Genomic DNA, 839,260 nt, shown 5'->3' on the forward strand with positions numbered 1-839,260 from the left:
TAGTTTTAAGTAGGAAAATATGAATATCATACTGAAAAGAAAAATACATACAAACGGTACGAAAATAATTGAAGTCAGCAGTTCTCAGGAGTAATCTGTAGACTGAGATGTACAAATATTATTGAAGAAAAAATTAATTAGTTGAAAACTAGCAAGAAATAAACCTTTGAGTCAGTGGCATACTAATACAAGTAAGTCCGCAAGTGCCTTGACGAAATGCAAAAAAAAAAAAAAATTAAGAAAGACAAGTAAGTAGCAGCTGCACAAAAGCTATGAGAAGACTTGGTAAGAATATAAATATCAAGAATATAGCAAAATATTCCGAGGAAGGAATACTCTAAAAGTATCCGGGATTGGAAAGGTAGCATAAAGTATATTGTCGATGTCTGAAGTAATTACTTTGAATGATCGTCAAACTACAGAACAGGAAGAATGCTGCAGTGAGGAGAGCATATCAATACTTAAGGTAGAACATCATTTGACGAAGCGCTGCTTACGTAGCTGATAATCGACCGGAAATATTCCAATGTTGAAGGTATAAAACTTTTAATTTTACGATGGCTGCACTGTATAATTAGGAAGGACAACTTCCTAATGAGATGAGCAAGGATCATATATAATAGAAATAAAGCAGATTTTGAGAATTATACAGGAATTTACCCATTGAATGTCCCAGTTAAGACTAATGCCAAAATAAATGAGAACTGACCAACCAAATTGTGGAAGAAAACTTTGGAGAGGGACAAGCTACAAAAGAAAATGCCAAAAGTTCAAAATGCTAATTGTATGGGATAAATGGAACATTATACAGAGCAAGTTTATATTAAATTGTACTTGAACGAAAGTGAAGGACATACACGAACTTGATGTAAAAATCAGCCGTAAGGCGAACTCAGTCTCCACTTGTATCCATCTATATGGATCACATTGTGAAGAAAAGTGGCATCTGGTCTGATATCCAATAGATGATATTCAACTAAGCTCAGTATTTTGGGCAGATTATGTTTATACTCTTAAATAAATCCGGTACAAGTCTACAAGATTCCCATTAAATTGAATAACAGCTCACAAGATTTTTAAAAAAATCATCTAATTCAAACTACGATAAAAAAATTCCATTCAAGATAATTCTTTGTCGAAATATTTCGATGTTTTCGAGATATTTTGGCCTTAATGAAATGGCATTTTCCACAACAAATGAATTTTGATTTTCTAGCAAATGCGCCCTTTGGGCTTGCCAAAAAACGTGCGTTGTAGAAGAGACAAGACTGCTGGATACTGTGATAATGCACATTACGTTTATTTAAGTAAGCTCATAAATGTCCGATGTATCCAACATTATTAATATTTTAATAAAGTGTACCCAACAGTTTATTTTTAATTACCACACTATAATGTACCTTTCACAAAATCGAGTTTTTCTTTGGTTTTATCAGTGGAAGTGCCGAAGAGTTTTCTGAAGTTATAATAAATGTTTTATGGCTTCATTTTCTGTTCGTAATTAGTATTAACAGCAGTTTGCGGTGAGCAATAATTTTAAGAAAGCTAGTTTAATATTTATGGGATGGAGAGTTTTCTTCGAAACGTACGCTTAAATTAAATAAATACGAGCCCTTAACATCAATATTGGTTTCATAAACTAGCGAGGCAAAACCAATCAGCGATTAATGGTATGAATATTCCTGTTTTATAATGTTAATTTTTCTACTTAATCCAAAATGCCCGGAGTTATCATGCATGACTAATAACTGTATTTTGGGAAAAAGGAGAAGCGGGGGGGGGCGAAGAGACGTTTAGTAACGTTCCATTAGCAGTGAATGTTTGCAGATTTTACGCGTGTGTGGCACACAGAATTTCGTACAAGTAGAATGATGGATCAGTTGGCGTTGTTGTGTGGACGTTTCTAAAGGATAATAAGGGGAGGGGGCAGTAGGGGGAACAACAGAGTTTCTAGAGTAAAGTTTTGGGAGCGTTTGCAAATGAAAACGACTTACTAACGGTTTGGCATTTTACATAGAATACATTCAGTGGAACTGGGTCGAACCCTACCGTCTGATGAATACTGATTATAATACAACTGTGGTGAAACTGGTCACGAAATTGAACAGGAGGGGGGGGAGAAAATAGATTGATCGTTATCAGCAATTATAGAAACATCCGAACTTTTAATCGCATTGACGTCATAAATTCCCTGAAATCGCGGGAAAGTGTGATTGTGTTCTTTGTTTATATTCAATATGGATTTTGTAAATGTAAAATATCTTACGCTATCGATTATGACTCATTTATCCAGTTCATTTTTTTTTCTTTAAAGACGATGCATAATTTGTTGTATTCTGCTATTCTTGACATTCAGTTTTTGTTCTGTTGAGGAAAGGAGTAGATTTGATCTTGCAATATAGGACATGTTTTAGTTTAGTCAATCGTTTCAATCTTCAGTGTAGAGTCCTTTTCCGTGGACTAGCCGAAAGGCATTGTTTGTCTGGAGCGTGTACACGCAAAACAACGAAGAAGTGAAGTAAATTAAATTGTACAAATAAAAGTATTGTATGTTCTCGGTGTGTCCGTTGATTTGTTTGAGATGTTTTTAAAATGACATGCTACAGGAAAAGAACTAGATACTTCTTGAGTATCGATTTATTCGCTGATATTTGCCGTTTGCATAGAGGAGGTTCAACATCCATGCGCTGATAGACTAGGATTTATAGTTCAAAGCTTTTCATTTTGAAATAAACCTGCAGTTATAAGTCATCCATGACTAACTAAACAATTTTATCACATAAAATATCGAAGGATTGGCATTTAAATTAAAAATTAAATTTTTAGTGCTTTTGTATTCCATTCTTGTGTAACGATGAAAAGTTCTGATGCCGAGAGCGAATACAGTTTCCCTCTTACTCTGTACAGGATTAATCATTCCAGAGTGTCTACAACATAACCAATTTAAATAATTAAAATACGCTAATTGTAAATTTTCATTTTAAAACTCAATTTACCTAATCAGGACCGATTCAAGTGTCGACGTAGCTTAGTCGTCTCCCTCCGTTCAGAAGATTCCCATTTCTGCATAAAATTAGCGGTAAAGAATTGCATATACTATTCAGTATTCATTCCTGCTTCTATCCATAATAAAAACTTCATTTGCGAACGCACACAAACTTCATTGTCCTGAGCACTAAAGCACCTTTTCGCGATCTCCATATACAAAGATACCATCCACCAATATAGAGTTGCTAAGCAACGCAGTAAGAATACAACGATTATGTAGCGATCCTTGAAGTAAACAGCATTCGTTAATTGAATGATATTTGGGAACATGCGAATTGCTTTCATAATATCTACAAGATTTACAAATGTATGGAAGTTTTGGACCGATTAGCATACTACAACAGCTTTTCAGACAAGTTATGCAAACCAATCTATTCGGTGCTCTTTTGAATTAGAAATTTATTGATTTATTAAAGTCAGGAATATCTTAATAAAATATGAATAGAAAATTCTGTATGCACATCTCGTGCTGTCTTTTCTAAAGAATAATATTTTCTTAATAAAAATGAATTCCAAATGTTCAGTCTGCGTGCAACTCATTCTTTCTGTAGAATTTGCGTTTAATGTGCTAACATGTCAAGCATATTACAGCAATCCCCCCCATGGGAATTATAAACCACTGAAGTCTTAAATGAATTAATCAGGGATCGGTTTAGTGCTGAATCAGTAGCTGTTACAAATTTCTTTAATTACTCGTTTTCCTGATAACTTTTATGCAACATCTAAGACGTATGTAATGTATAATTCTCTATATTAGGAACTGTTCTTGGCTTGTACACAATGAATTACTTAAATCACGTATACTATACGATCGATATCAGCTTCATCAGTTCAAGTGAAATTGAAATGGATCATTTAAAAAATAAATCAACTAAACTGGAATAAAATGTGAATGATTTTCTCATCCAGCTTTTCGATCGTATTGAAACGTCGAAATATTAAAATCAGACATGCTATTGATTTTTGAACGAAGCTGTTACTTTGCAAGTGGATGCTTATTACTATTTATTTCTATTGGATATTAACTTAATGTACAATAAGATAACTGCATTTAATAACACCAGATAGCAGGTTTTACCACACTACGATTTTCTCAGAGAATAATGGAACATTTTTTGTAGCTGTGATTATGAAAATGAAAAAAAAATCCATCACCTGCAATTTTTCTCCCACTTTCTATGTTACCGTATATTAAATGATACTTTATACGTTAATGTTCTTTAAAAATAACATGTAAACTGGTAAATTGATGCAGCGCCGTTAGTGGTTGAAATAATCAACTATTATTGGCCAATTTTCTTCAGATTTCAATCGCTCTATAGAAGTCGTTCCTCTCCGTATTAACTTATCTTTATTGAAAAAAAATGGAATTCTAACCACTTTAATTGGATTCAAGCAACGCTTCGGTATTATCGTTAATTTCTGTTTATTTCGTAAGTATTGTTTGAAGTTTTCAGTTTCTGGCATTTTCTATTCTTGTTTTGTCAATCATCAATAGTATTCCTCACTTAAATTTAGAACTATTTTTACTATGCCAAATATGCTTCAAATAATTTGATCCCCCCCCCCCCCAACCACCACCACCACTTGTAAAATATTAAACACAAAAATGTCAAAAGTTCAGCGATTATAAATAGCAGGGATGTTCAACCCGTCGATCGCAGAGCGATTTTTGGTCGATCTCTTGTGTATTCCTCCTTACAAATTTAATTAAAACTGAAAACATATTTTATTTATCATTATTTTGTATTATTTTTAATTCGCTTTAAGTGTATTGCTATTGTTTATTTATTTTTCCTTAAAATTGTCAAATCAGTAATTTTCTTATAAGTCCGAGTAAATTCATTCATTTGAATCAGTGGAAGTCAAACAGCGAGCCGAGTGAATACGATTATAAGCAAAGTGTAAAAAATTCGATTGTAGCTTAACTATTAAATATTCCAAAGCACATTACATCGATTTTTTACTTAGGTGAAGTCCCATGTGAATATTGTAAAAAAATAAACTTTGTTTGTCTTGGTATAGTTTGTGTTAGATGTTTTTGTAAATAACTCTTTTGAAGCTAACTGTATATACCGCTTTAATAAGAATATGTTAGAGTGTTAAAAACAAAGGCAATGTTTTTCTTGCCTGTACATGGGGGCATTAGAAAGATTGTTATTGAAACTTGTATGAGAAAGGCTTGCAGGCTCTAAGTGTAAACATCTCCGAAGTCAGTCAGAAAAAGTTCAAACAACTTTCCGATGGCCGGCAACTTACAATCAAAAGAAAGCGGAGGAGAACAAAAGGAGTGCCGAACTTAAGATGAAAGACTCATACCGATTCTTTGGGGGGTTGCCAAACTTCATGCGAGGTCTCAGAGGAGGCCTAATAAAAAGGGACTGAAGCGAGCAGAAGGGGTCCCGGTTCCAGAATTGCTGTCTGAGAGGAGGCTGCCCGGATCCACGTTGCTTGAGAAAGGAGCTTCTCGCTTTCAGAGAGGAGCTTCTCGGTTCGAGACGTCGCTAGAGAGAGAGAGAGAGACAACTTCTAGGCCCCAGACAAGTTTTCAAATTGCCGAAAGGAAGAGTTCCAATTGCCGGAGAAAAGTTTCCAGGCCAGGTTAATATCAGACATTCACCAGTGTGTTGCGTTTTCATTACAATTTGATGAATCAAACGACTTCACTGATATTGTTAAGTTAATGGTATTTATTCGCATGGTATTTCAAGATTATTCAAGTAAAGAAGAACTTTTGAAAATTATACCATTATTGGGAAGGACTAGGGGAGAAGACATTTTTTCGGCATTTGATGAATTTGTGAAACAACACAAACTTCCGCTTTTTAAACTTGTGTCTATTACTACTGATGGTGCTCTTGCAATGATAGGTAATAAATCAGGCTTCATTTCATTATGTAAAAACGATGACAAATATCCAGATTCTTTAACGTACCACTGTATTATTCACCAACAAATACTGTGTAATAAAAGATTAAACACAAAAGAGGTTTTGGATATTACATTTTAAATTGTAAATTCTGTTCGAGGAAAAGCCCTGCAACAGCGATTATTTAAAATTACAGGCAGATGATGATAGGGAACTTCTGTTGTACAATAATGTTCGCTGGCTCAGCTGAAGTAAATTTTTAGAAAGGGTTCTTGTATTAATTAACGATATAAAAAATTTTCTTGATGAAAATGGAGTTATTTATCCACAATTGAGTGATAAAAGATGGTTGTTACTTATAATTTTTAGTAGATTTCTGTACGAAATTAAGCAATTTAAAATTAGAGTTACAAGGTAGAGGTAAAAATTTAATTGACATGTTAAGTTCAATAAAAACTTTCCAACAATACTTACTTTTATTAAAGAAAAATATAAATGCTCGCGAATTTAGACATCTCTCTTATTTATTACATTTTTTTAAACAAAATCAAGAAATGCTTCGCTGTGATTTGAAAGAATTTATTCGTGAAATAGAATTAGTTGAGGAAGAAATAAATTCAAGATTTAAAGATTTTAATAAAACTGAAATGATTGTATCTTTTATCAATAATCCATTTCAAGAAAACTTGAACATCACAGAAATTTCAGATAAAATTAGTAAGCTGTTTGATATAAACCAAGCTGAAGTAGAACTTGAGATAATAAACATTCAGAATAGTTTACATTTAAAATCAATAAACAATGAAGTCATTTGGAAGAATGCACATGAAAAATTCCCAATATTAACTGATATTGCGCGAAAAATTCTGTCGTGTTTCGGATCGACATACTTGTCAAAATCTGCCTTTTCAAATATGACCGTCGTAAAAAATCAATTAAGAAACCAAATTACAAATGATCATTTGGATGATTGTCTGCGATTGGCCACTTCTTCATATCAACTTGACTATGAAAATATTGCGAGGTCCAAACAATGCCAAATTTCACATTAACTTTTTTTTTAATCAACCAGCATTTCCTGTAACCTGTGAGTTTGTAATCAATCTGTTTGTTTTTTCTAACTTTGGTTTTCTAAAATAGAGAAATAAATATTTTATTCCAATATTTTTTTTGCATTAAAATAATTAAAAGTGATAAATAAATTTTTAGATACACAAAGTTTTTAGTTTTGTATTTTTTTAAGTCGTTTATTTGTGCGTAATCAGAATATCAGGTTGGGGGAATGTGATCTATATAAGAGAGTAGATCGCCGAATAACTTCTAATAGAAAAGTAGCTTGCGTAGTAAAAAAAAAGGTTGAACACCACTGATATATAGTTTATGGACTTTTATTGTCTACCTGCATGATTGTGAGGGATTATTTTAAATCCAAATTTCTTTAGTGATATTCAAGTGGTTTTTTTCTCACATTATAATACGTAAACAAAAACTCTTAGATTGTCATGAACTGCAAATCTCGTTTATTGTTTTGCTGTTGATAGTACTTCAAACCATTGCACAAATAAAACAAAGCCACTGCTCACTACGGAATTGCCAGATCTCGATATAGTTAACTCACTGTAACATCGATGAGAATTAAATTCAGTGTAATCTTAAATGTGAAGACCCACACCCAACGTCTTCAAATCCTTTACGAATCTTTGCGTTAGACTACCAGAAAGAATCCTTCCAAGTATGGTGATTGCATCTTCTACAGTTTCGATTTCTCAACCCAAAGAAACAAATTTTGATTAAATACGTGACTACGGAAAATCATTTTCTTCAACGCATTCAATTTTATAGCAAATTCCTGTAAAATAGCGATTTTTTAATGTAATTAACCCAACAAGTTAAGCATTTACTTCACGCAGGAAAAAAGTAAGATGTTATCAACTTACGTTACTGAGAAAGATGATCTTTATAGATTGTCCATCTTTGTTCTTTCAAACAGAAATGGTTTTGAGTGTTCGAATTTCGTTGATAATTGCAAGGATTTAATTAAATGTTTTTGTGTAGGAAATGTTTCTTTTTCCACTAGTAAACAAAGCAAGAACTCTTGAGAAGTATCCTAAAGGTAATACTAAGCTGTGTATGCCGGAACTTTTCTTAATTAAAAACAATTAGACTTCACTCTCCTGAGTAAGGGAGGGGGGGGGAATTAATCCTTCCTAGACCTCAACCGCACAGATATCTACGTTTATAGCAGTTGTTTTTAAATCTTCATTTGCACCTATAGAACGTATTCTTATCATAAATTATTATTGGTCTTTACAGTCTATCGTGCTTTAAAATTGAGCCTGCAAAAAATAAATATTTTTGCAGATTATTAAGTCCAGCAAATACAAATTCGCTTTCGTTGTACATAAAGGCTTACTTTGGTATTCCCTTCGTTTTACTATTTACTTTCTTCAAATATTACTTAAAACGCTTCTTATATAACACGTTTGTATTGTTTTTCCGACTATTCATTCTTTAACGTGACCAGTCACAATTTAAAGGTCACAAGTTCAACTTCGTGATATTGCATGGGGAGGGCGACAAACAATCAAGTTAAGACAGCCCAAAGTCAAATAAGAATCTCTTCAAGTGATGACACCGACTTTAAAATGGTCTCGCGATTTTTATATACGTTTGCAATCTTACAGAAACCTTAAACGTATTGCAGTTTCCATTCGACACATCAATCACCATTAACTGACAGTAATAATGTTTCTCCATCAGACTGCAATTCTGTGCAATCCTTACAAGATTTCAGTCAAATGCAATTACCATCCGAAGATCTCGTCTCTTCCAACTTTGAGGAACTTGTCTGATGCTATGGCTTGCTCCCTTCAATGAGATGTCTAGACTGTGAATTTATTCATTACATTCTGAAGCAGTCTCTTTAACTTTTCTATCTGAACGGACTACACTTATACACTTACTCCAAATTATTTGCTCTCTCGGTTTGTGTCGTATGAGATTATTTTATCTTCTTGTACTGCTTGAGGCGCACTTTTCCCATTTTTAATGCAAAAATTTTCCAAATTAAAGTTTTGCAATCATTTGTTTGTGTCTAGCTTTTTTTTTAATTCAAACAGAAAAAGAGAAAATGAATTTGTGTGTTATGAAACTACTTCACTCAGATTAATAAAAACCAATAGAAATTCAATTAATGTTATGGAAATGCATATTATAGAAAAACAGTATTAAACGAGAGATTTTGATGCAACCGGTAAAGGATTGCATTACAATTATCTACTTCGTGGATGAGATTATAGAAAAAAATTTAAAGAACACGTACAGCGATACGCTGTAACCGCTCTTTACTCTATATATTTTATTCTATTTATTTCAGGTTTCATTTAATGACACCAGAGGGCATACCGAGAATGTTTTTCTCTACCTTTCATTATTAGAATAGCTACCTGAAATATAAACAATTATATAGTGGTCATTTCTATATCTAAGCAAGCATTTCTTTTCATCGTGCTGCTTGTGAAATAAATTGAGTGAAGTAACATTTTTTGCGTGACTTTGGCTCAAAAAAAAAAATGAAATCACCAGCAATCAGCCCAACGTTTTTTTTTTTCCTACTACTGTATTCTGACTGCACTTTATTGATGTTATTTCACTTTAAGCGAATTTTTCAAAAGAAAATACTGTAACATTACAACCAAGGTCCATCATGTTGTTTGTTGTTGGAATAATCTCAGAAAATCAATTCTCCTTCAGAAAATTCCATTTCACCATCATTTTTGTTTTCTTTTTTGAGAATGATTTCACATTTTCATTACCATTCTTTTTTTTTTTTTTTTTTACTTTTTTTGAATCTTCGACGTCACCAAGAGTTGAAACTTGACGTTGTACCTCGAGAGAAGTTTGATTGTGTTGCTTCTTATCTATGGCAGTGCACGAAATATTTTGTCTGTGTCTTAAACAGATAAAACTCCCATCAACCTAGTAAGAGCTAGAAGCCACCAATTGGACCATGCGTTGTCCACGCACGCAAGTATCCTGGGCACACTTAAGCCTGCAATGCATGCTTGCATGTTTCGTATTTAGAAAGAAGGTATATCGAGCGCTGCGTTTGGCGACGATCGTATGACTGATACGGACCAGCCACTGTTGCCGTTTATCTACGACTTGTACATTAATACACAAAACTTCCATTTTCTCCTTCATTCACTCGCTTCTGTTTGTGTAATAACTACATTTACCTCCACTAATGACTCCGTGATTCTAATCGCTGGCGAAACATACCTGTATTTCTCTTTTGCCGCCAAGGAAACTCGGTGAGGTTATTCTGGGAGGATACGAGTGTGTGTATGCCTTTGGACAGAAAGAGCTGTGGTGTTTACACTCGGGATTTATGAATTGTGCTATTGTTCGGTAGGTTCTGATAAACTTTGGAAGTTATAATCATGCTGTAGTTTATCACGTGCTGGCTTCGGTGGCCGATTGAATAAAAGGCATCGCTTAGACATCTTATGGGTTAAAATTCCGTCGTAGTATATTTCTAAAACCTTTTCCGGCTTAGGAAATGGACATCAGTAGTTGTATGTAATGGCTCACAACCTTAGGAAGATTGCGATCCACTCTTCCATTAAATAACCTTTCGTTTCTGTAATAAGTATTTAATCGTAATGTATTACTAGATTGATAAGTTGTTCCTTGGATATCACGTCTTATCTGACGCAATATCTACCATCAAAGGATGAAATCCACATTTTCTTCACTATGGAACTGTATATAAAATATCATACATTATTTATTTGAAATTTTAAAATGCATAAGTTCTGTGTTTTTTCTTCAAAAAACAACCGAATTAATCTACATTAATACCTACGGTCTAAGAATTACACAACAATATTAGACTTTGTTAATCTCCCAACTCTTCCTGGTTGATGAGTGTTGTATTGTTAATTGTCAACTTTTATGAAGATAACATAAATGCATTGAAGAGCCAAAACGTTATGACCACCTATCTAGTAGAGTGTTGAACATTCGAGATAACTGCGTACTTGGTATTGGCTCACTAGATCGCGAAAGGTGTCCCGAGGTATTCTGGACCAACTAGATATAATAACGACCGAGTGGATGCTGCGTTTTATATGAACCCACAAATGTTCGACGAAATTCAATAGAGAATTAGGTGGCAGGGGAGCACAGGGAACGTTTGAATATGCTCTTCAAGCCATGCTTGCACAGTGCGAGCCTCGTCATATGTCCTGTTTCCAGTCTAAAGCCATCAGGTCACCAAGTAGGCAATACCTGGCCCGAAACAGTTCCCGCGGAATAGTTGGGAATCAAAAGCGTATTCAATTGGGATGGGGGGTTCCCGTAATATTCATGAGAACAATCACCCTAACAGGATATCTCCACCACCAACTAATTCATAATTGCTCAATGGTTTGGATGATCATAACACCCGTTATGATCAAAACGTGTGTTCTCATCATAAACACATCAGTTCAAAATCATTGAGCAATTATGAATTTAGAATGCACAATACAATTGAGAAACAGGAATAAAGAGCAGAAATTGGAGGAAATGCTTCACAAATAGCAATACAGAGCAGCCGAGCACGGTATCGCTCGCTATTGCGGTGTAGTATAGAAATATATTGCAATTCGCAGAAGATGGAAGAATTTACAACCTGACTGTGATGTTAATTTCTTATCTTTTGTTGATCCAGAAGAAATGGGTAAACTTGGAAAGCATGCCAAGGAAGTTCTGAAACCCACTTTCTTTGTCTGTACTTGGTGAATTCGTTCTGAAAATATGACTTTTGTTAAATCTGCTTTTAGATCCATCAGAAATCCGGTATTTATATTAGGGATCCCAGTGAAGCGACGATATGAAAAAAAAGGAAGTGGAAAGGCAGGTCATACATGATATTTCTGTAGAGATGCACGCATATAAGACTCGTAAAGTGGATTTATGGTATGCATACACTCTGTATATTGGCATGGCTCAAGGTGTAATAATGAATGTAAAGATCAATAGAAAATATGAACGAATGCACATGATTAATATTGAGGGCGCTTTGATTGCATCTCGGATTAATTAATAGAAGTGGTGAATATTCGACAAACTTCATACTATGAATTATGAAACAGCACACGTGCCCGAATCTGCAGTGCATTATTGCTAATTGTGAACGTGTGCATAGCTACGGTTAATACTTGGCGAGATGTTGCCGTTTGGCCGTATTCGTGATCTGTCCTCATCCACAAGCATAACAGTGCTTGTTAGTCCCTCATTAGCAACATAAGACAATCACTCACAAATGCGCATGTGCGTTGTATATTCTTTTAATATAGAAAATGGCCTGGTGAATTATTAATCTTATTCTGTTCATTATTATGTGCACTTTAAAGCATAATTAACTCAGTAGTTTGAACCTTTTGTATTTGGCAGTAAATTTACTGCGTTGCGTTGCTTTTAGATCGGTTGCCAAAGTTCGCTATCAGAATAATTAGTCCCTCTGAGACCAGATCCGGTTCTGTTGCAAACATTGAATGAATTGATTTTGAAATCTCAACTAATTCTGAAAACTTAAAATTATTTTTTTTTCGATTCGTATGCACCAACGCTTTTATTAAATAATTCTATTTTTCAATATTGCGATAACCTTCACATTATTTGTCTTGTACAAGTTTTTTTTAAATATTATAGAATAATAAATTATTTTTTGTCTTAATTTTTTTTTTTAATAAATTAGATGATCTAGCCCGCTTCTAATTTTCCTGACTTTTTCTTAAACATTTTTTTTTTAAAAATTTCTCTCTATTATTGTTCACCTGAGAAACAATAACATTTACATTTTTTGCACTCTTTGTTATTCAAGTTTTTAACTTTTTCTCCTAATTCCGGTTTTTATTTATTTATTGTTTAAATTACGAATGTATTTTAATATGACATCACTTGTTTTAAAAAAAAAGAAAACTTGAAGATTCTCTCCGGATTTTCCAGTATAACCTCCTGTATGAAGTGCATACTACTATTCCGGGCTTCGAATAATTTTTTTGCCTCAGTGCATACAAAATAAGCCGATCATAGCCATGATGAATATCACGTCACTTAAGTAATTGTGTGGAGACTCTTCTTATCTAAGAGTGGTAAAGAAATATATAATAAAAAAAAAAAAACCGTGCCATCACCTTCCTTGAATTTATCTTGCTATCGAGTCATTTATTTTCCCCATGTTATCCGCACGTGCAGAATGGCTAGTTAAAACCGAGTCGCCGCACGCTATCCTGACGAACAATACGCCGTACTGGTAAGCGCTATGAATTACAATATTGCGCTTCAGTTCCAGTTCACCCCTTCCCCCATCCTTTCTGCCCTCCACTTCTTTCTCGTGTTCCCTGAAGCTTCTTGGCATATATTCCTGGAAGGTATGATTGATAATGTCTTGTTTACATGGTTCTCACGTAAGTCTATGGGAAAAAATCCGGGACCAACGAACAGGGAAAAATAGTTTTAACACCTGTTTTAGAAGCAGGTAGTATATTACCTGCCCAGCTGTGTGATAAGTTAAAAGGTAGCTGTCTATTTTACGAGACAGAAATAGCTCGACAAGTCGTTTACTATGTTTAGAATTTGTGGAAGAATAAATATAACCAAGATATATTTCTACATGTTAGACTTTTGATAATGTATTCAGGATGATTCATTGTTTATGAAGGTCAGATAAAGAAATGGTAACAAATACCTGTTTTCATTTTTATCCCAGCCATTGTTTTAAATTTTAAAATGCAGACCAGATCTTTGTGGACTGACGTTGGCGAATATGGAATAATATATGCACTCTATCACAAAGTAAATGATTTAACACTGACTTTTTGATGATTTTGATTCACTTTTATCATAACAACGGATCCATATACCTCGTAAAACCCTTGAATCTTTCGCTGCAAATAAGCATCTTTTCAAGTGTATTATAGATGTGTTAGTTTTTTCCGTATATTAGAATCGTGAATTGAGATTGATTCCGTACTTTAAGATTTATTTTTTCTCACATTACTTCTACTTCGTGTTGTGATATTGTAAGCATCCCAAGCGGGAGTGTTATTTTTCTTGGTTGAAATCTCTTCTTGTAATCTTAATACTCCCATGAACAAATAGTTAAATAAATCGAAATGCCCCCCTCCCCATACAAAATGACTATTTCTTTGTTCTCTCACTACTCAGAATATAACCAGCACGTTTACATATTTATAAACAAATTCTAAGTGTTTATATTAAAACCACGCTACTGGCCAAGACGTCTATTCAATAGATGTCAAGGTTATCATGGATGCGAAGTGCATATTAAAATTGTAATCCCATTTATATTACATTGAAATATATGATGGATACGAAGCGTATGAGGATACGTATTTGATCCATAATGGCCCGCAAGGTGATTGCATATAGGACTTTAAAACGGAAATTTTAAATAGATTATCTTATTCATATTGTAATTCCCTTTTTAGCAAAGTTGCTTACTCTAGTAGAAGTTGGATTAACGTACTACGGAGTATTTTGATGTTATGTTTGGATTACTGCAGTGGAAAAAAGGCCTAGAGTTGCTCATCCATAATCAGTGATAAAACTATAAATGCCGGTTGGTAAATTTAGTAGACGAAAATCGAGAATACCTGAGGAAAGGTATCGCCAGGGTTACAGATTCTATTCCTGTTCTGTCTTTTCAAGAAAATTATTCCAGTGGTTTTGTTCTTGAAGCAAGCAAACTTGTTCCCCATCATAAATCTCCAAAATATGACAAACAATTGACATCCAGATCTGTTTGTTTTCTATGTAAACATCGAATGTAATGAGAGAAATCCATTAGCAGACAGCTTTTAAATTGTCATAATGCTTCCTACTTAATTAATTGTAATAAAGATTCTCTCGATTTAGAATAGAAAGATAATGGAGAAAAATTTAAAAAAATCTCAAGAAGTTAACAAAATTCAATGTCTTTTGAAATTTCATTATTCTCTTTAGAATATTATAACTTGATATTTTTTCCACTCATAATCATCCCCTACCGTATAGGATATCTAAGATTTATACATTTTCTGCCAGGTCTGAAACTAACGATCGAGAAATCAAAGAATTACTTCTTGCACCATTCATCTCATTTGATTGTGACGTCAGCAGATTTTACGCCATCTTGCATAAACGTATTGAAATAATATCAAATATCATGCTTATCCATTATTGCACATGGAATTATTTATATTGTCTACTTAGGTAAGAATAGATCATAACATTGGTATTTATAATAATAACGCATGGCACAATTTAAATTGGGATGTGACTTTTTTGGACTTGTGACTTTTCTTGAGGTTTCCAAAGTGCATCTAACTAGCGCAGTAGCAATAATTATCCTGACAAAATTCATGTCTTTTAGGAGACTAGAAATCTTTTAAGGACTTTTCAATCGAAGGTGAGTTAGCTTGTCTCATACGGAACTAGCTGTGTTTCGCTGTCACAAACTAACAAGAGAATACACATCGTTAAGACAATACACGGATCTCATAGCCCTTTTCCTCTCTTTATTCATAGAAAACCAGTTAGTATTCAAATTATCATATAACCATAATCACCGATTATCATTATCTAGGCATGGAAGAAGGTTTACCCATTGTTATGTTTACAACAATGCTACTAGCTGTTTATAATTTTTCCATCAGTAGTTTCTAACAATGAGTAGTTCCCATGCGTCATCCATTCTCAATATTTAGTATTCTAATTCGTTTTAAGAGTGTGAGAAGTGGACATCTGGATAGGTAGATTTATATGTAATTTTAATTTGTCGCATAACATACTGCATAGTAACCAAGTTTGTTCCCTAGTGATTCAATGGACACACGCACTATTGTATGATATTTTTCTACTGGAATTTCCCATTTCGTTCGTTTTCTTCTAACAATAATCGAAACATCACAAAATGCACGTAGTAACGGAGAACTAAATTGAAGTAACATTTATAATATGCATTGCTTTACATAAGTGTTTATTTAAAAGAATGAGAAATTACTTAAGAATATCAGTGGATTTCACATGGATGCAATACTAATGGAAATCTAATGGAGTAGCCATGATGACTAATGGCTGGATGTGGATAATTGGGTGAGTGGATGACTAATGTGTTTTTGACTAATGGAAAACTAATGGAGTGTCCTTGGTAAAAGTTCCCAGTATTTTTAATACACCGAAATACTGAAATAACCACAGAAACAGTTTTAACATTGAATACGAAGTTTTGTATTAATGAATTCTTGTCTGAGTCCAGTATTTACGATTTCCAGTCTTTTTTTCCATTTCTCAAACAAACATAATAATGTCATAAGCTGTAGGAAGATAAAAGGAATGCATTTTGCGAGAAAAAAGAAAATACTAAATTGTCCAGTTCCTTTTCCCTTATAAGAATAATTTACTGAAGTTCCATTTCTTGTGATGGTAACGAAATTTTGTCACGAAATGTGTTTTCAGGAATTGGGAACAGGCCAATGAAAGTAACTGTGGGGAAAAAAGTAACACTTGGTAATAAATGTTATCTGGACTGCATTGTTTAAAGTCATGACTTTTTGATGTATTATTAGCTAACAATGAAGGCTGTTTTGCTGTCATTGTTAGTTTGAAATCATCATTGAATTTTTCATAGTTGTTGTTTTTTTATACAGTTACGGCTGGTAATAATATCAAATATGTAAATATAATTACCCTTCTATAAAGTTAATCTTATATGAATATAATACATCTAAATTTTACACTTATCCAGACCATCCATCAGGCGTTCTTAATTTTGTCATAATCCATTTAGCAAATTATCGTTTATCAGTAGAAAAAGCCACGTCGTGTATATGTTGTAAAAATTATTCCTTGTGTTAAATGCAACTAGGTTGAGTGCTCCACTATTTGAACCCTTAGGTAATTTCATTTCTGATATTGTTCAACAGAATTGTCAATTTGTTTATTCGACTTTGGTATAAAGATAGAAGTAAGATAGAACAAAGTTGTGACCGACGGATAGCCGTCAGCCAAACCAAGACAAAATTTCTAAAATCGTGAGTGTGTTTGTGTCAGGATTAACTATTCCAATCCATGCTTTCAAGCTCTGCAGTGTTTCAGCATAGTGCTGAAGTTAATGGTCTCCGCATTAACTTTTCACTCTTTATGCAGTGCCGGGAAACTTGCATTGAAGAAACCTGCTCCTCACTCTCTTCCTCTCATCCTCCTTATACAGCTTCCACGAATGACATCTTGTTCTCTTGCTATCTTCACCCATTCTGTGCAAAACCTCCCCGACATTAATCTGGTAATAACCTCTTAACAGCTTATATATGTCAATCATATCCCCCCTCCTCTTTCTATCCACCAATTTCTGCAAATTGTATTTTGTCAATCTTTCTTCATACTCTAAATTTCAGAGACCAGAAACCACCTTAGTCAATCGCCTCTGAACTTTTTCCAACGCAATTTCATCTTTTTGAAAACCAGGTGACCAAATCTGTGCACAGTCATCCATATGCGGCATGATCAAAGCCTTGTACAAAGAACCATAACATCCTGACTTCTACAAGTCAGTGTCCTCCGCATCGTTCCCATTATCCGCAGTGTTGTCTTCATAATTTTAGTAACATGTCCCCGAAATTTAGGTCCTTGTCTACAATCACTCCCAAATCTCTGATTTCCTCTACCTCTTCCAAGATATTTGATCCGATTGTGTACTTTACATCCCATCTCTGCTTCCCAAATTTCAAAACCTTACACTTTGAAACATTGAATTGATATCCCACTCATTTACCCATTCAGCCAGTGTATTCAAGTCCTCTTGCAAAGCTACAGCATCCACACTACTCCTGATAGCTCTCCCCAACTTTGCATCATCTGCGAACAACTGCATATCATCATTCAGACCTCTCCAAATATCATTTACATACAAATTAAACAGCAATAGACCCAAAACAGACTATTGAGGTACACCACTAGTAACTTTTATCTTCTGGGATATCGCTCCTCCATAGACAACTCGCCGATACTTATCAGACAGCCAATCTCCAATCCAGCGAACTAATCTACTGTTCAGCCCCATCCGTTCCAATTTAATTACCAGCTTGTCATGCGTCAATTTATGAAACGCCTTTGAAAAGTCTAAATATACCACTGTATATGCAGTACCCTTATCCAACGCATTTGTCACTTTATTATAAAAAGTAAGCAGATTGCTAAAGCACGATCTTCCTTTAGTAAATCCATGCTGGCCGCCAAAGAGTATTTTTCTGTTGTCAACCCAATTCTGAATCTTAGTCCTAACTAACTTCTCTAATACCTTAATCCCAACTCCAGACACACACAGAACTGATCTATAATTCAAAGCCTTACTCTTATCACCTCCCTTATGAATTGGAACAATTTTGCCCTCTTTCCACTCTTTTGGAACTTGACCCATTAAGAGACTGATGTTGAAAAGATATGCAAAAGCTGTTAACTCTCTGGCACATTCCCTCAAAACACTTGGTGAAATAGCATCAAGTCCCACAGCCTTATTTACATCAAGTCTATTCAATTCCTTGTATACCTTTTGTTCACTTACTAACAATTCCTTCTCCTTCTTTCCCACAACTTTAAAGTTCTGCATGACGCCACATTCATAAGAATGAAATAACTTTATAAATTGCTCACTAAATATCTCAAATATATCCTCCGCAGCAGTTATCATTCCTCCGTTTTCACCAATCAATCTCATCCTACCATAATCATTCTTTCTTCTACTGGCCACATATCGAAAAAACTCCTTAGGATTTTTTTTGGCTGCTTTAGCTAACTGCTGCTCATACTACATTTTTGCTACCCTTATCAAGCGAGTCACCTTCCTCGCCTGCTCTTTGTACTTCTCATGCAACTGGTTTTTTGTTTTTATACTTCAAGTGTTAATCAACGGTGCCAATCAAGGGGCATCATTTTATAGTCCTATTTATTTATATGCGATTACCAAAAGTGAATTCTTATTTGTAAAATGGTAGTAACAGTAACTATAATATTTTATTTAATAAAAACACTTTTTTAGGTTATCGTATGAGTTTTTCGCTTAATATATTTCAAATTTTTTTTTTTTTTTTTTTTTGAAAAAATAAAAAAGTAAATAAGTAGAACACGAGGCTCGCAAATTTGAGAAAAGTTTAACAAAGGGCTCGGGCGATCCCCTTATAGCCCACCACTGTGTATATCCCTATATACAACATATATCCATATATATCCTTACTCTATATATCCAGTTAACCTTTGGAATACTCTGATATTGCTTCCACCAAATAGTCCTTGAGTATGGCCCAAGCAGCATTGATATCCTTTCCATCCAGTTCCTCTTTCCAATTTATTATCGCAAGCTGTTTCCGGAGCTTTTCGTAATTACCAGTCTTATAATTCCACATACTGTATATCCCTTTCTAACAGACGTCCTCGAATGATTGGTCACCCTGTACGTGATCACCTCGTGGTCACTCTCACCAACTGGTGAAAGATTTGACACCTCATTTGTAATAACATCATCTGCTTAGATGATCAAATACAATACTCTTGCTCCTTGTGTACCCTGCGTTACGTGCTGCCTAAGGTAATTGTCTTTCAAAAACTCCAAAAATTCATTTTCTTTACCCCCAGATACAGCCTCTTACTTCCAGTCTATTTACCATAATTAAAGTCTCCCATAATGATCACTCGTTTCTTGCTAGCTAGGTCAATTTGCCTATACATTTCCTTCTCATAACCCTCCATATTAACAAGCCTACATCCTAACTAAATATTTCATCCTGTTTACTCCTACCTCACACCATACTGCCTCAAAACAGTGGCCACCATTTGCAACTTGGAAATCCACCTTAGATGGGCACAACTCATCTTCTATCATTAACAATACTCCTCCTCCCTTTCTTCCCTGTCTATCTTCACGAAAAATATCATATCCACTCGCCTCTGCCTGTCAGGATGTCATCGTCATCTAACCACGTCTCACTTATACCAAACATTTTGGGCGAATAAACTCAAGCAAAGCAACAATTTCGTTCCCGATATTTGGAATACTTCCAGCATTAGTGAATAAACATAAGAAATCATTTCTGGTGTTACAAGTGCTACGAACGTCACTTCTCCGATGTGACTCTTCAGTACCTTCCCCAGTCACTTCCTTTATATTACCACCAATTCTACAACTTACCTCACACCTAAACTCTCCCCACCCATCCCGGGCCATCTCAATCTGTGTTTGCCTTCTCTCACAAATATATTCAGTAGTAGAATTGAAAACCCTATATATATATATATATATATATATATATATACACACACACACACACACACACACCAAAATGCAGCAGAGTCTTATGAAATAACTTAAAATCATCATTTTTTTTAAAACCATTTTCGATTACTTACAAAAATAATAATTTTAATATTATAATATTAATGCCTTACAAACACCCCAGTAGTAGTAGTTTCATATGCTTTTCTGATAGCAGACATTCGCAATTTGACATTATCTTTACGCTATGTTTCTTAACCTCGCAAATTACTGTAACCAGATACTCTTCGCTGTTCCTCTTTATAACAGTACTGAAGACATTTTTGTGAGTTCGCAAATTGCGTTATTGATGAATTGGTTCAGAGTAGTGCTAACCATCTGTCTGGGTCGTTTAATGTCTGAAAAGAATTTCATTTAGTGTCGGGCCTCACCAATTTAAGAAGATATTACTGACTGCACAGAAACGTTACATCTCCAACATATCTTAGATTAGGTAAGGAGAATTAAATCAGACAGCCTTTCGGAGTTCATTAACCTTACGTCTGACAGAACGAATTGGCCAAATTATAGAGTTTATCTAATAAGATTTCCTTAGTTTTTAAGAGGGCGCACACTTCCTGTTTCTTCCATGAGGATACTCTCTCGAACATCCCCATGTGTTACTGGGAAAGTCTTTATATATTTACATTAGTCGTGGGAAATAGAAAATATTTCTGATATTACCGTAAAATTACGGGAATATAATTTTCTGCTAATGGAATCAATTGATTTCTGATTGCGTTAAGAAATGTTGGTGTTTTTTCCCTCTTCCATTATATCATTATGGAATTTCTTATTCGAATTGGTCTCTGGGTTTCCCAGAATGCATTGCAATAAATATCAGAAAATTAGTTTTCCTTTTAAAAATTGATTAAAATTTGTCAAATCTAAATCATTTCCACGACATTTGTATTAATTAATGTAAATCATGTATTGAAGAATGCTTTAAAGTGGAAGAAAGAATACTTTAAGTTGCAAAATATTTAAAAAAAATATTTTAACCTTAAGTCGTTTTATCTTAAATCTAATTTCAATCCTAAATATTAATTTTGATCATGTTCCAATTTTAAAGCTAAATCTACTATTGCACTAAATGTATTCTTCTACTAAGAAACGAATCCTAAGTTTCGACTCTACTAAATCCTAAAAGCGTTTGTTATAAAAATGAATGCTTTAATGTCATTCGTTATACGACTTTGATGATCCTTGTTGTAAAAAGCGCATGAACGAGTAATTGTTTGGAAAGAAATTCTAACACATCTCCTTTTTGCGCTTCAAACATACGGTAAAGCTTTATATTGGCATGTGAACAAAGTGTCAAAGGAGCACTAACTAAGGTTTTACGGCGCAATATTCCTGTTCATCAAACAGCAATTACCTAGCGATATAAACCGACGACTTTGATTTATCCCACGCGATCAGTAGCGACTCGCTAATCTGCGAACTCTTGTTGAATTATCACGGCTACAGCAACTAAATATAATGGAGAATTTTTTTTTTATCTTTCTTTGTTTTCTTTACTTGTCGAGCCGATTATCGTTGTTGTAATTGTGACTTATTCAAACGAGTTAATTTAATAACAAGGTCATGAAAAGTGCAAAGTTTAAGAAGATAATCGGACATTATCAGTTGGTGTTGTGGTTTTGGGTGGAACATAAAATACACACACGAAATGCTTTAATAATGAATTCAAGTATTGATCCATTTTGGAAGATGACCGTTTATACCCGTAGTACTTCTTGATACATAAATTCTCGCTTCATTTTAATAAGAAATTAAAATGTGTTTTTGAACATTCAGTTGAGCAAAATAATTGTAACCAATTCTTTTGCTCTCATTGGTTACATTGTTGCGTACAAATATGAACGTAACAATGAACCAAGCAGCATGCGTATTCCCCCACGTGTCTCGCTCGCATCTGAGTGAGCAGAGGAAATTGTTATAATTCCGGGTATAGTTGTATAAATCAAAATAATTAATAAAAAATGAACAATCAATGGCCACTACTTCCTAATACTTGGAGATGGAATGCAGTTTAAGATTAGAGCGATGATGGAGTGTTTCACACATTTCTAAGAACATACGAACAAATGAACATTATTTTATAAAATAATTCGACAGCTTTAAGCATCACTAATTTAAACTTAGTTACATCGCAAAAGTTGAAGTTTGAATGCTTTTAAGACAACGTCATATAGAAAACAAAGTTTTACCATCATTATATTATCCTTTTAATAAGACTCGTCATATGTTTTTTTAAAATAAGCTCTGTTGAGAATCACTGACTTGAAGATAACATTAAACATTCTCTTGGAGTCAAGGATATGAGTGAGCTTTCAAAAACATTCGAAGCCTCAAAAGGAATGCTAATTTTATCCCACTTCCTGTAAAGAGTACTTTAATAAATTAAAAAAACAACAAAAAACTTCTTACAGGTTTTTTTTTTCTCAACGCCATTAAAATTAATTTTAAGAACGTGATTAAGGGAGAGATGCTTTTCTTTTGGTTTAAATTTTTCCTGGGATGTCAGGTCACTAAATTTCCTCCTGCTTCCAAATGTGGAGATTTTTATAAATATATTTTCATAATATAATGTTTTGAATTTGTATTATATGTATTGATAAAAAAAACGTATAAAATCCGCCATACTTGCGCACATAAGAGTTCTTGGATATTCACGTTCCATTGTTCTGGCTCTTTGATCATCCTCGTGTAAGGCAGTTAAATGATAGTGTCGCATCTATGACGTATTCTTCTCCTATGTTACGTAGCTCTTTTCTCTAATGAGGTTTTCACAATGGCAGAAAGTACTTTATCTACTTAAGTGGATAACGGGTTGCGTTGCAGAAAATCTTGTTTAATAGTAACTGAATTATGGGGTAGACTTCACAACGTAAACTTCTAAGGACGTATGTTTTACTAACGTCTGAAAAAGATGATTTTCAAAGGTGGTTGCATATGACTGAAATGGACTAGCGTGCTAACTGATAGGGATTTGTTGTATGGAATTTCTTAAGGTAGAATATACGTAAACTTGAAAGGAATATTTGACTTATAATATGACAATCCAATGACTCTTAAAAGCAAGTTTTTAAATCCGCGTTTTTAGTTCAGTGATCAACGGCTTTGTATGTTACGGAATGTAAGATAAATGTATGAGGATGGTTACTTTCGGTAAATTTCAAGATCAAACACTTAAAACGGGGCAGTCGAATATGTAAGATAAGACATATATTGAATAACACTCGTAAAATATGAATGAGGTATTACCGGAAGGAGATCAAGAAGACTAATATGTAGAAGATACTTTAGTCGTGTCGGAAATATTGAATACCTTAAGCCATAAGGGATTGTTTTTATGGCTTTGCTTCAAATTATTACCTATTAAAAGGATACTTTTAGCCGTATTTAGATATTTGTATTTCTTTTCTTTTTTTTTAACTAACGTTTTTAATTTTTCGTCAACATAGAAAAACAACACACAACCCCCCCCCCCCCACACACACACGTATATTTACGTGATAGTACTACATATAGTTATTTTAAAAATATTAGGATATAAGATCAATCCTGAATATTAATTTGACTGTCATTTTTAAAAATACTGTATTTTGGCCTTTCCAATTAATTATAGAAAAATGTTTAAAAAATCAGGTGTTGTTCACTGTTTGAATACGAATATCCATAATCCTAGAGCATTCTTCCTCTCGGCAACTTATTTTTTTAGTTTCTTTTATTTAGTTTTACTTTTCTTTTCTTTCTATTTTAAGAAATATTTTAAACCCTTCCTCCTTCATTATGTGCATCATACGCATGTGGTACTTTTGACGAACTAGTCTTTCCTGCACCGGAAGCTCCAGTTCATTCTAAAGTTGCTCGTATTGGATTCAGATTGGTCCTCTGTGTAGATCGGTCAAAATTTTCCCATTTTTTCAAATCAATAAACCCAGTATGACGTAGTCATTTGTCGTATTGAAACCTACATGACATGGATCTGTTCTATCTCATCCAGAAATGTTGCTTATCCAGTGGCTTTCATTAATCCAGGACGAAAATAATGTTCAAGTGTATACCACAAGCATAACCTCAGTCTTAAACATCACCAAATTTCAGATGATGCACTCCAACATAAAGCATTTTCAAATGGAAAACTCGTTTCATATCACACACACTTCCATTTAACACTTCGCTTTGGTTCAGCTGTATTTACATGGAAACCAAGACTACGCATTTAACCAAAACTATGCATCTCAACGTAGTTGCGTTGTATGAATATAACGCAACTACGTTGTATTCATCCACTACTCCTGAATTTCTGATGATCAATCGAGGGGGGAGAACTGACACCATCTGTCAGTCCCTCCTCCCTTGGTGTTAGACCCAGCGTGTGAAGCGACATCCTCACATTTCTATCAGCTGCTAATATTAGCTACAGTGATCTTACAACTATCAGGAATGGGCAAGCCACTAACACGACATTCTACGATACCCCCCCCCCCCATTTGTAAGCTCATCTGTACAGCATACAAAGAACTGTTCAATTCTAGCAGTGCATCTGTTTTTTGCATTATATATAATAATAGTATGGGACTAAGTGTAACGATAGAAATACACACTTCAGTTTTTGTTCTAAAACTGGAGCCACCTTAACCAATTAATTCACCATAGTGTTTTTTTTTGTTCCCGTTTAGAATCTTCTTGTTGTTGCTAAAATGTACGTTTATATTATAAAATCTGTCGAGTTGTGCTACAGAACACCAGTGATGATGTCAAAAAAATAAAAAATAAATGAGAAGAATATGAACAGTGCGCATAATAGTAGCGCACAGACCACTGCAGCAAACGATCGCGAGAAGGGACGGGTGAGTTAATCCCTTAGTACATCAAAAGTAGACAAAATGTATTCAGTTATATTCTCTTTCAATTTCTTGCGTTCAACGATAAAGGTTAAATCTGAAACTGATGCCTTCGATTTACTCTTTTCGCCTGTGAGGAAATTACTGTCGGCTTGTTAATCTTACCCTATTCCAGTAGATTATTGGAACAAGAGTCTCATGCTACCACATAATCTTCTTGAACATACAGATATTCAATAACTTCTCTCGTTGAATTTTCATTTCCGTTAAATCCTGCTAGCCGTCCCAATGGTCCTGATATCCACAACTTAACGTTGAATTCAATCGAAGTTTCATCCCTTTTTTATGCAGCCTTGTCACAGTTTAAGAACACCGCGTCTCATTAACACACGAACTGCTCATTTCCTTTGAAAAAAAATCACATTTTTTAATATCTGAAAAGCTTTAAAATTCGCAACGTATTTATTTGGTTATATTTGCGGATTTTGTTATGAAGTCTCTCCACTGATTTTCATCTTCATATTTACTGGTTCGTGGATCATAACTAATGTTAGGATCTACGTTATATCTGTTAACTGCGTATACTATTTGCTGGTTTTAGAGCTATGGGATTAGGGAAAAAACTTCTACCTTCGCAGGAGACTGGGATATTTGCCTACTGTTAAAGGTCCTCGTGTTCTTAAAGGAATTCACAGTCATTTAAACCAAAGGTTTAATGACCCTCCGAACTGCTATTCAGGCGCTTTTATCGATGATCTCATGGCAATAATTGAATACACTACGCTATAGTATGTTGAAATTAGAACAATATTCTTTGGGATACCAATAATAGCGCCATCTACAAATAATGCAATTTTTAAGCAAAATGTGTAACCGATTGAACACTTCTGTCATAACTCATTTTTTCATATTTGTATAGACATTCGTTCAAGCGCACGTGAGTTGGCTATTTTTTAGAAGGAAGCAGTAATTTAATTTGTAAGAAAGACGAAGTTTTCCCTTCCTCTAATAGGCCAATCAGCCTGAGACCAGCGGTGTTTGCAAACGCAACACATAATCATGCTTTTCAAGGATTTGGACCTAGAGTGGCCTGTTCCTGCCTTAGAAAGTTATCGTTGAATCTCTTAAGAGGAAGAACGTCCTGGTTTTCGATTTTTCTAGTGGTTTGTAATTTAGGGTTTGTTTATATTACTGTTTTCAAAGAATTAAAACAGTAATATTTCTGTTTTCATTCTTTGAACGTTTTCCATCCATTTATGATTATGTTTTTAAATTTTTTCTGTTACTGGTTCTTGGTTTAATTCTTTCATAATATCTTCATTTCTTTTGTGATCAAATAGGGTATACTTTGCAGTTTTTTCCATAAACTTCATTTCTGCTGTTGTTAATCTTTGTTTGTCTTTTTGTTTTATTGTCCAGATTTCGCTTCCATACATTAAGACCGGTAGGGCTAATGTATTGTATACTTTTAGTCTGGTTTGTTTTTGAACTAGGTTTGGTTTAAATATAGAGTTAATTACAACTGTTATTTTTAAATATTTTGCAATTTTTACGTTTATATCTTTTTTATTTTCATATGTGATCATACATCCTAGGTAGTTAAATGAATTCACCTGTTCTAAGATCTTGTTATCTATTACTATTTTAGTTCTTGCTGGATTTTCTCCTTTAAAGGCCATAGTTTTTGATTTTTCTGTTGATATTATCATACCATAATCTTTGGCTATCTCATTTAGATCTAAAATAGCTTTCTGTAAGTTATCTTCAGAATTTGTTATTATTATTTAGCAAAAAGAAGTGTGTTTAAGTTCACAGTAGCAGAAAGTGTAATACCTTGATGAGAAGTTTTATTCCATTTTATTATTATTTCATTTAGGTAAATATTAAAAAGGAGTTGCTGAAAAGGGACATATTGTCTGACCCCTCGGTTTATCGCTCTCAGATATGATAATTTAATCTTATTTGTATTTGATTATTTTCTCTGTTATTAATTTTAGGCAAAATACAACACAATCTAAAACATTTCAAAACGTTATTTTTTACCTTTTACGGCAAATTCTTGTTGTTAAACGAAATGTTGATAATATCAGTTACAAATAAGTTATTTTTACCATGTTTTGTGAATCTCAAGTACTTATCTACGATAAACAACTTTCGAAATAATTCTTTTGATCCGTACATACTCAGACAACAATTGTTATAATTAAAGGCAAAAACTATCTGTAGTTACCACGGCAATTGGTTGTAATTAATCTTTGCATGTGTAACGTAATACGGAACGTTTCTTTTCGATTTTAACTCCTTTATGTTTGCAACATGCAATGAATTTCTATCAAACTCATAGGATTATAACAAACAGAAGTGTACGATTTCAAAAATTTAATTAGGATCCAACTGTTTTCCATATAAAAAGTAACTTGAAATTAAGTAATTTCCATCAAGATAAATCTTATATTTCATATCTTGGTATAAAAAATCGTATCATCTCTTAGTTCACTGAAAGCTTTACATACAACGAGGGTGGAGTAGGAAATTAAACATCGTAATTATGACCACAGATTACAGAGCATTTGTATACTAATAAAAAAAGCCTTTTACTATTTAATGTATTATGGTTATTTTTTAATAATCATTTCATAGAATATGTTAGGCAATCTCCATGGCCATACGAATCCTTTATTGACATACATATTATATTTTTCAATTGATAATTTAGCAATGCAATTCAATTTTTTGACTAGCTTGCAATCTGATCATAGTTTTTCCAGTTTAAGAAAGAATGCAGTTTTATAATATCTTGCAATTTGATACCATATTTGTGTTGTTGTTATGATCCATCGAGTCGTTTCCGACTCCATGGACATACACTCTCCATTCCGATCTGTCTCTGACCATGTCTTTCAGAACCTCCAAGCGCACTCCACTTGCATCTTCTAACTCCATCCACTCATCTCATTCTTGGTCTTCCTCTTCTCCTGCTTCCATCAACTTTAGCGAGCATCATCTTCTCCAGACTGTCTTTTGCTCCATAATATGGCCGAAGTATGACAATTTTTGCTTGATGATCATAGCTTCAAGGGAGCAATCTGGCTTTATTCTGTCTATCACTGAGATATTGGTTTGCTTTGCAGTCCATGGTGTTCTTAGCGTCTCTAAACCCATAATTCAGATGCACCTATCTTCCTTCTTTCACTCTTTCTCAGGGTCCAACATTCACATCCATACAGCACCACAGGGAATGCCATTGCTTTCACGATTCTGATTTTTGTTGTGAGGCTATCTTTATCTTTAAAGAGCTTGCTTAAATTTGTCATTGCTTTTTTCCCTAGTAATAATAATATAACTAATTCGGTACAATAACCATCTTTATCAATTCGAGATGCTAGGAACACAAAATTGTTAACTGCTTCCATTTTCTTCCCATCTACTTCAAAATCATTGAGTTCACATGTGGCCATAACTTTTGTCTTTTTGAGGTAAAGTTTAAGACCATGTTTACCACTTTCTTCTTTAACTTTCATAATACGTTTCTTCAAATCTGCTTTGCATTCTGCTATCAAGGTGGTATCATCTGCATACCTCAAATTATTAATATTTTTTCCATCAATTTTAATTCCAGCTGGAGACTCCTCCAGCCCCTGCTATTATTAAAACGTATTCGCTGTACAAGTTAAACAGGTATGAAGATAAAATACATCCTTGTCGCACCCCTTTACCTATTGTGAAATACTCAGTTTCTCCAAGATCTGTTCGGACAGTAGCTTCTTGTTCATAATAAAGTTCCTCAAAAGGATAATGAAATGCTCTGGGACTCCCAGTGTTCTTAACACGTTCCAAGTTTCACATGATCTACAGAGTCAAAAGCCTTGCTATAGTCAAGGAAACAAAGGTAGACATTCTTGTGATATTCCTGTGCTCTTTCTATTATCCATCTCACATTGGCAATTTGATCTCTTGTTCCTCTGCCTTTTCGAAATCCTGCCTTCATCTGGCATTTCTCTCTTCATGAGTGGTTCCAGTCTTTTCTGAATGATCTTAAGTAAGACTTGACTCGCATGAGAAATCAATGCTATAGTTCTGTAATTTTCGCACTCTCTTGCATCGCCTTTCTTCAATAAAGGTATACAAAAACTGATTTTTTCCATTCCCTAGGCCATGTAGTTGTGATCCAAATTTGCTGACATAGAGTTGTTAAAATTTTAACTGCCTCTTCTCCCAGAGCTTTGAGTAGCTCAATGGGCATTCCAATCTCCTCCTGGTGCCTTATTACTGGATAGCTGTTGCAGTGTCCACCTCATTTCACCCTCCAGTGGTATACTGGCTCCTGTGTATAACCCTGCTCTTCAAATTTCTCAGTAAGTTTGGAGTCCTTTCTGTAAAGGGCTTCTGTATACTCTTTCCATCTTTCTTTGATGTCAGCAGCTTCCGTAAAGATATCCTTTGTGTTCATTTTTCAATACTGTCACCTTGGCACTAAACTTCCCCGTAGTTCTCTGATCGTTTTGAAAAGATATCTTGTTTTTCCTTTCCTGTTTTGGTCTTCTATTTGTTGGCATTCCTGGTTAAAGTATTTTTCCTTGTCTTTTCTGGCTTCTGCATCCTTAAACTGGCAAAGCTGGTCAAAATCATAGCTAATGTTTCTGCCTGTTCATTTTAAAAGTGAGTTGTGGTAACGGATAATTTTCTAGAGTACCATTTTTTCTTTTTTCCAAACATGTAGAAAAAGGAAGTTATTTTATGTTCTAAAAGAAGTTATTTTAGTGGTGTTAAGTTCATGTGAAGAATGTATCTGATTAAATGTAACTCATTTACTTAAAAAAATCTCTTACGTAAATGAGAGAATTTTCGCTGGATGCAACCGAATAACAAGAAAACATTTTTTGGGTTAAATTTTTAAATCCAGAGAGCTGATTAAACACAAATGGGATAGCAAACGAATGTTGCGTGTCCATTATGTTGTAACCGGAAATCTATTAACCGCTTTCCTCGAGCTATTGTTAAACATGCAGTTGCTGTTTGACAAAATATAACCAAAATATCACCAGTGAACTAGTGATGTAATTTTCTTCGGTGTTCATGGGCAAATAAATCTACGAATTTCTTGAGGAACTGTATATACTATAGTAATATATTCCATTGAAAGCTTGGTGTATTACGTTTATATGATATACTTGTCTTTTTGTTGATTTCTGATATAATTTCTCGCATTTGGCATCTTGCAAACATTCCGAGGGATTAAAGCCATTATAAACTGTATTTAAATATGGCGTTATTGCGATAATGTTTTGAATACATGTTTCTTTTAGAGACTAATACTTGCTAAAAGTAATAAAAAGGTCGCTAATAACACCAAAACTTTCTAAATAACAGATAACTTGCAGAAGATAAAGCTTCATTTATATACTAGCTTAAGTATGTATAGAAAGATTACCTTCCTGTATTTAATATAAAATTAAAAATCATAATTACCACGTACGTTCAGTCACTTATTTGCTGAACGATCCATTGTTAGCTGTTGGCATGATGCCAGATTTTATATCGCTAAGATATTATTGGCTGTTAACGGTTTTATTGTAAACACATGAAGATGAACAACCCAGAGAACTACATAATGACGAATTATGTTACAATTATGTGTGCACAAAAATGAATCATAAAATTTGGATCATCGCTACAAGATGATCAGCGTACATAGCGCCTTTAGTTAGGCTTTAGGATTCTTTTTCGACCGACTCTTTCGTTGAAGTGTAAATAGTACTATGTACAACTAGTGCAGTTTGATAGAAAATTGCTGTCAGGTTCCTTACATAATATAACACTCTTAGTACGATAGCACTCTTTGTCTAGAATTAATGACCTTGTACTTCATCTATCATCTTTACATCCAGTAATGCTTGTCAACTCCAAATAAATGGAGATAGAAGAAGAATGGAGATAGATACATTATATCGTAAATACGATCGTGGTAGTTCTACAAATGGTTATGATTGGATGAAATAAAAAAAAGTCTTTGGAAAAATGAATGAAAAAAATGCGCTTTTGTGATTAATTCCGATACTTCCTCCAGATAAACACGAAACTGGCTAATCAGGATGCTGTTCTTCTCAAATTATACCAGCGTGTTTTTAACAAAAGGAAATTGAAATGGGCTGACGAAGAAAAAGTATTTGGGCTGTTTTTATCAAATACTTAAAGAATTCTAAATAGGTATTTGGCAACAAGCAACTACTCTCTGAAGAGTTTAAACTAGCAAATCATTCTTCATTGGGTGATATTTATCTTCGCAGCGGAGTTCAAAGAACGACAATGCCCTTTCAGAGTTCGAAATACCTCTTATTTCTGGCTTTAGTTGCATCGTTTTAATTTCTAACTAAATCCAAACTCTGTGCCTCTTTGCGACATGCAGTTACAAGAATATTTGCCCCTCAGAGAATTGTGTTTAAAACAGAATACATTCTATAATCTAGCTTCGGAAAGGAGGTAGATGAATACTTTATGAATTTGCTCCTAATATTTTTTTTTATTGATTCGCGTTTTAATTTTTCCATCTACTGTAAATACTCTTTGAACTTATCCTCAGATTTCCCGAAACTAATTCAAATGTAAATCGATCCTGAAATGCATCTTTGTGCATTTGTTTTAAGAGCACGTACATATAAAATTAGAATATTCATACAAATTTTATGCGATGAAAATATAATGGAGCCACAAGAATAATATATTATTAATATTACAATGGAAAAGTTGGGTTTAAATGATACCAAGAATTTAATAATTCAAGATGTGGCTTGTCATCAGGTTTTTTTTTTATTTTTTTAATTAAGTTTCTGTTTTCTTATTCTCTTAATGGGTTCTTCTTTTAGGCGCGCGCGCGAAAGAGAGACAGAACAGTTTTCATAATGATGGCCAATGTTTTGCAGATTTTGGCGTTGATAAAATTAGAAATTCCCCCCTCCCCCCACCCTTCAATGAATGAACTGCTTCACATTGTTGCGCAAGACCACACAACAATAGTCTGTATACTGATTATTGAACTCTTATATTATGTTAGCTTCGTTTAATCCAAACGATGTTATACAAGGGGGGGGGGATGTGCTGTAAATTCTGATAAACTCCTAGAACAAATATGACATTAAAGTAATTGATATAACCACAAGAAAGAACATATCGTAAAACCTTTAATCCCAATGTTTCATAAAATTGTAAAAATTTGTTCTTTTTCTTTCTTTTTTTGTTCAGGATGTTTATCAGAACGTTTCAACCCCTCCCCCCCTCGCATGGCTACTAGTTTGTGAATTGTGTGAATGATTCTAAGTAGTGGCTGCTCGTCCATAAGGTGCAATGAAAATACAGTTAAATATTGATTTCAAATAACCAAGAACTGTGTGGAAAGGCTTATTTAGCACATGTTAATTTATTTTCAAGGTATTGATGACAACACAGAATAAGAAAATAAACTTAATTGCTGATATTTCACTATTATGATACCAGCATCTTCAGAGCACAAGAACAGCGTAACGAAACTTTGTCCGTTAGAATTTTTTTTAAAACTAGACTCACTGTTATACCAAATTGTTTCGTGTACTGTGACGCTGTTCTTGTGCTCTGAAGATGCTGGTATCCTAACACCGAAATATCAGCAAATAAGTTTATTTTCTTATCTTGTTATCTAACAAGTAACGGTGTTATTATTTAATCTTCTGTTATTGCATTGCATGCAATATAAACAATGAGCTAAAGATATCAATAAAGAAGGAAATATTCTGGAATTCAACGCCATCTATGAGGAAAATGGGAAAGTCATTCATTTTGCTATTTATATAAAGAGTGCGTCAATATCTTATCTAAGGCCTTGCTACATTTGGTTGGAAAGACCAGGGTGAGAATCCAGTGTATGATGCATGAAATATTTTTTTCGGAGGAAGAAGGTTCACAAATATTAGAGGATGCGATTAGATTTATAAGATTTTCTAACATTTCTTGCTTTGTACCCATATATAACTGTAAATTTTTTTCAATGGCAAGAGACGGAGATGATGTCATGAATGCTACTGTTCACCCAGTTTACGAATGCAGCCAGTTATTTTTCGTTGGATTGAAATAGTGGTTCGCCTTCCACTTTAATCGTAACCTGTAATTCAACAACCAAGCACTATCCTCTAAACGTTCTGTTTTATAGTTGTATAAATTACAGGGAACATTCCATGGTCCTGCAACAATCTTTGTCATTCACCTATGGATCGGAATACATGTGACCAGATTTGCGTGCAGTAGTCCGGACGTGGGCTTATGAAAGCCTTCCTTATAAAGGAGAACAATAACTTACTTTTCTATTCCCCGTTGTCACTGCGTTCTTCCACATTTAGCCACCTTTGCAATATGACCTCTGAACTTCAATTCTCCGCCCACAATAGTCCAAAGCGTCATCAGTTTCCTGCAGTTCAGTTCCATTAACACGTATACAGCTTATGATCACTTTGTATTCATATGATCTCTTCATATATTCATAATATTTTCTTCTAGTGATCTACAACCATGGTAAGCCACCAGAAGAAAATTTAATTTAAACATTAGTCGTAGTGATAGTTACTTCCACTAAGATAAGTAACAGTTATTAGATGATTATCCAGTACGAGATAAGTCCAACTCAAAGTGGGTAATTATCAATTTTATCTGGCCGAAATGCTTTGTGCGTATCCTATTGTTTGATGACGTAAATATCGACATTGTTTATGAATCAGCATCCTATTGTTTGATGATGTAACAATCGACATTGTTTATGAATCAGCATAATGCATACAATGTTTTGTAATTTATATTAGTTTCCGGATAAAGAGAGCCTTCGTAGTAATTACTAATGTTATGCTTTGAAACAGTGCAAGATCATTGAGATGCCGCTAACCAAACCGGATTTTGTCAATATTGTCAACAGTCATGTTTTAATTGTTTACAAATATCGGAAATGGCTGGTGTAAATTAAGATGCATCGAATTATATTTTCGGTTTCAGGAATTCATTAAAAATCCCACAGCAGTCAATGCAATCGTCGGAGGCCCAGATCAGAAAGAGAATAATTTAAAGACCTTCAATTAATCTACAGTAATGAAATGCATTTACTTTTGCGTATAATGGCAAACGTTGTTCTGCGCTTTCATAAATTTTAATCAAGCCATTCCTCAGTTTCATTTTGGTCGGCAACATCTTCACTTAATGGATTTAAAGAATGTCTTATTACAGTTCATTAATTTGAGGGTTCAACAAACTGTTTGAGAGGGGGCCAAACTTTCTATTAAATACGTTTGTGCAGTTCAGGTATCTTAATTAATGACGGCAAACAAACACACCAATCCTGTTCATAGAAAATTAACTTTTACTTTTAAGTTAAATTTGCCGAATGGTAATTAATAGTAACAATATCGTAGCCTTGGTTAGGAAGTATATTTATTTGATCTTCCTTATAATTAGCCTAAGACGTAGCTGTTCTTATTTTGCGTTGCTAATTTTTCTTCTTTACAAAGAGACTGTCTCTTGATATTTGGTTATGTCGAAACACTTAAGTTTTTCTCGATTTTTTGTTAATTTTTCTTGTTTTTTCTTCCAGATAAACAGCAATAAAATCAGAGTTCATTACATCGAAGTGTACAACATGAAAACGTCAACGCAATTTATACGGATATATTTAAATTATATATTCGTAATTTTAATTGGTATGCTTCTACGATAGTCAGCAATTAATACCTGCATAGTCTTCAAATTAATATTTTTAAAAAAATCATCATTATACAGACAGCAGTGAGACTGCTTTAATTCAGTATAAAAACGAATAAGGTAATTGTAACATAGTTGGCAATGTTGTTGACGTACTACCATTGTTGTTAGTGGCAAATGTAATTAACCGTTCAGTTGTTCCCAACAATGGCAGCAGTGAAATCAACAGTGCTACTTTTCAGTCTGTTCTAAATAAAACATAGGAAATGATTATCGTTGAAAGAACAGAAGCTGTATTTAAACTGAATCTTCTAGTTAGCTATAAAAAATGATTCCTTAGATAATCAAGACATTTGCCACCAACAACAATGGTAGTACGTCAACAATATTGCCAACTATGTTACAATTATCTTATTCGTTTTTATACTGAATTAAAGCAGTCTCACTGCTGTCTGTATAATGATGATTTTTTTAAAACGATTAATTTGAAGACTATGCAGGTAGTTAATTGCTGACTATCGTAGAAGCATACCAATTAAAATTACGAATATATAAATTGCGTTGACGTTTTCATGTTGTACACTTCGATGTAATGAACTCTGATTTTATTGCTGTTTATCTGGAAGAAAAAACAAGAAAAATTAACAAAAAAGCGAGAAAAACTTAAGTGTTTCGACATAACCAAATATCAAGAGACAGTCTCTTTGTAAAGAAGAAAAATTAGCAACGCAAAATAAGAACAGCTACGTCTTAGGCTAATTATAAGGAAGATCAAATAAATATACTTCCTAACCAAGGCTACGATATTGTTACTATTAATTACCATTCGGCAAATTTAACTTAAAAGTAAAAACATTGATTTTCTATGTTTTTACTTTTTTCTAAGAAAGCAAGAATCCGAAAATAAGGCCCACTTAGACGGCATTTTGTTTTCATCTAATGTAATTTTTTAAAGATTTTTTTCCCCAAAGAAATCACAATATTTCTGTGTGTTATAAATGGTACAGAGATGTACAAACGATGCACATATGTGATAATTTTCCCGAAACCCTTGAATGAATCTTCGAAAATAAACATCAAATACAAGGAAAAGGAAAAAAAACATTTGGTATTTATCCTGGAGATTAATCAAATTCACAGAAATTTATAAAAGACAACTTCACTTTTTTACACCGACAGTCGTGCTTTCTGGTCATTCACTAAAACCCACTGACCCTCCATCAACCCCATCACTGATTTTGTTTTTCAGTATCCAAAGGTCAGCACATTTTTGTCCTTTAAAGGAACATCTTCATAAATACTTTGACGATTAACCATACTATCCTTCATTACTAAATAATTCGTAGTTGGTACCTTTCTTGGTTTCAAGTAACATTTTCTATAATACATTAGTATTAATCATAAGACCTACATCGTTCCCCTTCTAAAACAAAATAAATCGAACAAAATATCGCTATCGACTACCTAATGTGTGCTCTAAATACTTTCAAGTTAATAGAGAAATCCATCAGTAGAGGATCACCAATATGGGATTAGAATCGATATCTCTTCATTTTCCGACAAATGATTGAGCCCAGCATAGATATTTTGAGCAAGTCCCCATTCCATAGCTATCCTTCTGTACTTCATATTGAACACGCATAGTGAATCATCGGTTTATCACGGCTTCTACTTTCTTTTGCATGTCTGCATCCGTCCGTACTGTTTTTCACTAATTGCAAATGGTATTCGGAATTTCTTTCCACAAAAACAAGTAGAAATTCTTTGGAATTAACGATTTAACTTACGACTGGTTCTAAAGAGTGGTAGTAGTACGGAGCATTGAATATACATCATTCTGTAGACGAGCAAGAATATTATCACTGTTAGAGGGACCACTGTCGTTTTTGTTGCATTGAAACAACACTCATGAAAAAACCGGGATCATTGCTATGGTTACTACTCTGCAGAATTCATAAACGCTGTATGTACATTGTGCTGCATTTAATGCTTAACTTAACCTATACCTACAAGCGTTATTTTAGTTCAGTCAACATGTTGTACACCATTGAATGTCCTGCACGTAAACCCTATACATTCGCTTTACGGTATGGCCCGCTGCTGGAGTTTGTAAGCCACATCCACGTAACTAATCATTTGAATGATTTACAGCGATAATAATATCGCATTTACTTCACCACTAAGTTGATAAACACCTTGAGAAGAGACCCCCCCCTCTCTCTCTCTCTCTCTCTCTCTCTCTCTCTCTCTCTCTCTCTGGACGTTCCCCCTTGCATAAGAAGGGAGATGTCTCGCTTCATACTTCTTCCACTCGACTGTAGCACGAAGTTCAGATTACTGATAAAGGATCATTCATTCGTATCTCTTTGAAACCCCCGTAAGCTTCTTTTATCGTGGCCTATAATGGCTACCGCTGAGATAAACTTGTAATGGTTCCTATCAGTAGCAAAGATTATGGTTCTGGTATCACCGCATCGTTCTTGCAGGTGTCCAATATGCTACACCTCCAAGAACGATCTCCAAGTAACTAACATGTTACATGATGTTAGCTACTTAAAGATGTTTAAAAAATTCTAGAAATATTCTAACTCACTCAGATATTTCGTACTCATCCATATATTACGCATATTATTCAGTAATAGTTATCAACAAACCGGTTTAATCTGTGCATCTTTAAAACACCTGTTGGTTATAAAACTTGCCTTACAGAATAAAAGACAACAAAATGCGAAAACTATAAAACACGTAAGCAGAATTATTTTAAAGATTTGCCCTTAACTCATAGTAGGTTGAGAAATATGTTTAACGTATTGCATGAGTGTCGCCATACACATTCGTCATTCTCCGTATTCAAGTTAGCTTGAAAATTGAGAATTATTGAAAAATTGAGAATTCTGCTCAAAGTAAAAATACATTGAGCAGAAGGTCAAAAATGACAAGCCTGAACACTACGGTCTTCGATAATGATTCCAGCTAGCTATCTCATTTTCTTAGATGGTTTGAAAAGAATGAATGATGATGATGTAGATATTTTCTGATTTGGAGATGTGCATCAATGATCAGGTATAAATTCAGTAATACTACATATGGTTTCATTTGATTTTAAATAACGCTGGACAGAGACAATCCCCCCGAGGGTTCTGTTTCTAAAGGTTGTAATCCAATAGCACCTTGGGTTGCTCAAGAGTTAAATAATCCGGAAATAAACATTTACTAGTACCAAACGTGGAACTTGTTCAAGCCTCCAATAAGCAGGGTTGTGATCTCATTCCCTATGAAATTCATTATACCCACTATACTGCTCTGTGTATAGTGGGTATACAAAAAATGACCAATTTCAAATATCAAATCGAGTCTAATAGTCCTCAAAGTAAGTCCGTCAGGATTCCAATACCTTAAGATCTTACGTATCGGTCTTCTAGAGTACTGATTACTGCATTAATTGCAGTAATCAGTACTCTATTCACCTAAAGTTTGGTGTTCCTCTGGATCTTTTCCCTGCACTGCTGACAACAAACACCATCTTTGTTAATTTTGATCCACTGTTCCACTCCTGCTCATAGATCCTTAAGTTAAAATTGGTTTGAATACGGTCGTGCGCACAGCTATTGTAGTATTCGACTAATTTCTGTTATTCCATATAAATTTATTCCGTTGATTCCCCCCATTATTCATATCGTTTGTGATTTCATACCTGATTTTCATACCATGTTTATTACTGCTATTATTCCTTTAAGTAGATAATCCTGCAGACTTGTTCTCGATTTATTTAGGAGTACAACATCATTTGCATAGAGTTGAGATTATTTTTTCTAATTCCGATATCAGGTTGAACAATACTTTTTTTCGTATTGTGATCCATATAGATGATCAATAACAGTGATGTTGCATCCTTGTCTTATACCTGATTTTACATCAAACCATGTTATGTATTCTCTTCAATTATAACTGCTGACTTTACAAATCAAATATAAACTGAGTATTTCTCGATATAATCTCTTATTAATATAAGTTGGAGAGCTTTCTATAGCTTTCTTGTTCACCTTGTCATATGCCATTTTCATATGTACAAAACTGAAATGACTCAGATCCTTGTTACATTCCTACGATGTGGTCTGAAACAGACTTATTATTTCAAAAGTTTCTGAACTGTTTCCATCTCTTTATCCACTACTCAAGAGTCCTTGTTATAACACCGAGTAGGGAAATTCCTTACTGGTGTGTGTAGAATTAATTGGTTTTAATTCTACACGTACCATCCGCTGAATTACAAACCTTAATGCACATGTAGTAAACGTCACTTACGCACCGTATGTGCAAAATATTTCTACGCGTGCATCACCACGTGACAACAATTTAAGAATGCTGTTGGTCAGTAATCATCGATAGTGTTGATCACAATGGGAAAAACCAAAGGATCCTTCTGAGTTCGAAATAGGGCTTATTGTGTGTGTCATCTGGCTACAGCTACGATTTTGAAAACAGCAAAGCTAACTGGTTTTTCGAAAGATGAGATATCCCGGGTGTTTAATCAGTGGAAAAATAACTGACATTGCGACCAGTTACGCCTATTTGTCAGGAACGAAATTGCCATCGTCTGAGAAGTCTTCTATGGACAAACAGAACTCCCTGTGTGCATCAATTGATAGAAGTATTTAATTGAAGACTCGACCCACATCACGCCATCTATGTGCAGGGAATTGAAGATCGGTATTGGCAGTCGCTAAAGGAGATCTAACACTATTAAATAAAGCTTTCTTATTTAGTATGCGTGTTTTAATCTTGAGAACCTTATTTCACTCATCTGACCCTCCATCTGAATAGGTTCTCTCGAAGTAAACAGGGCAGCCACCACTGCCATACTTTTATACGTGCTTTTTATGGCTTTTGAATATTTTCAATGATCGTTCTATCACTTATTGTTTCATTTAAGGTAATTATTCAGATATCTAGAATATCTTTTCTATGTTACCATTACGACGTGTTCTTTTTATATCTAATTTATCTCAATAGCTTTCAGAATATTTTTCTGTAATCCCGATGTTTGTATTCTTACCGAAGTCTTCCCTGACTTTTGGTTTAGCTACTTTCACACACTGGTTCGCTTTTTTAGATTTTTCTCTGTATTCTATCATATTACATATTGACGTATTTGCTAGGAACTTTTGATACGTTTTTTTGTTTACTTGGTTTGCATTTTCCTTCATCACTTTTCTCTCGAATTGATTCAATGTTTTGGTCACAGTTTACCACTGAGTGTCTAAGATTTGGCTTCTGAGATTGCAGTTTCATTTTTTTCTCCAGCAATTTATATATTTAGATCTACAGTTCATCTTTGAAAGCTTCACAACTTCCATACTTGTTTTCTTTTTAATGAAATATTCATTTTCATTCTGCTTACAATCAATGGAAATCACCTCTTTCAATAGCCAACAACAACAAGTGATTGAAACTTACTGTTTCTTGTGTTTATGCGCACCTTTATTGGAACATGGCGTTAGAGTTGACTTAATTCCGTGCCCTGAACCAACATCTGACCAATATCAATATCGGAAATTCATCCGATTCTTAATAATTTTAGCTGTTTTCTTTTTCTCTTAATTGTCCCGAAATATTTTTGTATGATATTTTTAATTTTCTACTTTTATATTAATTTATATTTAATAACTACTGTTATTTAACTCTTATAAAGGATCAGTGCTTTTTTTTTAATATAAGCTGCCAACTCCAATGACGAGAAATTTGTCTTCTTCCTTAGTAAATTCATCTGTTGGACCACAGCGAAAACGTTTCATAGTCAAATGTCCTTTTTAAAAAAAAAACAATTACCTTATTTTCAAGATAATCTTATAATTATTTGTTGAATAAATACTTTCATTTTCTTTATAATACTTGCCTGAATATAATAATTTTTATTGAGAATAATCTCATCTGTTTTTATTTTGTTTCTGTAACATCGTGGATCCCGTGCTTCTCCATTTCTTTCGACAATTAAGAAATGGGCTGCCGAGTTTAAACGTCGCCGTACCAGCCTTGAAGATGATCCACGTGAAGGACGTCCAAAAACTGTAATAACATCAGAAATCATTGATCAAATGCACTGTATGGTATTGGATGACCGGCGAGTCAAAGTGCTTGAAAGTGCTGAAGCTATAGGCATTTCAGAAGAGCGTGTAGGATATATTTTTCATGCACATGAATTGCAAATGAAAAAGCTTTGAGCAAGATGGATGCCGCGCTTGCTCACAGCAGATCAAAAACCCATTCGCATGAAAATACAGTGCTTGGAGCATTTTAACAAGAATAAAACTGATTTGGTGCGTCGAATTATTACTATGGATGAGACTTGGATTCACCATTACGCACATGAATTCAAACAGCAGTCAAAACAGTGGACAGAAGTTTGTTCAGAGCGAAAGAAGACAAAGACAGTTCCATCAGCAGGGAAAGGTCATGGCATCGGTGTTTTGGGATGCTAAAGGCATTTTTTTATTAATTACCTTGAAAAGGGAAACAATAACCGGGGATAATTATTCCGATCTTTTAGCCAGACTAAACGAAAAAATTCGTGAGAAAAGACCCGGTTTGCAGAAGAAAAAAATCATCTTTCATCAGAACAATGCACCTGCCCACAAAGGTGTTTTGGGCAATGGGAAAATTAAAGGATCCTCAGTATGAATTGTTGTAACATCCACCCTATTCTCCAGATTTGACTCCCTCTGACTTGTGTCTCTTCCCAAAACTAAAATTCTTCCTCGTTGGTCAGCGTTTTTCATCGAATCAAGTGGTGATTGCTGTAGAGAGATATTTTGAAGATCTTACTGAGAACCACTACAGGAACGGGATAATGGCGCTGGAGCATCGCTGGAATAAATGTATTAGTCTTAAGGGAGATTATGTTGAAAAATAATTCTAAATTATAAATTCGTTTTTGCATTGTTAGGCCGAGAACCTTTCAGACCACCCTCTTAATATTTCACAAATTATTTGGATATAGTAAAAAAATTAATACAACCACTGAACCATTTTAGTTATGACTTTCATTGTTCGTATGCGAATAAATAACTAATTGCCCGAAAATGCAGAAAAAAAACGGAATACTCTCCTGCTTTTCTTTAAAGAAAACAGCGTGGACCTTTCCTTTACAATGCACCACCTTTCTCGTTTTGAACATTTCATCGTTTCAAAACAAGTAGAAAAATAATTAACTATAATTGATTATTGCAGTTCTTTCAGCAATCTTTGTAAATATAATCAGCAAATAATGGCACTTCAAAATTAGCAATAATATTTCCTGTGCATTCGTCGCCCTTAATGATTAAACCCTGATGGACAAATCTGTAAAGGAGAAACCTGAATAAATAACGTCTTCAGTTAAAAGTAAAATGGCACGGCCGTTGCTTGACACTATTATCTTAGGGATTATTATTGTTAAAGATGATTGAAAAGGCAGCTAAAACCTTAGTCATTTAAATTAAGTACACTTTTTTAATTATGTATTCTGAAGTTAATAATTATTTTGCCTGGCGATTACTAATTGCATAGCAAAAACGTTTGCTAATTTAAGAGCGATCATTCATTCCTTACGTGAACTGTATATATCGATGGTATTATGTTCACAGCCGATAGTCATATTATTTGGCTTAGGTACTATAATGTTGCTTGTATTTGTTTGTCGCGTGTATCATATAATTACACCGCTAAAACGAGTTAGTTAAACCAAACCAACAAAGCGCATAGATGTTCTAAATTTCATCAAAATCCGATTATAGTTGACCGTATGCGTTAAATATAATTTGAGAGAGAAATGAGATTTTACTCTAATAATCAGACCTACACGATTATTAACAAACAAAAATGTATGAAGAATAGAGAAAATTACTGAAAGAAGAAAAGACTAGCAATTCTGAATGCTTAATTTTATTATTACGTCTTCATATTATCGTCTATTTCAAATACGTGCATTATTGCGTCTTCATTGTCACGTCAATTTCAAATACGTTTATTTTTTACGTGTTCATTGTTACGTCTATTTCATATTAAAGAACTATGTGAAAGTATTCGTTTGCATCTTTTTAGAAGCCTGTCCAATGTATTTTTGACTAGCAAAACGGTAACAATAATAAAATATATCTAAAGGGACTTGTGCACAGTATAACGAGATAGCAAAATGAATATATTCTGCCACGAACTTTTCCAATTCCAACAATTTAGCGCGCGCACACACAAAATCAAACATCTCCACATTTCGCTGATAGTTTCTACAAACGAGTGGAGGGTGTACAAAGTTTCTAAGCGTAGTGAGAAAGCGAGAAACAAATTAATTTGCCGCTTGCTGGTGAGCAAGTTGAAATTAAGCGTCCTCCAAGACTTGATCCCGCTTTGCAGCAAAGTCGAAATCCCACAGCTGCCAACAGGCATTGCCTCTGGCCGATAATTGGTAAATTTACAAGTTATCGAATACGGCAAATTGTCTCCGAGTGTAAACAGCTGTTGAAGGCTTCGGATACCCAATTACCGAAGCAATAAACAGGGAACACCGGATTTAGAGACGCATTGAGACTAGAAAACTTATGATCGGCTTTCAACTAGTGCAGTTGCTTAGAAAGTTCGGCGCACACCACTGTCTCGGAGAGAGTGCGAATAAGCAAGAAGTGGTGGTCCGAATCAACAGTTCTCCATTAAGTCTTTTACGAGCGAAGTGCTTAGCGAGGTAAGAAATATAAAACGAAAGAGAGAGAGAGACTTGGGCTGTCTTTAAAAATACTTCTTAGGAAAATCACTTGAGATGCTTTCTAGCGTCTCGTTATTGGTAGGTAAAAGTCTTCTGACCTAACTCTACTTTTCACATAAGTTTGAACATATTTAGAGTTGCATTTGAACAGCGAAATATACATAAAACTACTTAGATGCAAAAGGAACATATGCGAAAAAAATGGTAGAATTTAGATGGAGACGTAGATGGGTTATGGACGAATTTTGTTGTGGGGGGATTTGTGCACAAAGGTTGTTGAATTTGTCGATGAAGGAATATTTTCATGGCAACATCATCCTAGTTCAGCAATTCTGATTTCAGATAAGACAATAATTTTCGTTCAATGCTAAAAGTTCAATCAAATCATAATTACTAACATATTCATTTTGAATATACTAGTTATATGTAGCGACGACTTGAGACATTTATGTGAATACGTTTTTCTGATGAACCTATAATAAACATAAATACGTAGAAAATATACTATTTTCTATATGAATATGAAGAACATAAAATAGGTTCCAATTATACATAATAATTATAGCAATAACAAGTACCGATAGTGAAATATTGATTCTCTTAAAGGTTTGATTAAAATTTGCATACAAATTTTAAAGCTTTAAAATTTTGGTAGTTATTCTGCATTCTTAAGGCTTTTATTAAACGGATATTTTATTTTTATATTCGTTCTCGCCCCCCTCCTGGGACTTATAGTACGGAACGATCAACTCACAATATTTTCAAACTATCTAAATAGTCCTAGAAAAATGATGATAGATTTTCCTGAAAATTCATTCCACTTTTGGAATAAAACATAGTTTTTAATATATTTGAAAAGTTTTATAATTAGCCATTACAACTTCTGCCTACAGACGTATATTCCTGATAATACTATAATGGTAAATGAGCTTGTTTGTTTAATACAATAATTGGCAATTAAATGACGTAACAATTGTAATGACAGAATAAGTGGTACGAATATAATAGCAGATATTTGCAACAATGAAAACTGCAATATGCCAAACAATAAACGCATTTGAAACAGTTCTTTTTCGCTTCTTAATTAGAACCGTTTCTCTTTTAGGATTTTTTTGATTTCTCTTAAAAAATTATTAGTGAAATTATGCCTTGACTTACTGTAAATTTAGAAAGCAAATATTTTTGACTGCGTAATTATTTTTGCGCACCAACACACAATTTCCTTTTATGCTTTTGCTAGCTGCCATATTAGTAATATGATTTTATATATTTTAAAAATGATTCTCATTATTTTAGTTTATTTAATAAAGGATACATTCCGTATAAGCAACATATTTTTTGTATGTATGTACAGGAGAATTCCTTGTCATAAATATTCTTTTAACTGCGAATTATCTGAAGTGCATTGCTGAATGTTTGCTAGATTTAACGAAATCTGTGGTAATGGAAAAACAAATACTGTTTTGTTCTTCTCTTGATTTTTGTCAGTAATTAACTAGAGGATTAACAGTAATCCAAAATGAGATTCTGGATTAAAAGAAAACTGTAATTACAATTATAGCGAACAGAAAACCACTGAACAACGGAAACTCAGTTGCAATTAGTTTTTTTTTTTTTTTAGCGAAGTGTGTTTCCAGTGTTTTACTTATTTACATGAACAACCTTTTTTTATCTCTCACATCAAAGACGGAGCTATTCACATGTATAAACCTTGTAAAAAAAAAAAAAAATTATAATCGACTGTAGACAAGAGTCGTTCTTTTTTTTTTTTTTTTTTTTCCGTAGCTGCTTTAAATTTTTCTCCCCGCCACAACTTGTAAAGAGATCAACTCCTTCCGCTAAGCTTCGTCTGTTGTGCCGCTAAACGTTTATAAAAGAAAAAAATATATATTTGGAAATTTACATTATAAAAATGTTCGATGCTTGTATAGAGCGTACAGTGTGATCTGCCGTTATATAGACTGAACATTGTGTCATCACCCATACACAAGGTGATGAAAATTAAAATATCCCCGTTTAATGCCTTGTGGAGTGCCACCCAGTGACCTAAATGCTGCGAAACTGCCGGAATACGTTGCGCGTCATACGGAAGCGATATCTGAGAAACAAAACGAAAGTCGTTCCAAAATTCACCACCAGGAGAACTGTTATGTAAATACCGCTGTAGTAATTTTTCTGTTACGTAAGGAGAATAGCGACGCAAGCATAAATAACACATTTTTATTCACTTGCATTATGCATTCACGGGCTGTACTGTTCAATGTGCTTCCCTTCCCAGTATGGCACAAACTGCATCCTTTGCACAGTGAGTAAAACAGCAGAACACAGCTGGTAGGGACTGATGTTGGGCACATGCAACATTATGCTGCTTTTCAGTGCTGGCAAGTTATCAAGATGATCCCATTAAATCCTGTCTTTGAGAAATTCTCAGGGCCAGAAGTCACAGGTGATCAGATCAGGTGAACGAGCAGGCTTGCAGTTGGAAACGCACGGCTGATCACTCTGGATTCGGTGAAATATTCTCCAAGAATCTCCTATATGGATCGATCCATGTGTGCAGTGACCGCATCCTGCATGAAATTGACTGAATCTATGCATAGGCCCTACTATAGCTGTGGTACAACAAAAGTGTTTATCATATCGCGATATTTAACGGCAGTAACTGAGCAGGTCACAGGACCCGACTGGCGAATACCATCAAAGAAGAAGAATTGGTTAATGATAAACGAAGCCGTAAACCTGCAACAGACAGTAACTTTGGGTGAATGCAAAGAGGTGTGTATTCACTGTTCCATTTAGGTTGAAGTGCGCCTCGTCTCCCCACGAAATCATCCACGCAGCATTCAACTCCACTCAAGCAATGAATTTTGAAGTGAATGTCAGTCGATTTTCAAAGTCCTGAGGGTGCAATTACTGTGTAAGGGTTATCTTGAATGGACAGAATCTGCCGTAGAATTTACCTGACAGGTGTGTCTTGATATAGCACGTGCACTGCAGGAACAAACGCTGTTATTCATGGCCTACTCCACAGCGGCAGTAGCAACTTCATTCGCTTGTTGGGAACTAATTGGTTTGCGACTTCTGCCAGGTCTAACGCGCAACGAACCTGTTTATTCAAAACAACTAATCATTTTTCGCAGAACACACGGACATAGTGGACCTCGTCGACCTTTGTTCAGGCGACGAATTTCGCGGAGTGCAGCAAAACAGCACTGTAATTGTTTAGATGGTATAGCTTCACGAGCAAAGCACGTTGCGTCAAGGTTAGTGCCATCACTGTGGACGGTGTTAAAAACCAGAATGAAGTGAGAAAAATTCCGTATCCTCTTTGAACCCTCCAGGCACCTGCCGAGTTAATAAGCAAATCCCATGCATTTTGTGCTTACAACATCCCTGGGTGAATTTGGGAACTGCTTTTGTTTTTCTCAGATATTGCTTCCACAAGCCCACAATGCATCCCTGCAGAGGTTCGCAGCATTTGAATCACTGGATGGCACGCCACAAGGCCTTAAACAGGGATACGTTAATGTTGATCACCCTCGATATGAAGCATTTATCAATCATTCAATGACTGTCCGTTTCTATTAGCAAAGCCGAACGGTCCACAGATATCATGTGATTGAACTACTGTTCTAATTAGAGGCATCGGGCTTCTATCGTGTGCGTTGAAGGCTTTGAGATTGACGTCGTGATTGTGCTCGATAATATTGTCAGTTGGATGTAATTATTAACGAAAACCATTTCAATCCTAAAGGGTATTTTTGCACTTTTTTATTCTCCCATTGAAGACACATAAAAGTTTACTTTGGTTTAAATTGCAAATTCTTCAGAAATAGTTAAATTTTAGTAAAACATTTTTCTACCCATGGATGGTTGTAAATCTGTAGTACATTATTATCATGGATTGGATGAAGATTGAATTACCTCGAAACCCTATTTTAAAGATCAAACATCGAACACTCTTTTTAATGCTACAGCAGGATTTTCAGTTACACATCAGTGATGGTATTCTCACACCTGGAGATGAAAGTAATTTATCACCTATATATATTCACAAATATCCATGCATACGATGAAATACGAACCATCAGCCTGTTGATTGTGAAAGGCTTGGTAGGCTCTCCACTCAATCACCCAGATGGGCAAAACAAACATTTCGCCATTCAACTAATCAACACTACTTAACAATGAATGGCAAAGAGCTGCATGTGCATGAGCTTATGAATAATTTAAACTCAAACTGCAACTAGATTGATACTACCGAATACAGGAAGCTTAAGTCAAAACTTGTTTGTTTCTGCGTAAGTAAATGATTGAATACACTATGAAGAACTAAGTGAATTTGATAAATAGTTGATTATACCTACGTTGTTAGTAAAGCTAACAATGAAAGATATTCCTTCCGATGTTAACAGGCTTTTACACTAGTCTGGTATATATTGTTATCGGGCCAACAATAAGAATTGGTAATAGATGTCGTTAGTAGGCCTAAGAATGCAAGGAAAGATATATTTCGGGATTCAATCCTGATGATAGGTTGTAACTGCTGTAAGCTATTTTTCTGGGAATTAAGGAGTTCATAATCATTTCTCATATACATCTTGGATATACAAACCAACTGGACGCAATGACGTCATCTTATTAAAGTAAACAAGACAATATTACAGAATGCAGTAAGAATACTGAAAACAACGCGCGCGCACTTTGTTGATCATACTCGAAAGGCCAGCAGCTTGCTTGTATTCCACACAGCACGTTCTAGTAAACAAATACCTGCTGTCGACTAAAAGTGGATTGAGGTGAGGGAAGGCTTGCAAGGCTAGGGGGTTGATAATTTACAGTGCTCCTCATTTCCTTTTCCCACATCCGTTACGGCGCTTGGTTAAATAGGTAGGGTGGCCGCAGGCGAGAGATAAGCAAGGCGTGTGTCATATTTAACATTAATGTCTGGTTCTCTAGCCAAAGCTGAATTAGTTTTATCGGCCCAGTTATTTCATCATCTCCGTGGTTTTCCTGTATGCTGAGAAGTATCCGTTAGAACGATTGCTTAGAGAGGAGATTGTACACCGAACATGACTTGTATGTCGTAATGATTTGTAGCTTTCCTCTGTTTAATTTTCACTGTTTATATAGTAGTCTAAGTGCGCCTGGTCGCAGTGCAATGCATAATCGTTTAAACTAACCACTTTGCTGGGAGGAGGGGGGGGGGGGTTACCTTAATCTATCTCGACCGTTGTTCCGCTTTCATCGTAGATATTGTGATTTACAACACCATTTTTTTTTTTTTTGTTACTATCTCTCTCGACTGCTTTTTTGCAGGATATTAAAACTGAAAGAAATTAAATCAGCTATGGTAAAAAATGAGGAAGGAAAGAGATCAGCCCGTTTATATAAAGAAGATAAATGACCCCATAAAGATATGGAAAGAATGTACGGCAATTTATTGGTGTAATTAATATAGGCCAAAACAATGAAACATAAATTAGATACGTAGAAAAGGAGGAAAATGAATTTAAAAAAAAATAATAGAGAACTAAGAAATGAGGGAAATCTGAATATATTGAAAAGAAAATGGGTTGATAAATCTGAGCATTTTAATTATCCATACGATAAAAAAAAGAAAATGACTCTCATAAATGGGTAGTAAGACTAGCACAGAAGAACGAATCAAATCACAGCACCTGCTCTGCGAAAATAAATATGAATGTTGCAACTGACTGGTAAACAATTTGAACAATTTGCATTCACTTGTTACCTCTGACTTTTGTGACTTGGCCATCAGTGAACAGTCCGGACTCCAATAATGCTTCAAAGTACTCTATGCCATTGTAGAACGTGGTTGAATCTATATATAGATTGATGGATGCTGGCATTGCTTCAAATGTAATTGCATCAAAACTTGTACGCACTGTTGTATGCAAAACAGGGGCAATAGGCGACCACTTCACGCTTAGTTGTAGGGTGTTCCACCAATTACTCTGTACCAGAAGGACATTTAGTGGTGTCGGCACATTTAAATTATGTGAATTGCAAGTTCTCAAAGGGATTATTAGAATAGTGCTCATTTGATAGGTGAAATGCGCATATGCTATTCGATTGTTGCGTCATTTCCTGTTTGTGTTTGGTTCAATGAATTTGGTAGTATTAATAAGCTGGAGATTTTTAATTGTTTAAAATACGTAGTTGTTTTATTTCTGTTTTCCATTGTTGTAAATTTGGATCTGTAAGAACTCGTATTCGAATAATTAATGATGTTTCTTTTCTTAAGATGGTTTGAAAAGAAATACTAGCAGGTGAAAGAAGAATCCAGCAAGGAAAAAAGATATTATGACAGTGGTGAAAAGCAAAGAAAATGTGAAAAATGAAGCATAGAAAGACGAGACCACAGAAATATAAGAAATGAAAGAAAACTCCAAAATGATTTAGGTGGAACTGAGGCGAAAAAAGTTAGTCAAGAAAAAGAAATGGGAAAAAAAAGAGCCCACAGAAGGTAATCAGAGCTTCATAATGAGAAGAAAAAAAATTGAAAACTGCCAACTTGTTCTTTCTTTCCCTCCCTTGAAGTGTCTGTCTGAAATGAACAGCCCAATGATACTTTGTGCCCGCTGCTCCTAGGTGGCGTATTGATTATTTTAAATTAAAGGAGGTCTCTTTGTTCATTGTCTAGGATTACTGGTGTGCGTTTCTAGTTCGTGTACCCTCAGATCCTTTCATTTCAGAGCTATTAACAATCTTAGTAAGATAATTAATATCCCGTCAGACCTGCAAACGAACACAAGGCTCCGTTGTGACTGGAAGATATTGCAACACCGACCTCGTTTCAGATAAAAACAGATGTTCAACCATCTCGCGTGATATCGTGAGACGTCTTTGCTAAACGTTTCATTCATTAGTGGGAGGATGACGCCGGGGAGAAGTGGGGGGCGGTTATTGGTAAAAGAAGCAGTATATTGATTAATGTAATGGATACAGTCTGTTCTGTCTAATCTACACGTTGTTGTTCCAAATGAGAAATCTTCGAAGTTTTAATTGATAAAATATGATGAAAATTAAAGATTAGAAGTGTTCCTTACATATATGAAATCTGTCATCGATGATGATTTACGATAAATGCAGTGATTGTTCGCCATGAATGATTTTTACATAGATGTCCTCTGAAGGTTTCCGTAGAAAGATGATGTAACAATGCTTGTGAACTGTCTTTTTCATCTAGTTAATTGTGATTTCTTTCTTTTTTATGGAATGGATTTTGAAATAGTCTAATGAAGAATTTTATACCAGTTTATCTTCAAATGAGCAACAGAATTTTAAGTGTTACATTATGGAACTTACTTAATCAAATAAGACATCAAGACGATAACCATAACCGAAAGGGAAAAAAAAGTTATCTTTTGGTTTCTTTTGTTCTATATACCTGTTCTATACACTTAAGAATTCGTGGATAATCTTATTTATCAATTCGTATCCTGTCTAAAATGCTACAAAGTCGAAATAATACATCACAATGAACATGTTTATCTCCACCGAAATCCGAAAAGTTTTAAGCCCATACCGCTTTTGTATGCGTTTTCAGTAGCCGGTTATAAAAGCATTGATTATCAATAAGTTGTAGGAGCGCACATACCCTTAATGAGAGAAATTTGTATACATCAAAAGCAAGTAACGAAAGCCAGATATGCGTTTTCACCTGGACGTTCGTATCTACTGTATGCCAAAGCTTTGCCTGATAATTATGATTCCGTGAGGCCAAAGAACAGTGTATTTATTCCAGTAAAATATTAATGAGACTTTTCCTCTGTTATTAAACGGAAATCCGACCTCATGAGATGTACCGCTAATGAGTGCTTGCGGACCAAATTAAAGGCTTACCTTTTCTGTTATAATACTAACTTGGGTGATGCAGTATCTTTCTTAGGTGATGGGAATAACCAACTATGGTCCTGTTATGATGACCAGTCTCCCAAAGATTTCATCCTTCATCAGTGGAAGCACAGATATTGCATGCTTTGAACTTAGATCATATTGTTCAAATGGATATTCAAGATATTAATAGAAAGAGAGTAATACAGCATTTGTCATGTATTACAAATACAAGATGAAAAAAACATTGAATCGCTTCAAAGTGAAATTTTCAGAGGAGATTTTATATTCAACAATTTTATATTTCAGAGGAAATATAAAATTGTTGATTGAACTGAATAAAAGACTGCATCACGTTTTAATGTGAATTTGAACAGATCTCTCTCTCTAGTGTTTGAGATTTATCACGATGTTTTTTATCTCTTTCTGCTCTGTAACTAAGACTCAGTAGGCGAGTGTATCAATATTGTTTGGAGGTTGGATTCCCATTGTATTAGGATTAAACTCGTGTTCCGTTGAAGCCTTAAATATTACTCGAATCCTGTAAAAGATTCGAGCCCAGGTGTTGTACTACTACTTATTCCTTCCTTCCTCTTTTACCTGCGGTGTTGACGATTTTTCTACATTTAACCACTGCCGTATCGAGGATAAGGTGGTTAGTCTTATACCTCCCCGTGTACCCTCCCTCCGGTGGACGAAAAACTCAAGTTGCCGGTGGGGGAGAACCCTGTCTCCATTTGAGAGCGGCTAACTCACCTTTAGTTGAAGAGACCAGATAGAAGTTCCTCACATCATTGATGGGTATCGAACCCAGGTCTTAATGACCAAAGGGCTTCGGCTATACTGACTGAGCTACGGAGGTTCAAGTTTTTGCTTTGAACTTTTTTTATATATAATTGCCTAGCACATGAAAGGTTACAAGACACTTTAAAAGTGTCTTGTGTGAGTGAGTGATTAAAGATATAGAAGTGATATTTGTTAATATAGGAGGTTGTATTTATTGGGGAAAATAGTATGGGGGAGTTTGTACCAGAAAACAATGATGGACGGAATGAAGGAAAATTAGAAGTTCGTTCGGTACGTGTAGGATGTGTCTAGTGACTGCGTGAGTTCTTATAATATGGTTAGAAGAAAGGAATTCCAAGAAATTACATAGAAAAGGTGTAACACTGAAACAAAAGGCCTGTAGGAAAAGTGACTGAAGGGGGAGAGAGAATCACTTATTATGTGGACCACTCTCTTCTGTATAGCATCAAGAATTCTTACGGAGGTGATGAGTACATCAACGCAAATGTAAGAACAGTATTCTAAAGTTGGTCAGATTAATTATATATCCCCAATCTATTATTAGCTTGACAATCCTTAGCAATTTCGTTTGAAAATATGAACAAAGATGGCATTTACAATAGAACGAAGGCACTGATTTTATAAAGCAGAAGACGTTTTTGGTTGCTGTCTATAGTGAATGGGATATGAATAGCCAATGAATCTAAATACATACTTGTTTCCTGGAGATGGTTATGATCTCTGAAGATACCTATCAATGCGTATGTAACAAATTGTATTTTAAAGTTGGTAAAATGGTTAGTGAAATGTTTCTCCGCAAATAGCTTACGGGAATGCCGCTTTGGGTACACAGATAATTGCCCAGTGATGAACCACATACTTGGATGGTCACGAATGCAGAGAACTGATGAAATCGTAGAATAAAAGTAAACTGTTCGTATAGAAATAACTGACAATTTTTTATACTCAAAATAGAGAATAATTTGGCCATTTTCTTAAGCAACTCAATTTTAACCACACATTTATTTAAAAGTACAGAATTCTATTAGCCAAAATCAAACATAACTGCTCACCTCTGGGGTGTCAAATTTTGCTCAGCGCAATTTTTTGTTATCAAGGCTGAAAATTTGTAACTTTTAAATAACTTTTTGATAACGTCGAGGCAATTAAAAAAATCAGTGAAGATATTTTAAGACATTTTAAAATGAATCTCAATAGAGAAAATGGATGTAGTTGATTACTATACCCTTATGTTTATCGTGAACGAAACTAAATTCCTAATCTATAGTCTTATTCCTTTTTTGCAATCACATCTCTGATTCGTTTGGAGAAGTCCTAAGTTAAGGAAGATTTGTTAATTTTAGGAAATATTTTAAGCAATAATTAGGTATATGGCAAAGTAATCTTCCAAGATGATCGATTTTGCATAAAATAACGGAATAATTTTATGAGAAATATTTAAATACTTCGATAACATCTCTTTGACATAAGTAAGAAACCATAAGATGAAGAAAAAAAAATCCGGAAGGTTGTGTATATAATTACATTACGACTACAAGAACCCTCCTCCGATGACCATGACTCCCTGTAAGAAAACTTCTCAAGCTATACACGTAATTCTGAGTTTAAGCATACCACTTACTAGTATGATGCCATCGAGGAAAAATTAAGTCCTTAAAATATAACATCATTAAAACAACCTGATAATTGTGTACCTCATTTTCTAAATTAGATCCAGCAATAATGAATCGAGTATACAGATACCATCTCTTAGAAAAGAAACTCTAAATGTGTGTTATATTCCCTGTTAAATCTCCGGAGAAAGAACAAAATATGAAAACGTGACTAGAACATGCATTTTCGCAACCTTTCTTATCCCCATCAATGCTTTTGATAAGACCTCACTTGATAAATTGCTCCCCCGCTGTTGAATAGATTCACAACAAAGGTATATTTGGAGAGGGCATTGTAAGGGCACCTCAGATTCTCAACAACCTCCTGTAGAGATGATAATCCTGTGATTCTCCAAACAATAACTAAAAGAAAGAATGTTGGTTCCGTGTATTTATTAGCTACTGCGCATGACACGGAAATTGCAAGTATTGTTAGATGTGAGAATGCGTATAATTACCGAGATGCATATTGGTGTAATCCACGCAATGCGTATTTAAATATTTAAAAAAAAATGCGACATTCAGATACAAACGCTACTTTTAACCATGATTATGTTAAGTGCACTCTGTTATTTACTTTTATAGCAATAACATAGGCATTGCTATAACTGATGGTGACATTTATCATTGCACTAGGCTTTACGTAATAACAAACTCTTGTATGGTGTGTTTTACGTAATCTTTATTATATTAGTCTTTATTGCCTGTTAGGACGCAAAAATGCTTACTTGTTAAGATGTTTTGAAGTAAACTGGTTAGTACGTAAGGAGTGAATATTTCTCCCATCTTTAAGATAACGCACAACAGCTGTGTCTAGAGACTTTAGCAAAAATTTAGCCCCTAATAACACCTCTCGTTCCTTATTTTCTATCCACTCGCTCACTTTCTCTTAAAGTTTCGCCGACAAGGCATTCTAGACTCATTACGAAAATGGATCGTTGCCAGCAGGCTCGAACCTTTAAGTATAACGGAGGACAAAGAGGAGAGGGTAAAGCAATAGTTCATTACCCACGAACAGTAGCTCATACGCTAGGCACCATGGAGAGCCCTAAAGTCAAGCCAATTAGTAATCTACAGACTTCTTATTCCTAACAATTTCTCTGTATAATGATGGGGATAAGGCGTTAGTGTATGAACACGAACCTGTGACTCTCCTTTAATTGGAATTCACGTGAATTTAACACTTCCTCTTACTCTCTTCCTTTTACTTAGTTTGGTTAGCCAATTCTCGATTAAAAAGATTGGAAACTAAGCATTTTTTTATTTATTTTTCACTAACATTATTTTACTCATCTTTTGCTTTGAAAAATAAAAACATTGTGCTTTTAAAGTGACGCATTTTAGAGATATCTTCACTTTGAAAAACAAGAATATTTTATAAATAATTTCCTAATGAATACTTTTATGAAATTCGTAATTTATTTTAGGGTTAAATGCAATATATTATCCCATTGTTTCTGAATTTAAGATCTATTGCCTGATGATTGATTGATCTATTCTGATTAATTGGTGATTGATTGAATGTTTAACATTTCTAAAGGAGGGAAAATGTGTTACATTATTAAATGCAAACCTTTATTAATCCGAATTAGTTGCTTTAAATGAACGCAAGAAATAAAATTATTAATATATCAATGTCACTTATGCAAATAGAACTTACTATATTAATGTGATTTATGAATTTTTTTTTTGCAGAAATGATATTAATATTTTATATGTAATACATTATTGTATTAAATTTTATATGCAGACATGACATTTTGTTTGTAAAAGTGACAAGCACTTTTGGTAATAATATAAAATATGAATATCGCATCTGCAAATAAATCTATATTAACTACCATTATAATTCTCTTTTACATTTTAAAGAGAATTATATTTTATATATAAAATATAATTCTCTTGGATGGCTTTGTTATCAACACTTCACAATCCAAAACTTTTTGCCTCAGAGTTCGAGTTAACGGTTAAAGATAACGTTTGATACAAAATAAATAAAATAAACAGGGAAATAGCTATTTTTCCGTTTCACTCATTTAAAAATTCGAAATAATTTTTAAATAATATAATTACAGAAGAACTTGAGTTTATCAGAAGCGGTGCATAGATTCAAAAAAGTTCAGAAATCGCTGCTCAAAAAATCAGGTAGGTTGATAAAGCATCGTAACATTCCAAAAATATTATAATACGTCCTTAAACATTGGAATCAATTATCGCTAATTAAATTAATTTTTCAGTATAAGGCTTAAAAATATTGGTTTTGTTCCAACATATCGGGAGTAAGCTATTATCTATCGAAATAATCAGTTTATATAGTTATCATAGTCTCATTATATTATTATAAATATTTCACAAATTTGGCTTACAGAATGTTTCTAATTAAAAATATTGACTGTTAAAAATGCGGTAGTGTTATGTATTGTTATATTTACTAGCGGCCTTAGACATTGTTTCATATTAAATATTATTTTCCCTATTTCACGTGATTATAAGTGTAGCAATCCTAGCACCTTCAGTATACTATGAAAATAAAATAATGTGAATACGTCTGGTATTTGGTTCGAGAATCATAAGCAGTGGCCTGTAAATTTAGGCCCAGAAAAAGTTTAAAAATCAAATGCGTTAAGAAGACTGTCCGAAGTTTCAAGACTGCAATAAATAGTACCGAAATATTCATAAATATTATACTTAAAAATCAAAACAATATTCCTAATGATGAGCTTAATATCGTCCTCTTTCAACGACGTATGTCAGAACATTTGTAAAATAATAACATTTGAATTAAATATTATTCTAGCGAAAGTATTAATGATGATGGAAGCAGCACTCGTATGTTATTGGCTCCTCTTGTCTTAAAATATCAGAATATAGTATAGCATTAGTATAAAAGTTTAATTTTATATATTATGACAAGTGAAATGTAGTGAAGTGTTTTTTTTTTTTCCCCATATCCATTGTGGACATGAAAAAAAAAGTGATAAAATTTCAACCCATGATTGTACTCTCCGAGTTAACATTGTATTGTCTTAAAGCAGCGTGTTCCTTTAATACTTGAATTCCCTAAATATTAATATTAAAGTAGAATTTGTTACATCGAGTAAACAACTATAGCGTTTAAAAGGTTTTCTATCTAACAGCTTGTTTTATCTCGTCATTTTTCTTGTTGTCCAATACCTTAAAGTACAGCAAGACAGTTTCGCTATTTTCACATGCAGCAGAACAAAACTGAAAACGGAAAGAAAAGGAGAGAGAGAGAAGGTTAGAGGCAATGGGAGAAAATAGTAATTTTAGTTGGTGTGTCAACTACAGCTGGGATTCGATAAAGGTTGTTACTTTATATTGTTGTATACTGCACTGGCGTATTTCAGTTTTTATTCCAACAAAGGGTTTAGTTAAAGAAAGCAAATAGAGTTTTTGTTCGAATAACAAACTGAAAACACCTGCCTAAAACGAGACATACCGATACACCCGTTATCCTTTCTCTCTATTTTTTTTACCCCAGTTTATCAACTTTTGTGTCGAAGAACTTCATTGATTTGAAATGAACGCTTAAAACTTCAGTTGCTATGTAAGGAATAGCTGCACTACTGCCAAACTGGAATTATTACATACACAGATGGCAGCACAGAATCATCCGAATTTCAATACTCGTTGCTAGTTTTAAAATTAAGATACGATAAGTTATAAGTAATCTGGAAATGGTTGCAAAATTCTGTTATCATCAACAAACTTACGGAGAATCAGATCAATTGGGAAACAATAATTGTAAAACACAACAGCAATCAATAAACACATTCGATTTTAGAAATAAAAGGGTTCAATAAAAATAAATTAAAGATACCAAGAAATTATATACCTGGTTGCATAAAGGTAGCATGACTTCGTTAGTATCCCCTAATGTAGGTACATCTCAAGGAGATGTGGTTTGCATTATGGGATACTAACGAAGTCATGCTACCTTTACCACGAGTTGTCCCAGCCTGAAACTACTTCAGGCGCAACCTTTGTTTGCTTACACTTGGATAAAGGATTAAACCACCAAGTATATAATTACTTATCTTTAATTTATAGTATAACCAAGTGAAAAACTTTAAACAGGGATCGATAAAATTTTGTAAATGAATATAAAGTTGCAATGATCCCCAGTCAGTATCACAGAGGTTTAGTTCGAAAGACAAATTATAATTTGTCTTTATTATACATCAATATCTATATAGAAATTATAAACAGGGAGTGGGATGCTTAGATAATTATCTAAGCATCCCGCTCCCTGTTGCAACCCTTTCCTTCAGGAATTTTCGCGAAAGTTTAAAGAAAATTAATCAGAAGTTTGTCAAACCCAATTTTATTTAAAACTCCGTTTCATGTATTTCGATCTAATACCAAATAAAGCTATTACTAAAGCATGAATAGCAACTATTCGGAAATTAGAAATGTTCGATACAAGACAAAACTCAGTCAGATTCTTCAACTCTAGATTGTCCTAATGGCACCAATCGATTCCTAGATACTCGAGCGACTAAGAAAAGACAAGTGGAGCAATAAGATATTGTCTTTCGGCAAATTTGTTGTTGGCATTTTTTTTCGCATTGATTGCATTGGTTGACAGCTTGCTTCATTGCAATTTCTTGATGGAGAAAGAAGAACACACATCAGTTGTTATTTATATATCTTGATGCGAACCGAATACCGAGTGTCAACTATTTTTGTTTAAGATTACTCTACATTATATACTGTAGAGGAAAAAAATGAAACTAATATTTGCCCGAACTTCGAGGTTTCATGTTTCTCTTTCTTTTGATTTGTCTCCTGCAATTCTCAATCACAATAGATACTTATCGTAATCACCGTAGTATAGATACGGAATGGAACTGTCTAAAGACAGTCATCTTTTTGAATTTATAGCTTTGTTTTTTCTTAACCTAAGAAGTTGAAGACAAAAGAAACAATCAGCTATCAATTATTCTTCTATTCGTTGAACTTGGAACAAAGAAATATTCTTTTATGTAACTTTCGTCGGTATGTAATTGGAAGAAAGGATTACAATCAAAGTTACGAACTCTATAAAACTGTTTGAAGAACGTTAATCAATGTTTATGGTATTTTATTAAGAGTTTTTTGTGTTCTTTGTTTGAAGAAAAACATATGGAATAAAATCAGCTACTGTATCATCGCTCTTCTTAACACTAGTGGAACTTCCGCATCGACCAGGAAGAATGTAGAAAATCGATGCGATGATTGATGTTCTTTCACTTACAAACAGCCCACATCTTTAGTTCTAAGGAGAACGGAAATGATGTTGATGCCTTCTTTTACAGACAATTACAATTCTATGGTCCATTTACAATTGCATTCAAGTGAAACCTTTGGATGAAAACTCAATGAAAAAGATATGGAAGACAGAATTTGGAATTTCTTCAGATTGCTGTGTATTTTACCTGTAACTCACAATTAAAATAAACGTTATTTTTACCACAGCCTAACAATGCGAACAAATATTATTGTTACTGCAATCTAACAATGCGAAGAAATATTGTTGTTATTACCGCGATACAACAATGAGAACAAATATCACAAGGTTAACAATGCTAACTAGGAAAGATAATTCTTTGCCTTTGTTAGGAAATGTTCAACAGCTTTCTGAGTTTTAATGTCTCGTATATGTTTTTAAAACTTAATGTGATTATTATTAGTGCTAAAGTCTCAGTTTCATTAAATATAATATTTATTTTGTAAAGTCGTACAGTCATGAATAAAGTACATATTTTTAAACTTAATCTCCAGTCTCAATCACTAAGTAAATAGCTATTGAATGATAAACTGTCTAGAACTAATGACGTGTGCAATTTTGTTGGTGATTTTTAAATTGAGATAAAGGTTCTATTTTATTCCCTAATTTGAAAGGAAGATCAATATTAAATTTGAACGAAATATACTCTTAGTTCAAGTTAAGTTTCTGTTATCGATTTACTTATTAACAAAGGGGTAGTATGTAAAATAAGAAAGTTTTATTTTTAAATTTTATTGCGTTTAGTTATTATCCTTGTCAAAAATATATTAAATTATTAAATTATTTCAATGAACTGATTTGTGAGCAATGTGTACAAGGTGAACAGCAAATATTTACTAATTGTAAAAGCTCGCATTTTATTTCGTAGTGACATATTTTTAATCCCTCTCGTATGATGTTTGAATAACTCAACTGTCCTTAGATAAATGTATATATTTGTATTACTCGATTTGAAGTCTTTTTAAAATTCACTGTTTGAGCTGCAGTTTCAAAGTATTCGTCAGTTGACTGGAACATTCTTGTGCGAAAAATCCAATCAAGTATTACCTAATTAGTAACAACTGTTATCTCTTACTTATTAATACAATGAAGATGTTAGTTGCGTACCTTTTTTTGTCTGCTGCGCATTAAAAAAAAAAAAAGCACTTGCATTTGGTAAGAATGCAACGACTCGCTTTCATTGTTAGGACTGTTAACAATTAAATGGATAATATTTTTTATATAAAATAACAGTAAGGCGCTAGTCAAGAGCTAACAATTACATTCATTCTCATTGTTAGATACAAGTAACGCAAACAATGCCATTCATCTCTTTACAATGATCGTGAATCGAATTTTTTTTCATATTATGCTGCTACGAACATGCGACAATGTCTATAGTTAAATGTTTCCATGCAGTCGGTATGTTCAATATTATTTATGACCATTTATCCACTACCTCCGACCTATAAATACATTTAACCATGGAAAGTCAGAATAGGAAAGAAAAAAAATCTAAAGCACGATTTATATTGAGTTTTATCATGAATGGTTAATATCACGCAAAATTATTTTTCGGTTTTTATGATGGAAAGAGTTCTATTCATCGCTTGTGGTTTAACGAAACATTCTTTTGCGAAAGGAGGCAGAAGGGGCATGAACTTTCCCAGTCACGTGAAATTGTCATCAGAAACGCGAATGCCGTGTACCAATTTTGGACAAGAAGATATATAGTTGCATTCTTATCACTGTCCAGGAAATTGTAAAATGATTGATGAATACCCTTGACACTATGTGGCGCTTGTGTAGGTTAAACAAGTTCTTTGCTAGCTTTATCCATATGTGTGTCGGGTAAGCTTGAATCAAATATATCCTACTGCTGCTGTCATTTTTAAAGTTGCTATTGACAACTGAATATGAAAGAACAATAATAATACCTACTATATTCTCTTGCATAGCTAGATTTTTAGAATATATATACTGCCCTCAGGTATTGCTTTAATGTAATAGAGATGGATAAAAAATTAAACTATTACATTCATAATTTTCTAAGATTAGTAATCTTGACATTGAGAAATTAGTAATCAAATGTATTTATTTGTTACACTTCAAGTGATTGTGTTCGAGTTTCCAAAGACATATCAAAATGACGTACACCTTCATTATTTCGGCACCTGAAGGCGGTGTAATAACGATGGGATCGAAGTTACTTGCTGTTGATAACTGAGTCATTAGATACGATCTAATTGCGTCAACAATTATTGCTCTCTTGTCTTGTATGAAAGATTAAACAGACAAATAATGCAAGATTTCATAGACGTGATTAAATATTTGAAATGTGCTTCCTTAATAATTAAAAAAAGGGGAAATTCAGCCGATCCTTCTTAACAATGCTATATACTGCGGTAATAACAATTACATTCATTCACATTGTTAGATTGCAGTAACACTATTTGTTCGCATTGTTAGGCGTTTGGTAAAAAATAACGTTTATTTTAATTGTGAGTTGCAGGTAAAATGTAGTCAATGAAAATATAGACAGGAATATTTATTATTACGGGAAATAAGACTAAAGTGTTCATGTTTTCTACATAATGTGAAGAAAAGGCTTTTTATTTTTAATAAGTACAATATAAAGTATTTATTGCAATACTTTATACAATAAACATACAATAAATTAATAAAAATACAATAAATTATACAACATAATAAAATAATATCAAGAAAAGGCTTTTTTTTTATATATGATTCTTGTGAAAAATACTGTTCATATGAAATGTTTTACGTGTGTAAAAATAAATACTGATAAAAAAATAATTAAAAATACAAAAGAAAAGTTCTCAATTTATTTGTTTTGTTATTAAATTTATTTTGGCTATTTGACTTTGATTTAAATCAATGTAGAATAACAAAAAAAAACAAGTTTTCTCTGTTAATGTACGTCAGTCACTATCTCCGTGAAGAAGATGTCATCTTTTTATCCCTCTCAGTCAACACCCCTGATTACGTAAGGTCATGCAGAGATGTATGTCGTCATAATTAAACACATTGTGAGCAGCTCGGATAAGGAGTCTGTTTATCTTAGGCACGGCTTTCTGGCATGACTACTCTGCGGTAAAGCATCTGTCTGCTAATGACACTTTCTCGTCATCGGAAACAAACCTCCCTTTTCAGTAGCTGTTCTAATGCGACAGATGTTATTTTAATTATCTGTTTGTCTAAGGGGCTGGTTTACTTCCTGTTTGTACATTGGTCAGTTTGCATAGCGTTTTCCTCGTTGTTGTCCAAGTTAAATGACCTTATGGTTGTTCTCTCGCACAAACACACGGCTCTTTATGATTCTAGTTGCCATACATAGAACCATTCATTTTAGTTGTAGTCATCGGTAATTTTAACTATTAATACGAGTGTATTCCACTACTGTTGTGTTTAAAAATTACACACACTCATATCACAGATTTACGCATATCGACTTGGTTTATTATACATTTTGTTCTGAGATATGGTAAAATGTTTTGTGTATGCGCGCGCGCACACAGAGTTCTATTACAATTTTTTTTTTTTTTTTTTTTCATTATGGAATAGATTCACGTCATCAGTGCCGTAACGAAAGAGGCGCCCGCCACGGGCGCAACTAGATTTGGGGCGCAAAACGTTAAAAATAAATAAACATATAAAAGTCCGCCATTTTATATTGTATTTTTAATTTTCGGCAATACGCCGCTTTAGAGACGCAAATTCTGCAACTCATTTTGATGAGGTTAATAGTAAGTATTTAACATATTGCATTTATTAAAATTTAACTTGTTACATTTACATTTTTCAAATTTTTTGTCATTTTTGGATTAGGGGAGTCGCAAGTTGAACACTTGCCATAGGCGCATCATACCCTCGTTATTGTACTGCACGTCATTATTCTATGTTAATAAAAACTAAACTGCAATTGTGGTAATATAATTTCGAACATCATGCTTCGTGGAATCCAGAAATGTTTTTAAAAATATTCCGTGTTGTCTTTGAAAAATATGAAATATAGCTGCCTAATATTTTGTGACATCCTGGAAGATTTTAATGCATATAATTCCAGTTTTTTTTTTTTTTTTTTTTTTTTTTTTTTTTTTTTTCCCTAGATTCCCTAAGTTACCGACTTGCCGATTTTAATTCATACACGATGCTCAGTATATAACACCATTTAGGGAACAGCGAATTTACTCATTAAACAATGTATTTAGTAGTTATTTGATATTATCATTAAAATTTAATGCAATAAATCCAGTAGATGAAATACATTTAAGGATTAAACAAAGTCAGGGTTATAATGATGGAGACGTAATAGCATGGCTTCTTCTTTAACATGACACTGAACTTCGCCAATACTTCGTATTGAATACCTGAATAACATTGTAAGACACGCAGTGAATGTTTCTTGCTAACTTTGTGTATATTCATATACTATAAAATTTTCCGTTATGATTTAACAGGAGCTCACTTATGTCTGGTTTCTAACTTTCGTATACTCGTGGTTTAGCAAGTATTAGAATTTGTTTGCTTCTCCTTTAAAATTGCATCTCTGCTTAATCAAGTAACAAATGCGCGTAAGTTTTGGTTTGCTAATGACTACATTTGAATCAGTAAATCAATACGTACAAATATTTAGCATCTAACTCAGAGTCCTAATAATTGGATAGAATAAAACTCCAGTCTTTCTACACGTCAAACACGTGCATTGAATACTTACATCCGTTAAACTGTTTTCACCCGATAGATACGTCATTATATTAATGCTTTCTGAAAATCATCCGAAAAAAAAAATTAAATGTCAGGCAAAAATAAATTTTTAAGGCTTTATAAAAGCAGATGACTGTATGAGTAAAAAAAAATCTCCGATTAATAAATTGTTCTTTATATTACGAAACTAAGAGCCCTGACATAAGATGTCACCTTTACGGAGTTAGTCCTTTTGAGTTCTTTACAAAGCACCGAGGCGTTCTATGTATCTTTGAAAAGACAAGTTCTCGCCATTCCCATAATGCATTTTACTCCATCCTCCTAATGGCCACCCCACCGTCCGCAACGGCTCCGAGCAACATAATCACATTACGCACATAAACGATCACAAAAGACTTTCTTCATCACCTCTCGGCCTCACTGCTCACAAATGGCTATAAATGACAACATGAAATAAGAAATGTGTGTGTGAGGATCCTGTTATATCTGCAGCAAGGATTTTATCTCAGAATTAACTCAAGGAAAAAAAAAACGAACTTTAAGAATTTACACCTGATGAACTTGTCAAGTTATATGAAATGACGAAGTACCACTGATGAATTTGAGATATCGGAGTGTATTATTATTCTTTATTATTATTAACTAATTCGGAAATATGTAAGAGATGATCACAAATTGTTTCCTCATTCTGCAGTTCCACAGTCAAGTTTCTCGTTTCGATAGAGATATATGCAGATCGTTCGCGTTTATCAACAATGGACTCTATGAATGACGTCACCTGTTCTCTTAGAGAGATATATATAATGTTTTTTCCTATCTGGTAACTGGAGTTTTGTATTTTGCAAAATAGACAGAAAACCATGCACAATTAACCATAATTGCTTTGTCCGGAATTCTAATAATTGCCAACAAGCCGAAAGTAGGGGAGAAGAACAGAAATTAATGAATTTTATCAGTTTTTGACCTAAATCATTCTCGGTTTATTGTTGCCGAACAATCATGTGACTCAGATTAAAATTCAAAGTGATCCAGTAGCGTTCGTTCTCATTCGCTAAGTGTACTCGACTTCAAAAATGCAACGCTGTTTCTTTTATTAATCGTTATCAGCCTGGAGCGAGCTCAACTTGCATTCTTCACTCACAAAACTATTTAACAACTGTAGACGCTTTTGCTTTGCTTTTATTTATTTACTCGTTAGTTTCCTTTGCATATATTTTCTACCTAATGAATTATTTTACCTCGCATGCATTTATAATTTCTTCATTTTCCATTTGCTGTTTCTCATATTATCCTTGATTCAGTGATCATCTCCATTAAAGCTGATCTTGCGATTCACTTTCATTTAAATCATAATTAAATGGGAAGTATACATTACCTTAAGATGATTGTATTTGAAGCTTATTTTCGGAATTTAAATGTCACGGAATGAATTCTTATAGTACGATGTAATCTTCCAATCGGAAACTGATTAGTTTTCCATCCAGAGAGGGAGATGTAGGCTGTCGTAACCAGTTTAAATGCCCCAAGTTTATTATTCTCAAAATGTTAACTTTATCTAACGTTGCAATTTGATTATAGTCTAATTTAAATTTCACATTTTTATAATCTATCTGATCAAAAATATCCAGACATCCCTTCTTGGGAGTTGACTATATATAAATCACAGCCATAGCTCATACGGGTAAAGGAAGCACACGTTGTTGCAATCTTCTCAACCAACATTAACGGTAACATAGGCAATACTAAAGAACTCCCTCTTTCCTACTATTATAGGGCAGAAAATTCGCCAATTTTCTGTCCTGTTGCAGATTACCAGATCAATCGTAAGTGATATTTTGAAGTGAAAACACCTACGAGCAAAAGTAGCGCAATCTCCAGCTGGTATGTTACATAAAATCACAGATTAGGATCGCCGAGTGCTGAAGGGCGTGGCGCAGAAAAAACGCCTATCCTCGGTCGAAACACTGGCTATAATGTTTAGAAATGCCTGTGCAAGCAGCGCCTGCACTACATCCATTGGTTGGGAGGGGGAGCTGAAGAACATGATGTCCTCGCAACCACACAAGCTTAACTGCTGGAAGGACAACGCCAAGCATTGGATAGAATGGTGCAGAGCTCGCTACTCTTGGATACTGGAGTAGTGGAAACACGTTCTGTGGAATGATGAATCACACTTTCCCATGTGGCATTTCGATGGAAGAGTCTGGGTTTGGCGTATGCCATTAGAACGCTACCTGCCTGAATGTCTTCTGCCATCTGTGAAGTTTGTGGAGGAGACATTGTGGTTTGGGATTGTTCTTCATAGTTCACGCTAGGACCTCTGGTTTCAGTGACGGGGATTCTTAACGCTATTATCGATAATGACATTCTAGACAATTCTGTGCTTCCAAAATTATGGCGAAATTTATGTGAAGAACCCCTTCTATATATCAACAACCCCTCCGTTCGCGAACTGTGCAGGAATGATTGATGTTGAAGAACTTGAGTGACCTGCACAGAGCCCTGATCTCAACTCCATCGAATAACTGTGGGATGAATTGAAACGCTGATTGTAAACTAGAACGTATCGTCGTCATCAATGACCCGACTTCCCTAATGATGTTTTGGAAGAATGGAAGGCAAAGTATCAAAATCTTCCCATGAATTCTTTCCCAGATTTTGGTAAATTATGTTGTTATAGCAGTAAATGTTGGACCAACTACACGTTAATGTCTTTCATGTTATGGTGAGAGTTTGGATGAACATGCGTCCTGATATTTTGCAATCAGATTAAACGAATATCTTGAAACCATTGAGTTATCCACCCACCAAATTGCATTGTGATAAATTTAGAGTTCTACCACAGTTTATTGTAAAATGCTATTTTTAAACTAATTATCAGGTAGAGAGTGTAATTATTTTTTTTTAGATGAGAATCTCACTTACAGAACTGTTATAAACGTATATGGTACGTAAGTAGCATATGCGGCTAAGCAATTTTACGCGTACTTTAGAACGAAAGTAATCTTACATAAAATTTTCATTTCAGAGTTAACCATCCTGTGTGTTTTAAGTATAGAAGATTTTTTGAATATATCCCAATATTCACATGTTCATCCTTTTAGTTCGATAGCAGTTTTGATCTCTTGTTCAAATAAACATTCAATAACAAATGGTAACATACGCGGTAATATATTGTGTATCATTAATATAAGCATGAATATGTTGGACATTTAACATTAATGAAAACTCAAATTCAATTAGAATTTAGTTATATTTAAAAATTATCAAACCTCTAACTTTTGAAATGTGTATCGTTATCATCAGAAACATTTAAACATTATTTTCATAAAGGATATTCTACTTATTTTTATTCACAGAATAAAAATGTATACATAATGATTGAAATCATACAGAAAATCTTTTTAAATAATGATATGGTCATTTTATATTTGAGTTCTTTTGTAATCATCACTTAATAGGCAATAATGCATTTTTTAAATATTCAATAATGAGCAGCGATCACTTAAACAATCAACAACTGAGCACTTAAACAATACTGAGCACTTAAACAATCAACAACTGATCACTTAAACAATGAAACTGAGCATTTTATTAATATAATTTTATTACGAGAATATTTAAAACATGATTATGAAAACTTAATTTTCAAAGTGTTGCTATTTATTTTTAATTGTCCTTATAATGTGCAAGTCATCAGTTAAATAAATACCTTTAAATACTGAAAGCTTGCATAAATAAATTGAATTTTAAAACACTTAACAAACACTAATTCATTTAATTAATTGCAGTAAAATTACGAAAAACGCCACTACCGTTCATCAAGTGATGTCATTTTATAAAACAAAATAAAAATCAGGGACAGGTAACGAAGAATAAAATTTAATGACCTATTCTGGAAACAAAACTGGTAGAAAATGCCTGGAGCAAAACGGCGATAAATCATTAACACCCTTCCTAAATATCTAAAGATAACGGCCGTAGTAATTAGCCGATGATATGTTGGTAGTTTTTGTTCTCGAGCCCAGTATTATATGGCCTCGAGACTAAGTTAGCTTGCTGATTAAGATGATAAACAGCTGTATACAATACACGTAATACAAAAAATCTCCTGTTCATCCCTATTGGGAATTTATCAGAACAATTACGGTTCGATCAGATAAATGCATATCGTTGTCGTTTACCGAAATATATTTCTCAATTAGAATTTATATGTTATTTAATAACCCACTTTTCTGTTTTAAGTAATTGAAAATCCTAACATCGTGAGAAAGTAATGTTATTTCTTTTGTGTCAAGATAATTTTCATCCTGCATTATTCATTTAGAATCTTCTGTAATTTGTCGATCTTTGATGTGAAGGAGAGAAAAAGTATTTACCATCATCCGTACTTGAAATACCACAATTTTTAAATTAATATTTTCCAAATGATAAACACTTTCATTTAATAGCTTTTTATTTATTTTTAATTGGTTTCTCTGAGTTTACGTGGGAAAAAAACCAGAAAAACAATGAGCAACAAAGATCATTAAATTTTAATTTGTTTATGTAAATGTTTTTTGATACCACATGATGGTTTCGCTTCGCTAATGTGTGAATTATTTATCATCACGAGAATGTAAATGATGGAATCAAGTCGCGTGCACTCTATGATAACAGGTTTAGATTCCAGCTTTTAAAATTACTTGTTTCTTTAAATTTCAGGGTAAGAGAACAATGAGATTCTTAATAACTTTTCAGGACAGCAGAGTTTTCTTTTTAGATAAAACTCTGCATCTCTTGATATGAGTACTAAAGCGATACAACTTTGAGATCAATTTCAATCTCGCACATTAGATAATTTCAGGTATATGTGTGTCTCTCTATGTTCACTGGGCATCTACAGATACCGTATGGTCACTCCGATGCTCGGTGATGTTCCACACCAGGCCTCTCCATGTAGTCCTGTTGTTTGCTTTTCTGGCAGCCTCAACTCTCTGAAGATCAGTCACTCCACAAACGCCATCCATCCACCTCATTGATGGTCTACCCCTGCCTCTTTTTCCAGGAACTTTACCTTCTATTACTGTTCTGAGAAGTCCTTTCATCCTTTGTATGTGTCCAAAATATTTTAACTTTCTTCTGTCGGAGCCTTAAAGTTCTACTAATCTTTTCTAACACCCATTCATTTGTACGCCTTTCAGTATATGATATCCTCAACAGTTTTCTGTAACACCCCATCTCAAAAGCAGATATCCGTTTCTTACCTGACTTCTTTCTTTAGGTTCGAGGTCTCGCATCCATAAGTCGCTGTTGGAAAAACAACCATCTAAAATCCTCAACTTTGTTCCCATGGAGATAAATCCATCCATCCAGATTTTAGACAGGTCTTTGACTGTTGTTTTAGCCATTCATAACCTTTCTCTGACATCTTCTGAATAGCAATTCTTCACATTAATAATAGATCCCAGGTACTCAAACTTGCTGACTTCCTCAATTGTTTCTCAAGAGCTTCTCTGTTTGTTTTTCCTTTGAGAACCATGATCTCTGTCTTGCTAGAATTGAATTGAAGTCCTCTGTTATTGCTGATCTTGTTAACTTTGTCAAGAATTAGTCCTAGTTCTTCCATGTCATTACAAAGGAGTACTGTATCATCAGCGTACCTCAGATTACTGATCGATCTATCTCCTATCGTAATTCCTGTCCTGAGCTCATCCAATGCTTCACGCATGACGTCCTCTGTATATACTAAACAAGTGAGGAGAAAGTAAACATCCTTGTCTCACTCCTTTTCCAACTTGAAGCCAGTCAGTCAATCCAACCTGTTCTTACTGTGGCTTCTTGTTCCTTATACAAGTTGGCTATCAACCTGATAGTGTGTTGAGGAAAACCCATTCTTTTCATTACTTCCCACTGTTTCACATGCTCAACACAGTCAAAAGCTTTAGAGTAGTCTAAGAAACACATTACCAGAGGGAGTCTGAATTCTTTATATTTTTCTATGATCTGTCTAAGGCAAAGGATCTGATCTCTGGTGCCCCTACCTTTCCTAAAACCTGCTTGTTCCTCGGGCATCTCTGCCTCAATCCTATTTAGCATGATCTTTAACAAAATTTTGCTTTCATGAGATATCAAACTAATAGTTCTATAATTCTTGTATGCCTTCATAATCTTTCTTGTGTAGTGGTATGAAAACTGACTTCTTCCAGTCTCTAGGCCATGATCCTGTCTCCCATATCCTTGTAATCAATCCATGTGTGTAAGGAATTAATTATAAAAAAGCACATTCACTTTTTTTAAAACTAGGAATAAAATATATTATTATATTTCAAGTATATTTGAATTATTATTTTTGATGAATCATATCATATTCTTAAAATATGCATCAATTTCAGCCAACACATTAAAAATATCTATCTTCAGCTATCAGGTTTTTCAAATAAAATTTATAGTTCAATAGGAATTTAGTGAAATTTTAACGTTACGTATGTAGCTGTTCCAATAAGCAACCAATTTCAATCCTGACTCCTCAAAAATAGATAAATAAATATTTTCTCAACTGCAATTCTGATTCCATACATTAGAAATGATAAAGTATGATGTCAGATGCAATTCCTATTTCAGTAGTTGTTGGGTTAACAGCAATTCTGATTTCATAAGAATATACAAAAAAGTATTGTTGTATCATTTGAAATTCTGATTTCATAAGAATAGACAAAAAAGTATTCTATCAACTGCAATTCTGATTGCATAAGAACAGACCAAAAAAGTATTATTGTTTCAATTGCAATTCTGATTGCATAAGAACAGACAAAAACGTATTGTTGTGTCAATAGCAATTCGCATTGCATAGGAATAGACAAAAAAGTATTGTTGTGTGAACTGCAATTCTGATTGCATAAGAACAGACAAAAAACGTATTGTTGTGTCAATTGAAATTCTGATTTCATAAGAAGAGACAAAAATTATTGTTGTGTCAATTGAAATTCTGATTTCATAAGAAGAGACAAAAATTATTGTTGTGTCAAATGAAATTCTGATTTCACAAGAATAGACAAAATGTATTGGGTCAATTGCAATTCTGATTGCATAGGAATAGACAAAAAAGTATTGTTGTGTGAACTGCAATTCTGATTGCATAAGAACAGACAAAAAACGTATTGTTGTGTCAATTGAAATTCTGATTTCATAAGAAGAGACAAAAATTATTGTTGTGTCAATTGAAATTCTGATTTCATAAGAAGAGACAAAAATTATTGTTGTGTCAAATGAAATTCTTATTTCACAAGAATAGACAAAATGTATTGGGTCAATTGCAATTCTGATTGCATAGGAATAGACAAAAAAAGTATTGTTGTTTCAACAGCAATTCTGATTGCATAAAAACAGACAAAAACGTATTGTTGTGTCAATTGAAATTCTGATTTCATAAGAATAGACAAAATGTATTGTTGTTTCATCTGCAATTCTGATTTCATAAGAATAGATAAAAAGTAATGTTGTGTCAACTACAATTCTATGAATAGACAAAAAAGTATTGTTGTTTCAACTGCAATTCTGATTTCATAAGAATAAACAAAAAAGTATTGTTGTGTCATTTGAAATTCTGATTTCATAAGAATAGATAAAAAGTATTGTTGTTTCAACTGCAATTCTGATTTCATAAGTATAGACAAAAAAGTATTGTTGTGTCAACTGCAATTGATTTCATAAGTATAGACAAAAAAGTATTGTTGTATCAACTGCAATTCTGATTGCATATGAACAGACAAAAAGTATTGTTGTGTCAACTGCAATTCTGATTTCATAAGAATAGACAAAACAGCATTGTTGGGTCAATTGCAATTCTGATTGCATAAGAACAGACAAAGTATTGTTGTGTCAATTGCAATTCTGATTTCATAATAACAGATAAAAGTATTGTTGTGTAAATTCAGTTCTCGGAAAAGGCATTGCATATGAATGAATGGAATGGTATGCGAAGTGATACAGCATTCGCAAAAAAAAAAAACACATGATCTTCACATCGAATGTTTGAGACAAACAAATTTGAAGGGAAAAAAAGTTAAGGACAGTGCATTTTTATAATCATACAATCGTATAATCTATACAATACAAATATATAATCAAATTACTAATACAACACGGTTAAGGACAGTGCATTTTTAAGCAATTGTAACAAACATACCCCCCACTCAAATAGGTTGTATATCTGCAATAAAAACCATGAGTAGTTTGAACCTTAGGCATTTGTATCTCTTTATAGCTTCTAATGTATAATAAAGAAACTCTTGTGTCTTCATCATATAGAAATTGCCTGCAACAATACGCTTAAAGAAGTTCGCGTTTTTTCCTAAATCCAATCCACTTGTAGTTCTTCTACTGTAAAATCCTTTCTTGAAATACCTTGCTTAAATATTTTCCTTGATTTTGGCATATTGCTAAGTCACTCGAGCGGCATCTCGTTCCCATCGTTTTCGCTAAGGGAGTATCACGCATCGAAGTGCTTTCTTCATCCGTACAAAGAAATGAAAATCCAATAGGGCAAAGATGTTCAATGGGATGACGGATGAGACAAGGATTTTCACTTCCTTCACTAGACATAAGGCTTTCTTATTTTGTGTGCAGGTTGGTATTGTCGCTACATAACAATGTTCCTTTCTTCAACACTACATACAGAGCTTTGTGAGTTCTCTCAAAGAAATGAAACCTGCATTTTTTTTTCCAGTAGGTGGCACTATAGATGCTTAACGGTGAAGCGAATTACATGGCATCTGTCGTAGTTGATTGTTCTGTAACTTCTGTTTTGGTGACGGAGTTCCAGGAGCTGAATATCAGAGGCTTTCTCTGTCTCTTGAGAAAGAAGATTCTTTTAAAAATTGTAATAAGGAACTGAGCCAAGTGTAAGTAGAAGCAACTTTTATAGCCGATTCCCCTGAAGAAAATATTAACGCCGTTGACTACCCTTTCCACACGAACTAAACAAAAATGTCTGAAGTTTGTGTGAAATTGAACATATCCCTACATAGTCGTCCTTTACTTTATGTTTAATAATTTCGATAAAAAAATCTCAGTGACCTATCAGTAAATAATACTAATGACAGTTTTCGACCATAAAGCCCATGTTAGTTCAACGAATTGTAGTTTTCTGTTTCGCTGATAAATCGTACACTAGAGGGCTCTGAAAAATTATTGATATTATTAACAAAATATTTGAAGGTGGTTACCATTGTTGAAAATCAACCAATAAATCAAGCAATAAGTTGATTTCTACTTAGAATTGTGTACTGTGCTCATGAAAAACTTTGCACTTATATAAATGGTGAAGTATTTATTGGAAATTATAATAAAACTAACATGTGAAAAACTCATATAAAGATCTTTTGCGTTTTTCACAGTACGAAATTATAATTATATTGATTATAATTTTCATGATTGTATGTTTTGTCACACGATTATCATAATATCGTGAACAGATACACAAGAATAAAAAATCAGTATATTTGTAAGAAAATCATAAATCGATAATCAGCACACTAAACTCGATTGTATCAGGGCTTCTTATTCCCTTGTGAAAACACTCATGAAAAGTGATTTGAAAAAGATTACCTTAAAGAACATGAATATAAGTGAAACAAATTTATAATCAAAATACTAGTACAACACAGTTTTGATGGTGTTTAAATAACGCATCGAACGACAAGGTACATACTGTTTTACATATATCGATAAAATTATTTTAAAAAAAGTTTTTTTCATTGTTATTTGAATAATGTCTCATATAAAATCAAAACATTTGAATGATACTCCGAATAATCGTTCCAGTAAATCAAATGCGATAGAAACGTTCCATTTTATTATGCGGAATTGCTCGGTCGTTTATAAAGTTGGTTGCTTTTCTTTCCCAAATAAATTTGAAAGATGTATGACGCTTGTCTGCAGAGAGCTGACGAACAGAATTCATTGTGGAAATAAAGTAATAGTGGATAGCAAAATGTAGTCTTAATGCATCTAACAATTTACATTCGAAATGCGCTATTTTATGATTAAATAGCAGATTTATTAGATTGTAGTGGCGCGTCTCTTATGAGAATTAACTGAAGGTTTGTGTGTATTACGTATAGGGGGGAGCTGAACGTTTATTTCACTCGCTAAGCGTTTGAAAGTATATAAAAATTGCTACCTGCATATTGGTTGCTATATGAAAAAAAACTCTTTCTGATTTACATCCTAAATTTCAAAATAAAGGAATAAATATTTGCCACTGATATATTGATTTCATTGCACTACTGTAGCGCTCCTGTCGGCTAGCACGAACAACAAACTATAGAAGGTTAGTTTTTGTTCCTCTAGAAACTAATATTCTTATTATGCGTTCTTTCGATGTACAAATATTTTTGAGTGAAAAACAAAACTACATGCAAGTATTTGCAAACAAAAGTCGCCCTGCAATTCCGGAATTATGATTTCATTTAGGAAGGGGCACTAAGAATCATTACTTTTTTTTTTTTTTTTAAGTGTTAAGTTAGCTATACGAACTTGTTGATTCACCAAGCAGCTGATGGTGGTGCGCTGCTTGACTCTGTACCTTCTTTATTGATTATTCAACAGATGAAGATGCCCTAGGATCTCGTTATGTTAGTGAAACGACACTTTCGTGTTGAAAGATTAACTTTACCTTCTGCTGAAAGCTTGGAGAACATTATTTCTGGTTTTATAAAATTACGGATGCAAAATGTGTGACTTTATAAGCAATGTCTGGTTTTTAGAGTTGGAGGAAAAGAATAAACTTTATTTTTATCTTGAAATTGATGGGGTCAAGCAATATCTAACAACAGTATGGCGCATTTTTGTGCACTTAAGCGAATTTTTTATTTAGTAAACCATCAACAAAATAATAAGCAAACTTTGAGGTTAAAATCTGTTCTCATATATTCTGCAAGCTAAGATCACGTAGTCATTGAACATCGTTTATTTATAATTTTACAATTATAAATAGGGGAACCGATGTAAACAAATAAGTAGCCCGTGGACACTAAGATAAGACTTGGAGGTTCTTATGACGTGAAGGAAAACCAGGGCTCTCTGTCGTATGCTAATTGACGTATCTCTGATTAGGAGACTTGGGAGGAAACTGGGAGAATATTGCTGATGTATTTCCAATATGGAGTTCAGGTCTGCCTCCTTTTCTATCTGTAGGGGCGTAGAAGGAGCAGAGGGCGAATGTCTGAGTTGGTGGCTGAACCATTTTATGTGGTTTCTTTGATCGGTGCTCACTAGAGAATCTTGCTGGGTTTCATCTAATATAGAGTTGGGAATTGAGTTGGGAATGTGGTCTTGCCAGGAGTAATCCAGGATATTTCTTAGACAAATAGTCCCAAACTATTTATAACATTGGTTGCTGCTTTTGTTGCGATGTTCCAGGTCTGGGAACTGTACAGAAAGATAGACTGACTGGTGCACTTGTAAAGACGAATCTTCGTCTCCTTTGAGATGAGGCTCGACTTCCATACTTTATTAAGACCTCTGTGGAACTGGAGTGCTTTCTGTTTTCTTATCTTAATTAATGTCTGTTAAGGAATCAGAGATGTGATTCTAGGTATAAAAAGTCCTCTACTTCGTCAAGGTGATCATTTTAGTTTATGTAGATTGAACATAATGTTTGAAAAAAGAAGGGACCATAAATTGACCTGGAGGGATAGCAGGGATAACAATGATTGTGCATCAATTCCATGATGCATCAGGAATAGAGCACCGATAGCTGTGGAACTTGTAGGCGATGATATTCCGTGGAGGACCCAATAACATAGATCTCCATGGGAGACTGCTAATTACTACAAGTCGGACATCACCCCGACACTACTCCGAATATTAAAAAATCAGTTTATTTTTGGTACAGCTAGCTGTAATTGCATAGCCAATTATTCGACCGAAACCCGTGGTACTAGATTACAATTGAGAACTCACAGTTTTCGAATGAGAACGTATTTGGGTATGGCAAATGCCACGACAACATTAATTAACCAATCGTTTAAGGCTTCCAGCATAAAGTGAACGTAAGGTGGTTATATTATGAAGTTAGGAGTGATTTTTCTTGGTTTACAGTACATCCCCATTCTGGACTGGTAGAAAAGTAAAACGATGTTGTATTGGAACTAACCGAAATCATTCTGAGTTGCTGAGCTTCGGCAGATCTATGGAAACAACTACATTGGATATCAAGATATACCATGCTATACATATAAAGCTCGCGCAACGGAGTTTGAGGAGTGAAAGCAGCAGTGAGTCTAAATACGGTCATTTTTGTACGAATTAGGTAGAAATACTTGTGTCGATTTATCAATACTTAGTGGAAGACCTATCCAGGAGTTTTTCAATGTCTGTATATGGATAAGTAAATAAAGCCTCAAATCATTAGGATTCAATGGATAATTTTTTTGGAACCAGTTATAAAACAAAGCCTGTTCCTTATATTGCTCCGAATGTAAGGAACCTTGTCAAATTAAGGTAGTCAACCCATCTGACGTGGAAATAGGATGTCCGATAAATTCTCTTACGTTCCAAAATAAAATAAAAATAAACCAATCCAAATAACATCAAATGCAGTAGTGTACAGAAGAAAAGTGGTCCACGGACACATTCTGAAATAATCACTGTTCCCAGTAATGAATTAATCTGTTAGTTTGTAAGGGGTTCTGCTGGTTCCGATATTAATAAACATGGAAGCTTGTAGAAGAATTTGAGGTTGTGTGCGTGAGGAAATCGGGATAAGATGGGTCCCTCTTTGGAGCAAAAGGTAGATCCCCGTTTTGGAATATGGAGATAGTAAAGGTCTAATAATAAGCTTCACAAACGAAAATGTTCAGCAATATTATGATTGTTTACAGTTTTACATAATTAAAAAAAAAGCGTAATGCCCCAATATAAGACAGGTAACCTCGGTTTGGCTAGATATTGACATTTTAACCGTTTGAACGAAGAAACTAGCTACTTCTCTTAGGTTTTTACAAAAATCTATAAATCGTATTACATTTGAAGAAATTCATTGCATGTCGAATAAAATCTTTCAAATCTAATATCTGTTCTATAAAACTATCTACTTGATTGATAATAATATTTTTAAAAAAAGAACTGAGTTTAAACTGTTTTCGTATTTTTCCTTCGAACTTGATTAGAAATCGTAAAACAATGTGTGCCCAGCGACCGTACTGAATGGAGTATATTAATCAATTGAAGATTCCAATAATAGGCAAAATGCCAAGAAAGAAACATTTAAAAAAAAAAGTAAATGCTAAATGATTTCGGATTTTTTAGTTTTAGATTTAGCGTGATTGAAAAGAACTCATATTCTCTTTTATACGTATTATTTAAATCTATGAAAATGCCGCGAGCGAAAGTATTTTTGGATTGATGAACATTTTCGATAAGTAATATGTATAAACAAAATACGTCAAACAACTTCGACTATTAAAATGCGAACAGTGCTAACAATGAAATTACGCAATATGATGACGTCATATTAGACAGAAAGCCTTTTAACGAGTTAACCTGTGGATGACTGATTTTCAGATCAATATATTTTTCGTAGTAAACATAGGAAGTTAATCCGTTTACAATACGATATTTGATTTTCGGTAATCGCAGTTAATACTTTAATCTGAGCCAGATTAATTTCTGTCCGGACATACGAAATTCAATTATCCGATGATGCTTTAATGCATCGAAAGGTTTCCAATTTCTGCATATTTCCAGTTAACTTCTTTTAACGAAGGCAAATATTAATTGGATTTATATGAAGCGACTCGGCAGTTAGCCCCTATGGCACAGACAGGACCAAGTCTAACAACATTAGACATCAATCTGAACTTCTCGATACCTCTGTGTGTATTTTGTGTATGGTAATAACAACTGGAGCTTGAATTATTTCCTTCGCTCTATTGGACTTCTTTGCAGAGAAAGTTTCTTCTATTTTAGATAAGTGCTGAGGTTCATTTCTTAACAGCGAAAGCAAATGGCTCTCTCTGTGTGGCATTAACTGCTTAGGGTTTTTCTTTTCACCCTTCAATCAGGGTAGCGTAACGAAAGTGCACTGCGTTTCAGCCTGCGACATATCCTTTTACGAAACGACTCCTCATGGGACGAAAATTTCAATCACAGGACTCAGCAGTATGTAGATTGGGTGAATACGCTCGAGATCTATCTTACAATACAAACACACACACTTTTAAGTGGCTACCGCTGACAGAATAAGTTTATTACGTATCTCGTATATGGAAAAAGGCAATGTCAAGATGAGTTCAATGGTCGTAAATGTCCTTTTGGGAAGACAGTTCAATCCAGCTTTGTGTCTCTAGATATTATTTTTAGGGTTATGTGTCTTAAATTTAATCTTAGTGTATAAATATCTTTGTCTACATTTAGAGCTCATAAACTAATGTAAGGCCTCAAGGTGAAAGTGTTTTTCTTTTTTCGAAAGAATGCCCTCGTTTAAATAGATTCGTAAAACAAAGAATCTTGATCATGGCATCGTGACGTCATTTCATTGTTGTTATAATTATTGTTGATTTCTAATGATTCTGAAGTAATTGTTATAAATATATTACAGCATAATAATACTTCTTGAGAAAGAAAAAAAAATAGTTTTATTCTTTAAAATATCTTAGTTATTTTAAATATATTTCAAATATATTTTTCAATAATGATTACTAGATTAACGTTCTCTTTGTTGACTCGTGCAGTTTCATCAATAATTGGGTTTGAATATCGTTCTTTTGCTTGAAAGGAGCCATTTAAAAGAAAAAATCATTTTTGATGGAACTCCATTCCTGTTTATGGACTTCCAAATCCATCTAATACACCCTAAAGATTTTCTTTCAAAAATTGGAATAACGGTGTAATTTCATAAGTTATTCTGTATTAGCCTAATATTGAATATTAACTCAATATTAGTATTGTACGCATCATATACTATTGATAGCCCACGTAATTCACTGTAGGCTAACTCACGTAGACTAACTTTTATCCTTTTTTTGTATGTGAATGTATATCACGCTCGGAACTATAAAGCACGGATATCTCATGTTTACCGAGCCACTTCAGGATACATTGGTTTGGTGTAATCATGTATTGCTATTGAAGCATGAATCCGAAATATGCTGAACTGTCAGTTTCTGAGATCTCGACAAATTGCATTCTTGAGGTAATGTAGACACGTTCGTGAATTTTCTATGAAGTAGGTTTTGCATCCTGGAGAAATTAAATTTATGAAAGGAAAACCAATGATATTTGATTTTTCTTTAACAACCAATCCTCGGTACTTATTCGAGAGGTCATCTGGCTTTGAATGTTAGAAGGAGACGGATACCTATAAAAGTGACTTCGCTTTTGCACATGAAAAAAGGTGTAATTTTCCCCCAAACAATCAATTCTTTGATGTTCGGTAGCGAGACCTAATTTTAGACGTGAAGGAGATGAAATTGCAAAGGGCGAACTAAAATGACAAAACATTGCCTCATCGTTGAGCATCACGAATACAAGAGGGATGGCTATGCCCGAAGTAAAAGAATAAGTGGCTCCATTATTCTAATTCTGTAAAGATTTATATAGCTGAACCTTAGTACTTGTAGTAAATTCTACCTTTTGTTGGCGTCTTAGATGTAAATCCCCGAGCACGTGAATGTATTTTCTTGCTTACAGTGACTTTCATCACAACTTAGCGATTCCCGAGTTTAGACCGAAATTGAAGTAGTTCTCTTTATATACCTTAAAGCCAGGTTTTATCGATGTTTCTGTCTAATAACTAAATTCAACCCGCTTTGTTTGCTTGACTGCAAATAGTTAAAATAAATAAATAAAAAAAAACCCTTCACACTCGGAAAATAGTACTGATCTTTGGGTTAGCGACAACTCTGGGACTTTAGGGCTAAGAATATTAATCACTGTGTTAATTTAAACATTACTTACAATCTGTTTTAAGGATCATTATTGAACTTAGTGTATGAAACCGATTTCAAGCTAGCTGGAGAGATACTTCGGATGATTTGTTTAAAAAAAGCATTTTCTTATTAGACAGTTTCTCTTGAACACAATTTCTCATTACGCAGTTGCTCTTCCACAAAAAAATTTACATTATAGATACTCAACTAATAACTATTTTATTTCGAAAAGTTTGTTCACCTTGGAAAAATATTGGATTTCTTTTCTTAAAAAAAACAATTAGTTTTTGGATAGTGCTTATGAAAATAGTCACTCTTCAAGAAAATTTGTTAATTTATTATGTTTTCAGTTTACAACAAATCAACTGTTGGCGATGACTGGTATAGTTCGAGTCTATCACAATCTCAGCAACTAAACTAATTTCATAAATCCGGTGTGCTCCAGCACTTATTTATATTTTAGGGGAGAAACATTCCTCAGATATTATACTTGTATTTACTACGGATTCTGATAAAGTGTGTTTGTTGCATTTTCAATTATTAAAGCACCGAATAGATGACGTAAAATAATTTGCATACAAAAATTGCAATTTAATGAAGTTTTATTTTGTGTCCCGTAATAAATATGGAATGCAAAACGAATTATTTTTTTTCGTGATAATCAATAGAGGAACAACAAGCAGACTTGTTAATTCAATAACAAGTTACTCCACCACTTTATTGAAGAATTGTTGATTGCTATGAATATAAGTTTGTTTTACATTATATAATTTTAATCTCTTTTATATATTTTTTTAAGAAACCCTTCAAAATAGATTCAGTTGTTTGAAATCTGATAACATTTGAGAATTCAGTTAACTACACCAATATTTTTTTGGCATAAAATAAATACCTATTGATCCATTCTTTACAGTTTTCAATTTTGATAACAGAAGATGGCAGTTCGCGTGTTAGTATTTCGTGTATTATTGATGGTGAATTGCGAATTTGATTAATATGTTTTTTAGCGATTTATGCTTTCGTCTCGAGTATTATGTTCACAAATGTTGATCAAGCTTTTTGATTACAAAACGTTTTTGTAAGTCACATGTGAGTAAATACTTTAATTTCAATTTTTAGTTCCGTCCGAAACCATCTTCTAAGCCTAATCACAGGGCATACTAAGCTATATATCGTACTGCTGGAAAACACCAGATTGTGTCTGAATTTGCTATGGCAAAACCTCTGAACGAGACCATTTTCGAGGAGGTTTATAATGAATTCCTCAGATTAGGAAGCCTTCTGAGCGATAGTTGGCGGGGAAAAGTTAAGTTTTTTGACTCATTCCCACTCTCTGCAGTCACAGAAGATAACTCGGACGATACAAGTGAGGAGCTCATTACTCAGTTGCAATCCCCCCCCCCCGCCAGCTTTGAAGAAGTTCATGTGAGCAAAACCACTGGCACATACAGAACCTCCGATAGATTTTGGTATGGAAGAGGATATTCCCAGTTCCAATCCCTCGACCGCCACGAAAGAGAGGGTTCCACCGATAGTCCTCCGGGAAAAGAAAAGATGGACACAATTAAGGTCCACCATGATAAGCTTACAGATACAGTATCCCTCAGCCAAGAACACTGATGATGGTATAAAAATTCATCCTGCTACTGTGACTGATTACAGGAAACTGACCAAAGTGTTAGACCCCAGCAATATTCAATACCACACCTTTTCTCTTAATTCGGAGAAAAATCTGTAGGTAGTACTGCGAAGTGTCACGAAGTATATAACTACAGATGAAATTGAGGCTGACCTCCACCACCAGGACCTGCCACCTATAAAGATCAGAAGAATGACTAGAGCTGACAAATCCCCTATGTCTCTGTCTTGGTGGAGACCCACAAAGCCTATAAGAACATCTATGATTTAACATCTGTTTGTGGACTATGGATCACCCCAGAGCCACTCCGTAAAAGGGCATCTACTGGTCAATGCTATAGATGCCAGAAGTTTGGCCATGCTCAAAGACTCTGCAAGGCGGAGTATAAATGCCTGAAATATGCTACGAACCACCCCACTAACACCTGCACCAAGCCACACAAACCACCTCGGCTAAATGTGTCAGCTGTGGTGGCCCTCATCCAGCAAACTACAAGGGATGTACTCAGCACCCAAAAACAGAGGGATGGAGACAGCTAAACCGCCCTCTTCCTCTAGTAAAAGATCACCTGAGGGCACCTGTTCCTCAACCTGAGACTCGGCAGCAACAGTCAGTGACCTTCAAAGACAGTGGCAGCCAAAGGCAAACGAAGTTATGCTGATGTGGCTCGTACTAACAAACCAATATCAGAACAAAATCAGCCAATAGCACCTACTAATCTGACAGCAGTTATTACAGCCTCTTTATCTAGCATGCTATAAGATTTCAGCCTGTCTAACCCTACAGCAACCACCACTAAGAGATTCCTACAGGAAACACAGGCCATCCTCACAGTAATCATAAATGAATAAAAACAAACTCATTCCTGCCTCTATTCAGATCATTGCATGGAATGCGTACGGCTTAAGGAACAAAATTCTGGAGCTACAAGATTTCACTTACAGATACCAACCTGATATTATACTAATCAGTGAAACACACCTTAGACCCTCTGACAGTCCCAAAATACGAGGTATCTCATGTACAGAAATGACAGATCCAACTACAGAGGTGGTGGCGCTGCCATCTTCATTAAAAATTACATTAAGCACCATTCTGTGAACAACCCACCAACCACTAACCTTGAAATTACAGGCGTGGAAGTTTTCACCAGCCCTGCCGGCAGATTGAAAATCTATTCAGCTTAAAATCTCTTCTGCACACTGACCTAAATGCCATTTTAGGAGTTAGAGTACCCGTCATTATTGCTGGGGATTTAAACACCAAGCACCCTGCCTGGAATAGTAGAACCACCAACAAGAATGACTGCATCCTTTCCAACTACATAGGATCAAACTATGCTGTTGTGGCTGGACCTACCGAACCAACTCATCTCAGTACGTTTGGCACTGCTGACATCCTGGATGTAGCTATCCTGCAAGACATTAAACTTCAGTACAGCCTTAAATCACTAAACGAGCTGTCATCGGATCACAACCCAATTCTACTACAACTGGGAGAACAAGAATACCTGTCTCCTCCCTCTCACATTTCGTGGGGCAGATTGTCTAAAGCACTTAGGGATCAAATTGGACCTGTCCCTCACATATGCACAGAAGATGATGTGGAATCTGCAGTGACTAGCCTCACCCAACAGATTAAGTCCGCAATAACGGTTGAAACTTTCCACAAGCCTGTTCCCAAGCCTGTTCATTTGCCCGAGGACATGATCAGAGAGAAGAACAGGGCTAGGAAGAGATTTCATAAAATTCGCGCTCCTCAGGACAAATCAGTTCTTAATAGATTGAACGGGGCAGTGAGAGATGCACTTAAAACTCATAGAAACCAAGTTTTGGATGAAAAGTTAGCCTCTATCTCACCTATCTATCACTCTATCTGGGGTTTACTGAGAAACATCAAAAATAAAAACAGATCTCTCCCACCATAATCTCTAACCAGGGCCTTGTTCACACAGATGTAGATAAGGCAGAAGCTGTAGTAAAGAATCTAGATGTGGAGTGCAAACCTTCATATAACAACTTAGATTTCAATCACTTATACAAAATCCACAGACAGGTCAGACACGTACTAAAACACCCAGATACCAGTGCTGACCATATTGCACCCACATCACCTGTTGAATTATATGATATTATTAAAAAACTACAGAACAATAAAGCTCCTGGACCAGGCGGCATTTCGAATCGGGTGATCAAGCTGTTGCCTCGAAAAGCTATAGTGCACCTGACCATTATAATTAATGTAATCTTAAGACTTCACTATTTTCCTTCCACCTAGAAACTGGCTGATAATCCCTATACATAAGCCAGGAAAGGACCCACACCTACCGCAAAACTATTGTCCAATCAATCTCATCTCCAATCTGGGTAAGGTTGCGGAGAAGGTCATCCTCTCACTACTCCAGACCTCAGTAAATGACCTAAACATCCTCTCTAAAGAACAATTTGATTTTCGGCAACACCATAGTACTACCCAGCAAATCCACAGAATTGTGGAATACATCACCACCAGCTATAACTAGCGCCAGTGCACAGGAGCTATTTTCCTAGACCTATCCAAAGCATTTGACAAAATCTGGCATTTTGGACTCCTGCACAAACTTATCTCAGCCGGTACTTCACTAGAAATGGTTCATCTAATCCATTCATATCTTCAGAACAGATCAATACAAGTCAAAATCAACAGTTCTACCTCATCCCAGCGCTGGATGAGGTAGAAATATCTTTGCTGGAGTGCCGCAGGGATCCCTACTGGCTTTATTGTTGCTTTCTGTATACATGTCGGACATCCCGCACAATCCGATGTCTTCCATTTTGGCCCTGTATGCGGACGTTACAGCAATACTAACCAGATCTCTCCGACCCCCATTTCATTACCAGATAGCTTCAAGAAAACCTTCTAAAGCTGGAGGGTTGGTTCCCCAAATGGAGATTGGAAGTCAACTCCCAAAAAAGCTCAGCCATTATTTTCTCAAAAAGGCCAACGTCTCCTGCAGAAGATGTATTACTATTCAATACTAAAATTCCCTGGCAGACAAACAAAATACCTGGGTGTAATTCTCGACAGAAAGCTGTCTTTCAACCAACACATCAAGTTTACGTGCGCAAAGGCATCTTTAGCCATCGTGCAGATCAATCCGCTAATTAATAGAAATAGCAAGCTCAGCAACAGAATCAAATTGCAGCTATACCAGATGACGATTCGTCCCATAATCACCTATTCCTCTCCAGCTGGAGCCACACCTCTAATACTAACATTATCAAAATAAAACGAGTACAGAACAAGTGCTTTGAGAATGATTCTGAACGCCCCATGGTATGTTAGAAACAATCAACTTCATAGACATACAAATATTCCCTATATTTTCTCTTTCCTGCAATCCTTAGCATCTAAGTTCTTCCTAAAGGCGTCCACACACCCCAACGATTTGGTTCAGCAAGCTGCAGCATACGAGGCAACGGACATATTCAAACATAGAAGACCAAAATCTAGTTTAACCTCGTGTAGCGATGCATAATCTCCAAGCAAACTACTCATAAATTTTACCCTCACTGTAACTGCAACAGATATAGGGGAATACGAAAAGCATCTTGCTTCATCCCTGAAGTCATAAATGTCAATTGTCTTCAATTTTAGTCATTCTTTATATATAAATAGTTATTTATTGTATATTGACTTATAGTTGTTTGAGATTGATTGGCTGATAAGTACACATTTTATTTAGTTACGTTATACAGTATATTGGCTAACTTTGTACTAATTGTGTATAACTAAAAGTATAATTTATTCATTATATTGTTTTATCTTGGTTGTCATTTATTATATTACGTATTATTTATGTAGTGAAAAAATTGCATCCAGAATTTTATCTGATTAATTCCATTACCTGACAGATTATTCATTCATTAAATATTTTAAGAGCAAACATTCTTCATAATTTTATTAAATGGTAAATTTGGAGCAGATTGTTTAAATAAAATAAACTGATTTCCTGCAGTATAAAATTTCTCCTCTGACGCTAAACAAAATTTAGAGATTTTATTCAAAATTGATACGCAGTGGGTTTTTTTTATCATTAAGCGTATTATTAGTTATGCAGCTGTTTGAAAACTCGTCGACATCACTTTAATATTAATAAGGAATATTCAATGTTCGGGTATGTATGTTTCCAATATTTCTTTGATGAATAACATAAGCATTAAAATATAAAAGCATCTACGAAACAGTATAGGATATTAGAGTGGCAAATATATAACAAAAGAATTTCTTATTCTTAGTTTATAATTATGGAATGATCATCATTGCATCAAGTGAAAATTATAACTATGGAACGATTAGAATTTATTTTCAAAGAAAAAAAAATCCTCAATAAACCTAAAATCGCACTTATATAAACACACCTGGAAAATATTATGAAACGGATCAGAGCTATACTAGAAAAAAGATTCACGACTACTGGGTTTAGATTCATTTTATCAATTTTTTTTTTGGGGGGGGGGTTAAATTTTATCAAGATGGTCATGCCTCTCATTAATTATACTCACCGTGTAGGATTTAGGCCACTAAACAATATTAAGATATGAGAGATGAATATTTATTATTTGAATTAAATTTAAATATTATACTCCTGAGACTGGAGAGCTATGCTGAGTGTTGAATGGTGAGGGATACTTTAAATAGTTTTCTTAAATCCTTGCCCTTCAGCGTTTTGTATCTTCAGTTAACTTTTGCATTGAGCTAAATAAAATTGTATATTTTGTGAAACGAAGCAAAACAAATATATTCAAAGCCAGCTTCGGTCGCGTTATGCGTATTTATAGTGCGTACATCGTCAGATGAGTAGAGACAAGGCTCAGTTTTTTTATAGCAACATTGTCGTTATCAGAAATTTCCGTTTAAATATCCACTTGAGTGTGATATTACACTTAATGTTATTGGTAGCCTTGAAGTATGTGCGGAAAGAAAAAAAAAACTTCATATTTGGTCTAGAAAGTACAATTTCAGATAATCACACCCATCCCTACCCAAAATACCATACGTGCCTAGAAGTTGCTTCTCCTTTTTAAAGAAAAGAACTATAAATATATAAAATCTTAAACACAACGTTATATATTATGTGAAATTTGAAAGACTTTTTGGCATATCTTGTAATTTATTTTTCTAAAGATATTTTAATGCACTTTTTTCTTTTCATATAGCCTTCTTTGTATACTGAAGCAATCCGAAACAAGATTATGAATTGTGCGTTGTTCAACTATATTTGGTCACTCAATTAGATAATGTAAACAGAAATATATTGATTTTTAATTGAAACATGAAGAATCAGAAGCAAAAGAACTCTATGATGAACTTACTCAAATATCAGAGACATTGATAAACAATGGCTATCCAAAGAATTTAATCAATAGGATTCTTCATAGCAATTTCCCACAACAACAACCTACCATTACTCAATACAGATCTTCAATAGTTATTCCTTATGCAGGTATAGTGTCGGAAAAGATCGCAAACCTTCTTAGGCCTTTCAACATCAGAGTTGCGTTCAAACCTGTAAAGACTGTCCACCACGATCACCCAAAAGACATCAATGCTTTCTTCAAACACACTGGAGTGTACAACATCCCATGCTCGTGTGGTCTGAATATGTAGGACAAACGTCGAGAAGCCTCGAAATCCGAAACAAAAGAACACATAGGAGATGTTAATAACAACAAAACAGACAATTCAGGTCTAGCCCATCATTTCCCGATTATAAACCACACCATTGGTTGGGATAGCAGCTCCATGCTTTATAAGAATACTACCCTTGTAGAAACTTCAAAGAAGCCGTAGTAGTCCTCCGTAGCAAAATCTTAACAGAAACCAGGGAATAACAATATCTGACATATGGAAAACCTTCATAAGATTGCTCAGTTTGCCAGAATTTCATTTCGTTCATAACTACAGAACGTGCTCACACAACAGTGACTAATACGAGACGCTCCATGCGTGTAATGTTACGGTCTGTTTCAATTTTTTAATTTTTGATAGTACTACTTCATTTTCTCTGTACTAGCCACTTTGAGTTTTCTCTTACCTTCACAAGCCCTGAAGAAGCCGAACAGCTCCGTTGGAACTTGTTGGCATTATATGTTTATAAATCATGGTCAATTAAAAATGAATATATTACAATTTAAATTATTATGAATTGCTTTAATTGAGCTTCTTCGATTCCAACAGCAGCATTTGTTAGAATAAAAACACATAATATGGTAGATAAACATATTTCTTATCAAACTAGCAGCAAAGTTTTAATATTCGCAAAGAATTTACGTATAAGAGTTTAATATAATTTATATTTATTATTTTATTATGATATTTATGAAATTTATTATAATATATAATAAATTTCAATAATTATCGATAAAGAAATTCACGCTCAACGATTTTCTTACAAAAGATAGACCTATTGTTGCCATGGGAATACACGTCAAACCTTAGGTACTCATCAAACGTCAGATTTTATATAAAATCATAGCAACGTAGGCTTCTCACCCAACTATCTCCCTCTCTGATGACTGTCATCGCATATTACTATAAGGGTGACGATGACGCTACATTTCTAGCACGACATGTGTGCAGTGAATTTCAAAGTAATTCATTGAACATCACGTTTGTGATAATATCAACAGAATCTTTAAATAGAGCCTTCGTGCGCATCTAAAGAATAGTTGCATTCGAATACTCGTTGACCTTCAGGTGGAAAGTCTTCTGTTTAAAGAGATTGGTAAAAGAACTTTCCCCAGATAAGAGAATAATTCAAGAAAACTGGTTATTATTCTCAAGTGCAGCTGAACAGAAGCTTTCTACAATATAGAAGATTTTCCTTTTAAGTCCTGACTACTCTAAGAAGCCATTGAACAGCGTTTGCATATGTATATTCTTCATGGTTATTAGGTGTCACCTATTTATTTCGATTTGGAAATATATTACCGCGAAACCATATTACTAAATTTGTTTGACATGCATTGGATGAGGCAAAAATATGTCGCTGAATTAGTAACGTTAATATTCTGTCAAGGGCGCAAAAGGCTAAATATGGGTTTCTCAAATAGTGAATTAATCTCTCTCAAAATAGGCAAACGGGCAGAATACACTATAAAAGTGGCATTAGTTGCTGCTTTTGGAATAAATATTTCTAGAATATTGCATCTTTTTTCCCACTAAATTATTAAACTTTCTGGATTTTGCTTTATAATGTTACTTAATGTTCATAACGTGTGTACCTTAAATGGACCTCCCTTTCTCTCTCTATCTCTTTTCTTTCTTGAAAAAGGGTTAATTTCTCTCCCTCCACATTTAGTTAATTTGCTTTTTCCTATTTATGCCTACACATAATGTTTTAGTTCTATGAAGAGAAACAATATTATTACCATAATGAATTTATGACTTACGAATAGGAACTTGAGCTAAAGATCATTTTAAAATATTCAAAGAATGCTTGTTTTCCAAATTACCAACTCTACAACTGGGCATTAATCGAAACAAAATTTAAACACTTGTTCATTCTTAGGAGTTCAGCCCAATAACATCCGAAAAATGCTTTGAGAGTAATTTAAAGATTGGTCCCATTCATGAGCAGTCACAGAATTCAATATCTTATTTTTGTGTATTTTATAGGGGACGAGAATGGAGGAGGAGGAACTTACTGATCTTTTTGAACAGCTGCATTTTAGGAATCTGTGGAAATAAAAGATGGTGGAAGAATTAGGGATGCCAGATCTGTTACGAACAGCGGCTGTAGATACCTGACAAAGGTGTTAGAGGTTATTCTCTGTAACACTAAATATGGAAGGATAGTTATCGAGACGAATTTTCTTCGGAATGAAACCAAGGATTTATATAATCTTTCCGTACTAAATCCGAAATTTAAGAACTATACTCTAATATAAGATTGATGTAGCATTTATACAAAATCGCTGAGAACATAGAACTAGCGTCTGAGTTTGGAAGAGAAGGCACAGTCTTTCTGAAGTTTGGTTGCTGTACACACAAAGTGCTTGTATCGAAATAAAGGAGAGATAAAAGTGACTTTTTATATATTTATCCCGCACACGAGAGGTATACGAACCTAATACGCATCACCGAGACTGAAATCTTGAACAAAATTGTGATCCGAGTTGAAGAAAGGTGATCTTTCGGTGTATCAGGAGGGACGACTAGTTAAAAAAATTCAAGAGTTTGGAAAGTGGAGAAGTATCATACAGCGGGAGGAGATTGACTCCTGAACATGAGTGCCACATATGCGTGGTCTCTTTGTTATGCTGTGGCGTTTCTAGTGCTTACCATATTCCGCTCCCCAGACTCCCGCTCCAGGTATGACCTGGCCAAGTGTGTGACTGCGGGATTCCCCAATTGACACTGAAACTTCCTGTATCCAGCTTGCGATTCCACCGTTTAACTGATGTACCCTGGAAATGAAGAAGAGGATTTGGGCTTCTAAGTATGTTTAGCATGCCCTCGAAGGGTATCGCTCACATTGCATCGAGAAGAGAAGGAGAAACAGAGACTGGAACCCCTGCTGCGGACTCCAAACATGGCCTTCGCTACTTCAAGACCCCAAGTCTTGAAGTAGCGAAGGCCACGTAGGGTGGTTCTATTTCACCGCCGCGAGTAAGTCCAAGAGTAAGAATGCCACTGAGAAATACTGATCTGCAAACTGCCGTTTCAACAGTTCCAGCAATGTCAACACATGGATAACAACTCCACCCTCCCCAGAAATCATACGGTATAATAACAGTAGATAGCCAAAGAAGTCCTGATGCTTTAAAATCGAGTTATTTGATTTAGAATCATGTATCTTCCAGAAGCCTACTTTCATAACTTTTGTTCCTAGATTGCCAGCATTTCTGTTCAAAGGGATTTTATTATTACATAAAATACCTTTGAACAGAATTGCTCGCATTGTCCGAAAACAGAATTACGGTGAAGAGCAGTGAGATCACCCTTAGCCTAGATGTAAAGCGCTGAAATTCGTGACACTCAGCAATAGGCGAAATATTTGTTCTTGGTCATCATTAAGGCCATTTTATATCGATAAGCATTTTTTTTTCTAAATTCCCTATGTAATTTTTAAAATGCTGCGTAACTTGAAAGTATTCTTTTATCGTTACTTCCCTTGTAGTTTCCTTGGCGAGTATTCACAAAAGAAAAACATAACAGATAAAGGAATGCGCTTTTCTGAAACTTGGATGTAACTAAGAGAAGTATTAGAAATAAAGTAGGTAGCTTAAGTCGATAATTCGTTCCTTTTGTTTTCACAACCGTAAGGAAATAAAAACCTACAGAACGGCTGTCGAGAACACGACACAAATATAGATTATTAGATTTAAATAGAACATAACGCAAATACCTTGTAAAGTCTTTAGAGCAGCTTGAAATATGGGTAGAGAAATTTGCCCTGTGTGAGTAAGTGAGAGATAATCTCAGTGCTGTTCACATTTCCTCTAAATTGGCTGCTGGGCGAGCATATGGTCGCGATGTAAAAAAATTGAAAAATTTGTATAAACATTTTGTATAATTATATGATCAATAAAATTTTGAATTTTAAAATTTTATTGATTTTCTTAAATTTAAATATTAAGGCTGATTTTAAAATATCCGTTTATATTTATTAAAATATTCTATAATTGAAAAGAAAATCTTATGATACTTTGGTTATATACTTCTAATAAATTAACAATTGAATATTTCATTTAAATTAAAAATACTCCACTTAAATGTTTTGAAATATTCGACTATTTCATATAAGTTTATTTGCAGAGTCTTTAAGATTTCTCTCCTAAGAGTGGGTTCTCGTAATTTCATTCTATATAGTAAAATATATTAATTGCATTTATATTTTTAATATTTTAAAAAATATAATATTTATAAATTGCGTGAATTTAAGTGTGTATGAGATTGTGCCAATTTAATTACTTTTTAATTCGTGTACAAATAGTTAAAAAAATTGAAGTATAATACTATGCAAGAATAAATTATTTTAATGAAAAAAATCGTACCTTTAGTGGTAATTTTTTTTTTTTTTCAATCAGGTTTTTCTGCAGCCAAGTAACTATTCCATTGAAGAGGTTAACAGTAAAAATAAGCTAAAATCGATGAGAGAAAAAAACAGTTTAAAACGTCTAATTTCAGGTAAGATTAGGAAGATAAATGGATGGTAATGAGGAGTTTTCGTAGTGGAATAAAGGATAATTATTATTAGTGGTACTGTTTCATTCTGAGAAATCAGATGGTCCTTTTTTTGGGGTGGAATCAGATAAGGTCTAATTTTATGACTCGAAATTACTGTCCAGACAACTATGCTCAGAGGCCGTGTATCATAATGTCTAAAATTACTTCGACTGGACTTTCTCTTCGGAAGTTAGGAAGAAATATAGGTAAGTCTCCGCATGTGTTAATTCACTTTAACTTGGAAAAATCCATAATGTTTCTCAGATGAGATCGGAACCCAGGTTCTAGCGGGCGGTACATTTTCTCTTTCTCCCATTGTTACCCCCCCCTGCGATATTTTTAACTTCATTATCCAAAGACTTTGCATTAACATACATCGCTCGAGTTAGTACTGCATTGCATGCAGCTAATATTATTCTTTTAATCGAAACACGTTATTAAAACGATTAGTAGGCTATCAATATTAATTAAGTCTTTCTTTGCGTGTTATATTGCGAGGAGACTTCAACCAAACAGAACTACTAGTTGACCGGAGTTAAAAGTTCCTACTATTGATTTGTGGCACACAAATCAATACAAAATTACAATAATTAGTTACACGAATAACGAGATATTTGTGATGACTTTTTTATTATCCAAATGTTGTGGCTAATTTCTACGATAAGTTAGTTAGTACGATAAGTTAGATAGTTTGTTCCTGGTTCTATCAGATTCGCAAAAGAGGAATTCAGGAAAATTTTAAGTAGAGGGAAAACATACTCTTAGAATTACTAAGAATATCGTAAAAGACAAAAACGTAAAATCCCTTTTTGAGTGGTTTAACAAGCACATCGACATAAGCAACCGTGAAAAGCAATCGAACTTGATTTCACAAAGTGGAGTACATCTATTTATTTTTGAATATATTCTATAGTTAAATTTAGCAGACGTATTATGGAAACCGCTATTTATTAGCCTTCTTAAAGAAAGAGATACGATAACATATTCATATAAAAGACATCAATTTAAGATCGCAAAATGATGATGAGACTCCGATACATTCTGACTTCAGTTGTCTGTGTGCTGATCGAACCAAACAGCATTAACTAAATTCGTTTTGATTTTGGCTCAAATCGAATAACTTTCTCAGAAAAGTTGTTCGATATGTCCAACAGACATATCGAACAACTTCTGGGATTGGTATACTATAAGCAATATCTGAGCATAATTCTTACACTTATTTGAAAAATACATTTGTTATATTCATACCAAGAAAATGGTGGGTATCGGTAAATATATTTAACTGCTTTTAGGTCAGAATTTGAGAGTAAGAAAAATATTTTATGGCATATTCTTTGCAATATCTTTCTAAATATCAAACTTTTCTGGTTGACTTCAAGAAATTGTTTCTATTCGTCCCAGAAGTAAATTCTTACGCAACTATCACTTGATTTGAAACTTTAGACTCTCTTTTTGCTTCCAACAATCCCAAGTTTACAGTTGTCACTTGGCGGGCCAATATTATTTATTCCCACTGGTTTCCTTTTCGGCTATTTATGCTAAACCATAGTTTGCTTCTCCACTCCATAGCAACAGTGATAAATAAAAGATTAAATCAGAAAAATGACAGCATCAGTGACTTTCGTAGGTTGGTACTCGAGGGAATAAAAACCATAACTGTGCATTCGACTAACACAAAAATCTTTTATTTCGTCTACAGACACGTTTTTTGTCTGGAGAATACTTCGGAGATGAGTAAGGAAGAAAAAACGCAAGAAATATTCGGTTTCAGAGAGGTGTTATATTACTCTCGACTTTGAGCAAAAGCACTTCCATTACTTTAGATTGTAGTGGAAGAGAACATTTACGCTCCAGCAGCGGGAAGGCTTATGATGCGACTCGAATCTCGCGAACCTTTAGCCGTAAAAACATAAGTAATAGTAACATATGGCAAAGAGCAGTTTATGGGAGGTCGACTGGAGCACCATCTAACGGAAGATGTAATAAAAATATTTCTGGCTTTTTTCCGAAGCTATGCCTCGCATTCTTAAACAAAAGAAACTGCTCTATGAGCTCCATAAATATAAAAGATGATTTCGCCTATCTAACTACGCCTATGAATTGTGACGGACTGTGTGTTTTTCTCTATGAGAATACCGGGGTTTAGTCACGAATGGGCCCTAAATTTAAACGTCTGGTTTTAAAGGAGTAAGGGATCTATTCTGTTTCTTCGGGTAAGTGGGGAACTATATTTAAACGGCGATAGCTGTTTGTAATAACGTACGTAACGAATGGCTGCACTTCACTGTATAGAATTATTTTCAAAGAGATGTAAAGACGGTTGTGACTTACAGCTTTCTCACACAGTATGCTAGGATAACTGAGAGGAAGTTTCCTATGACTTTCAGGTGAGCTATAAATAATAAATACTTTGCCATAAATATTATTAGATTGCCGAATTGTTTTGGGTAGATAGCTCTTTTGTCGTGGGTTTATGCTAAAAAAGAATGCATGGCTTTACAAAACAACACAAAATTCGATGTAATATTAAACAAAAAAAAAAATGTGTTTCTTTCCGTGTATATATATTTAGGTCATGGGTTACCAATGCAGCGAAACAACTTTAATTGTATCAGCTATAATAATGGAAAATATAGTTTTATCATATATTCCACATCGGCACTCAAGTATCAGTAATGAATAAATTCGAAACAAAACGTATTTGTTGATGCTTTGGCTAAAATAATTGTATGGCACACGTAAACCTATTGTTGAAAAACATTGGCCAATAAGAGTCATGTTCACAACAATGGAAACTATTTATTGGAGTTACATTGTGACGTAATTGTTCTGGACATTAAAAGTTAAAGTAGAATGTCATACATCGTCACACTTCATTCTTGTAATGCATGCTAACTGTTACCATAGGTCTCCAGGTCTTTAATGAACTTTATGAAGAGGATCTCCCCAACTAGCAATAAAGAAATATTTGATAAATGAAAAACTGCGATGCGTCAAAGAACCAAGATCATGGGAATTTCATATTAAATGCGATGCCAATCCAGTTCAAGCATAATACTTCTCTAGTTTATTGAAGGTATGTATATCTATAAATTCGTTCATAGAAAACGTATAGATTAGTCATATAGAAAGTATACCTTAAATAAATATAGGTGAAATGTTTCTTAATCTCCCAAGAAATAGCGCCCCCTCATGAGAGCGAGAGCTTCATTGGTTAATATCAAGTTTATTTGCAATGCGTGAAAGCTTTGAGATATTCAACACCTGAATATTGCCTCCTGTCAGAATTAATTTTCGGATCAATTTCAGAAATATTCAAGTTATATTGTTTCCATGTGTTGAGACTGTGCTTATTTTCTCGGAAAGGATTATAACTGCAACCATTTGTACTGTAATAATTTCGCAGAAACCTTCATTTGGAATCAACAATTGCTACAAGAGGCATAAACAACACTTACGTTAGCTAAAATTATCGACTTGAGTATTTACATTTTCGAAGAGTTATTGTGTTTCGATTGGTCAGTAGATGTACATTTGATTTCGAATATTCTGTAGAATAATGTATCTTGGACGACATTGAAGATCATCGTCTGTAATAAAAGCACAACAATCAGACATTTTCCATTATTTGCGTGTCATATCTCCATTGTCTTCATTTTTATGCTTTAGTGCGATTCTAATAAAAAGCTTACAAGCACTATCAGTTCTGCCTTTTCCTCCAATTTTTCTTACATATTTTCTGTACTAAGTTATATTTTCTCTTACAGTACTTAAGTCTCCAACAGGATCATTTTTTCCCTTTTCTCTTCATTTCAATTAGCCATTCTAATGACAGAAAGAGCTCCTTGTATTTTCTAGCGCCTTCAAGTTGCAGAGAGAGAGAGAGAGAGGGAGGGAGGGAGAGACGTGTTATTCCGTTTTATAGCTTGAAATTCACTTACATCGCTTCACTTGAAATTGCTTCCTGTTTAATTGATTTTCGAGTTTAGTAATAAAATTCAATTTCATATTTCTACCACGTATTTTTACTGCTATTTCTTACTAAGAATTTAGAAACTATTGTTAACATTTTTCCATCAAGTCCAGATTTTCTGAAAGTTTTTTTTGCCTTAAAAAATAAGTTATAACAGAACAAACAGTAATCCTGGTGCGTTCTCTCCATTTTCTCGCGTTTTTTTCTTCTTCTTCGCTAACAGTTCTAATATTTAATTGAAATAGTTCAATGAGAATGATAAATGAATTGAACTAAGGGTAAGTAGGGGTTATTTTCTTAGTTTACCTTAATTGTCCTAATTTTCTTAATGTTTTAGAAATATCGCTCCAAGAAACACTTTCACAGAGACACAAAAAAGCTGAAAAAGTTCAATCTTGGTCGGTTTCCGGACAAGATAAAAATATAAAAAGTAATAAAAATAGAAAAGAAATCTTAAGCCACTGCATTATAGGAGAATTCCTTTTAGGCTAATTATCAAATAAAAAATTACTATCCAAAGAATTAAATGATAATTTAAAAATCAATAACGCATCATAAGAAAACAGTGCCCACAGTTGTGTGAATTATCTTGCAGACATGAGGTATAAACAAAATATTTATGACAATAAATGGAGTAATTTAATATTTAGAAGAATTGTTCGTGATTTAGTATTTTATTAATATTGATGATCTATCTTCAGCATCGTGTAGGCTGTTTTGGTAGATGGCTCGTCTGTCTGGTTTTTCGATGAAAAGTGTGGAGTTATTTAACTAGAAGATTTCCCAGTCGACAGGAGTGCTGATTATATTGGATGCACAACCTAATATAAAATAGATTGCGTTGTGACTATAATCTATTTTAGATTATGTTCATTTTTATCTAATATGGAATTAACTTTGGTTGGCTTCGTTCCAAATTAACTCATCGTCCTTCATTCTGCGGTCTGGTGAATACTAATGAGACAAATAGATGAGCACTAGACATTGGACTGAAACCCATTGGGTTTCAACATTCCCTACGTGATATAGAAAAGGTTCTTCCAACTCACTTTGAATTTTAAATAACATCAAGATATTTTAGATGCTGCTTGGTAGATTTCTGGCCTGGTTGGCCGAATGGATAGCGTATCCTCTCTCCAGCCAAAAGGCTGCGGGTTCGAATCCCGCCGTGGGAATGGATGTTTGCGATTGTCTGTGTGAAATACTAGTGGCGATCGGCGGTAGATGGCGATGGTGTAGTTGCAGTCAATTGGTGATTGAATGGTGGAGACGGAGCTGTAGAGAAGCTGCCCTCCCTTGATGAGTCCTTGGACTCCCTGGAGATGTCAAATAATAATAATTACAATCTGTTGGATCTCTTAAATATCAGCATAGGCTCAGACGTCATTTAAGTGTTTATAAGTGATAACAATAGACTAGCTTAGAAAAGGTTGTTAGAGACGTTTGTTTGTGTACAGTTGGCACTGAATCTACTAAGGCTTTGAACCATTACAAGATGGCATTTAACACGTATGTTATTTGGGTGATTTGTCTGATTTTTGGAAGAAGGTTGGAAAAGCGAGCCTCCTGTCTGGAACGCAGGAGGCTCGCTAATTCACATCGATGTTTAGCTTATTATTAAAATTTAACATTAACTTGATATTAATCGAATATTAAATTAGGTTAGCAATTTAATTATTTATACATGAGGAAATAAATATAAAACAAAAAAATTAATGTTCCATTTGAAGTATTAATTTTTGCAGCTGACGTTAATTTTCTTAATATTTTTTTTTTTTTTTTTTCATTTTGAATTTGTTAACCAAGATATGACTGCCGATAACAGCATTACGATTCCTGTAATCATGTTAATGCAATGTGGTTCCCTTTATTAGAATTTTAATTCTGACTTGGGTGTAGCAAATCATTTTAATTACTTATGCCTCTTCACCAGATGCAATTAATGGAAAGAAAAGCATACACCGATAAGCAGACGAACTCGCTTAAATTTAAAAAGATATGCTTGTCTGAAATATGTTTTTGTCGCCTAGAATATAGAGTTAATTTTTTTTTTTATCATCTCTTTTCAATTTTATCAGAACTGCATCTTTTTGAGTATCGATAGAAATGTCTTAATTTAAATTACGTGCTCGTTTGAAGTATAACAGGATAGAACTTCTCAACCTCTTTGATGACTGAGTTTTCTTTAAAATTTCCGCTACTATGATTAACAAATTATTTGCCAATCGTGTAATGAAAATGATTAAATACGTGTACTAATTAAGATCGCTTTTAATTGAACACGAGGCTTCCAAACTAATATTATGGTTACACTCGTGTTGGGATCTTAATGAAGTGTGCAGGAAATTAGCGATCAGGCCAAACACTTACCATTTCCTTATGAGTAAATAAGTGTTTGAGTGCATCAAAAGAAAATGTTGAACTAATTGAAAGCCTTCATCTTTTTCTTTTATTAAACAGCCAAAATAATAATCGGCTTATGCTGATTACACCTCAATTTATTTGCTTTTTTTTAAGCTTTTAAAACAAAAACGGGGATCGAATCTCAGAGGTGGTCAGAAACATGGTGGCTTAACACTCACTAGTTTTATTGCTGCCGAATCAATTGATTTGATAAGGTTAGCGCATTTGTATTAATTGCAAGTATCTTCTGATAGTTTGCCTGTTTAACGGGATGATAAAGGAGTTTTCAATGAAAATCCTGTCACCTTCATTTGAAAAGTCATAAAGGCTTCTTGAATCTTAAACGGGATTAGAACCATGTCCTGTAAATAACAAAAAAAGTTTACTTCTCTGGCAACGTCCGTATTACTCACCTGGTAATACTTACTGTAATCCATGTATAGTAATTTGATCGTAGATTTCTTCCCGTTTTCAGTTAACTTAAAGTCTGCTCGCTTCTTGTCAGAACGGTAGCTAATCTAAAAAAAAATTAATTCCTCCATAAATAACGACAGCCTTGCTTAGGAAGAAGAAGATTGTTTGCGTAATCTTAGTCTTAGCTAAGAAAGGCGCGATAATAATAAAAAAAAAAGAATTATTTTCATATATCTCATTATTTACTAAGATTATTCCAAGTGATTTGGACACAACTTCTTCAGAACCATCCTAATAATAAAATAAAACTAAACGATTTTTATTTATTTATTTTATTATTATTATTTTATTTTATTATTATTATTTTATTTTTGAGATGAGTAACATTAGATCACTTTTGCCAAATAAGATGGAGATTTCATCCAAATAAGCCAGTTGGAAAGAGAAGGCATGGAAGATCTCAAAAAAGGATATTGGATAATGAGACCGGAACCGACCAATCTGGTCTATACTCGTAATCAGCATTATTATTTATGAACGCGTGCCATTACTTAGTCCTGAACTAATTTTACTGAAATTCGGTGTTCAAAATCAAACCTAAAATGCTTAGGAAGAGAACAAAGTAATAACTCTCATCTGGCTGGACATCATTTAACGGCATCTGGTGTTTAAGATGGCGAATTTGTTGAATTAACTAGTGATCCGATTTAAACTATACTTGAGTTTAAATCTGATAATTCTGTAATGTAATATTATGATGAACAGTTTGGTGCAAGTTTATGTTTATTCGGCTGTTTGGAGACGGCAAGATTATATACTGAATAAATGCTATCACTTGCCACTCACGAAGTTGTGTAAGGTAGGGTGCTCGGATTCAAACCTGGATTGTTCCTATAGTGCTGTTTGTTTAATTCAGTAAAAAGAATACGAAGCGATAAGTGAACACATGGAAGGGTGCGGCATGAAATATCTTTTAAACCAACTATCAGTATAGCGAACAAAATATAACAAAACACACAATGGCCTTTCCTGAAAAATCTGCTGTTTAATATGGAAAAAAATTCTTTGATTTTTTTTTTATATGGTAGGCCCTTAGTGGCAAATCTCTTGTACAGAATTGAAGTAAAACGGTCATTAAAATTAATGTTTCCATGCTACATTAAATGCCCTAGTTACATTTTTAATAACCTCCTCTGCACTTGCACACCAAAGCGAAAGGTCAATTAATCTTAAAAGGAAAAGAAAAAAAAACTTAAGTTTTTAAGACTTTGTGCTTATTCTTTAAATGCAAAACGAGCTTCCCTTTCATCTAAAGATGGTTGCCCTGCAGCAATCATTAATAATGATACAGAAAGTCAAGCCTGGTTAGTTTTTCATCCTCATTCCACTCTGTCCGATTCTAAAACGAAAAAGAAAGAAAGAAAAACAAGTTTCACTCTTACAGTGCAGAAAATCCATTTCATACAGGAAACAAACGCAAGCGAAACGCATCCTGAACGGGAAATGCACGTGACAGTTATCCCCTGGCTGCCTCAGGTAACGGTGAGGTTCAATGAAGCATGGCCGTCTCACTGCGATCAGACAACGAAAGAAATAACAACATTGATAGCAGGGCTGGAATTTTTCTTTGCTTCATTTATCTAAGAGAAAAAGAGATCGCGATTTTGAACGAAACAAAATGGGAATCTGGGAGCATCCTCTCATTTCCACCCTTCTTCACAGCTCCGGCAAATGCTGACGATTAATAGTAAAAATCGGAGTATCGCAACCGATGAATATTTTCGTTCAATCCGCGTTACTTCCGAGTCACGGAATTTATTTATAAAAATGACATTCAGGGACAATAAAGAAGTTAATATTATTTGAAAGTTTTGACTATTCCAATGTTCTTCTCACAAATAGTGCTACGTTTAGATTTGTAACTCCCTAAAGATTGATAATTATTTAACAATAATTTTCTCTAAACATTATTCATTAAATGATATGTGGCGTTTGTTAACAAACAGAAAAAATGTATCTCTTTGATTTGATTACTCTTTCGTTCATTTATTGCAATAGTTTTTAAACTTGGTTAAATAAGTAAAAAAACAACAACTAAATGCTGTATAATCGAACTGTTTGATTGCTATCATATTATAAACATTGTTTTGTAAAAAGCATTGTTGCCATATATTCTACTAGAGTTTTGCAAAAAGCATTGTTTTGTAAAAAGCATTGTTGCCGTATGTTCTACTAGAATATATTGTTGAACATCGTTTTTGTAAAAAGCATTGTTGCCGTATATTCTACTAGAATATATTGTTGAACATCGTTTTTGTAAAAAGCATTGTTGCCGTACATTCTAGTAGATGTTTTGTAAAACAAAAAAGCATTTCGGATGTATATTCTAGTGGCTGCTTTTTTAGAAAATGTATCGTGAACTATATTCTAGTAGCTATTTTGTAAAACGGAGTTACTAACGTATATTCTATTGACTGTTTTGCAAAAATACTGAGCGCATTTTATCAACTGTTGTAATAATTTGTTGCTAGCTAATCTGAATTCAAATTTAGTCTGATTTTTAGAACAGTTTAAAAACTGATAAATAAATACAGTGTATTCAGACTATCATCTGTTGATGTGCTGTTATGTTAACTATTTTTAATAGACCAATTTCTATAAAGTAAGTTAACCTTTAAGAATACATACTCATCGATCTTTTACCTTCACACTACCTTCGTATAAACCCATAACACCTTCATTCTTCAAAGCGTCAAAAATCCATTTTTGTTCATAATTACTTAAAAATTCAGCTTCATAACTTTAGCATGTAGGAGTTTGAGGAAGTTCACCAAATACTCCCCAAAAGGCGTTCGTTCAATGAAAGCGAAACTTCTTTAGAGATTTTTAAGTTTGTTCCCTCCTTCTCTTTCATGCACCGGATGTTATAGAATATCTTAAATTAGCATTTTTCGCAATAATAAAACCAAGACCCATCATTGCATTCTTTTTCTGTCTCTCCACCGCGAACATTTCCTAATTAATTTTCGGTAGCTAACATTCACGGCAAACTCATATAAGTCTTATCGTGATCTTGTGCCCGTTTTTCTTAGCCCACGACAGAATTCATTGTTAGAAGTGGCTTACGTCGGTTAGGCATGCACGCAGCGAGACACGCGCCCTTCTTTCTGCTTAGTAGAATGACAATGAAGTGATCCACGCCTAACAATGGACTTGAAACAATACAGCTTATCACGTAACCTCGTTTGCTTTCGTGATAATTGAAGTCGCTTTTCCTTCTCCAGAACCCACCCTTTTCTGCGCCTCCCCCCACCCCTTTACAGAGCTCTATTATCTACTCAGATGAAGTGAAATTGTTTTATATTGATCAGGCCCGTCCGCCAAACGAATATTTAACCCAAGTAGCTTTATTAAGTGTAATCGTGATAGCTGTTGACCATCTCTCTATTTCCTTTTTACTTTTATTTTCATCCATATCTTGTGTGTTAACATAGTTAGCGATAGCAGTGGTATATTATCTACGTGATTAAATAAGCAGGTATTTTACAAACACACGATAAACGTATTCATGGGCACCAAATTTTCTCTCAGCGAGGAAGTGAAAATGGGAAAGATTAAGTTTAAAAGTTGCAATTTGAACAATGAACACGTTCAAATATCTTTGCAACCGATGTGTTTAAGGAAACCACTTTATCAGTTTCATTATACGAATATGTTTCATTATGAATGTTATCTCGTAACTATTCAAAAGTTCTTAAGTGTTCTGAGGGGTCACGTAAGCTTTGTTTTCGGTTAGAAGAGCCTAATTAAATAGCTAATGCGTTCTACTCGTTGCAGTACTTGAACATAAGATGCCTTAAATAGCATGTGGTGATCTTTGAGAGTCATAATGCTAATCTGAGAATTAATCTCTTTGTCACTGTAACGTAACATGAAGACGGTATATCGAATTCACTACAATTCACTCAAATGAGGTCGTAAATTAAAATAAATGTGTTAAGAGAGAGCTACAGTTAACCTAAGTACTTCACTCTTCGTTTAAACAGATATCATCGCGTTCAGTTCAATTGTGTGGTGATTTTTTCAATCGCTGTATTCACTAGCAATGTATCAGCAAATTGCTACCTTTCACAATATCCACAATATTTTAGTAAGCTCATTTTGAGGTGGTTTAAAAATCATCTCAAAGGAACTTCATCATTTAATTAAAGTTGGCAGCAAAATATTGCTCCCGAAATTTTTATTTATTAAGTAATAAATAAAAAATTACAGCGTGTATTGCATGTGTCCGCTATTTAGAGTGCTTCATTCTAATGATTTTAATATATAAAGCATTTAAATTCCGAGATGGTTTGTTTTCTTGTTACATGTGCTTACTAGCACAGTTTAGAGCGATCCTTTGAGTTAATTTGAATTAAAAATTCCATTGAATTTACAACAGTTTGAGAGTTAAAAATGGATCTTTGACAATCTTTCATTGAAAATAAATAAAATCGATGTTTCAGTTCCAATATTTAAAAAAGTCTAGGATCTCTTCTTGGGGCCATGTAATGATCCACATAGTGGATCATTACATGCTGTAGTTGGGATCGCTGATCTTAGGTAAAGAAAAATTGGGAATGAAAAGTCCTACACCTGACTGTTACGCGATGATTAGGGAGGTAAAATAGGAAATATAAACAAATATAATAATTTTACAACCTTGTTTCACTTGAGTTATGGGAACACTTAATTATAAATCTTTATATTACCTTTGAGTTGAAGAATTCATTATTAGGATACTTACTATTAAAAGTAAGTATTAGGATACTTACTTTTAATAGGTCGAATACGACATGAATTAATTTGAATATTCAGTAATGAAGCAGAGTAGGATACGCGGCAAATACTTAAAAGTGCCTAAGAATAACTGTTCTTAGGGAAGTCTAGATTTAGATGCATTTCGTTTATCTACAGTATGTACAGTGGCTACCGTGAAACATACACTTATAGTTAAGAAATAAGATGAATTAAATGCTATCCTGTATTTTTCTTAATATACATCCTTACCATATTATGTTATCCTTACAAAAAAGAAAGAAATTTTACCCTTCAGAGAATATGTTATTATAGATAATATTAGTGACAATCATAAAAGATTTGAAAATGGGTGGAGTTAGGAATGGTGTCCGTATAGGGTATCAACGTTATCAAAACTATTGAACCTAGATCTGTTTAATTGTTTAAATACTTCGAACTTGTGTAACTGTTTGTGACGTATGATTTGTATCATTTGCCTAATTTTTTTGCGACTACAAAACTACTGTTGGAAACCAAAACTGAGGTAATTCATTCAACTTTATAGAAGATCCCAACTACTGAATTTCAAAAAAAAGTTTACTATAATTGCATAAAAATTTCGTACTATAGGAGAGTATCTGTTAGGTTCTTTTTGTTAGACGAACAAGACGAATCAAATAGATGCTTATTACATCTTACGTAATACACTTAATTGAAATCTGTTCTCAGAAGAGTTGTATTGTGCGCACCTGCAAATATTGTCGATCTCAGTCTTCTAAATATAACAGTAAGAGATGACAGGAGCGTATGAAAATTAGCATTTTGTCTCGTCCTTTAGTGACGTGTTATACATCGTGAATAACAACACGGGATTCATATTGAGGAGTTTCTCACGATCGATTTTGGGAAAGCAGACAAACGGTCAAGCAATGTAAATGGAAAGGAATGAATAAAAAATGAAGAAGAAACCGTCTTGATCGATGAACAGACCTGCGTTCCCTCTGCGACAACAGTTGGCTATGAAAGTCGCACACAAGTTCAACAAGAATGAAATATAAGAAGGAATAACGAAGAACTGAAGCAGAAGAAAACAAGCAAGTATGTCTTGACAAGTGGGCGTTTTGCCTCTTCGTCACAAAGGACATTAAGAAGACCTTTTGAACACGTCGTCATTCTTAGTAGTCACTCAGTTGTCAATAACATCCATACAAAAGAATGAGAGGGCATAAAGGAGAGCGGCGAACCATTCTTCGGACATTCTCAACAATGCAAGGTAAAAGAGATGTGAAAGGTGCGATCTATCAGACGATGTAAATTCTGACCTGTATACTCTATTCTGTTGTAAGCCTTTTGAATCTTCGTATTCAGCCGGTTGGGTAAACGAAAAATGCTTCTGTTTCACGTGGATAGCCTCGATAGACTGTTCTTACAACGGACTAGTTTATAACAATGAAAATATATTCATCGTTCGTCTGCAATGATAGGCATTGTTATCTTTCTGCTCAATATTGCAACAGACCAGTTTGAAACAATTAAAATTGTTTGAGTCTTTGTAGTATTGTTGAATATTAATAATGTTAATTAGCTTTCTCTCATGAAAGCGTCACAAATGTTATGGTAATTTGGATGCACCTTCGAATATTCCATCACATTGCGAACTGATATTTTTTCCCAGTAACCAACTAAGGCTGTGATTTTACTCATGAACATATAGAAAAGGACGATCTTACCATCATTTACTTGCACACAGGAGAAATAAATAAAACATAGAGATATTTCCATGCCTGCCTTTGACCGTTAAATTTCAACCGAGCAACCGCTGCAATTTAAACTTTCGCTAAATTGAACTTCCTCTCTCTCTCTCTTTCCTTGAAGATTCAGTACGAAAGTCCAATCGTCCCAAGAGACATTTACAACACATCCCCCCCTTTCCTTCTTTTCCCCCTTTACGTTTCTAGTAAAGTTAGTTCCACCTTGTATCTGAAATAAATAGTAGCGTCAGTCGATCCGCGATTGTTGCCTGATGTTTGGTAGTGGGAGTAGGAAAGGGATGTTATACGAGCTTTACTGTCTAATCTCTGCTGCCACTTTTCTTCTGTTTTTCTTCTCTTTCTTGCTTTCTCTAAGTGAAAAATTATACAAAACTTTAGAGTTTTCTCCTTCTACTGAGACAGGAAAAAAAACTTAGTTGAAATGAAATAAAAACGGATATAGTTTTCCGTTTAGCTCAATATAGTTACCCACAGATACATTTTGACTGCACCAAGTTTTGGTAGCAAAGCTCAGGAAATTATAGCCACGCGGATATGTTCTCAGTAATGACTTTCTCGTTGAACTACTAGGACTGTACATTACGTCTTTGGGCCTCTTGCAGTTTTTATTTACAGTATTTGTCTTGCTGGAATGATGCAGTTGCTAGTTTGGAGAAAATTCTCCAGTGGATAAGTATGGTTCGATAGACTATCGGTAGTTCATTCCTGGTATTCGAATAAGACTCGGTGGGGGATTAATTGGTTTGGGTGTTATTTATTCAGTTGGGTTAATGACCTCGAAAACGTTCTAGTAAATCAATTATGCTAAATAACAGATCTTTTAGTGGCTTGCGTAATACGATAGGAATACTGAGTTGGCATAAACTGTTTCCATTATCATAATGGTCTGATAGTTATGCCTAAAGAAATTTTCTTTTAATTTATTTCAAACAAAATGATTCGAAATAAAATAACCGTGTCCTTTATCACTGACGGAGATGAGCATTTATACCTACAGGTGCCTGAAAACTTCGTATCCTGTTATGGAGAGCATCTTCCAAGGCATTTTACAGTTTAATATCCGGAAAGTGGACAAGTCGGAGAGAAAAATGCAGATACAGTCATCGAAGTGAAATACTGGTACTTTTTTATTTATTTATTTAATTTTTTTTTTTAATATTATGTGAAACATGTCACTTGGATCAGACGAACCGCGACAAAAACACATTGTAGAATGTAAGAAATGATTAGCTGTGATCGATATATTTCATGTAGCATTTATGAAAAGATGACCTCTTTTTGATTGTTTTAATTGGTCAGCTGATACTCAAGAAGTCACTAAATTTATTCCCCCCCCCCCTCTGGCTTTTGAGTTCAATTTAAAATGCCGAATTATTTCATACGATAATCCTAGTTTTAATTTATATGTAACAAGTGCTTTGTTAGAATAGCAGTTCGTTTTGAGCTGTGTCTCTGATTGTTGTTAATATCAACTGACGTTTTTGACTAATTTTGTTAATGGAATATATTCATGAGTAAATTAGTTCGTTTGGTTTACTAATTTATCTGTTAACGTTATAAAGAGCATTCTCCATAGAATAAGTAGAAGAAAAGGCTACAGCTGCAAATATTGAGAAATTAGTCATACTTGTATTCAACAACTACCACACTAACGCCTCCTATCTGAGAGAAAAAAAAGTATCAACTTAATACGCTGATGAAATAGCAGGTTGCATTGTACCCGTCTTCATGTTACGCTGACCGCAGTGCGATATTTTGCTGCTTGTTGATGAACTGCAGTGTAGAATTAGGAAAATTAATTCCTAATTAGTTAAAAAAAGTAATTCTGAAATTTCACTTTTATATTTATATTCAGTGATTTTATTTTTATTCTGTTTGAAAGACTGAAAGCTGTGCATTAAAAATTGTAATAATGAAAGCAGAAACATTCAATGGAACTACGTTACTGGGTAGATAATTGATATTTTTATACTATGAGTCAGGGTGCTCGACTACACCGTCGACCAAGTTCCTAACACCAAATCCGATCGATAAATTTGTGTGCTTCAGGTTCATGTTCAGCTAACTGTTGAATTCGAAAGCCATCACGTCTTTCTGTGCGAAGTATTTTTCTTTAAGGGTAAACTAATAAATAGGCTTAATTCATGAGTGATCATTTTCACGGAAACTATTGTTAGCCATAACAATTAAAAAAAGAACTGTTGAACGTAACAATGATTTTAATTGTATATATGAAAATATACTGTTGTATGTTTTTTATGCTTACAATTAATTTTAAAATACTGTATTAACTTTAATGTTTTTAAATGCTTAATATTAGTTCTTTAATAAAACTAATAGCTGTTACTTTAAAATATGCCTAGCCATCTAATTTTATACACACACACACACACACACACACACACACGAAGAGAAAGAAATTTTTTATTCTTTAATTTATTTAAATATTGAATTTTCTTCTCTCTTGGGCATTAGGAAAATCGCATGATATCTGAATAGCCCTTAGGTACCTTCAAAAAAAAAAAGAAACCTTATTGGTAGTTGCAGTGGTTAGGAAAATACAGCTCACATAAATCGAATGAAGATAGCCATATACGAAAGCAACGTTGGTTGATGTTTGAGAAATTATGTTTGCTCGAAAGAAAGAGCCACACGAAGAAGTAACTGAACCTAGACGATATGTCAACACAGTCTCCGAGCCGTAGGTTAGTCATAATGTGGGCAAAAGAAAAACGTAGCCGGAGTCACACATATTGGAATGTTGCTCTATAAGATAGATGATCAATACCAGGCCAGGAAATGTCGGGGGGGGGGGACTTATAGACGAAGGACACGAGCCATAATAGTAGCACGCTTGTCACGTGGTCGCAAGGGTCAGACTGGCCTTCTGCTGATTCAATGCAACATCTTTCCTACAACTTCTGCGCCAGCTGGTGCAAGAGAGGGAAATATGTGGGCCGATTAAGAGCACCGAGTGGTTTGGTTGGTGCGTCTGCTACGTCTATTAAATGTGTGTTGGGTTTCTGTATAACGGAGCCGAGCCGATCGAAAATCTATGTCAGACATCCGTTATATATGGCTTCATCAGGCCCGCTGATGGGGAATGGATGGCAAGCTAAAGTTGCCTTATTACGCAATACTTCCAAATAGCGCTGTCTTGGAACTCCCCTTTACATCCCATTTGTTGTTCTTCGCGAATTCCTGTTGTTTCTGAAAGCTTTCGTAGTTTCGTTTTGAATATTGGGGGTATTATCGGTATTTAAGCTATCGGATACAAAACAAAAATTATTAGTCTGATATCTATGATTATATTTGTATTAAGTAAAATGCCTTATTTCAATTAAAGTATTAAAATAATCGAAAGGTTACAAATATTATTGTGTTGGAACAGTCATCATTATCCTATATGATAATTATACAAAACCTGTTTTAGAGCGAAAAATGTTAAGCATTTTTGAATTTTTACTGAAGCGTGTCTTGTTATCTCAGTTTTAGTTTTAATTATTCGTTTCAGAGAGACTTTCTTTTCCTTTCTTTTCAAATATTACTCAGTTTACCTGTTGCGTTTTAAGCCCTAAGTAGCATACATTGAAAGATGAATGCTAATTCGCCTTTTGCTGTATGCTACTTACTCGACGAAAATCCGACGTACTTAAATTTTTTTTTTAGGTATGTAAAGACTAAAGTGATATCTGGAAGATAAATGTATCGCTGCCTAAATATATTTACTGCCCTCGTTTAAACTAATTGAAGTATACTCATTCCTACAAATAGGCATGGGAATGCAGGATACATTTGACAGCAAAATAAATTCAATTTTAAATAAATAATATACATTGGAATGCGAAAAAAGGAACTCAAAATATCGTCCTAAAGCAGTGTGGAGTTGGTTTTAGGGTACTGCTGATTGGATTATTTTCAATACTTTAAATTTATTTTGCAAATTTGGAAGCTGTGCTTTTTTATGAGCCCAGGCAGAAAGTGGACTAATAATAATTAGAGAAAAAAATTAGGAATGGTTCTTTTACGATGATGGAGATGTTTGCTAAATATGATAATTATATATGGAAACCACTTTAAGGAGGTGTTAACAAACTCAGTAAGACGTAGACTAGCACACCATTTGCTCATAGATCTTTTGTGTCAGATTATCACAGGGATCGTAGCATTCTCGTGATAAATCACCACACTTGATTTATCGCACCCCGATATGACATTTTCAAAGCTACTGCAATTCTGCAGGTTCCGCAATGTGGTGATCTAAGCCCCCAATCCACCCGCCCTCTAATTAAGTATACTTTTCACTGCCAGATTACTTCAGATTCTTGCAGCTGATTCTATTATATGAAGCTGTAACCCCCTGACGCGTACTTATTGGTTTTATAATTAATGCAAAATTAAACTGGATGATAAAATTGCAAGCGTTCTAATTGATCCTCACCCAGGGCTTTGCACCAGCACGTGTTACGGTGTGAACAAGAAAACAAGCCCCCATTTAATTTTAGCAGTAATTAATTATCCCCTAATACTGTTGAGAGAGAGAAGACTATGAGAAAATATGGCTCATATTGGATGCGATCAAAGCGAATCATTCTTTTGAAGCTGCAATTCGCCAGCGACTAATTTGTTTCTCTGTTTTAGCCAAACGCATTTATCGTCATAAATTCCTGTCGACAGCTTGTGTTAATGAAACTTCAGACATCCCTCCCGTTATTGATGCTGTAAATATGTATAATTAGTGGTGTATGAATCCTGTGCAAGGCTTTTGGATATAACTGATAACGACAGTTCTGAAAACTTATCAAGGTTACTGGAAACTTTTAATAGAAGTTTAAAATGTTTTCTTCCCCCCCCCCGTGATTTTAATGAACTCTACTGCATTCACAGAGAGTTTTTATGTCTGTAACATACAACCGTCGTTCTATTCCAAAGATAATACTTTCATAGCCACTTATGTGTGTTTCTTTTTGCCCATATTTCCGTGACTATTTTAATTCCATCATATGCCTTGCATGAGTTTAACAAAAACATGACCGTCTTACCAACTCAGGGAGATGCACGGGCGTCCACAGAGGGGGAAACGGGCCACTCCCCCCCCCGGATCTGCTTGTGAAAAAAAAAAAAAATAAAAATTTATTGATGTAATTATTTGTCTCCAAGCTTTGTTCCCCAACCCACCTGGAAAAATTTCTGCGGACGCCAATGGGAGATGGCTTGCTGCAACTGCCTAATCCAAAGTTAGATTAGCATTATGACAACGTGGTTACCACTTTTACAGATAATTATTGGATAATTCGAAAGAACATTTTATAATTTGAACTATATGGACTACTGACTAAGCGTAAAAATATACAATTCTGAAAACAATCTACACTTTTGTTATCAATTTTGGATCTTTTGTATGTTTTTGTAAAATCAAAAAGTCCCCTCCAAACAAATAAACCTTCATAACATTAAAATTAATGTATTAAATATAAATAACGCAGCTATTGAGCATCATAAATGTAATAACTAAAATCTCGCAAAAGATTACGTAGGAAGAAAGACGCAACAATGAACAGCAGTTAAACCAATAAAAGACTTGGAACTGCTAGAGCGTTGTGCAAATAAAATTTGAATGCGTAGATTTGAGATTGTCGGATGCAGTAAACGAAGAATGAATACTAGAAAAATAAAAAGACTTCAAGAAATTCAGTTTGCTACAGAGACAGAAATTAGAGGCGAATTATGCCAAAGTGGATTCCAGAACTTCGATAAATTAAAGGAGACATTAACGTGAGTTCAAACTGTTTCGGGAGTGAAGTGCAAATATTAGATTTGCTAGGGTAAAAAAGGTCATTCTACTCATGAAGTACCAATAGATTCTGTTTCGCTCCGTAACATTGGGTCTTTGATTAATATTCTCTTTCTGTAAATCAGTGCAGCGATTCTTTTCGCACAAACCCGAATTTCCAAAGGATAACGATCAAAAATTAATGATGTGATGGAATATAATTAGAAGATATCTTAAGGTTGCTAATTCCAATTTGTGAAATATGTAATGAATAAAAACACCTTTAGAGAAACAATTAAGGCAACATTTTGAAGAATTCCCCAAGTGTGTTGAAATTGGGTTTAAAAATAAAACAAAAAAAAGACTTTCCAAAGATAGCGTGAATATCGTTAAAGTATCAATTTCAAAATTAGATAAAAGTTTGCGAATGTCATAAAATAAAGAAACCGATAATGTAAATATATGTTCGTTTAATAAATGTATATTGATTTAGTTTACCATCCACTTAGGATCAATAATGAAATAATTTTCAAGTCGTCTTAAACGCTAGTAATTATTCTCTACGAATGGGTTTGAAACATCTTGAAGATCTTCCGATATTAAAATTGTTTTTCTAATGCATGTCTTTGACATTAATGAACTCAAAGAGAAGGAAGGTAATCCATCATCGCGTATTATTCAGATTAATATAAAAAAAAAAATTTCCAACATCTTTCTGGATAACGTAATATCGACATCATTGAAATGCTTATCAGTTCTGGACTCTATAGAGCACCGACTCTGCATAAATTGAATCACGTGCTCTGTGTTTTGTCCACCAATCGACTAGTTTGTGCTCTAATCATTGACATGCTTCTATGTGATTATTTCAGTCTTCACCTAACTCAATTATTTAAGAGAATTGTCAGGGATTTCGTCTCGATCGATGAGCATTTGTTCTTAACTTTGACTCGTGCATATAGTAGGTTTAACAGTGAAACAAGGGAATGAAGTAGGCAGTTTTCTTTTGCGTGATATCCTTGCCCTGCCCTTACAGTTGATGGTTGCGTGGAATGCATAATAAGAGACGATGTATTAAATTTTAATTGAATGCTAATGGTTGCATCTGTTGGCAAGATGGATTCAGAATCGTAGAAGAGCAAGTCATGAAATGGGTATCCGTTTGTGCGAATAAATACAACAGTGACATCTATTGGCAGGGGTTGGGACCGCGAATGAAGTCATTACACACAAACGTAGAACAGGGACGAAACTGCTGAAGTGGAAACGCAAGAATTGAAAGAAGATTGATTTCTAGTTTGAAAAGAAACAGTTTAGTGTTATATGATAGATCACGTTTATTTATTAAAATCAAGGTTGCTGCAGCAGCAGCAGTTTATATCTGTGTGCACTATTGGTTTGTTTCTTCCTAATCAAATACTGATATTTGTGATATAAGGTCAATTCAGAATAGACGGACGTATGTTTTATAAATCATAAGAGTAAGGAGTGTTCTCTTTTGTGATATTAACGAATGCTTACACACAATGGTTACTCCCATCTTTTAATTTCCACTGCTGCATCCTAATAGTGGATGGTAGGTATTTCTCATTCGCTTGTTCTCTTTTTATAGGCTTCTCCCTCAAGGGATACAAAATGGATTGTCCCAAATGCATTTAGAAATGTGTGTTGAATGAAACAGCAAATCAGCTGTCAATTTCTGATACAGAAAATAAACATTATTAGAGAATTTACAAATTAAAATATGAAAGGAAGACGGGTATACCTTGATTACAATATCATTAACGTTGAATGTAATCAATGGAACTGAAATTTCATCCTTTTTTAAAAGTAAACATCTTTACAGAGAGTGTTGTAAAACGTCTTAATTGAGAAAGAATTGTTGAATGATTATTACTACACTCGATAATATCTTAATGATTACATATTTCGGGAAAGAAGTAAGCAAACGATTGTCATCTCTGAACCATGTTAAGTACAAAAGAACATGGTTCAGAGATGACAGTTGTTTGGAGCTTGAAAAGTTTATTCATGCAATAACCAATGTGGAAACTTATGCAATGAAATACACAGCAACATAACGAAATATCTCTTGGCAGTGAGGATTCCATGTGTGAAAAAATCGTTAGCGAAACACAATACTGTTAGCAATGCGTTTGAATACGAATTGAAATGACAATAGTAATAGCTTCGTAATTGCTATTCATACAAGTAGTGTGTTACTTTTTTATTCTAATTAAATTTACTTAAAAGTTAAAATGAATTGTAAAAATAGTTTATTAAAAACTGATCACTTATAAAACATCTGAGGATTCTGTAGATACAATTTATAGGAATGGTTGCAGTAAATTATTTTGACAGTTGATTTATGCGTGAACGGTTCCGTAAACTTAATTGAATTTAAGTTAATGCAAATGGGAAAGACGATCTTGACCTTCTTTGCTGATTCAATAAATCAAATGTGACAAATAAACTTCGTTAAAAATATGAAAATATTCTTAGTTCCATTGAGGAAGAAACTGGATTTCAATAATAGAAATCATCACCTTGTGTGCTCCCGATCATCCCAGCTGGATGTGTCACTCAGCAGTTTGAGGTATTAAAATGGAAGCATGGAAAATCCTATTCATTTTCTGATAACGTTGATACTAATTTCCATTATTTAAAAAAAAAATCGTAACTTATACCCAGAAACTCATATTACCTTAATATCAATTGACTGAAACGTTCTCCTGTCAAAATTTCTATCCTTCGTGATATTGTCTTAATATCTGCAATTTAACAAAGAAATCTATCCTTTTTTCTGTGTAAACATTTGCACTGCATGCAACTCCTATTTTTGGCAGCAAAGAAATCCCTGATGGTGGCCATCAGTTGTTGGGTCGTTCATGTAAACAGAAAATTCCGATATTAGTGGATGTCTGTCAGCTGTAATCAATAGAACCCCATGTATTGCGGACGTTAAAAACAGGCAGTACAGGAAAGATAACAAAATTATGGATCACCTCCCTGAGACCGAAGCAAGAGAATGATTAATACCTTGATCGTGTGGTGTCCTCATTGCGTGACACTTATAGCTGACTTTCCAATGTTACTTCGCAGGGACAATGGTTGAAAAAGCGACATCTGCCTTGACTATAAAGAATTAAGCAGGAGTTGAACTATAAATAATACTCGCCGTCAGTCTAATAGATGTTATTCATTTTACGAGGCTGCCACTTGAAATAACTGATGCGGTATGTGTGAAGAATGATTATCTGCTTTCTACGTAGCTCTTCTAGTTACGTTGTGGCTACCACAAGCAGGAAAAGCGTGCAAAAAAAGCAGAAATTAGTAATTTATTCGAAATATCTGATACTCAAGTTCTGACTACTGATTATTAACAAAGAATATTTAGCATATGTTAATTTAAGGAAATAATTTCTCTTCTAACACAATCTGTTCTGCACATCGATAAATCATGTCTTTTAGGGACCACAGAGAACACATTGCTAATTGCAGGAAGTCTGGTACAAGACTTTGTTTTTGGTACAGAAACAATCTCAATTCATTAAATCGTTTTAAGCAAGACGAGTAGTTTGTTCAAAAGTTTATTTTCTTTTTCTATGATCTTAAGCCCGTATTATAATGTATTTTAAAAATCAAGAGATTGCTTACAACTTAATTTTTCTTTACGTCAATTTTCCAAACGTCATTTAGATGAATCTACGTTAGCGAGCAGTATAACGTAGATGGGTTCGTATTTTATTATCGTAGTTAATTAGGTCTATGATATCGAGAATTATTGCTGGAATAATGCTGACCTTGAGAAACAATGCAATTAAATGTAGTTACTTTATTTTTGTCTTATGTATAATAAAATGCATTTTGGCACAGACATTGCTACGGTACGGACTCATAATTTAATTGTTCCAGTCCCACATATTCTCCGAACATTTGTTTAGGTGTGCATTTCAAGACATGCAAGCACCAATTAGATTGATTTTGTTCGTCGTGTCTTTATTTTCGTCATTGTAACGTATGACTAGACTTAGTCATACGTTACACTGACTCATACATTATACGTTTCAAACTCAGTCTACCCTAAAGTCCGTTAGACTGATTTTAGTTAAATTTGGAATGCTAATTAATTAAAATTCATTCGAATTTTTGTTTATAAAACCGACCGTCTTAGCAGAAAAAATTAACACTATATATTACAAATTATAAATTAATTTAGATGTGTACACACATAGCGAACTGTCTCTGGATTCACTTGTTCCAATAATAAATCGTGTTGCTATAGAAAAACACTGTTGCATAGTAACCATTAGAGTCTGTTTGTTTATACGCTATAAAAGAACAGGTTCTGGGTCAATACATCGCAATCTTTTTTTTATCTCGGAGTAATTTATCACGCTTTCTTTCTTTGACAGGTGTTTTTATCACAAAACACCTAATCTTGGAACCATATAATGGACATTTTATTTAACATTTCTGGTCACAGAATTACTGTAATTGTTTATAATTAGAAATTATAGATTTTTCTAATATCGTTATTTTTTTTTCTCAGAAAAATAATGTTTTCAGATTCAAACGGCAAAATTTAAATCCAATGTGCATGCATTTGCTTAGTTGTACTATATACGAGCCATATCCATAGAATTATGAAGCTATTTTTAAATTAAAATGTTCATTGAAAAAATGAATATTGAGCACTATACATATTGAGCGTGGTAGAATGTCGTTTATTGGTGGATGATTAAGTTCATTGTGAGTGCCATATACTGTTTATCATCTGCATATTTTATGAGCTTGATCATTTTGTACGTCGACTTACAATTATATAAACGTAGTACTCTTCAAGCCACTTCAGACTCTAATAAGTACCATGGCGGGTTAATGACCCTACTTAACTCAAATTTAGTCTGATAGACCGTTTAATCCTAACTTCATACGCTTCCATGACTGGAGACATTGTTCATTTCATGTCTATTTTGAAGACAACAGTAAAATGTCTGAAGAGAAAACTTCTATTTGAGTAATGTTAATCGCTTAAGTTAAAAATCCTTGAAATTTTCATTGCCTCTTTGATAGGAATCGATCCTAGATCTATAACCAAAGATGCAACCGACTGCCTCGAGGAACTCCTGGACACACTAATTCCTTGGATCGTTTGTTATGTTTACAAAGGAGAAATGATAGATTATAATATGTAAATGCTAAACATAATATTAGTGTCGGAAAGCTTATAGCACGTTTCTTGTCATAAGTGGGCTAAGGATTATTGATCTGTGAACACCAGAACCCAAACATGGTATTATTTCAACCAATTTTAGACCGCTGACGGGATAGGCAGAATGGTGTTCTTTCAGTGGGAGATTGAAATCATCTACCTAACGAAGTACACAAACATCCGTGCTCAAAGGCTGTTCGTTAATGAGGAGCGGGCTGGCCACATGGTCATCCAGAACAGTGACATATCTTTTGTTAGATGTTTGGGTAAAATCGAGTTTACGTGTAAAATGTAACACACTATTGTAAACCATTCTTAAATAACTTACATTTATACACCAGTTTCAAAAAAAACAAAAAAAAAAAAAACATATTTCATACCAAATTTATTTTCCATTATATCGAATTAATTTGTTACATGACACTAAGAAAAATAGCATATACTATTAGTACATGGATATAATATATCGAACAGCTGTCCCCTAGATACATAGCTAACTCTAATATTCAGACATTTTAAAATCATTATTCTGATACATTATTCTAATTCATAAAGTTAAAAAGCTATTGTAATGTACGCATTTTTATTTGAGCAACATTGCAAGTGGGGCTCGAATACTCGCTAAATTATCGGGATTAAAATCCGGGAATGCGCACGGTAGTAAAACTAATCATAAGAAAAATAAATGTAAGATGAAATTACGAAGAAATGCAACAAGGAGTGTCCTAAGAATTTATTCAGCCATAAAGGATTCAAAAGGAGCTAAAGAAACTCCATCCCGCAAAAACTGTGTATGCGTGTAGGGGGGGAGATATTGAAATGCAGTGAAATACTTTGAGGATTCGAAAAAGTTCATGCAACCAACAGTTGTATTATAAAAGCCTTAAAAGGGTCTTGCCGTATATGAGTTACTTTTGTTCAAATAATGTGGTCAAGTCTTTTGCGGAATTCATGTTGAGGTGGTCGATGCCAAAATGAAATGCACCAATTCAATGAAAATCGACGTCATAAAACGGGAACTGACTATGTTTTGTGGCCTTTGATCTGCCAATGTCACAAACACTTACGAAAAATGGAAAAGCCGACGAAATATTGATGTTGAAGTGGGTGAATTTTGGGGATTTTTTTACGTATTCTGATACGGGTTGCTGCTTGCGAATTGACGTTTCAACATTTTTATCCGGAAGGTCAGTTATATTTTCCTGCGTGCTCCCTGTTGTCACCGGTACCACATCCAGGAGATATTCGATCTGCATCAACGGTAGCGATGGCAACACTAATCTTGTTTTTCAGGTGCGCAATATCAGTGGCCTTGCTTCTGAACACCTTGTACTTCACACATAATCCCATAAAGAGAAATTCAAGGGGATTATGTCCATAGCATCAATATACTGTCCTCGCTATTTTTTTTTATTTTTTTTTTATTGGGATTCCATTTGCAGTAAATGCAACGGTTATACGACACTGAAGAACGTTTGGAGAAACAAAAAGAAACTGCAGGTCAATAAACAGAGAGAGAGAGAGAGATTGTTTTTCATTGCAAAGTAAATCCCATCACCCGATGTCTTCATTTTATACAACACTAATCTTTAAATGGCACTTATAATTAAGTTTTTTTAAGAAATGAAAGCAAAACTATTCAAAAAGTAACTATCGAAGCATTAAATAAAGTGACGTTCGTAATTATGTTTTAGTGACATCATTTATGTTCAGTCAAAATTAAAGCTATTTTGGGAATTTGAATCTGTAAACATAATTTTGTGTTTTCTACCTTTAGCATTAAAATGACACAAATTAAGGGCGATTTGATATTTTTAATGAAAATCTTAAATAAGAAAATTGATTAAATTCCATTCAGGCAGAATACGTATTGCTTTTTATCCCGTCAAACAGGTTGAATAATTTTATTTACCGGTGCTGCTAATGGTCAGATTGAAATACAAATGAAGACGGAAAATGTTTTTCTAATAATTCTAATATCTTCATTTTTAATGATTCTGCCTGTTGATGCAATTTGTTCAATCCCCTAATTTTTTCTTTTATCTTTAGGGTTCATCCTTTGAGTGTTTTTTTCAAACCCAGTTCTAAAATCCATAAATTAAATATCGGATGGTCGCGTGTACCTACATTGGTGTTTTGACTAATTTCTCGCTTATTCTACTCCTACATCTATCAGTGGCTTATAACAGGCACTTAAGCGCCCACAGCCTTCCAAGTATCCTTGGAAAAACCCGAATTTCCGGGTTAAAAAAATCCCTCTACCTCCGCATGAGACCGGCTAACTCACCGTGTCGAAAGAGACCAGATAAAGGATTCTCACGTCATGGATGGGAATCGAACCTAGGTCTTTTCGACTAAAGAGCTTCATCTATACCGTCTATGCTAGGGAGGCTCTTGCTTATTCCATATAAAGCATGAAATCAAGTATGGAAACTTGTCTGTTTCCATACTTGATTTCCATCTTTACTAAACTTTGTTCCTAAAAACAGATAAAATGTTTTACACGTTACATAGGTTCTCCTTGGGTGAGTTAGTTTGCTAATTCAAAACTTTAGCTAAGTGAATTGAATAATCTTGTTTCAGTTATTCCATTGTTAACAGGCAGAGATAACGTGCACTCTTGTCCCAAGCCTGATTTGATATCTAGCGATCTTCCTCTACCTTCATCCATTCTAACTGCGTTAAATGGGGACTATGCACTGCTTGATATAAAGTCCAATTTATCCCAAAAACTAGCATTTGGAACTGCTCTAACCATGGTATCTTATCACATGTGCACTGTAGATTCACACAACTTAGAACACTGTCATATATACATGATTTCTCCACGCTCTCTCTTAAAATAAAAATGTGATCCTCACCTAGAACTCAGCTTTTTCTTCTCAAATTTTATCCATAATTTTAGCATCTTCTCAAGTATTCTTCCATAAGTATATTTAGTGAACACTCAGAAAAGTCCGGTGTAATCCTCGCATTTAGTTTTATTCCACTTTACAGATGGATATTATAAGAACTTCATTACAATGATTTCAAAATTCAATTTTCTGCAAGGCCTTCTGAATTATGCATTTAATCAATATAAAAATTTCATACCTCCATATTTGATCATTTATGATCGCATACGTCGCCATCATTCCAGCCTGCCTTTCAGCATTTCACACCTCAGATGATTTTTCTTCCTCTCCCTCTAATATGTCTTCCTCACCCCCCCCCCCCTTTCCGTCTCTCATAATTACTGCCACTGTTGTACAATTTTACTCTTCAAATTATTTCACCAACTTGTGTACTAGGGTAACATCAGTTCTTCAACGAACAGACTGCGGTGTCAGACTACCATCCCACTTAATGTAGGTCAGAAGCGAGTTGGAAAAAAGTATTCGTGTTCAGTCTTTACAGCAGAGTTCCCGGACTATCTAAATAATAAATAAAATAAATGAAAAAAATATACCGTAACTTACCACAGATTTACAAGCTTTCTAGGGGGGGGGGGGTACGGGACGAAAAGTTGAGTGTAACGAAATCATTCGATGAGGTTTGGCTTAATAATTTCTAAAGTATTAAAGGTAGCCAAACCAAACTTATATCATTCGATAGCTGAGGGAATAAAGATTCATCAGTGACCTTCAGATAGCGCCCCGCGGGTGGCAGTAGGGGGCTCCGCCAATTTGTGTGCGATCCCCCGCTCCTCGGAAACTTCCACTCAGTATAACTTCGCACTCTGTCGTGGTACAACGCTCGTTTTAGTGTCAATCAACAGCTCTCGTCGAGATCTATCGATTTAACGTATACTTCTTAAATTTCAGTACGGTGTTGGCGAAGAAAATGTGGATCGAAGTTGAAATTTTTTGAAATTTCACAATGTCCGCCTATACTCGCCGGAAAGCCAGCCAAAAATATGCCGAACGCATACGACGGGAAAGAGCAACTCGTCAGCTTTCCAATAGTATCCCAATGTCTGGGTCGGAACGAATAAGGAAGTATCGGGAGCGAAAGAAATTGGAAGCGGCGCGGCTGACGGCTCACGAATCAAATGGATGTAAATGACGTAAGCGCCTAGGCCACCGCTTCGGAAGATGGATTGAATGAAATGGATGTGAATTTCGGAAGATCGGTGACAATGGAAGAGCATTGGAGGTAGGCGAGTGAGAGTTTCGAGAGCACTTTTGTGAACGTTTGGCATTCGTGATGTGTGTTACAGAGGATGGTTTCTGCGAGACCTGAAGCCAGTGAAGTCAAAATACATGCAACTGCTCCATAACACGTTCCCGAGCGAAGCGGTTGCAGATTTCAAATTGTGCAGTGCTTGTAGAAAATCACTGGACAGCAATAAGATTCCACTCTTGTCGCGATCGAACGGTTTCAAGGATCCACCAAGGTCCAGCGGACTACCGCCGTTGGACCCGATCAGTGCATGGCTGATTTCACCACGTTTGGCATTCATGCAGATCCGCAGGCTTCGTTACGAGGGCAACTATGGCATAGTGGGACAAGTCATAAACGCTCCAGTCGACGTGAACACTATGGTGTAGCAGTTGCCCATACGTGACAACGGCGAAAACTCAGGGCGGGGAATCTTACTTGTCTTGGCGATCAACGCACAGATATCGAAACTGAGTCCATTATGAACAGATCATACTACTTGGTCATCAGTGAAACCTGGATGGATGATGCCACACCTGTGAATGTATCTGGTTTCGAACTTCAAACGTGTAAGAATACAGCCATAGAAAGGCGATGCAATCAATCGTCAACTTCCTCGTCATCGTCCAAACGCACCGCCGGTGGAGTCGCCATGTATATATGAAGCTGTTGAGGTTCCTGTATACGCTATATGAGCTTACAACTAACATCGTTACCATTGATGTCAGTCGTAAGCTTAGAGTCGAAGAACCATCAATGGGATATATATGCCTGGACGACGTAACGATCAACGGTGTTCTGAATTTGTCCTCGGAGCTGTGTACATTCATCCGAACGCCATCGTCAACGATAGAATGTTGTATCTATCGATCCCTGCTGCAATACTCGAAAAGCAAAAAGAAAATAATCTTCAGTATCGAGCCAGACCAGCATACGCCCATCATCATCACAGGTGACTTCAATGTCGATGTGTCCCAAAAACCGATCACTGCAGGACTTTATGGAACGCGAGTTTAATCTCACTTACGTTCAGACCACGGCGACCACGCTTGGTAACACTTGTATTGATTTGACTTTCGCCAGAAACTTGGATGTATTTTGTGTACCGTTTGTATCTTACTTCGCTTACCATAGACTTATGATAAATAAAATTATAATCGACTAACAAACCGGTTTTCATTTATTTACACTTCCCAACACATATATAACTCGATGGCGTGACGTATTCACGTAAAACCCCTTCGGCCGTGCTCCGTCTCAGCCACACGATATTTTCTCTTATTCTCTCGGGGTAATTTTTGACTAATCTTCCAGAACTTTGAATATTATTTCTTATTTCCTTGCGCTGAATGTTTAACTTCTTGAGTCTACCATGAAATACTAATTTTTTGATCTTTGAAGACTTCATCACATTCCTCAATGACTAAATTATTTTTTTCCTTTTCTCTCTCTCAGAACTTGTAACTGAGTCTCCAAGATTTGTTTCTTGTTTTCAAACTCATTTTTCCTGAATAATATTTTATGTACTTAAGTCTACAATTCATCTCTGAAAACGGTTTGACATCGATTCTTAAAAAAAAAATATATATATAATATTTCTTTTTGTTTTCAATGTAATATTCATTTTTATCTTTCTTAACGCCAAATTTTATAATTTCTTATTTTAAATCCCCTGTATACTCTTATTCTAACTACGTATTCAGGAAGAGCATCTTCTTGTTGACTGTGAAATAAAATTGCGACTTATTTTTGTCTTTGTTTGATAATTTCAATTATATTGATTTGGTATACGTTGCATTTTTGCAAGTTTTACATTTCCGTTAATAATTTTTACATTGAAGATACTCTTCAAATCTGCTGAAACAAAAATCATATCTACTAAAACAAACAGTAGATTTTTCAGTTGATATCACTTTTAGCTCTTTGCTCAGGCCCTATGAAAAACACAGGAATCTTGTTTAACACGGAGACTCCACGACCGGATGACATTTCATCACGTAATGTTTAATGACACAACGTGATGAATAACTGGGATTAATCATTGGGTGCCGGAAGCCATAGTCGGTCGACAGCATTTCTTAGAAGCAGTGTGGAGGTTGGTCAGTTATTTGACTTTGATCATTAGCTATTTTCAGTCGAAAGCACGAAGACAATTTCCAGACAGTGTCCGATGTGCATTAGTATAAACAAAGCAGCGTATCTATTTATACCTGGCTGTGGCGAGATTGCTATCGTGTACAAATTAACATGGTCGTGGCAGTCTAAGTGGAGATTTTTAGATGCGTGTATGTTAGTTGAAAACAACACTCTAATACCGTTAAACATGTAATGTTTGTAAATGGTTTCTGATGGGTTTTAAAAGGATTAAGTTATATGGTCTTGCCCCAGGACAGAAAGTTGTAAAACCAACTCGAAATCAGATTTACGAAAGATTTTGTATAATTTTTGGCGTATTGGCTTTGGCGTATGTATTGGCTGACTCATCTGCTTTTTATATAACTAATATCTGTGTAGTTTTGCGTGGATTGCTTATACATTTTATCTTTTTAAGTAGAATCGTTGATTAATATTAATACTGGGTGGGCTCCTTACCGTAGATCGCAAATAATATTGGAGCCTTGACTTCACGGTCTTATATATCATACAACAACATTAAATTATCTGTTGTAAAGAGAAAAAATAGCATTATTAGTTATAATACAGTTGGGGGTCCATATCATCAGATTAAAACGTCTAATAATTTGCAGTTTAGTTTTAATAACAGTGAGTGTACATAAGTTAAACGAATATTTAAAACCGATGCTATTTAAATCACTTGTGATCAACTTTTTTTTGCTAGAATGACTGCCAGAAGGAACGAATACAGTAAGCATCGTTGCTTACAGGGAACACTAGACTATTTAAGGATCCAATGCATAGTGAGAATGTATGTTTGACCTCTGCAAATTTTCCATCAAAGGATAGCCTGTGTTCGTTAAGTAGGAAAAAATTGTATTTGAATTCGTCCAAGTATGATAACTTCATTTTATTGACAAAGCAAATTTCAAAGCTTTAAAATGATTAAAGATAAAGAATATTGGGAATGTCTTTCGACCATGAAAACGTCTCAATGTATGGAATCAACGGATCTGCTCACTTGGAAGCCTGAAGTGGCTTTAGAAAAGTACCATGTTTGATTGCAAGCAAAGGGTTCCGGTTTTCTTACCCTTAAAGTATTACTTCAGAAATGAGCAATATTTACAATAATAGTCAAATCGCATAAAGAGTTTGTTAATGATCATTTTTCTGACATAAGAAGATGGAAATGACAAGTAACATAACAAGGATTGTATATTTAATCATTAATTTAAATTATTTTATGTAGAAATAGAATGTCTAAGTTATATAATACTTACAATGTATTTATTTACTTCTAAATTCTAATAGCCAGTAAGCCTCTTCACAAAAATTACAACATTTTTTAGACAATCGTGACCAAAATTATATATTAATGCAAGTGTGTCTCGTTAACAAAATTATATATTATTGCAAGTTGGACCTCTTGACTAAAATTGCATGTAGTATCTGTTCTTGCATCGCAACTGCTATAAGAGGTATAATTAAAGAATCCCGGCAAGCTTTGAGTAGCGAAAATTCATTTTACAAAATAATGTCGTATTTTCTTCTCCCTCCTTGACCTAACTGTGTTATCGAAACTCAAAAACGCATCCAAAAGTCTCTTATAATAATTTATTAGTCATTACGAGTTTTAAGTTAATATTTCAGTACGAATCCGTTACTATGAAGTTTAATGAAAACATTAATAATAAAATGTGTAATTACACATTTAAAATCAGCGCTGTTGTAATTTAAAAGGCAGAAAATGTATTATTAATATTTTATGCATTTCTTATCGAAATCCCTGTTAGAGGACGCTGTTGTCGATTGTTTGAGTTTCGATGTGTGTCTTATTATATTTTTACTCAGTTGGCTGATGTAGCAGAAAATTATAGTTTTCAATGTCACTAAGATGGTGAATATCCATTAGAATCTCCCCAGAGTTTAAATTATTGATCAAATTTTCTCGTAATGGGATTTTTTATTATTACTAAGTAGTCGTGTTCCATCAGCTCAGTTTCTTTCAAGACGTATTCACTTGGTTCATTTTCAATTTATTCCCTAATATGCCGAAAAACTTTACTACTAGGCTACGTGTCGATGAAGGATCTAAGCTGGCAAGCTGCGTGTAATTTACTTTTTTTTTTTTTTTTTTGTCCTTAGCAATATCTTCATTTCGAGTTCGTCAGCTTCGTCTTAAGACATCAGAGGGAGAGCCGTCTTCGATGCATAAAAAGCATGAGTAGATCAGCAAAATGAGATACAGAGAAGGTAGAAAAATGAAAAGATTGAAGAGCTAAAAAAAAAAAAAAGCTCCACTGATATTCCCAAAAACAAAATATACACGTGTATTCATGCGCATGCGCGATGCGGTCGCAGAGTGGTAGAAGATTAAAAGATAACACATGCCATTAGTTTATATTCTCCATTTCCTAATATATTTTAAAATAGAAATATGATACCGACTCGACACTTTTTCTGAAGACTATATGTAGTTTAAAATAATATTCTCTTTGCAAAAAAAAATATAAATAAATAAACAAAATATTTTTTAAAAATTTAAAAATTACTTTTTGATTTACACACCTTTTAATTATTTGAATATTGATAATATACGTAAGACAATTAACAATAAGCTATGAGTTCATTTGTCGTTCGTCTTAGGTGTTTATTATAGAATGGCATTCTGGCTGGTTGGATTAATAATTGCCACTAAAATTAATACGAATATTTTCTTTTTTTTTATTTAAACTACTGTGTGTATTTTAACCATGCAAGCACTAAATGCTAAGCAGGGGCGGCTCGTCCATAGATACTGCGGAACTGCAGCACCGCCAGTTTTTCTCGATATATATAAATATATTAATTTATTAATATTTGCTTGTAATATTTAATTTTATCATCAGTAATCCTATACAATTCTCATATTTTTATAAACAAATAATAAAAATCCATCTTGTAGCACTTAGGAGGGCGAAGGACGCTATCAGTACAGTATTTACCATAGTGTCATATTGCTAGTATTTGCTACGAGCGCAAGCATATGCACGTCATAGTGAGATGCGAACTATTAGCGTAATGCGGCACTGTCCGTCGCGCAGTTCCACTGTTGTTTATATGCAGTTTGCGCCAGTAGTAGAGTGTTCGTAGTGCTAATCGTGTTTACTCCGTCTCTTTAAATATTTGGACATTACAATTAAATCCTTTAATTGTAATGTCCAAAAATTGAAATCCATTCCTTTAATTACAATTAAAGGAATGGATTTTATTTTGAAGTGATTTTGAATTATACTAAACTGCATCATTGTATCGATAATAAACAATATTTTTTCATGTTTAATTTTTTTTACATTTTTACCATAATTTTGATATTTTATCCAAACACGTATACACTGTACTTACAGTGTGTATGTATATTTCGAAAGTTGCAGCACCTCCACGATTCCAAGCCACGAGCCGCCACTGATGCTAATCCAACGAACAAAAACACACTTAAGATATTGCATGTATATGTTTGTATAATAAAACAGCTCTAATCTGTCTATGCTACCATAGATACCACATATCACTCTGTATTATGAAATCTTAATTAATACATTGATGTCTCGCAATAGGAGAATAATGTATCACAAACTCGACTATTCTGTGCTTCGTGAGTCGTAGCATGGAATAGTCGCGTGCTATTCTCCTTAGGGATCGAAGTAAACAAAGTTTTACCGGATCCTCCAACTTAACAATCGTTTTGTTGCAGAAGACCGAAACGCCTATTGTTATAGTTAACGGAGTCTAAGAGTATGCTGTATGTTGCAGGAAGTTTATATATTGTTAAGTATTATTGTTCCAGTTGTAAGTTCATTTTTGAAGATTCTTTGCAACTCAGGTTTAGCGCTTCATCGATTGTTCAGATTTACGAAATTAGCATTGTTCCAACAACCACTGTTGAGCAGTAATAATAATTGAAAAATTATAATAGATAACGTGTTTGTATCCGATAGGATGTACACCCACTAAACAGACAGGCCTGTTCAGTAATTGTCATACCAAAGAAATACAGATTTCTCTTGTCCCCCCACATACAGAAGTTATTCGTTCCCTGATATTAGGGGATTTTAAAGGGAGACTCGGCCTTCGTAAAAATTATTTAAAATATCAAAATAGTCTGGTAAAGATCGAAGTGATTAATGATTTAAATGTCATATTAGATGAATCATATTCGTATCCACGTAACTCTCATTGCTAAGATGATGAAGTTCAGTTTTTGTCGTATTAGTAATTCGTGAAAAATACGAAAAACAATCAAACACTTCCTTTATTTAACTAAAAACGATTAAAATATTTATAGCTTTATTAAACTTAGGAATTAAAACAAAATAGTAAATAATAAGATGTACATCAATATGATAATATATTTTTAAAATTCCCAACTTTAATATGCCTATAATTATTTTAATTTAGAATGAAAAAAAATCATTTTATTATGAATATTGCAATAAAATATGCGCCTTTATAAAAATATGCGATTTTTATAATCATAAAACATTGCACTTGAAGCATTTCTGATGTTTTAATTTACTGATACGGTTAAGATAGTGGATGGCATGTGAACTACTTAAATCAGTTGTTGAGGACAATGATGTTCTTATAGGACTTATACCAACGGTAAAGATTTCAAAGGAACAGAAAGACGTCTCTTTAATAAATGCTCGATTCGCATTTTATTGTTGACTATTAACAATTATTATTTATGGTCATTTAGGAAAGAAATACGTAACAATGAAAAATGCAGTATTGTTGTCATTAATTACAATACAAGTTAGAATTTCTACAAATCCTGAGGGATTTAAATGTTTGCACATTGCGTATTTCAGCGTAACATATTAAAATTGCTTGTACCAAATAGTTCTTTCGAAAGTTGGTTGAAGATATTTACCTTGATCCATTAAGAGAAGGAGTTTTTTTCACAGTATTTTGGCATTATATATCAGGCTTAAAAAGCACAGATGATACGTCATAAGCTGACGTATTTGCTTAATCACCGTGGGAGAAAAAAGATCAATAGTTAAAATGGAATAAAAAAATATGAAGAGTTTAGCAGCTCATCTTTCCGATTTAGATGAGCTTACTAAATTTAACAGTATAAAGTCTTAACAGACATCTAACGTTTCAAATTATAAACATAAAACGGTATTCACCAAATTCTATGCATTATCCTTTTTTGTGCTTAGTTCAAATTTTCCTAAACGTGCATTTTTTTTTTTTTTTTTTGATAAGTTCTCTTGATCGCGTTCGTCTTTTGTGCATGAAGCTGGGTCGAATCTTATCTCTCTAACTAACGCTCTATTTGTTCCCATGTGTTAGAGTTGCTTGTTTTTCTTAGCATGCATCGCAACTGACAAAAGGTTGTTTGTTTTACGTTAATTAGACTTTACCAAGGTTTTTTCTTTTCTCCTTTATTTCGATGTTGTTAATTAGTGTCCTTATTTACATGGACAAGAGTAGACCAGAAAAATATGTTAGCATATAGATTACGTGTTTTTTTGTTTTATTCTTTTTTTACAAATCTTCCTTTAAGTTAATTGACGAAAGAAAATTAAACGATCTAGAGAGAGTTGTGCGAAATACACGGAAATTTCATCCCATCTTGATTAAATGAGCAGTCAGTAGGAAAAATGAATACAAATAATTTTAAGTTTTGTGCATCTCGCGAATACTAAGATATCTCAAAACTGTAATTTTATTTATAAAAATCAAGTAGATATTAGATCCAGCATTATTTTAAAGCCGAATGTAGAAACTATGAAAGTTATTTAATCTTTTCTACATTCGGCTTTGAAATAATGCTGGATCTAATATCTACTTGATTTTTATAAATTTTTGCATCGCCGAACTGAAGCCATTTCGCTATTTATTTTAGTAAATACGTTTACACACCGACCGAGAGTTCGCTTACAAAAAGTACACCTCTATGACGTTTCAAGTTCCTACGAGTGTACCAATCAAGTTTAACTTCATTGGTACACTCGTAGGGTGACCGAAAGCGGGGTCGGGGGGGATCGCCCTAATTTTTAGAGAGGGGCTTTACTTAAAAATTCGCTCCCGGTGAGGAGGGCTTAGATTTGGGGGAGGGATTTGCCTTGAGAGAGCATTTTGAGTCTCCGGGGAAAGTGCTTTCCTGTGTGTGTGTGTGGGGGGGGGGGTCCGTGGTGCTCTTCTGTGGAATATGAGCGGTTCTGCTCAGTGGTAGGGCGACTCTGTCACTGAGGGGAACCAATGCTGAGTTGGACGACCTTTCGGTCACTCGTAGGGAGTGGTCCGGAGGATCGTCATAATTTTTAGAGAGGGCTTTACTTAAGTGAAACCATTTTAAAAAAATGGATCAAATTAGAAAGCGTATATATGGACGCCTGGGTAGCGTGCATGTTTTCTAAAGTGGTCCGCGCTAGAACGACTCGTAAATGTCGGCGGGCATATTCTCGTAAGCTCTCTCGTCAACTTATTTTTACGAAACCTTCATAGTTTCTACATTCGGCTTTGAAATAATACTGGGTCCAATATCCACTTGATTTTTATAATTATTACGTCGCCGAACTGAAGCCTTTTCGCTCTCTATTTTTTAGAAAAACAATAAAAATCATAAAATTTGAAACACTAAAGACATGATGGAAAAGATGGAAAAAATGTTTCAAACTTAGGTTTAAATTCTAAGAAAAACTCATTGTGGATTATCCTGACCAGCTAACGTAGGACTCAACTTGATGACTACTTAGTTTCGATCTTTGATTCTCTAAAAGCGTGTTTTGTTTTAAAATCCCAGAGATTTTGAGCACGTGTGCTCAAAGCGTTTATTTTAAATGGCTAACGTAACTTTAATTGAACGAATAAACATAACTAATTTTTTTTTTTTTTTTTTTTTTTTTGCTTAGATGAGTCAAAAACGATAGTGCATTTAGATTTTGATAGGCGAATGATAAATATACGTACTGCGTTATTAAGATTCTGCTGAGGTGTGTACTAGGGGAATCATACTGAACAGTATGGTAATATTTGGTAAATAACACACCCATTAAGACGTGGGAAAGGCGGAAATATGTTATGGAAAGGAAAGAAATCATGCTAAGAGAAGCAGACATATTATACTAGATGTTGGAAATTAAGGAATCCAATGAATGCAAAGAAAAGTTACCGTAGTGTATGCATTTATGAAATAAAGTTAAAGAAATGCGTACTACGTATATAATAAAATAGTTGGGGTGAGAATAAACAAAAATGCGCACACAGCGCTATAATTGTGTGTGTTTTGTTTCAAATTTTCTTACGCAAGCGATCCATCCTCGAAATATTTGTGCAAGAGGCGAAATACTTCTGCATCGACTCCTTCGAAGCCTTCAATTTCAAAATGGTCTCTAAAGAGAAAAAAAAAATACAAACACACTAGGTTAGTTGTAAAAAATATTTTTCTTTAAATTTGTATCAACTGTGTCACTCTGACTTAGGGCGAGGTGAATGACCCTCTTTAGTTGCTGAATATCGAAAATGTATAACATTCCACTGGATAGAATAACTCTTTAACTGGACAGCATACGTACGTAAGTTTACAATAGTAAACAGTAAGGATTTGCAAGAAAACATGAAATATACAAAAAGTGCAATCGATAATGTAAAAGCTAGAATAATATAGAATTCAATTTAGGGGGAATCAGATGGTGTGAAACAGAACTTACATCAGTTACAACACGATATAAACATAAATAGAACTTATCTATAAATGTATATATAAATGGTAATATAATGCACGAGACAAAATCGAAATACGGAAATAAAAACAGGTCAGAGGGAATTCCTAGTGAAATAAAAGATAAAAAGATAGTCACAATACGCAAAAAAATAAGATTGAAGTTTAAAATTTCGGGTAAAAGAACATTGTATTGGATAAACAAAAGAAAAGTGAACGCAAAGTGCAGAATGAAAGACAGAAGAGAAAAGGAAAAAAAAAAACACAATCGATCTGTTAGAAAGTAAACCATTACGTCCGTTATGCATTGGAAGCTGATACGAGGAAGTCAGGTGACCTCACAGATGGTTGTATTCAGCCCGGGTATAATGTGAAAATAATGGTTTGGAAATACAACGCAAACTATTGATTTTTAGAAAAGTAAAAAAAAAAAAAACTTTGATAAAATTCAATAACATTTCTTTGTGGAACTTTGAAAGAGTGAACGATGAGAAGATTTCAAACAATAACAGTACACTTAAGAAAAGATAGGGACGCTTAAGAAACAATTTTTTTTTTCCCTTTGAGAACGAAATATCAATTAAAGAAACTGGAACGAAAAACCGAAAAAAAAAAAAAACGAAACTTCGATTGAAAATATTTGGGACATTCTGAAAAGGACGTCTTTTTAAACAAGGCGTTCATAGCGAGAACGCTACGGGGAAGTGAATTCCTGAAAATATTTTCAAGTCGAATTGATGAAGCGAAAGTGGATCAGAAGTGAGGAATGCATTGAAAGTTTGGTTTGTTGATAGTGGAAGATGATCGGAAACTAACCTAAAGTTTTCTTACGTTTCTGTCTTCGTATCGGTTGTTAGACCACCCCGGGGCTGTACCCATGGGAGGTCGCAGTCGTTCGCACAACTTTCCTTACTTACTAGCTTCTCACCAGCGTAATGCCCTTGGCGGAACAATTCCAACAATTCCTGCTAGCTTCAATTTTCGCCCTTCGAACATTCCACTATCTTTTTTTTTTCTCTCTCTCTCTTCGTTTCTTTTCTTTATTTGTTAGTGAGCGTTTCTGTGTTCGTGTGGTAACCCCAAGAACAACTAATTCTATCGTACAGCGATTTTTTTTTTTCAACCCGTGCCCACTGTACCATTTCATTGTTTAATTTTAATCAAACTTTTTTCAGTCATTGTTTTAACAATTAGGGCGAGAAGCGATCAAGCGGAACCTGGTGAGAAAAACTGGAACTATAGTTTTTGAAAATATATGTCGTGTTTGTTTAAATTACTAATTTATTCTACGCGATAACTACAAGGATTTATATTAGAAGATTTGAATTAGAAATATTTGGAAAAAAAAATTAGTGGTGCATATGAAATATGTGAACATTATTATGACTAACTATTGAAACTAAATTACTTAAAGATAAACGGCAAATTAATATAACTATTTTATTTTCCTATAACCCTTTCTTGTAGAGAACAAAATATTATTTTAAAATAATATAGTTTATATATTGTATTTTTTTTTTTCACGAATTGTAATTTTCATATCAATATCGCACAGCTGAATTAATATTCAGTGGGGTACATTGACCTGAGGAACGTATGATGACAATGATAGCTATTATTGAAAGAGGAATGCTGCAAAATGTAGGTGTCTGCCTGGACTGAGAATTAGCAGGTGATGTTTTATAGGCTTCAAACAAAGTGGAAGAATGGTAATGTCCAGTTCAGTGGAGCACTGCCCATCATAATATACAGAAAAGGCACGCGGTTGAAACCGAAGGTCTGCGAGGAAGGCGTGCTTGTTAGATAACCTGGTTGCCTACTTCTAATTAACTCCATGGATGTTAAACAAATTTTGATACAATCCACAGATACTACCACAGACAAATTGTATGGTCATCAGTTGTACAAATATCATCTGAGCAAAAAGAACAAGTTTGTCTGAGAGTGCAACGAATGTGATGTGCTTGTACCAGAATAGGCAAAGTCAAATCAAGTAAAGAAAACTGATCTTAACTGCACATCTATTATCAAAATTAGGGGAGGGTGAAGTGGGGTTTCCTAGAAATGAAACTGGAAATGTTTCATTAATATAGTGTTTACTGTTGTAATTCATAGTAGGTTATCCTCACTAAAGAAATCGAGAATCTTTCATCATTAAGACATTACTGATGAAATATCTTTATGATTAGAATATTTGAGCACCAAAGAGTTCCTTGAGAGAAGAATGTGCTCTCATCAGGTTATGGATCGGATGCGAGTTTTAAAAGACAAGAAGTGGCTTATAGAATGAAGAGCTTAGCGCGAATGTAAGGAGTTGCTTCAGTATTCCGGTGGATATTGACTTTGAAATCGGAAGAGAAAGTCATCTTTCATGACATGTAGCGAACGGAACCTGTCCATCCAATTACGCAAGGTTGAAGGCGGATCACAAGACGGGTCGCTTGCTAAGTAGGTCTCTGGCAGAACCGATCGAATACCATGAGCAATTGAGTTCCGTGCAACGTCCCCAGAGCGGATAATATTGACTAGAACATTTGATATGGAGCGAAAGAAAGAAAATATTACTGATCACTAGATAATTAATGAGCATTCAAACTATTATAAATTCATTATATTCATAATTTTTGAAAATTATACGACTAACTGTTTGCGGACCGAATGGTCGTGCATGTAACGTCTCCAACTTCGAATCGGCTATGCGTTCGAATCCCGGTGGCGCACACTAACTCAGCCATACACAGCATTTGGCGTGATAATGTGCTAAAATATTCTGTATATTCTGTACTTTTGTGTGGGATGTTTTGCTCTATCACTTCCTATTTAGAGTCTCCATAGTTTAGTCGGTATAGACGAAGCCCTTTGGTCGGAAAGACCCGGGTTCGATTTCCGTCTATGACGCGAGGAACCTTTATCCGGTCTCATACGGAGGTAGGGGTTTCTTCACCCTTAAATTCGGGGATTTTTCGTCCCCCAGAACAGGCAATCCGGCCCCGTGAACACAGATGGGGATTATAGTCAGGAATACTTAAGATGGTCCCTTTAGCCATAGATCCGATTCCTCAGTTATGCTTGTTCCAAGCCCGGATAAAAATAGGGACTGAGATGGTGCCTACCGTAAAAAAAAAAGGGGGGGGGTGGCTTACAGCCGTTGAATCATCATACGAAGTAAACTTCCTATTTCATCATTAAACAAAGCTAAAGTGTTTCTGAACTGTTCATCTGATTTTTTTTAAATTTTATCTCCTTTAATAACGCTAATCTGTCTTCACTAAACAGGATTCATCATTTGAATTTTATTGGAAAAACTCTAAGAGAAATACAAAAAAAAAAAAAAAGCGTTTTGAATGCTCTGTTTTTTTTTTTTATTTTTTTTTTTTTTTATTTTTTTTTTATAACCTGTCATTGGTGTAGCATCGACGTGTCCCTTTATCTCTATTAAACACATCGTTCTTCGCAGATGGAAAGCTATCAAAACACAAAATAAAAATTGAGACGTTTAGGCATAGCAACGTTTTAAGTTAGAATATTTACCAGAAGTTTGTGAGAGACAGTCATTGCCAGTTTCGATTGTATTTGAAACCAACTGAGTCAAAATTAATGTATTAGACGACCGGTTCGTTGCTTCTTGTTAAGTCATTATTCACGTACGCCACTTACTGAGCAGGGAGATCCTGCGCTGAGAAGAATTTACCTGCAGGAACCACTTCGACTTGAATATCAGGCTGAAAATAATTAGGATGAAGCTGTCTTAAACTATTAGACACTAATTGTGATGTTTACCGTTGCAAAACACGTTAATAATATTTAACTTTATGAGAGTTGGCACATCTTGTTCGTTAAAATGCTAAAGAAATAATGTAATTTATAGAGTGTATCGGTATTCATGCATCTCATCTGTCACTACATCTTTGCTTAACCTGTTCACATCTTCCCGGTTTCCCTAATGATATTTTAGAACAGCACGAATAAGTCATAAGATTGTCTTCTCCGGTATCTTTTCTAAGTTTTCTGGTGGAATATTTAAAACAGAATTAATTAATTTAAAGTATTATTTTATTGCTCGGAACATTTTCCTTCGTTGTGATGTTTAAGTTCGTTCAAATGAAGTGCATCATCTGAAAGTATCTTATCTTTACATTATTGACATTTAATTTGGTTTTCAATCGAAGAAATAGCGTTAGTTGTTTTTAGTTATTTTTTACGTCTTCAGATCGGATAAATATTAATAGTAGATTTCTATTCAATATTTACATTAGCTATGTATTATGTACTACTGGCTCAAAAAGCATTAACATATAGTAGGAAAAAAAAAGTTTCGAATTTACTGTTTCCATAGCAACAAGCTCACCATACTTAATACCTTTATTATATCGAAACATATTTTATAAATCGAATAATATTCTGATAGCTTCGGGAAATTGTCTGTTTCATCATCGATTTCTGTCATTAAGCAAACAAATTTCGTTAACGTTGTTTTCCACGTCTTTTTATTTGTGTTATTAAGAAGTAGAATACTGTTCGCTTGTAATATTCCTCAGGGTATGTTTTGCAAGAACGTGGTTTGCGGTACTTCCAGCGGTTTGTTGCATATCTTGGAAATGTGATTTCTTCTTCTTCTTCTGTTAGCATGTATTTCAGAAATTGCTTTTACAAATCTCTTTGACATTCTCTGAATAATTAATTTTTCTATAATTTAATAATAGTCTCTGTTTTTGCTTTTCTCAATCAATATCAGTGGTTTGCGCATACGAATTCAACTTCTCAGCTGTATAAAGTGCTTCATTTATTCAACAATCAAATTAAAACTAAAATCGTTAAGGACTGAAGTAGCTTGTCATTTGTTACTGTACTTTCATAGAACACGTCATGCACGTGACCAAGCATATATATTTCGTAAATCAATAATTTAATGTAAACCTTATAGTAAGAAATTACTGCCGAATCTGGTACATTAAGGCACCGTTAATTATTTAACAAAATAATCAGATTTTAGTAATGCTTTTGATTATATATTAGCAGATAAAAACTGTAGATTTGTGTTCATTTGACTAAATAGATTTTTTTTTCCGTTTTACCGGAATGCATTGAAAGGTTGTATGATCAGGGTATTGAATTTGTCGAATAAAACTTATATAAGAGAATGTAGAACTGGAAAAAAAATGAAGAAACTGGATACCGAATTCTGAGATACCTGGGTTGAATATTTCAACAAACATATGTAAACAGAAAACATAAATAATTTAAATTAAAAAAAATATTCCAATAGTAGCACTAATATTTGTAATGCGATGAGAACATGTTTATTCATTTCAAAGAAGGAAGCGGGATGAACATAACCTGATGAAAAGACTGCTTCAAAAAGAAGAGGGTGGGGATATGGAATAACGACATTAAGGTGCTAATAGGAATGGATTAAAATCTTTGGTGATATTTCAATAAATCTTCGGTGATAATATTTCAATAAATAGCGATTCTAAAAATTCCTTTTTATAATTTTGGCTATGTATAACGAGGCTGGTCAGAAACGTTCTCGGCCTAACAACGCAAAAACGAATTTATAATTTCAAAATTATTTTTATTTTTCAACATAGCTAAGACTAATATATTTATTCCAGCGATGCTCCAGGCCATTATCCCGTCCCTGTAGTGGTTCTCAGTAAGATCTGCAAAATCCCCCTCTACAGAAGAGATAGAAGTCACGGGGAGCCAAATCTGGGGAATAGGGTGGCTGTTCCAACAATTCATAGTGTAAATCCCTTAAGTTTCCCATTGCCAAAATACCTTTGTGGTATTTTGGCAATCAAGTACATTGTCCTGATGAAAGATGATTCTTTTTTCTGCAAACCGTGTCTTTTTCACGATTTTTTTCGTCTAGTCTGGTTAAAAGGTCGGAATAATATTCCCTAGTCATTGTTTTACCCTTTTCAAGATAATTAATAAACAAAATGCCTTTAGCATCCCAAAACACCGAGGCCATGACCTTTCCTTCCGATTGAATCGACTTGGTCTTCTTTTGCTCTGAACAACCGGCTTCTGTCCACTGTTTTGATTTCTGTTTGGAGTCTGGTGTGTAATGGTGAATCCAAGTCTCATCCACAGTAATAAATTGATGCACAAAATCAGTTTTATTCTTGTTACACGCTCCAAGCACTGTCCAGAGATTTTCTTGCGAGTGAATTTTTTATTTGCTGTGAGCAAGCGCGGCACCCATCTTGCGCAAAGCTTTTTCATTTGCAATTCTTCATGCAAAATATATCCTGCACTTTCTTTTGAAATGCCTATAGGCTCAGCAATTTCACTCATCTTTGACTCGACAGTCATGGTGTCGTTACACTTTTTGGACGTCCTTCACGTGGATCATCTTCAAGGCTGGTAAGGCCACATTTAAACCCATCAGCCCGTTTCTTAATTGTCGAAAACGAAGGAGACGCGTGACCATAAACGTTTATGAGCTTCAAATTAATTTCTTTTGGCGTTAAACCTTCGTTTACTAAGAATTTTATAACCGCACGATACTCGATTTTATCCATTTCAAGGGATACGGACAACACTTTTGTTTCTGACAGCTGTATAAAACAAACTACTTGATAGAATGACTTGCAATTTCACATGGATGCTTATGGCAGATGTACCAAGTTAGAAAAAAATTCGTGCCAATAGTGTTGCCATCTATGGTGGAAGCAGAGAACTTTTCAGATTACCCTCGTATTTTGTCTGCTGCACGAATTATTTTTTATCCCAAAAATGACAGAATACCAATTTTAATGGATTTTTGCCCAACATTAGCAAATTGAAATAAGTTTATTAATATTAATGGCAATTTATACTTAAGTTGTTAGTAAACAATTCCGTACATGTTTTTATTCATTAGGAAAACTATCTGATTTAAATAAATGTGATAAGCGAGCTATTGGCTATATTATTACTCAAATGCTTTTCACAGGACGCAGGACATATATGGCGCAGAGGGTGAAGCTTGACGCTTTTCATATTCCCTGTTGTCTGTTTCGAGAGCAGTGATGGGAGAGATTTGTGAGCTATTTTAGCTCGCCCTGAGTGGGCAGAAGTAGTTATTCGTCGTTGAGTGCTAGGATGGCTTTCGGTCTTTTATGTTTCCAGTGGTCATTACCGTCATAGTTTCCGGCTTGCTGTATTAGTTGGTGTGGATGCGTCGATGTCTTCATAAAGAATTTTTCTGCTAGGGAGCGTAGTAGTGGAGAGATGTAGGGGATATTTATGTCCCGGTGGATCTGGGCGTTCCTGATGAACCACGGGGCGTCCAGTATCATTCGCAGGCACTTGTTCTGTAGTCTTTGTAGCTTGAGAATGTTTGTCTTGGAGGTATGGCTCCAGGCTGGGGAGGCGTATATAATTGTGTGACGGACTACTGTCTTGTACAGTAGAATTTTGTTTCTTCTGTTTAGTTTGCTGTGTCTGTTAATCAAGGGGTACAGCTGGGCGATAACTTTTGAAGCTTTGGTGCATGTGCTCTTGATGTGGCTGTTGAAGCATAATCGCTTATCGAGAAGTATTCCGAGGTATTTTGCTTCAGTTTTCCAGGGAATTTTAGAGTTGAACAGAGTGATGTCTCCTTTGGGGGATGCTTGTCTTCTTATGAAGAGTATCGTTGTGCTTTTCTGGGGGTTTAATTGTAGTCGCCAGTCTGTAAACCATTTTTCTAGATTCAGGATGGTGTCTTGTAGTTTTTTGGTTACGAGATGTGGTTGGCAGAATCTGGATAGTATAGCAGTGTCATCTGCATAAAGGGCGATGGTAGATGTAAGAGGATTTTGAGGGATGTCTGCCATATAGATGTTGAAATGGATCGGGGCTAGCAGTGATCCTTGAGGAACTCCAGCGAGGATTTTCCGTTGAGTTGAGACTGTTTGATTGATTTTGACTGTCGTTCTCCTGTTTGAGAGGTATGATTTGATCAGATGTATCATGTTTAGTGGAAGGTTTGTGATAAGTTTGTAGAGGAGGCCTTGGTGCCAGTTCTTATCGAAGGCCTTTGAGATGTCTAGGAAGACGCCTCCAGTGTGCTATTTCCAATTAAATCCTGTGATGATGTATTCTACCAGTCTATGGATTTGTTGAGTGGTACTGTCATTTTGACGGAAGCCAACTTTTGGAATGATATTTAGTTGGTTGACATGCTCTTGTAGTCTGGTGAGGATGATTTTCTCTGCTTTTTTTTCCTAAGTTGGATAGCAGGCTGATGGGTAATTTTCAGGTAGGTGCGTGTCTTTGCCTGGTTTGTGAATTGGGATGATGTCAGCTATTTTCCATGACTGGGGGAAGTGCTGCCATTTGAGGATGGAGTTTATGATGTTTGCCAGATGTGCTATGGGTTTGTGTGGTAGTGCCTTGATTACTTGGTTAGTGAAGCCGTCGGGTCCTGGGGCTTTTTTTGATCTTGAGATGGTTGATGATGCCGATTATTTCGGTAGGTGAGGTAGGCATTATAGCGCTTGGATTGATATCGGGACGATTTACTGTGAACCTGACTTTACGATGGATCTTGCATACATGGCTGATGTTTAGGTTCTCATATGCAGGACTGCATTGTTTCTCTAGGTTTCTTGCTATGGCTTCGGCTTTGTCAGCATCTGTGTATGCCAGGTGCTGTTCTGCTTGCAGAGAGGGGGATTTGCGCTTGTTCCTGAGGTTGTTTAGAAATTTCCATATGGATTGATCTGCTGTGGAGATGGAGGTGAGCTTGTTGTCCCATTGTTGATTCCTGTGGTTCTGGAGAGCTTCTCAGACAGATTTGTTTAATCTGTTGAGGGCTGTTTTGTCCTGGGGAGCACGTGTGTTGTGGTATATTTTTCTTTGTCTGTTTTTTCTCTTATTAAGTCCATGGTTTCTTCCGGGAGACGGTTTTGTTTGTGGGTAATCGTGGATACTGTGGCTGCTGTTATGGCTTTATTGATTTGATTGGTGAGGTTCTTTATTGCCGTGTCTATTTCTTCCTTGGCTTTTATGTGGGGAACCGGAACAATGTGTTCTGGTAGCACTTTCCTAAACGTTTCTCCCAGACAATGGAGGTTTGGGGGGGGGGGGGAGGTGACTGGTCTTTGTTCAGTAAGTGAAGTAGGATTGGGTTATGGTCTGATGATAATTCGTTCAGTGCTTGAATACTGCGCTGGTATTTGATGTTGTGTAGGATGGTGATGCCCCAGCGAAGATGGATTCATTTATGCCTAGTACAGCATACAAGTCCGAAAATAGCAGGGTCTTAGGCGGCGTAGATTTTAAGTCTTCCAGTTGAGTTTGTGTGGACTTCGACACCGGTGAGGTCTAGGTTAGAGGTTGGGGGGGGTGAGTATTCCATTGTGCCTGATTCAGTTCCTGATAAATATGGCTGTACCCACCGCCTCTCTAGTCCAGTGTCATTTCTTTACAGTGTGTAGCCTCTCAGTTTTGGATTGTATGCAGGTCTTAGAGGAGTTTCATTAATTAGAATGATATCACGATTGTATCTGTAAGAGAACTCTTTAAGCTCCAGTGTCTTGTTTTTTTAGGCCATTGGCGGTCCAAGCGGCGATCTGTAGTGAGTCTTGGAGTAATCTAGTTTTGTTCATTAACAAGCATTGATAAGATGGTTTGAGTTTCTTTTAGAAATATTTTTGAGGAGTTTGGTGAAGGTTTGACTTACTGAAGTCTTGAAACATGTTTACCAACGAGGCTGTGATGACTGTTGTCATGTTTGGAAGAATTTGTTCCTGCTGGATATCTTTGGATGAGTGGGCTACTTCGGCGTATTTCCTTCTTCGACGGTGGCTTTCCAGACTGTTGATATTTTCCATTTGTAAGAGCTGGTATTTTGTTGTCTTTGGTTGGGTGTTAGGCAACTGGGGAGCCGTCGAATCTGGCCTGTGGGAAGGGATGAGAGATCTCTTTCCTCTTGTTGTCTGTTTTATTCTTATTGTAGTGACTGCAGCCTCTGTTGCTTGCCGGATAGGAGCCCCTCAGTTCGCGCATTTGGCTGGTGAGGTCCTGCGTTTTGAATAGGTTGCTGTGGGGTGGTTTTGCCCACATTTGAGGCATTTCTGGTCTACTCTGCAGAGTTTCTGTGCGTGTTCGTATTTCTGACATCTGTGGCATTGGCCCGACGAGGCTCTTTTCCTTAGTGGTTCAGTTGTGATTTTCAGACCACAGATCGTTGTTATGTTGTATATGTTCTTGTGTGTTTTGGGTATCTCTACGAGTACTAGCGGCATTGGACTCGTGTCGGCCCGTAACATTCTGCTGACTTTGACAGGTGGGAGATCGTGGAGGCGGAGGGCTTCAGTTATTTCATCTGTGTAAATGTTTTCTGTTACTCCTCTGAGTACAACTTTTAGGTTTTTCTCCGACTTCAGTGATTAAGTATGATATTTAATATCTAACTCATCCATGGTTTTTGTGAGGTGTCTGTAGTCTCCTACTGTGGCAACGTGGATTTTAACTCGGTCGTCTACGTTTTTTGCCCATGAATAGGCAATTTGGTGGTTTTGCATAATAGGCCTGAGGGCCGTCCATCATTCCTTTTCCCGTAGTACGATTGGAGGAACTTTTTCATTGTTGGGCGTGGGTAGATCAGTGTTGGGGGAGTCTTCTTTCATCCCCTCGTTTATCTGAGTCTCCACTGTTTTTCGCTTTTTTCGAGCGTGATTTTCGGTATCATCTTTTGGTGTGGGAGCGGAGATTATCAGGTTCATCTTCCTTTCTACCCCTTCTGTGGAGTCATCTGTCTCTGAGTATAGGTTTAGAAACTCTGGCCACTCTATCTGAAATTTCTTCAACAGTTTTTTGAGGAGGTCGAGCGCCAGCTTCTTATCCAGAGATTGGACAAAGTCGTCGGGACTTAAACTGTTCATGTTTAAAAGTATTCAAATATGCTTACCTGAGAAATATTTATAATGGCGAAGAGAATGGGCAAGGGCCGTAAACATGAATCAAAAGTCAAAGTCTTACCTTGTATTCCGCTATCAAAGAAGATTCACAAAATTTAAAACTCGCTAATTACCACTAAAATCAAGAACATTCTTCACAACAACCATCATGCCGGTATTCATCTTCCACCTTTTGCTTTTCACAATGTAATTAAGAAAACAAATATAATTTTCTGACGTGGAGTTGCAGTTGGTGTTCAAATGTTTATTGCAGTTTTAGTCGAAATAATGATTAAATAGAATTACTTATTTTATAAAATACGAAGGAAATCTCTATTTTTATTTTATTTGATTTAATTTTTGAAATGACAAATTTATTTTAATATTGAAAAAATACTTTATGCGTGTGCCGAGTTTCTTTTATTAATACTTGCAGAGGGCGGACTGTAAATATTTGATGACTACATATCAGCCCACGTAGAATGCTGTCGTCTGCTCAGAGTTGCTTATGCGAGCTCGTATTTGCTCCCTACATTTATTTATTTTTTCTTTCTTCGAAATAAATAATTTCTACTTCTCGCATGTCACACTTTTCATTTATGTATATGCCTAAGGTAATAAGAATGCATCCTCGATTCTGTTTGACCGAGAGCCTCCTCAGAAGAAACAGTCATAAAAGCGAGGTAACTTACAAAAGAACTCTAATACCTGTCTCACTCGTAAAGGATACAGGTTGGCACAATATTCTCAAAACCAGATATGTTTTGCGCTTTCCTCGAAGAAGTGCATGCCAAGCTGTTTAGTGTCCTAAAATCTCCCTTCTGTAGTCGAGATGAAATCAATACTTCTATTGGTATTTTCCTATATTTTATATAAAGACAAGATGCATTTTTATAGAGTATTTTACTGCAGGAAACATGATAAAAACGACTTACTACAGTTCTTTCTCACCTCACTTTTCTCTATAGGATGAAGCACGCATAGAAATGATGAATAAATAAATAAGAAAAAGTGCCATGCTTTGCACGTACGAAGGTTTTTCAGTAAACGTGTAAACAATCCTGTTTTTAGACGCTATGGATTCTTGAGAATTTAATGAACGAACCATTTTTATCCTTTTATTACGTTAACCTAATAAAATTATTGATATCAAGGCCAGGGCATCATTTTGCTGCTGTTCAGATAACGATTAATGTGAACTAATGATAATAACGATCCAGGGAATGAATTGTCTCGTCACGAACCGAAAATAAATGTCTAACTCTGGAGAATAAAAAATACTACGAAAACCAACTTCACTTAGGCTTGAAGACCTACGTCAACCGTTTTCCACCCTCCTCATAAACCAGTTGTGAGATTAAAAATCGAATAAAACGTATGCGTGGAATTTCAAATGTCTCAGAGGAAGACGTTCAGGCATCTGGAGAAGTGTGTGGAATTTATTTCCAGGATAAGTTCAGCATAGCTGGTTTCAACTTTGGCCACTGTATAGAAGCTGCTGCATTCGGTATCACTATTTGGATTCCGAAGCCTTTTGTTTTCCTGTATCGAAGTTCTGAGTTAGATTTGGCAACCGTTCATAAAAATTAAATGAAATTTTATTTGGCTGTAATGATCATTAAAATAAGTTATCGATATAATTCAGAATTAGAGTAATTAATTATAAAATATTTTGAAATATTTTATAATTGTTTCAGTAAAGTAATTTCACAAAGGGATTATAAATTATTTAGCCACTGAGAAACTAAAGTTATGTTTTGTGTCAGCTTCTTAAAGTGACCGATGAGCTCTTTTACTAGTGGCTCCATCTAGTTTCAGATTCCAGTTATATGTTAAATGCAAGAGAAACTTCTCAACCAGAAATTGAGCATTTTATGTTACTTATCTAAATAACATATTTATTTTCCCTTGATTAATTGAAACTACTCATAAAATTGTTTTATTTTTAACGACTTGTTAACTTAAGATTTTTTGCAACGTGTAGGCATTATTTTGCTAGACCGGTTAGCATTATCTCCTCTGTAACATTCCAAAAATAATCAAATGACTTTGGATTCTAGGGACAATTTATAATAGCTTTTCTTATACGCAGTTGGACAGTTTTCCCCTCCGGAACTTATGCTCTCATTCCCGATAAACCACCCAACGAAACCATGCAGTTATTAGACACAAAATACTCGCCTCATGGCCTGAGTTGATTCGACCTGATCTTTACATCTTTTCATTAACTTTGAACAACTAGTTTGTCTGCAACAGCATACGAAAGCCTCTGCACATCCCCACTAAAGATTAGTAAGTGCATATTGTGTGAGATTCCTTCAAAGATAAGACACGACCGTAGTTTGAATATCCCATGTTATCGGACAAACGGAATATATTAGAGTAAATAGCATTAATTAGCGCAGAATCACTTTAACATAAACGACAACTCATCATTAATCTTTTATGTTTACCTGCTTGGTATGGATTTCTGAGTATCGTATAAGGGTGAGCAGTTTATCCCCAAGAAAGCAGGACCTTCCTTTGAGACAACTTCCATAGTCTGAGAATCTATTCAAATGCGCTATTTGCTGCACCAATTGAAGACACGAATGTGTAAGGAAGCGTTTCTAACACTGCTGACCAGAACTGGTGCTGTAGTCGGAAACGGCACGCATCCTTTTCAGTCGTATTAACAATTAAATCCCTTGCTGTGAAGTTACCTACTGGGCTGAGATCTCGACAATCGTCAACAACACTTCATAAAATTGTAATTCTGTTTGTTCGTAGCGCATTCCGCAGCGTAATCGAAATGCAAACAACTGCTCGGAGATTAAAGCGGATCTCTTAGGATGTAATTTACACCGAAGTTTGAAGGAAATTCTTCTTTTGGTAACTTGGATAGCGACAGAGTTGACTACGTTGGCATAACTGATGAAGATGGGTGTTTGCTATTAAAAGAAATATTGTTTTTGGAGCCGACACGTGTATAAAGAATGAATATAGAAGAATGCCAAATGAAGAAGGTAGAAATTGCGATGGGACTTAAAGCAGAAGAATAATGAAAGTGGATTGAGAGAATAAAACAAGAACAACGGAAGAAGGGGAGGATTTATCTTGTTAGGAATAAAATTTCCTACAACTATCATAACAGCGTTTTCGCTGGATAATGCAGTCACATATTTTAGTTAGTTCCCAAAGGGATGTAGGAGAATCTCGGGTTTTTGAGCCAACAAAACAGTTCTCAAATCTTATTTTTCCATTCAGACTTGTTCAAAGGCAACGATCATTTTATTCCCACTCACCCTCTTCCTTTTCATTAAGTTAATTATTTTTGCGCATGCGTAGTGTCTTTCAAGAGATGCAGTATCTGTAAAACTAATCACTCTTTACGTTTCTGAGTTAACAAATCCACACACACACACACGCAAATGGATTTGAATAATTAATAAAAAATAAATAAAATATTTAATAAAAAGGATAGTGTCTTTTATGAACTGTGGACGTTTTAGCATTGGCCTTATGTCCAACGGTTGCTGACGGTAGATAATTTACTTAATACATCTGGATGAACACCCTGGAATGAAAGGGATTCTAGGGTTTGGATGCCTGCTGGCAAAGGGTATCAATCCCACTGCGTGCAAGAAAAGATGGAGAACAACACAGACTAGAACCACTCCTCCAGAAATGAAACGTGGCATCAGCCATTTCAAGCATCCAATAAGAAAGGTGATCTTGTATCACTCGATGAAGATCCCAGTAGGCATTTCCTCCAACTGTAAGGTTTCCTCTTTTCAGCGGGATTTCTTGGTCTGATTGTATCTTTTTTCTTGACCGCACAGCAAGAAGATGAAGTTATATATTGCATTTCGTACTCCCATCAATGATCCAATACATAATTTCACACTTAGGTTGAAGAACTTATGTTTAATACGTAACTTGGTTTAATTTATAATGAATAATTCTGATGGACAGATTGTATAGACTTATTTTCCTTTTATAATTGTGAACCCGACCCTAATTTTAATAAAACTTTACCGCTGTAATCTTGTAACGCTATTAGAGGGCGTTAACAGCCTAGCTAAGAAAGTAATAGCTGTTTTTACAAGACAAATTAATTCTTTGTGAGTGAAGTTGACCTTTAGTATTTATTTTAACGAGTGAGTGTGAAACTATACTCCGTGTTGTAATAATTTGTTGGGGTTTTATCTCCATTAGCGGCATTACTGAGAGCATTTTATAAAACTAGGGTCGGATTCATAATAAAAAAGAAAAAACTGCATACTACAATTATGTAGTAGGTATAAAATATGAGTGATGCATTTATAAAATATTTTATTTTTAACTATTTTATTTTGTATTTTTTAGTACAAAATACACTATTCTTCGCTTTTACGACTGGTAAAAATTTTCTATTATGACTGAAGTGCAGAATAGTTCGTGCAGTTTTACTTCACAAAATATTGTTATAAACATTTGCATTAAATAAAGTGGCTGTTAGGGAATGACGTCACAGGACCATAGAGAATTTGTCGACAGTGTGTGGTTCACAGCCACCTGTTGTGGTTTGCCTCACTCATCTTTTATTGTCAGTTAAAAAAAAAAAAAAAGCCTTGAAATCTACACAGCTCAATAGCTGCGGTGCATTACAATATTTGAAACAGACATTACAATGTAGGAAAAGGGATATTATCCAAAAGTGTTGTATATCCTTCGATATTTCTTTGCTGTCGCTGCAACCAAACATTGAGATGCAAAGCAGGAGAAACAACTTTACAGTCATTACACCTCCACTAAACTTCACAGTCTGGATATGATAATGATGTCGGAATAAAACCCTTTACCTAAGCGTGATTGTTATTCCATTTTTGTTTTTGAAATATCATGGGATGTCTGCTTATTTTCGCGAGATTACTTAAAATCATGTTTTTATTCTGTGATCAGCAGTTCTGTGAAATTTTTATTTCACATTAAAATGCTGCGTGGAAAAATATATGGAAATGAAGTCAGTAGATAAATAAAGAATAAAACACCTTCATAAATTTTGAACGAAAGCCTTTCTTTCGAAACGTGGCATTTTAGCTGTAAATTCATTCCAAAATCTTTAAAATAATTCTTATTACAAAAGACGTGTTTTCTTAACAAAACAACAAAAATTGAATTTTTTAAGTTCCAGTTAATCATTGCTGATTCTATTTCAGAATAATGGAAGAGATAATATTTGCATATCATTCCCCGTCCACCAACTTAGTAAAATGTAATGTTTATTAATTAGATGAAGAAAATCATGCATAAAACCAACTAACTAGTCTATTCTGATATTGTCGGTAATTTGCTTTGCAGATCAGCGGAATTTCTGCTTGAAATTGGATAATTTTGTTAAATCTGTACATAAAATAGCATCCAAAATGTATTTATGTTTGTTTAAGAGATTGTATACGCTTTTCGTATGAATTAAGAGCAGCTCAAACGGAGCTACATAATACACAGAAAATTACACGACTCCTAGATTCGAACTCAAGAGTGGGTGTGTCAGATGAAACTCATTCTGCCTTCTTTTATCACAGCGTTATCGACTTTATTTGCTGTGATTGAACAAGCATCATGACACCTGTGTAGTTTGATCCCTGTGGCTCATTTCTATCTCTTACAGCAGAGAAAACGAACGCGTATTCAACGCACTGATGAAACTTTAAAGACGTTGAGATATTAATACTTTCTCGACAATCCAAGCTTGGGTAACGGGTCATATATTATTGACAAGAGTGAAATTTTATCTTCTCATACTTTCGTGTTCCTTGCTTTGGCAATCTTTTGTTGAACCACCAGAGAATAGTTGCTATAACAACCTACGAATACTGCACCATGAAATCTGAGAATATTAAACAGACCCGAGCTTACTCATTCTGTAAATATTATTTGTTGACAGGAAACGTGTTTGATCATTTTTCGCACTTAGTCCTTTACCAAAATAAACGAGGTTATTGGTTTTCTCAAGACGTTCGCCACGACTTGAGAAACTCATTAATACACAGTTCAGATCAACGAACTCAGGCTAGTGTAACTTTTAACTAACTTTGTAAAGAACACGGGAAACCTTATAAACCAATATGTAGTTAATCAATGGCAACAAGTAAAGAGAAATTGCATTTTGAAATGGTTAATTCATTATGAATTTGCGTTTCGTTTTCAGTTAGTGATGTCGCAAGGAATAAACTGTGTTCGTATGTTGTAATGCGAATAGGAATTAAAAATTTATTTTCGGTTGGATGCACAGTAACACGATATTCCCCCCCTTTCTATAGTTTGGATTCTTGCTTGTGCGACAACAATTGATCAGCATGTTATTCTATCAAAAGAATTGTAAGAATGTTATCAAAAACCGAAATATATTAAAATAAATACGTAGTTTTTATCAAGTCCGAGAGCTGACGTAACACTAACTACGCAACTAGTTACACATTGTTAGCCCAACAATGATCACCAACTACATCATCCAATGATAACAATACTCGCAGGACAAGAATTGCAACGTTACAAACAGTAAACTGCATAAATTCCAATCCAAATTAGTGTTGGAGTTTTATTTTAAAGTTCAGGAGAATTTTGGAAATAACAAAAATTCTCTTTATAGTGATGTTTTCCTCCTTAAGAAACAAACTTACTAACAACCCATCCTAAGTTGTTTTACATTGCAAATGTATGCCTTCCTACTGGTGAAAGTAACATTAACTGTTGGCTAAAGTCACTGTATATGTGTGTGTGTGCACGCGCTAGTTAGTTCACCATGATAATAGACCTATTCTTTTTTTTTTAACGGCGCTTGCAACTTCAGAGTTTGCATAATTGCTCCACAAAAGATGGCTAGCACACGTACGGTTATATATATATATATATACAGCAAATTCTCAAGGAGCCTAAATGAATGCAGCTCTGGTAGTTGTTGTGCTTTAATAACAGTTAGTCTGAAAAACCATTACCCTAATGATGCTCAAAGAATGTTGTATTTTTCTGCTTTCGTAACAATGCCAAGGTCTGATTGTTGCGTCTTGTAGTATAACAATATGTTAAGCGTCGTTGTTGGCCTGCGAGTTTACAAGAAAGAGGTGTGTGGCAATTTATTACACATAATGGAACAAAGAAAACTTCGTCGCTAACAACAATAATAAAAAATCTCGCTCTGACGTGTCTTAACCACTCTTCGACGAAAATCACTTTTAGCCATGATTTTCACGACGTCTTTTAAATAAATATTTTTTGGATTCTTGTTTTACAACTTGCATGTTAACCGGAAGTTATTTTTAGCTTTTAATATCACCACAGCTTCAATGAGAACTCATTTTCAGTTTTTAAGTACTTAAGTCATTATCTTCCATTAAAAAAAAGAAAAAAGTAAATAAAAAGCTAAGAGGCCGTTCTTGTCGACACTGTTATTGCTAAGCTTACTGCCGATAATTGAACATCGTTAGCTGTGATCAATGTACAACTCATTATTGGACATATTAAAGGCATTTTACGCAAGCGAAAATTTTTCCTGGTTGAGCTTAGACATTTAATGAATATGGGACGATTATAGATATCTTAATGGAAAGACTTCAGCCACGTCTGGGCTGCCGAAAATTGTGATTGAATTTAGAATACCAGACTTGGTGTTTGATGGGGAAAAATTGCTTGATTAATCACGTGGATGCAAAAAAAAAGAAATGTTTCGGTTACTTTTTTTAATCTTTTCAAAAATTATCAGTTACAGAAACAAAGATATTATTTTTGAACATTTAATCCTCAAATCTCTCCATTCCTAAGAGAAATGTCGATCAGAATAATTGTCTTGATTTGTTAAAATACTTCGCAAAATATAACACATTCCAGTAATTTACATTACTCGATTTGACAATTCACTTCCTCCCTTGTTCAGCAGACCCCTTTTCTGAATAAGCACAAGAATCGATGCTACTGTAAATCTTCAAGAGATAATATATAGGAGATTAATATTACACTGAAGTAAATTTATGAAAGAGGAATTACAATAAAATTGTATTTATACCAATACAATTTATATAAGTTATTTATATATAATTTATTTATATAAGTTCTTTGAAAATTTTGTGTAATACAGTATTAATATGCTATTTACTCCCTGTAAGGGTGTAAATAGCATATTAATACTGTATTACACAAAATTTTCAAAGAACTTAACAATGCAACACAATCCACTCAAACTAATATTGTTATCCATTTCGCTAATAAACTTAGGAAATGTGATTAGAACCATATAATAAGCTACCCTACAGTATTAAACGACATGCTTACTACAAATTTGCATGGACTACAGTGTAGCCCATGCATGTTCTATTCTTATCCCGGCCACCACGTGGGGTAAAAACCAAAAAAATAAAAACTAAATCGTTCTACGTTATTGACTGGATGCTCGAAGCAAATATGCTTTTATATTCCCTTTTGTCTGGGTAGGTGAACTGATGAATGGGGTGGTTTTGAGCTTTATGCTCTCCCTTTGTGGGCAGTGTAGTTTAGTTGTTTCAGTTGGGAGCAGGATTACATTTGGTCTTTTGTGCTTGTAGACTGTTTCATCGTATCCTGAGACTTGTTTGATCAGTGGATTCGGATGAGTGCTTGCTCTGGTGTAAAACTTCTCTGCTAAGTCATGTAGTGGGGAGGGGAGATGTATATGGTTTTGGTTTCCCAATGGATCTGGGTGTTTCTGGCATACCACGGTGCGTCCAAACGTAGGCACTTATTTTGAATCCTCTGGAGTTTTAGAATATTAGACTGTGAAGTATGGCTCCACGCAGGAGCCACATCTCACAGTACGCTGGATAGTAGACTGATTACAGGACGTATTACCATCTTGTATATTAGCAGTTTATTTTGTACATGAAGTTTACTTCTGCGGTTGATCAGGGTAAAGCTGTGCTATGACTCTGGATGTCTTCCAGCAGATCAGTTGAATCTGAATCTTTTGTCCAGTTAAACTCCCAGATACTTGGTTTCTGTTTGCCACGGAATCTTTTTCCCATAGAGTTGGATGTCTTCATTAATGAGCACTTTTCTTCTGGTAAAAAGCATAGCTGAGCTTTTCTGTGGATTGACCTGAATCCTCCAATCCGAGAACCACTTTGCAAGAGAGAAGATGCTATCCTGGAGTCTTTTGACTGCCAGCTAGGGGCTGAGAGATCTGGTCAATTTTGCCGTATCATCGGCGTATAGGGCGGTGATTGTTGTTCTTGGGTTTTGCGGGATATCACTATGTAGATCGCGAAGGGGGGGGGGCAGAAGAGAGCCTTGGGGTACACCTTCCAGAATTCTTCTTCTGGATGATATAATTCCATTGATTTTTATGGGTACGTTGGCTTTTATAAGCTTGTAGAGTAGGCCCTGGTGCCAGACTTTATCGAATGCCTTTGCTAGATCCAAAAGTACGGCTGCGGTGTGCTGGTTCCAATTAAAACCGAGTGTGATGTGTTCTACCAGGAGGTGTATTTGTTGAGTACTACTGTGCACCTTTCGGAAACCGAATTGTTCATTAGGGATGATTCTAACTTTCTCTGTTGCATCTTGTAGTCTAGAGAGGATTACTTTCTCTGCGATTTTGCCGACGCTGGATAGTAGATAGACTGATGGGTCTGTAACCTTGGGGCAGTTTCCAGGATTATTTCCAGGCTTTTTTACAGTAGTTATGTCAGCTATTTTCCAAGCTATGTGAAAATGTTGTAGTCTGATTATTTCATTTGCTATGTTGACTATATGAGCTATGGCCTTTCTGGGAAGAATCTTTATGATTTTATTGGTGATTCTATCTGGTCCTGGATCTTTTTTTGAATTTAAGTGCTTGATGATGTTATATATTTCTGTTGGGATGGTAGGGGTGATGTCGTTTGGGAAGTTCTCTATTTGCCTTAAAGTACGCCTGAATTTTATAAGAACAAACACACACTGTACCTTTAGCTAATAAAACGTATTAAATAATTTAAAGTTACAGGAAGGCTAACAGATGCACTTATATGGAAATGATAGAAAAACAGTAAAGATGAAGAGATCATAGAAAGAAACAACACGACCCTCCCCCACTTGAGAACCCCCCCCCAGATAAACAGACCCCCACAGAAGAACACACAAGCAAAAGACGCAGAACCGCCAGAAACAACGGCGGAGTAAACATTCAACCAACAACATTCACAGACTACAGAGAAAGATAACGAAAATCATGGACAACAACAACAAACTACAGTATCACACCTTCGCATTAAGCGGCGAAAGAAATCTTAAAGTTGTACTCCGAGGTGTCACTGAAGGCATCACCTCCGAGGAGATCTCAGCAGGGCCTAACACCAATCAAGGTCAGCAGAATGACCAGATCCGACAAGCGACCAATGCCACTAGTTCTAGTGAAAGTCCCCAAAAGGCAGGAACAGATCTATGAGATAACCGCAGGCTGCGGTCTCAGAATAACCCCAGAATCTGACAGAAATACAGCATTAGCAGAGCAATGCCACCGCTGCCAAAATAAATTTAAGTTCTTAAAAGAACTGGGCGATGGACTGAGTCCTTGACTCTTTATCCCGTCATCTGAATGAAGATAATCTGTGTGGATGTGGTGTTATTGAGCTAAAAAGCTCTAGTCATGGCTGTGTAACAGCAATAGCCGACCCTGAGTTAAAACTTCATTGGCTACAGCATTGTCATTCGTTACCTGGAAATCTTAAAAAGGACCTGATTATTCTCATTTATTGTCTTTGAATAATCATAAACCAAAATAACTTGAATGTAGTGACCAGAAAATATATAGTAAAGTTCTATTCATAATGAAAAGGTGTTGTTACAAAATATATTTTATCTTAAAATAATACAAGAAATTTTAAAATATTTTCTAAATAAAATTTTAAAATATAAAATTATTTTATGTTCAATATGAAATATTTATTTATTTGGAATAATTATTATTTAATTTTGTATCTATCCAAAATACAAGGACGTTACATTGTCAAATAACTGTATACACATTGTTATTATCCTATTTCTCTGCAAATAATTGTCGGCATTCTCGAATGAATTTGAGGTATTTTATCTTTTAATTAAGAAAAAGGTAATTTGAACATCTCAAACATTTTTTTTTATCCTGCAAATTTTCCGTGAAATGTGATACCGTTTTTAATACTTCAAATTATTTTTGCCACTTTATACTTGTTTTTGGAGTCGACGATAGAAATATAAACCATTGTCTTTCGCCATATTCACTGAAATCCCCAAGCACGTACAAAATAAAAGTTTAGTTTTAAAATGCATATTGTAATCCACACGCAACAATGCTTTTCACTGACGTAACTATTGCCATTGTTGTAGCGCGCTCTCCTTGCTTTAATAGCGTGTTTTGTGTATGATTTCTAGAAATCCAGTAGGAATAGTTGTAATTTATATAAACAAATCTACCATTCTTGGTCGTTTGCATAAAAGAAACTCATAAAAGACCGCATGTTTTACACAAAAAAACTAAATCTCTTCGTTTTAATCCTGTGCTGGTATATTTTAACACAATGTAAGTTTTTCTGCAACCTTTTCAAGACTCTATTTAGTGGATGAATGTTTTTTTCTTTACTTTTTTTTTTAAATCTTCGCAGGTTTTTATTGTACGTTTTGCCTTGATTTAAAATTGAAGTGTCATTGAAGTACTCCGCACGAGTATTGTATTACTGAATAGATGTTAGCTAGGGAATAAAAAAACATTGATTATGAAAATTAACTGCCTTTTGTTCTTTCCATCTGCACATTAATTCATTTCCTCGCTTTTTTGTAACCAGCCACAATTTCAGAGTGGTTCATATCGGGGCGACAAAGGACATAAAAACCGCCTTTTGTTTTCAAGAATTCCAACATACTCTACGAAATAAAAGTCGATAACTTGTAAGGGAAAAAAGGCGTTTTGTCGGCTTTTAACAATCCATTTTCTTCTGTTTGATATAACCTTTTCAGAATGCATGCATCAATAATTCTTTTGTGCCGAGGGAGTTTATTCAATTAAATATGTTTATTTTAATTGCCGTCTTTCCATGTTTAAATAATTCTTATTAATAACAACGCCAGGTAATTTTAGACGTGAACAAATAAGCAGCAGCGAATTAGATTCAAATGAAAACAAACAATGAACGGTTGACGGTATCTTACCAAGTTTTTTAATTGTGTGGAACTTTTTAATTAAATAATGAATTTTAATTATATTAAGAAATTAAAAAGTATTAAGACTTCTTATTAGCCCACACACTACATTCGCTCAACGCCCAAAGACAAATATGCCTTAATATAGCGTATATCTTGTAACATTATTCTACGCCCAACCAGTGCGTTCTCACATTCATACAATTTAATTTGTCCCTCTTTATGGATATTATTTACATTAAGTGATATTTGACGCTTCGACAGCAGTTCAAACTGTATATTTGCAAAATCCATTAAGATTGTATCTTTCGGTCCCCCATTACTAGGAGACAGTTCAATATGGACTTAGAAGCTCGTGGGACTAAATGCGCTTTCAAGTTAGGTGTATTATAATTCCGACTATATATCTATATTGTCCTTTCATGCTGCAACAGTTAATGCCTCCAAATTCTGTAATACATTCACAAAGCCGCATTTTCAATGGACCGTTAAAGATGGTTTACTTGAGACAATGTGTTCGTGTATGTTATAGGTGCATTGGTTATAGCGAATTCCAACTCATTCCTAAAACTAAAGGAGTTACCTTGTAATAGGAACTGCATTACGACACATTCAGAATACCGCAACCACAATGCCCTTAACGTGCTAATAGCATTCTGGTTGTCACTATACTCGTAACATAAATAGCAAACTTATTATAGTAAGTGTGATTTATAAATCACCATGGAACACAAGAAAGTATTCTTTCCAAAAACTATAAATATTGAACCATCGGATTCGATAAAACTTGCTTGAATCTGATTGGTCCAAACGGACCGCCCTAATTTAATACCAAATCAACACATAAACATGTTCCTTTATGATTTTAACGTCTTATCTAGATGTGGATTTATGTAGCCCCCGCAGTTAGCCTAGTGGCTATGCGCTTCGCAACCATATGCCTGGGTAAGGAGTGTTCTGGGTTCGATTCGCATCGGTGACGGAGTTTGAGGAACTTCTTCAGCCATAGCCAAGTTAGCCGGTCTTAGGTGTGAACAACAATGTTTTATCCCACCAGTTTACCTGGGGTTTTTCCTCCCGCAAGTAGGCAAACCAGTCCCGTGAACACACGCAGCTACAGCCATAGAATATACCGGGAGGCATAGGGCTAGTCACCTTATCCTCGGGACGGGTACGACGTAGAAAGGCTTAAGATAGCTCTGTAACAGGCCAGTAGGCCTAACACTTAGAAAGGAGAAGAAGATCTAGACGTAGAACTGCCGTGTCATAGGTCTTGGGATCTTATGTATATGGGACTGATATTAAAAAAAAAAAAACTTAAGAAAATTTCGACATCACTTAAGATCTTATAAAAAGACTTATCCATATAAAAGCGGATATTTTTTAATATTAAAATGTGTTAAACTTTTTATACTACTGTATTATAAACCTCATTTTAATTATTTTAAATATATAAATGATTTACTACACTATATCTTATAGTCAATGCAGTCAACCCTAGTAAAGCAACTTCTACTGATCTGGAATAATTCAAATATAAAACTATTGCAGTTGAATTATTATACATTTCAACACATTAACTAAAGAGAATAAGAAATAGTTCCGATCAGAGGGATTAAATATGCATGGCAACCATCTTTATTCCATGAAGACCAATAAGACAACTTTTGCGTTCTCTTAAATATTCTTATTTCAGTTTGAATTACTTAGTATTACCAGAACATCGAAAGAATAACATGATTTGGAGTATCTTTACTTTATCTTTACGTAATTCTCTCCCATGGAACACCAAATGTCTTCAATTCCCGATAGCATTTGAGGGTTGAATCGACTTCAGAAATATCTGCCGAGAATTATCCAATTTGCGAATGATGTTCGTGCGCTTTTAAATATGGTCAAACGTTTAAGGATTATAATAAAATAGAAACAACGCATGAATTTTTCCTCATAAAATGTGCAGTCAAAATTATATTTAAGAACGTTTCGCATTTTTATCTATCCTGGTGAAATATTTCACGCTGTGTTTATCAATAGTTATATTATGGACGGCTCTCCTAAATCCACACGAGATTTAAGATATTGCATTACATCATTTACAGTAAATGATGAGTGAAACTTAGAAAGCTAAAGAACTGGGTCTGGATGAGAGAATTGTGGCATATGCGGTCTCACTCAAATCGAACAACTTTTTGATATGTTAAGGATAAAAGAAACTCCTTTTTTGGGTGGGGGGGGTGTTAAAATTTTTCCATAAAATATCTGAAAAGTGTTAATTTAATATAAGTTTAAAAAGTTTTCTTAACAATTAAAATGTTAATAATTTTTTCTTAAAAAATTAACTTTAAATTTAAAATTTTTAATGTAAAAATTAAATTTAAAAACATTTTCTTAATTGTTAAGAAAAAAAAATCTTAACAATTAAAATCAATCCTAACAATTAAAAAAAATCTGGTTACTAAGGCAACAGGTCGCTCTTTTAGACGATGCCATAGTTGGATGGAATCCAACTATGGCGTCGTCTAAATAATATAGGAAAAATAATTTCCTGTATTATTTGCTGTGTTCCCATTCTCTGTTCTAATCTTGTCGAATCTGATATTCTGAGTTTTAAAAAATAATAAAATATAGGAATTAGTAACAAGCAGGATTTCGTTTACCATAGATTCTGGTTTATCGTACTCCTAAACGGACAAGCTGATCAATGAATACGCATGCGTAAAAGTTAATAATAAAGGATTTATTAATAACTTCTATTCGCATGTCAGTTACCAGTCATGCGCACAGAAGTGCATGTTTCCTATGATGGCTTTCTTAATTTCGTGGTTTGAATTTTTGAATCTCTGGAAACATCTACAGAACTCTCCTGAACTCAGAAATTGATCTAAGGTTACTATAATATAAGTGCTTTCTTAGTTATTCGGAAACCATGCGGAACATACCGTAATGAGCAAAAATGTATCTGCAATAAAACCGGAGGAAGTTTAACGTCAAGTTAGTTCGGTACGCACCACTGCTTCTGTTACCATTGAAGAGAAATATCAGCAAGTATTACAGCAGCAGAAGGATCGCATTTGTCCCCAGAAATGGATAAATATTTACTCACTGAACCAGTTGCTTGCATGATACGTGAATATGTATGAACTAATTGCGTAGTCATGCAGAGGCTAATATTTCCCTTCGTGCCCCTGCAGATAAAGCGATGTCACGTAATATAATCAACACTTACGAGAGGGGAAAGCGACCACTCGGTAGGGTTCAATTAAGAGGACAAATTTTGTCATGCTAGTGTGCACAAGTGGCTCCGTCTAACGGTGTTATCTGTAACACTCACCAAATTCTTAAGAAAGAATAGCGTACAGTCAGTGTACGTTACATTGGATCACACTATCGAAAAGTATAAATAAATTTCGTACTACTGACATACAAAAGTAGATTTTATTAGCTTTTTCTCAGTTCTTTTAGCGTGGGAAAAATAGTACAAAGTTCAGATGATAGAAAGGGAAGAAAACTGCATATGTAAAAATGTCGCCAATATATTGGGAACAACTATAGAATGATTCTGAGTTTAATTGGATGCACATTCGCGAATTAACCTGTGGGAAATCTCATTTAGTGCAATGAATGACCTCGCAGCTTTCGCTTAATAGAGATTGTAAAGACTCCATGCTTTGTTCATATTAGATTGAAATTTCATTGTTCCAAATAGTGGATAGCTTATCCACTTCCGACCTAAAAGGCTGCGGGTTCGAATCCCGCCGTGGGCATGGATGTTTGTGATTGTCTGTAAAAATGGTGGTGGTGGTCGGCGGTAGATGGCGTTGGTGTAGATGATGAAGGTAGTTGGTGCTAGTGGAGTGGTGGAGACAGAGTTGTAGAGTAGGTATCCTCCCTCGATGAGTCTTTGGAGTCCCTGGAGGTGTCACGTAATAATAAATAATAAAGTTTCAAAGGCCTTCCTAAAATAAAGTTAAAATAATCTTTTATACGACATTAATCATTGCATTGTCAGTATGGAAGTACTTGTTAATCTTTAAATCTCATATTGCTAAGTGTACAAGCCTTAGAGGGTTTATTTACAATTAAAAATTTCCTATTTGTAATGCAGGTTGATATTTTAGGAGTATATCCACTCCGCAAAATACCCAACTGGATATTTCGTTCATGTTGGAAATGTGATTTCAAATGTGAGGTATTGTGCTGCCATCTAACGTCAGTAATTGGAAACAAATGACATAAAAGTATCATTTGATTTTCTCATTGATTTATACGAAATATTAGGCTAATACACATTTAAAATAAAATACGTGTAAAATCGCCGTAAATGCAAGACACACCATACAAAAAAAAAAAAGAAATCACGGTAAAAGTTATTCGGACCGAATGGATGAGTGCACTTCTCCACTTTGCATCTAAATTTGCTTTGGTGCGATTCCCACGTGATTTGGATGCGAGATCATTGCCCTCCTTACACAGACACTTGAAGTACCTTGAAAAAGTAATGTTTGCTCTGTTCTCATTTATTTAATCTTTAATCTTGTCGTATTACTAAATGAAAAATCTTTAATTTCTTCAACTAACACAAATCCACGTTTTTAATGTAGGTTGATATTTTAATAAGTAGCCACTTTTCAGATGTTCTAAAAAAACTGATGAAATTAATATAAATTATTCATAGAATTTAAACGAAGGTCTTCTCTAAATGAAATTTAAATCAAGTTTCTTATCGACTAAGTTTGGAACTACATTTAATTCGCAAATTGAAATTTCCAGTTTTTATCATAATTTGATTTAAAACGATCATCCGAAAATTAAGTCAAACTAATATTTTCTACTGCAGTCCGTTTTTGATTTTCAAACGTATTGGAAATGCAACCCCTATGATTAGATGGCTGTCATTTATTTGTTTCTTTCGTTGTTTGAAATATTAGAAAGGAGTTCAATGTATCACACCAGCGACCATCATCGGTAATATCAGCCTACAGAATCTTACTACTGGAGAAACACCTCTCCCAAATTCATCTACTCTTCTCTCGCTCTCACAGACAGGCCATCTCCTCCACATCTTCTTCTTGCTCTGGGAATGCAAACTATGGTGAGAGTTGTCCAACCGCCAACTTTCATCCTGACGATATTCAGTCCAGTCCCACATTAACTGCTGGGTGTTTACAATAACGATTTTTGTGACTGACCGTCCTAATCTCTAAAGGTTTTTATCGTCTGTAATTTTAATACCATATCCAAAATATTTCTCTACATTGTTCGTTGTCACACTCTTTCTCTTCAGCCCCCCCCCCCAAAAAAAAAACGTTTGGGGCACACTATATCAATGTGGGCAATATAGTAGACAATCAATTCATTTTAGGAGCGATATGGATAATCCCTCTTCATCCATTGGCCCAATATCCAGTGATTAATAGAATGAATAATTAGAGTACTCTGTATTATAATAATTGGTCTTGTCTATTTCTGAAGGGTAATTGCTCATATACGTATTTGCCAGTAACTAAACTAGTTTAATCTAGTAAAATAATAATTTTTAAGCTGTTAGTGATACTTTTTATTTTTGTAAACTTTCTTCCGCACCAGTTGCCTGTATAAAGTTCGTTCATCATTCTCCAATTCGGTGGGATCTCTTAAGAAGTTAGCAATATCATCTGCAAATAGAGAATCATATAGTTTGTTTCCTGAGATGATAATACCTTTGTTCGTTCAAGTTTTCTCACAAGTATAAATGTAAAACGTTCAAAGATATATTTAACACGTTTGTTAATTGGGAGTGCTTTGATTTTGCTTCTGTGCAAGCAGATGCTTGACGTTTGCTCTAAATAGATTTTATGAGTTTGATACATACATACATAGTACATAACATCTAATGTTATGTGTTATTATAGTCGTTAAAATTGATGAGATGTGTTATGCATTATATGTTTCAATAATTTTATTTATTATATACAGCTCGTCCCTTGTGGAAACATTTTCCAAACTTCTGCTTGTTCATACGGTTGATATGCTATCAGCTGGCCGGAGATTCTGTTTCAAATAACTCGGAAGAACAATTTCTACAGTTGTTTATAGCTGATACACAATATTTCTGGTAAGAGAAATTCCTATTATTTCATCCAGTGTGATCTACAATCGACTCACCGATCAGGACAACTCTATAGTTTCACCAGACCAGAAGAATTAATAATTCTTCTAGTCCAAATTTTAAGTTCAACTTTAATCTGTATTCTTCAGGAGCGTTTCCGTTTTTCATTTAGTGTGCTTACTGCATTCTCAATTTCTCTGTTATTGATCTGAGAAAGACTTTATTCCAAATAATCTCATATTCAAATTGTATTGAGTTTTAACTCATTCATTAACGGCGTTTTTCGTGAACACTAATATTGTTGTGATTGATTAAAAATGACTAATAATAGGTCATGGCTAAGACACAGTAAAACACCTTAACCACACTCGCTGATTATTCTTATTACAATAGTCAGGAGGGCCATATTTCGACCTGCTTTGACTACCGTTCAAGTTAAACTGTAAGTCACGTTTATTTCACAAGGTAACCAGTAGGATATCTTATGCAAAAGCGAGCAATACATTCAGTAAAAAATAAAGTACGATATAATTTCACTGGGCATCAGTAATTCTTATATAATTTATTTTTTTTTTAATTTTCAAATTGTTCTGGCGATGGTTCATTCGGTTTGTGATGTTCAGGTGTTACACATCACTTTCCTCTTTCGTTTATCATTAGGAAATGTTTGCATTAAACTAACGAATTTGCTTTTAAATCTTTAACACAGTTGTTACATACTCGTATATCAGGGTTTCATTACATGTTTATGATCGTCCAGTTTATCCTTCATATATTCCCCCCCCCACAATCACCGTGGCACATATTCAGGGCGTTTCCATCATGAAGAAGTGCCATCAGGACCTTCCAGTGATGTTCTTGACCCTTTTCATTTTTCATGTTATTGTCTTCCTATATTTATTGCACTAATTCTCCTAAGTCTTTTGATCTTCTATTTTCCACACCGCCACCATCACTGAGATCTGATACACTGTCACCGTGTTTTTCATGTGGTACCAACTACAAACGGGAATCTCCTTAGCATTGATCCGAGGGCAAGGTACAAGTCTTGATGTGGTGTGCTGCCCAAATAGCCTTGAGTACTTTCAATTTCGAATAGTAACCGTTCCTGTTACTCTACGAATGATCCTACATGAAGTGCAACCTCTTCATGTAGCATCATTCCCGGGGGGGATAACTCCTCACAAACCTTCTACCCTTTCTGGATAAGTGATTTCAGTTTGAGACCTCCAGGATATTCCTGATGAAGAGATTTAATTTGAATTACAGCATCAAGTGATAGTCGTAAAATTTTCATACTTGCCAGAAGAGTCAAAGTATGAAGCAGGAATATCATGCTTATATTCAACATCCCTAAACTCCCCAGTATACGTCAAAGCAGCGTATCTTAAGTGATGGTGCACCTTTACATCCCGAATACTTGACACAGTTTCAAATGTCAGAAATACTGGCATGATGACACTGTTTGTCATCATCGGTGCTCGAAGCGGCTGTAAAGGGAAATGAAAATAAAGATGGCGCAAAAGCAACACACTTAAATGCACTTTTTGTGAGATAAACCAGTTTTGTCACTCTCGAGAGGATGATAAAGAGATTCAAAATATTAGAGAAAATATACTGTACCAAGAAGCGAAGTATATCAAAGTATGCGAAAGAAAAGCTACTTGCGTTCAGAAGGAAACAGTAAAAATATGCACAGGAGGTGTTGACGTGCATGACTGTCCCATTCTCTCACAACTACAATGCCCGGTATGACTTACAATTTGATCTCACAAAAATGATCCACAACACCGCAAATTTAAGATAACGGGACTTACATATCAAAGACTGACTTTAGTTTTTGACTTGCTCAAGTTCTACTTGAAAACAGGACGATATTCTAATCCAGATTAGCATAATATAAATCCCATAACATCAGGATCAATCATCGAATTGTTCCCTTAGACCCGCTGTTTACAATGCACATGTGTTTTTAATCAAATTTTTATTCCGCTTCGCATTGATTTTAATTCTGAGTATTTCCTGTGATCCAAATAAATTCAAGAATTATTTTAATCACGTTTTCTTTATACAAATTATTATATAGCTCTTTCTTACCGTAACAGAAACCTCAACAAGAGGACCATATGTTCATCTATTGTGGATCCCATGGACACACAACACCGAAGAATGGTTTAGGATGGTATATCATCTGGAACAGAGGATGAAGCTTTTAAGTTTGGAGATGGTAAGTTAACTTTGGTTAAGACATTTCCAGGAATGTTTCTTGGAGGAGAAGATGAGCCTCATTAAATAGCATGGGTTGATTGTACATAAGGATTTAAAAAAAAATCGTATAGGATGAAACCATGTATATCACCCTGATAACCTACAGCAGTGCTCAAGAATGCAACCCCAGTTGTTTTGCTCTAAGTGTTACTTAGAAACATTTCATTCTCATCTTCCACAAGTCAACTTATTCCCTTAATATTATCACAGGCGAAGATTGAGACTGTTAGCCTTTATGAATCAATGACAGGCATAATTATTATGCGTGGCCTACGCATGATCCTTTATTAGATCACGATATTTATGTATATCTGCACATTTAATCCGTAGAAAAAAACTTATCTGAAACCAAATAAATATACCATATCATTCTAGGAACACTGTAAGCAGCCCATTCCCTTATAAAAGTTTACTCAGCCTTAATTTGGGCAATTGTTTTCATAATTATTATTTTGATGATGTCTTGATAACAGCCGACATGCCGTGTAGGGACCTTCATGTAATTAACTTCAGAATAAGGCTGACAGTGTCTCATCTTAATAATATTATCACAGGCAAGGGAACTAAATTACTTCTAGCGTGAGAAGGGAAAAACAGTAAAATTCTTGGACATATAAGTGACTGTAGAACGCATATCTGTTTCACTCTTGAACAAAAAAAATAAAACTAACTAAATAAAGTAATGCTTTTTTGCGACTGTGTAAAAGTCTTTGTGGGATTTTCTTAGGAAGTAGAATTTCAAAGAGAACCATAAGGTTAAATTATTCCTGTTTTTGCCGTTTATAAATTCTTCTTTTGAAGTCTATATTTGAAGTTTATTGGTATACTATAGAACGATAGTTCGCGAAAAAAAAATGAAGACGAGAGCACTTCTGTCGGTAATCATTTGGTTTACTGTAGATCTATTCTTCTTTCCATCATGGACTTTGACAGTCTGTGCATCGAGTGTTGAACAACCTCTTAGTCAGGCGTACTTAAACTAACTCAAAGCTGTCTGTGACTGCCCGTTTTGAGTGTAAATATCCTCATGCTATGAAAACAAGCTTTCCTTGTAAAGCAATATCGCAAGTTGTTGTTTTTTTCCTCCGAATTCTCTCGTGTTTTGATTTCACGAGTCCATTTATTTCAGTTATTATACTGCAAATTTCTTACACAACTTCCACATATATTTGTGGAACAAATTATAGCTAATGCACCATATATGATACGTATTATTAATATACGTATTATTAATATTTTATCCAGTTTCATTCAGTGTTTATTCATTTTAATTACAGAAGAAGACTGAGACTGCTTTTTAATTAACAATGTTAAATTAGCATTGTCTCAATTACAGTATATTTTAAATTTATCACTTCGTCCCTTATTTATAATTATATTATTTTAATATTTTAATGGTGTTTTAATTTCTAATAATTTATAATATAGAAAAAATACATCTAAATATTAAATTTTCTTTGCTTTTATTTTAATTTTATATTTAATTATATTCTATATATATGTAATTAAATTTTATATATTGAATATAATTTAATATTCAAATTTAATTCATCAGTGCATCCCAAGAAAATATTTTCCCCAGGCAGTTGTCTAGTATGCTAAAGCTAATCATTGGTGATTTGATAAGCAACAAGTTCTCATTATTATTCATTGGTTGGATAATTCTTTTTTCTCCATTTACTGGGTGTATTTTAATAATGAGTGGCAATTACTAAATTCGTTTGTGCGCATATTATATCTTTATTACGCTTGGCTCAATGAATTTAGTAAGTGATTCAGTTTTGGATGCAGTTACAATCATTTTATTTCGAAATTATCCATAAAATCACGTGTGCAGTAGAATACTGTATTATACCAAAAATGGTTGTAGGTTGAATTATGATTTGCCCAAGTTCAAATAAATTCACATTTCAAATAACAGATGGCGCTACCAATCACATTTGCTCCGACAGTTTGTTTTTATGATTTACGTTCATTATAACGGGAAAATATCTAGGATATTTCTTAGCAATGGTTATGCATGAGTAGGCTGGGATGGTTATAGCTGCATAAATCAAAATACATCTTCAACAAGAATTTTGATTTTAAATGAAGTATATCTTACTTCTTGTGACGTATATAAAATAAATATGTAATATTTCAACTTATTGACATTTTTAAGTAAAGGGATACTTAACAAGAATATATTATAATGCCGTTTCGGTTGACTTTTTTGAAATGCATCGGCGCAAGTTACACAAGATATTTATTGATGTTGTTGTTCCGTTACACAAAAAATGTTGTGCCATTGCTAGGGCATTAAGTCGACAAAATATGTAATAGTGCAATTTTGGCTAATGCGATTTTATAACATTTGAGATTTACAATATGCACACAAGATGGCGTTCATGCAACTATATTTTGATTCGAATCCGCGAATTTTATTGGTAAAAAATTCCAACTAATGTTAATCTATACCAATAGTATAGATTTCAATGAATAATGACATTTATAATATGTTAAACTTGTTTATTTCAATTTTGGTATTATGCCCAACAACAACAAGAGAGGAAAAATCAGACAAATCCAAATAACATCTGGATTATATAAATTAAAAACGTCAGTTCAAAAAACCACTTAAACATGTATTTCAGTTAAAACAAATGGAGGCGTATTATTAGAAGTATTTTAAAATATCACTAGTTAGATACGTTAAAAATAGTTTATTACGTTATAGGCATATTCTGATAATTAAACTTAAAAAAAATCTCAAAGGATATTTCTACATTAGTTAAATTTCAGAACATTCCCCACGGTTAACCTGATTATTCCTACGTTTAGACAAATAATTTTATATACGTTTGTATATATGCATATTTACAACCTCTTTTAATTATCCAAATTATAAGAATCAACTGTATTTTTAAACTATTTATAGAATCGCAGACCGGAAAATTGGTAGAATATTATTCCACGTAGTTCAAACATTGTCCGATAGATGGCGCAATATAAAGAACAACACCGGTGTGTTTTCCTTCAAATTTTCTGTTTGAATCACTCAGCGGAAAACAAAAGAATCAATACGAACTGTGATGAGGCGATTTCTCCGAACATTTTTACATTCAACGGATTCAATCCTATTGATTGAAATCGATGTCCTTTTCCTAATGAATAAACTTAAAAGCAGCCGTCTACCGAGTCATTTTCCCTTCTCGTCTATCGCAATTATATTGAAACATCTAGCGCCATCTGGTCGAAAGAACTGTAATAACGTCATTCTAAAAAAAAAAAAAAAATTAATTAGCATATTAAAACAAATAATTTTAATGTAAATCCCACAAATGAAAAGCTGTAAAATTATTCATATTCCGTGTCATTTAGACCTCCAATGAGTGAAGAGGTGAACTCGCTTCTAATGATGAAAGATATTGACCACTTAAAGGCAGTCATAACGCTTTCGTGTGTCTCTGGGATTTGAATCGGATGCACGATCTATTGGTTGGAGTGCAAATACGTGTCAACCAGGTCTACATTAAATCATGCCATAATTTTCGCTTTTGTAAATGAATAAATATGAAGAATATTATAAAGCCTTACGCACGATAATTATGTTTGATTATTTTTATCACGCTCCAAAAGATCATTGCTTTCGCCATTTTATTTGTACTCGATAATCAACTTGTTCTATAGCTTACGTATGTAATAACGGTTTGATGCTTATTAAAATATAAACGAAAAATTCACACTGCTTGATTATTGCTGAATATAGATTACATTTATTGGCAGTTTATCGTGCAACGAAAAATATACTTGTCGATTGTTGAACGCAAAAATGTAAATTTAGAATTGGTAATTAAAAAAAGGGGCCTTACTTCATATAATATACATCTGTTATATTATCTGTAGACTGGTCCCTCCCCTTTTTTTTCTTTCCTTCTTTCTTTTCTTCTTGCTACCTTCCCCCAATGCTATTAGAGAATGCGAGGGCTAGGGGTGAATCTTTCCTATTTTACTATGTCATCTTATGTGGAAAGGGCCTCTGCAACTCTACCACTTTCTTCTTGCAGTGACTTCGCTCCAAAATGCGACTATGATTGTGCCTAATAACGCATCTCATGCTGCATAGACTGTCGCGCAGAATAATCAGAGCAGCGTTCAGGGTTTAGGCAGAGGGTCCTGTTAGAGAAGTATATTACAGTCTCCATCAAAAGTCAGTGATACTGTGAATGAGCAACACCGAATGTATAAGATTAATCTTAGAAAGGAATTTTACACAGGCACATGGAATGTCAGGTGTTTACAGATGGTACTCTTGAGATTGTCTGTAAAGAGATGGATAGGTATAAAATTGACATCTTGGGAATTACAGAGACCAGATGGAATGAAGAAGGTCACTTCAAAAGACAGGATGGTAAGCTAGTTAGTTACTCAGGTTGTGATTCAAAACATCATGGGGTAGCTGTGATACTGAAGACAGCTCAGGCAAGAAGCCTTCTTGGTTATAACCCCATTAATGGTGGGATACTCTCCATTAGACTTAAGGCTCAGCCTACCAATGTATCAGTTGTGGTAGTTTATGCACCCCACACGGATAGGCCTGAAGAAGAGAGTGAAGAATTTTATGAAAACTTACAAACTGTTTTGGGCTGCCTACCAAGGAGAGACATACTGTACATCTTAGGAGACTTAAATGCAAAAGTGGGAAAGAGTATGAGAGTCACGTTGGAGTGTGGCATGTTTGGTCTGGGTGAACGTAACACCCATGGTGAAAGACTGTTGGAATTTGCCCGTGCTAACAGATTAGTTATTACCAATACTTGCTTCCAAAAACATCCACGACGGACCTATACTTGGACATTTAACATTGATAGGTCAAGGCACCAGATTGATTACATTCTGGCTCTCCAGCGATGGAAGGCAAGCATCTCTGATGTGTATACTTGTCCTGGAGCAGATTGTGGTACAGACCATCAGCTAGTAAGAGTCAAAGTAAGACTAATACTCCGAAAACTTCCAGGTCAGGCATTTTCCACTAGATTGGATGTTAGAGTAATTCCTAGTGGATTCACAGAAGAAACATCAACGCGGTTGGATGATTTTTGGGAGACCAATGAGGAAATCTCACCAGAAATGCTTTGGGAAGGAGTCAAGATGATAATCCAAGATACAGCGAAGACGTATCTCGGCCCAATAAGAAAACCAAGAGACCCATGGATATCAGATTCAACATGGGAACTAATCAAAAGAACGCTGTTGGAAAAACAAAGAGACACAGGGACCGGCGAATACAAGATATTACATAGAGAAGTCAGAAGAGCCATCAAGCAGGAAAAGGAAAAGTTATGTACTAATAATTGTGAAGAAATAGAGTTCCAGATAAGAAGGCATAATTATAAAAGGATGTTTTATTTAGTTCGTGACTTAAAGCACAAGTTTAAGCCTAAATTGAATGTAATCAAAGACAGGAATGGATCATTACCAACAGAAGATTTGGAAATCAAAACAGATGGAAAGAATACTGTGAGGAACTGTACAGCAGAGTGGATAAAGAAAATGTGGAGTCCTCCTACCAAGAAAATTTTGATTTGGAACCTCCTCCACTTAGGCATGAAGTTGAAAGAGCAGTTAAGCAGCTCAACAGCAATAAGACCCCAAGTGCAGATGAAATCCCAGCAGAGTTAATTAAGGCCACAGGGGATGGAGGGATAAGAGTGTTTTATAGATTGATTACAAGGATAGGGGAGACAGGATCATGGCCTAGAGACTGGAGGAAGTGAGTTTTCATACCACTACACAAGAAAGGTGATATGAAGGCATACAAGAATTATAGAACTATTAGTTTGATATCTCAAGCAAGCAAAATTTTATTAAAGATCATGCTAAACAGGATTGAGGCCAAAGTTGAGGCAGAGATGCCCGAGGAACAAGCAAGTTTTAGGAAAGATAGGGGCATCAGAGATCAGATCCTTTGCCTTAGACAGATCATAGAAAAATATAAAGAATTCAGACTCCCTCTGGTAATGTGTTTCTTAGACTACTCTTAAGCTTTTGACTGTGTTGAGCATGTGAAACTGTGGGAAGTAATGAAAAGAATGGGTTTTCCTCAACACACTATCAAGTTGATAGCCAACTTGTATAAGTAGCAAGAAGCCACAGTAAGAACAGGTTGGATTGACTAACTGGCTTCAAGTTGGAAAAGGAGTGAGACAAGGATGTTTACTTTCTCCTCACTCGTTTAGTATATATGCAGAGGACATCATGTGTGAAGCATTGGATGAGCTGAAGACAGGAATTAGGATAGGAAGTGGATTGATCAGTAATCTGAGGTACGCTGATGATACAGTACTCCTTTGTATTGGCATGGAAGAACTAGGACTAATTCTTGACAAAGTTAACAAGATCAGTAATAACAGAGGACTTCAACTCAATTCTAGCAAGACAAAGATAATGGCTCTCAAAGGAAAAACAAACAGAGAAGCTCTTGAGAAACAAGTGTATCTTAATGGAAAAAGAATTGAGGAAGTCAGCAAGTTTGAGTACCTGGGATCCATTATTAATGTGAAGAATTGCTGTTCAGAAGATGTCAGAAAAAGGTTAGGAATGGCTAAAACAACAGTCAGAGACCTGTCTAAAATCTGGAAGGATGGATCTATCTCCATGGGATTTTAGATGCAGTTGTTTTTCCAACAGCGATTTATGGATGCGAGACTTGGAACCTAAAGAAGTCAGATAAGAAACGGATATCTGCTTTTGAGATGTGGTGTTACAGAAGGCTGTTGAGGATATCGTACACTGAAAGGCGTACAAATGAATGGGTGTTAGAAAAGATTCGTAGAACTTTAAAGCTCCTTAAAGATATTGACAGAAAAAAGTTAAAATATTTACACATAGAAAGGATGGAAGGAGGACTTCTCAGAACAGTAATAGAAGGTAAAGTTCTTGGAAAAAGAGGCAGGGGTAGACCATCAATGAGATGGATGGATGGCGCGTGTGGAGTGACTGATCTTCGGAGAGTTGAGGCTGCCAGAAAAGCAAACAACTGGACTACATGGCGAAGCCTGGTGTGGAACATCACCGAGCATCGGAGTGACCATACGGCATCTGTAGATGCCCAATGAACACAGAGAGAATTAAAAAAGAAAGAAAATGAATAGAGATAATTATGTCACGCGCTTCACATTGTGACGTAGTACTCTAGCTAGAAACTATACATTAATCATTTTGTTATTTTACTACACTTCGATGCATTAAATAAAGAAAATGAAACATTACCCTTCTTTTTTTTTTATTTCATTTCGAGCACTATTAATTTTTCAGGTTCTAATTTAATAAATTAGTGTTCGTATCGCTAATGTGTTATAAGTTTTTAATCTAGTCTATCTTTGTACTAGGTTAGGTTTAAACACTGTTAATTGTAGGTGTTTTATAATGTTAGAACGCATCCTTGGATAAGAACCATGTAAGTTAGATGAGAACTATACAATTCTCTATTAATTAATTAATAAAACTTATACAATTTTTACTAGTTACGCATATATCTTTCTGAAACCATATTATCGAATTTATGAAATATAATTTAAACGACGAGTTCTTTTAAAACATCGATATTAAGAAGATAGTTTTCGTAAAAAAAGTAAAAATAAATTAATAACTGATTTTACACATAAGATGTAGAGACAACGATGTTATTCCCTATAAAAAATAAACACCTGAAAAGTAATTAACAAATAATTTGTTCTCAAATGTTAGGATTTATTGCAATTTTACTTCTTGTAATCTTTACCTTTAAAAGCTAATGTAGTGAAGGTTTTCGAATGTCTTTTTCGGTTTATAAATAGCCTTCTATCGAAACATAACCATAGTTCTATTCAGTACCGGTACATATCACACGGCCATATGCGAATAACAAGTAGTTTAATTACTGATTGTTAACAGTATTTATATTGTCGACTATCAATAATGGGTATACATTATAATAGATGTATTGTTTCATTGTAATTAAAATATTGCATTTAAAGCATGCATATATGGATCTATTTTTTTAGTTTTCTGTTAAAATTAAATATATCTCATTATTGGAAGTCAGGATTATTTTATTTGGTGAATATCTTCGTTATAAGATTTTATATGCAATGTTACGTGGCATCTTTTTCACTGCTTTATGTACTCACTTCAAATGTAAAATGCGCATGTGCGAGATTAGAATTATATTCTAATTATTGGTTGTTGGTATTACGTTGATATATCATGAATGTTGCTTTCGAAAACAAGTAATTATAAAGGTTATTGAGAAAGGCGTTTTCTAATAACTCATCTAACGTGAATTAAATTATTTTTTTAAATTATTAATTTTTTAAAGGTTCCAATTTAATAAAGTAATGTTCGTATCGCAAATGCGTTATAAGATTTTAATCTAGTCTATCTTTGTACTAAGTTTAGGTTTAAACACTGTTATTTTTAAGTGTTTTATAATTTTAAAACATATCCCTGGATAAACCATAAAAAATGTATGAATTGTCTTTTATTAATCCTTATAGTCCTTATAAGGACTGGCTTAAAGGGGCGAAGCAAGAATGCTTTTCATCTTCCCCGTTATCTGTAGAGGACAGTGTAGGGATAAGGTGTTATTGAGCTATTAAAGCTCTGATCATGGCAGGAGGGTAACAGCAATAGCCGAGCCTCAGTTAGAACTTCATTACCCTCCAAGGGTATTGGATTGAATGAATCAATCCGATCGTCTTTTATCAAATGTCATCTGAAATAATTTATAAATTAATTATAATATATATATTTTGGTGGCTGAGCTTTAATTTTTTTTTTTGAAAAGTTATAATTGAAATGTTAAAATCAATTTCACTTTGGAAAAAAAATTAAACTTAAAACAGTTTTTTTTTTCTTTCAGGCAAAAAAAAAAAAAAAAAAAAAAAATGGAAACCGAAATAATCGGAATTATCTGCTTCTCTTCGTTATTGGTTAAGTTTCATAAGTTAATATTTTCTTTCACCAAAAGATGGCAGCACTTAAATATTGCCTCTACATTTATATCCGAAATTTAAATGCAACTCCTTACAACAGTTTCGGTTGGAATCATTTCAGCGTGAGCGATGCCAATCAGTGTCAGTTTTCCTAGGGATGTGTACACATTGTGCATGTCGAAGCGGAAGATCATTTGAGTGATGGATGTTTGCATACATTTAAACTCACGTGGCTTTTACCAGCTTACCGTTACTCTCCGCTTTATCTAGCCTGGGTTACGCGTTAAACTTTCATGAGATTTCCTCACGTTTCGCTGGGTAATCACGGACGTTTTCCATTCGATGATGCGCGCGCTCTCTCTCACACAAAGCAAGTAGAGCATCGTGCGTCTTCTCTTTCCTGTAATTTGTACGGGTGGTTTCGGAGCTTTTTTTTTTTTTTTTCATGACTGATTTCAGTTAAATCAGTAAGTTAGCTTCGCTGTTTCTTAGTTCATTTGAAACTTCCTTAGGTTGTTCTAGCACGGGGATCATGCCGAGTGGATTTCTGTTACATTGTAACTGATAATGAATCGGTATTCTGTAGTTAATTCGTATACACCCTCTGTCCAAAAAGAAACCGAATTTTTCGAAAATAGAAGAAACTAGTGGCGCCACCTGTTGTATATTTTTGTTGTCGAAAGCGGCAACCTTCGTTAGTATTGTGTCAACTGTTTATGACATTTGTTTCATTAGAAGTTGCGTTATAGTGCCAAGAGTGACAGTGTGTTTTGACGAACGGTCGTTCGTCAAGATATTCATGTCGTACTCCACGAATTATCAATCGCTTCAAAACTTCGAGATAAAACTCACCATTGATCGTTTGGCCATGCGGAACGAATTCTCTGTGGATAATGCCCTTGGAATCGAAACAAATCAGCATTGACTTTACTCTTTTGACTTCTCCAAGCGACTTTTTTTTCGGATGCCCCTCTTCTGGTGGTCTCCACTCAGCGCCCTGGCGCTTTGTTTCGGGCTCATACTCAAAACACCACGTTTCGTCACTAATAACGATCGTTTCAAGGAAATTTGAGTCCTTACGAGCGGTTTTAATGAGGTCCTTGCAGTGTCAATTCGATACTTTTTTTGGTCGTCGGTCAACTTGTGGGGAACAAATCTCGAATTCAATTTATGAAGGCCCAAACTCTCGGTCAAAATGTTGTGCACAGTTGTTTTTGGAATCCCCAATTCATCTTCAATCAATCTCACGGACGATTTCGGGTTTTCTTTGATGAAATCACGCCCTTTTGGGATTTTAACTTCGCTCAGTCCAGTTTTTGGACGGCGCCCGGCTTTTCGTCGTTCTCAAGCGTCTCACGACCACTTTGAAATCGCTTAAGCCACTCATAAACTTGAGTACGGGATAAGCATTCATCACCGTATGCTTTTTGAAGCATTTGATGCGTGTCGGTAAAACGTTTATCAAGTTTAACACAAAAGTCAATCGCAGCTCTGTTTGAAACTCATTTTCCGACCGTTCGTCAAAACACACTGTCACTCTTGGCACTATAACTCGGCTTCTAATGAAACAGTTGACACAACACTAATGAAGGGTGCCGCTTTCGACAACATAAAGATACAACAGGTGGCGCCACCAGTTTCTTCTATTTTCGAAAAAGTCTGTTTCGTTTTGAACAGAGGGTGTATATTTATTCTTTGCGAATGTGAAGTTAAAAGTACGTATTCATAATCATTTTACAAACTCATTCGATACACAAAATCTTTTTTGGAAATATTTGTAACCTTTTGAATACTCGTCATTAGCACTAACAAGCATCTTATTACTACGTATTCATATGTTGTGAGATTGCTCACATAAGAAGCAATATTAATGATTTATTGCTATAAGTCACATCCATCTTTGTTACCGACAAATGAAACTATCCCGTGGTATACAAATGTATAATTATGGTATTATTCTTATTTGTCACAACCGTTTTGAAGTTATTAAATGAGCTTGGAAACTATATTCAGCCCAATTTGAGTTTAAACCTTGTTATTCTGAACGAAGAACAAAGCTAATAATTGCCTCGTTTGTTCCGATTTGGAGTTTTAGCTGTTTTCATTTCGGAGATGCAAATATATTTTGTCCATCGAAAGGAAAATATGTTTTCACATTCTAAACTTGTCTTCCTGACTTATTCCTTCCTAAAGATAAAGTCGTTTTAGTGTTTAATTAGTCGTTCGTACACATAGAGGAATTGCACAAATCGAAATGAATACTTGTGGATTGCGTGCAAACAGTTACAAACTCAGAAAGGACATCATTACCCTCAGCTAATACACTTTACTGAGAGAGTTAATGACGTTTTTCGAAAATTTATTTACAGTTCAAAATGCTTTTAATATATATAAAATAAACATATCTGTGTTCTTCGTAACTGCATTGTTTGCTGTTTACAATTCCTTTACTTTGAAGTGGTCATTAGACCTGGAATGATTGCTTGGAACTACTTAATTTCATCGATTTGATTAAACATATAAAAGATTCTAGTTGAAATGAATTCTTCTCCTAAAAATCGCTGTATGCATAAACCACCTGTATATTTCTCATGTTGAATTTATAACTCGGCGATGTGCTATCTCAATAGGAATGAACTTCCACTGGTTGTTAAAAAGGAGGTGTGAATGTTCTTTAAAGAAAATCTTGCATTCTCTGATTTGAATTTACTAAATCAGATAATGCTCTTAAGATAATGTGGGTTTCTCGGTTATTGAAGATTGGAAGCAGGCAATGTCATGGTTTGGTCTCCAGAATAAGGATGCTTACATCTCTGATCTGATTTCGTGATATTCTTCAAGAACGTGCAGGTTACTACATATCCAGAACGATCCCAATTCAAGGACAAATAAAGCAGTTCCAAGAGCTAGAGAATACATCGAACCGAACCTGATAGTAACGCAACAGGAGGTTTTTGCAACCAACTGGCGTTCTTCCAGACGGTTTCCATAGGCCTTGCCGTAATCAAACTGAGGAGCACAATGAATACGAAACAGAATTTTCGGTGTTTTTTATATGCGTGAAATTCCCAACAGTTGTATTCACTTAATATTCTGCTCTTCGCTAAAAGTAACGCGTATAAATACATAAATCTGAGGATAGAAGAAATCTCAAACAAGAACTTTACATTACCAAAAACCCCAAACCGTATAAAAATGAATTATAATATCCACTTCAGTCACCTATCATACAAAATGACTGAATAAAAGCATTCTAAGTAATGGTGGTTGTACACTAGAATGTACAACCACCATTATCCATCTTGAGGCATACTTTGAATATCATATATGAGTCATCTTGCTTTCAAGAGTCTGTTTACCTTCAAGTGAAATGTCTTGTCACCATTTGGACTTGAACAAGGTCCTTTTTTGCACATTTTTGGGAATAACCGAGCCTTGTTTAGTGAACTGAATATTAACTTCGTTGCAGAGTAAAGCATCTAACTAATTCAATCACACTAATACTAGTCATGTAAAATACTAACAAAAGTTCCAAATGTATCCATCTTGGCGACATTACGGCGTCGAAGGAGTTGAAGCAGGAATTATGGGTAGATCAGGCGATCAGAAAGCTTCACAAGGTTATGATATCGATTACTTAGAGGTAAGCAGACATCTACAATATATAGATGCCGGTACACTTGTAATATACGTAGAATACTGCACGCAATACCTTTTGGTATCCTTCCTGGATACCAGAAGGTATACCAAAATATACTTAGAACGTTTCAAATGATTCTTTACTGGTATAATTGTGCGATTAATCGTGTATGCGATCTCACATTGTATCACTGGGAATGGCAGATCTGAAATTTTATTTCTGAGTCAAAACTAATTTTTCCTTTGCGTTCCAAATTATCACTTAAACTTCATTTTGCATGTCAGCTACTCAGGAAAGTTCAGTTCACTTAGCCAACTTTCGTATCTATATTTAGAACAGGTTTCCATTTTTCATTTTTACTAATCCTTAAAGAGGAGTTGCTAAAATAATTTTCCTGAACAATCAATTGTCGCATGTTGTTCTTTTATCAACAAAGTATTGCTCTTCCAATATGCTCAAAATTTTATAAATCATTATTCTTTATAGGTAGTGTAGATGTCGTCCAAGTAACGGATATCATTACCTTCCCGCATATGACATACCCGTACTTCCAGCTTTGACTCTCTTGCCTTTATAATAGCGCAAACTAAAGATATTCTTTAGAATATTCGCTAGTGTTTTATTGATTGTATTAACTGTTTCCCACCTGCTTTAAATCAGAATTTGTGTTATTATGATTCTTATTGTGATTGAATTATTATAACAATTAATTTTGGAATGAAGTCCATTTCTCTGTCACAAGCCTAGATTTTCCCAAGAAATCCATGGTTGCAAAATAAGTTTTAAGTGGCAAAATTATTACACCGTCACTTAAAAGAATAAAGTCTAATCTCACTCCAAGCCTTTGCACATGCTCTTAAACTGTAAAAAAATCATAAACAAATCTAAATATGTTTCTGCAAAGGTGATGTGAATTAAACTTTCCCTCATAGCAATAAACGTTTTGTCCTCTGATCTCTTCACAATGCCACTGGGAATATTTCCCATCTTTTCATAAACTTTCAGGAGTTCAAGTTTATGAAAAGTTCAAGTTTTACTATAGTACTGTTTACTATAGTAAAATTAGTGAACAACTTGCCTCTGGTGGTTTTCGCTAGAGGGACATGCTATTGGTTAAGCTATTTAAATAATAAAAACTCCTCTGGTCTGAATGTCACACTTCCGTTGATGTACAAAATTTGTATCGTCTTGTTCGTTCAATCTGATCTATTATCTCTCCCATAGTTTTGAATCAAGCCTACATTTAGCCAATTAGAAAAAACAACAAGAAGACACCAACCTGAGCTATTAACTTATTGGCAACGCCTCATTACTCTTTAAAATAGCGAATATCATTAATAACAGGAGGCATCTTCACCGCTTGCAATGCTACCAGCGTAGATTCTACTATTGTCGACCCTGGATTAGGGAGTATTGTTCTGAACATTATTGAATTCATCTTCGCACTTCATCCTCAGATTACTGATTGTTCCATGTATTTGGGGCATTATCGTTAAAACGTCCGCAGTTAAACAGTTGCTATCACACAGATGGTCAGTTTGTAGCTTACACATTTTTCTATTCTACTAAATTAGGAACGGTCATTACTCTACTGTGAATCTATAAAGATGTACTGGTAAACATCCGTGCATAATCCAATTAAAAATCGGATTGTACCTTCTTTAACCCATCTACTTCCATTATCTGTACGAGCATTTCCTCGTGAAATGTTTTTAAGGATTCAGTTTCTATAGCTTCAAAACAGAATATCGATTGGCCTTTTAGGAGGTCATCTGATGTAATCACCACCTCGCTTACTTGAAAACTTAAAGGAGGCTGGAAAGAAAGTTAAAGATTTAATCTCCAGCGTAGGATTTTCTAACTGGATCTCACACACGCTGTATCTCAATGTGGTAGAGGTTTCAAAGCTGAGACTCAAATATAACCAGGAAAATATTATTTTGACAATATTTTGAGCAGGAGTATGCTGATTACCCAAATACTACAAAATACAATTATCATTGGTTAAATGCATTTTTTTCCCTTCTGGAAAAATCATGAACTGTTTGATAACTGGCATTTACAAATTCCATTTTATTTTTTCATCGTTAATACTTTTCTGACATCATATTGCCACATTTGTAATCACTTCATTCTTTTTTTAATTGATTTTCATTGATGCATTGCCTGAAATACAATATTGATTCTTTAAGGTATAACACTCCAAATATGAAGAGAACATGTAACTAACTTCCGCCTGATATTACACAATATTTGACTATGATAATTGGATTTTACATGAAATGAGCATTTGACTTTAATTGTTTAGTTTCAAAAAATTGCAAATATATAATACTTTCTTTGTAAGTTAATAAATGCATAACTTAGTTGCAGAATGGGCGTATATAATGTGTGTTTATTAAAATATATTAATTTTAAGTTTTATTTAGTATCTATAATAGTTGTGTTAATTTTATTTGTGTTTCTAATTTTAAGAAAAAACTTATTAGCAATAGAATGATAATTAAAAACACCTATAAAATTTTACTATAACTAAAATTTAATTATAGTTTGTAACTAGGAAGATTGATTTGATGAATCAGTCGACCGTGAGATGCGGTGATTGATTCATTCAATCTAAAATACCCTTGGAGGGTAATGGATGACAATGCTGTAGCAAATGAAGTTCTAACTGAGGCTCAGCTATTGCTGTTACCCTCCTGCCATGATCAGAGCTTTAATAGCTCAATAACACCTTATCCCTATACAGTCCTCTACAGATAACGGGGAAGATGAAAAACATTCTTGCTTCGTCCCTTAAAGGATAAGGGAGATTGATTTGGTGAGGGGAAGAGGGAAACCTAGAGGCAGGCGTTGAATACCCTTTGAGGGTAATGGACGGCAATGCTGTAGCCAATGAAGTTCTGAGGCTCAGCTATTGCTGTTACCCTCCTGCCATGATCAGAGCTTTAATAGCTCAATAACACCTTATCCCTATACAGTCCTCTACAGATAACGGGGAAGATGAAAAACATTCTTGCTTCGTCCCTTAAAGGATAAGGGAGATTGATTTGGTGAGGGGAAGAGGGAAACCTAGAGGCAGGCGTTGAATACCCTTTGAGGGTAATGGATGGCAATGCTGTAGCCAATGAAGTTCTAACTGAGGCTCGGCTATTGCTGTTACCCTCCTGCCATGATCAGAGCTTTAATAATAACTCAATGACACCTTATCCTTACACTGTCCCCTACAGATAACGGGGAATATGAAAAGCATTCTTGCTTCGCCCCTTTAAGCCAGTCCTTTTAAGGACTAATAAGGAGATTGATTCGCAAGTTGCAAAAATTAACAATGCGAAAGTTCTGTGCAGAAAAAATACATAAAAGTATTAGAATTAATTTGAATTGATATAATATCATTTCTTAATTGATTGTTTTATTTAGATTATAGATTGTCGAAATAAGAACCTGGGCGATTTCGTTTTGGCATAGATGCTCAATGAAGAATATTAACTTAAATTATTATTTCATCGCGAAATATTTATAGTTTTAAATGGAGCAGTGAGCTCCATTAAATACACTGCTTAGCATCGGAGGTTGCCTTATATTCTCATAAACTAGTGAATTTTGTACCTGAAATTTCCTAATATTTGGCCATCAAGAATAATGAAGTGTTGTTACTCTTTCATTCAATATTTGTACAACCCCAAATTGAAGCTTAAGACTTTTCCTTGAACTTTCACACGAAGACCGAGATTGATATTTAATTATTATTATTATTACTAATTTATCGTTAGGTAACTTTTTTTATTTATTTGTTTCATAAAAATCTATCGCTGCTCTTTGAAATGAGCAAAAATGTGTGGAACAGTTTTAATAATTATTAGATATTCTGCCACTTTTATCACACTGATAATGTCACATCAGTTCCCTTTGGTTTCTTGACCGGCAGCCTTCTCTCTTAGTTTCCAAATAGAGTGTCCCAGGATCGTATTCTTTGGCATATCACTTTCTCCTGTATATTACGTACCTTATCTTACTTTCTTTTAATATAGTTCTGTTGTCGGTGATTGTACATCCTATTCCACTGGAAAAATTTGTTACTTATCAAACATTCCAAACTTCAAGATCTTTGCCAGTCAATGCAGTTAAACGCTGATTTCTGTAATGATGTCGTTCTTTATTGACTTAACCCCCTGCAAATACTAACAATACATATTTCTGGGCATACGTTACTTTCGGAACCCGTTTTTACATCCATTGCCAATGACCAGTGGCTGCTCGTGGCTTGAAATCTTGGGGGTGCTGCAACTTTCGAAATATACATACACACTGTAAGTACAGTGTATACGTGTTTGGATAAAATATCAAAATTATGGTAAAAATTAAAAAAAAATAAACGTGAATAAATATTGTTTATTATCGATAAAATTATACAGTTTGGTATAATTCAAAATGACTTAAAAATAAAATCCATTATCATAACCCCAATAATGTTCTAAAATAAAAATTATAACAAATGTTATGTCTTTAATTGTAATGTCCAAATATTTAGAGAGACGGAATAAACACAACAACCACTACGAATACTCTACTACTGACGCAAACTGCATACAAACAACAGTGGAACTGCGCGAGGACAGTGCCGCATTATGCTAATAGCTCGCATCTCTCTATCACGTGCATATGCTTGCGCGTAGCAATATGACACTGTGGTAAACACAGTGCAGCTAGCGTCTTTCGCCCTCCTAAGTGCTACAAGATGGATTTTTGTAATTTTTTATACAAAATAAGATATTCTATAGGATTGTTGATGATAAAATTAAATATTACAAACAAATATAAATAAATTAATAAATATATTTATGCATTGAGAAAAATTTGCAGTGCCTATGCACGAGCCGCTCCTGCTAATGAAGAATCAAAAAACTCCCATGCCCAGTTGCTAACTCTGTACAAGACCTGCCATTCTTATAAACCTGTTATTCTAATTATCGGGGTGGGGTAGGGGGGGATGTACGAAGGAAGCCTTCCCATTTTTATTGCTTCTTCCCCTGGTCTTTTCCACCGTTACATAAATTTGCATCCCACTGAGCTGGAATCCATTGTCCATCCACCCTGCGAACATTTATTTCAAGTGCAAATCCAGCAGATCCTATCAGCCAGTGCACCATAAATACTGAAGCTGTTCCAAAAGAAGAGGAACAGTTTTTCGTTGTGGGATATTCATAATATCCAATTAAAATTCTTGCTGAACAGTACCTCAATTTATATGGATTTTTTTTTTCATTTTAAATGAGACTGGATTTTAATTTGAGAAAATTAGTTTTACTTGTGTAATAATTTTAATTAAACTCAGCACTTTTTACTTTGTTAGGAAGTAAACTTCGTGAATAAATAATGAGAGAATCACAGAAGAAGCTTCAAAGCAATTATTTGAGTAGGTAAGTTCCTGTTCACATTAATGTATAAATATTATATAATTCAGTACAAAAGTGTATTTACATTCATATAAATTAACAGAAACAGCATTTTTGACCTTGAGATAGAATGACAGCTTCCATTTCACTTTCACTAGTCACAGTGATATTTGCCTCATTGTTAAGCGAAATACTCGATCATGTTGATTTCCCAACAGTGTCATTTGTCAAAGAATTGATTACTACATATACGATTGTTATTAATAATGGTGTGTTATTCTTATTTTTTAATTGACAATCAATAATCAAGGAGAGTACAATTTTGGAGGAATGCTAAATTAGAAGATGCAAAACTATTTTCGAAAAAAAAAAGAATAAAAATTCGGTCTATTCAATATGAATAGACCGAATACTAAATATGAATGAAAACAATTATACTTCTATTTTTTATTACCCGGCGCAGTATACTGAAAAAAAATTAATTTGGTGCAAAGTGTTAGAATTGTTCTTTACAATATATGTTTTAGTCAACTTTCTTAGCACAAACAAAATAAATGTAACTTGAGGTTGTATATCAAGTTGTACAGAAACATCTTTATACATTCGGAGATGCGCAATCATTTAGCCCCTGTGAAGATTCTTCTACTGCATTGCAGGAGAGTCATCCGTGGTATGCTTTACGGGACACGCACTCGTTGCTAATTTCAGTGGACTTTATAATTGTCTTTCCAACAATATTTTGGACCGATGAATAAGTATTATAGGAAGACCAAACGTGTAATACACGTACATACAGTAAATAAAGGCAAGTGTCATTAAATCTATTTTAAGCAGCTATTAAAAGAGGGGGTTGACTGATATATATTATAGTTGGCAGTTTTTAACGGGGTAGCTGCATTGCTCCTAATAAACAATACTTTAATTACTTTTTCGATATTGTGTAATTCATGCAGTTGTACGTTTGCGCTCGTTAACGCTGTTGTCTGCTGTGTACTGGGAATAAATATGGGAATTCTGAAACATGCCCGCCCATCAGTAATACATAATATATGTATATAATGACGATTGTGCACTATTCGAGAACGTTATACACGCCTATGCTATGACAGGTACATTTATAGTATCTCCATATAATGAACAGCATTTCTGTGAATCGGTAAAGCTGTTAGATTCTAGAAATTGAGTTCGTCATGTAATGTAGTGCAGTTGGTTTTCGAGTATGCATAAAAGTCGAATGACGTTATTACAGTTGAATAATCGAAATTATTTGTTTGTTTATATATTATTAATCAAATGTAATTTTTAAAAAGCATATGTACAAGAAACTTTCACCATGAATGCTTGAACAGTTATTTACCATTCCTTTGCTTCTTATTGGATAGTTCAACACGATCAATTAAAAATTCAGCAAAAAATTCACCTCTAAAATTCAATAAAAAAACGTGATCCCTAATATTCAGGGATCACGTCATTCCTAAGAATCAGTAAGCAAAAAGCACGTCATATCTAAAATTTAGTAAAGCGAAACACACGTCATCCCTAAGGTTCAAGAAGCAAAACACACGTCGTCCCTAAGGTTCAAGAAGCAATAAACACGTAATCTCTAAGGTTCAAGAAGCAATAAACACGTAATCTCTAAGGTTCAAGAAGCAAAAAACACGTAATCTCTAAGGTTCAAGAAGCAAAAACACACGTCATGTCTAAAATTTAGTAAAGCAAAACACACGTCATGGCTAAGGTTCAAGAAGCAAAAAACACGTCATGGCTAAGGTTCAAGAAGCAAAAACACGTCGTATCTAAAATTTAGTAAAGCAAAACACACGTCATCCCTAAGGTTCAAGAAGCATAAAACACGTTAAATCTAAAATTTAAAAAGCAAAACGCACGTCACCCTTAAATTTTTTTAAAGCATAAACACGTCACCCTTAAAATCAATAAAGCAAAAAAAAAAACACGTCACCCTTAAAATCAATAAAGCAAAAAAAAAACACGTCATTCCTAAAATTCTATTCTTTATTCAGTAAAATGCAAAACATCACCCTAAAATTCGCCCCGCTATTTTTTTTGTTTTTTCAAATTCGACATTTTCTACACTAAACTAAAATTAACTCTTGCATTGAATCCATCGCAAAGAAAATACAGCAATTTCGTAATAGATGACTAACATTACTTAAAAGTAATAAATTTTCTTGACTGTCAAAAAATTGATTATATCATCTTCGCACAATGATATGCATCATAGACATGAAAAGAGTAACAAAAAATAACAAAAATGCTTAAATCCAATAGGTAAGAACATTAGAACCAGAAGAATACAATCAAATTATAAACAGCCCTGTTAAATTTATTACTTCTATTCGAAATACTCTTTCACAGTGATATCTAAATCTATACGCATAAAAGCAAAGATTTATAGATCTAAGTTTTTTTCCCGTTTTTATTCTATCAAGGAAAGTAGCGCTATTCACCTAACGACAAAGAACTGTCTGAGTCCCCAACAGCATGCTGACAGTAATCAATAGGCAAGCCTTTTCTTTTCTACAATGCGATTCGCGTCATTTTTCTTTACTAGCGTGCACCCTGTCCTTCTAATATGATAAATTAAGACACGTCCACTGACTCTACTTTATCACTTAAGAATAAAAAGCAGTCCTCCTTTTCCTGTATTTCCATTACATTGTACTTGTTTTCCTTCCTACAAGGTCACGACTGTTTCTTCCAAGTGGCTCCAAGCAAAACATGTGGTCACGACTACATGTGGCGACGTTTAGTCATGTCAAGGAGGATTTTGCTGTTCTCTTTAAATTATCTGCTTTCAAATGAATTAAGGATACATGTCGGAAGTGTTTACATATCCGTTTCTTTATTATGCATTTTTGTCATTTAAATTTATTGCAATTATTCTTTTTCTGTCCATTCAGTTTCAAATAAGCTTAGTTTTCAACAGTATAAAAATGAGCGTGGTTAAAGTTCTGAAATGTTAAGCTATTGTTTAATCTGTTTCTGCGTCATAGTTTATCTACATCATTGTTTGCTTTCAACAATGCTCCATTTATTGTTGCCACGAGAATAGTTTAAATTGAGCCAATGACGTATAATATTGGTTACTGTCTTGTAGTGCGTTGTACATTTCAACCATCATAGATAGATTAATCAAATTCAAACACTTCTAGATGCCAATCAACTTCAGTATGGATGTAAAAAATCCTTTTTGCCTATCGAAGACGAGAAAATATCGCTTCACATTCGAGTTTTCAAGAAATTTTCCACTGGTAAAAATAAAAACGGGAAAAAAATGGAAACGACGCAGCTGCACAGAAACTTTGGGAACATTTCAAGGTTTCTTCTCTTTCAGCAACTTTACGAAACTAACTTTAAAAACAAAAAAAAAGAGTTCTGTACATGTTCATGCGTGCGTTTTTACTTTCGCCAGCAGAACATAAACAAAACAAAAAAAAACAAGGTCAAAGCCCTGCCATCACTTCCTTCTCTACCATTACCGAACAGAGCCATTCCGTAGGCTCCAAATCCACCACTTTCAAATGCGGTGGAGACCGATCGATTAGTGATTGATGACTGACGTACCACGTGGAACGTTTCGCGGAGAAGGGATCGACGGCGAGACTAGGATGTCGGTACATTTCTCAAGGTCGTTAAACGTGGTTCACTGTTTCGGCTTGTATATATTCAGCATATTAAATTCGTTTATAATGAGCTGGCGGTGCCGGTTTCTCCTTTTACATCTTAATAAATATGTAGATAGACTTCGTCATGAGGTACCTTGCGAAAGCCGCATTATAAAGTGTAATTGGAAGAAGGAAAAGTTGAAAGCGAACAAGAAAAATGATCCGTTAAGACTTTAAAAAAAAACTTCGTTTTTTCGCTATTGGAAAACGTAAGACATAATCTTGGTGCGAGAGTCAATGACCACACACTCGTACTATTGAACGTAACGTAGAAAGTGAAAATTTGTTTCCTGCAATAATCCTGTTTTTCTATTAATCTTAAGGATTATGTGTGTGTTTTAATCTGTAATTACACAATATAGAAATGCTGAAGATTGGGAACCCGTAAATAGTATTCTAACAGGATACTGTATAAAGTACATACTGAGGTTCTGCTCAAGGATTGCTCTAAATCTGATAACTTGAAAATGAAGATAATTTGCTGAATTTGGAATTAAGTTCTGAACATATACTGAGTTCATCTTTTACGTGTTTGTCTTGATAAGCTTTTAAAGAAAATAATGAATTTAAAGTGGCATTCCTGATGAATAAAGTAGTGGAACAATCTGTAGAGAAGTGATAATAATGAAATTGAGCACGTGTTTGATAGATCTCAGCAAATTGATTGGAAATAATAATTGAGGTCATTATTTTGAGCAATGTCTGTGATTAAAAATATTGAAATAAGTCACATGGGATTTTATAATCCTGTTGTTTATGGAATCACCATTAAGGTATAAAATTTATACAGTTAATAGTCGTATAGAAAATATACTGACTGTCTGTACTGACTGAGCTACGGAGACTCATTAATTTATATTTATAATAATAATTAAAAAAGAAACAGAGAGAGTGAGACATGATTCGGGCTCTGAGGAAAGCACCTTTTTTAATTTATATTTTAATTTCACGCGGTATTCTTTCATGGATGGCTTATTAAGATCTTGGTCTATTAGCGATATTTTAATTGGAAGCAAAACCTCGAGATGAATGGATGTCCAGTCTTCCGTTTGTTAGTTTTTATTATTGTCGTGGATAATGATGAGCAGAAAGGGAAACGAACAGTGTACGTACACTTAAGTTAAAAAAATGATCATGAAATTATTTATTGACCGAATAGATTACTGGCAGAAAGAAAACAACTCGTAGAACTAATGATATAATTTTCTATAATACTATGAAGATAAAAATGCTAATACGAAATATTAGCATCATATTACGTGACATTTCCAGGGAGTCGAAAGACCCATCGAGGGAGGGCACCAACTCTACAATTCTCCGTCCCCACCAATTAAAACGAAGAGCACCAACCCCATCTACCACCCACCAAAACCACCACTTTCGCAGATAATCACAAACATTAACGCCCACGGCGGGATTCGAACCCACAGCCTTTTGGCTGGAGAGCGGATATGCCAACCAGGCCGGCAAATATTGTTTTAGATAACTTCCCCTCATTTCTTCGTCCTAAAAAAAAGCATAGGAATTACCTGGGAATCATTGGCAGAGTATAATACATCCATATTAAGAGAGCAATTTGTATAAACCCTCTCAAAATTAGTAATCACAGGGAAATTATTTCGATAAAGAAAACGGACGAATTATTGTTAGATACTAATATTCTGCATCTGTTATATTCGTCAATTGTATTTATTAATTATTATATTTGTTCATTTTAAATATCATTTCATGCCTAGTATGGGTAAACCATCTTTTAAACTACTGAAGTGGATAAAGTGCATAAATATATCCAATATCTTACATTATCGGTTTATGATTATCTTATTAATTTGGATGTTTTTTATTTAGTGATAATGATGATAAAACTCTCGGGTTTCTTAAATAATATCCGATTTGTTCCTTTATAGAAAAAAAACCGTACATATGGAATCGATTTTTTTAAATATCAACGTTTTAATATAACCTCACTTGATAGCCTTAACGTGCTAATCCTCGGAGAAGAAGATGTGTTCCTTTAGCAAAGCGCTTGCACGTTATTAGCACAGCCCATTAATCTGCGGCTCCGTCTCTCCTTGGGCGCAATTTAAAACTGCGAGAGTAGTTTACTTCCCGTGTAAAAATTAAATATTAAAGTATAATTACGGCAAGCCGCACGGACGCAAAATGAACACAAAGTATTACGGCATGGAAAAGTGCGTGTGTGGTTGATCACGAGCTCACTCACGAAAGTTATGTGTGAGTGTGTGGCTCAAATGTTCCGATAAACGCTTTCCGTCTTATTTGTTCCCTTAAATTAGAAGGTGGATTAGCCGTCGAGAGAAAGGTTTACAGCGCCACATGCGGAGAAGTTTTGCATTCATTAATGTCAGTGGAGCAGCAATGCGATTAGAGGGATTTGTGCATTGTCTGTTACCTGGACTGTTAAAATTTGATATTTCCATTGTTGTAAGCACGAGGAGACATTAAATCATTTAAGTAAATATCGTCTGATTAGAAATTAAATGACAAAAATACATTTTTCTTGACGTACAGAATACGAAAGAAACATACGTAAAAATAGTAAGGAATAAAAATAGTAAATGCAGAGATAAACGATTTAAATATAATTAAATGCACGTGGAATTGTATTTAATTCCAATTGATGTTTTCCCATAACTTGACAATTCATGGACCGAATTGCGCATGCGCGTGTGTTTCTTGAAGAATGTTACTAAGCATTGGGCATCGTAACAAGAACCTGCTGTGGGTTTGGAGCATCCATTTCACTCCAGAATTTATTTTAACAGAACTGATATCGTTTAGTGTCCAAGACAAAGGAATAAATAGACATCTGAAAGAAACATATAGCGTTAAAATCGCCACTGTTATTCTCCGATTGTATTAGTTCTACTATCATCTTTCATTGTCCAAAATGCAGGGCATTCTAATCTCCTTCGATATTTATTTCTTTCTGCTGCCGTATTAAATGAGCCCGATTTGCAATCATACATCATTCCAAAAGAATGCTTAGTCAAATTGACTTTACAGCGGTCACCATGGACAGATGTGAAAACTATCGATTATGGCCAACAGTCGGAAGCCAGAATTTGCCTCCCAGATTTCGTATTTGGTTTGCGAATAGACGTTTGATACCCAGTGAGACTAAACGATGAGTACTAACGACTATGGAATTGCTTTTGGTAATGGAGGTTTTCTCCCCTTTTTTGGTGGATGCATCTTACAGCAGATGAGATCGCATCTTCCTGGTGCTCCTGCATAGGAGATGCTCTCGTGGGCTTAAGTTGTGAAGTCGTGTTTTGTTGATAGTAAGTGGACGCATAGCTACAGCTTATCTAGTGCACAGAAGGAATTTAGAACCCACCATATTTGCTTTTAATTTTCTTAATTTTAATACTCATCTATATACTGAACCACCTATAAACAATATTGTACGTGTTTAGGATTCATAAGAAAATTTACCCTGAGTTCTATTCGATGTTTAATTTTTTGAATTCCTTTTAACATTTAAACACTTTTTAGCGACTTAATATTTTAAGTTCAGATGTGAAATCCGAATTTTGATCCACGTATTTTAGTTTACTAATGAATTTGACTAACTTCTTTTGAAGTGGAAAGCGAACTTTGAATAACGAAAATGGATATATTATTTCGAACTATCAATGAATTTTCATCTGATCATTTCAAACACGTATGGAAGTCAATCTCTTTTATACTACGCAAAAAGGATCCTAAAATTCCATTTCTATTACAAAGATCAATATGAAATCAAATATAACGCTAACGCATTTCCGGTGCTTTGTAATTACCTACACACGTTTCTTAAGACATAAACTCTACTGCAACCTTTATCATATGAATTGACGAATTAATATTCTTAACATGCAGAACACACACACCAACTTTAAAACCACTAACCATCATTTAGAAATAGAGAGCGAGAGCAACCTAAACCCATCAACCCTATGATCACTAGGGTCATACGTGATCCTAAAAGGAGTTGCGTGAACTCACGTTAATCCCTGATGGCTTTATACGTGCATGTTAACTGTTTTAAATGTTTGATGCAAACAGAAACACACTTTTCTGAGCGAATTTAATATAGTAATGGGATTGAAAGCAAAAGTTGCTTAAAAAGACAAAAATCGGAACGTACTCTAACAGAGATTAAAGTCAGAAATAGAAATAAACAAGTCATTAACCTCAGGAGAATTCGCAGGCACAATTATGAGAGATGAAATGAGATTTATGACGAATATACAAAAGGAAATTATTCCAAAAGGATTAGCTATTAGTCATAAATGTGGATCAGTAATTCTTTGTTATTAAATTCGTCGGAATGCAGATCATTGAATATTTAAAACGTTTATATCTATTATTATTCATTTTATGGCTTGTATTGTTTTGTATTAGTACTTATTGTACTATTGTCTGTATTTGTGAACGGGTTAATAGCATAGATTGGAATTTCTAGAAAATATTTTTCCGACAGATTTTTCTGACATCATCTTTTGCATGATAAGATATGCCTTTTTGTGTGTGCTTTGAGATAACCTCGGGTGAATCATGTGACCACGCACGAGGCTCACTAAAAGTAAAAAAATAAAACAAAACTGTTCAGAAAGGAAAAAAATAATAGAACAATACTACGAAAGCTCTGAGCGATAATCGAAGTGGACTCTTTTCTTAGCATGGCAGAACTTTATACACTTCGGTACCGGACAGTTGTGCGATCGATAATGCCGCTCAGAGACTGTCCATCGAATACTGAGAAGATATGGATATAAAACAAATGTGAAAAACCGTTAGACAGAATGTATAAAGTCTAATATTTTAAAAATAGGCACAATAATATTTCAATTACCTCATAAAATTAAGTAGAAATCATTTGACCTATCCCAATTAAAGAACAATCTAAAAGAAAAAGTAATTTAGCGACAATAATGTAATTTTAGATGCGTTTAGTTTTCAATCCAAATATGATTTCTAAATAGATTTCAAAATCTCATAAAACTCAGGATAAATATAAAGAATGATCGAAATAGGTTTCAAAAAATCGGAAAAAAACTCGGGATAAATATAAAAAATGATCGAAATAGGTTTCAAAAAATCGGAAAAAAAACTCGGGATAAATATAAAAAATGATCGAAATAGATTTGAAAAAATCAGAAAACTCAGGATAAATATAAAAAATGATCGAAATAGGTTTCAAAAAATCAGAAAACTCAGAATTATAAAAGAAATATGAATTTCTTGACATTTCACTTCTTAAACTGCATTTTTCTTATAACGTACAAAGTAGTCATTCAGAGAATTACTTATTAAAGCAAAATAAGGATAGGTGCTGTCGCGTCAACCCCATACATAATATTAATCACGTAAAGACTATTGCAGTAACTGTAATTTCATCCATCTTGTCTCGTTAGGTATAATCATAATTGTAATTTACCAAAAATATTACATAGGTATTACATAGATAATTTACAAAAATGAGAAATTAGCTTTTGGTTTGTGTTGAATGATATAAATGGTTTATTCAGTTCAAAGTCTGGCGAACTTTTCAACTATTTTATATTATACCATTGAATTACAAAAATGCACTTGCGTTAACTGTATGGTTTCATCTTAGCAGAACATTAGTTAAATGATTTTTGTAGAGAAATGAAAACTGTCTTTGATGTAAGTGCGCCAATGAGTCTTCGGAGAATCAAATGCGAACTCTGGTGCTGGTAATTGGGGTCCACTGCATTGAACAGTCAAATTATGGGACCGACGATTTATAGCTTTCGTGACACCAGACACGATAATGACGATCACCACCTATGGGAACAAGAGACAGTGAATAATGATGAGGGAGAGTCTATCTTGTGTGCATGAATCGGCCCATGGATCATTAGAAGACATACGAATTGTACTCAAATTACCGAACGCTATTAAGATAAAACGAATGGAGCAATGAGCGAGTTCGAATACTCGCCAATAAAGTGGTGTCCTTCAAAGAGAGAGAGTTTCTCGACATCAATAGTTGTTTGGCAGCGATAAATAGCTGATCCTGATTATTAATCGAGGCAGAGTGATCTGTTTCATCTAATGGCCATTGCACGTGACCCTTACAAAACGTATGGAACCAGTTTCCAAAGATGGATTAGCGCTTACTTCTGGGTTGTAATGAATTAAATTTATAGCCAAAAATTGAGAACTAAATTGATGTTAAATGGAACTGTACGAAATCAGGTTAGGTTATAGAATCATTGTATTAAAATAGTTTTCTAAAGTATGAAGTAGATCTGATATCATTCATTTATACCATTACGTGCTTCACTCTATTTATTGCCAGAATATTTTCTTTACCAGTTGAGTGTTCAAACGTTCTTGATCAATCTCAGACAGAGGAAACATATATTAGGATAATTATTCGTGTACTGTTCGGTGTTAAACAATTCTTTTTTCATTTACGAACAAGAAAGTTATCTCGTCAAGAATGAAATAAGGGTTATTTTCTATTATGACATCATGGTATTCTGCAGTGTGAATAATATATAGTTCTGGACATTGTTTGAGAATTCATCTAGGAGGAAGTTAGAAATCGACATCATATTTGGTATCCCAGTTGGGTTACGTTTAGGTAATCACCATCTAAAGACATTAACAACCATCTGTGTTACGTGGGATTCAAACGTGAAGGCTGCTGCTTGGAGAGGGAATCTTCCATCCACTTGGCCAACCATTATAGCTCATTGTTTGTTAGTATTTTCATTGGAACTGGATAAAGGTTTTTTGAATAGCAATATTCCACACACTCGCATCAGCGTAAGTGTGTTTCGCTACATACCTCTTAGCTATTACCTTAATCAGCTGAATATTTTTTCATCCCTCAGTCATCCACATTATAAGTTCTACAATATTTTTCTCATGGCAGAGGTACACTATCTATCCAAAATATCCGGACACCTTTTGCTATACGCATCACTTTCAAACTCATATAGGTATTGGAAGTACACTGCCTTGCAGTCTTAAAAGACAAACATTAACAGTAAAATGGGTCGTGTTGAAGAGTTAGGTGCCTTTCGACTTGACACGGTTATTTGGGAAATTTCTGACCTGCTTCTTCCGCGATCAACTGTAAGTGATGTTATTACGAAGTGGGAACGCCCTGTAGACAACATGAAAATCACACAACAGGATCGCCGAGTGCTGATGCGTGTGTTGTGATAAAATCGCCCGTCTCAATACGCCGAGCTGGGAAATGCCTCTGCAAGCAACGCCAGTATCACCGCTGTTCGTTGGGAAATGAAGAAATGGGTTTTCTTGGCTGAGCCTTAGCCAACGAGCCCATGATAAACGCCAAGTGTTCGTTGAAGTGGTGTAAAGATTGCCGCCATTGGACTCGAAAGTGATGAATCAAGATTTCTCCTGTGGCAGTCCGACATCTAACCGCTTTCTGTGTATGTTGAATCCTCATTGGGTCAAAGGGAGGGATGAACTAGCAGTAATTTTCATTCCAGAAGAGCTTATCCTTTCACAAAAGAGGCAAACAGGATACAAAGACGCAATTAACAAACATAATGAACTAATCTCACGGCTTTATTTGCTTTGGTCGCAAATCCAAAATACCAACAATCTGTTCTCTGTTAATAAGCATTAAAATCCTGCTAGCGCTTAAAAATTTATTATTTTACTAAAATGTGATTAACCAACAATCATTTGCGAATTATCCATTGACCAATGAAAACAGTTCATCGGGAATCTGAGACATTCAAGATAAATTATTTAAAAGGCAATTTTTTACGCTTTCGTAAATGATTAAAATTTAACAAACTGTGAAGCAATTTGTCGAAAAGTATTTAGATTAAATAACAACAGAAGAACTTCATTTATGTAATGTTGCATTGTTGGAAACAATTTATAATTGTTTCCAACAATGTGTTGTTAAACCAAACCTCGATGCACAATTTAGATATATTACGTTTGAAGGCAGTAACATATTTAACCATTATAGAATAATGCAATCCTTTACATTAAAATAATTTTCCAAATTACTAATATTAATAATGATGACATCACAATTCTATTTGTAGTCTACTTGTATATAGCAGAGGATGTCCCTATAATGAATCATTACGGGGCATTTTCTCTTACTTATTAATAAAGAGAATGTCCCATATTTCATATTGTTGGTTCATTATTAATCATCGAATGTTATTACAATTACAGAATCGCCTTTTATAAATAATTTATATTTAATAATTTAAATATATGACTGTGTAAATAATTTATACACAGTCATACATAAGTGTAATAGATAAAGTTCTGTTTAACTACAATAAAAGTGTTTTCATAATAATGCAAATAGGGAGTAATAGTTTACACTTCACGCAGTGACTGTCGCTGACAGTTTGTAATATAACAGTAACTGTTAAGTGTATCTCAACCAAATTAAAATGTCTGAGAAAACTTCACACTGCCGAAATGAATCGGCATATGAAAGTAATATATCAAAAGCCAAAATAGCCACTGACTTAAGAAGCCATTAACTTTGTGTATGCGCTCGCGTCCGTCCTGTTCCCCTCTTAGTTGTTTCGTCCCGATTCTAAAATTCTATCCGACTCGGTGAACGGATCTTATCCATAAAAATAAATACTTGCGAGATTAACGGCACGCTATCCATTAGCAGTTTAGCGCTCTCTACTAGTTCTCCATGAATTTTTTTAGACGAGCTGTACTGATCTATCTATGATTAACAACTTTATAAGCAACACGATATTTGTGATCCTAAACGATGCACTGTCGTTTCGAATAAAAATCAGAATATACACTGATCAGATAAATCTGTCAGTTGATCCAATCATCCATAGATACCGTTTCCTTCTTAGTGTCACGCATTTTCTAGACTTCATAAAGCAGGTCGCATTGTCTTCCTGAAGCTAAATAACTTTGAGTGGATGGCCTATACTGTAAACATCATTTACCCTCCCTTCCTGTTGAATTATTTGCACATAACTCTCTACAATGAGTGATAAACCTTTTTCTTGCAGACCAATATGTATTGATTTGATTTCTAAAATTATTGATATCTGTTTAAATTACTAGAGGAGTCTTGAAATTTTATAATTTAAATGTGGCTTAATTAATAAAACTAATTTATTTTAATTTTTACATTTATTTTTGGAGGAAAAACTGAGTCTAAGACAATACGTTTAGATCAACTGTATAAAATAACTGTAACAATGACTAAAATCGAACCATTGATCCAGCATCATGGAAATTTCCAAACTAGGTAAAGCACTTGTATGATATTAAAATTTTATGTTATAAATGTTAAAAAGGGCATTCGCTTTTTTATGGAATTTGTAGGTCATAAAAAGTGCATGAAATCCCTACTTGTAAAGCAATTTGGGAAGAATTTATTATATGTGACGGTTTGTGACAGAGTGGAAGGGGGTCGTATTAAAGCTAGAAACGAGTCATAAACTAAAATGGGACAGTGACCAAAACATCTCATTTTGGAGAAAGTTTGGGCACTTTCCCTCTTTCTACCCTCCCTCCAAAATAATAATAAGCCAGACTTTACTCTTGCCTTAATTTCTCAACTCATTAAAATATTTTATTTTGCACGAAATGTTTATCCTTGTACAAAGAATAAACACAAACACTTTCATAGCGTTTACAGTGAATTCGATAAATATTTCTGGTAGAAGCTCGGTTAGGTAATAGAAGTATAGAAAAGATTCAGCGTAAAATTTATCACCATTAACACCTCAGCAACCAAAATATTCATTACGCTGGTGCTGGTTACAAATAAAACAAAATATCTTCAGTGCACAAAAACAGTTGTTGGAATACCGCAAGAAATGATAATCAAGTAGTAGCGAAAATAATTTAAAACTTTAATATAGACTTATAAACTAATATTTCTTGGCTTTCAATGGACTCGATAACCTGTTTTCATTCGCCCACTCTGGTAAACCACTCCACCCATTCACTACCCTTCTCTAAATAATCTCGTCCAAACACCTTGCTAACTACATTCTTATAACAGTTTACCAGTAGTAACACTTCGTTAATTTTAAGGCAATCAACCGACTTCTTCCACTTAAACCGTTTCCCAATGTAACTGATGTTCAAATTAAATGGCTTGAGGAACACCATTAGCGCTTGACTTCCCCTTTATTCAATTCCCTCATATGCTGTTCTGCGATCTCTCTCATCGTTAACTTTGTAATCCAAATCACCAACTTCATATGCATCCGTATATTCTTCAGTTTATTAACAGAGATCCATGTGGTGTCGAATCTTCTCGACGACTGCCTTACTAAAGTCCAGTGTCGTTGTGCAACCCTTTCCTTTATCTAGTCTCCAATGTCGCTTTATTATTAAAAAACAAGGAAATTACTAAGGTAATCACTACCTTTCACATGGTACAGGCCCAATTCTCCGATAGCATCATACTTCTCTTCATTAATTCCTGAATTTGTCTTTGAATAAATTCTGTTATACCTTAACCATTACCACTTCTAATGTATCGATTGTCCTATAATCTGCTATCTCTGTCTTGAAAACTATTTTATGTAAGTGAATTATTTTTCCCTCCTTGGGAATTTTTCCAGAAATGAGGCTGCCATGTTCATAGCAGCAACTTTCCTGGCATATTCTCGTAATACCCAAGATAAGATCTCATGGTCATAAGTGAATTAAGGTTCTTCCATATCGTACTCCACCTCCAGTCCATTCCTTATATATTTTCACATCAGTCAATATTATACCAAGCACTGAAAATTGTTCACTTGAATGGTACACCCTTGCAAATTGATCACTCAGTAACTTAACTGTTTTCTCGGTTTCTGTTCCCTGCCTACTGTCAGCACTCGTTACGTCAATGTTTGAGTAGGTATTCTTCCGAATAACTCTTTGGGATTTTTTCTCTCTCTCTCTGGTCTCAGAGGCTACCATAGAGGTCACCTATCTTTTTGCAATGCTTAGTATTCATGAGGTTGATGATCTCGTTTCACTTTATATACCTTCCAGAACGTTTTTCCATTTTCAAGAACGCCAGATTATGATACTATTCATCCACTACCCCCTACCTGATGTACTCTTCTAAGTATACAGTCTGATGCTGCATTCTTCAAATACCTCTTGGATATCTCCCACGCTCTGCTAACACTTCAAGATTTGGCACAGTGCCAAGCGGGTCCACTGATTATCATAATTACTCGCTTTGTAATTCCACATATATGCTACAACTTAACTGAAAATTCAACACGTTTGGCAATCTCCCAGGTCAAGATTCGCATGATCTACCACTCCCAAGGACGTATTATCGCTACCGTAGTTACTGCCAAATTCTTTTATGCTATCACACCAAATGCAGCACTTTCGATTCGAACTTCGGGATATCTCCATTACATGTTGTCTAAGGTAATTATCTCTTATCAGCTGTATAAATTCCATTTCCTTCTCTTTCTGTGACCATTCCTCCTTCCAATCTATCTCACCATATTCAAAGTCCTTTCTAATAATCACTCGATCTACACCCGTTATGTTAATTTTCCAATGAATGTCGTTTTACATTTTTCTTATCTCGTGACTTATAGCAGTAACTAACTATATATTTCATCCGGTTATCCTCTATCTCCCGCCTCTATATGCTGTCCTCCTGATGCACTCCTACTCTTTATTGTTTCATCTTTTCTGCTATCATAACCAACCTCTTACCCTGTTCCCGTTCTTTCTGTCCTCTCTGAAATTACTCTGCCTTTGCAATCTAATCCTGTGATTATATCATCCACCAATTATATAATACACCATTGTCCTGCATATTCATTATATAAGATATATTTTCAGATGTGTCCAAGATCTTATCCAGAGAATAGGATAAGTTTTACTGTGAGATTTAACATCCATGAAGGAGAAGAGATGTACTTTGTCTATTTTACAGGAGGTTTATCTGTTAGTTAAACGTGTGGCGAAGATAACTGATTTCTATGGCAAAGAGTTGTAATGTATTACTTGAACAGTTAGAACCTGACTCTACGGTGGTATTTCAATATTCTACATTCTTGGATAAGGATGAAGATGCGACTGATTTTGTATATTCCACTATGTGATAGATTCCTATGGAAAAAATGATACAAATGAAAGCTTAATATCTAGAAAGGGAATATCTACAATTAGGTGCTCCGGAATTGAATCTACTGTATCTAGAACATCAAACGTAAGAAAATGGCTAAAAGAGAAAACAAGCGCAAATTAATTGCAGACCCATCTAACTGTTTGTGTGTTTTCGGAAAGAAGTTAACGAACACCATAATATGAGGAATAAACAGCCATGGCGTCCACCTTAATGATATATAGGATCTCCTTTTAGTACTATGATTGCAGCAACCCCACGCGGCTACAAGCGTACGATAGCGATCAATGGGAATTTTAGACCATTAGGCATGTAATGAGGTCCCAGACAGACTGTTGTAGGGACGAAGTCCCTTGACCTTACCTGACGCTCCAGTTCATTTCATTCCATAGATGTTCAATACAGATACAGTTGACATCAGGGCTCTGTTGAAGGCGAGTCAAGTGTAGTGACGTTCATATCCACAAACCACGGTAAGATTCGTTTACCAAGCAGCCACCACACCCGTCCATCTGCTGGATAGAGGATGTATCATGATTTGGTGCTCCATCACGCAGCTTTTCAAGCTTCTGCATCGCTTTAAACAATTGAGGACGGCGTGCATGTTGGTTCGGATAATGTGGAGGTGGCCTATTGCGACCCTACCATGGAAACCCGTGTTGTGACCCTCGGTTCTGAATGTTTCTTGTGCAGATTCGTGTTCCAGTTGAATGCCAGGAACTAAGCAATCAACGTGTCGGCCGACATTGATTGCTTACATATTATCCTTCGAGCACCCTACGGCCACGTTAAATTAGTTGGTAGATAGTACTTTCAGTTGATTCCCTGCGCTGCCATCAGAGTATGGTGTCTCTGATTGTCGATCTGGAATTGGACCCATTTGTCCAAAATTTGCTGAACAGTGGCCTTCAACGTGGCATCCTATCCCAACGCCGCTTTTAAAGTATGTCATCCATTTCACCCGAACACAAACTTGGGAGCGTTTATACTGCTACACACGATTCGTTACATGGCACTATGCTTCTTGCAAATGAGGCTGTCTTGACGCCTTTCCAAGAAGTGTACAATAAATTTCAGTAACTTGAATCGGTGATAATATAAAGTATTGAATATGTGAGGTGGGTGTTTAATGTGCTTAAGAAATGAGTGGAGTATTATATAAGAAATGTTTTAAAAATGTCTTAGTTATACTCAAAGATCATTTTGAAAGGTAGATAATAGGCCTGATGTTCGTTTTCATCATTAATTTTAATTTAAATGTAAACCTGGTATGATATGAACATCAATTAACTTGGTGCAACGACAGAATAATGCTAAATATCGAACTTGACATCTGAGACATACGGTGTATCTTTAATAGTGGTAGCAATGTTCGTTTGGATGTAGTTGATTTCAGAAAATCAGTTTTCTAAAGGAAATTGAAAAACAGAAAAAAAAAACATTATTATTTCGCATATAGAAGATTAGTGATATTCTTACAACGAAATCAATGATTTAATTATTCACACCATTGCATAAACGCATTAGAGCTATTAAAAAAACTAGTATCCTAAAATATTCATCACAGCAGAAAAATAATCTAATAACTGGTTGTCCTTAACTACCAGATTAGTTAACAAGGCATATTTTGTAGAAAATCAACATTCCGCTGAAGTTAGTTACATGAACGGTAACTCCCCTTTTCCAGTCTAACATTACACGCATCATTTAAAGTGCACACATAGAGAGAACCAAAGTTTTCTACTCTAAGGAAATAGCTCTTGACATACAACGCAATACATTTTTTTTCTGGTAGTGCCTATAGCCAGTATAATATAAGGCAGTATATGTTTGGCATTCCTTCCACACAGCAGGCGTAACGGTAGCAGAAAATATTCCCATTCTAAGGAATACATTTGAAAATATAAGGAAAGTGATGAATGTATGCATTAAACCAGCTACCTTTATGTCCATAAGAACCAAATGAATGCTGTAGCACATGCAGAGTGTAAAATGTCGTGTGTCTACAATTTCAGACAAAAAGATATTAACATTTACCATGACGAGCATAAGAGTTATGTTTGTTACAGTCATTACGGAAAATCAGAAGTGGCACACCACGTATTCAATGACGTTAGCTCTAAACCACTAACGGTTATTTGTAAATGTATAGTACATTAAACGTGAGCGAACTAAGGATTTTTTTCCATTTTTAATTGATTTTATATATTTTTGTATTTTTACTTATTTTTTAATAGGTTCTGAAACCCTACTCAAGAGACCAAACATGATAAAATGCATAAAATAAATCATATAAAGCTTGAGAAAGTGTTTGTGTAGACAACATTAACAGTATTGCACTCTTCTCCAATCTTAAAGTATATCTGCAGTAATTTATCAAGCATTTTAGATATATTCATTTTACGACCACCATCTACCACATAAACTTCTTATCTGGTCATGGATGGCACATTATTGAGCCGTTTGTCGTTTTTCCATTGCACTTTATGGTAATTGTTACAGTTCCCAAGCCTTGTGTATTCTGACAAGTGTTTTGTGCCCCGTTGATACTATCTAATCCAGAAAAAAACGTTAACAGCTTAATGAAAATCGACTTTGTTATTGTAAAGTCGTGTTTATATCATTAAACATTAAGAACAACTGACGTATGGTTATGTTGTAATTAGTTACTAATAAGCTGTTAAAAATGTGGGTATTGAGAACGGCTCATAACTAATTAGCATTCTGACAAGCTTGCGTGGTGTGGAATTTCCTGATCTTATACCCAGTATGAAAGGAATAAAAACAAAAAATAAATATATGTTCATGTTTTAGGAATCAGTCTGTTAATACAAGTTATTATTGTTTACAAGATTTCCTCCAAAGTTTACAAGAAAATCATTAAAATGATTTTCTTGTAAACTTTGAAGGAAAGTTAATACAGTAATAGATCTCATTAAGACTTAATATAATAGAATGGAACATGTGAATCAGTTGAAAACGAATCTTCCATTTCATTAGTAGGCCGGGGGTGGGACAATCGCTTTACTGCATCAAGAAAGGCATGCATTTGACCGTATTGAAAAGGTCGAGTCAGAGGAGCAAAACTTGGAGGGTTCTGCATGTAACATATATTAAATATATTTATCAGCGCCCCTGCAGGCATCTACTTGCCTTTTCCTTTCATCTTATATGCAACGGTCTTTTGCCTGTTTTCTCAACAACTTCTACGTTGGCTCTTGATAAAATTAAAGCATTTGATCACGCTGGTGGCGCCATCGGAAGGCGAAAAAAATAATTTAAAATTCAAAACGTCGAACTCTGAATTATCTCGGAAACTTTGACGAAACTCCACAAGAAAAGCAAATATCGAAAACGAATCTTGCTTGCCTGATGAGTATGCTCGTGGGGCGGCGTCAAACACAAACAAAATCCAATTTCTCGACACGTGCCCGTGCGTCCAACTCTCTTCCATCAACGTAGCCTAAACAATACATCAAACGCAGTACGTTGCCTTTTTATTTTTTTTATTTTTTATTTTTAATACGGTGGTAGACTTTTCTTCGAGTTTTCTTCTACAAGGACAACAAGAAGAAATGTATGAGTGGCACAGGATATGTAAGACGGGAATTTATTTCCTTGTCGGACGTTCAAATACTTGCTGGTGAACGACACACAAATGGAGATATGGTGCTGCCACCTAGGGTAAAAAAAAATCATAAAAAATAGGACGGAAAAGATGCAACAAAAAAAAATTACACACCCAAAAAGAAAAAAGGCAATGGGAGACAGAGGTAGAGAAGCGCGGAGTTCTTCCCCTTAGCAACAGAAGACGGACTATCGATTCGATGTTCGGGCGTTCATATCAAAATGGGCATTCTCACTTCATTTGTCAGAGAGGCTATTTACACCATTCCAGATGTAGCGTCCTCGTCCCATGTCAAAGGCACCCGCCTCTTGAGACGAATGATTGGAAGACGTTCACACACAAACGCATACACACACGGGGGCAACGAAGAGACACACACACACGCACGCACAGAGATGTTGCTACGTAGTATTAAAAGTACGATCGGGACTTCGGCGCCCAAGCAAGCGTCGCAACACCGCCTAGCGGGACAATGTGACGCCTGTTGTCTGTCTCCTCCGGTGACCCTTTGACTCCGACGCGACGCCGTGATTCGCTGACGGAAACGGTAACCGTGGTCATCGCCCGAAGCGAAATAAAACGAAAAATGTTCAGGGTAACAAAAAAACGAAGAAAAATAGTGCGGGGGAGGACGTAATGGTGAATGAGTGAGAGAAAAAGTAAAAATAGTTTGATGTAAACTAGAATATAATACGATTAGCTGCTTCAGTTTGCGGAGTGTTGGACGCACGAGCGGTTTAACGAGAAAACTTCTTTCAGTGGTGAACTGATGACAAAACTAAGGCTGTTTTGTGTGGTTCAGTTGAGCCTTAAAGAAAATTGATTAGAATAGCTGTTTGGAACTGAAGTCATTGTGGACGAGTTAAAAATAGACATTATTGCGCTACGTCATGACAGCATCTCAGAAGAGATCTTACATTGTCATTAAACAACAAAGCTCCACTTATAACACGTATATATCTTACTTACACGTACATCTTACTACATGAACAGAATGATTGCAGATATACTGTATGATATTTAGATAAGCATATTCTTCATTTATCTTTGTATATTTTTTTTCTTTTAAATCAGTTCAGGAGTGCGAAACTTCAACCCTTTCGCCTACTCTCTCATCACAACAGATGTTTGCAAATCTAGCTGTTATTTTAACTTAAAATTGACTATTTATTAAACTTAAAAGGTTAACAATTTCGCGCAGAAATGATTTAAGTTTACTCGCAGGTTGCGTAGCGTAGTCGAAAAAAACTACGAGACTTGCCTTTGATTGGGAAAGGTTATCCCATCAAGGAGACGAATGACATTTCCAATGGTTTACGCGACAGAAGTCGAAGTTTGAAGCTTTTCCTGCTTCAAAATAGAAAAACCATGTACAGGACGATTAAGTGACATAATATTCTGATCAAAAGCTCTCAGTTCGAATGATTTTATGCAGGGGGCGCTAAAGTAGAGGCAAAGCCTGTAAATATCTGTTAGCGACGCTCATATGGCTGCATTCAGGATGTGGACCGACTACTATATAAAGATTCAGTATGGATGTAAACAGTGTAACCTCATTGAGTTTGGTGAATATGTAGTGGCTGGGATACAGTGTGGCAGAAAATGTGCAAAGACTCTTTCCAAGCATAAGAAAAAACAGAAAATGCATCTTTCTAAAAGAGAAGCACTAAGTAAATGCTGATCGATAATGTTGTGAACGTAAGACCATTAGTTTCTACTGAATGGGACATCTCCCGGCGAAAGATACGTATGGTACTGGAAGTTGTAAGACGTGAATCATCAGAAACAATCCGAAGAAAACTTCTCAGGACATAATCTTTACCGGATTCCACCTGCCAACATTCCATGTAGTGTGCTTACTCCTGGTAGCAAAAGCATGTCGTATAATGTAAATCGCTCTTTTCCATGTTATCCAAAACGTAACTAAAACTGATTTATATTACGAAATAGTGGAACATTCCTAAGATTTCGTAATATACTGAATAGTATATTACGTAGAAACACACTTATTACATTAGAATCGAGACTGATGTAGCATTTCGTGTTCCAAGGGTACCTACTTCTTTCAAGATGACACTAGTCCTCCACCCATACGACTCTCGATTGGTTTCTAGATCGAATGAGGAATTCTTTCATTTTCCATGGTTCTGTTCATTACAATCATAACCCAATGACGCACTGAGCGAGAAGTACTCACTTCGCAGGGCCTCTAAAGGACCAGTCTAAATTAGAGAATCCACGTTAACTCCATGCAACATGTCATAGCCATTCCAACAATAAACGATATGAGATTTGAAGTATGAAATCATGACTTGGGGGGATTGGAACTGGGTTATGCTGTTTGGAATTATGGCCGAGTAACTAATGGACTAGGGCACCAATATTTTATACCTGTTAATTACGTGGTTGCGTCTGTTTTGTGAGATAAAAATCTGAGTTTTCCTGTTAAGAAAATGCCGACTAGCTCCTCATGAGACCAGCTAATTTAGCTTACAGGGAAAAGCTTTACGTGAAAGTTCTTCGAGTCCCAGACTAGATTCGAGTTCGAGTCTTTAAAACAGAACGACATAGTTATTACCGACTCCAATTTTTGAGCTATACACATTTATTAATAAGATTATTAACATTCATACTGATATTTGAATGTATTAATTGCAGGTAATATAAGTCGATGTTAATGAGTAGCAAGCGTATGAAATTGTAAATGCGTCATAATTCTTTATGTAAAATTATAAATTGATATATATTTTAGCATTAATATAATCTTAGAGTGATAATCTTTAGTATCCTTTGTATAATCTGTCCTTGTTCTAGTGCTACCATGTTACGTTACGCCGGTATTTCTGTGATGATATTTATGCATAAAAATATCTTGGAGAATAAACTAATGTATAAACGCACACTGCAGTACGTACAGTAGATTGAATTGCTTGTTTCTAAGCTGGTCAATCTAATTTATTTCTCAAATTTATTTCCCGTGAAAACTTATATTATTCGAAGTATTTTTGTCTCTCTCAGAAACATTAATGTAACTTAAATTTTATTTAGAATTGCTAAACAATATTTTAATAATTCAAGATAATTTTTAATTATTTAAAATTATAATAAACACTTGTTTTATATATAATATATCATATTATAATCAGATAACTTCCGACTTTACCCCGTGTGGTGGCCGGGCTAAGAATAGCCCTCTGTAACCCATGCATGTCGTAAGAGGCGACAATAATGGACGCAGAGTTTCACGCCCTCTTAGGTTTCTTGCATAATTTTGCTCTCGGTGAGGGGAGGCTTATATTTCATAGGGTTTGCCTTGAGAGAGCATTTTGAGTCTATGGGGAGGGTGCTCTCCGGAGGGGGCCTTGTCGGCGGATGCTTTTCTCTGGAATATGAGCAGTTCTGCTCATTGGTGCGGGGAACGTCACTGAGTGAAAGCAACGCTGAGTTGGGCGGTCTTTCAGCCACTCGTAGGGAGTGTGGTCCGGGGGATTGTCTTAATTTTTAAAGACGGCTTTACTTATATACGTCGATGCATGTCGTACGAGGCGACTAAAATGGGTACCCTGGAGGGTAATGGATGGAATGCTGTAGCCAGTGAAGTTTTAACTGAGGCTCGGCTATTGCTGTTACCCTCCTGCCAAGATCAGAGCTTGTAGCGCTATATTACCCTATCCATACATTTTCTTTACAGAAAACGGGGAATACGAAAAGCATATTTACTTCACCCATCTAGCCAAAAAAAAAACTGCCGACGTTAAGTCTAATTACATCTTTTGTTCTTGATGAGATTGATTTTATGGGTAGTTATATTTCTTTTTGCCAATGATTTCTCTTTTTATGGCCATGTGATTGCTGTTTGTTTAGAAATTAAATCATACAGATTTATATAATAACGAAAATGGCACGGATTTCGCTTTAAATAATGATGGTTAATTTTCGTTTGTGCAAAATTAATAGCCAGCCTATTCTTTATGATTATAAAACATCTCAGAATAGCCTGACAGTTCTAATAAATAAATAAAAATGTGTTCCTCGACAGAACAGTGCATTACATTTTCTCACATCAGCAATTCTCGTAAAACTCTTTCATGCCCTTGTTAGTTTGCTGCCACCATTGATAGAATGGCCACTTTTCTCTCACACATCAATTTTACACAAGCTGAACTTTATAAAATGTTCTTCGATAATCGCATCATCTGATGTTTTTTTTTTTCTTGAGCACATTTTGAGTTTATTTATATCGTTTTGCATTATTAAACAGAAAGTAAGGCACAATAAATGAAAATATGCATAGGACCATAGTAATTGATGAACTATTGATGGACTGATCAATTTTAATCGCTTTTCCATTAGGTATCGCATAAATTATGAGATATACTTAGTCCTATGAAATAATTAAAACGCATCAATTGCCATTTCTCTGTCATCTACTTACTGGTAAACTCGTATATCTATGATAGTTCAGTACATTATGCATATGACTTGGTGTTTATTCATAGAGATTTAACCTACTTTATTATTGAGGGGGAAAAATGCAATTTAAAATGCACACGGAGAAATAATGAAGCACTATATCTGATCTATCAATGCATGATGCATCCTTATAGCGCAGCAGAGACTACAATGCAAACTTTGCCCTTTGGTGAAAGAGACAGGGTTGAAATTTCATCTAGGAAACGTTTTAAACAAACGTTTCAACTATTTATATTTGTGATTTGATCTCAAACAGACAGCAGCGGATGGTTTTTTTATTATTATTTTCCCGCAAACTTCATCCTAGGATTCTGCAAAGCAGAGGAGTTTGTTTTGCCGAGCACAATTCACTAAATAGGAATAATAAGTTACTTTTATGGCCTTAGTTGTTCTGTAATTCCAATTAATATTGAAAATTAATCTGTGTTCGATCATCCGAAATCCAAGTATCCGAAGTTTGCATATTACCGGTTAGGTTTTAGATCTGATTAGCTTGCTAGATTAAATAAATATCTCGTTTGTACCATACAAAATATTGTCAATTTGCTCTAAGCGCCTTCCGAAATGACTTCATTTAGAAATAATTATCGGTTACTTTTTTTTTTTTTTTGAAATTTAATTATCTCTCGCTTAACGAAATTTCCCAGAAAATGAAACCTGTAACAGCGTTTAATTAAATGAAAATACGTTTAGTTCCCATTTTAAAACACCTTATTGGGAATAGAGTTGTTGCTTTTAGTTCAAAAGAGCCGAAATGAAAAATTATAACAGTACCAAGCTTCTGCAGTAAGCATGAGAACCAACAGATGCTACAAAGACAACAAAATTTGTTCCCATGAAGTCTTTCTGAAGCGAATAAACGCAACAATGATCAATTTCTCGGCTGCACGAGACGTGACGTCAAAAAATACTCGCGATCAGCGAAAGAATGATGGGTTTTGCTTACTGTATAATAGCAATGGGGCTCAAAAGAGATTTTTTGGCCGTTCGATAAAAACACTATCAACAGTCATAAGTGAAAATGGCTTTATTCTTAAAGAAACTTATAAGAAAGAGATTGACGAATGCCATTGTCGAAGAAAGTTAGCTATATTTGCAGTAGCTATTATATTTAGTAGTACATTTTTCTGTAAGAAATATCGCCTGCTGGTTGTATAAGAGGACGGGATTGAAAGATAATAAAGGCAAGTTAAATTCGTGTAGCGATTTCTAGAATCTTATGTAGTCCAACATATTCAATTCACCTAACACAGTTTCCTTAAACTGTCCCTTTTGATTCGTAATATACATTCATCGCCATTGGCTTTCTTATAGGCTGATTTTTTCGTTAAAAAATAGTTTTTTTTTGTTGAATAAAGCATCGTTTTGTCGTATTTCAAAAAGGACTTAACTAGCGATGTCTCAAATACATTGCTTGATAAAATAAAGCGACACGAAAAAAACTAAGAACAGTTCGGAACCATCTAAGTATACGGCGCTTCATAGGTCGACACCAGTGGGAGAAAATAACTGTCATTTCACGCTTATGTGGCTACACACAAAAACGCAAAAAAAAAGAAAAAAAAATAAAGACATCGATAAGTTCAGTGGATTATTTTTTTTCCCGTTATAACTTCCAGAATCTCTAGCTTTGTGACAAGAGTAAGTGGGCTGAAACATTTGTTCGCTGACAAACTACTTGAAGATATTGATAGGTGATAAAAACAAACTGTGATGTGGAAGAGAAAAAAAATTCTACAGGGATATCACAAAGTGCTTTGAAGTGATCAACAAGGTACTGTCTTTAGAGATTAACGTGGATAATGTATTTGGATAGTTTATCAGGAACTGTTGAAAAGAGGTTTTCTCACAGGGAATCAAGCAAATCTTTATTCCGTAAGAAGGAAATGCGTTGTAACTAAGAAGACTCCTTAAATCTGATTAATGAATTTTCCTTTTTAAAATATAAACTGAAAAAATGTTAATATGAAGTGTGACGAACAATACCAAAGAGGAAAACTGAAGTGACGTAATTTCAGTTTTGTATTTAATTCAAAGTAAACACGAAATAATATTTACATGACATGGAGCAAGTCGGGAAGGATCGCTTTTTTTTATATTGTTGACATTTATTTGGTAACATTAATATACAGTAATACTAAATTAAGATAGAAGTTATTCAAATTTTTCATTTTACTGGATCGAAGTCAACTGCAAGAGCATTAATTTTTTATTAAAATTACTCAGAGTGAAGACAACCAACGGTCGGATATAGTTTCAGTGTTTGTCATTACGTTGGTCTCTTTACTGCATTCCGAAGGCTGCCATCCAAAGGGAAGTCAAAAAGGATATCTTCATCTGCCTGGTTCTGTAGAAAAGCCATTGAACAGTACAGCGTATCAATATGATTATAGAGAAAGAATGCGGAAGTATAATAAAACTTGGGAGAAGTGTGCAGGTGCATTGTCATTGTGAAGATTCTATACTCTATAATGGAAACCACTTAAAACGAATGATTACTGTAGCTTTCTCTACGGTGACAATTCTGAACTGTCTACATTTTTAAATTAACAATTCTTTAAACTGTTAATTTTAAAAAAATTAATTTTTTAAATTAACAATTCACTTTCCTTGAGACTTGAAAGACAGCATCCTTTCATAATTCTCATAAAGAAAACCATCATATCCATTTCCCTATGAAGAATGATACGGGGTTTCTTGTTTTTGTGGCTTGTCATATTATTTTCGAACAAAGACAGGTTATTGTACACTCAGAAGTACACATGATCAGGAATCTTATAAATTAGATGTCTCGCATCATCGATCTCTTCTAGACACAGGCCATTTTTTCACAAACAGCATAAAAGCCGATTTGTACTCGTACTTTATGAAATCATTGATATATAAATGCTGCATCAACCAAATCTAAATAAGAATGACTAGTATACAATAATCTTGTTATGGAGAAGTTACACGATTAAATACGTCTGCGCAGTTGTCTATTATATGACTTGTTTCATTCCTTAGGACGAATAGTAATTCTGATGGACGTTAAAGCTACTTTTTAATGTACATATTGCAATTCTAACATTTTCGTTTTTTCTGTTCTTCTTGTAAGCAACCCTTCATTCGGAAGAAGTGACAATATCAATTATTCCCCAAGATTCTTAGTTAAGGGTTCAATTTAACTATTTGAATATCTTTTCCGCGTGGTTTTCATCGAAAAATAAATAACCAAAACAAGTTATAAAAAGACATGACTTCAAGCATGGGACTCAGATGATTAGATGTCTTTCTCATGATTCTTAAATGTTTTCTCGTCAATATTTTATATCTATTGGTGTTGTTGACTGCTACAATGCCATATGCTAATTCAACGTAAATCAACACTAATGAAAATTGTTCCGAAAATAGGATTCGGTGGCAAATCCTTGAGAACAATCAATGTGTAGACATACTTTTTTCCTTTGGTAAAGAGAACCAGATGAAGAGAGTCAGGACTACTAACTGTGAAGAAGGCTTACTAATGTAAACAGAAAGGATAGTGATTGTATCTCTGCGGTATATTGCATTCTGATTTGATAATGAAGGATTTCATTGACTTGGGGAATGCAGCTATACAGGAAGAGGGTGCGTCTATCATTATCAAACATTCGCTTGGCTCATTTAGTGAATTAAAGAGAAAAACAATAAGGACATTTTTTTTAGGTTTTTTGTTTAGTTTGGTTAGTTTCATTTAAAATATCTTTAAATCCCCTGCCTTTTCCCGAAAGGGAAAAAAAACCAAGCTCAGATGTTCTCATCAATTAATAATCTGAAATGCTTGCAAATCCTTTGCGTGTGGTTTCCTGCACGTAAATTAAATAAAGGCTAATGGGCAATAAATATAATTGAGCTAACTTAATGGATGAAGTCAATTTAACAGATCCCAACCAACACTTGGTTTATAATCAGGGTGAATTGATATTTTAAAGTTAAAAGCCACAGGGGATTTTTCCAGTGTTTTCATTCAGTGCGAGACGACGCTAGAAGCAACGCCGCGTTCAGCTGAGCAGAAGGAACTAATTAATGGTAACATCACACTTTTATTCGCTAATAGCCAAAAAGAAATAATCTCTCTCTCACACACACAAACTCGGAGTTTGTTCACCTTGGAGGAGTGCTTTAACATGTAAAAAAGAGGGGAGAAATAAATCAGAGTATCGAAACCCATCATAAAAAAAGAAACTGAAAAGCATGTAGAGCTTAAGGGGAAAAAGAATGAAGAGAATAGTAGAAAGGTTGTTTCGAAAATAGAGATGGAAGCACGCAGCTGGAAGAAATTTAGATAAGGCGATCGATCAGTTATATTAAATAGAAATAGAAAATATCATGTAGGATAAAAGCAAGAAAGAAAAAGAAACGTGACTCTTTCATTGGTTATGTACAGATTACAAAAATGTTAGGATTTATTGAACTCAACAATGCATGCGGTTCATTGTTAAATGACGTTTGCCATTATGATAAAGATCATTAGATTTCAACAATGAAAATTCAAACAATGATGCGCAGATTCTTTTGCTGTGTAGAAATATTTAGGTACATAAGGATTTCGATTTTTGTTCTCATTTTTATGTTGCATTGTTTGAATAATCAACGTGTTTCAATATAGTGGAATTTACTTATTGCTAATACTTCACATCTGGACGAATGTAATTACATTAGTAGTGAAAACAACCAGACGAACAATTTTAGTGTACTTTCTTCTCTGAAACTTAATATGATTAAATTGCTTGAAAAAAGTATAATCTAATTTCTTGAAAATAAAAAATAGATTTCAAATATAAAATCCTTTTTTTATTAAGAAAATGAAGTTAACTTCAGCAAACAAAATTTAACTTTCAAAATAATATCAACACCAAGTATGAAAGAAAAAATTAAATATTTCGGAAACGTAAATATATCGGAAAGTATAACTATTGAGAAGTGTGCAAAATACATAAAATGAGACCGAATTATTAGTTTCTCACAGTCAACTCTAATGATGCTGTAAATAACGCGAACGTAGTTATTATTCTAAGCCATATTACGATAGACATACGCGAAAAAAAAGTGAAAACAAATCTCGTATATTAAGCCTTAAGTTAGATGGAAGAAAAGATGTAAACCAGATTATCTTTTCTAAGAAAAAATGTTTGCAAGTAGTTGCATAAACAGAACTCATTTATCTTAGAATAATCAAATACAGAAAACCGTATTTCTGTCTACCGAGTTACTTATAGTAAACGACCTTAGGCATCTAAGCTTTTAAAAATTCAAGAAAGCATAAAAAACATATTTCTCATAAAAGTTTGCATTCTTGATACCTGAGATGCCCCAGTTTGTAGAGAAAGTTAATCTCAGGAGACCTCATTATTGCATCTGTCTTTTTCACAGGCACCTGCACTTTCTTATTTCCATATTTGCATTTTAAATTATAGGTTCCTTCTTATGTCATGAATATTAAACGTAATTCTTTCCCTATGGATATAATTGAACAGGTAGACGTTCTTATATCTGTGTGTGCACTCAGATATAGTTGCGTGCTTTCTCATTTAATACAGAAAGGATTTGGAAACTATGCAGTGACACAAACAAAGAATAAGGAAATTTTTACATAGAGAATGTTAGAAGAACAAAAAGAAATAGGGACGTAAAGCTACATTTTCAAGCAGGGATTGTAAGGGAAAAATTGAGACAGACATGACGTGTCTATAAAATAAGATTGCTGATTTCGATTAAATAAATGTTAAAATAGGCTTTGTTTTGCAGAGAAACTAAACCTATTTTGGTTGTGAGATTAACAGTGAACGATGATGTTCATTTTCAGTGTTCGTCTGCGTTCAACATTTCTGTATTGTTGCAAAATTTATTCATTTTTTTATTGTTGTGAGCAGACTGAAATATACAAATTATAGACAATACAACAAAATCCATTGTTGTCAGTCATTGTTGTTCTAGCATATGTGTATTAATAAAGATTTGATAGGCTTAGGTTTGATCAGTGATTCATTAAATGTTGACCAGTATAAAATTAGTCACATTAACAGCTAATATATATTACGGAAACAATAATATCTATTATGAGAGTTCTAAGATCTATAAACAAGCACTTAAGAATAAATAGCATAAATAAATGAAAGAATTATGTGTTTTGTGTATGGGTTGATATATTTAAGTAAGAAAGTTTTACTTGGACTAGTTTAATGCATCATGACAGTGTTTTAAGAGTGAAATTTATCAACCGTAGAAACAAAATTTTTTTAATTAACTAATTAAAACACTAATTAAACTAAAACTCACTAGTAGACAAAAAGTCGTTTAGAGGAGAGACTTCAATAAATTACATGATAATTATTTAATAGGCCAGAGTTTTTATTATGGTCGTATTCAGTATATGCAAATATCATTTGTGTTAAAAATGTCAAGAGTAAAATCTCTGGTTATGAGGTGTAACTTGTTAGAAGAGTAAACTGTTGACATTCCTATTAGATTGATGAAAATGATAATATGGAAAACTAATTTAACAATATACACACGAAATCGAGTTTTAAAAAACGCCAAAGTCAAGAGCTTGGATACAGAGTTGTGATTCGCTGCCTGACGACTGAGAGGGCGCTGCAGTACACGTATATGTAGTCCTATAAAACACTCATTAAACTGGCAAGTTTTTGAGCCATCAAAATTCAGTAAGAAGTGGTTATTTGAAGTTTCTGCTAGGAATATTTCTTGTTTTCATTAATCTCTAAAATATGTTCTTACTCACGAGTGTGTTCTTTCTTGCGAAGTAATTTCGAGTGACAAGGCGTGATAAATCAGAGGTTCTCTTGAAGAAAGTTCAACCCGATCTCTACTCACTCCCCTTTTTCCCTACCCACCCTTTTTCTCTCTGCGCCGTTACTTGCTTTTACACTCTTTTTCACACTGAGTGCTCGAGTGAAACACTGCCAAAGCAAACAATTCCTTTTATGGATTTTCTTATCTTTTTTCGAAATCTTCATTCAATCAGGTTTTCTAAGAAAGCTTTTAGTTAAAAGGTATTTTCCGGACGCTGTTCTGTTAGTTTTTAGTAATTCTCTCGATCACATGTATCCAATTCACTTACTACGAAAAATCCGTTTTTATGATGAAACTCCCTCATCCGTACAATAGATGATTTCGCCATTTTTTATTCTTTCTGTTCTTTATAGGGGGAAAACGACATTATCCTTTCCAATCTCTTGATATCTCTATCTAGGACATCGATTGCTATCTTCAATCATTCTTCGAATGGGCGTATCTGTCCCTCGTATATCTCCGTCTTCTCTTGGGAAGAAGACGAAAACTTTGTTGGTTGCTAGGCACGGATGAGCACAAACTGGGTAGCAACAGAGCATACTCAGATAACTAGTTGCTTTTCGGTTTTTCTATAGCCTAAGTGGTATCATTTTCGATATTTTCTCAGATTTTGTTGGTAGACATGGTTTTGCGACACGCGTGGGGGGTTTACGACGTGAAAATGAAATTGACCGGTTCCGAAGGTGAATCACATTTAAGTTGTTCTAAAAGCAATTATTGTTGCATCGTATTGAATCCAGGAAGTGGATGGAGCCTACTTGGAAGGCAGTTCAATAAAATATGCATCCCAAGAAGTATACCTAAGTCTGTTATATTAAAACTATCTCTCTCTCTCTCTCTTGCCCCTGTATATCGCACGTTTCATTTGTATTCAAGAGAATCGTTTTGGCATGTTATTCTTCAGTCACATTCATCGCTTTCATCAAGTAACTTTTGATATATAGACAGACAGGGGCGACTCGTGCATAGGCACTGCGGAACTGCAGCACCCCTAATTTTTCTCGATATATAAATATATTTATTCATTTACTTATATTTGCTTCTAATATTTAATTTTATCACCAACAATCCTATACAATTCTCTTATTTCGTATTAAAAATAATACAAATCCATCTTGTAGCACTTAGGAGGGCGAAGGACGCTAGCAGCGCTGTGTTAAACACAGTGTCATATTGCTACGCGCGGAAGCATATGCACGTCATAGTGAGATGCCAGCTATTAGCGTAATGCGGCACTGTCCGTCGCGCAGTTCCACTGTTGTTTATATGCAGTTTGCGCTAGTAGTAGAGTGTTTGTAGTACTTGTAGTTTGTAGTACCCATGATCAACAAAGAAAAATTTAAAACTGAACTTCGAGTATTGTACAGTAGACCCGACATGCATGATTATTGTAAATTAATTGACTTGTTAAAATTTATAACAGAAAATATTTTAGATTGTGTTCTTAGTGAAATTACTGTATTGATAAAAATCCTCTTGACAATTTCTATGACTACATCAGAGCCGGAACGTTGTTTTTCAACATTAAAGAGAATAAAAACATTTCTGAGGAGCACTGTGAATCAGGATAGGTTAAATGTACTTGCGATGATTTCAACGGGGAAAAAATTCTTCAACAGTCACACAGACATCAAGGAAAAAGTTATTGAACTTTTTGCTTGAAACAAAACAAGAATATATTTTATTTTTAAGTAATTTTGAATTATACCAAACTGTATAATTTTATCAATAATAAAGAATATTTTCTAATGTTTAATTTTTTTTAAATTTTTACCAAAATTTTGATATTTTATCCAAACACTATACGCTGTACTTGCAGTATATAGTGTTTGGATAAAATCTGTATGTGTATATACTAGGGGGCTCCTCCCCCTGACGCCAACTGCCCCGAGTTCCGGACTGGTAGGCCGGTTGTCCTTGAATTCTGATGACTCGAATTTTGAAAACTCGAAAGGGGGGTTCCTCCCACCGTCGCTTACCCCCCCCCCCGAGTTGTGGACTGAAAAGCCAGTGCTCCTTGAATTCTGATAACTCGAATTTTGAAGACTTGAAGACGTTTCAAGTTATTTGAAACGTTTCGAAACGTTTCAAATAACTTGACACAAAAACGTTACAAAGAAAAGCTTATCATTTTATATTATAGAGTAGATATACAATATACAGTGTGTATGTATATTTCGAAAGTTGTAGCAGCGCCACCACGAGTCGCCACTGTAGACAGACAACTTTAAAATGTCATAAATCACTTTCTTTCTCGCTACTTGCACTATTATAATGTGGCGCATGCTAAGGGTCGGCTCACTGCGTTTCTTCTCCAGTATTTTCGTTATGTTTAAATTGCCTTATCATACATAAAGAAACAGGAAATCAGATTGATTCAAAACTGGATAGGCAGTAGTACATTTAGTTATTTTGGATCCGTCAGCCGGAAGTTGGGTTGTAGTAGCAATGCTACTACAACCAAACTTCCGACAAACTTGCTACAACCTAATGTCGTAGGAAACAATGCCTACAGAATAAGTTTTCTTGAGTTTTCTATAAGAAAAACCTCGTATGAGATCAGCTAACTCCATTTTTGATTGAAAAGCTTTAATAAATATCATAAAGACTCTTTGCGGTGTAGGCAAGATTTCAACCGAAGGGCCCCGGTAAAACCAACTAAGCTACGGAGATTGTATAATTTACTTAGTTCCTGCATCTTCGTACAAATACTGTCTGTCCCACCGTTGTTTTAAGCAGAATGATCATACAACTGGACGTTCTAATTTAGAATATTTATTAAATAGAAAATGAAGTACTTCTAACAAGTAATAAAATAGTGAACAGATGCTTAGAGAACACTTGAGGATGTAGAAGAAGGAATAAAATAAATGGAAGAATCATTAATAACTTAAGATATGCGGATGATGTAGTAGTATTGACAGAAAGTGGAAATGGATTACAACAAATTGTTCAAAGAATTGAAAACTCCTGAAGACTAAGGATTAACACAAAGAAGATAATGGACAGAAAAATAGGAGATAATGTAAAGATAAGATGTGGAGGAAAGATTTTAGAAGAAGTGGAAAGATTTCAATATTTAAGTAACTGGATCTCAGAGAAAGGAACTTCAGAGTTGGACATTAGAAATAGAATAGGCAAAGCTAATCGGCATTTATGGAAATGAAGAGAATTTTAATAAACATTAATATTAAAATAGGTGTTAGAATTGGAATAGTTAAAGCAACAGTTCGGAGTATTGCAATTTATGGAAGTGAGTCATGGACACTCAGAAAGAGAGATATGGAAAGAATTTAATGCATTGGAAATGTGGTGTTATAGAAAGATGGAAAATATTAGCTATACAGAAAGAATATCAAATCAAGAAGTTTTAAGACGAGTTGGGATGGAAGGAACGCTGCTCAATAATATTATGTAAAGAAAGACCGAATTTGCAGGACATCTTAGGAGAGGTTCTTCGGGACACCTGATAAGAACTATATTACAAGGGAAAGTTGAGAAGACGTGGAAGACCAACTAGAGAGTGGTTTAATGACATCGTGGAATGGACTGGTTTAAGAATGACGGATGCTAAATACCGAAAGAAATGTAGAAGAGCTGCTCATCTGCTGCAACCCTCTTGCTAGAGGGTTGTAGCAGATGAGCAGCTACGGGACGACTACGAATAAAATAGTTTTTTTTTAAAAAAAGATAACAGAATCAAAGATTTCTAACAGAATTACAGAAACAATTTTAAATAATTTAATAAGAAATTATATAAAATTACCAAACGCATTACGAATTTTAGAACTAAATTCTTTTATAACAAAAATATTAAAAAAAATTATAACAAAAATTTATAAAACTTTTTTTTCTTTAATTTTGTTGTAAATGTTTTCATACTTTGTTTTTCTTTCTTTACTCTAAATTTAATGAAATTATATTAGAATTATTTCAGTCCATTCTGATGCGTTTCATTTCCGAGTGAAATAATATTTGGAAAATTAAGACATGAAAATATTTGTGTTCACTTATAATCTGGAATTCCATTTCAGATAATTTTAATTTATAGTTTCCTAATTTATTCCCTGAGATATTGGATTATTTTTTAATCCAAGAAGATTTCTCATGATTTAGAAGGTGTATTTAGAAAACATCCGCTGCAAAATTTCCAAATCTTAAGGTTGTTTTGATAGGTGAGCTGCTTCTGATGTTTGTAAAACACAGGATTATACTTAACACATTCAAAAAATCAGATTACTAGATTAAAGTAAACGTATAAAAATATTTCTTTGAGAAAAATAATAAAATTTGCGAAATTCAAATTTATATTTAACGTCAAGCCTGTTTTTGGAGCCTTTTTATCCACAGAGATTCAATCAATATTCAGACGTATTTTAAGAGAATATTATAGGATTTTTTTATGCTTCCGCAGGCATGGTTTCCAGAGTGAGCTGAATATGTCGCAGCTGTTTAGGCAATTTCATCTTAAATTTAATATTTTACTAAACTTCTTTGTTTTTTTTTTAAATTAGAAGCACTTAAAATATTAGACAGTTATTTTTCCGTAATTTTTCTCGGCCTTTCACTCGGAACCAGACATCTTAGAGCAATAGTGCGGGTAATCTGGCGACATCTCCTAGAATTTAATTAAAAATCTGTTGATACGAGAAGCAGAACGTTATTTTCAATCCTCCAGCTCTTACTTGCTTAGTTGAATTTTCTCATTTTAAAAATAATGGAAGACAAAAACTACCTGTTGAAGAAACGTTCGCAGAGTTTTTTTTGGTTCAAACTAAATAGTTAATTTAGTGCTTTTCATCAACTAAACAGTTGGAAATGACAGCAAAATTTACATTATAAGTGGAAAATGACTTTGAATGTCAACTCAGCTTGGGGTGTATTTTTTAAATCAAATAGCTGGCATATATGCATAATTAGAAAGGAAATAACATGCATTTCTCCAAGCATTAACTTGGTAATTATTAGTAAATATCTTGCAGTTATTCTAAACTGAATTTGAATGAGCATGTATAAAAGCTATCGAATGATAGTTAATTGAACAACAAATTCATCGAAAGATAATTTAGTAATCGAATGAAAAATCAATTTATTGAGCAACAATCAACAAAAAATAAATAATTCATTCAACAACAATCAATCAGAAAAATCAAGTTATTGAACAACAATCAACCAAAAAATAATAATTTATTGAACAATCAATCAACCAGAAAAATCAACTTATTGAACAACAATCAACCAAAAAATAAATAATTCATTCAACAACAATCAATCAGTAAAATCAACTTATTGAACAACAATCAACCAAAATAATAATAATATATTGAACAACAGTCAACTAAAAATATCAATATATTTAACAACAATCTTTTTTTGCTTTTTCTCTACTGCAGAGACATTAATTTATTTAACAAAAATCAACCAAATCATCAATTTATTGAACAACAATCAACCAAAAAATAAATAATTCATTCAACAACAATCAATCAGAATAATCAACTTATTGAACAACAATCAACCAAAAGATAATAATATATTGAACAACAGTCAACTAAAAATATCAATATATTTAACAACAATCTTTTTTTGCTTTTTCTCTACTGCAGAGACATTAATTTATTTAACAAAAATCAACCAAATCATCAATTTATTGAACAACAATCAACCAAAATCAACTTCAGGAAAAGCAATCAATAATACACCGACTGACTGAAATCTAAAATAACTATAAGGAAAATTGTACTTTTGTATAACAAACAATATAAATTAATATCTTTCGAGTGGAAAGCCTGCAAGTTTAAATGAATGAAAATGTACCTGACTTCTAAACAAAATATTTTTTCTTTCTGTCTCTTCAACACATTCACAGTAGAATTGTTTCTCTTGAGTTGATATTCTTTGGTATGTTTAAAATTCGTATAAATTTAAATATAGTGCTATACATTATATAGAAAAAAACTTATTTATTACATCATACAATAGCTTATTCAAAAAAGAGAGTTGAGAAGCTTTTTTTTCTCCTTTAATATAATGCATTTTTATTACGCGCATCTAGTTTTACTTGATCGTTAAAGCAATAAAAGCATACACCAAATCACCGACTAGTTTCATCACAGTTAACTAATGAATTCCTCAGGATTAAATACACGCAACAATAAATCGAAATATATAATAACATAAAATGCTGAAAGAAACTATTGTATCATATAGAATAATCACACCAAGAGATAATGAAGTGCTTTACGAGTCTTCCATTTGCTAACATTGTTTGAAGATGATTAGCTTAAAAATGTAAGTCGGGTAATTTGCTTTCGGGATAATGCAGTGAATCCAAATATCACTTTGGAAGAGACTTTTGTTGACGGAGAATTGAAACCAAAATCTGTACTGGATTATTTCTTCAAACAAATGTTTAAAAGAACAAAAAATACAAAAATCAAGGGTAACAAAAAAAAATATTTTAACAGTTTTTGATAACGAATTATTGTTATGATAATTTCCATGCTGTTACATATAATATTATTTCTAACTAATAATTTTATAGTTAGTGGAATAAACATTTGCTTGATTCTTAACTGAACAGATCGAAGTCATTATTGGCTACAATATTAAAAATCCGGCATTTAATTTTTAGTACGTTCAGAAATATTTTAAAGAAATAATTTAAAAAGCCTTGTGAGGTGGTTGCGGCCAACTTAGATATTCGCATACGCCAGTCCCACTCTCTGCAGGCCAACTAATGTCCATAGAGAAAGAAGGCCATTAAAATGAGTTTGACAATGACTTGAATTCTTTCTTGAAGAAGAGACGCATGATCAAGTTATATTTACTAGTTGGCCCATATCAGAATAACTTGACTCACCTTCGTTGAATTTACTGTTTCCATGAATTATATTCATATTACTGTATATATTTCCCTATTCTGTGTTTTGTAAACAATAAAAAACAAGTATACTTACTGCCGGCTCCAAAATTAGGATAAAGGGAATAAACGATGATGTTGTCCTAATTTTCAAGGGGGGGGGGTTCATTCTTGTCTATTAGTTTCGATACGTAGATGCAAAGGCTATGATTTCATATAATTTTCACAAGAAGCCTCAGATGTGAACCATTGGAGTTTTCGCACGGCTCGCATTTTTGGGTTATCTAAGCTCTCGAGACCTCCATACTTCGGAGTTTCGCAGCCTGTTGGTTACGACCGCATATTACCCAACATAGCATATGCTGAAATGACCTGAATGCACTCCGACGTGTCGTTCGCAGCAGAGGAACGCTAGCGAGTAGCTTCTTTGCAAAACACATTTGTTTCTTCGGAAGGAGAATTAACTCATTTCGGAAGATTCCAGATGACAAACTACCAGGACATTAGAATTGTGCAAGAAAAATCTACAGGAATCCGCAATAATTGACGGAAGTTTTTATCCAGTTGAATATCAGGTTGACATTTTCTTCATTACTGCCACATTTTAAATAAAATGCGGTTGCACTGAAGGCTAAATCGTCAAACTCTAGAATACGTACACAATATCTACCCTATATATAACAATATAAGCTAAAATGTCACGTTTTTTGTCAAGTTATTTGAAATGTTTTGAAACTCGGGAGCTACCCTGAGTGTCGAGTCATCAGAATTCAAGGAACACCGGCCTACCAGTCCGTAACTTGGGGGATTGGGCGAAATAGGCGCCGGGGAGGGGCCCTTTCGAGTCTTCAAAATTCGAGTTATCAGAATTCAAGGAGAAACGACCTACCGGGACGGAACACAGGGGTGGGGGCGCCGTAGACGCCAGGTTTGTCGTAGGTCCATAGTACAATAATATTAAAAATAGAACACAATCATTAATAGTATCAACACCATCTTAATTCATGTTGTTTTGTCTTGCGAATTGTCTTACGAAGATAACTGGATTTCTAAGAATAGCATTCAGTACACTTTCAATAGAATGTGTTGGAACCAAATGTTTTAAACCTGCATCACACCGAAGACATGCAGAGAAGCTACATTTACAGATAGTGTACTATTGTAATATATAATTTTCGTATTTCGGCTCGTAACTACTCCGAATTAATGAAACCAAACCGAAAAAGTATTAAATACACAAATATTTCGAGATACGTGCATCAGATATTTAATTCCCATTTAAAGCTTCATTTAGTCACTAAAAATTGATGTGATATTATGCTTCTATATTCCATGGTAATTGCGTATAGCGAATAGCAATGTTACAAAATATCTGATACCCAACTCGCATTTATTAGAAAATAGACACCTAAAATATTTTATTGTAATATACTAAGTGAAAATTTTGCACGTTATTTACCATTTAATTTAATATGATAGTGAATTTCAGAAGGCCGTGTCCATAGATTCCCATTTCTTTCCAGGACACCTCACATAGTTGAAACGTTAACGCTATTAGCAGGTGCGCGCTATAGAACTTATATGAGAGGCATCGCCTAAGAAAGATGATATGCAAATAAACATAACGGTCTTTACTTAGGCGATGCCTCTATGTATATAAATTCTATAGCGAGACCTGCTATAGAAGTATTTAAGCACTTCAAGATAAACATCTTGTATCTCATTAAAATATCATTCTTTTATTTAAGGTATACTAAAGACATCCAGTAAAGCCCTAAAATCTATCACGTATGATATTTATTGAGCAATCGGAAAAAGTATCCACATCTGTTTGACATGGCATTCAACAGTTTTAAACAATTTGGCGCGTGAAACTCACATCGAGGTCTCGGGTTTATTGTTGGACAGCTATAATTATGGAAGATTAAATTTGTTTATATTTTAATTTTTGGGCAGGCATTTATTGAAGCAGACGAAACACATTTGACTCGTGGATGTTTATTAATTAATGTTGCGTAATTTAATGAATTCCCAGTAATATACATGCTTGGTGATATTTTCACTCCGCATGAAGTTCCAAAATTTCAAACACTTTCATCGCATTAGATAACATTACTTAATCATCATCGTCGATGCGCAATCCTGTTTGTCACCTGACTAACCATGGAATTATCTCCCTACTATGCATCAAATATTCCCTCCAGTATTCTGTATTGCTGAAACACGTTTATTATTTGGTATGGTCGGGATAGCAGCACTAGTTTCGTGCGAAGGCTTATTAGCCATTTTTCCCAGAGTATCAGTATTCTAAATGCAGACACCGAACGTTTTAAACGTTTAGGCTTTTTAGTTCTTCGTTACGATTTATTAATGTCTGCGTTTAAGTTAAGAACGGACCTTTTACATTCTCTATTCTTAAAATTTTAAATGAAAAGCAGGAGTATATTTATGTGAACAACTAAAGGTTTGTAAATCAAAGGTGTTCGCCTTCCAAATTTTAATGAGATAGTATATTGAAATCCATGACCATTGAATTTCTTTAAGGAGTAAGCGAAAGGAATACAAAGTTTCAACGGAACCTGTGGCCCTAAGGGGGATCATTGGCCTCCCTAGAAGGCCACGGATCTGCTTCTTCATTTTATGTAAACTTTGTAATAAGTATTTAAACTGCTGTAAATCTTAGAAAATATTTGTCCAAAGAGTAGTCTTACTTTGATACTGATGACGCTTGTAAGTCGCTTTGTAATAATTGAGTTTAGGACATTGTCAATATATTTTTTCATTAAAACTAACAGTCCATATACCGTCGTTGAATGCCGAAAATAGTCTCCTCTATTTTATTGTAATCTGCTCTACTGGACCCTAATCATCATATTGCAATAGTGTCCTACGTAGATTATTTGCATGTTGATGGACATTGGACTATTTCATAAAATTCTGCATTTTAGGAAGAAGTACGTTATCCACAAGTGTTGCATATCCATCCGCAGTCAACATTCTAGGCACTGCAACTGAAATTCCAAGTCCATACCAGTAGAACAGCTCCAGACCTTTGCTTCGCAGCTCTTGCAGTGCACTGGAACATGAAGCGTTCTTCAGTCAGCTACCACACCAACTCGAGGCCAATTGGAAGAGGGTGAAGTGCGATTCCATAGCACAGACCTATTGAGCTCGTCCTTCTAGACATATCTACCGTTGTATCATTAATCTATGCTGTATAAATGTTTCACTCACGTGCAGTTGCCCTTCAGTAGAAACCAATACTATAGTTGTTTGCGATTATCCTTATACGGAATTTAAACTATTGTACAATATATGAAGTTCTGATTAACTATTTCAACATCATAGTGTAGAACGTTTTGAATTTTTTGTTATATATTCTTGAATTTACATCGTCCATTTCTTAGCCAGGATGCACCATTGCATTCCATTGCGATGTGATGATGACATCCGTAAGAAGATGCTTAGTGATGGGGTCTTTTAAGAAGTTCAAACACGCATCACATAAGAAGATAGCCTTATATTCCTCCTGTAGCACTATAATTCACATAGGATTATATGAACATACTGACGTGTAGCGTTATAGAATAAAAAAAAAAAAACATGTCCCCCCCCCCTTCAGATTTCTTAACCGATATGAGTAATAGAATGTTAAGTAATTCCACACTTAAATCATCGATGTTCATTAATTTAAAATAATTCTCAACTGCTAACGAGTTGAAATTACCTAAGGATGCGAAACAGTGTATGCTGTGATAAGTGCAAGTATTCTCCAGACATTCTTCCATTTTCCTGGATAAAAACTGCGGCTCATCTGCATTAGATCAGTTAACAACATAACATCAGATTTTCTTAGAGATGCTTTTGTCCGTTAGCTAATTGTTTCAGCAACACCTCAGATTAAAAAAAAAGCTTGTATATTTGTTTGTTTGTTTGTGGGAAAATGTGAATAAACTGGTTTGAGAACGTTATCAGTTCAAGTCTCGTTGCTTAATTTGTTTTCGGATTAATTCTTCCATCCTAATTCAATTCGGTGTAGCTCTATAACTTATCGAGTATGAAAACTCGCCCAAAACCAGTGGAAGGCTGATTTCTTTCATGACCGGTCCACATTGAATAGTAATATGATACGAACAATTGTACTTATCCAATTAACATTAAACCTAGTATTGAGAAATTTAATATTAAACAGCTGATATCGGATTTCATCCTATCCGATTATCCCAAGTTTTTCTTCTGTGCACAAAAGATAGAAAAATTTATTATAATACAAATGGAATTGACCAATTCGATTATTTTAGGGGGGGGTCCTCATTTTAATATTCTTTTTGTGTAAACCTTGAGAGAAATGACAATTAATTTTGTACAGATTCTATCAAATTTTAGCTAGGTTCATCCAATCTTTATATTTATGGCACACTTTCGTCATCGAGCCATCAAAGCTTGTCTCGTATGCATGCATCTTATGTAGTATCAAATGAAATCCAAAGATTCAGGCATCGTAAATCTACCCAAACTGCTTCAATTTCTACATGTTTTATTTTATTAACATTAATTAATATCGAATGCATTTATTTATTACATTTATTTCACTTGCTGTGTATGTGATTATATAGATTTAACGGCTATGTATTAATCATTGGGGATTTTTTTTTAATTCCGAATGAAATGCTTAAAACATGTCTGAGATCTATTCTATACAAATCTAATCTGATTATTTCTTACTTTATTACCGATTGTTTCTACTTTCGTATTGTAGTTCTTCACTAGATCAGAAATACATCGAAAAGAAAATCTTTTTTGTTATAAAGGTTTAATGTTTATTCTACGTAGATCTTTAAGAAACGGCTAAGAAAACGCAAACGGTAGAAGGGATGACAGCCACGACTTCAATGAAATATGCCAGTCAGTCAAAGTAAACACCGACGATGAGATCAGGATGGTGCCTTAGGCATAAGATTTCCATGGCTGGGCTATCATCAATTCTACACCGATGGTGAGAAGTATGTTTACTTGGCTCCTCGCTGACCTTAGAGTCGGCTTCGTTTTGATAGGGGCAGGCGAGCTTCTCTCTTACACACACACTCACTCAGTGAGACACGACAACTGCAAAGATATGCAAGAAACACGGCCATATGGTTGAATTCTCACAATAATTCATCTCTCTCTCTCTCTCCAGTCGCTCTTTAAGCTCCAGGCTATGTTTGGTTTTGCCCGTCTGGGAGGAGTACATTGGTATAATATTTGTCGTGAGCTGTTTACTTAAATTGAGTTTGCATAACATGTTCTTCTACTGAATTCCTCAAGGGGTAACGGGGGAGGAGTCACTGTTGCTGAGCATAACGCTAAACCTACCCTAGAAATACTGATCTATGACTCATTAGTATTATATGTGCGAAAACGTGTATGGTGATACGATGTTTATACCTTGCAGACATTTATTCTATCGCGCATTACAAATTCTAAGGGCTGTACGTAAAACATTAAGAAACGTTTTAAGAAAGATGCAAATACATTATTTGTATGCAGAACAGTAATTGTTTGTCACCAGAAGCGGAATTGATCGATTCACAATGGTGTTGTAGTGATCATTATGAATAATGTATTCATATTGGCAAAAGAGAAAAAAAACTGACTCCCTTTTTGCGTTGATTTTATTATATCGGGGTGCAAAACAAATAATATTTGTATATACGGTTTTAAACTTTTGGATGTCTGTATTACCATTGTATGATCGGAAAGAATTATGATCAGAAACTTTGTTCTTATAATCTTGTTTTTCATTGGCACTTTCTGCATTCACAGTAGGTTACGTCAGAATACACTACATTGAAAAAATATTAATATCCTTGGTTTAAAACGAAACAGGAGGAATGTTTGTTTCTGTTAACGTAAAATATATCCTGCCGTATAACGCAAACACTACACGCCCATTGAAGAGAAGAATGTCTGTTTGTTGTCCGTGGTATCTTGTGGGATTTGAAAAAATATCACAGCATGCTATATTAGTGGCTTATCCACTGGTGATAGATTGTATCACGCAAACTCAGCTGTACCTAAAATGATCTGAAAATGAACAGGAGGATGCTTTTCTGCCAAGATATCAGAGGGTAGTGCGTAATTCTTAAGAGGTCCAACGTGGAAGAGATCCTCAAGGATTTGACTCTACTAGAAATATTAGTGATAAACTCTACTTAACACACTGCGCATCCTCCGTCTCTACAGAAGAACAGCCACTCATAAGGAAAACATTCGTGCTGATTAGCTTGATAGTGAGCGTATGATTGTACAAAGGCCTTGAGGCCCATAGTGGCAGGTAAGTGTCATCTTATTAAACCAATATAATACTGTTGGTGGTAACGTATTTGTTGTTTGCAAAGTGTGCGTGCGTTTGCTTCTGGACCAGGTGCTGGAGGGAAACCCACTTCTACCCGCGTATGAGACTGAACTCGCCTTCGATTGAAAAATCCTGTGGAAGGTCCTTCGCATCGTAAACGAAATTAGAATCCGATACCTTTGGAGCCAAAAGGGCATCGGAAAAAAAAAAACAGATCGAACCATGGAGGGTTCATTTGTGAACAGCACAGGCAGCGTTGATATAAAAAATAAACAAAAATAAAATTGCCAACTGGTCCATAGAGTAGTTTTTGGAATCGAGGATATGGAGCGATAAATCAAGGTTTATGAGAGTAGCGGATGATTAGGGAACAATTTTTGACCAAGTTTATTATCCAAATCGATCGTAATGTGATGGAAGAGAATGGTCTCTGGAGAGGATTTTCTTGGTATGCAATTACATGTTTGGATGCATAGTGGCTGGAAGAATGAATACCGATGGATATGCAACACTACTTAATGTACCGTTCCTACACTGTGGGAGTTTTATGGAGCAGACCTTTGTCTCTTTCACCAGTCAATCTATCATTTCATACTGCAGGCGTTATTACAACATGGTTTCAGAAAAGTGATGTCATAAACCTTGACTGGCCTGCACAGAATCTCGATTTCAATTTACAAAGTGCACCTTGGGGAGAAAGAGCTCTGTGGAATATCAGAAAAAGATATCAGTGTGTGTGTCCAACAAAGATTTTTCTACTAATCGCCATGGTAGACAAGAAGCGGGTAAAAATATTTGACTTTTAGTATCATAAACGAGTGACAATTGTCTAAAAGGATGGGAAGAGTGAAAAGTTTAGCTTTTTCTGCAATGCAGTTCTGTACTAGCGCTTATTTTAAGCATGATGTATATTTCTGCAAATTATTGTTTTAATGGTGACTCAAAAGTTGTTGGAAGTTCAACATTTTAATATGATTAAATAGACTCTCCACGTACAATGCTAAACTTTTCAACACTGCAGTGATTGATCCGTTGCTGTACATTGAAAAAATACATTTTCAGTTTACTTTTGCAGTACGAATTTGATTCCTTGCTGAACAATACCTGCGTTCGACTCAGTATTGTAGGTTAGTGTTGCTCAGAACACCGTCCATTTTACATTGTTGAAGGAAGATCCACTTTTTATCTCGTGCGTCAATTCATTTGACGGAACGTTCATGCAGAGGATTGACCCGCCATTCTTTACAAATCGGTACGATGTTTTATCTTGTTCTGGTACGTCACTTCATGCAGCACATTTCGACAGCTTTTGACAAACTTCTCCAGCTGATAAACACGATATTGCCCAGTTTCTCAGTAAGTGTCGAGTTATCCCGAAAACTTACGAGTGTATACGAACGAATTGTGAGTTTGACGTAATGTGTCGTTTTTGAGAAAATCAAATAGTGTTCTACTTTACAATATTCCGAACCTTTTGATTTGCACGTTTCGAATTTCCGAGCTTCAATTTTCCGAATCTCTAAAACTTGCAAATGGTTGTAAAATTAACTGAAAGGGTAATTTTTGTTTAGTATGTCAAGTAAAACAAAATTATGTCATTATGTAACTGAAGCATTTTATGAAGAGGTTAGAATTAATTAGCATATATATTTTTTGCTAGAGAGAGGTGTTTTCCGTTGAATTTACTACGTGGTTGTTTTCAACCGTCTCTTTGTTTTGCAGGATGCGATGCGCTGTACTCTGTTATGTTCGGTGGCTGTTCTGCTGTATTTGTTTTTAAGGGCGCGTTATATATTAAACAGTAATGCTATCTATAGTAATATAATATTCGGCTAGCCTTACAGAAGGTAATGTTTAATAGTATAACATATATTTCAATCGTATGCTTAAAATTTTGGGTAGTCATCAAATAATTGATAACTTCGCGCATATTTGGTTCTTCAAAGCACCGTGAAACTCCTATTCAATGTTTCCAATTTTGACAGGACATTGTTCGCGGTATTAGAGTTTCACAAATGCCACGATAGATAATTTTCTTGGCGTTTGGAACAGCGTGGTGACAACATTACACGAAATTTGTTATGAAGGTATTGAATGTTTAGTCCACTTTAGGCGTCAACTGATATAAAGCCCCCAATTGTTCAGAGTGTGTTGCGATATAGTTTCGTAGACAATGACAGATATGTCATGGTTAACACAATCACATGTATGAGCCATAACTAGTGCAGAGAGAGCATGAAAAGGGCAACCAAGAATATTGCACCTTAAAGGATTGGGATGTCAGATATTTTGGCTAACTAGTATAAAGCTATGGAGAATTTGCTTTCATTGAGAGCTTTGTATATGTCTTCTAGTAATGTGTTATTATATCCTATTTGGTTGTTGTTGTTTTTTTATTTATATTGATTTACAGAGATGAATGTATTTCATCAAGCACTTCAACTTTTTATCATTTTCTTTTGTTTTCTATTTCAATTAGTTTTCAATAAGTGGGAAATATTCTATAATTAACTATGACCCAAACTGTTTAGTAATGAGATGATACCTTCTTGTGATTTGTATGTGGGAAACATATCTCTTCTGAGTCAAGTTTATTTTGTGTGTCATTCCTATTGTATGGCAGTGAAATCTGGATAATAAAACAAAAAGACAAACAAAGATTAACAACAGCAAAAATGAAGTTTATGAGAAAAACTGCAAAGTATACCCTATTCGATCACAAAAGAAACGAAGAAATTATGAAAGAATTAAACCAGGAATCAGTAATATAAAACATTTAAATAAACATGTTCAAAGAATGAAAACAGAAAAATTACCAAAACAAGCCTTAAAGTACAAGCCATTAGGAAAACGAAAACCAGGACGTCCTCTTAAACGATTCAACGATGACTTCTAAGGCCGGAACAGGCCATACTAGGCCTAAATCCTTGATAGGCAATTAAATAAAAATTGTGTCTCATATGGTTTTCAATCTTTATCATAGCGTTTTTTTAGGATGATGTTCTTTAGCATGTTATCGAAGTTTTTTTGTTCGGATAGCTCACTGACTTTTGTGTTTTCCCATATAATAGAGTAGAATGTTTATGGATAAAGGTATTGATGTATTGAATTTGTTATTTTGATCATAATTGTAGATTATAGCATTGATATTGTGGAAAGTGGAAGTTTTCGAATAATAATTCAAACTTTTGTTTGTTATTACTGATATTGCATGTTTTGGCTGAAGCTAATATCCTCGGTGTAAGTTTCAGAATAATTATTAACTCCACAGTTACGCATTTTAGCTGGGAATGAGGTCTATAATTAGGATGATGCCGTCTGTGTGCTCGTGATGCTTTTCATCCTCATTTGTAACCTGAGAAAATCGTGCCGTTTTGTTTACGAAAGTCGACTGCTTTAGTCATGTATTTGTTATGTATTATACTCATTAGTAACCGTGACTGGTGTGTATTTCGTTTACCGTATCGTTCGTTACTGATATCACGTGTTAGTTTGTTAGTAAGGCAATGCAATGGAGGTGAGTTACAGCTTCATTATGCCTATAATAGTGTGTGCAAAATGATATTTTAGGGTGCATATTAATGCACTTTTTCCACTAGATCGTGGTCGTTGACATTAACTTGATCATATTTTACTTAAATATATTCATTTGGATTTGTGTTGGTCATAAGATTTTGTGTAAATACATAACGGAGTCTTCTTTTGTAGAGGATGGTGGTGGTGCCGGGGGGGGGTTGCAGAGTTATATACTAGCAGGCAGATTAGCTCACAGGCACATCAACTTTGACTCACCTGCGATTTGTTTTCTTAATTTTTTTTCATAGAATGAGTGTTTAGTCATCAAACATTTCACATCTTTCATTTCTTTGTCTTCTTGGAACGTAGATCCTTGTAGTACTTTTCTCTTAATTAAATCTATTATAATGATCGTTATACGATGATTATAATATCTTATAACGATCTAAACCAATGTTATTAACATAAGTAAGAACTTGACACACTATGCGTAACAGACGGTATCCTACCTCTGCATTTACTCTTGCCCTTTGCCAACCACTGTTTCTAAGAATCCAGATAACTGGAATTCTTTAACAATAAAAACAGTAAAGGTCTCCCTTAGGGCAAAGTGACGTACCGTATCTGTTGCCTGAAATATTTAGGAATTTGAAGTGCAACAAGACAGTGGACTTTCTTACTAGTTCGCCTTAAGTGGTCAGCAAAAATCCACTCCCAAATATAGCTGAAAATCTCTATTGTATCATTTTGCATGACATCGCAAGTAATCAGCCAGTTGATACTTCATAAGTACCAGAATGATTAATTAGTTTGCTTCGAATTGATATCTGAAGTGTGTTGAAAACGAAATGTGGTCCACGATTTTACCGCTAAGCTTTTTCTGTTGCATCTAAACAGGATAAATTTCCCCGAAAAAATTCCAGGAGCGTTTATTTTTGGGGATTTACAATTAGACCCTCAGAACCATCTCTGTAGTAATAATAATATTATCAGCAGGAATATTTAATTGGGAATAATGACAAAGAAAGAATGCGATGAATTAAGTTTATTATTTAAAATAGCTCAAATTGTTGATAAGAACAACAATAAATTGATGTTATAGATAGGAAATGTAATAAACTGGAAACGCAACTAACTTTAAGCAAGTAGAGAAATTTGCCGATCCGATTCATCTTCATTCGATCCTATTGTTCATGTTTGACCGGCGGAGTTAATCGAAACGTTTCAAGTGGAATTCGCTGTCCTTACGGTTGTAATTCCTTAAATGAGTAATTTGGCAAATGGCGATAGCGTTGAAAATTTATTAAGTTTCCCATTAATTGCGTTTAACCTCTGGGAAGATAAGCAGCTGTGTGCTGCTATATAAATGAGATTACCTTTAATCCAAGCGAGAAGTTCCTGCACAACAACTCAAACCCGCCTTGCATGTATATATTCTCAAAATATTAATAATAAGAATTTGATTTGGTAACGACGTCCTGTTATCAATCTAGGGAATTATTCAACCTCCGATTCATTTTTAATGATTTATTAATGGAGTAAAAATCCCTTGAGTAGACGATGTCGCGTTTCGTCTTGAACACATAGTTCGCATCGCTGCTATTATTCCTCAGCTTCACTGTTTCTAAGTACTCGTTTGACTGCGATTTTATAACGTAAAGAGATAGTGTACTTTCACTGAATTGATTTTTGTAGTTTTTTAAAGTGGTGCTTTGTATTGGCGTGATTACTTGACGTTGTCAAAACATCTACTATAAGTAGGTTATTTAGAAGTGCGAAAGTTTCTGTAACCATTATCCTGTGCAGGAGGTCATCAGCAAATTTAAGCAGATAAATTACTGCATAACACGCAATGAAACTCTTATTAACCTTCTTAAAGTGGCAGGTATGGAAGTCAAAATTATTGTGTGAGGTCGCTAGTAGAGTACTTCGCATATCTACGATAATAAACCAAGAATTGATACCACCTTTACACACTTTTTATTGTTTTCTACTGATACTTAAAACTGTTATGATTGACTTCGCCTTTTTGACCTATGCCCCCGCTTTTTTTAATGCCTCAACAAGGTAAATTTTAAGGTCCTCTAGTGTCATTTTCTCAAGAGGTACAGAAAAATGTCGGAAATGAGTGATATGAATAGAAAGCATAGAAAATCAAGTGATAATCCCCCCCCCGCTGATAAAGATTCATTCACTCCTGTTGAACCAATAAGGGAATAAGCAAGGCCCCGATATCTGCACTATCACAGACGTGGTCTGTTTTCATGAAGATGTTGATGCCCAAGGTTTAAAATCATGACACGTGTTGGGGTGGTTCGCTAGAGGAAACTGTAATGCAAACAACACTATTTCGTTAAGCATTTCTGTTCACTTCGCCATAATAATCACCATCGCACGTAACTAAGCACGTGAGTAAACTAGAATGACATTTGCATTGCGTGATATCTAACCCTTCTCATCAGAATGAGAGGTAAATGGAAACTGTTGTCGTATAGTTCGGAATCATACGCTATTCGAACACGTGTATCCCATTCAATTTACATATCCTGCCATAGCAACAGCAAATAAAAGCACTTCATTATTCTGTGAAATGATTATTCTGCCTATATAAGCCACTGATGTTGTATAGAATAGATTTTAATTCCTTCATTGGGAATGGAATTTCAAATGAGTTAATTAAAGCTTATAGATTTCGTTTCTATATATCTCTCTCTCTTTTTGCCCTTAACATAAAAAAAAAAACTGGTAACTATTTAACCTATGGGCGTTGCTACAATCCCTTAGACAGAGAACGAAAAAATGCAAGAACTTCAAATATATCACGGGGATGGCACAATCTTTAATAATGCAAGGATCATCTTGCATTAATAAACACTTGCATTATTCTACAAGGAGATGTGTTTTGGCAAAAAACGTATCTAATCGTAGTGGTTAATATATTTTTTATGCATTTCTCTTTATGGAAACGAGCACTTTAATTGAATTTACCTATTTGAATGCAAACAATTACAGTGTTTTAATTAAAGCACAGAGTTCGTCCTGCGTTTATTTTAATTTTTCATTTCTGTTTTCATTATAGCAAAATGTGAACATTAAAAAATTTAATGAGTCTCAAATGAAAAAAAAAAAAGAACTTATGATCGGATTATTGAGTTTCGGTATTAGTTTTAAAGCCAAAACACAATGCATTCTTCCCCTTCAGAAATATCTTTTTTTTTTTTTTAAGAATCGAAGTATTTTGGGAAAATCATTCCGGTCATTTATTCATTAATATTTGGATCAGGGTCACATTATCGTAATACTAAATATTAATTGTTCAGGATATCGAGTGTTCATTATTGATTTTACGTATTCTATTCAATTTTGCTTATTTTAGTTTAGTTTTTCTTCTGTTTGGTTTAATTTTTAGTTCTTTTAAAATCTCTTTATTTTTTTTGTTTCATTTTTGTGTTGTGTATGCAGCTCTTTTGACAAATCGTATTTTTCCCCAATTTTATTCTTTGTCAATCGCTTCAATACAGTATTGTAATCCACGCGCTTCCAAAAAAATTTTTAACAAGATCCTTTTTTAACATTAGAGGTGCTACCGCATCTCTTCCTAAAATATCGAGTCCTATCAACACCCCCGAGTTGTAGTTTTGTTGAAAATTACACAATTATTTTTAGATCAGTATAGGACCTTTTAAAAAATGATTTTCCTCATCCAATAAAAATTTGAACAATCATTATTAAAATGCTAATCGTTTTATTATTATAAACAAATAAGGTTAATTCGTTTATTATGCTCCGAATTCGTTGGATGGAGTTTGATCATGAAAACTACAATTACATCACTAAGAACAAGAAAATATCAGGATTCAGCTGGATGTTTTTAAATATTACAGCTAAAAACAAAGACAGTGATGCCAATATAAGTGTTTATTAATTGAGTGAGATCATCTGTCTAGTTGACATAGCTTGCACGAGGAAGCACTGCTTTCTTATGATATTACCTAACTCATCTTCAGTTGAAAGTCCTTAGAAACATTCTTTGTATCTTAGAAGACAACACTTCGTCTACGTTACAAAGAACTAGAAAATTTTAATAAGTTTGTCTGGCATTAATTTGATAACTCGGAAAACCTGAAAGAAGTAAATAGTGAAAATTGAAGTTTTTTTTTTTATTATTATTGCTCTACTCGAAACATGATTTATCTTGAACTACCTAATAGAAATGTTTCATAAAATATGGCATAAATTTTAATAATATTTTTTAAATATTAATTCTTAATCTTCTTCAATAATTCAACTTCGTTTAACACCATCTTAAAAGAATTTCCATGTACTACTGTGTATCTGTTCAGATCCCAACAATTGCATTTCAGCTGGCTTCCCATTCTTGTATCTCGAGAGATGCACGAATTAGCGCGTAGCAACCAACAAAGCTATCTTCGCGTGCGAACATTTGCATCAATTCCAGTGCTAAATCCGGGAACTTTTTATCAGTTGAGCAGTAATTTGAGGAACAATTAGATGTTAACATCAGAAAATCCTTAAGACTTAATCCTTTGAGGGATACTAACCGGCATTCGGATATAATTGATTCGGTCTTAGGTATCGGAAGGGATTTACTTGACGTCACGATTCTTGTGCGGATTAATCTTTGTCTAACCTGAAAGGAGAATTTGTCCAGAAGGATGTAGAGACGTTCGATAGACATTTCGTGCACGTGTTGAGAAAATAAATTATTGTTCGTTTTAGACATTGAAAATTTGGACTGAGAAAACAAAAATAAATTTTATTGAGGTCAGTGTTCACTTATAATCCATCCACTCCAGTACGTTGGCTTTAAATATGTTTGACGTATTTATACGAATATCGAACTGATCAAGTGGGATTGTTTATGTGCGCGCGACATGAGAATTTTCAAGCAAAAATAAAAACGAAAAAGCTGAGCACTTTTATGATCATGTATGCCCATTTCTCGCATAGCGACAGGCTCGTCAACTAGACGCCGAGATTCTCTACCTTAAAATTTCTTTTTTTTTTATTCTTCTTCTTTGCACCCCAGAATAATTTAATTGCGCTGATCCTTTCTTTAAAATCTCTTTAGATAGCAGCATGTAAGGAGGTTGTTTAATAACAACGTTGATCACGTGCGTCTTTTTACATGACGGTGTACGAATGCGTGGCTAATTCGTGTCTGGCGTCATTCTCAATCGATCTGTAATTGTTCCGCTAAGCGACCGTCTTGTTTCTACTGCGACTTGTAGTAGACTTGCGTCTCTCAAAAGATATCCCCGAGTTCAGAAGATGACAAGCTTCTAACGACACGGTCTACTGCTCGTCTTTGAACTTTTGCAAGACACAAAGCTTCACCGTACGGGCAGTCAAAACTTGGTTGTCGCCTTTCTAAGTACCGAGTAAAGCCAGGGATGCATTAATATCAAGGTAATCAAGGTGAACGTGGCATTGCAGCAGCAGCAAAAGGATGCTATCTTCCACGAGCTTCTTTGTGTTTCGTTTGCTTCGATGATTATTCGATCCAGAAAACAAGATTTTAAATGCACCTCTCTGGCTGCAAGAATTTATGTTTTGGGCTGCTCAGTTCAGTGATTAAGCTGACACTAGATCGATGTCAGTTTAGTCGTATGCGGCAATTTATTCCAAGTTCATCTCTAATTCTAAAAGTCGTACTTGGATCTTTATAATATATTTTCGTATTCTGTGAATAACTGACGATCTTGTTACCTCTTGCCAATATTCAGGTATTTCCGTACCTCACGCAGAAGAACTAATACCTTTTAAGTGGTTCCAATTCTATAATTATAATGGCTTTTCAAGCGAAGTTGCGGTGTTATTCAAACTTCCACGAAATCCGTAATTATTCCTTCCAGAAAACCGAGAGTTTCTTCCTTGGAACCCACACAAAACTAGTTATAGAAGCTTCAGTTGTCTTCGCCTAACTACCATCTCTGAACTCTTTCTCTTTCCAACATATCAGATCCGCTGTATTCACTTCATTCACACCAGTTGGGTATCGTTCTGATATTCTTCTATCCATCATGTGGAATAGTGTTTTTTTTTTTTTTCAAAATACATTCTTAGTTTTTAACCCGCTGTATCTCTACTTGTTTTCTCTTTGTAATGGACTTTCATGTAATGGACTCTCTACATTCATATTTAATTTTTTTCGCAGCTTTTGAACTTCTCACTCTTTGTCATTTTTTTCCTTCTATTATTTTCATCTATAATTATCAAAGGGCTACCAACAGTATACCTTTCCTGAGCTGCTTCTTTCATTCCTTACATCAGATATGGTAATACAAAAAAAAATGGAATCTTCGCCTCTTCCATGTAAATCAACTGCATCATACAAGTCTACTTTCCCTTTTCTCGCCGACTTCATGCATTTCTTATCTTCCTAGTCTGTTTTTTTATGTTCAAAGAAACTTCATCTCTAAGCAACCAGTTGGGACTTTTTTTTTCAGATTTACGATGATACAGCAGTAGGGAAAAGGCGCAGTTGATACATAAAGGTGATACACTGCGCATACTTTAAGTAACAAACATGAGATCTGTAGTCTGTCGTAAGAATACGTAGATAGAACATACCGATGTACCATATTAATTTAGACTCCGTGATCTTAAAAAGGAAACACGAGTATCGTTATAACGTTGTCACTTACAGTGGCTGCTTTAATATCGGCGATGTTATTTTAAGATATACGACGTGCAATATCTTAACATCAGAAAATCCGTTTTGTTTAATTATTTTTTTGTAGATGCAAACAGTTGACTGTGATTTGATTGCAAAAATAAGTGTAAATGTTAGCGGATATTAGTAATGCTTGTTATTTATCTTTACTGTATTTTGTTGTAAGAGAGTTGTAGCTTATTTTTGCTAACTTTTATTGTATAAATTAAAAATATCGAGGTAAGAAGTTGCAGTTTGTACTTATGTACACTTCCCTTAGCCAGACTCACAGATTAGGATTTTATTTTATTTAGTCAATACGGATGTGATGTAGGGATCCTATGGCAACAATAAATCCTGCTCACGTCATCGAGAACAAAACAAGCCTGTAACTGAATGGTGAATCCAAGTTCCACCTGTTTTTCATGCATATCGAAATTAAGGCATAAAGTACTATTTGAAATCAAATTTCTAAACAAATCCTGTATGCCAAAATGGATATTTGAACTTATATATAACATTATATTATGGGATTATCTATTATTATTCCAGTTCGTCTTATAACTGATAACAGTGAAACTGGCTTGAGATGACATATTGTAATATTCTCGCTCCCTACGCTTGGTTGTTTGGTACGTAATTATAACCAATTCAAATGAATCAATAAATAACCTGATATCTATTTCTAGTTCATCAAATCTCAATGGGGTGAAATCTAATAGCGCTATGGTGCGTGGTATACGAATGTAAGTAGAGCTTCACCAATCTAACGTTACTCAGAAATGTATTGCTAAACGTTTTGAGTTGTCGCATTGAACGAATAGGTTCCAGACAAAGTGTCAAGGCTGATTTTCTTCACCATTCTTTGACTTTCTGCTCAATAGAGCTCCTGATCCTCGTTATTCAGATTAAGTTCCCGAATTTGAAACCAATATTTGCTCGTGGATTTTATTTCTATCAGTACTCGCAACATGTGGTACTTCATTGGAACTTGATATTCATCACACTTGACTACTGCATTTGAACTTCTGAGGATTGTCTGACCAACTCTATGCACGGTACTTTCCGTTACAGAAAACTTCGTCGGTGGATTTAGCCTTTGAAAAAGCTTCCAATGCATGTGGCAGGAATCAATGGAACGTCCCGGTGGTGGTTCCTCAATAAGTTATCAACATACCCTTGTCTGAACAACAGCGCGCGATCTAAATTCATGGTACTACCAAATACATCGTGCCATCTGCTGACGAATCGCCTTTGTACCGACATAACATTGATAATCACCTGAAAAAGTACTTAAGGAAGACTTTTATTTGAATCTCACCCATACAAATTTGTACAACTATCGTGCACTTAAGAATAGATCATTTAAACCCGACCCTAGAAACCAAATATACGTTTATTTTGAGGCTAATTCAGACTTTAAGTATGAAGATTTGGTTATTTCCAAACGGGTAATGGAAATGGTTTACCGCTTTTTCAAAAACTGCCCATACCACAGTGTGATTCCTCCTCCCAACCTATCATTGGAAAAGTAGATGGACACTTAGTCATCCGTTTTATTGAATATTTAGTAAACTTTTAGTAAAATCCCTTCAATGCCAAAGAATAGATCGTGAGGTCTACTAATAAAAGCTCTTTTTCCCCATGTTAAATCTTCCGCATTCACATTTAATTCTTCCATTGACCCTTCCTTCACATCAATCGGATAGTAGCTGCATATGACATTTTTGTCATCTAATACAGTACGTAAACCATTAATCTGGTGGTTGAAGTGCACACGTTATACAAAAATCCCGAATAATTTCGTATGCTGCATATAATGGTGTGTGTGCGCGCGCACATAACCAGCAATATTATCTATAATAAATTGATCCACTCTTTTGTTTCTTAAAAAGATTTACAATGTCACGCACGAGACTCTTCGCCATGGCAAATTGAATATCGGTGTTTTCCTGCCCTCATTCCAATTGTCGTATGCAAATACATTACGTCGAATGCGCGGTAGACACCCTTAAAACAGAACAGTAGCTAATATATCGAGAGGTTTCAAGAGAACCATTTATCAAGCTGTGATATTAACAGTGCCAATCTGACTGTCAAGCAAAAGCACGCATCGGAACTACCTAATGAATCATTGCTTCTCTTCCTCAACCCAATGACATTCATACCCCAATAACACACTAATAATAGTTCCGTCTGCCCCAAAAGCTGCTTTTTTCCATTAAGACCATAAAGAAATTACAAGAGAACTCCATTTATGGCGCAGCTAATCAGTCTTTCTTCAAAAAGGCCAAGGCATCTACTTCATGATTGACTCTCTCGTTTCTTCTTGTCCCCCGAAACTACCGTCATTTTTTTTTCAGAGTATTCCACCCTACCCTGTCTGTTCTATGCCCCCTTTTATTAGTGGCTGATAACATTCTTTACCGTTGTGCTTCCAGCCATTTGCCTGTTTATCGTTGACTTCTGCAATCATTGATTTTCAATTACCCTTCATTACAAGAACATTCATCACGATGTTCAAGGTTTAGAAACAAAGCAGGCCGCGTTATGAACTGTACATCGAGTACAAAATGGAGGTTGGTCATCTATCTACGCCGTGAAGATAAGAGTTTTGTTTGCCATGGTTAAGGCGTTTTTTTCATCAATATTCTCGTCGGTTAATAGCTGTAGAAGTATACATTAAGTAGGAAGACTTATAACTGAGTTGGGTATGTAACGAACATGCGAACGAAAAAGGAATAACTATACGTAATAAGTATCGTAACTACTTTGGACAGATTGATTAATTTTTCACTGTCATGCAGCTAATGCAGTGGTTTATACCCCTGCAAGAAATTTCAATTAACATTTCGGAGTATTTAATTTGCGGTACGATTTTTTTTTTGAATTATTTTAGATTAATCATCTGGGGTTTGTCTTCACCATGAGCATTTTCATATCAACGTTTTTTTGTATTTCAAATTTAATCCTACGGTTTTAAATTTATACAGAAAGTACAGCATCTAACGAAGAGAAAAAGCCTCTTTTGAAGTCCATCAGCGTCACTTTTTGAATCAGAATGGCTTTTATATATCAAGGGAAGCGGTAAGCGGCTTACGATAACATGACGCATCTGTAATGCCAGCAACGTTTTAATGCATTTTGATTAATAAGCTCTAATGGACTCAAGATCTGCGATTTTTGTGCGTCTATCCGGAAGCATGCATCTCCCATTTTTAAGGGAGATGCTTGCATAGCGTTATAACAAACATTTAGTTAGACATAACACTAAGTTCATAACATACAATAAATAAAGGTCGTCATAGCTACAAGAAAAAATATAAGGTCTAATATTTATGTAACCAATTTCAGCAGTTCTAGCTAAAAATATCAAAATTGCAAAACATTTCATGTTTTAGTTGGATACGCAAACTTCATTGGATAATACCCAAGAAATTCTGAAGTGCATTTGAAAAAGCACCCAGTAATTGCCCAGATTTTATTTTTTTTTTGAAGAAAGCAAAAGATTAATTGCTAATTCGGGTGAGAATCTGGAAGAACGTGTACAGAGATTTAGCCTTTTTCTTATAAGAAAGGAATAATAAACATTACAGAAGATTAACCTATGCATATCCTTCTATTTAAAGATTCTGATCTTTAAGGAAATTAGTCAGAAGGAATATTTATATTTGAGTGAGTCATTCGACAAATAATCTCATTAACATGAAAATTACACTTCTGTACGTCCAATAATATTCAAATTGCATTCTCTAAGAAAGAGTAACACCAGAAATTTAAATAGATGTTGCTGAATATGAAGATACTTATTTAAATGATATTGGATTATATTAAGACAGTACTATTTATTTCAGAGAAACCCAAACTTACGATCCTCTTTTGGATCATAATCATTTTTGCCACTTCCAAGCGATATTCTATACCAGTCCGGGATAATATGTGTGTTGCTTTGGGACTTTATATTTTCAACATGGTCCACGTATAGTTTTTATCATTTTCCGCAAGCCATATAGTACCAGCAGTCTGATATGTGGATTATTGTATTTGAAAGATATACGTGGATCTGTTCTATGAAGCTGTCACAACATTGCATTATCCAGCATATCCAGCAGTTCTGTATATTTGCCGATGTTCGCCTTCGTAGACACTACAACCAAAATTCCGAATCCATGCCAAAAGAAACAACTCCAGTCAATTACTCTACCAAACTTTATATTTGGAGTGATTCACTCAACATTCCCTAAGCTATACTCCCCATCTACAATTCCCCGTTCGCGATCGGATATTCTTCTCCGATTATCAAGGGACTTCCAGCTCTCCTTTTCTCAACTTCCTGTGGACCATTCACGGTATTTGTTACCTTTATGTTGATTTGACGTAGTTTCTTGGCTTATGTGCAGTTGCCATCCCGTAATAAATCAATTCGAAAATGAAACAATGCAGATCATTTGCACAACGGTCTACTAATAACCCAACAAACACATTCTTTGAAAGTTTTATTTTTCATTCAATCCTTCCCATCATCCTTTAGTCTCTGTCTACATGTGAAAAGAAGCTCATGAAAACATAGCAGGATGTTTTAAGGTAAAGCCAACCCAAGAAAAATAAATACTAGGAGATTATATTTCAGAACACGTATTGTGGATTCATTACATGTAGCCTTTTTTTTTTATAAGACTCGGATGCAAAAGGCATATCTCATCGATGCAGTATGCGGATATTTTGGGGGTTGTTAATGGTTCAGAAAGGGGGTAAGCAACGCGCTATATTCTAAAATTGTGAACCAGTAATAAAATCACAATTTACCATCAACAAAGAAGTGAGCTAATAAAGTTGATTAGTAAGGCCAACGCACATCTGAAAGGGGGGAGTAGTGACGCTAACTGGACTATCCCAGTTAGCGCCAAATTGATGCGAAAATAATATTCCATAAAACCAAACGGTTTATTACTTTTACTAATCTCCCTCCCTCCTGTCGCCACAACTCGATATCTTGTTCTCAATATACTTTAAGATATTGCTTTACGATCTGAGGAAAATGCAGTTTTATTTATTTTAAGACTTTGCAATCAATTATAAGACTGATCTTTTATTTACAGGAGAAATGTTTTTAACTTTTGCTTTATAAAGGACAAAAGAGGATCTGACTTTGACACAAAAACCGTTGGAATTTCCCTATTCGTGTTGGGCCAAACACTTGAAATGAATTTGTCCTTTTTTTAGCGCTGACTGCACACTCTGAAATCGTTTTTTAAAAGACAATAGACAACACTTCCAAATCGTTTAGAATTCTAAAGAAATTATACGTCAGTGTCATTTGCAATTGATTTAAATATAAAACTGCTTCTGAGTAGAGGCCAGCGCACTGTATGTTATCACAGCTGCCAAACGGAAAAGGAATATTTTCAGCGGAAATAAACAATTCATGACCACTAAGCTGAGGATCATCGTATGGATCAGTAAACCTCGTGGAATTCTCAATTATTCTTTCTTTATAAGAAACCGCGTAGGATCTTCGCTGTTGTTACATATTCGTTCTACTAAGCCTAAATTCAACACTCGGATTAAAGCATCAGAGACAGCGAGAAAAACATGTCATAAATAAGCTTCCCCCTGTTATATTCGCTTCTTTTTTTTTTCTCCCCTACTCCACCATGGGCTGTCTCCTCTTCATCCAAGATAACAAAAGCCATGCGCAGTGCGAGTTTCCCCTAGAGAGATTCGTTATTCTTGCTGCTAATTGAAACATTTTTCTTTCATATTCTTCGTCTTGATTTTTCTTCATTTAGGGCGGACAGAAGACACGTGCGCACCCTCAACTTGTACTCCGAGTAAAGGAGGTAATTTACAATAAAAAGGGAGCAACAGAAGAATTAGTGGGAACACTGATATACTTGAGGTGAAGAGTGTTATTAATATTAATCACTTTTCTACGACAATGAGAATTTCCAGCAATGATTTATATTAGTTTCGGCGTTAGGCAGTTTCATTAGGAGAGATTGGTTATAAATTATACCCATATTTAATGGTGTACACTGCTTGAACTGTCAGAGATTGTGATAAAGTACACTGATCTATATTGTAACTGTAATAAGTTTGGATGAGTGATAAAAGTTGCCAGTGAAACGAGCTTGGAAAGAAATCCCTTTACAAGTACATTAAAAATAACGAAACATTTCAAACAATGCAGTTGAGCTGACTGCGTGGAATCGCTATGCGCATTATTGTTGCCTTTTCAATTGTTACTCAGCATCGTTCGGTGAATTGTTTATTATCGAAATAATAGGGTCTCCTTAATTATTGGTAGGAAAACAAATGTTTACCTAGTAGAATGTTAGTTTCTATGTCTGCTCCTAATTAATTCCAGGTTGTTTAATTGAACTTATAATGAATACCTTAAACTACTGTGCTAATTGTTACCACTTCGCTTGAGCACTATTGATTTCAAAGAATGTCATTGTGGTAATGGTGAAGTTCACATTACTCGTGTTTAAAGACGATATTTAAGAATAACCAGATTTTCTCAAGTACCATCATTTAGAACTATGTTAATCCTCGAAGATATTTCGGCTTTGACCATAACAACATTGAAGAATAGAGTAACTGTTTACAGCCCAGGCATTTAAATTATTTAGATTCTTACACTTGGTTAAATGTAACGATAATTGGAGACACGACCTTGCATTTCGGGAATATTATTTGCGAATGGAGCTCTCCTATTCCCAAGGAACTGCTGTGCAGTGCGTATGAGACAATACGCTAATGTTATAAACAGCATTATAATTGCGTTCAAATGATCTGTGGTAGATATAATTGAATATGCGTAGGTTTCTTAGAGTCTTGGTGCAAAGTTTGTAAATAAATTCTGTAAGGATTTGATACAATTGAAATTCAAAAAACGCTAAAAAAATAAACATTTCAAACAATGCAGTTGAGCTAAATGCCACGCATTTAGCTCAACTGCATTGTTTGAAATGCGCGTTATTGTTTTGCCTTTTCAATTGTTATTTAGCATCGTTAATAAACTCATAAGATTAGCTTTTAAATATGGTTGCAATAAATATTCAATCGACTATCAAAGTAATTAATATTCACAGCAATTTTAGTTAATTTATTAAATATGGTTCCTCCCACAAGAAGCTGCAATGATTGGAAAGAAACACGTTATCTCGATACGAAGACTTGGGTTTTTGAAGAAACCAGCTTGCTGTTTAATACATAAACCTTTTACAGCCAAAACCGGAAGATGTAAGATAAGAATATTTCATGATACCAATTTCCATGAATATTTCATCAGTGATGTAACACTGAACGTAACAATGTTACGTTCAGTGTTACATCACTGAGCCAACGCTATGAAGCAAAAATGATTGAGTAAATAGTGGTACTAAGGAAGAACAACAATAGGATATTCAATATTATTATTATTATTCCTGATACCTCGAAGGAGTCCGAAGACTCATCGCGGGAGGACATCTTCAACTGTCCCTACACCTTACCTCTATTACGAATCAACGCCATCTACCGCCCACCTCCAACACCACCACAACTAGTAATTTTTGTCTGTAAATTGCGTGTGTTCTGAAGGGCCGATTTGTATGTATGTATGCGGGATGAAAAACCCGAGTTTCCGGGAGAAAAAACCCTGCTACCTCCGTATGAGATCGGCTAACTCACCATCGATTGAATTACTATAATTTTATATTAATATAATATAAAATTAATTATTAATATAATAATAATAATAACAATATATTAATATAATTTGGGATTTTGAATATATGAAAAATATTCTTTGTTAGTATATCGGTAGGATTCTGAATGCAGTAATGGAATTGGAATTATATATTTCTTTTTTATTAGGGGGGTAAAGCAGAAATTATATCGGAGATAGAGAGACAACTTAGTGAGGAAGATTACTGAAAGATTATTTCTATTGAGAAATCCGGGTGTAAGTCCATAGCCCTCCTGAGGAAGGCTTCTGTATCAATTTAATTGTGTTTAGGATATGAAAAGAACTTGCCGATTCATTATTCCCATGGTTACTTCTTTGTTGACTTTGACGATCAACCATATCAATCGTCAATATCACGATGATTATTAATAGACTTCCCAATGCTCCATATACTGCTAAGAATATCTTCGGGTTATTGTGTGATTCATGAACTCCACGATCGTGCATAATTGAGAAGCTTTCCAAATAACTGATTTTTCTATTCTGCTGGAATTGTGTGCGACAGAATAAATCAGATACAGCCAGAGTTTCATAACCTAAGCTTTTGAAGGTACAGGCTGGTTTTAAATTTAAGAACTATCCCCTGTAGAACGAAAAAGGTCATTAGGGCTAGTTTTTTTTCCCAGTACATTCGGTATGAGGCTCATATTAATGAGCCTTATACATTTTGTACAGACTAACAGACGTTTGTTCATGTTTTATTTTCTTACTGTGCATGCCTATGAAGGGCATGAACATTAATAAAATCCTCTTATACAAGTAAATACATTCTTACATTTTAACGTTATAAAATAATATAGTAAGAAATACTTTGAAAAAATGGCTCCCTTTCAAATCGTTCAGAATAAGAGATGTCTTAAAATGGATGTTCGTATGTAACGGGGTTCACATGTGAGGGTAACTTGAAAAATTTACTTCAGATATCAAACTAATTAAGAAAGCCAAAATGATGTTATTTGGATCCCTTTTGGTTTTGTAATCGTAAACCTTTTCATGATGTTGTCCTTATTTTCCGTATGACAGGCGTCGTCACGTGATGCCGACGGACCATTTATCCATATTCAGTAACCGGACCATTGCTAAGCGATCATTATGTTGTCAACTGCTTGTCAACGTCAGTTAATAATTCTGCTTGCTGCTCCAGATAAGAGGGTCTTATTGCAGATAATAGAAGATGCTGGTGTTTGTTTGTGTGTATGGGGGAAGTAGCGATGACAGGAGAGAGATTTCTTCTTGGCAAAAACATTACACGCTCCTGATGGGGAAAATGCGAATTTCTTGAATACGACACTTCATGTGGCAAAGTTTTATATCCTAAACTCTTTTCATGGTTGATAAATGGAAATAGTAAAAGTCATTGAAGTAATTATTAGTGTATATAGTCTCCGTATCAATCGATTAAATATTTTAAATATTGAGAATCTAATGTTTGAAGCTTCAGTTTGTGCAAAGTTAAGGCTCCCTAATCTCCTGTGATTAAGGAAGTTTATCTTTCAAACTCGCACTCCTGTTATGCGTAGAGATTGCATCAGAGCAATTGTTTTTAGTTCATGTCAACATTTTTGAAAATTAATTTGAGTGTTAATAATTTTTCTCCTGTATAAAACGAAATCTCTGCTGAATTTCCAGCGCTACCTAATAGATAAACTATCCTGCATTATCCGCTGCAGTTATCAGTAATATTCGTATATAAAAATGCAGACTACACTGAATAAATAAATAAAAAGACATTCGAAGAGTTGAGTTGTCATATATTTCCATACTGAGTTACGAGAACGGACGTAAGGCAAATGAGGAGAAAAATTAACATAATTGAAATAAAAGCAGAAGTTAGGCAATTGACAAAAGTACGAGAAACTAAGAGAGACGCCTGTTGGAATACAAAGGGGAGGTTATTGTCAAAATATCATCCATAATTAATCACATAAATTATTTGAAGACTTTGAATATTTTAATTATTCATGTAATAAACTTATAATATTCAAATTAATTATTCGAATAATTCTCACCTTCGAATAGAAATCTTTAATTGTTTAGTCAACAATCGAATTTGCAGATATTGTTAATAACTAACAGTTGAAACAATCAGATACTTAACCCAGTTAAGCATCTGATTGTTGACTGTTAGTCAACAATCGAATTTAACAGTTAGTTTAATTAAATATATAACAGTTAGTTTAATAATTTAATAGTAGTTAAATTAAATGAACTATTTAATTTATATTCATATGTTTTTTCCTGTGAAGATTCATATTTTCATAATTCTCTGGAGGTTTTCAAATCAAACTGAAAAATTCAAAGCTTGGTTTTGAAGCTCACCTACGTGCTTTGAAACCCCCCCACACTCACACACACCTCCTGCCAGTTTATTTTTAATTGAACAATTTTCACAAAGAGAATAAAGAAAGGCACAAAACACCTGAAGAATAGTTAGTTGATTTATCGCCTTCCTATCAGCAATAAAATAAAACACAAAATTAGTTTCCATTCATAGCGTTTTGATTAAATCATCGAAAAACCCCTTCCTGCGAAGTTCTGATAAATAAAATAAATGGGTTTAAAAATTGAATTCTGCTCCGCAGCGTTTTTTTTTTCTTTTTTGCCCCCCCCCCATCCCTATTTACTCCGCCACTCCTCTGATCTTTCGTAACGACATTTCTAAGAACGATTCCCCTTCCACGGTCGCTCTTTTGATTCTACCGTCGGTACATCACGTTATTATTTCGACGAAATGAAGATTAAAGTAGACGTCGCTAGTGGCCCTCCACATCCATTTCACATGCCGACGCATAGCAACAAATAGCTCTGTTTTTCGTTCTTGCCTCTTTCTTCACTGTTATTTTCTCAAGATTCATGTCTCGTGCCAGTGCATTGTGCAATCTACGGCGCTGTAAGCTGTTAGAAGCTCAGGAATTATTTAGGTGCTTCCGTGTTTTGCTCCTGTATACAGCAAAATTCTTTAAGGCTGTGTGTTGTGCCAGTTAGCATTGATTTTTTTTTGTCTCTTTATTCCTTTACGTTCTCCTGGTACTTCTTCTTTCCAGGAGCAACCATTTCCTGCAGTTATAGCAGCGAAGCAATACACGATCCGAAAAGTCATGCTAGAGAACTCCGAGAAAGCGCGAGCGGGCAATGCACACCGCTCTTCAATTATTCACATCTCTATACGTGAGAAGTGCCAGAACCATTGGGAGATTTCTTCCCATTTGCTCTTCGTTTTTGCTGAAGTGTGCGCTGGCTCTACATTTCATTCATGCGAAGCGAATTGGAGAGCGTGAATTCACGGATTTTGTTGCACTAGAGAGAGAGAGAGAGAGAGAGAGAGGAGAAAAATCGATAGTCCTTGCTAGGGATGTGTCCCTCGACGTACGACCTTGTGTCCTTAGATTGACAGAGAAACTTCTATCTTGCTTTAAAATTTCTCCTCTACGGTTTATCTATGGTCGTTATTCTAAACGGGAAAGTGTCACGTGATCAAAGCGACGTTTTTAATAGGCTGTAGTTGATTATTCGCAAACTGTTTTCGAAGATATTGGTAATTGTTTAGTTAACAATCGAATTTGCAGATATTGTTAATAACTAACAATAGAAACAATCAGATCCTTAACCTTTTAATAATATATTTGCCTATTTCAATTCATTGTTATTAGAAATTGCGAAAAATCCCACGAAATTTGTACTACTAAACTTTTCAGCAGCAAAATTGCAAATTGATATAAATAAAATAATATAATGTAGGATATTATGCATCCAGCTATATTTTTTAGCGAAATATAAAAACGAAACTTTAAAATTTCGAATAATTAGCAGAGCTTATAAAAATATAGCCTGCATCAGAGTTGCCTTTCGAAACTTTTTTTTAATGTTCTTTCTATATTTGGTTATATAGCTGGATCCAGAATACCCTCCGTTTTAATATCTAAGAATATGATTTAAGAGAGAGATGCCCATGGATTAGATCCCTTAGGTTTTGATAAGCGCTTTAATCCCTACGTTTGTACAACTTACGGGTACCTTCAGCGAATTTTCGTTGGGATACTTGCATAAAAACTCTTCTTAAACTCCAAAGATATCATTTAAATAACGCACTTGAAAATCGCTAGTAGAATATTTAGACAGCATAAAGACCATAGAATCGAAAGAGGATCAGTATCGGATATTTGACTCCGTAATTGTGAATTGGGTGTCGATGTTCATAAGGGCTGAATAAACTTAGACGAGCTATATTTTTGTCGAAATGAGATGCCTTAAAGCAATACTCAGCGAAGAAGAGCTGGCAAATTGATCAATAAAATAGTCTCTTATAGGTTAGGAGTAGAAAAGTAGCTATTGAAGGGTAATTTTGCCCTCTTTACGACCTGCAGGTAGGCTTTTACACTAGATAATAAAGCTATACGGAGTGGTCTCAAGCATAAACTTAATCTAATAAAGTAAAGCTGCAAGTTTTAGTTTGAAAAGTGCTGAAACTAAGAAAGGAAACTAAAATGTTCTGCTAGTTCATGATTCTGATTGTTATCATTGACGAATAACAGAAGAGTACAAGCAGACGACGTAGAACGTTTGCCTATAAGGCCTGAGCAAATTATTGTTTCAAGTCGATTGTTAGCGCAGAATAATGAAAGTAGACAAGTGCTTTGATGTTCTCCAGAACACTTTCAAACAAAATATGTTGCGTGATAGGTTTTATTTTTGATATTTTTATTTTACCTTCTCCTTTCTTATCACATTTGCCTAGCTTAAAAGTACTGCATGCATTGGATTTTAAAATTTAACGAACTGTCTCCGTGTATTTGTAATTCAGATTTAATAATAAATGAAAGTTGGCGCTCCCTATATTAAAGTCCTGCTATGCATTCGATATACGTTATTGTAGTCTAGCTTATCAACAATGACATTTCGATACCATTGTTATCTAAAGCTGACGTCATGCCCATCACGCACTTTTATTAGACAACAAGGATTCGGAATCTTCTGTGAAAAACAAGATCATTGTCTATTATTTTACATTTATTTCTCCTATGTTAAATAATGTTTTAATATAAATGATTGAGTTCTTCGGTTAGAACTGCAATGTTATGTTCCTTTTTTTAAAAATAGTGTTACGATGATCAAAGGAAATCGAAGATGAAAGATTTTCTCGAGTGATCTTTCTTACAAGCTACTCTCAGTAGAAAACAAAGTGTTCTTTCTGGATTGTTGATGCTACCTTCGAAGATAGGTTTTCGACGAAGGCAGATAACTTTTTAGTTTGGCAAGCCTCCAATACTTTAATCATTGATTCCCCTCTCTAATCTATTAGCAGTAGAAACACCCCCAACTAGGGATATTAGTTTCTAAAATAAAGAGAATAATAAGACAGCTTTCATAAATCAAGGATTTGGGTTGGCAAGTCTTGTTAATTGAGTTGGTGGAATTTAGTTTTTCGGTCCATGGAGCAGTGATATGGGAGTAAAAGAGGCGATGGAAAAGTTCATCAATATAATAGGAGATTGTTTTTGGATGCGATGCAAAAGAGAACGAAATAAATGAAGAAACGTTATCCGTTCTGTAGTATAAAAAGTAGGCTGTCCGTCAAAGTAGAATAGCTATAAAAACAGATAATAGAAACATAAATGTTGCTAAAAAAATCGCCTGTAATAATAACAGTTTAATATGGATCTTGTTTATAATAGTTAAATTTTTGGGGACTAATTATAAACAAACAATTGTTCCTAACAATTCAGCAAACTACATGCATACACTCATGTGATTGGGAGACAAAAATATATTGAAAACACCGGTACACAGTATAAAGTTTGGAAAGCGCTGATTTAACTAGAATGAAGTAGAAGTTATAGAGCAATAAATCATACACGCACTCTTATATTTTTCATCAGAGGATTTACATTTTGATTTTTTAAAAATATATCTCACTTGATGTGCATGAAGACAAATGGCATGTTACGCTGAAGCATACTTCGGTCATAACAGGTCCTATCTGCATGGGCTAGTTTGTCTGTCAATTTAATGTGTTCAAGGGCGGACTTAGTTGCTCTGCAGGATGAAATATTCGATTCGAGATCGAATACCAGACCACCTGCTCACGTGACACCAACTAATTCACGTCGGTTGAAACTCTTAATAAAGTTTGTCACGTTCATCTATACGGTGCAGATAAAAATAGTTAAATACTTGACCAGTAGAATAGATGGCGCTTTAAACTTTTTCACGGCACTAACTGCCACTGACCTTAACCGCACGCAAGAGGATTAGTAATTTTATTATCTGTTATGGGACATTACGGCTTTGGCTGACGCTATGCTAATATATTCAAACCAGAGTTTTTATTTAGTTTTATAACTTCGTATAATGTTTGCAACTTTTCGACACGCAAACTGAAATCAGAGGTCAAAAGTAACAACGTTGTTAGCACTGTAATATTTCAAATCTACATCAGACACGAATGCGAATCAAAATATATCATTACTCATTCTAGATGTAAATAGCGGCAACTTTTCTCATTCTCCGGGTCATTATTTATGCTGTCGTTGATTAATTCTAACCGTAAGAGTGGAGAGAACATTGCTAATTATTAACACAACCATTTGCACGTGGGAATGTTGCATTGAAAGAAAATCGCAACCGGAAATTAACAATAAGACTTCCGATGTTAATTAATCCATATAGTTGAATGGCGAAAGGTCTAAATAATTCTTTTTATTTGTGAAATATCATTGTGGTCATTTAAACTGAATATTGAAAAGGATAAAAATCCAAAGGAAAAAAAAAATAGTTTTTTACGTTTATTATTCAGTCTCTTCTAAGCTTTTCAACAATTATTTCGATGTTGAACCCGAAAAAGATATTACAAAAGATCTCTGAATTCTCGAAGAAATTTAAACAATCGTTACCTAACTAAGATTTTTTTGTATAAATATTTAGCGACGTTGATTATCCTGACGAACTACGCTGAGCATGATTAAATAGTCGTTGACAACAGATTTGTATTAATTCCGCTCGAGCTGCGACTCTCCATGGTGATCTTATTATTTACTTAACAAAAACTTGAAGATAATGCTAACAACATAACCGACCCTCTTTAATAATATAATTTCCGCATTATGTTATATATGGCTTGGTTGTAGATAAGATAATAAGAGCACAAATCGTTAAGGAAGTTGAATATACTAGGAAGTGAAAATAAAGACAGCCCAGGAAGTCAAAATTCTTACAAGGCAGGGATCTGTTTCATACAAGTCATTCGGTGAAGGCACTTAAATGTTCATTTATCACAGCTGTGTTTAAAAACAGGCAGAATACAAACTTAATTACTCGATTTTATAAGATTGTTCAAAATTACGAATACAATTTAAGATAAACGGGTATTGACATGTACAGCAATGAACACGTGTTTTAGGTTCAGTTTATGGATATACTTTCGTCACTGTTTTATATTTATCCCACACACACACACGACAGTTACAAGAACGTATACTACAGCAGCTCCGTCTGGGAGAGGGAGGTAAGAATCGAGAAAGAAGAAATCTGTTAACATTTTTCTTGTCGGAGGTTGTAATCGAGGAAGACTGTACCTGGGGAAACAGAGGTTGATGGACTAAATGAGGAAGAGGAAAAAACAGGTTCGATATCTTGCTGTTGTACTGAAAAGAGGTATTTCGGGGCAATTGCTGCTCTTGTTTTAATAGGCTCAACAGAAATGAATGAATGATGGGTTTGTCAGTACACTGAAAAAATGACCTTGGAAGCTGCATAACAGATAGAGAGCTGAATCAGTGTAAGTAGAAACAAAGTCTGTGAGAAGGATAAATCTATTAGTCAGATTTCCCTCTTCTGGACACAAGTGTAAGGTGCACCAACTTTAAATGTGTGAACAAACGATAGGAAGGAACAATGGCTGATCTTGAAACGCTTCAGAAACAGGGAGTCAAGAATACACACACATTATACTTCATTAACCATGAAACAACAGCATGTTGTTTTGATTACTCTATTTTAATACCTTTAGTAATATTTCAATGGTTCATTATTTATAAAGGAGGGATCTTGTCTACAGGGGACTATTGTGGTGTTGTCCCTTTAAGTATACGATACTGATCTCGCCACAGTGGACAAATGAAAAGTATGACTAGTTATCTTTTTTTCTTATAACTTCGAAATAGTTACCTAAAATTTAAATCGAAAACTCTATGTGATAAACAAGCGCCAACATCAACTACGAATTAAATGGTCGACGGTTGATGATATCGATGATTTTCACCAACCGATGTGACAGAATAATTTTGTTAATATAAATTTGGGATGACATACAGGAATGAAATGGTCACTAGAGTAAGATTTCCAGGCTTATTAAATCCTCAATACAGTGCAAAATATAAGTTAATAACCTACTGTCGGTAGTAGTGTCATAAAAAGTAATTTAGCATAATTTAAAAAATCTAGGGAAAGATAATGGAATCTTTAATTAAAACGAATTCATTATTTAGGATTAGCAGAAAATACCATAACCTGAAAGAGCTCACATCAGAAAACGAAAGATTACAAACAAATGAGTTAAATGGAAAATTCTTGTTAAAGAGGTCTTCAACCTTAACTTGTTAAGACGTTATTACACGCAACCACAATGTACAATTTTTCTTTTATACCTGAAACAAATAGCGTTTTTGTGTTGTTTAAAAATACTGATGAATCGCAAAGCCTTGTTTTTGAATCCAATTAATGCGTGTATCGATCACATATTTTTATTCTTTTGGTTTTCTACTTTTTATTATTTAAACACGCGCAGTTATCAACAGTGCGAGATGCATTGTTGATAGTGAAACTATTATTAATAAAGATGCAATACAACAATGCATCCCGAATATAGAAAATATTTACCTTCATCATGTGAAATACGATACATGAGTATTATGTATCGTATTTCATCTTTTATCATGCCTTTTTATTTTATTTACAAAATATTGTTCACAGGCATTTCAAATATCAGTGAATGAGTAATAATATCTACGGCAGTTTAAGAATATGCTTGCAAAAGAAAACTCCGAAAAATTTTAGGAATAATTAGTTTATTCAAAACCTGCATTTAAGTACATTATCATAAATCACATTCATAAATCAAAAATTGGTACTTCAATGCAATTACTGAGTTAGTAGTACTTAGAACGCAATAATTTCTCTCTAAATAGTTCGTGGATTCATAAAATAGTATTAAATGAGGAACGTGGGGATGCAACGTTCAAACTTTAATTTTGTTTTAAATATTAAAATAGCAAGCACGTGACGAGCGATAATATATGGTAGCCATAAAATATTCCTGCGAACGAGTTAGCCAGTCTGATACGTGACATTTTGCTGACAGAAGCATTGCGCTTAACTTCAGAAATAAATAGGGAATTTATGAGGGAAACAATTGTAGCTTGATTGTTCATAACTTAATATAAAGGGGAGAAAACAGCTTAAATAGGTATCGCTTCTGAAAGTGTAAGTCATTAATGTAGATTGATTTTCAGAATAATTTCCATGAGCCAAAATTGGTTTTGAATTTATTAATTTTGTTAGGTCTGAGCATTGTGATGGCTAAAGATTGTGTTGTATTTTGGTTTAGATAGCTAACGAAAGGGTAACAAAATAACTCGAAAAGGAAAAAAGGGGAATATGAGTGACGGCTTAGATGGATGCGAGACATTTTTCGCCATGTTACTTGGACAGATCGTAGTAAAATAGAGGACGAAATGAACACAAGGTTTTTATAAAAATTTCACCATCCACTCATCGTCCCCCTTCATCACTGAAGTGGAACAAAGAATGTAGTGTCGCTGTCTTTAAGATTCCGCTTGCCTGACCTTTCATATTCCATTCTCTTTTATTAATTCTGAACGTCACTTCAGTGCCCCTTATCCTCTTCCCCCACCTACAATATCGACACTGTTCCCCTTGTTTGTTCATATGTTGTTGTGCAGCATTGATAAGCATTCATAGGAAGGTAAGATAGCCAACGTCTTTGCCATCCTCTTTTAAAATGTTATATTCAAATGCATGAGTGGGCATCACCGTGAACAGAGCATTACTAGTAGTGAAAGGTAAGCCATTAATCAAAATGTGCATTAGATTGCTTGGTGAGCAGTTTCCCAGTAATGAATTGTTTGATTGGAGAAATGTAATGATTAATAAGGCAAATGAACGAATGTGAAATACTCGAAAATTAGAGAAGTATGGATTGTAAGACAAGATTAGTGGATTAATAGGAAACAAAGATTTATATCAATCATACGATGACAGATTAAACACTCAAAGAGTAGAGTTTGTTAAACAGGAGAAAATGTATCTCGATAATAGAAAATTACACGAAGGTTTGGAGGGTAATTTATAATGTCTATCCAGTAAGTATAGATACAAAAGATGCGTTTGAGTACTGCTCATGGTTTTACAAAAAAAAAAAAAAAAAGTAAGACGTAAAAAAACTGAATCTTAGATATGGAGTGAGACCTAAATAATACTTCCTGGATTTTTATTTCAATTTATTTAGAAAAATGGAATAAAATGTATTTTTCGTTTCAACTGTGACTAAAAGATTTCTTAAATGATGTGTTGGATTTCCAAAAAGAATTTCTTTTAACTTAGTCAATAACTTATTCTTAATTCCGAAAACTAAGCATGCGAAAGAGTTTTTTTTTTTTTTAAAAAAACTCTTCCATCCTCTGAGAATTTCTTTTAAATTCTTCTAAAAGGATTTGAAATATGAACCGTGTCCTTTAAAAGGCCACTTTTCTGTTCAGCACCATCTGAAGAAACGATTGGCGACAACAGCACTCGTCACTAAAAAAGCGAGAAATGTAAAAAGGCCAACCAATTCCTTCGCTAACCCTAATCTGTCTGTGTTAGTATAATGTTCGGAGGTAATCTGCTCCCTGCGGTCATTCCCAGGTAAAATATGGATGGGGGCGTTTTTTTATGACTCCCTCTTCCATTCACCACACATCGGCGGTTTTCTGGGTTCGCTCAAGCCACGGATCATTTAGTTCCAAAAGCATTTCGTGGACTTTTCCTTTTTTTTTCTCTCGCTCTTTCGATCTCCCGTACAGGCAAACTTCGAAACTTCTCTCGCAGGCACCTTAACCCTCCCAGGCATTTCTTCCATGACAGCGGCATTCGAGTGATAATTCGTTACCCTCCCCGCCACCTCCTCGTTTTGTGAAAATGTGTTCCATATTTCACAAGAGAGGCTTAAATCAAGTTCGGCATCACACACACACACCGTCGAAAGTCCCCCTCCTTCCCCCCCCCCCTTCTCGAGCGCGCGCGTCGAGTGTTTGCGCTTGACGAGTGGTAGGTTCTTGTTGTTTTGACATGACCGTGATCAGCGAAACTCTCGGCCAATAGCGAAGCCAAGTCGCCCGCCGTTCCAACGATCGGTTCTCCTCCCTTCCCACGCCATCCCTTCCTTCATCGGAACACTCCGTTGGCGCTAGCACCGAAGCACGCGACTCTCGGCTTCAGTTGGTGCACGTGTGTATCTTGTGCGTGGACAGAGGAAGGCGAGCGAGCGAGCGCTTTGCCGCTGCCGAGTTGTGTTTGTGGTGACCAAAGAAGCAAAATAAATCCCGAGGAAAAACAAGTTTTTAAAGGATGCTAAAAAAGTAAGTGGAGAGGACTTGTGGTTCGTCCGTGTTACGATTGCTGAACGTGTTATCTGACAACCCTCCGCTAGCGGATATTCGTCTTTTTCGATCCTCATATAGAGATAATGAAACCACCTCATTTGCATTTGTTTCGAACGCCGCCTGGATGCACATGAGCGTTTGGATTGTTGCCAGAGATTCTCTTTTCCAGTTACTTTGTCATTGATTGTGGCCTTTTTGAACATATACACACAGACACAACAAGTAGTTTTCTTCTCCTTTCTGCCATAGCAACGCACTTCCTCTGCTAAACAGAGGAATGACGTCGTCAACAAACTTTGTGATGTGTTGTCGTCTGCTAACCGCGTGGACTGTAGCGTGCATGCTTTGTAAGTATTCTTATACCATTGTGACGTCAATTATGTAGAATTTCTTCTATAAAATTAACGAATAAACTTTAAAAGGAAATTAATATTAGGACAAGTCTTCGCTATGAACCATTTTTTATTATTCTTTTTTCGTTAATTCTTTTGCCTTTTCATTTTATCTTGTATATGCGGTTAACACATAGGTTCGATAACATCTTTTGGGTTATCAATTTTCTTCCTTTGCGATTACTTATATTCAGGCTGTGCTTTATCTTTCAGGTTATCATTTGTCTTCAGGGTTACCACTTATCTTGGAGGTTATTTTTGTTCTCGGGCGATAATTTTTCTTTACTTTTTTTTATCGAATCATTTCTTTCTGATTGGGTGAGCGAAATCCAGTCCATATTTTATCCTATAATATGCGTAAAACTGACAGTTTTAATTTTATACTGACAAAGTTGCCGCTAAACTTCCTAGTGTTTGGGTAGGAAAAAAATTTCTGTGGCTTGGCCTAATTAGAAAAAATTTGCTTTATGATTTGGGATATTTATATATATTTTTTTAAACTGGCCAGTACGATACTTTCCATACTTGCTCCCGTTTATGATTGTCTGTAGCTTAACAAAGAATTGGTCTTTAACTTGCTATAAGATATAATTCTCATGTATTTTTTCATCCATATTCATTCTCTTTATACTCTGAACTTTCTTTTGAAGCGGATTTAATTTAAAATTTTTCAATTTAAAGATTTCATTTCGTAATATTTCTTTTGACTTGCTATTTATTTTTTCTTGTCGACATTTTCATTTCAAAGGACTCATTTCTATGAATCAATATTTTTAGCGTATAAACGACACAGTAAACGCACTTCAGTACAATATGCATCACCAGATATTACATATTGAACAAGTTCCTTGAAACTCAACTACATATTACATACTCATACTCAACTACATACTCAACTGTATATTATAACATTCAATATCAATGTAACTTTTTTCTTGTATGTAAATAGCATGTGTATCTTTGAAAAAATATTTTATACGATATGTGACTTCAAATCTGGATTTATTCATTCGCAACTAATAGCTATGACAAACAGAAGTGCAACACACACTGGCGAATGTATTGATCTACAAGAAACCAACAGATATTTTCATCAGCGACACAATGGAACATTCGTTTACTTAGTCATAATAATTTTAATTTTTTTTTTCGGAATACGCTACTGACGCAAACATAATTTTCGAAAAAACAAAAAATCATTCAAGTTTGTTATTCTTATCAAATTCGCCTTCATTTATCATTTCATTAATGCTATCTTGTCGATTAATGTCTTCATCTTTGATGTTAATAACTTTCGGATTATTAATAACACTTAAATTCTGATCAGTTTTCAATCGACTTCGAGATGCCAATCTCGGTCATAAAGATTCTAATAAAAAAAAAGTAGTAAAGAAATCAATAAAAATTCACCAGTGATTATGAAGTATTTTTGGATTTAATGAGCACGTTAATGATGTCATTGATGTCGATTTGTCTCCTTGAATATGTGCTTACTGATAATTAGAATGTAGTCGGAAGGTCGGAAGAGAGACAGTGTCAAGATGTTAATTGTGCGATGTGCTTCATTAATGGATTAAATAGAATATAAGTATCTATGCCATCAGAGCAAGTATTTTCACACGCGAATTCCGAAGTTTGTAAAACTTTTTTTTTTTTTTTTTTTGTTAGATGGGCTAAGCAAGAATGCTTTCATATTTTCCGTTATCTGTAGAGGACAATGTATGAATGGAGTTACATAGAGATATAAGCTCTGATCATGGCAGAAGGGTAACAGCAATAGCCGAGCCTCAGTTAAAACTTCATTCATTGGCTATAGCAGTGCCATCCATTACCCTCTCTGGGTATCCATTTTAGTCGCCTCGTACGACATGCATGGGCTGCAGTAGTGCTGGCATGTAAGTAAAGCCCTCTCTAAAAATTAAGACGATCCCCTGGACCACTTCCTACGAGTGGCCGAAAGACCGGCCAACTCAGCGTTGGTTCCCCTCAGAGACGGGCCTCTCCCACCACTGAGAAGAACCGCTCATATTCCAGGGGAAGGTATCCACCGACAAGGCCCCTCACGGGCCACGCCAGAGAACACCCTCCCCAGAAACTCAAAATGCTCTCTCAGGGAAAACCCCCGAAATTCAATCTCCCCTTCACCGGGAGCAAAATTCCGGAAGAAAACTAAGAGGGCGAAACTCTGTGTCCCATTTTAGTCACCTCGTACGACATGCATGAGCTGTAGTGGGGCTATTCTCATCCCGGCCACCACACGGGGTATTTTTTTGTAAAAATTCTGTAAAAATTTTACAAAAAAGTTTGTAAAAATTATGGTGTAAGAAGATAGCATCACCAAATAAAACAAAATAACTACTTTTAATATGAAAAATCCATCATTCTTTTTATAATATATTTTTATTTATACTTTTTATATAGTAATAAAATATTAATACACAGTTGTTATACATTAATAATTTATACCATTTTTATCAATATTTTTCTAATGTATAATAGTAGCCTGTGTTTGGCAGGCAGCGCTGAAACATGTTAATGTTGGTAATGTTGTTTATCTGAAAAAAAAAAAAAAAAAAAAAAAAACAGATTAATGAAAGGGAGAAGATAGAGTGCACATAAGGTATACTGCGCGCGTGTGAAATCCGTGGTAAACGTATCGGTTTCTGTACAATAGTGATTATCCAGAATATATGGTTAACCAGTTGTTCCTGATTTTCTTTTTATTGCAACATCGAATGAGGCGCTCTCTTGACCCGTTACTATGGGATTGGTTTGTCCCTCACCAACATTAAATATAATTAATAATAATTACAGTAAAATAATGACTTAAATATTTTTGGAAGTAAACCAATATAATTTTAGATATTAAGAGAGAAGAAATATTGCCATCAGAGGCGCTAATCGATTTTGAAAAGGGTAACATGTAATCAAAGCAAAGAAATAATTTAGGAAATAAGAGAACACCATACACGTGTGTGTGTATGTATAAGAGAGAAAGAGTAATTATAGATCGCCTATGGTGCTAATTTTTTAAAGACTGTTTAAGAATCATGAATGTCAGGAATCCTGGATTTCGTTCAGAAATGAACGTGTTTCATTCAATGAATGAATTTATTCAGTTCATTGAATTGAATGAGATTTTACAGTTTTTTGGATGGTTATCGCCAAAAGTCAGTGAAGTAGTTCACTTTATTTGCCGACATGCTAAGAACATTATTTCCAATATCTTTTTCTTGGGTTTTATTTATCTCTCGCTGCCTGCACGAGAGATTTGTGAACCTATAGTTTATTTATTTATTCGTATGGCATGAATAACAAAACATGCAGTACAATACACTGTCACTGTAAAAACATACAAAATTAAAAGTCGTTTTAAAAACCAATAAAATTAAAAGGTTACATCCATATTGGTCAAATAGTTCATAGCTTCGGGCGTAGCACTTAAAAAGTCCAATTTGTCTCCTGAATATGCTCTGAGATAACACTGAGTCACAATATGTCCACAGTTTGTCTTTGAGCTCCACAATCACAATGCGGGTATGGTCGTTTACCCCGTTTAAAAAGTATGTCCGCACATACACCATGACCAGTTCGTATTCTATTAAGCTGAGTCCAGGATTTTCGTGGGAGGTGTGAGCAAGCATCAAAACTTTCTTGTAATTCTTTGAGAGAAAATTTTGTGATGTCATCTGTATCGCTCTCCCACTGTTCTTGCCACTTTTGCTTCAAGTCAAAGTTAGATTGTAGTAGTAGTTGGGGTAATTGTAGCGGTGGATGTCTTGATCTCAGTCGTCGTACACTTAAGTCGGGAGATCTAAATGTATTGGTAGGGCTGTGTTCTCCAAGATTTTCGTATACTCCTGTAAGCGAGCCTTAGTCCTGCGCAGATTCGGTGGAACAATGTTGCTAAGAGATGGAAGTCAGTGTGTGGGCGTTGATTTAATTGTGCCAGAAATCAGTCTCATTGTATTATTTAGTTGGTTATCAACAAGTTTAGCATGTGCTATTAGCAACAGAGAAAACTAGACCAAGAGCTGTAATCCGCAGATTATCGGCTGTTGCTCCCAATGTCGTGCCTATTAGTTTTTGAACTTATAGTATATTCGTGCCACGGGTGGATTAGGTTTTTTTTTTGCTATATATATATATATATATATATATATGCCGTGGAACATGGAACTTGTTCAAGCCACTTCAGGCTTCCAATAAGCAGGACGGTTGTCTCGCACACAGAAACGAAATCCATCTCCCATCTAAACACATTCACGCACATCCATACTCACGGATGAACCCTCAGCCTGTTGGTTGGAAAGCGAATTCGTTGCCCACTCCGCCATCACTTTTTTTTACTTATCTTCTTCGTATCACGCAGGGTCGAGATCCGTTTCTCCAGATACCCCAGTCTTGAGCAACCAGTGCAGCTTCTTTCCATCAGTTGCTTAATTTAGGCTTTTTCCTCCTGGGATCCATGTCAAAGCCCACTGTAGGAATTTTTCTTCTGTGCAATCTCGGTATGTTTCCAATTCATTTGTGATTATATGGTAAGTGTTTCGCATACAAAACAAGAATCTAATTGTGCTTAAACATCCTGTTAAATTAATATTCTACTTAAACAAGACCATCTATAAGATTTAAAAAACGTAATTACTTTAAATACCAGTACACAAACAAAATACACACCATCACTTTTAAAAATATATTTTCTTCCGGAGATAGCAAAGAATGGCGCCAGATGTATCTTACAGATTCCCTCCCAGTCATCATATTTCTCTGCAATGTTTAATATTTTATGCGTCGCTATAGAACTGTTGAGCGAAACAGGATTTCCTATCAAAGGCGTGGTTCAAGAGATCGTGGTGTGCTACACCAGGCTACTCCTGACCGCATCAAGTCTATCAACTGTTGGCAATGATTGGGTGTGGTCGACCGGATAGCGATAATGCAATCGTTCTATCGTGGACTTCTTTTTGCAGAAGCAATATCTATAAATGTTTAACCAATAAAAACAAAGTTTAAGAAATAATATCTACTGCCATTTGTTGTAAATAATGAAAGCAGTGAATTAACACGAAAGAACAATTTTATAGGAATAAATCAATACGTGGAAAGCCCGCTGTTGATAACCTGTGTTTGACTTGCTCGCCATCAAATTTTGCTTTTCGAAAGTCATGTTGATGTCTTATTAAGACCATCAACTACCTAGTTATAATTTTCTAATTGTTCGGTACACACAACAGCTACATTATGTACGTAATTACGTTTCAGAATATTTCACTTAAACAACCAGCCAGTGCTTTATTATTTATGTATATTATGCAGCGTGGAGTGCCAACGACATAACTACTAGATATGAATGATTCATTAGTAGCGTAACTGAAGCAGCGACCCTGTGTTTGGCTAAAGATCACCAAACACGTCATGTCCACATGTCACTCATTCTGTTGTGCGTTATTTGAACCGTGGCAAACGTGTCAGAAGTTTAAATTTTCTATTGAAGAATTCCAGGCAACCAATTCGCTTATATTTTCTTCATGTCGAAATAGCTGTCAGTGGGTTCTGTGTTATTGATAATGACGTACCCTGCTTTTACAAAGGTCTAGCGTGCAAGGATTTTTTTTTTTAATTTCTATAAATAGGTTTAGTCGGTGAACAGCTTTATTAACTCTGATAGAGGGTGGATTATAAACGGGCTCATTCACGTCGACTTCTACCGATGTGTATGAGGGACAGATCGGTTTTTTTAAGCGGAAAGTGCCCCTAATAAAAGTGTCTGCAGGCTTGTACGAGGTTTTACTTCTTTTTTATATCCAGTAATGTTATTTGTTTAGCGTTTTCGTACCATTCTCGCGAGAAGAACGAGATATATTTACTCTTCAACTGGAAGGACTGGGGTGCCAATTCCATGTTGAATGCGAAGAACTTTATCTCTAAACAGAGATACGAATACAGTTAACAATGTATTTGCTAAGTGGCCTTACCCCCCTCCGCATAATTTTAACCACAGCTGCCATCTTCATGCATAACTTATAAAATCGCTCCATTGGAATTCGTTTTTCGAAAAGATACATACATTTTAATTTCTTAATTCCTCAAACGATCCATAGAACATTTATACCATGGTAGATTAAGGATTAGGCAATCTACAAGCTCAAATCCAGAGTTCAAACTTGGATTTTTTTTTCAAGGTGCTTCAGATCTCTAACAAGCAGATTTCGGTATCACATAGGGTGATGAAAATCATCTGGCGCGTAAAGACTTGAACTCACCATGAAAACGAATTTGAACCTATAGACGGCTCGTTCGTTCTGCGGTTGGAAAGTTTAGAATTGAATGATTGTGGTGCTAGAAATTAAATGTTTTGTTCGATTAGCGTTTATGAGAATGGAACATTATTTGGATATCAGGAAGCTTAAGGATCTCGTGCTATTTTCCTCTATATGTGCATAGGGTATTCTATCTTATAAGAGATTACGTTGAAACTCCTGAAATACTTCAGTTATAAAGAGAAATGAGTACTGATTGTTGTGGAGGCTTTGAAGTGTTATGTATTTCTCTTGTACGTGACTTATTCCTATCTCACACGCGCGCGCGCACCCGATATTTAATGTCTTTCTGCCTCAGTATCTCCATCTATTTCAACATCCTATCGACTAACAAAGTTCGATTTCATTTCCTGCACGGTGATAATTGTTCTCTGATATTTTGGTGTTTCAAATGCACGCAAGTATGCAGACCTTCCCGTACAATGAGACTGATGGACCGTTCACTGGGAAAACTGCCTAAGGGATATTTCGCTAAATTCACTTCCATCAACTACCAATCGCGCTGCATTGTAATTACCCAAAATTTAATAACCATTTCCATCGAGTGCAGCTGCTATACATTTGTGCAACCTGAGGTGAAACTAGTAAAGTCTTTGAGTATTCAAGTAAACGGACTTTTCTTAATTGTTTTGTGATTAATACTTAGTTTGCTGACATACTAAACATTCTTTCGATACTTTATCATTAAATAGTCTTCTGTGTAAGCTTAGAAGTTGGCGATCTGTAATATGACTGCAGTCAACATAGAAATGATAACGATTTTGGAAAGGGAAAAAGCTGAGGTCTTCCATTTCAGGTTGGTTATTAGATGTCATCACAAGGATATTTCCTTAGGCGATGCTTTGGCAAGTAGGGATGCTGTTTACATTGCACGGACAGTTTTCCTTGTATGTGCAGTTCCTTGTCTTTCGATGTTGGGTTAAGTGATAAGGAAGAGGAAAGTTGTAAAGCGAGACGACGTTTCCACATATCTTCCGCTTTATTGCAAGCAGGGAAAACAGTAGCTAGCAGAGATGAGAATTATTTGCTTTGGAACACGTATTCTGTGTCCTTGCAATGTCACTCCGTTCTCAGTGACATCTTCATATATATATATTTGCTTCTTTCTACACATCGTGCTATTTGACATAAGCATATAAAGACTCATTCATCTATATAGAAAACCTACTGTTTTCTATATAGATGAATTTCTATATGGATGAATTACTGTTTCTACGATTTGTCTTTGAAATAGAAAGGACTGATTATTAAAATGGAAAAACTCAAACAAACATTGTTTGTTTTTATAGCTACTCTATTTTGAAAGAATGCCCGATTTCATACGGAGATGGATGATTGTTTAATCTCACAAAATAGATAAATATGCCATTAAGAAATACTTTCTTCATGAAGTTGCTGAGCCTCCGTAACTCAGTCGGTATAGACTCCCCTTTGGTTGGAAAGACCTGGGTTCGATTCCCGTCAGGGACTCGAACCCAGGTCTTCCTCACGTCAGTGACGTGAGGAACCTTTATCCAGTCTCTTTCGGCTAAAGGTTGAGTTAGCCGGTCATGCGGAGGTAGGGTTTTTTTTTCACCCCGGAAACTCGGGTGTTTTGTCCCTCAGAACGGGCAAACCGGACCTTGAACACACATACGGATTTTTAGTCATAAAATACGTACTTAATCCCTCACTAGGAGGGCTCAACCAGTCCTGAGGAACGGGGGAACCCCCATACAAATAAATAAATAATGATAGTTGCTTGGCTACCGGTAGTTGTTCCAAACAGCTTAATTTATCATTGAGTTGTGAGACCACCTTCTCTCTTACTTGAAGCGGCTTGAGAAAGGTTCATGTTTGATCTCTAGAACAAGATCTCCGGACAATGTAAAAATAAATAATGCAAAAATATGTATATATAAAATTAATAAAAAATATAAAACATAATTATTGGGACACCAATGGGATGAATGCACCATAGGTTTGCAGAAACATTTCGTCAGTGGGAACCTCATAAATCATTGGTTATGGAGAACCGGAGAAACTGGAGGTCAAAAAATATCAATCAATGCTTTCAGGTTTGAGGTAGAACGGAAATGTACTTTAAGTAATTTTTCTTCTTACGTCAGTGGATTTATTCTTATATTTCTCGCATAAGTTTTAAGGCGAAAATATATTACCCAAAAAACATAATGGAGATCACGTGATTCTTATTTCATCTAATTTGCTTAAAAGTTAGATGTCCTTTCCGTTTTGGTGTGTTCCTGTGTATTTCTACGAGATATTTGACAAATATTTTTGTGCAATTCAATCATGACATCAATAAGGTTTGTGTTTATTGTTACCCACGGAATGTAAACATGTATATCTTATATTTACTGGAGTGGATGAATGTTCTGAATACTAACAGACAACTTTAGTGCTGGTAAATGTAAAAGAAACTGCAAGAATAATGTATAATTACAGATCGCATGATCAAAGGTAACAAATATGATGCCAAATTTGTGTACCCAAAAACAATAAGACAGTTGGAATATTATGATTTTTTTTTTACCTTTGCCATTCAATTCATCTCATCGTTTTGCTGAAGTATATGATTTTGAAGTCATCCCGTTATGGATGGTAATATTGCAAACGTTCTTTATATACAGTTTATTTAAATGTGGAATTTTCTATCGTAATGGCAGATTCCGGAAAAATAGAGAATTACCATTTTGTCATCCGCAAAGACAAATAACTTCGGAGTGTTATTGTAACTTCTTGCAATACCAAGTCCTAGGAGAGGAGAACATTTAACAGAATAATTTCCAGTGATTTCAATTTTTTAAATTATCCGATATACGGACTTATTTCATTGGCCAAGTTTATAGAACTGGAGGATGTGAAATGAGGCGTGTGAGCAATTAAATATAGCTGGCTTAACCTGTTTTCAGATCATACATGCGTGGTGAATACCTAGTCTAATTTGCATTATCCCGCTGTGTGGCATATCTTCCGCTGTGGTATGCTCTTAGGAAAGTTCACAACCACGAAATGTTAATTTGACTGTCTCCATCTTGTTAATACCCGATATTATCATTTTAGATGCAGTATTGTAAATCAAGTGTATTTGCCAGAGCAAATCACGCACCTCCATGTTGTACTCAGTCATGCATTTCTTATTCTTCGATGATGAGGAATATTTGCATCCTGGTTTAGAAACGAGAACTCCCACAGTATCTTTAATCATGTTACGTATAAATGTCTGCGTTTATGTAGTATTCAAATTATTTGAAGTACCTACACAGCTCATAATGGTAATTTATGCTTTCATTTTTGTTAGATATTTATTATCCAAATATCGTTCATTTTTCTTATCTTAAAACTTTCTAGTTCGTTAGATATTTCAGAGACAACACTATTCTCAAGAAATAAAAATAGGTATATTAATTTACGAAAGATGCATAGCTCTTTTATTCATCCAAGCGTAATAATTTTTATTAATGTGTTTGTTTTAAACAATGGAACTACCAAAGATATTTGCAAAATTGGCTCCGATTTCTAAGTTCATGCATCCGTGTATACTAAATTTCAGGTTGCAAATTTCACTGTAGTGCGTCGAACGTGTTCACGTTAGCGTTAATAAATTAACGAATGTTTGGTAGAAATGAAAAGAATAGCGGTGAACCATCAATTTACTGTAGTCTGAGAAAAACGATGGCGATTGGCTTGGAAGAAAATTATGACAAATGATAACCATCTGAATGTGAAGTACTTCTCTTAGTGGAGAAATATAGCTTACGGCAAGGTCATCTGGTGTTGGCTGATGATTTCCATACGTCAGAAGTGTCAATCAATGTCAGCTAGCAGATAAATGGCATCTGCGAAAAGGAGAAAGAAATCTTTGCTGGGTTGTTTTTATTTTCTTCGGAATATCTTGCATTCGCCCTCCAAAATATGTTGGTTGAGATTGCAGTCGGCTGGAAATTAAAACTGTGAAAAAGACAATTTACCTTATGTTTTTCGGATGTCTATTTATTCCTTGTCAAAGGTTTATATATTTTTACGTAAACAAGGACAGTCTTCATTCCTCTTTGGAATGAAGTCTGTACTTGAATAGATTTTAAATTTCTATGCAAACGAAACTTACTTGAACTCGATTAAGTGAGCACATCATAACAAGTTTTGCTACGACAGTGTGAGAAAAGTGCTCTTCACATCCTGATGATTTTTTTTTTTTTATTTTCACAAGACAGCGTGCGTGCAGTTATTTCACGGTTCACTTGCTCTAAAAGATTAGTTTTTTTTTCCTTCCTCTAAAGCGTACTGTACGTCTTAGGAATGGGGGATAAAATACCGTTCAAAGTAGATAAAGTTTTTCATAGATGTGTCTGCTATCTGTATATAACAACTTATGTCGTTATATAATGGATTTCATTACAGCCAATACTTAATCACTGATTACATAGCTTACCATCTCATATGATTAGTAGAATACCTTTCCTTGTTGTATATTTCGCGGCAATGAGCGACCTCTGCCGAATAAATACTCATTCCTTGCGCATGCGTTAACTATAGAAGTTGGCTACTGCATATTTGACTCAAAATCAACAGGACGCAGGACATATATGGCGCAGAGGGTGAAGCTTGACGCTTTTTATATTCCCTGTTGTCTGTTTCGGGAGCAGTGATGGGAGAGATCTGTGAGCTATTTTAGCTCGCCCTGAATGGGCAGAAGTAGTTATTCGTCGTTGAGTGCTAGGATGGCTTTGTCTTTTATGTTTCCAGTGGTCATTACCGTCATAGTTTCCGGCTTGTTGTATCAGTTGGTTTGGATGCGTAGATGTCTTCATAAAGAATTTTTCTGCTAGGGAGCGTAGTAGTGGAGAGATGTAGGGGATATTTATGTCCCGGTGGATCAGGGGGTTCCTAATGAACCACGGGGCGTCCAGAATCATTCGCAGGCACTTGTTCTGAAGTCTTTGTAGCTTGAGGATGTGTGTATTGGAGGTATGGCTCCAGGCTGGGGAGGCGTATATAACTGTGGGACGATCACTGTCTTGTACAGTAGAATTTTGTTTCTTCTGTTTAGTTTGCTGTGTCTGTTGATCAAGGGATAACTGGGCGATAACCTTTGAAGCTTTGGTGCATGTGCTCTTGATGTGGCTGTTGAAGCATAATTTCTTACCGAGAATTATTCCGAGGTATTTTGCTTCGTTTTTCAGGGAATTGTGGTGTTCAACAGGGTGATGTCTCCATTGGGGGATGCTCGTCTTCTTGTGAAGAGTATCGTTTTGCTTTTCTGGGGGTTTAATTGTAATCGCCAGTCTTTAAACCATTTTTCTAGATTCAGGATGGTGTCTTGTAGTTTTTTGGTAACGAGATATGGTTGGCGAGATCTGGCTAGAATATCCGTGTCATCTGCATAAAGGGCGATGGTGGATGTGAGAGGATTTTCAGGGATGTCTGCCATATAGATATTGAACAGGATCGGGGCTAGCAGTGATCCTTAAGGAACTCCAGCGAGGATTTTCCGTTGGGATGAGACTGTTTCATTGATTTTGGCTTGCATCCTCCTGTTTGAGAGGTATGATTTAATCAGCTGTATCATGTTTAGTGGCTGGTTAGCGATGATAAGTTTGTAGAGGAGGCCTTGGTTCCAGATCTTATCGAAGGCCTTTGAGATGTCTAGGAAGACGGATCCAGTGTACAAATTCCAATTAAATCCTATGGTGATATATTCTACCAGTCTATGGATCTGTTGTGTGGTGCTGTGATATTGACGGAAGCCAAATTGTTCTTGGGGAATGATATTTAGTTGGTTGACATGATCTTGGAGTCTGATGAGGATGATTTTCTCTACTATTTTGCCTAAGTTGGATAGCAGGCTGATGGGACGGTAAATTTCAGGTAGGTGTGGGTCTTTGCCTGGTTTGTGAATTGGGATGATGTCAGCTATTTTCCATGACTGGGGGAAGTGCTGCCATTTGAGGATGGAGTTTATGATGTTTGCCAGATGTGCTATGGCTTTGCGAGGTAGTGCCTTGATGACTTTGTTACTGATGCCGTCGGAACCTGGGGCTCTTTTGATCTTGAGATGGTTGATGATGCCGATTATTTCGGTAGGTGAGGTAGGCATTATAGGGCTTGAATTGTCATCGGGACGATTTACTGTGAACCTGACTTTACGATAAATCTTGTATACATGGCTGATGTTTAGGTTCTCATATGCAGGACTGCATTGTTTCTCTAGGTTTCTTACTATGGCTTCGGCTTTGTCAGCATCTGTATATGCAAGGTTCTGTTCTGCTTGGAGAGGCGTTGGGGAGGGATTTGCGCTTGCTCCTGAGGTTGTTTAGAAATTTCCATATGGACTGATCTGCTGTGGAGATGGAGGTGAGCTTGTTGTCCCATTGTTGATTCCTGTTGTTCTCGAGAACTTCTCGGACAGATTTGTTTAATCTGTTGAGGGCTATTTTGTCCTGGGAAGCACGTGTGTTGTGGTATATTTTTCTTTGTCTGCTTTTTCCCTTATTAAGTCCATGATTTCTTCCGGGAGACGGTTTTATTTGTGGGTAATCGTGGATACTGTGGCTGCTGTTATGGCTTTTTGATTTGATTGGTGAGGTTCTTCCTTGTCTATTTCCTTCTATTTCTTCCTTGTCTTTTATATGGGGAACCGGACCAATGTGTTCTGGCAGCACTTTCCTAAGTTTCTCCCAGACAACGGAGGTTTGGGGAAGGGAGGTGACTGGTCTTTGTTCTCTAAGTTAAGTAGGATTGGGTTGTGGTCTGATGATAATTCGTTCAGTGCTTGAATGCTGTGCTGGTATTTCGAGTTGTGTAGGATGGCGATGTCTAGGATGTCGGCTGTGCCAGTTGGGCTGTGGTGGGTTGGTTCGGTGGGTCCTGTTACGACAGCGTTGTTTAATCCTGTCTAGCCGAAGAGGATACGGCCATTTTTATTTGTGGTTCTGCTGTTCCAGAAGGGATGTTTGGAGTTTAAGTTCCCCGCGACGAAGATGGATTCATTTATGCCCAGTACAACATCCAAGTCAGAAAATAGCAAGGTCTTAGCGGGGGATCTGTATGCGGCGTAGATTTTAAGTCTTCCAGTTTAATTTGTGTAGACTTCGACACGGTGAGTTCTAGGTTGGAGGTTGGGGGACGGTTGAGTATTCCATTGTGCCTGATACAGTTCCTGATAAATATGACTGTACTACCACCTCTGTAGTCCAGTCGGTCATTTCTATACAGTGTGTAGCCTCTCAGTTTTGGATTGTCTGCAGGTCTTAGATGAGTTTCATTAATTAGAATGATGTCAGGGTTGTATCTGTGAGAGAATTCGTGAAGCTCCAGTGTTTGATTTTTAGGCCATTGGCGTTCCAAGCGGCGATCTGTAGTGAGTCTGGGAGTAATCTAGGTTTGTTCATTAACAAGCATTGGTAAGATGGTTTGAGCATCTTTTAGAAATCTTTTTGTGGAGTTTGAAGGCTTTGACTTACTGAAGTCTTGAAGCATATTTGCCAACGAGGCTGTGATGACTGTTATCATGTTTGGAAGAATTTGGTCGTGCTGGATATCTTTGGATGGGCGGGCTACTTCGGCGTATGTCCTGCTTCGACGGTGGCTTTCCAGACTGTTGGTATTTTGTTGTCTTTTGTCGGGTGTCAGGCAACTGGGGAACCGTCGACTTTGTTGCCTGTGGCCAGGGTTGAGAGATCTGCTTCCTTTTGTTGTCTGTTTTATTCTTAGGATAGTGACTGCAGCCTCTGTAGTTTGCTGGGTGGGGGCCCCCGCAGTTCGCGCATTTGGCTGGTGAGGTCCTGGGTTTTTAGCAGGTTGCTATGGAGTGGTTTTGCCCACATTTGAGGCATTTGTAATCTGCTCTGCTCTGCAGATTTCTGTGCGTGTCCGTACTTCTGACATCTGTGGCACTGGCCCGACGAGGCTCTTTTCCTTAGTGGTTCAGTTGTGATTTTCAGACCACAGATCGTTGTTATGTTGTATATGTTCTTGTGTGTGTTGGGTATCTCTACGAGTACTAGGGGCCTTGGAATCGTGTCGGCCCGTAACACTCTGGTGACCTTGACAGGTGGGAGATCGTCGAGGGGGAGGTCTTCGGTTATTTCATCTGTGCAGATGTTTTCTGTTACTCCCCTGAGTACAACTTTTAGGTTTTACTCCGATTTCAGTGAGTAAGTATGATATTTAATATCTAACGTATCCATGGTTTTTGAGGTGTCTGTATTCGCCTATTGTGGAAGGCTGAATTTTAACTCGGTCGTCTACGTTTTTTGCCCATGAATAGGCAATTTGGTGGTTTTGCATAATAGGCCCGAGGGCCGTACATCGTTCTTTTTCCCGTAGTACAATTGGAGGAACTTTTTCATTGTTGGGTGTGGGGGGAGGTCAGTGTTGGGGGCATCTTCTTCCATCCCCTAGTTTACCTGGGTCTCCGCTGTTTTACGCTTTTTTCGAGCATGGGTTTCTGTATCGTCTTTTGGTGTGAGAGCAGAGATTATCAGGTTTGTCTTCCCTTCTTCCCCTGGTGTTGAGATGTCCCCTTCTGTGGAGTCATCTGTCTCTGAATATAGGTTTAGAAATCCTGGGCACTCTACCTGAAATTTCTTCAACAGTTTTTTGAGGAGGTCGAGCGCCAGCTTCTTATCCAGAGATTGGACAAAGTCATCGGCACTTAAACTGTTCATGATTAAAAGTATTCGAATATACTTACCTGAGAAATATTTATAATGGCGAAGAGAACGGGCGAGGGCCGGAAAATTGCATCAAACGTCAAAGTCTTACCTTGCATTCCGCTATCAAAGAAGATTCACAAAATCTAAAACTCACTAATCGCCACTGAAATCAAAAACATTCTTCGCAACAACAACCATCATGCCGGTATTCCTCATATGCCATTCTTCTCAAAACTCGTTTCGCAAATCATTCTCAAAATCAACAATCAATTTAGCTACGATATTAATGTGTTCGTTATTCAAAATAATAGAAGGTTTATTTCGATTCTGATCGGAAGACAATTACTTAAAACATTTTAAAAATTACTTTCTTAATATTTTAAATATTTCGAAATTTTTGTATTTGTTTTATTCACATATTTTCTCTGAAAACATAAGTTTCTGTTATTTTATATTTGTTTTCACTGTGATAACTCTTTAGGTAAATTAGATCTGTTAGCTTAAAAATTACGTGATTAACAGTGATATTGTCTTCGTTTTAATAGTAACTCCACTCCGTAAGGGACCATAATGAAATCTTAGCTGCGTCTCCATATAACCTCGTAAATTAATGTTTACTCTAAGGCGAAAGAAGAAAACTTTGTCGATTAAGAAAAGGCTAAAAGTCGCTGCCGAAGACAAATTAAGTATTTGCTGTTAAAAGCACTTTTAAAATTAACCCATTCGTCTTTCTTGCTGACACGTTTGTTATTATTGAATTATTGGAAAACTTTTACAAACTCTTAATATTACAGTGCATGATACTCATTACAGGAGGAAGAACCAACTTCGTCAGTCGTTTAGGATGAAAAAAAAATCCTAAACACCTGAAGTAATTTCTACAGTGAAACACGCCGATGCTAAAATAAAAAAAAAAAGATCCATGCACACGAAACGCCAGGGGCACTATCTGACACAGATTTTCTATTCAGCTAGTCGTATTACAGTCACGTTCCGTGAACAGCTAAAGGGATATATTGATTCCCTAAGTCATGAGCAACAAGATGCAAACACACAAGAAGAGCACAGAATAAATATTTTGAAGCATCCTTCATTTATATGAAAAACTTGGTACAGAAATAAAATGCTGTATTTTGCGAGTAATAATACCCATTTTTTATGAAATTCATTTTTAATATTTTTTCTCCCGCTATGCCAGAATGGTTCTAATTGTGTGCATTCAAGTGTTTAATATTTTATTCGCTATTTATGACCCAAAGGGTTCGTTTGCTTTTTTTATATTACATAACTATTCTGCTGATATGTCACCTGGATCATAAGGGTTTATAAGGCCTTATCTCCTCGTTTATTTGTTTCCTTCGGAATTCTACAGATGAAAATTGTCTATGTTCCAAGGTCCAACTGGAATCTAGAAACTAACACCAATTTAAAGAGCTTGTTACATCTTCGCAAGGTCAAGAAGTCCATTATATCCGATTAGCTTTATTTTTTTACTTCTTTTTCCTAGCGATCGTATTTCATTCAAAGCTTCTTTGTTTCAGAAGCAGCTTCCTTGACCATCTTGTTTATTTCAGATGAGCGTTCAACAGAAGATCCTCCATTACATTTTCTACCATTAAAACTATTCAATATAATTATAAATAGTTTCGGACTAAACTATTACTAAGAATTATTTAAATGTATCTATTTTACATTTATGTAGAAACATGTTTCACTACTGGGATCGTTATTTTTCCCACATTTGGATGCTAACTAACACGAAAAAAAAAATTATTAATCACTTGACAAACCTCGAGCAGCTTTTAATAATTATCCTCCGAATGATTTTGCTAATTACAGATATTTGCACTTCTTTTACTCAATATTGGCAAAGGCATTATCCGCATCCACTCTTTTAAAGCGGGTCTCATCTAGCTCGTGTATCGCTATCTCGGGCTTATAATATGGATTGCCAAATGAAGGAGTACAACTTAGTGCTGTTGAACACCTCTTTACACTTAATGATGTTGCACTAATCAATGCAAGTACAAACACGTGCGCGCTGATAGATAAACAGGATAAATGTCCTGAAAGAAAATGTCTGTGAAAGTATAACAAAATGGGTGCATTATCATATTGGAAAACAGAATATCTTAGTAATACTTCATTTATTTGTGGGTTGTTATGAGGATTAGTCACTGCATATTTATGTGAATATGATGAGTCATTGACATGCTAATATTATCGATATTGTTATTGAGAAACCCCGATGGCACTGAATAACTACACAAAAATTAACATTTTAAGCCTGTTTACGTGTAACATGCTATTTATATGTAATATTTTAATAAACCTAGTTACCATGAATGAAATAATGACCCTTTCCCAAAAACCTAATAAAAATTGCTATAAGATACTTAATATTGTGTTAACTGGATTTTTAAAATAATCCAAAGAGATTTCTAACTAACTTGTTTGGAATTCAAATCATTTGGCTAATGCAGTGGATAAGAACGACAGTTTATGGTAAAAGAGTCACCAAACTATTGGGATCAGCACCTCCATAGCACAATCAGGAAAAAGGATAGGATGTTTATTTAGAACGACCGGAAGATAATCCTATTTAGTTGGATTCACAGGGAAATCTGACTTTTCCAAAGAGGGAAAACACATGGTTGGCAGATATTATGCACTGACATCACACCGTTCTTTTTTAGAAATAGATAATCTCGAACCCGTGCAAACATATTACAGTATATATATCCTGATTACAATATGATATAACATTCATACAATATATAGGTAATAGAGCTTGTAACATTAACAGTACGTTATTTTGATCAATAGAATCCACCCAGTCATTATGCTTTCGCATACAGTAGATCTGAGCAGGGAAAACAATCCCTTACAAGATTGAGGATTTTAAAGGATCTCATTTATACTGTGTGTGCCTTTATTTCCGAGTTGCAGAAACTTGATTAACTGTACCGTTGAGTTGATGAGATAATGAGAAACACGTCAATAATCTTCGCACGCTGATTACTTATATCCCATACGTTCCCAAATAATCTTGGATTTTTGTATGTGTTTGTATCTGTTTGGTAAACGTAATCGAATTGATTCTAGTAATTCTACTAGCCCGAACATAAATGCATCATCAATCCTCAATATATCGCCATGAAGATGTTCCAAGTCTAATAAGTCTTTAATTATATTTTTTTATGCAATGTTAACATCCGTAGGGTATAAAGTTATGAGTTTCATAGTGCATGATCGTAACCAGTAATTGAGAACATTGTTTAAAATATTTGTTATTATTTTCTTTCATTCCACTAGATCCATCCAGCAGTTTAGATCTCCAAGCCCCCACATTCCTGGTGGAGCCGCCCTTTCTCGTAGAGTTTTACCACACCAAAGGCGCCGAGATCCAATGTTCAGCGGTCGGCAAACCAAGTCCACACGTGAGTTGGGTGCGGCGAGTTGGAAATGGAGTTAGTGATATCCCTGGTCTTCGGTACGTCCGTCTAAATGGGTCGTTGGTTTTTTCGTCTTTCAGTGCTGAGGAATATCGGCAAGACATCCACGCCTCTGTTTACCGGTGCATCGCTTCGAACGCGGTGGGAACTCTTAGCAGCAGAGATGTACACGTCAGAGCAGGTAAGTACTGCACGTGGTATCTAGGGAGAATGTCAATGGCAAAGCGCCTGAGAGCGTCCAAACGCATGCCGATGACTTGTTACGTAATAGCTACCTGCCATCCCCAAGGCGTGTATTACCGTACTTCAACTTGATCTCACTGCAGGGAAATTCTTTTCAAGTCAGGTGATTTCTTTATCCCCCATTTTTCGCATGTGTTTCCTTCAAACTGTTCCTTTGGAATTGCAACATACATATTTCTTACTTTGTGCTTTTTTGCGCGTAGTATTCTGTTTTTATAAAAACAGTTACAATAAAGTACTAGGGAATAAAATTGAATTTTAGAAACGTACAATAGAAAACTTGAATCTAGTTTTATGTTATCGAAGAATATCTCATTCGTAAACTAAAGATGACGTCATTCATCTATAGAAATTGGACTATGAATAAACACTTCTAAGCGATCTTTAAAAATTCTGGCAATTAATTTAGTGCCATGTTATATCATAGTCGAATAGAAGCAAAAATCATTTATTTAATTGTATAATGTTATTCGTGTAATAAACGTGATTAGAATATAAAAAATGATTGAATGTCAATTATGACGTCACGGAATAATGTATTGTTCAGGTTTTGAAATGATATTAAATAATCTTTATGCTTCTTAGTGTAGATGACAAAATACTGAAATATTTACATGAACCTACGACAACATTAAGCCCGAAAGAAAAGTAGGTTTTCTAAAACTTCTACGAGAGCTGACGTCACCCCAACCTTATCATGATCTGGATATGCGGTTGGTGTCAGTAAAATGGCTATTAAGCATCGACCAGTGATGTGCATTGTCGGTCGTAAGATTTTTCCCGAACGAATACCTATGCAGAATATTATTGTTATTTTTGAAGAGCATAACTGGAGTCAACAATAAAAATTTAAATGAGGAATGAAAATTAATTTAAGCAAAATAACAATAATGAAAATAGGACCAGATGATGAAAAAAAAAACATATATGAACAGGTTAAGAAATTTGTTTATCTTGGTGGTCGCGTTACCTTGACAACATATAACAATGACTTAACATAGGATGGTCTAATATGCATCAATTAAACAGAATATGGAAAAAAAGAACAGCATCTCAAAAGGCCCAAAAGAAAACTACATAAAATCATTATTATGCAAACGACATCCTATGGAGCCGAGAAATATCGACTCATTCAACGCAAATATAATTCTTAAATAACAATTAAGATGATTTGGACGTGTCCAAACAATGTCATCTCAGAGATTATCAGGAATTTCATCTTGAGACCTTCCTGATCATCTCTGAGAGGGTCACAATTATCCATCTTCAGAGAGAGAGATGGCAGATTTGTTTACAGTCTTCAGTACAAATGAAACTGGCTTTTGTTTTGTCGGGTTACATTTTACTTCGTGACAGCCTCCCTTTTTTGGGGTGGGGGATAATGCTCAGAATATTACAATCTGCAATTATTGAAAATAAATAAAAATAATTTCTACCATTCTTCCCATAACTTACACCAATTCAACCTCATCTGTGTGAAATTCATCTAAAAAATCAATTATGTTTTGTCGGGTGATTTAGCCATATTTTCACTGACGTGCGCGCGCATATTGATGCCCCCTAAATAATCATCCTTAACTTGAACACCGATTTACATTTCTCAGCAGGCATCTCTCCATAATTGTTCCCAAAGACTGCTTTTTTTTTCGCGTAGGTAACTAATATAAAGAGCTGTCATGATTACGGCGAATCATTTTTACGATGTTCGCCACGATTTTCTTGTTGGTGTTGTTCAAATTGCATACCGCCGACGGCACATGCTGTGGACCAACTAAATTACCCTCATTATAACTTGAAGGAAGTTTTCGTCTTGAAATTTTTTTTTATTATTCTTTCATCCAGGGGTAGGGTAGGAAAAGAGGCAAGCGTGTAAATTATTTATAAATAAATTGCTCCGCGGTAAACGAATTTTTAATGATGTCAGCAGTAAAGGAAATTTGTTAGCGCCACAGATAATTAATAATTGCACGGGAGACATTACGGGCACGTAAAAACTAAGCTGTGATTGTTTAGTTATTGGTCTCCAAAGACTCCCCAGTGTGCGAGCGTCGAAGATGTACTTTATGAAATGCAGGTTTTGTCCCATTCAACGATATTTTGCGAATAAATGATTTCTATTGAATGCTTTATTTAGCTAATCGCGTTGCTTTCACGCGTCGCGTGAAGTCTTAATCATTTTCACGCTGAAATAATTTTAAATTTATGCGTGTCATAATGCATTTTTGTCACTTTTATGTTATTATTTTTGTGTTCGCAATATTCTTGAAGAAAGTGAAAAATAATCACAAATATTTTTCGCATTTATATTATAAAGTATAAATTATTATATTATATGAGTTAATATTTAAAACAGTTTCAATTATTTATATTTAATAAAATGTATTATTTGATGATAGAAGGATAATCCGTTTTTTGCATTGAAATGAAGGATGTACATTTTATAGCATATTTGTGGAGATCAGATTTCAGTCTTATAATTTATATTAGACACTCCATTACGGAAACATGGAATATCATATTTCCTTATCTAGAAAATTTAAGAATACCGAACTAATGGCAATATTTTCACGTTATTCCCATCATTGGCTAACTAGGATTGAAGAGATTTCGAATACCATTTAGAAGATTTTGTATGTTTAAAACTACACAGCGATAAAATGGCTCGATGGAGCATGAAATTAAGATATATTGACCCTGCAGTCAATAATGATCAGGTGAAAACGAAGTGAAAAAAATGATTTTGCAATAAAATATTGTGATCTATTGACTTAGAACCATAAAAATTCAGGGAAAACGTAATGCGACAGATTTTGGAAATCCAGTAGATTTTTTGCAGTGATATTAAAATATATTTCCATTTATAAATTAAATCTCTAGAGTCACTAACATGCTTCTGTCGTGTTAGTGGTGGAGAGGGCGAAAATTTTACATTTGTTTATTTTTTAGTTTTGTAATGATAATTATCTGAAGAAAATTATTTTTGAGTTCATAAATTATTTCAATTATCCATTGTATCAGCTAGGGCGTGCTTTTCTCACCCTTACTTCGATTTTCCTTTTATTATTTACATTGCAGTATATGGAAAGCTTTTGTATCAGGATTGTATTCCGTTTTGAATCAATTTCATCGTAGAAATAGAACAATTTTCTATCTTCAGGCATGTCGGATGATATTTTTAACAAAAACGTTTCTTAAAAATTTTATTGTAGATGCAAATGACTTTCCTCTAAGGCGTTCTTCGAAAGATCTTAGTCAAATTATTCAATAGACGTAAAAGATAACATCTTGATATAAATGAACTTTTGTGTTTTCTCTTCCGTGCAAGGCGGGATTACCAAGTTAGAATTTCAGAGAAAACTTTGAAAAAATTTTTTTCTTTCAAAGTTACTTGGGAATTAACTGACAACAGAGGTTCTATTCTCTTACTCGCCACCACCAGTGACTTTCTTAAGCCTAAGGGATGTACACCCCGTTAATATGAAAAGATTCATATTCTTGGTAATTGCATTTTAGATAAGCTACGGAAGGTGCATTAACAACTAATACCCTATCCACAATACAGGGGAAAGGATCCGGTGGAAAAGAAGGGGGGAGGGAAGTACAGAGCGCGCGCGCGAAAGAGAGAGAGAGACAGAGAGAGCTCTTACATCCTCATGCAAATAGGTGACGGTCTTACTACCGGAGGGGGAGGAAGGAGGGGGGATAAAAGTTAGTCGGTATTCTACAGCGTTAACACCGCGAAAAGAATGAAAAGCCTACAACCGCTGATGGAAAACTCATGTTCCCTGCGAATGTCATAGGGAAGAGAAAATTGCATTAACCATCCTAGGCCTAGCTATGCAATCCTGCCTTCTCTCGCCAGTTCTTCACCGACCACGTGGGTAAAAGCGAAACGGGGGGGGGGGCGTTGCGGGCGGACGAAGCTGTTCGCTCCATCGCGGCCCATGACTTGTCGGTGCTAAAAGCATTTTATCGATCTCCGCGCGTTTTAGTATAAGACGGGTGTTCTATAGTGCAGGTGGAGTCGAGCGCGCGCTACGTTCGTGCGTGTGTGTGTGTGTGTGCGTGAGCCGCGCTCGCGCAAGCTCTGCAATTTACACCTCTCTTGAGAACCTGCGACTGAAATATTCGTCCTCATCTCCCCGAGTACCTTGCAATGCGGGTACAACAGATAGCGCGGGTGTCCATTACGTTATTACCACGAGCCATACATCTCTCCTCTGGGATGCACCGGATTATAATTAATAGCCTGATTTTGGCGGAGACAATCCAATTTGGACTTTGGAGACCTGAGTTTATGCTGTTCTAGCGACGTAAAACTATCCTGACGTCAAGGGATGTTGCTATGACAGCGAACAATACATCTTCATATGGTGATGTCAGAATCTTCCGTACTGTCGCCAGCGTATTAAATAAGTTCTTTACTTCAATGTCGTTTTCATTTTTCGTTTGTTGTCCTCTTCAGAAGTCGAGTTTGCATTTTCGGTTTTCTTTGTCTGTGATTCCAAAGTATTCTGTTCGGATCTCATTGGAGTAATCGTAGGATGCTTGCTTACGACTATCAGCAAACATATGCGCTTTGTTGTAATGAGATAGCCATCAACATGTTGACACTACGTTATGTTTATAATTAAAGTCAAATGCAGGTGGGGACTGCTTGTCATTACTCTTCTGAAATCACTTTGAGTGGCGCCAGTACATTAGATAAGGAGCCGTTTAAGATTTTGTTTGGCTTTTATTGATTAGAAAATTAAGTACAGTAATGTAAAACATTTAGCGAGGCAACTATTTAACCCAAACTTATCTGATATAACGCCATTAAAACATTTTTCCATCCTGAACTTTCTAATAATTTTGAAATTATTCAAAAGTTCCACTTGGTTTCCTTGGCAACAGTACGCTCCCCTATATACTGCTAAATATTCTTCAGGTTTTCAATCGTATTGGTTGTATTATTATTAAATAATAGAAGTGTGACCTGCTAGTACAAGCTTTCCCAAACCTTTATCCCGTGGCCCGGTTATTTTAGTACTTCATCTTCGTGACGCACTAAACTTTTTAGGGCCAATAGCACTATTGGCCCTAAAAATAAAACAGATTTGAATAGAGTTTTCATTTATTATTATTATAATAAAGACGCATGTACTATTACAAAAATATAAAGAAATTAAACTAAAGCCAAGTAATTTATTAATCAGAAGTGCGATGCTGTTGTTTGTTAATTAGAAACTTCAGGTTTGGAGGAAAAGATAACTTTATTCTTAAATCCAGTTCGACTTCCAATCGGTTCCTATATTTATTTTTTAGAAAAACCAGTGTTGAAAAGCCTGTTTCACACTTATAGCTTGTGACAAAAGGCATTAGAAATTTTATCGCTTTTTCTGCTAAAATTGGGTACTCCTGACGGCAAGAAAGCCAAAAATCCATCAGTGGTATTGTGTTGTTGAAGATGTCTTTGAGTGCCCGTATCACACGACAGTTCAATTATAGATTCAATATCTGAATCCGGCAATTCTGTCTTGGATTATGCGTTCACTGTAAAAGGATTCATTATCCATGCTTTGTTGATTGGGGAGAAATATTCCTTCAGCTGTCCTAGCATATGTCCCTTGATAACAGCTGAAATCTCATCCGCCATGAAACTCATATTATACTTTTTTTGTAATTCTGTTAGCTTTGTAAAAGATTTGTAATTCCCTGTTTCGACACGACGGGACCATAAATTGAGTTTTTTTGTTGCAGCTTCAATCTTCTCTTGCACTTTAAATACAGTTCCATTGCTACTTTGTAATGTCAGATTTAAATTATTCAAAAAATCAAAAATGTCACAAAGGTAGGCAACTTTGATTAACCGATTGACATCATGAAAACTGTCTTTGAATTCAAATATTACATCCCTAGCCGTTGGAGGATGTTGGTCTAAGAACATTAAAACTTCATCCTTCATTTCAAAAAGTCTTCTTAAAACATTCCCTCGTGACCCAGTGCCGGGTCATGACCCACCATTTGGGAAACTTTGCGCTAGTGTATTCAATGATCATATAGGATTTCATGATATATACCCTTAGTTTATATTAATTATAAAATTAATCGGTAGAGTAAATAGAGATTGTTTGATTCTCATTTTTAAACACTGTTTATTCTCTATAGGATCATTTATTCAAATTCGCAAATTATTCCAGCAGGTTATCATACTACAAATTGCAACATAATTATTCAGATATAATTTTCATTTTGCCAAGCACATTCATTTATATATGTTACCATGGAAATGTTATTTTTCCATTACTATGAATGTTTGATGCCAAGTTTACATGCTTCGCCTTCGGTTCTGGTAGTTCATGAATAGGAAATAACTCTGTATGATCGCCTCACAATAGAAATTGCTTGACTCTTGCGGCGTGATGGACAACAGACAAATGTATTCATACCTACATAATGTAGTCGTCTTCACGTAGATGTATTTCTTTAGCAGCCTTGTACTTTAAGGATAGATTTCTTGGTGAAGTTTCTTTCCTGCCATGAATTATATCGTAGATTGGAATCTCAAAAGAATTTACCCAACATGGAAAGTCGGTTTACATTTGCTTTGTTTACAACCACACCGCATGCGTACCGAGATTATTTTTATCAAATTTTGGAGTTGAATAGAATTTTTATGTGAATCCCACCCACCTACACTGAGTGGGCTAATCGTTACATCATTCACGAACCCAGCTAAAGAGACCAACGTCTTTGATGCGAACAACATATTATGATACCATGCGATTGAACACTAAAACACTGAGCGGTTCCCTCTTATAAAAACAATAAAACGTTTTCCTAGATGAATTTCTGTTTAATATTCTCTGAACTTGGATATTTGTAAGCTTCGTAGAAAGTTCTTCAAAATAAAAATTCTCTTAGAGAACTGTTCTTTAGTACAGTTTTCCCAGCAAATTGTTTCTCGGAACTTAAAATACAATTCATGTACAGAACAAGTCTTTGAAATAACAGCTGCTGGTCGAAGCAATCCTGTAGAATAACATTTGTTCAAACACATCTCATAGCAATGTTTTTCTTGTTTTTAGCCAAGTTATTTTAGTAATCAGACTTAGGGCACACAAGAGAGTTATTATAGAGGATTTCACAGGTTCAGAAGATAAAAATATTGCAGGGTTAACTTTGTTTGAGAAAAAAAATATTTATGTAGTCATTTGGGTTTTAAAAGTTTCCATTGAAAATTTGGAAATTTTACGAGCTATTAGGCTTCACTCGTATTTATACGTATAATCTTAAATTCAAATTATGAAGGAAAAATTGCTGTTTTTTATGTATAGACAGAATTTGCGCTTTTGTTTTCGATTGGAGCATTAATTTTTATTTTTGCAGCTTTAGTTGAAATCATAAATTTTAAAACTTGAATGAAATTCATCTGTGAAATGCAAGAAAAGCGTGTTTGAATGTATGAAATTTCGAATAATTTGGTTAAAAAGTTGAAATAATAATTGTGTAAATAGAAAAATACTTAACAGAATTCCCTAATGCAACAGTTCTTTTGTAACATTCGTAAATGTTACAAAATGTAACGTTAGTTCATTTATTTCTATTAAATGGTGAGTTACTGGTCTCCTGCGCAGGCGGGAGAGTTTTACTTCCGAAAGCTTGGATTTTTGTTCCCCAAAAATTGGAAAACTGGCTCAGTGAACACACAGATCTACAGGGATAAATACTTGCTCTTAGGAGATGCAGCAGATGAGTGGCGTGCCGGTTGCAGCAATTCGCCGTAACCCATGAATGGTGCAAACAATATAACCTGATTAAATACATTAAAACCATAGTATGTTGCCTTACAACATTATAAAATTCACTTATAAGACTTTGTTATTGTCAAGCGGTGCACAAACTGGAAACAAAATAAGGTTTTCAGTGTTTTATTGTCCACAAAGTGGAACTACAACCCTTAGCGGTTTTCGCAGGTAGGATCTTTGTAAAAGTTTCACAGATGGTTCAGATCATGTGTGTAGAACATTTATAACACCATGACGATAATTTTGAAATTAAGTACTTTATTATTATTATTACTACTTTAAGAATTTTTAAGTAGTTGTAGGAGAGTTATGCGACCAGCTAAAGATGTAACAAGATTTATCGGCCAGCAAACTGGCCAAAGAACACACGTAATTAACAGTAGCTTCAACTACAACAACAAGAATATCAAATTATTTTATTCAAACAAACGATTATCATTTATACAACATTTGGACAGTTCACAAACTTTGCAATAAAACAATTCTCAGTAAATGACAGGGAAACAAGAGAAAATACCAAACTTTTAAAACAATTTCCTCCCTTTTAACAAATTCTGGTATTGGAAACGAATTCATGAATATATTTGAATCGGGTCACATTCACAAAGTGTTGACCAACTTCTTCATTAGTTCAGTTATAATATGTCTTTTAATTCCAATAATGCTAACAAAGTGATTAATGTTGCTTGTTAATTGTTTTTATCAAGTAGAATAAATTAAACTCGCTAATTCACATTAGACGTAAATGCCACCACTCGATTTCTGTGTGTAACTCTTATGCGAATAGACGTGAAGTGTTCCCTAAATAAATAGATCAGGGTAATTTTGAATTATGGCTTGCATCGTCTAGCGCTCAAGATCGTTGCATATTTCCTTCATTTAAGTTATAGTTCAAAGCGGTAACTCAATTTATCATCTCCAGTAATATGGGATATTTGTATAGCTTCTGAAATCAAATGTGCTTGCTTCTGTTTATGAGCAAGAATTCCATTTTCTTGACAGATTCTTATTCGATTCTCGTTTTTCTCTTGGGAGCAAAGCAACGTAAAACTTGGTAAGATACATCCAATACTGTATATCGAACCGATTTTAAGAATACCGCAATACTTCGTTGGAATTGAAGTTCTAGTCTTGCCAAAATTTTCCTGCACATTTCTTTGCTCGGAAGAAGCTATATACTCGTGTCGAGGTTTGTAATATGTGGGATGTTTATTCTGCGGGTGCAATGTTGACTTATTAAAATTCAGTATGAATTCAAGCAGCTCACTAGGCGAAAAGAATATTTTCGAAATATATGTTACATTCTGAATGACTTGTATACATGCATTACGTTTATATAATGTAATAATACTCATATGCAGTATTAGGTTCCAAAAGTATCTAAAAACAAATGTTTATATATAGGTTAGCATCTCACGTTTCATTGATAGACAGAATAAAGTCAGATTGCTCCCTCTAAGTTATGATCATCAAGCAAAAATTGTCATACTTCGGACATATTATGCGAGCAAATGGAGAAGATAATGATGCTTGCTAAAGTTGATGGAAGCAGGGGAAGAGGAAGACCAAGCCAAGAATTAGATGGGTGGATGGAGTTAAAGAAGCAACTGGAGTGCGCTTTGAAATTCTGAAAGAAATGGTCAGGGACAGATCTGAATGGAGAATGTATGTTCATGGGATCACCAGGAGTCGACAATGACTCGATGGAACATAACACACACACACACACACATCTCTCGTTTCGGTACAATCATAACTATGTATCGCACTAATAACATAGTCAATACTGTCCGGTTATGCACTGATTATCAGTAACACATAAATAGCATTCAAAAAATGAACGCATCTATATATATATATATATATATATATATATATATATATATATATATATATATATATAGTGTGCAAACATATATATATATATATGTTTGCACACTTGGGATTAGGAGCTAAAATAACCAAGCATATAAAATTGCTTGGTTATCCTAATATATATATATATATATATATATCAACACACAGATGATTCTAAATTTTTAATGGGCACAATGTGTTAACCAACCTCTTCACTAGTTCAATTGCAATATGCAATGCTAAATGCTATTGTTGAGAGTAAATAATGCACGAATCGAGCTCTCTTATGTCATTACTGCAGTATCACACCCCGCTGCACTAACAAGAGGAATCATCACACCTAAACAACACTCGTAATACATACTTGTACATGGACTACTGGCGCACCCAGGGGAAACCATGGGACCTTGGAACCCCTCCCCCCAAAGGAAAAAAAAAACACTAGAAAAAATTTCCGAAATTCTTTTCCTAATTAAAATTCATTTTTCTATTTATGTTGTGTCGTGTCTTCCATTTCTATACTAGTTATGAATTATCGGTCACATAAGGTGGGAATACCCTAGAGCGCTCGGGAATCACGGCCGCTGTGAACTCAAGGGGAACGAAGTAGTGCTCGGTCCGTGCCGATCACTGCAGATGCACTACGTAGTGTCTATTCTCAAATCGTCTACTCAACACCCCCACCAAGATTAAATATTGAGTGCGCATCTGACATGGACCTTAACTGGACTAAACATATATAATTAGAAATCAAACTTTGTATCATTGACGGATTTTTTTAAGCAAAAGTCCATTTATGTTTTATATTGGAGTAACAGGGGCGTGTACTCCAGTAATTTTTCTCTCAGCAAAACAGTCAAACCTTTCAGACGAATATACGTAATTAACAGACATGCCCACAGAGTTTCGGCTGCTTGTCGAAATTCCAAATAGCAAACAATTAGAAATAGTGCATATAAATAACAATTAATTGTACTCTCATCGTTACTTTAACTTGAAAAGTTACATTTATCTGCTCATTCTTGTTATTACTATCAGAGACCTTTAAGGAATCAGGGACTCATCACGGGATGCCCAACAGCTGTTTTATCTTCTCCTAAATTCGTTCACACTAGGCGCAATCACCAGTTAAACAAGCAAACTCTTTCATTCACTCACTAATTTCTCAATGTGAGAAGAATATGGCACTCAACGTTTCTTGACTGCGAACAAACTTAACTTCCATGGATGCCCCCCGTGTTCCCTCCCCACTTCCATATAACGAAAGATTTCATAACTCGATATCCAGTAACGCCCTTCAGAGACTTCTAGCATATCACCCCCTTCTTTTCCTGCTTACCATCATCTACAATCGACAAAACTCTTCATCTGTCCTTGGAATCTGCATTTCATAATACCGATATCATCTTTGTAAATCTTCATTCCACAGTTCCTTTATCCCCTCCCAACCCAGGAGACCAAAGCTTCGCACAACAGACTAAATCATGTCAAAGATTAGTAAAGAGGCAAAATAACTTAATTATTCTTAAATGTCAACGTTCGCTTCGATAACTCAGTTATCCCGTGAGTTGTATTTGCAAGTTTTGTTATGCAGCCTTTGAACGTCAGATTCTTGTACTCCAAGATCCCAACCACATCCGTTTTTCCGAGCCTAATCCCACCAATATAATATGCTGTTGGTTATTTCATCAAGCCAAACTGCATAACTTACCAACATCACTGAAATAAAAGCCATTATCACATGTCCACAGTTGCAGCTCATTCTTCCTGTACGTGCCGCATATCGGTAGCATCCCTGATTGGCCTGCCTATCTTTGCATCACCAGCAAACAAATGAACATCTACTGTCAAGTTCTTCCATATATGATTAATATATACATCGAACAACGGCTCAAGGACGGATGAACGTGGTTCATCACTGGTTACCTTAAGCCTGGAAAATTCACACACTCCCATTTTCTAACACCTGACCGACATCCAACTGCTTTTTACCCAAGTTAGTAGTTTATATTCCAATCCCAATTATCCAGCTTATGCAATAGTTTTCATGTGGTATCCTATCAGATGCCTTAACAAAGTCTAACAATATCATTGGTTTAATAGACTGTCTCCAACATAGTTTTTCCATCAAGATAAGCCACATCGTACTCTTGATGGAAAATTTCTGTATGAGTTCACCGACTACTTCTCTGAACTGATGTGTCAAACTGTTGACACATTAGTTCTTGTGTAATGAGATTATCATACTTTCTTTCCATTCTTGTGGATCGTTGCTGAACAGCGATTCAAATTATATAATACGTTAAGCATTCGTCCTGGCCAGTTCGGCTGAACGTTTCTTTAGTATGCATACTAATATTTCACCTATCCCTATTGCCGAATTCTTATTTAGCTTATACAATAGCTCTCTAACCCCTTTTTCAAGCCCCTGTATCCCCTTCAACTAATGATAACACTGTGCGCTATATTACAAACACTACTGACAAAGCTGTACACTCTGAATTCAGTAGTTATTCTTTCATATTCATTCTTTCTTTTACTTTCGGCACAAAGATAACTTTCTTTCCGTAAAATACTGGTAATTTTTCTGGCCGCGCTTTATATATGCGATAAATCCTCTCCCCATTATTCTCTTGATTCTTCTTATGAATCCCTTGGTTAATGATTCATAAGAAGCGCATTCATTTCCCTCCTGTCATATTTATTATGCAACTCTACGAGCAGATTCTGATACCGCATTATTTAAACGCCCTCGTCAAAGCTTTCCACGTTCCCATTCAGAAACGGAATCCATAGGAAGGAAGAAACTATTCTACCGAGTTTGTCCTAATTGCCAGCTTTGTGCTTAAGCATGTTCTCATTGCGATCTCCATGTTTTGGTTACTTCTCAGATGTTACATTAAATGAGACGATTTTTGAAGCTGGGATCAAATGTGACACTCTTTGAGTTCGAGTAGTTAATTCACATGCTTCTTGGGGAAATGGTCTCGGAAACTTCAAATTCTTCCTAATTCTTATGACGGATTTTCTGCGCTAATCAATTGAATAATTTAAGTCACCCATAATAATTACTCTTTGAGTACCAAAGAGTTGAGGATGAAGAAAATTTCTTCATCCTCAACTACGCGATTGCATCATGATTTAAGATATTTTCTTTCTAGTTTTAGCTTTTGCCATGCCTTAATAGACCTTATCTTATAATATCTATACGTTTTGATGTGAATCATGTGTACGTGCGATCAGCGCGTGACTGTAATCGTAAAATGTGTGTGTTCGGATCGTATACAAATGACATTCAGAACATCCTTTTCCCGTTCACAGAGACAGATTTGATCAGTTTGTAACTGTAGTTGTTTTGACAGACACAGAAATGTACTCGTCAACGCTAGTTCACTCTTCTCTCTCTCTTAGGCGGTTTACAACGAAATCTTTCATCGGTTTTTCTTTTCCTTTTACCTGAATTGATTCCTTATTTCAAGAGAGATTTCGCTCAGACTTCTGGATAAACAACCTTCTCAAGATCGAATAGTTTTGCCGAGCGAAAATCTCCCAGGAGTCCATTAGATCCATACGGACTGGTTCAGCATGGCGAACGACATGAACGCGATGAAATTGCACTGTTTGTTTTGATTCTTCTGTCTCGCTTCATCCCCATTGGGTGGTCTGAACGGTGAAGATTTTCGGCGAAAACAGTTCATGTCAAATGCAGACACAGAACCAATCAAATGATTATTTTTCTTTTTTTTTTTTAACCGGGCAAAATGTGAATACTTCCGTCTAGAAATTGTAACGGCAAAGTGGGGGAGGTGGGGTTGCTGATGGTTTCGTTGATGTACTAAATTGGTAGATACACCTTTTAGAGATTTGAATTATGCATTCAATATATATTTCATCTGCATCGTCATGTCTCGGAAAAGAATCAGTTTTTTTTATCAATAAAGACACAAGAATCAGCTTTACTGATATCTTGTGTCTTTACCAAGAAAATTTGTGGGTTAAAACATCGTTGTAAAATTAGATGTAAACATCTAAATTGAATAGATATATGACACATTAATTTATTTCAGCTATTTAAGAATATTCAATTCTACAATATTCAAATAAGATATATTAATATCAAGAAATATGACAAAAAAACAGGACTGATACTTTTTTAAGCGAATCATATATGTAAAGGCGCAGGTATGGGTGTTAGCTACATAAGTTTGTACTATTGATCTTGCCAACCCCACACTTTGCATGGTAAATTGTAAACAATGTTTAGACCCAAAATTTCGATCTTTCTCTCCGGTGGTTTACTGCCCATTTTATGAGGGTTTTTGAAAATAACAAAATCGTGTATAGTAGAGGTAGGCTATCTTTCAACCTTTATTTTATTCTTCAGTTTGTACTCCTTTTTTCATCCTTTTTTTTTATTATTCAACTCGGGAGTTGCTCTGTCAGCAAAGCTCGTAATGCAGCACTATAGCCGTAAATTTCAGCAGAAAAAAAATAACTGCATTGCTGTGTTCGGTATCTAAAGCAGGAGTAATTTCACCCTGTGTTAACTATAGGTTTACAATCTTCCATTACGTCGGATTCTCATATCAAAATGTTGGATTAAGTGTCATGAATTGTGGAAATCTTATATTAGTAGCAAATTAGTAACATGGTAAACAGTAATGTCTGATTATACATAAAAATATAACGGAAAAACTCACGTAGAAAAATTATGTAAAATTTTGTACTGAAGATGCCTGTGACACACGGGCGAAAATTATATCATTAAATAATTTTTCTACGTGAGTTTTTCCGTTATATTTTTATGTATAGTTATGTCTACTCACGGTTTACCTCTTTTAAAACTTAGTAATGTCTGATGACTGTTTAAAGATATTTCTCCTGGATTTAAAGCAATCTGCGCAGTGCAACTAGAAGAGATATTACCCTGCTCTTCTTTTTCGCAAAACAGCCCAAGAATGCGAATAATGCAATTCACTGATAATCACACACCTGGTGGTGGATTTAACTAATCCCTGGATGAAATCTCAGCCACACTACAAAGTATAATTCTCCACATCAACTATGTTCGCTGTTATTTATTTACTTCGAAAAGAAACGGAAATGAAACGCACTTGAAGCATATATTTTAAAAGGAAATCGAACTTGCCACTGTACGCTCATCATTTATTAATACACGCCTGGTGTTAAAAATCAGCGTGATTTTATAGTAAATCATTAACATTGCTTAATTCAGAGAATGAAGCATATGTGAAATCGGAATTCTTAAGTTAATATTTCAGCTGCACGGATAAATCTGCTTACAATATTAATTTTTATTAATTAATCTGTAATTCAGTGTTAATTATTTCGTTCATACCATGATAGAAATTGTAGTAGTCAAATATTTGCATTAACGCATCCCAGAAAAATACATCCCATCCTGGTATTCGTCTAAACATTATTAATTATGGAATAGTCCTGTGTGAGAAATGTGTAGATAAATGGATTGAATATTGGAAATGAAGAATGAAAAATAATATTTATCGAAATATATTCAATTAAGTAAGCATAATCGTATGAGTTTAGCATCCCTCTCGTGTAATGTTTATTATTATATATTAAGACCGCAACAACATTTCTAACTAAATTCTAATGTCATCTACATGTTAATTCTCACATATACATCATATAAAAGATCAATTCATAAGATTTCCACTATATTTTTTGGATCTATATTTTTAAGTCATCTACTCAATTGTCATGGTATTGCAAATCATGTCTGTTCAAGTTTAGACACGTTAATCCAGAGTCGCCTGGTCACTGTGTTATACCCGTTTGCTCTGGTGAGGAAATGAAACTTAAACATATTGATCTCATTAAGATATTATATAATGTTTAAAAGTACGAAGAAAAAGTTTTCGTACTTTTACTGAAACCCTATATGCGGATGTAACACGTACAAATCTATGAGTGATTCAAACAGAGAAGAACCACATTGTGCGATCCGCATTTTGGATGACCAGTGACGTCGAGAAAGTATTTTGTATATTCTAGACGTTTAGTATATTAACATTAAGCTTTTGGGAATCAATTGCAATCGATGATTACATGAAGTTCCCTTAAGAAATTTCGGTCCCATACTGGCCTTAATTGCAGTTTCGCGAGACCACATTCATAAAGGAGACATTAATCAGAATTTAGTGAAGATGCTAAAAACATCAAGTTTCCAAAATGGAAAAATTAAATAGAATGATGTATCTACAGAAAGAATTACGATGAATATTAAATTCTGAATCCTGTAATTCTCTTTTTCTTGGTGCAATAAAATCTGTATAAGTTTTGAATAGACCGCATGTTTTAAAAATAACGACTTCAAAATAATGCAAATATTCAAGGAATCGATTTATCTATTGGATGTAAAGAATAATTTGTAGTTTGTTGGCTTTTCTATCACCAACAATTTCCTGTATGGATATTATTCATAAATAAACGGGCTTGTAAGAGAATCTACTTCCGGTATTTGTTTATGCTCAATGAAATGCACATTTTTCTTCTTACGTGCTCTGAAAATTGAGATTTTTTTCTCCCATCACAATAGCATTGCTGCAATTTGAGACACAGCAAAAATACTCGTTATTTTTCGACATAAAAAAATTCAAATGGTAAATTGAAAAATATATAAAAGAACAAACGTACTTAATTAACAACGTTTCCTAATTACGCAGTGGGTTCTAGTGACCTGAAAGCACCGGTTCGTGATTTATGAATTCTATGCTGATTAGTCTGTTCCGTGCAAGACTTAAACATAATAGTTCAAAAGGTCTGCAAGGAGACATTCCTTCATACACAGCTTGATCCGTGCACGTTCTTATGTATGACGTCATGTGCCTGTTCTTTATAAAGATTTCAATTTTTATGAATACTGTGCACTATTTGAATGCGATGTAAGAAAAGTTAAAAGCGACATTAAATTGCAAATTATTTTGCAATTCCATGAATTACAGGAATGCTATGGTCGCGATTTTTATATCATTTGTATTCCGGTAGTTTAAATTAACGAAATGTTAATTTTAAAAGCGACGCTTTGAAGCAGGAAAAAAAAACATGTTTGAAAAGACGTGAGTTCAATCTTATGATGACGTCAGGAGTATAACGAGTTAAAACATTGAGAATAATTTAAGTTGGAAGACCAATACACAGAGATTGTTGGTAAGAACCTCGCAAACATAACTACAACGCCATCCATCAGTCTGATGCACTCCCGAATGACACCACAAACCATGCCGTTTTCCTGGTAGCGAGAGAGGAAAGATTTCGAAGCCATTTATATTAGATTCTAAGTTACATGACATAGCGAGTAGCCAGAACTTGTGTAGAAGAAAGTCTTACCGACAATAAGTCATTGCATGAAAAATATTATTAAATAATATTTAGCAATTTATTAACCGTCTTAAATGGTTGATGAGAAACCAGAAAGATGGTTGGTAATTAATTTGAAGTTAAATAAATGAATATATCTAGAAATATTGCTCATATTTTAAAATATTAATTTTATTATGAGTAATCATTTTAATTAAAGTAGGCATAATACCAACATTGCAATCCGCTGAGTTTGAAGTGTTTGGTATATTTCTCAATGTGGCGCAAACTAAAGTTAAGTGACTTCGACTTTTTCTCTTCATAACGTACAAACATTAGTACTCATTTAATAAGCGTTCTTAAAGAAAGATGCTAATCTCGTTATAGATTTGAACAACTAGCAAACCATTAATTACAGTCGCCAACGGCAGTTTACCTGATTGCGAATAGTGCAAAAGTAAATAATTTCCGACCTCTAATTAGTCGATGGGCTGATGTTGCATGAGAAGTTTCGAAACAAAAGACTTTTGGCTAACGAGATCAAGGATAATAAAATGGACAAGAGTGCTCTCTAGGATTAGTGGGGGGGGGCACGAATACTTACCATGATTAACAAAGCCTTGACTCTTTTGCAGGTTAACGATTCATATTATGAGCAACCATGGTATACGTAGCCTGTCAAATCATTTAGGGTCATTAACCATAGGGGTCAGATTCATGTTATTGCAAAACCATTTGCCGAAAAGATAGGATTGATATCATGTATACTGATAACAGTGCGATGCAACCATGATCTCTAACGCCCCCTATAACAAATGATAGGCACTTTGAATTTATCCTCAGGCAGTGGAGAATTTGATCTTACTCGAATATGAAACCCTCCCAACCAGTCGAAGTAATCGGTTTTGTTTTTTTTTTTTGGAAGGTATCAAGTGTAGCATTGTCATTCATACGACAGCTTATTCTTGTGTGTGCACGCACGCGTGTGACACGATATTCCATTCTGCTCTCTGGGACTTTTTTCCCTAAATGTTTGTCTGAATATTGGTTTCAATTATTTTTTATTATTCATATAATCCCATAGAATCTTAGAATGCATTGCATCCTAAGTTTCTATGGGATTCTTAAGATTCTGCCCTAAGATTCTATTCAGAGTCAGTCAATATGAGCCCCCCCCACACACACAGACACACCGTCTTATTTATGCAATTAGTTTATTCTACTCTTTTATTCCAATTTATCAAATGCCTTACAGTGTAGTATTCTGCCCAAGTTCTTTGCAAGTTGATGAGAAGAACCTGTAGTCACCGCTCTTTCAAATCGTTTGTTGCTTTCTTATAAAATGAAGTGATTACTACGATAAAATTTTGACAAAAATTCGTGTTGTCCTAAAAGTTCCATATCATTGTCTACCCATTCCTGGTTGTAACTAACTTTCCCAGACTTCGACAACCACTCCAGAAATTCCCACTAGTCGTCTTAATCTATTTCTTTAACACGCTACCAGAGTTAAGCGTAAACAACACGTCAATGGTCCTATTAGTTTCTTAATATATTGTCTTAACACACGTTGATATCTATCCAACGCACTGCTGGCTTACTTTAACAATATCTTTAAAACCTTCAGCTCATCCACCTGCATATCCTCATGAAATCTATCATTTTAACCTGAATAAAACACACTCATCAAATGGTTGTTCACTAATTCAATGTTCTAGAACGGCCCCTTTCCTTCCATCAGCATTCATTACAATTAATTTGCTATAATATATTTGAGTTGCAAATACCACTCACAAGATAATTGCAATGGTGAAACGAACGTTCACATGTAAAGAGAAGGATGTTATTTTGCCTCTTTAAATGCTTTAATAAGACTCACTTGGACTATAATGCGGAGATCTGGTCTCCTGGTTTCCGCTGTGATTCTGATATATTGGAGAGAGTAAGGAGAGTATTAAAATGATATCAGTATTGTGGAATACTGATGATGAAGACAGATTGAGAATTTGTAGACTGCAGACATTAGCAAACAGGAGAAAGAGGGGTGATATGATTGAAACTTACAAACTGTTTAAAGGGTCATACAGGATTTCAACTGATGGAAATTTTCAATTTATGGAGGGTGGGGAAAGGACGAGAGGGCATCCTTGGAAGATGAGAATGAGGGCCGCCAAAAAGGGTGTGAGGGCCGGATTTTTCTCTCAGAGGGTGGTGCGTGATTGGAATGGATTGCCATTGGATGTTGTGAGTGCAAGCAGTGTGATGAATTCAAGAATAAGTATGATAGCTGGTGTGTGTGTGTGTAGTATGTGGCCTCCCTCGATGAGTCTCTGACTCCCTGGAGGTCTCTCTTAATAATAATAATTATTTCTCCTTTCACTTTCCAAGTTAATTCAGCGAATTCCTAGGCTTTGTGTCTGGGTAGCAGTGTATTTCCTCTCATAATCCGCTTTTTGCATTCGTTACTTACCCCTTATTAACCTGTTCTTTGTACCGTTTACGTAACAGGCAAATAAATTCATTTAATTTTAAATTAAATATAGATGAAAAACGGTATGCTATTCGAACAAAATGGTTCATTTACGCCGTGTTACGCAATACAGTGATTTTTAGAAAAATCGTTTATCCCCACAAATGTTTTTCCTTATTATTGATGATTTAATAACTGGCCACATTGTTAGAAAATCGACACGCTAGGTTACATAACAAATCTATTTAGCTACAACTGTAGCCAACGAGAATCATTACCTTGCAGATTCATGAAAATAAAGCATAATATACTTTGTATTACCTTTTGAGTTACACTCAAACAGATATTGGCTCAGCAACAATTCTACATTTTACAGTAACGATTAACACACCTGTTCAAGATGTCTGTTTATTATTTATTACTGATATGCATAACGTTAGAGATAAAGTAGTTCTCCTATTTTCCCTTTGGAGAATAAAAGGCGTTGGCGAACTGCCTGAAAGGTAATAAGGAAAACGCTGATAAAAGGAAATATTAATCTATACTGTGACCAATTTAAATGATTGATAATCCAAATTGATACGTTATTTTTCCGACTTGAAGTTTATATTATGGAGTAGAGTTACCGACTTCTTGTTATTGTCGTTATATTTGGAAAGGAGGAAACATTAATGCAAACACAAATAATCGTACGAAGAGAAATAAAGATCTTTTATAATGAGATGAAGTTAACGATTCGCAACTCCGCTATCGAAGTAAATGTTAACCTTTATAATAAAATGGTTTGTGTTTACCATAAAAGAATAACCTGTGGAAAACTTTGATGGTTACTAACATCTTACACTTGATTGGATTTATTCTGTCAATCAAATGGGAATTTTCTCATTTCCTACAGAGAATAACAAATCCCTCTTTAGCGCTTGGCAATTTTCCTTGTGAACCAGACGGCAAAACTAGTTGAGGATCTGATAATGTTTACAGACCAAACCAAATCCTTTGATGTTTTCTTCGGGGAATTAAAATGGATCCGAATGAGGAAAATGAGGTTTTCTCCGAATAGAAATTTAATGGAATATTGTTAAGTGAACCCATTTCAGTTGCACGTATGGAGAAAATGAACTTTGCAATCGATCGCAAAGTTTACTGTTTAAGAATGTGAAGAGGATGCATATGTTCAAGGTAGTGTATAATTTATAAAGTAGTCTTTAGTTTTAAATGTATTTCTTTGTTTAATTATCTTTATTTAGTGGATTTTACTTCTATATTCCAATTAATAATTACAGGCTTTTTTGTTTCAATATAAGTAAAGTTACGTCTGCTTCTATTATTACGTAATAATGAAGAAATTCTCAATCACTTTTGAAATAAACGCCACACGCGTACTGCGTTATTTTAATTCCATACATTGAGCTTGCAAATAGAAAATCTTTCATGGGTAAATTAAAATGATGCTTCTTTGCGCAATGTTTCCGGGCGGTCTGTGTTCGTGACATTTTGATGTAACTCAGGTTTTCGTGTGCACTCCTTACGCCTTTTATTAAGCATTTGAATGAATGATTTAACAACTTTCTACTTATATTCTGCCTTTTTTTCACTTTCTCTCTCTCAAAGAGACTAGCATTCTAGATGAACAATATTAAAAAGACCGCACGCACGCAAAACTCAAGCGATTTCACAAAGCCAAACCGTTTTAGAGAAGTGAATGTGCTTCACTTTAGCTCATTTATCATGTTTCTCACCTTTTACTTCTTGGAAACCAAAGCACAAATAGATTAACGGACACTTTCTTATTACTGCAGAAGCACTTCTGTCTTATAAATCATGTGCGAGATTTTCTACTGTCACACACTATCTAAACCATCACAGACATTTCCATATCCGTTTATATTTTTGCTTTTCTAATAATCTCTGTATCTTTGTATGTTATTCATATCTGGCCGACTTCTGGGAGCAAGGGTTCACTGATTCCTGTAATGGTTAATATTCTTGAGATATATCGTTAAAATTCAAAAGATGAGGAAGGAAGTTGCAACTTTAGAATACGGTTCATGTATAAGACAGCTTGGTTTTATGTTCCATTCTTTTTCGTTATGAAGATGAGAATCCGCTTTTTCGGTTTTGAAATCATTATGAGAATCTTCTTTTTCTGATTGAAGTCGTTATAAGAATTTTCTTTTTAGGTTTGAAGATGAGAATCTGCTTTTTCGGCTTCAAATTATTATGAGAATCCACTTTTTCGGCTTGAAGTCATTAAGAGAATCTTCTTTTTCCGATTTAAGTCGTTATGAAAATTTTCTTTTTCGGTTTGAAGATGAGAATCTGCTTTATCGGCTTAAAATTATTATGAGAGTCCACTTTTTCGGCTTGAAGTCATTAAGAGAATCTTCTTTTTCGGTTTGAAGTCATCATCTTGAATCGTCTTGGATTTGGTGACGTCACAGAGAATCGTTTTCGAGCTTTGTAGTTCTCCAACCTCTCCTGAGGAATCTTTTTCCTCATCTAAAGACTAGATTTTTATGATTCTTATTCTTCTTCGGATACAATGTCTTCTTCTGTTTCCAGTGTTGATCTACATATCTCTGTGTATATTGTCATTAGAAGTGTAACCATAAGCATTGTTACTTGCATTGTTTAAGTATGAATATGTTCGACAACTGAAACATTGTTTCTTAAAAAAAAATCGTTAATAACGAATGCTAAAAAAATACAAAATTATTTAAAACGCGGCCAAAGAAGCATACTTTATTATGTGAATATAATTGAAACCGTACTCGCCTCCGCTTGAATTTTAAAACTTCCTATTAAAACAGTTCTGGAAATTAGAAACGCAAAAGAATAAAATGTAATAGAATCATATTCTAATATATTTTATTCTTTAAGACTAAATTCTTCTAGAAATATCAGTTCTGCTGATGTAAAAAAAAGATCGAAATAGTATCGTTTTACTAGACATTTTTCTTTTCTTTTTTTATTTGTTAATGATATCTGCGTATATGACATCTGGGAGGATTTGTTAAACAGTCGTGACTTCGTTTGGGTGGAAATAAATATGCAACTTGATAAATCCCACGACTTATACGCATAATATATTTGTTATTCTGTTACTCATTGTTTGTTTGTTTTTTCTCATTATGAATCTTTTATGTTTGCTTATTCGTAAATAAAAACTCCGTCTTTACAGAAATGTAATACCATAAACATTGTGTAGCACTGAACATTAAAAGTCTCGTGTAATTATATTTATTATAACGATCCATTATAAAGTTCCTACCATCTCCCTTCCTACTCTCGTAAGAACTTTCCTGAAATTCCCAATACAAACAAAAGAAGCGCTGTTTTGAAAGAAAAAAAAAACACGCCGTAATTTGACACAGCCTCAGCATAATTATAAAGGAAGATCTTCTGTCGACAAACGGTAATAATGAAAAGAGAAATATTAATAAAATAATAATCTAGACCAGGAGGGAGTATAAAACTTAATTAGATCCTTTGGGTATTAAGGATTGGATAGTCGCCTTAGGCAGATCAGGGGAAGAAGGGGGGGATAGGTTGCTTTTTCTTTGTCGATCGATAGTTTCCGTGTTGCTGAGAAATAAAAACACGGATAATAAGGCCCTCAATCCGTCTCCGTTTATTTTCAGGTACAAGTGGAGATTCGTGATGATACCCTAAGAAAACTGTAAAGAGAGAGAATAACGAAATAAGTATAACAATATTACTGAGCATTCTTGAGATTTGAAAACAGTTGAAAAATGCATTTTCTCCGGGAGTTTAATTGAAGACTTGTAGTTGGTAATGATGGATGCTTATCGAAGCATTATGTTTCAAGTTGTTCAATGGAAATGGATGAACTTGTAACAATAAAAGGATTTTGGGGGAGAAAGAGATTAAAAAAAAACCTTTTGTATGGTAGTAAGTTTTTCCAAACAATTTACTTCAGTATTTTTAATTAATAGTTTTTAATTAATAGTTGGGATTCTGATTATACGAGAAACAAGAGATTTTGAACTTCAAAAATAATATATCATGGTTACTTCACTCTATATATTAAAATTAATTAATATTTCAATAGTAATTTGAGTTACAGCTAAATATATCAATGCAAAAAAGTACGTTAACAGTATGCGAAGTTGCGTTTTTATTAAGACTTACTACATTATGATAATTAGGGTTCAGTAATCCAAGAAGAAGGTGGTTGTCTGCGTACTCTCGTCCCAAAACTTCAAAATCATCAACAGAGATGAACTTGACTGCAGATGACGACCCCGGATTAAGATTGACTGCGTATGAATCTCCCAAAAAATTGTATTTTATTATTTTATAATTTCAGCTGATATTAGCTAACGACTTTTATTCCCGTATAGGGAGTAGGTGAGGCCGTTTTGGCCCTATCTAAATTTTTGAGATTGAGGGGACAGTTCAATCTCCACAGGTAGCCAATCAGAGATAGCTGGTCCAAGACTATCACTAATTATATATGGCATCCGGAGTTTTTATTATTCTGAAGAGAGATATGAGTAAAAATTAATATACGTATTATTATTATGTGACACCTCCAGGGAGTCCAAAGACTCGTTGAGGGAGGGATACCTACTCTACAACCCTGTCTTCACCACTCCACCAGCCGCAACTACCATTTTCATCTACACCAATGCCATCTACCGCCCACCACTAGTATTATAACTCAAAACATCCATGTCCAGGGCGGGATTCAAACCAGCAGCCTTTTGGCTGGAGAGATGATACGCTAACCACTCGGCCAACCAGGCCGGCTATGACCTACGGAAAGAGCTTCTCGTAGTTAACCGCTGGAGAATTCATGTCAATATCATCACACATCATCTTCATTTCTGTTAGGTAAAGTGCATTTTTGTTTGTTGGCATCGAAGTACCGTTAGCTGATTCTTTTTCGCATAGACAATCTAAAACAACTCGGTGATCTTTGAGAGAGAGAATAAGAGAGCGAGATTGCATTATTGCCATTCGTTTCATTGCATGAATTATGTTTTCTCTGGAAACTTAATTTATATTTTTATACGGTAATTTGCTCGATCTTTACACAAACTAGAGAAATAGCTTGTTGGTATGGATTCTTCTGTGAACATGTCTCATTAACAAAGTATGATATTACCTGGTTTATATTTCAAACAGCCATTGTATGTCTATCAAAAGGATCTGATCAGCAGGAGGATGGTCATCCATATTGATTTAATTGCTAATAAATTCGACAAAATTACGTCACTACATGATATCAAATACTTTAAACTTTTTGTATATTTGAAGAACTGTTAACTTAGATCTGTTTGTTTACGTTTGGAATGATAAAATGACTAGTGAAACACGTTGCTATGGTAACTCGGATGTGATTCAAATGCAAAATATAATCGATTTGCATATGAAGAGATTTGTTACCATGTTATACTGAAAACCTTAATTACTAAGTGATAATACTCGCAAGTATTTTAAAGTAAAGTTAGCAGGACCAGATGTCAAATTCTCCACACACTATTAGCTTGAAAATTACACAGAGACATCTTACCTGATCTTACGTACATTTGCATGTTCATAAAAAATTGACGATAATTATAAAACCCGATGAACAATGCTGACGTATTATCACTGTTGATGTGGGTTGTAAATATTGCCAATAATGATCTCTGTCGGGAATTATAGACAAAAATATAACGTTCTTTCTGCCTATGGTGTATAAGTTTTATGATTTTCTTAGAAAGTCTTGTGAGTATCAAGGTAAGAATTCCTCCTTTACATCCGTTTTCGCTTGCTAGCAGAGCCGATAAATCAAATACGCATCACACAATTTATAAATATTTAAGCAAATTTTAATATAACCAAAGTTATCGATTCCAAAAATGTCCACACACCTAAATTATTAGTGCACGCTTAGTATAGAAGTAAACGTTCGGCTTCCTTTTATGTAAAATGCTCAAATCTATTTTTAAACTCATGTATATTTTACAAGTGGTACTAAAAAAACGAAACGTGTTACTCCAGAACACTTTTCATATTGATAAATCTTGAAAGAGAATTCGTATAACTTTAGAAGTTATCCAACGTTAAATCTTTGGAAAAGGAGCCCAAAAGATTGAAGAAAGTTAGCAATAAAGCAGTCGAATCTTATTATAGGACAGTTCTTAAGGGAGATAGCTCGTGAAATATGAAACATTAGAATCACAAGTGTCGTAGATGTGTGCGAAATAATAATATTTTTCGATGTATGTAAATTATGGATAAGAAATTGTCAATACAAGTTGCTTGATTCAACCCAGAAAGCTTTCTCCCGGATGTCTTTATTATTGCCAAGGTTAACAAAGACTGTTTTAGTTATAGCATGCAAATGTTTGGCCACTATCGGTTATCTAATGCAATTGTGTCACGTGTTAAATGCCATAAAGCGTTCTTCTCTTTTTTTACTGGGAGTTGAAGTGCTGATTTTAAATGCCAGCATGGTGAACCAAACAATACTAACATTCTGATTTATTTCAGAGTGCGCGCAAAGCACTTGGACGCCGTTTGCAAGAAAAATTATGGTAGGCATTGTGAAGATGATGGAGAGCGATGTAATACTTGAGACTGGAGAGCTGTAGAAGAATAGAAGAGGCTGCACAACAGAGGTAGAAAGCGTAATATATCATAAGCAGGTGGCCATCATTCTTAACGGTAGCTAAGAATAATATCGCGAAGTAAGAAATATTTTGCACGCATTCCGTAAAGTATTTCTTGCATGGTTTTACATCTTCAAGATGTAATGGATGCTCATCACATTTGAAAAACTGTTTAATGTTTCCTTTTCGCTTTGATAAGAAACTTCGCATTGCTATTCAAAGATTGGTTCCTCTATGTATCAATCAATTTTAATAACTTATAGTCGAACTTCGATTTCTAGAATAGACGCAATGGATTTTGCGATAAAATATATTTGTTGAGAATATAATTGTGGTTGATATCAAGGTGATAACTGATACTGTAGTGAATTTTAAAAAATGTCTTTTTTTTTTCCTGGCGTGGTTCACACCCCACGGAAGACTTTATGCGGAAATCCTGCTCTAGATACCAAACATGGAATTTTTTTTCCAAGACATCAAACCTCCAATCAGGAGATGAAATTCATCTCTCATCCAATCACAAACAACCCTGCTAACGGCGAGATTCGAACCCTTAACTTGTCAGTTGGAGAAAGCGGATATACGCTAACCACTCTACCAGGTTGGCAAAAGTTTGAAGGAACAAGTATTGCCTAAAGTCAATATTCTTCATCCGGGATTATCATACGTTCGTGAACTATTATTACACTAGGTTAAGCGATATATTTGGTCCGCTCGTAGTGATGATATTTCTTTGACAAAGTCAGACTAAAGTAACCACAAAGGCATTGTTTACTGGATATAAAATAACACGTAATATCTTATATTTAAATGGAATGCTTCAGTTGTTTATTGAGTTGAAACACACAACGACGTGCAACTCTTTAGGCGTATTTCATTGTCAACAGTGAACATTTAATTGCAGTACTGTTAACTGTAAACATCTACCCGTCTAGGTACAAACCCATTACTTCTCATTTACAAGAAGAGAAAATACAATCGTGGGAGATTAGTAAGAGTGATCTTTTGACTGTGTGTCGTACGAAACATCAGACTGAATAACACAGAACCGGAGATAAAGAGTATCTCACCGGAGGCCAACTCTCAACTAAACCTATTGTCACATATCGGCGGTCGTCAGCAATCTTCCCCTATTCGCCCCCCCCCCTTCTACCTCCCACCCGTTCCTTTAACATGTTTCTCCTCCTGTAACCAATCCCAAGTGAGAGTCGTAAAGAAACTTGGTTAATGGTTGTTACGTTTGCCGCCTCTATTCTACCCCTACTAATTGTGCTTAGCGCTGTACCACCTGCTAAATCGATTTGCCGAAGCATTTACAGTCATCAAAAAGAACCATCACTGGGAGTTTCAGGAATGCCCCGCACGCGGTGGCGATGTTTAAACGCAACTAGCAACAATTACCTGCGGTCATATACAGTGAGTGAGTGTTTGGCTCAGTTTCTACACGTTTTACTAATCTGCATCAGAGCCTTCCTTTCTTCGTAGTAATGCCGCAAACGATCTTGATGCGATGAGAAAGACAGTTGGATTGGTTCTGTTTAATTACCTGTCAGAGATAGATGGATGAATTCTTTCACTTGGTTTGTTTGCACCGATTGTGTTCTAGAACACTCCCACTATCGGACTCAATTCATAAGAATTGCTTTGTGCGAATGTTTATGATCGCTAGTGTGATGTGGAGTGGTAATTCTATAGTTTATACTCGACGTAGTTTTTTTTTTATTACAAATATCATTTCTAATCTTTAAAATGATATTAATTTGCCTTCTGATGATAAATATTCGCCTCGATGTTCTGGAAAATTAACGTGTTTCTCACTTCCGCTAAATTAGCAGTGTCTGATTTTTACTGTAACTGTGACTATACTGTGATTTTTACTGTCCTGATGAGGAATGGATGAACTAAAAAATGAATAAAATTGCCTACAGTGCTTTATATTTATAGTACACCATTGTAAAAGGAAAAACAATAACCAATTATTATTTTATAAGGGCTATTTATTTCGTGTTTTCATATCAGTCGTAGTCGTTGACTTCCTTTTTTATGTTTAGTAGACCCACACGATACCGTGCAAATTGTCGATACCAGATCCATTGCAGTTGGGCTTAATCCTTATTTCCATAGTGTACAATGTCTGTATATTGCGTATGTTTATCTGTCTGGTTTGCGAGATGAGAAAACTCTGTCATCTCCATATGAGACTGGTTAACTCACCTAACAAAGGTTCTTCACGACCTAGATGGTATTCGAACCTAGGTTTTTCCAGGCCAAATGGGATCGTTAAAACTGGTTGAGCTATGCAGGTTTCAGTTGTTGACCAGAATAGACAAACCCAGAAGTGGGGTTAGCTACATGAAATGGAATTTCCGGAGCTCAGTTGGTTTCAACAGAGTCCATTGGTTCGAATCCAGGCTTTTAAATCAAAGGTGAGTTAGCTGGTAAATCGCCTTGAGCTATAATAATTCCCAAGGAATATAGCATTGCTAACCATGAGATACGGGAAAATACACACATATCGACAGCCATGAGTTGTAAAGTTAACGCTGACAGAGACACCTACGTTTTTTTGAAGAATAATATATTTTATTTATGATATTATTATTCTTTTTATAGACAGTCTACACCATGAAACGTACATTGGTTTCCTCTGTTATATTAATTACAGATAAATCGGAAATCTTTCGATTTATTTAATGGTTTCCGTATATCTGCTCTGCCTAATGTTTCTAGTGCATGTTGTATGTTCCCATAATACATTTTCTTCTTTTCCAAAAATAATCAACGAAACCCAGATTTGATTCAACTGCACGAGATGTATCTTCAAAAATAATGGAAATAATGTTTATTCAGGAGGAGAAGAAAAAATCTTTTGTCCTCCTCTTTTTAGTTATTCTCGAGATTCAAATCATTTATCAAAGTAGTCTTTAAATAATTTCTTTTAAAAATATTCTTTGCAATTCTCCGAAACACTGTTTTTTTTTATTTCTATATATTTGCATATCCTTAATATAAATGTAAAATTTCTGTAGAGTTTTGCAAAGGTAGATTATCTGACTGATTTGTTGTAGGAACACGTGAATATCTTGCGACATCTGGTTGGAAAAACGATGGCTGATAGCAGTACATTACTATCATGCAATTCGCGAACAGTATTGCTATAGAAGACGAAGACTTTTTTTTTCTTTGTTTCGATGCTCTTATCTTACCTCTCTTTATAGCAACCTCCGGCTTTTAAGGAGCTGATGTATTCCTATGCCCGACATTAGTTCACTGATGATTACCGACTCTGTTTTCCACTCAGAATATTTTCTTTGTTTTTATATAATCTTCTTAAGAGATGGTAGATTTTTTTTTTCTTTTTAGAACTCTCGATCTGAAGACTCTTTGGATTGCTGCCAAAGTGCACTTTTGAGGAAGTGGTCTCAGGAACTAGGGAAGTGCTAGCGTGATGAAAAATACGAAACGACGCCTGCCCGAAAAGCAAAAATACAGAAGCGTCAAGCAAATGTGGACCAGTCACGGAACGACACTCTGTGGAATCATTTGATGTTGATGATGTTCACAAAGTTTTTTTTTTTTTTTTTTTTCAATCCAAGAGAGGGAGAAAAAGTTCACCTTTTACTTAGGACTGCCTTGATGATGACAGAATCTTAGAATACCTTGCGATGTTCCATTTAAATTACTTGTTCTCGTGTTGTCTGTTATGGACTCATTCCTATTTATCACGTAAATGGGGTTGGTTCGTTCGATAATATAGACTATGTTTTAACGCGGGGGGGGGGGTATTTAAACAATGCACTTCCTGTGTTTACTGTTTAAATTTATTGTAGAAAGCTGTCTAATTTATTAAAAAAATATAATGACAAAGGGGATATCGATGCGGGAAGATAGAATAGCTGTTACTTTTTTCCTCGGCAAGAAAACGTAAGAAAAATAAGTGACCTTTGCTTTTTTTTCTGCCTACAGGATTTTTTTTATAAAACTGCTAAAAAGGTACTGCCATGTGAAAAAAAAATGGCAATCTTCCCTGATGGTTATATTTTTCGAACAGCAAGTTTTTAAATCATTTCAAGCAATTGTTTCCTTTAATTCTTTTTTTTAGCATCGAATAAATTAACATAATGAAGTACTGTAAAATGTATGCGTTAGTTTCAATGTACTATTAATAATCCCATAATAAGCACGGATTAATAAATAGCAGATAAAGATCTGTCATATATTCTGTTAAGCAAATTCGGTGTTGTTAATTAATATTCAAATTAAATTCCAACCCACTGATCATTAGCATGTAATTTCTTCTATTGCCAGTATGTTTGTTTCAGTTGGTCCGTATGCACCAAATGCTCTATAGTGTTCATCTTATTCTGCGAATAGCCCATGCATCTCCGGATAATTAGCAACCTGCAGCTAATGTGAGGCGATTCAACTAGATGATATCGTAGAACACGGCAATATAATATTGCGACATTCTTCAGTGCTTGGTATTAATGGGAGATAAGTTTAAATATTAATGATTAGTATTACTTGGAGAAATTATGCACGTGCCTAAAAATTTGGAGAAATTTGTCAAATTAATGTTAATTGTTCTTTATTAATGATAATAATTATGTTCTTTAGCTTTCTCAGATTCGTACTCGACTAACTACAGTAGATCTAATTAAAATTGCAAAGCCGAGTTAATTTTGTTGTTTAAAAGATATTTTTGAGTTAATTTTATCTTCTTCCATTCATCTATTTACAATAGAAATGCAACAATGTAATTGTTTTCATTAATTAAAGTAATTTTATTTTAATTTTGTTTTTGATCCTAATGTATAAATTTGAATCTAATTTTTTAAACAAATTCAAGATTTTATTTCAGTTTAAGAATAATTCATTTAAATTTAAATAACTGTAAATGCAAATGCATACAAAATATATCGCATGCTGTAATTATAAATATATAGATTTTTTTCGATTCAATATCTTTATTAATCTTCTTCTTCTACAGCTTCTCCCACTTAAGTGGGGTCACTGTTTGTTATGAGTCTCCTCCACACCTTCCTGTCTTGGGCTGTCACCACATCCAAGTTCTTCATCTTCAAGTCCTCTTCTACCAGCTCCCTCCATCTCTTCTTTGGCCGCCCATGCTTCCTCCTTCCTTGCACATCCATCTTCATGACCCTTCTTCCCACATATTCGTCCTCCCTCCTCATCACATGCCCAAACCATCTCAACTTGCCTCCTGTATTTTCGCTCCTAAGTTCGTAACTTTCACTGTTCCCCTGACATAGTCATTTCTCAGATGATCCTTTCTGGTCACACCGCACATCCACCTAAGCATTCTCATCTCTGCTACTTCCATCCTGCTCATGTTATTTTTCCTCAGGGCCACAGTTTCTATAGCATATGTTATAGCTGGCCTCACTACTGTCCTATAAATTTTGCCTTTCAGATTGATCGGCACCCTCTTATCGCATAACACTCCAGCCATCTCCCTCCAGTTCCTCCAACCCGCTTGTATCCTGCATCCCACTTCCATCTCAGCTCCTCCATCTTCTTCCACTGTTGAACCTAAGTATCTAAAGTCTCTCACCTTCCTGATGACATTTCCTTCCAGCTCCAGATCTGTCTCCTGGCCACCGCCCACTGTGCAACACATATACTCTGTCTTTCTTCTGCTCAGTCTCATACCTCTCTCTTCCAGTAGTTTTCTCCATCTTTCCAGTTTAGTTTCCGCTTCTTCTTTTGAATCTACACACAGCAAGATGTCATCTGCATACAACATTGTCCAAGGTGCATCTTCTCTCACCTCCTCTGTTACCACCTCCATCACAAAATTAAACAGAAACGGACTTAATGCTGACCCTTGATGCAAGCCAACTGTTACTTGAAAACTTTCTATCTGTCCCAAACAGGTCCGAACACTTGTCTTCACATTTCTGTACATTTCCCGCACCAACCTGACATATTTTTCCGGCACCTTCTTCTCCCTCAGACACCTCCAGACTTCTTGCCTTGGCACTCTATCGTATGCTTTCTCCAGATCAATAAATACCAGATGTAGCTCCCTTTGTTTCGATATTTTTTCATCATCTGTCGTAACCCAAAGATAGTATCTGTTGTTGATCTAGCAGGCATGAAGCCAAATTGTTCCTTTGCAATATCTTTATTAATACCACTGATTATTTAAACAAGTATAGCTATTTATTGGACTTTCGTTAGGAAATATAATCATCTACAGGCAATGGCATAAACTCCACCAATTATTCAAATTGTATAGGATGTCGATCTACTACGGAATGTGTTCAAAGTAATTTCATGTTCGAGGGAACACCGTAAGAGTAGGAGGAAATCCAATCCAAGCCAGGGTCAGGCAGTGATTAATAAAATAATTTTTTTTTTTGGTTGGAAATACCTGAGTTTGAATTCCGAAGTTCATTCCGCATACTTTTTCTTTCCAAGATGTGAATCCGGTTTTTTTCCTTTCATTCTTTTCATTGTGATTTTATTATGCAGTCCAATAGATGTAATTTGATGAACTTATATAAAAGAAGAGATTTATTTATTTATTCGATATATACACCCTCTGTTCAAAAAGAAACCGAAACGTTTTGAAAATAGAATAAAGTAGTAGCGCCACCTGTTGTATCTTTTTGATGTCGAAAGCGGCAACCTTCATTAGTGTTGTGGCAACTGTTTATGACATTTGTTTCATTACAAGCCCAGTTATAGTACCACCAAGAGTGACAGTGTGTTTTGACGAACGGTAGGAAAATGAGTTTCAAACGGAGAGCTGCGATTGACTTTGTGTTAAACTTGGTAAAAGTTTTACCGAAACGCATCAAATGCTTCAAAAAGCATATGGTGATGAATGCCTATCCCGTACTCAGGTTTACGAGTGGTTTAATCGATTTTAAGCTTGACGATGACGAAAAGCAGGGCCGTCCAAAAACTGGACTGAGCGAAGTTAACATCCAAAAAGTGCGTGATTTCATCAACGAAAACCCGAAATCTTCCTTGAGATTTGTTATGCACAGTTGATTTTGGGAATTCCAAAATCAACTGTGCACAACATTTTGACCGAGAGTTTGGGGCTTCGTAAATTGAATTCGTTCCCCCACAAGTTGACCGACGACCAAAAAACGTATCGAATTGAACGCTGCAAGGACCTCATTAAACCCCTCGTAAAGACTCAAACGTCCTTGAAACTATTATTACTGGTGACGAAACACGGTATTTTGAGTATGAGCCCGACATAAAGCGCCAGAATGCTGAATGGAGACCACCAGAAGAGGGGGCATCCGAAACAAAGTCGCTTGGAGAAGTCAAAAAAGTAAAGTCAATGCTGATTTGTTTCTACGATTCTAAGGGCATTAACCACAAAGAATTCGTTCTGCCTGGCCAAACGGTCAAGGGTGAGTTTTATCTTGAAGGTTTGAAGCGATTGATAGGGAGAATTCGTCGCGTACGCCATGAATATCGTGACGATAAACCATTACCCAAACACACTGTCGCTCTTGGCACTATAACTCGGCTTCTAATGAAGCAAATGTCATAAACAGTTGACAGAATACTAATGAAGGTTACCGCTTTTGACAACGAAAAGATAAAACAGGTGGTGCACTAGTTTCTTCTATTTTCGAACGTTCGGTTTCTTTTTGGACAGAGCGCGCGCACACACAAAATTCATCCAACGAATGACTAATCTGCCCAGCTATACTTTATTCGCAAAGAGAAACATTTCACTCTTAGTATTTGATCCTAAATCATTTATGAATATATTAAACAAGTGAATAAAATATGGAAATGTACGGTGTCCTTGGTCCTAAAATCGTACTACTTCCAAGGCTTCCCTCTAAACACTAATTTTGTCATCTATTTAACAGTCAGATTCTGTGAAGACATTCAGTCTAATCTATCGGAGACTCTTTGGATAGTACTCATTTTGCATTAGAATAACTTCCCTTAAGTAGCTCCCAGATAATACAACTTAATTCTGTTGTCATATCCAGACAGTTTAAATTCCACTTGAGCCATTCTCCCCTTCTAAGATCAAGCGATCCATATCAACTTGATTTCCGAAGAATATCTTTGATGAAGCCTGGCATTTTTATTGCGATCAGTGTGCTTAAATAAACAGCTTTCTTTTTTCTGGGAAAACTTTATATCCTCCAAACATTCATCACACGCAGTTAATTAGGTGTAATATGTGACCTCGTAGCCTACGTTGCTATGGCCGTAGCCGTATTTCTACAACACCAGTATATACACTGCAGGTATACCATCAAGTGTTACTCTACCTCTGAACTAAGTCAAATGTCGAAAATATCGTAACCCTTCCATTCTATTGTAATAATGTTTCGACTGATGTCCTTGAAGCTTAAACACAAGCTTCAAGGACACTTGCGAAACTTTTGACAGTTTCGCCACATGGTTTTCTCGGACAGTGGAAACAAATGAATTGTAGATCCTTGTTATGGAGGTTATATTCCGAGTAATCTGTTCTCTGGGATAAAAAAAAACATCCTTTTTTAAATTGTTATCCGGCTATACGTTAAAAAATACTATCTGTAAATCAACATACACATAATTCCGAAATCGGTAATTAAAGTATAGCATTTTCCTAACGCATGCTCATAATTTCATCACTATAACAAGCACTTTCTTATCCTTACGACTGTATATATTAAGATGATAGGAAACGTGACTCCAATTAACGTATTATTACATCTTGTTTTTCCTTCTAAACTGGTCAATTAATTCTGAGGTTTGTAATGTGATTCGTCATTAGTCTTCTATTTTGAGTACTTAAGACTTTCTTTGAATTTTTACTTCTCATCTTTCGTACCTAATAGGGCTATTTTTCTGTTCAGTCATCTTGGAGCTTAAATTAACTCCATGAATAAACTCCACAGCTGGTCATTTGACAGAAAAATAATTGTCATTTATTTTCAAAACCACTATTTCAATCTGATTGATTTGAAGAACTTTTTCATCTTAAGATGATATTGGATCAATTCCGAAACTTCGAAAGTAGTTACAATTATAATTTTAAAAATGAGCTTATTTTTAAGACAGATATTCTCAATATCTGTCTTCTCTCGATTGGGAACCGGTCGTTTAAAATAGCAAGTGTATAAAAAACTAAAATCAAACATAGATAAACTCCTGGAAAGAGTACATTGTTGATCTGTGAAAAAAAAGGTGTTTTAATTTCGTATTTATAAAAGTTAACTCGAGTGACATTATGTCTTTATATTATGCATTCATTCACACCTAACGTTTCTAGTAATTTAAATATCTTAAACCATAAATAGCAATCCATATTTTGAGTTTCTTAATCGTTTTAAAAGAAAGTGAAGCATAGACATGGTAACTTTCCATTTAACCTGAATCAGGCTTTTTTTGTATTTACTTTTTGTATAAACAAGTCGTCAAATTTTCTTTCTTTGTGTAAACATTTATTAGAATTCTGAGTAATGAAATTCCCATATAAATTCCTTTATCAGATTTGTTATAACGTCATCTATACTTAGGTTAAAACGGGATTGCTTGTTTGCAAATCCGACCGAAATAACTAAGATTATAAAGAAAGTGTCTAAGGTATGCTAATTACCTATGTTCTTGCTGGCATATCTGTTTTACTAAATGAAAAATCTTTGTATGATGAAAGAACACATAAACAAAAAAATAACTTATAATGGTTCTTTTCATCGTAGATGGAATACGAACTTGGATCATTCCAATCAAAAGATATCATCAATACCAATGGAGCTATGGAGGTTTCTTACACTCATCAGGGACTACCCTTTCTAACAAGCCTTCTTGATTACGGAATGAAAGGTTTCGGCCTCATTATTTAAGCATCAAATATCCGGTCGAATGGCGTTCATTCCCATTTCTACCTCGTAAAATTCCCTAATGCTTTCTTTCTACTTTCAAAAGTAAAATATATTCCCAGTTTGCATTCCTTATGCATATTTTTATGTAAATATTCCTCCGAAGAGTTTTCCAACTCCATATTACTTTTTGGTTCGATATTCTCTTTCAAATCCTTTACATGCACTTTCATAATCTGCTTTTATACTAATGATATTTGCATGTTCATTTAAAGATAATTATAAGTTAATATAGGGAACTGAAACAGAATTTTGTGTTTTCGGTTTGAATACTTCATTGATTTTCGTTCTGGTAAGACTACAGGTTTTTTTTTTTTGTGTGTGATAATATATACGAATAAATCGATAGGACAAATGACCTTTTCAGTAGTACTAGTTTCTGGAGAGGCTGATATATCCAAACTTCAGCACTGGAAATACTTCAAGACGGGTTATCTTCAAATTCTAACAGTTTTGCATTCATGTAGCAGAACGTGATTTCCATTCCAGTCTAAACATGTAGAGTTAATTTCATAAATTTTGTATATATGCATTTCTTTGATTCTTGAAGGAAGCTTAAATATTCTAACACACACACACGCACGCACGCACGCTGATTTAGACCGTACTGTTTCCATTGTTTAGGATCTTTCCATGGTAATTTTTCATCATAAACTAACATCGGTTATTTATCTGAACTCCAACCAATTTTTCTTCATTCATTTGTTCTCTTAATATCCTCTTACTTATAAAGGCTAATAGGAGGATATAAACGGTTTTCCTTAGTGCTTATAAGAACTGGCTTAAAGGGGTGAAGCAAGAATACGTTTCATATTCCCGTTATCTGAAGAGGACAGTGAAATGATAGGGTGTTATTGAGCTATATAAAGCTCTGATCATGGCAGGAGGGTAACAGCAATAGCCAAGCGTCAGTTAGAACTTCATTGGTTACAGCATTGCCATCCATTACCCTCCAAGGGTATGGTATCTTCCCCGTTTTTCATCTTATCCTTATAAGAACTGCCTTAAAGAGGTGAAACAAGAATGCTTTGCATCTTCCCCGTTAACCATAGAGGACAGTGTAGGGATAAGGTGTTATTGAGCAATTAAAGCTCTGATCATGGCAGAAAGACAACAGCAATAGACGAGCCTCAGTTAGAACTCCATTACCCTCCAAGGGTATTCGGTTTCTCCTATTGTCCTTATAAGGACTGGCTTAAAGGGGCGAAGCAAGAATGCTTTTCATCTTCCCCGTTATCTGTAGAGAACAGTGTAGGGATAAGTTGTTATTGAGCTATTAAAGCTCTGATTATGGAAGGAGGGTAACAGCAATTGCCAAGCCTCAGAACTTCATTGGCTACAGCATTGCCATCCATCACCCTCCAAGGGTATTAATCAACGCATCTCATGGTCGATTGCCCCCTCCTCCTATTGTTCCTTTACCCTTATAGTCCTTAAAAGGACTGGCTTAAAGGGGCGAAGCAAGAATGCTTTTCATCTTCCCCGTTATCTGTAGAGGACAGTATATAGGGATAAGGTGTTATTGAGATATTAAAGCTCTGATCGTGGCAGAAACGAAACAGCAATAGCTGAGCCTCAGTTAGAACTTCATTGGCTACAGCATTGCTATCCATTACCCTCCCAGGATATTGGATTGAATGAATCAATCACCGCATCTCACGGTCGATTGATTCCCATTTTTCCAGCCCATTCCTCCTATTGTCCCAATTTTGCGTCCCAATTTTCCATGATATATATATGTATACCAAAGATTGAAACAACTTTTAGGTGTGGGTTTGGGATTAACTATAAAATCAATCATTTTTGTTCTCAAGAAATGGATATTTTATATTTGTTATCTTAACCTTCAATGATTATCAGCTATTATTAAATCTGAACACCGAGTAGTATTTGTTGACTGCAGGAAAATTTCATCTGTGATTGTTATTCCTCTTTTGCAAACATTTTTTTTTCGATATCATATTTGGTTGAGTTAAATCTAACTTGATCATTCGACTTAATATATATATATATATATACACTGATAAAATTTACATTTTAATTAAAATGAAACCTTCGTGGAAATCTAATAGGAAAAATTGTTACCAATGCTTAGAAATCCTTTGACAGCCAAAGTAAAACTAAATTAGTTTTCACATCCGCAAACTAATGCAAGTTCCAATCCCTTTGCCGTGCCGCGTTTCGTTTCAACCACTGACCGATTCCGTTTCTATTCATTTGGGGAATCTGCATGCGCTTTGAAGAACCAGTGAATTCCTAAGGAAACCTCCTACACAAGGATAAACCTCTGCTGGCAGATAAAGTGGTACACTGATATGTTCTCTCTACAAACATTAGCAGCTTTAAAACGGAAATATATAGCTATTTACGATGAGTTTATTGACCAAGTAAATTTGCAACAACTTAGAATATAAAGACTTGGTAGCTTCGCCGACCATCTAAAAGGGAGGTTGGATAAGGAATTATTGGAGATGTCAAGAAAGTGACGCAATTACCGTGACATTACTGAGAAATAAAGTCAATGGTTGCTCGTAGACCCTAGAGCATCGTTTTCCACAGTTTGCATAATTCCGACATACCCGTCAGCAATATACGAAGTCTGGGTATTACAGCGTAACCTCTTTTGATGTATCTCGTTTTAAGCAATCTGTGAAAGGCTAAAGGGAAGTACTAAGTTAGATATTTAGAACTCGATTGCTGTAATGATATCAGTAAGTCAGTCGGAGTAGTCCAAAGAAGTGGAACTTCAATAAAATTAAATTATTATTAAAACTAGAAATAATTATCTTAAAACCGTCTGTTTTCCATTCAAAATCATAATCTTTAATTGTCAATTTTCTCCCGTTTTATATAATCTCCAGTTTTCAGATTCATCAATCGAGGTTCGGCATAAATGAATACGTCGGCTTAGGTATTATGTGATTCGATGTGATTCTAAACAACTCTGGTATATACCTGCGCGCCATTTGAACCTATATTAAACCGAAAACCGTGAAGTGACATGTATAATCCATTACTTAAATCTAAACTTCTGAAAACACAAGTGAGAGTTCGACCATAAGCGTTAATTAACTTAAAACCTTTGAAAGAGATGATTTTCCCTCTACTTTCATTTTTTAATGGCCTGTTAACTGGATACACCATTTCGTATTGGAATGATATAACAACAAACAAAAAAGCAGGTAGGTTTGCCACAGTCTGAGAGTTCTTTATTATAATTCCAGTCTGATGAACTGTGGCTTGAGATCACCTTTTAGCGATTCGTTAATAAGATGTTGTAATTAAAGGAACATTTAAGACACTGGACAATGAGCCAGTTTTGATAAGCACCTTTGTGTGGTAGTTAATTATAAGTGGAATCATTTACAATTTTTCAGATTGTATTTAATATAGAGTATACCGAAATTTAATACTGTTAGCTCCGGAATGATACCATTAGGACTTGATATGCGTGATCCCAGAGTTCGCATCATCTTCCGAGATGAACCTTAAATATGGCTTACAATATTAATCGAGATGATACCAACTCTTCTATTTAGCGCCAACTTATATTTTGGGTGAAAAGAATTAGACTTCAACTGCGCAACTTTAGTATAAAGTGTAAGGAAGAAAAATAGTGAGACAGAAATGTTTGCAGAAATTCCTGCACAGACAATGTACAGGTCTTGTTTCTTGCTCGGATCGTGTGCGAAAATTCTTTACCACAATCCACATGAGATTCTCAACCCGCGGCAGTAGATTTTTAGAGCATGGGATTCGTTGCATGTTAATAACATACTGTTTATAGCACTATGACTGAGCATTTCAAACTATTCCATAAAAAATTTTAGCATACTCACACAAAATCGGTAAATACAACTAATAAGAATGTTAACGTAATATTTTGAATTTTGTTGATATAATACTCGTATTATACATCATCGAATATACGATTTTAAAATAAACTGCTTCGAAGACAAGATTTATCGGAATATGTAGCCTACTTCAGATCAAAGAATTACTTTCGTATAGCTGTGGATAAATAAGGAAACGCGGCCACTGGCCTAAAGTGCAATCGATAATGACAGATTGCTATAATTGATCGAATTCGGCTTACGTTTATAAATACTACAGGAAACACTTAAAGGAATGCAGTTAGGAAACAGCCGTTAACTAAACTAGGCTTATTTGTTACAAACTGAAAAAAATGGTCTTAAGAGGTTAAATATTATATGTTTTCTTCAAAACGTTACTTATAAAATATCCATTATTCCTTATTATTATTGTAGATCACGTGTCGCATAAGATTTAATGTTTTACTGAATCTCTACTAGCGATAAAATAATTTCAATATATACTAGAAAATGAATGTTTTACTACTGGCTAGCATTTAAAATTTTGCTCTGATTGTTAGGCATTCATACTGATTGTTAACATTAAAAAAAGCAAACTTAAGGATTATGTCGTTTGGTTATATCATACATACATCTGATAGAATTTATAAGTAGACGGTACTTAAAGTTGTTTTTAATGCATAACCTTATTTAATATAAACAGAAATGAAAGCTTCATCTGTTATCTAATTATGATCAACGTAGCGTGTTTATACCATTTAACACAAAACCAGAAAAAAAAATTAATTTCATTCCAAACAATATTTTTCCTAGTAAATAAATTCACTGCATTCACAGATTTTCCCCCAGTGTAAGTGTGTAACATCTTTAAGACAATAGCAAACAGACTTAAGTTTAATTAAATTCCTGGCGCAAACACAACATTAAAGCTACCAAGATGATTTTATTTAAATAATGGAAGTAATTCGAATGGAACGTGGCATCAATTATATTCTTTTAGGCTTTTTTTATTCCGAGGTAAAACAATTTTTTGCGTGACTCTGAGTGTATTAGGAAAGAAATGTTTCGTGTTGGACGTGGAAAAAATATTTAAAGAAAAAAAAATAAGCATTGAAAGAGATTACGTCAAAGAAAAATGTGAAAATTAAGAACTTCTGTTAATGGCAGCGGAGTGCACATGAAAGAGATGGCAAATACCTCAGGCGATATGCCAAGAAAATAAAAACTGACGATGTTACAAAGAAAACGTTTCTTAAATTTGATTATCTACGTTTCTTACAAAATCTTTCTGTAATCGGTGGTTTCTCTAGTGTTGATTATATTGCCAGGAAGTTGTCAGCAAAACGCAAAAAAGAGTATTGTAAGATAATAGCAAATGGAAAGGCAAAGATTAGAATGCGAACACTTCGGTAATTTTCATTTACATTTTTCTGAATAATTTGATTATGTGCTTATGCAAATTTAATAAGTTCTGGAAATACTCAAAACCAAAATTTCTTTGGAATGCATTATTTGATACGAGTTTAGTACAGTGATGTGAGATAGCAAAACATCATATGAACGTATACAACAATGAAGAGAGAAATAACAAAACATCATTCGACGAATATATACAACAATGAAAAGAAACAGCAAAACATCATTTGCTGTCTCTTCATTGTTGTAGAGAGACAGCAAAACATCTTTTGACGAACGTATACAACAATGGAGAAAAACATCTAAACATCATTCGACGAATAATACACAACAATGAAGAAAAACATCATTTGACGAACGTATACAAGAATGAAGAGAAACAGCAAAATCATTTCTTGTCTCTCTTCATTGTTGCAGAGAAACAGCAAAACATTTGACGAACGTTTCAACAATGAAGACAGAGAGTCAGCAAAACATCATTCGACAAATATACACAACAGTGAAGAAAAACAGCAAAACATTTCTTGTGTCTTCATTGTTGCAGAGAGACAGCAGAACATTTGACGAATGTTACAACAATGAAGGAAGACTGCAAAACATCATTCAATGAGTGTTTAAAACAAAAGAAACAGAAAGAATTTGGCGAACATACACACCAATAAGATAGACAACTAAACATCTGACGAATGTATACAGCAGGAAAACATTATTTGACTAAGGTACACAACGAGTTGGGACTATAAAACACCACTTGACGAACGTGTACAACGGAGGTGACAACCAAAAAGGGAAAAAGAAAACACTTGGTAGGTTTACTTGAAATTATGATTGCCCAGAGCAAAACTACACAATTAAGCCATAACTGTAGGTCAAGTAACTCTGTGTTTGCCTTTTTTCTGTACAAAAAAGTGCAGAAGTGAAATAAATAAGTTCGTAATCTGTCTAGAAAACGTTATCAATTTATGGATGGATTATATTTATTAAAATAAATCGAGTATATACGCCAAAAATAAGAAAAAAACCCACTGATCATTAAACTTTACACTTAAGACTAAGGTAGAAGTTGCACTTCATATTTCAAGATCAGTTTATTTTATAATAGTAAATGAACTCAAGTAAATTCGTCATTGTATAGATGGTAATGACATTTGTTAGAAGAGCACGGTGAACATTTGCTGCAGAAAGTAAAGGAGCAAAATACGAGAAATATTGACTTTACATGCTAAAGTAAAGGCAAACACACAGTCGTACCGAAAATAAGACTTTTATATGCTGTCAGTACGGAATAAAACACTTTTACATGCAATCTATAGAAACCTCATTTGAATTGATAAAGATATTCATTAGAGTTATTTTACTTAGAAACTCCACCGATCTTTCTACCGAACTCATTAATGTGAGAATGAACAAACATTAATAGAGAAACTATAGCCATGCATGAGCATAATAAACATTGATAATCCAATGGGGAATTCTCGGAGATCTCATAAAACACTTCAATTTAATTGAGCACGCTTTCACGATATAAAGATATTTGCGGGAAATGCAACCTGAGGGAATTATTTTTGCATCGTAATTTTCCCGCTTCATTTCGCCTCGCACAGATTAAACCTCCCCATTTGTGGAAGGAACCATGCGTGTAACTGGAGTAGGATGATCTCGCAACGATTTCGTATAAAATTTCGGCCATATGAATTGGATTTACATTTATTCTTTGTAAACAGGAAGGCTTTCTTTCGCCAAATTACTTCGTGAAATGAGAACCGGAACTTAATGCTCCGATAAAGCTGAAAAACGTTGCAACAAGATATTTAAAATTAAATGCATCGGACATGTAATCACGGAGGAATTAATGTGAACAACACCTCTTCCGGGCATTGTATTTCACAACTAATTAAGAGCATTGTAATAATTGCGTCTAAAAATTCGAAAATATTCTACTTGTTTATGGATAGCCAATCACAAAAGACAATTGCTTAAGTTTAGGTTTTAAACGTCAGAATTCTTACTCGACAAAGTCATTTAATGGGCACGATTGCATTATGGGAGAGCAGTTCACATCTGACTTTTTTTTTTTCAAGAATGGGAGAATAGTAACGTCATGTGGATAGCAACATCTTCAAATTCTGCTATCCTCACAGCGAAAAATAAAATCGTACAAATGCCTCATCACATTTCCCACAACGTCCTTTTTTGTTAAGCGTTTCAATCTCTGTTTCGAAATGTAATTTATAATGTTAATTATTATTTAATTAGTTGTTCAACTTAATATAAACATGTTCCTTTTAATTTTATTTCAAGCTCATTTCCGAGTTCTGCATTGAAAAATAAAAACAGCATTCCAACACGTTCCTGTATAAAACTAAACATTATTTTTAAGGAACGTTAAAACGCAGATACTGAAACTAATTAAAATAGCATTTTAGAATTAAATTGACTCTTTTGTGTGCAGAATCAGATACTGTGGCATTAGAATATATGCAATTATGTTATGCGAGGGTTATTTCAAAAGTTCTTCGCTCCACTTATGCAGGCCATTAAATTAATATAATAGTTAGTTCACTTTTGTTGTACGCCAGACATTTGATTAAAACCTAGAATGCTTGTTTCTGTTTTTAATATTCTTGTTCCGCCAAATATGATTTCAAATTGGAGGAAGAATGTGAATCAAGAGAGATACCACGTATTTTGCATGACAGTTCAAGGTGACTCGGTAAATTATGGTACGTATGGAGGACAACTGCTTCTTCGTATCCTTTCGTGTAGATTTAGCATAAACTCTACAAACTCTTCGCATGTTCCCTAAATTGAAAGAACTATTCGGTAAGAAACACTTCATTGCAATTGACGAGTTTCTTCTGAGATCTAAACCATTTATAGGTGGCATGCTTAGTCAGAATTTGGTGTCGAATTATCTCACCGTTTGCCCGACCACAGTATTAATGTACTTTCAGATTTTGTGGATGAGTTATCAAAAATTGTTATCACAAAAATTTGGTTCTTACCTTAATTTTTTTACTTTACTTCTTGATTCTATCCTGTGTCATTCACCACTTTGTTTTTATACTTAAGTCTTTTCTTCAGTTTGCCCGATCGATCGATGTTTTGACTTCATCTATGCTCTTCATTGAAGTCATTATGCTGTATCAATATTTTTTCAACATCCTTGCTGTTTTTCTAAAAAAATGCGTTTAATACATCCTCAAATAAGTTAACTGCAACTTGAACAATTCCCAGAATACCGAAAATGACATAAAAAAAACTTCGAAACAAACAGAAAAACTATTTTTGCGTTAAACATGCAGAGTTGGGTGCTTTATTGAGCATGTAAAATAAAAACCAAGATAAAAATCGATAAAAGAAGATATCCTGGGGTATAATGACTTCATGAATACAACATTTTCAAACCTGTTTTCCTAAAGGAAAAGTAATATAATAACCAGTAAATCAAATATTAAAAAATGTACGTTACGAAAGAAATATTAGGAGACTCTCGTTTTACTTAATCCCAAGGAAAATATCGCAAACTTCGTGTTCGCTGTATTTAATTAGATCATTTATATTAAGGAAAAATCTATTTGTAATTTTGTTAATTGTTTAATTAACAAGCGTTCATTCTTGACGCGCGCGCGTGCAAGCCGAACCAATCCCTGAGGATGTCCATTGTTATAATTCCAGCAGGCTTTGAAATAATCGTTGCTTTTTAAGCTCCATCCATTATCGGAGAGTCCGTTTGTGGTATGTAGCAATGCGGTAATTAAAGGTAATGATAAATGGCTTTTTTATCGTCATCGTTAAATCCTTTTGAAAGAGAAGATCCCCCCCAAAAACAATTTAATGTATTTTTCTAAAAATCTGTCTTCGTTTCGGAATAAAATCGGAAAGCATTCGTAGCTAAGATTTTTTCTTTTTTTTCTTTTTTCGCATTTTAGATTAATGGCATTTTTGCTTCTCTTCACATTCCCGGAATAGCCTAAAAGGACTATTAATCAAGTCATTAATTAGACTTTAATTGTAAGTGATTACACCGAAGAAAACTTATACACTCAACAGCAATTAATTTAAAATTAAAGTACATTCGATTTCACTTAAGGGAAACAATCCAACCCCTATAAAGGTTAGATTATTTCTATTAGTGTGTGCATGGAAGCTACTTCAATTGTTTGTCAGGTTTCGGATGGACAAAATCGATTCAAAGAAGAGAAAGAAAATTAAACGTCAAATCGAAGAAAATATTTCTACAAATAATTCAAAAAAATGACGGGTTCATTTTGCGTTATCAACGTATTTTATATATTTTTGGTACTTTAAAAAAGTCCGACCGTCACAGGCTTGAGCGAAAATGCTCTCATGCAGGACATTTTCAGAAACGTGTTTTTGTGAATATAACATTTTCTTTTTTTTACGTATTTTCGAAAATGTGAAGCTGTATGTTAAGATCATTTTTATTATAGGCCATACAGAAATATATTTTTAATCATACGCTGTTGATATTAGTCAAAGTTAGTACCCTAAAGATGTTATAAGTTGCCAATACTATGTGCATAGAATCCTTAACTCCAGAACACTGACTGCTAATTTTAAAAGAAAATAGTAAGACTAGATGGTATGTTATCTTGAATTTGATGGCTGTGTTGCTAGCGCTGAAGACAGTTGGGTCAGGAGAACTGTAGTAGGGAGATGATGTGCGTTTTCAGGGGGTAAAAGGGTTCTTTATCTCCACAGTCAGACTGAGATGTAGAACAGCAAAAGGATGATGGATTAAAATGATAGGAGGGATTTGAAGGTGTTATTAAAAGCAACTAGTTATCCAAACAATAAAGATAGCTCACAACCCTCCTCTTGTCCTTGGATACGTAACCATAATTTTAGGATAATGTGGTTAGTCCAACGCCTATTAGTATGCTTTATATGTATTCTGGTGTGTTCATTGGCCAGTTTGTCTAAATGTGAGACTAGAAATCTTGATTTTTCCTGAAAAAAAACCTGCCATTTCTATGAGACTGGCTAGATCATCTTCACTCGGGAAAAAAGGTCCCTTATAATCAAATGGCATCGTCAAATATTACTGAGCTCTGGAGACCATTGGGAAACTAATTCTAAATGTTCCGCGCATTCTAGCGGGTTAGAACCCAGGTGTGTTTCCGACAAAAGGGTATTTAGGTTTGACTCGAAAATGCAATTTGACATTAATTAATAAATTTACTATTTATGTTTAAACTAACTTTTAACTATCACTATTAAGGGACTGTAGAATGGTAATTGTTTGTTAGTTGTACAGATAACTACAGCCAGGTCAGTCACTGATCATGAACAAATCGCGATTTAAATTATTCACCTACAAACTTGCTTATTTATTCATCTAATTTTTCATCATTCCTTTGATCTTTGGCGTTTGCACTGTTCAACCATCTTCTTGCTAAATTGTTGATTTTTATTCACCCAAACGCGTATTCAAATGCGCCATCGAAACTCATAAACTAACACCCACTACGTCAAAGGGAGTTCTCGCTAAGAAACCTTAATTGACTGCGCATGTCCCTGTTGATCTCATCCAAGCGAACTCTTTGCTTTATTCGCAAGGGGATATTCACCCATGAATAAATTATTTCCCTCGCGATTCCAAGGCGGAAGTATCAATAAATATATCTCATGTTAGCAGTCAAAATGAGTTTCACTCGAATAGAAATTTCGCAATTTATATTCGAGTGAAAAGAGAGAAGGGAAAAGAAAAAAGGATTCCCTTGCTCATTTCGTGCAAGTAAACCCGACAGTATCTTCAATGAATATTTTACTAATAATTAAAAGTAATTATAGACTTCAAAAAAGAATGGAAATTTAGCAGTTCAACATTCGTTAGCTGAATTAAAAGAAAACAATCTCAGGCTGCTTTTATAAGAAGAAAATGCAATGCAGTATTTACTTTTAATAAGTTATTAGTAATAAAGAAATATTTGCTTGTAAGAAATTAACATGAGCAGTCACAAGCTGGCTTGTGACTGTCCACGGTTCTAAGAAGAAACCACTTCCGTGCCTTCTTTAACAAGGTAACACTCCAACCAGCATTGCATTGGCTTATTGTGCCATTTTACTCCACGTGTGGTTTTAAGTCAACGCAAAATACAATGATGAATTGTCAATTAGGCTTACCGTTTGATGTCCGTTTGATTACTCGTCTAATGCATGACGTAACAATGCAATAGACGAGTAATAACGAATTTTATCACCAATTGCATCAGGTTGTGATAAGTGCGTCATTCTTCATTCTTGTTTATTATTATATACAATTAGGCAGTTCCCTCTTGTGCAAATACACGCGCGCACTTGCGATAATGAACATGCATAGATGAAATATATCAAATTGGATGGAATATTAGCATACAGGAATGCAATAGGGAAACACAGTTATCCATTTATTCTGATGGCATTTTCTCCTAGCTGGTAACTAGATGGAAAGCGATAGAAATCTAGTTCAAACTGCACGAATTTGTGAAGTATGTCAAAAAGGAAGGATATGTTTCTTCCTTGCTTCCTTCATTTACTAATATTTATGACAAATATAAATTTGTGGTTAAACACCACAAAGTCTGAACCTTTCACAGTCTCCGTTTGCCTCCGCCGAGGGTGTGTTCTGACACCCCTCCTTTTCATAATGTTTATGGACTGGATTGATAGGCACAGCCGAGGCAGTGAGTGTGTCAGAATTGGAAGATGTAGCATTGGATGTCTGCTTTTTGCAGATGACCTAGTTCTGCTTAGCTCTTCCACAGATGATCTCCAGCGGACCCTGGATAAGTTTGTAGCTGTTTGTGCAGACGCCGGAATGAAGATCAGTGTGGCCAAAACTGAAACATTTGTGGTCTCAAGACAACCATTCCAGTGCACTCTACATGTAAGTGGAGTCCCAATGAGGCAAGTGGAGAAGTTTAAATACCTTGGGTCCATATTCTCGAATAATGGAAAATTGGACGTAGAGCTAAATACTCGAATTGGCTTAGCAAGCTCAATATTGCGGGAGCTTGGCCGTTCGGTAGTATTGAAGCGGGAGTTAAGCTAGAAGGCAAAGCTGGCTGTCTTCAATACAGTCTATGTCCCCATCCTCACCTATGGTCATGAGAGTTGGGTAATGACCGAAACAATGCGGACACGAATCCAAGCGGCTTAAATGAGGTTCCTTCGAGGGGTTACGGGGCTGACAAGACTCGACAGAATCAGAAGCTCTGCAATTCGGGAAACCCTCAATACTCAACCGCTGCTTCTCCGTGTTGAGAGATCACAGTTACGTTGGTACGGGCACCTGGTCAGAATGCCACAAGAGAGGCTCCTTCAGCAGGCCCTCTTTGCCAAGCCAGAGGGTGGGAGGCCACGTGGATGGCCAAGGACTCGCTGGATAGATTATATCCAAAACCTTGGGTGGACACGTTTGGGAATCCCACCAGAACACCTGAGCTTGGTGACGGAGGATCGTGACCATTCGAAGTTCCTCTTGCAGCTTCTGCCCCCACAATCCAATTAGGAAAGATGAGCCTTGAAGATGATGTATGTATGTATAAATAATTCATACTTTTTATCCCTTTGGTAGTTTTATTTCTCTGCATTGGCTTTGGAGTGACGTTATTTCAGATTAACTTATGAGTCCACCATAGACCTCGCACCTGCCATTTATGTTTCTTAATGTCTTCAAACATCCAAGAAAATGAAGGAATGAAAATTAAAAGAGAAGAAAAAAATTAGGAGAGAAAATCAAATGAACTCCAGTATCGTAAACTTTTCCTATGATTAAATAATTAAAGTAGATCCTGTCTAATAAGCTATCATAACGTCATTTTGGCGATGCGCAAGGCGCCAATCACAAGGTTTTTTTGTTCCCATTTTATAAAGGAACCGGCCGACTTTATAAAAAAAAATAAAAATAAACGAAAAACGAGTTGCGTGTGTAAAAAGGTAAAAGCTTTATTAAGCTGCAAAAAACCCCACCGGGATGCTAAGGAAAGATTTCATAGACAGCTGCGGTGTGCTTTATTTAAATAAAATCCTTTGACATCTTATTAAAAGTTCTAAATATTTATGCCGGGTCGTTAGTAATCTGTAAGTAAAATTAATGACATCCCTTCGAAAATTTTAATTAAATCGCATGCTCACATAATAAAGTTATGCGAGCATTTTTTCCACCCTCTTTTATCGGCACCAGTTATTCACGATTTCACAACGGTTTAAGCACCCCGATTATAAGGGGGAAATATGCACAACACAGATGTTAGGCCTGTTAATTCTGTTACAATGTCCAAGGTTAGTTATTCATTCGGAACTCGGGGCTTGTTTCAATTGACCCTGCCGTGTATAACGAGTACTTTTAGCGTGTTTTTAAAATCATTCGTTGAAAAGAGAACTTTATATTCCAGCAGGTTGGGTTTGTGAGTCGCCAAATCAGAATACCGAGAGTAGTTGAAGATTGAATATCAAACTTTTTATTTGTAGACTTGGCGAAATTTAATATCATGGCTTTGGTTCTCTTAGCAACGACGTTCATAATAATGCTTATAGAAGAGGAAATTAAAGTAATGAAAATAAATGTAAATATCGAAAGGATAGTAAATATAACGCGATCTAGGCACAATGTTTTTTAAATACCTGGGAGTTAATAACTCAGCTATCCTTGATGGATTTATGTCTCTGGAAGGCAGAAGTAAGAATAATAATAGAGATGGGTAGTTGGTAAACGTAAATGACATCATCGATTGAAAATAATTGTAAATGATTTTGTTAATGTAAATTTTTGTAAAATTATGGAATAAGAAGAAATAGCAGTCACGATGGAGAATAATAGTAATCATTGGAAATGCAGTAATTATGAGAAATGATAGTAAATATAGTAATTACGAGAACAGATAGTACGCTAGAAAAATAGTAATTATGGAAATGATGGTAAATGTAGTAATTACGAGAAAAGATAGTACGATAGCAAAATCACTATGGAAATGATAGTAAATATAGTAATTACGAGGAAAGATAGTACGTTAACAAAATAGTAATTATGGAAAATGATAGAAGGGTAGTTATTATGAGAAAAGATAGTGTGATAGGAAATGTAGTAATTATGAGAAAAGACAGTACGATAGCAAAATAATAATAATGGAAATGATAGTAAATGTAGTAATTACGAGAAAAGAGAGTATGATAGCAAAATAGTAATTATGGAAATGATAGCAAATTTAGTAATTATGAGAAAGGTAATAAGATAGGAAAATAGTAATTATGAGAAAATATAGTACGCTATCAAAATAGTAATTCGGGAAAATGGTAGTAAATATAGTAATTACGAGACAAGATAGTGTGATAGTAAAATAGTAATTATGAAAATGATAGTAAATATAGTAATTTCGAAAAAAGGTAGAAATGTAGTAATTATGAGAAAGGTAGTAAGATAGGAAAATAGTAATTATGAGAAAACATAGTACGCTATCAAAATAGTAATTAGGGAAAATTATAGTAAATGTAGGAATTATGAGAAAAGATAGTAAATAGTAACAATAAAAAAGATAATTATGAAAGATTATAGTAAAGATAAAAAAATACTTAGTATTTATCGTAAATGATAGTAACTCAAGAGGAAAATGGTGAATTCTAATAATTATAAGAAATTTGAGGGTAACGATCGAAAATGATGGCATTTATGGCTAATGCTATTAACTATTGAAAATGATAACGATGGGGAAATGATAGTGCATACAATGCTATTAATAATTGGAAATGATAGTAACCAAAGCAATTAGTGTTGATAAAACATAGAGTAATGCTGGTAAACAACTAGAAATTGATCACAAATGAATATGTCATGGAATACGGTAGTTATCGTTTCCAAGGGAACGATGATAACTATTCTGATAGAAGCGAAGACTTAATAAAATATTCAAAATTGAGAAGCTGAAATATAGAGTTAATATTATGTTGGCACTCATTTTTCTAATAAACAGATGGCCTTAACTTCTACACCTACTTGCATATAGAAAGGATTACACCATAAATATTACACCACTAAGCGCTATTATTGTGACTAGACACGGTAATACAGCCATCGAATTTGCATTACAGTTTCGTTTGAGTGACTGTAAATTATACTCGTGAGCAAGTTACATTCTCCCATTAATAGGAGTTTGGGGGATCAGCGAGAGGAACATGGTAAAGGTGGAGTAATGCTGAGCGAGCGTGAAGTTTATTACTGCTCTGTTTATTATTTGCACAGCTTGTAACAATTGAATGTGTGTGTGCGCGGTAGCGTAAACTGCAGTTACAGATCATAAATAGGGAAATACACCGCTTGGTTTACTATGTTGAAGCTTAAAGTTACTTCACAACAATGGGAATCGCGCGCGCGCCAGTTGATGACGTGGAGAGTTTGTCCATTGCGAGCCCCAAACTGATATTGTTGTACAATAAAACGAAGGTTGTTTTGGCACTGACGTTGCACATTTATTCACATAATCTGTCAGCAAATTAAAAGGTGGCGGGGATTATGTTTTCTAGATAAACGAAGTACTTTATGAGATCTTTTTGTGTGTGTGTGTGTGTTCCCCTCGGCGTATTAGAATAACTTCGATAAAATCCTGGTGTGAAAAGCTTCTTTTTTTTTTCCTCTCGCTAAACGTGGACGGAACGAATTACGAGAAAGCCGTTCTCTGCATTATGTATCATAAAGGCAAAGAGGAATTCAATAGGTCTTTAGAGAGAAGTGCTTGATTCATGTTTCTGCTCCGTCCGTAGATTCATTATTGTTGCATAGATCACGTACTCGGCTATCCAAGAACTGCCCACTCAGCCGAGAACATCTTGAGAGAGAGACCAGCCAGCCCCTAAAGAGATAGAGAAAGCTATCGAAAATTTGCCGATAATGCAACTCATGTTAAAGTCGTTTGTTATACTTGTGAACTACAAGGTCGATTCCTGACAGATTTTCTGTCGTTTCTTTTGCGTTGTGTGCTCTGTTTCCAGACATTATACTTGTTCTGATTAGCAAGATTTATCTTCGAATTTCTTATAATTAGACTTCAAATTTATTTGTTTTTGAAAATTTAACTTAATGCTTGGAAAAGCATTTAATCATACTTTATCGATATTTCTGTTTTCGTTGTTCTTCCTCACTGCTTTATAAGGAAAAAAATTTCATATTTTTCGTATCTCCTCCCGTTCGTCAGAAAGACCGAAATAAGACCGACACGTGTAAGAATGACATCGGCTTTATTTTATATTTTATCAAAAACAAAGATCCTCATCAATAAGCACACAGCAATAAGAGTCAAAAATGAAAATTAATATTAACTATGAAAACTAATGGCCATTTTCATTATTTTACTATTTGCCATCATCGTAATGATGCATTTAGGAATATTTGTAGGTTTTTATAAGAATTCTGCTTTATTATTTCCATTAAAATATTGTCTGGCGACATTGCAGAGTAGACTCGTGCTATTTTACGTCCCCCACGTTTCATTGATAAACGAAGTATGGCCTGTGGTCACTGTAGAAACCGCGGGTCATTTGTATGTCATTTCTTTTCTGATATGGTTATACAGCGCTGTGTAGTCCTATCAGAAAGAAAGAAAATCAGAATGTTTACACACGCAAGGAAAGGGCTATTTGCAGTGCGACAGTTTGTCCAAATAGTAACATTCTTCTAGAATATCCGGATGCATATAAGAAAAGGTGTGTGCAATGAAGTCTCCTAGATGAGTTAACTGGTGCCATTTAAAGGTAACCTAAAACTGTGAATTGTATCTCTAGGAAACTATCCTGGAATCGATCGGAGTTACGACCACAAATGGTCATTATGCTACAGTATGTAAGACTGTTCATGTGGTTTTTATTATTTGCATTTGTTCATCCTGTGCTATTTAATTAATGTTCGATAATTTCCATCGAATTTTCCTTTAGAAAATGTACACTTTCTATGAGTATTAGTTATAAGGATACTTACCATTCGTACTACCTTCACGTCCGGTACAGTGACTCTCATAACAGGATTCGATTACATTATATTATCAACTATTCCAGAGTTGACCTTTTAATCTGGGAGCCTCCGTCGCTCAGGCTCATTAGGTATCGAGAATTTTCTTTGATTAAAAGATCTTGGTTCGAATCCAGTTTGAACCGCGAAGAACATTTAAGGGATTTTAATGTGAAAGTGAATTAATCAGTCTTATACAGAAATCGAAGGTCGTTACTCCCGAACTCGGGTTTTTCATTCAGCAAAACAATAATTATTCTTTTAACTTGAGATGATAATAAATAGCAATAATGCAATGTTGATCTTTTAAGAAAAAGTGAGATTTTATCTTAAATAGTTTCATATGGTTTTCACCAAATATAATAAATATTGATTTGTAAAGATCTACAGATTTAAAATGAATGTCATCGACTATATTATAAATAATTTTAATAAATTATACAATAAAATATAAGTATTGGTCATTCTTCAAAACCAATTTGCATTTTGCAAATACAAAACTATTGAATGTCGAAATGAAAAATGGATTCATGGAATGAAATATTTTCGTTTTCAAGGTTCGAAATGAAACGTAAAGTTCAATAAAGAATGAAGAAAAAATGTTGAAAATATCTGGAAGTTATCTATATGAAAATAAGAAGGGTATACCCTTATCGGAGTCTTCATGTGAGGTCGATAAAGGAGGCTATTTTAAATATGAATGTTGCAAGAAAATATAATAGCTTCTCAACCGCTTTGCAACGTATCGGTTATTACTTCGTATTTCTTATAAATTTCTGACTCAGCTCGACTTGCTTTCTTAATGCCACGAACAAATTTATTCCCAAGTTTTTTTTTTTTTTCTGCATCTATGCAATAATACCACTTCCTCATTTAAAACACGTAGGACTCGTACACGATATTTGTGACGTCACAATGACGTTGCACCTGCAGCAATCACGTTATTATCAAATACCGATTGTATACAACTGTACACGCGCCATCGCATTCTAGCAGCAATTCTTTCGAATGTCGTGATAGGCAGTCGTTATCTGAAGCTTATGATAGAGGAAATTGAGCATGGAGTTCTAAACCATCCAAAAAAGATCATTACCAGTAAATAAAACAGATCAATTCCTATTTCGGGAAAAATATTTTTTTTTTCGGTCTGCTTGGTTTAATTGCAGGGAAAAAAACAACGTCCGCATCCTATGTTTATGACAAGTAATGACTGTTTGAAATATTTTTATAAAATTCTCAACCATTAAAAAAAGTTTATATCGGAATAAACGCTTTAAACATTTCGGGGACAATTTTGGATAGCTACAGAGATTTATAATCAAAGAAGAGTGCAACTAGTTTAGTGGCAAAATAAAGCTATTTAATTAATCCCTTAAATTTTGTAAGTGCTGTGAGCACCGATAGGTGTCGCTCCTCCAATACGCTAAAAACCTCAATTACCAACTCTTCATTCAAAATTATATCTATAATCTCAGTATGAAAAATAAACTAAAAACATATTCATGCCTCAAATGCTTTTATTTCCATATTAACTTATTTGCAATTCAGAATATTCGTAAGATGTAAATGGCGTATTCAGCTATAATAAAAGTGAAATAAACAATGCAGCAGTCCCCTAACTTACTGAATGCTGAAAAATTACTTTATTATTTAAACTCAGCAAGAAATTCAAATAATAAAACACCAGAATTGGGAAAACTCCTACATCCAGACTCCTCTCCCCCGCAAAAAAAAACATACCGTTCTTCTCCTAGAAACTGTGCGTATTTACTGAGCAAATGGATGATTCCATCCGTATGTTGCCATTGTGTTGAAAGGCCAACAATCTCCCATATAGTAAACAAACATTTGCTTGCAGTTCCCGGGAGGGTTGCTGAAGCATCGGATCGACAGACAGCAGATGATTGGTTATGGCTATCCCATGTTTGTGATCAGGAAACATGTTTTCTTTATATATTATTTAAAGACCTTTAAGTTAGGTGAGAGGAGAGTTTTATTCACGCCCCCGCTGCTGTGGGACCGTCTGCCAAACATTGTTTTATATTGGTTATAAAAAGAACGATGAAAGGGGTTGGGAGCTTAACCAATTGGGAGTTTTGTAGTAAGATATTGGTTTCAATAGGGTATTTCTCAAGGGAAGAAAATTGGAGAACCTTTTCATAAAATTTAATAATAATGACGGCAAAGTTGGGGGTAAACTGAGCCTCATCCTTATGAAAACCATCTCCGTACTTTAATAAAGTTATATAGTTTTGAAAGGGATCACTTCGGATTTAATAGATAAAACACTCAAGATTGTCGTATAATAGTCTTCAGTTTTCAGAACAATCGTAAATGCTGTAGCATAATGACCATTTGTGGTCGTAACTCCGATTACAGGATAGTTTCCAAGAGATACAGTTCACAGTTGCATGTTACCTTTAATTCATACGAACCATACCATTATTGTTCATATGAATACAATACGATGGCATTCTTACAGTGTATATGTCTAAACCTTGTATATTTTCATATTTTACCGAGATATTCTTTATCTGGGAATCCATTATCCGATATGGATATTATATTTAGCGTTATGGGAATATCGCAAAGCTTCTGCCACTCAGTGAGATTCTCAGGAACAATTCATAAATAGCAGGGAATAGGATAAACGGATACGTCTTTTTTTTTTACGTGCAGATTGCATTACCCCCCTTCATAAGCAATATTTGTCCATGTGATCCAATCAAACCTTTTATCAAAGCCATGATGTAACTGCTACATTAGAGCAGTATGAATCTTCTGATGAAAGGAATAGCATCCACTATAGAGAGAATCAGACCCTCACATTCAAAAGAAAAAAAGTCAAATTTCAGCACTAATTCCAGGAATCGACGTCCATCTATTGTAGATGTGAATAGCAAACGATCAGTCGAATAGGACGATATTTAAATTATGCAATAAAAATCGAATGATTTCAATAAAGTTAGGGATTGGGGTAAAGTAAATTAGTGATTGCGTTTCACGATTAATAAAAATTTAAGGTATGTTCCCTAGTTGATATTTAACTCACTTTAGTTTAAAGTATGTTCGAGTGTTATTTAGATGATTTCTACTTGAATTCTCTATTTTAATTGACTCTAATATCTCTTCGAACTAATTAAATACACTCCACTATTAACGTTTCATGGAGAGGGTGTGTATTTTACAGTAGGAATATGACGTAAGGCACGGCAATCTATCAGGGAAATGTGGCTGCATTTTCTACTACTGCCTCTTTTAAGAATTTTAAAATAATTTTTCTCAAGCAGAAAATTTGAATTCAAAATTCACATTCTTCGGAAAAGTTCCAACTTGAAAACATGCACTCGAAATGTTGTTTAATTATACGAATGAAATAATTACATTTTATTTGCATTATTCATTACATTCCGCTATGTAATAATTCACTTCTCCCCCAAACCGTAGATTCTGCTGAATGTAAATAACCCTAAACGAACTCTAATGATTAAAATAATTTGCGCTTTCACCTTCTCCATTAGCATGGACCAAAACTAGTTATTAATGCTAAAGTCATTTATATTCTTTCCGATCAATATTTAATACTTAGCGGAAAAATTAGTGATCTTAATCATCAGCTACCAAATTTCCTTTTTTTCCTTTTAAATAGCACTTCAAAACTAAAAACGGATTAGTAACAAAGACAAATACAAGTCTAATAAAAACACTTATGAGACTTTCTTACTGAATTTGGATAATGTATGTTAAAATTGTTCTTGCGTTAAAACCCACTATTTTGACGAAAGAAATATTCAATAACAGATTAGGAGTTAAAGAGTCTTAATTATGTATTCCACGTAACCTGGAACATATTGTTAAAAGCAAACAATGCATTCCCGAAAATCTTTTAATTATTTTAAGTATAAACTGAGATAAACTCATCTTCCAATAATGCATTAAAATGCTGCATTTATTCTAAATCAGTGGGGTTAAATTTTGCGTACATAACCGTTATTAGATTGTGTGTGTGTTTTCTTTTGCCAACAGGAGAAAACCTTCAAGTTTACCTGATTTTACGTTTATTATATTTTATTAGAACAGTAAGAAATTAATAAAACGCAGTTTCTTAATTCCACTACTATCCTAAATATCCTTTTAACACTATTAATAAATGTTCTCAATTAAAAAATTTCATGTTTCTCTATGAGAATTAGGTTTATCTTCTTTAAATTTATTGTTGGGTGGATTCCTGTATACATTACTGTTTATGAAATAACCTTGAAAATATTTATTTTCAAATTTATTTTCTCTACTCATATTACAGTTTAGGTCGTCTATAAAACTTTTTGGCAAATCTCCAAAGGAGTTGTTCTTTATTTCGCGCTAGATGATTAGCCACTTGGACCATGACATGTTTGTAAACAGACCGAAATGCCACCCCCCCCCCATCTCGAGGTTGTACAGTGAATGTAAAAATATGAAAATAAATAATAGTAGAATAAGTGTGAGCGGATCTTTCTATAGAGATTCAACAGGCTTAATATGTGTCACGATTATATGTATGGTTGTCACTGTTTAGATAATATAAGAATGAAATAAACATGAATGATCTTTTGGCGGCTAGTTATTTCTGTTGAACTAGATTATAAACTATGATAAAATAGTTTTTTCTGGTGAACTAGATTATAAACTAACTGGAAGAATAGAAACAACAAAAAGAATTAACAATTTCATTGTTAATTCTTTTTCATTGTTAATTCCTTTTGTTGTTTCAGTTGACACTACAGAAGAGTATTGTTAATGCATTTCATTATTAATGGTTTTCATACTCTCGCTAAAGCAAAGTATTACAAGTTTCGCTGCTTATATTTGAAAAACCATATTCAATGATCCATTCGAATTATGTGGGTATCCCTTTTACCTACCAATCTTCTTCTTCCTACGTTCACTCGATCTAACGAGTGGCTATCGGACAGATGTACTCCTGAGAATTTTCTTCATTAAAGCAAGCGGACAGTAATCACACAGTCTATATCATGGGAATAAACTACGTGTTTGGGGGAGAGAAACTAAACTATAGGATATTGACAGCAGCAGCCGTAATTACCTAAATAACATAGCCGACGCTTTAGCTAAACAGGAAAAAACCCCAACTGTTTGGTCTTTAATAGCATTAAGAAACTAATGATTAATTGGTAGGATTAACAGTTTTGGTAGAGAGACCAAATTCGAGTATAATAAAGAGGAAATTTATATTTATATTTAAATATTTTATATCCCTGTTAAATTATATTTTAACAAATTCTATACTTTATCGGTAAATATAGTAAAATATTCTTGAATGGTTTCTATTTACACGCACGGCATTAAAATATCTTTAAACATAGGAGTATTTGTTGTATTAATTCAAATCCAATCTCTTATTGTGGATCAAAACTGATTCTGTTGATAGCCGACTGAAATGGCTAAAGCAAAATACTATTGCAGCTTAGGAGATCATTTGTTACTTTCCCGGAGCTTACTACAGCTGTTTCATCTGTATGAGATATTCCTGGAACCCGTTTGCACCTTGCCTTGTAATTTGCTAGATTATTCCAGCAAGCAAGCTATTTTTATCTCTAACTCGTGTGAAAGAGAACGTAATCACACATCGTCTATTGGAAGACTAAAAGAACAAATTATGATCGAGCAGTGTCTAGATTACTCATTGTGCCGTTGATCTGGTATCGACTTTCTTGTTCAAATGCCAACGGTGAACAAAGTTAAAAATAAAAACCAATTAGGAAATGTGTTTTGTAGTTTACAATAGCATTCATATCCATTATTTGGAAAAGCAATTCCACTCTCAGAATTTTTTCATTGTTTGGGTAAAAAAGCTACTTTTAGGATTTTCATTGTCTGAAAAAAAAAAAGCGACTTGTACTTTCAGAATTTAATACTTTGAGGAAAATTGTAACTTTCATTTTCAGATTTTCATTGATTGTTTGGAAAACGCAACTTACATTTTCAGAAAAAAATCATTGTTTAGAGGGGGAAAAAAGTAACTTCCACTTTTAGAATTTTCATTGTCTGAAAAAAACGCGACGACCTGTATTTAATACTTTGACAAAGAATTTAATACTTTGAGGAAAAAAGCAACTGTCATTGTTTGGAAAAAGCAACTTCCATTTTCATAAAAAGAAATCATTCTTTAAAGGATAAAAGCAACTTTTATATTTAGAATTTTCATTGTTGGAGAAACAAAAAACAACTATCAGAACGTTCATTGTTTGGGGAAATGCGCAAATTACACTTTCAGAATTTTCATTGTTTGTTCCCAAAAAAATCGCACGATTAACTTTCATCGTTTGGAAAGAAAGCAACTTCCGATATTAATATTCATTGTCTGGAAAATTACTTTTGTGGTTCAGAATTTGGCTAAATATCAAAACTGGGAAAATAATTGTAATTTTTTTTGTCATTTTAAATTAATTTTGGAAAAATAGATAAAGTCAGTTCAGCAGTGAGAAATCCATATTCTTACGTAATTTCTTGAGAACACAGTACTTTGATATCTTTGAAATTCAACACACACACACACACATATAGGTTCCACCTGGACAAAATTTTTGAAGTTCCTTTTCTGAGCCTTGATTATGAAGCTACAAAGGCATTTTAATGTAAATAGAAATTAAATTATAATTTTAAGAGTTAGAAAGTGCATTTCCTAAATTCTTAATTCTAAATAGAAGTCAGTAAGTAATAATAATTGCCAGATTTCATTTATTGTAGCTAATTTGGAAGTCACTGTAATGTGGTACACCTAGAAAATTAGTAATTTCGCTTCCTGTTTCTAATGAATATTTAATATTCAAAGAACTTTGCAATAACAATAAATATTGCCCTTTTCTAAAGATACAATTACCGTCAGATCTTGAGATAAAATGAAATATTGATGGGGTAATTTACAACACAATGAACTTGATGAACACCTATTATTAAGGTTGCTCATCCGTGTGACAGGTTATTTGATGGTTTATGAAGCACCAACAGAAAATGTACTTTAATGCGAACATCCAGTGTTCTTTATAAGTAATAAAAATTGCCATTAAGCAACACTATTTATAAATCTTCTCAACTGTGGGTGAAGATATGACTGGAGTGTAACTTGACTCGTGTAATAAGTTCTTCTTGACAACGATGGTATTGAGATATTTAAAGGTGCGTGAAAGCTGAAGAGAATAATTCATAGTAAAGGATTTGTTATTGCGTGAACGGGATTTTTCATATAAATGTTCAGGACTGGGAAGAAATGTGGATGAAACTTGATAAGGACTATTTGAAGTTACATTTCAGAAACACACCATCGTTGTTTAGAGTACTATGGTTTAAATTAATTTTGGAGGTAATCATTTAAATCGGATGCCTTTTACTTGAGCCTAAATTAGAGGGCTGTAGATTAACCTACAGCAGGTACAATACTAACCGCTATTCTTGAATTCTTTCCCTTCAATCATGTATCAAATGTATTGAGGATGTTGTTGGTCCTTTAGACAGTTGCTGACTTCTTTCTTCTTAGAGCAATACTTCCACAGCGACACTCATCCGGGTATTACACTGCATTACAATTTCAAGCGGAATTATTTTTATTAATTTCTTTCATTTGTGTTGTCCATGTACTCGAATTATCGAAGTATACACCTATCTTTGTACAAATGCCATGATAATTTTGACAAACGTTAAGTGATGGTTCTGGATGTCTCAATGGCCTTTAATAAGGTTTGGTACACAACCTGTAAGTAGCCTCCTTTCTTTTGATTCCTCTTTTGGCTTCTGTAACTGAATTACCAACTTTCTCTCTACTCACCACATATTACCTGTGATATATGATTAACATCTATTTGCTAATTCTTCCACTAACAGTGAAACACGTATTTGGGTAATCAATGATTTTTTTCCAGATAAATACAAATTCAATCCTCGGCTTCCTGGAAGACAGAAAGTTAACTTCTCACTTTTTCATGTGATAAACTTTGTGCTGCCGCACAAAACTTCGAAATCTCGTTCCTGTGTAAAAATGAATAAAAATATTATGTGTAATAAAAATAGCAAAAGACTCCCCCCCCACACACACACAATACTAAACCACTATGGGATGGAATCGCATAAAACATTATTTCAACTAAATTCTGATCTCGCAGCCATTCCTTGGTATGATTCGGACAAATGTATTATCAAAAATTAATTTCAAAATAAAATCCGTGTTTTCCCTTCTGACAATAACCGAATCTTTTGATGAGAGGATTGCCTCCTTCTTCTTTGGAGAACTTTAACTTCCACATAAACATTACAAATATCGCCTCCTTTACATCCAAGAAATTACTTTTCTGTTTCACTGAAGGAGTTACTTTACCACTAAACAAATGGTCTGTCCATCCACTGAACTGTTCTCACATTTCGGATGGTGCTTGTAAGAGCTTCCGAAAAATACTGAACTCACTTCAGAAGAAAGCAATTAGGCTGATTAATCGCCTGCCTGTGACTAATTCACTGTACTCTTTCACAGAAATGTTTCCTGCTGATTGAACTCTCTAGAGATATTGCCATGGTTACTGTGGTGCAAAATTGGCATCGGCAAATTCCGATATTTCCTCTAAATCTGTTACGTCTTCTATTCAAAGTTGCATATTATTCAACACAAGGTTAATATATAACAAGATTGTTCAAAACGAAGCCAGGTTATCTACTAGAATCTTATATAATAGGCATAGGATCACCATTGGAAATAATATTAACTGTGTATTACTAAAAATATACCGATTGGTTTATGTCTGTATATCTCATTACTTATATTCACTCCATATGAGTTCTCTAGGGGGGGGGGATTACATATTTACTCCCATATCACACAGTTTCTATTTACACCATGACAGTTATGGTAAGCGTGCTTCCATCTCGGAACCAATAAGTCTATCCAGAGTCACCAGGACTTTCATAAAAGAGCATCGTTAATAAAATGCCCATCTGCAGAACTAATCTCATTTTTATCGACCATCATGCCGCCCCTGTAATAAAGAACCGGTTTATGCATCTGCTAATAGCAAATAAACTTCAGAATGAGGAACAACATTTGACGTCAGGAACTAATTTACCAATTGGCGACTTCTCCATTCCATAAAAAAACAACTAAGATCAGAAACAGCGAGAACACATTACCATAGTACCAATACTACATAATTCACTAAAGGAGAGAAGTGCTCGCTCTCGAACAGTCATAGCAAAGATACTTAAGCAGCCACATTTTCTCTTAACATCGGGTAGATGAGGATCTCAGATATTTTCCTTCCTAAAATTAATTTAACTCAGCATTAAGCAACTCCGAGTGTTTCTTTATGTTCTTGCATTAATTTTATTTGTCCTGCGTGCTTTGACGGTTGGGTCTTGTTGAATTAGAAATTCAATAATTTAATTCTCTCGGGTTGCTAACCACTGGCAGGAATACACTTATCCAATTGATTATAGCCTTCATGCCACATCACGTACTTGAAAACTGTTTTGTTTTTATTTTTTTGTTCTCCTCCCTCCCCGTTGTAATTAGGATAGGAGAATGTTGCGTCTTCTTTTGTGTAAAAGCATGTCTGTTTGTTTTTCTTTCTGAAAGAGACTTAAAAGGTGTCAGTGTAAATACTGCCTTCTGCATGTGAAAGAATGAAAAGAAAATAAAACGCTACGATAAACTAGTTTCAGCTAGAACCTCCCTGTTGATATCGATGAGATAAATGTTGGTTTTTTGCGTTGATGTTTATCTACGACAAACTAACATTCTATTTGACAATACCAAATCCTTCGAAGGATTTGGTATTGTCAAACGATGAAACAATACTTGTTAGCAGATAATTGAAAACATATCGCAGTAAATATCTTCAAAAATAGCGAAATGAGCAATTTACATAATTTAACTCGATAAGCAGTAAAAATGGCCCGAGTGGCTATGCGCTTCGCAACCATAAGCCTGGGAAAGGAGTGGCCTGGGTTCGATTCCCGCCGCCGATGAGGAGCTAAGGATCTTTCTCAGACATAGCTAAGTTAGCCTTGGACGTGGACTGCAGGGAGTTTTCTCCCCAGTTTATTTTGGGTTTTTCCTCCCGCAAACAGGCAAATCGGCCCGTGAACACACGCATCTACAGACATAGGACACACCGGGAGGCATAGGGCCAACCACCTTATCCTCGGGACGGGTACGGTTTAGAAGGGCCTAAGGATAGTCCGTAACAGGCCACTAGGTCTAATACGTGAAGAGAAGAAGATCAGTAAAAATGTAAGAATCGGATATCAGAAAGTACACCGAAATTTTCTATCAATAGAGAGCTAGAAGCTCGTTTTAATTTATAATGGACAGCTAGAACTTCCTCTCCCAGTTGGTAAGAAAAGTATTAGTTTCTTAATTTATATTGGAAACTAATATTTAACTTATCATACGACAACAAGCTAACAACCTGTTAAATTAGTATGAATTTGGTATTGTATTGGCTGAAGAAAGAAAGCATGTGTTAGCCTATAATGAAAAAAATGCCCCGAAATTTGTGCAAAACTATTGAGCTATCGTTTAAGACTATTGATCTGGTTTCAGAGATATTTCACAATTTGAAAAATGTATTAAAATAAAAATAATACATTAAAATTTAATTTTATAATATATATTTTCTTAGTGACAAATTTTATTATTCCCCCCCCCCCAAATATCAACTATGTGATCATTTGGTGTTTGTTCATATATATCGGCATTTCTAGGAACACTGCATCTTTGTCTACTTTACACAGTTCTGTTTACATTTGAAGATGCAAATCCACATTCACGGTTGTCTCAGATGGTTTTGTGCGTGCTTTTAGAAAAGCAAAAAAAAGAAAAGAAAATCCTATAAATGATACCAACACATCAGTACACGGAGCTGACACACGTAACAAACAAAGAGCAGGCAATCGTAAAACAATCCCCAGAAGTGGTAATAGAGTTTCACGGAGCATATGGAAAAAAGTCTTTTTAGCATGTGAGACAGTCGGTAAGATGGTCTGAGTCACTTTGAACCGGGGTACGTATTACAAATAGTGTTAGGACAGTGCGTGAGACTTCTTAAGAAACCGGGTCTTGTCTTTTCCCGTATAAAACTTCTCAGTGCAAATAAAATATTCAGATTGTTTGAGGAATCGAGCAAAAGTATACCAGATGAGAGAGAGAACCTTCGTGGAAGAACAGGAAATAGAGAGAAAAGGGAAAAAACAGACACGGAGAAACAAACTTGTGATTCGTCTGCTCTCGATAAAATCATTCCATAGAGATGGGAACCTCTCTCGCAGGCTCTGAGTACGGCAAGATGCTTTTAAGATCGAGAAAGTTAGATGGCACTTCAAGGCCACTACTTACTGATATCAGCACAATCATCCACTCGACGAAGGTGCATTTATACGCCGCAGTAGTCAGGAGCTAAGTTCTAATATGACCATCTTTTTTTTATTCTTATTTTTCTTATCTGGAAAATAGCTTTGCTATCAGAAGTGAATTTGATTATGATAAGTAACGTCTACTTCATTTCCGAGTACTATAGTTTAATTTTAACCACAAGATATCGATGATATTGATATAATAATTGATAATAGAAAGCTGTCAACAATCAACCATTGTTGTGTATCGTTTGTTTTCATGTCGTTCTTGACAATGAAAAATTCATACAAAAACAATGGCGTACGTAAATAATTCCACTTTTATTGTTGCGTAGCTGAGGAAGAAATGATTGTAGACATCTACCTTCGTTAGCAAGATGCTACAATTCTGAGGCATACTGATGGGACGTGAGCTCTATTGATTGGTATACACATCTCGTTTCCAAGTGAAATATTTTTCTAGAGGAAGTAAAAAACAAAGTTGCAAACACGAAGTTATCTTTCGCCCATAACTTCACGGCGTCAAATTTCTCTTGAAATATGAGCTGCTTCCTCCCTTGCCAAAATTTGTACTTGAAACAAACTTTATAACCAGCTACTCCACCAGGCAGCTTGAAGTATCCTCGTTATCTGCTAATTTGCTCTTGCTTACAACCTCTGCGAGCCTCGTTTCGACATCCACGTCAGAATCGCAAATCTATCGATCTTTCTCACTCTCTCTCTCTCTCTCTCTGTAAGCTCGTACCTTCATTTATCATACGCATGTTTACAGTGGTCCGCATGGTGCGATTGACTGCTTCGGGGAATTCAAAGTCTCTTGCCTGCTCTAGTTCTGTTTCCGTATCCCCCCCCTGTCTAGTTTCCCCCTTTTCTATGCACCACTGAAGTCTGATCGATACAACGTAATTAGCCTTTTAATGGGGTCAATGATTTATTTCTGTCAAATGCTAGTCGACCGGATAAGACGAAAGCACGTGCGAAAATTGACAGACTACTTGTTGGAACAGTTTTATGCGGTTTGCGAACGGAAATTCTTTGTGGTTGTTACCTACCTAAATTGTCGTTTGTAGGAGACTGATTATTTTTCGAGTTCCGCTCTAACTACTTTCCAACAGGAACCATCATCTACATTAGTAGTTGAAAGTTTAATTAAAATCTGCTTGAACAGGTAGACGTCTTCTGATTACGTAGCTACACACAACCCACTCAAAAACCAAATGATTGTTTTAGTAGCAGATAAATTGAGATAGATCGTTATTGGAAATTATCTTTTTTCATAATCTTGAGACATTTTAATTTTCAAAAGGAGCAAACTTCATCTTTGGAGTAATTTATCATTCACGGTTTTAAACTTGAATGTATTCAATGATGGAACTATCACAATGGTGGCCCATTGGATAATGTCTTCGCTGACAACCAACATCTTGTGGATTTGCATTCAACTTTTGGTAGATAATTGTAAACTTCGTTGTGGTCGGAGATCATCATCCTACTTATTAGTGGGCTGAAGCGGCTTTTAAATATATCATGACTGGTCTTCAGAACACAGCTCAAAAGGATTTTTTCCCTTTAATTCACGTGGTCTCATTAAGAGATATGCATTCGTTCTCTGCATTTTCTCCACCGGTGGTTATTGCTCTATGATCTGAGTTTATCGCAAAATCACTATCTTTAATTAAACGCACGTTATTGGCGGTTATATAATGTTTAAAAGTTACCTAGTTTCCGATGAAGAATCAACACACCCTCAACTGGATCGTATAGATGAAACTCATTGAGTGTGTACCTTATTGTTTGTTGGATTTATTGGTTGGTTAGTACGGATTTTTTTATGTTTGCCACCTCGATGGGTAGAATGTTCAAATTAATAACGTAACGACAAAACGTGGATGTCGCCTTTTACCGTGAGTTAAAAATGACGGACTATTTAAAGAACTCAAGACTGGAAAATGGCTTGACATTACTTTCATTCCCTACGGGCATAGTTAGGAGAATATACACTCTTCGGTTGGCAAATCTTGGTTTCATTAAGCCTGTCCCTTAATCTTCTTAAATCTTAAAGGAAACGGAAAGAAACTACCATCCCCCATACAAAAAATTACATGGATATTTACCGATAATGATCCAAATCTGAGACAGACACATGGGTTCAAAAACAGAGCTCGAGAAACAAGGACGCACTTCTGCTACTATCACATTGTTTATCAATGATAATGAATGTGTCAGCAACATAAGTGGCCTGTAATTGGATTGAAAAACCTGGATTCGATTCCAGTCGTCGTACTAAAGGAATCGTTATAAGAGTATCAACTGAAAATAAGTTAGCTGGTCTCAAACAGCCTCCGTAGCTCAGTCTGTTATTAAAGATGCTCTTCGGTCTTAAAGATCTGGGTTCGAACTCCCAGTGTAGGGCGCAGAGAACCATTAACAGGACTTTTCAAACGTATGCAAAGTAGCGGGTCATGTACGGATAAAACAGGATTGGGTTCCTTCCGCGAAAGGACTTATTTAATCGATATAATATAACGGACCCGAAGCTTTACTTATGTTTGGCGGTAATACCAAGCAACCAAGCGAATCTGTTGTCACCCGGAAATGTGATAAGATTTCTTTATCTGCATGACAAGCAAACCAGCTATTATGATTACGATAATTACTTTTATTTTAATATTGCGCAGAAAAAGACAGATCACAAAATGAATGTGACGTCATTTCAACGGTTCCCGCCCAGTTTTTATTTTACCTGAGAAAGATAATTCGATCTTCTCTAAGGGCAGCTTTTCTGATTCCCTCCATACGAGCATGAAAAGATGAAGTTCTTGTAAACGTTCTTATAAAACCTTCGTCATCCTTCTGATTGCATACCATGCGACGAAACCCTTACCAATCAAGAGATAACGCTTATTAAACTCCAATTTTATCAATGCATTTATTTAAATCTTTATTTTAAAAAAAAAATAAACTAGATTAGAAGTGTTTTTATTGTTTGGTCATCTGTCCAAGACTAGCCCAGTTTCCGAATGGAAGTTCGTCTAATCCGAAAGACCAGCTGTGCACTACTTCGAATCAAGAGAAGGTAACATCCCTTGTGTAATGGCTTTCTCCATAACCTGGTTTGACATATTTCTTTAGCGGATAAATAATTCCGACTTCATCCTGGATTAGGTGGCATCCTTATAAGGAAACAAAACAGATGTCCCCTCTAACAAAACCTTGAGTATCTCTTCTAACCATTTAGTGTCTGAAAGTTGTAGTGATGAACGCTAATGTCCAGTGCAACGGCGTCTTCTCGCATTCCACTGACCGTTGGCTATGTTCCAATGGCTCTTTTCTCATTTTCCACCAGTTCTGCCTATAAATCTTTCCCGAGCAGGAAGGAAACCTGTCACTTCCGCTTCCTTGAAAGACCGACACACTACAGAGGAGACGATTTCGTTGAAGTAGCTACAAAAAAGAATGGTGATAGTCCTAGGCTGCTGGGGTGCTACAAATGGATGTCAAAGTTATCTATTTTGTATGGCGTCAGCTAAGCAAAAATAGTATTTCTTTGGCATGAATAGGTTCTTGTATTCAGTAAATAGAATTTAGACTTGTTTTTGATGTTTTATAACAATGCTTAAGCGAAATAGTAAAATATTTATGACTAAGGTTCATTTCTCTGGATTATTGTACCTTGCAAACAAACGTTCACATTGTTTAGCACGTGATCCTTCATCGTGATTCAATACTTTCCATTATTGTAGCATGCTTGCCAGTTATTCTCTACATTAAATTTCAGGAATGGGTGAAATAGAACAAAATAACCGGTTTTAATGCATAAACAAACTGAAACAACTACGTATTCCTTCAAAGAAATAACAGCGTACTAAATCAGTTGTGATGTGCATATTGCATGATACAGTTCAATCAGAATATTTATTATATTCGCAAAATTATATCCGTGATATATAGAGGATTTTATTTCAAGATATATGTTATTTGGACAAACAGTGTCTACATGCGTACTTGAATACTTTTTTATTCAGTGTCATAAGTATTGTAACCCGCTTTCACTATATAAAACACCTTCGTAAGCCTTTTATTCTTTTCGTAAACTATTCCCACTTTTTGCATGAATAAAGGACCGCATTACCAAAATACACCCTCTGTCCAAAAAGAAACCGAACTTTTCGAAAATATAAGAAACTAGCAGTGCCACCTGCTGTATCTTTTTGTTGTCGAAAGCGACAACCTTCATTAGTGTTATGTCAACTCTTTGACATTTGTTTCATTAGAAGCCGAATGAGAAGTGCTGACAGTGTCTTTTGACGAACGGACAGTCGTAACGATATTCATGCCGTACGCGACGAATTCTCGCTATCAGTCGCTTCAAAACTTCGAGATAAAACTCATCGTTGGCCAGGCGGAACGAATTCTTTGTGGATAATGCCCTTGGAATCGTAGAAACAAATCAGCATTGCTTTTACTTTTGACTTCTCCAAGCGACTTTTTTTCGGATGCCCCTCTTCTGATGGTCTCCACTGAGCACTCTGGCGCTTTGTTTCGGGCTCATACTCAAAACACCACGTTTCCTCACCAGTAACGATCGTTTCAAGGAAGTTCGAGTCCTTACGAGCGGTTTTAATGAGGTCCTTGCAGTGTTCAATTCGATACATTTTTTGGTCGTTGGTCAACTTGTGGGGAACAAATCGCAAATTCAATTTATGAAGGTCCAAACGCACGGTCGAAATGTTCCGCACAGCTGATTTTGGGATCCCCAATTCATCTTCAATCAATCTTACGGAAAATTTCGCGTTTTCGTTGATGAAATCACGCACTTTTTGGATGTTAACTTCGCTCAGTCTAGTTTTTGGACGGCTCGGCTTTTCGTCGTTCTCACGACCACTTTGAAATCACTTAAACCACTCGTAAACTTGAGTGCGGGATAAGCATTCATCACCGTATGCTTCTTGAAGCATTTGATGCGTTTCGGTAAAATTTTTACCAAGTTTAACACAAAAGTCAATCGCAGCTCTGTTTGAAACTCATTTTCCGACCGTTCGTCAAAACACACTGTCACTCTTGGCACTATAACTCGGCTTCTAATGAAACAAATGTTAAACAGTTGACACAACACTAATGAAGGTTGCCGCTTTCGACAACAAAAAGATACAAGTGGCTCCACTAGTTTATTCTGTTTTCGAAAAGTTCGGTTTCTTTATAGGTGAGGGTGTATCAGAAGGTGTATCATTCACAATCTACGTATATTAACAGAGCAGTTTTTTATATTGTCAAAGCAGCTTATAGTTTTCCAAAAATCGCACGACATTTATGCATGCGAGTGATATGCAACATATTACGTGTAACATCGGTATTCTATATTAGTTATTCTTCAGTTTATAACTGTATTATAAGTAATAATACAGTTATAGATTGCTACATACTATTACCAGATTTAATTTTCGTTTAGTAATATAGATTTTATAATAAAGGCAGAAGATAATTACATATCGCATTTACCCTTTATTCATTAGAATGTTTATTTATATATATATATATATGCACATTTCATTCATGACATCTGGGTGGGATATTTTAAAATATATTTGATTTAGTAATTTAATATTTTTATTTATTTATTTTTTTTTATTGTTCTCTCAAATATTTACATATACAATTATCATCTTGAGTAACATTCAGCATATTATTTTACAAGGTTCAGCACTAAGCGCTGCATATAATGAAATTTCAATAATAATAATAATGATGATAACATGGTTTTTTTGCTACCTTTTAAAATAACAATCAAGTAATAATTTACAATTATATAGTTCAGAGTTACACTATATAATTGTAAATTATTACTGTGTCTTGTAAATTAATAATAATAATAATTTTTTAACACTTTATTATGTCTTGCATACATATAATAACTACATTATAAAATTATAGAAATTAAGAAAAATATAAAAATTACTTTTTTTTTCAGATAAATTACATACATTATATGAACACAATTATGCATAACAAATACTTTCTTGTACATAATTTTTTTTAAATAATAATAACTGTTTATAACGTATATTATTATAATATTCATAATGATGATTATTACAGATGTTTTTAATTATTAATTACAATTTTTTTTAAAAAAATTTTTAACATTTTATTATTTCTCATTTGTAATAATAACAATTAATAATAGTAATAATTACAATTATTATTTCTCATTAATTTTTATTTATATATATTTTTTATTTTTTATTTTTAAAGTTTGAGAAAGAGTGATTATTCATGCAAATTTCTGCATCTGCTTGTAAGGATTACTTGTAGATGAGTGAGGCAAGTTAATCCCACCTACTTCGAAGCTTAGGTTAGCTTTTATGAAGAGAGTGGGATTTAGCCTTCACTATCTGTGTTGTTGCTACTGTTTATCTATGGGGTGTAGGCATTGGATGCTAGTGATTTATAATGTGTATATTAGTGTTAATGGTTTCTTAACTTTGTTGGTATATTTTCCAGAGTTCGTTTTTTAATGTTCTGTAGTTATCTACGTATTTTAACTTTCTTGGTAGGTTGCTGAGTTGCGTGGGTATCTGATGTGATCTCACAAAAGAACCGTACGAGTTGTTGATGGGTGTGGGGATGTAGAGAGTTGTTGTAGTCGTGTTATACGATATGTGTCTCTGTTGTTTCGGTAGGTGATGTTGAAATAATTCCTTGTTAATGTCATGTAGTGTTTCAGGTTTTTAATGCTCAGAATTTTGTGTATCGCCATGTGCTTGTCGGATATTGGTTGTTCCGTGTAAGGTGTCCAGACACTGTTACACGATTTTCCTGTGTAGTGTTTCTAATTTTGTTAGGTGGCTGTTTGATGTATTTGCATCGACTGTTATTCCGTATCAGAGTAGGGATTCGCAGATACCGTGATATAGGAGTTTTTTTATGTTGGGTGGAATAATATCTTTAACTTGGAAGAGTTTTGCTGCGATGATCCGGAGTTTGGTGTGTAGGTATTCTGTATGTTTTGTCCATTTAAGGTGGGAATCTATATATAGACCGATTTAATTGTATTATTAAATGAAATATACTATTTAATTTAATAATATAATATTTTGAGAAAATAAATCATGTTTATTATAATTTACTGTTTTGTAGTTAATTAAAACACAAATTTATATTTAATATTTAACTTTATGAACCCTGCTATAAATAAATGTGAAGTGGAATGCACATTACATTGCCATGAAGTAATATCCCTGTATATGCAGCTTCCTAGCATTACCATGAAGAGTTGAAGAAAAACGGATACATGTAAAATAATTACTGTATTCAAAATTGAAAGAGCTTATATGGCTTCAATTAGGCGACATGTTATGGAATGAAATTACGTTAAACTCGATTATTCTTAATTTTATCTAAATAATTTGGAACTTACCAAGATCAGTGAGTTTGTGAGAAATACATCCTCTGGCATGCCTTAAGTGTACATAAATTTTGTCCAAAATGCCCTTATGTTATGCTCTACAAGAATAATAAATTTTCGTATCCTTTAATTTGAATAGACTTCCATTGCCAAATTATGTTCTTCTGGCCCATATTTCATCAATTATATTTCATACACCACTTATACAAACTACAACTAGTCCACAACTTCATTTTTGAAAAGTCTACACTGACGACACAGCAATACTAGCCAGATCTCTTAAACCGCATCTTGTCACGAAGAAATTGCATTAAAACCTGGGGAACTTAGAGCACTGATTCTCCAGTTGGAGATTGCAAGTAAACCTTCAAAAGAGCACTGCCATGCTTTTCACTAAAAACTCAATATCTCCTAAAGAAGACATCGTCCTATTTAATATCATGATTCCCTGGAGAGCAGAAACCGAATATCTCGGTATACTGCTGGACAGAAAACTAACCTTCAGCCCTCATACAAAAGCCTCATCTACAAAGGCATCAAAAGGCATAGCACATCTTTATCCTCTTATCAATAGGAATAGCAAGCTGGATACCAAAATGGAATTGCTCCTCTATCAGTTGATGATTCGTCCCATTATTACGTATGCCTCCCTAGCCTGGAGCCACACTTGAAGCACAAATATCCTTAAACTACAGAGAGTGCAAAACAAATGCTTACGCATGATTTTAAATGCGCTATGGTACATCAGAGATGTTCAACTTCATCGGGACACAAATATCCCTTATATCTACTCTTTCCTGCAGTCTTTAGCAGTAAAGGTCTTCTCAACATCGTCTTCACATCCAAATGAACTAGTTTAACAAGCAGCAAACTATGATGAATCGGATTACGTCAAATATAGGAGATCTAAGGCCATCCTAGTTCCTAACAATGATCTATAACTCGCACCCACTCAGGCAAAATACTTAGCTCATAAACCTTCCCTACACAGTAACCTTATTAGATAGCAGGGATTATAAAAGCATTATGCTTCACCCTTATAGACAGAAGTTGGGCATTGGCGAGAGTTATATACTCGTATGTTCCGGTCAATTTCATATCTTATACCCATCAAAATATTTACCTATGAAAGCATAATGGACTGTGAATTCTTAATATTTATTCAATAATACAGTCAGTTTTCTTATGCGGTTTGGCAGAATAAAGTGAACATAATTTATGAAAACATTGATTCTTCTTATCTGGCGTTGCCCTTATTTATTGGTTCTCCTCTTCAGCAGCCTCTAGTGTGATTTATTCTTAACGGATATGAAAAGGAAGAAGTGGCATCACACTGCTTGGCCATGCTGTGTCATGCCAATCTGTGTTTGCTACCCAGTCTTATAACAGCTGTTTGTTGTCGATAGATACTTTTCATTGATCTCCTTGTCTTTCTCATTCTCATTCAACTCAAGTTACAAAGAATGCCAATTAAGCCATGATGTGAATCATATCAGTGCGTCACCACTGCCTGTGAAACTTGCTTAAATCTTGTTACTACACCTTAAAATTTAATCGAAAAATAATACTAAATAGTTTATTTATGAGAAGAAAATTTAGAAAATATCCCATCGTTATTGCACGTTCAAAGAGCGCAGTCTGCTAGGTCATTTCAAAATTAACATTTATTTGATCTACTTAGTGTTGATAAACATGGAAATGCAAATTTCTGGAATATATGATTCGAGATTATCGAATGTAATTAACCTAAGCAATTATTTCGTAAATATTTGTTTATTGTGATTATCATAATTGCCGATCTCATCTGCATAATGGAATCAGCAACACATTTCTGTTTGAATTGGTTTCATAAACGTGTACGCTTCCTTTCACCTTTTTTATTTTATTAAACTGTTGGCAGCAATGCCATTCCATACATATTAATTATTTAGTGGAAATGCGTTACTAAACAACCACTGATGTTGTGATAGCTACGTCATTATCGTATAGTGCATTATTGCACTGCATTTATTTTGGGAACAGGTGGTTATTTGCAATAATAAGCCATACTGTGTTTATTTTTGCAACCAGTTTCGTTTTAACTCAGCCAATATAACTAATGGTTACCTCGGTTTCCCTCTCAAAATTATTCCATTAAAGCTATACGTAAAATGTCAGAAAAGGGAAGTGGGTTGATTACATTAGGACTCTCCCTTTTGTGTGTATATATATTTACACAACAATGGTCACATTTGGATTGTTGTATTCAGAAAATGATATTAATATAAAATTACACAGGATATTGATCAGGTTAATAACTAGCATGGGTGGTTAAAAGAGAATGTTTAGATGTATAACATAACAGTAGGTGATCAAGCAAGAATGGACTTAAGTGAAAATTATAGAACTAATGTGACATTGAAGGAATTGAATAATGATTTTAATATTATTTGAATTTGCCATCAGTTATTAGAAATAATATTTTAAATCGATAAACGATCTCTTAAGTTTGACGTAAGTTAATCTTTTGTGAAAGAAAAATTATCATATTAAAAAAAAATTACAAAAATGTATACCATGAATTTAAGGAAGTTCTGGGCATATTAAAGGACGTTGATTGAATTTAAGACTTAACTTAGATCAATAACCAACCCCTCGAATTGATATGTGAGTAAATATTGGGAGTGGCTGGCCTAACATAACATGGATATTTCTTCAATGCTGAGGTCAATTCTGCGGATTTCTATCGAATTCATCCTACGTAGAACAGTGAGTTTCGAAAATGGTCTTTGCAAAGAGTCACGTGTGAGTCTGTGGTGGGAAATCTAGTTTTAAATTTTGTTAAAATATTTGCGAATGAGTCTTTCACCTTCATGGCTATCAGCCTTCCCTCATCTTAACAAGCAGCCCAAATCAATTCCTATAGCCATTACAACATCAAAAGTCGCCTAAAATTTATTCGGTGATTTATCATTTCCGTGGTAAGTTTTCGGTGTTTCAGACCACATTATGATGTAAATAAGAAAAAAACTTTTTTTTTTGTACCAGTACCTCCGATGAAGTAAGTTTTAGACTTCCGAAACGTGTCGGTTTTTAATTACTATTTTTTTAAACTCTTCATTTACATCATAATGTGGTCTCAACATCGAAAACTTCCCACAAAAACCACAACCAAGTCCAAAACGATTGCAACGTCACCAGAAAAATTATGAAAAAGAAAACATCAGAGACACCCGTCAATAGACCATCGTGCCTCGTTATTCATTCCAGTGGTGAACGTCCGATCAGGAAAACGTTGCCTTTCTTTATCCACGAGGAATTGGGGGGAGGGGGGGGATGACAGGATCACAAAACCTGTGAAAAGAATCCGTTTAGGAGATATTCTCACCGAAAATATGTTACAAGAAACAATCGTAGCAACTCTTTCGTGCAAAGAGTTGCTACGATTTTTTAGAGAACAACTAAAGCAATCCCCTTTACTATATCTTAAATTTTTAAAGAGGAAAGATGTCGTAGTGAGACCTGCTGGGTGTCACAAGTAATGATTTTTATATTTAGGAATCTTATATTCAGGAAGGTGTCGTTAACTGGTACTTGTTTTATTGTTTCTCATATTTTAAAAATCTGGTCAATATAGAGAGTTGGAGATAAGCTACACCCTGTCTGTGACACCCTGGTTTATTTCTCTTCTGTTAATTTATTATCCAACTGTATTTTGTAGCTTGTATCAAAACGTATTAGATATCCTTGTTTTTTCCCATTATGTTTCATCGTTTTTCTGTGTGCATTTTATCTTTCTCGTAATCTATAAAGACCATATGAGTTTCTAAATTAAATTATCGTCTTTTTTTTCAACAATTTATTTTAACACATAAATATTGTCTATACATGATCTTCTATGTCTGAAACCATTTTGTTCTTCTGAGTGGTAGATTGTTTGCAATATTTCAAAGCTTTTATTCAAGATTTTATTGTGAATTGTGTAACCTGTATTTAATAAACTTATTCCTCTGTATACTTTCCACAATCATCTGTCTCCTTTCTTAAATACAGATATAACCTTAGATTTTAACCAATCTGATTGCACTTTATATTTCCTCCAACAGTGATTACTTTTTAAGAGTCTGCGATGTATATATTCTCCGCCATATTTTCAAAGCTCTGTAATCCGGTTGATTTTCTATTTTTTGATACTTTGATTACTTCCTTTTAGTTCTTTCAATGTTATTGGTTTTATATCAGTACTGATTTCTTAATTATTTTCTATTATTAAAGTTGAATCATACCATAAATTCCGATAATGTTCTGTCCATTTTTCTCTTGTATTATGTTGATTTGTGCCGTAAAAAGGTGGGTCGATTGGTAGAGCCTCTGCTACTTAATGGCTCACGAAAAAAAAGTTAAGCAAATTTGAGCGTGGTTAGTAGTTGGAAGGGATTCAATCTTTCGAAGCTGTTGGCACACTCTCCCTCGACGAGTCTTTGGACTCCCTGGAGGTGTCAAATAATAATAATAATAATGTCTTCGTTGTTTAGGATCTCTCTTCCGGAAACATACAAAAATCAGCCTACCGCATGAAAATAACCTGATAACTTAAGAAAATACTGGAATGCTTATTTCAAAGAAGTATGGACATTTCTTCAACTTTGTCCACTAACAGACGGGATGGATAACTCTCTACCACCGAGAAGAAAATAAACTATAAAAATTCCAAAAGAAGTTGAATTTGAAGTCTTGGATATTTTTCTGGGGAATAAGAGATGGACATTGGGCTTCCAAATTCCCTAAAAAAGTGCAAGTCCCAAAACGGATAAAAGCAAACCTTAAGTACTAAAAGTCATATGGGATCACTAAATACATAATTACGTACATTCCGCAACGGAAATGTTGCGGATTCTGCCAAATCATTGATGATACCAAGGATCCAGCATGTCTCTTATTCGAAAAGACTGTAGAGGGGTCCATGAAAAACTTGCCATCCTTCTAAAGAACAATACCCAATCGCTAATAACATGGAGGCAGTTGCTATTCGCCTCGATGTTATTAGAATCTCTCCCTATGCTTCATCTAACACACAGTGCTGGTATTTCCCAGGGTGATTGATGTCCGCATGTAGTCGCCAACGACTACAATACTTTTAAGTAGTGCATAGTCAATATAGAAAATAGAGCAAGCTGATTGTGAAATATCTTCTCTTTTAAGAATGATAAAAACCGGAGCATTTCAATAATAATGCTTTGCTGTTTTTCGAAGGAAGTTAACTTCTACAAATGAAACCCTAAAAATGAACCTTTGTCACTAGGTTAACAATTGTCTTCAATATATACGTGGCAAATTATTTTTCATCAATAGTGAGAAATTTACAACTTGAAAATCTGTCATACATCCATTTGCAAGTTTCGAATAAAAGCATTACTAGAAGACCTCGATATTAGGGAAAATCGATCACTCGCGTGTCAATGCATCACCACCACTGTATAACAGCTGCATTACATTGCACAGTGGGGGTCGGAAACTGTCTTCCAAGATGAAATAATATCTAATGAAATCCGCCATCTGTACTGAGTGCAATAGAGCGTCCATTAAATTACATAAAATGGAAACACTAAGGCATTATTTATCGTATTTTCAAAAGGCTCACTTCGGTCTCTTAAAAGTCGAGTATAACAACAGCATCTAGTGCTCTTGGGAATCCAACATTCATTCTATAAAATAAGGAGATCAATCTACGTTTGCCTGTGTTGGGATCAATTAAAATGAGGATACAGATGCTTCGGCTACTTCTCCCTTAAAATTAATATCACAGTGAGAAATATTATAGAATAGAACAAATTACTATCAACTTTATGGATAGTAGTTGTAATGATGTCTCCAATACAATATTTATATATCTTATTCGTTTTAATAGTTTTCAGCTAATTATAATGATTTCTTTAACTATTATTAAACACAATACAAAACTAAACACATCTTCGAAACATTGAAATAGTTTTTGTGTTGCTGTTTCAATGGATGCAAGTGGTTTTGTGTTATATTAACTTATGGAATAATATAAAACATGCAAATATATTCCTTATATAGTAGTAGTTTGTAGTCTTATACACTAGTTAAACAATAACCTTTCTGTTTATAACTCTTTGACTTTTTATATCCTCAAATGTTTCGTTTTTCCTGGGGAATACAGGAAATGCAATCTTTCGCTGTTGTATTTTATTCCTCGTAGCCAATCCTTAATTAATATACTAGCCCTACGTTATTCTATAGGATAAGTGACCCTTCAATGTATGTGTCGTAATGCTAATCCACACGCTAAAGAATTTTACGTGGGACATTTCTAGTGTAAACAGTAACATGCTTTATGCAAATTAAAGAGAAAAAAATATATAAAGTTCTCATCTCAGCAAATACTGTTTGGCTACACATGAAATAAAATTAAACTTTTTATAGCTATTGAGAATTTACTTTTACGCCATTTCTGTTCATTTTCTATTCCTGAATAAAGTGAATGGTTTCGACTAAAAATAGCCCCTCGTCCCCCTAGTCCTTTTACGGTAAATGCACCTCTCTCTCTCTGCCTTATATACCAATATGTTGCTCTCTTTAATTAAATTTGCCCTTTCAATTAGTCACCGGAGTACCTGCAGACTCATCAGAGCACCTGTTACCACTAATCTTTCCACTCTTTAGGTACGGTTTTCATTAAATATCTAGTGAGGCTATTTACAGCACGAATCACGTGTCTAGTGGTCTGTTATTGTCGTTCGCCATCTTGTGTTAGAGATCTTGATGTCACTTCTTTAAAAGATTTCCACCGAATTAATCTTGTTATCTGTGAAAGACCTTCGGATACGTTCGTTCTGTTGTTAGCGCGGTTAGGGATTTTTGTTTTAATTGGAAATGAAGTCAAAACTCTCTTTTCTCCAGAGAGAACTGTAAATGCATGAATAAATATCACCAATACCCTTGAGATATAATATGCGAATAAAGCTGCTAGAGTATTTAAGAATCAACAGTTGAAATCTCGTTTCCATTGAGAGCAATTTTGCCATGCAAACAACTTCCACCACGAGTTTTCTAGCTGTGGAAATCATTTTCTCCGCCGCTGCTACTTTATAAACAAAGAACGTTAAATATCAAAACCCACAATACCTGTATGTATTGAACTTCTTCCTTATCCTTATAAGGACTGGCTTAAGGGGGCAAAGCAAGAATGCTTTTCATCTTCCCAGTTATCTGTAGAGGACAGTGTAGGTATAAGGTGTTATTGAGCTATTAAAGCTCTGATCATGGCCGGAGGGTAACAGCAATAGCTGAGCCTCAGTTAGAACTTCATTAGCTAAGCATTGCCATCCATTACCCTCCAAGGGTATTGGATTGAATCACCGCATCTCACGGTCGATTCATCACCAATCTATTGAACTTCTAACAAAAGCGAAAGACTTTGTTTAATAAATATGAATTATTTTAGTAGGTGTTATTTGAGTTCCTAAAACAATTAGCTAATATTTATTTATATAGTATAATTTTTATTTAAAAAATAATTATATATTACTTGCAATGCGATTTAATATTAGTAATCTTGTATTACTAATATTAGTAATATTTTGTATTAGTAATCTTTTATAATTAACGCATTTGGATTCGTACCTAAAAGACAGGAATCTAAATGCGTATGACCTTATTATGAATCGGCCACACTCGAACTATTTTGAAACAGTGAAACTCATGTGATTAGGACTTACGTGGCAATTTGTCTCCTATATGTCTGAAAAGTCGTTCCCAACATCAATTTCTTTTGAATTTATGCTGCATATATAAAAATGCCGAGCAAATTCGAAATAATATACTTTTTTTTTTTTTTCAAATTTTACGAAAAATATGACGTATTTATAAAATATGACGCAAAGACAAGTTTTACCTATCTGTCTCTTCTGGCAGCGTATAGAATTCTGTATTCGTGCAATGTAAGTGATGCATAGAGTGGACATTAATCAGAAATAAGGAGAAAAGAGCATATAAGGTATATCCAATTTCACCAGCACTGAAAATCAGGATTCTCAGATCACATCTTAACCTGACGATCACTGCACAAAGTGAAAAGCATAAAAATCCACAGTACTTGCTAAGGAATTTTTGTTTAAATAATTTTGAGGCCTTTCAAGAACCAAAATCTAAAGAAGCTGATAGTTATTACAAAGAAGGGGAAAGCCGCCATTTGAAATAAAATCAGTTTTTTGTTTTAAAAAAATGCAAATTTTAATTGCTTATAGAGATATGGTTGTGCTTTGAGAATTATAATAGTTGAAATTACTGCCAAATTATTGGCATAATACTTAACGTATATTTACTTTCAAGTCATTTTCTCTTTTAACACTTTAATATGTCGAAAATATGCGTAAGCCCAAAAGCTACTTTCTCTCTGAATGTCCATTGGGCATCTACAGATGCCGTATGGTCACTCCGATGCTCGGTGATGTTCCACACCAGGCATCGCCATGTAGTCCTGTTGTTTGCTTTTCTGGCAGCCTCAACTCTCTGAAGATCAGTCACTCCACACACGCCATCCATCCACCTCATTGATGGTCTACCCCTACCTCTTTTCCAAGAACTTTACCTTCTATTACTGTTATGAGAAGTCCTCCTTCCATCCTTTCTATGTGTCCAAAATACTTGAACTTTCTTCTGTCAATATCCTTAAGGAGTCTTAAAGTTCTACTCTTCTTTTTCAAACACCCATTCATTTGTACGCCTCTCAGTATATGATATCCTCAACAGCCTTCTGTAACACCACATCTCAAAATCAGATATCTGTTTCTTATCTGACATTTAGGTTCCAAGTCTCGCATCCATAAGTCGCTGTTGGAAAAACAACTGCATCTAAAATCCTCAACTTTGTTCCCATGGAGATAGATCCATCCTTCCAGATTTTAGACAAGTCTCTGACTGTTGTTTTAGCCATTCCTAACCTTTTTCTGACATCTTCTGAACAGCAATTCTTCACATTAATAATGGATCCCAGGTACTCAAACTTGCTGACTTCCTCAATTCTTTCTCTATTAAGATACACTTGTTTCTCAAGAGCTTCTCTGTTTGTTTTTCCTTTGAGAGCCATTATCTTTGTCTTGCTAGAATTGAGTTGAAGTCCTCTGTTATTACTGATCTTGTTAACTTTGTCAAGAATTAGGCCTAGTTCTTCCATGTCATTACAAAGGAGTACTGTATCATCAGCGTACCTCAGATTACTGATCAACCTACCTCATATCGTAATTCCTGTCCTGAGCTCATCCAATGCTTCACGCATGATGTCCTCTGTATATACTAAACAAGTGAGGAGAAAGTAAACATCCTTTTCTAACTCCTTTTCCAACTTGAAGCCAGTCAGTCAACCCAACACCTGTTATTACTGTGGCTTCTTGTTCCTTATACAAGTTGGCTATCAACCTGATAGTGTGTTGAGGAAAACCCATTCTTTTCATTACTTTCCACAGTTTCACATGCTCAACACAGTCAAAAGCTTCAGAGTAGTCTAAGAAACACATTACCAGAGGGAGTCTGAATTCTTTATATTTTTCTATGATCTGTCTAAGGCAAAGGATCTGATCTCTGGTGCCCCTACCTTTCCTAAAACTTGCTTGTTCCTCGGGCATCTCTGCCTCAACTTTGGCCTCAATCCTATTTAGCAGGATCTCTAATAAAATTTTGCTTGCAGGAGATATCAAACTAATAGTTCTATAATTCTTGTATGCCTTCATAACCTTTCTTGTGTAGTGGTATGAAAACTCACTTCCTCCAGTCTCTAGGCCATGATCCTGTCTCCCATATCCTTGTAATCAATCTATGAAACACTTTTATCCCTCCATCCCCTGTGGCCTTAATTAACTCTGCTGGGATTTCATCTGCACTTGGGGCCTTATTGCGGTTGAGCTGCTTAACTGCTCTTTCAACTTCATGCCTAAGTGGAGGAGGTTCCAAATCAAAATTTTCTTGGTGGGAGGACTCCACATTTTCTTTATCCACTCTGCTGTACAGTTCCTCAGAGTATTCTTTCCATCTGTTTTTGATTTCCAACTCATTCCTGTCTTTGATTACATACAATTTAGGCTTAAACTTGTGCTTTAAGTCACGAACTAAATAAAACATCTTTTTATAATTATGCCTTCGCATCTGCGCTACTTAGGCACAATTAATGATGGATTTGTTAATTTAATTCCCCTCTCCAAGCGGATTTTTTTTCGGTGAATAGCGAATATCCTTCTTGCATATATGAATTTTCCACCTAGTAGTAGTAACAAGTGTACCTATTTTTATTCTACGAGACACCATATAATCAAAACAACAAAGACATTTAAATAATTCTTAAATTCATATTTGTAGGATGACTTTCTTTGTTCATTTTATTTATACAGCTCTGTATAATATGATCTAGTGAACACTAACTTTAATATATGATGACAGTGAATTCAATTAAGTCTGACTTCCTTATCTAAAATGCCATTTCATGTATAAACCTTAAGATATTTATAGCTTGCATAAATAAATTTCACCCGAAAATACACAAATCTGCAGTACTGCATGCTGTTTGTACGACTCCAGCAATGCAGTGACTAAAATAATTGGGAATTCTATCAAGCGATGTTGAGCAAAACTTCGGTTATATTTATGTGATCATACTTTCAGCAAAGATGACCTCTGGTGGGCTTTATGTGAAAAATTACGACACTCTATATTATCTGAAGCACTGTAGTAAATGAGATAAGTTGCGTGGAGGTTACGAATACGTCAACTGTTTCATTCGGTTGTTCCAAAATGTTTTTTTCGTGTGTTATCATTCAGGGACACTTGGGGCCCTTTTGAAATAAGCAATCAAGAATTCTTTTGTAAAAACCTTAGGCCTGTTTTATTTAGGAATACTAATTCATTCTTACCAAACAGTGTTAATGCTCGTGTGTTTAGAAATGTTTAATCAACGTATACACATATACGCGCCCACACACTAAATGTTTTTAAAAGTTTGAAGGAAGAAATCTAATATTTACAAATTAATTGAAATTTAAATTCGCTTCACCTTTACTTCATCAATCACATCAGCGATTTTCAAAAGCGGTAGAAAAAATGATCAGCGATATATTGCCGTCAGTACTCAATTATAAATTTCCAATGAATAATACTTTGTGTCCTTAAAGGTTTTTTTCCTAGTACGTTTTTTCAATATGTAAGCTTTTCAATCGTTCTATAAGAATCTCAGCTGTTTTCTGTTTCTACTATTAAACTGTGTGGGAGACAAAGAATACTTTTTTTATAGAATCTTATTATAAACGTCGTAAGAGAAAATTTAACACTAAGAAGTCAACGAACATTCTCTATTCTTATGGTTTTACTTTTATGTGTATCCTAATCTACATCAACGTCACTCAAAAAATAAATATTCCTTTGTTCAGAAAAAATATCCTTTATGTTCATTGTGAAAGACAGCTAGGTAAGTTATTCTAGTGAAGTATCAAACTTGGAGCTATCATTCTAGAATTGCAACCTGAGTTTCTGGAACTCTAGTTTCGATCAGCCCCTTTGATATCTTGATAAGTGAAACTGCAAATCTATCCGAGTCTCTTCATACTTCTTCACTTTGCTATTTTTCATCTAGTAGTGGAAAACTTTGAGAAAGCAATATTTATCCCTCCCCCTCCTTTTGTTCAACTGTCTTCTCGGTTCAGTTATGAAAAGCTGCAGTCGGAATAACCGTTTTGTTCCAAGTATGTGAATGGTATATGTTGATTATTGCGCGACTTTACCATTCAACCAACCAATCCCTGAGATTTATAGCGTAAGAAGCAAACTGTTTGTTAGCAACCTGAAGTTTATCCTTCCTTCATTTTAAATTTCTCTCCCCCCACGTGTCCATTCTTCACTACGATAATTTTTATTTACTAATCGATAGCGTTACTTCATAATGAGCCCATCTAATGAGGGATTACATATTTATTTTATGACTGTAGATCCATGTATGTTCACGGGCCGGTTTGCCTGTTCTGAGGGATGAAAAAACCCGATTTCAAGGTGGAAAAGACCCCTACTTCGTATGAGACCGGCTAACTCACCTTTAGTCAATAGAGATGAGATAAAGTTTCCTCACATCACGGACGGGTTCCTGACCCGTATTTTCCTAGAAAAGAGCTTCGTCTATACCGATTGATCTATGGAGACTCAAAATCATTCAAAATCCACTTTTCAAAAAAGAATCATGGCAAGCCCACCCGATTAAGAAAAATGGCCTGATATTCGCAGGAAAAACGGATACAGTTGACCATGGCATATCAGAGGATGTTTTAAAAAGTTGTCTAGAGAAATAAATGTACACTGGCCGTTGAAAAGATCGATCTGAAAAGACTGACAAAGGTAATTAATCTCTTAGCTACATAGAATTGGGATCAGTCGTCTACAGAGGAATATGTAAGCCTCGTAATGAAACTGCCATTGATTCCACCAAAACATTAATATTGTCAAAGTCCTGCAAAAACCAAGAAGCTGTTTCTGTTTGAAAAAGCGTTGTTTAAAACCCATTAAGGATCCTCCTTTAATGTATTTCACTTCCGCATCTCATTGAGATCTCATTGCGATAACATGTTCAACATATGTTTGATTTTGAAGACTCTTCTCATCTTAATAACGGACACAATACTTTTAAGCCTCCTCGCCGATAGAACTTAGTCTGCTCCCTTGTTATTCATCAGTTATGTCAAAGAAAACATAGTGATACTTTACTGTGCTTGCCAGTACATGCCCCACAGGAATCATGTTCTCCTTAACACCAAGTAGAAAACTGACGAGGCTGATTGGAATACTTTCCAAAACTTGCAAATTTTAATCTCGTTAACGACGCTATGATGCGTGTAACAGATTGCAATGCCCAAACAGCCATAAGCGCAATTTAAAGAAATGTATTTCAGTTTCCCATTCTGATGAAAACCATGATGGAACCCTCAATCCCTAGCACCCAGAAAATATCAAGAAAGAACATGAAGAGTATTTCGATTTTCTTGACAACATCAAATATCTTTGAATTTGCTTTCTTGTGCATAACACCTTACTTACCTATTTTGTCATGTATTTTTATTACCTTTTGTACTCCTGTCATCATTTGTAATGGCGCAGTTTGACCTAAGCTGCCGACATGCCAGAAAACTCCAAACCAACCAACACCCTAAATCGAAATGCCCAAACTATGATGGATGAGAGGAAAATTCTAGGAAATTTATTAAATCAGCATAAAAATAATAATCTGTCAATAGATTCCATCTATCAGAATAGCTTGCATTCAACCAGTAAAGCTTAATTTTTAAAGAATACATTTTCTGGTTTAATTATTATATTTTTAGATTGTTATTGTTTTTGCAACCTAATTAATCTTTCCGACTAATAATGTTTTTGCACGTAATAGGCTTAGTAACAAAAAGAAATCTTTCTGTTCTAAAATACCTGTCTTCAAACACAAAGTGAGCGCACTATGAAGAATAAATAAGGAAGAAAACTTATTATAAATCTAATTATTTAATTAAGTCTAATATTTTGACTTTGTTCGATTTTTTCCCTTTTCATGTAATTGAAATTGCTTTTTGTGTGTGTGTGTGTGTGTGTGTGTGTGTGTGTGTGTGTGTCATTTCGCGTTTTGTTCCTCCTAATAATGCATCCACCTCAGGATTCCAATTTTTGTTCCTCCTGCAAAAAAATAACATTTTTATAATCCTCATAATTAAAGTGATTAAAAGCGCTGTGAAATTTAGAAAGCGTTGTGGCTACAATCTAAAAGCCTGTAATTTCTCTTTTGTGTGTGTTTTTTTCTTTCGTCTTTGGATTAGTGATGTTCTGCAGGTAATAAAGTCCTAGGCTTTTCCGTATGTGCTTGTTGTACGCTGCGTTCACCTAACTGGGCCATTATAACTTTAAATCCTCGAGGCACATTATTCTGTCTCTCTTAAAGTAATTGTGATGGGGATGTTGGAAGATAAACAGCTTATTTCTAGGATCATAAAGTCCAATGTATTCTGGAAAGAATTTTCATCACATCGGATTCTATTTGAGAAGTGTTGCATGAGAATGGAGTCGTAACACCATTTTCCCCCCTTTCAAGTGAAAATTGGGACATAAATTTTAATTCATTAGTGGAAACGAACATTAACTAGACGTACGCACTTTTGGTAGGCAGCTTCTCATGCCCTGAGCAAGAACCTATTGTTTGCTAAGTCCGTGCGGTCCTCGCAATCATGAAATTCATCAGACAAATGAGGCCAGGGACGCTCAGAAGGGCGTTGTCTTCGGGAAGTAACACAACAGGTGACATTCTATTCCAGCGAGAACAAGATTAAAGGATTTAATGATTTGTGCAGCTCAAACTACTACGTTTTTCTTCTTATTCGGTGATAAAGCAATTATAGAAGTGAGCCGAGATGTTGTGATTCATAAATCATGGAGAAATGAAGATAATTATGTTAGCTCACTAAGCTAACATGGATAAAGGCGAACTGTGGTAGAAGTAAAACGAAGAATTACATCTCATTTGCACCTGTGTTAAAAGCAGCAAAGAATTTGACATTTTATATTTGAATATTGTTAAATCGTGTGTCGTGATGATATCCTGGAGTAAAGGTTGTATGGAAATTGCTATTAAGTTGCCTTTAAAAATACGGTTTCATTTGCATGAACTCAACGAATCTTAATTCGTACAAACATCCATCATTCACGAACATTACATAATAAGTGAGTACTACCGATTTTTTTTTTTTTTTCTTTCATTTGGGTAATATCATCGCTTTTTGTTGAATGCGTAATAGGATTATGACATCACCTCATTATCCACAATATTTATTCTCAAATTTAGACTTCTTTCAAAATACCTTTCTCAGTTGCAAGAGCGGATGATATTCTGGTAGTTCCTTTTTTCAAATTCATTCCAATATTTTATATTCTTCCGAGGACGGAAGAATATAAAATATTGAATAAATACTGCTTAATAAAAGAATATAAAATTATTCTTCCTAATTATATTCTTCCGAGGACGTTATCAATTACTTTCATTACAACAGCAACTTACATCCGTCAGAATTTCTTGAGGAATATAATTAAAAGAAATGTAAAAGGTCTATTTTGTCCTTAAAGTCCTTATAAGGAATGGCTTAAAGGGGCGAGCAAGAATGCTTTTCATCTTCCCCGCTATCTGTAGAGGACAGTGTAGGGATAAGGTTTTATTGAGCTATTAAAGCTCTGATCATGGCAAGAGGGTAACAGCAATAGCCGAGCCTCAGTTAGAACTTCATTGACTACAGCATTGCCATCCATTACCCTCCCAGGATTTTTGCCTCGGACTTCTTTGGTCTATTTAGTGCTGCAAATTATTAAACCTTAAAGTGAGAGATTAATTTCTTCGTTGGATGTGTAATACTACCACTCTGCTTAATAAAAGTTCCAAGCAGTTTCTGAAAAGAAAATAGGATTATTGAATTAGTTAACCCTGAGCCCACCGAAGCACCAATGTGATAGAGATGTATAAATTTTTGCCATCCGAAATAAAATATCGGATGGCAAAAAGTAATATGTAAAGGAAATGTTACTTTCTATTGCTGACGTTTTCATTCACTGGATTAGAACCATTAATATTAAATACTAGATCGATAAAGCTGTCTATAATTAAGAGTAACAAAGTCCAAAATGATAATTTACTCAGTTATGAATGCAACTATAACATTGCAAGTTGTCTGATTATGAAGTGGGTGTGTTTAAATATATTTAAACAGAACATACGTCCCCCCAAAAAATAGGTTTAAATGTTTTATTAAGGGAACTTATTTTAATAGATATTTTCTTAATTCATCCCGATACATAAATAAAAAGAGCTTCAAAAACTTAATACATATTCAAACACCAATTAATTTCCCCGATTTACCAGGTAATTATTTAGTTTCATATATCCACATGCACCTGTGAAAAAAGTTGAACAATCGACCGTGAGATGCGGTGATTGATTCATCCAATCCAATACTCTTGGAGGGTAATGGATGGCAATGCTGTAGCCAATGAAGTTCTAACTGAGGCTCTGCTATTGCTGTTACCCTCCTGCCATGATCAGAGCTTTAATTGCTCAATAACACCTTATCCCTACACTGTCCTCTACAGATAACGGGGAATATGAAAAGCATTCTTGCTTCGCCCCTTTAAAGCCAGTCCTTATAAGGACTATAAGGACATGCACCTGTCGAATATGACTGATGACACCCTTGAACGGTAATGGATGGCAATGTTGTAGCCAGTGAAGTTCTGAGACTCGGCTATTACTGTTACCCTCCTGCCATGATCAGAGTTTTAATAGCTCAATAACATCTTATCTTTACTCTATCCTCTACAGATAACGTGAAGATGAAAAGCATTCTTGCATCTCCCCTTTAAGCCAGTCCTTATAAGGACTATATGCACCTTGAGAATCGCAATAAACAGGAATTAGTCCTAGTGTAACACGAGACACAAGTTATAATTATATACGTTATGCTAACTCATTAGTTCGTTATCGGAATACGTGTGTATGTTATTCATTCAGATGATTATGCAACAACTCATGAGTTGCTGCATAAACAAGTGAATATATTTTATTAATGGTACTGCGAAAACCTTTTTAGCTTTGGAGATCCTCTATGGATCATAATAAATAACTAATTTGTCAGAAAACATAGCTAAAATATTCACCTTAATGGAAGAAACATGATGATATCAAACTGACGAGAGATAATAAAGTGTAGTATAAAGTTGACGAGAAAAGTACTAAACGTGAAATTATATTTTAATTTTTATTCTTATTTTTGGCTAGATGGTTGAAGCTAGAATGCTTTTCATATTCCCCGTTAGAAAATGTATGGATGGAGTATTATTGAGTAATGTATATGTATAAGAAAATGTATGGATGGAGTATTATTGAGCTATTAAAGCTTTGATCATGGCAGGAGGGTAACAGCAATAGCCGAGCCTCAGTTAAAACTTCATTGGCTACAGCATTGCCATCCATTATCCTCCCTGGGTAACCATTTTAGTTGCCTCGTACGACATGCATGGGCTACAGTGGGGCGATTTTGAAGTAAAGCCCTTTCTAAAAATTAAGACGATCCCCTGGACCACTCCTTACGAGTGGCCGAAAGATCATCCAACTCAGCGTTGGTTTCAATCAGTGACGGACCCCCCCCCCCATCACTGAGGCTTTTCCCTGAAATGATGGTCTTTTACCATCATTGCAGGGAAAAGCATCCACCGATAATGCCCCTCACGGGCCACGCCGAAGAACCCTCCCCAAGACCCAAAATGCTCTATCAGGGCATTTCCCCCCCGAAATATAAGCCCCTCCCCCCTCTTCACCGGGAGCAAAATTCGGAAGAAACCTAAGAGAGAGAGAGAGAGAGAGAGAAACTCTCGAAACTCGTCCCATTTTAGTCGTCTCTTACGACATGCACGGGTTACAGTGGGATTTTTAAGCAGAGGGTGAAGCTTGACCCTTTTCATGTTCCCTGTTGTCTGTTTCGGGAGAGAGTGATGGGCAGTCATGGGAGAGAGTGGACAGAAGTGGTTATTCGTCGTTGAGTGTTAGGATGGCTTTCGGTCTTTTATGTTTCCAGTGGTCATTACCGTCAATGTTTCCGGCTTGTTGTATTAGTTGGTTTGGATGCGCAGATGTCCTCATAAAGAATTTTTCTGCTAGGGAGCGTAGTAGTGGAGAGATGTAGGGGATATTTATGTCCCGGTGGATCTGGGCGTTCCTAATGAACCACGGGGCGTCCAGTATCATTCACAGGCACTTGTTCTGTAGTCTTTGTAGTTTGGGGATGTTTCTCTCGGAGGTATGGCTCCAGGTGGGGAGGCGTATATAATTATGGGACGGATCACTGTCTTGTACAGTAGAATTTTGTTTCTTGAGCTTAGTTTGCTGTGTCTGTTGATCAAGGGGTATAGCTGGGCGATAACTTTTGAAGCTTTGGTGCATGTGCTCTTGATGTGGCTGTTGAAGCATAATCGCTTATCGAGAAGTATTCCGAGGTATTTTGCTTCAGTTCTCCAGGGAATTTTGGAGTTGAACAGGGTGATGTCTTCTTAGGGGGGGATGCTGGTCTTCTTGAGAAGAGTATCGTTTTGCATTTCTGGGGGTTTAATTGTAGTCGCCAGTCTTTAAACCATTTTTCTAGATTCAGGATGGTGTCTTGTAGTTTTTTGGTAACGAGATGTGGTTGGCGAGATCTGGCTAGAATAGCCGTGTCATCTGCATAAAGGGCAATGGTGGATGTGAGAGGATTTTGAGGGATGTCTGCCATATAGATGTTGAAAAGGATCGGGGGTCGCAGTGATCCTTGAGGAATTCCAGCGAGGATTTTCCGTTGGGTTGAGACTGTTTCATTGATTTTGACTTGCATCCTCCTGTTGGAGAGGTATGATTTGATCAGGCGTATCATGTTTAGTGGAAGGTTAGCGATGATAAGTTTGTAGAGGAGGCCTTAGTGCCAGATATTATCGAAGGCCTTTGAGATGTCTAGGAAGACGGCTCCAGTGTGTTGATTCCAATTAAATCTTGTGGTAATATATGCTATCAGTCTATGGATTTGATGGGTGGTGCTGTGATTTTGATGGAAGCCAAATTGTTCTTCTGGAATGATATTTAGTTGGTTGACATGATCTTGGAGTCTGATGAGGATGGTTTTCTCAGCTATTTTCCCTAAATTGGATAGCAGGCTGATGGGACGGTAATTTTCAGGTGGGTGTGGGTCTTTGCCTGGTTTGTGAATTGGGATGATGTCAGCTATTTTCCATGACTGGGGGAAGTGCTGCCATTTGAGGATGGAGTTTATGATGTTTGCCAGATGTGCTATGGCTTTGCATGGTAGTGCCTTGATGACTTTGTTAGTGATACCGTCGGGAACTGGGGCTTTTTTGATCTTGATGTGGTTGATGATGCCGATTATTTCGGTAGGTGAGGGGTAGGCATTATAGGACTTGGATTGACATCGTGACGATTTACTGTGAACCTGACTTTACGATGGATCTTGTATACATGGCTGATGTTTAGGTTCTCATATGCAGGACTGCATTGTTTCTCTAGGTTTCTTGCTATGGCTTCGGCTTTGTCAGCATCTGTGTATGCAAGGTGCTGTTCTGCTTGCAGAGGGGGGGATTTGCGCTTGTTCCTGAGGTTGTTTAGGAATTTTCATATGGAATGATCTGCTGTGGAGATGGAGGTGAGCTTGTTGTCCCATTGTTGGTTCCTGTAGTTCTGGAGAGCTTCTCGGACAGATTTGTTTAGTCTGTTGAGGGCTAGTTTGTCCTGGAGAGCACGAGTATTGTGATATCTTTTTCTTTGTCTGTTTTTTCCCCTTATTAAGTCCATGATTTCTTCCGGGAGACGATTTTGTTTGTGGGCAATCGTGGATACTGTTATGGCTTTATTGATTTGATTGGTGAGGTTCTTTATTGCCGTGTCTATTTCTTCCTTGGCTTTTATATGGGGAACCGAACCAATGTTTCAACATAAGAGTTCTTAAAGTTCTTAAAAGAACTGGGCGATGGACTGAGTCCTTGACTCTTTATCCCGTCATCTGAATGAAGATAATCTGTGTGGATGGAGTGTTATTGAGCTAAAAAGCTCTAGTCATGGCTGGGTAACGGCAATAGCCGAGCCTCAGTTAAAACTTCATTGGTTACAGCATTGCCATTTGCTACCCTGGAAGTCCTAAAAAGGACTCTTCTCTAATCCTGGTTTTCCTTCAACATAAGACAATAAATTGCAAGACAATAAATGGATTGACATCGTGACGATTTACTGTGAACCTGACTTTACGATGGATCTTGTATACATGGCTGATGTTTAGGTTCTCATATGCAGGACTGCATTGTTTCTCTAGGTTTCTTGCTATGGCTTCGGCTTTGTCAGCATCTGTGTATGTTGTTTGTGGGCAATCGTGGATACTGTGGCTGCTGTTATGGCTTTATTGATTTGATTGGTGAGGTTCTTTATTGCCGTGTCTATTTCTTCCTTGGCTTTTATATGGGGAACCGAACCAATGTTTCAACATAAGAGTTCTTAAAGTTCTTAAAAGAACTGGGCGATGGACTGAGTCCTTGACTCTTTATCCCGTCTCTTTATTCTCTAATCCTGGTTATAAGACAATAAATTGCAAGAACAAAAATAAGCATGATTATTTTAATATAATGGTGGATAAATAAAAGTTGGAAATAAATAAAATGTGTTAGATGTTTCAAAATACGAAATATATATTTGTAGTAATGTTTTAGTTCCGTATTTCTTAATAGAAAAGCTTTAGAATATAGTAAATTTCCAAATTTAGAATCTTAAAAAATTTAAGATTTTCAATTCCCAAAATGAAACTTAAGTATTAAATTTAAGATAGCCATTCTTCAGTTAGAAGCGTATCCATTTTCCAAATTGGAACCATTTATCTAGTTTGATCATTAAGTAACGATATCACAGCAAGCACAGATTTTTTCAGTTATGATTAAATCAACGCAGCCCAAAAGGAAAAAGTGTGCTAAACTCTGACTACATCAATATTATTGTTTTTCACCTCACCATCTACAGAAGCTGACTGCACACACGCAAATGACAAAATGAAGGCCCGTTTGCTACGTTTCTTGTTCCGGCGACAAAATTTGCGATTATCATCTCCAAATGTTTTCCTTGATTTCTCTCCCATCTCTCCGCCCCCCCTCTCTTCACTCCGAATCGCTGCAATTGCAAGAAAAACGGAAAATAACGTCACGAAACCTAAATGGAACGGGTCAGGGTCGATTGAATGAGGAATGTCTGTAGCTGTGTTGAATATAGATAGTTTTTTTTTTCCTTCTCGAAAACTAGTTTAATGTTAGTGATCGTCTGGATGGTGATGAGATATTCTGTCGTTTACTGAACTTATCTGTAAATGAGTTAACACATCACATTCCATAAATTTTCGTTTATCTAAATGTTCTTGCTCCAATGTAATATAATCATTTACAAACCAGATAATATTTTTAAAAAAAATTTAATTTTTGTATTTCGTATTGAAAGTATGTTCAAACTATCCAATGCATATTATAATATTTCGTTTTTTTTTTGTTTCTTTGGAAATGGCTGCGTACCTAGAGAGCAATCATGTTTTCATTTCATACTCCATTCAACTCCCATTATTACAATACATTATTCTTTTTCGAACAAAGAATTTAGAAAGTGGATAATTTTTTTGCATTAAGAGAATATGCTATCTCTAGTGAAAAAAAAATGCTTTAGGGATTAAAAGTGGTAAGGCCGAGGAGGAGGAGTGAGTGTCCTTGTTAGCCTTCAGCCATCATACCGTGCGTCATTCAGAAAGATGGCAATCCGGTCAAACAAGAGTCACAGGTAGATCAAATGATAGAAACTTAACACATCTTTGTGACAGACTCTGTCGAAGGCCTTAAGTGTGCCCACGTATTTTTCCAGTGATGAGTGACATAGATACATAGATCCTCTGTCGAGCAATAATGGTGGAATACATATTAGGGATCATTATTTGAGAGCTTTTAAGCTAACAAAGGAGTTGAATGGCTCTTTCCATCGCTTTACCAGAGAATTGAGGTGAGGGAAACTGCGTAATTTGGTGGTATATGTCGTCCTTCTTAGAAATAGGTTTTCTTCATCCTATCATGGATTTTAGGCCAAGTGGCCTGTTCCGGTCTCATGCTATAGCTTTGTTGGGCTTTCGATTCTTCGTTTTCCATTTATGGGTTGTATGTGGACTAATTTCTATGCTCTAAGATACCAACAGAATATAAAAGTGTAAAAAGGTAACATAGAATGTGAGTCAACTCTGCGAACACATCTTTAGGACAATTGAATTATGTCACCCAGACCACGAGTTTTTTTTTTTTGATAAAATTCTTTTAAATTGTTCTGACAGAAGGTCAAAAGGAAATTGTGATGAGTGTCCACAATGATTGTCCAATTCCTCCGGCACAGCCCGGTGAGGGGGGGGGGGGTTTGTCGGTGAATGCTTTTCCCTGGAATATGAGCGGTTGAGCCCGTCACTGAGTAGAACCAACGCTGAGTTGGACGGTCTTTCGGGCACTATGGAGTGGTCTAGGGATCGTCCTAATTTTTAGAGGGTGGCTTTACTTAATAATCTCCACCGCAAATCCATGTGTGTCGTAAGAGGTGACTAAATGGACGCTGAGTCTTGAGAGTTTGAGTTTCGCTCTTTTAAGGATTTTGCCTTGAGGGAGCAATTTGAGTCTTCAGCACGGCCCGTTGAAGTACTTTGTCGGTGGATGCCTTTCCCTGGAATATGAGCGGTTCTTCTCGGTAGTGGGGGAGCCAACGCTGAGTTGGACGGTCATTCGGCCATTATGGAGTGGTCTAGGGATCGTCCTAATTTTTAGAGTTGTCTTTACTTAAACATCACCAATGTAGCTTATGCATGTCGTACGAGGCGACTAGAATGAGTATCCTGGGAGGGTAATGGATGGCAATCTGTAGCCAATGAAGTCCCAACTGAGGCTCGGAAGCTGCTGATAACCTCCTACCATGATCAGTGCTTTATATATATATATATATATATTTTTTTTTTTTATTTATTTATTTATTTATTTATATAGCTCAAATACACCCTATCCTTCACTGTCCTCTTCAGAATAACAGGGAATGTGAAAAGCATTTTTGCTTTTTCCCCGTCTAGCCAGTCCTTTTAAGGACTAGGTGTCACAAGTCCAGACTGTTCAGGCGCAAAGTATTGACTTGTGTTCTTCTAGTCGAATTCATTGGATAATGACATCCTACCCATGGTAACAGATGGCAATGCTGTGGCCGATGAATTTTTAATTGAGGCTCGTTTATTAGCCGTTACCTAGCTAAGAACAGAGCTTATAGCTAGTCATCAATTGTGGTCTAGTTCCTGCTGATGCACAAAAGTGGTCACTTCTGTTTGTTTGTTTATACTGGTTTGTTTATACCTGTGTCTGAGTGGGTCCACCGCGAAGTAAAATGATTCTTCGTGTCACTCGCACTTGCTGAGCTTAGAATGAACTGTGTCATCATCTGACCCTTTGGAGACTTCCCTTCACTTATATATTAAAATAAAGTAAATATATATTACTTTACTTTATAGTAAAAAATAAATATTACAATATATATATATATATATATATATATATATATATATATATATATATATAGTAAAACTGGTGTGGGTAGTGTCCCTTCCCATAATGCATAGCATTATACATGTTCATAAGGATATTTGCTTTGCATTATGGGATACTAAGGCAATTCATATGAAGTGATTAGCCTCTGTATACACTTTGCCCAGTCGTAAAGTGAATTAACGTGCAAACTTTGTTTACTTACACTTGGTAAAGGGTGAAACAAGAATATAATTTCTTGGCATCTTTGATTTATATTGACAAGTTCGGTACATATACTGCTTGAAAAGAAGTCAACGGACGCCTCCATAGGCAAAGTGTATCGTGTCATGAATCACGTATTTCTAACCTCTAACCGGTATAGATTGGAGGGCCCACCTGGTTGGCCGAGTGGTTAGCACTTCCGTTCTCCAGCCAAGAGGGTACGGTGTGGTTGTATGTGATTGTCTTCCACCATCATACGCTCATTCATACAATTATATATATACTCTCTCAAGATGGACCGAGTCACCTGTGGAGAAGTAAACCCAATTCTCCCGTTGGGCGAATTGGATTTACAATGGGATATGCCTGCTCCCTGTAGTGAGTGAAAATACAGACTGATCGTCATCATAAATTGGAGGAATATGCTTTTGAGTCTTTGAGAAGAAAAGCGACGGAGTTTGAAGGAAACGTTGTGATAGGATTCCATGTTACCGTTCTATCTGTTCAGCAAATAGTTCACAAATTGGCCATTTAAGCTTAAAAATCTGTGATACCATACAGAGATGGAAGCGCGGGGAATCAACTGCAAATGTTACTCGTAGTGGACGACCCATCATAGTCATCGAAAGTGACCGAAGGGTGTTAATGAGGATGACATGTAAAAACCGTCATTCGTCGGCTAATGAGTTGAATGCGAAGTTTCGGCCATCGACTGGAACCCTAATCTGCACAAAAACATTCGGAAAGGCTCAGAACATGGATTACTCTGATTAGACCTCAATCAATCCCCCACATTACACGGACCAGCATGCAATGCCGTCAGTTGTGAGAAGAGCGTTTTCACTAACACGTGGAAGCTTGGAAAGATGTGTTATGGAGAGACAAATCCCTCTACCTATAACATGGACGGACGTGCGTGGTGGATGTCTGGTGAATGTCTCTTACCAAAGTGCATAACCTCAGCTATGAAATTTGGATGGATGTGGTGGTGGTGTGATGCCATGGTCCTGGTTTGGCTCGGACCTCTGTTTGTGGTGCCACAAACATTGAACTCCGAGAGATATCTGGACATTCTGGAAATATAAGACTTCCTACTTTGTGGTATGGATATACGGCAGCAGCCTGAATCTTGTGGACATGAACGTCGCCACACTTGACTGAAATTCACACAGCACTGATCTCAACCCTACTGAACATTTATAGGATGAACTGGAGCGTCGGGTGAGCTCAAGGGACGTCCGTCCCACAACAGTACAGGACCTCATTTCGTGCCTACAGGAAGAAATCCCAAATTCCCATTGATCCTAGCGTACGCTTGTGGAAAGTATGTCCCATAGGAATTGCTGGAGTCATCGTAGCGAAAGGAAGTCCTACAACTTATTAAGGTGGCGGCTAGGGCTGTGTTGTTCTTCACACTATGGAGTTCGTTGACTTCTTTCCTAGCTATATTCCAGCCAAGGAAATGAGGCGTAGAAGTTGTAAAATTTTTACTCCGCTTAGTGGGATGAGCTGGTTATATATATTGCCATACTATACGTGGGTTGGAAGATGCGAGCGCATGTTGCACTATGAGGGATGGACAAACAGCGGATTATAGTATGAATTATCTAAATGACAACATTTACCGAGTAATTAGAAAGGGTCAGTAGTAACAAAGAGACCCTGGGTGCTTGCACAGCGGATGGAGTTATGTGGTATTTGAGTAGGCATCGAAAGGATTTATGTAAGATCATTAATAGTAAACATCTCACCACAACCACCTGTCTGATCTGTATATTTGGAACACAGAAGCCAGTTCGTGTTGTGAAGATTAAATCCATTAGGAAGAAAGTCTTGCTGTTAGATTGAAAAAAAATGAACATTAAAGAAACCACTCAAAATGAAAAATGCACAATAGGTTTAAATTTTTAATTCTTCGAATAGTACCCGCTTTGTTATTTTACACACAAATATATATGACTTAGATGCACCCATAATGAGTTCCGTATTCAATACGGCCTCTTTCCAATATTTAAGTTGAATTTTGAAAACCATTTAGAAGTTAAGGGGGGGAGGCATCAGATGACTGCTTGCTGCCCTGTGTAAGTGAAATAATTGGCATTATTAGCCTTCTCTACACACGTTAATTTCAATAAATATCTTCAGATCCGGCGATTTCTTAGTTTAGAAGCTAAATCGCTTTGTGCTAATAATCAATATTGAATATTAATCATTTAATTCATCGTATCTTACCTAACGATTTATCTTTATGTGTTGTTTCTGGCTCGCTTATGTAATGGTTTTAAAATATCTGATACCAGAAATCGTTTGTATTCAATTTTCTGATAACGCGTAATTAGCAGACGTTCTGAATCAATTGTTTAACAGCAAACTTTCACACTTACGCAAATTGATTGTTTAAATTCAACTTGGAAAGAATCGCCTGCATTGACTGTTTTGTATACATCGGTTTTCCATCACTGTATCTTCTATAAATAATTATGTGGTGAATTAAAATTTTTTTTTATTGCGTAGCCCTAATGTTCTTATTACATTATCACTCACTATAGCTACGTGAATGCAGTTTGCTTTTCAACAATTACACAAGTAAGAAAAATATCTTCATACATCATCATACCATTTCCTTTCGTGTCGTATTTATGTATTTCTTCTGCGTCGCCTATGTTTATGTTGAAGAAACCGAGAAAATTGCCTACCAAATACCTCAAAGACATGCTTCAGCTGGTGTGAATACAAATAAGAAGTTTCGCCTTAAAGATTAGCTTCCCTTCGTTGCATTCTCGAAGTTTGTTCGCTTTCCTGTTTTGTTGTGACTTACTTTTTTTTTTTACAAATAATCTCATTTTTTGAAGTAATTCTCGCTTCTGAAAGCGAAAACAGAGTACTACAATTCCCGTCAGGGCTCCTGTTTGTAGGTAAAATGATGTAAAGTCTATACAGGAATTATGTTTCCATACCACCGCATATATTTTCTTGTTTGTTCAAACGATGGTAGCAAACTTACGAGGGAATCATAGAGGAGCCTTCGTGTTGAAACAATACAGAATTCTAACTTTGCTTTTTCATAAGGTTTGTGTGTTTGTAATGCTTCGCTGTGTCGTCTAGTCTATCAGTTGTTATGTTTGTTACATTTATAGAAGGGAAAGTGTGTGTGTGTGGTGGCTTCTGCATGTGTTCACACTGTATGAAATTGAACACGCGTCGAATTACGGAAGTAATTTACACTCACGTAATCTTGTTTCAGGTTTAAAACCGTTTTTCTTCTTCTTTGCATGTCTTCCAACGATGTCATTCCCATAGCGAAAATTGTGAAAATGAATAGTGTGAAGGAGAAAGAAAGGTGGTAATTCAATGTAAAATAAGTTATTTGGCATCGAGGTTACTTTTTTTAGCTTCAGCTTTCCTTCTTCAAATGACTGCAAAAATTGCAGATTTGTTTTGAGTTTAAAATAGAAACTTTCCCATATGTAAATACAGTTTCTTTCGAAATAGCGTGTTAACGAGGTTTCATCGATTTCTCGCACATTTTAGAGGCAAAAAATATGCGAAAGATTGAATATTGGGAATCGTTAATGGTATTTGTATATATTTATTTGAAAAAAATCAACATTTTCGCTAATTTTAATATGTATTGCCTTCCACTTAGAAATTAATGAATTTGAACACCTTTAAACAATGAAACTATTTAAACTATTAATTGTTTACAAATAATTAATATTATACAAACACCAATATAAGAGAGACAGTCATTGTTGTGGACTCCATAAGAATGGATATTCTTTGGAACAACACCCACTCATTGATTATAAAGACCTAACCTGTCTAAGACGGAACAAACCTTTTAGAGGGAGTTTCAAGTGAAAGTGAGTTAGCCGATCTCATGGTGAAAACGTTTTCCCCAAGACAAGATTAACCTAATTTCGGTATTACTAAAATACAAACATACTACTTAGATAGAGTTCATGTCTTTTATATATGATAATATAAACTCGTCATCAGAGTAGCTTACTAAGGCAACTGCGATGACGAGGTTAATTCTCATAAGCTCTCTTATATTTCCAATATTTTAAATTTATTTCTCTATTTGCTATAAAACATGGATGCATCCTTAATATTCTCTATTTCTAAAATCGTAAATATTTATTTCTGAATATACTTTCTGTGATGTATAACACAAAAGATTCTATGGTATCTTACGAAGATGGGTCATGCTTACTCATTTTGCTGCTGTTTTATTTCAGCATTAAAATGTAAATTTTAGCTTTCATAATGCACTTCGGAAGTGGCGTGGAGGTTATAAGTCTACCTCATTTTTAAAGAAAAGGTAAAAGAAAAAAGGTGGATTTTCTTTTCTAAGAAACATCGCCTTCGTTCTACTCCGGATATGAATTCGTTTGTGCAAAGCTACCGCTTTTCCGAACATATCACTTTCTCTCTCTCCGGTAAAGAAATGTCGAATATCTTGCAGATCGCACAGTAGTGCATACAATGAATACAGTGAAACAGTCAGCAGGCAGTTTTCATTCCATTATGACAAGCAGATATAGACACTTAGATGCCCAAGAAAGTTTTGAAATAGTTTCTTTGGCATTAAAGGTCATGTACTCGAAGATGTTGGCAGGAACGTAGATGACGGAAACAGGAAGCTAAAAGTTTTCAAAGTCACCGCCGAGTTGAAACATCTTTCCTTGATTTTTTGCGGATGTCATGAGAAAATGCAGATTCCATTTTCGATTCTGCTTCTGGGAGGGGGGGGGGTAGTTTTCAATTTGTTTCCTTGTAAGGAAATAAGAAGCGGAATACTTGAAATTGAAACCGCTTTCTATGGATCTCTTTTTAAATACGCGATGCGTTCAACCATGTCAGCGATATAACTGAGGGATATAAAAGGAAGACACAACAATTCACATTGAGTTCTCTCGGACTTTTTATAGATAATAATATAAAGAAAAGCTCCCAACATCCCATGAGTTCCGTTTTTAAAAAAATAAATAACAGTTTGATATGTGTGTACCAGGAATAGCCCTCATTTCTCAGATGCAAATTCGATTTAAAGCTAATCGGTTTCAGTTGCTAACGCAAAAAAAATAAAATAAATAAAATTGATCACAAGTATTGTACCATCTTGCAAGTGATATTAATACAGTGCTTCATCATTTAGCAACAGAGAAAAGGAATGAAATGACACATAAAATGATACTGTTCATCAGCTCAAGAGTGTCTATTTTTTTTTTAATTGTTTATTGTAAGGCTAGAGACTAGCATTGGCCATATATGAAAGATGGCGCTACGATCGATTGTAAAAAACATATCTAATTATACCATTTTCGATAAATAATTTATAAAAATGAATTTAGTAATATATTTTAAAACACAATTAAATTTTATTATATTAAGTATTAAAAATATTTTTTAAAATATAAAGTTTCAAATAATATTTGAAGTTGTAAGAAAGTACACCTCTTTTTATTATTAATAACTTCCTTTATTAGTAGCGATTTTGAAGACTCTTAGTCTGGAATGGAATCAATCGACCGTGAGATGCGGTGATTGATTCATTCAATCCAATACCCTTGGAGGGTAATGGATGGCAATGATGTAGCCAAAGAAGTTCTAACTGAGGCTCGGTTATATTGCTGTTACCCTCCTGCCATGATCAGAGCTTTAATAGCTCAATAACACCTTATCCCTACACTGTCCTCTACAGATAACGGGGAATATGAAAAGCATTCTTGCTTCGCCCCTTTAAGCCAGTCCTTATAAGGACTCATAGTCCTGTTTTAGTCGATGTGTAGAAAAGACCAAAAAGTCCTTTTTAGGACTTCCAGGGTAACAAATGGCAATACTGTAGCCAATGAAGTTTTAACTGAAGCTCGGCTATTGCTGTTACCCAGCCATGACTAGAGCTTTTTAGCTCAATAACACTCTATCTACACAGATTTTCTTCATTCAGATGACGGGATAAAGAGTCAAGGACTCAGTCCATCGCCCAGTTCTTTTAAGAACAATCTCCTGGGAATTAAGAATCTTCGATGCAAGAGAATTAAATGACAACATTGAATATTTTAAAAAATCACATGCATGTTTAAATTGAATATTTAAATGACAACATTGAATATTTAAAAAAAAGTACGTGCATGAAACAAATAGCAACTCATTGTTAGTTGGTTTAACACATCCGATTCACGTATATTAATAACAAAGTAACCATATGATGTTTGCATTATCCCTTCCTAGCCAACATTGTTTCCCTTCGGACAATGGAATGCTAATCTTCATTTCAGTGATCTCTTTTTTCGCCACGTATTTTTTTTTTATCTCTTTAGTCTTATGTTTCCAGCCATAAACTGAAAAAAAAAGTCCTTCTTCTTCCCTAATAGTGTTATATTGTTTATGCGTGTTTACTTTCATGGAAGTGATTTCTTATATTCGCTCTTGTAACTTGATGCTTCAAAAACGAAGTTTCGGGGGAAGCTTTTCATAGAAAATAAAGACCGTTATAATATAGTGTAAACAACACTGCACTGTACAAACATTATTTTTTATTATTTGCACCGCAGCTGTTAGTTGCCCAAAATGGCATGAGAAAATATAGGGCCATAAACGGATTTGAAAAAAAAAAAAAAAACTACAATCAAAAATGAATTTTTAATTCTCAAGACATGCATATGAAGGAAGTATATTTGGAAAGAAACTATGCTTATCTTCTTGTATAATTTATTCCTTCAAAAGCAAAACAAATAGTAAAATAAAAGTTCTCTTGTGAGGTATCCCAGTAATAAACGCAGAGCACGTTTACTGCTAGTGTATATTGGCTTAAATTATGGTGAATGCCTTCTCCCAGACCTGTTTCGAAGTTTATTTAGACTTCGTTAAGCGAACACGCGCTACGCAACACGTGAAGGATCTTTATTATAAAGAAAGGAAGTAGGATAATTAAAAAAAGAAGAAATTTATTCGGAAATGGATTATAATTGAGTGGGTGATTGGTTGCCACGCTAATTCTTGGTGTGTGTTAGAAAACCAAGTCTCCCGAGAAATTTTAAGTAGTTATAGGCATATTTCTGGGTACTATATTTTCAGAGATAGGACTTGTAGAAGACAAATTATAGCAGAAACTAATCAGCAAAGTTGTTGTATTCTTTTCAGGTATAGATTTATGCTCCATAAAATTTATGCTCCATACGTTTATTTTTATTGTAAATCCCTTATGTTTTCTGTTTTGTAGAATGAAAAATCTCGAATTTCCTAAGGGAAAAATCCCTATAACGTTCTAATTGACGTTCAACTGATGAAAAGCGCTTGCAAAGATTTGGCATCCTGAATGGGATCGAACCTAGGTCTTTCCAATTAGTGGATCTTAAGCTAAAAAAGATTTTAATATATCTATCTACTTCGTATAAAGAACAACTCATCGGTGATAATCGTGCAGAAAATGTAGATTATTTGAGCGAAATAAAACAGAACTGCTTATACGTGAGTTAAATCCGAGTTCTACCAGAGAATTTCTCTTGTGAACAGTATCTACAAAAGAAGGTTTCATGGGGGGATCTCTACTTTCTTTAAGAAAGACGTACAGATAAAAGTTTACCAGGAATAAAGACAGACATGCTAGATCTACTTTCAAGGCTGAGAGCATTCACTGATGAACCCTTATGAGCTTCACAGGCATAAAGATATCACCTAAATAAAGTGAAGTGTAACATTTCAACTGACTTTCACTCAATCTGGATGTATTCGGTGTCACTGCAATACTGCAAGTGCCCTTTTGAAAGCTCTCCTATATGTGTTACAACAGCAGCGTAAAGTGAATTTGTATAATTAATAAAGCAAGACAATTGATTGTAATAGCTCTACTGAAACGACTCTGTGATTAAATACTAATCGGTTTCATCAGTATGGTTAAGTTACTTTCGAAGGTCTGTAATAAATAAAAGATAGTACTAAATTCTATATATAGAAACAAATGCACACTTTCTAACATTTTAGTATCTCTTGATCCACTGTTTGTAGTTACATCCTTCTTTTTTAGGGGGAGACGGGTTCTTTCAACAGTCAGTAGACCAAGTTTTACACTAGTCGATATCCTATCTGTTTGGGAAAAATCATTGCGGGATAAGCAACCTCCTTCAAGAAAGTATGAATAATATATGTCGTTACACTGAACACCAATATACAAAGTATTGTTCTAACGAACATAAAGCATCTCACGAAAAAAAATGTTTTCAGCCTTCTATAGCTGTATTAAAGGTTTCTTTTAATTAGATGTTGACTGAAGATCACTATAACAATGTTTCTGTGGTGATAATAGATTCAGCAAGAATATGTAAGTCACATTTAAGATTGAAATATGTGGCACATCTTAGCATAGCAGTAAGATGTTCACCATTTCAAAATGTTCTACATGTGTCTCTCTTAAGCCATAAATTATGCAAACAGATTCGCTTACAATCCAATCTTGGGCATGCATGAAGGAGGGAGAAATATAAACGAAATCCTCGGACGGCTTTTATTTCTCAAAAAAAAGAGATTACAGAAGTTCCTTTAGTCGTAAGTAACTGTTTGATGATAGACAGCCGGTCGCAAGACTTCGTTGATATCAACGAGCCTAATTATTAATGGACCAAGTCTTTTTTTTAGGGGGGGGGGAGAAGAGAGAGACACGAAGAGATTGACAACTGTCACCATATGCTGGCTTTAAGCGCTAACACTTGTACACTTGTATTATCGTGTGTAATACGCGAGTTTTTTTTTTTTTTTTAAGATGTAAGACTAAAACATCCCGAGTTTCCGGCAGATAAAACCGACTTACCCGTGTCAAAGATCGACTAACTCGAGCAAAAATAGGCCAACAAAAATCCTAGTGATTGAGTAGAATGGAACCTATGTTAGTCAATCTTCAGGCTGTGAAAGCAAATGCCATTTTCAGAAGGCAATCAGGTAGAAGAGTGGAAAATATACAGAAATTAAGGGTAACTGTATACTTTGTGGAAACACTCCCACGTACTAACAGCAGATTATCAGAGAAAAGACAAAGGTTCGATAACTAGTCGTCGAGAGCTCAGTAGGTAACCAAGATATCTTTTGGATGGAAAGACCCAGGTTCGAATGCTATCTAGAATGCGAAGAACCCCATAATGGGTTTTCATCTGAAGGTTAAGTCAGCCGGCCTCATACGAACCCAGGAGAGTTTTTCATTCTTCCCGGAAACTTGTGGTTTTTCCCCTACAAACCACGCAAATCGGTGAGAATAAACAAACTCATTAGCATTGGCTTCTTTGGACGTAAGTTTAAACCAATCGCAATTATCTGATCGCCGGCTAAAATAATTTGCTATTCCATTAATCTACTTCCCATATGTCTTGGGATTTATGAATACGAAATGTCTGCCCTTGTTTACCCATTCTCTCATTCCGATGTCTCTAAAATCTTTGATAGTCATAAACTCAGATGTCGGTGATGGATGCGAGCATCGACTGGTTGCAAAAATTGTTTGGGACAACAGAGTTTGTAATTTAAAGGCAGATTTATTTATTCAGAAGGTATACATATTTCATAAAAATTGAGATGTAAATGATTTTTAGTTAAAAAGAAGTAGGTGATACTAGCCTGAAAACTTCGCAAAGAAAATTAATTCTTAAATGTCAAAATGCATATATTAACTAATTGTTCATTTTCTGCCTTTATTTACGAACTTCCACAACAAAAAAAGAGAAAATTTTGAATAGAACCTCGTGATCTCAATATGAAACGAAAGTATTTTATAATATTCAACTGACGTGCTATTTAAATTGAATTTGTATTTAATTACACAACTAGTGTAAAACTTGGTTGATTTAATTCACAACACATGTCGTATTATGAATGCCCATCACCTTAATTATGTAATTCACAAACTATGATATTTTCACGCCAGACAGGAAAGCGAAGGAATATCCACGATTTCTAATGCCTATTGAACGCAAGCAACGCGCTGGGTAACCTTGGACGATATATCGAAAATCGAAATCAGTTGAGCTGCTTTAAAAACGGTAATAGATTGAAGTTAATGGCACCGAAATACTATACTTGTCATTTCTCGACCGTGAAAAATGTATAGCCGGAATAGGAAAAACTATAAATCTCTGGTGAGTTATTTTTTCCCAAATTCCATTACTCATTGTAAAAGATTTAGAAACACAAAAATATTTCTTCAATTTTTTTTTTTTTTTTCAGAAGTTAGTTGAAAATAACGAGTTCAGCGAATGTTGTTATCGTAAAAATAATTTTAGACATTAAAATTATAGAGATTAAATTTTACTTTTAGAGATTAAAAGCTAAATGTTTTACATATATGTGTATATATGTATAAAACGCACTTAATATCGTTCAATTATTTCAGTGAAAAAACAAATTTTAATCACTAATTAAAATCGATTAATATAAAGGGAAAAGCCATAAAATTATAGTGTTAATAATCGAAATTTCGATCATAATGATTAAAATAATGATCAATTTATATATGCATTCATTATTAAAGTATAAATTAGTACTTAAAAAATTAGTTTCTTTTTTAATCAAATAAAATTAAACTAAATAATTTTAAATTATCCTAAAACACCTGTATTTTTACAATATATATAGTTAATATATATTTTTTCCCTAGTATTATACGCAATACGGATGGTATTGAACAATCGACCGTGAGATGCGGTGATTGGTTCATTCAATCACCGCATCTCACGAGTTTTTGAGTTCGCTCTCTTGAGGTTTTTGCCTTAAGGGAGCACTTTGAGTCTCCGGGGAAGGTGTTCTCCGGCACGGCCCGCTGAGGGGCTTTGTCGGTGAATTATTTTCCTCGGAATTTGAGCGGTTCTGCTCAGTGGTCGGGGAGCCCGTCACTGAGTGGAACCAACGCTGAGATTAGGACGGTCTTTCGCCCACTATGGAGTGGCCTAGAGATCGTCCGTATATTTTTGAGATTTCACCTTTACTTACATAGTCGGTGATTGGTTCATTAATGCCCTTGGGGGTGATGGATAGCAACGCAAAGCTGTACCAATGAAGTTTAACTGAGGTTCGGCTGTTGCTCTTACCCACTTGGGCGATGAGTTTTTTGAGTTCGCTCTCTTAAGGTTTTTGCCTTAAGGGAGCACTTTGAGTCTCCGGGGAAGGTATTCTCCGGCACGGCCCGCTGAGGGGCTTTGTCGGTGAATTATTTTCCTCGGAATTTGAGCGGTTCTGCTCGGTAATCGAGTTTCACTGAGTAGAACCAACGCTGAGATTTGGACGGTCTTTCGCCCACGAATGAGTGGCCTAGAGATCGTCCGATATTTTTGAGATTGAACCTTTACTTACATAGTCGATTGATTCATTCAATCCAATACCCTTGGAGGGTAATGGATGGCAATGCTGTAGCCAATGAAGTTCTAACTGAGGCTCAGCTATTGCTGTTAATCTCCTGCCATGATCAGAGCTTTAATTGCTCAATAACACCTTATCCCTACACTGTCCTCTACAGATAACGGGGAATATGAAAAGCATTCTTACTTCGCCCCTTTAAGCCAGTCCTTATAAGGACTATACGCAATACAGAACCCCAGAATTTCAAAAAATTCCTTTTTAGGACTTCCAGGGTAATGGATGGCAATGCTGTAGCCAATGAAGTTTTAACTGAGGCTCGACTATTGCCGTTACCCAGCCATGACTCAGTCGATTTCCCAGTTCTTTTAAGAACAATACGCAATATCCCCATGCGGTTGCCGGGCTAAGAATAGAGCTGACGCAACCTACCTATGCGTGGCGTAAAAGGCGGCCTAAGTAGGCGCTAAGTTTTGCTCTCTCAGGTTTCTTTCGGAATTTAGCTCCAGGTGAGGGGGGATTTGCCCAGCGAGTGCATTTTGAGTCTCCCGGGAGAGTGTTCTCTGGCGTGGCTCGGTGAAGGGGTTTGTCCCCTTCACTGGAATATGAGAGGTTGTTCTGCTCGGTGTTGGGGAAGCCCGTCACTGAGTGGAGCCAACGCTGTGTTGGACGGTCTTTCGGCCACTAGGGAGTGGTCTAGGGATCCTCCTAATTTTTAGAGAGCGCTTTACTTATAAGCAACCATGCATGTCGTACGAGGCGACTGAAATGGCTGCAGGGTTTCGATCTCTCAGATTTCTTCTGGTATCTTGCTCCCGCTGAAGGGGACTTAGATTTCGTACTCAAAATGTCCCGAGAGAGCATTTTGAGTCTCCGGGGAGGGTGCTTTCCGACGTGGGCCTTGTCGGTGGATATTCTTTTCCCTGGAATATAAGCTGCTCTGCTCGGTGGTAGGGTGAGCCTGTCACTCAGTTGGACGAGCTTTCGGCCACTATGGAGTGGTTTAGAAACCGTTCTAATTTTTAAACAGTGTTTTACTTAAAAATCGCCGCTACTACAGCCCATACATGTCGTAAGAGGCGACTCAAAATGGACGCAGAGTTTAACTCTTAGGTTTCTTCTGAAATTTTGCTCCCAGTGGGGAGCTTAGATTTCCGGGGGATTTGCCATGAGAGAGCATTTTGAGTCTATGGGGAGGGTGTTTTCCGGCATGGCCCGTGTGGTACTTTGCCGGTGGATGCTTTTCCCTTGAATATGAGCGGTTCTGCTCAATAGTGGGTGCCAGTCACTGAGCGGAACGAACGCTGAGTTGGACGGTCTTTCGGTCACTCGTAGGGAGTGGTCCTGGGGATCCTCTAAATTTTTATAGAGGGCTTTACTTACATACTAGCCCATGCATGTCGTACCAGGCGACTAAAATGGGTACCCAGGGAAGGTAATGGATGGAAATGCTGTAGCTAATGAAGTTCTGAGGCTCGGCTATTGCTGTTACCCTCCTGCCATGATCAGAGCTTTAATAGGTCTATAACACCTTATCCCTACACTGTCCTCTACAGATAACGGGGAAGATGAAAAGCATTCTTGCTTCGCCCATCGAGCCAAAAATAAATAAATAAATACACGATATAAAAAAAAAATTAAATACGCAATATTCTGCCAAGAGATTGAAGTATTTACTAGTATTGAATATTTAATTATAAAGAACAAAGTAATAAGTAGAGTATTGCCAAAACATTTGTGATAGAAATTTGGCCTAGAACCGTATGTTCGAGACTGTCTCAATTATGAAGCATCCCTTACTTTCTAAAATGCTTCAGAGTTATACTTGGAATGCATTTTCACGTATAGAAACATATTTTTGCATACGTTTAACGCTTTTGGTAAACAAAAGGTGATAGTCATAAAAGTATATCGAAGTAATTTTATACTCTTAACATATATCATTATGAATATAACAGAGAACATCATTGAGCGTTCTGACTTAAACCGAATTCCTCTTTTTGATGTGCTACAAATTACGCCGACATCTGACAAGGTAATCTGACATCTAATGATCGAAGAGATTGGTTAATCTGGAGTTAGTGCGATGAGAACACCTTTCAGGCGTATAGCCCTGTCGCTCCCGGATGCTAAGTTATGGCATCATTTGCTGACCTCATCATTAACAGGAACTTTGCTCGCCTCAATTCTCTCTGGTCCTTTCAAAACCTGGTATATCTCTTCGTTGCTGTTGATGATATACAGTGCTCAAATGTAACTTTATCCACATTGACACACTGATTAATGTGACACAAAGATGGGTGGAATATTCTAGAATCCGCAATACTTTGTATTCCGATTGCTAAAGTAATATATATATATATATATATATATATATATATATATATATATATATATATATATATATATATATATATATATATATATATATATATATATGAGCTGCGCAAATAAATGGAAACCAGCTTGTACTACAAACCTCTGATTTTTTTCGCAGATTCTTGAAAATAAATTTCGAAATTAATTATTATCAAATTTGAATATTTCCATCTAGCATTCGTTCTATATCAATAAGCGATTCCGTTATCATTTAAAACAATGAACAGAGTTTAATCAGTGTATGATATTGTGTAAGATCTACCCATGGTAAGTGTTGTTAGAGGAAATTCCGACAAACTGTGAGACTAAGCAAAAGTTTAATCTCCTGCTCTCTGTATACTTCCATAATGTTGGCATTATACTAAAGAAACTCGAATATTTGTAAGCAATTTCAGTGAGCATAATTTGAAAAAAAACTTTTGATTTCTGAAGTAAAAAAAAAAAAAAGATTGAAATACGACCTTAGTTTACTCCCGTATTCAAATGAGTCTAGTGAGAAAGTTCAATATGTGTTTTCTTATTTCGCCAGTCGACTTCAATAATCCCTTCTACTTTTTATGCCTTTTTTTTCTCTCTTGATCTTTTCCGAGCGGATCTTTAATGGTGATTGATCCTCGACGGCACAGACAAGATTGGATGCAGATTTACCATATACTAGCAAGAAGATGAAGTCGACACTTTGTCATCGCTTCACATACGAAGAGAAAAAAAGTGACTTCTATGAGAGAGTGAATATTTATTGCCCTTATTCTAGAATGAACAAAAGACGACAAAGGATAAGGGAAGATAATGTACAAAAAGGTGGAAGTTTTTACTCTACAGCTTTTTTTTTTTGTAGGGCCCGAAATGAAACACCTCTAGATAATACTTTGATTTTAAATGAAATTTTTTGTGTCACAATACAAGTCTGCTTCTTTGGCACGCCTGTTTTATCGTAAGAACTTATGAAGTTTTTGATCTCAAAATTGGACAACACATACAGAAATCGCACGATTTCGTGCAGTGTTTTTAAATATCTCCAGTTTACCGAGCACATTTTCGGGGGAATATTGCCTTCTCTATGAATGTCGGATAGATAACGTCACTTCGGATCAAGCATAATGCGTAGTTTCAGGAATATCCCCAGTGGAAGTAAAAACGCCTTTTCGGAAACTTCTAGAATTAATATGTAATACATGATGACGGGAAGCGTAGCCTTTTTAGAAAATATCATCAATCTAAAACTATGAAAGTGCACAACGCTTTACGGAAGTATAGCATTCAGAAATATATATAATATGTATGCATGCTAAGAAAGGGTGTGACATCTAAAAATGATGAAAAATATCCACCGCATACACAACCAATAATGTTTTTTTTTCTTAGGAGCTACAAATTTACAGTTTTTAAAAATAGATAAAGATTATTTAAAATTAAGTATTTATTTTATGTTAATATTTATTTTTCATTTATGCTATATTTTATTAAGTGGTTATTTTTGTTTCAAAAATCAAATGATTATGACATAACTAATTAATAATATCGCTTACCAGTGTAATTTTGTATACACATAGACAGAAATTTGCATTTAAATCCAATAACTTCTAATCACGTTTTTCAATCGCATCTAATTATACATAATCACATGACCATATTATATAACACATTCATAGTTTGTTAATGCATTTCGAATAATTTGAAAAATTAAACGTACGACAAATACTCTGAGTAAGTTTGAAGAGGTGTGAGGGTTAGTTGTTGCTCATTCCCCCCCCCTCCCTCTTTTTTAATATACAGAGAAATAATCGCCTCGCTTACTGTACACTTGTTTTTTTTAGCGTTTTCAGATATTTTAATTTAAAATAACAAAGATACACTACTTGAGATACATTAACAGGTTAGTGTTATCTGAGAAGTAATTGCTTTATTGGTAGGAAGGTGCAATAGCTAACAATAGAGAGAGTGGGGACCTGATTTGTATCACGGAAGAAGGTGGATACATGATGAAGGCATTCAATGATATACCATCAATGAGATTATAGATCAGCTTCTGATAAAAGGGCAATATGAATGTCAAGGTCAAAAAAACCTCATGGTCCAATTTAAAACTAGGTAATGAGATTTATTTTAAAAACGTGCATATACAAAATAAGTGTCATCTTCCACTTTAAAATAAAATTGGACGATGACACTTATTGCGAATATGGTTACACGGAAAATTTTAGTTGAAGTGGTAGAAGATTTTTCAAATCATTATTTGGCGACTTGAAAAGTGGATAAAAAATTAGACATGTACGTGAAAAAATGTACAAATTGCGAGGCTACAAATAATGGTAACTGTTTCCTCCAAATCAGTCTGTTACCTGTCAAGACTCCAACATTATCAGATCTTATATTTCTATCTTGTAAGGCACTTTTTAACGTATCAATCCAATTAGAGCTTATTCTTCATCTGGGTCTTTTTCTGCCAACCTGACAGAGAACACTTGTTTTGATAGGATAGTTGGGATGAATATTAGAAGTGTGAACGTCATTGGCAAAAACAGATTAAAATTAAGCTATGAGAAAAGCACAGGAATTTTTATTATTCTAGAATTCATAAGAGCGACTAATCTAAGATGGTATGATAATTTAAAATAGAAGATCAAAGCAAATTTTTGTAGGAAAAAATTAAGAAAAATCCATAGGAATGCAAAAATGTTTCTCACATAATTTAAAAGAAAATCGTTGATATTCCTATTAATTTTCTTGCTCTGATATCAATACACTTAAATGATATGTACACATACAAAGTTTCTACAAACAAATACCGATAATTTAAATATATATTTTTTAAATAATTTATTTTTACTATCATAGATACGTAGGTACTATTTTGACTAAAATGAATAGCAAGATAAATTTTTAACTATTTAGGTTTTTTTTTAGCATGCGCAATTGTTCCTTTCTTACTAGTGCAAATAAAAAGTAGGAAGGCATATGTTAAGGAACACAAAAATTCAATCACGTATGATGAATTTCAAGCAGTAGGATGATCCATTGAGAGAAACGGCTATATTAGATAACATGTTCTGTAGGATGGCACATAAAAATTCCCTTCTATGCAAAAGTTAAAAGACAAAAGGATGTATAGAAAAAGGTGAACTGGGTTTGTGTGTACGATGAGATGAATATGGAGCTTGCGTTGAATATTTATCTCAAATAATGCGACCCAACCTCAAACAAAAACATACCAATCTTTGCCATTCCAACATTTGTTTTTTTACAGCTCTATCTTAATATTTAACATATTTGCATTTTGAATACCAGTATTATTGAACAGGGTTTTCATAATTAAAATAACTATTTGGTTTTTCTTTTTTTATATATCAAAAGAATGTCGTCGCAAACGAAACTTAATTAGAAACTGATACACACACACAATTTCTGCAAATGAATGGAGATAATTTAAATGCAAATATTTTCGAAGGCATTTATTTTTACACCATTTATCTTAGGTGAGGTAGCTGCTACATTACCTGACATGAATGCCCAACTAGAGGATGTTTTGCCTTATTTCGCAAGACCTTATGAATCATATCTTTGGAAATATATGGAACCCGATAAGCGAGCTCTCCGATTGACTTTACTGTCGTTTGGAACACTAGAAAGTATTCTTCTTATGTTAAATGATAAATGCCATAACAGATCAGCCTTGTCTGATGAGCGTTGGCAGTCCATTTTTTGATAACTCGGGACAATAACTTTGAATCATAATTAAGTGTAATTGTGCCATATAAAAATAAATTCCGTGCTTCTTACTAATTTCCCAAATATCTGTTTAGTACGCACTTGTATTCAGTTAATTTAAAATGTGCACACTTCTCTTTCTTTGTACATATTATTCTCGAGTTTACCTCGTGGCTCGCGAAGCGTAAATTATATTTTTTGGAATAGCTGGACAGTAAATATACTGTCTGGCTGTTATCAGAAAAAGTTTGAACAACTTTGTCTAGTTTCGCTTAAAATGCAATGTTGTTATGAAAAACAAAACAATATGAAGTTTGATCTTTATTTTTGAAATATTTTTCAAAATAATTAAAGGTTAATTTCAAAATAATGACAATATACTATTGTATTCATTATATTTTAAAGAAATAATTTAAAATAATTTAAATGTTTAAAAATAAGAGTTATTATGTGAAGTTTTTAAAGACACCTTTAATTTATTAACAGATTAATTAAATGAATTCCGGAACAAAAGAACATCGAATATGATGAATTGACCGTGAGATGCAGTGATTAATACCCTTGAAGGGTAACGGATGGCAATGCTGTAGCTAATGAAGTTCTAAATGAGGCCCGGCTATTGCTGTTACCCTCCTGCCATGATCAGAGCTTTAAATAGCTCAATAACACCTTATCCCTACACTGTCCCCTACAGATGCAGATAACGGGGAAGATGAAAAGCATTCTTGCTTCTCCCCTTTAAGCCAGTCCTTATAAGGACATTCGAATATGCGGGAATAAATATTGTGTCGTTGACTTTCGGGAGGGCATTATTTAAAGTTTAAAATTGATTAAAATGTCTAATCCATATACAAGGATTAATTAAAATTGATTGAAATGCTTAATCCATATACAAGAATTAATTAAAATATTTAATCCGTATATATATATATATATATATATATATAAGAATTAATGTTGCACCTTATTATTAATATTATAGATACAAAATGCTGGGGGGGGGAACATAATACATCTTAGAAATTTTTAGAAGTTTCCCACCTTTATTGACGTCTACCATAGCTGAGTTACTACAAACAATTCGTTTCTCTTTAAGCGTATCTCTAGATGATTCTGTACATAACAAAGTGGTATTTCTTAACAGCGTACTTTGCCTTCATATTTACACAAAAATTAATGTTAGTGAGTTGTTAATGGCAACATTATATTGCCCGTTTTAAACACGCGCACACATAATTTGATTGGTTTTGGCTTTACATTCATCAATAATATTTCTTACAGACGCCATGAAAACAAGCCCTTTGAACAAATATGATCTGTCCCATCCCTCCCTTTAAGATTGATTACACTTGAATTCGCTGCCCTTTATTTAGTCATAAAATCGAAGACGATTTACTTGAAAAATCTCATGAAATCTGTTAAACAAATTTTCAGTCGCGTCTTCAACATTTTTCTACAGAAGATTACGTTTACTTAATACAATTGTTTCTATGTATCTGAGCAACAAATGCCATCATGAATTTATAATGGGATTTATGCAAACAGAGAAGGTTTTGTGTAAGTCCAGAAAACTCCTGCGTGTATCAATTACGCATGCGTGATTGAATGTCAAATTATCTCCATTTTCGAGACTCATTATCCATTAATCATGTTTTATGTTTACCTCGTCAAATTTAATTAAGGTTGGAATTTATTATTAATAACTTTTAGGCTTGCGAAAAGAACAGAAAAAAAATCACTTTTCTATCCCAACTGCAGGAGAAGTAAACACCATATTTTAACTCAACACTACGGTAAATAAACCTTCAGCTATTCGCAGAGTTACTGGAAATATTAAGCCTAAAGATCGTAGAGAAATTTCCCATGATAAACATAAAACCGACAGAAATACCAGAAATACATTAAGTCATTCAAATAGTTGATAGATCTCAGATGTCGTTTCGGCTTTGAAACTGAGATAGAGTTGTGCAATAGGAAGCCTACACTTGCAGAAACTACGGTTGCCGTTTTAAAAAAGGAAATAGAGGAGGTGATTTATATTACATAGGTTTAAATTACGATGGACCACCAATGTCTAAAGGGACGTTATATATGAGATTCCATTACGTTTAGTCATACGTGAAAGATTTTGCCTATGGCTGTTAGGCTAGACTACTAAGTACATGCAACTTGCTTGCTGTGTTGAAGGTGGGGTTGATTCAAATGGTTATATTGATGTCTAAGGTCCTATATTTCTTACGTTGCAGCTTAGAAATGTTTTCAACGTCACCAACCGAAGTTTAGATTTTTCTCTTTTTTTTTCCTAATTCTGAGAGTCCAGCAGACAAAACTAAGTTATTTTAGATATGAAACAGATAATTTGTCTCGTTTGTAATTAAAAAAAAAACAAAGTTGGTCCAACGGAGAAATTTACTATTCAAATCACTCCTTAGGATCGTTTAGATTTCCTCCTGATACTCCGGATTTTTTTTCTAATCTCACTAAAAGGCATCAGTGAAAACCTCACTGGGAAATGGCACCAAAATACAGTCTTATTTATCTCTTGCTTGAAGAAAGAACAACAGGGGATAAACATCGCGTCCATGTAACGGTGGATCAACCATAATGGATACGTAATCCGGAAAAGGTATTAGCATGCAGGTGACAAGATAAAATCACTTTAGCGTTTTTTAAAGTATGTTCAGTATACATGCTTTCTTGTATATTACCGGAGATATTTTGTCATTATTCACCATAAGTTTAAATTATTCTCTTAGACCTGTCAGTATCAATTCCCCACTCCTCGCTTCTAACTTAATCTCTTTGCTTTACTGAGTGAACGGCGATAGGCACGTTTTCTGCTTCTCTTAGGTCTGTTTGTTATCTATTTGATTAATAACACACTGTTTTACTGTCATCTTTCAGACTTTATTAGCTAAGCTGTATGTAATCTTTTTATGTATTCAACCCGTTTTCCGGTTCTCGCTATTTTCATTTCCTCAGAGAGAGTTACCCGGATGAATATTTGATGGATTTTTAACGTACAGGTGGACTGCTATTAACCAAAAAGAAGCTACAGACAAAATGAAGTTATCTGACGATTTACAGTCGGAACATTTGTGTATGAAAGTATAATGCGTTTAGGAAATTTAGTTTTACGAGCTTTTAAGAATAGGAACTCGCTTCTCCTTCTTTTGGGGTTGAGGGGAGGAGAAAGAATGACATAAATGATATTATAAAGACAAACTTTAGGCGGATTATAATAGTTACACAATACTCAAAATACTTGGTTACAGGATGAAAATAGTCGATCGATCGATCTTGCAAGAAGCATCGGCACTATTCATATGAAAACAGGAGGCCTGAAGTGGCTTCGAATGCTTTGTGTGTCTCTAGAGCAAGGGTTTCGGATTATCTAACCTATAATCTCTCCCTGTACTAAATATGCCATACAATAGTCATCTTTCGTGAGTTGGTAAATGAAAATTTACCAACTCACGAAAGTTGGTAAACATAAATGAAAATATCGCAAGAGCGTTCCTTTTCTTCACTATTATCTAAACGTTTAGGTATTTTTAAGGGAAGAATCGTTGGTTTGAGTCATTAAATTGTTATTTATACGTTTTTTTCATATAGCAGTCGAATAAAAATTGTTATTAGTTGAATGACAAGCGAAGACTGTTTGCTTTAGTAGCAGCCGAAATCTTATACTTAGATCGCCCAATTCAAGATAGTTGGTGTGAGTGATTTATAGCCTTCCTCGATGAGTGCTTGACTCTCTGGAGGTCTCAGATAATAATAATAATAATAATAATAATATACGCATTTATCTAGCTGAACACGAAATGAGATATCTCTTCGTTATACATTCGAGGAAAGGTAGACATCAGTTTGTTTCCTTTTCCACATCTAATCATTGATGATTAAAATGTGAAACAGAAAATTATAATTACTGAAAAAGAAAAAGCGTAAATATTAAAATCATCAGTTGGTGATACGCACATGCACGGTGGACACTGAAACAACGACTGGATTTCATAAACTGAGGTTAGCTCTCTTGGTTCCGTCACGCGAACTTACTGCCGTAGCTGCCCACATTGTTTGTTAGACGGAAATAACCGTGTTTCTTTTGTATCTTTCTTCCAACAGTAATCTTAGTCGGAGGAATTTTATTTTCCACGTGCTTCCTTGTATACAGTGTGTATATGACATGTATTTACATAAATTGTAATTAGCACTTACATTTATACGGTTTGGATTTTATGTGTATATAATCTTGTCTTATTCATTATAACGCGTATATTTATTTAGCGTACGGTACAACTAAAAGAAACAAAGAATTTTGAATATTAATGATGGATGAGTGCTTACATGCACTCAGTTAATCGTAAGTTATAAAATGTAACATGTTAGGAATAACTGTGAGTGTGTTTCACACTCACAGTTATTCAAAAATCTAATGATTTTTATTTTTCTATGAATTGTTATATATCTTTTTACAACTGGAATTGAAGATGATAAACCTTCATCCATTTGTCGGCTTTTCTAATCTTTATCCTACTGTGCTAAACTTGATTCTTCTATAAAGCTTTTTAAGGCTGATTATGATTTTTCATCGATAATTTTTAGCTGTTCCTTATAGCCCTACTTACACTGAGTGGCTGTCTTATTAAAATCACCTCGTTTTCCTAACTAAGCTATTAATAATAAAGTGACCACTCAGTGTATTTGACCTCTTATTTCCTACTATTTCAGTATTATGCAAGAAAACTGTGTTAAATTTCTATTTAAATGTAAATTTCTCATCCATCTAAAATAAGAATTCTCATCAGAGTTCTTGCTTGGTCGGCGGCAAGGTTTTCGTTACCATATGCAGTTATTCTGTTCCACTATACGTTTCTGCAGTCTGTTCAAAAGTATTGAGTTTTTATTCCTGGAGATAAAAAAGTGAACTATGACAAGCTCTTCCTCCTCAGCTATTTGAACAATGAGGGCGTGTAGAATTTCACAGCAATTCATTGATTGAATTCCATAGTCCTACTTACTGGAGACTGAAATGACTTGGAAAAGTCCCATGTTTGAAACAAATCTTTGATAAACACGAAGATAACTGCTTATCTACACTATGTTGGACTGTATGAAGATCTGTTCATTGCCCTTAGTTCTCAGTAGCTCTTTGCAAGTAGATGAAACATGCTTCATCAGTGGTAAAAATGGCTCCAGTGTGACACAGAAGCGTTTGTTGACCTAATTCTTTGTTATTCTTACTCTTTACGCTAGATTTACTACTTGCAAGGTTTGTCAGCGACATGAAAGAGCTGCTTGTTTAAATGTATTTCTCGTACCTAAATAATTACATCCAGGAATTTAATTTGAATAGCTACCTCTAGAATTTACATCCTTAAGAAAACTTTCTTGTTTACTGCATACATGAAATGTGAAGCACTTCGAAGTTCAGTTAAATATTTATTTCTTCTGCATCTGATTAAAATTTTAAAGCGTTATTCATCTAAGACGCCTTATCACTTGATAAGATATATAACTTTAGTTTCAGTTCTGTAAGAAAATCCCAATAAGGAATCGTAGATTTTCCTGAATTAAAGTCAAGTTTCATTACACACCTAATTTGGGTTGTCATGGTTACCGTTTGAATAGTTTTTGTTAGGATAAATAACGTTTCAATGATCCCAAACTTACCTGATTAATTTTAACAGAGTAAGGTTTTTTGAGAGCGAGATGAGTACGTGTTTTAATTTTATTAAAAAATAAAATTTAATAAAAAATTAAAACTGCTTATATTTTTTAATAAAAAAATATAAGCCATGATAAACATCTATCATACTTGACTAAATTATTGGGTCTATTTAGAAGTCTTTCGGGTACCTTTTTCAGCGATGGGCCTAATTTACTGAAATTGTTAAAGAAGTGTCTTTTGTGGTTTGATTTTTAAAATGATTTTAGAGTATTTCTATATAAGAGAAACGTCCTTTCTTCAGATACCCGTCGTAGATAGTCGCAATACATATCGCTAAATCATCTTTACTGATGGTGTTTTCTTTCTTGGATCCATTGAATTTAGAATTTCCGTTTCATACTAAGGGTATATGAATGGTTATGTAGGAACATACTGACAGAAAAAGAATCAGATCCATTGTATGTTATTTTAATACGTAGCAAGTTATCATTCTTTTATAGAAAAAATAAAATAGTATTAAATTCTAGATTGATCAAAATAGTGAAGTTATCTTTATTTCCAATCTCTTTTAGAAATTATTTTATACTTAATGGAAAATCCAGGTATTTATCGTTACTGTTATGAAGGATTTTGTTTGTTATATATACTATTGTAATGATTTTGCTGTTTAGAATTTCTATTAAACTATTTACAGCCTTAACCGATGTTTTATTTGGAGATGTATGAAGGAAATAAGGTTATTTTCATTGACATCCTAATCGTTTACTAGTTAATATTCTATATTTTTAGCTGTCTGTTGTAGCTAAATTGTGCATAAAATTAACTGCCTGTTTTTTGTTGCTTTTTTTTAAATTATGATTGTGACCGTTTGCCAAAGTCATACCGGACTGCTTCTGAACACTTGCTAAGATAATGTTCTTAGAGGAGGAAATAGAAACAGTTTATCTTCGAGTATCACTATCGAACTGAGAAACTTATTAAGCTCATTAGAACCTACTTACGTAGTTAGTAATACCAATTTTTTATATGATTTTAACAAAGTTCATCAAAAGACTTATACTTAAGGTTTCGATCTTTGCATTACAATTAAATTCCTTTTTTTAAATTCGGAGCAAAGCGAATTTTTATTCATTAACTACCCTCATTGAATATGCACCGAGAACATCGTAGACAAAAGTAAATTCTGCTATCCAAACCTTTTGTATTTGTTCATAGCCAAAAGTTATAATCCGGTTATACTTTTCGCTGGTAAAAATGAGGCATCTCAAATATCAATTACTGTTTTCAAAGAACAAATTAGCTCCACTAAAACTATGAAAATTTTTAAACAAATAGGGTTGTATCAACCAGAAAGCATCGAACTAGCAAACACGCAATTGATGTGGACCGTAACAGCGGAAACGCATATAAATAAGGTTTCCTTAAAGGTTAAATAGATGTTCACTCGCTCGCATGAGTTCAACCAAAAACGATTCGGATATATTTCCGTACTTGAAATTATTCGATTCGTTTTCAATCATTCCGAACGTGTTTCTCCAAGTAAACTCATCTATTCATGTACGATGCCAAACTGTCTGAAAAGTTGAAGTAATCCAGTCACAGGCAAATCTTACTTCACATTTTAGATTGAGTGCATTATTCCACTTCTGTGACAAAACAAGGAATATGTCAAGGTTAGAAACGTGCTGGCTCAGTGCCAAATGCGCTTTTCTTACTCGAAAAGAATAGGATTATTGCAGCATAGACAGTAAAGGAAAGATAGATGATCGGGTATAATGGACATGGTGACCTTGCTAATTAACGTAGGAACTCATCCGATAAAGATGCTTAGAACGGACTTTAAACTTCCTCATGAGAAACAATAGTTAAAATCTTTCCCAACAGGAAAAGAAAGATCCAATCGTGTATAAAAGAAACAAAATTAAACTCCTCTGAATTTGGCAATAAACGGATGTAATTATTTCAACTGTGTTTATTGAGCGGAAGAGATAAAGGCTTTATTGAGATTTCGTATTTCTATTGCGGAAAATGCAGATCACAAACGTTCCAGTAAAATCCAACATCGTCAAAACATAAAAAGTGGATCAATGACAACGATGGAACTGAATTACAACAACTAAATGGCTGTGCAATCTTCAGAAACAGAAATCGATTCAGTGGGCCGAAATTATTAGATGTTCCATATGTTTTTTTCCTTGCTTCATTTGTTTGACGTACGCTTTCAAATGCTTAATAGATGCCGATAATAGTTGAAAGATAAAAGTGCTTTATAAGTTTTATTCGATAAACTTGAAGACCAATGTTTTCGTTCTTCAGGGGGAAAAAAAAGTTTAATAACGCAAACTGTCAAAATTGTATTGTTTTTTAAAATATTTCCTTACAATTATTCTACTCATAATTATATCGTTTATCAAATTAGTGTTGTCATATTTCATTGGTGAAACGTCACGTGACTCGCGTGGTTCATTGTTGTTCAGTTGTATAGATCCATTGTTGACTGTTAGAAATACTTTTAATATAACAAACAATTCCTAGCCAAGAACCAGATCGCGTCATGAAAAAAAAAAAAAACGTAAACACGGCAGTAACTTAGTGAGGATTTGAATTCATCGCGAAGTTACTTATTACTCTAAGAAAAAAAAAAATTTTTTTTCTTTCACTCTCACCTGCCTTGACAACTACTTCAATAGCATCATGTTGCTCCGTTAATTAGGAGCACGCATACAGCTTTCTAGTTTGCTAAAATTAGCTAAGCAGAAATGCGATTGTTAATTATGGCTTGCATATTGACTCTCCGCAGTACACCACAAAAGACTGAATTAAGCAATCCATGTAACTTGTCTGATTCTCCAGAGCCCCGGTAGTCTAGTAGATATTCGCGTGCATCAAGAGTAACCGTGAAGTCATTTGGAATTCTTCCGCACCGCAAACCTCACTTTATTTGATTAGCAGCGTGCTACAGTTAATACATCATTATTGCTTACCTGTGAGACTTGCTTGGTCTTTCGGGCGCTGCTAATCAAAAACCCCACCGCACAAATTCGAATTATAGAGTGAGGTGGCTACTCGATCAATATGCTATTTGGAACTTCGTGTTAGCATTCAGCTTGCTTGGCCGATATAATTACGAAATCCTAGATTAGCTCACTGTGAGAAGTTGAGTTGCTTATTTTAACTAGAATTAACGGTCTAATGCAGCGTGGATCTGCTTATTATTTACTTGACTATTGCATATATTATTATCTTACACAACATTAATAGTAAACTTCATTGTTTTTTTTTTCATTATGATCATTTTGACGCTTCGTTGGATGTTATGTTCTCTTTCCCATTTAGATATACATTTTTCCATCAAGTATATTATTCGGCTGAAGAGAGGTTATTTCTCGTATTGGACGGTGTTCGGTTAGTTAATATTAACAAAAAAAGAAAAAACTTGAGTTATTTAAATATACGCTGTTAATAATTTTTTATCTTACCTAACTTTCTTCTCGCGATTTCTTACAATGTCTTTCCAACAAATTATTATTGATGGATGTTGAGTATTTAAATAATTTAATCCTTTCAGTTCCATTAAGAAGGTTAATGGAATTCCATTTCCGACGGCGTTTTGTCCATGCACGCGCGTACACACGCACACAAACTTGATAACTTCTCCATTGTGGGAAAAGTATAAGTTTGATATTAAAAAGTTATTGTAAACGTTTAACAAGGCGTTTATAAAGCCTTGTGGAAAACCTTCTAGTACGATAATGTTAGACTCCCCCTCCCCCCTCTCGCAAGAAAGACTGTTAAAATTTTGATTTTTATCTCCGACTAGAGGAACTTTTTTCTTGGCTTCCTTAAGCTGATTCCCGAGATACTCAATTTTGAGCACAAGATAATGTGTTTCTTCTTCCGGAAATTCTGGTTTTCAACCCCTACATCATGGAAACATCTGTGGCAGACGAGAGTGCCAATGATAGAGGTTTGGATCAAGAAATAGCATCATCGCTGGCGTATTCTCTTAGCTCAGGTATTGCTAACCGATAAGGGTGGAGATTTATTGCCAACCAGTTTCTCAAAGATTAGGCAAAAAGAGTGCTACCTGCCCCATTAGACAATAAAACCCCATTACTTGTATTTAATCCGAATGCAAAAACGTGTTAACTGTATTTGTTTTCGTAAAAGATGCACTATCATTACAGATTCAATAATTAAGCTCCACTAACTGAAAAGCCAAATTATTTTGGAACGATAATACAATAACGAACTCTGTCGTAGGAATAAATGAAGTGAAAAACTGCATTATAAAAAATGAAGGTTCCTTCAAGGAATAGGTGTGAACTTCTTTGAAAGATATAAATAAAACAACTAGAGATGAAATTGCTTCCATGAAAACAGAAAAGATCTAATATCCTCCAAAACTATAAGATTGAAGGAATGGAATCACGGTAACATCTTAATTTTTTTCGTTTAGCGCACACACGCGCTCAAGACATATAGCACATAAGTGCTTAAAGAAGATCAGAAGAAAGAAAGAATCTGTTCACAGTTTTTGAACACCCAAAGGTTAGGGAAAGTTCTCTTTGGGGAAGGCTTTTCCAAAGGACAGAAGAAGACAGAATGAAAGCGGACACATAGAAGATGGTTAGGTGAGTTTCAAGCTGGGGCTTTCAAGTGGGGGTTAGTTAGCAGTAGTTCTTGTAATTCTGGAGAAAATTGACGAATTCAGCAAAACACTATCCGAAGTGTTGTAGAACACTTCGGATAGTGTTCTAGATAGTGTTCAATAAGATGGAATCTGAACGCCTATAGGAGAAAGATTGTTAACTGATTGTTCGATGCTATCTAGAAGAAGGCAATCTTAGAGAGGAGTTCAGTGCACCGCAGATGGACAGATTGGTAGGTATTCTAGTGGAGAGATTGTCGATGTGTGTTGGGTCGCTGGTAATGGCAAACACATCGATATCCCTGCCTGTTTTATCGATGAAACTGGAGATGGAAGGTCGATTTGAGTTGTGGACGTTGAAGTTCTCAACAAGAATGACCTCACTATTTGGACATTTCAACTGCATAAAATTGATATTGGAAGGGATAGCGACAGCAAATAAAAGCAAGTAGAACGAAGGGGAAGATTCGAGGTTTTGAAATCTATGACATGGGATGTCAGTTGTGATGAATGTACGGGTGCTACCCTGATGGCCAACGGAATTGTGTAGCGTGTAGTTTGGCCAGTTGAGTGAGACAGTAATTGTTGAGGTGAGGTTGTAGCTGAAGTTCTGCAAAGTTCCGTCCGGTTTGGATGTCTGTAGCCGTGGTGGTGGTGAACCTCGTTTATTTTGTTGTTTAGGCCAAGAGCATGTTGTTTATTTTTAACGGTATATATTAGAACACAGAAACTAAGTAAATAATTAATTTATTAACTTACTGCTGATATTTCGCTGGTGTTATAACCAGGCCAAACAGGAAGAACTGTGAACATCAGCGAACACAAAAGATACGTCCGGAATTATCAGTATGGCAAGTCGGGCCTAGCAGACCATGCTCTCGATACCCCTGCACACAGGATCAACTGGAAAAACACAAACGTACTACACAGAAGCTCTTACAAGTCGGAGAGATTGTTCTTAGAGGCGACAGAAGCCCTGAAACACACTCCAAATCTCAACAAATATGGCTGTATTAAATTGCCTAAGATCTGGGAGACAGTCATCTTAAGAAAAAACTAGTTTTTCAGGACTCTAGTCTTATGTGATAGCTACAGGCTTTTTTTTTCAGATAGAGGGCGCCAAAAATCAAGACTCTAGTCTTTGTGTTGCTGCTACAGTTTTGTTTAACTAGTCCGTTGATTACACCATGTAATCAACGGAGAGAGAGAGAGAGAGAGCAATAATCCTAGTGCTTTTTTGCTGAAACATATTTGAGATTCGCAGTAAAATCGTTTATCTTCGAGTTTTAATCAGTTATGGAGGAAGAGATAATACAGAACAGTGAGAATTGACAGACTCACAAACATACCACTAACACCGAGGAAACTCAGTTTCCTGTCCGCACGTGGCCTCGACAGCTCGCTCTTCAAACCACCATATATGGTCTTCCTCCAGTCACGAATTGGCAAATTAAGTGGTAGCAGAATTTAATGCTAGCTGATTGGAATACCTCCATATTAGGTACTATCCAGTCTGTTTCCCTGAATCATCTAGTGGCTGGCTTGCAGACCGATCTGCCTTACTATTTTACCCCGGAAATGGGGAATATTAGGTCCACAACAGTGTAATCTGCATGTCATTGAAATGTATCTCACACTGTGTAGGAACAGGTCTCCAGTAAGCAAGATGATTGTATTTTTCTGAGCATTGAAAGATATCTACCATCTAGAGGTCTATTTGGCTTTTCTTCCAACTATTGAAAATAAATAATACAGTAATCGAGATAAATTAATTCTAAGAAAGAAACACTAAAACTCTTCTGTAATAGGATGCACTGAGAGAAAATTGTTAACTAGTATAGTAGCATAATGTCATTTGACCCCCCCCCTTCTGCCGAAATGAATTACAGGTAATTACTGCTATTTTTGTTGCAGAGTGGTTAATACTTCGTTGGGGTCTGTTTTGCTTCAGCCTCTAAATATGCCAGAAAGGCGTTATGCAATATATTTGCACACGTATAATTATTGTATTCTTATCACAATATGCGATAATAAACACCTCATTTGTATTCGCAACAGAAACAGAGAACAGATGTTTTGTTCTATGGAAAACTTGTATTGGCTTTTGCTGATCTGCGATGGTGGTTCTAGGAGCATAGCGGAGCCATGACGTACATAATTCACACGAACGAGATGCACCGTTTAAGCATTTTGAGAGGTGTCAATAAGTCGAATTCAAGGTTGGCTGAATTAAGACACATGAGGTGCAGGAAGCAGAATTTATTCCCTTATAGGGGAAAACATCGTGTTGATAAAATCTTATCGTTTTTCTCTTCCGTATTTGAGAAAAAGTTTTGATGTTTCTTTCACATTCCACTGGTGCTGTGATTTTTAATATTTTTAGTCAAAATGCCGTCCCACTCTTTCTGTAATTGATTACATCTTCAGGCAAATACGTGATAATTGTATTAGATCAGATTTAAAGATAAGATTAAAATTTCTATATGGAGGGAAAGATATAGAAAACCATTTTGATCTGCACACACTCATTTTCCTTCGTTAATCCAATTTTCTAATGAATTAGGAAAACTAAAGAGGTGTTAGATTACAATCAATATCCGAAAGGCACCTAAAATAATAATAATAATAATAATAATAAAGATGTTCTCGACACATGAACTCAGTGAGTCTAATCTCGGTGATACTCCTCTATCGGAAAATTATTTGCCATGAATTGTGCGATCAAATGTTTGGTTAAAAAAAGGGCGAAAGAAATAGTTATTGATTAATAGCTCAGGGTATATCAGAAACTTTATTTCTGAACATTTTGTTCGTTAAAAAAAATAAACATGACTTTGATGTTAATAACTTGTTTTCAACAAACGTCAGCAAAAAAACAAGATATTCGAGGATGTCAACTCGCTAAAAAACTAAACTTCATGCATTCCTAGAATCGTATTTGTATTTTGGAATCCTTAAAATCTTTTTTTAGAGAAGTTTTTTTACTTATCTTGCAAATGAACTCACTCCTGGGATGCATCACTCAGGAGTACAATCTTATAAGTTACGTCATAATAACTTGATTTTTTGAGACATCTATATTTATACTTTCCTGCAAACTATAGCACACAAAGTTCTTTTCAAAAGCATCTGTACACCAACAAACTGGTTCAACTAGCTTCAAATTACGAAGCAACGGATTACTTCAAACATAAAAGACCAAAAGCCATCTTAAACTTTAATTCTGATGTTTAATCTCCAAGCCCGCTCAAGTCGAGCAATTGGCTTATAAATTTTTCCATTCACTGTTTCCCTATCAGATAGCGGGGAGTATGCAAAGCATTTAGCTTCACCCTTTATGCCAGTAATGTTAATCGTTAGTTTTAGTGATTGACATCCCTCAGGTAGGTAATGATATGTTCTGCTCTTGACTGTCCGACCACAGATCCGGGATCCTAGTCTCGCAGCTTGCCAAGAACGATCAATTCGTGCTGAAGGGGAGAAAGAAATAAGGCGATGTACAAATTGGTCACCAACACGCGAAATCACATGCGTAAAATTATCCAACTGTTACACAAGCAAAATAGTTACTACTTTAATAAAGAAAAGTTAATTTTCCGACGTGTAATAATAAATAACTCACTCCACAAGACAGATTGATTACCCTCTTATCGTATTGGATTCTCCTTCTTTTGACAGCGCGGAAGTGTCAAGACTCACATCTGTAGGCGTACAGTATTGCTTAAAACTGGAATTTACTTCAGACGTAGTAATTGAGAAGTCAGAGAATTGACTAACAGAAGAAAAGAATGTACTAACAAAAAAACAAACAAAATCAATGATGATAACATCCAAACAGGATCCTTCAAGAAAATGATTTTCATAAGAAAATAAAAGGAAACGAAGACAGTATAGATGACTGTTAGAGAATCCTTTTGTTCATCACAAAAGGATTACACTAACACATAAATCAAACCGAACTAGAGGAACTGTAAACCAAGAGATGCAATCAAAGGGAAAACAAATATAAAATTTCACTGTTATGACTATGGAAAACAGGAAAACGTTAGTTTCAAAGATGATTCAAGGAACAACCATAAATTTCAGGTGGAGGGTGGTTCATATCCAAAACTCGAAAAGTATCTGCAATCGACATAACTTTCAATACATAACTTTCGCGATATCGAGAAAAGGTTGTGCTATTTCTAAAGAATATAAGTTAAAAAAAGACTTGAGAAGGATTATATCACAAAGAAATGTCACCTCCCTTCTGCCTCGCTTCACTAAATACTTCAATTCCTGGCCAAATTTTAGATGAAGCGATATAGAAAATAATGCTGCATCTCAAAATCAGGATGCTCTTTTGTTCTTAAAAGAGATATTATTCCGGATGCGTATACATAAATATCCATCAGGTAGATATTGCCCTTGCAGTACTGGAGTTCAGGAGGGAAGGAAGAAACCATGCTAGGGTTCACATCCTTAATTTTGTATTCCTGCTGGGAGCATTGTTATGTATTATTGGACGTAGGCATTTAAAGGATACTTAGGTCAGATCTTAATAATAAAATCGAGACTGTATGACAAGGTTTATAAATGTGTGTTTCAGCTAATTTTTTTTATTTATTTATTGTAAACATACCAATCTTATGTACAGGATCAACCGGGTTTTGGTTCTCTGCAGTCAGGCAGAGAGGTAACATGCTCATACTCTTGTTGAAGTATGTTACATCGAAGTCATTTATAAGGTGAATTACTTTTTTCTTTTTTTTTTAAAATTTAAGCCACTAACAGTTATTTTGACATGATACTGTATAAGAACATAAAATCTGACATGTATGTCATAACATAACAGTTACTATTTATTTATATGGAGTTTCCTCCCTTTTCTCCCCCCTCCCTATTGGGGCGAGTTGATCCCCTCATGGGAGATTAAGTATTTTAGCTGTAGATCCATGTGTGTTCACGGGGCAGGTTTGCCTGCTTGCGGGATGAAAAACCTCAGATAAACTGGGGACTAAAACACCCTGCTGTTCACGCCCAAGACCGGCTAACTTGGCTATGGCTGAGGAAGATCCTTAAGTTTCTCACGTCGGCGACGGGAATCGAACCCAGGACATTCCTTCCCCAGGCATATGGTTGCGAAGCGCAAAGCCACTAGACTAACCGCGCGGACATAGTTACTCTAGGACAATATTATCTATTTACACGGGAGTGACAGCTGATTAACATTCGCACTGTTAAGCACAAAATGCTTTCTTCCCCCTTTCTTTTTTGGGGGAGAAGAGGAATGATGTCACTTCTATGCTGGAAAGTGGACTATGATGTAGTCGCCCTGCCAGGAGTTGATTCCGTAGATTCCAGTCTTGGTGGAAAAGATCTAAGGTGTTGTTTTGCCTCTGGTGGTGATGTTCGTGTGGGATCCGACATCTCATCTCACCTTTTGTTTGAAGGTTGCAAGGAGTTGGTCAGCTGCCTCTCTCTGTGAAGTTGCTGTGCTGTCTTGTCTTGTATGTCTGAGGTAGAAGTTGTATATTACCGCTGTAGCAGTGATGAAGAGGTAATTGCAGAATGAATGACTATTTGACTCTGCATGGACGAGATTGAAATACTCCTCTTCTGTAGGAAGACTACCATAGGTGAAAGAGCTACCGTTTTCCGAGACAAACTGATTAATCGGGTGTTGACTGGGCATTCCAAATGATATGCCCGGAGTGTTCCTGGTCGGTAGCAGAACAGGCAGTTATCTGAAACATCTGAGTTAAATTTTCGTAATATAGTTGGAGTGGGTAATACATTGTACTACATTCTCCACCAAATATCTGCGTCGGGTTTGATGGCCTTGTGCGATATGGTAGGTCCTATTGAAATAGTGTTTGGTGGGATGATGCAGAATTTTCCAATAAAGTGCGTTGGTTCTGTTGGTGTTGCTGGGTGTAAGTTTCTCCAATGAATTATTAGTTTTCATCAGAAAGATAGGCACCGGATCTTCTGAGTTAGGAGGGTTACGCCACTCTTCCGTTATGCTAACAGGCACAGCGGCTTGAAAAGCGGCCTTTACGGTGTCTATCTGCTCAGCCTGATTCCAGGTTTTGGAGCGATGTTGGGAAGCGCCAGGTGAGGCTCGGAGAAAGAATGTCACCCAAGAACCTCACGCCTCGCCAGCTCCATGGAGGAAAGAAAATCTCTTTCTGAGTGGTCGGGTTTCTTACCATCGTGTTATGGAAGATGGATCCTTGAGGATTTCAGGAAGCGATGCTGTCTTCACTGTGTGCTGGAGGTTTAGCTTCTTCCATCTTCGAAGGGCATCTTTGTAGATGTTTGTTGGATGTACTGGCACGTGCGCTGTTGTCACTCTTAAGGTTGTGGAGAGAGAGAGAGAGAGGGAGACCTCTAGTGGCAGAAGTGAAAATATATTCAGTGGTGCATTTGTGTGCTATTTCCTGTTGTAGGGCATTAAGGAGAAATCCAGTGCGGAACGTAGTTATCCTTCTGTCAATGGAGGTCAAGTTTTATCGTCCATCTTTGACAGAAATACATAGTAGGAAAGCCAGTTTGTTTTGTTCCATATGAATCGATAGATGGTTGACTTTATTTGTTTGGTGAATTGCACTGGTGGCGTGAGAATCTTTAGTGTATGCCGAAGGACACTGGTGGCTATTTGGTTGACAATTGTTGTTCTCCCTCTTGTGGAGGCAGAGGCTCTTATTGCTTCCCACTTTCCTAGTACCTGCTTGAACCGTTTTAGTGTTTCCCAGTTCTTATCCACATAAGAGGGCGTGTTTTCTAGGTAAATCCCCAGATATTTGTTTCCCTGAATAAGTATAGTGTTCAATGCCGTCGAACGCTTTTTCTTGGTCTAGTGTTACAAGACCCATTGTTTCTGTTGGCAGTGCTTATGAGATCCCTTATAAATAGTAATAGTATCTTATAAATAATAAATAGGCTCTGATGCCTGTTTATTATTTCGTTCAGAGAGGGTTTAAGTTTGTTGGCAATGGCTTTTGATATAATTTTGCAGTCGGTGTTTACGATGGATCTCCGGTTTCCTAATTTTGTCGCATCTCCTTTCTTTGGAATGAGTTTAACAACAGATGTTGTCATATTGAGTGGGAAGCCATTGGTATTCGCGTCGATATTTACTCTGTAGAGAATAGGTCCAAGCTGTTCCCAGAAGGACCAGAAAGACCAAATCAATAATAATTCCTTTTTTCATCTAAAAAGGTAGATGACCTGCATAAAGAGAGGAGCTGGGTCATAACAAACAATGGGATGGCAGAGAATACAATAAAATATTATCACAAACATCAACTTATGGATCGAACTGGATAGATTAGGAGAACCAGTAGAAAGAAAAGCATTCCTAATGAATGAAAATCAACAACCAGCAGTCTGTCTCCTCAGCGGCATTTTAACAGAGTTCAACAAATTCCGTGAAGAAGTGACCATCCATCTGCTCATTCCAGCAACTCCGTTAGTATTCTTTGAAGACAGTTCACCAGTACTACGATTCCTGGAATACTTAATTCTATTTTAGATCACATCTAATGCGCATTCGACAGAATTATTACCGCAGCCGAGTTTACAGCCTATAAAGAACATCGGGGAAGGAAATCCACAGGATAAGACGGTTAGATGTGAAATTCTACGTCCAGGCCTAGGACCGTATTCTTGACATCTTACTGAATTTTATTCCTTCTCCACTCTACCTATACATCATCATACCTATAGTTGCAACTGGCTGCAACCAGGAGAGGTGCAGCCAGTTGCAAAATCTCTTTGAAATCATTGCAAAACCAAATGGAAACCATACTAAATCAACAAATGGAGTCCCATCCAATATGACAAAATTCTCTTCCGTATAATTAACAATGGATTCGACATTAAAACGAAATACCTTATTAAATGCACTTAGGTATATGGAGTTCTAGCTCTAACACCACTCTAGTTTAATGTGGTCCGGCTTCAGGTTTTGATCTAGTTTATGGTGAAATAGATTGTCAGTGAGTTTGAGGGGCTCGCTTTCAGTAGGATTAAGACAGATCGGAGTTGATGACAAAGCCTTTTTTCATCATTAAAGGAGGCTATGCCAATACATGTTAGTACCAATAGTTTTTAACTGACAAGCTTCCCTAGCCCACTGTTAGTTGTGTTAATTTAAGATCCTTTCTACGGGAAGTTTGAAATGTTCGTATGGATAAGGAAAAACTATCCCTTCAACTTACGGAAATTCCAGATGCCTGTGTAGTGGGCATGTGGAAAGCCAGTAAATCTTTGCAATGGTTCTGGACAGCCGATGCGATGAAATTAAAACCGCTACTTAAGCTGTCAGGAAAATTATTGATATCCCATGCTAATTTCAGACTAACCACACATGTATAAGGCTTTTACTCGCTCTCTATTTGGAATATTAGACAGGTGTCTAAAAGCTAAGGACGAACTATATTTTCTACCTGTATATGATGTGCTGTGAATAAAAGGACGCAGACTACAGTCGTCTTGCCACAGTTTGTCGAGATATTCGCGTGCCCGTGCTTGAGTGGAGCCGACTTGCAAGCTGACCCGCCGTGGTGGGTCGATTACGTTTTACTATATTTTTGTAACCAAAAATCTGTCATCGTGCTCTGTGGTAGAGCGAGGGCGACCTCTTAAGAAACGTCTGGAACGCATTCCATTGGTTTGAAACGATGTCCAGAGCCTGGATATAACGTTATGTGAGATTCCAAACTCTCTGGCAATATCAGTAATTCTGCAACCTTCTTCCAGCGTGAAATCATCTTGACGATGTCTCTGAAACATTACAAGACATCCAAGTGTGCCTCTTTATTTCTTCACGAAAAGAACTTCCTTCAAACACAATTCGCTTAGCGCAGCCTTTTATCTTGTGGAGCGCTACCACGTGACCGATTTGCACACAATTCGAAAATTTGAATGTGTACCCGCTTTCTACTCGAAATCGTCAGATATACACATTGCCACAAGCTGATTCGCTTGAATTTGCGGTTGGAATCTTCAGAAAGAGTGTTCGTATTTAGGTATAAAGCAATAATGGCTGAGAGAGTGTATCCCAGAATGCTAGTCTCATATGTTAAATTACGATTACTCCACTCTTCTGGAAATATATTATCTATTAATGATAGTGAAATCTGATATTCAGCAATATTTTTCCTCCATGAATTGTTGCATTTGAACTCTGACATATTATTCAAGAAACTGAAGTTCCAAAGATACCCAAACAGGAAGGATGTTGCATGGAGAATTGCGTATGATTGTTTTTGCTAAACGAGAGGGGACATACTAAGGATGTTTTGGCCGGTTTTACTCCATTATTAAAGAATCGATGGGATAGAAAACTAATTTTATTGATTACTAGACTATTTTTGTGAAAATCGTTTGTCTCCCACCGTCAGGAAAATTACGTGAATAAAGTAAAAAAGAAGGTATAACAGTTAGCATACATAATAAAAATATTTGAATATGAATAGCAATAGAAAGCATGCATTGAGTGTGCAGTTCGTGAGGTTCTGTATACTATTGTTATCTACATGCGTGTCGTGATGAATTAGAGAAGATCAGACTTGATGCAAAATCACAGTTTGTTTTTAGTTGCACTGTACAGGATGTTTCATCATTTCAGCTGATTCTTTGAACGCGCTCTTGTGAAAATAAAACAAATCTGTAATGTAGGTGAAGCGTTTTTGTTTGTACTCACAATACTTGTATTGTTTCCATTGAATTTTCCATTATGAAAAATTCCTTGCATTTTCCTCTGCTCTGTTCCTCCCCCCCCACACATACACATTATTTTAGGCCGATAAACCACACCCTTTATTTTTGCTATTATGATTCCCTATATGTTAAGCGTATCTCCAGTCGAACTATAAAACGCGTAAAGTTCACCCAAATTTAATTATATAATAGTATTAAAATATTTATCATTAAATAATTGCGTTGTCTCTGGTAAAATAAAACAATTGCTACATAAACGTAGGTGGTTTTTATGAAGAGCTGTGCATATTCAGTTCGGTATTGTTATAAAGACGAGAAGGAACCTGTAACATTTGCGTGGCTTCCTTTAAATTGTGGTATTAGAAATATTAGAAAAAAATTATTAAAAAACAGAGAGAAAATTTGAGAACACAACTTATCTGACATCCTTACATATACAAAAAAAATGAATAAATAAAAAACGTAAACAAAATTTCATTAGTCATCAAAAGTATTCCAGTAAACTTGAAATACCTAAAGGGATGTGTTAAAGAAAAACAGAAGTGAGCTCAAATCATACTTTACCTCGAAATTCATTAAATACTCATTACGTATAAGATTTTATAGTAAAAACAGTATCTAGTAGTGAGTCATCAATCCATGTAAAAACTAATAGTACAAATATGTAAGCTGCATTCCATTTTTTTTTAAATTCCAGTTTATGCTCGTGTGTATAAGATCGGTCTTTTTAATTTACTTTATTTCTTCTCAACGTTTTTCTTCAGCCTTGTTAAATGCAGTGAAAAATTCCCACATCTCCTGCATTTGTACTTTGTTTACATATGGAAATACTTTTTTATTTTAAAATGAACGAAATTTAAACTTTTAAAGTCTCTAACTTGCAAATAACGAAATTAGAAATTTTAGTTACAAAAAACAGCTCGTATACAGCACTACAGTTAACTGGGTTTTTTTGTTTTTGCCATAATCGGTGTGATTAAAACGAATCCTTAAATAAAAATGCCTGTAAATATAACTGAATTAATCATTTTGTATATAAAAAAATATCCTTCATCATAAAAGTGATGCAAATAAGTTAATATCAGTATGGTAGGATCGTATATTGGATAAATTGTAACTTTGTCATTTCTGGTATCCCTAAAAACACATAAAATTCTTTAAATGCTAAATGTCATTCTAATACCTAACTAAGACACTCCCTTTCTTTAAAATAAATTCCTTGTCAGGTTTTCTTTCTTGTCTCCAATATTTCCTCTCCTTTATTAGTTAAACGTGAAATATGTTTTAATTATTTCTTCTGATTTATTTCCCCAACCAGAAACAGAGATTTGATTATTTGAATTTCTAACAGTAAGTTACGTTAATAAGTTCCAAGTTTCAGTATTGACTTTAATTTATTTTCACGTTTCTAATATGAATGCTAACCTTCACCAATGATTAGTCACCACAAAGATCCATCTTCATAAAGTTAACTTTCCACTTCAGTTATCTGACGTATTAGGCACATATATACGCAGTAATTTTCTACTGCATTATCAATCATAGATTACTTTCATTTACGATTTGATCTAACATTTGATTTATGTTAAATCATATGCAACTTGATTTATGAATTGCCATAAATCTGATGTTACTGTTGATACCAATGACGATCTTTAGCATTTGAGAAACAGGAAGTAGTGATGATTACAAAATGGAAACAAAACTATTACTGGAAGTGGCAATGATCATTAATGATATTTTACACAAAATTCATTACTCAAAATTGCTTATTTACTAAGTAAATTTGTAATGAGGTGGCAATTCTTTAGCAAAATTCCTTGGTCTCTGTAGTGTGATAGAAATATTGCTATAATTGCGTGTTTATTTAGTTTTAACTAACCGTCAAAACCTTTTAAACAAATATTGTAAGCTGGATAATGCATCTTCATTAGCTATTCGCGCGTTATATCCTGCTGTTTCCATTTAATGGTCGTACAATGAAGGATAAAAAAAACAACTTTCTAATTTGCATGCAATGTTGAAGAAACTAGCGGTGAGGTCATTTGCATAATGACAATAACGGTTAATTTTTTTTTGTTGTTCAAAATTTTCAGGCAAATTAGGTTTCCTCATCATTGTCATTTTCCCAAAGTCTGCCCCGTTTTACTTCCTTGTCATTCATTTTTCATTCATTCTATTTTTTTTTTCTTATTATCTTTCCCCATCAGTGCAACCACCTTGGCTATAAGGTTTTGCATAATTAATTAGCTGTCTTGTACGACACACGCGCACTAAACAGTATTATGTTTATAAAAAAAAAAACGAAAACTTTGGCATCTTCCACAAATGCAACCTCTTCATTATTTACTACAGACGGACACACTCCCCCCCCCTTGGATAACACAGAGAGAGAAGAGGATGAGGTGGAGAGAAAAAAAAAAGCTCACTGCATACATCAAACTAGTGACTTGCGCACCGTCCATAGCTTGATGTATTATACAGGAATTGTGAATTTCATACAGAGGACACGTTCCACTTGGAAGGCGTGCGGTGACGTTAGCTTTTTTTTTTTTTTTTTGTTAATACCCGGATGGTAATGTACTGTCAGATTTAGCCGTTGAAGTAGAGTGGGGGAAAATAAATAAAAATACGGAAGGGTACTTTTCATAATAAGTATTCCGATGAATGTTGAGAGTGAAAATCATGTTTCGACGGGAAAATTACCTTTCCGTACTTGAAAGCCGATTCTGTAGCTTTTTTTTTTTTTCACACGTAATATTGGTATATGGTTCCTGGGGAAAAATGGAAAGTGCTAGAAATATTTCTTGTTACTCTAAGATATTCGCTATAGACACCTTTAGGGTACCGACCGCGTTTGTGAACTCTTCTGCGTGAGTGCTAGAATCCCCCTACAGCGAATGTTTTATTACGGCTGCGAGGTCATCGGCACTTTCCGTCCTTTAAAAGTCTCTACCGCTACCGCACACCTCTTCGTTCCTTTACCATCTTTAAAACTACACGGAACTCCAACGTCTAGTTCTTATCTCTTTTCTCAGCTACAGCATTCTTAGCTGTGAGTTCTCATCAATCAGGTGTGCACGTTGTCGATAGATGACGTACAGTACTGTGTGCTTGTTCTGGCTCATTCACACCTTCCATTTTTTTTTTCTCTCCATTCTTTTCATATCGTTTTTGGTGTAAAAGTAGAATTGTTACGAAGTTTTATTTTCAAAACTTTGATATTGTACTTGAAGATGATTCTGGAGAGTTTTGGATTGAATTTTTATATCAAAATCTGATTGTGATTATATAATAAGTAGCACTCATCAAAATAAGATCTTATTATAAATTATCGATTACTCATCAAAATCTCATTTCGATTTTGATCAGAAATTATTGATTACTCATCAAAATCTGATCTGATTATAAATTATTGATATTATTCATCAAAATATCATTCATATTTTGATATGGAATTATTGATTGCTCATCAATCTCATTTAGATTTTGATTAGAAATTATTTATCACTCGTCAAAACCGCATTTCGATTTTGATAAGGAATTGATTGCTCATCAAAATCTGATATTGATTAGAAATTATTGATTACTCATCAAAATCTCATTTTGATTAGAAATTATTGATTACTCATCAAAATCTCATTTTGATTAGAAATTATTGATCACTCATCAAAATCTCATTTCGATTTTGATAAGGAATTATTGATTGCTCATCAAAATCTGATATTTTTTACAAATTATTGATTACTCATCAAAATCTGATTTCGATTTTGATTATAAATTATTGATTTTACTCATCAAAATCTGATTTCGATTTTGATTATAAATTATTGATCACTCATCAAAATCTCCTTGATTTTGAGTAGGAATTAATTAATGATTACTCAATGAGTCAGTCAACAGTATGATTATTTACAATTAATTCTTTTGAAGCAAAAGTATAACATTAATGTACGTGTCGTCTTTTTAGGACTGTTCTATACTATTCCTTACGTAGTCTTAAGATTGTTATTTCTAATATTGTATTCAGTATGTGTACCTCAGGTTTCAAAATAAACAAATAAGAAAAATAATTTAAGAGATGAAACTTAAATACAGCATGTGAAATAGGAATTTACTTTTCTAATATAAAATTTCAGATTGAAAGTGTGAATAATACTACTTAACATGAAAAGAAATGCTGAGCCACTAACTTACCTTTACAATAACGAATCTCTTATCAGCGCGCAAATTGTAATCAGCACATTGAGTGCAATCATCATTCCTACAGTAAAACGAATCTTTCCTTTTTTTTTTTCGAAATAAAATTAAGAATTCCCATTAACGAAAATGCATCTCACAATAAGTACAAAAGACTGCCTCCGTCTTTCGTTTATGTAGTTTCAACGAACATTACATAGACCTGACTATAAAAAATAAAAACAAACTGATGTCTTATCTTCTAAGATATTTTGCTCTAAAGTCTTAAATTGTGTGGGCTAGAGAATTAAATGTAAATTGATATTTCTACTACCTTCAAGAAGCTCCATTTTAATCTGTCCAAACTATTATTCATTATAATGCCAACTTAAGACTCTTTCAACCTCGAATTCCTGTCGGGTTTATGTAATCTAAGTCATTACAAACTCCTTGCTATTCTTAAGTTGGATATTGTGAGCAGTTTCTCCCTCCCTCCTGCTCTCCCATAGCAGCAGGCAACTCTTCTTTTGAGTAAGCACCAGCGTTCTGTTTGTAATGGGTAATAACACTAGCTACGTAATAAACAAGATACCTCAGCAACTAAGCGAGGATGAAGAACATGTACAATAACGTTGATGAAATTTTGTCTCATTACAAGTTTTAAAGCAAGATATTATTTGGCTCCTTTCTCCGAGCTTAACATAAATAGAAGTCTTACTATGCTTTAACATTAATGAACTTCTAGATTTATCTCTTGCAAGTGCGTGAGCATGTCTCATTAAGACATAGCACGCGACTCGTTGTTATAGAAACAAACGGATGTTGCTTTACTGTATCCTAAAATACTTTGTTCTCCCTCTGTGTTTATTCTCTGGTATTTTTCACGGCGAATTGCTTCCACTGTTAACTAAATTAATTAATGATGAAAGGGGGAATAATTAATATATTTTCACCTTGTTAGCAAGCGGTGTTATGTAAAGTTAGTTTAATATACCTGCCCGCTCGCTATTGCCTAAGTTTCAAACAAGTGTAAGTAACAACTACATAGTGAAAACAGATGTTACCACCAGGTATGATATGTATCATGGCGTTTATCATTCTGCTTCTAGTCATAGCATTATTAAGTTACTCCTCTACAGTCCATTCTTCTCTCTAAGCTTTTTGGCCTTCTTTCTTAACTTCTTTTTGAAGTCTTCTTTACTGCCCCATAACGAATGGTATGTCGTTCACTATGGGGGCTGTTTCTTCCTACAAAAGTTACATCAGAGTAGCACAACCGTTTACCAGTACAAAACCCCTGTCATGTTTGGTAAAGAAACGTTAATAAATAATTTCGAGAACTTAAATTGTAAAAGTCCCATTTGCAATATTTTTCAGAGATAGACAGATATGTGTTGAGTAACGATGAACAAGTTTGATTATTCAAAAAGACGTAGAGCATTTTATAAGTCTTCAATTGAAAGTATTATTCTGTTATGTCATAAACTGTCCATTACATTCATTTCATAAGAATACCTATAATATTTTTATGAATTCTCGTTGTTAAATTATGAATAAAGCTTGTTGTAATGCTCATCGATTTCTTTTAATATTTCTGTTCTTTTGAAGTGTTATTTATAGCTTAAAATATTTGGAGCCGCCTAAAATATACGGTCTCTTAATGTATCGTAGATTAAGGTCAATTGTTGGCAATAAGAAGACTTAAGTTTTAACCATGTTAGCGATCCAGTCAGATCTGGTTACCCTTAATATCCCTTTGAAAACTGGTTAGCGTTGATTGTTTGTGACAGCATCGGGATGTCCAGTGTAGATGCCATACGTCCATATTCCCTTTAGTAGTTGGATGATTTATATCTCTAGATCGTCACATTTAACATAAGTCATCATTATCCTAAGGGAATGGATGTCGTTTTGAAGTCATAAACAACCCAACTCTCCAACCAACAGTAATCAGTTAAAATAATCTACAACAGAATAAAGAAAATCTTTGATTATACGTAATATATCAGAACGGGTATCACGTATACGTTGTAGCGATATTTTTCATGCGAAGATTGACTTATATGTAGAAATAATGTGCAAACAGCAGTTTCTCCTCCAACATCCATTACAAAAAAGAAAAGTTCGTAAATAAATTATGGTTTAAAATGTGTCTTTCCTTCCTTCCATTTTAAGATGATATTTTCTCCGATCATCGTTTGCTATAAAGAACGGCTATCTAGAATGCGACTGTCGGCGTAATTTGTTCGATGAAGAGCATTTATCTATTGATTCACAAGATGGCCTACTTATGACAAAACTTTGATTGCGACTATTTGCTACTTTCTGTATCAGCGGATTTTCCTTTTGGCAGGAACATACGTTAGTTAAGGTCACCCCGAGCTCAGTGACCAGGATGATGGGATTTCAGACGACTAAAAATGGAACATGTAAGTGAACGAGGTAGATTTTTGTGCATGATTTCTTTTTTCTTCTATACTTTGTACCGTTTGCTGTTGCTACCCGAATGGAAGCAAGGAATCAGTCTACGGATAAGAATGATAGCTTCGCAGATTGTTAGAGACAGCACATTTGTCAAAGGGAGAATATTTTTTTTATCAACTAACTTTTACTCAAAAGTTGAATTAAAAGATTACGTTCTTTAATGTTTCTAAAAGGAAACTAAACCTCATTTTAATCAGTTATTTTCGTTCAAAATTATGATGAAAACATGTTTGTTGTATGTGAAGTGTGACGTTGCTAAAATGTACTTCGATACAAAGGCTTCGTGAGAGAAATATAATTACGATGAACTAAGAATGCTTATAATCACTCTAAATTAACAATGTTACAAGACAATAGTGTTCTAACTTAACTACATGCGCGTGTTATCGACATTGTTTTCTGTTTAATAGAAGTAAAAACTATTTTTTAACGACTCATCTCCACACGAGACATTAGCTCGGCTCAATTTGAAAAGCATTTATACCTTTTTTCTGGATGTAATTTTTCTTTTATTTCCAACCATTGTCATGATCATCCTATCAGCAGTATTATGTTGTTAAGGAGTACATGCAGAGGAATATGGAAAACAAATATACCGTCAAATAAAGTCTTCACCAATTTCAATGGTGCTGTCGAAAAAGGCGAAGCTAACCGCTTTTTATATTCCCCACTGTGATTAAAGAGATGTATTGTTAGGGGTAGTCTGTGAGCATTACGCTATTGCACTGTGGGAGTCGTGGGATTAAGTATAATCATTAGATAGTAAAATGGTTTTAAGTCTTTTAGGCTTAGAGGTCATATTCATTGGAGTCTGCAGCTTGTTGAATCAGTTGATTTTGGATGCGGCAGCGTTTGCGAAGAACTTTACTGCTAGAGTGAAGGAATGAGAAGTATACAGAGTATTAGTATCACGATGAATTTGTTCCTTTCTGGTGATCCATGGAGCATCTAGTATCATTTGTAAGCACTTGTTTTGGTCTCGTTGTAATCTTATGATTTTGAATTTGGAAGTATGGCTCCAAGCTTGGGGAGGCATAAGTAATTAAACACCATATGATGCAGTAATAGTTTGCTCTCTGTGTTTAATACAGTGATCGAAATCATTAGATTTCGATTCTCAACTCTTTCCCTTGATTAATCAAGGGAAAGAGTTGAGCCATAGCTTTGGATACTTTCGCACAGATGAGCTTGATGTGATTATTGAAACGCAGTCATTTATCTAGTTGAATCCCGAGATGTTTATTTGAGGGTTTTACAGCCTCTAATCTGGGAACAATTTTTCTAGTGTAGAGACATTTTTTTGAAGATCCTTAATTACAATGTAAGGACGGAAAGATCTTGTTAGTATTGCCGTATCGTCTGTGCATAAAGCCATGATGGACGTCATCGGGTACTGTGTGATGTGGGATATCTGCCATATAGATTAAGAACAAAAGCGGGGCCAATAAGGAGCCTTGTTCTATCGGTAAGTTATGATTTGGTTAGACGTATCATATTCATTGATATGTTTGCACTAATGAGCTTGTAAAGTAGACCATAGTGCCAAATTTTATCAAACGCCTTCGCAGTGTCAAGGAGTGCAACACCATTGTGTTGTTTCCAGTTGAATCATGTACTGATATACTCAACAAGTCGAAGAATTTGTTTTTCAGTGCTATGGTTTGGGCGGAAGCCGAAATGTACGTTCGAATTGGTGTTTAATTTGTCTGTTGATTCTTGCAGTATGGAAAGGATGATTTTTATTTCAGCTAGATTGGATAGCATGCTGATGGAGTAATAGTTTTGAGGCAATTGTGGCTCTTTCCCAGGTTGTGAACTGGTATAATGTCAGCAATTTTCCAGGATGGAGAGAAATATCGTATTCTTAGAATTGCATTCATGATGTGAACAAGATGCATTATAGCTTGACGTTGAAGCAATGCGATGATTTTGTTTGTGACGCCATCCGGACCTCTTGCTTTTTTTGTTGTCGAGATGTTTGATGACGTTAATTATTTATGCTGGAGAATTAAGGATGATCAGTTTTAAATTGTTGTTAGGTTGTATTAAGGTGTGTTTAACATGTTTACGAACTTTGTAAACTAGATATTTATATTATCATATGCTGGACTTAACTGTTTCTCCAGATTGCTAACTATAGCTTCGGCTTTTTCAGTATCTGTGTGTGCTAAACCGTGGTCGGTTTGCATATTGGGGAAAAAGATTTATGTCTGTTTTTTAGATTTTTTAAAAAGGTCCACGTTGAGTGATCTTGAGAACCAAGAAATAAACTTATTTTCCATTGATTTCATTTGATCTCTGAGTGCTTCTCTGACTGGATCGTTCAATTTGTTACCTTGCTTCTTATCCCTGATTAGATTCGTAATATCTTCCAGAAGACGTTTAGGCTTACAAATAGTTAGAGGATTGGTGACTGCTGATAACACTTTATTAATTTGATTAGCGAGGTTGCTATTGCTTTGTCTATCTCTTCATTTGATTCTATGGTGGCTACTGGACCAGTGTGTTCGGAGAATACTTTGGATAATTTTTCCCAAGCTATGAAGGAATGAGGGAGACAGAATTGTAAGGTGGGGTTGCGATCTGAAGACAGCTCATTTATTGTTTGTAGCTAATATTAATTGACCTTCCGTAGGATAGTAATAGCTATAAAACATCCGAATACTTGGGGTTCAATAATTTTGTTGGAGAGGCCGTTGGCATTCCAAGAGGCGATTAGGAGAGAGTTTGGACGAATTTTATTTCTGTTCATTGCTAAGTGCTGTTAGAACGGAATGTGTTTCTTGTAGGAGTATTTTTCGTAGAGGTCAATGATAGGCTTGATTTACTGAAGTCCTGAAGCATGGTAGCTAGAGAGGCGGTAACGATCGCAGTTAGGTTGTTATTTGTTTGTTATTGTTTTCTTGGAACGTGCCGCATCGGTGTACATTTTATTCGAGTTAAGCGTTCATTGTTAGATATTGTTTGAGTCAGAGGGTGATCAGTTTCCTTTAATTGTTTGTTTGCAATCTGAAGGGTTGAGGAGAGAGTCGGATAATTTTCACCGTCATTCTGTTTTTTGGATGGAAACTACATTCTCCATAATTCCCCCCCCCCTGGCGTGGACCCTGCTGTCCACGCCCACGATCGGCTAACTTTGGCTATGGCTGAGGAAAATCCTTGGGCTCCTCACGTCGTCGACGGGAATCGAACCTAGGACACTCCTTCCTGGTTTCGAAGCGCACAGCCACTAGGCTAACCGAAGAAAGAGTTCACTTATGTAAAATACAATTCACTGACATTTCATTATTCTGATATTAAGTTAAACGGAAGAATTTTGCTTTGTATTGTATAGGGCATGATTGAAACAGTTATTATGCCAGGTGATTCCTAAAAGAATTAATAAGGTGAGTATACCGATTCCTAAGCCTAACTCTTGGCTTTTAAGTAGTGTAAAGCGAGGCCACTTCGATACAGAGGGTTTAATTCTCATACGTTCCCTTAATATATTTTCGAAACTTTCTACGTTTCTATATTTTCGGCTATGAAATAAAGGCGATGTATTATTCAAATACACCCTACCGTTATATTGTATTTTGCTATTGATTAACGAGAAGCGAAATATTTGAACAATTATTATTTGAACAATATAATTGTTCAAATAATCTTAATTCTATCTTACTGAACCTGTACGATTCTTTGCTTCTGTCGTCTTTCACCCTTTCGTATCTTGAACTCTTCCGGTGCAGTCCAGGTTTACTATCTCAGCAGTCGTTTTGGATGTTATCTTCCGAAGATTGCCCAAACTGATCTTTCTGTATGCTTGTTTAGTCATCCTTTCCACTCCCCGTTCTTTCTACGAGTCTTAGATGTCCAGGCTATCTCAGCCTGTAAGCTATGATTTCCTCAGTTATTAGTGAAGTCTACAGAACTGGTATAGTTCTTGATTGCCTTTTTCTCCTGCTGTATTATCTCTTACAACATCAGTGATAGTGTTGTGTATTTCCATTTTAACTCTGCTTGAGAGAATTTGGGAAGATGAGCGATGTAGTGGATGAAATCTATCCGAGGCATGTATTTCCGTAATGATTTTATTATCTCGAGAAAGCCATCTTCTATTTGAAGGAAGAGACATTTTTAAATTTCTGGTTATCGGTAATAAACTAATCGTTTCGCTCTTGGCTTTTAGTTCTGCATACTTTTTGCGTTTATTTATTTTAGTACTAGTTTTTCAGTATAAGTATTAAATTTTCTGAATCGTATTCTAATATCTTGAATATTTAGTCCAACTATGCGAATATCCCTTGCGTATCCTAATATTATGGCTTTGTTTGTTATAATTTACAGTGTTCTAAAGTCTACATTAAAAAGAAGAGATTTATAATAAATTTTTAACAATTTATTATTAAACATTTTATAATATATAAATAAATATTAAATAATTTATAATAAATATTCCAGGTTAATTAAAATCATTTAAATAATATACACCTAAAATGAAATATATAATCATTATATATGAATTTGTAAAAATGTAGATGACAATTCGTCCTATCATCATCATCACCTACGCCTGTCCAGCCTGGAGCCACACTTCAAATACTAACAATATCAAAATAAAACGAGTACAGATCAAGTGCTTGAGAATGATTCTGAACGCCCCATGGTATGTTAGAAACAATCAACTTCATAGAGATATAATTCTTCCCTACATTTTCTCTTTTCTACAATCTTTAGCATCTAAGTTCTTCCTAAAGACGTCTATACACCCCAAAAGACCAAAACCTATTTTAACCTCCTATAGCGATGCATAACTTAAGGCAAAATCCTTAAGCAATACATCTCTTAAGGATTTTGCCTTGAGGAAGCAATTTGAGTCTCCGATGAGGGGCTTTGTCGGTGAATGCTTTTCCCTGGAATATGAGCGTTTGTGCTCAGTGGTGGGGTGAGCCCGTCACTGAGTAGAACCAATGCTGAGTTGGACGGTCTTTCGGCCACTATGGAGTGGTCTAGGGATCGTCCTAATTTTTAGAGGGTGGCTCTACTTAATAAGCTTCACCGCAAACCCATGGGTGTCTGAAGAGGTGACTAAATGGACACGCATGGGTTAGGTTTTGAGAGTTTTGCTCTCTCTCAGGTTTTTTCTGGAATTTTGCACCCGGTGAGGGGGGGGGCTTAGATTTCGGGGGTTTCCTAAGAGAGCATTTTGAGTCTCTGGAGAGGGTGTTCTCTGGCGTGACACGTGAGGGGCTTTGTCGGTGGATGCTTCTCCCTGGAATGGAATATGAGCGGTTCTGCTCGGTGGTGGGGGAGGGGGCCGTCACTGAGTGGAACCATCGCTGAGTTGGACGATCTTTCGGCCACTATTGAGTGGTCTAGGGATTGTTGTAACTTTTATACAGGGCTTTACTTACGTATCAGCTCCCATGCGTGTCCTACGAGGCGACTGAAATGGGTACCCAGGGAAGGTAATGGATGGTAATGCTGTAGCCAATGAAGTTCTGAGGCTCGGCTATTGCTGTTACCCTCCTGCCATGATCAGAGCTTATAGCTCAGTAATACCCCATCCATACATTTTCTTCTACAGATAACGGGGAATATGAAAAGCATTTTTGCTTCACCCATCTAGCCAAAAAAAAAAAAAAAAAGACTATTGCAATAGTAGTGAATGCATTCTTTCCTGATGATTTCTATTAACAAAATCGAATGAAATGCTTATTTTTTCTTGTACCTCTTTTTAGCTACGTATTTATTCCTTATGCAGCTTTGTCGTTAGCTGTAAATAAATCTTGAATAATGACTTGACTCTCAACATCCGTGCTAAATCAGGTCTTGCCTTGAAACTAGTGCCTCGAGCGATCGATATCTCCCAATCACTAGATCCAGCGAGAAGTTGAGGTTTTGTGCGAGCTTTCAGTCTTTCCTATCCTCTGGATTAACGTGACCTTTCAATTCATGTTTGAGTCACAACGTGAATATTCTAAGAGAAATTTCTCATAAAAGTAGTTTCCGAAAGGTTCGAAAATAAAATCTCCCTGACGTTAGCTTATTCGCTATTCGTATATATTTAAAATGATGGTGCTGTGAGAAAAAAAAAATTAGTCAGGAAATTCGTATAGTAGTTGAACTAACACTGAACTGTTTACAGACCTTAAATTTAATTTAGCGGAGGGAGAGCGGGAGGGAAAAAATGATCTGAACACAACTACTTGATAAATATCAACTTACATTAAAGCTACACAACATGCGCCTTTAATTAAGACAATAATCAAGAGGTTTGTTGTCGAGTGAAGAATTTACATAGAGACGAAACACCATCGAAAGTTGTGTAGACTTTAAATGTTAGGGCAAAGGAGAAACGATGCAGGAATAGCAGATGAGATTTCACAGCACTCACAATACACGTCGTTTTATTGAACTTACTTAAAGGGAGCGTTGCTTATGTCACATTTCTCCCATGATGTTACAACATTGCTCTTAATCAAAGCCCGTCTGTTTCTACAAAAGTAACTTGGCGACACTTCCTTGACATTTACTTAAGAAAATCTAATGAACGGAAAGCTATACAGGAGACATCGTGTCTTGGTGATTAAACTCTGTTAGACAACTTGGTGTGTTGATTTTCTGTAGTTTCCGGACTGGTGTAATTGAAATCTATACTATCTGCGTTTCACTCGGTGAATTTCAATTGCCAGACGGAATTAAAACGAAGTTGCTAGGAAGGCCAATACTTAGCGAGTTCGTTAAATCATGCAACCAATGGAGATAAATTAGACCCGAAGAATGGAAGGAAAAGTCGTTGACACTTTGAGGAAATTATACTCCTTTCGAAGAAACAAATGATATTAGAAATGCAGAGTAGCGAAGATTGGCTATTCTGTGGGAACCTTGAAGCTCAGTTTATTAGATTATCTACAGAGGGTTTTTCCTTTAGCGGGGAAGAAAATTTCCAATCCATTTGCATCGAAAGCTAAAAATCGGAAATACATAAAGAAAAATGGGCAACGCGAAAGAAAAGTAAATTAAAATTTGCAAGTTGGAAAAGTACAATGGAAATTTTTGATTTATAATATAGAACTAGCTTTTGATTTTTGGTTTGTTTGTTAAGAAATATTGTAAATTGGGAATATATTTCTTATATACAAGACATATAATAAATTAAAGTCAGGTTTTCATTCGAAGTTCTTGTATAAATTTCATTTTATTTCATTTTTAATTTAACCCTTAAAATATGATCTTAAGGTTAATTTTTGCACCTAATTTTCAGATTAATTTTTGCGCCTAATCTTGAAGTTAATTTTCTGTGCCTAATCTTGAGATTAATTTTTAACTGATCTTCACATTAATTTTTGCACCTGATCTTTATCTACAAAAGCGTCAATTATTCGAAATGATTTAGCGTGCAAGAGAACTTTGTCTCGTAGGATGATTTGTAGTAAAAAATAAGAAATTTGCTTATTCAGTATACTTTGGAACAGTGGCGCACTCAAGATTTAATCTTTGGGGGAGTACCCGTGATCCCCTTTGGCCCGGATTCTTCACTGCTTCGTTCGCCTTGCGTTGACAGCGGCCAGGATTCCAGAGCGCTATAGAGTATTCCCACCTATGTGACCGCTAATTCAGAAGTAGTATAGAAGACACGACACAACATAAATTAAAAAAAAAAAAAGAATTTTAATTAGGGAAAGATTTTTAGAAATTTTTCTAGTGTTTTTCCTTTTTCTTTTGGAGAGGCCAGGACCCCCTCCCTGGGTGCGCCAATGCTTTGGAACTATCATTGCATGGGCATATATTCATAGACGGAGTAGAGATCATATTATACTAATGAGTTTTGTGTGTTATAGCATCGTGTGTTGATTCACAAGAGGGAGAGAGTAAGTGTCTCTAGTCACGCATGTTCTCATTCCCATGAAGGGAAGGTCACCTCTTTGCACAGTTTCTCACAAAGATACCGTTGCTGTCATTTCTATCTTATTAACTTTTCGCAACAATAGCTTCAACTGGAGTTACTGTGGCAACCGTTGACATTCCACTTGTTACCGTACTGTAACTTCCTGTTTACGTCAACGTACACTCTCTTATCTATGAGCAATAAGTATTGTCTTGCATGCATATCAACAGTTGAAAAACACACCGCTGGATGGCATAGAACAGATCTCGTTAAATATAAACGCCTATCGATTTTTCTAGTAAATTATTTCTGGGGAGGTTTTGTATTTGGGGGAAAAGGGTAACTTAGACAACTGTTTAAACCTTCAAATAAGATCCAATGTAAAGAGTTTAAAATTTCATAAATGGCATCTTTATTTGAATTAAATTTTTAATTTTTGTACACATAGGATTATTGAATAATTTTCCATAAATAACTATATGATCGGTATATTTTAAACTGAAAAACGTACTATAAAAGTTCCCATCGCGTGTCTTAGCTCGAGCCATGTAACAGTTCTATAATTCGGTAACTGCTACATCTGTTAGTAGAAAAGCCATTGTTGCCCCATTCAATAATCGATCACAAAAGTGCTAAAATGCATTGGGTCCTTATATATGGACGATTCTCACTATTAGCCTGAATAGTTCAGTTCCCATATGTCTCTCTGCCTGTGAGGGTGGGGGGTGTTTGAACAATAAAGTAAAATATTGTCAGATGTGCAAAGAATAGATGAAAATTGAATATCTGTAAAATACCTTGAATGAACAATCGATAAATATATTACTCAGTGATAAAATTGGGAATAAGAAAAGAGAATTTCTGAGAACGCATTTTAACACGTTCTAAGAATTTCTCTTTTCGAAAATAATAAAGCTGTATCAGATGTAAAATTCGATCATATAGGATGATACAGAGAAATCTGACGAGGAACAAGCTTACGAGACTGACACATTAAATAATACATGACGTTAGATGTGATAATTAATATAACACGGGCAAAATATTACAATCATTATTTTCCAATATTAAATTATTCACAAACAAGTCAAAAGAAATTATGTTTTACTTTGACTAGTTTCGTGAAAACACTTTAACTTAATTAGGTAATAGCACGAATAAATTAAATAAAAACTACAAGCAAAATAATAATAGTTAACATTTCTAGCGAAGAATATCTGAAAACGTTCAAACAATGGAAAGCGTGCATTCGCTATTACGTGCTGGTAGACACTTCTCGTGATGGATTAAGGATGACCAGATTTGTTCCTCTTCAGATGTAAAATCATCTGTTGTTTTTTGTAACAATCATTTGCACTGATTCTCTGAATGCTCTTGAGTAAAAGCTGTAATCAATGTAGAGCATTTCAGTTTGTTGCCATTCTACAAGATGTTTTGTATCTGCTGTATGTTAGTCGGTTTCCTGTGGACTAAAACGTGGGGTGTAGTTTGCTTTGTTATCTCAACTAAGGTATCTAAAACAGTAAAGATTTTTTTTCTTTCTAATTCAACTGTGAATTTGATTTGGGGATGAACGTTGTTCAGAAAGATAACGAAATCTTCTAATTGTATAGTAGAACCGGGCCAGATGACAAAACAGGACATTGAGAATGAACGAAAGCACAAACCAGGGCTGCAAGACACAGCCGATACAAAACACCGAGTGAATGGCAACAAACTGAAACACTCCACGATTGATTACTGCTTTTACTCAAGAGCATTCAAATAATCAGCTGAAATGAAGACGTAATCCCCTCTATGGTGTAAAACGAAAAGTGAGAGATGATTTTACATCAAATTTGGTCATCAAAAAAAGCTGTTAAATTGCATTTTGCATAAAATTCCTATCTTTTGTACTCAATGCTTTAAAATCAAATTTGGGAGTTCTTATAGCGTAAAATTGCTAATTAGTAACGTTTATATTAATTGTACATAAAATAATGAAAAATGCAATCTTGCAGCTTAGCACGAGTTACGCTTTCATTTTGAAGTTTCCAATATGTCTACGACTAAAGAACTCTCAAGCTATATAACATACACTATCGATTCGCCGGATCAAATAAATAATAGAGCAAAAATAACATCCTATTATAATGATTGGTGCGCATTGTCATTTTTCCCTGTGATGCACTCGTGGAGGAATCACACAAGCAAGTCATGAGAGCGGTATTTTTGCAAACCCAACACAATTTCCAGGACGTTAACTACCGTTCGTATTGCTAATTTTTTTTGTTATTACCCTTCTTTTATTGGCACTTCTGATACCCGGAGAGTAATAAGATTTGAAGTTGCAAGTGTTTTTCTTGTGTAACTTAACCGTAATGTCAATGAAGGCTTTGATATCAAAGTACAATTAGACAATGAAGGCTTTGATATCAAAGCCTTCATTGTCTAATTGTACCTTACGTGCTTCACATTAAATTGTCTGTTAGTCTGATGTTCTTCTATATTCCATTACTGGTATCTGTTTACGGATTTGACCGAAGATCATCGCTCAATTTAAAATATATATATATTATTTCTCGTTCCTATAGTTTTTCAGATCAGCTACTTTTATGATCTCAATCGGCAGCTCTGATGATCATTTGCCTTCCTTTACATATCCTTACATGACTGTAAAAAAGTCATGTAAGTCATGTTTTGAAATTTTTTGAGTTATACCTTTAGTATCATTCTAATGCTGATTCCTGCATGTGCTCATTGTTATATATAACTGATTATTTGCATTAATGTTTATTTCCTTTATGCTCCTGTATGGCATCGTAGAAATGTAAGGAATTTCCCTTTGAAAAACGCGAGTTCGAATCCCGTTTCTTTTCGGAAGCCTTCAATATTTTTCAGTTGAACGTAAATGAGCAAGCTGGTTTCCACTTCCATAAAAATTGAGATTTGAATCTCAGTAAACAGAAATCTTAACTGTTTTGATGTAATATAAACAGGCTGCTTTGCTTTTCTATTCTTTAGTTGTTTACTGTCGTGTCGCATATTTCGATTTTTTTTAGATTAACACTTAGCGAGTAAATAGTACCAGTAGAGAGTAAACACAAGAAAGAGGATGACGTTAGACGAATAGAAAGAACATCACTTTTCTCGTGTCAGTCTGTTGGGAATGAGTAGTTTCGTGAAAAGAACGGTTGCAACTAAGTTAAAATTGGTTAAAATACATTCTTCTTTCCCTTGATTCCCAGAGGCTCACGGAACTAAAGATGACTTAGAACTGAGATACTCGTGCCACTACATTCCCTTACTGTCAATAAGCTGAGTACAGCGAAGTCAGCAGTAAATTAAAGCCTTCTTTATAAATACATGGTGACTGTAACTGACTGAATATCAAAAGATTCAAACTTGGTTTCTCTCTATGCGAAATCACCAACAACGGTGCTGACGAATTCTATCTCTTGTTATAAAATGATTGTATGTGAAATTACAGACAAGCAACCAACAAATGTCCGTCAACGAATTCCATAAAATTCGTATAAAAGGACTGGAATTTGAACTATCATTTGTGATTTACTTTCGGACTGTCATTAATGATGATTTTATAACACGAGTGCTTAAGATACAAATCGCCGTAATAGCTTTCAATAGCTGGAATTTTAACGGATAAAAAAGCATCGCCCATTAGGTTGTGCGACAAGGATCATCTACTGATTTGAAGGGAGAGATGACTCAGCTCAGGTAATGTTGATTTGTGCGCTTCACAGCAACAGATAGCTTGATCCTTTACTCAGCAAATGATCCTGAAGGATTTAGTGGCGTAAGAATTGGTTCTCATTTGAGTCTATAATTTGATTTTAAAGGTTTCTTAACAAATCTTAAATATGTAACACGTTACGTTAATTTTTAAAACATCTATCGTTTGAATACGAAGTGAGACTACAGCACGTACCCAACTTAATTATGTGATTATATCACTCAGATTTGTATTATATTTGATCTTAGCTTACTCCAATATTCCTATCTCCCGCCGTAGTATTGATGATTTAAATTATATAATTTTGACAGAAGATCAAAACAAAATTTATACGATGTTCAGTCAAGAGAATAAATCCATTTTTATTACAACCGGTCACAAAAAGACATGATGAATCTCTTGAATCCAACACACCCAACTTTGAAGTGATAGAAGACTGAAAGTGTACAAAAGCAGCTTTAACAAAAATGGCTATCAAAGAAGAACAGCAATGAACTGGTACCCTCAGGTAGGCATGAAATTTTACTAATGTTCGCATTACCCTAACAAATGTGTGTAATGATTGACAGAAGAGGATGAGTTCTGCTTAGCCATGCTAAACGCAAAATAGAAAAGGACCTTCGAAACCGTTTGAAATACGAAAAAGAAGGTTCAACTTGCGAAAACTAATGCAATTGACTTAATTCCCTACGTAAGACAATTTTCGCGTTCTGATATGTTAATATCAATGTATTCATACAACCTAAGCTTCAAACATTGCTAAGATTCATTGCTATTTCTTTCTTCCATCATCCACTCGATCAAGAGGCTGTAGGTTCAAATCGCATATTGGCATGAATATTTGTGAATGTCGTTAAGTGGTAGAAGAATTTCAGAGTACGCTATTAGACCACTAACCTGCTTACAAAGTGACCTGAACTGACTTGAAAAGTTCCAAATTTACAGCTGGGTTTCTCTATCTGATGCAGTAAATCTAAATATATACACTTTATGCACTCTGTTTTATATTTCTCTAAGTAAATACCCTGAAAACTTATAACATTCTTTATAGTTATTAATTCTAAAAATTAAATCATTTATAAAGAGTGGTCCATAAGTCAAAGGGGTTTAAAATATGAAACACTCATACCTAATTAAAAAAAACTCTAGGTTCTATATTTTATTAAAAAAGGTTAATAAATAAAAAGTATTAAATTATTTAAATTTTTATAGATTATAAATTTTTATGGATCACTATTATACACCTTTTTTATTATACACCTTTTTCAAACCTGTATATGATTGTATAAATAACCGTCTAATAGAATTTTCTCCAGTGTGGTGGCCGGGATAAAAATAGCCCCACTGTAACCCGCGAATGTTGTACGAGGTGACAAAAATGGGTATATCCTGAGAGGGTAATGGATGGAAATGCTGTAGCCAATGATGTTCTGAGGCTCGGCTATTGCTGTTACCCTCCTGCCATAATCAGAGCTCATCGCTAAATAACACCCTACCCTTACATCGTCCTCTACAGATAACGGGGAATATGAAAAGCATTCTTGCTTCGCTCATCTAGCCAAAAAAAAGCATGTCGTACGAGGCGACAAAAATGGGTATCCTGGGAGGGTAATGGAACAGCAATGCTGTAGTCAACGAAGTTCTAACTGAGGCTCGGCTATTGCTGTTACCCTCCTGCCACGATCAGAGTTTCTTCATCTATGACATCTTGTGCTTTTAAGCGTAGAGATTTCCATGCCGTCCTGTCCAAGGCTTGTTGTTTTTCTTCTTTCCAGTTAACTCCCTTCTTTTCCAATTTTTCTTCAAATTCCTTTTGCCAACGTTTCCTGGGCCTGCGTATGTTTCTTTTTCCTATTTTCTGGCTTTCATATACAGTTTGTGCTATTCTTCCATTCGATTAAAGTGTCAGAACCACCTCATCTGGGCTGGTGTTATGAATTGGTTCAGAGGTGCAACTTGATGGCTGTCTCTTATAGTTTGATTTCTTATTCGGTCTAGTCTTGTTTTTTGTGCCACTGTCCTAAGATATTTCATTTCAATTGTTTGTAGTTTATTTGTGTTTCCTGTTGTTAAACACCGAGACTCGCAACTGTATGTTAATGTTGGTAGAAACACTGAACGGTACACTGCCATTTTGGTATTCTGGGTGACTTCTTTCTTATCTAGGAATGGGCCTTTCATTGCGTGGAATAGCTTTGTTCCCCCTCTTATCCTGATGTTAATTTCTGTGTCTAATCTACCATCTTCTTGTATGTATGATCCCAAGTATTTAAAGGGGTAGACCTGTTCCGGTTGATGGTTCTCTATTTTTATTATGTGTTTTGGTTGGTTTCTAGATATGATCATTGTTTTAGTTTTATTTATATTTATGGTCATATTCCTTTTCTTTGTTTCTTCATACCAAATGTTGATGTTGTATACTGCAGATCTCCAGCTGTATCATCTGCAAAAGCTATGTATGAAATCCTGTTGTTTGGCATGCCTTTAAAATGTCATCCATTACTACGATGAAGAGAAGAGAGCTGAGGATACATCCTTGTCTCACTCCTACATTTGTTTCAAATTCGTTTGATCTATTATTATAGGTTCTTACATAATTTCTGTTACATTTGTAAAGGCTTTGTATGGCTGCTATTAAGTTATCTTCTTTTTCTTTAATGTTTGCCATATTAAGTGTATGGGAACTAGGTCAAAAGCCTTTTCGAAATCTATAAAACATGAATGTAGTTCTTTTCCATATTCCAATGTTTTCTCTGATATTTATCTAATACTGAAGATGAGATCCTGCGTGCTTCTATTTTTTCGAAAGCCATATTGCATTTCGTCCAGTGTATCCTCTATTTGGTTCCTGAGCCTCTCTTCTAAACTTCGGGCAAACAATTTTCCTGGAACGCTTAAAAGCGAAATTCCTCTATGGTTTTCACATTGGCGGTTGTCTCCTTTCTTAAATATGGGGATTATTATTGCTACTTCCCAGTCTTTTGGAATAATTTTCTTTTTCTATACAACATCGAATAGGTGTAAAAGAAATTTTACGGCTTTCGTTCCTAAATTCTTTACCATTTCTGGTGTTATTTGGTCATGGCCTGCTGATTTTCCCAGTTTTATTTTATTTATTGCTGCTATCAGTTCATTTGCATGAATTTCCTCACTTTGATCTTCTCTTTTGCTTGCATGTCTTGCTCTTAGGATTCTATTTTTTCCGTGTCCTGCATCTTCCAATAATTCTTGGAAGTACTGTTTCCATCTTTCCATATTGTCTTCGGAATTTGTGAGTAACTTTCCATCCTTATTTTTGATAAACTTTATGGGGCATTCTTCTTAAAACATTAAAGAAGAGTTTTTGGTTTCCTTTAAAATTTTGTTCTAAAGTATGTCCGAAGTCTTCTCAGCATTTTCTTTTCTCTTCTTTCACTATGGTTTTAACTTTATTTCTTTGGTTGTTGTATGATTCTCTATCAACCTGTAGCTTTGATGTTATATATCCCTTCCACAATCAATTGCTTTTTCTTTTTAATTTCTTCTTTAAGTTCTTCAATCCACCAAGGTGTTTTATGTTTCTTCTGTTTATTATTTCAGGATACACCACAAATTTCTTTGCTTGTTTCTAGAAAAGTGTTTTGAACCTGTTCCATAGGTTTTCTACATCTTGGTCTTCATATATATCTCTTTTTCTATTTCTTTCATTTTTGTTCTACTTTACTTTTATACTCAGTGGCTGTTTCTTCTTTCTTTAGTGTGTAGTTCTTTACCTTAACATTTATTTCCTTGCTACTTTTTCTACATTTTTCAACTTTTATTTTATGGATTGTTTCCAATACTAATAAGTAGTGGTCACTGCCTATTTCAGGACCTCTATAGACTCTTGAATTTTTTGTATACTTCCAGTACGATTTGCTTATGATGGCGTAGTCGATTATAGATTTTTCGTTTCTACTTGGCCCTTCCCTGGAAAACGTATGGATTTCTTTATGCTTGAACATAGTATTCGCTATTACTAAATTATTTGTAAGGCAAAGATTTATTATTCTTTCTCCGTTATTATTCCGAGTTATTTCTCCTTGTGATCCCAACACTTGTTTCGTTTCTTCATCTACTCGATTCCCTACCCGGCCATTAAGGTCTCCTAGTAGTATGATATGCCCTCTTCAATTGTTTTTTGTAAGAGTTCAAAGAATTCATTTTTAATTTTTTTATTAGTATTATCATTTGGGCCATATGCAACAATTACAGTGAACTTGGTTAGTTGCCATTTAGTAATATATTCTTTGAGATCTGGTTTAATTATGCAAGATACCCCTTGTTTTCCCCATTCTCTTGGGTTTACTCCTGAATAGAAAGGTATCTGTCCATCTTTCATTTTCTGGCAACCTTGACCTTTCTTTTTTGTTTCTGTGACTGCTGGCAGATCCAATCTTGATTTTTTAAATTCATCAATTAATTCGTTTTCTTTTCCATGAATACTTTTAACGTTCCATGTTCCGTGTCTCATGTATTTTTTTTCCCTCGCTTTGTCGTTAGCCATTTAGGCAGTTCGGTTATCTCTTTGTTATTTCTTTTAATGGGAGAAATTTTAAGGTGTGTAGGGGATTAACCTTCAGCACCCGAGTCTGGTGGAGGGGCTGCCGCCTTTAAGGCCCCCAGACCGGCCTATGAGAGAAGTGCTATCCTGTTGATCCACGGGAGATATTTTATTTCCTCCTACCCTTCATAGCAAATTATGATGAGCATTCTCCGATCCGCCACCAGAGCACGCGGCCGATGGGGGTTACAAGTGTCCCCACACGGGATGATCAGAGTTTATAGCTCTGTATTACCCCATCCATACATGTTCTTCTACAGATAACGGGAAAATGAAAAGCATTCTTGCTTTCCCCATCTAGCCAAAAAAAAGGCTATCATCAACCGTGCAAATTTTTGATTTTTTTACAAGAGTGACTTAAATGTCAAACCAGACATTTAATTTAGACTCTGTAATTTAAAAAATCCGAGAACTTTGATTTCTTTACAGAATAAATTTTATTGCTATTCTTTTTTCCTATGTCTAATTCATATTCATTCGCTTGAGATTAATAAGCATATGCGGTGGCTATTCTGTGATCAAAATCGAAGAGCAAAATTGGTAAGCTCTTTCCATGTATACGTGGTAAGGCAATGCAAATTACTTAGTTCCGATTTAAAAATAAATCCCTTTATAAATATTTCGATCACCGTGGAGACAAGAGCAAGTACTTAAATTTCGTATTGGATTCTGGAACTAAATAGAATAATTGCGATATTGTTTCCCTGCATCGATGTATTCTGATGTTCTTGGACCCAATCAATAATCTGATTACCAATTTACATCCTCGAACAAAATTACAACCGGAACCATTGACAGATGGTTTGTCATGGCAACGAGCTAACATTGCTTATAATCCTATTAAAGCTTCAAACAGAACTATATAGTAATAACTCATGCATTTCCTCTGTTTCTATGTAACAAAATGATTGAGTGCTACTTTCCAGAGAATAATATTTAATCCCCGCTGATAATTACCGTTGGCTAACAATTGCGCCGCATGGAGTTAAACTTAGAATTCCTTGAGAGGTTTTGTTTTCCAAAACTCTGCAGAATTGTTCCATATGCAGAGCGAGGCAGTCTTTGAATTAGCCGAAATATTGTTAATTTTATTGTCATTATAGCAATTCTCCAGGGAAACTAATCAGCAAATATATGTTGTGGAACAATATGGCTTTTCAAAAATGTTTAAAACTTGTTAAAGCAGTGTTTGACTAGCAGAGCCAGTTACTAATTAACAAACGAAATACAGATCGAAGCATATAGGCAGACTTCTGACTAGCAGAAATTAGTTTATCTAATTTCTGCTAGTCAGAAGTGAGCTTTGTAAGAAGAGACAGATTCTATAAAGAAGAATCGTATAATTGAATAATGATCAAAGGGAATGACTTATCGCAAACATAGTTCTGTGATATTCGGAATTTCCTCTTTAAAAAATAGCTGCCAACTCTCGCAAATCTGTTGATTGTTCATTCTGTTCTTGAGATTTAATTTGCATAAGTAAGAAATATAGAAGCAACTTAGTAGCTTAATGACAAGACGGGAAAAACAAAGAGATAACACAGGACAACAGAGACTTCAAAGACATTAATCGCTAAATATTCCCTTTGTAGCAGTGGATATGGCTATATGTATCACAGCATGGCTCATACAGGTATTAAAAAAAGGACAAAGTTTTGCAGTCTTCATAGACATCTACAGTAAAATGGGCTGCAGTGAAGGGCTCAGTGATTTTCGATGTTGCACAATCATAGAATGGCACTTTTGCAACACCGTAATTCGAGAAATATCTGCCTTACGGTACTTTGTCGATCAAACATAAGTGATGTTATTGTGAAGTGGAAACACCTGTTCCCTTCCACAAAGCGGAATCTGTGTTGTAGGAATTGAGATAAGATGGGAGCTGAACTTGGACTGGACCGCCCAGTAGATAGCCTTCCCAGAAGATTGAAGGCTGTTATATCAACAAATGATGGGCCAACTTGAGCAGATGTCCGGATATTTTTCATCATATAGTATATACTCTAGTCTAGTGTATCATTAAAAATGTATTGTTGTTATGGGGACCTGAAGTAGTATGTTAATCCGTTACGAAAATGCTTTATTTCAATACTATTTAAATTTACTTATTTTAATCTTGAATTGTTTCTTCTTATATTTTTGGGTTTTTGTTTCGTTTGCATTTTCTGTTTTCTTAATTAATCCTAAAGAAACTAACGTCGTTTTGTAGAAGATCAACTATTCTGTGATAAGATTTCTATCATTCGTTTGCATTCTTTTTTGGGTTATTGAATTTCTTATCGATATATATATAGCCTCATCACTGGTAATGAGTGTTCATTATTTATTTCTTTGGGATTTTGGAAATACATATTCATGCCTTAAATCAGTGTTTCCCAACGTTTTTTGGATCATGCCCACCTCAGAGATTTAGGTGCTCCCCTCTAGCATAATATTCAGCCAAGTTCTGAAAAAGTATCATATAAATATGTACTATAAATAAAAAAGGAACATAGGTAAAACTGTTTTTAATTTGACTTTCTTCAATGAATATAAATTTTATATTACACTTTGTATATTATAAAATTAATCAAACTGAACTCGGGAAAATAAAATCCAAGTTAATGTGATCCTTGAGCTTGATGTCTGCTGCAAAACGTTGTTATTTGAGGTACTAATTTAGTCGATTTCAATCTCAAATCCTCACGGTTTGTGATATCCAGATGGTTTCTTTCTTTCTTTCTTTCTTTCAGTAGCAACTCATTTACAGCACTAAAGCCACATTCAACTAAATATGACGACGGGAAGGGCAACAATATTTTTTTATTTTTTTTGCAAAACTAGTTGAATTTCGGTATTTCGTTTCTGTCTCTCTTCAGAAAGCCATGCCATTGTTCCTTTTATGTTGAATGAAGTTCTAAGAGACTCATCATTTTGCTTTTCTGCGAGTTCTTGATACCGTATGTATGTTGACTGCTGTACTAGTGATGTCAGCTTTTTTTCTCGGAAAGTCAGGGTTGCAACATCGACAATTTATCGCCGACAATGGTGAGTTTTTTTTTTTTTTAATCGGTGATGAGGTGACGAATGCTACAACATTTCCTAATCTCCCCAAAATATTCAAATGGCCCCCTGTGGGGTGTATGCCCCACATTGGGACACACTGCCTTAAATGTATCTCATGGCCGCTCAATTCTTGAGCAACCATTGAATGATGCTACAGTTTAATGTTAGCGAGACCGTTAGCACCTTAACAGGAATGGAATCACATGTGTTAATTATATAAGTGGTGTGGATTCGTTATATATAGGTTAAATTGCTTGAAATACCGAAACAGCCAAGTCTGTGATGGCAATATATTATTGCATGTCTTGGCATGTTGTGTACGAAAAATGCATTTTTTTCTGCCAGAAGTAGATTTGCCTCTTCCGTATGAGAAATACTAATTAAAAAAGAAAACACTATATATATATATATATATATATATATATATATATATATATATAGTTTAATGTATCATTAGATTAACATCTTACTTATAGAATATTTTAAAGAAATTACTTTTAATTATGTCGTGATAATTATTAATACACCTTTATATTATTTGTATAATTTTGAAATATATAATGATGATTTGAGAAGATTCACTAATGTAATTTTGCATTGTTTTTTTTTCCTATACTTAATGACTTACGTTTAGGTTTTAAGTGTATTAAAATAGAAAATAATAAAAATACAGACGAAGATTATCAGAACTGCGTATTTGCAATGGGTGGAGGAGCAAATTGCTAATTCTATATCCAAACCATCCCGAACATTAATCGATCCAATTGCCAAGCACCTCTCTATGAAAACTTTTATGTCAATTTATCCAATGGCATTCAAGGAGATCTTTCTCTTAGTGTTCGAGAGGGTAGCAGAAAATCTCTCTAAACCAGAAATTTGTTGCGTGTCTGCCTTCATCCGTTGCGTTTAGTGGAAGATATTATCTAATAACCTGTCTCTTTTCGGATCGCGGTGAGCGGACGAAATGCTACATAAAACCTCCGTTGCTATCTTTATAAAGGCTATTGAGAACCATGAGAGGCCATCTGGTGGACAAAACAGAGAACATTCGCCAGCTTTTCTCGGCTATTATTTTTGCTCAGCTGAAGAAAATTTAGAAACTTTGCTGATTTCGAGATTAATAATTCACAAGAAGAGAAGCTCTTACTGGATTGCACCCGCAGTTTATGGGGACGCAAATCTAGTTGCAAACTAGATTTACCAATGGCTGAAACAATACTTTTTAGTCGAAACATTTTCAAGAAATTAAATACTTTAGAAAATGTTCAGAATTTCTTTTTATTTCTATTCTTTCCTGGAGTTTATTTTGATGTTCAGAAACGTAATAATGGAAAACAATTATTTAATTCTACATCGAAGTCCTCCATCTGATTAAGTTCAAAGTTAATTGAAAATATAAACCAAGCATAAAATATTTCATTTAAGTAACTCAAGTTTTAAGGTTGTTACAAGTTTAGTTGATCGAGATATTTTGAAACATTAGATAGTCGAGCATTCAATTAATAATAAAGAAATATCTCCTTCACCTGCTGAGTTTTATATCTTACTTTATAATTCAGTAGGTCTGAGAAAGTTGGGATTCAGATTTAATCTTGAATTCATTGTGGGAAGCAACTAACATCTACATCGCATATCTTATTTATTGAATTTAAGAGTACTTATATTTCCTGTACAATTCCCAACATGGGGACCCACATGTTGGGATTCGATGGTTTCAACAGTATCCGCCAGTGAATAAAAATTAACTTGAAGTTTACCAATGCGCTTAACCTAAATATTACATTTTTTAAATTAAAAACTGACTTATCCAAGATTGTATGTGATTAATTTAGAGAATTTTCTTGAGTGATATATTGCCTGAAATAAAGCAAATCTTTATTACATGCAACATACTTCGTAAATTCTAATCTGAACTATTTTAACGCAAAAAAGAGACTTAATAATTATCAAACGTTTATTGAATATTCTCTCAGTTAGCGTTATTATTAATAAATTATGTATTTAAGATCTTTTATGAACATATACGCATAATTTTTGGATAATTTACTTATGATTGGAGCCAATATAAAAGGTTTTTTTTTTTCGCAAATTTCATAATCTTATGAAACGCCAAATATTTTGCTAAGATATCTCAAGGAATAACCTTGTAAACACAATTCCGTTATTCTAATTATGTACAAACTATACCTAAGCGGTAGGTAACAGACCTTCCGTAACTCAGTCGGTTTCTGGTTGGAATAGACCTGAGTTCGAATGTCATCTAACACGCGAAGAATCCTGATCATCTTTTCGTTTGAAGGTTTAGCCCACGTGGAAACGTTTTATCTTGGCTATCCGAAACTTGGCTTTTTTCATTCCCAAAAGAGGCACACATATGCAGTATACAGACAAAGAAGACTATGGGAATAAGGATCGGAGATTCGAAATGGTCTACGCATAACAATGCCGATGCTAAAATTATTTTCTTACTTGGGACTCGGCATTTAAGTTTCATTAATGTTAATTTTCTTAACACTTGATGGTTAATTGTTAAAGACGTTACCACTTGACGAATTATCTTGCGATCTAGATGCATTATACGTCCTTACAAATGCATACGTTTCTCCAAAGTCCAGATTGCATTTGAAATAATAGCGGAAGCAACTATGGGATAAGCGTATGTTGATTATGTTTGCTCTATTGGAGGTTTTGTGGGAGGAAAATCGCCACATGAGACAGGCCACTATGATTGGCCATTTAACAGGAAGACTCTGGGTCCATTTGCTTTCCTCATTAAATACTAACAATGCGAGTAGACAAGAAATTATCTAAGTTCCACATTATGCTACATATATTGGATTTCTCTTTTAATTTTATAATTTACTAGTATTTTGTAGAACATAATTTTTTCTTTAATTGCAAAAAAAAAGACAAAAATCTTCATTCTAAGAATAAAATGTCATTTGTTTTCCATTACAACTAAGTCATTAATGTGACCACTAATGAAGTCTTAATTGTTCATCGTAAAAGATTAGTAGACAAATTACGTTTTCTTTAAATTAAGACGAAGTATGTTGTGAAATGCATTCTGGTAATTTAATGTTAATAAATACTTTGTGTATACTTTCGGATTAAGTTGGAGTGAATCATTACTTTTTTTTTCTCTGCTTATGTAATATAACCAGAAGTCATCTCACCAAACATGATGGAATTTAGGGTAGTTCCATTGAAAAAAAAGTGAGCGAGATCATGTAATTCTTTTGAACTTATTTTTCTCTGGTCTATAAGAAACATCTTGCAATAGCTAGAAGATGCATCAAAGTGATATTAAGACATTAGGGCTACAAAAAATATCCTGGCGATAATTGGTTTTCCTATACAGACAACCATTACTTACTGGCACTTATCTCCAGCAATAATCCTTAATGGGTGTAGCTATAGTAAAAAGTGTTATCACGTGATGCAACAGTTGGACACGTCTTTCTTAATAACTGCTGTAACGGAGGAAAAGCGAAATAATTGGTAGACTGGCCATACAGATAAATTCTCTTCTCGAAACCTAAACATAAGTTTTATCGACAAATATAGTGTATTAAGTTATGTTTTACATCTTAGATAAAATCGATAAATTTAAGATGAGAAATCAAGAATTCATTACTTAGAAAAGTAATATTCCATTTCTCTTTCTTTAAACGGTGAATTCTAAAGTAGAATGATCAAATGCATCTTGGAAGATGTAGAGAGAGCAAGACTGAAAATTAATGATCGATGCGCTGTGGGCTGTGGATAGCCTTAACGTTAATGGTGTGTTGGAACTAACGTCTTTACAATGAAACCAAGTCATTACCAGCAAGTGAAGAATGGTGTAAATACTGTAATGTTGGTAAGAGAGTTCTGCTAAGCGTCTATTGATAGAGAAGGGGGTGTGAAAATAAATAGAAAGGGCATATAATCAGAAAAGTTGCGGTGAATAGAAAGGGCGTGAACATAAATGGAAAATTGAACACGGGAAAGATTTATAGAATATGTGGTTGTATTTATTGTGGATTGCTTTTGGATAGGAAAAAGGAAATCAGGGAATAGATTGTAAACTATGTTGACTATGGCTAACAGGAACGTTGAATGGATGTTTTAGTGAGTATTGAAATATACGAGTTTTGTGAAGGTTGATGTTCATTTGATGTTTTTCTATTGTGCGAATTTAAAAAAAAAAAGCGGAGTCTACTTTATACGGAATTTCTCTGTTCTAGGTGAGTGAACGAATATAGGCGACTAACATTAAGTTGTATTTAATGTAAGCACGTAAAACTGAGATTTTATAGTACTAATTTCCATATAAGATGTATACATGGAAATTAGTACTGTAATCAATGTATAGCCAAAATTTAGTCAAAATAATATGAGAATTTCAGGATTTGGAGTTAGTAACTTTCAAAGTAAGGCCCTTCTACAACAACACAGTTAGTCCGTTTTTTTCCTCTGTGGTACACATCAATCCCAACACAATTTCGACATGTCCGAATATATGCTCATTGAATTTTGTTTATTGGTTTGGTCCATGACATCTGCGACTTTTCGTTATTGAATGGAATGCCAAATATAGAAAATTTTAAAGGAGGGTGTTGCGATTTTTTTTTTTTTTTTTTTTTTGCAAGACGTGGTGGTAAAGCTGAAACTAATGATTTCACTTGTCATTTCTCTGTGTTCTTGGGTGCCATCAATTTCATCCCGTGCTCGTATATTGTGTGATGAAATTCATCACCCAGTGAAACTACCACCGTCCTTATAGAAGGTTTGAAGTAGCTTGAAAATGTTCTGCGTTAAGTTTCTATATTAGAGTTAACTCATTAGAGTTATTCAGACTTAACTCTCAGCTCACCCATGGTAATCCTATGCGATGAATTCAGAACCATTTGGTGTTTCTTGTCGATTTACCACCAGGAATCATTCCAATTTCAATTCTTATGTTAACCTTAAGTTCCCTCAAACAATTGAATAGCTGTAATTTGTTGCCTTTTTTTATTTAAATGAAGTCTTCATTAGTGGACAGATATTTTTAATCTACCACAGTTGGGTATTCTTGAATAAAGGAAAAGTTAAATCTTTCTCTCCCATATCGACACACGATGTTACCAGTGTATGCAAATCAATCGAATATTGTCTTAATAGCGGGATAATATTGTGTGTGTGTGCGCGAGAACTCGCGCTGCTATGTCGATACTGTATTATTTGGATTACAACACGATCCAATTTGCTTATATGATAGTATACTAAGTTTCTTATACAGTAGAACCAGTCCTTTGATAATAAGCAGAGTCATAATGGTTTGGATTAGTGAATAGTATATAATTTACGAAAGGTGGACTCAAGATCTACTTTTTAAATTCTTGCTTAACTTTTATACTAATATATTTTTTTTTGTTGTTATTTCAAACTCCACAATTTAGCACATAAAAATCGTAAACATTTAGACTGAACCGACATGCCTGTTATGTAAGCCGGGGGGGGGGGGTCTGATATAAAGTTAAAAGATTCAAAGCCAGCATATTAAAGATGCTTTGACCATCTTTAAGCGGGTCTCTCACAACAAATAAAAATATCTACCATCACTTAAAGATAATCAGCAATGAGATTTGAATGCACTTGAAATTTTACTGATTTTTTTTTACAATTTATATTTCCCCTTAAGATGTGTTTGAATAAAGTCGAAAATTGCCGTAATATCAACTAAATCATTTAAATACTGTGAAATTGAAAATATGAAGATTTTAGTTTAACAATTTTAACGCATACTTAATTAAAATCGCGGCGAAGAGGAAGAAGCGGTACGTTATAAGAGTGTGCTACAAGAACAAAGAAAAAACACGTCGTCAGTTTATTAGAGCAATTAGATGAACATAGGGGTCGATTTTGAGAAAGCGTACAATTTGTTTGATTAAACTAAAAAAAAAAAAAAAAACGCAATTAACAGATATTTCAACATCATCACCTTAGTTGCCTGATCATTATTCTAATCCTTTTCTAATTTTTCAAGAACAATTTCTATTATATAATATTAGCCATTCTTAAATTTTCACCTGTAAACAACGAACTATTCCTTACATGTTAACATCTTAGTGTTTCACAATTACAAATGTCATTGTGATGAACAGTGCTAGTGAAAATATAACCAGCTACTAATATTGTTTGGGATGGCAGAAAAAGAAAAATTATAAGCTAACAATAATGACGTCACAATGTAATGAAACTGTGCATGCTAAGCATTTATAATGTTTGCAAATCTAAAAGCATATAGAAGTGCCTTTATTCATTAGTAATAAAACAGTAAGGCATTAATTAATTAAAATTAACCGCGTCTCTAGAACTGTAATGTTTGGAAAGTATTGGTTATTTTTGAAGCCACAAAAGTTTCTCTTTAAAGGCAAATATTCCATCGCTCTCGCATTTCCCGAAATCGTTGTAGCATGTTAAGCAAAGAGTGTGTTTATTATGACCAAATGTTGCGTATAGTTCTTGGTCGATACGCCTCTATGATTTACGTTGCGTCGAGATTAGATGTGTACATATAATCAGCATAACAAAGACGTCCTTTATGGCCTCGAGAAAGTAATTTCAGTATATGTTTACCTAAAGGCCTTTGATTTCTTCTTCAAAGAGCAGAGACTTATATGCGACTTCAAAGCGTGTCTTTCACATCAACGAGGTGTATATTTGTAGCGCGAGCTGTTATTATATACCGTTGGAAAAATAAAAAAAAAAGAAGAAAAAAAAATTAGTTGGAGATTTGGAACGAAGCAACTACTTTCATATGTAAAGTGAAAAGAGAGATGATCTTTATTCTTTCTTTCTCTCAAGCTTTTCCCATCATTGTAATGGCTTGTTTAGAAGTATACTGCTATAAGCAAACATGTGCATAGCGACCCCAGATTTCAATGCATGCGTGACAAATTATGTAAAGACGATGGCGGTCTGCAGACATGCTAATATCAAAAACACTCTTTGATACAATGGAAGTTTACTAGTGAAGGACATGAAATGAATTCACACGATAGATTGGGTTTAAACGTAATGCTTCCAAACGAGCTTTGAAATATGGTTATACTTCGCACTATACAAAATAAAATAAAAAAATACTAAAAGCCTAAGATGTTGCAAGAATGGACTTTTGGTATATACACTGTAATCTTCTGTTTTCGTATTCCTACAACAGTGAATATATCCTTTTAAAATTGATTTTAGTCGTTATTTTTCTTCAAATTAGTATTTGTTCAATGATAACGGAATTTTAGTTCTGTTTCTTGTATTTGTTCTATCCGGGAATACTTTAATTGACCTTTCACTATGGAATTTCTTCTCATACACGCGCACATGATCTATTCTTAAAATAGATTACGCTAAAACGTGAAAGGAGGTTTTTTTATTATTATTATTCTGATTTCTATTCAGAAACTTTGGAATTGTAGTGATGTAACGATTTTCCCTCTTGAGATCTTTTTAGTGGAGTTAAAAAGGTAGACATTATGTTTCCTGGTACTTTAATAATTATTAAATGTAACTTTTAAATAAGCTGAATCTCGCATGGGGTTTAAAGTGAGAGGGAAAAGTAAATAAGTTCCTTACGATTAATTAAAAAGACCACAACCTTCCGCAGATTAACATACTTTGTCTAGTAAAATAGTATACTAGTAAATAAATCAAAAATATTAATAAAACTTCCTAGCAGCGAAATCAGCCGTCATATTTTTAACGAGATTTACGTTATAAAACAAGAAGCGTTTCGTTTCAATAATATTACGTATACAAATGGGGTAAATCGAACCAAGGTCACCCTCCCTACTACTACTGTGACATGTTTTGAGGATGTGTCTTTCATCAAGTGCCTAGATGAGGTCCTTCGGGTTTGGTGTAAGTTTCTTTCATTTCTGAACTTTAAAAGGCAGCTCAGTTGCTAGGACATAAGGGATAAGCGACATTTTTTCACTCAGTGGAAAGACCTCGGTTTTGAAACCGGTCTAGGAGTACAGAAACGTTTTATACGAGTTTTCAGACTAAAGATAAGTTAGCTGATCTCACCCAGAGGTGGAATGTTTTTTTATTTCATGCTGCAAAACAGATAAATCAACCAGTAAATTTATGTTCATCATAGCCCTACTTTTCTTCTTTCGTAAATGCATTCAGTATCAAAACGACTGAGACTCCTTTTAAATGTGAGATCTTGAATGGATACAGCCAGGTATATCGATTTGATTTCGCTGTTGCTAAGTTGCAACCTCCTGATATACTCTTTCAATTATATTCATTAAATATCTAACCGGATTCTAAGTCTTTTACACAATCCTTCTGGCGATAATAATTGGAATGCTTTACTCTTTATTGTTTGCATCAGTCTCGTTAATCAAACTGAATGATTTATCGTAAATATAATTTTCCGTTATATTTAATGTTGGCGCTTTACTCCAACACCCCATTCTCATTTCGGTAGTCAACTCTTGACCTCCAGCGCTTTGAATTACAGCTGACTCATCAGTTTGTCTTCCCAAAGGGTATTGCAACAACTAACTTAGGTAACAAAGGGATAAACGAATTATTTAGCCCTGCGAAGTCCCTTTGCTCTCAAAAAACCAAATAATATACAGTCAAGAGTTGGAAACTTTCAAAACATTGATTTGAAAATAATTCACCCCCCCCCCATAAATTAACCTAATACAAACTCTTTGAAAAACAAGCAACGTACACTGCATTTTGTACATCCTTCAGTATTTAGCCTCATTCATAACAATTTTCTCTATTCTTTCTTGGACAAATAATTAAGAAATGTAATCTACAGGAGATTATAACAAGATACCACATCCTTCTCTATCAATAGAAGGGTGAAAAGAGACATTCTCTAGTTTGCATGCAGTTTATTGTTCGAACCGATGGCTTTATCATTCGTATTCTCCATATATCGCGTGATTTGATACGTAGATAATTGTTTAGTAAAAATGATACATTAGCTTTCCCCCACTTTTCATTAAACAAGCAAACGAAGCTTAATATTCCAAAGAATGATTAGGAATCCTAAAAATACATACAATTTATACATCGAACTTCCTTGGCAATATCCCGCCACAATCATTGTTTGATTGTGGCGGGCTATATTTTTCTCTCATCTTAGTGTTATTATTGTATTAAATTATAACCAGCATTTTGGTTTACAGATGTGGCTCTACACAACGTCTGGAGTTGATTTTGAAAGCGCGATGAAAATGCTGGCAGTGCTAGCATTTTTACAGGCTCCTCAACTCTGGAATCAGGTCAGGAATGAAAATGAGTTAAGAGAGTCGAGCATAAATACTGAATATAAAACAAGTTCATGCATTAAGACTTTAATCCAGCTGGTAATGATAAAAACGAGTAATATATTCAAAAGTAATCCTCATGCACTGCATCGCGTGTCTCTTAGGGGCTTATTTTATTTTTGTGTTTAGAAACGTATGCTTGCTTATAATGAGCAGCTTAAATTCTTAGTGACTAACATTACTGTGGCGATTTTTGAAAAGAAAACCAATTAAATTGATCTAAGAAGAAAAAAAAAGAAGTGTACTTAATTATGAAACTATGATAATAACGGTATACTTAATAAATACATTTTCACAAAATAAGGTTAAATAAATATGAAGCTATCGTATTTGTATCTCCAAGTGCAGGATTAAAAATAAGACGTTGAAATAACGGAAAGTAAAGTGTTAATTAAGATCAGATTGAAATAAACGAATATAATTGAAAATACATAGAGGAGAAAATAGCTGTGATAAAATAAATCAACTACCCAGAGACGTTACCGCGTTCAAATATTTTTTATTATTTTCTAAATAGAAGCTACTTAAATATAAGTAATTTAAGTAGCTTCTTATTGAATACCGGAAATAAATAATTTTATTCATTTCCGGTATTCAATTCACTTCCAGAAAATGTTACTTCCGAAATGTAATAAAATTATTTACTTCCGAAAAAATGTTGCTTCTAAAAGCAAATAAAAATATCGACTTCCTGCAATCGGTTATTTCCGGAAGTTAAATGAGAGCTCTAGCGAGAAATTTTTCTTTTGAATATTATTTATCTGTATTTAATAAAATGTAGTCTTCCTTTCTAAGATCAGTTTTTGTTCATTAAAGTCATTGCACAGGCTAATTTTCTGAGAAATAAAATCCGTCAATATCCAAGGCTATGTTTAAAGTCAGAAAATACGACCCAGGTATCTGGCGCTCATTATTGGCATCTTGATTACAAATACTCCATTGGCATGCTTATAGGATCTGTACTTCGCACGTCCAACATTGGCTGGGGATTCGCTCTAATAATATAGATTACGGATGGAGAGCACAATGAATGAGTTGGTAGTCGCAATGCTGGTTGAGAAATTATACTAAGTGAGCAAAGAGATTAACCTAATGAGATTTCGCAAACAGTGATAGATAAGATGGCATTGTACAAATGGAATCTCTCTCTAGAATGGCTTGTTAGATGAATCTGTTGCATAATATTATGTGCTTTGAAGGTTACCGACTAGTTCGTTCACAAAAGGTCGGAGAGTGCAAAGACAGGAAATTTAGATTTGAATTTATGATTCCAATATCATGGTTTAAAAGAGATTATGAAATATTCAAGTTCCCCGGTTGTTCGAGTGGTGTAAAGGACGCGTCTATAACGTGACTCTTACTGACTGAATTACTTTGCCGTTCCACTGGATTGGGCCCCAAAGTAAAGTGTATTAACTTAGAAAATGAAGGGCGACGCTTTCACTTAATTTTATCCGCAAGTCGTCACTCCCGTGCTATCTAAGTAAACACTGCCTTTTCCTCTATGCAATGTTTATTTAGGAAATTTATGTGGAACTTCCCGCTTTTCCACTAGCTCGGTTTTATCATAATTGCAGCTTTTCTGAACCAGGAAGACGTGCTGCATACTAAAAATGTTGATAAAAATTAAGGGGGAGTGTAATCGGTGGCACGCGCAATAAAAGGGTATTCGTTAAAGTCTCCCAGAGAGAGATCAAAAGGAAAAAGAGTTTGTGTGCTTTTCCAGGAATTTCTGAAATAGTTTACTTAATCAACAGATCTTTCAGGTGCTAATGGCAGAGTTATTTGAAACAAATCAATTAATTACTTCTCGCTGAATGACTTCGATAAATCAAAACTTGCGGGGAATCTATGGTGTTAATGAATTTCTAGACAGTTAACATTTGTGAGATGCGGATGTCCAGCTGTGTCGAAGAAACTTTAGTATGTAACGTTGTCTTCTGTGTAAGAAGTTAATGCTGCGCTTTGTCGGTCTACCAAACTCGGATGTGCAAGAGAAGCTGAAAGACACGTCACTTATTGCTGGCAAATTCTAGGATAAATCCGAATATGTAACTCAGTTTTGCCCAACAATGATTAATGTTGCATTTCTACACGCGCACTAAGTTCACGAGATGCAATTTATTTTCCTGTGATTGGTAGACACGTGCGTGTTCCAACCATTGTTTAAATTATTTAATATTTTCAACTTGCACGTTTTTTATTCTATGTTCTCGAGATAATAGAAATACATCATATTCTTCGAGCAGTTATGTAAATATAAATTTATTTTGATTTATTTGAAATCAAATCAAAATAAATTGATAAATTCGTCTTTTAAAATTATTCGATATTTTGATCATTTTAAAAATATTTTTTTCGTATATTAAACTATTATTTCGATGATAGGGAAAGGATACTTACCTCATAAATGCATTTATTATTTTTACTTCGTGATTGTGTTTTATTTAAGATTGTTTTAAGAAAAACTCACCCCCACCCCCCACATTTGAACGATTGAAAGTTGCAACTTGTTTGAATTGAAATATTCGTTTTTCATTGGTGAATCTTTATTTTTTTGTTATCTTCCAAAAAATGATAGAAATTTAATGTCTCCACTTAAATCCCATTAAGTCAAAGCCACAAACGGGTTTTTCTTTCCTTTTTTGTTTTTAAATTACTTATCGAATTGGAACAGGCGGTCTCTTTTAATTCATTTTATCGTCTTTAAATTGGCCATATTAATGATTAAGTACTTCCAGTAAAATATGAAAACCCTAACGCAATTACTTTGAGATAAAGTGCGCATAAATAGAAAATGAAAATCGATAACAGTGGAGTTCAAACAATGAGAAGTGCCATTTTGCCGGCTGTTAATTGTTGTAAGTAACGCGCCTGAAATATAATTGCGTTTCTTCAACAGTAAACTGATTTTTTGCATCTCTTCTAGAAAACTCGGATCGAATCACTTTAGTCTGTGATTTATTAAAACAAAAGACTCTAGAGTATATTTAATTATTCTTTAATAGCCTCTGAAGAACTGTTAAATAAATTTAAGAGGCTACACGGTTTGTATTGTGCGATCACGATTTTTTTTTTTTTTTTTTGCTTATCCACAAACAGTCCATCGATCACAGTCAGGAAAGGAGATAAAACACAACAGATATTCGTCTAAAATGGATTCATTAAAATGACTTGATTTCTTTTTTGCGTTTTTGCTGACTGAATGAAATTTTATTTTATAATTAAATATTTCACGTTTGCGGTAACAAATATTGCTGCTTCTTGTAAAAAGACTGCATGAGTTTATAAAAATTTCTACACAAAATGTATTATGCATAAAGTGATGGGGAAGTTAGCTAATGACACTTTTTAAGGTATTTGCATATTTTAAAGGTGGTTGCAGGCATGCATCGTAAAGAATTTAAGTATTGTCAGTCTTGAATATTAGTGAAAAGAAAAGAGTATGTGAGTGAGGGCGTTACCTGGTAGACCGTTGCGCCCTCTAGTGGACTACTTTTTTTTTCGTTTTTTTATGTCAATACTGAAGATATTCCTGTACATTAAAGTGTGTGTGTGGGTGGGTGTTTTTTTTTTATATTTAACTAAACAAGATGATACAACTTGGTATTTCGAATCGATAGTGTTAATGAGATGTTTCTGCTTTAAACTAGATTTAGATCAACAGTATATGACTTTTGAATTAACATATACAGAAATATCGGTAATGCGAGCAGTAACTAGTGTCTGATTTTCCGATTTTATAGGATAACACAATGAACAAATAGAAAAGTCTTAAGGTTTTTTTTATTAAACTATATCAAGACGTGTTAGAATGCAAATAAAACATGTGACTCAGTGTTTCCATAACAACGGTTTCGAGGTGAGTAAATAACTAAGTGTTTAAAATTCATGCTTGTTCTAAATTACTTCCAACCATTCAATGTTCGAGTCCAGCTCAACGTCTTTTTTTTTTCTCTTTTTAATTTGCGGGAGAGGAGAAAGATGGCCGATTTTAGCACTACACACACGCACCAGTGGGTGCATATGAGCTGTGAGAGAATATTGGCCTACCCCATCATTGATAGTAGAGTACAGATCCGGAAACAGCGCTCCATTGGCTCGTCTATAGTAAAGCATGGTAGGGATATGGGATTGGATGGATATTGAACTGGTCCTTATTTTCATATCATGAACGGAAACGTGTTCTGGATAATTGCATTTCCTGCACTCAAAGAATTCTAAGGCTAAGGACCATCTTTGTTACAGCAGAACAATTTCACATAGAAAATTCTAAGTCTTGGTCGAGGTCATTAATGTGTTTAATGGACTGGCCAACTCATAGCCAACGTGGGAAGAAGTGGAAAGGAATATGAGAAACCATCCCTTCGGTCTAATATCAGAGAAAGAGCTTCACTCAAGACAAGTCTACACTTCGTGCTGTAGTATAGGCCCAAAGATAGATCACTGTTTAGTATACTCGCCATGCAAAGTTTATATGCCTTTACAACATTGCCTGAAGATACGATAAGCATCTGGAAGTCCTATTCTAGAGACTAAACATGGAAATATACGTATTACATTTAGCACTAGTTTGTTCTGCTACAGCCAGGTAGATTGGCTCTTCTGATAAACCTAATTAATAAGACGAATAATCCTGTTTTTATCGCCTAACAGGAATAAAAATCCATCCGTCACATCCTCCGTAACTCAATCGGTATCAATGATGCCCTTTAATTGAAAATATACCTGAGTTCGAATCCGGTCTGACGCGCAAAGAGCGTGTATAAAGAGGTTATCAACTGAAGGTGGGTTAGCGAAGTATTCTGTTGCCTATGCGTAAATAGCATACTGTGGGGAGAGGAAACGAATTTTGCATAACAAAAATTGTGAATGAAGATAGAGAGAGAGAGAGAGAGAGAGAGAGAGAGAGATGAAACTATATAAATCAACAGCTATACGGTGATTTAGGGAAATAGCGTGCCATGTTAATTTCTTCGAATCCAGTTATAATTCTTTGTGTGACCAACTGATTAAATATTATGAGAAATTCCAGTGGTGTCTACTTCTCATATACAGTTCTGGTATTTGTATATTCGTAATATTCAGTCTTAACACTCTTGCTGATTGTACCAAAGGAGTTTTATTATGTAATAATAAAATACAGAATGTAATAATATATTCTGCCTTGTATTGATCAAGTACGTTACCTAAAACACAATTATTTCCCTTATGATGATAATAATACAATAAACGTGAGTGACGTTTGGCTCTCAATTTCATTACAAAAACGTACACCTTATCGAGAGCCATAGTATTTCAGTAAACATCCTATGCGTAATTCTTTTCAGCCACTTATACAAACACTCTGTTTAATCTGGAGTTCTTCTTTAGTTTATGATACGAGTGACTTCTCAAATTGCCGCTATGATTACAAAAACGCAATGATGGTCTGATCTTTGACCTTCAAATGTTTCTTAGGTGTCTCTTTAAATGCATTTTCATTTCAATTCAGGTTCACGTTTCAAGCCTTCCCCCCCCCCTTTGTATTCCTTTTTTTCCCGAAAATCTTATAGGAATTCAAAAAAATAACCAATTACAAGCATATGCTATCCTCATAGCTATGAGCCACCAGTTTGTTGAATAACTCGTTTTGCTGTTTTCTTTGCATTTTAATTGACAAATTGTTAGAATATATTTAATGACTGTTCGAAATATTCTAATTGTTGACAATAATTGTTCACGTAGGTATCTGTAGAGTTCATCGAAAACGCAATTTATCGAAAAAACAGTTCACCGAAAATTTTAAATTTTCGAAAATGTTATGAGAAAATTGATCCATTTAGAACAAAAACTGAACCGTCCGGAGTGAGATATCAACGCTACTTTAATAGGGAATAATTATAGAACAATATGGTTTCTTATAGTCTTTTTTGTCTGTTCATGGTACTGATGTACCTGTTTCCGGGAGGAAAAGCTCAGTCATCTCCGTATTATGACTGCTAACTTACCTTTAGCTGAACATAAAACTTATGCGCGTCGTAAATGGGATTCCATAGCTATCCAGGTCCTTCTAACTAAACGGCTTCGTCTATACCGACTGAACTACGCAGTCTCCATTATTATTGTTGTTGCTAGTAGTAATGTGCGACTTCAATACAGCAATTATTATGGAATGAATTTTACTCAGATTCGCTATTTGAAACTTTTACAAGAAAATATCGAACCAGTTTTCAGTTCAGCTATATTCGGGGCGACAAAGAAATAACGTGCCAAATTATGTACTGTATTACAAAAACTCTCTGACTTAACGGAATTAGTAGAAGTTACCAGTACAAGAAGCTGTCTGCATGGTTCAGTTTTTGTTCTAAATGGATCACTTTTATCATAACATTATCGAATATTTAAAATGTTCGGTGAATTGTTTTTCGATGAATTACATTTTTGACGAATTGTCATTCAATTAATTGTTCATTCGATGAATTGTCATGTAACAATATCATTAAGCAGAAGACAAAAGTGCTGTGAATGGTATATAAAGAGAAAGATGACCAGCAAACTCATGAACAGTACAAGGCTCAGGCAAGAAAGGTGATCAGCATGGCAAGGAAGGCAAATTCAGATTATGAGAAGAAGCAGGCCAAAGGAAATCCCAAAGAGTTCTTTCGCTATGTGGCAAGTAACAGGATGATTATGGAAGATTAACCTTAATGTTAATTAATAAATTAATGAATATTACGATTTAATTTACCTTGAATCTCATTTCCTCTCCCCCCCCCATAATAACAGATTATTATAACGAATTTGATATCTTCTACTAATACTATAATATATCTTAAATGGTGTATTAATAATTAAAGGAATATCATTAAATGTCATAAAGATGTCCTGCAGGACATAAAAATCTGTTATTTTTATCTGATGCAAGTAACAAAGGCTATGATACAATATACGAGTATTCTTTCTGTTGATTGTTTAGTGGGGCGAAAAATCAGATTTTATGGAAGGTAAAAAAAAAAAACACATCTAGTGTACAAAACCAGCTAACTTCCTTTCATTTGACAAAGACCATACAAGCGTTATTTTCGTCTTGAACGGGGATTAGGGTAGTATTGAAGTAACTAATTAAGATGAATAGTTTTGTATGCAAGATGATCATACATCTGCATGTAATTCAGATAAAAGTGCGCTTCTATATGAGGTATCATCTGAATATAATTGGAAATGAGTATAATAAATGAAATAGCTCAGCTGTATAAGAATGATAACGAAACTAAAAATCCCTACTGTAATTTTTGAAGAATTAGAAAAAAAATGGTATAACTGGCTAAATTAGCCTGCAGGACATAAACACTATCCGATATGAGAATGGCATGTTAGCATCACTAGCATATATGAAAGGTTATAAAAAGAAACATAGCTTAAGACATGAGTTTATATATTATGATTTATTCTATAATAAAAAAAATCCATCGTAAAAAATCCACTAAAGTGGAAAAATTGTAGCTATAAAAATCGCTTTCACACAAGAGAAATTTCAATACAGCTAGTAGAAGGCTGCGAGGCGAAACTGGTTTTCAATTATACTTGAATTGTTGAGGTTTGTTTTCAATAAAGGGAAGTGTCTAATGCATAAGGATATCCTTGAAGAATAGGTATCTGGAGAGTTCATCGAACGACAATTCGTCGAAAATTCAATTCATCGAAAAAACAAATTCACCGAAAATTTTAAACTTTCGAAAATGTTATGAGAAAATTGATTTAGAACGAAAACTGAACCGTGCAGAGTGAGATAGCAATGCTACTTTGATAGGGAATAATTATAGAACAATATGGTTTCTTATTAGCTTTCCGATAACTGTTTCATGTCTGTACATGGAACTGATTTGCCTGTTTCCAGGAGGAAAAGCCCAGCCATCTCCGTATTATGCCTGCTAACTTACCTTTAGCTGAACAGAACTGATAAAAATTATGCGCGTCGTAAATGGGATTCTAACTACCCAGGTCTTTCTAACTAAACGGCTTCGTTTATACCGACTGAACTACGCAGGCTCCATTATTATTATTGTTGTTGCTAGTAGTAATATGCGACTTCAATACAGCAATTATTATGGAATGAATTTTACTCAGATTCGCTATTTGAAACTTTTACAAGAAAATGTCGAACCGTTCCAGTTTTCAGTTCAGCTATATTCGGGGCAACAAAGAAATAACGTGTCCAAATTATGTATTACAATAGCTCTCTGACTTAAAGGAATTAGTAGAAGTTGCCATTACAAGAAGCTGTCTGCATGGTTCAGTTTTTTTCTAAATGGATCACTTTTATCATAACATTATCGAAAATTTAAAATTTTCGGTGAATTGCCTTTTTGATGAATTTTCATGTAACCTTCACATAATATTCGCATGATTTATTCAGTTTCAAAATACTTTTTAAAGAAAAGTCGGTTTTTCACAATAGATACGCGCCTACACGTTTCATCCATTTCTCCTTCCTCCGAGATGAGTTGAGTCCCCTAGTTAGGGAGTTTTTAAGCAACTTAATGCATCCAGCTTGCCATTCCTCTGCTGCTGCAGATATGTTGGATCACTGAGTCTGTTTGAGGGAACAAAAGCCCTTACACCTCGGATGAAACAGGTTAACTCATCTTCATTTGAAAAAAAAAAACGCTGTATAAATGTTATTCGCGTCCTCGAACGGGATTCGAACCCGAAGACTTTCTAACCAACTTCGTCATGTATATTGACTGAGCTACGGAGAATATTGATGGGTGAATCAATGTTGTCAAGTCTCTAACCTGAACAGTTGGTCACTTTAAATAAAACATTACACTGTTATATATATATATATATATATATATATATATATATTTACATATATAGACAAGAAAGACTGTAAGAAGCCATATTGTTCTATAGGTGTGTTATATATAACAGCGCTTCTGATGGGTGGGGTGAAATTTTCGTTGGTGAAATTGGAATAAAATATTATATTTCATGTCACGAAATCTCTATATACCGATGAAAAGCTTACTACAGTACTTTTCTTTCTGTCAATCCTAAAACTTATTTTTGCAGACAAACGTAAAGCCGTAAACGTACTTGAAAAGAGCATAACAGAGTGACACAAAACATCTGCCACTCAAAGATAATAATGTCTCTTGTGTCAGCTAAAGAAACAGAAGTATGATGGAACTAAAGGGGGGGGGGGAGTGTTATCTACAAGTTGTTCACCACGTCAAACTGAATTGTTCGAATTTCTCTTACGACATAGGTGTGTTTGAAACACAGAAAAAAGAACTAAGGATGGATGGAAATATGACTTCAAACATTAAATAAATTAATTCAGATTTATAATAGCTATGAATAATTTTTGGTAATAGTTTTGCAAAAGAACAAAACTGACTTCACGGAGTTTAATAAATCTTTGAATTACTTGAAGCGAGTCCGATGTAAGACAAAACGCTTACCAAAGTGAAAACAGAGTAAGGATAAACAAACGAAGAAACGAAAGAAGGCACTAAGTGAGAGATTAAGACAAATGCTGCCTACCATTGCAATTATTCATATCATTTTGCAAAAAATCGCCACTAGAGGGGGTTCGGGCGAAAATGAAGGGATTCAGACAGATGGAAGCAAACATCATTCTGCAAATAATTGAGCTGTGAGGGCAATGAAGGGTGAATTTCTTGCAAGAAATCGAAAGAACGCTTACGATGACGGAAAAGAACGCAAAGCTAAACGTGTGCACGAGACAGAGAGAGAGAGAGAGAGAGGCCTAACCGTAAACGGATCGATTGATAGACGAGGCATGGTGAAAGTGCTGCGCTCAGCAGAATACTGACATCTATCAGTAACATAACGATGAAGGCTCAAAAAATGCTCGAGGCAAAGTCAACATCATATATTCCGCCTGTGGTCCCTTTTCTCTGTAAAATGTACATACGCCCTCCCTCTCGTCGACAGGGAGAAATAAAAGGAATGCTTCACGCTACCGGAAGAAGAGGAGGAAAGCGATGTAATGCTACTATTCAGTACTTGGTGTCAGCAAAAAAAAAAAAAAAAAAAAAATACTGAAATCAGCTTTGAAAAACGTAGTCGCGATTTCATAGAATCGATTTTATATAGGAAAAATTGGCTCCAAATTACTTTTAGAATTAACTGCGGAAAACTACAGTGAAAGACAAGCTGTGTTCGAAGTTCCTAAGGATGAAAAAAATTAGAAGATGAATTAAAAACATTTTTAAATTTTTATTAAATTAAATATATTATTAAACGTAGTCGACATTTATCCTTCATTTTATTTCGAAGTCAAGCAACCACACAATTTTTGACTTCGCTGAAAATCGAAATGTGCAAATACTAATTACAATATTAATTTGGACTTTGTACAAGTGCAAAGTCCAAATTAATTTATAATGCATACCCACATATGTGTTATATTAAAAATAAAAACATTAAGACTTCTGGCTAGATGGGTGAAGCAAAATTGCTTTTCATATTCCCCTTTGTCTTGTAATGAAAGAACTTTAAATGGAGTGTTTGTGAGCTATATGTTCACCCATTGAGGGCAGTGAAGTTAGCTGTGTTCAGCTGAACTAAAGATAGACTTTGGTCTTTTATATTTGTGACTTTCTGCTTCATTATATTCCGAGGCTTCCTTATTAACGGGTTTGGATATTTACTTGTCTTGGTAAGGAACTTCTCAGTTAGATTTAGAAGAAGGGAAGAGATATAAGGGATATTAAATTCTCTATGGATCTGGGTGTTTCTCATAAACCAAGAGGCATCCAGAATCACCCTCAGGCACTTATTCCGTAATCTCTGAAGTTTTAGAATGTTTGAATTCGCGGTGTGGCTCGACGCTGGGGAGGCGTAAGTGATGACCGGTCGAATTACCATCTTGTAAATTGTTAATTTTGTTTTTGAGGTAATGTAACTAATATATTTGCTGAATAGCAGTTTACTACCAAGAATCACTCCAAGATATTTAACTTCAGTCTGCCATGGAATCTTTACTCCCAATAAATAAATGTCCTCCATGGTATGGATTTTATTTCTAGTAAACAATATAGCTGAGCTTTTCTGGGGGTTAACTTGGATCCTCCAGTCTGCCATCCACTTTTCTAAAATGTGTATGCTGGTTTGGAGTCTTTTAGTTACCAGTTTTGGGCTCAGTACTCTTGCCATTAGTGCAGTATCATCTGCATATAATGCAGTGAATGTTGTTCTTGGGTTCAGAGGAATGTCCTCTACATAGATTGAGAACAGGAGAGGTGCCAGAAGAGATCCCTGAGGTACGCCTGCCGAGATCCTGCGTCTGGTCGAAACCATTTCGCCGACCCTGACCTGCATATATCTGTCTTTCAGGTAAGAATGTATTATTTTTATTAACTGGACTGGCAAGTTAAATTTTATCAGTTTGTAGAGAGGGCCTTGATGCCATACTTTGTCAAACGCCTTCTCTGCGTCGATGAAGATGGCAGCTGTATTTAGTTTCCAGTTAAAACCTTTAGTAATGATTTCTACCAGCCGGTGCACTTGTTGAGCTGTACTATGGGCCTTACGGAAGCCGAACTGTTTATTAGGCAGAATTCCTAACTTATCTGTTTCTGCTTGGAATCTTGAGAGGATAACTTTCTCTGTCACCTTTCCGAGGCTGGACAATAGACTTATGGGTCTGTAGCTTTCGGGAAGGTGAGGATGTTTTCCTGGCTTCTTCAATGGCATGATGATGGCTGTTTTCCATGTAGTAGGGAAATGCTGGAATCTAAAGATGGCATTTGTAATGTTGACGAGATAAATTATGGCCTCTCTTGGGAGTAGTTTTACTATTTTGTTAGTTATGCCATCCGGTCCTGGAGCTTTTTTACTGTTTATATGGGAGATGATATTTATCATTTCTGCCGGATTTGTAGGAGTGATATGTTCGGAGTTAACAGTGTTTTGTCTTAAGGTTGTCCTAACATGACGACGAATCTTGTACATAAGGTTGATATTTAGATTTGTATAAGATGGATTGCACTGAGATTCTAGGTTATCTACTAGTGCTTCGGCTTTCTCTTCATCTCTGTGAACTGTCCATTTCTTGGTTTGTATAGGGGGGGTATGAGTTGATTTTTGGTGCGGATTGCTCTTAACAATTTCCATTCAGAATGATCTTGAATATTGATGTTAGTCAATTTGGTTTCCCATTAATGGTTTCTGTGTGTTTGAAGAGCTTCCCCGGACCTGCCTGTTTAGATTGTTCAATATTGTTTTGTCTTGTGGGGCTCTGGTATTGTGGTATCTCTTTCTGGCTCTATTTTTTGCTCTGAATAGCTCCATGATTTCTTCAGGGATACGGTTGGTTGGGTGGAAGACAGTGGATTGTGTGACTGATTCTATTGCTTTCTGAATTTGTATGGTTAAGTTATTTACTGCTGTGTCAGTCTCTTCCTTTTTACTGATATTGGGCACCGGACCAATATGATAGGGAAGAACCTTGGGTAACTTGTCCCATGGTATAAATGTGTCCAGAGGAGAGAATTGATCTGATGAACCTAGATTAAGCACTATGGGACTGTGGTCAGAAGATAATTCGTTGACTGATTCCAATTTGAATTGGTATCTTATATTTTTAAAGATGATAATGTCTAGTACATCCGAGCTATCTGAGGGGCTGAAGTGGGTGGGCTCGGTAGGGCCGGCCACAACAACAGAGTTTTGCATTGCAAAGTTGAAAAGTGTGTGGCCTTTGGTGTTAGTTGATGAGCTGTACCAAGCTGTGTGTTTTGAGTTGAGATCTCCTGCTATTATTATGGAGTCATTTGGACCAAGTATGGGGTACAGATCTGTTGTCAGCAGAGGAATGCTCGGAGGATTATAAGCAGCATAGATCTTGAGACTCCCAGCATTGAAGGTATGTACCTCCACACCAGTCACCTCCGGGTTTACTGTTTGGGGCTTGTCTATTGTATTATGATTCAAATAACTCTTAATATATATGGCTGTGCCTCCACCTCTTGTGCCAATTCTGTCGTTTCTGTACATAGTGTATCCACGGATTTTTTGGTAATTAGCTGGTCTTAGGCGTGTTTCACCAATCAAGACGATATCAGCACTGAGAAGAGTTGCAAATTCTTGAAGTTCCAAAACCTTGTTCATCAATCCATTTGCATTCCATGCCATTATCTTAAGAGCTTTTGGTTTGAATTTATTACTCATGACAGAATGGCTGTTATAATGTTTTGAGTGCTTTACAGGAATCTCTTTCTGGAAGATGTTGAGGGGCATGTCTTGCTGAATTCTTGCAGCATAGTGGCAAGTGAGGCTGTTAAAACCGATGTTATGTTGGAGCTTTCTAGCTCGAGAGATGTAGGAGGCTTAGTTCTTGCAGCTTCAGCATATGTTTTGGTCATGGTTGTTCCTTCCTGTGAGGTTGAAAGGAGGTGTTTCGGACTGGGGAATGACCTATTTGGTTGCTTAAAACGTTATGTGGAGGAGCAAGATTGACGTTTTTTGATCCTCGATTTTTTGGATTGGAAAAGCATCCCTTGTAGTTTGCGGGGTGAGGTCCTCTGCAGTTTGCACAGCAGGCTGGAGCTGTGCGTGGATTGGTGCATGTAATGGTCTGGTGTCCCTTGCCGCACTTCAAGCACCTGAAGGCTGCCTTACATAATTTTTGGGCATGCCCAAACCTTTGGCATCTATGACTGACCTGCAGATGCTCTTTTCCTAAGAGGCTCAGTTGAAATCTTGAGTCCGCATACTACTGTCAGTTCATAGATCTGCTTTTGTGTTTTTGCTTATTTCCACCAGCACCAAAGGCATTGGTCTTTTATCAGATCTGTGCATCCTGCTCACTTTTACTGGGGACAGGCCCTGTCTGGATAGATCAGTGCTCACATCATCAGTAGTGATACCTTCAGCTATCCTATCCCATGTATTGGATAGCTGAAGGTATCATGTAGGGGATCAGCTATCCCATAACATAACTACCTTCAGGTTCTTTTCACTGGGGAACGTGAAGATGTGATATGGGACATTAGCATTGTCCATAAATCTGGCCATCTGTATGTAATCCCTGACAGTAGTGGGTTGTATTTTAGCTCCCTCATCTGAGTTTTTGGACCATGAGAATGAGATGTTTTGTTCTCTGAGAGCTGACGAGACAGGGATCCATTTTTCCTTATCCCTTAATATGACTGGTGGTATATTTTCTTTAGGACCATTGAGTGCTTCTATCCTGTTGTTTTGGGTTCTTCCACATTGGTTGAGATTTTCCTCTTATTTTTGACATTTGGAATTCTGTATCTGTTTCCAAGGTCTGATAACTGCTGTATTGGGATGTAGCATCTTCTATACTTGGAGAGTGTGCAAAATCTGATTGCGTCAGAGTTATGGGCTCTTCACGTATGTCATCCATATTGTCCTCTGTGACTGCTGTGGGGGGAATGTGTCAAACAGCTTGACTTTTCCTTCCAATTATCACTCAGCAGCTTTCCTGGTCTGAGGAATTCCTTATATACTTCCTCGAATTTGGCCTCATTCAGAAGTTTTTCCATGACAATAATTTAGAAATGTGTTAAGACACAGATGGAGAAAGAGTAGGATTGCTCAGGTGTCCCGAGCAGGTTACAGATAATCCTGTGAACTTTTGATTGTCCACTAGCAAATCCCGTAGACACGCTTAGGTGTCTACCAGCAATAAAATACAACTAGCTGTCCTATGATATGGAAAAGGAGTGTCGCGAAATCTCTTGGCCACATATTGAAATCCTACCTCCCTAAATAAAACCATAAATCCACCAATGGTCCTCATTGCAGGTGGGGCCTGCCGGCCATTAGACCTCTTATATGTTTTATGCAGAGGGGGAGGGAGACAGTAGGAAACAAACTGTGTCTGCGGCAGTGCAATGCGCATTTCGTGAAAAACCATGTAAACAAACTAATCAGGCTCAGTCTAAAATAATACGTCCGTTCACTTCAAAATCAGTCTCATCAACCTTAAAAGTAAAAAATAATCTCCTCATAATATTATATTATAATGTTATGAAATATTTAGAGATTTGAATTTTCTTTTTCCTTTAATTATACTTTTTCCGAAATATAAAAAAAGTAATGACATTTTCTTAAGTAAAATATACGCTACACCATTATTACTAAATAAAATGTAAAATTGTTTGAAATTTATGGATTATACTAATGGAAATTTTAGAATTAGAAGTGTCTCAGCAGATACATCCATATTTGTTAATTGATTTACTAAGTTGAAGTTGGTGGTTCATAGGCAATCGACTTGTTCCACGTCTATGTCGATTCAATCAGTGCAAAAGATCATATTGAGTGCAAATGATTAAATTCCACAGATGCCATAAACAAACAAAACGCAGTATCTTTGCTGTCCAGGCTGGCTGAGTCCAAATCGTTTGAATGATGCGAATAACTTTATATTTCCCTCAGTTTCGTTCGACTCGACAAATTCTCATGTAATATATTTGAACAATGAAAAAAAAACCAGGTTCCAAATTTAGTCGCAATCGATTGGACGACGAGAGATGCCCTCGGAGGAAGTGACCTATCCCACCTCAACGAGTTTCCTTTGTGGTTCCACTTGGATTGTATTTCTCAGAGGGTATTCGAAAATGCAAGAAATGGGATTATGACCAGTTTGGTTGAGCGATTCAGCCTGTAGAGTGTCTGCGGGGTGGGCAAAGATAACAAATCTTTTTTGGATAACAACTCTAATTATTATTATTAATTTACTGACAAAATTCATTCTGCCATAGCCAGCGTTATAGTAAGCATTTTGGCCCTGATTATTTAAGAATTGTGGTTCAGTACGGCACCTGGCTTAGAGTAACTGGGGATGACACTTGATATGAGTGTTTGGTCTCCCACTTTTGCATTACAAGTGCTATTATTATGACACACAACGGAGAGTTCTTGGTATAGGTTTCATCAGCAGATACTGATAAAAAAAAATCGCTTATTGATTTCAATATTTGTCAAATGCTCCGAATTCAAATACTATAAGAGCAGGTTGCTGTTAGTAAGATAAATAATCGTATTGCGGAAGAATTTCTTCGGAAGAATTTATTCCATACTCGATACATTAGTTCTACTTCATCGTTATTTGTATTTTTATTGAAAAGCAAAAAGATCGATATTAGTTTAACTTTCAAGTAATGTCAATCTTTAAAAAAAAGTAAAATATTGATTTCTGTGTTCTAAAAACTAAATGCAGCTAATAATAATCAGTATGTTTATTGGATCATTTACGAATCCACCATTTTAAGCGATATCGATTTAATTAAACTTGATTTTCCGTCAAACCTACAATTATTTCCTGCGGAAATTATATTTTTAATATGGCTTCATTATCAAACTAACCATATGAGCTAGGCTTTTGAATTGCTTTGCAATATTTACCACATATTTAAACTTACACATAACATGCATAATAAATTCAAACCATTTAAAAAAAAAAAAAAAACAGTTTAATTTACGAGAGAAAATAAATCCAACTTAAGCACAAATCGTTTGGTTCTTGGCATGCAGTGACAGCGCCCTCTCACACAACAATGAAAAGGTGAGAAATGACTTCAGATTGTAAATTCATATATTATTATCAAATTAGCTTTGGTATTTAGTTTGTTAATTTAAATAATTTTTATATAGACTTCTCTGTATGCTGCATTTCTCTCTCTATCTATGTCTGTGTGTGATTGCGCAGATAATAAAATAAAATATTACATTTATCAACAGTAGCATTTCATGTGTGATATTTCGAAAATGATTGTCGTCTATTTAATTCCTTTAGTGCCGCAACTTCGAAACGACTTCCCGCAAGAATACGTTATTTTTAGAATGAAACCAAGTCCCGAAGATACATGCGACTCATTTTTGTCTTCTCTACGAATGCACTGATGATAAACTATATCCTCGAGCTGCATCATTCAACAACGGTGACTGAGTGTCTCTTGCCTTTCCTTTTACCTCGCTAGATAAATTATTCCATGCAGTAGCCACTGGTATCTATCGGAAAAGTATTGCAGGCCTCTCTCTCTAGTTGACTGAAGTATTCGAAAAGTTTCGGAAAAGGGAAAAAAAAAAAAAAAAGTGGTGGCGTCAGTACGGACTGTATTTCTCGAAACCATCAAATATATGAAAGCCCAGCAGCGCTGAACAAGGCCTCGACACGTGCAAGCACACCCAGCATATTTTAGCCGAAGGTAGTACATGTCAGCTTCAGACAGACAGCGGCAACGCTGTGTTAGCGGGCACACGGCTTGTCGCTGAATTATTGCGAAATCAACATGCTTCCGATAATTATCACGCTACTGAATACCAGCCCGACAGCCACTCATAATGCAGTCGCTCGCATAGCTACCTCTTCAGGTCAAGTAATTACTGCGGTGTTTGTGCTCCGACATCCTCTTACTTCAATGTTCTTTCTGTTTCCTCTCACCATTAATATGCGCAAATTGTCAATAACTACTGCAAATCGCTCTTGTCCCTGATTTTCCTAATAAGTACACTACACTAATTTGGTTAATTTTGTTGTCCTCTTGCACTGGTACTGAAGCGATTATAAATTAAGTGGACGATGAAAGATGTTTAGCGTTAATCAAATATTTTTTCTACTGTTGTATTTCTTTTTAGTTTCCTTTTAATAAAATAAATAATTGACAATAGTAAGAACACCTTCACACGCACATCACTCTAAAAATATCAAATGTTTAAATTCCCTAAGACGAGATTATTATAATTAGTCATAAAAGGCAACGCCTTATAAGGACTATAAGGCCTTGGCTTAAAGGGGCGAAGCAAAAATGCTTTGCATCTTCCCCATTATCTGTAGAGGACAGTGTAGGGATAAAGTGTTATTGAGCTATTAAAGCTCTGATCATGACAGGAGGGTAACAGCAATAGCCAAGCCTCAGTGAGAACTTCATTGGCTACAGCATTGCCATCCATTACCCTCCAAGGGTATTAATCGCCGCATCTCACGGTCGATTCACCACATTCCAGTCCAAAATTCAACACCTTATATTGGGCTATTAAAGTTCTGATCATTGCAAAAGGGTAACAGCAATGTCCGAGCCTCAGTTAGAACTTCATTGGCTACAGCATTGCATCCATTACCCTCCAAGGATATTAATCACCGCATCTTCCAAAAGGCAACATAGTTCTTAAAGTTCTTAAAAGAACTGAGCGATGGACTGAGTCCTTGACTCTTTATCCCGTCATCTGAATGAAGAAAATCTGTGTGGATGGAGTGTTATTGAGCTAAAAAGCTCTAGTCATGGCTGGGTAACGGCAATAGCCTAAGCCTCAGTTAAAACTTCATTGGCTACAGCATTGCCATCCGTTACCCTGGAGGTCCTGATCCGCCCAAAAGGCAACATAGTGTTGCATTGGAATACTAATATATTCTGTATAATAATAAAAAAACGGTGTTTTGTACATAAATGAATTTTTTTATAATTTTATATAAAGATATATGTTCGCTAAGCTATATTGTAAAACATTACTTTTAAAAATATTTTTTTTTTATTTTTTAGTTAAATAAAAAGTTAATTTCTCTCTCTCATAAAAAAAGTTTAAGGCGATTGTAGAACATTACCGTAAAATATTTTTTTAATATATTTTGTGGTTAAATAAAAAGTTGTTCTTTATCTACTCATGTTTAACACTTTTAATAAAACGTTTGTAACATTTGTAATAAAACGTTTTCGAAAAATCATGTTTGATGTCGCTTAACAATTAATAATATAAATTATAAATCTTAAAACATTCAATTAAAAAACTAAAAATAAAAAGTTAATTCCCTAGAAACAAATAAGGTCAATTTACACTCAAATCCATTGTTTGTTTGTTTTTTTATCATATAATGAAAGCGCCCTCTCACATAGCTGTGAAAAATAAATAATTTTAAAATTACAAAAGTTGCATTAAAATTAATTTCTTATAAAATACTTTTAATTATTCGTTATAAGTTTACTTGTAAATGATATTTAAAATGATTTTAATAAAATATATTAAATTAATTTTCATTTATAATTTACTTGTTAGATAAAAACCAAAGTGTTTTAAATTATATATGATTTTCAATTAAATAATGATTTTATAGAAATATTGATTATTCTTTAAATATCTTTAAATTTAAATTTACTGTTAAAATGACTGAGCTGAAATTTTTGATGGAAATTAAGCGTTAATCACAGTAGTTGGAAATATTCTCAGTAGATGTTTTAAATAAACGTTTTATATTATCTGTAAAGAGGAAATTATCTAGCGAATAAAGCATCCCTTGTAAAGACTTCAGTATGCGATTTTGATCAAAATCGTGAGACAAAAATTAAATCATTGAGAAAGGACTAATGATATCAACGGCATTATGGGAACACAATAGATTTGTTGCACAGCCCTTAGCATTTCTTTGTGTTTTTTAAACTACTCCTTCCTTTCTCTCTCATTATTTCTTTTATATAGCATTAGTAAACGTTACTTTCCGATGAAGTATGATGAGTTCCGTCTTTGTTGCTGTTGATTTTATACAATAGACGGCAACATAAAGAAAGCCAGCGTATGTTGTCTGAGAGCAGCCAAAATATATCAGAAAAGGATACGCCGGTATTATCCACCAAGTAGAGGTTTCCATTAGAGCCGAGAGATGAGCATTTGCAGAAAACTCATCGCCCATAGCCTGCACAACAAACACAACCTCCTTTCTTAATCCTGTTATCCTATACAAGTCCTGAGAGACGCATTTAATGCACGTGACACGGTGAAAACAGGAAAGAAACCAATCAATAGCTTCGAAAGGCGAAGATTCTCTTGTATGGATTTTAAATACGAGTTTTGTTTGCAGGTTGTCTTTCGACTGAAAGTGTCGCGAAGAAAAGGGCTTATATAAACAAGGTTCTAAACATCCTGGAGGAATTCCGTGTTATCTATCTTCATTGCTGTACACTTTTTGACAGCGATAGCGCTTTCTTACTTACGATTTCAGAGATAGAGTTGTAGAGAACATGGAAATGAAACTGTTTAATCCTAAATAAACTGGTCCCTTAACTTTTTATTTCAGCTGAGGATAATTTGACAAATTGCTGAACAAAGTCAGCTGAAAATAGTAAAAAGATAAGATATTATTTAGTGGATTAAATAATGGTCCCATAGCAAATTACGGTGTTTGAATTATTCTCTGTTAATGTAGTCTTAAGAAATTATTTTTAAAAAATGTTAAAAGGAAAGCGAATCTTTATTAGCATGAAAGTGGATACGAGTTTATGCTAAGGCAGAGATAATGTAAATTAAACTTTCATAATGGTACTATATGTAATTAAAATATATGTGAGTTAGTTGGAAAGGTACATTACTAGTTTTCTTTGTGGATTATATTACAAAAATCTTAGTTATGATTAATACCACCTTAATACCATAATATTATTATATTCAGAAAAAATAATAATAGTTTACCAAATTGAAATTCTTATGGCATTTCTCGTCATCATCATCATCATCATACGTATCAAGGATTTAGGCCTAGTATGGCCTGTTCCGGCCTTAGAAGTCATCGTTGAATCCTTTAAGAGGACGTCCTGGTTTTCTTTTTCCTAATGGCTTGTACTTCAAGGCTTGTTTTGGTAATCTTTCTGTTTTCATTCTTTGAACATGTTCCATCCATCTATGTTTATATTTTTTAATTTTTTCAATTACTGGTTCTTGGTTTCATTCTTTCATAATATCTTCGTTTCTTTTGTGATCAAATAGGGTATACTTTGCAGTTTTTCTCATAAACTTCATTTCTGCTGCTGTTAATCTATGTTTGTCTTTTTGTTTTATTGTCCAGATTTCGCTTCCATACATTAAGACAGGTAGGGCTAATGTATTGCATACTTTTATCCTGGTTTGTTTTTGAACTAGGTTTGGTTTAAATATAGAGTTAATTACTCCTGTTATTTTTAAATATTTTGCAATTTTTATGTTTATATCTTTTTCTTATGTCATTTCTGAAGTAAACAAATGTCCTAATAAAATTAACGATTCGTGCTTTATCTATTACGAGTTGACTTGGAATTGCATAACTCTAGATTAAAAACAATATTTTGTGAAAAGACGTTTTTTTAACTAAGCGAGTTTCATGAAGATAGTGACAATCATTAAAATTGGAATAAGGATGATTTAGGAGAGTTAAAAAATACTCAAGTTAAATACCGAATATTCTGATACAATTTGCACATAAATTTCTTTCTTTAATTCGCTGACATTGGGGTAACACACCAATACGCTGTTAAAATAGCTGATGATGCTGCTGCTTTGCTCACGGAAGTGAGCAAAGCAGCATTCTTTTTCTCTCGCATAATCACCCCACCTCCCAACTTTTCACTTCAGGAAAAGACACCTAAGAAGATTTTTGTGTCGTGACAGTCGTCCCATTTATTCTCTAGACAGACATTAAGATGAGGTGTGCTCATTATCAACTGTACCTGCCCTTAGCTGTGCTTATCATTAAGTGCGGCAGACTCGAATATTTCAAACACGTATTCTACATTCTCTAACTTCTATCTCACCTTTGGATGGTATAAGAATCCATTTGACTTTTTTCTGTCTATGTTTTGAGCTTTACTCTCAAATCCTTATAGCAGCGATAACGTACCTGCATAATTTTGTTTTACTCTTCCAACCAAATGTATTATCAAATTCCAGAGATCATTTACTTAAAATGATAAATGCCAATAATCCTAGGTTCGCATTCAGTTGTGGAACACTAAGAACCTCTAAGGTTTTTCATCGAGGATCATTTAGCTAGTCTCGTACGAACATGGCAGATTTTTCTCCTGGAAACGTGGATTTTTCATTCTGCGATGCGAAATTTTCAACCACATCCGGATTTTATAACAAATATCTAATATTTGTTATATCTGTAATCCGCTTTCAGCCTTCTAATGAAAACTGGATGAGATCTAGTTTCACCAATGAGGAGGAGCATGTAGGGGGGGGGGATGTGTATTATACTTAGATTACTGTTTATTATTACTTCGTCTTTTACTAAATGCTCTGTTTTAATATTTTATTAATGCAATAAAGATGGACACTTCTTATTTAGAGAGTACCGGGCTGAAAAAAAAAATCGCAAGATTAATATACAACTTGCATTAGAAATTGCTATTTTTAATATATATATATATATATATATATATATATATATATATATACACACACATGAGGGTGGTCTTGAAAGTTCTTGGCTTCACCCGTAGGTGGCAACCCTATTGGCAAGATTTTTTTTTTTCTAAGTTGGTACATCTGTCGCATCCATGTGAAATTGCAAGTCATTCTATCAAGTAGTTTGTATTATACAGCTCTCTGAAGCAAAAGTGTTAATCAGACTAGACGAAAAAATTTGTGAGAAAAGACTCGGTCTGCAGAAGAAAAAAATCATCTTTCATTAGGAAAATGCACCTGCTCACAAACGTGTTTTGGCAATGGGTAAATTAAGGGAATCTGCATTATGAATTGTTGGAACATCTACCCTATTCTCCAGATTTGGCTCCCTCTGACTTGTGTCTCTTCCCAAAACTAAAACTCTTTCCTCGCTGGTCAGCGTTTTTCTTCGAATCAAGAGGTGATTGTAGCTGTAGAGGGGTATTTTGCAGATCTTACTAAGAACCACTACAGGGACGACGGGATAATGGAGCTGGATCATCTCTGGAATAAATGTATTAGTCTTAAGGGAGATTATGTTGAAAAAACTAAATAATTTTGAAATTATAAATGCATTCTTTCATTGTTAGGCCGAGAGCTCTTCAGACCACCCTCGTATATATATATACGATTCTGGATTCGATGAGTCTGCATTGTGATTGGTCGGTGTATTTAGCACTCGTGTGAAACTGGTAGTTTTATCTATTTTATTGTATTTTTCCTTACAAAATTAATGTTTTTATGTACATTAGAGTAAATTTGCGTGTTTTGTCTTTAAAGTATTTAGTTTCTTCGTATTTTTATTGTGATATTGCAATTGCAATATTAATTAATGCATCTGTAAAATGGCACAAGAAACGAAATACTGATTAAAACAGTGAAATAGAGAATAAGAACACTTTCCCAGATAAAGGCGATATTGAAAATAATTCACCCTCCGAAATCGCAAGATTAAAGCAGACAAAATTATTATACAGACGATGCGGGAAATATAGAAAGTCCAGCTGCATTTAAAGGAAGACAGAGAATAAGAAAGTTAAGAAGCAAAATGAAAAACAACAAGCACGGAATCGGGTAAGTTAGCACGTAACAAAAATCAGATAAGTAAAAATAGATATAAAAAGATGGATGTTATTTGGTATGTCGACTTTATGATAAAACAAGCCCCAAATGAGCGGGATGTAACTTCAAGATTTCCTGGAGGAAAAATTAAAAATATAGCACATGCAATTGAAAGACAAAAGAAAAGTCAAAGAAATCGTAATTCTAGGAGGTACGAACGACTTAGCAATAAGTTCAGTATGAGGGGGATATGAAAGGGTTGTTGGAATGAAGTTGGAATGGTAAGTTTCAGAGAATTATTAATAATAATCTTAATATATATTATGTTATTATGCTATAGAGATGTCTGGATATTTTTGAAATTTTCTTACATATATTTTTCTGGAGAATTTAGTTTGTATTATGCAGAGTGCATATGGGTTAGATAATATGGAAAAGCTGCTTTAGGACCAAATATGATGTATTTTAAAAATACTAAAGGCGTCCGACTACTATGGCTATAATCCGACATACGCGTGTCCGATGTGCATCATTTAAGATGTTACGATGTATTAATTCATAAATATGTTGCCAATAACCAGCAGAACGGATAATCCTCAGTTGTGTGTGTATCAGAGGCGAATATTCAGGGTGTGTGATAGATGTGCGGTGCTCATCCACCGAATAGCAATATCGCCGACATTATATTTTTGCTTTTATTTCCGTTAACGATCCCCCCAATTGCCTCCAAACTTCGCCTGATTCCTAAAAGTAAACACAATGCTTCATGAAGAGGACACTTTTCGATGCGTAAACATCACATTCGTGTGATGCAATGGCGCAGCGAGTAAAATTCTCAGCGTTCTAGCAGTTTGAAACCGCTCAGAAGGCCAGGTAGGGTGAGCTCTGAGACAATAGCACTTAGAGGCTATGATTGGCTATTGTGTCAACCAATCCAACTGAAAGTTGTCATTTGTCATGAGTTGCTGTTTTTGTTTTCTGAGTTTCATCTGTTTTGCGTGCGTGAAGTGTGACCTTGACGTGGTAGGCAAGTTTTTATATATAATATAGACAAGTTTTTTTTTAATTTTTTAATATATAATTTTCCATAGATTTATAACTTTTTTGCCTATATTTACAATGGGAAACAGTATTAAAGTCGAAGGAAGTGAGCCTCGTCCTCCTTTTCCTAATCTTACACCTTTTGAGTAATTCAAATATCCCACCAAATATAGCATTCTCCTTCATTATTGTTTTCTAATATGCAGTATCTTAAAAGTAACACATTGTCCCACACTCTGCGTGGATTTAGTTACAATTAATTGATAAATTAAAGTGATCAAACTTTTCGTACAATTAATTGTATTGGACCAATCAAGATGAGCAGTGATCTGCTATACACTCTTAAGACTTTCATAAATCGATTAAAAAAAATGCATGCTTTGTGTGTGTGTGTGTGTGTGTGTAAACACACACACACACAACACACGCTGATAATTAGAATCAAACCTTAGCACCTGTGTTTATGAAACCTGTAAAACTGCAGCAAATTGGGGGGGGGGGGATAAGAAACCATTTAGAAATAGTGTCAAATGAATTACATTAACTTAAGATGCAGAACGTATCCTGATTCATGCGAGTTTGTGTAAAAGTACAAGAAAGAACTTCAATTAAAATTTTACATTTCAGCGATCCACTGTATTTTTTTTTTTTTTTTTTTTTTGCTAGATGGGTAAAGCAAAAATGCTTTTCATATTCCCCGTAATCTTTTAAAGAAAATGTATGCATAGGGTAGGAGGGCAACAGTAAACCACTGTAAATTCTGACTTCTCTTCGAAATTTGTACTTTCGGGTTTGTTTCTTCAAAAAGGTGTTTTATTTTGTGCCCGAACTGTTTTCTTGTTAAGGAGAAAATTTAAATATAGATAGAAAAAAAGATCTGAATAATATTTATGCAATAGTTATTTATTGTTTATACATAAAAATTCTCCTTCCTGTGCCGATTATTATCAACAATATTGATTTGGCTTTCCTGCAAAGTTAGTTTGGAATATCTTTCGGATTAAAGTCGATGAAACCGGGTATATATACTTATAATATGTTGACTCGAGCTGTCCATCAGAGATTATGTCGGAAATGCTTTTTTTCGCATGCGCCCTCTCAAATGAATGTACGTCTTAGTACAGCTCTGTCGCAGATATGACATTATCAAGGAACCTGCTTAGTGTCAGCTGACTTTGAAATTTGACCAAACTTTCACAACGAAGGCGCAGCTTATGAAGCTGGAAGAGCATCACTTGGAACATCATCAGTAAAGTGATAAACTCTGCTGGAAGAATTCAATTTCTTCTTTGCTATGGATTGCTGTATTCAATATTAATATTTTTCTAGAAATATATTACTTTCAAAAGAAATATTGACAAACATATAGAAAATGGGGCCTGTCTATCAGAATCGTGAAGAAATACTAAAAATACAAACTTTTGAATCAATTTTGTGATATTGTCATAATGAATACTATTTTTGTTTGTAATCTGTTCAGTCTAAAATCATTTAAAATATAATCGCAGATTTCATCATTTAATTCCTTTTAACCGCTACTTTTTATGTTTTGCTATTTTCTTTTTCTGTCTTTCTCTCTTTAATCGTATATTAACTCATTTTGTTCCTTCATTTTTTTATTATCTTTCCTATTTCTTATTTTTTCACGCATTTTTTTCTTTCTTCTTTTCATATTTTTTTTTCTCTTGGGCTTTCTGTACTTTTTATAGTCTGTTCTGTTAGTCACACTCTCTTTTATTATTCTCCGTTTTTTTTTTTCCAGTGCTAACTCAGCAGTACGACATTCGGGTGTACGATGAATTTGTCATACGTGACAACACAGCTGTGCTCAAGTGTCAAATCCCTAGTTTCGTCCGGGACTTCGTTACGGTAACTGCTTGGTTCCGAGATGATGGATTGGTTATTCACTCCGATGGAACGCAAGGTAAGTAGTGAATCTATAAAATGTGATATTTTTATTAAAATATTATTTTAAATATTTTGATATGTATATTATGCAAGTTAACTTCTTTAAGGAAATAAGCAGATCAAAACAATGTGTATATTAAGTCAAAGTTGAAGATAATAAAATTGCTAAAGAATATACTATTGTTTTATCCAAATAGAATTACTGAAACATCTCCTTGATTTTATCCAAATACAATCAATGAAACATTTCTTTGATAGAAACAAAAAAACGTAGAAAGTGAAAATACTTGTTAGACTATAAAACCAGAGTATGTTTGAGACAAAGAAGTATTTAGATTTTTAAGAAGAGATATTAATTATGGTGTGGGATTGTATAATATTTTATTATTGTCTAATGTTTTTTTTTCAGTTCTTTCCTAAGAACAAAAAATCTATTTTAAACCAGTTTTCTTTTAATCTATTTTTTCGTTTTCTATACAAGTGAGAAGATAAAAAATCTTAGCTTTATCGAGGGCTTCAGTAAAACCATTAGCAGAACTTCTTCAGTTACTGCTTGACGCATTTTCCTTGTTCGATTACTTTACCAAAACAAACAGACTGGTAAACTTCGGACAATTTATTTTGTTTAACGTTTCTTACCTTTTTCTTTTTCTGTCTTTTGATGTATCTCTTCTTTCTCGAGCAGTTCAACAAGAGTGTTTGATATTTGTCCTGTGTAGGGACACGACGTGCTTTCAAGAAAGGATATTTTTTTATTCACTGACAAAAATCGAAGAATATCGATTTTTTTTAGTAACATTTTTTCTAGAAAATTGGCGAGGTTTATAAACAACAACAGGTAAAATATGGACAGCACAAAAAATTCTCCATAACAATATTTCTTTTGTGACACAAATACTTTTTTAGGAAAAATCATGCTTTCAACTCCTAAAGGAAATCATCAAATTGCTACTCTTATGCACTTTATGGAATGCATTAAAATTGCCTTGATTTTAAGATAACTTCAAAAAATCTTTCTCCTGGAATATAGATAGCATATTTACAGATTTCTCTTTTAGGATGAGTTAGCATGGTATTTGATATATCGAAAAATTCCAAATATCCTTTCTAGAAAATAAATACACCAACTTATAGAATAGATAACTTTTTTATATATTATTCAGAGAAAGGTGTTTTCATATTCATGTATATTCATGTACTGTTGTTCACGAATTCTATATGATGAATTTATGATTTTTTAAAAATATTTATTGCTCATTTTGTTGTTTAGGAATGCTATATGATGAAATTACGATTTTTTAAAAACATTTATTGCAGATTGAAGATATTTATGAAACAAAACATTATTTCGTTATATTTATATTAATTCGTATGAATTAATTTTTTTATATCACAAACAAGAGGTTGCAGGCAATTAAGTAAACTTTATGTTCACATATATATATATATATATATATATATACACGCGTACAGTTCACTGGATTGTATACATATATTAATATATCTTATGCTATAAAGTGAAAATTTTCATTCTTTGACAAACAGTATCGCGATTATAACACAACTCGTTTTAACGAGTATGTATCATTATATTTTAATATATATAATCACCTTACCCCATATCTATTAAGATTTTTCTGCTTCAAATTTTACGTTTGATAATTGTTATATATCAATACCAGCAAGTAACGATTTTCTTGTTGTTTAACATAACGTCATTATGAATCCTCTACAATCGCATTTAGGTGATATAATTGCTTTTAGGAGACGAAAATTTTCCTTTTTATAGTTAGCCCACTAGTTTGAAGTAGGTCCCTGCTTCGCGTCTTTCCAAGAATAGTCGATTCATGCTGAAGGGGAGAAAGAAATGAAGGACGTCCGAATTGGTCGCCAACACGCGAAATTACGTGCTTTATAGGTAAAATGTTTCAACTGTTATACAAATAACATAGTTAACTACAATAATCATAAAAGAGAAGTTAATTTTCCGACCGGTAATAATAAACAACTCGTCCCACAATACGGACTGATTACCCTATTATCGGAATGGGTTCTCCTTTTTCTGACATGAACAGAAGTGTCGAGGGACCTCTAATCGGTGGGCAAACTATATTTGAGTTTATTATCACGATTAAACTGAATGCTTAAAGGCCGTTTGCAGTGATTATAACTGAATCAGGTTGTCTACTGGGCAAAACTTATCTTGTTCTACTGGAAGCAGGTTTGAACTTGTTTTGGATGCCTGTTTTAAAAAGTATTCCATGAAATGGTTGTAGTACGACATACCGTCTCCTGTATATCAATAATTATCATTGAAAAATATGTCATTAATTAGCGGTCAATATTTCATATTTGGTTCACACCCGCGATAGATTTTTGTAACTTTCAGTATATTCGCACCGTAGGTGGGGTAAGGATTTTTTCAATTTTTATATCTTTTATTTTATTTTTTTTACATAGTCCAGAAAACCTACGCTAGTGACCAAGCATGGAAAATTTTCAAGCCACTTCATGCCTCCAGTAAGCAGGGCGGTGGTCTCACACCGAGCAATGAAATTCGTCTTCCACTTAAAGACAATCACAGATTTCCTTTACCCACCTCAGGGTTCGAACCCACAGCTTATTGTTTGGAGAGAAGATACGGTCACCATTCTTCCAACCAGGCCAGCATTTTTTTGCTTTAAATCTACCGTTAGGTCATCGACCACATTAAGAAAAATGACGTTAAAATTTGAATTCTGTAATTTATAGCAATGAATTCCTTTCTGCTTTTTGTTGAATCCGTTTTTTTATAATTAACATTAAACCGTAATTATAATTTTAAGCACGACTATGAACAAAGTTAACGGAAATGCAACAAAGCCATTTGAATAGCTTGATGCATTTACGATCCTAAAAAGAAGTGTTATGACAAAAAAAAAAAAAAAAGTGAAGAAATTCAGCCACTGCCAGAAAGAAAATGTTTCCATGGCAACTTAGAATATGTTTTATTTTCGCTGCTCTGGACCTGCTATGCTTGGAAAAGAATCCACATGCTTGAGAGGAGGAATTTCTCCTTAATCACCTAAAATAATTATCTTCATTTTCAGAAGCGTAAATTATGCTCACTAGGATTAAAAAACAGCCTCATTTTCCCTAAATACATCACGAAATGCAAATTCTACATGTCTACCAACAAAAAAACTCGAGTCTTTCCTGATTTTAATTTAATCTGGTCGTGAAGTCCATAAAACATCACCTTACATCATACTAATTGCCGTCTCTGATTTATTAAAGTCATAGTTATGTCGCAAGCAATTTTCCCTTGTTCCTATTGCCAACATCTGGTCATGTATTTACGAATAAAATCCCATTTCACTATGACGACGCATATATTCGACATGACAGCCATTTCTGTGCTGAAAAGTCATGACCATTTGTGCTGACATTTTAATGAACCAAAGCACACTTTCCATTCGACTTTAGACGGCTTCTATGTGCGCACATATTCTCTTTTCAAAAGGAAAAGAGTCTAAACTGGTGTTGTTAGCGTAGATGGCTCTACTATTTACTTCGTGATCACCTAGCGCCGTCTGAGAAGTGTAATGTCATTACAAGTACAGTTCGAAACTCACTAGAAACACCGTTATCAAACTGCCACTCGCAGAAAGAAAAACTAAAGGAGAAGGGAAGAAAAAAAAAAAAAACTTCAGTAACATCGGAAGGCAAGATCAGTGAAAGTTCTCAATTGTCCCCAGGAGCAGCTGTAGCTATTAATCACCAGCAAAGTGAGTGGTTAGGCGTCGTAGGCTCCATTTGTCTGCTAAGGGTAAGAACGTGCAAGCTACTAGAGTAGCTCCCTGCGGCGACAGCACACCGCTCTGACGGTTCGCAACGGTGACAGTACAATTTGCCACCTTACGACAATGAACTCCGCATAGACATCGACAGCAAAGGTGGGCGTGGTCACGATACGATAGAGATCCCACTCGTTACCATTTCCTGTCTCATAATACAGTCATAGATTAATCCCGGGGTTATGCTAAAGCTTCGTAATTGATAGAAGCTAACACCACAGGCGAAGAAAAAAAGAAAAAAGAGAGAGAGTGGGACGTACGACCGCAGTTAAGCTTACGGGGATTTGGCCACGGACAGAAGGGGATAAAACAGGCATCCATTAAGATGGACAACACAACGAATGGCCTGTGAGGTTTGCTTGCTACATGCTGTGACATGAAGTCAGACATCCACTTCCGGATGGCCATAATTAAAGGTAGTTGCTTTCGCGAGGAATATGAACAAAGAGACCTGTCTCATTACAGCAACCAATGGGTTGTTCCGAAGATTAAGGATTCCATTATATTAACAAATAATTAGGTTTCTGAACGTAATAAATCTATTAATGTTCTGCATAATAAATAGGTTTGGTTCCGAAATACAAAAGATGGCTGCTGTGAACCCCTGCGGACTGTATTGAGACTGCTATTCTGGAAGACTGACCAACAAAGACTGGTTAATATGATAAACAAATGGTAGGATGTTTAATGGTTGGTGTGCAGTACTTTTAAATTTTATAATCTGAAGATGTCCATATTTAGCTGAAAAGGATAAAAAGTTAATTTCTTCAAACCAGTGAGAATTAGAATTGATGATAGACTCGAAATTTCCAAAGCCGGAAAAATATTACAACAGTTTTTTTTTTTTTCTTATTGTTGACTTATTTTGAATCAGCGGAGTTAACATTAAACTATACTTGAAGCAATTATGCTACATATGCCACTGAATTAGAAACGTTTAGTTAATACTGTGTTGGACCTCCTTTAGCACGAATTACAATAATCCCCTGGGCACAGTTCGGTGAGATATGGGTCAGCAACATTGAATGCTTCAGTCAATTGCTGCATAAGGAAGTTCTATTGTCCACTGACGTACGATTTCGTTCCTGGCAGACCTTCGTAGGACCACAGTTACGCCTCTTAGACAAGATTGTTGGTTATTTTTCCATTGATTAAACACTTGAGATATCTTACTTTTTTGAGAAACCAGTCAGTTCTGCTGTTTTCAAAATCATGGCTCCAGCCAGACGGCACCCACAATAAGAACTTGATCGACCTCTGAACGATTCTTTGTTTTTCTCATTATGATCAACACTATTGACGATTGCTGACTAGCAACATTCTTAATTGAACACGTGATGATGAAGTGTCCAACTATTTTGCATATACTCTACGTAAGTGGTGTTTACTTTTATCTGCGTAAAGGTTTCTATTTCAGTTCTGAGATATAGTGGGAGCCTCCATAGCTCAGTCAGTATAGACGATCCCTTTGGATGGAAAGATTATGGTTCGAATTCTGACTATGACGTTCACAGACTCTACCCGTCCTAACGAATGGATGGGTTGAAGAAGAAAAATCATTATGGCAACACATTTAAAACTACTAAACTAAATGGCACACTCATTGTATTAAAATACTAAGTTTTGAATAGTATTATTTGCAAACTTAGATATTATTATTATTATTATTACGTGACACCTCCAGGGAGTCCAAAGACTCATCGAAGGAGGGCACCTGTTCTACAACTCTCTTCACCAACCCGAAAACTGCTTTCATCATCTACACCAACGCCATCTACCGTCTACCACCACCACTAGCATTTTCACAGATAATCATAAACATCCATGCCCACCGCGGGATTCGAACCCACAGCCTTTTGAGCTCGAGAGCGGATACGCTAACCACTGGGTCCACCAGGCCGAGTGGATATCGATCACAATTTTTAGGATGTGTACATGTTGTTTCAGCTACCTCACTGAAAAGATTTCCCAGACCTGTAATAATCTCTGAAATCACAAGAGCAAAAAAGATTAAGAAACTGTGCTTTACCAAGTGGTTGACAAAACAATCCTTAAGTTCAATTACAGAGAGTAAAACCAAAAATATCTTCAACCATTCACTGTAGAATCATACTGAGACCTACGTTATGAAGTGGTCTTTGGAATGTAAATTTAAAGAAACTTTGAAGAGTCATTCATTTAATTAAAACCGAAAAACATGTACTGTATTTTATTTTAGAAAAGTATATAATTTTAACCAGTCAAAGACAGATTACGTTATAAACCAGAACTCAAGTTTTCACCAACGAAGCTTTTGTTTCTTCGTCCACACTTTATCTCTCCTTTAATTAAAAAATGTATCTACATTTCTTTCTTAAGTAAATTAGTTAACAATAAAGTATTGTTTTCTTTTCTGTATTAAAAGAAACAGAAAATATTTCTGCCAAAACTCTTCACACACCTTTCAGATTTTATAAATATGACCATTCTTAATTTGGAGGTAAAGAAAAACGGCTCTGATGGCAGTTCCTTATTATTATGATAAATATTGGGATGCCGAGTACTCCACAATGTACTCATTGAAATGATATATTTACTACCTTAAAATAAACGACAGCTTGTAAAGCATACAGCAAAAACTGGGTATGCTTTACAAGCAATTCACTAGCGATATTTTATCATCATATACTTCATTGCTTGGATGTTTTCCAAACACAGTGACTGTGTGGTTTAATCCAGTTGCTGAGTAATATTTCTTTCGATAGCATATTGGATAATATTACTGTAGACTACTTTATGGCTGTTCGGTGATGTTTTCATACCCAGTTTTTGATGTTTATGTTTGCTGTTTGGTTTCGCACCGACGTCTCTATGGACTCTCGCTCTAGTGCTTATTTCGTTACTGACTCCTACAGATAAAGCATTGATTCAACGAATATTTTTAAAAAGGATCCCGATAGAAGATGAACAGTTTGCGCATTGAAATATGTTCACTTAGGGAACCATTATATCCTCGATATTACAACACGCTTGGATGAGCTGCTGAGTCTCAATGACTCCCCAAGTGAACATATATTTGGAGAAACAGAGAGATTTTAAATGCCTTACTGAAAAGTTTCCCTTTGTGATCATGTTTATTCTGACCTCTCTCTTTATGGCAGTATTTTCTATTAGGCTGAAAGAGAAATAATGAAATATTACGACAAACTTGCCATTCGAAATGTATTCCTAGAATAGCAAGATGGCAATGAGGTGCATTAAGAACTTTAGAGTACTCACATTAAATTTACTGGCGCAAACTGAAAATGGCTTTGCTGAGCTGCTCAGTGATAATTTAATTCACTATTTCATCTGATAGGTGAAGTAGGAAATGAGAAGTTCAAACTTCGCTAACGACTAATCACAATTCAATTCTCTTGTAGCTCTTGTGGATTATTTATTTTACATAAAAAGTATGATTATTTAAAATATTAAAATAATTGCACCGTATATAGTTGGTTTGGTTTATTAAATATACACACCTTTAATAAAGCTAATTTTAACTTGCATAAAGCTGAAATAAATTTAATTGGTATTTAAAAAAAAAATTTTTACACATATAGAACTGAAGAGTTTAGTCAACCATCATAACACTGCACAAAAAATCTTCGCTTTTTGTGTGTGTATTGTTCATGAATTAACCAGTTAGCAAATGTTAAAAAAATAATCTGTTTTATTTGAATTTTTTATATCAAGTAAAAATTAATAGAAAATATTCTCATTCCCTTTATTTTGGCTAGATGGATGAAGCAAGAACGCTTTTCATATTCCCCGTTATCTGTAGAAGAAAATGTATGGATAGGGTAATATAGAGCTGTAAGCTTTGGTCTTGGCGGGGTAACAGCAGTAGTAGCAGATATTTAAGTAAAGCGCTATTCTAAAAAAATTAGGCGAACTCCCGCACCACTCCCTACGAGTGACCGAAGGATCGTCCAACTCAGCAACAGGCCCCCCCCCGTCACCGAGAAGAACTCTCAGCGTTTGCTCTTTCTAGTTACCCCACCACCGAGCAAAGTTTCTCATAGCTCATCTGAGGGGTAACAGCAATAGCCGAGCCTCAGCTAAAACTTCAATAGCTACAGCATTGCCATCCATTACCCCCCCTGATCCTTCACTCATTTTTCTAGTTAATAAAGTGACTGCTTCATACTTGATTTATAAATTAAATAGGTGTTAATCGTATTTTAAGTTAACAAAATATTTAATTTTGATTTTATGCAGGCCTGGTTGGCCGAGTGGTTAGCGTATCCGCTCTCCCGACGAAAGTCTGCGGGTTCGAATCCCGCCGTGGGCATGGATGTTTGTGATTGTCTGTGAAAATACTGGTGGGCGGTAGATGGCGTTAGTGCAGTTGCGGTTCGTTGGTTGATTGAGTGGTGGAGACAGAGAGCTGTAGAGTAGGTGCCCTTCTTCGATGAGGCTTTGGATTCCCTGGAGGTGTCTAATAATAATATATAATATTTTTATTTATTTACTTAATTTTTTTATTAGTTTTGCATAAATAAATGTTACGTCGTTATTTTAAAATTAATTGATTTGCACTAGATGAATTACATAGTTACTATACCGACTTCATACAGTGATATTCACAAACATTCATAGTATCATTACTGTAAGATAATGGTTGTATTTCTTTTATTTAGGTGGAAGATATAGCGTGTTTCCCTCAGGCCGGCTGCACATAAGAGATGTCACGCAACAAGACGGCTTCAGAGGTTACCGTTGCCAGACAAAGCATCGACTTAGTGAAGAAACAAAACAAAGCACTGCAGGACAGCTTATTGTAACAGGTAACATACACAAGACAATGAAACTTCGAAATCTTCTCTAGTTTAACTAAGCTACTTTTGTATTTTGAGAGGAAAGAGGAAAAGTTTCTATTAATACGCCAAAGTGGTGCCTCAGTAGAAATAAGGAGAATGTGAAGTGCTGTTTAAGTTCGTATTTAAGATCTTGATGATATTTTACGTACTGTAATTTTTTTTTTTACTTGCTACAAGAATAAAAATATAATAATGCTATTAGTGCGAAAATAACACAGCGATCTGTATATAAAACAGTTTATTTCAAGAGCAACGTCTTTACAATATAAGTTTTAGTTGCAGGTAATGGTTTATTTTTTATCTTATTCAAGATAGTATATATCACCCTGTTGATATGAAAGCAACTGAAAAACATATATGTACTTTGGAAGATACTGTAGTTTCTTTATCTTATAACCCATTAATTAAACGGCATATACATTATTTAAATAGGCTGCGGTATCCTTTTTTTGCAGTGATAAACGCATCTGTTTGCGAGCTGTTGCTGAGACGACTTTAAGTGATGATTTCATCTTAATGAAATAGTCTTTCTTCTTCATTATTAAGCTTGGCTGTTTGGAATGTTGCGCTTTCCACGTCTCTCCATCTTCTCCTTGGCTTCTCTTTCCTTTGGAAATACTTTTTTTTTTACTTTCCCATTCTTTCTATGCAATTTATCCATTTTTGTTTCACACTCCTTATAAGGAATGGCTTAAAGGGGCGAAGCAAGAATGCTTTTCATCTTCCCCGTTATCTGTAGAGGACAGTGTAGGGATAAGATGTTATTGAGCTATTAAAGCTCTGATCATGGCAGGAGGGTAACAGCAATAGCCGAGCCTTAGTTAGAACTTCATTGGCTACAGCATTGCCATCCATTACCCTCCAAGTGTATTGGATTGAATGAATCAATCACCGCATGTTTAAGTAAAGGTGATATCTCAAAAATATCGGACGATCTCTAGGCCACTCATTCGTGGGCGAAAGACCTTCCAAATCTCCGCGTTGGTTCTACTCAGTGAAACTCGACCACCGAGCAGAACCGCTCATTCCGAAGAAAATAATCCACCGGCAAGTACCCCTCAGCGGGCCGTGCCAGAGAACACCATCCCCGGTGACTCAATTGCTCCCTTAGGGCAAAACCTAAGAGAGCGAACTCATTAACCCAGGATAACAGCAACAGCAGAACCTCAGTTAAACTTCATTGGTTCAGCATTGCCATCCGTTACCCTATATGGGCATCTCATATAAAATCAATCACCGTATCTTACGGTCGATTGATTCCAAACTTTTGTTTCACACATTATCGGATCCAGTAAGTTATTATTTGTTTATAATTTTTTTCTTTTTGGTGTATTTTTAATTTTCTTAAAAAAAATTCTGATAAAGCTCTTAAAAGAATTTTTAGACCTTTCACTGGAATATATATAAAATTGTTCATCTTGTGATATGGAAATACTTTGCATTTATGATATAATTTCGTTGGTATATATAAGTATATAATTATATCATTTATGATATAATTATCGTAAAATTACAAAAAACAGCATAAAAAATTGCATGTAAAATATTTAAAAACAAAAGCCACAACCTGATACACTTGCTTAAGAAGACGTTTGAGTACAGTGGGTAAATATTCTTACAATGCAATTATTTCAAGCGTGTCTGGAGAAGATAAATGTATTTATTTTTTAATAACTGATATTCCTCTCCTTCTTATTCCAATAATAAATAGCAAATAATAATATGTATTCTGTAGGAATATTTTGATAGTAAGATATATTATTTAATTTCAATGAATATATTTATTGGGCTATTTTAACTAGTCTTAATATAGATTTTATTTTTATTTATATTTACAATGTGTGGCATCTGTCAGCGAAAATTTTTCCCATATGAAAACCATGCTACATTTCCATCTACTAATTAACATTTAGAAAAATTAGTAAAATCACTGCATTTATAATAATGCTATAATTTATTTACAACTCTTAGTAATTTTGATGCCGTTATTAGTTTGGTTGTAGAAGATCTGTTGAAATGTAATGGAAGATGGGAAAATCAAATTAATGAAAATGCATGCAACCAATGGGTATATAAATGGTTATTTTCCCATGTTCTCCTGAATCACTTGAAGGAGAACATGGGAACTTTCAGCTAGCGAAGCAGATGCCAACATAAGGTAGAAATTTCCCATAGAGGAACATGCGGTATTAATCTGGAAGATTGTGTTGAAGTAGCTAGTGAAGATTCTGGAAAACTTTAGTTTCTGCAGAAAAAAAGTAAATTTTGGGCATATTGAGGGCCATTTCCAACCTCAGTCTAATTTTTTGTTTTCTATTTCTCATTTTTACATTACTTTACTTTTCTTTCTCTTTCTATTTTACAATTTTCCATCTCTCTCTCTCTCGAGATTTATGTATACAGGGTGTATACTGAGTGTTAACAGAGATTCATTATTAATTCAATAGTCCTAATTTAGCCAATGTCGGCAAGCCTGAACTAAGTTCAATTCATTCTTTTCACCACCGTGCTTTTATAGGTGGCAAAGTTTTCATTAGTTCGCATGCCGCTCTTTCACACAGAGAAGAGAACTGCTGACTCATTATTTCACATATCAATTTTCTTGAGCCAGTGAGGAAACAGACGGAACAAACTTAGTCGTGTTGTCGGCTGACGAATAAGGAAAGCTTCCCAAACTAACAACTAAGCGTAGTTGCATGCGGTACTGTTAAATGTTAGGGAGCGAAACAAACTGCTTTTGCGGATGCATTTCCCAGCATTACGGACACTTGAAGTGAATGCAAATTATAAAAGCAACTGCTGAATATTAAAGGAAATTGAATGTGGGACTTTATTAAAGTTTCCAAGTTTGTGATTATGTTGTGGAAGGATAAAATTTAAAATTTACCTTCTACAAAGATGGTGGGAAGGTTTAAGTTTGTTCTTTCCTCTTTGCTGTATAGTAAAAGCAATAAAATGTAAAAAAAGTAAAATAACCGTATTTTATGGTTAATTTATTTAAACTAAATTTAAATTTCTTAAAAATGCTTAAGGTTTCTTGATTGCTTTGGCTAAGAATTGTTCTGTAAATGATTTTGCAGATGTATCTTTTTTTTTTCCAAGAATATTTTAACTATCTAAATACACATACAGCTGCAAAAATATGATAAATGATATTGCTAAGTACTGCATATATTTATCTAAATATCTAAATATTGTTAATTATATTGCTAATTATATCTAAATATTGTTAATTATATTGCTAATTATATGTAAATATTGTTAATTATATTGCTAATTATATCTAAATATTGTTAATTATATATAAATATAAATATTGCTAATTATATTCAAGTACACATAGGATTACAATAATATTGTTAATTATATTGTTAATTATATATAAATATTGCTAATTATATTTAAATATTGTTAATTATAACTAAATATCTAAATATTGTTAATTATATATAAATATAAATATTGCTAATTATATTCAAGTATTTTATTATTTATAATAAAATACTTGAATAATTGTAACTAATTTTATAACAATCCTGTTTATTTCCTAGACTGAATTTGTGCGGAATGAAGGGAAAATATCTGCATTAGCATACATAAAAATTGGTAAATTCGCATAGTTTTCTTATACTATATATGTGTTATTAAAAAAAAATAAAATTAAAATTCTCATTTTGGATAAAATGTGTAAAAAAATAAATAAATAAATAACCGCATCCACAAAGTCTGCACGTAATATTTATTTATGATATGTATAATGCAAACATAATATATATTTAAAGCTATGTATTTGAACATTGCGACATTAGCAAATTACTGTGTTGCTCAGATCCTTTAATTCACCCTTACGATCATTTTCTTGTGTATATACAGTGGTGTAGCTAGAGCTTTTGCCACTTGGGGCGATCCCTGAGTTTGCCGCCCCTCTCAATACACACCAGAAATTCTACAAAAAGTCAAAACGACGTATAGGGAAATAAATTAAAACACTATGTTTATTTTTGAGGTAAAACTTTAATTTCAACAATCTAAAATGTTATTTTTCTAGATTTTCTATACACAGTAGCATACATATACACAGTGACGTACATTGTAAAGGAGGGGCGGATCGTCCCTCCTCCTAGCCACGCTACTGTGTATATGTATGTGTATTTAAAATAAATGCATTTTATTATAAGGTGTGAGAATATTATTCTACTTATTTAGTTGTTTTTTGTGTTTATAATGATTTTTATTTGATTTTTGGAATAGAATTAATAGATACTTTAAAATTAATGAAAATTTTAAAATTTCATTAAAAGTAAAAGTCCTTTGCCCAACCACAGTGCAAATATACTAAACCAGTTTATCAAAAACCATTGGTGAGTGGAAGTCTCATTAAAATATATTAAATGTGTATTTGAATATTGTAAATGTCCGTAAATTTGTACTTTGTATACTTACTGCCCTTCCGTGGAGTATATTAATTTCTCTAAGTATGTTGCTTGATTTGTAAAAGAATAATAATACCGAAATATATCATATCAGAGCCACTTTCGGGAAGAATGTTTAAAAAAGTGAAACATGTAATGTTTCATATAGAATGATAAATATTTTGGGAGAGAATTTGCTGATTTTTTTTAATAAAAACTTCATAAATTTTGTCTGACATTAAACACACTTCAATAGGTTGTTAATGTAAAAAGTTAATATTACTTACTAATTAAAGAATCCAGTTCAAGCCCTAGTTAGAGTACCATCGCGAAGAGAAAGATCATAGCATCCCCTGAAGAAAATTACAAATGCTAATTTAATTTTAGCAGAGTAGTTTGCAAACTCGCATTGTAAGCTGTTTACAAAACTTGTAGTTAAGTGAAATGATAGATTTGCTTCCTACTTTATTTAAATATCTTTATGGAAAGGTAATTTTATTTGAAAAAAAAAAAATTTTTTTTGTGATACGGAAATCTGCATTCTTATTATTTGAGTTTTCGTTATTATTGGAATAGTTCTGTAGAGATTTCATTCGCTGTGTGAATTTCATTTAAAAAACATTGGATTCTTATAAGTATTTTCTTTGTCAAGTGTATTTTTTTTCATGTGAGAAGTAGAATTGTTTACAGTTCTCTTCTCCGGCAAATTTATTATCCGTTCCAGAAATGAATAAAACTCAATATAAAAGGATAGTGACGTAAATGGAATAAATAATAAATTGCTTTCTTAGCTGCTAGAAAGTATGCTAAAGGAAGTTGAATAATTTAAAGGGCAGCATAAATTAGACAAGAATTTGTGCAATGAAAGTTCCGATCATTTGATTATGCCCAGTGAAGAGTAGTATTCAAAAAGAGGAAACTACTGCATAACAACAGGTATATTCATCTTTATAGATGCAATAAATGATCCAAATTTATTGCAATTTTTGTATAATTATATACTTAAAAATTCTAAGTAAATATATAGCAGAATAGCATTTACCAATTACCAGAATATCCTGCAATCTTGCGAACGAAAGACATGAGTCCTCTGTCGGAAAATAAACTTCTAAATCTGCCTATGATATGCAGCATGTGAATTAACAGTTTCAAATTAAAAGAAATTCCTCAAAAATAATGTAGAAAAATAAGTTCGAAATAATACAAATATTGATTACAAAATAACATTCTATAAATTGATTTTTGTGGTGGATGAGCCACAGTTGCTGTGACAGTGGATTAAGGCACTCAACAAGAATGTCATATTTAAATGTTGAAATTATTATTATCACTTGACACCTCCAGGGAGTCCAAAGACTCATCGAGGGAAGGCATCTACTCTACAACTGTCTCTCCATCGCTCAAATCCACCAACGGACAACTATACCAACGCCATCTACCGCCCATCATTATTTTGAATATTATTTATTTTATTTACATGTTATTAATTTAAATAATGTTTAAATATTATTTAAACTGTTTTATTTTATGAAATAACTTTTACTATTCTATTGCTCATTATGGTTACCATTTAAATATTATTGGAGAACTTTATATCTCTTAAGGATCTTACTCAAAGTCATTACCTATTCAGACTAAAAGGTCTCTGTATCACATCAATCTCATTTCGCTATCGTATTCACTAGAATTCAAGGTTGGTTTGATTATATGCATAAAACACAATCGATTAAAACTTGATGTGAACCGTAGTGCATTTGACACTAGCATCAAAAAAAAAAGTAAAATGCAACGCACGTGTTTATAGACGCGGTGCAGATTCGTATTGATAATGGCATCGTGAGGCATCACGTCTAATATTGTTACAGCGCCTTGGAAGACAGCAGCACTTAAGAAGATTGGGTTTCTACGAGTGCACTTTATCGCCTAATTATTTTAAACTTGCCCAATAGCTTTAACTCGTGGAAGTTTTCTCCAATCGTGGCTGCAGTCTTCTCTCCGTTTCTGTCACTAGAAACTTGTGACACTCCATTCTTCTTCTTCTATGTTGCACAACCCTAACCTTCGCACATTTTTCTCTTCTATTTCTTTTCTAATTGCATTTCTCTTCTGCAACTTTAGCCCAGTTTCCTTCTTTGCTCTTTTTTACTTTCATTTGTTTTGCTGTGCTCTTTTAGATACAACGAAAAAAAAAAAAAAAAAGAATGTGGAAAAATAATACACAATAATTCCTTGAAAATAGTATTAGGTCAAGGTTCAAAACCAGATCTTAGCTCGATTTGAAGCAGTTACGGTCACTTACAAACGAAACTGTTCGGTGTTTGGCCTATGATTAAATGAATTACATATTCTAAATCAGTAACGCCCATAAAAATTCAAATTGCATAATAAATAACGTATCAAAGTCCTGCATAAGAATTTGACCATTGTGTTGGTGAGACAAAACCGGGACTTAATCATTGCTTGTGTTTAAAGTCTTGGATGTTGGAAGTATTGTATTGATTTAGTATCTTATTATGCATTGGTTCTTTTTTCAATAATTAGTCGTTACGTAATTCCTTTATAATGACGCACTCAAATCCCGTATCTTATTACTGAAACAAGCGAGATTTAACACTTGCATTTATTCATTTGAAAATTGTAAAAGTATAGTACACCATTTCTTTTTTAAGAATGGCAATATATTATCTAGTAAGTCTAATAATATATATATATATATATATATTGTGTGTGTGTGCGCGCGCGCCCGCCCACGCAGCTATTACTCAATGACAGGTTTTGAAATGCTATATAAAATTGTAATCTGTTTTTTATTTAATATGATAATTTTCAATATACAATGGTCATAAATTTCTTAGCAAGTATATTACTATGCATATAATCAGGCTCAAAAAATACACTCGTCCATTTGCCCGTAGCCAATACAGTCTCTTGAAATAGTTTCTCATGTTGAGACTTGTCATGTTGAAACAAAGTTCATAAGTTATTAGATATTTTTTAAGTAATACGATTATTTAATTTATAATTGTCCTTATTTAGTAAAGTGAATAGTAATATAAAATTCATTTTAATAATGAAAATTTTTAAAAAATTAATTATTTATCTTTAAGTATTTTATACAAATTAAAATTAATAAAAATTCTGAAACAAATCTTTTTTTTCCTTTATTAATCAGCATATGCTTATCCATAAAAAGTAGAACACAGCGCTTCAGAAGCAAGTAAATGCAGTTGTAATTTCTTTATTCCTTCAAAATAAAGGGAAATTTACTCTTTAGAGGAGATCCAGTGCCACTTGCCTCCACTTGTGCATTTGCTCCCCAAGTGCAAGGGAGAGATATCTCTACGAAGTGATCTATAAATCACAACCCGTAGCGCACATCTCCTAGTACAAATTCACTTTAAATCACCCTACTTGATACGTTAAGGTTTCCCTGTGTTGAAAGGAAAAAACAAGTGAAAAATGTTGTCGCAATAAATGATAGTCAATGCTGCGCGTGGTTCCACCCTACAACCACTTGTTGGCATCAAGGGATTAGAAATGTTTTTAGGTGGAGAAATACGGTAATGCACTTTCCGTGTTTTATCGCAGCACATCATCAAAACCTTACACGTTCAAAGCAGACAGAGGCGGATTTTCTGGGCTCGTCACGTCTTCTTGTAGAAAGGAGTTAGTCCCCAAAGGTTTAGAGGCCTCTGTTGATAGCATCTCTTGCGTTCCTAAGCCGCTTTATACGTGATCACCTTTCTTTTTTTTTCGTATTCTTCTTCTTTGAAGACATATAAACGCTACCGACTTTGTTAGAGAATACTACACAGAACGAATAGCTAGAGCGAGTAATCCTGTCCGAAAGAATATCTTAAAAATTGCACTTGATGGCCATATATAACAGACAGTAACGCAGTAAAACTGAAGAAATTTTTGTACTGAATTTTATACTATTTTCTGATCTCCTCAAGCGATGCTTATCTCCGAACATAAGCAACCGTACATGCACACGTAGATGGAAGTTAAGCTTCTTGCCGATATTAAGGCGATAAAACATTCCTTTATGCAACACACTAGCGTACAACGATAGAAAGGACACATGGCTGGAGTCAAATTCTCTATGATCCGAGCCATTTTCCAGGGGATAGTAAACACACTGTAATTTGACATTTACTGCTGGGTTTTAATTGAATATCTCGATATTTATGGAAAGTGTGTCGCCTTTTCTGAGAACACAATGCATGGCCCTGCGAGTATTATAATACTCATTCATTTTTTCCTACTTCATTCCCAATAGTCACATCCATTTTTTTAATTTCTAAAATAACTCTTCCTCCTACTGCATGTTCGAATAAAGCATTTAGTCATCAATTAACCTTTTTAAACGCAGCAAATTGCCAGTGCTCATGCAAACCATTCAGTCTTAGTGTTTACATTTTGGTTGTACAAAAAGTTAAGATTCTCCACTAATCTGTAAAAGTTTTAATTAATACTGGTAGTGAAAAAACAAAATAAATTCCCTCTAATGTAATAATACACATTTCTTCTTCGTCGTCTATGAACTCTTGTGCATTTAAGCATCGAGATTTTGCCAAAGAGATTTCTATGCCGTCCTGTTTTATAGACAAAAAATGCCACTGGTGGCGGTAGTGATGTGTGTTGATAGATTGTGGAGTAGCGTGTGTAGATGGAGGATCAAGTCATGTTGAGAGTGGGCTATGTAGAGTGGAGTGTCCTCCAGTTCCGAGTCCTTAACAAATAATAAATTCATTCTAAAGACGTCTATATAGTTTATAAAAATGTCAAATAGCCATATTTTATTCTGCAAGTATTAAACGGAAGTTAAATATTAAACTAGTCACTGTAAAGAAAAGTCTTTTTCAGCTCTCTGGCAATAGTTATATCTAGTTAGAATTAGGTTGTCGTATCCACAATAAGAAGGATGACGCAATACAGAAAGTGTACAATCAGGTAACACGCTATCACAAACTTGATAGGAAGAACACTTGACGACCTTACTTCCCTTTACATAATCAAGTAGAGTGCTTGATTATGGGATTAACCACCCTTATAATGAGGGGGGGGTATCATGTTTTTATAAAAGTAGAGCAATTAACTGCTAAGTTACTTACGTGCTAAAGGCATGACCTGAGCGAAGAGGATTTTTTTTGTAAATATGATATCCCATCAAATATAAAATGACAATCGCATTTTGTATTTGCTAAAGTGTGACGAACCCCCCAAAATTAAATATTGAGCTTTGAAAATATGTTAAGCAATTAGATTACATTGCATTTTAGTCTACGTGCATTTGATTTATTTCTTTGGTGAATTAGATGTAAATAGTTTAAGGGTAGAACTTGAAACAAGATCTGGTATCGATGGATCTCGTTTCATGTACGAATCGGCTTGAATAGAAAATGGTTTCACTGTTGAAGTGTCAAATGAATGGAAGGAAAGATTTTTTTAATACTTTTCATATCAGAGGTATTGTATAAGAATAACGTTTTGAAGGAATTATTTTATTTGAATCATTTTCAGTTATGATTAATATATCTTTATTTACTTCTTATGAAAAAATTGGGACGAATATTATATAATAAATCAATAGTTGAAATTACGATTTTAATCCAAAACTTGGTGCATAATATTACATTGAGATTTAATAATATTAACATTGATAACATTAATCTCGCCACTAAATAATGGTGTGTAGCATTGATATTATTTTTATGTAGCCAGTATAAGTTGGAGGATTATGATGCTCCAAGTCAACTGTGTCCAGGTGAAATGGGTGTGAGAAGGGAACTGACGGAGTTTAAATGATGCGTTGTGATAAGATGCCATGTTGCAGGACTATCTGTTCAACAAATTGGACCATCCTAGTCAACAATCAGCGATACTACATTGATGCTATATTTATATATATATATATTGAGATGGAATCGCAGGGAGTCAACTGCAAGTACTGCCCAACATTCTTAAAAGAACTGGGAGATGGACTGAGTCCCTTGACTCTTTATCCCGTCATCTGAATGAAGAAAATCTGTGTGGAATGGGATGTTATTGAGCTAAAAGCTCTAATCATGGCTGGGTAATAACAGCAATAGCCGGGCCTCAGTTAAAACTTCACTCGCTACAGCATTGCTATCCGTTACCCTCGAAGTCCTAGATGGAATCGCAGAGAGTCAACTGCAAGTACTGCCCAACATTCTTAAGGTTCTTAAAAGAACTGCGAGATGGACTGAGTCCTAGACTCTTTATCCCGTCATCTGAATGAAGAAAATATGTGTGGATGGGGTTTCATTAAGCTAAAGGCTGTGTAATAACAGCAATATATATATATATATATATATATATATATATATATATTGCTGTTATTACAATGAAATGTAATAACAGCAATATATGTATATTGCTGTTATATATTGCTGTTATTAGCAATATATATATATATATATATATAGCCGATAGCCGAGCCTCAGTTAAAACTTCACTGGCTACATAGCCGATATAGCCGATAGCCGAGCCTCAGTTAAAACTTCACTGGCTACATAGCCGATAGCCGAGCCTCAGTTAAAACTTCACTGGCTACAGCATTGCTATCCGTTACCCTGGAGGTCCTAAAAATGACTCTCCGTACCTAATCGTACCTTCGCTCCTAATCATTTCATTCTGCCATTTTCCCCTAACATTATTAAATATTTATATTCTATGGAATTCTAAAAATGGTGTATTATTAAAAAAAGTTAATTTAAATAAGATTTTAAATGTGTTTATAATATGCTTTAATTTTAGTAATAATTGTATTTACATTTATATTTTAATTTATATAAGTATATTTAGTAACATGTAAAATAGCGAAAAAATGAATAACGAATTGAGTGCGAGTTTAATGGCAAGTTCTAATATAAGATTGTCAACGGCTGTTTTGTTACCATTAAAATCCGCACAAGTACCACTAAGCGGGAAGGAACTATTGGTAGAAATCGGTGATGCTCTGCGGATAAATAGTGACCGGAATCTGATAGGAGAAGACAGATTTCTAACTAATGATCCTGGTATCATAGCGAAGATCATCCATAATAGATAAAAGCCGATAAAACGTGGTAATCTTGGAGTAGGTTCAGTCCCGATATCTCGTCATCTTGTGCAGTAACCATCGCTGGCGCATAGATCACTCATAAGGGAATTATGATGGCGAGTATATATATAAAAAAAAGAGGAAAGAAAGAAAAAAAATCCGAAGTTGAATGATGGCGAAAAACGTGATAGGAGACACTGATGTGATGGGGAATTTGAGCGGATCACGTTTCATCCCAACCATGTCGATTTGTTGAATTAATATTATGGGATCTAAAGAGATAGACAGGATAGAAAGCATTTTAGGGGATGGAGAAGAAAAGTAAGTCAGCATGTGTTCGGATTTTTCTTGAAATAAAAAAGGCAGTGAATAACCTATCTCGGAAAAAACAGGATTTTTTCTTTATGGAGATTTAATAAATTTTACTGTAATAATTCAACTGAAGCATTTCATTAGTGTAAATTGAGAGTGACATTTTCTATGTAGATTTAACAACATTAGCGTATATTATCACGTGATATATAGTTTTAATCCTTGTCCCATATGAACAGGTAATCATATTTGGAAAACTACATGTATTAATAGATTTTCGAATTTTCTAAAGGTGTGTGTTGTGAACCACCATGCGTTTTGTAATGTGTGAACGTATACTTTCGTTTTATCGATCGTAGTGAGTATTAGCTTGCATCTTACTTAGTGAATATAAGCTTGGTGTATACAAGAAGCAATTCTGAATATATGCTGCTACCGAGCCTTGATTTCGCATTATATCAGTTTTAAGGTCATTATTGGGTACAACTGGACAATAATACAATAATGTTAAAATTGCATTTATTAAGAGTAAATCACATTAATCAGTTTTAATAGTTAAATGTTTGAAATGAGAAATTGATGAACCTTGGAAGTAAGATAATTATCATGGTTTTAAAAACCATAACCAAAAATGGGGGGAGAGGTAAATGATGTTAGTACAATACATTAAATGTAGAAAGGAATGGAGGATGGGTTTTGAAAGAAGAATATAACATGCCAAAGTGTACAGAAATAGTTCGTGGAAGATTACGATAGTAATGTTTCAATGCCCCTAATTCTTTAAATGAAACTAACATAACCATTCCAAGGTGGGAAATGCTGCCCTTACAATATCGTGATCTACAAACAGAAAACATTTAACTCAAGCTATGATTAAATCTTTCATGATTTGATTTGTGTGCGTTACAGAGCCTTTAACGTCTAGCAATACACGTAGCGCATGACAAAGAAAAAAACAGGATTTCTTGATATTCTGTTTTCTTTACTTAATATATTTTATAAATTTAATAATATAATTGGTTTGGGACAGTTTATTATTATTTTTATTTATTAAGTTTCTCCTCACGCTTTATTTGAAACTCTGGTATGTTTAGAATATTTTTTTGAAAATATATTCATTAATAAATATTATTGATGATTAATAATCAATAAATTGATAAATTGAAATAAATTACATTTACTTTAACACGTGATCCTAATGACGTAATTCTAACTGTAATATATTTAATTGTTTAATAATTTTATCCCAAGTTTTTTTTTTTTAATTAAAGTTTACACGGATGTTTATGCAAGTTGACATAGAAATAAATTCATTCCGTTAGATATTGCGCACTGTACAAATTGTCGGAGTTTTTCCCGCGATGATACGTAGACGTCTTATGTAGCAAGCAAAGTATTCGCAGTCCTCATAGCAATGGCTGAAAATAGTAAATAGTATTTGCAAAGTTTTGACTTCGTTATAATTAGCGCCATTCTTTTAAATGAGGATAGTAACGTGTCTTAATTATTTATCAACTTAATCTGTATTAATAGTAACTTAAATATTTATGATACACAATATATTTATATGTATTAAAATTAATTATGATTTTACTGTTTTATTTATACAGACTATCTTTCTTCTTCAGTTGCAAGTTTTTATATTTTATGTTTATAAAAACATTTTACTGTTTTAATTTATGTAAATTATCTGTTAACTCTACAAAATATTCCAACTTTCCTCATCCCATACTTTTTGGAAAAAAATTGAAGATAAAAACTATAATAATTAATCAGTTTATTATCTTTAAACGCCTGCATTTATAGTCTAACGCTGGAATAACAAAACAAGTTTCAATAAAGATTAGTCATCTTAAGTAGCCAAATATGAAGAGTTTTCATTATATTTTGACATTTATTTTTATTTTGATCTCTTTATTTGATTATAAAAGAGGTGAATGTTTAATACTATAATGAACTGTTTCATTAAATTTGAGATAAATTTAAATTTCAATAAATTATATACTAAATAAATAATACACCAAATAATTTTGTATAACAATCATTTACAAATAATACAAGAAAAAAATTTCGTTTATCTAAGGTAACGGATGGTAAAGTTGTAATCAATGAAGTTTTAATTGAGGCTCGATTATTACCGTTTCCCAGCCATGACCAGAGCTTATAGCTCAATAACATCCCATCCATGCACTTCCTTCAATCAGATGAAGGGATAAAGAGTCAAGAACTCAGTCCATCTCCCAAAAAAAAGATTTCGTCACTGTATGATTGCTTGAAAAGTTATAGTTATCTGAATTTTCATTTACAATTAAAATCTTTGTTCAATAAGTTGATAAGTAAACTTGAGTCGCCCATTCTTTTACTATTTGATGTCCATGCAACTCTTCTTAAATCCACCATCATTTACATTGTTCTTAGGAGTGCTAAAACAGGTCATTTGAAGGCCATAAAAACATTTAAATATAATTCATATCTAATAAACGTACGGATTAGTTATGTTAAAAGAAAGACTTTAGTAAATCAAGGAATTTTAGAGTTGTATTTTAAGTCGATGTTTATTACGTACAAGCACTCGTTACCTTTTAAATTTATTATCATGCAGTTCAAGTAGTCTGCACTTAGCACTTGAATATTAGCTCATACTATGTATGTAACTTCAACAAATAATTACAATGTGTTGTTACAACGCTCGCGAATACTTCTGTCACAAGTTGAAATAGTTTGTATCATTTATCATATTCCAGTTTTATCTCAACTTGAAAGCAGCTAATTTCTTTATCCTTATCTGTCAGAACGTAAAGAAATGCTTTTCAGCAACGCTAAATTAACTGTTAATGTCATTAATTACAAGTCTTGTCGCTAAAAGCTTTCCTACTATAAATTAAACAGTTACTGGTCTCGTTAGAAATGATTAAATGTTCATGTTATAATAAGCAGGCTTTGTTTATCCACTTGTTGCCAGGTTTGTCGTACTTGTTACAACAATAGACGAGAATATATTGTTGAAAAGAATCCAAATATGTCGCATTGTGCTGACCTACATTTTAGACAGATGTGGGAGTTTTCAATCTCGTCAAGTAATTGTGTGATTTAAGTACATTATAAATCTGTATTTATAACTGATAAGTAGGTCGCCACTAAAAAGTAAACAAGACATACACTGCGTGGGAAAAAGTTTCGATGACATGAATACCGATATGGTAATATTAAAGTGTGTTTTATTGTAGGCATTTTAATGCGGATTCTAAGCTTTATGGGCCCCGTCTGTTGTGAAATATGAATGAAGCCAAATCCGTACTTCTTAGACTGCAAATGGAGTGCACCAATCCCTAATACTTGACGGGAGAGTTTATCTGCATTCAACCTTGTATTCTCTTCCATAAGGCTCTGCTTGTCGCTATGAGGTAAATCCTTATAAATGGACACTTCCTGATCGTATTAGCGTGGTGATTAATTGTATTGCCGAAGTCAGGACAGCCGTGAAGGTAAGTCTGTCGCGTCGATGGAAAATTCAATTTTTACTAATTTCGACCGTCTGATAATCAGGCATAATGACCCTTTAGTTATTACACTAATGATATTTGAAGTAGGAAATTTAATTTCAGGGGTTTCGTTGCATAATCAGAGCAGCCGTGACTAACCAATGGGATTAAGCGATTGCTTTTCTGGGCCAATCAATCTTTCTTTGTATGAATTAATGGAAGGCAGATCGCCGCGTTGCTGACATTTCTCCTTTTTTTAATTTTTGCTTTCTAAGTATTTTGTTTTTATCTTCAAAATCTGAAGACTTTTCCGAATCCGATTGAAATAGTTTCATAATTTACTTTAGTACCGACTAAATTATCGTGTCCAACAGATTTTCAGTGGATTTTACTTTGCACTGAGTTAATGAATGTATTGGTGTATTTGTAATAGGGAAAAACTCCCAGATTTCCTCACCCTGCTGAACAGATATCGACTTTTAAAATATACTCTTCATACACACACACACAAAGAGAGAAATGCTTTACAATATAAAACTCTAAAATCTGATTCTTTATAGCAATCCTGTCAGTGATTATTTTAATTACGAATGCAGTTATTCTTCCATCGTGTAATAAATTATAATGAACATTAGTAGCATACGTAACTTATTATTCCTACTTAATGCAGTGAATTATATATTCTTAGTCTTTAAATACACTGTGTGGTTGTTATAACGAACACAAGTATATTTAATTAGAATTATAACACTTAATTCAGTAAATAAATATTGATTAGTTTGCATTAATATTCTTAATGTTAATGCAAACATCAATATGTAATTACTGAATTGTAAGAATTAACATTAATGAATAATTATTATCGTGATTAATACGGGAATAATCAAAAATATTCTTATATTTTTGATCATTTTTGTACGTCCCTCCTAAAGACGTCGAATTGTTTAGGTGTTCATTCCTTTACCGCCCCCCAATGATGTGAATGTGTTGAAGAAAGTATAGGTGTGCATCAAGGCCGTGAGTCAATCTACAGAATGATACTAATCGGAAATTGTCTCACCAGGTGGTGCATTATACCACACGACACGCGACGTTTTCTTCCTATGATTCATTCTATGTCTTGTAAAAGCACACTGAGGATAGGTGTACATGACGTAGTGGATATTGAATTCCATACAACTCGGCTACTGCAGGCCTCTCCAACTAGACTATGACAGATTAGCAGACCGTTGAAGATAATTTAGTTTGAATGTGTTAATATTTGAGTAAAAATATACGCATATTAATGAGTTTGTAATTGCATTAGTTTTAACTGTTGCATTGTGTTACTATTGTTTTGTGCATATAGAAAAAAAATTACGAAAACACTTCCTTGTATTATGAATAATGTAACACAATGCTACGTTATTTAGTATTAATTCATCACTTGATATGGAATAATTGTTTTGTAATTTTAGTAGTATTTTTTTGTTTAGTAGTATTCCGGATGATTTTAATCAAATAGTTTGCAAGAGTGCTTTTCGCATTGTCGCAAAGCTATGATTGTAAATATGCATACTGTTGAAGGTGAGAGGTGCAAAAAAATTTTATTTTACCGCTACCAGTTTTTAGCATAGGTCTCTGTTGTCGTGGTTGGCTGGCTGCTCAACCAAACAAAAAATATCTTAAACGCATTTCCCCTCTTCGCATTATGCTTAACTAATATAGTTAAGTGGGAGTTAACTGATGGAGTTTATGAGAAGATCACCGTAACATTTTTCTGTGCAGTCCCACAATACTTTGTCTTTCGTGAACACTGTTGGAGAAAGACTATCTATTAATGGAAGGTTAAAAATAATTTTAAAAAAAAATGATTCGATATGTCTACTGGAATATTGAATTTAGTAGACTTTATTTCAAGAACTTTTTTTCTCTTTTTTCAAATTCGGAATTCGCTGCCATTGTGCTGATGTTGTCGTAACACATACGTTGCGTCTAATGCACAAGTCTTCTAGATTTTCTTCCTAATTGAATCCCGACCCTTATTCATTTCCACGTTTTAGTTCGGCCAGCACTCCAATGATGATGGCAAATACTTTTTGATCAGAACGTAATGAAATCGCTTCCAATAGCGATGCTTTAAGTGGATATCACGCAATACAGAAAATTCTATATCAGGCGGATATCCAACGTGCAGCTTGCGTTGTTCTCGTAATACTTCGGGTGGCAGATCTTTGATTTTCTAAATTGTATCTGAAATTTCGGTGCAGAACTGCTATAATCAACAATTCCGTCAGATTCCCGTACTTCCATCCCCAACCTTTCTTTATTGCCATTCCGTATCCTCCCCGCATCTCTTTTCGCCGCCAATCGATTGCCATGTTGATGGAAATTGATCCCTGTCTGGTTCTCCATTATTTGATTTCGGGGGTTCTCTAAGTTTCTGAACAGTTACTGTATAATCTTCACATTCTCTTCAGCTTCCCATAATGCAAAGTCTACCGTTGAGTTTCTTATACTTCCTCGTTTATTGCTTTTCCTCTGCACGAATCCGCAAATTTTATCAATTTTGCACAGTCAACTTTTGCTCTTTAATAAATTTATCAAATCCAAAAAGTGCCGAGATTACTTCAAAGTGGAGTATCCGATATAAAGAAAGATCAGCATTTTTGTTATCTCCAAAGTATTAATAACAATTATGTAATATTTTCAATATATTTTTCCGTACAAAATTTCAATTATATTTCATAATTTTGATTAATTATAAATATTTTATCAACTTTTATATTTTATCAGATATGATCAGTACTATATTTTTATATCAAATATATATATATATTCTCATTGCAATAATAGTAATCATTGATCATAACGAAATTGAAATCATTGTCATTTTTCATTTATCCCGAATAAATTCCCACTGTTAAATAAAAAATGAATATTTCTGTTTTTTTTAACAATACAGTACATGTTGATTTCAACAAAGCTGTTGCCTTTTTTTAATTAAAAAAAATGGCTCCACGTATTTGCTCTAATGTGTTACTATGACCGGTCCAACAATACTAATTCTGTCGTCTGACTACACTTGAATTAATTATTTTAACGAAATAAATTCGTGTACTACGGCATTGGAATAATTTAATTTTCAGAAAATATTCGACCGAATATGTTAAAAAAAAAAAAACGAGTGACTTATTTCCCAAAATATTGACATTTTTGTAATCTCAATTATTTCTTTGTTTTATTTTGGTATTAATGTTTCCTTTTATTAGCCATAAAATGTTAGCACTTCTTTCTGTTCAATGTTTCTATACCAGCAGTGTTTGTCAGTCGCTATACAACAAAAACAGCTGTCAATTGATCACGTGCCAGCACTGCTATCGAAGCCATTTCGGTACACCACGTGTTCTTAATTGTTTTCTGCATGGAATGCAAGTGTCACTAATTCCTGTTGCCGTTTCACTGGTTGTCAATTGCCCTTCCAACCCCCCCCTATCCCTTTACCCCCTTCACTATTCTTTCTTTTGTGTTCAAAATTTCTGTAGGTACTCCAATACTTTGTAAGCTTGTCTCGTTTGCGAGCATCAGAACTCACTGAATACGCCCTGGGCAACAATGAACCGCGAGTGGAACAGTGGTTTATTCGCGTGTCACGCGCAAATGTGGCAATTGACAGGTTTCCACTGTTCTCTTTTATGTAGGGTCCATAAGCCTTCCCGATTTCATCAAATGAAAATGGTAATTCACTTTCAGCAGTCAGCAAAAGACAGTAGAAGAAAGAAAGTTTTTTTTTCCCCCCTATAAACTGGATAAAATGAACTGGAATAATTAGCATTCAACTATAAACAAACAAAATTAATTAATGTTTGAATACGGAATTTTCAACGCTCGACACCGAAGTGTGGATCAATGTCAAAGGATTTTTTTTTTCAATCCCGTATTCAGACAATGCATACCATTCACTTAAAAGAACATTGGAATGAAAAATATTCTGTTGAAGAATATTGAATATAAAAATAGTTCCAACTAAAGAATATCGAGTTGATATAAACTACTCAACTGAATATTTAAAAAAAAACGAATAACATTTGATTAATGAATATTAAAATTTAGTTTGTGAAATGTTAAAAGTAAAACAAAATTAATACATTCGTAAATCAGTTTTATATTTTCATACTCTTAAAATATTTCTTACACCATTTTTTTCTTACTATCAGTCTAGTATTTTTAAAACCGCATTTAGTTAAACTAGTAGAGTAATCTCTTTTCAAAATATATTAGTACGTTTCTTTTTCAGAAGATGTTGACTCCGATTGTTAAAAAGTAGTTTTTTGTAGCTTAGAAATGCGTACATAAATCGACCTTCTTAGCGAAAATAGAGAGCGAATGGGATATTAGTGAAGGAAAAAAAATACTAAAACCTGTTTCTTTCAGTGTACAGACTGATGGCTGAATAAAATGCATTCTCTCTATTTGCTTCATTGATGCCACAGACTATTCAGCATTTGACGTTCAGCAACTCAGACCTAGAGAACTGGTGCTCTTTCGAAAAGAATACACACACTCCACAGAAACTCAATAAAAAGGGATAACGTACTCTGAAGGCAACAAACATGACAAAAGACCTTAACTACACGATGACGTTAATATCGACACTAGTATTTAACAATATCAATGGACATGTGTTCCATAAATGCCATGTTTATAAATAAAATTGCTTCCATTATTCTGCAAAACGTAAATTCAACGCATACCTTTATTGATGTACTGATATATCCATTTATAATAATAAACAAATGGGAAAAAATCTTATCCTATCATGACTTCTAATGAAACACATGATTATATGTATAAACGCGTCAATAATACGAGTGATACATTTATGTAGAATATTTCTGTAGCGACATCACTGATTATGGCGAGAATTGAGCCTTCATGTTTTTAGATAGCATTATCGTATAATCAAATAGACGTATGACAGCTTTTCTAACAAAACTGTAAAAGAAAGCTACATTATATGGAACGCAGCTGCTAATAAAGCTTAGCAGTTTTCTGTTTCCTGAAACGTTTAGTTTTCTGTAGATTACATAGTACAGTTTATTAGTTCAGAGCTTATCTTAAATAATACCCTTTTTAAAAAAATATTCTAATAAAAGTTTTTCCTTAAGTTAAAAGACTTTGTGAAAAATGCACGTAATGTATCCTGAACAGAACTGTCTATTAATAAAGTACAAAAAATTAAGCGAAATTTTATAAGGGTACTCGCAAAGTTCTGCGTAGCAAATCACTTCCCATTTAAATAAGGCTATTTAGGCAAAGTACAGCTTATTAGCGTAATCAAGGTTATTTATGTAGCCTATTAAGTTCAGTAATGGCATTTTTTGGTGTCATAAACTGACCTGAGAGTGTGGTGTTCGATGCATTATTAACATGAATAATTGAACTTGTTAATGTAAGGCTATAATTCTTTGCGCCACCTACTTGTTGTCAATAGAATACAATTAACCCTATTCGCTATCTCTATGATATTGTGGGAAAATGTTACCATTATGCAGGCTAATAATTTTTAACTTAACGACACAATGGGATATTTAACCCAGAAATTATGAAATACAACTATACATTATATATAATGGTGTATTGCCACGTATGCATTTAATAAACTTAGCCTCAGTTTTAATCAATTTTAAAAACAATTTTTTGAGGCAGTATTATTTATTAATCTATTTTATTAGCAAAATAATTCAAAACATTTCAAAATTTGTTACAAAAAACCAGCTCATAAACTAAGTCTAAACTAGTACAAATACCACAAACGATTGTTATTATGTACAAGAATGTTATTGCAACATTTGTCAGTTGAAATTATTTGCTCTGGAGATAAGAATCGTGTAATCGGTTTTAATTTAACCTGTTTTAATTACATACATTCCACAATAATGTATAAAAAATGCCTGATGATATTTTAATAATTGCCACAAGGTAACTGTTCCATTATATATATATATATATATATATATATATATATATATATATATATTAATTTTTATTTTAATATATATTAAAAATATATGTTAATTCGTTATCACTACAATTAGTGTAGCTGTAACAGCGACTTTTTTGTCTGCTTCAATTTATAAGTTTCACATTTGGATACCGAAACCTATAACTATATCGATATGTATATATTTATATGGGAAAACCATTGGGAAAAAAATTATTTCACATTATTGGTGGTTTAAAGAATTTCATAGAATCGTATATTGATATAAACCTTGGAAACTCAATTGCAGAATATAAGAAGCTAAAAAAATAATAAATATAGTTGCTCTGAAGACCTATTTTAAAGGAGTTTTTAATGTTATTTCCCTGTTTTTTTTTATTTTATGTTTTAAACGATTCAAATAAAAACTTTTTTTCGAGAAGACCTATGTTACAGTAACATTTTTAAAAAGAATATTTTTATTTTGGGTATTCCATGAATTTTTATTTTATTTATATTCTGTTTATTTACTTTTGCATATTTCGTATATTTTTATTTATTTTTAGTTTTGTATTTAAATTGTTTATTTTATTTCTTTTGTGTATTTCGTGAATTTTACGTTATTTTATTTGTTGTGTATTTTGAGTTTTGTTATTCCTTAGGTTAAATAGATCGAACGGTGATACTACACAATTAACTCGACAAAAGTAATAATAATAGTAATATTAGTAATATCCATTCAAGAACGTGAAGAAACTTTGTAATGACTCCCACAACTGAAGCTGAGTTAATAGGTCTTTATAAGAAGGTGGAAAGCTCAGTAAAGTAGGGAAACAGGCCATTGGAATACACGTAATTAATACATAATACTCTGGCCTCCACAGTTTCTTACCATCGATTCAGAATAGCCAACGAAAGGTTTTAAAGATATCATACTACTGTGGGTGAGCTGAACTTATATTTATTTTATAATTTATTTTAAATTTATATTATTTTATGTTTGTATTTTGGTTCGATTATTTTAATGTGCTATGCATTAGTTAGGATACACGTACACGTTAAAATATATAATTTAGATTATAGCGAAACTACGTATTGGCGTGGTAAAATGTTTGAAGTATTTGTCAGATTATTTAAAGAAAACAAAAAAAAAGCAATCTGAGGTGAACATTAGGATTAAATGCCTGTTAAATTTTCCACGTGCATATTTCCGAGAAGGCGTCAGCTCAGGTCTATTTATTCGAGGTAATCTGTTTGTATTATCAGGGATTTAAACATGCCAGTTTCATAAATCGTATGATTGGAGATGTCTGGCAAGGAAGGAGAGAACAGGGTAAATCGAAGCCACCGCTATGATAAAGCTACGCTATGAGAAACCGAGATATTCAATGCATGTGAAATCTATGCTATCTCTCATCCAATCTTTAGAGCGATGACATTTTAAGTAGGATCAATAATGGAAATCATCACCTGTAATTCTCAAGGGTTACTGACATGCCATCAATTCCATCGGAAATCCTCTTTATAACCAGTTCGTAATGAAAAGAGTGAACCTCATTAATTCATAGCGAAACAGGGCAACTTGCTATTTGAATACAATTAATATTAGTGATAACTAATTAGAAACTAAACTTTAATTTGAAATTTAATTAACTATTAACAAAAAATAAACCATTATCTATACGAAATATTTTGTGACCTTATATAAGTCACCTTCATAAATTCCCTATAAGTAATACGCTACCCTCCCTTCTCTTCTGAAAACGTATGACGTAAGCTTAATTAGTCACAATATCCATAGTAGGAAATAAATTATTCTACAGAGAAAGCTGATAGAACTCTCTGCACCCATATTTCGCTTTGGTATAGAAATGTCCTTTTATTATTTTTGTCTTTGAAAATATTTTTTGTGAAAATTAAACTACGTATATCGCTTGTAGGAAAATATTAATTTAAAGAATTTTTTTAACAATTTTACTCATAATAGGACCATAATTAAAAAGATAGCTGCAAGGTATATCTTTCACAGTTGCTAAACTGACGAAAAGAGATGTATACAGACGTTGTTTCTTTCGCCAATACGCTGGAAACCGCAACTAAAGAATTAGCTGTCTTGTTCTGCTGTCTCACTGCCGAAGTTATGGTACTGAAGAAGCAGCAGCATTTGGGTTTGCCTCAAGCAAAGACAGAAACTACCTTGATTGAAAACAGTTGTTTCCGAGATAATTCAAATGGAAGCAGTTTAGCTTTAAGAAAGAACAGTTGATTGTGTATCTTTCAAACAGACTCCCGTAGAGACCTTGTCTGCGTTTATTTAGCGATACAGCCTCCAACAAACATCTTAAGAATGTGGTTTAGTAGTTGTTTGCTTTTAAGTTTGCGGTGTCTCGTGGAAATACCGTGAGCTACAGTAAACTATATATTAGTACCGAATTATTGATTCAACAGTTTAATGCACAATCAACCGAACTAAATGAAAATCATTTTTTTATAATTCAATTAACTTTCTCCACTTTTAAGAAAAAAGGATACAGTTATACAGGTCTTACACACGTGGGTTTCAACAGATGTCGAAAAATTGAGGGCAGATGGACTAAGTGTGGAGAGGGATTGTATTATGATAGTTATTAGAATCTGTTAGTCAGTCGTAATTTGATTCATTTATATAACAGGAGAAGAAGAGAAGATTTAATTCATGTTAATCTAAGGTATGTATAAGATAGCAGAAGTGTGGTGAATTTTGCTGAACCAAGTTCTACAAGTTATTTGTTTATTCTGGTACGACGTTCATCAATTATACAATCGGTGAATTTATCTGATTTGATTATGGCTCTGGATTAATTAAAATTGAAATATATTGATGATCTATTTTCTCATTGTTGAACATTAGTATTTTACTTATTTACAAGTATGAAAAATATAAAAATTATAAATAAACAAACATAAAGTGAAAGATTGAATTAGAGGAAGAAGTAAGCTGAGTAAATATAAATAAACTAAATACACAAATGTTTTTTTTTTTTCAAATCCTTGACTTGACACCCCCTATCTTGTTTTTAACCTCCGCTTCATTTCCCTGATAAATTGCAATTTCGTTTCCTCATAGTGTAAACTTTTGGAGGGAGGGAACGTAAGGCCACCACCTTATCGTAGGGACCATCTCCCTTTCTACCATACTGAAGCCGTTCTTCAGGCCTTCAGTGAGTGGAAAGGGAGATAGTCTCATTCCGGACTATGAACAAAAATTCATCAAAGCCCAAAAACATCCATTACCAACTTATTAGTTGGAGAGTGGATATATTAACTAATTGACCAATCAGGCTTTCTTAAAGAGAAAATTGCATTTCTTCATCTGGTATGAAAATACTGCCCCGTTTATTGGAGACCTGAAGCGGTCTGAAAAATTTTCGATATCTTTAGAGGTGGATTTCTGGACTATGCAAAAATTAATAAAAATATGAAGTTTACAAGATAAGAAAAAAAACACTTGCATTGCTCACGGTAGTCATGCCCTACTCATAACCTTTTGTAAGTGGGAGTGATGTAATATATATATTTTACCTGTATCCAATTCGGATTTTTTTTTTTTCATTATTGTGCTAGGATGTAACGGGAAAAGATACTCTGTAGATCACGTGTACTTCAACTAAATGTCTTTTTGACAAGTCTGAATTAATTTCTTGGATCAGAAGAGCTAAAATCCTTTTTATTACCTGTCCATAAGACTGGCAATAAAAACAGAGTGCACTGTTTCTGTACACACACAAAATTCATCACAGCAAATATCTTTTGCGCAGTTTATTATCCCAATTTCGCTAGTCGAGACACAAGAAAGAACAAAGTATTTCGTTGGTCACGTTTACTATAGTTGCTGAAAGAATGAACGAATTATTATGACCTTTTTTCTTGACCTCTAGTATTAATAAATTAAAGACTTAATTCGGCATGTTAGTCAAGTAAATAATTATTTATTATATGACATGTTTCACTGACTAATATCTGTCAGCATTTTCAGTGATACACTGGTAAGCAATAGAAAGTAACAAAAGTAGGAAACTAACCGACTAGGAAACTATTATAAAAATTATATAAAGTTATCACTGTGCGTGAAACAGTGATATGATACGCGTGTCGCAAGTACAACGTTTTATTTGTTGAGATATTTATTGTAATTTTCACGAAAGTTCATTTCTTTTTGGTTAAATGATCTGATTAGAGTTTTCCATATATCTGGTAGGATTAGGCCTTGATTCTTATTTAGGTTATCTGTTGAACGGACGACTGTAGCAGCTTCTTTGAATGTTCTGGAATGGTAGTTCTCTTCTATGTAGGGCATATGACTCATATCCCATTCAATATTATGGTTGGTAGAGGCAAAGTGTGAAGAAAGGCCTGATATATCCTGTCTGTTATTTTCCTTACATAGCCTATGTGTTCTTACTTTCTTGTATCAAAACTTCTAGATGTCTGTCCGATGTAATTAATACCGCAAGAACAAGGTATGCTATATACTCCAGAGTATTTGTAGAAAGGATGGCTATCTTTCTGAGATCTTATAAACTTTTGAATGGTCTCAATAGGTTTGAAGGTTACTCTGATATTATATGGTTTTAGAAGAAGAGCTAATTTTCTGGATATGGTACTAACAAATGGAATTGTTATAGAGCTGATGTATTGGGTGGCATCTCGTTGTCTTTGTGGTATGTCATTAAAAAGAATCTTGTTGATGAGTCTTGTAGGGTAGCCATTTAGGGATCGATCTCTGGTTCTTTTCATTAATTCTTCTTGTAAGTCATCACCAGGGTCTGTGGTACACTGTATAGCTTTTTTTTAAGCATGAATAATGCTGAGTTTCTGGGATATGTGGTGAGACGAGTCGAAATGGAGGTAGCATCCAGTGTTGGTAGGTTTTCTATATACCGACAGGTTAATGCTATTGTCAATTTATTTCTTAATAAGGACATCTAGGAATGGAAGTTTATTATCTTTTTCTAGTTCCAATGTGAACTTGATAGTGTTGTGGAAGCAATTAATTTTTGTTTAGATAATCCAATAGTTCTTTTTTTGTGTGATTCCAAATGATGAAGATATCGTCAACGTACCTATACCATGTGGTTGGTTTAGGGGTAATTTGGGATAAAATTTGAGTTTCCAAATTTTCTAAGAGTAGGTCGGCACAAGAAGGAGAAAGAGAGAGAGAGAGAGGGCTACCCATGGCTAATCCAGTAAGTTGTTTGTAGTAGGGTTCTTGCCATGTAAAATAATTCGAAGTTAAACAATGCTTGAACAACTTGGTGATGTTTGGTGGGAACAAGTTTTCTAAGATGTCGATGACTTCTGAAACTGGGATATTTGTGAATAGAGATCTGACATCCAGGCTAGCCATAATATTATCTTCAGAAATACGGGTGTTTTTTAATTTCTCCAAGAAATGTTTTGAGTTCTTGATATAAGAATCCGTGTTGTGAATGAGTTCTTGTAACATTTTGGCTATATATTTTGATAGTTTTTAAGTAGGGGAAAGGATACCATCTACTATTGGACGTAGTGGTGTACCTTCTTTATGGATTTTGGATACACCATGTAGTCTTGGAATTAACGGATGCATAGATTTTAGTTTTTTGATTAAGTCCACGGGACAGTTGGTCATATCACGTAATAGTTCATTGGTATCAAGATGGTTTTTGTAAGTAGGATCTGTGTTAAGAATATCATAGACAGATGTGTCCGATGATATATTATCGATCTTTTCTTCATATTCCTTAGTATTTAAGATGACAGTGTTGTTTCCCTTTTCTGCTCTCAGTATAATAATTTCTTTGTTGTTCTTTAATTTGAGTAGTACTTTTCTTTCCATTATGCTAGAGTTGGTGTGAGAATATCTAGAAAGAGCGGAGAGGATTAAGCTGCTTTTTAATCGTAGGTCATTGGCTATTGTGTGTGGAATTAATGAGAAGGCTTTCTCTAAGTTGCAGATAAAGTCCATTTTTGGAATAGTAGTTGGTTTTAGTTTGTTTGGAAGAGTCGACATCTTTATTTGAATGAGAAAAAAACGAATAATACAAATAGTGCAGAAAAGCAAATCAGAAGCCCCTACTTTTAAGTGAAAATTATATATTTATATGTGTACAGTTTATTTAATCAGCAGTAGTAGAAACTATCAAGACAATACTTAATTTAAAACGTGCGGTTGTACGTAAATGAATGCTTACTGTAGAAAGATTCTCACTGTTTATCTTTTGTACCTTTACTTGTTCAGCTCAACTGTTTACGACAGTATAAATCTTCATATACTTTAGGAAAACTAGTGTGAAGATGTTCTGCGGGATAATATCTTAATTTTACTCTTGAACAACAAACACATTTTACAATTACAAAGCATAGCACACAATGTACTTTAATTATTAATTTTCCTTGGCTTTACCGGTATACAGCTATGACGTAACAATGTCTATGTTAAGCAGCACTTGTAGCAATAAACACAACCAACTACGTGTCTGTTTCTTCAAATGTTCTCTGCTAATTAACTTACAAAATTCATATGCAGTTCTGTATATCGTCAGTGTTTTAGTTCTTTCTTGTATTATTCAGAGAATGGCTTGACAGTGGCTTTTATGGAAGTGGTTACACATCGGGGTGTAATGTAATAAGACTCCACGCCCTCTAGTTCTTTGCTATCAGTGCAGATTACTTTTGCAACTGTCAGCTATTCTGGCAAATAACACGTAGCTATCAAGCAACGTTTAATCAATATTTAATAAACTTTGGAATCGTTTATTTTTATGGTTCCTATAACTTTACCTCGTAAAGGGAATTCGGTGGCCAAAAATATTCACCTCGTAGGTGAATATTTTTCAGCCGCTTTGTGTATAATTTTCGAACGAAGTAATCTCTAAATCCACATTTTTCGGAGGTTTATACACTGAAAAAAGAAGTAAAAATATGACTTTGAACGTTATTTCTAACTTTCTAGATACTTGGCTAAGATCATGAATTCCAGATGAGAGAAAAACTCGTATTATCTTGCCAGACGTAATAAACTGGACGGAAGTTTGGGTGCTTCATGATTGTGCTTGAGAAAATGGTATTGTTTTTCTGAACAATAAATTCTTCAAGTTTAGCCAGTATGAGAGAAAGAGAGTTTTCGTTCTGAATACGTTTAAGAAAGTGTATCTGAAAAAATAAGTATGCATGAAAATATAAATATTTAGAGTGCCCGACATTCCACAAAAATAATGACTTCAAAAAGTCATTTCTTAGTTTCTTTCCATCTTTGTGTACAGCCATATTTCTGTGAATTCAAACAACCAGCAGATTTCTCTCACTTTCAAGCCTATCTTGACAAATAACAACGAGCTATGTTATCCATTAATCTTTTTGAACTGCAATTATAAATGTGGTAACCAGTGTTGTTCCCCAGATTAGAGAAGAATATCACGCACTCACACACACACTGCGTTGCCTGTGTACGGAATTATCTAGAATTCTTCTGCAGAAAGAAATTATCGCAGTACTGGTAATCCTCTTTATGCATCGGTTGTGTTGATCTGCTGTTAGTGTTAATCCTTGATAATGTAGCCATCCTTGCACATCTATCTCATCTAATGGTTGTTGCTGTTCGAACTGCAGGGCTGTAATGAGTTTCGGTAAACGTATTGGGACTATAATAAACTTATTGAATGGATGGATAGACGCATTTTGCACACAGGAACAATAAGTATAATAATTAAAATTATTGTTATACTCGGCGATAATAATTTGTCAGTCCTGAGAGCATTCTTAATTATTTGTTTGTGCTGGAGCTAAGGGTGACAGAAATTACGTAAACGAATTTAAAAAAAATGCGGCATGTTTCACAACAGCATAACTTAATTTTTTTAAATGCAACAATGTATTATTTTCATTTAGTGACAGTAATAGAAATGCTATTGTTTGATAACAATGAAGTTAGATTTTTCGCTCATGCACAGTATGTAATAGAGTGTACTATGAATCTTTATTGTTGATTTCGTATTTTTAGTATCAAATCCTGTTTATTAGTGAATCCTTAAACAGTATCTATTTGACGTGAGAATTTAAGTCGAGTCTTTGTTATAGTTGGTGCTGCCCTCTATATTTAACTAAAAATCTCTATGAGCAAAACACATTAAAGTTATTTTGACTTGTAGACTTGCTGTTCTGCGAATGATGTGGCTTCCAATATTGCGGTAACTTGTCAGGCTTTCGCATTGAGTTCGTTTATATGCAAAACTGTTATGCTGTTTCCCCCTCGACTCATTTATATGCAAAATTTCTGCTTTACGAAACTACAGAATTATCAAGTGTTTCCTTACTGCAACTTACAATAAATAACGAAGGAAGCAAATCGGTAGAACTCACCTGTTCGTTAGCTCTTTGCAAAGACGTGATGTGGAAATATTAAGAGTTACCCTATGAGAGACGGGTGTTTCTTTATTCAGAGCTCATTCTACTGGAAGGGGCTTGTATTGGGAAAAGAGCACGTGCCGTAGAGATGTAATGAATTCAGCTAGATGGCAGGCGCTTTACTCTCGAACAAGGCCTTCTAGTGGAAAAATAGCGCCCGTGGGGTTGAACCGAAAATAAGTAGATTAGACAGGAATGGTAAATCTGGAATAGCTCACCGCATTATTAGATTTAGAGAGATTACAACGACGCCGTTGGTTGTCTGAACGAAGTTCTTTAAGTTTGGCCCATAAGGAGAATATTTTACTTTCACTGGACACACGGGGGTTAAGAAGCTGACGTAATTTAGTTCACTCATTTTCTGTTGTCTCCTTATCTGTCTTTGAACGTTCATTGCGCTTCGGTTTTTGTTCTCTTACCCCTTCGCTCTTTTCGGTTTTTATTTGATTTTTATCGCGTCCTTATTCTTTAACAGGAAATTTAATTTTTGTCCGTCTTTACTTGTTTCTTTTTTATTAATATTATTGCATGTTTTCTATCCTTAATTATATATATACGGGTTGATTTTCTTTTATTTTCTATTTTTAATCACGTTATTTATCTTTAAACCTACCCTTTCACTTTTCTATCTTTTTAGTTTTATTTCAAAACTTTTATACATTTATCTCCATAATTACATTTATTTCTATCTGCGATATTTCAAGCCTTTTTATTTATTTTTTTATTATTTTTGTTTTATTATTTTCCAAAAATTTATTGTATATTTTATATTTGATTCCTGACATTCCCAATTTTTACAATACCTTTCCTTTATGTACATAATTTTCTATTTATCTTTATTCAATTTTCTATTTTTTAGTTTCCTTTCCATTTTGTTTTTCATAATTCATTAGTTGCTTTTCAAGATATACATAGTACTCGTAATTGCTGTGAAAAAAGTCAACTGCTGTTATAATTGTCATTATATAATAATGCTATAGAAAAATGCAGCTTTTCAACATTCTCTCTCTCTCTCTCTCTCTCTCTATATATATATATATATATATATCACTCACTTATTCTCTTTTTTACTATAAGAGACCGAGATCAACTTGTAATAATTACATAAAAAATTACTCCATTTATAGTACAACTAAACCAAACCAATAACCTCTCATTCGGTTAGAAAGAAAACTTCGTTTGAATCCCCTGCAAGATGGGGAAAATATATATGAGCTTTATAAAAGCTTAGTAAATTTTATAAAAAGAAAGTTTCTGTAATTTTTAAATCATTTTTATTAAATATTCATGTTACTTAACCAAACTAATATACACACCTTTCAATGTTAATTATAAATAGTCTTAATTAGTTCCGCTTAGGAAGAAACTGACAACATGGGTGGGAAAATTTTGAATAACTATGCCCTTTTTAGGACATCCAGGGTAACAAATGGCAATGCTGTGGCCAATGAAGTTTTAACTGAGGCTCGGCTATTGCCATTACCCAGCGATGACCAGAACGTTTAGCTCAATAACATCCTATCCACACAGATTTTCTTCATTTAGATGGCGAGATAAAGAGTCAAGGACTCAGTCCATCGCCCAGTTCTTTTAAGAACTTAAAATAAGAACATGGACCGTGAGATGCGGTGATTAATGTACCCTTGGAGAATAATGGATGGCAATGCTGTAGCCAGTGAAGTTCTGAGGCTCGGCTATTGCTGTTACCCTCTTGCCATGATCAGAGCTTTAATAGCTCAATAACACCTTATCCCTACACTGTCCTCTACAGATAACGGGGTGGATGAAAAGCATTCTTGCTTCACCCCTTTAAGCCAGTCCTTATAAGGACTTTAAAATTAAAAATCTCCTTTTCAAGTTTATTTGTGATTTATTTTTAAACGAAAAACCAGCAAGAAAAATATTCTTACTGCGCATGGGTAACATTGGTATCCGTTTGGGGAACTTAGTATTAATAGGATGTCACCTAATAAATTGCATTCTACCGAACTAAAAGTCCAGCAATCTAAACTGTGCATCATAAGCTAAAATTATAGTTGTTTTTTTTTACTTCCACATATTGTATCATGTTCCGCATAATCGTTTCAGAGCATTAAGGTCCGTTGATGTATAGGGCTAAGCAGAATAACACATTTCTTGAACATTGGGAAAAAAAGACATCATAAAAAAAATCACGAATTCTGCAGGTATTTAAAAATAATTTAGGTGTTACTTTGTTAGAAAACAATGGAAACAGCGTAACGAAAAAGATCTGCCATTACATCTGAACTCAGTCACCTAAATCAGAAGAGAAAAGTGCCCAACGACCACATAAGAGAATCTGTTCATTACCCCTTATCAGATTGTAGGTTTATTGGGTTTATGAAAGTAACCCTCAGGCTTCATTATCGACTTGTATGTGTTCTCAATATCTCGTACGAATGGGATTCTATGACTTATTTCAATGGCAACCTAACGATCGCTAGCTGACCTCGAGTGTAGACGAGCGCACGGGCACACACACACACACACACATGCGCGGTCCAGTGTTCTTAGTGATGTATGGAAGACATCCATCTACTGATTACTCGTAGGTCGTGTTCCACAACATTTCTCTGTCGTAATGGGGGTTGTTCTCTAGGGTGATGGCGTTCCACATCAAAGCTGACCGCCATCGGAGTCAACCGTTCACTATCGAGAAAGAGAGAGGGACGGAATTGACACATGGAATCAAGACTAGCGAAGCGTCATCCTTTAATTATGGAGTGGACGCTACCAGACACACAATTGCAACCTAATATCGCATCTGCAATGCGATTCAAGAGAGGAATGCACCGACTTTATGCTGGTTTTCGCTGCGTGTACTATTTTGCCGCGCAGTTCCAGAAATAACACTAGGTGTCGCCCCATTCTCACTGTCAGTCATTTCATGAAAATGCTACAAAATTATCCAATTAGTCGTTTTAAATGATACTGGAAACAAATTACGAGAGGAGTTTTAGTGAACTTGTGCAGTTCGTATGTCTTTCACGAGCTATGAATGAATTTAGGTCAAGGCTGCGGAATGTCAAAGGTAATTTGAACATGCGCTTATGTAATACAATTTCTCCTGATGCAGTGCATTCAGAGTCAGTTTAACATTCTGCAAGGACGTGGCCCGTCACATGAACGAATGTGCGGTGTGTCTTCGAAGCCACATCAAATACACGCGCCCTACTTCGAACACAAGCGACTGGCTCGGTAAACAGTCTCTGACGAACGGAAGAGTAAAAATAGATCGGAGTGTGTTCTAGAACTTTAAACTAATGTACCGGATTGAGACCTATTCAAGAAAGTCTCTTATACTAGCATAACATGTCTTTTAAGAGTCTTGATGATGTTATAAACAAAGAAGGGTTCATTCGTTTGCATTAGATAACATATCTCCGCCCTCCTCAAGAGAATCTCCTGGGTTTTTACCTGGTTTTCCCTCTCAGTCATTTTCGCCCGTAGGTGACTTTTGTAAGCCTTACCGACGAAGTATTCCTGGTGAGATTTTTACATGGTAGTTCGCCATTGCTCCCCCCCCCCCCATTTTATCCGAACTCAAGACTGGGAGATTTTCATGATTGTACTCTATGTATGTTCACGGGGCCTGTTTGCCTGTTCTGGGAGACGAAAAACCCGCGTTTCCGGGTGACCCCCCCCCCATCTTCTTATGAGACCAGCTAACTCATCTTTAGTCGAAAGCGACCAGATAAAGGTTCCTCACGTCACTGACGGGAATCGAACCCAGGTCTTTCCGACTGAGCTACGGGGGGGCTCTAAGAGAATCTCCCCAGTTGCAAATAAAAAAATAGACATAATAAAAAATAATTCGGTTTTGAGGTGTCGTGTGCGCATTGCAAATCTTAATCCATATAAATACGCATTTTATGCACACATTTTATTATGAAGGGTGTGCTATATTGGCAACGCGGAATGCTGTTAATATATTTCGCTGGTTCTCTGGATTTTTTCCCTTCATTGCCTAATTCTGATATTAAAAACCGTCGAACTACATGAACCAATATTGGATATTCCTATTATTTATGCCAAAACGATCTCGAACCCACAAATTTTATAGTACCATAAACCAAATACCTTTATTATTATTATTATTAAATTCAAACTTGGTTGCAGATCGCATATTTGTGGTACAATTTTTTATTAGAATTCAGTGAAATATATTAAAGAGTAATAATATCATTATTAACTATTTTCGTTATTGTGTCTCTATTTTGATATATCCCCACTATATCCAAGTGCACCTTTCATTGCAACTCCTCAACCTGTTTTTTTGTAAACCTTCCTTGATATGAGAACGTTGTGGCTACTTCTTTACAAAGAGTTGACTGCGTCTGAACTCACCTACTTTTTATCAGTTTTTCAAATGCGAGTGCTCCTGTTGAATAATGGAAGATGTTTTCAGTCGTCTGAGATATATCTCCTTCCCCTCTACCCTCAGATAAGCGTGACAGAAATTTTGGCCAACGTAAAAATCCTGCATAGCTAGTTATATATACAGAAGCAATAGCCGATGCGATTTTTCCTAGTCACTCCATTAAAGATTGTATCCTGTGTAATGCATTCATACATTTCCGGATAACATTTTTCTGAGTTTCTCATCCCCCTACTACTTTAAAATCATAACATATTCAAATTCCCAAACATTACAATATGCGGATGCAAAGAATATAGCAAATGCATTTTCTTCTGCACTATATTATTATTTACACTCATCTGCTCGTTACCAATACTAGGTGGAGCTGCTTTCTTCAATTATTCGTGAACAATTAAAATTACAATTATTGTTATCTAATATAAAAAGTAATATTAAGTAGTGCTGCACCCAATAATGACAATTTGTTTTAAAGCTCGGTTATTTTCTGTAATTTTCAGCGTTCATTTATGAAATATTATTTCATCTTTGATAAATTTAAGATTATAATCCAAGATTAGGAGGGGAAATATTATTACTACTATAATATAATAAAATTTGTATTCGACAACGTAAATTATATTTCTTGTCTTTATTATACATGGTTTGGTTTTCATGTCATAAAGTGTTTTGTAAAATTGGCTCATAGACATTTTAATTAAGTTAGCGATTTGATATTAATCAGAGGTACGTATTTTACGAAATTTAAAGTGTACAAAAGGCATAATCTAAGATAGAATCGCATTCAAATAAAACAATAATGAGAAAAACTCCCATTAGCATAAGATTTTTAAACAAAATGTTCTTTATAATATCGTTAATGTAATTTATTTATGGTGTCTTTAAGATAAATCAATTTTCTAAGTTGTTTTCCATAAAACTTAAGTTTGGTTTTGAAGAAATATATAAGAATTTATTTATATATAATAGCTTTATTTGCATATCATATTCAGAATCTGTTCTGTCTTTTTTAAAGTTTATCCTAAACAATTTATTTGCACTTTTACGGGTTGAATACACTCACACATACACGAATTTATTTATTAATTTATATCACAAATGGTAGTACAATGGCTTTGAATAGGATTGATATTTGGTTATAATAAATGAACGCTAGTGGCTAAAAGAAATTTTGTGTTCTGGATAGTCGAACAGAATATAAATGCATTTATATCAAAAATATATATATTCGTATTTAGAAATCTTGATATTATCAAAAAACTCGGTAAAAATAATTATTTTTCTATAAAAGAAAACAAAATGGATGTCCAATATTAAAACAATTTGTTAATGAAGGAAGTTATTGCTCGGCGTAAAATGTGCCCGACAAGAATTAGGAATATGATTCTATTAGGCCATCAGTAAAATGGTTGCAGTATAGGCAATCACTGGAAGATTGTTGACGCATTAAAAATGATGCTACGAAAGAGAATATTGAGTTATTCTAATACTGTAAACCATTTTAAGAAAAGGGGCCTGCTACGATCACCTGCTTAGAGCTCGTATATTACAAGTGGCTTCGGCATGAATATTAATTCGTAAGTTTGTTATAAAAGCAAACCGAAATCCTAATTAACACCTCAAAAGTAATACCTAAAGAGCCTTCGTAGTTCAATCGCTAAAAACAATGCCCGTTATTTGCAAACTGAATTAATTGTTGCAGGACCCGAAAAACTCTTGATAAAGTGTTTTTCAGCTGATAGTGTGTTGGTCGTCTTATACGAGGTTAAGGGTCCTACCACCCCTCTCCAGGAAACTCGTTTTTTCCATCTCGAAAAACAGAGAAACGCCAGCAGAAAATACATACGATTGGCAGCCATTATACACTTCGCACGTAGAATTAACTTTCGAAGAAGCCAATTTACTTACCGGTGACAGGTATTGAACCTAACGCTTGGAGGAAGTGAGAAGTACTAGCTAAAATTCTCCGTATTTTTTAAATTTCTTTTGTCCATAGCTGAGCGACATTAAGACCATATTCTGAGATGGGATTGGTGCTGATAAGTAATGAACTATACTCACTACACGAAAGAAAAATTTGGGAGGGAGGTGGCACCGCAAGAGCTCTTATGAATGACAATGATTCCGATCTTGTTAGAAGCTGTGACAAGACAATCTGATATTAAAACTAATAGAGTCGTATTCTAGATCAACGCCATATTATGTGTCATCTGATTCATTTGTCATGATATGATGAAGTTTGTTACGATCCAGATGCATTTCACATTTACTTGTAACTTTTTATTGTCAGCTGTTTAGTGTCTTAAAAGAATGCGATTTTAAGGTGGAATTGGAACTATAGGGGGGGCTCGCGTCTGCGACAGTGAATCCGGTGATACAATTAGAACAGACATTAATATCAGAAGATTTAAAAATTAAACGATTTAAAATTCTTTAGAAAAATTAGCTAACAAAAGCAACTTATGTGAAATAATAAAATATAAGCTACACACATTTCAGTATAGATCTCTTAAACAAATCTGTGCTTCATAAAACCAAATTATCGGAAGTGATCACAATATCCCATGGGTGTGCTATTGTGTGTGATTTCTTATTTCATTTATTTTAGATGGGAGATAAATTTCATTAAGGGTTTGAGACCACCTCCCTGCCTATTCGAGTCCTGAAGCAGCTTGAAAAACGTTTCATGTCTCATCGCTAAAGCAGAGTTTCTGAACTGTGGAAAAATAAATAAAACAAAAATACAAAAAAACGCTAAAAAATAATAGAATAAAAAAATCCATAGTCCACTCGCGATGATAATGTAAAACAGGCGTGGCCAACTTCATTCTATACGCGGGCCAATATATGACGAGTGCTAGCGTCACGTTCCGCACACTTTTAGATAGAACTTAAATAAAAATAAACTCTGCATTTTTTCAAGGAAATAGTTATATATATATATTGAATTGCTATATTTGTTAAATCATTTTACCACTGGGAGAATAATATAAAATACTTGGAACTGAGTCCCGAAACTGATCACTGTAACCAGAGCAGAGCAAGCGACTTTCAATGATGCGTTACTCTGGAGTGCATAGAAATCTATCACTCCCACTACTACAACTCGCACAGAAGAACAGTAGATTTTATAAATTGAGTAATCTTTTAAAGCAATTTTGATTGCTTGTTGAGAATATAAATTGCTTCCGTCTTCAGAAATAATGAATGACTCGTATATCAATCAGAAAATCTGCGGTCGAAACTAATAGCTAAATTGATAATACATATAATTTAATATAGTTTTTATCCCGCCGCGGGCCTCTTGTTGGCCACCTATGATGTAAAATAGAAAATAGGCTAACCACCGCTTTCGTGAGTAGAAATAACATACGAAAAATATATATCAGTGATATGTGATCAGTCTGTCGTATTCTAACCGTGATATAGCTACCGTAAATATGGAATAAATGATTCATTGTCTAGTTGAGAAATACTTAAGTCAGAGTAGGAATTTTGAGTAAAACATTTTTAAAAAATCTCTGCAATTGTCCGAAATTTGCAAACATTCTGAAAGCAGTGAAATCGTGCTGAGGTTAATGTGAAAAGGAGATGTATAAAGTTTCATTATTTTAGATTTCCTACATATTTTTACATTTGTGCATAATTATTTTTAACAATATATAACACATCACAGAATATAAGAGCATTATTGTTGGCAGGCAAAAAAAAAAAAAAAAGGTTTCGTTAAGCAGCTTTGCAAAAATATTTCACCTCACGAATAAACCACGAAAAAAGTACTTCAGCTGAATGAAAAAATTAACATATAAAGTTAATAGTTTTTCTTCATTTCTACAAAGAACAACAAAGCTCATTTAGCGATCTAAAAACTCACGCGAATGCAGAGATTTTACGTTATGATGGAATCCATACACATTAGTTCTGTTTTCATTGTTTCCATCTTAACAATCAGATAACAAAAAAAAAATCTTTAGTTGCAAAAGAACTTATAATAATTAAATCAACCGCTGCGGTACCGAGATTATTGTTTAAATTTATAATTACGCTGCAGCCAACTATAAGCAACTATGGTGACAATGACGCGTCGCCATATACTTAACTTGAATGGCAGATTTCATAAACAAAAATAGAATGAAATTAATGAGGGAGTTTTCGAGAGACACATTTAGCCAGAAGGTGTTTTGATATCTTTCCCAAAGAAAAATTATCCTGAATTCTGTCGTGAATTGGAATGTTTACATTGTTTGTAATCTAACATATCCCGATGCCTTTTTTCTCATTTTATTACTAAAATTTAAAAAAATGTAAACTCGTTCCAATGCGAATTTTTGACTTGTACGTAAAGAATGCTTTTTAATCATCGATTTAGAAAATAATCGGCAACTTTCTGGTTTGACAAAACCACAGAAAACGGAAGATGAGTTATCAATTACTTGGGAAATTCAGTTTAGTCTGAACCATCGGCAAATAATATGTCATTTAAGCTTCTTGACACGATAATAATGTCCCTAGAGAAATAGAATTTAGACATGATCTAAAAGAAGTGATAGTACAACAAGCAGAGATTGATCATGAACAATATTCCACACTGTAATCGTGATTGCCCTTATACATTGTGTTGAAATCAGTAATGGAACCCCCCCCTCCCCCGCAGATTAGAAAGCTGCATACTCCCGTGGTCACACCCACTTGGACTGCTACATAAACAGACATACCAATAGAGTGTACAGTACATCTGTATATCTTCAGTGGCACGTGAAAAATATAAGAGGATTCGTTATAAAATTCTATATCGAAAGCCAATATATTCGTTCCTTTTTTGACATTGGCAATCACCTTCAAGACAAGATTAGTGATGTCATAGGTCAAGAAGCGCAAAGTCGTACAGAAAGCTCAACGGTCCGATGTGAAAAATTAATCAGTAATTCAAACAGTGTAGAGATGTTTGGATTAGTAATAGGAAAACTACAGTATGTAATGACACGGACAGTTTCTGCGAAAGGATAGGTGTATATAAGTCATACATAACAACAGACTGTACTGACAAAGGAATCCGCATACAGCCTTTCCCGCTTGGATGAACAAGGGCATGCTTCAGGACCAGTTAACATTTGGTATTAACTCCGACTTTTAGTTGTATTGTCTAGAATGATGAGCGCTGAATAATGTGCAAAACTTCATGACTGGCCCTTATAGAACCTCCCTCCCGCATCTTCAACAGAACACATTTGGAATGAATTGGAACTTTGTGATATAAGCCAACATGATTTTGAGTTGTGTGCGCAATTTAGTTTTGATCTTAAACATTATTATGTACAAATAATTATTTAACGTAGTGTATATATGTTCCGATGTTTGCTTAACATCATTCAGCGGTATGATGTACAGCATATTGAAAATAACAAGCGAACACGGTATGGATCGTATGCTAAAATTATAATTATTTACGTATTTTTATAATCATTTGATAATGTATTTGGGCTCAACAACCTTATGCTAGTGTTGTTTTGATGTTCATGGAATAGAAAGGTGTATAAATAGGATAATATCGTCATTCAATTAAGGGCATCAGCGAGTCTTTCTGATCCATTAGACATTAGCTACTTACATTATCTCCTAAGTGGAAATGTGATATACGATTGTTTATAAAAGCTACAATAACCATTGCATTTGAGACACTTAAAAATCGGAAATGGCGTCGTTTCACTGGCATTAATGTTTTCGTTTGTTTTATTTTTATTTAGTTTCGCTTCTCTGAGATTTGAAATCACTCTCGATCAAAGATAAAATCTGTGAATTTCTCTGCCGAACATTGTAAAGCATTACGACATTTCAATAGTATTTTATTGACTACTGCGAAAGCCTGATTTGAGTGAAATTTGTAGTTTCGCTAGCAGCATAAATTGTAATTTGTTAAACCGAAACACGTCTTCCGATAATGGTCTTTCTATTGACTATCTGAAGGTTAGTATACTAGTGACCTACGATAGGTCGAATTGGCCTATAATTAACTACACAAGATAATTAATGATTTCATTATTCTGACTGGAAGTACTGAGGACCATGGACAAATAGTTGCTGATGATATTCTCTGTGCGAGTTCAAGAACACAGTGGAAACATCTTGTAAGTGGCAAAGTTGGCAACTGGCAGTTTATTGAGCGAGTGTTCGATTTTTCAGAATCCCAGAACTGCAGCTTAAGTTACAACCAACTTTTTTATGGCGATGTTATTGACCAGTTCATAAAGAAGAACCGTAGGGTAGAATTTGTATTCAAGTAGCTAAATTGAAAAGATAGACTATCATTTGTAAAATAAATGTTGTATTTGTATGATTAAATGTACATAAATTTCTAAATATATAGTTTTAAATGGCCAGTAATTAATTATTCCGCTAATCAGACTTCAATCACCCCTCTCAGTCCCTGAATGATAACAAGAGCAAGCGTGAATTTCAAGACAGCATTCGCCCCTGGGGATGAGAGATTTAGTACAGTCATGTAATAGTAAAATGGCTTTGTGGTGGTCATATTCATTGTAATCTGCAGTTGATTTGGATGCGTGAACGCATTTGAAAAGAGCTTTACTATGTCCACAATTTTCTAGGTTGGAGAAAAAGACGGTAATCTTTGTATTGCGTTTATAATGTTGACAAGATGCATTATAGCTTTGCGTGGGAGGAGTTTGATGATTTTGTTTGTGACGCCATCTGGACCTGGTGCTTTTCTGTTGTTCAGATGTTTGATTATGTTAATTATTCCTGATGGAGCGGTATGGCTAACAACCAAATAACAAATCAGTTCTGATTTGTTATTTGGTTGTTTAAAGGTGCTTCTAACATGTTGGTAAACCTTGCAAACTAGGTTGACATTTATGTTTATATGTTGGGTTCTGTTTTTCCAGACTGTTAACTATAACTTGGACTTTCTTAGCATTTGTATATGCTACTGCGTGCTGAGACTGAATGGGGGGGGGGATTAATGTCTGTTTTGGAGAGTTTCAAAAATTTCCAAATTGAGTTGTCTTAAGGATTAAGAGATGTTAACTTGTTTTCCCATTGCTGATTTCCGAGAGCTTCTCTAACTTGATTGTTCATTTGATTGAGAATTTTTCGATCCTGTGGAGCACGAGTATTGTGACCTTGTTATTTTCTTTAATTAAATTTATGATATCATCCGGGAGAAGGTTGGACTTATAAGGAGTAATAGTCTCTGTGACTACTACTAATGCCTTGTGAATTTGAATTGTGAAGTTGGCTATTACAATGTTTATCTCTTCCATGGTTAATATAGTAGGCACTCGGCCAGTGTGTTCGGGGGTTAATTTGGATAATTTTCCCCAAGCTATGAAGGAGTGGGGGGGGAAGAATTGTTCCTGATTGTCTAATTTCAGTAAGATAGGATTTTGATCTGAAACTGATGTTCCATAGGATAGCAATATCTAAAACATCTGAGCTACCATGATTACTGTTCGAAGCAAAGTGCTTAGCATTTAAGTCCCCAGCGATGATGATGGGTTGGATATGGTGTTATGTTTAATGTGGTTTTCGATATAAATGCACCACCTTTGAAATCAATATCATTTCTGTACATCAGGAATCCTCTTCATTTCGGATTGGTTGCAGGGCGCATATGCGTCTCACTGATTAGGATTACATCTGGGTTGTATATGACCTCGAATTCTTGTAGTTCTTCTTGTTGTAGTATTCAACAATTTTGTTGGGGGGCCATTGGCATTCCAAGCTGCGATTGGAAAAGAGTTTGGAAGAATTTTGTTTCTATTCTTTACTAAGTGCAGTTAAAATGGAGTGTCTGTTGAAGGAATCTATTTGTAAGCGTCAGTGAAAGGCTGGATTTACTAAAATCTTGTAGCAGGGTGGCCGGTGAAGCTGTTATGTCCGAGTCAGGATGGAATTTGTTTGCTCATGGCGTGTGGAATTCTTGGAATGTGCCACCTTGACGTAAGTTTTATTAGGTTGTAGCCATCTTGGTTTTTAGAGTTTGTTTGAATTAGAGTGGATTCAGCTTCCTCTACTTGTGTGGAAGCAGTCTAAGTATATCTCGTTGTCATTCCATTTTTTGGATGGAAACTACATCCTCTATAATTTGCAGAATGAAGGCCACTGAAATTGGCAGGTATGGTTCTCGGCTTGACGCAGGAGTAGTTGGATGGTTTCTCAGCACACTTCAAACATTTGTAGTCATCTCTGCACAGCTTCTGAGCATGATCCAATTTCTGACATCATTGGCATTGCCCTGCTGACATTCTTTTTCTCAGTGGTATGGTGTAATTCTTAGACAGCAGATCGAAGTTATCTCATCGGTGTGTTTCTGAGGGCTGTGGATCGTCACTAACACAAGTGGCATCGGTCTTTTGTCAGCTCGGTACATCGGACTCACCTTAACTGGAGGCAATCCAAGATTGATAAGATCTGTTTTAATCTCTTCTGATGTGATATCCTCAGTGACTCCTCAAAGTGCCACTTGCAAATTTCCTTCACTATTTAGGGAGAATGTATGATATTGTAAGGTAAGATTATCAGTTAATTTAGTTCGTTGAAGGTAATAGTCAGTAGCAGAAGAACTGGAGGAACCTTCTTCCAAACGATGCTTGAAGTATCTTTTGTAAGATTGTCATCTTCCATTTGATCATCTTTGGAAACCTCTCAGTCCTACGCGTCTTACTAACATGTTGCTCCCGTGAATCTAATTGATGGAATTCTTTAGGTGGGGAGACCATTAATTTATATTTTCACCTTCTGTTCCCGTGTTCTAGTGACCTTTAAGATCACTACTTACAGATTTAGATAATCAGGCCACTCGACTTCGGATTTCTTTAATAACTTATTAAAGAGATCAAGCCCTTGGTTTTTGTCAAACTTATGGACTAAGACGGTCCATAACGAAATTTTCTATAGTTAAAAAAAATTCTTACCTCTTAAGCAACTACTGACTTTCGCAAACACAAACGTCAACAGCGTGCCACTTATGGAACACAAACTTATTCAATACTCAACAATCAAAATACGATTATTATCGGGAAAAGTTTATTGCAAAGCAAAATTCTCAACCGACTAAAAACAATTTCATTGAATGAATCGAATTTATAAGGACTGGCTTAAAGGGGCGAAGCAAGAATTCTTTTCATCTTCCCCGTTATCTGTAGAGGACAGTGTAGGGATAAGGTGTTATTGAGCTATTAAAGCTCTGATCATGGCAGGAGGATAACAGCAATAGCCTAGCCTCAGTTAGAACTTCATTGGCTACAGCATTGCCATACATTACCCTCCAAGGGTATTGGATTGAATGAATCCCAATTTAATTGAAAACTCTAGATGACTTATTTATAGATTATTATTGATTGAAGCATATGGTGTACATTATATATTTCCTAAATTTTAAAAAAATTCTAAAATTTTTAAATTATATAAAAGTTGTAGCACTAATACTTAAAGAAACAATAATGTTATATAAATTATCTAATTTAAATACGTTTAAATATAATTTTTCCAAAATTAAATTGATCGGACAACTCCGCCCTACCTAATAAAGCCTTCACGTTACAAACCAGTCACAAAGCGAACGAATTTTTCATAAAACTGGTAGATTCGCAGAGAAATCACATACAGTTTGCCAACTTACTGAAAAAGGTAACATGATGAGGTATCGACCACCTTTATATAGCGCGCTATAGTAATAGATTCAATTCTCCTTCTTTATGCTTAGGCTCCCGAAACTTTAGATTGTTACCAAAGTACCAACAGTTCGGAATGCATCAGAAGCGCACAAGGTAAGCAGAAAGAAACTTTCTTCATATTTTCTCTGTGTTCCCCCCACCCCTTGAATATTTCCGCATTATTCACCGATGCCGTGACAATGCATAATGTAAAACCCAGTTTGCTTTCCTCTTCAATCTTTCCATTTCTCTTGGTTCACTTCTTAAGAAAAAAAAAGTCTCCAGAAGAAAAGAATATTATCCCCGAGGTCGCTTAAAACATTTAACATCTGGTGGATGCACTGAAATTTCCGCTGTTTTCATTCGCATTACTTCGGTAATCTGTAAAATCAGAGAAGACCGTGGCCTACTTGATTCGGTAAGAAGGGCTTTTGTAATGTCGTTTTTTTTTGTTGGAACTCAAAACGTAAAATTCCAGAAATATACTTGGAAGATTTTCTTCTTAGAAGTGTACTTATTCAAGGGCATATTGCCAACACCAATATTAAAGATTACGCGACGTTTTTGAAAACTTCACCTTTTTCCCAAAGTTTCTTATATAAAATTTGGCTCTCTCCGTATCTCCCTTACTAACACAATATTTCCGTCATTTTGCTTATTTTAACTCCACATATCGGAACAAATAATAGAAATTATTTCTGGCTCTTGAAGTATACAACAGTTTTTGATACGCATATTTGTTATCTTTTTTTATTTTTTCAAAAGACTAGCCTTATAAACTAAAGGAGCTATAGAAGCTCGTCTACAGCAGAGTTTTACAGCCATCCATGCTAACAATGGGCTTCTAACTAACAATATGTTGGTTGGAGAGCAGTTATGCCATCCAGTCGGCCAACCAGACAGGCTTTATTCAAAGAATGGAATTAAGTGAAGATCGCTATAGTCGTATTCTAACTACACTTCTTCTCCATTTAATGTTTTAAATAGTTCAAAACAAAAAAATGCAAAGAGGAATTAATTATAACTAAGCGAATACGAATTTCCAACATGCAATTTAAGTAGATTTAATTAGTTTCGTTTCTTAAATTCTAAGGCTATAAAATGCCTGCGGATAACTCAGAATGGCTATAAGTACCATTTTATGTTTATTGAGCCATAGAAAATAATCTTGGTCGGTTACACAGAATGAGAGTACGAAGTGAAGAAAACATTTTGCCTTCCTGAGTCAAATATTAGAGATAAAAATAATTCTCTAATTGTTTTTTTTTCTTGATTATATCGGTTATTAGAGGAAGAAAATAACTCTGTACTCCATTTTTACATACACATGAGTTTAAAGGAATAAAAATGATGATATAAGCATGTTAACTTGTCGAAATACTACCACCCTCATTCACTGCCTATTTTACTGACACTGAACTGAATCAATGAACTTTATAATGAGAAGTTATGACGAATTTTGCGTCCCCATAACCAAGAAAAGGTTTGAATCCTAGAGCACTATAAATAGATGAATCGAGTATAAGCCTACTTCAGGAATAAATATTGCCGTATTCTTTCCATTTAGGCTTCTAGCAAGCAAGGTAGTTGTTTATGTTTCACAATACGATAAAAATCGCCTGAAGAATTCGGCGAAAATGAGGCCAAATGAAGCATGAAAAACGGACAGTCAGTGGACAATCAATGAAGTCAAATTAGTTCATTATTATGTAATTGTAGATTGTAGTCACATCAATTATATAATGTGTCTAAATAATTCTAAATGACACCTTCGCTCCTTATTTTGGCACTCGTTCCATTTATCCCCTTTACAGTTTTGATCGTTAATTTCCAATTATTTTAAATCTCCATTTGTAGGCTTTCTATTTCATTTGCGTGTGCTAATCTACAGAATGATGAACACAATATCAAGCAGAATCAATAGATATCCATTGCGTGATTTATTGAACCGTTCAAATGCTGTATTCATTCTTGACTGTGGGATTATGTTTCTCTATTATCATTCACAGGGGGGAAATATATCGTCTTCCCTTTCCATCTTCACCGTACCTCTATCAGGTTATGTGGATATTTGCTTCCATTTCATAGGTTTCGTCTTATTGCCTCTATTCATCATACGAAATCTGGCCAAGTTCTATTCGTATCTTCGACGGAGAAGAAAAACAGACTCTTTTATACTGATAGGTTCAGCATATTGCATTTTGAAGACGTTAGCTTTTTTTCTTACCAAGTGATATGTGCCATAGATAAGGCGCCGCAAAAACGTTTTTTCAACAAAATAAATTCTTTTCACTATTAGCAAAAGAAAATTCAGAACAAAAAAGAAAAATAATTATTAGCATGTTTCGTAATTCATTTTAGTAATTTCTTTTTCATTCTCTCAAGAATAATCCACTAATTATTAATCCTGCTTATTTGGAAGCCTGAAATGGCTTGAACAAGGTGTGTTCTGTGAACCTTGCACTAGAGAGTGCAAGGTTCACAGACTGTGTAATAAAATAAAATAAAAATTCAAATAGATATATGTATATTTGCAATTTTTACAAATATATATATATATATATAAAATAAGCACAGGATTAGAATCTTTCGTTAGTGAGAATCACATAAAAAATTTAAATCCTACATACTTTTTTTATAACATCAATTTTAAAAAACCAAATTTAAAAAATAATAAAAATCTGATATTAATAGTCTTTAACGAATTTTCCTACCTATCCTATGTTTGTTTTTCTTTTATTACCATTATCCATATTTAGAGTGAGTTGTATTCTCCTTATTGTGATTTTTTAGCAAATATATCAGTCTTGGAATACACATAATCATTAAGCACCACACTATCGAATTGACTTGGATGGCTGCTGAAAATAGTTCAGGTCTCTCAAAGTGACCCTTTTAGGTCTCTGGAAATTTAATATAGCACACTATCAACTGTATTAAATAAATGGTTACAGGATCTCTAGAAAACTAAAGATAGAACTACTGATGATAATTGTATTTGTAGTCCTGTATGTGTGCAGAATTGAAGAAATTTAAATTGCTGATCGTAGATACATTTCTAATACTCCCAACACAGAAATATAATGTTCAGTGGCAACTCGTGCATAGGCACTGCAGAACTGCAGCACCCCCAATTTTTCTCGATATATAAATATTTATCAATTTATTTATATTTGCTTGTAATATTTAATTTTATCATCAACAATCCTATACAATTCTCTTATTTTGTAAAAAAAAATAATAAAAATTCATCTTGTAGCACTTAGGAGGGCGGAGGACGCTAGCAGCACTGTGTTTACCACAGTGTCATTGCTACGCGCTCAAGCATATGCACGTCATAGTGAGATGCGAACTATTAGCCTAATGCGGCACTGTCCGTCGCGCAGTTCCACTGTTGTTTATATGCAGTTTGCGCCAGTAGTAGAGTGTTCGTAGTGCTTATCGTGTTTACTCCGTCTCTTTAAATATTTGGACATTACAATTAAAGACATAACATTTGTTATAGTTTTTATTTTAGAACATTATTGGGGTTATGATAATGGATTTTATTTTTAATTAATTTTGAATTATAGCAAACTAAAATGTTATCGATAATAAACAATATTTTTCATGTTTAATTTTTTTTAAATATTTACCGTAATCTTGATATTTTTCCAAACACGTATACACTGTACTTACAGTGTGTGTCTATGTATATTTCGATGGTTTCAGCACCCCACGATTTCCAGCCACGAGCCGCCACTGGTAATGTTATAGGCTATGAGTATGCTAATGCAGGACATGGCCTTCGATGTCTAAGCATAGCTTAAATTCTCACTCATCAAACCCTAAGATAGCACATTAATATGTGGGAAAATTGCAAGTGTTTTCCTCGTATGTTAATCCTTAATCTGATTACTTTTAGGTTTGCCTGAAGTAACCAGTGTAATGTGAGTTCGGTAGATTTGCATGGACTCGAATATCTCATGAATCAACATGCCAACAATAAGCTGCTTATGTAGTCGACTTATGTCTTCGTATTGGAGCGGTTGAAATAGTTAATTATTAATAACATTACGACTTTAAAAAAAATATTCTCCTCTCATAACTATGCATTTCATGACTGAATTGTCAATAACACATATTAGTATCTTGTGGTTATCTAAAATTGCGCAAAACAAGAATTGCAAGTAATGCGAATAACACAATATATGCAACATCTTCAATGACATAATTAATTTGTTGTACTGACAGTAAGAGTTATATCCTAATGATGCAATGTTGTATTACAGAGCCCCACAGTACTGTTCCACCTCGCATTACCCACCGAGAGGAAGAAGTAAGATGCAAACAAGGTGAAACTGCTTTCCTTCCATCAGCAGCTGAAGCTCATCCCATCCCGAGCTATAGGTGGTATCGACAAGAAGGTGGAAGACTCATTCCTGTGATTATAGGTCAGAGAATATTCCAAATGGGCGGAACGCTAGTATTTCGTCGGTCGGTTGTTACGGACAGCGGAAAATACGTATGCTTTGTTAATAACACGGTGGGGCAAGAACGAATAGAGACAGAGCTGATCATCATAGGTAAGTGAAAACGTAGACCTAAATATAATTACTCATAAAGTTATAGTGTAAGAAATAGAATATGAGCTCATTCAATGACGTATGGGAGTGCGTCACAGAACCGATACACGTGACACGTAGTTAATCGAATGATCTGCGCATGCATTTTTTTTTTTTGTATCGGAGTTTGGTTATGTCTTTCTGTGCGAAGAAACAGATCTGTGTAAAACTGCACGTAATTACATCACTGGCAGGATAACCTTCTATCGTGAGAAAAGACAGAAAAACTGGAAAGCACAGATGGGTACTTTGAACCTAGGTCGCTTCGTTCTGATCGTAAGTAACTTATCAACCGGGCTGCTGATCCACGGTATGCTGAGAAAGTTGGCAGATGTTCAACATCGCCAGTGAAAAGTTGTATGGGAAGAATTCTTTAACACGGAAGGTGTTGAGCAATTATTCTTTAATCGAGCTTGTTCATCTCCGATATTACAGAAAGAATGTTCTCGAAATCAATTCCGTTATCAGATTGAAGTCGTTCAGTATCGTGAAGGGATGTGTACCTAAAACTCGTACGAGATATAACATGTGAATTAACTCCTTTTTTAGAAAAACGTAGCAATGGTTCCTTCTGGGGATAAAATGGATCACTCATTGCTGACTTGTACTTTAGAATCGCAGCATATCACCTAGTCAGCTACCCAATTTCACTCTTTTACTATGTGATCCTTTATGCACATTTGTTTGCCCTGCCCTACCAATAAACCCACATTAGTGAAGCCAAAGTCCTGCACATTATTTAAAAAAAAACTGTAAATAAGCACCTGTGTTACGGACAAAGTGTTTATATGATTCGCACCCAAAAAGCGATGTTATTCTATGGCATTATGTATCGTGGATGGGTTATAGGATACATATTACAGAAACCGTGCTCTGAAAATCAAACGCGGAGCTTTATTGAAAGCACTTCAGGCCTCCGATAAATAAGGTGATGATACCGCATCTCTTTTGCTTAGAAGATAAAATGTATCTCCCACCAGAAACGAATTTTCAAAACATCCAGTCAAGAATGGTTTCAAATCCACTACCTGTTGGTTATAAAAACAGATTAGCAAACTCAGCCAATAAAGACAGAAAACACAAGTGCATTTTACAGAATTGGTGTATGTAAACAAAATCAAATTAAACCATGAAATAAGCATTAACATACGTTAAAATTTTAAAAATAATAAATTAAGTTCATATTAACATTAAAAGTTATTTAAAGTTATTTCATTTAAATATTATTTAAACCTGAAAAGTTTAATAGTTACCTTCATATAGACAATAAACGTTTACCATTTATTACATATACGTTTAATGCCTCGTCCAAAATGTTAAGTAAATAATATTTTTATTGTTGAAAATATCTTTGTATAGCCACTTAGTGGGTATCTGTTACAGGCTAACTATGCATATCTCCTTTAATTAAAACAACTGTCCTTCACTTGGGACTAAATTGAGTTTTTGCAATTGAGAATACAGAGGTACGTTCGTTGTAGTATTGTTAAAAATTACAACAAAATAATAAACTATGGGCTAATTACATCAGAAAAGCGCCACGCTGTGGTAATTTTACTACATTGCTTTATGCTAGGGACAGCATTGATCTGCTCATAGCTTATCCATTTTTCGTTTCCAGATTAAGGTCTCCTTAATATGTCAAAATAAATGTACATATTTTTATAGATCAGACACCACATAAAACGTCCCCAAGACCTAGAGTATGTCAATTCCTTGATGTGATGAGAGAGTAATAAGAGAAAAGGAATCTTACATGTTTCTTGAACAAATTAAAGCTGTTGTCTTTGGGAAGAGAGTGAGGAATGATGTTTCAAATAACAATAGTAGATAGAATGAAAGAAGGAGAGAAATTGGTAACTTTGGACAGAACGTAAGTGGATGTTGACTGGTGACTATCCTAGCTTTAGTCTTGGAAGAAACAGGAGGAATGGTGATGGCGAGTTTTGAAGAATATTGTCCATGAAAGAACCTATAGAAAAGAAACCAAACATATATGATTCTTTGTTGGGAATAAAAGCTATGATCCATATTCTTAATTGGAAGGTCTACAGAAATTTTTATTAGAATATTTATCTCTGTAATTTATCTGATTATCATGTGATAATCAGATAAATTACAGAGATAAATAGATACAGAAATAGTAATGGGAATAAATCTCAGAGAGAGAGAGAGAGAGAGAGATGCTTAATCGAATTGCCCTCTTTTCTACAGAATCGAGCAATTATTGAGAAGATTCAGGTGAATTACTCCAAATTGAGCAGTGTTACCATCGTTGGACAAACGTAAGAAGTATATGTGTGCTTCCTACATTCTTACATATAAATTATGGTATGAAGTCGTGTCTCGAGCGGAAAGTGCACCAAGTCAAGATTCATTCAGACTGAAGAAGCTATGCTGAGATTAGAACAGCAAGAAAGCCCAAAGAGTGAAATTGGTCGTTTTGGAGATCTGAATATAATCAACAGTAAGAGGAAGTAGGATTATGTTCTCCATGAAGTTTATGAGAAAAACTGCAAAGTATACCCTATTTGATCACAAAAGAAACGAAGATATTATGAAAGAAGTAAACCAAGAACCAGTAATAGAAAACATTAAAAAATATAAACATAAATGGATGGAACACGTTCAAAGAATGAAAACAGAAAGATTACCAAAACAAGCCTTAAAGTACAAGCCATTAGGGAAAAGAAAACCAGGACGTCCTCTTAAGAGATTCAACGGTGACTTCTAAGGCCGTAACAGACCATGCTAGGCCTAAATCCTTGATACGTATGGTGATGATAAGAGGAAGTGATTGTAATCTCTCCTGTAGGAAAGCAGACAGCACTGTCTTTTCATAGCATTGAAATTCTCAAGGTTATCCTCACCCATCTAAAGAATAATAATGATATAAAAGTTTAGGATATTAGTTACGTGAAATATCTTGAGAATTCTGATTACTGAGCACTACAAGATTTATCAAGTGGGTAGATGAATGGAGTAGCCTTTTTTGTCCGAAAAACTAGGAATACGATTTGAAATTAGCAAGAGAAAAATCGTTTATGTACAGAAGGAAGCCAAGCCATTTGGTGAAGGTACAAAGGTTGGGTGGGTTCATCCCTGAACTGGTTGGGCAAAGAAATTTGACAAAAGTGTAAGCCATTTACCATGACAGCTATCGAGCAATCAGAAAGGAAGCTGGAGATCAAATTGCAAACAGTAGAATGTCACAGGATTTTAGTTTGCTGAAAAGGACTCACTGCCAAGAACGAGCATCGAGAATGGCGGTAAATCAATATTGTAAGCCACTAATTAGTTGTGTTGTTGTTGATGCTCCAGGCACTAAATAAGTTAACTATTGATGATCTATTTCATTTTGGAGAATACGGAAATAATGGGAATCTTTTTTAAAAAAAATGGGTTTATATTCCATGCTGTGGGGTTAATATTAGGATATTACATCTTTAAGTTATTATAGACGATATGAATAGTGATTTTCTTATTTTTATAATTATCACAGGATAATCAGATAAATTACAGAGATAAATGCATCAATATATATTCCAATAAAAATTGTTATAAATCTATGGATCATAGCTTTTAATTGCGAACAAGTTCGTCTCAAGTTTCATACTGTGCAGAAATATTATATGATTGCCAGTTTAACATAACAATTACATCGCATAAATATCCAGTTTAGTAGAATATTTCCCTGTAGATAATAAAACAAATATATTCGGAGTTTTCAGAAATATGATTGCTAATATGCGAAAACAATAGGCTACCATTTGGAAGGGAAAAACAAACGTCAGAACCACACTTAAGTTCATTTGTTATGGAAATGGAAATCTTTAACTGAATTAGAATTTTTTGAAACTGTAAATAAGTTGTCTATTTGATAATGTTAAGTTTTCAGCCTGCAAAACTGTTGCGAGAAGAACAGTTCCCAAGTTCTGTAATAAAATTATTCCAAGTTGTGTAATTGCATGCCTAGATGCTGAGTGGAAAACGTCTCAGTTTCGCACACTGTGGGATATATGGAGGAATCCTACCAGGGGCATAATGTGTTTTTGAATGTTTCTAATGGTGGATGGTGTTCATTCCTCTTTGCAAGATCAGCAGCATTCTTAGTAAAAGTGAAATAACTTATGGAAAGGGTATCAGGGTTGAGTTTCTAACATATGGGTCCTGTGTTACTATTACTTAACATAGTCGAGATATTAATGTGCTTTTTTTGTAACTTTCCAGGTTAGAACTATCATAAAACTCAACACTCATATTTATTTTATCTTCTACATTTTTACTGTTAGTTTTTTATATTGTTCGTCTACTAAAATAATGATAATGAATAATTATAAAAAATAATAATTAATTCAAAAATATTGATCTTATCATCTTCTTTATACCCTCTTTTACCTTGCGGTGTCGAGGGTCCATTGATCATCGGACCTCACTCCGTTTACAGGATAAGGTGATCAGCCTTGTGCCCCGGTGTATCCTATGGCCTGTAGTGCTGAGTTCTCAAGGCCAGTTTGCCTGCTTTGCGGGATGAAAAACCCCAGAATAAACTGGGGAAAAAACCCTGCTTTCCACGCCCAAGACTGGCTAACTTGGCTATGGCTGAGGAAGATCCTTCAGCTCCTCACGTTACCGACGGGAATCGAACCTAGGACACTCCTTCCCCAGGCATATGGTTGCGAAGCGCAAAGCCACTAAGCTAACCGCACGGACTAAAAATATTGATATATAATGAATAATAAACGTACACCATATATAAATTCACATAATGTATGTATAGATAATTACCCGCTAAAGTAAAGAGCAAAGCGGTTCGCGGCTTCCTACTGGGATCTTGCAGTCATTCCGACCATATTCTTGGAGGGTAATGGATGGCAATGCTGTAGCCAATGAAGTTCGTTCTAACTGAGGCTCGGCTATTGCTGTTACCCTCCTGTCATGATCAGAGCTTTAATATCTCAATAACACCTTATCCCTACACTGTCCTCTACAGATAACGGGGAAGATGGAAAGCATTCTTGCTTCGCCCCTTTAAGCCAGTCCTTATAAGGACTAAAGAGCAAAGCGAACGGGAGTTGATCGACCGTGAGTTGCAGTGATTAATACCCTTGGAGGGTAATGCATGGCAGTGCTGTAGCCAATGAAGTTCTAACTGAGGCTCGGCTATCGCTGCTACCCTCCTGCCATGATGAGAGCTTTCATAGCTCAATAACATCTTATCCCTACCCTGTCCTCTACAGATAACGGGGAAGATGAAAAGCATTCTTGCTGTGCTCCTTTAAACCAGTCCTTATAAGGACGCTTATTTTGTAGGAGAGTGTAATGGATGGCATTGCTGTAGCCAATGACGTTCTAACTGAGGCTCGGCTATTGCTGTTACCCTCCTGTCATGATCACAGCTTTCATAGCTCAATAACACCTTATCCATACACTTTCCTCTAGATAACGGGGAAGATGAAAAGCATTCTTGCTTCGCTCCTTTAAGCCAGTCCTTATATAAGGACCATAAAGAGCAAAGCATAGAAGTCGACTTTCTTGGAGGGTAATGGATGGCAATGCTGTAGCCAGTGAAGTCCTAACTGAGGCTCGGCTATTGCTGTTACCCTCTTGCCATGATCAGAGCTCTAATAGCTCAAAGAGCCAAGCATAAGCCAATGTAGATATAGATATGCATTTAATGTAGATATGATTTAATTAGTTTTACAATGAATTAATTTTACTAACCAACGAATAGTTAGTTTACTTCAATAACTCATATCAATTTGCAAAACATGCTGTCGGTAGTATTAAATGTTTATTTTGTTCACCTGATTCAAGCGTAAATATTTAGAAATGTCCTTATTTACTATGGAATACCTAATGTTATCTTTGCAGTTAAAGTGTATTGGGAACACAGACATAAAGCATATAACTTTTTCTTTTCAGTTCGTATTCAAGTTCGGGTCACTCCAGCTCAACAGACCATACCTGTCGGTCAACAAGCACAGTTTAATTGTACAGTTTCAGGATTCCCACTGCACGGTGTTTCTTGGATGAGAAATATGCGTCCTCTTATGACGGGAGAACGGGTTCGGCTGATCGGAACCAACCTACTGTCTCTCACATCTGTATCCAGAGAAGATCGAGGGGTTTACCAATGCTTTGCTCACAATAACTTTGACAGCGCTCAGGCATCCGGAGCTCTATTGCTTGGTGGTAAGTGTGGTTGCTATGGAAGCAGTGAAATTGACCATGTCACGCGCACTTCATAGAAGACGGCGATGTAAATGTCAGTCTATCTGTCTTCTTAGCCGTGATGAGCGTATTTCTAGAACTGCTCTCTCTCTCCCTCCCTCCCTGCTTAATCGAAACCATTTGCTGCAGATTGTGTGTGTGTGTGTGTTGCATTTGAATGTATTGAGATTACCTCTTTAAAGCCAACGGTCATTTTATGCAACAGTCACAATCCCGAACAAAGTTTATGGTCGCCATATATCTATGCGAAGAGGATGGAGAAGACTCTTGTGCATATATTTACATTAAAATGTGCAAAGTTGTGCCAAGAGCGACTTTCTACTAGAGAAGCGGCTATCTATAATCGGCACCGGCATAGTAGCACTTAGAAAGTGTAGATCGCAAAAAATCATTCCATTTAAATTTTTTTTTAATCTACTTTATAAAAGTTTACTTTTTATACATCAATATATAATCTTTATACATACAATTGTATTTTTTAATTACATTCACTAGATGACACAACTAATGAATTGCATCATCAATGTAATAAGATAGTTATATTTTAATATTATAGGTTATCAAATCGAAATTAAATATCACGTACTTCATGAGAGAGAAAAAAGCATAACTTTTGATTTGGCTCTAAGCGCAGCGGATGAACTGCAGATTTGAAATTGCGTGTTTATAGAAGACGATGAACTCGATATTGGCTCCTCCGAAGAATTTCTTCATAAATAGCGAAGGGTATCGTGCGGTAATCTTCATTTTTCGACGATCAAATCATTTGGACATCAGAGTGGTGCCCTTAGATGAAGAACCTAAATTGCACTAGAAAAAGAATTTGAGATACTTATATTTTAATTGTTTTACAGATTCTTTCGCGAAATAGGCATCACTTATGTTTCTGCTTTGTTAGTTAATATGACAATAAATAATTTTAAACAAATAGACATCATGATGCCGAACAACCGCGTTTTAATTCGTATACTGTAAATATAAACGGATTATGAGCTATATCAACTTGTATGCTTTGATTGCATGTGCCTAGTATATGCCCCTGTAAACGTAGCATTCCTGGTAATCATACGTGTACCAATTAAATGGGAAAGCCATCAACCAAGGGAAAAGGCAATTCTTTGTATTTTCTTTATACTCATTTCAAATACACTAGTTAATTAAGCTTGCTGCATGCTTTGATATCCAACTCATACATTTTAGAAGAAGTTAGCGACCTGTATCCAAACATATGACTTAAACATCGTTTGTGTAAATAACAGTACTCATTTATCCAATTTTGGCAACGAATTTACGACTCGATGACTCAAATACACAATTCTAATTAGAGACGTAAAGCTTTAATTTAAACTAGTAGCAACTTTGTTTAAAAGTTAGCCTGGAATATATTATCTTTTTCGATAATATATTCCATTCCAGATTTCTGTAACATCTGATGAATCCTTTGTTCGTAGATTTTCCTCTAAACTAGGCGTTCTTGTTTGCTCTCTGCCGAACGCCGAGAGTTAGGTATTAAACTCGAATATCTAATCTTGTACAAGATGATGGATGAATGTTATGAATATATTAAACAAGACAACATTTTATCCTATAATCCTTACTTCCCTGATGGGACTAAAAGCAATTTCGTGTTAAAGGATTGCTCAGATTTAACATCGTGGATTCATGATGCATTGTGGTAGTATTTAATGAACTCCATAGCTCAATGTCGTTTCTAGATGGATTTATTGTCGCCCACAATACGTTGCCTTTAATCTATACGATATTTTGCTTGGGTGGTAATTGTAAGATTTATTATGGGTCTCACATATGGGTAGAAATCTTCCACTTTTATCGCTATATTGCAAGATATTGGCACATCTAGAAATGAATGGTTAATAAATAAATAAATATTAGAATGTTTTAATTACTTAATGCAGTGATAATATTTTACGGCATTAACAAATCTTGGGAATAAATATTAAAATGAATTAATCACATGTAAATTTTATAATGTTCTCTTTGTTGATAAATTAATTTTACGGCATTAACAGATTTTGGGAATAAATATTAAAATGATTACCACCCATTGTATTATACTTACAAATATATTATTAACAAATAATATCCATTAATTGTGCAATAGTTGCACAAATACCGTATTTTTCGGACCATAAGACGCACCTTTTTACATAGAAAAATCGACTGAAAATTGGGATGCGTCTTATGGTCCGAAGGTAACATTAAAATACGAATCTTTACACTGTACCGAAGCTGATAGCGAAGTTCAGTTACTGGCGCAATATGTTAATAAAATTATTAAGTACGCCACAGAAGGTAGGTACCTAAGTTATCTCGCTGCATGTGGGTGAATCACCGATTTAGAGCGTCAATAATCATTAGTGTGTAAACATATGCCATTTTGTACGGTTCATTTGAATTATTTTTCCAGCTAACAACTTTTTTTTCCCGTATACGGGAGTAGGCGAGGCCATTTAGCCCTATCTAACTTTTGGAGACTGAATGGACAGTTCAATCTCCACTGGTACCAATCAGAGATAGATGGCCCAAGGCTATCACTAATTAAGCGGTACACAGTGAAGAGAGACGGCTCAAATGCGCCGCCATTTCGTGGTCCCTAACATATATTTAATGTCTGAAATAATGTGGGTTCTACGGTCGATTTTCTTGAGTTTCTGGGACGAAAAACCCGAGTTTCCGGGAGGAAAAACCCGCATGTCCGTGCCAGAGATCGACTAACTCGGGAACCGGTCGAAAAAAGGCTTAGAAAAATTTCATCTAGTCGCCGACTAGACTCAAAACCAAGTCTTCCTTCGTGCGGCCAAGCGCCGTGGTGTACAAACACCACATCCACTGAGCTACACAGGCTCGGAATTATTTTTTATAAGTTGTTAAAATTTTTATCTTAAAATTAGAAAAAAAAAAGAGTATAAAACAAAAAAGACTTTCATATAACTTGAGTTTCATATAAATTAAATGTGATAAATTATGCAAAAGAATATGGAAACAGAGCATCAGAAAGACATTTTGGTCCACCATCAACAGAAAAAATGGTTCGCGAGTGGAGAAAACAAGAGGAACAATTAAAACTGCTATGTAAATACAAGAAAACATTCCGTTCGCACCTAGAAAAATGGCCAGAATTAGAAGTTCAAATGAAAAATTGGGTAACAAATCATCGAAACATGGGAATATCTGTTTCTACGAAAATGATAATTTTTGAAGCGAAACGATGGGCAACTGCTAATGGAATTTTAGATTTTACCGGATCACCGTATTGATGCTTTAGATTTATGAAAAGACACGGGTTATGCATGCGTACAAAAACCACTCTAGTCCAAAAAATGCCGGCTGACTATGAAGCTAAAATTATAGAATTCCATAGATTTTTTATATCAGCGCGAAGGAAATTTAACTTTGAGCTTAATCAAATTGCAAACATGGATGAAGTGCCTCTAACTTTTGATGTTCCTTCAAATCGGACAGCAGATTCAAAAGGCACCAAATCAATAATGATCAAAACAACACGGCACGAAAAAACTCGCTACACTGTAGTTTTAGCGAGTTGCGCGGACGGAACAAAACTACCCCCCCCAATGTTAATCTTCAAGAGAAGAACGTTACCGATAGATGAAATTCCTCGTGGCATTATTATCCACGTTCAAGATAAAAGCTGGATGGACGAAACAGGAATGAAATTATGGATACAAAAGATATGGGCAAAACGTCCAGGTACGTTGTTTAAAAAGCCTGCGATGTTAGTGTGGGATCAATTCTGAGCGCATAAAACAGAATCAACCAAGAAGCTTCTAAAAGAAATGAATACAGAATTAGTGTAGGCCTTACAAGTCAATTACAACCCTTGTATGGATCTATTAATAAACCATTCAAAACTTTTATGCGAGAAGAGTGGAGCAAATGGATGGCAAAGCCAAATCACGATGTTACAGCAACAGGACGTATGAAACGGCCAACAATTTCAGAAGTATGTACCTTGGGTGAAAAATTCATGGGAAGCTGTGAAAGAAGAGACGATTACAAAGTCATTTAAGAAATGTGGGATAAGTAATACGATGGGTGGTACCGAAGATGACGCAGTTTTTGAAGAGAGTGACAACAATAGTTCAGACGAAAGTAATACGAACGGTGACATGAACTAGACGAGTGATAGTACTGAGAGTGAAGATGAACTGAATATTGCTAATACAAATGATTGTAACAATAAATAAAAATTAAGTAAGAATTTGTAAATATCTTCATATAATAAAATATTTTTTTCTAAAAATTGTCTCATAAATTTGGGGTGCGTCTTATCGTCCGAAAAATACGGTAAGAATTAAAACTGTATTTCTTGTGATAAAAAGTGCTTACTCATAAATCGGTCTTATTTGAAATTTTATTTCTATTCCTTACCGTAAACTAAAGAATCAACGTGACCTAAGATTAGTTTTAGATTTTTTTAAATGTTTCCTAACGTTACGAAAACATTTTACAAGTTTGGACACTGAGTTATCATTCGGTGTTTAAATTTTATTTGTATTTCTATCAAGAATTTCCTATCAAATATGTTTGGAATTTTATTAATTCTTTATTTGTGTGAGTATATTAAGAATACATTTAGATTATCTTCAAAACGTTGTTTAGCTTCCGTTGATATAGATGAACCCTTTAGATTTAAAGACTGGAATTCGAATCCTGTCAATGACCTGTAGAAACAGATATTTTCAATCAAATAACAAATTAACACCATAGAAAATAACTTAAATAAAAAAAAATAAATTAAAGATATTTATGTCCTTGTTTTATTCCAATGATCTGTATGTATTGTATAATAAATGGAGGAAGAAATCTCTTCATTCAAAATATAAATGTAGCTGTATTTAGGGTGTTAATATCGAGTAAAGAATTCACATAAATAGGTTTTATGTATATTTATTGCTATAATATCTGCATTTGACCAGTGTGTTGCGTTTTATCCTGCAGACGAGCCTCCGACATTCGAAGATGTATTTGCTGACAGAACTGTCCATCCGGGAACTACAGTGTCGTTGAAATGTACTGCAACAGGTAATCCGTTACCTCAAGTCACCTGGAGATTAGATGGCTTACCACTTCCAGAAAAACTAAGATTCCGAGTTGGGGATTATGTGACCCGGGACTCCCGTGTGGTAAGTTACGTCAATATTACTAGCATCCGCCCTGAAGATGGAGGAATGTATCAGTGTCGGGCAACTAATGAGGGAGGTAGCGAAAGTCATGTGGCTAGAGTGAACGTGTTTGGTCCACCGACTGTCCGATTGATGCCCAATATCACAGCTCTGGCTGGGGAAGAACTAGTAGTTCATTGTCCGGCTGGCGGATACCCTTTGACATCGATCGGATGGGAAAGAGGTAAAAGAATTTCGCTTGTATTCTTGTGTATTTGATCTATTTTGATGCGCTAAGCTCACATTCAAATGTTAATGTTGCCATACGACAGACTTAAACCTTGTGCTTTACATTAACTTAATAAACTTAACATTCCGTCATCTGAGTCATAAGAGACATATCGATTTGCGATCTTGAGTATAATCTCGAAATAAAATCCTTCCAAAGAGAGTATAACTGACAGTTGACCATCTGTTAAAAGCGGCGACGTTGTCCAGAGCATTGGACTCGAATACTGTGACAAAATATTTCTATAATATTTATATAAAAGCTTCATGTCGGTGATTATAAATTAGTAGAAATACAGAATATTGTAAATTGGTTCATATTTAAACCTTTAAAATGTTTAAGAAAAAGGTCAGAGAGCTTATGTCAACACGCTCCTCGGACTTCGAGTTTGTTTTTTATTCCAAAACGTTTTTAAGTCTCTGTTACATTCTGCTAGGAAATAAGAACAAATTCATAGCATTCCCCCTTTTTATTTATAATATCTGAAATTTAAGCTCTTTTTTAATAATTACAGTTAAACACCAACCAAAAGTTCACTTATGAAAATTATAAGATTCTGACGTAAGACTGCTATATTATTGTGATAAGGTGCGTGGGAGAGAATAGAATCGACCATCAGATGCGGTGATTAATACCCTTGGAGGGTGATGGATGGCAATACTGTAGCCAATGAAGTTATAACTGAGGCTCGGCTATTGCTGTTGTCCTCCTGCCGTGATCAGAGCTTTAATAGCTCAATAACACCTTATCCCTACACTGTCCTCTACAGATAACGGGGAAGATGAAAAGCATTCTTGCTTCACCATTTAAGCCAGTCATCCTTATAAGGACTATAAGGATAAGGCTATATTATTGTGAAGGGTTTTTGCGCTCTTAAAATATCTACCACATTCTTAAAAATCCTCCATTTCAGAGAAAGTAGCGGACTTTGATGCCAACCCTAACAAAACCAAATTATTAATCATAAGGACAGATCCTATAAATGTATCAGGAGTGTCATTCATGGAAGCCTCAACAGCAGAGGACATGACCAACAAGAGCAAAATAACCTTACACGACTGAGATATCAGTTTTCTCTCCTTTTCAGCAAGCGTCCTTGTCATCAAAACTGTGGTCATTCATCTTACAGATAACACGGAAAACGCAGATCTTTGAAAACTCTTAGTTCAGTTGTTCTGGAATCGCTGCGAGCAAGAGGTGGAGCTTTAACATCTTCTCCTTCGCTCTTAGGAATTTGACTTCCCAAATGCTGGGATATCGCTTATGATTAGAGAAACAAATTAGAGCTCTCATATTATTAGAGAAAGATCAAATAAATATACGCAAAATCTTTCAATTTCATAGCTATCTAGCCGAACTGGCAGAGGAATATCGTAATTTTTTCAAGTAGCCTCTACAAATTTCGCTGCTACCTTTCCAAGCAAGACTCGTCCTGCAGGGTAGCACAGGGAACTTTTCGATTTATTCTGTAAATTTCAGACAAACAACCTAACCTGTTCTATATCTAGACAGCTTGAAATAATTAATCAATTCTTTTATTACTGACCCTCTAATAAGATCTATTTCGTTTCATATTAGTATTGCTCTGCGTGTTCCCATGTTGACAGTAGAGAAAGTTGTATTACTTCAGTTTCCTCCAATCATTAGCAAACCCAAAATCATCTTTCTAATTACAGAATTTAAGTATCACTTATGGAGAATATGGAAATAGAATGTACCTAACACAGCAAGCAAGTTATATTAAATAGAAGCCTTCTACATCTCGAGATTTCTACTTTTAGAGATGTTTGTCCATTTTGGGGAATTTCAGTTTTGAAAATATTGGTGTACGCCGTCAGCATAGTACTGGCGGCGTGCGGAATTCAAATTTGTCTGACGCTTTCATTTGGTAATAATTTCAAAACCAGGAAGCATTCCACGCAATTTCCCTTGGGGTGAGGGACTCCTATGAAATCGTCGGCAGAGAAGGCCACCCACGAGGGGACTTTTAGCCAGGTATGGACTCTCCCACCTGCATTGAAGGCTGTTGCATTTCAGATATCATGAGATTGAGTGACTTTATAACCAATACTTTGTCACTTTTGATCTCGGTCATGGATCGATGACATTATTTTTGAACAAACTGAACTGATTGGTCTCTAATGAGAACCCAACACTGTTAGGCCAGCGAAAAGTTGTTTAGGCATTAGTAAAAAGCGAACACACACACACATGGGTTCTAGGACAGAGTTCTAGTATTTAAATAGTGCAACCCAAGGCAACTGAGATTGTATTCTCTCTCTATCTCTATTTTCGAAAGTAAGTTACTACGAAATAAGAACGGGTATATAATATCCCCAATTTCTATTAATTTTATTGTACAATTTAAATGCTGCTCCTGTAAGCAAAAGCATTTTCAATATTGCATACTGGATTACAGCAGACCTTACACATTCCTTGCTGACTTTTTATCTGTTAGTTTACGTTCCCAGCTTCGAGTTTCCTTCCCGTATGTCATTCAGACTTATTCTCATAATAAGTACATGAGGAGTACGATAAGTAGAAACCTTACGAACGCAGTCGGTTCTATAGCAAATGACAAAAAGGACAATGAGGTTTGAAAACACAGGAGGCCATTGTTGCGTTTAAAAAAAAGAATAGCAAACCAATTAGACGCCTCGGTGCGTCGATATTGATTTTAATTCATGTCTTAATCCTTGTCTCCAAGCCTGTCACATTTTATGCATCCAGAGTGACGAAACAAGTCTCTTCCAGAGAAATATCTTTCGTTAATGAATAAACTTTTTTTTTTTTATTAAATGAGATGTCAGCCTTAATTATAGTATAAAAACAAGCCCTTGTTTGTTTTTAAAAAGGGGACTTATTATTAAAATATATCTCATTTAGTCTGAATTCAATTTCGACAAGAACTAACAAAAGTCTCCTTTTTAAAGATAAACCCATATTTCTTAGGGAATTCGAGATCGGTAAGTTTTCTGAAATTGAAGCTAGTACTGTTCTATTACAATCTTACCCAAGACCGGAAGTCATGCATTAACGTGAAAAGACAAAGTGTATTACAGTGCAACAGTTTCTTAATCAAAACAATAAGAGTGCATATATCTGAAGCTGTTCTTAGAGGTCAGGGATAACTACGATATCAAAGTTGTTCTTCATCTTTCCCAGATTCTTTCTTCTTGAATACTCTTCTGAATGAAGTTTATTTCTTCTAATATTTTCATTTCGTACATTCCTCTTGATATTATTTCTGAATTCCTTGTTACTACTGTCCAAAGAACGTCGTTTCAGAATTTGCAAACACTTCTTTAATAATCTCTGCATCGAAATAATCCTAACGTCAATATTTATTTCTCTTTTTGTTTGTTTTCTGCTAGCATTGCACTCACAAACATTCACACAAAAAGAAATTTATGTTAATTCATAGCGTACAATTCGGGTACCAACACTTAAATAAATAGAAGCCAACAGAATTTTCATTATCTCCAGATCTCTATTGTTATCACTAGAAACGCTGACATTTCACATACATATCCTCTCTTTTCCATTTTTTTTCAGATATTCCTGCATTGAAATCAGGTGCAAGCTTTTTATAAATCCAAACAAATAGTTTGAAAATATCTACAATGTCTCTCCATCTTACTGTAACATCCTTATTGTAAAAATGAAATAAGCGATTTAAATTCTCAATTTATTTTTAAATCAGACAGCGTTTCAGTGGCCCATTTTCCACTCTATCTCTTATTGTATTAGAATAAACACAGATGCTTCGTTTTTCAGAAAATCAATGTATCAAGAACACTGTTCTTCTCCATATTGCACAGTAGAGATAAACGCAATGTATTCTCTTGCTTTATCATGAACCTTTGAAGAATAACACAATAATAGTATTTTTCTTAAATTTATACACACTTCATTGAGTTCCTTTGTAAATTCAGAAAACAATTCCCTTTGCTGCTTAATCATCAAATATTCAAATTTACATGTCTTGTTATATATATCCTAAAAGAAAGAGAACAAATTACTGCAATTTGGTGAAACATGGGATTAATGGGTTTAAGATATATTCTTTCTTTTGATTATATTTTCTTTAATATCATTTATGTCATAGGTGTTCATAGGATCAGTTCCTTTAATATCTAGGTGTTCATAGGAACTTTTCAGCCCCCTCATACATACTTTATATTCAGTCTAGTTTATCTCACTCCATCCATTTTATTTCGTATTTATTCAAATTATCTCTGAAAAGTTGTTATAGCAATCCTGATCTCCAGCTGGTATGGTCACTTAAACAGAATGGGAGAGCAAAGATTAGTGAAAAAACGACCCAGAGGAAGACCAAGATATCGGTGGATTGATGCAGTAAAAAGCTCCTTAGAATATAGAAATATAAGACCTGATAATGTTGGAGTCTTGACGGGTAAGAGATTGATTTGGAGGAAAATTATTGATAGGACGTTAATAATGATGTACGTTCTTCATAATATCCTGTACACCCCTTGAGGGTACATGTCAGGAATTTGATGATGATGATGAACTTTTGTAATGCATTAATGTGCTCCTCCAATGTGCATGTGAACTTAATCCCATTAGTTTTGTTTTCATCTTGAAATATTCTGTTGCATGTTTCCCCCAAGCTCCCCTCATATTAAAAACATTCTGTCGTCGTTGTATTTATTCTTTACACATCTTCGAAATGTGTTCTCTTGCCTAACTGCTTTAATTTCTCATTCGACAAACCCTTTTTCCATCAATGCAACCTCTCCTACTGTTGCTACCATTATCTTCAAAAATTTAATTTCAATATGCATTTTACTCATAAGCCATGTCTCTGATCGGGACTTTACTTTCACCTGTATTAGTATCCACAGATAAAGCTTTCCATCTCCCTTCTTACCAGATTTATGTAAGGAATCTATGAAAAATGAAACTTTGATGTTCAGATTTTCTCTATTCCATTTACCCGGAATTAAATACATTTTTGATACAATTTTGTTTGCAATTTCTACAGTGCGGCGGGATTTTAGGGGATTCTCTCTTCTCAGACTAGCCGTTTCCAATTTTTATCTCGGATGATAGGAATCTTTATAAGAGATTACCAATGGTAAGTGAATTAACCGGTCTTGTAAAGGGAGTGTAGACTTTCCCCCCGGATAGCCGGGATTTTCATCACTCAACACAGCTTAACCGGTTAGAAGAACACACGCAATTAATTGCACACTGGCCTCAATGCTTAAGCTGCTTTACCAAAATTTTAATAATACTACTAATAATAAACCAAACCAATTTCAGAATATTTCTTGAGCAAAATATTATCTTCGTTGACAATGTCGTTTACCGAAAGGCCCCTCACGTCACCTTTCCTGACCCCTGTCGTGTTTTGTGTTGCGTATTCATGAATCACAATTCTTTTCATAATAGACAAATGCATCCTCTCATCACTCCACGATTAAAATCCTGTGATTACTCTTACTACTGATAAAAATACAGGTCTCATTGATCATCAGTGCCTTCCTAATAATAGCAGCGACCCGTCTCTTAAATTGCTCTTTGCTTTTCACACTACATTATTCCTCATCTCCTCAAATTTACCAATAAGTAAAGGGGAGAAGTCGGATAACAGAGCTCATAGCACATGGATGATTTTGAATCAAGAAGTAATTATAATGATGACATACAACTAATATCTTATGAACACAAACCATAGCACTTGTTTCGTTGTCTGTCTCCGGTTTCTGGGAATTGAGGAAAACCCTAATCCATGAATTATATGAATCCTTACGGATATCGCATTTTATAATAATAAACTTCGAACAGCGTGGTAATACATCAGTTTGTTTTTTGATAGTCGTGGCCAAACCAACACTCGCACAGGAATTTCGCCATTGCACATATTCACTCATCTTCCCCTTTTATTCATTCTGTCACCGTTTATTTTATTTTTATTCTTTTTATGATTTTCTTAAATATTTTGTATATGGACACAACAATAAGAACGTCTTCAACAAAATTAGATAACCATCATGCATATACTTTAACTAATCTCTTATCCAGACCCTAATTCTGTCTTAACATTAGATTAATTCATCTCTCTATAGCCAGCTGATGAAGACAGTTTCACATATTTTCTCCCCAAAAAGAAAAACGAGCTTTGTGTACTTCTTCAAATTCTCTTCTTTTCTAACTTCTTCGGTATGTTCTCTAATAGCGTCCTCCAAATGCAGTGAACTGCTGTTTCTATATCTTATATACGTCCAAAATTAACTTCTCAACTTGGAATAAACCTTCTTTTTATCTCCTGTTAGATAAATTCGGACTGCAACCATTCAACCGATTCTCCTAATTATCATGATTCAGTCCCTTCACACATTTGGTCTTCTCTGAATACCCTTAATTTTCTTAATATCCACACATCCATTAAAAACTTCAACCTGAGTTCAAGTTGAGTTTTATTCACCAATATTTGGTCTCACTAAACATTTGTACAATGAGTTCATTCCTTCCTTTCTTTCTCCTACAAATGAAACATCTTTTAGTTAATCCCACTATATTCATAGCTTTATTAGTTGTCTTATAAGATTCCTGAACTTTGTATTCGTCCACTTCCTTTAAAGCCTGCCTTTTCAACTTGCATCGTTCTACTGTCATCTTCTTACCGAATCGGATATACTTGTCTTTTTCTTTACATTTGATTTTAAACTTCACTCCCACACTCGTTCTTTCAGTATTTTAAGATTATCCAAATAATCAACTTACTCTGCCCAACTTTACGTCAGCAAAGGTAGAATATATATTTATATTAGAATATAAGGAACAACAAGGATTTTATCACAGCCGATCCGAACACCCCTTTCCCTGTTTGAAGACACTTTCCCACCATTCTCACTCGATGATAATAATACACCTTAATCAGTAAGTTCTTATTAAAGTGATCTGATTTAATGTTCAAAGTTTAGCTAAAATGGGAATGAATCACATCACAATCATTACCTTGGTCTGTTTCTCTCATGACTTCAGATAAAGTCAGCCGATTTGTGAAAACCACTTTCTCCTTAAAGAAGCGATGTTCTGACTAGCTCAGCAAGTGATTCCTGTTACGAATAATCTCATTAGTCTTTCATTACTTTGTATATAAAACACTAAGATGACTTACTGATCCACCCTTATAAATTTTCAAAACCGTTACAAAGCAGAAGAACATGTTTTTAATCTGAACGATCCAGTGGATCAGAAATGAATTAATTAATCTTAACATCATCTGTTTACTAGCAAAGTAAACAGGTGAGTTATACCCCCTTCGTGTTGGACTTTTCTGGGTATGCTGCAGCTCTAATGTGTCTAATACTTTTGGTATACACCTGACCTGAAATTTGATCTTCTGGCTAGTCTTCGACCTCAACTCTTCATTATTTCGAAGTCGGAGTAATACCTGAAAACAGTTTCTTGTATGGATGATGTGGAAATTTTGAAATTCTCTTTGAGTTAAGCACAACTGAGCATTGTTCCTTAAGTTAGATTCTGTTGCTGTATTTGTCTAATGTACATAATAAATTATAAAGATTTTTCGTCGGAAAAAAAATAAAACAAATATTTTAGATCATTCAAAGACTATTACCTCAAGAATTGATTTAGCCATATGGTGACTCCCTAACAGTTAAAAATGAACAATTTCTTTATCATATTACGAAATAAAAGAAAGAAAAAAATATCACACTGAATGGGAACGGACTACAACTTCTGTTAACCATTCGTGCCACAGACTGTATTAAGATGCAGACGCAAACAATAAGTGTCCAGCGAATTATTATTTCCATTAAAAATCCAGTGACTTTGGTCAAACGGAAATTTACAAAAATATAATCATTTTACAAACTCCTTTCAATATTTATCAAACATAATCGCTACCAATTGTTTAATTGCTATATTTATTTACCTATTGTAAATGAGCGTGTTTCTTATACAAATGTGATAAAATTTACAATAAAATTAAACTATGAAGATCAGCATCATGCCTTTTAAGGGTGAAAATCTATTATAGCGTGTTCCAACCGCAGACACTACCGGTAAATATCTTTAATAGACGACTTTATCATCTCTTCCAAATTTCCAATTTTGATTCATTCAAACTAATTCCTAACTATTCCATTGCTGCAACTTGATTATTTCCATCATTTGTTTGATAGATGTTTCGTAATTTTTGGTCCATAATTCTAAACAAATATTACATTCTGTGATTTTATGTTTTCCGATTATATTTTCTGTTTGACTAATATCGTATTTAGATACTTAAAAATGTTGTGCATTTATCGTATTTTATAGGTGTCACGTGTTCTTAATTAGGAAACATATTTCTTCCACAAATGTTCACCAGTTTTACAACTTAACTAAAATAAAGCATCATAGTTTTATTTATTTGTTTTTATTTTGAACGGAAGTGACTAGTGCCGATTTCATAGTCTTTGACATTAACATTTAAAGAAAAGTTTTTTTATTTAATTTTTTTCTCATCTGAAATAATCATCAGTCGATTTCCATCCTCTTGATTACCGGATAAATTTAACTTTATGCTTATTATGAAATCTAGCTTATTATGAAGAATAGAACTCTGTTTATAAATACAGCAATCCCTCGATTAGTGCGCCTAATGCGTTCTTTAAAACAGGCGCATTAATCGAAAACGCACTAATCGAATACAATAACTTATGGGAAAAAGTACAATTCGTTCCTCAAATTTATTTTTTGACCCTTAATTTTTTTTCTAAAAGAATTAGGGTATGTCTCAGGGCCTAGTTAAAGGAACACCATGAAGCTGAAAGACAATAAAACATATTCAGAATATAAATTTATTATTCTGCTTCTTAAGAAAGAATTGAGCTAACGTAGTTTGGTGGCCATTCTGTTTCTTTTTTTTTTTCATACAATTGATGGTATGGCCCTATTTCCTCTTCTGCAAATTTTACTGGTTCTCTCTTCACCGGGGTCAGCATCTAAGGTCACCAGGGCCAATGTCTAAGTTTTAAAGCATTGCTGCTTAAAAACTTCGATTGTACGAAAACTATTTTCAAATTGTTTCTGTGAAACCTCTTTGGGATTGTCAGTGATTAACGTTTCTTCATATTTTTCAGGATCGGCCCTCTGTGTGTCTAAATCTAGCAGGTCGGAATCACTCAACTTCTCAAATTGAGATTTAATTAACTAAGATTCATTTGAAAAGCCTTTAAAATCATTTTCACAATATGGAGGATGTGCGTCTTGCATATTGCTAGTAGTAATTTCATTCGACTTGGCGACTTTCTAACCAGGCTGAGATTTCTCTGATTTGGCTAGAAAAGTCTTGGAAAAAAAAGGCCGGTTTCATCGACATTAAATATTGTTCATCACAATAGTCTCCTTCTTGCACAATTTTCTTCAAAATCTCTGGATATCTCCTTATCTGCACTTGTAGCTTCTCCTGTGATTAGAACATTACGTAGGCTATTTGTCTTTTTGAAACGCTCAAACCACCCAGCGCTAACGTGGAATTCTTTTTCTTTTCCATCGTTGATAGCCCTTTCTTTCCAGGTTACAAAGAAACAAAGCTTTTGATTTAATAAAGCCAGTGTTTAGCGGATCCGATTTTGGCTACAATCCTCGATCCATTTAGTATTATAATTCAATCATCATAATACTTTGATTTCGAGCGCATGCGTGATGAACTTCAAGCAGCCTTACCTTTCTCTTTGTATTCAGCAGTTGGTTCACCCATTTGTGTTCTTGTTCTATCTTTGCTCTGGACTCGCCTTGTTCATTTTTCTTTATTATTTCAAGTTTTTCTTCCAATCAGATTACTTTTCGAATCATTTTCACACTTCTATTTTTTGCTCAATAATTCTTTTACTCATGATTAAAGGTTAGGAAAATAATTTAAAATAAAAAATTAAGGAAAACAATTGCACGAGATATGATCAGCAAAATTTATGTTGTAAAGCAGACGACATAACTTTTGGCCGTAAATTTGGAACATATTGTACATGGAAATAGTGTAGTATGCCATTAAAAAATAACTTCGTAAAATGCTTCAAATCGGTAACTAAATTACTTCATCCTGGTGAGTGATTTTTTAAAATAGTTAGTCATAAAAATGTATACATCGAAAATTTTAAAATCTGTAATATTTATTTTTAAGATGCATATAGGCGCACTAATCGAATCTGGGTATCGAAAAAAAATGACGCACTAATCGAAGTTTACTGTCCTTATAGTCCTTATAAGGACTGGCTTAAAGGGGAGAAGCAAGAATGCTTTTCATATTCCCCATTATCTGTAGAGGACAGTGTATGGATAAGGTGTTATTGAGCAATTAAAGCTCTGATCATGGCAGGAGGGTAACAGCAATAGCCGAGCCTCAGCTAGAACTTCATTGGCTACAGCATTGCCATCCATTACCCTCCAAGGGTATTGGATATGAATATAAAATAAATTTATTTGATTTTATAATTACTTGATTGTGAAATTATTAAATTCTAGTAAAAGTAATTGACATTGAGGAATGTAAGATTCATTTTTAATAATTAATTATTAATAACATAATTGTATATATCAATAATTAATGAAAATATGAATTTATTTATTAATAATTGATAATTATCCATCTTTCTGTAAGTTACAATTATTCTGCTTCTGTCTGTGTGCTATCCGCATTTATTCATGCACTGCTTTGTTATTTAGAGAGTAAGAAAACGAAGTAACAAAAAAGTTCTTTCATATACAGACAGTCGCCTGCTGCCGCAGACACACCGTCAACAGGTGTTCCCTAACGGCACTCTTATTATAAAAGAAGTGAACAAGAAAGCAGACGAAGGCAAATATTCCTGTATCGCGCAGAACAAAGAAGGAACGAAAGCACAAAGAGATGTTCATATCCGCGTCATGGGTAAGTACGTACTTGAATCAATGTTGACATGAGTGCTATTTTTATGCACTATCACACAGACACTCTGATACAAGAATTCAAAATATATATTCTTTCTAGTACGCTAGATGGCACCACTAACGTCTGATATTAAAATTTTATATAAATGTTTATTTGTGGGTAATTATTATTTTGTGAATTCTCTAACGTTTTAATTTTTTTTTTTTTTTTTTTTAGATTTTAATTAATCGTTGTTTGAGTCTTCTGTATCGATTTCTTCCAGTTGGTCCCAAAATCGAGCCATTTACCTTTCCTTCGGATCTGGAAGAAGGGATGAGGAGCATTGTCATCTGTCCTGTGTTGTTTGGAGATCCTCCAATAACCATCCACTGGTTGAAAGACGGAGGAGAGCTGCCTCCAGAGTTACACGCCAAGATTGATATGATTAATGTTTTCACGTCGACGCTGACCTTTAATTCCGTAGGACCTCATCACAACGGCAATTACACGTGCGTAGCAAGGAATTCTGCAGCGTCTGTCAATCATACAGCACTTATGGTCGTAAACGGTAAGTTAGCCAATGTGTGTGTGTGTGTGTGTATATATATATATATAAATGCTCAATATTTGCAATAGATCAGTAAATTAGTTTCTCGTTATCCTTTTAATCTGCTTATTCTAATTCACACACTCTCCAAAGATGGCGCATTTCCACCTAATCTGTGAGCAATACACATCCGAAATTGCGTATCGATTGTCGTTAACTCTCTGAATAGAAGGAAGAAAAACAGAAAGGTTCCAAGCTAATAGCTTCGTCTCATAGGATGCCATTAGTCTGGAGAAAAGAAACATTAATACAGTGTTTTAGAAACTTTGTGATGTGCTTCCACCAGTAGAACACTCAGGGTTTAATCTTGGGAGGGGGGGGGAGTTGAGCAGATGATTTGAGAATACACACTATGCATCGCATACGACCTATAACTAAGCATCTGCAATGATTGCTAATTCATAAGTAGTATGGAAATAGAAGACACGACACAACATAAATTAAAAAAAGAATTTTATTAATTAGGAAAAGATTTTTGGAACATTTTCTAGTGGGTTTTTTCCCCTTTTTCTTTGGGAAGCCAGGGCCCATTTGAGTGCGCCACTGGCTTCCATCCCTTAGCATATCGATTATTGTTATATAATTTATATACATACTTTATCGTTACCCAGCAAGTATTGTTTATTAAATATTTGAATAACATTATGAAATACTGAACAACTAATTCAGCGAAGTGCACATTAAGCAAATATCTTAATATTATTAAATTAAACTAGTCGTTTACATAATTTTATCCTAATATTGTATTATGTAAAATATTTTAAAGTGTCTTAACATTTTATAAAATGAATTTATTTTATAAAAGAATGCTCGTGATTTAATAGACTGCTTAACAAATGGCCTTATAAGGACCGGCTTAAAGGGGTGAAGCAAGAATAATTTTCATCTTCCCCGTTATCTATAGACGACAGTGTAGGGATAAGGTGTTATTGAGCTATTAAAGCTCTGATCATGGCAGGAGGGTAACAGCAATAGCAGAGCCTCAGTTAGAACTTCATTGACTACAGCATTGCCATCCATTACCCTCCCAGTGTTTCATCCAGCACTTACATACCTTCTCAACCACCGCTCTGCATAACAAATGGGGCTATGAGTTCTGATTGTCCTTATAAGGACTGTCTTAAAGGGGCGAAGCAAGAATGCTTTTCATCTTCCCCGTTATCTGTAGAGGACAGTGTAGGGATAAAATGTTATTGGGCTATTAAAGCTCTGATCATGGCAGAAGGGTAACAGCAATAGTCGAGCCTCAGTTATAACTTCATTGGCTACAGCATTGCCATCCATTACCCTCGAAGGCTAATCACCGACTATGTAAGTAAAGGTGAAATCTCAAAAATACGGACGATCTCTAGGCCACTCCATAGTGGGCGAAAGACCGTCCTAATCTCAGCGTTGGTTCCACTCAGTGACGGGCTCCCCGACCACTGAGCGGAACCGCTCAAATTCCGAGGAAAATAATTCACCGACAAAGCCCCTCAGCGGGCCGTACCGGAGAACACCTTCCCCGGAGACTCAAAGTGCTCCCTTAAGGCAAAAACCCCAAGAGAGCGAACTCAAAAACTCATCGCCCAAGGGGGTAAGAGCAACAGCCGAACCTCAGTTAAACTTCATTGGTACAGCTTTGCGTTGCTATCCATCATCCCCAAGGGCATTAATGAATCAATCACCGACTATGTAAGTAAAGGTGAAATCTCAAAAATACGGACGATCTCTAGGCCACTCCATAGTGGGCGAAAGACCGTCCTAATCTCAGCGTTGGTTCCACTCAGTGACGGGCTCCCCAACCACTGAGCAGAACCGCTCAAATTCCGAGGAAAATAATTCACCGACAAAGCCCCTCAGCGGGCCGTGCCGGAGAACACCTTCCCCGGAGACTCAAAGTGCTCCCTTAAGGCAAAAACCTTAAGAGAGCGAACTCAAAAACTCATCGCCCAAGGGGGTAAGAGCAACAGCCGAACCTCAGTTAAACTTCATTGGTACAGCTTTGCGTTGCTATCCATCACCCCCAAGGGCATTAATGAATCAATCACCGCATCTCACGGTCGATTATTCGATCCCACTACCAGCTCTAATTGGAAAGGAAATTAAGATTATAATGTAAATGTTCCTAAGTTTTTATAGGGTGTGAGTTATTTCCATTAATTTAATGAAATATTTTTTGTTTTATATCTAGAAGAATTATTGTATACAATGGATAATTCTAATACATTATTTTATATTAGAAAAGCCAAATAAAACAATATTTCTTCGTTATATTTATATAACATCAATATAAACTATTTATGAGCTGTTTGTATTACTTGAGAAGAATTATAGTATTGTTTTTCTTTCTTTAAATACTGACGAACAATAATAATATGTAAATATTTGGTAGTCTTTTTTTGCGAAATTAGATCTCAAAAACCAGCAATGATTTTGATTTCTTTTCACAGGCATACCAATTGCTGTAATAAATTACTATTAATTTTTCTTAGACTAGCTATGAATTCATTAATCTAAATACTCATATTTATTTTTAAAAATGAGCCATGTCTTGTTTGAATTTTGCTACTCCAATACTTCCAATCAACATGCTTGAAAACAGTTTGATAATCCTATTCATTTTAGTCCGTGTTGCACAAGAGCTATCTATCCCAATTTATATTCAAAGGGCGAGTAACACTAATCCTAACTTAATTAGAATTTGCTGCGGATTGTAAATTGACAGCTGAATAATGGAAGATTCCTAGCGAGCAGTAATCGCTCTATCTTTAGCATCAGTTTGCAAACCCCTGTGGTTTTGGAAACAATCAAATAGCCAGCTCAATGGTTAGAAAACGTAATGAAGCGTAGACACTAGTATTCAAATTTTATTTTTTCATCTTCTGTCTATTGTTTCTTCTGAACTTTCGTATTGATCAGTTTCGTTTTCATCTTCTACATATTTGGCATTCATTCATCCATTCGTGCGCACACACTCCCTCCCGCACCGCAAGTCTTATTAGGATCATTTCTGAGTCTGCAGTGCTAGCTAGTTGTAAACCCAACTGTAGAGCAGACCACAAATTTAAATTCTGAACATAATTTAGCTATGGTATCAATACTTATTCCCATATGGTCACGTTAATTGCTATAATACAAATATTAAGATAGATGAAATTATGAACTGGCATAAAAACTAGTCATTTTTACTCCACAAATGTGTTATATTTCAAAATATAACAGCTATTATGGATTAAACTATTTATAATGGATTATGTTTCTTCTTTGGATGTGAATTTCGATTTATTTCAATTCTGTTGTTAGATGACTCGAAATTCCAGTTAAATATCACCGATTGTTCTTCCAGGTTTCACAATTATTGACAGGCAAGAAAATGGTACGAGTTATTGAAAGCAACGCTATTGTGAATTTAAATTCTTTTATAATAATTTTGCTAATACATCTATTTAAATAATAAAATTATTTTCATATTTTGGTGCTACTTCCTTTTATTCTAAAGTATTAGAAATTTTATATATATTTTATATGTAATTTTGTATATTTATATAAAGTATACAATTATTTATAGAATGTTTCATAATATTGTTTTATTTGATTTGATTTGATCCGTCTCATAACCACACCATTTCATTATATGGATAAACCATTTATATTAAGTTATGGAAAAGAATGCTATCGTTTTCTGTGGTGGTTGTTTGTTTTATGATTTAAAATTATTATGCCAAGATACACAGCGGGTAAACAAGCAACCCAGCACAAAACTGAAGTAGGGGCATTTTTAAGTATTGTTATAAGGGGAACAGAATTATTATTTCTGCACCTATGTATGCTAACAGTATGACATTATACTGTGATTTCCATATGCTATGAGACAATGCATTTGTTTACTTTGTCTCCAGAAATTTCTGTTCAGCAAAAGAGTAAATCTTAGGAGATTTTATGATAATCGTAGTTGTTAGCATAATATGTAAACAACTTATGTAACCAATAGTTTTATTTGTTATAAGAATTAAAACAAACATACTTAATTGTGTACACAAAGGCATTGATACCTTTTCCCATTAGTTCTTCCTTTTCGCCATACATAACACTGGAACTACTCTTTACATTCTTCAAGAGTTTAATCTATCCTTCTTTACTATTTTATTGAGGAGTTAAACCACTCACTTGTCCCCTCGCAGTTTCCACACCTCTTATTTCCTCTGTTTCCATCCCCTCTTCTCTCTATCTCTCTGCATCTTTCCGGTTTGCATTGCACTTGAATCTCCTGCAGTTATTCCCAGCAAATTGCACCTGTCTCCTGAGGTGCTTTTTGGAGTTTCGACCATTTGTGAGTGCTTCAACCCTTAAAATAGAACATCCTATTTATTTCCCCCCGCCCCAGGAGTTGCGAGGAAACGAAGAACTGTATTCCGCACCATTTAGCTCAAGACGAAAGGAGTCTCTTTCTTTCTTTCGTTCGTTTTTTTTATGGCTCTAACTCTCACTTTCTGTCTTTTTAGTTCCGCCCTTCTGGAAGACGGAGCCGTCCGACCGAGCCGCTGTGATGGGAGAGAGTGCCACTGTCGACTGCCAGGCTAATGGATTCCCAGTGCCGCAAGTGAGGTGGAAAAAAGCCCAAGGTACAAGTGAGTCTTTTTAATCGTAGGGTGCTCTGGGGACTGCTGTTGTGGAAAAATGGGGTCAACAATGTCCCAGAGGTAAAGGGGTTCGTAATTATTAGATTCGGTGGGAAAGAGAAAAAAAAAAAACGGGAATAGAGGTCGTAGGGGTTTGTTTGTCGCAGGCAACCAGCTGATTAGTTTCAAAGTGTAACTCCCTGCTGACTCTATAGATGGCGCCACTGGCGACTCGTTCACCCCATACAAGTTTATTCAGTCGTGGTCAAATAGCGAAGACAACACTATTTGTATAACACATCGTACCCCACTCTCCTTAGATGCTTCGTTTGTTTATTCCAGTTGGTAAATATTCCATCGAAAGATTAGAGTTAGGGCAAGTAAACAGCGACACCACAATAAACATTGGAAATTAAATGTAGGCCCCCATGCTAAAGTTGGCCTCTGTTTGATAAGGTTAAGGAGTGGGTGAATTTTTTTTTTTTTTTTTTGTGGACAGATGGAAAACAAATTAAATTTAAAGATACTTCGAAAACAGAATTTTCTATGAGAGAAACACATGTGGTCGAAATCGGATAATTTAGCAACATTTTTTGTGAACAAAGAAACCTTTTGTTTTCAGATCTTTGTAAGCAACACAACCTATGGACACCCCCAACATCCGAGACAATCAATTTATTGTTAGTTTAGTGCCATTTCATAGCTCACTAGACAGAAAAACAAAAAAAAAGATACTTTAGTTGAAGAAGAGATGAACATCTGTACCCCATGATTTTCTTCTTATAGGTGCATCTTGCTTATCCTCCCCGTTACAAGGTGTCAGCACCGAAATAGAAGAAACAGCTGCACGGTTGATGGTAATTCCCCCTGTAGGAAAAATACAGAATCAACAGACGGGTGTTCACCACTTCCATGCCACTCTAGGCAATCCAATTTTTCTGTTCCACATAGAATATGCGATATACTTTATCAACTGATTTATTTACGTATAACTTAATTAAAAATGTACGAGATTTTAATATTCATTTTCTCTTTAGAGTTATTTCACAGCATGATAATTAATCAGTAAGTATGCTTACCATAGAAATGCAGGTTGATTAAAAAGAAATGGTCCAAATTACTATATAGTAATTTATGCAAATAACTTAATTTTAATACCGAAGTATTTATATGTTCAAAGATTAGATCTTTTGTGTGTCTAGTGCACACTGTCGTAAAAGTAGTTTCAGATATTTGAAATCCGATTAAGCATAATAAAAATTTAACACACCATTAAGTCCTTACTAACCACAGTCGGTAGAATGAGAATAGCATTTAGTTGGAAAGACTTTTGTTGCAGTTCCATCTGGGATTTGAAGTAAGTTTCAAGGCCTTGCAACTGAACATATATCATGCGGGAGTGAAGCCAATCCACTTGTGTGTTATGAATACAAAACCTTCTAGAAGAACACACGCAAACACATATAATAGGTAGAACATGAATTTCCTGTTCATGGAGCCTCCGTAGCTCGGTTGGCATAGACGAAGCCCTTTGTTCGGAAAGGTCTGGGTTCGATTTCCGTGTCAGTGGCGTGAGGAACCTTTATCTGGTCTCTTTAGACGAAAGGTAAGTTAGCTGGTCTTATTACAGTGATAGGATTTTTTTTTTCACCCAGAAACTCGGGTTTTTCGTCCCCCAGAAAGGCAAACCAGCCCCGTCAACACACGCATCTACGACATAAGACACACCGGGAGGCATACGGTTACCACTTTATCCTCGGATATGGTTCTGAAGGGCTAAGGTAAGCTCCGTAACAGGCCACTAGGCCTAAAACGTAAAAAGGAAGAAGAATGAATTTCATCATCTTGTATGACTATGTCCCTTGTTTAGTTTCTATAATAGGATTTCCTAATTATCTCAAAAAAATTTAAAAGTACAATATATTGTATGATAAAGAGATAAACCCTTACCCCACCCACAGTATTAGCACCATGTACTAGGGCTTCACGATGTTTCGTGGGTGGCAGGCACAAATAAAATAAAATTACCCTATTTCATCAATAATTAACAACCAACCTGTCATTACTTAAATGAGTTTTATAATGTGCCTAGGCATAACTGATCATGTATTTCAATACGTTACTCTATGAGAATATTTTTTCTTTTTATAATATAAGTTAGCAGCAGTGGCGGCTCGTCGCTTGAAATCGTGGGGGGGGGGCTGCAACTTTCGAAATATACATACGCACTGTGAGTACGGTGTATACGTGTTTGAATAAAATATCAAAATTATGGTAAAAATTTAAAAAAAATAAAATAAACGCGAAAAAATATTGTTTATTAGCGATCAAATTATACAGTTTAGTATAATTCAAAATTACTTAAAATTAAAATCCATTATCGTAACCTCAATAATGTTCTAAAATAAAAACTATAACAAATGTTATGTCTTTAATTGTAATGTCCAAATATTTAAAGAGACGGAGTAAACACGATAAGCACTACGAACACTCTACTACTGTCGCAAACTGCATATAAACAACAGTGGAACTGCGCGACGGACAGTGCCGCATTACGCCAATAGCCGGCATCTCACTATGACGTGCATATGCTTGCGCGCGCGTAGAAACATGACACTGTGGTAAACACAGTGTTGCTAGCGTCCTCGCCCTCCTAAGTGCCACAAGATGGATTTTTATTATTTTTTATACAAAATTAAAATTAAATATTACAAGCAAATATAAATAATTTAATAAATATATTTATATATCGAGAAAAATAGGAGGTGCTGCAGTTCCGCAGTGCTATGCACGAGCTGCCCCTGGTTAGCAGCTACCTGTTAGCTTCATCTGACAGTACAGTAAGAATTCCAAGTCTAAAATCGAGGCATATATACTTCTTTGAAGATATTTCCTGCAATATTAAAGAGTGGTTTAGAGAGAGGAATGCAATGTACTGGAGCTAACTGAAATATTCAAAAGATGCCGTGCAAACAGCGGCATTTTCGAGACTGGAAAATACCCAGGTTATACCGGAGGCGGGTTTTGTTTTAATTCGTAAGGGTTTAAAGAGAAGCTAATTTTATTAAGAAATTTCTCCTTGTGATTGATTTCTATATTTTATGATAAACTTGACTATTTGAAAATGTCCCATTTAATATTAAACGCTTTCGAGTATTCATGGTGAGCAGAGGGCTTCTTTCGTTGAAGAGAACGAAGCAATAAAAAATGCAGTATTCAGATGTGCAGTGGTTTAAATCCGAGCTTGAGATAAAATATTAACAAAATCTCTTCTCCCGTCATGTGATAAGAAATCTCCGTTGAACGTCTTGGTCTTCCATTAGTATAAGTATTATATTTGTGCACAGTATGTATGTATGTATGTAGTAAAATAGCTGCAGTATACGATACAATAATCAATAGACTCGTTTACTATACAAGAAACATTCACACAGCTGTTAGCATTCGCCGATAAATGCAGTAAGTAAGGTATATAATTTTAATTTTTGAAGAATGGACACTTGCGTAACTAGTTAACTCCAAGCTGACTGACAACGCTAATTTTTAATATAAAAATAATTTTAAAAAAATTGTACTATCTACGTTTACGCGAGTAGGAAGTTCACAGATAACGTCCATATTTTAATGCACGATTTGATTTATTGTATTCATATAAAATAAAGAACAGAAGTAGATATAAACCAATTGCAGTTTCCCCAACAGATCATGCTACTTTTAGGGACATATTTCATTTTTATTATATATTGATCATTGATTATTATTAGAGTTAATTAAAAGGCGGTTTTAACTCTTAGTGGTACCTGATTGATGGTCATGTGTTATATGTATTTATGAATCCAAAACTAAGCAACTTAAATTTACTTATTGAAATTATTAAGTATAATTCAGTTAAAAACTCAGTGAAATTAAAATTAACAAAATATTGTAAAAATAATTGTCTGAATTAGGTATTTTAAAAATGTAAAGAACTCGTCTATAAATTGAATAAAGCTTTATATAGATTATGGACAAGCCCTGAAAAATATACATTGATGGAATATTTATGGATTTTTTTTCTCTGTCCCAGGAGATCCATCTGAAGAATTCAGAACAATTATTAGCAACCCTCACATTCAAATATTGGAAAATGGCTCTTTGGTCATCACTGAAGTTGAACTAGCAGATGATGGCTATTATATGTGTCAAGCTACAAATGGGATTAGCCCCAGTCTCAGTGCTGTAGTCCGATTAACTGTTCATGGTATGTTTGCTTATTTCCTATCGCGTTTCTAAACTTCACGTGATTAATCCTCAAAATGAATTAATTATATTGAGTCAACAAGATAGATCCATATTTGTAAGAATGTGATTAAAAATTTCAAATATCTGGTTATGGAGTAACTTTTTTATAATAGTAATTGCTTCTGTTGTTTTGTGTAGTATTCTTCAATGAAAATGAATGGAAAAATGCGATAATTAAATTTATTTCTTCCATAATTTTTATAGATGTACGTCTTTAAATAATTAATTTAATTGCCGAATGTTTTGTTTTGTTTTCATTCAGTTTAAAATTTGCTCATCTGAAGTAAAAAAATTATTGTGATTAATTTTATAATTTTTATCTTTATTAAAGTACTGTTTGTAAAATACATAAAAATAAATTAATTACAATACTCCCGATATTTTATTTATGATTGTTACAACAATGAATTTTTGCTTACTTGTCAACCAATCTCGAAATTTGCATGAGATGGCGCGCTGAACACAAAACACGTGCGCTACTTCTTTTTGAACATAAATGAAGAAATTGGAATTTTTGTCAGTGAAATCAGCATTTGCTTAAGCGGTTTATAAAAAAAAAAAGATTAGGAACAAAAAAACGGGAGAAAAATACTTGATTCAAATTAGAAATAAAAAGAAAAAAACATGTTACAAACAAGTGACTGCTACTACAGTTCACAAGTGTTTGGGGCATTCTAATTAAATTTTGCTTCTTTTAAAGAAAACTTTCAAAGCCACTGATGAGAGATGAAGAGGCACTTTAAATGTAATCCTGGGGACACTCTCGCTTTAAGAGGACGGATAAGAAATTCTTTAAGAATGCAAATAAAGAAATTGAGCATTCTTAATTTAGCCTTATAGAAAACATAGAGAGGTGTTGGAAGCACTTCTTTAATTATAAGTAAAGTTTAAATTAATTAATATTTTTTATATTCTTTAATTAATAAAAAATAACTGTTAAAATCATGCACTTGAAATAAACGTGCTAATTTTTGCGGGGGAGAATTGCTAATCATTATTCTGATTTTTCTTCAGTCCCTGCTCATTTTCGACAAAGATTTCACTCCATTACGGTAAGGAAAGGAGAAAACATTCATTTGAAATGCGAGGCATTTGGAGAACGACCAATAACGCTATCTTGGAGTAAAGATCGACAGCAGTTCAATCCACCTTCGGATGCCAGGTAGGGTAGCCAACATCCAGTAATAAGATTTTTAGATTCCTTGAAACCAAAGCATTAAATGTCTTACATCATTTTATTCTCCGAATCGAAAATATTAAAGATATTATATTTAATTCCTAGGTATACAGAATCCCAGACAGTTCTCCAAAACGGATTGGTATCGGAAATTACTGTGATATCATCGGATCGCAGAGATTCTGCACTGTTTACGTGTTCGGCATCCAATGAATACGGTCATGACGAGAGTAACATTCAGGTAGTGGTACAAGGTATGATCAATCCATCATATTATTGCAATCAAATTAAACATTAAAATTATTTCTGCCTTTTACAGTTTGGAAATCAATTCTACATGCTCTAGGCCGACAAATAACTTCAGGTAATGTTTGAATTACACTGCTATGTATATTAAATGTGGCCTTGACATTTATCCATGGATGTCATTTAAAATTTGTAGATATTTTATTTCAATTAATGTGGTGGGGGGGATACACGCAGTAATCGAAATCCCTAATTCCCAAGCAATTTAAATTAGAGGTAAGTGCCAAAAGAGTTTAAAACAGGTTTGTACGGACATTTTATACGGTACAACTCTAAGTGTGATTTCATTATTGTTCGACCACAGATCCGAGACCCTAGGCTGGCAATGTGCCCAGAAGAGTCAGTTCATGTTGAAGGGGGAGAAAGGAATAAGGAGACGTAGAAATTCATTACCAACACGCGAAATCAGGTGTTTTATACGTAAACGTTACTAAATGTTGTACAAGCAAAATAGTTACCACTTCAAAAACTAGAATTTTTGTGAAAGAAAAGCCAATTTTCCGACGTAAACTGATCCCACGAAACGCATTGATTACCCTATTATTGGAATGGATTCGTCTTCTTCTGACATGTGCAGAAGTGTCGAGCAGTCTCGCATCTGTGTCGCACGGTAAGAATTACAAACCACAATCAATTGCAAAAAAAAAAAAAATAGTGGTGCAAATGCTAAATATGAATATTATATAGTATCCTAAAGCAAATAATATGCATATTAATAGCATATTTTTAAAATAGTTTATTTTAAATTGGTTCCAAATACAAATGATGAATATTCTCATTATTCATCTTCTACGGCCTTTTGTTCCCCAGAGGGAGTAAGTCAGGCTATTTAAACCCCGATTGCCTTTTTTGAAGACTAGTTGGCAGCCAATCTCCATCCTCAGGCGTGTGGTCCTTTCTTGTCATTGATTCCATGGACATCAAAGGACCAGAATATTACACATAAATGTTACCATTTCTGGTCCATGACATTATACATTACTCTCTGAAATAGTGTGTGCAATGGTCGATTTTCTTCAGTTTTAAAAATCGATTTTTCCGGGAGATAAACTCGACTTTCTTATGCCAAATGTCGAATCGGGAAGTAGCTAGGGGGAAAAATAAAGGAATAAAAAGAACGAGAGAAAAAAAAGTTGGCAAGCGGAATTGAACTTTCTTCTAGCGATCTAGCACTGCTCAAGTAAACATTACCAAATTTAATATAAATCAGCTAATGCCTTCTATTTCATATAAATACCAATGATAAATGCAGTGTATACAAAACAACTAACGCCTTTAATTCATTATAGTGATAAACACTTTATTATTACCAATTTTCTGATAGAAATTAAAGTTAAAATGATTTATTTATTCTTATGGAGTTCCCTCCCTTTTCTCCCCTGTCCCTATTGGGGTGAGTTGAGCCCCCTCATGGGGGGGTTAAGTATTTATGGCTTTAGATCCGTGTGTGTTCACGGGGTCGGTTTGCGGGATGAAAAAGCCCAGATAAACTGGGGGGGAAAAACCCTTCTGTCCACGCCCAAGACTAGCTAACTTGGCTGTGGCTGAGGAAGATCCTTAAGCTCCTCACGACGGCGACGGGAATCGAACCCAGGACACTCCTTTCCCAGGCATAGGGTTGCGAAGCCATAGCCATTAGGCTAACCTTGCGGACAGTAAAAATGATAAAAATCAGTTAACACATTTTATTTCCTACAAACATAACGTCCTTATCCTTATAAGGACTGGCTTAAAGGGGCGAAGCAAGAATGCTTTTCATCTTCCCCGTTATCTGTAGAGGAGTGTAGAGATAAGGTGTTATTGAGCTATTAAAGTTCTGGTCATGGCAGGAGGGTAACAGCAATAGCCGAGCTTCAGTTAGAACTTCATTGGCTACAGCATTGCCATCCATTACCCTCGAAGGGTATTAATCACCGCCAAATATAACTTATAACTTAAGTTCTTAAAAGAACTGGGCGATGGACTGAGTCCTTGACTCTTTATCCCGTCATCTGAATGAAGAAAATCTGTGTGGATGGAGTGTTGTTGAGCTAAAAAGCTCTGGTCATGGCTGGGTAACGGCAATAGCCGAGCCTCAGTTAAAACTTCATTGGCTAAAGCATTGCCATTTGTTACCCTGGAAATCCTGATTAGTAAGTAAAGGGTAAAATCTCAAAAAATCGGACGATCTCTAGGCCACTCCATAGTGGGCGAAAGACCGTCCATGTCTCAGCGTTGGTTCCACTCATTGACGGCCGCCCCGTCCAAGCACCCCGACGGGCTCCCCGTTTAAGCAGAACCGCTCAGCGTTGGTTCCACTCAGTGTCGGCCGCCCCATCCTAGCACCCCGATGGGCTCCCCGACTCCTGAGCAGAACCGCTCAAATTCCGAGGAAAATAATTCACCGACAAGAACCCCTCAGCGGGCCCTGCCGGAGAACACCTTCCCCGGAGACTCAAGGTGCTCCCTTAAGGCAAAAACCCTAAGGGAGCGAACTCAAAAACTCATCACCCAGGATAACAGCAACAGCCGAACCTCAGTTTACTTCCTCGGTTCAGCATTGTTATTTGTTACCCTGGAAATCCTGATTAGTAAGTAAAGGGTAAAATCTCAAAAAATCGGACGATCTCTAGGCCACTCCATAGTGGGCGAAAGACCGTCCATGTCTCAGCGTTGGTTCCACTCATTGACGGCCGCCCCGTCTAAGCACCCCGACGGGCTCCCCGTTTAAGCAGAACCGCTCAGCGTTGGTTCCACTCAGTGTCGGCCGCCCCGTTCAAGCACCCCAACGGGCTCCCCGACTCCTGAGCAGAACCGCTCAAATTCCGAGGAAAATAATTCACCGACAAGAACCCCTCAGCGGGCCCTGCCGGAGAACACCTTCCCCGGAGACTCAGGGTGCTCCCTTAAGGCAAAAACCCTAAGGGAGCGAACTCAAAAACTCACACCCAGGATAACAGCAACAGCCGAACCTCAGTTTACTTCCTCGGTTCAGCATTGCTAATTGTTACCCTGGAAATCCTGATTAGTAAGTAAAGGGTAAAATCTCAAAAAATCGGACGATCTCTAGGCCACTCCATAGTGGGCGAAAGACCGTCCATGTCTCAGCGTTGGTTCCACTCATTGACGGCCGCCCCGTCCAAGCACCCCGACGGGCTCCCCGTTTAAGCAGAACCGCTCAGCGTTGGTTCCACTCAGTGTCGGCCGCCCCATCCTAGCACCCCGATGGGCTCCCCGACTCCTGAGCAGAACCGCTCAAATTCCGAGGAAAATAATTCACCGACAAGAACCCCTCAGCGGGCCCTGCCGGAGAACACCTTCCCCGGAGACTCAAGGTGCTCCCTTAAGGCAAAAACCCTAAGGGAGCGAACTCAAAAAAAACTCACACCCAGGATAACAGCAACAGCCGAACCTCAGTTTACTTCCTCGGTTCAGCATTGTTATTTGTTACCCTGGAAATCCTGATTAGTAAGTAAAGGGTAAAATCTCAAAAAATCGGACGATCTCTAGGCCACTCCATAGTGGGCGAAAGACCGTCCATGTCTCAGCGTTGGTTCCACTCATTGACGGCCGCCCCGTCTAAGCACCCCGACGGGCTCCCCGTTTAAGCAGAACCGCTCAGCGTTGGTTCCACTCAGTGTCGGCCGCCCCGTTCAAGCACCCCAACGGGCTCCCCGACTCCTGAGCAGAACCGCTCAAATTCCGAGGAAAATAATTCACCGACAAGAACCCCTCAGCGGGCCCTGCCGGAGAACACCTTCCCCGGAGACTCAAGGTGCTCCCTTAAGGCAAAAACCCTAAGGGAGCGAACTCAAAAACTCACACCCAGGATAACAGCAACAGCCGAACCTCAGTTTACTTCCTCGGTTCAGCATTGCTAATTGTTACCCTGGAAATCCTAAAAAGGACTATGTATTCATTCTCTCTCGCCCAAACATAACGATAAATGTGATTTCGTCAAGTAGTTAATATATTATTAAAAATAGATGGTGCATTTAACTTTTTTCATTTATTATATATTACATAATTAGTTTTTCTCAAATAAATGAAATAATATGATGATATTTTTAAATAGTTTAATAAAATATAAAGATCGGAATAAAATGTTTTAAAGTTCCAGAGCATTAAACCTTGTTGAGGACTGAACAGAAAATAAAGTTTTAACAAAAAGTTCCATATATTCTCAACAGGCGGCACCAGCAGAATGAGAAATCAACGACTGCTAATTTAACAATGAATCATCACATAAATATTGGTTTTATTAAAAAAATGATACAAGAAATACAAATGCATCTGAAATGCACTTAATATCATTACATTAGAAATATAATAAACGAAATCATAATAACGAAAAAATCTAAAAAAATGAAATATTTGTTTGCATATAATACATTCATTTAGTTGGATAATGAATTATTTATTTTCATTTATTTATTTATTCTTTCAGAGAGACCAGACAGTCCAAAAAACGTCGAAGTTAAAGAAGTGACCAGCAGAACTGTATCACTTGCATGGGGTCAGCCGTATACAGGAAACAATCCGTTATCCAGATATATTGTTCAGTTTAAAAGACAAGAAGGTATTTTGATTACATGAAGATTTTGTTTGGATTTATACATAATTCAACTATTAGTTTAATCCAATGCCGGTAGATGGCTCTCAAACTATTTTTTTACTATGCGACCTGTTTTAAACGTATATTAAATCCAAAAAAAGAATGTTTTTATGTTTACTTCGTTGATTTTATTTGAAGTAACTCGGGGGAAAAATGAATAAATCCCGAATGTGATTTCGATCCGTGAATATCTTATTTAATTTCTGCTATTAAATGAATTCAAGTATTTCTAAACTTTTCCGAACTCCGCTGGCAATATACGCTGAAAAAGCACTCAAACGAAATGAAGGCAGACGGACAAAGAGCTAGAGTGAAAATACCGTTTGGAATTGTTTGTCGATATCAAATTTCTAACCAATTTCTTCCCCCTGTAGCTTAACGGCAGGGACAAATTCGCCTGCAGAAATAGTCGAAATCGAAAAAGGAAAAAGAAAAAAACATTTGCTATCAATTTTTCTTTCTGTTTTAAAAATATAAAATTTTCCTCATTTGAAATTTGATAGGGGAACAGAAGAAATGTATTTGCTATCGCGGGAAATTGATGCGTAACAATACTGATGAAAGGGAAATCGCGGGACTGACTGACAACAATGAGGAATCTATCAAATCACGTGATGCACTTAGATTAAAAAAAAGTGAAATCAGCTTTTTTTATTATTTTTTTATTTTTAAAATTAAAGTAAAATGCAACCGGCAATATTTTAATACTGAAATCGTCACTGAGGTTATTTTCAGATAATTCTAAAATACAAATAATTTTGAAATGCAAATTTCACATCAGTTTGCTTATATTTTATTTGAGCTTATTGTAGAAATATATAGGTGTCAGAAGAATATTTCTTTTTTTATTAATTTTTAATTTATGATCATAATAAAATGTAATTAAAAAAGATAAAACATAATAAATATTATGTTTTATTGCAGAATAGAAGAATAGTTTAATTATTTATAATATAGATTTAGTTTGCGTATTAAACAACAACAAAAGTGAAGTTATTGAATTATATTTAACCATATTATTTACTCTACACAAATTAATTTTTACATATTATTATGACATTGAGAATGAACTCAAAAGATTAACTCTTTTAAATAGTTCAATGTTAAAATAATAATTCAATTTTTAATAATTAATGTCGAATTTATCCTAACCAATGTATTTATTTTAACACACAGTTCACAGAGGACTGGAGTATAAATAGCAGAAAGAAAATGCATTGGCCTTTAGTGTATAAACATGTTGAATTCAGCAGAGTAAAAAACTCGTGTGGGATAGAGTCGTAGTTGTACAATTTTAGCTGTTGATCCCGTCCTGGTACTTTATATTCTCTTGCAAAACAGGAATATTTCATTTTTCATCCTTACAAATCGTGAGCCCATTCCTTAAGAAAATTCAGCCAGTAATTATCCATAAAACCCCAGGTAGATAACCTTATAAGGACTGGCTTAAAGGGGCGAAGCAAGAATGCTTTCATCTTCACCGTTACCTGTAGAGGATAAGGTGTTATTGAGCTATTAAAGCTCTGATCATGGCAGCAGGGTAACAGCAATGGCCGAGCCTCAGAACTTCATTGGCTACAGCATTGCCATCCATTACCCTCCAAGGGTATTAATCACCGCATCTCGCGGTCGATTTATTCCAAGGTAGATAGCCTTATCCTTATATAAGGACTGGCTTAAAGGGGCGAAGCAAGAATGATTTTCATCTCCGCGTTATCTGTAGAGGACACTGTAGGGATAGTTCTTATAAGGACTGGCTTAAAGGGGCGAAGCAAGAATGCTTTTCATCTTCCCCTTTATTTAGCTATTAAAGCTCTGATCATGGCAGGAGGGTAACAGCAATAGCCGAGCCTCAGTTAGAACTTCATTAGCTACAGCATTGCCATCCATTACCCTCCAAGGGTATTGGATTGAATGAATCCTTCGTGTAGGCATATATATCCTTATAAGGACTGGCTTAAAGGGGCGAAGCAAGAATGCTTTTTATCTTCCCCGTTATCTGTAGAGGACAGTGTAAGGATAAGGTGTTATTGAGCTATTAAAGCTCTGATCATGGCAGGAGGGTAACAGCAATAGCCGAGCCTCAGTTAGAACTACATTAGCTACAGCATTACCATCCATTACCCTCCAAGGGTATTGGATTGAATGAATCCTTCGTGTAGGGATAAGGTGTTATCGAGCTGTTAAAACTCTAGCCTATTATTAAAATATTTTGGTGTGCAATGTATTTCATTAATTTTAAATTATATTCAAATCAATTTTTTATTTTAATTTATAATTTAATTTTTCTTTATTTGTTTTTGTAGAGCAATGGATTGATCACACAAGAAGTCTAACTGTGAGTCATAAAGAAACAACTGCTGTAGTCCGAGACCTCTTACCGGTAACGACGTTTAACTTTCGTATACTGGCGGAAAACTCCCTAGGACAGAGCAAACCTAGTGAAATTGTTACCACGACAACGAACGAAGAAGGTAATAGACTCCAAGATTTCGTAGATGGAGAATCGCCTCCATGCTACATTTCATTTGATTTTTGTAACTGGAAACCATTCGTTACCCATGCTCCCTTGCGAGCTCATTAAAGTTACCGTGGACCTATTTTGCTAGACGGAAATAGCAGTCCTATTGCTCAGTCTAGTGTTTCGTGCCATGGTATTTTTATTACACCATTAGAGAGAATAAAGACGTACGTCGGATGACGGCTCAAAATTTCCAAGAAAGTTGCGTGCAGGTTTAGGTTAACTGAATTGGAGATCCTTGTTTGCCTTTAATTGACGTAATTTCCTAATGATTTGTATTTATCGGATAATTGTGCAGTAAAGGTGTACAGTTCTAATACAGCATTGATAAATCATTTCCTTCTTTAAAAAACTTAATTTTATATTTATATTTTGTTGTATTAAATTACATTTAATTATTTATATGAATTCATTGATTTTTTTACTTTTTCATTAAAAAAATGTTTAATTTGTCGACACACAGAAGCGCCAAGTAGTGTGATTTACTGTAAATTTCTTCTTTCGTATCTCTGATTCTGCGATATACTATCTTATTGCTTACGCTTTTAACTTAAGATTAAATTTTCTTGTCTAGTATTTAGAACACAACTGATGCAAAAATATGGCACTAATATAGACCTGTTTAAAGTAATATCTACAGAACTCAACACATTTCTGCTCCATGAAGAGGGAGAGAATATACGTGGGAACAGATTGAGTCTAACAGGAATTGCGCATTTTCTGAAAGACATTAAAATTGTTTCCAATAATTCAGGTATAGAAAATTTACTTTAATGCATCGTAAGATTTGTAAGAGGTATATTGAGAGCTCAAGATACCTGGAGTAAGTTCGAAAATGGCTATTAAATACTTAAAGTACATTTTGGAATATTTTCTTGCTATGTTATACTTACTTTATGGATTTTATGAACACACTGTAGTCATTTGATAGAACATTTTTGGTAAATTATTATTTTTAAATAAATATTTTGATAATTACTTAAATTAAGGGGATATTAAATCCCGCATAGTTTTAAAACCGAATAAGAAACTCAAAGATCGGAATCAGAGAGTTTCTTGCCGATTATAGTAAACTATAAAGTATCGACGACACTAGCGTTAGCCAATGCAAGTGATCCTAGTACGTAGTACAATACAGGGCAACTCGTTGCAAAGGTGGAGGAAGTTCAGATCGCTATTCTTAGGTATTTTCCATAATGTAAAAACACATTTCCTAGTAATAACAGCATATATTTCATAGGAAATGTGTTTTTACATTATGGAAAATACCTAAGAATAGCGATCTGAACTTCCTCCACCTTTGCAACGAGTTGCCCTGTATTGTACTACGTACTAGGATCACTTGCATTGGCTAACGCTAGTGTGTCGATACTTTATAGTTTACTATAATCGGCAAGAAACTCTCTGATTCCGATCTTTGAGTTTCTTATTCGGTTTTAAAACTATGCGGGATTTAATATCCCCTTAATTTAAGTAATGTTTTCATTGCCAAAATGAAGCTTATTAGCTCTTTATACTTAAGTATTTTAATAATAATTTTTTTATTAAAATTTATGATTACTTATTTAAATTACATGTGATACACACTTATATGATATTTGATTACATATGATAGCCATTGATTAGATATTTTTTAATTCAATCCTTTTTATTATTATTAAAATTATGATTGCATATTTACAACACATTTCATTCTGGGTTTTTTTTTTTTTTTTTTTTTTTTTTTTTTTTTTTTTTTTTTAACAATGAAATTCTTACAGATTTTTCTTTTTCTTTTTTTTTTCTGTATAATGTATTAATATTAATGATACAGCATTTATTCATTTATTCATTTAATAATGGGTTATATATACAGTATTTACAATTTATATTTTTAATATATCACATTTAAGCGCTGTAACTACAGCACTTAAATGTGATATATGGATCCCCCCCCCTTTTTTTTGTTGATCTTGGATGAGATGTAATTTCTCAGCTATAATCCTCGAAGCTTATTTGTTAAGCTTATCTGAGGATGACACCAGTTAGTTATTATTTATTGGTTTGTTTGCTGTGTTGGGAAGTGGATTGATGTTTAATAGGTTTGATTTCCACTACAGCCGTTGATTGAGAAATTCTCGCGTTAAAGCGCGCACACACACACACACACACGATAACTTGGAATGTCTTGACGCGTCGCTGAACTGGAAAGCCTGAACTAGTTTGTATGGTATTTGAGTTGCATGTTTCTTGTTCATAGTTAGGGCTCTTTTCAGGCTATTGTAGTTTGTAGGATTTCTGTATTCAAAAGTAATTTGTTTAGCATGTCTGGCTAAACGTGTGGCCTTTCCGTAGTGATTATTGTATTTATATGTGATATAATTAGTTGTCTGAGGTCTTGTTATACAATATGTATTTCTAGACTGTCCTGTAGTTGGCATCGAAGTAATGTTTTAGCAAAACTGCATAGTGACATAAATGTTTTCCTGTCAGTATTTTGTGTTCTGACATTGCAATGTATATAAGGTCGTGATTTTCTCTTTGTTTCCCAAAGATCAGTTTTATCATTTTGTACTATAACGTCTTTAATCTATTTATTTTGTAGGGTGGACAGAAATCATATGTTGTTATAGCGTATCTTAGTATATGGCATAGGGCTTTGTATATTAGTGGTTGTAGGCATATGGGAACTATATCTTTTAACCTGCAGAGTTTGCCAGTTATTGTTCGAAGTTTATTGTGTAGATGGTTTATGTGGCTATTCCAGTTTATATCTGCATCGAAGTAAATTCCAAGGTATCATATTATTTCAATCTGAGTGATTGTAGTGGTTTCGTTGTTCTGTGTGTTTTTATGTTGGAGAATGGATGCTGGATGGTTATATATTTGTTATCAACTGGTCGCATCAGTGGATTTCTGAATATCATTAATTTTGTCTTATCTGAGTTTAGGTGTATGGAGTTTTTGGTGAGCCAGTAATATAAATCTATGAGCAGATTTATATCATGTTGCATATTTGTTTGGGCTATGCTTGCGTTATTGTAGCTGTATCATCTGCATGTTGGAATAGCTTACCTTTGAGAGGATTACAATCGTGCATATAAAGTTGAATAAAGTTTGGGAGAGTACAGCTCCCTGTGGCACTCCACAGGTTATTGGTAGCTCTCTACTTCGGTTTGACTGGATACGTGTGATATAATTGCTATTTTGGAGGTAGTTTGTAAACCATCTGTGCAGAGGCCCATCTATTCCAACGTGTCTCAAATTTTCTAATGAGGTTTGATGTGTGAGTGTATCGAATGCTTTAGTTAGATCAATAAAGACTACAATGGCAATTTTGTTTTTGTCTAAGGCGGTATTAATTACGTCTGTAAAGTCTTCCAAGAGAGAGAGAGAGAGAGATGTTGTTCCCTTATTTTTCTGAAAACCATATTATGTTTTGGGAATAATATAAAAGTTCTCTGTATATGCTGTGAGTTTCTTTACTACGATTCACTCCATAATTTGATTGATAATTGGTAATGTGGGTCTGTAATTGCTGATTAAACTTCTTTTTTCATGTTTGTATATGGGTGTGATTATGGCCGTCTTTAGCCTACTTGGTACCTGTCCTGTTTTAAATATTTTATTTATTAATTTTAGTAGGATAAGGCCTAAGCTAGTTGCATGTTGCTTGATATCCTTAGGTCTTATACCATCAATACCACCAATAATAATATTAACAACAACAACACTCTTTTAACTCTTCCTATATATTGTAGTATAATAAAAATATTTTTCCATTCCTAAATTCAAAACAGTAATTTTATTTTAAAATAAAAAAAAAATTCGAGTACTGTTTTGTAATAAACACCAGATGGTATCACTGATCGAGGAAATATAAATTCCTATCGAACATTGGGAAATTAATGAATGAAATTGATTGTTCAATCGACCGTGAGATGCGGTGATTGATTGATTTATTCAATCCAATACCCTTGGAGGGTAATGGATGGCAATGCTGTAGCCAATGAAGTTCTAACTGAGGCTCGGCTATTGCTGTTACCCTCCTGCCATGATCAGAGCTTTAATAGCTCAATAACACCTTATCCCTACGCTGTCCTCTACAGATAACGGGGAAGATGAAAAGCATTCTTGCTTCGCCCCTTTAAGCCAGTCCTTATAAGGACTATAAGGAAATTACTTGCATAATAGCTGAGTGTACAGTTGATTAAATTTGTTTAAATCTTGTGGCTAAATAAAAATATGGTTAATTAGATTCATTCAGCCTCTTCCTTGAGCTCTGCTGATTTTAAGATGATTGGACCTAATCGAGCCTCGATGATAGCAAAAGATTTAAAAATTGACAAAATTCTAAAAGATTTTTGTAAATAAAATGCAAGAAAAATGTTTATAATTAGTTTCTTTTAAAATTATAATCAATAAATATATTATTATTTTTTTTTATATTATTTATTATCATATATTTTCCGATGCTTAATTATTTTAAATTAGGGGCCCGACCAAAATTGTTCCCAATTAGGCCCAGCATTTGCTACTGCGGGGGCTGCCTCGTTTATTTATTTTATGCCAACCTGGTTCCTGGACTTACTTAACATTATTAGATTGAAAAAAAAAAAAAAAAAAAAAAAAAAAAAAAAAAAAAAAAAAAAGCTTGCAAAAACCCTAAAGTCGAAACTAACAGAAAATTATACTCCTATATACACGTATGTGGCGCCATCTAATAGTTGCATCGATAGATAATAGATGGCGCCACATACAGGTCTAGTTTAGAATGTTTTCCAAAATTGCATGAAATCCCTGAAACTAGATGCTACATTGTCATCTATGTGGCTTATTGATTTTTTTCGTCAACATGTAGTTTTGTTGACGAAGAAGCAAAGAATTTTTTTTTTTTTTTGTTATAACAAGTTCATTGTTTGAAATTCCTTGTACTACAGAAATAAAACGTTAATCCAGCAATGGTTAAAATGAAATCAATACGTGATTTATTTTAATTTTTATTAAAAACCTGAGAGGCTGCTGTGGCTTTTATCCTAATATTATTCATAATTAATGAATTATAATTATTGTGCTGAGAATTTTAAGTTTAATTTTCATTGAATTAATTTTTAGTTAAGTTTCTCAGATAGTGATTCATTTGGACTGCCATTTTGTTTATTTGACATTGACTGTATGATGTAATGTTTCAGCTCCTGCAGCGCCACCAGCGGATATTCACGTTGAAGCGATAAGTTCTACATCTTTGAAAGTTGTGTGGTCGGTAGGTATTATTTTTATTTGTTGTTTAACGCAACATTATTGAAAATACTGACATTTCGCAAATTTTGTACAGCTGAATATTATTTTTTCAATATAATTTTAGATCCATCGCATATATACAGTATGTATGTAGTTTGCTTAATATTTTCTAGACTTCACAGATATTCGGAATTTAATAAATAATAGCAATAATTCTATTACGAGAAGAAAAACAAAATTATCAACTGGAGGGTTGTAATGAAAGCGCAAAAACATTTAATCAGTGCTTACATCATAATTGCTTGAAGTAATCACAAATACTGTCATGCTCAAATGGCCAAGATATTCGTTGCTTTTTATACAAAAAATACGGCTTTCTACTTCTAACTTGTGGAGGGAGGCAGCGAAAAATACAAATCTCTGGAATTTCAAAATACAATTTGGTAGTCCTTTGGACCACAACGCAATTAATATTACAATTTTGAACATCGACGAGTTTGCATTTTAATGCGGTCGTATCCCATGATAACAATATGAAATACGAAAACCTCGAAAAATGACAATTAAAAATTGATCGATTGTGGCTTCAGCAGATCATTCAAATTATTATTGGTGTAATTTCAAAGAAGATATTTACAAAAATTAAACATAGACGATATTAATATGATTTGCCAAAAATGAATAAAAATAACAGTGTTTATCTGGAACAGTCCATATTTTAAGATGGTAAATGAGGGACTATATCTAGTCTATTCTAATAATTAACACCCCATAGCCCTGACTGTGTGCGCCTTCTTCATTTTCTTCGCTCATCCATTTCTATTCTGGAATAAAAGAAGTGAACTACTAAATAAATAAAATAATCCAAATATGGTTGCGCCAGACTTATGAAGAAATATCTCGCGGACTATTTATTTGATCTCCTTTGCATTGTCTTCATCACCTGTGCCCCATGTTCTCTGATCTTCAACTCCCTGTTTACTATCACGCGCAGGCCTTTTAAAATCTCATCAGTTTCTTGCGGTGAAGTCTCATTGATAGCATGCACTGCGAATTTATTTGGAGTGCATAATATTAAGTTTGGGTTCATCGAAATGAGAAGCAATATTGTGGTGTTGTCCCAAATCCATCGTGACACTTTAAAAGACATACCCTTAGATTTCCACTTGTCCATTCATTTTTCTTTACAAGAACATGGATCCCATAAATTACTTCTCTCTCTCTCTCTCGCTTGTGCTTTGATACTATCCTTTTTTTTTTTTCAATGGAATTGTTTTTTTAGTGTTCCCATTTGTTCTGAAATCTGTCAAGGTTAAGATTCAAATTTATCAACCAAGCAACGGTATTAACAATGAACGAAATATTATTAACATTGTATGCTAATTTCATATGATTTTCAGGGAAGTATTATTCTTATGCATCAGGACAATTTTCTGTATTTTCCAGTAACATTGGGTTTACAATAAGTACTCTTGCTTTGCTTTTGATAGGTACCAGCTGAGGAAACTTTAAGAAGAGTAAAATTCTGATATGTTTATTCATATCGGTACCTAGAGTAGCGAACAAATTAATCCATAAGGACACACATTTTAAAGAAAACTTTTTCCCAAGAAAATATGCACAAAAATTAAACTCCAACTTTACCTAATAATTTATATTCATACTTAATAAATTCATTAATTCACTTTACCATAGTATAACACATTTTTCTTATTTCTGCATCTCGAAACCACACTTTTGTAATTAAGTTATCCTTTGTATCACAATTTAATATTCCAAGTCTCTTTTTCACTATGGCCCGCAAATTTTCTATTGGGTTACCTGACCTCCTGGTCAGGGTATCCTGGCCAGTGACGCAATTGGATGTTGTGATTTTTGAGGAACTCTTTCACTATTTTTTGAAGTGTGGTATGAAGCGAGACCCTGTTGATAGATGAATTCTTTGTCTTTCTGGATCGGTGGGCCACTCTTTTCTTTTTTTTTATGTGTTGGTCACTTTTTCTCATACCGTCAACAGGGACAAGTGATCCTGGACCGTAATGTGTAAAATGACCCAAGAATATATTTTTAGGAGCTTGTTTAAGATGGTGGGAGAATCTTCTAAGCTGCTGAGTTGCGAACATAAGGGTACTTGCTTTCCTTGGACAAAGAAATGGCTCTCATCTGAGAATATGACCTTCTCCCACTTCTCCGCAGTCCAATCGTTGTACACTTTTGCCTACTGGAGCCTCTTTTTCTACATAGCCTTCTTCAATAATTATTTCTCTTTTCGTCAGTTTATCAGTCGTCCCTTTCATCCAACAATCTTAGACGGACTGTCATGTCAGAAGCATTAATCCGATTAGCTTCCAAGTCTCTATTAAGTCTACAACAGATAATCATGGAAGGATCTTCATTAGGTGTAGTTTTACATTATCGCCCACATTTTATTTTTTTATCAGGCGAAAAGGTACCTGTCTCCTCAAACCTCTTTAAAATCGCATTAACGCTGACCAAACCAACACCACACTCATTGGCAATTTCTCTTTGGGTAATGGATATGTGCTGAGAAAGAGTACATATTTTTGAACGCCTTCTTGAAGATTAATTCATTTTATAGAGACACAAAATGAATAAACCACTACGAATATTAGCTTATTTACGCTATAAAAAAGCACAACACTATTAATAAACATTGTAGAGACAGTTGAAACACGCAACACTCAACCAAAATAAGGAAATTAAAAAAAAACCGAAAATATTAAACCGAAGCAAAACTAAAATTATTAAACTGCAATAGAAACCAAAAACTTGACGAAAATTCGGTTTATTTGGATTAATTTGTTTGCTAACTGTATCAGCTTTACTTTTAATTCGGGAGTGTACGAAGTTTACCAATTTTTATCTATACATCTGTTATTTTTTTCATTGTTTGAGACATAAAAGTACAGAAAACCTTAAGGATTTATTAAAAACAGTAATGGAATTATTATGGTAATTAAAATTTAATACTTAATATTATAAATAATTTGATAAATTTTTGAAAATTCTAAAAATATATAAAACACCTTTTAAATATTAATATAATATCACCTTATTATGAAAAAAATCCAAAAAAGATTTTGAAAAAAGTCCATTTTAGGACTTCCAGGGTAACAAATGGCAATGCTATAGCCAATGAAGTTTTAACTGAGGCTCGGCTATTGCCGTTACCCAGCCATGACTAGAGCTTTTTAGCTCAACAACACTCCATCCACACAGATTATCTTCATTCGGATGACGGGATAAAGAGTCAAGGACTCAGTCCATAGCCCACTTCTTTTAAGAACTTTAAGATTTTGAGTTCATAAAATTTCCATTCTTTTCCAGTTAAGAATGGAAAAGAATTTCCATTCTTTTCCTTTCTTAACTGCTACAAATATATAAATGATTTAATTTAATTTTAATAAAATATTTTTTAACAGTTGAATTATTTACGAAACGAGCCATATTTTAGACTAAAAAAATTCGAAAACATCTGAATGAAGAAATGTGCCTGTATATTTATGAAAGCTGCCGAAATATATCAATTTTTATTGATAAGAAAACTATCAGTTACTATCCATCGTAAATCCGCTATTGTAACATTCTAAAAAGAAAGCAGATCAGATATCTTTCATCATTAAAATATGTGAACATAGAGAAAGCAAACACAATGATGTTAGAGGATGTCAGCCCTGACATGATTCTGTATCAAATTAAGCTGAGAATGAATGAAAGAATAAGAAAACTATTTTATACGTTGTAGAAGGTCACTGCACTCTTTACTGAACGTGTGCACGCAAGCAACAGATTGCTAACTCAAGGTTTAAGTCTCGGTAATACCAGCAACTGTCTTGCGTTAGCGCCATCTATGAATCGAAGTTAGCACTATTTGCACGCTTTTTGCCCAGCAATTTTAATGTATTTTATAATGATGCGTACTTCTATCCATAATATAAATTAGATCCAACTGATACGATGCATCATTTAAATGTATTTTATTATCGTTTCATTTTATTTGTCAATCTATATTTATTAGCATTTTGATAAATAATATCTGCGTGTTTTGTTTACAAATAATATATATTTTAAGTGTTATAAAACCTTTTTTTATTAGTGTACTGTACGTGTTTAACCTGTCATAAATGGAATTGCTCTTAATAAATACGTTATTGATAGTTGAAACCGTAGTTGATGGTAATACGTATATTTTTGTGACCATCTCGTTTTGTGAGTTTATTTTTTTAATTTTTCCCTCTACTGGAAACAATATCCACATCGATAGAGTTTCTTACATATTCTTTCTGAATTTCTTATGTTTTAAACTGAAAAAAAAAAGGATCTTAAACGTTTATAAATTCATGAATATTTTTTCAGTTGAATTTTTCGGCGTTTCAACATATTTCAATAAGTACTAATTAAAACTTGACTAATCTTATTTACGTTAACATTTTATCGTGAAATCTGGTCTTCATTTTTTTGAATCTTTTCATACTATCAGGAAGCTATTCTTATTTTGAGCTAATCGACATCTTCTGACTCCACACAATACAAGTGCGTTTGATATGGTGGCGCCATCTAACGTCATGTTGTGAAACGTGAAAATCGGTCAGTATCGTATCGTTGCATGACGTAACAGCGCCACATTTGCGATCATAACAGCTAGTTCATGAAGGACTCAGGATGTTATCTTGCCTATTTTCAGAATTATCTTTTAATGCGATTAATAACACAATTTTTTGTCTAACATCCTCGCACACTTAACCAGCCATTCATTGTCGACAGTTTTCAGTACATAGTGAATTGATTCCCTTTTCTTTCGTCAATATTGCACCATATGTGAGTGCATGCGTTGTCACAGTTAAAACCTATCTTTTCTTATTCAGCAAAAGCCTTATAGCAATGTTATTCTGTTCAGATTTACAAAATCACTAGTAAATTTGTAATTTAGCATATTCCGTGTTCAACAAACCATCATTGGGCACTCTATGGCGCCATATAGTGCCCAATAATGGTCATTGTATATATATATATATATATATATATATATATTGGGCACATGGCGCCATACAGGTGTCCAATATATGATATGAGTGCCAGTTAATCCCTACATGAATTATTGATGCAGCTACCATATTCAAGTCACACTCATGAATATGAATAATCTTGTGCTTATCCTTATAAGGACTGGCTTAAAGGGGCGAAGCAAGAATGCTTTTCATCTTCCCCGTTATCTATAGAGGACAGATGTAGGGATAAGGTGTTATTAAAGCTCTGATCATGACAGGAGGGTATCAGCACTAGCCGAGCCTCAGTTAGTACTCCATTGGCATTGCAAAAAAGAATTACATAACCTCACCGCATCTCGCGGTTGATTACCGTGGTAAAAAGTCTAGATTATTTATATGATGGTAATTTTGAATTCTTTATGGTGTACATTTTATTAAGATGAATAAGAAGTTTTATTATAAGAAATCGTTAATTAAATGGCCTAAATTCATTCTATATTAAGGATCTAATAATGTAAAATTATGAATGATTAATTATTAAACTTTAAAATATTTTTAACGCACGAATATATATATAACCACAGAAAGCCCATATATGTGAATATATATGTATTAATTTTCAGTACATAACGCATAATATATACGTATAAAGAAACATATACTTTATGAATATTATATTTATAAACCTGTTGACATATTTAGAATTTGCATATTTATGAAATTAATTGCAATAAATTATGGAGAAATGAGTTTGGTATATATATATATATATATATATATATATGTTAATTAGTGCAGTTTTTCAATTTATTTTAAGCATCCTCTGAATAATTACCATTTTCCCAAACCTTTTAAATGTAAGTTTAGATTTTTTCCCCCTTCTTGAAGTGAAATAATAATGAAGGATATATGGGAATGAAGTCCATATTCATTCCTATATATCGTGACCGGAAGTATGTACCTGTCAAATATTTTTCTTTGAAGGCAGATTGAGATGTTGTCATTGAGTACTTCACCATGTTTTCCAAAGGCTAATCACATCAAGTTGAATTCTATGTATCATTTCTTCGCAGTCTTCCTCTGTGATCTTTTGTCCTAGGTAAACACAGGAGTTTATTATATAAATTTCGTGGTGTTTCAATTGTACTGACTTCTTTTATGATGCATTTATTATACAATATTTTTGTTTTGCCTTTGTTTATATTTAATCCTTTCTTTTAACTTCCTACATTCAATTCATTTATCATTGGTTGAAGTTTTTCTGCAGAGTTTCCTAAGAAGAAACAATATCATCAGCGAATCGTAAATGATTTTGTTCTTTCCCATTTATCATAATTCTTCTATTTTTCCATTTCAGGTTTTCAAAATTTTCTTCTAGGGCTGCTGTAAATAATTTAAGTTTAATGGTATCTCCTTGTCTAACTCCAATTTTATAGAAAATTTTATATTAGTTCTGATTTTAAGGATACAGTTAAATTTTTATAAATAATTAAGTATATAATAAAACAATCTATAATTGAATTGTAATTGAAATATAAGATAAAATATTATGAAGTATTTTAATTTTTAATAAAATGATTCTAAAAGAATATTAATTTTCTTTATACACCTTTTTGTACAAAAACTATGTTTTATACTAAATAGTGGTTAATTTTAAATTACTGTAAGCATTGAGAGTTTGTTTCTCGTTTTCTTTCTTTCTTGAATACCGAAAGTCAGTGGCCTTTAATAATAAGTACAACTCAGCAATGGCAGACAAGAACATATGCGGATGTAGTCCGTTCTAAACAGGTTACTCATGAATAGGATCAGCTAGTACCACGCAGAAACGTGACAGCTATCATCACCTCTTATGAGGAAAATATGCCGCTAGGCTTCAGCAGATCCAACCCTACACCTTCCTCTATTAAAAGATTCCTAAAGGATATACAAACCATCATCACAGCGCTCACTCATGAACAGGAATAAACTAAATCCAGACTCACTGCGTGGAACACGAACGGCCTCAGAAATAAGGTCTTGGAGCTCCAAGAGTTCACCCAAAGACATCCGCCGGATGTAGTTTTGATAAGTGAAACGCATCTGAGATCATCGGGCAACTCTAAAATAAGAGGATATCATCTGTACAGAACTGACAGGTTGACCCACAGAGGCGGCGGCGCTGCTATTTTAATCAAGAATGACATTAGTCATCACTCTGTAAATATCCCACCTACTACTAATCTAGAGGTTACAGGTGTAGATCTCACGACCTAGGCTGGTAGTCTAAACATGACGTTTAAGTCGAACAGTAGTTCGACTTAAACGCCAAGCATCCCGTCTGGAACAGTCGAACTACCAATAACAACGGTCACATACTTGCTAAATATACAGGTTCCAACAACGAGGTGGTGTCAGGTCCCACTGAACCTACCCAATCATAATACGTATGGCACGGCTGATGTCTTGGACATAGTCGTACTGCAGAATGTGACTCCAGTACAGTTTAATGACACTAAATGATCTTTCGTCTGATCACAATCCAATACTACTACAGTTGGGAAACCAAAAAAAACTGTCCCCCCCATGCACACACACTCATTCATATCATTGGAAAGGCTGACCAAAGTACTCCCGAAATATATTGGTTCCGCTTATAAAATCAAAAGAAGAAATTGAAAGAGTTGTTAAAGACCTGACCCAACAGATTAACACAGCCATTACAGCAGTCACTACTTCCACAAATTCCAGAAGATATCATGAACCTGATCAAGGAGAGAAACAAGGCTAGAAAAATGTTTCATAATACCCGCGCACCACAAGCCAAACGAATCCTGAATAGGCTCGATTCTGCAGTGAGAGATGCCCCTTAAAGCACACATAGAAGTCAAGTTTGGGAAGAACGATTGACTTCTATCTCTCCTGATAATCATTCTATTTGAAAGCTAATCAGAAAGATCAAAAGCAAATCTCTTCTCCCTCTCCAAACGGATCTAGGCCTCATCCAAACTGATGCAGATGAAGCCGAAGCAATAGCAGAAAACTTAGACAAGCAATGTAAACCCTCATATGAACATCTAGACTTTAATCACATCTACAAGATCCATCGACGTGTCAGATGTTCATTAAAATCTTCTGTAGCATGCTCCAATCAAATTGCGTCCACATCACCAGCAGAAATATATGATATAATCAAGAAATTAAAAAACAAAAAGGCTCCTGGACCTGATGGCATCACCAACAAGGTGATAAAAAGCTGCTGCCTCGTATAGCTGTTGTACATCTGACCAACATAATTAATTGCATCCTCCGTTTCAAACATTTGTCCTCCTGTTGGAAGGTGATGGATATAATTCCAATCCATAAGACAGGAAAAGACCCGTACCTGCCTCAAAATTATCGGCCAATCAGCCTCATCTCAAATTTCGGTAAAATTGCAGAGAAAGTTATTCTTACCAGACTCCAAGCCTCTGTACACAACTTAAACATTCTTCCTAAAGAGCAGTTTGGGTTCCGTCAATTACATAGTACTACACAACAGATATATAGACTAGTCGAATACATCTCTGTTGGATAGAATTGGCAATCAATGCACTGGGGCTGTTTTCCTTGACATGGCCAGTGCATTTGATAAAATTTGGCATTTCGGATTACTGCATAAACTGGTCTCAACCGGAATACCATTGGAAATGGTTCACCTAATTAAATCATTCCTTTTTGACAGGCGCATGCAAATCAAGATCAACGGTGTGGTTTCGGCACAGAAATGTACCTTGTCTGGAATCCCCCAAGGATCCTTACTTGCACCGATTTCGTTTTCCATATACATGTGTGATATCCCGCACAATCCATTGTCATCTATCATGGCCCTCTACGCGGATGATACAGCAATATTAGCCAGACCGCTACAGCCGCATCTTGCCATCAAGGAAACCTACTGATTGAAAAATGGTTCTCCAAATGGAGAGTGCAGGTGAGTTCCCAGAAAAGCAAAACCATTCTATTCACCAGAAGATCGATGCTTCCTAAAGGGGACTTCATCTTCCTATTTAACACAAATTCCCGTGGCAAACAGAAGTCAAATACTTTGGTGTACTGCTGGAAAGAAGGCTAACTTTCAGCTACCATACTAAGGCTCTCTATGTAAAGGCATCAAAAGTCATTGCTCAACTCTATCCTCTAATCAAAAGTACAGTAAACTGAACACCAGAATCCACAAATCCAGAATCTACAAACTGATGGTTCGTCCTATACTCACTTATGCTTCTTCGGCTTGGAGACTTACCGCTGATAATAATATTCTCATGTTACAGCGAGTGCAAAATAAATGTCTCAGAATGATCTTAAACTCTCCTTGGTTCATAAGAAATGTGCAACTCCATCGAGTCACAGATGCCCTCTATATTTACACTTTCATGCAAACTATAGCAACAAAGTTCTTTTCAAAAGCATCTGTACACCCCAACAAACTGGCTCAACTAGCTGCAAATTACGAAGCAACGGATTACTTCAAACTAGAAGACCAAAAGCCATCTTAAACTCCGATTCTGATGTTTTTTTCTTAAAGCCCACTCAGGGAGAGCAATTGGCTCATAAATTTTTCCACTCAATGTTTCGCTATCAGATAGGGGAGTAGGAAAAGCTTTTATCCTTACCTTTTATGTCAGAAATGTTAATTGTATCTGAAATCATTGATCAGTGTTGTTGATGAATAAGCCAAGCAAAATACAGGATTCAAAATATTAAATCATCGTTTACATTAAGGACGAGCAGAAGGAAAGTGGTTTTGAAAACCTATAAAATATTGTGCTTCATTCACTAAAGTTCCTAAGATTTCATGAGAAAAATAAGGTGTTCCAGTTTACCAAGAATAATGTTTAGTACATCAGATAACGCCTTCGTATTTCATAATATACTAAGTGTTTATGCACTCTTACTAAATTACCGAAGACCGACTTAATTAAGAAATTTACTATTCTACCTATCTTTTTTGAAAGGGAATAATTTGGGCATATAAATGTAAATTGGCAGAAAGTATATTTCAAACATAGCTGGGTTTAAATCCCTCCAAATTAAATGCGTTTTAGAATACATTGTTTTTTTAAAAAAGTAAACACTGTTCTAAATTTTTAGTAATAAGCGTATGAAAGGAAATGAGCAAACCCATGCATGCATAATACACACACGCTCGTACACACATAAATGTAAGCATATACACTTGTATATATACACTTTCTGAGTTTATGGTTCGTGACTATTGAACTAATACTAATGAGAGATGGTTCTTTTAGGATTTATACCTACAACTCTGGAACATTTTCAGTTTAATCTTTGTATAAATGAGGTAAGTCAAAGTGCTAAATGGTAAACAACTTGCCCTAAAAAACGTAAGGAAATTTCCTTGGATATCTCCCTTAAAATCTACCCTTTGGGATACCTCTATCAAATCATTGTATAGATGCTCTTCACATATTTATTTGTAATTAATTATATATTCGTGAGTATAATTTTAATATTGAATTAACCTGAATTAAGGTTCACATTCATTTGATTTTAATGAATCCTGTCTCTGAAATGATACAAATCTAAACCTTATCAAAAAAATAAAAAATTACTTCAATTTAATATTTCTACAACTTATTCTTCTATTTATTAAGCATGTATAACAATATTTAATTACAGAAATTTATAACATGCATATTGCTAATATTTTTCCTCATTTTGTAGCCTCCAGCAAAGGAATTTCGCAGAGGGACTGTTAAGGGTTACTACTTAGGGTACAAAGTTCAGAGGACAAAAGAACAATACATCTACAAGACTTTGGATAGCACAGGTAGCGCCAGGGAAGAATACAACTTAGTTAACCTGCAAAGGTTTACCCAGTACGCAGTCAGGTTACAGGCTTTTAATAAAGCAGGAACAGGACCGATGTCTGAAGATGTTGTAGCTCAAACATTGGAATATGGTAAGTCACTTTATGTTTGTACCATATCAGATTTTCATCCCATAGTATCACATTCACTCGATAGATGGCAGCAGGCGGAAACAATACATGAATAACTGTGTTCCAACAGTGATTATGCCATAATATAACATTTTTTCTTTGTCTATAGGAATATGTTGATTTTAAATAATTGAGATGTTTATATTTTAACCATAAAATCACGGTTTTCCCAATACACAACTGCCACTAAAAACAGCTTCTGATTATTTCAGCATCCTCCGCTAGATGGCGGAAGTGTTCAAATGAATATTACTAGGGAAAAAATAAAAATATTCCCCATTTATATAGTGTAGAGTTTTCCCTATAAGCTAATGTTTAATAGAACTAGCTCTCTTCTCTCTCTTTGTGCAGTACATTATGTAGTATTTCATCCTGTTTCGATATTTTAAACTTTCCCAACTTCTTAAAGCACGTCAATAAATTTCTTTCACAGCATTCAGGAACACGATGCAATGAAATCTCTCCAAACGTTCTCCATCTTGCAATCCATTTTTCTTTCTGCAGTTCCGATGTTTTCTCTCAATTCAGCCGTCGGAGTCATATTTTCCCTCTGCACTTCTCCTTTGATAAATAGCGAGAAGCAGAGGCCACTGCTTCGGTTTCTCTCAGATCAATTTATCTTGTAATTTTCTTGATTTAAACTTTTGGGCAATACATTTGGTGTGCAGAGAATGGATTTAGAACTGTTAATGGGCATCTTTTTGCATGCAATCCCATAAAAATGTGTGAACTGTATCGTTAATAGCTTAATCGGTAACTCTCTGTGGTTTATAGCAGAAGTTTGCGAGGAAAGATATATCGAGGAATGTTAACTATTATTTAAAGGTCAGGTAACAATAGAATCAAAGAAATTTTATTTGGTTGTGGTCCATTGTTAAACAATAATGAAAAGCGTACGTTGTTGACTTTAAGCAACAACAATGATTTGAATTTATCTTCTGCCTTTCACGTGCACATTTTTTTTTCTCTTTTTTTTTAATGATAATTTCATCTACGAAAGTTAGAACCTTTAAACACATTAGTACAATGGGTAGGCTAATATTTAGATAATTCAAAACCTTTCTATAAAGAACTGTGAACTTTTTTTGAAGAAATTAAGGCTTAAGAAACGTGATGGCGTCATATTGAGCGAGGTAATTCATCTACTGAATAATGATATTCAATAACATCTATTCCCATAGTGATATTCATATCGATAGCTTGTGTGGTTCGGAAATACGCTTTATATATTGGTTTGGAAAAAAATGAAAATAATTTTTTTTTTTTTTTTTTTAACTGTACTTGCTTCCGGTCAAATAAATGCAGAAAACTGAACAAACCTATCAATTAAAAAAAAAACATTCAAGATGGTCCATTTTTTAATACGCCAGATTTGTTGTATTTGTTCCACATAGTTGAACGTGACAATTAGACTTAATGAGCCTGATGTTCACAGACCGTAAAACTTCAGCTTGTTGGCAAACTAATCATTACCGAAGATCTCAAATCACCTTCAAGGAGAATAACATCAAGCCTTGAAGTGTTTTTCCTCCCTTGGTTGAGGAGTTAAGATCTCATCGTGCAAAGCGTAATTAAATTCGACACAACAGCCATATTTATTTATTTCACATAAAGTAAACAAGAACGTGGATTGGTTATGCGTGGGAGAGTACAAATCTCCACTGTGTTCTCATTTCAGGTTCACTGCCCCGGTGTAATCTCGACCCAGATTTCTAATACTCCTAAGTCAATTAATTCACATTCATCTTTAAGCAATCCACCGGGCTCTAGTTCCCCGATCTCTTAAAATACATCAAAATACTTCTACGTGAGATGATTGCCACCACCACTCGTGTTCTTGATGGAAAAAGAACCCGGATGATTTCCAACGGAACTGCGCACATCACTTTATGCTACCAACCACGCAATGAAGTGGATACATTCATATAACTAGAAACACGAAAAAGAATTTTATTTCATAAAATGGTTCGTTCGTTAGTTATACGTAGATTGTCTCTGGACAATGGAGCATTAACTATTTCTTATACTAGCATGTGCTTAGCAAATATCTCTCAAAGCCTTCACCTTTTATTAACTGAATTCAAATCTTCTTACCACTTAAATGACAAAACAGAGGTAGCAAATTACATAGCACATTAATATCGTGTGTATTACGAGTCAAATTGGCTAAATAACCATTTCAGCTTTCATATGATAGGATTTTGATACATAATGTTGGTGAGTCATTTTCCCTCAGTATATTCACCCCTATCGTGCATTCTCCACCCGATGTGAGTTCTGCTGATTCTCATCTTACCTCTTTTAAGTCTCGCTGACGTCTTCTCGAGATTTGAAAACCAAGTAGTTCAGAAACCGAAACAGCTCCTAGTAGGGTTACGTTGCGCGTAACCCGAAACAGAGAAATGAAGGTGCTGACCCCCTTCCCCCCTTAATTCTTCCTCTTAATTCCTGCTTTTCGCTCGACTTTCGTCATCCGTCCCGTACGCAAGCAGACGGCAATTTCATTTAAGTGCGTAGTTGATGGCATCTGCAGACCACAAAGAATTTCGTAACAGCTAATCTCGTTACAGCTAATTTAGCTGCCTTAATTAACAACGTTAGCAGAGCTCACAGTAGCAGAATGAGAAACCGGAGAAACAGGATCTGCCCGCAAATAGTGCACATTAGAAACGCTAATGAATTACCGTAATATTTTCGGCCTTCTTCCTATTACTACTCGACGATACTAATTCAGATATCTGAGTAGAGAAGAAAACTCGTTTCTAAGGATTAATATCGCCTTAATTCTGTCAACTGCATACGTCGGTGATTATTCCGAATGTGCTACCCTATTCGGTGAGACATCGCGATCAAAGTATTTGATGGTATAAAGTTCAGTGGCGATATTGGATCTTCTATCTTTGTGTAAACAATGACTCAGTCGTAAAGAAATATGTTACGCTGCGATGCACGTTTGTCCTTTGTAACACACCTCGTTCCGTTAATCCTCTCGGCAAATATCCAAACTGAACTTTTCGTGTTCATCCCTTTGTTCTCTCTCATTGCTGCCAACATTCCCATCATGTACTGAAGCAAAGGTTTAACTGTCAACGTTTGTAGCGGTCAGGGAACGATAGCAGGGTGTATTGGGTGAATTCGTGCACAATTAACAAATGTCACCTCGCTGGGAGAAATTAAGTCCTTCACTGAAGCTTGTCAGCACAATGATTCGATCTGTCTATCGGGTTTTAAAGGCTTTATCGGCAAGTTATGGATTAGGAAATTTAGTTGTTAACTAGCATTGTTCTTTTCAGCTTTGATGTTAATCTACTAATATTTTAACACACTTCAAAAGTAACAATTTCCACACCTTCACCTATTGTTGTTTTTATTCTAACTTCATAGCACGAGAACGTGTGCTAAATATGCACATTATAAAATCTACTTTTTTTCATGTCAATTGTTTCATTGTTGAATAAATTCCATTCTTTGGGTCTTTCAATTGTTGCGTCACGAACGTGAATGATTGTAATTTACAGCTGTTTGATTAATAATCAATCATTATTTGTTGTTTTATTGTCCTTAGCATATGATTGTGTATTACTGTCACGTTTATGCAACAATAAACAGTACAAAGAATAACATTCATTACCGGCCATCAAAAACAATTCTCAACAATACATTAATATTATTACCGTTGTTTATTTTTCAGCTATCTATTCTAGTCTTTAAAGAGTACCCTCTCTGCCTTACAAATATTTTTTTCTTTACACTGCTATAGCCTGAGCAAAAAAAAACCTCGTTGCAAGTATAAAATGCACGTATTTCTAAAATCCAATTCCCATGAGTTAAAGCCAGTTAAATGTATTTATTCTACAAAGCATTACACCCATAAAAATGTACATTGATCAGTTTCTAAACGTATAATTCCTTTGAGGAAATGTCCATAAATTATGTGGGTATTGTAACTCGTTAAGCAATCATACTAATGGAGTCTAGCTCGCACGCTAAATTGCGTAGTTTAAGCAGATAAGATAGCTCAAATGTGAAGAAATTAAATTTATCGATCAACAAGAATGTGTTTTTCTTTCTTTATTTCGGAACAAAGAGCAATTTTCCCCCTTCTGTCGACTTAAAAGAGTCTACAAAAAGAAATTAAACCGTTTTCTATTTTTTATTTCTCCATTACACCGAAGAAAAGGAGGTTATAATCCTACGGAAAGACAGGTAGCAAGAAATAACAAATATGAAATTAAATTTCGCTTCCAATTTGGCAAGTGAATATTTCACTCGACGAAAAGCGTAACTTGGGCATGTAAGGAAAAAGAAAAAAAAAACGAACAAATCTATTTCTGCAGTTTTTGTGTGCCTCCACAATCTTACTACATCTTAATGTTACTTACTCACGGAAGGCCACGTTTCCGTTATATCCACAGAGTTCCATAATCATTTCTTATATCAGACTGATCAGATACAATTCTTAAAACAATATTTTGTAGCGCCAGATCTAACAAAAAATAATTATGTTCAAACTCACGCACATTCCCTGAATAAAATAGAAACTAAACCATTATCGTGTGCGCGTTTGTACGCTCGTTCATATGTTCGTTTTGATCAAAGGAAGGACAACAATCTTTCAAAGATATTGTAGCGTGATTTCAACTTTCTTCTCCCATCCAATTCTTGCTGTCATCTCTGTATTGTTCCCCTGTACATCACGCTTTTCTGCATAACTCTGGAGTTATGCAGTATAATTTGACGTTGAAATGAATCCACAATTGCTAAAGGTTGTGTTAAGAATAAATTGCGATTTTTAGCATTTTTTTTTCCCTCCTAAACCCATTTTAAGGTAACAAAATATTTTATCAATTCATTTTTCACCGTATTCGAAAGATATCACCATAAAGAAAGGAACAAGAAAAGGTTGTTTTTCTCAAGAATATATATTATATTATTATTGAAAAAAAAATTAAAATGTCACGTCCGGGTGGCTTATTCAAGTCGATTTCTGGATCAAAAAATGATTTGGGGATATTATTTAAAGAAATCGTTATTTATATTTATATCTTCTTCCTCTGCTGCGTGTTTTCCCACTTCATACACACACACACAACTTCGTAAAGTAGTAAATAAGAGTTATTGTATTGCTCTTATTTAGTACATGAAAAGGTGTTTTAATATTAGTCATTTAATAATTACTCGTTTAAAAGAAATACCATATTATTAATTGTAATAAGTTTATTCTTTCTCTTTCCAATAAATGCTTTACACAAATTATTTTCCCTTCATTCGTTAGAATTAAACTAATTGCAAAGGTCCCCTCCGTTACTCCTTAAACTTGATCAGAATGTTACGTATTCAAAAGTTTTCACACAAAAATGCAATCCCATGAAAATCTTCACCTTTTCTTTGTAGTAAACAACTTTAAGATACTCCAATTTTTCTTAAGGCTTTGCAATTCACGTCTGAAGATTTAACGTAAACCAACTCTTTCTTTCTTTTCGATTTCCCAAAGGATTAAAAGCGAGATTGTAATCTTAGTAAAAATGAAAAAGACAGCGTTCATGGAACGCACAATATTTAGAGATTGGAGAGAATTTTTTTTTTCTTTTACCTTTTTTTCATCAGTACTGTTTTCTTGCCTAGACATTGGCGCATTGTTGGAACTTTATAGGGAAAGAAAGAAAAAAAGAAACAATCTTCTCATCTTTCCGAATCTATTGTTCCCATGGGGCAGGGGGAAGATTTTTTTATGGTTGTGCACATTCTTTAGTTTTACGTAAGTTCTCTCACGGAAAATCAATCTTCTGCAGTTGTTTGTGTCGTATTTTACTTCGTATTGATCTCACATTCTTTCTTTCATTCTCTCTGGTTTCTTGAGATTCCATTCACTTGTCCAAACCATCGACTGTAGCATTTTGTTAAAATAAATTTAACCTATATTTTCGTTTGGCGTGTTGCTGTGTTTTATCGCCACGATAGAGACTTTCTTGACAGCTGCTATTGAATTAATCGTTCAAAATGTCCAATAGACCCGCCTGCCTCCTACCTAGCAATGGCACCGAGTAATCCTACCTTATACGCAAGTGTTCTGATATAAGGAATGTTATGATTGGGCTGAAACTAAAACAGTGCACGTGAAATGCATAATTTCGACCTTATAGTAAGCCATAAAGATACTTTTGGATTTGCTTCGTTGGTCGGACCCAAACTAAAATGTGCACATTGCAGAATATCCCAGAATGCATTAAAAACATTTCATACTGGAAGCGTAGATGTAATAATCAGAACGATTGCATTCCATACCTTCTAAAATGAATCAGAACTCGTCCAATATGCCAGTGATGGGTATATTGACCTAACCAAGGCGCAAAACCATCATGCCAAGAACAACTGAAAAATGGACCATTCTTTATTCTGTCTAGCATAATAATCTTGCAGCAGCTGCTGCCTCTCTTTCCACCAGAATATTTTTACAATATAATAAATAAGAAAATTTTATGGTATAACAAACAATTAAAAATGCTTATTTGCAATCAGCAAAAAATATATTGCATAATTATTTGTTATAATAATTAATAAGTAAGAAAACATTAATATATATATATATATATTATGAAATATATTATAAAATTATATATTATGAAAATATTATGAAAAATGTCACAATAAGATTGAACAAATAGTTTACATCTATTGGTAATGTTTATTTATCCTTATAGTCCTTATAAGGACTGGCTGAAAGGGGTGAAGCAAGAATGGGAAAGCTTTTCATATTCCCCGTTGTGTGTAGAGTACAGTGTAGGGATAAGGTGTTATTGAGGTATTAATGCTCTGATCATGGCAAGAGGTAACAGCAATAGCCGAGCCTCAGTTAGAACTTCATTGGCTACGGCATTGCCATCCATTACTCTCCTTGTATACCCATTTTAGTCGCCTAGTACGACATCCATGAGCTATACATTGGTGTTATTGTTATCCCGGCAACCACACGGGGAGATGTTTATTTAGTCCTTATAAGGACTGGCTTGAAGGGGCGAAGCAAGAATGCTTATCATGTTCCCCGTTATCTGTAGAGGACAGTGTAGGGATAAGGTGTTATTGAGCTATTAAAGCTCTGATCATGGCAGGAGGGTAACAGCAATAGCCGAGCCTCAGTTAGGATTTCATTGGCTACAGCATTGCCATCCATTACCCTCCAACCAAACTCAGATGTTCATTTGGAATTTAGAATTTATTATAAGAAAGCATTACATTATAAAACTTGAAATGTGTACCCTGCATATTTAAAATTTAAAAAATATATTTCTAGATAATTAAAATTTTATTCTAAAATTAGTGAAATATATTAAATACTTATTTAATTTAAAATGTTTAAATAAATATTTCATTATGTAACAGAAGATAATTTAAATTGTTAAACCTTGATAAATCATTTGCACAACGTTTTAATAGCTTAGTTTTATATATATATATATATATATATATATATATATAGAAATAATAAAATTATATTATACAAAGGTGTATTACAGAACAAACTATTTTGCACTTATTAAAGTATTTCTTAAAAGAGAGAGAAGTATCACTTCCAATCCTTATTGAAGAAATCACAAAGACAAAGAATTCCCGTTGAATCTACAGATGTGGAAAATAATGCTGTCATGACCTGCAAATGATTTATCGGTAATTTAGTAAGTCTATAATTAATTAGTAAATTAGTTACTAATCTAGTTAATAATTTGATAATAGAAACGATTCAATAGTCAGCATGATAGCAGTTATTCAGATAGCAATTCCTCTTCTGTTGGCACTACAGCCCCATGCAGAGCCTTTCCCTCCCATTTGTGAGTTTCATAACTCACTACGAGGTGGGGTCGTAAACCCCCACGCTGAATCGTGTGTAATTGCCTGTGAAGCGTTGTGTTCATAGGACCGGTTTGCCAGCTTTGCGAGAGGAAAAACCCCAAATAAACTGGGGAGAAAAACCCTGCAGTCCACGCCCTAACTTGGCTATGTCTGAGAAAGATCCTTAAACTCCTCGCGTCAATGATGAGAACCGAACGCAGGAAACTCCTTTCCCAGGCATATGGTTGCGGAGCGCGTAACCACTCGGCTAAATGCGCGGACAGATAACAATTATTTACATTTAATTTTTCATTTGCTGTGATATATATAGAATTTGAATGATATATAGAATCTTACGTGGGAATTAGCCCACGGACTGCATGTCACATACACGTATCCCTGTTCAGCTATATCTCTTGCAGTTCTATACATGGAAATCCTCTTTATGCTATTCTTGTTAACAATATTAATTACATAGTGTAAAATATGTCACTAATGTATTTATTAACGGCCATTTTAATGGATAACCATAATACACATTTACTGAGTAATTCTAAGAGTTGTCCTAAAGAAATGAAAACCTACACTGGAAAGTCTAAGATTAAAATTAGGGCTTCAAATCTGATCATGGAAAATGTCACCCAGTGAGAAAATTGGCATTTTTTTGGGGCAAGTTATGTTTGTAGTAGTAACCATGTTAGCATACTGTAATTGCTTAAGAAACGACTATATATGTTTTTTTTTTCCAGATCCACCACCAGCGCCATCTGTACGGATTGTTTCCTCTACAGCAACTGCAGTGCATGTAAGCTGGCGCGTGGATTCACCTCAAGTCACAGGTATGTAGGATAACACTCGATGAGAAACGTACGCTAATAATTAATGTTTTTTGGATCATTATAGCACTAGTTAGTGTCAGAAGTGAAATGTTTTGATTAAAATCATTGTTTTTTTTACCTGTAATGAACTTAATTAAAATATCCTAGCTCTTAATTTCCTTCAAGTTTAGCAGTATTTATTATTGTCAACTTTTGGATTTTAATGTACTATTAATTGACAAAAACTATGCTTTTAATTAACAAAAGTATGCCATTAAAAAACAACCCAACCCAGCTTTCGAAATATAAATCCATTTCGAAAGCCATCGAAATATATTTATAACGAAGAGAACTGCAAGCTTTATTCGAATTCAGACATCGTCCGGCATTACTAAACCCAATCTCCACTATTCTTACTAATTTATTATACCAATAAGAATATCCCACATTTCACAGGGCTTTCATTCAACAAATGGAACTGGAATATAAAATTTCATAATAAACTAAATAGCAGTGTACAATCACTTTATAATCTTTTATATTAAATAGAACTTTCTACGTATTAATACTTTGTATTTAAATTGTTGATATTTACCGACGTTTTAACAGCTAGTTATTAGATAAATATTATTATTATTATTCATGCTTATCACTGTTATGCCAATTAAAGAATCATATTTGATGTTTTCACAAATATGATTCATAAAAACAGCCAAAAAGAAAATTACATAGTTTAGTAATAAATTAAATCATTGACCTTTACAGATGTATCAGGGAAGAAAGATATGTGACTTCCAGGGTAACGAAGGCAATGCCGCAGCCAATGAAGTTTTAACTGAGGTGCGGTTATTGCCGTTACCCAGCCATGACTAGAGCTTTTAGCTCAATAACACCCTATCCAAACAGATTTTCTTCGTTCAGATGACGGGATAAAGAGTCAAGGACTCAGTCCATCTCCCAGTTCTTTTAAGAACTTTAAGAACAGATGTATCAGGTGGTGATCGACGGTGAGATGCGGTGATTAATACCCTTGGAGGGTAATGGATGGCAATGCTGTAGCCAACGAAGTTCTAACTGAAGCTCGGCTATTGCTGTTACCCTCCTGCCATGATCAGAGCTTTAATAGATCAATAACACCTTATCTCTACGCTTTCCTCTACAGATAACTGAGAAGATGAAAAGCTTTCTTGCTTCGCCCTTTTAAGCCAGTCCTTATAAGGATAAGGACAGATGTATCTCATGCGATGACAATTTCTGAATCTGTAGCGCCATCAGGCGTCCGAACAGAGAAGTAACATCTGATTATGTAAACAAAGCGATTAAGCTGAGAAATCAAGCAGTCCAACGAGGAAATGTTCACATTCACGAAATTCTTGTTTCTCTGTATAATACACAAACGTATAATATAGAAATCAGAATTGGTTTATACAATCGATTGCCAGTAGCGTTGAAATAAGGTTCGAAACAGAACACGGCGCAAATTGATGTAGCATGCACTAACTTGGTTCGATTTTTTTTTTCTTCCCCTATCACGCTATACAAGAACGTCAAATCGACTAGCCATGATTAGGGGTTGTTTCGATGAAGGTTGTTCTCTTGAGGGCTAGTGGCAGTTTACTGTTTTATGGTTGTTGTTACTGATTGCTTAGATCTTGTCCTGCGGAAAGTGGAGTCTCCGGGGAGTTGCTGGCCATTCACATACTGTTCGAGTGATGTAATGTTCTTTTACGAGTTTGTTTTGAACTCAGTAAACGAAGGAGAACGGGATAAAACGCATCTGTGTTGATCGTTTTACTTTTCTTAAAAAAAGCAAAAAAAAAAAAAATCCTCGCAGTTCAAATTTTATCGAACATCTTAGAACGGATACTGAATATTCACTCGCCAACATAACATCTTAATCCAATGTATGAATATTCTAATTTGAACTTCTCTTTAAGTGAAACGTGTAAAAGGTATATAAAGTGTACCGTAGAATAAAATCGTTCAAGGTTACAAAATATACGGTGTAGAAAAGTTGGAAAGAGGTTGAAGGTGACAAAGAACTTATTTATTGTTATTGCCTCTGCACATGACAAGAAACAAGCACGATCTTACAGAAACTTCAAACGATATTACATATTTCACCAAAGACTGTTCTTCAAGCATTTGTTCCATAGTACGGGTACATTCACACCTCTGCTGCCCACGTAAGAACAAGTATTTATAACAGTAAACCTATCTTCACGTGGCCGGATTGCCTTTAAAGAAGCCCCTGATAATTTCGATTCATTATTATTATTATTATATTACTACTACTACGTGACACCTCCAAGGAGTCCAAAGACTCATCGATGTTATAATGCTAGAAAGATGAGAAATGTATTTATAGTTTATATTACACCTATATGCAAATCAAAGCTTGTCAAATATAATTTACATTAATAACTTACTCTTACAGAATATATTTAAAAAGGAATTTTTCAAAAAGTCATGTTGGATTTTAACTATGCATTTTTTCTCTCACATTTGTGTTTAATATAATTAATTAAACTCTATTCTATAAAACTATAGATAACAATATTTGAAAACGAAATTCCCCCCATAAAACTATAGGGGATTTTCCCCTACAGTTTTATGGGGGGAAAATCGTTTACCTCCATAAAACTAAAGGGGAAACGAATGGGTCATCACATAAGAGATTCATCGTTAAGAGAGAAAGATATGTCCTTTTCAGGACTTCCAGGGTAACAAATGGCAATGCTGTAGTCAATGAAGTCTAACCGAGGCTAGGCTATTGCCGTTACCCAGCCATGACTAGAGCTTTTTAGCTCAATAACACTCCATCCACACAGATTTTCTTCATTCAGATGACGGGATAAATAGTCAAGGACTCAGTCCATCTCCCAGTTCTTTTAAGAACTATTAAGAACATTCGTTGGAAGCGCGCATCTTGCATATCTTCTGCCACCTTCGATAACATGTGTAAGGTATTTTAAACCATTCGTCTTTTAATATTGACCATTAGTCCAGCTGTATGTTCAAATAGAACCTGTATAATGAGGTGGTGCATGACCCTGTTAAAATAAACATAGTAGCAATTCTATAGAACTGTTAGTATAGAAAGCATTGGCATTATATAGAAATGCTGCATATCGATAACATTCAATGTAATACAATCGAAGACTAGAATCCATTACCAGACAAAACAGCTCTAGCCTAAGTTTCACTTGAAACCTTAAAGTTTCACTTGGGGTGATGTATTCGAGAACATGCATTATCCTGACCTCTTCACATCTCCTTCCTCCCCTACACACACACACACACACACACACACACACACACACACACACACACACACACACACACACACACACACACACACACACAGTCACTTACGCGATTAGAAAAAGCATTGTAAACGATTTATCACTCCATATCACGAATCCTAAATGTTTCACGAAAAAGTCATGGTGTGCCTTACACCAATGTAATCTACATTATTAATGTCCTACTGATGTTTGACTCAGCTTATATGTAGTTCCAGTCTACAGAAACAGACTGTGCTACTCATTATATATCGCCTCCTACGGCAAAAATAACGGTAGATATTGAACTTCTGGTTGATCGTCTCCATATAGAACTACAGAGACTTCCATACTACTACTTAAAATTCAGCTGGTCCCTTTTGGAATTAATCCCCTTTTCTAAGTTGGTATCCCTCATCATCTCATTGGCTGATTATGTTCGCTACAATGCAAATTTTTTAACAGTGCGGCATCATACAATAATAAATCTTGCAATGTCCGTAGTTTTACATGCACAATTGACAATATGCCCATCTAGTCTAGTTGCTACTATACATAAGCATGTAACTTGGTAAGTGCTTATATCTGTATTTTAACATAGGCAATGATGATATTCAGCTTTTCAATAATGATTGGACTATTTCTACGACTACATGTCAAGTCTTCGAGATACTCTCGCTAACTTGTCTTTCTTCGAACTATCTTCACCTTTGTATAAAGTACTTGTCGGGGGGGGGACTTTTTAATATTTTGAATATTTGCATATATACTGGAAATCGAACGTAATAGGAAACAACTGAAAAACACAGGTTGAATATTAATATCACGAAACAATAATGTTACAACGTTACCCATAATACCACAAAAAAGGAAAGAGCTCAAATGGATCACTTTCCTTTTTTACACTAGTCATCAAAATAAGGAGCGCTATTGTCTGTCTTCTAAAAAATCCTATTAACGTATGTTTAAAACTGCATGCATGAACATTACACTGCATACTTTGGGATTTTTGTATTAATTTATGCTTAATAATATTGATGTAAAGATATCTAGACTAAAATAGTTTAGCTGCACTTCAATAATCTTCTGTATGGAACATCATACTAATCCAATCCATTATATGTTCTCTCCTTAATCGCCACGCTCTACATATTTTCTCTTTTATAATTTCATAGAAATGTTATATATAAATATAAAATTAAAAAGCAAAAAGCTGGAATTGCCCCTCATACCTGTTATGGTAATAGGAAATTGTAATGGAAGTATATAATTTTCCTTAGTGTGATCTGACCACGTATATTTTTTTCGTTACGCTGAGCTGCTTGCACGGTCTACCGACCATTAATGAAACAATATTATGCTTGGTTTTTTGACTCCGGAACAAAATCGACGTTCTATGTTACTTCTTTACAGCAGCACTTGACTTCTATGGTCAGAAATGTTTCATCCATTATTCTTAGACTTATTGGATGGTGTTATTAAAAGTAGGTTTCTGAATTATTAGTGTTAATATAGGAACATATGTTCGTCGCTTATATTGGACTAATATGAGAAAATAAAATTTTTAAATGTATGGGATAATATAAATGTTACACTTACTAGATAAAATAGAAAAAGTTTTAGGGTCGCTATTCGCCAGTATAAATACTGGCAACTTTGTGTAGAGTGATTAGTTTTAAAGATATAGCCCATACATTTCCGTATTCACTTGCATGAAACCGCTTGGCATTATAAGGTCTGCAGTTCTCTGTTCCGAAACACCCTCATTAGTTAGGATACCAAGTTAGATGGAAATAGTGCAGCCACTTTCTTTCAGAAATTCGCTCTCCCCCCTACAAAATCCAGTTTTTCTTTAAGGAAAATCCATTTCTCTTGTCTCTCCATCGCATGTCTAAAGATAATTATTCCTGGGGAAGCCAATTATGCACATTGCAACATGGTTTTGTATCTTCTGTAGATCGATTTCCACATTTTGAAGAATCTCTAGCGACCTTTTTCCAATCCCAAGCAATAATAAAGAAATCATTTCTTTAACGGTGTTCCGTAAAATAAATATATAAATTGTTATTAATTCGCCTCGACTTCAATGATTTATTCATTACTCGGCAACCTCTCCATAAATTCAACCCAATTTTATATACGATTTTTGTATATTAATTTTGATGGCGAATTCATTCTCACATCTATCTGGATCGTTTTATTGAAATATAATAACATAAAAATAGAATAATCTTAAGGTATATTTCCTTTTGCTGACATTCATAAGTATTCCTCTTTTTCATGGTTTTAGACTTTCCAAAAAATCTAATGATTCAAAATTACATCATGTACACGAAAAGGTATAAAATTCCATAAATATATGAACAACTTCAGTTATGAATTAAACCCAGGAAATTATCATCTCATCTCATTTCATCCACTTGATAATGGGTTGAGTCCACTAAGAAGAAAAGGTCTCCACTTATCGCGATCTTTAGCCATCTCACTCATGACTCTATAGCTGGGTAGATGGGAATGTTCTTTCAGCAACTTTATCCAAGTACTTCTTGATCTTCCTCTAGGTCTTTTTATTCCTATATATCCATTCAGAGCTAAATATGGGAGTCTATGAGGAGCCATTCTCTGAACATGACCAAATCATCTCAGTTGATGCTTAATGATTGTGTCTATTATATTATCTGGGAAGTTTAAATCTGTTCTGACTTGATCATTAGTCTTGTGTTCCATCCAGTGGGTGTTATTAATTTTTCTGAGGCATTTCATTTCAAATGCTTGAAGTTTCTTGATTGGTTGTTGAGTTAATCTCCAGGCTTCTGAAGCATAAGTAGCCGTTGGGATAATAATTGTTTTATATAATTTTAATTTTAGACTCGTTTGGATTTTTTATTTTTCCATATTTTGTTTAGTTTATTCATGTTGGTCCAACCTAGGTTTAGCCTGTGTTTTACTGTTTCCATATTGTTGAGGTTACTAGATATAAGACTGCCAAGATAAACATATTTATTACATTGTTCTTTTGTTCATTTTAACAAAAGCTTTGGTGTCTCCATAATAATTTGTAATAAATGTTAAAATATCTGAATCCATTTTATGTGTTTTAGGATAGTGATCAATTTGTTTCTATTAACTGAATCAAAGACTTGCTTAAAATCTATAAAACAACAGTATATGGGCAGGTTGTATTCCCAATATTTTTCTGCTATATTATTAATGGTGAAGATATGGTCTATGGTGGATCTATGTGGCCTGAATCCTGCTTGGTTTTCCTCTATGATTTTTACTGTAAGCACCTGTGTTCTCTTTTGTATAATTCGAATGAATAGTTTATAATTATGACTTAAGAGTGTTATGGGTCTATAATTTTCACATATTCTTTTGTCTCCTTTTTTTGTGAATTGGTATAATAATTCCTGTTTTCAGTCAGTTGGGATTACTCCAGTATAAAGAATTTGATTAAATAAATTCATTAGGAAATTAATAGCTTCCTTGCCACCATATTTCCATGGTTCTATAGATATTTCATCTTTACTTGTAGCTTTTGAAAGTTTCATTTGGTTTATTGCATTTATAATTTCTGCTGGAGTTATGGGTGGTGCCTTTTCATATATCATCTTTTCTGTTATACTTTCCTCCTCCTGTTTTTTTTATGTAAAATTACAACAAATGATTGGAAAAACTTTTTTTTTCTGGCTAGATTGGTGAAACAAGAATGTTTTTCATATTCCCCATTATCTGTAAAAGAAAACGCATGGATGGGGTAATATAGGGCTACAAGCTCAGGTCATGGCAGGAGAGTAACAGAAATAGTCGCGCCTCAGTTAAAACTTCATTGGCAACAGCACTGCCATCCATTACCCTCCCTGGGTACTCATTTTATTCGCCTCGTACGACATCCATGGGCTACAGTGGGGGCTATTCTTATCCCGGCCCCCACACGGGGTACATTTATTACTTATCTACTAATGTAGATAAGTAATAGTTTTGATTCTGGTATTCAGTTTACTGTTCTTTTGATTAGAGGATAGAGTTGAGCAATGGCTTTTGATGCTTTACACAGAGAGCCTTGGTATAGCTGCTGAAAGTTAGCCTTCCGTCCAGTAGTACACCAAGGTATTTGACTTCTGTTTGACACGGGATTTTTATGTTAAACAGGAAGATGTCCCCTTTAGGAAGCATCGGTCTTCTGGTGAATAGCATGGCTATGCTCTTCTGAGGATTCACTTGTAGTCTCCATTTGGAGAACCATTTTTTAATCAGTAGTAGGTTTTCTTGCAGTTTTTTGATGACAAGGTGTGGATGTAGAGATCTGGCTAATATTGCTCTATCATCCGCGTAGAGGACCATGGTAGATGACAATGGATTGTGCAGGTCATCACACATGTATATGGAAAACAGAATCTGTGCCAGTAAGGATGCTTGTGGGACTCTAGACAAGATACGTTTCTGTGCCGAAACCGTACCTTTGATCTTGACTTGCATACGCCTGTCAAAAAGGTATGCTTTAATTAGGTGAACCATTTCCAATGGTATTCCAGTTGAGATCAGTTTATGCAGTAATCTGAAATGCGAAATTTTATCAAATGCACTGGCCATGTCAAGGAAAATAGCCCCAGTGCATTGATACCAATTGTATTCAATTGAGATGTGTTCGATGCAATTTTACCCAAATTTGAGATGAGGGTGATTGGCCGATAATTTTGAGGCAGATGTGGCCATCTTCCAACAGGAGGGGAAATGTCGGAAACGGAGGATGGAATTAATTATGTTGGTCAGATGTACAATAGCTATACGAGGCAGCAGCTTTTCAGGTCCAGGAGCCTTTTTGTTTTTTAATTTCTTGGTTATATCATACATTTCTGCTGGTAATGTGCATGTAATTTGATTGGAACAGGTTACAGAAGATTTTAATGAATATCTGACATGGCGATGGATATCTTGTATATGTGATCGAAATCTTGTTCACATGAAGGTTTACATTGCACCTTATCGCACAACCTTAAAGTCCTTAAAAGGATTGGCTTAAAAGGGCGAAGCAAGAATGCTTTTCATCTTCCCCGTTATCTGTAGAGGACAGTGTAGGGATAAGGTGTTATTGAGCAATTAAAGCTCTGATCATGGCAGGAGGGTAACAGCAATAAATATACGCTTCAGTTAGAACTTCATTGGCTGCAAGCATTGCCATCCATTACCCTCCAAGGGTGAATCATCAATCAGCGCATCCCACGGTCGATTGATTCAATCTCTTCTCGCAGAACGTCCTTATATGGATTTCATTCAATCCAATACCCTTGGAGGGTAATGGATAGCAATTATGTAGCCAATGAAGTTCTAACTGAGGCCTGGCTATTGCTGTTACCCTCCTGCCATAAGTTCTTAAAGTTCTTAAAAGAACTGGGCGATGGACTGAGTCCTTGACTCTTTATCCCGTCATCTGAATGAAGTAAATCTGTGTGGATGGAGTGTTATTAAGCTATTAAATTAAAGCTCTGATCATGGCAGGAGGGTAACAGCAATAGCCGAGCCTCAGTTAGAACTTCATTAGCTACAGCATTGCCATTTGTTCCCCTGGAAGTCCTAAAAAGGACTTTTTTTTTCTGTTCCTCCTGCCATAACGTTATAGCATAAGGCCTATTATACGTTATATTTAAGGAAAAATAATAAGTGTAGCTATATTCCTCAGGATATAATTTATAATTTTCCGAAATTAATTATTTTTTTAATGACTAATTTAGTATATATTACTTCCCATTTTATTCTTAATGTATTATAAAAATTTACTCTAAATATTATTATTACTATTATTTTAACTAATTGAAAATAAACATCTTCTCCATTTTGTCATAGTTTCAGTTGTATTTTCCCTTGTCATTTTATGCCTTTTTTTCCGGAAGTTATCAGTGGTTGTTTGTTCTGTTTCTTCAGTGCATTTAACGACATTTTTTTCTTTATCTTCTCATGTCTGATGTTTTATTGTGTTTCCCTATATTAGGTTGCAATACGCATTAGTTTTTCCACGTTTCATTAGCACCCTCCTTATCGCCTTTGCCCACTATATCGAAAGCTGGCAGTTAGGCTTAACTCTGAAACGCTCCCATTAAAGTGTCATTTGTAATCTCTGTCTAGTCCTTACTAATGAAACCTTACAAATGCGTTAATCCCATCCAAGGAGGGTTTAATAACGTCAGTGATCACCCCTGCGCCCCCCCCCCCCCTTTTCACCTGGTAACAGCTTTAGCCTTAGAACGTAGGCCGTATTATTGTAACTGTCGTGAATAGTTTTCGATCAAAACACGTACACGCAGTTCAAAGAGGGCAGCTCGAAGAATAATGATAGCTAAGTACTCTTTAAACAGGCCCCTTTCCCGAATGAAAAACAACGCAGATTAACGACCCTCGCCCTACATTATTATCTCTGGATGGAGTTATGAAAGACAATTTTTCTAAAGTTTACAGTAACAAAGCACCGTGTTGTTCTATCAAAAGATGATTCGTTAGTGCTTTATAATTTAGTAGTGCATCGACATCTGCTAGTGAACAAGTCCTTTTGGGTAATTAAAGTCGGGGCCACCTCCTTCGTAGAGTATTGCTAGCCGGCAAAGGAAAGCACACGGAATGGAGAATCTTTATTAAAATGCACATTTATATTTAATATCGTCCACGTTAAACAAACATCTCCAAAGATTCCGATATTTGTTAACTGCTACGAGGAATGAATTATGGGGAAGTGTTCTATTTTAATGGTTAATATGTCTCTGCTTTAAATGCTTGTAGGACGTTCTATGGGGTGTTTACTCGACTCATACTGCCGATAGCTAATTGTCAAAAACATTCATTACATATTAGAATTTGTAAGGAACCAAAAATTGTCATAAGATAAAATTATCATATCTTGAATAAGATAAATGTGACTTTAGACATACATTTGGTCCTTAACAGTAAGCGATATTTTAACTGTTGAAATATAATTAGATTTTGAACAAATGACCACAAAATAAACATTTTAAAATTAAAATTAGACCGTTATATATCAAAAGGATTACCATATCTCCTGTTACTTAGGCCAACACGCACACATAGGATCCAATGTCTCTAAACCTCTTCCAAAAGCATGTTGTGAAGATTTTTTTTTGAGGGGGGATGGCCTTTATTTCTCGTGTTACATTTTCCTTAATTAATCCACAACGAGTTAAAAGTATCTTGCTTTTTTTTTTAGTAAGGAATCTCAACTTTTGGAATCGAAACACGTGTGGCTCATATTCTGTAAGTAATTTACTTAATGTTCCGTCAAGTAGATTTTTTAATCCTGTGTTCCTTCTCAGGCAAGGATCACAGTATTAAAGGCATCGATTATTTCTGTAATTATGAAATGCGAACTTGTTTTAATTTTTGTGAATTTTAACGATCACAGGCTTCAGTGATGTGAATGGCTACTGGGAACGTATTAATTCTTTCTTACCCTCTAAGACCTTGAAACTCTTGAAAAATTGGTGTAGTTCCTAATCTTTTCTCCCAAACCATGATCATGTTATATTTTAAAATATAGTTGGATCAAACATACGTATTCTATTAAGTTTCGAATAAACGTATAACATTTAACCTTAACCTCACGTATTTGACTTCCGTAATGGGGTAGCAGCACTTCAAACGAAATAGATAGATAGACAAAGGCAATGCCCAAAATACAACTACGAGACAATGCAAACTTGTAGTACCAACTACAATATAAGGATGATGCATATATAAATATCTTCATTTACATGATTCTGTATTCATATTTTGTGCTTATATTGAACGGAAATCAATAATCGATGTTATTTTTATTTCTAAAAGAAAACAAGCTACGTTTGGATGGAGATCCAACATAGCATTGTGAATAATTATTTTGTTTTAATTTAAAACATGTGATCCAATGTATTGACTCAAAACACGAAAGTGGATAACTTCATTTTATATTACATCGGACAGCTCTTGAATCAAAGCTAAAATCTAAAATTCTTGAACATCGAAGTTCTATTTTACTCACTCGAATTAATCATTGGATGTAATGCATCTCACAAGAAACATAAACAATTAAAAAGAAGCAAAAGTTGGACACTTAAATGATGTATTTTAAACATACGTTGATTAGAACAAGAGCTGGGAGAAATCACGTTAAAAACTTTCCGCTAACGATGTTTCTTTTCCCAAATTGCAATCAGACCATATGTCAATATTAGCCACGAAGCAATGCACTGTGATGGCATATACGACTACCAGTTTCTCGGATAACCTTTTCGTAAAAGAGTTTCTCGGATAACCTTCTCTGTAACAGGAACAAAAGTAATTTCTGCTCAAATAATCAGAGGAGGCCACTAACAGCTAGTGGATTATTTATTACAGCGTGTTATATATATTAAATTCACTTTACTTTCCGTAAAATAAAGACCACAATATAGGCCTACATGATCATTTAATTTTATCCGAAAGTTTAATAGAATGAATAATGAAGTAAACTGATTAATAGTTTCGATTACACCGGACGATGTGGTGACATTATTTTAAGTCGTTTAAAAACATGTTTTTTTTTTTTTTGGCAAAATTGCTGACCATTTCGTTCCGAAGTCATCCACTAGCTGAAAGCTAATTTCCCCACGTACCGATCTAAAACGCTTATTCACTTTTTTTCATGTTCATTATAATCGTGTGCAAACAAATATAAGAAGTAAAATCAATCATCATTTACTTACTAATCACGAAACAAACAGCATTCAGAAAACATTAAGTTATAGCGCCATCTACTGGATTAAGTGGCTAAAAGGTTATATGTAATTATGAGGTCACCGTATCACTATCAGCAATAAGTGGCATGATTAATAAGCCAAATAAATCCTTTATATAGCTCTTAATCCCTGATGGAAGCAAAGTTAATCGCTAATTCCTAAAGGTAGCCATAATTTAAGCTTCTATGTTGCTGATCGCGAACCTAAAGATGGGAGATTACCTTCCAACATAGCAGAGTCATTTTACATGATTTACAGACGCAGAACATATGAAAGCCTTCGTATCTTTGATTACAGTCCTCTTTATGTTCCTATCTTGCAACAACAACCTGAGTTAAAGCGATATCGAATGATCCATGTCTTTTATTGCTTTTTATTATTTTTAAAGGGCCTACATATCCTTGTAGTCAACGTATATCATGGGGCGCTCCACTGTCTCTGATGGTTTGTAATCTGATTTTCCACACTGGCGATTGTTAATAGCTTCTGTTATACAGAACCCAGTTCCTTACAAACAACTTGATGACTAGAGCAGCCTTCAACAATACTCCTACCGCTGTGCCATTATTTGCCTGGTCGAAAATTAAATTGATCCCTGATATAAGTTACCTATTGTGCAGGCCTAATGTCTTTGACATCTATTGTTCCCCGGATAGCTCGACCAAGTTATTTATAGAATTTCCTTTTAATCTTTCGTCTTAGGTTACATTCTGTTCTACCGTGAAGAGAAAAGCGAATGGGCAGAGCACCGCATTCCTGCCGATCAAGAATCCCACGTTCTTCAACCTTTGCGGTGTGGCACTCGCTACCAACTGTATCTTTCCGCTCTTAACAAAGCCGGCAGCGGAGAACCCAGTGATGTCCTGCAGGTCAAAACTGAAGGAACGGGTAAGTGTGCGTCAGAACGTTATAAATGACTTGCTAGAGATGTTGTCTCGTGTATCTTAAGGATTTCTGTGGAGAGGGGGGAGGGTGTAGTGGAGAGGAAGACTGACTAGCGGGCGTCACTTGCTGGATACCGTTGACAGTTACAAGAAGCAGCAAAAATTCAAAGAAAATAGATACTTATTTTCTAAGAATTACATTTAATATTATATACGATATCAAAGTTAGTAGGAAGAAATTTATCAACTATAAATATCAAAGATGACTGTTTGTTTCGTTTATATTAATCGTGAGATGCTCTAAGTTATGTAGATAAAATAATTATCTTAATTCATATATTGAAGAAAATCATTTTCATGACAGCTCTGTTTTAAATTTGGTTTTCCAATCCTGCACTGCATGCAACGGAAAGACGACATTCATTTATGGGTTGTCAGTTGACACTGAAAACAAAAAATAACCAACCATTAACAATGCTGATGGTATGTTGTACGATAGTTTATTAGCAATCAGTTCAATTGTTTTAGTTACAATACATTTATTTTGCAGCATAGCAACGAGCACAACAATAGTTGAGATTTCATGGCAAGCGATTGTACATGATGACGTCATAATACTGGTTTTCATACCTTCATTTTAAAGTGGAAGTATGAAAACCAGCACTATATATATGGTACCCATTTTACGCATCTGAGCAATTGTTTGATGTTTTCACATTTGAAGAATTTTATACCAATGACAATAAGCAATGATAGAAGTTCAAAATGTATAAGGATGGGCCGTAAATCTTTACTTCTTCAATAGAAAATTTCGTGTGCAACCTAAGAAGTAATGTTTTAATTCAGAGTGTTAGTGACACATATTCACGTGATTGTAATGCTAATAAACTCTCAAAGCACTATCAGAACAAATCTAGTGGGGGAGGGGGGATCTCATTGGCATTCTTGACGTCACATCACGTTCATGGCATTGGTGGTACCACTTCATTAAAAAAAAGGCACTCGACCATTCTTGAGAAAAAAGAGGTTTCTATTCATTATCACACTTAAAAAACAAAAGTGTTCTCACTACATCAAGAGATGTCAAGGATGATTTTAAAATAAAAGAAAAAAAATGAAAGAATAAAGCAATCTTGAGAGATATTTCCTCCTGCTGAACAAGAATCTAGAGTTGAGTGCCGGTTTCAGAAGTTGATAAAGACAGAAGAGATGCTTGTAACATGTTAAATGTTGTCGTGGAAGTGACAAGTGATGGATCCCATTGCTGTGGAACTGAAAGCCCGTATTTTAAATCCATTACACTCTGTATTACATTTTTTTTTTGCAGTGATAAAACTCTGCTGACTGGAAGAGATAATGGCAGATATCATATCTGTTGCTATTCAGCAATCTTACACGCTTATGTGGAGGACTAAAACAGGAAACAATTGTGTGTCTCAAGGACATTGTTTTAAACAATTCAAAATATATTTTCGGTTGTCATTTGGAGTTGTTTAAAACAATGTTATTTATAGAATTATAAATAACATTATATATATATATATATATATATATTTTTTTTTATTTGTTGGTTAAGACATATGCGTAGTGCTTTCCCATATTACTGTTTTATTGTTTTTCATATTGATTGTAATTGCACACTGTTCTGTTTCCATGACAATAGGAAATGGCAAAAGTGAAAAGATTCTCGCTATCACTTCCATACACTCTGAATTTGAGTAAAACATGCACCGCAAATATGCTGATCGATCTTGGAGTAGATGTGCACGCGTTATTAGAGTGACTGGCGGAAATAACTCTTGAACTTGCGTAACATTTTGGTTCTTTTAAATATTAATGAAGTCGTATTTAAATGAATAAATAGGGTAAAAAGCACATTGTGTTTTACACCTGGTTAATTAACTAGGCCTTGATACAGGAAGGTAGGATATCTCCTCGCTCCCTTGCATTCGGGTATTTAATTCCGAATCTCAGAAAGCTCGCACTATTTCAGACTATTCAAGTGTTACGGTTTAGGATCAAGAGATGGTAGTTGTTATTTGCCATATGGTTGTCGTCCCCATAGCTCTTAAATCATTCATAGTTATGTACTTCGCTTTCAGTGTCAAAAAAGCAGCGTGAATTTAGGCCTAAATGAGTTCTAGGTTTTATTTCCCTTTGGGAAATAAAAGTGTTAGAATGGTGCTACGATCTGATGTAACTGAAGTATATTTGCTGTTATGTATTTGCCATATCAAGATCTTATGAAATATTATTAGAAATTGAAGTTTGAAGTAATCGTTGACATCAACTTTGAGCTTATCTATAAACCATCCACCATATTGAAATGTGTACTTGGAGACAGCATTATATTTTAGAGAAATTTAAATTGGGCACACTCAAAGTTTGGACCCCACCTTTAGCAGTAATCACAATTTACAGCATTCTAAAAATACTCCATCAGTTTGCGATAATGTATTTTGAACCACTGTTCCTTCAAATGACCTCCTTTCCATACACTGTTTTATGAAAGTCATCGATCAGTTGCACCGAATAGTCCGGTTCGTCTTACAACAGTTCTGTTAGGTTCAAATGGGAACCGTGTGCAAGCCAATCTCTTCTTTTTGTAAACAGCGCCTGCAGTTTGACGAAGCTCATTCTTGTAGCGAAAGAAGTATCTGTCGGTTCCTTACAATTGTCGCAATGTATGAAACATTGCATTATCCACTAGTGGTGCAGTCCATTGGTTTTCATCTTTATGAGAAGTACAACAGAAAGATGTAAGTTCCTTCCAGAAGAATCAACTCCAGACCATTCGCTCAACCTCACAGTTGATGATGCATTCCAATATAAGCCAGGTATCTGCCAAGCTAGCTGTTACCTATCTCGAAAAAGGAAAGCTTTATTCGTTCCTCTTGATCTTCCAGAGCTCAAGAAACAAGTTACAAGCATCTTTACACGCAGACAGTGTATTGTTAACCCCCACTGTTGCTTTCTGCCTTATGGTCAACTGTCGTCTTATAGGAATCGGAACCCACGATCCTGTACCTTTATTACTAGTAAATCTTTGAACTTCTGGTTAATTGCTTTTCATATTAAAATTCTGACAGCTTGTTCACCCAACTACAAAAAAACTTTGATCCTATATGATAATTTTGCTTGCTATCCGTTTCTGTAAAAGATGTCACAAAAGTAATTCGTTAATTAGAAAGACAACACTTTTAGAAAAGGCCAGTTTTTTTTTTTTTCTATTTTTAGCGGTTTCATGAACTAAGATATCAATTTTTATTTTTTCTTCTACACATTCTATGCAATCTTCTGGATTGAAAGCGCTTAAGCTGAGATTATTTATTTATTTGTATTTTTTATTTATTGTTTTTGTTAATATTTAATGTTATTTGATTTTTAAGAATGTGTTATGTTCCTTGCACCTAAACTGATTTTTTTAATAGTACTTAAGTGTTTTTAATTTTTTTTTACTTGTTAATGGCTGCAAATAATTTCTTAATGCTCATATTTAAAAGTAATTCGCTAATTAGAAAGGCAACAGTTTTAGAAAAGAACATTTTTTTTTTTCATTTTTAGCGGTTTGAACTAAGATATCAAATTTCTAAACTTCTTTTATCTTATTAAATGAAGAGATTTAAATGGATACTACAAAAGTGAGTATTGAAATGCGAAAATAAAAAAAGAAAGAAAAAAAAATCTAAGAAAAATAGAGAAGAAAATTTGAAAAAAAGGTTGCATGCGTATAATACAAATATTTTAATGAGTTTTTTTTAGGTAAAATATTCGTGAGAAATTCTTAGCAAAAATAGAAAAAGCCCTCATCACTGTTTACTTTGATATATTTTAACTTCCAAAAAAAAAAAAAAAAAAAACGATCGACGTATCTTATCATGTGACAACTGGCGCACGTGGTTTTCAGATGGTACAGTAGCCAGCATTTTTTTAAAATCTGATTATTATTTTTATTTCCATGCACACTAACTGTAAGGTACTTCTGATGCTTTATTTTTTCCACAGAGAATCGTTCTAGTATGGCGCTAAACACGGTATGTGTTTATAATTCTGCTCTACGTAACGCTGTGCATATTTTTTAGAGATTTCGAAGTGAATATAAATAGCACTTCTGCGGTATGTTTATGTTTTTATATAAAAGAATTATCTTAATGCTTTTGGATATCAGGAAAATTTCACTCTTCATGTCATCACTGCGTGTGTTTTCCCAAGCAACAACTATGTTCCGTTATGTAAAGCAATCATGCTAATAAATGGTTGAAACTTATTAATAACGATGTATCAAATGCTACGATGCGGTAACTCTCGTATGAAGATCAAACATGATCTCTTAAAATAATTTCAGACCTCGAGTATGGCAGGTTGAATGATAACTATCTACCAGACTTAGAAATAATATTGCCAGTAAGCTTATGTAACTGGAATAAGAAACATTACTAGCAATTATAAAAACTAACGTTTTTTTAAAGTATGAACGTGAGAGTGAAGTAAGCCATTGAGCGGAAAAATAACTTTAGGAATTTCAGCATTTATTTAAAAGAAAGCATTTCCTGCATTAGTTCTAGCAGCAATTTCTTTTTTTGAATTAGTTATTGAACTAGCTAATCTAATGCGATCATCTTGCATGAATTGTGACTCCAAATGTATAATATGCCCAGCGTAACTGTAGATAAGTCACATACAGTGTGCAATAAAAAATACTGAAAAAGAAAAATGGGAAAAAAAGTAATCCTTGTATGATATATCAAGAGGATTTTCAAATCCGTTTAAAGAAATCTGTTCCAGTTTTATGAGAATAGCAGGTTAAAACACGCATCATTTGCAAGGAAAAAGAACAGTAACCTCATTTTTCCTTAGAAAATCCAAAAAAAAAAAAAGAAAGAAAGAGCGAGAGAAAGGAAGGTACTTCATCCACGAGAGATTTCATGGCTCTCTTACTCAAAGCCATTGGGTTTTTATGTGAATTTTTAAACTTGATCTGTATCAAAAAACGTCTGTCTCTCGATATTCTTATTTTATCGTATGTGCGTGAAACTACAGGAACATAGAAAAATAAGGAAGGAAAGGAGCCTTTTGATCATTGGGTGCTCATGCGCATGTTTTATAGTCAGAAACAGATTTACTGGTTACAGTAATGCATTCCCGTATTAAGTAATAGACTAATGTTAATGGCTTCCTAGTATATCATATGTGTAAGAACGAAGTTTAATTTTCATTTTGGTGGTAACTAGTAGTCACTAAAAAAAAAAAAGTTACTGCGCGTGCTTAGACGATCGTTGCGCAGGTAATTTGGAAGTAGAGATTGTATCGCTTCAACATGTGCAGTTTTACAGTGACTGATTGCTTTCTAATGTCTGAGGGGGTGGGGGGAAAGTAAAGTGAGCATGACAGTCAGAAGACAGATTGGGGAATAGAGAGAAAAAATATTAGGTTTATCCAAAGAAAGAAAAAAAATAAATGAAAAGAGAAGTGAAGAAGAGGAGGTTTGAGGGAGGTAGGGTGCTTGCAAGATTATTTTTCAATGGTATATTTAAATAATTATTTAAGTACTGCCTAAAACATCAACCGAGAGAAATATCGCATAATATTGATTATGATTTTTGAACCACCCCTTTCAAACTAATTACTTTGCACCGATCTGTTTGCACTTGGCTATTAATAATATCTGAAGACAAAATTAACTGTCGGAGGCGATAGGAAAACTTGGAAGTAAGTATCTCTCTCTATAGACAACCGTTATCAGCAGCAAGTACTGAAAAAAAAAAAAAAACGAGTTTCTATCTCATCATCACTCAACTTCGCAGTTTGCGTGACATACAGGTGATACTTGTGATATGGTACGCTCACCGTGAAGGGGATCGGAAATATTGTTGCTTGGTAATAAGGCGTGTTCACGTGCGTGACCTATTTACACATAGCTTTGAAGTACAAGACATGAAAAACAAACTGCTGGTTGACGCTGTTATTTGTCAAGAAATAGTGCGATGGTTGTAAGGTTGCATAATGGAAGAAAATAATAATAAGGCTTATTAACCGCCGTAATTATAACGCATTTCATGTCATTTATTATTAGAAGTATTGAAAAAAATCTCTTTTTAAGCATTAAAAAATTTCAATTGGCCATATAATATTGATATGAGTAAACAAGTTGGGTTTAAAGGGCTCTTTGAAGGCCATGATATTTTCGATTATCGAAAACATAGATGTAAATAATTGCTTCCTAGCAATGGCAGTAAGAGTCGTCACATATACCGCTAATAATTCTTAGTACCACTAAGAATTATTCACTAATTCTAGTGAATAATTCCCTTTAATTCTGTGTACAGTACTTATTTTTGGCTGAGTATAGGTAGCGAGCCATGCGCTGATGCCTGTAAGACATCAGAAATGTCATTTCTGCTGGGCAATGAGCTATATAAGGGTAATCAAATAGACTGCAGATTTGGATAACGGTCAGAATTCATTGATAGAACATTGGAAAAGTGACAGAAGTATAAAGACTACTATAAAGAAGATAATGGCAACTATACCATGTGACGTTACTATTTATCTTAAGTAACTGTAAGAATTTAAATGTTTGCTATTATTGTAGCAAATGGATTCGATGGATTCGACTGTTGCTGCTTAAATGGAAAATGGCTCGATTAAAACGATATTCAGATATCTTAACAACAAATTTAGCAAGGATGTCAAATACTACGTATCATCCAGTTACAGATATATTGTGAAACAAATATATTTTTAGTCTGTTTTTTAAAAAAAATTCATTCTTTACAGTTCTGTTTTGCGCAGTATATCGCTTGCTGTGTATTTTTAATTTGAAAATTGCCATGCTGCTGTACTAGCTATGGGAAGTGCGAGCTTAAATCCCCCCCCCCCCCACACACACACAGCGCTAGTTTTACCAATTAAAAGAAATGAAAGAAAGAACCACATGTTCTTTCATCCGAAAATAATTTCTTTGGTGTCTAGCGAACCCTAGAGAGTTTGGATGATAAATGCGAACTCATTACAAGACTCTCTATACGATGACATCTGTAATCCGTTGTCATAAGAATAAATAATTAATATATCAAGCTTCGTTAAGAAGAAGAGGAAAAATAAATTTGATTATACCGCCAAGTTTAGCCAGGATTACTCAAGATTGATCGCACAAAACTGCAAAATTATTCGTGAAGTATCTCAAGTCATGTGGAAGATAGACGAAATTCAGCAGCCAAAACAAATAGGGTAATTACGTCCCCAAGGACACCACCAACTTCTATTAGCTGTCTCTAATGAATGTACAGAGAATGACACACATCCTCTTAGGCTAATGGGCAAACATTTAGAAGTGCAGGTTAGCAAATCAAAAGATGATGTGTTGAACACAAACAAATGAAAGAATTAAAAATTTCGTCTTTGCCCAAAGGAATAAATTCTTTAAAGATTATTATCTATAAAGAATAAAGTTCAAATATACATTTTAAGTTGTTTAAATTAATTAAAAATAGTATTTTATGCTTGTATAGTAACTTATTAGTGAAACAGTTTAGGCCAGCTTGATGGTTGTTATAATAAACGCGATGTTAGGCGTGAATAGGAAGCTTAAAAGCTGTGGAAAGTTGTGTGTTTTAAATTGTGTGACGTTATGATCTGTTCCAGTCTTGATCCGTTCCAGTGATGAGCCATTAAGGCATGCATGAAGACTGTGATGGTCTTCATTTTCTCAACTGGGTGATTTGAAAGTAGCGTGCGTTGGGTGAGTACATCAAGGAAGGTGTAATTGCGTATTCGCGTTTCTTGGGTATCTTCTATGGAGATATTGCGTGAGTCTATCGGCGTAATGTAGGGATAGGATACGGGGTGGAAAGGAAGGAGGGATTACTTGTTGTCACGTTCAATATTGTAATGGTGGGCACTTATTGTAAATTACACAACCAGAAACCGAAACCTGATGTTTGTTCATAGTCTGATGATACACTAATGACTGTTTTGAAATAGTCTGGAATTACATGACTATAAATGGTGTCTTTTATATTTCTGGAATTATTTTTGATATTTTTAAAAATAACTAAATAATGAATAAGTATTATTTACTTTATATGATATGCAATATATATATATATATATATATATATATATATATATATATATATATATATATATATATATATAATGTATGTAATATTCATTTGTTTTCCGTTTCTTTTTTCTTCTTTACGCAATAGCTTAAACATATGGTAGCCTAACTCAAACACTGCTATAGGCCTATCAGATTATCCATCAAAGTGTCATTGTATTTAAGAGATACACATTTAAATGGCAATTATATAAACGGTACTGCAATCATGGAAACCATCGAAGGTTTGTCTTCCTGTGTACACACGTATGTAGAATACGCGCACATGTATAAAACACACACACGCACACAGATATAGTGTTCGGTGAATTAGCTGATTTTATGCGAAATGAAATTCTATACAAAACAAGCTAATTAATTTCATTCCTTAGTGAATTATTTATCAAATTTAGTAAGTTAATTAATTTGCTATTTACCAAAAGGCAAAATATCATGTCGTCTTCTGGCAAAATACCGCCGTTCTTTTTTTTTTTTTTTTTTTTTTACGTACATTCCTACACGTAGTGCCGAAGGCTGAAGCTTTATCAAGCAGGTATTTCTTTGGAAATTTATTCCATCAAATTTCTCCTCCCACATTGAGTTAAAAAAAATAATAAAAAAATTAAAAAACTCTTGGCTCTTAAATTAGTAACAAAGCATCTCTACATTGGTAGGCGAATTAAATAATTCCATTTGTTCACTAAACAATGTTGGTATTTGAAATGCCTATGTTTGTTGATTAAAAAAAATGACCGTAAAATGTTTTAATGAGGTCATTTGTGATGTACATTCTCTCTCCTTTACGATAACCCATAAGAAGACTATGAGACGGAAAAGGGGGGGGAATAAACATTTTTTTTCAGAACCACTTATTCAAAAAACTGGCATCCAAAGCTATCCTGTAAGACATGTTTCTGAAAATTCTTACAGGTTGGATAACGTTTCACACATTTATCGTAGAGCGATTAGCTTGATAGTTAAAATATCGTCAGGTCCGAATCCCTTGAGTTTTTATTCATCTCGCTGTCTCTAACAAGGCGAAAGCAATTGATTGACTATTGATTAATGTCTTTAGGCATGAAGCAAGATGCTTTTCATATTCCCCGCTATCTGGTGCGGCTACAGTGAGGATAGAATTTTATGACCAGCTTGCTCGCCCTGGATGGGCATGGAGATTATGCATTGCTACAGGAAGTTAAAATGGTTTTTGATCTTTTATATTTCAATATATCCGTTGTCTCGTATGCTACAGCTTGCTGAACTAGATCATTGGGGTGTATAGACGTCTTTAGGAAGAACTTTGTTGCTAAAGATTGTAGGAAAGAGAAGATATAAGGAATATTTGTATCTCGATGAAGTTGATTGTTTTTGACGAACCATGGGAAGTTCAGAATCATTCGCAAGCACTTGTTTTGTACATAATGCAGTTTGATAATATTTGTAGTGGAGGTGTGGCTCCAGGCTGGAGAGGCGTAAGTGACTATAGGACGAATCATCAGCTGGTATAAAAGCAATTTGATTCTGATGTTTAGCTTGCTGTTCCTGTTAATCAGGGGGTAGATCTGGGCGATGGCTTTAGATGCCTTTGCACACGCGGCCTTGATGTGTTGGTTAAAAGTTAATTTTTTGTCGAGGACGACGCCAAGTTATTTTGTTTATGTCTGCCAGGGAATTTTGGTATTGAATAGTATGACGTCTCCTGCAGGAGATATCGACCTTTTCATGAAGAGAATCGCTGAGCTTTTTTGGGGATATACTTGTAGTCTCCATTTGGAAACCCATCTCTCTAACTTTAGAAGGTTTTCTTGAAGCTTTCTGGTAATGAAGTGTGGTCGGAGAGATCTGGCCAATAATGCTGTATCATCCGCATATAGGCCATGATGGATATGTAACATGTATATAGAAAACAGCAGCAATGGAGCCAGTAGGGATCCCTGCGATACTCCGGCCAAGATATTGCGCTGAGATGAGGTAGTACCATTGATCTTGACTTGCATGGTTCTGTAGATATGACCTAACTAAATGTACCATTTTCAGTGAGATACCAGCTGAGATAAGTTTATTTAGCAATCCGAAGTGCCATATTTTGTCAAGTGCTTTGGATAGATCAAGAAAAACAGCCCCCGTGTATTGCTGCCAGTTGTAGCTGGTAGCAATATATTCCACAATTCTGTGGATTTGCTGGGTAGTACTATGGTGTTGCCGAAAACCGAACTGCTCTTTAGGAAGGATGTTTAGTTCATTTACTGAGGCTTGAAGTCGTGAGAGGATGACCTTCTCTGCAATCTTACCCAAGTTGGAGATGAGGCCGATAGGACGATAACTGCGGGGAAGATGCGGATCCTTGTGTGGCTTATGCATTGGGGATTATATCAGCCAGTTTCCAAATGGGAGGAAAATAGTGAAACCTTAAGATTGCATTTATTATACTGGTCAGGTGCACTACAGCTTTTCGGGGCAGCAGCTGGATCCCCCTATTTGTGATGCCGTCTGGCCCAGGAGCTTTTTTGTTTTTTAAATTTTTAATAATATCATATATTTCAGCAGGTTATGTGGGTGCAATTGGTCAGCACCGGTATCAGGAAGTTTTAATGAGTGTCTGACCTGTGTGTGGATTTTATACAAGTGATCGAAGTCTAAGTTTTCATATGAAGGTTTGCACTGTTCTTCTAAATTTTTTGCTATGGCCTCGGCCTTGCCTTGTCTACATCTGTGTTAAGAAGGCCCTGGTCAGAAAATATAGGGGTAAGGGATGTGCCTTTGTTTCTGATATTTCTCAGTAGTCCCCAGATAGAGTGATCAGTAGGTGAGATAGAGGTTAACTTTTCTTCCCAAACTTGGTCTCTGAGAGCTTTGAGTGCATCTCTCACTACCCCATTTAGTCTATTAAGAACTGTTTTGTCTTGTGGCGCGCGAGTGTTGTGAAATCTTTTCCTAGCTCCTATTTTTTTTCTCTGATCAAGTTCATAACGTCTTCGGGCAACGACCAGGCTTGGGGACAGATTTGTAGGAGGTGGCTATCGTTATAGCGGAGTTAATTTGTTGGGTGAGGCATGTAACTGCAGATTCTGCATCTTTTGTACATATGTGAGAAACAGGTCCAATTGAATCCCTGAATAATTTTGACAATCTTTCCCACGATATACATGAGTGAGAGGGAGGAGACAGGTATTCTTGTTTTCCCAGGTGTAATAGAATTGGGTTGTGATCAGATGATCTCGTTCAATGATTTTAGACTGTACTGAAATTTAATATCTTGCAAGATAGCTATATCCAGGATGTCCGCAGTGCCAAACGTACTAAGATGAGTTGGTTCGGTGGGGCCTGCCACAACAGCATAGTTTGATCCTGTGTAGTTGGAAGGATGCAGCGATTCTTGTTGGTGGTTCTGCAATTCTTTCAGACAGGGTGCTTTGAGTTTAAATCCACTGCAATAATGATGGTATCTCTGAAGCCTAAGATGACATTTAGATCAGAGTGCAGTAGAGTTTTTAAGGGTGAGTTGTAAACTGAGTAGATTTTCAGTCTTCCAGCCTAGCTGGTGAATACTTCCACGCCTGTGATCTCAAGGTTAGTGGTTGGAAGGTTGTTTACAGAAAGGTGTTTGATATAATTTTTAATGATGATGCCAGTGCCGCCACCCATGTAGTTTAACCTGTCGTTTCTATATAGGAAATAACCCCTTATTTTAGGGTTGTCTTGAGGATCTTAGATGTGTCTCGCTAATTAGTATAACATCTGGTTGATATCTATAGGTGAAATCTATGAGCTCCAGAATTTTGTTTTTGAAGCCATTTGCATTCCATGCAACGATCTGAAAAGAGGCTAGAATAAGTTTGTTTCTCTTCATCTATAAGTGCTCTGAGGATGGCCTGTGTTTCGCTTATGAATCTTTTAGTGGAGGGTGCTGAAGGGTTTGACAGGCTGAAGTCTTGTAGCATGCTTGCTAGAGAGGCCGTAATGACAGCTGTTTTTTAAGGTTGTAGCTGCTGATTGTTTGTGCGGGCCACATCAGTATAACTTCTTGTTTGCTTTTGGCTCCCTCTATCTTTGAAGATCTTCGGCTGTGGAGCAGGGGCCCTCTGGTGTTCTTGTACTGGAGAAGGAGGACTGTTTGGCTGTTCTCCATCCGTCTGTTCTTTGGATACTGAATACATCCCCTTATAGTTGGCAGAATGAGGGCCACCGCAGTTGGCACATTTAGCCAAGGTGCAGATATTGGTTGGGTGGCTTTCCCCACACTTCAGACATTTGAATTCAGCTTTACATAGTTTATGGGCATAAACAAACTTTTAACACCTGTGGCATTGCCCAGAAGATGCCCTTTTCCGGAGTGGTTCTGGTGTGATGATGAGCCCGCAGATTGTTTTCAAGTTGTAGATATTTTTGCATATGTTTTGAATCTCTACTAGTACCAACGTCATGGGAGTCTTGTCAGATCTGTACATTCTACTGACCTTGACTGGAGGCAGATCCAATAAATTAAGATCAGCAGCTATTTCTTGTGTGTCAATGTCTTCACAGACGCCGCGGAGGACTACTTTTAAAATAAATTTTTTCCGAGCTGAGCGAAAAGGTATCATACTGAATACCTCTATCGTTCATTTCTTCAGTCAACTGTCTGTAATCTGTCACGGTTGCAGGATGTTTTTTATGCCCTCATCCACATTTGTGTAACCAATGTGTAAACTGGACATCGTAGATCTTAAAGCTGACCATCTGTGTTTTTATCTTAGTATGATCGGAGGTACCTTTTCTTTGGGAGAAGCAGTGGAGTCCGAAACTTGACCGCCTTGTTCCATTTCGTTGTCTTTGGGTGGTTCTACTGTTGTTCTGCGCTTCTTGCGTGCGCGGACCTCTTCAAAATCTGAGGGAGTGGAGATCACCGATTCTAACTGATACTTCATTTTCTCGGCGTCAATGTCTGACACTTGCGTGGGGAAACGTGAATAAAGTTTCACCCCTTTCCAGGCCAATTGTTATTAAGTAGCTCGCCTAGCTAATGAATTCACGATATACAGTACTTCCTCAAATATCGTCTCGTTTAACTGTTTTACCATGTATATCAATGTGAAGTCTCTCTGAAGTTGGAAAAAAAAAAAAAAAACGCTTACGGTGTAGTTGTACCCTGGCCTGCACTTCTGCAAAACTTTGAATTTTTTGGGCAAGATCTTCAGAACTCATCTGCATCAAGTATCACTTACAAAATCGTTTCATCTCATCAATTCCGAACTCGAAATAAAAAACTCACATCAATCATTAATTCGAATTCAATATGCGCCAAACTCACAATTCTGTCAATGCCCATAATCTCAGATCCGACTACCCTTAAGGGGCGAAACAAGAATGCTTTTCATCCTCCCCGTTATCTGTAGAGGACAGTGTAGGGATAAGGTGCTATTGAGCTATTAAAGCTCTGATCGTGGCAAGAGGGTAACAGCAATCTGTAGAGGACAGTGTAGGGATAAGGTGCTATTGAGCTATTAAAGCTCTGATCGTGGCAAGAGGGTAACAGCAATAGCCGAGGCTTAGTTAAAACTTCACTGGCATGCCATCCATTATCCTCCAAGAGTATTAATCACCGCATCTCGCCAAGACCAAAGCAGCATGAACTGAGTATGAAATAAATTATTTATATATTTATAAAACTTTGGTGTATTAGAAAAATTCTACAAAGCATACCGTAATTCTAATTAAAATCCCTAAATATGTCAATATTAGTGAACACAAATTTTGTTCTCTAAAAGTATTGAAGCAGAATTTAACTGTATTTTGTATATAGTTGCCAAAGTAAAAACATTGCATATTGTACAGGGGAAAAAAACGCTCTCAAACATAAATTTACTCCATGACACAAACCGGTTCTATGTTGCGTGTTAACAAATGATGTCTCTTGTAATAGATCGAATAGCATAGCTGATCTATAAAATGTATTCATTTATCATGTTGAATCTACGAAATAATCGAATAGTAATGGATGTAGCCTGCTTTCAATGAATTGGCATTATTATTATAGTCCATCACAATATTTCATGACTAGTTTCCTAATTAATTCAATAAATTAATATTTTGTTCGACAATATTTCACAAGACATATTCAGCGATGTACCAAACACGCATTTGTAAAATAATAATAGATACATAATCTAAAACAATAACTTATTCGTGATTCTCTTACGATATTTCATGAGCAGCTGAGCTTATCAAAAATCATTTGAAATTCTTTCGTATAATACGTATAATAGGACAGATACTTACTAGTTTTAGATTATTACACCTGCATCTGGATTTCAAATGTTAAACTATTTCGCATTCAGTAAGATTATTATTGCATCAACATAAATAATAATATACAGTGACCTTGTTTACGCATCCATACTTGAGACCGGTGGCCATTGCTAAGGCAACAGGGCGTAAAAATCCTTACATTTTATGACCTAATCATGCAAAGAACCTATTTATAACAAATTATTGATTGTTACAAAATGTAGTTTTCTATTCTTGTCCATTCGAATTATTAAAATAATTTAATCCTTTTACCAAATCGATGGAGTACTTGCATCGTAAAACTACGATGCAAATACTCCTTGCCAGCAAAGGTTGGTCGACTGGTAAAACCTCTTCTATTAATGGCTCACGCAAAAAGTGAAGCAAGTTTGAGCACGGTTAGTAGTTGGAAGGGATCAATCGTTCGATACTGTTGGCACACGCTCCCTCGATGAGTCTTTGGACTTCCTGGAGGTGTCACATTATAATAAATAATAATAATAATCTATTCATAATCACAACAGTTATAAGGATTCATTTTTGGTCTTAAACAGAGGTATGTTGTTTGAACACAACTCAGTTCCATTTTAAAATTTCTTTTAAACTTGAAAGTTCTTTTCATACCTAAGACATAAAAGACTGAGCTTGGATTCATTCTGAAAAATATTTTCGTTCAAATTGTCACATGTGAGCCACAAGGAATCTATCTCGTTCCCTACTACCACCTGATCTTCCTTCTTCATTAGCCAGTTAATGTGACCCTGCCTTTTGTAGTGAGTTTATCTCTGCGAATCCCACTTCCTTCCACAAACATTATAATTGGATAGCGTAACAAATACCAGTAAATGGGAAAGATGAGAATAACTGTCTTCAGAGATTTGTTTCTAATGAGATAAGAATAGGAGATTGCATGGAGGAATGAAATTTTATCTACTCTCTAAGGATACTTGACCCTATAGTTGATAACATAACGAAAATAACCAATGATACAATTGCGATTAGCCAAACGAAGTAGCTTGCCCTAAAGAAATATCAAATCTAATAACTAACGTTTAGGGCTAACAAAATACAAAATTTAGTTAGGTAAGTTTCCTAATTTTTTTTTCCTCTAAATTACTTCTGATAAATTATATTCTTTTGGCAAGTAGTGAAGCGAAAGGTCATCATTTAATCAGGACAAAATGTAATGTTTTATTTGTAAAAATATAATGATACGCGTAAGCGTTAGCGCCCTCTAGCAGCGTAACTTAAGTACTTTAGTTATGCTGTAGATGCTATGAAATAAGTAGTCGTTCGTAAGGGAAAAATTCTTCACATAATTAAATTTATATAGATTTCTATGCATTAAATTTATATGAAATATTAAAGCAAATTAAATTTTAATTGTAATTCTATAATATTTTTATTATATCCTATCTTATTACTATATTTCTTAAATATATATATATAAACCCCATTTTATTTTAGATAGCTAAAACTAAGTAGCAAATGTGAAAATATGCATGCACCTTAACAGATAATATTGCTTGGCGTACTTCTTTTCAAATACAAAGAATTCTCAGAACTCAAACATATCTAACAGAAGAAAAATAATCCGATGTCTGTACAAGGAGAAAAACACAATTTTCGCAATCAACTGTAGATCTGTCAGGGCTTTACCGTGCAGCTCTGGTCATCTGCTTAACTCTAGGATCTCTTCTTCTAACAGAAGGTTTTTTTTAAAACTTCAAAACTGCCCAGATAGCGTGTAAAGAATCGATCGATGTTCTCTCGTTTCCTCTAACTCACTACCGCTTTGTTAGCGATTGTGCAGCCGTTCTAGTAGAAGCGTGACATGGGCAGGCTTCACAGAGTTCAATATACGATCATGGGTGATTAGGCACATCTTGTCGTTCTCTTTAAGTGACAACTGTGTTGTAGTGTGCGTACGATAATGCCTCTCTGCAATGTTTGCTTAATAGCGCTTTCCAGAATTAGGTTATTCGCCTGCCTCCTCCTCTCTCATATGTCAGACACTTTCCTTGTTAACTAAGGGTGTTGTTAAAGACGGCTGATCACTTATGTAAATAACAGAAGCTAGAAATTGACGGAGGATGTTTCCCAGAACAATGACTGTGCACAGTAAATTCTGTGAACTAAGTGGATAAACAGCTGTCTCAATTTTCCTTCGCGATATTTCTTTGCATTAATTAAATACTTTTTTTTATGCCATTGATTTGGTTTTGATCATGATATATATTTTTTAATCAACACAATTTTTAGATCCTGGATTCGAATATATCTGATTTCGCATGTTCCGATATTTTCAGCTCCAGTGGCTCCTGACAAGAGTTCATTTATATCGCTCAACACCACGTTTATAATTTTGCATCTTGAAGCATGGCACAGTGGAGGATGCCCAATCTCTTTCTTCGTTGTGCAGTATAAGACTCAAGGCGAATCAGAATGGTTTCTGGTTTCGAATCACGTTTTGCCTGAAACAGGAAGGCTAATTCTGCCTGATCTTAATTCTGGCACGTGGTATAATTTGTTGATGACTGCTCAAAATGACGCTGGGTCCACAGATGCCGAGTACGTCTTCGCTACTTTAACATCTGCCGGTGGTAAGTATATTTTAAGTTGCTATTTGATACAAGTAATCATATAATGTTTGCTTTAGATCTGAATATGATGTTTAATACATGGCAGACCCGTCATTAAGTTTAATACGATCTTGCCATTCATGATAAAGCAATGGCGAAATACTCTAGGACATATCCAAATTTATTTTATTAATTTTTTTTACGTATTTATTTTCCCTTGCGTTAGACGCAAGGGGGGATAATAACTGAAGTTTCTGAACTAGTTATGAGTATCTTTATAGGTTTCGTTTATTTATATATAATTATTCTTTTTTTATTCATAGTTGCACGCCTCCATATATCATTAACTCATAAAAGAAAAAAAATCGTTCTTCCATTCTTTTTATTAGTTCAACAGATTGGTTGAAAGGAACAAAATACACAATGAGAAAGTATCTGCTTTTGTTACAAACACTTTTTTTATATTTTGATGTTTTTCTCATTCTTGTATGATCTAATATAATATTCATCCCTGTGCCCTGTGAAAAGGGCACCTTCCATAAATCTTCCTTTGGTGCGTGAATATAATTTAATATCAGTGATAACAAAATAAAATGATTAAAACAACAACAGAAACAGTAATCTTCAGTGCTTTAAAAATATACTATTTTTGTTAATTAGAAATATTTTTAAGAAAAGACTTAATCAAAAAAATCACTAAAGCCAAAGCTCTGAACGAGATAACAAAATCGTTTACTCGTAGTTTTCTTTATTGGGATTACTTAAAATATATGATTCAACGCTTTTTATTAAATAGTTAGTAGAAGGAGGGATTAAAGTTTATTGTTAGTAGAAGGAGGGATTAAAGTTTATTGTTAGTAGAAGGAGGGATAGATAGTTTATTGCATAGCAGAAAATGCTTTCATTGTCGTGTGGATATTTAAATTGTGAAGCCAATTCCACTAAACATCAGAAGGTTCGTTATACAAGCTACCTTAGTGGAAATGGACTTGACTGCCTTAATGCATATAAAGTAGTATAAATAATATTATTGTCAAATTTGATTAATACTAGTTTTAATAAGAAGTTTAGACATTTCTCTCTATATATATAATAAAGTAACTTTGTATTTTGTTTAGCTAAGAGAGAGAGATGTGAAGTCACATTTCTGTGGCAAAAATTCTGCTTGCGTCTGACAGGTATTACTTGGCAACGAAAAGTCTGTGTATACTTCCTCTGTTAGCAACAATTGTTGCATCCTCAAGAAACAGGTGATTGTTGAATCTCTTACTAGCGCACTAGCTCAAGTTGCAATGAATAATATATTATCAAATCTATCTTGTAAAAAAGGATTCGGAGAATTTAACGTATTTATTTATTTATTTAACGTATGGCATAATAAAGACACATGACATCAGAATATATAAATACATATTTGTGCAGACAATAAAAATGAGACAAGTAATGCACATATACAAATATCAGGTAAAAAAAAAAATCTACAATTTTAAGTCTAGTTTAGATAGCCAATCAAGAGCTGAAGGATCTGCCTCAAAATTGTCTCTTAGGTCACCAGAGTAGGCTCTTATTCTGCAGTTCTCCACAATGTGCTGGATGGTTTGATTTATGGCCCCCACAGTCACATTGGGGTGTAGGTGATCTGCCCCACTTGTATAAGCTGTCTGCACAGATATCATGTCCTCTGCATATTCCAATGAGGTATTTCCATAGGTAACGTGAAAGCTCAATACCTTTCGGATTTTGGTTGGGACTTGTTTAAGTCTGGTGGCGATTTTTCTTTCCAAGTTTCTAGCCATTTTGAATTAACATTGAAATTGCTATTGACTAGTTCTTCAGCCAGTATTGGTGGAGACCGTCGGGATTTAAGGCGATTCATATTTATATATGGGAGGTCTTCATGTATCGGCAACAGGGGATTGCTGTTTATTTAACGGATTGTAATACCTTCAGTGTTAACTGAAGTAAACAGTTCTAATCACAATTAAACGCATGTTGAGGGTTTCGAGATTATCTAGTCTTTATCCTATCTACAGTTTTAATGTACTCTAGGATTATCATAAAATCTGTTTGATACAAATCTGCGACTATCATACTTCGAATAATTACATGAAAATATCACACCATTTATGATGTTATACCGTAAGCTAGAAAAGAGTACTTTCATCTTCTTTTCATCATTTTATTGTGCGTAATAAGATCTAATTTGATGAATATAGTAAATAATTTTAAAACATTTAATATAATGTAATATTTAAAAAAAGCTAAAACAAATTAATAATTACCTTATTTAGTACATACGCAGTTTGACGTCTAAATGAAAAATAATTACACTTATAAGAGAAAATGATAGATTATTCAACGACACTGCTTACGGAGGAACAAGCAATGAAATTAACTTTTCTGTAAGACTGGTAAGGTGATTTTGTTTAATATATTGTCATTTATGAAGAATACTACCAAATATCGTCTACGCTGTAGAATGCAAAACCTACAGTACTAGCTTGTGTAGGCAGGTGATTAAAACAATAGGACTTGCCATGACGCACTACAAACCTGTGTTTCTAAGATTTTTTTCCCTTTCCTGGTATCACTTTTCCATCAATATCCTACGAGCATTCATAACTCCTCTCTTAAATCTCACCCGACACTCTAACACCAGTTTTTCGCTATCGATCGCCAGTTGGAATTCTTCGTACTATTCTCAGCACAATCGTAATTTCCATTTTTTTTTTTTTAAGTATCGTCAATGTTCAATGTCCTGATTATGAATAAATCGGATCAATAATATCCTCCGCTGTATTCCAGACTTTTGTTAGAATACAAAAAAAAACTTTTTGAAGAAATAAAATATTGAGAAGTGAAAGACGACTTCCAACTGGCGCACAATCGAATAGTCAACTTGTTGCATTTCACCCATCCTGGAACCCGCGCGGTCTCCATGGCAACAAGATTGGGTGCAATGACGTCTTTAAGTTCGTTTAGCTTTTGAAGCCAGGCGTTATCGGAATTTAATACGAAGTTAATTACACCTGTAAACAAGCCCTAAATTATGTCATTAATCTTATTTATAGCGCTATGGAAGTATCCCCCAGTTTTCTTCGGAATCCCATTAGCAAGCGGAGTTGGGAATTGATTGACCAGGTCAGTTTCGCCCGGAAGGCAGTAGCGTTCATGTGTCACATATTGTTTCAAATTAGATTTGTAATTCAGACGACAGCGCCTTCGTGTACACAAGTCAGGATTAACTCCTTATTTAAGTCGTTCTTCACAGAGTAACTCAAAGGACTGCTTCATCTTATTGCAAATAGGAGGCGCATTTCTGTAATTAATGGAAAATCTTCGTCCGATGCTAATTTTAACCTTAACAGATACATCAAGCGTGCAAATTAATACGGAAAATGGTTTACTTGATTCTGCTGATACTTGCACAGGGAACTTACAGTCGACTGTATTCCCAGCGCATAGAAGACGGTAATTATAATCCTGCCATCTACTTTGCACTTCCCTTTTGCCAGCAGCTCTTTTACCACTTGAGATTGTTAGTGCACGATCACGACTTCGTTAATCTTTGAACTGAGAAACCGACTAATGTCACAACTGAGATGTCAGACATCGTTCAATGAGCAGTTGATGCAGAACTTCGTCAGCTGACGGTTGGTTGAATGCTACCAGCATTTGTTTTTTGCATCAATAAAATACCCTTTTTTTCCTCAAATATTCCGCATTGTTACTTGTTGTGTAATATTTGGGGCTTTTTCGGAGAGCTCTGTCGTAATTTATAGAATTGCGATAATAGTGGAGACCGTGAATGAGGTCATAGTTTTAATATTATAATATGAAATTTTAAAAGTAATAAACCATGTTCTTGAAATTGTCGGAAATATTTAAGTGTTTAAAATAATTTAATATAAAATATTTATATTATATGTAAAACCTAAGTAGCAATAGAGTATAACAATGAATAGTTTATCATAAGATGACAATTAAATAGACATGAGGTCGCATTCACTTCTGATGTTCTATTATTTGCATGATATCAAACATCTCAAAAGACTTATGTGCGAAGACGTGATATTAAAACGCACTAAACACCCATTCCTAAAATAAGAAGTTGACTGAATGCATTTTTCCCTGTCTAAAATAACTATTCAACCGAAAACTTTGTCTCAAGTAGAAATTTTATTTAAAGACTGTCCTAGTTGGCTGACTGGTTAGTATATTCGCTCTCTAGCTAACATGGATTCGAATGCTACCATGAGCATGGATGCTTATTGGTTGTCTTTAAGTGGGAGGTGAATTGAGAAAAAGGAGAAAACGTTTGGTCTCTAGAGAAAGGCTTCCGGAGAGTATAAAAATACACAATTTATATAAAATTTAATAAAACAAAATAGTAAAATATCATTAACCTAAGCACGGTACTAATATACTATCAGTTTGCAACCTTTAATGGGTGAGAGAGTTATATTTAAAAAAATTTTTGATAGCGCCTCGTAAAATCCATTTGATCGGGGGGGGGGGAATAAACGCAGAGGAGAACATTAGTATCATTTCGGAAAATTTGAAATCCTGCAAAATTTCTTTATACAACTGTATTCATTTCTACGGGGAAAATATTGAAATGAATAGAAAATAAATAGGAATGAAAAAATCTGCTTTAAAAGAATTAAACAAGATTAACCGAAAATATAAAATGTGAAATTATAAAAATTCCCATGCATCTTTCGATTTCAGCGAATATCTTTCCACTCCACCTCCCCACATCCTCAACGTTTTGGACTTCCATTCTGCAACAGTGCCATAGTAGCTACAACATTGACATGTAATGAGCACAATAAAATATGAAAATGACAGCTTAATGAGAATTGCTATTATATCGATCGAAAGAAAACAAATGAACAGTTATCAAGTCGTAATGAGACTTAACAAAATTAAACTGCAAATTATCGAAATTCCAAGTTGAAATTCTACCTTTTTTTGTTGCTTCTTAGCAATAACATTAGAACGGATGTAATAGCAACCGAAACAGAATCCATCATTGTTAAACAGAAATCAAGTACTCGCAAAACCAATTAATATATAGCATTATGACGTCAAACTATTGCTTTACTGTTCCCGTAATTTTAACATATTTTGATAAATTTTAGTCAAGCTGTTATTTTGCCATCTTTTAAGCAATGTTTGTTTCCCAAATAGCGATTTCATTCAACTGTGTCTGGACCAAATAATCATTAAGGATGCCATTAGAGAACTGTGACAGAAGCCATCAATATTAAGCTTAATTCATTTCGAAAAAGGATTTGACAGTCACCAACAAAGCTTTGAATAAAGCGAGGAAAGTCTCGCAAAGTTCCGAACAAAACATTTAGACTAATAAAACCATTTATCAACACATTAATACAATATTAAGAATTTTGAAAACTAGCAAAATGATTTCGATTAGAGTTCTGTGTACAAAGTTGGGAATTTTGTGTTATAAGTTTTCCTGGAAAAAAGAATAAATAAATAATAGAATGATCGGAGAGGTGAGTTACTTGCTATAATAAATCACGTATAATTTGAATAATTTGGGAATGGCAAAAAAAAATAAAAATAAAAATAATGGGAACAAAAGTTCAGCTTCCGCATCCAGTGATCAGAGGAGTTTTTCTTTTTTTCTTTTTAATCAGAAAACAAGAAGAAATATGTGAGTTTAGTGTCATCTAGTGCTCAATTTGCAAAGAGGACTTCTGAACTGTGCCCTTATTTTGTTAGAATCTTTCCGTATACATATCATTAAAACTAATTCCTATAGAGTCAATACCAGGGTATCAGGCGACCACATTTACATATGCTAATCTCTTCATACTTGCAAAACAGATTGCTTTAACTAAAAATAGTTCGTCGCATGGTTCTATCCAACTCTACGCAAAGTCTTTTGTCCGCAAAACTAACTTCTGTTAGCAATTATTTACCCAGGATGTCAGCAAAAGGTTTTAATTAAGTCAATGAGGATAAACATTAAGTAGTGCATTCCACGTGGAATTGTACAGAGATTAAGAGAAGTGTAGATATACTGTACCATAGATCTTAGAGTAAAGTCAAAGTTATTACTTAGGCACACGCACACAGCGTAGCAGAAATGCGATCTTATAGATATTTCACTGAAATAACCTCACTGAAACGTAGGGACTTTGACTCAATCAATAACAAACTTAAAACCTAGTATTACTACGACTATCCCATCTCTTCTGACTGCGAATCCGATCACATTACAAGTGATTAGGAGGATTAAGGCTGGCCATTAGAAGTATAGGACAGCGACAAGTAATCCACACGGTTAGTTCGAGCAGAATCGATCTGCCAGGTCACGTGTCGCAGCGGAGGAACAAGTTTGCCCACAGTGATGCATGCTAATAGACTGGGGGTAATGAAAACTTAATCACCTGATATATTACGAAAAGGCGATCAAAGTTTTAGCCACAACTGCTTACACTCCAGGTGATTTGGAAGACATGTAATTACCAGGGCAGATGGAGGACGGCAATGGATGGTCTCCAAGAGTGCTGTCACTCGAAAATAGGCTGTAAGTGGGGCAAGCATTGTGATCTATTAGCGTGGCACTCTATTGAGAGCAGCAAGCCAGTGACCTGTGTGATGGAAATCGCAAATTTACCCAGCAAATCCAAGATATTTGATGAGAACACACTCAAACCGATGACAACAATAATGTCTAGAGATTGGCATAGGTTAATGGGGTGGATTGAATCGAGAAATTTGCTGTACTATGCATAATCGTAGTATTACCAATATTTCCTTGCATTAAATTTTAACCCGTTTGCACTGTGAAAGGTTAACATCGAAAAGTACTATACAATAACTGGGTGCGCGTATATCGATCAGCTAAAGAGACGTTGCAATTAGCTGTGATTTATTCGATCAAATTACCACCTTAGTTGCATTAGCAAGAAGGTTTGTCTTCGAGCCAAAATTTATTCGGAAACAAATTTCCGAAATAACGTCTCTGCAGTAACTAATTTCTAGCACACTTATTATCGAGCAAGAATCAATGTTTTATACATTTAATATCATTGTATAGTATTAAGTAGTGCGAGAAGCAGCAAGTAATAGAGTTATTGCATTAGAAGCGACATTACTTGTTCTGAAGCCTAAATAATACAAACGGAAGTAAATATACAACTGGATTCAAAGTAGTTGTTTTAAAACACATTCATCCTTTCTCCAGATTTTCGAGCCCGCAGAAATTTCTGAGGCATGTAAGGTTATAATATTAAAGTATTTACAACAAGAACGTCAACAACAGATATATGAAGTTTCAATATAATCATAAGTAACATTTACCGAAACTGCTAACTTCTTTGAGTGATGGACTGAGTCCTTGACTCCTTATCCCATTATCTGAGTTCTTCTTGTTTGTGGTTAGGGAGAGAGTGTGGGTGCTTTACCCGCTCTTTGTGAGCGTTTTGGGTTATTTCAGATTTCTTTTGCGATGAAGGCTTTCGTTCTTCTATGTTTGAAGCGGTCTGAGGGTTTGTAATTAACCGCTTGTCGAATTAGCTGATTTGGGTGATTGTGTGTGACTGTGAAGAATTTTTCTGCAATGTCTCTCATGTGGATTTTGATGTTTGGCAGGTTAGCTGCTCAGTGTAGCTGGAGGTTTCTCATGAACCAGGGAGCGTTTAGCGCCATTCTTAGGCATTTGTTCTGGATCGCTGGTGGTCTTCAGATGTTTCGTTTAGTAGTGTATCCCCCAGGCTAGTGAGGCATAGGTTACTTGAAGTCTTATCCCTGATTTGTAGGAAAGAATTTTGTTTATGTTTAGGAGGCTGTTCGTGTTCATGAGCGGGTACAGGTGTGATATGGTCTGGTTGGTTATAGTGGAGACGCTATCGATGTGCGTCTTGAAGGTTAGGCTTTTATCCAGCTGAACTCCTAGACATTTGGCTGACTTGTGCCAAGGGATGATTTTTCCAAACATTTTTATGGTTGAATTCATTTCTGCTTTCCTTCTGATTAATACGGTGAAACCTTTTTTCTAGGTTGACTGAGATGCGCCATTTGCTGTATCAATTCTGTAGTTCGCTGATTGTTATCTGCAGTCTATGGCCAGTTGTGGTCGGAGGGATCAGGCTACGAGTCTGATCATATGATGATTTTATATTATTATATTAATGCGTTTTAATTTAATAATATAATACAACGCTAAAATATTTATTTTTTATTTTTTTACAATCAAATTAATTATATTAAAGTAATATAGAAGATAAAAGTGGATTGTTTTCCTGATAAGCAGAAGTTTAGAATATTAGAATTGCAGGTGATCAATACGAACCTCTCAACATCGTTGAATTGCAAGTCTCGAAACTTTTTATGATTTCTTTAAATGGATAAATTTATTGCTTAGCTAAAGCATAAACAATTAGTTATAATTTATTTACTTGTATTATAGTTAATATTAGTATTTACGATTAATTGATAAGCGATTTCTTTTTCCATTTCAAATTTCCCAATTTTTCTCATTTTACTTGAGCGTGAATATAATTAATTAAAATACAATTTTATTCAATTATAATTTCAGCCAAAAGACTGTACTAGTATATTAATGTTTTTATTAAATTTACGTATAGATGTTAAAGATGTTAAAGTTCTGCAACTATTCCTGACATCGTCAGGAATAGTTGCAAAACGTATTGAGTATTGCTGATTATTATAATTATGTGCAAATTCCAATTTTGGTGCCTTCTGCATGTACAAATTACGTGTATGAATGACTTAGTTTATTTTTTCTTAATTATATTTTTAATTTTTATTTATATAGTTCAATTTATAAATCAATTAAACGTTTCCTTTGAATTTAGTTATTTTTCCGTGTGGCCTGCGTGGCTTGGAGATCGGCTGCAATTTAAAATCAGTTTACTTCATTATGTTTTTTTAAATAATTAGTGCCATTGTTGTGGTACTACTCGAACTTTAAGTAGAATTCAGAATGCTGACAATAACAACAATGATTACCAACAATGATAGCCGCGAGTGTTGCAACCAGCCTGCTGTTGCTCAGTAACTAGGAATTTTTTATGTAACGTAAATGTAACGTTTTTCTGATATATTTTAGAGTGTAAGTAAAATAATCGGGGAATAACTGGTTGAATGATGAGGCCTGTAGTGATGACGGTGTTAATTACAACTACTTTACTGTAGTCCAATTTAACTGAATTTTTAAGAGAACGTTAAACAGTAGTTTGTACAACCGCATTCAAAATTTAGTTCAAATCGCTTGAACAATGCGACCTCAAAATGAAAGAATGTTCAATTACTTCATTGATCAGCGGTACATCATTTGTGATGAGCAAAGTACTCGTTATCCATATTAAAATTACTACGCATAGCATATACGATGTTATCCGTAGTTCTGTTTTCTATTTTGACTAATTTCCATGTTGTTCTCGTCTTTATCAATGCCGAGAACATGACTTCTTTCTGTCTTACGACTTTTTCAATTGAAATTTCACGGAATATGGTATAACGTTCTGTTATTCTCTAGGAAGTTTCTTTTCCGTATATCATATAAATGCCATTCTTAATGCTTATAATACGCCTTAAACATTGCAGACGCTTCCCATTTACTCTATCTTCGTATCTACTACTATTTGTTTTTCGCTCTTCATTAAAACGAATGCTATGACTGCTTCTCTCCGCAAATTCCCTTGCTGCTCATAGAGTGGGTTCTGAAGTATATTTCTTCCAGTCAGCTGCTAACGATGCTTCTCATATTTCACTGAAGCACTTCTACGCCAAGTACGTTGCTTTTTTTATATATATTAGTTTGTATCATCTGAATCATCTTTTCTGATGATCGTGTCTCCATCCCAGTTTACAATGTCGTTATCGCGTCTTATATTTCCTCTCTTTCCGTTATTAATTTCGTCTACACCCACACTTACTGCATGAATTTCATCGTTTTTCATTTTCCACCTTCATTTGTCCTCTAAACTTTGCCATCTCTAACGTCTTTTCATCTGTTACTCTTGCGTTAACGATGTTCTATTTTCGTTCGCCTTTTTTATATTCGAAATGTAATTTCTTTAAGATTTATTCCATGCTTTGACATTTCTGAGAATGCACCCCTTCCTTGTAAGCTATTTAACCAACAACTCGTTTATTACTTTCCTGATTCGTCCTTTAGATCGTTTTTTTTAATTTAAGTTAATTTTTTTTATTTTGTCTTTTTCCTTTGTATAAATTCTTCCATAACTGAGTTATATTAGGTGCTGCATACCTACATTCATTTCTCTCTCATTTTCTAATGAAGTATATTTATTCTCATTCTTCCATAATTTTTATCCCATTCACGGTTGTTTTCTCTTAAATATCCATTTTCATTTTTTAGCTTTTATTTGTTTATGCTGAGTTCCAATTTATAATCATCTCACATTCAGTTTAGTTTTCTTACATTTTCCTTAACGGTTTACAATTCAAGGACATAAGTGAATTCAGTTTGTTTTAGTTTTAATCCTAACCCTTCTTTTATCGATAGTAGCAAATAGCTTGACTTTTAATTTCACTTCCATTGCTTCTTTTTTTGCGTATTAAATGCGATACACAAACGCCAACATATTACTATATATATTGGCATTTCATATGTAGAGACAAATATACATTGATTTGTTCCTTAGTTACTAAATTGAATCGTTGGGCCTATCTTCAACTAGTTTTGCTTAATTTATTTGGCAATGGAAGAAAACATACGTCAACTTAGTATTCACAATTGTGATGAGTTCCATGACTCTGCTCTATGGTTAGACGACCTCACTTGATAGCAACTATCGCAAAATCAATCTTTTTATCCAATTTTCGGCTTTTTCTTCAGTTTTTGGAAGAATAAAACACGTAACCAAATTTTCAAAATTTTATTCAAAAAGAAAAAAAATATATTTTTCGTTTTGTAATAATTTTTTAATTACTGACGATTTTTAAAAATTAACATTCACGAATTTTTAAATTTTAAAATTAAAAAAGTATTAAAAGTATAAAAAATGCAATGAATATAACAAATGAGTATAATTAATGTAATGAACATTAAAATTTAGGTGTTGGTAACGTAACCAATTTTTCAAAATTTTATTCAAAACAAAAAAAAAAAAATTTCGTTTTGGAATACTTTTTTTAAACTACTAACGAGTTTTAAAAATGAATATTCGCGAATTCCTAAACTTTTAAAATTCAAAAAAAAGTATTAAAACGATAACAACTGCAATGAACACTCAAATTTAGGTGTTGATGATTATTTCCTTGCAATGTTGTACTATATAATGAACTCTATAAAAACAAAACAAAACAAATGTGTTCTATATTAAGTTGTTAATATTTCGCTAGATGTAACATAGTATCTTCATGACGACGAATATTCGGTACTTGATACCGAATACTTAATTAGGCAGCTGCTAAAAAATAGATAAGGATACTTATTACTGAGGAGCAAAAAAATGCTAATCATTATAAACAACCAGCAATAATTAACGTGAACAAAATATTAAAAAAAAAAATCTTGAGAATCAGTAGCAATATCACTCTTGAACATGTCTTAGAGCTTACAGTGACACCTTACTCTGGAAACGTGAAGTAAACACTAATATTATCCTCCCAATTATTTTAAAGAACACATAATTGCTCCTAAAATAAAAATATCCACCATTAGAACAATTTATACTTCACAATACCTGTTCCTAAGTCTTGTAAAATAATAAAAACAAAATTAAAAATCATTTGATGTTAGTTAGGGGTGCTATAAAAGATCAAAATTAAAGGATTAAACCAAAATGCATATAAACAATTTATTTATAAAAAAATAAATAAAGTTTAGATTACTATTATGCATGTGTTTGGCTTCATAATTTTCGATGCTACCTGCTACCATCAAGTAGACCATAAAAAAGATTGCAATAAATGAGTATATCAAACTCATTAATGTTTGGATGGAGTTAGGACTGGCGATGGATTAATTCCCTTGGAGAGTAATGCTGTAGCCAATGAAGTCCTAACTGAGGCTCCGCTATTGCTGTTACCCTTCAGCCATGATCAGAGCTTTAATAGCTCAATAACACCTTATCCCTACACTGTCCTCTACAGATAACGGAGAAGATGAAAAGCATTATTGCTTTGCCCCTTTAAGCCAGTCCTTATAAGGATGGAGTTAGGAGATGCGGTGATTGATTCATTCAATCCAATACCCTTGGAGGGTAATGGATGGCAACAGTGCTGTAGCCAATGAAGTTCTAACTGAGGCTCGGCTATTGCTGTTACCCTCCTGCCATGATCAGAGCTTTAATTAATAGCTCAATAACCTTATCCCTACACTGTCCTCTACAGATAACGGAGAAGATGAAAAGCATTCTTGCTTCGCCCCTTTAAGCCAGTCCTTATAAGGATGGAGTTAGGAGATGCGGTGATTGATTCATTCAATCCAATACCGTTGGAGGGTAATGGATGGCAATGCTGTAGCCAATGAAGTTCTAACTTAGGCTCGGCTATTGTTGTTACCCTCCTGCCATGATCAGAGCTTTAATAGCTCAATAACACCTTATCCCTACACTGTCTTGTACAGATAACGAGGATGATGGAAAGCATTCTTGCTTCGCCCCTTTAAGCCATTCCTTATAAGGATAGAGTACTACGTTATTGTTCGCTTAGTTCATAACTAACTTTCGGAAATATTAATTCTTTGAACCTTTTCATGTCTTTCCACTTCTGTTCTCCTCACGTGCACAACGTTCAGTAAGATTAATGTCGACTATGCGTGTCCATTAAAAGTCAACTGTGTATTCCTCTCGCTGTTCAAATTATCCTATCAGCAGTGCAAAGTACAGTTTCACATCCTTTACTTTGCTGTCACAATTGATGAGATTACGTAGCACGACTAAAACGAACTATTAAATGATATGACATCAAATCTGATCGTATTTGAATATTTTATAAGTCAAAATATAAATCTGAGTAATTTTTTCCAGTAAATTAGGCATTCGCACAACTTTCGTTAATAGCTCATGAATACGTTCATACAATATTAATACTAAAATAAATATACGCTGTTTGAGGTTTTACGTATTTATCAAGAATATTTCCGCTAACTTACCGGAAGATAAGTAGAATGAATTTATTTTAATATTTTATGAAATTCGTCTATTACCTGTAGAATGCAAATACCAAACACTACTTGTATTTAATTTAGCATGTATTGAATAAATCATTACGTCTAAAGGTACATTAAACACTGTCGAATAGAGGATTCTTCAATTAAGTTAAACTTTTGTGTGCTTTGCCTTTACTGTAGTTTGAGTTTCGGCGCAAATCTCAGCTAAGATCACGGATGGCTATCCAGTACTTAATTGAGATGATTATAGGCAGTACTTCCTCAGTACGTGTGGGTTTTAATATTTTTCTAATAGATCTCTTTAAATAACAGCAATTGTTAATTTATCACTTGATTGCGACCAAAAGAAAATATCACACCGTATACTTTAAAGATACCAAGCAATTATATATATATATATATATATATATATATATATAAACTTGGTTTTAATCCATTTCCCAAGTAAGCAAACAGACAAGTAAGTCAAGTTTGCGCCTGCAAGTAGTGCAAGTCTGGGAGACTCTGTACGTAGTGCAAGTCTTAGGCAACTCGTGGTAGAGGTGGAATAAGCTCTGATCACTATTCTTAGTATTTACCCTTAATCCAAAGCACATCTCCTTGAGGAGATGTATGATACTATGCATTAAAGGTAAGGGGCCACTACCCAGACCAGTTTCGACCTTTGTTGAGGTCTCATCAGTGGGAGCCAGGCTTAGAAACACCAAGGTTTAAGTAATACAGAGCTTATAAATATTTTACCAAAACAAGTTACCATAAGGTGCTATGACCTTATTAAATAAAAATCTCAGGATGAGAGATTTTTACTACGTACGGAGTCGCCCAGACTTGCGCTGCTTACAGACGCAAACCTGACTTACTTGTCTGTTTGCTTACTTGGGAAATGGATTAAAATCAAGTTTATATATTTATATATATATATACATATAAAATAGCTTGGTATATTGTACCCAAGGTAGAAAAACTTTCTACATCTATCTCTCATCCTGAGACTTTTAATTAATAAGGGCATAGCACCTTATGGTAACTTGTTTTGGTAAAATATTTATAAGCTCTGTATTACTTAAACCTTGGTGTTTCTAAGCCTGGCTCCCACTGATGAGACCTCAACAAAGGTCGAAACTGGTCTGGGTAGTGGCCCCTTACCTTTAATACACCTTACCTTTAATATCATACATCTCCTCAAGGAGATGTGCTTTGGATTAAGGGTAAATACTAAGAATAGTGATCAGAGCTTATTCCACCTTTACCACGAGTTGCACTATATACGGAGTCGCCCAGACTTACACTACTAGGGAAATCGATTAAAACCAAGTTTATTTATATACATATAAAATAGCTTGGCATCTTTAACGTATATTATACCCAAGGTAAAAAAACTTTCTACATTAGACCGTATAGTTATGCAGCATTACTCCATATTTAAATTTATTGACATTATTTTTTTGTTTGTTTTTTGTTGTTGTTAACCAAAACAAGCACATCCGATCTCCAGAACAACCATCTGGAACAAACTAAAAAAAGAAACGATTCGTTTGTTGTCGACTAAGATGTGACGTAACACTTCCATGGCAACGGTGGGGTTCTGCGTGTGCATAGTTAACGAATGTCTGTTTCATGTCATCTCAACAAAATCGTCAATAACGGATGTTCTTTGATGGAGATTTTTTTGTGAATGAAGGTTCTTATTCTTATTTTCCTTTTTTTTTTTAAATCGGAAATTTATCCAGTTTCAACTTAGCTTAGTAATTATGATCTATAAAATTATGAGTATCAGCATAAATTTAAAGTCGTGTGCTTTCAACATGAAGATCTCCTTGTAACATGCAGTTCTGTTTTTATTTTTATTATTATATTTTAATACAGACGTTTCAGTTTTTATAACTCTAAAGACACCTGAACATTTGAGGTTTATTGACTTTATATTAGCAGGGCCGGTTCTGTTCATTCTTAAAATTCATATTGATAATTGGTTTTAGAATACATCTCAATTTATTTTAACGATTTTACATTGTTATTTATTGTAATTGATTTTAATAGATTGTTTCTTTTTATCAGGAGAACCATTAGCCAGGAGACTAATGATTCTCCTGATAAAATATCAGTCATTGAATTGTTATGGATTTTCATTATTGATACCAGTAATACTAAGCCATGTTATAAGACAATGGTGCTTTAATATAACTGATTTTTTCCAAAATTTAAATAAATACATTTTGTAAAAAAAAAGTAAGAAAGGATAGTACGGTTGCTATGCAACGAGGAGAGTATATCTTTATATCAATTTCTTTCTTAGCTAGCTTACGTCTGATTTATGAACCTAACAGGAGTCGGAGTTATAGACCAGTGCTAAAAGTGAATCTCACTTAAAATAGTTATAAATTTTTAATGTTCCTGTATGCAAGTTCTCACAGATAGGACAGGATACAGAAAATCTAAAAAGTACATGATTAAACTAAAGTCATATATGAGACGAAATGGGGAAAACTATTAAACTATACAGGAAATATTCAACTGTATCTAGTAAACTATATTTGGCTGCAAAAAGAACAATCTCCGAGTCTAATAATAAAATAAAAGTATTAGATAAGGAGAATAAAGTCCTTTTGGGAGAACGAGAGAGAGCGAATATAAACCACCAGACATGAATTATTTTACAGACTTCTCATCCTGCCAATACTCTTATCTAATGCAATATTCTTTTTTTATGTTTCCAGGAACCGTTCCTCCATTGACCTCCCACGTGGGCCACGATCGCCGTCTCTTTAAACATCTAAGCATTATCGTTCCTGTGGTATGTGCGGTGGTGATCGTAATAGTAGTGACCATAGTGATCTGCGTACTTCACACCCGAAGACACTGTCCCAATCGGATGAGGCCGCCTTACGACCAAGGAGGTAATTATTTAACATCTTTTTCATTCGTACACTGCTTGCTGAATGCGATTGAGACTTTTTTTTCCTCCGTTTTCTTACACCTATCACTTTTTTTTTTCCCCAAGACTGAACGTTTGATTACGTGCTCGTGTAACGATTCCCACATCGTAACCGAAGATGGAGTTGGTTTTTATTAGTGATTTGAGTAGGGCGTGCTGAAGATGTTTACCGGTAACAGTGGTCATGTTCTAGCACTAAAAGGAGAAATGCACTTCAAACTTCCTTCTTTGCCGTTGGGTTTTCCTGATCATCAAGCCGTCAGTTTGGTTTCGTAGCTCCGCTTTTGATCGCTACTCACTGCGATTTTAGTTACTTATATTGCGTTAAGGGAAAAAAAATTCCTCCAGCAATGCCAGGCGCACTTTTTATCCATTCCGTGCTCATTCTCTGCTCTTTATTACCCCCTCTACTTCTCTCTCTCTCTCCTTATCTTTATTTTGTTATTTCCCCAACCTAATTTTCTCCATCTACCTTCTGGTTTTGTCAACACACTTTTGTTGGAGATCATTTTAGCATTTTCCCAATAAAATTTTATATTTGTTATCCGTACTGTATATTAATCCCTTTATAATCCCTCTACACAGTATTTAAAAACACAAAAATATTGCCTCAAAGCAAATGATCAAATCCAGTTCAATGGAGATGCTATAATTAGTTGTCTTAAGATATATAATTTCGCGTATAGGCCGTAATGTTCATCACTTTTTTTTTATTTTTTATTTTATTTTATTTTTTTTTTTGCGTATTTAACTATCGGTAACACCAAATATAACTGTCATCCTCTTAAGAAGATAGAGCATTTTTTTATCTTGAAAACAGAAAACATTCACTGAATCACATAATAACTTGTATAATGGACCGATAATAGGTGGTCTCAATGCAAGGTGTAGTTCAAAGTAATTTGAAGGAAAGCAGACCTAGATTCGGCAAGGAAAAGATTAAAATAAAACCTAATATAGAAAAAAAATTCAAGATCGTGGATTAGGGAGCATGAAAAGTAACCAGATAGGAAGGAGCCAAAGTAGCCAATGCAAATGATGACACCACCGGATCGTAGCAGCATAACCAACCAGCTCTCAGTAAATTTATTATAGCCTCGAAACCGAATTGTTCTGAACTGTAAATGCTACTACTTAGTCGTGCAAGGATGCCCTGTTTTCAGCATCGAAATCAATTTTTCTCTAAAGCTTTGCCAAGACATTAAAATGTTCAAACAATTATTTATTTTGTTGGAAAAAATCAAATATTATTACCTTACATGAAGAAAAAAAACCGGTATAATCTTTTAAACAATAGATTATTTTATCATTCTAAAAGAAAAGAGGTCATAAAGTGCCATTAATATGTATTGAAATTCTCATCTTATTTTACATGAAGACAATACAGCTTCCTGGAAACATTGAGAATCTTATTTAGTGCCCAAGATATCGAAATCTGGTATATCGTTCTGGCAAAGAAGTTTATTGCGTCCTCACTTTAAAAAGCAAAGAATTGACAATCCAAGAATGACTGAGTGATAGAAATAATTTAAAAACTACTTTATCTCACTTCGTACGAGTTGAACTTAAAATATGCAACAAAAGAATTTATTGCGATAAAAATAAAATCACGTTTGCGTGACAGAATGTAGAGTCAAATATATGCACAAAATAGAGTAAATGTATATTGCATTCAAATGGCCAATCAAACACAACCTTGTCGTTACGTTACAGCACGCAGTAATTTGAACCAAGCAAATGAAGAAAGCTGCAAGTTAACCTCACCTGGACAGCATCGTCAAGAGCATACATAAAACAAATAAAGGGGATCGTAAATGTTCGGACCAAGATGGAAGACGTAAGAATGTATTTTATGACCCTTCTCTGTGCGCATAGATAACTCTATTATCCACTTATAACTCGGACAATGTCTCCATATAAGCGATGGTGTTCCTCCACTATGTGGACGGAAATTCGGGTTTGTTTAAGAAGACCAGACGTACTAATGGTTACAGGACGATGATAACATGCAGTTTTACTACACGTTAAATTATATCAGAGACCAAGTTTATAAGTTTGAATTTTGCGAAATCGCGTTTCCCATGCAGTATTCCACATACTATAGTTGTGACACGAACGATATAAACACCGATCGATCGAGTTCAAGGAACAGTAATTGTCCATTCCCTCGCATTATCGGGGCTTAATATTCACATTAAAACATGGACACGTAATTGACCGGAACATCCAAACTCTTCTCTTGTTCAGAATCCCGTTTGATGCATTGAAGCAAAGCAGGAATGCAAATGACACTTCCATTATAGATATATAATCTTTGGCTCTTCGTTTAATTTCCTAATATTTTAGTTACAGGGCAACCAACACCTATCAAATGCCTGGCTTTAACACAAGAATTTGCTTCGTGGACATTCCATGGATGCGTTTTAACTTCAGATTATCCGACCCAACTTGTACGTGCCTAACAGTCAGGGCCGTTTCTACATTTTGCGGGACCTTGTGCGAAATGGAAAAGCGGGGCCCCTGAATGTTAGTAACTCTTATGGAAATTTTAAATGGATATCTTGTTAGTTAATTAATTAAATCAAATATGAAAAATATTTATGCACATAAATAAACAAGTATGCTCTTTAGCATCAATTTAAATATAGGGAAAAATTAGTTAAAAAATAAATGTGTTTGTATGTACATGAGATATTATTTTATTATTTAAGTACACATTATCATATAAATACGCCAGAACAATGATTTATTTAATGATATAAATAATAATATAAAAATATGAAAAAATTCTCCATTTTTACTATAAAGAATGAAATATATGTATAACAACTTATAAGATTTAAAAGAAATTTTAATATATTAAATTTTATTTAACCTAATGCGCTTATCAATAAAATTATTTATATCGCTATCAAAATTCAAATTTTTTTCAAATTCATGCTCTATAGATATTATTGCCAGGAACGACAAAAGTTCTTGAGACATATAAGATCGCAAATAGGTTTTTATTAATTTTAATTTAACCTTTTAAAATGATTTGAATTTTAAAATGACCTTTCTGCTAATGCGACCGTAACTGGACTGGTCAATAATATTTTAAATCTCGTAGTAATATTTAGATAAATATCCACAAATTATTTGCAATTGCGAATTTTAAAATATTAATGGGTACATCTTTTGAACAATATTTCTAAAAAGAAGTTATTCATTGTAAAATTCAGATTCATCAATATCTGTATTTAATTTTTGATACAGCTATTTGCAGCAAAATTTACTTCATTTTCTGTCATTTTTCTTATTAATTTCATATCATAAAAAATCCAAATGATTTTTGGTGAATTTCATACAATTCAAATCTTTTTTGGCAAATTTTAGAGCAGTATCTAAAATTACAAAAAAAAAAAGAAATTTATCCTAAAATTATCTTTGTTATCACCTATGTGTGATTCATCAGGCGTTTCATAATCAAAAATACTTTTCTTCGACGTACTCGACTTTCTTTAAATTTAATTTCTATTTCTAATAGATTTGGCAGTTCTTTAGCAATCTCAAAACAGCTATAAAATCCTAATGTTTTCTGCTCTTCAAAGTACTGCACTAACTCTTTAATATGCTTAGTTGCTACGCCTATGGGAATTTTTGCATTTTGTAATACTTTACTTACTAAATTAACTTTTGACAAAAGCTCATACCAAATTACAAGGCTTAGTATAAACTCAAATGAATCTATTTGTTCATATATTGAAATCACTTCTACTTTGATAGCATTATCTGCAGTTTTAAATAATTCTTTTAGTGCATTTAAAAATTCTGGAATTTTAAAACGTACAGCTCTAACTGATTCTATTCTACATTCCCACATGGTTTTGGAGTTAATTTTTAACAAATTTTTAATATGTCCCAACGTGAAGTTGAGGCAGCAAATAATGTATATATTTTTTGTATAACATTCAAAAAATGTATTGCTATAATTGATGATTTTGCGACATCCCCTAAAATCAAATTTAAATTATGACAGGCGTAAGGAGTATAAAATGCCTTTTCGTTTTCATTTAAAATGCAAGCACGGACTCCCTTATATTCTCCTTTCATATTCGCTCCGTTATCATATCCTTGTCCTCTACAATCTGACAATTTAAGATTTAATTTATTCAAAAGTGATTTTATATTTTCATATATACCTTTACCAGTAGTGTCATTAGTTGTTAAAAACGTCAAAAAGTGTTTACGAATTTCAATATCTGCTTCAAATGTATGTAAAAATCTAAAAATTACTGAAATTTGCTCCTGATGACTAACATCAGGAGTACAATCGAGAATTATTGAATAGTACTTTGCCTGTCGTATCATATCTACAATATTTTGTTGAATTTTGGTTCCCATATCAACAATTAATTCATTTTGCACAATGGGTGATGATAGATACGAATTTTGTTTCTTACCTATATTTTTTTTTCCGAACATCGCATTAAATGACTTTTAAAAGTGGATCAAATTCTGCAATTAATTCTATGATTCCAAAAAAATTATCATTATGGACTGTGTACAAAGTATCAAAATTAACTCTAAAAGCTAAATTATGTTCGGATAAATAAAGAATTGCTGCTACTATTCGTCTTAAAACATTTCTTAACCGTTCTGCTTCAAATTTTATGACATTTTGATTTGCCTGATCAGTTGTATTGTGATTTTTTAAATTGCATTCCATTTGTGTGCATGAATACATGCACTTCATGTGCACTGGATTTCGTTCGTGCGACTTTAATCTTTTACTTACATGTTACCAGTCAGAAAAGCCATTATTAGATAAAGAATTATCATCAGAAGAAAATAATTTGAAACAAAAAATAGAGTTGGAACAGTTTGAATATACAAGCCATCTTCTGTTTTGATTCTCTCGCAATTATCCTAACATGGTGAGCTGTGGAAAAACACCTCTGTTGTCATCTTTTGGAAAATCATTTTCAGTCGGAGGAGACGGTGGACCACTTTATACAATTTGTGTTAGTGTTGCGTTGTTCAAAATTTTCGGACATGTTGCTGGATCATCAATAGTAAATAGTTCACCTTCCTCTGGTGTCTCAGTTTTAGGATCTTCAATACTCATTGTTTGACCAAACGCGTCATGTTCTCCGCTTCCTTTGAGTATTTCAGAACTCTCATTATTAATTAATGTTGAAGCCGAAGAACTGTTTGTAGTTATTTCAGAACTCCCGTTACCAACTGATCTGAACAAATATTTGAGTTCAACTTCATAAATTTAAACAGTGAATTTCTTTGACGTTCCTCAGCAGCTTCTTTTTCTTGTTTTCGCTTTCGTTTTTCATGCCCACTTGGGTATTTTCTTCCATAATAATCTCTCTCACCACTAGTCATACTCTAGAATTAAAAATGATAGATTTAATTATAAAATAAGTTAATAAATTAAAACAAAATTACTTACCTGATAAATAAAATATATCTAAAATAGATAATATTAGAAAATAAATAAATCTAATATAGATTGAAAACTGCTATTGAAGAAAAAATCTGATGTCGGATAACCTAAAACCAGTTTACAAAATATATTTTTAAAAATGTTTGATTTTGATTTAAGATTTTTTGCAAGTAATGTCACATAAAAAATTGCCATGGCAGTACGTGTATATATTTACTTGTTCATAAAATCAGAAAACTCTTTAAAATTATTAAAAAAACACCTGTTTTAAAGTACACCTTTCCTTATTTAACACTATGTTGTACGATATTGTTATATATCTTAGAGTAGTTTCAAATACTACCGCTCTAGCGCTACGATCTTATTTCGCTTAATATAACAACAATAGTTGGTTGTAAAATTATGTACATATATTTTTCTATATAATAATATTTTTATATAATGATTACAATATTAATTTATATAATAATTTAAAAAATTAATTTATTTTCTTTTTTCAATTTTTTGCGCTTTGCGGGGCCCTGTGCCACCGCACAGTTCGCACAGCCATAAATACGGCCTTGCTAACAGTCTTGTTCCATTCGATAAGGAATAGTCATACACGGTTATTGTAGACAGTTTTTACACGTAACATTTATTACAAAGGGGAAAGGGAGAGAGAATCGTACGCAACTTTCAAATTTTTGACTGACCTATAAGTGTTGAACTCAAAAGAGAATCTCCATAGCACAGTTACGAGACTGACGGTGATATGAATGAAATATTTGGTTCGAGTTCCTTTTGGGAAGCAATTTTTAATAGGAATTTGAACTGAATGTGAGATTATCAATCTCGTAAGGGAGTGGGAGGGTTGTCTTCCCTAAAACTAGAGTGTTTAATCCTTCCAAGTTGATGAACCAGCCTGATAACATACGCAAATGACACACACACACACACGGGTTTTAGGGCTTTGCCCTTAGACATCATCTGCATTTTTATTGTTCAAATACAAGAGTTGACAGTGGTATAATTTCTGAGAGAGAAAGATTTAGTTGTAGAACTACTTCTGGAATATCTCCCCATTCACACCCCATAAGTAAGAAAGGTTTGAACAGAGGTATCTACTTCGTTCAACAAGATTAGAATTTTTAGATGTCGCAGAAAGCTACAATAGAAGTTAAAAACTAAATAAAAGTTAATGTTACAAATGGAAGCTTTTTTGTTTTTTTGGCTTAAAGCAATACAGATAGCGTAAATGAAACCATCTCAATTTGGTTACTATGATTACTGTATACTATATAATAGATTTATGCAATCTCCACATCTTTACTTAGAATGGCAAGTGTTCTCCATGATAAACCACCACAGATGTCATGAGTGGCCTGTTTAGGTGGTGTTACGTTTATGGTAATTATATTAAAAACTTTGCACTTGTTACGCATTGTCATTGACTTTTAATGACTCGAAAGAAATAACCAGGTTAATTATTTATTTATTTTGCAGATATCACACGGTATACAGTATATTGTACGTTGTTAGATATTTTACAAATTTCACTTGTATAAAGATTTTCGTGATTTTAGTAATATTTGATCTTTTCCTTATAATATTTTCCTGTTAAGAAAGCCTAGAATAAAAGAAAAATCTGACTTATGTCTTCTTATCAAATTTAAATTCTGCTCACAAAATAATTAACCAATCTATTCCTGTCCAAATCGATATTTGAGTTTCGAGAATATTTCATCATTCACCGGGCTGTGTAGTCTGGAACGAGATTATTAATGCTACCGTTTTGTGGAAGGATCATGTGGCTATGTTTTTCCATTTACTGTAACCAGATTTCGCTAACATCTTTCATCTACTATGTGCTCTTCTCTCCCCTCCGACAAAAGCCAACAAAACACAGTATAAAGTGTGGAAGTACGGTGACCTTTCACAGCAGTCAGCTCGCGGTATTCGGTACCATTTTACAACCTATGCCGAAGAAGATTAGAGGTGTTTTTTCTTTAGGAAAGTGTTCTTGCACTTGAGACTGGGATGGTTATAAAACCTTTGAAGCGTCGACTCAGTAGCATATTAGCTTTCTGCAAAGACTTTGGCTGCTCGTAATTTCGTTGCGAAGACCGCCCTTCCTTTTTCCCCTCACCCCATCCCCCTCTTCTTTCTCTTGTAACGACTTGCTACAAGGGTTTATTGCAAGTGCCGTAGATAGCCATCCTTCTTTACTGCTAAGAAACTGAAATCCACTATCAAGCTTTTTTTTAATCTTTATTATTTCTTCGTTAACAGGACTTTTTAGGGTAATTAAAATTTTAATAACAGACAACTCCTTCGGGAATATTTACTTTAAAAAAAATCCTTTAAGCGAAATTAAGCCGTTATGAAATAAAAAAAAGAAGAAGAATATTTTATATAAAATTGGAAGTGCTCTTAACTACCGGATCTAGAACAATCAAAACTTATTGCCCTTTGCCACTTCACTTTTACAAGTATCATAGAGCATTTATTGAACCCTTGATGAAACCAATGCTTTGGAGAGATAACACTATGAGGCAGTTTTTATAAGAACAGATAAAATTTATAGCTTTTCGGAGAAAAATACTTCAAATTGTCCTCAACTGTTTATTTTTTTGAGCCGACCTGAGCAAACTCGGGGCACAAATTTTGGAGAAATGCAAAAATTGCATTTCTCCAAAATGCAAAATTTCTATATTTCAGAATGGTAAGAAATGCGAAAAAAAGCAACTGTATTACGTCTTGTGTAATTCAAAATGACACAAGACGTGATATTGTTGATTTTTTTTTTTTTTTTCACATTTCGTACCATTCTGAAAGATAGGGATTTAGCATTGCAATACATCATTATCATACTTATCTAATATATATCATTATGTTTCTAATTATAGAAGACGATGATACCCATTTCCTGGCTGTCGTAATTCACACCGAAACTTCTACTTGGGATCTTTAATTTCTTCTTTCTTTCTATAAGATCCAGCAGAAAACGACACAATATCCGTAATTATCACATTCAGATTTACTAAGACTTGCTGGAGAATTGACATATAAGAATCATCTCACCAATGTGATGTTAGTTTCTTGACGTCTGTAGAGATCAATGACGTAACTAGTTCCCCGATCAATCATTACTTAATCTATCTGGTTGCCAGAAAAGACGGCAAATCCGTTTTCTTGTCTCTAGATGGATTGATTAGCTCAGATAAATCTTATTCACTCAGACAACGGTAAGCACCGAGGAAGAAAAGTAGAAAATAAATTAAGATTTTGGTTTATTTGGTAATGAATAGTTTATATGGAGAAAAACACTTCAAAGAAATTAAAAGTGCTCAAATTTTGTAGACACAAGACTGATTACAATATATTTCCTTCTTATAGAGAATGCATATTGTTCTGCATTCTCTATAAGAAGTCACTCCTAGACTATTTACTTGCATGATTACCGTTAATTTTTCATGTATTACATAAACGTTGTATCTTTTATGTACCTTAATTCTATGCCGCGGTTACCGAGATGATACTGAGATGATATCAACATAGAGAACCTACCATATTTGTGACGATACATCCTAAATGTAATTCTTCTAGTAAACTTATCTCTTTTGAAATTCAACTGGTTGAGCATTTCCATCATTCTATGGTAGTCACTGCCTTGTTGAATCCAAGCCAGTTCAGTTTCTAAGAGACTATTTGAGCTGCACACATAGAGAGGGGATGACATTCTACGCTTAGAAGTCTCTATACCCGGCATCATTATTCGTCCATAGTCCCAGTCGATGTTCTTGAATCGTATTAGCTTCCTAGCTTGGTATCCAGGTTTTTTTCTCAAACTTTTATGACCTTTGAGTGAGCATTAAATCTTTAAAGAAAAAAAAAATAGAAAAGGTGTTAATGTGTGTGAGGACAAATATGAATTGAATAACAATTTTAGTTAGTAGGATTACTTTAGAAATTAACATTTTAATCAAGAAGGAATTATTTTTATTTCACAGTACATATTGGACATTCACACACAGCACGATACATGTTTATTGATGTACGATTCTAGAAATGATGAGACTCACAAAGTATGCAGAAAAAGAACACAAGCAAGTTTTAACATTTTTGTATATCCAAGGTTTTGAATATTGTGCACACATAAAATTCTGAAAAGAGTGTTAAGAGTAATAGCAAATCACACTTGACGAAATTTCAGAAAAGCATGCAGAAACAGTTATTAAAAAAAAAACATACTAACTTACGAAAAACTGTTGGAGTATCACTTGTAAAAGCGCACTCACAAACACAAAATTCTTGAAAGAAAAAAATTGAACAAATATGAACACAAAAGCTACCAGGAAAGAAACAAAGCAACCACAGAAATAATTAAACATAACTACAATCAGTACTGTATTTAGAATGGGAAAAGTAGTGTGTCTTCTGTTCTTACTGCTCCAAAGGAATGCAAGAATTTATCTAAAAATATAGTAAGAATAAATAAAAGAATGTTTAGTCACTCTGCTTATTAATGTTAATTGCTGTTTGCATGTTTTTTGGTGGGGAAAACCTAGTTATAGTACTCCTAGTTATAATACTAGTGATAATGTTTACTTATCACCCTAATCCATGTCGATCAGATGCACTGTCCACATTACTGCAGTAAGGGTAGCCGTCTGTACAACTAAGTATGCTACAGGAAGTTTGATACTACACCATTGCTGCATTCTTTACAATGAAAGATTTTCATGAAGCTGCTATAAACTAAGAGTAATCTTAACTGAACTAGGCTTATTATCTGATGGAAAAAACTGTTAGGTATTGATACATAATTATCCTGACTTATCAATCTCATTTATTTGAGTCTGGTTTGGTTTTAAAGAATGGCGAAAAAGAAACTCAACGGTGATTTTGAATGCAAAGCCTAAAACGACAATTCTAGCACAGTGAGATAGCATGTACGAGGGCACTTGGGGATAGTTATGACTTTAGTTGCTGTTAGGCCTAAAAACGGATATAATAGAAATGTTGACACAAAAAATTAATAATTCAATTCTAAGTGATTGGTAACTTCGTTGTTTTTATGTAATCAATTGAAAACTCTACTGAGCCTTTTTTTTATTATGAATACACAGTGCAGTACGTTTCATTGGTGTAGCAGTGTAGGACAACTTGCTCAATTTTTTTCCCCTCGTGTAATTCTGTTATTGCCAATCTGATTTCAAATGATCTAGAATTATATGTAGAAGTGATGTCACCTTTAATACCTCTTCCCTAGAACTGTAAGTGCGACATCTGAATTGAAAAATAAATTGATTGTGTATATTTGTTAAAGAAGTTTGGAGAAAATATGCCCATTTTTTGCGAATAATTGCAATACAAATTAACCGAGCTCAGTGAATAGTTCAAACTACAGATCATTTTTAAAATTTATTTATACGGATTTATATATGTATAAAGAAATTTGCAAAAAAAATTTCGGGATAAGAGCTCTTTTCACTGCATGTACAAATTCTTTGAAAGATTGAAATCATTGGAAGAAAAATTATCTTTTGGTTTTTTTAAATCTCTTAAAATTAAGCTACAGCAATTGAAATTTTGAAAATATATTTAATTCAGTATTGATTATCCTCTCTGTTATTTGAGAAGATTATTCTGGTTTAAGTGGTTCGTCTGCCTGGTGGACCAAATAGCTTACTTTCTCCCCTAAAAAAGCAGCCCCTGGGAGTTGCGGTGTGAAACCATTGCCCCACATATGGAGGCGTGAAATCGATTGAAAAAGTTCATGTTTGGTATGTAGACTAGTGTTTACAGATTAAGTAAAAAGTAAAACAATACAAAAATTATATGTGAAATGAATAAAAATTTTTAAAATGTAAATCCTATCCCCAAACACGGTACTAATGTCCTATGGGTTGACAACCTATCGTAGGCGAGAGGCACATTTAAAGAAATTAAGAAAACACTTTGAGCACTGACGACTAAGTATTCACTGGGGTGTAGGGTATTCCACCTTCTTTAAAGAGCCTTCCTTCCTCTCCACAAAGTTTCTTCCAAACCGCTGTTTTCTTTCTTACATCTCTGGTCAACTTCCACCCTCTCGTTTCGACCTTTTTCTCAACCTAGCCGCCCTTATATATCTGGACAAGGGCGTATAAAGGACATGCTGTGTTTGTGCTCCTTAAATATGCGTATACTGTAGGTGTTTGCATTAATACCCATGGTCATAATTCAGTCAGTGAACTTTTCTGATATCTGAAGATCGTGCTAGAATCTTATCTTTTTTCCCATTGACTTCCTTTTCTCTATATTATTAAGGGACCTAGTTTTTTTTTAAGTTTCTTAATGCACTTTTAGGATATCTCTTTCCAGATTCTAAAAAAAAATACATTACACGCATGTTTGTTTCTGCATATTGACAAATGTTAATAGGAGAGAAGTTATGAAATAGTAATTAATTAACATTTTGGGTCTTTTTCAGTTGTTTATATATTCCCATAATTAACATGGCGATCTGAAAATGTTTTAGGTGGGATTTTTGAACAGTGTATATATCATGATCTAATTTTGTTAATTTTTCCAATCCCTTTGGTTGTGACTGCCTTCTGATCTTTGATTTTCTTTGGTCGACGGGAATATTTTCTGTTTTTGTTTTTCTCTTCCCATCTAAAATTGTTTGGGGCAGTTTCAGTGAGTACTTTTACTCCCCATATTCTAAAATATTTGTAATTTTTGTATATATCATATCCAAGAAAGACCATAAACTTAAAGACTAGATAAACAAGAACCTGCGCTTTCTAAAAATCAAACGTAATTCTTTTCTTCGAGCCACTTCAGGAGTCCCATAATTTGGATAGTGAATTGAAGCTGAGTGATAAAAAAAAATCTACCACCTAGCGGAGATGCTATTCATTCGGCAATTGATTTCGATTCTTGACATCTTCAAGTGAATCCATATAGAAGTGCTATAGAGAAGGCTTCGTCTATCCTAACAATGGCAGTGGAAGTATCTGTGCTGTTCTTGATCTATGCAAAGATTCGCAAAGGTATCAAATGGATCCTTACTTTGTTCTTCAATAGTGAGAGAATTAACAGTCCTTCGGGAATATTTTAGAATGAACTATATAACGAAAAATAGATGATTGTATCCAATGTGGCAAATGATTCCTTCGTATGTTTTTCAAACAATGTAAAAGAGATTCTACTGAAAAATGCTTTATACAACACATCAGATTAATATTGAATATATAAAATGTATTTTTGTATTCACAGATTGCCATTCTCGACAAACACAGAAAGGCGACACCTTAACTATGAGTATTCTGGGCAAAAAGGCGCGAGGCGAGACAGCCTACGAAGTTCCCAAAGAATCGCTTTATTTTCCTTCTCCTTACGCCACAACTCGCGTTCCTGGCTATGTCATTGAAGAAGGAAGTGAATGTGATAGCCTCCGATCGAGCACCAGAACTCCAACAGACCCTCCAGGAAGTCATACATACGACGTTCCTTTTCCTGTGCGCAGGGTAAGTTTCTCCGTTTATTATCTGTCTTTTTTTTTTTTTTGCCCATTTATTAGAAGCTTGGAGACTGATGATTAGCGCTCCCTGTCTGTCAGTTACGCGGAAGGATTCAACCTTAATGTTCCTCCTGATGGTTTGAGATCGTTAAGAAGTTGTCATCGGTGCTTGCTCGCCTATTTGTTTTCTATCTTTCTGTATCTTGTACATAAAGGAATTCTCTCTCTCTCTCCCCCTACCCCTGTCATGGAACTTTTCGTGTCAGTGTAGCAGAGGTCGCGGCAATGTAAAGCCAAGTAATGGGTTGATGTTTGGGAATAGAATTTCCAATAACTGATATATTGCAACGAAGAACATCAAAATAATGCTTCAGGGCCACAATACATTACATAATGCACCCTGTGCCTACCACATTAGTAGTATAGTACGGTTAGGATTTTCGTCTTCCATCAACTTAAAACTTGGCATACATCTATCTCGTTGTTCAGTTGCCATGGCTACGTACTAGATACCTGAATTCGAATGGGAAAAGTTCTCGAGTGTCGTATGCCGTGTGTGTAAACGGAGGAGCGCATTTATACTGCTGTAGATATACAGATGGTTGGATGTGACCTTTTTGGAGAAAATAGAGAGAGAGGCGTATTATTTCTTTACCATTCACTTCGCTAGCATTCTAAGTAATCCGCTTCTTTTATTATTACTAAGCGGAGAATGAAATGTTATGTGATAATCAATTTGTTATCCTATGCTATACTCGCAATTGGAGTGAAATTACGAAATTCGATTTAAATATTTCATACAATTTAGATATTAATCTATGCAACTTATCTCTATAAGAAATAATGATGTAATTTATTTTATACTTGGATTTTCCAGTGCTTCCGAACTCCTGCTACATATTTATAATTTGATTGTATAATTTATGCACAAACCACACAGTTTACATCTATTATATTCCTACAAATTTCTATTTTTATGTCAAAGTAATCTTCTTTAAACTACTTATTTCTGTGTCCTGTTTGTGCTGTAAATTTTAAAGCAGAAATAACAAATATTTAAAGCGATAGTCTGTTTCTACATCCGAAGAAACAGAAAAATGAGCTGTTGTTAATCCGGCTTACGATACCTTAATCTTATGCCAATTCTCTTCATTACTGGGTTATGATTTGAAGTCAAGTTGCTGTGAATTATCCTGCGTCAAGTCATCGTATATCCATACGTCAGTTTTCTAGAAGGCTTATTGCAGTGAAAAACTGAATGATTTTTAGGGCAAAAATACTTACATAAATAAAACTTTCACTATTTCGGAACTCCCATCCATTATTGTGTTAGAATTAATAAAACTGGCTCTAAGATCACCTAAGGCATAAAAACAAATATTTATTCTGTTAGTGATATTTCTCTAAAGTCAGTTTCTTTCATATATTTTTCAACCCATCTTCCCTTTTTGTGTTAGACTCAATGATCTCTCACGGCCAAGTATGTTGGCTTCTTTAGAAATTTCGTATCGCCTTATGATAGGACGGTTAATCCTATCTGCGTTGTCTGCTCTGTGTGCGTGTGTTAATTTGTCTGTTTTGTGTGAAAAACATCATTTTCTCGGAAAGGAAACCTCTCCACCTTCAGTTTAGATGGAGATGTTTCTAGATTTAGATTTGGCTCTGCATTTTGCATTTTGTTTCAGCTAGTCAGGATCCTATCCTGTCCTAATTTACGCTCACGCGCGGACCTACACATTTTACATGTAGGTATTCGTAACCCAAATCCTACGGAGTAGATTGGTTTGTCTGTAGATGTGTGTGTGTGTTCACGGGGCCGGTTTGCCTGTTCTGATGGACAAAAATCCGAGTTTTCAGGTGAAAAAAACCCTACGACCGGCTAACTCACCATTAGTCGAAAGGGACCAGATAAGGGTTCCTCATGTCAGTGACGCGAATCGAACCCTGCTCTTTTCGACCAAAGGACTTCGTCTGTACTGACTGAGCTACGGAAGCTTTTAATCAGGATAACACGAGTAAATTATATTTATTCAACAAACGACATCATTTAGCCATAATTAAACTAATCAGTTCCCATCTCCTTGATTTATCACAAAAACTAGTAGACACCGGAAATGCAGACGTCAAGATTGAGTTAACATATCCGTTTCTTTTGTCAGATATAGTGGGATAAAAAAAAAATGCGTAGCTCATATTGGAAATCATCTCTGCATAATTCTGCCTCCTGTTGCATGCAGATTATGAGAATTTAAATAAAATCCCATATTATTGAAATAACGTTCTTTTTTCAAAATCAGGTACTTCAGTAAACCGCTCTTGGCGCTAATTCTAAGCAGTTCGAAACCCGATCCTATTCTTTCTATCAAAACCGTTAAATGATTTCGTATTATAAACATCAGAATTATTTTGACTGCCAAACTTCATCTGATTCGTACTGTCATAATCAATAAAGGCAGTACACTTGAAAATTATTTATTCTATCTTCCGACAGATTCTTATTTTGGCAAGACCAAATAAGAAATTGTTATCCAGTCCTTTTCTGTGCCTATTTATATATTACTGAAGGAAATCTTGCCTCGAAGCACTAAGACATCTTCAGTGATCAGAGTAAATGCATGTCATTGTTTATGATGGAAAGAACATCGTATCTTATGATCTGTAGGATAAAAAAAAATCAATAAAATAAACAGGACTCGCCATGAACTTGCAAGAGGTAGGAATGGAATGCAAGCTGACAGAGCAACAGGGTTTTTTATATCTCCCTTTTATATCGACAAGACAGATGAAGAGAAAAAGGCAAAACTGTAAGCAAAAGGAAAAATCCACTTCTTCGTTTCCGAAAAGCAAGCTGGCTTTATTGGATTAAAATGTAGACTCAACCTAATCTTAGGGCTCAGTTTAAGAACGCACCAAGGAAGATTTTCTACATAAAATAAAAACTTCACATGAATCCTAAACTTTTGAGGATGAACTCTAAAAGTCCCTGTCCATCAATGCTCTTTTCGTTGTGCTCGGTCTCTCTCTCTCTTTCGAAGTAAGAAAACTTTTTTTTTTAAAAGGAAAATACACTTTGATAGAAGTTTGGGCTTTTGAGATAGTCCGAATTTCTTAGTTGATTCTAGAAAAATTATTCCCATAGTGGTTTATTTGAAACTGGGCTAAAATTCGAATTTTAATGCATGATTTAATGTGAAATTTTGTGGTTTCTTTTTTTGTTAAATGATGGTTAATTTAAATAACAATAATTACCTTAATGTCAGAAAACTGTTTTGCTTATTTTCTGGTAATGGTATTTTACCATTGCAAGAAGAAATCGTTAACCTTAATAAATTTTACAATCTGCTCTTCGGTGTCATAAGAAATCAACTTGATTAAATAATAAGAGGGAAGAAAAGAAAAGATAAATATATGAAAGAATATTGCAACTAATGTTTTTAAAATAATAATGGAAATATTTTTTAAAACAATCGAATATTATTTTTAAAAAAATCTAAAGCATTTTGTACACCTAAAGAAAATTTATATAAAAGATTCGTTTATTAAGTACTCAAATTCGTTGACTTTACAGGATTTTTGGACACGGTGGAGGATTGATACATTCAATCCAATACCCTTGGAGGGTAATGGATGGCAATGCTGTAGCTAATGAAGTTCTAACTGAGGCTCGGCTGTTGCTGTTACCCTCCTGCAATGATCAGAGCTTTAATTGCTTAATAACACCTTATCCATACACTGTCCTCTACAGATAACGGGGAAGATGAAAAGCATTCTTGCTTCGCCCCTTTAAGCCAGTCCTTATAAGTTGGCTTTACATACAGATAATAATATATATGGCATTTAAAATCTACATGAACTGAAGTATTCATTGTCCTCAAATTATTTTCCGAAAGAAGATCAATTTGATTCCTCTTGTCTTTTAAAATAACAAAAAACAGACCTCCAAGAGAAATTGAATGCAAAAATATTTCGATACTTGATTGCCCCGATTTTATCGATGTTAATTCAGTTATCACCAACTTTACACGACAGGTTATCTTATTTTAGTATATTTCCTTCTTTTCATTATGATCAGGAGGGAATGAAAATATATTACATCCATAACCATTTATCCTCTCTAAGCTTGGGAGGTTTTAATTTCTTCTTTTTCTTCTAAGACTCGAGACGGAATATTAATAGCCTTTGACGGTTTTGATAATTTTTCCTAAAACCTTTTTATCACCAAATGCGGTGTTTTAAGCTCCCATTCATATTGCATTATGGAATAAACATTGCTTAAACAGGAAAAGAAAAAAAAAAAAAGATGGAACAAAGAAAAGTTCGGTCACTTTATAATAGCATGGTGCACACGCGAGATATATAGACAGAACATCCGATAAAAAAGAGCCTCTTTGTTAAGCTTGCAAAGAAAATCTAATCCTAGAGGTCGTTCTATTTCTAGAAAATGCCAAAGAAGCGGTACTACCGACGCTTTCCTTGTCTAGGAAAGCCTTATCTATGAGCAGGACCTTCGGGTCTATCGGCTGAAGCATTAAAATAACTGAGCGCAATGCCTCGCCTTTCCACCTCCCCTCCCACTTCCATTGCCACCCTCCGTATGTTGCAAGAGCCCTGTGGAATGGCTACACTTTTTTCCCCCTCCTGTTATTAGGGATTTGCAATGCTGTGTGTGCGCCTCTCTGTTACAATAGAAATTCAAAACAGTTGTATACAATATGGAATTTTTTTTTCTTTCATTAAAATTTAACTTAAGTTACAAAAGCGGTATATAAACTAAATACCTGTTTTATAAAGGTTTGATATTAATTTTCAAATATAAAAAAATGCAAGTCAACCTTAAGCGCTTTGATTTGCACAAATGTTTTTTTTTTTTTTTGATCAATTTTGTCGTAACATACAACATATTGGTTCTGTAGACATTCACTTAAGTTATAGTAAAAGGCCCTTTGGATTATTATTCCTAAAGCTCTCCGTCGATATTTTTGTAGCCATTTCCTAAGAGGATAAACGTGATCCACTGTGAATGCATAATGCATGTCTGAAGATAAAAATGTTCACTTTTCATTTGCATATTTCTTTTTCATTTTTGAAATGTGCACGGTTACGTTCCTTCATACGCAGCGAATGTCTGTGTGATAATGAATAAAACCAATATTAAACTTCAGCGTAAACAGAATTGAATTAAAAACAATCGTTGATTACACTAAACATAAAAAAGGTGACCAGAAAAAATTATTTAGTAATTTATGTGGAAACCGAAGGCTTTAAGGATTGCATCAGTTCTTTTGTGTATATTCTCGATAAAACTAACCCGAATCCAGTAATCCTGTGGTATTCCTTCACAATAACGGGACATTCATTTACAAGAAAGCGACACACGCTTCTTATAGCTGAGATCACTGATGTAATGGAAGAAAGACATTTTCTCAACTATTTTCACTTAAACCGTTTATGAACCAGAAAATAACATTGCTATAAAGAATGTAATAAGCAAACATGCCCGGCAATAAATTAAGCAAACTTGTGTAAAATATAAGAACAGGGTCTTAACTTTCAAGATGGCAGCAATTAACTTGAAATTTAAAGAGCTGAACTGCCATAACATCAAATATTGGGATAGTCGATAGCAAAGCACATATTCATGTTGATTTATTGGAAACCGGATTTCAGTTGTTTCAAAGCTGTTTACTGCAGACCACATAATAACGATATCATTCTATGAAAAAGTTCCTTGCTGGCATATTTTTCGTTCTGTAACCAGTTCACATTAACTGTTTTTTCCTAACTTGTGCTGCCAACATGTTCCCAGCAACTTGACGATTTAATAATTTAGCTGGCGATATTTAAGTAAAGCCAACTCTAAAAATTCGGACGATCCCTAGACCACTTCATAGTTGCCGAAAGACCGTCCAACTCTGCGTTGGCCCCACTCAGTGACGGGCTCCCCCCCCCCCCCACCACCACCACCGAGCAGAACCGCTCATATTCCAGGGAAAAGCATCCACCGACAAAGACCCTCAGCGGGCCGTGCCGGAGGACATCCTCCCCGTAGACTCAAAATATGTACTCCCGGGCAAACCTTCGGAAATTTAAGCCCCCTCACCGGGAGCAAAATTCTCGAGAGGAAAACTCTCGAAACTCAGCGTCCATTTTAGTCGCCTTTTACGACACGCATGGATTTACGTTGAGGCTATTCTTATTCCGGCAACCACATGGGGAATACATAAATATGTCTATACATAAATACAGTCCCAACACCCTTAAATATAATTTATCTATGAATTCTAGTAAAAGGTGTACTTTCATATATTATATTCTTTAAAAAAAATTGAAAAGAAATTTTAACTTACTTAATAATACTTAGTTAATTATTATTTCCCTGATTATGAAATATTATTAATATGCCAAAAATGGATAAAATACTAATCAAATGAAATATTTTTTAATCTTTAAAACGTTTAGTATTGAGTTTTCTACGAGAGCAAATTTGTATATTAGCATTTTCATTCATTAGGAGCTGTTTTTTTTTTTTTTTTGTCATCCAAGGTCAACACCTCCTACGTTATACACCGGGACATAATATTGTAACACACAAAATTATAATATTGTCTTCATTGTAACTATAAAAAGTTTTATATGAGAATACGAGACTGGTTTTAGGTTATAAGAATATATACGTAGTTATTAACTCAACATTTTACGTTTATTTATTTATTTTGAAATGCTAAAAAAAGACATTAGAATGATAATCTAGTTAGCTTCAACTGCAATAGCGCGTGCGTGCAGGATGTATTTATGTCAACTCCAACGGCTAAAGGGGAGATTAGCCTATCATTCATTTGGTATCTTAAGTGGGATAAAGTTTATATAATCTGGAACCAGGAACTTACTCAGTATCGTTCAAATAAATTATATGGTAAACCTTTTCTACGTTTGCTGGCCTAGTCGAATGATTGGATAACGTCCATCACCAAATTGCCTGGGGTGAGAATAAATCCCACTGTTTGGTATTTAGATGTTGTTGAAGGTCCAAGGGTTACGACTTTTCACCGCCCTGTATAAAACCATCGACACCTGGCTTATTCAAGGACATAAGCTGCTTAAAAGTTAAATGTATAGCCATCTGAATAACGTTTCATATTATGAGTTCAATATAAATATAATTTCATCCCGTGTGGTGGCCGGAATAAGAATAGTCCCATTGTCGCCCATGCATGTCGTAAGCGGCGACTAAAATGGCAAGCGGAGTTTCGCTCTCTTAGGTTTCTTTCGGAATTTTGCTCCCGGTGAGGGAGGGAGGAGTCTTAGATTTCGGGGGGTTTGCCATGAGAGAGCATTTTGAGTCTCTGGGGAGGGTGTTCTCTGGCGTGGACCATCAGGGGCTTTGTCGAGGAATACTTTTCCCTGGAAATGAGCGGTTCTGCTCAGTGATGGGGGCCCCCTCACTGAGTTGGACGATCTTTTGGCCATTCGTAGGGAGTGGTCTGCGGGATCGTCTTAATTTTTAGAGAGGGCTTTACTTACATATCAGTTCAATATTATGTAATCCTTAACGTATATTTGCAATGTTATAGTTTTATTTTATTTTTAAATAAAATAACAGAATCACTGCATTTATTTTAAAATATAGTGATGAGAAGATCTGTAATCATCTTAAAACCGACAAAAGGCTTCAGCATACATCGATCTGCCTTTCGACTAACTAAAACACACACATACATTATTAAGAGAGAAAGTTCAATCACAATTTGCAGCTCAGCTTTCTAATATTATAATTTAAGGATTAGAGGCTTAGTCTCTGCATTTTATTAGGAATTGCTTATTAGGAAACTTAAATACCCATTAAAACATTTTTTCCCCTTTTAACAAACCACTAAGTATTAGCGCTGTTAAAGCATGATACATGTAACTCACAACGAGTTTATGAGATTGAACGAAAGAATGAATTTCATTTGTTAACCAAACCATTTCGTTAATGTATTTTAATCCTCTCTGAGAGATAATGTAGATTATAATAGAACGTACTTTGCTATTCAGCGCATGTTTAATGTTAATTAACTGTTATCCACATTATTTACTGTAAGATAAAGATTATTAAGCGAATGTATTATACTTCAGTTTATCTTCACTGATTTCAACAGGATTGTTCCAACTAAATGTCCACCGTTTTCAGATTTCGTCACCTTAAATAAATACAGCCAACATTTCAGGGCCGAATTTACCAAACGTTTATTTTAATTCTTCATTTGGTTATATTATTAAAAATTATAATTACATCTCCGTTGCAATTTCCAAGTTCGTTACTTCCACTCCATTCACTAACATTAACGTTGATTGCACGCTATCGTATATTAGATAAAAGTGAATTTTACTCGCTAATTAAATTACAAATATTGCGCCAAATATGAATTTTTAACAGTTTTATACTTCGCTTTAGAATTTTGTGTGTCCTAAGTGAATATAAATATTGTTTCTTTTTCTTCAGTTATGTACTTTAAAGCAATTTGTTCTCAAGATCTCGTTATGTGTGCAATGTTTGGTTACTAAAATAGCAAATACATTACTCGGGAAACAAAAAAGAACATTCTCAATGTACTGTATTAATATTTGAACAGAAAATGTTATTTCTTTTCGTATTAAATTATTGTTCATTTCTTTCATCCAAAAGCCGTCTTTTCCACGTGCCTAACTCTGCTCGCGATTCATTTATTATTTTGAAATTGTTCACTCTCTCAACTTTAGTAAAAGCATGATTTGAGCGCGCGCACACAGTGTAGAATGAAGTTTTGTTTATTTTGGCATAAATTGAACAAGCCACTTGAATCACGCGAGCTGTTTTCCATTTGCGGTGCATTTAATTAATGGTAGACGCCTTTTTTCTGGTTGAAGCCCATTCGTTTTGAATGATGTTTATATGTGCGTTCAAAATAAGTATTTGCTTAGTAAATACCTATAGTCATTTACGTCTGATTTTCAATTAAGAGTGCTTTTGTGCTTCTTGTTAAACAGAAGTTCTTCTTAAGCATTTTTTTTTTGTAGAAATTTCCATTCATTTATCTTGTTAACGAAGAAAAGTGGTTCATTGTCTGAATATGCTTTTAACTTTTATCTGTTTCCTTATTCCTAACAATTTTGCAAAAGGTTACTCATTTTGTTTGTATAATGTAAACTTTTTAAGGCATTTAAGATTTTTCCCTGACGTTTTTTTTTTCTCGGAACACGTGTAATTTTAAAAGATTCGCTTGGTATAAGCGAAGCGAAGAATTTATAATTTACGTGAGATAGACGACAAAAACTCTACATTATCTTAATGCGTTTTATTTATGATTATCTTTAAGATTTCTCTTAAAAATCATCTCCTGTAGCTTAGCAATGATCTGTTATTAAATAGAAACAAAACAACAATTCATATCACTCACATGCTCAGAGTTCGAAGCGATATTTACCTAATGCTCAGAATTCGAATCATTGATATTTAGAAAGTTAGGGTCAGTTTTTATTTGTATTATACGTTGTTGAGAATCGGTCATGGAGAATTAAATAAAGAAATCGAGTGTAAAAATTAGATTAGCACAGATTCTTTTAATACAAGCCGTTTGTAGGATATGCAAACCATCGTACTGGATATCCAAAAATTTAAGCTTGTCTTTATAACTTACCACATGCTCCGAGTTCGTAAGATATCAGAGTAAATCTTATAAAAGAAATGTAAGTAAAATAAATAAAAATTAAATAATAATAAATGAAATGCTGGCCTGGTTGGCCGAGTGGTTAGCGTATCCGCTCTCTACTGAAAAGGCTGTGGGCTCGAATCCCGCAGTGGGCAAGAATGTTTGTGAAAGTACAAGTGGTGGTGATGGGCAGTAGATTACGTCGGTGTAGATGATGCGGCTCGCTGTAGTTATTGGATTGATTGGTGGAAACGGAGAGTTGTAGAGTGGGTGCCCTCCCGCGATGAGTCTTTGGACTTCCTGGAGGTGTCACGTAATAATAATACATATAATAATTTAGTTGTTGAGTGTAACTTTATGAATGATTTAGTTATATGTACTATATCTTACTAGTTCTTCTAAGGGAGATTTGTGAAAATCTAAATATGACGACTGGGATGATGTTATACCTAAAAAAAAATCACTGTTTGTGATGGCTTGTTAATATGAGGTTTTTTTTTTTTTTTTTTTTTTTTTTTTTTTACAAACTTAATCAGATAATGGTTATTTGTAATTATCGAACCCCTGATACTGCGTTATCGGAATTTTTGTTCGTTGGAACCACGAGTTTTATGCGCAGTACACACGTCTAAAATTTACGCCAAGAATAATCTTCCAACCAAAAAATAATAATGAATCCGATTTTTAATATCTTGGAGTAGTTTAATCATGCACGTGAGTCCCTGTACTGGAACTACGGGTACTTTATTCCATATAATTAATTTATATGGAATAAAGCACCCACATATCAACCGCATTAAGTTTATTAATCTTCACCAACACGTTAGCCAAGTTCCTATTTGATCCTATCCCTTTGAGAATATTGTAGTACCTAGTCTAGCAGAATTCGACAATGCAAACGAAGTAGGTCGAATGATTCGTATATAGTTGCCAACAAGCGATTTTTTTTTTTTTTTTTTTTGATACGCTAGTTCGAGCTTCTGCGACATGAATGTCATTCGGCATGTTCAGTGTTTTAATGTAAACCTTTTCCAACTTGATCGACATATTCACAGTAAGTTCCTGCAAGTTGATAAAACATTTAGTGCAGACACAAGCACTTCTAAGTTCGATTTTGTTCCCCTTTCAAACTCACGAATTTTCAGTAATTATACGTATTCGGATAAAATTATACACATCCCTAGAATAGTCAATAATAATAAATATTGCTCAAAATTAACATTTAGCATTCTTTATCTATCTTTTTTATTACAAAACGTTCTCTCAGATTTGATATTTATTTATAGTTTCGTTTTTATACATTTATCATTATCATACTAATAATGTCGGTGTACAGAATTGAACAATGCAAATGGATAAATAGTAATATCGCATAAGTAGAAAGCTTATAGTCCTTATGAGGACTGGCTTGAAGGGGCGAAGCAAGAATGCTTTTCATCTTCCCCGTTATCTGTAGAGGACAGTGTAGGGATAAGGTGTTATTGAGATATTAAAGCTCTGATCATGGCAGGAGGGTAACAGCAATAGCTGAGCCTCAGAAGTTCATTGGCTGCAGTATTGCCATCCATTACCCTCCGAGGGTATTAATTACCGCATCTCACGGTCGATTCTCTAAACCACGTCCAACCTCTCACCTAAATAGAAAGCGAATATTAAACTTTTATTTAACTGTAAATTATCTTAAAATAAAAATGGTAAAAAATATATCTTCCTCGTAAATCAGAAAATAAGCAAAATAAATAAAATCTCACAAGTTATTTCATTCCCAATAGGAAATTGCTAATATACTTCTAACCCAAACTTTTTGTAAACCGAAAGGCAGTTTGTTTCTACATAATCGAATTTGAGTGCATGTCATGTTGTTCTAGATGAGAAGCAATGTGTTTAACCGCAAGTAGTATTTATTTGTATGAATTCTATGGTCTCTTTTTCTTAAAAATGAAACATTAACAATTCATTCTCAATGAATTTTGTATCATTGAGAATGATAAAGTCCCAAGATGAAAGCTGTTCAGAACCCTAATTTATATGGTGTAAACAGAACAGTATGCAGAAAATTACGTAGTCAAAGAATGAGAGAGGAAACGTTAGAAGAAGAGGGTGTGTGATGGTAGGTAAGAAAGACTCAGAGGAGACCAACATCTAGGCGGATTGATGCAGTGAGAAGTACCTTAGAAGACCGAAATAATGTATAAGATCTGGCAATATTTGTGTCCTGACAGATAACAGACTAATTTAGTGGAAAATTGTCTGCAGGAATTAATAATGAATAAAATGTATAATATACTATCATATTATCCTGTACAACCCCCCCCCACACCCACCCACCCTTGGGGTCATATCAGGAATTTTATGAAAATGCACAAGTGCAATTTTTTGTCAGAAATCAGTTAATACCCTATAGGATTAAATTAATATGGAAAACTATTGATATATAACAAATACATAATGTAGCAATATATAATAAAATCTAAATTGTTTAGGAACGCCTTGTTATGAACACGTGTGTGTCGAGTTTAAATTTCATTGTTAACAAGGAATATCCGGGGACTTTCTACAAACTCGAATCAAGCCCTTAGATGGTAAGGGACTTCATTGCCTGGTGTGAGACTACGTCCTGCTCGGTGACTAAAATGGCTAGGGGAAAATGGTTACGTCTGGTATATAGAGCAGGAATTTAGGATTATCTGACACTTAGCGAATATGCGATAGATAGATTAATGTGGGAGCGAACTGTCTCTGATTCAGATATTCAGTTTTTGCTGTTGCGTTATGAATGCAGCGATTTAGTATTTCAATTTAAACTTAGGTGATTTTTTGCAATTTTTAAAATAACAATAAAAATAATATCAATAGTATTATTTACAAATGAATTTTTAGGTAATTTTGACATAAAAAATTAAATAATACCAACGATCACATCTTTTAAAAAGACACCAAACTTTAATTGAAATCTAAATCCTTTATTAAATAACAGTTTCAAACTGGATGATCAATTTTTACCAGTTTATTAATTAAAATGTAATTGAATTATTTTCTAAACGTTCATTAAAAGTCTAAAGACTTCGCGTGATTTTTCCACTATTTTGTTTTCAGTAAAACAATTTCTCCTTTGAAAAGCGCAATTTATCGATTACCGCCACTAAAAAATTGTCGTTCTAAAGTCATTAATATTACGAAGCGTTTCCTGTTTCGTAAGAGGAAACGCCTTTTTACTCGAACAACATGCATCATATATAGTGATAAATAATCTCACTGGTAGATCACCATATATGAGTGCGTGCAATGCTTGTAACGCGTGGCAATGCACGCGTCTTTGAGTTCATAGGGTGCGTGCCACGATACTAGACGATTGATGACCTAGAATGTCTGCTACTGCTTAGCACATATAAATTATTGGGGTGTGGTTAGCTTATTCTGAATTATACTTCAGTTCCCGAAAGAGCTAGAATTAAAGTGGGAAGCCAAACTCATTTTCCCGGACTCTTTGCCATCGAATCAAGGGAACTGTGGTTATCCCCTTGATACTGTTTGGTGGGCTGGAGAATTTTTTTTTTTTTTTTTTAGCTGTACTCGGTAGTCAGCGAAGAGTGAAACGAAACGAGCTCTTTTGGATGAATATGGGCCATCCAGTTTCTGCTACATCAATTATTTTAAACTTGTGTAATTAACGCCATTCACTGAGCAATTTCGTAATGCTAGTCTTGCATAGCAGGTATTATGAAATAGTGAGAGGTTAATGACACTTTTACCGTGGTTTATATTGAGTGCTCTCCCTGGAAAGAGGCTGCAGAAAATATATGATCTGAAGTTGCTCGTAAAAATGGGAGGGGACAGTGCGGAGTTTCGACATTAAATAAGCACGTGATCCTGGGAGAGTTTCGCAGCGACTAATTTGTGAATTAAACAGTATAAGGATACCCACCAAGCAATAATTGTTAAATAATGGCATTTAACCCCAATCAAGGGATGATTATGCACACAAAGCTCATAACTACATCGAACCAATCGAACCCAATTTGATACGTGATGCCATATATTCTTATTTGTTTGTGATTTTTCTCTTTTCTTTAGACAATTTTCTACTTGGTGAACAGCAGTGTTAATATTAATCTATTGTCAATAGATTATGGAAAGGCTCTTAAGGATTATCTATAATCTGTTAATCTCTAATCTGTTTAGCGATTTTAAGGGGAAAAGACAGCCTTAAGGAGGGAATGTAGGTTATTTTTGTTTCAGAACTTTTTGATCAGAATCAAAAAGTTGTATTCAAGAATGAATACCAATCATCACCCCCCCTCTTTTTTTTTTAGGGGATCGAATGCCCCATATGTGCAGTACAAAAACAAATGCTAATTATACGCATGCATTTAAAGCCATTTAATTTAATACAAGTTTAAACTGAATCCTATAGTAGGATCCTATAATCTGACCACTTCTTACTCAACGTAATGACTCAGTGATATCTTGAAGCACGTACTAGCCAGTTCTATGATCACACCAAAAATATTAGTGTTATTTTGTTCTGTTTGTACATTTTGGTTATATAGATTGAGGAAATAAATTTCGGTTTACTTTCTTAGAAAATTAATGTCTTGAAATTTCAGAAAATGCAAGTAGATACAAGAGACAGAAAAAATCAGGAGGAGGGGGGGAAAATCCATATGTTAAGGAAAAGCGTTGATTTCTGTGTATTCATTTAATAAAGAATATTTGCATTTATATTTAGAAATTAACGGTACATCGAATAAAGATAATCAAATATATTTGTGAAGAGGAAAAACCTAACTTTTGAAATAGCAAAGAAATTACGAACAAATCCTTAAACACCTAAAACCAGGAGTAGCCGGAATTGATACGATAGAGTTTTAAACAATCAAAATATGGATAGGAAAAACCAGAACAAGGAAGTTAAAAAATAATATCGAAAACCTTCATGGAAATAGACAGGATAAACTCATAGAATTGCAGAGAAATAAATCTGCTTTGCACCACCTTAAAATTAAACGCATAAATAATTTTAAATATAATAAATCTGGATTCAGTTTTCTGATGCCTTTAAGAAGAAAAAGATCAATAATAGATGCATTAGTTATATTAAAACAAATAATATAGTAATCATTAGAATACAATGTGTTTTATTTTCTAAAGAATTTGATACAATACAGTTAAATTACAATACAATTAAAATGCATAACCACATTAATTTTAGTACTAGTTATATATATATATATAATAAATAGGAGAGGAAAACGTCTTAATATTTCCTGAGCAAAAATAATTTTTCCTCAGGAAATATTTCCCTTGAAAAGAACACACACTCAGAAAATATAAGAACTTGACAACCATAACATATTAACGCTGCAACCTCAGCTATCACAGCCCTAATCCTTCCAAGAACATCCTCGATAAGTAATTATTCCATTACTTTAGTCTTGCTATTATGCGGATACGAAGATATTGTTAGCAAGCATCAATATATCTTCCGCGCTACAAACCCTAATTTTAGGATGTTGTGTATGGAAGTACCCACACTGCTTATATTAGGAATTAAGTAAATATTAACTGATGGACTTTTATGTGCCTTAATGTTTCTTGGCCATACAAGCATAATTGCAAATATTAAGTGAATCCAGTGGCATATACTTTGCTTGCCATGCACCTGTAATGACGCTCTTATTACATGCTGCATCATTTTTCGCTCTTTCTTGACTTAGTGGAATTAATTATCCTTAAGAAGTTTTCTCCGAGATGGCTTAGAAGGTAGGGATTTATTGTGTGCAAGTGTAATCCTGGAATATAATGTTTACCAAGTGAATCCTCTTGCTTTATGGCGCTCAATTGGTTCTTTAAGGCTGCTATAAATAGCGCAAACAAGAAAGGCGATAAAATAGCCCATTTCTGTAATCCTTTTTCTTATGGGTATAATTCCTTCTCAATGCATCTTTTTTGTTTTCTTTTATTTTTTATGACTGATATTTCTCCTTTCTTTCTCCTAACAGTCTTCCAATAACAGCGAAAATTTACTGCCGTAATCTATGTTTAATATATTCCACATAAACACCGTATCGAACCTTGCAGCGGAATAAAAGGTATCGCTAACACCCCTCCCTCCACTCCATTTGTCTGAATTCTACTTCGGAATAGAAGCGGAAATCATGTAGAGCATTAAAGTGATCGTTTGACATGGAAAAATAGATCGGAAAACGGAGTTAACTACAAGGCATTTGAAATTGTCAAATTTTTCTTATATGGAAGCATATTTATCATAAAAAAAAAAGATAAATGCGTCAAGTATTAATCTGTACAATGAATATATTACAGTTTAGAAAGATTATAAGATTTATTTTTTTTGTGATATATTTTTCTTATAAAATTGGTAATTTTAATATGGGCATAAATCAGTTACATCTATCGTTTTTTAATTGATATCTAAAGCACAGTTTCACATTCAGGATTCCGCAAGATGTCGCTAGTGTTTCAGCGCGCGCGCACACACACACACACACAATATCAAGAGTATATAATATGTTATTGTTTAACTAATCCTGAACTAATTTCTGTGAAAATAAAAAAGTTTGTGTAGTGTGGTGAATTATCGCTTATTTCGTACCATTTATTAACAGTATGATCATATCGAACCCGTTGGCTGGAAGGACCTAAGTTTATTTATTTATATTTTTTATCTGAAAGTGAGATAGCTGGTCTCACACTGAATTAGAAGGGTTTACCACCCATAAATTCTGATCTTTTATCCTGCAGCGCAGCCAAACTAGCCCTTGAACGCACAAAATTAATATAAACAATACGCTCTTACAGCCTTAGTTGGTTCTACCGATATTCCAAACGATAACAACCAACCTTATGGAGTAACTAGAAAATATTGTTGTTATGGTAACGCTAAATCAAACGCCACGTCTGTTTTACTAATATTAATAGCATTTTATTAGAGTTCAAGGTAATATCTTAGTAGAAGGCTATAATTTAAATATGCATTTCTGTTTACTTAGATTGTGTTTTGCCTTTCCAGAATATATAAATTATTTCTATTTTCTTTCTTTCTTTCTTTTCCAATTGTAAACAACCTTTAAAAATCCCTTTTGTTCTTTGAAATATCTTCGTTACGATTTTCCAGACATTTGCATCATTTCCAACAAACTTTGATCGCTCTTTGTTATCATTTTCTTTCAGACTGGTAAAGAAGGTAATGGTCTGTTAAACTCTGTAAAAGGAAGCTCTTTTACTCTTTTCTCAGTGACGTTGTCGATGACAAATAGCTTCATTACAGAAAATACCTCTTTGTTGCCAGTATCATCTGCTTTCGATACCGATGAATCAACAATTGGATTGTTTCGCTTCTTTTGTTTTTTTGCTTCAGGCGAAATCAAAGAAGGATGTTAGTTTATTTGGTTGGAAGTTCAATGACACATACGTCTTTTAATTAACGGCAAACCAACTTTTAAAATTTCTTTCTTTATATGCCCAAACAACCTTATAAACCGTAAGTAATTTTAGTAGCAATATAGCTTGGTACCGAAGTAATATTTCGGATAACGACATGGAAAGTGAGTAATATACTCAGCTAGAATCCATGAAATGTTCGTCCCACTAGTAATTATAAATTGTTAGCGGGATTAATTATATGACCCATAAGATCGACATTTATTTCACACAATCGATACCATAATGTTTCTCTGATGGGATGTTGCCCAGAGTGTATCGACACGTTAGTTATAAGTCGAGTGCAGTATGTGTGTGTGTGTGTGTGTGTGTGTGTGTAGATTACTGCGAAGTGGTACAACTCCTCGATGCAGTTAATTTGATGGAGGAAAATGCATCCCGCGTAACATTATTCTTAGATGGTTTCTGTTGATTGGAGTAGAAGAGTAAAGGCTGATGCACATCACAAACTAACGAAATTTTCACGCAGATGAGTACAGAGTAGGAGAGAACATTACCCAAGGATTCGACTGCGGTGGACAAGCGTATACAATTTAGGCCGAATCGATACTAATTCAGTTAAATTTAATAGGTTACCGAGGAAATCAGAATTCAGGAAGCGAAATGAATGTTGAAAGCTGCTAAGAGAGATCGCCTTTTGGTGCATCCAAATTTCTGTGAAAGAACGTGGTCATCGAATAGAAATATCTTGTTAATGTTTTATTGGTCGTTTGTGGTAATTTGACATTTCACATATTCGTTCCAGTCCATCAATGCATGAGTTCTCAACACTTTCGATACCCTCTCCTTAATGAGCTTCTTTATTCATTTCTTACATGGCAGTATTTCTTATACACAATGACAGTCTCGTTACCATACAATGTTTTATTTTTATATGTTGAGTTTTTGTTCCGTCAATGACGTTAATGTTAAGTGACACCATAAGAACAAGGAAAACTAATTAGGATTACGTATCCTCCCCATTGTACAAATATATCATGCACAGGGATGAATATCAGATAGCTGATGGAAGTAATTATCCTTTCGTAATGGCATATCTTATACGGATTCAGATCTTCAAAGGATTAGTGCTTATATATATAATGAGGATACAGTGTGGATCATCAGTATTCTCACTATAATTCGATTCCTGATGACACAAACAGAATAACGTTTAGCAATACTGAAGCTACCGTTGACCTCAGGATTGGCAGCCTGCAGATATAAATGATTCTCAGGAACGCTAATGCTGAAGTTGCTAACGATGCTCAGGATTAACAATTTGAATAACTTATGATCTAGATTGACGTGGATTATCCTTAGGCTTGACAATCTCGAACTGCGTACCAAGAAATACAAATTTCTTTCTAACTTCATAAAGACGTTAAAATTTGTCAATTGTGACTTTTTTAAATCATACAAAATATTAAAATTGCATACTGGAAAAAAATGTTTATTAATTTCTGTTCTCAGTTCTCTTTTATCATTTCATCCTGTTTTCTGTCTTTCTTCCCCCCCCCCAGTCTCTGTTGTTAATTTCAGTTTCTTTATTGTTCTTTAGTCTGTCTCTTACTATACGCCAAATACCATTTCATTGTTGTTTGTTATATTTGTTACTTCGGTTGGTTTGATTTCTAATCACTTATTTCTTATTTTCCCTACTTGCATAGCTTTTTGTGTACGCAGTTTTCGCTCTCCTGTGATTGTTAATGTACAACTCAAAACATTGTTGCTGGAACAATATATTTTTATAACATCTTTTGCTTTCAAGTTCTTGATACGTTTTAGATATCTCTTAATATACTAAATTGTTGCTATCGAATTCTTTTCATTACTTCTCTTGTCCCAGCTATATTGAACTGTCCCAAATATTTACTTTCAATACTTTTCCTAGGTTATATTCCCTTTATTTATATCTAAACATTTTTTGAAATTCATCATTGAATTTATTCATTCCTTCTTTTGGTTTTGGTTTACTGTAATTTAAAATCATGTCCATTTTTACATCTTCACCCATTTTAATATTTCCCTCGTTTCGTTACCTCTGCTATATCATTCTACATTTAAACAACTTTCTCCCGAACGAAGTATACTTTATTTTCGATGTTAGTAACCATTTATTCATCTGTATATATATATTTTTTCTCCTGTTCGGTCTCCTTCATGTTCGTATTCATTTTTTTTTTCTTTAAATTTTTACCTTTTTTGGGGGGTGGGGGGGATGGAATAATATTGAGAAAATATTTTTGGAATAAATTATGGGAAATGCTGTTTGGAAAAATGAATTCGTAATTCACATGATACCACCAGTAGCAAACTATTTCTTTCTCTTTCTCTCTATGCTAGCATGCCCGGGATGATTTCTTCGTCCAATTCTAAAATTCCAGTTTATTTTTCTATGTTATTTCCTTTTCCTCGCAATAAAAGCACTCATAATGATAAATGAACAAAGTTCTGTTTTAATATTTTAATCATCAACTTTGCCGCTCTACCTGATTTAGATTCACACTTTAGTGTTTTCTTTTTATTGTTTCATTAGCAGCGAATCCAACACCACCAAACTTTTCTTGGCTCATTCTACGAGTATATACAAGTTACATTCGATAATTCCAATAAATGTTCTCTTCTTCTGGTTTACCCAAAATGTCCTATTTAACGGTTATTATCCCGTCCAATTTTTTCTCCACTCCCTAACGTTTTATATATACCCTTAGTTTTCAGACTGCAGTATATCAATTAATGATAATGTATTGTAATTTTTTTCTGACTCGATATTACCAATATAACGGTCCTTCCATTCAGATTCATTTTACATTGAGTGGTTTCGCTTACTTAAAAGAATGCTAGCAATTTTACTAATAAATAAGAAAATCAATGGAACTGCGACATTACACACAGGGGCGGCTCGTGCATAGGCAATGCGGAACTGCAGCACCTCCAATTTTTCCGGATATATAAATATATTTATTAATTTATTTATAGTTGCTTGTAATATTCAATTTTATCATCAACAATCCTATACAATTCTCTTATTTTGTATAAAAAATAATAAAATCCATCTTGTAGCACTTAGGAGTGCGAAGGATATTAGCAGCACTGTGTTTACCACAGTGTCATATTGCTATGGGCGCAAGCATATGCACGTCATAGCACGTCCACTGTTGTTTATATGCCGTTTGCGCCAGTAGTAGAGTGTTCGTAGTGCTTATCGTGTTTACTCCGTCTCTTTAAATATTTGGACATTACAATTAAAGGATTTAATTGTAATGGCCAAATGTAAAGTGTAATGTCGAAATATACATACACACTGTAAGTGTGTATGTATATTTCGAAAGTTGCAGCACCCCCACGATTTCAAGCCACGAGCTACTGATTACACGCATGACAAAAAAAAAAAATTTAGATTTTGCCACAAAAAAAAAAAAAAAAACGCACCAACCAATCAATTCAATATTAACTAAAACACAAAGAAATGTTCTCTGTTTAATTTAGCAATAAATGCCTTATTATGTTCATAAAAGATTAGATAGTTTGAATTGCATCTCATTTAATAGTTCTACGTTGTATGATGCCATTATTTAAACTTATTTTGTCTAGCCATCCGATAAAGTAATCTTACATAATGAAATCCCAGAGGTGTCCGTGGGATGATGTAAAATTGTCCGTTGCTCTAACAAACCCCAGTTTGGTGTTTGAACATTGCGATTTCCATATATCGATTTCTACATTCGATGTTATGGGAGAACGAAGTGATGCTTCTAGAATTGTGTTATTCTGTCTTATAAGGAAGCCTCAAGAGATAAGGGATTTTTTTTTCAAGGAATATCTTGAAAAATCATCTACAAGGAATGTAACGCTTACTTATTATAATTCTAATACTAGAGAAATACTATTAAATAATTTGCCTCTCAACTAGTTCATTTCTAGTATAATTTCCCAGTGCACTAGATGTAATACGGTGCACTGGGTAGACAGAAAATTAAATTAAACATTCTGCTTCTTTTGGATGCAAATTAGAAGCCCACTTGAGAGAGTTATAGATTACGTTCGTAAGAAGAGCCTCTCAATGCTTGTTCAGTAAGAAAAATAGTTGGTGGACAAGCCAGGACCATTATTTCCGCATACCGATATTATTTCCACACACACATACATAAATTAACACACGAGACAGTTCAAGTCAGATGGGAAAACTTATGTCATCAAATATAACTCTTCTGAATTTAGAGATCATCTTACATTGACTGGTAGAGACAAGTGACTGGGTGTTTACATTACCAAGGCTACAAACATCCTTGTTATGAGTGATTATTATTAGACAAAAGTATTCAACTAGTGTTTAGATAGCATTAGTGCATGTCAACACATACAGAAAAAAATTATTAATTTAGTAACGATGCAAAAATAGGAAAAGTATTTAAATATTACTTGATGATCGTTTAAAACTAAGCGATCAATTTAGAAGTTTATTTTGTACTTTACGAATAATGTTTGACTTTTATTTATACAAAAATTAAACAAAACTATTCTTAGAACATCCCTCCATTGCAATGAAAAAATGTATCATTAAAGAAAATTGACAGATACATCCTGTTGAACATATGATGGATTAAGAATGGTTTTTAACTCGACAGATTTAGTAGCATCTGTTAAGACAAAAGAGCTGCAAAATATCTCTTTGTACAGTATTGTTTTTTTCTGTAGACGTGCATTGGTCAGTTGCTTCATTCAGTCATTCTCAAACGTTAATTACGTTTTTAGATAAAGGTAAAAGATCTTATTTTTCTTAAAATAAATAACCGTTAAGAAAAAGAGCAGAACTATTGGAATGGATTGAAATAAAGTGATTAGTAAGGTAGGATATACTATCATAAATAAGAAATAACTTAATCAACCCCTCCCTCTCTCTCACACACACATACACGCTTTCTTGTTGTTCCCAACTGTTCATCCCTAGTTCGCTCTTTCATCACATTAAATATGGTCTCCAAAGAGAATCTAGTTTCTTTGGCAATGCTCGTGAACCACTTTAAATTCAATCTAATTGAATTTAAAATGGTTCACGAGGTCATGGAAGCTTCGACGTTTTAAGCTGCGCGAATATTTAGATAAAGTATCCATGCGCATCTCAATTTCTTAATGAGCGGCTGGCTCTCTCAACTTGGAGAACTCCTAGGAACTTTGTCTTCTAGACCGCACCCATTGAGGTTACTTGGGTGAGGTTGATGCACTGGTGATTAATATCGGGTGTGGCACACAGCTTCTTAACGACCTCTTCTTTCTCCTAGGGGCACTTTTGTAGTGGCTACTGGCACACGGCCACAGAGCGAAGAGGCCAAAAGCCCTTTTTTTTTCCCTGTTTTTATTATAGGACTTTGTTAAGTATCACTAAAAGGATGGGCACGTGGCTCTATTATATTAATTCTGGGTTATTTACCCCGCGACGTAACATATTAGGTGAATTTAATCACTATATATCTTAAACTACAGAGGAAACAAAACTAGTGATAGAAACACTAAGTGGTACGTAGTTGCAACATTTTAAGGACGCAACAAATTCAACAAATTGTAACTTTCAGTCACTTCTGCAAATTTTTGTTATATTTTGATTCCATATTTTCGCAGAAGTCAAAGCTTTTATATAAATAAATGAATTTAAAGTACAATATCACCAAGTTGTAAGAGTTGAACATTTCTAGGCCAAGTAATTTAACAATGAATATTTATTACTAAGAAAAATTCAAGAGAAGAATCATTTGAATCTATTGTGATCTTAGTCGCGAAGGCAATAACCTTAGATATTCTTCGCGTAATCTTTATTTTCTTCTAGGTTTTGAGCTTGTTTTATTCTTATTTTTAGAAGTATACGTTCTAAGCAGAACAAACACATTTCCCTTCTACGTAGGCCTGTCCTTATTTTAAAATATCTCTATTTTAGAAGCAATTGATTCCTCACTTGCCTTGTGTGTGACGAAAAAGAAGAAGGTACGACATTTCAAAGAAACCATCTCTAAGTAATGTATCAACGTCACTTTTCGAATAAATGGAAAACTCTTGATATTGAGGTATAATTAATCCCCGACAGAGACACATCAATAACTTCTCCATCGCATTATTTAAAATACTAGTTTGCATCAACAGCGCACTCTTTTCTTAATGAAACTATAGAACTCTGTTTTTTCCAGTCTGTGTAATCTTTCATTTCTTTACTTCCATATTTTATTGCTATTTTGCAGAGCGAGGAAGAGCAGTATTCCCGCATCAAACGAGTTGCCGTACCGTCAGTTCCCGCTGCCAACGTATACCAGATTCCCCGTGAGTATGCATTTTTCATATCTTTCCACTATCCGCATCCCTAACCATATTTCATGTTATTTCTCTTTCCCCCCCTCCCCCCTTTGCTAGTCGTGTGTATGCTACGTTACGGAATGTTCGTGTTTGGAAAACTTTCCAGTGATTAACTACCCCTGAGAGGGAAATGGGGGAGAAAAGGAAGAGGCACATCTTCGTAAATTCTCGCTTTAAACCTGAGCAAACAGAATTATTTGTAGCACACAGTGCAGGTATATTGAGGGACATTAATAGCAGCTGGTCTAGCATTGGAAATTGCGTTATGTGGAACAGTTCTAAGCTATACTGTTGTTAATACGATCTTCTGATTCATTAGGAGCTTCGGGGATATAATTTGTTTGAGAGAGAGTCGAGATGTGCACCGTCCGATTTGTTATATCTTGCTATAAAAATTTCATCCATATTGACTCTGTAAATGCATTTCCATTTAGAATGGATCACCGGGGATTTTAGTTTGATTCTAATTTAAACTGATTCTTTAGTGCGTTGTTCTGGGAGGCAGATAACACCACTCACAGGCGTATTATTTGTCAGTGTTGGATTCATTTCTCTTGCAAGTGCTAACAACCAGGAATGGGGAAGAGATTGTGGTTAATAATTATTGTTTCCTTTTATTGCTAGCTTAAAAATAGTTTCAACGCTTTTATTTAGATAGTTTATTAAAGGGAAAATGAAAGAAATGTTCTATTGAATTCAATTTTTATCGCTTTAAAACAAATTAACACATTTATAAATAAGCATTTAAAATCCGACGTTGTCCTATTTAAATAATAAAAACTAAAGTACTTTAAATAAGTACATATTTTTATTATTCACTTAACGTACAAACTTCAGTTTATGAAATGAGATTAAGATTTAAGTTGAGATATCATTTAACTGTCAATGGATTAATATTTAAAATAAATTTAATATATATAGGATTTTCATATATTTTTTTTCTTTAAAAACAAAAATATTTACCAAATGCATCATAGAAGGGATACCGGATGATCAAAGTCATGCTCTGCAGTTTAAGCACTAAGACTAGTTATTTCGGAAGGTTAAAACTAGGTAGCGCATCATAAATAAGTAGTGCTGGTGACAGCATAGATCGGATTGAATCCCACTGGCTTATAAATGGCGCTGGTTATAAGTGGTAGCGCTGATGTGCTATAGTCCACAGTAGATTGGAAGGCGAAGACTGTGCTCAATATAGGTGAGAAATCCAACAGAGAAATGCACACAATACTAAATGAACCTCGTTGCATCCTGAAATACTAGTTACTGAAAGTATTATATAGTATTATACTACATTAACCAAGGAATGCAAAATGCACCATGTGTATACAGGGTGGTTCAAAATTACACGTACAAACATTGAGGGGAGGTAGAGAACATCACAATCAACCATATTCACGCAGGAAAGCATCACCGGAAGGTACTAACAGGGATACAAAGATACAGAAATAACACAAGGCAGTAAGTAGTGTAAAAAACTTTATTAGGCGTAGTTGGATAGATAATATGGTAAACGAGGTGCATGTCTACTATCTCAGCGTTCGTAAAACTACGCATGTTCTTCGTACGACGTCAAAAGCTTGAATGAGGGAGCCCCAATTGCTCACTAAAGCGCTGGCGAACAGCGTCACCTATCACTTTCGGGTGGCGTTTCAGATCATGCTTTCCTATGTGAATATGGTTGATTTTGATGTTCTCTACCTTCCCTCAGAGTTTCTACTTGGAATTTTGAACCACTCTGTATATGTTGAGAGAGAGACAGTCGCAATAGACCAACTTAAATCTTAAGTTCTTAAAAGAACTGGAAGATGGACTGAGTCCTTGACTCTTTATCCCGTCATCTGAATGAAGAAAATCTGTGTAGATGGGGTGTTATTGAGCTAAAAGCTCTAGTCATGGCTGGGTAACGGCAATAGCCGAGCCACAGTTAAAACTTCCTTGGCTACAGCATTGCCATTCATTACCCTGGAAGTCATCAAAAAGGACTTTAGGTTGTGAAGAGGCTTCACATCCCCTTACTCCCAACTTAAATCTTAGTCCTTATCCTTAAAAGGACTGGCTTAAAGGGGCGAAGCAAGAATGCTTTTCATCTTCCCCGTTATCTGTAGAGGACAGTGTAGGGATAAGTGTTATTGGGCTATTAAAGCTCTGATCATGGCAGGAGGATAACAGCCGAACCTCAGTTAAACTTCATTGGCTACAGCATTGCCATATCTTAAGGTAAAGCCGTCTCTAAAAATTCGGACGATCCCTAGGCCATTCAATCGTGGGCGAAAGACCGTCCATCTCAGCGTTTGCTCCACTCAGTGATGGCCTTCCACCCACACGCCACCACCGAGTAGAACCGCTCAAATTCCGAAGAAAACCATTCACCGACAAAGCCCCTTAGCGGGCCGTGCCGGAGAACACTTTCCCTGGGGACTCAGATTGCTCCCTTAAGGCAAAAACCTTAAGAGAGCGTACTCATAACTCTCTCGAATCTCAGCTCCCCAGGAGGTAACAGCAACAGCCGAACCTCAGTTAAACTTCATTGGTACAGCATTACCATCCATTACCCTCCAAGGATTTTAATCAGCAAGAGACCATCTTGAATCTTATCCTTATAAGGACTGGCTTAAAGGGGCGAAGCAAGAATGCTTTTCATCTTCCCTGTTATCTCTAGAGGACAGTGTAGGGATATGGTGTTATTGAGCTATTAAAGCTCTGATCATGGCAGGAGGGTAACAGCAATAGCCGAGCCTCAGTGAGAACTTCACTGGCTACAGCATTGCCATCCATTACCTTCCAAGGGTATTGGATTGAGTGAATCCCCAACTTGAATCTGAATAATTTCATGTGTAGAAATATCAGAATTCTCAAAGAAATCAAAAGGTGTGTTTATTTATTTTTATATTTATCAAAAAATCTTACAAATACAAAAAATATTTATTATTAGATTTATCAACCTTTTTTTATTTATTTAATTTTGAATACAAATTAATATAATTTACTAGATAGAATTGGTAAAGAAAAATTTAATTAAGGTTATAAAATTTTCCGAAATGCTGCGTATGGTTGACATTGAATAAAATTCCACATTTATTGGAAATTTTGTGCGCTGATGTATTGCGGTCAAATACTAGCGGTCCCGGTGGAGGAGCAAGGGCGGGGTGGAGAGAAATTGGAATAGAGAAAACAATGTAATATGCTAACGACCAATCTCGTGAAATACGTGATATAATTCATTATTGTTAGTATTCTGTTTAATCGAATGAATGTTGAAAATTGTCGTAAATTTAGATCCTAATTACAATAACAGCAGAGGAAGACTTCTTCAATCGTAATGAGGAATTTAGTCTATAATTTAGGTAATTAAATTTGTGACTTACTTTAAGTTCAGAAAAGAAGATGGCTTTATTTTCTGAACCTAAGTTAATGAAGCGGTTGTTATTTTCTTTTATTTCCATTGTTTCCAATTTCCATTCTGAATCACCGAGTTGACGACGGTCAACTCGGTGATTCACAATGGGCGATATCCAGGTGGGCGAGGTTAATTGGGCCACAGAAACTTACAATTTTTTGCACGCATATCAGGCATACGATTTGGCGTTTTTTTTTTTTTTTGTAAAAATTGGTAAAATATAAATATAAATATGGTTGAGACTTATGAGTTATAAGTTATGAACTATGAGTTATTTCCCATAATTAAAAAAAAATAAATAAATAAAAATAATCCAGACCTAACGACCTAATCTGACCAAAGCTTACCTGCATTAATTTGCCTCCGATATTCTAATTTTCGATAAATTAAAAAAATTTATTTTTTCGAAGAATTGATCATTCGAAAAACTTACTTCAGAAGAATTCCTTTTGGAAGAATTATATCATATATCAAAATTTGCAGGATCATTTAAGAAAGGTTAAAAAGAAAATGATTTAAAAATGAAAAGGTATAATTGCACAATATTAAAATAAATAAAGAAAAAATACAGATTTTTAATTCATTTATTAATATTATTTTGTAATTAACAAACATATTTACACATGTTACATATAGACATTAAAACCAAAAAGTATATGAAATTCAAAAACAAAATTTTTATTTTAAATTCATTAATTCATATTATAGTTATATGCAGTACACGTAAATATTCTTTTATATATTCCTATCGTAATTTATAACTTTTTTCAAAATTCTTTGGTCAGCTTCATCGTAACATCTACTTTTGTGCTGATGTTGAAAACCATCCACTGCTCTTTCATAATCAACATCGTATGTTTTTTGAATTTTTTGTAGTCCATTTATAAAAATCCATAAATGTGGATGACTTGTGTTGCTGGCAAAGCTCAATTGCAGTTTTCGATGACAGGCTTCCGCAAAATTATTTGTCCTATCCCTTCCATTTATTGTTCTTTGGTACACAGACCAAATGTTTGAGGGAAAAATCGGTGGAGCCCTGGTTCTGTTATTCCTTAGACGATCTATATAGGTGTTAGTAAACCATTCTAAAATTGGTTCAAATTCATTGGATAAATGATTCTCAAGTTCAGAAATAGCATAAATAATATCTTGTTCTGGAACGAAAGCAAGCGAAGTGATCATTTTTGAATTTAAAGCGAGTTGCGCATCAGAATTGTATCTGGTTAAAAGTTTGAAGCTAAATGCTTACGAAGATTTTGTACGAGATGAAAAAATTTAAGAAAAAAGATGGGCAGAATGTAAAAATGTACCATTCACAAATCGTTCATTCATGCTTTGGCTCCATTGCATGATTTTCACGACCAAAAATTAATATTCTCATTATGATATAAACGAAAATATTTCTTAATTAGCTGACTCATTTCTTGCATGGGAAATTTCAATATAACTTCGCTACAATTTCGTAATTCTTTCAAATTTTATGTTTATACCGTTCTTCTAACTCGTTTCTCAAAAAAATATTATTTAAATTTATAAAAATATTAATCGATCTATTATTTTATCTCACTGTGATTTATTTGAAAGAATAAACCAAATGATAATTTCTTTATGAATTTCGAATATTTTTTAAATTAAGAGAAAATATATTTTTTTTTTACTACCAAAATATTTGCATTCCTTATATATTACTTAGGATATTTTTATGACTACGCTGTCAATTGTTTTCTAAACAGATGAAATAACGGCATTCCTTTTAATATTAGTCTTAATTTTATGCAAATCAAAAGTAGTGTGAACAAAATCTTAGACATCTTTGGATGTGAAAGCAAGCAAACGATCACGTACGAAATTCTAGTAGGGCCGATTTGGTATGTTTTTTTTTCTTGTATTTAAGGTAATACATTCTTTGCTATATCAAAACTATAGTGTCTCGGTATATAAAAATATAAAAAAACGGCACAGAAAACTATTCAAGCTGGTCTTCATTTATCATCTGAACGTACGCTATCAGTACAAATGCCATACCTGTCCAGCCATGAAACATTGTTCAGAACATTTGGAAATTCCTAACTTCATTACAATTCTATCCTCTGTTCTACAAAGAGAATAATCAGATTATTTCTGATCCTTTTCCACTCGCTTCACTTCCCGACACGCAAATATTCAGTCTCTCCTTTTGCCTTTTCTGCGAGTACTTTCTCTGGCATTATTTAGCTGGACAGGCATTGGTATTGTCTCTCTTCTCCTCTAAACCTGCCGAAGTTCGAGTTACAAGTAGTTAGTATTCATTGCATTCCAATTTGAGCTCGGCTCATTCTACTAATTACTACTGGCTTATACTCATTTCTGCCATCTCTTCCCTATTGAACAAGCCCCTTCCACCAGTATTTTCCAGAAACTATAATCAGCATTTTATGATCAATCAGTTTAATGAGAAGTGTCAGCACCTTTCTGCCATCTTCTGACCCTTGGCTCAAGTAGTGTAGTAAACTGCACTACTAGTTTACTATAAGGTATATTAGGTTGGAATTAACCTAAGCAACTACCAGACAATATACTCGTAAAGCGAGCATATTGTCTGGTAATTGTGTATGCGTTCACAGGCAGGTTTGTCTGTCCGGCGTTGGCACTTCGCTGTTTGATCGAAGTGGTAATTTTCCTTTTTTTTTTTTTTTTTTTTTTTTTACCCCAAGACTGCCCCATCCTTACTGTTAAGCACATCAAATATTTCTACGAATCATGGGTTTAATAAATATTAAAGATTTAGCAGTTTAGACGTTTTATGGCTTCATTTGTTTTTCTTAATTTCTTTAGTTTCTCGCAAATCTTGAACTTCTTTTTCAATACATATACGCATCCAAATGGATTAATGAATTTAATAAGCACTTTTAAGATTTATCAGATTTATTTTCAAATTTTATAATTTCCTACTTAAATTCTCTTTGATCCAGTGGAACTGTGATTTATGTATTCTAACTGCTTCCTTGAATCTAATGAATTTGACAAATAGAATTACTATTTGTTACATACCAACCAACGAATGTCTTTAAAATTAGGAAATACCTAATTAAGAATAATTGTAACCAATGGACACTTGAAATTAGATTACGTAGCACTTTCTTACGATATACAAATTTCTAAATTGTTGTCGATGATCGAAATCACTTTTAAATAATTATTATTCAAAGATTTCGTTGTTGCGAGATAATTTTATGCAAGTTCATTACTTTGTTATTATATTGGGAAATTAATCTCCCAATATTACCATGTTAGGACTTCGGTTTCTGAATAAAAAATCTCATCAATTCACTTTAATTATAAGACACGTCCTTTGCATATTTCTGCAAAATTTTCCATCAGACATAATTACATAATCATGTTCATTTGAAAATTATGGGCTCAGAATATCAACTCACTTTTTGCAAAAATCATGTTCTCTGATTAAAAAGAATTATATATACAGGGTGTTCGGGATAAATTTGACAGTTTCGTAAGGAAAAAGAAAATCTACTTTGTATCTATTAAATTTAATGAATTGACAAAAAAACATTACAGGCAGAGTTAATTACAATACTATCAACAAGATTTACTCAAAATAACCACCATTAGCATCGATCACAGCTTCAATTCTGCTTCGGAACCTCGAACAAGCTGATGCTACAGTCTCCCTGGGAAGGGCCGCAAAAACTGTTTTAATTTTATCCATTAACTGGGCTTTTGTACTACTGGAAGTGCGATTGGTGTCTTTTTCAACTGCGCCCCATACAAAATAATCCATGGGGTTAAGGTCTGGGGAGTTTGGAGGCCAAACATTTGGACTGGTGAAGTCGTAGAAATTTTCAGACAACCATTTTTGACTTTTCCCAGAGGTGTGGCAAGGGGCCGAATCCTGCTGCCATACATACGGCCTACCATTGGCTACCCTTGTTATCCAGGGCTTGACTACAGTTAGCAACTCCACGAACAAAGCCCGAATTCCAATGCCAGGGTTCTTCAACACCTGTTCCTGCAGATTTGCGAGGAATTCTGCTGTACGAACGCAATCAGATCGTCTGCTAGGGATCTTTCTTCTTGCTACATCCTCGTATCCTCGTAGTCACCATTGCAAGTCTCTAGTTCATGCCTGATTGTTTTTACTGTATTCAGGGAGCATTGGGCAGCAGTTGTAATATCCTTATTTTGATGGCGGGCACGAATCATCATGATACAAGTTATTCTCTTCCATGATTCAGGTGGGTTCCAGCTATCCATCCTTTCTGACATCTTGTATATGAATGAAGAAGGGTCCAAACTTTTAAATGAAGAGAAGTGTGTGTTAATACATGTAACTTACGGAAAAATATAATTAATTATAAATATGTCAAATTTATCCCGAACACCCTGTATATGTATGCGTTTCGAATAAAAAATGCAATCAACTATAATATTTAATTTAATGAAGTTTTTTGTGATCTTCAAATCAAATATGAATATGATCTGATCAGTTATTTAAATTTAATTATACGAAAATTAATTAGGTGTGAGAATTTAATGAGCTTACATTAAGTTTTTAATTATTTTTATAATTCTTAATTTGTTTAAAATATCGTAGATGAGACATGCAAAATATTTTTAATTCATTGTAAATTATTTCTAATTAATTTAATTGACTGTAATTATATCATTAGTCGCATGTGGTGTTGGTGCAGTTACTGTTAAACTAGGACTGCAGTAGAATTCAGATATCTCTCTCTTTCATTTTTTTCGGCAGATTGCGTAATGGCATTAGCCTCCCACGGGATCAATAAAAATGCAATAAACAAATTTTAAAATTTTCCGGTTGTCGATTTCCTGAGGAAGAAGCAGCCAGAATTCCTTATTATCCATAATTCATAAAGTCTACGGATGTCGTGCTGGCAAAAAAAAAATTGAGTTTTTTCTCTCCCTCTCTCTCTCTCTGCTAGAGCTTCATTTCGTACTCTTTTAACACATTGGATATGCGAGAAACTTTCACACTTTCGTTACAAATGAAAAAATAAGACTTCCTCCCGGAGCTTTCTTCCACTAGAATGCTACCCGAGCCAAGGTTGTCCGAAAGTGGGTCACAGAGTTGTCCAAAATGTACTTTATTTGAATCTTCTACTTAGGTGGAAGAATGTTTGTACACGTCCAAGATAAACATTTAGAACATGCCGAGATCTCAGTTGGGTGCGTGTTTTTTTGTCGTCGGAAAATAAGGAAATAGTTGGGAAAGTTTTGAAATAACCTTCGGTTGTTTTATTTTAGTTTATATTCTGAGATCTTTCCTTTTATTGCTTTGTTTCTTCATTCTCATTTTTTAAAATTTTTTTTTGTTTCATTTAGCGTTTACATAACTACCTAAAATTATAGTAGAACAACAACTGACACGCAACCATTTCTGAGCATTTTTAGACATCAATATTGGACAATAAATGCTCACTTTGATCTGTCAATAATGGACATCACACACACAGTAAAAGATAAATAAATATGGACTTTATTACGAACGGAAAATATTGAAAACTTATGCCTTACATCCTGAGCAATAGATTAAATATGTTCCAACAATGGATGAGTAGCATTCTTACATTGATTATAGAGGTTAATTTATTCTTAACATCTTTCATATTATAGCTTGCTCGCTCAATCCGATTAAAGTCTTGTCAACTTTTCCTAACCTCCTTTCAATCCACATCTAATTCCTAAGACGCCTTTATGACGTGAATATTTGAATCGTTTTTCATAAGGACCAGACTCCGACATTTTGTTCTACGCAAATGCATTAACCCGCGTTTAGTTATCTTAATTAATCTCTTTGTATAATTTTAATATTGTGTTTCTGTATTGTATAACCATCTGAACTGTGTGTGTACCCGAAAACGTCTACGTGTTATTCCAACTATTTATTTTATTTTTCAGCGTATCTTCTGTATCCATCACAAATTCAAAAGATAGAAGACTGCACAGGTATTTGAATACTTAATATAGTTTTTGACTCTAAAATCAGTTTTCTGTTTGTCTTGTATTGAACGTATTATCGGTGATACTTTTCGATGGTATTTTCATATTTGTTATCAGAGTTTATTAAGGTTTCAGCATTTTTTGAAAATGCCAAAACCTTTTTTTTAATTTTTTTTATTTATATTTGGGACTCGGCTTTTTTTTTCTCTATAATGTAATGGAAAATAAAATGTGTCACTGGGAATTACAACAGTCAACCACTAATATCATGATAAAAGCCACTCCTTTGATAACAGCAGTAAGCACATCTCATACAAGGCCAAATGAAGCAATCTTATCAATATATTAAAAAGGTGTTGTTTTTAAAGAAAGATAATGTAATCAATACTTAAAAAACTTAAATAATAAAAAAAATACTATTTAGGAATTAAATTTTCATTATTTTTTAAAATAAATTCCTCATTATTAATATAACAAAGTACATCTTTTGAAATATTTTCTTCAGTGTTAATCCTTAGAGTAATTATAACAAAGAAATGCTTGTTCTCGAACTAAGCCGTTTCCAAACTTTTTTGTCCTCTTATCTTTATTTTTCTTAAATTTTATTTTCGTAGTACATATAAGAGAGAACGATCTTCGTCCACCATCTGCCTTATTCTCTTGCCTTGCGCTGTTTTTACGGAAAAACACTATAAAAACTGAGCGAGCTGTAAAATCCCAAGTGCATCGTACTATTTCATAACGCGCATTCCTCGCTATTTTAGCCCCTGCCTCTCTACCATACACTTTTAACGCCTCGCTGATCACACAAGATAGAAAGGAATCTATCTTCATGACCGTATACGCAAGGTAAGAACTTCGCTGTGAAAGCAATTTAACTACCCCCCTGTTTTTCTAATGATGGTAATTTCTGTATTGATTTTTCCTTAAGGCAGTAATAACACATAATAATTGACTCTAATTAACGGTAAACGTTTAAATATGGTTGAACACCGAAATTTTGGATGATAAGAAAATTAATAAAAAAAAGTTGACTCTAATAATAATGATGCAAAGATTCACTTAAAAAAAAAAACCCACAGAGATGGGAAAACGTGTTGGAAAATATTAGCGTCTATAAAAACAACGCATGTTTTTTCTACTATGGAACGCAACTTCGGTTCGAACCCGTGATACTGTTATAAGTCTCGTACCATTCATTTTCTGAATAGGGGAGGGATGGATTGTTAAATTTAACTCCCTAATTATCGATAATATTTGTGATATCCATTTAATTCGCTCCCAACTTTCGGTGGGGAAAAAATTAAATTAATAATAATAAAGTGGAATTCACCTTATTTAATTATATACATATTATTCAGTTAAATAAGCAATAATTAAATCAGTTCAAATTATAACCGCCAATGCCTAGCTTCTCACCGCGTTAATTTAATATTTGTGAATTCAATTATAGATGGCGACTACTGCTCGCAATCTTGTTTTTATTATAGCTGTTCTTGTTTCTGTGAGTTTTCTACGGTGCCAAAACGACGTTTAATATTTTATTCTAAGTTTAAAATTTTCTTCTAAACTCTGTATTTACGACTAAATGCAACACAGATAAATAATATATCCACTGGCTAGGTTAGTGCTTCTAGCATTCAAAAAATAAAAATAAATAGCAAAGTGTGGGATAACTAATCTTTTGTTGTTGTCGTTAAAATGTTACCAATTTATTAGTCTATAGGATGGCTTCCAAAAATCCTCCTCCCAATTTTTTGGTCCTAACCGTAACTTCCTTTTTGTAGTTGTTTATGAGATAGGCTATTTGTGTTTAAAGAACACGTTAGCATTACGCATTATTAGTTGAACGTTAAGTAAGAATAAATATATGTGCAATGCAAAAGTCTTGATCTCTTGACCCCCGTCCCCCTCTTATGCCATTTGTGCTCAATACAAGTCAGAAATGGTCTTCTCTTTGGAGTGGTGGAAGGCAAAGTGCAATTGTGATCATTGTCCACGATAACTATTTCTTTTTTTTTGTTTAAAGTATTATTTTCAAAATTGAACAGTGTTTTTCTTTGTCTTCTAACTGTTCCGTTAAGAATCATACTGTCAGCCTGGTTACTGGTTTATGTTTTCCGAAAAATGTGATAAGAGATTTATAAGAACAGCCCGTATCTGTTGATGACTAAATTTAAGAGAAAATATACTTTTAGGAAATTGGTGTAAAAATATATTAAAAATGGTGTGGTTTACGGATTTTAAGAAACAATTCAATAGAATGAGTTTTCGTTCTTATTATTCTTATTATGATATTATATTCTTATTATTATTAAGAGAGACCTCCGGGGAGTCAGAGACTTATCGAGAGAGGCCACACACACACACACACACACACCAGCTATCATACTTATTCTTGAATTCATTCACACTGCTTGCACTCACAGCATCCAATGGCAAACCATTCCAATCACTCACCACCCTCTGATAGAAAAATCTGGCCCTTATACCCTTCATTCTCAGCTTCCAAGGATGCCCTCTCGTCCTTTCCCCACCCTCCATAAATTGAAAAATCCCATCAGTTGAAATCCTGTATGACCCTTTCAGCAGTTTGTAAGTCTCAATCATATCACTCCTCTTTCTCCTGTTTGCTAGTGTCTGCAATCTACAAATTCTCAACCTGTCTTCATAATCAGTATTCCACAATCCTGATATCATTTTTCACTCGCCTTTGTACTCACTCCAATATATCAGAATGACATCGGAAGCCAGGAGACCAGACCTGCGCACAATCGTCCAAGCGAGTTCTTATCATGGCCTTGTAAAGAGGCAAAATAACATCCTTATCTTTACATGGGAACGTTCGTTTGAGCATTGCAATTATCTTTTGAGTTGTATTTGCAATCTTTGCCACATGGCCCCTGAACTTCAACTTCCTATCAATTATCACTTCAAGATCCTAGCCTCATCAGTTTCTTCTAGCCTAATCCCACCAATATAATACGACATTGAACTGACATCCATTTTCCCATGCTCACAATTCCAGCTTATTCAAATCATTCTGCAAAGACTGCATATCAGCAGCATTCATGATATGCAGGGGGTTTATGTTTATATAGCGCCTAATTTTTTTTAAATAGTTCACATCCTCAGAAGTTTTTTTTTATAAACTTACAGAACATTCGCACAGTGGGTGAGCTAAAGTATATATTTTGTTTTATGTTAATTTCGTATTTTTTGTATTTTTAAAGTTCAAAACCCTGCGCTAGATATCAAACATGGACGCTATTTGGTCTCTTAGTTCTAATAAGCGAGACGAAATTCAGGTCTCACCTGATGATGATCACAAACATCCATGTCCAGTGCCGGATTCGAAACTGCCATCTGTTGGTTGGAGAGCGAGTACACTAACCATTCGGCCAACCAGGTCGGCATTTTATAGTGTTCTCAATTTAAAAAAAAATAATTTTAAGCACTAAAAACTTATTAAACCACAGAGGAACTCATTCTAAGACAACACTTATCTATATATTTTCTTTTAAGTAGTTCGCTGAGGCCACTACCCGTAGTATGTAAAATTTTTATAGAGAGAGAGATTTGCTGATATTTGGTCTTCTTTAAATGTGTCACTAACTTCTGTTTTTCGGATTACTGTTCGATGAGGAACAGTTTACACAACTGTTGCTATTCTTTCTTTCATTAAGATATTTTATGTAGAATTTGGTTGAAATACACAGTCTGTAAATCCAAGTATAAATCCTCGATTGTGCTTGACAACCTGAAAAATTTTCATGATAACAAAGGCTAATTTGGTATTTTTTTATCGTACAAATATCAAATGAAGTGTTTAGATCTTATCGTTGTATTGCCATTCTTGTACCAAAACTGCTTCAATATTTTTCGTTAGTTTTAATTCCTAATCCGATTTTTCATTTATTTTTCTTATTTACTTCTTTTAAATAGGAATTCTATTGCATTAGAATGGTGTTCTCTTTTTCCGAGTTCTTCCAGCCCACCCTATTGATTTTGTGAAAGTGGGAGATTTGTACGATACAGCGTAGAATGGACGTTGGCACAATATTCCTGTTGAGGAAGAGCAGACAAAATTGCAATCGGATGATTATTCTTTATGTAAATTGGCAATTTTTTAATATCCTACATTTTATTCGTCCGTCTCTCTCTGTGTAGAGAATATTAATGACATTTGTAACTTTTGTTAATAACATCAAAACAAATTAAACTGATTTTTTTTTTCTTTTTGTCATTTCAAAGACAACTTCCAAAGTTTTCCCCCCTAAAAATGCACTTAAACATTGATAGTTCGTGTGATTACTTGGGCCGAAACCAATATCAGATTGAAGATTCTTAGCGTCCCTTTATGCGTTTTCTGGAAATCCCCAATTTTTTATTGGCTCCAGATCGTAATCTTCTTCCAAGAAGGTTTCTAAATCCATCGCTGTATTACCATTCTTGTACCGAAACTCGGCATAGTAAGATGAAGAAAATTTTCTCAATCGTAGGTAATTTTTGGAAATGCGCTTCTGGTATGAGGACTAATTTGAATTCTTTCTACATTTTAAACGCGCCGCTTCACCGGAAATTCACTCCCCACAATAATACTTTCGAAGCAAGCAAATATATTATCTTCCTCCACGCTATTTATCACACCTCAGTCCTGATCTCTTCTTTCATTCCTTTCTTTTTTTTTTTTTTTTCATTTCTTTCTCGGCAAATGCGAAACTTTGAAATTTAAATTTTTTTTTTTTTTCTCCATTCGGTCCAACTCTTATTCGTCTTTTCTGAAATTTCAGATTTAATTTTCTTTCGAGCGGCCAGCTGATCAAGGCGTCACGTCTGGTTTGTTACAAGTCTATCGATCCCTGTCATGGAATCAACGGGGAAGAACGCCACGAACGCTGGTTCTAATACCCCTACGTCTGATATTGTGCGTGTCGTTTCTAACACCTTTAATAGAGAGAAGCATAAAAAATCAGGGACGAAATGGAAGAAGGGGGGGTACGGGAGGGGATGCATGTTACTTCTTGAAGCGCAATATCCCAGAGAAAAATGCACTTAAAATACATGGATCTCTGACTAGAGAAAGCATGAACTGTGTGTGTGTGTGTGTGTGATGGGGAAAGGTTACTTTAGCGAAACACTTGTTAACATGAATAAAAGAAAAAAAAGATAAAATTAAAATTTGCTCTTTTGTTATTTTATGGCATAATGATTTCATTTTCACACACTTTTCATTACTCACCTTTCAAACAAGGGGGGGGGGGAATGAAGTCCCCGTTTCTCATTCACACTTTCTTTGGTTTGAAAATACATGATTAAAATATCTGCTGACCCTCTCTAACCTCAGTCGGTATCAACTATGCTCTTTGGTTGGAAATATCTGGGTTCAAATCCCGGCTAGAATGTGAAGAATCAAAAGTGCGTTATCCGGTCTTATACGGAGGTGGATGGGTTTTAAATCCCTCATAACAGACAAACCTACCCTAGGGACAATTAACAGACAATACACTAAACTAATATCCTAAGTTTTTCGGTCGTAAATCCAAAACAACCAACAAACTATTCTCCAAACCTATGAAAATTATAAAGGATCTATTTATAACTCTGAAGGGAGCCCCCTCCTCTTAATTCATTCACCTCACCGCCATAGCCTGGAAATAATGCTAGCATCCCCCCCCCTCACAAGCAATGGATATGATATGGAGGCAGTAGTTTTCCTCCTGACACATGTTACCAGATTTATTTCAACTCATGTTAATGTAAAGGAACAAATCCAGCGAATATTCGTAATTAACATATACCAGCCTAATGGCTTTAGTTGGCCGAACTGTTATCCCGCACGGTCTTGCAAATTAATGATACAAAGCTCGAGATTGAGTTTAGGGAATATTTTCATATAGAAATCATGGAAATGTTATAACTCGTAATAAAATCGTCCGCTTGAATTTCACCAACTCGAATCGACACAGAGCTGAATCGAATTCCAAACTCTCCTATTTTCCCATTAATTGATTTTATTAATACATAAATGCTTAAAATAGTAATTGCTGCTTGTTTAAATTATGTCCACTGCAAAGTAGGCTGTACCAAGGAAATGCGAGGTATTCAAACTTTGCTGTAGTGACTTTTAAGAAATTGGAAAATAAAGGAGAATACATCTCATTGAATGAAGGGTGCCAGCTTACTCAAATGAAGCTCAAGAACAATGCCCTTTGCTAATGATGCGTTCAACCTACAAGATAGATTGCAATACTGACACTGTTCACTTGAATCATTTCTATTTTACGCTTCAATAAATATACAAAGAAGGATGTGACTTTATATGTCTTGGGGAAAACAATTAAACTGACTAGAAAGTTAAAACTTGGAATCTTTTCCATTGTGTTTACATGTTCAAGATCACGTGAGCGTTTCCGTCAACTTCTAAAATAAATACAACGATTGAAACAATCATTGTTGTATCCCGTTCAAATGGAAGTAACAAACAGCTAGCTAATTATCCCCAAATCAAAGAGACATTACACAATGAATTGCTTCGCTCTCCAATAAACAACCGTATAAAATTAAACCATTTACTTCCTATGGATTCCAATACAGAACAACAAACTACAACTTCTGCTAACCATCATCGAAAGTGTCAAAAACTATTACACTAATTGGTTTCCTTATTACACACGCTCACGTCCATAAGCATAGTGTATGGTATATACGCACGTGCAGAAACATAACGTACATGCATTAGGAAAAATAGGTTTAGACGAAATTTTCTGTTTAATGTGAACGCACATGTAATATATCAGAAATCTGGTAACGTAGTTTGGATGTTGTATATAACCCCCTGTAACGAAGAGAAACAAAATAAGACTCATCCTATTACTGTGAATCCCTAGTGGGCTGTGAATGTAATACTATCAGCAATAGTGATTAGTGCTAAGAGTTCTTAGGGGATCTAGAAATCCAATGGGATCGTAAAAGAGTCCGTTGCAAGGTTTATAAATTGAGTATAAGTAATTCAATATTTAGTGAATTAATCTACAAGATTATGTTTTTAGGTAGTTTACAGTATGAATTAGATGAAGGAAAAATTGATTTTTTTTTCCCATTCCCTCAAGGCGTCATTAAGGTTTAGCATGTCGTACTTATACACACTGTACATGTCCCATTAATAAGGTGTCCTTCACAGTTTTTGTAATTAGTGTGTAAATTTTTAATATACATTCTTAGTATACATGCCAAATTACCTTAAGTCATTCAAATCTGTCCTTAGGCACTTTCGAAAATGCAGTAAAAAATTAAAAGAACAATATATAATTTTTCATTTTGTCATTCTGATCAACTTCCCATCGTTAAATCAGTTTCTCATAACTATTGCTAACTGTTACTTATGTAATATGTTATCGAAGCAATAATTATTTGTTAAAAAACAGAGCCGACCTTATCTCCATTCCAATCTTTCAGGATAAATTCAGAAATGGTTGCATTATGGTGTCAGTTATGTATACTGGGGTATATACTCATTTACCGCTCCACAGTAGTTTGTGGTTCTATGATTTGTAAAGCTTTGTCCCGCTGTTTATCTTTATTGAACTTATGCTGCAGTCCATCGTAAAACAGAGGAACAAATTTGTATTAATCTAATGCTTTCTCCTTGGCCAAAAATGCGTCAACAGTGAAATTATACACTAGACACTTATTCCTTTTACTGATCACAACTGTGGAATATCCTTGTCTTCTATCCTTATATTCCAAAGGTGATGTGATTTTGCGTGTTTCGTCTGTTTTTAAACGTACTCTACAGCAAGGATGAGTGTTATTTATTATTCCTCTTGACATTTTCAACTCTGCTTGAGTTACTCGTGTGAGTGTAAGCGGGTCATCATTCTGTGGGCCTTCTCTTGTATTGTTTAAAAGTTTCTGTGCAGCTTTTCAGTTCAATGGCAAGAACAATACATTTCCTGTTTTGAAAGATGTGGGTTCAAATCCCGTCTGGAAAGACGAACGCTTTAAGGATAGTTAGCCATTATCATATGAAAGTGGCAGAGATTTCCTTCCAGAAATATGAAACAAGCAAATCGTTCCGATAACACACGTAATAAACATAATACATTAGCCTTATAGCCTTAATTACTTCGCCTGTAATCCCAGATCGTAGCTCAGCATTGTGATTTACCGTTGTCCAAAACACTGCGGGGTCTCTTTCCTCACTAAGTTCCTTCCATGTGTATAAAAACCAATTTTTTTTATTTATTTCGTATGGTGATTCAACGGCCGTGAGCCCCCTTTTACGGGGAGGTAAGGCACCACCTCAATCCCCTCTATTTTATCCTGGCTCGGGACCGGCATAGCTGACAATTCAGAACTATGGCTGGAGGGATCGTTTTAGGTATTTCTGACTGTATCCGTGTGTGTTCAAAGGGCCGGTTTGCGGGATGAAAAACCCCAGCTAAACTGAGGAGAAAAACCCTGCTCTCCACGCCCAAGACCGGCTAACTTGGCTATGACTGAGGAAGATCCTTGAGCTCCTCTCGTCACCGACGGGAATCGAACCTAGGACACTCCTTCCCCAGGCATAGGGTTGAAAAGTCACTAAGCAAACCGCACAGACGTAGAAACCAATATTTCCCTTTGTGTCTTCAAATCTCATCCACCCCATATCGCTTAGAAATCCTGCAATGTACAAACAAAACCAGAATCTCAACAATCAGGGTAGTTATTCCACGTACAAACTTTGAAGGGTGGGGTAGAGAACATCAAAATCAACCATATTCACATAAAAGCATGACTGGAAACGCCATCGGAAGGTACTAACAGGGACACAAAGATACAGAAATAACACAAGGCAGTAAGTAGTGTAAAAAACTTTATTAGGCGTAACTGAGAAGTTCAATAGTAGTTGGATACATAATATGGTAAACGAGGTGCATGTCTGCCATCTCAGCGTTCGTAAAACGACGCATGTTCTTCGTACGACTTCGAAAGCTTGAATGAGGGAACCCCAATTGCTCATCTGGAGCGCTGGCGAACAGCGCCATCTATCACTTTCGGGTGGCGTTTCCGGTCATGCTTTCCTATGTAAATATGGTTGATTTTGATGTTCTCTACCTTCCCTGAAAGTTTGTACGTGGAAGTTAGAACCACCCTGTATGTGTATATATATATATGACAGGAAAATAACTGAGGGGACTCCAATTTTTCCTAAAGGATTAGGGTCCTCTCAGGTATTCCTGGAATAACACTTATAACAATATTTGCCGCATTATCCATAAAGCTTTTTCATTTCCACTTCCGGTATTCTGTCTCACATAGGTGTTTACTGATCCTAATCTTTTTAGATGTGGAATAAGAATATTGTTTTTGCTTTTGCAGAAAGAGGCTTCAAAAACCGTGTAGGATCACAGTTTCCTATAAACTATACACGAATTTCTTTAAAACAAATAGGAACCGTTTCCTTCTGTGTAATTGAATCTACTATTCTCCATACAACGTTCATGGCGGATATCACCAGAGAATGAGATTAAAAAGAAAAAAAAACTATTTTAGGAAGGGGTGAATTTCTCGTTTTAAGCATATCAGTTCATATAAAATCCAACTTCAGTACATTTCTGGTAGGCTCGCTTTTAAACGCCTGAAGCAGCTGTGGTGTATTGAGTTCACGTGCAGTTGTTGATTTCAAGACATCAGAAAGGTAAATTTGGTGAGTAATGTAGGAAGAGAATTAGCATGGTTGGGCTTTGCTAAGAACGTGTATCAACTGGACGTAAAATGATTTATTGTTAGTTAAGAAACCATGCATGAACCCATTATCGAACTGCATTACCAAGGGAGGGGTAAAAAGTGTAATTTCTTTGGAATACCATTCATGTCACTGTTGTTTCTTTGAATCTTATTGTAGCATTACATGGGTTTGAGTGACTGTCGAATTTATTAATTTATGATCAACATGTTTCATACTTTCGTTCTTTTGATACTATGGTTTTTGACTGCTATTTGAAATATTAATTGATGCATAATGTTTGCCAACTATCTCGCATTAAACTCAGTATTTGTTTATGTTTGTAATTTTTTCTTGACGGAAACCACTCATTAATGCTAATAGTTCCTTTGATAGTATTAAAAGAAGCCTTTGCAAACTTTTCTCTTTACCTACTTTTTTTTGACTATTCAATAGTTTTTAAAATAACTTAATTTGATCAGAAATTAATTGAATGACTTGAATATGGTTGTATTTATTTCACTGTAAGAACCGTTACACAGTAATTGGAAAATTAATGCATTTCATAACACAGTTTATGTGTTTGTAATATATTTGGAATTAATTTGTTTCATGATTTTTTTAAATATTTATATGTGCTTATTCTGCTTATAAAAGCTGAGCTGCCTAATATAGTTCAAAATTACCTTTTTTTTACTCTATCAAAATGCTAATGTCAGCTGCATGCAAGTTTCTTTGTTGCGTCAATTCACGTGCATCTCTATTGTGACATCATTTGAATGCGTTCATTGACTGCGCAGCCTTCATTTGCTTCTATTGTTGACTATTTCACAGAATCGTCGGAAGAAGAAAAGCGTTTAACTAAATGGTTCGGCCAGAGGGATCGGCCAATGTCAATAACCTCGGACCCAGGGTATCAGCATCAGCAATTGTCACCGTTAGCGAGCCGCTGGTCGGGATTTTATCGGACACCTCTGGGACGATATCGAACTAATTCCTCTGCCCATTGTGACAATGACAGGTGAGATCAATGCGCAGCAAAACGATGAGGGAAAATTCATTCTTCATTTTGTGTCTGATAACGGTTTCGTGTATTGGATTCTTGATCGTAGCGTGCAACGCGTGAAACCTTTTGTGCGAAGCGGAGTTCTGCTTTACCGTTTATCACACTAAACACAAACATCGTAGTTTTCTCTCTCTCCTTATGATGAAGTTTTCAAACTTTTCTGATGCACGAAATATAAATTTCTTGGGAAAATTCTCGACTGTAACCAAATGTGTTCTCCGAAACAAGTTAGTTCAGCGATTTAAATTACAAATACATAACTGTGTACTCTACGATGTTTCTTCCCGTTTGGTGTACATTGGGATGAAGAAAATGAGAAATATTTTCGATATTTTAGGAAACTTTTACTTATTTTCCAAAGGATCAAATTCACATTTTCTTAAAAGATTCTATATCTAAGGAGCTAAGTAAATCCATAAGTTAAGCATATGAAATTGCGATAAAAGTGCTCAGTAAGTGTCTGAAACATCATTTATCAGTTTTGTGTTGGCCAGCTATCTTGGTGTTTGTTTTTGTTGCTATTTGATTAATGTATTTTGCTTCACTTTACTTTTTATCAAAACACGCCGCCGGTACAGAACAGATTAAAACATCTGCCTTATGCCAAGAATACTTCGTTACAGGACACCCCCCCCCAAAAAAAAACTGTTCGTCATTTTTATTTCCCATAATCGATTTGGTCATAAGTTTGTTCGAACTCTTTATAATTAACGTTTTAACTACAGATTTTCAGTTTGAAAATTTATAGCTAATACACTGCAAACATTACAAGGTTGTCATGGAGACGTGAATACGGTATTATATCGTATTTATTATCGTTCTGTTTAATCATTTACTGCTTGTAAATTTTTCTCTTTATTTTTTTAACATTTGAAGAGGAAATCATACATAATTAGAACGAAACTGGTCCTATCGTTATTCTGGGTTTAAAGTTTTCCATTTCTGAACTTTATGCAAGTTATATTCCTTTATAAAACAACTTTATTTGCTTAAGAACCTTAATCTAGTTATAATCATTCACAAACTTTATTCCAGTTTGCCTTATTGCAATTATAATCACTTCTGAACCTTACTCCGGTCCAAAAGTGATTATAATTGGGTTTTCAGTTATAGTGATTTATGAACGTTATTTAATTTTGCCATATTCCAGCTGTAATCCTTGACGAACCTGATCCTAGTTTGTCTTATTCCAATTATAATCAGTTATGAACATTATTCCGGTTCGCTTTATTCCAATTGTAATCATTTACCAATCTTATTCTAGTTTAACTAATTCCAGTTGCAATCATTTACGAAAGCTTTCGTATCTTAGTCGGTTTCGACGGAACCATTTGGTTAGATAGGTCTGGATTCGAATTCGGTGTATGAGGCAATAACCTTTATCAGGTTTTACAGTCAAAGGTGAGTTAGTCAGTCTCATACGGTTGTTTATGGATTTTCTTCTCTTAACACAGCCAAACTGGCCCTCCCTGAACAATATCTAGAGACATCGGATATTAACTGCGGGATGAAGAAGATTAGAGCTTCATCATCTTATCTTTCTACTATACATTGTGGATCTTAGGTAGCGATTCGTAATAATCGTCCTTCTGGATGGATGATAAGATAGGAATCATTTAAGAAACTTATTTCTATTATCTTATTCCAGGTATAATTCACTGTAAAATTTCTATATTCCACCATGCAGGAAGGATTAATGTGCAATACGTATTCAGGTGCATCGCTCTATTTCTTTATCTTCTTTGCATTTCTTCGCGTCAGGCCTTGAGTGCTTTCCAACCTTTTTTTTTTTTTCAATTTTTCCTATAGGACTATTTCTCTCTATCCCTCTCGTTCCTGCTAATTTTCCACCTTTCTACTCCCCCCGTATTTGTCTTTCCCCTTTACTGCCTTTTTTGTTCTTGTAATAGGTCAGTCTTCTCATTTTCACACTCGCTTGTCCATTTACTGCTATCCAATGTGTATCGCTTGTTTATTTTTTTTTTCCTTTTCTCATTCTTCTTTCCTTCCTTTAGAATGTATGCCATTTTTCTTTCTTTCTCTTTTTCCAGATATTTCTCGTCGCTCCTCGCCACACTCTGTCTTCTCAATTTTCCTCTTAACTGCCCCTTAAAAGTTATTGGTTCCAAAACATGTTTAATATTTCTTGCCTTAATTATAAATCCTTGTTGCATCCTGATTCACGTTACAATATTGCAAGGATTAATTTCATTAATGTTGATGGATATCTGCGATATTTTTTTTTATTGTAGAAAGGCATAGAGTAGCAGGTTCCTATCCACAAATCGGGTATTTTCCACTCCACAGAACAAGATAAATGAGTTCGTGAAATCTGCAGTTGACAGACAATAAAAATCGCTTCATGAGAAGTGTACGATGTTTGACAATTCTCATATTAGGATCTGGTTTAGTTCTCAATCCATTCGTGATCTCTGAGTCGAAACGCAAACCCGAACAGTCGGCTCAATTTTTTTATTATTATTTTTTATTTTTACCGGTTAAATTACTAGACGAATGCCCGCATAAACATTTATCGTAATAACATAAATTATAAAGAGATCAGTATTTGATAGCTGAGTATAGTTTAGTTCAATTTAAATCAGAATTAAATTAATAAAAAAAATCAAGATTTACTTATACGTTGGAAACATTATAATCTATAGGGCTAACCTGATTTTCGTTGATAAGTAGGGGTAAATAGGGTTTAATAAAAATATATTTTTATTATTATATTTCTTTTTTATTATTAATATTTATATTATTATTTCCTAAATTAAGTGACAAGAAACTTTTTTTTTTTTTTGGAAAAATTCCAAAGAAGATTATGTTTAATGTTATGCAGATCTTCTAACACTAAAGACTAAACTACGTTTCTGGCAACACAGATTGCATGTTTCAATCGCCAGAGGGAAATAAGTGTGCTTGCATTATAGGCGAACATTTATTTCAGGAAGTATCCCTTCAGGACAGACGATTTGGTGCATGATATAAGATTCTATTTTTTTATGTAAAAACCACAAATTGCCACGGCTTCCAGGCGTTATTATCTAACAGAATCATTACTTAGGAAACTTTATTTGAATATTTGCATATGCACAAAGCTTAGTCTCTTCTGACTTGTGTCTTAGAGGTTGGTGTTGGTTTTAATACGAATAAGTTACTGGAAAAAAAAAGCCAGAAGCGGTTTTGCTATTCAGTGCCAATTTCTCTGACAGAACATGCTGCAAGAAGTGTGAAAAAAAAAAGATAAAAAAAACCGCCTTGAAAAATATGTTCTTGTCTGGTAGAAAAAGGCAACGAAATTCCTATGGTCTACCACTTAATCTGCTCTTAAAATGCAGAATTAAAAATATGCAGTCTCTTCTTAACCAATTCTCTCGTAATGTCAAAAAAAAAAAAAAAAAAAAAAAAACGTTTTACTGAAACAGAAGTGTAGTGTAACATAATCACAAATCGATATTTGTTTTCATTTTACGTTAATCGTTTTTTCCTTGAACCTCCGAAATATTTTTTCATGCACCATTTCTTATATGTGCAGTTTCTTCTTTGTACTTGTGTAGATTACTTTTAACGACGATAGCATATATTATATTTATATGCTAAAATAATTAATATTAATTTACTTAAGACTTATCAATAATACTTAAAAGAAAAAATACCCGAGAATCATTTTCTCCATTACTATGTCAAATGAAGTGATAAATAAAAATGTAATAGCATTACATTTTTGTGGGGAGTGGGGGGGGGGAGATACCTTATAGTTCAAAATAAATTATTTATATAAGCTAGTGAGATATGCCGAAATATTCCTATTGGCGAACATGCAGACATAATAACTATATGAAAACTTTATAATAAATTAAATCGAATAATTTTAATTGATTTGAAGGTAAAGGGTAATGTTGAGTGTCATTTCAATTATAATTGCTGTTGAACAGATCCTGATTTTTATATTATTATTTATATAATAATATAATGAAGAGTAGTATTGCAAAATTTACTTTTAACCAATCCTCCCGTTTTCAAAATAATGAATTATCTTCACTTCAACAGAACGGATAATTTGTCTATTAATACTTACATTTTTTAGAAGATCACTTACTTAAGTGAACTTCAGTTTGTTGTTTCTTGGCCCATTTACCTAGACGCATTGTAGTCAATTCTCTACAACGCTCATGAAGATCGAACGAAATGTCTGCTTAGCTTCTGAAAGAAGTAATGATAAATGGAATTTATATTATATTTTAATCGATGTATTCAACTATTTGCTTATAAACTTTTTTTTCAAATTAATGAAAATTAATGTTAATGTTAAATTTAATTTTAACGAAAAAATAAAATTTTATATCGAAACTAAGTTTTGTTTCGTACGTTTTTGCTAAAATATTCTAAAAGGAAAAAAAAATACAGTTTTTATAATAACTATATTTCTACTTGAGATAATCTTCGAGTTAGCAGGAAATTTAGGGTATCAGATTTTACGTCCGAAAAAAAATAATAAAATACACACACACACACCCACACGCCCTTGCCGTGATCATATACCCCTAAATCAGCACTAATCTCATCCAACCAGCTGTATATGACTAATGATGTGTAAGACAATTACTGCGCATGTTCTCTTTCCATTGTTGTTCCACATTAACAGCTAGGCCTATGTTGCACAAAAATTGATCTGGCGACACAGTCGCTGGTGAGGAATAATGCATATACACAACATAGTAGATTTCGTATGGCAGTCTATATACCGAGAGTATGAAAAATGACATCATGTCGGTTAATACATTTAGGCGGAAAGGCACGGAAACACCCGTATATCAAATACAGACCTAGATGTCAACTGTATTACTCTGTCAGTCTTCAGGCAGTCTGTTTTGCAATTCTATACTTCTATTTCAAGCAGGATAGACTCTAATGTGTTGGAAATGTTCTACAGGATGGCAAGTTCAGTTAGACATGTCCATGTTTTCATGACGACATCATCATGTAAGAGAGAGAGTAAATAATGCTTTTATCAAACCATTTATTCATCCGTCATCTGTTGCCATGACAATGCGCGAGCTATGAAGTGATCGATGGAAAAGTTTTTCTTTCTTTTCCGTTGGTAATACCTTGGCCCATTTTTCTACAATACTGCCGTAGGTCGTTCAGAGATTTTAATGCAGAGCTGTGTAAGATATCGTTCAAATAAATTGATGGATAAAAATGACACCGCACTTAAGGGTTTGGGGTTGTAGCTCAGTGGTATCGATTGTAAACGTAGCCACAGATTTATTCATGCTAGAGTAACGGGGCATGAAGGAACAGCTATGTTGTAGAATGGAAACAGGGATTCAAGTTAGGAAAATTTAGTGGAGAATTTGCTTGGTTATTTATGAAGTATAACGAATTTTGACTTGGATTTTATTAACGAAATGTATTTAGTTTATGTTTCTTAAGTTGAACTTGCCTTCAGTGAAAACGGTTTCTTTACGTAAAATTAATTCAATGATTTTTGTCGTAGAAAAAACCCACATAATCATTAAAAGCAGATACGTTTGCAATTCATTTGATTTTCTATCTGTAAAATCAATCATTTTAAAGTCATTTATTAAACAGTTTCAAAATTGTTTGTTATTATGATGTGTTTGCAATGTTTTCCAGGAATGATTCGATTCTAAAATTTATCTCCTTAATAATATTCCTAATTGTTATTTATCTCGCAAGTAAATCACATGGACAGCGCTAGAAAAAAAAGAGTTAAGAAGAAAAGGTAGTATGGTACCTCCTAACTGCTTTCTCGATTATTGTTGTTTTGGTTATTCAAAAGGCATATCAAGTAGGGGAGTAGACATCCTTTTCCAAACTTCACTTGACCCCAAGTCAACAACCATTAGTTAGTTTGTAAAGAAACTGAAGAATGCCTAAATTTCATTATTCGTCTTAAAATATTCTATTAGTGGTCCTAACAGTCACTTAAGCGCCCGCAACCTTTCCAAGTATTCTTAAACTTCGCAACCGTAACTCGAGGATAAGGTGGTTACCCCTATACCTTCAGGTGTGTCCTATGTCTGTAGAAGCGTGTTCATTAGGTCTGAGGGACGAAAAATACGAGTTTCCGGGTGAAAGAATCCCCTCTCCCCACTTCTGTATGAGACCGGCTAACTCACCTTTAGTCGAAAGAGACCAAATAAAAGGTTCCTCACGTCATGGACGGGAATCGAACCCAGGTCTTTCCGACCAAAGGGCTTGGTCCATGCTGACTGAGCTACGGAGGCTCATTCATCTTATGAAGATATAATGAAATTTCGTGATTGGCAAACAGGGAACTTTGTGACATCTAACGTTGGAAATGCTTCATGAGGGATGATGTTCTTCAGAATTGAGGCAGAAGAAATGAAGGATGACTGGGAGTTAGCGGATTCGATGAAAATGTAGTTCAACTGTAAAGGAATGTTGAGCAGCTACGGCTCAACTTCCTGTACATCCGGCAGAAATGGGAGGCATAATAGTGAAGAACAATGGCCAGGGAAATATGTATACAAGTGCGGTTTTTCTGTTGTTTTAATTGGCTTGAGATTATTGCGACAGTGTTGCTTGATAGTTTTTTATTTATTATGTTCGTTAATTAATTGAATACCCATCTGAACTCTTGAGCTTAATTTTGCTTTGTTAGATCATTTTCGCTGAGCACAGAATTAGTCGGTACTAATCCGATAGAGCGACGTACGATATTTTGAAAGTGCTTCACTTCTTTCCATTACAAATATTCCTCATAAACCACATACATTCAAACTCTAAAAATGCCTGTATAGTTGGTAGCTTATTGATATTTTCGTAACGCTTTGGCGACATACGGTTTCGGTCATTTCTACTACGAAGACAGTCCTGGGTAGTATAAAGTTCAGTGATTCAGATTCATCATACGAATTGCACTTTATGATAGCTGTCTCTATAAAAGCTCACCTATTCGAGATGAGACTGTAAACGATCTGTTTTTTTTTTTTTTTTTGAACCGAGCATGCTCAGTTACACTTAAAAGTTGTTCAGTCTTCCGAAATAAACTATTTATGGAGCAATTTTTATCTAAACTAAGAACACGTTGCCTACGAAAAAATAATCCCAGAATGTTATTACTATTACGAAATATGAACACTACGAATTCGATACTGAAAAATTAACGTATCTAGGTTGACAACAACGATAAAGTAAGGAAGGAAGTTGGAGTCATATGAAATGTTAAAGGTAGTTTGTGTTTTATTGGCTTCATTGTCAACTAGTTTCTTTGCAGGCAAATAACGAACAGCGAAGTCTACGGATTGGGTGATAATTTCAATCCTTTAGAGTGTAGTGTACACTGTGGAATGGCATCTTTATCCTCTCCCATTAAAGCACCGCTGAAATTGCGTTGGATGATAGTTAAGTACGTGTGCAAACGAGCTCATAAAAACCAGCAAAATGCTTGCAAGCTAATAAAATAAAACGTAGCCGAGCAGTGACATTAAGGTGCAAAAGTGGTCGAAGGAAAGCTGTGAGTGTCAAGTTGTTAATGACGCTTCCGCCATCCAAAAGTTTGTAATGTAGATTTTTCTTTTATATCTTGCCAATCTCGGTTGACGTAGGAAGAAAGCTGGGGAAAGAACGAAAGTGAAAACTTAGTACTTATTCGTAGTCGATTTACCGATAGTAGCGAGATAAATTCGGTGATTTTATTTCCAAATTGCTGACTTCCCCAGATAATATCGACAGCGTGCAATGAACACACACGCACATAACACTTCTGTATGCAAGCACAGGAAACTCTTTTGCGTTTCATTTATTCTAGTTGGCATTTGTGGACTCTAGAAAAGGAAAATAATCTCAGCCGAGAACAGCGAGAGATAAGACGATATTTGCAACCCAGGAGCAGAGAGAGAGGAATGACAGGAACAGATAATGCTTTATATATATGTTATCTTAAAGTCGTAATTGGTAAGATCACAGACGTTCAGAAATTAGCCTTTACCATCCTAATTTGTGAATAACTGATTATAAAGACTGATGCCAAAAAAAACCCTGTCTGGGAATCAACATTTTGTAGAATCTGTTTAACATAGATTCTACAAAATTTAAATATCACAAATTTATTATCAGCTATCTAACTCTTACAAATATATCGATTATTTGTATGCAACTCCAATCCATGAAACAGCGTTTAAGTCCGTAGATCTTTCTTTTGAGGTAGAGATCATTTTTCAAACCTCTTTAAGATTGCCACTAAGCGGAGTGGTGGTCTTACAATGGGTGATGAATTCTATTTCCCTCCCAAAGACCGTCTCAAAAAAAAAAAAAAAAAAAAAAAAAAAAAAAAAATATATATATATATATATATATATATATATAGAGAGAGAGAGAGAGAGAGAGAGGGAGGGAGAGAGAGAGAGAGAGAGGAACAATGCAGGTAGTAGTAGAATTCAAAAAAATAAAAGAAAAAGAATCTTGGCTCAATACTGAAGAAGGGTTCACAGCTTTACCAAACCCTGAAACTTCCAGAAACTCATCTAATATTTCATTTTTATGAAATCTTTTCGTGATAATGGAAAGATTATTCTTTGAGTGATGGATAATGCATGTAAAGTATTGTGAACAGAAGTGAGCTGTTTCATGTTGCTTATAAGGATTCAACTTAACTCTTTCGTGTCATAAGGTGCACTTTTAATGTAGACTAGGGTTTCCCAAACTGTGTTCCTTGAAAAGGTATCAAACGTAATGAGCGTGGAATGGTTTTAAATGTTGCGACAAGTTCAAACATGTTTAAAAATCAGGCGCTCCTCAATTTGACTGTGGATTGTGCTATTAAGGCCAGCTGGCGCTGGCCCTTGACTCAGCCGCCAGCGGTTGTCGACACCTCCAAGTGCGAGTGAAGTACGGAGGTATCTATTCTAGGACACGTGTGGTCACAAGCAAGGTCAATGCGATGCGGCTCGGCACGCCTGTAATGTGCACGTTCGCATTTTTGCGACGCGACACAGCCTGCTGCGGCGATAGTGTGCGCTTAGCTTTACATTGAATACAAGACCGATGATACTCGACTCTAACCAAGATGTTCCGTTAAAATTTCAGAATTTGTGAAATGTTGCATCGTAGGAAAAATTTGGGAAACGCTGATGTAGACAAACATGTTCTGCTTTTCTCCAGGCATTAAGATCAGCAAGGACTTTTTGACCTTGAAAACTAGAGAAATTATACCTTAAGCCAATCTTGGATTAAAAAATGCATTGTTCAAAGTGAACATGGCAGACTTTTGCCAATTAATGATAAAAGTATCATTAATCGCAGGATAAATTAAGATAAATTATCTTATGCTCAATACGTTAGCCCTATTGACCTGTTACAGAACCTTAAGTCCGTCTATCGTACCCGTACCGAGGATAACGTGACTAGCCCTATGCCTTCCGGTATATCCTATAACTGTGTGTGTTCATGGGACGGATTTGCCTGTTTGAGGTAGGAAAAACCCCAAATAAACTAGGGAGAAAACATTGCTACCCATTCCTAAGATCGGCTAACTTGGCTCTGTCTGAGAAAGATCCTTAAGCTCCTTACGTCGGCGACGAGAATCGAATCCAGGACATTCCTTTCCCACGCGGAGCGCTCGCGGACCTTGACCACAAATCCCTGCACCTATATTATACTACTAATGTATTATACAACTTACATTTCAAAACGTTTTTAACTACCATATCTTACTTCGAGAAGATATGGTAGTTAAAAACGTCTAGTAGCTTAGTCATTTCTTTAACTTTAATATATTACAAGCAACCTTGCCCGTTCCATAATGCTAGACCTACCAAAATGGATTGTAGGTCCGATTATAGTGGCTGACCAGATGCTCTCTTTAGGTTTTCCCAAGCCAGTTCCCGAGTTTAAATGATCTAGGATATGTACAAATTTTTTCCCTGAAATTAGAATTTTAAATAGCGTACCTCTGAACTCTAACAACTGGATTTCAGAATATAATACGAATCAGGGTTTATGATCACGAGATAGTTTCAAATAAGGACCCACCGATTTAAAAAAAAAAACAACTCTAAAAGTGCTTTTTCTACTTCCTTTGGAAATAAACAAAAAGCATTAGACATATGACTTATTTTTTCTTAATGGAAAATAATAACAGGCGAAACACAAGGTTAGACAGCACCTCTCCTTTGGAAAAAAATTGTTTTACTTGTTAGTCGAAATAATCATTTTAAATGTACAAGTTAGCAAAATAGCGATTGAGTATCTCTACACCATCTGTTCATTCCTACACTGACATCATCTGTATAATTAATTAGTTGCGCTTAGCTGTAAATCACTGCCCTGTTGCAGATGATGATCTAAGCAAAACACGATGTTGAAAAATTAATCAGTCCTCGTTGGAATTGAGTGTCTCCTCAGGACAAACTTGGTGATCGCGCACAGTTGCTTGTTCTCCCTAACAAATTACTTGCGGGGCATTCGCACGAAAATCTAACTTTGATAACTTCCTCGTGAAAAGGAACACTAGAGAGAGAGAGAGAGAGATTCAATTGTCTTTCCCTTTCGGATTCTGAAATATGAATCGGAGCTTCGTAACTAAATCTTGCAGAAAACATCAGGAGAGAAACGGAAATCGATGTCTCGTAGGGAACGAAGACAGTTGCTTTGTTGGCGATGAATTCTAGCGTAGTTTCATGTTTCTTCTCATTTATGGAAGCCCGTCGATGAAATATCCAATGTCTTCCGCGTGTACGGTGTTCACTAATGATAAACCGTCCTTGTGATTAAGGATGAATGCAGATTTTAAACAAACTACTTTCAGACGGTGTGGGGTAGCTCATGGTGGAGGTCAACTAGAAGACCGACATATAAAGGAGCACTTCCACTAGACGAAGCCAACTCTTCTTAAGTTACATGTGCATGAACAGAATAATAAAAAAAAGAAGGAAAGGGAGATATATGTAAGTCGTAGAGTTATCCAGACAATTCAAAAGATAAAGACGAAGGAAAATTGGATGCAAAAATCTGGTAATCAGAGGAACGAAGGAGAGTACAAGAGATTGGGAAGAGAGAAAAGCTATGAAAGATTATGGAGGTTAGTTAAAGGGCAAATATATATATATATATATATATATATATATATATGATAACAGATATCTATCGAAAAATTAATAACGACACTGAAATATGCGGAATACTCGAAATCAAATGAGTTGTTTTTCCGCAAAATCCACAAATCACTGTTGTTACGTGAAATTTATCCTTATAAGGACTGGCCTAAAGGGGCGAAGCCAAAAATGCTTTTCATCTTCCCCGTTATCTGTACAAGACAGTGTGGGGATAAGGGGTTATTGAGCTATTAAAGCTCTGATCATAGCAAGAGGATAACAGCAATAGCCGAGCCTCAGTTAAAACTTCATTGGCTAATTTGTGATACGTAAGTAAAGCCAATCTAAAAATTATCCAAATAAAAATTCAGACGATCCCTAGACCACTCAATAGTGGCCGAAAGACCGTCCATCTCAGCGTTGGCTCCACTCAATGATGGCCTTCCACCCACACGCTACCACCGAGCAATATTTATTCCGAAAAAAAGCATTCACCGACAAAGCCCCTCAGCGGGCCGTGCCGGAGAATACTTACCCCAGAGACTCAAATTGCTCCCTTAAGGCAAAAACCCTAACAGAGCCAACTCAAACTCTTGAATCTCTGCGTCCCAGGGGTAACAGCAACAGCCGAGCCTCAGTTAAAATTCATTGGCTACAGCATTGCCATCCATTACCCTACAAGGGTATTAATATTAATATGTGAGAGACATTAATACGTGAGAAATTTAGTCCTTATAAGGACTGGCTTAAAAGGGCGAAGCAAGAATGCTTTTCACCTTCCCCGTTATCTGTAGAGGACAGTGTAGGGATAAGGTGTTATTGAGCTATTAAAGCTCTGATCATGGCAGGAGGGTAACAGCAATCGCCGAGCCTCAGTTAGAACTTCATTGGCTATAGCATTGCCATCCATTACCATCCAAGGGTATTGGATTGAATGAATCAATCACCGACTATGTAAGTAAAGGTGAAATCTCAAAAATACGGACGACCTCTAGGCCACTCCATAGTGGGCGAAAGACCGTCCTAATCTCAGCGTTGGTTCCACTCAGTGACGGGCTCCCCGACCACTGAGCAGAACCGCTCATATTCCGAGGAAAATAATTCACCGGCAAGTACCCCTCAGCGGGCCGTGCCGGAGAACACTTTCTCCGGAGACTCAAAGTGCTCCCTTAGGGCAAAACCTAAGAGAGCGAACTCATTAACCCAGGATAACAGCAACAGCCGAACCTCAGTTAAACTTCATTGGTTCAGCATTGCCATCCGTTACATTATATGGGCATCTCATATAAAATCAATCACTGCATCTCACGGTCGATTGATTCCCCATTTCCACCCCGTGAGAAATTTGTTGAAAAAGGGATCCTTAAAAATAATGTAGATCTGGAAATTATTTAGGTGTCGGAAACATTGCCATTTTTACTATGTTTAGCTTTATTTCAATATCTAGAATTGAATTAATAATAATGTTATTATAGTAAGTTTGTTCTTATATTATTTACGTTTTTGGTTTATATAATCAAATGTTTGATAAATATTGTAATCTTTGTTGATCGTTTAAGTAATATAATCTACCATTTTTAAATTGAAATATAATGTAATGTAACAAACAGATATTAAGGAGTGAATTGAATATTAATACAACCTATATTAATATCAACCTATATTAATACCTTTCTGGCTCTATATCAAAATATAGAGCCAGAAAGGCTTTAATTTGAAGAATTAAGTAATATGTAATGAGGATATTAAAGATCCATCATCTTTTTCTAACAAAATAAAAGAAAACACTTAAGATTTTCGAAAATATACCAGAGAGTTTGTGAGAATATAATGTCGGCATAGGAGTTGCTTTGACTTGTTCTTAAAAGAGAGGAACCCTGTCCATGAGCCCACTTATTCGTTTTTTATTAGTACATTGATTAAGTATCATTAGCCTGGTTCGAACTGCCGTTCTCATCCGAGACTATGCAGAAACCTAAGTGGGCAAAATAGAAATATTTCGAAACTTTTACGTTTCATTTTATTTGGCTATAAAAAGATGATGGATCATATATTAATATATTATCAAACCACAGCTAAACCACATTTTAAGATTGTGCTGTTGCGATCAACGAACAGTGCATACTCTTCTAATTCGCACTTCATTTATTTTTATAAATTATGATGAGATTATCTGTATTTTTTTTTCTCATCTAACATTAAAACTGAATTATGTTTTTTTCACAGGGTGAACGAATCGGACAACGAGAGTGAGGAGGATGTTAGGGATCTCACACAGAGAGAAGAAGACGATGAGTTACAAGAAATTTCAGAAACTGAATGTGATCGAGAGTTGAAATGTCTGTCCGATATAAAAGGTGAATTCAAAACTCTTTTTCTCTTCATTATTTCAAACACATTTTCCAGGTTTATCTCTTTTTTAATAAATCTGTTTTCATATCTTGTACCAACTACACCAAATTTTATGTTTATCGTCCATCAGCTGCCAATTACATTCTGATACTTCATATGTCTGGTTTAAACCTCTCTCTTAAATACGTGGATTTAAATATGAAGGAAGTTGGGTAGTGAAAGAATGGATATTAATTGATAATCCTTCCCAATACATTTCCATAATTGTTATATGGCTACTCTACTGTTTCCGCTGAGTTTAAAACTGTAAGAAAATTTGATGATTGTGATTAAGATGTATTAATACAGTTTACTGAAACATTTGAAATGAAGAAAAAATAATCGATTTTCATATTCACAGCAGTTTCACTGTTGCTTCTTTGAAAAGAATCATTTTACCGAACATAAACTTTATATGGCTTTAATTTATCTTAAATGAAGCACTGGCATAAAGTAATCTAAGTTTGATGGTGGATATAAAGTTTGTTATTCCTCAGATATTCTTCTAGATTCACAGATGGAGGTGAACACTCAACTAGAGATATCTACCGGAGTCAATACTTGGCATCTAAGTACGAATGACTTCAAAGAAAATATTCATGTCGACTGAAATTGGATGACATCCACTCCGTCTGTATAAACCCAATCCTCATCTTGTCTGCCAGAATGGATTTGTTAATAGCTGTGGATATATCCTTTCAATCGCATGAAATTATCTAAGATATTACAGAAAAACAAATGAGGATATCACTTGAAAACACCATAACGGAAAGGCTGATCCCTGTGGTAATAGGAGATAGATGAATGTCATACTCCATTATGATATCACGCTTTGCATGATAGAAGCGTAAAGTGATTAAAACCATCTTGGATGAGTGACGGAGATTGCGGCGTCACAATTAGTAGAGTAGCCACTTCTGACCAGATCAAGATAAGATAAGGAATCATGACGTGATTGGTTGTTAATTTCATGACGTCATGTGTTTGTAATGTTTGGAATTTCCCTGGGGGCATATGTGTCAGTGAAGTCCGTTGTGTTTTGGTGTTCGCATATGGAATTATGGGTGATGGTAGAGATAAGGATCCGTGTTGTGATTGGTGGTGCACTTCTGACAGATCAAGATCCAGATAACATAAGGAATCGTGACATGAATGTTTGTTGTTATCAGATGAAGATAAGTGACGTCATTTGTTAGTTGTAAATAAGTGATGGTATTGTTTTGAATGGAAAAGGGAGATATATTAATGGATAAGGAGTCGTGTCGTGATTGGTGGGACACTTCTGACCAGATCAAGATAAGATAAGGAATCGTGACGTAGATGTGTGTTATTATAGAGTTTGGAATGTTTCGAATTTCGCTGGAGCCCTCATCTGTCAGGAACATCACGTGGTGTGTTTGGTTCGTCTAAAGCATTGTGTATTTAGAGATAAGAATCGTGACGTTATGTGTTTGGAAATTTCTGGGGAACATATGTCTCTCTGTGATATCACATGGTGTTTTGGTTTGGCTATGGAATTGTGGGCGATGTTTTTGAGATAAGATATCTTGGAATTTTCACACGATGACACACATCCGTCATTGTCATCATGTTTTGTCTTTGGTCGTCTATAGATGGCTGTACTAATTTTCCAATACATTTTGGGGTATTTCTTTCCTGTTTAAAGGGTGGGAATTCTTACAGTAGAGTAGAGTCTAGTGGCGACAGTGTTTCGAGCTTTTCTGAATAATTTAATTATATGCTAATGTCACTCAAGCACACACTTTTTTCCCATAGCTCATCCCTATTTTCTTCTATATTCATATTCTAATTCATATTTTATTCATAATTCATCTGAATATTTTGATTTGTCTAAAATTAAGATCTTAAAGTTCAATAAATAAATAAATGAACCAATCGTGTGTGAATTCGTTGTGATTTCCAGTGTGATCTTACTTAAACACACATAACACATAAACGACACTGTTTGTTCTTTTAAGTTTACACATTTATTTCACAGATATTATTTACAATGTAATATGCAGAAATAGAAATTTACAGATATCACCAATGCATATGGTGTTTTTCTTGTCGTAACATTTCTTTGATGAGGCATGTGTGATTGCCTGATTTTGATACTGCTTCCCAGATGAGAATGACAATTTCCACATACACTAATATTAGCCGCACTGCTATAAAAGCAAGTATCTGCCACTTTTGCGATGGTTCTTGATTTTCACCTGCAAAGAAAAAAAAATCATTGATAGTAATGGAAAAGTTAGCAGATTACTATAATCCTAATACAGTAGTTACTTTTGGAAGTATCAAAACTTTACAGAAACATACAAATTTGCCATTAAACCGTGAAAAGTTGGTTAGCAACATAACCTACTTATGTGATACATAAACCCATTCGAAGAAAGTTTAAACGCAATCAAATCAAAGTCCCGACACTTTTTACACACTTTTCAATGTGATTTGGCAGATATGTCATCTCATGCAAAAGAGAATGGGGGTGTGTGTTTCCTGCTTGTGTGCACTGATTGTTTTTCCCGATTTGCGTGGGTTCGAACACTGAAAAAGAAATCAGCAGACGCTGTTCTTAATGCTTTCGAGTCTATTTTTAAAGAGGAAGTGCCATGTTACATAAACACTGATCAAGGAAAAGAGTTTTGCAACAAGAAAGTTCGTGCATTGTTTAAGAACCATAATATTCATTTCTGCACGACCAGGAGCGTAATAAAAGCACCCATTGCAGAAGGATTTATCAGAACATTGAAAACAAAGATCTACAAATGGATGACGTATACTAAAAGTTATACGAACGTTTTGCCGACCTTTGTACATACTTATAACCTCACACCACACCGCACTATCGGTATGGCTTCTTCGGAAGTTAACTTTCACAACGAGGATCGTGTTTGGAAATATTTGTACGGAACCCAACAGGAGACTACCAAACCAAAATTTCAAGTAGGTGATAGTGTGGTTTTAAGTGATGACACCCAAAAATTTAGAAAATGGTTTTGGGGTAACTGGACATGAGAATTGTTCACTATTGCTCAGGTTATTAATAGAAACCCTGTAGTATATGGAGTTCGCTGTCGGGAAGGAGAGATAGTGGAGGGAACTTTCTATGAACCTCAACTGCAAAAGGCTGATATACCCCATGAACTTCCGGAAGACGTGTATCTAATCGAACAAGTACTTAAACACTACAAACAGAAAGCTTCAGTATTTTGTTAAGTGACTCGGTTAACCCTCATCGTATAATTCTTGGGTTCGTAGCCAAGATGTTTTACTTAACCCTTCCCAGTAACGCAAGTATGAAAATGTTTCCTACAAACACGCAAACGAAATTTCAAATTTAATTACCACACGAGATCAGATTTAAAGGTAAATGGGAAGTTGCTTTTGCCGAAATTCATCTTCTGGGAGAATTCAATAACATCGATTCCGGTAACGATGAGTTTCATATGATACGTAGAGTTGGAGGAGGAGGAGTCAACACTATCGACAACAACAACATCACAGGAAATAAAGTTTTCGAAAAGTCTAAAGAAGGATTTTACAAAGTGTACAAGATTCTCCATGGCAGTTACAATTGACCCTCTGAACTTCTTCAAGCAGTGTTTTATATGAGTTCTGTGATTGCTGGAAAAAAGAACCCAAACAACACCATTTCGCTGACAGTCCCAAAAGATTACAACCTGTTGTTTCCCAAGGAGGCCTCGGGTTTGGGCCTTCTACTGGGTTTAAATCAGATTAGTGTTAAACTAAGAGGTACCATCACAGGGAAATATCCAGTTGATATAAAGAGGAGTGTAGCTGCATATTTTGTTTATTCTGATTTAATCCAAGAACAGATAGTTGGTAATACTTGTGCACCATCGTTACGAGTTGTTCAGTGCAGCACCAGGTATTCCTTCGTTTTTGCTCATCCAGATTATTATCCGTTACGAAAACAAACATTTCAGTCAATTAGCACTGAAATTCGTTCTGACAGCGGCGAGTTGTTCCACTTTCGTGGCGGCAAGACAATAGTTAAATTACACTTCCCACAAGTGAAGGATGACTGATTATCTCAGATATTACGCAGTGCCGGCAGGTATTTGCTCAAATATTTACGGGGCCCCAATACAACGTGGGTACGGATTAGGTAGCATTTTCAGAAGTGCTTTCTCCTTTCTAAGTCCACTTTTAAAACCTCCTGCCCAATTTGTCGGTCGTCAAGCCTTAAAAGCCGGTCAGCATATGATAGGAGATGTATTGGAAGGGATTCCTGTACGGCGAGCCTTTATAAACAGAGCATCAGAAGCTGGGAAAACCATTTCTGAAAAGGCTCAGAGTCGATTACTTCAGAGAGAGATCAAGGAAGCAAAAAGAAAAAAACGAATACTAAAAAGCGCAAGCGAGATGACATCTTTTGCCGAGGATATGATATCAGAGTTAGATCTTTTTTTCCCACCCTCGTGTCAACATGTGTGTGGAAAGAAGTTCCTATGTCACCTACCAACCAACCAATATCCAGTACTGACAGTGCAAGTCCTGTGGAATTTTGCATTCCAGGTACATCTGAAGAATACTTGGATTTGGGAAAATCATACCTACGCGTTCGTGTAGGTATGCGCACAGGTAGGTATGAACCTACCTGTGCGCATCACTGACAATGATGATAAACCTATCGAAGATTCTTCAGTATGAATGAAATATGAATTAGAATATGAATATAGAAGAAAATACGGATGAGCTATGGGAAAAAAGTGTGTGTTTGAGTGATATTAGCATATAATTAAATTATTCAGAAAAGCTCGAAACACTGTCGCCACTAGACTTTACTCTACTATAAGAATTCCCACCCTTTAACAAAAAAGAAATACCCCAAAATGTATTGGACAATTAGTCCAGCCATCTATAGACAACCATGGACAAAACATGACGACAATTGCGGATGTGTGTCACCCTGGGAAAATTCAAGATATCTTATCTCAAAAACATCGCCCACAATTCCATAGCCAAACCAAAACATATGTTCCCCAGAAATTTCCAAACACATAACGTCACGATTCTTATCTCTAAATATCACCCACAAGGCAATTAACGAACCAAACACACCATGTTATGCCCCCAGCGAAATTCCAAGCAATCCAAACTCTATAATAACACACATCCACTTCACGCTTCTTTATCTTATCTTGATCTTGTCAGAAGTGTTCCACCAATCACGACATGATTCCTTAGCTACTAAAATATTTTCCTTTCCATTCAAAACAGCAACGCCACTTATTTACAACTAACAAATGATGTCACATATCTTCATTTGATAACAACAAATAATCACGTCACGATTCCTTATCTTTTCTTGATCTGGTCAGAAGTGTCCCACCAATCACGACACGATTCCTTATCCACTAATATATCTCCCTTTTCCATTCAAAACAATAGCGTCACTTATTTACAACTAAGTAACAAATGACATCACTTATTTACAACTAACAAATGACGTCACTTATCTTCATCTGATAACAATAAACATTCACGTCACGATTCCTTATCTGATCTTGATCTGGGGAGAAGTGGCTACCCTACTACTGTCGCAATCAGAGGAGTCGTCGGTAATTTTTACATTTATGAAGAAACTAATTGAACCAGTTTAATATCTCAAGAAAATTTAATTCAACCGAAATTCTCTATATTTAAATAGGTCTCTACAATTAAATTATTTTAATCCAAAGTTTAACTTCAAAAACTTGATTTAGTTCGCTATTTTTAAGTTTCTTCATTTTTAACATCCTTCGTAGCTCAGTCGATAATGACAATGCCCTTTGTTCAGAATGATGTGATTGGGTTAATCATTCTAGAATGCGGGAAATCCTCATGAGAATTCCAGCTGAAGTTGAGTTATCCGTTCTCATATGGGGGTGGCAGGAATTCTTTATCCCACCAGAGAAATAAGCAGACCAAAGAGTATAAAGGCACTTCATTAGGTAGAACAAACTCCCCTATTAGAACAATACTTACACGTAGTTACTTGGCTGTGAAAAGACATTTATCCAGCACATTAACGAAAATATGATTCTCCATTTTTATGAGCCAGATTATTCATATTTTGTAGAATTTCCTATTCAAGATTTTTACTTTTAATCTATAGTGATTTCGTTTTCGTCCCTCTGTAGTGTTTTCAACAATTTGAATTCATTCCTAGGAAGCACGTAATGCCAATTATAAGATTTAAGAAACTTGTCGTTTCTTAACCATGTCTTTTTTTATCTTTTTATTATACTTTTCGCTTTCTTTTCTATTATACTCTGTATAAACTTTCATAATCTGTTTTGGAAAAATTTTATATTTCTGTTTCTTTTAACCCATTAATCGAAACACTTATTATTATTATTATAATTATACAGGCACCTCCATGGAATCCGAAGACTCATCGCGTGAGACCCAATCTATCATACCTCTCCTTGAACCCATTAACAGAAAAAGCACTCACAACTGACTCTGGCTACCAATTCCACTTATTCACAACTCTCCAAGCAGAAAATCTAGTCCTCACACCCCTACTAGCCACACCTTTATTCAACGATCAGGGATGACTCCTTGTTCTGGTCCCTCTAACCAAGAGCTGCAACATTTCCCCCTGCATCTAGCCTATAAGCAACTTAAATATTTCTATCGTATCCCCTCGTTTTCTCTTATCAACAACTTCTGCAATCCACACACTTTCAATCTACCGGGTGATCCAAAAGTAACAGAAAAAGTAAACATTCAATAATTCGAAAAGTACAGACAGTAGAACGATGTAGTTTTCACAGAAATACACAGAAAGTTATGAGTATTTTTAATAACGAAAAGGTTTATTACCAGAATAGTTACATTTGCCACCGATATGTGGCGCTTAAGTTGTGTCAGTAGTTTGTGCAGTGGAGCAGCACAGTTCGCAACGCAGCTAGGATTACAAATGTTAAATGTGACGGCCGTCATTCATGAGAATGGACGTCAGACGTGGCACGACACCCTGCACAGCATCGAAGAGGGTTTCAGCTGTAATTCCTGTCACATGATGGCGAATAGCTTCTTTCAACATGGCCAATGACGTCGGCCAACCTCTGTACACCTGTGACTTCAAGTAGCCCCATAACCAAAAGTCACAAGGTGTAAGGTCTGGAGATCTTGGTGGCCATTCGTGCGGGAAAGAGCGACTGAGGACACGGTCATCGCCAAATGTCGATTGCCGTAGGTGCTGGAGAGGATCTGTGATTAGCGGAGGTGCTCCATCCTGCATGAATGTTACACTATGGAGCGCTTGCCTCTCTTGCAAGGAGGGAATGATGCTGCCTCTTAAAAGCGCTACATAACGTTCGCCTGTGACAGAAACACTTAGAAATTTACCGCTGTGGACTTCCTCAAAGAAAAAAGGGCCTATAATTAATGACGCAGTGAACCTACACCATGCTTTCACCTTTGGCTGATGTAAAGGGATTTTCACAATCGCGTGTGGGTTCTCTCTCGCCCAGATGCGGCAGTTGTGCGCATTTACACTTCCATTAAGCGAAAAGTGCGCCTCGTCAGTCCACAGGACATTTGACAGCCAATCCGCATTGTTTTCCATATGTTGAAAGGCCCAATTTGGAAATTCATGACGTCTCTCGAAATCGGTTGGTTTCAGTTCCGGTTCGTGTTGGATTTTGTAAGGATACCCCTTGAGCATAATCCTGAGTGATCGACACACAGTCCCGTACGAAATTCCAGTTCGTCTTGAAATGTCACGCGCACTGCATTCCCCATGTGCGGAAGCTGCCGATTGTGTGTTGGTCTCGTGTTCGATCTCGTGCACAACTGCAATAGTTTTTTTGGGTCTCCCGCTTCTTGCACGTGCTTCCAAACTGCCAGTGCCCTCAAACCTTTTCATCATAGCTATCAGTGAGGAACAAGACATCGGTCCCTTTCCACTTCTAATACCCCGCATCGAACGATAGGTGCGCAAAGCCACACTTGCACATTTGGGAGTTCTGATAATGCAGCTTAACTAAAAGTGCTTTATCTCGTAACGATAACATGCCTCACCTTGGCAGAATGTTTAACTTCACTAATAAACGTTAAATGCTGAAAGTCTAACGTCAGTATTCACTACATCTGAAATTTACGTACCTCACGGTTTAAATAGCAAGGTTACCGCTCCGGGACCGCTACAGCGCCACCTGTCGGTGACAAATGTAATTATTCTGGCAATAAAATGTTTCGTTATTAAAAAAAAAATCCATGTCTTTCTGTGCATTTCTATGAAAACCGCATCGTGCTGCTGCTATACTTTTAATTATTGAATTTTTACTTTTTCTGTGACTTTTGGATCACCCGGTATACTCATAACGTACATTCCGCAGGCCACTCACCATCTTGGCCTCTGAATCCTCTCCACCGCTTCCTCATCCCCAAGAAACCTGGGGACCAGACTTGAGCACATCAGTAGCCTTATAAAGAGGAATTACCACTTCCTTATCTCTACTTGTTGATGTGTGCTTCACAAGCCAAGTAATCTTATGGACTACCTTAGCAACGTTAGCAATATGTCCTTAGTAGTAGGGGTGGCACTTCTGACAAGATCAAGATAAGATAAGGAATCGTGACGTGATTGGTTGATGACGTCATTGTGTGCATGGCTTCATGGGTGTGGAATGTTTGGAATTTCCGTGTGGGCAAGTGTGTCACTGGCTTCAGTTCTTGTGTTTTGGTTCGATTATGGGTGATGGTAGAGATAAGGATTCGTGTTGTGATTGGTGGTGCAGTTCTGACAAGATGAAGATCAAGATAAGATAAGGAATGGTGAGGTGGGTGTGTGTGTGTTGTTTTCAGATGTAGATAAGTGACGTCATTTGTTATTTGTAAATAAATGTCGTCATTTGTAAATAAGTGACGTTGTTGTTTTGAATGGAAAGGATGATATTAGTGGATAAGAAATCGTGTCGTGATTGGTGCTCACTTCTGACAAGATCAAGATCAAGATAAGATAAGGAATCGTGTCGTGGGTGTGTGTTGTTTTCAGATGTAGATAAGTGACGTCATTTGTTAGTTGTAAATAAGTGACGTTATTGTTTTGAATGGAAAGGGAAATATATTAGTGTATAAGTAATCGTGTTGTCATTGGTGGACACTTCTGACAAGATCTAGATCAAGATAAGATAAGGAATCGTGACGCGAATGTTTGTTGTTATTGAGTTTGGAATGATAATTTAATTTAACTATATTCTATGTCACTCAAACATACAGTTTTTTTTTCTTCTATAGATGGTTGTACTAATTTTCCAATACATTTTGGGCATTTCTTTCCTGTTAAAGTGTGGGAATTCTTAGAGAAAGTCGTGATGGCTCTCGTGTTTCGAGTTTTTCTGAATAATTAATTATATACTTAAAAAACCTGTCCTTAAACACACATACACACACACACATATATATATTAGATATAAAAAATCGCTAATGTATCCATGTTGATACTCTAATATATACCCTATGATTATTCTTATGGAAAAAAAAAAAAAAAACTATTCAGTATTAGAATTACGCTTACCAAAAACATACGAGCAGTTGTTATGTTTAAGTTAAATGTGACACACATCTGTCATTGTCGTCTGTGGAAATTCTTAGAGTATGTCGTGATGGCGGGTGTGATTAGATTTTTATGAATAATTAATTATATACTGGTGTCACTCAAACATACGGTTTTTTTATTTTTTTTTTTATTTTTATTTTATATAGATGGTTGTACTAATTTTCCAATACATTTGGGGTATTTGTTTCCTGTTAAAGGGTGGGAATTCTTAGAGTAAGTCGTGATGGCTCTCGTGTTTCGAGCTTTTCTGAATAATTAATTATATACTTAAAGTACCTGTCCTTAAACACACACACACACACACACACACTAGACATAAAAATTGCTAATGTGTCCATGTTGATACTCTAATATATACCCTATGATTATTCTTATGGGAAAAAAAAAAAAAAACTATTCAGTATTAGAATTGCGCTTACCAAACAACATGCGATCAGTTATGTTTAAGTTAAAAAAGTACTTACAGCTTTCCAGATGACTCTTCGAAATTCGATTATTCCAAAATAGTTCAATTTTATATCCACAACACAACACAAACACAAAAACCACAAAGAATGAAATTTCTGTAAATACTGTAACCTGAACGAGTTACTTCGTCCTTTAGATTACGGAGCGTAGATGGTGAGGTTTCGTCATTGCAATATCCCCCAGCGAGCGCTTTTCTTCAAAGGGGATGACATGAGTCACAACCGTAAATTGTGAATTTATTTTCCAATTTAGATTACTATCCGAATGGTTCGTTCTCTGTTTAATTCCTTCCCACAGTTGCTCATGCTATGTTTCCTAAGCATGGTAGGAAAGTCTATGCGCCTTTTTGTTTAGGGTAAGTGTAATTTCCTGTTTCGAATTCCGAGTGCTGTTAAGGTATGGAATTCTGACAAGTGAAATTATTATTTTTTTTTTTTTCAAATTGAATGGCTATTTTCTGTATTTTAAAATTCAGTTAACTACATATTATAACCAGAATAACTGAGTAAAATAAATAAATTGTGTGTGAATTACTTTCCCACACTGTTAATTTTCATTAAGCTAGTTTGTAGATAACTGAGTGACTCATTAACGGTCAGCCAGTCATCGTTCTTTTCATAGCTGCATATAGCGCTTACTTCAAAGGTAAAATATTTCCAGGGTAGTGTATTAGTCAAGCTTTCATGTGAGTAATGTTTACAATAGTGTTAGGTAGCAAAGATTTGTAAATGACCTCATGTGATCTTTGAGACCTAACTTGTTCGCATCACTTCCTATCCTACACATATTGCACTCAAGCTTAATGTTGTGACTAAGAGTTTTCAAGGTGTTACTATACTGATGGGTAGCAAAGGTTCGTAATTTGACCTTGTCTGATCGATGAGAACTAAATTATTCATTGTCACATGTTGTGATTATTGGTTTTCCATTGGTTCTGATTTTTCCCACACTGTTAGTTTTCATTCATTAACTTTGTTTCTAGATAACGAACAAATAAGACTTTTACTTCAATGAATCAAAAAAAAAAATTCTCTGGTTACTTTGTGGCATGAAATTTCACAAGGGAAAAAAAAAAAAAAAAAAAATGTTATCTTCTTTCTTAAATTTGTATAACACATCTACGACACCCAATTTGTTCATTTAATTTACACATATTATTGAATGAAATATTATTTACAAATTGTATTTACTGAATCTAACAATACAGAAAATAAATAAATTGAAAAATACATCAAAGGTTCTTCCATGGTTGTGGAATTACCATCGTATGGTTTTGACAATGTTATTCTCATCTGAAAGTTAATTTTCATTTGGTGGTTGTTTGTTGGGAATTTATTACTGTAGTAGTAAAATTAAGGGTTGCATATTTATATTTTCGAATCCAATACGTATACTTCAGAGAATTATTAAAAGCACAGAATCTTTCGTTATGTTTCCAAAAGCATTTAAAAGTACACATTATGTTTTCACGTTTTGGGCATCCAATTTCATTTAAATCAAGAACAGGCCTCCCTATTAACTTCGTTAATGTTTTTGATTTTTCTCTTCCTTTGGCAAGTAATATATGATATTTGCATGTTGATTCTATCATCCAATCTCTTAGTTTGTCCAAAGCTAGTGAACCAATTTCCCACTTCAGCTGATGGTTATATTTTATTAACCAAGAATTCTGTTTTTTAACTCTTTCAGGTAATTCTTTCCAACTACAAGGTGATTTTGTCATTGCATATCTTACACTAAAACCATCAGAAATACAAATTTCTTTAGGAAATAAATTTGAACTGCTATTCAACAAAAATTGTACATCAATTATTCCAATGATAAGTGAAAATTCGTATTTTTCACCCACTGTCGATTTTTCATAATCATTTTCCTTCATTCTTCTTCTTCTTCGATTACTTCATATGGCACCACAAATAAATAGTTATTTATTATTATTTCACTGATTATTAGCTCTGATCGTATACTTTATGGTAACTTTCGTTTACAAAATTCTAAACAATTAGAACTTTTCACAAAGAAACTTTCAATGAATTTGTGGCTCACCCATTATTTTTGCATTACCAAACACAAATCACAAAACAGCAGCTGCAGTGGATGAACGATTACCTTAAGTCCAAACTCACTCGACTCTCTGGTATTTCCTTATAGTACTGTTTACACTTACCATCCCCTACCCTGACCGTTCCTTCAAAAATGAACCTTTGCGCAGATGACTCAACGACATGTTTTCACATGCTGTTGGATATACTGTTGGTGTGTTTTTATCTTACTTTGTGTAGGGAAAGGTAAAATTTTGTATATGTGTTATCTGTAGAGTACTAACATTTTCTCTATGCCAAACTTTAAAGAAGTGTTAAAGTCACATTTTGTTGGTTTAATTAGATGCTTCTCTCTTTCTCTCTCTGTAAAATAACCAAATTTTAACAGTTCGGATTTTCGATTATGTGAACGATTTGTTTTCAGATAACTCAAATAATGTCAATAGATAGCATTAGACAATTTCTAAAATAATCAATACATGGATTTTCGTTTTCAACACTTTTTTTTTTTCCTGTCCTGGCATTAATTTCACAGTTGTGATTTTTTAAAACAATTAAACAGAATTGCATTAAGATATAAAGTTGTGGATTTAAATATCAAGATCTAATCAGAATAACTGAGTAAAAATTCACTGTGGAAAATCACAACAACAAAAACACATCTTTGTTCATTTAAGTTTACAAATGCACATTTTATTTTGCTGAAATACTATTTACAAGTATATTCACTGAGAAAAATTCGAAACATGTAATTACCTAAAATATTTCACAATATTTAGTTAGACTCTTAACATTTTCCAAAGAGTTCAATGAATAAAATTTTTGTTACTCACTGTTTCTTGGTTACATTACATCAAAATAGCTGGTCACGCAAAAGAATTTTTAAATCAGATACCATGGTAACCACACTTCCATACGTTTGATATTGTGTCAGTCTGGAAATGACACCATGCCTCGCTAAACATTCTGTGTATTCTTTTGTCAGCAAATATACACAAACAGTTTTTGTAAAATGTTCGTAAATGTCCCAAAATAAAGAATCTTTATCGAATTGGATAAAATCTTGAAAATCTAATTTTACCATTGATGAATTTAAATGTTGAGCGATAATTTTTCCCATTAATCTGACAGATGGTAATTCAGTTTCCAAAAATAGTAAATGATTATCAATGTCGTACATTTTTGTTGAAAATCTCTCAGCTTCTTCACAACTAATAGAAAAAAACCTTACTTCCAGCAGCTCCTGTATCATCAAGTATTAGTTCCCCATCTTGGCATTTCAGAATATAACAATCACCGAGGTCCATTTCGTAGTCAACTCTTCTTTGCAAGTAGCCGAGGATATCAGACCACTTCCTGCGTAATTTTTCCCAAGTGGTCCGGGATAAATACATCACAATGTACGTGTCTTACGTACATTGTGATGTACGTAATTACGTACAATGATAAGTGAAAATACGAATTTTCACTTATCATTGGAATAATTGATGTACAATTTTTGTTGAATAGCAGTTCAAATTTATTTCCTAAAGAAATTTGTATTTCTGATGGTTTTAGTGTAAGATATGCAGTGACAAAATCACCTTGTAGTTGGAAAGAATTACCTGAAAGAGTTAAAAAACAGAATTCTTGGTTAATAAAATATAACCATCAACTGAAGTGGGAAATTGGTTCACTAGCTTTGGACAAACTAAGAGATTGGATGATAGAATCAACATGCAAATATCATATATTACTTGCCAAAGGAAGAGAAAAATCAGAAACATTAACGAAGTTAATAGGGAGGCCTGTTCTTGATTTAAATGAAATTGGATGCCCAAAACGTGAAAACATAATGTGTACTTTTAAATGCTTTTGGAAACATAACGAAAGATTCTGTGCTTTTAATAATTCTCTGAAGTATACGTATTGGATTCGAAAATATAAATATGCAACCCTTAATTTTACTACTACAGTAATAAATTCCCAACAAACAACCACCAAATGAAAATTAACTTTCAGATGAGAATAACATTGTCAAAACCATACGATGGTAATTCCACAACCATGGAAGAACCTTTGATGTATTTTTCAATTTATTTATTTTCTGTATTGTTAGATTCAGTAAATACAATTTGTAAATAATATTTCATTCAATAAAATGTGTAAATTAAATGAACAAATTGGGTGTCGTAGATGTGTTATACAAATTTAAGAAAGAAGATAACTTTTTTTTTTTTTTTTTTTTTTCCTTGTGAAATTTCATGCCACAAAGTAACCAGAGAATTTTTTTTTTTGATTCATTGAAGTAAAAGTCTTATTTGTTCGTTATCTAGAAACAAAGTTAATGAATGAAAACTAACAGTGTGGGAAAAATCAGAACCAATGGAAAACCAATAATCACAACATGTGACAATGAATAATTTAGTTCTCATCGATCAGACAAGGTCAAATTACGAACCTTTGCTACCCATCAGTATAGTAACACCTTGAAAACTCTTAGTCACAACATTAAGCTTGAGTGCAATATGTGTAGGATAGGAAGTGATGCGAACAAGTTAGGTCTCAAAGATCACATGAGGTCATTTACAAATCTTTGCTACCTAACACTATTGTAAACATTACTCACATGAAAGCTTGACTAATACACTACCCTGGAAATATTTTACCTTTGAAGTAAGCGCTATATACGGCTATGAAAAGAACGATGACTGGCTGACCGGAAATGAGTCACTCAGTTATCTACAAACTAGCTTAATGAAAATTAACAGTGTGGGAAAGTAATTCACACACAATTTATTTATTTTACTCAGTTATTCTGGTTATAATATGTAGTTAACTGAATTTTAAAATACAGAAAATAGCCATTCAATTTGAAAAAAAAAAAAAATAATAATTTCACTTGTCAGAATTCCATACCTTAACAGCACTCGGAATTCGAAACAGGAAATTACACTTACCCTAAACAAAAAGGCGCATAGACTTTCCTACCATGCTTAGGAAACATAACATGAGCAACTGTGGGAAGGAATTAAACAGAGAACGAACCATTCGGATAGTAATCTAAATTGGAAAATAAATTCACAATTTACGGTTGTGACTCATGTCATCCCCTTTGAAGAAAAGCGCTCGCTGGGGGATATTGCAATGACGAAACCTCACCATCTACGCTCCGTAATCTAAAGGACGAAGTAACTAGTTCAGGTTACAGTATTTACAGAAATTTCATTCTTTGTGGTTTTTGTGTTTGTGTTGTGTTGTGGATATAAAATTGAACTATTTTGGAATAATCGAATTTCGAAGAGTCATCTGGAAAGCTGTAAGTACTTTTTTAACTTAAACATAACTGATCGCATGTTGTTTGGTAAGCGTAATTCTAATACTGAATAGTTTTTTTTTTTCCCATAAGAATAATCATAGGGTATATATTAGAGTATCAACATGGACACATTAGCAATTTTTATGTCTAGTGTGTGTGTGTGTGTTTAAGGACAGGTACTTTAAGTATATAATTAATTATTCAGAAAAGCTCGAAACACGAGAGCCATCACGACTTACTCTAAGAATTCCCACCCTTTAACAGGAAACAAATACCCCAAATGTATTGGAAAATTAGTACAACCATCTATATAAAATAAAAAAAAAAATAAAAATAAAAAAAAAACCCGTATGTTTGAGTGACACCAATATATAATTAATTATTCATAAAAATCTAATCACACCCGCCATCACGACATACTCTAAGAATTTCCACAGACGACAATGACAGATGTGTGTCACATTTAACTTAAACATAACAACTGCTCGTATGTTTTTGGTAAGCGTAATTCTAATACTGAATAGTTTTTTTTTTTTTTCCATAAGAATAATCATAGGGTATATATTAGAGTATCAACATGGATACATTAGCGATTTTTTATATCTAATATGTATATGTGTGTGTGTGTATGTGTGTTTAAGGACAGGTTTTTTAAGTATATAATTAATTATTCAGAAAAACTCGAAACACGAGAGCCATCACGACTTTCTCTAAGAATTCCCACACTTTAACAGGAAAGAAATGCCCAAAATGTATTGGAAAATTAGTACAACCATCTATAGAAGAAAAAAAAACTGTATGTTTGAGTGACATAGAATATAGTTAAATTAAATTATCATTCCAAACTCAATAACAACAAACATTCGCGTCACGATTCCTTATCTTATCTTGATCTAGATCTTGTCAGAAGTGTCCACCAATGACAACACGATTACTTATACACTAATATATTTCCCTTTCCATTCAAAACAATAACGTCACTTATTTACAACTAACAAATGACGTCACTTATCTACATCTGAAAACAACACACACCCACGACACGATTCCTTATCTTATCTTGATCTTGATCTTGTCAGAAGTGAGCACCAATCACGACACGATTTCTTATCCACTAATATCATCCTTTCCATTCAAAACAACAACGTCACTTATTTACAAATGACGACATTTATTTACAAATAACAAATGACGTCACTTATCTACATCTGAAAACAACACACACACACCCACCTCACCATTCCTTATCTTATCTTGATCTTCATCTTGTCAGAACTGCACCACCAATCACAACACGAATCCTTATCTCTACCATCACCCATAATCGAACCAAAACACAAGAATTGAAGCCAGTGACACACTTGCCCACACGGAAATTCCAAACATTCCACACCCAGGAAGCCATGCACACAATGATGTCATCGACCAATCACGTCACGATTCCTTATCTTATCTTGATCTTGATCTTGTCAGAAGTGCACCACCAATCACAACACGAATCCTTATCTCTACCATCACCCATAATCCCATACGCGAACCAAAACACAACAACTGAAGCCAGTGACACACTTGCCCACACGGAAATTCCAAACATTCCACACCCATGAAGCCATGCACACAATGACGTCATCAACCAATCACGTCACGATTCCTTATCTTATCTTGATCTTGATCTTGTCACTAGTTCCTCCCCTACTACTGTCCTTTAAACGTTAACTATCTGTTCACCATCACCCCTAAATCTCTAGCTTCATCTATTTCCTGGAGTAAATCAATATGATACACGGCTTGTAATCTATTTTTCCCAAAATGCATAACCTTGCATTTCTCGATATTGAACTGACATCCATTAATTTTTGCCTATACTGACAACCTATTTAAATAGTCCTGCAAGCTCTCCACATCGCCTTGATTAACTATTACTCTACCTAATGTTGCAACATCGGCAAACAATTGAATATTTCCTGTATCATTTATATACAAAATAAATAGCAATGGACCCAGCACTGATCCTTGTGACACACACTACTCACCTGTTTTCACCTCGATTCTTCCCCTTCATATACCACTTTTCGATATCTGCTTTTTTCTTTTGATATCCTCTTATCCACTTAACCGGTGTCATATCCATCCCCATCTGTTCTAATTTGTGTAACAGAGTTCCATGTAGTATTCTATCAAATGCGTTTGCAAAAGCCAGCAAAATCATCGTGTAGCCAATTCCTTTATCCAACTCAGCTGTTACTCGATTATAAAAAGTTAATAAATGACTAAGGCATGACCGACCCTTCACAAATTTATGTTGACCTCCATACAGAATCATATTTTTATCTATTCATTCTTTAATTCTCTTTTTTACCAATTTTTCTAGCACTTTTATTACCATGCCTGAAATACTGATTGGTCTATAATTTGCTCCTGTATTCTTAGAACCTCTCTCATGCAAAGGAATAATTTTACCCTCTTTCCACTCTACCAAAGCTGAGACTTCAATTAAACAGCTTATTCAAAGGCATTACCAGTTTCCTTGCACATTCTCGCAAAACCCAAGCTGATATCCCATCTAATCCCACAGCTGTCTTTACATTGAGATTCTGCAGTATCCTAAGGACCTCCAATTCTTCCGCCTCTGTCCCTGTCACATAGTTTAAAGCAGTAACCTCACTAGGAAGATATATGCTTGCGAAGTGATCACTCAGTAACCCAACTATTTTATCCGCTTCCGTCTCCTCGTAACCGTCATCACTCATTAAGGTTAATCTTCCATAATTATTCTTCCTGTTACTTGCCACATAGCGAAAGAATTCTTTGGGATTTCCTTTGACCTGTTCGGCTAAATTCTTCTCATAATCTGAATTTGCCTTCCTTGCCATGCTGATCACCTTTCTTGCCTGAGCCTTGTACTGTTCATGAGTTTGCTGGTCATCTTTCTCTTTATATACTCTCCACAGCATTTTTGTCTTCTGCTTAATGATATTGTTACATGACAATTCATCGAATGAACAATTAATCGAATGACAATTCGTCAAAAATGTAATTCATCGTAAAACAATTCACCGAAAATTTTCGATAATGTTATGGTAAAAGTGATCCATTTAGAACAAAAACCAAACCATGCAAACAGCTTCTTGTAATGGCAACTTCTATTAATTCCGTTAAGTCAGACAGTTATTGTAATACAGTACATAATTTGGACACATTATTTCTTTGTCGCCCCGAATATCGCTGAACTGAAAACTGGAACGGTTCGATATTTTCTTGTAAAAGTTTAAAATAGCGAATCTGAGTAAAATTCAACAATTCAAGTATAATTGAAAACCAGTTTCGCCTCACAGCCTTCTACTAGCTGTATTGAAATTTCTCTTGTGTGAAAGCGATTTTTATAGCTACAATTTTTCCACTTTAGTGGATTTTTTACGATGGATATTTTTATTATAGAATAAATCATAATATATAAACTCATGTCTTAAGCTATGTTTCTTTTTATAACCTTTCATATATGCTAGTGATGCTAACATGCCATTCTCATATCTGATAGTGTTTATGTCCTGCAGGCTAATTTACCCAGTTATACCATTTTTTTTTTCTAATTCTTCAAAAATTACAGTAGGGATTTTTAGTTTCGTTATCATTCTTATACAGCTGAGCTATTTCATTTATTATACTCATTTCCAATATTATATTCAGATGATACCTCATATAGAAGCGCACTTTTATCTGGATTACATGCAGATGTATGATCATCTTGCATACAAAACTATTCATCTTAATTAGTTACTTCAATACTACCCTAATCCCCGTTCAAGACGAAAATAACGCTTGTATGGTCTTTGTCAAATGAAAGGAAGTTAGCTGGTTTTGTACACTAGATGTGTTTTTTTTTTACCTTCCATAAAATCTGATTTTTCGCCCCGCTAAACAATCAACAGACAGAATACTCGTATATTGTATCATAGCCTTTGTTACTTGCATCAGATAAAAATAACAGATTTTTATGTCCTGCAGGACATCTTTATGACATTTAATGATATTCCTTTAATTATTAATACACCATTTAATATATATTATAATATTAGTAGAAGATATCAAATTCGTTATAATCTGTTATTATGGGGAGAGAGGAAATGAGATTCAAGATAAATCGTAATACGAGTTAAATAGGAGCTATTCCGGTAGTATGCGTTCTATAGCTAAAATTCATTAATATGTATGCCATTTCTTAAATCTGGATTTCTGTCTTTTTTCAAAAGAATAGGAAAAATCTATCATTTGCTTCCATTCTTTGGAAACCTCCTCATCAATAATATTCAGTATGGATTCTTTCACCGAGAACTTTCATCTCTACTTAGGCGGAAATCTTTGAGCAAATGTTGTGGAAAGGATCGAAGAAACTTAGTCTATTGCTTTTGATATCGTTTAACGGTTATGTGAATCCATCGACGAAAGACTATTAACCTACAGTAATGCATTAGTGCGGTGACAAAATACCAAACTCCTGATCTTCAAAGCAAGTGCTGCAACTTTTCAAGGCAGGTTATTTAATATCTACTACTTAGGAGATTTTTATCTTTTAACTGCACATTTTTTCATACTAGTTTGTTTTGCAGAATGAAATGAGGCAGATCAAAGACGCTGAAGGAAGAGTATCATGAGGGATGTGGACATAAGAAACAGATGGAGAATATACTTTGAGGGACTTTTGAATGAAGCAAATGCAAGGACTCACAGAGGAGATGGGCAGCCTTCTGAGGGGATGGTGCAGAACATCAGTAAAGTGGAAGTGATGGAGGCCATGAAGAGGATGAGGAATGGAAAATCAGTGGGCCCCGACAGGATTCCAGTGGAGGCATGGAAGGCACTGGGGGAAGAGGGAATTGACCTGCTGTGGGACCTGTTCATGAAAGTTTGCCAACAGGAAAATATACCCGGAGAATGGAGGGAGAGTACTCTTGTCCCCATCTACAAGGGTAAAGGGGATGCACAAGACTGTAAAAATTACAGAGGAATAAAGTTGATGTCCCACACAATGAAGATCCTAGAAAGGGTTCTTGATGGTAGATTGAGGAAGGAGGTGGAGATTGCAAAGGAACAATTTGGCTTCATGCCTGGTAGATCAACAACAGATGCTATCTTTGGGTTACGGCAGATGATGGAAAAGTATCGAGAGAAACAAAGGGAGCTACATCTGGCATTTATTGATCTGGAGAAAGCATACGATAGAGTGCCAAGGCAAGAAGTCTGTAGGTGTCTGAGGGAGAAGAAGGTGCCGGAGAAATATGTCAGGCTGTTGCGGGAAATGTACAGAAATGTGAAGACAAGTGTTCGGACCTGTCTGGGACAGACAAAGTTTTCAAGTAACAGTTGGCTTGCATCAAGGGTCAGTTTCTGTTTAATATTATGATGGAGGTGAGAGAATATGCGCCTTGGACAATGTTGTATGCAGATGACATCTTGCTGTGTGCAGATTCAAGAGAAGAAGCGGGAACTAAACTGGAAAGATGGAGAAAAGTACTGGAAGAGAGAGAGAGGTATGAGACTGAGCAGAAGTAAGACAGAGTATATGTGTTGCACAGTGGGCGGCGGACAGGAGACAGATCTGGAGCTGGAAGGAAATGTCATCAGGAAGGTGAGAGACTTTAGATACTTAGGTTCAACAGTGGAAGAAGATGGAGGAGCTGAGAAGGAAGTGGGATGCAGGATACAAGTGGGTTGGAGGAACTGGAGGGAGATGGCTGGAGTGTTTTGCGATAAGAGGGTGCCGATCAATCTGAAAGGCAAAATCTATAGGACAGTAGTGAGGCTAGCTATGACATATGCTATAGAAACTGTGGCCCTGAGGGAAAATAACATCAGCAGGATGGAAGTAGCAAATGAGAATGCTTAGGTGGATGTGCGATGTGACCAGAAAGGATCGTCTGAGAAATGACTATGTCAGGGGAACAGTGAAAGTTACGAACTTAGGAGCGAAAATACAGGAGGCAAGGTTGAGATGGTTTGGTCATGTGATGAGGAAGGAGAACAAATATGTGGGAAGAAGGGTCATGCAGATGTATGTGCAAGGAAGGCGGAAGCGTGGACGGCCAAAGAAGAGATGGAGGGAGCTGGTAGAAGAGGACTTGAGGATGAAGAACTTGGATGTTGTGACAGCTCAAGACAGGAATGTGTGGAGGAGACTCATCATCAACAGTGACCCCACTTAAGTGGGAGAAGCTGCAGAAGAAGAAGAAGAAGAAATAAAACCGAGATTTTAAAAATACCAACTGCCTTTTCTTCAGAATATCAAGAAAATTAAAGAGGGATGATACATTGAATGCGAATATTGACAATCAAAATCTTCCTAATGAGGGAATTGTAGACAGCTTCAAAATAATAATATTCATACCATGAGACAAAATGGTATTAAAAAGCCTTCAATGCCAGTATTTTAGCCGAGTGGTGGGTCCAAATAAGTAAACGTAGATGTTCTGTGAATGCCTTTACTTGAGACCATCATCAGGTTCGCTGGAGCGCTGAAATAGCTTTAAAAAAGTAACATGCGGTTTGCTGAGTAGGATTTCCTCAATATTTAATGCTTATCCATCTATGGTGATTACACGTAGATTTTACAACCTTTGTGACCGAGAATGTCTTAAAAATGCCTTTTGTCACTTAACATCTGTTTGCAAATGCGTTCCATGTTTTGGCCTATCATATCAAACAACTCCTGTTTGATATGATAGGCCATATAAAGTATATGCAACAATTTAAATATTTTTATTCATTAATTTTGCATAAATGTTCGGTATGTTCTCGAAATATTTCCATGGATTTTATTTCTCAAAACTGGCACGAGTTCTTCCCTTGGTTTCAGCTATCTAAATGTGTCAAGTCATATGAGGTAATTATTTTAACACATTTCTTTCTTAACGTCATATTTCTTCATCATTGGAATGACAGCCTTTTTTCCAGGCATTCTCTGTAAATGAACCAACGTTAAATAAATTTCATTTTTCTTAACTTTACAATCATTTTCGTTAAAAGCGTCGAACTGTTTGGGTGTTTATAACACACACTTTCTCTCTCTCTGTCTCTCTCACTGAATAAACGTAGCAAACGTTTTTATCAAAAACAATTTTCTGTTCTCATTGAAATAGAATCGAAATAAAAAAAAATGAAGAGTTCGCTTGGATTGGTAAAAAGAAAATACGGAATTAGCACTGTGTTCTATAGGTGGCAACAAAAAGGGAAATGCATTTCTTCTCGAGTGCCACCTTATAACAAACTCCCAAGTTCTAACGAAAGATAACTTCCAGAAAAATTTCTCTAATTTCCTAAATTAACTCAAAAACGTAAACCGAGTTTGGCAAACACACAAGATCAATCGAGGCGTAATCAATGCGTGTCGTCATCTTCAGAGGAACAGCACGCGCCACTGCTTCAACCTTCTTCATCCCCACTCTCAACCCATCCCTATCTGCATACCACACACTGTCTTAAAAGGCATTCCGTATAACATCATACATCACTAATTCATCAGACAACGTCTAGATATTTAAATATACATCAGTACGGTTGTAAATTGGCTGTTTTTCTTTGTTTGTTGGTTAATTTATTCTAACATTTATAAATGGTTCTCGGAGAAGGGGTCGCGTCCATAGATTTTTCGTCTTTCCTTGCAAACGCATCGATCGATTGAGATAGCCAAAGGCGCAACTACTACACATTGAAACAAAAACTAAGCATGGATGCTTTGTACAGTGTGCGCCATTATTAGCTAACAGAATTGCAAATGCAATTGTATCCGTTTGTTTCCTTTTTGAAGTTTCTCCTTTAATGTATGGAGAAGTGGTCATCAAGTTCCATCTAATTCCTTCGTTGATTAAACTAGGCCTGACTGAAACACAAATGGTGTCGCTTTATCATTCTCTTTACTCGTTTTTTTCAAACTCTTTGCTACCTGTTTCTTTTTTAATGTAAGCGAATTACAATTGTTCCCTGGCACGGAGAATGGCCAAGACTTATGAAGGTGTTTGGTCTAATTGTTCTATGTAAACTCATCCATTGCATTTAACTACGGTTGTCCGCCCTTATTTTCTCGTCTTTTTTTTTTTTTTTTAAGACTGTTTATCGCAACTCATTATTTCTTCCTCACTTTATTTCACGGCTTATTGGATACACGCTTGACTGGACACAAAAACATCTTTATATATCTTAAGCATGTAATCAGAGAGATACGCTATCAAAATAAATTACCAGTTCCATAGTTAAGATCCCTTGACAAAAATTAGACTTCCTGTAATTTATTTATAGTAGTTCGATTTTAAACTTTATTAAAATTATAAAACAGTGAATAAAGATAAAAGAGCTATTTAAATTCCTAAATTTGCAAAAAAAAATAATTTTGAAATAATAATATTTCTTTTAATCATAAATACACCATTTATGATATATTATAATATCAGTAGGAGAAATCACATGCGTTGTAATTTATTATGTTTTTAAATTAGGTGTTTATATCCTATCCTAGAAAAATATTTAAAAAGAATCTACATTTCTGTTTCATTATATTTACAGCTAAAATGATTATTTTGAAAATTATTGTAATGGAAGTTTACTGCATAGAAGTATTTACAAAAATAATCTTCCCTTGTCTAAACACATTTCTTTTCCCTCCTACTTTACAGGTGATAACACCTTACGTGTTGCTATGCCTCCAGAATGCAAACTGACCTCAATGAGCGTCCTGGCCGTCCATTGACCTATGATCTTGAAGAAACAAGGAACTAGAATGCACCCTGTATAACCAGGGGATGTTCAAGAGCTATTTCTAGTCTCAAAAGAAGTGCGATTCATACCATTTTTTTTTCTTTTGTTTTTGTTCAGGGACGTTCATTGGTTTTTATCCACCTCTGTACTAACCAACAGACAGTTGCATTATTCCACAAGGGAGTCAAATAACTTCTGGGGAAAGTTACTGTTTTGTTTTTTGGCTTTCCGAAGGCGCTGATTGTGCTACTGCAAGCAAGTGCAAACTTATATTTCTAGTGTTTGTGTGTGTGTGCGTGCGTGTATGTGACTGGTGATTCATCTCTGCCAATGTACCTCGTCTCCCAGTGGGACAACAACTTCCAGCCACTCTGTAAAAATCTTGACCGCAGAAGCAAGACAGTGATTTTTATACGAATTGTCGTGGGAGAATGTTTAGTGCACGTGAAGGCAAATACTGGAACTTTGTATTTCGAAAATGTATCAGATGGGAATACCTAAAAGTTCGAAGAAGTCTAAGAATGTCTGACAACTTCAGCCTACATCAAATGTATTTTTAAAGCTCTGCAAGTGAAATTCAACAATATTTTCAGTTTTATGTATTAAGAAAAGATAAATGTAAAGAATGAGAGTTTAATATTTAGAACAATACTTAGAAAGAAAATTCATCACACTGAGTTGCTAATTTTCAATTCATTTCAACAAACATCGAGAAATATTTGTAGCAGCAAACATTCTATGGGATTATTAATTATTTATTTCATTAACAAAAAGTAGTACGAATTCTATCGTTAAAAGAAACACACAAAAATACAAACATTGAACAGGAAGGAGCCATTTCGGCGAGCTTATTCGAGAGTAGCTAACGGTAAAATCCACAATAATTATCACACCTGATGATAATACTAAACACCCAAATCGTGAAACTGCTGGCGAGTACGTTTAGCGAGAAAAAAGGAAGGAAAGACGATGACACATCACTAGATAAAGCAGCATTCTGCTTAGTAAAGCTAACATTATGCTTACCAAGCAGTTGATCTTATTATGGATTTTTTTTATATTTAATCTTAGGTTCGTTAGCGATTGCTCAGCAAAATCAAGATTAAGAAAAATCGCCGGAGTTTTAGTTTGACAGAATGTCAGATGCGAAGACTTTATTTTTATTTTACGGGAAAAAAAAAAAGTAATTTTTCTGCTTAAAAATCACAAATTGCCGTTTTGTAGCTCACCCCCCCCCAAAAAAAATAAAACCTGTCATTTCTGCGCTTTTTTTTCTTCCCCAGGTAGTCAGCCAAATTTTTCGGCCAAACAATTAATACACAAACTTAGATTTTAACGAAACTTGAAAACATATATAAAAAGTGAAAAACAAAACCATTTTAGAAATACGTCTTTTATTACGAAATATATGCCAGTACATTTATAAGCATCTCTGTAGGTAGCGTGTATATAAGTGAATGGTCTGTGACATGACTCTGTAGTTGTATTAATAGAACAGTTTTTTATGAAACCATCGAAAAAATATACTTAGAGACTAACATTCGCAAAAGAATAGATGGAAAGCTCTTTGAGTTCTGAAATAATAAAGCATAGCTAACCTGTTCAGTATATTTATTTTCCTACATGTGACAACCATAAAGAATGGACTTGTTGATAATTACGGAATATAGTTTTTATAAATTTTTAAACTTCATTAATAAAAAAATATGGTAAATGAAATGTCTGAAAGGTTTTAATGTAAATAAAGGGAATGCAGAAAAAATAAAAGATTTCCCATATAATTCACAAAGGAAAGAGTTTTTCAATTTAAATAATGTTAATATATTAACATAGGCTTAATATGTTAATATCTTAACAGCGCGTTTTAAAGGTACTCTACACTCTCAAAGAATCAACTAAAAAGTTATTTTATTAAACCATTTTAGCCATTCAAGTGTGGATCCTAATAAAAGTTAAAACGATGATACTTTTATGAACAAATAAAAAAATGTTTTTACTTACAGTTTTAAAAATGTGAGCGCCAACGTAGAAGCTGTTGAGACCCTGCAATGCAAGTAGACATGTATAAAAGACGCATACATGTATCTGTGTAACTATAGTTGTTGTATCTGCTCATCACTTCTGAATGTATGCGGCTCTGTTTTATACGCGTTCTTATAAGAATACTCTGAGTAGTATACATAATAGTGACTACGCTCTGGCGGATGTAGTTTCCTATTGAAAATAAATAACAGTGATCTGTTTGTGTTTGCATTTATTCTTATATGCCATAAATACAGGTAGTTCATAATATTTTCAGATAAAAGTTATAAATAGAACTTCAGATAACTTTTGAACATTACACCCTCAGATGTAACTTCCTTTTTTTTTTCTCCATTCTTCAGCTGGGTTTAAGGACAATGCAATGGAATGAACGTAGCACATTCATAGACTCTTCAGTCTCCAAGAACTTGATATCCTCTTCTCTTCCATAAGCTGCTTCTCAAGTGTACAACTTCTAAATAACAACTCCTCTCAATTTTAGAATATTGATCTCACATTTAAGGATGTACAAGAAAACTCCTGCAGCTTGATGCTATTAAGAAGAAGACACTGTTAACTGATGACCCATCTATTGCTCTCACAGAATTAATGTACAGTGTTTTTACTGAACTAGCCCTCATCATTCCCCCAAGCTGACAAAAAATCATCTTCCGGGTAGCAAACATTCATAGTTCATACTAAAACTTTCCAATCCCACTTTTCATCAGCCTCTATTTCATATGTTATTTTATGAAACTACCTTCCACACATTTGTTTGTTCAAGGACAACGATCTCCAACTGTTAAAGAAAATATTATTATTATTACATAACACCTCCAGGGAGTCAAAACACTCATCGAAGGAGGGCACCTGTTCTACAACTCTCCGTCTCCGCCACTCCACTAACTGCAACTAACTTCATCTACACCAGCGCCATCTACTGCCGACCACCACTATTTTCACAAATTAGAAATATCCATGCCCACGGCGGGGGATATCAACAGATTCCTTCTTATTCCTTAAACATCTGCTCACACACAACATTCTGGTGCTGTAGGTTTTGTAAATTTGATATCAAGAGAATTGTGTATTAGAGAATAACATGTACACATCATGCAATTTGTGCGATTACTAAATTTGTTTTGAATTTGAATTTTTTATTTTGATTTGCTTTAAAGCAGACTATTTCATCCTAACAGAACAACTGGTTAACTCTCCTTTACTGATTTCGCGAGTTATATTAATTTTATGCATTTTGATTTTGTATAATTTTATTTGATTTCTTCTTTTTTTTATTTCTGATTTTTATTTTGTACGAAATTTTATTTTGTTCAGTACTTTGATTTTATAAATAAAATAAAATAAAATTTATTTTATTTTATTTTATTTATGTTTATGTAATTTTTGCGTTAATAGGATTTGTCATATGAAAACATTAGTGCGATTTGTCTATGGAAAAGAAAATTTTATATTTCAGTCAAAATAGGCAAGTAACTTTAATAAATTCTTAAAATTTTTAAAATAAAGTGAAAAAAATCTTGAAAAATAAAAAGAATAATATATTTGCTCTATGCCACACCTTTTTTTTTTTAAAGTAGGTATTATATTATATTGGAATCGACCGTGAGATGCGGCGATTAGTACCCTTGGAGGGTAACGGATGGCAACGCTGTAGTCAATGAAGTTCTGAGGCTCGGCTATTGCTGTTCCCCTCCTGCCATGATCAGAGCTTTAACAGCTCAATAACACCCTACACTGTCCTCTACAAATAATGGGGAAAATGAAAAGCATTCTTGCTTCACCCCTTTAAGCCAGTCCTTATAAGGACTATAAGGAGGTATTATATTATATTATGTGAGGTGGGGAGAATCGACCGTGAGATGCGGTGATTAATATCCTTATAGGGTAACGGATTGCAATGCTGAACCAATGAAGTTTAACTGAGGTTCGGCTGTTGCTGTTACCCCCTTGGGCGCTGAGATTCGAGAGTTTTGAGTTCGCTCTCTTAAGGTTTTTGCCCTAAGGGAGCAATTTGAGTCTCCGGGGAAAGTGTTCTCCGGCACGGCCCGCTGAGAGGTTTTGTCAGTGAATGATTTTCTTCGGAATTTGAGCGGTTCTGCTCGGTGGTGGGGGAGCCTGTCACTGAGTGGAACCAACCCTGAGATATGGACGGTCTTTCGCCCACTATGGAGTGGTCTAGAGATCGTCCGAATTTTTTTGAGTTCAACTTTACTTAAACAGTCGGTGATTAATACCCTTGGAGGGTAATGAATGGCAATGCTGTAGCCAATGAAGTCCTAACTGAGGCTTGGCTATTGCTGTTACCCTCCCTGTCATGATCAGAGCTTTATTTGCTTAATAACACCTTATCCCTACACTGTCCTCTACAGATAACGAGGAAGATGAAAAGCATTCTTGCTTCGCCCCTTTAAGCCAGTCCCTATAAGGGCTTACGTAAGTTATTATATAGGTAATGTTCAAAATATCTGTACTTTGAATTTATTGGTAAGGAATTTCGTTTAAATTACACTCATAATCATTTGTATTCATCATTCAGTATTGGAACCATTAAATAAAATAGTACCGATATCAGATAATTTTATTGCTCCATGATGGCGTAATATTTCCAGAAAATAATAGAATCATCATGAGTATTGCTGATCTTGAAGCGACAATCAGTAACTCTTCAGTAGTAAGATCGAACCAGTGATGTTCAGCAAAACGAAATATTTATTAAATGCATTGTCATCAACCAAACAATGAGATACAAGAACGTTTAGTTATTCTGAATTTGTTATAAACAACTCTCTTCACTTTAAAAAATACATATAATATTCAAGTGAAGCAATGCCATTTTTCTTTTTATTCCCATAAGGCAGTCCTTCTTGTCTTCGTAAAATCTTTCGCTAACCATTTCGTTTAGAGTGGCAAGTTTTACAAGCTGCAGGAGTAGACGCAATCTCGTCGCGTTATGCTTCTACCTTGGCTAACTGATGCGAGAAATTGAAAACCTACTACAACGATAGCAGTACAGCGCTGACGACTTAGTGGGAGGACTTTTATTTTTCCTCGTATAGAGTGATTTCTTTACCGTCATATTCTGGAATAGTCTTGAATTTCTCATTCATTTTTACCTAAAGTTAGATACCAAAACAAACATTACTCCGTGGGTTTACATCGACTGTGCAAGCAACAGCTTCACCGAGACAAAAACAAGAAAAAATAAATAAATATAACGATAAAGTTTCTGTGCTATTGAGAAACACTTAATCATTTTGAAAAATGCAAACAATGTAAGTAGTTGTTATAGAAACAATGACGATATTCAAACAAATCACGAAATGAGATCATAATAAATGAGAAAGACTGCAGTATTTTCAAGGTATGTTTTATTACGTCATCTTGGGATTCTAACGGAGCAAAAGTAAGGAGTGCACTGGTGTTTTAAGCATTTAAACAGGTAAGTCGAGAGATGCTCATGTAATAAGGATTAGCATGCACGAGGTAGCCTGATACATGTGGTTCTCCGTTACGGAAATCTCGAGTGAGATGCAAACTAGCCTAGAAGCTTCGTTACATTTTATTACTTTTTTTTGATTAACTTTTTTGACCGCAGTGAACGATCCCGTCTTTTAACGTTGTGAACTTTTATTCAGATGCTTGTTTTTAATTAAATGTTCTCACAAGGATTAGGATTAAGGTTAACAAGAGAATTATTTGAATAACATACTGATGATTACTAAAGTATAAAGCCAACAAGCTATATTTCGGCATAATTAAGGTACCAAAGCAAAGGATATTTTGAATAAATCCATATTTTATAGCTAAATGCAGAACGTAATTTAAAAGTTTCGAAATTTAGTTTTTCAGCTCTGTACTTGATTTCACACCTACTTAGAGTTCGTTTATAGTGAATATAACTTTTTGACATAGAACTGTTATTTGATAAACTCATGTGTTTTAAGTAGTGCATACCAGGGCAACTCCGATACTACAGGCCATGTTATCATCAACTTTTTGGTAAATATCAAAATGTTAGTTTATTTCTATGTATACATATTTGGCTATAAAATATGAAAGAATCCATAATATCCTTCATTGTTTTATGATTTGTGCTCTTTTTTTATGGAGGTAGGGAAGCAAAGTGAATAGCCTTTCTCTTTAACACCCAAATTCGCAAAATATAAAACACACCTATTAGCCATAGAACGGATTGTCGGAGATGATCGACCGTGAGATTCGGTGATTAATATACCCCTGGAAGGTAATGGATGGCAATGCTGTAGCCAATGAAGTTGAAGTGCGGTTTGACTGTTGCTGTTATCTCCCTGGGGCGCTGAGATTCGAGAGTTTTGAGTTCGCTCTCTTAAGGTTTTTGCCTTAAGGGAGCAATTTGAGAGTCCGGGGAAAGTGTTCTCCGGCACGGCCCGGTGAGAGGCGTTGTCGGTGAATGCTTTTCTTCGGAATATCAGCGGTTCTGCTCGGTGGTGGGGGAGCCCGTCACTCCAACACTGAGTTGGACGGTCTTTCAGCTATTATTGAGTGGTCTAGGGATCGTCCAAATTTTTAGAGTTGCCTTTACTTAAACATCGGTAATGGATGGCAATGCTGTAGCTAATGAAGTTCTGAGGTTCGGCTCTCGATGTTACCCTCCTGCCAAGATCAGAGCTTTAATATCTCAATAACACCTTATCCTTACATAGCTCAATAACACCTTATCCCTACACTGTCCTCTACAGATAACGATGAAGATGAAAGGCATTCTTGCTTCGCCCCTTTAAGCCAGTCCTTATAAGAACGGATTGTCACTAAATTTAAAAAAAAAAGAGTATTGAAAAGAAAAAATTGATTGACTGAATTGAGGAAGAGGACGGACCTGTTCACTTCTTTCCGCTAGATAACAATTCTTTTAGGTTTTATTCTACTACCGGATGTGTTTCGTGGTTCTTGTATTGCACTGGCTCCAACCTAGTCAGAATTCGTACCGTCTCCCCCTCTACACGAAAAGTGTACGAGGTCTATGGCTGTGTAAGTCCCACCCAACACGAGGACCAATGGTGATTTTTTGGTTTCTAAGGTGGTAGGTAATTCGAGCTGAGCCAAGTAAGTTAACGGCGTCAGCACTAATTGATTTCTGTTCTATAAATTGCTGCAAGTAAACCTCCCTGGTCTACAGGATTGTTCTGGCTGGTCCCCGGACCTGCGCGATTTTTTCTACGACTAATGACGCTGTCAACATCATGAGTGAGATTGATCCGGACATCTTCGTAGAGTCGCTCGACAAAGGGCTGGGCTCAGCTATTTAAAAAAGCTTCTAAAAAGTTTGAGCTCGAGTAGCCCGGCTTCCTCAATTTATACTCTTTGTCCAGAGATGATGAGGAGGACGAAGAGAGAACCCCCCCCCCTCTTCAGCAGGAAGACCCACCCGCGCAAGAAGCGCAAAACTACTACAGAACCACCCAAAGACATTGGAATGGAAGAAGTGGGTCTCTTCTCTGATTTCTCTTCCTCACCCAAAGAGAAGGTACCCCCCGAAGGCACCTCCGAGAGAAAACAAAATGAATATGTTAAAGTCCACCATGACTAAACTCAAATACAATACACTTCAGCAAAGAATGTGGAGGATGACGTTAAGATCCATCCCGGCACTATTATGGATTACAGAATATTGACAAAAGCATTAGATTGAAGTGGCACGCAATAGCTTCTCCCTCCACTCGGAGAAGAATCTGAAAGTAGTCCTCCGATGTGTTTCGGAGGATATAATTACAGATGAAATAATGGCTAAACTTTGCTACCAGGACCTGCCACATCTTAAGGTGAGCAGAATGATTATAGCTGATAAGAGCCCGATGCCACGAGTCCTAGTGGAGATCCATAATGCTTGTAAAAGCATTTATGAGTTAAAATCAATCTGTGGGCTCCGGATTACCCCAGAACCTCTGAGAAAAAGGGCCTCAACTGGGCAATTCCACAGATGCCAGAGGTTTGGGCATGCTAAGAAGTTATGTAAAGCGGAGTACAGGTGCCTGAAATGCGGTGAGAGCCACCCCACTAGTACCTGCACCAAGCCCAAAACCACCCCGACTAGGTGTGTTAACTGCGGCTTCCGGCACCCTGCCAACTATAGAGGATGCACTCATCACCCAAAGAATAAACGTGCTGAACCGAACAAACAATCTACCCCTTTATCTAGAATGAGATATCCAGAAGCTCCGACTCCACAGCCCTCCATTATTCAGTATAGAGCTACAGATGCTTATCTACCACAGTCTGAGACTTACAAGAGATTAAATTCTCATCAACAGTCAAGGACATATGCTAACGTGGCCAGCTCAAAGAAGACAACACATGAGCAGAATCAGCCAGCAGCACATTCAAATTTAACATCTGTCATCGCTGCCTCTTTAGCAAGTATGCTACAAGATTTCAGGAAATCCAATCCTTCGTTGACCTCAACTAAAAGATTCCTACACGAAACTCAATCCATTCTTACTGTACTCATCGATGAACAGAATTAAATTCACTCCAGACTCCCTGCAAATAATCCGAAAGCTACAAAATTCTTCCTAAAAACGTCTACACACCCCAATGAAATGGTTCAGCAAGCTGTAAACTACGACGAAATGGATCTATCCAAACACAAAAGACCAAAACCCATGTTAATTTTCAGTAATGATGCATAATCTCCATGTCCTTTCAGGGCGAGCAAACAGCTCATGAATTTCTTCCCTCACTGTATTCCAATCATGTATTCACTCTTGGGATCGGTAGCGTTACGCGTCACTAAATTTTATTTATTATATCCATTTAAATTAAGTGTACAAAATTTACTATTGTATGTTAATTTGAGTAAATAAGATTTTTTTCTGTGTAGTATTTTGTTAATAAACCCTAATATCTTAGAAATGGGTTTATCGTGAATGCGATTTGTGGGTGCTCAGAATAGATACTCATTATGGAGCAAGTAAACAACCAAATACATTGCAAGAAACAGGAGCTACTTGTTCATTAGTGTCACTCAGTTAAGGGACTCTTATTGAGCTCTTATCAATAACTAGGTTGTCAGGTACAGGCTTGCTGGTCTCCTAATGAGACGAGTTTCTTGCTGCACATCATTAAACACTGACAACATGTCCGTTTTTAGTTAATGAAGAAGTTTTCTTTTTGGAAAGAAAACGTGGGTAGAGTGAGAAGAAACAAACAAGAAAATGGCTAAAGAAACGTATTAGTAAAGAAGAAAGGTGATCTTCTGGTAATTTTGTTAATGTTCTCGGAAAAGAAACCAAAAAGATATTAAAGGGGAAAAAGAAGCCCGTCCATCGAATTAATTTCTTAGAATACTCGGAGGATTTATCGGACGAAATCCTAACGATGAATACGTGTTTACAGCGATTAAGATGAGCATCCAATACGTTAAGCCTTCCTTTGATTTTTTTTGGATTTCTTTTGAAGTATAAAATGTTACTGAGGCAAAGGAAAAAAAAAGAGGTTGATCTTCTTGGCAACTTCTTAGCTGAGCTGTTAAAGAGAAACGGTAAGTGCACGAGTAGCTGCGTTCCATACAGCGTCTTTAATGTGGCGTTATGCAAGGATTAAAGAGGAGATGGAGTACTTCGCCTCATGCATGACAGTGATGGATTGTACCCGGACATGATCTGACAAGCGCTCTTCCTTAAGAAGCACTTTGTTTGCGCGCGGAGGGCCTTAGAGTTTGTCAGGTAACGGCTAGGCGTGAGCGAAAGACCCGTATCTCACAGAAACTAACCTCCGTGCCCTCTTTCTCTTTATCAATATGCTAAGTTATAGCAAATCTCGTTACCAGTGCCTTAGCTACGCCATGCTCTTTATTCCTTATTTTTTTTTTCGGGGGGTGGGGGGTAGAGAAGGCAATGGAAGGGAAGGGAACACGGGGGGAGTGAATAAGTGCGGGAAGAGTCGACGCGACGACAAATGAGCACTAACGTGTCTCTTTACAAAACTTTCAGCTCGGATTTACTTCGTGTATGACACGTGCGTAACCTAGGCAACGAACTCAGCAGGCCACGTTTGCAGTAATGGGGTAGTACATTATAGCGTAGTGTGTTTCCACATCGACGAACTGGCAACTGTCGCTCGGCAGTGGTCATTAGGATGATGGAAATGACAGCGATTACAAACCCGAAGAATACACCGAGACAGGCCGGGTTGATGTCCATCATTGGAGTTGTTTGCGGTGTCATTTTCACCATAAGGTTTCGCTATTACACTAGTATTTTTCGTCGTACGAACGTGTGTTCCAAGGAAAAAGGGGGGAGTTCTCTTACCCCCCCCATCTCTGTACTCGCTAAAAATCTTTCGAGATAAGTCGTTTGTTCGAAGATGTGGGAAACATTACAAGAGATGATGTAGCGATCTTTTAGTTTGCTCGGCGGCAGGGATGTTTTGGTGCGTCAGTCAGGCTATTCAATTATTTTCTGGTTGCTCAGCTTTTCCGGAAGGCTGTATCAAAACCGCTCTCCTCTCTCTCTCTCTACCGTTGTATTTTACCATGCTGAGATAAGGCAGTGCCAACTAGTAGCATCCACTTATCGCACAAAGTCTTTTCTAACGAAGAGCTGAATGAACATTTTCCGGTATTCATTAGTGCCACTAATCGCCGTAAATGGCGGTTATTTACTCGACTCCAATGTGGTTTGTGTCGTGAAGAGAAACGCAAATCGATTGTCTTTCGTCACCCACCAACTCCATTTCTTCCCCACCCACTTTTCCCACTTCCCTCCCCTATTGCTCTATCTGTCCGCCATTTACGACCGTATCTTGCTTAATTATCTATTCCAGCATTCTCCAATCATTCGCGCTTCAGCTGATCCATTTGAACGCATTTTCACTGACTTCATGGCATTTCGGTGGCCTCGTTTTCGTTTCGAGATAAAGTTTAATAGTTAAGGTGATGTGAGGTGGAGATATCGCAGTAATATTTCATAACAGGCGCCGAGATACCGTCCCTCATCAACACTACACTATTTCTATGGTAAATAGCTGACAGTCCATGCAAAATAGTCGCACTTACGACACTTTATTGTGGTCTTTATATACAACAACACTGCGCTGGCTTCGTATTTAAATATGTAATTAAAGTCGCCTAAGATCAGCTTGCCACTCTACCTGCTTCCTTTGTGAACTGTCTCATCTGGCCAAGTAAGAAAACCGTTCTTTTGAAATATCTTTGAATATGCCGAGTCTAAACTGTATAGTTGGTAAATAATATGATTCTTATAATATTGAGTAGCCAAAAGACAATTGGAACACAAAGCTCGGTTACCATAGCAACAAGATCATTTATCCCTCAGGCATACTGATTTTATAAATGTGCAGATTAAGTCATCATTTAAACGCATCGAGTCCTTTTAATACATTTCCAATGTATATGGTGCGAGTAATTCGTTTAATGCTTAGTGATAAATCCACTAGTCAGCTTTTTAATCCTGTTTAGTTAACTATCTATCATAATGAGGTTTACAGTGACATTACTTAGTAAATATAAGATATCGCAAAAGAAAAAAAAAAGTTTAAAGTTCAAAATGCATATTTTATCAGAGTTCATTTTTAGACAGTTGAATGAATGGCAACATTAAATTATTTCTCTAGAGATTTTTCAAAAAGTGTTTACAGAGTTAAAAGAATTCCACTTCCTGTTTCATATTATTAGGCAGTTCTTCTGTTGAGAAAACGTGTTGTTTTACAGCCAGTAACAATTTTGCCCACATCTCTTTCTCAATTACAGTCCTTGTTTCTCTCGATCAAGAAAAAGAAAAAAAAAACAATCAACAAAAACGGTTGTTCTTTCTGGTTTTAACAAGGAAAGTCGAAGAAGAAACAAATCCTTAAAACGTACTACAGTCTTATTTTTCTAAAGAACTTTTTAAGTTGAGGTACATCTCTGCTAATTTTTGGTGTTTTCCAGAGCAATACAATACGCAATCGACTACTGAATTCTTTTTGTTTGTCTGTATGTTTTTCATCTTTGCTGAGTAATCTCAGTTTTGCTAATGGGATAAATTTTAGTCTCAATATTAGACAAATAAATACCACATTATATGCCAGTTATCGTTACGAAGGGGACGACATTAATCCGATATGTTTGGTTGTCCAGGATCGCACCTCTTTTCCACGTACCCAAACACCTTCCAGACATCCGGGTTCCAGGTTAGTTTCCCGAGCACCTCTCTCAAATCTGTTTCCAATCTCATCCCTTACTCATAACTTCTCTCTTGTCTAAGTAGTCGCTTTCTATTGAGTTACAAAGACTTTTCAATCAAAAATTAGCTCGTCGACCTTATACCGACAACAGCGTTGATCAAACCGAAAAGTAAACACGGTAGTTAAAGAATGCTTGCAAATGACAGACAATACATTTACTTCATGGGTTTAGGCTGCCTAGCCATACCTCAAAACATACACCTCCATCCACAAGCCTTGAAACACGCATCTCACGCGATTAGTAAGCACCAGCATCTTAATCTACAGCTTACCGTTGAATGTAATTTCTGTATTTAACTCGGTAATCTCTGAACATAAAGAAAATCAACGTATTTTGCTTAACTGTGTGATAATTTCCTTTTGACTGAGCTAAATTAATTAATTAGTGACTTAGCAACATCACACCATTCTTGTCTACTTAAGGCGTAAAAGTTATTTACTTAAAACTGTCCACGGTATCCTGTTGTTCTTTCGGATCATTTCCAATTAATCTAAGCTACAGGCAGTTTCTCAAGTGTGTTCTTATTGTTAGGGACTGTTCAGCCCTTTATTTCCACCTGCAGGCAAATCACGTTAGAATGCGTATCTTGTCAATAGTTTTTATTCTGTTGAAGATCCTGTTTGCTTCCGGTTATTCAAGAAGGATTGAAGTTTGTAGCATAATGCCTGGTTTGTATTTCGTTAACGAGAAGATATTTTAATTAGGAGAATGAAAACTTGCGGTAAAGTTCAAAAGAGAGAAAAAATAAATACGGAGGTTAATGTGAATCGCTTGTCTAAGACACCGATACCATTTTTATGGATGACGGAGATGGATAATTCTATATTTAAAAAAGAGTTTAAAGTAAAATCGATGTTGTTCTATTTGAACTTGAAACGACTTAAAACCGTTTGTCCCATTATTTATTTCTAATTCTTAGGAAGAAATAAATGATTATTTATTCCTAATTCCAAACCACTTCATACCTCCAGTAAGTCTGGTGAATGTCACCATCTAGCGGTGGTTTTAATACCGGTGTGAGATCATCCATGTCGGCAGTGAGATTCCAGTTCGTTAGATAGTATTATTGTGTTATGCACTCAACCAACTCGGTCTGCAAAACCTGTTGCCTTATCTGAGTTTCAACATTACATTATTTGGAGTAAAACTGATTGCTTTGATGTATTCACTCGTCACTTTTATTTTGCTTTCTAAAAATAGGGATCATAGTTTTTTTTCAATTCCTACATATTGAAAGGCATAATTACTTCCTTACTTAATAGAAATTGAACTAATATTTAAACAATATATATGGAGGCCATCTTTTTCATATTTAGAGAAAATGTAGTGGATTATTTTAACAATATGATGATATACCTTTCTACTACTTTCTACTAGCATATAGGAAATATATGTTTTCTGACCTTCAACCTTGGTATCGGGGTTAGGAAGAAGAGGTTGATCGACCGTGAAATGCGGTGATTGATACCCTTGGAGGGTAATGGATGGCAGTGGTGTAGCCAATGAAGTTCTGAGGCTCGGCTATTGCTGTTACCCTCCTCCCATGATCAGAGCTTTATTATATTATATTATATATAGCTGAATAACACCTTATCCTTACACTGTCCTCTACAGATAGCGGGGAATATGAAAAACATTCACCCCTTTAAGCGAGTCCTTTTAAGTTTAAGGAAACCTTGGTATCTCTTTTAGGCCTGGCTCTGACTGATGACATAACATAATAATGTTCATCTTCGGGGGCTTGATTCTGGGGAGTATAGGGGTGCTGTAAGCTCTACCTCTCACTGAGTAAAGCCACCGATGAGAGTTTAAGGAGTGAACCTTTTGGAACACTCAATGAGATTTTGAGTGATCTTGTAGATCACTCATTGTTTATGGAGACAGGTATCCTCCGCATCAATAAAGGTCGAAACCAGTCTGGGTAGTGACCCTTCCCATAATGCATAATATTATACTCGTACAGGTCCGAAAGAATGTGTTTTTTTGCATTATGGGATACTAAGGCAATTATGTGAAGTCATAAGCCTCTATGTACTAGTAGCACTTTCGAGAAGATAGGTGTCACGTTCAAACATTGTTTTCTTACACTTGGATAAAGGACGAAACTATAATTTCTTGGCAAATTTAAGACGATTCTTTAATTTTTGCGTTAACAAACAAATCGTTCTTAGAACACATATAGTAGAAAGATAAAAAAAAATAGAAAAACAAGTAAAGTTGGAAATACTTATATATACTTTATCTGTAGCTTTATTCTTCACGTTTTTCTTCAGATGAACTAGATGTAGGTGGCAGGGATGTTTCGCCTAGCAGACAAAGACCGAAAGATGATATTTATCAATATAACACATTGAGGTGTCATGAACGTGCTTTTGCCGATAACTCGAACTAACCTCGAACGATATACAAAACGTTTTTTATTGAACAATCTTTTATAAAAAAAATGGCATTTAAATTGTTTTCCTTTAATATATTGCATCTTGCTGTTTTCTTAATTAGTAATAATTTACTGAAAGTTATCCCTTCGAAACCAATCGTTACTTTGCATATCTTTTTCATATTTTGTCACTGTTTCGCTACTTTCAGTTCACTTATTTCTCCTGTTTCGCAGAACTATAATATTGCTTTGACTCCCAAGAGGCATTGCGCTTTCCACTTCTTAATACATGCCGATTAATTAGTGCAAAGAAACGCTATTATAGTTCACTCGCACCGTCGACTTGTTGGGAAAACTGCCTACAGACATGTGTAGCGGAAAGAAGTGTGTTTACAGAGGAAATCCTGGATTTAATGCTTCGTCGTTTCCAATACGTTGTGCACATTGTGAGATGAAGGAGCTCGTGGCAACAAACGCGAGGCCAAAGTTTCGTAAAATTTCTACTGAAACACACTCCGACAACACAAGTGCAGTAGCGGCGGGGGAGAGGGGGGGGGATAAATTTACGAGGGAATGTGACCGGAACCGAACAGTGAACGAAATGTGTTCGTTGAGGTGAAAACTAATAAATAGCGAAGTGATTTATGTGTTTCACGGCTGAGATGGCGCTCTGGACAAGCAGTTCTCGTTCTTTGTGTTGAAGGTCCGTCCAAGTCTTCTTGTGTCAATTACAGCGTACTTAATTACTGGAGTTTCTGCTACTCCTTTCTGTCCTTTCTTAGCAGCTATCAATTATTCTTCCATCTTTCTTGATTTCTTTGGATTCATTTTTCACACTTTGCCCACCTCCTTCTGAGTTTCTTTTTTGTGTTTGTCTTTAGTACTCTCATTCCATCCCCTTCTTCAAGACAAATTATTCTTATTCCATTTTCCAATTTTTCTTTTATTCGTATTAAGACTTTAATATTTTTTTTTTCAAAAATATTTATTAAAAATAAATAATGGATGGAAGAAGGGGTTCCCCTCTTCCCAGATATTTCATCTTCAGCGCAGCAGCAAAGTTGCCAGAAGAATACACACAATTAATGGACATTATTAGCTTCATTGCATTCGTTATTTCTGATATAGGATTGTTATCATACTGGTAAAAATGCTCTGCATTTTAAGCAACGTTGCATGTGGAAAAACTACTGCTTATCTTACAAAAGAGAGAAGTAGTATTTTTTACTTTTCGTATATATTCATTACATTTTACTTCTCTCTGCTATTGTGTTAAATTATTGTAAAGTCTGACAGATTTTATTATGCAATAATTTACATCCGTTTTGTTACTCATTACGTTTCTTGATGTAGTCTGACGAGTGGTTAGTCTGCAATAATTGGAGTTGAATATTTTTATACAAAAATGCGCCGTTCTTAAAGGGATTTTTTCTTTTTCTTTTTATTCTCTCTTTCTAGACATTTCGTTTTCATTAACTGATATTTTTCGCTTCGTCTGGTTCGTTACAAGTAAGGAAAACAGTAAATCTACTTTTTTTATAAATATTTTTCTTATTTAATAGAATTAATTATTTCGCCACTAGAAACAAACTTTTGGCCAATATTACCTTCGTATTATATGGTTAAATTTGATTTTTAATGCATGCTTGGTGGGACGAGGCTATTTATGACATAAGGTTAGAAAATGGAATATATTGTGAATTATTTCATTGTTAAAGGAGTGCGCATGCTCTAAAATTACAGTACCAAGTACATTATGCCGATTTTAAACACCAGAGAGCGTGAAGCTTCCATTTATGAGTATATAAGCTGGAATATAGCGATTTCTAAACGTCTAATCGAGATGTGCGAATTTTATGGTGGTGCGAAATACACCGTAGAATGGGGGACCACAGTTTCTGTGGTCCCCATTATACTGCCATGTTTCGTCTCTAGAGTGACAACCACAGTTTCTGGCCTCCCTTTGTTGTCATATGCAACATAACTAAAAAATTCATACTCAGCGCACTGTTATTAATAAATTAGGCAGCCAGAATTTGTGGACACTGCAAGAACGCGGGACTGTTCTCTAAATAGCACAAGGAAGGAACTGATGGTAACATGTCTCGAGGTTTCCGATCAGCAGATGAATAATCCCTGCTTTCTTTGTCAAGTCGGAGGGTGTCCTAGTAGAACAGTGTACATGAGACACGGTTGAGGCATGCTTGGATTGGAATGAGAACTACCTAGGTGGGAATGATGTACACAAGTCCTTAAACCTGTGTTGCTGTCCCTACTAATCTGCACTAACTCATCCATGAAGGATAACCAAACAAATGATAGTCTCACTGCGGATATAAAAAGCAACAGAAATCTCAACGTATGAAAAACATAGTAAAATTGAAAAGAAAAAAAAAGAAGTCAAAATAATATCAGTCAATAAAAGGCACTTTCACGTACATTCCACCAACAACCAGTGCATGAATACAAACATTGATATATAAACCTACTGCTCCCCGGCATCAAAACCCGATTGGCTCTTTCTAACCGAATCCCAAAGAGCATCCTCCGCGACTACAGGCCACCTCAACCATTCCACTATATTTTGCATGATGCGTTATGAATGATTTAGACAACCATCTGCCCTTTTTGACGACTTAACTCCAAATGTTGATTACATATAAATCATCTTCCTGGGTAGCTTTAATGCACATTATCTCCCCCCCGCCCACCCCCCTCTAACTTCACGTATCAAGTGCCGGAAATGAAGCAAAATCATTTACTCTCAACTACTATGATTTAATACAAATGGTTAACATAACTAGAATACTAGATAATCCTCATCATTCTTTCACCACTCTCAACCATTTCTTAACCACCTCTTCTTTAAGTGTGCTATGGATGTTTGAATTCGTCGTTGGAACTCAGCCATGATCTTGTTCACGTCTGGTTTTCTGCAGATTTATCTCCACACAGAAAGTCTGCTTAACCCTACGAAACTGAAATGTTGAAATGACCTGCGGAATTTCTATGCATCTTTTCCATATACTTATTAATGGTTTTTCCCGATGAAAGATCAAATAAAAATGGTCTTTGCTGGAACGGGGGGGGGCTTCATTTTTTACTCCATGGTATTAAAAAAAAATTTCACCACCTCTTTCGTCTTTATGACTAATGTTAGTTCTGGAACACAATATGAGCTGTTTTACTGGCATCTACCAAACAGCATGGAGTCGAGGCTTTAATCCAGCCTCTCCCTACGAAGGGGGGGGGATGAACATCGGACTATCGTCGATTTGCCTTCAACTTTGTGCTCTGGAAGTTGGCGAAGAGGATTGTCAGCAATCCTCTTCATTACCTGCAGAGCCATAATCTAAATTAGTAATCACTGGTGTGGGATTCCCCACCTTGGGACACAAACCGTGGAGAGAATCGTGTCTGGCATCGAGACTTCAACGAGTTACCATCTTATTGATCTCTCCTCTTGATAGAGAGGAAGGATGGCCATTTTCCTCTCCGATCGTTCATTGTGTATCATGATGCATGGATTCCTCGAATCAGATTTTTAAGTTAAAATTTTGAAATAACATCACGAAACACGTTAGGTTATCGAAGCGTTATATTTCCCTTGCCAGGAAACAAAGATCATCTTCGAAAACCCCCAAATATACGGCAGGACACGTTATGTACCTGGTACAGAATTTCAATTTTTTTTAAATTAATGCTGGAGTACCACAGGTTTCTGCACTCTCGTTCACGCTTTTCCTCCTATGCATTGACCTCCTTTCCCTCTCTCTGACTTCAAATTTTTCATAATTTTGCTGATAACAATACACTCCAGTACACTTTTCATTCCAGATACCTTATAGTGCTCAAATGATTGAAGCTTCACTAATTTCTATAACCAAACATTGAGAGCGGCTCACCCTTCTTAATGGTGAGAAGATAACTTAATTTGTCTTATCGTCGGAAAGAAAGATCCGACTTCGTACCCTCTCATTTTTGATAACCTTTCGATTTCCATTCAAAATCAATTTTCTATTATTGGCTCAGACTTTCACATTTTGCTTATCTGTGCGTAAACATATTACACCAGTCTCCAAAAAATGCATTTTTCTTTTTCCCCTGATCCGACTAAACTTAGAATATCCTTCTCGCATTTGAAGTGGTGAAACAAAAAGATACCTAAGAATTCTTGATTATATACAGAAGAGGACAGCCTACCTAACAGGTGATCTCTCTCTTTCTCACCCACACACACAGACCTCCCTCCAGTCACTTTCTCAAAGTGACTAAAGTTTACTCATTATTGCATAAATATTCGCCAAACTGCTTATCTCATTTCTTCCCCCCCTAATAATATAGAAACACCAGCTACTGGTCAATATTCATACGCACTTCAACGCCAAACACATCGAACAACTTCTTATTCCTTCATTCCATCTACTATCTTCAGAACAGCTTTCTCCTTTCTGCTTTTCCTAAACGGCACTGTTGTATTATAGGTCTTGTGACCTTTCGTATTTGGGTCACACATTAATTCTGTGTGAATCCTCTTTTGACAGAAAGGATTTGAATTTCCGCACAGAGTTCAATAAACATTTTATTGAAATCATAAATATCTGACTTCCTCATATTTCATCACCTATGGGGACTGCTTAACAAATCCATTATAACAATATGCTAAACCAGAAATTGGGTTTTAGCATATTGTTATAATGGATTTGTTACCATTATAACAATATGCTAAACCCATTATAATTTTACCGGTACTAAAATTATAATGGTTATAATTTTAGTACCGGTTTGTGGTCGGAGCTAAGATCACTGACTATCTGTAACTGGAATTGGTGCGAGGTGTTCCAGAAAATGGCTATATCCAGCACATCAGGTCTTCCCAGCGGTCCATAGTGTGTTGGTTTGGCGAGACCTGCTATGATTGTGTTTTGTCATAGCGAACGTGTGTGGGCTCTTCCCGTTGTTGTTGGAGTTCCTACTGTTCCATGCGGGATGTTTTGTGTTCAGGTCTCCCGCCACAATTGTTGCTTCGTTTGTGTCGAGGAGCTGGGAGAGATCCGAGGCTAGTAGTGGTTTGCCTGGAAGGTTGTAGACTGAATATAGCTTTAGGTTACCTGCATTGTTGGTGTGTATCTCAAGTCCAGTTTCTTACAGGCTTGTAGTCGTTGTCTTCTTGATCTCGTTGTATCTTTTGTCTTTTTTGACAAAGATAGCCGTTCCACCTCCTCTGGCATTGACTCTGTCATTCCTAAGTAGTGCGTGGTTCCTTAGTTTGGGGTTGTCGCAGGGCTGAAGGTGCATCTCGTTGATTAAGAGGATGTCTTGCTGTAAATTCTTGTAGTTCCAGGAGTTTGTTGTTTAGGCCGTTGGCATTCCAAAATGCGATCTGTATGAAGTTGTTCGAACCAGGAGTATTACTCATTGCTTATCATTGTGAAGATGACTTGAGTGTTTTTTAAGAACTTGTTTGTATCACTCTGATTGGGGTTGGTCTTGATGAAAGTCGTTAGCATCTCGCCTAGGGTGGCAGCTAGGATAGCAGCTGTGTTTTGACTGTTGGGCATAGGTTCTGCTCATTTAGCCTTTGAGGTGACTGCTGCAGCATATGGGCTGTGTGATGTTCGCATGGATTCCTTCTTCAAGGGGTGTTGAACGTTTTTGAGCTGGTGGAGTGCCTGCTTTTCTGTTTCTTGCCAGGTTATCTGGGTGGAGAGTGCATCCTCTATAGTTGGCTGGGTGTGGGCCGCCGCAGTTTGCACATGTGGCTGGAGTTGTGCATGGTTTGGAGCATTTGTGAGTAGGGTGACTCTCCCTGCACTTCACACATTTGTACTCTGCTCTGCACAGTTTCTGTGCGTGCCCGTATCTCTGGCAATGTCATGCTGTTGCTTTCTTTCTGAGTGGTTCTGTTTTAATCCTGAGGTTGCAAACTGTTTTTGAGATCGTAAATCTCTATTTGCTCTTTACTAATTTCCACGAGAACCAGCGGCATGGGACGTTTGTCTGTCCGGTACATTCTTGATATTTTTAGGTCTCCAGTCCTTGAGATCTAAGGTCGATGGCTATTTCTTCGGACGTGATTTCTTCTATCAGTCCTCTGATGACAACTTTTAGGTTTTTTTCGCTTTTCAGTTCGAAACTGTGGTATGGAGTCTTTAGCTCGTCCATTAACTTTGTTAGCCGACAGTAGTCTGATGTCCCTTCGGGCTGGATACGGACTCCTTCGTCGGAGTTTTTGGCTGTTTTGAATTTAATCTCGGAGTTTCTCATGGCCTCCGAGATTGTCGACCATTGTTTTTTGTCTTTTAAGATTACCGGTGGAATCGTTCTTTGATTTGTGCCGCTGTGTCCATTGGCTGGTGTTCCGGTTTTTCGGGTGGTGTCTCTTTTCGTCGCTTTTTTCTGCTCATCATTTGGTAGTCATCCGGTTCTTCCGGGGTCTGGATATCTGTGGCTGGGTTGTTGTCTCTTGTGTCATCTTGAGAAGTGCTGGGGAGAGGTTCTGAAGGTTGATAGTCCTCAGATTCGACTTCCGCGATTTGATGGATCTCTACTTTGCCCGGCCATTTTGCATGTAGCAGGTTTCTTACATGTCGGAAAATTGCAAGCAGCTGCTTAAAGTCTAGCTCATCGTACGGACTGTTCATGATGATTAAGCCTACTCTGTAGTTTGCTGTGCAATCTTCAGTATCATTATACTCTGTGATCACTTGTCTCAATCTTTACCATTTCCTTATCTTACTTGACTTCACCTTACCTTAAATTTCCTTATGAAAATCGAAACATAACGCCTGATTACCTTCTATGATCATTAATTTATCTCCTTATCAGTCAATTTATCTATTATCCTCCAGCTTGTAATTGCGTATTACTGAACATTTTTCAACTTAACAGATTATAAATTTAAAATAGTGGTGCTTTGATTTTCTATAAAATATATTTGATTATTTTAGAAATAAACTTAAATTAGCAAGAAAAATTTTCTATTTTAATTTGCTAATTATCTTAATATTTTACTTTTATTTATTTTATTTTTTTATATTAGTCTATTTAACTTGATTTACGTTAAACGACCTTCCTAAAAGCCGAGAGTTCTACTTATAATATATTTTGAAACTTTAAGCAAATGTTTTCGTTCTTTTCTTCTGCTATCTCCGTGTCATTTGTCTTCTTACTTTGCGGTTGTACAGTCATGCTCACTTAATTACATCAGCAGTAATTAACTGTCGTTAATTTAATTAAAATGTATATACATTTCAGTATCGTAATTCACGTAAGCTATAATGCCTAACTGCATCTAAATTCAAAAATATTATGAGAATTTTGAATTTTATCTCGAAATCTTTCCTAGATATTATTTTTAAAGATAAAGATAATTTATAAATAGAGAAAACTGCAGTAAATTCGTATTTCCTCGTTTGTTATACATCCGTACAATCACCAGTTGTGTTTATCGCAGTCAATGGTTTACTATGTTTACTTTTGACAGTTTATTCTTGAATTGATACGAAAAATTTTGTGGTTGCTGTGGTGTGAACCATATCGGGCTGCAACGTTTGTGAAAGCCCACCGGAGACCTATGATTCTTTCCAGTGTTGGGCTGCGTACTAAAAATAGAAAGAAGAAACGAAAAAAAAAAGAGCAAAAAATCTATGGCTACGATTCTCTAGTGTATTTTTAAAGCAGTCTAACGTGATGCACAGGAGACATCCATTGCAAAAAAGCAGGACAAAAACTTCCAAGTAACAAAATCTGGACGTTTACGAAAAAAAGGAAATACATCGCACACGATAAAGTCAATGAATTTGTAGTTCGGTGGAAGTATTGTATTTTATAGATGTAATTATTGCTCTAAAATGCTTATCGTTATTTATTAACTACTTAAAATATTGGTTATTGTTTCTAAATTAATATCAGCATAGAAAATAATTTTTGCATGATTATTTCTGTTAAATATTTTATTAATGACATAGCTATTTACTAACATAGTTTATGTTGTATCCAAAAATATCTAAACTTATTTAAAAGAATGATGCAACAAATATGTTATTTAAAAATATTATTTTAAAAATTAAATATTTTAAATAATTTTTAAAAATATCTTAAAGAAATTAAATCTACCTTTAAATATTTTATAATACTATGTTACAATAATAAAACTATAGAAATTTATTGTAGATGATATGGACAAGGAAAGGAAAAAGTTCTTTTTAGGACTTTAAGGGTAACAAATGGCAATGCTGTAGCCAATGAAGTTTTAACTGAGGCTCGGCTATTGCCGTTACCCAGCCATGACTAGAGCTTTTTAGCTCAATAACACTCCATCCATACAGATTTACTTCATTCAGATGACGGGATAAAGAGTCAAGGACTCAGTCCATCGCCCAGTTCTTATAAGAACTTATTGTATATTGTAGATATCAGTTTAATGTAGATATCGTTTATTGTAGATATCAGTTTAATAGCTACTTCCTGTTTGCTTTCTGAAAACAGATATTTAGGTTAGAATGACGTACTACTTTTTAATGTTAATTATTTATATTTATATATTTTGGTTAGAATGACGTACTACTTTTATGTTAATTATTTATAATTATTAATAATTTTGCTTATCTGTTAACTTAATAATCTTTACAATTTTGCTTATCTGTTAACTTAATAATCTTTACAATTTTGCTTTATCCGTTAAAATTAACAGGTTACTATTTTGCTTTCTTAATAATCATAATATTCAATGGAATGTTGCTTATTCACTTAAGACTTATCAACAATATCAATAAAAAATAGAAAAGTACCATAAAAAATTCCTGGAAAATTTCGTTATAATGTGTATGATGCCAAGTTTCCATTCTTCACTTCTAATAAAAGAGGTATCTTTCTAGACTGGCATATTTATAAGACAGAGACGTAAATATCCTTAGACAGTGACAATTATAAAAAAAAAGTTGTTCTTGTAGAATTTCACGCTCTACTTGACAAAGAGAATACAAAACAAAAAAAATCCATTAATGTAATTATATAAATGATATGAACCACATGATCGTGCATTAGTGAATCATACTGAAGAAACCAACTGTAAAAAAATACGATTGATCAAGAAAATACACGGACTAAAACTTAATGATGAAAATGATTATCCTAACAGACATCGCCAGTATACTAATAGTAGGGCTTCATACGTAAAAAAGGTCGTTTGTTCTTCTGAATTCGAATGGCAAGATTTTTTCCATTTGTAACACAATGTATTGGTGAAATATTCTTTATATTTCATTCCCTCTTTCTTTCAGTAATAAGCCTGATTGCTTACCGAGTAGCTGTTTTCAAGACCATCGCTTTTCTTTTTCTTCTGTATTCAGTTCTTTACTCGTTTTGCACATCCTTTCTCTGATTTTTCCATTTTTCATTTCGCGTTTGGATCGAAACATATATTTTACACTTTCAGTGGAAAAAACTGAAAGTGTAAAATTGCCACATTTAATTTTTCTTAATGTTGTCATCTCACTGGTTGCATTCGCTTACGTAATTTTTTTAAAACACATATTTCTGCTGCATCAGTATTTGACATTGTGTCTCTGTAAGGACTTTGACTTCCAGATAACGTAAATAAGGTGAGACTTCTTGGCCATCCCTTTGTCTAATTCTTTCAGGAGTGTATTTAGAATATTCCGTAATTCTTTAGCTAATTATTTTAATATTTAAAAAAAATAGCAAAAATTATACAATAATTAAATATTTTAAAATCATATTTTAATAGTTTGTATGTTATTCGTTCCAGTTAATTTTCTATTTTTTAGTTGTTAAATTTGTTTCGATATCTGAAAATATTATTTTAAAAGGTATGTTATTCTCTTCAAAGATATCGTGATCTTTAGTTTTATATATATATATATATATATATATATATCAAAATAGATGTTGAAAATAATTTTGTTATTTATTCAGTCCAATATTTGTTAGTTTTATGCTTTCAGTAAGACCCTCCATTTAAATATCAATACGAAAAAATATAACGTTTCTTATGATAAATATGGTTTCTTTCCCAGTAAATTTTATCTTTCACAACACAATCTATTTTAGTTTCTTGTGTTTGGAAAACTTCAGACTTAAAGTATAAATGGCGTCTAGGACGTGAAAAATCTTTACAAGACCATTTACACTGAATATCAGTTAGCCGATTTTCCTTCGGAAACACCGGTTATTTTTCACCCCGACAAGACAAGCCAAGTTATTTGGTCTTAACAGATCAATCATTGAGTCTAACACACATTAACAAGAAGCTGACGATTGTCATAATGATCTTTTACATTATCGTAATTTATTTGCCTTGTTATGTTAAGGACTTATTATTGTTTGTTTATGCTATGTTTTTGATGCTGTATATACATTTTTAAAAATTTTTAAACACATGTTTATAAAGGGTGATTTTAGACTCATCTCATAAGCGTTAAAGGTATATTCTAGATTTTAAGAGACAACTCACCATTGATACCATGCTCAACTCGAAAGTTCTTGGCGTATATCTGATGGCAGTGAATACATATTCAAATCCTTACTACAAATTACCATTCCTAGTTGGGTTGGCTACACACATTATTTCAAAATCCACAGGATTTCGGTTAGGTGATCGAGGAGGAAGCTGTGTAATTTTTCCATTTCGAGCAACCCATCTTTTATGAAACGTTTTGATCAAGATACCCTCTAGAAGACAAAGTGAAGTGTAGTGGACCTCGGTCATGCATACCTATATATTTCTCTTGCATATCAAGAAATCGTCATCGAGCACATCGTGGAAGATGTTTTCTACCAAGATTTGTAAGAACTCGGGGCACAAAAGTTTGAGTGCATCTCCAATAGTACGTCCAGAATAAAAAGTGAATATCATTCAATGCAGTAAACGTCAGCTGCTCAGCCTTCATTGCAAAACTCCGAGATTCTGACATAAATACCAAATGATACTTTCTCAGGCAGGTCCTGTAACTTCAAGTAATTGCAAGGCATTTTCGTATCGCAATGCTATAAAGGGCTTTATTATGAAAATACGAGATTTCTGAACCCATGTCTATGAAGACCATTTAGTTAGTTCTGAGTTACAGAATCTGCCTTTAGAAGTTTATGGTTGGAACGTTGAATCATGTGTGCGTATAATCTGAAGTTATATGAAATAACAGTAATAGGCTTTAATATATATTTTCTGATAATGCGGTATGTTGCTACCCCAACAATCCAATGGTTGGTGAGTAGCCATGCTACATTAAAAGGGAATTATTATAGAATAAGTTGGTTTCCTGTTCCTTTCCTTATCCATCAGGATTTTGTCTGTGTACATATGTGCGTTCACCGAGCCAATTTTTCGGGATTCAAACCAAGATCTGTCCCACCAAAGGACTCCTTCGAAACTAAATAAGCTACGAACGCTCGCTATTACGGTATAACTGTTTAATAGTTGGATACTTAAAGTAATTAAGGGAATTTCGTACCACTCTTTGCTTTCAGAATTAAATTAATGCAACTGTTTGAGAAAAAAAGAATTAATCATATTATTGGCTTAACTCCACATCAAGTTTCCAACAATATCAGATGCTTCACAAATACGTATCGCTAGAAATATGCATGTTGTTTAATAATTATTAACGCTAATTAGCAATAATTAATAATTACTAAAATTAACGAACTTAGACCTAAGTTGAAATTTCTTACTGGAAACTTTAATTAAACTGGCCACCTCAGTAGTTTCAAGTCGAGTTTCTCATATCGACAGCGCTCACCTACGTGTGTGTGTTTTCTTTGCTAAGGAGGAGGCCATGCGGACGAAGGAATATAAAGTAGTTCACGCCTCTTATCCTGTATCAAACCACTTGAGCTCTAAACCAATTAAAACTTCATCTTTATGCCAAGCTGCTTTTCGAGAGTGGATCGATAAAGGTAAATAGAAGGGCTGAAAAACAACAAAGCAAGTCTGCGATATGGAAAGGCGCTAATGAAGTTGCTATATGTGCGTGTTGGTAATATCCACCCGTCAAGAGTACACAACCCATGTTGGAGGAACGACAAGGGCTGTGTAGCAATATTGGAAGCTTGAGGCAGGCTGTTTATAATCCGGGAAGAATAAAGACAAGTGCCAACCACCTGATAGAGTGCAAATCCGCACACACACGTGGATCTTCGTGTGCAAGTAAATCCTGAATGAAAAGAATGTTGAAGCATGTTTCGCCAACAGTTATTGACTGTTGAGAAATTTTATCTAATTAAGGAATGATAAAGATAAGGAATATTTACTTGACAAAACTGCATTCGTATCGTATATATATTAAGATTATGTAATTATTATTTTTAACATGAAGTAGCGCATTCAGATCTTGACGTTGGGAAGAATGTGATTGAGAAAACCGGCTTGAATTATTTTAACATGAATAAAGTTTATTTCCTTGTCATACCTTTATGGTATTTGTATGATGATTATTTTGAGAAGTGATGTGGGATAGGTCTCCTGCGTTGATTCACAGTTGTTCCATCTTGCTACTAACAATGCAATGAAAAAGTACATCAAACTTCAGTACTCGATGAGGTTGTTAAAATGTTTAACTTATTTTAGGATTCCCCTTAATTACAGACATTAAATGGATCAAATGTCTTTTCTTTTTCTCAGTGAAAAACAATAAAATAAAATAACTAAAATACAGTACTGCAGACAAAAGTATGTAATATGGACGGAGACATTTTAACTTAAAGGGAAGTATTACTAATGACAATTTGGTTTGTTAATTAGCTTCCTCACTTGATTTTATATATTATTTCCGAGATCAAATGATTCAAAAATTACGATTATTAGAGTGAGAGAGAAGCGACGTAATTATTTGAAATCTATTTAAGATTGAATTCAAATAGAAATTAAATACAATTCTATAGTAACCTCTGATCACCCGCAATATTTCACCAAACTTTAACTCAATACTCAGTATCACACCTCAATTCCTCGGTGTTCATAATCACCTGAAATACCTTCCCATATCCTGCAGTATCTTCGGTCCAAAATGTAAAATCTCGCTGACAGAATACAAGAGCCAGGTGGCTCACCACTTGTTATTTTCCTCCTCTATAACTATAGTTTTTAAATCTTCCACTTAGCCAGTCTCCCCTCTTATCCATGTCGCTAGCTTATTATCTAGTCCCCTGATATTCTGATTTATGTAAATGGCCTAAGGCTATTTCCGTACGTTCATTATATGACGTAACTGAACACTTTTACGCAATTAACTAAGACAGTTTATTTTATATATATATTAAAAATAAATTCTATAGAAATAATAGTGTAATTAATATGATACTTAAAATTTATTTTTTATAAATTTAGTCTTTTAAAGTATTAATTAATTTTGAACAATAATATGCATACACCTCTTATTTTAATATACTAGTCAACTATTATAAAATTTAATGATATAGTAAGCTCAGGCTGAAATAGGAGATAAGATATCGTTATAAGTCCTTTTTAGGACTTCCAGGGTAACAAATGGCAATGCTGTAGCCAATGAAGTTTTAACTGAGGCTCGACTATTGCCGTTACCCAGCCATGATTAGAACTTTTTAGTTCAATAACACTCCATCCACACAGATTTTCTTCATTCAGATGACGGGATAAAGAGTCAAGGACTCAGTCCATCGCCCAGTTCTTATAAGAACTATAAGAACTAAGCTCAGGCTGGACTGTGAGATGCGTTGATTCATTCAATCCAATACACTTGGAGGGTAATGGATGGCAATGCTGTAGCTAATGAAGTTCTAACTGAGGCTCGGCTATTGCTGTTACCATCCTGCCATGATCAGAGCTTTAATAGCTCAATAACACCTTATCCCTACACTGTCCTCTACAGATAACGGGGAAGATGAAAAGCATTCTTGCTTCGCCCCTTTAAGCCAGTCCTTATAAGGACTATAAGCTCAGGCTACTCAGTTCTCCAAGAGTGAAAACATGACAACAGGTGCTCGCCCATCATTAACTGAGCCCCTTAAGAAAACGAATCTTCAACATCAAGTAAGAACATATGCTGATGTGGCCCGCTCCAAACAGATAGTACAAACCCAGAACCGGAATAATCCACACTCAAATCTATCAGCTGTTATCACCTTTTCTCTTGCAAACATGCTGCAGGATTTCAGCAACTCAAATCCATCCTTAAGTGTCACAAAAAGATTCCTACAGCAAACCCAATCCATATTATCTGCACTCTCTGATGCATAGAAAAAAAAATCGTCCCAAACTCTCTTAGGATTATCGGTTGGAATGCCAACGGTATAAAAAACAAACTGTTAGAAATCCAGGAATTTAATAATAGATACAACCCAGATATACTGCTGATTAATGAAACTCACCTGAGGCCTGCTGACACCCTGAAAATCAGAGGGTATCAGATTTACAGAAACGACAGGCTTGGGTATAGAGGTGGAGGTACAGCCACCCTTATCAAAAACTATATCAATCATCACTCAATAACCAACCCTACTACCACCAACCTCGAAATCACAGGAATCAATGTTCTCACAAACTCAATTGGAAACCTCAAAATTTTTTCTGCATACAACCCTCCATTAAAGACATTATTGACCTCAGATCTGGATGCCATCCTTGGAGTAAAAGGACCGGTCGTCATTGCTGGAGACCTCAATGCAAAGCATCCAGCTTGGAACAGTAAATCTACTAACAAAAATGGTCGCATCCTTTCTAGCTACACAGGATTAAACCATGCTGTTGTGGCTGGACCTACCGAACCAACTCATCTCAGTACATCTGGCACTGCTGATATCCTGGATATAGCCATCCTGCAAGACATTAAACTACAGTACAGCCTTACATCACTAAACGAGCTGTCGTCGGATCACAACCCAATTATACTGCAATTGGGAGAACAAGAATGCCAGTCTCCTCCTCCTCATTCAGGCATATCGTGGGAGAGATTGTCTAAAGCACTTCGGGATCAAATAGGACCCGTCCCTCACATATGCACACCAGAAGATGTGGAATCTACAGTGACTAGCCTCACCCAACAGATTAAGTCCGCTATAATGGTTGCAACCTTCCAGAAACCTGTTCTCAAGCCTGATCGTTTGCCTGAGGACATTATGGACCTGATCAGAGAGAACAGCAGAGCTAGGAAGATATTTCATAACACTAGCGCACCTCAGGATAAGACAGTGCTTAACAGATTGAATGGAGCAGTAAGAGATGCACTTAAAACACACAGAAACGAAGTTTGGGATAAAAAGTTAGCTTCTATCTCACCTATTGATCACTCTATCTGGGGCCTACTGAGAAACATCAAAAATAAAAACAGATCCCTCCCCCCTATAATCTCAAACCAGGGCCTAGTCCACACAGATGCAGATAAGGAAGAAGCCATACTTAAAAATCTTGAGGATCAGAGCAAACCTTCTTATAACAACATTGATTTCAATCATCTGTACAAAATCCACAGACAGGTTAGGCATGCACTAAACCTCCCGGATACCAGTGCTGATCATATTGCACCCGCATCACCTGTTGAATTATATGATATTATTAAAAACGTAAGAACAATAAAGCTCCTGGACCAGACAGCATCTCAAACAGGGTGATCAAGCTGCTGCCTCGAAAAGCTATAGTGCATCTGACCAGTATAATAAATGCAATCTTAAGACTTCACTATTTCCTTCCACCTGGAAAATGGCTGATGTGATTCCTATACATAAGCCAGGCAAAGACCCACACTTACCGCAGAATTATCGTCCAATCAGTCTCATCTCCAATCTGGATAAGGTTGCAGAGAAGGTCATCCTCCCTAAAGAACAGTTTGGTTTTCGACAACACCATAGTACTACCCAGCAAATCCACAGAATTGTGGAATACATCACCACCAGCTATAACTGGCGCCAGTGCACAGGAGCTGTATTCCTAGACCTATCTAAAGTATTTGACAAAATCTGGCATTTTGGACTCCTGCACAAACTTATCTCAGCCGGTATCTCACTAAAATGGTTCATCTAATCCGATAATATCTTCAGAATAGATCAATGCAAGTTAAAATTAACTGTTTTACATCGTCCCAGCGCCTTATCTTTGCTGGAGTGCCGCAGGGATCTCTACTGGCTCCATTGCTGTTTTCTGTATACATGTCGGACATCCCGCACAATCCGATGACTTCCATTTTAGTACTGTATGCGGACGATACGGCAATACTAACCAGATCTCTTAGACCCCACTTCGTTACCAGAAAGCTTCAAGAAAATCTAAAGCTGGAGGGTTGGTTCTCCAAGTGGAGATTGGAAGTCAACCCCCTGAAAAGCTCAGCCGTTCTTTTCTCAAAAAGGCCAATGTCTCCTGCAGGAGATGTGTTACTATTCAATACTAAAATTCCCTGGCAGAAAGAAACATTACCTGGGTGTGATTCTCGACAAAAAGCTATCTTTCAACCAACATATCAAGTCTGCGTGCGCAAAGTCATCTAAAGCCATAGCTCAGATCTATCCGCTAATTAACAGAAATAGCAAGCTCAGCAACAGAATCAAATTGCAGCTATACCAGATGACGATTCGTCCTATAATCACCTACGCCTCTCCGGCCTGTAGCCACACCTCTAATGCTAACATTATTAAAATACAACGAGTGCAAAACAAGTGCTTGAGAATGATTCTGAACGCCCCGTGGTATGTTAGAAACAATCAACTCCAGAGAGACACAAATATTCCCTATATTCTCTCTTATCTACAATCCTTAGCATCCAAGTTTTTCCCAAAGACGTCCACACATCCCAACGATTTGGTTCAACAAGCTGCAGCATACGAGGCAACAGACATATTCAAACATAGAAGACCAAAAGCTATATTAGCCTCCTATAGTGATACATAATCTCCATTCCCATTCAGGGCGAGCAAACTGCTCGTAAATTTTACCCTCACTGTAACCACGACAGATAGTGGGGAATATGAAAAGCATTTTGCTTCACCCTTAAAGACATAAATGTCAATTGTCAATAAGCGTGGTTTTGTTATCTTGCATCTCGGTGCAAAATTCAAGTGTAGTTCTCGAGAGCAGGAGAGGTAATTGTACCATTGTAAAGGAATATGTCTTACGTTTGATATGATCCACTAATGGTCTAAGTAGAACATTAGCTTTATGGGTTACGAAGAGGTTTCCAAAGTATATCCTAATCTTTTAATTCTTTGTCTCATGATGTCACTTCGTCTAACATCTTATTTAATTTGTTAATCTGCAATAGCTTAGAGTCTCTTGAGATAACATAAGTAAATAATATCTTACAGATTCGTTTCCTGTAATGTTCTTTTTTTATCCTTTTTTTACTATCGCTTTATCTGCACGGCTTACGACGAGGTTAATGTTCACTTTTGGATAGGAAGGTGGTTTAAATTCCGATGGAGACCTGATCAAGAAGACGGCTTCGCTTTGTATGAAATGTGAACAGCTTCAAAAAAGTATTTTAGTAATGGTATTAAATGGTATGTTGCGTAATCTCCTGTCGATGTTCCAAGGGAAACCCATTATTGAAATCTGCTTATATGTAACTGCAACAATCCAAGCCTTTTAGCTAAAACCGAGGCTTTAAGTGGATCCCAAATATTAATACGTTTGTTGTGATGTTCATTGTACGATCAGGCTGATTATGTCTTTTCAGTAAAGGGACGGTTTTAGTGATAATAAAAATACACCGAGTTCCATTAGTAGATATTCTAAATACAGAATATTAAATAGTTGGTGAAAAGCTGAATATTGATTGTTTGAAGCAAAGATCGATAAAAATTACAAAAGAAAATTACAGAGATCTAAATTTCATTATAGAAACAGTAAAAGGTTCATTGATCTATAAAATATTGACTAGGAAATTATGTCAAGTATTATGGACGTAATTTTGCACAGTCCTCCAATGAAACATTAAAAAGCAAATTATTTGTTCTGGAAAATAAAACGTCTAACATCGCTAGACTTTAATAATGTCTAACATCTGTATATTATTAATAACGCCTAACCTCATTAAGATGTTTTATATTTCACATTTCCAGTTTTGTAAACAACATATATAGTATACTATGGCTGTTTTGCTCCCCAACCAAGATTAATCCTTCAATTTTCTGGATAGTTTAATTCTTTGCCAACATTAATTAACGCTAAATAAATATTAAGAAATATAACTCTCACTACGTCGCTGTTCTTCTCTGAGAAAAAAAGTCGACACATGGTATTACTGCACTTTGAGGAAGGGATGGTAGAGTTTCTGCATGAGTTTCGGAAGACCCATTTTAAGGGTACATAGTAATTGTCTACTCCCCTATTGAAAGTAGTTTTTCATTTAACTTTACATAATTACATGAACAGGAAATTTCAGCTCAATATTCGTTTCTTCCATCTATCATACGTTTCTGGTTTGTGATAGTGACAGCCCGAACTACAGCTCTTCATTCTATTAGCTAACACATTTGCTTTGACGAACCAATATTAAGAGATATAAAGAACTAATTCGCACCTTAATATATTGAGCAGTAAGCTGTATATTATTAAGCATTGATGACAGCAACTTAAGTATGAGAAAATTATTCCTTACCAAGCTGTCTTCTTGTAATCTACCGACCGTTTGATCTTACAAAACATATTCAAGGAATTTACTAATAATACGGTACCGTCAAATTGACTTTACATCGGAAAGGTACATAAATGAGAATGTAAAACTTCACGTGCAACTGAACTCCGTTTCAAAGAAACACTTTTACTTCCCCAATTGAATACCAAGTTTAGTAATTTGTTTGATGTTTATTTCACGACTTTCTAGATTAATTTATGATGTTCATTTCATGAAAGGTTTACGAGGACCCACATTACGACTAGCTACTGACTCGACGTCATTGGCGGGCAGAGTATTTACTATCTACCTCGTCTTCCCTCCAACACATTTCGTATTCAGCAGTGATGAGGTGTTACCATGGTTCTCTATGACTCTCTTGGGAGAACTGAACAGATCAACACTGTGGATGTGGCCTAAGGTGACAGAGAAAAGTAATGATGAAGCGGCTAAGGATCACAGAGGCAACCATTTGTAAGATTAGCAAACTGCGTTTATTCATTAGCGAAATTTAAATTTGCGTTCAAAGGAAATTTGATGCATACTCGGCAAACATAACTTAAACAGGTGACTTTTTTTTCAGCGATCAACGGAGCATTTGAAAAGGTTAAAGAGATGGGTGACATATGGGATGCTTTCAATACTTTTTGAAGGAAACAAGAATGAAGATTATTGTTGAGTAAGTGCTTGCCATGTCCTTTTATGTACTAACTGAGGAAAGAGATATTCCATCCTGATACACAGATTTGCAAACCGACAGAATTGTGTTATTTGCAGGTTGAGAAAATTGAACATTTTTTTTTTAAATCCGTAAGCGAAACACAAATTATAATTTAGTTATTTTATGTTGGTAGTGTGACATATTTCATTAAGTTCCTAAAATGATACAAAGTTATTTGTATTGAAAGGTTGTTTATCCATTTATATACTTTAACTTATAACCAGACGCAGAGAAAGGAGATATTTGCATCCCTAAGCCATTTTAATACTGAGGGAGCGATCCAGTTTGACCTTGTCCAGTTTTAACCTTTTAGGTTACTCCATCCCACTTTTAATAGAATAAAATAAAGCGTAGTGTTCAAAATAGTGATTGGTTACCATATCAACATGTAAATTCGTCCTCGCCCTAGTCTGTGTAAAACGTTGGGGCATTGTAAAGGTGACAGTCCTAATATTCTCTCTAGCCCCCCACTTCCCCCTCCTAATAAAAAGGGGAATTACACTGATCATTCAAGCAGTAAAGGGTGCTAAGTGATCTTTATTTCAAGATGAATATCCACAAATTAATACACAGGCGAAGCCATCAAACTTGAAGGCTAGAATGTTAATGCTAGAACGTCCTATGATTCTGTTCTGCCGCCAAAGTTCTTCCTTCTGTATATCAGAAGCCTTCTCTATCTTTCTCTCTCCAAATCCTATTTATGGTTTTGCTGACGACGATTTACCATATACCTCTTCATTCAAACATTCTGTGGTATCTTAAACCCTGATCTCCTTGACATTCTTGAGTGGGACCAAGATAATCTAGCGAATTTCGTTGTTATCGAAACAGAATACCGTCTCATTACCCGGAAGAAAAGATCCTACTTTACTCCCTCTTACTTTTCACGATGTTTCTATTTTCAGTCAAGTTCAGCGTTCCCTTCTTGTGATGAACTTTCGTCTGGCTTGCTATGTCACAAATATATCACATCGATAGGCTCCTGGTATTTTATTTTACATTCAAAACACTACCTCTCCCCAATACTTTAGAGGAAAGATAGTGTTTTGTATGTGCGAAACCCTACTTGACCAACTTTAATTGTACTTTTATTAAAGAACACAAAATATACAGGAAACGCAGTCTGTCTAATGGGTGACCTCTCTTTCCGTCACACGTACTACCCCTAGTCGCCTTCTCATTGGCGTTCTGTCTTTGAATTGTGCCCTTTTTTATAGTTACTTCCATAGACATTCCTCCCATGAACTGGCCGCTATCCGCTCTCCTCTAATCATGTTCTGCAGCATTCATACACAGTTCAATATATCCACCCAAATTTTCATCTTCTTCCTTCGTCCCATCTGCTGCTGCCCAAAGAAAGCTTTTCAAGACAAGTGTCAATGGATTCCTTCTTTTTTTCCTTCATCACTTGCCTGTGCACACAGAGATTGTGTGACCGAGGTATGTTGTCGTCAATATCTTAATAATAATAATAATAATTTATTAGATATTAATTTATAAGACCCTTTTTAGGACATAGTTGTTTGTTAATGTTTTTGTCTTCAAAAGGTAGTTTGTTTAACATACCTGAAAAGTAAAAGTTCCAGGCAGCTTTTCTATAGGGATTATTATTTTTATATATGATGTAGTTACGTCTCTGAGGTCATGCTATGCGATTCTGGGTATGCTGTAGATGTCATCAGCGTAATCTTTATCATTTTATATTGTAATGGTCTTAATCTGATTAGCTTTGAATGTATGCGTTAAGCATTTCTTAATGCATTTTGTTTGTTTTCATGCATGCAGAAACTTGATAAATTATAATCTGTACAGCTTGCTAGTTCATGACTACACTTTTGCTCTTTGCATGATTTATAGGGGGGGGGGCTACTCTCGTTCATATGTACATCAAGGCAAATTCTAAGATATCGTATTGTCTCATGCATAGGGGTGGATGGTAGTTTTACTGTCATATGTGTTTTGTATGTTGGAGAGAAGACCTTGGGCTGTTACATTCATATTATTGTTGTTATTATATATGGGACTTTGCATTTTTGCGGATGAATACATCCGTAATGGTATTCATCAACTTTAACTTATTCTTGGGTCATCTGGTTATCGGGATGATCTTGCCTCTGAGGGGACGGGGGTAACCCTTTAATGCCATTCATATAGAAGTCGAGGAGAACCTGTGTATTCCAGGTTCCACAGGTTAATATTAACTTTCCACTGTGGGTTAACCTAATATATGTGTGATATGTTTTCTGATTTGAAGGTAATTTATAAGTCACGTGTGCAGAAGCCCACTTATTCACATTTGTCTTAACTTTTCTGGTAGAGTTTCCATGTCGAATGCTTTAGTGCAGTCGATAAAGATGATGACAATTTTTTATTTCGGTCTGGTTGGTCGACTGATCAGTGTATTCGCTTTCCAGCAAACAGGCTGCATGCATTATTAGTGACCTGAAGTAGCTTGAAAAAAACATTCATGTTTGGTTCTACAGCGTGGTTTCTGGATCATGTAAAAAAAAAAAAGAAATATTAAAATCCCTCACCAACAGACGGTACTAATGTACTACAAGCTTACAACCTTCTAGAGTGTAAGCCACGCAAAAAATCGCAAATGGCGTTAATTATTTCTGTAAAATCTTCAATGTGAGATATCTTATTCAGAAAACGTACTCGTTTTTTTTTTTTTTTAATTATGAATTTTTTCGCATATATTGCGAGTTTGCTAAGAACGATCAGCTCCATAATTTGATAATAGCTATAGATATGTAATTAATGATGATATTCCTTATGCGATGTGAGCAGAGCAATCTTTAACATTCTGTGTATACGGCAAGTTTCAAAGATTTTATTTATTTTAATTTGACAGGATCTACGCCTGCTGCACTGTTGTTTAATATCTTTGTGTCTGATGCCATCGATTCCTGAATCTGCCTCTCTTATAGATGGGGACCGCTATGCTTGGGTTGAGGTCAGAATAAAGGATGTGGAGAGGAGTTTCAAGTTTGCTAGCTTAGGCTTCTTTCGTGAAGCTGTGTTTATTAAGCAGTGGTTTTGAAAGTACTACAGCAGCTTGTTGATCAAATGACAGGTTTGTTGTACATTATTTTATGCAAGGTTAGCTTGTTTATCTTATATTCTGTTTTTAAAGCTCCGTTATTTAAGTACAGATTAAAATGTATATACGTAATATATTTTTATGAATACTTAAGACTGTGTTATCCAAAACTTTTGATTTTGTGTGCGTATTTTTTTTTCTTTCTTCTTTTGTAGCTTTATATATTTCCTCCGGTCCTGGTTTAATGTTGTATAAAATAACTAGCGAAGTAATACCATGCATTTCTTGTCAGCTTTTTCTTCTTTTTTGGTGGACTATTTCTACGTCTATTATTTTTGTTCTTACTGCGTTGCAAATGCAAAGCATTGCAAGTATTCTGTCATCGTATGCAGGTTTAGAGTGGTGAAATAATGGTCTGCTATTTTGCATTTTACGACTGCTGTCAATATGATCTATGCAAGCAGCTGTGATACTGTTTCCGACTATTTCTTCTCTTCTGCGTGATGTTATAGCTGGTTTTACGTCATGCATGGATAAGAGATCTAGATATTGTACGGTATTATTATATATTTATTTATATTTGCAATGTTTGTGCTTTATACGATCAATTAGCATTAAGTATTCAGTTAAACATGAGCCAACATTTAGTTCACGAAGGAATTTAACGTATTTAAGTGTAGCGACTTATAAAGAGCATTTATTCTTAGGTGGTGGTGCTGTTGATTGGTAGCAATAATTATTTTAAATAGAAGTATTTCTAGATGCTCAAACTTACAGAACGTTTCGTTTGGTGAATATTAGTATTCAAATCACTTCAAAAAAGAAGATGAAGGCTCATATTCATTTTTGATATATTTAATTTTCTTATTTGAAGTGATTAGCCTACCGGAGTGATTTCACTCTGGTAGGCTAATCACTTCAAATAGTAATTTTTATAATTAGTAATTTTTTTCCGTTTGTGATTTAATTGCCTAGCAGTAGATTCTTGTAGAACTGTGTAAAATATTCAGATAGGAAAATCAGTGTATTATCGTGGAATGCGTTCAAATCCTGACAACTGGCTTTATCAATCTGCTGACTTTTATGAGATTGTCTCTTGTGGACTTTCATTTGGGAGAAACGGTTCGTTGCATTTTTTTTTTTTTTGATAGCTGATTTACGATCTGAATGTCTTTAGGCTGTAGAGATGTGCAAATAGTATGACTTGCTTTAAAACTACGTCTCTTAATTTTATAGGTGCAGATCAGGGAGGGCATTTATGGCAAGATCTTAATATTGTTGTTGATCTAAAAGTTGGTTCTGCTTTAAGGAAATCGGTTCTTGACAGAACCCAGAACTTATTTCCTTTTGTGTGTCTATTTTATTAGACTGTTGTTTTTCAGTTAGTATATAAACATTATTATTTTTTTAATATTTTACGGTTGCAGGACTCGACTGCCAAATTATATTTCACCAAGTCCTTGTATTCGTTAACTTTTTTGCTTGTCCAGAAGTTCTTAGATAAGAGTAGCACTTCTTCTCCTTCAACCAATCTATCCTTTAGGATAAGTAGAGTTTCCTAATTATCGGTTTTAGGTAATTAAATCAGCTCGCTTGCCATTCCTCTGCTTCGTCTCTTAAAGAAGATTGTTTTTTGTCTGTAGATGTGTATTCAACGAAGCCTATTATCAGGAACGAAAAACCCAGATTTCCGGGAAAAAAAAACCTTTCACCTGCATATGAGACGGACTAACTTGTTATTTGAATGAAAAGTCCTGAGCAATTCCTCAATTCATATACGGGATTCGAATCGGGTTCGTTCCAACTGAAGGGCTCGTCTATACAAAAGGAAGTACTAAGAATTATTAGGCAGGCTTTTATAGTTTTTTATTCGTTGTATAATAATTAATTTAACGAATCCAAAGTAGAAGGCGTGCCAATTTTTTAATATTTCCTTTTTTTTTTATTCTGTTGAGTTCCTCTTCTGATTCTGCGTCTTATAAATTGACTGCAGCGTTATTTTATCGCCGTGTTCTTAATGATGATATCTGAGTCTCTTTATTCTCACCACACTAAACGCAATTCCATTTCTTGCGTTTTGTGTCGTTGCTAGGTTGATTCCTAAACGTCATAACATATAAAGTGCACATTTCAAAGGCATCACGCGATTTCGTTCAGACAATAAATGTTTCAGTCATTTGTAACACTTCATGTCTCACCTTTAATTCCCTTCAACAACTGCAGTGGGACTTTATAAAATGCGACTTGATTTTTCTTCCGTTGCTGTTGGCCACAGACCACAACTTTGGTAATAACAAGCTTTTAGGTTAGTATATAATGCGGATTACAGAATCCCGTTTAATCATACCTTTATTATAGAGAGCTCATGATAATCTGGAAATCCAACTCAAGAAACCACAAATGCAATTTTTCAAGCTTATAATAATCAAGTCAGTGCAATGGAAATAATCAACCACCAAAATTCAAATTATTTCGATAAATCACAGCAACTCATTAAATTTTATACTCCTGATCTGAAGTCGCAGTTCAGCTCGTATTTTAAAGCAGATGGTAAAGAAAATAATTATAATATGCTCACCCGTTTTAGAAGAGCACGTCACAAGCTTAATATAATGTAGACGTTACTTGCTAAAAAGGTTGGCGAACATTTTAACATTACCCAGTCTTTTATTGTAATTGATTTTCAATCTCTAGAGGTATGTAAATCATTAATTGGATATTAAATGGATGCATCTGTGAAGCATAAACGTCTCTTTAGTACCACGCTGAAGGCCAATTGGCTCATAAAATCACAGGAAAGGCAAGCAGTAGTTATTCCGTGGTCACTATATTAGATGAAAGAATGTTGTTGCCTAGCAACCAAATTTCACGAGCGTCTCTCAGGACTACCAAAGGGGAAATATTTTGAATAGGAAGAGTATCGAAAATAACTTGCTCATATTAAATTTATTATAGTATTTGGTTATGACGTAATTAACCACACAAGAGTACGATAGTAGTTTAGTACAATTATTTAGATTTTGAGAGCTTCATTGCCGATACTTTTCGTACCATACATGGATTCATTCGCTATCAATGTTAAAATAAAATAACAAATTTTCAATCAGATTCATATTAATTGTTCATTCTGCACACGAAAGGATGCGAAACCTCTTTTCCGTAGGGTTATGTATCTTAAGGATGTACTGTGATGGTATACCAGTACCAATTTCTCATAATTGAATCTAAATCTTGCACCCATTGATATTGCCAATACAAAAATAGCCAAATTGTAAACAAAAAATTGTCTTCAAATCTCTCGATGAGATCATTAGAGGTTAAGGATTTTTCAAGGATAAAGAAATTATTTTTAGAACGCACTCATTCGTCTTAAAGAAATAATACGCATCTTAAAATGGTCCTATCTCTCCGTAATTGCAACAATGCCTTCTGGTTGGAAAGATTGAGGTCAATTCTCATCGTTGCAGGCAGTGGCGGCTCATGGCTTGAAATCGTAGGGGGTGCTGCAACTTTCCAAATATACGTACACACTGTAAGTACAGTGTATACGTGTTTGGATAAAATATCAAAATTATGGTAAATTTTTTTTTTAAAAAATTAACCACATAAAAAAATATTGTTTATTATGGATAAAATTATACAGTTTAGTATAATTCAAAATTACTTTAAAATAAAATTCATTCCTTTAATTTTAATTAAAGGAATGGATTTACCATTTTTGGACATTACAATTAAATCCTTTAATTCTAATGTCCAAATATATAAAGAGACGGAGTAAACACGATAAGCACTACGAACACTACTACTGGCGCAAACTGCATATAAACAACAGTGGAACTGCGCGACGGACAGTGCCACATTACGCTAATAGCTCGCATCTCACTATGACGTGCTTGCGCGCGTAGCAGTATGACGCTGTGATAAACACAGTGCTTCTGGCGTCCTTCGCCCTCCTAAGTGCTACAAGATGGATTTGTATTATTTTTAATACGAAATAAGAGAATTCTATAGGATTGTTGGTGATAAAATTAAATATTACAAGCAAATATTAATAAATATATTTATATAGCGAGAAAAATTGGGGATGCTGCAGTTCCGTAGTGCCAACCCTGGTTATAAGAGTGAAATATTTCTAAGGATTTTTCTAACGTATGCGAGATAATTTAATACGAATGTCACCAGTTTCGTTTCGAATCATGTGAATCAGTCATAAAATATGTAATTTACTTTAGAAATATTATAATATAACAACGACTAACTACCATTACCTCTACCTCTTGTCTGTCGCTTTAATTTTAGAAACTTTTTCCACTAAATTCTTCTTAATTGAGGTAATTTAATTTTGTGCATTACGACAAACTAAGAAGCAACAATACTAATTAAAATACGGGGACAAATGTTTCGTACTTGAATTAAATCACATATACAAGTTAACTTTTTCCCATTCAAGTGCGATCTAAGTAATTCTCTCATGAATTACTCGCCTCTTCTTGCAGATCTGTTTGGAAGTGGTGCGTAGCTATTGTAATGCGTATATCTTGAAATCATTTATCCAGGATGTGTTATAGCTTGGGCAAGTGGAAGATGCCTTCACTAAGAATTGCTGCACACTAATAGGACCTGTGGCGTGGTGCACAATAGTGCAGAAACTACGTGTCAGAGAAGGTCATTTGAGAAGCCATTTTCAAAATTTTAGAAATTCTAGAAAATTATAGAAAATATATTTCTGAAAATGACTTTGCTTTCCCCGATGGAGGTGACAATCTTATTTTCCCCATTGCATACGATTCCATGTCTGTGTTACCAAGTTTTCCAGAACTTTATGCACACACTTTGATCCTTCAATTGTCCATGCGATGAAAAGAAATATACTGTAGATCAGCGAACTCGTGACTGATTCAAGTTACCAATTTATTTTTCCGTAAATAATATAAAGATAAGTCATATATTGTAAAATGCCACTTCGTACTGTTAGCTTCTAATTCTGCTTCAGACATTTTTGACCACGTTTTTTTTCTTGGAAAACTTGAAAATCATGGCTTACTTATGAGAGTTGATGATTTCGTTTGGGCAAGAGTGAATGTTCATTAGAATAGAAATTAATTGTTATGATATTTAAAAAAAATGTTTAGTAGTCTTGTAGTATAGTTTCTATATTCATTCGTAACGTTTCCAGTTTGATAGAAGGTTGGAATTCTACTGATGATGCAAGAGAACTAATCTAAGAGCTTTTCACTTTGAAGGTAAGTCAGAAGATCCCACATACAATTAGTAGGTTTTTTTCTCTAATGAATAGCACAAACCGGACCGAAAGGACTACTGGGTAAAGGCTACCCATCCTATTCCGATCACAAACAACACAGAATGTTCCACATTATGCTATTCGCACTCATTTATCTTTAAAACCATTGGGTCCAAAACAGCATCATCAGGATTCATTAATTTAAACACTGTTGAAGTCTCTACTTTGACTCTTTTTTTTCATTTTCAAATTACCATAGTAATTGTAATTATTTTCAAAACGTACTCGGTATGCATTCAGAGAGACGGTAGGAGATAAATATTTCACGTTTCAGAGATTCGCCAGCGAAATGGGATCAATTTTTCACGAATCTTTTCTCTGTTTGAAGAATGTCTTAGGAAACGAGGGTGAATGGATCTCAGAGGAACGATTAAGTGAATGGCAGAGATACATTTCAGTTCTCTGAAATGGTCGCAATCCACTGTTGGATATATATGCGTGAAGGGAGGATGGGGCAAAAGTTTCAAAACACTGTTGATGGTACGGAGATAAATAGTGTAGTTGCACGCGTATGTATAAGACGACGCTATTTCTAGGAATAGCATCATCTTATAAACCAATTTAGGGTTTAAAAAAAATAGAAATTAGCAGAATTGGTTGATCAATCGATCCACATCGCTGTTTATGGAAACATGCAAAAAAAAGTAGGCTTAGTGTAGCGTCTAAATTCATTTAGCAGTGAAGGAAAAATAAAACCCACAGTTCTCATAAGTTTCTTCAATTTCTCCTAATGCATTTCTTTATGCGAATAAATTGCGTTCGGCTTTTCTGATTTAAAATTGCTGCATTTGGTCCGTCGCTTTTAGCTTCATTCTCTGTAAATATAACTTTATTAGCGAAGTGTTTATTAAATCAATGTAGAGAACGGCAAAAAGCAAAGAGGAAAAAAAAAATTCTCTGAAAAGGATTTAATTCAAACTCCAAAGAAAGTAACAGAATTCATCATTACATCTGATTAAAAAGCAGAGAAATAAAAAAAAAAAAATAAGAATGTATTTTAATGCATTTTTCAAACAGTTTGTTTCTTTTGTGCGCTGTGAAAAAAAACAGCTGTTCAACGAAAATCGACAGCTGAAGAGCTACGATAGTTCACAGTAAGGATTTGCTAAGCAGGATCACGTGGTCTGTGCGTCTAATGAAACGACACCTAGTGTACCTTGAGAGGAAAATCAACGTTCTTTCAATTTTAAGTGTAAATGCTTTTAAATGAAATAAAGCACAAAAAAAATTCTTTTTCAAGAAAACAGATGGCGCTCCCAAAAAAAAAACTTATTTCATTATTGGGAAAAGTGAAAACGCTACACTATTTTAATGTCAGTTTGATCCAGAAACTGTCTCCTTGCTTTATAACAGGCGTACAAAAAAAAAAAAAAAAAAAATGTTTTTAGATGCTCATCTTAGCTTAAATTTCTACGTAGCCTTTTCTTAAGGAACTTTATGAAGAAGTATCACATGAAATCAATAAAAAGCAATTTTCTGTTAAGTAAAAAAAAAAAAAAAAACCTATCGAGGCTTCCCTTCATCTGTATTATCACGCTGCAACTCTTCCAACCATTTGTGTTTACTTTGGTGTGTTTTCGTGTTGCAATCGGAACATACTTTTGATAAAGTACATTTCATTTTTGTCTATCTATCTATTTGTCCATCTATCTATTCAACCATCAACGCCCCCGAGCGGATGAAAACATCTTTTATTTTATTTTTTTATAATCTTCGTATTGAAGTTCCTGTCTGCTGCAAATCGAATTTGAGAGTCAACCCAAGATTATAAAAAAAAAAAAAAAAAACTATTGAGGAGTGTGAGTTGTTAGCGTGCATGCACGTATGTACAAACATTTATATTCTTCGAATATAATGATAATTTGACAAAGTATTAATTCTTATGTTTTTGCTAACCGATTATCTCGCATCTAAAATGAGCCCCCCCCCCGAGGTCAGAAAGAACTTAATGCGTGTCCATATACTCTTTCTCACTGAGCAAAGTGGCTCAATATTTCATATAGGATTAAATTTAGCAAATGCAAGGATAATTATGTTAAACAAAGCCATAGAAATATACCAGATATAATAACGAAATCCGTCTTCTTTTAGCTCTGTAGTTGTCTTAGTTTAGAGGCAACTTCGTAACACACACTCAGTAACTTCAGTGTCCAGTATTTGGCAAAATTCTGGATTTACATCCGTTCCTGAGTGAACACCCGCTAAATTTGTATAAAACAAACTCTAGGTGAATCAGCTAGTTTTATACAGATACGTCAGTTTCTTCCATCCCCCCCTCCTAAATTATGTTTTTTAATCCTACAAAATAGACAAACTGGAGAGCACGCTTCATTAATTATATAATTTGAATTATTACTACTAATAATAAGTAGTAGTGTATGTTCTCTCAGTAATTATGTTCTCTTCAACAAGAATTTCAGAAGAACTGAAGTATCGTCTGATCACTTCATCCAATTAAAACACGATTACTTATCCTTATAAGGACTGGCTTAAAGAGGCAAAGGAAGAATACTTTTCCTCCTCCCCGTTATCTGTAGAGGACAGTGTAGGGATAAGGTTATTGAGCTATTAAAGCTCTGATCATGGCAGGAGGGTAACAGCAATAGCCGAGCCTCAGATAGAACTTCATTAGCTACAGCATTGTCATCCATTACCCTGCAAGGGTATTATTAATCACCGCCTTTTATATTTGGGTATTTTTTTCTTTCATAATAAATAATTTAAACTGTATGAAACAAAGGACAATATCAGCACCACCAGTATTTTAGAAATCGATCCAAATACGATTACATATCCCCATTTCTAAAATTATAAGCTTTATATGCAAATAAATAAAAAGTGTATAATAATATTCTATTATAATCTTCTAAATAAAGAAAAGTTTTGAAAATTTTAAATAATAATAGCATTTTATTTAATATTAAATTATATTATTATATTTATTATTAAAAGATTTAAAAAATTAAACTGCTCAATTTTAAATAGATATTTTACGCAGATATTGCCTCATTAATATTAGTGACCAACCTAGTGGGAAAAAAACAAACTCGCTATAACTGAGTTCATTTTTGAATGCCGAGGATATTATAACACGTAGTATTTTATGCACAAAGGTTAGAAAGGTGAATAAGAATTAATTTAACAGTTTTAGTGAGAAATAAGGGAGAATTCAGTTTATAGTATTTATGTTCTATAGTATATACCTTCTTTTTTCCTAGTGCACGAATGGGGGGAAAACAGAATAGGTCAGTGATGTAATTCATATCTTATAAATATACGAAGTGAGATTCATTCCACCTTTTAATGTTAACTTTGGAATTAGCCAGAAATTTTCGTATTAAGTGTCTTCAAGTAGGAAGTCACGTGCTGGTTTTAAAATAAACATTAACGCACACAGAACACCCCTTTATTAAATTAGATTTGCTGTTCTCAACTTGCATACTTGATCCTTCAATTTGGACTTCGCTAGAAGTTTCCAACTTTTCACCGCACACCAAGTTTACAACACGTTCTGTTCACTACATTGGTAGATTGGAAGAAATAACATATACTCTCGCACCAGGCGAACACTAGTTGCTACATTTGATGCGGTGAGTGAAACTGGAGGAGAATAGATTTCGCTCAAAGAAAAGCACGCAATATTCATTTCCGACTCAAAAGAATGCTCGGGTACAGCGTGCCGAATAACACTGAAATTATTTTTTCTTGTGTTTACTGCATCGGATGCTAATTATTATTATTTTTAAATGCGAAATTTAATCTCATTTCTGATAACAACTCCAATCAGAATCGCGTAAACAATTATAAATATTAATAAGCAGTTGTAAGACAATACCAGCCCGCTTAAATAGTTTTATCATTAATTATTCTAATAGGAATAGTTAAGCGATACACCAATAAAGAAAGAAAAGTAAAGTAAGAAACATCGATGCCAGTGTTGCAACTTCAAGATGGTTATGAATAGTCTGAAATAATATTGCTTCATTAGAGAATGTTTATTGGTTGTTTTAACAACACGTTTTCTCTTACAGCAGTGACGTAAGTCATGTGTTAATAATGATAAGACGCTACATGAGATATTAGGGTGAAAAAGAGCTCTTTAACAGACAATCCTTTTAATATCTTAAGACAATCTTTAATATCTTTCCTAAAGAAAGGTATTAAAGTGGATATATATATATATATATATATATATATATATATATATATATATATATATATAATAACTTTTTTTAAGAAATTACACTACAGTCATGAAACATTGAGATTATGTAAGTTCTTTTAGCGTGTAAAACAGTTTATTTAATTAATTAAAGGAACAAAGTCAGTATTTAATGCAAGCAAATAATCTAAATCAAGAACTTTAAACAGGCATAAGTTAGAACTTAGATCTGGATTAATAATAATATAGAAATTACAAAAGTACCACAAGTAAATATCTTAAATATTGATAAAGTATCGCACTTAATATTTAAAAAAAAAAAGTTGAAAATAGTTCAGAATAATATAAAGTGTTCTCATTAAAAAGAAACAAACCAAAGCCAATAATAGGTAACTTTCAAGAGAGTAGTACGCTGGTTTATACAAAACCAGAACACATAAATAGAAGCTACAGGCTGCTATAGAGATGCTTTGTTTTGTTCTACATTCATATATCATCTTTATGCATGGCACTACTCTTGACTGACAATGCAGATAAACTCTATCTGCAGTGGCGGCCTCTAACGGCTCTGTTCCTTAACAATTTTCCCAATGGAGAGAACATTAATAGAGAAGTACATATGAATGTACTGGGAGTGGGGGGGGGGGAATACAGTAACATCAGATGTGATATTTTCAGGTATTAAGTATCTTTACACCAGCGGAGAAAAATGAACAGAAGAATGCAAAAATTCTATCTGTTCGTAGGTGATTGTTCATTTGAACAATTTTGAAAATATCAGAATGTTGTCTGGGAATATTCCAAGATAATGCAATTAAATGGAAGCATAATGTTTATGGAATTACTAGAGTTTCGATGGGAAAACTATATCCTAGGTAGGTTGAGGTTGTTTTTTAATGGTAAAATATTTCTGAGAGAGATTCTTTGCAAGGAGTCGGCATAAATGACATCGCGGCCACCCGCACCTTCTATAAACCTTCATTATTGTACTTTTAAAGAGATGTAAGATGGTTTTAAAAGTAAAAACAACAGGGAAGTTTGTCTTTTGTAAAAATATTTAGGATGTGAAAGTCCATTATTTATGCTGTCACTTAAATGCAAAAAATATTTTGTTTTTTGAGTCGGTTTTCGAATTAGATATATTTTGAATGACATCTTGGATTAAGATTAGGGTAGCCATTATTATATAGGTATGCATTAGAAATAATTCTTAAATAGTTGCATACATTTTAGATTGTATTATTATGCGTTAAGTATTTTATTAAATTATGTTAAGTATACAGCTTTTACCATATTTCGATAAAATTATTTAACAACGCAGTAAATTAATGTATACTTTTTTGTATTTTAAACTGGTTACTATTATCAGCTAATAGAAACCTCCTTAAGCGACTGTGAGAATTTGAGTTTATAATCATATTTATTTATTTTTTTATTGAAGCATAATGGTTTATATCTTATGAGCAGATTTGTTTTTCATTTCATCAAGATAAAATTGTTGACGGAACTAATGAATATTATAAATCTATTAAAATATTGCTCGCAAAATAATTTACTTTTAATTACAATTAAATTTTGGGATTATTCTGTTTTGAGGTCACGTGTGGGATATGGCAGCGTACAACGTTTGCGTCAGAGCCGCTAACCTCATTAATTAATTGTTTTCCTTATGTTTCTTCTCCTTCAACTCGGTTTTTAATTTATATCTTAAGAACAATTTTTGAATTCTAAAGTTCATCCCTTGACTAACATTTCATCAAATAATAATAATAATTACAAACATTAAAAGCTTCACAATTTTTAATCTATTTTCGTAGTTGAGGATTAATCATAATCATTACTTGAACTTCAAAAAAACAAAAAGTGCCGGCGAGGCACCAGAACGTGATTTTTTTTTTAATTTATATTTTCTTAAACTACTGAATATGTCCATGCTGACAAATGAGATTGTTAGAAATGACATTAAGTTGAATAATAAATGAAAGGAAAAGTAAAGAACCTAATTTTGAGAAGAACGTGCAAGCTTTATAAAATTAAAAATTATCCTTTAATTTTTAAACAGTGCCGGTGAATTCTGGATCCGACTGGTTGGATTAACGTAAGATTCTTTATCTAATTAAAGAAATGCACGCATACTTTAAATGTATCTAGAGAAACGTCAGATAAATTGCTTAGACACGGAATTCGGACAATATCTACAGATGTTATTATTTGTGCAAACAAAGGCAGGATATTCTGAGAAAACACCTATTCTCCTAGCGATGTCTTGAATCAACTGCTAGGGAATGTTTCTATCGCTGTAAAAGATAAAATACTGTGCAATAACAACAGCAGAGATGGATAATCTTATAAGTTGTTTATCACGTTACATCCCACTGAATGTGTGTAGTATGTATTCTCCCGCGCGCCCTCCGGAAGCCAGCAATTGTATCGTTCGTTTTAGGAGAATGCATTTCTGTGTCAGCAGCGCTGTGTCGTGTCTGGTGAGTTTCCGTAATGTCGGAGTACATTTCGGAAGAATGTGATGTGCATTTGGGTTGGTAAGGTCTGGGTTCGAATCGGATAAATCCACAAGAAATTTTCAACTTAAAACGGGTAGATGTGTCAAATATGGAAGTGCAGATTTCGCTAAAAACTGGAAATCCGGGATTTCATACTGTAACACAAATGACGTAGACATATCGGCCTCGTCTTAATTCAATGCCGGCACCAACTTCTTAACGTTGATGCTAGCATTGAATTAAGAGGTTATATTTAATCCTTGAGAGAAAACCTTCCCATATTGGCAGCGTAATCGTTCCATAGACGCTTGACCTTTGACATTGCTTCGCTGCTACGTCAATTTGTTATGATCTAGAAGAGTAGAGAAGGTTGTTTTAATATTGCAAAGCGACTGTTAAGGCTTCAAGTCACGTGTATTATGTCACTAACCTGAGTGTTCTATCTTTCTTTGTCTGTTTTTTTTTTTTCTGTGTGTGTGTTTGTGTTGCTGGACGAAAAAAAAAACGCAGTGGTGACCTTATTAGCGCAATATCCATGATAGATGTCAACATTTTTTGCAACAACCTGTCACATGTTCTTGATGAAGTAATTGCTAAGATTTCTTGATTTTCAAACCCAAAAACGGGACTAAAGTGCCTTACCTAACTTCCTACATGCAAACAATGCAACTTAACTGTCTACCTACCAGTGGCGCACCCAGGGAGGGGGCCAAGGGACCATGCGCCCCGAAAAAAAATTTTCAAAAATCTTTTCTAATTAAAATTGATTTTTTTTAATTTATGTTGTTTGTCGTGTATTGGTGATCACTGCAGATGCTCAGTTATAGGTCGTATGCAATGCATAGTGTTTATTCGTAAATCATCTACTCAACTCGCCCCCCCCCCAAAGATTAAATCTTGAGTGCTCGGGGCCCCTCCAAGATTAAATCCTGAGTGCGCCACTGCTACCTACAGTGTTATTAAATGATCAGGTACTTCTGGAATGCATTTGTATGGGTTCCTACGTATGCATTAACACCAGAAAAGCATTTACCAACTTATTTTTATGGAACTGCCAAGATTGAATTAAGATATATGTGGACTGTGGTTTGTGGTACCGAAAACTGCTCATTATATTAGATAATTGTATTACAAGTGTTTTTTTTTTGCTTCTCTTTCTGAATCTTTGTATGTTTTCTTGTCTACAAACATTCCGTTAGAAGACGTAATGAAGAAGTATTGCCAAAGTAAACAGAACGCTTCTCTAATGGTAATAAAAATACATTAAGGAGATTACTACACAGGTAGGGAAGCGGGCTATTTGCGCAGTCATAAACTTATATATATATATATATATAAACAGTACCATCTCCCACCCGAATTTTTTCACAAAACGTACACGAGAAAAAGTATACTTTGGTTCACTAATTAAAACCTTAACGGTATATTACAGCAGGAGGAAAAACGTGTTTTATTATTTTTATTTTTTTTAAGATGACGCTTTTTTTCCCAAAGTTAGTCAATTTGCTCGACTCTTCAGCGAGAATTTATGCTCACCAAAGACATAAAAATATCAGCATGTATTTAATTATTTATTTAATGAATACCGAATGTTATGCATAATTGTCAGGTTTCCATACATTCGTTTTATTTGTTATAAAAGCTTGAGTATAGTATTCTAATTGATTAAAAATAATTGCTTAGATCGATAAGCGAGAAGAAAGTCACACATCACATCCTTCAACACTTACTTGTATCCCAAAATTAATATTTATTATTCTATATTAATTAAGGTGTACTTACTAATTTAGCTTATATAATAAAAAACAATAAAATATATTATTGTTGATTATTTAATTAAAAAGAATTTATTATTTAAGTTTTAATTTTATGTATATTTTTAAAGATATTTTAAGAATTCATCTAAATAAATTACAAGTACACCCACATGTCTAGACGTCTGTTTTCTCGATATGGTTAATACAGCACATTCCATAGATTATGTAGTGTTGCTTGTTCGGCTGCAACGCCATCAAAATAATGAGATGCACACTCAAAATCAGCCTGTACTTTCCTTAGATTCCTCAGTTTAGAGGAAAGCAGATGTTACTCCAAATTACAGTGGATCATCTTCAATGGCCAACTGCTTGCAATCTGTAGTCTCATTGCTTTGAGAAGACAATCTCTTTCATTTTCTTTATGGGATTGCGAGCTTCTAGAACGATAATGATTATTTGAGTCATTTACGTATACGATTTCTATTAAATAAATTTCTTTAGAGGAATTTATGACGTGAAATTTCACTGTTGTCTTACAATCATTATTTAATCGAAATGGGGAAAAGTGTAACCATCAACCAAGCATCAAACGTTAAGAGGTTTGATGCTTGGTTGATATTGATGGCTACCGGCTGACCGCTCATAACTACATCATTGATTATCCTTTAAGCATTCTCATCAGTCATGTAACATCTGAACCAAGGAAGAAGTTCATTTTTACAGCGTAATGTAAGTCGATGAAATTTCCATAGCGGTTTCATAAATAAGCACACAACTAATGTATTCCAACAGTAGTTAATTATTTCTTCTTTCTCCAATATTCATCTTATACTTATTCTTGTATCAGTAGCGCCCGAAGTCTATTTGGAAAGGTTTCTATTGTGTGCCCACTCGCTTAGCTCATATCCTGCGCTTATTTATCTACACGCCACTATCTGTTCGTATCATTGCCAAGCCCATACCGTAGCTTGACATCCGTATCTTGCGTGACAGCGGGCTATCAGTAACGGAGTCTTAAAGATATTCTGCGTGCTTTCGCTATAAGCATACTGTACCCTTTGGGGAAGGGCGTATCCTTATTTTATCAGGGCATAAACATAACAACCCATTAGCATGTCAGTCAGAAATTGTTTTAAAGTTGAGAACGTTGAAACCGACAGTTGAAGTTTTGATCAAACGCATTTATGATATTATATACTCACCGAGCCAATAATGTTGATGATCTTCATCCTCGTAATCTGTTTAATACATTATTGAGTTTCGCTTTTAACTTGCAGGTTAGGCTTAAGTGTGACGTGCTTGTGCGCATGAGTGATGGACCCCGTTTTTTTTTTTTTGTGTTCTTTTTTTTTTCACTCGTCTAAGTCTCTTACAAGGTGGATTTAATCATCACAAGATATCAGTCCCCTTGGATAGTCACAGAATCTCGGGATTAAACTTCGGATTACGTAGGCTTCCGTTTTATATTGCTTGAGATTTAACTTTTCCTTAGAGTAATTAACAGGGCTCAGGATTTTGAGGTTATTTCAGTTTCCCGGGAGGAGCGGCAACCAAGTTTAATCTTCTTTCCAACTTCCTTTCTCATATTTTCTCCTCAGGCTGTTTTCTTTTCTTTCTTTGATCTTTCTGTCTTTCTCTTCTGTAATTGGATTGCGTTGTTTTTAAGATGGAAAGCGCCGATGTCAGAGAAGTTGTATCCTTATTGAGTTGCGAAGCACTCATCAAGAATTCAGCATCTTTCGTCGTAGGCCAGGCGAACACATTTCGATCATTTTTTTAATTAAATCTTGTAGATTGTTTCTGTCATAGCAGAGTCACGCGTTACTTATGTAATGAATAGCAGTGCTTTCGTAAATATTATGTTATAGAGGATAATTCTTGTTGAAAGAGAGACGAACTGATTTAGAACAGGTTGGATTTATAACTGCTTTAGGTGAAGGAACCAAGTAATTAATATTTGCAAAAGAATTTCTGTAAGAAAAAAAAATCCAAAGATTCAGTTAGTATGAAACTTCCATATAAAATAATGGTTTCGCTTGACTAAATAAACACGTCACAATGCTTCAGACCCACGTTTCCATGACAACACAAGTTAGCTTACATCTATCAGGTGGTACGTTCAACAACATTGTTGAGTCCAATACTCAACAATACAATATGCGTACAGTTTAAAAGCTGTAACAGTTAAAACAGGTAAGAGATACTACACAAAATTCAAATAGGAAACATAGTGTTACGTTCAACACAAAGATGTGTTTTTTTTTTAAAGTAGTCAGTAATTCCCTTTGATTAAAAAAGCCCTAGGTTCAAATAACTTACAATGGAGAAATGTTATAAGAACTCAACTGAAAATGTGTTAGCCTTGCACAGGAGCAGTTACTTCCCTATACTTCACTTCTTTTTATCTTATAACAAACCAGCCACTTGGAAAATAAATTGAACGATATTAACAATTTTCTTAATATATGATTAGTCGCCATATTCTAACCAAACATTTGGTTTACATAAGCCAAGTAACTTATCTTATATAAGCCTAACTTATAACAGTGTAACGTACCGGGACCATTTGGACTGATCTGTTCAAGGAGGATGGGATCTCATATATTTATATAATTTTCATCTTCTCCTTGATGTGTAGACTCGACAGCCTGTCACGGCTAAGTAATTAGGCTTTATATAAACTTAATTAATGCCATGATAGAGCAGTTAATCCTGTGTACGTAGTCATATTACGGCTGTCAATTAGGTCTCTTCTCTGGGATGGTTTGCTTGTTTTGTAGGAAGAAAAATTCCAGTTTATGGAAGGAACTGTGAGCAATTTAGAAGTGAGGCATTTAATGCAGAGAAAAGCCACGTTAGTGACGTCAGTTTTGAGTAAATCGTTCTTGCACATCAGTGAAGAATGGCGACTGAAGTGAATCTATTAATTACCATTTTGGTAAATAAAATAGGAAATGGGGGCTTAATAAAAATAAAAAAACGATCAAAATAACCATTAAATACCGTATTTTATTATATGTAGTACTACCTGATTTAATAATTTATTTGACTTATGAAATAAGAGCCTTCATTGGTGTCTGTATTCAGAAATATTTAAGTGAAGAGATAATGAATTTGCATTCAGACACATGCGGCTTGTACTACGTTATGATCATTGGGGAATCACGGTGAAGAGGAGATAATCCAGAAAAGTGGATTATAAAAAAGGAAGCACAGTACTTCCATCTGTCTGTCCAACAATATTAGGACAAATATTGTTATACAGACTACGGTGTACATCTTACTTCAAACATTTACGGACACAATAATTATCAGATCCGCGTTTTTTTTTATATGTAGTGATGACAGACATTTTTAATAAGAGTTTGCAAAATTTCAAATATCCCTTAAGTAGTTTTGCTGAATTCAATACAGTTGATATCGTATAGTAAACATTTAGAAAAATCTAAGAATACAAAAATCAACCAAGCAGTTTCATCATATTCTTACCAACTTACTGAAAAATTTGTGTTAGTAAATCACTGCCAACCAAACTCTTCCTTACAATTGGCTTGGAAACTGTTGTATATTATCTCACATATCTATTTAATCTACAGTTAATGCAATCAATATACTGGCTGGCTTCTATTTTGGCTGGTTGTTGCATATCAAGGACGTTAATTTGCATGATTTGAAATGTACCACAAGTGTGTCCTAAAATTCTTCTTTCGCAATGTGGAAATCACTTTCATAAATCTACAAACCAACTTAGGACATGAGCGCGTAACGTTTCGTGATTTTCAGATTTCTTTGTGTCTGTCACATAAACATCCATTTATAGATTCATTAGAATGTCGTAAGTTACTCTTTAGACTCCCTGAAGACTTTTCTCAGCCAAATTACAACGAAAACGAATACTTAAGTCTCTTAAATAAGCAGGTCACTGTTTTTCAAATGCAAATATTCCAAATAGGGATATATAATATTATAATTCTTCTTTTCTCTTCTGTTTTATGACTTTATTAAGACTCTTTTCAGTAATACTGAAACCTGTTTATAAATCATCCCGTGTGAATTTGGACCTAAATGGCATCCTTATCTAACATTATCTATGAAAATAAAGTGGAAAATTTTCATAGAGAAAACATAAATCTAAATTTATCATTTAAAGGCCAACGCTTTTATTTCTATAGATACTGTATCACAGAAACTAAAAACACTCCCTCTAGTGATGAATACATAACGAAAAGAAAAGATATCACCACGTGCTCAACAATTGAATTCAAGTTTAACAATATATGTGGCTCGTTTATGATTTTATCAACGCTTAGCTTGACAACAATTGCACACACGCAACATAAATAAATTACAACGGTTGGCCCTTATAAAAGAACTACAACGATCTTGGCCGGAGGTTATCAAACAGTCGGATACAACCGAAGTTCTGTGTTTGGCAGACGTCATGAATGTTTAAAAACACAAGTCCAGTGGGCAACGTATTTTGTCGTAACAGAACACGATTGTGCGACCTACCAAATGCTTATGGACACCATTTAGGGTTTTATTTCAGTCTCTCAATGCTTTGGCGAACATTCGCAATTCTAATGAAGTGTAACGATAAACTGACGTATTAGACTGCCAGACGTACAGCGAAAGGAGAAACTTTTCAAAACGTATCTGAATCATTTATTACCTTATTTGTGTCTGTGCTTTCAGAAAAGCTGGGCTGAGCGACACCACCGTTAGATGGCACTGCGTTCGGCAATAGTTTACCGACGTAATTTGTATTCTTTTCCTTATAGACATTGGTATTTTATTAGCTACATTTCTGGCGAACTGTCCTCTTCGTTCGTTTCATCTTTCTATTTCTTGGTGCATTTGAGCGAGATTAAGGAAGACCTTTAAATTCTAAATTATATTACGAAACTTTTCTGGAGAAGGGTGTGCTTCGAAGAGATCAGAGAGCAATAAAGTTAAGTGTGTTTACCACAAAGAATGTATTCAAAAGGAGTGCGGAGGGCATAGTAGAAGAGCCCGCATAACAAAAGCCATTATAGGCCAGGAAAATGTCTGCATAAAGCGGCAAAGAGTAGACGCCTGAAATGGGATTTTGGAAGGAAATTAGAGCAAAGCAGATTAATTTCAATTATCAACAGTGGAGAACAGACAACGGAAGCTGTAGGAGATTTGAACATCCCCTTTAATGTTCTCCACCAACGTCATTTTGCTTACTGGAAAGATATGAGGATATTTTCAGCCCACGAGGGAAAGCTTGCAGTGGGCAATTAATAAGTCTGGTATTTGTTGTGAAGTCTCTGATGAGTGTGCGATGAAATGTGCTGGGGGGGCGTGTTCATTTCCATTCCAATTACAGATCTTCTCTCATTGTGTTGGCCAATTAGATTTTTGTTATTTGATAGCCTTTAATTTGATCTCTTATTGTGGAAAAGTATTGTTTCAATTAATTCTTGAATTACGTGGGAAACAATGCGCGCGCACACACGCACGCAGAATTCATTGAGGGATTTCTCTAATGAGATATTGTTAAAGTAGACAACTGATATCTATTTTAATATTCGCCGCATGCATTTGTAATGATTTTTAACCCAATTGTGTAAAAGGTGCATTATTACATGAGGGAATATTTCACTGCTTTGCGCTTTATTTTCCGAGGGTATAATAGCTTTTGTTATGCAAGCATTCTTCTGTGTCTTCCACACCCCTTTTAAACACATTTTTTGTGGTAAACACTTGACTGTATACATCCTCTCCCATCTGTGAAAGACATTCCGATTCGTTTCGAATGAAGTACATCTTAACCTGTCTCGGGCGGAGGTGGAAGAACGATTTTTGATATTCGTTCAGAAAAGCGAACCAGATAACACAGTAATTAAATACGCAATAATTAATTCACTTTAAACACAACTTTCGGTCCATTAGAACGTATTTTTAAAAGCAGAAAAATAAATATAGTCTTCCATCTTTATTTCCCCGTTTACCATTTCGAAACACCGAATTGAATCTGGTGCTAATGAAATGCATTTGGAGAGAAAAAGTAGCCAATGAATGATCAAAGAATCTTATTTTAAAAGATCCTATAAGTAATATCGTCAGCCAAATCCGTAACAGTAATTGAAAAAGAGATCTTCAACCTTTCCCCGTGTGTACTATGGAATCTGATTTACGTTAATAACTTCAAACACTTGGATCCTCACTAGCCTGCAGTTAAGTTTTATATTATCACATTATGAAACTATCGAATTAGCTTTCACTTTATTTGACAGCCAGCAGGTTCAATTCGATGAGAAGTTTTCTGCAAACGCGGTCCCCATTGTCTCATTTCATTTGTAATTTAATACAGATATTTTTCGGCATTTCGTCGTACGTTTATTAGCTTCACTAGATGAACGCTTCACATTCTATATAATTATAAAAGTTTAAGAATTTTTTACGCTTCTGTGAATCGAAAGAGTCACTTGCGTCCTTTGGTTAGAAAGGCCAGGATTGGAATCTCATCTACCAAGTCGAGAAACCATTTCAAAGGTACACCCAAATTTCCACTGAGGTTGACTTGTCTTCCTGTCATAAGGGGAGTAGGATTTGAACTTGCAAAACTGAAAAATATTTTGGTGAGCACGTTTTTTTAATCATATTTGCGAAATATTTTTCAATTTAGTGTTTATAATAATAAAATTTATGAGAAATATATATTATTTGATAAAATACCAGTAATTAATGATATTTAATTAAAGTATTTAATTCACACCTATTATTTTTTAGAATAACTTTATTTTTATTAGGTAAGCAGTTCTCATAGGGTAATGGATGGCAATGCTGTACCAATGAAGTTCTAACTGAGGCTCAGCTATTGCTATTATCACCTTCGCTCTCTTTCGAGGTTTTACTCCCGCTGAGGGGGGGGGGTTGATTTCGGGGAGTTTGCCCTGAGAGAGCATTTTGAGTCTCCGGGGAGGGTGTTCTCCTGCATGGCCCGCTGAGGTGTGTCAGTGGATGCCTTTCCCTGGAATGTAAGCAGATCTGCTCGGTGATTGGGGGAGCCAATGCTGAGTTGGATGGTCTTTCGGCCACTATGGAGTGTTCTAGGGATCGTTCCGAATTTTTAGAGACGGATTTACTTAGATATAAGGCTCGGCTATTACTGTTACCCTCAAATATCAGAGGGTAACAGTAGTAGCCATGATCAGACCTTTAATAATTCTTTATATATATAGGAGAGGCGAATCGACCGTGAGATGCGGTGATTGATTCATTCAATCCAATACCCTTGGAGGGTAATGGATGGCAATGCTGTAGCCAATGAAGTTCTAACTGAGGCTCGGCTATTGCTGTTACCCTCCTGCCATGATCAGAGCTTTAATAGCTCAATAACACCTTATCCCTACACTGTCCTCTACAGATAACGGGGAAGATGAAAAGCATTATTGCTTCGCCCCTTTAAGCCAGTCCTTATAAGGACTTTAAGGATTCATTATATAGCTGATATGGACCCGTGTGGTGGTCGGGATAAGAATAGCGCCGACATAATCTATGCGTGTCGTAAGAGGCGACTGAAATAGACGCTTAGCTTCTCTCTCTCTCAGGTTTCTACCTGAATTTCACTCCCGGTGAGGGGGGGGCTTAGATTTCGGGAAGTTTGCCTGGGAGTGTATATTTTGAGTCTCCTGGCCGGGGAGGGTGTCCTCCGCACGGCCCGGTGAGGGGCTTTGTCGGTGGATGCTTTTCCCTGGAATATGAGCGGTTCTGCTCGGTGTTGGGGGGGGGGAGAGCATATAACTTTACTTACATATAAGCTCCAATGCAGCTCATGCATGTCGTACGAGGCGACTAAAATGGCTATCCAGGGAGGGTAATGGATGACAACGCTGTAGCCAATGGAGTTCTATCTGAGGCTTGGCTCTTGCTGTTACCCTCATGCCATGATCAGAGCTTTAATAGCTCAATAACAACTTATCCCTACACTGTCCTCTACAGATAACGGGGAAGATGAAAAGCATTCTTTCTTCGCTCCTTTAAGCCAGTCCTTATAAGGATTCATTATAGCTATTCTTTCTTTCAGTGCAACAACCAAATTTTCAAAAACATTTTATTGCAGTGAATTCCTTGAATTCTATGTTATTAAGCAATTTGTTTTTATCATTAATTACTTATCGTATGCAATTTCGGTTCGTCTCTTTCATCAACAAAATATTCAAAGAACACCATAGAATTAATATCCAAGTCTCGCATCGTTTATATACCAACCACTCTGAGAATGCGGAATATGCTCTGTTTACTTAATAGAAAAGGAATTCTTCATTTCCCTGTGTTCATAAAGGCACAATTTGTTTTCCTTGAGGCCTTTCTTTACATTGCAGCTCTAATATACCAAATCTATTGGCCGAGAAACCTTCCCCATAGCAACATGCATGCTTTCTTCCTTATAAATATATATGAATCATTCAAAATGTATGAATTTAAGGCACAACACAGATAGAAATGTCTTTTTTACCTGGAATAGATCGCAGTATAGTATTATTCCTTATATAATTCAAAGAAATGTTTGGCGATTTTCAATTATGTCTAAAGTTACAATACTTTCATGTTAAATTTGCATCAATGCAGAAACGAGTAACGTTAAAAGTTTTTGATGTTAGAAATGGTTCGGATCCATTTAAATTATCAGTTTTTGTCTCACTATGTGACATCTGGTGTACACCAGCGTAATAATGAACTATGGCAGTTATTCTCCTCCAGAGGGGAAATGTTTAATGGTAGCGTACGTTGCTGCATTGTAACTCATGTCTAACACAATGTATTTGGGTGAAATTGTGTGCAAAACAGAGTGTTAAAACTGCAGTCATGATAAATGCTAACGACATCGCGTTGTTCGAAAGGATGTGTAAGTCAAGGGTTTTCATCTAAAATATGGAAATGCTTTAGTGGAATGGCAGTTTACAATGGTGAATATGAAATGAAACATTCTTCCACTCACGAAACTGTAAATAAATACGAAAGTGGCGATTGAAGGAATTAACACCTTACAAGTGCCAATGTTAATAGCAATACAACCGGTGGAGATCAAATGGTATCCCAGATGAAGTGCGCTGCTCTTTTGCATGTGTATGGTGCTCCATACACCAAAGCCCACAATACTCTGATCATCCAATACATTCAAAGCTCATAATAAAAGTAGTTGGCGACTTGCCCGCAATACACCAATTACAGGAGTGTTGAAGTTTCGGTTCGCTGTCCCTCCAGATCATGTAGATAAGACCATCCACTTGGCCAGATAAGACTAGTCGATGAACTCTCATGCGCGGAATCAAATGTTCTGTTGATCATCACATGATGTGGATTATAATGTTATGTAAACTGTTTAAAATTCTTCTCGTTCTATGACAAAATAAACATACAAGTATCTTCTTATAATGTATGGGTTTATATGGACATATTCAGAATCACAACTTCTGAACGAAATAGCTTTACATTTCCTGCAAAATTAGCGCTCTTCCGAAAACTAAAAATGAATACAAATTATTAGGTGGCGTCTTCTCTTCCAAATATGAGAATCATTAAGTAAATACTATATATATATAAAATCACCACGGATAATTAATTTTAGTGAACAGTCTTAACTCAGACATTTCTATAATCACTTGGGTTTCTTGACTCCAGATGAGGTTAATTTTCAGGTGATAATTAAAATTTTGTTTCGCACGATAAACTACCCTTGAGTTCGTTTAGTTCATTATTTAACACTGTCTGTAGATGAGTAGTTTCATAGATAAAGCTCAAAAACTAATTATGTTTTTTTCTATCTGAAGACCGTATCCATAATTATATGTTTTTCGTTCTCAGCAAATTTTTGTGCTTTCTTTAGCATCGAAGTAATAACAGGATAACGTTATATGTACATATCACTTCCATCTGGCTTTTCTTTTGTCTTTCCATGTATTTTTTTAATATCTGAAAATATGACATTTGCAAAGACTGTTACTATATCATTCTCTCTCTCAAAGGCCCCAAACAAAGGAGGATTACTGTTTCTGGTTGGAAAGTGCGGTAGTTCGAGGTCACGTCTAGGATGCGAGAACTCTCCAGTCATATTAACCGATCTCGTAAGAAGACGGCAAATCTTTTTTTTTCTCAAGACACATGAAGAACACGTACCATTAAAAGACACACTTCTCTAATGTTCTTAGTTGCATCGTTCTATCATTCAACAACATCAAGGATTCCAATGACAACATTTGAAATTACTTTTACCGAAAAGATCTTATTGCAGACTGGCTTTGTGGATATTTTCCATATTGGTGAATAAACTAAGATACTGGTTCGCAATAATTTGAAAATCATGAGTTCAGAATTTTTCGCTAAATTTCGCAATCATTCATATCTTAAATTGTACCTATCTACAGCAATGGCTTGACCATCTATTCAATCATCTATACTTGCTCAATTGTGTTTCTCGTGCAAACTGTAACTGATGTATACGGACGCAGATAACACTCTTACTTTTTAGCAGCCGTGTTGTCGGTTATTAAATTATTTAATATTAACGTTTGTATTTATTAATCTCTTTAATATGGATCACTGATTAAAAACGGGATGTTTGAAACACACAATATAAAACAGTGAAAAAAAATAATTAAAACGATTGTGGTAACTGTGAGAAGTAACACGTTCCTACATCGGGAACAAATATTTGTAAAGAAAGTAAAGTGGGAGTTATTGATTTATTATAACGCAAATGTTAAAAAAGTACTTTTATGTTAATTCATGTTTGAATGAATGTTCTAACTTCACCCAAATTGTCTCTGTATGAGAGGAGGTATGCCGGCATCTTTAAAATTTTAAAAGGGGCACGCAGGTACTGAAAGTTGTGGAAAATACTGTGCAGATGGATATTAGTCTATAGATATAAGAAAAAAAGTTTTATTTTCAAAACTTAAATTATATTACACGAAACGTAAAAACGGGGCCTTCGCAAAGGGAGTTCAAGTGAAAAATAGTTGGAATCGTCTGTTTCGTTTCACGATTGCCAGATGGATTGCACGGACGCGGTAAGACTGCACTGTAAAGTTGCGTGAGAGTAGGACGACTGGAAATACTGTAGTACGTAGATGCACAGTGTGATCTAATTTCCGTAGGGTAGGGATATCGCATCGGCTGAGATGCATCGTCAGCCATTAGACGTATGGAAAAACGCCGTCTTGGCACAAGAATGGATGCAACGCTTTTAATACGGGAAGAGACATGTTCAAGATCAGCACATCCTCCACATACGACTATATTTATCTACTGCACCTCTCAATATAGCAGTGTTCATAACTGTTTTAACTTCAGAATGTGTTTGAGCATTTGAAATCAATTCATTTTTGTTACATTATTTTCGAAAACATTCAACAAAACGGCACACAATAAAAACTGATTTTATTTTTAATTTTGATCGCGTGCTACAAGCCGATAAAGCAAAGGCGTTGTAAACATCTCTGTTTAGTTCAGAGACCTCTGGTTTATCGGGTTTCTTCTTCTAGTAAATGACATAATCTGTTTACTTCACATTATTCTGAGATGAATTGTTGATGAATAAGAAAATAAAACGAAAGAAAGACATTAAAAATTCTATTTTTAAGAAAATAGTGTGAAAAACAGGTTGTATTTGAATTCATAAAATAGAGATGAAAAATTGATAGAATGAGAAATACAAGAAGAAAGGAAAACGTCAACCGTCATCGAAGTCTTGTAAAACAAGAAAGAAAAAAAAAAACACAGAACAACTTCAGACGTGTAATAATAAAAGCATAAGCGAACACAGGAATACGCAATACACTTGTAAAAGTTAGCTAATGGATGACGGCGCTTGGAACATAGAGTGAAATGAATGATATTGTAACGGAGTGAAGAAGAAGGGCGGAAGCCTTTGTCGTAATCGAATTCTACCATCGAAAGATGGGTGAAAACAAAGGAAGGAAGGCAGTGAGCGAAGTTTGATAGAAATGTTTTCATAGCATCGAAATCATCAAGGCTTTTAGCAGATGGGTTTAAAGAACGCGAAGAACAGAACTTTTGTGAAAAGAGAGAGAATTCAGTTTGAGACTCTTCCCTATGTTCATTTTATTGCTTGGAGAATTGAATCATCTTCGACATTTGTCCTAGAATCGCGCGATCCATATACACCCAGTTGCTTAGTGATCCAATCAAATATTCGTTTGCGTTTTATTCTTTCTTGTAAATTTTCATTTTTCTCCATTGTACAAATCCAGAACGGTTCATTAATCGTGTATGGAAAACAAAAAAGAGCTCTGATGTGCTATTTCAACTTGCTTTAGCGAACAGTTCATCGAAATGCATGGATTTAAACACATTTGAAAGCTGGCTTAACGCTTCTTTGATAACTTTGCGCATAGAACAAAGCCATCCAAACTGATGGGGAAATCTAACGAGGGATTATATATTCCATTTGAATAATATTTGCATAAATAACTTAATGACAGGCTCATATATGTTGAAATTAAATAGAAAATTGAGTCAGTATAGCTGTTCAACTGGACAATATACTCCGCTTTCCGATTTAAAGGATGTGATTTCGAATTCCAATGTGGGAAATAATATTCATAAAAACTATTCGGTGAAAGATGTCTCATCGTAAGCCTGAAGTCGCTGGAATAAACTATACTTTTTTGGTCTCTAACGTTTCATTCTTGGTTTATCTAACCATTAATGTTAAGATAATCATGATATTCATCTGATATACTTGTCAACCATACGCGGGTGGATTATCGTAAAATATTGAAACCATTAATTTATCTTGTTATTCATTGTAGACTGTAGATACAAAACGTGAATCTTTATTGCACAAATACAAACAGGTGGATTTAGCAGTGATAAATCTACAAATAACGGTGTTGCTCTTTTATTCCGGTGTGAGAATGGATACCTGTTACTCTGTAATTTTCTGAAGTGTATTTAGTTGGACCAGCGCCAAAACTAACTGGTTGAGGAGTCATGCACTATATTTATTATATTGCTCAGTTATATGCAGTATCTGGAAGGTTTTCAGCGAACACTGAAGCATCCCGAATTATAAAAATCTATATCTTTACAAATGCAGGGTAACTCATCGGTATAATCAGAAAAGTAACAGTGTTCTGCCGTCTTGAACTCGAAGAAAACTTGCCCGCTTTCTTTTGATCGTGGATTAACCTGCTTAAAACAAGGTGATTAGGATGTTCCTCTTGGAAACTTCAATTACCTTTACTCCTATAACCTAGACAACCGGTACGATACATGCAGTTAACGGGCATAATACGTTGTTTTGAGTTACGACAAAGTAGCTGCATGGGAACAATGTTTTTTTTTCCTGCAGGAACAGACAAAATACCCTCGCCCTATCGTTGTATCTTCCTAATTTATAGTAATTTAAATAACTAAAAAAAATAGTGGAATAATTGGAAATGATTCAATATCATTCACTTCAGAAATAACCCACACTGGATTTGCTTGATTTAGATTTCTTTAAAATTAAATGAAAAATTAATTTAATTTTAATCTAATGTGATGCATCGTATCTGCAGTCTGACTTTTCCATTACCAGATATTATTATTTATTTATTACTTCAAATGTCACCCAAGAAAAGTTAAAAAGGGGCACGTAAGCATCGTCGACTTCCAAATTTCGTTTTTCTTTCTCCCACTTGTTTGTTACATTAAGATATATTCTGCATAGGCTGTCCGCCATAAGATTTTAGAGGCGATTATGTCTTGGTCCGAAGCAACTATCTGTCTTAAATCTTTCTTTAATCCTCGTTTAAAAAAAAGTCTTACAAGAAACTTCACCACGCTAACAAAGCGTGTTATCTTCAACCCGGTTCAATGGAAAAGTACGGCAAAGTTTCTTTACATCATTAATCTCGCACCAGTGCGCTGTGTGTCGAACGGCAAATGTATTCCGAAAAGACGCGGTAAACAATAGACTGCACGAAAGACGAGCAGCCGTGTCCAGGATAAAAATGTTAATTTCCTCTCCCGTAGCAAAAATTAAGCACTTTATCTCAACACCTTATCGTCCTTCTGTCGTTCTTAAACGCTTCCTTTCTCGCTTGCGCCATTTTACTTGGAGAGTAACTTATAAAATAAACCGAAAATAACGTCCATATCAATACGGCCAACCACCTAATATATCTCCGCTAGAGCGGAAAGAAGAGTGCGATAAGCTTAGCCTCGCTTCCAGAGTTCTGCGCGCGTCGTATCAGACACAGAGAGAGGGAAAGAGAGAGAGAGGGAGAGAGCGTGTGTGGAAGGAGAGGGCGCCGACAGTGAACACTGTCCGTTGTGAATACGAAGGCGCACGTTGTACTTTGCGCTTGTGCTCGCACTCTGTATACGTCTGTTGATCTCGTGCGCACTCTGTCCTCCGGGATGTTACCTAGGTTGCCGAAAACAGTTTACTGGTTAACTCTTGTCACATTGCTCTTCGTTACAGGTAAGGACATGAAAATTATATTATGAATTTTAATTCGTGAGATTCCATTATTTAATTTTTCTTGAAGAAAATAAATTATCATAAGTTAATTACGACCATCTTTTCTGCTATTATTGTATTTTAAGCGCGATTCAGATGCAAAAGGAAAAGTCCAAAAATTACTAAGAACACGTTACCCCTTTGAATGTAGCTTGTCTGCATGCCACCAAAGTGATTAGGTTAAGCTGTCTTCACTGACAGTTATAATAGAAGGTTAAAATAAATTGAACGATAATTAAGTACGCTCCATATAATGAATATTTGTTTGTTATTAGATTGGTAATTAAATGCATGAAAATTTGTTTTGTGAGATTTTAATTAGGATATAATTGCAATTAGTGTCATTTTGTGTTCGTCAAATTCATTTTTCTAGGTGGTAGTGATCGTTATTTACTAATAAATAGAACCGTCTACTTATTAACATTTTTCTTTATAAATTTCAGATTTTGTACAACATCCTAAAGGATCTTTTTATTTAACGGAGTTAATGCGAACTACACGTCTAGCATTAAGTAACCTTTCAAGGAATTTACCCAAATAGCAGAAATAAACCAACAGGAAATAAATGTCATGATACTTTGCTGTTATATTTAATGAAACACGAGAACACTATTTTAGGATAAAGGCTACTATAATTAAGAACACTTTTTCCCCCCACTGCACGTGCATATTCGTCATTTATTTTAGAGAAAGACATCTTACGCATCTCATCGGTTCGTTGCCCTTTCTTTGGATTCTTGTCGAGTAAGCAGTAATTGAAAGTAATAGTTCTCGAGTTGTTTGACTCTATTTAAGCAGGTGTGTGTGTGTGTGGTAGCTAGGAAGTCGGAGGGGGGTGGGAGATTTCCGCGTGTTCCAACGTATTATAATTCTGTCTTGTACCTTGCATTTTTATTTAGCATTTTCGTGTTCTTAACTATTAGGCATTACATAAATCGTACAGCATAATTTGGCTATCGTAGCGCATCAGAATGCACACCCTCGGTTGCAACCTGCATTTTTTTAATTCCAAAGACGTGATTTTTTTTTTTTTTTTTTTGGTGAAACGTGAAAGTTAAAATTTTGTGGATCGAACAATGCACTTGCCAAGCGTGTCTCTGTCTTCTGTTCCGTATACCCCAGGGTAGTCCGATGCTCAAGGATGTTAGTGAGAAAGTAATTTATCTTAAGCTCACGTACATAGTTTATGCACATGCAAACACTGCAAGATTACTGTAATTATCTTACAGAAACTTCTGTTAGGATTCTATCGGAATTCACGTAGATTTCCTCAAAAACTAAGACATTGGAAAAGTAAAGATATCAAACTAAAATATAAAAACCACTTCCGGCTTTTAATTTTAATCCTAATTTGTCTAATCACGTTTGGGATTTAAAAAATTATTTAATATTTAATTTCATTTAATAATCTAATATTTGATTATCATCATGTCTATTTTACAATGGATGCTTATCCATTTTGTCTTTCCACATATAAAATTGCAGTATTTTCTATGATTATAGTCAAGTGGCTATACTAGGAAATTCCAAATTATGTTTATTTTAAAAAATATATATTTTAGGATATAAAATTATAAATAATTTTTAAGTTCTACCTATAGTAGAGCGTTAATGCCTGAAAGTAAATATAAATATAATGCATAATATAATTTTGTACCCTTTTACCTAATTTGTATTTATATTTACGAGTGTTTACTTCATTTGTCATTATGCCAATCTTTTTGATTGCTGATAACACGACTACCAGCAATATCTCGAAAGGCTTCACAGTCAAGCCAAGGAATGTTGTAATAATAATAATCGATCACACCAAGAAAGATTCTAATAATAATAATAGTCTAGCAGAAAAGCATGTGCAATAAGCTAATTTTCTGATATTTTAGACTTTGAAATTCTGATATCACTGACCTTTTAAGGCTGTCTGAAGTCAACATGCTAACAGTCTGCTGGATGTGGACAACTCGTCTATTAATAGAGAGAACGTGCATCGGATTATCCCAGGATTTGTTCCTATTAGCACGATGCCATCTGTGGCAGCACAACTCATTACAAAGTTGAGCACAGCCATGCAAGAGAAGAAAGGCAAACACGGATATCATTTCCTTCACTCCGCTATTACAGACCATGCCTATCAGCAAATCTATGTTGGGGACTTGGTTGAGGATCGCACCCTGAGGAAATTAGTTGCAGAAGACGTGGCCGTTTACTCATTTCTTAAGGAAGTCACAAACATCCCTACGTGCACGTAATTTTCTCTTGCGCTATTCACTCCCCCCCCTCCACTCATGAGTGCCTGTTCCAAGCTGCTTCTACTTTAGCCAAGAATTTGATCACCCTACATTACTGCAGTGTGACTGATGTAACATCAAGTCTGGTAAAAAGATGCAGTAAATCGCTACCGTTTCATGCAGCAACGATAAGAATACAAGCGTGTAATATGTTTGCATTACTGAACTTTCATATGTGCATTAAGCGTTATTTATGTTTGTCACAACGACGTAATCTTTACAATGTATGCAGAAAGCGTAGGTCGAACGCCATCGGTAGCTATCACTTTATACTCAGGAACATTGTCTTCGTATTAATCTTAACTTTGTTGTCTAGCGCTTATTGACTAATCTGCTATCCTCACTAAAACAAGATATAAAGTAAGGTTGATGCCTGACGATGTTGATTTTACTTGAATTTATTTGGGAGAAGATTTTCATGTTCTGCTGTGTAAATGTATTTTTGCCATCAATCAAAGCAATATAACTGTTATTACATTCTTTTTACTCGTTGGGGAGGTAGGCAGATTTATATAAAAAAGAAAGTGTGGAAGTGCTTCAATGGTCTCTAATTATTCACATGACAAACGTAATACGATAACTAATTACATAGTCCTTAGTCCTTATAAGGACTGGCTTAAAGGGGCGAAGCAAGAATGCTTTTCATCTTCCCCGTTATCTGTAGAGGACAGTGTATGGATAAGGTGTTATTGAGCAATTAAAGCTCTGATCATGGCAGGAGGGTAACAGCAATAGCCAAGCCTCAGTTAGAACTTCATTGGCTACAGAATTGCCATCCATTACCCTCCAAGGATATTGGATTGAATGAATCAATCACCGCATCTCACGGTCGATTGATTCCATTCCCTCCAACTAATTACATAAAGGTATAAAAGGTATATTAATTCATTATATATTAATTTCATTAATAAATTAATATACTGTATTAAATCTCTATCAAAATAAAAGTAAACATATTAAGTATTTACAAATAATAAATTTTATTTTGATAGATAATTATAAATTCACATTTTTTATATTAGCTTTTATAGCTCAATTATTATAAACGACGTCTTTTGGTCGGAAATGTAATACAGTGACATGGGAATGCAATAATTTTCTTAGTAGAAAACAACATGGTATGTGCAAGTCAGAAATATTTTAGCTCTGCCTAACATTCGTTTGTGATTAAAAACACAATCATACTTACTTTGAATCGATGTCCTTCAAAAATAATTTGAAGTTATCCTCTATTTGTACACACTGCATTGTTCGCTGTGTCGCATAGTCATTTATAAACATTAAATTCAATCGTTGCATCCATTTTAGCTAAAATATTTCTGCCGGTATGAAATAAATATAAAGAAACAGTTCACACGAATGTGTGAAACATAAACATTGACGTGTAAGTTACGTGCATTTTTACGATAGTCTTTTAGCCATTCGTTTTCCCATTTTGCAAGTAACAAATTTTTCATCACGTGTGTATCATAATAATAGCATCTCTTGCACTAGTGCTTCACACAATTTTGTTGACGTGCATTCTCTAGTTTCAGATATCTTCGTTGAGATTCGCACTTTTTTTTTATGTTTCAGTTATCGATGTTCATTCGCGATTTCGCCTTCCCATGACTAATGAATCATGCAGATAGGATAGAGCAGTTTTTCCACCAATAGTACACAGAGTATATATACAGAAAACGAGTAGAGAAATCTCTCTTTGCTGTCAAAATAGAGTTATTTCAAGTTTCTATTTTTTCGTGTGTGAAAAGAGGAGGAAATGGGGAAAATAGCCTTGTGTATAAGATACTCGTGTAGCTAAAGAAAATTAACTAGTGAAAGGGATGATAGATTATGCAAACCTACAAGGAGTACGCACCCATTAATATTCCTACGAAATTACTTTCATATTTAATTAGCTAACAACACCTCGTACTCTGTAGTAAATGAAGTGGACTCGGAACCAGTAAGCAAAGATTCAAGTTTTGTACATTCATTTTCTGAAGATGCCTCTCTTAGTTATTAAAACATTCAAAAATATTCCAATTTTATGACATTTGAAATATGTTGCTTCTTTCCACTTATAATTTAAGCATATTTTGTTGAAGAGTTCGCTTTAATTCACACATTATTTTCAATTAAAAGGAAGTTGGTGCATTATCTTTCCTACAAGATAAATACATGTAATAACATATTAATATCTGCGAAATGTAAGCCTATTTATGTAAAATCATCGATTTTTCATGAAAACTTGATTCGTTTAACGCCATACGCCGAAATAAATAAACAAAAAATACTCTCCTGTTGTTATTTTCTGAAAAATGGGACAGATTTTTCTGGGCTATAATTCCGTGCGATATATAACTGTCTTATTTTTATCGATAGGTCCATATGGACTCCAATCGTGGAATGGAGCAGTGTTTACGATTTTTTTTTCCTTCGTAAAAGAAGGACTAAAATAACACATCTTGCTTTTTTCCCTTTCTGTCACTCAATGGCCTTGTTTTTCTGGATAGAAAGTTTCCAGTGAAATAGAAATACTTTATCGTATTTTACTACACGTAAGAGAAGAGGTAAAAATCTCAGATTTTTTCTCGACATGTAATATAAAATCAGTTTTATTACGGAAGAGCGAAAATAGACAAGATAAGAAAACGAAGGAAATGATAAGGAAGAGGCAAAAAGGAGTATTCAGAAGGACAGAACATGCATACATAGACTGCTCGCATATAGAGAGAGAGAGCAAGAAACTCTAAAAAAAGGCTGGAAAAAGGACAGTGTGGTGATATTTGTATGACCTAGTTTCGTTCAGGATTGTGCAATGTCGAATGCAAATAGAATGAACTTAAAAAATGCTTACTGTCACAGGAATGCTATTAGATCTTTAAGAAAAGATGTTTGGGTAAGTCGTTTTGATTCAATGATTGAGAAAGTTTATAATGATTTTCATTCTTATTAAATAAACATCCTCGTTGAATAGAGACGAATTGAGCTGGATAATAGTAAAGATGCTTTACATATGCACTGAAGCAAACTTGAAGCACGTTTTACTGTTAGCAAATGGAAAACCGTTATGAAAATTCGCAGGAAGCAGTCAGTCTTAAAAAAAGCACCATTTTTTTTTTAATATTTTTACTCAACTAAAATTGTTTTGTGGCATGTTATTTGTAAGCTGTTACATACTTTTGCAAAATGTTAAGTTGTTGGAAACGTAGCTAACTTGTGAATATCATTTGCACACTAATATGGGTTCTCAACTTACGTGTACATAAGTTGCATAACTTGATATAAAACGTTTATGGAGGTTCTAAAGAAATACATAATAAGATTTGGAATAAATGTCTTCTGTATATTTATGGAGAGCGAGATGGCTAGAGAGAAAGAAAAAGAAATTATGCTAAGAAATAGTTTTATTAATCCCGAATTAACTGGTATGAATGTTTAAAAAGTCGGAACCAATGAAATACATAGATAACAAGATGCAACGAAGCCTGATGTTTAATTTCGTTTGCTTTAATAATCTCACCATAGAGATAGATTAGAAGAACTCCATCGCAAGAAACAATTACAAGGCTTAAAAGCTTTTCGTCGTCAAGATGATTGGGAAGAATTTGTTTTATGAATCAGTCGTGGATTGTTTCTCATTTCTAAATTCCTGCTTACGTGCAGTTAAATTAGGCAACTTATGTATTTATTAAAGAAACAAACTCGTTTTCTTAAAAACAGTGATACTTGTCAGTTTTTCTTGTCTTTTCAAAATAAATCTTGATCATACTGATAATACTTTTCTTGTCTTTTTTAAATAAATTCTTGATCTTACTTATAATACCATTCTATTAATTGTTGCATCCTTTTAACGGAATATACTTTTGACAATGTTTTTAAATCTTTCCAAAAACAGTGATTTTATTTTCCTGTGACTAATTTTTATAATGCGTTAAATGGGATAAATATAAGTGATCCCAAAATTATGGAAATTACCTTTGGGTTGTAGTTCCAATTAAAGCCAAAAGGGATCATTAATTTTAGTTGCCCCCAATGGTAATCAGAACAATGCTGCCACCGAGAATCCAATCGTCAAATGCGAGCCTAGTTTAACAAACGTTTCTGTGAAGATTGTCTGCAGAATGGTATTTTAGAAAGGACAAGAGAAACAAAACTAATTAAGCACAGGCTAAATCCCTTGTTGGAATGCTGAGAAATAAATCCACGTCGATGTTGTTCCGGATATTTCCTTTCTGCTACTATATTAAATTAATATAATCTCTGCGTTTTTTTTTATAACGTTGATAAATAAATTAGTATGAAAATTCTTATGTATTCTGAAGATTATCAGAAATTTACAAACAAATCCTTATGTTTTTAATAATTACAATTTTCTAATAAATTAATCCAATTATTTTGTTTATTCATTTTCTAGACACTATTTCGTAACTTATTTAAATATTTATAACAAAAAGAAATCACAGAGAATTGAATTGTTTTGATAAAATGCGTATTGAATAATTCATTGCGAGTATTTTAGTTGGTCGACAGCAGCGATTTTTAAACTCAACGCACATAAGAGCAGTATTTAAGTACGATTCTAACAAAAATCGATTTCAACTCGTTGCCATTAAGAAAGTTTTGTCCTTTAAATCAAGTATAAATTGACGGTGACATTTGGAGACTCAGTTTGGCTTTGAATTTCATGTTTTGACAAGCACTTCCAAAGATCTCAGCTACAAGGCTCTCTTGTCACAGCGAAAAAGAGAAATTCCCACCTTATTCTATCCCCAGCAGGATCTTCAGGGATTGGATGAAGAATTAACCTGACGTTTGATGAAATTTAAATCCGAAGGAAAAGTCTTTCTCTTCTTTATACATCAAATTATATCCTTTGGTGTATTTTTCTCTATTTGTTTTTACTTTATGCAACCATTGTCTTTTTAAACAACCTGAATATTCATGATAAATTAACTTAAAAACGAAGTAACTGATTCACAGGATGGTCGAAGTGTCCAAATCTAGGATTTTCTACGAAAAGTTCAGTTTTTAATCAGAGTTAGTAATAGCTTAAGAAGTACAAAGGAAATGAGTGTTTAGGAAAAATTATTTTGTTTTCAGGAAGGCACATTGGAAGCTGAGTTCAATATCCTAATATACGCATTATCTTAATTTTAACCATGGAAGAAATGTCCGTATAATTCTTTTAATTTCCAATACAAAGGTGAGATTATAATAGATAAACAATTATGGGTAGCCCAACTGAATCAACCGAAAAAAAATTTGTATTTGATGAGAGAGAGAGAGAGAGAGAGAGATTAGCAAAAATATAGCCAGTTAATATACAAAGATATCACTCAAACTATCATTTATAGTTTGGGTGATATGTTTTCATACTCAGAGAAAATTTCCTGTATAATTTTTCTCTTCTTTTATATCTCAATCAATGTTCGTATAATAAATATTACCTGCTTTTTTCGTCTTTAGTCATTTAGAAAACGTCTTCAGTATAGCTGGAATATTAACGATTGAATTTCCCACGCGGATTTATTCGAAACTCGTTTTCTTGACATGTAAAAGTAGCAAATGGTGGCAGCTGGCAATATGAAAGAAAGTCCAGATTTAAAAGTATGGACGAAACATCACAGATATCACCGACATCTATCGGTATGGATTTCGTTAAACACTAATAGATTTCTCGTATTTGATTGATGGCCATGTCAGCAATTTGGCCTTGCGTGCTACGAAAATTCTAACTGTTTTATCCTTCCAAAAATCGAGATTTGAATAGCCGAAACAGTGATTATGAAGCAAACTAAAAAATTGTCTGGTAGGATGTGGCGAACTGTTAACCGACGGATTAAAACATTTTCTTCAGTAATCGGGATTAAGTTGTTGATCGTAATTATGAAAAAGGATACGTGTCAGTGGAAGTTGCAGAAGTGGTTTTGATGACACGGTTGCAGCTCAAAATGAACCACAAACGAACTAATCTCGAAGGAAGGTCATTTGTAATCGTGGGGGTGGCCACATTGATCATAGATCATAGTCAATGTAAACAAAGAGCCTCCGTATCTCAGTCGGTATAGACGAAGCCCTTTGGTAGGAAAGACCTGCGTTCGATTCCCCTTCCATCAAGTGAGGAGCCTTTATCTGGTCTCTTTCGACTGAAGGTGAGCTAGCCGGTCTCATACTTAATCACTCATTAGGAGGACTCAACCCGGGACGGAAAAAGGAAGGGTAGGGGTCCCTAGGCGAAATAAATAAATGTGAACACGCTATGGAAGTTGGAGTCTCGCGTCATAATGTTCAAGTTCGGTTGTCGAATTTCAATTTAGAGAAAGGTACCCAACATGGTGAATTAGGAGAAAAGTTGAGTTCGGAACGGATGCCGATGGTTTCATTGTGTCATTTGCGTTTCTGAATTTGGTCGGTAAGTGAGTGTCATAATGAAAAATCCTCTTCTTGACCTCGAGAGACAATCCTGTCCTTTGACTATCATTCGATACAATATATTCGCATTAAGGCACACTTGTTATATACGGATGACCTCCTAAATGCTTTAAGGGGGTCATCCGTAGCAGATGTTAGTCAGACCGTAACCAAATGTTTGTTTTTATTTGAAAAATTGGTTGCTTATTGGGTAACCAATAAGTTTTCAGACGTAAAAAGTCAGAGACCGTCGTACGAAATGGGCTAACTCACCCTTTATTTTGAAAGCCGTTATAATGATCTCTTTCCCGCGTGGATTTGAACCAAACATTTCCAATGAAAGAGTTCCAATCATTACCTTGTTAAGAGCTTCCAACAGTTCTCGAACTGTTGCTATGGTAACCACACTGAAGGATCAGTGATAGTAAATTCTGTCCTGTTATTATGAACTGATCTAAAATATTAAAGAATGAATCACGTAATTACCAGTTAAGTAAAAAAAAATGTGCATATTATTATTTTTTAATTAAAATCCAGTTTTCTAAAACAACATTGATGACAAGGTACTTGCAATAATATATTGAGTTACCAATTCGTGCGAATACATTTATGAAAGGTGGATATTCGTTTGCATTTTCTGTTTTACATAAATAAAACGAAGCGTATGCACTGATTGAGTTTGTGATTTATCGAATCTGATTAAAATCGGAAATTAATTTAAAATTTTTCAAACACAAGAACATCGGCTAATCGATTCAGTAGAATTGAGTTCGTTGTAATAATATATTTGGTAGAATATTTGGTGTAGAATTTACTCTTCATTGTCACTAGGCAATCCGTCTACTTTGATGAACAAAAAATGTTTCAAATATTGCTGAATTCGAAGTACATCATCTCATTATTATGATGATTTCTGAATCGGCTATCTGGGTTTTATCTGAGGTAGTTTTTAAATCAAACGAACCAATGCAAGAAGAAATAAATTATGCTCTAACATTTTGCGTAGTTGTAGTTGAATTTATTGTTACTTGTCACTAACAATCAGGGTGATTGTGAATAGCAAATGGTCGTCATAAAAAATGGTTGATAAATATTATGATGTAACCTGAAACAATTTAATGATTTGACACTTTTATAAATCAAATAAAAATAAGAAATTTTTCTATTTTATTATTTTGAATTCATTATTTTGCCTTTAATATAATTAAAACATTAGCAAATGATTATAAAATTATTTTGTAATTTTTGTGTTTAGTTATACACCTTTTTTGACTTTATTCTTTCAACCTATAAAAGAACACCGTAGATGCTATAATTTTCCGTGGATTGAATCAATCGACCGTGAGATGCGGTGATTGATTCATTCAATCCAATACCCTTGGAGGGTAATGGATGGCAATGCTGTAGCCAATGAAGTTCTAACTGAGGCTCGGCTATTGCTTTTACCCTCCTGCCATGATCAGAGCTTTAATTAATAGCTTAATAACACCTTATCCCTACACTGTCCTCTACAGATAACGGGGAAGATGAAAAGCATTCTTGCTTCGCCCCTTTAAGCCAGTCCTTATAAGGAATAATTTTCCGTGGATTGAATCAATCGACCATAAGATGCGGTGATTGATTCATTCAATCCAATACCCTTGGAGGGTAATGGATGCAATGCTGTAGCTAATGAAGTTCTAACTGGGGCTTGGCTATTGCTGTTACCCTCCTGCTATGATCAGAGCTTTAATTTAATAGCTCATTAACACCTTATCCATACACTGTCCTCTACAGATAACGGGGAATATGAAAAGCATTCTTGCTTCGCCCCTTTAAGCCAGTCCTTATAAGGATAAGGACTATAATTTTCCGTGAGTTGCGGGGTTCAATACCCTTGGAGGGTAATGGATGGCAATGCTGTAGCCAGTGAAGTTCTAACTGAGGCTCGGCTATTGCTGTTACCCTCCTGCCATGATCAGAGCTTTAATAGCTCAACAACACCTTATCCCTACACTGTCCTCTACAGATAACGGGGAAGATGAAAAGCATTCTTGCTTCGCCCCTTTAAGCCAGTCCTTATAAGGATAATTTTCCGTGAGTTGCGGGGTTCAATACCCTTGGAGGGTAATGGATGGCAATGCTGTAGCCAGTGAAGTTCTAACTGAGGCTCGGCTATTGCTGTTATCCTCCTGCCATGATCAGAGCTTTAATAGCTCAATAACACCTTATCTCTACACTGTCCTCTACAGATAACGGGGAATATGAAAAGCATTCTTGCTTCTCCCCTTTAAGCCAGTCCTTATAAGGACTATAATTTTATTGTTTCAACCTATAAAAGAACACCGTAGATGCTGCAATTTTTATTCTCCCAAAGATGACATCTTCCTATTTAATACCAAGATTCCCTGGAAACCAGAAGCTAAATATCTGGGTGTACTGCTGGACAGAAAACTAACTTTCAGTTCACATATAAAAGCCTCATGTTCGAAAGCATCAAGAGTCATTGCACAGCTTTACCTTCTTATCAATAGGAATAGCAAGCTGGATACCAAAATAGAACTGCTCCTTTATCAATTGATGATTCGACCCATTATTACTTATGCTTCCCCAGCCTGGAGCCACACCTCAAGTGCAAATGTCCTCAAACTACAGAAAGTGCAAAACAAATGTCTCCGCATGATCTTGAACGCACCATGGTATGTCAGAAATGTCCAACTCCACCGGGATACAAATATCCCCTACATCTACACTTTCCTGCAGTCTTCGGCAGTAAAGTTCTTTTCAGTATTCTCTTCACATCCAAATGAATTAGTGCAACAAGCAGCCAATTATAATGAAACAGACTTCTCAAAATACAGGAGACCGAAGGCCATCCTACTTCCAAATGAAGATCTCTAAATCACACTCCCTCAGGCAGAGCATTTAGCTCATAAACTTTTCCTCACACAGCAATCCTTATCATATAGCAGGGATTAAAAAAGCATTTTGCTTCACCCTTATAGTCAGCAACGTCTTGCGTCTTGCGTTGCAATTTTTATTAAATTATTAAATTAAAACGTGTGAAATGTTTTATACATTAAACTTTCAACTTTTCACTGTCATGGATCTATTTATATGTTTCTTTAACTCTGTTAAACTATGTGTGTAACCAACACGACCAACATACAATAGACTGAAATAGGTAGAACCAAGACTTTTAAGAAATGTTCTTTCCAAATCTGTAGCATGAAAAAGAGAAGCTTCTTTGCTTCCTTCCTGGCATGAAGCCAGGTCTTCATTTCACGATTGAGTACTTCGAGGAAGTTAAGTTTGTCTTTCTGTCCACATTTGAAGAAAGAATTGTAACCATTAAGACACAAGCATCTTACCGCTGCACCTTACAAATTACCGAACATTAATTGCTATGGGAAATATGATTCAGCTCGGTCTCCTTCCCTAATCATTAATGATTTTTGACGATTTCTTGCAGTTATCTTGAGGGGGGTCACCGTTTGTTACTTCACCACAATTCCACCAAGAAATGATAAACTGTTAACTGAACGGTTTCGACTTGCAAACGGCACTGAAGAAATATTTCCTTCAATTACACCTGCTGTGGTAATATGAATACATCTCTCGTATTATCTATCAATTTCAGAACTCCTCAAGATATAACACCTCGCGTCTCATGATGAGGGAGTTGTTTTATTCAGGGATGGGCGTGCAAATTCATTTGAGTGAGTGATGAGGTGATTAGTAACAAGATCTTTTAGATGAATGTGAGATGTCGACTGCTAAAACCCATATTTAGATGATCTCCTAGTTTACGAAATGTATTTTAATGGCTTCTTTATGAGACGACGTCAGAATCACTGCAAAGTCAATTTTTCTCCTCAGAATTCGAATTGAACGTTTTGAATACTGGAGAATCCAAAGTATATGGTTTCAGAGAGAAGTGAGGCGTATCATGATGTGTTTAGAAACTATGAAGTAAGTTATTTAAATTCTGTACTAATTATCTATGTGGTTCGCTTTGGACTTGACCAATATCTCTCTCAATCTTTTTTTCTCGAAACATTTGATAAAATATAATATTTTAACAATTGTAAGTTATATTACGTTTAAGTTAATAAACGCTTAGTTTTTAACTTTATTAATTTAACTTACAATTTAATAAAGCAATACATATTAACTTTCATTTGAGGTTTAAAAATGAAAAACAAAATGTGTTAGATATATGATAAAACAACGAATTTCTTAATATGCGAGACTGTTAGAGATTTATAGCAGTTTATTCATAAAGGCTTGATTTGTTTAAAAACCTAATTTCAATAGACTTTAACATTTTTCTTTGCTAATTAAAGGAATAAATCCTAATAACTAATAAAAAAACTTAATGAAATTATAAAAAAAAATACTTACACTTGTTAGCGTAGTTATGTCGCGCTTGCATATATATTTATTATTTATTATTTTTTTTAAGATAACAACGAGCAGAATTCCCAAACCACAACGCCCTAACAAACATTCTATGCAAACCACTTTATCACGGTAAAATGAAAGAGAGAGAGAGAGAGATGAAGTTAGCGTGTACAGATCTGGATCAAAGCCAGCATCCATACTACCCATTTAAAGCAAACCAAGACGAAACATAAACTCAGTTTATCATAGGAGTTTACTGGACTGGAAACTTCGGAGATCTTCCGGAGCCGTCGGACTTTCTATACTACCTGCCTAATCCTACGTCATGCCTCGCGCACGCTGACATCCGCATTACTGGTTGTCTAAGTACGTATCTGGAGTTGCAGGAACTGGATAAGCAAGTTGAACGCGCCACATGACGAACAGCGAGCTAATGATAGGAGGGCTGAGGTGCACGGTCTGCTCAACGGATCATAAAGTCTAGAATATAGATAACATGAGGACACAGACAGGGCTGCGCTGCGGGTCGCACAGGGAATTAACCTCACTCAGCAAGAAATTAGAGAGGAAGGTAGATCATTTATATGAAATAATATTTGTTTATTTCTTAAGGGAGGACAGAATTAGTAAATGGATTCTCCAAAAGTTCAGAGTTCCGTATGTGACGTGCGCTTGTAGGATACGAATTTGACGTTTCGATTCACGTTCGGGAACTTTCATCATATTAAATGTTCCATACGTTTGAAGAATATAATAACCGTGACTGTTCACTTAGCGTTTTTCTTTCCTGTTTTGTTGTTTTTTAAACCATCACTTAAGCTGTATGAAACTTTTTTTTTTTAGAGCTGAATTACGCTTTTGAAAAACGAATTATGATTCTCATCTCATCTTCCTTTCCCCCTCTTTTACCTTGCGGTGTCGAGGGTTTATTAATCATCGGACCTCAAACCATTCACAGGATAAGGTGGTCAGCCCTACGTCCCGGTGTATCCTATGTCCGTAGTGTTGAGTTCTCAAGGGCGGTTTGCCTGCTTTGCTGGATGAAAAACCCCAGATAAACTGGGGAAAAAACCTTGCTGTCCACCCCCAAGACCGGCTAACTTGGCTATGGCTGAGGAAGATTCTTCAGCTCCTCACGTCGGCGACGGGAATCGAACCCAGGACACTCCTTCCCCAGGTATATGGTTGCGAAGCGCAAAGCCACTAGGCTAACCGCGCGGACCACGAATTACGATTTTCTGATGGTTTTTGGAAAGAAAATTCTTATGATATTTACAGGCTAATTCGAATACACACGAGAAAAAAATTTCGTGATCAAATTCGAAGCCAGATTTTTCTGATCCATGGCGAACATCGCGTCTTTCTAGCGATTGTCCTAAGGAAGCGTTTTTAGCACAGTGGATTAATTGCTACGCTCTTTTGTGACTGCTTAATACTTCAATTGGGATCTGGGATGTTTGAAATGTATAATGTTCTGTAACATGCAATATTATAACACGGATTGCATTGGCAAATTCCATCAGCTATGTAAAAGTGTATGGTGCCATCATATTCGTACCTAAAACAAAATTGATTTATAAATAGGAGGGCATGTAACGAATCACAACATAAACTTCTTTTTTTTTGTTGTTAATTTTACCACGAAAGGTTGTAAATCTATTGTGCACTTACAACCGTTGATAGGCTAATAGTTATATAATCAAAGAACCCATCTTAGATTTAATAGGAACACTCTTCAGGGCTATTTGAAGCCTCCAGTAAGCGGAATGATGGTTGTAAAAAAATATCCATGCTCTTAAACATTTAATTACATTACATAAATATAAGAAGCTTTTCCTTTGTTTTTAAGACATGTTTTGCTCTATTAAAATCATAAAAGAATAAAGAAACCACAAAACACTACGCACAGCTTGGAACGTAGAATTTCTATTAAGATATTCAATTTCTGGAATGTTTACATGACAAATGATGGAACAAACCCACCAAACTTTTGCATATGTGTAAGGGCATTGTTACTATATTTATCAACTGTGAACGAGGCTATATTTTTTGTTATATTTTATTACAATCGTTGCTCTTTTGTTGAATAATCATTTGTGGAAAAAAGCATGGTTAGTTCAAGAAATTGAAAATCAAACGACAAAAGATGTGTTTTTACATTTTAATTCAGTGTACTAAACTTCCATAAGCATATTTTTAAAATTCTAAATGTTATGTTAATAAAATTTCGTTTTTGTTTCGACCTTTTGATTTAATAAAGGCCTCCGACTCTGGATATATTAGAGAAAAAAGTTGGGTTGTGCAAGTTTTTGTGAGATGCTTATATTTGTTAAAACCAGATACATTCCCGCTTCAATAATATTTTTTTCTAACAGTATTTTGTAAACACCCTTTTACATTAGCGTTCTCTTTCAATTACTACATTCTCTGCATTAGCCATAGTTCTCGACTAAGTGCATCGTCTGTTCAAACAGATTGATTACTTTTAAGCTATATTTTCTTTTTTCAAATTTCTGTTTGGCAAGTACTTTATTGTTATAACACTGAAAAGAATTGTAAAAAAAAAATGTATTGCTCGAGATAAATTTCTGAAGAAGTTTATTATCTCTTTCAAGAGTGAAAAAATATTCCCTGTGAGGAAAGCATTTTCTATTCTTGACAAAGATAATAAACTTTTCTTAGGTGACGAAAAAGAACCATTTCCGTGAGCTAAAACGTTATCTCTTTTCAATGTTTCGTCTGCCTACGGTATTTGTGGATCGGACGTTCACACTGTGGTAATTGAACTTATTGGCCAATAAATTTTTTAGGCTCTAACAGAATGAGTTTGATCGATCATAAAGTCTGGAGATCCATTTCGGTTGTGATCGATGCAGTTGAACCCCATTGCGAAAATAAATATGAACACGCATTCGCCAACAATAAAACTGTCGCATCATAAAAAATCATACCTTTTGGATGACGTCACAGAATTGGTGTCAGAGGGGGGGGGATAGTAATATTCTGTAGCTTGTTATTTCCATGAGCTTTATATTTTTGACTTGGCACAATTATTTTTCGACATCAGGTAATATCAGGAAATCTTCACATAATTAAAACATAATTATTGATATAATTAAAATTAAAGCATCATTCTGTATTCTAAAACATCGTATTTCATTCACTATGTTAAATAACAAAGCAAGTATACGGACTGGGAAACTACAAAAAAAAACTACTCTTGCATATCTGTTTAATGTGGAAGTGATATTATAAACCGCAACACAGAATTTTTTAAGAATAATTTCATATTTTGTTATAAATAATAATGTAGCTGATATTGAGGAATTAACCTAAAATATATGAAATATTTTAACATTTTTAAAATATATTTCTTTTACACCTTTATACTTTCCTGATCGCAATATTTCAATTTGATCATAATGTCGAGTATGATTTACCTTCGATTTCAATTTGATCGGTAATAATACCGAGCAAGTTTTATATTGTTTCAAATCAAATAATTGATGTTTCAAATCAAAAAGCAAATAATATAATATGCAAGTAGGAAATTGAAAATCATGAATTTCTACAAATGAAATTAAATCTGTTTCAAAATAGGGATAGGAATTTAAATGAAACCTCGATGTTTATGTATGAAATCCATATAACCTCATGAGTTTATGGACACAACCCGTTTATTTTCTTCTAAATTCGTAGACCTTGACGAAGATCACATTTTTGAAAGCGCTCTCCATGAATATATATTGTGTCGTAATACACATAGTCTGTCTACAATATTATTCTGATCCTCCGTCATATAAAGCGGAAGACAGAGGAAGTAGCACTAACATCATTGCCAGTAGATGCCCCGTTCTCTGCTGAATGTTTTAGCGATGTTTGAAAGGCAAATGTTAAAAACCCAGTATTCGAAAGTCAGAACCAGCGAGTCACACATCTTGAAAATTCCTTCGTTTATCTGGAAAAATTTCTTTTTGATTCTCTTCTCCTGATCCTTCTGACTTTTTTTTTGTCTGTCTGACTATCGCGTAATGTGCTGGGATTTGTCAAGGCAATGTCAGACTTGGGTTCAAACGGCAACATGTCCGGAAGAATAACTACGAATTAAATACGAAAAACACAGAGTGGTGGAAACTGTTACATATGGATGGATACTTACGACGTTTTCCAAGCGGCTGACCTCTTGCTTAACATCTCGGTGTCAACCCTTATTGAAATTCCATCTAGCAAGCCGGTGGCAATCCCTGCATACGAATTTCCATGTCTTTTCGAGAATATTAAAACACTAGCATTGAATACGGTATTTAAAATGACCCTGAATAATTCTAGCGTTTCTTAGCTGGAACTTTAATTAAAAGACTTGGTGAGCATACTTTTAAGAATACTATATCAACTCCTTTGTCTCTGTCGTTACTGTCTAGAATGTAATGAAAATTTCCAGAGGATTATCTTAGCAATTGCAATTAAGATAATCACCGAATCTTTCTCTAGCATAAAATACTTCAGTAATTTTAAAGTGCGTCAGATATTTGTTATGACTGGATTAATGCAGTCAGCTGATGTATGATGAGGTATGTTTATTTCTTTCGCTTTGGAGAGTTCAGTTTATCCGGTTCGGCATGTTCATTTACCTTTTTAATTCTCATTTATACAAAATATGAATTATGATCGCTTTTTCAGTTTTTTATGTTGATTTATTCATTTTTATGTCCCTGTTTTAACATGTTCATTTATTGTCCATTTATGATACTGTTTATGATTTATTAATTCACTATATTGATTTATTATTCTCTTTTCATGTGATTTATGCTTTTATCTGTTAATTAAAACATTTAGTAGAAATACTTTTTTTGTGTTCCCATTAAAGCTAAGAGAAAAAAAATTCTCTAAAGTACAATTGTATCTGAGCTCTCTGAATTCGCCCTTTTCGATTCCAAAGATTCTTTTCTGAAAAGTAAATGGAAGAGAATATATTATATAGGAGATGTGGCTATTACATAACGAGACTGGTTTAAAAAATGTGATTTATTATTACAATTGTACCACTTAATTGTTATCCCCTTCAACATAATCCCCATCCTCTGTCTATGCACCGTCGCATACGAATTTTCCATTGTTGGAAGCAGTGCTGCTAGTCATCAGGTGTTATCTTTCAGTAGCGCTGCCGTTTTTTCCTTTGCCTCATCCACTGACTGAAAATGGGTGCCCTTCAATGCGTATTTCAACTTTAGAAAAAGTAAAAGTCACATGCAGCTAAGTCCGGCGAGTAAGACAATCAATGCACTGGAAAACTCCCACGTCACCGAGAATGAAAAAAGCAAGAATAAGCAACTCAAAACTGAAGGCAATGCTGATCGGTTTTTTTTATATATCAATGGCGTGGTAATGGTTGAACGAGTACCAGAGGGTTAGACAGGTTAACCAGCATTATTACCTTGAGGTTCTGCCCAAACTGAGAGAACGAGTGAGGAAGAAAAGACCCCATCTGTGAAAGAACAACACTTGGATTCTCCATCAGCACAACGCTCCAGCCCACAGTGCACTGTCTGTAAAGCATCATCCGGTTGATAAGATCCCAGTTTTGGACCATCCACCTCATTCGCCGGACTTAGCTCCATGCGAATTTTATCTTTTTCCAAAGGTGAAATCCGCATTGAAGGGCACCCATTTTCAGTCAGTGGATGAGGTAAAGGAGAAAACGGCAGCGCTGCTGAAAGATAACATCTGATGACTAGCAGCACTACTTCCAACAATGGAAAATTCGTATGCGACGGTGTGTAGATAGAGGAGAGGAGTATGTTGAAGCGGATAACAATTAAGTTGTACAATTGTAATAATAAACCACATTTTTGCAACCAGTCTCGTTATTTAATAGCCACACCTCATATATATATATATATATATATATTTTTTTTTTTTTTTTTCAAAATTCAAACAAATATATATATATATATATATATATATATATATATATATATATATATATATATATATTTGTTTGGTTTTTTTTCATAATCACCCCAACAGTTCACTTCACTTCATAAGAAAATTATTTGGGTGTTTCCTCTGGCCTGTTTGTGTACATGATAGTGATTGCCGGAGAGCTGATAGGTTATCTACTCGGCCAACTGGAATCTTAATAGGAGTCGAAATTGAAATCAAATATTTTAACCTTGGTGTTAAGACCGGAGATGTAAACCTGTTGCAGTCTGAAACCTCTCTATGAATTTCACTCCCAATTATAAAATGCAAAGTAGCTTTTTTTGAGGAAATTTAGATACTTTAATGAATACATAAAATGTTGACTTTCAAATCAAATAATATTTTGCTTCATTAAAATGTATATTGAATTGCATATTATACAAGGAAAGTCAAAAATTAGTTAACTCGAATTCTTCGTTACCAAATTCACTGTTGTTGATCCCAGTTGCAGTAATAATTCCTTCATGAATCTCTCTCTCTCGTTTTCTTTCTTTCTCTTGTTTTTTTAAAGAGAGAGAGAGACTATCTTTGAAACTTTTTTGTTGTTTGAGAGTCATCGCACATTAATAACTAATGTGATTTATTTTTAAACAAACAAAGCGTTGCATAAAAATTACCATAATATCTGACACGTGTACATTTAGTTCCTAACAAACAGGATATGATGGTCTTGTTGCCTAACGAAGCTTAAAAAGGGAAATTGAAATAAAAATATGTAGGAACGTAAAATATAATTATGTTGCTATTTTTAGAAAAAGAAGTGCGAAGAATAGAAAATAAAGTTATTTTCCTTGGTCTTCCTGAAAAACAACATCGATAAAAAAAATATTTATAATTCTGCATTTCAAACGACAAGATAATTGAAATTATAAGTTATAGTAATAGCAATAAACATTAATTATGTCATAGTAACTACAATAATATTTCCTATCCTTCATGACTTCGTTTTATAACTCCAATATTGTCTTTTATTTAAAGGAGTTTTGTTTAGTTTTATATTTTTGGATCTGATTAGAAACACGCTCACAACATTCCACTAATCACTGCCGGGAAACTACTTCTCCAGTCGCTCACACGCAGAGTCGAATTAAAGAACAAGACGTGCTAGTTAACAGAACTGAAAGTTCTTTTAAGTTGTATACGTGCGTTCTTTTATGAATAGTCCATTGTCTGCTTCTTTTTTTTTTTTACTTCGAACAAAGTTGTTTGATCTCAGAATTATTCATTCTCGGAAGCACGATGTGGGAACAAGTAATATTTTATACGGAATTGTATACGTTAAGATCTTATGTTATAGGCTATAAATAAACAAAACTTGATCAAAGTATCCCACTCGAGCAAAAATAAATAAACTTGGGTTTGCTTATATAGAGCATAAGATTAGTAAAGTGCATACTGTTCAACTGCACTGTTGAATTTTATTTCAAATAAAACGACGTTTCCTTTTGTTTGTGCTGTGCAGCTGAACAGAATGAACTTTACTAATCTTATAATATTGATTTATAATTTGAGACTCCTTTACCAACTCTTCTGTAGCTTTTGCTAATTGTTACAACTGCTTGTTAAAGAAACTGAAAGTTCTTTTATGAATAGTCCATTGGCGATATCATGATGCAAAACGAATTAATGTATAGAGACGTGTTTTGTTTATCCCAAGAACAAACTGTAGGTTGCGGATGGAATTTCACCGTCGGCATGGATGTCCATGATTATCTTAAATGAATTTTATCATCCACTTTGAGATCACCATCTTGTTTATTAGATGCGTGAAGAAATATGTTCCATGTTTGGTTTTTACTGAGGGATTATATCAATAATATATAAAAATGCAGATTTATATAACATTAATTAAATAGAAAAAATATACAATCTGTTTTTTTTTTTTTTTTTGATGATTCTATGTTATTTTCGACCATCTAAACGTAAGAAAATGGACATATACTGGGTTTTATTGGCCAAAGAATTTTAATTGATACTAAGTAAGAAATACCAACAAGTTTCTCCAACTTAGCTGTTTGGCTTCTTCAGGGTGAATAAAACAGATACAAAACAACTTAAACTGCTCTTGAAGGAATGAACCGCACGCAATTGTATTTTTTACAAATACAGCCGAACCCGTACATCAAACGCATGGAGGTTGTATGAGGTCAACTGTTGTTATGCAGGAACGTTCTGTAATTAGCAGCGAAATTTAACTCTGGCGTGCTTAGTTATTTGGAAGGACCTATGAGGTCCTTCCAAATATCAGCTAGAATTAATCCTTGGTTTCTATTGATGTTGTGTTTAGAACGGATGACTGTTATGGCTTCTTTTATGTATCGGGAGCGTAAATCTTCCTCTAAATAGGACAAGGAGCTTTTGTCCCATTCGATGGTATGGTTTGTCCTCGAGAAATGAAAGATTAACCCAGAATTGTCTACTCTGTTATTGTTTACATCTCCTACGTGTTCTTTTTTTTCTGATTTCCAAACTTCTTGCGGTGTGACCAATGTAATTTAATCCACATGCGTTGGATGTACGCGTTCTTCTGTATTTGTAAAAAAATACAATTCGGTTCATTCCTTCAAGAGTAATTTAAGTGTTTAAGTTGTTTTGTATCTCTTTTATTCACCCTGAGGAAGCCAACAGCTAAGTTGGCGAAACTTGTTGGTATTTCTTACTTAGTATCAATTAAAATCCTTCGCGAATATAAAACCCAGTTTATATCCATTTTCATACAATGGGTTTATAATTTTTTGTAGCTGGGAAAAAGACAATGGAAAATATTCCATAGATATTAAAGTATATAACTTTAATTAAGCTAATTAAAGTATATAACTTAATTAGCTTAATTAGATTGTTAATATCCGTTATAGAGTTTGTCTGGCCAATAGAGATTCCATCCTAGTTTGCTACCGTAATGGAGTTGATATAAGTGTGGCTAATCTTGAGCCATTAATCTTAAAGCTTCCTACAATCTGTAAATCCTTCTGTGCATATAGAATAGACTGAATCTATTGGTTACTGTAGGAATTAATCCATGGCTTAGCATCCCGCTCACCTTAGTGAGCCCACTCTAACAAACAACTAAAATTCTTATTTATAAGAAAGAGAAAGGGTGTGAAGACAGCACTTTATAAACGTCTCAATAAACGTGAGAAAGAGAAAATGCAACTGGTTAATCCATGGCGCGGTGTGTTAGTCTAAATATAGAAAATTACATAAGAAGAATTAGATCATTTCCAAGATACTGTTTTTGCCAATCTCTTCAACTTATTCTTAAGCATACCTTTATTCATTATATGATCTTACTGAGTACGCTCTAGATAATTCTTAGGAGGGGGAGATATCTTGAGATTATCACTTTTACGGATAAACACGGAAAATATTTTTACCTTTCATTACCTCCGTAACGTACTCTGTAACTCAAGGGCTAGAAAAACTTGGGTTTATGTGACAAAGAGATATATTTGAAAAACATGTATTTGAAGAAGAGGAATGGTAAACACCATTCCTCTTCTTTATTCTCAAAACAAAACGTTCACTTCACGCAACCTCTTTACCTTTTGAAAATATTCAGATCGGCAGTCGAAATCATATTTCACCTTTTGAGCTAACTCACACCTCTAATATTTCCTGTTACATCACGTAATATCAATACCTTTCCAGCCTTCGAAAAGCCTATTGGTTCGATTCGAAATTCGTATCCTGTTTGTTGGAAAATCGATACGCAACCCAAGCGGACTATCAAAGTTAGAACAGCTTTTCTCCATTAGAGTTCCCTTTTCCCGAGGAATATTACCTTTACATGTTCAAAAGAAAGCACTGTTGTCTTACAGGTTTACTATTCCTCTCGTGTGACTGCGATAAATGATGTATCATCTAGTTCCCATAATCTTCCAACTTGCGTACCTTTTTGATGAAACCTTTCATGTACGGATTCGATTCTGATCGAAAGCATTATGGGAATTAGAGCGTGACTTAATAAAAAACCAAGCGAAGGGATTTTAAGATAAATAATGCAATTACTTTACATAAGCTAGATGATTTCGAAATTTGGAGGAAAAAAAAATACAATAAATAAATAAATGCTTCAACATGCGTGCGTATAATATATGCGGATTTACATGCATAATTTATAACTATTGAGAGGCTAAGAAATTATTAGTGGCTTAATACCTCTTTATAAGTTTACTAATAAATACGTCTTTACATTCCTTTTTCCTCTGGGATTTTAATAAACTGGTATACTAGACTTTCATTAGAGACTTGACAGTTAATAGAATGTTTAATGTGGTGTGTTCGGGACCAGAAAACCTCATCAAAAAGTGAATATATTACCAAATTTAATAATTTATATTGTGTTACATATTACACAATAATATAAGGTATTAATTTATTATATATAAAGTCGAACTTGGTGTAACAAGCATCCAGGACCGCTATAACCGCTGCTATCCACTGTATCAATGATGCGTTAAATCTATTTCATATTTTTTAAAAAACAAATTCGATAATTAGATAAAATATAGATTAAAAAGTAGTATTGGATAGAAAATAAATAATAGAATTACATATGTCGATATTATTTAATTGACTATGCTTGTATAAACTACGTATAAACTAAAACACACTTAATATTAAACACAGTTCGTTTATCCATAATTTTAAAAGCGCACACTTTAATGCCAAACAGTTTATTTATCGGCAATTTAAAGCAATACTAATTAATAATAAACACGATTTCAATCAGTCTTTTTTAGAAAACGACATAAGGATATTATGACGATTTTTATATCTACCTAGACAACCATTGTTACATAAAAGCGTCCCAATTGTTTAGCAATTTTTATTCGTTTCGGTTAGATTGTTTTCCAGTGCTGCCATCTCAACATACATCTTTATTCTTCAACAATGTCAATACTTTTGAAGAGATCATAAAAATTGCTTTACACGCATTTTTTGCATCAAGTTCTAACTAATATTTTCGACTTTTTCGTGAATGGAGAGAACTTTCTTTTAGTACACACATATTTCCGACTAAGGTTTCGTTTGTAACGGGTTTTATAAAGCATGATTGTATATAATAACCCGACGTTTTGCTATGTTCCTAGCATTTTCAAAATTAACGATGCAACAATTTCATAACTGCGAGGATTTGGGCTTTGTATAGAGTTAGCATCTGCGAAGGTGTTAAGCAGAGACTTGTGTGAAAAAGTTCACCAAGCTTTTTTTTGGCGGCTGTAAAAGTTATTAAGTGTTAAAAGTAAAAGTGTTAAAATCAAGTATTTCTCTTAGCCAGAATACAAGAATTTTAACACATCTTGTATCGAAATCCATGATAGGAACCAAACTAGATAGGTTGTATGTAGCGTATAGAAAGGGGAGAGCTAAAGCTATCTTAAATGAAGCTCAACACCATAAAAGAAAAGAGTCATTGGATCAATTAAATAAAAATCATAACTCTTCCTAGTAGGCCGACAAACTTAACACAGTTTTGACAATTTCTTTGGCTCCAATTGAATAGGCTGATGATCGGAATCTCTCCGTAGTCAATAGCGTACGTGCATGGCATTAGGTGGGAGATGGACATCATTTCCCTGCGAGATGGTTAATCTGCTTATTGTAGGGATGAAGTGGCTTAAAAAAATTGTTTAGTTTGAAGGGTAAGATCTGAGAATTAACTAACCTTTACCTACAGTGCTGAAATGTACTTTCGATTTAGAACTTTTGATGAATAGAATTTCATAAAAATAAAAATAAAAATAAATAAATAAATGAAAATACAACAAGAAAACGATCAGCAGTTATCAATGCCGTTGACCGAACCTGTAAATAATGAGATATTCTGAAGATAGTAAGAGATTTATATAAAAAAAAGAAACATTAAGCACAAATCTGCTGTTATTGATAGTCTCTGCAAGATGCTTTTACAGTGTTGGGGTTTGGCATGTGATTAAACAGAATTTAGTGACGTCATGGCAAAGAATTAGAAGAGTTTAAAAATTAGGAAATAGATTTTTTTTTTCCTGTTTTGTCAAATGTTAGTTTCAGTTCTTAAAATTAAGGATGTTTTCACCGCCTAATTTCAACTATGGTTAAATTCAGACGGTCTGGAATTTAAAGCGCGTCTTTGCCTTCCCATTGTTAACATGGAAAGCCTTCAAGACGGTAGTGCTCAACAAAGCCTCATTAAAACCCAAACTTTGACTCGAACAAGCTGATGATATTTTCGTGTCTACATTAAATTTAACCTGGACTAAGGAAAGAAGAAGAAAAAAACACGTTATCATTGCTTTACATACCTAAGTTGGGGGGGAAAAATCTTAGTTATAAAAACTGATATGCACGTTTCTCCGTAAGCCCACCCATGCTGGCAGATATTTAGATGCCCCATCACATCATTATCCCTCACAAAAACCTGTTATAATGAAAACACTTGCCAACAGAACCAAAGAAATCGCATCCTCCAACACAGCGCTACAGGAAGAACTACGCTCATTAGCCTACCTACCCACGTTTGAAAAGAAAAGTTACTGCAAAAATCCCGTAACGGGATATTAAAAAAAGCAACTAACTATATTCAGATTTCCCCAACTCGCACAACAGCACGAGATCGTTAACAACACTACCTTATTTAAAAAATCTAATGAAAATATCAAGGCAATACAGATGTTGAGGATTGTCCATCAGCCTATGAAAAATATAGGGAAATATTTAAGGCATTTGAAAGGTAATTAGGACTTAGCACTCTTCCTTGCGAATGTAGAATTAGGAATTATCTCTATATTGACTGACATGCGTCAAACAGAACTACAATCGCGTATTCAGTAAGGCTGTCTCTCATATTCACAGCGGATGTATTGTATTTCATTTTTTTAAGTATACGCGACAGACAGAATTAACATACGAAGCTATTTCTTGAATTGTAAAGCAGTCGCAAAATATTAACAGAGATGATGGGATTATTGTAAAATGGTATGACAAATGTATGTCTTGCATTGCAAATCTTAAAAGTGCTAATAATGATTCAATTAATGCAGATTTTCAATTCTAGACATCACCGTGTCATGCGTAGCTATATAACTACTGATATAATATTATTGGTTATCAATAACCTATTTTCATACGTGAAATTTTAATTACATTGTCTCTTATAAATTCATATATTCGATCTTGTGTTATCTTTACCCCCCCACACACACACATACACGTACACACTTAATATCCAAAAGAGAGAATTTTCTTTTAAACTAAAGAAAAAAGCCGGTGGATTTCTCTCAAATATCTAACATATCTGAATATATTATGCTTCGGTGTTTTTATCCTTTCCCCGGATTAAAATCATTTCAAAAATAAGCCACAATATAGTATATTGTTTTTTCTATAGTATTCTTTTTTTTTTGTATTAGCAGCATCGTCTTCGGGATATTCAAAATACTGATATAATCAATGTCAGTCAATTAAGACTTTCTATGTCAGTTTTTTCATTTTTTTTTTTTGCATTTTAATTACCGTAAAATTAAAATATTTGTTTTAATTTCGGGAATACATTTTAAATTGACTGTTTTTAAATACGATTCCCTATTATATTGTCCTGGTGTACTATGGTAGCATCGCATTCACTATGTGGTATAATAATATAGGAATTTGTAGTCGAGAATCCTTCTGTCAACCCTATCGGATACGCCCATCAAAAACAAGACATACAACCGGACTTCCACATATTTCCCAGGTTGGAATATGTCCCTGAGGTGAAAAATCGGTTTCAGAAGCCACATACAAGGGAGGTCGACATATCTGGTTATCCTCAAAAGCAGAAATGGTACATTCATCTACCCTATCCATCGTGTCCGCGTGCGCCCTTGATATACTTATTTGTCTTACAAAAATGAAGGGGATAATATCGATTTTTTTTTATTTGGAAGAACAGTTTAATCAGAAGGATTAATCTCACTAAGGGAAGATGTTTAACAACCCTTAATAAAGATTTAAGGAATGGGAAGAAGGATGTTAGTGCATACGTTGTATAGAGATTTTCAAAAAACCAACATACGTGAGCGAGACGAAAAATAAATCCTATTGTTTTCTTCCAACAACAGAACAGTGCACAAAAACGGCAATTATTTAAAGATAATAAAATTATTTTTTCCCTCATTAGTTATTCATGCTGATATACTTCCTTAGAACACATTATGATTCACTGGAATTTGCGGCTTCGCCATTACAGAACGTATGGCAGCAGGTTCCATGACCTATAACGACTTACAAGCGTGGATACCAAAATGAATCAAAGTCCATTTACTAAAACATTTTTATATTTCTTGAAATAACTGCCGTTTTTAAACTTTTCGTTTTGCTGAAATGAAAATGATTTCCGGGATAAAATAAATGATTCTCGTTATAACGTAACTCGGGACCTCCCTTTGTATACTCCACTATTTAAATTTTATCATGAAACCAACTATTCAAGTTACATACTAATACTCTTAGTCGGGTAACAATATTCAGGGTAATATTTCCTTGACCAATTTCCATAGCAACCATTATTGTGGTTACCATGGCAGAGACGGTTATTATAAAACTGCTTTCGCAATAATAGAACTGTTTATTGATTTGTTCAAAATTCGCTTGCACTGTGGCAAAAAAATATCCACACTAGTTGCGCCATGTGCGCTTATTTTCATATTCTCTTTCTCCCTCCCTCTCTCCCTCGCTCGCACGCACGCACACACACACACTTTCTCTCTCTTTCTAAATATCGTCAGATATGATGCAAAATCATTACTAACAAGACGAAATTTTTCAGACCACTTCATGCTCTTTCATTAGAAGTGACAGCTTTACTGAGAAATATATTCTAAATAAAGCTTTCAAATCGGATGGACCGATTGCTACTTGTCCATTGACATGGTTGGACGAGAGGGGGAATTATTTCTGTCACATGAACCGAATAGTGAAATATCTACAGGAAAGGCGTAAAACAAACGTACGCTTATGAGTGGAACGAGTCATAAAATAATCGATCTGATTGTCATAGAATTCTAAAGGGATTTCTTTTGGTGTGCGAAAACAAAAATAAAACCAACCTTTCGATTAGCGAGACGGCTGTGATGCTTATACAGTGAAAAAGGCTCAATTGGTGTTAAGATGAGACTTTGTGGACTGCATACAGAAGAGACGGGCATATGATAGACACCTTCACACCTCTGAAAGGGTCATATAGTATGCCGATGAATGCGATTTTGAATTTTATGTTGAATGAACAGAAGGTGAGAAGGCATTCATGGAAGATGAGAATGAATGCCATAGATTTTTCCTTACGGGGAAGTGCGTGACGAGAATGGCTTATCATTCGGAGGTGGATGCAAGTGTGTGTGTGTGTGAATGGATTCAAAAAAAAGTATGACCTCCCTTGATGAGCCCATGATGCTCTGAGGGCAATAACAATCATTATTAAATGCCGCGCAGTGTGTGTGTGTGTGTGTGTGTGTGTCCACTGCTTGGAAAGAATTCTACGCACACCCCCATCGGCAAGGTGCATCGTGCCATGTAACAAGTCACGTGTTTGTAGCCTATAAGAACTGGAGGAATATGATGCTCCCAAGTCATTGGAACTGTGTCCGTGTGAAATGCCTGCGAGAAGGGAACTGACGGAGTTTCAAAGAGGCGTTGTGATGGGATGCCATGTTGCAGGCCGATCTGTTCCACAAATTGTTGAAAAATTGGACCATTCCAAGTCAACAATCAGTGATACCATACTGAGATGGAAACACAAGGAGTCCGCTACCAGCAATGGACGACTCACCGAACATGACCGTAGGGGTGCTACGAAGGATAATATATAAAAACCGCAATTCGTTGACCGACACGTTGAATGTGGAGTTCAGGGCATCGACTGGAACACCAGTCTGCACAAAAACCATTCAGAACCGAGGCTCACAACATCGGTTTCCTACGTAGAGCCGCAATATGCAAGCCCCAACATGCAGTGGCTTCTTCAGTGGTGCAAAGAGCGTCAATGGTGAGACTTGGAAAGCTCTGTTATGGAAGGACGAATCATGCTACACCCTCTGCCGAACAGGTGTGGCGGATGTTCGGTAAACGTCTCTTACCAGAGTGAATAACCCCAACTAGGAAATTCGAAGTGGTAGTGTGATGGTATGGTCCTGTTTTTCTTAGTTTGGCCTCGGACTTCTATTTGTGGTGCTACGAAAATTGAACTCTGAGAGATATCGGAACATTCTGGACAATGCAATGCTTCGTACTTTGTGGCATTTCTACGGAACTGACCATTGTTTCTCTCAGCAAGACAATGCATCGTGTTATGAGGCTGCTCCGTAACTGCGTGGTTTGAAGACGTGAACGTCCCGACACTTTAATCACCCTATTGGACATCTGTAGGATGAACTGAGCGTCGGGTTAGGTCAAGGGACGTCTTCCCCTCAATAGTGCAGGAATTCGTTACATGCCTGCAGGAAGAATGGTCCAATATTTCCGTTGATTGCTATCGTACGCTTGTGGAAAAATATGCCCCGTAGGACTGCTGCGGGCATCACAGCGAAAGGATGTCCTTCATCTTATTAAGTTGCGCTCCATGGCTGTTTGTTCCTAACCCTATGGCGCCCGTTAACTTCTTTCCAAGCAGTGTATAACACAAGTCTCGTCCCGAACTTATTTCACGATCATTTTAAACATGGGTAATTGATGGAAATACCGAAGAGTTGGGTTTCGCATTCCGAATTGATTTTAATCAAGGAATCTGGATGTTTTAATCCTGTGTTCGAGGAAGATGCGATGCTGCCATGACTACAGTTACTCGGGTGATAAAAACATTCGAACTAGAACGTGAGCCTAAATTACGACCCGCCCCTTCCGTTCGTTTCTTAGGGGTGTGTATATAATATTTTTGTGCTCTAAATGCCATTTATTATTATTATTTTTAATCTTCTCGGTTAGCAGAAGATCAGAAAATACCTTCATGATATTTTCTTCATCGCAACCACATTAGCGAGTCGGATCATATTTACTTTACCGTGATGGGCGTAGCTCGAGATACATAATTCATAAAAATAGTCATTTCAGAATTCTCCTATTCGCTTGCGTGACCGTTTTTGATGCTATTTTGTTTTTAGAAACATTTATTATAAAATATCTCGTCGTGGCATATTTTGCTGTATCATTCTTCTTACGTTCTCCTACAATTTAACAAGTTAGGTTTAATATCTGTAAAGCAGTTTGTCAGTAGCCACCCGTTTCTGTCCTCTTTTAATATAATGCAGGCTATAATTCTTGCTTTTAAGTTTCACGTTAATCGAAATAAAGACGGATAAATGCGCAGAATATGCACCACAAAAGCTTTCCAGAAAAAGCAAAAAAAAAAGGTGGCTTGCTAAACACTCTTTACGCTCTAGTAAAACAACAGTTGGCTTTAATTACGTTTGGCACGCGATATGACACTCCACGCGCAATGAAACGCAGACGAACAAGGCAAGTTACACGTTCACGTCATGGCACTTACTCGGTTCTTGCTATGGCATCTCGTGCGTGACGTCATACGCAGAGCTGAATGTTAATTGCGTATAAACTTTATAGGTGAAAAAATACGTATATATAAAATAAAAATGAATTTATTACATTTTCTTAGCTAAAATGCATTTCTCAGATATGCATAATTTAACTGGAATCTGTCTGTGTAAGATAACGAGGAGAAAAAAAATAATAAAAACGTAATGTCGTCGATAACTTAAACAGTCAAATTTTGCTTGTTATTGTTTAAAAAGCTATTACAAAGTATATAAAAAAAAAAACATTATTTTGCTTCGTGCTTAATAGACCGTTCCTGTTAGAACAAAGAACTTGCGTCGTATTTTATTGAACTATACGAGCAATACTTCAGTTGTAGGGCAGGACAAATGTACTTAATTACTAAGTATTAAGGTAATGACGCGAGGTAATGTTAGAGGTTAATTGCTAGTGGCCTTATGTTCCTTATAATTTTTCTGGCTGCTAAAAAGAATTAAAGACTGCAAGAATTTTTTTTTTAACCCTGGCAGAAATATGATGGGATTTTGGGTGAAATAAAATCCTAAATTCGCAGTAGAAATTATTATAAATTATTGAGGTAAAAAGTACATATGGTCAGCGTTGCAGCCGCTTGAGAATCAAGTAAATTCAGGAGAAGGGTAACTATAAAAGATGAGGTCACGTACGGTGTTGTTGACATCAGTTATACCTTACTTTATCAATTCTGAAATATTGGTGTTATTCTTGGATGTTTCTTACAGACCTGTTAGAATTTTTTTTTCTCATAGCTTTCCGAGACAGGAGAGAAGGCTAATGAGTCGGTAGTTTTGAGGAAATTTCAAATCTTTTTCTAGTTTGAGAATTAAAATTATACCTGCTGTTTAAAACCTAGTTGGAAAATTAGCTAAGTCTCAGCATTGCATTCCTGCTAGCACGATTACTTTTTGTGTCATTTAATAACTTAGTTCGTGATTCCATTAGGGTCAGGAGCCTTTTTATTATTGAATTTTTTTTTTATGATTCCGCGAACTTCAGCTGGAGAGATTGGGCGGATATTCGGTTGATGGATACGGTGATTCGGAGCGCGACGTACCTGTCGATGCACTTTGGACATTAAATGATAAATCTGAAAATGTGTAGTTGGGACTGAACTGTAATTCAACGCTGTCTGCGAACGCTTCCACTCTTTCATCTTCACGGTATACGATGCCATGTTTGCCATATATTGGTGGAACATAATTTGGTGTGTAGCGGAGAGATGTGAAAAATTTCCATAGAGATTGGTCATCCGGTTGCAGAGATCGGAGCGTGTTGTCCCAGTGCTGGTTACGGAAGTCTCGGATAGCATAGCGGACTAAATTAGTAGGCCCTCTTAAGTTCTTGACGAGCTAGAGTTTTATATATCTAAACGGGAAGCAAACTCCTGTAGTTGGAACATTTTGTTAAGGATGCCATTTGGTTCCAAAAATGCAATCTGGAGGATTTTTTATGCTAAATTCAATCAGCATTTCACCTAGGGTGGCTATTACCATGGCAGACTTATTGGAATTAGATGGGAGATGATGAACAGAGGAAACTGGTTTCATTGTTACTGCATCAGCATAAGACTTATTCATGGAGATTGACGAGGAAGTACGTCATTGAGATGTAGTTGGTATAGGTTTACTGGATGCAGTTTCAGTGCTAGAGTTGCGGGCCTTCTTTGCTATATTTTGATTAATTGGGTGTTGAGTACAATCTTTATAATTAACCAGACGAGGACCCCCAAAATTGGCACACTTTGCTGATGTTGTAAGAGGTTTCACATTTGAAGACGTGGGATGTTTATCTCCACACTTCAGGCAGCGGAACTCTGTTTTGTAGCGGTTTTGAGCGTGCCCGTGTTTTGGTCGTCGATGACAATGATCGGATGATGCCTTCGAACGGAGTGATTCTATTTTGATCATAACATCACATACTTTTTTAAATTGTAAATTGCATGCCTGTCCTTATTAATCTCTACTAGAACTAGCGGCATTGGATGTTTATCTCCTCTGTGCATTCTTGATATGTTTACGGGTTTAAAGCCCTGTCTTATCAAATCTGCTGGGAGTTCTTCGGTAGTTATGAATTCTACAATTCCTTTTATTACGACTTTAAGCTTTTGTCACTTTTTAGGGCAAATGTGTGGTAAAGCATCAATAAATCGTGTAATAATTTTGTTAGTACTCTGTAGTGTTTGACTCCGGCTGAATACGAACATCCTACGTCGTATTTTTTCATTACTAAATTTGATGTGATTGTTTTTCATGTTCCAGGCCAGTTCTGGCCATTTCTCTTTAGATCCCAGGATTACTGGAGGGACACGCTCTGTACTTATATTAACCCAGTGGTTCTCAAACTTTTTTGCCTGGCGGCACACTAAAATCAATAAATAAATTTCACGGCACCCCTAGTATTATTTTCTTTTTATAGAGAGTAAAGTGCCGATTAATTGATTCTGAAAGACTCGCATATATAACCCATAAATAAATTGATATTACAGATACTAAAGATATGAAGGAAAGCGTGCTTAAAAAACATATTTTATTTAAACGAAATTGGTTTATTTTCAAACAACCCAAAAACATACCAAACAAAAGCTATTATAAAGGTTCAGATAATAAAATATGAACTTAATGTGAAATATGTGCCTAGTGTTGTTTGCATATTTCTTTGATATTAGGCATGTTTTTGAAAGACATTCTCATCTCATTTTCAAGGGCCTTTAGGCTTTCTCTCTTCTTTGTTTTAATATTTACGAGTGCAGAAAAACCCAGTTCACACAAATAAGATGTAGAAAATTGCAATAAGATGTTAAGTGCTTTGAATCCTATATTGGGGTACTCCATAGTTGTTATCCAAAATGAATTCAGACACATTTCTGAATGCTTCAATCTCAACGTATACGATCGTTACTTATATCAATTCATTTTTCGGCTTCTATACGACTTAATTCATTCATTGCTGATGTTGACTCTACAAATGGATTTCGAATCCAATCGTATAAATTGACTGAAATGTCTGGAAAATAATGGTCAATTTTTTCTTCTAACGATGTTAAATGACTATAAAAAGCTTTTGCAGATCAGTGTTCTTACATTTTCTGGAGGCAACTTTAAGGAACATTTCTTCATTGTTGGTGCTTAATTTTATCTTCCACATTTTTATTTTATCTTTAAAAGCTTTAATTTTATCTGTAGATGTCAAAATATTCTCATTTCTTCCTTGCATGTTGGAGTTCAGCTTGTTCAGATGAGCTAATATGTCTATTAAATAGGCTAGTTTAGAACACCAAAAATCATCTTGTAATAATTTATAGAATTCTGGTTTGTCTTCATTTTGGAAAAGCATTAATATTTCTTCTTTAAGTTAAAAAAACGATCCAATAGGCGACCTTTTGAAAGCCATCTTACTTCGGTATGAAGAAGAAGATTCTTGTAATGAGATTGCATCTCTTCACATAGTCCTGCAAATATTCTAGATTTTAATTGTCTGGCCTTGATATAATTAACCATCTGAATGATTTCTTCTAACACACTTTTTAATTCCAAGCCTATTGTCTTTGCCACCAATGATTCACGATGAATGAAGCAACGAGTCGTTATAATGTTCTCATTTTCTTTTCTAGCAAAGGAAACAAACCCTTTTGTAATTCCAACCATAGAAGGTGCACCATCTGTACATATACCCACACAAGTTTTCCAAGATAGACCATTTGTATTAAAATATGTGTTCATTATATCAAAAACATCTTTTCCCGTCGTAGTTTTTTCAAATTCCTTGCAGCATAGAAATTCTTCGATAATTTTATCGAAGAATAAAATTATCGAAGAATTCTTCGATAAAATCTTCAATGAATCGAGTAAAAACAAGTAAGTGTGCTTTACTACCGATATCAGTTGACTCATCTAACTGCAAACTGAAAAATTTTGATTCGATTATTTTGGTTATAACTGACTTTTCAATATCGACTGACAGATCATTAATATGTCTACTCATAGTATCATTTGATAATGGAATCTTCTTTATTTCTTCTTCTGCTTCAGTACCAAAAATTGTTCTCACAATTGCTGAAGGCCGGACGAATCAGGGTTTCGCCGATAGTATGAGGCTTCATTTCCTTCGCAATTATTTCAGCGACTAAATAACTCGCTTCTTGAACTCGGTCGGAAATTGTAAACTTTCTTACAAAACTTTAACTTTGTTTTTCTTGTAATCATATTAACGCTTTGAAATATTCAGGATTTTTTTTCGACAAGTTGTCATGTTTCGTGGAGAAATGTCGCAATAATTTGCTAGGAACCATAGCCTCATTTGGTAGAACCAAACCACACAAAATACACTTAGGTCTGGGAATTAATTTATCACCACACCGCGTAAATCCCATTTTTAGATAGCTCTCTTGATATAAACGAGTTTTTACATTCTTTTTCATTGTTCCCTTTTTACATGAACTTATTGTTTCTGTTGTTTCATTAGTGCTTTTTTGTTGCTGAACGTTAAAAATAGTCAAATCTTCATTAATGCAAGTATCAGTTTTTGATAATTTATTAGTGCGAATTGGTTCGTTAGCTTTGCTGCAAGTAGACATTTCTTGATCATCAGAATCTTCACCTCTTCTTTTTTTAAGGAAAAAATTATTCATGATTTTGAAGGGCATATGTAACTTTAATATTTTACTTTAAAATTTATTTCAAGTAAATAATTTTTTTTCCGGATGGAAAAAGGAAAAACATTTTTTTACGATGTCTCTCGTTATAGTTGGAATATATAACAATACGAAAAACCTCTACTCGCTGAATTTAACGACTTTAATATCGTACTTCGTTTATTCTCACCGATGACAAAAGACTCATGATTTTTGTTTAGGGGAAATGATCATGTATAATACTTGTCACACTGAAGAGAGAAATACTAAAACAGACAGCAGGACAACTAACCATTCATTAGTTCATTTTCCCCAGTATTTATGTGCCGTCACATATTTAGTTACTACGACACGCGGTGATCTAATGAAATCCCAGGATATAATATAAGAGTGATACAAAAAATTATAATTTTTATATACGCTTCATCCATTAAAATCAAAATATATAATTTTTTGTTTTTGATTTAGTTATTTGTGGCAATTGAATATTTTGCTTTTTTCAAATAAACGTTCAAAACCAATGGATCCGGTGCAACAGCGTCATTGGTATCAATGATCTTCCTTCTTTTTTTCCTATTCATTACTTGAAATTCTTCCCATTTTTCTTCAGAATCTGAGTGGGGGTCTTGTAGGGAGGACTGTGGCTGTTCGAAGTTAATATCAGTAAGACTATAGGTTGTGTCAGTATTAACTGGTGACTTAATGAGTAAGTCTGCCTGGGCATCTTGTTTCAAGCTCCAATCCTATTTTTCTGAACGATGTGAGTAGTTGATTTATAATCAAGTTTTACTCATGATAGGTCTTCCATTGTTTCCGACATTTGAATTTATACAAAATAAATAAAGGTGAATGACAGGAAATGAATACTTAAAGCGATTTGCCAAGTATCACGAATCAATTTGTAAACATGAAAACTAGAATAAGATGATTAAAATCCCTACTGTTATATACTAGAATAACATGTCATCGACACCATTATAATCAAATGCTAGATTCATTTTACTAAGTATCATCTCCACTAGGCATAAGATTATTAAAATCCTTGCTGTTATTATCAATAGTCCTTATAAGGACTGGCTTAAAGGGGCGAATCAAGAATGCTTTTCATCTTCCCCGTTATCTGTAGAGGACAGTGTAGGGATAAGGTGTTATTGAGCTATTAATGCTCTGATCATGGCAGGAAGGTAACAGCAATAGCCAAGCCTCAGTTAGAACTTCATTGGCTACACCATTGCCATCCATTACCCTCCAAGGGTATTGGATTGAATGAATCAATCACCGCATCTCACGGTCGATTGATTCCCAATCTCACTTTTTGTCATTCCTCCCTCCCCTGTTATTATCATTTATAGTCCTTATAAGGACTGGCTTAAAGGGGCGAAGCAAGAATGCTTTTCATCTTCCCTGTTATCTGTAGAGGATAGTGTATGGATAAGGTGTTAATGAGCATTTAAAGCTCTGATCATGGCAGGAGGGTAACAGCAATTGCCGAGCCTCAGTTAATTGGCTACAGCATTGCCATCCATTACCCTCCAAGGGTATTGGATTCTCAATCAATCTCCTCATTCATTATTATCATTAGGAATACTAAAAAAAGTCATACTATTATATTTTTAAAAATAAAAGGTGTATTTAAATAATTTACTTTTTTTTAGTTTTAAGGCATTAAAATAATTAGAAAACTTCAAGTATAAATATTAATTATATTTTATTAAATAAGTATTATGATATTTGTTGTAGCTGTTTAAATTCAGAGATGACATGAGTCCAATTGCGTCAGATACGCTAATGAAAAGTAGCTAACTATTAAAAAAAAAAAGCTTGAACTCTGGTCAAAATCGTCATCCAAATATTAAAAATTATAATTGTATATGTATTAAGAAAGATAATTTTTTAACTCAAAAGCATATTATAATACGAGGAATGTTTCATACTAGTGGTCAATAAAAAAGCAGATTCACATGCAACGCTCGTTTTTTTTTTTTTTTTTCAAAAGTATATTACGGAGTCACGAAATTTGTTTCTTAATAAACCTCTGGCAATGAACTGTTCCCAAGTAATAATGACAGGAATATTATTGCAGGTTGTGTACTCAATCGATGACTTCGCCATGGTGCGATTTATATACAATCCCCACAAACTCTTCAAGCGGCACGCGTCACTAGTCAAACGTATGGATCTACTCCACTATGTGCGTGCGTTTATGCAAGTGAGGGAAGTCCGTATATTGACCTTAGAATCGTTACTCGATGTTTTCAAGGAACATTATTTGACTGGTGTCCCAAGGCGTACTTTGAACCGCTCATTGCACGCCTAGCTTAAGGGATCTTTGCATTGAGGAGAAAAAAAAAAAAGTTACGAGGTAAAGTACGTGTTGGAATGGCATAACATTGAACACCGTCGTATAACAAGCTGTTGGTGTATTCGAAATTGGAGATTTATAATAGAAAACAGTCCGTCCACACTTGGAGTTTGCAAGTTGTAACGTGTCAAAATACAAAACACAACAATTCAATGCCCATTGTTAGAGATCAGCACGACGAGAAACATTTATGTCCACAATTGTTTTTCCGATTATAGCGCCATCACTTGGTGGTTTTATATAACACAAAAGCGGTTAGCGCCAACAGCGAAGTTTGTCAGATTATTTCGTAAAAAAAAAAAATCTGTGTATACTAATAGATATTAGCAACTGGAAAAATGCCAGAGAAACAAGCGTTAATGGAAATTTTAGTTTACTGAAAGAATTTGAGTAATGAAGTGTGATTTTAAAATATCTGTAACTCTGGAGAAATATAATGATACAGATGTGCGTGATGTCGTACTTTTTACATGCCTCCCAGTATATCTATTTTTTATTTCTCTTGGAAATATCAATATAATTTGATCTTTTATTTATAATTCATAAGTTAGCATTTTATATACCAGTTTCGAAGAGTCTAGTTAAAAAATAAATAGCTATAAATAAAATATAAAAAGATCATGATTAAAACTTTGTAAACTATTATGGAAAAAGTAATAAATAAGAATAAATTTTAATACACCAATAAAAATAAATATGAACAGTCATATAAGAAAAAGGGAAATTTATTGGATTTGTTTGAGATCGGAATTGGTATTAGATTGATTTCAATCCAATACCTTTGGAGGGTAATGGATGGCAATGCTGTAGCCAATGAAGTTCTAACTGAGGCTCGGTTATTGCTGTTACCCTCCTGCCACGATCAGAGCTTTAATAGCTCAATAACACCTTATCCATACACTGCCCTCTACAGATAACGGGGAAGATGAAAAGCATTCTTGCTTCGCCCCTTTAAGCCAGTCCTTATAAGGATTTGTTTGTACTTGTAAATTATATAATCCTGCAGGGAAATTGTTGTATTTCTTTATTTTTTTTTCTATTTATCCATACTACATTCTAACTTTCAAAGCAAATATTTTAATTTTTATTTTATTCAGCTCCATATTTCGATATTCCATTTCTGACTTGGAGGAAGAATATTTTTCATACCCCCCTAAAAAGAGATTTTATTAAGAATTTCTTGTGAGTTCAGGATCGTCTTATAAACTTTAATATTGGTCTTTAACGGTCAATTTATTTTATTTTATTTATTTATTATTATTTTTTGGGGGGTGCGTGTTTGTCTAGTATAACAAGAATTCAGGCGTTATGTTACTTCAATAAACAATCCCATGAAGATAAAATACTTTTTTTTTTCACATTTTCAGTATTAAATGCAACAACACTTGGTTTTTTTTTTCCTTCCGTTTACGAAAAACAAACCAGTTAATGAAAATACTCAATTTATAGATATATTTGCATTTGCGTCGTGGTCTCTCCTACGTATGTTGTTTTTTAAACTATCCGACCTAGCTTCACTACACGTGTTACCTAAACACAACAAGTAGCTCAATAGACTACTGCAATAAGAAATTCCTTTGCTGCAAAGACCGTAAGAAGATCTTCGCAACCTTGAAGTGACTGACGATATTTCAAGGCCTTGTTGCCATGCTCGACTGAAAGGATCGTATAACAAGTCTACTTAAACTAAAAAGAAACCCAATAAATCAACAGAACTGCAGTTATTTGTTATTAAGTCGAACTTTGCCATATGTCATATTTGGTGCAGATCGTGCATGCCATGTTATTTGCAGAATTAACACACATGTTTATATTACAGAAATTTCGAATCTGTTACTTGGCTATTATGTTTCGTATTCGTCACACTTCACTTATTAGTTATAGCTAACGTCTTGTTAGCATAACGAATCGTTTCTTACATACTTTCACATCTCTATCATATAAAAGTACTGGTTCCCATAAAAGAACTATAAAAAAAAATAAAAGTAGTGTAACTAGCTCGTGTAGCCTATAGCACAGGGCACGAAACAACCAATATTATGTTCCAGCAAACATCAGCACAGCAATTGGATTGTAAACATGCCATGTTTGCAGTTTTCTATACATACCCTCTCTCCGGAGATTACGTACGAATGTGAGAGTTTGGCGGTTGAAAGTATGCCCACAGTTACTTGATCAAACACGAGAATTTCGATGTATATCAAATAGGCCACGGAATTAACACATCGAGCCATGTATATAAGTGATGTAGTCCATTTATCGAAATGTAAACATGCATATAAATTACTTGGGTAAATAGATTTATTTAATAGATAGATCATTCTATATGAAGCACTGGTTTTGCAGTATCGATCATTGTGTGTGTTGCGTAAATCCCACCTGCCGAATGTGTTGTGAAAACTTTTCTATATTTAGTACTGGATTAGATAGAAAGAATCTTGCTCTAGAGACCAAAAAACATTTTCGATGTGAAAATTTAAATCAAATTACAGAATAACTAAGGAATAAGCCGAATTTTTGGCTACATTTCATCAACATTTAATTTTCACATTGATAATGTTTGTGCCATACTTTTGTAATATGACTTCTTTAAGCTATAGTACGCCCACAGACACGAGACCTTTCGACACTTCTGCGCATGTCAGAAGAAGGAGAATCCATTCCGATAATAGGGTAATGAATCCGTATTGTGAGATGAGTTGTTTATTATTACACGTCGGAAAATTAACTTCTCTTTTATGAGCATTGTAGTTTTTAAAGTGGTAACTATGTTGCTTGTATAACAGTTGGGAAATTTTATGTATAAAGCACGTGATTTCGCGTGTTGGTGACCAGTTCGCATCACCTTATTTCTTTCTCCTCTTCAACATGAATTCACTCTTCTTCGCAGTCTGCCAACGATAGCTCTCGCTTCTACTAGAAATTTCCAATAGGCAATGTGTCGTCTCACATCAGAGGATTAAAATCATTACCTAAAATATGGCACTCTCTTGCAGTGCCATATTTTAGGTAATGATTTTAATTTTAGGTAATGGTTTTGCCTATACTACACAAAAGTGGGAACAAAGTGGAATTATCTCCTTAGATAATCTGGAGTATGCTTACGCTGGGAACTCCAGTCTTATAGAAAGTACTCAGCGCATTTTCATAAGTTCAATATTTCTCTACGACCTTGAACCACCTTAGCACGATCTGAAGTAGTAAAACTTCATGAGGATTTGAAGTGTAGTTGGAATATAGTCTTATATATTTCAGCGGTTCATATTCGTCAGTATCTGCCAACAAGATCTCATTATTATACTGGGTGATTGCAAGAGATAGTAGATGGAGATTCGCATATGAATTCCACTGGTTATAGCACATCATTTCATGTACATATTTGGAATGAGCACATCCATGCTTATCCTAGTTTCATTCTGCCCAATGATATAAATGTGAATTATCAAATTATCTGAATGTTTAGTTTCTGCTTTACGGGTTAGAGAATTTATGACACTTGAAAGCGACGAATGATGCTACGGCGTGTATACGTGTGTGTGTGGTTGGAATAATTTGCATAGCTTCAAACTAATGTACAGCCAACTCCGCTGGCGAATTTCGAAAAGGTTATTTTAGTACGTTGAACCATTCCAAAGATTATGAAAGAGTAAACAAAAAATATTCATAATCCGGAAGTGAAGAGTAGGTCATTAAAAGATTAATTAAAGAGTTATTTTAAATAAGGTAACGTTTAATTAAATTAAGAGATGTTTCGCAGGATTGAAACCACCGAAGCTGAAAGATTTAGAAACAAGTGAAAAGACGGCATTGAACGTAAAATGGATTTTCGCAGCTACACAAGCAGACAATACGTCTTCTAAGACTTCCCCTTTCGCATGTGGTCTCTTGAAATTGCTGAGGATTTGCAACGCAAATTAAAACGAACGCTATTAATTGCTACTTTTGCAAACAAGGGAAGACATTGACATTCTCCTGCCCTTTTATAAGCGGAAACAACTTATTAATTATTTACTGTACGAAACTTTATTCATTTATGCCTCGTTTAACCGTGTCAAACACATGCATTAGGCAAGACGGCTTATGCACGCTCGTGTGTGTGTGTGTGTGTAGTTCTTTAAATTAAGAGCTTCGAAGAGGAAGCAAACGATGGAAAATGGACATTATTAGTGAGCAGTTGGTTAATCCTGGTCTGCAACAATGCTTGTCATTACGAAATATTTACAGAATAATCCTTATTATCCTTATAAGGACTGGCTTAAAGGGGCGAAGCAAGAATGCTTTTCATCTTCCCCGTTATCTGTAGAGGACAGTGTAGGGATAAGGTGTTATTGAGCTATTAAAGCTCTGATCATGGCAGGAGGATAATAGCAATAGCAGAGTCTCAGTTAGAACTTCATTGGCTACAGCAATGCCATCCATTACCCTCCAAGGGTAATGGATGGCATTGCTGTAGCCAATGAAGGAGGGTAATGGATGGCAAAATAATGCCATCCATTACCCTCCAAGGGTAATGGATGGCATTATTTTTGCAAGTTTTTTAAATTAAAAAACATTTAAAACATTTAGTGGTGTTATTCTTTTATAATGTGTTTTTCTTCAATTTTTACATTAAATATATAAAAATAAAAATAATCTTAAATTTATTTAAATTAAATAACTTACTATAGAGAAAAAGAAAAATAATTTTAATCTATCTCGATTTTAATTGAAATAGCTTTATATGGAGTGAGTTTCTTAGTATTATCAAGGAAAACATCTTATATTCCCTTGATGAACATCTCCTCATATAAACAAACCAAACACATTCTTAATTAACTGGTTCTTAATTGATTTCCTAATTAAGTCCGTTGAAGAGTGTTTTTTTTTAAATGAAAAGTGCTATTGATTTTATGTTATGATTAACAGGAAGTAATTATGTGATTTGACATCGAACCCAATTAGAAGACACAATTAAATTAAACCAGAAATCGCTGCAGGGATAATCTGCCTGAGAGCTGTTATATAGAAAACACCCATTTTCAACTTTGGCGTCAAGTAATTTGCAAATGTCACTTAAAGCCACCTTCTCGAACACACACACTTGTATTTTCTTTTTCTTAATAGGATATCTTGATGTTTTCTTTTGTTACAAAATATCAGCCGATATTCTGAGAAATTGTTGTCGCTTCGTTAATCGTTTTTCAAGAAGAATGGACTCACTCCTTCGTTAGTTTAAGAGAGTTATACTGCCTTCTATAAAATAAAAAAGTTCTACCAACCGAAATACTTAAGAGAGGAGATTTAGGGAGGATTAAGAGGCACTCAAGATAATCTACCAATTTCTCATGTGAGTCGGTCATACTCTGTTGACCCTCAAAAAATACCTTGAAGATTAATTTGATTTTGTAGAAAATTAATATGAAGAATTTGAGAACTTAAAAAAGATCTATAATAATGGACTGTTGTATGGTAACTTCGATATTTTGGTAAACAAAGGAGGCATGAATATCGACATGTCTGAACCAATAAGTATAATTTGAAATCCAGGTATCGCTTAAAGATAATACATATATTTACTTTGTTTTTTTCTGTATAAAAACTACTCGATGTACAATTTTAAGGTTGAAAAACAATGATATATAAGAATAAAAATGTTATTTTGCCTCTTTAGAAGCCTTTCATACGACTTCATGTGGATTACTGTGTGCAGATCTGGTTTCCGAGTTGATGCAGATACAGTGCAGTGGAGAGAGAGAGAGAGAGAGTTGAAGATGATATTTGGACTATGGAATATAGTTTATGAAGAGAGATTGAGAATTTTTCGACTGCAGACTTGAGAAAGGTTGGTGATGGTGGAGACCTACAAACTTCTGAAAGGGTATACAGTATATCAGTAGGTGGTGCAATTTTCCGATTTATGTAGGGTGGGGAGAGGACGACAGGGCATCCATGGAAGTTAAGAACCGATACAATCAAAAGAGGGGGAGAGAGAGATTTCATAGAGCGATGCTTCCTTGAAATGGCTTACTTTTGGAGGTGGTGGATGCGGGTAGGCTATAGGTTCAGGTAAGGTGAATGAATTCTCAAGAGAAAGAGTGACAGAGGGTATCAATTATATGTGCTCCCCCCATAGATGGGTCCCTCATCCCTTGGAGGTCTCTTGTAATAATGTTTACAAAAATTGAAGCCCTAGAAATTGATTGATCTAATTCGACTTTGATGTAATCACCGAATTTCTCTGTTGATTTCTTCTTTTAATTTATACTTCTTGTTCCAGTACATTCTTGCTTTTAAATAATTGCGCATCTTTCATCTACCCGCGAGATATTCGGCTTTCTAACCTCTACTACAACTTCATGCCGTGGTAGTGAGAACGAATTTTCGTTATTATTACGAGTGAATGATTTTAGAATTTAAGAAATTATCATTCTATCGCAAAAATAGTTTATAAAATGGTTCATGGCCACGTTGTGAAATGTTTTGAAAAGCTGGCTTCAAAAAAAAAAAAAAAAAAAATCTCCATCTGATCGTAAATTGACTGAAAATGGCACTGTTACGAGAACTAGATCTGAAGTGAAACTGGATGCGAAAAAAACAGACTCCGTTTGTTAAACGATCTTTTATAACTCGATGATGGAGGACATTTCCTTGTCTCTTTATGTCATATATTTTCCAGGTCAGTGTACGATTCACTTTCTTTTCATCCTTTTTTACTAAGAGAAATCTTATTCGCAAGAACCACGCGCAGTGTTATTTTATTCTGTCAATTAAATAACAAATGCAAACTTCGTTTCAAGACTTGATTTTGAAATTCAGTTTGGTCCGTATGGCTTTATTTTTTCTTCTTTTTGTGGAGAGAGGTCACTGCATAGTTCGATTAAGCTCTTTATCTTCTCTTTAATACATTAGGTTCATATTAAGTATATTTTGTTGCAAATATCTGGTCCGGAATTATTTATGGCTATAGCAGATCACTTCCCCCCTACCCAAGCAAAATTACCGATACTTACCACAGTAAATGTTTTAACTTTAGTTGCATCTTCAAATCAGAAAAACGTTTTGCACTCCTTGGTTGCAAAGACCAAGGTTTTAATCCTATCTAGAAAGCAAAGAATATTTATATAACTTTTCAACTAAAAGCGACTTAGCTATTTTCATACGGCGGTAGCAAGATGTTTCCTACAAAACTCCAGCAGGTATACTTCCAATATTTTTCAAAACTTAGAAATCATTAATGACAGACACGTGATATACGTGACTTATAGCTTTAGTTGAAACATCCTTGACGTCCCGAGGACTAATTGCACTGAGTACTTACCTTTTTGGCTACTTAGTGAGAATTTAAAGCCTTGATAAGGCCCGTCCGTTGTACTCGTATATTTTTTACTTAGAGTATAGGTCTATAAGTATAGATGGACGTAATCAAGGCTGTTTGGATTATCCTTATGAGATGAATGAATCAACGTTCTCTAACTTTAAACATACACTTAAATAAGAATATCTTGTAGTCATTAATCATGAACTACATTTTTATTCCTTCACACACAAAATAACTTTATAATTTGTAGTCAATACTACCAAATTTTATTTTAATAAGGGTATTAAAAAGTCCTACAGGCTCCCAAAATAGTTTGGATAATTCTGGATAAACAGTAGAGCTGATTAGGGATTGCTAAATGTCGATCGGGTTTGGTCCGCC

The 839,260-nt window shown here is 34.8% G+C and overlaps 1 protein-coding gene across 1 annotated transcript; it reads left to right on the forward strand.

Moving 5' to 3' along the window:
• Positions 1-91,803: 91,803 nt before the first annotated feature.
• LOC150094685 (cell adhesion molecule Dscam1-like) lies at positions 91,804-730,930 on the forward strand. The gene is made up of 26 exons (XM_090411623.1): positions 91,804-91,858; positions 271,539-271,859; positions 466,014-466,175; positions 474,657-474,803; positions 522,842-523,135; positions 529,100-529,369; positions 534,389-534,796; positions 545,589-545,750; positions 546,013-546,297; positions 550,821-550,940; positions 555,004-555,177; positions 556,233-556,380; positions 556,501-556,649; positions 561,128-561,259; positions 563,602-563,769; positions 568,988-569,058; positions 579,752-579,989; positions 588,605-588,694; positions 601,419-601,604; positions 618,278-618,571; positions 634,412-634,591; positions 647,312-647,562; positions 670,897-670,975; positions 690,916-691,102; positions 704,461-704,591; positions 728,683-730,930. The coding sequence occupies exons 1-26, from the start codon at positions 91,804-91,806 to the stop codon at positions 728,754-728,756; spliced, it is 4,776 nt and encodes a 1,591-aa protein (XP_090267749.1). The 3' UTR covers positions 728,757-730,930.
• Positions 730,931-839,260: the final 108,330 nt, after the last annotated feature.

The sequence above is a fragment of the Typopeltis vanoorti genome, chromosome 21 (genome assembly GCF_054136105.1).
Source record: "Typopeltis vanoorti isolate ZY-2024b chromosome 21, IOZ_Tvanoo_1.0, whole genome shotgun sequence".
NCBI classification, from domain to species: domain Eukaryota; kingdom Metazoa; phylum Arthropoda; class Arachnida; order Uropygi; family Thelyphonidae; genus Typopeltis; species Typopeltis vanoorti.

What these genes read in the sequence shown, in the direction of transcription:
- LOC150094685 (XM_090411623.1), top strand. Translation starts at nt 91,804, where the DNA reads ATGTCTAAAATTACTTCGACTGGACTTTCTCTTCGGAAGTTAGGAAGA. An exon ending in ATCGATCGGATGGGAAAGAG is followed by an intron (nt 534,797 to 545,588) that starts GTAAAAGAATTT and finishes TTTCATATACAG; the next exon opens with ACAGTCGCCTGCTGCCGCAG. An exon ending in CAACGTATACCAGATTCCCC is followed by an intron (nt 670,976 to 690,915) that starts GTGAGTATGCAT and finishes ACTATTTCACAG; the next exon opens with AATCGTCGGAAGAAGAAAAG.